The 1,149,501-nt window shown below is 35.5% G+C and overlaps 40 protein-coding genes and 9 long non-coding RNA genes across 78 annotated transcripts; 23 read left to right on the top strand and 26 right to left on the bottom strand.

The window, feature by feature from the left end:
* Positions 1–1,096: 1,096 nt before the first annotated feature.
* On the top strand, positions 1,097–4,915 carry LOC120329494 (lactadherin-like). The gene is made up of 5 exons (XM_039396141.2): positions 1,097–1,323; positions 2,154–2,292; positions 2,946–3,077; positions 4,407–4,576; positions 4,755–4,915. Exons 1-5 carry the CDS (start codon positions 1,150–1,152, stop codon positions 4,890–4,892), a joined length of 753 nt encoding a protein of 250 aa, XP_039252075.2. The 5' UTR covers positions 1,097–1,149; the 3' UTR covers positions 4,893–4,915.
* A 7,667-nt stretch (positions 4,916–12,582) lies between these two features.
* LOC144411689 (uncharacterized) lies at positions 12,583–13,292 on the bottom strand. Its single transcript, XR_013479515.1, has 2 exons — positions 13,012–13,292; positions 12,583–12,725 (listed from the first exon to the last, which is right to left on the bottom strand). It is a non-coding gene; the product is annotated as an uncharacterized LOC144411689 (long non-coding RNA).
* Positions 13,293–13,345: 53 nt separating this feature from the next.
* Positions 13,346–14,551, bottom strand: LOC120330317 (uncharacterized). The gene is made up of 3 exons (XR_013479563.1): positions 14,428–14,551; positions 13,871–14,035; positions 13,346–13,416 (listed from the first exon to the last, which is right to left on the bottom strand). It is a non-coding gene; the product is annotated as an uncharacterized LOC120330317 (long non-coding RNA).
* An 8,416-nt stretch (positions 14,552–22,967) lies between these two features.
* Positions 22,968–47,849, bottom strand: LOC144430442 (uncharacterized). The gene is made up of 5 exons (XM_078118379.1): positions 47,709–47,849; positions 24,298–24,383; positions 23,911–24,090; positions 23,327–23,537; positions 22,968–23,009 (listed from the first exon to the last, which is right to left on the bottom strand). The coding sequence occupies exons 1-5, from the start codon at positions 47,847–47,849 to the stop codon at positions 22,968–22,970; spliced, it is 660 nt and encodes a 219-aa protein (XP_077974505.1).
* Positions 47,850–49,141: 1,292 nt separating this feature from the next.
* Positions 49,142–53,242, bottom strand: LOC120330038 (alpha-scruin-like). Its single transcript, XM_078118639.1, has 7 exons — positions 53,021–53,242; positions 52,430–52,515; positions 51,829–52,030; positions 51,486–51,662; positions 51,087–51,272; positions 50,793–50,994; positions 49,142–50,661 (listed from the first exon to the last, which is right to left on the bottom strand). Exons 1-7 carry the CDS (start codon positions 53,058–53,060, stop codon positions 50,490–50,492), a joined length of 1,065 nt encoding a protein of 354 aa, XP_077974765.1. The 5' UTR covers positions 53,061–53,242; the 3' UTR covers positions 49,142–50,489.
* Positions 53,243–63,701: 10,459 nt separating this feature from the next.
* On the bottom strand, positions 63,702–66,228 carry LOC144430650 (uncharacterized). Its single transcript, XM_078118665.1, has one exon. It carries the CDS (start codon positions 66,147–66,149, stop codon positions 64,554–64,556), a length of 1,596 nt encoding a protein of 531 aa, XP_077974791.1. The 5' UTR covers positions 66,150–66,228; the 3' UTR covers positions 63,702–64,553.
* Positions 66,229–68,149: 1,921 nt separating this feature from the next.
* On the bottom strand, positions 68,150–85,119 carry LOC120330292 (uncharacterized). 3 transcript variants are annotated; one of them, XM_078118876.1, is made up of 17 exons: positions 84,257–85,101; positions 83,363–83,513; positions 82,690–82,773; positions 82,059–82,133; positions 81,025–81,154; positions 80,352–80,434; positions 80,104–80,281; positions 79,239–79,433; positions 77,106–77,138; positions 76,181–76,301; positions 74,699–74,768; positions 73,990–74,077; positions 72,970–73,032; positions 71,362–71,496; positions 70,657–70,770; positions 69,886–69,986; positions 68,150–68,392 (listed from the first exon to the last, which is right to left on the bottom strand). In XM_078118876.1, the coding sequence occupies exons 1-17, from the start codon at positions 84,440–84,442 to the stop codon at positions 68,247–68,249; spliced, it is 1,953 nt and encodes a 650-aa protein (XP_077975002.1). In that variant the 5' UTR covers positions 84,443–85,101; the 3' UTR covers positions 68,150–68,246. The 3 variants fall into 3 exon arrangements, with proteins under 3 accessions (XP_077975002.1, XP_077975001.1, XP_077975003.1); XM_078118875.1 differs by having other exon boundaries at positions 77,106–77,240; positions 84,257–85,091; XM_078118877.1 differs by lacking the exons at positions 68,150–68,392; positions 69,886–69,986; positions 70,657–70,770 and having other exon boundaries at positions 71,367–71,496; positions 72,928–73,032; positions 77,106–77,240; positions 84,257–85,119.
* A 6,289-nt stretch (positions 85,120–91,408) lies between these two features.
* On the top strand, positions 91,409–109,894 carry LOC120329560 (carnitine O-acetyltransferase-like). 4 transcript variants are annotated; one of them, XR_005567754.2, is made up of 14 exons: positions 98,275–98,516; positions 99,225–99,364; positions 99,765–99,909; positions 100,357–100,529; positions 101,041–101,206; positions 102,157–102,328; positions 103,041–103,229; positions 103,972–104,062; positions 104,917–105,039; positions 105,263–105,359; positions 106,704–106,865; positions 107,640–107,840; positions 108,502–108,911; positions 109,096–109,894. XR_005567754.2 is itself a non-coding variant. In XM_039396214.2 (13 exons), the coding sequence occupies exons 1-13, from the start codon at positions 91,583–91,585 to the stop codon at positions 108,721–108,723; spliced, it is 1,911 nt and encodes a 636-aa protein (XP_039252148.2). In that variant the 5' UTR covers positions 91,409–91,582; the 3' UTR covers positions 108,724–109,894. The 4 variants fall into 4 exon arrangements, 3 of the variants coding, with proteins under 3 accessions (XP_039252148.2, XP_039252149.2, XP_039252147.2); XM_039396214.2 differs by lacking the exon at positions 98,275–98,516 and adding an exon at positions 91,409–91,612 and having other exon boundaries at positions 108,502–109,894; XM_039396215.2 differs by lacking the exon at positions 98,275–98,516 and adding an exon at positions 96,174–96,285 and having other exon boundaries at positions 108,502–109,894.
* Positions 109,895–110,583: 689 nt separating this feature from the next.
* On the bottom strand, positions 110,584–117,497 carry LOC120330046 (beta-1,4-galactosyltransferase 4-like). Of its 2 annotated transcripts, XM_039396859.2 has the most exons (6): positions 117,108–117,497; positions 115,813–116,027; positions 115,079–115,252; positions 113,967–114,107; positions 113,178–113,328; positions 110,584–112,287 (listed from the first exon to the last, which is right to left on the bottom strand). In XM_039396859.2, exons 1-6 carry the CDS (start codon positions 117,455–117,457, stop codon positions 112,098–112,100), a joined length of 1,221 nt encoding a protein of 406 aa, XP_039252793.2. In that variant the 5' UTR covers positions 117,458–117,497; the 3' UTR covers positions 110,584–112,097. The 2 variants fall into 2 exon arrangements, with proteins under 2 accessions (XP_039252793.2, XP_039252795.2); XM_039396861.2 differs by lacking the exon at positions 113,967–114,107 and having other exon boundaries at positions 117,108–117,496.
* Positions 117,498–127,532: 10,035 nt separating this feature from the next.
* Positions 127,533–128,408, bottom strand: LOC144430552 (uncharacterized). 2 transcript variants are annotated; one of them, XR_013479604.1, is made up of 3 exons: positions 128,304–128,408; positions 127,718–127,789; positions 127,533–127,629 (listed from the first exon to the last, which is right to left on the bottom strand). It is a non-coding gene; the product is annotated as an uncharacterized LOC144430552 (long non-coding RNA). The 2 variants fall into 2 exon arrangements; XR_013479606.1 differs by having other exon boundaries at positions 128,203–128,402.
* A 20,220-nt stretch (positions 128,409–148,628) lies between these two features.
* Positions 148,629–160,958, bottom strand: LOC120330214 (beta-1,4-galactosyltransferase 4-like). The gene is made up of 6 exons (XM_039397078.2): positions 160,355–160,958; positions 159,658–159,881; positions 157,365–157,550; positions 154,207–154,347; positions 151,872–152,022; positions 148,629–150,349 (listed from the first exon to the last, which is right to left on the bottom strand). Exons 1-6 carry the CDS (start codon positions 160,846–160,848, stop codon positions 150,163–150,165), a joined length of 1,383 nt encoding a protein of 460 aa, XP_039253012.2. The 5' UTR covers positions 160,849–160,958; the 3' UTR covers positions 148,629–150,162.
* Positions 160,959–182,396: 21,438 nt separating this feature from the next.
* On the bottom strand, positions 182,397–184,652 carry LOC120330037 (uncharacterized). Its single transcript, XM_078118854.1, has 3 exons — positions 184,487–184,652; positions 183,346–183,380; positions 182,397–182,749 (listed from the first exon to the last, which is right to left on the bottom strand). The coding sequence occupies exons 1-3, from the start codon at positions 184,540–184,542 to the stop codon at positions 182,499–182,501; spliced, it is 342 nt and encodes a 113-aa protein (XP_077974980.1). The 5' UTR covers positions 184,543–184,652; the 3' UTR covers positions 182,397–182,498.
* Positions 184,653–188,089: 3,437 nt separating this feature from the next.
* Positions 188,090–191,871, bottom strand: LOC144430818 (uncharacterized). Its single transcript, XM_078118949.1, has 5 exons — positions 191,712–191,871; positions 191,029–191,091; positions 190,660–190,854; positions 189,920–190,085; positions 188,090–188,993 (listed from the first exon to the last, which is right to left on the bottom strand). The coding sequence occupies exons 2-5, from the start codon at positions 191,072–191,074 to the stop codon at positions 188,822–188,824; spliced, it is 579 nt and encodes a 192-aa protein (XP_077975075.1). The 5' UTR covers positions 191,075–191,091; positions 191,712–191,871; the 3' UTR covers positions 188,090–188,821.
* A 1,930-nt stretch (positions 191,872–193,801) lies between these two features.
* On the bottom strand, positions 193,802–196,674 carry LOC120329837 (uncharacterized). The gene is made up of 5 exons (XM_078118763.1): positions 196,381–196,674; positions 195,803–195,865; positions 195,429–195,623; positions 195,037–195,202; positions 193,802–194,761 (listed from the first exon to the last, which is right to left on the bottom strand). The coding sequence occupies exons 1-5, from the start codon at positions 196,646–196,648 to the stop codon at positions 194,518–194,520; spliced, it is 936 nt and encodes a 311-aa protein (XP_077974889.1). The 5' UTR covers positions 196,649–196,674; the 3' UTR covers positions 193,802–194,517.
* A 2,605-nt stretch (positions 196,675–199,279) lies between these two features.
* LOC144430736 (uncharacterized) lies at positions 199,280–201,598 on the top strand. Its single transcript, XM_078118788.1, has 5 exons — positions 199,280–199,552; positions 200,105–200,167; positions 200,300–200,410; positions 200,699–200,864; positions 201,355–201,598. The coding sequence occupies exons 1-5, from the start codon at positions 199,285–199,287 to the stop codon at positions 201,596–201,598; spliced, it is 852 nt and encodes a 283-aa protein (XP_077974914.1). The 5' UTR covers positions 199,280–199,284.
* Positions 201,599–203,932: 2,334 nt separating this feature from the next.
* On the bottom strand, positions 203,933–206,338 carry LOC120329902 (uncharacterized). The gene is made up of 5 exons (XM_078118378.1): positions 205,940–206,338; positions 205,557–205,619; positions 205,189–205,383; positions 204,794–204,959; positions 203,933–204,176 (listed from the first exon to the last, which is right to left on the bottom strand). The coding sequence occupies exons 1-5, from the start codon at positions 206,205–206,207 to the stop codon at positions 203,933–203,935; spliced, it is 936 nt and encodes a 311-aa protein (XP_077974504.1). The 5' UTR covers positions 206,208–206,338.
* Positions 206,339–208,966: 2,628 nt separating this feature from the next.
* LOC144430441 (uncharacterized) lies at positions 208,967–209,965 on the top strand. The gene has a single exon (XM_078118377.1). The coding sequence runs from the start codon at positions 208,967–208,969 to the stop codon at positions 209,963–209,965; it is 999 nt and encodes a 332-aa protein (XP_077974503.1).
* A 2,196-nt stretch (positions 209,966–212,161) lies between these two features.
* On the top strand, positions 212,162–215,287 carry LOC144430371 (collectin-10-like). The gene is made up of 5 exons (XM_078118288.1): positions 212,162–212,246; positions 213,034–213,096; positions 213,425–213,673; positions 214,018–214,174; positions 214,715–215,287. The coding sequence occupies exons 1-5, from the start codon at positions 212,177–212,179 to the stop codon at positions 214,956–214,958; spliced, it is 783 nt and encodes a 260-aa protein (XP_077974414.1). The 5' UTR covers positions 212,162–212,176; the 3' UTR covers positions 214,959–215,287.
* Positions 215,288–238,935: 23,648 nt separating this feature from the next.
* LOC120330035 (uncharacterized) lies at positions 238,936–241,692 on the bottom strand. Its single transcript, XM_078118855.1, has 5 exons — positions 241,386–241,692; positions 241,042–241,103; positions 240,414–240,605; positions 240,015–240,180; positions 238,936–239,625 (listed from the first exon to the last, which is right to left on the bottom strand). The coding sequence occupies exons 1-4, from the start codon at positions 241,654–241,656 to the stop codon at positions 240,160–240,162; spliced, it is 546 nt and encodes a 181-aa protein (XP_077974981.1). The 5' UTR covers positions 241,657–241,692; the 3' UTR covers positions 238,936–239,625; positions 240,015–240,159.
* LOC120329903 (hepatic lectin-like) lies at positions 239,382–240,064 on the bottom strand. Its single transcript, XM_078118376.1, has 2 exons — positions 240,015–240,064; positions 239,382–239,625 (listed from the first exon to the last, which is right to left on the bottom strand). Exons 1-2 carry the CDS (start codon positions 240,062–240,064, stop codon positions 239,382–239,384), a joined length of 294 nt encoding a protein of 97 aa, XP_077974502.1.
* A 9,106-nt stretch (positions 241,693–250,798) lies between the features above and the next one.
* On the bottom strand, positions 250,799–261,294 carry LOC120329848 (collectin-11-like). The gene is made up of 5 exons (XM_078118375.1): positions 261,117–261,294; positions 260,734–260,796; positions 260,366–260,560; positions 259,971–260,136; positions 250,799–251,260 (listed from the first exon to the last, which is right to left on the bottom strand). Exons 1-5 carry the CDS (start codon positions 261,292–261,294, stop codon positions 251,017–251,019), a joined length of 846 nt encoding a protein of 281 aa, XP_077974501.1. The 3' UTR covers positions 250,799–251,016.
* Positions 261,295–264,937: 3,643 nt separating this feature from the next.
* On the top strand, positions 264,938–267,982 carry LOC120330296 (uncharacterized). The gene is made up of 5 exons (XM_039397182.2): positions 264,938–265,131; positions 265,928–265,990; positions 266,319–266,567; positions 266,912–267,068; positions 267,602–267,982. The coding sequence occupies exons 1-5, from the start codon at positions 264,948–264,950 to the stop codon at positions 267,873–267,875; spliced, it is 927 nt and encodes a 308-aa protein (XP_039253116.2). The 5' UTR covers positions 264,938–264,947; the 3' UTR covers positions 267,876–267,982.
* A 27,132-nt stretch (positions 267,983–295,114) lies between these two features.
* Positions 295,115–302,114, bottom strand: LOC120330297 (placenta-specific gene 8 protein-like). Its single transcript, XM_039397183.2, has 4 exons — positions 301,995–302,114; positions 299,541–299,673; positions 297,146–297,303; positions 295,115–295,347 (listed from the first exon to the last, which is right to left on the bottom strand). Exons 1-4 carry the CDS (start codon positions 302,031–302,033, stop codon positions 295,234–295,236), a joined length of 444 nt encoding a protein of 147 aa, XP_039253117.2. The 5' UTR covers positions 302,034–302,114; the 3' UTR covers positions 295,115–295,233.
* A 4,936-nt stretch (positions 302,115–307,050) lies between these two features.
* LOC120329594 (cornifelin homolog A-like) lies at positions 307,051–313,673 on the bottom strand. The gene is made up of 4 exons (XM_039396254.2): positions 313,563–313,673; positions 309,648–309,777; positions 308,575–308,732; positions 307,051–307,936 (listed from the first exon to the last, which is right to left on the bottom strand). The coding sequence occupies exons 1-4, from the start codon at positions 313,602–313,604 to the stop codon at positions 307,823–307,825; spliced, it is 444 nt and encodes a 147-aa protein (XP_039252188.2). The 5' UTR covers positions 313,605–313,673; the 3' UTR covers positions 307,051–307,822.
* Positions 313,674–317,530: 3,857 nt separating this feature from the next.
* Positions 317,531–329,405, bottom strand: LOC120329579 (placenta-specific gene 8 protein-like). Of its 2 annotated transcripts, none has more exons than XM_039396234.2 (4): positions 329,249–329,405; positions 321,050–321,179; positions 320,330–320,487; positions 317,531–319,739 (listed from the first exon to the last, which is right to left on the bottom strand). In XM_039396234.2, the coding sequence occupies exons 1-4, from the start codon at positions 329,273–329,275 to the stop codon at positions 319,626–319,628; spliced, it is 429 nt and encodes a 142-aa protein (XP_039252168.1). In that variant the 5' UTR covers positions 329,276–329,405; the 3' UTR covers positions 317,531–319,625. The 2 variants fall into 2 exon arrangements, with proteins under 2 accessions (XP_039252168.1, XP_039252169.1); XM_039396235.2 differs by lacking the exon at positions 329,249–329,405 and adding an exon at positions 322,846–322,955.
* A 7,751-nt stretch (positions 329,406–337,156) lies between these two features.
* On the top strand, positions 337,157–342,218 carry LOC120329578 (uncharacterized). Its single transcript, XM_039396232.2, has 7 exons — positions 337,157–337,262; positions 337,753–337,774; positions 338,497–338,583; positions 338,948–339,046; positions 339,761–339,871; positions 340,547–340,732; positions 340,826–342,218. Exons 1-7 carry the CDS (start codon positions 337,224–337,226, stop codon positions 340,921–340,923), a joined length of 642 nt encoding a protein of 213 aa, XP_039252166.2. The 5' UTR covers positions 337,157–337,223; the 3' UTR covers positions 340,924–342,218.
* An 8,281-nt stretch (positions 342,219–350,499) lies between these two features.
* On the top strand, positions 350,500–358,402 carry LOC120329577 (uncharacterized). Its single transcript, XM_039396231.2, has 9 exons — positions 350,500–350,645; positions 350,787–350,965; positions 352,293–352,448; positions 352,862–353,038; positions 353,334–353,512; positions 353,936–354,021; positions 354,278–354,412; positions 356,237–356,384; positions 356,655–358,402. The coding sequence occupies exons 1-9, from the start codon at positions 350,524–350,526 to the stop codon at positions 357,657–357,659; spliced, it is 2,187 nt and encodes a 728-aa protein (XP_039252165.2). The 5' UTR covers positions 350,500–350,523; the 3' UTR covers positions 357,660–358,402.
* A 3,603-nt stretch (positions 358,403–362,005) lies between these two features.
* On the top strand, positions 362,006–643,693 carry LOC120330499 (titin-like). The gene is made up of 452 exons (XM_078118750.1): positions 362,006–362,200; positions 367,201–367,260; positions 367,532–367,646; positions 368,010–368,100; positions 368,282–368,395; positions 368,815–369,009; positions 369,769–369,956; positions 370,271–370,405; positions 370,567–370,932; positions 371,123–371,298; positions 371,516–371,634; positions 371,925–372,069; positions 372,318–372,466; positions 372,985–373,107; positions 373,209–373,319; positions 373,553–373,678; positions 373,865–373,975; positions 374,134–374,228; positions 374,337–374,499; positions 375,067–375,177; positions 375,449–375,579; positions 375,923–376,055; positions 376,397–376,614; positions 376,972–377,116; positions 378,796–378,918; positions 379,577–379,783; positions 379,880–380,083; positions 380,550–380,699; positions 381,972–382,091; positions 382,165–382,350; positions 382,680–382,837; positions 383,376–383,544; positions 384,384–384,506; positions 386,178–386,369; positions 387,066–387,249; positions 387,671–387,840; positions 388,465–388,623; positions 389,353–389,568; positions 389,937–390,155; positions 390,310–390,459; positions 390,714–390,842; positions 391,292–391,471; positions 391,844–391,911; positions 392,511–392,705; positions 393,140–394,038; positions 394,418–394,594; positions 394,870–395,102; positions 401,647–401,762; positions 402,336–402,580; positions 403,043–403,213; positions 404,312–405,465; positions 406,056–406,205; positions 406,841–406,947; positions 413,453–413,583; positions 414,286–414,486; positions 414,953–415,077; positions 415,680–415,842; positions 416,428–416,519; positions 416,983–417,141; positions 417,678–417,779; positions 418,327–419,088; positions 420,789–421,115; positions 422,086–422,215; positions 422,783–422,937; positions 423,514–423,623; positions 424,061–424,230; positions 424,697–424,927; positions 425,472–425,585; positions 425,938–426,049; positions 426,774–426,947; positions 428,085–428,197; positions 436,923–437,087; positions 437,556–437,724; positions 437,838–438,075; positions 438,656–438,805; positions 439,469–439,580; positions 439,982–440,136; positions 440,474–440,664; positions 441,156–441,412; positions 442,316–442,485; positions 444,689–444,874; positions 445,441–445,558; positions 446,908–447,219; positions 447,931–448,061; positions 448,539–448,674; positions 449,180–449,321; positions 449,932–450,056; positions 450,731–451,122; positions 451,628–451,763; positions 452,454–452,723; positions 453,309–453,575; positions 454,164–454,306; positions 455,067–455,318; positions 456,335–456,470; positions 456,927–457,211; positions 458,035–458,179; positions 463,426–463,550; positions 464,867–465,007; positions 465,122–465,265; positions 465,687–465,812; positions 466,396–466,584; positions 468,541–468,689; positions 469,357–469,489; positions 490,144–490,185; positions 491,385–491,631; positions 491,957–492,119; positions 492,963–494,058; positions 503,715–503,782; positions 504,275–504,414; positions 505,315–505,391; positions 506,807–506,925; positions 507,841–508,009; positions 508,643–508,795; positions 509,316–509,490; positions 509,988–510,086; positions 510,390–510,552; positions 512,267–512,463; positions 512,767–512,930; positions 513,353–515,635; positions 516,388–516,666; positions 517,031–517,297; positions 517,674–517,961; positions 518,601–518,731; positions 519,065–519,200; positions 519,489–519,634; positions 520,093–520,309; positions 520,699–520,889; positions 521,167–521,260; positions 521,463–521,544; positions 521,876–522,064; positions 522,141–522,331; positions 522,558–522,799; positions 523,077–523,200; positions 523,275–523,442; positions 523,586–523,683; positions 523,831–523,999; positions 524,127–524,274; positions 524,424–524,619; positions 524,976–525,165; positions 525,532–525,801; positions 526,202–526,315; positions 526,521–526,673; positions 526,792–526,933; positions 527,139–527,263; positions 527,565–527,764; positions 528,108–528,262; positions 528,569–528,753; positions 528,934–529,197; positions 529,404–529,623; positions 529,827–529,983; positions 530,109–530,283; positions 530,476–530,834; positions 531,017–531,148; positions 531,337–531,600; positions 531,708–531,932; positions 532,430–532,654; positions 532,989–533,154; positions 533,390–533,574; positions 533,662–533,776; positions 534,105–534,246; positions 534,530–534,696; positions 534,835–535,146; positions 535,319–535,612; positions 535,872–536,023; positions 536,179–536,428; positions 536,684–536,881; positions 537,157–537,356; positions 537,568–537,682; positions 537,930–538,132; positions 538,446–538,750; positions 539,044–539,158; positions 539,615–539,820; positions 540,109–540,346; positions 540,567–540,702; positions 540,814–541,001; positions 541,199–541,313; positions 541,410–541,597; positions 541,834–541,948; positions 542,157–542,296; positions 542,678–542,807; positions 542,892–543,012; positions 543,298–543,476; positions 543,547–543,677; positions 543,834–544,002; positions 544,138–544,310; positions 544,508–544,631; positions 544,792–544,934; positions 545,095–545,251; positions 545,479–545,663; positions 545,905–546,319; positions 546,473–546,646; positions 546,834–546,964; positions 547,057–547,206; positions 547,305–547,428; positions 547,542–547,701; positions 547,785–547,924; positions 548,063–548,233; positions 548,318–548,434; positions 548,572–548,755; positions 548,881–548,993; positions 549,280–549,482; positions 549,589–549,834; positions 549,994–550,174; positions 550,323–550,429; positions 550,680–550,857; positions 550,933–551,084; positions 551,218–551,534; positions 551,611–551,762; positions 551,877–552,015; positions 552,200–552,336; positions 552,543–552,771; positions 552,930–553,300; positions 553,397–553,525; positions 553,702–553,872; positions 553,949–554,074; positions 554,185–554,531; positions 554,646–554,754; positions 554,950–555,252; positions 555,628–555,779; positions 555,866–555,995; positions 556,112–556,237; positions 556,425–556,595; positions 556,909–557,066; positions 557,171–557,391; positions 557,487–557,713; positions 557,854–558,059; positions 558,308–558,504; positions 558,703–558,813; positions 558,924–559,102; positions 559,340–559,477; positions 559,610–559,762; positions 559,980–560,222; positions 560,541–560,683; positions 560,824–560,980; positions 561,231–561,336; positions 561,429–561,625; positions 561,697–561,922; positions 562,054–562,299; positions 562,460–562,581; positions 562,719–562,898; positions 563,004–563,137; positions 563,235–563,416; positions 563,641–563,842; positions 563,927–564,131; positions 564,267–564,409; positions 564,493–564,649; positions 564,931–565,111; positions 565,186–565,353; positions 565,464–565,692; positions 565,830–565,988; positions 566,101–566,257; positions 566,447–566,630; positions 566,874–566,989; positions 567,176–567,300; positions 567,417–567,585; positions 567,742–568,017; positions 568,129–568,280; positions 568,393–568,540; positions 568,715–568,875; positions 568,992–569,133; positions 569,443–569,599; positions 569,729–569,865; positions 570,105–570,306; positions 570,569–570,784; positions 570,892–571,067; positions 571,188–571,347; positions 571,541–571,683; positions 571,778–572,077; positions 572,160–572,375; positions 572,454–572,745; positions 572,855–573,104; positions 573,516–573,620; positions 573,785–574,007; positions 574,175–574,336; positions 574,504–574,710; positions 574,802–574,975; positions 575,073–575,195; positions 575,492–575,670; positions 575,789–575,906; positions 576,157–576,264; positions 576,353–576,532; positions 576,615–576,769; positions 576,856–577,000; positions 577,081–577,231; positions 577,374–577,525; positions 577,686–577,911; positions 578,104–578,761; positions 578,867–579,039; positions 579,181–579,392; positions 579,573–579,757; positions 579,828–580,230; positions 580,319–580,416; positions 580,483–580,693; positions 580,771–580,891; positions 581,066–581,235; positions 581,360–581,721; positions 581,883–582,145; positions 582,314–582,495; positions 582,579–582,822; positions 582,916–583,039; positions 583,119–583,273; positions 583,347–583,611; positions 583,894–584,104; positions 584,218–584,607; positions 584,709–584,941; positions 585,113–585,418; positions 585,626–586,019; positions 586,100–586,375; positions 586,527–586,818; positions 587,055–587,355; positions 587,539–587,712; positions 587,863–588,293; positions 588,519–588,806; positions 588,889–589,192; positions 589,304–589,417; positions 589,514–589,631; positions 589,862–590,381; positions 590,557–590,699; positions 591,008–591,219; positions 591,376–591,678; positions 591,850–592,158; positions 592,352–592,568; positions 592,649–593,252; positions 593,417–593,559; positions 593,639–593,930; positions 594,093–594,292; positions 594,481–594,728; positions 594,896–595,031; positions 595,256–595,635; positions 595,817–596,002; positions 596,097–596,307; positions 596,429–596,607; positions 596,697–596,977; positions 597,123–597,343; positions 597,812–598,252; positions 598,384–598,753; positions 598,864–599,026; positions 599,150–599,299; positions 599,442–599,842; positions 600,058–600,335; positions 600,469–600,642; positions 600,847–601,055; positions 601,265–601,405; positions 601,508–601,681; positions 601,807–602,256; positions 602,348–602,553; positions 602,670–602,886; positions 603,031–603,171; positions 603,312–603,445; positions 603,534–603,885; positions 604,032–604,201; positions 604,300–604,543; positions 604,643–604,833; positions 605,019–605,205; positions 605,335–605,589; positions 605,692–605,826; positions 605,926–606,107; positions 606,363–606,558; positions 606,647–606,804; positions 606,978–607,154; positions 607,366–607,517; positions 607,916–608,026; positions 608,194–608,481; positions 608,612–608,759; positions 608,834–608,985; positions 609,150–609,330; positions 609,402–609,523; positions 609,638–609,934; positions 610,010–610,159; positions 610,271–610,435; positions 610,566–610,750; positions 610,841–610,943; positions 611,021–611,183; positions 611,276–611,547; positions 611,630–611,776; positions 612,124–612,421; positions 612,636–612,840; positions 612,917–613,133; positions 613,216–613,392; positions 613,471–613,622; positions 613,708–613,998; positions 614,109–614,358; positions 614,510–614,707; positions 614,852–614,989; positions 615,076–615,233; positions 615,343–615,646; positions 615,727–615,930; positions 616,033–616,422; positions 616,621–616,761; positions 616,847–616,993; positions 617,188–617,375; positions 617,459–617,570; positions 617,649–617,843; positions 618,072–618,276; positions 618,356–618,555; positions 618,641–618,750; positions 618,857–619,037; positions 619,245–619,544; positions 619,626–619,776; positions 619,880–620,194; positions 620,394–620,517; positions 620,632–620,755; positions 620,837–621,034; positions 621,237–621,399; positions 621,477–621,633; positions 621,711–621,813; positions 621,934–622,098; positions 622,217–622,370; positions 622,460–622,596; positions 622,788–622,962; positions 623,290–623,414; positions 623,556–623,814; positions 624,044–624,215; positions 624,335–624,535; positions 624,610–625,060; positions 625,171–625,307; positions 625,522–625,686; positions 625,818–626,185; positions 626,383–626,541; positions 626,696–626,862; positions 626,972–627,456; positions 627,621–627,764; positions 627,956–628,152; positions 628,303–628,498; positions 628,800–628,993; positions 629,220–629,444; positions 629,738–629,930; positions 630,061–630,270; positions 630,467–630,709; positions 631,020–631,130; positions 631,211–631,346; positions 631,652–632,061; positions 632,566–632,777; positions 632,914–633,102; positions 633,292–633,458; positions 633,729–633,941; positions 634,091–634,223; positions 634,506–635,040; positions 635,289–635,633; positions 635,847–635,974; positions 636,168–636,335; positions 636,466–636,972; positions 637,103–637,243; positions 637,464–637,603; positions 637,849–638,050; positions 638,232–638,431; positions 638,815–639,034; positions 639,341–639,499; positions 639,951–640,148; positions 640,743–640,855; positions 641,162–641,300; positions 641,400–643,693. The coding sequence occupies exons 1-452, from the start codon at positions 362,074–362,076 to the stop codon at positions 641,560–641,562; spliced, it is 91,419 nt and encodes a 30,472-aa protein (XP_077974876.1). The 5' UTR covers positions 362,006–362,073; the 3' UTR covers positions 641,563–643,693.
* Positions 500,393–502,926, top strand: LOC120330501 (titin-like). Its single transcript, XM_039397469.2, has one exon. The coding sequence runs from the start codon at positions 500,751–500,753 to the stop codon at positions 502,341–502,343; it is 1,593 nt and encodes a 530-aa protein (XP_039253403.2). The 5' UTR covers positions 500,393–500,750; the 3' UTR covers positions 502,344–502,926.
* Positions 515,695–878,139, bottom strand: LOC120329268 (mitogen-activated protein kinase kinase kinase kinase 3-like). 11 transcript variants are annotated; one of them, XR_013479677.1, is made up of 27 exons: positions 877,821–878,138; positions 874,255–874,312; positions 871,012–871,102; positions 870,010–870,074; positions 865,959–866,014; positions 863,255–863,302; positions 862,255–862,422; positions 861,208–861,347; positions 860,585–860,669; positions 860,228–860,429; positions 859,831–859,871; positions 859,304–859,359; positions 858,177–858,215; positions 856,381–856,407; positions 855,944–856,004; positions 854,999–855,478; positions 854,205–854,249; positions 853,149–853,214; positions 852,387–852,546; positions 851,339–851,453; positions 850,654–850,816; positions 849,315–849,435; positions 848,568–848,738; positions 847,630–847,722; positions 846,985–847,111; positions 845,052–846,181; positions 842,492–844,820 (listed from the first exon to the last, which is right to left on the bottom strand). XR_013479677.1 is itself a non-coding variant. In XM_039395844.2 (26 exons), exons 1-26 carry the CDS (start codon positions 877,920–877,922, stop codon positions 846,082–846,084), a joined length of 2,427 nt encoding a protein of 808 aa, XP_039251778.1. In that variant the 5' UTR covers positions 877,923–878,138; the 3' UTR covers positions 842,492–846,081. The 11 variants fall into 11 exon arrangements, 9 of the variants coding, with proteins under 9 accessions (XP_077974877.1, XP_039251778.1, XP_039251773.2 ...); XR_013479676.1 differs by having other exon boundaries at positions 842,492–844,787; XM_039395844.2 differs by lacking the exon at positions 854,999–855,478 and adding an exon at positions 855,668–855,694 and having other exon boundaries at positions 842,492–846,181.
* LOC120330109 (cyclin-dependent kinase-like 1) lies at positions 648,726–665,329 on the top strand. 2 transcript variants are annotated; one of them, XM_078118594.1, is made up of 9 exons: positions 648,726–648,993; positions 650,280–650,401; positions 651,222–651,294; positions 651,562–651,652; positions 653,850–654,050; positions 654,471–654,553; positions 655,370–655,426; positions 655,965–656,138; positions 661,862–665,329. In XM_078118594.1, the coding sequence occupies exons 1-9, from the start codon at positions 648,781–648,783 to the stop codon at positions 662,018–662,020; spliced, it is 1,173 nt and encodes a 390-aa protein (XP_077974720.1). In that variant the 5' UTR covers positions 648,726–648,780; the 3' UTR covers positions 662,021–665,329. The 2 variants fall into 2 exon arrangements, with proteins under 2 accessions (XP_077974720.1, XP_039252873.1); XM_039396939.2 differs by having other exon boundaries at positions 655,965–656,165.
* On the top strand, positions 672,667–680,118 carry LOC120330193 (uncharacterized). 2 transcript variants are annotated; one of them, XR_013479631.1, is made up of 3 exons: positions 672,667–672,778; positions 676,727–676,939; positions 677,346–680,118. It is a non-coding gene; the product is annotated as an uncharacterized LOC120330193 (long non-coding RNA). The 2 variants fall into 2 exon arrangements; XR_013479630.1 differs by lacking the exon at positions 672,667–672,778 and adding an exon at positions 675,772–675,950.
* On the bottom strand, positions 681,950–689,135 carry LOC120329272 (sodium-dependent dopamine transporter-like). Of its 5 annotated transcripts, none has more exons than XR_013479675.1 (3): positions 688,859–689,135; positions 685,770–685,910; positions 681,950–685,325 (listed from the first exon to the last, which is right to left on the bottom strand). XR_013479675.1 is itself a non-coding variant. In XM_078118740.1 (3 exons), the coding sequence occupies exons 1-3, from the start codon at positions 688,720–688,722 to the stop codon at positions 685,262–685,264; spliced, it is 216 nt and encodes a 71-aa protein (XP_077974866.1). In that variant the 5' UTR covers positions 688,723–688,737; the 3' UTR covers positions 681,950–685,261. The 5 variants fall into 5 exon arrangements, 2 of the variants coding, with proteins under 2 accessions (XP_077974866.1, XP_077974865.1); XR_005567725.2 differs by having other exon boundaries at positions 688,933–689,135; XR_005567726.2 differs by lacking the exon at positions 688,859–689,135 and adding an exon at positions 688,775–688,856.
* On the top strand, positions 726,139–727,592 carry LOC120329274 (uncharacterized). The gene is made up of 2 exons (XR_005567728.2): positions 726,139–726,355; positions 726,428–727,592. It is a non-coding gene; the product is annotated as an uncharacterized LOC120329274 (long non-coding RNA).
* On the bottom strand, positions 830,744–838,435 carry LOC120330309 (prostaglandin reductase 1-like). 3 transcript variants are annotated; one of them, XM_039397197.2, is made up of 9 exons: positions 837,969–838,435; positions 836,369–836,414; positions 836,038–836,097; positions 835,055–835,231; positions 834,463–834,580; positions 833,609–833,761; positions 832,968–833,070; positions 832,439–832,560; positions 830,744–832,015 (listed from the first exon to the last, which is right to left on the bottom strand). In XM_039397197.2, exons 1-9 carry the CDS (start codon positions 838,072–838,074, stop codon positions 831,905–831,907), a joined length of 996 nt encoding a protein of 331 aa, XP_039253131.2. In that variant the 5' UTR covers positions 838,075–838,435; the 3' UTR covers positions 830,744–831,904. The 3 variants fall into 3 exon arrangements, with proteins under 3 accessions (XP_039253131.2, XP_039253132.2, XP_077974902.1); XM_039397198.2 differs by lacking the exon at positions 837,969–838,435 and adding an exon at positions 837,744–837,780; XM_078118776.1 differs by lacking the exons at positions 836,369–836,414; positions 837,969–838,435 and adding an exon at positions 837,744–837,837.
* Positions 878,140–924,709: 46,570 nt separating the features above from the next.
* On the top strand, positions 924,710–1,070,080 carry LOC120329543 (protein THEM6-like). Its single transcript, XM_078118756.1, has 4 exons — positions 924,710–924,717; positions 1,067,075–1,067,339; positions 1,068,049–1,068,260; positions 1,068,812–1,070,080. Exons 2-4 carry the CDS (start codon positions 1,067,075–1,067,077, stop codon positions 1,069,070–1,069,072), a joined length of 738 nt encoding a protein of 245 aa, XP_077974882.1. The 5' UTR covers positions 924,710–924,717; the 3' UTR covers positions 1,069,073–1,070,080.
* LOC144430722 (uncharacterized) lies at positions 926,875–928,784 on the top strand. Its single transcript, XR_013479686.1, has 2 exons — positions 926,875–927,268; positions 927,645–928,784. It is a non-coding gene; the product is annotated as an uncharacterized LOC144430722 (long non-coding RNA).
* LOC120329260 (uncharacterized) lies at positions 948,827–979,697 on the top strand. The gene is made up of 10 exons (XM_039395821.2): positions 948,827–949,063; positions 949,833–949,933; positions 952,421–952,664; positions 955,148–955,191; positions 956,346–956,711; positions 959,039–959,140; positions 972,658–973,757; positions 974,040–974,101; positions 974,862–975,056; positions 976,416–979,697. Exons 1-10 carry the CDS (start codon positions 949,038–949,040, stop codon positions 976,648–976,650), a joined length of 2,475 nt encoding a protein of 824 aa, XP_039251755.2. The 5' UTR covers positions 948,827–949,037; the 3' UTR covers positions 976,651–979,697.
* LOC144430821 (uncharacterized) lies at positions 984,114–984,802 on the top strand. Its single transcript, XR_013479743.1, has 2 exons — positions 984,114–984,301; positions 984,559–984,802. It is a non-coding gene; the product is annotated as an uncharacterized LOC144430821 (long non-coding RNA).
* On the top strand, positions 989,690–1,002,926 carry LOC120330194 (serum response factor-like). 2 transcript variants are annotated; one of them, XM_039397055.2, is made up of 10 exons: positions 989,690–990,105; positions 993,735–993,852; positions 994,678–994,820; positions 995,664–995,798; positions 996,860–996,962; positions 997,203–997,263; positions 998,668–998,735; positions 999,655–999,726; positions 1,000,247–1,000,311; positions 1,001,033–1,002,926. In XM_039397055.2, the coding sequence occupies exons 1-10, from the start codon at positions 989,806–989,808 to the stop codon at positions 1,001,084–1,001,086; spliced, it is 1,119 nt and encodes a 372-aa protein (XP_039252989.2). In that variant the 5' UTR covers positions 989,690–989,805; the 3' UTR covers positions 1,001,087–1,002,926. The 2 variants fall into 2 exon arrangements, with proteins under 2 accessions (XP_039252989.2, XP_039252988.2); XM_039397054.2 differs by having other exon boundaries at positions 989,695–990,105; positions 995,664–995,807.
* On the bottom strand, positions 1,004,999–1,008,556 carry LOC120329791 (uncharacterized). Its single transcript, XM_039396573.2, has 6 exons — positions 1,008,426–1,008,556; positions 1,007,951–1,008,064; positions 1,007,262–1,007,397; positions 1,006,579–1,006,712; positions 1,006,115–1,006,213; positions 1,004,999–1,005,731 (listed from the first exon to the last, which is right to left on the bottom strand). Exons 1-6 carry the CDS (start codon positions 1,008,472–1,008,474, stop codon positions 1,005,421–1,005,423), a joined length of 843 nt encoding a protein of 280 aa, XP_039252507.2. The 5' UTR covers positions 1,008,475–1,008,556; the 3' UTR covers positions 1,004,999–1,005,420.
* LOC120330157 (RNA polymerase II elongation factor ELL-like) lies at positions 1,024,507–1,061,284 on the top strand. Of its 2 annotated transcripts, XM_039397007.2 has the most exons (14): positions 1,024,507–1,024,721; positions 1,034,291–1,034,338; positions 1,037,246–1,037,355; positions 1,037,647–1,037,772; positions 1,045,078–1,045,115; positions 1,045,748–1,045,868; positions 1,046,444–1,046,632; positions 1,047,523–1,047,637; positions 1,050,131–1,050,255; positions 1,052,198–1,052,595; positions 1,053,139–1,053,178; positions 1,053,546–1,053,639; positions 1,055,126–1,055,248; positions 1,056,080–1,061,284. In XM_039397007.2, exons 1-14 carry the CDS (start codon positions 1,024,596–1,024,598, stop codon positions 1,056,242–1,056,244), a joined length of 1,818 nt encoding a protein of 605 aa, XP_039252941.2. In that variant the 5' UTR covers positions 1,024,507–1,024,595; the 3' UTR covers positions 1,056,245–1,061,284. The 2 variants fall into 2 exon arrangements, 1 of the variants encoding a protein (XP_039252941.2); XR_005567813.2 differs by lacking the exon at positions 1,053,139–1,053,178 and having other exon boundaries at positions 1,056,080–1,056,217.
* LOC120329542 (ufm1-specific protease 2-like) lies at positions 1,063,587–1,067,075 on the top strand. The gene has a single exon (XM_039396191.2). The coding sequence runs from the start codon at positions 1,063,853–1,063,855 to the stop codon at positions 1,065,596–1,065,598; it is 1,746 nt and encodes a 581-aa protein (XP_039252125.2). The 5' UTR covers positions 1,063,587–1,063,852; the 3' UTR covers positions 1,065,599–1,067,075.
* A 15,176-nt stretch (positions 1,070,081–1,085,256) lies between the features above and the next one.
* On the top strand, positions 1,085,257–1,117,119 carry LOC120329438 (uncharacterized). The gene is made up of 28 exons (XM_039396064.2): positions 1,085,257–1,085,333; positions 1,086,078–1,086,149; positions 1,088,057–1,088,210; positions 1,089,159–1,089,399; positions 1,091,259–1,091,435; positions 1,093,039–1,093,229; positions 1,093,955–1,094,082; positions 1,094,730–1,094,866; positions 1,095,652–1,095,867; positions 1,096,385–1,096,513; positions 1,097,364–1,097,565; positions 1,097,914–1,097,972; positions 1,098,565–1,098,855; positions 1,099,589–1,099,778; positions 1,100,200–1,100,320; positions 1,100,865–1,101,077; positions 1,101,843–1,101,977; positions 1,103,113–1,103,296; positions 1,104,627–1,104,808; positions 1,105,371–1,105,497; positions 1,107,718–1,107,917; positions 1,108,409–1,108,572; positions 1,108,920–1,109,016; positions 1,109,408–1,109,582; positions 1,110,321–1,110,494; positions 1,113,674–1,113,855; positions 1,115,106–1,115,363; positions 1,115,598–1,117,119. The coding sequence occupies exons 1-28, from the start codon at positions 1,085,315–1,085,317 to the stop codon at positions 1,115,818–1,115,820; spliced, it is 4,641 nt and encodes a 1,546-aa protein (XP_039251998.2). The 5' UTR covers positions 1,085,257–1,085,314; the 3' UTR covers positions 1,115,821–1,117,119.
* A 2,798-nt stretch (positions 1,117,120–1,119,917) lies between these two features.
* On the top strand, positions 1,119,918–1,125,264 carry LOC120329635 (uncharacterized). Of its 2 annotated transcripts, none has more exons than XR_013479639.1 (7): positions 1,119,918–1,120,954; positions 1,121,317–1,121,455; positions 1,121,763–1,121,806; positions 1,121,974–1,122,078; positions 1,122,390–1,122,497; positions 1,122,973–1,123,041; positions 1,124,958–1,125,264. It is a non-coding gene; the product is annotated as an uncharacterized LOC120329635 (long non-coding RNA). The 2 variants fall into 2 exon arrangements; XR_013479638.1 differs by having other exon boundaries at positions 1,121,296–1,121,455.
* A 2,529-nt stretch (positions 1,125,265–1,127,793) lies between these two features.
* Positions 1,127,794–1,129,678, bottom strand: LOC120329882 (uncharacterized). The gene is made up of 5 exons (XR_013479672.1): positions 1,129,585–1,129,678; positions 1,129,434–1,129,503; positions 1,129,273–1,129,342; positions 1,129,014–1,129,071; positions 1,127,794–1,128,582 (listed from the first exon to the last, which is right to left on the bottom strand). It is a non-coding gene; the product is annotated as an uncharacterized LOC120329882 (long non-coding RNA).
* Positions 1,129,679–1,136,356: 6,678 nt separating this feature from the next.
* On the bottom strand, positions 1,136,357–1,141,004 carry LOC120329423 (lysosome membrane protein 2-like). Its single transcript, XM_039396038.2, has 2 exons — positions 1,139,843–1,141,004; positions 1,136,357–1,139,193 (listed from the first exon to the last, which is right to left on the bottom strand). The coding sequence occupies exons 1-2, from the start codon at positions 1,141,001–1,141,003 to the stop codon at positions 1,138,906–1,138,908; spliced, it is 1,449 nt and encodes a 482-aa protein (XP_039251972.2). The 5' UTR covers position 1,141,004; the 3' UTR covers positions 1,136,357–1,138,905.
* A 46-nt stretch (positions 1,141,005–1,141,050) lies between these two features.
* LOC120329424 (cyclin-Q-like) lies at positions 1,141,051–1,145,218 on the bottom strand. Its single transcript, XM_039396039.2, has 2 exons — positions 1,144,717–1,145,218; positions 1,141,051–1,143,469 (listed from the first exon to the last, which is right to left on the bottom strand). Exon 2 carries the CDS (start codon positions 1,143,444–1,143,446, stop codon positions 1,142,721–1,142,723), a length of 726 nt encoding a protein of 241 aa, XP_039251973.1. The 5' UTR covers positions 1,143,447–1,143,469; positions 1,144,717–1,145,218; the 3' UTR covers positions 1,141,051–1,142,720.
* A 621-nt stretch (positions 1,145,219–1,145,839) lies between these two features.
* Positions 1,145,840–1,149,012, top strand: LOC120331564 (uncharacterized). The gene is made up of 3 exons (XM_078118724.1): positions 1,145,840–1,146,343; positions 1,147,308–1,147,492; positions 1,147,882–1,149,012. The coding sequence occupies exons 1-3, from the start codon at positions 1,145,979–1,145,981 to the stop codon at positions 1,148,244–1,148,246; spliced, it is 915 nt and encodes a 304-aa protein (XP_077974850.1). The 5' UTR covers positions 1,145,840–1,145,978; the 3' UTR covers positions 1,148,247–1,149,012.
* The last annotated feature ends 489 nt before the right edge of the window (positions 1,149,013–1,149,501 follow it).

The following is a 1,149,501-nucleotide window of genomic DNA, read 5'->3' as shown; positions in this document are numbered from 1 at the left end:
CAGTGATTAGAGATTGTTGTTGTCGCTAGAGACCTGGTATTTATACCTAAATTTTCTGAGAATGTTATGATATGTGATATTTCATCCAAAATTTTGCTGTATTATTTTTTATGCATGGTGAAACGGTACTCTTAGAGGTAAAGGTACTTCTTTTGCATTGGTCTTCGTATCCATATATTTAAGAATCGCTCTCTTGTCTCACTTACCTTGTAAATAATAAATATTTATACATTAAAAATATTGTACTAAAAATTGCGAATCTTCCGAATAATCAAAACTCCCCGTACAATAATTCAGATATTCTGTTTAAAATGAGTGAATGTCAACAATCATGATTTTTCTGTTGGAAAATAAATAGAAGTATTTATTTTAGAGTAGATTTTAAACAATGTGTGATAGAGATGTATGAACAATTACAACAGTTGGTTTGAAACTATTTTGTTCCCGAATAAACAAAGTATTGTGCTCAAATTTCAAAATATTATTTTAACTTAGCAATTATTGTGATTGAGACTGTATTACAGATGAGATATTTTAGTAACAAAGCTATAGAAAAATATTGATTCAGACAATAATCACAAAAACAAGTTGAATTCAATCGCGAGACGTAAATATGTTTTGTTATTGTCAGTTGTCGCCGTACGCTGTTTTGCTAAGACAGATTAATAATCTTAACGACGTATTTGGAGTTACAGAAAATGACAAAAGCCCCTTTTTTTGCAGACTGTAAAATGGGTATGATAAACAACCGCTAACACGCAATAGTTTCTGGTATAAAAATACAGACTAAGGTTAGCAAAAAGGCTTTACTCCTCAGGCATTTACAACGGGTGGATATAATTGGAAACCAAGTTTGGACCTTAGTGATTCCCTATTCCACATCCACAACTGTATTACCGCTCACTCGTTGTGAGTGTGACGCAAATAATCTGGCTTTGAGCTAATTGTTTGATTCAGTGATTAACCGCTTTGTAAATAAAGCTGGGCGCCTCCGAAAGGCATAACAGGTAGAGCAATCACTGAAGCACATTGAATAAAGCACATTTGATTTTTGGACTGAACTGCCTCTAAACACCCAAATATCTGTACATTTTATATATTTTTTTTATCTTATTTCTACAGCAGTAATCCTTGTTTGTACCATTGAATATGAATACTCTGAAACATATTCCGTGTATTTTTTTCGTGGTGTCCTATTTCTCAATTTATGCAACTGGACAGCAACAGTCTTCAGAAAAGTGTGCATCTGCCATTGCTGCTATTAGAAGCATCGTTAATACGGTAGATGGGCATATTGCAGAAAGAGATTGTGGAGAATGCCAGGTTATATCATTTAGGAGTACTTTGATATTGTGTATTGAACTGAAAAATCGTTTCCCTTTTTTATATTTCGTATTCGTAATGTTTATTGAACATGAAGTCGACCTATAGATCGTTTTGCTATTTTGTTGTTGATCATCCTGTTAGCATTATTTTCCTTCTTTTTCTTGTTGCGAAAAAAAATTGCTTTTCTCTTTAACGATTGGACCAATTGCTTTGGCATTTCAATGATTAAAGATTGTTGTTGTCGCTAGAGGGCTAGTACTTTTATTTATTTCTAACTTTTTCATGAATCCTATGCTATCTGATTTTTCATCCAAAATTTCGCTGTATCATTTTTCTTCATGGGGACACGTTACCGGTTCTGTTAAAGGTAATGTAGACTGGTAAACTACTGTTTCACTTTGCTCTTCGTATCCATATATTTGAGCATCGTTTTCCCACTTAGCCTGCAAAGAAATATAATTTATATATATAATGTTTGTATAATTATTGTACGAGAAATTGCGAATCTTTCGATTGATTAAAATTATGTGGTGTTAATTTGGAGTATCTAAAAGTAAACGGTACAATATGAAAGAAGAAAAAAATCTTTCAAATTACTTTTTAACATTTTTTAAAATATTTTGAGTATATTTGATCGAGCGGTAAATTTTGAAAAAAAAAATAGGCTTTCTGTCAAGTTCGAAACTCAAGACTTTGTTCCTTTTCCTTTTTCCAATGATAGAAAGATTTATAAATATTCTATTGTAAAGCTATGAAATACCCCATTTGTTGAGACTAGACGATGCGCAAATACCGTAACTGTGAAAATATATTTATTTTAATACCAGGGTTCTCCGGGAAAGCGCGGACCAAAAGGTTTTTCAGGTCCTGTCGGACCAAGAGGATTCAAAGGGGACTCGGGCTCGTGCGTTTGTGACTTAAGTGCTGTTGAGCAAATTGAGAAAAAACTGCGACGAATGAATGAAGGTAGGATACGCTTATGTACATCCCAGTTTGTTTTAATTAAACATGGAGTTTTTATACAATTCGTAGCAGAAAACTACGTTTGCACAAAATATTTTTAATTGCATCTATGTTAGCAGAACAACATAGTAGATTTCGAATAATCGAATAATTTTGACACAGACATGTTTGTAAGCGCATTAAATACTTCAATTCTCATCAAAACTGGCTGTAAAACAATTTTATTTCCTGAAATTTGAAAAGATAAAATTACTCATTATTTTTGTGTAAAGAAATTCAATGAAATGAACCTAAAACATAATATTACTAAAAAAACATTCCGAAGATTGCATGGCGGGTGGCGTAATCGTTAGGAAGACGCTTGTCATAGCACCTCTTGTGGGGATGATAGGATTAGTGGACTTTTCGCCGCCTTAGGGTGGTTCACGTAACCACTGGTCTGGTACAGCTTCCTCCGCCATCAAGTACATGCATCTGAAACAAAAAACGTGGCGAACGTGGACTGGTTATCACACGAGAAGCTGTGTTACGCCATATGTTTAACCCGTCTTATCGGCTACCCTCTCTCCCGGGATAAAAATGATGTCTTATCCTTATTGAATTAGTCTAAGCCATGAAATTAAGCAGGTATGTTATGATGCATTTCTTTTGTTTAGAATATTGCTACGCTGGAGTTTACAGCGGATACATTCCCATGTCCCGCATCAAAGCATCATCCATTCACTATAGTTGTCCATTTCAATATCTCCGACTACTCAACCCTTCAGGAGCATGGTGTGCAGCAACAAGTATGTGCTTGTGTCTAAATTTTAATTAAATCATAACTCAATGCTATGAATATAGACGAAGATGAATTGACGGAAGCAGCAAAAATGTTTAATATATTTTATTTTACAATAATTCAAGTAGCCATAGCTGGATATTTTTGCAGAATCGTGCAAAGCTTTCAAATATTTCCTCTGCTTACACATTTAGTGAATATTCCTAGTTGAGATTGCAAACCGATCAGCATGCTCTCGACAAATGCAAGCGTGTTGAAACATTCAATTTTGATCCGCCATTGAAAAGGAAATTTACTTTGCTATGGTCCAACCCAATACCTACAGTCCTATATTATATTGTTCTACTATAATACAAAAATTATTTGTACTGAGTAAAACCGTTTAGTACTATTAGACCTCGCGACAAAGTGTTCCAATCGGCTGTCACCAAATTACCTCCGCCCTTTGTCCAACAAAGAGTTAATATTTTGCATGGATTATAATTTATATAGCGAAAAAACGGCAATAAACAATATAGAATCCAAAATACCGCTCCGTTTCATTGTCGGTGATTGTAATATCAAGTGATACTGCTATATAAACAATTATCTCGATAAGTCTATTTAGTTTCATGGAGTCTGTAAACGCAAATAAAATAAAAATCTTGGACTACATGGCCAGGCTTAAACCACTTCAAATTAAACTGTCAGTGAAACTCCCGAAGTATACTTTACTCATGCATGTCACATCTCTCACGTCAAGTCATTCAATGTGTGTTTACAAAAACTTTTTATGGTTGGAAGGTTCATTTTTTGGTACTCCCGAAGTATATGAACCCAGATGTCGGACGTTTTTTTTTAGGTTCTATTACGAGTTCGGGGACCAGGCAATTGACTCCCGTAGTATTTGTATCTGAAATTATGGCCTAACCCTAACCTGGTACAAATACTACGTTCCGGTGTCCGCCATCTTGGTTCACATACTTCGGGAGTACCCTGTTTTTGTTATGCTCATATTATATTACGCCGTTGTGGTAGATATAATTAATCGGTGAAATAATATAATATAAATGAATGGTGAAAATAAAATTGTTCACTAGGATTTGTCGGAAAGACACGTTTTGGTACAGACCAGAAGGATATATGTTTTTGTGAAAGTATTCCAAAATAGAGGTGGAATGTATCGTCTCTTCCTTTTCTAATATTTACTAATAATCTAAAATCATTAGTTACTGCTGGTTTGGTCACTCAACACAAAAAAATCCAAATTTCTGCTGTTTTACATTTTCTCACATTAAAGATGATGTGACATTTTGAACGGAAATATTAAACTTAACTATTTTTCAAATATATTAAGATAATGGGAACCAATGGCTGCAAGTTGATCTACAAGAACCAACAACTGTAGCAGGTCTGTTGACTCAAGGAAGAACGAATTGTTGTAATCAGTGGGTAAGATCGTTCAAAGTGTCGTACGGCAACAGTGAGAGTTCATTGGCAATGTACCAAGAAAATGGGGCCACAAAGGTGAATATCATTATCAAATCTAGATCGTGACGTGTAAAAACGACGATATTTATTATACAATATGCTCGATTAGGCGCTCACAGTTGTAAACAATTAAAACAACTTGTATTAAAAAAAACTAGCAATATAATAAAACACAATGAAATACTTAAATTTCCTATATGTAATCGATTTTAAGATTTTCACTGGAAATCACGACAAGACGACTATTAAAGAGAATCGCTTCAGCCAGCCGATTACAGCGAGGTACATCCGGCTTCATCCTGTCACTTGGCACGAACACCTCAGCATGAGAATTGAAATTCTAGATTGCTGAGATTGAGACAGAATACAGAATACAGTCTTCCTTAATGTGATATTATTACTTGTTCAAATATAAATTTGAATTATGTACGTGTCTGCTCTTATTTCTAGCACGTTGTTTTGAAATATCAAATCACCGTGCTATGGCCATGTGTGAAACATGGTTGCGGTACTCTTTCCCGTCACTGAGTGATTCGTGTTGTCACAGGCAATTTCCTCTACACTGCCGGTTGGCATATATATAGTATGGTTAATGCCTAGTCCAACTCTAAAAGGTATTATTGGTCTTTTACACTTAATGTTCTATAGCAGCGTCATATATTTCACGAAAAAGGGACTCCAGTTTCGCTGAGAATGCCAGTGCTATAAATAGCATCGATTTCTAAATCGCCAGTCAGGCATTTAAAATCGTTGACGTGACTCGTGACGGGAAATGAACTACAATTACCTCCATTATAATGGCTTAGTATTGGTTTATCATGTATTTTCATTCATACAATCCATCCCTGGCCTAGTGATGTTTTGAAAAATATGATTTCGACTGCACCATACTTGGTGTAGATATAGAGAATTTTCAAACGTGAAAAAAACGTAAAATTATTTGTAATTTTGACGCGTAACGGCGTTGCATTGAGAGAGGCCTGTGCAGTAATGATTAGAGGTGTGACGTCATCAAAATTGTCAGTTGAAGCGTTGAACTTGATAATTCTGTAAATACAATCGTGAATTTTAGAGTACCCATTCTTGCTATAATAGTGGTTTTGGTGTTGCTCTGTTGGAAAATAACACAAGAAAACCTTGAAATAAAAATTAATTAATTAGGAATAATTATCAATCCTCTACTAGACACTAAATCTCGCAAGTTCAAGGTTGTTCAATAGAAATTTTGGAATTTTTGTTATAAAAAAAATGTCATTAGAAGGAGTGTGTTCTAAACATATATTGCTGAATAGAACTCTATCACACGCTATTAAAAAGCCATGAGTGAAGCTTTAGGTCTTAATGGCTGACAAAAAAATTATTTTAAAAATAACCTATGTAAAATGGCGTATCTATCTACATCTAATATGTAAATAGTGTACCTACATTAGTAAGAATATTACTTTGTTCATTGTTGAGTTGAATTGTATTCCGTATGGATTTTGTTGTTGTCGATGTCTTCCAACGTGTACTCTAAACATAAAACTTAGAAAGGTCAGTTATATGTGAAAAATATTTATTTTATGAAGGTGTATATAAAAATAAATTTAAAACCTGGCCAGGATTTTCTAAAAAGGAATATTTAAATGATTCTTACAGAAAGACAACATTTAAGAGTATCTACGTTAGTAAGAATTCTACTTTGTTCATTGTTGAGTTGAATTTTATTCTGTCTGGATTCTGTTGTTTTCGATGTCTTCCAATGTGTGCTCTAAACAAAAAACTTGAAAAGGGCAGTTATATGTAAAAAATAATCATTTTATTCAGGTATATATAAAAAAAAAATTAAAACCTGGCCAGGATTTATTAAAAGGGAATACTTTAGTATTATTTACAGAAATTATTTACAAAAAAAATGTGAAGCCTGAAACGAATATATTACAGACCAAATAGGGAGACAAATCATAGTTTATTGTGTTTTTCAATGAGATGGATGAGCTTGGTGTTCTTCATCGAGTTTTTTATTATATCTAAAATTATCCCGTTTATTGATGGAAAGGCGATTTAGTTGTTTTGATAGCAATAGTGTCACAGCTGAAAACCCTTTTTTCACCCTATCAGAGGTCGGAAATGAAAGAATCCAGGGTTCTACTTCCTCAAAAACCGCCGTGTACTCTTGCCTTATAGCATTTGACTCCCTAAATTCATCCCGTTTCACATTAAAATAATGAAAACAAAATTACTTTTTCAAAACTTATAATAATGATTTAGGTACATTCGGTACACATGTACATTTGGTGGATTTAGGTAAATATGTGCCATACATCGAAGTGAATATTTTCGCATGATTTGTGAAATTTTGATATATAACGGTTTTTGGTAAAATTCATCCCCATCCTACCACGTCCTCCAGTCCGATCACCAGTCCATAGAATTAATCAGCCATTTGTTTTGGATTCGTGGACTCGGATGGCTCAGGTGTCGGCAAATTTTACGTCGCTCGCGGGACAAAATTTAGGATGGCTATTCTTTTGCGGATCGCATATATTTTTTGAAAGTTAAAAACGGAACATCGTGCAAAAACTGCGACAATTCGTGAACTCAACTCAGTCATCTTATAAAAAAATTATTACAAAGACATTTAATGTGACACTGTCTTGTTGCTGCATCACGCTTGATATCTTTACGACGCCAAGATTGAAAGATTTTTTAAATGGGCATAACTAATCCTATAGTACTTTGCTTGTTCTTTGTAATATTCATTTTCAAAAATAATTGTTCGCACAAATATGTAAATATGTACCAAACATCGAAGTGAATATTTTCGCATGGTTTGTGAAATTTTGATAAAGATTTTCTTTGAAGATACATTCTTACAAAAATTAAGCAGTGATGAATTTCACGAATAGAATATGAATTCTTGTTGCATTGCAATATATTCGAATATTTACTGCGCTATTGAACCCCTGCACTCAGCATCAACTTTTCTGCGTGTTTCCATTTGTCTAATTATAATTAAATTGTAGGCTCGTAAAACGAGTAGCTGTTCAATATAATTTTTAGGATATAATAAAATTTAGTCTAAACGTGTCTCACGATAAATTCTGTTACGTAAAAAAAACTGTAATTTACTCCTCGAGCGTAGATAATAAATAAAATTAATTCATCGTTAAAACCGCCGTTTGGATGTTTCCCCTGGCATAGACTTCCTTGTTTACTAGCAAGATGCAAAAATAAACGTAACAAACCCCCTTTCGCATCCACTCAGACACATTTCTCACTCAGACAGACTTTCAGGTGTGGTCGTGAACATTACCTCATTTTCGCGATTTTAAATTCTATTCGTTAGTTTTTAGTTGTCATTCGGAAATTTAAATAAAATAAGTCAATGATCACCTTGTCCTCCCAGGAGTTTCAGTTTAAATACAGTAATCAAAAATTAGTGTAGAAATAGCTTTGAAACGAATACTTCATTTCATAAGCAACAACTCGCGAAAACACTCTTAAAATAAACACCGAAAATTTTAGAATGGTAAAGTATAGGAAGAATTTTCCGGGATCAAAGGTCGGGAAAAATTCCATTCACTGAAGCGTCCTTACTGCGAAGACGAGTCCGGCAATCCTTTTGCATGTGACATCGCCCATGTTATTCAAACATACAAAAGCACGCAGAGTAGGCCTACAGTAATCAAGTGCACGATGCGCCGACCAAAAACAGGTTTCGCGAAATCGCCCCCTATCGCCCTCTTCGACTTTTTCGCCCACCTCTGTATCGTTTTCGCCCACCGGGAGGCGATATCGCCCACTTTGGGAATCACTGCTCTAAACCATAAACTTAAAAAAGGCAGATATATGTAAAAATAAATATGTTATTCAGGTATATATAAAAAGAAATTTTAATCCTGGCCAGGATTTATTAAAAAGGAATATTTTAGTAATATTTACAGAAATTAAGAGAACATTTAATTGTCGTCAATATACGTAAATTTAATAAATCAAGCTTCTGGAAATCACAATAATTGAAAGAAATACTCTAACAGACCAAAATGGTTTTTTATAATTTCTTTGTGCAAGTAAAATGGAGGGATTACGGGATTGAAAAATGATAAAAAAAAAGCTAAACGTGATAAAGATAAAAATGCTACAAAACTTGAAAGAAAAATAGTATTTTGGCAAGGCCAATGCCGAAATCTCAACGTAATTTAGGTAGAGCGAACTAAAGTAGGCGAACGAAATTAGTTACATTCATATTGGTACACATACTTCTGGAGCGCCGAAAAATCTTCATCAAATATCGTTCCCTGGTAAAACAATGAAAACTGAATTAAACTAGTTGCTGTATTACAACATTTCCAAAACGGGGGGAATTCCTCCCCAGAGAGAAATTTTGATGTTATTTTGGAGCAAATATCACTTTGCATTTGATGTATATTCAAAAATAATGTTCAAATATTTAGTTTTATTATAATACGTATTTATGGATATCTTTTAAGTTACTCACAATGTGCAAAAGCCAGAGTGCACCAGCCAGAGTTGTTCATAGCGCTGGCTAGGGATCCATTAAAAAATTAAAAAAAAGGAAACAGAATTTTTAAGTTTAGTTGGGAGGAATAAAAAGATCCAAAAAAGGCAAGGAGGAAGAAGGCAAAAAGGAATCTGTCGAAAAAAGGTAAGAACCACTGCCATATTAATTTCAGTGAATTTGTCGTTGCGAACTTATACAAATTATATACACTGTTACTGTTTACTTTCTAATCGTATGGTGCTCTGAAATTCATACCACGCATTCAAATCGAGCGTTAATCTTAGAATCTCATCACTTTTTACTATAATATGAATCGAAGCATCACACATAAGGTTGCTAAAGTACTATTCGCAAGCAAATTAATCGACACAAAATTTTACAATGACTTTAAGAGATTGTGAATTTTTAACAATATTTAGAGAATATTAAAAATTTTGATACATGATACCCAGTTAAACAAAGAATTAGGGACCAAAATAGAAAAAAAAATATAGTACAGTATGGTAAAAAATTTAAATTTGGAACCTCTCTAATTTTCAAAACTTTCAAAAAATAAAGAACATATGCCGTACAAAACTGTATTTATGTGATAACATTTAGCTATCTTCTTTCTTTTCGATCATACCCAACGGGTATAAATATATAGTTAAATATAATGAAGTCATTTAATGCATTAATTCAGCTTATATTTCCGCATAGTACGAATCTTCTGTGATACTGATCGCAGGCGGAGCTTTCTTGCGATAAACTGTATTTGGCCTCCAACGGTATGCGTCTGTTCATTCCGATTGGGAACATGTGGAAGCAATGGAAGGTGTGCAGGTACAGCGGCCTTTCGTCTGAGCCTGAAAAATATTTTACAATACTTGCATTCCAATTTTCAAAAACAATTTTAAATATATGGAAGTTTATTCAAAAATCTTTTAAAATAAAATAATTTTTCGCATGGCAAAGTTAACTGATAGTATATAAAGAGTGGCCCAAAAGTAGGTATACAGTTATTAAACTATTTTATTGTTTAATAATTTTAATACCTGTATACATACCTACTTTTGGGCCACCCTGTATATTGCCAACATGAAAATTTGATGTATAAATTGTCAAATTCAACGTTGCTCACACATCTCATTCTTAACTTCAATTGCGTTGTAACTGATTCATTGTTAGAGAACCATAAACATCAATAACCGCACCAATTCACAATTAAACATGTAACTAACACGTTAGTCTAATTTTCGTTAAGGTAGATTTTGTATAGAAATAGACTGCTTTCTTTGTTCGATCAAGGCAGAATTGACAAACTGAATTATCGGACACGAAGTGAATATAAGAATGTTTTCGTTACATTGTTGTGTTGTTGAGGTGCCATGTGGAATCTTTTGTACAAAGCCCCCACCACTAATGCAAAAATGTGAGATTGGAGAAAAACACCACCGCCATGTTCGGATTGGGGTTGGTAATGCTTTGAAAATTTCCAGCACAATTTCAATCTGAATCCCTAACCTTAATCCAAACCCTAACCGTATAATTAATAATTTTCGTATTTTGAGCCTTGATATATTGTATTGATATATTGCACAAAATATCCCGCATGCGTTCCGACAAAATTGCGTTCTTCAGAAACTAATGGAACATTCGATTTTCAGTACTTAAAGCGGTCAAAGCAGTTACAAATATTCCCTAGAAACGTCGGATTACTTCATACCAGTCCCCATCTTTTAGACAGAGTCGCGATCGCGATCTGATTTTGATTTAAAGATTTTATCGAATAATGGATTTTAATGTAACTAGCATAAGCTATCAGTATTGTGGTTAGTTATTGGACTTCGCGTACATCAGAGTCTCCCAGAAATTTAATAATTTGTTTTTTATGCTTTATCTATATTTATTTTATGTATTATTTATTTAACTTTACTTACATGGTGCGCGACTTCTGGGAAACCCTGTATATTTGAGCAATGGTCTATTGTTCCTGACAATCAAGATATTAATACACGTCACACCAACAAAAATATTGTCAAATAATAATTACTATTTATTACGAACCTGTGTGCCAGTTTTGCTATTAGAATTATTGAAATTGTCAAAAGCAATCCGAGAATAATGCTGAGAATAAGCTGGATGGAATTTGCAAAATTTTCGCAATGATTCTCATTATTTTGATTCGCAAGATTTGTAGAAGACGAAATTGAATACATAGCGTCTAATTTTGCACGAGTTGTCTCTTGATATTTTTTACTAGCGTACCTATGTTTGTAAGTAGACATGTTTGTTAGCATTATAAAGTATGTCATCTGTTAAACTCACACTTGATCCAATTTTACCTTTTTAAACGCGTTTTTGCGATTAACTAGTTTAGGAGACGAAGGGGTGGATCTTAAATAGTTTGTTTTGAAGGCGGAGATCCACATACCTGCAAATATCTCACGGTGTGACCGTATTTGAAAATACTTTTATTGGTTAAATATTCGAAAAACTCGGGATTGTGCAAATCTAATCCATACTACGAAATACAAATAATAAGAACTGAGAACATTTTAAGCTGCATTCCACACATTAAAAATATATAATTATGACGTCATAATATATTTTCGGAATACGAAGCAAATGTATTATGTAAAAATTTCTGTTTTAAATAGAAATAAACCTGAGATCGGTCAGATTTATCCATGATCACATCACATTCCAAAAACTCATACTCATACTGCTGGGCCACAGTCACATTTCCAGGTGGGCCACAAACCTATTAAAATTGCTAGAGATCAATATGTGTCACTATAGTCCATTTTCGCGTAAGAAATTACAGGTTCTTAAGATCATTATATTGTCAGACGTCACGTCCACAGAGTTATCATCGGCCAAAGATTACTTGCGTCACGTCTGGAACAAAATTGAAACTGTCTGGGCATGGCATTAGTGCATGCTGTAAACTTTTGACAAATACATTTAGATAGTAGGGTGATAAAAATAAATTATAAATCTGGAATATTTTTTCAGGTAATATCGTACGACATTGCCACAAAATAATCGTTTTCTCGATATTCGAAATTTTATAACCACATTGTTTAGTTCCATACAGCTGAATGTCTCGTTGTTTAGTGTGATAAAGGTTTAAGGAATGTACATTTAGCGCGTATATTTGTGTGTATAATTACTAGAATGTGGATCTAGTATAAGCATACAAGTCACTGTGACAAGAATTCTAAAACGGTTTATTACATCAAAACAAGTTTGACATTTCTAACATGATCAAGTCTAAGAAATGAACAAGGCACGAATTGTTCTTAACCACTATACTTTTATCTCGGCAATCAACTATTATAAATAATCGGTTTCCGAAATAAAGCGTTTTATTGTATACTATGTGATACTGGTTCATTACGTGCAAAACATACCTAAAGTTTATATTAATAACGACTGAAAATAGCCCAAGCTAAATTGATCGAATATTGAGTTGGTGGGCAGTGGAAAGATTAGGAAATTGTTTCTTTCTATCTATATTGCCTTTGTAATGATTTTTGAGATACTCATTCTTTTATACATTCATTTATTACACATGCAAGAAATTGTACATATTTTCAACAATGAACAATTTAACATATCAGCAACATTCTCCCTTTTTATTCATTTCTAATAAGTCGATCTGGTCACTTTTTTTCTGCAATCGCATTTGCATGGTTTCTGCAAATATAATGCACAGATGAAGAATATCAAAAATTTTACGACGTTTTTTATTCCAACTTAAAAAAATCGCTATTGGCTTTTAATCTATAATGTACTTGTTGACCAAAATTTTAAAATTACTTCAGAAAAACTTATACAATAAAAATAATCAAAAACATCTGTCGTAAATGTTAAGAATACACATTTTTGCAGAAAACTGACTCAGCATACTTTAACTGAAATAATTCAAACTTACAACATAAGTAAAATATAAGAATAATTCACAGTTGGAATATTTCTTTACCTTAATTGTTACATCTCCCTTGTACAGTCTTCCATTTTCTTTATAGATTGTCAACGTTTCACCAACGCACCAAATAGTCTGACATTCGCATTCAATTCTTCTATTTGAGGTGCCACGCGGATTAGATCCAGTATTGGGGTAAAGTTCTGGCATCATATTATTTGGATCGTAATATTTGCCCAGCTGGCCACACAAATTTTGAAAAGGCCTTCAAGAATAAAAATTTATCACTCAATTTATACAAATTATGTTTGTAGAAACAACTTCTGGTGCATACCTAACAGTACTAGATTTTATTACTACTTGGCATAGCGATTACTTCAAAATAAATTCTGGTAAAGTTCTGGCATCATATTATTTGGATCGTAATATTTGCCCAGCTGGCCACACGAATTTTGAAAAGGCCTTCAAGAATAAAAATTTATCAGTCAATTTATACAAATTATGTTTGTAAAAACAACTTCTGGTGCATACCTAACAGTACCAGATTTTCTTACTACTTGGCATAGCGATTACTTCAAAATAAATTCATAAAGAGTTTTCTGTCTTGTTAGCGCTATTCCTATGAAAAGTGCTGTTATGTAGATGATTCAAATTCAAATATCTTAATATTGCTTAGGAATTGAAAATTGGCACTTGTACGCCCAGATTTAATCGTCGTTTGAAATCTACAAATCGATGTACACAAAAATCAATAATACCATAATCTATTCGTGGTCGTGTAATGTTTGCATTAGATAGAGTACGACTCGTGTCTATTTTACATATCATATATATATATATATAGTAAGATATAAATATGTTATCTTGCATATTCTTAATAAGGACATGAAAGCACATTGTACGTAGTAAAACTCACTTGCATTCTTTCGTGACAATATTGATCGGCCTGTACAGTTCAACCATTTTGTTACATTTAGTCGATCCATAACGAACAATGTAAGAGCATTTTTTGTCTTTGCAATACGTTTTCTTACCTGTTCCCTTTTTTATTTGACATACTTCATCTGGTCCTGATGAATAACTGTAGAAATACTTTATATAATGGTGAAATAGTAATTTTTAGACACAGATTATAAGTGCTACCGAGAAATATTCATTAATTTTACGGAATTCAGAGTCATCATATTTATCAGAAACTAAAGGATTGAATGTACATCAAGACCAAGTTATTATAAACTTGTGAAACCTGTTACCATCTCCTAACTCCTCCGTATAACAAATACAAAATTTTAGATCAAATGTCAAAACAAATCTGTTTTATTGAACAAACCGAAATCTTAGATATAATGTTTTCATTGTCGGCTATTTGCCAGAATGCTTGTTACAAAATAGACATACCTTTCATTTTTCATTTTCAACATTAAGCTCAATCTGTCAAAAATTCGACTAAAAATTAAATAATTAGCTATTTACCTGAACGGCGCGCATTCAGAATATTTGCCGTAAACAAAGTTTTTATCTTCGGGGAAATCAAATTTTAATGCCTCAGTGTGGGAAACCTGTAATGAAAAATATAGCTGTACATTTTTATTCTTCTATTCTATTTGAGATATATTTTTGTTAAATAATAAATACATGCCTGTTCATCAAATTTATTAAAGAATTCTGAAGAAACAAATTCTCGCATGTTATTCCAATTATGGGATTGAACTCCTGCCATTAGAAAGATTCCAACAAATATCTTTATCATCCTCTTGTCTTGTTGAAAACGGATGTTCAGATAAAAATAAGAATTAACTTTGGAAAAAGACAATAATTAGTTAGCTCATTTTTCAATGTGCATAACAGTGTAATAATAACATCCGTCAATGTTTATTTAATTAATTTTTACCCAAGAGCATTTCTATAAACGAATTGTATAGAAGTAGTTTCTGGTACAGGACAAAAATGGATTTTCATTGAAACGCCCTCTTGTTTTATTTTTGACTAAAAAGAGGCCTATCCTGCCATCTAATATTAAATAACGTGCCCACAAGGTAAGAAGCGAACTAAGACAACATCGCAATGAAATATTCTCTCTATATTCGACTTTTTACATAGCTCGTTGACCACCATGAACTGTAAACGAGAGAACTTATTCTATCATAAAGCTCACTTCAGTGTATTTTAAAAACAAACTGCGCAACAACCAACATAACTTTATGTGGCTTGAAATAATGCTTATGTGGTGTACATTCACGAATAAGATTCGGAATCATTCATTGAATGAAAATGTCGTTCAAATTATCCAATATTTCATCTATTTTTATCAGTAATAAGATGACAGTTACAAGAAAAAAATAAAATGAAATACCTAACCTCAACAACGCGATTCCTAAGATATGAGTAATTTTTTTTAAAGTATACATCGCATCTAAAATCACTCGTATAAGTTTCCTATAATGACAATTTGTGAAATTGTCAGGAAATATCTTCAACGTAATTGAAGTTTTTTATTCAAACTATGGTTAAAGGTTGTTTGGGTTTTGTGAGAGCGTTTCAATTGCGAACCTTGGCATTTTTACACTCCCTACACACTTAAGAATTACATGAATCTAGTTTAACTTTTATTCTTAATATAACTTCAATCAGTTCCGGCTGCTAAGTTCTTAAGAAGGGACACTAAAAACTGAATTCAAAAATTCCTATTTTAAGCAATAAACTCAAATGTTTCATCAGTGGTGTATTTAACAAAATATTGAAAAAAACAGTTGAAAGAACTTAAAATAGATAAATTCTATTCCATTTGATCATGACGTGAGTTACAATCAAAAACGGGTTACAATATGACACAAATATTTGAAAAAATATGGATATTTTGAATTAAGCACTAGTTATATAGATTTTACCTGATTTCTTTCCATAATAAAATCAGAAGATCATTATGATCGTTTTTCTATATTTATTGGGGATACTTGAAAAGTAAAATGAATTTAATAGCCTTGTGGTTCCTTTCTTTTTTTGAATACGAAAAAAATGAAACAAATTTGACCATTCGCTGAAGAAAAATTTTTCGTTTTTCATTAACTACAATTACACAAAGAGTAACAAAGATTGAGCAAAACAATTCACAGACCCATTTCGCGACTAATACCCACGTGAATAAAATAGTCATCACATTGAGCTATGTGTTGTGTGTCCAAGCAAACTTGTACAACTTTGTGCAGAACTTATGTAATAACCTGGTATTTTTCTTTCTGGATTTAACAATTAAATCTATATGTTTTCTGCGCTTTCTGTCTGTTTTGCATATTTTCCTCTGGGCAGAATTGAGTACAACATATGTCAAAAAGAAAATGTTTGTACGTTGATAGCAACAGCTAATGAGACGTTACCTGCACTTTTCAATTCGCGTTGATTAAGTATTTATTAATTCAACAAAAAGTATTCATGATGAAGAGAATTGATATGTTGAATATGAATTCTTTTTACTTTTCATCGATAATGACAACAATTGGTCAATTCAATCCAGACAATCTAGCATTGGGCAATAAATTTTTGAATAGAATTGAACTCTGACGATCGCTAGAAACAACTTTGATGTATATAATGAACCATAAATAAAATTTACTATTTCCATGTGAACAGTTTTGTAAATAAAAATTCAGCTTTCACCCAACAACATTAATGACAATTTTCACCAAGAAAGAATATATATGACCGAGATAAATAAAAGGTCTTCATCTATTACTGTAACGTTTCTTAGTGTTGTTTATAAAAATATGTTTGGTGTGTACGTGTTTTTATGTATTGAAGACGTCATCAGATCCGCCATTCTTACAATCTCATCAACAGAATTTTAATAAACTTATATGTATAGTTGAAAGGTTTTTCATTTTAATAAACACTCCGAGCGACAGAAATGTGTTTCCTATTCGTTAATGAATATAATACTTTTAAATTAATACCGAGATAAATATAGAACCCTCATCAGTTTTTTCGGTAACGTTTTTTAGTCCTGTTTATGAAATGTGTTTAGACTTTAAGTTTAGCTATGTGTATGGAAGACGTCAAAATGATTCACCATTACCACAATCGCATAAACATATTTTCAATAAACGTCTGTACCCTCAAACTTTATTAAACCGCATTCTATAATGTAATTTGTTTAAAACATTTTATTCTTCGTCTCCAAATAAGTTCATATTTGCGTGTGCAATCTATTTGCACTTTACTTCAAATCTCAAAAAAGAAATTTTCCAGATTTGTTTACTTCCAAAATAATTTGCTAATTACAAATTTACCTCAAAAAAATATTAATCTATTGACCGTCCAATTTTTTCTATGTCTCCAATTTAGGTATTGCCACCAAACTCAAATCGTGTATATCAAACCTAGTCATGAGACAAAGTAGACATTGTGTCAATGTACAAATCATAAACATCACGATAGAGATAGGGCTGGGCATTTTGAATCGAATATTCTAATCGAATTGAATAGTAAATTATCGGTTCATGAGAAAATTCTGAATCAACGCCATCTTGTTTTTTGTTCGCCAAACTTCAGCAGTGAACTCTTAACATTTTTATTATATTTATAGAAAATGCAATTCTGACGTATGGCCTTTTTTCTTCTGAGTGGTTTGTTGAAGAAACATGTTTTTTTCATTTTCATTGATATTATCTGAGTCAAGGATTTGACGCAATATAACGAAGAAAGAAACAATTTCTTAATCTTTCTACTGCCCACCAACTCAATATTCGATCAATTTAACTTGGGCTATTTTCAGTCGTTATTAATATAAACTTTAAGTATGTTTTGCAAGTAATGAACCAGTGTTACATAGTATACGATAAAACGCTTCATTTAGGAAACCGATTATTTATAAGTGCTGATAGTTGATTGCAGAGATAAAAGTTTAGTGGTTAGGAACAATTCGTTCCTTGTTCATTTCTTAGACTTGATCATGTTAGAAATGTCTAACTTGTTATGATGTAATAATCCGTTTAAGAATTCTTGTCACAGTGATTGTATAATGATACTAAATTAACATTAAACAAACGCGTTAAATGTACATTCCTCAAACCTTTATCGCACTAAAACACGTCACATTCAGCTGTATAAAACTAAACAAAGTGGTAATAGAATTTCGAATATCGAGAAAACGATTATTTTGTGGCAATGTCGTACGATATTATATGGAGATTATTTCTGGAAGGTTACGGTTAATATTATTATAATTTTTTTTATCACCCTCCTATCTAAATGTATTTGCAAAATAATTACGGCATTTTTTTTAAATAACCTAACGAATGCCATACCCAGACAATTTCATTTTTGTTCCAGACGTGACGCAAGTAATCTTGGCTGATGATAACTCTGTGGACGTGACGTCTGACAAAATAATGAGGTCGTATTTTTAAATGGTATCCTAGAAAATATTGAGTATTTGATCGCTGTGCCAGAGATTTCATAACAATTGTTTGGTTTCTGGAAAGAACAGATTGTGATATTTTTAAATGTTGTAGAAATTGTACAAATTCATGCTCATTGTATTCTCTTTTAAAACCCTGATATTGAGTGGTCGTATAGCACTTGGTGCATCAATTATTAACTTTACGTGGCAAGATTTCGTTACTCTAAATCTATTATACAATCAATCAAGTCTGGATCGTAAGGATTCGTTAGCTACAGCTCGATTTTTTTGCTTGGCAACACCTCTATTCTGCGAAGTAAGGTGGAGGACGCGCAACCCCATGTTACAATACGTTGACTACAATATGACCAGTGGAGAGAAAAAATACGTAATTACACATTGACCCGCATGTTGGTTAAAATTCAAACTTTCCCAACTTTATGAATATTTGATTTAAACAATCTATAAACTATATAAAAAAAACTATACGCTGAAGCTAAATAAACCATCTTTACTTACATACTCCAAAAAGTTAAAATGTAACAAATCGTCAACAATAAAAAGAGGAATGAACTGATAATTGCTTTATAAAAGATGCTCAATTGTAATTTCAAGTCGCGAAATTCTGTGGTCCATTAACTTTTTCATGTAAACCACAAGAAAACTTGTAATTCCTTCCGTGAAAACAGACATTTTAATACGTGTAATGAAAATAACCACTTAGCAGCGAAAAATACAGCATCAACATTCATTGCTACTACAATTAATTTTACTATAGTCACATAGTCTGGTATTGTCATCTTCAACCCCACCACCAACTAAAACATTAATTGATGATTTATTTTTACAAAAAGTAATTTCTGTCAATAGACCTTATTCATTAAAAACCCATCCTACGCGCAAAAAGAAAAGTGATGTAAACAAAACAATTTTAACATTAGCTCTTATGGGGAATGTGATCACCAGAGCAGAAATGAATAAGGTCTATTGTCGAACATAAATAGGAAGGAAAGTAAACTACTCATGTATCCAGCACCATTTCCGGTATTTACCCATTATTACTTGAAACTTCGGGAGCTATTCTTGACCTTCTTTCTCATTGGAGCCATAAGGCTGCATTCTCTTGATTTCTTATTGTATTTTTCCACGAGTGATAAAGAAATATTATGTGTTTCATTAAGTGAAGTATTTTCTTGTTTAATATTCACCTTTGTATCTTCAAATTCGCTTCTCGACCAATACCACCGATGTTGTATATGTAGCCTGCAACATCAGAATACTTGCTGTTCAGTTAGTCAAGATCTTTTATTATAGATCGCTACAAGACACATATTTTCAATTGAATACCGACCAACTGAAAAGATGCAAGTCGACTAAGGCATAGCTGCAAGCATAATGAAAAGCAGAAATATCAATGATATATAAAATAATTATTCATAAATGATTGCTATTTAAACTGTTGTAGTTTTAAATTCCTATTTTATTCAATACAATGCATTGTTGTTAGGTTTCTGCTACATGTCATTGTTTAATTGTTTAGTATTACCATGCATTTGTTAGTTGTATAATATTGATGTTTTCAGTAAGGAAAAATTATGCAATGTCTTTAAATACACATATTGTATCATACCACATATATCTTATTCATGAATATATATATACACATATATATATGAAATTAGTATAAATACAATGAATGTTATCAATACATCTTTGGAATTGCAAATAACGAATTCTTGAATATTACACTGTTTGTAGGATGCCTGCCGTGTTCGTGCGCCATAGCCATGCACTTATATATGATGACGTATATAGGTTGATATTGACACCCTTATCCAGCCGGGTGTTTACCTAGCTATGCACATATACAGTGTCATGAGTAGGTTGATATTGACGCTATCACTCATGCGGGTGTACCCTGGTACGCTATATCACACTTGTGTAATTGTAGAAATTTTCTCGCGAGTAAGATCGTTAGCATGAGATTGCGATAGTAAAACTGCATGTTTGTGCAAATACATTTCTCATGTCTATTGTGTATGAGTTGAAGCAACGATATCAAATTAATTTTTTATACATAGGCCTTAAATCAGACCATTTAATAAGTCATAAATATATAAAAATTCTATTCAAAATGCTATCAATTGTATTCAGACAATCTAGTTGAGCATGGGATTTTTGAATAGAATCGAGCTCTGATGACCGCTTGAAACAATTTTGATGTATGTAATGAACACTAAACAAAATCAACTATTTCCATGTGAACAGTTTTGTGAATAAAAATCTAGGTTTTGATCAATAATATTAATGACCGAGACAAATTAGGAGATCTCATTTATTACTGCTTAGTGCTGTCTATGAAATTGTGTTTAGAAAATATACTTTTAAAAAAATACTTTTAAATTAATACCGAGATAAATAAAGAACCTCGTCAATTACGATGAAGTTTCTTAGTTCTGTCTATGAAAATGTGTTTAGCGTATACTTGTTTTGTGTATGGAAGACGTTAAACTGATCGCGTTGACCCATAACCTCATAAACAGATCTTTAATAAACGTATGTACCTTCAAATTATATTATACCGCATATAACATTAACTTGACAGCAACACTGTTCTCCTCAACACACAAAATCAGTAAATCTACAAGATTTACAAACAACCGGAGAAAAATAACTTGTGATATGAATAATTTATCCCGGTTTATGTGTGTATTGAAGAAGTTAAACTGATTCACCATTTCCACAATGATATAAACAGATCTTTAAATTGAATAATAAAAAACGCCACCGATGCAACACAGCAACAGGACAAAAATTGATGAAATTTACATATCTATTCACCATGACTACTCTGTCCCGGAGATAAAGAAAGGAACTTAATTCGTCGAAATTTCTTTTCTTAGAAACCCAACTGAATAACCTTTCAATATGTGAAACTACTTTTTGACGCCATGGACATTTCCCCACCATTTGCAAAAAATTCTTATTTTCAATTTGTGTTTATATTATGTGGTTTATAGTAAAAGGCCTACTTCAAATGTAAACGTTTATTCTTATCTGATTTTCCAATACATCACCAGCCTCCGTTTATTGCGGTCATATTGGTATAACAAAATCATATGAACCCGTTTTCCAGATATTTGTATTTGAAAAAAAATTTAATTTCAGGGCAATATTTTCAAGTCCATCATGAAATATACATTGCATATAAATTTTGCATGAGGAGTGTTGAAATAAATATAAAGGGATATTAGGCCATTTTCAGGCCAACCGCTCTAACCATTAGAATTGGGTCTCTCAAACTTGTCTTGGTTTTCTGGGGCAAACTGTACTACCTCAGATTTTATCTAGTGACAACGACGGCTACAATATTTAAAATGAATCGCTTGTAAATTTGCCGCAAATATTAATTTTATGTTGTTCGCGGGCCACATTAGGCCCAAGACATTTGATTATTATTTAAACCGATGTTTTGATTTAAATATTTAGGTTTGTCGTTTGAAGTCTCTAGTCATCTGAGGTTTCGTCTCCCACACTGTTTCTTGTATAAGTTTTCAGATTCTTCACATCGCGGGAAGGTTCTTTCCTAAATGAAGCGCTCCCGGACACCGATAACATGCCGTTCAGGTTGTATTCATTTAGCACCGACACAACTTGCAGACTCGAGGCTTTGTTTTCCTCAAGCAAGTACTTTTTCTCCCATATCGAGTGGAAATTTTGTTCGAATTGATCGGCTTTCCTTTTGAACTCATGTTAACAAACGCGGCTTACACATCACTGCAGATTGATCGGTTACAAAATTTCGGCAATTGTGAAGTAGACTACAGAAGGGTAATATCGCGACATTAATTGATATTTACTAAATTTTCTGACATATAGACACCAATTTTAGCGTTACTGTTCACGCTGATTACAAAAAGAAAATGCGGCAGGGAGTATAATGCTAGGCTGATATTTAGTTTTCTATTCAGGCTATTGATATGTTGTTAACGAGTATTGCCGAAGGAAGAGAGCAATTTGTGGAAGTTTAAAGTCTTTCAAGGGTACCGAAATCGAAAAACTAACTTTCAAACCATTCTAGGCTGACAAGGCACAGAGCAAGGCACTTTTGTTCACTGACTGTCTCATCTAGCCCTATCACAAATTTTCCGGCTATTTTCATGACAAAACATTGTTACCTATTTCAGCAAATGTGACGCGGGCCACAAAAATGAGGGCGACATGTGGCACGCAGGCCTAGGTTTAAACCACCCGTATTACACCATTAGCTAAATTCGTAGACTTATTAAATTAACATCTGCAAGTCGGGTGAGCCCAAAACACAACTGCCTACTTGTGTGACTGGTAACAGCCATTGTTGAACCACTATTCAGATTACCCATTTTCTTACGAAAGATGCTATTACAAAATAAAAACACATTGATTTTTGCTAAGATTTTTATTAACCAAGATAATAGATGCTTCAATTTCAAGAGTAAAATTTTCACTAGACATGCAAAAATAGTTATGATGAATTTTTATTGTTTAACATGTAGTTTACAAAAACTTTCATTAATAATTTTACTGAACGAAAATGTAATAACTTTCTTTATTCATTCTGTGTTTATTATTTTCCTGTTCACCCTTCAAATTTCTTTCGACAATCACATTTGCACGGAGTCTGTGAATAAAATATAGAAATATAATATCAATGATTGTCATAAAGACATTTTATTCAACGTATTTTTGCTTTACCAATGTAAGATATTACCACCGATGTCTTCTCATTTATTTTTTGAAACAAGTTTATTTTATGTATTATTATAACGCTCCTTATAAACATCCTCTGTGGCATAGCCATTTATTTTCTATTTCTAACATAAAGTCGAAATGTATTACATTTTTTCATAACAAACTATACCAATCTAGATGAATTTGTTTGCATCTTATTAGTTCTTAAAACTTGATATCACTTAGATTTATATCAGAAAGACTAACCTTTACTGTAACATTTCCTTTGTACAGTTTCCCATTTTCTTCATAGATTGTAAATATGTCATGTATGCTCCAAACTGTCTGGCATTCACAGTTGCTCATAGTAGCTGGGTACATTTTTTTCATTTTATCTGGTTGATTTGATCTAACTGGATATAAATCTGTACGCGGCAATTCCATAGCCTGCATTGCGGGGCAACTCTGCTTCGATAGCCTTTAAATAAATTTTTAATTCGTCAAAGAAACGCAGCATACTTACTAAATTAATTAATTTTATTTTCATAATAAGGGTATATAATTGCTGTTACTCCAAGAGAGAAACGTTGGACTAATTTCATAAGTCGATCAAACATAAGGTTTTATTACTATTTTTATGGTCGTATTGACTTCAGAATTCCTATTTTTGTTTGGAGAGATATCTGCTAGCAGTCTTGTAAGTACCTGTTTTATGTCCGAGATAAGTGGTTGGTGTTTTGCTTTGCAAACCGCATTATCCTTTGAGAGTATACAAAGTGAAATTTGATGTTCTAGTAACAGAACAAATTACAAGATTTTAATATGAAAATTCTATTATATTCTTAACTTACTTGCATTCAACGCCGGAATGATAAAAGGGTTTGAATAGTTTTACCATTCTCTTGCATTTTGTTGAACCGTAGTGAGATGGCTGAGTGCACTTTTGTTCTTGGCAATCGGAGCGGCTGGGATATTTCTCATTAAGGTTACTTCCGCTCACGTCACACGAGTCCTTTGGCCCAGAGAAATATCTTAAAAAAAGAATTGATTGCAGAATGCTAGCTATGACTGGGTTATCAGTTAGCGACATTTTACAGGATAAATTATGATAGTATGCAACATTTCTATCGCACTTTTTTAGCTTTTAGTTTAAGTAACTATAGATGCAATACGCCTGCGAATAAAAACAAATGCAATATTTCCACAAACATTTAAGCAAAGTTAATACTTCCAAATACCTGAACCGATCACACGTCGGATACATGTCGAGAGAAAAATCTTTTTCTTTCGGGAAATCAAACATTCTTGCCTCTTGCAATGTTACCTGTTATAGATTTTGTACAATAAGCAAAAATATTAAGAAAATGAATTAGGAGAATAAATATAAAATCCAATATTGTTTTATATATTTATAACTACAAACCTGAGCATCAAATTTTGCAAAGAAATCCTTCACATTGAGTTCAGTGTGGCCAAATGTGCCCAGTACTTCAACAAAAAGTGAGAAACAGAGTATGAATCTCATGTTTCCTATCAGTGATAGTTAATGTTGCTTAAAAGATACTTATTTGCGAGTACTTTCACTTTTTTCTGCCTAATTTTATTTTTGAAGACTAATTTTGCTAGGATGTCCAGGCATTATTCATTAGTTTCTGATTAGACTTTAATAATATTTACTTATTAAGATGATTTCATCAGCTTTGTACTACAAGCTCTTGTTTGAAAATATCTTAATGTCTGAAAAAATATCTGAACCTCTTTAATATTGTACTACAATGCAAGGACTTTTCAATGTATTGAATAAATTGCTACTATATTCATTTTTTATAGCTTTAGTTTTATTTAATGACTTCTCTCATTTTTTCCAAACTATAAATTTTGACACCTGCAAATTTTCCACAAAACTTTACCACTGACAAGAGATGACTTAAGTGAATACTTTTTTTAAAATGTTGGTGCTAAATTCAATTGGATGAAAATAACTTGACGCTCTTTGTGTAAAATATAATTTTTTCTCCTCGTTACGCGGTCTGATTCTACTGCTTCGAGCTATTCTAAAAATGGCATAAATTTACGTCATGCGCAAAGAAATCGTGATTGAAATCTCGCATAATGGGCCTGTCAGCTATGACTAAATTATCTTGGTATTAATTTATAAATCTTTTATCCAATCACAAACAGTGAAATAATTCATCCAGAATATTCTGTAAAATTTTCAACCACATAAGTTTATTATTTGTCCGTTTATGAGAATGTAAAATGGTAGATCAGATGACGTCTTAAATACACTGAAACAAGTACACACTGAACATATTTTCATGAACAAGACTAAGAAACGTTACCGTAATAGATAAGTTTTTTTTTTCTCGGAAATATATATTCTTTCCTGGCAAAAAGTATCATTATATTATTGGCCGAAAGCTCGATGTTCATTCACCAAACTGTTGAAATGAATGTATTTATATGTACTACTAGTAGTTTAGCCTACTAGACGGCAATTTTATACATTGGTCAACAAATATGAAATTTATTTATGAAGGTTGGATTCGACATAGTTTGATGTACAGATGAGATTTCGAGTTAAAACAATTTGTGATGCAAATGAATATTAAAGATATTTCAGCCATTTCCATCAAACTAAATTGCTAAATTTATACGCAAATCATTGCCCTAAGAACGATCTGAGGTTATTCCAGTTCAAAACGGGAATGTGGTTATAATAGAAACGGCACGGGAACATCAACGATAAATAGTACTCAAAAAAATGCGCTATTTTATACAGCTTCGTCTAGAGATTGGGCTTATGTAAACAGTCATACCACAAGGAGTTAAAATATGCTTGATTAAAAAGGGTTTACAAGGCCTGGCTATGCATATACATTTCATACCCGTGTGTTCGGACTATTATCAAAATGGCGACCAGTATCATGCTATGAGCACTATGGCAAGTATTATATATCTCATTACAACATAGAAAAAAAGTGTAACATTTTCAGCCTAAGACGGTCTAGTAAGCCTAACCATTTATTTTTTTAATAGTCATTACCGGATTATAAATCTTGTCATCGGCGTATCAAACAATTTTACTAATCCCCAGTCATTTTTACAAATAAATACCGATTTACAAATCTATCATTTGATATATATTTCTCCTGTGTATTTCGATGCAAAAAATATGACGCTTTTACTGACAATTGTCATTAAATTTGCAATTATAGTTGTACTGTCGTATTCCATTGCTACGCGATTAAGCTTTTTTTGCCGACTTCTAATTCTCTCTTTTCGATCAGTTCAATCTTCCGTGTGTATTTTTTAGCCGATAAATGCCACTCTTCTGAAGTAGCCACAGAAAGTTTTTTTTTATAGGCCATTGTGGGATGTTGATGGAATGCCTGTTGACGACGCTGGTCAGCTTCAGATAAAATTGAATTGCTATCATTTCTTATATCAAAGAGCATTTTTAGTCTTAATCAATGCCGAACAACATTTATTTTTTATTTTTTGGTTATTCCTATTTGGTAAAATGTTACTCACGCATTTTCTGAATGCTTTTCATTACCATTTCTGATTGTATTTACCCGTCAGCCCATTTTAATGCATAAAAAAATAAACTTGACTATGACTATGTAGACACTCCTGAATTTGAATATTTTATAAATCCATAAACTTCATCCAATATTAGGAAAGGCTTGTGGTTATAGCAAGAATAAAAAAACGAAATTGAAATAGATTAAATGGCTTGTTGTACAACATCTAACTTTTTGTCTAGATGTCAATTCTCTAAAAAATCACGTGACCAGCTTACATATACTCCTATAATATCCTGCACGTACAATGGGACAACACACGGAAACATGCTTCATAAATTTCTCTCGGCCTTGAGCTTTGTTTTCAAATGAAAATAACTAATGCCCATTTTTAAGTCATATTCATTGGAATATTGTGTGTCTAACATGAAATATCACAATGTTGCATTTACAAAGTGTATGATATATCACTAGTACGAGCATGATATATCATGCTGCAATAGTTGAATACCAATAAATGGATTGGATCAGACAAAATTTTATGGTAGTTATTTGGTCCTGATGTTTATGTTGAAAATGACAGAACTGTTTCTATTTAGTATTGTGTTTAGGAGATGCTTGTCACGGAGGATTATATAATGATATTAGACCACGTCGTGATAATGATAAAATGCAATCTAGTTGGGCATGGGATTTTTAAATAGAATCGAGCTTCGATGACCGCTTGAAACAATTTTGATGTGAGTAATGTACACTAAACAAAATCAACCATTTCCATGTGAACAGTTTTGCAAATAAAAATCTAGATTTTGATCAATAATATTAATGACCGAGACATAATAGGAGATCTCATTTATTACTGCTTAGTGCTGTTTATGAAATTGTGCTTAGAAAATATACTTTTAAGTCAATACCGAGATAAATTAAAAACCTCGTCAATTACGATAAAGTTCCTTAGTTCTGTTTATAAAAATGTGTTTAGCGTTTAATTGTTTTGTGTATGAAAGACGTTAAACTGATCGCATTAACCCACAATCTCATAAACAGATCTTTAATAAACGTATGTACCTTCAAACTATATTATAATGCATATGACCTTAACTGACAGCAACACAGTTCTCATTAACACTGAAAATCAGGTAATCTGCAAGATTTACTAACTACAAGAGAAAACGAGCTCGTGATATGAATAATTTAGTTCTGTTTATGTTTTTGTGTATTGAAGAAGTTAAACTGATTCACCATTCCCCCAATGGCACAAACAGATCTTTAAAATGAATAATAAAAAACGCCACCGATGCAACACAGCAACAGGACAAAAATTGATGAAATTTACATATCTATTCACCATGACTACTCTGTCCCGGAGTTTAGGAAAGAAACTTAAATCTTATAAATTATTTTCTTGAAAACCCAACTGAATAACCTTTGAATATGTGAAACTACTTTTTGACGCCATGGACATTTCCCCACCACTTGCAAAAAATTCTTATTTTCAATTTGTGTTTATAGCATGTGGTTTATAGTAAAAGGCCAACTTTAAATGTAAACGTTTATTCGTATTTGAAGCCTTCTATTGTATATATTGTTGTTTAATTACATGTAAAACATACTTTAACGATTTTTTTACTGTTAAAATTTTCATGCTTTCTTTGTGAATTTAATTTTGGCAATGTGATGTGTATTGATAAACAAAAATTTTAAAACAATAGTTGTAATAGTTCATATTTCAATTTGTTATAAAAGTTTGGAGGATATAAAATCAATGCATTCAATCTTTCACAAAAATTCTTAGTTATCAAAGTTACCACTTCATAATTTATCGCCATTATCAAAATTGAACTCTGTATGTTTGTCGCACATTGCACGATTTTCTCGATAAAATACGAAATAATCTCGTCATAGCTGACAGGCCCAACAACATTTCAGTCATAGTTTTTTTGCGCATCGACGTACATGGATATCATTTTTTAGAATAGCTCGGAGCACTAGAATGAGACAGCATGAGCAGGAGAAAAAATATTATTATTTGTTCCACGACGAGCATCAAATTTTTTCCATCAAATTGTATTTAGCACTGACATTTAAAAAAAAATTATTCACTTATGTCATCTCTTGTGAGTGATAAAGTTTTGTGAAAACTCGCAGCTGATAAAATTTATAGTTTGGGAAATATGAGAAAAGCTATTAAATAAATCTAAAGCTATAAAAATGAATATAGTAGCAATATATTCAATACATTGAAAAGTCCTTGTATTGTAGTACAATATCAAAGAAGTAATGATGGTTTAAATATTTTGTTCAGAAATTCAGATATTTTGAAATAAGAGCTTGTATTAAAAATCTGTTGAAATCAACCCATTAGGTGTAATATCATAGAAGTCTGATCAGGAACTATTGAATAATGCTTGAACATGCTAGCGAAATTATTCGTCAGAAATAAAACAAAAATCGGGTGCTTCAGAAGTATGTTCACCAAGATGGCGCACAACCTGAACATAATATGTGAACCAGGTTAGGGTTATCAGGATGTGCGCCAACTTGGTGCACATACTTTTCTGCTAAGCCAAAAATTGTGTAGTTAAAAGTGGAGGTACTGACAAATATATATCTTATAAGCAGCTTTAACTAAGAAGCATGAAGTTCATACTTTGTTTTTCTCTTTTTGTTTTTGTACTGGGCACACCTCATCACAATGAACTCAATGTGGAGGATTTCTTTGCAAAATTCGATGCTCAGGTTTGTAGTTATTTAATATTTTTTTCTTATAATCTATTTTCCTAATATTTTTGTGTCTTGTACAATATTTTAACAGGTAACATTGCAAGAGGCAAGGAAGTTCGATTTCCCGAAAGAGAAAGGTTTTGCTCTCGGCATATATCCGATATGTGATCGGTTCAGGTACTTATTATATTATAAATATTAACTTTGCCCAAATGTTTGCGGAAATATTGCATTTGTTGATATTTGCAGGCGTATTTCATCTATACTTACTTGAATAAAAGCTAAAAATATGCGGTAGAACTTTTGCACACTACCATAATTTATCCAATAAAAAGGCGATGTAAAACTGATAACTCAGATAGCTTGCATTCTGTAATCAATTCTTTAAAGATATTTTTCTGGGCCGGAGGACTCGTGTGACATTAGCGGAAGTAACCTCAATGAGAAATATCCGCGCTTCTCCGGTTGCCAAGAACAATATTGTACACAGCCATCTCACTACGGTTCTACAAAATGCAAGAGAATCGTCAAATTATTCAAACCATTTTATCATTCCGGCGTTGAATGCAAGTAAGTAACGAAGATAATGGGATTTTCATAATAAATTCTTGTAATTTAATCTGTTACTAGAACTACAAATTTCACTATGTCATCTCAAAGAGTAATGAGGCCTGCAAACCAGGGTTTTTCGGCAGGTATATCTTGAAACAAAAGTATGGATTCAATACAATTGAAGTCAATACAAGTCAATACAACCATAAGAATAATAATTCAACCCTATGTGTTTTCGGCTTATGACAATAGTCCAATGTTTTTCTCATGCTTGAAGTAACAACAATTATATAGCAATAATTATATGAAAAAAAAAGAAAATAATCTAGTAAATTTGCTGCGTTTCTTTGATGAATGAAATAATTGTTTAAAGGCTATCGAAGCAGAGTTGCCCCGCAATGCAGGCTATGGAATTGCCACGTACAGATTTATATCCATTTCTATCGTATCAGCCAGATAAAATGAAAATGTACCCAACTTTTATGAGCAATTGTAAATGTCAGACAATTTGGAGCATACATGACATATTTACAATTTATGAAGAAAATGGGAAACTGTACAAAGGAAATGTTACAGTAAAGGTTTGTATCTTTAAATATAAATTGATATCAAGTTTTAAGAACTAATAAGATGCAAACAAATTCATATAGATTGGTATAGTTTGTTAGGACGTAAATGTAATAAATTTCGACACTATGTTATGAAGAGAAAATAAACTGCTATGCCAAAGAGGATATTTATACGAGCATTATAATAATACATAAAATAAACTTGATCCTAAAAATAAATGAGAAGACATCGGTGATAATATCTTACATTCGGTAAACGAAAATACTTCGAATACAATGTCTTGATGATAATCATCAAATTTTTGTTTCTATGTTTTATTCACAGACTCCATGTAAATGTGATTGTCGAAAGAAGGTTGAAGGGTGGATTGGGAAAAAATAGGCACAGAATAAATAAAGAAAGTTATTACATTTTCTTTCAGTAATATTATTAATGAAAGTTTGTGTAAACTACATATTGAACAATAAAAATCCATCATACCTATTTCTGCATGTTTAGTAAAAATTTGACTGTGGAAATTAAAGCTTCTATCATTTTGGTTAATAAAAACTTAGCAAAGAATTCAATGTGTTCTTATCTTGTAATAGCATCTTTCATAAGAAAATAGGTAATCTGATTAGTGGTTCAACAATGGCCGTTACCAGTTACACAATTAGGCAGTCGTGTTTTGTGCTCACCTGACTTACGCAAATGTTAAATTGATAGGTCTACGAATTTAGCTAATGGTGTAGATCAGAGTGGTCCAAACTCAGGCCTGCGGGCCACATGTGGCCCGATGCTTCATAATCTGTGGCCCGCGTCACATTCGGAGAGTAATCAAAAAATCGCATTTCGTGTTGTTTCGTCATAAAATTATTCAGAAAAATCTTTTGACACATTGTTATCACTAATGTCACTGAATTAAATAATGGCTAGCTGGGGAAACTAGCAAAGTTGAAAGATGTGTTTGGCAGTCTACATTGTTATCTGGCTTTCTAACTTCTTCTCATAGAAAACTAAAAATCGAGTGCGGATTCTATTAGCCTAGAATGGCTATGCCTGATAACTATGTGTTTGCACAATAAAGGTGTTTGTTTTGTATTGCACTGTTTACCTATTATTGGCACTATTGGGGCCCGCGAACAATGCAAAAATAATTTTGTGGCCCGCGGAGCCGACAACCTTGGACCACCCTGGTGTAGATATTGCAAAATAAATTTTCCAAGTCATAACAGCATATTTACTTGAGGTATTGACTCACAAACTATGCATGATAATACTTTGCCTGCATATATATCCCATTATTGGACTAAAAATTTAGACAAATATCATCATCATCCTCTTCCAGATGAATAGTCTGCGATCCTGAACTTTTGTGTTAATTATGTGTTTGACGCAATCGCCGACCCGATTTAAATCATCCCTTTGAGTTTAAATATCTTGATTTCTACGAAAGCAATTGCAATGACCGAGGTGTCATTTATTTTTAACTACATTTACTCCAAATAACGTATTTTATATTCAATTATATTTAAATCGATCCTTCGCTCTGGCTCAATAACGACACCGCGTGTCATTTCACTAATTTATTAATAACTCGCTATGCGACATAACTTGTCCAATATCAACATGCTTCTGTTCCGAGATATGATAAATGCACATGCAAAATTTGGAGCAGATTCAATCTCGCTTTCGAAAGATATCGCGTAACATACGAAAGTGCCTAACAGACAAACAAACAAACAGATACCTATCAACATACTTACCGATCGAGATCGACAAGTAATGAACCGTGATTCTGAGCAATTATATAGGGCCGATCGGAAACATCGAAGCAGTTCTTTCACATGGGAGTCATTCAGAACGGATCAATGCTTTGTTTTCACGTGTTTTAGGATAGAAAACACAGAGTCGCAGACGTATGTTGACGCAAACATTGATAACATCTCGTTTGATATTAGGGTATTTTCTATTGGCGTGTTTTTCCATAACTCAATAGCACTTCCCTCAAAGCGCAATTAAGTTGGTCGTCTTCATAAAAATAGCGTAGATCAGTGATTCCCAAAGTGGGCGATATCGCCACTCGCCAGAGGTCGGCAACCTATGGTCCGCGGAGTAAAATAATCCAGCTCGCGACGCTTCACTGAGTTATTGAGACACAACAGCGTTTTGACGATAATTCAATTTTGTAATCTACGCTCCAGAAATAGATTATGTTATTTACGTAAAGAATTTATCGTGCGACACGTTTAGACTAAGTTCTAATATAATTTAAAAATTTAGTGAACAGTTAACGAGCCTACAATTTAATTATAATCAGACACATGGCAACACACAGAAAAGTTGATGCTGAGTGCAGGGGTTCAATAGCGCAGAAATGATTCAAATGAGGCTCTCTGAGATGCAATGCATTGAGGAAATAAAATTCATGTTATATTCGAGAGATGCATCACTGCTTGACTTTTATAAAAATGTATCTTCTAAAAGAAAATCGCTATCAAAATTTGACAAACCATGCAAAAAAAATCACCTTGATGTTTGGAAGTAAAAATGCGTGCGAACAGATACATCCCGTTTACTAATGATACAAACACTATGAACTAAGATTTGTCTTCTTGTTTACTTGGTTTGTAATATATTCGTTTCTGACTTTTTTGTAGTGCTGGTGGGCGATAAAGTTGTATTAAATACTGTAGGGAAGCAATTGTACAAACAAGTTTGAACTGCCGTAGATCATCTTCAAAACCACTGCCGTAGATAATCTTCAACTCAGTTGCAGCTTTATCTGATACAGAAGAAAATCTCAAACAACCAGTCTCAGAATTAAATAAATCGCCGACGACGTAATCTGTGAGGTTTTATCTGCACTTTAATTACTTCATTCAAATGCGCGTTTGTCGCCCGATTTCGTTTTCGATATGATTACGACAGCCACTATAGTTAGGATTACCATACGTCCCGGTTTTGCCGGAACTGTGCCGGTGGTAGACCTAAATGCCCGGTTTTGCAGTATGGCAGTCATAAATAATTTTTCTATTCAATACTATTACAAAATTGTATTATTTTTAACGGAGTCAGCAGATTCACCACTGATTTGCTTCTCACTTCACTAGTTCTGATAATTGTGTCGTAGTTATGGTATGAAGGATGAACTCTGCGTTAATTCAACCACCAACTGTACTGTCGTTAAATCATCAAAATGTCGAAAACAAACTGCAAGTTTCCTAATGAATTAAACGATTTCCATTATTTGAAGCAAAGACCAATAGAGGATATTTTAATAGGATTTACAGCTAAATTTGATGCCTTTAGTCTTCCCACAATGGTATAGAAACGTTTAAGCTATTACTAAGCCTCTGGAATCGAACCAAAGTTGGCTTGTCCAATCCACACTGTCCCGTTTTTTTTTGCTTCGGATATATGATAAGCCTAATTATAGCGTAATGAACGGGTCTCTCAACAAAGAATCTGATTATGACGTAATAAAGTAAAATTGCATAGTAAAGTGAATAAAGGCGCTCATGATTCTTTGTCGTAAAAGAAGAATGTACGATAAATCACAATATGTTTAATCCAAACATGATAAATCGTAGTTTGTAAGGTATTTTTTCTTTAAAATAACCAAGGCGAAAAGAGCCGCACGAAACCGGAGCAAGAGCCGCATTCGGCTCGCGAGCCTCGGGGTTGGCCACCCCCGACCTATACCATAATGAGTTTGACCATAAACGAGTTTGACATTTTAAACATAAACACCAGGACGAAGAAACGAATCATTTCTTTATTTTCCCACTGTCCACGAATTCAATATTTGATTATTTTACCTATAAGGCGAACAGTGTTACATAGTATACGATAAAACGCGTCATTTTCGGAACCGAATATTTATACATTGATAACTATAATTAATGTAATGGCCCAACAATCCTGCGGGTGTTTTTTCAACTAGCCTAAACAGTATTACAAAAATGATGCCTATATGCCAAAAATTTAGTAATTACCCTCACATTTGGTAATCAATCAATCTTCAGTTATTTATAAGTTATTTTGTAAACTTGAGTTTTACAAGGAAGCTGACGAATTCAAACAGATTTTTAACTGGATATAGGAAGGAAAATACCACAATGCTTGCTTGATATATCGGCAAGTTATGTCGGTGACAGAAGAATAAAATTTAAAACGATATTTTAGAATCTCGTGAACAATGAGCATTTTCCAAGGTTGAGAGATTTTAATCTGATAATCTTATCTATGTTTGAAAGCACTTACATTTGCACTCCCACTTTACAACTTTCCGTTCTGAAAAGTTTGAAATCTTGAACTAAATGAATAAATATAGAAAATCTTTTTAGTGCGTTTTTTTGTGGTTTTTGCATGTTTTAGCTTGATAAATGACAAATATTGATCAATGTGTATGCACAATAAAAGTGTTTGTTTTGTATTTCACTGTCTACCTATTACTCGTACTATTGTGGCCCAAGAACAATGCAAAAATAACACCTCTAATCTGCGAAGTACGGTGGAGGACGCGCAATCCCATGCTACAATACGTTATGAATATATGACTAAAAGAGAGAAAAATAACCTAATCGCACACTGCCCCGCATTTTGGTTAAAAGTCAAACTTTTCGACTTTATGAATATTTAGTTTGAACAATTTATAAACTATAAAACAATAAAACAATATGCTAAATAAACCATTTTTACTTACATATTCCCAAAAGTTAAAATGTAACTAATCCTCAACAATAAAAAAACGAAAAAACTAATAATTGTTTTATAAAATATGCTCAATTGTAATTTCAAAATTTGAAACAGTCATAACCACCCTATCTTAGGCTAAATATATTGCCTAGACCAGGGATGGCGAACCTTTTTCAATGAATGGGTCACAAAATTATGGGAACCACAGAACAGAAGAGTGTGGGTGAAAGATATTCAGTCAATGTTAGTACCTATAAAAAAAAAACTTGCTGCTGCATCCTACCTTTCAAATATTATAAGCTTCGGTTGTTGTTGTGTAGTTTTGGGATTTATTTATGTAGCACTTCCATCAGGGAATACTAGACACTTTATGGCACTCATGATTTTATAAAATTCGTGTACGAAAACACGCATATGAATTATCCAAAAACGTTTAGGATGATGCGGCAAATTATTTTACGGTTTCAAAGAGTTTGGAGGGAATTCCACTCTGATAGAGATATATTTTTCGATCGGCTTTTACATTAATGCACTTCCACAGTGTCCCATTGTTTTGTCAGATTTATAGGTCTTCATTTTAAATCTAAAACGTTGTGTTTTAGATTACAACGGCATTGCAGGCAAGAAACTAATAAAATGCAAAGTAGCATCTATTTCTCGTATACCCCACAAAGTAGTCTGCAGTGCCTTATGGTTCTTGGCACGTGCAAATGGGAACGCTGTAACAAGTTGCAAGAAATAGACAGATCAATTGTATTGTTTTGTCATAAACGATGTCACAGCCAATAGCTGCATAACAGTATACAGGGGTGCAGAGTCTAAAGATGTACCGATGTATCGGTATCGGAAACATCGGCCAATTTTTCGGTATTGGTAGTGTATCGGTCTCGGCTGAATAAAGACCGATATTTCCGATATGTTTACCTTTTTGATATGATTCAGAATGTTCTAAAAGATAAGTTGGAATACTGATGTTTAAATTATTTTTTGCTTAGGGGAATGGTGAACTATGAGCCACACACGTCCCAACCCCCGCGAGTAGAAACGGGAATGGGATTCTGACCTGTTCTTAGTCATTTATCAGCCAAACGCTCAACTAATTTGCTGCCAAATTTTTATATTGACGTTTTTAATAGGAATTATGAATAAATATATCAATCGAATATTAGTGGATTTTCTAATCTGTAAGTATGTCGTTATATTGAAATAAAATCTTGCGCACGTAACTTAATGTATCAATTTGGCTAAATAGGCTAAACATTCATTTATTTCACCACCCTGTTAGCGAAACGTATAAGCAGGGACGACCATACCCATCGACTATTTCGAATACATTCTAAAAATATTTTCGATACTGAAATTCCGAATACATCGTAAAATCCCCCACATAAATACTATTCACTTTTCTAAAATTCAGGGATATAGAAATTAGGCTTTGATAATGATTATATTGTAAAGCAGTCATAGGGCATCTTCGACGTGACATAGATATTTCTAGCCAGCGCTGATTGAAATCCTTTCATGTCGACTGTAATTTATTGTCGCAACGCACGATTACGATAAAACATAAAACAAAATATATGTGAAATGTTTTTAAGTAAAACGTGGACGGCAGCGCTACGATGTGTGGGCGATATTCGATATTCTTATAATACGATATTCGAAGGTCGCGTTATTAATATTAAATTCGAATTGGACATCCCTGCTTATGAGTTTTCTAATTGCACACCGAGATTACTAGCTCCATTACACAATGCATCTAAATTAATTACCGCATCTGAATCCCAAACATCAATTTCTTATGATGTATTTTATCCCTTTTTCAATCTGAAATAATGTGTAGTATGAATAATGCTGAACGACTAGTGTTTTTTACCCGACTGCCTTGCACACTTGAGGTAATATTTACATAGTATCGGAATATTGGTATCGGAATATCGGCAATATCGGCCGTTTTGCAATATCGGCGTATCGGTATCGGCATTTTTAGTTGGTATCGGATCGGTATCGGTATTGAAGACAAAAGTGGTATCGGTACATCTCTAATTCGTTCCAGGGCATTTTCTCTTAGGATCCTTTGCTCCCGTGGTATTCGTACCAGGGCATTTTCCCTTAGGATACTTTGCTCCCGTGGTGTTCGTACCAGGGCATTTTCCCTTAGGATACTTTGCTCCCGTGGTATTCGTACCAGGGCATTTTCCTTTAGGATCCTTTGCTCCCGTGGTATTCGTACCGGGGCATTTTGGTACGAATACGGCGCTCCAGAAGTATTCGTACCAATGTGGGGATTGAGTTGCTTGCAATTTATTTCTATCATCCAGCTTATTAACACGGAAGAATGAGTAAAATGGAAAAAGTTCACTTATATAGTGTTTGGGCTTCATCAGGGAGCCTCTGGGATCATTTTCAGATTCCTTCGATTTCCAAAATGTTAACGTCAGGAGATTTGTCATTTCCTCATTTCCCTTTCACAGATGATTATAATCTTTGTATGATTACTCGTTTGAATCTTCATAAATAGAGGGGTTATTATAGATTATTACATCGAATTATTATATAAACCTTAGTGCCCCCTGTAAGAGAATAATTGGAGTTAGCGGGTCAGCCGGAATAAGACTCACTTAACTGACTCATCAAAAGGATTTCGGTAGGTAAATATCAGAACAGCTCTATAAATGTCAGATGGTCGGTCGAATTATTCTAGTTCTGTTTGACAATATTGTGTTCTATGTATTTTTGTGTACTATGTATGTACTATGTATTACGTTCCCCCAAATATTCAAATTGATTCAAATTAAGAAAGAAAAAATTCATGTTGAAATAAAATGAAATAGTCAGTAACTCAGGATACTCACGGATACAAAATAAAACTCACGTGTATGCGATAAAAAATGGCGTCGTTTGATTTGATAATTCAAACGCTCGAATACATCGAATGTAGTTGCTGCGTCTTCTTCTGCTTCAGCATGAAGCTGTGAAACAAAATATATTCTTCGTTCTCACCACGCAGTGTCAAACAAATAGAAAATAGTTATGATTTGAAGGAAAATAAAATAGAATAGTCATGTACTATTAGTTTATAAAATTTGAAGGTATTGTGTTTGGGCTGAAAGAAATACATATCACCATATGCACAAATCAGGTAAGCGATGCTCAAATATATGGACACGAAAGCAAAAACGATGTAGTTTATCGTACTGTCCCTATCGTGCGTTGCCCGTATCCAATAACCTCCGACTTCCGCCTAGCACGAGTTCGCAAATTAAAACAGAAAACAGCCGTCACGTTTGACGGATTAAAAACTGTGTTACCACGAATAAAAAACGAAATAACGAAATTTTGATGGGATACTAGATCCCACAGGATTCATAGAAAATGTAAGAATAAATAGGGGTAATGAATAGCTTTCTAGCAAAAAATACAAATCTTCAACCACCGAAAATTTCAAAATCATTTGGTACAGTGGTTTGGAGAAAAGCAATTTTTCCCCAACAACAAGCCAAAAATATTAACAACAAAAACAACAATATTATAAAAAACGATTCATATGTCCACCTCTTGTCCAACAACATGTTTTCCACAGCAGGTTCAGTATAAGCCATTTGCAATTAAACATACAAATTTTTAAAAAAATTAGTTTTGATTTTGACGCGTTTTCGCCAAAATAATATAGCTTATTGATATTTCCTCGTGTATATATATATATACACAAAACATTTTTACTATAGCATACGTCAAAATTTTGTTGTGTGTTTAGTTGGGTGCAAAAAATATCAGGTTGCGTATAAAATATTTTAGTTATATCGCACTGCTTGTCTTGCTGTTCGGTATATGGGCGCTTTCTTTGAGGAAATTCCACTTAAAAACAGCATATGCACATTCTTTATTGACAAAGCGAATAGTTTTCTGGTTTAGTCTATAATACGAGAATAAAATTATCTACCTTTATTGTCAGTCGCCTAATTTCTTCTGTTACTTCAAAACATTCTGAAAAGGCTGATGGAATCATGTTAAGCGAGGCCTTTATTTTTAAACTGACTGATATACTCACTGAATAGTTTGTAGATGGTAAAAAATTTCAAAGGTCGAATTCGTATTTATTTAGCAACGGATTTTATCACCTTATGTACACATTTCCTCCTGAATACAGTAATCCAGCTTATTAGGCTACTCATTGAAAATTGATCATTCATCAAACAATTTCAGAGAAATGAGTGTAATGAGGATATTGGTGATATCGGTGTTAAAGCTTGTCTATTCAAGTATTTATATTTAATCGTTTAAATCGGGGTTATCCAACCTTTATGGCCGAAGGGCCACATGTAGTTTACGAATAATTGAGCGGGCTACTTGACATGGTAGTTATGTTCTGATTTTCACTACACCGACTACAGATTAATGAATAAAAACAAACAAAACCTTCACGCCAAAATTATGAGAACAATGAAAATACAAAGATACAGTAAAGTCAGAACTTTTTATTGCATATAGATATTCCAATGTAAACGAGGAACGAGGAATAATTTCTATATTAGAGGTTTAAAAGTGGCTCAGATTTGTGAAATACATCGGACTCCGAGTAATATGAAGGCAATCCCCGATTAGCTGATGGTTTTGACAACATACATTATCTTCGTTCTGTGGAATTTTTTGACCTAAACAGCAATGAATGGGTATTGGTGAATGCAGAAATGATGTCACCAAGGATAAAATTTCGGGCGTGTGTGTTTGATGACATAATATATGCCATGGGAGGGAATAACCGAGGGTAAGTTTGGTAACGATGTAAAATATATTATAAAATATTTAATTGAAAACAATTTTTTTTAAATATGATAATCTCTCAAGAATCTTAGGAAAAAAATATGTTATACATACAGTATTAATTTTACATTACAGTAACAGCATTGTTGAGCAAGCTAATATACAAGACATCAGTGGAGAAGCAGATGTAGAGGACGAAAATGCGGAGGTGTGGAAACTTACAGACTGGATTCGAGAAATGAGTAAATGGAATTACATGGCTACGTTGTTATTGAATGTACCAACTGAAGAGATGCAAGTCGACTAAGCTATGACTATTGCATAGCTGCAATCCTATTGTAAAGAAATATTAATGATATATAAAATGATCTATCATGAATGATTTTTATTGAAATTGTTGTCCTCTTAATCAACTGTTATGCAATACAAATTATTGTACTATTGTAGTATTGCCACACATTTGTTAGTTGTAATATATTGATGTCTTTAGTAAAGAAAAAATACGCAATGTCCTTATATACATATATTGTATTATACCACATATATCTTATCTACGAATATATACATATATATATACAGAATAAAAAATTAGTATAAATACAATGAATGTTATCAATACATTTTAGGAATTGATTTTTTTCCAAATTGCAAACAACGAAATCTTGAATATTACACTGTTTGTATCATGCCTACCGTGTTCGTGCGCCATAGCTATAAACTTATATATATATATGGTGACGTATATAGGTTGATATTGACGCCCTTATCCATCCGGGTGTTCACCTCGCTATGCACATAGACGGTGTCATGAATAGGTTGATATTGACGCTATTGCCCGTGCGGGTGTATCCCGGTACGCTATATTCCACTTGTGTAATTGTAGAAATTTTCTCGCGAGTAAGATCGCTAACATGAGATTGCGATAATAAAACTGCATGTGTGTGCAAATACATTTCCCGTGTTAATTGTGTATGTGTCAAAGCAAAAATATCAATTTATTTTTTTACAGGCACCCTATTTAATTAGACCATTTAATGAGTCATAAAAAATATGACAATTCTATTTAAAATGTAATCAATTGTATTAGGACAAATTAAACTTGTAGTGTCAACAAACACCTTGTGACAGCAAACAGCACGAGGCAAGTCAGTATTTCGAGTAGAATCGATGTTCTCACACTAGTCTTTCATGCGTTTATTCGCCTCAACAAATTTTAATTTTTTTTTTTACAAATAATGATAAGGTTATGGCACGGGGCAAACATGACTGTGCAACGCCCTACTATGATATAATATAAACTGAGGACGGTCAGAGATTGTTTCAGCAAAGATTTGAATAAATAAATAAATAAACAAAACGATACATTAATTATATCATCAAATATTGGGTGACATATAAAGCTCGAAGAAAATTTGATAAAAATAACAGTAGCCTAGCGATCTCTTCCATCTTCCGATATTGAAATCTATTGCTTCATTGTTTGCCAGGAAAGCAATTGTTCCGCAACAATATTGATCCCAACGCGAACAACAGCAACATTTCAGCAAAACTAGAGGTCCACGCGTAAACAGTTCTAATGCATCACATTAACATTGATAACTGGTAGAGGAAGTGATCAACCCCGCGCGCAAGGTTAGCAATACAACATCCGTATTTTATCATATACTCATCCAGAAATTTTTGAATTCTATATACGAATCTATATACAATGGTGAATAAATTGTTCCCGAACCTTTAAAAGTACAAAGACGAGGACACAAGCTAACGGGAAAACAAAACTAAAATAATAATCCAGAAGAAGAATTTTAATTATTTTAAAATATTCTGAATAACCACCATTTTCACCAACTCGAGTCTTACTTCAAATATTTAAAAATAATAATATCATACAGTTAGCATTTTTATTTCACATATATTGTTTCAGAATAATCTTAATTCTTACTAATGATCCAGACCGCTATTTCTCTAAAGCTGTCTGGTGCTATGGAAAAACACCCCAGTAAAAATTAGTTACATTTTCCAAGTGCAGGGTGTCCAAAAAGTTTCGCCCGATTTCATAGCATTAACAAGAGAGCTATTCTCAAATATATGGGCACAGAGCGCGCAAATAAAAGTAATACCCTTCAAGCAAAAATTACAATCTTTTACCACTGAAAATTTCAAACAAATTGGTCCAATAATAAAAGTGAAAGGCAATTTTTTTGATAACGTTAGGAAGAAAAATACCAACAATAACAAGAACAACAACATAATATAAAAACGATCCATAGGTTCATACCGTGTCCGATTATGATTTTGCGACATAGAAACAAGACGAAAAGCGAAGTTTCTTGTGGTGTATTCTCGACGCCGCTCCAAGGTAAACCCAAGTTTCTCTGACTGACGACCTTGCATTGATGCAACAGTATGAAACTTGTAATATTATCACTGGTTGTCATTGACTCTTTCTATGGAATATTACACTAGCGCTATGATGCCATCCGTTTAATGCCGTGATACAAGACACAAGACAAGTTCTGATTTTTTTCTCGCCAATTCAGTAATGTCTGAGATACAAAGTAGAGAAAGATTTTGATATTATAACTTATAATACAAACCAAACTTATGCAAAGTAATTAAAACGATCCACATACACATGTGAAAACTTAGTATAGAATTGAATTGTAATCCTACTCTCAGATAATTGAAGGGTTAATACTATAAGTAGTGGCGTAGCTATACGTAAAATGGCGTAAATGGCAAAGTTTTAAAATGCGACCCTTCGATTGCTGACTCACTATTTTTACCCATTGTTGTTAAATCGAGATACTTGTACGTTACTATTTGGGTAAAAATACGAGTTTCAATTATCTCCAATTTGAGATTTTCTATTGAAATATTTCTTTTGTTAGACGAGACCCAAATCCTACGTTGTGACTTAATTGGTTTGCACACCTTGTATGTCTCATAAACCAAACAAATAGGAACATGTGATAAAAAGTCAATAAGTTTCCTGATATTGATTCAAACTTTTTTTTTATTAATGAGTCTGAATATAAATCTCCCTAATGCAAAGATTGAATCACGCAGGCCGTCCTGTGCATAGCTAGGATGCAAATGCTTTGCACCACATTGCGCCACAGTTATTGCTTGAAAAGTATTATACAGTTGTCAATACCAGGTTTACCTCACAAAAAGGTTGCGCACATGAAATCAATATATATCTACTGGAAATAACACTTTTGAAAATCTCGAAGTCCATTATTTTTATCATATATCAAATAGCCTAATTTTTTATTGAATGCGAATTATACTAATATAAACAAGAGAGCAATGCGAGGATATTCTGACACAGATTACTCGGTTTGCGCACGGTACACACTCGGTCAGCACCGAGATTGATGCAACACACTGTTTGCGGCTTCAACCAATTTTATTTAGCTGTGAAGATTCGCATACAAATGATCCGTTAGTTGCAAATAAAACTTTTTTCCAAATACGACATAAACCCCACAGCGACGGCGATAAATTGGGAAATGATCTGTATGAAAACTTGGTGTTCAATAAAAGTTATAATATAGCATTGTTGTTTGGAATTTGTGCCATCACTAATTTACGTGATGGCACGTTAAAGGAGATATCGCAAACGACACAATTCTGCAGTAGAATAACGTCCGCTTATCGACCTTTAATATTGTACTTCATGTATCTATTCCTTACAGTATTGATTGCTTTTCTTTCACTAGATTATATATAGCAATACGAAGTGGCATCACCAAAACGAAGAATGGCACGATTGGACCAAGAATCAATACAGTAGCGTACGCTTTACTCAATTAAAATATTTTAACAAGTTTTAAGATCAGGATGTGCAACATTTTTGTCGGTGAGCCACGAAGAAACTTAGGATTCGATGTAAATCGTATAATTCAAGTGTTGTGAATGGAAAAAAATTGGAACGAAGCGGTGAATGAAGTTGATAATTCATCTGAAGATTGTGCAAATTCCGCTCCGAATCCTAAAAGTAATGATTCTTTCAACTGTGTTGAAGACCAACCCACTACTCCCGAGGATTCACAGGCGGTATGTTACTATCATAGGCGTTACTGTTACTGCCACTATTCTCCACGGAAATTTCATAGAAAATTTAGATATTTGGGCTAAAAGTTTTATCAAAGAACTTTTGTATGTGGAATACTACATCTTAACTGATTGGTCGTATTTACATGAACGGTTTCATGTTTGTGAATATTTATAGCAAGGGTGTGCGGCCCGCCGGTCGAATGTGGCCCACAAGGAAAGCTTGTGCGGCCCGCGGAGAAGTGTCAATTTTGAAGGGTTTGCGGCGCGCGAGTTTTTAGTTCAGCTTGATCTGATACGTAGAGTAATTTCAACCCCTTTGCGTTGAAAAGCCAATACCTGAGTCATGTTTATTATCCATGCCAAAGAAGTTCAATGCCCTGACAGCTAGCTTGTACAAAGCAAACAACGCTTGTCATGAGTGCAACCACTAGAAAGCCTATGTTGCGACCCGTGGTTTCACTCAGTTATTTTGTATTTGGCTCTCCTGTATTGAAGGTTGCACACCCCTAATTTAGTATGCAGTTGTTATTTCTGGTAAGCTCCATCAATTTTTTAAATTTTAAAACTGTTTGTACTATGGTGTGAATTGACAGCACTAGATAGAATTCTGCGAAGATCGCGATTACAAAACCCATTCACGGGTCGGCAACCTTCAGCATTGGAAGAGACATTTGGCATTCTTTTCGTCAAACTCAACTCTACTCGGAGCCGCAACATCTACTCTAATGTCACTGACTCGGAATAGTTGAAAAACCACTTATGATGCAATATTCTAGGCCCTACTAGGAAGAAGCGCATTGTGTTATATGCACATGGATAGTATAGTATTACTATGTCCTAAAAAACTAAACTATTCAAAAATATATTTAACGATTTATCAAAGCTGACTATGTAACGACAATCAAGGTTGGCTAACAATATATTTTTTTCAAGTTTCTTCAGTCTATCGTAAGATATTCATTTTTAGAGACGGAAAATGTGCTACGACACATTGAATTGTATGCTCTGGTCTCTTGCTCATTTAACAAGCAAATACAGTTGATTTTTTTATGAATGAAGCCATACGATAATCTGCCAGTGGTTACACAAGCCACCGTATTAAGGAATCTCACTATACTTTAACTTCCAACATGTCATATACGTAATGTCAAGACCGTCCTACTACTCTCGTTGTTAACAACTTTCATTTCCCTGGCGTATTGCCCAGTTAGCAATGTGTGAAAAAGATTCAACAAAACGCTTATAATATGTCAAAAATCCTAAAAATGATATCGATTCAGTAACATTATTTGGTACAGGCCAATTTTAACAAAGCAGCAATAATTTTCTTGGTATCTGATGAAATACCATCACTACTAACAACATGACCAAGAAATTCTACCTTACGACACAAAAACTTCGATTTACAGAAATTGAGCTTTAATTTCGCGGCACGAATCTGCTCGAAAACACGGCAACTTCTATCCTTCAATTCAGTCAAATTTGAAGCATACACACAGTTGTACAAACATACAACCAGGTCATCTAAGTAGCAAACACAAATTTTATTTTCCAATTCTTTCAACATGAGTCTCATTAGTTAACAAAATCAGCAGGGGCAGAAGTCAAACCGAATTAAAGTACATTAAATAGGTACTGCAGAGTAGATGTAACAAAACTTGTCTTGTATTTATCTTTCTCTGCTATGGGAATTTGATAATATCCAGATGTAAAATCTAGACAACAAAAATACTTAGCAACACCAAGGGCATCTAAAACATCATCAATTCTAGGTAGGGGTGTATTGTGCTTTACTGTAATGTCGTTCAAAAATCTATACTCACAACAAATTCTCAAAGACCCATTTCTCTTTCTTACCGTCACAATAGGGCATAAAAATGAACTTCCACATTCTTGGATTATACCAATATCGAGCAATTCTCGTATTGTCTTTTTATTTCCCCTAAAGGCATGCGGCTCACGCCTTGGAGGTAAACAAATAGGCTCCATGATTGTTAGAATTTCATGCTTGCATGAATTGATTCCATCCAGATCCCATGGGCTACAAGACATGATATCTAAATTCTGTTAAAAAAAAGTATATCATTCCTCCTTCTCCTCAGGAGTTAATATCACATCAACAAATAGTACTTTCGAACGAAAATCTAAAAACTTTTCTTTCAAACTACTAATCTCAGGTGGATTATTTTTCGTGTTTTAGGTCACGTTAATATTACAACAAGGGTGACCTGTATTGTTATCAAAATGAATCCAGTCATTGGGTGAAGCATTAAAAACCTCACCCAAACCTACTATAAGTGTAAATTCACCAAGTAATTGATTTATATTTACTTTCAATTAGAACGGTCTGGGTTCATAATAGAAACCGGTACTTGGGTATCAATAGAATAAGACACAAAATTTGAAACAAGAGCCGACTCCTTTTGCTGCAAAGGAAGTCTATATTTAAAGTAACCAAAAATAGGGGTCGGTACAAAACCACTTGACTTATCAGAAGATACAGATTGAAAATCAGTCTCTTTACTTATCGATTTTAATCGGTAAGTATGTTGCTAGGTATTTGTCTGTCTGTCTGTCTGTCTGTCTGTCTGTCTGTCTGTCTGTCTGTCTGTCTGTCTGTCTGTCTGTCTGTCTGTCTGTCTGTCTGTCTGTCTGTCTGTCTGTCTGTCTGTCTGTCTGTCTGTCTGTCTGTCTGTCTGTCTGTCTGTCTGTCTGTCTGTCTGTCTGTCTGTATGTATGTATGTATGTATGTATGTCTGTTAGATGCACGCGATATCTCACTAAAGCAAGATTGAATCTACTCCAGATTTTGCATGTGCATTCATCATATTTCGGATCAGAAGCCTATTGATTTTGGGCAAATTATGTCGTATAATTAGCGAGTTATTATTTAATGGAGTAAGAGCGCTGTTTTGGGGGGTCCCCTAACTTTCGATCGATAAGTTTTCGGTCTCTGACCAATATTCTCGGTTATAATATTGATGCTTATATCTGTGTCATTGTAATCATCACCCATCAGACTTCCCATTAGGAATTGGTCGAATCGGCTTATCAATTGACGACACTTTGTAAGTGCGTTCTGGATTTGGGGTAGGTTCACATATAAAATAAACGCAGCTCTGCCTAATCTTAATAATACAGTCATTGTAATCAATAATGCAGGAATATTTATCAAGAAAAACCGTTTCTTAACAATATCTTATCGACATTACCCCAAATGTCTTCTGCTACAAAAACATGTGATAGTCGTTTGGGCTTCCAATACGAATATGTATTTTAGTTCTACCTGAAATATTAATAGGTTCACCTCAATAATATTCAAATATCTGATTAACGAATTCTATGTCATTACTTTTGCTAGCTTTATCAGCAGAGAGAATGAAATGAAATGGGCACCAGCACAACTGTCTATAATAGTGTTTGCATGCAAACTATCTCCGATCAAAATGTCGGTATAAGCAGGTGTACAAATTTTTCCTCATTCGGTAGAAACATTGGAAAGGGTGTTAGAGACTTTTTTAGCATATTCTTCATATGCTTTAGTTGTCAAGGGTTTTTAAGTTTCCTTTACAGGCCGTTCATTTGATTCGATAACTATATTCGAATCTATTACTGGCGTTGGGGACTGGCGTCGTTCACCAACCCATCCGTGTTTAACACAGAGTTAACATCGGATTTGGACTGTCTATCTTCTACCAGTTCAATATTACGATATTTACGTAAAACTTTCTGCAGAGCAAAACATATCTCGTCAGTATGGTTGGACTTACCACATTAACTACAACCACCAAAATAACGGGGTTCTTGTACGCCAAAGAAAGTACCTCGGCCACGTCCTCGGCTACATGAGCAACGACCACCATGTAGATCATTTTGTTTTCTGCGATAGTTTTGGCGGCTGGAATCGCCATTACGACTACCTCTACATCTTGACTTTGAGTCTATGTTATTAGTTTGGGAGTTTTGTTGTCTCTTTAGATCCACATAACCAGGTGTATCTTCATCGGTCTCAGCTGCTCGATCCGTTAAACATTTAACATACAATATGGGCCGAACCATTTTTAGAAACTTTTGAGCCCTATAGGGTTTCTAATTCCATTTATTATTGCTGACATAATAAACGCTCTGTAGCTGGTGATTATCAATAGGCCAAGTAAGCCAGAGGTTGAGATCTCGGACAAAAGCATTGTAACTCTTGCCTACATGCTGTAAGCAATCTCTAAATTTCTGGTCGGGGTTACTTTCCCGAGCCACACTACAAAACTGTATCAAGTATTGCAAAATAACATTAGAATTAAATCTATATTGTACCGGAATCATAGTTTTTAAATGGCCTTTGCATCAATAAAAATATATAAACAAATTGCATTCGCAGGGGTCATCCCTAGCTCTGACATAGGACATACTTGAATTGAACAAGAATGCAAAATTGTTCGGGTCATCCCCATCAGGAAAAACTTCGATACTACGGTTAAGCACTTGATGCTGAATGAGTCATATCGCCTAATTCATGCGGAATATCAGAACTAGGTCCTTCACGGTCTGCCGGTACAAACTGTAAAAATGATTGTTAAAATGGGCTGTTGGGGAACGGGCTGTTGGAACCCTTGGTAAAATGGATTTTGCGAAGAAACCATAGGAGGGTTACTAGGGAAATAGGAAGAATTATTCAGACAATACATTTAATACGAAATATTTCCATAAAACACATTTGGTGGTTGACTACTAAGATAAACAACATCAGCCAAGGACGTCGAATTAACGGGTTTAGAAAGGGTCGTAACGATTGTGATATTGTTTCTTCTAACACTTGGTGTTGTTACGCCTGTAGCAAAACCAGAAAAAGTAACAAAAGTATTAGACATACTTGATGCAATAATTTCTTCTTCTGAAGTCGCACCAGAAGTTGACGGAATACCTTTATCTTTTAATTGACTCAATATTTAACGCGGAATTCTTATTTAGATGTGTCGATGCGGAGTGGCAGTTCTTGAAGTACTCGAAATATAATCAGAGCGAAGCAGTCCTTAGCTTTGACGCTACCGGTACCGGTACCTACGGTGCTGTTAGCCATTCCCCAATAACAAATCTTAACAAAGCAAGAATTTCGTTATACACCACCGACGTTCAATGATAACGTGATCAAAAGAACAACAAGAAGAGTACCACCAAAAAAAACAATTCATTATTTGTCAAAATAAACAAATCCTACAGTGCTATCAGGAATATTTGAAATAAATGAAAGTAATAGCCTTCTATGGAAACATTTTAGCTTTAACCACTGAAAATTTCAGAGCAATTGGACCAGTAATCAAAGAGAAAACGGACTTGTCCATAAGTGTCAAAGAACTGCAACAACAACATAATCTTAAAACGATCCTTATGTCCACTAACGTGTCCAACAATTGCCAATTTGAATAAATTTTATTGTATGATAAATGGTAACTACAACATCCAACATACATAACATCCAATTAGATAAAGGCTGAGTATAATTATTTTTTTATAATTCGAAAAAAAATATCATTTGATTACAAAGACTTTATACTAGGGTGAAACTTTTTGGACACCCTGTATACGGTGACTATACTATATATATGCAAACACTAGTTTGTGAATAGTTCTTCTGTCCCAAGTTGCGCGTTTTAGATAACTCTGAATGAATATACCTGGCTGTATGTTAGGTGGCCTGTTGTTGGTTACACAGAGAGTAACTAGAATAACAACGACTGCGGTAGCGCTCTAACCACAACTGTACCCTAAATATCATAAAGGAAATAAAAACGGTCAACAACCCGGGTTGGTAAGACCGCCAATATTAATCCATTCACGCCCCTGTATACATGGGACCTCCAGAAGTATGCGCATTAAGATGGCGCACAACCTGAACATAGTATGTGTGTACCGGTTAGGATTCAGGTTGTGCGACATCTTGGTGCGCATACTTCTGGAACACCGCATAAATGCATAGCTAAGTATTATTGAACGAGAACACATGACCACACAAACAACGTAATATTCTAGATTCTGGAATTTGAAATTTACGAATAAAGATCAATTCCAAAAACATAATGATAACAGTACTTGCATTTAAATTACATTTTTTATTCTGTGTATATATTCATAATTAAGGCACTATGCACTACGTATACTACATACAGGGTGTCCCAATACACGAAATCCATTTATTACTAGAACAAAAGACGTTGAAAAGGTTATCATTTTCTGTGGCTCATATAATAACAATTGAGTACTGAAAGTTTGGGGCCTTTAGCTAGATTTTAAAGTTTATTTAAACGCATTTTTTGCAATTTTGTGGGTTTCATTTATTTTAAGACACTCCGTATATAAAGCTATTACATAATTGTTTCTTTCTAAAAACACCAATATGATACAACTATCAAACAATCACATTTATCAGTAACAGCAGTGCAGTCAATTCTATTGAATAAAATAGTAAATTAAAACATCACAATTCAATGAATTCTTGACAAATTATCAATTTATACACCATTAATATTTCTTGATTATTAATATGCTCACAGCTGTGCTTAGTCGACTTGCATCTCTTCAGTTGGCACATTTATTAGCAACGTAGCCATGTAATTCCATTTACTCATTTCTCCAATCCAATCTGTAACCTTCCACACCTTCGCACCTTGGTCCTCTACATCTGCTTCTCCACGGATGTCTTGTATATCAGCTTGCTCAACGTTGCTGTTACTGTAATGTATAATTATTGCTGCATTTAGATGATTTTTTTTAAGGTTTGTCTGAGAATTACCTTGTTTTCAAAAAAGTGTACCCAAGTAAAATATTTTATATAAACGATTCCACGTTGATAACAAACTTACTTGTCTTTATTGCCTCCCACGGCATATATTTTGTCATCAAAGACACAAACCCGAAATTTTATTCTTGGTGACGTCATTCTTTTTCTTGCCAGTACCCATTCCTCGCCGTTTAGGTCAAAAAACTCCAAAGAAGCAAGATAAAGCCAACTGTTATAATCATCAGGTAATCGGGGATTGTCTTCATCCTCAACCCCGCCACCACCTTAAAACATTAGTTAGAGCCATGATTTGGCGTAAATTCATGTTTGTCGAATGGCAAAGAGAAATAAAAAGAAAGATAAATTATTCACGTACCCAGCACGTATATTTTTCCATTATAACTGGCAACTGCAGGGGCAATTCTCGACTTTTTCATTCGAGGCATAGGGCTCCATTCATCCGATTCCTTATCGTATTTTTCCACGAGAGATAGAGCAATTTCGTATGTTTTGTTTTTTTTGTTTTTTTTTCGCCCAATACCACCGATGCTGTATATGTGCCCTGTAACATCATTACATATACTTTTTGTTCATTTATTCAAGATCTATTATTATGGATCGTAAGAAGAAATGTATTTACGATTGCTTATATGCCAAATATTTGCTCTTCCGAATTACCAATTTATTTCATATGTATAGCTGTAAACAGTTATTTTGATGACATTTTACCACCTGAATAAAGATCAATAAACTGTATTCAAATGGATATACTCACCATTGGCTTCCACCATTGCGTTGAGTCTTTTTTCGCAATGCATATTTTTAATTTTTTCCCATTGTCCCACAGCTGGATTATATTTTTCACATAATTTTGTCACTTTAGAAAGTTCTTCATCCGTCTTCCTGTAAACTTCAGCTCGTTCAAATCCTCCGCCGCATACATAAATGAAACCTGTTAAGAAATATGTGCTTTAATGTCACTGTAAAGTGAAAGGTTAGTGAGATGGACGATAAACTATTTTAAGTGGTTTCAATAGCAAAATTATAGTTTGCCAACAAGTTGGCAAGAGTTTTAAAGGCTGGAATACGTAATTTCAATTTTAAGTTTCATGACGTACCATCCAAAGTTACTGCCGGTGGTTCAGCTCCATGAAACTCTTTTGGTCCTTTCAAATATTCCCAAGTGGGATTTTCATCAAATGGTTTTATTCTGTAAAGTTCTCTTTGCCATTGTATCACATAGACTGCAGACTCAACGACAACAGCACTGTAAGTGTCTATCGATCCGAATAATATTGCTTGGTTACCATCCCGTAGTTTCTGAAAAATAAATTTTGCATCTATTAGATAAGAAAAATTCAAAAAAGTCTTCCGCGCCATTGTATCACATCGACAGCGGAATCAATGGTCACAGCACTAAACGTATGTGTGTCGATCTGTATACTGCTTCTGGATGTAATTCCTGGAAAAGAAATATGACATCTATAATTGAAGATGACTCGAGAGAAATGATGATATAAGTTTCCTGATGTCTTATACTTTTGTGGGCATTAAATATATCTCTTGTTTCAATTGGTCCACAGTGTTCTAGGTGAGTTTTTAAGTATTGAGTATAGAGAGTAAGAGAGCTGACAAGGAGATTATTTGAGGAATAATATAGAAATGATGATAAAAAACCCATAAAAAATTTGTAATTTATCATTTTCGGGTCCAGCATACCTTCAGTTCAACTATCTCCCCTTCATGCATTGGTCTTATCGCCTTCATTTTGTCATTTTCGTTGTAGTTATCAAACACGATAAGCACTGAACGAATATTTAACAAGTTCAAATTTAGAGAATTAATGATAAGAAAGCCCGTCTCATTTTAATTTATTAATTTATATTATATTGTTATTTTATTTTGTATTTACTAAAAAATGAATTTTTTTTTATTTTTGAAATAAAAATGTTCATTCAACTTAAATATCAATTTTAGAAATGCACGAGTTCAATAGAAAATACATTTTGAGTCGATACTATTTTAAGATTCCATTTTTGCCAATTCTCAAAGTAGTTTAGTATTAGGGGATCTTGGATATTGTGTATTGAACTGCAGGTCCTCTTTTCTTGTTTACTTTCTACTTCGGATCCTTATGTGGTACTCGCCACAAGGATACTTGAACGAGATAGGATTAAAGTGATAAGTAAGGAGAAAGTAACAAGGAGAAAGGACCTGCAGTTCAATACACAATATCCAAGTAAGAGATCGTGTTATTTTTACTTATTAGTTCAGTAATATTAAACTAGGCAGAAGCATGATATAGGCTACCTTTTTCGTCAGGCTCGAAAGCAACATTTGCGGTCGCCATATCTGGTCAATAAATTATTCCAAGTGCTGTGCTGTATTTGTTGTCTTAATTTATCAGTTAGTCAGGATTTTATAACAATGGTATTATTATACTGTATATCTGAAACAGAAATGTCCATCTAATGAGTTGCGAAATTCCATAAATCAATCGCTGAAACGCATTCGATCCCTCCTAATTGTAAGATTTCGATAACATCTACGATATGCAGATTTCCATTGAAATTCATAAGTTCAGTTAGGTGTTTTAATGTATATTTATGACATTTTGTCCGTATGTTGTCCAGTTTGTATTTACTTGCTAAAATGTTTACATCAATGCAGTTTTGGCACAATTTACGTAGAAGATATTTAGTACATAGCCTACATTTTTAGCCTTTTCCAGAAGCCACAAGTCACAAAGTTTAAAAATCCTTTCTATATTGCTCATGTCAAGCTTAAAGTCCTCACCGTACATAAATCCGATGCATTGCTGAACTTCCAAGACTTCGAATCCCTTGACTACACAAAGATTTTTTTGTCTCAAGCATATTTGTCACAAACATATTTGTCACAAACATTCTACGAAAATATTCTGAGCAAGAACTCGAGGCTAGTCGATTAAAATTGAATGTTCTGCTTTCCACTTGTAGATTAAAATCACACAATTAATTCCTCATTTTGTCGTAGCTCATTCGTGGCTTGTAAAGTGTAGGAAGCATTGCTTGTCATGCTTGACGGTTTTGGAAAGTTTATAATTGCAAGTTTTGCACGTAGATTACTAATTGAACAAGACCTATATATTTGTCTTATCTGAATATATATTGAAACTAATCGTATTTTGACAGTAGCCTACGCATACTATTGATCATTTGATAAATCTGCAATAATTCTACTTCCTTGTATAACCTTGTCATACAAATCAATAATATGACAAATTCCCAAAATTCATCTCGCTCGTTTGTAATATTTTAATAATATCGCCCGTATGAGTTTGTAATAAATCAGATATATAGTGAAAGTATATTTACTAAAGGTAGTCACACTTTGAGAGCCTATTCTTAATCTTTATCTAATTCTGCAACGTTGCTCACAAAAGCATAGAGGATGGATATGAATTTAGTCTTAACCCCAAATACTAACTGCACCACGGTATTTTACACTTGGCGTGACGACTTTCTCCATGGTTCAAATAATAACAAATGATTTTGCATCGAGTCATCGGGTTTAATAAGTAACATGATAGGAATAATAAAATTGTATTTACGATGTTTGGCTTGTTTTGGGGACCGATCTTCAAGATACAACAATCAGCCACAAAGCGGAGTTTGTCCACACAATAATATATAGATTCGATATTTCTGCACCATTGATTTTACACATGTATGTATGCTCAATAGTCAATAGTCGCAATCACGGGCGTGACCAGAGCGAGTTTCTGACAATGAGCAAAATCATCAGCGTCATTTGGAATCTATTTTTGTTACGAATATTCACCCTGATTATCACCACCAATATCAAGTTCTGTTTTTACCGAAACTCTGACACCATCTTTGACGAGAGTAAACGGTCTGATGATTTTTAGCTTACGATCTGATCTTTCGCTGCTGTTGATTCTCATTGTCTTGTGATAATCATTCAATTCTATAAGAACAGTAGGTTAATATTGGGTTAAATGAACTGATTTCTTATCCAAAATCCAATACTAATAATTAACTGCATGTAATATTGCCATGTTTATTTCCATGTCCGAAATCTAAAAAAAATGAGTCGACTTGGCTGTTTATGCCGGTGAATAATATGGCATCACTGAATTCTCCCTCCTCTCGCTCTCTTGTTTTTTTTTAGTGAGCGCTAGCATTGAGCCTCGAAATTTGTTATTGGTAACTGCTATTTTTCATTTTCTTTTTCTTTATTCATTTCATATTTGGTCACATAATTAGATTAAATTGTGTGTAACTGACGTAATAAAATGATCCTCTGGTGTCCATTTCTGCAATAAAGTCGAAGCAACAAAGGTTGGATGGTCTATTTGGGATCGGGCTTTTCAGGTGTTTCTGGTGTTATCGCACAATATCACTCCATATTACTAGTTAGGTAATAGCACCAGTTATCAACTACATATTACATCACAGGACTAACACGGCAATAAAAATGAGATATTGCAAAAGAATTTTCCAAAACACAACCTCGTTCCCATAATTAAAATGTGGCAACATTTACTACAGTAGCAATACATGACAAATATAGAGTTCAATGATTTCAACAGTGTGTATTACCCATGGACCCGTACGACTTCACAGAGGGAATATATTTCTTGCCCCTGATGCACACCTGTATTGCTCTGATATATATACATTTTTCTGCCTGAACAGCATTCCAGTAGAAATTAGAAATTATTTTAACTGCACGTATTTAGATACTGTAAAAATAGTGATTTAAATTATAAAATATTTTAAATTTTCTCCGCGCTATATTGAATAATACTGGATGAAAATTGCTATGTATGCGGCAGGAAAAATCCACTGGTTTATTTCACTGAGTGTGTATTTAAAGTTTAATATTTCATTAAATTGCGTCAGATTAACCAACTATAGGTGTCGCTAAATGAGTATTTCGCGGCAATATATCAACTGCAACGAGTCATGTTTCCCGTTTTTTTTTCAGTTTGTTTTTTGCTATATGTTGATCTTATCATGATGTACATAAATGTCCTATACTGAAAACTGAATCGAGACGCAGCACACTTTAATGACTAATTGCATAGATTCATCGTCTCCCAGTTCCCACCAGAACCCATCTAATAATAACGTATTTGATATTTACAACCGTATGTTTTGTTCACAAACATATCGCTCTCTCAATAGTTTTACGTTGTTACCGTGATTATGTTACTTGTATTATATTGTCGATTATTGCAAGTAAATATCATGTATTATGTTTTGATATACATATATTGTATAATATCACACATATCTTGTACACGAATATAATATTATTTATTTACATAATAAAAAAATAATATAAAAGCAAATGACTGTTATCAATATATCTCTGGATTTGAACTTTCATTCTTAGTCCATATTCTTGAATATCATTCTGTTGTGCTGTTCGTACTCAATAATACCTATCTATGCAGTGGCTTGGATGGGTTGACGCTCCTACTAACCCGGGTGTATCCCGGTATGCACTGGTGCAATTGTAGCGAGAGACACTAGGGATTTCAATACTAACTACTTATTGTTGATAGCGCATTTGATTTGCCTTTCCATGCGACGCCTTCGTACGAGTGAGTTTTTATTCTTTCTGATGAGCCGTCAGTTTCAACCGTATATTTGTATTAAAAATTCAAGTGTATTTTTTACTTATCTTCTTCTATTTGGTGCCAAGAACGTTTAGTACACTTCTTGAGTTTTTGTAGAAAATTTTGACTCTGAATTTTGAAAGTCTGAAATTCTCCGGATAAATCAGATTTCGACTCCGAGGAGTTTCAAATACTCAGGAACTCAGACTTCACAGCCAGGTTCTTTCACCAGTTTCTAAAAATTGGGATCACAGTAGTGATGTCGTGTTCGGTTTCTAAAATAAATATTACAATCGTCTGCACAGTGTTATCAATTGTATTCAGACAATGGACCTGTAATCCAATTGTCATGTGTCAGAAACGGCGCAAAGCAAATCAATAAAAATGCTGTAATATCCCCGCACGACTCTTTTTCTTTTAGGTGTGTTTATTCATCTCGATAAATACCAATCTTCACAAATGAGCAAATGAGCGACTCAGACGGTAAATGTTACACTTTTCTTATTATTTTGCTCGGAGTTGGTTCACTTCTGCTTTGTCTAGGTCTTCGCCAAACTGAATTTTAATACACTAAGTTGAGCTACATTCACATAAGCAATTTCGCCCCATATTCATATCTCCTTAGATCGTATAACTTCGGATGCTTCCTAACCTCGGCCGGAAGTTTTTTTAGCTACTTCTTGGAGTCACATAGATGGACAAATCACTGCAATACCGCACACTTCTGAGACTGTCCCCAAATTGACATATATAAAATAAAAAATATATTTTCCTGCGATTGCATACAATTACTCCATCACCTGCGGCAGCCAAGGAGATGCGTTTCACAATTCTTGGCCATTTAAAAGCAATACGATTTAATGCTCAATTCTCCGTGGGGTGAATTAATTACATTGGAAAATGAATGTTTTCTGCTCGTATAAAACGGTCTGCTAGATATAGAACTATACCCCCGATTCAGAATATTGAAATGGTAAAAGATTCTTTTACTTTTGTGGGTAACCTCAAAACCCTAAATATCGAACACTAAGAAATAAATGTTTACAGAGTAGACGAAAAGAAATGCTTCATAAAACATAAGTATCCGATGCCGATGTCATAGAAGTACTATGTATATTTATTTAATACAAATGAAAGAAAGCATCGTCACAAACCTATTGAATTCTTAGCGAATCCTGTTTTGAAATACAGCATGGCCGCGATACACGTAAACAGCAAGCCACGCTACACTCGCTATTGTCTCCACGGAATAATACTAGTACAGAAGGTAACTATAGCACTGAGGTCCGAGTTGTAGCCCATAAAGGGGCCGATCTAAGTTGTATGTGCTGCAAGAAGAGAGTCTAGAGAGGGAGGTCGCCTCGGACAGCACGATATAGGGGTGAGTTTGTTGCTTAGTTTGAGGATTTGAATAACTAGAGAGCGGTGGATGAAGTAGTACGGGTATGCGGTCTGTCACAGTATCCCACCAGTGATCGCAGTGTTCACGACTTCGCTGGACCCCAACAACGCTGACGCGAAGACGGAATCGTCATAAGAAGCGCTATTTTAAAGTTTAATAACGTCATCGCACACAGAAAACGAAACTTTCTGGGCCCACAGAAATTTATGAAATAAATAAAGACAATAGCCTTTTAGCGAAAAATATAATCTTTAACCACAGGTAATTTCAAAGCAATTGGTCGATTAGTTAACGATTAGGTAATTTTTTTCAACAAGCAGAAAAAGAAAAAAGAAGAATGCAAATAATAACATGATCAAAGATATAATAACAAAACGGTTCATACTCCGTGCCAATAATAACACCAATATTTCACTCTTATCTGACCTTTAATTTATTTATTGGCATGTATAACAATATCTATAATTTGTTGATCCCTCAGATAATTTTTAAAGTTAGGTGTACGGGGCAGCATATTAAAAACTCGCCCTGAGCAGCAGAAAAGTTTGACTCGCCTCTGGCAGCACAACCACACGAAATGTGGTATTTACGAACCGATTTGATAGTGAACATGTCGAATGATTTCACCTGCCTTCCTCTATCTGACGTAGGCCTAAATATACAGATAGGCATGGGCAGTATTTCAGAATTGCAAAACTGTAGATGAACTACAAAATATATATCGACAAAACTCTTTTGAGAGTTCTGACTATTAGACAGGTGGGACATTCGTTCGATTCCACATGAGTTATATACAGGGAGTTAAAAAAGTTACGCAAAATTAAGGTAAAATTTTTATTTATGAAAACTTTTGAAGGTAACTGTTAAAAAGCGTCAGTCGTGAAATGTTTAAATGACATTTAACCGTGATTCAATACTGTTAAAAGGTGTCAGTCTTTAAATGTTTTAAGTAGCGTTTCATCTTAACTTCTGTTAATTTTGCGTTACTTTTATACCTCCCTGTATGTAACAGAGAATTAATTGATCCCCGGTTTTTATGCCCATAGATTATTGCTACTCCATCGTTTATTTTCATCACCCTTTTTTGTGTGATTTTTGTTTTCAAAAACTAAATATAAAATATTTTTTTCCGATATTAGAAATTGTCAAAGTAATTAAACTTTATCATTTGAACTGATTCGGGAAACCCAACAATGGCAAGTCGCGCAGTGGATACTTTGAATTTCAAGAATAATTTGAGGCCAAACGATGGATTGTGCGATTTTATTTTACAAACGAAAAGCAGAACAATTCGTGTTCACCGATCGGTCTTAAGTTCTTGCTCAGAATATTTTCGTCGAATGTTCGTGACAGATATGCTTGAGACGAAGAAAAATATTTCCGAAGTCAGTGGATTTAAGTTCGAAGATGTTCGACAATGCATCGGATTTATGTACGGAAAAGATTTTAAATTTGACATGGGCAATATTAAAACAATTTTTGAACTTTGCGACTTTTGGCTCATGAAAAAAGGAAAAAAGGAATGTACTAAGTATTTTCTAAGTAACTTGAGCCAAAACTGCATCGACATAAATAATTTTGCAAGAAAACACAATCTGGACAATGTACGCAAGGCTTGTTATAAACATACAGTAAAGAACCTGACTCAACTGACAGAATGCAATGAAAATCTACTGGTTGTGGATGTTATAGAAATAATGGAATTAGGATCGATCGAAGAAGTTTCAGCGAGTGATTTATGGAATTTTGCAACTCATTGGATGGAAAAACAGTATACGTCATCTCAGCAATCCATTTACAAGATTATTAAAAACTTCCCAATCAATATGTTCGACGTCGCTGGATTTCAGCAACATGTTTGGAATTATAAGCATATAGAATCATGCCATGGATGTAAATCTTTCGTGAGCAACAAGTTTATAGACAGCTTGGAAGCTGATTTTTCTAAACATATAAATTTAGAAAATTGTTTATTTCTCAAAAAAATATCCAAAACTTTTAAACGCCGGCTTTTGGAAAGTTGGGTTGATGAATATATAATTCGCCAACACGAAGGAGTTTTCATATCTCCTGGTTTTGGAGAAGTCGAAAAAGATGATCTACTGAAATATGCTGAAAATATTGACGAAGAATGCTCAAAATCTCAGTTCTCGTGTTTGGTATCCTGGCTGAAGAATCACCCAGAATGCCATATGGAAGTCTTCCCGCGATTGTTTAAAATTTTCTGCTTTTCAGAGCGTTTGTTTATTCGTAGTTTGAGTGAATTTTTGAAAAGGGGTAATAACGTCTTTGAGTTCGGTTTTAATAATTGTTTCAGTGAAAAGGACTGCCTTTTGAGTACCGATAACTGTATTTATATGAAGCAAGTTTCTCAAAAATGTCAGCACAAAAACGCGGAAGCAAAGATAGATGGGTATGTGATCCAAAACTTCCAAAAAGTTTCAAAGCAGAAAGATTTTTGTAGCATTGATAAATCTAGCATGGAAAAATATCTGATATCACTAAATTATTACAGTGACGAATCATTCACTCAATTCCACTTTTCAAATGTTTACGGGAGCGTGGATTATTCAGTCGTGTGGGAAGCTATCAAAAGTTGGGTGGAATTTGACTTGGATGAGAGAAAAAAATACTTTGTCGCACTTTTTTCTGGATTAAAATTTGATAAGTTTTCAACATTTTTTCTACGTGAAACAGTATGCAAATATCATCTTGTCAGCGAATCAATTGTCTGCACCAATAAACTGATCAGAGTTTTGTTTAAAAGATTCGAAAAACAAGAAGAAGAAATCGCCAAAATTAAAGGGAGACTCAATTTACTGGAGGATAAAAAGGGGAAATAATTCCGATTGAGGAGGCGTGTGTAAATTCCTGGTTAGGCCCATGTGTTGAAAAATATTTGATAGTCTATGAATATTTACTCAACTCTGCGCTTGAACGGACGAACTGACAAATATTGAGGCCGATTATTCTGGGAATTTTTCATTATATTGTATAAATAAGGAAGTGAATATACAATAGATACTGTATAACTGTTAGAGACAAGTTGGCAACAATATATCTATAGAATAATGTAGAAAGTCGTGATTCTTTTTGCTTGTGGGACAATTCCAGGCAAGCGCAGAAAGAGGATTTGATTGATATCACATTTATAACAAAGCACTTCAAATCGTCCATATCATACACTATGACTAAACAGTTATATTGTAATATATTGGGCGGCTTAACTTTATGTACGGTAGTTTAATTTGCTAACGATCTAGACAAAACAAAAAAACGAATTACAAACAAAATTACGAAAAATTACAAAGATTACTAAAAGAATCGAAATGGTTCATTCGCTCTTTAATATTTAGGTCATCTTTGACTGTAATTTTTCTTGAAACAAATCCCAAGTTTATAATCGCCTGTTAGATTAGGCAGGCACACACGTATGTAAAATAATAAAGAGGTTTCCGATGGTTTTATCCAAACGTACCACGTCCTGTGAAATAATATATATTATACCAGAGCTAAGATGGAATCTTTTAGAATACGGACTACGAAACTACTAAACTCCTTGTATGTCTTTGACTTTACACGTAGTTGTGTTTTCCGCATTTTATAACAATGATAATAATTCATGGACTGTCATGACACCATCGGTATTTCGTTCTACAAAACGGTTTCGACTTTATGTTAGTTTTCGATATTTTGCAGGGTGCTCCCGAAGTATTCGTACCAAGATGGCGCACAACCTGAACCTAGTATGTGTACCAGGTTAGGGTTGTTCAGGTTGTGCGTCATCATGGTACGTAAAAAATGAACCCCCTTTGCGGGCGTGAAATTTAAGATCTAATTTCAAAACATGGCTCCTCGAATTGAATCATGTAAGTAACATGAACGAAATATTTGTACTTTTGTGCACAATATTATCAGCGCGTGAAGGCAACTAATTGTCATATTGCAACAAACAGCACGAAGCAAGGCAATGAAACGCTGTTTGCGGAAATATTCATGTACATTCGACTTTGTGGTAAGCTAGACTAGCGGCTTTGAGCGGATGGACCTTCAGGTCGGACGGCGGTCCTCGTTGCAAGGTAAATTGTGTGACATCTTGCAATGGGTAGAAAGTATTATCGTTGAAAGTAGATAGGTCAAATATGACTTACTGCGTCCTATTATTGCAGTTCAGTTCCTGGGAAATTTTCAACCTTCAAGTTGAACCACAACTTGATGGCGCACAACCTGAGATGGCGCATAGATGGTGCACTACTTGAACTCTAACCTGTTACACATACTATGTTCGGGTTATGCGCCATCTTGGTACTATGGGACCACTAAATCGAAACATGGGCACGAGACGGCTTTTTTGGGCACGTTAGGGGACATAAGAAATCGTTTTGGTATTTTTGTTGTTGTTCTTGTTCTCTGACATACCGTATTTCCCAGCGAATAAGTCTACCCGGTAAATAGGTAGAGGCCCGTTTTTAAGCCTGAAAAAATGGGTTTTTGCATATATATAATCTGCAAATAAGACGAGTAGTAAAATCGCATCAACATCGGAATCTCAAATTACCATGCAGAGACATTTCAGCGGTCGCCGAGTTTGCGCATTGGTTAAAATAGCCCATAATGACTTTTATTTTAGCGTAATATTCAATCCATAACAACTACAAAAATTCAAACTGTCTTTCAATTTCAATCTAATTGTGTTCAACCTAACTCGTGATTGCGTTGGTGGAAGAACATTACCCATTCAAAACAACACGGCAATGAGGAAAACGTGGGGATGCTATCGCAGAAGATATTTGGTATTTTACGGTAAGAATTGAATAATAAGACGATACCCAAAAATTATCACACGCCCCTAATAAGACGACCCCCCCAAAATCAGGCCAAAAATTTGGGTCTAGAAAAGCGACTTATTCGCCGGGAAATACGGTATTTATTAAAAAAAAAATTCTCAATAACTAATGGACCAAATGCTTTGAAATTTTCAGTGGTTAAAGATGGATTTTTTCCAGAAGGCTATTACTTTTATTTATTTCTAAATTTCTTATGAATCCTATGAGATAGATCTTCATTTAAAATTTTACTGTATTAACTTATACGCATGGGAACACTGTTTTGGAACTTATTTCAAGCGGATCCGCTAAGCGTGACGGCTGATTCTGAAAATCTCTGCTACTAGAAACTCGGAAGTTTTTTGAGGGTACCGGTAACGTTAAAGATAAGGACTGCTTTGCTCTGGTCTACGACTCTACCTGTCCATATATTTCACATTTCTCTCTTGTCATTTAAACTTGTACGTATTGTGAAAAAATATCATATCAGAGTCAAGATAGAACTTTGGGAATAATGATGACTTTAGCTTGGAGACGATTTCCGGTCTCCTCACCGCCACAGAGTGTTTGACAGTTACGGCTTCCTGCACCATCAAGTCTATGCTTTTGAAAACAAAATAACTAACTAACCCCATACTCGACATGGAATGGTAACCGGAAGAGAGGCCGTGGTTCGCCATGTGGTTACGCCTTGGGATAAATATGTATGATTTCCTCTCCCTTGGGATAAATATGTAAATCTTATTCTATTCTTCTTCTATTGAAAGGTTATTCACACAGTGTCGATGTGTTACAGATCTAAGCATACTCAGTTACTACTCGTAACCGTCGAGATCGAAAGATAATAAGTATAGAAAGTGAGTGTTTGTATTCATTAAAACATCAAACAAAGGTAAAAGTTTGTTAAGTAGGTAAAAGTTTGTTAAGTAAGTAAAATTTTCAGGCATTCATTTAACAGGACTAATCCCAATGTCAAAACCTCACTGATTTAAACCCTTGCAATTGCTGTTGTATACGATGACTATTTCATAAGACGACTCAACTAAAGTCATTTTCTTTTCAGCAGACAAAGCCACATCATCCAAAATATTTATTATTTTAAGACATTAATGATGCAAGCAATAATTGCTATGAGATTCAGAAATCAGATTCCAAAATGAATAAAATATTTACATCTGTCAAGCATAACTTGAATTGACCATGAAAAAGTGAATAAAACGACTGATATTTAATGTGAAGGCTTGGAATTTAGAATAATATTGAAATATTTTTTGGAACTGTGAATAAAAAAGTCATAAATATTAGGACTAATTCTGTGAGGCACTTAAACGCAATGTTAGTTATACTGAAGCCTTATATTATTATTGTATCACGAGCAAAAGTAATTGCTGACAAAATGATACGTCCGAAAATGCAACAAAAACTAATTTTTGCCTGTCCGAAGTTATCAGCAAAAAAGGAAGAATATGATTTATGCAGAAGCACAATAAATACAATAAAAGATACCAACAAATTTTCAATTAGGGGCATTTGTTCCATCTTTCTCCATTTTTAATCTTATTACATGCTAAGTAAAAATAAATTCAATTTAATTTACCAAGTTGTACTGCATTACAAATCCTGTTATATCTCAGGTGATACATTACACATTATTAATGTTAAACTCTTGATCCAGCTATATTGAAACTTCAGAAGCACAAATAAATGTGAGGTGATAAATATTGCAAGATATTTTTAGCAAAATATCTTTATTTATTTTATTAATGTATTAAATTTTTTGGAATCAAAAAATATTTCCCGTCCACTGAAAAACCCTACAGACAGAACCTGTGTTTCATTTTTGTTCATTATATAAAATAATAGTTGGAGATTCCATCAGAGCAAACGGGATGAAAATTTACAATTTGTACTCACAACCGCAGAGTTGAGTAAATAGATATAGATGAGCAATTATTATTCAACACATTACACAAATCGAGTTTACTTTCACTTTTTCTTTTCCAGTGAAGTAAGTCGCTTTTTAATCAAATCGATTTCCTCTTGTTGTTTTTCAAATCTTTTGAACAAAACTTCGATCAGTTTATTAGTGCAAATAATTGATTCATTGACCAGGTGGTATTTACAAACGAATTCACGTAGAAAAACTGTTGAGAATTTATTCAATTTTAGGGCAGAAAAAAGTGTGACAAAGTGTTTTTTTCGTTCATCCAAGTCAAATTCAACCCAGCGTTTGACAGCTTCCCATACGACTTCGGAACTTCTGTAATTTTTTTGTGTTTTCAAATATTTTTCCATACTGGGTTCATCGATGTCGCAAAAATCATCCGACTTTGAAACTTCTCGGAAGTTTTCGATCACGTACTCATCTATCTTTGCTTCTGCGTTTCTACATTGACATTTTTGAGAAATATTCTTCATATAAATGCAGTTATCGGTATTCAAAAGCCAATAGTCTACAAAAAAGCTATAAAATCTACTAAAAAAGCTTTGGTCTTTATTTCCCTTTTCAAATTTTTTTAAACTGTAAAGAAATAGTTTATCAGAATCCTGAGGATTCTCAAACAGTTGCGGGAAGACTTCCATATGGCATTCCGGGTGATTCTTCAACCAGGATACCAAACACGAGAAGTGGGATTTCGAGCATTCTTCGTCAATATTTTCAGCCAATTTCAGTAAATCATCTTTTGCTACTTCAATAAAAGCAGGAGATTTGAAAACACCTTCGTGCTGGCGAATTATATATTCATCAATCCAAATTTCTAAACTTCGGCGTTGGAAACTTTTGGATATTTTTTTGAGAAACAAACAATTTTCTAAATTTACATGTCTAGAAAAAACAGTTCCTAAGCTGTCCATAAACGTATTGCTCACGAAAGATCTGCATTCATGGCATGTTTCTACATGCTTATATTTCCAAATGTGTTCTTGGAATCCAGCGACATCGAAAATATTGACTGGGAAGTATTTAATAATGTGGCAAGTCGATTCCAGTGATGACGTTGTCTGCTTGTCCATCCAATGAGTTGCAAAATTCCATAAATCAATCGCTGAAACGCATTCGATCCCTCCTAATTTCATTATTTCGATAACATCTACAATTGGTAGATTTTCATTGTATTTCATCAGTTCAGTCATGTTCTTTATTGTATGTTTATGACATTCTCTCCGTACGTCGTTCAGATTGTATTTACTTGCTAAAATATTTACATCAATGCAGTCCTGGCTCAAATTACGTAGAAGATACTTAGTACATTCATTTTTAGCCTTTTCCAGAAGCCACAGGTCACAGAGTTTAAAAATCCCCTCTATATTGCTCATGTCAAATTTAAAGTCTTCACCGTACATAAATCCTACGCATTGCTGAACATCTTCAAACTCAAATCCCTTGACCACACAAATATTTTTCTTCGTCTCAATCATATCTGTCGCAAACATTCTACGAAAATAATCCGAGCAAGAACTCAAGACCAATCGATGAACACGAACCGTTCTGCTTCCCACTTGCAAAGCAAAATCGCACAATTCATCGTTTTGCCTTATCCTATTCATGGCTTGTAAAGTGTTGGAAGCATTGCTTGCCATCTTTGACGGGAAGTTTATAATTTGGAGTTTTGCACGTAGATTAGATTGAATATCAATTGAACAAGCGTAGATATTTGTATTATCTGAATATATAAATATATATTGAATACTCATTCAAAAGTATTTTCAAAATATACTATTGAGCATTTGATAGATCTAAATAAATATAATGCCCTCTGTTCGCTAACAATGGTGGATATTTTTGTTAATGGTGGCAAAAATTCCCAGTCTTCGAAAAACAAAATGTCTGCAATTACCCTAACAAATAATTAGATTTCTCCTAACTGAGGTAATAAAAATAATTACATTTTCTCTTATAAAAGCTACGTCCAACCTTAAGCGGTATGACGAGGCCTACAACTCGCCCTTTTTTTAAAGTAGACCATGCCAGATTTTTAGTAGGGCCAATTTCGAAAAGACAATGCCTTTTTGAAGGAGGCATAGATAGTTCCAAATAGGAGCATAGCATAGCATACCTTGATACCGTGAACCATGTTATCCAATCCTATTTATTTTTAGGGGTTTTACTTTTTATTTTATATTAGGTGGAGCATTTATAAACAAAATATCCCTCTTCTGGAAAGAAGGCAGCCTATTAAATTGGGGAATAGCCCTTTGAGAACTGCTAATGGACTGTTTAGGTGTAGTTCAATAAGCATAGCCTTTTGTGGGGAGGAATACCCAACAGCAGCTTTTTACTGTGGACATAAAGTACCTATGTAGAAATAAAAGAAATGTTCATATACATAACTGGCTAAATTACCATTGCTGAAAGTTTGAATAAAAACGGTTCGATATTAAATCCAAAGTCGGGCATGTATCATTTACTTTAAAATTTTGCTACTGATGTAAGGTATGCAACTGACTGCTCATTGGCCTATCTGTGCTGTACTACACAATAAAGTTATAAGGCGTAACTGCCTGGTTCCATTACATTTGAACCCACGTACATTTGAACCCATGACAATTGCACCTGTATGCTATTGCACCTATGGAATTTTTTTTGTTTCACGGATAGTTAAACCCATACTAACCCTAACCCATGGGTTTTAGCACCCGCATATAGATTGAACCCGTGGATATACGCATGGGTTCAAATGTACGGTCACTTAACTGCCTACATACATACTACTTGCGGATGCAATTCAAATATCACTTTGTCGTGTTGCCTATAACGTTTCCCACCTACAGCAGTTTCTCATACTACGGCAGTGGAAGTATATTTACTGGCGTACGTAACACCAGCTCTCGGTGATAAGGCGACGCGTACGTGCAAATACATTCCCTGTGGTTTGCTGGTTTTCGACGCGAGTCGCAGCGCTCCAAGCCACTGGGTTTAACTAATATGTAACTTCATTTGGAGATTAAAACTGTGTACACAACGCCAAAGAAAGTCAAACCTGTACTGACAACCAATCTTGTGTCAATAAACGTCACAAACGAAGTCAATAAAGCGTAGTATGTCGGAATATTGATGTACATTTAATATTTCTTCAGGACTGTATATACGGTATGCTTATTTGCTGTATATATAACATACTGTATATATAACAATGAGTCTTACTTCTCGGATTGTACAAGTATGTGCTTTTAAGAAATCAGGGATAGGTAGCACCTGCATTAAAGTCGTTTTAGGTGCGTATTCAGGGATCATGTTGTGTACCAAACGTTTTAAAAATATTTCAAATTTTGCCCCAGGTTACAGATAAAATGATTTGCTTTGTCCCAACTACGGATTTGATTTTAAACTTAGTCTTGGTTTACTTATGCAATTGTATCAATCATCTGGTTTTAACCTATTGTGGTGGTTTGATATATCTCTCTGAAAATTTTACAACCTTGTAGTGCAAGAGTGGCAGCAGACTTCAAAGACAAATCATGTAATTTCATGTCTCCTAGTTCACACCAGAACCCATGTAATAATAACTCATTCAGTATTCACAAGCCTGTGTTTCATTACAAGTCTGTACACCCGCTCTCTAAATAATTGAATAAACTCATTCGATTGAATTGTTTGTTCATCTTAAACACAAGAGTAAAGAAATGTAAAATTTGAAAGAATCATTTAGTATGTGTCAGAAAAATTATTGTTATGTTTCAGGTCCTGATGTAGAACAGAACATATGCATCCAATTCTCTTCTTTGCAATATACCATCACCATAAGTATTTGTAACAATATTGTCATCGTAACATTGCCATGTTCTCGAAACATTGTCCCGCAAGACATCGCTTATATAGTGACCTGTAATGAATAAAATATTTAATTCCATTTCCGACATGCAATAATCAATCAATGGACGCTATGAAATAGATGACCAGAATGTATGTGTCACTCTAAGTAATAGGCAAGCGTTTCATTCAAGAATCTGTTAAGAGTCAGGTCAGCAACATATATTTTTGAATTTTAGGAGCAAATGGAGAAAAAAGTATGGAATGTACGAAATAGATTACTGAAATGTCACTATAACAAGCCGGGCACCCAGTATGGATCTCCGCCTATGCTTGAGGCGCACGTCATCTCATGGTTACTAACAGGTATAAGGACTATCAGTACATTTTGAGCCCTGTGCGCCTCGTCGGTATTCTTGCGCAACGATATGATGCGGATAATAATTAAAACAGGTGTTCTCAACCCTTTATGACTCGTGGCCCCCTTTCAGAGGCTTTTAGCACTCATGGCCCCCACTTTAATATTCCAGAGGTATTAATAGGGTTATTTTCATTGATAGATTCCAAATCCCATTATGTTAAAACAATTTGCACAAAAGAGAGCGAAATCACCCTGCGAAATAACCTTGTTGAGCAGCAAACTAGGAAAAACTGCGAGATTTCTTTTAAAGTGAAAAGTAAATTCAGATTTCAGCCCATCCTTGTGGCCCCCTCCAACTCCTCTGTGGCCCCCTTAGGAGGCCGAGGGCCCCCGGTTGAGAACCGCTGAATTAAAGCATGTTTACTTGAATTCCTAGATTCCGCCGTTCATGAATTATCGACACGAAAGACGGTTTGTTCGAGAGCGTATTTTCGTCCGTGGATTGTAGCGTTCTCGGAATTTTAATATTCCAATTAGTTTAACTAGAAAATAATGAAAAATTATAAGAAAACTGGGCAAATTTTAGGCATCGGTGCGTATTTTTGTGGCTACCATGGAAACGAAACATCAATTAGGTGAGTGAACACGTACCACATCTTCTTGGCAAAACCTTCCATCTTATATACATTCTGTACGTTTTAAACCTTATCTAAGGTTTTTTTCGCTCTCCTGATTTCATAATCAGTTTTTATTTATTTATTTTTAGCATTCATTTTATTGTTTTGCTGATTATGGAGTCGAAATAAACTTATACTATACTTAATCCTGAATTTGGGTGAAACGCACAATATTAGGATAATAGGATAGCCCACAGCTGGACAAACAGAACGACCGATAATAAGGGTCTCCTAGTGCGGAGATCCAATAATGAATAGTGCATTAGAAAACCCAAATAGACAATTAATTAAAGAGAACTCGACGTAATGCAATCGTAAAATCAGAAAAACACATTTTTAGCCTTCGATTTATTGAATTTATACACTGTGGTACCAATTTTTTTGAACTTGAAAATCATGTTTTTCTGTAATCCAGACATCAGATTACATGCTTATTCTGCATAATCTTACCTAAGGACAATATGTAAAGGAGAGGCGGAGGTCCGTCCCCCAAATGGCGACTATTAGTTATATTTATTTCTTTCTTACCTGATGTTGGAGTTTCTCCCAAATGATTCACAATGGAAGTTAATTCATATAATGCTGTAACACTCTCAGGAAGCAGCAAGTTATTGTTGGCGTCAGTTGGACTGTTAAATATAATAAATAACATGTACAACCATAGGAACGTACAATATTTCTGAATCAGGAATTATTTAAAACTTTTACCCTACTAGAACAAACTCCATTTTGCCATTTCTAAATGACTGAGACACTTATTTTTTGGAATCTGTGGTCATTTGATGAAGCAGCTAATCTTCAGGCAATTTAAGCTTTGTTTTTGCAATAATATGAGTAGAATGTTTTTTTTTTACTTTTATCATTCCTTAATTAAAGGATCAACTCCATCTTGCCATTTCTAAATGATTGAAATATTTTTTAATTGGAATTTGGTAGTTGATGACGTCCATATCAATGATAAATCAAGCACAACCGGTGAATAGCAAAACGATTTAATTTGCCAACGTTTCAAATTTCTATTCAGAAAAACTTCCATCAGCGCATGATAGGGAAAGCAACTGGTGGCAATAATGTGCTATTGACGCAACCTCCAGCTAATCTTCAGGCAATTTTAGGCTCTGTTTTTGCATTAACATTAGAAATTAGAATAACATGTAAAAGCATTTTCAAGTTAAGAATAAGATATTGTAAGTTGTACGCGCATATACACAGTACATGTATATCCACATATATACAAAACACAATGGAAAAATTGACAAAGTGTATTGTGGACCTATATACTACTAAAAAATGACCTACTTCAACTGATATTTTGTTAGAGAGAGATTTCTGCTAATTCCAATATTCTGATGAATCTTTCTCACTCTACCGGTCCTATCAACATTGTAACGCATCAAGTAAACAGTCAGGATTCTTAAAAAAATGAATTTAAATCAGAAAAACTAAATACAGTACACTCAATTAAATTTTTGGATTGGAGTTTTGGTGCTCCTGAAGTATGCGCACCAAGATGTCGCATAACCCGAACCCTAACCTGTTACACAACCTGAGTTCAGGTTGTGCGCCATCTTGGTGCGCATACTCTAGAGGAGGTCCTGAGTTTTTTTAGAATAGACTTTGTACTGCTTCAACACCAATGGGAAAAATTGAAACTTTATTCTTTCAAAGCTTGTATTTGACTGAGTGCTTTCAACTAAGCATCTTATTTTAAGCTTGACCTATTTGCTTAGTGACAGTTAGAAAAGATTTAATGATTTTTTTTTCAGATTTTTTCATAAATATTCATCTTGGTATGGAAGAAATGACACAAGATGGCTTAGCAAATTGAAAAAACTATTTTAAAGTAACAGCTATAAATCAAATCATTAATTACCCCGAGATTCATTTAAAAAGAAGTTGAACATAAAAAAGTTAATATAAATCAAAATAATCTTCAGAAATTGAACAAAAAATGACTGAGTTCAAGTAAAATATAAACCAAACAAGAACAGGCTCCACCAGTACCTAGGTAATTCCACAATATGAATAGTCTTGATTGATCTCCCATTGCTACAACTTCTGCAAGAATTTTCAATTTCCTCTTCCTTTCTTATGGACCGTAACAATAGCTGTTGTATGCTTTGAACTTCTGATGCTAGACTATTAACAAATATAAAAATTTAATAATAGAACATAAAAATTCTTATAGTTATTAAATTAGGATATACAGGCCATATCCTCAGGATGGAGTTTTTTTTAATTTATCAGAACGAGTAGAAAGCATATCATATTTATTACACAAATTATATATATGACTTGCACTCTGAACAAGAGCTGTACAAGCAGCCATGGCTGGTTAAGGAACTACTATAGATCGAAAATAATCTTTCAGGTTCGAGGTATGGCCTACATCAGGGGTGTGCAACCTGCGGCCCACATGGAAAAAATTGTGCGCCCGCAGAAGAGTGACAATTTTGAATGATGTGCGGTCCGCTAAATAAGTTTTTAATTCGGTTCAATCTGTATGTGCTAGTAATTCCAGTCCCTTTGCATTGCAAAGCCAATTTCTTATCTATGACATCATGTCACAAAGGCCAGCATACAACTTGTGGCATGTGAGATTACTCAGAATTTATCAACAAAATCATTCTCTCCATCCCAGGTTATATAATAAATTGAGTAGGATTCATCATAATAGTATCTCCATTTCATTCAAAAATTCTTTTAAAGCCAGTTTAAAATTGAAAAAACTTTTCCATGTACATATTTTCGCCATGGTCAAGATCATAACCTAACCTAAACCATTTATTGGTTTCTGAAGAAAGGTTCAGAATAAAAACGAAGAAAAATATGTTCACAGCACAGTACATTATTCCTATTTTAAGAGTAACATTGGACCGTACTTGAGAGAAGTCTACAACAGCTTTTGACTTCTGTATGCGCAGAGAAAGTAGCTTACTATGTGGACCACCCAGTTGGTGAGAAAATCATTCGTAAATGTAATTCTATGACGTAGTTGAAAATGAAAACCATAATTAGATTACAGAGAGAGAAAAGTAAAATATGGCGGACATTGAGAATAAAAATAATACAGTGGAAACCAAAGTATTTTTGCTTCAACATTAAATAAATAACTGAATGATTATAGTAGAGGATCACCATATTCATTTGAAAACTGCTGGTTTTTACAGTTCATTTTCATTCATTACCCTTTTACATTAGGCAATCTTTCTGTGAGAAAGTCGCTCTCATTTTGTGATATTTTGTAAAGCAATTCCCAATTAAGTCACTAAAAACACTGATAATACTCCCGACTCAATATAGGTTCATAAATTCAGAGATTGGACATTTGAATTGATTTACTCTAATTTTGAATCAGATACACTGTTTGCGGGTTAGTATTCATTTTCAATAAGGTATCCAACACAATTTTGGGTGTGCAAAAGAATCAATTATTCTGTTAGTGTGTGTGTATGTGTGAGACATCTACCATAATTATGCTCAAGAATAAGTTTGTGAGTGCGCCAATGATACCCATGCCAAAAACTTGAACACAAAAATATGAAACAAAAACCAACGAAAACCATTTACCATATAACGCAGTTTTCACCAAATATACTCCAATCTTAATACCTGGAGATGATATCAACAGGGATATCATACCAATCTTCAATAATAGCAAATGTAAAACTACACCTGAATACAGAGAATAGAGAATCAATACAGAATTAAATTATTATTCCAAATTCAAGTACTTCTAGTCAATGCAAATGTTTAGGTATGTAGTGTACACTTTGCTTTGAAATAAGGCTATGTGCTAGGCTTACTATGTTGTTAGAATACTAGAATTTTAGAACAGCGATTCCCATATTTTTTAGGCCGCGTCCCCTTTCGCCTCCTTTTTAGAATATGCCAAGTCTCTCGCCCCACTTCAATAATAACTAGCTAACAATAAGATACATATAATATAACAGATAATACAGTAAAGGTATGTTTTATTCAAAAACATGTTGAAAATGAATGTAAATATCCAAAATAGGCATGCCGGATCAAATCTGACAAATATTTTTTTAATTTTTATTCGCTTCACGCCCTCTCAAAAGTTACGCCCTCTACGCCCTCTTTGTGAGGAGTGCCCTAAAAACCACTGATTTAGAATCACTCATGATATGCTTAATGAGATAGTGGACAAAGAGTTGTTAACCAGAATCTATGCAGCCAATATAGGTCCGACGTATGATTACATAAATTATCATATTTGGGAAACATCAATACTTAATGCACAGAATGTCAAATACCCAGGCGTTTTTGGGAATAAAGACAAGCTGAGACAAATTTTTTATATAGCGCTGAAAATTTTATGATATCGTAGCGTAGGGTATATGAGAAATCAGGACATAATAATATATACATCAGAATGTATGTAGAGGAAGTGCCTAAAACACAGACATGTTAAAGAAATATGTGCCACAAATCCAGACGACCCTTTATTTATATCCAATTTTAATTGAAGCCACCACGAAACCAAACACTATTCATATTAAATCCAAGAATGTGTAATTTCTGGTTTTGTATGGACAGAATGCCCTGAGGGCAGATGATATCATGTCCCAAACACTTCAGTCTCGGTTTCAAAAGATCATAATAAAATACCTTGTGCACTTGTAGGAATGTTGGACTTTGAAGCCAAAATTTGCTGTGATTGGGCATTCCTGATGTAACACAGAGCCCAAGTTTTGCCCTGTAAGATAAATGTTTAACTCGTGATAACTTATCGGAGTTTATTATAAACTGTGATAAACATAGTATTTTTTTTTTTCTGGAAACAAATGCAATGATAAATTGCAACTAGTCTACCAGTAAAAAATTCTGATATGCACAGTGTACAAAATCATATTTAAATATACAGGGTGTCCATAAAGTCTCTTTAAAATTTCAGTTTTGTTATGATGTCAGTTCTCAATATATCTTAACCAGGTTTGCTGTCTTTTGTAATTGTTTAAGTATTTTTATTCATTTAATACATCTGTGAGGGCCAAAACAATTCACTTTGCAATTTTAAGACTTCATGGGACACCCTATATTTAAAAATGTCCACTGTAAGTCCCATAACAAAGTTTAGTATCTATTTTTGACAATGAACAAAAAAAATTAAAAAAAACTAGGGTGAATTGAGAAGTTTGGGCAGTTTAATTAATAATCAATATGTGGCCACACTATTACAGATTTTAGAAAAATTATTAAAAATCATATAATTCAATTTATAGATTTTGTTCTCGAAGTAACACTAGTGCGATGACAAATGGTCAAAGTATACATAATTGAAATCATAAGAAATGTATAAATATGGTAATTCACAAACCTTTTAATAATGCATCATTGATTTCCTGTTTGAGTAATGTAAGAGCAACTCGAACAAATTCATGTGCATCCTGTAAGTTTGAGAAATACAAACCGATACATAATAAAACGAAATCATCTCGGTAATATAGTTTTGCAAAAATTATAGATAATACCCAAATAAATTTGTTTCACTGTGACAAACGACCTCCGTTCCATTTTTCTAGTATCTCCAGTCCACTACATTGGTTCAAACCAGGGGCCGGCAACCTACAGCCCGCGGCGCTTCGCTGAATTATAGTACCAAAACAGCTGTTTTGACTTTGTATTCTTTACGTAACAGAATTTATTGTTAGACATGTGTAGACTAAATTAATATAACCTAACAAGTATATAATTCACACTCACAGTTACTTGTTTAATGAGCCTATAATTTAATTATACATAGACAAATGGCAAGAAACAAAAAAAAATTGAAAAAAAGTTGCTGAGTGCAAATGATTTAATGGCGCAGAAAATATTCAAATGGTCAATCTTCGCGCGCTGCTTAAAATTTAACTTCTGGCCTGTGTGAAAAAATGTGATTCATCGGCCATTTGTTCAGTTTTTAACTTTTCAAAAATATGTGCGCCCCGCCAACAATTTTGGCCTGTGAGTGACGAAAGGTTGCCGACCCCTAGTTTAACCCAACAGCTAAAAATGTTTGGATGTGTCGTAAAAGAGAAAAACGGCTTGAAACTACTACTAAGCAATAAGATGCTGAGGACCATTTGCATCATCAGTAACAAATTGTCGGCGCAACATAACAAACAAGCGCCAATACAAGGTGTCACTGTAAAAGCAAACAGCCACAAGTGCTTATATCCAAACCTAGCTTTATTTTAATGAGACTCCATATTATTAGCAACTCATTCTTTGGGTACCCTTTACTCAATAAAAGACCCACATCAAGAAGTAATATTGAATAATTTAACCAGATTCTATTTTCCATGAAATACTTTTTAGTTTGACACATACAAGTCCCTACAAGTATCCCTTAGAATCAGAGCAGATTTCTGTAACCTGGCTTAGACCATAATTTTAACTATAGTGTACATATATGGTAACCAATTTAATCAGGAATTCACAAGTTGCTATAAACTACCGGTATGCTGGACTGAACTTGAAGATGAGAGAAGCAGTAACTGACCAGCAGTTAGTGAACCACCATACATTGGAGAGGAGTTTTGCAGTATAATTATCCCCTACAGTAGTGGTTTACAACCACATGGGCCACAGAGAGGCCACGAGTGCTATAAAAGCCCCCAAAAACGGGCCACAAGCTGTAAAAAGTTCGGAACCACTGCCATACAGGGTTCAAGCATAAGAAGGCACCCAGGGTCTACTGAGATGTGATGGTAAGGGTGTTATTAATTCTCATCTCAATGCACCCTCCACCAAGCCATTTAAAGTGAAGACTAAACAAGCTTCACATTGCAACTTTTACAAACTATTTAACACTTACATGTTGTTCAATGCCATTAAATTGAGGAGCAAATTTGGAAACAGCATTTTTAATGTTTCCGAGCAATTGTCTCTTTTCAATAACAGATGAATATCTTTTACTTTGCAATTCTACAAGACACCTACAAACAAGAAAAAAAGTTTAAAAAATGAAAACTATATATCTAATAAATACCCAAATATTCATAAGTCCAGAATAACAAGGATTATTGATTATATAATGAAAATGCACCAATTACTTGAGACCTTACATTTAAGGCTTGCTTAATTCAAGCGGACAATACGACCCATTTTTGGCATTTAAGGGAATCAATCGAACTACCATAATTCTACCTAAACATATTAGATATCATATAGAAGAAAGTTCTCAACTTCTTTAAAAATATATGCAAACTACTCGCTGGATAACAAAACTACTAACTCAATAATTCATAAAATGGTGAAATTTAGTTAACCACACCAGATCGAAACAAGGCACGTACAAAAACATCCATACCAAAAGTCAAGGTAATTGGATAAGAAAACATGTTAAAATTGTTAGATATGCCATGATTCCAAATGAAAGCGCCAAATTAAAAGACATTTATCATGATATAAGGAAAATTATGATTTGAAAAACGCATAAATATTATAAACTAATGTTTCAAATCCGATAGATGAACATTTCTGATGTATACCAAACTCTTCATATTAAACCACATTTGAATGTAGTTGAACACGCCTGAGGCAAAATGAACCAATATTATAAACTGTGGTGGAAACTGGAACAATAAAGATATTATTTTCTCAGTTTGATAGGTCTTTCCTTTTCATTAGAATTTACTCGAAGTAAGATCATGAGCTCTCACATGAAAAAATAAAAACTCAATTTTTTTGCAGGTGACATGATCTACTTTAGAAAATACACAAACAATTCAAAAATGTACCTGAAGAAACAGTCTGATGGTAACAAATGTAGCCTGGAAAAATAGAAATTGAGCAAATCATTTCGAAAATATTCAAGTCCAAATAAAGATTGCAGAACTGAATTCATGTAACAAGTATTGCCAATATTTGGAAACCTGAAATTTGAACATGAGAAAAAGTCATTATTAGTTCATTCGCATCAGAGAAACCCTCTTTACTCTACGAACCAAAAATGCTTGAAAAGCTACAATAAGGTGTGGGGTTTATTCTTATCTTATCTAGTCTGCTGGTACTCCCATAGTATATGTATCAGGTTAGGGTTAGGCCATAATATGATATCGATTTTTCCTTATTTTAGTTCTATTACGAGTTCGGGGACTGTCTATGTTAGCCAGGTGAATTTACCGTGCCCGTAGGCACAGCTTGATGTAAAGTCGGCAAACAAAACTATTTACGTCCATATTGGTACACATACTTCTGGAGCGCCTACAGTTTCATAGGCAAAAATTAATACAATCGCTGTTATCAACTATGGTTGAAACTTATATATAACTTATGATACAAACAATGTACCTGGCAGATATAAACTGTTACATAGTGACTTTTGAAGGGGGCCTATTCATGCCTGAAGGTGTACTTTTCTGTGTACTATCATGTGTACGACAGTCTGATATAGTGTTATACAAGTGAAAGGAATTGTTAGTGTTGTTAGTGTTTGTGTGTGCGGCCAATATGGAAGTAACTAGTTTTGTTCATCTATTTTATATCAAGTTGTGTGAAGGGATTGAAACCTATGGGCAGGGGGTATATTCACTTGGCTAACACAGAGAGTCCCCCAACCCGTAATAGAACTAAAATAAGGAAAAACGAAATGAAATTATGGCCTAACCCTAACCTGGTACACACTAGAGATGTACCGATATCACTTTTGTCGCCGATACCGATACCGATCCGATACCAGCTAAAAACGCCGATACCGATACCGATACGCCGATACTACAAAAAGGCCGATATTACCGATATTCCGATACCGATACTATGTAATTATTACTTAATTAGGTGTGCTGTGTAGGGCAGACGGGTTAAAACAATGGTCTTTGAGCGTTGTTCATGGTACACATTATTTCAGATCGAAAAAAAAGATATATCACATAATATGAAATTGATCTTTGGTGTTTGCTTCAACTGATTAAGATACATTGTACAGTAAGGCTAGTAATCTCGGTGTTCAATTGAAACTCATAAGCCGGGATGTCCAATTTGAACTTGATATGAATATCGCGACCTTCGAATATCGTTATTCGAGTTTAAAAGAATATCGAATATCCCCACACATTCTAGCGCCGCCGTCCTACGTTCAAATTAAAATCATTTTACAAATATTTTTTTCGTGGCTAATCGTAATCGTCGACGCAATAAGTCAAAGCCAAATTGAATATCAAACAGCACCGACAAAAAGAAGGCCTACCTATAACCGTCGAGGATGTTTTTTTACTTTACTATTTTATAATATAAAATATTTTACAATTGCTATCATAAATTTTGAATTTCGAAATTTAGTTTATCGATGTCGACGGACTAAATGACACTCGTACTTGACGACAAACAGTCAGCATTTATAGCCGTGCCAAAAGTCCTTGTGCCGTTAGTAAGGACCCAAATTCCACTGTATGATTTAAAACTGGGCGCCTAGTTGCTTTTTGTTATGTGCTGTGTTGATATATTTCTTCATAATTACTATGTAATATTAAAAATGTCAATATAAAAAATTGACAGCGAAAATAGCCAAATTAGTTGAACTAGTTTGGCTGATAAATAGCTAAAAACACGTGAATCCTATTCTTTCGCGGGGGTGGGGACATGTATGTCTCATAGCGCACGATCTCTCCAGACAAAAAATAAATTGAAAAGTAGTATTCCAACTTATCTTTTAAAACATTCTGGACCATATCAAAAAGATAAATATATCGGAAATATCGGCCTTAATTCAACCGATACCGATACATGGCCGATACCGAAAAAATGGCCGATATTGCCGATACCGATACCCGATACCGATACATCGGTACATCTCTAGTACACACACTACGGGAATACCGTGTGTGCATACACACCACCTCACATAAACATTGTAACCAATACTGAATACACACCCTCCATTGAAAGCTTCATTCTGAGATGCTATTGAAGAGGTTTTAGTATTGTTTGATGTTATTTTCAGACCACTGTATTGGTTAACACTTGATGCCAATTCCACATCGGTATCATCAACCTTGTCAATGCTGGACTTTGTTACTGACCCAATTGGTTTCGTTGAACTTACAATTGTGGACGCTGCTTTGTTGATCCTGAAGGTAAAGTGTAAATTTCAGAAAAGTATGGTAGCGATGTAGAAAATGGAATAGCAGGACAAAGAAAGCTAGGCAGTAATGTAAAAGATTTCAATTAAAGAAAGATCATAATCACACACTAAGTATGAAAAAGGGTACTCCCGTAGTATGTGAACCAAGATGGTGGACACCGGATCATAGTATGTGTACCAGGTTAGGCCATATCTTCAGGTACAAATACTACGGGAGTCACTTGACTAGTCCCCGAACTCGTAATAGAACTAAAATAGGGGAAATTGGAATTGAATTATGACCTAACCCTAACCTGGTACACATACTACGTTCCGGTGTCCGCCATCATGGTTTAAATACTATGGGAGTACCTGGAAAAGTACTCATCTCTGAGCAGTTAGTGGTGCCCACTAATTTGGCCAAAGAGATACTAAAAGTTTCATGAAAAATTTACCAAGCCAACCGAGTATAATAATAAGACTGTTGAATGTTTACATTAGCAAAATGAAAACATTTTAGTAGTGGTGGTATCCCTTCTCTAGACGGATTGAACTCTGTTATCAACAATTGTAGTTGTAAAAAACATACTGTAGTTCTATCGACTAATTTGAGATACAGATAGAGAACAGACTCATCCTCTATTGACTAGTATACCAAAAGAAGAAAATAAACTGACTTTTGTAAGTTTGGAGTTTCTTGAATTGTTTCCAAACCACTAGTGTGAACCATGTTAGATTTCTTCTTCCAGCTCGAATGGAATGACAAAGTTGATGTTAAATCTGTTTTTTGTGTTGTAGATGTTTTCCTTTGCTTCTTTGTTTCTTTTTGAAGCTTTGATTCGTCTGAGGCATTCACTGAAGTAAACAGACCTTATTATAAAACAAATTTGGCATAAGCCTCTAAGTATCAAGAGACTCTACTCACATTCAGCGACTGCTTTTGGTGTTGACTGAAACAGCCTTTTGTTTGATGGCTTGTCATTGTCACTTGGTACTTTATACAGTTTGCTGAAAAAAGTCATAAAATTCAGAATAAAAAGCTATGAAATAGATTATATTTTCTCATTATACCCAGAATTTTTGCAATGAAGACATACCCAAACATTAAATATCAGTATACAAATATACATATTTAGACAATTAAGAATTTAATCGGATAACTACTTCCTACAAACTTTTCTCTAGCAATAGACAAATATCAGCTTGGCCAGACCACTTAGTGTACAATTCAAATACATATTTACAAAGTATACAATTTAGGACAAAAATTTTAAGCTATGAGCATGTTACAAATGAAAGCATATTATTATTTCTTTGTGGTTACAGTCTAAATGCTTTTGAACAGCAGACAAAATGCTCACAATCACTCGACTGTATCTACCGTAATTGCATATCTCTTTTAAACAGAAACTGCATTCCAAGAATACCAGACTGTCGACATAACCATATAATCAAATTAACCTAAGCAGGAATACGATTGCCTGATGTTAAACAATGTTAATAAAGAAAAGACATGTACGTTAATATATATTTTCCTTTATAAAGGTTTTGAGAAAAGGCCAAAACATAAAGTTTTAAACGAAGCCATATTTTCTCACCTGTTTTTATCGGCAGGCTTACGATGAATACGACTTTTGAATACAAATTCTTCTACATGAATATCAGAAGATTCCTGTATAGGAGATATTCTAGAAATTCTCTTTTTTGATGAAATGTAGGGGACAAAGCCTGGAAGACAAAATAAATATACATTGGCATATTAGCATCCTTATATAAATTTGTGAAAACTGAAAACTGCTAAGACTTGAAAGAGGCATAAATGAATAAATTCATATTTCAAATACATTCTGAAATTCTGGTCCTATAGCAATCTTAAATACAAATATCAGAAATACAAAAATCTTACTCTCAATCCAACTCTTTTCAATTTCATTTATTTTTCACCCAATTTATGGCCTACTATTCACAGAATTCATTTTCAAATGAATAGTCGAATGGTTCCTAAATTCTAGACTAAATCTTCATGTCACTTAGAATGTTATGTTGAACTATTATTATGTGATTCAGTTTATCTCTCTTGCTTACAAATTTTGATGATTCTTGCTGCAAATATAATCAAGAAACAAAATGCTAACAGGTATATTGATTTGAATGTGATTATAATGTTCTTAGGTTAATTTATTTCATTTTATTGTACAAATTTTGACAATTTTAGCTCAGAACAATAATCGACAGATAAAAACTAATAAAGTGAGTGAAAATGAACCTTTTTAAATTTTCCTATTCATAAGCATCTTTTTTTGGTCCGAGCAATATTTTCGCTGAGCACAATTCTAAAGTGGAAATTAAAAAACCAACTTGAATTCCAAGTATTATTATACTATCAGTAGAGGTGCGCGAGACTAACTCCCAATCCTTTCTTAATGCCTTTGTGCTCGTGGATTCATATGCGTATAATGCAAGGATGCTGTAGCAGGAATGGAAATACCATAATATGAAATTCAAGAGTCCTGCTGGCTGCTGCACACTATCACAAATATATTTCAGTAACGTTACATCTGACCAAAATCAGACTTCCTCAGACAAGCAGTTTACAACAATGCCTGTATCATTATACTACTCTATATATTACCCAGATCTTCATATTTCGGCAGTTTGCAAAAGATTCCTCTTTGATCAAATGGTGTCGAGGTTTTCAATGCTGGAGCTTAATTAATCAAGAGTTCATTATTTGGAAAATTGAATAGACAAAATCTAAATGAAAAGCCTTCTATCGTTTAACACTCATGTCACAAATGACTACATTTTTACAGCACCCCATTTTTAGAATTTGTGAAGTCTCGCACCCCACATCAAAAACTAGCTGACAATAAGCTACAAATAACAGATAGTAAGGCGAAAGTATGTTTTAGAACACGTTGAAAATATGTGGATGGAACCTTAATACCCAAAATATAGAAATTTAAATATCTAAAATAAGACAGGCTCGATCAAATCAACAAATATCTTTTTATTTTCATAATTAGCTTTAGCCTTTGCGCTCCCTCAAAATATAGTCCACTGGGCTATATGTAACCGGAGTATATATTATTGATCACCGTGGGCATATCAATGCAACAAATCAGAAAAGTATCAAGATATCAAATGCACATAATTGAATATATAAAAGTGTTTAAATTATGAATCTACATTTTTTGAATGTTGTCACCAAAATATTGTGATTTAGATCTACTCTTAAGTTTATGATAATGGATTCATTTTACCTGCATTACGCGATCTCAGAGATGCATGATCATTTGATAACGTTGAATCATGTACAGATTGAGACAATTTTTGTTTCAGTATTACTGCATTTAAAACAAAGAAAACAATTAACAACAAGAAATGATGCAACTAATACAGAGAAGGAAGTATTTGATAAGATTTCATCGGTTGTTGCATGAGGAGCTGATAACTGCGAGGATATCAATTCTCTTTACTTTTTTAAAAACATATTTGGCTAGGAAACGAAAGTTCGCTTTCTCAGACGCAAAGGATTCAAATTAAAATTCAATCATAGCTACTTTTTACTTTCCTAATAAGAGTGATAAATTTGCCAAGTCCTATGGCGTTAATCAATAAATCAATCAATATGGCAAAACTGAATAATCCATGTCACTACTTTTTTCATTGAGATTTAAAATATATATTTAAACTAAAGTCTATGGGCATTAACATCATAAATCAGAACACAAAACAAAAACAGGCCTAAAGTATAGATCATGTCTCTATTATAAATATTACAAATCTGCTTAGGCTGAATATGAATACATTCGGGCTATATAAATATAAATAATATATGAATACTCGAGACAAATAATGCAAAGAAAAAGATTTAAACAAAACACTTGGTTTGTGAAAGAAGGAGATTACAGTGAAGATCCTTAAATGAAATACCTTTTCCACTACTCTGCAGGATATATTCAACTTGTAAAGTTTTTTTACGCTTCAAAGTTTTTATTTCGAAAGTGAAACTGAAACGCGATGAAATCAAAATGACTCGAGGTCTTGAGTGTGGAGAAACTTGATATTTTTTCAAAGAGTTGAGCTGCAAGTAATTACATATAATTGAAAATGAAATCACTTTTTAAAGTTCTAATGTATTTTGTTATAACAAATAGCATCAACTGCAGGACTATGCTTCATTAAGAGTTAAGACCATTAAGTTAAACTCACAATGTGATCATTTTCAGTTTCAGTACAGCCATACTACTGTACTACTTAATAGGATAGAATTTACATATTTATCCCGGAGAGAGGAAAGTATAACCGACTAGAGGATACGTAAACCACCCTATGGCAGCGAGGAGTCCAGCAATCCTCTCACGCATAACCATTCCCACATGGAATTCGAACCTGCCATTCAGCCATTGTACAATGCTTCTGTCAATAGGCCTACCGGTATATGTTCAGATGCAATCTCATTGGTTACTGAACACAGGAATACAGCACAAAGTACCCCAAAAAGCACGAAACAAACGGAATGTCAGAATGTTGCAATAAAGCAATACACATGTGGAAACAGTCGAAAAAGCCAAAAATCACCCAAAACATCTGATATTATACTGTGGCAATATCGGTAGGCCTACCTGAATACATTGATATACTTTTTAATAATATTGTAATCGAAAAAATTAAATTAAATGCCGGCTCACACAGTCATATCCGGGATGGATTGAGTCGGGCAGTCGGGAGGATTCCGGTAATTCCCCCAACTGCCCGATACTGCAATATAGGAATTATATATAGTTTATACCGACAAACTGCAGAGGCTAAAGAATATCAACTCACGTCAATGGCAAGTCTTTTTCCGTCGTGATATTTCACAATCAGATCAAAACGAATCGGGCCGCTCTTGGTTTCCGCTTCGCATCTGAAATGAACGTTAGCGTCACTCCAGGGAACTGGCTGCGACACGTGTTTCCGAACAACACGACACTGTACGTTGTAAACCGTTAGAAGAGAAATAGGATGCATTTTCCCTAAACCAGTAATCAAATCAACTGGTTTAATGCATGCAAAAAGACGTAATAAAATCCCAGCTAGTCGCGCCCAGTCCAATATTCTACAGACACGAGAAAAAATTACCAAAATCCGAGTAAAATGGCAAAAAAGGGTACCGGTAGTCACGTGATGGTCAATTACTCAAGCGTATATTTGTAAATATTTATCATTTGTGGGAAAATCAGTCATAATCACAATACGTATATATCTCTATCATTTTGTTATGAATCGGATAAAATTACAGTTCAGGAAACAAACGCAAGTGACGGAAACTCAAGATAGTCAACAAAACTTCAAAAGGGGTTCAGAACATGAGACACACCATACGGTACATTACGCCTTAAGAGTAAAATTAATAAAGATCATTATCCCTCATTGAGGCCATACCATATGGAAGAATTTTCACTTTGTGTTAAAGAAAACACCAGCATGCCGTTTGATTACCATATGGCCTTCTGCTTATAAAATTATGGCCTAATCCTAACCTGGTACACATAATACGGCAGTACCGAGTTATTTTATTATGACTTATACGTGGAGCTATACCGGGGCCAAAGCTATCTAAGAGCAAGGTATAAATAAATCAGTTAGCACAATAGACAGAAAGTATTAAAATTGAATAGTGTTCCTCCTCTGACAATCGGAAATTTGGTTTGCAGATTCACTCCTCTAAACGAGATAAACCAGGATAAACGCCCTCCATTGAGGCATGAACACCCCTGATTCGAATCAAAGTGACTATAACTAAATGGGTTTATAGACACTTTGATTCGAATTAACGCAGGTTTGATGTACTAATTACGGGGCAATAAGCCTTGTCGTGGGCTATCAAGCGTGACGTTGTTAATTAAGATTTTAGTCCTCTTGATCCTCGCAATGAGCATATATACAATGAGTGGAAACTTCCAAATATTTGCTCATTAATCCATTGTACCCTGCATTTTTTACGTCGTCCAGCTAAATGGTTCGTTGCATATGGAGGAAGCATATCGCTCGCTGCAAAAATCCTTTGCTTCGGCTCGCCGGGTGCGAAATTGGCCGTATTAAGGCTTTTAATTTTTCGATTCGTGTTCGGTTTTGGGTTTCGAAGTATGGTACGTTGAATGCATACTAACTATGAGAATATGCTTATTGGGAATGCATATCTATTAGGCAGAAAACGTAGCTATAGCACAGTATATGAAGTCAAGTGCAGTTATTTCTAATTATAGCATGGGATTTAGGTATATATTTATCCAGGGGAAAGCAATGGCGATAAGAAGGCCTCAATGTATGGCGAACCACGGCTTCTCACAATCATAGTTTATAAGGTGCTCCATACGAATACCCAAGGCTCTCCTATTTTAAATTACTCTGTCAGTCTGGGGTATCTTGACATTTTAAAACGAAGACAAAAATTCGAAGAATAGCAGGGAATCGGCTTTCCTCTCCACCTGGGTAAATATGTTAACCCCATCCTATATCAATGGATACAATGCCCCACGTCCCCCTTTACATGGGTCGCATTCCGTTTGAGAAACTTTTTTATGCGAAACTTCTTCCACAAAAAAGCAGCACCGTCGTTTTACGGTCGCGCATTATGATTTCGTCAAAACGTTATTATTCTGTGTATTATCACTGCAGCGCAATTAACACCGCCAGACTTTTTTATCTTTACGACATGTTATCTTTTTTAGTTGGCGCTATTAATATTAAATAATAATGCGTGAATGTTATTCAGTAACGCGCATGTAACAGTCGTTTAGGATGTTCAAAATAAAAGAAGGGTTATAAGCTAATTTAAGGACATTCTCTTTTATTTTAATACAAATACAGGGCGCATTAAAAGCAAAATAGAATTTATTAACATAAATTTACAACGAGTTACGTAAAATTTACCGACGGCTATCGCCAACATGCAGAAACGATGAATGTGAGTATTTTTGGTTTTGTTTCATTTTTGCGCCATCATATTTTTCAATTTCTAATTTTGCGTAAATCGCGTCAACATTGTTTTTGTAAATTTAGAAACGTTGAATCAGATAAGCAAGGCATGTGAATAAGGTATTCTATGTAAATTTCCCGAGATATTGTGGAGAAATAATATTTTGACCACGTAGAAATGCCATTATTGCTGATTTATTCACGTGTTAGTATCAGTGTTTGAAACCAAAGCTGAGTTACGTGAATACTCAACAATTTGCGGAGTTTTCTAATTATTATTTAATACGGAAGTAACACGGAAACGATATAAAATTAAAACATAAAAATGTCAACAATCAGCTTCACAAATATCGCATCCCGGGGTCAGTAAGGATAATATTGTTCGCTCAAAATTGGGACCGTAACTGTGATACAAATCCTACACGGAAGATAAAAATCAGAAGTAAATTAATTTTTGTTGCGAATGCATTCCTTAATAGTTGTCTTTAACATCTTCGCCGATATTCGTTAAAATATTCGAATAATTTTATATAAAAAAATACGATTTTGCTCAGCACTAATCACGACGCATGTGAATAATCATTGAATGACAATAAAAAATCAGCTTTATTATCATTAAATTCCAAGTAAAAGTTCCACATTTCATGCATTCGATCGGCACTACACGCGAGCGTGGTTTTGTATATAATCACCAAAACCGTCAGAGGCGTCACGTAGTTGTGGAATTTCGCTGTGAACGACGCATTGTTTTTAATTTATTACCCGCCTTACGCTGTCATGAATTGAACTTTTGGTGCACTGTTTTAAAACCACCGTAATCCCTCTCCCCCCGTTGGAAAAATCCTGGCTGCGCCCCTTGTCCAAGTTCTATATCTCACTATTAATTATAAATATATATTTGCATCCAAATCAACAGTATCTATATATATGACTATATGAAGGATCGTTAAAGTTAAATAATATATATGCAAAAATCATAATTGATAACAAAATGTACTCTAATCTAAATAATATAACAAAAAAATTTTTTTTTGTGTAAATTCACAAGACATGAAAACGGCAAATTTTGAATTTCAATGGCAAGATATCCCAGAGTAATTTAAAGTTAAAATCAGTAATAAGTAAACGAATAGCTTACAAAGTCCTGGCAGTCTGGGGGTTCATATGGAGCACAGAGCTATTTGGAGAGGCCGTGGTTCGCCATATGTATTCAGGCTTTCCTCTCTCCCTGGATAAATATGTAAGTCCCATGTTATATCAATGAATAAATACAGCAATAACCGCACCCCACGTGGCGACTGATTCATATTCTGTTCTGTAGCTACGTTTTCTGCCTAATAGATATGCATTCCCAATATGCATATGCTCCTAGTTAGTATGCTTTCAACGTACCATACTTCGAAACTCAAAACCGAACACGAATCGAAAAATTAAAAGCCTTAATACGGTTAATTTCGCACTCAGCTCAGCCCGGTGAAATAAGTGATTTTTGCAGCGAACGATATGCGTTCTCCATATGCAACGAACCATTCAGCTGGACGACGTAAAAATGCAGGTGACAATGGATTAATGAGCAAATATATAGAAGTTTCCACTCACTGTATATATGCTCATTGATCCTCGCTAGCACCGGTGGCTCGGGGTAAGCGTAGAGAAACATCAGGCCAGGTATGAGGGTAAATTCGAACCCAGCAGGGTTAGTAGGGGAGGACGAGCAGACACGACAGGTGATCGAGAGAGGAAAATTTGCCGAAGGGCAACAAGGGTGGCCATCGACAAGGCCAAGGGAAAGACGGCAATCGGGTGAGAAAGGAATTGGAAGTTTGAAACGAGCAAAAACACCAGTCCGAAAAAATGAAGTGAAAGTGAAAATACAAAAGTGATATAAACAAAAGCGACAGCAAGAAGGAAGCAAAACTGGGAATGGAAAGGTATAAAATGAAAAGAAGAAGAAGTACCAACCAAATCAATCCCTCAATCGAAAGAGATACTGGAATTGAAAAGCGACGAGGCCCCCATGGATGTGACTCAAATGAATTAAATAATAAATGAGGATGAGGACAATCAGCCATCAACTAATCCCCAAGCAGTTTCAAGTTATATGAAGAGGCAGGGAGAAGAAAAGAAATGAATAATATTGATACAATAAAAAAGATAAGAAAACAGGAAGTTACCATGAGTCAAGAGGAAATAAATCAGAAGTAGTAGCGACCAATCTGCGCAACTGTAGCAGCAAGCCAGGCATTAACTATAGATCAGCGAGGCCCAAGGGAAGAAATGAAAATACATTAAAACAAGAGAGCTCTGCCCAAATATATGGACACGTCTGTTCGCAGTACAGTACGGTTTACCGTACCGTCAGATCATAGTCTACAAATATACTCACACCAAGCGAAGCAGTACAGTAGGACTTTCAACTTTCGCTAAGGCGGTACGGTAACGTCCCCGCAGAAAAGAAAACCAACATTATTGCAATACTGTACGGTACAGTACCGGTACCGTAGTAAGACAGCGTAAGGAAGAAATCGTAGCAAATAGTAACGTAAGGACTTCGTTACGAACCATCGACGTTCGATGGCACGTGATTAAAAAGAAGAGTGTCGGCTATACGTCCGCAGAACGTTCGGTAACGTCATAGCGAACAAAAACAAATCTCACAGAGCTAACAGAAATATTTGAAATAAATAAAAGTAATAGACTTCTGGAGAAAAATTTCATCTTTAACCAGTAAAAATTTCGAAGCAATCGGTCCAGTAATGAAAGAAAAAAGCGGTTTTTTAGATTTTCCACTAGATGTCCAAAAAATGTTAAAGAACAACAACAAGACCAACATAATATTGAAACGATCGTTATGTACACTACGTGTCCAACAAGCAAATTGTGAAGTGAAATCATCAGCAAGACAAGGACAATTAAGATTGGATGGAGAAAAAGAATCAGCAACGCAAGCAGTCGAAGGAAATAAATAAAGATTAGCGGGGTGCAAGTGAAAATAGAAATATGCGAGGGAATAGAAAAATTATCGAGTCTGAATAAAGCAGCAATGTTTTCAAAAAAAATCATGCAAAATAATTGTAACTTGGCCCTGAATTAGTCCAATGGATACTGGAACTTTCTGCTATTCAATCCTTCATTGTTATAATTTTCTATATATATATAGGGCATCAAAAGTTGGAGTGCTTAGGGCAGTGGTCGGCAAACTAATGTTTTGCAGCCCTCGAACAAACCGACGTTAAATGCATAAAACAAAGTTGATAACAAATTTATTATTTCCTCAATTAGAATTTTTCTGGTAACAAGTGCTGCTGTACGGTGCTTGGTTATAAGTTGAGTTTATTACTTTCAAAACTTAAAAATGTCTGGAAAACAAAGCGAAGTTGCGAAAAGGTCAAACATTCCAAAGTGCTTGTACGGAAAACTATTTTTAATTTTACGCATTTCAAAACCAGCCAAGTCAGCACCGCAGTTAATACAGGATTTAATGTTAAATTAAGCAACCCTGTGCAACTAACTTATCCCATTATGGCGTCATATGGACGCCATTTTCGATCATTCGCCTTGAGTAGTGTAACGCAAACAAGCCTAATTTTAGTAGTTATAAAAGTCTATTGGGGCAGATTTAAATCGGTAGTTTTATTCCGAGGGCACAGGAATCCGATAGGATGTCTCAATCAGTATATATGGGCTTTGCCGGCCAGCGGTTACGTGAACCACCCTACGGCGGGGAGTAGTGCAGCAATCCTCTCGTACATAACCATAAAATGTGAGTTTTTCTCTAATTTTTTCAGTTTTCCTATAACATAATTAGATTGCGATTGCAAACACTGTAATAATTTTCATGACTGTACGTATTACAGTACTGATATTGTTCATTTCAATATAATTTTATTTGCTAATTGATTGTATAGTATATAGATACAATGTGATATTTTTCCAATCTTCTGTTTTCTCATAACATACAATTAGATTAAAATTTCAAACAGTGTGAAATGTTACTTTTATGAATGCATTATTTATCTTTTAATATTGTTTATTTCAGTATTATTTTATTTTATGAAAATCTAATAAAAAAAAAAAATAAAAAAAAATAAAAAATAAAAATAACCATCTCTGCATGGGATGCGAACCCACGCAGAGTAATCAGAGGTGCGATGGCGAGCGTATTCCTAACGCTTAGCACGATGGGCCACATCGCCGAATATTGGCAAGCTAGGATAGTTGCAACCGTGAATAGTTGTTACAAGTTTTTACCAAAGAGAATAAAATCAGTATCATCAGCATACATCATCGACTCGGAGTAGTCCAGATAACTGGGCATGTCATCCATGTAGACTGGAAAGAATAATGAGCCAGGTTAAAAACCTTGAAGAACTCCGCGCTTCATGACACAAATATTAGCACAACTTGTTTTCTCTCTTGCAATATGACAACTTTTCTCTCTTGCAATATGACAACTTTCCTGATGATCATGTCCCAATAAACATTCGGTGATTCAAAAATTAATATCAGATTACTAACACGCTGAGAGATAAAATTTGGAATGCACCTCGCCTTGAGTATTCGCGTTTTATCGTTTGCTTATGATAGTCAATGTTTATTATGAGATATGAGATCAATTATGAGATAGGAGATCGATCTATATCTCACCAACTAAGAATTGAAATAGTAAGACAGGTTTTGAAAAGCGCATAAAAATGTATATTAAATCAAATAAATCAAAGTAAAAATAATCATTCGTGGTTTTCAACAACAGATATGATATATTGCAAAACAAAATATTTTAAAGTTTTCTCAAGTACCAGTAATAATGTCATCATCTAATTCTAAAATATGGATGTTCTCTGATAGAACTGTTGTAGACGATATTGTACCGTATACATTGTCGTTTGTTTGATTATTTTACAGCAAAATAGCATCTTGTGGTAGAGGTCTACGGTCTTGTAACACTACAGAGGGCTACACACACACTACCTAAACTTGGCTTATGACAGCAACCCGCAAAAAGTTATTGTGATACACCGGGGTCAAAGGTTAGTGCCGCACCAGCATTTGATATTTTTGGTCGTTTGTTAGCTCAAATTCGTTCTCCTTGCAGTATTTTGTTTTCACCTCAAGATTGCGAATCTGGACTCTCCTGGTGATTTTAGTAGTCTATCTTTGAATGAATGCATTAGTGGAAAACTTATAAAGATGTTGTCAAGATGTGGACGCCCTGCCTTGGTGAGAAACTTTATTTTATCTAGGCAATAGTCCTATATCTGTATATTTTTGAAGTTCTTCGCCAGTATTTTGTTTTATTTCTGCCCGATTTTCAAGTCTCTTTATTTCATCCTTTGGTAACACAGTACTGCAGTAAGGCTGTAATATAGTAAATATGAATAAAGCTTAATACTGAAAGAATGGGAAATACATTGGCTTTCATCATGGCCATTCATTGGGAAGGATTTTAGGACAGTAGGATTTACTGATTTACATCGGGTCGAAGTCGGGCAGTATTGACTGATTGCAGGATTGAGATTGTACCGTCATAATAATGTAATACTCGCCAAAGTATACCTACGATCGCCCAAAATGGCATCTGCGCCAGCGATATTGAACTCACTAATTGCTGAATTGTGGTGATCTCTCTCATATCATATCACACTTTTTTCACTAGGCCTACCCTTCAGATTGTCAGATAAGTATAACGGTGAGCAATCGTGAATTTTACGGATTCCATGAATTTTTATTCATTTAACTTGCATCACATTGACGTTTTGACTGAAATGTTGTTAATAATTAACAATCTGAAATACAAGTTTCTGATTGTACCTAAATGAAACCAAATTACTAACCTAAAAGCAGTAAATATTGCACCAAAAGAACGTTTTTTTCAATGAAAGGTGTAGTATTTAATATTTGAGCATTTATTTTTTTCTGTTTTTATTATTTCTAAATGTGTGACTGAGTAAAGTCAAATTTCCGCTAGGTGCTTTTTACCTTGTGGAGCCAAATCTTTGGAAAATCAAACGTTCTTTTTGCTAGTGAATTCTGAGATGTGGGTTTTCATTCTATTCAGAGATGCCAAAAATGACGTACAGACGTACAAATGGTACAATCATATATTTTTGCTTAGTCAAGAATGGCTTGTATTGTCAGTATGACACAGTTTTCTGATTTAAAGAATAGCCCCACATCTAAAAACATCGTTCATAAAAGTGATTGCAAACCCCTCTTTTACGAGACAGCCTGGGGCTCTATGTCAGGATAATTGCGACAAACATGACGACATAACCCGGGCTCAATCATAAGGCAGTAAGGTGATCCATGGCCTCTCATCTGCTCGATATGGCATATTGGATGTTCTGATACAAAAATAAATGAATAGCTAACCAGTCATTTGTTTTACATAGATTTATGCACTTGGGATAGCAGAAGACCAGGAGTCCCAATTATTTGCAATTACCGGTACTCATTTTCATCAGTCCATGCCATGGTCAATATAATTTTTCTGATTGTGAAACACTAACTTTTACCATCCTGGTTGATATTTACCATGCTGGCAATGCTACTAAATGCTGCACCATATGTTTTACTGTCAATTCACCCAAGCTTTAATATTCAGTGCAATGTTGATTAAAGCTTCTTGCATTCTTTAGCTCAGGGTGGTCCAAGGTTGTCGGCCTCGCGGGTCACGCTATTATTTTTGTATTATTTGCGGGCCACAATAATGCCAAGAATAGGTAAACAGTGCAATACAAAACAAACACCGTTGTGTCATAAGGCGAAAATGTCGTCACCAAAACAACTTGCAGACATATTAAGCAAGCACTGTGTGATTTTCTCCACCCTTATCCAGTCAAAAATCTATTTGAATTGGTCAGCTTTCTTTTCAAACTCATGTTTACAAAATAACTTACAAACTAGAATTCGGTTGGAAACCGAAGACTTATCGATCGAAGATTAGGGGATCCCCAAAACAGTGGTCTTACTTCATAGTGACACCGTGTGTCCCATCACTAATTAATTAATAACTCGCTAAATATACGACATAATCCATCCAAAATCAATAGGCTTCTGATCCCAGCTAAGATGAATGCACATGCAAAATTTGGAGCAGATTGAACCTCGCTTTCGTGAGATATCGCGTGCATCTAACACACAGACATCCAGACAAATACCTATCAACATACTTACCGATCAAGATTGATAAGTAATAACTGCAGATTGATTGATTACCAAATGTGAGGTACAGAAGGTTTAATTCAGTAACATTAGTGATGTAACAATATGTCAAAAAAAATTTCTGGTCATTTTTATGACGAAACAACACCAAATGTCATTTTTTGTTTCCCCGACTATTGCGACGCGGGCCACAGATAATGAAATGACGGGTCACTTGTGGCCCGTGAGCCTGAGTTTGGAACACCCTGCTTAAGCTGTCTAATTGATACCAATGATTGTGTAGTGATATGTGATTGTTTTATTTTATAGCTTATTTTGATATGAACTAAAAATATGGATATTTCTATCTAATGAAACAATAACATATCCTCACATAATTGTAGGTATTGGAAAGATAGAAAACAGAGTTAGCTCTTATGAAAAGAGATCACTGGAATTTGGAAAATTTCCAAACTAGCTGTATTCTAAACTCTAAATACCTGTATCTGCTTTTTTCTCACAATCTAAATCTCTTGTCAATTTTTGTATATTGTATAGATATGGTTATATTGTGTGCATAACATTGACATGAAATATTTGTGAATGAATTTAGTTTACCTGGACAAGATTTGTTGGTTTAACTTATATGAGTAGGAAATCTTGCCAGAATCAGTTATTAATGTCAGATTATTTTTCATTGTCATGTGCACTCTAAATGTAAGAGCACGACAGGTCTTAAAATAATATTGCTCGATTCAAAGAAATTTGAAGATTTTTGTCACGGTTTCAGACATTCAGTCACATACCTGCACTATTACAATGGACATTTGTGTTATCAAATGTATTCATTTTATCAAAAAGAACCATGACTATGTGCATTTAGATGATGAAACTTTATGGTTGAAAGTAGAACAATCATTTTTGGTTCAGTTTTGTTTAATTTTTAATAATTTTCCAATAAATGAAGTTTATAGCCCCAGCTATGCTATTTATGTTGCTTGCAAGTGTTGTGTATTCAATTACAAAAAAAAATCGAACTAAGAAATACATCTAATGCGACGGATTTTTATGAACAAAATTTGATCAAAATATCAATATAAATTTTGTTAGGTTCAAATATTGAAATGGGTTGATGTAGACAATATTGGATCATTCATGAAAGGAAGTAGCTCAGAATAGAAGGAAATGATAGGTACTTTATTCATATTAACCATCTTTCCATATGCAGTGAACTTCCAAAACATTTTATGGTCAATAAAATTGGGAGTCTTTTTCCAATGTGATATTTCAGGATAAGGGATGTGGTTAGGTCGGGATTTAAAATATCTATTTAGTAATTCAAGAGTCTTGTGGCGCACCAACACGAATGTATTTTATTAACCCTCTGACTGAAGTCAGACTTTCTCAGACAAGCAGTTCACAACAATAATAATGTAGTTAGATTTTTATAATTTTCCAGAGCCTATAGTTACTAATGAATTTCAATGGTCATAACATTAAGCATTGACTTCTGGTGTATAACAGATTTTATTTATGTTATTTAAATTTTTGTTAAGTCAGCATATTTTAAGAAAGGCTCATCACTTGCGAAAATGTGATGTTTGTGAATATCAGCTTGCAAGATGCCCGATTGATCTTTATTGGCTTTTAGTCAATTCCACAAAATTAAGTGTTGTTCTTAGACTCAACCCAATCACATTGTGGTTTGAAATACCAAAGCTTGCTTATCAGTTGTAATTAAGATTTATTACATGAGAATATTTCTTTTGATAATGATTCCAACTCCTTTATTGAATTGTTTTCAAGTTTGTGTGCAATAATAATGATTGATGATTTCTGATTGCTTCAAGATAAATTTTTGGTAAGAATTTGATAACAAGCAATAAGCATACTAATTATTAAGGACTATATTATCACAAATTCTATATTGCCGTAATGTAGTCTTTATTTGTAAAAGACGACGCACTATCAACGGTTGTTGAAATTTATATTTCATTTTAAAAATATATACAATATGTTCATAAAGTCTTCAAATTTTTCAAAGAGGGATTATCAATTCCATTATAGTTTGTTCTTTGTTGACCATTGCGGTTGCATTAGATGAAGAAAAAACTTAATAAATAAACGCTGTTAAAAAACGAACCTGGTTAGGATATATTGGGAACTCACTTTCTATCAAAATTGTTTATAACAGGATTATATGAACACACCGTACATTAGTGTTATGATAACATGTGGTAAAGAGTTGGGTGAATTAAACCCAAAATGTATCCTCATCGATTATAAATGATGCAATCCACACCTTGAAATGGCTGCAGGGTGGTACAATGAGTCATTCACCTTTTCATGGGGTCAGCAGGGTAACTGGGTTATTTATTAGTTAATGTTTTACAAGAAATCACTTTATATTGCTTCATAATTTGGTACGGGTGGCACGCAATTTTTTATAATAAATTTTAACGGCAAATTTTTTACGGCCTAATAAAATTCAAGCATGTAAGGTTTGATTCATGATTATGCATTGCTTGGCCGGTATAAACTAAATAAATTTCTATTTCTAATCCGGTTGTTTGATACATGTAAGCCGTCTGCAACAAAGTAAATAATTGTCCTTGTACAGTGCATGTTAGGTATATATGCTTAGGTCACACTACATTGATACGATTTAAAGAGATTTTAGAAATTTATTATTAAGGCTTTTGTGCGTTCTTCTATGCACTTTGGACTTTTCGAGAACAACTGTTTTTTCTGTAAGTATAGATCATATTTCTCTTTCATATCTAATATCACCTTCTTATCTATCACTTGTTCTCTTTGTTTTTTATGGTCGACTTGCTATTCTTAGTTTAAAAGGTTCAGTTCTCAGAGAATTATTTCACATTTTAGGCATTGAGCTCAGGCTATAAATATCTCCCAAAAACAATCTTTTATTCTGAGTACGGGAGAAAAGTTCACATAAACTTAGGAAAAGTGGTAAACAACTTGAAATAAAATTGTGTGAGAGCTTAATGCTCAGGTTTATATGGCGGTTGCTGATAAAGAATGGGGTGTACTGTTAGTTAATATGAAATAGTCTAATTTAATTATTTTAGCTAAAATTTTAGTTTTTGAAAAATGTGAAGACTTATTTAAAATCCTTACTTCAATAATCTAGTTTACTATTAAGAAATTGCTTAAATTTGATATGCAACAAAAACAAGTAGCTTCGTTATTCAATGCAAAAACAAAGTTTTCTCATATATTTTATTGATTCATTTTTGTTCAATGCTGACATCAATTATTAGTTTAATTCATCAGTCAATGAAGAAATAGTATGATGTCATATGAGTGTTCAAATGATATATAGTATGGTAATGCAGTATCAATCTCTATGCGCTGATTTTAATTGACTGGTTATAAGTCAGAATTTTTATAGGCTATTTGAAGATGTTGCATATGGCTCACTTATGCCCATGGTAGTAAATCTGAATCATGCTTGTATGTAATAACCATGTCATGAATAAGAGTATTTTTAGCATGGTGGTCTTCATATTGGAAGGACTTATTTTAGATAACACCTCACGAGGTATCAGCCTTATGATGATACCTTTACATTTAGTCAATTCGACAGGCTTGATACAATTTTTTTTTATCCCAGCAATGTGACAAGTAGTGTCTATCGACCTTTGGAATAGCATGGTGTGATTTTAGATTTAGATAGACATTACACTAGCCTGATTGATTATGAGTGTTATTATAGTTCATTAATACGCTTGTAGTAAATTTAACAGACAATTGCAGCGTAGAGAAATTATAATGTATAAAGAAGTGGTATTTGTATTTTGAGTTAGTCATAATTCTAATGCCTATTGATGGTTATGTTTTGTTCATCTTATTTTAGCATTGTATTTTAAATTAGTTCTATTATTATATCTTGCAGATATTTCTCTTTGGGGCAGCGTTTACTGACACTTATTTTCTCTGTTCATAACCATGTCTAAGTGGGATCACATGCCATTAATGAAACAGTTTATTTCATGTCTATATAATTGTATGATATAGCCTTAATATATCGTATTCATTACTATCAATTATGCAATAAAGCCCGTCCTTGAGATTTGTTTGTAGTAACATCTAATTGTTTTGGAATTATATAGTATTGATCTGAGAGCCCGAGGTAAAGATATTATATCTACCGTATATTGATTACAAAATTATCACAGCACATTAACAGGCATTAGACAGTTGCTTGCTCACTGTTTTAGCATGTGAGACATAGAACTGGTATTTTGAAGAGACAATTGAATAGACATATGAATATTGAATTTGAGACTGTTGATTGTTGAAATAAGATTTCTATGTCAGTTCTGATTCATGTACCAAAAAGTAAGTGTTAATGAGTTAACACAGTTACAGAGAATTAATGTTTATTGAGGTTTGATTGATTGGCAACATTTTTTGTTTGTAATTTCTGATCTGTAAATACGTAGTAGTCATGATTTTTCTGCCTTGAATAATTTAGCCTATTCAAATACTTGATAAAAAAGTTCAGAAATGAAAGATAATAATGGGGCATTCGATTTTATTCATATATATGAATTGTGCAGTAGAGTCATTGAAATATGCAATTTGATTATTCATATTCTGAACTAGAATTCAACAAAACGTATAGTCATACCTAATAATTTGACGTTTTGTATATCAACTGTGATGTCATGTATCGTATGTCTTATCACATTTTTCTATTTTAAAACTATGGTAATATAGTACATATGGATATGTTGCTGCCTAAGCATTATACCATCTACTATCATGGAAAGTCCAACCAGTGAAGTCTTCATTACATAACAATAGTAAAAATTCCAAAATGGGTTGCCGAGTCAGCTCATGCTTAAAAAGGGGCGACTCAGCAAACAATGATTCAGAATTAACAAAACCTGATAATGTTGGCCAAGTTGACACAAATCGAACTATTCCTGTCAGATCTAGAGTGAAGTCACAGGTATATTGTTCAAATGGAAGTTTTTCTATGTATCGTATGCGATTTGTATATCTGTTTGTTGTAAATCATATCTAACTTTATTAATTGATACAGAATTCTTGTCAAGCTAAACATCATTACAGATTTTTGGTAGAAATCAAATTTCTATTTTTTTATTTAGATACTGTACATCCAGCATTGTTTTGTTTAGTATTTTCAAATTTAAATAGTGAATATGGCTTTGGTAATCATTTTGCGCTAAAGGAAAGCCAAATAGGAGACTACCATTGACCTAATCCACTACTGCTACTGTGTAGCAACTAGCAACCAATCTAGTCTAATACCACATTGGAAACAGCTAGCAATTCTTTTTTTTTGTAAGCTCTTAGTGATGGTGAAGTTTCTAGTAATCCTTTACACATAATCATCTTAAATCAAGAATACTCGTTTTTCATCAGGGACTCAAAACTTTAATTTTATAGATAGCAAAGTATTGTAGGCAAGGTACAGTAATGAATGATATGATGATTTATGTTGATTTTATGGTTCCTTTTGTAGGCCTACTAACTGTTGAAATAGGGAACAGTGAATTCAAGTGATATCTTTTTTATTATAATTCCATACATGTTTATACTTTATTATATTACACAACAGAATATTAGGATTTCTATTTCAGGTATATCCTTGTATCTCTTGTTACATCCTCAATATTTACGATTAATTTTCTAGATTCGTCAAGTTGTCAACGGATCACTTGGACCTTGGAAAAGTATGCCGAATCATCTTCCTCCCGCACCGAATAGATTTCTCAGACATCAAGAAACTCTTCCCAATTTACCTGTTCCTCCTCTACAACAGACTTTACAGAAGTAAGGTTTATTTATTAGAATTAAGCTTGCTGGTAAGAATAGTTTTGACCTAGAAAATGCACTTGTAATGTGTTGTGTTCAGTAATTAATAAGATTCATTACTCAATTTCAAAATATCACTTTTAAGGCGTTTTCACGTCTTTGCTCTGAAAAAGACATTGATACATAAGAATTATTATTTTTGTGAAGATTAAAATCTAGTTCCTCATTAGCTACGCAACCTAAAATAATTTGAATGGTTAATAGCAATATTGGCAATTGAAAATGGGTAGCAAAAAACAAAGTTATTTGGGTTGGCTAATTTAATATTTGGTCACTACTACATTTCCTAGCTGTTTATATTAATGAATCATGCCAGAATCACATTCTAACTTTTTAATAAGGTAAAACTATTTTTCAGGTACTTGCAAGCTATACAACCTCTTGTTGATGAAAATCAATTCAAAGCCACGGAATCAATTGTACAAGAATTTGGAAGGAAAGGGGGATCGGGTGAAAAATTACAAGAGAAGTTGGAACACAGAGCGAAAAAATTTGAAAATTGGGTAGGTTATAAGTTTAATACTTTCACGCAAGCCTTTTCTAATTAAGGTCTTGAAACACTAATTGACGGTGATGACTAATAGCAACCACTGATTCACATATTAATCGTTTTTTATGATGTAGTAACAGAGATGACCAAAATATTAACCTGTAAGTGAGTTTCAAACCAAAACCGTGAATGTTGGTATTTTGTAAAATATTTTCATTGAAACTATTACAAAGAAAAAAATGATTTTGAGCTGGTTCCTAATCAAATCAAGTATTTGAAATCAAGTATTTGAATGAAAAGTTAATAAGAAAAGATTTATTTTCCTCATTTTTTTAAAACAGTATTGTCCACTAGGGTAGGGGACCTAAATTTTCATATTTTAAGAGATGAATTTGGTTTTATTAATCAATGTTAGGGTTCACGTTTTCTCAACTTCTTAACTGCATTTTCTTTTTCCCAGCTTTCTGATTGGTGGTTGGATGCGGCATATCTTGACTTCCGAACTCCAGTCGTCGTCAATGTCAGTCCTTCTGTGACCTTTCCACGAGATGAGTTCAGAGGTCACAAAGGTCAGGTTGAACACGCAGCTAAACTTATCTCTGGTGTGTTGGACTATAAGATAGACATTGATAAGTAAGTGGCCTATTCAGGATGAATATTATATAGTTAAATTTCATCGGATCTATTTTATATCTACTCCTTTTTAGTTCTTTGACTAATTCTATTTGATCTTTTTCGAACCTAGTATGAAATTTTGTTCTAAATTATTCGTATGGCCAGATAAGACGTTTGATAAAGTTATTCCTATGCTTTCTCATAGAAATGTATAGTATGTATTTATTTATTATTTATTTTATTTATTTATTTTTTTTTATTTTATTTTTTTTATTTATTTATTTAGCTACCTTTATGTAAAAGCACCAACAAATTTAAATGCGAAACAAGATGTTTGGTTACTACTTATTCCACCATCAAGTTCCTATATCTGAAGTAAGTGACTGGTAAACTATTACTGTACCTGACATGGACTAAGAACTGGACAATAGGTCAGGGTTCGGCATATGAGGAGGGCATCCTATCGCCTTTCCTCTCCCCCATGATTAATATTAAAATGCTATTTTATAGGAATTTTAACTTTTTTCAGTGAAACACTTGCTGTTGAAAAACTTGGAAACCATCCATTGTGTATGGATCAATATTATAAAATCTTATCATCATGCCGAATACCTGGAATTAAAAGTGATTTAGTTGAAAACTATGCAAGATCTTGGCTTCCTCCTCAACATATTGTTGTCGCAAAGAATAATCATGTGAGTATGTTCATTCAACTAACTTCCATATTGCTTTGAGGGTACTCCTGAAGTATGCGCACCAAGATGTCGCACAACCTGGAACACAACCTGAGTTCAGGTTGTGCACCATCTTGGTACGCATACTTCAGGAGGTCCTATTTGAGTTTTTTAAGATTATTGAAGTTATCCATGTCATGTAGTCGTGGCTTGGGTTTACATATCGAATCACATGCAGGGTGGTTATGTAATGAAAATGTTAGATCTGGTTGTTAGTTCATGTTGGGCTATTACAGTATCCCCAGTGTCCAAGTCTATGCAAGTGGTTAAACTGAAAAGATAGATCCATTCTGATTTAAACTAGTAACCAATTGTCTGAATTGAGAGGACGTTTTGCAATGTTATTAAACTTTATTCTCTGACTTTCCGATCTCTAGAGATAGAGATCAAATATTGCCAATCATCAGTTTAAAACATTGCTTCCTAAATGGTGGGGCGCGTCCCACAAGAGGGCGTAGAGAATTTTTTGAGGGGCCGTGAAGCTAATTAGAAATAAAAATATTTGTTAGTTTCGATCTTGCCAACCTCATTTTGGATGTTTACATTTTTTCATTGTTTCAGAGATTGCAGAGAGCTGTTGTGACAAACTTTGCTTGTTTTTAAAACTTTTCATTTATTTCACGTTCCATCCATGTATTTTCAACGCGTTTTTGTATGAAACATACTCTCGCCTTACTATCTGTGATTTGTAGCATATTGTTCGCTAGATATTTTTGATGTGGTGTGCGGGATTCTCTAAAGGGTGTGCGGCTTGAAAAGTTAAAAACCACTGGTTTAAAAGTTTGAGAAACTTGGTTTTCATCCAATTCTTATCTTACTCGAAATTTTGATGCAGCTCAGCGGTTTCTAGTTATCATTTCTCTTTCATATCTAGTCCTTCAACCTTCATATAAATTTAAAACTTTTTTCAGTTTTTTAAGCTGTCAGTGTACAATAGTGATGGCTCCCCTCTTACTATTGATCAATTAGAAGAACAATTGAATACAATAGTAGCTGCAGCTCTAAAGAAAGATATTGGTGTTGGAATACTGACTTCTGATGGAAGAAATAACTGGGCAAAAGCATCAAAAATATTACTTAAAGGTTAGTGATTGATATATTGTATATTATGGTAAATAAAAAATTGAGAGGCTTATGGAAACATGTTAAACTGATATGACACTAAACTTGGAAAAGTTTATACCCTGAATTTTCCAAGCATATATTCACAGGTGTATATTTCTGTGTTTGTCATACTAATGTAAAGTTTTATCCGTATTCAAAATCAAATATCTTTTTATGATTATGGCATTACATTTTATAGGTATTAGCTTTAAATTCATGTATTGAATTCATAACTATACCCCCAGCAAGACTGTAAAGTCTGATATTATTTACAACTCCAAACAAGTCATTTGAAAACAACCTTAACTCCCGACTTTACGTTGATGAAATGTTTACATTGGTCCCCTTCTTCAGGTCGATGAATACCTTGACTCAGACTTCAGCTCGTATTAGCTCAGATTTTAACAATGACGACTCAGACTTATGCAAACATTCTAGTAATTGACTTTTAAGAATGCTTCAAGTTTCTGGCAGAAATTCTGACTTCGATTATCAACATCAAAATTTTTAAATTTACGTGATTCTGAAAAATCCAAAATTATATCTCCAAATTTGGGTAATTTAGAATATGAGGAACTCCAACCCAAATTCACAGCCCCGATAGCAAGTATCTAAGTGTTGCAATTTTTCCAATATTGTTAGATAAAGTTGTTTGTTTTGTCAAAACTGCCATGCTGTATATTAATTTAAGATTCAACAAACAAGCATTCGATACGAACCATCCAACGTTCAATATTCATGGTATGTTTGGACGAAGCAGTTCCAGCAGTTACAGAAGAGAAATGGACGACTGACATGGCACTCCGAGCACTGCATGGTGGTGGAAGCGAAATTAATTCAGCAAACAGATGGTTCGATAAAACACTGCAGTTTGTTATTTGTAAGTTCAATTGTACATATTTTCCTAAGGTTATAATAGGATGTCCACGAAGTCTTGAAATTTTTTAAAATTGGGAAATTAACGGGTATTTATCGATACCATAAATTGTCTTGGCCTTCACAGATGAAGAACATACTTAAACAATTACTGAATAAAAAACAAACCTGGTTAATTAGGATATATTGAGAACTAAATTCATAACAAAATTGAAGTGGTAAAGAGACTTTATGGACACCCTGTATTTAATGGACTCGAAACTGCAATCTTGTAGGCAAAAAATGAATAATCGGACAAAAAAGGTATATATTATAGGTTGTATGCTAACGTCTTATTTCCTATTTTCGTTATATTTTGAAAACAACTTTTAATTATGAAAAATTTGAACATTATTATCACCCTTTTAAACATTTTAATATATCAATGTAGATTAAAATCAGGGCTGTAGAGGTAGGGCAAAATTTACTTCTGAGTGGATTCTGAGCCATTATTACTTCAATTACATTTTCGACTTCGGGTTGAAGGAAATATTGATGTAATCCTTTTTTTATCATCTTCCGAAAATGCTAAGACAATTAAATTTTTTTTGAGTTTTCCTGACAAATTTACTTGACCCTTAAAAAGACTTCCACTCCTAATTTTGACCATTTTCGACTCCACAACTTTGATTAAATTCTATAATTATGAAATGTTGCGAATAAATTGTTTTACCTAGTTTTGCTCAGTACTTTCTTCTGCATTACAGGCCCTGATGGAGGTGTGGGACTGACATATGAACATTCACCTGCAGAGGGGCCGCCCATTATGGCCCTTCTTGACCATGTTCATAAGTATTGGTAAGGAATTTATTCAATGTTTCATTCATTTAAGCTAGTGGTTCCCAAACCGTGGCCGTGGGTCAATTATGATTTAATATGGCCCGCCGAACTTGAAAGGAAATAGTTTAAACTTATTTTTTTGCATTATAGATACTGTCAATTGTTACACTATTATCAAAGTTTATGCGTATGCATAACAATTCAATTACACTTACCGTTATCAGCCCTTTGCAGGCGCTTCACTTTCCCTGCCCGTGAATCTCCAACCGCTTCTTATTTTGGCCCTCGGTCAATCAATATTGGAAACCACTGATTTAATCCTACTATACTAATTTCTGATGTCAATCAATGTTTGTGATGTCTGTATTCAAATTAATTCATTGTTTCTAACTCTGCGAAATTTGCAGAATGTTCTCGTTATATAATTTATAAATAATTATTTTAGTTTTGTGTAAAAAATAATTACTCTGGCTATTTATTCTCTAACACTTAGCATAAAAATTTTGTTCATCCAAATCAGAAAATTTTTTTTTCATAAACAGTAAACTCCCAATTCCTCATTAGCACTCTTATCATTTTCACTTCTTTCCCAACAGTGATTGACGAAACAAATAATTGTTGGCCATGAACCAAGCGCTTAGATCAGTGGGTGACTCGTGCCTAAATAATTTGCTATCCCAGGCTAAAAATATTGCTTTCAAGCTGCGTTTTTTCACCTCGTAAAATATTTAGTTTTGGCCATCCCCGCTTGTCAGATATTGTTTGATATCAGCCTTACATGACCTGGTAATATAGAGTCTCCTCCTGAGGGAAGGTGCGAAAACTATGCTTTTGCTTTGTTCAATATTTGATTTATTTTTATATCTCCACAGTAAGGATCCACCTGAACAACCCAAGATGCCTTTACTTGCTCTTGCTCGTCCAATGAAACTTGAATTCAATGTTTCTTCCGATGTCAAGAGATCTATCGATACAGCAAGTGAAAATATTGATGCGTAAGTGACAATCTCATGGACAACTTAATAGCCTCTGTATAAAAATTACAGTAATTCTCATTTCTAATTAGTTTGGCTTTAAAACTCTAAAACCAACCCTGGAAATTACTACTGGACATGGACGAGGTGGGCTCAATAATCTTAGTTACCAATTTCTCAACCACTAAGCTAATGCACTCTTAGAATTGCTGCCATTTTAAACTTTTTCTTTTTTATTCTGAAGTGTTGTTCGTGATGTACAGATGAATTGTATCAAGTTTGCAGATTTTGGGAAGAATTTCCCCAAGTCTTGCAAGATAAGTCCGGATGCATTTATTCAGGTAGTTTTCACTTAATCTATACTTTTGCTTTCTTTTTAAAGTTGATTTTTAGTCTTTAACCTGGTTATTGATTGTCACCTTTGATCCATATTGCTTATGCTAATGAATCACGGTAGTTTGCATATCTCAGTCAAAACTAAGTTGAGTCACTTTTATTCTCAATCAATTTTTCAAAAATTTATTGTGTTAACTATGACGACTCCAATATTATCTATATCAGTGTACCGGTATCGGTCCCTTACGAGTGCTCCCATCTTCTGGCCCGCGATTATCCTTCCACTCTTAATTTTTACCCCCAGTCAATCAACTTTGGGAACCACTGTTCTATACAGTCTTTTTCACATCTTCACTATAAACAAAGCTCTGGACCAGTGGCCAATAATGCATTTTGAACAAACTGACAACTTTCCTGTTCAACGTACTATTGTTAGGTAATACCTTGGTACATTTAAACCGGCGCTCCAGAAGTATGTGTACCAACAATATGGAGGTAACTAATTTTGTTCGCCTATTTTACATCAAGTTGTGTAAAGGGATGGAAGCCTGTGGGCCAAGTATATTCACTTGGCTAACACAAACAGTCCCCGAACCTGTTATGGAACTAAAAAAAGGAAAATTGGAATAAAATTATGGCCTATCCCTGACCTGGTATGCATACGGAAGTACGGTACCTTTTAACCACCAGGAAATGATTTCATGAGCTGTAATGCGCTGGAAATTTAAAACTGCCAGTATAAATTGAATGCTTAAAGCAAGTTTGCAGTATCTGACTGAATCTTGATCATGTCGTGGCTGTTGTATCTAAATGAACACATGCAGTGCAAATGAACGAAAGCTAGCCAAAAAACAATTATGTGTATAATATTATTATTGATCATTTTTAACTCATTCAATAAATATTAATCATTCCATATACACTGTTTACTATTTTATATTGGGCTATTGGAAAAGAAGGTTTAAAGCAGTGGTCTCAAACTCAATTTACCTGGGGGCCACCGAGACGGAGCCTTAGTGAGTACGGGCCGCATCAGGTTTTTCACAATAAAAGCATTAAACTTAAAAAGTTAAATCTTTTTCTCTGTTTTTCTATACGCAATACAGGTCAAAAACATAAATGTAAGTAATTGTGCGATGAACCTTTCCCCATGCATCTACTTTCTGCTTATTCCGTAACATTGGCTGCCTCCCAATCTAAAATAAAGGTTGTTGCGAGCACAACACTGTCGCTGAAAAAGCTATTTTATGCTTTGTCATTGACTACATCATTAATGTCAAATATTAGTGACACTATTTGGTCTTCACAACAATTTGAGTACATGATTTCCAATTACTATTTACCTTAAGGTTGCTCTTCAACTTGCATACATGAAGATGTATCACCAGACTTGCGCAACTTATGAAAGTGCTTCATTGCGTAGATTCCGACTTGGAAGAACAGACACGATAAGATCTTGCACTAATGCTTCGAAAGCATTTTCAGAAGCCATGTTAAATGACAATATGAATGTGAGTGCAGATTCATTTCATTTACTAAGTAACAAAGTAAATAAAAGACTCAAAGATTTATAATGAAACAGAAAATAGCATTTTGATCTAAATTAAATACCCTTTGACTCTGTGCAACAAGCACATTGGAATTTATTCATCCAAAGGAATATTTTTTGTGCTCCAGAAGTGTGTGTACCAATATGTAGTTAACAAATTTTGTTCGCCTACTTTATATCAACTTGTATAAAGGGACTGAAGCCTATGGGCAGGGTGTATATTCTCTTGACTAAGACAGACAGTTCCCGTATTCTTAATATAACTAAAATATTTCCAGTTCAACCGGAAGGCTTGATGAAAAATTTGAATAAAATTATGGCCTAACCCTAACCTGGTACATATACTACGGGAGTACCGCATTTTTTTTATTTTCTTATTTCAATTGTGAAAGAAACAGACTATTGTATTATTTATATGATGGCTATATTCCTGTGCTCCTGACAAGGCTTGATGCAAGCAGATGCTTACACCTATAAAAATGATGGAGGTCGTGAAATTTTGTATGAACAACTTGCTTCCGCATGTATATGGGAATGAAAAGAAAGTAGCACAAAAGTTAGGCTTTTCCAATGAGCAGCGACTTATTTGACTCTAGGGAACAAAGAAAACTTTCGGTTTTGAATTTGACACTGGAGTCCAGTTAACAAAAAATCATATTTGATTGGCAGAATATAATATCATGCCTATAAATGTGTAATATTCTGCTATTAATTACCAATTCTCTCTTATTAACAGTCCACCAAGAAATCAGAACTTCTTCGTGAAGCTATTGCTTCCCACAGGAAATATACTTCAGATGCAATTGCTGGGGAAGCCATTGACAGACATTTGCTTGGGTTGAAACTCACTGCAATTGAAGCAAAGGAAAATGTTCCTGAGATATTTATGGATCCTACTTATGAAACTGCTATGCATTATAAACTTTCTACTAGTCAGGTAAAGAACACTTTTTGTCATAGTTATGTTGGAGGGAGAGGAGTCTCCATCTTTGCAAATATTCTGATATCAAGGGTTCAATCAAAGATAGATTGTTGTGGAACAAGTTTTCAAAGTATCTGGTTCTTCAGAACAACACAGAGGTGTTCGTATTGACTAGGTATTGTAGAATTCTGTTTGGCTCACTGGTTTAGATTATAAATAATCTGACTGAATTATTGGAAAAAAAATTTCAATTCTTAAGAAGCTCCCTTTTTGAGTAGTATTAGAATCTCGTTAGAGTAAAAACTTTTAACCTCTGATAAGTTGAATGCTTTGAAACGAATAATCATCTCTACAAAAGAAGTTATTAATTAGCCATATAATAGATGCCAGCTGTTCTGACACCTTCATCTAGATCTTGGGGTTCCCTGGCTGTTCTAGAAGGAATGGCACCAAATATACGGGGTGGGATAAATGTGGGTTAACAGGTAATAAATGAATTTATACTACTCTTGGCCCACCCTATACTATAAATAGACACATGATACCATAAAATGCGTTGATATTGAAATAAATATAAACACAGTCGAACTACTTTGATTGAGGCAGGTACCACTTTTATTTCCAATTATAATTTGACATAAAACAAACATTTCAATTTGAAATTGTTCATTTCCAGGTACCTTGTAAAGCTGATCTATGCATGGGATTTGGTCCTGTGGTGCCAAATGGATATGGAGTCTGTTATAATCCAAAGGAAGAATATTTTCTATTTTCAATATCAGCATACAACAGTAGCCCTGAGACTGATGCATATAAATTCGGTGACCAATTATCTGAAGCATTAAACGATATGAAGAAGGTTCTACAAGAAGCTGATGCCCTGTCATCTAAATTGTAATCTTTTTTGTGGATTTGGTAAAAATATTCTTCACAACTGTTGTGGTCATCACTATCCCTTCAAAACATAATTTTAAAATAAAAGACAACATACATCCATTGTGACAAATTTACATATCTCTTTACAAATGACCTATTGGCCCTCAACTTCATTCGAGGGTATTATTACTCATTGATCTCGATCGGTAGGTATGTTGATAGGTATTTGTCTGTATTTGCGAGGTTGAATCTGCTCCAAATTTTGCATGTGCATTAATATCTCGGACCAGAAGTCTATTGATTTTAGATGAATTATGTCGTATAATTAGCGAGTCATTAATTAATTAGTGATGGGGACATGCGGTTCCGCTAGCGAAGGAATCGAAACATTGAGATCGATAAGACGGCGGTCTCTGATCGCCATCTAGTATTATTAAGTTACTGGGATTGATACTATCCAACATTTGGTCAACTTGATTCAAATAGACTAATCGACCCTAGAGTTCGCCCAGAGTTGGTTTCCAGGTTCATTGTACAATTAATTTAGAATTGCTTAGGCCTACTTTCCTCGGACTCGTATTTGTCAAAATTTATGTTTCACCTTCATTGTGATTTAATATAGTGGGTTGGTCATTGGAAATGCTGAATAATACTTATTGTTTATTAGAAGTTTCAATTTATAATTGTCTAACAAGTAAGAGCAAGTATATTTTTCAATCTTGGTGTTTTTGTTCTCTTTTTTTTAATTGTATTAATTGCATCAGCCTGGGTGAAAATTTGTTTTGATTGATGTTACTTGGGTTTCTTAACTATGGTTCACCACAATTCATGTTTCTACCAAAGTACATTGGAGGTACACTCCTATAATCACTTATATGCAACAAAAGTATTTATATCTCTCTTCAAATGAGATTCGCTAAATTTGAAGTACAGTCAAATGTGTATATATGCTGTTGGATATCGCATTTCCCTGTAAGAAACAAGAGGTTTATTATGTCATTATTTATTGTAAGTTGTCTCCTCTATAGGCAGGAATTAAGATATTTTTCAAGTACAAAATGAAGTACATTTATCATATCATTGCAGATTCCTCGTCAAATTATTTTTGTGCAATTAATTATGTATTTAATTATTTTTCAGTGTTCTGTTCAATTTTTGTTCTCTCACATGAAATAAATGAATCTTTTACAAAACCACTGCTCTTTCTAGCATTTCTCGGACAGAGATGGGGCCACAGAGCGATACTGTCTTGAGAGCCACTTGGCCTCCATTAGGTATCAGCCATTTGTCCACATTAATTTAAAATAAATTGTACTCTATTTAGATAGTTTTTCAATAATAAAATGTGGGAGTGAACTCTGTATAACAGGCACTAGCTAAAGTGACGTTCAAGAAAAAACCATATTTTATCAAATCTCCAACAAAGTGATAAAGTAGAATTTAGACTAGAGGACGCATTGGAGTTTTGTGCAGGAAATCCCCATGGACCACCAAAGGCGTTTGTCCCTGCTCCAGGCCAGGCAACTGACTTCTATCATGTTCCTTAATGTATCCTGAAGAAATCTGGCCAAATGGCCCAACCATATGGTTAGTTACACAATTTCATAGATATGTGTCCGGCAATAGGTGTCATGGCAAAACCTATTTGCATGATGATTATGCGATAAGTATTGGGATAAAGTTGACGCAAATACTAGCCGGAAATTAAATTTGTCTCGGGAAGTATGAACTGCCACAGATTAGAACATTCCTGTATCATTTACAAACACTTTTCATCACCTACAGTCCTACTACAACACCAGTGTATCTGGAAAAAAAACGATTATCTTGTCAGAAACTGCCTTCGACTTGACCCATCCACAGAGGACATTAATACAAACAGTTCACAATCAAGTATACGTTGATATAATTTGACATCAAAAATGGTACCCTGAAAAAATGTTGACAAATAATGCAGGAAAAACAAGCAACAAAGAAGACTGGTAAAAACAATTTTCTACTTTCAGTGTTGACACGTAATAGTGGTCGACAAACCGTGGGCTACCGAGCATTTTCTAATAGGCTTCCAATAAATTTCAATTATGGCAGTTTTACACAAAAAAGTTCAATAATCCAACATTACATATAAATTTTTTCTTAGATGGTTTTTGTTCATATATCAAACGATCATACATTACGTTCCTTTGAACCATAATACCGGCATTGCAACTATTCTGGCATGTTCATTCTCTTGTATCTGGTTATTGTATTGTATCATTTAAATTGCACAAGCTAACGACGTGCATCGCTACGTTCGCTTGTTCAATCTCTGTACTGCCCACTTGTACCGTTAAGTTCACACTAGTTTCAATTACAAATTAAATAAGTTGATTATGATGTTAAATTCGAAATTTCCAACGTTTTGAGCCTCACTTAAAAATCTTTCCAGACCACTGCTCTAAAACAATGCACAGTGATTTGAAAGAGCTTTTACTTGAGGTGCGACATAATACTAATTTTGAGAGTTGAAAACCAGCATCAACATGTGTTTTAACTTAAGAGTGAGTGCAAGCATTATAGTACTGCATGTTGAGTATATAGGTAAGAAATAATTAACAACTACACTTGTGTCATGGACATTCAAACACCTTATGTACATAAAAAAAAAAAGGAGTAATTATTGCCAAATGCTGTTTAAGAATATATGAGTATAGTTATAGTATAGTTATAAAATAACAAAAAAGAAATATGATTGAATAATTGAATTGTATGAAGAACATTGTTAAAAACAGCAAGTAAACTTTCATTTGACTAGAAAAATAACAATAGTACCTGGATACGAACACATATTTACTTGGAAGAAGAGCCTAGGCTGTTTATCAAGCAGCGAGAAGATAAAAGATTGGGGATTTTAGTGAGGTACGCTCTATAGAGATTATGTGAAAACTACAAGCCCTCCAAAAGGCCAGGGTATTTCCTATGCGAGAGTATTACTTGAAGCAAAAATTCAAAGTTGTTTTGATGGTGACATAATCTTTCATCTATTTATTTTAAATATTTAATTTTCCTCAAATGGATAAATGTGGCTATACTAGTGTATCAAGGATCATGAAGTGAAAGATGGCAAGAGGTTGGAGCTATTATCAACAATTGTGAAATGGAACCACTTGGACATTCATTCACTCCTGAGGTAATTTGAATATATAAGTTATAATATATGTTGAACATTAGTCAACCTGCCATCCCGAGAAGTTTGAAACCAGTTCCCTGTCCCTCTAGCACAGGGGTCCACGAATACATGTCGCGTCTGGTTTACTGTTGGATGCTCCTTTTATTTGTATGGTTGTTAGATTGCAGAGATGTTATTGGAACATTGTCCGTTTTTCGTATCGGATTCGTATCGTCCATCACTTGAAATCACCAACTCGTTTCCTTTATTAAATTCTTAGACATCCATAGTAGAGATTGAAAACAGGAAAAATGTCTGACGCTCCGCTTATCATAAGAAAACTTCAAGCTCAATTGTCTCAACCTGGCAGATGGTCGTCCAATATCAACAGTTATATTGGTGTAGATTGAAGTCTTGTTGTTTGAAAGTACAGAATACCTGATAGGTAAGATAATAATTCGGTTAAACAAGCAAAAATGAGAACTGCCGAGGTTCTTGACAGTGGTTTGACCAACAGCAGATTATGTAGATCTAATATTGCTTTGAGAGACCATTAAATGAAGCTTATATTTGAGATAATTTGTGTTAGGAAATGCTTTTTTGATAAATTGAATAAATTATTCAATATTTATTTTATCGTTATACACTTCAACACACAGCCTCATTGGTGTGAAATATATCAGATGTTGCAAAAACACAGCGTCTTATTCATTATTATTCAAACAAACTTGGCACAGGTGATAAACTTATTACAATTTTTGGCACAGCCATTATTTTATAAATAGATTACTATAAATAAACTTATTCTTATAAACTGATTACTATATTATAATTTAATTTTTCTTTTTTAAAAACTTTGCTCAAAGCTAATTCACATTGACTACTGTCTCTATGAGCAAGTTATAAGTGAAATTATACAGAACTATGATTATACTGGTGAATTACGCAGTGGCTATGAGGTGACAGAACTCGAGATTTGGGGGGAAAAAATATTATAGTAAAGCAGTGGTTCTCAAACTTTTTATTAGGTTGTGCCACCTTTTTATAATTTGTCAACAAGATTCCCTAACTCAAAAATACCTAGTTAACACTAAGCTACAAATAACAGATAGTAGGACGAGCACAAGCACAATAGCTTCCTGCAATCTTTGAACAATGAAGAAACCAAAATAAAGCGGGAAAGATCATATCTAACAAATATTTTTGGCTATAAACAGTACATGCAACCCCTCGTCAACTAAGACATCTTGGCCATACATACTGTAATTCTTACCATTCACACAATTTAATAGGGTAATATTTATGTTCAATGCAGAAATGTAGTCTACCTTAAGCTGTTCAATCCTTCATTATTCTGCCTATCCAATGCATGTTTTATCAGTAACCGACGGAGTATATTTTTTTCATTTCTTCTCTCTCTGTCATGTTGCATCATTTGAAATGAACAAGCTCTGCTGGAGTCATCATAGACTCTGTAACCTGCAAATATAAATTATAGCTTAATTATATCAGAATATCGAGATTTGAGAATAAACATAAAATTAGATACTAGAAAAACTAGCTCCTGCCACGAACGTACCGCGACGTCTCTTGCCGTGGTTTTATGGCGCTATTACCAGTATATTTACAAAGTCATATACAATATTTTAGTTTATCATGCGGAATTATATCTACTTAAACCTAAACCTAACCCCAAATACATCAAAACTGTATTCATAAGAAAAGTGTTCCAACTTACCAAATATTTATCACTATCAGGGGCAGCTCTGCTATTTCAGCCGACATGCCGTGGTTACGGCAGCAAAGTTGGTGGTATTCGATTTGCTGCCGTAACGACGGCAGCTTGCTATTGGTTTGTGGCAGCTAAAAAGTCGGTCGACGTGGGTTTGGTCATAGCGACCATGATTTGGAAATCTCACCATGGTTTTGCGGCAGCTCTAGTCGCCACAAAATACTTGAAACTGCACTTGTAACGGTAATTGTGCTATTTTTGTAAATTCACGTCATGACTAGCTAATCAATAATAACTCTCGATACTCTATACAACGTCACATTTCCTGGCAAACAAGGCATTGATTCGAAACAAAAAAACAACTTCTATCTTAATCTAAGAGAACCCTTTTTCCAAGTTCTCAAGAATAAATCATCATCTTCAGAACCCCAACCCCAATATAAATTTGAAAATCCATTCACAGATGTAAATTGTTTTTCGGTGAACATTGAGATGCCTCCAAATACTTTCACTGACATGTTTTTATCTGAAATCATACAATATTATATATCAACATGAGCTCAGATTAGAACACAAAAGAATATACATGTTTCCCATTCTGAAAATCCACAAGTTCACAATAAAGTAAATTGTAAAGCTAGGATAGGATTTACATATTTATCCTGGGGGAGAGGGGATGGCTCAATCATATGGCGAACCATGGCCCCTCGTACTGTTACCAGTCCATCATGTCGAGTTGAGTATGGAATTTGTTAGCCATTGATTTGTTTTCAGATACATGGACTTGGTGGAGAAAGCCGAACAAACCAGCGGATACGGAACCATCCTACAGCAACGAGGAGTCCAGTAATCCTCTCGACCACAATTATCCCCAGATGGGATTCATAACCACGCAGGATAATCAGAGGTGCGGTGACGAGTGCATTCCTCACGCTTAGCACGACTAGATTATAACATTTTTTGGGGCTTCCAAAGTATGCGAACCAAGATGGCGTACATCGGAATGTAATATGTGTACTAGGTTAGGGTTAGGCCATAATTTTAGGTATAAATACTACGGGAGGCTCTTGGCTAGTCTTCGAACTGATAATAGGACTAAAATATGGAAAATTGGAAAAAAATTATCGCCTAACCCTAACCTGTTACCCATGTTACGTTCCGATGTCCGCCATCTTGGTTCGCATACTTCGGGAGCACCCATTTTTCTATACCACACTTATTCACACTTTTAGACCTGAACAAGGCCATCTATAATCCATGACACTCTGGGTGAGGTGATGGTCAAAGAAATTGAATTGAATTTTAATCAACTAGAGTTAAAAATCGGTGAGTAAACCTGTGATTTCAGATTACGTTGATGGATTAATTATCTATTAGGTTTTTTGGAGACTGACTGCCGGTTTCTCACCACAAAATCTAATGAGTCAGTCTCCAAACAAAGCTCCCATCAACTTTCACAATTTTCATCCCTATTTAATAATGAAAATAATTACTTACGCGCATTTGATACACAGAATTCAAGATTGTAAGAATGGATCTCGTAATCACGTTTGTCAAGATAAGTTGATAAATGTCTCGGTCCATCTTCATCATTTGGACACCAGTATAAACATTTATCATTCTCAAGTAAGAGGTCAACATCATGAAATACAAAACAATCATATTTTCTCTCTGAAAAAGTTTGATTACAATTGCTCAGTTAGAATCTTGTCTTGTTTCTAAACTAAGTTATAATCTAGCTGCCGTTAATTATTCAACCTTTCCATTTCGATATAAGGACTTTTGTTGGCCCGATATTTATCGATAGAAAAAAATGATCCCAAGTAGGGATTAAAGCACTTTTCTTTATTATGATTATCAGTAAATCTCTAAAATTAAAATCTCATACACCAGTCTCATATACAGCTAGCTAAATTATTAAAACATTTCAAATTCACTCAGATGTCTGGATAGCAAAGAAATAGGATCATTAATATTGATACAAGGGAGATGGATATAAGATGATTAAATTTACAGCCCACCACATGGTCACGTCAGATATGGTAATGTCTGCCAGGTAATCATTGCATGGATAGTGAAGTAAGCCATGATTTAGATGTGCAATGGCTTACAAATGAATGTATTGGTTTGAAAGGAAGTTAACTTGCTACCATGGAAAGGGGAATTTTTTTTATCAACATGAGAATAGTAAAGGAAAAGAAAAACAAATTCAAACAAGAATTTTGACAAACCATTAACTGCTTCTGAAAATCCAATATTCATCAGCTTAGCTCTATTAAATAGTTGGTTACCCGCCTGGGTGATTGTATATATTGTATAATCCAATTGTTGCCTTTGCAATATTGGATGCATATGAGCTAGAAGACTTCTGAGCTGTAGAACTCTTCCACGCAGAGGTATAATAATTGCCACTTTGTGTCGAGCTTTGCAGTTGTTCGCCATATTTCTAAATGCATAATAGACATTACAATTATAACAGTCAACTAGGCAAATATAATATTGATCCTTAGACCAGTGGTTCCCAACCGCCGGTCCGTGGACCAGTGCCGGTCCGCAAAGCTCTTTTGGCGGTCCGCGAGAAATTTTGTTGTTTTGATTTTTTTATGACGTCTCAATCGATTTACCGTAGACAAAGTTGCGTTGGCTCATTACGCAATTCTCATCCGCCGTCATATCGCGACGTCTTTCGCGACATCTTGACGCCGTCTTACACGACATCTTGCAGCAAAATTCTCAGAAGAGTTAATTGTGTTTGTACATGATTTGGCATGTACCTGGTTTTAATGTGAGATATTTCAGCGTGCCTTCCTTACGCATAATGGGTGCCCAGCACTGCATTTCATTACGCAAATATATGGTATTATTTTATGTTTCACCCATTTTTAATTTTTGGTCGGCACATTATTTGATAGTTTTCCTCCGTGTAAAATGTTTTTAAGTGTGCTTTTTTGTCTAGAAGCATATTGAGTACCCGACATTGCATTATATTACGCAAATATATGTTATTCTTTTCTGTTCCAGCCATTTTAATTTTTTTGCCGGTCCGTGAGTACATCTAATTTTACCGGTCCGCCAGGGTAGAAAGGTTGGGAACCGCTGCCTTAGACAACTGAGAATTTGCTAGTGGTACAAGCAGTTTACAACACAACCTAAGACTTGAAGTTGAAAAACAATTACAGTAGACTTCAACTATAAAAACTAAAAAAAATTTGATAAAAGTTTGGCATATATGAATAACTCTTTGATAAACAGTTGGAATGCCTAGTCAACTTAACATTTTAAGTTTCTGCAGAAACTTTTGACTTCAATTGTCACCATTGAAATTCTGGCTGAGGGGGAAATCAAAATTGTGACTCCCAACTCCTGTGATTATGGAAATACTATTTCAACTCCAATGAAAACATGCAAAAATCAGAGCCCACATCCCAGAGTGTGCATAATATTGTGGGGAAATGATCCTAAATCTTTCACAAGAAACAAAAGCAAAAATTTCAGACAAGCAGAATCAGTTATAAAAATGATTTACCTCTTCATTTGGTATTTTGTCTCCAATTCTACCAATGATGGAGGCAATTCTCGGACGTAATCAGGCATTTCAAGATTCCCTTGTAGATCTGGAGGGTAATCCGGACAAGTTTTTATTAATATTGATTGATTTGAGACAACATGACTACAGTTCATGCATTTGACTGATTGTTCATTGTTTTTCAATGCTAATCGTGAATTCTTCATGTCGTGATAAATCGATGTTTCTATTGAGAGGTCCATTGTTTCCTGATAATAATTCCATGTAAAATGTATAGAAAATATTACAAAAATAATTGATGCTGATACAGTCACTTCAATTAGCACCAATCGATATCGAAATAGTTTCATTATTTACAAATTTAAAGCTAAAATACAAATATAACGTATGCCAAGTAAGTAAATGAAGATACTGCAGTACTGTGTATTCAAACAGTCAAAGCTATGAACTTGAGCTCGGCTACAGACAGACAATCCTATCTCAGTATCCACAGATCTACTAGTGCAGTCAGCCAGTTTCTATAGCAGTGTTCTTGAACTTTTTTTATCGTGGTATACCTTCCCCAAATTTTCAAGAACTTTGTATACCTTATAAAATACTAATGTTTATTTATAGCTTGAATAAACAATAAATTTTAAGACCATATTGTACTGCAATATCATCATGCAATCTAATAAGCTAGTGTAATAAGTTATAGATTTGACTGACAGGCTTAGCGTTAATGGGAAAATTGTTCAACGTAGATCAAAGTGATCAAACAAAGTGCATAGCAGCCGAAATCACACATGTGACCAAATTATTTATATAGACTAATTTGTTACGGCAGTACGGTATGTAACAATGTGCTCACTTCAGTTCTTAGCGGTAATGACATTTTATATTTCATGTGCGACCCGTTTGCATTCCTGCATTCCATGTGGGGTATGGGATTAGTTAGTTATTTGTTTTCGGAAGCATAGACTGATGGGCTTGATGGTGGAGAAAGTCGTAACCGACCGACAGTTACGTGAACCACCCTATATGGCGTACCGGTACCGGTATGGCGGCGAGGTGTCCAGCAATCCTCTTGCACATAACCATCCCTGTATGCGGTAATCAGAGGTATCTCAGGTATAGAGGTGCAGTAGTATCAAAATGACTATAAGTCACTTTGGGTAGTAGTATGATATTATTCAAATATCCATCTGTTTCTATCTTTACTAAGGTACCTTCGCCCTGCAGTCCACTTTCAGACTTTTACAGATTACAATATTCAGAAACCCTTTCTGCCTATCAGCCTATGATTGCATTTTACAGTTTTAGGATACACGGTTGCCTAATAATGTACTGCACGGATAGCATACCGTACAAAGTTACAAAAGAGGACTTGCACGGGTCACGTGACTTTGTTCACTCGACGGCAAAAAACAAAAACGTCCAGCTGGCTCCTGTCAGTTGCAAGTCGGATTATACGTCATGCTTCGGTCGAGTCGAAGTCGTTTCTGTTTTTCTTGTATCTATTCGTCTTTCTCGAACACCTCTCTCTTATCTTGTACCGCACATTCGACTACGTTTGCGTTATTTTATCGAAAGAAGATGATCGATAAAAGTGGGAAAGGATTATAACTCGCAATGACAGTAAAAAACGTATCGACCCTCACCAAGAATAAGGGCTACTTAAAATTTGTAATCCGTCTTCATTTCGAATATATATTTATAGTTGGTAATTAAAGGTCGTCTGAAACACTGTTATTCGCGAACATGACTATGTGTGCGTTTATGAGGCGCATGCATATGCGTGAGAATGTTATGGGTAAAAATGTCCATGAATGCAGATGTGCATGGTTGCAAATGTCCATTAATGGAAATGAACACGGCAGCAAATGTACGTGTGTGCGCATGCATATACGTGAGAATGTTATGGGTAAAAATGTCCGTGAATGCAGATGTGCATGGTTGCAAATGTCCATTATTGGAAATGAACATGGCAGCAAATGTACGTGTGTGCAAATGTACATGGATGCAAATGTCTGTGTGTGCAACGTGCAAATGTACGTGGGTGCAAATGTCTGTATGTGCAAATGTCCAGGGTGCAAATGTCCGTGGGTGCAAATGTACCTGTGTGCAAAAAACGTCCCTGTGTACAAATGTTCGTGGATGGAAATGTACATGGGTTCAAATGTCCGCGGTTTCAATCTATATTCGGGTGCAAAAATCGGCGGGTGCAAATCTATGGGGACAATTGTTCATGGGTTCAAATGTTCGTGGGTGCAAAAGTATGCAGGTGCAATTATCCTGAGTGCAAATTACGGGTTCAAAGATAATGGAACCCGCCATGGCACATTTAATTACAAAACAAACACAATAACCAAAATTCAGTAAAGCTGCCAAAACTTCAAATGAGGTATGGGACATAAATGGGTACTCCCTTAGTATGTGTGTGTACCAGGTTAGAATTGGCCATTATTTCATTCCGATTTTTCTTATTTTAAATCTATTACAAGTTCAGCGACTGTTTGTGTTAGCAAAGTGAATATAGGTACATACCCCTGCCTATATGTTTCAGTCCCCTTGCACAACTTATGTAAAGCCTGAAACGCCGTCATTCTCAGAAAAAATGAGTCTAATTAAAAGTTACGTAAATTCTGTTTCGTTTCAATTATTATGTTAACGTCAAATTAAAAAATAATGTCCGAACAACGTCTATCGGTTCGATAATCGTATCATTAACTAAATTTGGTAACATAGCTGTATTTGGCTATATACCGTTAGTAAATTTTCGCCATGTGTGTTTGTTTCAATTTAAAAGTATTTGATATACTATGGCGTTATTTATTGTAGGGAACAAAATTAGTATAACAATAGATAAATGTGTATTATGAGGTATTATATGAGTATTAATTATAATAACCTATTCTTACAAATAAATGTATGTACATTTTTTGACCCAGAAATTAACAATATCAGATTTATAAATAAAACATAACAGGTACTTGGCCTTTCGGCTTATGTACATGCATTATTACAACGCTACCAAATTTGATCACGGATTACCGCAAGAGACGACGATCGATATGTGTTCAGTTGGATCAGTGCTTGTCTTGTCAATACAATCGGACAACTCCACACTAACGTCAAATATCCCCCAAACATTGTTCTTATATCAGCATTGAATAAACAATCAGAAGTCTCGAGCAGCGTTTCCTAAAATTTTTCGGCCACGGTACACTTGCGCTTTTTATCTCGTCTCGCGGAACACAAAAAAATTAAAGGTTACAATTGATAAAGAAAAACAGTGTAATGTAGCAGTTCCGAATGGGTTCGCCGTGGCGAGTCGACAAAAGCGGAAATTAACAGATTTGTGTTAAACATACATAAAATATGATTAACTATTTTATATCAAGCATTTATTATAAATAGTTCTTATATTATTATAAATGTTTCCTAATTTATTGTGTGTATATGAATCAATAAATTCATTTTACCTTTCTATGTCGTTTACTTTCCATTACTCGGTGTTTGCCTCTAATGTTATTTCTAATGGAAATAGAAGTACTTGCTGCAATTTCGCGAGCAGCAGACCTGCAGTTTATGCATCTGCTGAGTTTAGCAAACATGAGTAATTTTTTAGCATTTCAAAGTAAAACCAGGCAGAGATGGGGGACGAAGTGTTGACCGTTTGTCTTTATTCTTCAGCCCTACTTGTTTGCCTCTAGCAAAACTAAAACGACTACTGTAAATTTGAAAATGAACTTAACAGTAAAAAAGCTAGACGGGCGGTTGACGAAAATGCCGTTATCCTGTCTTAGTCCGCTTCAGGACGACGGTGACAAGATATTGAACGGTCAGTTGGGCGACAACTTCACGATTCTCAGGGCACCCAATTTAAACGCATTTTTGACTTCTTCGGCACGGAACACTCGAAAGACGCTCGCGGAACACAGTTTGGGAAACGCTGGTCTACTCTAGAGTAATGGAACCTCAGCAAGATGTTTATTAAACTCAAGAAATTTGAAATGTCGGCCCTCTCTAACATGCCTACAGATAACAGCATTGATTGCAAAAACAGCTAGATATTAGAAATTATATAAAATATTATTTATCAAACGTTACCACATAAGCAAAGAGAAGAATTCGATAAATGATAACAAACCTACACCCTTTCCGCCTTATAGAAATCGTTGTTTAGATCAGGGGTTCTCAAACTTTTGGTGTTGCGGAGCCCTTGGAAGGTTGAATATTATTCGCGGAGCCTCAAAATAAATTTTAAAATTGTTACCTCAGATTAATATACCCGAGCAAATTAAAAGTACTTTATTTATATTAAATGCTGAACCTTTTTAATAGGGTTAACACAAGGCATAAATCTAAATTTTATACTAAAGCTGTAAATTTGACACTTGACGGACATATTAATAAATTAGGGATCGAATCATTTCTTTTTTGACATTTTTGGAAGACTTAATTAAAATGCCGTTAGTAACGTGCGCTATTTCATTTTGTTACAATCGCCGATTTTTTCCGTCAGCATGGCGTGTTTTAAACATCTTTACGCCGCTGTTTATTCTCCCTAAATCAAAAATTTCACTCGGCATATACATGTATTGTTACACAATCACGACGTTAAATGCTTTTTTGTTCTCGTGGGGAATTATGAGTTCAATGTGAAAAACATGTTACCATATTATAGTCATCGGCAACAAAATGCTAAAAATAATAATCAATAAAGAGATAAATCCACAACTCAAATTTCCTGATTGAAAAACGGCATTCTAAAATATTAAAACTGAAACTTAAAATGGAAGATCACACTTTGGTTTCAGCAGACTCACCTCAGATTGAAAACGCTTCTTTAGACATTGTAAATCACAAAATTTGGTGTTATGTGAGGTTTTCATCGTAGTAACTGCGAAATCGAAACACAGTCAATTGTGCGCGCGATTTACCTTTATTTTTCATCAATCAACCAATCAAATCGTTTTTGTTAGCCATCTCGGCAAAGCATAACAAAATTGAAAACAAGTAAGATCACAAAAATATTTGTACCGGATGGCAGGATAACCGCGCATTCTGAAACTACCGACGGAGCTGAATGCAATAAAATAATTTGCAATTGTTCGTATTTTGCCCAGACATTGTGATTTTTCAAACGGCGATATCTTGCTTAAAAATAATCTCAAGTGCGAAAGAACAAATCAAGTTTGACAAATCCCAAGATCGCAAAAATACGACCCCAATTTATTTATAGTTGGCAGTTTATCACATATTTTATGTTATTTTAGAATAGTATTCTTACACTTTAGTAATCCTAATAGTAATCTCGAATCAAACGTGAGTAACGATGAGCACAACTACATTATAACGACGAGACACGTCAAATGCTCCATCGGTCATGGATTGAATATTTTACGCAACAGAAATCTCGTTATCCGTTTTTTTAATCGCGAAGAATGTTGCGCGGAAATTTCCGATTCCAATTTTGAACCACCTCCCTCTTAGGCTGCGCTACTGCTCATAAATAATGTCATTTTTTAATTCCGCCCCTTTACCATATTTCGAGGCTATATTGTTGTCAGATTTTATCAAAGCTGTTATTGCTTCTTTGAACAGTTACAAAATTTTGAGTCAGTATTTTGAAGAGTAATCGTATAGCTCGCGGAGCCCCTGGGTTTCTCTCGCGGAGCCCTGGGACTCCGTACGGAGCACTTTGAGAACCTCTGGTTTAGATAGTCTCCATGTCTGTCGGAACTCGCGCTTATTCACTTAAATCTATTATCATGTTATTAAGTTTTTAGATTAGATTTTCACGCCTTGGCAATTTGTTCCCTCCTCTCTGCCTTATATATATATATGCCAGTGTATTTCCATGTCATGCTATACCATGTTTTTCTGAACAGAAATTCGATACGTCGACAAGTTATATACCCTTTTGCTAATATCAGTTTGCTTTATTTATGCTCGTGATGAATATACTTGGTGGCAATCATGCGCTATATTAGATATATAAAGTCACATACCATGTACCCAGAGTCCGCGTTATAATATATATAAGATTGGTAATTTTGAGGTTGTAAAATTAGTAGAATAAATAGAATAAGAAAACCGGAAAGAAGTGACTGGAAGCATCTAGCGCCTATCAACAGCCTAAACTTAAAAAAATAAAAAATAAATTAAATGTTATCATATACTCGACATCAAGCAACGGCGAGTGCCTCTCTACTTTATCATTTATTTTCTCATTTTAATCACTACATCAAAACCAATTGCATCTTATTGAAATGCGTGTCGACGATCCATAATTTGCAAGAGAAAGATGAAAATGTTTTAGTGCTATAAACTTAACACAACAATATTTATGCCTTTCATGTTATGGCAAAGGCCAACGTTGCAAAATGCTAAAATTTTATTTAATATTTAGATATTCTGCATTATGGAGCATTCTATAGAAATAATAGGAACCATCAAAGGCGTATTTTCCTGCTTCATCTGTAATGAAAATTATTCATCGGGGCCAAGATTGGAAAAGCACATGTTTTCGCACATTCACGATGGGAATTCTTGTAGAAATGGAGATTTAAATTATTGTCCAACTATCAACATTGTGGAAACAAGTCAGCACACCAAATGAGCATTGTGGAAAAGTTATTACAAATAAAACTTCTTTACACAGAGCTGGCGAATGGAAAATTGATGTCCATGCAAAATGTACAAAAAGTTGGTTGATTGATCAAAATGACCCAGTACATAAATGCGAGCAACTTTACATAAATTCTGTACCAGACTGGCAGCAAACCAAGTCTCTCGTTCATTTCGACTATGGTAATAAACCATATATTTGCAAACAATGTGGGAAGAAATTGAGAACCAAGCAAAATATGACTATACACATGAGAATTCACACCGGAGAGAAACCTTATGTTTTTAAATATTGCGGTGAGGGTTTTTTCGCAATCATCTCATTTACATAAACATGAGCGAACTCACACCGGAGAGAAACCTTATGTTTGTGAACATTGTGGTGAGGGATTTTTGCAATCATCTCATTTACATACACATGAGCGAACTCATACCGGAGAGAAACCTTATGTTTGTGAACGTTGCGGTAAGAGTTTCCCGCAATCATCTTCTCTACGGGTGCATAAACGAGTTCATACCGGGTAGAAACCTTATGTTTGCAAACAATGTGGCAAGGGTTTCACGAATTCATCCGGTTTACGTGCGCATGAACGTGTTCATTCTAGAGAGAAACCTTATATTTGTGAAGATTGCGGAAAAGCCTTTTCGAACACATCTCATTTACACAGGCATGAGCGAACTCATACCGTTAGGAAACCTTAGTGTGGCGTGGGTTGTTTGTAAATATCTAATTTACGTAGACGTGATCAAACTCATACCAAGGTGAAACCTTATGTTTGTAAACATTGGAGTGAGGGTTTTATGGGACTATTTCATTTACATAACATGATCAAAGGTGTACCGGGGAGAATACTTATGTTTGTCAACCGTGTGGAAAGAGTTTTCCGCAATTATCCAGATACATTAGTTAGGATTTGCAAGAAAAAATAATTTACAAAAGCATTTTTTAATTCGCACTGGAAAATAGCAACATTAACGATGTTGGTAAGACCAATGACATTAAACAACATGATAGGCAACTCTGACGTCACTCCATAAGACTACATGCGAAAGATTGTATTTCATGATACGCTCCAATGCACATATTTCTCGTCGCCTTTCGCGACGGTTTTCCGCTTGCTTTTGCTACTCGGCGTCTTCTTTACGTGTAGTACCTGCCTTTTTGCGCCTGTAACGAAAGAAAATAATCTCTATATCTGAGAAGTTTTGCTCATTTGGAAAGCTGGAATGGCAGACAAGCTGTAAAGAGTAATTTTGAACATCATAGACGTTTTTTTTATCAGAGAATATTACAAACGCGATAGCGTAAAGATTTGTGTGAAACATTTTGCAGATAATGACAAAGTTCAAAGTTAGTAATTTTAATGTTTGCGCTTAAACATTGAAATTTCATTTAAAGAGGGTGTCATACAAAACAGCAAAACTGTTTTTACTTCTCTGAAAGGTGCTGTGATACAATTCCATAACACAAAGTTTGCACCTATCGAACTTGTTTTAGTAGGTGAATTTATTAGACATATTACATATTCAGTTAATCGTAGGTAACATTACTGGTACATAATGCCTCGTAGATAGGTTTGTGTCTAAATTTAGGAATTTAGCTCATAGCCCGCTAATTAATATTATCTTCTATGCAGGAGATTGCAGGGCTGATTCAACTTGCAGCCTTACCAATCACCTGACGATGCTCATTTAGTTTGTCTCGAGCAAGTCTTCTTGAAAGACTTGTGTGAATGGAGACTACCTATATATTTTGCCTTCCTCCGATTTTAGAAGACAAATTCAATCTGGGGAATTTTGCATATAATTCTCATTGATTGTTGGCTGTTTATAATTCCTATTAAATGTGAATTCTGATTATATCAAAGAGTTAAAGATTTTTTACGTAATTTACGGGCACTTTTTTCTTGTCAATACTCCAAGCTGAGGTAATAAGCAAGACAATACATTCATGTCATCTGAAAGCAAAATATACACACTAATTAAAAGTTTGACACATTGAGATAATACATCATGACAGAAAATACAAAGATACAGTATGTATGACCATCACATGGTAATTAAAATTAAAAAAAAATTAATAGAGGCTGTGGAGTATGAAAAGTTCAAGACAAAGAAAAGAACAAAAGTTCATAGCTCATGAACTCTCAATTCTGCCTCCATTGCTTTGTGAAGGCCAATATATTCCGAGTGGCTGAATTGGTTTACCTTTATGATAGCAACGGTTTTGTATTTAATATAGCGAGATTTTTTTTCAATTTAATTGAAGTGATATTATTTCCCAAAGGAATGCTTGAATCGTCTAGAATAGATCAGTGGTGTCAAACTCATGGGTTTCGAGAGCCGCATTGCATGTTGGAAATAGTAAAAAGGGCCGCAAACAGTTTTTGATAATGTATACTCGAGAGATATTTTTCAGATAGTTTTAGTTTGTGACATATATTGTGATGCAACTAATCAGTTGGATTAAGTTTTATTATTTTCTTTAATTTCAAATGCAATTACATATTAATATTTGCATTCCACTATTATTGCAAGTTACTGTATTTATTACAAAAAATCATAAAATTCCATGTACAACCATCAAAATCAGTTTTGAACAAGCCTTGGTTAAGGAAAGAATAAAATATACACTAAAAATGACTTAATCTAAATATATGAACCTAAAATTAACAAAAATACTACAGTATAAACTCAATGTTTTTTTAATTACATTTGTCCTGACGTTTGGCATCTTCTTTGTGTCACCAGCATACTAAGGCCAGGCTGAAATGATTTTATAGTACCAACTCTAACTAACGAGGTCACATGATCATGGGTTAATCTTGATCTTTGCGAATGTTTAATTAATTCCAGTAATGCAAAAAAGTTACTTTTATCATTTCATGTATAGATCAGTAAAAATAAAAATGACAGATTTTTTCGACAAGACATTTCACGCTACATTGCATGGCATAGGATTGCTTGAATTATTATTGATATTGATTTTTAGTAACTAAGTCGTTGTATATTTATATTAATATACAAACACATGGAAATTTTCTGTTCGGAGTTGGTCTTCGAATTTGTCATATTGACTGCTGAGCTTATTGTGTTTTTTCATTGTACTGATGGAAATATGACAAATTTAACAATGTGCTTCAGAATTTTGTGAAATGCAGAAATATTGCAACTCCCATTTTCTTCGAAAATGCCACCTTCTTCGTGTACTTTAATTTAATCACTCAAGTGTTTTATTCAGTATTCTTTTGCTAGCTTGATGTGTATTCTTAATTGAGTCAAAATGTGAACAAAAAAAATTAACTTTCTAAAACTACTTTCAGTAAATTGTTTTCTGTGTGAATATTCAATTTCACTTTAAAAGGTTTGAAAAATCTTTTACATTTAAATAAAAAAAAATTCCAAAATACTATTACAATTATTGTTAAGCGTTCGAGGGCCGCACTGGAAGTTCTCTGGGGCCGCGAGTTTGACATCCCTGGTCTAGATTAAAGTTGTCTAAAATATATAACATTATTTTATCATGAATCATGATTATACCCTTTCCTGAATTTCTTCTATAGTACTACCAAAATTTGATGAATCAAATATAACACAGGTGTAGTCAGTGAACCGTAATCCTCATTTTTCAAGCTGTTTTAAGTATGTCTGGCATGTTTTGTGCCTTTTTACAAAGAAGACCGCTTATGCAATCTTACGCTTTGGAATTTTTAGTTATTTCCCTCAAGCCCTGCAGGATGTAGGGGCCATACACAACTTTACCGGAGGGTCAAATGTCTTTGCATTCCTCCATAGGTTGTTTTTCTATTGCAAACATTCATGGAGTATTCTAATCATATTTCTTGGAATCAAACTGTCACTGATATGTCGCCAGACTTCTGATATCTCCCCTTCAGCTACAGTTGTCCTGTGAATAAATAATAGGAAATTGAGGTTAGACGAATAGTTGAAAGTTTTGTTTTATGTCGGCCTAATTTCTTGATTGGTATACTCACTATTATTGCTATTGCCTCTTGTGCTGCAGGAGTCTCACAATGCTTAGACAGGTCTGTCCACAACTTTCACATCTGTAGGAGAGGAGATGTATTAATTTTCGTTAAGAATAAATAAAGCAGTCTATATGATTCAGAATGGAAAAGCTAATAAACCCAATATCTTATGTTTTTTTGTAAAAAATGTTTTACTGAATTTGGTATATAAACCAACTAATAAAGGGGTTTAGTCAGAAAATTATAAGCATTCGTGGCTCCAAATACTTGAGAGATCAGACTATACAATATAGACCGGTATGAGTGAAATTTTAGGTGAACTTGTTAACCCGTTGATTCAATACGCAAATAAAAGTGAATGAGCAATAGTATGTTACAGCAATAAGTATATATCCTCACTGATTAAAAAAATCTAAATGGAGGTGCATGAACTATTTGAAACCATAAGGGGTAAGTAAATATGCAATTTCGGCAGATGGCCAACTACGTACCGTACTGAATTATAAACTTCGTAGTATTTGACAAAAGCTGGCTTTCCCGCATGTACTTAACAGTGCGATGCCCGGGTGTGATATACAACAATAGTATTTACCTTACTTTTTTCCGATTTCTTTTTACCTTCAATTTTCCACATATCATTAAAAACCACAACAATTGTCGAAGCAGGCTCGAACACCATTCGTGCTATGCCTTGAAAGTGTGACGACCCTTGTTTTGCCTGTTAAATGACGTCATGTGATATCGTTTCCATATTTGGTAGTCTAGCAGTTTAGACGCTGCGACACGGTCGATCGGTTCTCGGGGGCAGCGTGTTCGGTTGGTGTATGCTGTGTGTGACAGAGTGCAGTCGTCTGAGTGTTTCGGTTAGATTGGTGGGTTTTGAATGTCTGTGTGAATGCCTCTGGTCTTCAGGGATGTTTGTCTGTGTTGTGTGACTGTCGGATGTTTTGTGCTGGACAGTGGGCTGACGTAGGGACCATGTTATTGTTTTTACCAGTACAGTGCCATTACAGTTCATTTACCGTACCGGTAGTGTTGTATTTTCAGTTTTATCGTGGAATTAGCTTTCATCAGTATTGTTCAAATGTTGTGCACCTATAGAATTGTTCATAGTCTTTTTAAATGCCTGTCATAAGTTACTTTCGGCCTGTTTTGCAAATTGCAGTAGCTAGTTCATTGTACCAGATTCGAGGAGTCATGTGGTTTTTTATTCAGAGTTGTCTTGGATTTCAGGGTTGGTCAGTGTTTTTGTTGTGTATGTGGTCTTTCTTGCATTTTACTGCCTGGTATCTGTTATTTTTATTTTATGCTTTTCGTTCCTTTGGGGAGTGTTTGGTTGTTTTGGATCGTTTACTGTTCGAGTTGTTAATAAATGACATAAAATAGCATAAAGACTTGGACTATTGAGAGAAAACTTGACGTCAGATCATATTAGAAGATATTCTGAACCTGGATAATTATTTCATACATTGCCGGTACGCTACAATTTTTGGCGAGAGCACGCCAGGATATTTTCTATGAACTATGATTTTTTTTCTCTTACTTGGACTAATGGATGATATGTCAAGGCTCTGGTCAATAACCTGCCTGTTTTGTTTTTGATTGATACCGGTGCGGGTGTCTGGCTCATTGACACCGCTGTTTACTCGACGTTGCAGGAAGATTCGAACATTTCGGGGCTGCATCCTGTTCCAGTGCCACTCCGTACTGCCGGTTGCGAGTCATTGGTGTCTCATGGTGTACTTGATGTCAACCTGACGATTGAAAGCTGGTCTGTGGAGCATACAGTTGTGGTCGCCGATCCAGGGTCACGTGCGGGTGTCTCGCTCATAGACACCGCTGTTTACTTGACGTTGCGGGAAATTCGGTTCGGGTGTCTCGCTCATAGACACCGCTGTTTACTCGACGTTGCAGGAAATTCGGACATTTCAGAACTGTATTCTTTTCCAGTACCATTGCGTACTGCCAGTGGCGAGTCGTTAGTGTCTCATGGTGCACTTGATGTCAACCTGACGATTGAAAGCTGGCCTGTGGAGCATACCGTTGCCGTCGCCGATCTAGGGTCACGGATGGATTATCTTGGCAAATTCGTCGAATCGTTTTGTTCTTGAGGGACAGGATGTTAAGGTACAGCACCAAACAGCTTCTCCCTGCTGTCATGGGACTATAGTTGAAGATGTGGTTATACCGGCCGCTCGGGACTGGTTGTTCTAGTTCAGCTACAACAGCCTTGGCCGTCCGGAGATCTAACATAGTAGCCGTTGTTGAGCCAATGGAGATATGCAGCATCAATTTGGTCGCTTCGATGACGTTTGTGGACTCAATCCAGAATGACAAACTTTACGGATGTGTAAGCGTGAGCATGGACACTCTGTGTATTTTGGGGACATTCGTGGACATATTTTGTTTTGACTACTGCTTTTTTGTGGTTCGGATCTTTTTCTAGAGATGAAAACATCCTTTCATAATGTTTCATCTAGAAGAGGGGGGTAATGTGACGACCCTTGTTTTGCCTGTTAAATGACGTCATGTGATATCGTTTCCATATTTGGTAGTCTAGCAGTTTAGACGCTGCGACACGGTCGATCGGTTCTCGGGGGCAGCGTGTTCGGTTGGTGTATGCTGTGTGTGACAGAGTGCAGTCGTCTGAGTGTTTCGGTTAGATTGGTGGGTTTTGAATGTCTGTGTGAATGCCTCTGGTCTTCAGGGATGTTTGTCTGTGTTGTGTGACTGTCGGATGTTTTGTGCTGGACAGTGGGCTGACGTAGGGACCATGTTATTGTTTTTACCAGTACAGTGCCATTACAGTTCATTTACCGTAGTGTTGTATTTTCAGTTTTATCGTGGAATTAGCTTTCATCAGTATTGTTCAAATGTTGTGCACCTATAGAATTGTTCATAGTCTTTTTAAATGCCTGTCATAAGTTACTTTCGGCCTGTTTTGCAAATTGCAGTAGCTAGTTCATTGTACCAGATTCGAGGAGTCATGTGGTTTTTTATTCAGAGTTGTCTTGGATTTCAGGGTTGGTCAGTGTTTTTGTTGTGTATGTGGTCTTTCTTGCATTTTACTGCCTGGTATCTGTTATTTTTATTTTATGCTTTTCGTTCCTTTGGGGAGTGTTTGGTTGTTTTGGATCGTTTACTGTTCGAGTTGTTAATAAATGACATAAAATAGCATAAAGACTTGGACTATTGAGAGAAAACTTGACGTCAGATCATATTAGAAGATATTCTGAACCTGGATAATTATTTCATACATTGCCGGTACGCTACAAAAGCAACACACATCCGCTCGTTTTCGTCTCGTCAAGTATGTGCATTGGAGCGTGCTATCGAATACGATCTTCGGCCAAAAATGCCGGAGTTGCGCATCATGTTGTTTAATGTCATTGGTAAGACTTAGGCCGAGCAACCCATTAATCACCCAAACTCACACGTAAGAACTGCATGTATTTGGTAAATATGGAAATTTTCACCTAAAATAGTTGAAGAGACTCTCAATAATGTTCAAAAAAACGCATTTTAAACATTATTCTCTAACTCACGCTCACGGGAAACCTCATCTTTATAAGTAAAGTTGAGAAATCTTCATTCGTGTACAAAAATTTTCAATGCATAAATAATGGACCTGTTGTTGAATGGACATGAAATGCAAATAGTTTCTATAATCAAATTTTGCTTTAGTGCTCTGTGTAACTATAATTTGACAATTAGTTTGTCAATTTGTACATCATATCACCACTCGGAATTGTTTTCGTGGATCCAAATACCTGAACCTGCCTATTATTTGCATGATTTGTTGTTGGATTTTAAGTTGGTATAATAAAGATGTATTCCTATATTTGACTTTATATTGAGAAAATAATAAATAACAGTTATCGATTATCATGGCGCAATATTTCATTATCTTCCCAGATCAGAAAGATTTTGTTTAAGCGCACCATTGTAACAGCATTGTTGCCAGTAGCTGAAAACCGCTTCATTGAAGCTACTATTGTATTTCTTTTATTTTCAGATTGAATTGAAGCATTATAACATAAATGTTATCATTTTTAGGCTTCGGGAATACCAGTGAACGCACCAAGATGGCGCACAACCTGAACACCGTATTTTTTATTGACCAGACCTGGCATGGCAGGCACACTTTAGTTAGTAGGATATTATTTATCAGGTTTTTAGAATGTTAACCAGGTTCTGAAAATATATATGAAGCCATGAGCTTTTGCTTGAGAAGCTCGTATTTATAAATAATTCGTAACCATCCATAGCGCCTTTAAGCTAACGAAGCCAAAAAGTTCATCAGTAGCAATTGAAACTCCCATTTCATCGATTCAGTCTGGAAGATTTGATGGTATTACTAGAGTTATGGTCCCACTTATGGGAGGTGGAGAATGAAGTTTATCAACTTTTTTAATGCCATGTCATGGAATCCATTGATCACAGTCATAGAAAAGTCGACCATGACAGCGGGCATCGACATTTGCCAAGGAGAAACTAGTCTAGTTCTAGTAACATTGAAAGTAGAAGATTTTCAAGCTAACATTTGTGTCTACATTAAATAGTTTGGTAAAAGAAATAAATAAGACGCCATTCCTGGACGGAACGTACGCTTTTATCATCTAATTGGCATAGTTTCGTGGTATAAAGTCGGTCGTATTGGTCAGTCAAGGGAAGTTTGGGGAAGGGGTTCGAGAAGAGTAGAGATGCGAAAAAATAGGCAATGGATTGGAGTTGGGAGATAAGGCGGTGATACCGAGGAAGTAGTCGGTTTGAGAGAGCGGGGTTTGTAGGTCGAGGATATGGAGGCTGAGGCAGTGGGTTGAAGGAGAGGGTAGTTTGTCGAGTATAGTATACTGAGGGCTCGAGGATGAGGGGAAAGAGAGTTAGTCGAGGATAAGTAGAATAAAGCGATGGGTCGAGGATACGGCGGCAGAGAGTCGGATGCCTTTCAGGTTGCCTTTAAGGCAATGCACCTTGATGCACACCAGCATCCATACTCCGGCTGCCGACGCTAAGCACCAGATTGAACTATATACCTTGAACTATAATTATTTAACTAGCTTTAGAAAATTACAAAAAAAATGTCAAAAACCCGATTCGCCTCCTTTTATAGTTTCCACGAGTAAATGTAATTGTGACGCCACATTAAATAATCAGCTGATTAATTGCCAATTCGTAGAGCCCTAGCAGCATATTCTTGATATTTTATTTTTTGTAACTCGTACATTGTACTATTTTAATTGCATTTTTCCACAATTGCAACGGTTTTGGACTTTATGCTTTACAAAATCGTATAAACTGCTTCTTATTCAAAAACTACAGGGCATTTAAAATCAAATGAGCAATATCTCTACACTGCGATTTTAAACGGTATTCGTATTTTGATACTCAATAGGAATTGTTTTATTTTTCTTTCACTCTCTAAATTCTCTAATTTTAATCTTCTTATTATGATTGCACGCTTATGATAATATTCCGATTGTAGTTCACAAGCTACTCTAAAGTCTAGAACAGGGTGGTTCAAGGTTGTCGGCTCCGGGAGCCACGAAATTATTTTTGCGTTGTTCGCTGGACACAATATTGCCAAGAATAGATAAAGGTGCAATACAAAACAAACATTTTTATTGTGCAATCACAATGATCAATATTTGTCATTTATCGAGCTAAAACATGCAAAAATCATCACAAAACTTACTATACCCTTCGAAGGTATTTCTACAATTACAGTTAGTGTAAGATTTCAAAAACTTCGTAGCGGAAAACATGCTTCCACAAATGTAAGTGCTTTCGAACATCGATAAGATTTTCAATGCACAATCTTAACTTTGAAAAATGCTCATTGCTCACAAGATTCTAAAATGCCGGTTTAAATTATATTCTTTTGTTACCGACACCACTTGCCGACATATCAGGCAAGCATTGTGGTACTTTCTCTCCCATATCCAGGTAAATGTAATACTGTTTATGCTGGTTGCGAAAAAAAGCGCATGAGTTATATTATTATATCAGGCATAGCCAACCTAGGCTTATAGAATCCGCATTCGATTTTTAGTTTTCTATGAGTTCTATATTGTTATTCCCAAACAAAAAGATAGAAAGCCAGTTTATAATTTAGACTAGCCAAGCACATCATTCAACGTCGCTGGTAGCCAGTAGTACCACTAGTCAATTCATTGACATTAGTCGTGTAACTACATATCAAACAATTTTTCAAGTTAATTTATGACGCAGAGACACTAAATGCGACTTTTTTTTATTATACTCCGAAACCCCACGGGCCTGGGTTTGGACCACACTGGATGTTATTTATAACTGCCGCCCCTAAAACTCCCATGTCATCAATTCAATTTCGGGGAATTGACGGAAGACGTATGCTCCCACTTATGGGATGTGGAGAAGGGAGTTTGTCAACTTTTACACGACTTCGTTAAACACCATGGTATGAAATCCATTGTTGCCTCGGTCATAGAAAATCGGTAGTGTCGACGTTCGACAAGGAAATACCAACCTAGTAACATAGCAAAGTATAACATTTTTAAGCTAACATTTATGGCTACATCAAATAGCTTGGCAAACGATATGAATAGGACGACATTCCTCGACGTACGCTTCATTCATCTAATTGGCATAGTTGCGTCGTATAAAGTTGCTCGTATTGGTCGGTCATAGGAAGTTTGTGGGTGAGCTAACAGTAATGAATAGGACTGTGGTTCAAGAAGAGCAGAGATGGCAACAGTAAATCAGCGGGTTAGGGTAGGGAGACAGAGAGGGATGAAGCAGTGGTACTAGAGCAGGCGAGGAAGTAAGGCAGTGGGTTGAGGGTAGGTAGCTTGAGGGGGGTAAAGCAGTGCGTCGAGGGTGGGCAGACCGAGGGGGGTACGGAGGTGAGTCGAGGATGATCGGGAAGGGTAGGCAGGTCGAGAGGGCTGCGACTTAGTAAAGTTAATACATAGAATAAACAGATGCCGAGAAGGCTCCCGGCGTCACCCGTCGTGAAAAAGAGTTTTCAGTGTGCCTAAATACCTAAGCATCTTTGTTTACTCTCATCTTCTTTCAAAGTTTGAATTAAAATGCGCGTCTGTAAGTCGATATTCCAACTTTTACCAGTCTGTTGGAATCACTGGAAATAAATCCATGAATGAAATCTCTTCGCGGCACACCAATATGATCATTCCGCGGCACACTGATGTGCCTCGGCACGGTGGTTTTATTCCGCGAAACGAAATGATTGGTATCGTCCTCACTCTCCTACTGTAGTTCATGTAACCAAGTGACGAAGACCATCAATCCATTAACCGTTCATTTCCACACGGGGTAACCAGAAATAGCCAAATGTGGGGGGGTTCTGAAATTCCTAATTCCCAAGTCAGACCGTAACAACTAGCGGGTCCGACAAGAGGCCGAAAAAAGTGTGGTTTCGGACTACGAAAAATCGCTGTGTATGTTACGGAATGGGGGTGGATTCCTACCTCTATCCCCCCAAACAACGCCCCTGTTCCAAAATTTTATCTTACAAGTCGAGTTATTTTATAATTATGGTATAATATTTATAATTATAACATAAAAATTGCTGGAGATCTCGCCGTCATCATTCATTTGCGTATTATATTTATATTCGTGTTTGTAGATGTGAAATATATGTCTAATTTCTGTATATACTTTAATTATTTCAAATGTTGTTTAAAAGTTTGTGAGTGTAAATAGAATACGCACGCCATAACAAATTCAAAACTCGTAGGTTCATCGAAGTGCAGAGGCTGGTAAAGCGCTGTGCTCTAGATATAATCTTCGTGTAAAAAACATCATTTGCGCGGCGGTGCCTTGTAAGATTATCCTTTAATGGGTTTTAAAAGATGGGCAGCAGCCCTGTATACTTACACCATAGTTATATTGTAGGTCTTCCTTCAATCTTCATTCTGTAAAACACAATAAAAACAAATTAGAATTTAATATAGAATCTAAGATGCAGAGAGTCGGATGCCTTTAAGGCAATGCACCTTGATGCACACCAGCATCCATATTCCGGCTACCGACTATATAACTTGAACTATAATTATCTAACTAACTTTAGAAAATTACAAAACAAAATCTCAAAAACCCGAATCCGCCTCGTTTTATACTTTCCACGGGGAAATGTAATTGTGACGTCACATTGAATAATCAGCCAGTTTTTTGTTTTCAGAAGCATGGACTTGGATGGTGGGCAGGGTTGCCATATTGGCTTTTTCAACGCCAAATTTGCCATTTTTGGCTTTTTTTCAAACGCGTTTGTCGTCAGAATTTCCGTTTGGCTTTTTGGCGTTTTTTTTGGGGGCTTTTTTCAAGTCTATTCTAGTGTCTATTATTAAAATCATATGAAATACAATATTTAGTGTTCAACAACTGAACAATAGTCTATTACCTGTACTTAGCTACTTAACATCAGGCTTTCCTGGAGCATCGATTCCCTTGTTTGTTACTTTAACTCTTAACCATACCCAATAAGAAATAATTGCAGTTTCTGCAGCTGCTCAGACAGATGTTCAAGCGGGGTTGTAAACATTGCCTGGTTTTTATAGTTTTGCGTGTTATTTGTCAGTTTTTGGCTCTGTTTCCAAAAAGTAATTGTATAACTCAATTTTCATTATGCCTGATATGGTTTATGTGAGCTCTAGTTTAATTCTGCAATTGCAGTAGTCAAAATTTAGTCTCACGAACGATGTGATTAACTAGGCTAAAATTACTGAATTAGATATCCGTGGTCCACTTGTGAGCGGCACGGCGTTAGATAATTTTTTAATAAAATTGATGATTTATAAATTTAAAAAGGTAAATTTTTTCTATAGTAAGAAACAATATAGGAAGAATTTTTTAAGGTATATTGCAAGTTTAAGTAGAAACATGTAGGTATATTACATGCTGAAGCAGCACCCTGTCTTGTATATTGAATGGTAAAATAATTCTGTCCACTTGATATTTATTTCACCTTCTACAGTTCTATAGGAACTTTACTTTCTATTTGTGTGCCTCACTGAATGACATGATGGCTTTACGTCTTCATCATCATCAGTACGTTGCCAAGGGCTTAAAATCTGACTTATCATGGGGCTTTTGTACTTAGTAAAATTGTTGGCTTTTTTGTGTCTTGATTTGGCTTTTTTTGATCGCTGGGATCTGGCAACCCTGGTAGTGGGGAATGATCGTAACCGATCAGCGGTCATGTGAACCACCCTCGGAGGGAGTAGAGCTGCAATCCTCTCTGGGATTGAAACCTGTGAAACTCCCAAGGTAATCAGAGATGCGGTGGCGAGCGTATTTCTAGATGGCGAATTCAATTGAATTCTGGTTATTTTTTGCATGACCACTGATGTTAAACTTTAGTTATATATTCAACTTTTCACAATTAGTAATAGATTACCTGCTAATTAGGGAAACAATACCTTATAGCAGTTGTTTATTAATTCCTTACTGTCTTACACAAGTCAAGTCTGCAACTGCAAGTAGGCCTACTAATAACAGTAGTTTGTCATCTGCTTTCCATTGAAATGAAGGAGCTTATGAATATTTAAAGAAATTGATAACGGCACACTATCACCACATTATCACTCACCATCAACGAAGTGCTGTCAGCAAACAGTGAAACACTTATAAAATGGCTTCTGGACTTGACACCAAGCAGTTCTGCCAATGCAATAGGCAATAGATGATATCCACATTGCGCGACGTTCCGGATCTTTTGAAATCAGTGGAATATAACTGAAGATCCATTTCGTTGTCTATACTATACGTACAGCCAACGGAACAAAACGAAATAACCATTTTCAACAGCCAAACAAAACGGAAACGTATAATCCTTACTTGCAACTGACAGGAGCCAAATGGACGTTTTTGTTTTATTGCCGTTCAGTAACAAAGCCACGTGACCCGTGCAAGTCCTCTATATTACATTGTTATATCAGGCATAGCCAACCTAGGCTCATAGAATCCGCATTCGATTTTTAGTTTTCTATGATTCCTATATTGTTATTCCCAAACAAAAAGATAGAAAGCCAGTTTATAATTTAGACTAGCCAAGCACATCATTCAACGTCGCTAGTAGCCAGTAGTAACACTAATCAATTCATTGACATTAGTCATGTAACTACATGTCAAACAATTTTTCTAGTTAATTTATGACGCAGAGACACTAAATGCGCCTTTTGTTATTATACTCCGAAATCCCACGGGCCTGGGTTTGGACCACACTGGATGCTATCTATAACTGCCGCCCTTGCAACTCCCGTGTCATCAATTCAATTTGTGAGATTTGACGGAAGAGTTATGCTCCCACTTATGGGATGTGCGGAAGGGAGTTTGTCAACTTTCACACGAATTTGTTCAACGCCATGGTATGAAACTCATTGGTGCTTCGGTCATAAAAAATCGGTCTTGACAGGCGGTGTCGACGTTCGACAGGGAAGAATCACTCTACTGTACTAACATAGAGTAGTATAACCTTTTTAAGCTAACATTTATGGCTACATTAAATATCTTGGCAAATAATATAAATAAGACGACATTCCTCGACGTACGCTTCACTCATCTAATTGGCAAAGTTGCGTCGTATAAAGTTGATCGTATTGGTCGGTCATAGGAAGTCTGCGGGAGAGCAGTGAGCTAACAATACTGAATATGGCTGTGGTTCGAGAAGAGGAAAGGTGAGAATAGTAAAGCAGCGGGTTGGAGTAGGGAGACTGGAGGGAGCGGAGGTACTAGAGTAGACGAGGAAGTAAGGTGGTCTGTATGTAAGGTGGTCTGTATTGAATCGGAGAGGGAAACAGGGCGGTGTGCCAAGGATAGGTAGGCTGGGGGGTTAAGACAGTGGGTCGAGGGTACGTAGGCTGAGGGGATTAAGGCAGTGAGTCGAGGAGGAGGGGGATAAAGCAGTGGGTACTAGAGAAACCACGGAAGTAAGGTGGCCTGCAGTGAAGCGTAGAGGGGAACGGGCATCGCCGGTTCAACCATTAAACAATATAAGCACGTGCTTAAGCATCCAGCAAAGAGGGGCTCCACAGGAATTTATAGCAGAATTTTATATAGTGAATTCACCAGACGACTCGAAGTTCAAAATGTTCGGTTTTTTCGTCTTCAATTATAATATTAACCTTCTTTATTGAAAATAAACACTGAAACTTGTTTATTGGACACGAAATGGGTCTATGAGTCGCTTTCTTAACTTGTTGTTACCTTTTCTTCCTAGTATTCTCCTTGTTGCTGTATTTTTGTTTTAAAAAAATTCTTTTCTCTTCAACTATTGGACCAATGAATTTGCACTATGTGACGGCCGTCACGCTGATACATTGCGTGCGGCCCGCAGAAATTTTTTTGCGTATATTTGTACCTGATTGCAGAACGTTCTTGAGTTTTTTTTAGCTATTTCAACTGGGGTTGAGATCCCTAGATTTAAACCCCTTTTTTAAGGTTTTGTGCTATTATTTTAGTAAAAACACTCCTCTGTTTTCGAGGGTGGGCCATGTGACAGTAGTGACGAGACGCAAAGCCGACTTAACGCCGCGCAATCCAGTATTTTTTAGCACTCTTGTACCACGTGTCTCTGTCCCACTTCTCCGGAAGACATGGGACACGACATTTTGGAGACACCGGCGTCTGAGGACAAGTGAGACACTATATTTTGATTTTATTGCCAACCAGTAACAAAGTCACGTGACCCGTGCAAGTCCTCTATATTACATTGTTATATCAGGCATAGCCAACCTAGGCTTATAGAATCCGCATTCGATTTTTAGTTTTCTATGATTCCTATATTGTTATTCCCAAACAAAAAGATGGAAAGCCAGTTTATAATTTAGACTAGCCAAGCACATCATTCAACGTCGCTAGTAGCCAGTAGTAACACTAGTCAATAATGTAACTACATGTCAAACAATTTTGCTAGTTAATTTATGACGCAGAGACACTAAATGCGACTTTTTTTTTATTATACTCCGAAACCCCACGGCCTGGGTTTGGACCACACTGGATGCTATCTATAACTGTCGCCCCTGAAACTCCCGTTTCATCAATTCAATTTCGGGGATTTGACGGAAGACGTATGGTCCCACTTATGGGATGTGCGGAAGGGAGTTTGTCAACTTTCACACGAATTTATTCAACGCCATGGTATGAAACCCATTGGTGCTTCGGTTATAGAAAAATCAATCTTGACAGCCGGTGTCGACGTTCGACAGGGAAAATTCAATCTACTGTACTAACATAGAGTAGTATAACCTTTTTAAGCTAACATTTATGGCTACATTAAATATCTTGGTAAATGATATAAATAAGACGACATTCCTCGACGTACGCTTCACTCATCTAATTGGCAAAGTTGCGTCGTATAAAGTTGATCGTATTGGTCGGTCGTAGGAAGTCTGTGGGAGAGCAATGGGCTAACAATACTGAATAGGGCTGTGGTTCGAGAGGAGGAAAAGCGAGAATAGTATAGCAGCGGGTTGGAGTAGGAAGACTGAAGGGAGTGGAGCGGTGGTACTAGAGCAGCCGAGGAAGTAAGGTAGTCTGTAGTGATCGGAGAGGGAAACATGGCAGTGTGTCGAGGATAGGTAGGCTGGGGGGTTGAGACAGTGGGTCGAGGATGAGGGGGAAGGGTAGTGAGTCGAGGGTAGGTAGGCTAAGGGGGGATAGAGCAGTGGTTCGAGGATGAGGTGGCAGGGTAGTGAGTGAGGGTAGGTGAATTGAGGGGGTAAAGCAGTGGGTCGAGGATGAGGGGGAAGGGTAGTAAGTCGAGTGTAGGTAGGCTGAGGGGGATAAAGCAGTGGGTACCAGAAAAACCGAGGAAGTAAGGTAGTCTGTAGTGAAGCGGTGAGGGGAACGGTCAGCGCCGGTTTAACTATTAAACAATATAAGCACGTGCTTAAGCACCAAGCAAAGAGGGGCACCACAGAATTTTATATAGTGAGTACACCAGACGACTCGAAGTTCAAAATGTTTGTTTTTTCGTCTTCAATTATAATATTAACCTTCTTTATTGAAAATAAACACTGAAACTTGTTTATTGGACACGAAATGGGTCTATGAGTCGTTTTCTTAACTTGTTGTTATCTTTTCTTCCTAGTATTCTCCTTGTTGCTGCATTTTTGTTTCAAAAAAATTCTTTTCTCTCCAACTATTGGATCAATGAATTTGCACTATGTGACGGCCGTCACGCTGATACATTGCGTGCGGCCCGCCGAAAAAATTTAGCGTATATTTGTACCTGATTGCAGAACGTTCTTGAGTTTTTTTTTAGCTATTTCAACTGGGGTTGAGATCCCTATATTTAAACCCTTTTTTAAGGTTTTGTGCCTTTATTTTAGTAAAAACACTCCTCTGTTTTCGAGGGTGGGCCATGTGACAGTAGTGACGAGACGCAAAGCCGACTTAACGCCGCGCAATCCAGTATTTTTTTAGCACTCTTGTACCACGTGTCTCTGTCCCACTTCTCCGGAAGACATGGGACACGACATTTTGGAGACACCGGCGTCTGAGGACAAGTTATACACTACATTTTGGAGACACCGGCGTCTGGGGACACCTGAGACAAGTGGGACACGACATTTTGGAGACATCGGGTGGAAACGTATTTCCTTGCCCACCACTCAGTGTCTGGTTTGCTTTCAGTAAAATCTGTCACGAAAGAATATAATTTGAAGCAACATTAAACGCGAGAAGCGGAAAATACGACGGTGATTCTAGGGGATTAAAATGACTGAAAGCTTTATATATCTTCTTTAAAAGAACGCAACTCATGCAATATAATATTAGTCTGATTAGAACGGTAAACTCTCGTTGTTTATTAAATTCAAAGTATGTAATCTCGCGATATCTCGATCACTTTTGGGTTTTCTCCGACTTCCGACCCGCGAGATCTCCTCAAAAGTTTTTGCGGTCCTTCAACCTAGCAACCTTGAACTACCCTGAGGAGGCTGAAGTAGACAACCAGGTAGCGGTAAAATTTCAAACTACAGTTGTGACTTGTATTCTTTGGTATTTCGATTTATATTGAGACTGGACGCATGAATCTCCCTTGTCGCACTCCCTCAGTGTGGTTCCCAAGGGGGCACCAAAGTCTTCAGTGCTTGAGCACCAATGGGGCATAATCCGCCCCTGGGAACGAGGCATGGTGTCGAAGATAGGTAGGCTAAGGAAGTGGGCCGAGGATGAGGTGGCAGGGTAGTGAGCCGAAGGTAGGTAGGCTGAGGGGGATAATTCAGTGAGTCGACGGTGAGAGGGGCAGGGTATTGATTGAGGATAGGCGTCTTGCGCGCGCGCACAAACACTCCCCACACACATCTACTACCGCCTCATGCTAAAGTTTGATAACGATTGCAACTTTCATTGAACAAGCCTTGGAAACTAACCATCAAGCGACATAGTAAAGTTAATCCAGAGAATGTAAATAAACAGATGCCGAGAAGGTTCACGGCGTCAGCCGGCGTGAAAAAGAGTTGGACAATGCTTGGCTTTCAGTGTGACGAAATACCTAAGCAGCCTTGATTACTCTCATCTTCTTTCCAAGTTTTAATTAAAATGCACGTCTGTAAGTCGATATGCTAACTTTCAACTGTCTGTTGGAATCACTTGAAATAAATCCAAAAATTAAAATCGCGGCACATCAATATAATCATCATTCCGCGGTACACTGATGTGCCTCGGCACGGTGGTTGGGAACCCCTCACCTAAGCCAAGTTTTATTCCGCGAAACGAAAAGATTGGTAACGTCCTCACTCACCTACTGCAGTTCATGTAACCAAGTGATGAGGACCACACGATTCAATCGCATCCGCAGACGAGACCATACATCAATCTATTAACCGTTAATTCCGCACGGGGTAACCAGGAATAGCCAAATGCGGGGGTTCTGAAATTTCTAATTCCCAAGCCATACTGTGACAGCTAGCGGGTCCGCCAAGAGGCCAGAAAAGATGTGTTTTCAAGCTACGAAAAATCGCTGTTTATGATATGGAATTTTTTAAAATTTCATAAGGGGGTGTATTCCGACTCTCTATGTTCCCCGCCCCCCTCCGGCAATGACCCTGTTCCATAATATTATCTTACAAGGCGCCTTATTTTACCATTTTTTTTTGTCAACAACTCAAGTATCTATTTTGACGAGATCATCATACACACAAATTTTACCGCTCTAGAAAAGTCTTTGTGATATCACAATGGCCAGAAGCAAAATTGTAATTGAGATATCTTAATTTTGTTCGCTACTGGAAATATTCGGTAAAAAGCCATATCAATATACTGATAATAATCGTGGGGTTGAAATCATAATTCCTGAAAATGATGTCGGTTGCATCTAGCCAGGTCTTGGACAAAAACACGCATGTCATCGCACCTCTGATTACCCATCGCAAATTGCTGGATTCGCCGTCATCATTCAATCGCTTTTCAAATTATATTTCAATTTGTGTTTGCATTCGTATGTCTCATTTCGATTATCCATCGCGAATAGGGGGATACTTCAGCTTATATGTGTGAGAGGATTGCTGGAGACCTCGCCGTCATCATTCATTTTCGTATTATATTTATATTCGTGTTTGTAGATGTGAAATATATGTCTAACTTCTGTATATATCCTAATTATTTCAAGTTTTGTTTAAAAGTTTGTGAGCTTAAATAGAATACGCACGTCATAACAAATTTGAAACTTGTATGTTCATCGAAGTGCAGAGGCTGAAATTGAAATTCTTATTATGCTCGCTACTGGAAATATTATGTTGAAAGCCAATTTATTAATAATAATAGATGGGGTGAAACTAAAATTCCTTAAAATAATGCATCTAGCCAGGTCTTAGACAAGGACACGCATGCCATATTCCCCATCGCGAATAGGATGATACTTGGGCCTATGCGTGAGAGGATTAATGGATTCCTCGCCGTCATGATTAAATTTCTTATTATATATTTATTCGTGTTTGCAGATGTGAAATAAATACCATGTCTCATTTCTGTTTATATGCTAATTTGTGAATTAAAAAAATTGTGAGATTGAATAGAACACGATTGTCGAGGCAAATTTGAAACGCATTTGTTCATCGAAGCACAGAGGTTGCTAAGGCGCTGATATGCTAGTTACAAACGTCGTATAAAAGCCCCGTTAGCGTGGCGGTGCCTCGCAAGATTCTTTTTGAATGAGTTTTTAAAAAATGGGCCGCAGCCCTGTATACTTACACCATAGTTATATTGTTGGTCTTCCTTTAATCTTCATTCTGTAAAACATAGGGAAAAAAAATTAGAATTTAATATAGAATCTAAGATGCAGAGAGTCGGATGCCTTTCAGGTTGCCTTAGAGGCAATGCACCTTGATGCACACCAGCATCCATACTCCGGCTGCTGACGCTAAGCACCAGATTGAAAAAAAAACTATAATTAGCTAAATTAAACTAACTTTAGAAAAATTACAAAAAATATCTCGAAAACCCGAATTCGCCTCCTTTTATACTTTCCACGCGTAAATGTAATTGTGACGTCACACTGAATAATTAGCTGATTAATTGCCAATTCGTAGAGACCAGAAGCATGTTCGTGATATTTATTCTAAATTTTGTTGATTCTGCGAAACTCGTACATTGTACTATTTAACAACATTTCTTCCACAATTACAACGGTTTTGAACTTTTTAAAAAGCTTTTCAAAATCGTATAAACTGCTTTTTATTCATAAATAACAGGGTATTTAAGATCAAATGGGCAATATCCCTACACTGCGATTTTAAACGGTATTTGTGTTGTAATACCGAATGAAAAATGTTTTCATTTTCTTTCACTCCCTAAACTCGACAATTTCTCTCCTCTAATTATCATTACACGATTATGATAATATTTTGATTCCACAAGCTAGATAGTATTTGTAGTTCACAAGCTAGTCTTGGTGTATGTTTCTATAGATCACAATAGCACATGGAATACATATAAACTGGCAACTATAATTTAGTTATTCACGTTGACAATGAAATTTTCCGACGAGAGGCCGGAAAAGGTGGGTTTTTAAGAGTCTCGACTCCCAACGATCCGAAAAGAGTTTGGATATACAAAAAATCGCTGTGTATTATACGGAAAATTGTATTTTTTTAATATTAAAATGGGGGTGGGTTCCGACCCCTAATCTCTCCCCCCTTCCTCCGGCAACGCACCTGTTCCCAAATTTAATCTTACAAGGCGCCATATTTTACGATTCTTTGTCAACAACTCAAGCTTCTATTTTGCCACGATCATCACCTACAAACAAAAACTAACAGTTCTAGAAAAGTCTTTGTGACATCACAATAGACATAAGCAGAATTGTAATTCAGAAAGTTCTAATTCTCGCTACTGGAAATATTCTGTTAAAAGCCATTCCAATTTATTAATAATAATAGATGGAGTGAATCTAAAATTCCTCAAAATAATGCATCTAGCCAGGTCTTAGACATGAACACGAATGCCATATTTCCCATCACGAATAGAATGATACTTGGGCCTATGCGTGAGAGGATTAATGGAATCCTCGCCGTCATGATTCAATTTCCCATTATATATTTATTCGTGTTTGCAAATGTGAAATAAAATACATGTCTCATTTCTGTTTATATGTTAATTTGTGAATTTGAAAATTTGTGAGCGTGAATAGAACACGCTTGTCGCGGCAAATTTGAAACGCAATTGTTCTTCGAAGCTAGTTTTTTTTTTTTTTTAAAATAAAAAACAGCTTGTTTTAAAACAAGGGCTTGTTAAAAAACAATCTTTTTTTGTTTGTTTTTTGTATTTTTTTATTGAAATTTCATATTTATATTTATCTAGATATAGGGTGGGATAAAACAGATGGACTAGTACAAACTTTTTGGCCCATAGAATTTCCAACGTACGTAAATACTCACCTCCCGGTACCAGGGTACTGTGAATTATATTATAATTGGATTAAAAAGAAGCTGGGCATATCCTAGCTAGAAATAGGTGGTTACTCTACAGAGTTAGAGTTGCACCAGTGCGGCACCGAGTTAACATCACAGTGGTTCTGACCTGGTATGAATCAAGGGTACCACAGCAGGCGTGTTCGTAAAGCAAGGTATTCCTGTATGGCCATAAATACTGGAACTATACCTGTATTCAGTACCGGTACTTAGACTCTTGGGGTAACCAAATTTAGCATCAAAAATACTAAAATAACAATGTAAACACAAATAGACTCACGTATGATTCACCAATCATGCAATCCACTATTCTTACAATGTTTTTGTCGCAATACTTGCAAACAGCCCTCCTGCAGTGAGTTTTACCTTCCGTTGTGTTAGGTGGAATTTCCCGTTAAAGAGACCATATCCAACTTCTCTTTCTACCATACATTTAACAAACACTTCGTTACGGTATCGGTAGCGTTCCAATAATCGGCGCACAACCGTTGGTGAAAGACGCAGCGACGACGTTCGACACCAGAATGCTTACTGAAAACCGAAAACTTCGCCGCCTTTGTGAATCTGGCGGGTCGCAATTCCAACACGTGGTGGCGTAGTTGGACATGAGCGTTGTGCTACAGCCTGAGAGAAAGCATGTTCGGGCAAGTCACCGACCTGTCCGTGACGTCCTGCGTCCTTTCCAATAGTTTATTGACTATAAGAATTGATAAGGGGAGTTTTGCCTAAATTTTTCTTGTTTTAACCTATTTAATACAAAAAACAAGTACAACCACCATTTTGAACAAACCAGGCAAAAAAAACATGATTTTAAACAACTGTTTTAAAACAAATCTTTTTGGACAAATCCTTAATCGAAGCACAGAAGTTGGTAAGGCACTGATATGCTGATTAAAAACGTCGAATAAAAGCCCCGTTAGCGTGGCGGTGCCTCGCAAGATTCTTCTTGAATGAGTTTTTAAAAAATGGGCCGCAGCCCTGTATACTTACACCATAGTTATATTGAAGGTCTTCCTTTAATCTTCATTCTGTAAAACACAATAAAAACAAGTTAGAATTTGATATAGAATCTAAGATGCAGAGAGTCGGATGCCTTTCAAGCTGCCTTAAAGGCAATGCACCTTGATGCACACCAGCATCCATACTCCGGCTGCCGACGCTAAGCACCAGCTTAAAAAGATAAAAAAAAAAACTAACTATATTCAACTATCTAAATAACTTTTAGAAAAATTACAAAAAGTAATTCGAAAACCCGAATTCGCCTTCTTTTATACTTTTCACGAGTAAATGTTATTGTGACGTCACATTGAATGATCAACTAATTAATTGCCAATTCTTAGAGCTCCAGCATCATATTCGTGATATTTATTCTGATTATTTTTGATTATTCGTAACTCGGACATTGTACTATTTTAACTGCATATTTTTCACAATTGCAACGGTTTTAAGCTTTATGCTTTACAAAATCGTATAAAATGCTTTTTATTCATAAACTACAGGGCATTTAAGATCAAATGAGCAATATCTCTACACTGCGATTTTAAACGGTATTCATTGTAACATCGTGTTTATCCCTAAATAAGACAAGGTCCTATTTCCATTTTTTTTTCGAAAAGTAACACTAGGGCTTATTTTGAGAGATGTCTTTTATTTTCATTTATCAAAAACAAAATTACAAGTTAGGGAGTTACGAAATGTTCAAATACACAAAATATGAAAAACAATATTCATTTACTTAAAAATAACACGTTTTCATTTCCGGCAAGGTCTATTTTTGGGGAAACGTGGTACTCAAGAAAAAATGTTTTCGTTTCTTTCATTTCCTAAACTCTCCAATTTTACTCCGATAGTTATGATTGCACTTTATGATAATATTTTAATTGTAGTTCTAGTGTAAGTTTCTCTAGATCACAATTTTTAATGTGAGGGGGGTTTGAAATTTAAGGGTTAGTAATTTCTCCATTAGCGATAAAACTTTGTGAAATGTGTTGTGTATTTGACAGACCATCTGTACTGATAAATAATAAATATGCCACTTTCTGAATATTCAAATACATATATATACACCTAAATTAGAGTGGTATTACTTCTCAAAATTAGTGTGGGTGTTCACCTCCTATAGGGGTGTAGGGAAATTACTGCAGTCGCCACATCTAAGAACTTTTTCACAACGTTTGATATGCCTTCAACTACAAAAAATATTTTGGAAAGCGGTCACTTCCATAGAGAATGAGCTACTATCGTTTGAAACGATTGGGATCATTCCGGAACGTCATTTCCTGCTTAATTTATTACACCCTGAATGTATTTGACTCGCGAATGCATACTTCACTTGCGCAAATCACTGGACACAACGTTGCGTGAAGTCTTGCTTTCTTATTTCGGTTGATACTCTTATGAGTGCTATTGTACTAAAACTTTCTAACGAAATAAAACGATCCAGTTAGGTAGCAGTAATTGCAGTCGTCGCCCAGGAGCTCATATTTAAACTAATGTGTTTAGAATGCCTATATTATTGGTGGCGTAAACTAATATTCTACACTTACTTTCACCAAACTCGAGCGCCTGTCCCAGACCTTACTTATTTGAAATTCTGCTTAGCAGTAATAGTTAGGGCGCATAGTGTTAGTCGTTTGGAATACGCTTGCCACTACACCGTTGATTACCCTACGTAGGTTCGAATACCGTGGAGATAATTATGTGCGGAAGAATTGCTGGACTCGCCACTGCAGGACGGTTCACGTAACCGCTGGTCGTTTACGGCTTCCTCCACCATCAAGTCCATGCATCTCAAACAAATAACCAACTAATCCCGCACCCGAAATGGACTGGTAACCGGACTAGAAGCCGTAGTTCGCCATATAATTAAATCGTCTCATCGGCTTTCCACTCTCATGGATAAATATGTCAACCCCGCTCATCCATTATCACCTCAATTATTATCACCTTCCAGTTCTTATCGCTGCTAATCCCCAATGTGAAAACTGGCAATCAATGAGTGACGATTAGGCCTTCAAGTATTTATTTTAAAAATAATATTGAAAATTGAAGAATTTGGCAAAATAGGCATGAAGAACGAAAAGAAAATTGAAAAAATATATATGAAACGGAGAAAGAAGTTAGGCAAGTAACAAGTTTCAGTAACTCTCGCCGAATTTTTGAATAGAATATTAACCGGAAATGTTACAGAATTCACATTTTGGAAATTAGATCCGGCTTGAACCGCGGGGGCTTACATTTCTCTCATATTTGGTGTTTTATTCTTTAATTTGGTTGAAAAATTTGAAACAAGGAAAAATTCCAACCAATTCATTCGAAGGTTTTGTTATCGAAATAATGTCATATTGCGAGCCTTACTTCTGAGTGATTGCGCGTCACCTTACTTTATAAAAATTCCATTTAAAATATACAGAATGTTTAACATATTTTTATGTTTAAAGGCGAAATATGGCAGAGAGCGAGGAAGCCGTAGACTAGGTCAGGGCTACTCAACTATTTTTACCGAAGATCCACATTCAAAACTTCAAAAGTATTTGGGTCCGGTCTTTCCTGAAATTATATATCGGCATTTCTAAACACGTACTTCCTCGGCCGACTAATGATTATTAGCTAATCAAGATTGTTTATTATGGCGTTTTAGTTATTTTCATATATATTTAAATCTATAAAAATGATTTTATAAAAAAAAATTCAAAAAGTGGCTAATGATCCAAAATAAAGAATTAGACGCGGTCCGAATCGAATACCCAAAAGGTCCGGCCGGATTCGGACCGCGGTCCGCCAGTTGAGTAGCCCTGGACTAGGTCATGAGTTCTCAAAGTGCTCTATACGGAGCCCCAGGGATCCGTGAAAAAAACCCAAGGGCTCCGCGAACTATACGTTTACTTATCAAAATACTGACTTGGCTAATTTTGCAACTATTAAAATCAGCAATGACGGCATTAAAGAAATTTGACAACGGTAGCGTCGAAATATTGCAGCGAGACGGTAATTAAACTATAACATTATCTATAAGTTTAAATAGATAATGGAAGATTTCAATTACCGCCTTGTTGCCACATTTCAATAATACCTTTTTGATATGTTTGTTCTAGTGTCAAATTTGCGGGTCTCCGTAAATAATAGTTAACCTGTTTACAGGCTCCATATCCCTAAAAGCCCATATCCCAGGACTAGGGTGCCACAAACAATAGCATCTAATGCAATAATATTAATTAGGTAATGTGTGGTAGTTTTCAATAGGGTGTAGCGTAGCTAGTTGTAGTACAGGTAATGACTGACTCCAAAGTTTGGGCCGTTAGGCGAAGCGTTTAATAAAGGTAATATTATGGGCAGTATTATTCCTGGCATAAAAATTCGTGCTTTTGCAGCTCCAATAATTTTGGTATTTTTGACATGTTTGTATGTGATGAACAGGCAGAAAAACTAGAAGACTCTTGGCCGCACTAGCGAAAACAATTTACAAACAAATACAACTGGTATTTAGCCTTTGCGTGTACACATAGGGGCAGTATGGTTTAAAATACGTTGAAAACAATATTATTTAGGTTTCTTTAACAAATTATGATACATCCAAACAAGGGATTCGAAACAAGATAAGTCGTCTATATCTGCCATTCCGTGGTCAATTTTTCTTGTGAGATCCCTCAGCTTAGAAGAAGGTCCTCCGATATCGACCGTAATATTTGTGTATATTGAATGTTTTTCATGGGATAGGACTTTATACCTGAAATAAAAACATTAATAAATTTTAATAAAAGTTAAATTAATAAAAGGAGGTTACTCCTGAAGTATGTGAACCAAGATGGCGGACACCGGAACGTAGTCTGTGTACCTGGTTGGGGTTAGACCATAATTTCAGGTAGAACTACTACATGAGTCACTTGGCTAATCCCCAAACTCATAATAGAACTGAAACAAGGCAAATTGGAATAAAATTTTAGCTGAACCCTAACCTGATAAACATACTACGTTTCGGTGTTTGCCATTTTGATTCACATACTTCGGAAGTACCATGGGTAGTTAAAGACTTACTGTTACCATTTGGGAATATGGTAGATAGTGAAAGTACGATAAAATAGAAATGGCTTTAGAACAATTGGAAACATCTCTGCCAGTGCATTCGTACAAACAAACAGTACAATAGGTAGACAGTACATATATTGAGTCAACAAAAATTCCAACAACGTATGGTCCTAAAAATATTTCACAGTCACGCTCTGTGGCCTGCCAGAAGACGGTACCTGATTCTGTGTAACGATAATCTGGCTAAATGGGAATAAATTTAATCGCACATTGGTCCGTCGAAAACCCCGGATGTTTGGTTAGGTATATATATGTCCTACGAGCGGTGATATGAATAAGATAAAAAATAAACAAGTTAATAGTGGGGATGAATATATGGTCCTAATCGATATTTCAATGGTCTCCGCCATTGAGCTCTCGTTGTGCTGTCATAAAGACGGCGTGTTTAATTTTGTGACAGCAGCTAAGCAATATGTGTACTAGCAATCAAATTCAAGGCTATATGTAAAGATTTTTTTTTATATTAAATGTAGCTTTTATATTGAATGTAGCTTGCCTGAATGAAAAATGACGATTATTGTCATTACACAATGGGCCATGCCAATCGATGTCGCAAACTAACACATCAGATTTATATCGAATATGTCATTTAGACTCGGTGGAAGGCGCATCATGCTAAGCGTTAGGGATCGCCTCCCATTACCTTGTGTGGGTTTTCCAATTTCGAATCACGTGATGGGTAATTATGTGCGAGAGAATTGCTGGTCGTGATTGATTCTTTCGCCATCAAGTTCATGCACCTGGTACAAACAAAGATTAACTATATTTTCCCTCATCAGACATGGATTGGTAACCTGATGTGAGGACGTGGTTTGCCATTATCGACTTTCCTATCCTGCAGTGGGGGAATTAAAACCATATCCTATCAAATTAGGATAAGATTTACATATTTATCCCGGGGAGAGGAAAACCGACAAGACGACTTAATCATATGGTAAACCAGGGCCTCTCGTCCGGTTACCAGTCCATGTCGGTTATGGGATTAGTCAGCCAGTTATTTGTTTTCGGGAGCATGGACTTGATGGTGGAAGAAACCGTAACCGACCAACGGTTACGTGGACCACCCTACAGCGGCGATGAGTACAGCAATCCTCTCACACATAACTATTCTTTCGCGGGATTCGAACCGTCGAGCCAATTGATGGGTTATATTCTTCACTAACCTTAGATTGCTCAGTCCATCCTCATTCTGTCTCGATAAAGCATGTTTTAATAGCAGATATCTGATCGCATTCTTCCGATTCTTTCTTTCTCTTCTGTGATAAATCATATGGAATGAACATGCGCCGCTCGAATCATGATTGACTTTGTAACCTGGTGAAAAATTTAATACACTTCGTGCTGATTATACAGAGAAGCATGAACTGAAATTTCATATTGATCTTTATAGCGGTAACAATAGACTGCAGATCGGGTTTCTGCGGAATCGACTACTTATTCGTCTTCTAAGCCTACGTTTTCCAGCCGGGGCGGAATAGTTCCCAGAGAGAAATGTTATTGTTGTCGTGGCGGTATTTTGCTCAGTATTTGCTGTATTATTACTTATTTTTCATTATTAATATAATATGTGTTTGTTCATGCATACATTATAAACTATTTCAACTGGACAAAAGCGGGAGTGCGACATGCTCATAACACTAGCTAAGATCCATAAAATATTGGGTAAATCAAGTTCTTTTTATGCATATTGAGAGAGGCATAAAAGGATCGAAAAAAAAAAGTGAAGATAACTACTCTGACACGAGAATGAGTGGGCGATGCAAGAGTCGAAATTAGGAGTTTCAGATCTGCCCTGCGCTTATGGAAAACTAATCTCCGTATTGCGTTAAGTATTTTCCCTGTAAATTTTTTCAAGGTACATCGTGATGAGAAGGGACAAGTGAATACAATGATGATTTATTATTACTATAAATTATTATTAATATAAAATTAATGCTAATAGTCATCGACAAAAAAACGATTATCATGTGAATGTATACTTGTTCATATAATCAGCCGTTACAACATAAAAACCCGCCCTCGTAAATGCACAACTTTGCTAACTTGCTTCCAAGCAAGATTTAACAAAGGTCATCACTAGAACGTTGTTTTTTTCCATAATACATCGGTATTACTAGTCTATGTCCATCAACATACTAGAACTTGATGTTATCTGATGTTCATTGAAGCGAAAAAATCTGACCCCCTTCCGAGTTCACACATGTATCTTCAGAAATGGGAACGCGAAATTCGTAACATCATGGCGCTTTAAAAATTTTACATATTTTGAAGTGCTGTAGGTGAGATAATTGGGATTTCAGCCAATTTACCTTTAGCTTAGCATTACCACTTATTTGTTTGAACAGGAGGTCAGAGAAATCGTCTATCATATAGCCGTAACGGAGAACAAACATACATACTCTCGCCGAGAATAAACAATTGGCAAATGTAAACTAACGACCGAAGCGTAAAGTTACGAGTACGTTTGTATCGCTATGTTTAACAGGATTGTGAAGTTGGACTGGGGAGTCCTCGTTTGCCGAGTTTTTACCGGAGCCGAGCTCGTATTTTAAACTTTCCAGAGTTGGACTTTTAAACTTTCAAAGGCAATGGAATAAGTCGAATTTTTCCACATAAACTATAAAGGTCTTAACAGTCTATCAAGAACGGCTTGCATACGTCAGAGCTTTTGCCATCGAAATTTCAATTTTCGGATTTGGAATTGGAGTCAAAGCCCGGATTCTTTAAATTATAATTTTTTCTCGACTCCACAACCTTCGATATTTGAGCGGATATTTTAACACAAATAGACAAATAAAAGTTACAGGAAAATGACTATAACAATGATAGTTCCCAATAACGCAGCTTTTCGGCGCTCCCGAAGTATGTGTACCAAGATGGCGCACAACCTGAACCCTAGCCGGGTACACATACTATGTGCAGGTTGTGCGCCATCTTGATGCACATACTTCTGGGTAGGCAATGCCGAAACAGAAATACTCTCCATAGATACATAAGATCAGTGTTCTTCTACCGGATATACGGTATACCCAAGTGTATACCGGACCATAAGTTGGGTATACAACTGATAAAGAGTACGAGAAGGGTGTACACTGTACAGCCCAAGTCAAGGACTCTAAACTCTAATATAATAAATTATAAAATATTCAAGCGGAGACAACAATGCAAACGCGGTTCACATGAAATACAAAATATCATTTACGCAAAGAATCGACGTGAGCACAATGTTACATCACAAATTATATAGATAATGCGGTCACGTGTCTGGGTTGGTGATTTCGGCGGCCATGCACTTCGTTTGATTTACGTTGAACATTATTCACGTTGGCGCTGAGGCCGTCAGTCAAATTTATAACTTGGGACACTAGCCTATTAGATTGCATTAAAAAGGAATAACATGATAAAAAAAAAAGATTGCATTAGATACATAACTAACAGTGGCTGCAGGGCCTCGTTTTGAGAAAGGGCGTATAAATATGTCATTAAAAAATAACTCACCTTTCTTCCAAGTTCTCATGAACAGATCGTCATCCTCGGCTCCCCATCCCCAATATAAGTTTGAAAATCCATTCACCGATACAAATTGTTCTTCCGTGAACATCGAAACCCCACCAAACACTTCAACTTCCATATTTTTGTCTACAAATACAAAAAAAAAAATTTGAAACGGCTAATGACGAAAAAGAAGAAGTTGAATGGCAACATAATACTAAATAGGTCAGAATCCATTGGTGAACTACAGGGGGGTCGCTAGAAAAACAGGAAATTTGTCAAACAGCTATTTATTTTTTCGAAAAATAATTTTTACCAAGTTTTTGTGAAGGCATTTGTTATACAGTATTACACTTCTAGACGCTCAAAATGTCGTCCATGCACTCGAGAGCAGTGTCTTAACCTAGAAGTCCAATCTCGTGTAGCGTTTATAACGGCTAATGGAGGTAAATACACAATACGTGAATGTGTGATAAATATCAGCTAGTCATTTAAGAAGAAATTAACTGTTTAAAATTGTGTACTTTGACAAACATCTGACGCCAGTTAAATGAAACAGTGTCGCGTCTAGTTGTTTAAATTTCTTCATGGGGCGGATTGCGAAACGCATGTATATAACCAAGTGCGTAACCCAGAAAATGGATTCTCGACAAAAACGATTAAAAACGTTTATTACTATAGAAGCTTTTTTTTCAATATTTTGAACGAAAAATTATGGAATTTGATATTGAGAATTTTTTTCATTGCAAAGCCGTTTATAAACTTGAGCCGAACTTCTTCAACCTACAGATTAAGTATTTCAAACATTATGCAAATTGCAGGGACAAAATTAGCATCTTCAATTACTCAGCCTTGTCACGAATGTCAACAACCTAAAATTTTCTAGAGTACGTCCTCTTAAGCCGTCCATAATCTTTTGAAAACTTTAAACTCTGTCCGCTTAAATAGGAATAGAAAAGCTCTTTGAAACGAAAATAGAAAGACATTAATTATTTATACTGTCTCTGACACTATAAATGACGCTTTACTATCAAGGTATAAAGGGTTCATTGTTAATTTTCGAATTAACATGACCTTTGAGTATACGGTATAAACATTTCACTATAGAAGTATGTACGCCTTTTTCTGAAAGCCCATTATACTAACAGGATGCAAAAGCCCAACGAACAGCGTATATGGATGGTTGATGTATTTTCTTTGCACTCTCTTCAACACTATTGTTTTGGTCATGAGCGATATTCGATTTTAGCTTCCATCCATCCAGCAATCGTATTTAACTACATCATTATATCCAGGTTAGCCCTCAGGGACTCGGAGTCATGGTTAATTACATAAAAGGCAACAATTACACAAAAGCATTTAAAGTCCAATACAACTAAATTTTAGAAGTAAAAAAATAAATAGCTTAATACGCCATAGCTTTGTACCAATTATGTGGTAGATGAAATTACGTAACTGGCAGGCTTGTCCATGGGATGGGACAGCACACATTTGTATTCCTCATGGGACACGACTTTTTCTTCTTATCGTTATAAAAAATCGCTTTTCTTCTAAACTATTACTTTTATTTATTACTAATTTTTTTTGGAATGCTATGAGATCTGATATTTGATTCATAACTTCGCTTTATTATTTTTCACTCATGGAAACACGATTTCAAAATCTAAATCATGTAGCATAAATAGATCACCTTTACAGAACCTGGAAAAGCTAAGAAAGTCCGCACATCGTTAGCGGTATCTTGATACAGGCAACTAGTAAATTACCGTGGCTGTTCAGGTTCGTTCATACCTTATGATTTTGGGGGAATTGATGGCAAAACATTCAACACGTTATGGACTCCGTGTCCATATATTTGAGCATAGCTCTCTTGTTAATTATATAATAGTTCTAAATGTTTAAAGCTAACAAAGTCAATAAATTCTGTCGTTTTGCATGTCTCCTTGCACATGTAGTCCCATTTAGTAGACGCTAAACCTAAATATAGCATTTTTTATTGAAAATTATATTGAATTCAAATCCCATGGGATGGGATGAGACAGAAAAATATTGTTTTTGTGGTTAGCACTCTCCCCAATTTCGACTTGCGGGCGCGTATATTTCATTGTGTCCATATCATAATAAAACACTAAAAGCTTGAGTCATGGCTGTACATTAATATAAAGAGATAGTTCCAGTTCATTGAGGACACGAAACATTTTTGGACACGAATTGTTTTGTTATTATGTTTTTTGTTTGGTTCTTATGTTGTTTTTGGAATCCTCTTTCTCATTTTCATTCTTGTTTATTACTTTCAATCGTAAGTATTTGAAATTACGTTTTGATAATATAAGGTGTCCATGGAGTCTTTTTTAATTACAATTTTGATAAATTTTTTAGAATTACAAAGGCAATTTATCGATACCATATATTGTTTTGGCCTTCACATATGTATCAAATGAACTAAAATACTTGAACAATTACTGATTGAAAAACAACAAACCTGGTTAAGATATATTGAGAACTGACTTCATAACAAAATTGAAATTGTAAAGTGACTCTATGGACATCCGTACGTTGGTTGGAGTGTAATACTGAGTGTAGATGTCAACTATTTATTATTATATGAGTTCTCTCCGACCTCAACTTATTCGTGATTTAGGTGTCCGACTTGCTCGACAATGAATCACTCATATCCGTGTTTGCAATTCAAAAGAGATGTACTGATGTATCGGTATCGGGTATCGGCAATATCGGCCAATTTTTCAGTATCGGTAGTGTATCTAAGTTTAGACCGATATTTCCGATATATTTAGCTTCTCAATATGATTCAGAATGTTTTAAAAAATAGGTTAGAATACTAATCTTGAAATTATTTTTATTTGGATAGATCATGGCATATGAGCCATTGCACGTTCCCACACCCGCTGACCTATTTTAAGCCATTTATCAGTCAAACTAGGTCAATCAATTTGAGTATTTTCGCTGCCAATTTTTTATAATAAAATTTTTAATATTACATGGTAATTATGAAGAATTATATCGGAATATCGGCATTATCGGTCGTTTTAGAATATCGGCGTACCGGTATCGGCGACAAAAGTGGTACCGGTACATCTCTAACAAACCAAGGCTTCATTGCATATTCAAAAAATGAAAAACGGTAAACCATTTTATACACTTACATGCCATTGGAGAACATAGTCCCAAGTCGTATGTGTGAACGTTGTATCCAAATTTATCTATATAAGTCGAGATATGTCGTGGATTATCGAACTTTTCATCTCGACTTTGCGGACACCAGTATAAACATTTGTCGTTCTCAAGTAGAAGATCGACGTCATGGAATACAAAGCAATCGTATTTTCGCTCTGAAAATAAAGAATTAATATAAAGTAAATTATTTACAGATAAATCGATTTTTACATCAAGCAAAGTGATGTAATAGGTTCTTATTTCACTCACAGGGCAATGTACATTAGGCCGCTTTAACTAAAAAATGGAATGAGTTAGAATTAATAGCACGACCCATAATTTTAGCTCTATTGTACGTGAAACCTTCGATTTCGTGAAATCTTTGACAATAGATAAATGTGCTTGACCAAGAGCTTATGAATCTTTTGTATCTTTTGCAGCAAAAATATTTAAGTCGTTTTGGTTCACCAACTACTCGGATTTACCTTTTAGGCGCCTTTCTGATTTTGGCACAAAAAATGAAAAAAATTGTGAAGTTGGACGAGGGGCAACGATAGTTGTTACCGCCAAGGCATGTTTCGCTGTAAATTGTAAGCTGGCCGTATTTAGGGTTAAAAATGAACGCCCGTTTCAAACGAATACGTATCTATCCTTTAGAATTAGTGACATGCTAATTTTTTTAGAGTTTGTGCTTGTTTTTCCGTGTCCGTGGATGATAATGAGCGAGAGCTCACAATTCAATTTGGCGCAGCTTCGTTTGAACAAAATATTCATCGCTGTATGTCCAATATTACCAAATTGAAAAAGCAGGTCTGAAAGTATTGCCAAAGCAAATACGTCCTTTATTACGACTAAACCCAAAGAATATTTATTGCGTCACCGCAAAAATGTCTTGAAAATTACCGGTTCGCTGAATATGGGAAACCAGTTGGTACTTTTATAGTGTTTTAACTATCAAATAGTTAAGGGAAGCGTGTAAAATGGAGAAATACCTCAGAACAAACATATTTGAAACTTCAATTTGCACTGTTTACTTTTCTGGCATCATTTACTATAGTTTTGTCTTTATGTCATAAATCGTTCGCGGTTTTATCTATAATTTACTCGTTAAAGTTTATTCCTAAGCCATTTCGACATTCGTTGCTCAAAGTTTCAGTATAAACTGTTCTAGTGCCATAACCCTGAAGCTGTTTTCTGTACGTAAAAGTTTTCGTAAAATCAGATGTTGTTTATCAAGACATTGTCCTACTCATAAATCATTTCATTAACATCACTTGTAGAAAAACTGCCATCTGAAAAAAAATTTCAATGTGGGTCCACGAAAGTTATATTATTTTTTTATTCAAAGTGAAAAAAGCCCGAAATCTGTTTTTCAACATGCATGCATCAGCATGCATGAAACTTACCTCAATGTAAACCTCAGCCATTTAAATCATTGGAATTTATTCAAAAGTGTCTATTGAGTGTTGCTAAATTCGTTGCTTCCTTTTGGAATACAAAATCGATATTTACTGTTTAGTATTCAAGTGGTGGGGTTTGGTCTTTTACACCAAGGACTTGCTTCAAATAGTTATACTTCTCAAAGTGCCCCAATACAGCGGTAAGATTCAGGTGGTTCGCGCGAACTCATCCTTGGAATGACGTGGGTAATCAGCGAATCCGTTTTTGTTATATCTTGATATAGAAGTTGGCCCAGAGGTTCCCAGAGGAAAATTTTTTGTGTTATGGAGCCCGTGATGAGGTTGGCTATTATCTACGGATCCCCACAATGAATATATAAAATAAAATTATCTATTCGAACTTATAAATAATGTCATAATTGAACTACCGCTTTTTGCCACATTCCGACGCTACTGATGACAAATTTTATTAATGCCGTTAATGTTTCTTTGAACAGTTACAAAATTGGTCAAGTCAGAAATAATAGGTTTGAATAGGTCAGGTTTAAACACAGAATAGCTAATAGTAAATAACTAAAATCTCGCCAAGTCCAGGTTTTTTTTTTCACGGCCGCCAGAGCTGACGAGTGACGACTAATGTTATATTTGGCATACCGATTGCTATATAATTAGATTTATGTAAATGTCAGTCGTTACGTAGTGACATACACAAATTTTCTAAAATAAGTTGTTGGTGAGTTATACAAAAGAGATCCTGTCCCACCACTCCTTCCGCACCCAAACAAACACAAAAAATAGCGATCAGCACTCAAGGTCCTAAATGTTAAAATCATATTTTTTAGAAACACAAATGTAATAATGAGTGATATGATTCAGATCTCACCTTTAATAGCTTCTGAAAATCCCACATTCATCAATTTTGCTCGATTGAAAAGTTGATTTCCCGCTTGTGTTATTGTGTAAACCGTATAATCTAATTGTTGTCGCTTCCAAACAGGAAGCATATGTGACAATAGACCCCGAAGTTGTATTTCTCTACCTCTTAGAGGTATTATAATTGCCACTCTATATCGAGCTTTACAATCAAAAGGCTTGTTTGTGGCGTCCCTGACAAATACAAAAAAAAACAGATAGAGTCAAAACAACAATTTTGATTCTAGTATAAATTGTGGGATAATTCAAGAAATATAAATGCTTGTATGGTGGAAATGAAACAGACATTTTTCCATGTCACATTATGCGAGTAGTACCTCGATGTTTATTCAAATTAGTGGCTCGCTGTATTACGATACATTCCTGCTTTTGCCTATGCCTCTGGCTTTTGTACATTTTGAATAATTTATTTGTGCATAAATGTATCACAAATAAATAAATAGGTGAAGAACAATATTATTATTAATATTACTATGAGCAAATGATGAATTTCCCCCTATAAAATATAAACAGGGCAACAAACAAATATAAACCTCTCTCAAAAAACAACAAAATGCCTACCCATAGGCATAGACGAATCACCCCGTGTGAGAGATACATATTTAAATTTTTCCTGATTAAACAAAGTGAATAATAACGAATAATACTTATGATTAGGATATTTCTTTGCCATTTCCCTCAATGTCGGAGGATCTTTTCTCCAATAATCTGGCATCCCAAGTTCTCCTTGAAGATAAGGTGGATATTCCGGGCAATATTCCAACGGAAGTTCATCAGGTTCTATATAACCAGGTCCTATAGCTTTGGTAGGATTCGTGTTTTTTTCCTCCAATTTACTCCTTAATAAAGTCCGCGATTTTTTCAATAAAACGTTGCTATGAACAAATTTATCGGACAAATTACGTCCATTTTTAAGAGTTTCTTGCAAAGATAATTCGTCCATTTCAATAATGGACCAAAAAAAATTGTCAACGTCTTGAACTAGAGTCCCCAACCTTGGATACCATGAAATGGACTTTTTCCAATTTATTCCACGGGTTTTGGTCCACGCTATGTAGGTGGAAAAAGATGCGAATATGACCAGAAGTACCATAATGCACTGTATTAGCAGCAGTCTGAAGCTCAAGCGAAAGTACTTCATGTTGGCCTTATATTGTAGTTTATTTGAAGTAGACGATCAAGCCAAAATCTACATAGTTTATAAACTAGCAGTTTTACATAAGTTCACGGGCTACAAAAAATAGAGTTCATAAAATATTTATTATGCAAAAACATAACCCTAGACAAGACTAGTTCGAAATCAAGGCATATCAATAATTAACGACATAAACAAGGTCATTGTGAATGGCCGTCAAATAAATACGTCGATCCATTACAATTAAACAAAACCGGAATTTCCACCGCAGGTCATAAAAGTTCACTATCTAAGTGTACACTGATACGATGTATTCTAATCCCGAATCGGGGAGTAATGGATCACGCATGACCAATAAGCACTTGCCGCTACCGTTAGATCAGAATAACTGGTCTAATGACATCAATTGGGTTTGTGTGGGGCTGAATATTCGTTTTTGGGAAGGTGGATTCGTATGTCTATAATGCACGGATTCTGTAGCAAAAGTGAGGAATGCACACTCACACGAACGCATTTTTTTTATGTTTTGTCTTGCCAAAATCAGAATTCATTGATGGTTCTGGACATTAGTTGACGGTGTATATAAGAATACTCCATACCAAATTCGGTAATTCACGCGATCAGGATTTTACTAATTCTACGTCGAAATAGAAAATTTGCGCGAAACTGAATCCCAAAACCTTCATTTAATTCGAACCCAGATATTATCTACTTTAATGCATCATAATCATATATAATAGACCTACACCGATACATACAGAACCATTTGTTCTAGTTTTTACCAATTCACAGCACTACCATTTTCACTGATAGTTCCGGCGTATAGGTGAAGTATATTATATTTAGGCAAACCCCCTGTTTCCTACATAAAATATAAAACAACATCTACACTATCCATTGGGCTATTTACCCTCGTTATCTACTCATTCACGACTCTTTGCCCTGATCCGCCACCTCATCTTATAGTTGAGACTCAGACTGTATTGTGACGTTTTATATTGCTGATAATCAATACTCGCCAGGTGTTGCCAGCTTTGAAGCTGGATGCATTAGGCAGGCATTTCACATACTGTTTTGACTGTCTTAGAATTCCCATTGGGATTTCAAGCATTAATTATGTTTGATGCGATTGAATTTACTATCAATTACAGTGCACTTTGAATTAGCAAATCAATGCGGCGAATTGAATGACGAACTCTTGCAGTATGTTTAATCATACATAAGTTGTTCTCTTCGGGGCCTCGCTAATATTCCGGTCACAAAACGAAACTCTGATAAACATCTTCGAAATGCCCAAGCATACCATCAAATTCAAGTGCTGTAAAAAAATCAAAATTCAGGTGTATATGAGAGCCAAGTGTACTGTAAATGGATATCGTATTATGAACTATATATCTGGATAACCTGATACGGTAACGGTACTCTGGACTATGATTTGGTTTCTAAAACAAACACTATTGGGGCAGGTTTACATATGTTCGCACTATTGCGTTAACGCACCTTCAAACCTTGTTTGTTCAACCTAATCGTGCGTTGCATAAGCGTCAACGCAATGCGTCGTTGGGAGAAAATTCTGTTTGCGTTGACCGTATTTTTCTAAATTCTGCTATGATGCTTTCGTCGTGGTCGGGAATGGTGTTGGGTTGGCAGTATTCCAAGGATATGTACAAAGTTGCCAGTTTGCCCGTAAAGCACATTTGCAGTAAGTGGCGCCCCTATTGAGAACCCTAAACACAGAAACCCGAATCTAGAAACCTCACAAGTGATTGTGGTTTTTGGTGAACGAGAAAGAGCTGAATTTTAGACTTCTGATTTTTGGAGGAAGCTATTATTCATCCATGTTATGAAACTAAACACAACTAGACAACATATATCGACTTTGTTGACTGTTTGTTTGCGGTATGTTGTATGTATATACAGTATAAATAAATGTATATATAAGCGAGATTGCTTTTGTGAGTACGTCATTCGCTTGTTTATGAAAACAATTCTATTAAATATAGGGTACTCCTGGAGTATGCGCACCAAGATGTCGCATAACCTGTACTCTAACCTGGTACATAACCTGAGTTCAGGTTGTGCGCCATCTTGGTGCGCATACTTCAAGAGGTCCGATTATAGAGTATTATTTTCTTGCGGGGACGAAAACGCTCGTTTCAAAGTAAAAAAAGTTCCCGTAGTATTCACTGTTGTAAAAAGAAACCTGGCAATTGAGTCTATTTATGTCGCAACCGTTATATTCCACGTGTAATGCCAAGAATTGCATCATTGCAAGAACAATAACAAGGTCGCTGATGTCAAAAAAATATTATCTTTAAATATTCTGCATACATCGCTCGAGTACACAACTTGTGAGATGATTTTGCGATCGTCAAACACAGCGATGCATAATTAAGTGAAACAATGTTATCTGTAGATTAACAAGTGGAATTTTCATTCTATTTTCTTTCAAGATTGATTTTGTTCAACGTTTCTGACTGAAGATCGATAAAACACATAGTTAGTATAGAAATTCAGCTAATATTTAATAAGTAATGACGTTGCACGGAGTGACTGTTCACTTGCTGTTTATCTTTGGGATATAAAGCAAAGTTTATGAGCGAAACTGCTTTCGTATTTGGCTGATGTATAAAAGACAAGTAAATAGGCTACGATATCGTGCGCGAACGAAAGCAGTCCATTTAGGAAATTTAAATATTTATAATAAATAAATGCGCAGATTAAGGGCACAAAGCACGTGGTGGAATAAAACCCCTTGTTGCCAGCTCTTTCAGAAATGACAGAACCGCCAAGAATTTTTGAAAATTAGCAACTGCATTTTACCCGAGACCGCATTTTCAAATTGCGTTGGTGCCTCGGACTAAAATAATTGACCTATTCAATTCCTGTGGATTGCCTTATTTTCACCGACACCAGTTATCGTATATATTCGTTTCTATCTAATACAAATATTATCTGCCCCGTGATCCTGGAATTGTAACTTGTTTTGCTGTCGACAGTCAGCACTACATGGCATTTTCTTGACATATTTCTGATTTTGATGGCCCCATATCCTATTGTCATCTAACAACTACATAACTGAGATACGACATAAAGCAGACAATCTACTTCTGGCTATCGTAACGTGCCTATATATTTCATTTATTTACCTAACCTTAAAAAAAGTAATAAATTAATGACGGGATTTTATCGCGACAATGCAATGCATGAAAGCCCAAAGTATAAAAATTAACAGCTCTCTGACGTATATTCTTCTACCCACAATCTGCAAGCCAATACTTATTGTTCGGTTGGTTGGGTTTATTGTCCTCCATATCTACAATACTATAATACTTCAGATTACTCAATCGTGTAGGTAAACAGAACAACTACGAATTAATAAAATCTTGTCGCCGCTGTCTGAGCTCGTAGATCTGGCAGCTACATCGAGCACTAAGATTAGGCTAACAAATGGGTTAGCGAGATTTTCTTAACGCTTGAGATTCTATTCAAAATCACCCATGCAAGGCGGGAATCGCGCGGGTTTTGCTATTCTCGAAAACACATGATATTAATTTCAAAACGAGCATATTTAGTCGCCCAGTTCGGAATGCATGCAGCTTATTAAAATTCAACTGGCGTAAGTACCTACACCGTTATTCAATCGTGCATCTATCATATATATCAGGCGACCGTATTTTGATCGCTTCAGATATTGTTTCTCTATGGATGTATATTTGGCCATTTATACATTAATTAATCATATGAAACCCATATCTTGAATTGAACAAATATAATTCAACGCATTCAAATCCCGATCGGAAAAATACGAATTTCTGTATCCTGGGTCTCATATTCAAATTCGACGTAAATAAGTTAAATTGTCTATATGTGCACTTGACCAATATTGAGGTGTTTAAAATATGGTTTTCACCCAAGTAATCACAACTAATTATATTGACGTGAATATACCAGCTCGACGTGAAGGCGTCATACTCTATCAATGTTATTCATAAAAATTTAGACCGCCATCGACCTGTCACTGTCATTAGATTAGAGCTTTCTAAATGAAAAATAAAAGAAAATTATAAAATTAGAACAAAAATTTGTTGACCCATCTCTATACAGTATATTACTGAAAATAATTTTTTGGTACCTGTTGGTCTTGTCAATTGTGACATCGGTAGCTAGGTAATATGCACGACAAGCTCTAAAATGGCCTTCTAAAGCTGATTTTTAAATGAACTGCCCTTCATTGCGTAAACGCAATCTCGATAATTGAACACATTCGTGAAGGCGAACGGCCCGCTTTCATTCAGTCTAAGTAACCTCAATTACGGTGAAAGCATTTTTGCGGTTTTACGCAGAGTTGAAATAATTGATTCGCCGTTCCCAGCATGACTTGTGGCTTATCACTGAGAATCGACTGAATACACAGCGATATGTTTGAATGAGGGGTTTGTTTCAAATGCCAGGTTAACGTTTGGTTGAATACAATGGCCATGTTTTTATGTGTATTGTTAACGTTATAAAAGCGGCTGCGGTTTCTCCGATAGTAGTATATAATATATATATTTGAAAAAACCACGCCCTGTCCGCGTAAACCATAAACATTACTGACAATGAAATACAATTTGCAATGCGCGTTCACTGTTCTAAATTTTTCATCTGAAATGTAAACCTATTCAATTTTTGTTCGTATGATGTCAGTAAAGAGTCATCGACTTTGTTTTCTCCACGTTACAACCAAGTGATGAAAGTTCAGCTTTTCTGCGCCTCCATTGTTCAAGTAAAGAAACGTTATAGTACATTAGTTTATGAAAGAACTAGAACTGATTTTGAATAAGACCATCAAAATAGTCACAGTGTTGGATGCATCACAAATACACGGCTAGGGATAGACCACGTGCGCTTACTCCGAAGTGAAACGCGACAAACCTCTGAGCAAAGTCGCGACAAACACTGATAGCTACCGAAACCAAAATTATGATGGTGCATTATGCGCCAATAAATACCGGTTGGCCAAAGATTTGAAGAAGTCCAAATCAATCTGAGGTTAATCTGTAAGTGATTGGTTTCGCATAACTAAAGCTTTTGGGTGGAAAACTCTTGACACACAAATTTCTTCGACTAGGTGTTACGTTGACACTAAGTGGAATGGTGAGGCCTTTGAAATAATAATTAAAAAATAAAAATAAAATTGGTTTCGAATTTCATTAATTAACTAAACAGTTGACCATATATGAAATTTCAATTCTGAATGTTATCGAGTGCACGTGGTCTTCTAGGTTATGGCCATGAGCAAGGAGGCATTTCACTTGCATAATATTGGTTAAAATTGAATCAACACAGATTCGATTACATCCATGAAATCAGAGGCGATTTATATCCTGTACACTCACATATTTTTTTTATTGGCATTGGCGTTTTATAATAAAATAGATTATTTATTTTTTAAAGCGAAGGGTATAGATCAAAATATATTTCAATAGATAATGAGACAAAACTTCTCTTAAAGCTTGGCCAAATATGAATAGTAAAATATCATCTTCTGTAGATATTTTTCATTCGTAAATTGCTCAAAGCAATGTTTCACGATTCCTCCATTTCGGTAAGAACGCCTTATCCTGTTCAAGGCAAACTACAATACGTGCCGACCCCCGGGACAAATAAAATCTCGATTCTTTTCGGAGAACAATTACTTTCAAATTTTATAAAAAGTTGATGAATATTTTTAATAGCATATCCACTGCTCTAGCAACAGTGTTTGTTTATCTCAGCAAACAATCCTTTGTTTTATAATCGGTTACATATTATTGATAATATCAGGTTGAAACTGGTCTAGAGGTTGGGAACGATTCGCGCCAAAATAGGTACTGGGGCAATGATTGAAGTGCAATCGCGAACCCATTGATTGCACAGAATATCTTAATATTTAACCATTGCCAAAAATAATCCAAGGGCAAAGGACAAATTTTTAGGTTCAACTTTAAACAGAAAGTCTAATCACAGTGAGCCCTAAAACAAGCTTATTTTATTATACCATATTTTACCATTGTCAATAATAATTGAACCCTAAAGTGCAATTTTGTCGGTCTCAGGCTGAATACCAAGTCATTAAATATTGTCCTTGGTTACAAATAAATCTTTATTTCTGCCTTCTGAGCGACAAGCGCATATGCCACAAAAACTTGAATCTTAATGTTTATTATATTAGTCCCACTATATACCATCTTTAATGACAAAAAATCAATCAGAATTTGTACTTTTATTATATTTATAATAAATTGTAAGATTTCTAATAATTTTACAACTTAAATGAATGTAGAAATTGCAAATATATAATAAATTAAAATTCAACAACGCAAAATGCTGCAGAAAAAAAAAATTTAATCATGAATTGTGTGTGCCCACTTTCAAAAATATTGAATATTTCTACGTATATTATATTTATCATATCCGAAAAATATGGACATCAAACTACGGTCACACACACATTTATAATACACGTTGTGTATTATCAATATGGCGATGCCGCACGCCAAATTTGGGAAGATGAAGACAGGATTTGTCCACTTCGTGCAGTGAGCGTTCATCGTCCATACAGATGCCCCTCTTTAAACATCGCCTTTTCTGTCTACCACCTTACATCCTGGAGGGAAAAAAAATAATATATGATGATAAGTATTACGTGGGAAAGCGTTAAAATTAGCATCTCAATAAATATAATTTTAACCCAGGTTGGGTGCACTTGTTAAACTATACTTCCATAGGCGCACTGGGCAAACGTAGGGTTCATTCTACATATATTCAAGTGCGTGATCGTAATTTTTACCCGCTAACTTGATTCTAAAACCGGTACGTTCATTCATGACATAGCAAGAGTGAATAAATTTTGAACATATATCTCATATATAACTTGTGTTTTTTATAAATTGACCAACAAATGCGCTGCGAAATATTTGGAAATAATGCCTACGTTTAACTGGAGACATTTACAGTCACAGCTTTGATCATTAAAGATACGTTTCTAGACTGGTAAAAACCTTATTATTTGACAAAGATGTTCGCATGTTCCTCTCTGTGCTTTATATCGATTTTTGATGAATGAGCATGACATTGAATATCAAGGCTTCAAACGTATTTCAAGCGATCAGAAAATTTCTATGTCTGCCTTACAGAGTTACTAAGTCATGCGCAAAAGTAAATACATGTTTCATGACTCGGAAAGCAAATAATAAAACATTAAATGATTAGGCCTGAGCAAACTTTGACATTTTATACAAAATTACAATCTTATCATTACGACATTATTTGAGTATTTTGGAAGTTTCGTATCTTTGTCAGTTATTGCGACGATTCTCATTGGTCTGTTAGAAAAATTGCCGTACGGAATGGCGTCACATCTTCGTCCCATATCACTAATATGAAATTAATTGGGTGATCTCTTAGCAAAAGTTTTGTTTTCCCACCTAAGAACTGGACTTTAGGGTAAATAAATTCGTTGAAATTCATTCAAAGTTAATAAAAAGATTTGATCAAAATATCTGCTTCTGAGTATCATTATGACTTCAATGCAGTCCAGCTGCATATGTCGCAACAAGAAAATTCGCTAATATAATGCATATTACCTATTCATTCGCTTATCTTCTTCGAGTATCATATGTTGGACGGCGGTTCAATTCACATGATGTAACGTTACATGTTGAAGTTCATTCCCAGTCACGTGATGTTCAGGTTGAATAACCGCGATTCGCCGAACAGTGTTCACTTTTGCAACGAGGTTTTATTTTTATATGAAACAACTGAAATACAGAAAGAAATTATTTGCATTGTAAACACGTGGTATTGGAGTATAAATTTGCTGTATTTGCCTTTCTAAAAACTGTACAGTCCATGTGAGTTGGCGGGATACAAAATTTCATCTCAGTGTTAAGACTGCATCGTTTTTAGATTTCATTTCATTTTTGCGACTCTAAAATCACCAAGGCTGCTTGTTTGGCAAAACGCTCGAGGATGGAAGTGAATATATAGTGTGACACGGGCACTAGTTTATCAATACTTATTATCAATAATCCCACCCCAAAACGTAGGAACGGATAAACAGAGTTAGTTATAAAATTATATTAGACACTTCATTCCCAACTAATGATTATAAATCTTGGACTCTTGTTATCAATAGATGTTACTAAACAATTTTAGGGTATAATTACCAATTACCAATTAATACCGATTACCAAACAATAGAACACGGTGAAAACGCGCACTGAACTTGTACAATTCAGGATGACTGTCAAGTATTCCTATGGACGTAACAGCACATCCTGATATTGCTCCAGTTCAGTGGCAGTCGTCAAATGGATCGATGTGGGTGTTATGAGGCTATAAATGAGCTTGTTATTTCTTCTCTTTAACCAACGTTTTTCAGCTACCACGCCCTTTCGATAATGACGACGCTCACATGTTAAGATATTACGTGACTTGGTTTATTTAACTCTTTCCCTTTAGATGTCATCGACCGCTGATACACTTTTAACCTATATTTATTCAAGAGTGGGCCTTCGATAACGGTCGTTTTTAGCTGCAATCAATCTAAGGCCGATATTTATATCCTAGTCATTGTCTTAGTAAACCGGCGAACCTATATTAATTAAAACGCGATGCCTCCCGCGCGCAGGTAAACACTAAACTAATGAGAATTTGGTTAATGTTCGACGAAATTTTGCGCGGGTTGTCAAGTAGGCAAACGACGATTTTGATTTTATAAAAAGAATACCAGGATAGTTGCGTAAATAAAGATACATTCTGGTAAACTAACTGAAGAGCAGTGTTTGGCATTCTTGATAATTTATTGGGTTTAGGACGGTTGCCGCGCACTAACAAATGTTTGCGAATGATAACGCGACCCCTTTATGTAGACCGCTTGCTCATTTTGGCCCATGTTGCAGGTGGATGTAAATTCAATGAAATACCACTAAACAAGACGGGTCATAAGATATTACATGTATGTTCAATCTTTGCATGGATCTACAGTATAAAGATTCACAGATTGGCAACATGGGTACCACGCCTTGACATGCTTTACGTCGAAATCTCATGATTATGATGACTGCGGCCATGTTTCAACACGTCAGGTTTCAAAATTAACGGATTACGTTTTGAATCCTAAACCTAACTTGCAGGCAATTTTATTCGTGAATGAAAACGACGGAGAAAGTGAAACTAAAAAATACGCTAATTCTAATCTTTCATACGTAATCAAAATAGCTATGCATCCATCCCATCCTAATTAAAATCCTAACACTATTTATATTCAGCAATAGTTATCAAAATGCATACATCATAATCTATAGCTGACATGAGCAATCTGCGGGCCAAATTCGGCCCGTTGGGTAATTTAATCAGGCCCACCTGATGCTGCCACAACCAAATTATAACCAAATTTTGATGTTTTAGCTAAAAAATAGCTCAAAAAGTTTGTTGAGATTGCGATTGAATTTATTTTTGGCACGAGTCTTAATGTTTCCCATGTTTGCTTTTGTAACACTTCATAATAATAAAATATACATATATAAAATATTCATACTTACATGACCCGCCAGCCTAGGTGGGCAAGATTTTTGGCCACTGGTCCGAAAACCTTGCCAACCTCTGATCTAAGCAAACTGTATAAAGTTACCTCTAACCAACATTTCGTGAATATATTTCAATCTGAAGGGATATATACATTGTCAAAATTCTTAGATGAAACCCTTATTGGTATTTTATTCGAGCTTGTAACGTAGGAATGCGAGTCAACAGAATTTTTTTTTTTAATTCAGGCAAACAAAATTTTATGGTTGGATCTCGTTATCCTGAATGTACCTCGTACGCACCAAACAGTCGAAAATATAAAGGTGTCTAATTTTACTTATAGTTGATTGTTCTGGAAAGCGAACAAAGTATATAATGTAAAATCATATATACTATTTATTTTATCAAAGCACATCTTGATCAGACTGATATACTCAATGTGCAAGGTGGTGTTATCCAATGGTTTATCAATAAAAAAAAAATAGTGTATTCCGTTTGTTTTCCGTGGGTTTTTAAAATCACTCCACACAAAACCTGGCGCTCCAAAAATATGAAGGTAACTAATTTTATTCGCCTGTTTTACATCAATTGTGTGAAGGTACTGAAACCTTTGGGCGGCGGGTATATTCACTTGGCTAACACAGAACTCGCAATAAAACTTAAATAAGGAAAATCGAAATAAAATTATGGTCTAACCTGGTACACACACTACGGGAGGACCAAAAACTTTTGGAAAAATCTACGCGCGACTAAATTAAATGACTGAATTGCTTTCGCGTGCGTGAAACCAACGTTTAGTACTACGATCACGTACAATAATAATCACATTAACTTTTTGGACTTTATCTTTGACGACGCGAAGTGAGAAATCAATTTTCCAAACCGTATTTGTTACACCAAGTCCAGATTGCCAGGCTAAATTGCAAACCTTCGCGCAAAGCACAACATACAAGTTCCAACTCTGATTTATTCTAAAATACCGATCATTTTTATAGCAAAATATCATCCCATCTTTATTTACTCTATTATTTCAGCGTTTTTAATAAAACACGAGCGGTCGACGTCCTTGCGTTTCATTACTATACCATGTAATCATACATTTCTCCATGACCGATCCCTTTGTCCGAATACTTTCAATAAATATGGAAAATTGCAAGTAATTTAGTCCATTGACTTCGAAATTCATTTGAACTAGCATAGTTAGTGAAAGCTAACTAGTTTTAGCTTAAAATAATTTAATCAGTTTCACAGACTAATGGTTTCGTTTAGGAAAAATGTGAATAAATTTACTCAATAAAATCAATAGAATTTCAAGAGAATTTTCAAAAACTAAATCTCACAATTTTGGCAAATAATATAAAGTAAACTCTGGGGAAAATAAATTTGCTCTAAACATATTTATGAGAAACGTCCACAATCGTCATTGTTTTCAGCTCACAAGGCCCATTCTACAATTTGGGTCAATAGTCGTTAAACCATCGCAAAGTTATTCAAATTTCTCCCAACCCACACTTCCACAGAATGAAAATGGATATCGTTTATATGATTATTGAATCCATCATTTTTTTTAAGTAAAGGCGATGGAATATTTTTTGAGGCCATTTAGTTAGATTTGTTCAGTTCAATAGAGTAAAATTTGTCATTATGTTAATTCTATTCTTGCATATTGATAAACAATTATTGAATATAAATTGGAAAAATACGGAACCGCTGTATAAACTTTATACTCCTGTACAGATACTGATTATAATGCCTGCCTTGTTTGATTCACTTGAAATTGTATAAAATTTCGGGATAATTTCAGATTTTTTTTTTCAATTTCACAAACTTTTATTTTCAGGCATACGAGTATCTGATAAAAATAAGAATACACACGTTATAAAAGTGCAGAGAAATGGATTACAGTAGGAAATTGGAGGAAAACAAAAAACTGATATATTCTGTACTCCAGAAGAATGTGCACCAATATGACGGACACCGGAACGTAGTATGTGTACCAGGTTAGGGTTGGGCCATAATTTCAGGTACAAATACTACGGGGGTCACTTGGCGAGTCCCAGAACTCGTAAGGAAAAATTCAAAATTGGAATAAAATTATGGCCCATCCCTTTCTTTCAATTCATAAGATTATATTTAGATGAATAAAGTCCAAACATTCAGACCCCAATGAATATCCAAGATATGTGTTGATGTCTAAACGAATGTCCGCTTTTTAAGATAGTCTGCTTATAAATTGTAAATTGTTTGATTCGTCACTTAGAGAAAATTCAAACGTTTTTCACTGTTGTAGGTCAGTAATTTCCCGTGAAGCGTTCACATTTTCTGATTAAAATTTCCCATTTTAAAACAATGCAAATTATGCTTGACGTTAATTTTTTGCAAGATTTCAATATCACTGTATTCAGTGTTTAAAAATGCGAGGAAAAGAAAGCCTATAATGAAATATTCAAACTCCCATCGCGTGCATACAACTAACGTTTATTACCAGGTTCAATTATTTTCACATTATCCATTTTGAATTACATTATTTCGGGCACGTGGTGTAGTACAAATTTTCAAATCTCAAGTGCTGCCTTGGGTTTAGATGAAACAAAGTAATTAATCAATACACGACCGTTGAGATAATACTTCCAAATTCAAACTTTTGAAAAATGCAAACACGTCACAGGTAGTTTTCCACTGGACGAAAAGTTTTGAAACTTTCCTCTTGTTTATTGATAGCAAATATGGCGTCCTGATAAGGGGGCCCAGACGCCGCCACAAACTCTAAACTTTCCTACCACACCACTATTAAAACCACCGGGTAACGATAAAACATGGCCCGCACTAAGGTAATCATTTATCCTGGGCATAAATATTGCCCGATACATGGGATATACGTTTTTCTATCGCTACCAAGCATAAACTTTCACAGAGATTTTGGATATATTGTCGCAATTTATCGCTAGTTAATGATCACCATGGGTAAGTATTCCTGTCGTTAAGTCGACGTTTTCTTAGCAAACAAAGCAGGAGTGCCGCCATAAATATTACCATAGTCTATGTATATAATTCCAATTTATTAAAATAGGAATAAATGTGCTACATTGGAGGAATTGATACTGGCCTAACTCGCGCCAGTAATTATGAAAGTACGTTGACCTGTGATAATTCTAGATTTGTGGGGTTATACTCACAATAAAAATGTTTTTCGATTAGGAAAATAGACAACATAAGAACTTTAGGTACAAAAGTACAAAATCTCGCAAATTATAGACAAGTGTAGCTTGTTTTTGGTACATGTCCCTAAACCCTTTAACTGAACTGAAATACCTGGACTAATGTAAAACACGAAAATGCTCTATATCGGGGTTTGTGAGAGAATATTCACAATAAAAATGTTTTTCGGTTGGGAAAATAGACAAAATTAAAACTTTCTGTAGTCCAATGTTGGGTACAAATCCCTGAAATTGGGGTCGGAAACCCCTAGAATACAATTCTAGGTTTATGTATTAAAGAATGCATGTCCTGTAGCAAAAATTAGTTGGAATAACAATTGAATGAACTATCATTCTTCTTTCTTTTTATATGATGTTTTAGCAAAAAAATGATTGAGAATGATATTACTGCAAATTTATATTTTATTTCCAGTACATATAGATTTTTATCGATTGAAATTGACGAAAAAAATATTATGTTCTTGTAATATGAAAACCTGTAATCTACTAACAAATCAGTATTTGCTACATGAGGTAAAAGAGTTTGTAAAACGCTCACTATCGAGTGTAGACCGTAAATTCATAATTCCGACAAAAAGTCCACAGCAAGAGACATGCCGACACTTGACCAAGTACACAGCGTCAAATTTTCCCAAAAATGCATGCGTGAGTTGTCATATATGCGATGATTATTTATAATTGACTAAATGTCGTACAATTTACTAAACGACTTGCTTCTAAAATAAAAGCAATGCCTGAAACCTTACGAGTGTTAAGACGGTACTCTCGTAGTATGTGTACCAGGTTAGGATTAGGCCATAATTTTGTTCCGATTTTCCTTATTTTAGTTCTATTACGAGTTCGGGCACTGTCTGTGTTAGCAAAGTGAATGTACCCCCTGTCCATAGGTTTCAGTCCCTTTACGCAACTTGATGTAAAGTAGATAAACAAAATTAGTTACCCCCATAATGGCAAAAAGACTGCTAGACTCGCAGGAAGCAGATTGACAGTAGCGAGTTGAGCAACAGGTGAAAGAATTTCGGGACCTTCTGAAGTATGCGCACCAAGATGGCGCACAACCTGAACTCAGGATGTGTACCAGGTTAGGGTTCAGATTATACGACATCTTGGTGCACATACTTCAGGAGTACCCAATTTCGACTCTCCCTGCTTCTCTAGACCGGAGGTTCCCAAATTTTCGGTGTTATGGAGCCCGTGAAAAGGTTGACTCCTATTTACGGAGCTCCACAATGAATTTATTAAAATAAAAACAAAAGAACACAATATTACTTACCCATTATTGCTCCTGAGTAAATTAAAATTACTTGATTTAATGACTTGATGTATTTGCTTTTTTGTTTTTAATACTAGCTTGAAACAAATCTACATTTCACAGATAAATTAAATTAACGCTGTAAGGAGTGTAAAAATGTAGCAACCAAGCGGGAATTAAAATATGGCATCATATGTCCTATTTGAAATACCGCGTTGTTTCTGCCGCATGTCGACGCTAGAGTTGTCAAATTTAATATATGACGGTATTGTTTGCTCTGGTATGTTACAAAATTAGCTAAGTCTGCGAGTCAATACAGTATTTTAATAAGTAAACGAATAGCTCGCTAAACCTCTGTTTTTTTTTCACGGAGCCTTGGGACTCTGTATGGAGCACTTCGTGAAACAATGATCCAGACCAGACAACAAAACATTTTTTCCTCAGTTTTTTATTGTTGTCTTCACTAAGAGCCTTGTTCAACAAGTTAAAATTAGTAATTCATGGTTTAGTCTCCGATGCTACCAAGTAGTTCCAGATTTGGGTTCTACAGGGCTCGCACTGCAATACTATGTCGGCTCATCGTGTTTTTGTTTGTTTGTTATGATCTCGAGTACAATTGAGACCATCGTGTTTATCAGCGCAGAGAGTTTTAATTGTACAAAGTGACTGCAGCAGTTCTATAATATAGCTCATTGAAATAAAGCTACTGCTTGGAATTGAAAATGCCATCTTTGCAGTTAGGGCAGCGGTTCCCAAAGGCGGCGCGGAGATCAAACGACACATTAACAATCACAAAATAGAGCTTTATCTCGAGGCAGCAATTTTTTTCGTGTAAGGGCGTCGTGAGTTTTTTTCTCTGATAATTCATAAAATGGCTGTCTGACACATTTTCTGTTTTTCTAGCCAACATCCTCTAGCAGCTTCTCACATATCATTCAATATCAATGGTCTCTTGTATATTGCGCTTCCGGGCGATAGACGTGAATCAGCGTCGCATGATGAAAGTACTCAGTGCAGTTTTACACAACTGAATTCGAACTACACTTCGCAAATTTATTTCTATATCTCTACACATCGACATATCTAAGCTAAAGTTAAAGGAGTATAAGATTATAGCGCATCAAACAATTAATAAGCATTCACTTGAGGAAATTAGATTATGACTCAGGTATATGATGACACGTCATTGTTTGTTTTCTGATGTTGAAATGAACGCTATAGAATCTTTAAGAAATTGAACAGCTCTTGTAATCTTCAGCTAGTACTGTTAACAGGCAGTCTTGTGGGTGCAAATTACTTTGCCAGAATGTTCGTGCCAGAATATAAATGCATATGAAAAATCACATTTATGTAGAATATAACATTTAGATTATGCGACATTTAGACTAAACAAAACATATATTTAGCAGTATTGTTATATGAAATGTAATTGACTGTATTTCTCTCCTAAGTATCATTGTTGCATATTAATCACACCTTCATTATTGTGACCCCTGAAGGTCCTATCGTTGCCTTCCAGTCTGGTACTCCCGAAGTATGTGAGCCAAGATAGTGGACACGTGAAGTGGATAGTGAACGTAGTATGTGTACCAGGTTAGGCCATAATTCTATTCCAATTTTCCCTATTTTAGTCGTCGTACGGGGACTAGCCAAGTGACCCGCGTAGTATTTGTACCTGAAATTATGGCCCAACCCTAACCAGGTATATATATTACGTTCCGGTGTCCGCCATCTTGGTTCACATACTTCGGGAATACCCCCAGTCCAATTGTTTTCTTGGTTTGACAAAATGAAATAAACCTCTCTCTCTCTCTCGTGTGAAACCGATGAGGCACCTGGAAGATTATTGAGCATTGAATCGTGACTGCGGGTGAAGGTGTCGAGATGGCATTCCAGGTATATGGCGTCATAAAGATTCTTTCTAATGACAATATAAATTCAAATTTAAAAAGTTTCCAAGTTCCTAGATAAAAATATTTTACTGTTATCTCTGTTTTAATAGATTGTTGATGACGCGGTCGCGACTGACTTCAATCAGTGAGTCTCTCACTTCATTTAGGGCCTCGAAACATTGCTTTGAGCAAGCTTTGGCATGCTGGCTGAATTTTGAAAAATAGTCACGTGACATCCAAAACATCCTCTTGAGCCACTGCTATTTACGGCAAAAAATGGAGATGTAAAGACGCCGCTGTGTTTTTAAATGAGCTGTATCTGAATAGGTTACAATTCATAAGAAAATCAATTAACGCTGATCTGAGTGATGCTCGAGCGCCACCTACCAGATATCAAGAGCCCTGTGCCAAAATTAATGGCTATTTGCAGACGACTTTTTGTGTGAAAATGACAACTATTTATTCGCAATTTTGCCGAGATTGGTGACAAAATCATATCTTGACACATCCTATAATAACTGGCACTCAACATTGGTAACCTGGCAATTTCTCGCATCTTCGAAAAAGAATTGGCAAAAATTTCTCCTTTAGAAGGAATTTCCACCCAGTTGGGAAACGTTGATCTAAATCTAACATGGGCATAGGACGGCCCGCGGGTCGAATCAGTCCGCCTGATGCTACCACTATCAAACCAAATTGATGTTTTGGCTCAAGGAATTTGTTGAGATTGCGATTAAATTTAGTTTTGGCACGAGGCTTATTGTTTCCCACTTTTGCTTTTGTGACATTGTAAATGAAATTTTGTTCATAAAATATGACTTTTTACGTCACGCTTACATGGCCCGCCAGTTTATGTGTGCAAAACTTTTGACCCCTCTCCACCCTTGATTTAAATTCTAAACAATATCTTAAAGATTTCTTATATATACCAGTTCAAATGTATCAACTAAAATGTGGAGGACATAGAATTTTAGGCCTCAGGAGTTTTCTTTGCGGGAAGGTCGAAAATTTTGCACACCTTAAAGCGGAGTATAATGCAATTCCGATACAATTAGCAAGTATACAGTTATGACCATTTCGCTTTTCTATTTGCGTAATCTAATTGTTGTTGCAATGCATAAGAATCGAACAAAATAACCTTTTATATAAAATGAAATTACTATCATAGCGTGTTTGCTATTTGACAACACTAGTGAAAGATTTACAAAAGTGGAATGTGTATTCATTCACTGCTTACCCTAGATAAGGGGTGTGCAACATGCGGCCCGCGGGCCACAATATTAGTGTGGCCCTTGTCCACACTCAGATTTTCCTCCATCTAGCATCACATGTGTAAAAATACGTAAGGATTTTTGCTCTTCTCGCTGCGTTGAATCTTTCGCACTTTTGTTCGGTGTCTTTTTTACTGGAAGGCAAGCAATAGTCGCATTCTCTTCTCTTGCCGTTTCAATTTTGATTATCGCTGATATTTAATTCGTTATACACAGGGAAAAACAATTTTTTGTGTGGCTCAGCCAGATGTCTGCGGTTGGTTATATGGCCCACCGACAATAAACATTGCATCCCCCTATACCCTAGAATTTTCGGCTCGCGTGCCAAAATCGGCTAAATTTAACGACAAAATTCTTCCGCGTGCCAACCAAAATTAAAAACAATTCTTTGCTACTTTCAAAGCAAAAATGCACAATAACAAACCTTTTAAACATGTACAAACTTCACTATTCAGAAAAAATATCAGTCCGACAAAGACCGATTACTTTTCCTATTCAATATCAGTGAAACTTCTGCAGATGCATTACCGCTGATAGAGATTTTACATTGGGTTTGTATTTTGTAACTTTCGAAGAAATACACGAACTTCTGGTTTCATCTTTCGGGTTGCTCCTGTTACGATAGGGTTGCCATACGCCAGGGATGGCCATCCTTTTTCAATGAATGGGTCAAAAATTATATTTTTATCGCGGAACAGAAGAGAGTGGGTGACAGATATTTAATCAATGTTTGTATCTATAAAAAAAAACTTCTGAAACAAATCATGATACAAAAGTTCTGTTTGTGTTGGTGTAGTTTATGGCTTTACTTATACAGCACTTGTATCAGGGACTTTTTATGGCACTCGATTTTATGAAATTAGTGTACGAAAACACACATATGAATAACGTTTAGGATGATGCGGCAAATTATTTTACGGTTCCAAAGAGTTTGGAGGGATGCCACTTTGATAGTGTTATATTTATCCATCAGCTTTAACCATATTAAAAGCACTTTTACACTTCCCCATTGGTATTCCAAATATCTAGGTTTTTATTTCAAGTCTCTCTATTTCAGTGTTCGCAACGGCATTGTAGGTGAGAAACTGATAAAATGCAATGTAGCATCTAGTTTTGGTATAACCCCTAAAACAGTCTGCAGATGCTCTTCTGAAAGAGACAACCCGTTGCGAGAAATGAACATCAATTGCATTGTTATGTCGTAAACGATGTCAGAGCTAATAGCTGAATAAGGGCACACAGCGGTGCAGTTATTCGTCCAATATTAGGATTTTGAAAATTACCTCACCGGAAATTAACAATTTGAATATAAGCCATCCCAGCCCTGACTGCCCAACTGACGGCACATTATAATAGTTTAGTAATTGTTAGATTGATTTAGGGCCGGTTTTATCACTGATATGTTAGCATTTTATTTTATTTTATTCGCGCTTTGGCGGGTCACGAATAAAACGCGATGGGTCAGTTTGTGACCCGCGGGTCAGTGGTTCGCCATCCCTGCTATACGCCATATTTTTCCCTAACATGTCCGGGATTTTAGTGGTCAAATTTGCGTCAGGGAGAAATGTTAAAAAGTGTTTGAATGTCGGGGATTTCTGAATACAATAAATCCCTGCGGCAAATCCTCGAGTTTTCAGATATTGCGCATCCACGAAATCCTATTTTTCAGGTATATCGCATATGTCACATTTTAGCATTTTTGTGCAACACGGATTGCTTCGCATTCAGACACTTGTCAGTACGGTATACCGTAAGCGTTTTGGTTGCAAAATTGGCCAATGTGGCTCATAACAATTTTGTCAGGGATTTTGTCTCTCCAGATAAGTCTATGTTACGAGACTTGATAACTGAGAACAGAGATTCACAAGCATATGTAGATGAAAACATGGAGAGTAATGCAGTTGCATAGTTTTTAAGACACGAAGAATTTTCGGGAATGGCATCCGAATCAGGCAATAGTTCGTTTTCTGCATTCCTCTCTTGCATTCCCTTTACTAATCGCTTATATTGCTCCCGAAATCAATTTATAACAGTGAGTTAGCAAGTGACATTAACCAACATGAGCTGTACAACTTCATAAATCAAGCAGAAATGAAGTAAAAGGGTGACACAGACGAACTATATTACGTAGGAATGTACCTAAATGAATGCTGCGCCCTTTTCGACAAAAATTTCTCGAGAGCTTACTCATTTGTTACGTCATAATATATTTTTGTAGCCATATGTCATGAAAGTACGAAAAGAGTTTGAATAACGGTTTGTTAAACAAACGATAATGAATGAACGAACATCTGGTTTCATCACATAATTCAGAGTCTTGAAACTTTTTATCTGAAGGAGAATGATCACGTTCCGAGGTCTCGCTCGCGTGCCGAATAAATGAGCTCGCGTGCCAAGTTTGGCACGCGTGCCAAGTGTTGCCCACCCCTGCCCTAGAACAAACTTTTGTTCATCGATACTCTTTTCCTCTAAATTTTCTGAAGACTTTGATTATTTTAGTTTAATATGAAAAGCTGCATGATTAGTACTAATCAAAGCGCACAGGGTTATTCATGAAGTAATCCAAGCTTAAACGAACACTACAATATATCGACTTGATAATTTTAATGTGATGAATGCGCCTGCATTGCGAAGTATTAACAACAGTTGTGGAAAATATTCCGAAGCAGAATTAAATTGATAGAAAGAATATCCTGATACTTAATGTACCTTTTGAAATATAACTCTGGGGATACATGTACCCCAGTTTTGGAACCCTAGCTCTAGAAGGGTCTTAATTATGATCTCAAGTTGAACAATGAATCGATTTATATTCCAAACAAGTCAAGTTTATTTTTTTTCAATCAGTGAAGAAACAATCATACAATATTCAAAAAACGAGAAATGACACAGTTTTACTGGAGAAAGAAAGCCGCGGGGAACCAAAGCTGGTTATATATACAGCAGCGACACCCAAACGATTAATTTCAGCGAAACAGCAACCTCAAGTTTTCAGAAACAAACTTTATTGGACACGTAGTGGACATAACGATCGTTTCAATATTATGTTGTTGTTGTTCTTGTTCTTGTTCTTGTTCTTGTTCTTGTTCTTGTTGTTCTTGTTCTTGTTCTTTGACACGTTTTTAAAAAGTCGCTTTTCTCTTCGAATACTGGACCAATTGCTTTGAAATTTTCAGTGGTTAAAGATTAATTTTTTCGCTAGAAGGCTATTACTTTTGTTTATTCTTAAATTTTATATGAATCCTATGAGATATGATATTTCATACAAAATTTCGCGGTATTTATTTTTACTCATGGGAACACTGTTTTACACTTATTTCAAGCGGTTTCGCGATCGATTGTCTTGCTCAGTACTACAGCTACTGTAGGTCGGTACTGGTAAGTTGCCATACAGGTACCGTAACGCAGTGAAATTGACTTATTCCTTCCGCGGTATTACTAATGCTGCAATGCAAGTTTTATAGCCTATCGTATGCGGAACGGAATATCAGACCTACAGGTTCGGTACCGGTACTGGTAGCTCAGTACGTAAGTACGATACTGGTACTGGTGCCGGTACCGGTGTCTTACCACAATGAAATTACCGTAACTTATTCTTTCACGGTCCTACCAGTGCAGTAATGCAAGCGTTGTAGCACTTGTAGCCTACTATAATTGTTTATTTTGATGAGAGTCTACTGGAAACAACATAAAATTTGAAAGGGAAGAATTGTTCTGTGATCAATTATCTGTCCTAAAGTGTAAACAACATAAAATTTGCAAGGGAACAACTGTTCTGTGATCAATTACCGTATATGGCCTACAGTGTACAGGTAAGATGCTGGCTGACTGCTAACCGGTACTGGTAGCTCAGTACGTAAGTACGATACTGGTACTGGTGCCGGTACCGGTGTCTTACCACAATGAAATTACCGTAACTTATTCTTTCACTGTCCTACCAGTGCAGTAATGCAAGCGTTGTAGCACTTGTAGCCTACTATATTTGTTTATTTTGATGAGAGTCTACTGGAAACAACATAAAATTTGAAAGGGAAGAATTGTTCTGTGATCAATTATCTGTCCTAAAGTGTAAACAACATAAAATTTGCGAGGGAACAACTGTTCTGTGATCAATTACCGTATATGGCCTACAGTGTACAGGTAAGATGCTGCCTGACTGCTAACTCAGTACCGCTTGACACGTTTTTAAAAGTCGCTTTTCTCTTCGAATACTGGACCAATTGCTTTGAAATTTTTAGTGGTTAAAGATAAAAATTTTCTCCAGAAGGCTATTACTTTTTTTTTCGCTATGACGTCATCAAAATTATGTGACTCTACGTGTCCATATATTTGAGCATAGCTCTCTTGTTTCCAATGACTATCTCAAATGCTCTCTCAAATGTGAGTATAAAACGAACAACACAAAACATTTGTGAATATGTAATTTTTGACAGTTTTGATAATACGCAACGCTATGTTTTTATGTTTCAACTCATATTGCCGCAGCATAATGCAGTGCAAATTCAGTTGCTTCATTTTTCGTTGCTTTCCAATATCTTCCTAATGCAGTATTCGAGTTGGAAACGGCCTTGTCTAGCATTCCAATTGGAGTATGTTCATATGCTTTATTCATAGCTTTCACGACCCATTTGCTACCTTCATATATTTTTCTAAATCCTCCTCCCACTGCATTTGAAATATCATTAAAGAGTCCTCTTTTGCGGCGGATAGTCTTGCTATATTCTGAAAGAGTAAAAATTTTGAATAAAGTTTAAATGAGCAAATTTATAATTTTAAAATGAAAACAACAACTCAATTTTTACTGTTGATTAAAGGGTGTTTCCGAAGTATGTGCACCAGGGTGGCGCCCAACCTGAACATAGTATTGTACCAGATTATCAGGTTGATGAAGCACATATTTCTGGAGCGCCAATTAAAGCCCTAATTTCTATTTTACCACATTTACGAAATTACTGTTTTGTTGAAGTTTACATTGTTGAAACATATTTACGTAACGGTAAGCCTTCATTCATATTTATAAATGTTTAAAAGGCACCAATTTTTCTTCCAACCAACAATATTACATTTTAAAACTTTTAAAATTATGAAAATATAGTGCAATGCTCGGCTATGAAACAACTCTGGACTTGCGATCTGGAGCTGGCTCTTTCTGAATTCACTAGTCGAAGTTGAAATTATATACTGCCATCGGTAAAATATTTCTAATTGATTTTGTATGTCTTCTCATAGCTATAGTTAGGCTCTGCTCCCTAGTTTATAGCAAATGATATAATGTGGCAATCCGCCGAATATTATACTAATTGATTGTAATACTTTACCTTCTGCAGGTTTTTGTCTTTCTCCAATCGTAGCACTGTCAAAAATAGAAAAACAAAATAACAGAAATTAAACTAAACAGTGTCACAATGAGAGAGAGTAGGTGTACCAAGTCATGATGAAATGTTTTTGAATACACTAATGGAGTTTAATATGCTATGGAAGACTGTTTAACTATGCATATATTTATACTGTATAATAGAGATGGACACCCGCATAATAGTGACTTGCTATATGTCTTATTTTCAGATAAATACTCTATAAACTATTTTAATTATGTGTCTTCCACGTAAATGTTATTTTTTATGCAGTATTCAGGATAAATACTAACATATATACGTATTTTTAAGGCATTAGCACTCTAGACAAGTAAGTACTTGACGAGTCTGAAACGCATAGCGCTACTATTTCGTCGAAAAAGATGATTTTGTTTAGTTTGAAATTGCCCACCCAATTACGAGTGAAGTGGTGGACATGGGTTTGAATTAAAAATTCTAAAGCGTGAAAAACCAGCATGGTTAGACCTAACTTAAACTAGTGGTTGAATCGTTAAATCTAAGCGTATTGTCATGGCAGGTTAAAATTCAATGATAACTATATAACTGCAGAGTGAAATAAAGTCGCAAAGCTATGCCAGAAATTCCAGCTTTTTCAAAACAAAGCAACAACCTTAGATAACAGTGGTCGCTCATACAAGACCTTGTACGTTATACAAGATTCTGAGAAGATTCCAAAACATTTAAAAATAGTAACTCTTCTCTGTCTAGAACAGATGTGTGCAACAGGTGTCCCGCGGGCCATGACACGACCCGCCAAGCTATTTAGTATGGCCCTTATCGACACTCAATATTTCCCCCATCAAGCATAAATTCCTAATCCGACAGTTTTCGTTTGAAAAGGCGCTCACATGGATGATTTTTTTTTTTTGCTTTTGTCGCTGCGTTAAATCTTTAGTCTGAGCGATAGGCGCATTCATGCCTTTCCCACTATTTGTTTTGTAGGATCCGGCTAGATGTCTGACGTTGATTATATGGCCCGCCGTTGAAATGTTGCTCACCCCTGGTGTAGAAGATGTTGGTTGCTCAGACTGAAAAGAGTTCAAACCCTCATATAAAAAAGTAAAAAATAAATTTAATTACTTACGTAGATGACAGATAAATCAATGCCAAAAAAACCGAACACCAAAGTAGCAATTTCATTTTCGTGCACCGAGCGCGCTTCTTCTGCTTTCCAACACGAATAAGAATAAAGCGATCTGCCTCTCTACCTCATACATCCAACTGTTAAGCATTTTTCAATTTAGATGCTCCAGAATTGTTTTACCTTTTATAAAAATGCTTTCCTTGTATGGATAATGCTCGGATTGTAAACAAATCCATTCAAGCTATTTATCAGGCAGATCATTGAAAAGTAGATCTTGAAGTATCGGATTAGGAACACAGATTACAGAACAAAACTCAACTCGTATATTTCATGATATATATGGACACAAACAAGTCTTTCGAAGTCAAAACTTACGGTAGGTCAACAACACTTAAACCCAATAAACGAGTTAATTTAGTACGTACAAAAGTCGTATCATGTGGTAAACTTTATTATGGTGATTGATGGAAAATTCGTTTTTTTTAAACTTTTTCTGTCAAGACTCGAAATTGAACCGCTACTTTGGCGATTATAATTTGATGGTTCTTAAAACCGACTTATATCATTCTTTTCATATCATACAAATTGCTATTATAAATTAATGCGATAACCCTCACCCCCGTCCTTTTTGCAAAAACTGTAAGATTACCCCTCCCTCCCCCATGTTTTAAAAATAACAAATTAATAATCAATCAGTTAGGGTTCGGGTTTTCAGAGCACTCTGCATTCCTAACCCTCATCTTAACCCTAACTGGCTAAATACTATTTTTGTTTATTTTGACTGGTGGCCGAAGGTTTTTACGAAAGATCATTTCATTACTTTCTTGCTCATAGTCATAACAGCCGCCGATAACATAATGATAGCTTAACAGTTAAAAGCAGTGGTGAGATTCAATTTTTTTGTCAGCCGGTTTCTTCACAAAAGTCACTGTGGTCAGGCGGTTCTCTTACAAACAGAACATTAACAGTAACCAGTAATGCTAGTCGGCTTGCTGATCTCATGAAATTCCGTGAGACGGTTCTATAGAACCGGTGCGAACCGTCTGAATCTCACCACTTGATGAAAGCCTCCCAGACACTTATGTTGCTCAGATAGATTTTCAACCTCGGTTTAAATATTGACTCGTTCTCACAGTTTCGACTAGTATTGGGTCATTATTCAGTCGAGTTTCTAACATTTGGGCGTAATTAAAATAGATTGTTGGTTATTTTGTCTCTAGAAGTGTTGCAGTTTATAATCAAAAACGATCTTAAAGCTGGGATATACTATAGGTTAAAATAAACTGCCGGTACTTTTCAATACCAAGTTGCTAAATATTTTGAAATTAATTGATTATTTACGTGTGCTTTAGTTTGTGAGCGCCAAGTAGCGGAAACGCTAACAATATAACAATAATAATTTTGTAATGGTACAGTATGAGAAGAATTTTTCTGAGTTTAAAGGTTGGAAAATGTGGCTGGTAATTCGTTAGTTACCTTACCCACTGCATGATGTACACTAGTATCTGACAGGCAATATGATTAGACTGAATATGATAGCATACCCGTCTCGTTTCAAGTAATTTGTTTTTCGAATTCTGGACACCCAGTAGCGATCGTTTATATCTTGTGCTGCTCTGTTTTGGGATATTTTGTAGGTGGATCCGTTCAAGGGGCTTGTTGCTGCTTGAGACACATTGCTTATCTCGTTTGACACTAAAACTGTTAAATTTCCAGTAGTTGACTATGAGAATGTATTTTCCATTTTTGTTGTTGGATTTTACTATGTTGATAATTTATGTAGCCTAAGCTTGCTTGGTTACCTGGTGTATTTCAAATTGACCTGATTTTGAAAATATATCACTACATGATAATTACGCATGACCGTTAATTTACTACAAAGAGTAAACCTGTTTCCTTTCTTGATCCATCTTAATTGCCATACGGTCGGAGTGGCATTTTAAAGAACAGCCGGGAACAGAACAACTAAATTGTTCTGAATTTTAAAAATAAATGTTTGCTCAGCTACGTGTACGGATTGCAGCAATTATATCTGCTTGTTTTTGTAGTGTTGTTGTTTTTTGATTTGAAAAAAAAACAAATGCTGAAAATAAGATAATATTATTATTGGTGTGACATTTGGGTTTCATCTAATTCTAGGCCACATGTTCTCAACCAATGGGCCATGGCCCACTCCTGCTGGGCCACAAAATTATTTTGAGGTGGGCCACAGACGTATCATCAAATGCTAGTTTCATTCATGACTCTGCTTGATTTCGATTGTAGTAGCAATGAATGATGACGCTGTTTTCTGTTACTAAGTGGGAATATTTTTTTTTCTGATTATTAAAGTAAAGTGGCCATTTTGCGTGAAGATTTTGTTTTCTTCTCTTGTAGTTTTCCCTTAACATAAAAATGTTAATGGGCCATATTACGCAACGAAAATGGGCCTTGTTTTTTCCTGACCCCTATTATAGCATCATTTCTATTGGTATTCTCAAACATTTTGCGACCTATTTACTACATAGGAACAAATAAGATACTACTTTGGTATGTGATCTCGGTTGATTTTAGTTCGGGTTAGGAACTGAGTTATATGAGACTAAACGTTCACGAATGTGGCACGCCAAAAAAGTGGAGTGGCGGACGGACGTAGCTAACTAAAGACGAGTAACTGACTGGTGGACAAAAAAATCTTATCTCTCTTAGCTACACAATAATTAGTCCGGTGTAAATATGTTGTGGTTGTTGTGGTTGTTAATTGCATCCGAACTAAAATTTAATTCTTATTGTTTCGCGATCGCTGAAAAAGGCGATAAATGGGAAATGTGACATTGAGATGATTTGAATTTGTGGTGTATGATTGTGCTAGTGCTTTTGGAAATGGAAACAGTCAGCAAAATTAGAATTACCAAAATCCCGGAATTGAAATAGCTATTTCGATGCCACTTTGGTATGCGGTCTCGGGGAATTGAAGTTGAAAAAATACTAGCACTTTGCATCAAAGATGCTGCTTGATTTTAGCATGACTTTGGGAACATGTTAATCTTAGTCGCATTGGAAAATGGCTTACTTAGCCAATTGATTGATTATGCGGATTAAAATGTGGAAAATATTGAACTTGAAGTGAATAATCCATCCCTACGTCAGATAATAATATTTATTTTTGATCATTAACCAATGATAATAATTTTTTACTGTGGTGAATAAAAGACTATGCAATCGCAATCCAACGATTACTGTATAGTCGACAGGCCCGAGTCGTTATTAGCAACAATTTATAATCGCTGCAGCCTCGATTTCTAACAAGATCTAATTGTCATAGCCGATGGTCGCCATAGAAACTAGGTTTTCCGTCACTTTCGATAATCTATATGCACGCAAGCACAAAATAAGCAACAAGTCACATAGCCCACAAGTTGTCGCTGCCATAAAGTCGAAAACCAGGACAAAATAAGCAATAATCTATTATTTCTATCACTAGTTATACAGGTGCTAGCCGACCGAGGCAGTTGATAACAATTTTCAGAAAAAAGGAAAGTTTGTGTATTTGATTTCATGTAGTAAACATACAACTTACGTCGTTCGCAAAAAGATAAACATCGATACAACTTTCTGAATATTATCCCCTTTAACTAGGAGGAAAACTAGGGGTTTTCAATTACCGTATTTCTCACAAAGGTAGAATGCTTGGTAAATACATTCGATATCTATTACTTTGTACTGCACAAGTCCAAACATGCAAGCACATCGTTCATCTTGGCGATTTGGTTCTCCTTCACTCCATGGTGTATTACAGGGGTGGCCAACCTTTCACATACCATGCGCCACGTTTTAAACATAATGTTTCAGATGCGCCGTAAATCTCTTGTATTCCCACGCCTAATGTCCGCTTCTTGTTGAAATTATATAAATTTATAATACACACACATATATACACACGTATATGTAGTTTTTACAATTTACAACTTCACATGAATAGAAATTGAGCAAGGAAGTATAATAAATAAAATTGATCAATTTTGTTTAAGTACCGCCTTTATGAGACTTTTGCTGCTGTTTTACTTTCGCCAGTTTTTTTTATTCTTGGAGTTAATGTTGTTACTGAGACTAATTTTTGCTAAAAGTATAGGATGAATGTCATAAAGTCCGTCCAAAAGCTAACGTCGATAATCGCCTGTTGTTTCTAATTCCAACAAGCCGTAAGTGGGCGAAGTGGAGTAAGGAGAATAGATTTTAGGTACAATCAAAAGTCACCATGTATATTGCAAAAAAAAACGGCTTGGTGTGGAGAAGCCAAGTGCAATTAACAATTTTGGCATGAAAAGAGTTAAAGATGCAATGCGCCACCTCTAATCATGCAATGCCCCACGTTTGGCGCATGCGCCATAGGTTGGCCACCCCTGGTGTATTAGAAGAAGTTGACGAAACTCCGTCCGACCATTTCCAGTTGTTTTGTTCCTCAAGGTCGTCAAGTCCGATCCAGATAAAAGTTCCTGCACTTCTGATAAAGTTGTCAAGAAGATCGCTGAAAATAATATTTATCATATTTCAAACATAGTCAATATAATTTAGTCCAATAATAAAACCGGAAAATTTTAAAATCGGAGTAATGGAATTTGGCCTATTATTTTTTAAGGCATTGAATAAAATGCGAAATAAAAATAAAAGTAAGAGAAATAAGCCAGTGGTGTGCAACATTTTTATCGGTGGATCATATGACCAACTTCAGGCATTTAGCTGAAGCACACAAAAATTAGCGGGAAAAGTAAATGAAGAGGATGTGGCTATCGCTTAGCGTTACAGTAATAAAAGCACCGCGCAAAACGGTGGAAGATTTTACGTGGCGACAAGAGCAAGAAATATTACGTGTTTTTATCCACGTGGGTGCCTTTTCAAATATAAACTGTAGGATCGAGGTTATATACTTGCTGGCAAAAAATATGGACTCTCCCGAAGTATGTGAAACAAAATGGCCGACACCTGAACGTAGTATGAGTACCAGGTTAGGGTTAGACCATAATTTTATTCCAATTTTTCCTATTTAGTTCCATTACGAGTTCAAGTGACTCCCGTAGTATCTGTACCTGAAATTATGCCTGCCTAAATCTAGCCTGGTACACATGCTTCGCTCCGGTGTCCGCTCGTTCTACGTGACAAAATAAGCCAGAAACAACATAACTTTTATACCCTATACGAAGAAACACATGAGGGTAGCGACATTGAAGCATCTCAGCTTTCCCGTGGGATACATGCGATTGTCAAAGTTTTTTTTTAATAGTATTGATGTTTATATATTCGTTGAGCCAAATGACTAAATGTCAATACAATACTACTATCTTTGTAATATACAATATTGGGAATATTTGTACAAAGCCCCCCCCCCCCCCCCCCATTAATGCAAAAATTTGTGAGTTTTTTGGCCTTGTACAAAAAATCCCAATGTTATATTACCTGTGAATAGCTGCACTCCGTATATCATTTTCTGCTAATCGGCCACCCATGCGTTCGCAGTGTTTCCCGGCAGTTTGATAGTCTGACGGTACTTTGACTACTATGTACGAAAATAGAAAATCGGGAACGCGATACCAATCTTCCGCTACGAGTTGTAAGTCGTGAGCTGAAAATAAATGAGTACAAATATAAAAGTGCTTGATAATTGCTTATGCTTTGAAAATTACATAAGAGCTATGCTCGAACATAGAGACAGGAAGCGCATAAATGAAAGTAATAGTTTTTTCGTCAAAATTACAATCTTTAACTACCGAAAATGTTAAAGCAATGGGTCCAGTAATTACAGGGATAAGCGATTTTTTCATAAAGATAAGAAAAAAAATTACCAAGAAAATAACAACATATCAACGATCCATAGGTCTGACTCTACAGTATTGACTTTTAGATCTAAACAGCAATTAAAAATCAATAATTCTTGCCCGCTTACAACATGTGAGGCACAATATGGCGGACACCTGAACATAGTATGTGTACAAGTTTAGGATTAGTTTTTTTTTTCAATTTTCCTTATTTTAGTTCTATTACGAGTTCGGGGTTCAGCCAAGTGACTCTCGCAGTATTTGTACCTGAAATTAAGGCCTAACCATAACCTGGTACACATACTACGTTCCGGTGTCCGCCATCTTAGTTCAAATACTACGGGAGTACCTTAAAGAATGATATGGATTTGTGCTAGTCACCTTTTTGTTTGAGGAATTGAACTTGATGTGCCAACTCATTATATTGTGAGCATTTACACGATGTTCCGCTTTCTCCTTTAGCTCCCTGAAGTCCTGTGGCGCCATTTTGTCCTGGTCGTCCGATATCACCTTTTGTACCTTCGGGGCCTTTCTTGCCTGGCCGACATGTTGTTTGACATTGAGAATCATTTGGAACTGGAGAATAAATATTTTAGTTTACAAAATTCTTACACGTGAGTGTTGCATTTAGCAGAGTTGTATTTGTATTTCTAATGTGTCGCTTATATTGACTTTCTGATATCATGCAATTATGATTTTAACTATTTAATACAAGTCAGCAATTGTTTATTAAAAAATCAATAATTTTACCATTCAGTGTTGTTTCTCGAGCTTTTTCCACAATTAAAGATGCCATGTCCCAGGTTTCTAAAACTGTAAAGAGAATCCCTTAAATCATGAAGCTGAAAATCCAAATAGTAATAATTGAATATCGCAATAAATATAAAAGGAATACTTTGTACTCAAAACTCGCGATAAAACTTGTGATACAATCTGGCATTCAGATCTAACTTCTTTTTGATTTTCTTGGTTTAGAATAGGGATGTGTTACATTTTTATCGGCGGGCCATAATAACCAACTTCAGACATATCGCCGAGCCACACAAAAAATTAAGCGAGAAAGGCAAGAAATGATAATGCGACTATCGCTCAGCCCTAAAGTAATTGGTAATAAATACACCGGGCAAAACGGCGAAATATTTAACGCAGCGACAAAAGCAAGAACATTATGTGTTTATATCCATGTAAGCATCGTTTTCAACATAAACTGTCGGATTAGGATATTATTCTTGATGGATAAATATTTGAGTGTTGACTAGAGCCACACTAAATGGTTCGGCGAGCCGCCTGTTGCACATCCCTGGTTCAGAACTAACAACATTGGCTTAGAATGAGACGAAAATCTATGCTGATATTATATATTTTAAATCAAAGTTAAATTATTGCAAAGATCGGAATAGAATCAAGAAACAGATATATTTTTCTAAACTCACACGACGTTAGCGAGCACTTCTTTAATTTTTCTCTCTCAATTTCTTCCAGTTTCTGTTCCAAAGCTTTGATTCTGAAATCGTATTGATCGATTTTTGTTGAAGTTACATTTTCAATTGCACTAGATAGGCTTCCGTCGTTAACAGAATTTCTCGAGTCAGGCTCGAAGCTACATTTTTACCGAAAAAGTCGCTGATAAGCGTGACGTGGTATTTAGCCCCTCACAACGGTATTTATTCTCTTTATGTATCTTGTTCCATTAGGGCGACGATGCTTGATTTCAACTAGGAGTCCAGTAAGAGAAAACGAGTTATTACTTCATCAACGGCGACAAGATGCTGAAGAAATATCATCGTAACTTATCAAACGCGTCGCAGAGAAGAAAGAATGCATTTACTCCGTTTCAATCAAACCTTACATATAAGTTAGTAAGAATTCATATCTAATTCTATCTGCGACTGTCGTTAAATGGGAACGACTTACTGTCAACGATAAAAAGGTAATAAATCCCTTATTATCGTGTTGGGATTTTGCGTGGGCGTATCGGTTCTCGCATTTTCCCCGACGTCGCACTCTTGGAGGTCATATTGAGAAAGTAGGCCAAACATTACTTTTCCCGTGTACTATTTATGTACACTACCTTGTAATTGCTGGCACTCAGAAAGATACAGTTACGGCAAAATACATGTACATACATGTTAGATACATGTACGACGTAAACAGGATGCGGAAAGTCACCTACAGAATAGACCGATTGATTTCTTCCGAAATATAATTCGGTACTCTTGAAGTGTGCGCACCAAGATGCGACACATCCTGCACCCTAACCTGGTATAACCTGGTACACAACCTGAGTGGTTTCTTTATCACTATCGGAGTTAACCAAATATCTTCTGATTGTAACAACTCTTTTTGCGACTTTAATTTAAGTTAAAATGTCCGTGCCTGCAAGTTTTATATTGCAAATTGAGCAAACACTACAACTTGAGCATTGGGCAAATAGGAACTTCAATCACTGCATCGAGATTATCCGACGCCCAAGTCTGTCATCTACTCTCGATTTTATCAAAGTCCGAGATTGTTTCCGGATGCGTAATGCGAGTTTGTTTGTGCACGACTTAAGCGAGGTTTTTATGAGTGGAAAAGACTGCAATACCTTGATTTGATTTTGTTCACCCGAGGCTTGCCTGGGTATGATTTAACCATACCTGATTGAAGTATAATATGCTGTGCTACGTATTCATACATAGCCTGGCGAAATATTGGTTGAAAATTTGCTGACATGCTGAGGTACTGAACTTATAAGATTGCACTAGTGAATCAAATTAGAAGAAACATACTTCTTTGAGATGATTATTTGAAACTTTCGTTTAAATTAAATAAATACAAAGCAAATGATTTATTCGTATTCATTTTCCATAATAACCCAGCATATACACGTATATACAATGCAAAATCCTTTAAACCAAATAACATATTAATACAGAATAAATATTAGAGACAGAGTCTTGTGAGTAGGATTGTAAGTTTCAGAATTTCGAATCGAAGCGATTCGAATCAATATCAATTCGAATCGATTCGGAGCAATTTAGAAAAAAGGGCTTGATTCTATTTAAATTTTTTTTATATAACAAAGGCAAATGCACGACAAAGCGGCGCTGCTTTGAAATCGACCAAAAGCGTTCGTTTTCCTTACGTTTACAGCTTTCCAAAGCCGTGACACTCCCAGTGTCGTTATATTTTATTTTGGTAGCATCTTTCGAGGGACCAATGGTTTTGCCCAATTTTGATCGACTACTCGAAATGTTATGAAGTTTCGCAAATATTTTAATATATAAACGTTTCTTCAAATTATCTACCATAATATGATTATAATAAAAAATCACTGTTTTCTTTCTTATAAACATGTCTGCGATGCTTCCCACGTTACCCTTGCTTATTTAAAAATCATGGCGCATACGGTAGGCCTACTAACTAGCGTTTATCATTGGATGAATTTTGAAGGTCAATTTTGGAAGAAACATTCACTATACACCCTGTATTTTTGCAAACATATATGTATGTAAGTAAATATGTACCTTAGTAATTAGTATACCTTTATGTAACAAAAAAATTATTTTAGCCGTAATATATTTGGTAGTTGATACATGCACGCATTGTGTTTTCTAGTAACTTTCTTCATTCTTCAAGCTCATTATTGTTATTTTATCAAAATTTATAGGATAATTATACCAAATTTGAAGATAGTTAACGATGATACAATGATATACTAAATAGAATCAGATGCGGAAATATTCGAATCGGAACTTTGTGATTCGAAATTCAACTCGAAAAAAAAATATATTCGAAACTCACAACCCTACTTGTGAGTTTATAAAGTCCTTTATCAACAATAACAATATTTTACTGCAAGAAAACACAAACCAAGGATAACTTTACAGCCGACAGGCTAAAGTTTTTTATTCCACTTGCTATAGCCGCCATAACATAAGTATGCCGCCATTTTAGATAAGCTATAGCCGTCATGGCAATCAATTTATAACAAGATATACAAATACTATAGATGTTCCAGGCTAATAATAATAATTTTCTGAAAGAAATTCAGGCTCAAAAAAGCGGCCCGAACAAAGCAACTTGCATTTTATTTCATGTATTAACCATAAAATTTACTTAAAAATTATCCGATAAAAATTGACGAAGGTGCGAAATTCAAACGGCGCCATTCTCAGAAAACTCAAGATCAAGATCGATTCAATTTTTTGAATAATAATTAAATTAATTATAAGTAAAACAGAAGGGATCTTTTAATTATTTCTCACAAAGGTAGAATGTTTGATAATTACAACGGATATCTGCTAATCTGTACTGTAGGGTACTCCACATACAACCACATGTTTCAGTTGGACCATTTGGTTCTCCTTCACCCCATGGTGTATTAGAAGAAGTTGATGAAACTCCGTCCGACCATTTCCAGTTGTCCTGTTTCTCGAGGTCGTCAAGTCCTATCCAGATCGAAGTTCCTGTTCTTCTGATGAACGTGTCGAGAAGATCGCTAAAAATAATATTATTTTAAACACATTAAAGATGAATTGGGACCTACAATGTTATGATTTAAAATTTACAAATAATTAGTTTAGTGTATTTTTTTTACGATTTTAAATTTCTAACATTCTTTATTTTATTGAAAACGACAAATGAAAATAAAACATTTAATTGCTAGCACCCATTGCTTATTTTTTTCATTTTTTTAGAATAGTATCCATTTCTAAATGTGTTGAGCCGAAAGATTAAATGAAAATGCTATAATCATTGTAATATGCAAATTACCTGCGAATAGTTGGATTACGAATACCATTCGCTGCTAATCGGCCACCCATGAGTTCGCAATTTTTTCTGGCTGTTTGATAGCTTGACGATACTCTGAACAATTTGTACCAATATGGGTAACTGGGAACACGATACCAACCATCTGCTAAGGGTTGTAATTCTCGAGCTAAAATTAAAAAAAAATATAGAATTATATAAAAGCTTTATAATTGCCTTAAATTTGTATTCATTAAAAAAGTCAAAGCCCCATATCGACGTTTAGATCAAGAGAGCTATATGCAAATCCCCATTTTTTGCCATATGTAACACTTGCGACACAATCAATTAACGTTAGATTTTAAAATAAAATAATGTAATAAAGTATAAGAAGGGTATCAATTTGAGATATTAACCTTTTTCTCCGAGGATTTGAACTTTGCGTGCCAACTCATCATATCGTGAGCAATTACATGGTGTTCCGCTTTCTCCTTTAGCTCCCTGACGTCCCGTGGCGCCATTTTGTCCTGGTGATCCGATATCACCTTTTGCACCTTCAGTGCCTTTCTTGCCTGGCCGACATGTTGTTTGACATTGAGAATCGTTTGGAGCTAAAGAATAATTATTATAGTTTACGAAATTCCCACACGTGAGGGTCGCAATCAGCAGAGTTGTATTTGTATTTCTAAATTATCACATACATTGACTTTCTTGTGTTCATGAAATTATCCTTATCAATTAAATATTTATTACAAGTCTGTAATTATTTAAAAACAATCAAATATTTTACCATTTATTGCCGTTTCTCGAGCTTTTTCCATGATTAGAGATGCCATGTCCCAGGTGTCTAAAACTGAAAATATATACTCTCTCAAAACTCTCTCTGAAAATCTTATACTAGAAGTCTTATATTAAAAATTGGGATAATGAAATCAGCATTAAATATAAAACCAATTTTTAGACTCATGAAGAGCGTAGCCAGGGGGTGGTTTTGGGGGCCTTCCCTCCCCCCATTTTTGAAATGTAAAAAAATTAAAAATGATCTTTTTGTATCATACATATCAATTTTTCGTAGCTTGAAACGCTTTTTACCGGACCCCCTAGCTGTTTCGATCTAACTTGGCAAATATAATCTTCAGACTACATCCCACCCACCCCCTTGATTGATAAAATCTGGAAATTAAATATAAAATCCTTTCTTTAATTTACTTATCGGGATTACAACAAAGACCATCGATTTCTTAATAAAACCTAAATCTATGCTGATACTATATAATTTTATCTGCAATTTGATAAACATAGAAAGGTGAAGCAAACTAGAAGAAATAGTAAGAGAGCCTACAAACAGATATATTTTCTTAAACTCACATGACGTTGGCGAGCACTTCTTTACTTTCTCTCTCTCAATTTCTTCCAGTTTCTGTTCGAGCGCTTTGATTCTGATATCGTATTGATCGATTTTTGTTGAAGTTACGTTTTCAATTTCACTAGATAGACTTATGTTGTTATCAGAATTTCCCGAGCCAGGTTCGATCTCTGGACTCATTGTCATAATGCTAATATTACTTCGATGTTCTTGAGCGCAACATTCAACTACGCATAGGAACGTAAGAATGAAGGATGCTAACAAACCCATTTTGTAGTGAGAACCAGCACAAGAGTATCGATTTACGATAATGAAGGTATGACTTAGGTACCAACGCTTATTATATAGTGCTTCATTTTTTTGGCAACGAGTGCCTTTTTTGTCAATTGCCGGGCTGATCACATTTCTCGTTTTTTTTAAATTTTGATAGAGAATGACCCAGAATCGTGGAGTGTTTAATATTTGTATATTTTTGCAACATTAGTTAATTGTGAAATCATACATTTGTAACTATATTCTCTTGCGTCATTTCCAGTAGCCATTATTTGAGCCTGTTTTTGCATTTATAAAATTTTACAGGATGCCGCATTTTCACATTTTCCGCTATAATGAGTCGATACTTATTTTATATTCCTGTTTGATACAGAAAATATTTGGACTGATAAAAATATTTTTATACCACGTCGTTAAACATTCGATTTTATATCCTCTAATTAGGGTGTCACTGATGAGTGATCAGGTTCAAGAGTCTGTGACATGCTTAACACAACTTTAAGCGTCGCATTAAAAAAATCCCAGCTTTTTCGTCTCTTTATTTTCTCCATAAAGATTGAAAATCGGTGAGAGTACTTTTTTAACGTTATTACACCCACACAAAAAACATATGTGATAGCCATGAGCCATTACACAAACAATATATTTCTTTAATATTTTTCTTCATATTTAAGGGTGTCAAATGTATATAAAAACAATCAATGCATAATCAAGAAGTAACCCTAACCATAGTTAAGATATTTTAGTAATGTTCGGGTGGAATTCCACGTGGAATAGGCAGATACTTACTTAACATTCCTGTTTGATACGAGAAATAATTGAGGTGAAGGACAAATAATTATTTTTGAACCCGCCAACCTTACGTTTGAATTGAGTCAAATAATTCAACCGGGGTTATAAATCTGGGAATCCCCAGCGTTGCATTTGTCACATATTCTCATATAAGGTTGAAGAGGTGACACAAAGTATAAAGCTCCAATATTATAATGAAAAGAATCGACACGAAGATCATTTTACTAAACCACATGGTCAACCACAGGTCAATCGATTGTATTTGATGTTGAAACCTGTGTCAAGATAATTTTGTACTGTTAACATTAATTTCAAAAACTTTGGCATATTCAAATCTTTTACAATCAGTACATTATTAACCCTCCCACCTCCAGATCCACTGTATTAATCACTGTTTCATTAAATTCATGTTCACACAAAACTATAGAATGATGAGTTGAACGATTGTCTAAAACGATTATGCATAACCTTTTAAAAATAATGTTGATGGTACAAAATACTTTTGCCGCTCGTTTCACCATCGAATACAAACGACTGACCTATGGTTGACTATATGGTTTAAAACACTGATATTCATGTCGATTCTTTTTTTCATTATGATATTGAGATTTGATACTTTGCGTTACCTCCTCGACCTTATATGCGAATATGTGACAAATGCAACGTTGAGGATGTCACCGATTCCTAACCCCGATTGAATTATTTGATTCAATTCAAACGTAAGGATAGCGGGGTCAATAAGTATTTGTCATTTACTTCAATTATTTCACGTATCAAACATGGATGTCAATTAAGTATCTGCTTATTCTAAGCAGAATTCCACAAAAAGTTGACCCAAATGTTTTTTAAAAACTCTCTCAATCATGGTTACTTCTTGATTACGCATTGATTGTTTATATTTACATTTGAATAACACGCTTCAAATATAAATGAAAACAATTAAAAATATTTTGTTTACGTAATGTGCTCTGGGATCATACGATTACATATGCCATGGGTGGGTGTGAAATGGTGTAATGCCGTTGAAATAAATAAAAAAGTGCTCTAACGATTCCCGATCATTCTGCGGAAATAGGAACCAAGAAAGCTGGATTTATTTTAATTCGACGCTTAATGTTGTTTGAAACAGGACACCGACTCTTGACCCGAATTAACCTATCAAATTAGAGAAAATCAAATCAAATATATAGGTGGCGCGGTATAAGAAATATTCTTTTACAGTCCAAATATTGTTTGTATCGAACACGGATACAAAATGAGTATGGGCTTATTATAAGGGGGGAAACTTGAATGGGTATGTGGCAGCGAGTAAAATTTTATAAATGCAAAGACAGGATTGAATAATGGCTGTTGAAAATGAAGCAAAAGAATATGTATGATTTCACAATTAACTAACGTTGCAAAATTATTACAACATTGGACACTCTCACTAATATGGGCCATTCTCTGTTAAAATAAAGAAACAGGAAATGGGATTTTCATTGAGTACGACGCTTACTCTAGCCTTTCACTCAAAACAAAGCCATGTACAAACAACTACTGACTTCTAATGATATTTGAGTAGCTACTATTTATTTAGAATGACCTGACCCTTTTGGTTTCAGCAGTGTTTACTCAATTTATTACCCCCTGAGTGGGGCAGGGCGCATGGGATTTGTGTAATCTGCGATGCCATTTGTATCTTAGGACTTTCACCGCGAGGTTATTGCGCTGCCCGGCAATTGACAAAAAAAGCAATGGTTGCCAAGAAAAAAAATGAAGCACTATATATAAATCGTTGGTACCTAAGTCATATCTCCATTATGGTAAATCGATACTCCTGTGCCGGTCCTCACTACAAAATGGGTTCGTTAGCATCCTTTATTCTTACGTTCCTATGCGTAGTTGAATGTTGCGCTCAAGAACATCAAAGCAATATTAGCTTTGTCACAACGAGTCCAGTGATCGCACCTGGCTCGGGAAATTCTGATAACAACGTGAGCCTATCTAGTGAAATTGAAAATGTAACTTCAAGAAAAATTGATCAACACGATATCAGAATCAAATCCCTGGAACGGAAACTAAAAGAAATTGAGAAAGACAAAGTAAAGAGCTGCTCGCCAACGTCATGTAAGTTTGAGAAAATATATCTGGTCGTAGATTCTTTTATTATTTCTATTCTTTTGTTTTACTTTTCTATATTTATCAAATTACAGACGAAATTATTCAATATCAGGATAGATTTAATGCTTATTAAAAAGTCGATTGTGTTTGTTTTAATCCCAATCATTGAATTGAAAAAAAGGATTTTTGATTTAATCACAAGATTGCACCAATGCGTAATCGGGAAACCTGAGTCTAAAGTATCGGTTTTATATTTAATGCGATATTTTGTTTTTACAATTGTTGGCGTTCGAGAAGTATGTGTACCAATATGGAGATATCTAATTTTGTTCGCCTACTTTACATCAAGTTGTGTAAAGGAACGGAGGCCTATGGGCAGGGGGTATATCCACTTGGGTAACACAGACAGTCCCCGAACTCGTATTAGAACTGAAATATGGAAAATCGGAATAAAATTATGGCCTAACTCTAACCTGGTACACATACTATGGGATTCCCCCATTTTATTATAGGACAGATCTTCAGATTATTGAGTTTTGAGAGAGTATATATTTTCAGTTTTAGACACCTGGGACATGGTATCTTCAATCATAGAAAAAGTTCGAGAAACAGCAATAAATGGTAAAATATTGGATTATTTTTAAATAATTAGAAATACAAATACAACTTTGCTAAATGCAACCCTCACGTGTAAAAATTTTGTAAACTAAAATAATTATTCTTTAGTTCCAAATGATTCTCAATCTCAAACAGCATGTCGACCAGGCAAGAAAGGCCCAGAAGGTTCAAAAGGTGATATCGGATCACCAGGACAAATTGGCACCACGGGACGTCAAGGAGCTAAAGGAGAAAGCGGAACACAATGTATTTGCTTACGATATGATGAGTTGGCACACAAAGTTCAAATCATCAAAGATAGTTACTACCTCAAATTCCTACTCTTATTATATTTTATAACATTATTTTATTTAAAAACCTTACGTTAATTGATTGTGTCGCAAGTGTTGAATATGGCTAAGACTGAGGATTTGCAAACCGCTCTCTTGATCTAAACTTCAATATGAAGCTTTGGCTTTTTAGAGAAATCCATATATTAAGCAATTATAAAGCTTTCTTTAATATGGTTTTATATTTGTTCTTATTTATTTTTAGCTCGAGAATTACAACTTTTAGCAGATGGTTGGTATCGTGTTCCCAGTTACCCATTCTGGTATAAACTATTCAAAGTACGGTCAGACTATCAAACAGCCAGAAAAAACTGCGAACTCATGGGTGGTCGATTAGCAGCAAAGGGTATACGCAATCCAGCTATTCGCAGGTAATTATACAATTATAATAGTATTGTCATTTGACTCATATAAGTATTAAAACAATAATACTGCTGCAAAACACTTTGATGATCGCACATATCCCGTGCGAAAGCCGGTAACGTTTTCCTTGTATAGGGTGTAGAAGTTGTAACGCAAGTGAATTTCCGGCGAGACATCTGGCCTGATTGGGGACAACAAAATTTGAAATAAAGAGTAGTATGCTTCTACCAACTGCTCCAAAAATTCAAATCGATTAATCTAAAAGTTGCGCTAAAGCGATTTTTACAACAACAACTGTTAGATGGAAATTAAATGCATTATATTTTATTTCAACTTTCTATCTAAGTCAATTTGATAATGAAAACAAAACTATGAATAGTTAAAGCTTTCAAGTGAGTGTTGGAAATCCAATTGATTAGAAAGATTTACGTTCAACTTTTGTATTTTTCTGAATTATTTGACATTGTTGATCCAAATTAAACATAATATCATTTTAAGCGATCTTCTCGACACCTTTATTGGAAAAACAGGAACTGCGATCTGGATAGGACTTGACGACCTTGAGAAACAAGACAACTGGAAATGGTCGGATGGAGTTTCATCAACTTCTTCTAATACACCATGGGGCCGAGGAGAACCAAATGGTCGAAATGAAAGAGGTGTGTGTATGTGGAATCAACTGCAATATCAGATAGCAGATGTGAGTTGTAATTACAAACAATTCTATCTTTGTGAGAAGTAATTGAGAAATTCTCTTTTTCCCTTTGATTATATGGTTGGTAATGCTATGAACAAAAAAAAGAAACAATATCTATAGTAACTCGCCTAAAATATAGCTACGGAAAATAGTCTAAAACTATAGCTACGACTATTCGATAATTGAGTAAATTGAATTTTTATTCACAAAACATTGCTTTCAAGTTTTTTGTGGAACCGTATATTCATTGTAAACTCGATCTTTATTAACAACCTTTATTATTATAAAATCATGTATTCTGAGTATCGAACATATTGAATTAATTTTAATTGTTGAGTTTAAGTATTGCATTTTCTGTTTGGACTAATTGAATTTTCCAATGAATGATAATAAACGGAATCATTATATACTTGTGAACATCAAAAACGGGAACTGTGAGCTTTGCGCAATTTTAGAGTAATGATAAAAATAAGAAAGTTATTGTCATTATCCGAGGCACTAATGTAGATGAGGCGAAGTTGAGCGGTTTGTATATTTTTTCCACTATTTTTTGAATGCGACTAAGTTCATCATGTCTTCATAGCTAACCCTCGACATGTCATCTTTGGTGTTGAAAGTTTGTATATCTGAAAAACTTAAACCAGCGATCCCAACATTTTACATAGCATTTTACATTTCACCTCCAAAAAGAACGCGAAGAAATAAAATAAGATAAGTAAATAAAGGGCTCCGCTTCGACAAGTAGTAGGCCACCATAGGGCACAGGGGCGGTTAAAACGGTATCCCGTGTTATAAATATCATTTATGTAATAAATCGACCTTTCACCTCCAGTTTCACTTTCTATTCAGCCATCATTTGATTATATTCACACTAAACGGGGGGGGGGGGGGGGGGGGGGGGGGTGGATGCCGTGGTGTCAATATTGAATATCCGCTTGAGCCAAAGCGCAGATGGAGCGAAGAACGTTGATCAAAGCTGCTCGATGTGCCCTTGTTCATAAAAGGATTAGAAATGAATGACATGCAGACGCAAGCATATCCAGGGGTGTGTGATGTCATAATTGGAACAGTATCGAATTACCCGTGGCATTAGTGAGGTCACATAGTTAAGGTTGACTTGCAATTTTTGGATCTCCGCTCTAGGAGACCCTTATTACCAGTCGTTCTGTCTGTCTGTTTAGATGTAGCGTGGCTAACACTGACAGTCGCGAACTCGTAATAGAACAAAAGTGAGGAAAATCGAAATAAAATTATGACCTAACCCAGGGGTCGGAAACCCATGGTTCGCGAGCCATATATGGCTCTTTTGGTGACGGCATATGGCTCCCAGAAAAATCTGACATTCTAAGACTTAGCTTACTATTGTTACAAGATTTCAAACTCTTTTATAGCAAATTTGGCAGAAAATTCCCAATACGTTTGAGAACGCACGCCGAGCGCATGTCTATGTTATTTAAGAGAATTTTCAGACAGGCATTGTGACAAGACTAGGGGATTCTGGAACATATTTTGTGACATTCAAAAGAGTTTTTAAAATACTACGGAGATGCCTAAACGAACAAATAGAGGTTGAGTATCGTAGATTTCAACTTTTTCTGCATATGAGCAGACGTACAATGCCCGCAGCGACAACATGCAGCATCAGAAGTCACATTAAATGTATATTGACATTGTATGTGTTGACTTTCGAGTACAAATTTCAGGCCTGATTAAGTGGAGAAATGCTGTATGGCTCACGCGGAAATGCAATTGAAAATATGTATGTATGTTTATGGACCTCTTGACCAAAAAGGTTCCCGACCCCTGGGCCCTAACCCTAAGCTGGTATAATACGGGAGTATCCATTGTCCTGGACGTGTCTCGTGTTTCACATTCATTACATTCTGCTTAACATTACTGATAAATATAACATTGAATTGTTTAAAATAAACAGGCCTACAATGAAAATCATTTTCAAATAATAAAGAAAATATATAATTCTTAGATTCACTGTTGCCCGGATAAAGTAATATAGCTATATTTGTTCTTTACAAGCATTATTGGGGTAAAACAATTAATTCAAAAAGATGTCGAACCTTTTATTTTTAAGGTTTAAATGGGTTTTTCAAATTTAGACAAATTCATTTAAGTAACCGTATTTAAAATATTTATCTTTTCTAATGGGAATATTTGAAACAAGAATAACGGAGGTTTCAAAATAGGAAAAATTTTAGGGAAGAATCTTTGAACCGGTTAAATTCTGGAACGTACATTTCAAAGAAAAAACAATCAGGCCCGTATGGATATTTGGGGTTCGGACTTTAGCCTGAGTTGTGGGTAGGCTACAGACTATAGTTTTCTGATTATTGTTGCAATTCTTTAGAAGTAAGAAAGAAGTGATTACTTTTCACAAAGGAATAATCTATTTGTGGAACAATGGGCGTCTATTAACTTATATTGGAGAGGCTCGCGCATGCAAGCGCATCTTTCATCCCGACGATTTGGTTGACCTCTGCTCCATGGTGTATTAGAAGAAGTTGATGAAACTCCGTCCGACCATTTCCAGTTGTCCTGTTTCTTAAGATCGTCAAGTCCTATCCAGAACGATGTTTCTGTTTTTCTATTAAAATTGCCGACAAGATCGCTGAAAATGGTATTTATTATATTTTAAACATGGTGAACATAAATTAGTCCAACAATATCAAATAATTTAAGAAAGGAAATAATGAAGTTCGATGTATTATTTAATAAGTCATTGAATTCCCAACATTCCTTTTCTTATTCAAAATGCGAAACGAAAGTAAAAGACTTGAGCTGTTCAATATTTATTTTTAAACAATAACTTGAAGAAGGTCAAACTCCAAAATTCAGTTTTATATGTTGTATTTTAAAAACCCATCTAATCGCTTTCCCGCAACTTCTAGATCAATCGATTTGAATTTTTCCTCAATAGAAGGTTGAATCAGTCGGAAGACGCATACTGCCTTTTTCCAATTCTTTCGTCCCCAATCGTGCCAAAATTTCACTAGAAATGCACCTCGTTCTCGTTACAAAATAAGTCTGAAACTACATAACTCACTCACACCCTATACAAAGAAAACATATGAGAGGGTTCCACAATGACGCATCATATAGCTTTTCCCCAATAAACTTGAGGTCGTGAAAGTGTTTTTGGATTACGGGTGAAGTTTAAATATTGTTGAGTCAAATTTCTATATGGCAATACTAATATTATCATTGTAATATACAATGTTGAATTACCTGCGAATAGTTGGGTTGCGTATACCCGTTGCTGCTAATCGGCCTCCCATGCGTTCGCAGTTTTTCCTGGCAGTTTGATAGTCTGACGGTACTTTGACCAATTTGTACCAATATGGGTAATTGGGGACGCGATACCAACCATCTGCTAAGGGTTGTAATTCTCGAGCTAAAATTAAAATAAGAACAAATATAAAACCATATAAAAAAAGCTTTATAATTGCATGGATTTATCTACAAAGCCAAAACTCCATATTGACGTTTAGATCCAGAGAGCGATTTGTAAATTCTCATTTTAAGCCATATATGCAACACTTGCGACACAATTAATTGACATTAAGTTTTATAATAAAATAATGCAATAATTTATAATAAGGGTATGAATTTGCAATAGTAACCTTTCTGTTCGAGGATTTGAACTTTGTGTGCCAACTCATCATATCGTGAGCAATTACATGGTGTTCCACCTTCTCCTTTAGCTCCCTGACGACCCGTGGCGCCATTTTGTCCTGGTGATCCGATATCACCTTTTGAACCTTCTGGGCCTTTCTTGCCTGGTCGACATGTTGTTTGACATTGAGAATCATTTGGAACTAAAGAATAATAGTTTACAAAATTCCTACACGTTAACGTTGCATTTAGCAGAGTTATATTTGTATTTCTAATTTATCACTTACATCGATTTTTTTGTATTCATGAAATTATCATTTCCTATTATTTATTTATTACAAGTCTGTAAATATTTAAAAATATTCCAATATTTTACCTTTTAATGCTGTTTCGCGAGCTTTTTCCATGATTAAAGATGCCATGTCCCAGGTGTCTAAAACTGAAAATATATACTTTTATAAAACTCAATAATCTGAAAATCGGTCTTATATTAAAAATTGTAATAACAAAATTAGCATTTCTGGCTACGCCCCTGGAATCAGGGTTCCCGATTAGGCATTGGTGAAATCTTGCAATTAAATCAGAAATTCTTTTTTGAATTTTTCGATTGAGTTTAGAACACAATCGACTTGTCAGTAAAACTTAAATCTATGCTGATATTATATAATTTTGTCTGCAATTTGATAAAAATAGAAAAGTAAAACAAAATAATAGAAATAGTAGGAGAATCTACGAATAGATGTATTTTCCTAAACTCACATGACGTTGGCGAGCACTTCTTATTTTTTTCTCTCTCAAGTTCTTCCAGTTTCTGTTCCAAAGCTTTGATTCTGATGTCGTATTGATCGACTTTTGCTGAAGTTACATTTTCAATTGCACAAGATATGCTTACGTTGTTATCAGAATTTCCCGAGCCAGGTTCAATCTCTGGACTCATTGTGACAAAGCTTATATTGCTTCGATGTTCTTGAGCGCAACATTCAATTACGAACAGCAACGTAAGAATGAAGGATGCTAACAAACTCATTTTGTAGTGAAACCAGCACAAGAGTATCGATTTTCACGAATGAAGGTATAACTAAGGTACCTACGCTTTTTATATAGTTCTCCATTTTTTTTGGCAACGAGTGCCTTTTTTGTCAATTGCCGGGCGGCGCAATAACCTCGCGGTTAAAGTCTTAAGATGCAAATGGCATCGCAGATTACACAAATCCCATGCGCCCTGCCTCACTCAGGGGGTAATAAATTGGGTAGGCAGTGCTGAAACCAACAGGTTCAGGTCATTCCAACTAAATAGTAGCTACTCAAATATCATTAGAAGTCAATGGTTGCTTATACATGGCCTTGTTTTGAGTGAAACGCTCGAGTTAGCGTCGTACTTGAAAAAAATCACATTTCTTGTTTCTTTGTCTTCCCCATAATGATCGAGAATCGTGATAGTACATATTTGTTTCAACGTTATTACACTCAAGACATATATGTAATGGTATGAATCCAGTAACCATTACAAAAACAACCTATTTTTAATTGGTTGCATTTATATTTTCAAGCGTGTTATTTAAATGTATATATAAACAATCAATGCGTAATCAAGAAGTAACCATGATTGAGAGAGTTTTTAAAAAAACATTTGGGTCAACTTTTTGTGGAATTCTGCTTAGAATAAGTAGATACTTAATTGATATTCCTGTTTGATACGAGGAATAATTGAGGTAAATGACAAATAATTTTTTAATATATAATTTAATAATTTTTTTGAACCCCGCCAACCTTACGTTTGAATTGAATCATATAATTCAATCGGGGTTAGGAATCGGTGACATCCTCAACCTTGCATTTGTCACATATTCTCATAGAAGGTTGCGGAGGTGGCACAAAGTATCAAATCTCAATATCATAATAGAAAAAATAATCGACATGAATATCAGTGTTTAAACCACATAGTCAATTATAGGTCAATCGATTGTATTTGATGGTGAAACAGGTTTCGAGAGTATTATGTACTTTCAACATTAATTGTTAAAGCTCATGCATAATCGCAAAAGACAATCCTGTATCTCATCATCCTGTTTTGTGTGAACATAAATATAATGAAACGGTAAATAATAAAGTGGATCTGGAGGTGGGAGGGTTAATAAGGTACTGATTGTAAAAGATTGAATAAACAATTGTTTGTCATTTACTTCAATTATTTCTCGTATCAAACAGGAATGTCCAGTAAGTATCTATTTATTCTATGCGGAATTCCACAAAAAGTGGAATCAAATTTTATTGAAATTTCTTTTTCAATTATAGTTTGGTTTATTTATTGATTACGCATTGATTGTTTTTGTATGCATTTGACACCCATGAAAATATAAATGAAACCAATTAAAAAACTAGAGCTGCGTGCAGCATTAACATGCTTCCCGCGTAAAAAAAACTGAAGACGCGTTTTGCTCACTGGAGCGTGAAAGCGTGGTCAGTCATGCATAAAATTTGCAATTCATGATGGAGGACTTATTATCTGCATGTGATGTAAATTTCAAGTCTCTTCCTATATTGCTCACTGGAGCGTATCGCCGAGGTCACTCATGCGTATCCTTGACATATCGTATCCGGAACATGTCCATTAATCATTGTTATGAATTTCAACCCAATAGCATGTATCAATTTTGAGAAATCGCAAAAAAACTGAAGACGCGTTTTGCTCACTGGAGCGTGAAAGCGTGGTCAGTCATGCATAAAATTCGCAATTTATGATGGGGGACTTATTATCTGCATGTGATGTAAATTTCAAGTCTCTAAGTAGTGTCGTTCTCGAGAAGAAGATGAAAATGTAAAATCCTATATTGCTCACTGGAGCGTATCGCCGAGGTCACTCATGCGTATCCTTGACATATCGTATCCGAAACATATCCAATAATCATTGTTATGAATTTCAACCCAATAGCATGTATCAATTTTGAGAAATCGCAAAAAAACTGAAGACGCGTTTTGTTCACTGGAGCGTGAAAGCGTGGTCAGTCATGCATAAAATTTGCAATTTATGATGGGAGACTTATTATCTGCATGTGATGTAAATTTCAAGTCTCTGAGTAGTGTCGTTCTCGAGAATAAGATGAAAATGTAAAATCCTATATTGCTCAATGGAGCGTATCGCCGAGGTCACTCATGCGTATCCTTAGCATGTATCAATTTTGAGAAATCGCAAAAAAACTGAAGACGCGTTTTGCTCACTGGAGCGTGAAAGCGTGGTCACTCATGCGTATCCTTGGCATATCGTATCCGGAACATGTCCATTAATCATTGTTATGAATTTCAACCCAATAGCATGTATCAATTTTGAGAAATCACAAAAAAACTGAAGACGCGTTTTGCTCACTGGAGCGTGGAAGCGTGGTCAGTCACGCATAAAATTTGCATTTTATTGCTAGCTGAGAACTTCTGCACATCTGAGGTGAATTTCAAGTTTGTAGGACCAATTTGAAAAAAAAATAATAAAAATAAATAATAATAAATAAATAATAATAATAATAAATAAATCAGCTCGAGGAAAGCAATGGATACAAATACCTTGGAATATTGGAATCAAATTCGATAAACGAAAATCAAATGAAGAAACTGATCATCCATGAATATACTAAACGATTAAAACAAATTCTAAAATCAAAATTAAATGGCGGCAACATTATCAAAGCTATTAACATACGTGCAGTTTCGGTAATTAGATACAGCGCTGTTTTTATTGGTTGGTCAAAAAACAATCTTGAAAAGCTCGACCGTAAGTCAAGAAAACTTTTAACAATGTACGGAATGCTTCATCCCAGAGGTGATGTTGACAGATTGTATTTGCCAAGGCAAATGGGGGGCCGTGGATTAATGAGTGTTGAGGACTGTGTTCAAGCAGAGAAGAAAAGTATGACAGAGTATGCAAAGAATAGTGAAGATATTTTGATGAAAGCCGTGTATCGCGAGGGTATTTTGTGTGGCGACGAAGACTCAAATGCATTTAAAGAAAGGAAAATAGATGAAAGAATGGAAAGGTGGAAAGAAAAACCGTTGCATGGGAAATACCTTCGTGAAACTAAAAATATAATGGTCGAGGACTCATGGAACTGGCTAAAGAAAGGATACCTCAAGAAGGAAACGGAAGGTTTGATAACAGCTGCTCAAGAACAGGCTTTGAGAACAAATGTTATCAAAGCAAAAATCGAAAAGCGGGGAGTGTCTGCAAAATGTAGAATGTGTGATGCAAGAGATGAGACAGTTTTTCATATATTGTGTGAATGCTCAAAATTGGCGCAAAGAGAATACAAATATCGACACGATAATCTAGCAAGAATTGTTCATTGGGAACTCTGCAAACTATACGGCCTTAACAGAGAAAACAACTGGTACGACCACACCCCAGAAAAATCACAAAACAATGATAACGTTACGGTTCTATGGGATTTTAACATACAAACAGACCACGTCATTACCCACAGAAGGCCTGATATTGTAGTAATAAATTCATCCGAAAATACATGCTTGATAATCGACATAGCAGTTCCGGCCGATCATCGTATTTTATTAAAGGAAAAAGAAAAAATAGAAAAATATCAAGATTTACGGAGAGAAATGGGAAAAATATGGAATGTAAAAACGAGAATTATACCTGTTGTCGTTGGTGCCTTGGGTGCAATATCAAACAAGCTAGAAGGGTATTTAAAAGATATGAATTTGCCTAATAGATTGGAATCTTTGCAAAAGGCGGCTCTTTTGGGAAGTGCAAGAATACTGAGAAGGGTTCTTGAAATCTAAGGACGCGGGACGTGTCTCGATTTCAAGAAAATATACACCAGTCAAAGAACTGTGAATAAATTTAACAAACATAATAAATAAATAATAATAATAATAAAACGTAGGAATACAATAGGTTCCCTGCTGACAAGCAGCGGGAAGCCTAAATATTGTTTGTGTAATGGCGTCTGGGCTCAACGTCGAAACAAAAAAGTGCTCTCACGATTCTCGATCACACCGGAGAAAATAAAGAATCAAGTAATGTGGAATTTACAACGCTTATCCGCGCCTTTCACTTAAAACAAGGGCCTGTATAAGCAGCATCTGATATTTAACGATGTGGAAGAAACTACTATTCATTTTGATGACCTGAACTATTTTGGTACGACACTGCCTACTGCCTACCCAATTTATTACATCCTGAGTAAGGTAGAGCGCATGGGATATAAACCCGATATGTATAATCTGCGATACAAACACGGTTAAGTCTAGACTCTAGGGCAGGGATGGACAACCCATGGCTCGAGAGCCGCATGCGGTTCTTGTTCCGGTTTCATGAGGCTCTTTTCGCCATGATTATTTTGAAGAAAAAAATAATTACAACTACAATTCATCATGTTTCGATTAAACATATTATGATTCATAGTGCATACTTTTTTTACGTTGAAGATACATGAGCGCCTTTATTCACTTTACCATGCAATCGTCCACTATTTCGTCACCATCAAACTCTTTGTTGTGAGACGCGTACTTTGTACTACAACGGCTGTAGTAATTGTATCGAAAACGAAGTTCGGTGGTAAACGCGCAGTTTACCATTTAACAAAAGTAATTGAAGAAATACGCTTTAATTCAGGGGTCTCCAACACCCGGCCCGCGTCATGGTAGGGATTTTTCCACAAAAACCAATGTCACTATTAGTAAGTTTTATCGTGTCATTTATCATTAAGAGTCCGGTCCGACAAACTGTATGAAATGAAGAAAAAATTTTCCCCTGTTATCCATGTTCATGTTTTATTCCATTGGTATAATTCAATTACAAATGCAATAATTTCATTTCGCATGTTCATTGTGACGAAATAAACGAATTTCGTTTAGTCCGTTGCGCCGAAGAAAGGTTTGCGAAGCTAATTGCACATTATCGTCGCATACCTGCGATGTTTGGCAGTTCTTATATTTGCGAGCAATTTTTTTTCCAACTATGAAAGTCACCAAGTCAGTCCTCCGCACACGACTAACGGACGAGCATTTTGTTGTTGTCTTGAGAATAGCAAACCAACCAAATATCCAGCCCAAGTAAATGAATATGTTTCATGTCTCATTTGCTGTAAGATTCAAGTGTAATTTTAACACATCACATTCAGATACCCTCTTTTGTACCTAATTTATTGGCTTGCAGCCCGCGTGGTGACTAAATTTCAAAAAGTGGCCCGCGACATGTTTTGAAGTGGAGACCCCTGCTTTTTTGAAAATAACCATTGAGTTATGGAAAAGCATGCCAATAAAAAAATATTCCAATGTCAAACGAGCTGCGCTTAGGATATTGCCAATGTTTGTGTCAACATACGTCTGCGAATCCATGTTTTCTATCCTAAAACGCCTGAAATCAAAGCATTGATTTGTTCTGACTGACACCCATGTGAAAGAACTGCTTCGATTGGCTATAACGACATGTACAAGCCAAATTTTACGAAAATTGTTCAATCTAAGGAATGTCAGAAGTCCCACTAAGTAACATGCATAACATTGAATGGTTTGTAAATTTCGGTCATAATCATGTCGGTTAGTGACATTTGCAATAAACTAGCATTCTAGAAGATCTGAATAAATGTATATTTGATGTTTATGTGTGTTCTTGTTTATAATGTGACTCTGCGCGGTAATAAAATACGAAATGCGGCTCTTGGTCTTTGACTGGTTGGACACACCTGCACTAGAGCTTTAACCGCTAGGCCATCTCGTCGCCCAAAAATTGACAAAGAAGGCACACGTTGCTATAAAAAAATGAAGCACCATATAAAAAGCGTTTGTATACCTCAATTACATCGTCATTGTCTCAGTCGACACTCTTGTGCTGGTTCTCACTACAAAATGAGTTTGTTAACATTCATCGTTTTTATGTTCCTGTGCGTAGTTGAATGTTGCGCTCAAGAACATCAAAGAAATATTGCCATTGTCACAACTAGTCCAGAAAATTTACCTTCAGCAAATATCGATCAATACGATATCAGAATGGAAGCGCTTGAACAGAAACTAGAAGAAATTGAGAGAGAAAAAGTTAAAACGTGCTCGCCAACGTCATGTGAGTTAAGTCTAGTGTATAGTCGGTGTTTTTCTCAAATTTCCTATTTTCGCATTAATGGTGGGGGTTTTGTACAAAAGAAGGCTTCGCAAGCCTTCAGATACAGAAATGATAAACGAAGGTTTCCATTGTTTTTATCATTGAGTCGAATTTTTGCTAAAACGAATGCCCTTTTGATCCATTGTTAGAGGTGTCGTTGATCCGACAGAACTAGATGTAGCCTATCGTTGCCAGTATTATGAATAACCCTCTCGCTCCCGTTTTCTTTGCACAGTTCCTAAAGGGATATGACTGAATAGCATGAATTTTTCGCGGGACGCACGAAATTTCTTGGCGGGCAAAATTTCATGGTTGTCACCTTTGTCTTAGACACTAGCGACAGACACAGACTCTTCGGCGGTGTTATATCCAGATATTCAATATTTTTGCTGTTGACATACCCTGACAGCAGCAAGTGTGATTCAGCAAAAATAAGTGGGTGATTGACAAATTTGCGCAATGGATGCAAGTGTCTCCATTGCCTATAATTAGGAGGTAATTAGGAACATATTTTAGAGAAAACATAACTTTTGCGCAAACCTTCCTAGATTCATGAACTTTTGGGCACAATCATACTTAAACAGAAGTTTAAGTAATAATTTAATCAAATGATTTACTCGATCACACTCAAGAAATTGAAAAAATTAGGGGTTTTGTGATTATGCGAGTCACCCTGCATTTATTGCAATATTTTGTTAGTATATATAATCGTTTATCGCGTTTCAACGCACTAAATTTTCTGTTTCAGGTGTGAAATTATGTGATATGACATCCTTAGTTATGGAAAAGAGCGGAGAAACAGTAACAAAAGGTAAATTTATTTTGAACTGATGACTGACTTGCAATAGACAGTGGATGTTTCCCCGGCCATTAGTCCCAGATAAATTATTCCTATACGTTACCATTGCAATCATTTCTAATGCATACTTCGAGAGTGTTCTCTGACTTGTCGCTAGATCTAGTTTAATATTTTGGTTTGATATATTAAATATACACACACAAAAACGTTTTGACTTTTGATCTCATTATCAGATAAAAATTACACCAACAAAATCTTCAATGAAAATTTTTCAAAATATAAATTTCATCGGTATATGCATTTTCAAAACTTGTTTTAAACTTACATAATTATTGTTCAGCCTCAAATGATTCTCAATGTCAAACAACATGTCGACCAGGCAAGAAAGGCCCGGAAGGTGCAAAAGGTGATATCGGACCACCAGGACAAATTGGCGCCACGGGACGTCAGGGAGCTAAAGGAGAAAGAGGAACACCAGGACAAAGTGGTGCTCCAGGACGCCAGGGAGCTAAAGGAGAAAGCGGAACACCATGTGATTGCTCACGATATGATGAGTTAGCACGCAAAGTTCAAATCCTCGAACAAACAGGTTACTACTATCTTTAATTCAAACCCGTATTATAGGTTAAAAAAATTCTTTATTCAGGAAAAAACTTTTCATTGTTAGCTGTGTATGTCTCGCATGTGATAACCTATATATATGTTCCTGCCAATAACATAGCATTAGTTTAAAAATATAACTTCAGTTTAGGATCTTTAGAATTTTGGTTTTGTTCCGATGGTAAATGATCAATATGCAATAAACCGTTTAAAACCTTAATCGAACAAATATTTTTTCATATGGCAGAGGGAGTCAAGACAATGAGATTGAAATATTTGATACTAAACACCTGCCAAACAATTTAATATCGATTTAAATTTGTTCTTTTGCAGATAAACTAGTAGCAGATGGTTGGTATCGTGTTCCCAGTTACCCATATTGGTACAAATTAGTCAAAGTATCGTCATACTATCGAACAGCTAAGAAAAACTGCGAACGCATGGGAGGCCGATTAGCAGCAAATGGTATACGAAGCCGAACTATTCGCAGGTAATCCAACATTGTATATTACAAATATAATAGTTTGTCATTTGGCTCGATAATAATCAAACATCAAAACTGTTACAAAATACTCTGTGACGATCGCATATATTCCGTGGGAAAGCAAGTATGTTTTTTCTTGTATGGGGTTTGAAAGTTATGTAGTTTGTTTTGTAACTCAGAACAAACTGAATTCCCGATGAAACTTTGGTCCGATTAGAAACAAAACATTTAGAATAGACAGTATACATCTACCTATCTTTGAGTGATGTAAATATCTAATTGGTTTATCTGGAAGTCGCTAGGAGCGTATTTTCACAACAACAACAACTGTCAGATGGGAGGTATAAAATAGTCAATTTAATGATGAAAAGACACAATCAATGGCTCAAATCTTTTACCTTCAATCTATATTTTAAATTGAAAAAGAGTGTTCAAAATCTAATTTATTAAAGAGAATTACGTCGAACTTCGCTATTTCCTTTTTAAAATTTTAAAATTATTTGATATTGTTGGTCCGAGTTAAACGTAATATAATATTATTTTCAGTGATCTTCTCGGCAAGTTCATAAGAAGTTCGGGAAATTCGATTTGGATAGGACTTGACGATCTTGAAAAACAATACAACTGGAAATGGTCGGACGGAGTTTCATCAACTTCGTATAATACACCATGGGGCAGGGGAGAACCAAATGATCGAAATGAACGATGTGCTTGTATGTACCAGCCTCTGCAATATCAGATAGCAGATTTGAGGTGTAATTACAAACTATACTACCTGTGTGAGAAGTAATTGAAAAATTCCCTTTTGGCTTTCAATTAATGGAAATAATCTCAACAAAAGAAGAAGCAATATTTATAGTCACTCTGCTAAAATATGGCACTGTTAAAAAATTGAGTAAATTGCATTTTCATTCACAAATTTATGCTTTCGACTTTTCCGTGGATCTATATATTCATTGTAAATTCGATCTTTATCAAAAACCTTTTATTATTATAAAATCGTGTATTCAGAGTATCGATCATATTAAATTGATTTTGATTGTTGAGATAAAGTGGTGCGTTTTGTTTGCTAGTAACATTTTTCAATGATTGATAATAAACGGAATCATTATATACTTATCAACATTTCAAAATTTAATAAATTAAAATTAGGTAACATAGTGAGCTTTGCGAACTTTTGGAGTTATCGAACGAAATAGAGAACTCAATATTATTATTATGAGAGTGATAAGGCAATTGTAAGGGTGTTATATTTCTTGCTCACAATTAAATCCACATAATCGATCAATTGCTTGGGTGAACTTTTTATCTTCTTATGCGACCAAGTTCATCATGTTTCAAAAATTAACGTCAGAAGCAAGGAACATTATTGGTGTAGAAAACTACTATTTTTTGATAAATTTTATACTGGGATCCGGAGAATTGTAAGCCCTTGGCCCTTTTACTAAACCTCTAATGAACTGTGTCTCATCTATACAGAGAATAAAATAGGACTTGGGAAATAACGGCGCCGCTACATTCAATCAAATAAATTAACACTCTAGGACACACAGGCGATTACTACGCACTCTTTCATCTCGCAGCATCACTTTATGTTGTAACCACACGAAGTTCTGGTGTCCTACAGTACGTATTATAAATATCATTAATGTAACGTATCGATCTCTCACCTCCAATTTTACTTTAATGTTGAATATGCCGAAGCGTTTGAACCCTTTCTCGACTGCAGGGATATTCTCTTGGGTTAAATGATTCCCCAAATGCGTGGAACAGGCAGATTTCAGAATGTTTTGATTCATAACGCTAGATGGCAGCATTGGTTAAGTCACGTAACTAAAATTTCTCGCATTGTCGTCGCCATTTTGTCTGGAGTTCCCGGTCGCTCATGTTGGCTGTGTTTCTTTAGTACAAAATATTCTTTTCACCACTGTAGTGTCTGTTCATTTCGTGCACTGTAACACGTCACTTTGTATTATGTAACTCCGTGTTGATTGGTCAAGTGAATACAGTCTTATCTTGTGTGCTGCGAGCGTGTGTACTTCGAGTATAGAGTTCTGGGTTAAATCCGTAAGTTAAATCTGTTTTAATCAATCTGTTTGGGGATCAAACAGTACAATTTGGCGATAAGGATGGGATTCGAACCCACGCGTGCGACGAGGATAATAAAGGACAGCGTGTAGAACACGTATATATGAATATTTTCAAGAAATGGCATATACAAACCATGAAAATAGAGAATATACTTTACCAATATTTGACTGCAATGGCGACCCTACAAATGTCGGTTCAAGATGGCGGAGTTGGAAGAGATCTTTCGAGTATTTCATTGCGAGTAAAGCGATAACAAATCCAGCGCAAAAACGTGCTGCACTTTTGTTCCACGAAACTTTAACAAATACTGGTGACAACTATAATGAAGCTGTGGAAAAACTGAACGAATATTTCATACCTCAGACGAATGTTGTGTTTGAAAGGCATGTTTTCAGACAGATGTCACAGGATGAAGGTGAAACAATCGATCAATATGTAACCAGATTACGGCAAAAAGCTGAAACTTGTGAATTCGAAGGGGAAATAGAAAACTTGATTCGAGACCAGGTTATTGAAAAATGTTTCAGCCAAGAGTTACGACGAATTCTGCTTGGAAAAGGTGGAAAACTAACTCTAAAACAATTACAAGAGAAATCAAGGTCATGGGAAGCTGCAGAGTCGCAAGCAAAAGTAATTCATCATGATGAGACCATTCATTTTCTACGAGGAGGAAAGAAAAGTAAGACTGTACAAAATACATTTTCTACCAATAGAAAAGAAAAACTGACATGTTTTAGATGTGGTAATGTGGGACATCTTGCCAGAGATTTAATATGTCCAGCACGAGCAAAAGAATGCAGAAAGTGCAAGAAAATTGGCCATTTTGCTAGATGTTGCAAATCGAAACTTCAATCAGGCCGCAAGAATTTAAATAAAATTGAGGATAATTTTACTTTTCATGTGTATAATTTTTCGAAATTTGATTCTGATAAAATAGTAGTTACTATTGGGGGTGTAGATTTACCAATGATAATTGATTCTGGTGCCAGTTGTAATATTATTGATCGTAAATCCTGGGAATATTTGAAACAAAACCATGTAAAATGCTCTAACCAGAGACGAATTACTAAAAATCTTTTTGCTTATGGTAGTGATTATCCATTAGATGTAGCTGGTGTGTTTCAAGCTCATGTTTCGGTTGAGAATGGAGCCGTTGATTTTATTGAATTCAAACAAGCATCTATAAATTTGGGTCTTGGTCCTGATGTTAATTCTGTTAGTCAGAAGTCTAAAATTTTGCGGAAATATTCTAAATGTTTTGAAGGTTTTGGTAAACTTAAAGGGTTTCAATTGCAATTACCTATCGATGAAAGTGTTAAACCTATTGCCCAACCGTTCCGTAGAATTCCCTACAATTTGAGAGACCAAGTGAGTGCCAAGCTCGATGAGCTAGAAAATTTGGATATTATTGAAAAAATAGATGGTCCGACTCCCTGGGTTTCTCCGGCAGTGATATCTCCGAAACGGAATGGCAAAGATATTCGTTTATGTATTGATATGCGATTAGCTAACCGTGCTATCATACGAGAGAGGCATCCGATACCTACTGTGGATGAAATATTACAAGACTTTGGGGAAAGTAAACTGTTTTCGAAATTGGACATTAAATGGGCTTACCATCAAATTGAATTGCATCCTAACTCGAGAGGTATAACTACGTTTGCCACTCATAAAGGGTTATACAGATATAAACGTCTTTTATTCGGTATCAGTTCTGCTCCGGAACAGTACCAGAGAATATTGCAACACTCATTACAAGGACTTGATGGAGTCCAAAATATTCTCGATGATATAGTTGTTCATGGGGTAAATGAAACCGATCATGATAAAAAATTGGAAAAGCTTCTAATGCGTATCCAAAATTTGAATCTCACATTGAATAAAGAAAAATGTCATTTCCGAATGCCCAGAATTGAATTTATGGGACACGTTGTAACAAGCAAAGGAATTTGTCCTGATAAAGCGAAAGTCGAAGCTATCAAAAACGCAAGAGAACCTGAAAATGCTAGCGAAATACGAAGTTTTCTTGGTTTAGCTCAATTTTGTGCACGATATATTTCCGACCTCGCAACGTTGTCGGAACCATTGAGAAAGCTGACACGAAAAGGAGAAAAGTTCAGATGGGGTCGAGCACAAAAACTCTCGTTCGAAACATTAAAGCAAAGACTGTCAAATGCAAGCATTTTGGGATATTATGATAAAAATGCTAAAACACAAGTTATAACTGACGCCAGTCCAGTAGGACTTGGAAGTGTGTTGGTGCAAGAGCAAAAAGGCGAAAAACGAGTCATTTGCTTTGCAAGCCGAAGTTTAACTGATGTGGAAAGAAGGTATTCCCAGACTGAGAAAGAAGCATTGGCAATAGTTTGGGCATGCGAAAGATTTCATGTGTATCTTTATGGTATCGAGTTTGAACTGTTGACTGACCATAAACCGCTTGAATTCATCTATTCTACCAAATCAAAACCAAGTGCGAGAATCGAGAGATGGGTTCTACGGATGATGCCTTAAATGTATAAGGTTAAGCATATACCAGGTCATAAAAATATTGCTGATACATTGTCTCGACTAGTCCAAAGTAATGGTGAACGAAACGAGAAATTGTCAGATGAAACTGAAGAATATGTTAAATTCATTGCCATTCATGCAACACCAAGAGCATTGACAACCAGAGATATTGAAAGAGCATCATTCCAAGATAATGAATTGACTTCAGTAAGAGAATGTTTGCAAAACGAAAACTGGCCGAAAGGAAAATTGACAAACTACTTGAGAGTACAACAAGAGTTGAGTGTTATTGGAAAATTACTCTTGAGAGGAACTAGAATTGTAATTCCTACAACACTGCGAAATAGAGTTTTAGCGATTTGTCACGAAGGACATCCTGGAATAGTCGCTATGAAACAAAATCTAAGAACAAAAGTTTGGTGGCCAGGAATAGACAATGATGCTGAGAAATATTGTAAATCATGTTATGGATGTCAAATGACCGGTCAATCTGAACGTCCCGAACCGATGTTGAGAACTGAATTACCAAATGGTCCATGGGTAGATGTTGCTGCAGATATACTAGGTCCTTTACCATCTGGAGAAAGTATATTTGTTGTTGTTGATTATTACAGCCGTTATTATGAAATATCAATTTTGAAATCTACAACATCTGAGAAAATAATCGAAAGTCTACAAGATATGTTTTCTAGACATGGTTATCCTTATAGCATAACTACTGATAATGCTCCTAATTTAACAAGCAATGAACTAACTGAATACCTGAAGGAAAATGGAATCCAGCACAGGAAGACAACACCATATTATCCTGCTGCAAATGGGGAAATAGAAAGGCAAAACAGATCACTATTGAAGAGATTGAAAATTGCAAAAGCTGAAGGCAAGAACTGGAAGAAAAGTTTAAATACCTATCTATTGATGTATAGAAGCTCAGTACATGCAACAACTGGTGCATCTCCAGCAGAGTTGATGTTCAAACGCAAACTTCGAACCAAACTTCCTGCAATTCAACAATATTCATTAGATGATCAAGGTATCAGAGATCATGACTCTGAGATGAAAGGAAAGGGGAAGATATATGCTGATCAAAGGCGAAGAGCTTGTGAAAATGATATTGAAGAAGGAGATCAAGTGTTAGTAAAGCAAGAGACTGAAAACAAATTGTCTCCAAATTTTAAGCCTGAACCTTTTACAGTTAAAAATAAAACAGGCAATAGTTTAATTGTAGAATCACCTGAAGGGGTGAAATACAAGAAAAACGTAACTCATGTTAAAAAGTTTCATGAACGTACACCTATTGTTTATCACTTTCGATGCCAAGATCAGTTTTTTCAATTTTACCGTTCCGTGCCAAGGTGAAAACGAGAGAGTTCTCTCCTCTTCATTCTCTCTCGTATTTAGTTTTTGATTCATCGGGAAAGGGGCGAACCCAGCGGTGTCATCAGTTATCGTTCATTCCGACACTTCATTCGTAGGTGAAAGAACTCACCTACACACGCGTATCTTGTCGGAATTGCTCTCTCATGCTATTATAACATAAGTTGATGATAACTTGTCTTGATCTCTCATTGCGATAAAGATTCAATTCGAACATTTTATTCAGCAATCAGAATCATTTTATTATACGAAAATATCAAATTTGAACAATAAAGGAATATAAAGGAAGAGTTTCATTCAGAAGATATATGCCAAACAAACCGGTTAAATGGGGCATCATTGCTAGATCGATTGCTGATTCAACAACTGGATACATTTTCAATGTAAAAATAGATTATGGTAATCCAAACTTGGAACAACTTCCACCCGGCGTCACAAAAACTTCGAATTTAGTTTTGCAACTAATGGAAAGTCATCTGGATAGAGGATATCACGTATTTGTTGATAGGTATGTTGATTATTCGGTATTGATAAGACAAATTAGATAATTTACGTCTCGGCACCATACTGCGTTCTATTTTAGATAACGAATCATTGTCGGATATATCAATCAATTGCATAAACTGTTTTATCACAACCAATTTTTAATAATATTCATTTTTAATTTAGACTCTATAACTCTGTCGCATTAGCCGAGGAATTGCAGCGAAGGAAAACATCGATAACGGGAACAGTCATGGCAAACCGGAAGGGACTTCCAGCAGAAATAAAAACAAAACTAAAGAAAGGGGAAATCATCTCACTACGAAAAGGACAATTACTCGCACTACTATGGCAAGATAAGAGGCCGATTTCAATACTTTCGACGTATTGTAATGGTGACGAGGTCATAGAGATACATATGTGTTACAGTTGTATGAATATGCAATGTGACTACTTTGTTTATTTTGCAATATGTTATCCTTGTGAGTGACAATAATTGGCCATTATTAATGTTATTGCAATATATAGCGAATGAAGGATATATTTGTATGCTAGTAAACGATTTTGTTTTCTTTGTTCGAATTTGATATATTCGTATAATAAAATGATTCTGATTGCTGAATAAAATGTTCGAATTGAATCTTTATCGCAATGAGAGATCAAGACAAGTTATCTCCAACTTATGTTATAATAGCATGAGAGAGCAATTCCGACAAGATACGCATGTGTAGGTGAGTTCTTTCACCTACGACTGATGTGTCGGATAATACCGAAACATGCGTAATACATTTCAGGTGCGTTTGTATCTTAGTATTGCTCCTGAGTTTTCGTCGGGCGCTTCCAGATTTGGTGGGTTCAGTCAGTAAACGATGAAATTCGAAGTCTTTACTTGCCTCGGCAAACATTTCATTCAATCTGGTATTTATAGCGAGCAAATACTTATTTGTGTGGATATTTGAACTAATATTGGCGTGCAAATGAAGTATTTCCAAATGCAATTTCAATATTCATTATACGCATCCGGTGTCTCTAAGTTGACATAATAAAAAGGTTTGAAGCTTCATCAAAATTCGTCAGTTGATCTGTCAAGAACACGATTTTCCGAAATTGTCATCTCACGCAATTTGCTACGCAAGTCGTCTCGACTGCACGTAGTCCCGTCTTCGTGGCGCCAGACACGTGATCGCTATTGCGTAGCTACGTAATCAGTACGCCATGGCTGCTTATTGAACTTGTTCATCCGACACAAAGTCGTAGGATTGCATATTTTGCTATAATTATGGTTATACAATAGCTACGGAAGGAATTCAATATGAGCTGAAAGCATACGAGGGGCTCTGTGTTATTGGTAATATATTTCCCACTAAATTACTATATCTCGGATCATATCTCACTGACAAGTAGAAAAATATATGTTCCGAATAATATCAATTTCTCACTTTATTATTTCAAAATGTAACATTTCACCTCTCAGGACGATAAAATTTGCTTTCGTTGCAGATGTCCGTCAATCCGTTACCCAAAAATGATAAAAAATTAAAAAAACGTTCAAAAATACCAACATTTTGAATCATTTCATCGTCCTGCCAATAAGACGACGATCATGCATATAAAAATATTCGAATTATTTCCCGGTTTAGTAATGTTTTTCTACATCTTCGTAACATGATTGATAATATTATCATCTCTCCTCACACCTTTCAATCATTTCACCGTAAAAAGTTGAAACCGTGTGTTGGCGTCAGTCGGTCTCGTACAAATTTTTGATGATAATTTGCGGCTAATATGTACCTCGGCCATGCTAAATAAGTTGATAATTTACTTCATGGCAGACCCTCCTTCCATCTCGGTATTTCTTGAATGACGCGATTGGCTGACGACGTCATTCTTTCCCCCCAACTTGACAACAAGAGAGAGAGAGAGAAGAAAAAAAGACGGCTAATACCTGAACTCGACCTTCGTCTATCTATTGAACTTTTTCCTTTTCGAATGACGTATATATACGTCATTTTGCATTGATGGCACGGAACGGTTGGCGCCAAATGACGTATATATACGTCCTTGGCATCGAAAGTGATGACGATAATTTTGATCTGTCAGATGCTGCTCAGTCTGAAAAGGTTCCAAATACGAATTTGCCAAATGACTCTGATAAGAGTTTGACTGAACAACTACCTAGCAGACCAAAAAGAACTTCTAAATTACCTTCTAGATTTGATGATTATGTAATGAACTGATTTAGTCGGTAAACTGTTTCAATGTTTTGAAATTTGTAAAGGTGTCGTTTTATTTGATTGGGTTTTCTGATTATTTTGGGAAAAAAAGGGATTGTAGTGTCTGTTCATTTCGTGCACTGTAACACGTCACTTTGTATTATGTAACTCCGTGTTGATTGGTCGAGTGAATACAGTCTTATCTTGTGTGCTGCGAGCGTGTGTACTTCGAGTATAGAGTTCTGGGTTAAATCCGTAAGTTAAATCTGTTTTAATCAATCTGGTTGGGGATCAAACAGTACAACCACCAAATACAACCGATTGTTCTGTGGTTGATTGTGGGGTTTAAAACATTGATCTTCATTTCGATTCTTTTCGTTATGATATTTAGTCACCCCGTCAACCTTATATAAGAATATTTCACTATACTATCGTCGTGGGTTTAAACATTTCTACGATTGTTAACCCATGCCGGTTTAATTACAAAGATGACGCGTATTCGCGACTGTGCGACATGTGTCTTGAGTATAATATTGAAAACTTTATACAATTCACAAGTTTCCAAAGCTAGGTGAACCATAATTGAACATCGTTATTTCCAAGCTATCAGACGTGGTACTCGATAATACGATTAATAGTATCTATTCAAGAAAGTCTCCAATTAGGGGATATATACATTAGACGCACAATTCGGAATATACTGGCTCCATTTCGAATATACTGACCATTTCGTGTTTATAAAAACACTGGTGCAGGGTTTCTCAAACTGTGTGGCGCGAAACATTAGTGTGCCGCCAAGGTCCTGAAAGTGTGCCGCGAATTTTCACGAAATTCCTGAGATGTTTTCCCAATATTCAACACTGCAACATGAACTTCATTACATTGCAATCATCAACGGGTGTAGTTTGGTACCACATATATATAGGATGACCAAAAAACAGAATCCAGTCCATTTGGAACATATTGTATGGATTCCGTTTTCTTTGGTCACCATGTATAAAGATTTATTATTCTGTCCACCGCCAGAGGATGTAATATGCCCCAATTTTTCCATTATATAAGGCGTTATACGTTTTCGACCCCAATTCAACAATTAATGCAAGTTCGCCCAAAGCAAAGTCACTTGACTTTAACTAGACAATCTTCTTCAAACTTTCAGTAGTTAAGAAACTGATGAGCCTTTTTAAGAATATTTACAGTTGTTAAATTTTCCACAAATTTTGCCATGCAAATTTTCTGTCAATATATCAGGGAAACATATGCAATACAATATATCAGGGGTGGCCAACCTGCTTCCAACCGCGATTGACTAAAATCTTCAAAATAGCTCGCGATCGACTGATCGTTCATAAGGTCACAATAAAAATGAATGAATACTGAATACGCAGATAACCGCACCGCACACGCATACAAAAATTCCACCACTGCCAATAAGCTCGGCTCAATGAAATTGCCACAAAAATTTGCATTTTTTATATTCCATTCAATTTGTTAATTTGATTTTGTGATTGTACCCCGAGTAAATTTTTTATCATTCAATTTAGATTTATTCAAATCATACAATAGAGTTCTAGGGCTTGTCTAATTTTTAGTCGCAAGTGTTTTCAATTCCTCAGAAAACCTTGAAAAGTATTCATGTATTATCTAAACAGCGAATAATGAATAATCTCAAATTTTGGCAAATTCACTCAACATCAGACACGATCGAATACTCGAGACGTGGCGATCGGTCGATCCCGAACAATGCGTTGGCCACCCTTGCAATATATATATATATATATAGTACAACAAAATATTTTTTCCATTTGCATTTTCATGATTTTGCAAATATTAATTTCATGCGCTGACAGAAATAAAAGGCTAAAAACGATAAAGAATTTTTATACAATTGACCCACGAAATCTTTTTTTAATTTTATTTACTGTCGAAACGCATAATATTTACGTATAAAGGATTTATTAAAACTGATTTGTAATAACTGTGCCGCGATATTTTAACTTTGTTGTTAGTGTCCCGCAAGTTAAAAAAGTTTGGGAACCCCTGCACTAGTGTAATCATACACTTCAATACACACTGTAATCAACTTAAAAACCATCTTTTCCTTATACCGTCGTTTTCGACAATCGTGATACAATGAGAATAGGATTATGGTACCGTATTACAGCACGGACCATAAGACGAACTGTAATACGAGGCGCACTGTCAATTAATGGCTTTGATTGATCTTTTTTCATACATAAGGCTTATCGGTCTATAAGGCGCAAAGGTCTTTAATAATAGCAAAACCGATACTGGTTTTGAGTGTAAGCAATAAAGCATGAGGTTACTTGGCCCACACATTAGGCGCCTTAAAAGCCGCACTATCGTTCATCTCACGTGAGCTACCTCCACGCTTTTTTGTAAGTTAGTAAATAGGTTGCCAAATACTCGTAAGACAATTCCATGGTAATAAAGGTCGGGAAAGAGCAAAGCCTCAGATGAAACCCAAATGTTACTCCAAAAATATTATTAGTATGGAAATAAATGCTGTAATCCGCACAACATCTTTCAAACATTAGTTTAAACCATTTAATATGTCACTGCTTGGCGTCAATGATATGATTGTATATATGCAATGATGATGCACGAATGTTAAACATGATTCTAATTAACGAAATTCGGTATTGAGATGTTTACACTCGAATTATTTGAGAAACATTTTATTAGCTAGTTCAGTTCTGTTGCCCAATCTGTCTGGCTTTGAAAGTCGAAACTATTCACACGACTATACTTGACTATCATTGTCCTGGTGTAGAAGTTTCGTTCTTCACATTTATCACTGCATAAGATTACTGATAAATATAAATAACATTCCATTTAAAAAAAACAGGTATACAATGAAAGCCTTCTTTAAATAATAAAGAGTATATATAATTCTTAGATTCACTGTTGCTCGGATATAGTAATATGTCTATTATTTAATATGTGTCCTTTACAAGCATTATTGGGGTAAAATAGATAAATTAATTCAAAAAAGTGTTTCACCTTTCATTTTTAGGGTTAAAATCATACAGTTTTTCAAATTTTTATATATATATATATGTATATTTATCCTTTCAAACAGGAATGGTCGGAACAAGGATAACGGAGGAATATAATTAGAAAAATTTTATGAAGAAACATTTGAACCGGTTAAATTCTGGAACATGATTTTAAAAGAAATTGAAAAATAATTAGGCCTATATGATTTTTGAGGGCTTGGCCTTTAGCCTGAGTTGCGGATAGACTACAGAATAAAATTTTCTGATTATTGTTGCAATCATTTAAAAATGAAGAAAAAAAAGAGATTACTTTTCGCAAAGGTAGAATCGACTTAGAAAACCAAGGGTATCTATCAACTTATATTGAAAAGGCATGTACATACAAGCACATCGTTCATTTGGACCATTTGGTTCTCCTTCATACCATGGTGTATTAGAAGAAGTTGATGAAACTCCGTCCGACCATTTCCAGTTGTCTTGTTCCTCAAGGTCATCGAGTCCTATCCAGATCGAAGTTCCTGTTCTTCTAATCAACGTGTCGAGAAGATCGCTGAAAATGATATTAATTATATTTTAAACAGAGGAGTTTGATTTGGTCCAACAATGTTAAATAATTTGAAAATTACAAATAATAAAGTTCTACGTATTATTTTCTCTAAGACATTGAATTCCCAACATTCCTTTTTTCGTGCTATCGATTGGGTTTCTACAAGATCAACTACTTTTCCGTTTTCAATGCTTTTGCGTCGGTGGATTCATATACATTTATTATTCAAAATGCGAAACGAAAGACTTGAGCAGTTCAATGTTTATTTTTGAATAATAACTTGAAGAATATTAAAATCCAATATTCAGTTTTATATGTTGTATTTTCACAACCATCTAATCGATTTCACGCAACTTCTAGATCAATCAATTTGAATTTTTCATCAATAGAAGGTTGAATCAGTCGGAATACGCATATAGCCTTTTTCCAATTCATTGAGCAATACTGTCAACGAGGTGCGGTAAAATTTTAGATTTTGTTATCTTTTCACGGGGAGAAGAAAGCCGATCAAACTTGATACTCCTCTTTTATTGTGTAAAAATATGACGACTATAACGGTAACCCGGTCATAACTGACGCCATAATACAGATTTCAACGTCATATTGCATGAAAATGACGTATAATGCGAAAAGTAGTATATGCTGACAAGGGACAAATTCATAATTTTGCGCGAGTTTATCACGTGACTAGACATGAACTTCCGCCTTTGGGTTCATCTTCCGCGGTTCATCTTCCGCCTTTTTCCAATTTGTGATAAAAACAGTTAGGTTCATAGGTTAGGGTATGCTCTTGAATAATGAATCTTTTTCAAATAAAAACCTATTTCAAAAACCCAACTGTTTTTATCAAAAATGATTGTTTTACAGCAAAATGCTCTTGCGACGATTTTCTATTCAGCAAGATTTTCCACGGCAAAATGCGGCGAATTTTCCTAGGATCGAATATAATGTACAATGTTTAATTACCTGCGAATAGTTGGGTTGCGAATACCCTTTGCTGCTAATCGGCCACCCATGAGTTCGCAGTTTTTTCTGGCTGTTCGATAGTCTGACGGTACTTTGACCAATTTGTACCAATATGGGTAATTGGGGACACGATACCAACCATCTGCTACTGATTGTAATTCTCGAGCTAAAATTGAAATAAAAACAAATATAGACCTATTAAAATGAGCTTTATAATTTTCTGAAATATGCATTTATTTATATAAAAAGTCAATGCTCCATATCGAAGTTTAAATCCATAAGATATTCGCATATCTACATTTTTAGCCATATATGCAACACTTGCGACACAATCAATTAACGTTAGGTTTTCAAATAAAAGAAAAAAATGTGAAAAGGTATAATAAGGGTATGAATTTGCAATAGTAACCTTTTTCTTCTTCGAGGATTTGAACTTTGTGTGCCAACTCATCATATCGTGAGCAATTACATGGCGTTCCGCTTTCTCCTTTAGCTCCATGACGTCCCGTGGCGCCATTTTGTTCTGGTGATCCGATATCACCTTTTGCACCTTCTGGGCCTTTCTTGCCTGGTCGACATGCAGTTTGACATTGAGAATCATTTGGAACTAAAGAATAATTATTTTAGTTTACAAAATTCCTAATTCTCACACGTCAGGGTCGGATTTAGCAGAGTTGTATTTGTATTTTTAATATGCTGTTTACATGGACTTTTTGGTGTTTGTGAAATTATTTAGGTATTTATTACAAAACGGTAATTATTTAAAAATTCAATTTCACCATTTGATACCGTTTCTCGAGCCTTTTCCATGATTAAAGATGCCATGTCCCAGGTGTCTGAAACTAAAAATATATACTCTTTCAAAACTCAATATTCTGAAAATCACTCTTATGTTAAAAATTTGGTACTCTCGTAGTATGTGTACCAGGTTAGAATTGGGCCATAATTTTTTTCCGATTTTCCCTACTTTAGTTATCTTAAGAATTCGGGGACTGTCTGTGTAAGCCAAGTGAATATGCCCCCTTGCCCGAAGGCTTCCGTTCCTTTACACAACTTGATGTAAACTAGGCGAACAAAATTAGTTACATCCATATTGGTACACATACTTCTGAATCACCAAAATTTGTAATAACAAAATATCGCATTAAATACAAAACCAATATTTTAGACTCAGGTTTCCCGATTAAGCAATTGTGCAATGTATAAATTAAATCAAAAATCCCTGCTCGAATTTACTGATTGGGATTAGAACACAATTGACTTATGAATAAGTCTTGAATCTATTCTGCAATTTGATGAACATCGAAAGGGGGGAAACAAAAATAATAGAAATAGTAAATGAATCTACGAACAGATATATTTTCTTAAACTCACATGACGTTGGCGAGCAATTTTTTACTTTCTCTCTCTCAATTTCTTCCAGTTTCTGTTCCAAAGCTTTGATTCTGATATCGTGTTGATCGATTTGTGTTGCAGTTACATTTTCAATTTCACTAGATATGCTTACATTGTTATCAGAATTTCCCGAACCAGGTTCGATCTCTGGACTCATTGTGACAAAGCTAATATTGCTTCGATGTTCTTGAGCGCAACATTCAACTACGCATAGAAACGTAAGAATGAAGAATGCTAACAAACTCATTTTGTAGTGAGAACCAGCACAAGAGTATTGATTTACAATAATGAAGGTATAACTAAGGTACCTACGCTTTTTATATAGTTCTCCATTTTTTTTTGGCAACGAGTGCCTTTTTTGTAAGTGTGACGTTTTCTGTCAATTCCGGGCGGCGCAATAACCTCGCGGTTAAAGTCTTAAGATCAAATGGCGTCGCAGATTACACAAATCCCATGCGCCCTGCCCCACTCAGGGGGTAATAAATTGGGTAGGCAGTGCCGAAACCAAAAGGTTCAGGTCATTCCAAATAAATAGTAGCTACTCAAATATCATTAAATGTCAGTGGTCGCTTTTACATGGCCTTGTATTGAGTGAAAGGCGCAAGTAAGCGTCGTACTTGAGGAAAGTTCACATTTTTTTTATTTTTTTTTATTTTAACAGAGAATGATCCAGAATCGTGAGAGTGTTTAATATTTGTATATTTTTGCAACGTTAGTTAATTGTGAAATCATACATTTGTAACTATCTTCTCTTGCGTCATTTTCAGTAGCCGTTATTTGAGCCTGTTTTTGCATTTATAAAATTTCACACGATGCCACATATCTGTTCCAGTTTCACATTTTCCCCTATAATAAGTCGATACTTATTTTATATTCCTGTTTGATACAGAAAATATTTGGACTAATTAAAAAATATTTTCATACCACGTCGTTATACATTCGATTTCATTCCTCTAATTAGGGTGATTTCCTCTGATTGTTTTATGAGGTTCAAGAGTCTGTGACATGCTTAAAACAACTTTGAGCGTCGCATTAAAAAATTCCAGCTTCCTCGTCTTTTAATTTTCTCCAGATAGATTAAAAATCGGTGGGAGTACTTTTTTAACGTTATCACACCCACACAAAACATATGTGATAGCCAAGAGCCCATTACACAAACAAAATATTTTTTTAATATTTTTCTCTATATTTAAGGGTGTCAAATGTATATAAAAACAATTAATGCATAATCAAGAAGTAACCCTAACCGTAGTTGATATATTTTAGTAAGGTTCGAGTGGAATTCCACGTGGAATAAGCAGATACTTACTTCACATTCCTGTTTGATGCGAGAAATAATTGAGGTGAAAGACAAATAATTATTTTTGAACCCGTCAACCTTACGTTTGAATTGAGTCAAATAATTCAATCGGGGTGTTAAATCGGGGACATCCTCAACATTGCATTTGTCACATATTCTCATAGAAGGTTGACGAGGTGACACAAAGTATAAAGCTCCGATATTATAATGAAAAGAATCGACACGAAGATCATTGTACTAAACTAATTGGTCAACCACAGGTCAATCGATTGTATTTGATGTTGAAACCTGTGTCAAGATTATTTTGTACTGTTAACATTAATTTCAAAAGCTTTGGCATATTCAATCTTCTACAATCAGTACATTATTAACGCTCCCACCTGCAGATTCACTGTATTATTCACTGTTTCATTACATTCATGTTCACACAAGACTATAGGATGATGAGATGAACGATTGTCTAAAACGACCCATAACCCTTTACAAATAATGTTGATGGTACAAAATACTTTTGCCACTCGTTTCACCATCGAATACAAACGACTGACCTATGGTTGACTATATGGTTTAAAACACTGATATTCATGTCGATTCTTTTTTTCATTATGATATTGAGATTTGATACTTTGCGTTACCTCCTCGACCTTATATGAGAATATGTGACAAATGCAACGTTGTGGATGTCACCGATTCCTAACCCCGATTGAATTATATGATTCAATTCAAACGTAAGGTTGGCGGGGTTCAAAAAAAAAATATTAGTCATTTACCTCAATTATTCCTCGTATCAAACATGGATTTCAATTAAGTATCTGCTTATTCTAAGCAGAATTTCACAAAAAGTTGACCCAAATGTTTTTAAAAACTCTCTCAATCATGGTTACTTCTTGATTACGCATTGATTGTTTATATATACATTTAAATAACACGCTTGAAAATATAAATGAAAACAATTAAAAATGTATTGTTTACGTAATGGGCTATGGGCTCATCGATTACATATGGGTGAGTGTGTCATGGGGTAATACGGTTGAAATAAATAAAAAAGTACTCTAACAATTCCCGATCATTTTGCGGAAATAGAAACCAAGAAAGCTGGATTATTTTAGTGCGACGCTTAATGTTGAAACAGGACACCGACTCTTGACCCGAATTAACCTATCCATGTATAAGCAACCACTAACTTCTAATGATATTTGAGAAGCTATTATTTATTTGGAATGACCTGAACCTTTTGGTTTCAGCACTGCCTACTCAATTTATTACTCTCTGAGTGGGGCAAGGCGCATGGGATTTGTGTAATCTGCGATGCCATTTGCATCTTAAGACTTTAACCGCGAGGTTATTGCGCTGCCCGGCAATTGACAAAAAAAGCAATGGTTGCCAAAAAAAATGAAGCACTATATATACAGCGTTGGTACCTAAGTTATACCTTCAATATTGTAAATCGATACTCTTGGGCTGGTTCTCACTACAAAATGAGTTTGTTAGCATCCTTCATTCTTACGTTTCTATGCGTAATTGAATGTTGCGCTCAAGAACATCGAAGCAATATTAGCTTTGCCACAATGAGTCCAGAGATCAAACCTGGCTCGGGAAATTCTGATAACAACGTGAGCCTATCTAGTAAAATTGAAAATGTAACTTCAACAAAAATCGATCAATACGACATCAGAATCCAAATGCTGGAACAGAAACTGAGAGAAATTGAGAGAGAGAAAGTAAAGAGCTGCTCGCCAACGTCATGTGAGTTTGAGAAAATATATCTGTTCGTATATTCTTTTACTATTTCTATTACTTTGTTTTACTTTTCTATTTTTATTAAATATATAGACGAAATTATATAATATCAGCATAGATTAAAGTCTTGTTGATAAGTCGATGGTTCTAATTTCAATCAGTAATTTAGTGAATGAGTAAATAAAGAAAGATTTTTGATTAAATTTCGAGATTGTACCAATGCTTAATCGGGAAACATGAGTCTAAAATATTGGTTTTATATTTAATGTTAATTTCGTTTTTACATTTTTTATTGTCAGATTTTTCATATTGTTGAGTTTTAAGAGAGTATATATTTTCAGTTTTAGACACCTGGGACATGGCATCTTTAATCATGAAAAAAGCTCGCGAAACAGCAATAAATGGTAAAATATTTGATTATTTTCAAAAAATTACAGATTTGAAATAAATAATTAATTGGAAATGATAATTTCACGAATACAAGAAGATCAATGCAAGTGATAAATTAGAAATACATTTACAACTCTGCTAAATGCAACATTAACGTGTAAGAATCTTTATAAACTATTATTTTTTAGCTCCAAATGATTCTCAATGTCAAACAACATGTCGTCCAGGCAAGAAAGGCCCTGAGGGTGCAAAAGGTGATATCGGATCACCAGGACAAAATGGCGCCACGGGACGTCAGGGAGCTAAAGGAGAAAGTGGAACATCGTGTAATTGTTCACGATATGATGAGTTGGCACACAAAGTTCAAATACTCAAAGAAGAAAAAGGTAACTATCTCAAATTCATAACCTTTATTATACTTTATTGCATTGTTTTATTTGAAAACCTAAAGTTAATTGATTGTGTCGCATGTGTTGAAAATGGCCAAAAACTGAGGATTTGCAAATCGCTCTTTTGATGTTAACGTCAGCATTGACTTTTTTATATAAATCCCTATTTTAAGCAATTATAAAGGTTTTTTATATGGTTCTATATTTGTTTTTGTTTTATTTTTAGCTCGAGAATTACAACCCGTAGCAGATGGTTGGTATCGTGTTCACAGTTACACATATTGGTACAAATTTGTCGAAGTACCGTCAGACTATAAAACAGCCAGAAAAAACTGCGAAATCATGGGAGGCCGATTAGCAGCAAACGGTATACGCAACCCAATTATTCGCAGGTAGTTTAACATTGTATATTACAATGATAATAGTATTGTCATTTAGTCATTTGGTTCAACGAATATTTAAACATCAATGCTATCCCCCCAAAATAAGCAATCAATGCTAGCAATTAAGCAAGTGAAGCAAATAAATGTTTTTCTTCCATTTTTCGCATTTAGGGAAATAAGAAGTACTCCCGAAGTATGTGTACCAGTTTACGGTTAGGCCATCATTTTATTCCAATTTTCCCTTTTTGAATTCTATTACGAGTTCGGGGACTAGCCAAGTGACTCCCGTAGTATTTGTACCTGAAATTATGACCTAACCCTAACTTGGTACACGTACTACGTTCCGGTGTCCGCCATCTTGGTTCACATACTTCGGGAGCACCAAACAAAGAATCTTGGAAATCCAACGCCTTAAACAATAATGATTCGAACTTCTTTATTTGTAATTGTCAAATTATTTAACATTGTTGTCTAAATTAAACTTCACTGTGTTTAAAATAGTATCATTTTCAGCGATCTTCCCGACAAGTTTATCAGAAGAACAGAAACTTCAATTTGGATAGGACTCGACGACCTTGGGAAACAAGACAACTGGAAATGGTCGGACGGAGTTTCATCAACTTCCTCTAATACACCATGGAATGAAGGAGAACCAAATCGCCAAGATGAACGATGTGCTTGCATGTACAAGCCTTTCCAATATAAGTTGATTGATACCTTTTGTTACATAAAAAGATTCTCCCTTTGTGAAAAGTAATTACTTCTTTCTTTCAAAGAATTGCAACAATAATCAGAAACTTTTTCAAGCCCTCAATATCCATACGGGCCTAATTATTTTTTAATTTTTTTTAAATGCATGTTCCAGAATTTAACCTGTTCAAAATTTTATTCATAAAAATTTTCCTAGTTTTAAGCATTAGTTATTCTTGTTCCAAATACTCCCGTTTGAACAGTCAAATATTTAAATACGGTTAAATAAATGAATTGTCTAAATTGGAAAACCTGATCATTTTAACTTAAAATATAGATTACAAAGGTGGGCAAATTACGGCCCACCAAAGTGTTTCATCCGGCCCACTCATGTCTTCTGAAATTACGACTATAGTTTTCATTAAATGAACTGTAATCTATCCATAGTTTTTGGTCTCTTTTCATTTTAAGTTTTGAGTCTCTGCCCCATTAACCAAGTCTATTATATGTAACTGGCCCACTCAGAAAAGTAATTGCCCGCCCACATAGAAGGTGAAACATATTTGTCCGTAAACACAAATATTAAATAATAGCCATATTACTTTATCCTAGCAACAACGAAACAAAGAATTATATATATTCTTTATTATTTAAGATATTTATGTTTATCAGTAATGTCGAGCAGAAAGTAATACACGTGGAACACTTATAACAAGACATTGATAATCTCGTAAGGGTAATGTCGACTTACAAAGCCAGAAAGATTGGGCAACAGAACTGAATTTGATAATAAAAATATTTCTTGAGCTTTTGGAGTGTTACTCGTCTAGCATTCTAGCATTTCTAACATTCGCGCATCATCATTGCATATTTATATCATTAACTTCAAGCAGTTACATGTTGGGTTGTTTAAATTAATCTTTGTAAGGTCCTGTGTACAGAATACAGCAATTGTTTCCATGATAATATTATTTTTAGAGTAACATTTAGGTTTCATTTTGAGTTAGACTTTGCTCTTTCCCGACCTTCATTATCATGGAATTGTCTTACAAGTACTTGGCAACCTATTTACTAACTAACAAAATGGGCGTAGAGGTAGCTCACGTGAAATGAACCACTATTGAACACAAATTTATCCCCATTAAAAAAGCAAAATAACTAGGCGGTGCAAATATGTATAATTGAGTGACGAATTGCTAGCGTTGAGGTTATCTGAAAATCGCGTATATCTTGCACAGTAATCCCATGGGCATTCTCATCTGAATTTAGACGTTTTTGCTTATTATTCTCATACCACGAATGCCGAGGGTGGCATGAGGGAGATGTGGTAATGAGGTTGATTTGAAGTTGCGATATAATTATTCTAGTATTTTTAGAAGTGGAAGCAGGCAATAAAATCAAAATTATCAATATCCAGAAATTCAAACAGTTATTTAAAATTCATTGAGTTTCTTCGCGCTTTCGTAATGGTTCATATCTGTAAACATTTCAATCATGTTGAGAGTTTACATATTTCCATATTTCTACCAGGTTTATTGTGACATGAGAACAGACAGATTGTTGAATTTTGGTTGTCATTTTATGAAGAGTCCGATGAAAGAATGATGCAATGATCGACGGAGCCAGTGCGCACCGGATTAATTGTTCGAATTGCGAGACTAATATATATATAATGAAATAAACTCCATTAGAGACTTATTATTATTATTAGAGACGTATTATTAAAATATGAAGTTCCAATAACGAGGTTTAATTATGATAAACCTATCCTTGGAACCTGTGAATTGTATAAAATTTTCAATATTATTATACTCAATACACATATCTCAAAGCGGCGAATGTGCGTCATCTTTTTAACAAACCTAAGTTAACAATCTGGAGAAGGGTGTGCAACCTTTATTACAGAAAGGTCAAATACAAGTAACTGGGTGAAGCCGCAGGCCGCACCTAGAAACTCTACCTACGAAAAATCCAACTTACCAAAATTATTCTCGTCAAAATATTGATAGAAAATAGAAAACTCAAAAAATGCGTGTAGTGATATCTGTTAATTCTAGGTTAATTTAAATTGGCACTTCCCCACGGTCCGCACAATTTTTCTTTGCGGGCCGCATTTGGCCCGCGGGCCGCAGTTTGCACAACCCTGATCTAGAGTATAGATATTATACATTCAATTAAACGCACGACGATGGTAATAATGGAAAGAATTCAGATATCATTGTGCTGAAACGAACGGTCAACCACAGGTTAGAATTCAGTGGTTCTCAAACTTTTTTAGTCCCAGAGCCGTTTTTCAAACCTCAAAGGTATGAAGAGCCGCACACAAACAACGCAAGGTAAAATAGCAACAAACCATTAAGCGCGTACTTAAAATACCAAGTCATCGTAACAACAACACACGTAACAACTAGGCTGGACAAAATATTCGAATAATAAAATATTCGAATTGCATTTTACTATTCGAATATCCGATACCACGTGACCTACGCCGCTCTGCTTGGACACCGAATCCTCGCGTGTCCAAGTAAATCGTGAACAGTGCGAAATTTCCCAAGGGCGCTGGCTATCAGAAAAAATAGACAAATTTGGAAAGTCGTTGTCTTTGGGTTATGCCGTTATGGTGTTATATGCTTATATTTGCACTTAACGTATCGTTTCAATTCCATTGTTTGCAAAAAAACGTACCGACCGTTCCGTAAATTTAGAAACGTCAAACCAGATTAGGTATTTAAAATAAATTTCCCAGATTTTAAACTCCGCATGCTTGGTGACATGTCATTAGTCATTTCTTGCATTACCGAACTTAAAGTTGATTAAATTGTTGATTAAGTTGTTAAAATGACTTTTCGGCGTTTCATTGTCAAAAGGGCGATTTTAGGTCGTAAGAAAACTCTAGTTATAAGAATAGCATGAATTTAAAAATAACAGAAAGTTTTCCAAAATCTGATATGAGTTACTTGTATGAAAAACAATCATTAAGTTGTAACCAGATAAGAAATGTCATGTCCTACTCCCTTTAAAGCACCTTGTAATAGCTCTTTAGTGATCCCTTCCATCCTTGGCCAGGTAATGTTTCGAATATGTAAACAGTTCACTCGACCATGCATGGCCGTTGAGCCAAGAGTAGAACGTAAAATCAATCGTGAATTTCGTTGTAACAATGCACACTGACTCGTTCACGAATTGTTGCGTCTATTATATTCGAAAATGATTACAATTGTTAAATTTTGAAACATTTGGGCAGTAATAATTAAGCTTAAGGCATGACATAATCAAAATCATTGAGTAAAGTGCTGAATTTGCAAATTCAGTAAAGAAAATTGAGCATTTCTCAGAAGTATTTTAGCTATAATAACCATCGGGGTGTTGTTTTGTTGAGCCAAAAAAAATTTAAAACTTGAACGAATTAGCTATAATTAGCGTTTGAGCCTCTATTAGACACAAAGGCCTAGAAAAGTCTTTGCTAATTTATTCCATCGCTATTTTAAATCAACATTCAGGATTCACGCAATCGTAAATTTGCTAGGTTCATCTATCTAATAGTAAAATACCACGAACACTATAGAGTAGCATGAGAAACTCAATTATCATTTTAATAAATATCTGCATCTCGATTACCGTTCATTTTAAACAGACACGGTTAATTTACAAGCGGTGATAAGGAACATTAAAACCAAGGCAGAGGATAAAGCTCAGAATAAAACTAATTTGGTTTTGAAATCAGACCTTAATGTATTCAAAAGCTGTCGCTGATGTGAACACAAGGGTATACTAGAAATATGAAACTTCGATATCCGGCGACCCCTTATTCTTGCAAAAAACGAGAAAGGACGAGAATGTAGTATACCAACTTTAGGATATCGCAACCGAAATGGTCTCGGTGACAAAGAGAATCAGCGATTATGATGAATTTAACCATTAACCAGTAAAAACGCTTTATTGTCGACTTTTTAATGTTTCTATTAATTTCCAAATGGAGTATCGAACTCCGACGTCTGTATCCCTGTTATGTATAAAAAATATTCATTATTCGACTCTTCGGTATTCGCTAAAAATATTCAAATTATTCGATTCGAAAAAAGATTCGGTTTTGCCCACCCTAGACTAACAGCCATTTATTAATTTGGCTTTGATTTCTAATAAGTTTGGCAAAGCTGATCGTAATCGTGGAGGATGCAAGGTGCAGTAGCTGCTTGAGATGATCGCCAGATATTTCGGGACTATTTTCGATTACTGGAAGAAAATTAAAATGCTCTAGCAATTACAATAATCTCTGAGGTATTTGATTTATATATAATATTCGGAAATGCAACAAAAACTGAAAATCCACGAGAGCAAGCCAACGTGGCCGCGAAAACGCTTGCTGTTGCGTCCTATTGCATCTTGTATATTAGTCAAGGCTACGCAAATAAACACGGGGGAATCCATTCGACTAACTAATAGACTTCCGCAATTTAATTTAAAGCCAGTGATTAGTTTCCAATGAAAAATTTTCTTTGAAAGTAATTAATTTTTAAAGCATTAGAGCCGCATGAAAGGTTGTTGAGAGCCGCATGCGCATAACTGGGTTAGATGATTGTATTGGGTGGTGAACCTGTATAAAGTATCGAGAATATTTTGTACTATCAACATTAATTGTAAAAGCTTCAAGATATTCATTCTTTGACAAACAATTCCACATTACTGTACCCTATGGTTCGGTGATAATATGAATAAAATGAAATATTGAATAATAAAGTGGAACTGGGGGTTAGAGGTCGATACGTTACATGGATGATAATCATAAAACGTACTGTAGGACACCAGAATCTCATGTGGTTACAATAAAAGGTGACGTCGGTGTTGAAAGAGTGCGTCGTAGTAATCTTTGTGTCTCATGGTGTTAATTTATTTGATGAAATGTAACGGCGACCTTATTTCTTTAAGTCCTATTTTGTTCCCTGTGTGGATGAGCCCCGGTTCATTAAAGGTTTAGTACAAGAGTCAAGGCGAAATATCACTTATCTTACTTAGTTCGGATCCAAGCTTAAAATTAAAGAAGAAGGTATTTTTTTCGACACCAATAATGGTCCCTGCTTCTGGCCGCGACTTTGGAAACATGATCAACATAAAAAAATGATTCATTCAACCAATTGATCAGTCGAATTAAATTGTGGGAAAGAAATTTAACATTCGACCTATCAATCTCGGAGAATAATATTGAGTTATCTATTTTGTTTAACTCCAAAAATACTCAAAGCTCACTAAGTTTCGGTTTTAAATATTGACAAAATCCTGTAATGATTCCATTTATTGCCATTAATTGGAAAATTCTCTTATTTCAAAAAACGCACGGCGCTCCCGAAGTATGTGCACAAAGATGGCACAAAACCTGAACCCTATTCTGGTACACATACTAAGTTCAGGTTGTGCGCCATCTTAGTGCACATACTTCTGGAGCTCCAAACGCACTACTTGAACTCAACAATTAAAATCAATTTATTATGATCGATACTCAGAATACATGATTTTATATTGAAAAGGTTGTTGATAATAATCAAGTTTACAATGAATTTATAGATCAAAGAAAAAGTTGAAAGCAAAATTTTGTGAATAAAAATTTAATTTACTCAAATATCGAATAGTCGTAGCTATATTTTAGCAAAGTGACTATAAATATTGTTTCTTGTTTTGTTGATATTATTTCCATTAATTAAAAGTAAGAAAAAGGGAATATTTCAATTACTTCTCACAAAGGTAGAAGTGTTTGTAATCACAACCAAAATCTGCTAACTGATATTGCCGATGCTGGTACATGCAAGCGCATCTTTCAGTTGGATTATTTGGTTCGGTACTGCCCCATGGTGTATTAGAAGAAGTTGATGAAACCCCGTCCGACCATTTCCAGTTATCTTGTTCCTCAAGATCGTCAAGTCCTATCCAAATCGGAGTTCCTGTTCTTCTGATGAACTTGTCGAGAAGATCGCTGAAAATAATAATATTTTGTCTTCAATTTGAACCAACAATGTCATATATTTTAAAAAATACAAATTAGATTTGGAACACTCACATAAAAAATTGAGGTATTCAATCGTTAATTTGACTTAAGGGAAATTTAAAATCAAATATAGTGTATTTAACAGTTTTTGTTGTAAAAAATCGCTTTTGCGCAACTTTTAGATTAATCGATTTGAAATTTTTATCACTTTAAGTTGGAGGCAGTATCACTTTAAGTTGGAGGCAGTATAGAACTACATAACTTTCAAACCCCTTACGAGGAAATCATACCAGCTTTCCCATGGAATATATGCGATCGTCAAAGTGTTTTCGCTGTTTAAATAATTGTAATCATTGTAATACACAATGTTTAATTACCTGCGAATAGTTGGGTTGCGAATACCCTTTGCTGCTAATCGGCCACCCATGAGTTCGCAGTTTTTTCTGGCTGTTTGATAGTCCGACGATACATTGGCCAATTTGTACCAATATGGGTAACTGTGAACACGATACCAACCATCCGCTAGCAGTTGTAATTCTCGAGCTAAAACTAAAATAAGAACAAATATAGAACTATTTAAAAAAAACTTTATAATTACTTAAAAGAGGAATTCATCTAAAAAGCCAAAGCTTTATTTCGAAGTTTAGATCCATAGAGATAACCGCAAATCCTCATTTTTTTCATATGCAACACTTGAGACACAATCAATTAACGTAAGGTTTTTGAATGAAACAATGTAACAAAGTATAATAAGGGTATGAGTTTGAGATAGTAACCTTTTTCGAGGATTTGAACTTTGTGTGCCAACTCATCATATCGTGAACAATTACATGGTGTTCCACTTTCTCCTTTAGCTCCCTGACGTCCCGTGGCACCATTTTGTCCTGGTGATCCGATATCACCTTTTGCACCTTCAGGGCCTTTCTTGCCTGGTCGACATGTTGTTTGACATTGAGAATCGTTTGGAACTAAAAACGATAAATATTTTAATTTGGAAAAAAGCTTAAAAATGCATATATAGATGAAATTAATATGCTGAATTTTTTTTATAATTTTTTTTTATGTCTCTTTAATGTCACGTTAATTAAAAGATTTGGAGAATGAAATAAAAAAAAAGACCAAACAACTCGATTTGTTGTACTTATGGGATTCTTATGCCGATTATGTCACGAAAAGGCGAATGAATTAAATTAACATTCAATGCTTTTGCACAGCAGATTATTAAATATTTTGAATCTAAACGTAAGAAAGTTTTAGCGCCTATTTTGCAAAACACTTTCAAAATTTGCATCAGAAAGTTTAAATGATAAATTATAGAAAACTTTATATGTGGCCAATGATAAGAAAAACACCCACTCTCTACTGCAAGTCATACAAGTAATTATTTAAAAAAAAAAGTTTCACCGTCTGTTGCTTCTTCTCGAGTTTTTTTGTAATTAACGATGCCATATCACAGATGTTGACAACTGAAAAAAAATGAAAATTGATTTTCATAAAACCCGATAAGCAAAAAAAACTGCCCCAAAATTAAAAATTGCAATAACGAAATATCGCGATCAATATCATACCAATATTTTTAGCTCAATGCAGTTTGACAATTAACTAAAAAAGCTTTATTTGATGGGTTCGTAACCTCATTTGCATAGTAATAAGACGTGAATCTATACTGCGATTCTATATTTTAATCTTCAATTTTGGGAAATAAGAAACATCTACAAAAACAAAGGATATTTTTTTCTTGAACTCACATGGCATTGGCGAGCAGCTCTTTACTTTTTCTCTCTCAATTTCTTTCTGCTCCAGCGATTTGATTCTTTTGGTCAAGCTATCGTACTGATCAATTTTCGTTGAAGTTACATTTTCAATTTCACTAGATAGGCTTACGTTGTTATCAGAATTTCCCGAGCCAGGTTCGATCTCTCGACCCATTGTCATAATGCTAATATTACTTCGATGTTCTTGAGCGCAATATCCAACTACGCATAAGAACGTAAGAATGAAGGATGCTAACAAACTCATATTGTAGTGAGAACCAGCACAAGAGTATCGATTTACGATAATGGAGGTATAACTAAGGTACCAACGCTTTTTATATGGTTCTCCATTTTTTTTTGGCAACCATTGCCTTTTTTGTCAATTGCTGGGCGGCGCAATAACCTCGCGGTTAAAGTCTTAAGATGCAAATGGCATCGCAGATTACACAAATCCCATGCGCCCTGCCCCTTTCAGGGGGTAATAAATTGAGTAGGCAGTGGCGAGCCCAAAAGGTTCAGGTCATTCCAAATAAATAGTAGCTACTCAAATATCATTAGATGTCAGTGGTTGCTTATGCATGGCCTTGTTTGAGTGAAAGGCGCGAGTAAGCGTTGTATTTAATGAAAATCACATTTCTCGTTTTTATTTTATTTAATAGAGAATGACCCAGAATCATGAGAGTGTTTAAGTTCGTATATTTTTGCAACGTTAGTTAATTGTGAAATCATACATTTGTAACTATATTCTCTTTTCAGTAGCCAATATTTGTGCCTGTTTTTGCATTCATAAAATTTTACTCGATGCCGCATACCTATTCCAGTTTCACATTTTCCCCTATAATAAGTCGATACTTATTTTATATTCCTGTTTGATACAGAAAATATTTGGACAAATAAAAAATATTTTCATACCACGTCGTTATACATTCGATTTTATTTCCTCTAATTAGAGTGATTTCCTCTGATTGTTTTATGAGGTTCAAGAGTCTGTGACATGCTGAAAACAACTTTGAGCGTCGCATTATGAAAAATTTCAGCTTCCTCCTTTTTTATAATTTTCCCCAGATAGATTGAAAATCGGTGGAAGTACTTTTTTTAACGTTATTACACCTACACACAAGATATGTGATAGGCAAGAGCCCATTACTCAAATAATATATTTTTTTAATATTTTTCTTTATATTTAAGGGGGTCTATATAAAAACAATCAATGCGTAATCAAGAAGTAACCCTTTGAGTTGTTGAGAAATTTTAGTAATGTTCGGGTGGAATTCCACTTGGAATAAGTATAAACTTACTTAACATTTCTGTTTGATACGAGAAATAAACGAGGTAAAGGACAAAAATTTAAGTTTGAACCCGCCAAACTTACCTTTGAATTGAGTCAAATAATTCAACCGGGGTTATAAATTGGGGACATCCTAAATGTTGCATTTGTCACATATTCTAATATAAAGTTGACCAGGTGACACAAAGTATCAAGCTCCAATATTTTAATGAAAAGAATCGACACGAAGATCATTTTACTAAACCACATGGTCAACCACAGGTCAATCGATTGTATTTAATGTTGAAATCTGTGTCAAGATTATTTTGTACTGTTACCATTAATTTCAAAAGCTTTGGCATATTCAAACTTTTACAATCAGTACATTATTAAACCCCCCACCTCCAGATCCACTGTATTATTCACTGTTTCATTACATTCATGTCCACACAAAACTATAGGATGATGAGATGAACGATTGTCTAAAACGACTATGCATAACCTTTTACAATTAATGTTAATAGTACAAAATACTTTTGGCACTCGTTTCACCATCGAATACAATCGACTGACCTATGGTTGACTATGTGGTTTAAAACACTGATATTCATGTCGATTCTTTTTTTCAATATGATATTGAGATTTGATACTTTGCGTTACCTCCTCGACCTTATATGCGAATATGTGACAAATGCAACGTTGAGGATGTCACCGATACCTAACCCCGATTGAATTATTTGATTCAATTCAAACATAAGGATAGCGGGGTCAATAACTATTTGTCATTTACTTCAATTATTTTCTCGTATCAAACATGGATGTCAATTGAGTATCTGCTTATTCTAAGCAGAATTCCACAAAAAGTTGACCCAAAAGTTTTTAAAAATTCTCTCAATCATGGTTACTTTTTGACTACGCATTGAATGTTTAAATATACATTTGAATTACACGCTTGAAAATATAAATGAAAACAATTAAAAATATATTGTTTACGTAATGGGCTATGGGCTCATACGATTACATATGGGTGATTGCGCCATGGGGTAATACGGTTGAAATAAATAAAAAAAAGTACTCTAACGATTCCCGATCATTTTGCGGAAATAGGAACCAAGAAAGCTGGATTTATTTTAATGCGACGCTTAATGTTGTTTGAAACAGGACACCGACTCTTGACCCGAATTACCCTATCAAATTAGAGAAAATCAAATCAAATGTATAGGTGGCGCGGTATAAGAACTATTATTTTACAGTCAAAATATTTTTTGTATCGAACACGGATACAAAATGAGTATGGGCTTATTATAAGGGGGGAAATTTGAATGGGTATGTGGCAGCGAGTAAAATTTTATAAATGCAAAGACAGGATCAAATAATGGCTGTTGAAAATAAAGAAAAACAATATGTATGATTTCACAATTAACTAACGTTGCAAAAATATTACAAAATTAAACACTCTCACCAATCTGGGCCATTCTCTGTTAAAATAAAGAAACAAGAAATGTGATTTTCTTTAAGTACGACGCTTACTTGCGCCTTTCACTCAAAACAAGGCCATGTAAAAGCAACCACTGACTTCTAATGATTTTTGAGTAGCTACTATTTATTTGGAATGACCTGAAATTTTTGGTTTCAGCAGTGCTTACTCAATTAATTACCCCCTGAGTGGGGCAGGGCGCATGGGATTTGTGTAATCTGCGATGCCATTTGCATCTTAAGACTTTAACCGCGAGGTTATTGCGCTGCCCGGCAATTGACAAAAAAAGCAATTGTTGCCAAAAAAATTGAAGCACTATATATAAAGCGTTGGTACCTAAGTCATACCTTCATTATCCTAAATCGATACTCTTGTGCTGGTTCTCACTACAAAATGAGTTTGTTAGCATTCTTCACTCTTACGTTCCTATGCGTAATTGAATGTTGCGCTGAAGAACATCGAAGCAATATTAGCTTTGTCACAACGAGTCCAGAGATCGAACCTGGCTCGGGAAATTCTGATAACAACGTGAGCCTATCTAGTAAAATTGAAAATGTAACTTCAACAAAAATCGATCAATACGACATCAGAATCCAAATGCTGGAACAGAAACTGGGAGAAATTGAGAGAGAGAAAAATAAGAAGTGTTCGCCAACGTCATGTGAGTTCAGTACAATATATCTGTTCGCAAAATTTCTATTTGCTAAGTTAGATTGCAACTTGGCCGGAAAACGTGTGTTTTCATGAGTCTTAGGGTCCAAAAATCGTTACAAGCTACGAATATTTTCTATGTATAATATAGAAAGCTGCTTTTTTTTTTTACATTCCAAATGGGGGTGGGTGTATGGGAGGGAGGGGTACGACCCTCAAAATCAACCCCTGGCTAAGCCCCTGCCTGGGGTCTAAAAACAGTTTTTTTTTTTATATAAAATGATAATTCCGGTATTACAATTTTCAATAGGACCGATTTCAGATCATTGAGTTTTAAGAGAGTATATATTTTCAGTTTTAGACACCTGGGACATGGCATCTCTAATCATGGAAAAAGCGCGCGAAACAGCAAGAAATGGTAAAATAGTGTATTATTTTTAAATAATTACAGACTTGTAATAAATAATTTATTGGAAATGATAATTTCATGAATACAAGAAAGTCAATGTAAGCAATAATTTAGAAATACAAATACAACTCTACTAAATGCAACTCTCACGTGTAAGGTTTTTGTAAACTCAAATATTTATTCTTTAGTTCCAAACGATTCTCAATGTCAAACAACATGTCGACCAGGCAAGAAAGGCCCAGAAGGTGCAAAAGGCGATGTCGGGCGGCCAGGACAAAATGGCACCACGGGACGTCAGGGAGCTAAAGGAGAAAGCGGAACACCATGTAATTGCTCACGATATGATGACTTGACACGCACAGTTCAAATCCTCGAACAAAAAGGTTACTATTGCAAATTTATTTATTTCACTTCATTACATTGTTTTATTTGAAAACCTCACTTTACCTCAGTGGTTCTCAACCTTTTTTAGTTCGCAGACCGGTGAAATTTCCAAACAAATTTTGCGGACCGGCGGACCTTCAAAATTAACCAAAAACACAAAAATTCATCAAAAGAATGCAATTACGACTGTCAAATTACGGAACGTGCGAACTGCGAAGTTCTCAATCATATACCGTACTACAGCGCTTCTCAAACCTTTTTTTATGTCGCACCCCACTCTCACGGAAAGTTTTACTTCGCGGACCACCTTTATTAACATTTTTGTTTCAAGGGCTAAAATAAGTCGAGGCAGGGTTGCCCAAAACAAATCGAATATTTTAATATATACTTTTTCGGCAAATTTTTGAATAATTGCAAATGATAGCAATTTTTTGCTGTCAGCTGGGTGTTTCGTTCTCGATTGAAATCTTCAAGCGATTTTCTGCGCCTTTTCACGTATATTAATGACGATGAAATAGAACTTTGATTGTTTGTTATCTTCTGTACGAGCGTGCGCCGCATATTGTTGCGACAATTTTGCACGGTTGCGCTATGGGCATTGCCTTGCAAAGCTTTCCTATTTACGCATTTATTTCCATTACGTCGAAATCACGTGAAGCTGTAATTGTAATGATGCCATAAAATAATTTATACATTTTCCCGCTTTTTGGCAAACTTGACAACAGACGAATCCGATAGCCACGCTCGAGCGCCTAAATTGATAAAATTGATTGGGATTCTCACGAGAATACCATTGCTGTCCTACTGAAAAGTCGAATTAATTTCAATTCTAACACAAAATATAGAAAAATACGAATAATTTAGCAACGAGTTCGCGGATCACTGGTTGTGAAGCGCTGCCGTACTATGTGCTATTAGACTCTTCCGTTATGACGTTAGCCCGTTATGAAATCATAGACTTAGGCCTTTCAGGGTTCAAAATGGGCGGAGGACTTCTTACCAAGTTTAGTTGTTAGACCAATGTCGGTACTACGATCCAAAAAGAATAAAAAAATCACAAAACTAATAGACATGCCATCAATACTTTGTATTTTGCAATTTACTCATAATATATTGATATTGGAATATATTTGGCGGACCGGCAGCAAGGTTGTTGCGGACCGCCACCGGTCCGCGGACCGGCGGTTGAGAACCACTGCTTTACCTGATTGTATCGGATTCGTTAGATATGGTCAAAAACTGAGAATTTGCAAATCGCATTCTTGATCTGAACGTCCATATGGAGCTTTGGCTATTTTCAGATTAATTCTGCTTTTATCAATTAAAAAGCTTTTTTATATGGTTTCTATATTTGTTTTTATTTTAATTTTAGCTCGAGCCTTACAACCAGTAGCAGATGGTTGGTATCGTGTTCACAGTTACCCATATTGGTACAAATTATTCAAAGTATCGACAGACTATCAAACAGCCAGAAAAAATTGTGAATTGTTGGGTGGCCGATTAGCAGCGAAGGGTATACGGAACCCAGTTATTCATAGGTAATTTTCGTTTAGAGCAGTGTCTCAGTTCTGAAAGGGCCATGGGAGACGTATTTACTAGATTCATCATTTTTTATAAAGATTAATTATATTTGCAATGGTTTCCAAAACCATTTATGCAAAACCGTTTGTTTCGTGGCATTTGGTTTTCCTTGAGTGCGCTGATGTTATATTGTCATAACACTAGCTTATTCAAGTACTTTTAATTGAATTCTTGTGCCACTATAAGTACATGAACATTCGATAACCTGGGTTGTGTAAAGTGCTCAGAGGTCTTAACTAACAACTCCTTAAAAAAAACAAAGTGTGGTGTCATCTAGAGACGAACAGACATCAGTCTCCATTAGTGCTTTGCTTACCAGTATGTTCAGGACCCTGTTTTGAGCCGATTTTCTTTTCCAACTAAAATAAACGCAGACAAGAAGATTTGTTAACGAGAAAAAACATTAAGTATAAAAATAATTGAATTAATTTTCCTGCATCGTGGAGAGGGTGTTACGTGTATGACAGAACGTGTTTCTTGTTCTGTTTCTTAAAACATCGCAAAATAGAAGCGCGAATGATATTTATAAATGGTGTAATAAAAAATTTAAAATAAAAGAAATATTTAATTTCGATGTCCGCCCCCAATATTTTTATTTTTCGGAAATGATACATACACGGTCGAAACGGTTGGAGAACACTAATTAAGGTTTTAAATGTGTTTTGATCAACAAATATTTTAACACATCAGAAACACTTTGATGATCATACATTTCCATTGGAAGACGATAGTCATTCTATATCGAAGTATATAAGAATATCGAATCCCGTATGCCTCGGAAGACTTTTAAAAAATAATCGCCTCGTAATATTATTCCCTATCTTGAAGTATTTAAAAACTGAAAATAATTGGTTGCGACAAATATTGAAACTGTTTTCACAACAAATAACACCGGAAGTCTAATTATCTTGAAGCCGGAATGTGTAATCTTGGCCTGAACTAATTTCTGGGCTCTGGAATTGTAAAATTTTCGTTTAATCAAAAATTGTGATCGTAATATTTAGAGCTATAAAGTGGTATCGAATACATAATGACCAACTTTACCTTTCATTAAAAAATACTGTGTTTTATTTTATTAAAAGCCCAGTAGCCCAATTTAAATAGAAAACGCAATGAGCTTAATGTTTAGTATTTTACATTTTTCCAACTTTTTATAATTCAATTAATAATGGCTTAAATGAAACTTCATCACGTTCAAAACATAATTATATTTTAAGCGATCTTCTCGACAAGTTCATCAGAAGAACAGGAACTTCGATTTGGATAGGACTTGACGATCTTGAGAAACAAGACAACTGGAAATGGTCGGACGGAGTTTCATCAACTACTTCTAATACACCATGGAGTGAAGGAGAACCAGATCGCCAAAATGAACGTTGTGCTTGCATGTTCGAGCCTCTGCAATATATGTTGATAGATACCCGTTGTTTTTTAAATCGATTCTACCTTTGTGAGAAGTAATCTCTTTTCTTTCTTCAACTTTAAAAGGTTGCAACAATAATCAGAAATTCTAGTCTGCAGCTTATCTACAACTCAGACTAAAGTCCAAGCTCTCAATATTCACAGGGGCCCAACTCTTATTTTTTTCTTTCAAGTTTTCTTTTTTCTTTTAAATTCATGTTCCAGAATTTACCGGTTCAAAAATTTATTCCCATTTTTCCCATATTTAATCATTAGGTACTCTTGTTCTAAATATTTCTTTTTAAACGGTCAAATATTAAAATATACTGTTAGTTAAATGAATTTGTCTAAATTTGAAATACGGTACCATTTTAACCTTAAAAATGAAGACACCTTTTTGCATTAATTGATCTGTTGTACCTGAATAATGCCTGTAGGGAACAAATATTAAATACTAGTCGTATTACTTTATCCAAGCAGCAGTGAATTCAAGAATGATGATATAGTATTTATTATTCAAAGATAATATTCATTGTAGACCTGTTTATTTTAAACAGTGGAATGATATGTAAGTAATGTTAAGCAAATTGCTTTCAAATTCAATTCATTATCTAAGACGCTTACGTGGGGTAAAACCTTTTGAATTCATAAGAAAAACGAGTTTTTGCACAAAACGTTACACTTGGTTTGCAACACACGTCTCGCGTAGCATTATAAACCCCAAATTTATTTTCTAAACGGCATCCCAAGAAGTCGTCTAATGAGGAGACCATTTAAATGACGTTTGGGATCATATAATCATCAGTTGTCTAACTACGTATTAGTAAGACTTCGCCGCGTATAAAGCGGTTTATCTGCTTCGCTATGCATTATTAAGAATATAATCATTACATCTATAATCTATATTCTACAACAAAAAGGATTGCTTGCATTTTGTTAAAAAAACACTAGGAGACGATAGCCAATGTAAAGTATCAAGCATAATTTAAAAAAATTAACAATACATTATATCATCTTATCTTATCTACGCCTTCTGTATGAATATAAGACCAATCAAAGCAATTTATTGGCAGTGCGCCTCATTCTACGTCTTATGGTATGGTACCAGTATCCTATTCCCATTGCATCACGACCGTCGCAAAGGGAAAGGTGGTTTTTGAATTGTGGTGCATGATTACGCTAGTGGTTTTATAAAAATGATCGATGGGGGCCGTGCGTACCAAATCCTAATTCAGTGGGCACGTATATTTCGAATTGCGCGTCTAATGTATATAAACTCCATTAGAGACTCTTCTGAAAAGGTACTGTCAAAATATCGAGCCCTATGTTCGATAGCTTGAAAATAACAAGGTTCAATTGTGATAACCCTATCCTCAGAGATCTGTAAATTGTATAAAACTACACACGACTATGGTATAGTGAAGTAATCTCATAGAAGGTTGGCGAGGTGACACAATGAATTAAACATCAATATCGTAATGAAAATAATCTACATGAAGATCAGAGTACTAAACCACAAGGTCAATCGATAGTATTTGGTGGTGATACTGCTGTGTCGAGAGTATTTTGTACTATTAACACGAATTGTGAAAGCTTCGGCTTATTCATTCTTTGACAATCAGTACCTCATCACCCCATGGTTTAGTGTGAATATAATCAAATGGTGAATAATAAAGTGGAATTGGAGGTGAGAGGTTAATTTCTTACATGGTGATATTTATAACACGGGATACTGTTTAAATCGCCCCTACTATGGTGGCCTATCATTTGTTAACGCATAGCCCTTTATTTCTTTATTAACATTTTTTTTTTCAATTTCATCTCGTTTTTGAGGGTGAGATTTGGTACATTAAAAGTTTAGCGCAATGGCCTTTAGGTTAGATCTCTGTTTGAAGTTTTTCAAAAAATAGAAACTTTCAACATCAAAGATAACATGCCGAGGTTTAGCTATGAGTTTGAGGATATGATGAACTTAGTCGCATTCAAAAAATAGTGGAAAAAATATTCAACTCGCTCAACTTCACCTCATCTCCATTAGTGCCTCAGATAGTGATATTAACTTTTTCTATTTTTGACTATTACTCCAAAACTGTGCAAATCTCCGTTTTTAATATTCACAAGTGTATAATGATTCCGTTTATTATCATTCATCGAAAAATTCTATAAGTCCAGAAAAACGCACTAATTAAGCTCAACAATTAATATCATTTGATATGATCAAACTTAGAATACATAATTTTATATTTAAAAAGATTTTTGATAAAGAACGAGTTTACAATGAATATATAGATTCACAAAAAAGTCGAAAGCAGAGTTTAGTGAATAAAAATACTAGTTACTCAATTTTTGAACAATGACAAGTCGTGGTAATATTTTAGCAGAGTTACTATAAATATTGTTTCTTCTTTTGTTAAAATTAATCCCATTGATCGAAAGCAACAAGGGAAATTTTCAATTACTTCTCACAGAGGTAGAAATATTTGTAAATACAAAGCACATCTGCTATTTGATATTCCAGATAATTGTGCATACAAGCACATCTTTGATCTGGACCATCTGGTTCGTCTTTGCCCCATGGTGTATTAGAAGAAGTTGATGAAACTCTATCCGACCATTTCCAGTTGTCTCGTTTCCCCAGATCGTCAAGTCCTATCCAGATCGGAGTTTCTGTTCTTCTGATGAACTTGTCGAGAAGATCGCTGGGAAATAATATTATTTTATGTTAAATTTGAACCAACAATATTATATAATTTGCAAATTTTGAAAAATACAAAAGTTTAACGTAATTCTTTTTAATCAAATGGATTTCCAGCACTTACTTGAAAGCTCAAGCTATTCATAGTTTTGTTTTCACCATCAAGTTTACATAAGGGAAAGTTAAAATCAAGGTATATAAGTTATTTTACTCCCGTCGACGATACGATGTGAACAAACCATCTTTCCGACGGCATAGTTATATGCGGTCGTCAGAAAGTTTTTGCAACAGTTTTGCTGTTGTCTAAATGACAATACTATTATATTTGTAATATACAATGTTTAATTACCTGCGAATAGTTGGGTTCCGAATACCATTTGCTGCTAATCGACCACCCATCAGTTCACAGTATTTTCTGGCTGTTTGATAGTCCGACGATACATTGACCAATTTGTACCAATATGGGTAACTGTGAACACGATACCAACCATCTTCTACGGGTTGTAATTCACGAGCTAAAATTAAAATAAAAACAAATATAGAATTAAATAAAAAAGCTTCATAATTGCTTAAAACAGAATTTATCTAGGAAAAGCCAAAGCTCCATATCGACGTTTAGATCCGGAGAGTGATTTGCAAGTTCTCATTTTTGGTCAAATATGCAACACTTGCGGTTTGCGACACAATCAAATAACGTGAAGTCCTTAAATAAAACATTGTGATGATTTATAATAATGCTATGAATTTAAGATGGTAACCTTTTTCTTCTTCGAGGATTTGAAATTTGCGTGCCAACTCATCATAACGTGAGCAATTACATGGTGTTCCACTTTCTCCTTTAGCTCCCTGACTTCCCGTGGCACCATTTTGTCCTGTCGGTCCAATATCACCTTTTGCACCTTCCGGGCCTTTCTTGCCTGGTCGACATGTTGTTTGACATTGAGAATCATTTGGAACTAAAGAACAAATATTTTAGTTTACAAAAACCTTACACGTGAGGGTTGCATTCAGCAGAGTTGTATTTTTATTTCAAATGTATCACATAAATTGACTTTCTTGTATTCATGAAATTATCATCTTCAATTTTATATTTAATATAGTTCTGTAATTATTTAGAAAACAATCAAATATTTTACCATTTAATGCTGTTTCTCGAGCTTTTTCCATGATAAAAGATGCCATGTCCCAGGTGTCTAAAACTGAAAATATATTTTCTTAAAATTCAATAATCTGAAAATCATATAAAAAACTGTAATAACGAAATATCGCATTAAATATAAAACCAGTATTTTAGATTCAGGTTTCCCGAATAAGCAATTGTGCAATGTGGAAATTAAATAATTATTTTTTTTTAAATTACTGATTGAAATTAGAACCATAGACTTACGAATAAGACCCAATTCTATGCTAATATTATATAATTTCGTCTGTGAATTCGATAAAGATAGAAAAATAAAACAAAATAATAGAAATAGTGAGAGAGTCTACAAACAGATATATTTTCCTAAACTCACATGACGTCGGAGAGCACTTCTTTACTTTCTCTCTCTCAATTTCTTTCAGTTTCTGTTCCAAAGCTTTGATTCTGATATCGTGTTTATCGATTATTCGATTAGTGAATTATTTGATTCAATTCAAACGTAAGGATAGCGGGGTCAATAACTATTTGTCATTTACTTCAATTATTTCACGTATCAAACATGGATGTCAATTAAGTATCTGCTTATTCTAAGCAGAATTCCACAAAAAGTTGACTCAAATGTTTTTTAAAAACTCTCTCAATCATGGTTACTTCTTGATTACGCATTGATTGTTTATATTTACATTTGAATAACACGCTTAAAAATATAAATGAAAACAATTAAAAATATATTGTTTACGTAATGTGCTCTGGGCTCATACGATTACATATGCCATGGGTGGGTGTGTCATGGTGTAATGCCGTTGAAATAAATAAAAAAGTACTCTAACGATTCCCGATCATTTTGCGGAAATAAGAAACAAGAAATTTGGATTTATTTTAATGCGACGCTTAATGTTGTTTGAAACAGGACACCGACTCTTGATCCGAATTAACCTATCAATTTAGAGAAAATCAAATCAAATGCAAAGGTGGCGCGGTATAACTATTCTTTTACAGTCCAAATATTTTTTGTATCGAACACGGATACAAAATGAGTATGGGCTTATTATAAGGGGGGAAACTTGAATGGGTATGTGGCAACGAGTAAAATTTTATAAATGCAAAGACAGGATTGAATAATGGCTGCTGAAAATGAAGCAAAAGAATATGTATGATTTCACAATTAACTAACGTTGCAAAATTATTACATCATTGGACACTCTCACTAATCTGGGCCATTCTCTGTTAAAATAAAGAAACAAGAAATGTGATTTTCTTCAAGTACGACGCTTACTCGAGCCTTTCACCAAAAACAAAGCCATGTACAAACAAACAACCACTGACTTCTAATGATATTTGAGTAGCTACTATTTATTTAGAATGACCTGACCCTTTTGGTTTCAGCACTGCTTACTCAATTTATTATCCCCTGAGTGGGGCAGGGCGCATGGGATTTGTGTAATCTGCGATGCCATTTGCATCTTAAGACTTTAACCGCGAGATTATTGCGCTGCCCGGCAATTGACAAAAAAAGCAATGGTTGCCAAGAAAAAAATGAAGCACTATATATAAAGCGTTGGTACCTAAGTCATATCTCCATTATCGTAAATCGATACTCCTGTGCTGGTTTTCACTACAAAATGGGTTTGTTAGCATTCTTCATTCTTACGTTCCTATGCGTAGTGGAATGTTGCGTTCAAGAACATCGAAGCAATATTAGCTTTGTCACAACGATCGATCGCACCTGGCTCGGGAAATTCTGATAACAACGTGAGCCTAGCTAGTGAAATTAAAAATGTAACTTCAGGAAAAACTGATCAACACGATATCAGAATCAAAGCCCTGGAACAGAAACTAAAAGAAATTGAGAAAGACAAAGTAAAGAGCTGCTCGCCAACGTCATGTAAGTTTGAGAAAATATATCTGGTCGTAGATTCTTTTAATATTTCTATTATTTTGTTTTACCTTTCTATATTTATCAAATTACAGACGAAATTATATATTATCAGCATAGATTTAATGCTTATTGAAAAGTCGATTGTGTTTGTTTTAATCCCAATCATTGAATTGAAAAAAAGAATTTTTGATTTAATCACAAGATTGCACCAATTCGTAATCGGGAAACCTGAGTCTAAAGTATAGGTTTTATATTTAATGCGATATTTTGTTTTTACAATTGTTGGCGTTCGAGAAGTATGTGTACCAATATGGAGATATCTAATTTTGTTCGCCTACTTTACATCAAGTTGTGTAAAGGAACGGAGGCCTATGGGCAGGGGGTATATCCACTTGGGTAACACAGACAGTCCCCGAACTCGTATTAGAACTAAAATATGGAAAATTGGAATAAAATTATGGCCTAACTCATACTATGGGATTCCCCCATTTTATTATAAGAGAGATTTTCAGATTATTGAATTTTGAGAGAGTATATATTTTCAGTTTCAGACACCTGGGACATGGTATCTTCAATCATAGAAAAAGTTCGCGAAACAGCAATAAATGGTAAAATATTGGATTCTTTTTAAATAATTAGAAATACAAATACAACTCTGCTAAATGCAGCCCTCACTTGTAAAAAATTTGTAAACTAAAATAATTATTCTTTAGTTCCAAATGTTTCTCAATTTCAAACAGCATGTCGGCCAGGCAAGAAAGGCCCAGAAGGTTCAAAAGGTGATATTGGATCACCAGGACAAATTGAAACCACGGGACGTCAAGGAGCTAAAGGAGAAAGCGGAACACCATGGAACTGCTCACGATATGATGACTTGGCACACAAAGTTCAAATCATCAAAAATAGTTGCTACCTCAAATTCCTACTCTTCTTATATTTTATAACAATATTTTATTTAAAAACCTCACGTTAATTGATTGTGTCGCAAGTGTTGAATATGGCTAAGACTGAGGATTTGCAAACCGCTCTCTTGATCTAAACTTCAATATGAAGCTTTGGCTTTTTAGAGAAATCCATATATTAGGCAATTATAAAGCTTTTTTTATATGGTTTTATATTTGTTCTTATTTATTTTTAGCTCGAGAATTACAACTCTTAGCAGATGGTTGGTATCGTGTTCCCAGTTACCCATTCTGGTACAAACTATTCAAAGTACGGTCAGACTATCAAACAGCCAGAAAAAACTGCGAACTCATGGGTGGTCGATTAGCAGCAGAGGGTATACGCAACCCAGCTATTCGCAGGTAATTATACAATTATAATAGTATTGTCATTTGACTCATATAAATATTAAAACAAAAATACTGCTGCAAAACACTTTGATGATCGCACATATCCCGTGCGAAAGCCGGTAACGTTTCCCTTGTATAGGGTGTAGAAAATGTAACGCAAGTGAATTTCCGGCGAGACATCTGGCCTGATTGGGGACAACAAAATTTGAAATAAAGAGTAGTATGCTTCTACCAACTGCTCCAAAAATTCAAATCGATTAATCTAAAAGTTGCGCTAAAGCGATTTTTACAACAACAACTGTTAGATGGAAATTAAATGCATTATATTTTATTTTAACTTTCTATCTAAGTCAATTTAATAATGAAAACAAAACTATGAATAGTTGAAGCTTTCAAGTGAGTGTTGGAAATCCAATTGATTAGAAAGATTTACGTTCAACTTTTGTATTTTTCAAAATTATTTGACATTGTTGATCCAAATTAAACATATTATCATTTAAAGCGATCTTCTCGACACCTTTATTGGAAAAACAGGAACTGCGATCTGGATAGGACTTGACGACCTTGAGAAACAAGACAACTGGAAATGGTCGGACGGAGTTTCATCAACTTTTTCTAATACACCATGGGGCCGAGGAGAACCAAATGGTCGAAATGAAAGATGTGTGTGTATGTGGAATCAACTGCAATATCAGATAGCAGATGTGAGTTGTAATTACAAACAATTCTATCTTTGTGAGAAGTAATTCAAAAATTCCCTTTTTCCCTTTGACTATATGGTAATGATATAAACAAAAAAAAGAAACAATATCTATAGTAACTCGCCTAAAATATAGCTACGGGAAATTGTATTTTTAATTGTTGAGTTTAAGTATTGCATTTTTTGTTTGGACTAATTGAATTTTCCAATGAATGATAATAAACGGAATCATTATATACTTGTGAACATCAAAAACGGAAACTGTGAGCTTTGTGCAATTTTAGAGTAATGATAAAAATAGGGAGTTAATGTCATTATCCGAGGCATTAATGTAGATGAGGCGAAGTTGAGCAATTTGTATATTTTTTCCACTATTTTTTGAATGCGACTAAGTTCATCATGTCTTCATAGCTAAACCTCGGCATGTCATCTTTGGTGTTGAAAGTTTGTATATCTGAAAAGCTTAAACCAGCGATCCCAACATTTTACATAGCATAGCTACATAGTTACAGTGTAATCTAACCTCAAGGCCATTGCGCTAAACATTTAATGTAAAAAATTTCACCTTCAAAAAGAACGCGATGAAATTGAAAAATAAAATAAGATAAAGAAATAAAGGGCTCCGCTTCGACAAGTAGTAGGCCTAAGGCCACCATAGGGCGCAGGGGCGGTTAAAACGGTATCCCGTGTTATAAATATCATTTATGTAATAAATCGACCTCTCACCTCCAGTTCCACTTTATTATTCATCCATCATTTGATTATAATCACACTAAACCATTCAATAATAAGGAACTGTTTGTCAAAGAATGAATATGCTAAAGCCTTTAAATTAATGTTAATAGTACAAAATACTCACTCGTTTCACCATAAAATACAATCGATTGACTTGTGGTTAATTATGTGGTTTTGTACAGTGATATTTATGTCGATTTTTCTCATTAGGATATTGATACTTTATGTAATCTCGCCAACCATAGTCGGGTATTCAAGCATTTTACAGGTTGGTACTTTAGATTTAATTGCAAGCGTGGCGCACATTCAGATATGGATCTTGGGTATAATATTAAAAATGTTATGAAATTCACAGATTTCGAAGGATAGGTTTATCGTAATTGAACCTCGTTATTGGAACTCTATATTTAGACAACTCGACTGGCATCTGCTTTTCTACATAGGCTCTAACGGAGTTTGTAATACTATGTAGATATACATACATCAGTGGTTCACAAACTTCTTGGCATTGGGACGCCCTTCAAAAAATATGTTCAAGTTGCGACTCCCCCTGAAAACGCTTTAATGCCTTTCATTTTCACATTTTTTACAATGAGTTTTATTTAAATTTTTTTGTGGGGTTTGCCGTGGTGTCAATATTGAATATCCGCTTGAGCTAAAGCGCAGACGGAGCGAAGAACGTTGATCAAAGATGCTCGATATGTCCTTGTTCATAAAAGGATTAGAAATGAATGTCATTCATGACGCAAGCATATCCAGGTGTGTGTGATGTCATAATTGGAACAGTATCGAATGACCCGTGGCATTAGTGAGGTCACATAGTTAAGGTTGACTTGCAATTTTTGGATCTCCGCTCTAGGAGACCCTTATTATCAGTCGTTCTGTCTGTCTGTTTAGATGTAGCGTGGCTAACACTGACAGTCGCGAACTCGTAATAGAACAAAAGTGAAGAAAATCGAAATAAAATATGGCCTAACCCAGGGGTCGGAAACCCATGGTTCGCGAGCCATATATGGCTCTTTTGGTGACGGCATATGGCTCCCGGAAAAATCTAACATTCTAAGTCTTAGCTTACTATTGTTACAAGATTTCAAACTCTTTTATAGCAAATTTGGCAGAAAAATCCCAATACGTTTGAGAACGCACGCCCAGCGCATGTCTATGTTATTTAAGAGAATTTTCAGACAGGCATTGTGACAAAATTGGAGGATTCTGGAACATATTTTGTGACATCACAAAGAGTTTTTAAAACACTACGGAGATGCCTAAACGAAAAAATGGAGATGAGTATCGTAGATTTCAACTTTTTCTGCATATGAGCAGACGTTCAATGCCCGCAGCGACAACATGCAGCATCAGAAGTCACATTAAATGAATATTGACATTGTATGTGTTGACTTTTGAGTACAAATTTCAGGCCTGATTAAGTGGAGAAAATGCTATATGGCTCACACGAAAATGCAATTGAAAATATGTACCTTTTATGGATCTCTTGACCAAAAAGGTTCCCGACCCCTGGGCCCTAACCCTACGCTGGTATAATACGGGAGTATCCATTGTCCTGGACAGGTTTGGTGTCTCGTGTTTCACATTCATTACATTCTGCTTAACATTACTGATAAATATAACACTGAATTGTTTAAAATAAACAGGCCTACAATGAAAATCATTTTCAAATAATAAAGAAAATATATAATTCTTAGATTCACTGTTGCCCGGATGAAGTACTGAAGCTATTATTTAATATTTGTTCTTTAAAGGCATTATTGGGGTAAAACAATTAATTCAAAAACATGTCAAACCTTTTATTTTTAAGGTTTAAATGGGTTTTTCAAATTTAGACAAATTCATTTAAATAACCGTATTTAAAATATTTATCTTTTCAAATGGGAATATTTGAAACAAGAATAACGGAGGTTTCAAAATAGGAAAAATTTTAGGGAAGAATCTTTGAACCGGTTAAATTCTGGAACGTACATTTCAAAGAAAAAACAATCAGGCCCGTATGGATATTTGGGGTTCGGACTTTAGCCTGAGTTGTGGATAGGCTACAGACTATAGTTTTCTGATTATTGTTGCAATTCTTTAGAAGTAAGAAAGAAGTGATTACTTTTCACAAAGGTATAATCTATTTGTGGAACAATGGGCATCTATCAACTTATATTGGAGAGGCTCGCGCATGCAAGCGCATCTTTCATCCCGACGATTTGGTTCACCTCTGCTCCATGGTGTATTAGAAGAAGTTGATGAAACTCCGTCCGACCATTTCCAGTTGTCCTGTTTCTTAAGGTCGTCAAGTCCTATCCAGATCGAAGTTTCTGTTTTTCTATTAAACTTGCCGACAAGATCGCTGAAAATGATATTTATTATATTTTAAACATGGTGAACATAAATTAGTCCAACAATATCAAATAATTTAAGAAAGGAAATAATGATGTTTGATGTATTATTTAATAAGGCATTGAATTCCCAACATTCCTTTTCTTATTCAAAATGCGAAACGAAAGTAAAAGACTTGAGCTGTTCAATATTGATTTTTAAACAATAACTTGAAGAAGGTCAAACTCCAAAATTCAGTTTTATATGTTGTATTTTAAAAACCCATCTAATCGCTTTCCCGCAACTTCTAGATCAATCGATTTGAATTTTTCCTCAATAGAAGGTTGAATCAGTCAGAAGAGGCATATAGCCTTTTTCCAATTCTTTCGTCCCCAATCGTGCCAAAAGTTCACTCGAAATGCACCTCGTTTTCGTTACAAAATAAATCTGAAACTGCATAACTCACTCACACCCTATACAAAGAAAACTTATGAGAGGGTTCCACAATGACGCATCATATAGCTTTTCCACAATAAACTTGAGATCGTGAAAGTGTTTTTGGATTACGGGTGAAGTTTAAATATTGTTGAGTCAAATTTCTATATGGCAATACTAATATTATCATTGTAATATACAATGTTGAATTACCTGCGAATAGTTGGGTTGCGTATACCCGTTGCTGCTAATCGGCCTCCCATGCGTTCGCAGTTTTTCCTGGCAGTTCGATAGTCTGACGGTACTTTGACCAATTTGTACCAATATGGGTAACTGGGAACACGATACCAACCATCTGCTAAAGGTTGTAATTCTCGAGCTAAAATTAAAATAAGAACAAATATAAAACCATATAAAAAAAGCTTTATAATTGCATGGATTTATCTACAAAGCCAAAACTCCATATTGACGTTTAGATCCAGAGAGCGATTTGTAAATTCACATTTTAAGCCATATATGCAACACTTGCGACACAATTAATTGACATTAAGTTTTATAATAAAATAATGCAATAATTTATAATAAGGGTATGAATTTGCAATAGTAACCTTTCTGTTCGAGGATTTGAACTTTGTGTGCCAACTCATCATATCGTGAGCAATTACATGGTGTTCCACCTTCTCCTTTAGCTCCCTGACGTCCCGTGGCGCCATTTTGTCCTGGTGATCCGATATCACCTTTTGAACCTTCTGGGCCTTTCTTGCCTGGTCGACATGTTGTTTGACATTGAGAATCATTTGGAACTAAAGAATAATAGTTTACAAAATTCCTACACGTTAACGTTGCATTTAGCAGAGTTATATTTGTATTTCTAATTTATCACTTACATCGACTTTTTTGTAATCATGAAATTATCATTTCCTATTATTTATTTATTACAAGTCTGTAAATATTTAAAAATATTCCAATATTTTACCTTTTAATGCTGTTTCGCGAGCTTTTTCCATGATTAAAGATGCCATGTCCCAGGTGTCTAAAACTGAAAATATATACTTTTATAAAACTCAATAATCTGAAAATCGGTCTTATATTAAAAATTGTAATAACAAAATTAGCATTTCTGGCTACGCCCCTGGAATCAGGGTTCCCGATTAGGCATTGGTGAAATCTTGCAATTAAATCAGAAATCCTTTTTTGAATTTTTCGATTGAGTTTAGAACACAATCGACTTGTCAGTAAGACTTAAATCTATGCTGATATTATATAATTTTGTCTGCAATTTGATAAAAATAGAAAAGTAAAACAAAATAATAGAAATAGTAGGAGAATCTACGAATAGATGTATTTTCCTAAACTCACATGTCGTTGGCGAGCACTTCTTATTTTTTTCTCTCTCAAGTTTTTCCAGTTTCTGTTCCAAAGCTTTGATTCTGATGTCGTATTGATCGACTTTTGCTGAAGTTACATTTGCAATTGCACTAGATATGCTTACGTTGTTATCAGAATTTCCCGAGCCAGGTTCAATCTCTGGACTCATTGTCACAAAGCCTATATTGCTTCGATGTTCTTGAGCGCAACATTCAATTACGAACAGCAACGTAAGAATGAAGGATGCCAACAAACTCATTTTGTAGTGAAACCAGCACAAGAGTATCGATTTACACTAATGAAGGTATAACTAAGGTACCTACGCTTTTTATATAGTTCTCCATTTTTTTTGGCAACGAGTGCCTTTTTTGTCAATTGCCGGGCGGCGCAATAACCTCGCGGTTAAAGTCTTAAGATGCAAATGGCATCGCAGATTACACAAATCCCATGCGCCCTGCCTCACTCAGGGGGTAATAAATTGGGTAGGCAGTGCTGAAACCAAAAGGTTCAGGTCATTCCAACTAAATAGTAGCTACTCAAATATCATTAGAAGTCAATGGTTGCTTATACATGGCCTTGTTTTGAGTGAAACGCTCGAGTAAGCGTCGTACTTGAAAAAAATCACATTTCTTGTTTTTTTGTCTTCCCCATAATGATCGAGAATCGTGATAGTACATATTTGTTTCAACGTTATTACACTCACGACATATATGTAATGGTATGAATCCAGTAACCATTACAAAAACAACCTATTTTTAATTGGTTGCATCTATATTTTCAAGCGTGTTATTTAAATGTATATATAAACAATCAATGCGTAATCAAGAAGTAACCATGATTGAGAGAGTTTTTAAAAAAACATTTGGGTCAACTTTTTGTGGAATTCTGCTTAGAATAAGTAGATACTTAATTGACATTCATGTTTGATACTAGGAATAATTGAGGTAAATGACAAATAAATTTTTTTGAACCCCGCCAACCTTACGTTTGAATTGAATCATATAATTCAATCGGGGTTAAGAATCGGTGAATCGGTGACATCCTCAACGTTGCATTTGTCACCTATTCTCATATAAGGTTGAGGAGGTGGCACAAAGTATCAAATCTCAATATCATAATGGAAAAAATAATCGACATGAATATCAGTGTTTTAAACACATAGTCAATTATAGGTCAATCGATTGTATTTGATGGTGGAACATGTTTCGAGAGTATTATGTACTTTTAACATTAGTTGTTAAAGCATAATCGCATAAGACAATCCTTTATCTCATCATCCTGTTTTGCGTGAAAATGAATATAATGAAACAGTAAATATTAAAGTGGATCTGGAAGTCGGAAGGTTAATAAGGTACTGATTGTAAAAGATTGCATATGCCAAAGCGTTTAGAATTCATGTTTACAGTACAAAATACTCTTGGCACAGGTTTCACCATCAAATACAATCGATTGACCTATGGTTGACTACGTGGTTTAGAAAACACTGACCTTCTCGTCGATTCTTTTCATTATAATATTGGAGCTTGATACTTTGTGCCACCTCGTCAACCTTATATGCGAATATATGACAAATGCAACGTTGAGGATGTCGCCGATTCTTAACCCCGATTGAATTATATGATTTTTTTTCAAACGTGGCGGATGGCGGGGTCCAAAAACAATTGTTTGTCATTTACTTCAATTATTTCTCGTATCAAACAGGAATGTCCAGTAAGTATCTATTTATTCAATGCGGAATTCCACAAAAAGTGGAATCAAATTTTATTGAAATTTCTTTTTCAATTATAGTTTGGGTTATTTATTGATTACGCATTGATTGTTTTTGTATGCATTTGACACCCATGAAAATATAAATGAAACCAATTAAAAAAATATTGTTTGTGTAATGGCGTCTGGGCTCAACGTCGAAACAAAAAAGTGCTCTGACGATTCTCGATCACACCGGAGAAAATAAAGAAACAAGTAATGTGGAATTTACAACGCTTATTCGCGCCTTTCACTTAAACAAGGGCCTGTATAAGCAGCATCTGATATTTAACGATGTGGAAGAAACTACTATTCATTTTGATGACCTGAACTATTTTGGTACGACACTGCCTACTGCCTACCCAATTTATTACATCCTGAGTAAGGTAGAGCGCATGGGATATAAACCCGATATGTATAATCTGCGATACAAACACGGTTAAGTCTAGACTCTAGGGCAGGGATGGACAACCCATGGCTCGAGAGCCGCATGCGGCTCTTGTTCCGGTTTCATGCGGCTCTTTTCGCCATGGTTATTTTAAAGAAAAAAATAATTACAACTACAATTCATCATGTTTCGATTAAACATATTATGATTCATAGTGCATACTTCTTTTACGTTGAAGATACATGAGCGCCTTTATTCACTTTACCATGCAATCGTCCACTATTTCGTCACCATCAAACTCTTTGTTGTGAGACGCGTACTTTGCACTACAACGGCTGTAGTAATCGTATCGAAAACGAAGTTCGGTGGTAAACGCGCAGTTTACCATTTGACAAAAGTAATTGAAGAAATACGCTTTAATTCAGGGGTCTCCAACACCCGGCCCGCGTCATGGTAGGGATTTTTCCACAAAAACCAATGTCACTATTAGTAAGTTTTATCGTGTCATTTATCATTAAGAGTCCGGTCCGACAAACTGTATGAAATGAAGAAAAAATTTTCCCCTGTTATCCATGTTCATGTTTTATTCCATTGGTATAATTCAATTACAAATGCAATAATTTCATTTCGCATGTTCATTGTGACGAAATAAACGAATTTCGTTTAGTCCGTTGCGCCGAAGAATGGTTTGCGAAGCTAATTGCACATTATCGTCGCATACCTGCGATGTTTGGCAGTTCTTATATTTGCGAGCAATTTTTTTTTTCAACTATGAAAGTCACCAAGTCAGTCCTCCGCACACGACTAACGGACGAGCATTTTGTTGTTGTCTTGAGACTAGCAAACCAACCAAATATCCAGCCCAAGTAAATGAATATGTTTCATTTCTCATTTGCTGTAAGATTCAAGTGTAATTTTAACACATCACATTCAGATACCCTCTTTTGTACCTAATTTATTGGCTTGCAGCCCGCGTGGTGACTAAATTTCAAAAAGTGGCCCGCGACATGTTTTGAAGTGGAGACCCCTGCTTTTTTGAAAATAACCATTGAGTTATGGAAAAGCATGCCAATAAAAAAATATTCCAATGTCAAACGAGCTGCGCTTAGGATATTGCCAATGTTTGTGTCAACATACGTCTGCGAATCCATGTTTTCTATCCTAAAACGCCTGAAATCAAAGCATTGATTTGTTCTGACTGACACCCATGTGAAAGAACTGCTTCGATTGGCTATAACGACATGTACAAGCCAAATTTTACGAAAATTGTTCAATCTAAGGAATGTCAGAAGTCCCACTAAGTAACATGCATAACATTAAATGGTTTGTAAATTTCGGTCATAATCATGTCGGTTAGTGACATTTGCAATAAACAAGCATTCTAGAAGATCTGAATAAAGGTATATTTGATGTTTATGTGTGTTCTTGTTTATAATGTGACTCTGCGCGGTAATAAAATACGAAATGCGGCTCTTGGTCTTTGACTGGTTGGACACCCCTGCACTAGAGCTTTAACCGCTAGGCCATCTCGTCGCCCAAAAATTGACAAAGAAGGCACACGTTGCTATAAAAAAATGAAGCACCATATAAAAAGCGTTTGTATACCTCAATTACATCGTCATTGTCTCAGTCGACACTCTTGTGCTGGTTCTCACTACAAAATGAGTTTGTTAACATTCATCGTTTTTATGTTCCTGTGCGTAGTTGAATGTTGCGCTCAAGAACATCAAAGAAATATTGCCATTGTCACAACTAGTCCAGAAAATTTACCTTCAGCAAATATCGATCAATACGATATCAGAATGAAAGCGCTTGAACAGAAACTAGAAGAAATTGAGAGAGAAAAAGTTAAAAAGTGCTCGCCAACGTCATGTGAGTTTAGTCTAGTGTATAGTCGGTGTTTTTCTCAAATTTTCGCATTAATGGTGGGGGTTTTGTACAAAAGAAGGCTTCGCAAGCCTTCAGATACAGAAATGATAAACGAAGGTTTCCATTGTTTTTATCATTGAGTCGAATTTTTGCTAAAACGAATGCCCTTTTGATCCATTGTTAGAGGTGTCGTTGATCCGACAGAACTACATGTAGCCTATCGTTGCCAGTATTATGAATAACCCTCTCGCTCCCGTTTTCTTTGCACAGTTCCTAAAGGGATATGACTTTACGACAAACACACTGAATAGCATGAATTTTTCGCGGGACGCACGAAATTACTTGGCGGGCAAAATTTCATGGTTGTCACCTTTGTCTTAGACACTAGCGACAGACACAGACTCTTCGGCGGTGTTATATCCAGATATTCAATATTTTTGCTGTTGACATACCCTGACAGCAGCAAGTGTGATTCAGCAAAAATAAGTGGGTGATTGACAAATTTGCGCAATGGATGCAAGTGTCTCCATTGCCTATAATTAGGAGGTAATTAGGAACATATTCTAGAGAAAACATAACTTTTGCGCAAACCTTCCTAGATTCATGAACTTTTGGGCACAATCATACACAAACAGAAGTTTAAGTAATAATTTAATCAAATGATTTACTCGATCACACTCAAGAAATTGAAAAAATTAGGGGTTTTGTGATTATGCGAGTCACCCTGCATTTAATGCAATATTTTGTTAGTATATATAATCGTTTATCGCGTTTCAACGCACTAAATTTTCCGTTTCAGGTGTGAAATTATGTGATATGACATCCTTAGTTATGGAAAAGAGCGGAGAAACAGTAACAAAAGGTAAATTTATTTTGAACTGATGACTGACTTGCAATAGACAGTGGATGTTTCCCCGGCCATTAGTCCCAGATAAATTATTCCTATACGTTACCATTGCAATCATTTCTAATGCATACTTCGAGAGTGTTCTCTGACTTGTCGCTAGATCTAGTTTAATATTTTGGTTTGATATATTAAATATACACACACAAAAACGTTTTGACTTTTGATCTCATTATCAGATAAAAATTACACCAACAAAATCTTCAATGAAAATTTTTCAAAATATAAATTTCATCGGTATATGCATTTTCAAAACTTGTTTTAAACTTACATAATTATTGTTCAGCCGCAAACGATTCTCAATGTCAAACAACATGTCGACCAGGCAAGAAAGGCCCGGAAGGTGCAAAAGGTGATATCGGACCACCAGGACAAATTGGCGCCACGGGGCGTCAGGGAGCTAAAGGAGAAAGAGGAACACCAGGACAAAGTGGTGCTCCAGGACGCCAGGGAGCTAAAGGAGAAAGCGGAACACCATGTGATTGCTCACGATATGATGAGTTAGCACGCAAAGTTCAAATCCTCGAACAAACAGGTTACTACTATCTTTAATTCAAACCCGTATTATAGGTTAAAAAAATTCTTTATTCAGGAAAAAACTTTTCATTGTTAGCTGTGTATGTCTCGCATGTGATAACCTATATATATGTTCCTGCCAATAACATAGCATTAGTTTAAAAATATAACTTCAGTTTAGGATCTTTAGAATTTTGGTTTTGTTTCGATGGTAAATGATCAATATGTAATAAACCGTTTAAAACCTTGATCGAACAAATATTTTTTCATATGGCAGAGGGAGTCAAGGCAATGAGATTGAAATATTTGATACTAAACACCTGCCAAACAATTTGATATTAATTTAAATTTGTTCTTTTGCAGATAAACTAGTAGCAGATGGTTGGTATCGTGTTCCCAGTTACCCATATTGGTACAAATTAGTCAAAGTATCGTCATACTATCAAACAGCTAAGAAAAACTGCGAACGCATGGGAGGCCGATTAGCAGCAAATGGTATACGCAGTCGAACTATTCGCAGGTAATCCAACATTGTATATTACAAATATAATAGTTTGTCATTTGGCTCGATAATAATTAAACATCAAAACTGTTACAAAATACTCTGTGACGACCGCATATATTCCGTGGGAAAGCAAGTATGTTTTTTCTTGTATGGGGTTTAAAAGTTATGTAGTTTGTTTTGTAACTCAGAACAAACTGAATTTCCGATGAAACTTTGGTCCGATTAGAAACAAAACATTTAGAATAGACAGTATACATCTACCTATCTTTGAGTGATGTAAATATCTAATTGGTTTATCTGGAAGTCGCGTAGGAGCGTATTTTCACAACAACAACAACTGTCAGATGAAAGATATAAAATAGTCAATTTAATGATGAAAAGACACAATCAATGGCTCAAATCTTTTACCTTCAATCTATATTTTAAATTGAAAAAGAGTGTTCGAAATCTAATTTATTAAAGAGAATTACGTCGAACTTCGTTATTTCCTTTTTAAAATTATTTGATATTGTTGGTCCGAGTTAAACGTAATATAATATTATTTTCAGCGATCTTCTCGGCAAGTTCATAAGAAGTTCGGGAAATTCGATTTGGATAGGACTTGACGATCTTGAAAAACAATACAACTGGAAATGGTCGGACGGAGTTTTATCAACTTCTTATAATACACCATGGGGCAGGGGAGAACCAAATGATCGAAATGAACGATGTGCTTGTATGTACCAGCCTCTGCAATATCAGATAGCAGATTTGAGGTGTAATTACAAACTATACTACCTGTGTGAGAAGTATTTGAAAAATTCCCTTTTGGCTTTAAATTAATGGAAATAATCTCAACAAAAGAAGAAGCAATATTTATAGTCACTCTGCTAAAATATGGCACTGTTAAAAAATTGAGTAAATTGCATTTTCATTCACAAATTTATGCTTTCGACTTTTCCGTGGATCTATATACTCATTGTAAATTCGATCTTTATCAAAAACCTTTTTTATTATAAAATCGTGTATTCGGAGTATCGATCATATTAAATTGATTTTAATTGTTGAGATAAAGTAGTGCGTTTTGTTTGCTTGTAACATTTTTCAATGAATGATAATAAACGGAATCATTATATACTTATCAACATTTCAAAACTTAATAAATTAAAATTAGGTAACATAGTGAGCTTTGCGAACTTTTGGAGTTATCGAACGAAATAAAGAACTCAATATTATTATTATGAGAGTGATGGGGCAATTGTGAGGGTGTCAAATTTCTTGCTCACAATTTAGTTCACATAATTGATCAATTGGTTGGGTGACATTTTCATCTTTTTATGCGACCAAGTTAATCATGTTTCAAAAATTAACACCAGAAGCATTATTGGTGTAGAAAACTACTATTTATGATAAATTTTATACTGGGAACCGAAGAATTGTAGAGTAAGTAATTTTCGGAAGCATGGACTTGATGGTGGAGGAAGCCGTAACCGACCAGAGGTTACGTGAACCACCCTACGACGGCGAGGAGTCTAGCAATCCTCTCGCACATAACTACCCCGCATTGGATTCGAACCTGCGAACCCACGCAGGGTAATTAGAGATGCGGTGGCGAGCGTATTCATTACGCTTAGCACGATGAGCCACACCGCCGCGCGGGCGCGATATATTTTCCTAAACTCACATGACGTCGGCGAGCACTTCTTCACCTTATCTCCCTCAATTTCTTCCAGTTTCTGTTCGAGCGCTTTGATTCTGATATCGTATTGATCGGTTTTCGTTGCAGTTACATTTTCAAGTTCACTAGATAGGCTTACATCGTTATCAGAATTCCCAGAGCCAGGTTCGATCCCTGGACCCATTGTGACAAAGCTAATATTGCCTCGATGTTCTTGAGCGCAACTTTCAACAACACATAGAAACGTAAGAATGAAGAATGCTAACAAACTCATTTTGTAGTGAGAACCAGCACAAGAGTATCAATTCACGATAATGAAGGTATAACTAAGGTACCGCTTTTTATATAGTGATTTTTTTTGGCAACGATTCCCTTTTTTGTCAAATGTCGGGCGGCGGGATGGCCTAGTACAAGGGTCGGCAATCTACGGCCGCGACGCTTCACTGAATTATAGCAACAAAACGGCAGTTTTGACGATAAATTAATTTTATAACCCACGCTCGAGGAGTTGATTATATTCTTTACGTAACAAAACTTATTGTGAGACATGTGTAGAATAAATGATATTATAACCTAACAATTTAGTGAACAGCTACTCATATAACGAGCCTACAATTATTTATTTATAATTAGACAAATGGCAACACGCAGTAAATAATCGAATAGAACGCAATGGGGAAATAAAAGAGCCCAGTAATCATTACGCATACAATATATTTTTATTTGTTTTCATTTATATTTCCAAAGCTGTTATTCAAATGCATATATAAACAATCAATGCGTAATCAAGAAGTAACCATAATTGAGAGATTTTAATAAAAAATGGGCCAACTTTTTGTGAAATTCTGCGTATAGAATAAATACATTCTTGATTGACATTCATGTTTAAGACGAGAAATAATTGAAATAAATAGTAATTAATTTTTGGCTCACCCAACCTTACGTATGAATTGAATCATATAATTCAATCTGGGTTAAGAATCGGTTACATGGTCATCATTGGATTTGTCACATATTCTCATAGAAGGTTGAAGAGGTGACACAAAGTATCAAGCTCCAATATTATAATAAAAAGAATTGACATGAAGATCGCTGTACTAAATCTAAACCCCATAGTCAACCACAGGTCAGTCGATTGTATTCGATGGTAAAACCTGTAGCAAGATTATTTTGCACTTATTAATGTTGATAGTTATCAACATTAATTTCAAAATCTTTGGCATATTCAATCTTTTACAACCAGTACCTTATTAGCCATCCTACCTCCAGATCCACTTTATTATTCACTGTTTCATTGTATACATGTTAACACAAAACCATAGAATGATGAGATGAACGGTTGTCTAAAGCGATTATGCATAAACCTTTAACAATCAAAGTTAAAAGTACAAATTACTCTCGATACATGTTTCACCATCGAATACATTTCACTGACCTGTGGTTGATCATGTGGTTTCTTAGTACACTGATCTCCACGTCGATTCATTTTAGTAATATATTGAGATTTGTTACTTTGTGTCACCTCATCAACCGTTATACAAATATATAGCATAACCAGCGTTTGGTTTTAAGTATGTCACCGACTCTTAACCCTGATTAACCTGACAAATTAGTGAAAATGAAATCGAATGTATAACTGGCGTGGTAAAACAACGATATCAAAGAAAATATTAAATTATAAGGGGAAAAACTTGAAACTTGGATATGTGGTATCGAGTAAAATTTTATAAATGCAGAAACCGGCTTAAATAATGGCTGATGAATATGAAACAAGAGAAGATAGTTACAAATGTATGATTTCACAATTACCTAACCTTGCAAATATTTAAAAATTAAACACTCTCACAATTCTGGGTCTTTCTCTGTTTAAATAAAAATGTGGATGTAGAATGGCAGATGTAGACTTGTAGTTGGTAGCCCAAAAAATTCTTTAAATATACGGTATACGGTATAATACGTTATAATTGTAGTCTAACTCAGTGATTCCCAAAGTGGTCGATATCGCCCCCAGGTGGGCGAAACGACACAGAATGGGGGGGGGGAGGCGAAGGGGGCGGTAGGGGGGGCGATTTCGCGAAACCTGTTCGGTGCATCTTGCACTTGATTACTGTACTCTGCGTGCTTTCGTAGGTTTGAATCCAATGTACGATAATCACACACGGCAGAATTGTTGGATTTCCCCCCGCAGTAAGATAATTCGCGTAGCCCAGGAGTCGGCAACCTACGCCCGCGGGCCAGATCTGGCTCGGGGAGTGAAATAATCCGACCCGCGATGCTTCATTGAATTATAGCGGCAAAAAGACGGTTTTGACAATGAATGAATTTTATAATATACGCTCGGGAAGTAGATTATATTTTTTACGCAACAGAATTTATTGTAAGACACGTTTAGACTAAATTATACTAAAACCCAACAATATAGTGAACAGCCACTCGTTTAACGAGCCTACAATTTTGGTATAATTAGACAATGGCAACACGCATATAAGTTGATACTGAGTGCAGGGATTCAATAGCGCAGTAAATATTTAAATGGAGCTCCTCGGGATGCAATGTATTGAGGAAATATGTTTCATATTCTATTCGAGAGATGCATCAATGCTCGATTTTTATAAAGATGTATCTTCTTAAAGAAAATCTCTATCAAACTTTGACAAACAATACGATAAAATTCACTTCGATGTTTGGAAGTACATATGAATGCGAACAATCATTTTCGAAAATGAACATTACAAAGACCAATCACAGAATTAGGAATATTGATGCCCCTTTAGAAAGTGTTTCAATCTTGGCTTCATTCAGTGTGCCGCCGATGTCAAAAAGCTATCGAGCGTGATGCAGCAACAAGACAGTGTCACATCAATTGTCATTTGTAGTTTTTTTTTCTTTTAATAAGACGACTGAGCTGAGTTCACGAATTGTCAGTTTTTCAATTCCAAAAAATATATGCGGCCCGCCAAGACTTGCAACCCGTAATTTTGGCACGCGAGCGTCAAAATGTTGCCGCCACTGGCGTAGCCGATGGTGAGAAACGGCTTCCCCAACTATAAAGTTCATGAATCTGAAACAAATAAATGACTGATTAATTCTATGTGATTTGAAAGTGCGTCTGACAAAAATTTCATCAAATATTAAACGAGAATATCGGTCGGAGACCGAAGACTTATCGATGAAAGTTAGGGGATCCCCCATTTATTCACTCTGACTCTATAGTGACACCGCGTGTCCCATCACCAATTAATTAATAACTCGCTAATTATACGACATAATTCATCCTATGGTGAATGCACTTGCAAAATTTGTGGCAGATTGAACCTCGCTTTCGTGAGATATCGCGTGCATCTAACAGACAAACGGACAAATACCTATCAACATACTTACCGATCTTAAGATCGATAAGTAAAAACTCGCTATCTCATTGAAAACACTAAACAACTATAATTTATCTTCCTGCTTATTTAGTCTGTAATATATTCGTTTCTGACTTTACATTTTATGTAGAGCTGGCGGGCGATGAAGTTGTATAGATTCCTGTAGGGGGGCGATGGTGCAAAAAAGTTTGGGAACCACTGGTCTGACTAATTCATTTGTTCGCACTATACCGTATTATCTTTCTTCACTCAAATATCACATTAAAAGAACTGGATTAATATTTTGGAATGAATTTAACACATTGCAAGTCAGTGGCAATAATATTGGACAAAGGAACTTAGGAATACAGCAAGCTAAATAGTCTATAGGCCGGCCATCTCGGTCGGGACGTATTTGTCACATTGAAAGATCATGAGGTGAAAGGGCGTCACTTACAGGAGGGCGCATGGGATTTATACCCGGCATGTGTGATTTGCGATGCCAACACATCAACCCTAGGTTATCGCACAGCCCGACAATTGCCAGAAAACTAACTCGTCGTTAAAAAAATGAAGCACCATATAGAAGCGTTGGTGCCTAATTCATACCTTCATTATCGTAAATCGATACTCGTGTGCTGGTTCTCACTACAAAATGGGTTTGTTAGCATCCTTCATTCTTACGTTCCAATGTGTTGTTGAATGTTGCGCTCAAGAACATCGAAGCAATATTAGCTTTGTCACAATGAGTCCAGAGGTCGAACCTGGCTCGGGAAATTCTGATAACAACGTAAGCATATGAGGTTTCCAGCTTTTTTCTGATTTTTCTGAATATAAAATCCAAGTGTTAAAGCATGGGAACACGGGGTGATTTTAAACAATGTTTTCTCCGTTCAGAGCAGAATTGGAAGAACTGGTTTTATATCCACCCCAAGACGTTTTGTATACGGATGAAGTGGGAAAAGGAAGTAAAAATTCGTGGGTCATTACGTGAAGCCAATAACCCTAGAGCCCCACCCAATAAAAAAAAGGAACTTTATGCAAAATTGACCATCCAAATATATTATTAACAGTTCTATAGTAAAACTGCAGTACTCACAATCACAGTCATTTACGATATGGTGTTATAAAAGGAACGTTGTATTACTATGTAAGACAAAAATCAATGTTCAAATATATGGGCAAAAAGGCGAAAACGACGTATCATCGAGAATCTTTTACAGGCCGGTAATCTGACCATCAAATCGCAGAATTGCGACTTCAAAGTGAAAAACGGATGCCACAGAACCCATAATGATTTTTCAAGTCAATAAAGGTCTTTTAGACAACAACCTTTGACCATTGGACATGTTAAAGCAATTGACCCAGTAGAAAATTTTTCAAATCAAGGCCTATAGTTACCACATAAAACACTAAATATAGGTAATACATGTTACTCATTTTTTTAAGGTAGTGGCAGCAGTTAAATATCTTGGTTTCAACGCTATGATTTCTATCTCACGTTGTATCTCACTTCACCCACTGTAAAAATTTGTAACAATTTATTCAATTTTTATGCATTAAGTTATACAACGAACACATTTAGCTGATCACAGATATTTCCTGAAGAACTCGCACCAACTTGTAACCTGTTATAAACCGTTTTTGCCAAGATTGGGTGTGTATTGATTGGGTTAAGATTGGGTGTGTATTGTATACACATTAAACAATGTATTGAGATTCAATATGTTACCTATTCAAAGACAAAGATTACGTATATTAAACTCAACAGCCTGGGTCCACAGCCTGGGTGCAATTTTGACTTCCCCATCGATATACTGTACCTGCGTAAATAATGTGCTATGAACCTTTCTCCGAGCATCGACTTCCTTGTTTACTTCGTGACATTGGCAAATCAGCAAGATGCAAAAAGTGATGTAACAATGCTCCCTTTCGCATCCGCACAGACACTTTTCTCACTCAGACAGATTTTCAAGCGTGGTCGTAAACATTACCTCGTTTTCGCGTTTTTGAACTCTATTCGTTAGCTTTCAATTGTGTTTCGGAAACTTTTAAATATAAATCAGATAATTCAATGATCCCTTTGTCTTCCTAGGAGTTTTAAATTAATTGTAGTAATGAAAAACTAGTGTAGAATAGCTGTGATAGACTGGGCTAAAATTCTTCACCGGTACTTTTAAAAAACAGATTGTTGTATGCGATAAATCATAATGATGGTTTGAAACACATACCCCATTTTACGGGCGCCAACTCGCAAAAGCACTTTTAAAGTAGCCCCGAAAACTTTGCAAGGGTAAGGTATAGGAAGAATTTTTCCGGGGTCAAAAGTCGGGAAAAGAGATAAGTTTTGCGATTCCACTAGATGGCAGCACGACATGGCTGTTGCTTCGTAAGAATAGTGACCAGCAATAGACCTTATTCAATAAAAACCCAGCCTACGCGCAAAAAGAAAAGTGATGTAAACAAAACAATTTTAACATTATCTATTTTGGGGAATGTGATCACCAGAGCAGAAATTTGCATTTTTTGTGATTTTCTAGATATCTTTCACTGTAGACGTGGGCAGTTTTGAGAATAGAATATTTTTTACATCTTTTTTAGTATTTTTATCATGATAAACATTGTCAAGATTTTTGATAATCGTTCATTAAAATTTTAATGAGCGCGGTGTTTCCGATGACGTCATTCTCACTATACCGTGACATTCTGCCAACGCGCCGTGCTCTGTGGGATATGCGCTGCAAATGCGGCATGGGCTTGATGGTTTATGGAATTGTTGGTGGTGGAAGCTGTAACCGACAAGCGGCTACGTGAACCACTCTATCACGGCAAGGAGTCCAGCATTTTTAATTTTGAAAAAATATACCCAAGCGCAGGGGGAAAATATGCAGTAAACACTCAACCAAAGCTTATAATAACGGTAAATAAAATTCAGTTGCCGGAAGAATATCAAAATTGTCTTCCAGATTTGGGTATTAGATGAGTTTCTCGCGTCAAACAATCGTATATGAGTAAGTGAATGATTTCAATATTTAGTTTTATTAATTTTTTAATGTTACCAATGCTAAAATATTAATAAAACAGAAAATTGGTTCTTCAGGTCAATGAAACAAAATTCGAACTTAAATTTTAGATTCTGAAAAACACACAAAAGGCTGAGCCATTTACAGTGGCGATAAGAAAGCATAAATAGGTGATGTATGGACCAACTTATTTCGGTACTACCGAAGTATGTGAACCAAGATGGCGGACACCGGACGTAGTATGTGTACCAGGTTAACGTTAGGCCATGATTTTATTCCAATTTTTCTTTTTTTAGTTCTATTTTGAGTTCGGGGACACGACATGTGACTCTCGTAGTGTTTGTACCTGAAATTAAGGCCTGACCCTAACCTGGTACACATGCTACGTTTCGGTGTCTGTCATCTTGGTTCACATAGTACCCATATACATAGTGACAAAGTGTTTCGCTGAAAAGAGAGTTTGTTAAAAGGGCGTAGTATTATGTTCACATCGTAGCGGTATCTCAAAACCCGTACATTTCTATTCATGACTATTTGCAGACCCTTATTTCAACGCCAATCTCAGAGTGGATTTAGATAGTCGCAGCAATAACTAATACTGTTAATGTAGCTGTTATAACCGCATGTCTAACTCTTAGAATACATGGAAAAGGTGCAGGCCCAACCCAAGCCCTTTATTTCGTCGTGGACGCGGATTAATCATACTCCCCCAAACTTCGGCCAAACAAAATTAAGTTAAGCTGTGCCCAATGCACATCCAAAACCAACCATGGACTCGGGATAAATCGGAACTAGATTGCGGACTCTGACGTCAGGTCATATCGTTTTAAGGTTCCTGTTTGCTCAGGTTAAATCACAAATATTTCATTGTCGCTCCCAGTTTACATTTGATGCGATTTATGGTATGTCCGAATACGTCGCGTGATGCTGCAGATAAGGTTACTTCAAGTCATTGTAACTAAGGTAGTTTGGTGAGAGGTCATGAAGAAAATAATATTACAGCCGCTTAGTATGGTAAACTTAAATTTTAGAGGCACACAAATAAAATAGAAAAGAGTTTGCAATGGAAGATAAACTATTTTTTTCAGTTATTTCGTATATTGCTTGCTAAGAATTGATTAAAAATGGATGTTTATCAGCGCTCTTTGATAGGCTTTTGATATTTTGTATGTAATGATAGACAGCCGAAAAGACGAGTTGTCTGTGAAACTCATCACCGCTGATATACGTGGACGTGCGTCGCAAGATAGTTATCGATTTTTATGTACCGTTTTATATGAACAATAGTATCTTTCCAATTGTTTTTTATGATTTTGAAGTAATTCACTTTGTAAAGTTTTAGTGATTTAAATTGATTTATTTATACTGTATTTTTAATGTAAATTTGTCAAAAACGCGTTTTATAATTGAACTGGAGTCTTGAACTCATTGTTTCACCAGAATGAAAAGTTATACTGTAATTAATATAAGTTGCCTTAGCCATGGGCTGCCTTAGCCACTTGAAAAGTCATCGATAAACGCTCGACTCATCAAGCGTGGTTTTGTCCTCCGAAGATAGCTTCAAATATGTATCTTTCATGATCCATATTCAAGGTGTTCTACAGTTACTCTGAATAATTGATTTCCTGAAACGTCGCTCCCAAGCACCGATCGACACTGAAATATCTCTGATATGTAGGACTGCGAACTTCGAATCGAATATTCAAATAGTAAATTATTTGAACCGGTTCAGAGAAAATATTCGAATCACCGCCATCTTTTTTTTTTTCTTTCCGCCAATGGTCGAGGTGAAATACCCAATCCCGCATTCGAAAACAATCTCGGATAAAATCGAGAGTAGATAGCTGACTAGGTCGGATAATCTCGTCGAAGTGTTCCAAGTTTCTGTTTCTCAAGTTGTAGCAGTGTTTGCTCTATTAACAATGAAAAACTTGCAGTCACGGATATTTTAACTTAAATTAAAGTCACTAAAAAGTTGTTACATTTTGCAGATATTTGGTTAACTCCGGCAGTGATAAAGAAATTTGTAATATTCAACTTATTTCAGCAGTAACTTGTAGGCGACTTACTCCATCACAATTTCGTCGTGTAGGTATCTGATATTTTGTCGTAACTTCATTTTTCCGAGTGTCAGTATTGACTAGGTTGTGCACATAAATAGTACACGGGAAAGGTAATGTTTGGCCTACTTTCCCAATATGAGCTCCAGCACTACCACGTCGTTGAAAATGCAAGAACCGCTACGCCCACGCAAAATTCCAACACGATAATAAGAGATTTATTAACTTATTATCGTTTGCAAGAGGTCGTAAGCTTCCATTTCGATTATTGTGCTCCCACTAGCGACAGCAGCAGATAGAATTAGCTTTATATGCTTGCCAGTTTATATGTAAGGTGTGATCGAAACAGACCAAATGCGTTTATGCTTCATTTCAACGCATTGATAGAGTATGATATTTCTAAACTAGCAGTCGGTACATATTTTTATATGTGCTGTACGCATAGAAATAAACTTTATTCCAACTGACATGAAAGCTTCATCGTATTACACAACATATTTATTCTACAAAATCAATGGTGGAGCAAGCCAGAACAAAATTGCTCGACTCAATTTGACTAATTTTTTTGTCGGCTAGATAGGTAAATAATACGTGATGCCCATGAACTAATTACAGCAACATCAATAACCAGAACATCATTTTGTTCATACGTTCGTTTAATTTTTGAATAATTTCATCTCATTATTATAGACTTTGTCTGATTTATTAAGCTATAATCAACATTTGAGATGCCGGCAAATACCATCGCAGTGTCTATGACACCTCCATTGATCAAAGCAACGGGAATGGCAGCTACTATAATTGCAAGTGCCGTTGCTGTGGCTATTATAGTTATAGTTGTTTTTGGTTGCATTATCTGGTGGAGAAGGGAGTCGAAGAATGAAAAATGCTACTAACAGAAAAGTAGGTAGTTTAAAACTCATATTTGTAGTATTACTAGAAGTTTAACATTCGGCCCCCTCTGAAAACAGGAAAACGAACATATACTACGCCGACAAATAATTGTCATGTAATTGAGTTTCATTCTAGGTCTAAGATTTATTTCTACATTTAGAATTTAGATTGATATGAATCGCTTATAATTGTTCGTTCCATACCAGTACTTTCTGTATTCAAGTAACTCAGAAACTTGGGATCTATTCAAAATGGTCGAAAAGTAGAAAGGTCAATTTTGTACAAATCGCCGTTTCTAAATTGAAATAAAATAAAAAAATATATATAATTTGAAGGTCACTAGTGTACTTTATTGTAACTTGCTCTTGTTAAAGTGCTGTTTAAAATCGACATTTTAGTCAAACGCTATTTGGGAAGCCCGGAATATTATAATCATGCTTTGCTCTGAACAAATTTTGGCCCTGACAAAAGTTTTAACTAAAAATGTAGTTTTATTATATTGAACGTGACGCGAGATAATTTATCAAATTTTCTGAAATTTATTAAAAAATGGAATTAAGAAATTTGATACTTCAGTTTCGGAAGAAAGTTTTCTAGCAAATACTTGACTAGATCAGATTTTTCTGGAGTGTAATTCTGTGATGTCTCCTTGTCATTGGGGTTACAACATTAGAAAAATTCATTATAAATTTACTATGTTTTATTAATTTTATATTTACACCAAATAATTTTTTCTTCTTAGGATTTGAAAGACGACTGAACTGTACACTACAAATCACCCTGCTTAATATTGTTCCGTAATCAACACGTTCAGATGACTATCCACCCCAACACCCAAAGACCATTCTAGGCTAATACATGCTTCGTGCCATATAAATCCTGTATCTGCGCATACAATTCTATTTTTTTTAAATACTGAAGTATTTTGACATATGTTCCCATTGATTAAACTTATGATTTTATTATCCATTTTTCATTTCATTTAAATATTGAGATTTTCAGTAATAATATCTGATTTAGCTGAATTACCATGGAATGTTACTAATGTATAGAAAAATTCTATGAATCTAGATTCTAGAAAAACATATTGATGTAGAATGTAATGTATGGTAGTTATATTTGATATCAAATCACAAAAACACTAACACGTTATAATGACCAGCTTTTTAGGCTTATTTAAACAAAGTGTTAGTACCACAGCATCAGTATATATTTATTTAAGTATACATTACACGACATTTTAACTCAGCCCGAGTTTTCAGAAGGGATATGAGGTTCAAAATCACAATCTCTCATGCAACGCATTCTGAATTGCAGCGATTACAACGATTGTTAGAAGATCCGCATTTTCTAGCGTATAATGGTTTTTCGGTGGCGTGAAATATTCAATCCATGACAGCTACGAGCATTTAAAATGTATTTCTATGTTTAGTCAATTATATTCAGCGTAACTCAGGATCGCGATAACTCGTGACAAAATGAAAGTATTTCTTTCAAATTCCACAGCAGTTGGCAGACCTGATAATGCATGGTAAAGTGACCGATTATATTTTATTTTGATTCGTATTTTTTCGAGTTTGCGAATTCGAAAAGGAGGAGCCGTTCTTGCAACACTGACTCCACGCTATCGCTGCTGCCACTCAGTTTATTTTAGAGTTCAATTTATTGTGGTACAATATAAAATTTATTCAGTACACTTCACAAATATTATCATATCTAATCTGGAAAAAACGCCTGTAGCCCCGCCGGTAGTTTTATAACGAATAAATAGACCACGGCATAGTTTCCAAATGCCCACCCTACTCTAACATGTGTGCCGTGGTCACACGAAAAATTTTGCGATCTACAATTTCGAAAAAAACTTTTTAATCGGTCATGGGCCTTCTTGGACAAAAAATCCCACCCCCCTCCAACTTTTATAATGTCGCCTTTCAATGGAGGAAATTTGGGTTGCGGATTCACGGCCTTAATTATCTTTAGCAAGCCGTGATTAATAACTCGTTTTTCCACTGTTTCACTCCCCCCTCCCCCTCACACATACACATCATTGCACACCCTTGGTTGCGCCACTGGACGAGTGTGTTAGATCAAAACCATTACGAACACGCATCCGAAACCAACTACGATCTTCTAATAAATCGAGCGTAGACTGCGGACTCGGGCCTCAGGTCATTTCATTTTAAGGTGCCTGTTTGCACAGATTAAATCACAAAGATTTTACTGTCGCTTAAAGCTTACTTTTATATGATACGATTTATGGTATGTCCAAATACGTCGCGTGATGCTGTAAGGTTACCTATGGTCAATGAAACAAAAAGTAGCTGGGTGACAATCATAAACTGGCAAGCAAAATAAATATTGCAGTCACCTAATAATGAGTGATTTGAACTTAAATTTTAGATTCAGAAACCTACACAAAAGGCTCAGCCATTTACAGTGGCGATAAGGACCAATAAGTAGGTGGTGTATGGACCAACTTATTTCATGATGGCAAGGTGTCTCGCTGAGAAAAGAGTTTGTAAAAAGGGCGTAGTTTTATGTTCACATCGTAGCGGTATCTTAACACCTGTGCATTTCTATTCATGATTATTTGCACATCCTTCTTTCTGAGTGGAATTAGATAGTCGTAGCAATGCGCAGCCTCAAATCAGCACGAATCAATCAGACCCAGACAAGTTTCGACCGAACAAAATTAAGTTAAGCCGATATGTTAAGCCGTGCGCAGTGCGCAATGCGCATCCATAACCAACTATGGACTTCGGATAAATCGAGACTAGATCGACGAACTCTGACGTCAGGTCATATGGTTTTGAAGTTCCTGTTTGCTCAGGTCAAATCACAAAGGATTTAATTCTACTTACAGCTTACTTTTATATGATACGAATTATGGTATGTTCGAATATGTAGCATGGTGCTGTAAGGTTACTTTAAGTCATCGAAACAAAAGTAGTTTGGTGAGAGGTTGTGAAGAGTTAGATATTGTAGTCATTTAGTAGTTTGAACTTGAAATTGAGGATCACAAAATACGTTCAGCAATTTGTACTGACGATGAGAACGCATTAACAGGTCATGTACGAATCAACTCATTCCAGCATCGATCATTTGAATTGCAGTGGGCAAGATTTCTCGCTCAGAACATAGTAAAAGCTGAAATGACTTGGTATTATCTTCACAAAGTATCAGTATCTCAGAACTTGTACATTTCTGAAGGCCATTCATGACACAAATGTTTATTTTAGTATCCATAAGCTTCTCTGAATGAAAATATAAAGTACTAGCAATGACCAATACTGTAGATGTAGCTATATCGGCTACTTGTCTAACTGTTGGAATAAGTGCAAAAGGTGCTGGAGCTACTGTTATTGCATGTTGCGCTGGTGCAGGACTGCTTATTGGAGTAGGTGTTGTAGCATACGTTGTGATCAAGAAGGTCCAAAAAAACGATTAAAACTGTGGCAGGTATGCAACTTTAAATTTACAAAACCATAATTTAAGCTTAAGTAATATATTTATTTCATTTCGAGGAAGCATACTTGTCACTGACAGAGATAAATAAATTTATTGTTTTATTCATAATTTTAAGAATTAGTACAATTTTTGTTGTCATATATTTTTGCAGGTTCCATTATTTGCTATATTGTACATACAACTGCACTGTCATTCATAAGCATATCGACGAAATCAAGGATTCAGGATATAGAAGAACATATTTTGTGAACTTTTTTGAGCTTGTATATATATTTAATACTTTACCGCAAATGTTATTATGCATTGATTACCAAATAACAAAAAAAAACGGAAGATAATGTATAGTAAACCATTGTTTTCAGTTGTTTCATATATAACTTGATAAAAACTGTTAAGTAATAAATGTTTAGCAGTAATGCGCGAGCATTGGCAGGCTTTTAATATTGTATCCATATGGAATGGAAGCCGAGAAAACGAGTTAACTGTGTGACTTATCACGCGTTTAGAGCCTTGGGGTGCGTTTCATGATCATTATCAATTTTTAGGACCCATGTGAAATGGATGTCCATGTGAAAGGGAGTGTGAATAGCAGCAGTCTTTTTCCCATCGTTTTTTTATGATTTTGCTGTATTTCGTGTTTTTGTACCTTCAATTTATTATTAATTATACACAGAAATAGCTTTGAAAAAATTCTCATTAGATGAAACTAGAATCTTAAATCTTTGCGTTTACCAAAACCATAAGTTATATTAACATGGTTTGCCCAATGCTGAGCCATGAAACTGAACAAGCTACTTTTCATTTATCGATGGATCCGATTCTCTTGAGAATTCATCGACAAACTCATTCTGTACCGTAGCAAACGCGATATGGACATTTGAAGAGCGCTTCGAACATGTTTCAAACGAGATCGGTATTTAATATTTATATTGCGGTACGCGGCGTTATAATTGACTTTCTGAAACGTCGCTCTCGTTAATGGGGAAGCACCGACCGGTGCGTCGATCGATGAAATGAATTTGTTATGTATCGTCAATGAGGCGATGATTAGGTACGGAAATATAAGTTACAATACATACATTAACTAAATAAGTGCAGATACAGAGTGGCCCCAAGAAAAAAAATGATCTCCCCTCCATAACGTAATCTCAATAGTTTAATTTCATAAAAACATTCTCATAAAATTCCTAACATCCTGAACACTGAGATTACACAAACGCTGAGATGGCATACCAATGTAGACCTCATGGCCAAAAATCCATTTGAACTTGAATATTTTTCTCTTACTAGCAATAGATTGGCAATTATTGATTCTAGAAAATTTTGCCGCATTGGAAAGATCGCCGTATGAAAAATTGCCCCATTTAAATAAGATTTGTTATTAAAGAACATACCCTAACCCTATAAATCTAACTGTTTTAAAACAAATACTTCTTTTACAGCAAAATACTTTTGCGATTTTTCCTATGCGACGAAATTTCCTGCAGCGAGATTTCATACGGTGAATTTTCTGGACACGGGCATTATTTGAGGCTTGCATATTTTTTGATATTTTTGGCGATTCCACAATGCGACCTAAATTAGAAACAATCTTTTCTCGAACTTTGGTTGTGTTCTAAAATTCGTGACCAAGAACAATATTGACACAAATATTGATAATGAAAAATGCTAGAAAACAAAAATACATTTTTTTTGTATTTTTTCCATTTTAATTTTTTTTTTTTAATTTTATAAAGAAAACGTTTTTGAAGATGTTAAATGCGCAATCACAAATTTGTCTTTTTTTTGTGCTCGTTACTCTTTGCCGCAACACAGACTTTAACACCATAAAAAGGTATAAAATAGTCATATTTGATTTCACATACCTTATTGATACTTAATTGAAACGACACATTTTGCTCCCTATATAAAGCTTCACTAATACAATGTTATTAGCACTAAAGCATAAGGTAGCAAATTGCCACGCAATATACTTCGCCATTCTTTGTATAGCGAATAAGGCCTATTGGAGTTTAATCAAGCACGATTTGGTCAAAGTCCCTGTTTACCCAGGTTAACTAACAATATTTATTTTGTTTAATTTATTGCTCATCACACTCTACTTTTATATGATACGGTCTATATACGGTATGGATGTGTCGCGTGACGCTCTAAAGTTAGTTGAAGTCAAAAAAACAAAAGCTGTTTGGTATGAGAAGGTTCTAATCGCCAATAATTCCAAGATTAGGAATGAAAATATTAGTTACAAATACTAGAAATGGGCACTTGCATACCAAAAATAAAAATGTCACGGTGGAATTTTAATATTCATCGTCCATGAGCCTAGCGATAGGCACAAAAGTATTTGTTGCAAATAGTAAAAATGGAAATATACGAACTCAAATAGAAAATGTCACAAAATATAAATATACCATGACACAATGATATTTATCGTGAGTATAAGGCTTCGTTTGGTGATGTTTTTACAAAGTATTTTTACAAACTATCAATGGCGCATATGAATCGAAATGAATAATCCATTTCTATTTATTTATTTTTTTTATCAAAAGCAATCATTTGTAAAACATGACATTATCTACGTGGGTGAAAAATATAAACACAATTAACTATTAATATTAGAGTCAGGTAATTGCTACATAACGGTCTTTATCATATTATTTAGCCACAATAGGTGATCAAATAATCTTGATCGGTGGTTCGTGATTTTATATCGAATTCATAAGTTAAACAAAAGTGCTATGCTCAAATATATGGACACGGAGTAGTACCGACATATAGTCTTTCTCAGTAGCCTACCTTTCTCAGTAGTACGTATAGCCACAGTGTTCACGACTTTGCTCGACCTCAAGGTCGCTGTGCAAAGACGGAATCGCCACAAAGAGCGCTATTTTTTATTTATTTTGATGACGTCATCGCACACAAAAAACGAATCTTTCAGAGTCCACAGTTATTTTATAAATAAATGAAAGTAATAGCCTTCTAGCGAAAAATCTGTAACCACTGAATGTTTCAAAGCAATTGGTCCAGTAATTGAAGAGAAAAGCGATTTTTAAAACGTTATAAGAATAAAACGTCTAACAAGAACAAGAATAACAACAACAACATAACAAACGATAATATCGGTCGGAGACCGAAGACTTATCGATCGAAACTGCGATTTCGATTCATGACTCTATAGGGACATCGCGTTTCCCATCACTAATTAATTAATACCTCGCTAATTATACGACATAATTCATCCAAAATCAATAGGCTTCTGGTCCAAGATATGATAAATGCACATGCAAAATTTGGAGTAGATTCAACCTTGCCTTCGTGAGATAACGCGTTCATCTAACAGACAAACAAACGGACAGACAGACAGACAAATACTTAACAACATACTTACCGATCTTAAGATCGATAAGTAACAAAGCGATCCATATGCCCACTCCGTGTCTAATAATGATATCCAATATGAATTTTTTTGATCGAACTAGATTCAGCAAAAATTTTCAAAACATTAATAGCATTTCATGACAATGTATGAAAATTATAACTCTTTTAAATTCTTGATATTTTTATGAAAACAAAAATGGCAATGAAGTCATAAATTTATTCAACGGACTCTTTAATGTAGAAATACTCTATATTTTAGAAAAATAGAATTGTTCAAATGCAAAATTTATTAGGCATGAAGCATGTTTTAGCTTGGCGTGGTCTTTGTGTGTTGGCGAGAACATTCAGGCGATCGTGTTGGTTGCGAAAACTGGAAGAAGCAGGACGATTTGGTATGTACAATTCAGGCGTCTACATATTTCTGTAAAAGCAAAAAATATGAAAGAAAAAATAAATATCCTCATAGCAAGCACTTGGCCATTTCAAAGTCAAGGGAGATAGATATACGCACATGTAAACTTGGGATATAATAATTCCTGTTTTCATATTTTCAATTTGGAAACGCCGTTTATAATTTTATATTATATTTTAATATCTTTTTTAATAAATTCCAAAAATGAATACAATAAGTGATAGTAAAAACGAAGAATTTTAATCGATTCACGATGATTGAAATGTTAATAAAAATGAATTTGAGGCCTAGAAGCAGAATCAAACACATAACGATATTTGCCGACATTACACTAAGGGTTTACAAACCGAAGAATGGAAAAAAGCAACGGTCATAAGAGCGACCTTACTAAACTTCTAGTATTACTACAGAAATGAGTTTAGATTACCTACGTTTTGTTAGCATTGTTTATTTTTTCATTGAACGTTTTAAATAGTAACAACCAATCATCATTATACATAACCCAACACAGCATGAAATTACAGTTGCTTCCGTCCCTGATGCTTTTATCTCCCTGGACACGGAGTCGGTCCGAATAGCCAAACTGACTGTTTCTTTTGTGTTAAACATTATTTATAGCGAATTAAATAAGACAAAATCTAAATTAATGAGAACAAGACATTTAAAATTCTTCGCGCAAAACACATACAAAACTTATATATAAGAAATCTATTTGCACTAACTGCTAGTTTAAAAATTCCTTAGTAACTTATGAATGGGCCCAAATGAGGTAAAATGCTTCGTTTCAATAATATCTACAAATTGACAAACACTCAAAACTAATTGAATAGTTTCTGAAGGGTATCAAAAGCTCACATACTGTTAATAATAGGCAATTTCGTCACACCAGTTGGAATCAAATGCCCGTGAATACTTGCGAGCAATGAGTAATTAATTAATTCAATAAACATTGAAATGTCATTTATCAAAATGTTGTATGGGGTTGTAACAAAAATGGACGTATCAATGCTTATTACTTATCGATTTTAGTCGGTAAGTATGTTGATAGGTATTTGTCTGTCTGTTTGTTTGTCTGTTCTGTCTGTTAGATGCACGCAATATCTCACGAAAGCGAGATTGAATCTGCTCCATATTTTGCATGTGCATTCATCATATGTCGTACCAGAAGCCTATTGATTTTGGATGAACTATGTCGTATATTTAGCGAGTTATTAATTAATTAGTGATTGGACACAAGGTGTCACTATGGAGTGAGCGCGCTATTATTGGGGATTCCCTAACTTTCGATTGATAAGTCTTCAATCTCTGACCGATATTCTCGTATTTTACATTGTTGGGCCGTATGGAAGTAGGCTAACCTTTTGTTCAACGTTGTTTCATTTCATTTCGAATTATGGAAAATTTATGTCAAATCACAAATTTAGAAAATATAAGGCAACATTTTATATCAAATATACAAAATGTGTTACTTTTCTGTACTTTTCTGTACTTTTTTACTTTTTTTTTAATAAATTCTATTTTTAAAAATCCCAATGTCATTTAGTTGCAGCTTTGTATTGAATTAGACCACGAAACCATAAATATTCGGAGAAGATTTATTGAAAATGTTCGCATGTTCGATATATTGATATGTGACTTGTTAAATATATATAAATAGATTAATTTTAGTATTCTGATCACATTTGAAAATAAACTTAAAAATTTCGTCTTCAACTATTCAATCCAATATTAAAATACTGTATATACATTAGAGCTAGAGCCTGAAACGTGGGTGAAAAATATAAAAACAATTAACTATTAATATTAGAGTCAAGTAATTGCTATATAAAGGTCTTTATCATATTGTTTAGCTACAATAGGTGATCAAATAATCTTGATCGGTGGCTCGTGATTTTATATCAAATTCATAAGTTAAACAAAAGTGCTATGCTCAAATATATGGACACGGAGTAGTACCAGCATACAATCTTTCTCAGTAGCCTACCGTACGTAGCCACAGTGTTCACGACTTCGCTCGACCTCAAGGTCGCAGTGCAAAGACGGAATCGCCACAAGGTGCGCTATTTTTTATTTATTTTGATGACGTCATCGCACACAAAAACGAATCTTTCAGAGTCCACAGTTATTTTCTAAATAAAGGAAAGTAATAGCCTTCTAGCAAAAAATCTTTAACCACTGAATGTTTCAAAGCAATTGGTCCAGTAATTGGAGAGAAAAGCGATTTTTTAAAACGTTATAGGAAGAAAACGTCTAACAAGAATAACAACAACAACATAACAAACGATAATATTGGTCGGAGACCTAAGACTTATCGATCGAAACTGCGATTTCGATTCATGACTCCATAGTGACACCGCGTGTCCCATCACTAATTAAATAATAACTCGCCAATTATACGACAAAATTCATCCAAAATCAATAGGCTTCTGGTCCAAGATATGATGAATGCACATGTAAAATTTGGAGCAGATTCAACCTTGCCTTCGTGAGATATCGCGTTCATCTAACAGACAAACAAACGGACAGACAGACAGACAAATACCTAACAACATACTTACCGACCTTAAGATCGATAATTAACAAAGCGATCCATATCCCACTCCGTGTCCAATAATGATATCCAATATGAATTTTTTGATCGAACTAGATTCAACAAAAATTTTCAAAAACATTAATAGCATTTCATGACAATGTATGAAAATTATAACTCTTTTAAATTCTTGATATCTTTATGAAAGCAAAAATGGCAATGACGTCATAAATTTATTCAACGGACTCTTTAATGTAGAAATACTCTATAATTTAAAAAAATAGAATTGTTCAAAGGCAAAATTTATTAGGCATGAAGCATGTTTTAGCTTGGCATGGTCTTTGTGCGTTGGCGAGAACATTCAGGCGATCGTGTTGATTGCGAAAACCGGAAGAAGCAGGACAATTTGGTATGTACAATTCCGCCGTCTACATATTTCTGTAAAAGCAAAAAATAAGAAAGAAAAAATTAATATCCTCATAGCAGGCACTTGGCAATTTCAAAGTCTTTAACAGCATTTTTCACAAGGAAGATAGATAGATATACGCACATGTAAACTTTGGATATAATAATATTCATATTTTCAATTTGAAAACGCCTTTTATAATTTTATATTATATTTTATCATCTTTTTTAATAAATTCCAAAAACGAGAATATCGGTTGAAAACCGAAGACTTATCGATCGATAGTTAGGGGATCCCCCACAACAGAAACTGCAGTTTCGATTCATCGGCTCTTGTAATTTGCGCACTGCGCATCGCATACACACACACTCGGCGAGTCTCAAAATTCTTTCGCTTTACAAAAATCTAGACCACTTCATCAATATTCGATTGATAACTCGCTAATTACACGTCATAATTCGCCCAAAGTCAATAGGCTTCTGGTCCGAGATAAGATGAATGCACGTGGAAAATGGAGCAGATTCAATGTCGCTTTCGTGAGATATCGCGTGCATCTAACAGACATACAGACATACAGACATACAGACATACAGACATACAGACATACAGACATACAGACATACAGACATACAGACATACAGACATACAGACATACAGACATACAGACATACAGACATACAGACATACAGACATACAGACATACAGACATACAGACATACAGACATACAGACATACAGACATACAGACATACAGACATACAGGCATACAGACATACAGACATACAGACATACAGACATACAGACATACAGACATACAGACATACAGACATACATACATACAGACATACAGACATACAGACATACAGACACACAGACATACAGACACACAGACACACAGACACACAGGCACACAGACACACAGACACACAGACACACAGACACACAGACACACAGACATACAGACATTCAGACATACAGACATACAAATACCTATCAACATACCAAGAATTTTAATCGATCGAAATTTTAATCGATAAGTAATGAATACATGAAGTAATAGTAAAAAACGAATAATTGTAATCGATTCACGTTGCATGAAATGTTAAAATAAATGAATTTGAGGCCTAGAAGCAGAATCAAACACATAACGATATTTGCCGGCATTACACTAACGGTATACAAACCGAAGAATGGAAAAAAGCAACGGCTATAAGAGCGACCTTACTAAACTTCTAGTATTACTACAGAAATGAGTTTAGATTACCTACGTTTTGTTAGCATTGTTTATTTTTTCATCGAACGTTTTAAATAGTAACAACCAATCATCATTACACATAAACCAACACAGCATGAAATTACAGTTGCTTCCGTCCCTGATGCTTTTATCTCCCTGGACACGGAGTCGGTCCGAATAGCCAAACTGACTGTTTCCTTTGTGTTAAACATTATTTATAGCAAATAAAATAAGACAAAATCTAAAATAATAGGATCAAGACAATTTAAAATTCTTCGCGCAAAACACATACAAAACTTATATATAAGAAATCTATTTGCACTAACTGCTAGTTTAAAAATTCCTTAGTAACTTATCGAATGGGCCCAAATGAGGTAAATGCATTTGCTTCGTTTCAATAATATCTACAAACTGACAAACACTCAAAACTAATTGAATAGTTTCTAAAGGATATCAAAAGCTCGTATACTGTTAATAATAGGCAATTTCGTCACACCAGTTGGAATCAAATGCCCGTGAATATTTGCCAGCAATGAGTAGTTAATTAATTCAATAAACATTGAAATGTCATTTATTAAAAGGTTGTATGGGGTTATAACGAGAGTGGGCGTATCAATGCTTATATTTTACATTGCGGGGCCGTATGGAAGTAGGCTAACCTTTTGTTCAACGTTATTTCATTTCATTTCGAATTATGAAAATTTTATGTTAAGTCACAAACTTAGAAAATATAAGGCAACACTTTATATCAAATATACAAAATGTGTTACTTTTCTGTACTTTTTTACTTTTTTTTTATTAAATTCTAATTTTAAAAATCCCAATGTTATTTAGTTGCAGCTTTGTATTGAATTAGACCACGAAACCATATATATTCGGAGAAGATTTATTGAAAATGTTCGCATTCTATATTTTTTTTATTTGATATATTGATATGTGACTTGTTAAATATATATAAACAGATTAATTTTAATATTCTGATCACATTTGAAAATGAACTTGAAAATTTCGACTTCAACTATGCAATCCAATATTAAAATACTGTATATACATTAGAGCTAGAGCCTGAAACGTCAATCATTACGTTCGTGTCGGGTCGTGTCGGGCTTCTCTATCGCTGACTTTTTTTAAAAATAAATATATGTTTATAAAAAATATATACTAAAACTATGTGTGGAATTCAAAGAACTCCTAAATAAAATATGAAATTTCGGGCCCGGGCCTGCAAATCCAGATAATTAGTCGGGCTCGGGCTAATACCCACGGGCCCGGGTCGGGCCGGGCTGAAATTTTTGGGCCCGATATTACCTCTCGTATACATACAAAGTGTTCAAAAAGGTTCACCGGATTATAAAGTCTTTATAATCAAATATATTTTTTTAATATAGTTCTCATTTATCACACAATGAAATTTATTTAAACTTACAATTGGTATTACTAAATAATCAGGCGAAACTTCTTGGGGACACACTGTATATTTCGTCATTCTGTGCATACAGAGTGAGGCCTATTGGACTTTAATCAAGCACGATTTGGTCAAAGTCCCTGTTTACCTGGTTGAATAACAATAGGCTTTATTGCTCCTCGCACTTTATTTTTATATGATACGGTCTGTGTTTGGATAGGTCGCGTGTTGCTGTAAGGTTACTTGGAGTTAATAAAACAAAAGCAGTTCGGTGACAGGTATGAACAGGTTCTATTCGTCAATGAGCCAGGATTAGAAACGGAAATAATAGTTACAAATACTGAAAATGGGCATGTGCATACCAATAATGAAAATGTCACGGTGGAACTTTAATATGCATCGTCCATGAGCCTAGCGATAGGCACAAAAGTATTTGCAGCAAATTGTAAAAATATGAATATACAGTAACCCCCCAAAAAAACAGAACCCATAGTTTCCTAATTACCTCTACAAAAAAGAAAAAAGTTATTTAACACTTGAATCTTTGAACCTTAGTTTGTGTATGATTGTACTCTAACGTTCCAGAAATCTAGAACGCTTTGTACAAAAGTTATTTTCTTTCTAGAATATATTGACTAGAATATCATATGTTCCAAATGACATATACCGTGGCACTTTGATATGTATTGTGAGTATAAGGCTTCGTTTGGTGACAATTGATGTGACCCAATGAACATTTGTTAGAATTTATCCATAGCACATGACAATTTGAAATGAAAAGTCCATTTCTATTAGTTGTTTATTTTAATAAAAGCAATCGTTTTGTAAAACATGACATTCCGTAGGTGGGTGAAAAATATAAACACAATTTACTATTAATATTAAAGTCAGATAATTGCTATACAATGATATTTATTATAGTATATAGCTACAATATTGAAGAAAGTACGTGTAAATCGAAATTTCTTGGTCGGTAGTTTGTGATTTTTTATCGAATGTATAGGGTTAAGCAAGAGTTTATGCTCAAATATATGGACACGCAATAGTGCCGGTATACATACAGTCTTTCCCAGTACGCTACCGTACGTACCCACTGTGTTCACGACATCGCTCGACCTCAAGATCGCTGTGCAAAGAAGGAATCGCCACAAGAAGCGCTATTTTTTTTTGATGACATCAACGCACACAAACAAACGAATCTATTAGAGTCCACAGCAAATTTTGAATAAAATAAAAGTAATAGCCTTCTGGCGAAAAAAGTTATAAATTCTTGATATTTTTATGAAGAAAAATGGCAATCAAATCATAAATTTAATCAACGGACCCTTTAATGTAGAAATACTTTATATTTTAGAAAAATAGAATTGTATGTTCAAATGAAAAATTTATTTGGTATGAAGCATGTATTAGTCTAGCGAGAGGTCTTTGTGTGTTGGCGAGAACATTCAGGCGACCGTGTTGATTGCGAAAACCGGAAGACGCAGGACGATTTGGTATGTGCAATTCAGTCCTCTACATATTTTTGTCAAAAAATAATACAGTATATTAAAGACAAAATTCCTATCATCATAGCGATCACTTGGCAATTTTTGAGGTTTAAACAGCGTTTTTGATAGGGGCAAGATACGCAAATGTAAACTTGGGATTTGATATTATATATGTGATATATTAATATTTTTAATAAATTCTAAAAATGAATACATGGAGTACTGGTAAAAACGAACAAACATAATCGATTCGAAATGTGAAAATAAATGAATTTGAGGCAGAGAAGTAGTTAAAACACGTAACGCTAATAGACGGCATTTAACAAGCGGTTTACCTCGCAAGAATGGAAACGGGCAACTTTGCCCAAAGACCGACTTGACTAAACTTCTAGTAATAGTACAAAAAAAGTTTAAAACGGCTACCTGTTGCATTTAAGCAATATTTGTTTTTTCGATTTCACCACTAAACCGCATGCGGTGAGAGTTACGAGCACCATACACCAACCAGTACAGCGTAAAAATGTAGTTGCTCCCGATCCAGATGCTTTTGCCTCCATGGACACGGGGCCGGCCCGAAAAGCCAAACCGACAGTATCTTTCTCTTTAATTGTAGCTCCTGGTTCCGATGCTTTTACCTCCGTGCCCCGTAAGGCCAAATCGGCGGTATCCTTCATCTCATATATTGATTTTAGCGAATTTATTCATACAAAATCTATAAACATCAAATGGTAATATTAAACGTCTGACGAAGTGATGTTTTGATTTTTGCTATTGTTGTAATCAACTCGCGGGCAACACGCAATATCTGCTTATCTGGCAGCTGAGAAAATTAGCCAATTCCAGACAACGAATATTGATCTGCTTAGATTCATCATCTTATAAGTTATATCATGGAATGAATTTTTGACAATCCTAAATTGTACAATTTATATTTTTGACATCGACGATTTAACAGATATCAGATGTCGTCGATAAACACTCCACTGATCTTAACCTTGAGGTGGTTTGCTGAAAATCGTTTTACCCTGTTCTATGCTATGCTCGTATATATCACATATCTGCTGCATAAAAAAAATCCAAATGAACTAATTGCTAGTTTTTAAATATCATCACAACTTAACAAATCTGTCTTAATGAAGCCAAAAGAGCATTAGCTTCATCCAATCACACCTTAAATATAAACTGGAAAGTATATAATGCTATTTCTCTTTGTTACCATTAAAAGATACCATAAGCGCGCATACTGTCGCTAATGGAAACACCATATTTGGTGTATGAAATATTTGCGACTTCCTGCTAGCGACAATAGAAATTAAAATATTGTATTTTGTAGTACCATATAAAATTTTAAAAGAGTGTGCGTAGCAATGCTTACATTTCTGGTGACGTCGCACCCAAGGGGGCTAATATTAAAATTTACTTCGCATATTAACTTTCGAGAACCATTTCGTACACAAATCTATTTTATAGCGCGCAATATCTTTTGAGGAATTGAATAGGATAACTCCTATTGTCAGCAGACAACACCTTGAATTGTTTTACTGCCTTTAACATATTTGCTTTACAGTCATAAATCTCGTAAATACTAGAAACTTATATCAAATTTTCAAAATGTGTTATTGTGCCGTGTATGCTTTTAATAAATCAAAATTCCAGTGTGATTCAAGTTTTATTGCATCGTATTGAATTATATCATGAAACCATAAAAATTTGGAGAAGATAACTTGTAAACGTTCGCAGTCTATGATTTTTTATATTTGATATATTGATACATGACTTTTCATTTCAAAATAACTCTAAAAATTAAGGTACTCCCGAAGTATGTGAACCATGATGGCGGACACTCGAACCCTGTATGTGTAACAGGTAGGGTTAGGTCATAATTTTATGCTAGTTATTCGTATTTTAGTTCTCTTACGAGTTCGAGGACTAGCCAAGTGATTCCCGTAGTATTTGTACCTGAAAGTATTGCCCAATCCTAACCTGGTACACATACTACGTTCCGGTTCCCACTATCTTGGTTCACATTCTTCGGGAGCACCCAAAATTTAACTGACGGTTCGCGTTCACCAGGTATACTTCAAATATTCAATCGAATAATATAACAATGAATACGTATTTTGAAACATAATTCAGTAATGCAATATTTTTCTCCCTGATTTGACGATGATTGTATTATACCGGCATGAAGCAATATTGGTATGACATTTTGTATACGCACGAGGGCGCCAAATACAGGCATTTTTTCTACGAAATTGAACAAGCGGAATGATTTTTAAGATACTTATTCAGTATCTTACGGATTCCGTATAATTCAATGGCTCCTTGTTGTGAGCGTAGAATACAGACAACAAAATCGTATTTTTCAAATTCAGAGAATTTATTCGACAGCAGTGGCTTGTCACGTAAATTGAATGTCATTGCCTTTGGAGATTTTCAACAATAGAAGATTATATCGAAATCCTAATTCTAGACCATCTAACCCAAAATGTATTGTATAAAAGTGAAGAGGGGGATGGGGGTATTTAAATCTGTATTTAAATAAAGTTATGACTAAATTTAATGTTTAAACTTGCATTTTTTATTATTATGGCATTTATGGGATTATTAGATGAATTATTATACAATGCATCCAATAAAATGCCACAGTAAATTTTATCGTCGTGTAAAATACCACAAATATGATATTATATCGTGAAGTCTCATAAATATGTGCGAAAAACTTGAAATCTACCTATATTTATATGACAGCCAGAAATGTGTACATGACTACTTTTTCAAACATGTATTAACGTAATGTATTTTGCGCCACTTTGAATTAAAAGTTTATACAGTAAATATTACACTTATTATGTAAATATTTCCACTGTAAGATAACTAGCAACACGAGTTGGTTTCTGGATATCCGTATCGGTCCATTTCGCGAGAAAGTTGACACATTCCACATGGAAGGCAGAAAGTAGAGATGCAGCAATCATCACATATTGTACCCTGTAAAAAATTAGGAGTAAAGTTTCCAACTTCGTGTAATTGCTATATATAATACAAAATGTTATTCAAAGCAGCATTCGAATTCTTCTAAATAATAAATAAGCAATGCTCAAATATATGGACACTAAGTCTAGGACAATATAGGGTACTCCCGTAGTATGTGAACCAAGATGGCGGACACCGGAGCGGTTAGGATTAAGCCATAATTTTATTCCAATTTTCCCTATTGTTATTCTAATAAGAGTTCGGGAACTAGCCAAGGGACTCCCGGAGTATTTGTACCGGGAATTATGGCCTAATTATAACCTGCTACACATACTATGTTCCGGTGTCCGTCATCTTGGTTCACATACTACGGGAGTACCCGAAATAGTATCAAACGTCATCACACACAATAAACGAATCCCATAGAACCCACAGGAATTTTTGAAAGAAATGAAAGCCTTCTAGCGACAACAACAATCTTTAACCACTGAAATTTTTAGGCAATTGGTCCAGTAGTTAAAGAGAGAAGCAATATTTTCACAACAAAAAGAATACTAATAACAACAACACTATAACAAAGTTATCCGTACAGCATTCCGTGTCCAATAAATATTTTAATGTTGTTTAGAGCAAGCAAGCAAATCTTTCTGTTCTGCTATTTAATCATCGCATCATGCATATGAAAATATGGAAAGTATATGAACGGATTGGAAGATTATTTTGTAATATGTGACATTGTAACATGAGAAAATTAATTTAGAGTAAATACAAAGTAAATAATAAAAAATGTTATCATGCTTATATGGAATATAATTAATTCTTTTTATTCTGTATCAATATTAATAATGTAAAATAGAAAAATTTATTTGAATGTCATATGGTCGATTTTAACTACCTCTATCAAGATAATTGGCAGTTCTGCAATTTAATTCAGGGTTATGCTGTAAGACTAGAGACTGGCGACTGCCTCTTTTAAAGAATATCAAATTTAACTTCAGTATACTTGAAAAAATTCAAAATTTGCGCGATTCGTTCACTACAAAAGTATACAAAGAAACGTTTTATTGAAAAGACCCGATTGACTCTAATCTCAAATAATAGCGGCCGTTAAATATCCCATACATTTATTTTCAACAAAAATAGGGTTTTTAAACTTGAAAAAGAGAGTTCGTGTTTTAAACAATGCTAAATTTGGAATCCGAACATCACAATGGTGCGTGCTGCCATTGTAATGCATTTTGTGTGACCTGCCATTCATTACGACGAGAATTTCCACTAACAGTATTATCCTAATAGTACTTGCCATTAAGAAAGATCGATATTCCTCAAGGGAGTTACAAAGCGTTGATTTTAGGTTAGCTTTGGAATAACTTTGATTACATCATTAGCTTAGTGCGATTTCATGGACATTTATTATTTTCCAAGTAGAATCTATTAAAACCAGCATCAGCTTTCTATTTATTTGAAATTTTAACGCATATTATAAATAAATTTCTAGTTCATCATTTATATTTAAATTTTTTTTTTTTTTCACTTTTCGCGAATAAAATATATGAAATAATATAAATGTTTTTTTCATGTTTGCCTCAATATTGCCGAACGGAGAATCAGGTCTTTTTAAAACATATCCGCTACCTAACCTAGTGTGGAATGCAATTTAAATTGGTTAGTCTCGTCAAAAAAGGTTTTCTGATCATTTCATATACAATTAAGTGGTAGATTGTCCCAAACCTTGTCGAAAACAAGGTTAAAAAAAACTTCTGAACTTTTGTCAAGTTTGTGAACAGAGCAAAATATTTTTGAGCAGCCATACCTGAATTCCGTGTTTATTTCGGAATGCCGATCGCATAGCTAAGTGACCTCCTGGAACACATCCAGCAGGATATCCGCTGCAACCTACACAGCAGTTATCTCCCATACGTTTTGCAAGGCATGCATAGAAACAGTTTCCAAGCCATAGAGAACAGCAACCTGAGAATAAATAAATACTTGCTATTATATCTAAACAGACACATATGTAAGATGAACATGTGCTACATTTGGTATAACAGTATTTTCTTTGCAACCGAGCGATATTAGGATGGTCTCAACCCATAATTACAGTCCTTTTAAAAGAATAAGGTTATTACATATTTTGCGACTTCTGCAATACGTTAGTAATCACCAAAATGTATATATTTCAGCAACAAAATTCATTATTCTTTGATATCAGTGGCTGCATGTCCCGAGCCTTGTTCATTACAAAAGCGCGTAACATATCTTAAAAAGCATTTTCAGCAGTCTATTTCGATTGTTGTAAGTGTTTAATACTCACAGGAGTCAAAAATATTAGTAATAGGACGATGATTTTTTAATGTGGGATTGAGATAAACCAGATTTAAGTATCACATTTATTTGTTTAGATTTGGGTTGAGTAATAATTAAATAATGGAATTTCCTCCCTCTACAAACAAAATCTTAATCTGCAAATTTGAAAAGATAAGCCCGAGTGAATTGGACTATGGCTTACAACAGTGCTCCGCAAGCACTTTTTAACTTCACACTTATAAAACTTGCCAAATTCGACGGCACACCACAACCACAAACGAAAAAAAAATGTAATTTTGTTTTATGTTCATATTCCAATGAGAGATTTGTGGTTGTTTTGATGAGCACAATCGCTCTATATTAGAATCAATACGTGAAAGAGCAACTCGAAGTTCGCTGTCAATATCTTTTATGCAGGATCGTTTATGATCAGTAATAAAGAGGAAAAGCTTTGTTCGCACATATACACGCATTCGCACAAAACTGGAGCAATATTTCAATAGCTGCGTTAGAATGCGCTTATATTCTTCTTCTTTTAAAATCCAAAACACATCAAGTGGAATTTCGCTGAATTTCAGTCTTAGCGTTCTGTCATTTCCTACTTCGAAGAAATTTTCTCGAATACGCAGGAGTAATTCTTTCGTTGAAATTTCAGCACTAGTTGAGAAAGGATTTCGGATCCAGTCGTATCGTTGCGCACGTGCTATGTTTTAGTCTCGACAATGGACCTTTACCCGACCTTTGACCCCTAAAAATTATTTCTATACTTTACCATTGCAGAATTTTCGGGACTATTTTAGAAGTGCTTTCGCAAGTTGGCGCCTGTAAAATGGGGTATGTGTTTCAAATTACCATTATGATCCATCGCACACAATAATCTGTTTCTTAAAAGTACCGGTAAAGAATTTCCGCCAGCTGTATCTACACTAATTTTTTATTACTGCAATTAAATGAAAGTTCTTAGGAAGACAGAGTGATCTTTGAATTATCTGATTTATTTTTAAGTTTCCGAAACACAACTAAAAACTAACGAATAGAATTCAAAAATGCAAAATGAGGTAATATTTAAGACCACGCTTGAAAATCTGCTGTCTGAGTGAAAAAAGTGTCTGGACGTATGCGAAAAGGGAGCATTGTTACAACTCTCTTTGCATCTTGCTGATTGGCCAATGTCACGAAGTAAACAAGGAAGTCGATGCTCGGGGAAAGGTCCTTAGGCTTTACAATATATCTGCTCGACATATAGGTCTACTTCTTGTTACGTCACAAATGCACAGTGGGAGGAGTCCGGAATTTGTATTGGTGTCGCTCAAGCTAACGTGAAAGCAGGTCAACTATACGTTAGTAGACTAACGTAAAATTAACGAAGGATAAAAAAAAATTGTGAAAAAAGGGAAAAGTTGCAATTCCTGTTTGGCACACCTGGCATTGTATCGCGGCACACCGGTTACGGAGCACTGGCTTACAATAACATGATGAAATTGAACTAAAAAAGCGAAAGCATTAGATTTTGAAGTGGACCAGACAAGTAAAAGACCCCCGGAAGTATGTGCACCATGATGGCGCACAACCTGAACATAGTATGTGTACCAGGTTAGTGTTTAGGCTGTGCGCCATCTTGGTGCACATACTTCGGGAGTACCCAAATAAATATATTATTGCAAAACTATTGTGCGTTAAAAAAGATTCCAGAGCTCACATCATAAATTTGTTTTACCAGGTGTAAAGCTACACCAGACTTGCGTATTTCAAGAGAGTGATGCATTCCGACTGATGATCAAACAAATATCCACAGAAGAAAACTGTTACATTCATTGCACTATGTAGATTTCCCAGCAACAGCATAGTAAAAGAGTGGGTAGGTTTTTTCCCAATAGCTTCAATCTACTGTTGATACTTACAGCTCTTGATATCGTCAAAGCAGTAACAGATGCCAGAACTCCATTCAATTTCAGTTGGCTGAGTTACAACAACCGTTGTTGTGGTCTCCATCGTAGGTGCTGGTTGAACTGCGACTACTGGCACGGGAGTGTACTAAAAACAAGAGAGCAAAGCTCAAATATATGAACACGAAGGCCAAAGTTAAATCAAATCATTTGAAGTACAGATAATCTTTCATGTCACTCCACCGATCGCCAAATGAGACCAACACTCATATAAAACATATCATTTCGTAGTAATATATAGATTCGAGACAAAAAAAAATCATCGATCGAGACAAAACGGATACAAAATTATGCTCAACGAAGTACCCATCGTCGTGGAGCAACGACTTGTAATGTCTCCAATATATTCTTCATATATCACCCAATGGAAGAGAGCAACTCGCGGTAAATGAAACGTTTTATTTTTTAAAGCGGGCCAATGATGCCTCACACTGCATTTGGAGTAACAAAGTAGTCCAATAAATAATTCAATAACGTATCCGGTAACTTGGTGTAATTTCGTTTTTTTCGCGATTTAATGCAAAATTACTGCAAAGTTCTCAATTTTGGGACTTCGTTAGTTATCCACACCATCGAAATGACACGGTACCTTAAAATGCAATGTCTCTCATGATGGTGTTATTTGAAAGTTGCCGGTTCATATGGTCATGTACCAAAGAAACTATCATTATGTGAGTTGTAATTTTTCTGGAATTGATAATGCCACGACCAAAATATGAACGCAAAATATAAACTCCTGGTACGAACCATACATGAATAAACATTTAGCGTGTATTATGTATGAAACATTCTGAATCAACTGATACCAACAAAAAGTCATTTCTAAAATAATAATCATAATTTCCGCATAATCAAATTTGATATATAGGGTGTTCATAAAGACTTCGATTTTTTTTTTTTTAAATTGTAAGTGGAATATATCGTTACCGTATATTGTTTTGTCCCTCACGGATGTAATAAATGAAGTAAAAAAAACTAAACAATTACTGATTGAAAAACAACAAACCTATATATTGAGGACTGACTTCATAACAAAATATGAATATAAATATCTGTTGATTGTAATTGATTCGGAATATTTACTCAAAGCAATGTAGTCACGAGAACTCACTCAGAAATTGAATAGAATGATCCTGTGTGAAGCTACGCGCGACTACTAAACTACAATAATACGAATTATATTACGAATCAGAATGATATAATAAATGTTTATGCTAAAATGTTTTTTTTAATGAATTCTCTCTATATGTCTACAAAAGCCCTACAATCGGTCGACACATTAATCGGAATTCCGCATAGAAATATACCGAAAAGGGGGATGACCTAAATCAGGGGTGTGCAACAGGCGGCTTGCGGGTCACAACCCGGCACGGCAAGCCACTTATTTGTGGGTCTTTTCAACGCGCAGTTTATGTTGTTCACGTAACGTTTATTTTTATCTTTTGATATTTTGACATCCATTGAAATTTTGAACTGACTTTACAATTCTTTCGCGGTCTTTGCAGATTAAAATATCGATTTAGAACATCATCCTAGTTTTTCTAGTGTATACTTGTTGTTACAACTATATATTTTTCATTTTTTTGGCTGAATGAATAAATTTCTATTGTAACCGGATAAAATTATAGAAATGTGCAGAGTGGCTAATAGTACCAGTATACGCTTCAGTGGAACGCCTTGTAAAAATTATCGATTTCTCATTTTCCAGCTGGCGAAAAAGGAGTGATGTAATCTTTCATGTATATTTTATAAAGTCTGATATGGGATTCCAAAAATGCATTAATCTTATTCTTCTAAATTTTGGCTTCTCAAAAATAATTTATCAAAGTAGATTAAAGTTTCGAACAGAAGGAATAATTTTTAAATTTTGATTAGTCAAATCAAATAGGGATATCATTACCATTGTCTTTTCCACCACAATAACTTGTCCAATATTTTATAAACAATGAAGGTGTTGTGTTGCGGGCTAATTCATTCATAATTCATTATTATATTTTAGCTTTAACCCACACAGCAATTCTAACCAAACAAATATTCAACAACTTGTCTGATATGCGACTGTTTGAAGTTAGTTTGCAAAATATATTTGGGGCCAAAGATCAGAGCAGTTGAAGGGGGAACAATGATAGGCGCAAAATCTATCTGCCTATCTGTCTGTTTCAATGCAATGATTAATATAACCCGAAGCTAAAGTATTTACTGCAGCGTGCAGATAAGTTTTATTCTGCAAAAACTGTAACACAAATTGAACCAAGACAAAAAAATTCTATTGCTTATATGGGCTACTTTTTGTAAATAAAACTGGAACCGAACTTTCCCAAACAAACTGGTCAAATATCGATGATTTTGGCAAACCGAATGGTGTCATTTTGACCGATAAAAAATCCAAAACATTGACATATTACTTACACCAGTTTGCTGCATTGGTATTCCTTGTCCATCAGTCATCGTTTTGGTTAATTCTTTTTTTTTTCAACTCTTAGCTACAATAGACCAATCAAACTACAAATAGAGAATTCAACGAAAAAAAATGTTATAAAACTACTGATCAAGTATAATTTTTTGTCTTTATGCTATCCCAACTATTTGGCATTTCAGCATACTTGATCCCAAAGACATGGTTGGACGTTTAATTTTAAATGCAAAAACACTTATGTCAACATTTTCCATATAATTTTGATCCTAAAATTTTAAAATGATGCGAAGTCAGATAGTAAGGCAAGCAAAGCAATTTTTTTCATTGTCCAACTACATAAAACTTCAAAAACCAATAAAAACTTCTCATTTATTGATTTACTATGCGACCTAAGCTCAATCCATATCCAGTGTAAAAGAATTGAATTTCGAATTAAAACGTCGAAAATGTCAACTAACGAATATATCATTTCAATTCAAATTTCGACGATATCCTGTCCTGTATATTATTTTCTGATCTGTCTTATCTGATACCCTTTATCTTAGACAAAGATAAGATCAAATTTGGGCCCATGTTTCTCCGTGTCTAATACTTTGGTAACCTAATTTATCTTAATCGAACTTGAAGTTAACTGAATCAAAGAGACAGATAAGAAAATTATGAAATGATCGGAAGGTTAATATTTCCTATGTTAGAATTTTGCAGATAAATGCGTCAGAATAATTTCTTTATATATTCTTTATATACAAATGTCTAATCCGCGTCCTGCTAGTTCGAATATTATCGGAGTTATCACTCATCACCCTCAAACTGGAAACACAATACTCTTCAATCTGCAAATTAGTTCGAAGGCGATAAAATTTACATACAATACCATTATTGACGCACATTAGAATGTCGTTGATAAGGTGTCAACAACAGATGTGAAATAGAATTATTCGATTGTACAACTAACTGAAGCATGAAATATTTAATATTAGACTCCCATTATATATATGTTATAACCTCACAGATATTGTAATAAACTGGACAAGCAAAGCCGGGTTACAAAAATTTTAGTGCTAACAAATTTAAGCTTCTCGTTGCACATCGGTGAATATGTATAAGAAGCCCTGGGCGCTCCAGAAGTGTGTGTACCAATATGGAGGTAACTAATTTTGTTCGCCTAATTTACATCAAGTTGTATATAGGGACTGAATCCTATGTGCCGGGGGTATATTAACTTGGTTAATACAGACAGTGCGGAACTCGCAATAGAACTAAAATAAGGAATAATGGAATTAAATTATGGCCTAACCCTAATCTGGTACACATACCACGAGCCTTGTTCAGTGCAAAACGCGTATGAAAAGTCGTATAAAAATCTGCAAATATTAGATAACAAAGCTTATTCAACGTTGGTATACAGAATACAAACAGTACAACTACAAACAGCTTGTCATGGGCTTTATCGAAAATACTTCGTTATCCTGTATTCAACATTTTACAAATTCCAAATGACTGGTCTGTATAGCTGCATTCCACTTCTGCAAAATATCAATACTCTCTCACGCTGTAATAAAGGAGTGGTTTTAACGATCAACATTCCTACTGAAGTAAACCGGAATCTTATTTCTTTCCATTTATTTCTTCTTTTTTTTAAAAACTCTTTTATTATAAGGTATCAGGAAACATTTCGCCGTGATTAATTATGCATGATGTCGAGATAAGCTTTACTTGGCAATGGCTCACGATAACGGTCAAAATATTTCTAAATAACTTTGATCAGGTTTGGGCTATAGATGATGCGTTTGGAAATTATAGCAAATCTATGCATGGCATGACTATAAATGTCCAGTATAAATTTTAAATTCAGCATGTACGAAAAAAAGTACTTTCAAATTGAAGTAAATATGTTTAAAATTTGAATTAAAATATAATCAATTTTTGTAGTTTCCAGTAGACCAGTCTAAGCTGACGTGATTGTCCCGGCCGCCCGCGTATACGATTCCTGACGACCAATTTCTTCCACCCATTATATTCTCGCATCCCGACATTTTTGTTTTGTTTTGGGATAATTTTAACAGGTAGAAAACACATCTCGCTTGCTTCTCCAAAACTTTGATTGACATTCAACAACTTGAGAAGTCGGGATTTAAATAAGCGGTTCATGCGTCACAAACTTTTTGTGGTTCTGCGTATCGAGAAAACTATTTCATCTCTTTCTAACACGCGATTTAATCAAGCTTTTTTCATTCGATGTATCCCACGTAATAAGTAACACCATGACACAAAAATGACGATTATACCTTTGGTAATTCCTAACAGTGTCATCCTGGATGCTAGCGATGGACATTGGGCAGATATCAGAGATATCCTATATATATATATAGATATGGGTCGAGATATGACAATAAACAGGACACCACATTAGTCAATTAAACCGATATAACAGGGGCGTGCAACTGTTAATCGCAATGAGCCAAAACCTAAAATCATGATACCACTGAAGGCCAAACCCTAGAACAGCCCTTTTTAATGGCAACATGGTAATGGCACGAAGGCCAAAACGAATTAGTATAAGGTACGCAATCTGTCACAGTACCCCCGATACAGCCTGACCACCAGATCGCGAACGCCGAACCGCCACAAGTTGCGCATTTTTTTAAAATTTTGATGCCGTTATTGCACAGTAAAAAAACGAAAAAAAGGGCTCAGAGGCCACAGAAATTTTTGAAATATGTAAAAGTGATGGAGAAATATACGACCTTGAATCAACTAAAAACTTCAAACTAATTGGTCCAGTAGTTAATAAAAAAAGCGATTTTTTTGTAACAACAAGAACAAAAACAACAACAATATAATAATAACAAAACGTTCTGTATGTCCACTTTGTGTCCGATAATGGTATACTAAGTCTGTTAAATGCCACGTAAATAAGTTCCACGGGCCGTATGTTGCGCGCTTCTGCTTTAGAATCAAATCAACGAAATAAAATCTAACCAACGAGATAATTCAATGATTTGAATTGTATTAAAAATTGATCGCTTGATAAACTCTACTTTACTTCTAGTTGGCTTCAAAACAAACCAAAATTAAAGTGAACGTTCCAATATCACGCAAATAATTTGAAAATATTTTGGACAAATTAGGATAGTTATATTATTATTAAATCTATATTACACTTATGCTAAAAGAATTTTATGTCTATAAGATGCCACATAGATGTAGCGAGTGAAAAACCAGACTAATCTTGTGTCACTTCACCTGTCCTTTGTTGTTTGCACTTATGGGTCAATTCAAATTTAGAGACGAACCGCGGGGTGTCGCCCTTGATCCACGCAAACAACGGGACAAGGTTGCAAAGTAAGATGAGCGAAATTACAGCGAAAATTTGGATTGGAATTTGAACGAGAATGAAAATGAGATGAGTGAATCAAACCGAACTACATTTTTTACAAAAAGTGTCAGATGTAAAACCTCAACGGCTCAGAAGAAATAAAAATTGCAAAATGTACCATTCCATTTCCTGTTTTTTCAGAAGAGGCAAAACTTGTTTTGAAAATGTGACGGTGATTAACCAAGGACCTCAACTGTTGACTTAAGAAATACTTCAAAACTACAAGCTAGCTACAGTAGTTATGCATCGCAACAGATCGGTGGAGTGAGGATCGCCAGGAGACATTTGATTTTCGCGACAGATCGTGCTGAAATCAGATGAAAACTTCCATCAGCCTGAGTCGTAAGCTGAAGTCGCAATCAAACCTTTTTGACCCAGAGATGTGAGTCCATTGTGAATTATCACCGATTTCTTAGCCCTTGTGAATATCGGATTGATATACAAACGATTGTATATTTCAAATCGTTTTACAGGCTCAGCACCGTATCTGTAGCATAAAGAAGAGAGCTGTCTATTTTATATCGCGAAATTCAACAACTGTCACACAAAAATTGAATACATGTTTAATATTGTATTGTCATGTTCAAAATAAATACTGAAATGATATATCAAAAGAATTGAACTGATACGGAAACAAAATTATTCCCAAGTTCTCAAATTAGATAAATTGAATATTGTATACTGTCATGTTTTATCCTAAAACTATTTGAATATCAGAATTCTAAAAATAAGAATCAAAAATAAGTTACAGTATATGTCAAAAAAGAAGTCGAAAGTATTTATGTTCGATTGCCAATAATTGGTTATGCCTAAAATATGACATAATAAAATATATTGTACCACTCTTCCAGTTGGCAATTCTAGCACAAACAGTTTAATTCATGAACAGCAGAATTCGACCTGAAACTAGCATAGAACAGAACATTTTCAATTTATAATTAGCCCGTAATGGTACAAAAAAGAGACAGAGAAAATACAAGTCATTTTCATACAATACAAGGTATACATCCATTGGTATGGGGAAATTTTGAAGTTTAGAGAATATTGCTCATTCGAAGTTCAATTTTATCTCTTTTTTGATGAGGACTAAAAATGTAAAATCTATATCAAGGGTGTGCAACCTTTAATACAAGAGGCTCAGATAAAAATAACTAGGTGAAACCGCGGATCGCACCTTTATTCAACATAGGCTATCTAGTAGTTTCAGGCACAAAAATGTTGGTTATTGAACTTGTGACATGCGTTGTTTGCACAAGCCAGCTTTTAAGGCATTGTAAGGTCATGGATAATATATCGGATTAATGTATAAGCTTCACAATGCAAACGGATTTAAATTAATTAATTAATTAAATTTAAATCACTCACAAATTGAATTAAAAATCGTTTCGCCGGCGCCCATTATTCCAAATTTTCACTTCTCCACGGACCGCCCAATTTTTCCTTGAGGGCCGTATTTGGCCCGCGGGCTACAGGCTGCCCACTTCTGATCTAGGTAATTCGGGAATAGGTAGTAAGAGATGGTTTTTGTATTCAATACATACAACAACTTTGCCAATATTGCGCTATGGTTGCAGTTTCCTAACAATACGAATATTATTTTGAAACACGGAATGTGCCATGATTTGAATAGATATAAAGTTATGAAACATTCGTTTTCTTAACTAAACTAGTAAGAAAAACATTCCTAATAATTCAAAGAATTCAATGAGAAACATCAAATACAATATTTTAACGAAATTGCAGTTTAAATTTGAAGATAATGGGTTTATTAAAGTTGGTTATAATGCAATATTGCTCAATTTACCCAAGGCAAAATGAAACTAATATATACAATACAGATCACTTTCTGAACCTATGATCAAGAGACATAAGAATACGCTACAAATATTTGAAACGCATTTATATCGAGGTAATAGGCGCACTTATCTCAATTGTATTTAATAGTAATTTGTCGTCATTTTTCACAAATATTATTGGGCACGAAGCCTATGGATCATTCTGGTAAATTGTTGTTGGTATTGTTCCCGTGTGCGCATGTAACAAGCTAGTCGATTCCAAATTTTCAGTAATTCAGTACCAAAAAGTTATCTAATATTTTTTCAAGTTATTCCCGAGTTCTACCATGCTTTGACTGGAATTATTCTGACATTGTGAAGACCTTAGTGTTTATTGGATCTTCGTGTCTAAATTGAGCACCCATCGCTTGCTTTATGAACTTATTGCAGTAAACAACAAATGATGAAATGAATTACTGATCTGACAGACACTGGATTTATGCCTACATTTTTACACTCTCCACTCTCATTGTATGTAAAATCATAGTAATTCTTACGGATCTTTATACAATAATTAAGTAACTAGTGAGTATGTTAAAAATTTACGATCGTTATCTGAGTATTTACGCACAAATACTTTGATGAATAGATGTGGTGGTAAGAGTCCTCAACAACAGCAATCCCTCTCCTCGTATCCGATTGTATCCATGTGTCTTGACATTTGACACATTGCACAGGGAAGGCAATAGGTCACAACACAACAATCATCGCAGATTGAACCCTGAAAAGTGTTTACCTCGATTAATATTTGAATGTTATCAGGAAAACAAGCTGAATTTTCTGAAGTAGTAAGAACCACGTCGGTGTGTTCGGATCGTTACTCCCGAAGTATGTGAACCAAGATAGAGGACACCGGAACGTAGTAAGTGTACCCGGTTAGAGTTAGGCCATGATTATTTTCCAATTTTCTATATTTCAGTTCTATTACGAGTTCAGAGATTAGCCAAGTGTCTCCCGTGGTATTTGTACCTGAAATGATGGCCTAATCCTAACCTCGTACGCATACTTGGTTCCGGTGTCCGCCACCTTGATTCACACACTTCGGAAGTACCTTCGGTTAAATACCTTAAGAGACATATGTCCGTAAGTGTGAGGCTATCGTAACTGCATAAGTTAATTGAGCCGTATCTGTAGAATGTTCGTATTTTAGTTGGGGCCTAATTTAGCTGCATACTGTTAGTGTAGTAACTCACCTATTGCTGAAATTGAGTCTAAGATGACCTTATTACAAACTTTTTTATCACTGAAATGTTTGTAACTTTTATATTTTGTAATTTATGACTTGCCAAATCACAGAAATAAGACACTCAGTAAACCGCGGGTCAGTGGACCGTCATTTCTCAAATATATCAAAATTACCTGAATTCCATGCTTGTTTCTAAACGCAGATCTCATTGCAAGGTGTCCTCCAGGAACACATCCAGCTGGGTAACCGCTGCATCCTACACAACAATGCTCTCCCATACGAGTCGCAATACAAGCATAGTGGAAATTTCCCAGCCAAAAAGAGCAACAACCTGCAAATTTCGAAAATAGTATTAAACACATGGCCATTATTAGTTCGGCGCTCCAAAAGTATGTGTACCAAGATGACGCACAACCTGAAACCTAACCTGGTACACATACTATGTTCAGGTTGTACGCCATCTTGGTACAAATACATCCGGAGCACCATTAGTTCTGGGCAGGGAGGAATTTTGTCGCTCTTGTGAAGGAATTTTGCCCTGCTGGTTTGCTATAGTATTACTAATATTATTTAATTCCTCATTATTACAATAATACTTATTTATACAAAGATTATAAACTACTTAAACTGTATAAAAGCGGCGGTGCGACTTGGTCATCATAACACTAGCTCGGATCCATTAACCATTCCAGTTCTCATGCATAGAAAAGAGGAATAAAAAGTTACAAATAGGCGAAGAGAGGAATTTAAAATCGGGCTGGGAATTTCAAATATTAGATTTTTCCTGACGCGAGTGGTTAGAGAGCGTTACACGACACTATGTTGGCATGACATGTCACACATCTGGTTTAAATTCCCATGCCCACCACCTTACTCAGGGTGAATTGAGTTGGGTAGACAATGCCGAAACGCAATGATTCCGATCTTCCCACGATAGTAGGTTCTTACATACCGTTAGATATCAGCGACTGCTTTTACATTGCCTTGTTCGGAGCCAAAAGCATGGCTAAGCGTCGCGTAGTTTTCAAAATGAAAAAAATTATTCTGAATATCCTAAATATTCTGATTATCCAGTTTCCTAAACTGTACGCGTCAATGCACGAGCTTACCAAAAACGCGTGTCTGAATTAGGTACAGTACAGCCATATGATATTTTTTAAATCCGTGGTCACAAATTTTACTTTAGTTAATTTTTAATAAACATAAGTAACCCTCCTCGAATAAACGACGAAAGTAGTAAACTTACAGCTTTTCATGTCTTCAAAGCATCCGCACAGATTCGATGACCAACCTGAGGTTGGTTGAGTAATTACTACTGTAGTAGTTGACTGAAGAGCAATAGGTTGTTCTGATATGACATTCGGCATCGGGGTGTACTAGAGTATTAAAACAAGTTAAATTTTGCAACCACTCCAAAATATAGGTTAATTTTACCATCGTTATCGGGTTATCGTGTTTCACTGGGGTAGCAGTTGAACTAACTGTGGTTTATGGTGACGATACTTTAAAACAGGGGTGTGTAACCTGCGGTCCGCGGGCCAATTTCGGCCCACAAGGACAAATTGTGCGGCCTGCGGAGTAGTGCTAATTTTGAATGGTGTGCGGCCCGCGAAACGAGTTTTAAATTTAGTTTATGAGTTAAATATAGTTTATGAGTTAAATTTAGTTAATCCGGTACGTACGGGTGATTCCAATCCTTCTGCGTTGCAAAGAAAGTACATTCGTTCAATTTATTATCTAAACATATGACGTCACAATGCCGTAACAGCCAGATTGTGCGAAGCAAACAACGCATGTCATAAGATCAATAACCATAACTTTGTACATGCATCTACTAGTAAGACAGTTTAATGAAGGTGGAAGCCTGTGGTATCACCTAGTTACTTGTATATGGCCCTCCTGTATTAAATGTTGCAAACCCCTGCTTTAAGAGACTGTTTAACAATTTGTAAGCAGAGTACAACACAGCAAGGCTGATTGATGTAAAGTAAAAGGGTTAAACGAAGTAGTCTGCTGTGATATATTATTGTATGTTCGGCCTTATGTCACTACGAACGGTGCGGCATCGCACTTCCATGAGTCCCGCGTTGATTCGAGACGCAAATTACTAAATTTAACCATTATAAATCATAATTATGTATAGGTCAGCGCGTTTATTCTGTGAACACAAGACTATTTAGGTAAATTAAAATTATTTGCGATTTTGTACGTTACTGAAGGTGATAAAATGCAAACGCTCAATTTCCTGTGAAATTTGATTTAACCCAGATTGGGCCCCACGCAATCCGTTTCGTAAAAGACTCCCGCAATTTTACATCGGCCCTGATTGTTTACAACCTTGTATGTCTGGTTTAGAGGATTTTTTGCATTCGATACCGCATTAATCATGGTGTGAATAATCACAGTAATAAATTGCCCCATAGTTGCTTAATAATCACTGCAGAAAAACCAAAAGTTTGCCACGAAAAGTTTTGTTGACAGTGATTCTTCATTCAATGCAATGATGAGCAGAAAACGACCAAAACCAAATATTCATTCCTATTACCAACTTATGTATAAAGAGTATTTCGACGTGGCGTGCAAGCATTTTCGACTTGATGACTATTATTGAACAACGAGCATACGCATGATTTGACCTCATTTATTTCGCCAGTAACGTCACGTCGTTCGACACGGAAACAATAATGCGGAAAGAATGTGAAACTTGACACACAACGCGTGAACATTAACCGTATATAACTTTAACTCAAAATTGTTAATTTCCAGTTGATGACATGTTCAACATTTTAAAATTTTACCAGATTTATGATATTTATTTGTTATTAGATGAATTTTTTGTACAAAGCCACCAATCACTAATGCAAAAATGTGAGATTTGAGCAAACACCTTCTGCCAGGCTTTTGAATAACAAATTGAGTAATTATCCAGTTAGGGTTAGAGCTGGTGTTAGGAATGATTTGAAAATTTGAATATTTAGTGCAATCTGCATTGCTAACCCCAACTGGATAATAATTTGGGTATATCCATAATTCAAATTTTACTTTTTTTCAATATGTTAAAGTTGGGTGAGGCCAAAGATCTCAGTTAAAACCACGACCATAAAATAGATTCCCGTCATCGTCGAAAACCCAATAATATCACTCGACCGGACTCAACTTTTGTGACGAAGCTTTTATTCTTTATATTAGAATTATACGTATTTCAGTCAACAATATATCTGATAATTATAGGGTACGTGGGCCGCAGCGTGGGATAAAAAAATTTTCTATTTATAGGGGTTTTGCAGTGTAGAATTGGAGCTTTGACACTGTTGAAAGCCTTTGTACGAAACACTCACAAATTTTTTGATGTCGATTTGTTAAGCAACTGCTGAAGACAAACAATTTAAAAGGACCTCCTGAAGTATGGGCACAGGTTAGGGTTCAGGTTGTGCGACATCTTGGTGCGCATACTTCAGGAATACCATTTAGAGTACAGTATTTTGCTCGGTACATTCTATTACAGCTGCAGTAGTATTATAAAGTGCTATGGCTACGTCAAACCTTTGAGACTGGGTGTCTCCATTTTATTCTACATATGTACAAAGCGCTACAACCTTTTTTCCAGCATCTTTTCTTTGCACGCATTGAAAAGGTTTAATCTACTCTGATGGCGGTTTAAAGGCACTCCCGTAGTGTGTGTACCAGGTTAGGGTTAGGCCATAATTTTATTCCGATTTTCCTTATTTTAGTTCTATTACGAGTTCGGGGACTGTCTGTGTAATCCAAGTCTGTGTAATCCAATATACCCCTGCTCATAGGTTTCGGACCCTTTAATAGAGTCTATACATGGCCAACTTAGTGCGACTACTGCGGAAATGACCTATATAGAATGATAATAACGTTTAGTTTGTGACTATGACCCGGCGCGAAAGCTGTACAGCAAAGGCAGAACGCGGAAATAGCTGGCTGCTATGTCGATATGCTATATTTAAATTAATAATCTGCTGTGGCGTATAGTGGTAAAACATAATAATAGTGTATTGATATTTTGAATTTGAAAATGGAATTTCCACCACACTGCTTCTATTATTAAAAGCATTACTGTAAATATGAAACCAGCGCGACTTTAATATTATAATACCATTTCATATTCTTAAATATCATACCAATTCCAAAGCCCGAGATCAAAATCTCAGAGTAATGTAACTACGCATTTGTCAACAGAAATATAGCGATGTCAGCCGCAATTCCTCGATGTCAGCCGCAATTCCCTAATCATATTTCAGGTGTCGATTACTTTAGTTTACGCAAAACTAAAGTAACTAACAGGACGATTATTACAGATAAGTTATCAAATGTTATGAAAAAGGTGCTCCTTGGTTCGGCCGATGTCAAAGTTAAAAGTTCATCTTGTCTCAAGGACGCACTGATAACTGTTAGAAGAAGGGTTGGATACATGCTATACATCGATTGCTATCTGAATTTATTGGGCTGCCAAATAGACAATGGAGTTCGATTTCTAAGACAATTACACAAGACGTATACAGTCAATCACGTGTATTATCTTACGGAAAGAACTATAACAATTTCAAATATGTGGGAAGAAATTAGAATCGGTGGTATTTGTACCAATGTCTTCGCCGTGTCATAACAATAAGCCAGTTATTGTTAATAAATCCATTCACACGACGAAAATAACCTTGAATTCTCGATATCAGGAAAATAATTTTTAAAAGAATGCGGTGAACATTAATTAAAATGGAATTTGGAGTCTTTTTCTGTCAATAAATACAAAGAATCGTCACCAAAAACTCGTCCATGCCAATCACATCGGTAACTCGAAAACATCAAAACACGCAACCAGCAAAATGTATGTTTATTCGAAGCCTAATTCAATTTTTCCAGACTGGTGGTTCTTTTATGGTCCGAATTGAATTAGTATACTTAATCATGTGACAGACATTTATATGGAACCAAAGTACCTACAAATATGATTTCGGTTACCAAAAATTATTCATCGAAATCGAAAACCATTTCTTATAACGATGCAGAGAGATTTGGTGATGAACTATGCGCATTTTCTGCACTATTTGAATGAGGTAGCGACTTTACATTCTAAAATTAATTACGTTTTGCACAAAGCGCATTTGATACACTCAATGAAGGAAGTGATACATACCGTCATTTGCATAGCTGACTGAACATCTTTGGAGGAATTCATTGCTTTTGCGTTCTGGTGAATACAAGCAAACGTATTGGCTATTTTTAATTATACCTAGGTTCTAAAATAAGGAAAAATAGGTTTCAGCCTTGGTGAGGATTACAGGCTATTGCTTTTGGTAAGTATTACTTGGCAGTTTGTAAGCTGCCAATAAAATTGACAAAGAAATTGCTTTATTTATGATAATACAATACGGCGCAGTATAAATATGATACAAAATATACAGAGCAGAAATGCGAATAGGAATGTAAACACATACCCACAGCTATATATAATATATTTTTCGCAAATGAAAAATTCTATTCAGTCTAAAAGCCCAAATTTTGTGAATATAAAAAGTTTCGTATACTGAAGGATCTGAGCTGCTTCGAATATACAACTTTTTTGCTAAAAACAAAATTATCACGTCACTCACCATCCAATAGCTATTTTAGAAATACTGTATGCGTAAAAGCCTTCGTTGGGTGGGCGCCTGTAAACGACGAGGAGAACGTTAAATAAAAGTTTCAAAAGAAAGCTTTTTAACGTTTTTAATAAAATATACCCTATGGGTCGCGATAGCGATTGTTTCAAACGATAGCTCAGTTTCTGAGTGATGGATGTTTCTACGCGTCTCTACTGTTTACAATAGTGAATAGCATATTTTACCTCCACTTAATAAATGTCATGAGCACGCTGGAACTGTGCAAAGCCATGATGATTTGTCTACAACTCAGCTGTGTACTATTGACCTGCCAGCTATTTTGTTCGACTTTTGTTTACCTTAAGTTAGCATATGTTATGTTTACTAATGTCACACCTTTCCCTGTTAAACTTGCATTGTTCAAAACTTTTGCTAACCAAACCTAAACTACGATAAACATCCAGATGAATCAAATTTGAAAATTAGTGGCGAATGGACTGATAAATAACAATACCAAACATCATCATTAACACAGCAAACAACGCGCTATGGATTTATTTCATGATTATGAAAATGGAAGACCACTGCATAAAACGAGTATTGGACGCAACTGGGCACGATCGCCAAAACAAAGTCAGCGCGAAGCAAACTATTGGGAGGTTACGCGGGTATGACGGTTACGCTCCGATGCCACTGATCTGGCATCAGATTTCAACTTACAGACGAAGGTGACGCGACGCTTGTCCGACAATGCACCATGCGCACGTGTGTTTTGCATGTCCGGCGTAGGCGAAGATCTGTTTAACTGTGCGGAAGCGCGATTGTCATTTTGGACAACCGCGTCCCCAGAAAAGCAGGGGCCGTGAAGACTATAACTGGAATTTCAGAGTTGAAATTGCACGACAACCGACAATCGATATAAAAATTTAGATCTTTTGAACCAAGCCCCCGCCGCTAAAAAAAAGTAAGTGTGCGTTTTGAGAAAACATCCCAGCCACGTTTTAAAATAACAAATGAGTAATTATCCAGTTAGGGTTTGGAATGATTTAAAAATACCAAGTTCCAGCGCAATTTTCAATTCTAACCCTAACTGGGTACTTCTTATTATTTTTTTTTGAAGGCTGGCGGGGTGTTTTTTTGCCGGATTTTTGTACAAACAATCCGACCATTATTATACCATTCAATGATAAGATTCAAAATTTCGGAACGGGCTGTCTTATGTATCCATATCACTAACACTAGGTTCCCAGTTTCCTCATTCCAGAATGTCACTACGAAAGCTACATTTTGACATGACAAGATCACATAAATCTAATTCATAACTTTCGAAACGAAAAATGTAATTTTAGACGTCATCTGCGGTGTATATCATTCGTTTACTGCGGTCGAATAATATCTAAAACAAAAACGAGTTTTCTGATTAACACGACATTTCGAAAACAAGAGTTCGCGAGAACATACAGAATATCACCACTGATTCATTCTCTATACCAGTGGTTCTCAAAAGTCCACGCCCCCTTTTTAAAATTTGTCAAGTCTCGCGCCTCACTTCAAAAATAGCTAGCTAACAATAAGCTACAAATAACTGATAGCCAGGCGAAAGTACGTTTTATTAAAAAAAAATTGTTGAAAATACATGGATGGAACGTAAATATTGAAAAACAAGTGAACAAATATTTTTATTTTTTTTAATTAGCTCCATGCCCCCTCAAAAATTGTCTACCTTGCGGTTCGGAATGGTACTTGAATACGAAAAATAAGCAAATGTTTACCTCAACAAGTCCATTATTCAAGTCTGACCTACTAGAAATACGGTATTTCATAAAATACTTTGATGCCCTTAATGCTTAAGCCAGCCCTGTAACAAATATCACCTGTATGAAAAACACGGCGAATATTATTCGGCAAATTGAAATAGCACGATGTATCTCGAATTTATGAGTAGTATATGAAATTTGACACTATGATCGGCATCCGGTAACTGAAAATACCGAAATCAGGAGTTCCTCTGGGTTATAATGATCACCAATTCGAACAACCGACTCCTGCAATCAGATATTTAACCAAAACAATTACGCAATCAGATATTTAATCGATTCTGCCACAATTTATACCGAATATAATAAAATTATTTGGTTGGGGATTTCCGTGTCAAACGTTCAATGACAACCAGGCGGAGGGATGTGATTTGCCATATTAATATTTGCCACGAGATTATTTGGAAAACATAGTTTAGTGATGAAATATCCTATTCAAGGTCTCAATCGCAAGGTTCATCAAACTCAAAGCGTATGTTATAAACTCATTCTGAAATGGTTGTTGTTGTTGTTTAAATAACGAGATTATCTATTGTTTCAGACTCCTAAATCTGAAATCCAATATAAAATAATATGTTAATCATCACAAGTTACCATTCGACTAGAGTTGGACACTAGACATTCGAATCGACTTTTAATGGTCGATTCAGAGCAAAATGTCATAAGACGGTATAATAATGTGGCGAATCGAAACCTTTTGTCTAGTTACCAGTCAATTTCTGATATGGGAGCTGAACCGTTGAGAGCTTATACATCTTAATGAATTGAACCAGTTAATTGTATGACATCCGGTCTAAATTGTTTGGGCTAAATATCTGGTTGCAGAACTCACGGGTAAGAATGCGCGGCTCGAGTAATTGAGAAGTCTCTTCAGTCTTGTCGATGAAAAACAAACATATTCAAGTCATCCCAAGCTAGTTCATTAGAAATGTTCACACATTTAGTTGCCTTCACTAAACTATTAATATTTTCATCTGCTATTCATAAAAATTACTTGAATTTTCAAACCCATTTTTCCACCTCATTGCTATGAAAATTTAATTCCGTCTTATATTGTGTGGTTTTCCATTCAAACAATAGCTTCAACTTGCTGCAAGGACATCTATACTCGAATGCCACCGAGTCGTCAACGACACTTGATAGCTGGTAATTCAAGTCATCTACTTGACGAGGTATATAGCATGCGGTCTAACTCCGTAATCGAAACTTTGGTATCGGTGAAGCTGCTCTTGTACGTAGTTGTGATTATTATTACCTCATGACGTCAGAATCAGGTGTGACCTGGTGATTCGGACGCGTGAATTTTCTTTCTAAAGCGATGCCCTGCATAGGGGGTAGCATGAATTCGCCGAAGCTGAAAACTGGTAACGTAAATATTTCGTGGACAAGTCGAGTGGGTGTATGCAGCTGGGGCGAATATCTCTAGCAAGTTTTCCGAAAACTTGTATCGGGACAGCTCTGCCCCGGCTCAACTGTTTTACATATTTTTCTAATACTCAAACAAGCATCATATTCACGAATCTCGAGGCGCATAATGATTTGCGAGAGGATTGCTAGATATCTCGCAGTCGCACGGTGGTTCGCGTTGCATTAGTGGATTACGGCATCCAATACCATCGAGTATATGAATTAGAAAAAATTGATGAGCAACTATTCCCACACCCGACATTGACTGGAAACCGGTCGTGATGCAATGGTGGGCCATATATGATTAAGTTATGTTATTGTCTTTCTTCCTCACAAGGGTATATATGAAAATATCATCAAACTCATAGACGAAATATATCAAATAGTTTATACTTCACAACAATTTAATGATTTCAGTTCCCTCCGATTTATTATTATTTTTCTGTCGGTAATATAAACGAAATACGTTCACGAATCAAATTATTGAGATAAAAGTTTGACACGCTATTCTTTAATGTCCCCGACTGACGAACGCTTACAAGCCGGGGTTTCAATTACCTTAGGTACTTTCCAAACCATAAGTATGTAGCATATTGCTATTTAAATTCGGTTCATTGCTTGGACTAATATTGTGGCACATTTACAGGAAATTGTCGAAATTAAAATGATTCAAATATTTTAGGTACTTTCATTTTGACAGAATTGTAATTGAAACAAAATATTCAACAGTATCAACCTAGTTTGAATCAAGCTAAATTTGGTAAAAATCGACGAACCAAGCTCAAGCATACATAAACGTCATCATGATGATGTCATTAAAAAGCATAAAAACGATTTCAAAATTTGAAGAAAAGGACAAAGTCAAATAATAGAAATATGTAGAGCGTATAATTCAATAAACGAAAGTATACTGAAAGCTAGCAACTATGTCCACAATATTTCCCGTCTAAACGTAACCTAAGAACGTAGAAACGCCTTGTCCGAAGACTGCATGGTAATATTTCCGTGGATCCGTTCCAACCTTCTAACCTGAAATTAATAGGATCGTACAACCTACGTGCCAGTTATATTAGGTTCTTAATTTATCTTTCCAGGACACTTGGCAGAACCAGGCACTTCGAGTACCTCGGTATTGTGATAGTATTAAGAACGCACAAAAATAGGCTCTTCAGAAGTCAATATGGAGGTAACTAATTTTGTTCGCCTACTTTACATCAAGTTGTGTAAAGGTACTGAAGCCTATGGGCAGGGAACATAACCACTTAGCTAACACATACAGTCCCCGACTCGTAATAGAACTAAAATAGGAAAAATCGGAATAAAATTATTGCCTAACCCTATACTGGTACACATACTACGGGAGTACCCAAAAATAGATACCCACAATAATCATATCCAAAACAACGAAAACAAAAAATACTCAGAAAGAAAAATGTGCTTCGCAATGTTAATCGGACACGGAAGATGCCAGCAATTTACCTATTTCCGAGTCTGAGTGTCTGATAACTGAGGACGTGGTATGACATAGAATTAAGCAGGCTTTCTATTTGGAAAATACGATGCAAAATTATAAATGTAGATTCAATTAAAAAAAATATTAGACTCGATACACAAATAAAGTTGAAGCACTGATCTCCTAATTAAATATATTTACTTCATTTTTGGTGAATATGAGCTTAGTCTTCAGATGATAAGTATCTGTAAAATGCTACCATTCTTTTAGAAGACTTCATTTGTGGAATCGTAGGCCAACGAGGACGCACGTAGTATATAAAAGTGCAAATATATATATTTTTTTCAGTTTCAGTGTGTGTGTAGTATGAAAATAATTGGCGTCCTTCTAACAATTTAAGTCTTTTGCGCCCGACAATTTAAACCATACTTTCTATATGACTATATATAGCGAAGACTTCACAAAATAATCAATTTATGAAAGGAAAATGCTGAGTTTGCTGAAGATAGCTCTGTTTTAAAAACCAATGCATTAATCGCGGCATTTCATTTTAGGCATGTGTCTTTCATTTCTATATACACGGTATAATGTGGTTAACAATGGATATGATTAATCTCGGAGAACACAATTCGATACTCTCGTAATACGTGTACCAGGTTAGGGTTAGGCCATAGTTTGAATTCGGAGTTCGCAGACTGTTTTTGTGAGCCAAGTGAATATATCCTCTGTACATAGTAGTCAGTCCCTTTACCCAACGCGATGTAAAGTATTGGTACACACACTGATGGAGCGCCCAAGCCCAAAATTCGACGTAAAGACAAAAACATTACGTAAAGAAGTCGAATACAAAAAACATAAAATTTTATGCTGTCTTGAATACAGTAGGTATAAATGAATTTTTTTCATCGTTCTAAGCACAAGTCCTCTCTTGGAAAATAGAACTAACAGCAGGAGTCTTTTTGTGGGTATCCCAAAAAGTCCATCTGCCTCGAGATCTGGCACATTGCGAAAGGTAGGCAGCATGTCGTCGTGCAGCAGTCATCGCAAATTGAACCCTAAAAAATAAATTTATCATATGTTAACTATTTATTGTTATATTACATAAATCAAATTTTGTCTGATTTTTGGCGAGGCGAAAAATCTATCTGTTCTATCTGTAGTCCGAATGTCATATTAACAGCGGTTTACAAGCGGATATTCTAATTTCTTCATTCATTGGTGCCGAATTGATGGGTGATGCTCCTCTATATAGCTTAGCCCCGGGCCCGCGGGCCAAATCCGACCCGATTGAGACTGCGATTGAATGACACGAGACCTAATGTTTTATACTTTTTCTTTTGTAAAAGTGTCAATAATGTTCACAAAATAGAACTTTTACGTTGCACTTTCATGGCCCGTCAGTCTAGATGGGCAAAATTGTTGGTTCGTGTTACAAAAACCACGCCCACCTTTGGCTTAGTCTCACTGATTTTATTATAAATTAGATTTACCATGGAATTCAGGAGGTTTACACGGGTTGCCAGCAAACCCGTACTTGGAATCCCGTTATTATTTTTGAAGCTATCAAATGCGGTATGATTGCGGGCTGGATATGACCTGCGAGCCGTAGGTTGCCGACCCCTGCCATGAAGTTGTTAATGCTTACCGCTATTCCGTGCTTGTTTCTGAACGCAGCTCTCATCGCAAGATGTCCTCCGGGAACACAACCAGACGGATAACCACTGCATCCCACGCAGCAATTTTCTCCCATTCGAGAAGATATGCAGGCATAGTAACAATTACCAAACCAAAGGGCGCAACAACCTTAAAGTAAATAAAAGTTAAACTAAAGTTATCTGGGTTCATAATACCTAAAATAAGGAATCGAATTAAGACGAGATATAAGTGTGAATCGTCATATATTTGTGTACCCGACTTGGTCCTCCCGTAGTGTGTCTACCAACAGGTTAGAGTTAGGCCATAATTTGATAACGATTTTCCCTATTTTAGTTCTATTACAAGTTCGGGGACTGTCTGTGATATCCAAGAGAATATACCCCCTTCCCATAGGTTTCAGCCATTTTACACAATTCGATGTAAAGTAGGGGAACAAAATTAGTTACCTCCATATTGGTACACAGACTTCTGGAGCGTCAAATAATTAATCGAATAAATACGAGAAATAAGTGTGAATCATCATATATATATATGCGTATCCGACTTTCACCATTCAAATACCTGACATACGAAACTCTACTTTTCCGTTCAAACTACCTGTACCGATATTTACCACATCTATTACCACGTAACTCCCGTAAACATGCTTCAGGATATTTTTCTGCGGCAGTGTGAAAATTTTCACAGAAATAAGAGGTTGTTTACTTACAACTCTTGATGTCATCAAAGCAGGAGCATATGCCGGATGACCACATTGTCCCTTGCGGCTGAGCAATGACCACGGTTTGTTGAATAGCCATTGGCTGCTGCGTAACAACTGTCACAGGCCCCGGCGCAGACTGAAAATAAAATTAATTTTCAATAAATTTACATAATAATGAGGGTACTCCCGTAGTGTGTGTACCAGGTTAGGGTGAGGCCATAATTTTATTCCGATTTCCCTTATTTCAGTTTTATCACGAGTTCGAGCACTGTATGTGTTAGTCGAGTGAAAAAAAAAATGCCCATAGTAATCAGTCCCTTTACACAACTTGATGTAAAGTAAGCGAACAAAATTAGTTACCTTCATATTGGTACACACACTTCTGGAGCGCCATAATGAGGATATAAAAACAAGAGAGCAATGCTCAAATATATATGTATACTTAATTATGCACGATGGTCGCGCAGTGGTACCGAGACTGTTCGCTGGCAAGAGTAGCAGACAGATTAAAAAGTGTTTCCCCTTAATTAAAATGAAACAGTAAAATTTATGTAAATAATCGGGTCATATGGGAATCGGATCAAATTAAAAAAAAAACTCAATTAGTCATTAATTAGGTCAATTAGTTTCAAAGTGAGACTTTCTCAAAACAAATATCACCTCAAGTGGAAATTTGATATACACATACACTTCGTTTCTAAGAAAATGAAAACATTATGAACCTCGCATATTATTAATTACATATTAAAATTGAATCTAACGTTCTATTGATCAATTTGAAAACGAGAATATCGGTCAGAGACCGAAGACTTGTCGATCATAAGTTGGGGGATCCCCCAAAACAGAAACTATGACTCCATAGCGACACCGTGTGTCCCATCACTAAATAATGAAGTACTCGCTAATTATACGACATAATTCATCCAAAATCAATAGGCTTCTGATCCGAGATATGCTGAATGCACTTGCAAAATTTTGAGCGGATTCAACCTCGCTTTCGTGAGATATCGCGTGTATGTAACAGACAAACAGACAAATACCTATCAACATATTTACCGATCCAGATCGATAAGTAATGATTGTACACCTCTATTGAGGTGATTTTCTTGCAACTTATTATATATTGGCGTTGTTTCAGTCTCAGTATATATTATGATACCTCGATCAATTGCGTGGGCAACATATTGTTCCACATACGATAGAAATTGGCGTAAATTGAATATAATTGAAGTAAGTTGAGTATCAAAAAACGTTTATTTTGTTAAATTGGCTGACAATGATTTTCTACTATTTGTGAAATTTACGCGTTTTATATGCGTTTTATGCGAAAAATGAAGACAAAGTGGTACGGTTTATATTCGAATATCAAAAATTCATAAATGTATAAAAAGCTATAATGTTTTTTTATTCAAATATTTGAGATATGCAAACTACATGCAACTAATGATATCACACATTTGTGTGGTGTTCTTTTATTAACTCTTCATAGTTTTCATAAGTATAATATACATATTCACAGTGTCACAAGTGAAAACAAGAAGCCTTTTGCCAAAACTAAATTTAATCGCAATCTCACCAAATTCCTTCAGCTATTATTTAACTAAAACATCAAAATTTGATTTTAGTTTTATTGTGGCAACATCAAGCGGGCCAAATTGAATTACCCAACAGGCCGGATTCGGCCCGCGGGCCGTACTTTGTCATGTCAGCACCGAAATCTCTATATGAATCTATTCAGCTCATAAAACTGTAAACGGGCTAATTGCACGCCATAAGTATTTTTTGATAAATCCTATACCTACCATATGAGACATTATCGTTCGTTGTTCAAAATACCTCTGATGATAAACTATAGATATTAACTGGGACAAATCAAATTACTCAATATGCTGAATATAAGAAATAAATTTGAACTTAGTTTTGCCCTTCATAAAAATAAAAATAAAATTGTTTAATAAAAAATAACTTTTATCGCAAAAATTTTGTTTTAGTTTTCCAATAATAATATTCGGGGTCAGGCGAATGCAAAAGATTTAAAGTAGTGTTTGGGGTAAACAAACTCAGGCTAGTTCAATACATCAAAATCCTGTTTCTTTGTGTCTGTAATTCTTAGGTTTTCAAGATAAATAAACTTCATTTATCATTCCTTACACACAACCGCGTCTCATCAGTATAAAAACTATTTTCGCGCAGATTAGTACGTTACTTTGATACGATTTGTGATCGATCATGCACTGAAGCCTTCGTATGACTACCTCACCAATGTACAGTAGAAACAAGATATTTTTTTCGGACCTCCTGGACCTGAAGTATGCGCACCAAGATGGTGTACAACCTGAACTCAGGTTGTGTACCAGGTTAGGGTTCAGGTTATGCGACATCTTGGTGCGCATACTTCAGGAGCACCTTTTTTCATATACTCTGCGATTGACTGCGAATTTCTCTCCATAATCCTTACGTATTACTAAAATGGAACATGTTCTGAGCAACTTAATTAAAACATTTCAAGCCCTGAGATATATTATGTTGGGCATTGAACTAATATATAGGGCAGGGTCGGCCGACGTTATTGGCCGACGGGCCACATTTAGTTTACTAATAATTGCGCGGGCCACTTAACATGGTAATTATTTTCTAGTTTTGCTACACTGACTAAAAGTTAATGAAAAACAAACAAAACCCTCGCATCAAACTTTTGACCTTCACAGATGTATTAAATGAAGCAAAAATACTTAATAAAATTACTGATTGAAAAACAACAAACCTGGTTAAGATATATTGAAAACTGACTTTATAACAAAATTGAAATTGTAAAGGGACTTTATGAACACTCTATGTATATTATTATACTAATATCACATATCACACTAATTATCCATTTCTATCTTCGTCAATTACTAAAACCTCTTCTCAAACATCACCTGGTCTCTTATAGGCAATTATATTCTAATACAGACACGCTATCATGTTATTTTATTGAAATTGGAATATGTACCGGTAGCTTCCACTAACTAATTTCCTTCCCGCATTATGAGGAGGATTTGAATATAGAAGCTATCCATGTTATCATAGGTTAATTGAAAGGAAGCAATCTTCATTAGAGACTGGTCAAATTGAAAGCATTGTTGCGCGAATAAATCCGTGTATTCTTAGAATGGTTCATATATAACAGAAGTAAAACATGAAATACTTTTAATAAATTACGCTTTGGTTCACTATTTCAACTGTTGAAAACAACTATCTCAAAATCGCACATCTTGATTCCTAGCTTGCTTAATATGCTTCGAATTCCCCAATCGTTTCAAATACACGAATTCAAACTTTACTACTTTGCGGAATAATATTTCGGTACAGTCAATGACAGCCCAACAATTCTGTCGCAAGTGTTTCAAGTTTCAGCCAATGCTTTGTCAAACATGGCGCAAATATAAAAAAGTATGTTTTCAAAGATTATCAATGGTCCATATATGGCATTTAATTTTGATAAATGCGTTGTGACATCTTATACGAGTCAATACGGAAGTACTTTACTGGCGAGGAAACAGTGGGTTTTTTGTTTATATTTAATGTATGATCTTATAATAGAAGTTCCAAAAAGCAGGATAAAGTATAAATTCTCTTTCCGACTTGTGACATATTTTCCGTGAATCCGAAAATAAGAATCAAAAATTAATTATATTCGGGCACAATGTCACGGCAATCTGAGGACATAAATTGTGTGGCAAATTCGCGATTAATATTAATTAATATTTTCGTATTTACAAAATACAACGGCGATCTATGGACTTAGAATGCGTGGTAAACTACCCGATTATAATTCGTTTTTGATTCCTATTTTCGTATTTATAAAATAACAAGCCGGCAGGCGCCCAGGATCTCCGCTGATAGTGATGCCTGCACTCAAGCTATTGATTGCCATCCATAGAGACTTGAGGATCTTTAACGGTGGCGCGTATAAAAGGGGTATAAAAAGTCGATTTGGACAAGCGGAAATAAACGGTTTTAAGTAAGTGAAGGGGATGGCCAAAAAAGCCAGTTCATATTTAACGCTGCGCGTTTTGTAGACATACTCGCGTGACTGATACGAGGTGGCTAAAAAGTAAAACGAAAAATATAATGTTTGGTAGGCGCCCAGGATCTCCGCTAATAGTTGAGGTCCCCTCAAACAACCGGTTACCATCCTCAGGAACTTGTGGATCGATAAACGGCATCGTGATCAAGTGAACGCGTTACCGAAATTGCCAGCTCATTTAAACTCTGCGCGTTTCGTAGACATTCTTGCGTGAGTTATAAACTGCAGCTGAAAATTAATATAATGTTTACTAAAATCACTAAGGCTTGCCCAGTATATGGAGTATCGGGACGAAAGTCAACTTGTTCGAAATTTTATTTGTCTCTGCGGAAGGTAGCGTTCTTGGAATTTTAATTTTCGACTCGGTTGACAAGAAAACAGCGATAAATTGTAAAAAATTTGAAATTTTCTTAACGACCGGCGAGATTTTTCATTGTTGCCATTGAAACGAAACTTCAATCCGGACCTTCTATATAACGCACATCACTAGGGTCTTAGGATAACCCAGGTGTAAAATTTCATCTAGTCCAGCCGGACGCTAGAGCTTGACACACAGACAGTTAGACAGAACGACCGATAATGAGGGTCTCCCATAGCGGAGAGCCGGTAGGCGACCAGGATCTCTGCTGATAATTGATGCCTGCATACAAGCTATTGATTGCCATTCATAGAGACTTGAGAATCTTTAACGGTGGCGCGATTAAGTAAGTGAAGCGGATGGCCAAAAAAACAGTTCATTTTAACCCTGCGCGTTTTGTTGACATACTTGGGTGACTGGTATACTGTCGCTAAAAATTGAAAAAAATAATGTTCACTAAAATCCCTAAGGCTTCTCCAGTTTATGGAGTATCGATACCAAGGACAACTTATTGGAAAGAGTATTTTCCCGTGCGGAAAGTAGCGTTCCTGGAATTTCAATTTTCAACTTGGTTGACGAATAAACGGCGATAAGTTGTGAAAAAATGGACTGAAACGTATGGACTTTCTATGAAACGCACAATACAAGGGTGACAGGATGACCCACGTGAAAAATTTCATCCCAATTGGTCCAGCCGTTTAGACGCTACGTCTAAACAGACCGACAAACAGACAGATACACAGACAAGCCGGTAGGTACACAGACAGACATACAGAATGACTGATAATAAGGTCTCCTACAGAGCGGAGATCCAACAGACAGACAGACAGAATGACCGATAATAAGGGTCTCCTAGAGAGGAGATCCAACAGAACGACCGATAATAAGGGTCTCCTAGAGCAGGGCTTCCAAACTAGGGGCCGCGGCCCTGAAAGGGGGCGCGAAACGAATTTTAGAGGCCGCAAAGAGAACACCAAATTTGCACGAAGTACTATATTTATTGTACTTTTTCAGTCTCTTGATTCGAAACACAATTATTAAAAATTGTGTAAAACAAAAATTTTACGATTCCGAGTTAATACATCTTCATACCGTGTTTCCCCGAAAATAAGACAGTGTCTTCGATTTTCTTTCGAGAATAACACTAGATCTTATTTGTGGGGGATGTAGAGAATAACGAGATTTTTTTGAATGAATACCGATTTCCATTTACCTGTTTAATAGAATGTTTTCATTTAAAATAACTGCTAGATATAGATTATTAAAGTAGAAAAGATTTCTCGCTATCGACTAGGACTCAGTGGTTCTCGAACTTCATTGTATTGTGACGCCCTCCAAAAATATGCTCAAGTTGAGACTTCCCGTGAAAATACGTATGAGATACCTTTCAATAAAAGACCTTTATTGCAATGAGTTTCATATAAACGAACAAACAAAACCTAACGACATTCAGTGAAATCACATTTAATGGACCATGGTAGAAAAGCCTGCTTTGTAAAAATAGGGGGCGATTGCTACGTAACGGAAGAAGTAAACCATACATGCTGCAATTTCGTAGGCTGTAGTTTATTCATTTGCTGAACCGAGTTTATCGAACATGAGTTATTTTTTAGCATTTTAGAAAAACTAGGCAGAGATAATAAAGAAAAGTTAACCTTGATTAGCTTCAAAAGGCATAAAGTACATATTAACGATGACTAATTGTGTTTTATTTTGAAGCAGCATATTTTTTGTGTAGGTGCGCCATGAGCTTTTCCCTGATAATTTGGAGCGCACAGACCGATGCCTTATGCTAAGTTTGATCAATAAGAGTGAACAATTTCGGATAAAGACCAGCCCATCGGTGGCCAGACATTGTAATTCATCATTTAGGCCTGCATAAACAAACATTGCGCCACGGCTGGACTTGTTATGAGGCAAAAAGCATTCGCACTCATTACATTGAATAATTGAGTAACCTTAATCTGAGTAAATATGTGCTTGTGTTTTTTATTGAGTAGGCCTACTAAAAACTGAGAATTAGCTGTGTCAATAAAACATCGAAAATGCATATTTTGAACTGTTTAGCATTATTAACTTAATCAAGGGCCGCGAAAAATTTTAATATATCAAAAGGGGCCGCGAGCTCAAAAGTTTGGGAAGCCCTGTCCTAGAGCGGAGATCCAATAAAAGTATTATTACTCAAACATATAACGGGGATCTGCGGACTTGAAATGTGTGGTAAAATTCCGAATATATATAATTTTCGATTCGTATTTTCGTACTCACGAAAAAATTGTCACAAGTCGTAAAAATAACTCATACTTTATCCCGCTTTTTGGCGAATAATTTGGATAATGGTTGGTATTTAAAAGTATGGATGTTTTACTAGGATGATTTTGTGTTGCGCAAATATTCAAATCTATCACCGATACCACTATTTAAAATGCCTTGTCGTATTAATTTGATTCTGTTAACATAACTCATCGCAATAATCTGCAAACATGAAATGCCTGGTAATATAGCCAGCTTGTAGATAGCAGTTATTCCATTGTTTATTGTAATTCTTTCATATACTTAGATAAGCTTATATTACTTGATTTTATTTTCGAAACTATTCGAAATTTCATATTCGAATGCTAAAAGCCCCCGAAAGGGTGCCACGAGCCATAAAAGGTTTGAAACTACTGCGCTGTAACAACCATGTACCTTTTGGCTGAGTTGTTTCAAGCAGTGGTGAGATTTAGGGGGTTCATTTATACGGGTTCGCGCCCAATTTTGAAATGTCGTTATAATGAGCGACATTTGGCGTTTCATTAGTTATGTATTAGATTTATGCAAAGTGTGTCGTGTTAATGTAGCTCACGTAAGGCGTACAGCTATTAGTTTGGCGTGGCTATCTGAAATGAAGAAAGCTATTAATAAAGCGTTCGAAACAAAAAAGGGACCTCCCAAGATGGTGCACAACCTGAACTCAGGTTGTTTACCGGGTTAGGGTTCAGATTGTGCGACATCTTGGTGCGCATACTGCAGGAGTACCCAAAAAAGAATCTGTATTTAGGATTTTTGAATTCCACCAATGGTTACGAGTATAACTATTAGAGATCATAAGACTAAATCGAATATAATCATGGGATGCGGATTGCTGTATGATATTACAGATATGTATATATATAGCGTGGTCGCCAGAAAAGCAGAAAATTTGTAGGTCAGATGAGATCACGAATAAAATGCTTGCTTACTCATTACTTATTGATTTTAATCGGTAAGTATGTTGATAGGTATTTGTCTGTCTGTCTGTTTGTCTGTCTGTTAGATGCACGCAATATCTCACGGAAGCGAGATTGAATCTGCTGCAGATTTTGCATGTGCATTCATCATATCTTGTACTGAAAGGCCATTGGTTTTGGACGAATTATTTCGTATAATTAGCGAGTTACCAATTAATTAGTGATGGGACACAAGGTGTCACTATGAAGTAAGAGCGCTGTTTTGGGAGATCCCCTAAGTTTCGGTCGATAAGTCTTCGGTCTCTGACCGATATTCTCGTTTCTCTTTCGGTACGTTTTTATTCCATATGAGGTTTTAGGTCAATACCATTTGGGTTGTTTTTGGTTTCTATATATGTTATATTTCTATATAGACTCCTATATAAAAGAACCTTTTAAAAAAACTTTGTAAAAGTTATTCTTTGGGAAAATATATAGCTGTTTGACGAATTTTCTGTTTTTCTGGCGACCACCATGTATATTTGCTGCTGCACCCTTTACTTGAAACGGCAATAAACTTTACTTACCGGCACTGCAACTGAATTCATCTGCATTTGTGATCGAGTGGCAATTACAATAGAACGATTGCAAAATGTTGACAGATAACAGCCAATATTCCGCGTATTACAACTCAGTAGACGTCTCGTACAATGTTTTATTGAAGGTAAACTCTCTTATGTAGAACTGTTTTACATCAAAAATTGGAAAAGAAATACAAGTTTAGCCCTGTGGTTGTCAGTTACTTGTGGAGGCAAGCTTGTCGTCCGAAAAATCGACCAAAATCAAATTTAGTCTGTGGCACTGGGGGCAATCCGAAGCAAATGATCCAACTCCAGTCGAAACCATATGAAAACATAATCTGAATTTCGATTGATTTGCATGAACACTTTTACCAATACTTTGTGTACAATATAAAGGTAACTAATTTCGTTCGCCCAATTTACATTACAATTCACACAAGTTGTATAAAGCGGCGGAAGCCTATGGGCAGGGGGTATCTCTATAGCTACTAACCCCCAAATGTACCCCATTTCATGTTAAAAATATGAAAACAAAGTTAATTTTTCCCAAAATTCGAACAAAGACTTTCGTAGGAATCAAATTACACCAGGTTTAAGAACATAACAGGTTCCATCCAGTCATTATCAAATTAAAATCTATATTCTCAAGACCTTTGGCCCTGATTGAAATAATTATATCTAGGTTCCCATCCGTACGATGTACATAATTACCTTTATTGAGATAATGGGAGTTTCTGTTTATAACGTGAATCACGAGCTCACGTTTACAGTATTTAATTAGATTTATGATCGACGTATAAATACGACTCCAATATCTTTCGACGGAGAAGACGATGTAAATTGTAAACCATTCAAAGCTAGTGTGGATAAATGTTTTAAGATTAGTATTCTGTGTGTTGTGGAAATTTACGAATAAAAACATATAGAGATTTTTAACGCATCTTCATTCACGTGGGCGTTGAAGCTGAAGGGTGAACGGGTGACTTGCAAGTCAGAGACAATCTACGAAATAGCAATATACGGTAACATCACATTCATTTAACAATCATTTATGCTATAAATAAATCACGTCGGGGTCACCATTTATAGCATAAATGATTGTTAAATGAATGTGATGTTACCGTATATTGCTATTTCGTAGATTGTCTCTGACTTGCAAGTCACCCGTTCACCCTTCAGCTTCAACGCCCACGTGAATGAAGATGCGTTAAAAATCTCTATATGTTTTTATTCGTAAATTTCCACAACACACAGAATACTAATCTTAAAACATTTATCCACACTAGCTTTGAATGGTTTACAATTTACATCGTCTTCTCCGTCGAAAGATATCGGAGTCGTATTTATACGTCGATCATAAATCTAATTAAATACTGTAAACGTGAGCTCGTGATTCACGTTATAAACAGAAACTCCCATTATCTCAATAAAGGTAATTATGTACATCGTACGGATGGGAACTTAGATATAATTATTTCAATCAGGGCCAAAGGTCTTGAGAATATAGATTTTAATTTGATAATGACTGGATGGAACCTTTCATGTTCTTAAACCTGGTGTAACTTGATTCCTACGAAAGTCTTTGTTCGAATTTTGGGAAAAATTAACTTTGTTTTCATATTTTTAACATGAAATGGGGTACATTTGGGGGTTAGTAGCTATATCTCCACTCGTCTAACACAGACAGTCTCCGTAATAGAACTTCGTAGAACTCTTAATAGAACTAAAAGAAGGAAAATCGGAATAAAATATGGCCTAAACGCTAAACCTAACCTGGTACACATATGGGAGTATCTTTACTTCTACGGTTCATCAGTGAATTAGCTATGAAGGTCACCATATTATATGAAATGAATGTGTTAATTGCGAGAGACAAAACGCTTGTCGTCCATGCCATTGAACAAAAACCCTTATGCTCTCATGATCTACCGACTTCGAGAATGAATATCCTATTTCTAACAATCTAATAAATATAAAGTAAATATTCAGATTGAAAATGACTGACTGAAATCAATATCTTGCTAAGGTTCGCCTTTCAACTATTTGGCTAAAAAAATTGGTACTTTACAGAAATATTGTTCAACTTCAACGGTACAATAGAATCTAACTATGTAACATTACAACGGCAAAGACTTGGTGTTATCAGTCATGTGTAAAACTCCCTCGTTAAAACTCTTATTCAAGTACCTCTTCCGTAATTGTAGCAAGCCATGCTGAGCACCCTGATAGATACGAAAAAATCAAACAATGGGCACACTCCACTTTGAAGAACGACGGGTTCTGTGTTATTGACTGTATTATGTTTTTATTGCGTTAGGTTCTACATAACTGTATATCATGATATATAAATTTCTTTGGTTTTGGTCAGTATGGACAGATTTGTATTGATACTTGAAAAAAAACATTAAACACAAACAGTTGTTTGAAACATTTAATATTACATGGAATTCTGGTATTAATGACGATTTTTCCCTTTTCAGCCTACTTCTCGAGAATGTCTTGAACTTAACTAAAGATCAACTACGAAAAGCGTATGGAACAGACAAAGGCATAATAATGGATTCCCTGTGAACATCCCTCTCTAAAATGTGAAACTTCACGGTGGTGCGAAACCACACCTTCACATCCCGAATTCATAATATAATTGCCTATGATTATCCACAAAAAGGCGTACATAATAGTACAGATGGTCAGTGGAATAAATAACACATTTTTCGCAAATGGCAAATTTCTGCCCCTGCTAAATTTGGAAACACCCTTTCCCCGATTCCGCATTCACCGCATCGTGTTGATAACGACATTACATCAAACCTCTAAACCAGCCGTTCTCAAACATTCTAAGCCGCGCCCCCTTTTAAGAATTTGTCTAGTCTCGCAACCCACTTCTAAAATAACTATGGCGAAAGTATGTTTTATTCAAAAAACACGTTGAAATACGTGGAATGTAAATATCCAAAATAAGCAAATGCCAATATCCAAATTAAGATCAAATCTAAGAGATATTTTTATTTTCAATTAGCCTCACGCCCCCTCAAAAATTATCTACGCCCCTCTTGTGGGGCGCACCCCACTGCTCTAAATTAACTGGGTGGCTATACATAGTGAAAAAAGTGAACAAATCATCTTGGAAAATCTTAATTCTTTCCTGGTTTTAGCAAGTTCTATTCAAGTCTGCAACCAAATCGCTCATCGCTTTTACATATGGATGAAAATCTAATTTTAATTTTTTGATGTTAGTATTATGTATTATGAATACTTTGACATAAATACACGTTGGAGGGCCGTAGAAGTTTTGTATGTCAATTTTGCATAGATCAGTTGGTTTTATTGAAGCGTGTATGATTGATAAACAATGAGTTAAAAGGAAAAGATGTTTTTGAGTCCGCTGAGAATATTCTTTAAAGCAAAGAGTATACAATGTTTATATTAAGCTTTTTATATTCTGAAGTAAGTAAAGAACCTTTACCATTTATCAATGTTACAATGAGGTATTTATATATCCTAACATCTGGGACGCACGATTATATCGGCATATCGTATAACTCGTGTACGTATGTACTGCTTGATAATGGAATAAACCTAATTTCGAATATTTTTTTGTTACATGGGTTATGTAACTGTTATTCGTGCTCAGAAACTTTTTATTCACTGCTAACACATTCAACAGAGCAAAACGTTGCTTGATAACTAATGGGCGTAGACCGTGAGAATATAATTAACGTTCAAATTAATGACAATAACACTATTGACGAAGATCTATTATATCCCAAAATACATAAATCGAGTATTTTATCCCTGACGTCATATGATGTATACGCGACAAAGAGTGGAAATTTTCTGGCCTGTCTTACAATATTACACACCGCCTTTATGTTTGAGCTGCCTTATTTTCGTCGATGAATTAAACTCATCAATATTTTCAATGTTAAAAAACATACCCCACGGGTAATAGTGGCTTTTGAATGATTGGCGCTATATTTATAGGAATTTAAATTTTGAAATAATTTAAGCACTCGTTCGATATTTATTCGAGATTATTTAGTTTTGTTTCACATGAGTAGCACTACCACAATTACTGTGGCGAGTTTAAAAGCAACCTAGTCTTGAGTTGCAAAGAAATGTTTAAAATTGCTTTTATCCAGCTTTTGATAACGGCTTCACATTAAATAAATAACTTTTTTGGTCGAGACAGCCACGAAAGGTACATATTTTTAATTGCATTTCCGTGCGAGCCAAATAGCATTTTTTCACCTAATCAGGCCTGAAATTTTTACTCAAAAATCAATGCATACAAGGTCAATATACATTTAATGTGACTTCTGATGCTACATGTTGTCGCTGCGAGCTCTGAACGGCTGCCCACATGTAGCACAAGTTGAAATCTACGATATTCATCACTCTTCTTTCATTTAGGCATCTCCGTAGTATTTTAAAAACTAGCTTTGCTGGTCCGATCTAAATATGACAAATACTGTAACTGGTACGTACAAACGTACTGCTTTGCGATTTTATCGCTTTGTGATGTCACAAAATATGTTCCAGAATCCCCTAGTTTTGTTACAAGACCAGTCTGGTAATTCTATTACATAACAAAGACATGCGCTGAGTGTATATTCTCAAACGTATTGGCAAATTTGGCAAAAAGATAGTTTGAAATCTCGTGACAATAGTTATCTTAGCCCAGGCCTGCACAACTCAAATTACCACGAGGGCCGCAAGCATAAATCTGAAGGCCCGGCGGGCTGCAAACTTTGCCACATACATATTTCACAACAATGAACTACAAATCAAAATAATATCGTGAAACAGTTAAATTTAATGAAGCACTTTCATTACTGGGGAGCTTAAAAACATGAAGAATCCTATTTTCTTGAGTAAAAACAAGGTACAGTATTTTTGCATATGAGATGGCAAATATGTATTTAGTGGTTCATCTACCTTAAAAACCCACCTTTCAATTTCCATATTTCCTTTTTTATTAGAATTAGGTATTGCGTGTTGCAGTATAAACTGACTACGGGAAAATATTTTACTCAAGTTCAGTTTTGTAAAATCGTTCCAAATATATGTATGACAATGTATTCAATCATATCTACCTTTATTGGATATTTCCATTGTAGGCTAGAGAAACAATCCGTTTAGTAGCAATAGATCTTCCTCTGTTATACTTTTTTGAATACTGAGATATCTAAATCAGGGTTTCCCAAACTGGGGGGCGAGGGGTCGAGCGACGAATTTTAGGGGTCGCAAGGGGCACACCAATTTCACACAAATGTCGATATTTATCGGAACTAGTGCAAAACATAAATCTCATGATTTCGAATATGATCGGAGTAGCGGCGCGCTTGCATAACAATGCCGGCTTTGATTGTTAGACCAGAGAAGTGGCGTGTTCCCAAATCACCCGCGGGCCGCACAGAAGGATCTAGCGGGCCGCATGCGGCTCGCGGGCAGTATGTTGTGCAGGCCTGTCTTAGCCTTATAATATTAGATTTTTCGGAGCCATATGCCGTCACCAAGAGAGCCATATAGGGCTCGCGAGCCATGGGTTCTCGACCACTGCTATATTCACATGGCCCATATAAACAGCCCCCGAACTTGCGAAGGAACTAAAATAAAAAAAATCTAAATAAAATTAGGGCCTAACCTTAACCGGGTACACACAATCCGGAAATACCGGAGTTTGTGCTATGTAGCCCGATATTTGTGAACACATTTATAGGACCCATGGTTTCCAGCAGTATGTATACTATAATGTAAGCAATGCTGGATGCTATGTATAGGCGAACTTGTCTGATAAAGTGCAATATTAATAGAGATCAGATTATTCCGACTATCAGGCCCTTCGCACCAGCTCGAGCTTTGTGAATACGGTATTTGCTCGTTTTGGAGCCCGGGCCCATATTTTTTTAACCAAACTCACTAACCGACCCTTATTCCAACCGGTCCTTATTCAAGCACGAGCGCTTGTTATTTTTAAAGTAAAATTATACACAAAAATTTGTGTATAAATAACTTTGTTAAGTCATGTGTGTGTCAAGTCCTCATTCATCCAACCATTCCCACTGTAAGCACACACAACACCGCTTACTTTCTGAAGGCCTTTATCCACTCGTTTACCCTTGAATACTATGAAAGGTGAGAGCTTGCTACCATTGGCCTTGACAGCTAGTACAACAGTCACTCTTAATTTCTCATAGCCAGTGGTCTTGATAGCGCTTCCTATTTCCTATTGTTCTCTACCACTGAAAAATCAGCTTTTACATCGGGCGGGTGTTCAAGCACCGGCCCTTATTTATTTTTATGTTCTGTTCACACGGGCGGCTATTCAAACGGGCCCTTAATCAAGGTCGGGCGGTAAAACGAGCTTATACGGTACCTTTATTGAAACCGGCATATTATCTGTATGTATACAATTATGTTGACAATGACTTAATTGATAAAATATACACGTAAGTCTAATGTCAAAGTATACCTGACGGTCTCCTTCACCATGCTTTTTGTTCGAGCTTGAAATTTGTCAACAGTGTTGAAGAAATTGACATGCATACGTATAAAACCATATGCACTACTCATATCTTATAATAAATAAGATAAATAAAAATAATTAATATAAATTTATAAAACACAATTGATTGGTACAGTTACAGCAATATTAATCGCTATCAATTATTGTACATATATCTTAAAATTTTCCATTTTTGATCATGTTTCTTTATTTTGCCATTTTTGTATGCAATGATGGCCAAGTGGGACACGTGATACACGTGGGACAAGGGGGACACGTGGTACAAGCGGGACACATGGTACAAGTGGGACACGTGGGACAAGTGGGACACGTGGCACAAGTGGTACACGTGGGACACGACATTTTCAAGACACCGTGAAAACGTATTACGTACCTTGCGTGCGTAAAGTGTTCGATGCCCCTGGTACGTTGCGTGTCAACACGAAGAAAAATGGTGGATTCAAAGTTAATTACTACGACAATAAGTGTAATAATTAAAAATAAACAAAGTAGCAAAGTGGGATCGACGTGAAAAAATGACGCTATAATTCGTCGTCATAACGTTAATATTTTACACAAAACAATTTTTGAATATTTTAAGCAATAAAAACACTACTTAGTCTTGATGCCAAGGACACAGACATACAAACAATCATTACTCAAGGCTAATTAACGCAAAGTTCATGGAAACAATCTATCCATTACTTGCCGTTTCCAACCAAAGATATAAATACTGTAACGAGCAAATAGAGACGAAATTATCTTTTGTTATTGTAACTCTAGAAACAACATTCTCTAGGACAGACAATGCTATAATAGATTCAAAATTGGTAACTAATGGCCTATTAAGCCGTGAATGTAATTTAATTGGAATCAGTATGGTGAATTATCATTTACGTATTTATATACCTATATAAGAACACATGCTTTTGCATATAAATTCGCGTATAGATCTCAATACTTACATTTAAATTTTAAAACTGCGCTAGAGAGTTCATTCTAGAAACATGCAATAGCTGTTGTGTTGGAATGTTTTTGATACACGGTGGCTTATGGATCGTTGAATTGTTATTGTTCTAGTTCTTGTAATTCGTGATTTTAAGAAAAAAAAAGCGCTATTATTGGCCACTTATCAATCAATTTCAAATTTAGAGTAGAATCGTTAGAATATACAGCGTCGAGGCGCCGTACAAGTCTTCAAAATAAATTCACCGACTCAATTTCTTTTATCAATTTTGCGAGTGTGAGCTTTAAAAATATGGCAAATTAGTTAGTTTTTGTTTAATTAAACGTATTTCAGAGACAAACCTCTCGAGATATGTAGTTACATTTTCCCACACTTTGGGAATTCCATAAAGATAATTTTGAAAAAGCAAGTTTTGGTATAAATTCTTGTTTTTATGAATAGGGAATTATTTAAAATTTGAAGAATTTACTTTTTTGACTGAGTAGAAAAAAAGATAAAAAACAAACATGCATCGACTGTTATTTTTTATTGGTATCGTTTTTACGGTAAGTGTTGGCTGATACAAGCTGGAGATTTATGGGAGTTATTTTTAACATTATAATACAATTTGTTGATTTAAAAAACTTTCCACACTTGCTTGGGTTTAACTATACTTAGTAGTTGTTAGTATATTATGTTTGTTTTTACTAACATCACTATAGTTATGTAATATTTTAAAGGATACTTCCGTAGTGTGTGTACCAGGTTAGGGTTAGGCCATAATTTCATTTCGATTTTCCTTATTTTAGTTCAATTGCGAGTTTCGAGAAGGTCTGTGTTAGCCAAGTGAAAACACTCCTGTCCATTTGTTTCAGTCCTTTCACTTGATGTAAAGTAGGCGAACAAAATCAGTTACCTCCATATTGGTGCACACACTTCTGGAGCGCTATTTGAAGCCGCCATCTGAGCCAAATTGTATGAATAAAATAGCCTAATGGTAATATTCCATTTTTATTATATTAACATATACATAACATCTATTTATTATTTTTTCAGGTTTGTCGACAAGCACATGGTGGTAAGTTTTAATTACTGTAATTTAGTTTGTAGGGCACACGAATTCAAATTTCGATATAGATATAATATTACACTCAGATCTATTGGGTGTCCATAAAGTCTCAAATATATCGATATCATATGGAACAGACAGAGTGACAGATCATATGTGAAAAATTGAAACTTCCCAAGAAATATTATGCCCTTAGCGGTTAGAATCAGGGTTCTTATTGGGCTTACTTTCACAAACTAAAACCGCACCAAAATTGCTCACACGCAGCCGTAAACGTGAAAGTGATCAGTAACCAATTGAATTGCGTTTTAAATTATCACAAGATTATAAATTTTAAATCAAATTTATTCCTGTTTATTTCAAGTATCAGTGAATTTTGAATCGTATTTGACGCCCATTTTTGCCCAATTTTACTTTAGACAATCCTGGTTTGAATGAAATGTAGTTATTTCATTTTTGGTCAAAAATATTTTGAACGTGGAACATTTGCGCTATTTTGAGTAAAATGTGAATGTCACTCTAGGAAATTTCTCCCAAATACGGATAAAATCCTAAAAAGGCGGAATTTACCACCAATAGGATATCATGAGAAAAAGATGTTTTGTCAACAATGAAATTCCTGTCTTTCCTATTGTTTGGTTGCACTTATGAACATTCAAGATGAATTAAAACGTTATCGCACAATTCACTTATAATTGAAAATAAAATTTGCTGATCTGTTTGTTTTTCAGACTGCAATACCGTTATCAAAGATCTAAACATTGTCAGTGAAAGAATCCTTGAGTACAACGGGTGCGGAGACTTGGCAGCGGCTGTAGGTAAGATCCTTGTCTTGTCTACTATCTGAGCCAGTAACTTTCAGCCTGTTTGTTGGAGTCGAAACCCAATGCAATATTCCGGATGCTCGAGAAACCCCTGTGAGAGAGTTCCAATTTTGTTTTTATTGTCTGAATTATTCTGAATTATTTTTTATTTATATATTATTTCCAAAAGCAGACAATTTCTATCTTTGTGTAATTATAATATAATACTTTGCAAAATCGTAATTTGTGAGTTAGAGCACTCACGAAATAATATTTCAGAAAATTAAAATATTGTATAATATTATTTTCAAACTTTTCATCAATTTATTATTTGTGCTTTATTTTATTACGTTTATTTAATGAATATCTTTGTGTTTAGCTGACCCATCGTTCCCTACTTTCCCTGACATGGATGGTTCTGATGCCTCTGCTAAAGCGATCGAATTTGTGAAGAGTGCTGCGGCATGTTCTGGATGCGGTAAATAGTCTTGAATATATATTAAAAATGTTGAAAATCGATATGTTTTGTTTTACTCATCGCGAATTACACACAAATAATAGTGATATCCCGAGTTACCATAAAAATTACGACGTGAGATTCACAGATTCCATGGTAGATTAGGGTTTCGGAGCCCATCCACCATCTTTCAATTTTTGCAGATTTTACAGATCAAATAGGAAACTTTTCGTCTTCCCAAATTTTATTTTCTAAGATAGCGTTTCGCACCCCCTTCTGGAGTCACGGACGCAAACATTCACTAGTTGCTAAATCTCCACTAAGTAAATTTTTTTTGGCTCTGGTTGTTGTTTTTTTAATATTAAACGTGGCACATAAAATTACTAATTAGGTATGTGGTAAAAGGAAAGCTAGATATTTTAATTGAAAAACAAGGGCCACATGTTTTTAGAGTCCTTGGAAGGGACCATTTATCATGACAGTTTAAAACCGCTTCTGGAGAATTATGTTATAAGATTTATTTGTGAGACTTATAACACCTCACAAACAATTAATAATGGCAATATTGTGGTAAATTCCCGTTATTACCCAAACTTGTAGCGGTGTAATTCAACAGTGTCAAAACCGTTCTCCGTGACAAACAATTCTACATTGCTCGAAGTCTTAGAAGAAGAAAATAAATCATCATAATTTTTTTTTTCAAATATATGACTCTAAATTTTACATTATGTTTAGGCAATGTTGATGAAAGCAAAGTTACACCCGAAGTGGTTGCCGACCTCGCCATTTCCATCCTAGACACTGGCATGAAGGAAGCATGGAAAAAAGTATCTAAAGCGGAAGGGTGTAAGTTTACCTAATTCCTCCCGTTCTTTACCTATTATTCAAAGTACTAACGTGATAACGTTGTTGAATTGGTGTGATGGTCTGGTGGTTTAAAGTTCCGGGTTCATTTCCCGGTACTCCCGTAGTATGTGTACTATGTTAGGGTCAGGGTTGTTCCCATGCCCACCAGATTCTTTCAGAATAAAGTAGGTGCTTACAAATTGATGATCGCTTGTGCAGAGTCTTGTTCGGAGTTAGAGAGCTCGGATTTGGTCACTGCTATAAATAAGATGCCACTATATTTTGAAATAACCGGAATCTTTCGGTTCAGCGTTTTCTATCCATGCCCACCATGACAGACTAGTCATTCCAAAACAAAGAATTTGATGCTTCCGCAGGACCTTTTTAGGAGTCAGAGAATGCTGTTTAAGCTGATGTCTCTTTATACGACGTTTCCGATGTTATCCACTTTATGCAAGGCTCTGTCCAAGCAGCCACTGTTAGGTGGATGGATCGGAATCTTTCCGGTTCATCATTGCCTATCAAGTTTATTGCACACCGGGCGAGGTGGCCGGCACAGGATTTGATTCCTATATTAGAGCCAACGCTTCAACAACTCCGCCCAAAGAAAATATGACTAATAAGGCTTTTTTCTCGTAATATCTACGTTCAACTTCATATATTTATTTATCTCAGTCGGCACCACTTACCTGCTGGCAAAGCCTGATAAGGTAAAGAAAGATTCGTATAAAACGGAAATTGCAGAACGATGTGACAACTTAGTTGCTAACGCGCAAGGGTTGCAAGATGAGTACGACAAACTTGGAAGCAAGGCAGCAGACTATGGAAAAAAGGACGCGAAAAACTTCATCAAAGCAGCAAGTATGCTAATTTTAGTTCTATATTTAGTAATTTTTTAATTTTTTCCTACGCATATATATGGTGTGTTGACTAATTATATTTCTTACACTACAGATGAATTTTTGAACGGCGATGGCGCACCAAAGAGCGGCGCGAAGAATAAAAAAGCACCGGGTTCGGGAACATCGCTCAATTGCAAAAACCCCAAATAACACCAAACAAGGCACTGAATCAATTACTGTTAGAAATATAGTAAATTAATATTTTTTTCCCATTAATTTTGTGGGGCATGGTGAGGCACTGTAGGAAAGTACTGTATAAGAAATAATCGTGATTTTAAATTGACGACCTAATTACAACACATACTTGTTTGGTTGAAATATTGCTAGCTTAATTACTGTAAAAAACATTGAATTTTACACTATATTTCTAACAGCACGACAACTCAATGGATATGACCAAAGCTTTATATTGTTTCAGAACCAATCTTTTGATTGTTTTAATTTTTTCTAATAATCACCAACTCTAAATAAAAACCTACATCTTTGAGTAATTTTGGGTTTTCGTGTAAAGGAATTAACGTCTACTATAACAACATTTGTTAATAACGATAAATATTTTGATATAACATATATATGTCTTAGCATATATCATTATTTGGCCGGTTCTGATGCAATATCTATTTTTTTTTGTTTCGCTTTCAATTCGGCCTGCTCTTAGTTTGCAATGCCTTAGCTATACTTCTGCTTACACTATAAGAAAACACTGCTCTTTATATTGACACTGCCTACTGTAACACAATCATTGAGGTCCACTAAAAATGTCTTTTGATGGAAACATCGAATTTACGACTTTTATAACTTACTTCAAACCTTTTAGTTTATCTCTATTTTAATGTCAAAGCATATCATCAAATTCAATTCCATTTCAAGTACAATACCTCGAGGCAGCTTCTTGCGCATGCATGAGTTTTTCTCGCAAATAACTCCCCGTTAATCAGAAAAACAGGCTTTACCGTCGTATATAAATTGTTCGTGTTTTCTTACAAGTGATTTCTGCTTCTTTATCTCCTAATCATAATCGACCAATTTACGATCAGCAATTTTTTAAGATATGCTCGATGGTTTTGATTAGCTGGATACGATTTTTAGATTAAACCTTTGCCGCTTTATCTGCTCCGCTATGCTTTATAAAAAGATATTGAGATTTGCTTTTATGAGAAAAAAGTCTCGCTTTTTAAATTGAAATACATATTATTATAAATCATAATGTTATAAACAATTTGGTCGATACATATAAGAATCAAATTTAGGTTTCTTCCTCTACAATAATGTATTTACGTTCTTTTCAAATTTATCTAACAAGTTGCAATTTCTGTTTTATATTGTGTTCTTCTTCCGAATCTTACCAATTTCAGATTGCAAGACTTTATTTTTCAGTCAAATCTCGACACCTTAGCGCTCTGCTTTTAGTTTTAGTTGCAATAAATCAAATTCCCTGCGCAGAATTTTATTTTTTAAATTGGGCAATGGGTATATCTCAGACAGTTTCATTTCCTTGATATGAGATTAAATTCAGTTCAGATCAGATTTCATAGATCCGTAGGTTGTTTTTAAATTAGTATTAGCGAAATGTCCATTAGTACATCTATGATAAACGCACCTTGTCAAACTTTTGCACGATTTTAGATAGTTGGGGTTGACCTATAAAACATATTAATACTTTGTACTAAAAACTAGAAATTTTGTTTTGGTGTAACAGATCGTTGCAAATTGTCACATATGCATAAAATATGGCTGTTTCGATAACATCACGAATTCTTTCGAATTATAAATCTGAAAGGTTTATTACGCACTGAAATGGGTACAGTAAATGGGTATAGTATGTGTACCAGGTTAGGGTTAGGCCGTATTTCAGTCCGATTTTCCCTCATTTTTAGTTCTATTACGAGTTCGGGGACTGTCTGTGTTAGCCATGTGAATATACGCTTCAGGGAAAGTAAGCAAACAAAATTAGTTACCTCCATATTGGTACGCATACTTCTGGAGTGTCCTATTTTGCACATTCTCTTTTTTGTTTATGTGACTGAGAACAGAAGACTTCATAATTCTGATGCTTCATGTAACCTCACTTGCGCCACCACACGTCTGAAATTATAAAAAGTTTATAGGGTGCGGGGTTGCGTGTGTCGGGACTCGGCTCCTTAAATTTCCGCTTTGCAGCCTTCAAGTGAGACAAGTAAAATCGTTCTTTGTATATTGTAACAATATCAGAAAATCAACTTAATTTCGAGATGAGGCAGAAGCTGTAACTTTAGGCGGTGCTGAAAATAGTGTGTAATGTTGAAACCAATCACCGGGAGGCTTTTAGTCGGATGTAGCCATAAGTGAAAGTACATAGCATATTTAAAGTTACCGCATTTTACCAAAATAAAAAATGATAGATATATAATATATAATTTACCGGTCATAGGCTTTCTAAAAAGAGCAAACGCTTGAGTAAAAGTTGAGAAAATTTACATTTCTGCAGTCTTGGATGATGACACAATTGTGATTCAAGAAAGAAACAAAATTGGCATCCATGCCCAAATCATATTCATAATTCTACTCGACAAAAAAAATTCATGCCCGAACTTTTTATGTAGAATTCACAATCTGACATGACTACTTCATATCTCGCGTCAATCGGTATTCACTAATGCGCAATTCTACGGAGATCACTCTCTTTCTATACGAGTTGTTCATACTTGGCTTTAAAAAATATTCTTTAAAAAAACAGTGGGATATTTTTGAATCCGTATCCGCAGTAAGTTAATGACAAAAAGTTATAATTAGCAGCTTGATTTCCAAGATTATTTGATTTAAAATATATACACGGCATGGGTGTATTTTGAATGTCAGCAGGCTTCAAGATTCGATTTACTCTGAGCTCTTACCCGTTCACTGTTAGTAAGCTATAAACCAATTTCCCCAATGAACCTCAGTTTTTTGAAACTCACTCCCCTTTTTCTGTAAAATGCTTAATAGTCTCAAAAGTTCTTTAGTGGTCGCCAGTAACTTATCCCAGAGATCAACCTCTTATATTCGGAGTGAGTGCGCACGACCTTTTTTCCTTATTAAAAAATTGGCTTTTGCACTTACAAGTGCTGATTTGGTATATTTTGCCATCAAGTATATTAGGTCAAAAGGCCATTAGCCACTTCACAACACAATTGTGAATTTATTCAATGCTACTTTATGTCTATGCTAAGACTTTTTGCTAACAGAGCTTGTAGTGTTCATGAAACGTTTTATGCGAAAATGTTGAAGTCGTATTTCCTGCTTTCACTGAAGAGTAAAATTACTGTTTATAAATGCAATTTGGTAACCATTCCGTGTACATTATGATTAAAGTTCATTTCATTATCTATTTGAAAATTCAATTTTATTGTGCATATTTACAACATATGGACATAGGTAACACGGATATTGTGTGCTCATTCACCTCTGGCAGAGTCAGGTTGGAGATATTACGTTGAGTACATTTTAAAAGAACTGGGACTAGGACACGCAGTTCTCTAAAGTATTTCTTATTTCATTCAAGAAATGCTAATAATCGGTTTTGTGCTAATCGACCGTAAATACCATTCACATCATTCCGATACCAGGAATTTTAGAAGAAAAAAAACTTTTCAAATGACATTTTCTCATCAGTATCATAAACAATAGCAAACAGTCTCATATTAAAAAACAGTTTCATAACACAATAGGGCACATGAAGATCACAATTTAGGAATTTACCGTTTGTAAATAAAGTCGAAACTTTGATATATACAATCTTTCTACTGAATTGAATTAAATTAAAATTCAACAAAAAAAAAAATTCTCAATGCAAAGTATATTACCACAGCGTGGTAACAGCGTTTCACAGCGTGCTGAAATTATGTAAAGCCACATTTAGTAAGTGGGAAAATAAGTAGGAAAAACAATTTAATTTGAATCTTTGTGTTCATTTTCAATCACACACCTTAAATCTACTCTAGTCTCAAAATTATAAATGTATACTGGAATGCATTTCAGTAAAGGACATTTATTTGCAACAAAATCATTTCTGATCCAACGACGTAATAAGAATCATTTTTGGGCGCCGCAGAGATATGTGTACCAAAATGGAGGTAACTAATGTTGTTCGCCATTTTACATCAAGTTGTGTAAAGGGACTGAAATCTATGGGCAGGGGGGTATTCACTTGACTAACACACAAAGTCCCCGAACTCGTAAAAGAACTGTAATAAGGAAAATCGGAATAAAATTATGGTCTAACCCTAACCTGATATATGTTCAGGTGTCCGCCATCTTGGTTCACATTTGGGAGATTTGGAAGTACCTTATTTTGTAGGTTGTATGTAATCTATTTTATGCCAAGACTGACAGATCACTGTGATTTTCAATCATTTGGTATGGAGTATATGGTATTTGGTATATCTTTATCGGTAGCGTAAAGCAGTCCATTGGAGCCCATATATTTACTAACTGGCTCATTCCATTATGTGGAACAGAGCAAGTATACTTTCATGTATATTTGATCATCAATTATTACAAGTTCCAACCTATTTCAATTTTATTTTTCATTTCTATATCTTCTTTAATTTAAGAAATGTGAATTACCGGTTTTCCAATTGACCGCAAATACTTTTTACATCAAGGGTCGGCAACCAATTGCCACCAACAAGGGGAAATTGTACGCCTGTGAAGAAGTGCGCCCGAGAAACGAGATTTTTAAATTAGTTTAATCTGGTACCTTTAAGTAATTCCAATGCCTTGGCGTTGCAAAGCCCGAGTCAAATTCATATTTATGCTTATTACGTTACAGTTAGCAGCTAACAGCTAGCCTGTGCGAGGCAAACGAATCATGTCCAAAGATCAAAATGTTTGTGCCTGTAGCTACTAGAAAACCTATGTTAAATAAAAGTGCTGGCGAGGGTTTTGCCCAATTATTTGTATCTGGCCCTCGTATATTAAAGGTTGCACATTCTTGATTTATACCATCCGATACCTTCTAACACCAATACAGGAACTTTATAACGCAATACTCTTTCAAATACATTTTCTCATCAGTACCATGAACAATAGCAAACAGTTTTATATTAGGGAACAGTTACAGAACACAATAGGGCACATAAGTGATCACACTTTGGGAACTAACCTTTTGTGAATAAAATCGAAACTTTGAAACAATCTTTCTACTGGATTGAATTAAACTAAAAGTCAACAAAAGATAAATTATCACTGCAAGTATCCAGGGTGTCTATAAAGTCCCTTTACAATTTTGTTATGAAGTCAGTTCTCAATATATCTTAACCAGGTTTGTTGTATTTTAATCAGTCATTGTCTATATATATCTATACATTATTTTATACATCTGTGATCACCAAAACAATATGTCGATAAATTCCATTTGCAATTAAATTTTTTTCAGGACTTTATGGACTTTTTACCATTTGGTGCACTGAGACTAAGTGCGTTTAAAAAGTTCCCCAGTGTGCTAAATTTGTTAAAGTTATATTTAGTAAATGGGAAGAAGAAATGATTTAATTTTAAACTTCGTATTCGTTTTCAGTCACTTTAAATCTGCCTGAGTCCCCTTTTCATTGATTATGAATATATTACCGGAATGCATTTCAGTATATGAAATTTATTTTCGGTATTCCCGAAGTATGTGAACGCAGATCGCGGATACCGGAACGTAGTATATGTACCAGGTTATGGTTAGACCATAATTTCCATAATTTCATTCCAATTTTCCTGATTTTAGTTTTAATACGAGTTCGGGGAATAGCCAAGTGACTCCCGTCGTATTGGTACCTAAAATTATGGCCTACCCCTAATCTAATACACATACAGCGTTCGGTGTCCGCCATCTTAGTTCACATACTTCGGAAGTACCTTATTTTCAACGAAATCATTTCTGATCCAACGAGGTAATAATTATTTTGTGAATTGTATGTAATCTATTTTATGCCAAGACAGACAAATCAATGTGATTTTCGACCATTTGGTAAGACATCTTTATCAGTCGGGTACAAGCCGTGCATTGGAGCCTATATATTTACTAACTGTCTCATTTCATTACGTAGAACAGAGCAAATATACTTTCATGTACGTTTGATAATGAATTACATGTTTTATATCAAATATATATTTTATAGCGGGCAATATATCATATGAATTCATTACATCATTCTACATCAGACTTTTGATCATAAATTACACTTCTAATCTCAACGGTTTCTATGAGTACCAATGTTTTATACATGAATGTTAAATCTATGTTTAATAGATTTAGTGTTAGCAATATATCATATAAAGGACAACATTATTTTACATCAGACTTTGCTCTCTTTTGTAAATATTTCAAATTTGTTAAGTGCTATACAGTGTTTCACTTCGATGCGGTAGCCTAGTTCTGCTTTCGTGCTTACCAACATGAGGTAACCATCGTGTACCAGACCTTATATGGATATACAGAACACGGTTGGTTACCTGAAATAAGGTATCTACAAATATTTATTTTTTCGTAGCTTCTTCACCATGAGTATTTGAACCAGCGAGAGAGATCGTCAGACAAATAACACATGAAGAGTTCCAATGCCCCAACAACAACTATGCAAACATAAAAGAAGAATTCTTCATATAAGACAATTACACTTTAATTTAAGATGTCGAAGCAGTGTCGAGGATCGACGCTCATAGGTAAAGTTAACCATAGGAACCGAAAGGGGTAATTACACAATATCTTCGAAAGTATTGTATGCTATATCGGGATTACCCAGTATTGCCACACTTATCACAAACAGGTATCTCCAATGTTCGAACGAGCTATAAATTCTATGTTTTGTTTGCTTTGTGTCAACCTTTATATTGAATAAACAATAGCGAATACCTGCTCTCGATTCGACAAACTTTGATAATATTACTATGGACCCGAGTACTGAGAATACGAAATTATTCTGGCTGGTATTTGATCAACTAGACTTACTAGAGAGTACGTTTTATAAATACGTGATTAGCGAGTTGCAAAAATGATATCCGGACTTTTTGGCTTAATAATCTGAGACTGTATTAGAACAATGCTGCGAAACTAAACCCAAATCGCAATATTACCATCAAACAAATGGGGTTGTTTATTAAAAGTTACAGCTTTCTAGTCAATCCGACCTCATTGTGAAAACACTATTGGAAAACTATCAACATTTCTGTTTCGGGGATTTATGACCATCATATAATAGATATATAAACATCAATATATATTAGTGTTGTAATATCCCCTGTGAGGTGTTCCACGCACAAAAATTATTGTTTATCTGCAGCGGGTGTTACAGGTTTAATTGTCCGGGTCTCTGATCGACCTCAGAACTCATTCGCATATGCTTAATTCCCCAAATGTAAAAAGAATATAAAATTTTTTTTTATACAATTTTCATTACGCTACCAAAAGTTATAACCAGCCTAACAAAATAACTCTCCCCACAATTGATAGGACAGGCATTTATCCTTGTCATCCATCAACTGAATATTTTCCTTAGTTACAATTCTGTAAATAATTGAATACTTTACCTTTAGATAAGTGAAGGCTCACTGGATATTGAAACCAATTCCTCGTATGGATTTGACTTATCTCGTGGTTAAACTGTATTTAAAATTTATTTCTGCTTCAGCGAATTCTACGAAAATTTTAAAATATCGGAAGGCTAATGACTCTAACCAAAATAGCATACTTTGAACAACTTTTCCGAGAAACTGAGGAAAACGTATACTTTCGATTTTTGAACTCTTGTCAATTTTTTATTGAATATTGCTTCCAATTACGATATGATACAAACGTCAAGAGATCCTATTTCTTTGTGATATTTCAAATAAAACTTTTATCGACATTTTAACTTTTGTCCCTTAGGTTCGAAACCTCGCAGACAACCCTTTCAGTAGGGTCATGTAGATACTCCTTGTGAAAAAATTTATGAAAGTAGACAACAATACACCGAAATGAAATTTTTAGATAATCCATTTTAACTTGTCCTTCCTTTTTCATACAATGTAAGGTAACATTATTCATACAGTATTAGGTACGTCCCACTCATTATATTTTATTCTTAGAAATACGTAACCGGGAAACGACTTGTATGTAAATCAGTTTCCTCGAATAAAAAGTTTATGCTCCGTTGAAAAATAAGAAAAAGATATATATGGCCATATTTAAAAGTTTTGCCGAAAATAGTACGATATCGATATTTTTGTTATCAGTGAAACGAGACGGAACGGAAATAAGTTTAAAACGAAATAGGTTTAGCTTTCAATGAATATTAGCTCAGATTTGGTTGTTTCTATGTTCAAAAACAAATTCAAATGCTCAACATACGGATTTTAAATATTATTATACTTAACATTTGGTGTTAGTTTGCCATATGAAATATTTAGATTGTTCCTTGTTTTCCGTATAAAACCAATCGTTTATAATTTTCTTCAAGATATTCGGTGGGTATTATTACTACCTTAAATAACCCTCAACAAATATGATATCATGTGTGGAAATAACAGATGTAGACCTAGAAACACCACTATCGAATACGAGAGACTTGGCCAATAGACAATTTAGTGAATTTATGGATTACGTGAATGTTAAATTAAGAACGTAATTCCCCTGTTTTGACATCCTTTTAGAACCTCGTTTCCTAAAATATATAGCTTTCGTACTGTGTGCTGCTCTCCGTCTACACTTTGTTTGAATAACGTCCCTCCCATGCTACGCACCTATATTACCAAGTCGGGACCACATATGATGGCAGTTGGGTATTCCCACAATCATAAAAGGATGTATAAACAAACGTAATAGATTGTGTGCGAGCCGTGCTCAACTGGGTATTATATTTATACAATACATGCGAGAGAGGGTAAGTCGAAACTCTTCTCTCGAATAGGGGGAATTCAAATACATACAAGGACATACTTAAAAGCGGGGTTCTTAAACTGAAACGCCGTTATAATCACTAAATTGTCAAGTAGAGATGGTCGATGTAAGCTCACTAGAGGTGTTTAATATTAGAAAATTATTATTTAGTCTGTTCTAAATTAGCTACATTAGTCAGTATATAGTGATAGACGGTAGTAACCGCGATGAGTCATAATGCAAATTATAGCACAAACGAATAAAAGTTCTGTGCAATATAAATTGCTATGATTATGCTATATCGCACAAAAGTTCGATTTATTGTAGTTTCATGAATTTATACCTAACACAACTTGTCGACCCTATACGCCCCAATTACTCTCAGTTAGTATACGATTTAACAGCGTAATGTGAACAAAAACCACCATAGCGTATTAGAGACAAGCTTGAAACGACGCTATATCTTGGAACAGAGGTGTGTAACAGGTGGCCCGAAATCCGACCCACCAAGTCATTTAGTACAGTCATTCTCACCCTCGAATTTTTCCCCATCAAGTATATAATTTTAACTTTCGTCAAGGCTGATGTTAACAAACTGCAAGATTTCAAGTGTCCCACTAAAATCATAAATAAATAAATTTGGCATTGTGAGAATTTTTTACGTGGAAATCTACGTGGAAAAACTAGTTTTTTGTGTGGTCCAGCTTGATGTCTGAAGTTGCTTATATGGCCCACCGACAACATATGTTGCACAGCCCTGTCTTAAAACAAGTAAACGTCAGCTGAGCCGTAGAAATATTTTGCAATAGATCGAAGTATGTCAAGCTATGAATACAATTGTGATTTTTCATGTTTTCAACAGGTGTATATGCTAATCAACATTTTACGTTATGTCTGCCTATATGGAATCAAAAGTCGTTTCATTATTTGTAATTTTGGGGTTCGTCACTTTATCGACAGCTTCTGTAACAAACAAAAAAGATTGCAAAATGGATAAGGACAAATGTACAGCGTAAGAATTTTTTGCATTTTTGAAAAGTTAAAAATTACGGTTAAATTTGAGCGTACTATATTTCGTTGACGTCTTTCAGTTACGAAACGTTTCACGTATATTACAACATATGAAATATTCTTTTAATCCTTTTTATTACAGAAAAGATCAACGATTAATTTATCCAAGATGCATGTTATATCGAGAGGATGATTCTCTCTGGTGCGATCAATCTAACTATACGAAAATTCCCGACCCAGATACGATTCTTCATTACACGACTTGCAGAAATGTGTCAGCTCTTTACATCAACGACAGTTGTTTGCAAACGTTGGTTAAAAGTAAGTAAATGATGGAAATTTTTATATTATTATCCGATATATAGGTATCGGTAATATGGGTCATTTTGTAAATCTCGGTAATTGTATTGGTGACGATCGTTCCATCTCTCTCCATTGTACTTCATTGAATTTGCTAGTGGGACTAATCATTTCTGCATGCACTATAGGTTTTAAGTGCGTTAATATTTAAATTATATTATTGAATTAACTATTCAAAATTAATACCGTATTTGACTGAAATACTTGTGGTTACAATGAGGAACAAAACCAACATAAGAGCACAGAATCGGCTCCGGGAACTTCCCTCTTCGTGTACTTGAGAGTTTAGTTTCGCTTACATGGTGACGCAAGGCAACTAGTCAGTTACACAAAGTCTTTACGACCCAACATTTTATTCGATGCTGTGCTGTTAAGACTAGAAACACCTTGAAAATTTATCACATTAATGATACTATGACGCCCTATGTTCATACATTTTATATTTGAATTGAATTATATTAACACCCAGATTTAAAAAATAAAATAAATTCAAAAATCTGTCTTTATATGGGTATATTTTTTTTTAATAAACAAATTTATCGGTTAAAAATAGTAAGAGGCTGAGGTTTTCTTTTGTTAAAAAAAAATTGTGTGGGGAAAATATTTCTACGTAAATTTGGATATAATATAAGATAATACATGAACGCAGAGTGCCCCCTGTTTAATGTAAGTCAAATTTTGGTTCTGTAAAATACGGAAACCCCATTGTTTGATATAGAACAAAAGTTTCATTTCCATCCGAAACATTACTTGCCGCAGCGAAACATCGTTTCCTGAATTGGGAAATACCCATTTGCATATCAATGTAAAGTTACTTTACGACTACAGTTTGCGGAACGCTTGGGAAAAGCTAATCTCTCTTTTTCGAGCGCATACACCATGACGTTTACCATAAGAGAACCTAACAAAAGTTTATTAATATCGGAAAATCATATTTGTCATATGTTGCCAACGTCGAGCTAAATTTATAAGCGTTTGGAAAATAATAGCGTTGTCTAAACAAACTAAATCAAGCATGCAACAAAAAAGAATATATTGAATATTGCTGATACGCCTCGCATCAATGCATAAAATATTCGTTAGCTAGTCGTGGTTGAATCTGGTTTTCATTAAATCAACCCACTTGACAAGCACAAGACTAAATCAACTCTGCGGAACTTATCGACAGCGTGCTGATACCCATTCCAGTCGCAATTCTTCACCATTTCCCACAGCGTAATAAATCGCATGTACTGTATATATTTATATATATATATTTTATGAATTGTATGTATTTTGTTTATTTCAGGTGATCTGCAAAAATATCATAACATTCGTGTCTTCAAATGTGGTAGAAACTATATTTCTGAGCTACAGGCAAATCTATTTTCTGGAAACCCAAATTTGAACACAATTGATTTCTGCAAAAACAACATCAAGTATATCAAAGATGGAGCTTTCGAAGGTAAAATAATCTGAAAGTTCATGTTCAGGACTTTAAAGCCCTATCAAACATTAAATCAAGAGAACAGCGCATAGAAATATGATTACTGGTATTTTTCTATGTAGTTTACCGTTACTTGAACATGTGGTTTATTGTTCGCTATCTCACCAAATTATATCAGCGCAAAATCCACGTGGATATGCGAATTTTGAAACCAGCAATTTTTTGCGTATCAACGGGTCCCGTGGGAGCCCTCCAGACGATACTATTCGCAGTAGGTAATGTGAAGGGCATTGTTGTAGCTCACCACAATAACGGCATGAACAACAGTTCACTAATACGATTTTAATGTCACTTTTTTGTTAATGAGTTCTGGATATTATTACAAAAACCAAACATGACCAAATTATAATAATTTTTATTTTTATTTGAAGGATTGTCTCAACTTAGAATTCTCAATCTTGCAAACAATCAACTGAATGAGATTTCTTCAACAATGTTCTTTGGACTCGATTCACTGGAAGAGCTGTCTCTTCACAATAACAAGATTGCTGTTCTACAAAAGGAATCTTTCCTGGGATTGAAAAATCTGAAAATATTGACTCTGACCGGTAACTCTTTTGTGTGTTTATTGGAGATTGTGGAGTTTTGAAACTATAACATATATTTCAGGAAATAGGCCATATAGCACATTTGTAAGATAGAATAGCGATGCGATATTAGTACGGAAAATGCTGCAAATTACGAGTTTTATTCCACTTCACACCATGTAGTATCACCAAATTTTGCTGCATTTTGAATTGAGCATGTGAAACTCTTTTATACACTTATATGTGGAATTTTGTGTTCCGAGTCATACAACAGCAAATGGTACGTACTATTTATGTCTGATTTCTTTTATTTCAGCAAATGGTATCATGCACATCGACGAGGACGCTTTTGATGGTCTTGAGAATTTGAAACAACTTCATCTCGACGAAAACAAATTGCAGGAAATAAAATTGGGAACATTTTCCAAATTGAAAAATCTTGAAGTTTTAACGATATCATACAACAAAATCAACCAATGGCCAAATTTTTCTGAGGTGAGGAACAATATTGACAGCAAGTTTGTTACCGTTCAAGTCAATTTCTAAATCATATTTCGCTCGCCGCTACAAAGAATTGCTGTACTCGTAGCTGCTACAAAGTCGTTTCGTGATCGCTATACTTGTGGTTGTGTTTTTTCTTGCCTTTAAAACAATAGGTGTGTCGTCTGAACCAACTGAATGACTAGTGCGCACGAAAATTAAATAGTAACATTTTGAGCCACTGCAAAACATCCTATTTGGGCTGGGTGATAATAAAAAACAAAAAGCTTTTCAGATTTCATTTTTTATTCTCTCTCTTCATTATTTAGATAATTATCATTTTATCATTTCTGAAAACTGATTGCTGTTTTTTGCTATTGTGGAAAAAAAAACTCATTTTTAAGTACGCAAAAATTTAGAATGAATATTTTGTTTTAGGTTCCAACTATCCATACGTTAAATCTTGCCCATAATCTTCTTCAAGAATTTAAATCAACACACATTGGAAATTTATCTCAATTACAGTAAGTATTTAGCAAGAATATGCGCTATCATTTAAGAATAGCATCAGTAATTTTTGCAACATTTGTGCTGTTAACAATGTTCATAAAATGTAACTGCAACGTCATATTTACATGGCCCGCCAGTCTAGGTGTGCAAACTTTTTGGCCCCTGATCCAAAAATCGTGCCCACCTCTGTTCTAGAATCTAGATGAAGACAAAAAAATAGAAATATCAAAACTCAATGGCCTATAAAATTAAGCAACGTCCTTTTTTCAGAAATCTCTCACTTGAGAATAATTCTCTCACATCGCTACCTGAAGATTTGTTTCGCCACAATTCACACTTGAGATATTTGAATTTAGAGAAAAATTATTTGGAAACTATTGACCGACTAACTTTCTCTCGTTTATGGTGAGTGGAAGTACAAATATAAGGCTTAATTTTTGAAAGATACTTTGCTTTTTCATTGGGAATTATAAAATTATAGTATATGTTATATTATATCCTAGAGCAGGGGTTCTCAAACTTTTGATGTTGCGGAGCCCTTAAAAGGTTGAATATTATTCGCGGAGCCCCAAAATAAATGTTAAAATTGTTACTTTCAGATTAATATTCCTGGGCAAGTTAAATGTACTTTATAATTATTTTAAATGCTGAACCTTTTTTAATAGGGTTAACACAATTCCCAAATAAATCTAAATTTCATACTAAAGCTGTAAATTTGGCACTTGACGAACATATTAATAAATTAGGGGTCGAATCTTTTCTCTTTTGACATTTTTGGAAGACATAAAAGGCCGTTAATAACGTTCGCGATTTCATTTCGTTACAATCGCCGATTTTTTTCGTCAGCATGTAAACATCTTTACGCCGGTGTTTATTCTCCCTAAATCAAATATTTCCCTCGGCATATACATGTATTGTTACACAATGACGACGTAAAATTGCTTTTTTGTTCTTATGGGGAATTATGAGTTCAATGTTAAAAACATGTTACCATATTATAGTCATCGGCGACAAAATGCTAAAAATAATAATCAATAAAGTTGTAAATCCACAACTCAAATTTCTTGATTGAAAAACCGCATTCTAAAATATTAAAACTTAAAATGGAAGATCACAGCAGACACAGCAGATTTCAGCAGACTCACTTCAGATTGAAAACGCTTTTATACACATTGTAAATCACACAAGTTGGTGTTATGTTAGCTTTTTATCGTAGTAACTGCGAAATCGAAACACAGTCAATTGTGCGCGCGATGTACCTGTTTTTCCTATTCTGAAACTACCGACGCAGCCGCACGCAATCAATTGTGCGCGCGATCCGCGATGTACCTTTTTTCATTCTGAAACTACCGACGGAGCTGAATGCAATGAAATAATTTTCAATTGTTCGTATTTTGCCCAGACATTGTGATTTTTTAAACGGCGATATCTTGCTTAAAAATAATCTCAAGTGCGAAAGAACAAATCAAGTTTGACAAATCCCAAGATCGCAAAAATACGACCCCAATTTATTTATAGTTGGCAGTTTATGACATATTTTATGTTATTTTAGAATAGTATTCTTTCATTTTAGTAATCATAATAGTAATCTCGAATCAATCGTGAGTAACGACATTATAACGACGAGTCACGTTAAATGCTCCATTGGTCATGGATTGAATATTTTACGTAACAGAAATCTCGTTATCCCTTTTTTTAATCGCGAAGAATGTCGCGCGGAAATTTCCGATTCCAATTTTAAACCACCTCCCTCTTAAGAATCCTGGCTGCGACACTGCTTATAAATAATGTCATTATTTGATTCCGCCTCTTTACCATATTTCGAGGCTATATTGTTGTCAGATTTTATCAAAGCTGTCATTGCTTCTTTGAACAGTTACAAAATTTTGAGTCAGTATTTTGAAGAGTAATCGAATAGCTCGCGGAGCCCCTGGGTTTCTCTCGCGGAGCCCTGGGGCTCCGTACGGAGCACTTTGAGAACCTATGTCCTAGAGATCTATCGTTCAAACCACGAGTATTATAAACCTCATATCAAATATTTTTCAAATGATTTTTCAATCATAATAACATTGGGAGTATTTTGTTTATTCAGCCGTAAATTAAAAAAAAGGATGATGTAACTTGTATTTCAAAGTTAAATGATTGAAAAAATATTTGCGTTTTGTATAGTATATTTCACAATATTACTTGAAATTTATCAATTCCAAACTTCTATTCATTAAATCACAGTCATTTGGAAACTCTCAAACTTGGACAAAATCGACTGAAAACCCCACATGCTGAATGGTTTCAACAAGTCGTGCAAAACGGAATAGTTTACGGGAATGATATCAGTGGGAACAAATGGAGATGCGGATGCAACATTCTCAAATTTTCTGTAAGTGCATTTCGTTTCATATATGCTTAGTAGGCAAGAGCATAGCGACCCCCAACAAATGGGACCTGTTGAGGTTACGCGAGGATAACTACTTCAGACAAGCATATTTTAAATATCAACTGCTTGTCTGATAAAATCTGACGTCGGTCAGACGAAACGTCATAGAAATGCATTTGTGTTATCGTGCAGTAAGACATTTAATATAATTTGATATTAAGATCGTATATCTTATGTACAACAATATACTAGAATGATGTTTCTATATTCTAGATGTTTCTTCAAACCTTGGCATCGCCTTGGAAGAATTCTCTTCAAATAAATTGCGACTCGCCAAAGGAATTGAAAAACAAGGTATTGGACGTCTCCAGAACCGAATACATTAAAAGAAACAAAAAATGTCACTTACCAAAACCAATTATCACTGATCCTTGTAACGTAACTGTTTCTACAACCCCATTTGTGCGTATTACAACTGTGTTTACGTATATTCCAACCACCACAGAAGACGGAGTCACAACTTCTGCAGAAATGACAGAAACAACTCGAACTTTATCAACCCCAGACACTCGAGACACCGTAGTTCATGTAAAATCGCAAACGGCACCACTTGATTCGGGAATTGTAATAACTGTTTTGCCATTTGTCCTGTCATTTTTAATTATTGTACTTCTAATTGTCATTGTAAGATATTTTCGCATGAAAAATCACAAAAGAGACGTTAAACTAAGTGTACAATACGAAAAGTCTTCCCTAAATCAAAGCAGCGTCGACGATAACCGCTCCGATAGCATGGGGCACGAATATGACTTATTAAATAGAGACGAACCTTTCAAAAGAAATGAAAAATTTTTCAATAATGATGTGAATTCAGTTACAAATACAAGTAACTCTGAGCTACCAATTAATGACACCAACGTGCTTTCTTTAAATGAAACCACCAGACAGTCCGGTAATGTATATATGCTGTCAAACACAAACAGCCGTGTTACAGAAGCATCCGTTGGCAGAACTTGTCAAACAGCAAATGGTGGTTTATCCATCCGCGATCAATCTGGTGGCCAAGCTCCTTCAGATCATACGTCGCAATCTCAATCTTCTGAAGACAATGTATACATGCCAATGAACCCCGTGACGATAAATGATACCGTTCCAAAAAGCGTGATGTTTACTCCACAACATTGCGGTAACGATTACTGCGAAGTAAATTCTCATTTATTGGCAGACTTTCCTGGAATTAGACAAGCAGGGGATGGCGAAAGCTTACAAGTAGTCTGAGTTAATCCTATTGACAATCGCGATAATTACAGCCAAACAAAGGTGTACCTTTTAGATACAACATCAGTCCGTTACTACAAAGCCAATGTTTGAGAGATAGCATGTACCTCATTAACTGAATGACTATTAATGCATTACTGTTCTTATCATTTCCTTTGCAAACTTTTTCTATTATTCGAATTTATTAATATAATATATTTTGAGCCCCAACGCAATCTAAATAATCTCTCGAAAAAGAAACGCTCTTGCATCACTATGATTCTAACCAGTTACAAAGTCCATTTTTTACAAGTATGTAAGTTTTGTTTTGTAATAAGGTGTTTCGAATTTGGATATGTCATGAACTTTTAACAAGTAAGCTAAACTACTGTACCCTGACAGAATTATTAAAATAAACTGCACGTCATTATTATATAGTATGAGTTGTAAGTTACACCCGCCGTGATTATTTTGTATTCCTAATGTCGCTAATCCACATTTTTTATCTGAATCCTATTAATGCCAAAGCGATGAAATAAATTTATAAGCGGAATTATAAATATTTTAGTCTTTATTTTTACCTATCTTGTTACTATTTATAACAAATAGTTCTTTTTATTTGACGCAACTTTGCTTTCATTGCTTTTCTTCATATTTACTTGCGAACAACTTTTTTGTATTTCGATAAGTTCACAGGCCATAGGTAGGCCACACTCTTTATGTTTTTATTGATTTATATTTCCCAATAAATATCTTTTGAATTATTAAGTGGTAACGGAGTGGCGAGGTAAAAAGTTCCGATATCGTCTATTATAAAATGAGTAGGGCAGATAGATAGATGTATTTATAACACGAACTCAAGCAAATTCCTTGGACAAATACACGAATTACCGAGAATTAAATGTCAGTTTATAGAATATGATACCACATTCCGCAAATGAGGGAATACTGCTCATCTGTACAAAACAACAAGTGATCTATGAACTACGCGTCGCAAGCCTTCATTTCTTCTGATTAAGATCACCTGACCGAAGCCAGATATACTACTTGCCGTAGACACAAGGTATACAATTTGAACAGTTCATTCAGTTGAATATTTTTACTGCGGAAGCCAATTACCGCAAAGCAGACAAACGAAGGTGTACCCTAAGTTGAGAAAAACTGAGCTGATAATATTTTTACACATTATTTTCCCCTATCATCTCACTATTTATGACAAATAATTCTTTTTCTTTGGCAAAACTTTACTTTTATTACTGTTCTATATATGCACTTGCAAACAACTTTTTTGTATTTCAATAAGTTCACGGGCCATAGGCCACATTCTTTATATTTTTATTGATTTATATTTCCCAATAAATTTATTCTGAATTCATGAGCGGTAACGAGGTGGCATGGTGAAAAGTTCCAATTTCGTCTATTATAAAATAAGAAGGGCAGATAGATAGATGTATTTATAACACGAACTCAAGCAAATCCCTTGAGCAAATACACGAATTACCGAGAATTAAATTTCAGTTTATAGAATATGATACCACACTCCGCAAATGGGGGAATACTGCTCATCTGTACAAAGCAACAAGTGATCTATGAACTACGCCTCGCTATGCTTCATTTCTTCAAATTCAAGATCAGCTGGCCGTAGCCAGATACACTACTTGCCGTCGGCACAAGATATACAATTTGAACAGTTCATTTAGTTAAATATTTCAATATTTCTTACTGTGGAAGCCCATTGCCTGGGAAATTGAGCCACTATCATTTGATTATTCGTTTTAACGTCTGTTATACATCCAACGAAAATATTCGGTTTTGGACACGTAGTTCCCATATGGATCGTTTTTCTAAATCATTGTCGATTTTAGCACTGTTTTAATCTTGTTGACGCAACTTTTTGTTGGGGGGAAACACTTCTCACAGCAACTAATAAACCACTTTGTTTCTAATTTTCAGTACCTAAAAATGCAAGAAGTCTCCAAAAGGAGACACTAAATGCTATGGACCCCGAATTTTTCCCCAAAATTTTTGACTAGGATGTGGCTTATTTTACCTATTTCAATTTCTGCAGGCATACTATAATGAGCACAAAAAGGTAAGTACACGATGAATGTCTAACTGAATAAATTTTAAGTCGTTATTTTACATTCATGAATCACAGCAATATTAATACAGTACCGCACATTTCTCCGATTCCAAGAGTGTTCCGAATCGCGATATTTAAAAATGTGAGCCACACACAATATGTGTCCGTGAAACGAGGGCTTTTAGGAGAACAGTGTTGACAATTAAGTAAATTCATCCAGACTTAGTCTGCTTGTAGTATTTATATGACCTCCATGCTATGTTTTCGAGCGTGGCTGTAACGTTTTGTTTATAATAGTGTTTATCACTTTAAGAGTCGCGTTTGCTATTGGATGAAAATAAAATCATCTTTGCAACTTAGAAAACACGTATAGAAAAAAATGTAAAAATGGCATTTCAGTGTGATAGAAGGTGCCATAAACCAATACTGGTTATCCAGAAACGATACCCATGATTAAGTCCAACAGTAATTAATTTAAACAGGAGTAAAAAAAATCGGACAAAAAATCATCAATGATATGGAATGAAGCAATAAAAACGTACTCATATGACAATGAGGAAAAAATCCTTATTATACTATTTCAAATAGGCAAATATATACATATCTATTTTTGTCATCTTCAACCAAAAATCAATATAATTTATAAAATGTTCTGACATTCCCAACATAAATTAATGAATGAAAAACGCTAAGTGCAACTGCTCATACCGCGTGATGGCAGCAGCGACTACAGTTGGACAACCTCTTCTCCGATTACAGGCTGAACAAAACCTGATTGGGCTTTCAAAAGATGTTTTTATTATTCGGGATTAATTCTAAGGCCGACAACCAGGAGAGGAGGAAAGTCTTTTATCTCGATAAAGCACACGAATATTATAATAAAGAAACATAGGTGGCCAAAAGTGCTTGAAAATCGGGACGTAATAGTGTTACAAGTGTCGAACCTATTGTATGGCGCAACTCGTCGTGTCCAAAACAGCACTTGTATTCCAGTTAAAAGGTTTTGTTGAAATTTCAAAAGCAGAGCATGCTCCATATATTTTTCATGCGTTAAATGGTAAATCTATCCTTGATCCATGGTTGGTATTGTCATTAAGTAGCTTTCTAAGGCAACAAGAGTTCAACTTTCGGATCAGTTGCTGAAAATTAAGTTAAACATGCTCGCCGACTCAGTTTAGTTTGTTAATATTTGTGTCATATAGCTATAAGCAAAAGAATAGTTGGAAAGGTATTAATAGAATAAGTTTTATCACGCGGATGCAGGGTATTGTCGAGAAAGTCGAGAAAGTAAAATTAAAAAGAAATAAATGATGAGGCATATCCAACGGCGCTCGAGAAGTGTGTGTACAAATATGGAGGTAACTAATTTTTTCGCCTACTTTACATCAAGTTGTGTAAAAAAACTGAAATCCATGGGCAGGGGTTATATTCACTTAACTAACACTGACAGTCCCTGAACTCGTAATAGAAGTAAAATAAGGAAAATCGGACTAAAATTATGCCCTAACCCTAACCAGGTACACACACTACGGGAGTACCTAACCAACAACCAGTACCTCACTGAATTTGTAGCTTCATATTTATTCCATTAAAATGGTCTTGGTGAATAGAAGCCATTGCTTAGTTTTATATACTGGATTTTAACAAACTTTTGAGTTTTTAACTGTGTCTTGAATACCTTGTTGTCAGGATTATAACTAGAATGCGTTTTACATCTTATTACTCTTTTATGTCAGATAGCAGAGATGGTTATGATTTTATGGCAGTGCGCGATTTTCAACGTCGGGTTGCCTGACTGTAGTTACTTGGTGTTGTCTATGCGCGCAAGTCGAGTCCGTGCTAACGACTTTTAAATTACAATCAGGATGAAATGTTTGTCTATTAACAGAGACGAAGGTGTAAACATCTTCACTCTTTATAACGTCGATTGAATGTATATGTCTTGTCCGCTTTATTATCATTCTGATTTTGACATTGAGAATATACGCCACATGGTTGAAATGTAAAGGTTATAAGAAAGATATATGATATATGAGATATATGTGTTGTAAATGACTTTGCCATACTGAAATATAATCGGTTGTGTTTTAAAGATTTTATTTATATTGAATGGATTTTTTGGTAATTTGAGGCTACATAGATCGCATACGATATTTAATGCTATTTATGAGCACAATCAAGTGAAAGTTTATTACTTATAGAAGCAATGAACTCAAAAATGCATTCGAGAATAGGTCGAGTTCTAGACGGAAATTTCAAATTGTATTTCTTTCCATATAGACGTCATAAAATGGTTCAAAACTTTGTGATCATAAACAATAAAGTAAGTTAAACAACCCTCGCGTTCCCACGATGTCAAAACGTGAAGGATTTGGTAACGATCTCTGGTACACTGTGCAACCTAAGAACAAATCTACAGTAAGCTGGGATCTACTTACAGAGACAAACAACAAAGCGAAACAAATGAAAAGTATACCAGGTGAGGCATTGAATGTATAGGGTGTCCATAAAATCTCTTTACAATTTCGTTCTGAAGTCAGTTCTCAATATACCTTAACCAGGTTTGTTGGTTTTTAATCAGTAATTGTTCAAGTATATTTAATTCATTTAATACATCGATGGGCGCAAAAATAATATATGATAACGATAAATTCTTTTGGCAATTTTAAATTTTTTTAGTATTTTATGGACATCCTATACTATCAAAAATAAGGTAAACCAACTTAAAAGCAACTTAATTAAAAGTAGATTTTACTTATTTTTCAACAGTGGTACTCACCACGGTTTTTGTTATTATGGTGAAAAAGACAACCATACCAAGCTTAAATTACGTATAACACTATTCCCAGAAATATATCTTTATTATCGCAGTATGAACAAGAAAGCTTGGGTTCACGTTACGCTTTGTTTACTTAATTGTTTACATTAGGAATGAGACTCATATTGGGTGTCTTTGCGGTCTGGGCTACTGTCAGTTGGACAATGAGTAGTCTTCACGTATTTGCGTAAAAAATATTAAGTGTCCTTTGTCCATATAAGTACTGACCGCAAAAGCTTTAAATTCTGTGCAAAGCTATTCTTTTGATATCGAGAGATAGACTGCATCAACGGTGCACAACCTGCGGCCGTCGTGAAAAAATAATGCGGCCGGCCACATACAAAATCCTATAAACAAAAAAAGTTCAAAATATAGGATTTGGCGGCTATGCTGGCCCATATTGAAGCAAAACAGAAGTACAATATTATACTTTCGGGGACAAGAAAATGGGGGCAACCGCCCCTCCCCCCTCCCCGACTTTCGATTTTTTTCAAAATTGTGCAGCCATTATGCAACTTGTTGCAATAAATCTGCTCAAGAATAGGTACACCGAATAGAAAAATTCGTTTAAAATGCGAATATTATACTTACAAGTAGTCCTACATACTTCATAATTGGGCAGACTGCACCTCGCATGGGTCAAATACGCGGTTATGACGTCATAAACGCCAATAAAAAATTTGTGCGCCTTCGCGCGCTCATCAACCCCTTGGAGGCCGTGTTGAATACAAATAAATGCAATGTGGCCGCCAATAGCAAAAAGGTTGTGCACCCCTGGACTACATGATTGTTTTATATTTCAACAATGATAAATTGATATGTATTCCACTATTTCGTAAATCTAAATTATCCGTCAATGTCAAAATGTCAGCATTGTACCTTCACAAACACCGAACATAGCAAACTACTTACCTTCGGCATTGCTTAACTCAATTATTAATTTAATCGGGCGTCGACGAATAGCGTACATTCTGAAGTCTTGCCGAAAGAACTATATATCTAATTATTGTCTAATTCAGTTTGGAAAACCAAAAATAGCAAAAAATAACTCTCCGTCGGCATTGCTAAACTCGATTAAATCAGAGGCAGATGCGCAGCCTCCCTGATGAGGTTTTACGTTGAAATACTTGATGATATTTTGATCATTGGTGCAATCGCATTAAATTTGTGTTGTGTTCTAATCACACGCCTAATAGGAACGCAATATAACACAGCGGCCTAACATTTAATAAAGTCGAAGCATTATATATCTAGTCTAGATAATTTTTCGTTCCCCGATGTCTCTAGCCTTACACAGTCCATGGTAAACAGAAAGAAGAGTGGGTCATTACAGAGGTTACGACTTTTTGCGTAATAATTTCAGGAAACACAAAAATGATGAGAATATTTTGTAATGTTCAGTAATGTTGTATTTCCATTTCACTGTTTAGATTCGAGAAACTGGTGAAATTTCATAAGATTTTTCTATAATTGTAAACTTATCACCTAATCTCAATTATTACTCATATTATAAAGCCATTACATGAATATTTAAAAATCTGAGCAACGATTTTGTATTGCACTATTCATAACTTGGCAAAGCAAAAGCAACGACGCTGACAGGTTGAATAGGTATAATCCCGTTTTAGATTGTTTGAGCGAATATTAACTTTTTATTCATCAGGATTAATTATTACAACACACGATGAAATACCAAATGATTACATAAAATGTACTGTCAGATTGTAATTTCATGACTATATTCGGTGCACATTCCGATTAAACCACATATCTAACCGACAGTCATAAAAACATGTATATTTTCATAATTTGTGTACTTCGTCCTCACAACAGGTGGCCCTCATTACCAGCAAATTACCCGCAGACGCGGGATTTGGCAACGTTTTCACTCGACAAGAGCCTACTTGTATTCACAAGTGAGCAACGGCACAATAATAGGTTGAAACTTTGTCTAATATCGATCCAAATATTTGAACTAGTTCATTTTGGCGGGCCAGTCGTTTATAAATTTAGGCCCTCATATTAGAAAGGTATGTAAAGTGTGACATTTAAATCGGCCAATAGCTTTGATAAAAATGGTATAACCGGTATTAAGAGCGACATTCCTTTATTTATGTTAACTAACACAATCACAAATATCTATTTATGTTTTCTTATTTTTCATTCCTTTCATCGTATTTGCGTATTGCGTACTACGGTGTCAACTTTAAGGTTTGATCATAACTGAAAGAGTTAAGGTGGCCGAAAACTTGTTTCATTTGATAGACGGAGGAAATTCATTGCTCGATAGACGAGAATATGATAATGATTCAAATCATTACTTTTCCCCGAGCCATACTGATTTATCTGCCCCCTCAGAGTTGAACATGATACAAACATTAAAGTATGCGATTGAAAATAGGGACACGTTGATTTCAAAATGAGCATTTTCGGCGATGGCTGTAAGTAAACATCCGCCAGTAAAAGGGAGGAAGATTTGCAACGCCCTCATCGATCTTTTGCCACGTATCTTGATGACATGATGAGTGTTTTTCTGTTAGGTTTCGTTTGCAAAAATCATATACTAACTACTACTACATACTTAAAACGACAACTCCGATCTTCGGCATGTTATATGAATCACAATCTCTTTCCAAACAAACCCCATTCAGATGATCCATATTCATAATTTTTGAAGCACTTTCTATTTCCTGAGCATTTATAAACTACTTTGGGACTAACTTTAGACACTTCGATTGTCATACAGCACCTATTACAAGTATAAAATCCACGCGCACTTTAAATGTCGTTGTGTGAATATGAAATAAATGAGGCCACCAAGTCCTAGTTTATACAACATTTTCATGTTTTGTGATGGCAGTTACAAATTTGTACATGGGAGACCTAACAAGTTTGGGAAACACTGGGTTAATCAACGTTAGATATTTTTGGCTTTTGTTAATATTTATTTCAGAATACCAGTCTTAATGATCCAACCGCATTTTCTGTCCTATTAGAAACATCATTACTAAAAAGTGTTAATAATTTAAATAGTTGTTGGTTGTTTTGCCCACATACTTAGTAATATTTCTAGATTTATAGTCGAACTAAATCGTCTCGATCGTTAAGCCGTAAACACAGGTATGAGACAGAGATAAAGTACTAAAACTGAAATTAACTCAAATAATAAAACGGTTTCATTTCATAGTTACCGGACCGAACGGAAAATTTACGAATATCCATTCCAAGAACCAGGAAGCGATTATTCGGAGTAGAAATGCGCGGCTAGTAATATGTAGATGTCTCTACATCCTTGTGTGTACACAATTTTGGTGGACACTCAGTCACTATCATTTAAAGCGTTAAACAGTTTTCATGAAAAGAACAAAGAAAGATACAATTTTAATTTGTTGCGTAGGCTTGTACACAGGAATCGAGTGTCCTTTCAATGGGTGGTGTACGTTGAGCCTTTTGTGTCGTAATAAACATACGCATTCGCGTATTTAATTTACGTCGGGTATGGGACATTGAAAAGCGGAGACTACGAGAAGTCTTTTTAATCCGTCCCGTCTTTGATCAAAAAGTAATTATATGAAATACGTGGATAGCTAGGGCGTGGGTTGCCACTGGGAAATGGAATGTATTGAAACACTCGTACTACTCGGGGATCGATTGGTATGACTACATGCTCCTATTATATGACAGTTGTTGAGCAGGAGGAATTTTGTTTATGTATTTATCAATCAATATTTCATATTTTGAGAGTCAGGATATTTACGTAAGTCATATGTGAAAGTTACAACACATGAAATAACGAAACATATATATAACGCTTAGTATAGAACAGCAATTGTAACCTGGACTACCGTGTTTCCTCGAAAATGAGACCTAATCGTTTTTTTAAATGAAAACGTGTTATTATAAGTAAATTGACATCAGTTTTCATATTTTGTATATTTGAAAATCTTGTAATTCTCTACTTTGTAATTTTACTTCTGATAAATGAAAAACAGACATCCGCCCAAAAAAGCTCCAGTGTTATTTGTTGAAAAAAAAAAATGAAATAAAACCGTCTTTTTTCGAAAACAAAAAACGCAGAAAGTTCACCACCATGGTAAAATGTCTTTATTCTAACATGTTGACATCTGATTCGTTGGCGTAGATGCCCAAGTGTTTGAATACCAGTAATATAGTTTTAGGTAATTTGCATACACTTTTTGTAGGAAGTAGAATCTTAAATGAGCATTTTCCTCTAAATTAGTGTAAGAAAATAACAAAAATTTGACAGAAATTGAGAAGGACTGACTACCACAAATATGCATGCGCCTTACATATGAAAATATAAACGACATGGTACTCCCGTGGTATGTGAACCAAGATGGCGGACACTGGAACGTAGTGTGTGTACCAGATTAGGGTTAGGCCATAATTCCAGGTACAAATACTACAGGAGTCACTTGGCTAGTCCCCGAACACTTAATAGAACTAAAATAAGAAAAGTTGGAATAAAATGATGGCCTAACCTAACCTGGTTCACATACTACGGGAGCGCCAATGACATTACAATTTATGTTTATCAGAAATCACGATATACGCCCGGATAAAAACATTAGACAACGCAATCAATTACGTTCTCTATTTTTCAGTGAAATCTAATTTGTTAAAATAAACATTTCGTTTAGATAAAATGCTGGCAAGAGATATTGAAAACATTCTGAGGAAGAAAATAGCCTACGTGTCTGGTGAGAACACTTGTTACCACTTTTTTAAACACCATTCAACCACTCAACAGTTGGTGGAGAATTTGTTGAAAATTACAATCTTTATTTGCTTTTCTTTCCTCTGTGACCCAACTAAATTGTTATCAATAGAACAGTCTCACAGGGAAACAAATATCTTTATTTTTACACCATGCAGGTATGCACAAATACTATATATTGCCATAATTGGCAGTGAATGTGTCTATGATTCAGTATCATTGAATTATCTCATGCATGATTATATATGTTTTAGGAGGCAAAGATCGCAGAAATTGTTACATATTGACTGTCCCTCCAATCAAAGAACCATGCACACACACAGATAAAGATTATGGAATTACGTTTAAATACTTGTCTGGAATTTTAAAGTATGTTCGTGCAATATTAGTAGTACAAAGTTATCTTTTTTTATTCTTTTTCGATTTCTTTATCATAATATCTGTATTGAAACATTCCGGAGTGGCGTGTAGGTAATGTAGATATAAGTTAGTTTGTTTTTTCGATTCCAAGTTTTGTTTTAGAATGGGTATAAATAATAATGACATGCATACACCAATGCAAGCGATATCATGAATTTCAATAGCCATCATCACTAATTTAAATCAATGCAACATACTCGTTCAATAGAAGAAGTTACTTGTAGTGCATTGCAGCGAATCAAATATGTCACTTCAATAAAATTCATCGTTATTATTAACGCAATGAACTATGAACATTATTTTATATTACAGTTTTCTTGAAAGTAAAAACGGATTTACGGTAATACTAGACGCTCGTACTTCGACCTGGTCGTCCATCAAACCAGTCATCAGAAAATTACAGGTAAAGACTTTGTATTAAAAACTGATATCTCATAGTGAACATATATATGAATACATATAATCCAGCTTTCGAATTTCTGAAGAGATTTCTAATTTCTTGGTGAAACTAAACATATCTGAAGATTTTACAGCTATCCGTATCTATCTACAATAAAGTTACCAATATGTTGTTTGACTTTCAGTTTTATCTTCCTGATGAAATATCGTTGATGTGCATTATAAAACCACAAGATTTCTGGGAGAAAAGGAAAGCAAGTCACAGCTTTAAGAAATACAGAGATCAGCTACGATTTCGGGTATATCCTATTGGTTTATTATTTATTAGTATTAAATAAATCATCTGCAAATTTTGAGTTTGCACAATGATGGATAGATCAAAAAATATTTTGATAAACTCAGTCCACACGTTATTTAGTTGACCCATATTCTTACAACGTAAAAAGGAGAAAGCTTCTTAAAAGAAGTAATTTGTAACCATCCTTATCGTATATGCGAAGCTAGCATTCCGTATTCCACAATAGTCGAAGTCTTGCTATCATTTATAATCGAGTTACAATATTCTGGGTGTAAGCAATCCACCAACAACAGGTTCTATAACTATTACTATACAAACTTGTTAGTAAACTGGTGGAGAGTTTTTCCAAAAGGGCGCTTTGGAAAACCTGTGTACGTCACCAGGTGCATGATGTTCTAAAAAGTTAAAATCGTTATTCAGGCCTTACTTATATCGGCTGACAAACTACCACAATATGTTGAAAAGACGCAGTTGACAGCGGAATTTGGTGGGTGGATGCGATATAATCATGATCATTGGCTTCAAAAAAGAATTTCATACGAGAAATTTAATAAAGAGGCCCATGATGTCATTGACCTCACTGACACATTGAAAAGTGCAATCAATCAAAATGAGGTAAGTGGTACAGTATTACTCAACGATTAACAAGTGGTCGATTGATATGTAAAAACTACAAATTAATAGCCGTAGCCTAATTCTGGCAATGACCGTAGAGTAGGTACAAATGCCACACTATTGTTTAGCCCGGGCATGAGCAAAGTACGGCCCGCGGGCCAAATCCGACCCACTAGGTAATTATATCTGGCCCGGCTGATGCTGCAATAACCAAACTGAAACCAAATTGTGATGTTTTAGTTAAAAAATAGCTCAAGGAATTCGTTGAGATTGCTGTTAAATTCAGTTTTGGCACGAGGTTTATTGTTTTCTACTGTTCTGGTGGGCAAAATTTTTGGCTGCTAATCCAAAACCCGTCAAATTTCAAAAGTTATTGATAAGCATTTGTGTCACTATAGTTAAATTTTAATTGCAGTAGCAATAAATGATGCTGATGTTGTTTGCTGCAGAGTGGTAATTTTCGTTATACTTATTAAAGTGAAAGTGTTTAAATTGCGGGAAGAAATATTTGTTGTTTTGTAGTTCGAGACCTGGTACGGGAAATTTAATGGGCCACGGAATATTAAACGGGCCACGACATAAAAAAGATCAAGAACCACTGCTCTAGCCCTACCCTCGATGGCGTACAAAAGCTTGTTTGCCTTCCAATTTATTTACAATTGAAATTGATTATATTTAAATGAAAACTGCTATCTTGGCCTTAATTAGAAATTTTCTACTACTTTGTTAATTAACCTTAATTAATCATCCCAAACGCAGTATTCCGGGAACGATTCAACAACTTCTGAATATTTGAGCGACAGTGGTCATGTATCAGCTGGTTCTCCAACTACCAGCACATCTACAACTGTTTCTCAGCAGCAAGCTTACCCGATTCGTCCAGGAAATGACGCATCAGTCCAGAATGGTACAAAACATGTATATGAAAGACTAAATGAGGTTCAAAGGTAGGCATGTCATTGTGTAGTAGTTATAATGTCCAAATGGTCATCTTCAAATTAGGGAAGCCTGTAAGCGAGGTAGGTATTAGTTGAAGTAAAAGATATAAAGTCTAATGTACACTTCAATCCAATATGTTCTTTTTTTTTTTTGGTCACATTTCTATAAGATTGAAGTTTCCCAAAATGATTCCTAAAATTTGTAGAAGCTAGCTGGAATCTCCAAAATATATGGAGATGAATTTCTTGTATATATATTACGATGTGTTATGTCGAATAAGGAAAATCAGCAACGTTTCAATATAATGTAGTCACATTGACAGGCCTTGCCAGAACCAACAGCCAACTGCTGGTAGTCGATCGAGAAGTACAACAAGGACGACAAGAACGACGACGAATTCATATCAATCTAAAGAGTCTCATCCGCCTTCGCCTCCACCACGCAAAGCTAGAAGCAGGTAATATCCGATGATTTTAAACAATTTTTTCAGTTAAATTGACTTTACTTGCAGTCTATTACGTTTTTAGCCATTTTGAAGAAATTATCATACTGGTTCGAGAATTTCATCCATGTATTGTAATAAGTTAAAAGTACAAGCATAATTCATTCTGTCCACAGGAGCCTTTCTCCGGCGAAATACAAGGCACTGCGATCCCAGGGCTCAAGACAGCGACCACGATATGAAACCCCGACTCAGAGAATCCAGCCTCCAACGCTTCCACGAAGTCCACCGCCATCTGACTATGTGTATGCAATACCAAGCTACAGAAAATCCCCCAGACAAGTGGCGACACTGTCGGATGCTCACGTTCCCAACAAAGATGCTAGAGTTGCACAAAGCCAGCAATCCAATTCCAAATCGATGAGGCGGGATGGAAGGCAATCCTCAGGCCCCAGAGTACTAAGACATCGCCACCGTTCACAAGATGACGTATTGTCATCTCCGAAAATAGATATTGAACCATTGGATTTTAGTGAACTGAGGTAAACTAACGAATTTTACAATCTCAAAAACACACCAAAAAGCTTTTGGGAATTACAAACATGGCAAATAGTGTGAATTTGATAAATGAGACATTCTTGTTTTACCAACGTTGCATATAATGTCCAAATAACGCAATCACGACTGAAATATTCTTATTTTACTCTAATTTCCTTTCAAAATGTTGATTAGGTTGAAGCCAGCAAAGTCCGAACCCAACCTTACACCCCGTGGAAACGATTCCTCGAGATCCAAAGCCAGATATAATCACGTGAGGGGGAAAAGCGATATAGTTGACGGATACGAGGTTGCGATATCCAAGATCAAAGAAGGGTTGATGGAATTACCGGATTCGACGAGAAAAAGAGGTGAGATGATCAGTTACTGTATTTTCTATCCTATCTTGTTATATTTCAGTTTGATTACGTATCAAAGAAATTAGTTAATGAAGTTGCGTGGTATTTATATTTTATATTCATACGCTTGACGGACTAAAAACAAAGCTTAAACAACAGCCAACATATTTCTGGCATACATAATCTATTTTTGTTTCTGATCACGACTGATAGAACTTTCTATTCATAGGTCAAAAACTTATGAAAGAATTGCGATCAAGCTCCGACGAATTCGGGTTCAAAGGTGATTCAGCAATGTCACAGACAGACGAAGAAAGAAAAATGATGAGACAAGTTGACAATTTGCAAGTGAGTTTTAAATCAATTTTGACGAATCGATACGACTTTAGTCCATATGTTAGGGCTTTATAACCTAATGTACGTGTTATAGGTCGCGGGTCGTAGACTCGTAGGGCCGTAGCGCAGGTCTACAGCACTTATTGAAATTCAACCGATAATGTCTCTGTGACTCATAGTGACGCTTTTTTATTAATAGAAAGAATATCAGAATATCTGCAACATCTAATTGTACATCATCAGATATTATGAGTTATTCTAGGGCAAATTCTCATAAAATCCAGTTTTTGTGGACATTTCAGAACAAAATCAACCACATAAGGCAAGAAGGCCCCAGTTCGTTTGCCAAAGTCAGACAACGCAATCGACGTGATGATGACTTAAAACGTGTCAGGAGGAAAACAGTTTCAGGAGTTCCCGAACACAAAGGAGCCAACTTGCCTTCAGGTGCCCTGTGGATTATATTGTTAGACTTCAATCATAAATTCATATCACATTATTCAATCTATTACATAAATAAATACTTGTGTCTATATCTGTGTGGGCGTATAACCGGTTGGGATATAACATTCAGTTTGGTTCCCCATCAGGATACCAATAAATGCTCTTGACCGAATTTTTAATTGGGAATCTATCAAAATAATTATAACACAACATGGAATAGAACCTCATTAAAACTATCTGTTTTTGTATAGAATTGAGTCGATCCACCATTGCTCTCAGTGCAAATAAATCCGCAACAAACAACCAACAAAGACTGAGAGGCAGAAGTGGATCTCATGGAAATTTGAAACAACTTGACAAACCGATGTCAGCAAATGAAATTGAAAATTCACTGAGAGATGTGAGTTGAAGTTTAAACAAAACTTTTATGAATTTATCATATCTAAATATATCAAACTCGCTAATTGAATGATCGTAACGATATAAGATACTGTACATACATGATTTGTCGAAATGCCCATGGATCAACAATATCAGGAATGTAATGATCTAGAATCTAGATAAAAGCTTTAGCCAATAACCGATAACTTGGTCTACTAAGACTATCAAATGTGGGTACAATGGCCCTACGGTTAGTGCCAAGACTTTATTGTAAAAGCAGGTTGAGTTTTTATGCTAAAGAATACGACTAAAGTATATTAAAAAGTTTGTAAGTCGTTTAAAACCCCAGTATATTCAATATGTAAATCATCTGTTTAAGGCAGATTTTAATGCTATTGCATGACTAGTCCAATAATCCCTGACGTTTCATGTAATTTTAGACAGTTACTTTGATATAACAACCTAGGCCTACAGTTCAAACCCAACCAGAAATTATACTATTTAATTTACACGCCGACAATATATATTAATTTGCAGATATATAACTGGATAGTTGGAGCAGGAGAAAACATTTTACAAAATCAATTAGATGTCGGAGATTCAACCGAAGCCGTCGAAAAATTACTTGGATCGCATTCACAACTAGAGAAAAGAGCAAATGTAAGTTGATTGTTTAATATTTTAAGGCTCAAAAATGAAAAAAAAAAAATATTTGGTGTATCTATGAAATAACCTGGAATAACCTATATTTCTTATTATAGAGTATCTTCACTACGATGTCAACCTTAAAACTGCAATTCGACAAACTTCGTCGAACAATGGAGAGACACCAATCGAATTACGAACAGGAACGTAAAGAATCGATTCGAATTGTGAGTGAATTTTGATAAAACAGATTTTTAATTTCACAAACTAATATGAGCTTGCCCGGGAAAGAGATAACTAACAAAATATGTATTTTAATTTTGTAATAATGCTACTCAATATTTCTATAACAATACGAAATAACAGTCTGAACAACTGAAAGCATAAAAAAAAACATGCCTATGCAGAGGATTTGTCATATTGTTAAAAGTAATGATATATTATCTGATTCATTTTTTAGATGATGAGTGAACTGAAGTACAACCTGGCAACTGTTGATGAAACATGCAAAATATTTAACGGAAAAATAATCAGAAGAAAAAATTTATTGGAGAGATCTTTAACGTTCTATAGAACACGAGATGAGGTACAATGTGTATACATTACTTTGTAGTACCTTTCTGAGTGATATGATAAACATGCGACAATGTACCAAAAGAGCTGATAATATTGAACTGACAAGACCCAACCACTACAGTTACCGCTACTCCGTAGTAAATGAATGTAAATTACACTAATCGGTCTTACTTTTGTTTAATTGAAATTTGAATAGGTCTCCAAATGCCTCTGCAATCTTGCAACAGTTTGCACTAACGAAGCTAGTTTACTGGACACCACAGATGGAATACATTCGCTACTAGATCAACTGCAACAACAAATGCAGGTATAAGATTTATATAAGTTCAATTGATTACATGGAATAATGCGATTGCATATAGTAACCTTGACTCATTTTCAATAAAGGAATATAATTGTTTATGGTAGTAGGTGATATTCAATAATTTTATACTTTGAAAATATTTTAATCGTTTTTTAATTCAGGAAACTAAACGACAACAGCAAAAACTTTTCATATCAGCCCGAATGTTTTCCGACCTAATGAAAAGGGAACAAGACAATCCATACATATCTAGAAGGTAAATAACATACGTGACATTCCTACATAGATTCCCGTATATTTCCTAGAATAAATCGTTCCTTTATATTGCCACATCTCTCATTTATTATCATAACAATTGATATAGGTCAGCAATCAATGTCGACTATTCGAGAGAAATCAGATATGTTCATTGGAGCGTGAACAAATTGAGAGAAAGTATTCAACAGAGCGAAGATACTTGTGAGTTTCATAAGAATCAATTCCAGCATGTTCTTGAATTAAAAGACTCACAACACGATGCTTCACAGGTATATAAATTTTTCAAATTGAATCCGAACAATTCACTAAAATTCTATTTAAGTTTGAAAAAAAGTGAGTGAGGGCTATTCAGAAACATATATATATTATAACACAACATAATATACGAATTTTTGCAGTATTTTAATTTTGAGTGTTCATTTTTTAACTTTATGTTCATCACAGGTTCTCATAATCGTGTACCTGTTTATGGTAATAAAAGAACTCTGTCTTTCCTAAATACAAATACTTTCACTAAACCATGCTGCCATTTTTCTTGGTGTTGTTCGGAAGATGTTGCGTTCGATATAAGTTCTCTCATGAATTCTGTTTAACTTTCAATTCTGACTCAAAACGTTATAAGTTAAGAGTCAATTGTCCCAGATTGCAAAATGACTGTGCGTGTCACATATATGAAACTACGGATCACAAACCTAATCACGATGTACTTTATATAGCGAAGCAGTTATACCAAACAGCTCTGAGGTGTAAAAACAACCTCAATTTATATATACAAAAGGACAATTATAATTTTGGTATAAATAGACATTTTTTCAATGCTTATTATTCTTATTTAGACAATTGAATGGATGTGTGAAATGTCCGAAAATATTCGGCACAAACATTTCGCACTCGGAGTAAACGCAAAAGAAACTGAGATTCTTCGCTTGCAACACGAAGAGATAAAGGTGAAAGAATAATGCGTTTAAATATTCACTTATTTTGAATCTCAGCCCCATATTTTAAAGCTTAAATTGGTTTAATCCCCAACTAATTGTTAGTGAGAGATTATGGCTGTATAATCATGGTAAAAGTTCTGAAAAAAACCTATGGATTGATTTCTTGTGTACTTTTAATGCGAGATTACGAGTGAGCAACTAAATCACAACTGAAAATTAGCTACAGTGGTTGCACTTCGTATATAAAAACGTTAACTGCTTATGAAAAATACTGTTTTAGAACACTGCAAAGCGAGCGTATGACAATGGGAAGAAAAAATTATCCTGTATATCAGTTCTTAGAAGAACATTGGATTTGTCACCTGGCGCACCTAAGAGTCCTTCGAATTCATTGAAACGAACGAATAGTTGGTGGGCTTGATATTTTTATACGCGACATATACAAGATCCGGCCATGTCATTAAAATAGTTCATATCAATCAAATCTGTTGAAGTGTGTTTGTTGTTGAACAAAATTGTCTGCCTATCTTACTTGTTCAAACATATTCTAAATAAATGTAGTAATTAAATGATGGAAGTATTTTCATATGAATTTCTGCCATTATTTTCTGGGCTCTTGTGACGTTCAACCCACTTTGCAAAATTGCGTCATTATGTGACGCTATTAATGTTGTTTCCATATATTTGAGCATTCCCTCATGTATTATAGATTAACCCAGAACACAGCTAACTACTTGTTTGTTTGCATATACAGTAGTCAACTTGTGGGGGCTAATGGTGCAGTTCTGCCTACTTTGGAAAAAGCGTGGAATCAATTTATGCAAGTTTGGGAAGAAAGGAATAGTCGACTTGCGGTGGCCCATTTGTTTCATAACAACAGTGAGAAAGTAAGCAGTACCTTTGTTATTAAGAAATGGTAGGATTTTTATATTAATCTTGGGAAGAGCCGCTAGCAGTCCATGTCGGGTATGGGATGAGTTAAGCAGTTATTTGTATCAGATGCAAGAACTTGATGGTTGAACCAATGGTTACATGAACCATCCTACGACGGCAAGAGTCCAGCAATCCTTTTGAACATAATTTCCCCTTTTCAATTAAATTTGATTTAAAAAAAATTTTGGTTAATTTCGCTGATGTTGCATCTGATTTTTATCTAGTTAATCGCAAGTGAATAAACTAAGAAACCTATAATTCTAACATTATCAGCAATCTGTTATGTTCTCTGCAGATTATCAAACGAGCATCACGACTTGGCTCTGATTTAGATCTAGCATTTCAATCTGCTAGAACAGATCCATCATCCAAGGCATCGAATGGTCAACTTGGGTCTCCGACCATGTCGCGGATAACGCCACTTCGTGAAGCACACATGTCACTCAACGACGAAATGAGTCACGTGATGAAAATGGGGAATTCAATATTGAAAGACGTTGGAGGCGGCAAGAGGTTAGTAAACCCAGAAATAATATCATAGTACTAAAGGTACTAGAATATTGTATAATGAACAGCTTCTTCATGCTGGTCGTCTTCTGCGGGTCCGTATCACAGTCTGACTTTTTCAGACAAACCAAAATATGACTGCAAAGATAGAGATCACAATAATTATTGGGTCAAGTTACTGCAATAAGATTAAAAAAATATAAAAATAAAATAATTTAATCGGTCTCATCATGACTGTCTAAGATTATTGATATGGGTATATAATATATATACATATATCCTATTTTATTCGTATTTCTTATAAAATCTGAGTACTGTCTATATAGTCATAATTTCAATTATTAACCTACTTTTGTTTTATAGAAGTGATCCAATTGCCTCTGCGATTCAATCAAAGATGAAACATCTTGATTTTCTCCGTTCGTCATTGCACAACAAATGGAGTAAAGTAGAAAGAAGAAGAAACGTTTTATCGCCCGGATCAACATTCATGGAAGGGATGAAAGAGGTATTTTTGCTCAATTCCCTTCTAATGAAGCTACAACAGAAATGCAACAATTAACTAAGCAGTAGCAACCTCTGCAATTCGACTTTGAAAGTTGAAACTCAGCTTGGTGGCGCAGTAAGTCAATCACAATTTCACGAAGTTTCGCGTGATTGACTTAAACGGCATCATGCAGTACTATTGTTGCTTTTTACGACTTTTAGCAACACCCGCGGTATTTAAAGCTATATAATTATTCGCGATGTTCATTATATAGTCTCTATCTAGTCACTAAAAGTATTTGAAAAATATTACTTATTAGCCATGTTTTTATGCAATAAAATGATGTAAAATATGATGTAAACAACGCATATTACCTGATTAAGTACATTTAAATGGTAGATGGATTGTAACTCTTCGCCATGGGATCATTTTTCACGTACCTTGAGTCGAGTATGACCACCGAATTCCCTCAAGAGTATAACAATGAATAACTTGCGGAAAACAAGTATCTTATTATTTTTGTTATTTTTAATACAAATAGCTTTCATTTGTTCTGACGGTAAACATGCCTATATGACGCTATTAGAACGCTATTTTGTGAATGCAAAATATGAATTTTTTTGACAAACATGTGAAGTCAGCCGAATCGTCTCATAATAACAACTATATGAAGGGGGTTTTCACAAATTTATTTTATCTATCGACTGTATTTGGAAACATTCGAAGCCTGATAAGGATACGTTTCCGCTGCGGATCAACAAATCTCAATCGTCACGCACATCAAAAATAAAGCATTGAAGTTCCCCGCAAAAAGCAAGTCATTTGAACAGCCACAGGAAACATACATACATTGTATTGAACACTTCAGTATGCTACCTACATGCGCTGAAACCGTTATTTACCGCTTTATATTTTCCTAATCTGTGACGCATTACGGCATACAACGCCAAATCACAACTGAGTGAATGATTTAAGTATTTTCTGAACAATAGAGAATTGTGCTCTGTTTACTAAATGTTATTCCATGGACTGTGTCGTTTGATCATGCTATAACTGACAAATAAAAATAAACACTGAATATCTAAACACCTTTCATGTTTTCAATTCTACATTTGAGCTGAAGTTTATGAGAATATGTTTATAATAAAACAAATTTCGAATAAAAGGTTAGAGTTTAAAGTATGCGGTCAATTAATGAGAAAAATTAGCTTCATAAAAAGAAGCTATGCATTACTACCATGTCTTAACTCAAGTTTGAAAATAGTCACTTTGCTAGAGCGGCTTCGAATAGTCAGGCAACTTGCAATACATAAACCATAGACGGATAACTATGCCCAAAAATAGGGTTTTAAAGTAAAAGTAACATTGCCCACAATAACTGGTGTTTTAAATCACGAATCAAATCCAAACCAGAAGCAAGACTGAGATTTGTAATTTGAAGCTTGGAGAAGCCCACACTCCAAATGAATAAATTAGCATCACTCATTTCAACGACATGTGAATATCTATTACAAAGTTATGACTTGAAATGAATCAAAAATGTTCTTGCTGAATTCACATTTAAATCTTAATTCATCGTAAGCTCGTCTCAAAATGCTTTTATATGTATCACTGGGCTTTCAATCATTTATAAGATATTTTTAATTCAGATATATGAAAGAAAACCTTATAAGTCTCTTATGAAATATATTTTTCACCAGGCAACCGATTGGATTAGAATCAAGCTAGTTGAGTGTGGACCGAATACATTTGACATCGGAAAAAATCTGAAAGAAGCAATTGAACTCCGCGAGAAACATGTCTTAACATTAAATGCAATGCAGGTTTGTAGAAAATAACACCCTCTTACATTTTAGGGAAACGTCTTCTTTTTCAATTTATATAGGTTTGCGTTGGCAAATAGAATATATTTTTTACTTTCCAAGGCATATATACTTAACTAGTGTATGATTCTTAATAAACAAGTGTCTAGATTTCGAATGAATTTGTTTTTAATTTTTATTTCCAATAAAAAATGAATAAATTTCGTTGTGCTGTGGTTATATAAAGGTATCTCTTAAATAAATGAAAAAAAACAAAACATCGGGCCTTCCTATATTTATATTACAATTGACTAACGAGGTTACGAGTCTCAATACTTGCCTAATTTCAATCACAGTTGATTAACTTCATAAGTACATTCGCGTTGCACACCGTTGAATTAGACTAATCCTCTACTCGTCGCATTTTTTGGGGATTTATTAATGTCGTACATCCTGTAAAAATTGTGCAGCCCAGCACGCAATTAACGCCGAATAATAGGAGATATTTTTCGATTTTTGTAGCCGACATTAACATAGCATTGCAAGTTAAAAGTAACCTCAACCACAAAATCCATGTGAATGTTTTAACATAGTGTTGATAGAAAATATTTTGCACCTCAAATATATTTTATCGTAACCAATAAACGGTAATTGATAAAGGTATATATATGAATTACAGACAAAAGAAAACCAGGTTTCAGCTTTACTAGAACAAGCCAAATCATATTGCGACGAGGATGCGTTTGATCGACCAATTTCGAGTCGAAATTTGTACGAAGCTATGGCACAGTCTCTGGCAGATCTATGGCAGGAATTGAAGTCACATTTAAATAGGAGGCAACATTTACTCGGGAAGTCCATTGGATTTTACGGAGCCGCTGAAGAGGTAAAGTTAAAATATCGAATATGTCCCATCATATCAGAATTATCTAGCTCTATGTTAATTGAAACGTCAAACATGAAGATTTCCTTTATTTTCCAGTTTGACAAGCAGCTGACATATTTAGAGCAATATCTTAAGTGGAAAGATTTACCAGGAGACAAATCATCTGCGCTGAGTTTGTTGGAAACGCATAAAGATATGAGAAAAAACATGCTTGAAGCATCAATGCAATGTTTAACACATGGACAAAACTTGCTGGAAATTTTGAAGAACTGGCGAAAATCTCAACCCGATGGGCAGAAGGTCTACTATTCAATTATACATGAACTATTATTAAACAAATGTACACAATTTCCAGCTCGTGTTAAAATGTATAATAAAAGTTTAAGAATCATTGCATAAACGAACCTCTTTGAAAACACTCACCAATATTTTTTGCCAGTACATCACTGTAAAATAAGTTTTTCCAAGTGAGATCAAAAACTTATTGATTTAAAAATGGTCTAATTTCTTGTATTGGAATACCAGTTCTAAAAAAGGTGCGTATTTTTAAACCTGTTTGCCTCCCTCTTCTCCAATAATTGTTTTAGTTTTCAGCAAATATTATTAGACAAGATAAAGACGTTTCTAATTGTTTCCTTCCGGGGGAGAGACATACTTATAGTTTGAACAATTTTAAAATGGCGTCGTTATAACCATAAATCTTGAAAACCTCTCAGAAAATGAGATTGTAGTTATTTTATTTTCACAAGTATTACTTTATTTCTAGGCCAGCTACGGAAGTGCTTGTACTGCGATCGAGTGCGCACTTGAATCGTTGATTGACAGGCGAAGACAAGTTGAACACGGTTATGAAAGAAGAAAGGAACAACTTGAAAAATCACTCAAAACCTGCCACTGGGAATCGGAAGTGAAAGAGGTCAGTAAACAAATAGATTAACCCAACGGTTTAAAGTTGAATTTAAATGATTTCTTATGATTGTAATTCATCGACATTTCTTACTTTAAAAACTATCTTATCTTGACGATTTGATATGATGTAAAAATGCAATTTACGTGATTATGCACTTAGAGAATACATTTTATATATACATTTTGGATTGGACGACCTCATAAATCACATGGTTGTTATATCATAATCCAGTGGTTCTTAAACTTTTTCGAGCGCGACCCAAATCTGAGTTTTATGAATACTCGCGACCCAATCCTAAAAAACGCAAAATGTGTTTTTAATGTTAGTACAGTCTGACTCAAATACAGACAACTATTTATTAGAAACAGTCCATTGACTCAGTGAGATTGATGAAACTGAAATTTCCTTTTTCATTATATCTTCAATACACAGCTCTATTTTACTTAACGCAATACGCAAGTTGTCACGGGTATCGAAAGCGATTGCGAGCTTAGTTTTGATAACCGTCAGTGCCAAATATCCTCGCTCGCACAAGTGCCTTGTCGCGAATTGTAGCAGAAAAGGCGTCCGCTGTCCGTCGCAAACACGACATCCTAGCTGGCCTTCGGTATCTCTCGCAATATACAACTTTTTACTCGTCACATGTGCACGCACTGCTTCGTTCGCGGTAAATGGTGCCTCGAGATGAAGTCACATTTTCTCTAGATATTGAATAATCTAATGTCGAGAAGCGAGCTTTTTCATTGCGTCGTCTATTACAATTTTCATTACCAAAAAGACACCCATTTTTGGTTATTTTAATCCACTAAGACGACATTCCATGCGGTCAACACAACGACAAGCGACGTGCATGGTTACCGATACCATAAAAATAATACACGTGACTGGCATATCAGAATTGTGATGTAACAATGTGCTCAAGACAGTTCTTTCCGTGAATGAAAATTTTTATTTCATTATTTTTAAATACCAGAGTTTAGAAGCTAAATTGAAACATTGGGAAAGCTGAAAATTCGTCCTTCTCCTCTTAGATTGCCCTTGCATTGACGACCTTGTCGCGACCCATTTTTAAACCTTCCGCGACCCATGTTTGGGTCGCGACCCATACTTTAAGAACCACTGTCATAATCACTATTCAATGATTTGGAAATTACGCGGTAGATAATTCAAATAATTTTTGACCCGATTTGCTATCTAACATGTGCATAATTCTACAATCTCTAAATTCATCAAACAATTGCTATAAGAACTACTTTCCTGCTTTATGATAAATTGAAGGTGATTGAATGGTTCGAAGAAGCAAAGAAGAGAGATTTTAACACAAACGATCTCGGAGAAAATCTTGAACGGGCTGAAGCAATGCAGTGTCACGTTGAAGAAATAAAAGTACAAGCTCAGGTAACTCTTTCGGTTTAGGTCGAATGCCATTGGTACGAAACATTGGTAATGAACACTATTTTCACGTTAACAGAATCGTCTTGAGAGAGTCAAAGGACTTCTTCTACGAGCCATCGAAAGCTTAGGAGCAATCGGTACAGAACCAGTGGCCCAGAAAGCTCACGAACTGGATAATGCTGGAGAAAGTTTTATGAGACTCATTGACGAAAGAAGAGACAATCTTGCACAATCTGAAAGTTTTTTCCGAGTTGCTTCCGAGGTACGACAAACGATAATTTGTGATTTCCGATCAATAGAACGAAATGTTTAAATGGGCATTATAGAATTCAGCTTTTCAATAATTGCATCATTCAAACGCAGCCAGTATTTCAAATTATAGCTCAAATTTTCATATTCTTTGTGTAGTTTAGCTTTTCCGGAAAGTTCTGAATATTTGTGGCTTAAATGGATGATTCTTGTTTATGAGTGTTCAATAAGATCATATAGCATGATTTTTCAATTAACTGCAAATAAGTTCAAAAGCTTGCAGCAGTGTTGAATGATATATATACATTCAAATATTATATAAAACGGTTTCCTATATTACAGGCAAAGAAATCACTGGATGAAATACAAAAGAATTTAGATAATATGGTATTTTCAACAGACCTGGATGAACTTGAAACCCAGTGCTCAAAATTTATGGAAGCTATTTCATTGTCATACAAACCTGCTGAAGATCTGGCAAGGGATATTTTGGAGAGAGCGTAAATATTTTATTACATTGTCGAACCTACTCTGTAAAATTTAGCATAGCACAAAAGTAGTGGATTTCACTGTATGTTAAAACTGGGAGATTCGATTATATATTGGAACTCTATCATTGAAATTAGATATAAAACAGGCAAACCAAAATTGAATTCAGCTAAATTATACACGAGAATACGTTGTATCATTGACAACTTCATTTATCAAATTCATGTCTTGTCATGAAATCAGAATAACAAAGTCAAATGGTCAAATGTTTATTGTAACACTATCATTCTTACTATATGAAGGCACTTAAAACAAGCAAGTGGCAAAATCTTAATCCGGCAACACACAAAGATACACTATCATACGATACATTATTATTGGCAACTTGATCAATCAACTCATATCTCAAAATTAGAACTTGAATGACAAAGTGTCAAACGTAAATTTGAACTCTACCATTCACTTTATAATAAAATAAAATTGAAAACAAGCTAAAGGCAAAAACTGGTTCAGCTACAATGTACATTATTGAGTCACACATATTGTTAGTTACGAAGAGGAGGAAGATCGAATTGACCCTGGAGCTGTCGGAGTCGAAAATTCAATAAGGCAATTAGATGAACAGAAATCAAATCTGGAGAAAACAGTCATTAAATATAGACAGGAAGCAATGAGAATTAATGAGATGGCTGCTCTGTTCTTCGCAAGTTGCCAAGAGGTAATATCACTTTTTAATTTCAATGATCCGAACATGGCATGATATCGATAACATTTCAGATTCTATCATACATAATGATAGAATAAGTACAGCATAGTGTAGTTTTTGGAAGCGGGGAATGATGTATTCTGGTCTAGGGAATGTACCTGACACCACGTCAAAGACTCTAAGATTCATTTTTAAGTAGGGCATCAATAGCTGATAATAAACTGATATACAGAGCCTTTCCAATCAGTCGCCATCTCGTGTCACTCATGTGAATAGACAAGCCCGGTCTATATTGGCTTTTGAAGCAATATTTGCCACACGATCGGCTTTGAGAAGAATATGGGACGGGGAACGGCTGTGATCTGGACTAGGTATTGTACTTGACATCACGTCAAAGACTTCAAGATTCATTTCCAAGAAATGTGTACAAGGCCTTTCCAAACGGTATTTTGGGATACCGGAATTTTTTCGGTTTGAAATATGGCTATATAATTTATTAAAGTTAGCTGATGCATGTGATAGAATAAGTGAAGGTCGCCCCCTGTAGGGGGGTAAAGGAAATCACTGCAGAGACTACTGACCCCAACTTCAGCAATCAATATCCAACATTAGATAAGCATGTACATGCTCACACCTAAAACGAACCAGCGGTTACGTTAAATTAACATTTCCGGTATTCTATTTGCACAAACTTATCCAGTATAGGATTTCATACAGGCGATCACGCGTGGAGTAATCAACAATAATGGCGAACCAGCTCCTATAACTTTATAAACTGAGTCAGCAGTAGAATGTTATGAACAACCTTTGCCTAATCAATTCTGATTGCACCTTTATTTGTTTTTATGTAGTTAACAGATTGGATGACACGACAAGCATGTGACATGCTCGGTACTAACACGACATTGGGTGATACGCAAGACGAAGCTACTCAATTTCTGGATTGGCACAAGAGTCTTGCTAATGATATAAAGGTAAGTGAGAAAGTTCCACATTTGGGTACATTTTATGTCAAACAGTGTTTACGTTCGTCATTAAGCTATCGGAATTCACGAGTTATTCTCGACGTACAATATATAAATAAATTTGTTCAAAAGGAGGTATTTCAAATTCATCTCACATGACCGTAAGTTTGCTTTAAAATGTAGCACGTAAAACCACCAGACATATATCCAAACGTTTGGATATTGTTGCAAAGTTCTCGAATCCCAAAAACTTGACATTTCATGTTCATCGTAGCAGTGTATTCGGTCAAAAGGTCGTTTTCCTATTTACCTTGCGCAAATATTCTGCATTCGCGCAGACATCAATCTATGTTACAAACTTCCGGTACCAGATACGCAATTTTACTTGTGATATAGTCAAGGACTAGTATAGTACAGTTAAATTATATTTCGAACGAACTTTTCTTATCTGAAAACGTTAAAAGAATGAGGTGATAAATGAAACGCGTGGGTCATACAAATCATATCACTGTCAAAATAGATCCCACTTTGAAGGTATATTATGTATGTAGTTTATTGTTGATGCTTTAACAAGGCCAATAAAATTGGTCAATTGAATATCAAATTAATTATTTCGTTCGCCGCTGATGGATTGCTTATTTACCGAGAAAATAACAAATATTAAAAGGCTAACCAATGTTATTACAATTTCACGAATTCCTTTCAAAGCGGAAGACGTATAAGACTTACAACTAAATTCTGTATGCCAACAGACAATTAGTGTGTTGAAATAACACACCTTTCCGCGCGATCAACTCCTAATTTGTACGTTCAACTAGTAATTGTCATATTTTGCGTTTTGAAGTCGTAATAACACAAGCGCATAACCTCAAGGGCTTTGTCAGCCTGAACCACTTTGATACTTGCGAGAGTAAGACAGCAGATAGAATTGAATTGACATATTTTTGTATATGCAAGAAAAGGTGCATCTTTAATAAAGAAGCTTGGTGCTGCGGTACCTAGTAAAATCGAATGACTTCACAAGCACAATCGAAGCAGAAAGTTTTATCGTCCATTATGAAGTATTTTAAACTCTCGTAATGCTGTATACAATGAGTGATTTCGATAGAACCGCAATAAGTTTAGTCAAGCTTGGACCGCGTGTCGAAAAACTGCGTTAACATTTACATGAGTAACCGATAACGACGACCTGAAATGCTCGTTAATAATACAAGAAAGATCTTGTGTTGCAAATCGGATTAATTATGATTTGCGAAATGATGGAAGACGGTACACGTGTATAAGTCTGCGAATGCTAAACTAAACATTAATCAATATGTCACGCCGAGACGTAACATGTTAAAATTGCTTAAATTTATCGGAAATACATAGAAACAAGGTCGCAAGGTAAGCAATGCATTTACAAGGTCTTTTATAAAACACAGAAGTTCGCGTATTGCCATTTGAACAGCAGATATTTCAATTCGTATTTTAGCGAAGATTAGTTCCAGTCCGCAATCCAATTCTTTTTTGTAAATTACCTGGGTCACCCCGCAAATATGATTGAGCTGGTATTAGCGATAACGTTGACGCAGAGAATGAAGTGTGTTTAGATTTTTGCGTTTTGCTCCAATACTCCCCCGTCATTCGTCACTCACTAAACTTTGTTGTTTTTCAATTCCTTCATTTTAACTTTTGCAGAAGAAAAACTGCGACCTAGAATCGTTAGTCGAAACAGCAAACGTGCTATTAGAAGCTGGAGTAGCGAGACCAACCTTAGTTAGAGATAGAGCAGAAGAACTCAAAGTCGATATGACAAGAATAAACAAAATAGTAAACTCAAGAGCAAATCTTGCGGAGAGTTTTGTGGATTGTCTATCGAATGCCGATCAGGTAAGCCATACAATATTTGCTATAAATTGCTTGACACATGAATTTTCTATTTGTTCACGTTTGTGATAAATTGTGGAAGTTATGTGACGTAATTCTATCAGAAATGGTGCGCATGAAATGTTAGACAAATTTGTGTATTGCGCATTATGCATACATGAACAAATATAAAGATATGTTGCAAAATATGAATTAAATGCATTGTTAAGTTTTGCCTTTACGCCGCATCGCTCGCCGGTAAAGCATGTGAACTATTCACCCATATAATCACCCCTTTATGAAATAATCTTGGGCCCTAAGCCCTGTAATAATGTGTAAGCAGCATAATGTGTAACAAGCATTTAGCGATCAACTTTTGGTATTTATATTTCTATGTGCAACAAAATACTTAATGCATCATGGCATCCGTCACTTACAAGGTATATAACTCACATAACGAGTGTAGAAATTGCAGGCTAATCGGATAAGCGCGCGTGTCGGCTGAGATTCGAGTGCAACATTCAAACATGGTCTGTTGATGCCCTTTTTACACTCAGAATTTGTTAATACCAGACAGTCAATTTCGGTGTGTCATGCATGATTAAGGGTTATGGATAGAAATATGGCGATCGTTTGCGATATGAAAACAAGTCATGAATAGCGAGCAATTCATTCAGACTGCACTAATATAATATTCAATATATGCTAAACCATTGGCAGACCTCGGAAACAATGTCACGGCTTCGGACAGTTCTTGCACCGAGTCAGCACGAAAAGTTGAATCAGATGTCTGACCAAGAACGAATCTCTTTACAAGAAGAACTACAGGCAGTCCAAGAAAAATGCCTCAATGCTATTGACACGTCGCAGAGTTTGATTGGAAAGCTGAAGGAAGGAATCGAAGGTGATGGTTAAATTCCCAACCATATTTTATCCATGCTCTCATTCCTATCGTGTCGCGAATATCGTACAAATTAATTTTGCACAATTTATGCTACAAACATTGCGTTTATAACTTCAACTGCAATGCTGAAGCTGAGTCAAAGAGTTTCATATACCGCTATAATTTGCAAGTATCAAGTATCGCCAAATATAAAAATAATCTCATAATAAGTGTAGATAGAACTCATGTCTAGACATGGGACTTGTGGTGCAAAGCTGTTTCAATAACATAGTACGTTGATTGTAAAATCCCCGAAATATTTAAAAAATAATAAGTGACTACTTCTAACATTTTCTGGGTGGCCTGCTGAGAAAAATCACGGGTATCTTCAATTTTCTAATCAGATAAAAGTTTTGACATCATTATTATTTTCTGTCACTAGATGATAACCTCGAAACTGAGGAATCGGTGAGCCGCGTACAAGATATTACAAAACAACTCAAACAGGAAAAGGACGACCTACTAGATCTGTGGCTGACTTGGCAATATAGAAATAATGTAGGGAAGGATGTGAATGTACAATGGAAAAATGTGGAAAATACTGCAGATAGGGTATGTATAATAACATCTACTGTTCTCGTTACTCTATTGAACTACCACTAAGATTACGAAACTTCAACGTCACTTCGACTAAGTGATGTTATTGAAACCCAGTTACTAACTATTTAATAAAAGCTTTATTACAATTACACAATTAACTCAGTTTCTAACGAGCAGCAGAGTTACCAACAACTTTCGTAGTCAACTCTGAATACTGATGTACATGTGATATATGCTCTCTTGTGTATGTCATCGACATAACTTATCACAACCGTACCACGATTAATTCCCTATTTGAAAGTATTTTATCGTGTTTTTTCACATATATTTTGGTAATATTACTAAGTTGAAGAACGATCAGAAATATCTTATTGTCATTTTTTCACTCACTTATATTCTATGCCACAAGGTGAGATTGGGGCGCTCTTGTGTCTCATTTGAAGTTTTGACAACTGAACCGGATTTCCGTCCAGCGTGTTTGTCTTGTGTATTGTAATTACCTCATACTATGGAAAGGTTATATCATCTCAATACTTTTCTAAATCGATTTGTGATTTGCTAATTTAATCTACGACAGCTGAGATTGAATATTGTTTGAGTACCCATAAACTTTCTAAACATTGAATTATTTTTCAGCTAATGAAAGCAATGGATAACCTAGAGCAGGCGGTGTTCATAAATGATGAAGTGAGGCTCGGGGATGATGTAGATTCAACACAAAAACTAATCGTGGATCTTGGGGATAGACTCAATTTACTGCAGTCTATTAATGGGGAAATAGAAAAAGTGGTCAAGGTAAACGTCGTTAAGTATAATGAGTTATAATGTGTAATAAGTCATTTGCAAAAAAGAGACATCATAAACTTTTGTTATTGAATCACCTGCATCACGTATTAGTAACCTTTCCATGTAAAGAGCGGGTTTAAAAGCTGAATGGTAGTACGAGTGTTGCATTTTTTTTATATAAAAGGATTGTTTACTTTTCGCCACAAGATAGCGTTCAAATGAATAAATTAAATGGCTAACATCCTGTAAAAAATTGATTGAAAATAGTTATTCAGTCCAACCACATTTATATATTCAAGAACTTTATTTCCAATTCGTTTCAATTCCGTTATGCTCATTTTAAATCTAAACGGTAGTACGAGTGTTGCGTTTTTCTTTTGAAAGGGTTGTTTATTTTTCGCCACAACATGGCGTTCAAATAATTAAATTAAATGGCTAACCTCCTGTAAAATTGATTGAAAATTATTATTCGATCCAACCACATTTATACATCTGTGAACTGTATTTTCAATTCGTATCAATTTTGTTATGTTTATTTAAAATCTAAACGGTAGTACGAGTGTTGCATTTTTTTCGTTAGGGGTTGTTCATTTTTCGCCACAAGATGGCGTTCAAATATTTAAATGACCAACATCCTGTGAAATATTGATCGAAAATTATTATTCGGTCCAACCACAATTATACATTTAAGAACTCAAGAATTCAATTATGACCAATACAATACATATTTTCTGCCAGCTTTCTGAAATATTGGGACTCCGTACACCACCCTCACGAACTCCTCTAGCAAGCGTTAATAATACTCCACGGAGCATTGACAGACAAGACTCTACAGAAGACAAAGACCTACTCATTAGAAGCCTCCTAACCCGTCACCAGAACCTACAGATGCGGTTGAAGAATTACAACATGGCTTTGGCGACCGCCAAACACGTCCATCGTGACACAGGACAGGTAGCTTAAATAATGTTTTGTTTTACGGTACACAATTTAAAATTGGGCACTCCAGAAGTATGTGTACCAAAATGGAAGTAACTAATTTTGTTCGCCTACTTCACATCAAGTTGTGTAAAGGGATTGAAACCTATGGGCATGGGGTATATTCACTTGGCTAACACAAAAGTCCCCGAACTTTTAATTGAACTAAAATAGGGAAAATTGGAATAAAATTATGGCTTAACCCTAACATGGTACACATACCACGGGAGTACCTGAAATTCCTATTTCTTCGACTATGTACAAAAAGAGCAAAGAAACGTTTTCTAATGAAAACCTTCGAAAGTTTTTCTATACAAATTCATGGTTGAATTTCATTTAATCAGCTTTGGAAATTACTCCACGACACTGAGAATGATATGCGGGAAAAGGAGCTTATTGCTGAATCCGAAGGGGCACTTGCACATCCGAAGAAAGAATCCTACGTGACGTTATTGCTCCGCAATCATGACCGACTCAAATTAAGTGTGGACGAACTCATGAAATCTATCACGTCCGGCACGTTTGGTGTTCATCAGATTATCAATCAACTGTCTTTGGGAAGGGTAAGAAACATTTTGTTAAATATGGGCGATAAAAGACGCATAATCATGGATTGCAATAAGAGTGCTACTGCCATTTATATGTAAATAAATTCGTAAGGTTTGGCTTTCACAAATGAGAATATTGGACGGCAAATGTCGAAATGCTATTTTGCAGTTACACAAGAGCGAAGACAGGCCTAGCATTGACAAGGCAACCATGGAAATTTCAGCAGCAAACACAAGCTGGCAAAAAGTTTGGCAACAACACAGAGAGACCCTATTGAATCAACTTAATACCGCATGGTATTCACAAGAACTCCGCAAGGTATGTATATACCTATATCTATATTCCATCGCTCCAATCTCAATTCACGCGCTGTCATTTACTTTAATTGCATCAAATATGACCAAATGTACTAATACGTACGATGCGAGCAAAAAAAATCCGAAAATTCCTGATCGGTTAATGGAAAATTTGAAGGTTTACTTTTTCACGAACCATGTTTGTGCGAAGGGAAAGACAACAATAGTAAATAAAATATGATCAAGGTATTTATTTGTTTTAAAATGATATTTTAGCAAAAACAAGTACTTGACGAAGTGAGCAGGGTAATTCAAACTCTGGAAAATGGCCTTCTATCTTGTTCAAGCAAGAGCATTGCTGCATCCTTGTATGAGGAATATGAAAAGATATCCTTAAAGATTCAGGTAAACTGCAACAATTTCGTTTTTTGGACCTCCAGAAGCAAATACATCAGGAATACAATTTGCTCAGTAATATATCCTAAAATTTATACTGCTAATAGCTTCATAGAAACAAAAAAAATTCTTAATTTGAATACAAATAAGAAAGCAAACAAAAAGGTTCGATTTTATCTTAAACATGAGTTTATAAGTTGTTACAAATGATACACTTTGTAGCTAGGGTGTCAGATTGAAAAAATGATTTAAACAAAATGAACTTTGAAATATATGTTCAAATATTATCCCGAAAAAACTGCTTTAGGCTTTCAAAATAATATGATGAGATCACCTGCTAGCTGTAAACTATTTGTTGCGATATATTGTTTACTTCACCTGAATATGGTGATTCAAACATAATTCAAATACAATGTCATGGTGAGGCCTGATAATGCTTAAAATTTACCATTATCCAGACTCCATATGAGGACTGTCTAAGTTTCGCTGCGAATGCTGAAGCAAATATGGGAAAAAGTAATCCCCGACATATGGACGTGGATGATATAAAGAAAACCTGGTCCCTCACAAAACAGAGGTTGGAGCGAATCAAACAGACAATACTGGCATACGAACAGTATTACGAGTTAGCTTTACAGGTACCCAATGCTCTTTTACTTCCTTTCAGCTATAAATTAAAGTCTGCTGTTTATAACTTGTACATTTCATTTAAATTGGTACATAGCCGCACGTTTTAATGACTTCTTTTACTCTAGAATATCAAAATAATTATTAGAATAGAGTGCTAACGGAGTGGATAGCACAGATTATAGAAGTATAACTATTTCGTTATTAACAAACTAGAGTGACATTCATCAGGTTTTTATGATATTGTCGATTGTCGAAGAATATTCCATCATGAGTTCGATTTGTCAAATATATGATTACGCAATGAGTATCTAAGTTGAAGAGTTTTTTTATTCAATTGCGATCTTTCAGGTGCTTATTGTAAAACTTCTAACTGTTTTCAGTGCGATGACTGGCAATATGAAATGGGCAGAATATTCAGTGCTTTGAAACAATACTCCAGTACAAATAGGTTTGTATTTGATTTCATATTTAGGAATGAGGTATCGCATACCAAATAGAAACCTTCTTACGGACGCGATAGCTTAGGTGGACCTAACTACGGGTTCGGGAGGGTCGGGTTCGAACCTTATGGAGTGCTCCCGAAGTATGTGAACCAAGATGGCGGATACCGGAACGTAGTATGTGTACCAGGTTAGGGTTAGGCCATAAGTTCAGGTACAAATACTACGGAAGTCACTTGGCTAGTCCCCGAACTCGTAATAGAACTAAAATAAGAAAAATTGGAATAAAATTATGGCCTAACCTTAACTTGGTACACATGATACGTTTCGGTATCCGTCATCTTGGTTCGGAAGTAACCCTTATGGCCACATCTCTCGTTGGTTATTAAATTGGATAGGCAATGTCGAAGAGAAATGATTAAGGTTTTTAAAAAAAAAAAAAATTAACTTCTTGCATATCAGAGTCTTCTTGTACAGAGATTTTTCGGGAGTGAATAGCGTCGTATTAAAACCTTTATGATAGAACCAATTTTCAGTAAATTTCTGCCCAGGCCTTTTCCAGATTCCATATGTTATTCAACTTCTAAACATTATACTTACCTAACAGCACACAATCAGCGACTCCGACATTGCAACGATTGGATAAAGATATTCTCAGTCGAATTTCTGACCAAGAAGATCGAATAAGCGAGATGAAACGGGTTTTCAACGATCAAATCGCTCATTCCTCTTCTCTCATTAACACCCAACGTAACAAAACAAAACGACATGATTTTATTAGAGAGTCTCTCAACTCATTAAGGTAAGTTCATGTTTTTTTACATATATTAACATTTCTTTATTGAATGCTTACAACATTTTTTCAAATCATCTAATCAAAACGTTGACAAGTATAATTGGAATAAAAGTTTTGATGTATTGTGAAACTAATGCGATTTTATGATGACTAGGGTGTTAAAGAATCAAATCTATGCTCATTATTAAAAGATCCCTAAATTACTAATAACTTTTCAATATTTACTAATGTCACAAAATATATATCTTATATCTAACTTTAATTTATATGGAATGGAATATGGATTCTATTTTGAGTTTTTAAGAACTGTAAATTATATTGAAATTAAGTAGCTGCCTAGGACTACGTTAAATTAGCTGTAGACATTTATGATGAAAACTATAGAATAATTATTATCAAGTTAAAATTATTTCAATGTTACGTATTATTTCTTATTTTAGAGAGGAAGCTTTGGCTTTGAAGTCAAAACTTGAACACCAAGATGAGATTCGCCTACAGCAAGAAATGTATCAACAAAAACAAAGATTGCAATGGGAACAACAGAAGCTCCAGTCTCAAAAATCTCTCGCTGAAAATGTTTCGAAGCGGGTACAAGATTCGATGAAAACCCAACAAAGTTCGCGAGCAACCACAGAACATGAGGTGGAGGCTTTGGAAGATAGAAATGAGAAATATTCAGATGAAGATGCCGATATTCCGCCGCCGCCACCGCCACCTGTCCCCAAACACGGCCCGACATCACCAGTGTTGCTGAAGCCGACCCCAATCAAGTTCACACCGAAGCCGTATGTAGCAAGTCCTTCAGCCGGAATTTTAAAAAAATCTCCAAGTCAGCACAAACTATTCGATGAAGGTACGGGTGGTTCCTCAACGTCCGGATATTCAACGCTCACAGACGGAACAAAATTACATGAGCAAACAAAACCGACCACACAACCACTAAGGAGCATATATTCACCCCCGTTGTATATTAATACCAACTTTCCACGAAAGGCACCAAATGTAATTTCTCCCACAAAAGCTGAACCACAAAGGCATGAAGGCCAATTAGCCCCAAGTGTTTTAACAAGCCCGCCAGTTCCGACCTGGTCAAATTTGAAATCTGCGAAAGCTAACGTGAGCAGTTATCAAACTACGAACACGAAATTAAGGCCCAAACAATCCCTTATCACTAAAAACGCAAGTTTTGAAAAGGCGGTACACAACCAGCTGCGGAAATACGCAGGAAAGCCCCAAGAGTCCTGGGAATCGCAAATTGACAAAGAGTTCGCGGCTAAAGAAGGAAAACTATTTGAGCGACCTCTGGCATACACAGACAGTGCGGAGTCAGAACGCAGCGGTTAGTAGAAATGAACTATTAAAAAATACATATATATTCATTATACAATACTGTGCTAATTGTCAGTATGTGCAAATACAATTGGCACAACTATATGAACGAGAACATAAGTTTTAAAATAGCTGATCTCAATGCTTACTCGCATTGTTAACTGTTTCGACGTTGGTGTTCTCGTTTTCTCCATCTATGTAAAAATATCAAAACTCTGATACCATAATATTCTCAGATGATGTTAATGTGTAGTTGTTAAATAATGTAGATGTTGCATTTCCTTACAAGTCGTGTCACTATTTCATACAAATACCGAAATACTTTGTATTCCATACTGTTGTGTAAAACAGCGTTTGGAAGTGAGCAGCTATTTCTATATTACTCACAGGTGCCACGTCACAGTTCACACCAGTTCCAGAAAGTTTCACTTCAGTAACAGCCGAGGATACTGTGTCGGAATCTAACGTCAGTACTTTGACTTCAATGTCTGATGAATACACATTAGGAGACGAAACTACTCCAAGCGATGTATCAACCGTGGAATCGGTACAATTGAGCGACCAGGGTTAGTAGAACTATTAGTTCCTAACTTATTAATTAGAATTCTATAACCTGGTAAACTCATCGGTCACATGTCTTTTGTTTGTCTTCACAAACACTAAACTTTGAAACTATGCTAGCTTTTTTTCCCTTTCGACCAAAGTATGTATGCGCAGTAAATTCTCTAGGTATCGTGAAAAACGAAACGATATCATAGCCTATTTTGCTACAATTCTCATTTCTAAGATAGGCCTCTTTACTTAAAAACAATAAAAATATAAAACATACCTTCCTGGGCAGATATTTTCCACCAAAAGCCAAAGTCCAGACACCATAACATATTGCCAACGAAGAAGCCTGCCACCCACGCAGGCGATGTTACAAACGGTTTTCTTCCACATGGCGCAAAATCCAATCACGAACCGCCGTCTCCGCCTCCACGTCGTCACGGAATCATTTCAAAACGATCGCCCTACCACGGAATCTTCAGTAACGGCATCCACCAATCACCAGCTCAGCGTATCAAAAACAAGGTACATTATCATCAGACGTGATGACGTCACAATGCTTGTACCTTGGTGTCAAATAAGCACGTGAGATCAGCATGGTAATCACGTGATAGGCCTCATCGGTGCATCTCAAGTAACAAGGCATATACTAAAACGCTGAATAGAGGCACTTAACAGCACGAACCATCAAACTAAAATGTTAATAACCACATGAACTAACTTTCACGTGCATGAATTTCTGCATAACACATTTTCAATTGGGTCCAATAAGTTAAAAAGCACATTAATTTTCCATGATGTAAGCATGGGAAATTAAAGATGAAACCAGTACATTCATTGATTATTCAATGTGGTAATTTTCCATCAGTTTCAACGACTGAACTGAGTAAAATGGAGACAAAATTAACGCTATAATAATTAATATCTATTTGCTTTTTATACATACCAGTTTATGTACACATTTTTCTGCACCTTATTTTTTCTAATAGGAAGACAGAAATTCATCCACAGCCTTCATTCAGGTGTAGTTATTAACAATTCGTAAAGCTCATAGATAGAAAATTATTGGCAGTATATTAGACATAGAAGTAAAATGTAATTAGATCTATTTATTCAAACTTAACTTCATTGGTGATTTGTAAAATTTCCTTTTTGGTTTTCATTTCTCAAATCAATTCTTCGAAAACCTCTCAGATATTTCTTAAGTTATATTTGTGGATGAAATTTTGTCTTCTTTTTCATTTGATGAATTTCTTTTTCTTCGAATTTATTCCCTAATGTTCACTTATTATTTCTTGTATTTTTTCTTCTTTTTTTCTTTATTAAACAATCTGGATATTTCGTTCTGACGACTTTTAATTTTTTATGACCATAATATATTAAATAAATCAATGAAGTTATTGCATGATACCTGTCTTTTCATAGTATTCTAATTTCTGCTTTAGTGTATATAGTACATTACATGAGTATAGGTACATATCGTTGCATGTAATATATACCGTATATATCCAAACTAATTTAAACAACAGGCAGAAAAACAATTAACAATTGGTGTAAAAACGTTTGGAATTACATTTTTTTCACCCAAACGGAAAACATAATTCGACGGCAACGGACTTTGCCATTCATTCGCATAACTCTCGTATATAAGGTATGCGGAAGTGGCTTTGACCTCATGACCCAAATAACCCGTGTAGTTCAAGACTGTTCAGTACGAAATCACTTATGCATAAATTGACGTTGTTGGCAAATCATACAAACTTAATTTCGAAATAGGCGACAAAAATCACATCGATATTTAGACAGAGAATATGCGCATGAACTCTCGGAGACAATATGGTTAATGAAGACAGCCGGGTGACTTTAATTGTAGACCTATGTAGTAAAATCGGAAACTGTAAAGTTACAGGATCACACCCTGGGGTCGTGTCTTTGGAGGCGACCCGCTTTGAAGTCAAATAATATGATAACCCTAACTTTAGTACCCAAACCAATGAAAGAAGTACCTTTTCAATCGAAGACAGAACGCGGTTTCTACCTATTTTAGCTATTACTCTTCGTTTCATACGGAAATTAGAATATTTCTACCCGAGATTATCTCCATAAAACGCATGCTGCAGATTCACAATTTTCAGTATTTGGGGGGTTTTGGCAGCACGTTACGATCCACTCGACTCGACTAATTTTCGGCTGTTCAAATATTGATCAAGGACTATTTTTTATTAGTAGCAACAAAATATAACGGTATTACTATCAAAAAGCGTCAGTCGATAAACGTTTTAAGTATCATTTCACCGTAACTTCAATAAAGTAACGGTGAAATGCTATTTAAAGGTTGAACGATTGGCGTTATTTTCAGTATTACTATAAAAAAAAGCGTCTGTCATCAAATGTTTTAAGTAACATTTTTCGTAACTTCAATACAGTTAAAAAGCGTCTATCGTCATTAAATCCGATATATATTTGTTTTTTCATACACAACAGTATTTAGAACTGTAGTAGTGCACCGTTGATGTTCAATATCGTTAATGGCTAAATACCGATAGCAATACGGTAGCTGTAGCCTACCCTACTCAGCCATTCTGAGCAGAACAGTGTTAATTAGAATTTATACTAACACACCGACTGTACTTAGTTCTCTTCTATCTTCTCACTTTAATGTTATGAACTTACCATTAACCATACTTGTATGGTGAACGCTACGGTAATAAAGGTTCCTATAATTCAAACAAAAATCAGTATATCCTGACCAGGGCCGGATTATGCTTTTTACACTTTTAAAAGACCTAAGCACTTGAGACCTTGGTGCCTTATGTATAAGAAGTAATAATAATGAAACTAGTGTTCTATCGTATCTGAAATTAAAAATACAGTTTCATGATTCATTGCTGATTGAACGCCAAATTATGATTACTGTGTATGATATTTTTTGAAAATGGTATTTTTGCCCACAAACATTCATAGAGGTTTAAGTTGATAATGAGGTAAAAATTTTTTTTAACGGGGATAATATTGAGTTTTAAGTGCTTAACCAACTCTAATTATTTCATTAGACACTGAGGCGCAATTGAAAACTCGAATTTCAAAATTTATGTGGTGCTTCTTTTTGCTTGGTGACCTGAGCACGTGCTTTTTTTGCCAAATTGTTAACCCAGCCGTGCCCACAGAACACAGACGAAAAAACATGATCCTAGAGACCCCAATCATTTTTACGTACAGAAAATCTGAAAACGACTGATCTATTAGTTTCGAAAGAAAAGCGAACAAAAGCAATAATCTTTCCAAAAAAATTAGCAAAGCGATCCATTTGTACATCTCGTGTCCAGCTATTGAGAAGCACACAGTTATACGGAACACATTAAATACTACTACAGGCAACTCTGTATTCCCATTGTGTCTTCGTTCTGTAGAACCTTAAAATTCCTCGGCTTAGGTTAGGTTAGTTTGGTGCTATGCGCACCGATTTTGCCCTCGCGGTCCAGCTCAGATTAGTTGTTACCGAAGTCCAGATCAGAGACGCGCAAAGTAGACTGTTTATTTCGTCATAATTTCCGCATCAGTTCACGCGAAACGTTTGTCGTTCGTCGTTCGCTGTGTAGTCTGTTTGTCGTCTCAGCTCGGAAAGGGAAGGAGTGGGCGATTTGAGGACAGGTTGGTCGCGATAACCTCAAGTTGTTCGGTGATGAAGTAACGTTTTATTTTGGCGAGTTGCTGTTATTAAGAATTATAGTTGATAAGTAAGTCATAGATAAATAAAACAGCTTAATGCACAGTAGAATCGTCGATTTGTGTTCAAATTGGAGCGTAATAAAGAGGAAGAACAGTTGCAGCATTTGGTAAAATGATTCAGTTAAAAAAATTGTTTAATCAAAAGTTGGAGTCGTGGGTGGCTCGGTCATATTTGTTCATGGAAATTGCAGCACCCCGAATTTGTACGCAGAGCATCTCTCAAAAACTACAGGCTAGTCGGAAATACTTTCATTAATATAAATGTACCCGTTTGAAAATCTTTCGAAAATTGCAGAAAAGATGCAACGGACATGCGGATTTTAGATGCATGAAAATCTAAATATTACGATTCGCATAGTATGATTACTCCGTTTCTAATTTATTAGTCGAGGTTGAATTTCCAAACACAAGTACACCTTTTGGATCTTTCGTACAAAACCCCCGCAAAAAAAACACCCTCATCAACGCTCTAAATAAGAAAATTAATAATTATCCAGTTATGGTTAGAGATGCGCTGCAAATTCAAATTTTTAATTCTTTCCTAACCCCAACTGAGTGAGTGCTAAAAGTCACTAGCATATGGCCACACTAATCTAAATTCTCCATACTCTGGTTTCCCGCAATGCATTTTGCAAACTTCTCATGTTTTGTGGTAGTATTGTGGGCACTAACTGCTGTTTTCCACATGGCCTCCAGGTTGATATTGCCGTAACAATAGAAGCAGTGAGCATATAGATCTTACCCTTTTGACTTCGTTTGACATCATCAAATTTCTTTTCATATTCGAAACGAAACTCGTGCTTATGCTGACTCATTGTCTAAATCAGGGTGGTCCAAACCCAGGCCCGCGGGCCACTTATGGCCCGCCGCTCCATTATCCGTGACCCGCATCGAATTCGCGGGAGAGTAAACAAAAAATCCCATTTGGCGTAGTTTCCCCATAAAAATAACCAGAAAATGCTAAAACGGCATTTTCTCCCTGTGACACTTTCTCCGTTATGAAGAGTTTGAAATCTTACACTAAATGTAGATATAGCAAGATTTTTGCAGGTTTTAGTGAGTTTTTTAGTGGATTTTGCATGTTTGGGCTTGATAAATGACAAATAATGATCAAGTGTTTGGACAATGAAAATGTTTGTTTTGTATTGCACTGTCTACCTATTATTGGCACTATTGTGGCCCGCGAACAAAACAAAAATAATATTGTGGCCCGCGAGTCCGACAACCTTGGACCACCCTGGTCTAAATTATGGTTATCCTTAAAATCAGGATCCCTAAAAACTAACAGCAACTATTGTAAATGTGTCACAGTTTGCCTGGAAATACCGCAAACCCTTTTTTTAACAGAACAGTTCGCGAGGAGAGTGAACGAGTCCGAGATATGAGGTTACGGTGGAATTGATACCAATAATAACACAGCAAAGCGCGAGTACGCGTATAATTATAAACATCTTCCCTTGTTTCCACGGAAGCTTTATACGCAAAACACGAACGAGTCACCCGTGTTTTTCAGACAAAATAAGCACAAATCTTAGAAATAAGCACGATATGTTAACCCTGTAATATAGCGGATGCAAGTCATTTAAATAAAATTGAGAGTTCGATTATATATATATTCCTCGGATATTTTATAGAAAGTCCCCGCCGCTAAGGCGAAAAATGTGAGATTCGACAAAACACCCCTTCCATGTTTTAAGTACTACAAATTGCGCTCGCCACGTTTTAGGTAGTCAGAATAATATTTATTAAATATTTAGTTAAGCTTAGGAATGATTTGGAAATGTGAATTTCTAACCCTAACCTTAACTGAATAATTAATTAACTAGTTAATTTTGAAAAGTGGCAGGGGTGTTTTTTGGGCGAAAACCTATTTCAAAATTGTGTTCAATATACCATGGACTAATAAAGTAAGTTTTAAAAGTCGAAAACGGTCGGACTTCATTCAATTCTTCATTTGCAAGTATTTTCGAACGATTCCACAAGAACATTCATTTGTATTCTTATTTATACTCGTAATAAATGGGGTCGCAAACGGCCATTTGTGTTTTCATCCATATAATATATATTAAAATGAATAGGGCATTCAATTATTATTCAAGACAGTTCATTAGTTCTCGTTGCTCTTATCAGGCGCCTGTGGTTTTAAATCCCTCGGGTAGCCATTCCGGCATCGCACGCGTGCATATTGCTACTGTTTTATAATATTTTGAATGCGATACGAAACGCTTCAAAGCCGCTTGTTACTCAACGTTACCAAGAATGACAATTTGCTTGGCCTGGCGAGCATCTAGTAGTAACCTGCTCTATACGTTCGAAATCCCACTCGATCTGTTTTTCTATATTATGTTTCAATGAATGGTATCGTTGCTTCTATGAGTTGTTTATATTAACCAACAGCCCGGTGGAATGTGTTTATTCTCCAATATGACGTTATCGCCCTCACGGAGTAAGCTTTATAGTACTGTTGCGTAACGCAAATGCTGTTAAATATGCATTTTCCCGCCAATGGCTATCCATTGAAATTAGTTGAGTTGTGACCATCTAATGGAGAAAAGAAATGTTCACATGATAGAAATCTGCTCTATGCGCTGTGATTTTTATGGCGTTGTTTTTCCATAATATAGAACTCGATTTTTGTTCTAATATCTATGGTTGACCCCATTTGATAAATGCAAATAATATTTGGTGTATTGATGAGGTATATATATACATAGGCTTACCAAGACATACACATAGCCCGGCGAATTTAATAATTTTTGTCGATGACCCAAATAATACGTCTTTCGTCGAATACTCGAGTGGTGTGACTTTTTCTGCAAAAGTTCTAGACCTGGAGACACTTTGAACTTAATTAAATAGTGTCTGTATTCTTTCCTGACTCTAAACCATGTACCGCGTAGAATGAGGTCTATCAATGTGACCATTGCAAATTGAGTCGAAAATGTAAATTTTACCATTACATGATAATATTCAAATAAAATAGGCATTTCGATTTCCATAACAATTTTAATCTCTTTACCACAAGAAAAAATAAACGCATAATATCCGCTCATCCTCCTCTTTTGCGTATACATTAGAAAACCTAGACATGTTAGTCGAATCTATCTCTTCCCCACGTCAGATTCATTTGGCGCTATGAAATATAAATAATATTTTGTCGTGTATAAACAACGTTATTCCTTTTTGCGAAGATGTGTTTTTAAATTACAAGATGGTGAAAATCTACATGGTATACAATTCCATTTGAAGTTGCGACTAAGTTAGGCCTTTGAGAACAATATTATTAGCGGTATGTCGTTAGCAATGCATGGATATTTATTATACTTTCTGCTATTCCCAGGAGATCAACTTTTACGAAAAGGAACACACTAACAATACACCAGTGTCCACAGAAATAAAGTTCAAGAAGGTGTTACCACCAGAACCAAAAGTTGAGACCAAACCAAGGTTGCTAAGGTATTGTGTTTTGAACTGCAGCTCCCTTTTCCTTGTTTACTACTTAGGATTCGCATTTTGGTACAACCGTAGTGTGTGTACCAGGTTAGAGTTAGGCCATAATTTTATTCCCATTTTCCTTATTTTAGTTCGATTACGAGTTCGTGGACTGTCCGAGATAGTATTGAAGGGATAAATAAGAATAACTTGATATTATTTTCACAAATTGCTAAGGATTTTTAAAACCAACCACTTTAAGAAGATCAGAAAGGAAAAGCTATTCGATATAATTAATCAACTCAATAATACAAAACAACCCAATTTGTGTGCTGTATACATTTATATGACTATTTACGTATGTGATATTAGAAAACATAACAGTGAAAAAAATAATAACTCATTGATCGATACTAATTTTTAGGTGCTCCCGAAGTATTCGTACCAAGATGGCGCATAACCTGAACGTATTATGTGTACCAGGTTAGGGTTGTTCAGGTTGTGCGTCATCTTGGTACGAATACTTCCGAGGCGCTGATTTTTACTTACGTGATAATATTTTCAACATATGTCAAGTAAGACATTCTATTTTCACAGGGAGCATAACATTGAAAGCAGAAATAACTCATATTTCGACACTAATAAGCCAGAAACAAAACCCACCGACAAAGTTCATGCTCATGATCAGTCGATCATCTCACGGAGCCCAAAGGACATACAGACGGCATCGGATCTGAAATCCGCCTTACTACAAAGAGCCCAGATTAAACGTGAAAGCAGCGAGATGAATCAACCAAAGAACGCCGATGAAAGAAAGGGAGAGGGACAGGATAAACCTCTCGGTAAATATTTCTTTAACAACCACTCCGAAAACAAAAACTGAATAAAATTGCTCATAAAACTGCCTTGGATGCGATAGTATTGGAAAATATTTGCCGTTAAATTGTGGAAGGGTTGAATACCACTCGTTATTAAATTTTCAACTAGATTACTGTGTGTGTTATGGTTTATATCACCAATATATGAGAGTATTTCATACAGAGTTTAAATTATTTGAGCGGTTTTTTATGATAGTTGTATTATATTTCTTATATTTTTGAAGCCAAGTACTTGTGACTCTTATGCCTAGTGGATTATAGATAGCTTTTAACCCCTCCTCAGGTTGCAATGATTAAATATGCCATGAAGACATCGTGTTTGTAGAATGAGAGTAGCCTCGTATGCTGTTTAAATTATTGCTTTCTTGGGTATTTATTTGACATCTAAATGGCATTGCAGAACGTTAACATTCTTACTCATTACAGAAATTCCAATTCCTGTTCAACAACGACCAAACAGTGTAATCGGGGACGAATATTACAATGACATGAGAGTGAAACAAGTAGAAACAATAATATTCGACAAAGTAAAACGAGTTCGAACAAGTAAAAAGAAGGAACTTCCATTGCGGCTGAATGTGGACATCAGACCACCCGGTAAATTTTTAGTTTAAACTTGTGAGGCTAATCATGCGTTATAAAGCCAAACTTCACCAGCCAATTGGGTGATATAAAAAGTCACACCGCCTGTGTTTTATTTTTCAAAAACTTCATATGCCCTTCCCCCTTTTTTGTATAATTTATTCCAGATTTCCCCACTATTATGATGAAATTTTTCAATAGAAACAGCGAGTTTCTACTCTCGACCACCCAGAGTATCTACCGCCTACCGCGGCGTAACAGTACTTTGAAACACTTCCTTTGAAAGATATACATTCTAAATCAGTGGTTTTGAAACGGTGAGCGAACCCCACAAGGGGGCGTAGAAAATTGTTTGAGGGAGCGTTAAACTTATTAAAAATCTTTGTTAGATTTGATCTTGCCCGCATTATTTTGGATAATTGCATTTCATTATTGTTCAGAGATAGCAATTCCATTCTCGTATTTCCAACGGGTTTTCTGAATAAAACATCCTTTCGCCTTACTATTTGTTATTTGTAAATTGTAACCCATTGTTAGCTAGATATTTCTAGTGAGACTTGACAAACTCTAAAAAGCGGGCGCGGCTCAAAAAGTTCGAGAACCACTGTTCTAAATACTCGTTTAGTTTTATGCGACGTTAGAACTTTCTTTAGTTTTATGAACTTGCCACGGGTCCCCGCAAATATATTTACACTATATTAGCCACGATGCCAGCATGGCCAAAAATTGAATAATTTTCTATTCGTAATACATTGTGAAAAAATATCGAACAGATATGGGATATAAAATGTTTTAGGTATGTTCAACAGGCGGTTTAAATACACAATACCATTAATCAATGTATGCTCACGGTAAAGTTGAAATAAACATTAGTTTGATTGGTTTACTGTTTTGCAATTTCAATTAATAAAATTGTTGCCATATTATTTCCAACGCCAATACCTATTATATATATCAATTATGAGTTATTTTGAATACATTTCCATATTTTATTTTGTTTTGTACATTGCCTCTTTGTTTATTAAAATATGAAAATTAGTTTTAAACAAATATTACTCAAGAAGAGTTGTGTAGCCACGTTCTTCAGCAACAATCTATCACATTTTTCTTCAGTTGAGGCATTTCAATCCCAAACCAAATTGACGGTTCAAAAGAAACCGAAATCGCCACCGATCGACGGAGTTGTTTATCGCAATGAACATCGCCCAACAGAAATCTTCAGCTCAAGAAGGCCTTTGCAGAGACGAGCTTCTGATTCAATCATGGTAACGAGGCCCACGCAGAGAAGCGTCAATACTCAAACATTATCACGAAACTTTCGAAGCTCTCTGAGAATACGATCGCTCACTCCACAACCGGGAGATGTCGCTAGAAGTTTCGACTTTCATGCTCCATCACCGCGGCCTACTTTTGCTTCAATTAAAGTAGCAAAAAGAAGCGAGAGACAAGTGAAATCAGTATCGCCGATCCCAATGCAAACTGTTGTTATAAAACGGGGACAGCAATGTGTATCACCCACGCCATATTCAACGTCATTAACAGTTCCAACAAGTCCACAATATGTGGCAATTAATCGCCAGATGAAAAGTCCTACTCGTACAGCCGCTACGAAAACTTCTGGTGTTTTACTATTGCCCACAAAATCAAATTCAACCAATAGATCATTATCTCCTTCATCGTCGGAAAATAACTCAATCAATTACGCCAGCAGAGGAGTAGCTACAGCACCAGAAAGACTAAGAAAATCCCAGTCGCCTTCACCGATGTATATTGCTACAAGAAGCATTCGCTCTCCGTCACCTGCTTCATTGAGGAGCACACCCACTAATGAAAATATCAACTTTTTTCCGAGTGACCGATATCCCCCAACAAAATGGGAGAAAAGACCCGTTTTCCACTATTCTGCACCTGATCATCTCAGAGTACCCTCAGCAGAAATAAGATCGCCTTCCCCTGCCTCTTCAATAACCTCAGGCGGAACTTCAGAACTTATGGGTTACGCAGGATTTAGGAGTCCACCCGACTCCGGCACCGAATCGTGGTCATCTTTGCCATGCCCTTCCCTTCACTCTATCACTTCTCCTTCCCAATGTGATACTGACTGCCTGATAGTTGCCGATCCTACTACGGGTCAGATACCGGATGAGTTGAGCGATGCAGCTACCGATGAATTAGTAAGAGCTGATCCATATGCCAGAGGGTTTCAAGCAGCGTCTGAATATTCAAGAGATGGAAAAAGACAAATGATGTTTCCACCTGACGTCAGAGTAAGTTGTATTGTTGTTGTCGCTAAATGTGTAAAGTGAAGAAAGCTTGACTTTCTCCGTCCCACTTCATAACAAAAAATTCAATCAATAGAATCTTCTTGCGTTTGATTATTATGATTATTATTTACTGCGGTGTCTATAATCGGCCATTTTCATTGCGCCTGAATATGAGGTAATACCATGAACAGAAAATGGTGAAAAATAGTGAAGTAAGTTTCTAATCCACGGTCAGTGAGGGGTAGAGTGAGTAAATATTCTATCTCGCCCAGGCTGTAATGAGTTAGTTGGGCAAAAATTCCGGTACCTTAAATAAATAGCATCTCCGTACATATCGATAGATATCGGCAAATGCTTGTACAAGACCGTGTTCGGAGCGAGCGGCGTGCATATACGTCGTATAAGAATAAAAAATAAAAATAATATTACATACACTAGAAATGAATTTCACATAGACTGCAATATTTTCCAAGATCAACCTATTTCACATAAATTTCAACCCAATTTAAATCGTTTCTTCACCTTACAATACAAATGGATACTGAATTCTCGGCCTACTTTTTTATAAATAACTTTGACATTTAAATACACAGCGCAACATTAGAGTCGTCCACACCGCAGAAACGTCTGTCACACAACCGATGCATGAAGCCTTTTTCTTTCAGTCCAGTTCTACTGATACCGATGAGACGATCGACCAAGACTACTTTAACACGTCAAAGGAGACAGTAGTTTTAACGAAGGTTATTGTATGACGATTTTATCAGATAGTTTGAATAGTTGTTCTTGTTACTTGGAAAAAAAAATTAGAGATATTGATAAAATAACTGAAATATATGAAAGAACGTCAAGTACCACTTCAATCTTAATTTTGTTTTTATTTTCAGTCATAAAAATAGTTTATCGATAAATATCAACTCTGACCAAATTTTTATAAAACTGTTTTTTGAAACATTGATCGCTCGAAAATTTTAAAGTTCAACACTCTTTATGCGACAACAATTAAAATACGAAATAGCGTTATTGCAAAAAACGTATATTTGGTAAATCTTATATTCCAAAATGGGCGCTCCAGAAGTGTGTGTATCAATATGGAGGTAACTAATTTTGTTCGCCTACTTTACATCACAATGTATAAAGGGACTGAAACCTATGTGCAGGGGGTATATTTACCTGGCTAACACAGACAGTCCCCGAACTCGCAATAGAACTTAAATAAGGAAAATCGGAATAAAATCATGGCCTAACCCTAACCTGATACATATAATACGAGAGAACCCAAAAATGTATCATTTTACTTCTATTTAAAGGTGTAGATATAATTTTACTCTGATTTGTTAACGCTTTCATCTTGTTTTATATTTTTCTGCTTTATCAGCCGGTTGGACCCAGTACAAGTTACAAGCAGTCATTACATCAAACAACCAAGACAACTACAGTGGATAAGCATAATATAGTGGTTACAAATGAAACTATACATACCGGGTAAACAGACTGTTTTTCTTAAAACTATTTTTATATTTTTAACAGTACTCCCGAAGTATGTGAACCAAGATGGCGGACACCGGAACATAGCATGTGTAGTGTGTATAACCAGGTTAGAGTTAGACCATAATTTCAGGTACAAATACTACAGGAGTCACTTGGCTAGTCCCCGAACTCATTATAAAACTAAAATAAGGAAAATTAGAATAAAATACGGCCTAACCCTAACCTGGTACACATACTACGTTCCGGTGTCCTTCATCGTGGTTCACATACTTCGGGAGTACCTTTTTTGCGTCGATATAAATTGTATTCGACAGAACAGTGGGCCGTCTAGTTTCAATAATAGAATAATATCATTCGTCTTTACTAATCATATATGATACTAACTATTATTCATATCTAAGTCGTAATACTAAACCCCGTTTAACTTGGTGTCCATAAAGTCTCTTTACACTTTCAATAAATTTCAATCAATGAAGTCATTTCTCGATATATCCTAACCCGGTTTGGTGTTTTTAATCAGTATTTGTTCAAGTATTTTTACTTCATTTATACCTGTGAGGGCCAAAACAATATATGGTATCGATAAATTCCCTTTACAATTTATAATATTTTAAGACTTCATGGACACCCTATACATCAATATATAATATAGTTTACTTCTATTTTAACGGCCTCCATGGTGCTTCTAGTAGGATTATTGTATGTATTGTCATGTATATTCATTGTATATAATTATTAATTTAGCTGTGGCCTAACCCTATCATCTTGACGATAGCTGTGACGTTCCACGAGATTCTAATATTTTATTTTTTGATCATGTGTAATTCAGCTAACCATTTGAAAACTGCTGAGCGATCTTCTTAATCACTACCTAAAAGAACGTTAAATAGCCTATACCAGAGGTGAGAAAGGTTTTTGGATCAGGGGCCAAACACTTTGCCCACCTAGACTGGCTGGCCATTCAAATGTGACGTAAAAAGTTACATGTTATGAACAATATTTATAGTGTTACAAAAGAAAAAGTGGAAAACAAGCCTCGTGCAAAAACTAAATTTAATCGCAATCTCAACAAATTCCTTGGGCTATTTTTTTTTAGCTAAAATATAAAAATTTGGTTTTAGTTTGGTTGTGGCCGCTCCAGGCGGACCAGATTGAATTACCCAACGGGTCGGGTCGGATTTGGCCCGCGGCAGTATTTTGCCCATGTTAGGGCTCTATACCCTTTTAGAAGTCGTCGTTGCACTTACTTATCAGAATTTTATTTTACATTTATCGCGTTCATTTTTTTACTTTGGGTGTGCTTTGCGGTGCTGTGTATACTTTCTAATTTCTCATAACACCACTCAGTTTACATGAAATCTAATTCTCTTCACAAAATAATCAAATTTGTTTTTCAACCTTTTTGGAACATAAAGTGAACACTGGAATCCAGTGTCTTTCAAAAACTTTCAACTCCATCTCTTCATTTCCCAATAACATTTGATCAATAACACAAAATAAATGTTTATTCGTTGAATTTATCGTTTTATACGGGACAAATGAGATTCAGGCGGAACAAAGGCGGACTGTCATATGCCCTTTATATATTCCTGTCGTAAAGCTAAGTGCACGATAATATCAAGTGGGCGATTCGTGGCGGAAAACCCGGCGCTCATGAAGTGTGTGTACCAATATGAAGGAAACTAATTATGTTTGCCTGTTTTACATCAAGTTAAGGGACTGAAACCTATATGCAGGGGGTATATTCACTTGGATAACACAAACAGTCCCCGAACTCGCAATAGAACTAAAATGAGGAAAATCGAAATAAAAGTATGGCCTAACCCTAACCTGGTACACACACTACAGAAGTACCTTAAATCCTCCATGTTATTGTTCAAAACAAACCATTGTAAACAAATGCAAGTAAAATCGAGAATTTGCGGCGCGATTTCACTTACCTATATCATGTGAGTATCCCAGTTCAGACATTCTTTGCTTACCCAATGTCCACTCACGCTCAAGTACAGTTATTTTACACAGTTGTTTCTCACCTTTCTGCTTTTATCCACCTTTGTGCTTTTTGTGGTAAGGTGTCACAAAATAAAGTTGAATATTAAACGTGCAAAAACAGTGAAAAATTGTCAAAAACCACCAGTCAAAAAGAAAATCAACTTTAGTCATCAAATTGTATACAATGCAACCTATTTATACGAACACAAACCATAAATTTCATAGAATACACATACAATAGCATACATTATGGTCGGTAATTTATGCCAAGGTCAAAGGGTAAAAATTTGTGAACCGACAATAATAACCAAAGTAAAAGTGTAGTTTTCTTGATAACCACCCATACCCATGTATTTTCTGTGGTTATATCTGTGTCATCCTTCCACATTAACTAAACAGATGACAGTTTCTAGTTATCATTTAACAATTTAGTCGTATTAAAACTGTATATCCGTAGTTACATCGTCGCCCATACCAATGTAATCTTTACTGCGGACCGCGTTTAATCTGGTTGGGGGTCGTTTTATTCGTCGTTGTTGGGAATTTTTTAGTGGATTGTTGTTTTCGCTATATGGCTTATTTATTTCAAAAATTTCTGTGGGCTTTGTGGTATTCGTTTTTCACTGTAGAGTTTTGTTTAATGGCCTCATCAAAATAAAAAATTGCTCACCATGTCGCGGTTTCGCAATCGCATTTTGCCATCTAGTGTTCAGCATAGTCGGCAATTTGTGAATAAGGAAGACTATCGGTATTCTAAAAGATTGATACCACTTCGTTATTGTTTTTGTGCCCATACATTTCAGCATATCTCTCTTCCTAAATTTATCCATAATGAATCATTCCACCTATAATTTGAATGATAGCCTCCATATATTTAATTTACATGTACATAGGTAAAAAGTACTAAAGTAGAAAAAAGGCAATATCTGTAATTTCAATTATCATCTTTACCCAGTCCATGCCTCGCGCGCTCTGTTCTGCATAGAGCCTCACAATAGTTCAGGCAGGTCCTACATATATTCTTGGGAATCAAAACTAAATATTGAAACCGTCGTTGTATGCTCATCTTCAAATATAGATTAGTTTAGTCAAGTCGGATCGACCCGGACCTTTATTCAAATTTAAGCAAAAAAATGGAATAAAAGTATTTGTGTTTAGTATGTATCTGGACGAAATTAATTAAATTAGATTTGGGTAAGCGAATCATAATTACGTACCCATTGACGTACCCTAATGATTGTGTTAATTGCGTGACCATTGGACTAAAAATAATAACAAAAATATACCACAAACATGTGGCATTTATACGTATTCGAGAAGCCTTGGGAACTTTGTTACCTAAGCCAGTGCCAATGTCTAAAATTGCCCTGAATACCCACAAATTCATATCTATATATTAGAAAAAGTGGTGACACAAAATCATGTCAGCCGCATTGCGGCGATAGAGAGCAGCCAAATTGTACATTTTCAATTTTAAATATTCAGTATAATAACTATTTCCCGAATCAGTAAAAATGAGGGGGACTCAAAATGTCTCTTCGTAACTAAATTTGTAACCTTTTTTTTGATACAATATATATAGCAAATATAATAATTGCGACAAACAGCTGTCATCTAAATTTAATTGGATGCATCGTTCAATTGTGCAGTATTTAGGCATCGAAGACATTCAAATAGAATCGAATATTTACCCATTTGAAATTAGATCCAAAATACAAAAAAAATTGTGTTTAGCAATTAGGAAACTAAATAAATTGTTGTGAGAAAGTTTGAACTCGATGAATAAGGTTACTTGGGCGATATTTGCGCGGTACATAATGCCAATTTTATTTGTAGATAATTTAGACTACAATTTGGACTTCTGGTAGGTACATTATTGACTATTTTTCATAGTGTCGCTAATATTTTTCCGTCTTTTTCTCAGTCAAAAATGAATTATATCAAATACCGGTATATAGCTTAAGTTTGAACCCGGTAAAGATATTTTTCGACTAGAATTTCTACTTGCAATTTGAACATTGTTGGCTATTATTTAAAAGTTATTTCGTCGCTAATATTTTTTTCTTCATTTCCTCGGCCATAATTGGTTATATCAAATATATAGCTTAAGTATAAATCCCGTAAATGTTTTTCAATATAATTTTGACTTATAATTAAAACTTTGATGTCTATTCTCCCTTGGTTCTTTTTTGCTTGAATTATTTTTCATTTTCTCCGCAAAAATTGGCTATATCAAATATATGACGTAACTTTGAACCCCGTAAAAATGTTTTTTGACTGTGTAGTGACAATATAGATCGCGCTTATCGTCAATAGCGAGTTCGCTTGAAATTTTGATTGATTCGCCATTTACCCTTATCATCACTTCCAGTCACCTTCAAATATGTAATATCCTTTATATAGAACAAAATTTGACAACTTTTATCAGGCTAGACTGAAACATTTGCTGATGTATTCAGAGCCAATAATATTTCAATTTCCAAGCATGTTCTATGGTACTTATGTAGCAAAGCTATTCATATTACTAATATGGCCAATGTGTGCTAAAATTCAAATTATTATCGTGTCTGAAGAGCCGTTAAGTGCGAAAATGCTTATCACTTTGGTCATAAACAGTTGTGTTCGCTGTCGCGGCCTATCTCACGTTTCACTATATGTCTAACCAAGCGAGGGTCGGACGCTTGTTCGCTCCTCAAAGGCGCGATGTATGCGCAACCCTTGCATAACGTGAGATTTATCATTTTTTCCTCTAACATCGTCGTGATGACGAATGTAAAAGACAGATGCAGGCATACTTCGCGGTCATAAGCATTCGAACTTTTTTCCCAAGGGAGATTAAGAGAGGTCTGCGTAAGCTATCTAATCATTTCTATTACTTTAGTTTTCCAAGCCGGTTGTAGCGAGACAAGCTCGCTGACTTTTTTATTTTAATTTACAAAGTATTGAAAGACTAACCGACTGTTAGAGGAATACTTTACAGATATATAAATTTTTGACTGCGCTGATTCTATAAGGTAAGGCTATATTATTGACAAAAATTACTTTCAAATTTCTTAATATATGAGTATTTCCTCCCGCAGTTGTAGTGATTGTCCGCAATATGGTTACCATTATTTTATAAAACGAATAGTGGTTTAATTTGCAGTAGAAATACTAAATAAATAACTGACTCCATAATCATAAGGCGTTGAAAGTAGCTAAAGTATATTTGATAAACGTGAAACTTACTGTTTTGCATATAATTAACGAGAATGTTTTGCTCTCACACGCGATGATGCTATAAATATTTGTATTGTTTTTTTTGTATAAGTCTAAAGGACCAGTCAAATTTTGGCATGTCGAACAACCGTAAGACGCTTATCTTAGTTGAGATGAAGATAAAACGAATTATTCTTGATCCCAAGCTGAGATGTGATCTAAAGTCACGTATAATATTATATTGAATACACTTCTTGAACTTTATCAAACTTTTTTATTTTTATTTGAATCGATATTGGATCGTTGTAATTTAGCGTTCAAACGACAGGGCATAACATCCGAATGATAGTGGAAAGATTAACTTACGTAATATATTGTATCGACGTAAAAATCGTTATTAATTTCTAATAATCCGTTTTGAATAATTTGTTGTTCACCTTTTGGGATTTATATTAATGCACTGTAAGATAAGTAAGGTTTCGATACAATGCAGAACCCTAATATGTGATTAATACTTCACGTTTACTTTTTGAAGACTGAAGTAGTAATAATTTCAATAAGTTTGCTAATAGTGTGTCTTGTGTATGTGTTTGTGTAGTATGAGAATATAGGACTTTTGAAATTGAGTCTTCTGCGCCAGACAATTTAAAACCATCTTTCTCTTTGTATTTTATGTTTCCTTATATTCTGAAGTGTATGAAATGCCGAATGTAATAAGTAATTTACCTATTTTTTGAATCATCTATTTTGAACATATATCGTAGTTAATTAATGTCACCCTCTTAGCTGTTACTATCAACGTCCCAATTAGAGCGAAGTTTAGTTTAGTTTTGTTCCGTCAGTGACTGTTGTAGCGCTCCATGCTGTAACCTATGATTTAGGATGGGGTTTGTTTTTTTGAGAAGTCATTATAAATCTAATATAACTGCGGTACTCCATTAATCTATTCAACATAAATTCAAACTTCAAGATTTTATCACTACGCTAAATTCTCGATCGATCCATCTTTTAACTGCTTAATATCAATGAATCTTATAATTCAATACGAATTTGAGAAAGATTCAAACAAATTTTATGCGGTTTTCATTTATATTTTTGTTCCGTCCTCCATTTATATAAAATTTTATTTGATATACCATAGAAAAAAAAATACAAGCTGTTGAGAAGGCTATTATACCCAATATGTAATCCTAACTAAATTCGAAATTTTTAGAATTACTAGGATAGTGTAAAACTCGTCCGATTCTTCCGAAACCCTGTCAACCAAGAGTACCCATTTTGCAAAATATCAATTTATGTTGTTTCACAGACCAAAAGAATCACACAGTTCATCAGAGATAATGGCAGGGATTGAGTTTCATCCACCACGCTTTACTCTCCCTTTGAAAAGCAATCAATGTGACGAAGGAGGAACTCTTAGGTTTGAAGCTGTAGTGACAGGTACGCTCTAACAAACGTTCACAGCATACAAACTAAATCTTATTTCATGTACACCTAAAATTTCAAGAAATTCATTGAAATTATATATACCTCGAAAATGTAATTCGATTTTTTTCTATTTGAAGTATGTTTATATAGTTGCCTTGCGTTCTAATATTTTGATTAAAAAAATTTGGTGGCAAACTGCTGTTCTGTTGAGCTGAATATTTTGTCATTTTTCAATTCCATGCGCATGTATTTTTTGCAACCTACTGCACCTAAAAACTTATTAAAATATGTTTTATATATAAAACGAAAATATACATTTGAGTTTTTTTATTTGAAGTATGTTTTTATATCTCCCTAGTCTTCTAATATCTTTTTTATTGAAGTTTTGTGGTAAATTTGCTGTTGTGTTAAACTGGATATTTTGTCATTTTTCAATTCCATGTGCCTGTATCTTGTGCAATCTACTGCACTTAGAAACCTATCAAAAATATGTTTATATATGAAACGGATTTATACCATTCCCGTAGTGTGTAGATACTAACCGCTTTTTGTAGAACCGTTGGCAATACGGATTCTATGGGATTGAATATTTATTCACTTAATCACGTAGCACCATTTACATCATTGGGCTTTTCATTTAATCAAAATTTCCATTATTCATTTAAAATTGTAAGCTGCTATTCAGGTTTTATGAATCTGTATCCTATATTTTAGGATTTCCTATACCCGCTGTCACTTGGCTTCATAATGGAAATGACGTCACAAACTCGATAAACTACGAGATATCAGCCGACGCCAGCGGAAGATGTGTGCTAAATATTCCGGAAGTATTTGATGAGGATGCTGGCATATTCACATGCCATGCTATCAACGGAGCTGGAGAAGCGGATACATCGGCTGAATTTGTTGTAAAAAGTATGCTTAATTAGTACCATTATTCAGTCAAGTTTGTATAGATAAATTAAAGTATAAAGTATATATAAAGGTTGAAGGTGCTTTGTTTAAACTGTCCGTCTTTTTTTTCGTCTGGTGTAATAATTTGTATAATATTGAAATGTTTCCGTGTTTCACAATTCCCAAATAACTTGTATTGGGGGTGCAGAATGAAATCAAAAATAGCTCACATATAATAGGATGGATCACAATCAAGAAGCCTACGTTTTACAATCCTTACCAACTGTAAAAAAATATTTCAATTCTCAACACCATACTTAGTTTTACTCGGGTTTTCGCAGCCTTTATTGAGTAGTTAACTGAGTGAAACTTAACGTAGGACCGTACAACCGTCATAGTGTACTTACTAGTCCAATCATACAGCTTAGGAACTGTACAATAACCACACAATATTTTTTCAAAATAATTTACACTAATGTATTTACAGCTAAGACAGTGGCTCCGTTGTTCAAACAACATCTAGCTAGTATATCAGCTAGACAAGGACAGTCTGTTCGGTTTGAAGTGAAAACAACAGGATTACCCGCACCTCGTGTCAAATGGTATCGCGAGGTAAGATTTTACCCTATCAAATTATGTCTGACCTTGCATTTAAATAGTTAATTGCGGAATCATTAACTTAATTATCTGAAATGAGCTCGCTAGGCTAGAGTATTCATCAAATTAATTTAGCATTTCTATATTGGCAAAAACTATCGATGTTATTAAAGTTTCATCAAACTTGGTCCGATTAATATTGTTCACTTGAGTTCCAATACTAACAAATTGGATTTAATTTTATTCCTGCAACAGCTTTACACTAGCTTTACACTAGCACAACAGCATAGATAAAGCAAAGATTGTTAGTCTCGCGTAACCCAAATCGATAGTTAAAGAATTGGAGCCGGCAATTGCACGAAAATCTTCAGTGCGACGCACATTTTATTGGCATACTGGTTTTAGGTATATAATGAGTCTTGGTCATTTGTACCAGGTTCTTCTGATGTGTATAAAATTGAAGAAATGAACTGGGAGAATTCGTATGAAATAATGTTTATAGTAAAATTGTGACAATTATTCGGTCCCACAAGAAGTTCCAGAAGTTCTTTTCGCGAACCATATTAACCCATAATTAATTACTGTGTTTATATCATATTAACCTTTCAATTTCCCAGGGAGCTGAGATCCGACATTCAGACGACTTTCGTATCGTGAGTGCTGGTGACACACACAGTCTTACTATAACAGAAGCTTATGAAGAGGACACCGGAAGATTTACGGTTACTGCTGCCAATAATGCTGGAAAGGCTACTTCGACCGCTATGCTGACAATTTCAGGTTTGTTGTGGGGAACGTTTGTTTATCACTAGTTCGGAATACATCCCCTTCACACAACCAAAGGCAGTGTGCATTTTCACCGGTAGCCATTGACGAGAATATTTTAACCAAGTTTAAAGACATTAATACGGTGTGAACATATATACAGGGTGTCCATAAAGTCCCTTTACAATTTCAATTTTGTTGTGAAGTCAGTTCTAAATATATATTGACCGGGATTTTTTTTTACTCAGTAATTGTTTAAGTATTTTTACTTCATTTAATACATCTGTGAGGGACAAAACAATATATGTTATCGATAAATTCTTTTTGCAATTTTTAAAAAATTTCAGAATTTATGGACACCCTTAATATTTATTTAAAACATTTCTCGATTATGTTTTCTTCTAAAAGTTGTTGATGTTGAAAGATATTTTACAACATATTGGTAACTTTTAAAGAATCAAACCTACTCATCTAACATTTAATCGCAGCAAATTAATCCACTCAAGTCGTTTTATTGATATGACTGACATATCATAGGATTTGTGTAAAAGTATGAATATGTTAGTCAATCTATAACATTCTAGAACGTAATATTTCTAGGTGAGGGATCTGTCGCAAGCAGTGTCGAAGCTTCGCCAACAGTAACACAAGTTATTGAACAAAAGAAACTCGCTTATCAGGCCGAGCGTGGAGTAAGTGGTCCTTTATTGATTTGCGATTCTGCCTGAGCTTGTCCATCAGCATGGACTAATAAACTCTCGCAAGTTTTCATTTAGTTTGGTATTTCCCTTTATCTCAAAAATTCAAAAATGTTTGTCATTTTTTTCAAAGCTCACTATATAAGCACTGTTTATAACATAGGAATAAACTGTGAACATACTTCACTGATAAAATACTTTAAATTACGTATACATGTTCTAGTTCATATATATCGATTTCCAAATGTGGTTTATGCATTTCTAGTATTTGTAAACCAGATCCAAAGAAGTCATATGACGTGATACTTGTTGTTTCTTGGGTATACTTCATCTGGCGTATTTTGAACCATCCTAAGACCACTCACAATTATTTTGCATTACTATTTATAGACTATAAATTATAATCTCATCAAATCATTTTCTGAATGTAATATAATTATAAAACTCAAATATTCAGCGCTCTGAAACGACCAGAGACGGCCCATCGGACAGTGACTTCGTGCAAACGCCGGCTGCTGCGTCAAGCTCAATGCGAACGCCGCCAAATGTTTCACCCAAACCTACACGGAAACAAAGCCCATCTCCTATACGGAAAGTCAGAATGAGTCCACCAAGGGTAAGTTTATACGCGGAATTATACTAATTCTAAAATTAACTTATGCTAATTTGACTCAACTCCAAATCGGCAAAAAGAAAAAAAAACAATAATTCAAATGTGCGATGTCGATAAAATTGCATTGTCGAATGTTTTATTTCGTTGCAGGATGTTAAAAATCAGGCAATTAAGTATCTTTTTCATATATATATATATAGTCTAGCTAGCATATATATAAAATTATAAAAATATTGAAAATGTATAGAGTCTGACCTGTTGATAAACCTTTCATTGATCGGCACGGGGTCGCGGCTCTGTGTTGCCAACCAATGATATATGTGTTTCCGATTTCAGTGGAAATACCAACAATTAACTAGCAATAGAATGATTTTGGTCCGCGAATAATTTATGTACTGTCACATTTCCCAAGATAATTCAATCAACGGTTTGAAATGAAACTATTGAAAACTAAATCTTAAGAAGTGTTTATTGTTCACTATAGACAACTGATAATCTTGTTTTAATTATTGTAAAATATATATTCTAAATATATATAGATGCATCCTGCCTTGGGTTCTCAGCAATCACCTTTACCGCGTCGTCAAATAAGAAGCGTGAAAGCACCGACTCCTTCACCCCCTCGTGGGGCTGGCGTACGGGTACGATATTGACGTTGTTTAATATTTTAGGGTATATTATAGAACTGGAATGGGTGCACTAGGGCCCGCAGCCTAAATCCGGTCCTTGGGTAATTCAATCTGGCCCGCATGATGCGACCACAACCAAATTTTGATATTTTTCATAAAATGCAATATTTTAGGTAACACTTAAATGGCCCGCATGATCCACATTTTCAGCCCCTGGTCCAAAAAACCTTAAGGTATAGATAACTAGATCTGTGAGACTCAATATTCTAGAGATTGTTCGCGACCTGGCACACGGAAGAATCCAATCAAGGGCTACAAAACCTATGTTTACCTTTGTTTCTGCTGTTATATTGGATATTACTTTTCACTTTTGCATATGAATTCGTGTTTTCGTATATTAATATTAATATTCTAAATAATAGTAGGGATTCATAAATGTTTTTGAGGCGGTGGCGTGCCTTTGTTTGCAAATACAAAAATATGAAAAAATTAAATCTTTGGTTATTATTAGACTTATTGATATTATGTTGATTTTTACCTCTGAATTATAATTTCACAGCTTGCTGCAACCGGTACTGACGGAAAACTGCAAGAACAACAGGTAATAAATTCTTCAGTACATTCTGCTTCTAAACGCGCTGCAGTAGCGCAAAACAGCAGTGTAGCAGTAATTCAGCAGAAGGCTAGCCAGGCTCATTCTCAGTTCAAAGCAGCACAGAGTTATGAAAAAATGGAAGTATCTCAGTCTTGTGCTAGTGTATCGCATGCCGAACAACGCGAAATTCAGCACATGGAAGTAGATCGGAGTGAACATATGACGTCACAACAAACATCGATGATGTCACATCAGGCTTCAATGACGTCACATATTACATCTCACTCATCGTCATCAATTCAATCATGCGGATATACTGAACGAGCTGCACAGTTGACGTCACACCAATCAGTGATGACTTCTCAGGATTGTGTTGATTCTTCGCAGCTACAAGACCACTCATTCAATGCCACGCAACAACAAATGTCATCCAAAATGGCGTCTCATGCGTCATCACACATTTCGGAATCGTCATCAAACGCTTCTGCGTCATCAAACATGGCCATTGCATCATCATCGTCTCAGTCATCTACGACAAAACCACCTTCCTATTCCTCCACTGCCAATGCTCCTGTCCCCGCTGCTCGCCCACCTAAAGTAGCCCCCCCACCTACCCTTCCATCCTTGCCACCAAGCATTGATTACTGCAACAATCCGAACCGAACTATACCTGGTGTAAGACGTGTTAGACCGTCGTCAGCTTCAAGGAAGCGCCCATTGCCAACGGTAAGTTCATTTTCTCACTCACCATTCATACAAAACACAAAGTACTAAGCACATCTAGGCGCAGCATCTTTATCATACACTTACACCGCAATTTACGTATAGATGGAATATCGTTCACATATCTGAGTGTATTATTGGACACAAAACGGCAATATCGATAGTTTTTGCAAATCGTTATCGTTGTTGTTTTGGGGTAATTTTCTTTGGAACTCACGAGGTCCGATATTTTAATCAAATTTCTGCTGTTTTAGTTTAATTCGTCGTAACACAGTTTAAATTCCTTCAAGCATGATTTTCACGGTTGTTCTACGTTTTGATTTTGCGACACCGGCGCTCAGTCAGATCCCCGCGTGAGCCGCTTATGCTACCGTTACTGTGGCAAATACTGTGGTATTTATTGAACTTTAGTGCCCATATATTTGAGCTCTATTTTTCCTTTAAAAGGGAAGGAGGGTAATGCTAATAAACAATAATGACCAACTTCTAATGTACATGGTGTCCATAAAGTCCTTTTACAGTTTCAATTTTGTTCTGAAGTCAGTTCTCAATATATCCTAACCAGTTTTTTTTTTTTTAAATCAGTAAAGTATTTTGCCCAGTCATTCCCGTGACTTATATCATTAAAACGTAATATTTCCTTTTCTCCGAGTAAAGTTATTTCTTGTTTGTTTTATTTCGGGTCTACTGTAACCGCGCGATTCCCAGCTGTCGATACGCAGACGATAAGATATGAACTCTCCGTGAAATGTTAATTATGGGAGTGACGTAAACTTGGCGCCCTGGCTCGTAACATTCCTAATTCGCGATAACAAAATACATTAGTCTGTTAGTTCACTCCGGTATTTTTCTATATAGGATTAAATATCTGTTTATAATTATTGGACACATTATTGGAGAGTCTTGTGGATCGTTTTGTCCTTATGTTGTTGTTCTTGTTAGTATTTCGTTTCTCCTTGTTTGTATAAAAAAATCGCTTTTCTCTTTAATTGCTGGACCAATTTCTTTGAAATTTTGTCGCTAGAAAGCTATTGATTATTGTACCTAATATTATTTATTCAAAAATATCTGTGGGCGCTATGAGATTCGTTTTTTGTGTGCGACGACGTCATCAAAATTGAAAAGTGCGCACCTTGTGGCGGTTCCCTCCGTCAGGCAAAGTCGTGAAGACTGCGGTGCCGGTAGTCTACTGTGAAAGATTTCATACTCGTACTACTTTGTTTTGACCGTTCCCATAAATTTGGCCATTGCTCTTTTAATATTTCAATATACGAAAATTTAATTTAGCGCGTCATTGGCATATTAAATATTATCATCGGGATATAGAGTTCAAAATTTGCTGTCTGTATCATATTCATGAGATTTCCCTTGAGTTTATCCAGCACTACCCTGGGATTGCCTCTCCACTATTTTGACCCATTCACTTTGATTCTCTTTATGTTAAATTAGAATAAATTTTTTCATGTAAAATCCTCATCTTTTTCTGGTTGTCTTATTGTTAGGTATTAGGTAATTTTACTTATCTTAACCAAACCCAGGAAAAAAAGAATAGAAGAAACATCCGAAAATTGGTTACAGGCCAATAATGAAATAGCACATTCATTCTTTCATTTACCATTCATTGCATGCCACATCAATCACTAAACGCGACATTTAGTATTGCATGCCAATTTATCACTTTTTCTTGCTCCAAATTTGCATAGAAAAACCTTCCTGCACCATCAAGCACTACTTCTGAAACGGAGAAAACATCACTCATTGCATCTGCATCAGCCACATCTATGGCATCTGTGAAATCACTATCCGCTACTTCTATCACCGAAGAAAAGACTGAGATCGTTACAGCTATTTCAGAACAATCTGAATTCGTTACAGCGATTTCAGAAAAGTCTGAATCCGTTGCAGCTATTTCAGAACAATCTGAATCCGTTGCAGCGAGAGCAGAAAAACTTGAAAAAAAGATTTCAGCTGAGTTTAAAAATAAGCTTGAAATTGAGAAAAGCTCGAAAGAACTAAAGACAACTAGTGAGGTATTATTGAAGGGTTGCCAGAATTTAGACAGCTTGATGCATGGATTTATTGTGATGCCCATTGTACATACGAGAGTGCTATATTACAGAGATGTGTCATTTTGATAAAGTTAATTTATAATGTGCAATTTGAGTTGAAAAACAGGACAAAATATGGATGCTTTATCAGTTTTCTCCTTTTTTGTAATAAGGGATAAATAGTAAACACAAAAATGCATGTGAAAGTGTTATTACTCGATTAAATGATATCAAAATGACTTATTTAAATTGGCTGTTTAAAATGTCAATTTGTGTGTCACTTTTATTTTTTGTGGCGCAAATATTTTTGTGCTTGGAATTAATAATTTTTTTCCTGAGTTGTGGTTTGTAAACAAATAACTTACTCATACAATCAGTGGCTTGAAGAAGACGCCGCAACAAAAATACAAGCGTCATTCAAAGGCTACAAGACGCGCAAAGATCTCGACAAACAACGCGAAAGTGCAACTAAAATACAAGCCGCATATAGAGGCTTTAGGACAAGACACAAAATGGAGGATGGCCCTAAAGCTAAACGACTGACTTCGCCTCAGATGTTACGTCGACGGCCATCACCTGTCACCGTGATTAGACCCACTAAGGTTATTTGCGTGACATCATTTCACCAGTGAAGTCATACCATCATTAAAATTTGGCTGTTTCAAAAGAATAAAGCAGCAACGATATAAATAAGCACAAAAATTATTGCTTTCGTCATACTTTGCACGTTCGTTTTTTTGCATGTAACATATATTATTTATTCAGTTATATTTATCTGAAATATGCTTTTAAATATGAAACTGATATTTGTTTGAGCATGTTGAACAATTAGTACCGTATAATAATATTTATAAATTATTCATAATTGCTCCTTTTCATCCTATTTTATTGCATGCAACCTTCAAATTCCCCACTCAACAATATCACCATTTAAATTATAAATTTTTCACAGGAAACTGCCGTTTTTCCACCATTCTTCAAACTTCCTGCCAAGAACGTTGAAGTAGTGGAAGGAGAAATGTCGCAATTTGAATGTCACGTGATTGGAAACCCTACACCTACCATTAAATGGTATCGCGAAGGTATGTATAGACTATGGAACTGTTGTTGTCAACACTTCTTCTTTCGTGGCCCATTTTCTTTGCATATAAATTCCGTGGCCCTCTAACTTTTTTATGGAAGCGAAAAAATACAAGAAAAAAATATACACGTTCGTTCCCTTTGATAATTAGAATGAAAATTAAACCCCAATAGCAAAAACACTATTCTCATCCTGACTTATAATAAGATTTAATAATAGATTTATCTTTACACCAGAGGCCAGTAGATAGCAGTTGCTACGAGACATAACAGATTCAGTTAACACTGTTTGTTAAAATGCGCATTTATTAAAGCAGAACTTCCGTTTGAATTTTTCTAATAGTGACTGCTAGTTAACTTTTTGTCATGCTCAACTCCCAACTTTTTTCTTTATTAAGGATAAATATATAAAATACCCGGCGCTTCAGAAGAGTGTGTACCAATACTAACTTTGTTCGCCTACTTTACATCAGTTGTGTAAAGAGACTGAAACCTATGGGCAGGGGGCATATTCACTAACATTGCATGTAAACAAAATATTGACAATCGTCCCAATTTTTTTGTCATAGGTGCTCTGATTCAAAGTTCACCGGATTTTCTTATAACGTTTGACGGACAAATGAGCACACTGCTTATTCGTGAAACCTACGTTGATGATGCTGGAATGTTCACTTGCACTGCTCAAAATAAAGCTGGAAGCAGCTCATGCAGTGCCCTCCTGACTGTAAGTAGTAATGAAAAAATAGGCCTTTTCGACTCGTAAGGAGTGACAGCAATGTAAACCCATTAAAAGCAGGAGTTCCTCTAATAAAATTTCTTTTCTAATAAAATATCGTCTTTCTAAGAACGTAGAAGAAGAATTTCGCGTTTCCTCAACCAATTTTTGTGAATTTACTTTTATATCCCAGTCCCAAACATTTTTCATCAAAATGGCCATATTGGAAAAAAAATACAAGTTTTGAATTGATTAATTGTTTTATTGAACATGCCTCAATCCAATAATTCCAAAACTCTGCTTTTATGAACTCTGGAAAGATATAGGAGGAAATTATTAAATGTTGTCCAATTGTATGTGAACGCGGGTATATTTCAATGATTCCTAAATATATTAACAATATCTGACGCCTGGTATATCTTTTGGCATACTGTATATTTGTTAGATTTAGAACAACCCGATTCAAATACAATATATTTTCAAGTATTCCCTGATTTTTCGTATTTATTTTGCTTCAAAGTTTTTGAATCTCATTAAGTAAAGTCCTGTTGAAAACATTTTTCTTAAAATTTATACTTTGTATAGGTCAATGTCCCTGAAACAGAGGACGAAGCAGGACCTTCCTATAAACCTGAAGTTGCTCGATCTATATCGGAAACTGAATTATCCATGACTGACTATGAAGGATTCGAAAGGTAAATACAATGCCTAATAATTAAAAAAAAATCTCGAAGCAAGGTGATGTGAACCAAGGTGGCGGGCACCGAAACGTAGTATGTGTACCGAGTTAGAATTAGGCCATAATTTTATTCCAATTTTCCTTATTTTAGTTCTATTATGAGTTCAGGGACTAGCCCACTGACTCCCGTAGTATTTGTATCCGAAATTATGGCCTAACCTGGTACACATACTACGTTCCGGTGTGGGCCATCTTGGTTCACATACTTCGGGAGTACCGAATGTTTTTATCTGGTACACTGATAATAAACTGATCACAGCCAATCGAAAATACAATGCTGAACCTGTAATAGAATTGCATTACTCTATCGAGTTATAACTGTATATGTATGAAAATAAATTTGTAAATATTCAAGTTTATATAACAATAATTTTCATTTATTTTTCATCACAGCACTGAATTAGACTTCGTTTCCGGCGTATCAGACGTAGAACTTACAGACACGGAATTTGTGAAACCTTCTGCATCAGCTGTTGCTCATCACCACCATCTTGATGCGACTGATGGACAACTGGCAAAGAAATTATCCCCTGTAGCTGAGGAATCTTCTGTAACACCTTCAGGTATATTTTGAATGTTTTTCAAGGCATCGACTTCCTGGTTTGTTTCCGTAACAATGGCTAATCAGCAAGAAGTCAACAACAACGTAACTTTAGCTGTCACTCAGACTCTTTTCGGTCAAACAAATTTTTAATTATTGATTGGTCCTTCAGTCGATACATTGCATCTACAAACGCTAATTCGTGATATACTTTCAAAATAAAAATGAAAACCAAATCGTGATTTTAAGTATGATAAGATTTTAGGATCAAGGAAACATCCATGAATTTCAATGTGCAATATATTGTTTTGAACTTTATTGTGTATCAAATCTATGATTAAACAATAAATTTTAACGTTCATCCATGAAATGTCTGAATCATAGGTTCGTTCGAGCCCTGTCTGACTTTCTAACAATCGGAGTTTTTTTTTGCAAATTTCTTTTTTTTTCATCTTATTTTATCTTATTTTTATATTCACGTTTTACAGGAAAGCAATCCTCCAGACAATCCTCAATTGCACCCGGCACTCAAACTATCAGTGGTGCCGCTCCCTTGCTCGTGAGTTCCCCTCCTAGCCAAGTGAGACTCGAAGAAGGTGGATCACTCAGACTGTCTTTCGTTATTTCTGGCTCTCCACCTCCCAATGTAACTTGGGCAAAGAATGGAAAAGCCATTGAACACGGATTCAGATTTAAACTAGAAGAAGATATTTTAAAACGTATGTGATAATCATTTTTTACACACTATAGCGTAATATACAGACTTTCATTTAACAGAATCATATAAGTGTAGGATCAGGAAAAATTGCATGTCTGAATGAAAAACAGAGCTGATGGGTTATAATGCAATTTCAAACATCCTGCAGAATATACCACATATTTAAAATGTTATTTTACCATTAGAAATTGGAATTTTCTGTCTGTCTATTATGGGGAAAATAAAACGTCTAACGGAAATAAGCTACACTTTGCTCTTTGAAAATAGTGTGTTCATATGTTAACATGCTCAATAAAAATGAGATAAACCACCGTCTCCCCACAAAATGAGAGAAAGATGAAAATAAGCATCTTTTCAATAAACAAATAAAAATATTCGAATCAGTTTTCTATATTTTAAAATAAAATGTTATATAACTTGAATATTTTCAAATTTCTCATAGATATAAAAAATGATATATAATAATTAGTTAAAAAAGTCATTTTTATATCTCGGTGAAATATGAATACTAAAAATGATATATTCCCAATATATTCTTCTTGTAGATACATTTACCATGTATGTTGGAATGCTATTTCCCGAAGATGCCGGTGAATACACTATCACGGCTACAAACAGATTTGGATTTATACGCGGGACTGTACAACTACTATCGGAAGGTAACACTGAATTTATCAATTTCTTGATATTGTTGGGCACGAAAAAGATCCAGAGATCGCTTCAAAAAAAAATTGTGTTTGAGTGTTTGGGGAATTAACGTTTAGTTTGCTTCTCAGATACTGGAACAATCACCTTTCAAATTTCTGTTCTAGAAGTGTGGGTTCTCTAAAATTCTATCCTATTTTTTCATTTTTTTTTTCAAATTTCCCCATTCACCACAAAGTGGGTTGGACGCACGCTCAACGAAAGGTACACGGCAATGATCCCATCTGCGTTTCCATTTTAAAGCATTGCCCCTTATTGTTCTCTACAATCTTTTACTACAACTGAATTTTTATTTTCAATTTTTAGATGAATACAAAATGCATCAAGAAAACACTCACGCAATTCAGCAGCAGACTTCTGTTCCTGGCAGAACATACACTGCACAGCATACGTTAGCTCCGTCTCAACCAGTTGCAAGGTAAATTATACTGAATATTTGAAAAATATCTACATGCAAATTGTTTGAATCTTCGAATATCAAAATAATGAACGAGTTGAAGGGCTTATATAAAATTGTTTTGAGATCAGATTTATGGAATCTTATGTCATTCTGGATACAAGAGAACTGAGTTTTTGTTGTACAACACAGCGAATTTATTTTTATTATGGATTGTCGGTCAGATATCGCGATAGGATAGGATTTACATATACAATCAGGGGAGAGGAAAACCGATGAGACTGCTTAATCATGTGGCGAATCCCTCGCTTGACCGTAATGTTAGTGTTAATGACAGCGTCAATACATTTTCACCTATAACATTAACGCTGTTCTCAGGGGGTGTGAAAAAGTTTAAATATAGCACTAAGAAAAATCATGTCGCTGAGATTACCGTTACTTTCGTCTGTTGAAGCTTGTAGTTTCATGACATTATGTATGTGACGAATTCGTTATATATTCGGTAAACAATTATTTATGTTACTATTTTGACTGCCTTTGCGACTTTTGAATTTGATATTCTACTGTAACATAGAATAGGCTGGGATTTTCTAATGAATTAATAATTCAACTTTTTTTTACTGTTATTCTCAAAAACATTACTTTTTCGATAGGGGTCGTGGATAAGCTCGTCATCTGATTTTTTAATGAATTAATAATTCAACTTTTTTTACTGTTATTCTCAAAAACTTTACTTTTTCGATAGGGGTCGTGGAGAAGCTCGTCATCTGACACCTACAAGTAAGAAGGCAGTTTCTCCTGGCAGTGCTCGGATGTCGAGCCTTAGTCCTGGAAGATATGACGTCAGTGACAGAAGATCGGTTTCGCCTTCTAAGAGACTTGACGAAGTTGATGAATTGGATATTGAAAAATATTTCAAGTGAGCAGTTGTTACAACTGAAATTAATTTTATATACAGAAGGCTCCTTTAGAAACTCGTTTACAAAATACTGCCTTTATTGAGTGCCAATTGTAATCAGGTTTTATAGAAAAACGAGTTTTTATTCATAACTTAATTCATCTGGTTGCTATAATATAGGATAGGGTAGGCATAAAGTCCTAAATTTTCAAAATTGCAAAGTGAATTTATCGATACCATATATTGTTTTTGTCCTCCCAAATGTATTAAATTAAGTAAAAATAATCAAACAATTACTGATTAAAAAACAACAAACCTTGTTGAGATATATTAAGAACTGACTTCATAACAAAATTAAAATTTTAAAAGCCTATACTACCTCCAAAATAACCACCTCCTTCCTTACTCCTCATACTATTTTAATTATCAAATACCCAATGTCCTTCATGATTTCAAATCATCCATTTCCTATTCAAATTATCCAACAATGTTATTCGGCCAGGCACGATAATCTTAAATTCTTTACCACATTTCAAGAGCTCATGAGTAGGTGTTAAGTTATCCCAGGTTGGGTTGTGAGCATTCTTTGAGTGACCTTAGATGGATAATATACGCCACTTAGAGTAGGGGAAGAATATGGATGCTTTGAGGTGTAACACAGTCTTTTTACACTTCGTATATTACCTATTGTAAATCTACATAAAAGAATTTTTTTAGTTTTTCGTGTTACAAATAAATAGTGAATATAGAGTGTTGTTTTGTGGAATTGCTAACAATCTTTCAGATTTCGGTTTAGATTGCAGGCTGTATATTTATTATGTTGTTATGTTCTCGCGATGTCAAAAATATATTTTTGAAATTAGATTTTTTGGTTTTAGTTGTAAGTTGTTGCTAAGTATTGTTATTAGAATCTTGATAATCACTTGAAAAGTAGTGTTGTTCGTAACTTAATGAATAATATTCTGGTTACGATGCTATTCCTATTGTCAACTGAACAAGTATACGATTTAAATTTGAGTTTTACCGTGTTGTTTTTTTATTAAAATAAAATTAATGCTAACCCATGCCCAGGTGTGAAAAATCTTGTTGTTAGAATGCGGCAAAATTTTGAAAGGCTCTGAAAATCAAATTAACTTTTATTTGAATACATTTGTTTAGGCCTAGATTTCTTCGTAAAACGGAATCTACTGAATGTAATGAAGGAACAGCTACTAGATTGGATTGCAAAGTCACAGGACGACCTTTACCTGATGTCATGTGGTATCATAACGGTAAGTTATTTAAGTTTCCATTATTATATGCATTAATATATAAAGTAAAATAATGAAAAAGCTAACAGTCTGATAAATAATGCAATTGTGGTTGCATACATTGAGCGTTTGTGGAATTTGCTCAGCCTACTTTTTAGTGTAATTAACTTATAATGGAAAGAGATGGGAAGATAAAACAAAGTGTGATCATTGAGACTTTTATTTTTTCGCCGATTGTCGTTAGCCTGTACTCACAGTCTTTGCCTTACTCATAAATAAGGTTTTGGCTAATTACCTCAAAACTGTACCAAGGTACTGTGAGTGCTACACGTCTTGTTTTTAACAATCTATTACCGATTTATTGCTATCTAGCCATGTTGACAAAATAAAAACCCATGTGTATACTGTATATCAGACAGATTACTTTTCAATTGCGAAAATATTGACGTATTTATTAAATTCGAAAGTATAGGGTATAAAAGCATATAAGAATCTTTATTCCTTGTATGTTTATATTTTGTTTGCGTGCTCGTCACCGGATTATATCTAGGTGTGAGCAAGGTTCGCCTTTTGTCTTGTTTTGTTTACTAAATTCCAGATGTTTCTCTGGGTGTCTGGATTGTATTTCGATGTCATTTATAAGTAGAATATAGGAGTAAAAACTTTTGTTGGAGTGATATCTTGGACCTAATGAATCTAAATCCAAGTTCAAATTAAAGTAGCTTTATTATAACTCCTTTCATATCATTTTATTATTATTTTGTATCACAATTGAAGGTAGTAAACTCGGCAGTAATCACTATGGAGTTTCACTTAAGTTTTTCCAAATCCATTAGGGGGGTCGAAAACAATATTAGGGGACTATACGCCTATAAGCCTACTTACTGTAGTTATATAATTCATTACGTATTTTTTCTTAACTGCGCCAAATTTCGGCAACGATTGCACTAATTATAAATGCGGGCTGCATTCGTCGACCCTTTGTAGTTAGGAGTGCTTACACTTATATTTACAAAGAGAAACAAATTCTTCTATAACACGAATTGGATGTCAAATCAATCAATGTTCAACACTTTCAGTACTAATTCTATTTCAGCATCAAACATTGTCTATAAATTTGTAAACATATAGGCATGGGCCAATCTAAGCCAACGATAATTTTCAATCATACTATTATGCATTGTTGTGGTAGTGTGTAGACAATACTACAACACTTCTTAAGTACCGGGATCGCGTTTCATATAAATCAAACAGTTGGGAAAGGGCACCTTTATTAACCGTTCCGGGCATGAGCCCGTATGAATGCGGCGCACGTTTAATGATTGACCTTTGTCTTTATCATGACCCAGTTGTTTATGAGGTTGCCCCAGCTATTACAGATGGAGACATCATGCTAACAATCTAACCCAAATTGTAATACAACAGGGGTGGGCAAGGTTTTTGGGAATAAGGGCCAAAAATGTTGCCCACCTAGACTGGCGGACCATGTGAGTGCAACGTAACAAAGCTACATTTTATGAAGAATATTTACATTTGATACGCTGTTAATCTTATACAGAATATGCAAATATAATCTCATTAAAAATGTTTATTCTCGTAAATTTCGCGAAATAACTCTCCTACGTTAGTGGCAAATTTACAAACGTCTATCTTTGTAAACAAATCGTCCTCATGCAATACATTGGAGACAGATACATATATATTTAATCATAATTTATTGCGTTCAAACATTCGACAATTTGACAACATATGGAACGTACGTACAAGGCATTCTCAAATACCAGGAAAACACTTAAAACTTTGTTAAGCCATTGTGATTTAATAGTCCTTTGTTACCTACGTAACAAAGGCTGAGCGAATGAATGGTACTGCTGAAAAATAATAGATGTAGCGTGTGTTCTATTATAAGCCTTTGGATGTAGTTTATTGTAGAAGTTTTAGATTAGGTGCCTTGTATTTAACTGGCGGAGTGCCATTGTGAATTTCTTTAACCTCTAGTAATTGGATGTCCCTTCCTATGCTTAATTCAACGAAGCACGTGTTTACAGCAAAGTCGTATTGGTCGCAAATTTCCTTAAAAATGATTGCCTAGAATTTTGTGATAGTTTAATATATCCCAATACCCATCATATCATAAATTAGACGTAAATAAATACCCGTTTCACAGTTAAGCCTCCAGCAAATGGCATGTATATACAATATGATAGCGTAGTCATTAAAGTAAAGTTACGAATTTGGGTCCCGTTTTATTATTATTTACATTCAATTACTAAAAATATATAACTTTACCTATGTCTCTTCACCACAACAATGAGTAGCGTATTTACCTTACTTAGGTATCGGATTTCCAATACGGTTGTATGCGGCATAAATGCCTTGTTTGAGTAATATGGGGTCACGCGTAGGGTCAGAAATTTAGGTCGGATATCATATTGAGGTTTATATTAGATATTTATTGTATTGTTGTATGTTCTAGTACAGCAGGGTATCATAAGTGTGATTTTGTCATTGATTAATTGAAGTCACAAAGTTAGGCATGTGCCATTTATAAAATGAGCCTGTTATACCTTTGTAGTCTATGGAATATATATGGCAAACTATAACGGATAGTGTACAAGAAATAAAAGACGTTAAGTGGGCGGCGGAACACGTGTTTATTGAATGGCCGAACTCTGTATTTGTGCGACTTAATTATCTAATTACCTATAGGTTTTGGGGTGTACTTTACTATTCAACCCGTACAATATAGGATTACGCTTCGTATTATATCAGTAAAATTTGCCAAACACAACTTGGCGATTTTTCTATGGAGAACGAAGGCCTAGGCGTTATTCTGTGCATGGATAGACAACAGCCCTTGTTTTATATAGTAAACCATGCGCCTGACATTAATATCTCGGTAGCTCCGCTCATGATATCGAAGCGACAAAGGATTTTGGTAACAGAACGCGCCCTGCAAAAAGGTAGGATTTTTTTAGTATATTTTTGAATATTCCTGAAAAATAACAACGGTAGGGAAGATATTTGTTGCAAACCCCCTTTTTCGCAAAATTGGTGGTAGCTTTTTATTTCCAATATATTTTTTTGTCAAAAGTATGTATTTAACTACCTATATAAGACATACAGTTCAATGGGTGTTTGCCGTGTTCTTTATTCAATATTGGCCGATTTAAATACATATATCATTTTGATTTTGTTCTTCAATTGTACGAAATGCTAGTATTTAATGGTTAAAACATCAATGTAAAAGTGTTGTTTGGACAATGTAAGCCTTTAAGCTTTTGTAAATAGTATTAGCAATGCTGACGTATATATGCAATATTGAGTAGCATTTGCCAGTACGCAAGTATGATATAATTACCATGCTCAAATAATCGAGCGCAAATGTATTAGCTATGACTGCCCGATACAGGCGTCATATGATATTGAAATATATGTTTATTTTCTATTTTAATGTACCTGATAACATACTTTGGCCTTGAATAGAGTTTATGATAATTGCCGCGCTTTCTGCGGATGTTAACCAAATTTTAATGATTTCAAATTCTTTCTGATGTAATAGTATTTTACGAAAAAATATGTAGACTTTTCAAATCTAATATTGTTTATATATTTTGCGCGAATTTCTGGATAATTTAAATGTAAAGTATCTCGTTCGTGTCTGTATAATGTGACCTACACCTTGGTTGTATATATGTTTTATGGTCATGTTCATGGGTATTTACTAATTATACGTTTATACTGAGGTATCAGTATACAATATACATAGACCAAAATAGTAGCCCTGTGACGCAATAGGGTCATTATAGGGTCACGCGCTATTATCTTTCACCCAATCGATTTGAGTTATAAGTTCAAGAAATCTAAATATTTGATACATTAACCATCAATTATTACTTCTTACCAAATCGACTTTGTGTATGAGTTCAAGAAATCTAAATATTTGAACATGTACGTTTATTCGATACATCCATCATCAACGACAATATGTAAACATCTAGCCAATGCTTTCAGTCAATTTATCATTCTTACGATCAACTTTGATATTGTTTGTTTTGGATTACAGTTTACAAGTGACCGAAGCGACATATTCCTGTTAATTTGCTGAACTGATTGAATTAGGATTCATATGTTGATACAATATGCTATGCTTTGTATATTTAAAAGAAGTGCCTGATGAATTTTAATTAATTGCCAACACATTGCGAAATATTGTTTTTTCATAAAATACTTGAGACTGTTGTCCAATTGTTGAAATAAATTAGGAGCAATATCAGCGTATTACTCAATATTTGAAAAACATAAACCTAAGTCATGTATACAGGGGTTAGTTGAAAAAGGTACGGGTATGCCGTCCCAATCGCGGTAGGAAATGTCATACTCTGTAAGGGCATATATTGGGCATGCAGACAGCGGGTTTGAGTTTGACATAGAAATCCTTTACAATATTTTGAACAACCCAATAGTAGGATTGAGAGACACAAAAGAAACCCTTCACTTTGTCATAAACTCCCAATAGTCTCACATTCTTTTATTGCTGCATTTTACTCATTATTTTATATCCCATATTCCCCCGGTATATTACATCAAATCATACTTACGATGCGCAAGACTTGTTACATCGAAGAGGAATAAACGCGATAAATCGTTCCTTTGTATTTTAAACTATTTGTCATCATTGAAGTCAGTCAGTGTTTACCCACAATACGCCGATTTGTTGTATTTTCTATCCACATCAGAATTACTCTAGAATCGTTAAAATCGATTTTGCACGGCCTACCGATATTCAGAAACTGTTCTCCGTGCCTAACATAATACTATCCTTCATGAAAATCCTATCTTGCGCTTTTGTGGGCAGGATATAAGACTGGATTTATTGCTACTGTGGCATGTTCTGACCTGCTTGCTTATTTATGGCATACCTGCTGTGTTGTTCAATATATAAATAGCGTTTCTCAAGTAATTTGACCAAATAGTGGTTTAGAGTAGAATATTTCTGTCTCCGATATAATTGTATTGTGTAAGGGTAAACCAGACATTTAGCTTCCAGTAAAAATTCATTTAAAAATCACAGAAAATGTCAGATATATTACCCGGTATTTCGCACAAAGCAATTTATAGTCTGTCTGTTATTTGTTCCATCAGTCGTTAAGGCTACTGAAACAATATTTTGTAATAAAAATATAAATAAAGTAATAAAAACGCCGCATGGCATATTCTGTATGAGTTTAACTTAAATTTCCAGTGAATTTTACTCATTCCGTGACACAGTGTAGTTCAGCCAGTCGTGCCTAAATGAATTTACAAATTCCATATCGAAATTTGAAATAGGCGATAAAATTAACAGTCGCCCTTTTCTGTTATTGTGTTTATACATTGTTTTCGATGAAAGAAAAAGCGGCTATTCTTCAAAAAGTGCGGTAAATTTAAGGAAACCAAAGTCAAAAGTTTATTTACCGACTAAATAGAAAAAATATTTATACGCATGCGGTGTGTATGAAAGGCATGTACGCTTGGTCAACTTTTGTTCGCAATTACCAGAGTATTCAATATATATTACTCATGTTTTTTTATAGTAAAGATTTTTAACAAACGAACAGTAAACAACATAAGTTTACAATACTCATGTTTACACGCCAAACATAATGTTCTCCAGTAAAGCGTGTGTTGGTCGAGATAACCCACAGATTTCATTTATAGTGTTAGGTGGTAGCTTCGCGGAGGGTAAATAAGATTTGCTATAAGGAAGATGCAATTGAACTTGTCTCATTACGTAAATCGTGGTTCATGTATTCTATTTTATTGTAGGATTAAGAGTACCGCTTAGGCTAATTTGCTTTTTAAGTTTGTGTTATCTCATGATTCAAATTTATACTAAATCGAGACAGTGAAAGTTATACAGCAGAGATTTCGAATCTTTTACTGTTCGTGGCCTTTGTGGATTCTGCAGGCTTTTACACCCATGGTCCCATGTTATTATCCTAGTAGTAATGTAAAGTGTTATTATTATTGGAGGATTCTAGATCCCATTATGTTCAAACAATTCATGATCAACAAAGTGAAAACAATCTGTGAAATAACCTTGTCAAGCTATGAAACTAGAAAAAACAGGGAGTTTTCCTGTAAAGTGAAAAGTAAAATCAGATTTGCGCCTAGCATTGTGGCTCTCTACAACTGCACTGTTGTCCCCTTGGGGAGCCATGGGCCACCAGTTGGGAACCATGGTTATACAAGTTGATTTGTGGAATTTGTAGTACTATATATTGTATTGCTTTCGAAAATTGGCCCTCACCCTTCCAATACGCAATTGCCCACTCACCTGGATTGTACTAGAATAAATGTTGCCGTGTCGTTATTTGTAATAAATTAAATTGTTTGACTTACAGTAACGTCAAATATAAAAAACGCTGGTCTGTGTCTTAACTGAACTATTATAAACTAATGTGGATTTGTGCAAGTCTGAGGACATGATAGGGGTGCAGGGATATTTAATTTCCAATTTATTGGTTTTATTTGGGAATCGTTAATTAGGATTTAGTAGATTGTCGATCTGAGTGTAATTGTACCATTCCTGTCCTATAAAATCAAATACATTACGGAAATGCTGAAGCATTTGTTCGAAATGACAAATATTTGTGGAAGGCGATAAGGCAATGCTAAGTGGTTTTTGAGTGGTACGCCATGTCCTATTTTAGATGACGGATTATATATTCGATCGCGAAACATTCTTTCTGATTCTAATCCTTAAATACCGTTGCCACATATCTATAGTTCGTTTTGGCTTATTTCAAGCTTGGTTTTGTTATGAATTAGTGTTCTTTACCTCAAATTTGGTGAATGCAATAAGAGCTCGTACTCCAGCGATCATAAAATGGGGAACTCAATCATAAACCATCATAGAATGTCTGGATAAGATGCTTGAACTAAAGCCGTGCTATACAACTCACGTCCTATTTTAGATAGATCATTATATTAGTACTGTGATTATATTTTCACAAACAATTCCAATATTCCGAGTCCCGAGCATATGGCTACATCAATATAACTATAACCGCGCAATAAAACTTTGATCTTAGTTTAGCAAGTTTATTCATTGAGAATTGAATTTGTAAAACCAAGCAAACACTGGTTAAAGACTGGGCAGACATTTTTTTTATGAGCACAACTGAATTAAACGAAAAAATGGCAATTTGTGATTCGTTCCATTCTTTGGTATTATTAACTAATGTTTTTGTGTTAGAGTTAAGTTTGTCTTAAGTATTACTATTAGTTAGTTAGTTCAGAATTGCCATCACTGTGATTCCTTTAGCAATTTATTAACGATGGGCTAGAAGTCTACATGGGTACTCACATCACTCACAATGGATATGTTTCGAATTATTCACAAATTCGATGGACAAAATGAATGAAAAGGATTGTTTAGTCAAAAATGTCATTATTCACACAACAAAATTAGTGAAACGGCCAGTTGAAGTAACTGTATGTACTTCTGGCTACGACACTGAACGTAATAGGCGGTTCAGGTCAAAATTCAAGCAATCCTTGGGATATCATCCCTATGTAAACACACACAATTATTTTCGGACTAAAAATGGTGGCAAACTTAGTACACACTTTAGTGAAATTCCGCCATCTTTGAACCAAACCAATCGCAAAGGCATTGATACTTTGTCTAAATGGAGAACGTTTGAAAAACATCTCAAAGCGCGCCGTGTTGACAAAATAACGGCTCAAGAAGACAAAAGAACGCTACTTGAGGGAGTTTGCTATCATATACGAGATATGAATGGGCTACAAACAGGACGCTACGCTCCATCAAAAACAAATAGTATAGACAAGAATAGCCAATGCTTGCAATGTACATACCAACCCCGCTATGAAACAGAACCAGTTAATGAAAACATTACCGATCAAATTAAAGAACAAATCAACAGTTCGGTACAAAAAGATGGCCGAACTCAAAACGATAAAACTTCAGCTGACGATGATCAACCACAAATAGACTCATCATGGCTCAAATGTGAACTCCATGCTTATGTCTGTGTGTTTTCCGAAGGTAGAAAATGAACCTAAAAATCGTTATGAAGTATATCGCGAGTTATTGCTCTATATACTCAGGGATGATACCTTGCATTGATGTAATTACTGAGCCATTAAAATTAAAGCTTTCTGTCAACCTATTTGACAATGACAGCATTGCTTAAGTATTTTATGATGTACAGACTCACATATTGCACCACTATGACATTTGATGTGGATTCGAATCAGTCCATTTATTCCCGGCGGAATATTGTCACTATCTTAAACTTTTTAATATGCGCAAGCACGTGTTAGTAAATTAGATAATATGTTAGAATAGATAGATATTGCGAAATGAATACCCCTGATACACGTAAACATTTATAAGACTTATGCAAAAAACATTGTTGAAATGGCATTTGAAATGTATTTTGACAATACATTCTAAAAAAACATGTTTGCTGTACGATGCGGCATACCGTTAACAAGATTTTTGTAAGAAATATTGGCACGTATAGTCATTCATATTAGTAAACTATATTATATGGTATAAATTATAAGGGTATAATATTCTTTACTAAGTTTAATAAATAGCACATAACCACTGCAATAGAAATACGCACTACTCCGAAAGGTTCTCGGACTTATGCTTCAGTTCTTTCAAGAGACATTGTAACTTTCAAACAGTAGATAAAGGGTGTATTGTAAACTTTAATGTTTGTTTCAGGTGCCCTGATGCACGAAGATTACAGCCATCGTGTTGTAGTGAAAGAAGATGGAGTCAGATCTCTGATTATATCTCCTGCTACACCACGAGATGGAGGGGAATACACTGTCGTTGCTCATAACAAAGCTGGAAAAGCTGTTAGCAGTGTCACCTTGACCGTTATACGTAAGTTAATACACTAGTGAAGTAGTAATTGGTTCACGAGAATTTGCTCGAAAGCAATTGCACGGTTACCCACTTATTGGCCAAAATCAAGGGCGATAATACTATATATACAAAATTGTGGTGGTGCATTACGCGCCAGTATGTACCACCCCTGACGAGGACTCGAAACAATCCAATAGTATATGGTTGAAAAACACAAGTCATCTAACAGGCACAAGTCGTTTGTTACCACATTCTATGATTTTGGGAATAAAACTCAATTTTTATCTACCTATACTGGTAACTCGACAAAAATTACTGGCTCGCTACAGGCCAAATGCAAGACAAGTATCATCTACCGTGTGATATTATCCTTGCAAACAGCGCATTTGATAATTTTTCCAGTGTGATTCAAATTCCGACGTTTCCATCCACTATTGGAATTCTAGGCACCTATATTGTGTATAAATACTATTTTGAATCATACAGCTAAGGAAGGCACAGAGCGACCACGTATACTAGAGAAGCCGCAGAGCGTAAACGTGAACGAAGGTGACATGGTCAGATTAGAAGTATTTGCTGTTGGTCGACCAACTCCTGAGATTGTATGGCTGAAGGATAATGTATTACTGATACCGGACAAGCACCCTGAACTGAGGTATGCTATGTATAGATTATTTAAAGTTATACAGGTTTCGGTAGTTCTAAATTATTTTTTATTCTTGGCCTTTTTCACTCGATTTTCACTTTTATATTTACTTATATTTTTAGAATTGAAGGGGTCGATGGACATGGACTCCTGACCATCCCCGTTGCTAATCGTGCTCTTCATGATGCGTGGTACACTGCTACAGCTGTAAACAAAGTAGGTCGTGACCTGACGAGATGTAAGGTCAAAGTTCAAACACGTGATGTGGAACCGGAACCTGAAAGAAAACTTTACATCCCTAAATCGGCTAGAAGACTTCAACCTCCAGAACCGTCTCCAGACAGGATTGAAACAAGAAAGGTATAATGCAACTTTTTTGTCTTACATTTGTAACACGACATTTTAATTAACAGCCTATCGGACACAAATGGGTGGAGAGAAACTTACATAGATTTGCGACTGTATTACATGTACAAGAACTAGTTAGCCTAAGACAGTGGTCCCCAACCTTTTTTCAAGCGACCCAAATTTGTTAATAAATAAATTCGATAAAATTTCGCGATCCAGGGATAAGCTCAAATACTAGACGGTATGTAATGCTTATGCTTCATGGTCACAAAATTAACTGACTAATGTGAAACAACAATTTTTATGTCAAATGTATTTTCCGAAAAATGGCTTTACATAAGCAAAACAGCAGCCGCCGAGTTTTTACTCTGTGATACTTCACACATACACAATTACAGCAAAACTTCAATACAAATATTGAATAAACTAGAAAATAAAAGCAGCAACTTTTAGGTTCAAGAAAATTTTCAGACGACCCAATTTTGAATCGCGACCCGCCGTAGGTTGGGAAACTGTGACCTAACACACAGTTGCGCGATCTGCGTCTTTCCTAAAATTTCTTTATATTCACCTCTCCCTTTGTGCATCTCAGATCGACGGATTTGACGAACATGATTTATATGATGAGAAAAGAATGCAGAAACCGAGATTTAAGAAGAAGTTGGTTTCAGTCAAACAAAAATTACTCGGATCGGCTCATTTTGAATGCCATGTTGTACCTATTGGTGATCCTACCATGAAGGTAAGTAATGAAAAAAGCTCTTGACTAAACAACTTTAATATATTTCTCAGGAAAATTTACTTGGGTAATGTCAAGCACAGTTAGAGACAAGAAAAAATGGTCTCTAAGCTTAGTTACATGCGGCCAAAATAGTACCAACAGCTACGGGAGCTATAAGCAGTACGGGAGCTATAAGATGACATACTAATGCGTTTAATACAGTTGTATATATAATTCATGTGATTAGTTTAAACGTCAGTTTTCAAATGTTTCCACCTGTTGGTGGTCCAACCATGAAAGCAATGAAGCAACGGGAGCTTTTGACTGAAAACTTCGGTCCCCAGGTTAGGGTTAGGGCATAATTTTATTTCGATTTCCCTCATTTTAGTTCAATTACGAGTTCGGGGACTGTCTGTGTAACCAAGTGAATATATCCCCTGCTCATAGGTTTCAGTTCATTTATACAACTTGATGTAAAGTAGGCGAACAAAATTTGTTACCGCCATATTGTTACACACAATTTTGCAGCGCCAAAACTTGTTATGTTATGCAACAATACTGATGAGTCTTTTTGGGTTTGTATCTGTTTTAAGCGTAATAATTTGTTTGGTGCCGTTAGTCTTTTATGTCCTAGTTTTGAATTTTTTAACTGATATCTAACTTTCGATATTTTTCATTCTTTAGGTTGAATGGCTTCTTGATGGCAAACCAATTGAGTTTGCAAACCGGATTATGACTACTCACGAATTTGGATATTGTTCATTGAATATCAGCGCTGTATATCCGAGAGATTCTGGTAATAATTTTCAATAATTTGGGAAATTGAATCGGAATATGTACAGAGTGTATGTACTTACACTGAAATGTAATAGCCACAATTAACGGTGGTGCATTAAGCGCCAGTGGATTCTGAGGCGAGACATAAAGCTTGTGATGATAATGGTATTTAAATATGATTTCCATTTCAAATATTTCTTAGACACGCAGTCACCTCTACGTAAGGAACTATCATATTTAAAAAAAAGGCTGAAATATTTCCTATTTGACAGATTGTTCGATTTTGGCACATTTCTGAGTTGAATGATGTACTTGAGGTTTTAGCTCGGGGTATCTGACTGATTATCATGTTGCCAACATTTTCAAGTCTTGGGATTTCACATGGTTTCAACTAAATTATAACAACTGCTTTATTTATAGGCGTGATTAGCTGCCGTGCCACCAATGCTCATGGACAAATTCAAACATCTTGCACCTTAATTGTGAAAGATACCAAAGGACTTGTCGAAAAAACTCAGCTTCCGGAGACTAAACATCTTGAGAACATAGAAAGAAGAGAAAGAGAATTTAAAGGGGTGAGCTTCACGATTTCATAAATACATCAAAATTACGTTTAAAGCGGGAAAATGGAGACAATCATAGTGTGTCATAAAGAGTTTTATTGACCGATTTGCCCATTCAGAGAATTATACGGTAGAAGAATGGAAGTGGTAGTATAATATTATATGAACCGTAAATGGTCACCCTCATTGAATAAAGTTAATTCAGGGCGCCCATAAGGTTTGGTCAAATTTTTAAATTGTAACAAGACTTCATGGACACCCTAGACTTCAAAATACTGTATCACCGCACTTTTAAAACCTGCGTTTCTAACTTTGTCAGAGTAATTTGTACTCATTATTATTTTTTTAGGTCGGCGATCTCTACGCTAGAAAAGATCCCGACGATGATCAGCCTCCCCATGCTCCCCATATTGTATTGAACATCGATCCTGCCCGAGTAAAAGAGGGAGAACCTGCCAGATTCAGATGCCGTATTACTGGATTTCCTCTCCCCAAAGTCGAATGGTTCTTGAACAAACAATCCATCAGGAAGAGTAAACGGTAAGTAAATAGTTATCTGCGTTTTTGTTCTCTGTTGGTTTTGAATCAAATTGAACAACAATTATGTAAAAAGGCGGCTGTAAATGCACTCATGAACTTAACATATTATAACATGTTCGTGCTACCTTATGACATGTATGAGGCAGGGAAACACAGGAACTTATAATCTTAGATCGTCATTATCCAACCAAGTACCGTTTGCACATAGAGTTGGAGGCTCGGGAACTTATTTCGATAAAATTTGTAAAAATACAATGAATATCTCTACTAGAATTTATTACGTATGGCGTTCCGCAGGGGTGTACCTTTGGACCTTTTTTTTTTATTTCTAATCTATATTAATGGCTGCAAGTACCAACCAGAATGACTTCGATTCTATTTAAGAATAAATCCTTAAGAATATTTCATGCTGTAATATAAAATTAGCAGTTGTTCTACTTTTTCACCTAAATTCGTTCATTTTTATTTCAATATTATTAATTAAAATTCAGTTTCCGACTCTGGTACGACGGAATCCACTACTTTGAAATTGCTGCAGTGCGTGGATACGACACAGGAGAAATTCGTATGGTTGCGACCAACTCACAAGGTTCGGTTGAAAGCAGCGCTGCATTGGAAGTCTACCAGGCCGACGATCTTAGGTCTGTTCTTCATCGAGCTGACAAGGTTGTATCTACTACTGATGGTGACACTGACTTGACAGTAAAGAGATATAGAACATCGAGAGCAATTGAAGATCAATTGAGGGGTCTGTATCTCTAACTAACTCTAAAATTTTAATTTTACTTAAATTACATTCTGAACCTCGGGTGTCGCTGCTCGATAACCTTTGGTACCCCGCGACTTCCCTTCCCCAGTAAAACTTTATTTATCATTTTCTCGTAGTTTGTGTCCGATTGTTGTTGATTTTACTGGTTGGAAAAAATAAAATTGACTTGACTATCTCGACAAACAAAATAGAGTAAAAATGAATACGTCTTTTTGATGTAATGTGGGTATTGTTCACTGCCACCCATGTATATCATCTATATGTATACTCTGAGCATGTTTTTTCCTGCAACTCCTATATCAGTGATGTAGGGTGTTCATAAAGTCCATTTACAATTTCAATTTTGTTATGAAGTCAGTTCTCAATATATCTTAACAAGGTTTGTTGTGTTTTAATCAGTAATTGTTTAGATGTTTTTACTTAATTTAATACATCTGTGAGGGCCAAAACGATATATGGTAACGATAAATTCCTTTCGCAACTGATATACAAAAAAGTTTAAAGTTTTTCTTGAAATAAATACGTTAAAATAAATTTTTATTATACAAAATGGTGCTCCTATAGTACGCGTACCAAGATGGCGGACACCGGAACGTAGTATGTGTACCAGGTTAGGGTTAGGCCATAATTTTATTCCAATTTTCCTTATTTTAGTTCTATTACGAGTTCAGGGACTAGCCAAGTGACTCCCGTAGTATTTGTACCTAAAATTACAGCCTAACCCTAACCTGGTACACATACTACGTTCCGGTGTCCGCCATCTTGGCTCACATACTTTAGAATACCTACAGAACTGTTTATAGTAATGTAGCATGGTCGTATTGCATACATACCAATAACCGATATCACAACTTATAACGTCTTTATACCTTCTGCCTACAGAGCAAAATGCACGGAAAATGGTCACTCAACTTAAACAAGTTGAAAAGCCAAGTCTAACCGGACAAAAGAAGCCAATGAAGAAAGCTACGGAACCGGAACTCCAGTCGAAGTTCAAACAACTCACCGAAGAAGAACACGTCATACAAGCTTACAATGTGGAAAAGAAACTGGTTTGTGATTAAATCATTGCTATTTATTGATTTGAATTAAACACCTGATCACTACTGAGATTAACAAATACCATTTTGTAAGTTAGAAGATGCTGTGTGTTAGGTTTGGTATACGAGGTGAATATTGAACGTTCCTGACTACTTGTGATGCTTCATCCAAGTCGGTTTCAAACTTTCTTTTGAGTCCTAATTGTTCTTTTGTATAACGATGGCTGCTAGCAAGCTTATTTATAGTGTAACATGCACAATAGGTAAGCAAACAATATAGTTAGGTTTTCCAAAATGGTGTTTATATTCCGCGAAGTTTACAGTTAGACAGGCTTTACCATACTTCTTTGTATCTTAAGTACATAATTATTTTCCGCTACTCTCGTTTCTTTTTCCTCTATTTTTTTTCTTTCGCATGAGAATCTTTCTGAATGTCTGTATGACAGCATGCTTCCCCTTTTCTTTGTCTGCTCTTTCTTAGAAGCTGTGAAACCTTTTTGCATATACAGCCGAGTCAGTTTCGAGATCGTGAATACGTTGAACATATACGTTCAACAAGAAGCAGTTTGACTCATTGGGACGAAGAAACAGAAGAAAAAGCGTCAATTCCTTGGTTGGAACGCCCCAAAGAAACCATCCCTGGATTCCAAACCGACAAGGTTACCAATTAATCACACCCAAGCACGCAATAAAAAGCGGACTGGATCACTCACACATACACACTGTGCATTATCGCATAAACCTTGCTCTGCCTTTCACTTTAACGCTGCTTGGCTGAACTCATTATACTTCTACAGAAAACTGTTTTCTAAACTGAGAAAATTGACTTTACTACGAACGTACTATTGCTATAATCTGCTTCTGAAATATCTTACTTTTTGCCAATTCACGGCACAGACTTGCCACTTTGGCTATCTTGAGAAAGTGGCACGAAAGAACACTTTGTCGATATAGTTGAATTTTTTTGAAACGCAGTATTATCATGTTGCTATTTTTTTTTTATATATATCTGCATGCTTTTTAAAAGATTGATAATAACAGAAATTATATATTTTCGAAAAAATTGCAATAAGATTTGAGCTTTCGATAACTATTCAGGCAAGATTTTTAATAAACAATACCTCCCAAATTATTTTTTGTTATTTAGAATTAAATGTTGCATGAATGAGTTTATATGTGGTCAAATTTTATCACACAATTTAAAAATTTTCATTTCGTTGTTTATAGCCGTTTCACTTAACTTACTTGACGTTATCCTCAATTATTTTACAAATTATATGGAGTTAACGTATCTAAAACAAATAACCGAATACCTATTCTCACAATCTATCATACGGCAACTGAACAAGAGACCGGTGTTTGGCATATGCTTAATTCATTAATATTACAGGCTTTACTCTCCTCCAGGATAAATATAACAATCTATCTTTTTTCTCAAACTTTTTCTGATTGTAAAACTGTTTTCGACAGACAATTTTTTGCGAGCTGAAACTAGTTTTTCTCAGCGGGTAGTTATTATCCTGTTCTCCGATCTTTCGTCTTTTTGATTTTCGATCCCATATTTTAGTGACTTGTTTCTTTCTGCATATTTGCACGAACATTATTCTTTTCAACTTTTCTGCTTGAAATTTCATTTTTCGGTGTGTTTTGAATGCATTCTGTATTTTACTCTATTTTTGGCAATTTATGCCTAATAAAATTCCGTATAGTATTTGACGATGTATTTCTAGAGCTCACTCTATTGTCTGTTTGTTAGTTTATTAGGAACATGGTGAAACAAATCAATTTTGATTCAGTAAAACATAAGAGTAGTGGGGTTTTGGAATGGGCGTTTTTCTTCATAAAAGTTTGCTTCTAAATATATTTTAAAGATTAGATTAGAGATGTTTAGAGTGAAAAATATATGTTTTCTCAAATTTTACTCTTTTGAGTTAAACCGTCGGTTTTAACAGTTAGATAGTTGAACAATAATCCAATCGATTCGAATTTGATTCGTTCAATATTCGGGCGGCAAAAAAAATCTCAAAAATATTTCGAATTTACGCGTTTCGAATTTGGAGGGCAAGGTTATTGCGAAATTGTTTACGGTGTTCGCGGGAAGAAACAACATTCTTTGATCGATGAAAAGAATCCCGAATAAAGAACCAAATTCGAATCGTGGCAAGTTCGGAAAATCAAGGCGAAATACTTTGTGAAACTTTTGTCCTGCCTTTAGGTCGAATTAGCTGACGATTCGGAAGCTCCCGTCATACTTGAACGGGTGCAAAATGTCACAGTTCCAAAAGGCAAAGACGCAAGATTAAAGGTTAGATTCTACGGGAAGCCACGACCGGAAGTGACTTGGTTCTTTAACGGGAAACCATTGGAACATTCGGATCGCATTTCTTGGACTCTAATCGAGGTTTGATTTTTGTTATGTTTTTCTATTCTTATTGATTACTATGAAGGAAACTTGAACCAGTCCCGGTGCTAATTTTTAATGACCATTTTGGCGCCTTTTCTTCAATCAAGGCCCTTTAAAAGAAGCTACTGATACCCGGTCCAAACAAACTTAAATTTTCCAATAACTTTGGCGAAAATGAAGATATTTTTTGTTTGTGTATGATTGTAGACATAAGTTACAGTGATAGGGGACGCTTTGCGAAAAGGTTATGTTCTCCCAAGAATATGTTCTAAATGACATGGATCCAGTTTTTTCATTATCCTTTACGTCAAGACGTGTTTCTGGAAGTACCAAAATCTTTTGAGTTTGGGTTAGGGGAAATACAAGTCTTTACTTTATGTTATTCTAATTCAAATGCCTCTTCTACGCTGTAACTCTTTGTAGTCTCATTATCTCTTGGCGCTTGATTGGTCGCCTGTAACTTTTCTTAGAGCTCAGTCTCAAGCATGCCATGAGAAAATGTCCTCGGAAAAATTAAATGAAATACTTCTGGCTAATTTACTTTTTTTGTTTACTTCGTCCAGGAAAATGTATCGGAACTCGTCATCAGAAACACAAGAAAATCGGACGCTGGTGGAATCTCTGCAATTGTAAGCAACGCTGCAGGAGAAGCTGGAAGTCAAGGATTTTTACTTGTGCAAGGTAACTGGGAATATGTAGAATACCTCATAGATGGTTTCGCGATTGTACTGACATGAATTGCATCAAATCGTAGGTCAATCGGTTTTTAACACGCAATCTCATATTATAATTCTCTCTAGTGTCAATAGCTTCTAGAATTTTAGTGGTCGCCTGTAGTTTTGCTCAGGAATCATTTTCTTTAATTTCTGAGCAAATTATCATGACCTTGCTTTGAGCAAATTTTGTTAAAAACGTACAAAATACCTTAAGACAATAAAGGCAAAATGTAAGTTTATAGTATTTTAAACACCATTGAAATCAGTTCACCATACCCCACATAGTTAGACTTTCAACAGTTCAGTTCCGAAAACTTTGTGAAATTTTACGGTTGTTCGGAAAAATTATTATAGATGTGGAGCAAATTTGTTAGCCTGAGAGAGATCGTTTTAAATAAATCGTGGCGAAATAGATCCCTTGGGACCCAGTCCGCTCTGAGTTAACAACGATAATAACGAAACATTTGACAAACCGTTTTGTAATAAAAAATGAATTTGTCATTTTATTGCCCTTCAACTGAGTACAAAATCACGATTCGAAAAACTTCATTTATAACTGTTAAGGTTTTATCTTTAGTTTACATCTAAAATTAGCGTGAGCCTATAAAACAGGGAGAAATGCGGCTGCAAAGTTTGCAGTGGCCTGATCCTGATGCTGATTTTGAGAAAACACATACAGTTCAGCTCGGCCTGAAATTGTAATTCAGGAATTTATCGTCCTCGAATCACCTATGACATTACATTACTGATATCGCCTGCTTCATATCTTGCAGAAACTGTGGTTAAGTTTATTTTGGTTCGCTCAAGTCCTATGAGATCGCGCCTTATAATAGACTTTATCTGTAGGAATGGTATGTCTGGTTTTAGTTTCGCTCATGTGTATGTATATATGCTGTCAGTGATGCTGCTATAACTACTTGGTATTTGTCGCTTTTCTTTAAAATCTTTTCACCGATGGCCAACGAGTGTTTATTTTCTTTTGGTAGATCGCTTGGTTAGTTTCTGAATATGGCTCATAATATTCACATTTGATACATAGTTTCTTTTCCCTAAAGTTTCTCAAAGCTTAGAGATGTTATTTGCGATCTTATTATAGTGCGGCAGCAGCGTTCATGCGTAATGTATGTGAAAGATTTTTTTTATTGTTGAGTAGTTTCTGTATTAGACTTCTATAAAACGCTTTTGCGTTTTTATTATTAGTACGAGCTGTTCATAAAGTACTATTACAATTCAAAAATTTCAAAATTCTAACAAACATAACTAAATTTGATTAGCTTTTCTTAATAGTAAATATCATTAATCCTCGTTTCTCAGAACCCAATGTACTTCGCTTCACTTCGCCATTGCAAGACGTATCAGCAAAGGAAAACGATCGTTCATGTATGTTCGAGTGTACTCTGTCTGAATCATACGTTAAAGTTGAATGGCGAACGACCGCTGGACGCCGCGGTGCGACAGAAGGATACGAAACCGTACTCAAGGGAGGAGACAAATATCGCATGAATACTGAAGGAAGCCATCATTATTTGAGGATTTCTGATATTCAAATGCAAGATGCTGGAACTTATTATTGTGTAGTCGTTGGCCAAGACGATAAACAGTCAGCAGCTGATTTAGTCGTTGAAGGTATATTTCACTTTGTTCCTACCAATAATAATTTAAGAATATTTCATCTCAATGAAAGTAAATCTTTATGAAGGCGACTTTTAAGAGATTGTGGGCATGGATTTTGAACCCTTCATCTTCAACTTATGACCCAACCCAAATTTCAAAATCTAGAGCGTTTCTACTCCAATTAAGCCCTTTGTATAAGCAACCATTGAGACATGTTGACCATCGTGTCTTAGAAATATTATAATTTTGCGGTTCGTCACACAGATTATACAATAAATCCCACCTTCAACAGGTAGTTTACATGGATTTACCCCCATTATCTTGATCATATTACACCAACATATTTTCGAAGTTTTTTCGCTCCGATTTGGGGGCTTTGTTCAAGTTTGTGACGAGGCGAAGTGAGCTTCTGAGTTCTAGAAATACCAGAATCGACATATAAAGCTACTCGACTTATTACACCCTTGACACGTTAAAACATGTCATTTGAATATATTTAACATGCGGCGCTATCAAATTTTAATTAATACATTAACTAACCCCACTAATCATTTGCCATCGCGGGCGTATTTTTGAAATTTTTGATCTTTCATTTAATTTGCGATTAGAACCTTCTGAGGCGAAAATTTAACACTTAGGATTTATTACATTCTTATTTACATAACGTTAATTCGCTTTTAACTACCTTGTATTGTGAATCAAAAATAAATTGCTTTCTAACAGCTGTTCCACGCACAATCACAACTAAACTCAAAGATCAGACGTCACGTGAAGGACTTCAAGCTCATTATGAAGCAACAGTATCACATGAGAATGTGGCTGGAACTTGGATGAAAGATGGAGTTTCTTTACAAGTATGAATTATACCGCGAACGTGTTTTAGTCGAGGCCAATAATGCGATTTTAAAGTCCGTATATTATATTTGTTACTGAAAGAGAGCTTCGCCATACACAAGGTTCTGGATAACTAGTTACTGACACGTGAAGAGGATTTTTGAAAATGACATAATCTCACATATTTTGCTCACGTAGTTTGCATGGGTAGTAAGTCGGTATATTTAAACTGCGACGCAGTTTATTATTCAAAATAATTTGTCCGTTCCTACATTATAACATTCTAACCAAGTTGGTAGCAAATCGAACTATATAAAAAAAAAAATTGAATGAACACTGGTATCGTAATCTACAAATGCCTAAACCATTACCGTATTTCAAATGTATTTTTCCCTTACAAATGCCGAGTCTCCAATAAATGAATATCCCATCATTTATTTAGTTATATTTGCTAACAATGTGTTTTAAAATAAATAAAAAATTCATTGTAATTACAGTCAAGTGAAAAATATGAAATTGGTGAAGTCGGTCGTCGACGTCGTCTCACTGTGAATGATTTAGTCTTAGAAGACGAAGGTGTTTATGAATATGTATATAATGGCGATACTTCGTCTGCAAATTTAACTGTCACTGGTACGTATTTGGAACGTTTTTCTTGATTGATTTAGATGCGATATAACTGTGGTGTTCTATGTAATTTAACAATATGTTAGTGGTTTATTCGAGCGATTGGACATTATATACCGTATGTATTCAAATGTACATTAATTAAATAGAACGGATAGATGGCCCTAGTCGCTATATGAAATCCATTCCTTAGGAAAGGCTATTACAGGATGTCATATATAAGCAGAAGGTTTGTTTCTTGGTTACACAACATCACTGCTACTAAGACTATCAAGTATATCTTGTCATATTGAAAATGAGTTCTAGCCTAAATTAAAAATTTTGTAATGAGTCCAAAGCGAAATTTGATTTAGGAACGCTATAGTGCTAAATATTGACCCTACATTTTGGATAGCGAGGAAATAAATTAGGAACATATAACTACAAGTTGTGATGTGACAAATTTAATTCTACTATTACCCATTTGCTCATTTGTTAGCGGTATTCTGAAATCTTTTCCTAATATTTCCAGCCTTTCCATGCAATATTACACAAACTTTATCGGACCAGACGGCCTTTGCCGGCAACACTGTGAAATTTGAAGCAAAAGTTTCGTTGTTTGGAGCAAAGATTTATTGGTTTAAAAATGGAGTTCCTATTACTCCATCGGAAAGGTAAGCAATAAGAACAATTGGAGTATTAAGTTCTCCCTACTATGGAATTTTACTGCTGCTGCTTGCTAACAATAGCAACTTGATTTATCAGCTTTATTGTACACGTGCATTAAATATTTTCATTTTATGTTATGGAAATTGAACACACTGGGCCGAAAGAAAATTTCATTTTCGGACTAAGCTATTTCCCGAGTTTATTCGTCGAGCATAAATATCTATCGAGATTCATTTTAAGTTCATATCCAAAAATTCGGGAATTTGAAATTCGTGTACCCGATGGCGTAGTGGTTGAGGCGCTGGATTTAGTTATGTTTGCAACGCATGTTGAAAAATCTCTTGTTTAAATAACATGTTCGCCACCTTACCTACGGCGTAATGAATCGGGTGGGCAATGCAGAACCTGGGAAATTCCAGTCTTTCAAAACAAATATCTCGTTCTATATACAGAGTCGTGTTCGGAATCAAAGGCGTGAATTCATACGCCGTCTAAAAACATTACTAATTTCCAGTGAGACTTCCTTACGCATTTCTTCTATTGATCTAAATATTAGCAACGGTAACTTATTACTACATCATTTTTTATTTAAAATTTATCTATTTGTTTTTGCAGAATTAGCTTATCGTCTGAACACAAATCTCACATATTGACAATCACGGCATGCACATCGGAAGATGCTGGTCAATATTCTTTCAAAGCTGGAACAAATGAATCCACTGCACAACTTGTTATTCAAGGTTTGTAAATAAATAAAACTTCAACTTTGTTAGGTATATTTCATTTTAAAAGATTAGAATGCGAAAATGTCCTAAAACAGCGGATCCCAAACTTTTTGTTCGTGCCGCCCCAAATTATCAGAAAAATACCACACGGTGCACTTACACGATTTACGTTTGAAATACCAAAAATCTCTCATGTTTACTAAACTCGGTTCAGCAGCTAAATAAACCGCAGCTCACGAATTACAGCAGGTAGTCGATGGTGTCTACCTGTATTGTTCTGCAACAATAGAGGCAGACACTAACTGTCGAAAATATTTAATTTTGCATTAATCTGTGAAACACTGTTGCCGTGCAGTGTCCCCCAACTCTCATGATTTGTGGTCCTCATTCAAAAGACTATCAACACTTGCGGCTCCCTTTTTTGTATAAAAAATCCCTAGTTTTGATTTTACGCTCTTTGGTTATTTTATGCACCACGTTTAAAATACAAAGCCAACAATGAAACGAAAGAAGATTGAATCAAAAGATTGAACTTTCCATTCTATTAGACAATTTATCCCGAAGAACTGAGAATCCAACCAGAATATATTGGCATAAACGACCGCAGTGTTCTACGGAGTACTATGAATATTTTGATCACACAATCTGTTTACAAAACCTCTGTATCCAACAATATGTTTTTATTTCAGAAATCGTCGTTACTGGCTTTCTCCAAAATCAATCAGTCGTTGAATCACAATCTGTACAACTCAAATGCTCTATCGATGTCCCCGGATATTTCGATGGCATTTGGCTTCATAATGAAAAATTGATTACAAATTCCGAATACCACGTTATCGAAACAAAAGGCTCTTCCCAAATGTTAACCTTGACAAACGTCACAAACGATGACGCCGGCACTTATGCTTACGTAACCGGAAGTGGAACAGGAACTGAAGCCAAGTTAGAGGTCATCCCTATCAAGGTAGTACGACCTCTGCACGATATAACGGACGCGGAAACTAAAACTGTGAAACTCGAATTGGAACTGTCACACCCAGGCGTGGAAGGTACTTGGTGGAAAGATGGAATCCAATTACAGGTATACACAAAACTGCAATTTTTTTTTTGTCGACGAAGTGTTGCGTCGCTGTGCTTGATTCACATTTATCATTATGAAGTGTGCTCTTCTAATATTTCGAAACTTGTCTCTTCAAAAAAAAAAAAATTCAGCCATTAATCAAGGTGTGTAGCTGTGTACTGTCAACGTAACTAAACAAAAAAATATAACGCTACTTTATAGCTGTTTTCTTATGATAATGACCTGAACTGCTTCAATTGGTATTCACTAACGCGCAGTTTACGCTAAAATTCTTTATAGTTCCATTGGCTCTTGGCACTTTGGTTGCACATAGCTTCGCTTCAAGATTAGTCTCCCATTTTTAAGTGAATTTTTACTGCGCTTTTTTCGATATTCATTTCATATATATAATAAAATAGTTTCGATTTATCTAGAAATTTGCACTATCGAATATTCGTAAAACTCGTCAACGAATTATTTTCAACCTCTAGATTTTATTAAAAAATATTATAATTATTTATATCAGGGAACTGACAAACATATTTTTGGATCAGACGGTAAAGTTCGATTCTTAGAAATCAGGAAACTTGCTGTGGACGATCAAGGAAATTATGAATTCCGTGCTGGAAAACAAATGTCATCTGCTCACATAACTGTGCAAGGTATAGTGTTTATAATTCAATTGTAAATTTGGTATTTTATTTGAAATTTCATTAGATTAAAGTTAGACGAATAGATAGATATAAATTTTACCTGAAATTTACTTAAGTAAAATTTTACATAAAATTTATATCTGTTCAGATATTTCAGTTTTTTTTCCAAACTTAAAAAAAAAGTTTGAAATTCCGAACGATCAACTATTGGGATATAGAAACCTATTACTATGGGAACGACATTTTCATGTTGCCACGCCACATTTTACTAAATAAAATTATATAATGAAAGTATGAATTTGGTTACAATTTTGACATAGGTAATGAATCAAATTGTGTTATTGGACACGTAGTGGACATAACGATCGTTTCAATATTATGTTGTTGTTGTTCTTGTACTTTGACACGTTTTTAAAAAGTCGCTTTTCTCTTCGAATACTGGACCAATTGCTTTGAAATTTTCAGTGGTTAAAGATAAAAATTTTCTCCAGAAGGCTATTACTTTTTTTTTTGCTATGACGTCATCAAAATTATGTGACTCTACGTGTCCATATATTTGAGCATAGCTCTCTTGTTTGACTTAATAATCGAGTTTTGCTAACATTTTGCTTTATCTAGTGGATAATGTAATCCAATAAACCTTAAATCATCTTTCGAATCATTTTTCATTACAATCATCAACTTTATCAAATTTCATAGGTGCTTCCATCACCAAACCATTACATGACACCAAAGCCTTAGAAACTGGAGACGCCACCATGGAATGCGAAGTCGCAGGAACTGGTGTACGTGGAGTTTGGAAGCGAAACGGAGTTCCTATCAACTTCGATGCTCCCGGATGCAAGGACAAGTACATAGTAGATGGAAGAAGACATATATTACAAATGACTGGCATTGACCAAGATCATGCTGGAACTTATACTTTTGAATTTGGAAGCAAAAAGACAAGTGCTCATCTTGAAATCGAAGGTACTATTTTAATTTGTTTGAAAAACTTATACAAAGTATTGAATACTCCCCTTTTTGCTCAGAAAACGTTCTACTTTATTCTACAATGTTAAGTTTTACAAAAGCGTAGACCAAGCGCCAATTGACTACCTAGTTTAATACTTTTGTTTTTTTCTTATATTATCTTTGACTTCTGCCGTTATTCCACAAAAAACAGGCATTACAAATTGTTGTTCATATTTATATTGGTTATACCTGTAACGAATTTTGTGTTTTCATGTCGTTTCATTTCAGTATCGAAAGATTTGTCAATGTTTAATTCAATGTTCATTTGTCAATTTGTTCTTTTGTCAATTTTTATTTTTTCAAACTTTCCCTGAGTCTTACTGGGCCTCCCAATATATCTCCAAAAATGTTGCTTCAATATTTTACTTAAATAGAAACACTTTTTTATTCTGTATATTGTGACCGCCTCCGTATTGCTTAACCGCTCATTTTTTTAGCAACCTTGCTTCTTCTTGGTTTTACGGAACCAATACTAATCCGCGATTTCTTGTCAATATTTCTTCGCTCTCTAGTTCTAAATGAGCAATTTTAATTTCTCAGGAATCAAGTTGATGAAAGCACTGCGTAACATACACGTTGCCGATGCCTCTGACGCAGTCTTTGCCGTCGAAGTATCTCAAGATAATGTTCGTCAAGTTAAATGGGAGAGAAATGGCGTAGAAATACGACCAGATGATCCCAAATATGTCATGAAATCGGACGGGAATAAATTTACTTTGACTGTCAAAAAAGTCAGTCATTCGGATGTGGCAGCCTACAGCTTCGTTGCTGGATCTGCGAAATCTTCTGGAAGAATTTATGTTGAAAGTAAGTGAAACTGTTATTCCGTGGTCATATCGATTTCAAAATTTTGAAATATAAATGAAATTTTAAGTAATTCAAGAGTTTTGCTGCACACCAACACAAATATATTTCTCAAACGTTTCGTTTGGCCAAAGTCAGACTTCTTCAGACATGCATAGTCCAACTTATATGCATAGGTCAACTTAAGGCTTGCTACAGCATCCTTGCAATATATGCGGACGAATCCACCGGCGCAAAAACATAGAAGAAGGATAAGCAAATAGTCCTGCAGAAACCAAATTATTAGCGCATATAAAATTCAACATCATTTTAAATTTTGAGATCGAGGAAACATATTATGGTGACCGAATAGTAGGATTACTTTGTGTAATCACAATGATACAGTATATTCTCAAACTTTAGGGGTTTTAACTCTTCCCACGTTCATTTCGTGGACTTTCGTGTGGAGTTTCTTTAATGAAATTCATTTTAAATATTTAGGTGAAAGACATTTGTATTTACTAAGGTGTATGTTGTTCCGGTTACAACATACAAACTAATTAAAAAAATATCACCATATCTGCCATTCATTAAAAATGCCATTTTATTCAGAAATTGAATTTGTTCGTGAACTTCAAGATCAACACATCATGGAGAAACGAACAGCAGAATTCATTGTTGAAATTGATAATGACAATGTTACCGGATACTGGGAGAAAGATGGAGTTAAATTAGAAGCTTCTGATAAGTACTTGGTAAGTCAGAATGAGTGACAGAGCAAAGTGAATTGTGTTTTTTTTTCAACTATTTATGCACGTTTCGTTGTGCACAACGCTCTGTATAAGCCCCCATTGGTATGTAAAAAGCTGATATAATTTACAAGGGCAGGAATCTTTGCGGTTTGATATTATCTGCTCAAATTATTGCATTTTGGATAAATTTGGTATTGGTGAGAATGGGTTATTTTATCGGGATGATCGGGATTTATTTCAATTTGCTAATATATAATAAGCCATAGCCAGCACAAGGAAATGCAAAAAATCGCGGCCTCAATACAAAAATGACTCACAACCTGTAACCTGTTTTTTTTTTGTTGTTGTTTGGTAACCTATTTAATTGGTTCACCAAAAATCGGCGTTAAAAGATTATTTCATTTTTGTATAAAGTAAGCCTATTGTACGTGTATTCGTATGGATAGTATAACAATATAGCACGAGCAATAGTAGTATACACATGCATAGTAAACATACTGTACAATGTATAGGGTGTCCATGAAGTCCTAAAAAAATTCAAATGTTGCAAAGGAAATTTATCGATACCCTATATTGTTTTGTCCTTCACATATGTATTAAATGAAGTAAAAAATATTTAAACAATTACTGATTGAAAAACAACAAACCTGGTTAAGATATATTGAGAACTGACTTCATAACAAAATTGAAATTTTATTGCAAACTGTGGTATATTAACGAATCTATTATTGCAGAATCACAATCCGAAACTCTGTATTTTTAGATCCAAAGTGAACGCAAAGTTCATCAGCTGACGATCACAAACACTACAGAAACCGATACCGGAGTTTATACATTCCGTGTAGGACGTTCTTCAACCTCCGGGAAACTTCACGTTGAAACTGTCAAAATCACAAGCAGAATGAAGCCAAAATCGATCAAAGAAACGCAATCCGCTACATTTGAATGCACTGTATCTCATCCTGATATAACATCGAACATGTACTGCTGGATGAAAAATGGAAAAGAAATTCAGGTTTGATTTTTATACGAGTTTCGTATCATCAAATACGTGCAAGGCTCTGTACAACTCTGTACCGCTAATATTTTCTGAAAGGACTTGGGATCTTTTCGATTCGGTATTGCCTACCCATTTTTAACATCCCGAGTTAGGTGTAAAAAAATTCAAGCTAGATTTTTCATACACCGTTTTACACACTTCGAATAAGCTTCTGTACAGACAGGCATGGGGGCTAATACCCGAATCTTTTCATTCCGGGATTGCTTACCCACGTTATTATACTCTGTGTGAGGGGGTGGGTTCGGACTTTTGACCCGATATTTCAAGTTGCGGTTCCAACATTGTCTATCGCTTAAACAATTATTCTATTGCGCTAAAAGATACGATATTTATATAGTTTCTCTCCGAAAATACTCTGGACAAGCAATTATTTTACGTAATGTAAAGTTTTCTTTCCTTTTTATTATGTTATAGCCTTCGGATACAGTTCAAATGAGTCTTTAAATCTGATTTTAACGTTTTTCATCGTAAAATATACATGTTTTGACAAATTGACGTCTCCAAAACCGCAATACCGGCTTATCTTATACAAAGCACATTCTACTATGTTTATATATAAATAAAAAAAATTAGCACAAGGCTAAATTTCCATTTAATATTTCTTTCTATATAAAAAATAATTGGTACGTGCATTCCCATACTTTATTCAATATCTCAGTAACGTGGAACATAAACCAGTAATAATAATAATCGTTTGACATATGAAGCAATAAAATCTACATACCACAAACCATAAACATGGACCGGAGTCGAATTACTTAAAGATATTTCTATATATAAATTTCATATTTCTGCCCCAAGGGCTAAAATTATTAAATTAACCGTCTTTAAGCATCACCAATATACCACGATTATGTCTTCATTGTCCAAGCATGGAAGCATCTTAATTATATTTTTAAATGTGTTTTGCAGAGTAACCACACTTGGTGGATAGTAAAATTTATTGCAATTTTTTGTATTGTAATTCACAGACTTCGGAACGCATAAACAAAACGGTTGAAGGCTACACACACCGCCTTACTATTCATGATTGTTCAATCGATGATTCCGGCGAGTATACTTTTGAAGCTGGAAAAGATAAATGCTCTGCTAAATTAGACGTGCAAGGTAATATTGTATTATTTTTATTTCTAAATTTTTTTGTAAATGTTTGTGCATTTCTTTCAGTTGTAGACGTACTGTATTATATTATATGTATAAACGAGTGATTCGAAAAAAAACGCGAGTCATTTGGAACAAATTCTAGAAAGAACATAACTTTTGGGCATAATCATGAACAAAAGATTGAAATTTTCAAGTTTTAATGAAATATTCTTCATTTTCGTATTAAGAAATTTATGTTTTTTAGGGGATCGATGTTAAGGTTATAGAAGTACATGTTAAAATGGAATTGCTTTCCAACTCAACGATGTACTCATTATTATAGCTTATATCTTATAATCCGGTATGATTCATTCAAAATTCGGCGTTTGACAATTCATATAGATATTTTAGGTATAAACACTCATCCAATAGTGGCTGAATATATGAAAATTTTGATTTCTTTATATAATTGTATTTTAGTTGTCAAAGTTATCCGTGGACTCGCCCCTAAACGCAAAGTTATGGCGCACGAAACTGTAGTCTTCGAGGCTCAAATCGACGCTCCTAATGTGAAGGCATTCTGGATGAAGGACGGTCGACGTATTGACGTCAGTTCACGCATGACTGACTCGAGTTCAAAGTTCGAGGCAAAATCTAAGGAAACGATTCATACTCTCAAGGTTAAAGATGTAAACGCCGACGATGAAGGCGTGTACACTTTGTATGCTGGACGGGAACTTACTTCTTCAACATTATATGTGGAAGGTATGAGGTTTCAATATGTTTCATTTTTTTCTTGCTCTATACTTTGGTCTGAACTCTCCGTTCTTGTTACCCAAATTATTTCTGGTCTTCACACCATATTAATCTCTGATTCATCGCTGTGGAGTAGGTGAAAATTCACAAATTGACTTCAATTCCCGGCTCCGGTAAAAAATGATTTCGACTCCGGGTTGTAAAAAAGTCGACTCCATCTCCAGCTCCGAAATTTGAACTTGAGTAGGAAGTCTTGACCTATTTTATTATCGGACCTACTGAATTATGCGCACCAAGATGGCGCACAACCTGAACTCAGGTTGTGTACCAGGTTAGGGTTCAGGTTATGCGACATCTTGGTGCGCATACTTCAGAAGTACCTTATTATCATTGAAAACCTGCAATCCTACTCTGACTGCAGGGAATTTCAAGGTTCGAATCCGACTACAGGCCTAAAAGTTTGAAAATACGGCTCCCACATCCTTACTATTATTCCCACTTTTCAACAAATTCGCTTTTTGGAACTATCGTGATCCTAGCTGTTTTCATTGTACTGACGACTGGACTGTTTTAAACGCCGTTTCAACCGTTTCAAATTGACATTCAAATTGCTAAGATAAACTTATTCATAACCCTAAGAGTGTCCGTTCTAACTTGCAATTCTGTCGTACTCTCTTACTTTTAGTTAAGGATTTGGGACTCGCATTAAGCATATATCACTCATATAGTTTTTGTGCATTGCGCACCCTTGGCAATGACGTTTAGTTCAATACATCGCTTCTGGTTTTTATGTCATATTCCAATCTCATTTCCTGCGTATTTTATTTCATAGTTCTTCAAGTTGACATCACCAAGTGTGTGAAAACAATCAGCGTCGTTGAGAAGCACCAAGCAACATTGGAATTCAAAGTCAGCAAACCTAACGTCAAGGCACAATGGTTTAGACAAGGAATCGAGATCGATGTCAACCAGCCAAGGTGGGCTTTAATGCTAGATCTGCCGGATCACAGTCTATTTATCTTTTCCGCAGATTCTATTTCCCGTTACGACTTAAGACTGAGCGTCACTTGTAGTAGCACTAAAAATCTGGATACTTAATTTATTACATCATGGGTTAGCCAGGAGGGGGGGCATAGTTTTTGAATCAGGGGCCAAACTGTCGGAAAAAGTTACACTTGACGCGCGCAACGAAATAAAGAAAGATGTGTGATACACGACGTCGAATCGAGTGAGCCAGAAAACATAAAGTTATTGTCCCATATCCTAAAAGTCTGTGGCAACCTAAAATACAACTTACCTAGACTACCTTGATTAAACAAGTCTTATGCAGGGCCAAATTAGACCGGATTTATATCGCGGGCCGTGATTTATCCATGCCAGGTCTAAACTGCTATCAAGTACCTTTGCATTGACATTTACAAAATGCATTTGGTTTTATAAAGATAAAAGTCAAGCTTTTCCTTCCAATCACGTGCCATGATTATCAAGGAGCAATACGCTTCATACCGGGTTATTTCATTCCGTCTAGTAACCATAGCGCATCATAATATTTGCCGTTTCATTACGACGATGACGCTGTTAACGGAGATGACTGTTAAATTAAGAATGGACAGCTGACATAAAAGTAAAAGTTACGATGTCCGTAGATTTGTGACGTCATATAAGTTCGCGTAATTTATAATAAACGTAACAGATAAAACGGAAACGTAGCTATATAAAAATGTAGGCTACAAATCGTATTGGTTTAGTTCTAGAATTATAATTACAGATATCCTAAAATATGAATTCCTTGAGATTTTTTAATTTTTTTTTAATGTTTCTAGGATTCCAAGTATATATAAGTTGCTCAAGTAAAGGTAAATTGGATTATAAATTGATCTAGGATGATATTGTAATTTAGAAAACACGTTATAACTGATACGTTATTGCATAGTTTAAGTGGGAAACACCGTGAAATAAACTTTTATCGACTATATCTGGTTTATGTTCGACGATTTATCGTAGAGATCCCGCAAATGTTTGACCCAAACACCGTCGTCTTTTTTGTATAGCATGCTTTTGGTATATTTTTTCACCATAATACGTCATTAACTTATCCGTGGAAATTTAGTAAAAATTGCTTTTTATTCAATAATTGTGTTTTGAACACCGATTTATTTTATATATATTGACGCTTTTCCGTTTGCATAAAGCACATCTAGCCTCACTATTTATTTGACCCCATTTTCACAAGTCAAATATAATAAGAACTTTGTTTAAATACAAATCTAAGTAACCACATTAGTAAGACGTGGGAAGTAGCATAATATTGACTTATCGGTTCCCGTGTGTGATACCCTTCAATCACGCACTTTCATCGCGCGGCAAATTTTTAAAAACTTTAGTAAAAGTTAGACTGCATTTTGATGTAACTGTAGATGTAAAAACTCTATTACTAAGACGTACATATATAAAATACTTTCGATAAAACGAAATACTGTGCACTTCATGGATTACTCGATATTTTTGCATAGCAAAATGACTTGAAACGTTAAGATTAAACTTTGGCCTATGTTCGTTCTTACTTTACCGTATTTATCGTACTGTCGTTGTACTTTAGTATTCTTGCCTTAGTAAGAATCCCAGTGGAGACGTCGAACATGACAGGTTAAACTTTCCAACTCTTTTGTTTGATTTGTATGTAAACATATCACCGAATAATAATAGCACGATAGGCAGTTATTGCTATAGTCATTCTAAGGCAGGAATATAGCTAACAGCGTCTTGAAAAGTGGGTACATTTCTTCAGGAAGTTTTAGAATTTCGTTAGGTAGATTTTTAACAGTCCTTAATAGCGTTTTTTTTAATCATGATTTGAATTTATTACTTCAGCGAAATAGGAGTAACAGTTTCAGTTTCAGTAGAGTGATTTTGTTAATGAATCCTACTTTTTTATCATCTATGTTTTAGTATTTGTGACAATGTAAACGATGACATTGGAACGAACTAAATTAGGATTTTATTTTTTAATATATCCTCCCAATAGGCTAGTCATTTCAAATAATAATGAAATTTCATATGCTAAAGCTACAATTATTTTCGTATTCTCGAAGCTGAGAAACTTGGTTTAATGATCTTCAAATACAATAGATTGACGATTTTTACTGTCAGTATTGAGGTTAATTTGCGACTCGCTCACTCGTGGCGTTGAGAATAGAGATGACACTCCGGGGAGCTTTATCAAGTTTGATCAGTTTATAATAGGTTACTTCCATTCATGGTGTTTATTATTTAGTTACCCGGTTCAGTAGAATTCAAAATTTAGCAGAAAGAAATTGGAGAGAAATAGCTTGTCATTTTCATATACAAATGAGATAAATGTCCTTTATCTGTGCATATTGCATTTCAGCATCAAAAATGAGCAAATCGTGTCTTCTAATCGCTTAGTTAGGCAAGAATTGATTATTAGTTTAAACAAATGCTGTTGCCTGTTGTATATATCAGTGGTTCCCAAACTTTTTGTACCATCGCCCCCCTAAAGTAGTTTATACAACTTCATCGCCCCCCAGCACTACAAAAAAATGTAAAGCCAGGAAAGCCAAATAAGAAGACAACTCATAGTTTATAGTGTTTTTTAATGAGATGGATGAGCTTGGTGTTCGTCAGCGAGTTTATTATTATATCTAAAATTACCCCGTTTACTGATGGAAATGCGATTTCGTTGTTTTGGTCGCAATAGTAGCACGGCAGAAAATCCCTTTTCACCATATAAGAGATCGAAAATGAAACAATCCAGGGTTTTACCTTCTCAAAAACCGCCGTGTACTCTTGCCCTATAGCATTTAACTCTTTAAATACACATCATTTCATCATTAAAATAATGAAAACAAAGTTACTCTTTCTAAACTTATATTAATTATTTTCGTACATCTCGTTCGTCCCTACAGCCTGATGACCTGCACCAAAATACATGATATATAACGGCCTTTGGTAAAATTCATCCCCGATTCCTCATCCTACCACGTCATCCAGTCCGATCACCAGTCCATAGAATTAATCAGCCAATTGTTTGGGATTCGTGCACTCGGATGTGGAAGAAGTCGTGACCAACTAACGGCTACGGCCCAGGGGTCGGCACACTTTATGTCGCTCGCGGGACAAAATTTAGGGTTGCTGGTCTTTTACGGGTCGCATATATTTTTTTGAAAAGTTTAAAAAAACGGAACAGCGTGCAAAAACTGCGACAATTCATGATCTCAACTCAGTCGTCCTATTGAAAAATTATTACAATGACATTTATTGTGACACTGTCTTGTTGCTGTATTACGCTTGATAGACTTACGACGACAAGATTGGAACATTTTCTAAATGGGCATCACTAATCCTAGTTCTTTGTAATGTTCATTTTCGAAAATAATTGTTCGCACAAATCTGTACTTTCAAACATCGAAGTGAATATTTTCGCATGGTTTGTGAAATTTTGATGAAGATTTTTTTAAAGAAGATACATTCTTACAAAAATTAAGCGGTGAACGAATCTCTTGAATAGAATATGAATTTAATTTCCTCAGTGCATTGCAATATATTCGAATATTTACTGTGCTATTGAACCCCTGCACTCAACATCAACTTTTCTGCGTGTTTCCATTTGTCTAATTATAATTAAATTGTAGGCTCGTTAAATGAGTAGCTGTTCAGTAGAATTTTCAGGATATAATGAATTGTAATAAAAAATGTAATTTACTGCTCGAGCGTAGATTATAAATAAAATTAATTCTTCGTTAAAACCGCCGCTTGGGTGTTTCCTCGGGCATAGACTTCCTTGTTTACTTCGTGACATTGGCCAATCAGCAAGATGCAAAAATAACGTAACAATGCCCCCTTTCGCATCCGCTCAGACACATTTATCACTCAGACAGATTTTCAGGCGCGGTCGTGAACATCACCTCATTTTCGCGTTTTTGAATTATATTCGTTAGTTTTAGTTGTTTTTTCGGAAATTCAAATATAAATCGAATAAGTCAATGATCACTTTGTCTTCCTAGAAGTTTCAGTTTAATTACAGTAATCAAAAATTAGTATAGAAATAGCTGTGATAAAATTCTTTACCGGTACTTTTGATAAAAAATTGTTGAATGGTATGAATTAGAATGATAGTTTGAAACAAATACCCTATTTTACAGGCAACAAGTCGCGAAACCACTCTTAGAATAAGCACTGAAAATTTTAAAATGGTAAAGTATAAGAAGCATTTTCCGGGGACAAAGGTCCGGGAAAGGTCCATTCAGTGAAGCATCCCGGGTCAGGTTATTTTTCTCCGGCCGTATTGTGCCGACCACTGGGATACGCAAACTGCCGTACCTTACTGCGAAGACGAGTCCAGCAATCCTTTCGCTTGTGATAATCGCCCACGTGATTCAAACCTATGAAAGCACGCAGAGTACAGTAACCAAATGCACGATGCGCCGAACAAAAACGGGTTTCGCGAAATCGCCCCCCTGTCGCCCCCTTCGACTTTTTCGCCCCCCTCTGTATCGTTTTCGCCCACCAGGGGGCGATATCGCCCACTTTGGGAATCACTGGTATATATGACATTAAAATATCATTTATTTATATCATAAAATATCAAATATTATCGAAATACCCGAGTTAGCAATAGGTAACTCTGCATAAAATATAAAAAAATCTTAGAAACAAAAGAGTTGTATTTCTGGGTTTAATTCAACCTGAAGTCCTGAATTCTTCAGGCTATTCAAATACAACGTCATATTTTCTTTTCTAAATGGAAAGGTCATTTCCGGGTCCGGTTTACAATGTGACTGTTAAAGGATAGCTTATTTACTCAGCATGGTATTTTTGATTACTTTATAAAGTGTATTGTACAGCATTGTTGGTCGGCTTTGATTTACGAAAGGCCATTGTTCTAATATTGACAATACGTGACTAAATGTGTTCGTAAAAACAATAGCAGCAAGGGTTCAGGCGTCATATGAATAAAAGTTCAACATTGGATTATTGTGAACTTTTATAAAAATTCAATTTAATATTATAATTTTTACGTTTTAAAATTATTCAATAATCCCACGCAAACGACAATTTTGACTTTTTGCAATACCGGACACGTCTATACCCATATCATGTTTGCCTACTTACCCCACTACCTATTAATTGCAAATCACACTAAGGACAGAAGTAATCGAACTAGATATGCTCAGAATTTTAAAATTTGTTTTTGTTTTTCTAGATATCGTTATGAAATAGACGATAGAACGCACAGACTTTACGTAAAAGAAGTTTCATTTTCTGATGAAGGTGAATATACCTTTCAAGCAGGAACCCAGAGAGCAACTACGTTTTTATACGTTCAGCGTAAGTAGATTTATTACGAACGATGTTTTTCATTGGTAGTGGTAAATGGGTACTCCTGTAGTATGTGTACCAGGTTAGGGTTAGGCCAAAATTTTATTCCGATTTTCCTTATTATAGTTCTATCACGAGTTCGGGGAATGTCTGTTTTAGCCAATTGAATGCATCCCTTGCCCAACATTGTAATTAGTCTCTTTACACAACTTGATGTAAAGTAGGCGAACAAAATTAGTTACCTCATTATTGGTACACATACATCTGGAGCGGCGGTAAATATAAAGTGTAATAAATCGACACAAGCCGATTCTGGAACGATTTTGGGGCAGTTTATTTTCTTTCGCACAATTTTTTTGCACATTTGCTAACATGCTGGAGATAGAGATATTCTAAGAAACCGCTAAAGAGTAGTAGTAACATTCTATGATGTTTTGTTTGACCAGTTCAGTCTTAGCAAATGTAAATATGAAAAACGTCATAGTAGTTCTGGCTTTTGTGGAACAATTATGCAATCTAGGTGACGCAGAGGAATAAAATATCCTTTCGCAAAACAACCCTTTACGGGTCACGTCTGTCGAAATTAAATAAATATCTAACTTTTGAAAGGATAGAGATAACACAATTCTTTGGTGACCGTATTTATATGAATAACGTATTTGCTTCTAGAGAGCTGGTGGCAAATTCTCTTACCAACATTTTATTTGCCAATTGATCTATTTACGTCATACAATATTTACTACTAATAGAAAAGTTTTAAAAAGTCAGCTCTACGTGGCTTTTTGGTCGGGTTTTAACAATTTGGCAATATTTCTAAATTGAGGGCTTATCCATGATTTTATTTTAGAGACGAAATTGATTATTAAAGCTCAGTGACGTCATACTTCTTGGGATTGCCTTTTCATTAAGAGAATTACTTTTAAATCATTTCCAATTATTTACCAAGAAATTTATACTAGAAAAGAACAATATTAAATTTATAATGTTTTAGTTTAGTGTACAAGGTATGTTAAAATAGAACGCATCTAGTAACGATATCACAACAACCATCTGTGTACAGTATTGTGACATCTATAAAGTCCTAAAGAAAATTTATCAATACCATATATTGTTTTGGCCCTCACCAATGTATTAAATGAAGTAAAAATGCTTCAACAATTACTGATTAGAAAACAACAAATCTGGTTAAAATATGGTGAAATCTGACTTCACAATAAAATTGAAATTGTAAAGGGACTTTATGGACACCCTGTATTTAAAATCCAGACAACATTTTTTTATTTTATTTTATTTACCTGTTGTACAATTTGTAATCTTTCCTTCAGCACCTGAACCACCTCGTTTCGTTCAAGAACTTCGCAACTGTATCGTCATCGCTGGTGAAGCTGCTAAATTTACTGTTCGTGTGACAGGAAGACCTGAGCCCAACATTACTTGGTATAAGGAAGGAATTACTATCAATCCAAGTAAGTTTTTTATATCTTAGGATATTCTCTCTGGAATTTTCATGGCTGTTATTTAATATTTGATTACTAGACATATCATGAATAATTTGCTAAGTTGTATAATTGCAATTTTAGGCTTCAAATACAAGATCCTTCACGACGAAGACCAACATACCCTGGTGGTGATCGGAGTCGAAGAATCTGATGCCGGAGAATACGTATGTGAAGCTAGGAATGAACTTGGAAGCATGAGAACTAAAGCTTCATTGGAAGTTGACAGTAAGATCAGTTGAATGATTTATGCTATCAAATTGTTGCTCTCTTTTTGATCACGAGTAGGAATTTGCTTTTTAACTCGCCATCTTTTGTCTTTATTTAAGTCTTATCTCCTAACTATCTGGTTTTATCATCGATCGGTTCCTTTCGCTGTTTGTTGAATTATTTAGATGAGAATAAAAATATTGCTTTGTAACCCCATGCTTCCACTTTACCTTGGTTATATAAAGATCCCAAAAAATCCCGGTCATTCAAAAAGAACAGTGTCCCCTGCATATATCAGTCGCTAGCCATCTTTGTGGAAATACATGAAAATTTATCCACTAACTTATCCGAAATTTCAGAAGAATTAGAAGGAAACCCAATGTAAAATCAAGAAGCAAAAACTAGATCAAAATAATTTTATGATGAATTTTGTTCACAGATAAAGATAAAACTCCTGCAATTCGTCAACCTGACATCATGGCTCCCAAGATTGTTGAACCAATCCAGAATTTCATCACAAGAGAAGGGCAGAGTGCGAGATTTCAATGCAAAGTTGCTGGAACTGGTAAGTGAGGATGCACAACAAGTATATACCAGTTCGATCTGGTTATCTTGATAATTAAAGAGTATAATAGACCAGTTACTGTTATAATCTAACTTGGGATGGATAACTTGTGATCAATTTTGTGTCTCAAATTTTAAGACACGTTATTCAGAAAAAACAACGTCTTTTTTATATCATGTTATGTAACTAGACAGTTGTTCTCAAAAAGGAAAGGTGGGCGCGCCCCATAAATGGGCGTAGACAAGGGGGCGTTTTTAGGGGACGTGAATTGAATTAAAAATAAAAATATTTGTTAGATTTGATCTTGCCCGCCTTATTCTGGATATTTACTTTTTTATATTGTTTAGGAATTGCAGATTTGTTGTGCTTATATCTTTATTATATGTTTCATCCACGTATTTTCAACGTGTTTACATTTTTTCGCCTTAGTATCTGGTATTTATAGCTTATTGTTAGCTAGTTATTTTTGAGGTGAGGCGCGAGAGTTGACAAATTCTAAAAAGGGTGCGCGACTTAAAAAGTTTGAAAACCACTGAACTAGAATCATATGAATAAAATTTAACCTCATTCATTGTTTTTTCAGATCCTAAAGTGACCTGGTACGTCAACGATAAACGCATCCAACCTTCTCGATACTTCAAAATTTCACAATTTCACGGAGTCTGTCAATTGGAAATCACAGAAGCTTACCCAGAGGACGAAGGCGTGTACCGTGTTACCGTCAGCAATGCAAAAGGGGAAGTCTCATGCTCTGCAAAACTTCAGCTCGACAGTGAGTTAATTAACTCTAATGTCGACGGCTGCGTCGCCATTAGCCACGAAGCCACATCGGCTGAAATCACGCAATCACACGATAAAACTGAACTTGTGGTGCCGCAAATATCCCAAAGTACGTCCGACGTTACAGATGGTAGTACTCGTGTAGAAAACGTTACCGAAATTACCGATACGACAATTATTAGTGTAGATCGTACCGAAGTGTCTCAAACCGTAATAACAGAGTCTGAAACTACAGAGAATATAGAAGTTGTACAAGTTTCAGAATCTGAGATTATGGAACAAGATATTTCAAAACAAATTTTCGAATCCGAGACATCGATTGAAATGTCAAAATCAGTCGATATTTCGGAAAATTTACAATCAGAATGTACGGTGTCTAAATCTGAGGAGGGTTTCGTATCGGTAATGGTGGTAGAGAGGGAAGAATCGCAGTCCGAAAGGGTCGAAACACAATTGGAAATGGAAGGTTCCGAATTAACATCGGAAACCGAAAATAATACCCAAGTGGCCGAAAGCGACGCAGCCGTCATTGTGTGCAGTAGGTATAGGTCTAAATTTCTCTGTGACGTTGAGCGTACTTTGGGATTACAAGTAGTTGATTTTGAAATGTAAGAAATGATTACTTGCAGAAATCTGCAACAAAAGTTGCATCGTATTACCGCAGAAAACTCGTGTGGGACCAAAATACACTCGAGATCGAGATATACGATATCTTAACGAAATATGATACAACAAAATACCCGCATGTTTTTATGTTGTATTACACCTCGTATTATGCACTCCATTTGATTTCTAATTCACTCATTTCGGATAAAGTTTTGCATGAAAAATTCGACTCAATCAAATTCTATGGCACTTTCGCCAAAATGAGAGCAATTATTACACTTCAATATGTCTTTGCATGTCACAATACATTAATCATACTGTAAGATTTATATAATAGCTATATAATATATTTTTCTATAAATTTATGCATGAAATACCACCACAAATATTCTTCACTTCTTTATTTTTTATCTTTTTTTTCTTATATCTTGCATGATAATATACTCATCTTACTCAACTCCGCGCTTCTTTCACTCTCTCATATATAAAAACTGCACTGGTCGGGACAGTAGGGATTGTATTTCGCCGGATACAAATGGTAATATTCAAACGTAAAATGGTATTAAATCGATTTTCCTGGCTACCATGCGTTTGGTATCGTGATCCAATACATGATGTTCGGGTTAATCATGTCCTGCTTTTGTGAGCTAGACATTAAATACTAAACATGCAATCAAACTTTCAATTACTGAAAAGTTTATTTCAAATTACGGCTCGAGAAATACTCGGTAAATCGTCCGTTTTCGAAGCGAAATCTTAGGCGCAATTTCAGCCGTCTTAGCAGCAGTTAACTTCATCTTTCTGTCTGTTCTGCTTTCAACTTCAAAATCAATTGAGATATCATCTTTTCATCTGTTCTTTACTTCATCATCATCTGCTGTTCATTATCCATACTGATTTCTGTCACGTCATACAGGTACTTTTTCTTTTCTGTTGCTCACATTATTCTTGGCTACATTGGTATCTCATCAGTTATTTTTATACATAATCATTCATTATCATATTTTTTGTTAAATAAAGTAATACAACTGACATATAGAGACATTTATAGTACGCTATGTGATATTATTTCATTCCATGTTTTTCTGTTAATTTATCAAACTTCTGTTTGTATGGTTATTCGTGGCTGAATTTGTTATCAAAATCAATAATTTTATAACATCTATATTGGGCCAGTCGTTAGACGGTTTGACTTTTGAAACTAAAGAGACCAATCTGGCATTTTAATTTCATACCGTATGTTTGTCATTACCTCAACGGACAATACCAAATTAATAACCAAATGTTGAATTGTAATTTGTACTTTTTGGCTACGAAATTCACATTTATCTCCATTTTTTAGTTGCTCCGCCTCGAGTAATTGAGCCGTTGCAACCAGCACATGTGATTGAAGGAAGCCCCGTCAAGTTTGAATGTGTGATACACGGGGATCATCTTGATGTGAAGTGGTATTTAGAAGGACGTGACGTCACACGGGATTCGAGATACGAGGTGAGCAAAATTAATTGGAAGAGTAAACTGATTCATAGATGAAGGTATTGAATAATGCAAATGCAATAGTTTTGTGGGTTATTGACTGAATTTAAATACTTGGCCTCTTCTAAATTTTTACTGACCAATTTATATGTCGTAAATCGATGTAAGGTGGATCAGGTGGACAATAAGTTAACATTGAAGTAATATTCAGAATTAGTTAATCAAGTTTAAGCCATGTTACCAAATTTCATTTTTCCAGATTTTTCAGTTTTTGCTAAGTATGTTTTGTAATACTATGTTAAATGCATTAAATAATTGCGATATTCAGCACGATATAGGGTCTGAAAAAAAGGCATTATAGCTGCGATTGGGCATCGGCCATATTAATGTTTACCAAATGGACCAAATCAAAATCGAATTTCTATCTGCCCAATTATTATAGAAAACAGGTTCAAATTTGAACCAGATAAAGCCTTGATCAAGCAGAATATTTCTGCCTTGAAAAAGAGGTTTGTAGTGATCGTTATGAAGAAAAAAAATTAAAAAATCTTTTCATAGCATACAATGCAGATGTACCACTCGTTCCTCTGTCAAGAGAAAATTCGAATTTTCTCGCTAAATTCCAGTGTGACTCAACAACCGTTTTTAAATTCCTTGTTTTTAATCGAGTTCAATTTAACAGTGGAAACTGGAAGAAAATGGCCATTGCTGGCTTGTTATAAAAGCGTGCGGAACTGAAGACGCCGGTGAAGTTAGATGCCATTCGTCTAATGCTTCGGGCGAAGCTGTCTGCTCTACTGATCTTATTGTCTCTGGTGAGTAATGGCATTTCAATTATGCTTGTTTTATATCAAGCTTTAAGGACGCTCCAGAGTTCGATACAAAATAGGGTGCTCCAGAAGTGTGTGTACCAATATAGAGTTAACTGATTTTGTTTGTCTACTTTACATCAAGTTGTGTAAAGGGACCGAAACCTATGGTCTTAGGGTATATTCACTTGGCTAACACAGACAGTCTCCGAACTCGTATAGAATTAGAATACAGGAAGTCGGCCAAACCCTAACCTGGTACACACAATACGGGAGTACCGCTTCAAGTATCGATCGTATCATCAATACTTGAATGGGGTGTTTTACTGCATTTTTCATTTAAAATTTGCTTAAAAGAATGTTGTATGCAGCCTTGTCAAGATCAACTTGTCACTAAATTAATATTTGCTCCGGGAATGTCGCATGTAAACTTATTCAGGTGTTTGCAAAATATTTTTTCATGCCAACATCATACTAAATATAGATACCATAATTACTAAAGGTAGGGGAACAATTATATTGACAGTAGGTAGCACAGTATGCGGAGTCGCATGTCCGGATTACTGTGATATAATCAGTCCGACTGTTCGTTTGTGGTTACTTTTCAGGTAAATTCAAAATATTCAAATAGGTATTAACGCAATTTTGTTTTAAATTAAAAAACGTTTTAAAAGCTACAACGGCTCCCTGAACTTTGTACATGCAGACGATATATATATATATATATATTAGGGTTAAATACACACGTAATACGGGGGGTGATCGACTATCGTATTCGGAAGACGACTGGAAAATATAATACTGGAATTGTAATTATATTCCTGATGTTCAGCGATATTATGCCTGTCATTTAGAAAGTTAGACCACGGGATTCATGAGCAATTAGGCTTTAACATGGTATTATGCCTATCTATGTAACAGTTTGTGATTGGTATTATTCAAGTCGGCAAGTATAAACTGCGCTTTAGCAGACTTGCATGTTTTCCCCATCAATAGTGTATTAGAAAGTGATGGCATCTAAGTTAAACTTTTGTCCATGCGCCAGATTGTTTAACTCGATTTTGCAAATCACAACTTCGAATGTTGAACACATTTATGGCCTTACTAATTGCACGTCGGGGGATCTTAGTGAGCAAAATACCAGAAAAACTACAAAAGCCACTAATATCAACACTAACCAATGCCGTCTTCATTCCAAGACGCCCAGTGTGACGTGTAACCCCAATTTATAAAATAAGCACAACCACTGGCAATAGTGGAGAGCGTATACAGTAGGGTAGGGAATATTTCTGCTTTACTTATCAGCAGTTTATTTAGCTATTCTTATTGAATATTGAAAAGGGAATGCATTCAAGATCAGTATTGTAACCTATTTTTAAAACATTCTAGATCATATTGAGAAGCTAAATATATCGGAAATATCGGTCTAAGTTTAGCCGATACCGATACACTACCGATATCGAAAACTTGGCCGATATTGCCGATACCGATACATCGGTACATCTCTAGTTTGAACTATTTCTTATCTATTGTAGCTTTATTTACTCAACGTTACGGCGTTCCATCGTTAGAGTATTATTGCGACATCTGATTAACGGTATACTATTGTCAGTCTAGCGTAGTATTATAGTTATAGTTATACCAGTAATATGATAAATCTTTATTTGTACAATCTAAAAATGAACTAACATGGTGTCAATGTGCATGAAATTTTTCGCCATCGCTTCATTTCCACTCTTTCCGTGCATGTTTACGAACTCAACTGCTGGGGTTGCTTTATTTCGACTTCAAGTGTTTATGCTGAGCATGTAATTCAACGAAACAATGGATTTTATTCAAAATGCTTTGCTGGTGAGTGCCTTTCTTGCATGATTACTTTATTTTCGGATCAGTCTTTTTCCCTTGTTCATTTTTATCTTTTGATATTTAACAAAAAATGATGGAGTGGATCTTGTGGATTCATAAAATATGGATGAGATTAAAAAATAGCAATGTTAAATATTTTCATCGGCCATATTTAAAACGTTAATACAATTTTATCTTTGATGTTCCGTTTTATTCCAATAAATTACAATGATTACATAACATATTAATGAGGTTCTAATGGGCCATACTTTGAAAACATGTTTTGGGCTGATACTAATCTTTGGTATTGAACTTATTTCGGTGCTTGGAATATCTTGCATGTTTAATTTCATATGAGTTTGTTTCAATTTGTTTTCAAATTAATATTTTTTGAGTGTACATTTGTCCATTCATTTCAGTAAAAGAGGAACTTGACGAGAAACGTAAAACTTATTTGAATCAAATTGAAATGCAATTGGATAAAAATCCTGGTGTTTACGAAATAACCGTTCCTGTGCCCGAGAAAAACGTAAGTACACTATTCATCTATATCCAGCATTAATTGTCCAATAAAAATCAAGGATGTCACAAATCTATGATTATGCAAATGTCATGACGCAAAGCTATACAGGGTGTCCATGAAGTTCCTTTACAATTTCATTTTTGTTATGAAGTAAGTTCTCAATATATCTTAACCAGATTTGTTGTATTTTAATCAGTAAATGTTTGGGTATTTTTAGTTCATTTGATACATCTGTGAGAACCAAAACAAAATATGGTATCGATAAATTCCCTTTGTAATTTTAAAGTTTTTTAAAGACTTTATAGACACCCTATATATTTTCTCGCATACCTGGGAAAGAAAAAAAAAAGAGATTAATATTCGAATCGTTTATTAAAGTGGATGCTAATTGCTAGTACAGGGCCTTGTTCGAAGAGAAAGGCGCGAATAAGCGTAATATAAAAAGCCACGATACTTCTTGAATAGTCAGAATCGCGTGTGGGTTGGCTGAAGTTTTCAGGACCCGATGGTTACCGAAAGATCACTCATGTCATATGTTGATGTAATTCAATATTTACAGAAATCACCAGATTTCAAATTTAGAAATATTAGTTAAGAGTATTTTTCTTGTTCTATTTCTTGTTGTTTATGCCAAAAGGTACTCCCGTAGTATGTGAATCAAGATGGCGGACACGGGAACGTAGTATGTGTACCTGGTTGGGGTTAGGCCATAATTGTAGGTACAAATACTACGAGAGTCACTTGGCTCGTCCCCGAACTTGTATTAGAACTAAAATAAGGAAAATTGGAATAAAATTATGGCCTAACCTAATCTGGTACAATACTACGTCCCGGTGTCCGCCATCTTGGTTCGCATACTAACGGGAGTACCTGCCAAAAAGTCGTTCTGTATTTTGTTAAAACTCGTAGAACGTCGATGGTCAGACAGTTTCTTATTTCCAAAATAGTAGATGACTAAAATTCTTAAACAATAAAATTCTGTTTTCGATTTTTTGGCGTAAGACCCTAAACAAATTTGTTAAATATTTATGCTTACTGTTGACGCTCATACTTCCAGATTATGACAGAATTCTCTCCAATGATAGCTGAATCATGCAAGAACACCACTGTTCGCGAAGGGCGGGAGGCGCACTTTCAAGTTCGCCTTGCTTCTATGCCAGAACCTCAAATCACGTGGTATAAAGACGGAACGCCTATTGGTCCAGACCATAGCTCCCCTAAATATAAATTTTATTATCGAACAAGGGAACATTCCCACACCAGGGGAATTGTTATATCAGATGTGCGACACAGTGATGTTGGACATTACGAAATTCGTGCATGGAATCGGCTTGGTCGTGCTTCTTGCTCGGCGAGTCTCAATGTGCAAGGTAACTGGATGGCTCATTGGGTTATACAACATTAGCAAGTTTTATATTTGGATTGGAAAAAATTTGATGGAGAAACATTGTGTAACTATTTAATTTGTGATTGATGTAATACCCAAATGTAACTGAAGTTTCTTTAACCATACACAAAATATAATATAACATTCTATATTTGGTTATACATTCTGTTCTGATGCGGTAGTAATTGCATTTTGAAGTATGTCTTTGATGGGAATTATGATATGTTTTTGAACTATTTCAATAAAACCAACATTGTGCAATGGTACTTGTATTATTGATCTCAAATTTTTCGGATTTTCTACCGTTACTTTTGGGAAACAAACTTTGTAATTAGTTCATAAATACTTTCTTTTCTTTTTCTAACTGTTTCTTGTTTTTTCTTCTCATTTTCCATATTCATTTCATTTCCTTCCCGGTTTCATCTTTTCAATCCTTGTCGCACATACTATAATCACGCATCGCGGCCACATCAGGCTTAGATGCTTCGCCTCACGCAGATTCTCACGAAGTACAACACAAAGCGCTGGAAGCTCAGCACGACAAAGCAGAATCAGTCGAACAGAGACGTCATATTAGTCACGTGACAACCAGATTGATCAAGGCAAAACCGCCTCAAACCGGTCCGACCCAGAAGGTTCCAGTATCTCCGCAGATAGAGAAAACTAAACAAGAGGAAGATATGAGACCACCTTCTCCAGGAAAACGTGGTATTAGCATGCGATTTATTATGCCAAAACGTCCGCCTCTGCCGCCTCTGAAAAGCAGTTTATCGGACACTACATTAGCTCAGTCACGAATGAGCAAACGTGTGTCGTTCTCTGAGAGGGATGATTACTTGCTGATTTCACCTGGACCACAGTCTGATACGGAATCGTTCCAAGATTCAATTGGAAGTGATAGCAGCGATCATGAGGATATATCCCCTTCGCCTACTTTTGTCGAAGCCATTTCTACACAGCCAACTAAGAAATTTTTTGACTTGTATCAGAAAACACAAGAGGAAGTAAAAGAAGTTTACACTAGCGGAATTTCTACGTTCAAAATGGACGTAAAAGGCGTTCAGAAATACCCTGAAATGGTTGTAAAAGTTGGAACTAAAGGAAAGGCACCACAAGAGCCTTCTGATGAACCAACCGAATATATATCGACTTACGAACGCGAACCTGCTGGTGAGCCCCAGGCAGAAGAAATCGACTTAGGCGTTTTAGAAGAAGACACTAGGCGCAGCGAAGCATTTTTACAAGTTCGGGGCGAAATGCCATCTTTCCCAGAACAGAAAATTACTTTGAAAGCTGGACAAAAGGTGCAAACAAGGACTAAGACAAGCTCTGTGACTCAGACGTTCGAACGCAAAACAAAAACCACCAGCGCAGTGCAAGCAACTGAAAAGAAAAAACCGGTGAAACATGAAATTGAAACGCAAACGACTCGTTATACCTCAACGGGGCAAGTGCAAACTGACAAACTAACTCAAAAATCCGTAACCCAAACTCAGACTGAAATGACAGACCATGGTACGGGCACTCAAACCGGTCCTATGAGAGTGCCGACAGCAATCAGTGGTCCGACCCAAACCGTTTCCACTAGAAGCGAAATTGAAATTCAAACGGACGCACAAAGATCCGATAAATCGGCCATGATGACTCAAACACAACGTAAGATTACTCCATCTTACAGCACGCAGACAGATATCGCCTTGAAGTCTGATTTCAAAGGGCAAACTGACCAGAAAAAGCAAGTCATATCGACACAGACCATGACTAGACAAAAGCAAGTAAGAGTCGGAGTATCACAAACTTCGGATGTGAAAAGAGTATCCGGAACACAGACTCTAGATCTACAGGCTGGACAAGTTAGAAAAATTGAAACTACAACCGAAGAACCGGATTCTCTGCCAGAGACTCCTCTTGCTACTCCAACACGCAAAGTAGCAAACATTTATGGAGCAGAAATATCTGGAGTTCAATTGTTAGCAGACGCATCTACAGGACCGTATGCACCAAGAACAATTTCTGGCGTCACTCAAACCCATAAAGAAAGAGTATCCGGACTTGGAACACAAACTGATATTCGACGCCCACAAACATTGATCGGAACTCAAACAACGCCAGTTGGTTCAGTGGGCGAAACGCAAACTTCTCCACCTGGTTCTGTGGTTGGTCAAGAAATTCAAACACAAACAAGAATCACTCAAATATCGACCGAAACTATGACTCCTGGACCTCCTAAGACGAAATTTACAGAAACTCAAACTGTCATGATCGCTTCAGGAGCTGGTACACAAACATCACCAGAAGAAGAAATTCCAACACAGGTTGGTGGCACTCAAACACAAACCTTCGACGCCGTAACAGGCACTCAAACAAGCACCGCTGGTATGAAATATGTCAGCACTCAAACTAAGCATAAAGAGGTCTCGACTTCTGCTCAAGCTGATATCAGAACCCGTCGAATGGAAAAAAAATCCATGACTACAAAACGTCAAGTGCTTACTGTTGAAACACAGAGCGGACGTCCAGCGCTTAAATCTTTTAAAACCCAAACCCAACCTGATGTGGCAACTACAATAGCTCAAACAGTTGAAGACACTGAATCTATTGGAATTCAAACGATTGATATGGCAGAGGCAAGGGCTAAAGATGTTAGCACTCCCCTCGAAGAAGTTCAAATGTTAAAGGGAATGGAATACGCTCTAGCAAAACAGAGAAAGTCTGTTATGTTTGAACCAGATGTGATTGCTCAATCATTGAGAAAAGATCGCCAATCAGAGATTAAATCTGGCGCTGAACTTACAGAGGAAGCCTCTACACCAACAGAAAAAGCTGGGTCGTTTCAATTTGAACATCGACAAGCACAACGCAGACGATCACTCATGTACGGCTCAGATATACAAGACCATACCTTGTTGTTTGACGAAAAGAATGGCTTGCATCGGCCAGCTAAAGTTGAGCAAGAAGAAGAAGCCAAATTAGAACAAGCTATGGCACTTCTTCCCACACCAGCACAGCTAGCAAAGCAGCGACAATCTATCATGACTATTCCTGATATTCGCGGTCTTCCACTACGTAAAGATCATCATGATCAAATATTACAACCACAGATGGTTGATGAACCTGAGACACCAACTGAAAAAGCTGGAGCTTTTGGCTTTGACTATGGGCAAGCAAAACATAGGAGATCAATAATGTATGGCTCTGATATTCAACTACATGAACGTCTATTTGACGAAACTTCAGGCATACATCGCCCTGCTTCGGTTACGCAGGAAGAGAGTGCAAAGTTGGAAGAAGCTGCTTCTTTAGCTCCAACCCCAGCACAACTAGCAAAACAAAGGCAATCAATAATGACAATTCCAGATATTCGCGAAATTCATCTTCGCAGAGACAGACAAGAAGAGATTTTACAACCTCATTTGTTTGACGAACCGATTACACCAGTTGAAAAAGCGGGGTCATTTTCCTTTGAGCACCGACAAGCGCAACATAGACGATCTGTGATGTATGGGCCTGACTTGAGAGAGCCAGAGTTATTGTTTGATGAATCGACTGGAATTCATCGTCCTGCTAAAGTAACACAAGAAGAAATTACTGTAGAAGAAGCAAGTCATCTTTTGCCTACGCCTGCTCAACTGGCTAAGCAAAGGCAATCAATAATGACTATACCCGATATCCGCACTTTGCCTATTCACAAGGATAGACAGGGCGAACTTCTGCAGCCACATCTGTTTGATGAATCAATTACTCCGACTGAAAAAGCTGGTTCGTTTGAATTCGAGCATAGACAGGCACAACATAGGCGTTCAGTAATGTACGGACCTGACCTAACTCAGCCAGAACTGTATTTTGATGAACTATCAGGTACGCATCGTTCAGCAAAAGTTACACAAGCTGAAAAGACAGAACTAGAAGAAGCTGAGTTATTGCAGCCTACAGAAGCTCAATTAGCGAAGCAGCGTCAGTCGATAATGACAATACCTGATATAAGAAGCTTATCTCTTCTGCAGGAACAAGTACAGGTCCCTTCTACAATCCCTGAGGAACCAAGAACTCCTATCGAAAAACTAGCAACCGAGAGTCAAACTGTTCAGTCTTCTTCGGTAACAGCGACCCAGACACAAGAACAAAGAAAACCAACTACGGAAGCTGATGTACAAACATACCAACAGAGTCAGCAAATTACAACCCAAACTATAACGCTGGAAAAACCTGTACAAAAAGTTACAGAAACACAGACGAAACAAGTTACTACGTTTGTCGGCACACAGACTGTCACAGAGCAAAAGGATCTGTCAACACAGCCTACGCAAACTGACAAAATGCGAGTGGATACACGCGTACAAACTGTGACATCACAAAAAGAATCATCCACGCAGCCAACTCAAACCAAACAGGTCAGTGTGATTGCAGAAACACAAACTGTGACAGAGCATAAAGAGGTTTCGACTCATCCAACTCAAACTCAACGAGTAAGTACAACCATCGATACCCAAACAGATACAAAACAAAAGGAAATATCAACACAGCGTACTCAGACCTCCAGAACGGCAGTAGAAATGCCTACTCAAACCGTCCCAGAGGAAAAGGATGTGTCAACACAACCCACCCAAACTGCTACAATGCAAGCAGAAACACGGACTCAAACTGAAGTTCGACCAACTAAAGCTGTGTCCATGCAGGTTGAAATTAAATCAAAAACAGATGTCAAACCTACACAAACTATAGTTGAGGAAAGGCAGGTATCTACACAAATCACTCAAACAAGAACTAAACAGTCTGAGATGCCAACTCAAACAGATATTAAATCAACTGAAACAGCCTCGATGCAAGTGGAAATAAAAGCTCCCGCTGATGAGAAGCCTACTCAAACTGTCGTTGTCCAAATTGAAAGCAAAACTCAAACGGATGATGCTTCGAAAAGACTTGTATCAACTCAAACAAAAGAAAAAGTAGCGAAATCAGTCACGACACAGAAAGTAGCCGAAACGAAAGAAAAAGCAACTGAACCTATAGTTTTTACTCCAAAGAAAGAGATTGAAAAACAGTTGCCTGAAGTTGCTCCTACCAAGAAAGATAAACCAATTACAAAACAACCAGAACCCAAACCTGAGAAACCAGATGACGAGGTCGATAGTAAAACGTCTGAAAGCAAAACTGAGAAGCAGGTCACCACTATAACAACTGAAACCACTACAGTTACAAAACGAGTTTGGAATCCGAAAACGAAATCATTTGAGACGCAGGTGATAACGACCGAAGAAGTAACAGAAACTACACCAAAAACAACTAAGAAAGTCGTTGAAGCGCCTAAGGAAGAGAAAAAACCTGCTCCGGTAACAGTACCAACAATACTCGTTGAAGATTCCGAAAAGGTTCCAAGAGACGCAGAAAAAGCAAAAGAGACGATTATTGATAATATGTCTGTTGACGTGAAAATTAAGGGAGCGAAACCTCAAACTAAGCCTGACAAACGCAAAGAAATAACAGAAGAAGTTTCAGCTACAGAAAGACAAAAAGTTGAATTTGAAGATGTTGATACCAGATTCAAAGTCGATGAAGAAAAACCGAAGCCAGATGTGACCGAGAAGAAAATCGTTGAAATAACTGAAACCACTACCGTTGTAAAAACTATACGAAAGTGGAATCCAGTGAAACGATGCTTCGAGGAAATTCCTATTGAGCCTGAACCCAAACCAGAAGTAGCAAAACCGGCCTTGAAAATTAAAAAGGTTACAAAACCAGAAAAGCCCGAGCCTGAAAAAGTTCGGGACGAACCAATTCCTACTGAGAAAGCGCCACTTCCAAGTGAGGAAACGAAACCAGAACCTGAAAAATCTACCGAGAAACCTACGATAGTCGTTTCCGAAGAGCCTGAAGTTTTGGTAGAAGACAAAGAGAAAGTTCCTCGAGATGCAAAGAAAGCTAAGAAAGAAATTATCGACGATATGTCTGTTGGTGTTCAACCAAAAGAGCCGAGAGGAAAACCTGAACCAGATACCAGAAAAACTATCAAAGAAGAAGTCGTGGTCACTGAGAGGCAAAAGACTGAATTCGATGACGTTGATATTAAATTCAAAGTCGAAGAAGAAAAACCTAAGTCAGATGTGACCAAGAAACAAACCGTTGAAATAACTGAAACCACTACTGTTGTAAAAACTATACGAAAGTGGAATCCAGTGAAACGATGCTTCGAGGAAATTCCTATTGAGCCTGAACAGAAACCAGCAGAAGCAAAACCGGCCTTGAAAATTAAAAAGGTTACAAAACCAGAAAAGCCCAAGCCTGAAAAAGTTCGTGACGAACCAATTCCTGCTGAGAAAGCGCCACTTCCAAGTGAGGAAACAAAACCAGAACCTGAAAAATCTACCGTGAAACCTACGATAGTCGTTTCCGAAGAGCCTGAAGTTTTGGTAGAAGACAAAGAAAAGGTTCCTCGAGATGCAAAAAAAGCTAAGAAAGAAATTATCGACGATATGTCTATTGAGGTTCAGCCAAAAGAGCCGAAAGGAAAACCTAAACCAGATACCGGAAAAACTATCAAAGAAGAAGTCGTGGTCACTGAGAGGCAAAAGGTTGAATTCGATGACGTTGATATTCAATTCAAAGTCGAAGAAGAAAAACCTATGCCAGATGTGACTGCGAAAAAAATCGTTGAAATAACTGAAACCACTACTGTCGTAAAAACTATACGAAAGTGGAATCCAGTGAAACGTTGCTTCGAGGAAATTCCTATTGAGCCTGAACCAAAACCAGAAGAAGCAAAACCGACCTTGAAAATTGAAAAGGTTACAAAACCAGAGAGGCCTGAGCCCGAAAAGGTTCCTGATGAACTAAGTGTTGCTGAGAAAGTGCCAATCTCAAGTGAGGAAACGAAACCAGGACCTGAAAAACCTACGATAGTCGTTTCCGAAGAGCCTGAAGTTTTGGTAGAAGACAAAGAAAAGGTTCCTCGAGATGCAAAAAAAGCTAAGAAGGAAATTATCGACGATATGTCTATTGAGGTTCAGCCAAAAGAGCCGAAAGGAAAACCTAAACCAGATACCAGAAAAACTATCAAAGAAGAAGTCGTGGTCACTGAGAGGCAAAAGGTTGAATTCGATGACGTTGATATTCAATTCAAGGTCGAAGAAGAAAAACCGAAGCCAGATGTGAATGCGAAAAAATTCGTTGAGGTAACTGAAACGACAACTGTCGTAAAAACTATACGAAAGTGGAATCCAGTGAAACGATGCTTCGAAGAAATTCTTATCGAACCTGAAGCAAAACCAGAAGAAGCAAAACCGGCTTTAAAAATTAAAAAGGTTACAAAACCAGAAAAGCCTGAGACTGACAAAGTTTGGGATGAACCAAGTATTGATGAGAAAGCGACAATCCCAAGTGAGGAAACGAAACCTAAGAAGCTGGAACCTGAAAAACCTATGATAGTCGTTTCCGAAGAGTCTGAAGTTTTGGTAGAAGACAAAGAAAAGGTTCCTCGAGATGCAAAAAAAGCTAAGAAAGAAATTATTGACGATATGTCTATAGAGGTTCAGCCAAAAGAGCCGAAAGAAAAACCTAAACCGGATACTAGAAAAACTATCAAAGAAGAAGTCGTGGTCACTGAGAGGCAAAAAGTTGAATTCGATGACGTTGATATTAAATTCAAAGTCGAAGAAGAAAAACCTAAGTCAGATGTGACCAAGAAACAAACCGTTGAAATAACTGAAACCACTACTGTTGTAAAAACTATACGAAAGTGGAATCCAGTGAAACGATGCTTCGAGGAAATTCCTATTGAGCCTGAACCAAAACCAGAAGTAGCAAAACCGGTCTTGAAAATTAAGAAGGTTACAAAACCAGAAAAGCCCGAGCCTGAAAAAGTTCGGGACGAACCATTTCCTGCTGAAAAAGCGCCACTTCCAAGTGAGGAAACGAAACCAGAACCTGAAAAATCTACCGAGAAACCTACGATAGTCGTTTCCGAAGAGCCTGAAATTTTGGTAGAAGACAAAGAAAAAGTTCCTCGAGATGCCAAGAAAGCTAAGAAAGAAATTATTGACGATATGTCTATTGAGGTTCAAACAAAACAACCGAAAGGAAAACCTAAACGAGATACCAGAAAAACTATCAAAGAAGAAGTCGTGGTCACTGAGAGGCATAAAGTTGAATTCGATGACGTTGATATTAAATTTAAAGTCGAAGAAGAAAAACCTATGCCAGATGTGACCAAGAAACAAACCGTTGAAATAACTGAAACCACTACTGTTGTAAAAACCATACGAAAGTGGAATCCAGTGAAACGATGCTTCGAGGAAATTCCTATCGAACCTGAATCTAAACCAGAAGAGGTAAAACCGGCTTTGAAAATTATAAAGACACCTAAAAAAGAAGAAATAACTGAGGAAACAATCGTGCAAGACGATCAAAAAGAGTTAATCGAAGAAATACAACCGGCATCAACAAAGCCGACAGAGAAGGTAGAACCTGTTATCGAGCAACCGATCGTTCTTGTTGAAGAGAGGGAAAAAATTCCGAGAGAGCCAGAGAAGGCTAAAAAGTCAATTATTGCCGACTTGTCTGTCGATGTAGAAAAACAGATACCTACAGATAAACCTAAAATAAGCAAGAAACGGGTCATAAAAGAGGAAGTTGTTGCCACAGAACGACAAAAAGTTGATTTCGATGACGTTGATATGCAATTTGAAAAGCCTTTACTTGCCAAGGAACAATCAGCACCCGAGTCCAAACCTGAAATTCCTCAAAAGCCTGTTGAAGCAAACATTATTGTGGATAAAGAGCCTACCGAAAAGCAGGCTGTGGAAGTTCAACCGCAAGTAACAGTACAAACGACTATCACTGAGACGACGACAATTGTTAAAACAAAACGTAAATGGAACCCTGCTAAACGTTGCTTTGACGAAATTCCTGTTGAACCCGAAATAAAAACTGAAGAAAAGAAAACGATTTCGAAAGTTAAAAAGACGAGTCCTGAGCAAGCCATAGAAAAGCCCACAGTGCCTGAAGAAAAACCTCAACTTGATAAGCGTAAAGAAAAGTCAAAAGTGGAACCAAAGGTAGAAAAGGAACCAGTTGTGCTTGTAGAGGACCAGGAAAAAGTCCCGAAAGATGCTAAAAAGGCCAAGAAGGCAATAATCGACGACTTATCTCACGAAGTTGATACGATAAAACCTTCTAAAAAGCCATCCAAGCCGGACAAAAAATTAGAAGTTGAAGTAATCGTACCAATTGAAAGAGAAAAAGTTGAGCAAGAAGACATCGAAGTTCTACTGAAGAAATCTACCACACAAGATGAAAATGTTTCGAAACCTGATACTAAAAAACCAAAAGTACCAGACATACAAATTATACAAGTTATCAAACCAGCAGTGGATGGCGAGGAAGAAAAGCCGAGACCGAAAACTAAACATGATGTAGTTATTGAACTCGATGTCAAGGAAACGGTTGAAGTAAAAACGATTCGTAAATGGAATCCTGCCAAACAATGCTTCGAAAATATTCCAGTCGAACCCAAACAGGAAAGTAAACCGAAAGTTAAGCTTCCCGAAAAGAAAAAACCGGCACCTAAAGACGATGCACCACAACCTATGCCGCTGGAAACTCCTGATGCCAAGCCGGAACTCGAGGGCGAGGTGACTTTTGAAATTTTTGAAGAGCATGTTGATTTAGTTAGCGAAGAGGCAAAATTCACGATTAAACATGCTAAAAAGATTCAGGTTTCGGTTCCTGTTGTTGAAATACCTGAACCTATGTTGCCTGAACCTCTACAAACACCTGACGCTAAACCCGAACTAGAAGGAGAAGTAAAATTCGAAATCATCGAAGAAATAGTGGATCGCGTTAGTGACGAAACTAAGGTCACTATCCCTAAAATTGAAAAAGTAAAACCGGAAGAGCCTGCGCCGCAACAGAAAGTCTCAATTACCGAAGAAACAATAACGGTTGAAGAAACAAAAACTGTAAAAACTAAGCGCAAATGGAATCCAGTTACGAGACAATTTGATGAAATTGTAATTGAAGAAAAGACAGAATCAAAGATTCTCGATCAGGCGAAGTCAAAACCAAAAGTGGAAACTGAGCAAGAAATTAAAAAAGAAGAAGTTGAAATCCAAAAACATGTTCAACCAGAGACTCCAAAATCTGAGTTGGAAGAGAAGCCTGTCCTCACAGAGGAGAAGGTTATTACAAAAGAGCCAGAAAAGAAAGGCGAGATAACTGAACGAGTTACCGTGACTGAGGAAACGAAAGTCGTTAAAACCAAGCGTAAATGGAATCCGGTTAAACAAACGTTTGAAGAAGTTGTCATTGAAACGGAGGAGAAAAAAGAACAAAAACCAAAAGCCCCTGTCGTCAAAATTGACATAACAGAACCAGAAGAAGCGGCCAAAAAAGGGGTTAAGGTTAAGCAACCGGAAAAACCAGTTGATGAACCGGTTACCGTGGAAGAATCAGTGATGAAAGAACCAAAACCACTAGAAGAAAAGCCGAAACCGGAAAAACTTGACGTTTCTCCGATTGCCGATGAAGTAGATTCTAAACCGACCGAAAAATTTTCCAAAAAAGTGACAACAAAGGTTACTGTCAGAGAAGAAACAGAGGTTGTAGAGGAAATTAAAACTGTGAAAACTCCTGATGCCAAGCCGGAGCTCGAAGGCGAGGTTACGTTTGAAATTTTTGACGAGCATGTTGATTTAGTTAGCGAAGAAGCAAAATTCACGATTAAACATGCTAAAAAGATTCAGGTTTCGGTTCCTGTTGTTGAAATAACTGAACCTATGTCGCCTGAACCTCTACAAACACCTGACGCTGAACCCGAACTAGAAGGAGAAGTAAAATTCGAAATCATCGAAGAGTTAGTTGATCGTGTTAGTGATGAAACTAAGGTTACTATCCCTAAAATTGAAAAAGTAAAACCGGAAGAGCCTGCGCCACAACAGAAAGTCTCAATCACCGAAGAAAAAGTAACGGTTGAAGAAACAAAAACTGTAAAAACTAAGCGCAAATGGAATCCAGTCACGAGACAATTTGATGAAATTGTAATTGAAGAAAAGACTGAATCAAAGATTCTCGACCAGGCAAAGCCTAAACCAAAAGTCGAAGCTGAGCAAGAAATTGGAAAAAAAGAAGTTGAAATCCCAAAACATGTTCAACCAGAGACTCCAAGGTCTAAGTTGGAAGAGAAGCCTGTCCTCACAGAAGAGAAGGTTGTTACAAAAGAGCCAGAAAAGAAAGACGAGATACCTGAACGAGTTACCGTGACTGAGGAAACAAAAGTCGTTAAAACCAAGCGTAAATGGAATCCTGTAAAACGAATGTTCGAAGAAATTGTCATTGAGACGGAGAAGAAAAAAGAACAAAAACCAAAAGCCCCTGTCGTCAAAATTGACACAACAGAACAAAAAGAAACGGTCGAAAAAGTGGTAAAGGTTGAGCAACCGGAAAAACCAGTTGATGAACCGGTTACCGCGGTTGAATCAATGGTGAAAAAGCCAAAACCACTAGAAGAAAAACCGAAATCTGAAAAAGTTTCTCCAATTGCCCATGAAGTAGATTCTAAACCGACTAAGAAAATTCCCGAAAAGGTGTCAACAAAGGTTACTGTCAAAGAAGAGACAGAGGTTGTAGAAGAAATTAAAACTGTGAAAACTAAACGTAGATGGAATCCGGCTCTGAGAGCTTTTGAAGAAATTGTTATTGAAACTGAACAAACAAAACTTGACAAACAAACCAAGCCTACTACGGAAAAAGTAATAACTAAAGATGAGGCGGTTGGGAAGAAAGTTCCTGAAGAGCCGGAAACTACAGTAGATGAGAAAATTTCAGATCAACCTGAAAAACCGGTTGAAAAGAAGCCAGAATCTGATGACAAACCAAAAGAACCGATTCCAATTACTGAACCCGCGGAAGAGTCGGTCGATCAGCCAATGAAGGTATCTCCGAAAATTACTTCGACAAGAGATGAAGTTGTAGTCGATGAAACGAAAGTTATTAAAACAAAACAAACATGGAACCCTGCAAAAAGATGCTTTGAAGAAGTTGTGATCGAATCGGCAGAAACAAAAACGGTTGAACAACCAAAACCGATAGCTAAAAAGCCAGAGATAGCAAAACCAAAAGACGAGGTGACTGGGGTTGAAAAGAAACCGGCTGAGACCGAGAAGGCACCGACTCCGGAGATTTCCGAGAAAACGGAGCCTGCGGAAATTGAGACACCTAAGGAAGCAGCGCCCGTAGAAAAAAAAACAAAAGTGACTAAAATAGAAAAATCTATTGAAGAGAAGAAGGTTAAAACTACTGAAAGAAAGAAGCCAGAAAAGTCTCCTGAAACGCAGGAAGAGCCCAAAAAACCGACTTCTGAAAGAAAGCTCGAAGTGGCGGTTGATGTCGAGGGAACCGAGGCTTCTGGTAAAGTCGAAAAAAAGGTTATTGTGGAAGAGACTGTTATCACAAAAAAGAAGACCAAAAAGTGGAATCCTGTTAAAAGGGCTTTTGAAGAAATTGTAGTTGAAACAGAAGAAGTTCGCACTTCAGAAGTCAAACCTGATAAACCCAAAGACGAAAAACTTAAAATTGAAGAGGTCGTTGAAAAAGTACCTGAAAAGTTGGAAGAAGAACCCGTTTTAGAAGAGAAACCAATAGAAACTCACAAGAAGACAAAAGTTGATGCCAAAGTTCAGAAAACCGTGGAGGAAACGAAAACGACCGTCAAAGTCGATACCAAAAAGGTGAAGCGAGTATGGAATCCAACGACACGCAGCTTTGATGAAATTGTCATCGAAGAAAAGAAAGAAGAATTATTGAAACCGGAAACTAAACGAAAAATAACTGTTTCAAAGAAGACTGAAGAGGTCAAACAGGTCACAGAAGTCAAACCGGAAGTGGTTATTGAAGAAGTTCCCACAGAACCACAACTTCAAGCTGAACTTCCAGAAGATTTTGATGAAACTATTTTAAGTCCAATTCCTGAAGTTGACACTCCGGTATCAACCCCGGAAGTGCAACAGCAACCGGAAGAAAAACCAAAACCAGGCACGAAACAAGACTGGGAATGGGAAACTGACAACAAAGAAGCTGTGACAAAAATCATGGTCGAAGGTTAGTATTTTTCATGATTTGTGCATAGGAGCAATTTCAAGATATGTCTGTTTCAAGATCTATTTTCATGATCCAGTTTTTGGCTATCCAATTATACAGGGTACTCCTTTTACAATTTCAATTTTGTTATGAAGTCAGTTCTCAATATATCTTATCCAGCTTTGTTGTTTTTTAGTCAGTAGTTGTGCAAGTATTTTTGCTTCATTTAATAATCTGTGAGAGCCAAGACAATATATGGTATCGATAAATCCCCTTTGCAACTTTAAATCGTAATCAAGAAAACTAGTTTAATTTCATCCTAATAATATGAAAACACGAAATTATATTTTTGGATCAAGATTCAATATTGGCCTATACTTGCAATATAAATCTTTGAATAAATACCGCATTTTATCTTACTATATCTTCCTGTCATTTTAAAATATCGTATAAAATATTCCTATCAATTTCAGATGTTAAAGAAAAAGAAGAACCTGTTCCCAAATTCGAAAAGCTATTGGAATCCGTTTTCGCAAAGAAAGGGCATCCTGCTAAATTTATATGTACAATATCAGCACCGATCCGGTCTTCTGTTGCCTGGTTCCATAACGATGTTGAAATTAGGACTTCGAGGTAAAAACTTAATTGATTAAGGAATTGTTTGTAACATGATACACTTAAAAGTGCATTTTCCAGTCAAGTATTTCAAACCATGTTCGCTTTTTCCTGCTATTTTGGGGAGTTTACTTGTACATTCCTAATTACTGTATAGAATGATTTATACTGCACACTTTACTATTTCATCGTTATCTAGTTGATATGGTAACCATCATTTTACAAGAGTTAGAACCGAAATATTTAGTAGTTACAATATCAGCACGGGACAAATGGTTGTAAGAAAGATTCTGATATTAAATATTACGAAAGTAAAAGTATGAAATTTAAGATAAGGATTGAAATACAACAACCATTTAGCTATTTTCTAATTTGACTAAAAAAGCTATTTTCGTAATTTTCTGAGAAATTGTTCAGAACTTTATAAATCCGTTTTACTTTTAGAAAACTTCGGATAACCCAGCAAGGAAACATTCATCAACTGCATATACTGAAAGTCACTACTGAAGATGAAGGAGTGTATTCATGCAAAGTTATTTCGCCTGAGGGATCAGTGGCTTCATCGAGCGCAAATTTGCAAATTGGAGGTAGGTCCGCCGGTATTCTCGTAGTATATGTACCAGGTTAGGGTTAGGCCATAATTTCATTTCAATTTTACTTAAGCCTTCCGGTTGAACTGAGAATATCGGCCCGGCTACTAATATCTTAACAGTACTAAACAAAATAATCATGCCTCATAAATTTAGCACATTCTGAATACTTTGAATCCTATATTTGTATTCAATGTCAAATACCTCCAATTGAAAAGATACCTCATTATGCGTGTATATATCTTGATCACATAGTTATGCATGCATGTCCAACCACAAAATGTCCGAGTTTAGCATTCGCCATGGTTGGTACCTTCTAAGTAAGCCGGCTGCCAAATCCAAGATCGACCTTGCCCATAACCTGTAAATTAAATCAATCTTATGATATATTTTAGGAGGCGAAGTTGCGCCGAAAGAGAAACCACGACGAGTTGTGGCACCAGAGTTTATTGTACCTTTGACCCCAGCACAAGCAGATGAAGGAGATTCAGTTACCCTGCGATGTGTAATTTCAAGCAGACCTACAGCTCAACTTTCGTGGTCTTTAAACGGCAAACCAATCCAATTCCCTAGAGATAATCTGTCGACAAATGTAGAGACCGATGAAAACATTATGACAGCCATTCTAACTATTTCAAAATCGACCCTGAAAGATAGTGGGTTGTACGAATGCAGCGCAAGCAACGAAGCTGGGACTGCATCGTCCAGTGCAAGTGTAGATATAACAAAGTCAAAAGAAATGTTCAAACGAGGTTTGAAGTTTGCCGTGCCAATCATCATCATCATCCCAATTGCCATAAGTAGGCTAATTTTAGGAGGGGGGTGTGAGCGTACAGGACAACGACTCAGATTATTGTATTCAAATAAAAGCTAGGATTACAATTTATTTGGAATATTTGCACTTTTTGATCACTAAATTAAGCTAGGCTACTTTAAGTAGTGGAGACTGAGATGTTAGTTGAGAATATTAACTTTTATAAAGCTTAGGTTTGCCATTCGATTAAAATCTTTGCACATTTGTTGATTAAGTCGACTTCTAATTGCATTATAATAAGTATAGATAATTGTCGGACTGACTGGGTATTAATACAACTGTCAAGGTTTATATAACGTTGCAGAACTACCGTAAAGTTATATTAACGATATCTATTTGTGACAATTTCGATTATGACGGCATTATTCATCTGACATGCTGAATAGGAATGTTCATGTTCATATCAGACATATCAGGTTAAAGTGCGCTAATGATTTGATTTCTGCGCGACTAACTACTTATCTATCTTCTATTCTATTGTGCTCGTGGACCCGTATGCATATAATGCAAGGATGCTGTAGCAAGAGTAAAGAAAACTATTCTAAGTGATTCAAGAGTCTTTTTGCACACTAAGACAAATAATATCTGTGTTAGTGTGCGACAAGACTCTTGAATCACTCAGGTTAAGGTGTTGTGGTTGAAATATATAGGTTTTCACCGCGAACCAGATTCATATTGAATGATTATGCGATCAGACCTACTAGATATTTCTAGTGGATTATTTACTATATTATAACTGTCGATTCGTTTGAAAACAGCAGTAGCATTGCGTTCGGATGCGGCCAAGTTTATTGGAACGGCTGAAATACCAGGAAATATGTTCAATCTATTTCCAGTCTGTTTATGACTGTAAAGGTATTTTTTATGCGTACAGTAAGTAGATCAGTATGCTATCAGAGTATAGTCTCAGGGGTGGACAAGGTTTCTGGACAAGGGGCCAAAAATTTTGCCCACCTAGACTGGCGGGCTATGTAAGTGTGACGTAAAAAATTACATTTCATATACAATATTCACAGCGGGCCAGATTGAATTACCCAACGGGCCGGATTTGGCCCGCTGGCTGTAGTTTGTCCATGTCAGGTATAGATGAACTAAACGCAATCGGCCAATACATAAAGAGCGTGTGACGTATCGCGCGTCGTTCAAAATGATCAGGCGGATCTAATTCTAACTTGACTAGACCGGAATACAACGTATATTCATGGTATGCAAACAATCTAGTCTTCAATGCAAGCATGTTGTATAACGCACTGGTAACCACGACCGCCAAGTAACTCGGTCTTCGCAATAATTTGCCCGGGAACCGTGTTTCATATAATGCTAGAATAAGGCTTAAATCAAGTAAGAATCAGCGGCTTTCGTTCTTTGTAAATCAGTGTACCAATTTAAACCCTCAGTGCAAAGTCATATTTTGTATCCGGATCAGATCATAGAGTTGAATATATCGGTATAGGACTAGATATAAACAAATGCTGTGCCGTAAGGTAAACCCACATCTAGCAACTGTGGGATTTCACCGAGATGTGATCGGGTAAGTTATTGCAAATGACTCCGATTGTCGATGGAATCTGTATCGTCCTGTACCGCATTAGGTGGATCGCAGAGCGTTTTCAAATGCATTCTCGAGTGCCGGAACGATTGTTTTTGACATAATTATTCTTTAGTATGTTAAGCAGTATCTGAAAACGAAGTAAAACATTTGTTAAATCTTAAAGTACGCTATCGACGTCACAGATTTTACTCATGTGCATGTTATCATTTTTCATAGCTTGATACTCGAATATTTTTCAAACTGACATTATACTCATATCCTTTCAGGGCTTTTTGAAACTACACAAGAGCAAGATGTCGCAGTGCAAGGTATTGAATTTTTTATCCAAATCATTTTATCTCGATCTGAAAATACATATCTTGTTATAGGCTCTACGTCGTCATCAAATTATCGTTCTTTATATTCTAATAGTAGTTTCGAAATCAATACCTAATACAGTACAATACATGCCCAGTCGTGCCAATTTTACCACTCAAACGGTCAACTTTGTTCGCATTAGTGCGGCCGACCAATACAATTCATTTTATTTTGGCTCTCGAAATCAACGTGGCAAGCGAAAAGCAAACTAAAAAACTATAAGCATGGTATCACGAGATTATTTTAGTATTTATTACAATCCAATTATATTTCTTCTTATATTTCATATTTTGTGAATTCGTGTGCATGTTTGTGCATTTTTTTTTTATTTGAATTGCTTCAAATTTTATCAATACATGCATCAGTGCATTCTTGTCGTTATGTGTGTGTATCTTCTTATCTTTCGTTCAAGCTACATTTACACCTTCTTTACCTCACAATATTGTCTCTATTTCTTATTTCTATCTGACATTTGTATTACCTCATTCATGTTTTTTCAATTTAGTTTATCAGTTTTTGTCAATTATACATTCATTTACAAATAGCTGGTATTTATAAAACTGTTGACCTAGAGCTGCTTTACATTCCATATCACAACAATGAATATACATCAGTTACACATATTTCATACATTTTCGACTATATTGTTTTTAGCACACTATCATATTTCTATAATTTTCTCTTTTTAAAAGTCATTACTCATTCCATATTCACTCGAAATGAAAAAGATTGATTCAAGTCAGGTATACAGCAAATATATATACACAGTTTTTTTCAAGTTATTTCTGAACATCTACTCTTTCTCTTTGATTTCCCTGCTTCTGGTAAGTCCTTACTGGTAGGGAATCTATTCTTAAAGGTACAAATAGGCTAAATATTGGAAGGTTAAAGAGGTAGCATTTTAGAATCAACTTTTAGTAAAGTATTTGTGCTGTGTATGTTTACAATAATGAATGATTTTCTATGTGTAATTAATTGAATGATAAGTCTAGTTATGAACAGTATTGCTCGTAGCAAGTTTGTTAAAGTAAAACTTGTTTTGCTGTTGATGTTGTAAATTCGCGTGTTGTGATATTGAATTGGATTTTCTACTCGCTTGCTAAACACCATCAAACCAACTCTAATTTCTTTGTACAAAACGGCAATACAGGACACATATCGGAGTCTCATCAAAGTAATCTACAGATTAAGAATTCGGAGGAATCTCTCAGTGTCTCGTCTTACGAAGAAGACGAAAACCAAACGGACGAGAACGGCGAAACATTGCTTGTGACGAGCTCCATGACCGGCAAAGAATTCACAATCCGAAGATCTGAAATTACGAAACTCGCCAAAGAAAACTATTTTTCTCATTCGAAGTTCGATCCATCGTTGCCAGATACCCCTATATTATTGAGGTGATAACTTTGAACTCGTTTTTTAAATAAAATATTAATTACTTACACTCAAAAAATCGTTCCAAACCTATTGTAATTAACCTATTATTGTAACCTAATTATTTCGAATCGTCACTCAAATTTATCAAGGGCGCGCCCAAGTTCATGGTATATCAATAGCGATAAAAAGACGCACAACCTCACATTCCGCAACGCAAATGCCTTCTACGCGATCTCCTGAAGTTAGCGCTTAGTGCAGCATATTCTAGTATGCATTGCATATTGTGAGTGTTATTTTAACAAATTCGCTCTCCTGACTTCAAATATTTATCCTTTTTATTTGCAGAAAAAAGAAACCAGACATAGAGGAAGATTTAATCCGACCTGCGTTCACGCAAAAGCTTAAACCCGTTACCATAGAAACGGATGACACAGCTGAATTGATGTGCCGATTCATTGCGGCTCCAAGGCCAGAAATTATGTGGTTTTGTAATGGGGAAGCTATAAAGGTTGGATTACTATTATATTCAATTATTTCTCAATTTTATATTTTTATGTTTTGCACACATTCAAACAAGTCTTTGAACAAGACACTCTACAAGTTGATAGAAATATAGCGTGTTTTAGAATAAAGTCTTAAAATTCTTTAATTGCACAATTGAAAAGAGAATTTATCGATACCATATATTGCTTTGGTCCTCAATGATGGATTAAATGGAGTAAAAATAACTAAACAATTACTGATTAAAAAACAATAAACCTGGTTAAGATATATTGAGAACTGACTTAATAACAAAATTGAAACGGTAAATGGGCTTTATGGACACCCTGTATGTTAATTGAGTGATCGAATCTTTGTTGATATGTTATAGCTTACCCTATACAATCGATAAAAAGAGGGAAACGGGGTTACGCATGAACATAATTAATTTGTGAAGCCAATACACTCTGGCACCCTGGCTCATTGCTCAAAATCACGATTCGAAAACTATATTTATCATCTCAAGGTATATTAGAATTACGATATATATTATGTAAATAAGAGCTAGGTAAGGCTTTCCGTAACATCTGAATTTCGCGTTTTTTTAGTTTTCGCAAACGAGAAGACTTCGCGAAATATCAGTATATAGATTATAGAATATAAGTGAATATCCCCCCTGCACATAGATTTCAGTCCCTTTACACAACTTGATGTAAAATAGGCGAACAAAATTAGTTACCTCCCTATTGGTACACATACTTCTGGAGCACAAAAAAATATATATATATATATGTTATAAAGTGTGGCCTCAGAGTGCTGACTTATTTAGTTGTATGTCTCATTCCTGTAATTAATTTCGTTTTTTCTCCAGATTTGCGGCAGAATAAAAGTCACAATCGAACGCGACATGTTCTCCTATTTCGCTCTACTTGAAATTCAAGAATGCCAATCTCGAGATGCCGGCCTTTATCAAATCATCGTCCGTAACAAAGAAGGAGAATGCCAATCTACAGCTAACGTCGACGTGACAATTTCTGGAAATGGACCCAGAGTACCAAAACTCAACTTAGAAACATTGGGAGATCCCCCTAAGAAAACTCGATTGAATTCAAATGGTTCTCCCAGAATGCCATTTTCTGCTAAACACTACCTCGAAAAAGCTAGATGCAGAGAAGGCAGATCACAAAGCTTGCGTGAAGACTTTCGACGAACTCGGTCATTCGAGACGCCTTTAACAGGCAGCAGACGATCGACCTTATCAGCTGAAAACGCTAGTTTTCGTGCATCCTCTATGAGCAACTTATTACGAAACGGTACTTTCCCTTTGCGTGGTAGACGCGCAGACAGTATTTGTAGTAGCGGGGATGGCCAAACTATCCACAACATGGCGCCAAAGAGCGAAGTCAGCTCTGTTTCCATGACTCCCTCGTCATCAACCCTACGTCAATCAAATCACGTTGAGTCACAATTGAATACCTATTTAACCGGTCATAGCCGGTTTAGCGACGAAACACGATCGTACTCTTTAGAATTACCGGATTTTGATGCTTCGAGCGACATTGTGACTCATTCCACCGCCAGCACAAGTGGTGTATTCATGATGGACGAATCTATAGGTAGCCGCCGGTCATCTCTATCCGGTAAAAAAGAAGCTCCGGTTATTGTAGACTCGTTACCAAATATCATGAACGTTGTATCCGGTAATCAACTCTCACTCATGTGTAAGGTAACCGGTCGACCCAAGCCAAAACCGGTGTGGCTTAAAGACGCAATCATGATTCCTGAGAACTCAAAAACATATTTATTTGACGAAACTGATCTATCAGGATCCGGTAATACCGGATACGTTTTCTCGTTAATGGTGAAACAAGCCACTTCAAATGAATCCGGGGTTTACACGTTCTCAGCCCTCAACGTTGCCGGTGACGTATCATCTACCGTGAAAGTCAATGTCAGCGCTAATAAAGGTAAGAAAAATTCAACTTTTTGATGTCGATGTTTCTTACCATGCATGCTTTGTGTCTCTGCTTTTCCTTTTATTTTTTCCTTGACTTCAACTTCTCTTTATGCCATACTCGATCCGTGAATATATGAATCACACATCGCGAATCGCATTTTACCAACGTTGCGATGGGAAGGATGCATGATAAATTGTTTAGTTGAATTCGTGCTGTTGAGGTTGGGTGTTTATTGTTCTGGGTAAAAAATTGCTGCTAATGGGCCAGTCGATTTCATATTTTTGGCAAAGTCCCGGCCAGTAGACCTGAATGGATACTCCTGAAGTATGTGCATCAAGATGTCGCATAACCTGAACCCTAACCTGGTACACAAACTGAGTTCAGGGTGTGCGCCATCTTAGTGCGCATACTTTAGGAGCTCCCCTGAATGTCCTGGTTATGCAGTATGACAGTCATAAATATGTTTTTATTCGATATTATTACAAAATTGCTATATTTTTTAACGGAGGCAGTTGATTTCCCACTGACTTGCAACTCTCTTCACTAGTTCAGATGGAGGGACAAATTGCTATGTCATAGTTATGATATGAAGTATGAACTATACGTTGATTTATCATCCAGCCTTGCAGTACCAGTGCAGACGCGAAACATTCGTGTTCAAACATTGGAGCGTTGCTCTTTTGTAATTTTCAGTCAGCTAGTCTTCATATTTTGCATGTTTTATTGCGTTCTGGAATGCAGGAGTAAAATTTTATATTTGAATGAGGCGATACATTTATATGGTAAATCACTGCATGTTGGAGTTTGTTCGTGTTATGAAAAACGCACGAAGCATGGATTCGAATTATCGAGTGAAAGCTGTAGTGTTTGCACGGAATGAGGATGTTCACAAATTAAGGTAATTTTTACATCTTTTTTAAAAGTTAATACCGACCAATCAAATTTGATAATACACATAATAAATATCCTTTAGTAAACTGAATGTATTCCGGTATTGTACTCATAGAGGTACTAATTTTTTGTCAACTATTTTGGTCAATTCCAACAAAAAATAAATTATCCGTTTTTTTTTCACGTAAGCGACTTTTAAACGTGCCTAAATAATAGTGAATTTACTCATATTCTCGGAAGACCTCGAAGCTAAGATATAATATAATAAATATGAAAGCCATTGTTTTGAGATTTTGCTCAATCCTAAAATTGTTGTTTTTTTGAATCATCCATTTGCACGAAGCATGTTTGATGCATAAAGCAAGCTATACGTCGGCAGCTGACATTTGAAACTAAATAGCCAACTATATTTTACAGGAATGTACAAGAAAGAATATGCGACAGTGCACACCGACAAACAAAAACTCTCAAATGATGGCGTGAAGACATTAGCGGCAAATTCGCTATCGCAGACGACATCAGCTGACTTATCGTTTACACCCTATTATGATGTAACAGCACTCAATGAGAAATGCATAACTTCGCACTCTCCGGCGATATATAAGGGAGACTCTGACATCGGAAAAACGTCATTCAGCTTCAGCACAGCGAGCAGTGAACATCATCACAGAAGGAAATTAGAAAGACAAGTTACAGAACCAACTTTTAAAACATCGGTGTTTATAACTTTAACTAGCAATGATAGATCACTTCAAGTGCCAGCATCTCGGGTGGTACGTTCACTCAGCTTTGATTCACAATGTCGAGAATCACATAAACAGAAGGTTAGCGATTTTGGAAGGGACATTGGTAAAGGCCAGAGAAGTTCGAGTCACTTTGATCTAAGTAATGATATACATAGACGATTTTCTGCGCCTGTAAAATATGGCTGCGTGAAAAAAGTACCTTCGTTTTGCAATGTTTTGGAGAAAGCCTTTCCAAATCCAGACTGTAAGTTTCAACAAGCTAGTTTTGACACAGACGACGTTAAATTTGACTGTGCAGTTACTAGTGACATCAACAACACAGTTTTGGATCGTAATTCAAACGAGGTTGTTTTCGAGGATACTGATGCCTTCGATTATGAAAGACGTGGTTCTTATCCTTCATTTTCCTACCCTCTACCAGACCCCGGATATGAGGACTTGCAAACGGATTCGACATCAATATCAGGCAGTTTGTGGTCTTCATCAAACGGCACTGGGTCAGAGTTTAATGAAGCAGTAATTCGAGAATTGATTTCCAGTACCGGTATTGACGAACAACGCGTTAGTCCGAAGGAGATCTTCAGTCAATATATTTTAAAACAAGGAAATAGTGATGAAACCTCGCAAAGCGTAGAGGCGGATAGTCCCAATTATGATGATGGGACATTGAGGCGTCAATGTTCCTACTCGGCGTTCAAAGACGAATTACAGAGAAATGCTCAAAACAGCAGTACTCCGTCGTCTTCGCCGGAAGATGGCGCTGCTCATCAGAGTAATCGACGATTTTCTAACTTTTTTGAACTTGTATCAAACCTTGATCCGAACAGCTCGCCTGAATCATTTCAAAGTGCTGAAAGTGAACCGAAACAACCAGAAAAAACTGAGCAATGTAATAATGTTATCGCTGAGGCAATAGAATTATGTTCGGATGTAAACGCTACTATTGGAAACTTGAAGGAAATACTAGGAATCACAGAAAGCAATGAAGAAATTTGCGAGTTAACAAGACAATTTTTAAGCCAAGAAACCGACGCATCAAAATTCTATCGACAAGCATTCGGGGAAGATTTAGTGAATGAAACTTCACCAAAGCAACATCATATCGTAATTACCCCACCACAAGAAGATAGGTCAGAAAACGATGTTAATTCAGCAAACAATACAGACGTCATAGATGCACAAGGGTGAGTAAATTTGCACATTTGACCTATGGGTTAAGTTTATTGATAACATAGGAAGTATTAGTAAATAATACTTTTATTCAAATGGCATTTTATTCTTAATATATATCGTTGAATTACCACCAATGTTATGTTACCATATCGAGTCCCACTTCATCAACGGTTCACACTTGTGACATTTGACCCGAAGAATAATTTTAGTAGGTTTCTTAATCAATTGGTTAGTGATTAAACTTAGATCATGACTTGAACATAATTTAAGTAAATTACTGAAGGCATTACGACGATGCGCGACCTGAGTAGTAGGATTCCAGTATTCCCAAATTCTGCAGACAAAATATAATACGCTATTCCGTCTTCTCAAATTTAAGAAATCCTTACGTCACTTTTCTACATATCTGGGCTTACTACTTTATAGCTGTTTTCCTGAGCGTATTGACACGAACCGTTCTGAGTCTCGCGTCCATTGGTACTAGCTAATGCAGTGGTTTCCAAATGGGGGCCAAGGTGGTACAGAACAATTGGAGGGGGCTACCATACTGGGCGCAATTCTGATTTTACTTGTCCTTTTACAAGGGATCTCCCCGTTCTTCCCAATTTCATAGGTTGATGAGGTTGTTTGACAGTGTGTTTTCCCTTTGTTGAGCATGAACTGTTTGAACATAATAAGATTTAAAATCTAACAATCAAAATAACACTATAAATACCACTGGAATGATGAACAGGGGTCTATGAGTACGGTAGGGGGTCACGAACCATAAAAGTTTAGAAACCATTGCAATGCGTAGTTCCACGCTATATTCCTTTATAATACCAGTAGGTCTTGGAGCTCAATCTCTTTTTTTGAGTGAGTGCGGATAACTTTGCTCTGAGCAAATTTTATTGAATATTAAATGCCGATATATTTCTTTATTTTCATTTTTTTGTTTTTAAATTTTTATTGTTAGTATAATATTAAATTCGAATATTATTTTTCAGGTTTACTGATGAGACCACAGATGAACCGCATGCATTTTCAGCGTACAAGTACAGCATCCCTGGAGATCAAGAAGATATTCTTGAGCCTGCATATGAAATAGCAATACATCGTGATTCAGAATGTGGAATAATTTCCGAATCCACCGTAATAAAGTTGACTCAAAAAGAAAGTAGTACAGTAAACCAACATACCGAAAACACTTTGCAGAGTATATCTAATGCTGTATCAGTTGCTTTACATACCTCTGAAGCACCTAGAACAAGTGAAGGTCTACAAAGTGAAAATGTATCTGAAAATCTCAAAGAAGTCGAAGAACCGCATCCTTTGTCTCCTGATGCATATTCTGAACCGTGGTCTCCAGAATGTCCAGACGAACTTGACACTCAAGAAAGGATTGATTCACCGCTCATTACAGAATACAGTATAAGTTCTGATGAAGGCGAAGCTGAAATTTCCTCACCCCGAATACTTAAAAGCGATGAGATTACTCAAATCAAAAATGTATTTTCATTCGCTCAAACAAATGAAACCACTGGCGATGCAGAAGAAATTAAATCACCAACTAATGAAAAAATACTGAATGCTGAAATATCGAGAGTTTTGGGATTTGATTCAACGACCAGCGATAGTGAATTCACAGATGTTGAAAGCGTCACAAACACATCTGATAAAGAATTTGAGTCATTTATTGCTTGTCCAAATGCTCGACTTCACGACGCCAAAAAGCGTCGAGGATCAGGTGACGCGTCAGACATTATGTCGAGAATCACACCTCCGCGAGATGTCGGTATGGAGCATAAGGAGAAACCAATGGCCAATATGTCGCAACCAAAATCCGACAAGGAGTATTTAAAAGTTACAAATCATATCGAAGTACCCGCATTATCACCTATTATGGAGGAAAACTCAGATAACGAAGCTTATTCGGAACATGATACTGAAATTAGAGAATCAGTTTTAATCGACACTGACACCTCAAAATCTCCAGACAAGCCAGTACTAAGCTTTGACGATATTGAATATCGATGTCCAACACCTAAAGACCTGTCTCCCATTATAGAGGTTGATGAATTTGAATATACTGATAATGAGTATCATTCTGCGAACGAAAGAGACGATTTCAACAAAGTTAAAATGTTACTTAGCTCTGAAAACGATATTGTCGATTCAGCCGACTCGCTCGCTTCTTTTGAAGCTAATGAAAGACTACTACAATCACAGGAAAGTACTACTAAGACGCTAAACATCGTCGAGCCAAGAATTCTGAATCTTTCAGCGGAAAAACTAAGAGGCAAGCTGACGCCTAAAAATTCTTTTGACGAGGATATAACCCACAGATCGTTTCTTGGGCGGCCTCTAGTGTTTAAAAATGGAACTCTGAGCCGCGGTTCGAGTGTGGAATCAGAATATCATTCATCGTCGGAGTCTAATCCGAAACCGACCGTTGGTCAAAAATCCTCTTGCTCAAGCGAGAGTAACTATTCCACTCCGAGAGGATCGGACAGTAGTTCTGGTAACGAGCACGTTAAAGGTGAAGAGATCGGAATTGAACCACTTGCGTGCAACATATCACAAAGTAGTGCGAAAAAAGAATCAGCAAACGTCGGCTCGTGTTTAAAAAAACTCCACCGTGACTGGTCACGTGACTCCGGTACCACCGTGGAAGATATCGGTAGCGATGACTCGGACGATACCGTAGATGCAGTAGCAGCCACGATATTAGACTCAGATTATTGTAATGACATTTGTATTTTTGAGCGCGATGCTTCTGAAGTCCTCGAAGAAGAATCTGTTGCCTCCAATGCTGATTCATACACAAGCGCTTGGAGTGCAGATGACGTTTTCGTACATGAAGACGATGTAATGTCCATTGCAACAGAAACAGATGTGTGTTTGGAATATATGTCGTGCCATTCCGGAGATTTGGAGTCGGAAACCGGATTTAAAACTCCGACTGGTCGAGATTCGATAACTTCAAATTTTGCGACCCCAGTCGGAAGGAGGTCATATGCCGGTGATTCGGATAATGATTCTGATCGCACGATGACTCCGGATATTGAGAGCGCAAATTTGAAAAATAATTCATCGGGACATTCCGCTAAATCTAGTGGTAGAGGATTTCAGACTCCGCCCACTTTCAATGTCGTAATTCCACCAAAGTTTATTGGGCATAGACTCGATCGTTTGTCGTTTAAAGAAGGAAAAATAGGAAAAATCAAATGTTCTGTGGTCTCTTATCCATCTGCTAAAATCGCTTGGTACAAAGATGGCCGATTGCTAGAAATATACGATCGCATATCTCACAGCGTAGTAACGAGCGAAGAAAATGGTTTGGCACAAGCATGGCGACCTCCTTGCCTTCCATCACAGCTGGACGCAGCGTTACTGGAGAATGACTTGGATGTCCATTACGTATTGACCATCGATAAAATACGTAAAAGCGATGCAGGGGTGTATATTTGCAAAGCGTGGAGTACAGTCGGCGTGGCAACAAAAGTAACGCGCATTGAAGTAGACGACCATACCCCGAACTCAGGATGAATTAATTAGTCCTACAGTCATAGTACGGAGATCTACATGGCGTGGTTTATATTGTCGGAATCTAAAAAGACCGTTTGACATTGCGCCCGGGAATGGGCTGAGAACGTTATCGAATTGAAAACACTGTAGACTGATTATGCATTATTTTTCTATATATATTAGGCTATTTGATTTTTATCGTTTTATTTAGACGAAACTATATTATATTTTGCATGAAATTTTTGTAACTCTCAATATTATGCATTTTTGTGTGTTTCAATTCTAGGAAAAACTGAAGATTCGACAAGTCTGACTGTGATATCAGCTGGCCTGTCTCTTCTGCAGTCTCTCAATGGCGGATCCGAATTGCCGGTTACCCCCAAAATGGACGTACTTTTATCTCACCCAACAATGACCACAAAGGGTGGTGTACATTCACCGCCAGCTCGGCGTCGTCAGCTCACCAGGAAGCCGACATTTGAAATTCCACTGAAAGACTCCTCAGTCGGAATTGGACAGCGTGCCGAGTTTTCTGCTTCGGTAAAAGGAAATCCACTACCGTTGGTTACATGGTTTGCTGATGATGTGCCCATCAGAAGCGGGTCTGTTTATCGCTACATCAAGGATGGCGATAAACATATACTAATGATACCAAATGTGAAGTTAAACAGCGGGTATGTAATTACATGCAAAGCAGTCAATCAACATGGTGAAACGACAAGTACCGCAAAGCTTACTGTTATCGAAATAACCGACGTAACCGTAAAAACGAATGAACTAACAATTGAAACTAAAAGTGAAGTAGAATTTGACGAAAGAATGGAAATTGAAGATGTTGTCGATTCCCAATTGAGCAAATCAGAATTAGAAATCACAAATGCGTCGGAAACAACTTACACTCAGTTTCAGTCAACAATTGAGTTGAATCGAAGTGAAATTTCAGCTACGCTTGTTGAAGACACCACTGTAACTATATTAGAAGGATCTATGCTATCAGAAACGACATTTCCTAGCATTGAAGGCAAAATACCGACCCAATATTTTGGCTCACTCGAAACGTCCATCGAAAACAGATTTACCCGCGATTCTTTACTCGTTTCACCGACCAGAAGAAGCCCAAGATTAGTTCGATTCAGTGAAGAAAGCTTGTTACAAGAATATCCAACCATATACAGCGATTCTAGCGAACTGTGTAGTGAAACATCATCAATTGCAAGTCTGAGAAATATATCGGTTCTAAAAGATTCGGAATGGATGGACGAGGTTCGAAAACTAATACGCGAAGAAATCGACAAACGTGAAAAGCTCATGGAGCAAAGAGTTGTGGAAAAAGTATCCGACGAAACACAAACGAGCATAAAAGTTGAATTTGAATCAAACTCGCCAGCATTTATAAATCCTATCCGGGATTGCTTTATAACAGCAGGCGAAACGGCACATTTTGTTTATATTTTGAATGCAACTCCACCCGCTAAAGTTACTTGGCAAAGAAATGGCGTAAATATCACTCAAAGTGGCGACAACATTGGAATTATCGAAGACAATGATGCCGGTTGTTTACTTATCAGCGGCGCAAACCTCACACATAGTGGAGTGTTCACTTGCATCGCAGAAAATGAATATGGGAGCACTAAATGTTCGGCAAAATTGATGGTATCACCAAATGCACAAAAATTCACAAAAAGTACGTCTACCTTTGAGGAAAGTGGGATTTTCAATCAAACTGACCGGCAATTTCGAAGCCAAGAATCGCAAACATTTTTAGCAACTGCTAACCAATCCTCAGAATGTGCGACTGAGCCGACGCGGGAAATAAACGACAACGAGACAGGAGAAGGTGGGAAATTTCTCGGTCGTTGCATAAGCCGACACGTCACCCAACACGTGCAAAAATTGCTTTCGGACTGGCGCGAAATTGGCACCGTTTTTGCTTGGCACTCGCCTGTTAGCACATCTGTTTGTAAACAAACTGTTTAATATGTACTGTAGCTAGCACAGTTAAGGATCGTTAAGCTGTAGTGCAGTTATAGGAGTATGGAGTATTATATATTTTAAATATTGTTGTCTTATGTATTGACTATGCGCCGTAATCGCCAAACCTAAATCGTATCTTCGGCGTGAATGACTGTTTTGTTGGTAACTTTCGTCAAAATGAAAGTTATATCGCATTCAGCATTATATAGCTCATATTTGGATTATTTTATCAATTGTAATTTCTCTTGCAAACAAAATTCGGAATCGCGAAGAACTTTTGTCCAGATAAGCAAACCTAACACAAATTCGAATATTTGGTCATTCAGTGTTTGACACACATCACTGTATTTTGAGTAGCAAAATTAGTTACCTTGATATACCTGGCCACCCTAGGTTTAGGTCCTTAATAGCCACTGTGTCACATAATATGCAATATCATTAAACGCAGCACTTGTTTTTTCACGAAATATAAAAACTAGTACTAAGTCTTAATTTATCACGTTATGCATGCTTATATAAAGTATAGAATATATATATGGTTATTTTAGTTATACAATCTAATTTCTATTCAGCAATTTTCGAAACAAGACTGTCGGTCGGTCAAGCTTAAATTTCCGACTCGCAAAGATTTTGAATGGTACTAAAGTTTAAGTAACTAAAAGATTTTTGATTAATTGAAATAAGTCTCGCCTACGAGATTCGGATACGAGCTTAAATGGATTGAGTTGCTGATTCGCGGTTGGTGTGAATCAATTTTCGAAGTTATTTCTCGCATCTACTTTTCCTTTCATTTCACTTTTCGGCGCTCCAGAAGTATGTGTACCAATATGGAGGTGACTAATTTTGTTCGCCCACTTTACATCAAGTTGTGTAAAGGGACTGAAACCTATAGGCAAGGGGTATATTCACTTGGCTAACGCAGACAGTCCCGAACTCGTAATAGAACTACAATAAGGAAAAATCGGAATAAAATTATGTCCTAACCTGGTACACATACTACGGGAATGCACTTTTCATCTGTCTATGCTTCGTTTTACACTAATTTCTCTTTTCACGTTTTCTGCTTCTACTAACGCTTATATATGCTTGTTATTCATTTTCGTATTCACATTGATAATATTACACTCAACTGCATTTTCTTTCCCATGGCTCATTTCTCACTATCTCGCCATTACCATATGCACATGACTAAGTGTGCCTTGCCTGCCCATCCATCATTTGCCATTTCCCACTGAATGCCCATCCCCATCCATTGCTTCGTGTCTAGGCATGAACACGCTCCACTGTAAATGTTTACTCTGCTTGCAAATCTAATCATTTTCTTTTTGTTTTCTACCTCTGCATATTTTTACAATAAAAAATTAAACAAATTAGAAGAAAAGTTTGAAGCACCAAGTTTTACGAAGAAATTGGAACCTACGAAAACAAAACTAGGAAAGAAAGTAAGTCGATTTATTCTGTTTACACAACACCATAATATGTGACACAAATTGCGTAATATACTTCATATCATTGCACTTGAATTGAATTCCAAAGCTTGCTTATAAATAGTTAATTTCATTAGGGATACCCAGCGATCCCGGGGTATAATGCGTATACCTTTATTTATGTAAGAGTTATCAAACGTCGCGAATCTCTAAATTTGAACATGTACAATGCGACACAGTTTGGCTAAAGCGGGTCTCTCTATCAGCCCCGGAATAAAATGTTCAAGCATGCCCCATTTTACTTCTCATAACAAGAAAATCGTTTGCTCGTTATGTATAATTAACAATTTCTAATAACGGCTGGATTATTCAGACTAGTCACGATTACGCAACGAGCTCGATGGTGAAAAAATTGTTACAACTTATACTGCAGTCAATTATTTAGTCAAAAATAAAACGCTTTTCTAAACTAATCAAAAGTATAACAATTATTGTGTTCAATTTCAGGTACGATTAGAGTGCGAGTTAACCGGATCATCACCGATCCAGGTTACCTGGTCAAAGGACGGTGTTAAACTGTCCAAGTCAAAACTCGTCTCCACCGACGAGTCTTCTCCATTCGTCGAATTTCCGGATATATCGCTCAGGTGAGTTGTTTTCATAAGACGCCCCGAACAAGGCCATGTACAGGTGGCAGCTAATATCTAGTGATGTGCAAGGCACTAACTACTATTGATTAAAAGAGCGGAATCTTCCTGGCGTGGCATTGTCAACCTAATTTATCACACCCTGGGTGAAGTTATGGGCATTAGATTTGAACCAGAAATGTGTCACCAACATGCAAACAGTCTAATCAATGCTTTGATCGCGGCGAGTCCGTCGCGGCGCAGGTTTTTTTCTTCAAGTAGCTGAAAGATAGCTATAATCCCTGAAATGTGCTTTAATGGTTATACTAATCTCTCGGTTTGAATGAGTGTATAATTTATCGGTTCACATCATTTGACAAACCTATTTTACCAATCGTTATCAATTCTCCTCATATTACGTCAATTGCATCGAAGAGGACTGCGTTAATATATTTACAATTGTGCGTTTGCAAACACAGTTAAGTCGAGGCCATCGCGCCGAAGGTTTGGGCGACTTTTTTTTTTCTTCAAACAACTGAAATATATTGCATACCAATTTCTCAGTTCAAATGAGTGTATAGTTAGTTAATCAGTTAACACCATTTGACAAGCAATTAACTCCATTTGACAAGCCTTTTTATCAATCGTTGTCAATTTGCCCCATTATACGTTAATCACATCGAAGAGGCTGTACGCGTTGGTATGGGTGAATTTTTCGTTTTCGCTTTCGCCAGCGAGCGCTTTCACGTCAGCGAGGCTGGTAGATCAGTATTGTCGGCCATCTTTATACTTGGTATTTGCGATTTTCGAGTAGTAACTTCATTTTTATCATCGTGTCGTATGCATCATCGCCCGCCACCTAGATAATTGGTTGCCTAATCTTCGTTTTTAATAATTTAATTTGCCATTTTCCATTTGCAGCGATTCTGGAACATACTCGATCATGGCCAAGAACAAATACGGTGTTGCGACATGCTCTGCATCATTGATTGTAGAAGGTCCGTAAACAGTGATCGGTTTTGCTTTGAGTTATATTGCATGGTTCAGTTATAAGGTTCAACAAAGCACGACTGCATTACCTCACTGGTACATTTGTTACAACGGACTTTACTCTGGTGGCTGTATATTCATAGTATTCGATATTTTTGTACACAAAACTTAAGTTTGATCACAATGTTACGCTGGAAGAACTGAACTTGCTTTCTTACCAATAACTGCCCCAGTATTATAGTCTTAGTTTTATGAAAGAAAGATCGTTATGTTGATTAAACTGCACTTTTATTTTTATTTTGCATGCTTGTTTTGTTGCTTGTTCAGATATTTTTATTAAATGTTTCCACTTTATCAGCATGATCGTTTCTCACCATATTCGACAAATTTCAGTTTATTGGAATGTAGCAAATATTTTCGAAAGCTACGATAATACTTGATTTGGTTGTGACTGGCATCCACTGTAACAGATTCACATATATTTTTTCAACACTATTTTTCTATTTTATTCTTTATATTAAAAGCCATTAATATATTATTTGTAAAGTTCTTGCCATATCTGTTTTTATATATATACATTATTCAGACGTAGCCTGTCATGATAATTATATAGAAAAATATATTTTAAATTACAATTTTACGAATTTAGTAAAAAGGAAGACATATATGACGTAATTTGTCACGTGACTCGGATTGTTAAATACATTGGTTTACCCACTGGACTTTCTGCCTTAAAAAATAATACTGAAGGCAAGTTAAATGTATGATTAAATGAGAAATAATGTAAAAATTTACTTATCTTCGTTTTACACTGAGCTTATGTTATTACATTAGACTTTTCTTTTGTAACGGTGACGGGAATGTATAGGTTACTGGTGTTCTCATGCTTGCACTTTATTTGCATGATTTTGTTTTACATTTGTTGAATGTTGCACGTTTTATTTTCTTGCAATAAACTCTGTATATTATTAAGTTACTTTGCTATTTATCCGCGTTTCATGAAAGATCGCTAAAATGAATTTTCGTCTGCAGTTGGATTATACCTGAATTATTTTGAAGTAAAATGGACCTTTTCAGGTTTACCACGACACCAAACTAGGACATCAAAGTCTTTCTCATAAATATTCGACTGTTTAAAAAAAATTGAATTAGTTTTCGTTTTCTAAAATTTGATTGGTTACTGGAAAACTTGCTTCTGCCAAATTCTGCGCACAACATTGATTTGATGCTGCATTGATAAACGTGTTTTTATTGCGGCATCAGTTGCAAATTTTCTGGCAGAATTGTCAAGTTTTTAATCGTGCGCAATCGTAATCTTGCTCAAGATGACGCATTAAAAATGTAATTCAATTATCGAATCAGGCATTTAAATGAACCTGTTACGATACTGGTTTCGAATATATGTTACGGTTTTGTTCGTTAGGTATTGCACCCGAGTTTGTTGTAAAACCAGACGCAGGAACTGCCAAGTATGGAGAATCCTTCACGTTCCGAGCTAAAATCACCGGGATACCAGAGCCGGACGTGCGCTGGGAGAAAGAGGTAATCATTTAAATCCAGGTTTATCAACTTAATCGTCGGGCACAAAAGCAAGGAACTCGTTGTTTTCTCGACATGTTTATTCTGTTTTTGCAAAATACTGAAGTCATATATGCCCCGTAACAATGCGTGGATGGCGTGAAATGTCGATATGTCTATGCCCTAAAAGACAAAATTTATCAAGGTTTACTTAAAGTTTCAAATTGCTTTTCCAATTTTATTAGGAAGGCACATACACCGTTCCAAATTCTAGGCGTCTTTGGTCTACATTTTGAAAATTCCGTAAATGCTTACTAGAAGGACATACTAATTATGAAAGTTTTCTTCATAAACGTGGGTTGAGGGCCAACAAGGCTGTGCTGTGAGTCAGATGTCGCATTACTTTTGAATGTATTCGATCTATAGTGATAAAAAGATTTTTGAATGACGAGGAAATTTATCCCCCGTTACAGTACTATGGTCGTTCATGCTCGCCCACAATTCAAAGCTTCAATTTAGCTGTGACGTAAATTCCACCGACTAATTTCAAATATATTGATGTTGTATGCTTTTATCGTGTGCATTACATAGTTGTACACAGTTGAGGTTATTTTACGATTAATGGGACAAATAATTTAATTTTACACTATTCAATGTAAATAACGGAGCACAAATCTAAAATATACAGCTGTTTGATTACATCTTCCACTCTAGTATATGTTTATTTACGGCCCTTTTTTATGTCAAGCTTACTTTGATTCAGCAAATTCGACCAAATAGCTTCAATTTCACCGGTGACTTGTACTGACGTGACCGTCACCTTTAGCTTATTGCAGGAATATGCTATTACGCTTTGACCAAGCACTGAAGCCGCTGTGCCCATTTTAACTAGCTTTTAAAACCAGTTCATTTGGAAAACGCACAAATTTTCTTGTTCAGAACAAGATGCTAAAGCCATCTGATCGAATATCCTTGGCACACGATATTGGAACTGACGAATATACCTTGACAATCTCGAAGTTAACAGCTGGTGACGCTGGCGTGTATGACTGCATCGCTGATAATCCAGCTGGAGAAACGAGATGTCGAATATCACTGCTCGTTGAAGGTAAGCTTGAAACTGACGCGCAATGTTTCACTATTAAATAGTGCCAGTTCGTTATAAGCTATTATGGCGAATTTGACAGGAATAGGCGGGTAAACCGACTAGATGTTTTTCAATAGACTGTGTCATTTGATCACGCTATGCGGAGGCTTCACACACAATATTCATTTTGGGGGAGCTGACTCTGATGACCGTGTCGTCGTTTCGCTCCCCCCCAGTCTATACCGAAAAACTTTACGTATGTTGTTGTATATCTTTTTATTGTTGCAATGCTTCTTTTTTTCTGGTAGACGAAAAATAAATCTCCTTCTCTCTCTTGAATTGCAACGTATCTACCGAGAAACGCAAACCGTGTTTACAGTGTATTACGCGATTAAAAATGCGCAAGTTAAGAGTCGATAATGTGTGATTACAAATTGGCGGCGAAATTTTCACTTAATATGGCATATCCAAATTCGACGAATCGGACCTGTTGATCGCCGTTTCTCATTAACAAATTTAGGACTATTGATTTGCTATTAAACTTTGAATACTTATCTTATTATTAATAATAGACGATACGTTTCCAAATCTTTTCATTAAGTTACATATTAATCTAACTTTTCTTATGAAACAAATATTCCGTTTTTCTTGTAGAAATTCCATTAGCGGAATCTCTCCGAGTACAAGTGAAGGAGACTGAAACAAAGAAAACTGAAGAAACTAAAATTATTAAAAAGAAGAAACCTACAGAAGACAAGAAATCGCCTGTTTTCGTCACATCCCCTGAGAGTGTTTCTAAGCCACAAGGTGAGATGTCTACTTAATCCATGCATTACTCCGTGTGCGAATTCATAAATCGTAATTAAGGCTTAACTAAACTTGTTAAATATATTTCTAGTTTTGTCCTATCGTTAGTAGTTTTATTAATTTATTACCCAAACATTAAAAGTGAGCATCAATACCATGGTGGCCAATTAGACTCCGCTCGCCCTTGCGGTGTAAGTCAATGGTTAAAATTGTATTGTAAAAATAAATAATTGTTAATATAAATTGTCCGTGTTAGCCTGTCGGCGATATTCCGCGTTTCGCGCTGAGTGGATATAGTGGGACGAATTGTTCGAATAACTGTTATTTGTTATAAACTCTGTGAATTCCCTACAAAATGACCTGCACTAACACTTTCTCCTTGTCTAATTCCGCTGGGAATCATATAGCGGTGCAAAATTAAAAATTCGTTACCTTCTTGCAAATCGTGTGCGTTAACTAAATATCTTTTACATCATAAGTTTTGATGATTAATTAATCTTTTTTTTTTTTACATTTTCAGGTGAATCTGTGGTCCTGACCGCTAAAGTGTCGGGAGACCCGGAACCCAGTGTGCAGTGGAACAAGGGGAAGTGGAGAAAACTGAACAGCTACGGAAGATTTAAAATATCCAAGGACGCAGATCTCCATAAATTGGAGATTAGTGAACTTGATAAACCGGACAAGGGATCTTATAGGTGCGAAAGATGTCTATATATACCTCTACCTAAATTTAAGTGATTTTTTGTTCAGATCAGAATTTCAACAGATTTATCAGAAATTCCACTGTTATTTAATAAACTAGCAGTTTTGTAACGGGTAGTTTGAAATGAACTAACGCAATATTGCTACTTATTCAAAGAATGAATAAAATATGATTGCGTTATTCGTTTAAGGTTTAAATTGCCTTTCACTGTAACGTCAATGCTGTTAGAAACCGTCAGACGAAGTTAAAAATTTAAATTGCTCTTCCACGGTAACTTTGATGCTGTCATAAAGCGACAGAGTATTCAAATTGCATTTCACCGTATTTTTAATACTGTTAAGAAGCCTCTGTGTTTAAATGTTTAAATTGCATTTCACAGCGACGTTAATACTATTAAAAAGCGGGTGGATTCAATGTAACTAATTCAAAAAAGTATTTGTGAATAGGAAACTTACTAACAGATGATTATGTTTTTATTTTATTTTATAGATGCGTTGCTACTAACGTACATGGACAAGCAGATGCTCAATTCACAATCGATGTTACTGAAAAAGTCGTCGAGAAAGTTGACAAATCTGCATTGAAAAAGTAAGTAAAAGGATGTGCGACAAATTTCAGTCCCGAGTATCACTATCAATTTACTGTACTACTAATAGAACTGCAACCTTGTAATATCCTAACGGGGATCAGTTATCCTCGCCGCACACAGACTATAAAATGCATGATGCGGAACAGTGGATCGTCGTTGTTCCCACTAATTTAGATGGACGATATTGACAAATTACTATAAAATGAGTGGTTCAAAATGTTAATTTCTCGAAAGTTGGATTAAGTCTCGTTTCAATTCTAAAGTTCAACTATGATTTCAACGTTTTTATGTTTTTATTTCAGACTTCCCCCTAAAGAAGAAATTGCAAAAGAGGGAGAAATGAAAAGGATTATGGAACTTATGCAAGAAGTTGATCCTAAAGAATATGAGAAATATGCTCGTCATTTTGGTATCACTGACTACAGACAACTTTTGTCCAGATTTATGGAGTGGCGTGAATCACCTGTGAGTATCTGATTATCGTAAGATAATTATAATCAAGTAGTTAGGCCAGTTGTTGTTATTAATCCCATAAGTCCTTTTGGAGTGGTCTAGTCCATAGGTTCTCAAAGTGCTCCGTACGGAGCCCCAGGGCTCCGCGAGAGAAACCCAGGGGCTCCACGAGCTATTCGGTTGCTTTTCAAAATACTGGCTTGGCTAATTTTGTAACTGTTCAAAGAAGCAATAACAGCTTTGATAAAACTGGACAACAATATAGCCTCGAAATATGGCAAAAAGGCGGAATTAAAAAATGACAATATTTATAAGTAGGAGCACAGCCAGGATTCTTAAGAGGAAGGGGATCAAAATTGGAATTGGAAATTCCTACGCAACATTCTTCATTTAAATTACATTTAAAGTGTCTTGTCGTAATAATTCTAATTGTGCTCATCGTCACTCACGTTTGATTCGAGATTACTATTAGGATTACTAAAATGAAAGAATACAATTCTAAAATAACATAAAATACCCAAGGTCTGGGCAAAATATGAACGATTGTAATTTATTTTATTGCATGCGGCTAAAAGGTACAACGCGTGAACAATTGACTGTGTTTCGATTTCGCAGTTAGTATGATGAATAACCAAAGTAAACCTAACATTAAACTAAATTTTGTGATTCACAATGTCTATAAAGTCTGCTGAAACAACACTTATAGTGTTATCTCCCATTTAAGTTTTAGTTTTAATATTTTAGAATGCCGCTTTCCAATCAAGAAATTCGAGTTGCGGATATACCTCTTTATTAAATATTATTTTTAGTATTTCGTCGCCGATGACTATAATATGATAACATGTTTTTTTTACATTGAACTCATAATTCCCAACGAGAACAAAAAAGCAATTATCGTTGTCATTGTGGAACAATACACGTATACGTCAATGGAAATTTTTGATTTAGGAAGAATAAACATCGGCGTAAAGATGTTTAAGGTTTAAAACACGCCATACTGACGAAAACAATCGGCGATTGTAACAAAATGCAATCGCGCGCGTTTTTAGCGGCCTTTTAAGTCTTCCAAAAATGTCAAAAGGGAAAAGATTCGACCCCTAATTTATTAATATGTTTGTCAAGTGTCAAATTTATAGCTTTAGTATATATAATTTATCTTTGAAATTTAGATTCATTTATGACTTGTATTAACCCTATTAAAAAGGTGATGCATTCAAATTAAGTAAAGTACTTTTAACTTACTCAGGAATATTAATTGGAAAGTAACAATTTTAACATATATTTTGGGGCTCCGTGAATAATGGTCAACCTTTTGAGAACCTCTGGTCTAGTCGATGTGTCACACTGAATCAAGCTATTTTGGTCTAATAAGATTTTTTCATATTTTCTCTGCGGGAAAGAAAAGTTGATCTATCTAATAATATGTCGAACCAGAATTTTATCTAGTTGTCAATACAAGTTTGCCGCAGGAATAGCTATCCATAAATTACAACTACTTTACACGCTTTTCACTTCTAACAAGGCTCTACTGCCTATTTTTGAAAGACCCGATCTGAATCTTACTGGTGTGGCATTGCATACCCAATTCATTACACAAACACAAGTCGGTGGATGTGGGATTCGAATTCGTGGTTTTGAATCTGTGATGCCAACTTTTTCAGCCCAACGTCTTAGCCACTTGGATATTGCCCTCACAAAATATTAAACATATTTTTAAATTCAACAGGAAAAGGCTGAAACTGAATCCGTCGCATCTGAAGCTGCAGAAGTAAATGATTTATTCCAATTCATGCAGAGGAGTATGTCTATTTCTGAAAGTGTCAAAGTATTGAAAGATATTGAAGACATTTCAGGAGGATACGGAAAATCTGCTACATTTGAAGCTGAATTACAGATTTTCGTACCTGAAATTGAAGTCAATTGGTAAGAAGGATTTTACAGAAAATAAACATAAAATAATAACTTATTTTGTTTCCTCATCTTACAATTTGGCTAAAAAAAGCTAAAAATCGCGTGTATCGATCAGGTTATTTACCGTAGATATTAAAATGTTGTGTCGGTTCAGTCAGGCATACCAAAATCAGATTTTATGTATAATAAAATGCTGCGTCAGCCCAAACAAAATTATTTGATCTCGCAAGTTAATGACTGCTGTGTAAATAAATGACTTTTAACTTTGAACTTATTTTAAAATGGTTTCTTATATTGTCATTATATTTTTTACAGGTACAAGGGAAATCAACGCCTATCTCCAAGCGACAAGTACGAAATGACACAGGACGGGAACAAGTATACTTTGACTGTAATAAATTTGGATGATTCAGACATGGGTGCCTATCGCTTAGTTGCTGGGCCGCACTCATCTACTGCTGATTTGACTGTCAGAGCTGGTAAGTCCATATCAATTAATCTTTCACCCAAATATTCAAAGACTGGTCTATTGGTCTTGTTAAAAACACAATTTTATCTTGTGTTATATTAATTTTTTAGTGATACCGAAAGATTATTATTATTGTGGGTTACGCGGGACTGACCACCTTCCCTTGCTCAATGCCTTTGTACAAGTGGATCCATATGCATCTAATGCAAGGGTGCCCTAGCAAAAAAAAAATGCCTATCCTATTTAATTCTAGAATCCTGCTGCACCCTAACATAAATGTATTTCTTTAACGTACGTTTACAGAAATACATTTTGTTAGTGTGCAACAAGACTCTTAAATCAAATAGAACCGAGAAGATTTGTTTTAAAATTTTTGGCAAGTCATAAGACTGAGGGGTTGTTTTTCCTTGTTTAATGACGCACCTATTATAGATAAACTTCCCAAAAAGAAAGAAGTCATTGTCAGCCAAGATATTACTGAACTACTAGTTGACGACGTCCCAGACAGTGGGGTTGCAGTCAAGAAAAAAATTCTCAAAAAGACAATTAAAAAGGTCATTGAAAAGAAAGATAAAAAACCTGCGACAAAAACTGAAACTGTTGTAGTTGAAACTGAAGAAGTTGTTGATGGCAAAGTGAAAAAAGTGCAAGAGAAGAAAATAGATGTAACGGAAGAGTTGCGAAAAGTTGAAGAGAAACCTCAAAAGAAAACAAAAACTGTTACCACCACTGAAGTTGTCGAAGAAATAACCACAACAAAGCCAACGACAGAAATAGAAGCATCATTGCCTTCAAAGCCAGAAAAGAAAGAAGTCTCTGTTAAAACTAAGAAAGCAGTGGACGAAAAACCAACCAAAACAGTGGAAACTACTGTTACAACCGAAATTATCGAAGAGGTCGCTCCAGCAAGGCCCAAACCAAAAGAAATTTCAGCAAGAGTTCAGCAAAAACAGGTCACGGATAAGAAAGAAACTATTGTGACTGTTGACGAAAAACCACAAACGAAAACAAAAACCGTTACCACCACAGAAATAGTGGAAGAAATAAGCACACCAACGCCAGAAAAAAAGAAGATCGATAAAAAGCCGACTGAAAAGGTTGAAACTGTGACTGTTAAGACTAAGAAAAAGGTGGACGAAAAACCAACTGAAAAAGTGGAAACTGCTGTCATCACTGAAATTGTCGAAGACGTTGTTCCAGCAAAACAAAAACCGAAAGAAGTTTCTACCAAAGTTGAACAGAAACAGGTTACTGATAAGAAAGGAACCATTGTAACGGTTTCCAAAAAAGAACCTGAGAAAAAGCTGGACGAGCTGCCAAAAACTATAGACAAGAAAGATGAGATTGTTACTACTAAAACTGACAAAGCTCCGAAAGAAAAACCTACAGAAAAAGTTGAAAAGATCACGAAAACTGAAAAAGTACAAGAAGTTGAATCGAAGAAACCAGAGCTTAAAATAAAGACAAAAGTCGATGAAACTGTTGTTGAAACTAAGCAAATTGAAACGAAAGTTATTAAAGATGAAAAGGTAGAACCTGAAGTAGTTACTGAAACACAAACAGAAGTTAAAGAAGAGACTAAAGAAAAAGAGCCAAAATTAAAATCGATCATGAAAAAACGGAAAACAACTGAAGAAAAACGATCAAAGAAGTATCTTGTAAAAAGATTATCTTTTGAAGACGAAGTTTTAGAAAAAAGAGCTCAAGAAGCTGAAAAAGAAGATAAAGAAGTTGTTGGTAGCAAAGAAGCTGAACCAGAACCAGAATTGCCTTCACCCGGAACTGTACAAATCCAAAAATTGAAAGAGCGCCACGAAGCGCAAAAGAAGTTTATTGAGGGCCAAAAACAAAAAGAAAGAGTGAGAAAACAAAAATCGTTTGAGGAGGAAGTTGGCGTCGGGGAGGCTGAAGCTGTCCCAGAAGCCGATGCTCCCCGTGACGTCACTGAAAAAGAACCAATGGCAGCTGCAAAAGCCAAGGTTACGAAAGAGAAGGAGGAAGTGAAAACGGAAGTCTCCGTTGTGAAAAAGGACAAGAAAGTTGAAAAGAAAGAAATCGTTGAGAAAACTAAGCCGGGTGAAGTAAAACGAGAAAAGATAGAAAAAGTTGAAGAAAAGATTGAAACGAAAACCAAACCGACAAAACCTAATGAACGAGATGTTACTGAAGAAAAGTTACCAATCCGTGAAGTTGTGGACGAACTTCCAACTAAAACTGAAACAGTTGAGCAAAAGCCGGCAATGAAAACTAGAATCGGATTCCAACGTCAAATGGCAATAGACAAATCTGAAATGACAGTGACTGTTGATACTCAAGAACGCAAAGATTCAATGGATGACATATCAAGCATTTCAGAAAAAAGGAAAATTACGAAGCGGGAGAGTTCGGAGGAAATTAAAATCGACAAAGCACCAAAGACTGTTACTAAGGCAAAGAAAGTGGAAGCGACTAAGATCGCAGTAGAAGAACTCCCAGCTCCAACTATGCGTAAACCCTCAGCCGATGACGAAGTGTTTGTAGAGCCACTGCAACTATCTGTACGAAAACCATCTCGAAGAAGGTCTTCTGTAGTTCATGCTCACACTATTTCCGAAGCCGCAGAGACGAGGCCCTTGATTGAAAAACAGGAATACCAATCCGTGACTATACTCAAGGATGTCACGTCACCTACTCTAGAAGTTTCTTTTGTCAAGAAACGAAGTATTTTAAATTTCAGTGAGTGGCGAGTGAACAAATCACCAATCACATCATCCATGAATCATGCAGCATATAAATGCGAGACAAGAGGCTTATTTTCTTTTTACATCCTCTTTCGTTAGATATTATTGTTTACCGGTCTCTTACAGATATAAGGTTCTATGCCCATCATAATACTTTTTTGATTTGCTTCTTTATGCTTGTCTTATTCTAGGGGAGGTTATCCAAAAGATATATAGTCATATTATCTTAATTACGGTTTCTCAGTTTGATTACCACTCTGGGCCCAGTTTGATGATTCCACAGTTAATCATACCAGATTTAAAGATTGACCAGTTTTTCACTCGGTACTCCTGTAGAACATGTACCAGGGCAAATTCGGATTAGGGTTAGGTCATAATTTTATTTCGATTTTCCTTAAGCATTCCGGTGGAACTGAGAATATTTCAGTTCTATTACGAGTTGGGGGACGGTCTGTTTTAGCCAAGTGAATATACCCCCTGCCCATAGGTTTCAGTCCCTTTATGCAACTTGATATAATATAAAGTAAGCGGACAAAGTAGGTTACCTCCATATGGGTACATATGCTCCTGGAGCCCCATTTACTCTAGATCCTTTTCTGATGATCTCTTCAATTTACCCATTGGAACGTTTTTTTTTTATCTTTTTCTCACGCCTGTTATATCATTTTCTCATTAACACATTTACATGAATTCATCTTTCCATTTCCTACCTAGCTTGGTCGTAAATATATAATATTCTTATTTCAGTGGATTTTATCGACAAAATTAAGGAACAGCGAGTACGTATTGGTGAGAATGCTGAATTCAATTGTACTGTTACCGAGCCCAAGGCTAAGGTAACTTGGTTCCGCAATGGAGTCAAAATCACTCCTTCATCGAAATATGAAATCATTGCAAGTGGAGCTCGTCATATTCTCAAGATAAAGAACATTAAACCAGAAGATGAAGCAGAAATCACTGCTCGAGCAGAACTGGAAGATTATGACACTTGTGAAACAGGAGCTGCGTTGGTGCATTTGCCTGAAGGTATGAACGACTTTCTATTATTGTAGTAAAACTCAAGAATTTTATCAAACCATAACTATCTCGAGGTAATTAAAATATGTTTATAAAATATCCTTTTTTACATTGGGCATGTCTTTGCCATGGTTGATGAAAGTTCCATATTGCTGTCTTTCATCAACCGTATATATAGTAAAAGCTTGTCAAACTAATTTGTGTAATATAGAGTTAGATATATGTAATACCCTGATTTTAAACAAGCAATTGAAGTATATTTTCCTAATATATTTATTTCATCTTTTTCTTTTATCACCATTCATTACCCCATTTCCATATTTTAAATATAAAAACGCCATTGCATACCAATCAAAATCACAAATAAAAATAGCTTTCCAAACTAAACTGGAAGATCAAACAGTTGCTGAAGGTGCAACAATCGCTGTTGTTTGTGAGTTGGACAATCCTTCAGAATCTGTAGTCTGGTTTAAAGGAGATAAACGTATCTATGCTGGGTCTAAATACATCATCGTTGATGATGGAAAAACGCAAACTTTAACTATAAATGAACCCGTGAAATTTGATGAAGGAGTTTACAGTTGTGCTTTGAAAAGCAATCCTTCTGTGAAATCAACTGCCCAGATTAAAGTTGATACAAGTATGATAAACCTATGCTTATTATGAAGTTTAAATTCTAAATTGTCATTCTATTTTTTTTCTTAGTCAAATTTGAAAAATGGGTGCAATAAATATTATATTAAATTTTATAAATTTTAGTGTGGTTATGATATTCAAAACATAGGTCTCAATCGTGATTTTTTCAATTTCCAAGGATTATATTTATTATGTACAAAATATGTACATTTTGACAAAAACTAGTTTCACATTCAGTACCAATAATTCAGTAATTTAATCTCCAATACACATTTAAAAAAAATAGCAGTGAAGATTATAATAGTAGGTCATAAAACTGATCATGATAGTATAATCACCATTCCCTATCAATATCATCAATTCATACTTCACCAAAACAGCCGTCGTCTTCAAAAAACCTCTTCCGGAAACTCTGACCATAGAAGAAGGGCAGAGAGTAACCCTCGAATGCACAACATCTCTTGACCGAGCCAGAGTGCAATGGTATCGTAATGGTTCTCGTTTAAAACCTGGACCTCGGTATCGTACATCTGTGTTAGGTTCGATGAGAAGATTAATAATAACTGACGCTTCCCGTGAAGTCGATGAAGGCGCCGTGTTCACTTGTAGAATAATGGACAATGATGAAGTAACTGAATCACAGACGAAGATATTATTCCCATCTAAATGTAGGTGGAATGCTTTGCAGGATCACTCATCACTTTCACAACAGCATTAAATCTATTTTGCATTACCGAATACCTAATTATCATCAAAACTATGCCACATACACAAGGTTGATAAATCATACACATTACTGACCTGATATATTTTCTACATATAAATACGCTCAGCTCACCTAATCATGCATTGCAAAGCTTCATTATGGAGTAGGAAGGCCTGTTATGTCATTACCTCGAAGGCAATGAGTTCATATGTAATGAAATTCTTCCACCTAAAAAGTGGATCCGGACCATTTTATGCCTTTTCTGCATAGTCATATTCTACAATTTTTGAGTATTGAATAACCACAGTTTACAGCCAGCCAAAGTTACGAAAAGGCTAATGAAAATATTTCATCGACTGACAGTTTTATCTGTTATTCCTGTTGTTTCTAGCGTTGTTTAAATTTGGAACTTTAGGTATTACCTTTTGACATTTTAAAGCTTATTCCGCTGTCGCAGTAGAGCGAAAATTTCAGTTCATTGTTTCACTCTGCTACTATATCGAGCTGCCTTATATATTAGTTTATTGGGCTTCTTTGCATTTATCAAAACATTTACAGTACATGGAAAAAAACAAAAATAAACAATTTTTTTTTTAATTAGTTGATGAATTTACCAAACCACTTACTGAGCAAAAAGTGGTTGAGGGAAAGAATGCAACATTTGAATGCACAGTTTCTCGCGAGGATTCAAAAGTAAACTGGTATGCTGGAGATGAATTGATCACCTCACAGGTATATAAACATTGTTGATGTTACCTTGAATTGTAATAAACATTGTTCTTCCTCATATCTGTTGAATATTGATAATTATGGTTGTTTCAAATAGTTATCGAATGCACAATGACTATATCTCATTTACCATGGAATTGATATGGTATTATTCTATGCAAGTGTGCTATAAGCAAGGACCTAACTCTTCAACTCAATACTTAACAATACTGAAGAGTTGCAAGTGACTTAAGCTAGATATTATTGCTCTTTATTTCGTTTTTATTTAGCCCTTTAGTCCTTTACAATAATTTATGGCATTCAAACTTGTATGTAATTTCACTTATCATTGTTCAGAACAAGAAATATAAAATCCTGGTCATGAAGAAACTCCGTCGTCTTATTGTTCTTGATTCTAAGGATGTTGACATGAAAACCTTCACTTGTGCTTTTGACGATAATACTAAGTGCTCTGCGCAACTATCTGTTGTCCGTAAGTATTACTTTTTTACAATTACAATTTTTCTTTTTTATATTAAAGTGTTAGTTACAACGCTTTCATTAATTCAGATATTGCGATGCAGCAACGCTTCAGCAAATCCAATCATATGAACGTATCAAACGGAACTTTTTATCAACTCCTTCACTAATTTGTTCTTAGAGATTTGTCTCAAAGATTAATATTTTTTCCCTAAAAATTTATTTCTAGCACTGATATTAATATACAGTAGAAACGTTTTTGAGTGCAGAAAAAAAAATAAACCAACTTTGTTTCGTTCAGCTGCTGAAGAAGAGGAAGAAATTACTCGACTAAAGAAAAAGATTCGACATATTTCAGTGGAAGATGAAGATGCATTGGAAAAAGTAGATCTCAAGCCAATTCCTGGTCTTCACTTCACCAAGGAATTGAAAGATCAAGTTTGTGAGGTAGGACCTATTTATTGTAGCTTTTTGTGATACACTGCAATAATTGCTTATACATGTATTACTGAATCTAGTTTTCGTACTGTACATAGTACAATCAAATTCCAATAATTACTATAAGTCTCTATCATTTAGTTGTAGTGATATATTACTTATTTTTCAAAGAAGTTAATACATCTGAAACGAAAAACTGGTTACCATATACTACGTGGACTGATAACAGGACAAGAGGCCGTTGTTAGAAGTGTGATTTCTCTCCCCCTTGATAAATATAAAAATCTTATCCTAATTCACATAATGTTCTGCCACAATGCTCATGTGTTGATAATCCCCACCTTCTGGTTATAAGCAATTTAACCGTTTTGTATGTTTTTTTGCTTACGTCTGGATTCCCTATTTCTAAATTGTCATCTTATCCTGACGATATTACTCATTTAAAATTGGGTATTCTTATCTTTTAGGCTGGAGATGAAGCGATTCTTGAATGTGAGCTATCCCATCCCGATGTCCCAGTAACTTGGTTCAGAAGAGGCGATAAAATTTATCCAACTGCTAAATATCAACCCTCAGTTGATGGAACCAAACACGTTCTTGAAATCAGAGGAGCTGAAAAAGAGGATCAGACTGAATTTAGCTGTCAAGCTAGGCCTAACCCTGATGTAATTACCAGATGCAAAGGTAAGTTTAATATGTATTCTTATTCAACGAAACAGTCATAAGTTTTACATACTTTATAAGACAAAACAAATGTCGAAGTAATAGTTTTTCAAACATATTAAAACTTTATCACTGCAATTAACGTCCTCAATATATCCACCTCTTATACCTCACAAATCTAAATGATGAAAAGTACTCAATTTTATGTGTGGATAATCTACAGGAAATAAAAAAAACTTCAAAAAAGTCAAGAATGTACTTTTTCGCAAAAAAAATTTTTTTTTGGATAGTATGACAACCTAATATATATTAATAAAAAACGGTGTTAGAAAGTCAAACAATATAATGGTTACCAAGTTGAAGTCTATCTGAGAATATTAACCTTCAAATAATTTTTTGTATTATTCCAGTAACTCCTCTTGCAATCACTTCCAAACTCAAACCTGTAAAGGCTGTAGAAAAACAACCAGCTACGTTTGAAGTTGAAGTTTCATCTGACAAAGCTGTTCCCAAATGGTTTAAGAACGAAGTTCAAATAGAGGTTGATGACGGACGCTATATTATAAAAAGTGAAAAGCGAAAGCATTCATTGTCTATCAAGGTATTTTTGATTTGTTCGATCTTTATTCTGTTTTTTTTGTAGATTGGTATTTTAGGAAAGTATCTTTTCAAAATATAACACATCAAAAATTATATGAAGACATATTGTCAAATTTTTTTTATGTACATGTAACAAAGCCTGCAATATTTCGTTCAATGGGAGTAATTACTCCGATGTAGTTCTTGTATATTATTTATCTGGTATTTGTTGGTTATCGTTAATAATTATCGTTATTAATCTGTTTTTAAAATGCAAATCTGCATCTTTTCATTTTCAGGCATGCACTATGACTGATGCTGCAACCTACAGCGTTTATTTTACTGAATCTGCACAGGACCAGACAACACTGAGCGTATCTCCTGCTCCAAAGGGTAAATTTCATGTCAAATATCATAAAATAAACTATTTTGTTTACCAGGTTTTTGTAAATTGTAAGTAAATGAATCTCCATGTCACCAAAGATCCTAAGAATTAACATTAATTCACGTATAATTCATTTCATGTTTCATTATTTATGTTCGTTCCATGTTCCATTGTCATTCATCATTACATTCATCCAACATCACAAAGCAGCAAAAGAATGGGAACAAACTCAAGAATCTATTCATGTCAAGGAGAGCAGCATTGTGTCGTCTGCTGAAACCACTTCAGAAAGGTTAGTATACTTTATTCAAACTAGGATAATGAAAATGAATCTTACTTGGCCACAGTAGATAAGTTGGCAATTTTGGCTCATGTTGAACTATTTAGCAGTAAAATACAATTGACACAAAATTAGTCAATTATGTGTTCTGCTTGCTACAACTGGCAACAATGAAACTCTATTTTGGTAAATCACGGACTACCATTTTAACATATTATTCCATTTTTGTCAACATTGCAAACTATACACTAACTAACTTTTCTCTAGTCTTAACATTCTGAGAATAGACTTAATCATATGAAATATTTTTTGATAAAAAAGATTGTTTTTGTTTTCTAAACAGTGTACAAATTGTACGCCAAACTCAAATTGTGCAAGAAGTACAGGAAGCAGTGGACACTGTCGTTGTTTGTGAAGAGGCTGAATCTTTGACTTTCACTAAAAAATTGGAAGATAAAACCATTTCTGAATATGAAAGTGTTACATTTGAATGTGAATTAAACAAGGACGATGCTGCAGTTACATGGATTAAGTGAGTTAAATGTCTGACAATTGGCCTATCTTTATCGCGGCAGAAACTAATTGCGGTGAATTTTCTTAAATCACAGGGACCGTAACACTGTCATCTCTGAAAATGACACAAGGTTACAATCGGAGAAATCTGAGGAGGCAAAATACAAAGTGGGTAGTGAAGGCAATACGCATCGTCTGGTCATCAACACAGCTAGTTATGATGATGAAGCAAGTTATACTTGCGATGCTGGCGAGGATAAAACTACAGCTAACCTGACTGTAACAGGTAAATACTACCATAAATATGATATTAGGTAACTAATTTTCAATTTTCAAATATTGTACTTACTGTATAAATTGTAATATTTTTTTATTATTTTTATTTAAAAATAATGGAATTACAAATGTCTAAACTATTAATAAATGCTAGTAGTATTTTAGCATCCATCTGTATACACTTGTATACAAAAGGCTCTAATTATATGTTTACGCTTTGTTTATTTATCTCACAGCTCGTGATATTCAGTTTGAAAAACCACTTGATGATTGCAAGGTTTTGGAAAGAAATGATGCTTCTTTTCACTGTATTCTTACTCATGAAAATGTTAAAGTATCTTGGTTCAAGAACGGTGTGAAGCTCATTCATTCCAAAGCTGTAGAAATGAAATCGGAGGGACGTGAACACCATTTAACTTTAAAAAATGTTGACATTGAGGATACAGGAGATATTTCCATTCAAGCCGAAAATATAAAGGTCTGTTTTTATCATATTTACCGTACCTCATACTTCCACTTGGAATATAGATTTATTTTGCAGAAATACATAAATTTTTAAATTTTGTCAGATTAGTCAATAAACTTGTAATTATCCTTTAATGGATTTTTAAAACAAATCAACTGATGCTGCTTTTCATCGTTAAAATATACACAGTTTATACAACGCATTAAAACAATGTGATTTGATTGCTTTCCTGCACTTCATTGTAAAATACATTTAAAGGGATTAAACATATTCAATGCTTTTTCTCCAGGGATCAGCTACCTTAACAGTGGAAGGTACACCAATAAATTTCATCAGCAAACTGAGTGATATAACTGCAAGTGAAGGAGATTCTGTAACTCTAGAATGTGAATTGAGCTTACCAAATGTTCAAGGTATGATTTGATCCCTATAGGATAAGCTTATGCTCGGGTCGATTGTAAACTCCCAACTGAATATTCTCGTTCAGGTTCATGGTTTAGAAATGGTGTCAAGCTGACAAGAGCTGATTCAGTGAAGATCCGTACTGAGGGAAGCAAGCATGTACTCGTATTAAGCAATGTCTCACCTCATGAAGCTGGGGAGTTTTCATTCACAGCTGCCGGACTACACACCACTGCCAATGTGATTATTTCAGGTACGAATGGCACATTTGCTTTTGAAGGTATTTTCTGATCTCACATTTGCTGTTTTCAGATGAATGAGCGTTTGCCCCAGTGACGCACAAGATTCATATCGATGAATGCCCGCTTATCAAAAACTCATTCATTTGTTTTACAGAAGCACCCGTTGTATTTACCAAGAAATTGGAAAATATCAAGATTACTGAAATGGAAACTGTTGAACTTGCTTGCGAAGTCAGCAAATCAACTGGAAAGGTAATTAATAATTTTAGAGACAAATCTGGCTAATAACTGTTAGATGTACCTGTATCTATGATCTAACTTAGTTTGTCTTTTTGTCCACTATTCAGCAAAAAGTGTACTTTTCTGTTTTCGGTATTAAATATCCAATATTCATTCAAGGTCTCCTGGTTTAAAGCTGGACAAGAAATTTCATCTTGTGATCACACCGAAATTATATCTGAAGGCAAATGGAGAAAACTTGTTATTTCTAAAATAACGTATGAAGACGAAGATGACTATTCTTGTAAATGTGAGGCTGATGAAACAAGTTGTTCTGTCACTGTTGCTGGTAAGTGATTCAGCATTTTATATATCGCTGGATTTTATGATTTTTGCTCTTGGGTTAAATAAAAAAATCTGCATATTTGTGAGAAACTCTAATTGCTTTTCAACACTCGAGATCTTATCTTTTACAGGACGAGACATCAAAATTCGTCAAGATCTGCGAGATTTGGAAGTACTTGAGGGCGAACAAGCTAATTTTGAATGTGAAATATCACATAATGATGTTCATGTCAGATGGTACATTGGTGAAAACATTGTCAAACCTGACGACAATATAAGGTATGTGAATACATGTTAGCTTATACTGACATTGACAATCATGTGTTTAGAAATCTCTATGAAGCATAATATAGAGGTTACTATGAATTAATTAGTTGTCCTAGTTGCTACTGGCATCATTAATTAATGCATGCATATTATGTTTACAGTATTGAATCCATTGGGCGAAAACATCGCATGCACATCAAAAAGTCTTTGCCTGAGTACACAGGAACTGTTAAAATTGTTGCTTCAAATGCAAGCTCTGTCGCAAGATTGAATGTCTTGGAACCACCTGTGGAATTCATTGTTCCTCTGAAGGATTTAAAAGCTGAAGAAAAATCGGAAGTCATATTTGAGTGCCAGGTGAGAGGATGGCTGCTGTTTACCATAAGCCACATATATTTACTTATACACATGTATTAGCACAGTGTTGCAATGCTTGAAAGCTTGAAGATTTAGACAGTATCTTATGTTTGTTTTACTTATATTATATGCCACAGGGTGAGATTGCCCATGTAGAACTTTTTATGTCTTATTTGAAGTTTGTTATTAACATTAAAGCCCCAAAAGCAACACTTTTGTTAGAAGGTGTTTTCTCTTATCTAATTTTTCTGATTGAGAAAATATTCTCTTGCTATTGGTTTATTAGTACATAATCACTAAAAAATTTTGTCTATTTGTCTCTTCTTGCAAACCACTATGAATTTTATTCTGCACAGGTTTCACGTGCAAGTGCTATCGTTCGATGGTACAAAGCCAGGCTCGAGATTCACCAGTCTGACAAGTACACAATCATATCTGAAGGATGTCGTAGAGCGTTAATCATTAAATCCTGTACATTTGAAGATGAAAAAAAATATACTTGTGATGCTGATGATGTTAGAACCACAGGAAAATTAACTGTTGAAGGTATCCAAGCTATTTCCTTCTTATTAAATGATTTGGGCACTGTGATGAGCATTAGGAACACATCTGCCATCACACCTCAGATTACCCTGCGATGACTTGCAGGTTCAAATTTCATGATGGATAATTATGTGTCAAATTATTGCTCTGTAGTCCATACATCTGAAACCAATAACTGGTCAACTGGTCTGATATACCTGACTTGGATTGATATGGACAAGAGTTCATGTTCACAATATGATTAAAGTCTTTATATAGGCTTTCCTCTCCCCCAGGATAATATTGAAATTTCTGTCCTCGTGCTACTCCAAGATTTTTAGTACTAATGTTTTGAGCAATAATTAACCTTATCTATTTTGTGTTTCTCAGCTCGTCCTATCAAGTTCATCAAAGAAGTACCTGAAAAACGTGTCATTGAAAGAGATGAAGTTCGATTTGATATAGCATTATCTCATTCTGACGTTGAAGTAGGATGGTTTAAAAATGGAGCAAAAATGGCTGCTTCAAATAATATTGAACTTGGTGTTGATGATAAAAAACATTGGATGATATTTCACTCAATCGCTTTGGAAGATGATGGCGCAGAAATATCTGCCCATGCTGAGGAAGAACGATCAACTGCCAATTTATATGTTGAAGGTATGTTAGATCCTGTTTACTTTTGCTTTGTTGAAGAGAACATTTGAAGTAAGATAATACATTAATTGAAGTTTAATACATGTTGACCCAACTTTTTTTTTTTTTTTTTACTGGGTTTAACTGTAATATCATATGTATACCAGTTAGTCCCCAGTCTTCAATGTGATGTACTGGCTTAAAATAATAACTCAATGATGGTTTAAATCAAATCGATTCCGCTTTAATATATATGCAATATATGCACTAAATAAAACTCAATGATGGTTTAAATCGATTCTGCCTTTTATAGTGCATAATGCATATAGACTGCCCGGTGGTGTGTATGTAAAGAAGGTGACCAAAAAGTATCTATATGTTAATGTAATGTAACCAAACAATATTTGATTTTAACATTTTCCAGAATATGCAGTAAAGATTGTCAAACCACTGGATGATGTCACCGTTATTGAAAAGAATACTGCGACGTTTATATTGGAAACAAATTATGATGATATTCCTCATTCATGGTTTAAAGGTTTGTTGTGTAATTTTTTGAAATCTATCAATCTTGCCGACCTAGTTTTAATCAAAAGTAATAACTGAATGCATAATGCACATTAAATCTATATATATATATATAATTGTTGATGGAGTGAAGCAATCCAAAATTATAAAATGATTGAAAGTATATCCTGGATTCGTGAAGGTAATTTATGTCTATTTGGTGTTTTGTTTTCCAGATGATAAGAAACTAAAAGCTGGCAAGGACATTGAAATAATTATGGAAGGAAAAAAACAAATTCTTAAGTTGCATAACTGCAAACTGGGAGAATCATGTGCTGTGAAATTTATATCAAAGAAAGCAGAATCAGTCGCTAAGCTTATTGTTATTGGTAAGCATATTTCTATCATCATCTTGGGGGCTAGATTATTTGTCAAATTCTCCACCAGCGCTTTTGTAACTATGATCATCATATACATAAAATAAAACCGATTGTTTTCTATTGTTAGAAACGCCAGTCAGTTTTGTCAAACCACTCAAAGATGTTACATGCATTGAAATGGATAAAGTTATCATGGAATGTACAATCAGCAGACCTAATGGCATTGTTAAATGGTTACGGAACAAACAGGAAATTGTTCCCAGTGAAAAGTGAGTAGTTAACACATACATAGCTGAAAATATGTAGTTTATTTGGTCTTATGTATTTGACCTAATCCGTGCATTAGGCTGATTATTGGTCATTATATTTAAATATCTTGTCTATATTGGGAATGAAGCAAAATATATATCAATATAAACATTGCTGTTGGCTTATATATTTCTTATGCTAATCTGTTAAACTACTTCAACCCAGATACACAGTTGAAAGTGATGGCGTGAAGCGAAGATTGTTAATTTCAAGTACTGAAATGGATGATGACACTGAATGGACTTGTGATGCTTCAGATTCAAAATCAACTATGGAGCTGACTGTCAAAGGTAACTATATTACTCATTCTTATAAAAATACATGTTTAATCTATCATATTTCTTTTAAAAAGTTTAGATCTAATCTAGGCTTGGCATCTTGACAACTTGTGTTTTCTCCATTGCTTACTTAAATGTTCGCTTAAAATTATAATCTGAATATGAGGTGAATTTTTTCTGTAATTAAAACCATTCAAGCTTGATCTCATACCAACTTTCTTGTATTACCTCCACTGGTTTCTTCAAGTGTTCATTTTAACTTAGAGGTGGACTTTTTTCTGTTATCAAATTAATGATTAATATTATTTTTTAGAACTGAATGTAAAATTCACCAAAAATTTGAAGAAGCAGAAAGTCATTGAGGGTGAAAATGCCAAGTTTTACTGTGAAATCAATACAACGAAAGCTGTTGAGGTAGATTGGTTTCAGAAAGACCAAATCATTAAAACTTCTGAAAAATTCATTCCTACACGTGATGGACTGAAGCTATATTTGACAATATCGAATGTTGATGTAAGTGTATTACAGTCTTGTTTTACCTGGTTCATCTACAATCAGGCTCATTATATTTCTCATGTTTTAAACCTTTTTGCTTGCTCTCCAGAATTACGGTAGTATTATTTTTGCATCAAATATGTTAACTAAGACATCAGGAACCTTGTTAACTTTTGAAGCTGAATTTAACTTGTAAAATGCTGAACTTTCTTCATGTTCTCAAGTTTAAGTTATGTAATCTAACGGTGTGAATTTGTTACATAATGAATGACCACAGTGTTGGACTTCACACTTCACAACAATTTACTCATTAGCAGTTATGGTTATCTAATTAACGATATTTTATCTCTTATAAATCTAGGTAAGAGATGAAGGTCTCATTACATGTACAGTACGTCAAGCTTCTACTAAAGCCAAATTAACAGTAAAAGAAGGCCTGGCAAAGATAACAGAAATGAAAGATGTTGAGGCAGAGGAATTCCAACCAACTGCAAATTTTGATTGTAAACTAAGCAGGTTTGTCTTGTTTTTATTTTATTTCAATTATGACATGAGCCTTTATCACTCTACAGGGAGGGGTGTACTAAAATGGCACCTTTGAATATAAAAAAAAAATAAAAAAAATTGAAGTCTTTTTAGAAAAGATTTGAGACGAGCATAAATAGTTTAAATAATCGTTTGGAAATTGAATTTTGTAATGGTAGTATATTGAATTTCAGATTGTATTAATTAATGTATTATTAACAGTAACTAACTGGCTATTTCATCACGTTTCTAGAGCTTTACTTACTTGTATATAATCATATCCAAATCCTATTCTAGAATCTCTGGTGAAGTTCAGTGGTATAAGGATCAGACTGAGATTCAACATGGTGACAACAAATATGAAATGGTTGCTTCAGGAAAAACCAGAACACTCATTGTGAAAAATATTTGCAAATCTGATATGGCAAAATATACTTGTAAATCTGGATCAGAGAAAATCACTGCTAACATGAACGTAAAAGGTATGGAGCACTTGTTTTCAGTCTATCTCGATTGGAGCTAAATCAGCAGCTCGACCATATTTTGTGATAAGAGTCTTAGAAATCTTGTACTTGTAGTAATACTATGATTTGTTTTTTGGAGTTTATGTCCAAGTAAATTTTGAAAATAACTATGTTGGTAATCAGGTAACTGTATTTTAGATGGAATCTCCTTTACTTCACCACTGACTGAGACAACAGCATTTGATAAAGACAAGGTTACTTTATCGTGTGAAGTTTCCGATGAAAATGTAAAAGTTTTCTGGTACAAAAATGGAGAACCTGTTGCACTTGGCGAAAATGCAGTTGCCTCTTCAAACGGAAAAGTTAGGACTCTTACTCTTCCGTGGGTGACTATGCAGGATGCTGGAGAATATACTGTTGTGGCAAAATATGTCAAATCATCAGCAAAACTTGTAATCAAAGGTAAGGCATTAATATAGGTTACCTATCAGTATTGATTATTTCTGTCACTTACAGCTTCGTCTATGATTTCACAAATGTTTTCATTTTTGAATATTGTATTTAGAATCACTAGAATACACTCATGAGCAAATAGATTGTTCAGCATTGCTTGTGAACAATGAAAAAATAGATTGCATAATTGTCAAATTAATATTTTTCAATTTTAGCCGCTCCATCCTGCTTCATCAAAGATCTTGAAAATGTTTCTATACCACATATGGGAACCGCAACTTTCACATGTGAAGTGTCACCAAGAGATGCTGTTGTGACTTGGTACATGGGTGAAGATGAAAAAATGTCTGAAATTATTGCAAATGAACGATATTTAATAAGTGAAGACTACAAAACAAGAACTCTCATTATCAATGATTGTGTTGTAGAAGATAGGTAAGTCATTTTGTACAATGCTTCAGTATTTAACTACTACTACTCAATTTATGTGTGAGCATAATTAGAATAAAAGGTTACATATATTGCTCTTGATTCATTTGGTGTGCTGCAGTTAGCCTCTTGTCAATAAAAATAAAGCATATGTATTATTTGTCACAATAATTATTTATATATATATATATATTCATTTTATTATTCAGAAACACTGTTTCATGCTGCTTTGATGACCTGTCAACAAGTGCCAAATTGCATGTTGATGATCCTCCTGCATTTTATGTCAGAGAACTTGAAAATATTGTTGCAACAGAACGAGACAACATTATTTTTGAATGTGAATTATCAAGACCAAACGTTGAGGTTATTATTACCTTTATTAAATACATATATACCAATAATATTTTCAATCTCAATGCCATTTTATCATGCAACATCGCAACTCATCTATGAATTCAATAGATTAATTTTTATCTTTTTTTACTTAGATTGAATGGCTTTGTGGCGATGAAGTTCTGACTGAATCCGAACGCGTCATTTTTGTATCAGAAGGATGTGTTCGTAGATTATTGATTGATAATATTTCAATGAAAGAAACTGGAAAGTACACAAATAGAGTTTTCGGTGAAACTACATGCACATCGGCTTCTCTGACTGTAAACGGTAAGTTTTATAAATTTCCGACTTAATTTATACTATTATAGGAAGTAGTTTTTTGGAATAATCATTTTATGGAATAATAGGTAAAATAGTATCTGAAGCTTACTCAATTGATATAGTGAATAAAAGTAGATCTTGCATTTTTTTCCCATTTTTTATATTTCTAAACATCAATTTCTATATTTTTTTTTACAGAATTGCCTCCTGGATTCATCACCAAACCAAAAAATATTTGGTGCTGCAATGAAGATGAAGCAGTTTTTACATGTGAAGTAACAAAACCCATTTACAATGTCGAATGGGCATGGAATGGAAACATTCTAAAGTCTAATAATCGCTTCAATATCACATCTGATGGGGCTGAACATGTGTTAAAGATTAACAAAGCACTAATTTCTGATTCTGGCAAGATTACAGTCACATGTGAAGATGTTGTGGCAACTGCTGAATTGGAAGTTGTCCCTATTGGTATTGAGACACCTCCAAATGATGTTAGAGTTAGTGAGAAAGAGACGGCGGTTTTTGTCTGTCATTCCAACAAAGCAAACACTATGGTAAGTTAGGCTATTTGCTGATGAATACTCACCAATAACCTATTAAATTATAATTTTAGCATGATGAGAATTGACCATTGCAAAGAAATAATTCATATTGGCCATTTTAACATTGTTTGTAGATTTGTATTTATGGTAATGTAATCATCGGTTATGCAAAAGTGCTCTTCCATCTTTTTCAGCTCACATGGAGAAAAGATGGCGTTGAACTCAAGTCAGGAAATGGAATAGCAATGAAAGCCGAAGGCAAAAAGTATACACTCGAGATAGGAGATTGCTCATTAAGAGATGACAGATCTCTAATTACTGCCCAGGTGACTATTTCTTTCTAGAATCTTTTTGTCAAAGCCTTTATTATCGAAATTTTGTCCCGTATAAATGTATGCTTGTTTTTATTCAATATAAATTGGATTCCCATTTGTTTTTATATTTGGTATTTTTTTTATACTCCTATTTTAATGCGTCTCGGTAATTGCATAATTTGCATATCTTTTAATTTCAGATTAATGAAAGCATTTATCAAGCAAAACTAATTGTGTTGGAAGAGCCAGCAAACATTGTCTCTGGTTTCGAAGACCAAGAAGTTGAAGAAATGACTCGTGCAGTCTTTACTGTTGAACTATCAAATCTTAGTGGGAAAGTACAATGGCTTGCAAATGGAAAAGCTATTATATTAGGAAGTAATGAAACTGAGAAGATTCATGAGATTTCCTCTGGAACGAGACGAAGTTTGGTTATTAATAGTTGCCAAATGGGCACAGATGAGGTAAACGTCATTTTATAAAGTCACTAGTATGCCTTCATAGTTTTGTTAAGTTGTAACAATGAGTAATTATTTCTCATTGTTTTCTAACTCCAAATTCGTCTTCATAGAAAACGTATACCTGTCGATGCAATGGTCGTGAGATCTCTGCAAAATTGAAAGTTGTAGAAGCTCCTTTACGATTTATCAAGGGCTTGTATGATACAAGTTTCAAACCTGGATCGCATGTACAACTCGTATGTGAATTGAATAAACCCAATCTCAACATTGTATGGAGATTAGATGGCGATGAAGTGAAGGAAAATAGAAAAAGGTCCATTAAAATTTTGGAAGAGGTTAGAGCTTTTGATTGTGTAATTTTATTTCCATTTGCAAAACTGCTCTTTATTGTTGCCGTATTTGGTAAGATATGCTCTGACCGCTTATTATTTTTTGTCAGTTCCTCCACATATCCTACATTTGTCTGCAATTAATTACTGTTTAGCTCTTGTCATACCTCATTAGAACTAAATAGCATAGAACCATAGATGCTGTGATTTTCCATATCTTTTAGCAGTTCTGTTTTAAATGTATTTCAGTTAATTACTGTTTAGCTCTTGTCATACCTCATTGGAACTGAATAGATTAGATGCTGTGATTTTCCGTATCTTTTTCACTTGAATACACTTGACTATCTGGTTTTATATATAATATATACATATTTATTCATGGATTTACTATTTTGCTTCTTAGCATATTTATATAGACATCAATCAATCGAATAAATCAGTTATACACACAAGTTTTACAGTTAATACATTGATATCAGTTTTAAAACCTACATTATGTTCAGGGAAAGAAACATGTTCTTGAAATTGAGGATTTTGATGAATCAGATCGAGGAAAATACTCCGCGAAATGTTCTACAGCTCTCTGTGAAACGGAGGGAATCATTGATGTTGCAATTCGACCTACACTTTACATTCCTGATAAAGATATCACCTGCAGTTGTGAAGCAAATGCAGAAGTCATTGTAAACTATAAAGCCATTCCAAAGCCAAAAGTTTCTCTTTGCAAAGTAAGTTAAATAACTTATTTGTACGTTCAAGATTATTGATTGATAAAAATAAATATTTAATGATTACTTTTCAAAGTAGGGTTTAAAACGACAGAATTAAAAAAATGGGGTTCAAAAAAGTGGTATATGTTCACTAACATAAGAACAAAATAATATTTTACACAGGACAAATATACAACCACAGAGAAATAATATAATAAAATAAATGAAAGAAAGTTAGGATACAATACCTAGTATGGCAAATAGTTGTACTTGTGCAATGAGGTGTATTTATTCAATTCTTACTGCTTGAAAAATGTCTGATAAACAAATTTTAACTCTTTTTTATGTGCAGGAATCTGGTGATCAATTGGTTGAGATTGAGAGGAACTGGGAAATGACTTCTGAAAATATAAACATGATGTTCCGTAAAACTAAAAGATCTGATAGCGGTCAATATCTTGTTACTATCAGTAATAAACATGGAAAAAATAGTGCACCATTTGAAATCACTGTTATAGGTAAGTGTTCTTTATTACCAAAACTAGCACAAAATTGATGTACAAGATATGCTAATCATGCATCACAAAATTTTAGTTCGGTTCATTCTTGGGAGAATTATTAAAAATTTCTTTTACTGTAAATAATGGCTATGTTATATTTGGTTTTTCATAGAAATATGATTGGCCTGATATATCATATCCTGTTTATGCAACTTTGTAACTTAAATATCAAATCAACGAGCATATTATTCAGACAAGCCAGATTCTCCTCGGAATTTGTTGGTGACAAGCATCACATCAACTTCCGTCACACTACAGTGGGAGGAACCAGAAGAAGATGGCGGATCTCCTATTACCAATTTCTTAGTTGAAAAACGAGATATCAAAAGAAAAATGTGGCAAACTGTTTCTGATAAATTGGAAGAAACAACTTTCACAGTGAGTAGATCCTTTAATCTTTTTGTTAACTATTGTGTCACTTAATTAAGCTGATTTTCTTTATATTATTATTTTCTTTTTTCACAGATTGACAAGTTAACCGAAGGAAGTAAATATTGCTTCCGTGTTTCATGTGAAAATAAAGTGGGATTGTCAGAACCTAGTGAAATCTCTGATCCTATATTGGTCAAGTCAAAATTCGGTAAGTAAAAAATCTAATATTTCCCATACTGCTTACTGGTCTCTACTCCCTACGAGCATCCAAGATTACACTTTCCATTGACTGAAGTACTTTATCTTTATTTACGTATGCTACTCAATTTGTTAAGTCATGAACTGGGCCATTTACTACAATAATATATGCTGTGAATTCTGACTGATAAGCCTATCATAATTAAAGTTCTCATATAACAAATAGCCAGAGCAAAAAATAGAATAACATTTGTGATAATAGAGTATATTATTTCAGCATTCTGTTCTGTAGATACATAAATTCAATTGTTTAAGATACTTATGATTTTTACATTCAGAACCCCCTCAACCACCTCAGAAGCTGAGCGTTTCCGAAATATATGCTGATCACGTAAATGTGACCTGGCTGCCTCCTTCATTTGATGGTGGATCACCTGTTTCAAGATACGTACTTGAGTGCAGAAACAAACTAAGTTTAACGTAAGTGTTAATACCAGGTGCATTCGATTCGATTTGCCAGTGTGATAATTGTACCGAACAGTTTTCTGTTTATTGCAATATTTTTGATTATTAACTATTGAATCATGGTCTGGCAATTTCTTTGTAAAGCAACAATGAACAATAGATATCCAATACCAACCATCCATTGACAAATGATTAAATCCTGATTCTAAGATGAATTCATTGCAAGTGCGCTTGTCGTTTGGTATCGTCAGTTTCACATTTAATATTGGAATTTCTACATTGTTTTGTATTACTTTAGGTGGACATGCTGTGCAGTTACAGAAGGCACTGAATTGAAGACTGTTGTCACACCCCCAGAAATTGCGGAAGATCAGTCGTATTATTTCAGAGTAATTGCTGAAAATAAATTTGGAGCAAGTGAACCTAGTGCGGCTACAGAACTGATCAAAGTTGAGGATCCAATAGGTTAGTTCACTCGTGCAATAACTATATGCAACTAGTCTCATTATTCATTATATTAAAATAGGAAAATGCACTCAAAAGGGTGACTTTCCACTTCTTAGCAACTTTGATTTGCCAAAATCCGATCTTTTTTTCATTTAGAACCTCCTTCAAAACCACTTCAAGTTACTTATGACAATCAGACCAAGACCAGTATTGATATTTCATGGGCTTGTCCTGCTAATGATGGGGGCTCTCCTATCACTGGCTATGTGATTGAATGCTGTGATAAAGCTAATGGCAGAATGTTATGGAGGGAAGCTGTAAAAGTTGATGGAAGAGATTGTAAAACTTGCACAGTTCCTGATCTCATTGAAAATGAGCAATGTGCATTCCGTGTCAAAGCTATCAACAAAGCTGGATTAGGAGAAGCAAGTGATGCGACTCCATTTATAGTCATTGAAGAGAAAAGAAGTATGTGTTTTTTTCTTACATTTTATACACAGAAGATGCATTATTATTATGCTTTCAATAAAGAAACTGTTGTATTGAACTGGATTTTTAAAACAATTCTGTGAATATTTGATAGTTCCATGAATAGTATACTTATAAATCTCTTTGAGTAAATTTAAAATTCATTTTTCAGAACCACCTCAGTATGAGATAAGTGATGACCAACGTCACATTATTGTTGTTGAACCTGATGCAATTGAAATGAAATCTACAATATTTGGAATTCCTGTGCCATCTGCTACGTGGATTCGTTGCAACGATGAAAAAGTTCTTTCTGCTGATGACAGAACAACCATTGAAACTGGCAACACCTATGCTACGCTCAAAATCAATTCCAGCAGTAGATCTGAAGATACAGGGCTGTATAAACTAGTCCTGCAGAATTCTGAAGGACAAGTTGAATGCGAATTCAATGTATCAGTATTTGGTGAGTCAGTTATCAGTTTCGAAATGTTTACAGATTTGAATACTTACACATAAAAAATTAGCTAGCCGAGCTTAACATGCTTTGTGTTTTTCAGGTCCGAAACATTTCAGTGAAATTCATTCTTTTTTCTAGTTTTAATTCATTTATCACACATGCATCCTCATTGAACCTCCATTGTTTACTTTCTATTCTTGTTAACTTCTATTGCTGTTAAATCAAAATAGGCAGCATCCAATAACATTTCTAAATCAACTCCTAGCGAAACCAGGTGAAGTCGCCAACTTCAAAGCAGATGAAATCACATCATCATCATGCTATTTATCATGGGATGTTCCAACTGAAGATGGCGGATCGGAAATAATTTCTTATTGTGTGGAAAGAAGAGAAGATGGACGCAAAGCATGGGTCAAGGTACGCATAGGATCATTTATTTTTACAGGCTTTTATTTATTATATTCTACACTGTGACACATGAAGAACAGCAAATTAAATCAACATTTAAAACACTTCTGTGAATGTACAAAATTATTGCTGTTTATTATTTATTCACATTTGTTATTAACCAGGTTGCAGATGCTGATGTCAATGAACTCAGCATAGCTGATCTTCGCAAAGGAAAGAAATATTTCTTCAGAGTATGTGCTGAAACCAAGTATGGCAAGGGCTCATATGTGGAGCTTTCTGGACCAGTGTTGGCAGAAGACCCACTTGAACCACCTGGCCCACCAACTAACTTGGCACATTCTAATGTGAAGGTGGATTCAGTAACATTGACCTGGACTGCTCCTAAACATGATGGAGGTTCTAAAATTACAAGTAAGTTTTAACACCTTTTCTGGAAATTTTGAGTTGCTACGCTGGAAAATTGATATAATAAAGCTTATTGTTTTATAGGTTCATTTAACACCATATGCATATAGGTTCTTCGTTTTGTCATGCCTATCAGTTATAATGTGTTGGTTTTGCATTACATAAGTTGTAAATTTTCAAATTTCACTTCAAATTGTGATACAACAGTGTGCTGTGTCCATTAGCTTTCAGACTTCCACTCAATAATATTTTTTATTCTAGGCTACATCATAGAAAAGAAAAAGGAAGTGGATTCTGAATTTGTGACTGATCATCAAACTAAAGATGCTGAGACTCGTTGTATTGTCAAAGGCTTGGATACTGACACCTACTGGTTATTCAGAGTAAAAGCTGTAAACACAACTGGACCTGGAGAACCCAGTGATTCAACAGAATCTATCCTAGTACAAGAGGATAAAGGTCAGCTTCCATGCCTCATTATGTTCTGAAATTATGCAAAAAAATGTAAATCTTGGTATTTTAGTCTAGATAATAATAAAATCAAACTACTGGTATCATAATGACCCCATATATATTTGGTAATGTTTTAATGCTAAATCATATCCCACAATAATGTTTAAAAATTCAAGGTTTTAGCAAAATAATAACAAAAGCAGAAGGCAGGTATCTAAACGGCTTTATTTATATAAATGATATTGTTTTGATGTTATGTTATGATTTATCCTCTGATGCAGCTGCTCCTACTGTTGAATTGGATGAAACATCTAAGAAGGGTTACAAAGTTCAAGCTGGCACTACAATCGACATTGAAGCAAATATTGCTGGAAAACCGGCACCAACAACTAGATGGACTTGCAACAATGCTGTAATTGCACCTAGCGATCATGTGCACATTGACCAGACTAGTAGTGGAAGCATCTTTAGACTCTTGATGGTAAGTAAACTTTTTATATTGTTTATGTTGATTTCATAGAATTTCTAAATTGTGCATTTTTACCAAAGTAATCTTTAATTAAATATGACAAAATTTGGGAAAGAGACTTCAACATCAACAAAAATGTGAGATAAAAATTCATCCTAAAAATCATGTCATTGAAAAATCATTATCATACGTTTCATTTAATTTATTCTTTCAAATTTTGCAGACAAAACGAACAGACTGTGGAGACTATGCCATCTTTGCTCAAAACCAGCATGGAAAAGCGTCCGCACAATGTTCAGTCACAGTACTTGATAAACCTGGACCTCCTAACAGCATTGGTAAGTCAAATATACTTTGTTATTACAAATGCTGTTATTGTTTAATGATCAATTGTATTGTGTATTGTAGTCCTGTAGTCTTGTATTGTGGCCATGATTTCAAATTATTTTTTCTGGTAAACGTCTAGCTAATAGCAAACCAAAAATGAGACCGATCATATTTCAATATCCATTTACACATTTGAACATTCAAATTTGTGGCATTTCCATAAACTAATATTTACATAATGTATTTTTGCTGTTTCAGATGTAGACGATGTTACCAAAAGCACATGTACTTTGGTATGGACTCCACCATCTGATGACGGTGGTTCTCCGATTACTAAGTATGTGGTTGAGAGACGTGAAGCTGGACGTAAAATCTGGACTAAGATCAGTGATGAAGTAAAAGCAGATATCACCAAATATGATGTTACAAAACTCATTGAGAATCGAGAATATGAATTTAAGGTAATTATATTATTACTCAATTTTCTTATAAGAAATAAATTCTAATTATTCGATTATTGAGGATTAGGATTAAGTAATAACTTAATCACCATTTAAACAGCAGTCTTCTGTAGGAGGTATGTTGGGCTGCCATGTAGACAGTCTGTTTGGTTTTTAGCTCAATCTGACGGGATACACTGTTAATCAAGTGTATTGCACTAACGTACTACAGTTTATATACTTTGAATTTGGGATCACAGTTTCATAAGGTCAAATGGTAAACTTCATATATAGGTATTTATCAATTTCTTTATAACACTTCTTATATTTTTAGGTATCTGCTGTAAATGAGTTTGGAATGGGTGATGCTGTCATTTCATCAGTAGTCAAAGCCAAATACCCATTTGAACCACCGAATGCACCAGATTGTCCAGAGATTCGCGACGTTACCAAGAATTCTATGACTGTGGAATGGAAGGAACCTTCCTCAGATGGAGGAAGTGTAATCACTGGATATTATGTTGAAATGCGTACTGGAGTTTCTGGAGGTTGGGTAAAACTGACTAAAGAACCTCTCAATGCACAAACACTGTCATACAAAGTTACCGGACTGGCTAAAGGAAAAGAATACTCTTTCCGGTAAGTGAATTATTGTCAATTGGTTAGAATGACAAAATGGTTGTAGTTGAACAGTCATTTTTCTTATTCAAACCATTGCTTTGTCCCAGTTTTCATATTTCGAGAGCTATTGACAGTGCCTGAATAATTGACAGCACTTTGTATATGTAAGCGATTTGAATACACTGTTAAACCATTTTATTTGTGCTACGGTCTGATTGTGCATGCATATGGTAGCAGCATCTCACTACAATGAGATAATTACTGAAGTGATCAACTATTATGAAGATGATATTGATATTTTTCTCTAATAGTGTTATTGCTGAGAATACTGCTGGTGTAAGTAAACCAAGTGAAGCAAGTCTACCAATCAAAGCATTAGATCCCGTCAAACCACCAAGCAGACCCGGAAAACCAAACATTATGGACGTAAGTATTTGGTATTCATATATGCCCCGTTGTCAAAATAGATATTTTGTTTACATCTTTATTCTGCTATTCGTTCATCTACTTATTGGAATTCATTGAAAATGATGTATACCTAGTAACCGTTTTGCTGAACTAATGAATCTGTCAATTTTCAATATGTCCCACTCACACTAGAAGGCTATATTACTCCTATTGTTTTTTTAGAGTCAATAGGACCTGATATTGCCACACCCAAATTTCACTGGCTTTTACTTCACTAGCACACTTTTATATGGCATTTGATGCTGGCATTGTGGTGGTCATATAAGTAATTCGATATTGGTGTCCGCTGTCCATATATTAGATCACAGTTTTTTTGGGAGGGAGGAGGGGGATTTTTTTTTGTTCAGACTTTGCGGGTCAAAAATAGTTATTTTTTCTCATTTCAAACATTTAAATATATATTATATACAACAGGTAACAAAGAACACTTGCCGCCTTCGTTGGCGAGCACCAGAAACTGATGGTGGAAGCCCAGTTACCAACTACGTTATTTTGGTCAAGAAACGAGAAGTTGGATGTGAAGAATGGGAAGGAGACTTCGTTCCTTGGGAAACCACAGTGAAAGATTGTGAACACACAGTGCTTGACTTAATACCACTAAAGCTAGAATATTGCTTCAGGTTTGTTACCTTTTCGTTTTCAAGTTGTGTTTATGACCATTGACCACAATGTAAGTAAAGTGATAGTATTTGGCATCACCATTTTAAATAAGTGCACTTCACTTGATGGATCTAGTTATTTAAATACTTGTTTAAAATTGTAAGTATCAATACTCACAGAAGGTTAGCGTTCAGCATTATTTTAGTAATCTAATTACTAACATGCATCTCTTTGGCATTATTTGTCAAAAGTGATTAGTTACATATTGTAGTTGTTAATTAATCATTATGATCCAATATTTGCTACAGAGTTTTTGCTGAAAACAGAGCTGGAAAGTCAGAAATGAGCGAAGAATCAGATCTCGTCATTTGCAAACCTAAATTAAAGAGTCCAGACCCACCAACTGATTTTAAATCTGTCGGAACGACCAAAACGACCATCAAACTTCGATGGGAAAAACCATTGAATGATGGAGGTGCTGAAATTACTAACTATATTCTCCAGAGAAGAGAATTGAGACGACAAGCATGGACAGATGTTTCCAAGGTATGCTGTGGTACAGAATAGCTTAGTAAAGAAAAAAAAATTGAATTTCGAATATTTCTTATATTAACTTGTGTAATTACTTTAAAACCCACTTTTGTCATGTTGGGTAAATTAAAAATGTGGCTATATTGAGACAAGTATATGTATGACAATATGGGTTTCTTTCTGTTGGAAGGTGTACAAGTACAATATAAGCATCTAACTTAATATTTATTTGCAGGATATAAAAACTGAAGAATTCACTGTCGAAAACTTGAAGGAAGAAGTACAATATGAATTCCAAGTTTGTGCTGTTAACTCTGTCGGCCAAAGTGGTTGGGCTCAAAGTTCACCTATTGCTGCAGTGTGCATGTTCAGTAAGTTATACTTTGTCACAACACCACTTATATATAACTCCGTTATTACATTATGTACCATTGTAAATAGTTTGCATGGCTCAGCATTCAAATATTTGTTTCAATATTTAGAAGTACCAGATCAACCCCGCAATGTCAGACCAAGTGAAATATCAAGGAAACATGTCTCACTTACATGGAGAGAACCTGTGTTCGACGGTGGAGCTAAGATTACATGCTACATCATTGAGAAGCTGGAACTTCCAAAGAAAAAGTGGATAAATGTTGGCAAAACTGATAATGCTGATTGCAATTTTAAGGTAAAGAAAAAGTTTTTTTTTCTAATAATTCAAGATTATATGACGACAGCTGGTTACGTTTTGGCATAGTTTGTTTTGCCTAAGTAGACAGGATCTCAACATCTATGAAACTATTTCTTACATTGTATATTTACATAACCTATACATATTGTCAATAAATAAGTGAATATTAAATTATTTGAATATTGAACTTACAGACTACTGATGTGAAAGAAAACACTCAAGTACAATTCCGTGTCAGTGCAGAGAATGAAGCTGGCGTTGGTGAACCGAGCGAACCTACTGATAACATTACAGTCAGAGATCCTATTGGTAACATTTATATTTACCAGTATATGCAATATTTTACCGTTCTATTGCCACAAACCTTAATTTGCCTATATTTGTAATTTGTATTTACACTATCAGAAACGCCAAGTGCCCCACAAGATGTCGACTTGGTATCTACAACTATTACATCTGTGAAGCTATCATGGAAACTTCCATCTTCGGACGGAGGAGATAAGATAGAAGGATATTACATCGAACGATGTCTGGCTGGAAGTGATGACTGGACTCGATGCAACGTTTCTCCCTTCACTGATTGTACTGGCGAGGTGGGCATTTATGACAAAAATGATGGTATATGGCTATACGTAAAACTAGTCACTCTAGGTAAACTATGCTTGCATATTGTCAAAAACATAAGTACTAACTTTCATCTAGAATATTTGGTTAACATGAAAATTTTCTCATACATATATGCAGATTATTTTCACGTTCATGGGTCGTCAATTATCATCTTTCACTTCGTTTTTCATGTTGAATACAAGATTTTATTTATTTTATGAAGGTCACTGGTTTGAGAGAAGGTCGTACCTATCAGTTCAGAGTTCGTGCATCAAACTCAGCTGGTATTGGAGACGCAAGTGCTGAAACTATACCCATTACTGCTCAAAGACCAGATGGTAATTATTTCATGTTTTTATAACAAAATTTCAGCTAGATTTTCTCTCATTCATTATATAGTTGGTAAACAAAGAGTTTTGATATTTTTCTAACATTACCACCAAGGATTTGAAGTGTCAAAGGATTCATGGGATTTTTATTTTACTGTCGATGGTGATAAATCTCTCTACAAGATCTCTCAAGTTTATTTTAACATATCAATTTTAGCTGCCCCGACTTGTCAGCTCGATAGTGAAGAATTGGTGATTGCTGGAAACAAAATGAGACTTAGAGTTCCGTTCGATGGATTCCCAACTCCTACTGTATCATGGACGTTCAATGATATGGATCTGAAAGACAGTATCAAGGTAAGTATTTGATTACTTCAAATGACAAAACTAAATAATTCTTAATACTTGACTAAGTATACTAGATAATCTCCTTCCACAAAGGCTGGTTACACTCGTTACTCAGTAAAACAATAACTGAACTTATTACTCACTGAAACATATTATATAATTTTCTTATATTCATAATTTAATGCAGTTGAAAAATTATATCAGTTCTTGCTACATAAATTTAGATGGTCACAAGTCATTTTTAATTTTATTGAAATTCCGGGCAAGCGGCTCCTTCAACGCCAAAGTTTATGTGTAGCCAGTATCTTTTTCCTTGTCGGTTTTTCAACAACAATCGATCCTCTTTATTGCTAAGATTATTTATTAATTGTTTCCCATTTATTTACATAGGAATCTGTCGATGATAGCGTTGCAACTCTATTCATCCCAGCTTGCTCAAGAAACGATGGTGGCAAATATGAAATCACTCTGATCAACAGAGTTGATACCTTTTCAGCTTCCTGTCAAGTCAAAGTTATTGGTAAGTTTGCCCTCATCCTCCTCCTTATTCGTAAACTGGTTCCAAATTACAAAAATTTAATTTTTTACAATTCTTCATTTCTAGATGTTCCTGACACTTGCTCAGATTTTGAAGCAACAGAAATCCGTAAAGATTCTTGTATACTGGTTTGGCAGGAACCTCAGGACGATGGAGGATGTCCAGTGACACATTACAGCATTGAAAAGTAAGTTATTCATTTCAAGTACTACTTACATTACACAATGTTACATAATCATATTAATGGTTTCAAACTTTGATATCTATCGTATTTGCCTCATTAACTTGTAACACATGCAATTTGCTTTCAAGACCAATGCAACTTTGTATAGTAGTTTATAATATTTGCGTTAATATGCATTACACTGATGCTGAATGAGTAAAAAATATTACATGCAAACAACAAAGTAAAATTTTCTCCCCAATAACATTTAAATTCTTCTATAATCTAATTTTTTATTCATCATTTCAGGCGTGAAGCAGGTCGTAGAACATGGATGCCTGTATCCAAGGATATCAAAGGCACAACGTTCAGAGTATCAGATCTTGTGAAAAATCAAAAGTACAACTTCAGAGTGTGTGCTGTTAATGAAGTCGGTGCTGGAAAGCAAGTAGAACTTCCTACTGACATTCTAGCAAAAGATCCTATGGGTATGTATGAAGCACTATTTAGACTGTTAGTTGATCAATCAGCTCATCTAATTATGCATCTTATGTTCAGTACCTCCATCCGCTCCGCTAGAATTTTCTCATTCAAACCCAACATACAAATCTCTTACTCTGACATGGAAGAAACCAGAATCCGATGGCGGAAGTCCTATTATTGGATATTGTGTTGAATTTGCAGATAAGGTTTGTTGTTTATAATCACTAGAATGGACACTTCAGATCATTTTATTCTGATTTAATATAAAATGGTGTCCTATACACTACAAATCACTGGGTAACCTGAAGGAAACCACTAATTAAGTCTTTCTTACCTGTTATATATTTATATCCTTCTTATAGGGTTCAGACAATTGGACTGTTTTTGCTAAAAGTCAACAAGCCCTTACATGCGTTGTAAAGAACCTTGCTGCAAATGTTGAATACAACTACAGAGTATCAGCTCACAATGAGGCTGGTCAAGGTCCATTTGCTCAAACAGATGAACCAGTACTTGCAAGAGATCCGCTTGGTAAGTGTACTTGCACATGCCTTCTTGTGAAATGTTTTGTTGCTATCTCCATGAACTTGATCAGTTAGACATGTATCTTTCTTGATAAGCATTATGATTTAAAATGAATTCTATTTTTTTCAAATTCAACTTTAGCTGCTCCTACGATTGAGTTTGATTCTCACATACAACAAGGATTTGAAGTCAGAGCTGGAAAGAAGATTGTTCTGACTGCTCTCTTCACTGGCGTTCCCAAACCAACAATCAAATGGTTACACCATGATGAAAAAGAAGTTAATATTACAGAAAGCAAGGAACATACAATAAGGGTTTGTACAATATATATTTTTTCATACAATACACAGACCAATTTTATATCTGTCCAGTATCCAAAAAGTAATTAGAGCATTATATTTCATAAGCTATACTGCATTGAATACCCTGTATAATTTGTCAATATTCTAATAAAATATCAATAGTGGCATAGTTAGATTTATTACTATAATTTGTTAAACTTATTATTCAGACTTCATCTGACAACACAGAACTATCTGTTGCAAAATCATCTCGAGCAAACAAAGGCAAATATGTTGTGATAGCTGAAAATGATCAAGGAAGTGCAACTGCTACAGTTGATGTGGTTGTTCTTGGTGAGCAGTTTACTTCCAAAATTCTGGATATTATAAAAATATTTGTATCTTGTCAGGTTTCTATCTTAAACATCGTAACTTAACTAGTTTATATGTAAATTTGATATGAAAATAAAAGGTTTAGTACTGTTCTCTTATTATAAATTTTGTTCTTACCTAGATTTCCCATCAATGTGCACACCACCTTGGTCGTTTGAAGATTCAACAAAAGATGCAGTGACTCTGAGATGGAAAGCACCTAAAGATGATGGTGGTTCAGAAATCATTAATTATACTTTACAAATGAGAGAAAGCAATAAACAGGTGAGTATTTAACAATTGATTACAACATCCAAGATGTGGAATTACAGAATTTTCATTTATTTGTTCATTGTTATTGCATTGCCTGCATGTAACATAATTGCTTACATCAGAATCATTGATCAGATATCCAACGTATAAAAAATAAATATTGCATTTTCAGGCATGGAATAACGTCTCAACTACACTGTCAAACACAAAATGGAGAGTGACCAAACTTGTGGAACACAAGGAATATGTTTTCAGAACTGCTGCAGAGAATAAATTGGGACTTGGACCATGGTTTGAAAGTGCTCCATATGTTGCGAAGATGCCATTCGGTGAGTACTTGACATGTAGTTTGTAAACTCACAGCCAGCAATGGGATTCAGGTGTTCATGAACATGAACAAAAAAGCGCCTGCCCTTTGAATACTATGAATGCTTGTAGTCATACGAATGATTAATTGTTAATTAATATAATTATAGATCATTATATATTTTCAGCCTATAAATTAGGTGAAATAAAGTATAAGTGGAATGAAAATATTCTTGAATTCACTTCACAGATCCCCCTGATGCTCCAGAAGCACCAGAGCTCACCGATGTGACAAAAGCATCTATGACGGTGAACTGGGAAGAACCAAACAATGGTGGTGACACTATCATTGGATATTGGCTCGAGAAGAAAGACACAAAATCTACTAAGTGGTCTCGTGTAAATAGAGAAAGAATTCGTGGATTGTCATACGAGGTACAAAATTCAATTTGTATGACTGCACACAATTTTCCAGGAGGAAATTGTTCTATTTGTCAAGTTTTGAAAAAAAAAAAGATTTATTTTAGTTATTATGATTGCTTACCATTGATACATTGGTAAAGTATTCTGAAGTAAAAATTTGTACTTTATCTATTTCAAATTCGATCTGTATATATTGTCTCATCTGCTCTGAATCATCTTAGGAATATTGTCTAAAATTTTATTATGTTTTTAGGTTACTTCTGATATAGTAGAGGGTGTTGCATATCAGTTTCGTGTATGTGCTGAAAATGCTTGTGGTAAGGGCAAATTCAGTCCCCCAAGCGAGCCACAAGTTTGCGAGGATCCTGTTTCTAAGCCATCACCACCACAGCATGTGCGTGTTGAGGACACAACAGATGAATCTATACTTCTTGCTTGGGACGTTCCACAATCTGATGGTGGTGATTCAAAACTATCTTACATTGTTGAACAAAGACTTGAGGATGGCTCATGGAGTAGATGCAATGATAAGACATTATACGATCTATCATTCAACGTTGAGCACTTATCTAAAGGAAGAATGTATTCATTGCGTATCAAAGCTTGCAACAGAGCTGGTGAAAGCATTCCAGTTGAGTTACCTGAAACACCAGCTCGTGAGAAGACAAGTGAGTACAACAGAAGCTCATTTATTCAATGCTGATGATTAAGTCTCCTTGAATAGAAAATTTAATAAGTCAAAAGCTCAAGTAAATTTCAATAATAAAGTATGTTTGACAGCAATTTAGTTTTTCTCTCTAAACCTAATTTTTATATTTTAGTTGCGCCAACTGTTGACATCGATGAGCCAGCGGTCAATGGAATCACAGTAGCCGCAGGAAAAACATTTGATATACCTGCCATAGTCACTGGACGTCCATATCCTGAAATATCATGGAGCAAGGACATGGGGCTAGAACTTTCTGATAGAGCGTTTATAAAGAAGACCAAAGATGGTAGGTTCACTTTAATTCAACTGTACACTCTGTGAATACCGATAAATGTTCTATGAACTGAATAGGTAATGTTATTTCACCTATTCAGGTATTATTGTAGCATTGATCAAATTCAAATCTTGCACATTCATGCATTGTGGTGCTGAAATGTATATTTACCATGTTGAATTTGTATTTTGTTCTTCAGGTTCTTTGGTATCAGTAAAAAAATGCAAACGATCAGACTGGGGAGAATACAAAGTAACGGCAAAGAATTCATCGGGATCTAAATTTGCAACTTGCACTGTCATTGTACATGATGTTCCAGGGGAAGTTGTGGTGAGTATATTTAACTTTTGGACAAATAAATATATCACCTACAACTTATTAGGCAGGATTAATTCAACTCAAACTTTTTTTTGAAACCTCAGGAACTAAAGACTGGAGCTGTTAACAAATCATCAATTGCTTTAAAATGGAGATCACCATTAGATGATGGTGGACGTCCCGTTAAAAAATATCATGTTGAGAAGCGCGATATGTCAATGAAAGCATGGCGTAGTGTTGGATCCACAGATAAGGTAAATTTGAACATGTTTGTAAAAGATAGATTGACCATTGTAACATTTGCAAATTTTGCAAATATATTTGAACCTGTTTTATTTATTAACTATTACAGTTCAATCTTGATGTGACCGAGGTATTAGAAGGAGCAACTTACGCATTCAGAGTTTGTGCTGAAAATGTGATGGGAAAAGGACCATGGACTGAATGTCCATCCGTTCTATGCCAAGATCCCATTGGTAATTTTCATTTTATAATTAGAAATATGTTTGGCTTAAATTTGCTTGGAATTTATTGACATTTTGGATCGATTATAACAAGAATTATCATTGAGTATCTTTTTCATTTATAGATGTCCCTGGAAGACCTGAAAGTCTTCGAATTGTGGACAAGAAGGACACTTCTATTGAACTCAGATGGGCTCCACCACGAACTGATGGTGGAAGAAAAATCACTGGATATCTCGTTGAATACCAGTCCGAAGACACTGAAGAATGGATTCAATGCAACACGTAGGAATCTATTTTACTAATTGTCGTTTTACTGTGTTGATTGATGTTGCATTTTGTGTATAAACTTATTTCACTATTTGTAGAACTCCAATGGAATCCATGAAATACATTGTGGAAGGGTTGACCACTGGAACAAAATACCTGATACAAGTTAAAGCAGTTAATAGTGTAGGACAAAGCCAGCCTGCTGTTACCCCGTTGACTGAAGCTAAAGAGCCAGATGGTAAATTTAATTTGTTATTGAAGAGGGCTTTTAATATCTCTATTATGCAATAATATATTCAATATCTCCTAAATGGGGATACATATGGTCTTTCTTAAAACTACTATTAATATATATTCAAATTGATTTTGTTTACAGCTGCTCCTGAGATCTCACTTCAAGTTGGAATCAAGGGGATGCTGCAAGTACGTGCTGGGGAGAACATGCTTTTGCCAGCAACTGTCTATGGAGTCCCAGCTCCTGGAGTAAAATGGACTAAAGATGACGTTTCTCTTGAAGAAAGTGAAAGAATACAATTTACACGTAAAGGTAGGCTCTTAGTCAACAAATTGAATACAAAAATTATATAAATCAGACGAGTTCCATGATTCATTTTTATTTCCCTTTTAATAGATAAAGAAGCTTCTCTTCTCATTCCCAATTGTAATCGTGATGACAGAGGCATGTTTTATGTTACTGCTTCTAATTTACTTGGAAGTAAAACTGCAAAGATTGATGTTGATGTATTGGGTAAGCATCTTTGTTAAAATGTGCAATGCAAAAAAGATTTGTATTATTGTTATATTGAAGTTGTACAAGGAACTTTATTGATTTCTCAACTCAGTTGTTTGAAAACTTCAACAGACATGCACTTCTTTCTTATACAGATACTCCCTCCGCTCCATTGAATGTGCGAACTGACAAAGTCACTGCAGATAACCTTATTGTACTCTGGGATACACCCATAGACAATGGTGGTGCCGATATTCTCAACTACATTGTAGAAAGATGTGAAGGAACTAGTAATAACTGGGTTCCACTCACAAATTCTGTTCTGGACACAAAGTATAGGTAGGTTTTTGTGGTCTTGCATCTGAAGTTGATTACGATAAGTCTATAAAATGAATTTCCTTGAATAAACTTTATTGTATTATCTGTTATTTGCTTCATTCACATAAATTGTTCGAATTTTCCAGAGTTTCAAAGCTAAATACTGGATCTGGATACAAATTCCGCATTGCAGCAGAGAATAAATTTGGAGTTGGTCAATATGGTGACTCTGAAACTGTTATCGCAAAGAATCCATATGGTAAGTCCACAACTTGTTCTACATGCTTAGGGTGTATATGTTCTTTGTCAAAACCATGATTGAATGTTGGAGAAAGTAGGTTCAAATCTGAATTCATTTCAATGCATTTCAGTGCATTTTTCAATGCATTGCTTCTAGTTTTCTCTAGGTAGAGTGATTTCAATTACCTCTAGTTAATAATTGAACTAGAGCTGCAATGAGTTATGGTTGAAAAGCTATGCATTTTCATACTATCTTAATGTTATATGAGAAACAAATTTTGTAAATACTCAACTTTTTATTTTAGATCTTCCAGGACCACCATTTAGACCAGAAGTGTCTGAAATTACAAAATCGTCAATGGTTGTGACATGGAAAGCACCAACAAGTGATGGTGGTGCAGTAATTGAGAATTATTGGCTTGAAATGAAGGATAATGAAACTGGAAAGTGGAAAAAGGTTACAAGATCTCCAATTTCAAAACCATTGACTGGGGACTGCACATACAAGGTAATTTTGCAGTTTATCAAGTATATTCTGTATTTGTGTTGTATGCCGTTCAAAAGTCTGCCCTATGTTTAATCACCCATTGAGTATGTCTCTCGTATTCTTTTAGGTAACACAGCTTAAATCTGGACTAGAATACAAGTTCCGTGCAAGTGCTGTTAATAAGGCAGGTGTTGGACCACACAGTGAAGACTCTGAACCTGTGGTTGCAGAGGATCCTGTCTTTCCACCAAGTCAACCAAGCATTCCAGATATTACTGACATTACTGCAACAACAGTTTCATTGAAGTGGACGAAACCCAAACATGATGGTGGTTCTCCTATATTGGGATACATTGTTGAAGCTCTTGATGAGGTATGTATATTTAGTTGAATACCAAATTAACAAAGCAAAATTATCCTTTTTCATTCATCCATGTATATGATTTGATATCTCTTCTGCTTTCAAGTGTTTTCTTTTATCTGTTGTGTTCATGAATGCAATACTTTCTAAACAATATTTGATTCTTTTCAGGTTTCTTTAGAGTGGAAGAAAGTAGAGTTCGAAGATCAAGAACTTATCGTAAAAACTGAAGTCACTGTTCCAAATCTGCGAACTGGATTTAAATATCAATTCAGAGTATCCGCAGTTAATAAAGCTGGAAAAAGTCCACCTTCTTCTGCTTCTAGAGATGTTGATGTGAAAGATCAAATTGGTATGAACTAAGCCCAGAAATATTCATCAAATATTTATTGTTTTTGAGGTATTTAAAAAAGAGTATACACTTATTCAAATTAAAACTTTTAAAATTAGCATTTAGAGTAATGTAGTGATATGTCTACAAATATATTTTGTGTATACAGAGGCTCCAGTAATTACTCTTGAAGTTGGAACCCAGAACGTTTTGGAAGTAAAGGCTGGAACAACTTGTAGAATCACAGCATTTGTAAAAGCCAGACCAGCTCCTGAGGTGAATTTAAATAAATTTTTCACATAATCATATAATTTTATTTTGTTATAAGTTTTGTCTGACGAAGTTAGATCTAATGAAAGCTTGATAATATACTTGCGATGTCGTCGAAAGAAATTATGCTATTCCTAATTTTATTTTGTTAAATATTCCTGCCAATATTAATTATATATATTAAAAAAATTACAATCGAGTAACTATAGTCAATCTAAAAAAAAATTAACAGTTAAATACTAACTCATTATTGCAGATGAAATGGGAAAAAGATGAGAAGCAACCAATTACAGAAACCTGTCTTGTTGAAAACACAGAAACACAGTCGACTTTATCCATTCCTAAATGCGGTAGAGACCACAGTGGAAAATACACAATCATATGTAAAAATCCCGGTGGAACTAAATCTGCTTTTTGCAAAGTCATTGTCAAAGGTACTAATGTTTTGTATTCCTACTTACAACTTTTATGAACTGAACAGTGATTCTAACTGTAAAAATAATTTTCAGATACTCCTGGACCACCAGAAGAACTTACAGTATCACATGTGACTAAAAGATCAGCAAGACTGAATTGGAAGCCACCCACCAACGATGGTGGCTCGAAAATTCAGAAATATATTATTGAAAAACGCAGTGCAGATGGACGCGCATGGATCAAGGTCAGTAAAATATATCACTTTTTATAATTGTTTTTGAAATCGAGTTTTAAGTGTGTTCCAGAACAATAAACTTAATTACGCTATGATATCTAATTGAAATACATGATCCATCTAAACTTTTTTGTTATACCAGGTCGATGCTTCCATGTCTGGAACTCAATGTACACTCAGTGAGCTTATTGAAGGACAACGATTCTTTTTCCGAGTTAGTGCTTTGAATGCAATCGGTGAAGGACCACCTGTAGAGACGAAAGAATCAACTCTTATCAGAGATCCAGTTTCACCACCGGATCCGCCAGCCCACCTCAGAGTTACTGGAGCAAGTGCCACAAGTGTGTCATTGCAATGGAATGTTCCTCAATCTTTTGGAAACTTGCCATTGAAAACATACATCATCGAGAGACTCACACAAGAGGAGGTAGATGGCAAAATGGTGGACAAGTGGATAAGGTTCGTATACCTACGCAAAATTTTTGTGAGCTTTTAACTTGACGTACTTTTCTTTAAAATGTACAATTTGTTGCAGATGTAACAAAGAAGATGTTATGCAAACAACACACATCGTTACTGGACTTGCCGATAAAGACACTCCAACATTCAGAGTCATTGCAGCAAATGAAGCTGGAACTAGCAGGCCTTCTAATACGGTCGGACCAATCCAATGCAAAGATGAAATAGGTAAGGAATCTGGATCATTGGTTATATTTTTCACTGTAATTTGGGATTTAGCTGTAATTAATGACTCGTACATTCATAATGATTCTTATTCTATATTTGTTTAAACTTCTTTAGTGTTTCCAACTGTTGATGCCGTGGAATTCAAAGAACTTGAAGTTGGTTCAACTATTGATTTGTTTGCCAAATACAAAGGTAAACCTACGCCTGAAATCACATGGATCTTGAATGAACAGAAACTTGAACCTACAGACAGGTAAGAATGATCTCATGATTAGAAATCTTTTAAAGAATTTGAACTCCAGTTATTTGTACATTGGCGTTATGAGAATTCAATAAAATGATTTTATCAAAACAAAGCAAAATCCATAAAAATCGGGTGACACTCATTTTAATACGGACTTAGTTAAATAAGTACCATACTTACAATATTTCTACAGACTGTCGGTCCACACATCTGATGCAACATCCAATCTGATAATCACAAATGCTACTCGAGAGGACTGTGGTGTCTACCAAGTTATTGCAAAGAATGAAGCCGGACAGGCATCAAAGAACATCAAAGTCAATATTCTTGGTAAGAGATTTCAAACATCTCTTAAAACTAATTCTTATTAAATGTTCAGAAATTATACATACTTTTGATATGTATTTTGATACAGTAAAACAAACAGTAATTTAGCCTAATTGCAATAAAACAAGAAATCTTTTTGTGTATGTCAGGCCTTAGTCAGGAATAAATATATTGATTTGATATGAATTCACTTTGAACCTCTGTTACAGGTAAACCAGGTGTTCCAGAGGAGCCTTTTGAATTCACTTCTGTTTCTTCCACTGGCCTAACTCTGTCCTGGAATACTCCTAAAGATGACGGTGGTAGCAGGATCAGTCACTACACAGTTGAAAGATGTGAAGTTGGACGTGATTATTGGCACACTCTGGGAGACTTCAAAGATCTACGTCATGCAGATACCGGACTTAAGAAAGGAAAGAAATACACATACAGAATCAGGTTTGTATTTGTTTTGTGGGATTAAAAATTTTTAGTAAAAATTTCACATGACACATTTCAATATTGTGTTATGCAATAAACATCTTGAGGGGATAGCAATATTCAACTTTTATATAAATCAAAGTGCTTGTTTTTAGTTTATTGTACATATTTTCTAGAGCTGTGAATAGCCTTGGAAAGTCTAATTGGGTTGAAACGGACATCGTTGAAGCTAAAGACCCATATGATCTTCCTGGAATTCCTGAAAATGTTGAAGTATCTGGAGTTAGCAAAGACGCCATGACTCTTTCATGGGAAGAACCAGAGAATGATGGTGGTGCTATGATTTCTGGATATGCTTTGGAAAAGAAATCCAGAATTAATCGAAAATGGAGCAAAGTCACAGATGAACAGGTTACAGGAACCCAATACCGAATCCGTGGGTTGACTGAGGGACAAGAATACACTTTCAGAGTTGCCGCAGTCAATGCTGCAGGTCAGGGTGAATTTAGTGAGCCAACTGAGCCAACGATCGCAAGGGTGCCAATTGGTAAGTATATATCCAATAACTAGTTTTTAAGTGTAAATTTGTGTAAATTTACAATAATATTGAACCTTCAATGATTGTCTAATTTTTTATGTTCAGCACCACCTGGCATCCCAGTGCCTGTTGTAAATGATATGAGCAAAACTACAGTGTCTCTGAGTTGGACCCCTCCTGTTACTGATGGTGGATCTAAGATTAAGGGTTATATCGTGGAAACCCAAGAAGAAGGTATTGTATATTACTTAATATATTTATTATTTGTATAGTATATTGACTGTTTATGGAAACTGAAACGTTGGATTTTTTATATAGTTTTTTAAACATTCGTTTGCCTTAGATGATTTGGTCATCACTAAATAAGTTGTTGATAATGTGGCTGTCATGAATATAATTTTCATCTTTAGGTCAAGAAGAATGGACAAAAGTATCTCCATATGAAGTCCGCACAACTGAATTTATAGTTGACAATTTGAAAGAAGGTGGAAAGTATAAATTTAGAGTTACAGCGGTTAATGCTGCTGGACCAGGACAACCAGGAGAAGTACCCGGTGTTATAACTGTAAAAGAAAAGACTGGTAAATTTTGAGTCGATAAAACAATTTCTGGACAAATAGTGTTCTTTGTGATTAACTAAAACTTCTTTACATTTAGAATCTCCTGAAATTGACTTTGATGCTTCTGTTAAAGACCAGATTATAGTTCGCGCTGGAGGCGTCATTCGTATATACGCTTACATCAAAGGAAGACCAGAACCTGACATTGAATGGGAAAAAGATGGTAATATACCTACTCCATCACATTATAATGCATTTGTTAACCAATCATAAATGCATAATTACATAACTAAGTTGAAATTTGGCAATATTCTTATATTATTTACACTCCAGGTGAACTTGTACCTGCTGAAGCAAGCATTGAGCAATCTGCAATCAGTAATACATTAGTAATCAAAGATTGCAACAGAGGACATTCAGGCAATTACACGATCATTGCGAAGAATCCAGCTGGGGAAAAGAGATTTGATGTTAATGTCCTTGTGCAGGATGTTCCTGGACCTTGTACCGACTTCCAATGTACCAATGCAACCAGAGATACAGTCTCTCTTTCTTGGTCGCCCCCTGAAGATGAAGGTGGTTGTGCGATTACTAACTATGTACTTGAAAAAAGAGAATCTTCAAGAAAATCATGGACAAGAGTATCAATGACACTGACAAGGACATCGGCTGTTGTACAGGTTGCTATACATTCTAATATTGCATTGACAATTAGAATAAGCTGATAGTAATGATTGTCTAAAATCACTAATTCTCTACTTGTCTAAAATCACTAATTCTCTACTGTTTCATAGGACTTGATTGAAGGCGAATCTTACTTCTTTCGTGTATCAGCTGAAAATATGTTGGGAGTTGGACCAGGTGTAGAAAATAAAGAGGCACTTGTTGTAAAAGCTCCAGTCAGTAAGTATCGCAAAGATCTGATTATCTAGCATTAAATCCCTGAAAATATGAATAAATTAGTAACTCTATAGTAGGTGGTGCTAATATGTCAGTACATTTATAATTTTGCTCCTCTAAACTGAACTTTGTGTTTTTTACGCTTTGTAATGCTTGCGCAGAACCATGTCGTTTAAAAATATCGAAATTTTGCTTTAGCTGTTCCAAGTCGTCCAGATGATCTCAAAATCACTGATGCCAGAAAAGATACAGTCAGTTTGAAATGGAAGGCTCCTAAATCTGATGGTGGATTACCAGTCACTGAATACATCATTGAGAAACGACAAGTTGGAAAAGAAGAATATGTTCCAGCTACAGAGGAAGTTGTTTCTGAAACTTTCCATGTTGTAAAAGGATTCAAAGAAGGAGATCACTTTGAATTCAGAGTTCTCGCTAAAAATGAGATCGGCGTTGGTCCTCCATCGTTCCCAACTAAACCAGTTATCTGCAGAGACATTAACGGTAAGTACTAGTCAATGCAAGTCTCTCTCTGACGCCAAAGAAGTCATTAGGGTCATATTATAGAGAAATCAAAACTCTTGTAGAAGCCGTCCCAGAAACTTTTGGATATAACCATACCAAACTGTTCAGGGGAAACAAAACTTTAATTTTTTTTTCATTGTTTGTAATCGAAGAATTTATGAGTTCTATTTTTGTGGGTAACCCTGTATAATATAAATTTTGCCATCTACGAATAAACATTTAAATCTGAATGGTTTACAACCTATTAATCAGAGTAAAAAGTTGGGACATTTGGATTTTTATGTACATTCGCTCAATTCAATTGCTGACACATTTTTATTGTTTTATGTAGCTCAAGCTGTTTTTTTTCTTTAGAACCACCAACTCTGGATCTTCAAGGTCGGGATAAGATTGTGGTTAAAGTTGGTGATGAATATCGTGTAAATGTCAAATTTACTGGCAAACCTCAACCTACCATTACATGGGATAGAGATGGAACTGATGTTGCTACTGATGACAGGGTTAAGGTATATATACTTATTTAAATGTGCAGGCTTATGATATTTAACCCATTGGGTGTAAAAACTATCCATAATTACCATTTAATATTCAGATTAAAACCACTGAAACATCCAGCACACTTGAAGTATCCAAAGGAGATAGAACTGACACTGGATTGTATAAAATTACTGCAAGTAATACTGGCGGACAACGCGATACCAAAGTGTACATTGCAGTTGTTGGTAAGTATATTTTCTAATTGTGTAATACTACACAATATCAGATCAAATGCATCCTTCACTACAACTGAATTACAATCTCTTTTGTTTGTCAAATTAATTTTTTATTCTTTAATCAGATAAACCACAACCTCCTGAAGACCTCGAAGTGAAAGAAGTAACAAAAGAATATGTTATTCTGACCTGGAATGCTCCTAGCGATAATGGTGGAACTGAAATTCTGAACTACGTCATTGAAAGGAGAGGTAAACGACTAATTTTAAAACTATAGTTGATAGTTATTGAATCAAGCTAAAGCAGGCCATACCAGTCTATTTATTGTAGAATAAAGTGATTCTATATTTGTTTGTATTTTAGTACACCTTCATAATCTAGGAAAGCTGTGATTTTATATGAGCTGGTAATTAACGTGGTATTACTTCTATCTAACAGAAATCTCCAGAAATGTGTGGTACACTGTAAATGCCAGCACTCTTAAAACAGAAATGAAAGTTGGCAAACTTGCTGAAGGAAATGAATATATATTCAGAGTTATGGCTGAAAACGCTCAAGGACGCTCTGAGCCTGTTGAAACGCAGGGGGTTGTTGCAAAGGATCGATACCGTTAGTAGATGTTTACCATCCTAGTATTGTCAAGTTGAATGTAACTGGGGATCACCCTGAATTTAGCTGTATCTAAATCAACCAACAAATAAGAATGTTAATTCATTCACTGTATAATGTATATTTGAATGAAATGTATAATATATTGCTAAATATGCAGCTAAATTAAAGTTGTGTGTAAATAGTACTGTAGCTCTATTTTAATAGTTGATAAACTGAACTAGTGGAAATTTTCATCATTTTCTGAAGAAATTGCTTAAGTGTAGACTTCATATTGCATAATATTAACCTTGCTTCTTCGTTGAATTTTTAGGAGTGCCAGATGCCCCAGACTCCCTTGTTGTGAAAGAGATTTATAAAAACAATGCTCAATTAGAATGGAATGAACCATACGATGGTGGAAAAGAAATTTTCAATTACATTGTTGAACGACGTGAAACCAAGAGCACAAGATGGATGCGAGTTACCAAGGTTTGGATTGATATTTATTAGTATTACTGAGTTTTATAGTAAATGTGACTGCTGCCATTCTGCACAATTGAACATGAAGAATTGAATAAACTGTTTGTTTTCAGGATCTTATCAATGAAACTGCCTACAATGTTACTGGTTTATACAAAGGCAATGAATATGAATTCAGAGTTGCTGCTGAGAACAGTATGGGAATTGGTGCATATTCTCTTCCAACTAAACCTCTAACAGCTGAAGATCCTATCACACCACCTGATCCACCAATACTTCCTGCTATTACAACTATTACTAAAAACTCTGTCGCTGTGACTTGGTCAAAACCAAGGTTTGTACTTTCATACTTTCATGTATTTTCATGAGCATAAATATAAACAAAACCGATAAGAGAAGTTGTGTATCATATTTACACACTTTTTTTAGAAACGATGGAGGTTCTCCTGTAATAGGGTACATCGTTGAGACCCAGAGAGCAGGAACAGAAGCTTGGAAGATGTGGTGTACACAGGAAACATTAAAAGATACTTCATTTACTATTCCTGACCTGATAGAAAACAATGAGTACAGAGTCCGTGTTTCTGCTGTAAACAAAGCTGGTCAAAGTGAACCTGCTTATGTGAAAGGATCTGTTGTTGTACAAGAGAAGCTTGGTGAGACTTGTCAGTTTGTATGATCTAACAAGGGATGTCTTTGCTTATCTTAAATATGAAATACTAGATCAGTGGAAATTTAGTATTTTTCCATATGTGAATCAATGCCTCTTTTTTGAACAAAGCTTCCAACTGTTTAGAAATGCCAGAAATTGATCTTGATGCAAGCATTTCTCGTGATCAAACAGTCAAAGCAGGAACAACTGTAAATATCAAAGCAACTGTACGTGGAAATCCGTTCCCCACATTAACCTGGTCTCTCAATGATCAAGATTTGGACAAGGACCGTTGTGTGATTAAGGAAGATCAAAACACTGGTCTTGTTACCCTACAAATTGAAAAATCGGTAAGCGTATATTTTATCATTGAAGCAAATATCAATAATTGTGAATTCTCTTCCAGTCGTATCATAAAAATTACCGACTGTCTGGCAATATTCTAATGAAGTACCAGTTTTGTATGACATTCCTGTTTCTTTTTTTCCCTCACTCGTGTAACAAATAGTAGGTACATGAATCTGCTAGTAAAGAAAAACCCCTTGGATTCCTGGTATATACATACTTGAATCAATATGATCACATTGTATTTTTACAGGCAAGAACAGACAGTGGACGCTACACCTTAGTTGCTCAGAATCCAGCTGGACGTAAATCTTTATCAGTGATGATCAGTGTTTTGGATTCTCCAGCTCCACCATCACATATCAGGATCTCTGAAATTAGAAGCGATTCTTGTTACCTGAAATGGAAATCACCAAAAGACAATGGTGGTGCTGTTGTTACCAACTATAAGTGAGATTAATAATATTTTAACATGTTGAATTTGATATTTACATTCAATAAGTTGAGAGAGGTAAAGTTACTCCAGAGTAACAAAACTCGTCGTTCTTGAATTTGACGTAGTTGTTACCAAAATTTGCTACTTAGCCCATCATTTTTTTGGAATTCCTTAGTCCTTTGGAAGTCCTTAACCTAGTATCAATTTTTTAGAGTGGAAAAATCAAGCAAAGAAACTAAAGCGTGGAAACCAGTGTCTCTGTCGACACAAAAGACTAGTCTGTTGATTAACTATCTGACTGAAGGTCGAACGTACAAATTCAGGTATGTGCATTAAAAATTGGTTCTATTTTTCTTTCATTCAAATATTTTCACCAATCTACTTTTAAGGATAATCATGACATTGATTATAATGGTGCAACTCATATTTTTAGAATTGCTGCTGAGAATCAGTTTGGCTGCAGTGATTGGGCAATGTCGGAAGAAATTCTTGCCAGAAATCCAATCAAGGCTCCTGGTCCACCAAAAGATCTCGAAATTGTTGATGTGGACAAGAATTCATTAACAGTGGCTTGGTCTAAACCTGACAGAGATGGAGGATGCCCAGTAGCCGGTAAACATTTAGTCTTTAGAGAATTCCATTTTAAAAATTGTCCCGTTGCTAACAACATAAAGTTACAATATCAACTTGTGTTTTGGTTTTTGAATGAGATTGTTGTTAAATTCAAACATTGCTTTTCCACGGTGAATTGAAATTGCCTGATGAACTGCAGAATCTACTGAATAACATCATGGGTATAACACTAATAAATTATCCTTGCATCATTTTGAAATTCATCTTCATTTTCAGAATACATCGTGGACTATTGCATTATGGGTATTGAGTCTGAAATAGATATGCTGAGGAAATCAGGTGTTCAAGTTCCTGTTATTGATGAAAACTGGATTCATTTTGACAACATTAGCGAAACGAAATGTGTTATTCCAGGTACTTTAGATTTTCTTTATAATTGTTCATAAAGTTTTTTCATTGAATCGTATCATTGTAATGTTGCATTTTTCATTGCACTAAAAATAGATGTGTGAGATTTTTCCAAAAAATGTTCATTTTCTGATTTAGATTTGAAAGAAGGAACTCTCTACAAAGTTCGTGTTCGTGCAGTAAACGAAGCTGGAGAAAGCAGACCCGATCATACTTCTGTTCTTGCACCAAAGCAAAAACTTGTTCTCCCAACTGTAGAATTGGATTTGAAAGCACAAGACGGACTTTCAGGTAAGATAACTTCGCGAAAGTCTTGTTTTTACTGGGCATTAATTTCGCAAAATACTCATGTTTAAGAATGTTACAGATATTGATGTTGAAACTAAGATAATTTTCGTCATTGGTATAACTATCTATAAATATATGTGATCTTGTTGTATACTGCATATAGTAGAACTGATGCTATTTTTTCTGAAAACATTATAATTTGTGATTACTAATATTTTAGTACGTGCTGGTACTACTGTTCGCATATCTGCTAAATTTTCTGGAGTGCCGAAGCCTGAAGTCAAGTGGAGTAAAGTTGATGGTACAATACTTGAAGCAAGTGATACACTCAGCATTGATACTGACGATAGTTCCACTGTCTTAACAATGAAAAATGTTCAAAGATCAGATTCAGGAGATTTCACAATTTCTGTACAGAATGAAGCTGGTATCAAAGCTGCATCTGCTCATGTCAATGTGCTAGGTAAAATGTTTTCCGATAGAGCGAAACAATAAAATATAAGGATATATAAACGAGAATTTTTACAGTTTAAATATATAACATTCAAATAAGTTCTTTGTGAAATATTCAAGGGTAATAATAGTATGTATAATGATATACCTAAGTATTGAAAATAATATGGAAAATTATGATAAATTAATATTTTACCAACCAATTCGTAATCGAGATTATAGATATTAGATTAAAGTTCATTTCTTACTTTTGCGATATTGAGCTCGCCTCTAACGTGTATAGTGTCAGGACGAATTACTGATTTTATTTATAAACATTGAAACGTAGACCGTCCATCACCACCTATTGGACCTCTCAATATTGTTGAAATGACTCCTGAATATGCGGTCATATCATGGCGTGAACCGAAGGATGATGGTGGATCTCCAATAACAAGCTATGTTGTTGAGAAGAAAGATACATCTAAACAGGTAATGTTAGCATCATTCACTCTTCCGAAAAACTTGAAAAATGACATTCAATTGGTAAATTTTGTGAGTATGTGCTTTGATATGACAAGTCGTAAGGTATTCTTTCATTCAAGTAATAATAACATTTCATTTGATTTCAGACATGGGGTATTGTGAGCTCGAAAGGCACAAGGACAAAGTGCAAAGTACCAAGACTTATTTCAGGGAAAGAATATTTATTCAGAGTAAAAGCTGAGAATAAATATGGTGTCAGCGATGAACTAGAATCAGCTCCTGAAGTTGCAAAACATTCATTCGGTAAGTAGCAACTACTTCTGTTTTTGTAATTGTAAGTTTCTGTTTCTAAGAATATTACTATTTTACCTAGGAACATATAGCTGTAAAGGTACCAGATTACTTGAATATGCATGCATCTGTGGCAATAGAACGCCTATGAACACAGAGGAAATTGACCCGTGCCTGTTGTATATATATATGAGTGTTGAGTATGACACATAGCACATAAAATATCAATGTTTGACTAACAAATTTCAATGACAATTTTCAGATGTTCCAGCTGCACCTGCTGCACCAACAATAACTGAAGTATCTGAAACAGCATGTTCTGTCCATTGGCAGTCTCCTGAATCGGATGGAGGAAACCCAGTGACTGGGTGAGATAAATTTATACTAATGATATTATGATACTAATTCTGGGGTTTGAGGAGAATCGAAATATGTAGTTCTAAATTTTTTTCTCTTATAGATTTTATGTTGAACGCCTGGACAAGCAAACTGAAAAATGGTCAAAGATTTCTCATGAACCTTTGTCAGGATACAGTGTCCGGGTTAAAGGACTGATAGAAAAACGTCTTTACGCATTCCGTGTGTATGCTGAGAATGAAGCTGGAATTAGTCAACCTTCCCTTGAATCTGAGATCATTAAGGCTTCACGTCCAATGAGTAAGTACCAGAATTTGCCCTGACATCTTCTATCTTTTCGTTTGAATAAACTTTTAATGAACTTATTACAGCCATCCCTGGACCACCTATCAATCCCACTGTTGTCGATTTTGACAAATCATCTGCTGTTCTGAAATGGCAGAAACCATTGAAGGATGGTGGAAGCTCAATCCTTGGATATTTCGTTGAATGCCAAATTCAAGAAGGCGACAAGCCAGTGTGGCAGGCAATCAATAAGAAAGTTGTTGCTGCATGCCAATACACAGCAAAGAAACTTGTGGAAGGCAAAGAATACAGGTACAATTGCATAGTTTGATATAGTTCTTCAATAACTTTGTGAACAATTTTTAAAAAAGTTACTTGTAAATGAAACATAAGATTAAAATCTCATTACTTTTATTATAACTTAATGTTCACAAATATTTTAGATTCAGAGTCAGTGCACTGAATGAAGTTGGTGAAGGAGAATCAAAAGAAGTTGATGGAACATTTGTGATCAAAGACCAAATTGAAGAACCTGTTATTGAACTTGATGCTGCAATGTCTGGTCGTATCAAATTCCGTGCTGGACAAACTATCAAGTTATTTGCTCGTGTCAGTGGAAAACCAGAGCCAACAGTTGAATGGATGTTTGGTGATAAGACCATTGATGACAAAAGAACTCAAATCGAAAAGTAAGATCTGATGTTTTATAAAAAATTAAACAACAAAATATTATTCATTTTATGCCCTTTTATGTTTTTATAATTTGATTTAAAAATTTGAAATGGAAGAAAGGAAATGTACGGCTTTATACTATATCTTGTGTTTTAATCATGAGACTCTTGTTCTCAGGACTGATACTGGATATACTCTTACAATGAAAAATGCACAACGTTCTGATACCGGATCTTATATAATAAAGGCATCAAATGAAGCCGGTGAGAAGCAAGCCATGCTTGACATCAATGTTGTTGGTGAGTTAAAACTATTTTTATTGAATAAATATTTTTAGGGTTATATTTTCCATTATATTAAAACATTTGATGTTGTATTCTTTTTATGGAAGTAGATGTTTTTCTATTTAACGCAATCTTTTTCTTTGAACCTTCAGATAAACCTGGTCAATGCAAAAATCTTACTGTCAGTTATGTGACTAAAAATTCATGCATTGTCAAGTGGGATTATCCGGATGATGATGGTGGTGCAGATATCACCGGTTTCACTCTAGAATTGAAGGAACCTTCATCTGCTGGATTAATGTCTTTGGGATGGACAATCATATCTTCAGAAGGTTTGTATAATGTTGATTTAAAAAAATTCCAGTTTATCATGTATTTGTATATATGGGAAATTCTGAACAATTTTGGTGTATTTTTCAAGTATTCTTCATTTTTAGGCACAAAGAAGATGATAAAGGTTTCCCTGCTAGAAAATCACCAATATATGTTCAGAGTGTCTGCTGAAAACAAGTGTGGGGTGGGAGAGCCCCTGGAATATGAGAAAGCTATCATTGCTACTGATCCAATTCAAGTAAGTTGTTTCATTCTAGTTGAAATTGATAGAAAAATTGACGTAATTACATAGTAGGAAAAGTAAGCAATAAATAATGTGTTTGCCTTCTTTACAGGTACCACAACCCCCACGCAATGCGAAAATTGTTTCAACTACTCAAAATGCTGTCTCTTTGACTTGGAACAAACCAGAATGGGATGGTGGAAGTCCAGTTATTTCTTATCAAATTGATGCAACAAAACGTGGAACTGAAGAACCTTTAGAATTTGATACCAAATCGGATGAATGTTCTTTCACGTAACATTTGAACATTTCTAATCATTTTATAGAAAAATAGCTGATATAATCCATTCAGAAAAACATCTATACAATATCTGCTCAAAATCGTTACTAGAAAAAAAAAATGTTCTGTATCGTTAAAATTCAATCAATAATATTGACTTTGGGGAGAATTCAGTTTATTAGCTTGAGTATTTGAATTTTGCTTGAAATTTAGAAAAGTAATGTAATTTGTATTACAGTGTTTCTGACTTTGAGGAAAATGCTCAATACCGATTCGAAGTAATGGCAATTAACAAGCAAGGTATGAGTGAACCATGTGTCATTCAAGACTATGTAACAGTTCGTGAAGATACGGAAGCTCCGAAGGTTGAGATCACAACTTCGCAAGTCAAAGGAACTATCATTGTCAGAGCTTCGACTGATATCATTATTGCGGCAAAGGTAAATTGGAAACATCTTTTATTCAGTTTCCTTAATTTTTTGACTGCTCCCATACTCATAATATTGGCTAATATTTTTATCAAGGTTACTGGACGTCCAACTCCAGAGTCTAAATGGACTCTCGATGGAAATGACTTATTCAAGGTAGCCAGATCAAGTATAAAGTCTGGCGAAGACTTTTCTAAAATTACGATCAAAAATGCAACAAGAAAAGATGCTGGAACCTATGTTCTTACTGCAGAAAACAAATGTGGAAAAGCTAAGACATCAGTTAAAGTAAACGTTATTGGTGAGCTAATAATCTTCATTGTAACTGTACTCTAGGAAACAGCAAATGCAAACAGAACAGGGTAAAGCATAATTTAATGTTATCAATAGTAAAAGTACTATTTTCCATCTAGAATTGTTCTGTCTATTTTCACAGACAAGCCAGGACCTTGCACTGGACCTCTCAACATCATTTCAGTTCAGAAGGATAAATGCACAGTATCATGGGCAGCACCTGAAGATAATGGCGGGTGCGAAATCACCAACTACTTGCTTGAGAAATGCGAGACCAGTAAAATGGTAATACCAATTCTCTATAATACGGTATATTTTATTAATTGCTAGATTTGTACATGCTACAATTAATTACCCTTTTCTTTTAGATTTGGTCGGTTGTTTCATCGTCTGTTACAGCTTGTGCATTTCAAGTACCAAGGCTTGTTGAAGGAAATGAATATATATTCAGAGTGAAAGCTGAGAACAAAATGGGTGTTGGACCAGCTATTGAATCTGTCCCTGTTGTAGCAAAGAGTCCATATGGTATGTTTGAAAATATTTATTCAACATAAATAGACTATTGCTGCTGGCACTGCTGTATTACAATTACTGATTGCATACTTGAATATTCATTTGGTGAATATTCATTAACCTATCTAACAACTTCGAATATATATTATTTGATGAATTTTAGACATGCTGACAAGAAGACACGCTTGGGAATAGTTCTAATAATAACAAAATTTTGCATTCCATAAATTGTATTTGTCACTGAAGTATGCAGTCGAGTTCACAACATATTTTTAATTACCAATTCTATTTAGACAAACCTGGTGCACCAAATAAACCAGAAATTACCAAAGTTGGGAAAGATAATGCCATGGTTACATGGTCTGCACCTGACAATGATGGTGGTCGTGAAATATCTGGTTATTATGTGGAAAAACGTGAGAAGAGAGGTGTACGTTGGTCACCTTGCAATACCAAGGCAACTATGGACAGGAGGTATAGATTTTTCTTTTTTTCTTCAAGGATTATTATATTTTCCGGCTGTTTTACATGAACATATACTTTACTAGACTGAATGTTACTGGACTTCTCGAAGGATATGAATATCAGTTCAGAGTCAAAGCTGAAAACGAGATTGGAATTGGAGAACCGAGCGAACCATCCAAACCAGTTATTGCTAAGGAGCTTGTTGAAGTACCTGGGCCTCCTTCCAATCCTAAAGTTGTCGATACAACCAGGTTTGTTATTTTAACTTGGTCGAAAAAAATATGGTTGTGCAATGATTTTTCAGTTTAAATGAATTCTAATCATACATCCACTCCTTTATTTATCCTTACCAACTTTTCAGATCATCTGTTACTGTAAAATGGGGAGCTCCTGCTTTTGATGGTGGGTCAAAGATCATGGGTTACATTCTTGAATCCAGTGTCGAAGGCGAAGATGATTGGTCTAAGAGCAATGTTGGTGTAGGTCCCATGCAATCAACTGAATTTACTGTTCCTGGATTAAGGGCTGAAAAATCATACGTATTCAGAGTAGCTGCTATCAATGCTGTGGGCACTGGAGCCTATGCTTTTGTAAGTCAAGTATATATGTGACTAGGAAGTGTGATTAGTAAGAAACTAAGCAAATCTTTACATGAATTCTTATTGGTAATTTTCTACTTTTGAATATTGTCATGTTCCACTAATTTTAAATCTCAACTTTGTACCAGGTTCCTGGATCTGTTCAACCCAAAGAAATCTTGGAAGAACCTGATATTGATCTTGATGCAGAAATGAGAAAGAATATTGAACTTAAAGCAGGACTCACTCTCAGATTATTTGCTACAATTTCTGGTCGACCAGCACCGGAGATTACATGGACAAAACAGGTTGGTGTTTAATGTGAAAATTCAAGCTTCTTGCTCGCATGTAGTATATGGTTTGTATTCAAACCTTAACACTTTCACCTATGCCTGGATTTGAAGAATTCTTTTTTTGTAGGGCTTGCCTTTGACAAGGAGAGCTGAAGTCGACACCAAAGATTACATGACGACTGTCATTGTACCAGACACTAGCAGAGAAGATTCCGGAAAATATACTTTGACTTTGAGCAATGCCAAAGGAACTAAATCTATCAATATCAACGTGAAAATTCTAGGTAAGTCAAGATCCATTTAACTGTCCTCTTTTAATAATGATGTTGAATAGATTGGTAAAATACGCTATTTATGTTATGAGGCATTATAATGTCAAATATCATGTTAAAAAAAAAGATTTATTGGTGTGGTTGGATGATAGGAAAGTTTTATACTTTACACATTTATAAATTTGTGATTTTTTATTTTAGATTCTCCTGGACCAGTCTCAAACATAATCATCAAAGACATAACTTCAACTTCAGCGCAAGTATCATGGACTCCACCTGACAATGATGGTGGTTCTGAAGTTTACAATTACATTGTTGAGAAACGTGAAGCGGACAAAAAGACCTGGTCGACTGCCACAACTACTTGTTCAAAAACTGCCTTCAGGTACTATATTATAATATATTTGGTAGCTGGGGAATATATATTTATAGTATCAGGGTGGGTTAGCAGACTATCCAGTAGTGTAAAAATGTCTATCACCAATGTTCAACGTCATTTGAAGACCGTATAATAAAATTTATAAATTGAGAGTAACGAAAACTTGGGATTCCTTGTGATTGGCATTTGTATTTCAATATCTATTTTTACTATGTGACTAGCTAAATTATAATATGAATTCATTTTTAGAGTTCCTAAGCTTATTGAAGGTAAAGACTACTACTTCAGAGTATTGGCTGAAAACAACTATGGTATTGGAGTTCCTGCTGAAACTACAAAACCAGTCAGAGCAAGGGATCCAATAAGTAAGATTTACTTCTTCATGTATACTATAGTATATCTATACTTCAGTAAGTACAAATCCTATATTTCAACAGAAAATTTTATTTGTTTTCATTCCTTTCGAGTATATTTTAATATGATGTCATTGGTTTCAAAATTGCCTTTAAAATAAATCTGATATTCAAATAACTCTTCGTATTATTTTACAGCTGAACCCGGACCCGTTAACAGACTTCGTGTCACTGATATTGGAAAATCCTCAGTTTCTCTGACTTGGGTGAAACCAGATCAAACCGGAGGTGGACGAATTACAGGATATCTTGTTGAATACTTGGTAAGCATATAAATAGTTGATGTCACGATAAGTACACTACTTTTACAAAGCCTTTCAGAGAAAGGTAAATATTTACTCTTGATACATGAATAAACCTTGATGTAATGTGCTTCCAGGGCGAAGGAAAGACTCAGTGGTCGCTTTTCCGCACTGTTGTGGAAACGGAAGTAACAGTTGTTCAACTTGTGACTGGAAACAAATATCAATTCCGTGTCAAAGCTAGAAATGAGGAACTTGAAGGTCCTGCACGTGAAACTGAAATTTTGGAGGTGAAAGAACCTGCAGGTATGACAATATTGTTTCAGTCAGGAATAATTAATTTGCCAAAAACGTCAAAATTTAACTATAGTTGGTAAGTCCCATCTCATTTCAATCAGAATTATTACAGTATGTCTTGTTATGTCTCAATAACCAGGATGTCGTGTTCCTTTTTCTTTATAGAATCTCCAATTGTGACTCTTCCGAAAGAAATCAAAATCCGGGCAGAAGAAAAACTTCTTATTGAAGGCACTGTTTCTGGCAAGCCACATCCAGTGACTTACTGGCTAAGAAATGGTAAAGAACTGATTGAAAGTGAAAAGCTTTTGCTTCGCAAATCTGGAGCTTCTGTATCTTTGACTTTGCCAAATGCTCATCGATCAGATTCAGGAGAATACACTCTACGGGCTGAAAACATTCATGGCAAAGTGGACACCGTTGTTAAAGTAGAAGTTCTAGGTAAGTTGGATTTTTCAAGTAATTTTTCATTTTGTACATTGAAATGTAATTATGGGGCTGTCAAAATCTAATTTAAGAAACTATTTCATCGTATTTTGTTTCCATTTTTAGATCGGCCAAGTGCACCAAATGGGCCAGTCGAATTCAAAGATATTAATATAGATTCTGTAACACTAGTTTGGCAAGCACCGGAAGATGATGGTGGCTGTCCAATTAGCAACTATATTGTGGAAATGTCGGAGGCTGAATTCCCTGGTTTCCAGGTATGCTTGAGGGCCTTTTTCTGCAATGGAGTGACTTGCAACCTGAAGAACAACTGCATTTATATTGGCAAGCGTTATATATACCAAATATTCTACCATTTTGTTCAAACAGGTCGTCAGCAGTACTGTGTCGCGTACAACTCTTCGTGTGCCAAGACTTACAAAGGACTGTGAATATATATTCAGAATTAAGGCTGAAAATAAGTGTGGTTTAAGCGAAGCCTTGACATCTGAACTTGTCAAAGCATCCTACCCCTTCGGTAAGTTTAGAATATGTCTCAATTGATAGCTCAATTCACAACTTGTTCAATCTGTCACATGAGTATGATAATGTCGTACTACTGTAGAAAATAAATTTTGACTCTTCAGCTGGTTAAAACAGGTATATGATACATAGCATGTAGTCATCTAACCCATTTTCTGCCATTCAACAGAGCCTCCAGGCCCACCACAAGACTTGATTGTTAGCAAAATTGGAAAGGAAGCAGCAACACTCACTTGGGAACCACCAGAAAGTGATGGTGGAAACCAAATTGATGGATACAACTTGGAACGAAAGGAATCAAATAGCTTATTGTGGACACAAGTCACCAAGGTACCATTATAAAAACTATTGATTGACCTTGCCTATTCAGTCCATACCTGTTTTAAATCTTCAATTCGTTTTTTTTTATTTATGCGATGTTGAAAAATTGAAATTTTTGTTTTTAGAATCCTGTTAAAAGACGTGAATACATAGATACTGGCTTAGTTGAAGGATTAGAATACACATTCAGAGTACAAGCTAGTAATACTGCTGGATTTGGACCTTTCTGTGATGCCACTGAACCAAAGGTTGCCAGAGATCCTTGTGGTAAGTTTATTGGTTTGTAGTGTGTAATACGGTGGGATTATGTATCACACAGTCAAGAAAAGAAAAGAAAATGAGTCGACTAATCAGAGGTAAAAATTTTAGTTTAGCTCGAAGGAAATTGTCAACTGGAATATCCGTAAACAGTTTTCTTTAGGGGTTGCATGCGTGTGGTGGAAGGTAGCAAAGCAGAGACAAGCCTTCTGGTAACAGGATTTATCAATTTATGAAGAAGATTCATTTAAGGCTTTGGCAGTTGAGCAAATAGCCATACACATTATTCATACATCAACATTTCAATTTTTATTCCAGATGCTCCTGGCAAACCTGTGATCGTAGATGTGACTAACACATCAGTGCAACTCAAATGGGCTGCACCAATAAACAGTGGGGGATCGAGAATTATTGGATATGTTGTTGAAAAACAAAGATTACCAGATACAAAGTGGAGCTTGGCTGTAGCTACAAGGTACATATTATTCATTTGGAAGTCGCTTTTAAACTTAGGTTTCATTCAATTATTTTCCTTTATCCCTCTTTCCCTCATTCATGTTCAATTTCTATAACATAACATTTTTATCTTTTTATTCCATTTTAGAACTCCTGATGCTTTTGTAACTTTGACTGATCTTGAAGAAGGTGAACGATACTGTTTCAGAGTTTGTGCTAAAACAACAATCGTTACTTCACCATTCTCAGAAGAAACTGAAGCGATTTTAATCAGACAAGCTATCGGTAAACCCATTAGTTTAATTAGCCAAAGTCCATTCAAGTTAAATAAAATACTGAATATACGGTTATCACAGTAAATGTAGCATTAGTTTGCTAATAATCTACTAAAATGGGAAATATTAAATACTATCTTTAATTTTGAGTATGTCCAGTCTATAGAATAATGTTTACTATTTACAATTATGCGATTCATTATGATTGTTGTGTAAAATGAAGGAATTTTAATGTTATTTTATTTACAGCATCTCCTAGAATCGATCTGGATGCCATATGCAGGAATGGTGTTGAAGTTAGAGCTGGCCAAGATATTCTAATTGAAGCAACAATATTTGGCAAACCTAAGCCAACAGTGAAATGGACAAAAGATGACATTGAACTTAAGTCTTCTGCTGATGGAGCTATGAAAGTAGAAACATCATTAAACAGAACTAGCATTATTATTAAGTAAGTTTAATATTGAAAGTTGGATATAGTTTATAGTTATCAAGTCAATTTTATTTTTTCCAACCAGTAAAAAAAATATCACAAGTACAAATTACAAGAAAATGATAATTTACAGTTTTACTGGGGAAGGGAAGTTGCGGGAAACCAAAGCTGGTTATCGAGCAGCGACGCCAGAGGTTCTAATATCTACCGTAATTCAAAAAGTTTGAATTCTAGAGTTTTGAATATTCAGTATTTATCTTTTATTCTATCTATTCAATAGATCATCCAAAAGATCAGATTCTGGCAACTACATTCTGACTTTGGAAAATCCCAGTGGTACCATCACAGCTACAGTTAAATGCAAGGTCTTGGATGTTCCAGGAGCGCCGGAAAAACCAGCCAAGTTCTCAAATGTATTGGCCGATAAGTTGAAGCTTTCTTGGAATACACCACTCAGTGATGGTGGTGCTCCAGTGACCAATTACATTGTTGAAAAGTGAGTTTTTTTTTGCACACATTGGTTGATTCGATTCAAAATAGGCAGGTTCAAAATGCTTTGTGTGTTTATTCAGACTTTATTATTATGTTGATTTTATATTTCAGGCGTGAAACATCTCGGCCAACCTGGGCAATTGTAAATGGCAATGTTATTGGAACTGATCTAGCTATAACCAAACTTGTGCAAGACCATGAATATGAATTCAGAATATGTGCTGAAAATAAATACGGAATTGGATCACCTCTTCTAACTGATCCTGTGATTGCAAAGAACCCCTTCAGTAAGTTTTTCATTTTTGAGGCACAATGAATATTTTTCAATTTTAATATACAATATACACTGTATATCTTGGAACTAATATAGTTTTTTGTCAGCCAATTTTTAACCGATTTCTTTTCAGCTGTGCCAAGTGCTTGTGAAGCTCCTATTGTAACCAATGCAACTAAAGATCATATGACTGTTGCTTGGAAACTTCCTGAGAGTGATGGTGGAAAACCTATCACAGGTTATTACCTGGAAAAGAGAGAAACTAAAGCTGTGCAGTGGAACAAAGTGAACAGGTAATGTAAACCGGATAATTACTATTTTTGTTTTCATTTCAACGAATGACGTTGCTCTGTCAAATATGAATGAAAACAATATGATAGCTAGGATTCGTAGGGAGAATCTCATAAACAATATAAAGCAAATAGGTGAGTAGTCATTCTCGATATTATTGCTTAGTTATAATATTTCAAACCTATTTCATTACAGACGTCCTGTATCAGATCGCACACTAAAAGTAACTGGTTTGATGGAAGGTGCAGAATATGAATACAGAGTTATTGCAGAAAATGTGGCAGGAATGGGACAACCAAGCCAGGCTTCTAAACCAGCCAGTGCAGTTGACCCAACATGTAAGAATGTTTTGAAATTGTTTTACATTTCCATGAGATAATCTTTCAATAGTTAGAAATAGTTAGAAATAATCTATCTATTTTGTCTGTTCAGATCCTCCAGCACCACCAGGCTTTCCCAAAGTTATCGATACAACTAGAAACTCTGTTGAAATTGCATGGACAAAACCAGCTTATGATGGTGGCAATGCAGTTACTGGATATATTGTAGAAATGGCAAATCCAGAAAGCCCAGATGATTTCAGAAAGGTAGCTTCACCATCTATTACCAAGTACACAATGACTGGACTTCAAGAAGGCAGAGAATATCATTTTAGAGTGAAAGCGTACAATTCCATCGGAGAGTCTGAGCCAAGTGATGTACCAGACGCTGTTGTTCCCAAGGATATTCTGGGTAGGTACCAGCAGTGGATAATAACTTATTTTATGGCTGTACAATATTAAACTATAAATTAATTTGTTTATCTTTGTTACAGAGTTACCATCATTCGAATTGGACGCAACGTTGACTAAAACAGTCTGGGTACGTGCTGGCAACACTATCAGACTATATTGCACTATCAAAGGTCGGCCTGCACCCAGAGCAAGCTGGTCTAAAGAAGGCGAAGAACTTCAGCTTGCCAGAACTGATATCAAGACTTCAGATTGGGATACCTTACTACTTATTCCAGATTGCAACAGGGATGATTCAGGTTTGTAAAATTTAAATGAAAATTTTTCCCCAGTACTTCAATAATACTTTTTTAACTTGATATTTTCTATTTTTTCAGGCAAATACATTCTTTCTCTTGAAAACTCCAGTGGCACAAAAACAGCTACTGTTACAGTAAGAGTCCAAGATTCTCCTGGACCCCCTGGACCTATTAAGGTCAAAGAAATTACATTGGAGTCTTGCGCAATTACTTGGGAGGCTCCAGTGAATGATGGTGGAGCTCCAGTGACTAACTATATTGTGGAAAAGAAAGAATCGACAAGAAAAGCTTGGTCTACTGTTGCAACTCAATGCACAAGAACATCATGCAATATTCAAAAATTGGAAGCTGGAAAAAGCTATCTCTTCAGGTATTCGGATATTATGGAATACTTATTTTAGTTGTTGACACAATATCTATAATTGTCTTGATAGACTACCAGTCATATTATTATTGACTAACTAAACTCATTGCTTCAGGGTTATGGCTGAAAATGAATTTGGAATTGGCATACCATGTGAGACTCCAGATCCGATCAAGATAACACAAGAACCAGGACCAGTACAAAAACTGGAGGTGGTCGACACTACTAAGACAACCGCAAAATTATCATGGGACAAACCATCTCATGATGGTGGAAGCAGAGTGTCTAGATATTTGATTGAAATGACTCCGAAGGACACGGAGGACTGGAAGGAAGTCTCTACAGTTAAAACATTGTCACATAAGGTATGCATAAGTGTTTTTTGTGTATTAAATTCAAGTCTATCAATAGAATATGCCACACGTATTCACATTTTCTTTATTTTGAGAAATCTATATATAAATCATGCATAAACTTCTTTTTGTCCAATATTTGAAGGCACTTAATTATCACACAACATAATATTACCCTTAGAGTTGATCAGTAGCATATGCTTCGTGACTATACATTATTAACCACTTATTAAATAAGAATCATAAGGCTTTTTTGTACTAAATGTTATCAAGTCTATCAGTAGCATCTGTAACAATGCTTTACTTTATTAACTGCTAGTAATTAACTTTTTAACAACTTTTCTATACTATATATTTTAACTTCTTTGTTTTTGTCAAATTTTCAAATGCATATAATTAACATACTTGATTTTGTTTCTTCAGGTCACCGGACTGATCGAAAACCAGGAATATATCATTCGTGTTTCCGCAATAAACGAGGCTGGCACTGGTCAACCAAGAGAAAGATACTTTACAGCAAAAGACCAGGTTTGTGTTAAATTCAGTTTCCATGTTCTAAATTCAAAAAAATGAATTTAATTATTCAAAATAACATTTTTTTTAATACTAGTTATTTAAAATTACTTAGAAATTGTGTGCATGAGGATTCATATTAAATATAACAGATTAATGATATCCTCTATTTGTTGCAGATTGAAGAGCCTGTTTTCGATCTTAGCAAGTTGCCAAATAAGACATTCTCGATCCGTGAAGGAACTCCAGCAAGAATAAAACTTCCTGTGACAGGAATTCCACAACCAGAATGTTCTTGGTCACAAGATGGCCAACCTGTCAAAGAAGACACCAGAGTTGGTTTTGAAACCACTGCAACCTCTTCTACTATGGTTCTAAAGGAAGCAAGAAGAGAGGATGCAGGTATGCTATTATATAATATATTATAACATGATTGTTTTACGTTATTCAATTATATGTTTTGAAAATGTCCAAGTCAATATTGCCTTTTGAAAGTTGACAGTGATTGTTGTAGCATTTTGCATTTAACCAAATTATATTAATATTTAATTTCAAAATTTATATTTCAGGTGCATATACTGTGACAGCATCGAATGCAGCTGGAAAGAGAACTTGCGATCTCAAAGTACTTGTTGTAGGCAAGCCAGGAGCACCAGATGGTAGACTTGACATTACTGAGCTTACTGCTGAATATGCTGTACTAAGCTGGAAGCCACCAAAAGATGATGGAGGTTAGATTTTTCATTCTTGTTTATTACAAGTGTTATTATTTTTAAGCAATTCTGAGTGCAGCAATATGACGCCAGTTACATGATATCAAACTACTGAATATTCTATTATTAACATAGGATATCTAAGCACTTAAAAAAACTATCAATCTGCTGTAAATTTTTTTTAGGCTCTGAAATTACCAACTATGTTGTCGAAAAACGAGATATGATGACTGGTAACTGGACTTTGGTGACATCGTCTATTGCACGAACAACATGCAGGGTATCTGGACTTCTTGGAGGAAATGAATACACCTTCAGAGTTATGGCCGAAAACCGACATGGCATCAGCTCACCCGTTCTTTCAGACACGGTTATTGCAAAATATCCATTCGGTATGAATACTAGTCTAACTTAACTAAATTATATTACACTTTTATTCATTACTTCGAATAAACTAAAATCATTATTTTTGAATTATCATAGATGTTCCGCAGCCACCAACTGCTCCAGAGGTATCTAATATTAAACGAGATTCTATGGAAATTAGCTGGGAACCACCTGCTAAAGATGGAGGCTCTCCTATTACTGGATATATTCTAGAGATGAAAGAAAGAAACTCTATAATGTGGAAAAACGTCTGCAAGACTCATAACATTGGTGTGTTTAATTACTTTAGAATGTTTACTTTTATGCTCACGCAATATTGTATTTTGAGGAACTTGTTTAAGATTCAATGATGCATTATATGTCACAGAATATCGGGTACATGGCCTCACAGAAGGGTTGGAATATCAATTCCGTGTGATGGCTCTCAATCAATCTGGACAATCTGAACCTTCACCATCCAGCACTGCACACTTTGCTTTGGATCCCATTGGTAAGCATGAATAATTGTTACATATACCTCGTGATGCTGATAGAAAAGACTGTAAACAATTTTGATCAATAACAAAAACACTTACTACATATAGTATCATTCCATCTTTATCCATTCTATCTGGATTAATAAATTTTTATGGATTGCTTCCATGCTATCCATTATCCCATAGCTTAGTACACCACCCAAATGCTGAAAACAAAGGCTTCATGTTTGATACATTGAACGAACATACATATATTGAACTCAAACCAGTGATTTGAGTAACCAAACTTGAATGGCAATTCTTATTTTAGATCCACCGTATAATCTGTCAGTGTATGGATCAACCAATGACTCTATTAGCCTGCGATGGGAAGTACCTAAATCGAATGGTGGACATAAAATCGTTGGTTATGATGTTGAAAAACAAAATCTTCCCGTGAAGCAATGGCTCAAATGTAATATCAGCAACATTTCAACTACTGATTTCACAGTAAGATATTTTCATATGCTTTGGCTCATCATGGTACTGTATATACATCATTATATATTTTCAATAAATATTTCAAAGATGCCTTTGATGTATTTAATGTTACAATTTTGTATTGCAGGTTCCTAATCTGACTGCTGGGGACAATTATAATTTCCGTGTGATTGCAAAGAATGCTGCCGGAAATGCTTCGGAACCATCATATCCCACAGGAGCGATTGTATGCAAAGAAAAATTTGGTAACTATTTTAATTTATAACCAAAAGTATTAAATTGTTTCCAAGGGTACTAGATATGTTAGAATATTCTTTGGATAATTGAGCAAGAATCTATATTTGAAATGTCTGACAATCGCAAAATGTCGACAACAACGATGACTGCACTACATAAATTAAACCCACATGTTTCTTAAACATATATCAATTTCGATACTCATAAATAAATAAATTCATTGAAAACTTATTCTGATTATATTTTGAAAATTTTCAGAAACTCCTTCAATTACACTGGATGCAAGTTTGATAGAAGGATTGACTGTAAGAGCTGGTCAAATCATTCAACTCAGAGCTGCAATTGAAGGAAAACCAGTCCCTAAAGGTTGGCTGAGTGGAAATAATTTGTGCCATCCAATTGTTTTAACCAGAGTAGTGCGATGTCTTCATAACATTTTTAAATGTACTTTCAGCAACTTGGACACTCAATGGTGATGACATCCGTGAACGTGAAGGATTAAAACTTGAGAAAACTGTTACTCATGCAACTCTGATTGTGAAGGACGCAAAGTTGGTTCACAGTGGGGAATATGCACTTACAGCTTCTAATAAATATGGAACTAAAACTGTGACATGCAAAGTCAATGTTCTTGGTAAGACTAAAGCTCCAGGGATATGCTGATGTGTTGAGCCAACAGTCTTGTGTTGTTTTATTCAGCATATTTACTTTTACAGACAAGCCGGGCCCGATTGAAGGACCAATCAAAATCAGTGGCATTTCTGCAGAGAAATGCAAGTTGGCATGGGGAGAACCGAAGCAAAATGGTGGAAGCACAGTCACTAACTATATTGTAGAAAAGCGTGAAACTAGCAGATTGTTATGGACAGCGGTAAGTTGTAGTTGTACTAATCAATTTAGCACTCAATGGTTATTCTAATTTCATAGAAACGGCTTGAACTTGGTTTTAAATTGCAGGTTGGGGAATCTGGAATGCATTGCAACATCGATTGCACGAAGTTGATTTCTGGAAATCAATACATATTTAGAGTTTCAGCTCAAAACAAATATGGAGTTGGACCACCTACTGAATCTGCACCTATTATTGCGAAAAATCAATTTGGTAAGAATCTATCAATATTTCTGATTATTCGTTGTAAAAGTAAAAGTAGTCATCAAGTTATACATTAAATATTGTTTTAGATGTTCCTGGTAAACCTGGAAAACCAGAGGTTACAAAGACAACTAGCAATTCTATGACTCTTACCTGGGAAAGACCTGCTTCAGATGGAGGCGATGAAATCATTGGCTACCATTTAGAAAGAAGAGCAAAGACTGGTTTGAAATGGATCAGGTAGTTTAAAGCTCTTCTCTGTATTAAATGATTATTCATCATGACTGTGCGAAATGTGAAATTTGAAGCTTTGAAGCAAGTTAGTTTCTCTTCAAGAACATAGTCTTCAAAAGTCTTTAACTTTGGTTCCATTTTTATTCAGATGCAGCAGAGAGTCAGTACGTGAGAACAGACTCAGGGTGTCTGGTCTAACTGAAAACAATGAATATGAATTTAGAGTTTCAGCTGAAAACAAAGCTGGCATTGGACCTGTTAGTGATACATCAGAGTTGGCAACTGCTCGAGATCCAATATGTAAGTGTGGTGGTAAAATGTATACAATCCGGATTCTTAGTTATTGTATTCAATGTCAGTCTGTCGTGTAAACAAACCTATATTAACTATATTTACAATACAGTATATTGATAATTGTGCTTATGCAACATTTTTTGTAATATTTTTATCACCGTTCCAGATGTTCCTGGCACTCCAAATGCTCCGAACATGAAGGATTCAACAAAGACATCAATTACTCTATTGTGGCCAAAACCAACATACGATGGAGGTTCCAGAATCACAGAATACGAAGTTGAAATGGCTCTTGCAGGATCATTTGACTTTGTACCAGTTAGAAGTACTGTCAGGAAAATTGCAATGGAAGAATGCATCATACCGGACCTCAATGCGGATATAAAATACAGGTAAATAGGGGTGCTATGGTCAAGCCTGTTTTACCAGATTTGAGTTTAATATGCTTAGTCGAACAGATAAGCTAGGGATAGTTTACATTCATAAAGTAACTACAATGTAGTGTTTCAAACTTGATATGATTTTTCCATGTAATATAATACTTTTAATGTAATGTTCTCAAACATATTCAATTCTTACTGCAGGTTTAGAATCATTGCTATCAATGCAGCTGGAAAATCAGAGCCAGGTGCTGCCAGTAATGACATGAGTCCAGTTGATGTAATTGAAGCTCCAAACTATGAATTGGAAGCCGATATGCGTCAAACAATAACAGTCAGAGCCGGTGGTTCAATCCGCTTGTTCGTTACAATTCGTGGACGGCCAACACCAGAAATGACATGGACGAAAGAGGGTGGAATACCAACAGACCGCAGCTCTATTGAAAGTACTTCATCCTACAGTCTTTTGATTATAACCAATGCTAAGTGTAGCGATGCTGGAAAATATGAGCTTTTACTGGCTAATCCAGCTGGTACCAAAGTTGTTGGCATCAATGTCAAAGTTTTAGATGCTCCAGGACCAGTTCAAAACTTGGGTGTCAAGGATGTTACCAAGAATATGGTGTATTTGCAATGGGATGCTCCTAAACTTGACGGTGGTGCAGCAGTTACACAATACATAGTCGAGAAAAAACTCTCTACACGTAAGGCATGGTCGACAGTTTCTGCTGATGTTCAGAGAGAATCCTTCAAAGTCACTGGATTAGAAGAAGGTCAAGAATATTTGTTCAGAGTTATGGCAGAAAACAAATTCGGAATTGGTGAACCGGCTGAAACAAAAGGTGTCATCCGAACTTCAGAGGTAAATTATTTTTCAATGTGTAAAAATTAGCTTCAGATAATATATATTTGCTTAGGAGTTCAAATTTAAAACACTTCCTAATCTTATCTTTTGTTTATTCTTCAGCCGCCATCACCACCAAGAAGCATGTCTATAGCTAACATTACTAAGAACTCTGTTACTCTAAACTGGACTAAACCTGACTCTGATGGAGGCAGTCCCGTCAATTCTTACATTGTCGAAATGCAAAGAACTGATTCAAATACATGGGTTGAAAAAGCTACAACAAACAAACAGAAGTGAGTGTTGATCAATTCAATAAAAATTCAGTTGACATTCTATACTAAACTATACCTAACTTATGTTTTATATAATTCAAAGTGATTTAATAAATAAGAACATATTTACTTCTAGCTCTAAATGTTGATATTTTGTTTTAGTGCCACTGTTTCTGATCTCATCGAAGGGTATTCCTACAACTTCAGAGTTCGTGCTAGAAATGTTGTTGGAGTTGGTGAGCCAATTCAAACCATTCATCCTGTTATTGCTAAAGACGACGTTGCCAAGCCAGATGTCGACCTCAGTGCATTGTACATGGGATCAATCAATGCTAAGGCTGGATCAAATATTTCATTGAAGTTGCCTTTATTAGGTAATTATATTAAATTTATGGTGCTGTACGATTCAAATTAAAGGAGTCATAAACAGTATTATTCCTGAACAACTAAAATCGATATTTTGAAATCTAGTTTTGAGGATAAATATGTTTTAATCTGGCTAACAATATAATGATGATTTTATTTTCATATGACATTCATTATATTACAATTAGGTAAGCCAACACCTACAGTACAATGGTGTCGAAATGGTGAAAATTTAAAAGAAAGCCAACGAGTGAACTCTGAAACAGCTGGCAATGAAACCATACTCAATATAAGGAACTGTGAACGAGATGATGCAGGCACTTACAAAATTGTAGTTACAAATGCTACTGGAAGCAAAGTCATTCCTGTCAAGGTGAGTGCTTCAGCATTCCTTGATTTCATATGATGATTTGGCTAGAGTTAAGTCTTACTTTATTTTGTAGATTGTGGTTTTCGATCGACCAAGTGCACCTAAAGGTCCAATTGAGACTAGTAACATCACTGCTGATTCAGTTACATTGAACTGGCTTGCACCAGAACACGACGGAGCAGCACCTGTCAACAATTACATAGTTCAAAAGCGAGAAAAGGAGAGTGATAAATGGGTAGAGGTTGCTGGTGCCGTCGCCAGAACAACAATCAAAGTTTCACATCTAAAACGTGACCAGGAATATATCTTCAGAGTTAATGCTGAGAATAGATTCGGAAGGTCTGAACCTCTGGACTCTGCTCCAGTGCTAATTGAACACCCGTTCAAAGTTCCTGATGCTCCTGGTGAACCACAAATCATCAAATGCACAAGTGATTCTATACAACTAGAATGGGAACCACCAGTAAAGGATGGAGGTAATGGATTGATTAATAATAGATTGATAGTGTATGATTAACATAGCTGTTTTGAGAAGGTAATATATGAACTTAATCGGTTTCACAGGTGAAAAAATCTTTGCCTACCATGTTGAAAAGAAAGACCGAAATTCTATCTTGTGGACTCCTGCTATACGAGGACCTGTGAAGGGCAACACAGCAAGGGTAGGTTAATTAATTTCTTCTATATTTTTTAAAATGACTTGTATTATTGACACTCTATTTTTGCAGGTCACTGGACTCACTGAAAACCTTGAATATACCTTCCGTGTCTGTGCTGAAAACATGGCTGGAATTGGACAATTCAGTAAGGTTTCTGAAGCTGTGATTTGCAGAGATAAAATCGATGCCCCATCTCGTCCAGAAGTTACAGAAATTGGTAGAAACACTGTTACTCTTCAATGGAAGAAACCTGCATATGATGGCGGTGCCAGAATTACAGGTAATGTGCAGCACATGGTCTCAATTAATCACTTCAGAAAAATTATACATTGTTTACAACTTATGTATTGTTTTCAGGATACGTCATTGAACGAAGAGAACTACCTGATGGCCGTTGGTTGAAGTGCAACTTCAGCAATGTGTCGGATACCTCATTTACTATAACTGGATTGACTGAACAAAATGAATACATATTCAGGTAATGTGTGGAGCAATAAACAAATGTTTTTCATGTTCATGTTCATTTACACAAATCTTATAAAGCATTTTGAAACGAATTGAATATCAATGTTACATGATTTATAAATCCCTAAAATGAATTTTCATATTCAAAGTGTTTGATAATGATAATATTTTCAACTATTTTTTTCAGAGTTTTGGCTAAAAATGTAGCCGGCTCCTCATCAGACTACTCTGAAGAATCATTCGCAGTAGTCTGCCGTGACGAAATTGCTCCACCAAGAATTGAGTTTGACGCTAAACTGAGAGACACACTAGTTGTGAAAGCTGGGGATACAGTCAAGCTTGAAGCACATATATCCGGTAAGTTTCATATTCATGTTTTTTTGTGTTTATGTGTAAGCAGAGGCTTCTATCTAAAGAGCATTGATCTAAAAAATGGGGAACAGATATAGTACTAAATAATTTTGAGTCATTAATGTTTTAGGTAAACCACAACCTGAAATCAAGTGGGAGAAAGATAGCAAACCTGTTGAAGAAACACCAGCTTTGAGTATTGTGAATACTGACAAGCTAAGCATGGTTCAAATCAAGGATGCAAAACGCACCGATTCTGGACAATACACTATCAACCTCAAAAATATCACTGGCTCTAGAAGCTTGAGTGTTAGCGTAAAGGTCCTTGATAGTCCAGGTCCACCTGACTCTGTCACTGTGTCTGATATATCTGCTGGACGTGCTAAACTTTCTTGGACTGCTCCATCTGATAATGGTGGTGCTATGGTCACTCATTATGTTGTGGAAAAACGGGAAACAAGCAGACTCACTTGGACACTTGTTGATAGCAATGTAAGCAAATCTGAAGGAAATATTCTGGTTCTTTTGGTGAAAAATATTTTATTGTATTCAATTAATCATCTTTACACATGAACTGGTAAAGATGGTCGGCCTTATATTGGTATCCTAATTTTATGTTTTATAGTTTAACATTGTACTGTTTCTCTTCTCAGGTCGAAGGAAATAGTCTCAAAGCATCAAATTTGATTGAGCATAATGAATATGTTATCCGTGTAATGGCTGTGAACAAATATGGCCAGGGAGAACCAAGGGAATCGGAACCATTCACTGCTGAGAATCAATTCTCTGCTCCAGGAAAACCAGGACAGCCTGATGCCTCTAACATAACAAAAGATTCTTGCATTGTAACTTGGGAAAGACCAAAGAGTGATGGAGGATCTGAAATAACCAACTACGTGCTTCAGAAACGTGATAGGTATAGCATATACATGCATATTAAGTGAGAATCTATACCATCTTTGGGGGTTACTATTAGAATCAATACTTTTACTTATTGTTTTGCAAATAACTTTAAAACTTTGTAAAGCAAATTATATCACTGTCATTGGTAGTTATTATTTTATTTAATATTTTTCTCAAACAGGAAAGGTACTAGATGGATTCGTGCAACTCGAAAGAACATCACTGAGACAAGATTCAGAGTCACAGGATTGAATGAAGGAACAGAAGTTGAATTCAGAGTCTTGGCTGAAAATGCCGCCGGACAAGGAGAACCTTCGGAACCATCTACTTATATTACAATTGTAGACCCAATATATGCACCAGGTTTGTACTTGGTTATTTAATTGATAGATCTGCTAACATTCTACATTTACTCATTTGATTAATGGTTAAACATTTTTTTTTAGGTCCTCCTGCTGGAACAGCTGCAACTGATACCACACGAACAAGTGTCACACTTGGCTGGAAAAAGCCAACCTATGATGGTGGTGAAGATATCACGGGATATCATGTAGAATATGTCAAACTGAAACCAGGTCAAGAACGGCTAACTGATGATGATGTCTGGACTAAATGTGTCATGCCAGTAGGGTTTAAAGATCATGAATTCACCATTGGTGGATTGTCAGAGAATGCTGAATATATGTTCAGGTTGTTAAAATGTGTTTTTATTTACCAAAATTTCATTCAAAGCTGCATTTATAATATACTAAAATTCTAATATATTGCGGATTGTTGCTTCAGGGTATCTGCCACCAATAGAGCTGGCATCGGCGAATCTGCAATGGTGCCTGGAAAAGTAGCAGTGAAAGATGTTCTACTACCGCCAGACATGGACATTGATGCAAGTCTCAGACAGGCACTCAAGGTAGCTGCTCAAATCAAATTTTTATCATTATTCTCAATTAATGAACTTCTTCAGCATCTTGTTTTTACTTTTGTTTCAGGTTAAAGCTGGAAACTCCATCAGACTTTTTGCCACATACCGTGGAAGTCCTGCACCCACTGTCACTTGGAGGAAGGATGAAACAAATCTTCCGATGCAAGCTCATGTCGATACCACAGACAGCACTACATTGATGCTGATTGAAAATGCTACAAGGTACAAAATTGCTTATACAGCAACTATATTTCATTTCTATTTATCTTACATTAAAATATTGAATTTATTGCAGAAACCATGCTGGAAAGTACTCTCTTACTCTTGAGAACAGCGCTGGTTCGAAGACTGCTACAGTGTCTGTAGTTGTTCTCGACAGTCCTTCTGCTCCACAAAATGTAAAAGCGAAAGATGTTACAAAAGAATCTGTGACATTGACATGGGAACCTCCTGAGAATGATGGCGGAAGCATCATTGTGGGATATGTTGTTGAAAAAAAAGAAACTACTAAGAAAGCATGGTCGACTGTCACAATCAATTGTGTTAGAAATTCATTCAAGGTAACTGTTTTTTCATTTTCTGCATGTGCAAATATACACATATAAAGCACATATACGTTTATTTTTATGTCCAACTTCCATGCTGTTTATCCATAAAAATCCACGGATATATCATACTTTGCTTTACTTCGTTTGCTATCCTTTTTCTGGATATAAAGAGTATACACATATAAAGTACATATAAGCACACATTAAGACTATACAAATTTTGAGTTGGTTAATGTGTTAATATTCCTGTATCTACTGTTTTCGTAATATATCTATATATTGCCTTTACATCAGGTACCTAATCTTGAAGAAGGATTGAGTTATTACTTCAGAGTAATGGCTGAAAATGAATATGGCATTGGCGCACCATGTGAAACATCAGGCGCTATCAAGGCTTCTGAAGTACCAAGTGGACCAGGCAGATTGGAAGTCACACAAACAACTGCTCGAAGTGTTACTCTTGCTTGGACTAAGCCAGATTCTGATGGCGGAAGCAAAATCACAGGTGCGATTTGTGGTCTGAATTCTTGATAGTTTTTTCAAACTAAATATTAGACTTTGCGAACAAGCATTCTGGGGAATTTTCACACATCTTTAATTTAAATGAAAATCTTTCAGGATATCTTATTGAATACAAAGAAAAGGGCACAGATGAGTGGAAATTAGCACCACAAGTTAAGCAGTTGACTGGAACTGTTGGCCGACTGACTGAAGGTCATTCTTACTATTTCCGTGTGAAAGCTATCAATGAAAACGGAGTTGGAGAATCAAGAGAATTGTTCCAGGCAGTAACTGCTAAAGATGAAGTTGAACCCGCTGAAATTGAGACCAATGGACTGCCTGCTCTCTGCTTCTATGCTAAGAAAGGCACAGATCTGAAGGCAAAAGTCGTTTTGCGAGGAAAACCTGTACCTGAAGTAGTATGGATGAGAAATGGCCAAGAAGTAAAGCAAACCAGCAGAGTTAACATTGAAAATGATGACAATTACTCAACCTTGACTTTGAAGGGTAAGTGGCACAAACTAAAACTAAAATTTGAATTGATAGGTTATGTATATATGTTATTTATTTCTGGAGCTAATATTCTTATTCTATTTTGTTTACAACAGATTGCAATGTTGAAGATGCAGGTGACTATGAAGTGATTGCCACAAACACATTGGCGAAAGCGACTGTACCGGTTCAAATAGTTGTCTACGATAAACCTGGAGCTCCTACTGGCCCTGTTCAGTTTGACTCTGTCTCAGCGGAGTCTGTACAACTATCATGGGAAGCGCCCACTGAAACTGGTGGATGTGCTATTTCTAGTTATATAGTGGAAAAGAGAGAAGCGACGAGCACGGTATGACTTTGCTGCCTGTATAGCTATTGGTTTTATAATATTTAACAGAATTCACCAACTCAATCATTGGTGAATAAACCGAGACATTTTACCCAATTTCACATATATGTCATATCATACACAAAACGCCTTACAGCGCTCTATTAACTTCAAAATTTATCGTTTTGTCAGGTCTGGACTACAGTATCAGCTGCTTGTGCTCGCACAACAATCAAAGCTCCCAAACTAGTCAAAGGAACTGAATACGTTTTCAAAATCAGGGCTGAAAATCGCTTTGGTGTTGGACCAGCTCTTGTTTCTGATATAGTTGTTGCAAAACATGCTTACTCAGAACCAGGACCTCCGGGACTTCCTCAAATTGTTCGAGCGACAAAAGATTCTGTGACCGTGAAATGGACTGAGCCTACAACAGATGGTGGATCTCCAATAACTGGATATCAAATGGAACACAAGGACAAAAACTCAATATTGTGGAGGGTAAGAGGATTCATTTTTTAGAAACGTTTTCGAGTAGAACTTATAAATATTACCTAAATTGAAGGGAGTTCTATCCAAACACACAACACATCCTTTGATGTGGTTATATTCATTGACCGTTGAAAAACTGTGTATGCATTGTGAAATGCAAAGTTTTTTTCAAAGAATATTTGTAGAACTTACACAACATGATTTTATACATTCCAGGCAACCAACAAGATTGTGATCGCTGGCACTGAATATAAAGCAAGTGGTCTTGAGCACGGACTGGAATATGAATTCAGAGTCTATGCTGAAAATGCTGCTGGTATTGGAGAGCCTAGCAAAATATCTGAATCTGTTGTGTGTCGCGACCCTGTGGATGCCCCATCGCAACCAGAAGTTCTTCAAGTTGGACGAAAATATGTTACAATTGAATGGAAAAAGCCAGAATATGATGGAGGAAGTACACTGGTTGGATACAATATTGAAAAATGTGAATTACCATCAGACAAATGGTTTAAATGCAACTACAGTAATGTGGTTGACACATACTTCAAAATTGATGGTCTGACTGAAAACTCAAAATACCAGTTTCGAGTTATAGCTAAGAATGCAATCGGTAAGTTTTTGTCTACTTTAAAAAAATAAAAATAAAAAATTAGCAAGGATAATAAAATATTCATTATCGTTATTTCTCAGGTACCATTTCTCAACCTTCTGAACCGACAAGTCCAGTTATTTGCAGAGATGAGTTGGAACCACCATCTATTGATTATGATTCTAAATTGCGTGATACTCTAGTAGTAAAAGCTGGAGATGCAATTAAATTTGATGCCCGTATTTATGGAAAACCGCCACCTGCAGTTCGCTGGACTAAGAATAACAGAGATCTTGATGTGTCACCCCGAGTGAAGATTGGTCATACTCCAACACATACTTCGGTTGATATAACAGGCAGTACAAGAAAAGATACTGGTACGTGAATGGTTAACTTTAGCATGTCAACAAATTTCAAAACAAATTATTCGGTGTGTTCTCATTTTTTGAAACTATCATGTAAACAAATGTGCATATCAAACTATCCATTTCAGTGTGTATTTTGATCTAATAATTTGTTGTATTTCAGGTCAATACACATTGTATGTTACCAATGATGCTGGTGAGAGATCGTTGACTGTTCAAGTAAAAGTCTTGGATATTCCTGGACCAGTTCGAAATCTTTCTGCCGAAGATATCACTGCCAACAAATGCACTTTGACCTGGGATTCACCAGCAGAAGATGGTGGAAGTGAAATCACTAATTATGTTGTAGAAAAAAGAGAAACTAGCCGTGTATCTTGGACACAAGTGTCATCTAATGTTCCTACTCGATATATTAAGATTGGAAATCTGATAAAAGATCATGAATACATTTTCAGGTAGAATACTTTTTTACGTTTGAAACTATCCTTTCATAGGCTCATCATGATCAGACTTTTTTAAATCTCAAGAACAATAATATATACTGTACTCATCACAAGAACTACCGTAATTGTACTTCCTAATTCTCAATTCAACTGAATGCCTATTTTATGTATGTTTTTTTTTTCGATACCTGCAATATTTTTTTCTGGATTTGTTTCTATAGTCACCAAAAATTAATATTTTATAACAGAATTCGTGCTGAAAACAAGTTTGGTGTTGGTGATGCAATTGAATCTCAACCAATTGTTACCAAGAATCCATTCACAGTACCTGGTGCACCTGGAAAACCAATCCCCACCAACGTTACCAGAACTGGTTTGATTCTTACTTGGGATCGACCAGAAAATGATGGTGGCTCTGAAGTAATAAATTATGTTCTTGAAAAGCGCGAAAAACTTGGTGCGAAGTGGACAAAAGTAACCCTTCGTCAAATTCCTGAGGCAAGGTTTAAAATAACAGGTCTACAAGAAGGACAGCAATACGAGTTCCAGGTATGTGATATAGAATGTTCATCTAATATCATCATTGCCATAGCAAAATGTTATGTACCTACCCAATACCGAGCAATACTGAAAATGCTGTTTAACAATGAATTCAGAAATAATCACAATTTGGATTTCTTTCACTAGTATGTCGATCTGAAGTTCATTGTTCTTATTTTTATCTCTTATTAGGTTTCTGCTGAAAATTCTGAAGGAGTAGGCAAACCTGGTCCTTGCTCAGACTCCATCACTATCCAAGACCCAGTCTATCCGCCAGGGCATCCAAGAACACCAAAAGTTGTTGATACTACTCAGACATCAATCACTGTAGAATGGGGAGCTCCAACTTATGATGGTGGAAGCAAAGTAAGAATTTTATTTCATGCTATACATGTGAAATACTTGATTGGTAGCACGAGGCCCCATTCGGGGCCAGAAGAGTGCAATCTTTTTGACATGCATGTATTCATGATTGTTTACTTTCATTATCAATTCAACAATTATTTCCTTTTTTAGATCACAGGATATGCTGTGGAAATACTCCATGAATCGTCTAAAGATGAGGATTGGATTGTTTGCACCCCAAGTCAAGGTGTACCAGATACAAAGTATGCAATAACTGGCTTATATGCAGGCAAAGACTATAGAATCAGAGTCCGAGCTATCAACTCTGCTGGAATGGGTGAACCAAGCGAACTCCAACAAGCATATCAACCCAAGGAAATCCAGATTCCTCCAGAAATTGAACTCGAACCACAGATGGGGCAATACATCACTGTTCGTGCTGGTGCTTCTATTCGTATGTTCTGTGTCATTCGTGGACGACCAACACCAACAGCGAAATGGTCCAAAGAAAAGGGTGAAATTAACCCAATGGCAATGATTGATACAGATGATTTCTCAACACTTTTGCTCATCAATGAATGCACAAGAGATGACGCTGGAAGGTAAATTAGGGATCCCTATCAGACGGCGTCGATTCCAAGCCAAATAAAGCCAGATAAATTTTGTTTATTATCCAATTCTAAAAATTCTCTATTATCAAGTACTATATTATACAAAAAATTGTTATAACCTGTAAATGCAGAAAATGCATCATTCTATGCTGATTAATGCCCCTTTGACCTAGGGATTTTATTGAACATTAATGATTCTACACCATTCCCTTTCAGATACATTCTAACACTTGAGAATTCATTTGGAACCAAGGCAGTTTCTATCACGGTAAAGGTGCTTGATACTCCAGGTCCAGTAGGAAGCTTAAAGGTCAAAGAATTGACACTTGAACATGTCACATTAACATGGGATGCCCCGGAAAATGATGGAGGTTCTGTTGTCAGCAACTATCTTATTGAAAAAAGAGTTTCAACTCGCAGAGCTTGGCAATCCGCCGGCTCAACGATCTCGAGAACCTCATTCAAAGTAACTGGACTTGAGGAAGGAGAATCCTATTTCTTTAGGTAAGGGTATACAACATTAAATAAACGTATGTTTTCATATTTTTACTGCAATCCTATAACTTAACATCATCATATTTTATAGAGTAATCGCTGAAAACGAGCATGGATTGGGAGTACCTTGTGAAACAAAACATGCACTAAAGATTTCTGAGGCCCCAAGTACACCAGAGAAAATTGAAGTGAAGAATATCTTGGACACCAGTGCAACTGTGGAATGGACCAGACCCGAGCATGATGGTGGAACACAAATCACTGGCTATATTGTTGAGTACATGCTCAAAGGTAGCCAAGATGCATGGACTGTCGCTGCCACAACTAAGAATTTGCAACAAGTTATTGATAAGCTGACCACAGGGAAAGATTACGTTTTCCGTGTTCCTGCTCAGGTTGGTTGAGTAATTGCTCCTTGCTTACCTTTAATCGATTTACATTATTTTAGACCTACTTTAATTTTATGTATCACTATCTTCAACTTCTTAACCTTATGCATATTTCAGAATGAGACCGGTGTATCTGATGCTCGTGAATCTGGTGCAGTTACTATCAAGGAGGTTGTTATCTCGCCAACCATTGACATGAGCCAGTTCTTTAATAATACTCTATCTCAGAAGGCAAGTGTCTGTCTGCATTTAATCAATTTGCAGCTGTCAGTTCTATTTATATTGGCAGCCGATCACTTAAGGTTAATTGTTTTATTTATGCTACAGGTTGGCACTAACGTTGATGTTTTCATACCGTTCTCTGGCAAGCCGCAACCTACAGCAATGTTTCATAGGAAGGGTGAACCGCTCAGAGAAACCAGCAGAATCAACTCTGTTATTTCAGGTGCGTTGAAAGAATTTTGAGACTTGTCATAATTTAAAGTAGTGTATAGTTTGGACATTGCTGATTAAAGTAATACCGTAGTTCGTTCAGGGTTATTATTATATAAGTAATAATTGATCAACTTTGAAATGCCTAATGAATTGTCCCTTCTAGTTTGTAAAGGCTTGCGTACTTCAGTATAAAAGGGCATTAATGTTTTATTTAATATTTTTTCCTCACATGAATTTCAGACTCTGTAGCCAAGCTTCATATCACTAATCTCACTCGTGACGATGGTGGCTCTTATGAATTACATGCAAGAAATTCTGCCGGATCACAGATGGCTACCTTGAAGCTAGTGGTAATGGATAAACCATCAGCACCATTAGGTCCAGTGAAATTCAATGAAATCACTGCAGAATCTATCACTATTTCCTGGTCACCTCCTGAAGAAGATGGTGGAACCCCCATCACACATTACACAGTCGATAAACTTGATGCTAATTTGGGTTGGTTGGAAGTATCCAGCTTTGTGGTCCGAACATCACAGAAAGTAACTCGACTCACAACTGGACAAGATTACATATTCAGAATTCGTGCTGTGAATAAATTTGGAATTTCTGATCCACTCGAGTCTGAACCTGTGACAGCATGTCATCCTTTCACAGTACCAGGGGCACCTGGAACACCACAAGCAACAACAGTATCTAAGGACTACATAGTTTTAAAATGGGAAGCACCAGAGTCTGATGGAGGATCGCCTATAGTTGGGTAAGGCACTGTGTACTTCACATATATGTTATATCTATATAGTGATGTATACAATAAAGGACTAAATTCCATTATTCACTAAGGATATTTATTATATCATGATTATGCATTTTTGACCTGTTTTTTTATACCTATACCTTTTTATACGTTTTTAAATATTCGTTTTTCATTTTAGTTATCACATTGAATGCAAAGATCGTAATTCAATCCTGTGGGTGAAAGCAAACAGCTATCCAGTTCGTGACGCTTCTTTCAAATACAATAATGTGTCCCAAGGGCTTTCATACGAATTCAGAGTGTACGCAGAAAATTTGGCAGGTAACCAAGCCGTCTGATTAGTGGTTATATTATTATTATCTTAGGGTTATACGAGTTGAAGAAATTGCTCAGCGGTTACAGTATACTATAAAGGGTTCTCTGGTAATCAAACTTATGATATTAAAGTGGCAATCATACCTTCTTAGAATTTAAGCTCTTGTACCTCAGTACTATTTTGCATAATATTAGCCTGATGACTATATGATAAAGTTGATCCATGTTACGGACAGCAAATACAATAATGTAGATATTTTAATTTTTGTGATTGCTATTTATAGATCAATGTTTATTCATCAAAAATATTGTAGGTACTGGAAAGTACAGCAGGATTTCCGAAGCCATAGTTGCAAGAGATGCGATTGAACCACCAAGAAATGTTGAGACTGTTAGAGTAAATCGTACGAGTGTTGAAATACAATGGCTGAAACCAGAATATGATGGAGGAAGTAGAATTACTGGATATATCATTGAAAAGAAAGCTTTGCCTGATGAAAGATGGATGAAATGTAATTTCAATAAGGTAAAGGACATTCACTAGCTTATGAAGTTGCTTATTTTTGTGTATAAGAATATGGTATTATAAGAAACATTGTAAGATGTGCCAATTTTCTTAATCATATTTATTATAGTTTAGTACTTATTGATATTAACTATCATTACTTATGCTATCATTCAGGTTATTGATACACACTTTGAAATTGATGGTCTAATTGAAGGAAATGTATATGAATTCCGCGTTATAGCTGTAAATGCAGCTGGTAGTACCAGTGAACCCTCTTTATCTACTGGACCAGTAACTGCCAGGGATGAGGTTGAACCAGCTAAAGTAGATGTGGATGCAATTTATCGGGATGTTGTAAATGTGAGAGCTGGTGAACCATTCACACTTGAAGCTCACATCAGTGGAAAACCAACCCCTGTTGTTACATGGCTTAGGAATAACAAAGAATTGGCACCAAGATCAGATCTTACTATAAATGTAAGTTTGATGATTCTTTTTTTTGACTGTGTAGTAGACTAATAATTCTACATGGGAAATTAGTAATTAGCATGGCTATGCATAAAAAGAAAAGTGGGAATTATCATGGGTCTTTGTGATAGCAAAATTTTGTGCTATTACACTAATTTCTTTGATACTAACTCTGTTCAGGTTGCTGATAAAACAACGAGCATAACCAAGAAAAACAGCAGCAGAGAGGACAGTGGAACTTATACAATCAGAGTGAAAAATGCTGCCGGTGAACGAGCAGTTGCCATCAATGTGCGCATTCAGGACACTCCAGGACCATGCCAACAGCTTCTTGTTTCTGGTGTCACATCAGAAAAGTGCATGCTCGCTTGGCAACCTCCAAGACTTGATGGTGGATCCAGAATTACTGGATATTCAATTGAAAAACGAGAAACTTCAAGGTTGACATGGACCAAGGTTGCTGATTTCTTAGAAACAAATCACCATAAGGTAAGAGTTTTTAGTGCACTATAAGCTACCAAATATAATCCATCTAGCATACCGCTGCAAAAAGAAGCTGAAATTTAATTATGAATTCCTTAAATGGTTTCCTAACACCTGGTCCTTGATGTATTTTTGGTTATTTCAGTTCAAGTTTTTTTTAACTTTGATATTTTCCTCATATCACATCTTGCTATTTCAGGTAACTGGACTTCTACGTGGCAATGAATACATCTTCAGAGTAAGGGCTGAAAATAAACATGGCTTGGGAGAGCAAGCAGAATCAGAACCTGTAAGAGCTGTTGATCCATATGATGTACCTAGTGCTCCAGGCGTGCCTGAGATTGGCACTGTCATGGGAACCAGCTGTACCCTTACATGGGAAAGACCATCGTCTGATGGGGGTGCCGATATTTCAGGTATATTTCAATACAACTTTTATTTAGTATGTTGAGCAATAAGAAGTGTTATGTACAATATCTTTTTCCTTATTTTCCAGGATACATTGTTGAGAGGCGTGAAAAGAATTCCTCTCGCTGGCTGAGAGTAAACAAAAACTTGGTATCTGACAATCGTCTAAGAGTGTCCAACCTTAAAGAAAGTTCTGAACAAGAGTTCAGAGTTTATGCTGAAAACAGAGCTGGAGTTGGAGCAGTCAGTGAATCTTCTGGATTTGTATTGCTTAAAGATCCGGTATATCCTCCAGAAGCGCCTGGATTACCAAGAATTATTGACACCACAAGAGCTTCTGTGACACTTCACTGGACTAGGCCTATGTATGATGGAGGCGCTGACATTGTTGGATACTCTGTTGAATATGCTGAAGATTCTAGACCAGCAGGCATTGAGCAAGATGATGCTGAGCTGCAATGGAGCCAAGCAGTTGGCAAGGCTGACTTGCGCACAACCACGTACACTGTTGGTGGTTTAGCTAATGAGAAAAAATACAGATTTAGGGTTAAAGCACACAATGTTTTTGGACCATCTGAACCCTCTATTTGTCCGTCTGTAATTTCACCAGTTGACCGACAGGAAGCTCCTGGACTACATCCAGATGCAGAACTTCCTAGGTCATTGACAGTTCGAGCTGGTGGTTCTATAAGGTGAGAATTATATCATCAACACTTCTCATTTTGAAACAAATATTGAATTTTAAATGACGTCGCTTTGTAATATGCTGTGACATGTCAGACTTGGCAAAATGACAAATTTTTTTTGTCTCTCACATAATATTCAATCTTATGTATGTAAACAATTTTCATTGTAGGTTCTCTGTGCCAATATCTGGCAGACCATCACCAAGTGTATCTTGGAGCAGAACCAACAATGGTTTGCGAGAACGGGCAATAATTGATTCCACTGGAACTATGACCACTCTGATAATTGAAAATGCTAATCGTGATGATACAGGTATGAATCACAGCGTTGTGTATGTAATTTAGAAGTTTAATTTCATCAAACTTTAAAAATTATTTATGACATGTTTCAGGTCGATACTCACTCGCATTGAGCAACGACAGTGGAACAAACACTGTTTCAGTAAATGTCAAAGTGCTTGACAGTCCTGGACCACCCACTGATCTAGTTGCGACTAATGTCACTAAGAACTCTGTAACAGTGTCATGGAAACCACCAGAAATAGATGGTGGAAGCAATGTTACAAATTATATATTGGAACGACGAGAAGCAACTAAGAAGGCTTGGTCAACAGTTGAAACATCATGTCAGAGAACAACCTACAAATTTACCAAACTAATGGAAGGTTGCAGCTATGTGTTCCGGTAAGTCACTTTACTAGATTAACTTATATACTGGTAAATAAACAAGTAAATCAGAGTGAGTGCTTGTCACGTGATGTGTATAATGTATGTGCGGAGCTAGAAAATAACTGCATACTGTATTCTCTTGGGAAAATCTCTGATTTGTATTTCTTATTCCAACAGAGTACTTGCTGAAAATGAGTACGGCATCGGCGTTCCAGCTACAATGCGAGATCCTATTAAAGCTTCAGAAGAGCCGGGTAGCCCTGGATCACTGAAATGTGTTGATATTACAAAGGAGAGCGTTAAATTACAATGGACTAAACCAGAATATGATGGAGGAAGTGAAATTCTTGATTACATGTTGGAATATCAAATTAGAGGTTTGTCAACTTGTTTATTTGTATCAAAATATTATGATTGCATATTCAACATAGACTTATATTACACTCTTGCTGTGGCATTCTTGCATTATTTGCATATGATTCTACCAGCATTAGGGCGAAAAAGATGTTTAAGTAATTTGGTCGCCGAATCTATCTGATTAAATGATACTCTGTTTGTGTTACAGGTTCTGACAAATGGACACAACACCCACCATTGAAGTCCTCCGTTTTCAGCACCGTAGTAACTGGTCTGACTGAAAACCAACAATATACTTTCCGTATCTCAGCTAGAAATGAATCTGGTATTAGTCAATATACTGACTTGTCTGGATATGTTCTTGTGAAAGATCAAACTTCTCCTCCTGACGTGGATTTGTCAGGAATGAGTCAAAAAATTGTTGAGGGAAGAGCTGGAAATAATATTGTTGTTGATGTAAGTTTTCTGAATTTCTTCTTTGAAGCCCTCTCGAAATTCTGAATCATGGGTACAAATATAAGCACTATAAATAAATTGTTCTAAGCAGTTTCTTGCTTATATCTAATTTCTCGTAAAGGTGTGAGTACATATCAATAAAACATCTAAATAAAATGTCTCTTCAGATTCCTGTAAAAGGCAAACCCTTTCCAAGCATCAGTTGGACAAAAGACAATGAAGTAGTAAATATAACAAGTCGAATCAATTATGAAACCATTGACAATTCTGCCCAGCTGACGATAAAAAATGCAACTCTTGAAGGTGAAAAAATTTAAATTGATAAGAATTGTTCGGACATGTTTCAAATATAATATAGTAGGGAATATAGAGCATATGATTCTTCAAAGATAGCACACACTAACTCCATATGATTAAAATCTTCAATAGGCCAATATTAGATCTCAAGTGACCTTTACCTTTACATCGGTAACTGCATAATTTTCCTTAATATATTTTTAAATTATATTTCCACTCAAATGTTGCAGATGGAGGAAACTACCAGCTTCTTCTTGAAAATTCGGTTGGAAGCAAAAAAGTACCAGTAATCGTCAAAATACTTGACCATCCAGCAGCACCGGTTGGACCAGTAGAATTCAGTAAAGTCACTGCCGATTCTATGACAATTTCATGGCGTCCTCCACTTGCTGATGGAGGCAGTGCAGTCAACAACTACATTGTAGACATGCGCGAAACATCGGGAAGTGCCGATTGGAAATTACTTTCTGGCTCAACTGCTAGAACCACTTTGAAGGTATCAAGGTTGATAACTGGAACTGAATATCAATTCAGAATCAGAGCAGAAAACAGATTTGGAATTGGGAAACCTTTGGAATCTGAACCAATTCTGGCTGAATACCCATTCAAAGTAAGTACACTGTGGAACATAATAAAATAAATCAAAAGTGTTAGTCTTTTTTGCTTGCTTTTTTTATTGCACACCATATCTGAAAATATGAACCAATTGTCAAACCCCACCCAGGAACTACGGGGTAATAATCGTGATCTTTCAGATATAGTTGTTCTAAACAATGTGTAAATCTTTTTAGGAACCGGGAGCTCCAGGCACACCAGAGATAGTAGCATCTTCACGTGAAACTATCACAATAAAATGGCAAGAGCCTGTGAGTGATGGCGGATCCAAGATCATGGGATATCATGTCGAAAGAAAAGATCGCAATGCCATTTTATGGATGAGAGCAAGCAAGACATTACTAAGCGGCACGGAATACAAAGTAAATTGAATCGTTTTAGAATTAAACATACAAGCCAAAAAAAATATTTTGCTATTCATGTACAAAATTAAAACTTTCATAAAAAACTTTCCAGGTGACAAACTTGGATGAAGGATTGGAATATGAATTCCGCGTTGCTGCAGAAAACATGGCTGGAATTGGTAAATACAGCAAACCATCAGAACCTTGCGTTGCACGAGATGCTGTAGATGCACCAAGAAATTTGGAGGTTGTGGGTGTTACAAGAAAGTCTGTTCATTTACAATGGCAAAAACCGGAATATGATGGAGGATCTAGAATTACTGGTGAGTGTAGATATTGATGATATATGTGGATGTTATATTTTATTGCAGAAAATAGTAGCTGGTGTAATACCCTTTGATTCTACATAGTTCATTATTGCTTACTAAGTTTATCTTTCTTCAGGATACATCATTGAAAGACTTGAGCTTCCTGGAACACGGTGGTTGAAATGTAACTTCAGTAATGTTTCTGTGACCAACTTCAATGTTGAAGGTCTCGTGGAAGACACAACATGTGAATTCAGGGTGTTTGCTAAAAATGCAGCGGGAGCTGTCAGCTTGCCAGCAAAGACTCTCCAACCGGTAAATTTACTTCAAAAAAATTATGTTACTGTACTTTGCTTGTTGAGAAGCTTTTGGATTGGTTTTATTTGATAATTTTATGTTCAAAGGTGGTTGTAAAAGATGACTTGCAACCTCCAACAATTGACATGGATTCTAAGTACTCAGGCGTGATCACAATCAAAGCAGGGGAAACATTGAAATTAGATGCCGGAATCAGGGGAAAACCGACGCCTACAATGACATGGAAGAAGGATCAAGATGAATTGAAACCTACTACACGAGTTCTTATCAAAAATACCGAAGTATCATCGTGCGTTGAAGTTCATGATACAACTCGTGATGACAGTGGAACATATTCTCTGATGGTGCAAAACTTTGGTGGCAGCAGGTATGAGGGTTCAGGCTTTTTAGTTCTAGACTTATTTAATTTAAGGTAACAAAGTTTTCACAATATGTGCCTTATGTGCTGTAGCTGTGAAATTCGACAATGCAAATCTTAATCTATTGTTGCATCATGGCTATTTTTGTTTTAGGTCATTATCTATTCAAGTCAAAGTGCTTGATAAGCCTGGCGCACCTGAAGGACCGGTCCTGATTTCTGGTATGTCTGCAGACAAATGCATGATTTCATGGCATCCACCTAAGAATGATGGCGGGGCTCCAGTTACTAATTACATTGTCGATAAAAGAGAAACCAGCCATCTTGCATGGGTTCTGGTCAATTCAAATATCGAAGGAACTACATGCAGAATTGGTAAGTTAGAATAGTATGTCAACGATCACAGGGAAGGTCAGGATTTACATATTCATCCCTGAGGAGAGGGTGGCTGGTAAGACGGCTTAATCATATGGAGAACCATGGCCTCTCGTCCGGTTACCATTCCATGTCGGGTGTGGGATTAGTTAGCCAGCTATTTGTTTTCGGAAGCATGGACTTGATGGTGGACGAAGCCAACGTTTACGTGTCCTGAGGCATAATGAATTGAAAATACTTTCCTTCATTTGGTATCTTTTGTTGTAAAAAACCATCATAGCTCTGCAGGTCATATACTCTCTTGTGTTTATATATTATAATACTGGATAAGTTTATTAAGTCTAATATGAGGATGTTTCATCAGCTAAATTATAGGGTACTGAATTTGATACTAGTTAATAACAGTAAGATCTATCAAAGCTAATTGTTTTATTTTAAACTACGGTATATTTTTAAATCCCATCCCAGGTAAACTTCTGGCTGGCAATGAATACATATTCAGAGTGAGAGCAGAGAATAAGTACGGTGTAGGTGATGCGGTGGAATCAGCAGAATCTGTTGCAAAGAATCCATTCATCATTCCATCTAGCCCTGGAGCACCAGAGATCACTTCAGTAACTAGAAGTTCTGTGACATTATCCTGGACTCGTCCAGTGAATGATGGTGGCTCGGAAATAACTCAATACATTGTTGAAAAGAAACAGCGCAATGGATCGAGATGGATCAGAGCCAACAGACAGAGGGTTATGGACTTGCGATACAAAGTTACAGACTTAATAGAAAATCAAGAATATGAATTCAGAGTGTCTGCAGAAAACGCGGCTGGCGTCGGGCCAGTATCTGAAACATCACCATTTGTTTTGATTCAGGACCCCAAATATCCACCAGAGGCTCCTTCACATTTCCAAGGTAAATAAGAGAATTTTTCAGATTTCAAAATTCAGATTAAGTACAGTATGTGCTACTAAAGAGTTGTTTTATTTGGTATTATTTTAGCTTCTTTGATTAATTTCACAACATTAACGAATTTTTTTATTCAGTTGACGATACTACAAAGTCATCAGTTTCTCTTAGTTGGGCACCACCAACATTCGATGGTGGAAGTAAAATACTTGGATATGTAGTTGAGATGTGTAAAATCAAGAAACGATCAGGCTCCGTCTCTTCTACCACCAGTCGGGAGCAATCTAGAGATGATTACAGCAGCATCTTATCTGCATCTACTGTGCAAGATGACGATATGCCACAATCACCAATATCATCAACTGGTGATGAGTGGTTGAAAGTATCAGGGACGGAGTTGGTTCTGGATACATTCTTTGTTGTTACTGGTCTGAAAGACAAATACCGGTATTTGTTTAGAGTGGCTGCTGCCAATGCAGCTGGGGTTGGAATTCATGCTATGTTGAGGTGAGAATATCTATATTCAGCAGAATGCTGCAATGAATTCTATCATATTACCTCAGATTAGTAATACTTTTAAAACAATATATATTATAATATTCCATTTTGCTATGTAGATCGCCAGTTGCTTGTGTTGAAAGATATGAAGCACCAGAATTAATCTTGGATGAAACTGTTCGTCGACATGTTACCGTCAAAGCTGGTGGAACAATCAATCTATTCATTGCTTATAGAGGAAGGCCAGTGCCTAGTATTACATGGGCAAAGGCAGATACCAAGGTTTGTTGACAGCATATTTAAGCTATTATGAGAGGATATCCCATATGATATGTAGTTTATTATCACATTTGTGTTTTCTGTTGCTTGAGATCAATTGAACAATTGTGGCATCTTATTTACTAGGACGAAGTATTGAGAAAACGTGCAGATATCGACACCACCGATCATCATACTACACTTGTAATCAATGATGCTAACAGATATGATGCAGGAAGTTATATGCTTTCTATTGAAAACAATCAAGGATCAAAAGACTTTGTCTTTGCTGTAAAGGTGAGTTCAACATCTGTGTTGCAAAGAAATATCGTAAAACTAATCTATTCAATATCTATTTTCAAAAGCACTGTTTACATATTATTCCTCTTTCCCAAATGTTTATAAGAATTACAAAATTTATTATGTATTCTCTTTTCAGGTATTGGACACATCCGGCCCAGTATCAGACTTGCGTGTGGCCGATGTCACCAGCAATTCTGTTACATTGAAATGGCACGCACCTGAAAACGATGGAGGAGCAGTTGTTACTAATTTTGTCATTCAAAAGAAGGAAACTGCACGCAAAGCTTGGACAACAGTCACAACTGATTGTTCACGCAACTCGTACAAGATTACTGGCCTCAATGAGGGAGATGTGTACATGTTTAGAGTTCTCGCTGAAAATTCCCTCGGACTTGGGGAGCCGGCAGAAACTTCTCCTGTCAAGATATCAATGAAGCCGTCAGCACCAGGAAAACTCAGTTTTGTTGATTCCACAAATTCATCTGTGATATTGGCTTGGACTAAACCAGAACATAATGGAGGAAGTGATATTACTGGGTATGGTTTTTTTTTAATTTCTATTCCATTCATAAAGTTTGGGTATCACTTCTTGGACCGGTATTCATATTAAGCAGGTAGTGTCTGTTTTTGTTAGGTTGAATGGATTTTTTTTATTCTTTAGTGATCATGGCTTTCGGTATTATTGTGGTTTTAAAAAAAAATAAATATAGTCATGTAATCTTTAGATTATCAAACAAATTTAATATTCCTAGATATGTGGTTGAGATGACTCCAACAGGATCGGAAAAATGGCAACAATGTGCTTCTGTAAATGCATTAACTGCAACAATCAAGAATCTGGAGCAAGGCAAACAATATAATTTCTGTGTCAGAGCTAAAAATGAGAAGGGTCTTAGCGATTCAACCTCCATGGCACCAGTAACTGTGAAAGAGCTAACTGAATCTGCTGATGTTGATCTGAGAGATTTGCCAGTTGGTGGTATTCACAAGAGGGCTGGAACCAACATTACGATATCTGTGCCAATTAAAGGTTTGTGATGTACTTCTTTACTTTAAAAGATTGCTTGAATTTTCAAAGATAATATTTTTCTTGTTATTCAATTAAAGTGTCATTTATATTAATAAAACATTGTATTAAGAAGTTTATTAATGGCTAATTGCAGGAAAACCAAAACCTGAAATCAAGTGGAAGAAAGATGGTGATGAACTGAAACAGACTTCAAGAGTTTCAACATCAACATCGGCGCTGGACACAACTATAACTATTAAAGATTGTCAACTAACTGATTCTGGAAATTACGAAATTATTGCAAAGAATAGTGCTGGCGAAAAAACTGGTGAGAAATATTCAAATTTGCTAAATAGGATTGCTTTGAGTTACAAGCATATTAAATTAATAGAGAAGAAAGTGCACAATATTGAGAGAACTTGATATATTTTAGGTTTTGAAACTTTTACCAAGATTTCTGATTCCATTTTTTTTACGCAATCATAAATATGTCACTCTTCAGCTAAGATTTTCCTTATCCTTTATTTCCCAGGAAAATTCAAGATAACGGTTCTTGACAGACCAGGACCAATCTCTGATCTGGCAGTTGATAGTGTAACTGAAAGCACAGTATCATTGACATGGACTCCACCTACTGAAGACAGTGGTTGCCAGATTAGCAATTATGTTGTACAAATGCGAGAATCTGATTCGGATATGTGGTTTGATTGTGCTGCTACAGCTGTCAGACCAAAAATAAAGGTATGACACCTTCTTTTCTATAGACACCTGCTTTTGTATAGCTGTATAGCTATTGTTTTTCACATCGTTCAAAATGTGATAGAAGTTCAATAAATTTTACTGATTGAAAAAGAAAGACTTTATAAACTGTTTATATAGAGGGGCACCAATAAAAATATTAATAAATTCTCATCTGTGACTACCTTTATTGAACTTTTATTTCTATTCAGATCACCAAACTATTACTTGGAAAAGAATACCAATTCCGTGTTGCAGCTGAAAATAGATTTGGATGTGGCAACTTTGTCGTTTCTGATAAAGTACTAGTTGAGTTCCCATTCAAGGTTCCAGGACCTCCCAGCACACCCGAGGTTTGTACAATTTATATCAAAACCTTGAAACCTTAAAATGTATGTTCAATTTATTGCAAAAAATGGAAGGAAGTCTTACAATATTATTTTCCTGTATACTAGGTGTCTGCTGTCACCAGTGATCACATCATCATTCGCTGGAATGAGCCTGTTCATAATGGTGGAAGTCCAGTTACTGCTTATCATGTTGAAATGAAAGACCGAAACAGCATATTGTGGCGCAAGGCAAACAGAATTGATATTCATGACACATCATTCAAAGCTACTGCACTTCAGGTGATTTACGTCGATACTTCCTTATATCATACTATGCCAACCAACCTAATTTGTTTAAGGAATTTTATTTGATATCACCCATCTGTCATTGTATATTACTTTTAATCATCAAAATCGTTTTTCAGTCTGGACTTGAATACGAATTCAGAGTTTATGCGGAAAATGCCGCCGGTTGTGGAAACCCAAGTCACTCAAGTGGACCAATCATGGCGATTGATCAAGTCTCTCAGCCACGTATGGTAGAAGTCACTGGAGTAACAAGAACAACTGCAGATGTGGTCTGGATAAAGCCAGAAAATGATGGTGGAGCACGAATTACTGGATATACTATTGAACGCCAAGAGCAGCCAGATGGACGGTGGTTAAAATGTAACTTCAGCAATGTTTCGGACTGCAAATTCACAGTCACCAGTTTGATGGAAAACACAACATATAAATTCCGAATCATAGCTAAAAATGCAGCTGGCTCTGTATCTCAGCCAAGTATTCCATCTGAAGACATAACTTGCCAAGATGTGTTTACACCACCAAGATTAGACCTTGATCCAAGCTTAAGAGAAACAATTGTTGCTAAAGTAAGTGAATATAACTCATAACAAATATAGTAATAAATATAAACAGTTCCATACCCCCAAGTTCTGTAATGTTTGTTAATTTTTTTTTAAGGCCGGAGAAAACATCAAAATTGCTGCATCCATATTTGGAAAACCACCACCTACAGTTACCTGGAGCAAGGAAAGGGTTGAACTTGAACATTCACCAAAGACTGAAATTAATGTAACAGATTCATCTACAACTCTGGCCATAAACAATGCCAACAGAGACGATTCTGGCGAGTACTTACTGCAACTGAAGAACTCCGCTGGCACAAGGTACGTATTGTTTAAATGCCTTGACTGTGGATCACTGAAGAAAAGGCAACTTTGTTTTCAAGTGATAAAGCTGTATATATCACTGCTATAATTCGAATCTCACTTCTTCTTTATAGATCAATTGCAATCAACATTAAAGTTCTGGACCGTCCAGGACAATGTGTTGGGCCATTGGAAATCGGTGAGGTGACTTCAGACAAATGTCGCCTAACTTGGAAAGCCCCATTGAACACCGGAGGTGCGCCTGTCATGCATTACGTTGTTGAAAAACGAGAAACTTCACGATTAACTTGGAGCAGAGTTGATTCAGCAGTTGAAGCATTGACTTTAAAGGTTTGGAAATATCTCTACCTTATTTTGTCGAAATTATGACTTGATGCTTTATATAATACTGTTATTACTGTATAATAGGAATATATACTTTCATATTTTACATATTTTTCATATACTACATATGTTCACTTGTTTCATTATCAGGTTGCTCATCTTCTGAAAGGCAATGAATACATATTCAGAGTAATGGCAGAGAACAAATATGGAGTAGGAGTTCCACTTGAATCAGCTCCCATGTTGGCAAAAGATCCTTTCACCCTTCCTGGAGCACCGGGAAAACCAGAGGTAAGTTAGGCTTGGTTGAAGTTAAGCTTTTGCAACTCAAACATCTGATTGGAGTAAGCATTTTCTCATTTCCGACCGCGCTCACAAAAAACATGCAAAACATTTTTGTATTTTTCATCCCAATGTCACGTCTTTTACAGATTTCAAGTGTGAGCAAGAACTCTGTTGTTCTCTCATGGACTCGCCCAGAATTTGATGGAGGAAATGAAATTACTGGATATCATATTGAAAGAAAGGAAAGAAATTCAGTTCGATGGACTAGAGCAGTCAGAAGGTAAATTATTGATTTGATTATTGTGTTTATTTACTTCAATAAACCATATTTTACACTTTATGTTTTTTTTTAATTCTTATTTCTACAGAGCTGTCACCAGTCTACACCACAAAGTGTCAGGCCTGACAGAAGGCTATGAATATGAATTCAGAGTTGCGGCAGAAAATGCAGCAGGAACTGGTGTCTTTTCCAATCCTAGCGCTCCTGTAATGTGCCAGGAGCCTGTCTATCCACCTGGACCAACTGGAATTCCCAAACTTGTAGACTCAACAAGAAGATCAGTTACTTTGTCTTGGACTCCACCATCTTTTGATGGTGGTGCGGCTGTTGCTGGTTACCATGTTGAGGTGTGCCCTGCAGAAGCTGACACAGAAACCTGGTCAAAATGTACACCTTCCACTGGTGTTAAGTCAACTGAATACACCATTCCAGATTTGCAGGTGAGAAGAAATTACATAGATTCCATAAAGGATTCAGTAAAAACTAATTTTCAATATGCATTACCTATACTTATACAAATTTGCAATAAATGATGTTCTTGCATTATTTCTTATACAAGAGACTCATACTTCAATGTTCATTACAGGAGGGTAAGCAATACAAATTCAGAGTGCTTGCATTCAACACTGCTGGCCTAGGTGATCCATCTGTACTTCCAGTTGCTGTTCAGGCGGCAGAAAGATTTGAACCTCCTGAAATATCTCCTGATGGTGATCTCAGAAAGAACTTAGTTGTGAGAGCTGGAAATTCTATCAGGTACAATATAGTTTCAACATTATTCCTTCCAACATTATTGAATAATTCTATTAACAGTAATCGATCTTTTTGTTTTATTCAAAACCTCATTACTTCAGGATTTTTGTACCTGTCGAAGGAAGACCTGCCCCGACCATTCGTTGGACAAAAGAAGGGGTTACAAACCTTGGCGATCGTGCCCAAATTGATTCAACAGATTACGGAACTACTTTGCTTATATCTGAAGCAAACAGAGATGATTCTGGAAAATACATTTTACATCTTGACAACAGTTCTGGAGCTACCTCAGCAAGCTGCAATGTTAAAGTGCTAGATTCTCCAGGACCCTGCCAAAACTTAAATGTAAGCCTTTGTCAATTGCTTATCCACAAATCATTGCTAATTTCACAATTTTTTTCAATCGAACAATTATTTTCAATTGCGAAAAAAACATTATTTTAGGTCAATGATGTGTGCAAAGATTCTGCAGTCTTTTCATGGCAACCACCATTAAATGATGGAGGATGTCATATCACAAACTACATTGTTGAAAAGAAAGAGTCTGGTAGAAAAGCATGGTCAACTGTGAATACTGGATGCCAGAGAACCCATCTGAAAATATCTTTGAGCGAAGGAATGACTTATTTCTTCCGGTAAGCGATTCATGACAAGTTATTGAACTTGTGCTGCAAAAGTAATCCAATAAATTCTCTTAATGCTGTTCCAAGGATGCTTCCATGTATTATATATACTTTACAAATACCAAATTTAGAATCTGTATGATTGACGGTAGAAGATTTTTTTACAGAGCTCAATTTATACCAATCTAATGTTGTAGGGTCATGGCTGAGAATGAACAAGGTATTGGTGTCCCAGCTGAGACTGAGCAACCTACTAAAGCTACTGAAGTACCATCGTCACCAGAGAACTTTGAACCTATTGATGTCACTAAATCATCAGTAACTTGGCAATGGGGCAAACCAGAACATGATGGGGGAAGCAAAATACTTGGATATGTTGTTGAGGTAAGTGGTCTAGTGGAAACAGTTTTTCTATTTAATATCGCACAACCAATTATATTGTCATGCTGCTATTGCGAAATCTATTTTGATTTTGTGTGTAACTTAGTAATAAAAGTTTTCTTTTGTTTACAGTCACTTGAGAAAGACCAGAACAAGTGGGTCAAACGTGCAACGGTCAAGGAAACGCAAGCCCGCATTCAAAACCTAAAAGAAGGACGCGAATATGCTTTCAGAGTCTCTGCTTTCAATGATGCCGGACTTTCAGATCCCAGAGAAGCCAGTTCATTGGTGATGATCAAGGATACTTTACTAACTCCAACCTTGGACTTGCAGCAATTGCCACATGGTGTTATCCATGTTAAAGCTGATACTACACTTAATCTTGAGGTAAACATTTTGTTTTATTCTCCTATTACCCTATCCTTAAACAAATACTTGCCTGTCGTGCTATCACAATGTTTCTGTATTAAAATAGATGTATATTTACAGATACCATACACTGGAAAACCAGCTCCAAAAATCAAGTGGGCAAGAAACGGTGAACGAATTAAAGAAGGCAAACGCATCAGTTTTGAAAGCCTTAGACCATCTATCGCATTATTACAAGTGAAAAATGTCACACAAGTATGTATGCTACAAGCTCTGTTGAGTTATAATTAGCTTTCTTTGTGACAAACGTTACATATTCAGGTATATGAAAGTTAAATATAAATTTGTTTTTAGGATGATGCTGGCGAGTATGAAATTGTTGCCGAGAACCAGGCAGGAACAAAATCTGCTAAGATCAAAGTTGTTGTTTTGGATAAACCAGGTCCTGTTGAAGAACTTACAGTAACTGAAGTTACAGATGCGTCAGCAACACTGAGCTGGAAATCCCCAGTGTCTGATGGAGGGTCAGCAATAAGGTAAATAAAGCAATAATTCTTCATCTTGTGTTTTGACCCCTAGCTCATATATTGTAATATAAGTGAGTTACGGTATCTATTTGTACATGGATTTTCTGTTTTTTCATCCATATAAATATTTTTTGTTTTTTCCCTTTCTGTTTTTCATTTGCTTTTTTCTGATATTAAAATTTCATTGGTTAATTTTTGTTGCCACTGCTTGGGTAAACTGCCTTATGAGAATTCTTTTATTCTGACATTCTGCACTTTTTTTAGTTCATACATTGTTGATCTTCGAACATCTGAAGAGCCAACATGGAGAGAAGTCTCATCCTCTGTTGTTCGCAATACATTCAAATGCACCAAACTAGTCCTTGATAAAGAATATACATTTAGAGTAAGAGCAATCAACAGATTTGGACTAGGGCCTGTGACCCTGACTGAACCTGTTGTCATCCAACTTGGATATTCGGTAAATATTTCTTTTTACTTCTTTTCTAGCTCATTTTATATTTAAGGATTACCGGTAGTAAACTTTCACTACCATTCTTCATACCCAGGTTCCTGAAGCTCCATTGGCTGTCAAAATCACTGCTGCATCCAAAGAATCTATGTCAGTAAAATGGGAAGCACCTGAAAAGGATGGTGGCAACCCAATCACTGGATACCACATTGAAGGAAAAGACCGAAATAGCATAACATGGAAGAAAATGAACAGGTGGGCTATCGTGAATTTTTACTACGCTTTTGACTGTATTGTGATTTTATTGTATTTTATCTGCAATTTACATCTACAATCTATGTAACTTTAGTATGCAGTCCATATTAAAAGTCTTACATACCATTCATTCTTGAGTGTAGAGCAGTTTCATGAAATGTTCTTTCTTCTAGGTCTTTGATCAGAAGCATGCAATTCAGAGCTACTGGTCTCCAAGAAGGACTTGAATATGAATTCAGGGTATATGCTGAAAATGCTGCTGGAATCGGTAAACCAAGCAAACCTTCTGCTACTGCAATTGCCAGAGATCCTGTAGACAAACCAGGAGATGTTGAAGTTGTAGACATCAGGTAAATCACCATAGGGAACTCTGTAATATAGATTTAGACAAGATTATTAAAATATCAATTACATTAGTTTTGAAAATAACCATAAATATATTGCAATAAACCACTAATCCAAGCATAGGTTTATGGTGCATTAGTACCGTTTCACCCTCGTATTCTTTCTTGTAAGACAAAACTATTGAGTTGTAATACTTGATGTTTTTTTCTGTTGTAGCCGTTCATCCTGCTCACTTCGCTGGAAGAAGCCAGAATATGATGGTGGGCAAAAAATAGTTGGATATGTAGTGGAAAGGAGAGATTGCCCTAATGGAAGATGGACAAAAGGAAGCTTCAGTATCATACCAGACAATGAATATACAGTAACTGGTATGTTGGTGTACTATATAATATTGCTCAAATGTTAGACCTGGCGTTCCATTTTTTGTTGAATTCTTTCTCCATCATTTTGGAACTCTTCATTCCTCCTCACTATGCATCAAAAGTGCTTCATTTATTTAATCTTCAATGTATCCTAAGAGAGTGCTATGCACACATCGCACTCTTGCATTTGTAAAGTTTCGAGTAGTTTATAATGTGTGCATAAATGAGTATTATAGTAACCTTGAAGAACCAAATAATATTAGTATTATTACAGCAAATACAAAGCAGTATTCCTTCCCAAAAACGATAGAACTCCTTTCTGATTGGGAAACGTAGAGTTCAACCAATCATTTCACCAATTTCTTTAAAAGTTAAATATGTTTATAATCAAATCACTCTTTCAGGATTAACTGGTGGAATGGAATATGAGTTCCGCATCATTGCTAAGAATGCTGGAGGAGTGTTTAGTGAACCATCTCACAGTACTGGACCAGTGAAATGCGAGGATGATTATAGTAAGTGCTGTGTTATGCTATATGGGCGACCAGATTTCAACCTCTAGCTAGATATTTCAAATACTATAGACCCGTGAAACATGAGGATGATAAATGCTGTGTCCACTTACTTTATTCTTGGAAGCTTTAAAGACTATGGCTAACAAATATTACTTATCACATTATAGAACCACCACGAATTGACCTGGATCCTCATCTCATTGAAGAAGTCAAAATATCAGCTGGTTCTACACTTCGTTTGCACGTTGGAGTACAAGGCAAACCGACACCTGCAGTGGTTTGGTCTAAAGATGGCTCTGAAATTCGATCAGACATTAGACGTGTATTAGACAGTGCTGTGGACCATAGCAGTCTTGTTATAAAAGACTGCAGTAGGTCAGACACTGGAACATACGAAGTTACAGCAAAGAATGCTTGTGGAGAGAAAACTGTACAAATTAAAGTGCTTGTACTGGGTAGGTTTGCTTAATTGGGTTCTTATGTACCATTGAACATATATGTATGTAACTATATGATTTTTTGACATTTTTGTCTTTTTCGCAATAAACACTCAGATGCTAAAGTTTTCATTAAATTCTATTGCAGACAAACCTGGACCACCAACTGGACCAGTTAAATTCTCAAGATTGACTGAATCTAGAGTTACCCTTGGCTGGGAAGCACCCGTACAAACTGGTGGCGCCAAGATCACTGGATATGTTGTTTCTAAGAGAGAAACCTCTAGATTAACATGGTATGTCTCGTTCTCAACCATAATCAATAATAATAATTTACTGCATTCATTTGAATATGTATTCTGTCTTGCAGGTCTGTTGTATCGGAAATGGTTGAACATTGTTCCCTCACTGTTCAACGTTTAATCAAAAACAATGAATATCAGTTCCAAATACAGGCTGTAAACAAATATGGAGTTGGAGAACCCTTGATATCTGAGCCAATTATTGCAAAGAACACATTTTGTAAGTCTGGTATAGTATTTGTTAACATTCCACAAAACTGTGTATATCCCATTTCATCAAATGCCCAAAGTTAACTGTTTTTGTTACAGTATTTACCGGTATTAGCTGAAAGTATACACAAATTTTTCTGACGAAATATAAAATTTTATTGTTTTGTTGTTTAGCTGAGCCAAGTGCACCTGGTATGCCAGAAGTGAGCAGCGTTTCATCAACTGGCTGCATTGTCATGTGGACAAGACCTGAAACAGATGGTGGTTCCGACATTGAAGGATATGTCTTGGAACGCAGAGAAAGAAGAAGCCCAAGATGGATTAAATGTAGCAAGAAACTCATCAGAGATTTGAGGTCAGTTATTTTATTTGTAATCCAAAACCATCTATGAATTCTCCTTTTTATAACATTTCTTAAAATTTCAGATTGAAGGTCACTGGTCTTACACCCAACAATGAATATGAATTCCAGGTTGCTGCTGTTAATGCAGCAGGAACTAGTCAATTCAGTGCTGCTTCTTTTTGTGTCATTATGAGAGACCCCATTGGTAAGTAGGTAGTAAGTACCAGTAAGTACACGTAGTACCATGTACATTCATATTAATGCACCACCCATTCTGAATCGTTAAATTGACTTCACTTCATTGTTTATCCTTCATTAGATGTTCCTGGACCTCCAAGTAACTTCCGTATCAAGGACAGCACAAAGTCTTGCATCACTCTGGCTTGGAACAAACCAGCTTATGACGGTGGATGCACGATCACTGGTTACATGGTTGAAATTAAAACTTTGGACAAGGTGGATGAACAAACTGAAGAAAGCGAAGGCTGGAATGTGATTGCTAGTGATATCATTAGCACTACATATGATGTTAAAAGATTATCTAACGATAAGTTTTACCTGTTCCGCGTTTCTGCTATCAATAAGGGTGGAGTTGGTGAACCAGCAACATTGATTGGTAAGTATTACATTTCAGAAAATGTTAACCCAAACGTAGTTTGATGCATTACTAATGCTGCCATTCAATTATTAGGTGCAGTAAAACCCGAAGACAGACTTGAACCTCCTGACTACGAGCTGGATTCATCTCTGCGTAAAACAATAATAGTCAAGGCAGGCAGTTCAGTAAGTGTCGATGTTCCTATCAAAGGAAGACCCACGCCGAATATCACTTGGACTAAAGGTGAGCAGAAGCTATATATGTGAAAATGTTGTGTAAAATAAAGATTTGTTGCAAAAATTCAATAGACAATAAAATACCAAAATGCTCATGGAAATATCTCTTCTTTTTAAGGTGATGTCAATGTAACGACAAACCCTCGAATTCAAGTTGAAAATACTGCAGCAAAAACAAGATTGATTATACAAGACTGTAACAGAGATGACAGTGGAAAATACTCCCTTGCTTTAGAAAATGCCAGCGGAGTTGCAAACACATTCATCAGCATTAAAGTTCTTGGTAAGAAATCAATAGGATTAAAATTTTTGATGGTCTTCAGTATTTATGATAGGAGCTGGAATACGAATGGAAATATATAAATAATATTAAATACATGATTAAACTTACTGATTAAACTTACTCCTTACAGACACTCCAGGACCTCCTGGGTCAATCAGATTGAAGCATGTTACTCAAGAAGATGCTTCAATTGCTTGGGATGCCCCAGCAGTTGATGGTGGATCAGAGGTGTTCAACTACCGGGTAGAAAAACGAGAGACCACCCATCGGGCATGGACTGTTGTACATGCTGAATGCAGCAAGACTGCTTGCAAGGTAAGTTACCATAATTTTTATATTTAACTAGATAAGACATAATTAATGGTAGTATAAAGACTAATAAACATGTTGAACTGCTTCTTATAGATTGATAACTTACAAAGAGGTGCAAGCTATTTCTTCCGTGTTATGGCACAAAACTCGCAAGGTCTTGGCGTTCCATCAGAATCAGAAATGGTTATTGCTACTGGTGAGCTATTTTTCATAATACATATTATTGAAACTTAAAAAGTTCATTTGAAATATCACTTTTCTCATGTCTTCCAGAAAATCCATCTCCTGTCAATGACCTAAAAGTCAGTGGTATCACCAACCACTCCATTTCCTTACATTGGGTAAGACCTGATCAAGATGGCGGCACTCCTATTCAGAGCTATCATGTGAAATATGCAGAAAAGGATTCCGATGATTGGCAAATACAGAAAACTAGGTATTTTAATCTGAATTTCATCCTTATATTTCACATAAATAATTAGCATACTTGAGTTTTGAAATTATTTTCTTATAATTTATTTTCATCAGACAACCCAACGCTTTGATTGATAACCTCTGCACTGGTAAATTGTACGAGTTCCAAGTTGCTGCCCACAATGAAGCTGGACTTGGACCATGGGAATCTATTGGCCCTGTAACAGTTCGAGAAGTAACAAATGCTCCAACTGCCGATATCAGCTCTCTACCTAAAGGGAATGTTATAAACGTTCGGCAAGGAACACAATTACACCTAGAGATTCCAGTACATGGAAAACCAAAACCAACTGTATCTTGGACGAAAGAACGAATTCCTTTGAAACGTAAGTGTCTTACTGATATGCTGATATTGTTGTTTAATTCTTTCAAAATAACCGAGTTTTTAATCTTTTATATTGTTTTTAGAAACAGAAAGAGTTATCTATGAAACAATTCATGATAACGCAACTCTGAAAATCAGAAAAGTTGAAAAATCAGATGCTGGTCAATATTATTTGATGTTGGATAATTCTTGTGGGAGAAAAGAAGTACCTTTGACTGTTAATGTATATGGTAAGTACAGAGTAACTTTTTATTTCAGTTTTTCTGCATCACATGGGCCTGATGGCGCGGAAGAAGAATGCATATTTGAAGCAAAGTGAGTTCAGTGCCAATTGTATATGCTTGATAAATGAAGTTATATCTCAAAAAGCTCCTACCATACATAATGCTGAATATACGGTAAATCAACAAAGAAGCTTAATCACACCCTACACTCAAGGTGCCTTCGAGGTTGCTCAACAGTTATGGCGTGACTAATGCGTAAATCGTACCCCGTTAAATGCACATGCTTGAAATACCGTTAATTTTATGTGCCATTGAATATTGGTTGATTAGTAATTTGTATATTTATATTTCAGGTCATCCAGGAAAGATTAGTTCTCTGGATGTTGTTGAAATCACTGCTGAAAGTGCTGTGCTTAAATGGTCTCCTCCAGAAGACAATGGCGGTGCTGATGTCACAAACTATATTGTTGAAAAACATGACACTGCTGGAACTGGGTGGATGTCTGTGAGTGCAAGCTGCAGTAGAACGGTCATCAAAGCCATCAAGCTTTCTCAAGGCAGAGGATATGTATTCAGAGTAGCTGCTGAAAACAAATATGGACTTGGAGAATTCACAAACTCAGATGAAATTGTTGCACAACATCCTTTCAGGTGAGAAATTACTAACGCATTGTGTTTTTCACTTATATTCTATGTCATATGCTGAGATTGTCGTTGTAGTACTTTTAGGTCTCATTATACATCTCATTTTGAAGTTTGGCAACTTGCCTGAAATTTCCGTTCTGTGTGTTTGTCTTGTTAATAGTACCGTAATTATTTTTTACATTGGGGTAGTTCAAAATAACTTCTTTTTCAATTACTGCAGAGTACCAAGTACACCACCCCAACCAGAAATCGAAGAAGTCAATGCTGACTCCATGGTCATCAATTGGGATGCTTGCGTTTCTGACGGAGGTTCAGAAATAACAGCATACCATATTGAAAAGAAAGAGCGAAATGCTATCTTGTGGACTAAGGTTTCTTCCATTACTGCAAAGAAACGGGAATACAGAGTCCCTGGTTTGACAGAGGTAAATGGTTTTGTTGTATACTTGAAAAAACATTTATTCTTTTTATAGTTTCAAACGTGATATTATATTTTTTCAGGGCCTGGAATACCAATTCAGAGTCATTGCAGAAAACAGAGCCGGATTGAGCGATCGAAGTGAACCAAGCAAATTCGAACGAGCCAGAAACATTGTCAGCCCACCTGGTTGTCCAGACTGGACAGATATAACAAGAGATTCCGTGTCACTGATATGGACTCCACCCAAAAATGACGGAGGAAGCAAGATTGTCGGATACAATGTAGAAAAGAAATCTGGTAAGTCCTAATTTTGAAAGGCAACATATCCAACTGAAGAAGTTCAATTGGCTTTCCAATTCATTAATTTTAATTCTTGCAGGTGAAGATGGTCGATGGTTAAAATGTAACTACACCAACATTCAAGTGTGCGAGTTCACAGTAACCGGTCTGAATACAGGAGATTCGTATCAATTTAGAATCACAGCTAAGAACGCTGCTGGTACCACAAGCAAGCCTTCATTGCCAAGTGTTGAAGTTGTCTGTAGAGATGATTTCAGTAAGTATCAGGCATATTTTTTGTTAGAGTATCACAATTTCAACAAGCTAATAATTTCATTTGTTAACAATTTTTTAGAACCACCCAATATTCAACTGGATTCTGAAATCGCTGATGGACTGACAACAAAAGCTGGTGTAACGCTAAAACTCAAAGCAATCATTACTGGAAAACCAGTTCCTAAAGTGACTTGGGCTCAAAATGGAAATGAAGTTGTACCTAATGCACAGGTATTGTATTATTGAATAATAGAGATAATAGCAAAGTTTTATTAGATCATAAATAAATATCAATACTTTATTATCTTGTTTGCAGATTGAAATTGAATATGCTAAAGGCATAGCCACTTTGATCATCAAAGAGTGCAATAGAACAAATACCGGACATTACACAATCACAGCAAAGAATGCCTGTGCAACAAAGACTATGGACTTTAAACTTCAAGTTCTTGACAAACCTGGCCCACCCGAAGGCCCTGTCAAGTTTACTTCTCTCACAAATGAAAAGGTTACACTCTGGTGGGGATTGTGTAAGGAAACTGGAGGAGCTACTGTTGAAAGTTATGTGATCGAGAAAAGAGAAACAAGTCGGCTGAATTGGGCATTGGTAAGTGTTACTTCCATTCAAGTGGATATAATAATGAGGACGATTAGGTTGCCTGCCACTATCATAACATAAATATTTGGATATCACTTTAATTATACTTTATTTTTCAGATATCTGCTAACTGCACTTCAAACAACATTACTGTTAATCGCCTCATCAAGAACCATGAATATCAGTTCAGAATTTCAGGTCAAAACAAATATGGTGTTGGAGAACCTTTGATTTCTGAGCCTGTAACGGCCAAAGTTTCATACACTGTTCCAGATGCCCCTGGACGCCCTGAATATTCAACATCAACTCCTGATTCTATCACTATTTCATATGCTCGACCAAAGAGCGATGGTGGTAATGAGATTACAGGTAAATAAAATATTTCGTTTGTTAATTCTAATTGTTTCTGTACAATATTTCATGCACCCTGTACAATATTTCATGCACGACGGAAATAAATATCTGAATGTGTTCGATAATATGTGCGGCCTTTAATCGTTGTATTGTTATTATTCTTCAGGATATCACATTGAAAGACGTGAACGAAAAGGCATGCGATGGGTGCGAGCAAACAAAAGTCCAGTTACTGAGCTTCGTTACAGAGTTACAGGACTTTCTGAAGGGCACGAATATGAATTCAAAGTCAGTGCTGAAAATGCAGCTGGACTTAGCAAACACAGTGAGCCATCAGCCTTGATCATGTGCAGAGAACCAATTGGTGAGAATTTTTTCAATATTTGGTGGCAATGGATACATATATTAAATTCAAAGCTAACTAGAAAGAAACTAGCTTTGGAATTCAACGATTTAAAAATCTATGCAATGCTGTGTCTGGTTGCCAATTGTCATTTGTATCTTTTAGGCACACCTGGTGCGCCTGGCATTGCCAGAGTCACTGACACCACGAGGACCACTGTTGCAATATCTTGGACGCCACCTAATTATGATGGAGGAAGCAAGGTGCTTGGATACAATGTCGAATCTCGAAAGGCAACTCAGGGTAAGCCATAAAATTTTATTACCTTTTTATACTTTTTGACAAACATCTTCAAATTTTCAAATTATTTAAATTAAAATTTGTAACAGGTGATGAAGTTGATGATGAATGGGTTAGAATGAACCCAGACACAATTAAAGGTTGTGAGTACATTGTACCCAACCTAACTCCGGGAACAGAGTATAATTTCAGAGTTAAGGCAGTCAATGCCGCAGGTGTAGGAGAGGCAACAGAAGTTTCTGGAAAGGTATAGTGTTATTCTGATAGCTAATGTTTCTTGATGCAATAATTTGTTGTCAGAGGCAATTTCAAACATATGTATTTGTTTATAAATTAAGACAATAACAAATTTTCAGATTATGGCTACTGACAAGCTTGAAGCTCCAGATTTCCAGATTGACGCAGACTTCCGCTCGCACTATGTAGTAAGAGCTGGAAACTCTCTGAGACTTTTCGTCATATATCATGGACGGCCAAGACCTACAGTGACGTGGACAAAACCAGATGTTGAGCTACAAGATCGTGCAGAAATAACTACCACTGATTATTCGACTCTTCTATTGATCAGCTCTACTACAAGAGATGACTCTGGCAAATATACATTGAGACTGGAAAGCAGTGCTGGAGAAAAAGTCATTCATTTGACTGTTAAAGTCCTAGGTAAGTTGATTTAATGGAAGCTATTTAGTCGTAGATAAAAATTGGATTGGCTGTCACTGATCGAACTATTTTAATCCCAGATGCACCAGGACCGGTTGGCCACATCACTTGCAAAGAAGTTAATCGTGACTCTGTTACACTTGCTTGGGATTCTCCTGAAGTTGATGGCGGTGCTCATGTCAAGAATTACATCATTGAAAAAAGAGAAGTGTCGCGTAAAAGCTGGCAAACAGTCGCTACTAAATGTACAAGAAATACTTACAAGATAACAAAACTACAAGAAGGTACACAGAATTAAACTTGGATTTAGATAGACTGAGATGTTTTCTCTACTTTGCTGTTAGTAACTGGCGAGTCAGCAATTATTACCTTTTTTCTTTTTTCAGGACAAACCTATCTCTTCAGAGTCATACCAGAAAATGAGTATGGTATTGGAGTACCTAGAGAGACTGAAAATCCAATAACTGTAACAGAAGTGCCAGCGATTCCTTCAAAACTGGACGTGGAACAAGTTACCAAACATTCAATTACTGTTTCTTGGGGAAGGCCAGAGTATGACGGTGGTAGCCGCATCAGTGCCTACATCCTTGAAATTTGTGAAAAAGGATCTGATAAGTTCTCCGAGTGTGCAAGAACTAAGGGAACTGTATTTAGACATGTTATTGGAAATCTTCGCGAAGGTATCGAATATGAAATTCGTGTGAGAGCCAAGAATGAAGCTGGATTAAGTGAACCTAGAGAAGCATTCTCATCGATTATAACAAAAGATGAACGAAGTGAGTTTGCTTTTTATATAAATCATCAATGCCTAATTAATATGGGAAATAATTTATTATACCACATACCTTTCGCTATCAGTGTATTATGACGTGACCTCAATTTAAAGTTGGTGTATATATTTTAATAATAATTCTGTTCTTCTAATTATTCTATCAATTCTGATTAAGCTTGTTAATATTCTTTTTTTATTTTAGTTGCACCTGAAGCTGATTTACGAGGCATTTATCACAAAACAATTTCAGTAAAATCTGGCTCTACAATTAAAGCTGATATTCCAATTATTGGCAAGCCAACTCCTGAAGTGACCTGGACTGTTGCTGGGATCAAATTAAAAGGTTTGTGTTTCAAAGTATATCCGAAACAAGGCTATATAGAAAATATAAGTTTGTTTGGCTAATATTGTCTTTTCATACTTTGCAGAAAGTGATAGAGTTGCAATGTCAACTACTATTGACAACACAACATTGACGATCAGGAATGCAAAGAAATCCGATGCTGGAGATTATGAACTCAAACTTTCTAATAGCTCGGGTGAACAAAAACACAAAATACAAGTAGTTGTTCTAGGTGAGTGAAGTTTTCTATGTATGTATAGTTTTGGGCAATTTGAGTTTCTACACCATTATGCCAATGCACATTGGAATTGAGTGTTCGCATAATTTTATTAGAGCATATTGTATTCAACCATGAATGATTGATGTACGGTAATAAAACACAAACTATCATAATTTGCACCTGCATTAAATTTTTTTTATATTTAGACAAACCTGGTTCTCCAATGGGACCTATCGAGTTTTCTGAAGTATCTGCAGATTCCATTACAATATCTTGGAAACCACCACAAGAAACTGGTGGAAGTGAAATCACCAACTATGTTGTTGACTACAGAGAGTTTGGACGTGCTACTTGGTCACAAGTATCTGCGTGCACAACAAGAACTACAATCAAGGTAATATTATAACATAACAAAAGTTTAAATGAGAAATATATCTCTAATGAATGATTTACATTATGTACAATATGTTTTTGCAGGTTGGAAAACTGGCACGTCATACTGACTACCAATTCCGTGTAATGGCTGAAAGCAGATTCGGACTTGGTGAACCTCTGGTGTCAGAGATCTGCCGTGCTGACTTCCAATGCAGTAAGAAACTACATTTTATTACTGTTGTATGTTGATCTATTTTGCACTTTTCTAATTTGTGATATTTGAAACTTTCAGCTGTTCCGAAACAACCAGGAACACCCAAGGTTACCAGTGTTACCAAAGATACTGCAACCATATCTTGGGATGAACCAGTCCATGATGGTGGAAGTCCAGTTACTGGTTATTATGTTGAGAAAAAAGAAAAGAACTCCATTTTGTGGCAGAAGGAAAATGAGAAACCAACTAAAAATATGACATATACAATCAAAGGTATGATCTATTTGATCTATTGATATAATGTGGATAGGTGGAAGATTTATAATGAAATTGGGAGAGAGAAAAAATGTTTCTTGAGAGAATGGTTGGTCATCATCTATACTATGTTAAATACTTTGTCTGCTGCAATTGTTAGACCATACAAGTTCTATCTAATGAGTGTCTAGGTTGGAAATGAGTGTCTAGGTCTAGTGGAAATATAAAGTAATATATATTTAACAGGTCTCTTGGAAGGATTAGAATATCAGTTCAGAGTACAGGCTGAAAATGCTGCTGGCTTGAGCAATTACAGCGATGTGAGCAAACCTGTCCAAGCCATTAGTTTGGTTGGCCCTCCGGAACAAGTAGAGGTTACAGATATGTCTAGAAACTCTATCACTCTATCCTGGCAACCTCCAATCGCAGATGGAGGAAGCAAAATTGCATCGTAAGTATTCACGATATCTGAATGATACAATTTCCTTTTTGATAGATACTTGTCCAATTCAGTTTCATATGTATTGTAGATACACTGTTGAAAGGCGACATGTTCCAGATGGTCGTTGGTTGAAATGCAATTTCACAAATGTCATTGACTGCAGCTTTGAAGTAAGCGGACTTACACCAAATGAGTCCTACGAATTTAGAGTGATTGCAAAGAACTCTGTAGGAACTATCGGACAACCTTCAGATATATTGGGACCAGTTGTTTGCAAACCATCATACAGTGAGAAATCTATTCATATAAATCCATTTATTACTTCCAACACGCACACCACACACCAATCAATAATTTTTTGTTCAATGTTCAGAACCACCTATCATAGAACTAGACAGCAAACTTGTCTCAGAAGTTGTGCAAATTCGTGCTGGAAGTAACTTCAAATTGGAAGCAGAGATTCGTGGAAAGCCGGAGCCAAATGTGAGTAGCATGTTGTAGAATAGTTACACCCAGATCCATTGTAAATGGTCTGCTTGTAAATTGAGTAAACTGCTTCTGTTTAAAAAAACGTTTTGGTTTCTCGTAGGTATTCTGGTACAAAGGAGAAACTGAACTGGAAAGCTCTGATCATGTAAATGTTATATCTCAACCTGGTATGACTGGACTCAATATCAGAGATTGCAACAGATCAGATACTGCAAAGTATAGCTTAATGTTAAGAAATGAATGTGGCGAAAAGAAAGTTACTATAAACGTCAAAGTGTTGGGTAAGTAGAATTGCATGCACTGATAATAATACATTTTATCAACAAGTATCAATGCTGTATTAGTTAATTCATATAGCAATAGTCAGTGAAATATTGTGGAAATGCATAAAATTTCTGATTGTAGGTATAATGGCGTTCAAATTCAAGTCCTGATATTCGACCAAAAATACCATCCTTAAATTTGACAATAATTTTCATATTTCACAGATACTCCTGGGCAGCCTAAAGGACCAATACAATTCAGCCGAGTTACAAGTGAAAAATGCAATATTGCATGGGAAAGACCAGAAGAAGATGGCGGTGCTGAAATAACACATTATGTTGTCGAAAAGAGAGAAACATCTCGATTGAGTTGGGTTTCTGCCTATGAATGCATTGAACATACTAGCTGCACTGTAACCAAGTTGATTGCCAACAATGAATATATTTTCCGTGTATCAGCAGTCAACAAATATGGAAAAGGACCAGCACTTGAATCATCGCCCCTAATAGCGAAGAATCAATTTGGTAAGATAATATAATGATTCACTCGTTAAAAGTCCTGAGCCTGACATTTCCTTTAACTGTGATATTGTTTGTTCATGCCAGGTGTTCCGTCTGCACCAGGCAAACCTAAAGTTGTTGCAACAACCAGGGATTCACTCACTGTTGCATGGGAAAGGCCCGCAACTGATGGGGGATCAGAAATTGTCAACTATGTCGTTGAAAAGCGCGAAAAGCAAGGCTTCAGATGGTTAAGGTAAGATTTTTGTGAAGTGTGACATTGAGAGTAACTGTTGTTTATAAACAGTATTTGTTTTAAAATAGCAGTGAAATTACTATTGAACTTTAATATCTTTTAGATGCAACAAGGACCAAAATGTCACTGACCTTCGTTATCGCGTTTCTAAACTCCGTTATCAGTCTGAATGGGAATTCCGTGTCTGTGCTGAAAATGCCGCAGGCGCAGGACCATTCAGTGAATCAAGCAACATTGCAAAGGTCCAAGATCCTACTTTTCCACCAGCTCCACCTGCTAACTGCAGAGTTGTAGATACAACAAGATCCAGTGTCTCTTTGGCATGGAATCTACCACTGTACGATGGTGGATGCGATATTGTTGGATACATAGTGGAAATGGCTGAATGTATTCCTGACCAAGATGAAGAATGGCAACAGTAAGTTTTGTCCTTGACATACTGAAAATATTTACTCCTGTAAATATCATATTTCTTTCATTAAATTTGAACAAATTCAAACATAATTATCGCCAAGTTTTCCGCATATTTTAATGATGAAGCAGAGCAATTAAAAGCATACATACCAGAAAAAATTATAAATCTCTCTGTAAATTTCTTAACAATGACTTATTTCTAGGGTACATAAATCGAGCTATATCAAAGCCAAGGAATTCACTGTTACTGGATTGAAGGAAGGACATGAATACATTTTCCGCGTCTTTTCTGTGAACACTATGGCACGAAGTGAAACTGCAGCTAAGGTGAGTATTTCAATGATTTGTAAAGTCAAGTTATATTTTTCATCTCAGTTATGGAAAAAATAAAATATGTGATATTTATTGTCGCCTTTCTCTGAACAAAAATTTCTGATTCAGATTTCTGAAGCAATCAGAGCCAAAGAAGTTCAGGAAGAACCTTCATTGACTATTGATGACAGTCTTAGAAGAACAGTGACTGTTCGAGCTGGAAAACCACTCAGACTTTACGTTCTGGTGTCTGGTTAGTCATATTTCATATATTTTCATTTAACCTTTAAGAGAAATAGTACAATCTCATATATTGACTGCTTTCAAATTTCAGGACGACCAGCACCCGCTGTATCATGGTCAAAGGTTCCCAATGGAGAGAATCTACTCACACATGCAATCATCGATACCCACGAGGCCGCATCCAAACTCGAAATTGAAAAGACTGATCGATATGATGCTGGAAAGTACACAATTTCAGTAGAAAATGAATCTGGCACAAAGGAAGCTACAATCAGTGTCAAAGTTAATGGTGAGAGAACAAAGATTGAATCCATATTGCTTATTGAATGTATTGAATATTCTTACTCTTCTGGGACTCTTCAACTATGTTACTGTTATACAAATCATTGTAGATTCAATGGTGACATTTCTGTAAAAAAAACTATTGTGAACCATTATGGTTCTGCGAAATGTTGTCAATGAACTTATATAAATATATACCGGTTTTACAGATTCTCCTGGTGCACCAGCTTCTGTTAGAGTTCGTGAAGTCACCAGGAATTCAGTCACTGTGGCATGGGAACCTCCAGAAGTTGATGGTGGAAGTGCAGTACGAAACTATCTTGTACAGAAACGTGAAGCCACAAGGCAGGCATGGAACACAGTGGTGACCAAGTCAGTTGATATATTGCACACCAATTGCGACTTTTTGAAAAAAAAAATTTATACTAATAAGAATGCTTTTATTACAGATGCTCTAAGATGAGTTATAAGGTTACAGGCTTGCAGGAAGGATCAATGTATTACTTCCGTGTTCTTGCTGAAAATGAATATGGTGTCGGCGAAGGCAGAGAAACAGAAGAAGCAATCAAAGTTTCTGAGCAACCTTCTGCCCCCGAATCTATTGAGGTTTGCTTTATTTTATAACAGTATAATTATTGCTAATATTATTTAATTACCTCTAACAATGTCAATTTTTATTTTAGGCAACTGAAATTACAAAATCAACAGTTTCATTGGCATGGAAGCCACCATTACAAGATGGCGGATCAAAAGTTCAAGGATACCAAGTTGAAATGATGGAAAAAGGTGTGACTTTGTTGTTTTATCATTAGTTTTTCAGTACCTTTGCACATTTATAACTGTTTTAGACTTGAGAATAGTGCTAAAACGAAATTATATGTTTATATACGGTCTCTGCATTCTCAGGTTCAGACAAATGGATCACTGTTCATACAACTAAAGATCTTCGACACACTATCAAGGGTTTGAAAGAAGGACAGGATTACTATTTCAGAGTCCGTGCAAAGAACGAAACTGGTTTTGGTGAACCAAAAGATTTGTTTTCATCTATTACAGTCAAAGAACAGCTTGGTAAGTATGACATCCATGATATAAAAATATCGTATTGCAGTACTCAGTTGCATGTTATCCCAAAATGAAAGCATATATCATGTTACATTTAAAGATTTTTCTAATTATTCTTATTCAGCTGAACCAAGCATCAAGCTTACCGAATCTACTCAGAAAACTGTGACAGTAAAAGCTGGTCAACCCATCAAACTAAACCTAGAAATATCTGGACTACCAGTGCCAGATGTCACATGGACCAAGGATAAAGATGAGATAAGAGAGGATCTGCACAGGTATGCAATTGGTTTTGTTGAAATCAGCATTCAAACTTCAGTTTATTTAAATTGCAATCTTAATTATGAAATATTTATGAAACTTATAGAACAACAATTCAAACCACACCCACAACTGCGTCTCTTGAAATAAGAGAATCCACAGTTGAGGACAGAGGAGAATATAGAATTACTCTCAGCAACTCATCTGGATCTTGCACACAGCTAATCCAAGTGATTATCCTTGGTAAGTTTTCTTATTGTTAAGTTAATGTGAATGAATCTGTTCATGTAAACTCACTGCAATCAAACTATATTTTAATTTTCCTCATTTCAGTATTGTTTGTCAGTCAGTTTTGGTCATTTGCTAAATACAATACTATCTATAGGATCTATCTATAGACTATGGATAATTACTAACCTCTGATTTTCTTTCAGATGTTCCATTGTCTCCTGACGGGCCTGTAATATCATCTGATGTGACTTCTAACTCAGTTACACTTCAGTGGAGACCGCCACAATATGATGGTGGTGCTGCAATCAGTAACTATGTTATTGAGAAACGTGAACTTCATAGACCAAACTGGATTATTGTCAGTGATACAGTAACAAGGTTAGTTGTTCAGTAATCATTTGATCAGTTTCTCACAAATATTTAAAATGGCATAACAGTTATTCTTCTGAGAGTTCAAAATACACATAATCTCAAGTATCTTTGGTGGTATCTGGGATGGGTATAGTTATGCAGTCAGTCAATCATTCAAAGATAAACGGACTTGGAAAATTTAGGGCTAAAACAATATATTTGTAGGATCACTTATACAACCTCATACACTTATCCACCTTAGCATTTTTCAGAATATTTGAGAAGAATTTAAACTAAAATAATATTCTACTTATCAAAACAATTCTATTTATCATTCAAATTTTCTTATTTTAGAACGACTATGAAGATTACAAAACTCATTGAAGATGCAGAATACACTTTCCGTATCTTTGCTCAAAACAGAATTGGAATCAGCAAGCCTTTAGTAACAGAACAAATTGTTGCCGAAAGCAAATACAGTAAGTGGTAGTTTATTGAATGATTTCTAAAGATGACAAGAAAAATGAGTGCTAATGCCTTATTATTGTACAGATATCCCTTTTATAAATATTAACAATGTTATTTTCCGGGGATTTCATATGTCCTTAACCACTTTACAGGCTTACCAGGTCCTCCAAGCACACCACAAGTGTCTTCAGTTATGAAAGATTCTGCAACTATTACTTGGAACGAACCAGTCAACACAGGAGGAACTGAAATTACTGGATATATTGTTGAAAAGAAGGAAAGTAAGGGACCACGCTGGATTAAAGCCACAAGAAATCCAATCACCCAATGTAGATTCATTTGCAGTGGATTGATTGAAGGAGTTGAATATGTCTTCTGTGTATATGCGATTAATGCCAGAGGGGAGGGAAAGTAAGTAGTACCGAAAAGTGATATATTTATGGCTTTTATTATCATTTTAAAACTCTTATTTGAAAAAAATGTTGCTGCCTCTTCTAGTAATCTATTAGCTACTACTAAATAATATTGATTTTATGGTATTGAATACCTGACATAATGGAAACCGTAAAACTCAGCTTGTGTTTTATGGCGACTGATTTGGTGGTGGCTTCCTAATTCTAAATAATGAACATCTTTTCAGACCCAGTGAGGAATCTGCACCTGCACTTTGCCAAGAACCAGTCGCTCCACCGAGTGCTCCTTTGAATCCTCATGTCATCGACATTACAAAAACCACACTTTCTGTCGCTTGGGACAAACCAGAATATGAGGGAGGATCAAAACTATTGGGATACTTTGTTGAAACTCGAAAGGTTTGTGACCGAATAGTAACAGTAGTAATAAAAGTAGTTACAGTTTACTCTTAGTATATTTTTAGCGTAAATTTATTTGATAGTCTGTTTTACACTATAATGATGTATCCATATGACAGGATGGATCATGGTGGGAGCGATGCAACACCAACCCAATTCGTATCAATGAATTCACCATGAAAGGACTGAATGAAGGAGGGGAATACTATCTTCGAGTACTTGCTTGCAATGCTGGAGGAGTGGGAGAACCTGCTGAAGTTGAGAGACATATTGTCATCAAAGACCAAACTGGACCGCCCGAATTCCTGCTGGATGAAGAGGTATAAAATCAATTCCATTTTTAGAACCTGTAACATTACTTCTTTCACATTTTAATTCAAATTTATTTCTTCAGCTCATAAAAGATGGTTTGACTGTAAAACAAGGTGGAATGATCAACTTGCTTGTAAAATTCAAAGGCAGACCTCCACCACAAGTAACTTGGAGTAAAACTGGTACAGACTTGAAAATGCGAGGAATGATCGCAATACACTCTGACTCAAGTGAGCTTGTAATCAAGGGTGTTGATCGACGTGACAGTGGAGATTATAAAATCAAACTTTCAAACAAATTTGGGGACTGCGATATTTCTATCCCTGTTAAAGTGATAGGTCGCTGCGATGCACCAGAAGGTCCAATGCAATTTGGTGACCTGGAAGCTACATCAGTCACTGTTGTATGGAAAGCTGTTCTCAATGATGGTGGAAGTCCAGTCACAAACTATGTGGTTGAACGCAGAGAAGTAGGAAAAACAGCTTGGTTTACTGTTGATGCTAAAGTAAAAACTACCAGCTGTGTTGTTAAAGGTATGTAAATATTCTATGAACTCATACAGGATATATAACAACATTTTTCTGCTCAATTTTCTATCATTGTTTTGTTATATCACTGACAGTACCCAATATCTCCTTTGCAGGCATCACAGAAGGTGTTGGATACTTCTTCAGAGTTTATGGTGAAAATGCATATGGATTGAGTCCACCACTCGAATCTCAAGAAGCTATTGTGCCCAAAAATCCACTATTCCCTCCACAGCCGCCACAGCTTGTTGAGGTAAGTGGAAGTCTTGATTCATGGTAAAAAACTATTGATTAACAATAAATGAGAACGTCTATGCCAATTTATATTATACCTTGGAATATCATAAGGTGACGTGTCTTAGTCCCCAGTGCAATATAAAATCAGTATATAGCTCTTCGAAGAATATTGGTTTCATTTCTGTTTGATGGATCAAGTTATGCGTAAAGAAAATAATATCTGTGTTTAGGTGAATGAAGTCACCAAGAGCCATATATGTCTCAGTTGGACAAGATGTAGAGATGATGGTGGATCTCATGTAACTGGATATTACATTGAAAGAAAGGAATCTTCTTCTGACAGATGGGTCAGAGTCAACAAAGTTCTCACAAAGAATTTGGCTTACACAGTACAGGTGTGGACATATTTTTATTGAAGTCATTTATTGAAATAATTATAAACTTAAATTATATCTTAGGTACATGCCAACTGTCAATTATGTTTTCGGTCATTTGACATTTATCAACAATCATTTTTGTGCTTCAGGGACTTGTTGCTGATGCTGAATATCAATTCCGAGTGATTAGTATAAACGACGTTGGAGAAGGGGAACCTTCGAAGCCTACTGAGAGCATCATCTGCAAAGATCCATTTGATGTTCCATCGCCACCACAGAATGTAGAGGTCCATCATGCTACCAAAGATTCTATAACTATTGTATGGCAAAAACCAGATTATGATGGCGGCAAAGATATCTTGGGATACGCTGTTGAATGCAGAGAATTTGGAATGACCATCTGGAAAAAGTGCCATGATGATATCATTAGAGATAGAATATATCAAGTTGGTGGTTTGAATGAAGGAACAGAGTATGAATTCAGGGTCCGTACAATCAATGAACATGGTACTTCAAGGTGATTAAAATTCAACTTGTTTTATTACAAATTAGCTCTGTTTGAACCGACCAATACATATTAAATCAATATGTCATTGTAACGATACTTCTTGCATACATAATTTAAATAAATAAATAGTCTTTATCAATAGTACTTTCCTATCAAATGTTACTGTCTGATATTATTACCTAATTGAGAAATTTCAAATTTTACAGACCGAAGATGCTCGAGCTTCCAACATCTACAAGAAAATCTACTGGAGAACCGCCAAAGATTGTTCAAGAACTAAAACCAGTTGTTGGTTCAGTGGGAGGAAAAGCTACTCTCACATGCAGTGTTTCTGGACGACCAATGCCTGATATAATCTGGACCAGGTGAATAGTTTTGAAAAATTTGAACTGATAAAAATGAACTTTCAAAACACAGAACTTGATAACCTATTATTAAAATTTATAATTTGAATTGAAAATATTTTTATGTGGAATAGCATTATCTTATAAAATCTTAAAATTTTTCAAAATATTCAAGATTTGGCAAGGAAATCAAGAGCGGAAGAAAGTACAAAATGAACTATGAGGGACAAGTGAATACTTTAACCATCAACAATCTCAAGTTTGATGATGAAGGGTCCTATTCACTCAATGCTCAAAACAATGTGGGTAGTGCTGATACTGAAGGAAGACTTCAAGTAGAAGGTGGATATTTTTCGTTTATTCAAATGACTGTATTTTAGGTTGTATTAAAATAATGAGTACTGTTTTTATTCATTAATTTACACCCTTATATGTTATATCATTTTATTAGGTGCACCAGTTTTGGATGAATGTCATACTCGATTTAAAGACCACATATATGGCAAGAGTGGTCAAATCCTGAGAGTCCACTTTCCATACCGTGGTAGTCCACAAGCTCAGGTACTCTGGACTAAAGATGGACGACGAATGGATAAGAGTGATAGACATGAAGTTGAAACTACAGACTCTTACTCTCACATGGTAATTCCTGTTGCGGACAGACAGAAAGACTCTGGCAAGTATTCTGTACAGCTTACAAACAAACATGGGCAAAACACATACCCAATACACGTTGATGTACTGGATGTGCCGTCAAAACCAAAAGATTTCGAAGTTGTTGGTGTGACATACAGCAGTATGGTACTTGCCTGGAAAGAACCCGAGGATGATGGTGGAGCACCAGTCTCTAACTACATTATAGAAAAGAGGGAAATCAAGGAAGAACCGGACAAATGGTCACTGGTCACTTCAAGGACTGCACAAACAACATACAAGGTATATATATATCAAAATCATAAAACCTTTTTTCGCTTCATGTTGCTGTTAGCTTAAATTCCCTCCTTCCAACGCAAAATATAATTAACTTGAAAGAAATAGAATAGGGACCTGATGTGCAAGGGAACTAGTCCGATATTATAACTCATTGTTCTATTTTTCAGGTTGAAGGCCTTATTGAAAAGTGTGCATACTATTTCCGCATTTCTGCTGAGAACTGTTATGGTATATCACAACCTCTGGAGACTGACACACCCATAGCAGCTATTCCAACACATGATGTTCCTAAAGCCCCAACTAGTCTTGCGGTAAGTAAAATCTATATGTCTGACTGTGTGTGGATTGACCAAAATAGTAAATAGTCGAAATAAAACAATTTTTGGATCACCTGTTTTTCAATTCTGTCTGCTCTTTGTGGTAATTCATTCGTGGTTTTAGAAAAGAAATACCCAAGTCTTCCTATTTCTAACAATCTTAATTGTTTTTTGTTGCTTCTCAGGTTTCTGGTGTTACAAAAGAAGGTTGCATGCTGTCATGGAAACAGCCTAAATCAGAAGATGGAAGCAGAATCACTAATTTCATCATTGAGAAACGTGATAATAAGAGCAACATCTGGAGACAGGCAACCAAAGAAACTGTCACACAATCTGTTTACTCTGTTACTGGATTGGTTGAAGGACTGAGATATGAGTTCAGGTTTGTGAAAAAAAAATGTTGCCAGCTAAACTATGGCATAACATACTTATACTTAAAACAGAAGTCGCAAATATTTTGAAATGCCTAATCATTGACTTATTCCAAATATTTAGAATAAAACCTGAAGCATAAGTATATTTTTATGTACAGAATTACAGCTGAAAATCCTGCTGGAAAATCAGAACCATCTGAGATATCAGAACCAATCGTAACTAAAGACAACGTGCAACTAGCTGGACCAGGATTTGTTCAAGACATTCGTGACATTGTCGCAAAACCAGGACAAAATATCACTTTTGCTTGCAAGATTAGTGGCCAACCTAAACCAATTGTCAAATGGTACCAGGTATGTTTAATAGTGAACCTTCTAATTTATCCGTTTGAACAATTGCTTCTTTCTACGCAAATCTGTTGCAGAAGATATTAGAAACTATTGCATTACCGGATAATGTCTGGATCGAGTATGTTTGTGCAATAACACTGCATAGAAAAGCATAAAAGGCGTTTCACAATCAAATCTGTCAGAAAATATTTGGAACTTTTATATTGTCAGTCAATTCCTACAGAATTGAGTATATTTGTGAAAATGTACTGTCACCATAGAATGAAAAGATATTGGACTTATTAACAATATTTCTTTCATCTAGGGTGGTCGTGAAGTTTCTGGAGACAAGAAATATCAAATTGTCGATGGCAAAGGAAACAATTTCACCTTCACTATATTCAAAGTCACTAACGATGATGAAGGACCGTACACAGTTCGTGCTACCAATCAAGGAGGATCTATTTCATGCACTGCTAACTTGACTGTGCAACAGCCAGCCAAAGTTAAATTGCCAAAGTACGTGGAATGTTCAATTCAATATATAAGCTATGTAGTGTTTGCTACTGTTTAGTTGTTTCTGTACATTTTTATAGTAATAGTGCTATCTATACATATTTTGCACTAATGGAATTTTAACCAATTACTATACGAATCAATAATAAATGGATATTGACATATGCAACAATGCTTTGTGTATTTTTTTCCAATTGTTCATTTTTTTTAATCTTGTAATATTCTTCAGCTACATGCGTAACGAAGCAACGGTATGCAAAGTGCATGAGGTTGTCAGTATTAAAGTTCCAATTGAAGGAAGACCAACTCCTGACATTACTTGGTCAAAATCTGGAAAACCTATTTTCCCTGACGCAACATGCAAGATATTGTCAACCTCCTCATCCACTACACTGATGATTACTGATGCTAAGAGAACCGATTCTGGATTCTACAACATTACTGTGAAAAACCGGTGTGTGTTTATTGGTCTTATCAATAAATATATTTCGAAAATATTTTTTTTGGACTTTTGTTGGAATTAGTCAATTGAGTAATAAAAAATCCACAGAAAATAAAAAAGACTGATCACAGACGAAACTTACGAATATCACTAATGTCTTGAAATAATGAATTATCGTTTGGTGCAATATGTCTATAGTGCGATCTCAAAGTAAGCAAATATTTTCTGAATAGATAATGATATCATGACAAGAACTTGATTGTATTATACGATTCCTACTAATTCTACATCTTTCAAATTATCAGATTTGGAACTGATCAAGACACTGTAGAACTCCTTGTTGGAGATGTACCATCGTGTCCACTAGATGTCAAAACCAGCAACGTATCAAGAGATTCTGTCGACCTTTCTTGGTCAGAACCAGCAGATGATGGCGGAAAATTCATTCTCAAATATATTGTTGAAAGATCAACTGTATCAAGTGAAAGCTGGATGAAGGTTAGATAATTTTCTTGACCACCTATATAGCGGGTTTCCAAATTTTGGTTGAATAAATTATTACATCCAGAATTACTTGTAAATGTATATGAATAAAATGTTGTTCTAACACCACGCATGTATTTATCAGGTCTCTTCCTCGAGCACAAGCCGATATACTGTTGGTAACCTATCAAGTGGAACAAGTTACATCTTCCGGGTGAGAGCAGAGAACGAATACGGTCAAAGTCTACCATCAGTTCCATCTGAACCAATAACTACAAAAGATGATCGAATGCAAGCCGCTAACTATGATGAAATGGTCAACACGTTGGAGAAATTTACACCATATGAACCACAGGTAAAAAAAAGTAATCTAAATATTATATATGGTAATGTGATGTTCACGCAGCGCTTTTCAATGGAGTGTATATTTTTGTGCATCATGAACAAATTATTTAACGTGTTGCATTAAATAAAATAAAATCGCAATTTGTCCTATTTTAAACCATTAAGCTGACTTTCAAAATAAATAGAATTTGTTTATTTTATTTCAGATGAATGTGGATTCGAATCTGCTTGACAAATATCAAATCATGGAAGAATTGGGTAGAGGAACATTTGGAGTTGTACACAGAGCTAAAGAAATTGCAACTGGCAAAATCTGGGCTGCAAAACTTATCAAAGTAGTCGACGAATCAGACAAAGTTCCTCTCAGAAGAGAAGTTGAAATTATGAGGAGGCTTCAACATCCCAAGATACTGCAATTACATGAAGTATTTGACAACAAACGTGAAATGGTACTTACTCAATACATTCAAAAACATTATTTTTAGAATTGTATTTCTTCTGTATGTGCCTGAGAGCTACCATTTGCTACAAAAAAACATTAGGTGGTCACTCAGATGAGGGCACTTACAGTCCATACAATAATTAAATGACAGAGTGGTCATATGAATTGTGTTATCTAAATCATTGTTGTTGTAGAGTCTACTTTTGGTCCGGAAAATTTCTTTGTAACATTGGGCCAATTTATTCCAAACGTTCAGTATTTTAAGATTGATGTAGCCACGAGAAGTTCGTGTATAACTTCTAAATTATTGTTCTCAGGCTATGATCATTCAATTTGTCTCTGGAGGTGATCTCTTTGAGCGAATCATCAACTTGAGATTTGACTTGACTGAGAACATCGCAGCATACTTTGTAAAACAGATTTGCGAGGTTTGTATTATATTTACTCAATAAAAATAGGAGACCACTTTGCGCGATAAGATTGTTGAAAACTTTTTTTTTTTTTACAGGCGATGACATACATGCACTCACAAAATATTGCTCATCTTGACATCAAACCAGAGAATGTCCTTTTTGTTACTCAAAAAAGTAAAAAATTGAAAATTATCGACTTTGGGGTCTCAAGAGAACTAAAACCTGGCGAAGGTAAGTTGAAATTCTTTAAACCCTGTTGCTTATTGACCTCCTACTAGACACAAATTTATGAACAGCAGAATAATGTCATGAACTTTTTGGTAGTTAGCTTACATAAAAAAATTATTAAGCGTTATCTTGATGAATAGAAAAAGAAGCATGCCATCCTAAGGAGTGGTGAAGTTTTAAGTTAGACCCGATAGTTGATGATCTAGAAAACTTTCAAAATGACTATACAAGAGGAATCAAGAAAAACAGTTTTAATGGGTTAAATAAGACATTGTGCTAATTTCTGTGTATATTTTATTCTTCCACAGGTCTCAGAATCGCATTTGGAACACCAGATTTCTGTGCCCCTGAAGTTGTTCTCAATGACACAGTCGGAAAACCAACTGATATGTGGTCTCTGGGATCACTGACATATGCATTGCTTACTGGTATAAGTCCATTCCGAGGTCAAAATGACCAGGAAACATTGAAGAATGTTGCGGAAGCTGACTGGAACTTCGATCATGAAGAATGGAAAGATATTTCTGATGATGCTCTGGACTTCATAGACAGGCTGCTCGTCCGTGACAAGCGTGAACGAATGACTGCCAGTGATGCTCTGGAACATCCATGGTTAAGACCTCTCCATCTAGGAATTGATGATTGGTTGATAACAAAACGATCACAGATTATTCCTACTCAACTGCACAGGAAACTTTACCAGTCTATTCGCCAGAAGGTATAATAGTAACTCCAACATAGATTATTTTTAAATTTCCGTAATTGACTTGTAAAAAGAATGTTCATTATACATTCATTGGTTTAAACCCCATGTTGCCCAACTCTGAGAAAAATTTCACCCCAGGGAGAAATTTTGTCGTTCTTGGTTAGGAATTTTTCTCTGTATTTGCTGTAGTATTAGTAATATTCTTTAGTTATTCATTATTTCTATAATACTTACTTATTCCCCACATTATAAACTACTCGATCAAACTGTACGAAAGCGGGAGTGCAACTTGCACGCAACACCAGCTAAGGGTGCATTAAAGCTTGAATAAATTAAAATAGTTTTCATGCAAGCGACGGGGAGATGAACAGTTCCAAAATAAGGGGAGGGGAAATTTAACGAAAAGGGTTGGGAATCACTGATTCAAGTAACAATAGAACCATAAAACGAATATTATTGTATCTTCTATCTAGTACTTATCTAAAATCAGCTTGACATACAAAATCTATTTTATAGGAAACTTCTACTGTGATCATATCACTTGGTCGATTCGCTGAAGGCGGAGCATTGAGGTCATCGAAAGGCAAATCAATTGCCAAAGTGAAGGTTGAACCTATTGTTCTCACTCCTAAACTTTGTCCAATGTATCATGTATTTGTGAAAGAAGGAGATGATGCCAAGGTTGTCTGCAGAATAAAAGAACCAACTCACCAAGAGTCTGTCGCATGGTGAGTCGATTGTTACATATTCGTCGGGAGATTACTATACATAATTTCATGCGACCTGAATAACATGAGACTAGTGGAAAGTACAATGAACACTGCCAATTCCAACGACAATTCATTCATAATCTATTTTATATAGGTACAAAGACGAACTCAAACTTGAGGAAGGCGAAAAATACGAGTTTGCTTACGATCAGCACACCGGTTCTTGCGCTCTTTATGTAAAGGGAGTTGTCAAATCTGATGACGGAACTTACAAATGCAAGGTCGAAAATGATTTCGGAGCTTCAACCCAGCAATGTGAACTGAGTGTTGAGTTAAGAAATGGGTAAGTTGCTTTCACCAAGCTTGCACACAGCTCAAGTCATTTTTTGAATTAAACAAAGGATTTTCAGTCTTGATTATTTTACTTTAAGCCTGTCTTCTCTGTATGTTAATAATGATAATTGACGTACAGTTTAAATATCATACCCATCTTTATACAAATTAACAAACAACCTCACACTTTACTATTCAGTGTTTGGACCAGGCCACGTCGAAATATCTATCTTGTTCGACGTAAGAGACTGAGTCGGCGTGCTGCAGCAACAGCAAACAGAGTTCAGCGTTTCCCTCCTGAGTTCACACTGCCGCTGTACAACCGATCTGTTTATATCGGAGAAAGTGCAACATACACTGCAACTGGTATGTAATTTCAGTAAATATGGTACAATTTAGGTTATCTAATTTACATTATGATATGGTTCATACATATCCTAGGGATAATGTGATGCTGTTATGCAAATTAATTAGGTAATGAAACTGGCTTTTCATGCATTTCCTGGAGAGTATAAGAGTAGTGAACCAGTTAGATTCATTCAAAACATAGATGTTCTCTATGACTGTGAGAGCATTTAGCATAACTATATTCTCAATCTTCTGCACTTATTAACGATGAGTAATCTATACACACAGTGACGGTCCATCCTGCACCAGAAATAACTTGGTATCACAAAGGACAGAAGATTATTTTTGGACTTGATGAAACGAAATACATTGAGACTAAAGAAAAAGGACTTTACGCTATTGAGATCTGTGATTGTAACGAAGAAGACAGTGGTGATGTTATGGTTGTCGCTAAGAACGATTATGGAGAAGACTCATGCAAAGCTGGTTTGTCAGTCAAACGTGAGTATCTTCGATATAATTTTCTAATTTGAAAACATTTTGCCGTACAGAAACTGTTCACAATCACTTGTTAAAATTCATAAATTGTTCACGAAAGTTTCAATTACAGGTATGCTTTATTTCTTATCTGGCATATATCGTTTTTTCAGCTAAACCTGCAAAAGAAGATCTCAGCGTTCGACCAATGTTCAGAAGACTTCTTGCCAACCAGGAAGTAGATGAAGGAGATTATGCCAGATTCGATATCAGGGTTGCTGGATTCCCCAAGCCGACCATTCAATGGTAGGGATTGTAAGAATTGGAAATTTGGGCTAAATCATGATTCGCAGTAATTTCAAGTTTTTATTCTGTATACCAATACTTAATTTAAAATACATGTAATAAATAAGGACTTGAATATTGAAATACATATAGCTTGAAGCAATACTATTTTCAATTGAATGTTATTCGGAAAATAAAATGAGATATTTAATAATTGCTTGCAAAAGTATTGGTGCATATGAGCAAAAGTAAAAGCTACTGCAAATAGTCCATTCTTAATTGTAATTATTTTATTGTTTGCAGGGAGAAAGATGCCAAGCCAATACAAACTGATCATCATCATGACATAGTTTGGGAAAATGAGCATTCTTGCTATTTACTTATCCGTGACACTTTCCAACAAGACAGTGGCATGTACAAAGTCACTGCAACAAATTCTGCCGGAGCTGCAAGTTGCCAAGCTACATTGAAGGTTAAGCCAATGACCTACAAAAAGCGACCAAAACCAAAAGTTGACGCTGATTTGTTTGCCAGACAAAAGGCATATCAACTTGCTGACAAGATCAGTGTCCTCAGTAGTGACAGCATGGATGTACATTTAACTGGTAAAGCAAAAGAAGCATTGATGACTGCATCTGCTCAGGCTACAATAATGGGAACAGAAGATTTCAGTGAACAAGAAGTAGAAAAGACAAGAACACAGAGAAAGAAAGAGGAGCTCGCACTTAGAATGCCCTACACTATTCCTGAACCAGTCAAACATGCGAAAGATTCTACCAAAGAGAACCTAAAATTGAAGAGCTATGTGCCATTCAGTGACTTCAAGTGGTACAAAAAGGTATGTGTATTAATGAATGGAAATAAGTATGAGTTTATTTTGACTCCTTAATCAGCATCACAAATAACATCATATTAAGAAATGTTTGAAACAAGTTTAGATTAAAAGGTGGTACCTTCAGAAAGTGGTACTTTTTCACTCATCTAAAAGTATGTATATTAAGAAATATAAAACGTCAGTTGACGTTTCTTAATGCGTCAGCATTCATTATTCTATCATTGACAGGTCTTGTGTTTGCTGCATTTCAGGTTCAGTCAGCCAATGAGCAATACTATCCGAAAGCAATTGAAACAGAACCTCATCATAGATACAGATTGAAACGTCAGTTCATACCAGACACTGCATACGTCATTCCTGACAGTAGGATTGGTTTGAAACGATCAAAACCTTTCACCTCAGTCGATGACATTATTGTGGACGACAGGGAATATAAATCGGAAGATGAATTCCTGGAAGTCACTGATGAAAGTGAATTTGACATCAGAAGAAAGAAACTTAGATCACTCACTCCACCTCCAAGACGATTCTCTCCTCAGCCATTCAAGCCACCAGCTTGGAAGCAGTATTATTTCCCAATGGCAGATGATAATGCGGTAAGAGAGATCCAATAATAATTATTCCACGTTAAATTTACCCTATTCCTTGTTCTTTTATTTTCTAAAGTAAATATAAATTTGTCGTATTGTGTCAAATACATAAAGTATAAATACAGTTCACAATCAAATGTTTACAAATAGAGTGCAAAATATGCAAGCATTAACATCCCTACTGCATCAAGTATCTAACTGATAAATTTCACTTTACAGTGCTTGCAGCCAATTGATCAATATCTCAGTCAGAAGAGCACTGCCGATTTCATGCATAAGACTGAAGTTCGAGAAGCAACAGGGGAAGATGATTATTTGAGTTATGCAGACTTCTTGAAAGAAAGAAGGTAAATAAATGATTTATAGAAATCACTCACTACAAAGTAATATTACCTTCAGCAACCTTTCGAATGTAATGAATGGACGTAAGCAGATTGTGCAGCTTTGCAAATTAAATATTGAATTGCCATGTGACCTTTAAAAACAGTTTTTTTGTGAAAAAATGGAATGATTTTTGATCTCTTATGCTTTTATTAACAGATTACGTGAAGCTCAAGAACCACTACCAGTTGTTGAAAAAGAAGACATTGTTACTTCTAAACTGGAAAAATACAAAATTCCACAAAAACATTTGGAATATGGACTTTCATATAGAGAACTTAGAGAAAAGCACGACTCTGCTCTTACTAAGAAAACCTTTGAACCCAAGTAAGTGTCTACGTCGTAGACAATGAAGTGCATTTACTTTCCATAATATTGATGAAATCTAAATTTTCTGATATTTTTTATAAAAGGTAATTAAAATGAGCTCATTTAACAACTCTGTATTACTTAACAGGGAAATCGCATCCAAACGAGCAGATTCGGAAGATGAATTGCTGCGTCCAATTGCATTGAGTACTTGGGGATATGAAGGAATTGACACGACTAAGACGACAAAGGAGGATATCACTTCTACAACTACTAAAAAGTCAACTGAGAGAAAGCGATACGACTCTGAATCTTCAATCTCTTCTTCTGATGATGAAACTGTCCCAACATCAATCAAAAAAAGGCGTGCCAGAAAATCGAGAAGAATTCGCGAAGAAAAGGCTGCTCTGGAGTTTGAGCTTGAGTACCAAAAAGAAATGGCAGCTTTGGCTAAAAAGAAAACAGCCCGTAGACGCTCACCAACTCCAGAAAAGAAAATACAGCGACGAAGATCTTGGGAGTATGAAGAGCTTACAAGACCCATCTCTGAGATTGTTGTGACACGTAGAAGAGCTCGCCCACCACCCCCATCATCCTCTGAAAGTAGCAGTGATGAAGAAGAGCGTTACAGACAACAAAGAAGATCTAGAAAGACGTAAGTACTGTACTATTTTAAGTTTAGGGTAGAGTAATAATGAATATTTTCTAACTCAATTGATAGCTAATGAATACATAATCTCACAGAATGTTACAAAGTGTAAACTTGTTACCCTATGATTTTTCAGTCGACGAACATATGAAGAATATGAAGAGGATCTTTCTTCAGGAATTGAATTCACAAGTTCAAGATATTCAGCAAGAGCAGATCTGACTTCTGCGCTTCCTCCATCAATGGGATATGAACCTAAATTTCAACTTAGACTCAGGTATGTTGAAAATGATTTTATCGTTAGCAAGTAATAAATGATAAACATGTTCCTCAGTATTTCTTCTATTTATTTCCCTTCAAATAGTCATATCAATATTAAGGCAAAATAATAAGATAATGGTTTATTTTGTAAGTTTTCCCAATGAATATTTAAAATCAGTGGCTAAATCGGCCCTATTCACAGAATATTTTTTATATTTGTATGTTTCTCTTCACAGATCCCATGTTGTACCTTCTGGTATGAATACTAAGTTCACTGCATCAGTTCGTGGCAAACCTGAGCCAAGAATAATCTGGTACAAAAATGGTGTTGAAATTACAGACGGTGGAGTGAAATACAAGACCAGCAATGTTGGAGGTGTGTATATCTAGCCTTTTAACGTAACACAGTTTAATAATTTAACACTGTCTGCTTCTGCACCTAATTGGTAATATTATTCTTTTACACAATTCACTTGTGTTTTGTGCAAATACTATGGTATCTGGTTGTGCAGATGAATTTTATATATGTTGAACAACCTTTAAAAATTCTGTCACAAATGCAAATTTTTTTATCCTCGCAGATGATGACAACATTTTTACATCATATCTCTAACTTTTCAGGTGTTATATCACTCGAGATTCGCAACTGCCATGAAGCGGACTCTGGAACATACAGATGTCTTGCAAGAAATCTCAATGGAGAAGCATCAGATCATGCAACACTTGAAGTAACTGGGTCTGAATTTGAATCCTCAGCTGCTAGACGTGGAGTAGAAAGCTTCCATATGACAATGGAAATGGGAGACGCTAGAGCTTCATTGAGGTAAATCTAAGAACCGAACTAAACTTGAATTTAATTATGTTTGTCTTTGAAGTCGCAGCTCATTACTTCAGTGATACAAGAGTCTTGCTGCACATTTACAAAAATATATTTTTGTAACTTTTCGCCTGAGCGAGGACAGACAAACATTATTTCATTTTTGTTGTTATTACTTTTACTCCAGATCACGCACTGAAGGAGCAAAGTCGGCCTTTTCTGATGTTTCATATTCATCAAGATATTCTGATTCATATGGACAACGAAGATCCGGCACACCATCAGTTGGTGCACCTTACTTTGTCCTGCGACCAAAGGATAGACATGTAGTTGAAGGCGATGATGTAAAGTTTATTGCTGAATGTGAAGGAAAGCCATTGCCAAAAGGTAATTGTTACCTTATCAGGTGTATTGGTGTTAATATCGAATTCTGTTCGAAATTCCATAGTTTTAAACATGTTAGTATGAGAGCTTCATATAGCCTTGTCACCGCAAAGTGGTTTCCGTATCCGGTTATAATTCGTTGTACGAGGCCATACATCTGAAACAATTAAATCAAAAATTAACTCTAGTCGCTTTGGACTGGTATTTAAGACAGATGACATTATTGGCTAAATGATTAAGTCGTCTTATCAGTTTTCTTCTCTACCTCAAATAAATAGAAAAATTGACTACAGCCTATTTACTTAATACGTTAGTAATACTTGTTTAAACTTTTTTTAATCATTTCTCCTTTATGATGATACCTAAACCGTCCAACTTTCCTTTAGTGACTTGGTATTTGGATGGAAGACCGCTTCACACAACGGATCACTACATTGTTGGATCGTCTCGTTCAAAGAGAACTCTCGAAATTCTTAACTGCCGAATAACAGATGGCGGAATATACCGATGTGTTGCAGAATCAAGTCGTGGAGAGGAATATTGTGATTTTACTTTAGATGTTGCTACTCGCTCAAGGTCTACTATACAGAGCTCTGTTTTTGAAAGGTGATTTGAATTTATAATGTTCCGTTTACTTCCCTTCATAATACTATACAATTTATTTCGGTTTTCCTAAAACACAATACTCAAAAAATCGAACGGCAAAATTCATGAATAAACTTGATATAGTGTAATGTTTGTTCATTAAAAATAATACACATAATAATATTTATGAAAAGAGCGGATGAGCAGCAGTGAGACTCGTTGAGCATTTCATGTGATACAAAAGTGAGGCACGCATACATCTGAATGTCGAAACTTTCTCAATTACACAAAGTATTCAATGTTTATAATGTTATATGTAAATTTCAGCAGGGACCCTGGTTCAATTCCATCCGGAAGAGGACCAACCATTATCAATCCACTTCACATTGAGTTGAGATTGGATGGAACTGTTAGATTTGAATGCAGTGCCACCAGATCGCTCGATGTGAAAGAAGTAATATGGAGACGAAGTGGAGTCACAATAAGGTATTGTAAATCGTAAAATACCATCACTGTTCGGTTAAAGGCAGAGAGTTTTGATTTTCCATTACAACAAAATATTAGGTATATACCCCAGTAGAACTGTAACTTTCATTTTTTTTTCCGTATTTTCTGTGCTCATCTATGTTTGGTTTTTAATTACTGGTTTGAAAATATAAACTTGACTTGACGATATACGGAGAATTAAAAAAGCAGACAAAATCTATCTGAAACGAATAACTGACAAACTAAGTTCATACCCGACATGGGCGGGTAACTAGACGAGAGGGATCTGTTCGCCATATTATTGAGCAGTCTTTTCGGCTTTCCTCTTCTCCCCTGGATAAAAAATTTATATCTTGTCCTAAAATTCGAAATGTGACGTGCCCATTTATCCCAAACAGTGAACAACACGCTGAAGTAATTTAAAACCTAAATTTCTTGATTCAAACTTCAGGGAGGACGGCCGTATAACTAAAGAATCTCTTGGTGCGTCCTACGCCCTTATCATTCAAGATTTGTGCGAAGACGATGTTGGCACATACGAATGTGAAATTGTCGGCTCACTGGGATCTTCAACAACCAGCTATTCTCTAACAAGAGATGCTTATAATAGCATGTCTAATAAGATTTCTAGATTATCTGGAAAGTCCAGGTAAGTCTTTATGGATTTTTTTTTATACAAGTAAGCTTTGCAACCTGTTTCAAAGTAGTAGTAGTAGTACTGCCAGTCGTACTGACATAATTGTTGCAGTTATCACCTATTCAGCGGTCTTTCGTTGAATTTCTGCATTCCATTATTTTGGTAACTCCTTCACTATACATAACAACTACTTCATTTGTTCAATATTTAATAGACTTAGCTAATATTATGCGCGTATCGCACTCTTGCATTTGTACAGTTTAAAAACTTTAAAGGGTTCAAGTAGTTTATAATGTGTGCGTAGGTAAGTATGAAGAATGGGACTGAAGAATGTTGGTAGTACTACAGAAAACACAAGGCAAAGTTTTTCTCAAGATCGACACAATTTCTCCATGAGGAAAAACTGTCGCAGGAATAAACCTGATTAAGACTGCCAATGCGAGAGCGGAAGCCCTTTCTGTCGGTGCTTTTTCTTGAAGTTGACTGACGTAAAATTTGCCAATCAAATGATTTCTCAACACCAGTACCCCGCAGTATTGCCTTACGGAAATAGTTCATCCCTTTTGAACACCTCGTACGTCAAGTGAAATTTCATTTATTTTACAGCTCGAAGCAACAGTATGAAAGCTTCTCGGCAACGAAGAAATTTTCATCTGTTACTTTCACCAAACGAGACTTATATTCAAAACATTCATCGGCTTATGACACTTACGGATCGGGTACGTTTCTTACCATATCTATTATATTGGTGCGCTCGGGTCAAATATGTTAATCTTAATGGATATCACGCCGACGTTTTCACTCTGCTCACTTATGCTATTCAGATAAATTGGTTCACCGGGGCATGTTTGCTCGATAACCAGTTTTGGTTTTCCGCGAACCCCTTTGATAGTGACATTCACCTCTAATCCGCCAGCATCTGAATGAAGTTAAAACACCGAATTTTTATCCATCAATTTTTTTCGTCTATAGTCTATAGATATCATTTATCAACCCATTTGACTGTATTGCACTATTCCATTCAGCGTCGGGTGGAACTCCTAAAATTCAAGGTATGCCAGCAGATGTCAAAATCACCGTTGGAAAAGTACTCACTCTGACTTCATCACTAAGTGGACAGGCACCATGTCGGGCTACTTGGCACCATGATGGAATGTTGATCAGGTTTGTAATTGGTCTATTTGTAGCGCCACAGTAACGGACATTTGTAGACGTACTTTTTGATAATATATACATGCTAATGATGTCTTTGTTTTTCTACAGAGATGGCGCCGATGGTGGAAGAATCCGCGTCGAAAGTTCCGAACGAGCAACAACATTGACAATTCTTGGTGCGAAACCGAGCGACGCCGGAAACTACAGACTAACTTGTTCTAATGCTGTTGGATCGGATACGTCGGATGTTTACGTCAGCGTATCTGGTTAAACGCTACAATAATGAAACTTTATTTTATCTTGGATCGGAACCTATTTATGATTCTTCTTCTACTTGGACAAAACCTACTTTCTGATCGTATCAGCGAATATTTGTTGATGTGACTGGAATTGACTTTTAATCCTATTTTGATAACTTCAAACAAGATATTACATTATATTTATATTTTATAAAACGAACGGACTGTACGCCGGTAGAAACTGGACTATTTTAAACGAAATATCGATTGATATTTTAACGTCGAAGCATCAAGCTATCGGATTGTGGACGCAATGCTAATATTGTATTTCTATACTTATTGACAAACGAAAAATAGTATGAGATCAATTCTCCTTACCTGACCGTGGAAAGATTTTATCGAAGTGACTCTTTTTTATCTATTACGGCAAATTTAATAAATGTCTGCCGAGTCTAAATATTTCGCGACCAAATGGATTAATGGTTTTGATCGACGATTTTTACATGCGGAAATGCGTTATAATTAGATTTTGGAAACGAACGGACATTTTATTATGATCTGAAATTTTAGTGACCTGATGTGTGATTTTATTATCTATTATATAATCAGAACATCGATCTTGAATGTCAACTTATTTTATTATGATCTGAAATTTTATCATATGTGCTACTTTTACCATGACTATTTCCTCTATACTTATACTGATTTTACAAATGGTACGACTATGGCAATGAAAACTAGCCCTAAACAGTCTCAAAACCTACAGTTTATGTCGACTATTTCAATCCATGTTAGCAATGTAATTATATAAGTACGACTATGGCAATGAAAACGGACTTTACACAATTTCAACAATAGAATTCATGTTGGATATTTCTATATTGTATGACTATTTCAATCCATGTTAGCCATGTAATCATAAAAGTACGACTATGGCAAAGAAAACTGGCTTTACACAATTCTAAAGATAGAATTTGTCGGATATTTCAATATTGTATGACTATTTTTATCAATGTTAGCAATGTAATTATATAAGTACGACTATGGCAATGAAAACGGACTTTACACAATTTCAACAGTAGAATTTATGTCGGATATTTCTATATTGTATGACTATTTCAATCAATGTTTGCCATGTAATTACAAAAGTACGACTGTGGCAATAAAAACTGGCTTTACAAAATTTTCAACAATAGATTTATGTTGGATATTTCTATATTGTATGACTATTTCTATCAATGTTTGCCATGTATTTATAAAAGTACGACTGTGACAATGAAAACTGACTTACACAAATTCAACAATAGAATTTATGTTGGATACTTCTATATTGCGTGACTATTTCAATCAATAGTAGCTATGAAAATGTACGTTAACCGTACTTATGACGTTGAAAAGTATTTTGATAATTATGTCAAAACTGTTTATTTACCCAGTGAGAAAACTGGGACTCATTTCTTGCCATATGACAATATGAAATACCTACATTTTATAGAAAATTCAGTGCCTATATATTACAGATTTTGTAAAATACAAATTTTATCAACTCATGCTCGCAAATCTTGTGAGTTATTTTAAATCATGTATAAATATTTTATCATGCATGGCTCTCCTCAACGGAGACGCCGATTGTGCCTTTTCAAATATGAAATATGCAACTTCATTTTTGCAATTATGACAATTACAATCTGCGGTACTTTCGGTGCCTTTGATTGTATCATTCATGAAGATGAGTCGCCCCACCACTCCGTGGCTGGAGGCTGTGAAAACTTATATTGCATAAAAGTGGATTTTCATCCCTTTTAGCATCTATTTTATACCAATACCAGTGTTCTTACCGCGATTTCGATCGCCCAAACCACTTGACGATTCGAAAGCATACTCGCACTTGATCTGCGAAGTTAGACTGGTTATTTCAATGTTGCTACCATCAGCTGTTGCTACCTCACCAATATTGCAACGCGCATTGAAATACTTTGCCTAACATCGAGCAGTGCGGTATATTTGCATGTTTGTTTTATATGTATTCATTGATATTTAACCCTGTGTGTGTGTTTTATTCTGTATTTCGCTGAATAGTTTTTATGTTAGATTCACTTTAGTTAAATGAATAGTTCATGAATTGCGTTTCCACATTATCCGTTAATAAAAAGTTCACTTTTATCTGTCTGGGTGGTTTGCGTTAATTCTATATATGCTAGGTATATTTGGTAATATTATACGCAAGTGATCGCTTTTAAGTCGAATTCTATCAACTAAATATCCAGATATGAAATCACAAGGCAAGTATTCAGAAATATGTCTCTATTTCTAACCGTTTAAGCAAGGAATGAGACCCAAAACTGGAACCGAAAAGCATGACGATTAAATAGTTGAAAATATCAGAAAATCGCGCCATGGTGTAGGGATTGCATTGCATTACTTTTTGGATTGGCTACGAAAATACAGGAAAACGCGAGAATGGAAAGACCCGTCAGATTTAAAATCGGAGCATTTTGGCCAACGAAAAACCGCTTTCGGGAGAATGAGTCTGGTTTTCCAGTAGTTTTTGCCAATTGTGGCAAGAACCACAAACCTTTATAAATTTGGTATGGCTGCGCGCATTACGTTTACGTGCTCAGTTTATCCGTCAGCTCAGTACCATACATGGTGTCCATAAAGTGCCTTTACAATTTCAATTTTGCTCTGAGGTCAGTTCTCAATATATCTTAACCAGGTTTGTTGCTTTTAATCAGTAATTGTTTAAGTGTTTCTACTTCGTTTAATACATCTATGAGGGCCAAAACAATATATATATGGTTTGGATAAATTCCGTTCGCAATTTTAAAAAATTTAAGACGTTATGGACACCCTATACATATTAGCTTCAAGGCGAGTGTGAGCTATAAATTGAATACAAATTCGATTCTTTAATAAATGAGCTAGAAACAGTTTGATTTGATGACAGTTTGACACTACTAAGTGATGAATTGCTCGGCCGTAAACGGAATACACAATCACGAAAATTCTATATATAGTAAAAATATATCTGTCTCGTTTTGACGGCGATTTTTCCTAATTATTGGTGGGAAATCGTGGCGATTTTCATGATTCACGGTGTTCTGTATGTGTGTGTACGTAATGTTGAAGTATAAACCCCGCCAACGGCTTTTTATCGGTCCCCGCGATATCTATCTGGTGCTTTCCATACTAATGCGACACGGCTTTCGTCGCGACGACTGTTATTGGAAAATGAGGCGGTGACATCGCGACCGATCGACGCATTAGCTATAGAAATAAAATCAATCGCAATTTCAATGCCACACGATGAATACCGATGTTGCATTTTATATTGCAAAATTAGATTTGCCTCCGCCAGTCGATAATAAGAGAGGTATCTACCGTCCGCGATGCATATCATAGGTATGTCCAGTTCCATTTCTTTTGAGCTTTTTTTTACAAAAAATATGTCATGTATTGATACATTTTCCTTTTTAGCACTCAGTTTTGACCAAAGTGACAATAAACTATTATAGTCACTTTGGTTTTGACGAAGCGCACGAGCACTCCGTACCGGCGTACTCAAACACCAATTTGCATCCACGGGGTCGTTAAAGTTGTAACATAACTTGACGGCTTATAAGTTGCCTATACTGATTATCTAGAAATACCCAGATTAAACAGTTTTGAGATCGTTGCGAGCATGTAATCATAGACTACTGCGTTCTAGAATTGGTGGTTTCATTCGAGAATTATTTAATTATCAATGCGACAGACGAATTCGAATATGGTATGTAAACCACGTTTTCTGAGAGTTATTTTTTACTTTAACTTTAATTGACATGGCGCAGTGCTAGTAGGCCGCGGCGACCGCTTCGGAGTTTGCAACTATATTAGTGGCATTAGTCGTGGAAAAAGGTTGTAAGATACGATTCACAAAAGTGACTCTTCTGTTTATCTAGGTTTCTAGTAAAATATATACAATACATGTGCGAAATTATAGTTCAGTTTTGATGACAATGTTAAGGCCTAGCCTGCCCGGGCTATCATGTGTCTGTGTTTATCCCTTCACTGTTTTTATATTCTCAATAATCCTGCGTGTACAACACTGATATGTATTCACCATATTGATCACAAGCTTGAGGCCCGATTAGAGAGTATCTCATAGTGTTCCCAATAATTCCCATACTTATATTTTATTTCAGAATATCAGATTGGCGTGTATCGCGATATGTTTAAAACTTAATTCAAAGAAATTTCCGTCATGTTTTTTTTATAATAAATAATTTGATCCAGTACAGGCCTATTTAACTTGAATCAGTTTTAGTCTTGACCCTCGACCAAGATGATCGTTTTTAACAGACAATCGTACACTTTGAATCGTATATATGCCTTTTCGCTACGTTGAGTTTATAGTGGCAGGTATTTCTATTCGCAAGTCGAGTCAACGATTTCTAGAAATGGATTCATAAAAGTATAGAGATAGATCGTGCAAAATACCAAATCCGACATAAGGAGCTAGAGATTAAAACACTCGCGAGGTTGCTTAGCAACGACAAATGCAATATTTTTTGAGTATTCATCCGCATGGTTATCGCAATTTTAAAATTAGATAATTGCCGTGCATGAATAACTTTATATACCAGTTATATCGTGTAAATGCGTTTATCTGCCTTTGCCAATTGAAACAATAAACGGTCAAGCAGCATAAAAGTACATGCAAATACGTAAGGTATACGGTATGTAGTTCCAAATGGCAGAGCTTTGTTTGTTACCTGATCCGTGGGACCTGGCCGCTCAACGATGGGAAAGGAGCTAAGCTCGTGAGGCCTTTGTTTGCTTAATGACGTATCTAATCAAACATTGCTTATACATATATGCTCGGAACGTATGAAGGAGTCCCAGAAATATATTGTTACAGTTTAACTTAGCCGCGAAAGTATTTGGTTTCATACTAATATAGTGTAAACAAGTCAGGTCGTTTGCCGGCGCCATTGCTTGTCAAGCCATAATTAGATAGGTCGCACATAAAGTGCGTTAGGCGAGTATAAAATCGAAGGAATTTACTACTAAACGTTAAAAATGGCTGTCGTGTTACGATGGAAATACCAGTGATATATTGAATACAAAACAGCGATGTTGTTATTTAATAAGGTACATACATACAAGGTATTTTAATTCTAATATAGTTGATATTTCGTAATAGGCCAGTTGGTTTGAATCCCGTTTGAAATAATCGATATGAAGGCTCGCACTTCGCAATCTTCCCGTATACAGGTATACACATACTCTTGGATTGAAATAGCTAGTCTACTAAACAGATTTGGGTTATCTGTTTGAGGTAGCATACTGAATAAAATTATTGATAGGTCATTTATTTGTAAATGTTGCTACAGAACATTCACTATGTCTATCATGTAGAAGTAACACATATTTCAAACTCATTGCGCTCACAGCGTGAAGTACTCCACAATGTAATTATGGCGTGTGAAGTACTTTTTGTACGTGAATACCGAGGCAAATAATTAAATAATAGTTGGATAAATGGAATTCATACCGAATCGGAACGTTAAATGGTGCTTGTAACTTCTATCAACACTTCCCCTCAGATAACTACGTAGCGCATAGGCATTATTATGTCAATCCTCGCCGGGAAACCAATAATTCGCAGCTTAGCGCTTAGCTATTTTCTATGTCAATCCTCACAGCGGAACCAATATAACGACTAAAAGCATATAAATCTCGCCGTATGGTAACAAAGATTTAATAAATGTCAAGACGGTGATTGAAAGCCCATTTTACTCCTGTGTGCTTGTCAGGAAATTTATTTTCTCGTCTCCCGTCTACTATGCCGCCAGTCGCAATAAGCCGATTTACAACATCTTAGTTTCTTGCCGTTTCAGGGCAAAATAACGCAATAATATGACGTCAGTACTGGCGACTACTATGTATAGAAACTAGTATTGTCGTAAGGCGCCAAATACTTGTTACATTATTCATGTACACTCCCTAAAATGAAATAAAGATGCGTCACTTTGTCTGATATTGAGTGGTAATAGAATTTTGGAGCAATTTTTGAACTGTTTATACTGTCCAACATCTACTGCAATTGTCTAGCACACCTTTGAATTTGAACCGGCTCAAGGTCATGATTAGTAATTTCGTATTTCTTCGTGGTGATGATCATAATATTTTCGAAATATGTGCAACAAAGATAATAGTGGTAAGCCCATTTTGAAAGGTTGTCAACGCATATAACGATCATCAAAATTTTATTACCGTATAAATAAACTCTAATATCGAATGAATATGTAACATAGAGACAATTGTTTAAATCGTGATAGGTTGAAAACTATAGGTCCAAACTGTCAATTACTCAGGCGCCAATAGCAATTTTTTTGTTAGGAGGGAAAGATATTGCGTTGTTAAATTAAGGGTTAAGCCAGTCCAAATTCCTGATTAATCCACCGGATAGCTTCAGATATAAAAAGGGCCCGTCTATCGGGGAAGATGTTCATTTGTATGTGGCAGTCGTTCATTCCCCAAAAAATGGATAATATTTTTGTAATCTAAAAGCACATTTGTTTGTGCTAAGCAAAACGGTGTCCGATATCGTTCGATTTCGACTAAGTGGTAACTGGGCAGGCCAATTAGATTCACATTGGGAAACGAGCATTAATCGTTGGTTATGGTGATGAAATTTTACTACTTGAGAGTAATCTACAACAGTAATTTAATGGCTTGACGCAAGCGCGGCGAATTGAGATACGTACATATATCGGTATATTGAACTACGTTGTGCATTACATTGTTCGCTCAATGTGATTCGATAGTACAACTGATATTGTCAATGTTTTGAGGAATATTTGACTGAATACCTCTGTCTTTAACTCCGTTTTAAGTATTCCGCTAATTCGAAATTACGTTTTTTTGCCAATTTAATGAAAACGTACATTCTACGGAGGTAAAAACTGGCTGTGCTGATGGATTGAATACCGAATCGCTTCGCTGTTGAGGGAATTATTGCAGTTAAGGCTAGCCAGCCGCCAAATTTAATATGTGTATTTCTTTGAGTAGAATGCCTTTTATTAAACAGTCTTGTCATTCAATTTATCGCATAAAATATTGTTTTAGTCGTTAAATTTCAAGAAATTTACCAAACATCGATAAAATTACTGGTACTGGTATTTGATATAGCCTTCCTATTTTATTGCAGAATTGTACTTTTGTAAAACATTTTTTCTCTTGCGGTGAAGAAAACTATAAGGCCTATGGGCATTTGGTGCGACAACGAACCTCCGGCTAGATCGAAAAGTATGGAAAAATACGAGAAACTGAGTAAAATTGGAGAAGGGTCTTATGGCGTAGTTTTCAAATGTAGGAATCGTGATACTGGACAAATCGTTGCAATAAAGAAATTCGTCGAATCCGAAGATGATCCTCTCATAAAGAAGATTGCTTTGCGAGAGATTAGGATGCTAAAGGTAATATAATTTTTTTTCAGTTCATACTTCTGAGTATATTATGTTTCGTATTCCAGAATTCTCCGGCAAATTTCCTGAATGGTTTTATAAATTTAATTAAACTCGACCCCGACGCAAAAGTAAGTATGTCCACTCTATAATCAACGATGAAGGCGATACGTGAATGATAAAAATAAAGGTGAAAGCATGATCAATGACTTCAGAAAAGAAAATGAAACCCATAGTTAAGTTTATGGGGTACTGACAGAAATTTTGTAAATAATTTGGATCTATGGGGTACATGCTTGCACAAAAAAAAAATAAAGAATTAAAAAATATTGATTTTCCACACATCCACAAGTACGAAAATCGAATTTACTGTATTGAAAATATTCTAATACTAATAACCAGAACAAAGTATTACTTTAAAAAAAAAAAAATATTTAATTCCATATTAGAAATATTATGATATGATCTCGTGATATTGTAACTATAATATGGCGAGTTGGTTTGAATTGCCATAAAGAACATCACGAAACTTAAGTTTTAAAACTTTTGGTTATTTCGTATATATGTGTTATACTTTCTTGATTCATATCAGAATGCTGATTACTCGCTGTGCTGGTCGAGTCGTAAACACAATCTGAGTCCGCAATGCCGGCCCACCTAGGTATATTCAAAGAATTGTCGAGAACGTTATGAAATTCTTAAAACACAACTTAAACACAATAACCCTGTAACAATACGTCGGAAACTATGGCCTGCCGTAAGCCTTTTGTTTGAAGACAATGATTTTATAGATATGAAGAGATGTTTGTTTATCAAGCATTGGTATTCCTAAGCTTGATAATATTAAGTTGTAGCAATAAGCTTCAGAGTATATATTTTTAAAATCCGATGGGTACGTGTAGCGAAGTCCGATTAGTTTAGGTTTCAAACGAAATTACTTCCATCAATAGACATTCCTTTTATGAATGCACATCGTCATTTATTTCGCAAGTATGACATCAATCCTGATTCCACTTGCATAAAAATTTCAAGTATCGGAAATTTCACCTTTAACCATATGGCAGCGACAGAATCAAAAATTGACAACTTCTTGATATAGAACTGGTTTTGTGTTGCAACGTGTGTTGGTCACATATTGCATTCAACACGCCTAATTATAACTCCCAATATTTAGAACTTTTGTCGTAATAATTGTAACTTTATAATCAGATTGGAAACGAGTGTAAATTGTAATGTTTAGTTATATACTGTCGAAAGAATTTGATAAAAATAAAAACAGTGGCATATTTTTATTACAGCAACTGAAACATAACAACCTCGTTAATTTGATTGAAGTATTTCGAAGAAAACGCAAACTTCATCTTGTCTTTGAATATTGCGACCATACCGTACTGAACGAACTCGACAGAAACACAAGAGGGTAAGAAATATATTTTATGTTAATATATATTGGGCGAATTCTTCTGGGTGGCCATAAACTCTCTTTGCAATTTCAATTTTGTTATGAAGCCAGTTCTCAATATATAGTTATTTTCAATCGGTAATTTTTTAAGTATTTTTACCTCATTTAATACATCTGTGAGAGCCAAAACAATATATGGTGTTGATAAATCCCGTTTGCAATTTTAAAAATTTTTAAGACTTTATGGGCACTCTATATTATGTTGATTTCGCCTTAGTATAGGATTGGCTGATATTGGTCTAACAACACGGGTTGACATTTCGTATACCCTTCCACCATGAAGTGCTCTATCACTTAAGAATTATGAAATCATTCAAAATACAATGCAATGTGCGACAAAGCAAAACGATATGACAAAAATGTGTATCGTCATTGAATGTAAATGTATTTTTATTTTGATAAGCATTGTTGTTTGTATATTAAATCCTACTTTGAAATTTGATATGTCTCATTTTAGAACGGAAATACTATTTTAATCTCAGATACATTATACCCGTGAGTTTCTATACTGGTCATAATGAATGGTTCCTCAGATTTAAAATTATTCATCATACGCATACCCTAATTGGTGTTCTCAAAATAACATTAACGTATTTTGGAAGGCGTAACGCGTACAAAAGCAAAAAAAGAATCCCAGTTTATCTAAGACTGTCCCAAGAGGGTAGCGTATCCAAAATTGATCACATATCCGCCCCCAAGAAGAATCTCAGTTTCTGCGAGTATAACTGCTAATTTCGATTATAGGACGAACCAAATTAAAAATTGTTTTAAATTTTAGGGTTCCAGAGCAACAAGTCAAAAAGATAATTTGGCAAGTTCTTCAAGCCGTCAATTTCTGTCACCAACATAACGTAAGCTTGCATTTTATAAACTTTATAGGGCATACATGATTATCGTAAATCGTTTGAAGTGAATGACTCAATTTAATTAATTATCAGTTGAGATAACGCAAGACCTACCTACCTCTCCCTTGCTCTATTTCTTTGTGGGAGTGGAGTCGTATGCGTGTAACGCAAGGATGCTGTGGCAAGAATAAAGATGACTATATTATTTTATTCAAGAGTCTTGTTGCACGCTATTAAATCAATTAATTTAATTAACTACATTTTATTATTCAGTGCATTCATCGAGATGTAAAACCAGAGAATATACTGATAACAAAACACGGAGTAATTAAGCTTTGTGACTTTGGATTTGCAAGAATTTTGAGTAAGTATAATTTTCATTCATCACTTTACGAGTTTTATATCATGGAATTAATGCTGCTATGTATACTAACGAATCGGAATATAAACAAGTCAAATTGTTTTAATATTTCTAAACAGAAAGATCAAAAAACGTCAGAACTATTAAAAAAATTTGCTTTTTTGCTGTATACAGCTATTAAACGTATGATTTGGTTTGCGTGTATATTATTCCTCCCTTTATAAAAAAAATTTTTGTGTGTATAGTTCTGTCCACAGCTTTAAAATGTATGGTTTGCCAGTATATTATTCCTCAATATTAAAAAAGTTATTTCTGGTATAAATTTTGTTCAAAAATTTTAAGACGTCAGCCATTGAATTTTTAATAAAATCGTGAAACATTGACGCATTTCGTGACCTTTCATAGCAACTATGGACAGATATTATAAAAATTGCCCTCACTAATTTTGTTATAAAAAGAATAATAAGTGAAATACCAAAATATTTCGATCTGGCTTTTCTCGGATTATCTCCCGATCTTGAATTATTTTCGAGAGCAATTTTCCATTTAAACCGCTCTTTAGTACAATATAGAGGCGCCATTTTAATTCTACAGAATTATAAATTCATTACATATAATTCCAACATTATCCCATAAATATATATTATTGAAAAAATTCAAAAATTCAACTGTATGTTTTAGTTTTAGTATTTCCGGCCCTCATAATTTGTATAGGGTATATCATGTGATTGAAATACATCAAAATATGCATAAATTTTTCATTTTACCATTTCGGAATCGGGGCGTTCGAAATATGTCATTACTGGTTACGATAGTTAAGGCAGCTTGCTATTAACGGATTTCAATATCGATTTCGCCCAAGTATATTGTTAGTTACGGGCTGTGTTATGGTTACTGTTCGCATCCCTGTCGATATAGCACTGTTCGGCTCAAATGAGGGCAGAGACTCTGCCTATTGTCGATCTTGGTAATTTTATATTTCAGTCTCTTTCTTGATTCACGTAATGAAATTCCGACTCTGTTTCACTGCTTTGATATATGCCGATTGAGCGATCATATGTCACATGCGAAGCGGCAAACGGGCGACAACCTTATGAAAATCACGCCTATAGCACGCCTATGGGTGAGCCTTTAATCTCACGCCAATTAATATTTTCTCGCGTTGCCCAGTTTCAAAACTAGTAATCTGGACATTTGCGAAGTTTTTGATATCACGAACGACAAGCCAATTCTCTTTTACTCCATTCTTTTAACGCTATATAAGTGTGATTATTTAAGAAGGCGTATAATGGCGTAACAATTTCGGTACCTCATATGCATGCTTGGGTTCTCTCTAGAATGGTGAATGTACCCAACCAATACTCTTATATTATCGCGTTTACACCCTTAACTACAGTACTGCATTGTATTCAAATCGCTATGTCTCAATATGTTACCGATATTATAGATATGGTCACACATACCCACCCATACGTAGTCTATCAATGCCAACAGTTTTCGTTCGTTTGCCAAGATTGATTGTATATTTATATCGAAAAAAAATGAAATTTTCAGATAATATATAGAGATATATGCACCACTGCAATTACAACCAAGATAACGATATTTGGCATAGAAGAACTTACTTATGAGTCTTAATCAACTCCACAAAAGCAAATCATACATAGACTTTTAAATTAAGATCCGGGTACTCGTTCCCTTCCATTGACGTGTATTTACTTTCTACCTGCTGAAATGTATTTAATCATGACAAAGGGTCGCTGAATTATAATATTTGAACTCATTATTCGATGAATTGTATCTTTAAACATCAATGAAAGTCGTGCCTACATCAAATATTATAAATACACAAAATTGTTAAGCTAAATTTTAAGTCGCGGTATTTGACTTAACATATCGGATCGAAAATTCCAGATAACATCTCATTTTGCTTTGTTTTGCATTCAATATTAAACTGACTTCATTTTCTCGCCATATTTTTCGTGATGTATCCTCTCAACCGAGTAGTCACTGATATTGTATTTTTTATTTTTAAACGTTTTTTTTTACCCAAAATACAAACATATTTGTTATAAGTAAATGGAGTGCTCACGTTTGTTACCATTAAAACATCGCGGCATTTGACCAAGTTGTACCCCATTTACATAGTGACCAAAGCATTTGTTTGACAATTTTTACATGGAATATCGTTCCTTTTCAGCTGGACCTGGTGACGATTATACCGACTATGTCGCAACAAGATGGTACAGAGCGCCCGAACTGCTAGTCGGAGATACACAATATGGACCTCCTGTAGACGTTTGGGCTGTCGGATGCGTTTTTGCTGAATTATTATGCGGAGCGGCATTGTGGCCTGGAAAATCAGATGTAGATCAGTTATACCTTATCCAAAGAACACTTGGTTAGTTGAGTTTTGTTTTTCATACCAAGACTATGAAAAAATTTTTAACGATTTAACAAGAGAGCACATGATGATGAAAAAGCAAGATATTCGATGAAACATGGGGAGTCTTTCAGGACTCGGATGGACTTGAAAACAAAACATAAACAAAAGCTTTTTAGCGATACTTCCATTTCAAATACTTGGAATTTGAAACTGATTGGTCTATTAGAGGCGGAAAAAAAACTATTTTTATTTCCAAAATGCAACAAGAATTTAGCAAAACAACCAAATTTTACACTTCGTGTCCAATAAAGTAAGTTGTATTATATGACAAGAACATATACAATCTATTCAAAGCATTATTGATAATTATTTTATATGTTCGAAATTTGTTCTATATATAATAATATTAATAAAATCAATTATTATAATTTTCAGGTGACCTAATACCTCGACACAAGCAAATTTTCAGTACCAATCAATTTTTCCACGGATTAACAATTCCAGAACCAGATACTAGAGTAAGATATACATTTATTCAAATACTGTGTTATTTTCCTAATGATATGCGACCGAACATTTTAATTGTGCTTGTTCATTTTTCTACTAATCTCAAGTATTTACCTACCTACAGAAGTTATCAACTATCAAAACTACACAGATTCCATGAAAAGTGCTCTTATAAAAATTGTGGGATTGATATTATTGTAGAAATTAAAATCCCGTGTCAACAAAAACTAGAGATAAAGTATTGTCTAGCTCTCAGTAATATAAAGGAATTGGCTTGAGAGCATCATATTTTAATCATTCCATTCACAAAAACCTCTTTTATCATTTTCATAATGTCAAATTTTGGATTGTAATATTTACCTACTCTTTGCGAAATTAATCTTCCCAAAACAAATTTATGACATTAGTTGATTCACACAATGAACTGGATAGTTAGAAAACACTCCAGTTGACATGTTGATTGTCCATTATTCATGTATTTAAAGGAATCCAACTGGGCAAAGAGTCACACAAATGACGATCGTTCCATCTCGCAGCATGTGGTCATAAGTGTTTGCGTTTATAGTCATCTGGTTTTTGTTTACATACTATTTAGAAAAATGTATATTTGGATGGACCGAAATGGCGCCATATAATACATACAAGTAGGCCAGAAATACCTGCAGCTTGAACAATTTTAATCTAAGCAAATACATGTTTAAATAATAAAACTATCCTTGATATAAGCAGATGTATAGTAAACTATATCCAATAATAAATTAATTTTGATTACAAATCGAGCCCAATGGCTGTAATGTAACACATTTTATTTGTTATATATTATACAGGTACCTCTTGAATACAGATTTTCAAACATCAACGCACAAGCACTCAGTTTCATGAAGGTAAGCTATAAGTAGAAGCAAGAAAGTGTTCTTTGTAGCAAATATTACGTCAGGAGCACATTGAGTCCGATTGGCGCATTGATCATATTAACTCAAACAAAGTTGGACCATTGGCTCGCTTTTTCAGTTTGCGTGTTCTTACAACCGAAAACAAAAAACGGAATTGGCAAAATCTTTTTGCAATTTTGCAGATTTCATTTGATTCTCGATTTAACCAGCACTTGTGCAATTGAACACAAAGTAAAAAAACTCATTTTTGCTTTATTTACACAACATTTATAAAATTCTCTTTATTTATCAATTATTAGCTTGCGATTATAGTTCAGCTCAGAATTATACATATAAGTTATATATATTCAACACATATACGCTCCGTTAAAATAGTTTGTTATTATTATTCGATTTAGACATTACCTGTTTAATCAACAGTATTCACGCCAAGGAGTTTGATCACTGCCAGAAGTTAACCTAAAATTTCTAATTGTGACATTTCACCTTTGCAACTATTCTCTATAAAAGCAATTGAATTTTATCACAGGCTTGTTTGCAAATGGACCCGAGCGCGCGACTGACTTGCGAAGAACTTCTTGAACACACATACTTCGATAGTTTCAGAGAAGAACTAGAATCATTGAAGGAACAGCAGCAACAACAGATGCATCACCATGTGCACAGACAACACCATAGAAGAAAAGGACGCAGAAACCAAGGGGTACAACAACATAGAGAGTTTTTTCCCGTGAGTTTGCAGTGGCTTGTTTTACACTAACACGTTTTCTTGTATTACTACTGCTTTTGCTGTACACAATGTTCCAGAATTCTGAAAGCTCAATATTCTACTTTTTAAACTAGGATATTTTCCATAAGACTCATGCATTTATACTTTGCTACGAAAATAGGTGAACCTTAAATTCAAGGTGAATATTGACAGCAATGTTGCCATTGCGATTTAGTTCTTGTTCGTGATACACCGTAATGTAATTTGATTGAATCTAATATGCGCATTACCGCAATCTATTCGCTCCATTCGTAATAGATAAGGTGTGGGTAGTCGTAATTATGGTACGAAGTATATATGAGTATATGCTATCAAATATTGCGATTATTCTGTGCTTGTCCCGATAATTGATACATCAACACTCCCTTTATTGCGGTATTTGCGGTACAATTTTGACAAAGATTTCCTTGATGTCGCGTCAACGGACGAGGATTTCTATTTGCGGAACCTCCAAAACAACTATTGTGAAAATGAAATAATATTTAATCTCGTGATAGTGCTGACATGTATATCTACTATTATCTAACATGACAATAAGTGACGAAAATGGTTTTCTAATACCAACGACCAACACTACGAATTAATCGGTATCGGTACTCGAATATGTAAATCTCAAGTCAATAACTCGTTGCGGAATCACAGATAATTAATTTGCACATTAACACATGCTGAGTAAATGGACACCTATCAAAAATGTACATTTAGGCTTTGATTTGTCTAGGTTAATTTGTAATAACATTCGCAAAACTTAGATTAACAGCAAAGTAAATTAAGCTAGTATTATTTTTGTTTTAAAAAATTGGGCATCATTTCTGGAATTCAAAATTGATGCTATCGTTTGTAAAATGACTATTTGTAGATGCTCCGGTATTTGAGAGTATGAATATTGAATATTTGAAAACTATACGAATCGCAAAGCAATTGATAAAAAAATTCTGGTTTATACATCCTGAATGTTTTCGTGTAAACTGTTGACCTGACAGAATTTACCCCATGTATTCATATCAACTATAAACAACTCGTACATGTTCGGCACAGATACTAACCAACACCAACATTTACAACATCACTAGGTTTTTATAAATCATATAAAAGCCACGTAAAAGCGTTCTATTTGATACTTTGCGGTTTCGCTCACTGATGAAATTTATTATAGCATAGCAATACCATGGTAACATTCATAGGAAAACGTAATTTATATTCTTTCAACCAACATTGCTCAAGGTTGACAAAAGGTGCAATTAAATTACAATTAAATATTTATTCAGTTCCTTTTATACCGCAATTCCCGCACTAACGTTTATATGCGCGTAAATAATGTTTGACAAATGAGGTTAATTTTTAAAACCATCGTAAAAGCGAGACAGTAGGAGAGGACGAGTCATAAATATTCGATATTATCACCATATTGCTATTTTTTCAAAGGATGAGGAAGAAGTATTTCTCAAATATGTTTGCCTTTCGCTACTGGTGAAAGATTATGACTGAGAGTAAGATAAAAATAAATAAATTTGGACCCGAATATATTTATTTTTAAAATATCTCTATGTTGCGCAAGAACGAACTATTGTTACGACTTTGTGATTTATCCGTCATTTCCCTCTGTTCTGTGTAATACGTTGTTACTTCATGATATCAATTATATTGCTGAAAACGTCAGCACAACAGCGATCATACAAATTTAAAAATGGAGCTATGTGCAAAGGTGCTGATTACGATATTGTAGTACCGGTAGGTTTGATTTATCTTCGACGCAAAACCCTGCAGTCCTCAACAAATAGTCGAATGTATGGAGGAGATTTCGCTCAAAATTGGATAAAATATTAAAGTTATCATCAGAAATCACACCCTATATTTTGGTAGATTCTTTAAGCTTTAAAATTTTCGCGATACTATCAGACATCCGGTTCAATGTTTATCGAACCTGTCCCAAAACGGTAAATCAAAAGATAGCAAATCATACAAAGAATCTTAATAAAGAAGTTTATACGTTTCGTCAAATATAACGGCGACGCTGGTTTTGAAATCTTTATAATAACAATGCAGTTACTTTCAATCTCTTCGAATTTTCATTAGTAATAATTGAAATAGAACTTGAATTGAATTTTTACTATTTTATACAATTCCGGCCAATATGCGGAGATGATATTGGTTATAATATGATGAATTTTTCTTCATTTGTACCGGGTAACTACTTTATACCTGAGAATTTAACTAATCTTAGTGAGCATCGATTTCGACACTCACAAATTCCAATTTGTCATTTCTATTATGATGATGCCAGAATGTGTTATAAATAGAAAAGCAATAGAGCTTAGGTTTTCTTCGCCTACAATAGCTACGACATTTTTATTGGTTGTCGTTTTTCAAGTGTTCTTACTGAAGAACGCTTTCACAAAGTGAAGTGTTAAAGCCAAACTCGCGCGCGGTTAGTAAGAACGGCTGCCAAGGTGCTTCACTTTCACACACACTTGACTTGGCTCCTCAATCCCACAGTTACGTACATAGGAGGCTTCAGTGGCATATGCTCTAAGTCTAGAATACAGCACAGTAAATTTAAAAAAATTATTGGCACTTCATATATGGCAAATAATACTCTTCGCCAAGTCGCCAACATCTATTGTCATATATACAGAAATTCGCCGCTGATCTTCAACGCATATAGGGCAGAACATGGATTGCTCTGATTCCATCGAAACTAATTTCATGCGGTTACTGTTATCTTATAGTGAGTAACCTATATATGCACAATCTTTAGAAAAGACAATAAAAAAAAACAGTTAATTGAATCCAGTTTAAAAAATGGTTGACATGCCTGTGAATACCATAAAGAGCGTATTGTTCATTAGTCGAATCTAACTACAAACCTTTATATATATACCCTACGATATCAATTCGTTTGAATTTTGTAAATTATTCTTTCAGTGGAACTGGAAATGAACTACAAACAAATTTTATTGAAAATTGTATTGTTTATTCGATTTCATTTCAATCAATGAAAATTTTTTAAAACACAAATAAATAAACGAATAATTGATATTCTGATGTAATTTATAAAGTCATTGGAGGTTATTGAATAAACCTCAGCCGTTAATGTTTGTTGAAAATCAAACAAAAACATCGGAAACCAACAAATTCTCCTCGATCTGATTTATTTATTTTCTTGGTTTATTAATTTGGGTTTGACGCAAAACATTGTCGTGTTTACGAATGAGTTCAAATGTTCCTGTAGTAGATTTACATATTTTTTGCCTCGTCTACTCAGAGTAAAGTAATTCATAAAAACTAGAAGGGGAACACTAACGTGCGTTAAAAAGGTAACAAGAATTTGAATCACCGAAAATATTGTAAAATGAACAGGGCCTGGTCATCGAACGTTGTACTCGATTTTTGAAGTGTACATTGGAGTGCCAATATGGCCGGAGAGGAGAGATGAAACGGTAAAGTCATTGGATGCTGTAGTTGTTGCCGAGTTTTGAAGTTGTTTTTGTTTACTTTGCGTGATGACAACGATTGCAGTTGATGTGCTTTAGCACCTGTGCTCCTCTTATTTAATACTGGTATGGGAATATATGATTAAAGCGGATCTGTGATGGCTTAAATATGTGAAGTATCTCGGATCAACGAACCATAAGTCTTTGATAACACTCTTTGAACCATTTAGTCATTACTGATCCATACTACAATAAAAATAATGTGTTTTTTACACGCTGGTTTATTTTGGGCTAAAATGGGTAGACTACTCCGGCAAAAAGCCGGGACATCTTCATAGATCAGTTGTCTAGATTTCTTCTAAATACAGGGTAACGGTGGAACGATCAGTGTTTCAATGGTTTGAAAATAATTCTAGAATATGGCAATAAGTCTTACCGGTTTTATAAATTTGTATGCTTTCTTTTTGGAGTATTGAATTTTTTGATGTCATTTGTTGTGCTTTGCTAGTTTATTCATTCAAAATTTGTGCCTGGCAAATTTTGATTTTTTTGTGTAATTTTTCATTTGTGTGTTTGAGTGAACCAGAAATATGTTTTTGTTTTCCTCAATTATGTTCGAAAGTTCTTTTATGATCGTGAACCCTCGATGTTGTGAGTTTGGTATGAGGTTCGCAAATTTTTTTTTTTTAGTTCGCAAAAACACAGACGTTTCAACGTCTTTGAAAATAAAACACGAAACTTCTGAATACAGCTAGATAAAAATTTACAGCTGAAATGAATCGAAATCTAATTTATATCTATTTTTGGCCTACCCTATTTGGTAAATTATGTTTTTCTAGACGAATTGTTGATTATAAATTGTGTGATATCTCACTTACGTGTTGTTCCAATAAACAGTAGCACTCACCCAAGTCTCATTGCATAAGTTACAAAAGCTTTATTTTGCGTTTTTATTGTACTTGGCTTGCAGCATAACGTTAGGGATATTACAAAAACGTCAGATGTATAATTGAACCCTATTCACTCCAGGCTAATTCTGTTTTCCTAAAAGTAAACTCGCATGGTGTCTAAAAAAATACCGTACATTTATTGTGTCTGTTATTTGCCATCGTTTAAATCAAGCTGACCTCGACTTCACCGTCCATTGTCATCGTAAATTCGATTCTTTTATTTGACGACGTTCTTTTCATCCTACACAGATGTGCTTCTTAGTTTAAAAAGTCATTATTTTGCCGTTTGTCAACGGCGTATTCCTATGAATTACCAATCAGTGCGCGCGACAAATACAATATTTGAATGGCGTTCAATAAATACACCATATTTCTTATCCATAATTGAATGTTATACAACCTAATGTCTATGGATACGCCCGCTTGTTTTGATGTATCCAAGTCGAACCATTGACAAATGACGTTTCAGTGAGGTAATGGGCGGTTGGAAGCTGTCAAGTTTAATTCGCCCAAACTTATCCTATGCGAGAAATCGTAATGAATTGGTATTGGATTTATTATGTATTTAAGAGGAGCGATCAACGCATAAATATGTGGTCTCGAAGTTATGACCCCCGGTAAAACAGCCGGTTTTCAAAACACTCTTTCGCAATCGATGGGAGAAACATATATGCGAGGTTGACTCACAAAAAGGCTAAAAATTAAGTTAAAACAAATGTCTCAATAAGCCCTTAAAATTGGGGGAAATACAAGAATTAACATTTTCAGAGATACTTCCGAATTTAACTACTGTAATGTGTATTTCAATTGTATAGGAAAAGTGAAGACGTAAACATATGTTGTCCTAATAACAACTAAACCACATCAAAAGGGTTCTTTTGTTCACTTTGTGCCATTTGATTCTCTTTATTTTCTCAATAGAGATAAAAACACTTTGTGGCAATTGATTCTCCTGAATTTCTCAATTTAAAACCTTTATGCCCTACCAGCTTACCGGTATGATATGGATGGCTTATTTTTTATTATGCATTGCATTTGTGATTCTTCACGTTGCATATGGAAAAATACCATAAATGTTTCAATCTTCGATTGAATGAGTGGCTATATATGAGAGAAAAGACAACAGATATTGAATTTCCCCATCGTGTGTGAGAGCTATATACTACCTACATCTAAAAATATGTATATGCTACTTCATGATTACGATTACTCTCTCATAAATCTAATTAATCTTCTGAGTCAATAACGTTTTTATATTTTAATTTATTTTCAGAATCTACTTCCTCTCTTGACTGGAAGCAACACCCTGTCCAACTCATCTTCGCCAGCACCCGATCTCAAGCCTCATCTAAACTACGGGAAAGATGGAGGAGGCGCCACCTTATCTCGCCATAAAATAAAATGGGATCACTCACGGTTTCCTAATATTTAACATGAAAGACAAAAAGGGTTTTGACTGAAACTCAGAGGCTGTTTGCCCTGCGACGAGAAAGAACACGTCAAGAAACACTAGAGAGTGTTTCGGGCGTAACAGCACCAACCAAATATTTGTAAAGATACATTATTTCTCTATAACCCGTAATCATGCGCATATCTTTGTTTTATTTTATCTGTTTATTTTGTTATCGAACTTCACAGGGTCCTGCATTATCAACCAAAAATGATCATCCTCTTAATGTTGGTCGCATTTCGATGGTATTTTTATACGACCTCGAACAAGGTCCTGTACAAATATCAGCCACTGGTATGTGATGATATTTACAGAGCTACTATTATTAAAAAAGGCAATTTTCAAGTATTATGCATTCTTTCATCTGTAGGAAATGCCCTCATTTGTGGTCTACATGTAGACTGCAAAATTAAATATGTTGGGAATATTTCATATACAAATTTGGTTGCGAATGAATCTTTGGCAAAGCCTGCCGCGTCTCATTCTAAATTCTGAACCAAATCGGGTCGAGTATTCGTCACTTTTTACGATAAGCATCAGCGTAGCGGATTACAAAGGATTTTTTAATAAGGCACGATAAGTCGTAAAATTGAAGCATTTGCACTGAGAGTGTTTGAAGCTGTTATAACAATAAGAATTTTACTTCGACCAACGCGGCAAGGTTGTTTTTGAGCTTAAAATTTTCATCTTCTCGTGGTAATGCTACGTCGACGTTAAAATGACGTTTCCATGACTGAGTTAGCAAACAACGAGCAAGTGGTAGGCTCAAAATGTCGTCAAAAACGGTAGTGTTGCCGCAGAAACGTGGAAATTACGAGAGCGTAGTATAAAAATCTGTTTTGAAAATGCCTGTGTTTGCTCCAATCGCGAATGCGGTACTTAGTGCTTATGGTCGGATTTGCTACAGTGCGTCATTTGCGGGTTGCTTTATTAGACGGGTGCCCTGGCTTGGAAATAATGTAAATAGGACACATTCTAGTTATGAGGGAAAAGCTTCATATTTGATAGAGTCGTTTCGATAAAATAGGCATGACAAATATGTCCATTAGCGCTTGTTATTTTAGGCAAACATTGAATAATAGTTTCGATCCATGGACTATGAAAACATATGCTACATTATTTGAGACGCGCCTAACCAGTTCGCTCTATAAAGAACTTTTCTTTTGATAAATCAATACAAAGCGTTAATATGGTTAATGTATCCATGGTTATGGTCGATGTTTTGATGACCGACCACTATAACATATACAATATAACTACTCGAAAATCGGTCGCGTTAACCCATTGCGGGCTTATCGACCCAACTTTATTTATATAGCAGCCTGTGGATTTACGGGGACAAATAAGGGTTAAGCAATGAAATATGTTGCTTTTAAATGTTACGTCATGTGGTTACAAAAATCGCCATGGGAACGTCATAATTATGAACGGGCATATTCATGAGGAGATGACTTATTTATCGCCTAAATGACATTAAAAAATGTTCGAAAAAAATGTACTTATTATTGGCAATAGACTCGACGAAATACTATATATCATTTCGCTACCCCAAGTGCTTATTTAACCCATGCTGATACTATAGTACTCTGGAATTTTCATCCCACAGAGAAAATAATTGTGTAATTTCTTTGGTACTGTTTATATGTACTAGGTCATAAGTATGGACAATCAGACAAGGAACGTTAGAAGAGGTTTCTTTATTATTTTGTTATATTTATTTGTTTTTTAGTAAATCACCTTTTAATGTTATTTTCATTTAGTTCTCAAATGACCAAAGATTTGATAAATCTTTTTCTTCACGTTTACAATGATTTTCTGAATCACTGGATTCAAAAAATCTTTCCTTTTTCAACTTTGGTGATTGTATGGTTAGCGGGAAAACTGAACCAATGACAACGGTGTATTTTGCCATATGCAAAATCACTCTGAACTTCAGGTATATTTTTTTACACCAAAGATCTTTTAGCTAGTATGCGGGTGACGCTTAATTGGTGAAAGGTGCATGAAATAGAACGGACGAAACGATAACTCGCTTCCGACCATTCTGTATAAAATCATAAACAATTTAAACGATCGAAAGAAAATTTTATATTTATAAGTTTCATCAACAAAATGACTAATATCTCCTCAAGTTGAGTAAAATATGACATATTAAAAGCAGTTTAATATTCCGAAAATAGCTAGTAAATTAAAAGGTATAACAAGAAAACGACTTGAAGCTTGTATCTCAGAAGCACTGTGTAAAAACACCGCTACCTCCTTACAAATTGAACAGAGTGCTTTTCGCGGTGTTATATCGATTCAGCTTTGTTATATAAAAACCCTAACGATGAAACATGGTCTACATTAGGGGTGTGCAACAGGTGGCCCGCGAGACACAACCTAGCCTGCCAAACTATTTAGTGCGGCCCTTGTCAACACTCAGATTTCCCCCGCCAAGCATGAATTCCTAATACAACAGTTTATGTTCAAATAGGCGTTCACATGGGTAAGAATACATGTTTTCTGCTCTTGTCGCTGCGTTAAATATTTCGCCGTTTTTCCCGATGCCCCTATTACTGTAAGGCTAAGCGATAGCCGCGTTTCGCATTTTGTGTGGCCTAGCTAGATGTCTTCATTTGGTTATATGGCCCACCGACTAAAAATGTTGCACACCCCTGGTCTGCATAATCTATATGTTGGGTCACAAGTATTTAGGCAACTCTGGCAGTACGCAAATATGGAGATCAAAATCAACAACTTCGTAATTCGTATCAACGTAATATTCTTATTTACATATTTTAATTTTGTCCTTTATACACAATAATACTTCGTGGGGATCACATGTCTTTACTATAATTTTTCAACGGAAAATTTGCATTTTATACTGCATATCAATCTTACACTAATTTGGTATGAATGCCAAATTTTTGATTGAACTTTATTGTTGATGTATCATAGGTAGAATTATGTTCATATGTAGTTTGTCTCTTTTATTTTTAATGATGTTTATAATGATTTTTTTCACGAGCCTCGTTGTGGCATTATTCTACATTTCAAACATTTTTATGGCTTGTTATAATTTTTGATGTTACTGCCATAATTTTTTGTCTGTATTACAACAAATTATTAATCAACGGTAAACTATGTCCTTATAATCTATCCCTATTTATCTGTATGTTTTACCTACAAGCAGATAAAATGTTTTGACGGTATTTTTTGTAGTTTTTTTTTCTTCTAATTTCTTGTACGATCGTATTTTAATATTTCTTGCTTTAACTATTCTTGGAGGAATACAACGACAATCTAAAATTTGTTTTAGGTATCATGCTCAAAGGTTGAACAAAATCACCAATGATATACTATACTCTAATTTTTGTACACTTTTTGTTGATGGTAGCGCAAATTGACCCATGGTTTTCATTTGCAAGTTAACAAATGCTGTGTGAATTAGGATAGGATTTGTTTATATTTATCCCAAAAGCGAGTAAAACGGCTTAATCATACAGCGAATGACGGCCCATTCGTTAACAAGTCAAGTCGGATCAGATAATCAGTCCTGAAGCACAGACTTGGAACGCATACTGGATTAAAAAATACTACTAATGATGCGTTACATAAACCATCCAGCGATAGCGGAGTAGGTCTAAAAATTCGTCCCATCGAGATGTCTAAACATATAGAAAAAAGCAAAAACTTACAATATCACTAAATAGGTCTCAAGTTCCATCTGCGGAATCTTTATTTTAATACAGGTTTGCTAATAAAGCAAGTTTATAATCCTTCAACTTAAATAAAAAGTTTCTGATAGAAAAGAGCCGCAAAAAACACTGACTTAATCCAAAATATCCCAATTTGTTATGCTCGGCCTAGATATGATATCGTCCATGATTACAATTTTCTGTTTATAAATCATTATTGGAAAGTATTATCAAGTTTCCAAACTTAAATTGATGCCTTATGAGGACCGTGGCTTCAAAGAATTGACTACGTGCTAATCAAAATCCTTGATACACAGCAATTGCACCTGCCACATATGGCCTTGTGCTCAATAGCAGTGATTCCCAAAGTGGCGGCTTCCCTGATTTATAGCGAAACAACGGCGGTTTTGATGATGAATTAATTTTATAATCTACGACCGAGTAGTGGATTATATATATGTTTTTACGCAACAGAATTTATCGTGAGACACGTTTAGATTAAATTATATTATAGCCCAACAATTTAGTAAACAGCTACTGATGCTGAGTGCAGGGTTTCAATAGCGCAGAAAATATTCAAACAGAGGTCCTTGAGATGAATTGCAATGGGAAAATAAAATTCATATTCTATTCGAGAGATGCATCACTGCTGGATTTTTATAAAAATGTATCTTCTTAAAATAAATCTCCATCAAAATTTAACAAACCATGCGGAAAAATTCACTTCGATGTTCGGAGGTGCGAACGATTATTTTCGAAAACGAAAATTAAAAAGAACAAGCAGATGGTTAGTGATGCCCATTTGGAAAATGTTCCAATTTTGGCTTCATTCAGCGATCTAGCGTGATGCAGCAACAAAACAGTGTCACATTAAATGCCCTTTGTAATTTGAGTTGTCGCAGTCTTCGCTCGCTGTTCCGTTTTAATTTTCAAAAAATATGCGGTTGCCAAAATCTGCAACCCTTAGTATTGCCGCGCGAGCGACAAAAGGTTGCCGACCTCTGACATAGCCGATGGTCGGTTACGTCTTCCCGCACTATCAAGTCCGTGAGTCTGAAACAAATAAATGGCTAATTAATTCTATGAACTGGTAACCGGACTGGAGGCCGTGGTACATGATGATGAATCAAAGATGAATTTTACCGAAGCTCGTTATGATGTATTTTGAAGCAGGTCATCAGGCGATACCCGGCGATTTTTGTGGAGACAGAACCCTGGATTTTTTTTATTTCCGACCTCTTATATGGTGGAAATGGCTATCAAAACAACGAAATCGCATTTCCATCAGTAAACGGGATGATCTGAGATTGTGCCTGGCGAAAATATCACCAAATATTAAAAAATCTTGCTGAAGACCACCAAGATCGTCAATCTCATTAAAAACGCTATAAATTGTGATTTGTCTTTTTGTTTACTTGGTCTGTAACATATTCTTTTCCGGATATTACATTTTTGTAGTGCCGGGGGGTTATGGTACGAAATAATTTGGGAACCGCTGCTCTATAGCGTTAAGCGCAACTTCCATAACAACTTGCTAAGATTTCCCATCAACAAAATGTTCTTTCTGTCTTGGCTATCGGAATAAGCTCAGTTTTTATTTCATAGTCAAATCGAACAATTTTTAAATATCAACCTTATACAATAAGCAGGATAAGATAAGATACTAATAAATGTTATAATCTCTATAAATTGGGAAAATGTTGAGAAGCCCTCTAAGCTTGATATGATTCGTAGATTCGGATTTATGCAAAAGACGATTCTAAGAATTTATGATCTGATTCGCTTTGAATATTCGGATCAGTCAGTCAGCTCACATTAATTATTAGTTCAACGAAAACAACAACACAATAATCTGAAGCAACAGTTGTCTTCAATCTTGCCAACTCTTCGATCAAGGTTGCTGTATTTTTGGTTTGCTTGTTCCAGCATCCGCTTTGTAGTTGCAAATTCTTTTTGTAAAGTTTTGAGTTTTGCCTTTTCCGTGCAGTTCTTTACTTCTATCTCAACAACTCTTTGACTCAAGTGTCTGGTTCTTTGGTTTGCTCGTTCCAGCATCCGGCTTGTAGTTGAAGATTCTTTCCCTAGATTCTCCATTAAACCATTGAGTTTTGCCTTTTCCGTGCAGTTCTCTTCTTCTATCTCACCAACTTTTAAATCGAGGCTTTTTACTTTTCTACTTATACTATTTAGCTCTGCATTGGTAGATGCCGTCCATGCCGATAGTTCCTGCAAACTATTTTTGAAATCTTCCAATGATTCGTTCACATTATCAGCAACGTTTTGAGTATCTCCCGTTGTTTTATCTACACAGTCATCAGCTATCTGTTTAGTTTCACGCCGTGATTTATCAACTAAGCTTCTCATCTCACGCATAAGAAGACTATGACGTGCGAGTTCGGAATCGAGTCTATCAATTTTTTTCAATTCTGTTGCGACGTTTTCCAATTTGGCAGAATTATATTCAAATTTAGAAACTAACATACTGATTAGCTTGCCCATGCACACTGCTGAGATTTTTGTTCTCACATCTTTCATAATTTCATTGCGCAAAAAATTGTCAGAAAATTTACTCAAAATAAGTGAGTCGAAGAGGGCTGGAAATAACTTTTCTCTGTTTTCTGTGTCAGCTGCAATCCAATGATTTATTGCATTCCATACGGTTATTTCTTCATTGCTATAGATTATATCTGAAGACAAATATGTTTTCATATCTGCTAATGAAATTGTTGTGAACTCTGTCGTTGGGGATATTCTACTAAAGTTTTCCATCACATATTTGCCAACGGCCTCTAACATTTCTGCACAACTAAAATTTGTCGCCAAGGTCTTTATGAATCGCCAATCGCCAGAAGAAATGTTCCATTTTCGAGATTCATTGGTGCGTCTTTCAGTTCCGGGACGACACAATTCTGGGAAAGCACTGTGTCTGTCGTTGTGAACACGCAGCCATTTTATTAGTTCTGGAAGTTTCTCTTTCCTAATATCAACATCAACTTTCTTCATGTAAGCGATGAATTCTTCCTTTGGTACATCTTTAAAATCGGCCAACATAGCAATTTGAGAAAAATTTTCAATAATTAAATTAGTGACCCGTAATTCAAATTCTCGTTGTTTGCTCTTTTTTGTCAGAATTCTGAGAAAAAGTAAATTTGCGACATAATTGTTCCAATCCGCAAGAATCCGTCCTTTTTTTATATAAAAGCGACGATCTAATGAAAGCATGTCTGATCTACTGTCGAATGGAATCTTCAACGACGTCAAGGATGATTCACGGCTACGCCATTTGGATAAATACTTTTTCGCAAAAACGTGTTTGCATTCACCACATGATACAACATGCCTATCCGTCCAAACAATATTCCTGAACTCCGAAGTTGCAAATTTTGTTACTTCACAGATCCTAAGCATTTTGCAAACCTCGGGATATTTGCTTTTGGTTTTTCTGACCCATTGCGACAAAAACATCCATATCTCAAAAACAGATGATTCATAAACATGCGCCAGTTTCGAAATATCGGTGACGTCATCGCTACAGAGATGTCGTATTTCTTCGAGACAGGAAACACGAAGGAGATTCTGCGCTATAAAATTGTTGCAAACACATTCATTTCCTGTTTCTTTGCCATTGTATAATTTAAATAAATTATTTATAAAAATGCAAGTAGACAGTTCTATGTGTTCTTTACAAAATTTGATACAACGATCTGTAACCTTTTCCAGTCGCCACATGTGAGATACTTGCAATACTTCAGCTACATTGTCCATATCTAACATTAGTTCATCGCCATACATAAAATCGATGCATTGTTTCACTCCTTCTTCTGTGACGTCATTCATCTCGCAAAATCCTTGTTCAGATTCCAACAGATCGTTGTCAAACATTGCTGCAAAATAAGGTATACGACCTAGCACAAAGCGATGAACAGGAAATATCTCATCCGCGACTTTGATAGAAAAGTCGCAATATTTGTCTCTATCAACAGTGTCTGGAAGAATGATACTCGACATCACGCCGTTAATAAATCCGGTCGGATGACAATTTTGCCGATTTGTCAATATTCCGTCTGTAACGATGCTAATAATGCCTATATAAAATATATATATAGATAGAGAGAGAGAGACTCTGTAAAATAACAACACTTGGAGCATAAACCTACGTCATCGATGACCCATAGACGTACCTACTATTCGATAAACAATAATTTTTCGACGCCTGTATCAACGTTTCAGTCACTATAGGCATATTGTAATCAGCGCTGGGCATTTTCAAAAGCCTGGTGACTGATTTTTCGAGTCGAATCTCGAATTATTGCAAGTTATGTAATTGAATGTGATCTTTTTATTCTCCTGGATCCCCCAGACACATAAATTACTAAAAACGGATGGAATCCATCACTAGTTTTAGACAGTTTGCTGAGAGTTCACATACAATAAAAAATGTTTCATCAAAAACTCACTATAAGGAGAAAAGAGTAATATGTCAGAATTGCACTGTAAAAATATTATTCAATAAAAAAAAAGAGGAAGTCACCTCTCCATTTGGGGGATAAATAGAAACAAGATGGCGTCGATTCGAAATTTTCGATTTCCGATTCGAATGACTTGCTATCCGATCCTATATGCCCAGCCCCAATTGTATAAATATGCAGTTTCTAATGATTTCCTCATTGGTCCGCTGAGGGGCGTCGATTGTAAATTTTCTCTGTGAATTTATGCAATTTATCTTTTTCATCATCTGAAACTTCCTGACTATTCCTTTTTTTTTCGAATTCTGCTGGTTAAATAAGTTTGGTTGGAACGCACACCGTGTAATAGCACGTCGTGTTAATGTGGGGCGGTGTAGGCTGGGCTTACCATAGGTCCCGGTTTATCCGGGACAGTGCCGATTTTAGCATGTTTTTCATTAGTCCCGGCGATAGACTTAAATGTCCCGGTTCTTCACTATCCTAGCCATAAATAATTTTTTTAATTGATAGTTGATAGATACTGTTGCAAAAATTTTTTTTTTTCACGGAGGCAGCCGATTTCCCCTTGATTTGCGTTTCACTTCACTAGTTTAGATAGATAGATAGAACCATGCGTTAATTTAACACCCAACTGTATTGTCGTTGAATCATCAAAATGCCGGAAACAAAGTGCAAGTTTTCTGATGGGTTGCAATAAAGAATATTTTACGCGTATAGTTATGATTTTGGGATCAGAGATATCCAACCTGCATGACATAAACACGCTGCAAAAATGTGAGATCTACCAAATTAGAATTAAAACAAATTCTCAAAATAACTATTAAAAACCATATTGAAGCAAAAGCATTAGATTACAAATTACAGCCTTAGTAAGACACATCATGATTCCTTTTTTTCACACTATCCAAATAGATGCTTCTGGGTGTAAATGTATAAGATACATCGTTTTACCAACACGACTCTATACATGGTAATTATACAAATGTTTTCTACACTGAGCAATCCAACTACCAGGCCTGCCATAGAGCAAGTCGACTAGCAGTTCCTACAAAATAAATAAACAATGACACAAAAAGTCACTATCGGCATCCATACTTCTACATCTTACATCTTCAGAAAATTCCTCGCTAGTTGTTAGTCAAAATTTAGAGTTAAAGTGCTGCTTCGGAAGAGCAATTTTTTAAACCACTCCTTATTAAGTTTATTGCTTATACACCACATCCAGACCTTCTCAGACGCGTTTTTACGACCAAATGGTTCGTTATGTGATTAATGATAGATCAATCATCAAATGGTTTGTTTTGGAGGTAGAGATACCTGCAAACATCGTAAAATATGACAAATAGGAATTCGTCATGCTACTTATAAAATTATGTAAGCCTAAATCATTTTATCGGTTCTGAGTAAAACGTAAAAAAAACTTCCTGAATATAATGTTATGCCATGGTTCAATTTTAGCCGTATTTAAATTTGTACGTATGACGCATTTACCTATAACTTGAGGGCACAGGCAATTTTGCAACTTGATTATATTCATCAGTCCTAAAAAGCTCATACGAAAAGCGTATGTAATTTACAGTATTTACATTCCACTCTGTTTGATACCATACAAGTTATCGGTTTTTCTATGTTCAAAATTTTTATATTTTTTATTTATATCATATTTTATCAATATGACGCACTCTTGCCAAAAAAGATTTTCCATGAATATTTAATACAAAGAATAAATACCAATGTATTTTTAAGTAAAGGCCATACAATATGAACCGGACTCAAAAAGTAGCATAATACAAGTGTCCAGCTCCCTATGCTATAGTTGGGTTCTGATTAACCAACCAGTAAGCAAAATAAGCACGGGCTTAGGGTACAGAGGAAAAGGGGGCTCCACAAAATTTTCCATAGTTGAATTTTGAATGGCGCTTTGTTTAATGAAATAATTCGAGTTGGTCTGACGACTCGGACTTCAATATTGGGTCAGTTAAAATAAGTATTTGCCTATTTTTCGTCAGGAGTATCATATTAAACATCTCTAAATGAGTAGGAAAACCAGAGTGACGATTACTATTCAATACTGTTAAAAAGCGTCAGTCGTTACGTGTTAAATGTTAAAATAGAATTCCACAGTAACTTCTATCCTTTTTCAATATTCGAGTTCCGCGACCCCTATTAAGTAGGCATTGTTATACAAGCGCCTCGCTTCTCTGATACTACCGGTATGCATTCACTCGGAATAGCGAGATGTACGTTTTGTACTACTTCTAATAATTGCGTTTTGAGTCAAAAATCGGATCAAATTGAATAGATATAGTCATAGTCAATCAATTTTTTCATCCAGTAAATAATATAATACGATATTGACAAAAAATAAAATCAAACACACATTTTTACTGGGGAAGACATCTCTAGGCAAACCCACCAGATAACAAACGTATGGGGATTCTCCGATTGGATAGGCAAGCAAAGTTCAGAGTTGCTGAAGTGTGTAAACTGATGGAAGTATTAGTTGATATGGTAACTTTGCATTTCAGTTTGATCCAGTGGTGCAGTACTGGCCGGGCATTGAAAGAAATGTGATGAATTAAAGAAGAAAACAGGTATAGTACTTTGTGTGAAATTTTGTACTCTTTAATAAGCCCAAAATTTTTCCCGCTCAAAGTTTGTGAAAAACTGGCCTATTTCACCCAAATGGCAGTCCAGATTCAGTATTTACAGCTAGGTTGCTGCTACCCTGATAAGTTCGCAGCAGTAAACACTCTTGAATACCTAAAAAGATTAGCAACGATTCCTCGAATATCATTTATATACACACGCTGCATTTCTACACCAAATAACTCAGGATGTAAGATGAGATATTTTAAGTTATATACAATCAATGTTCCCTCTAATTTTTTGTAGTATGTGTGCGCAGAAATTTTGGTGTGTGCGCACTTTTTTGGAAATGACTAATATTTGTGCAAAAACCAATGAAGAAATTTTGGCGTTCTAACCGGGTAATAAGTGGGCCAACAACAAACTTTCTCAACCTGCCAACCGAGCACATTGTTACATTACATCAAAATACGTCTGTGCGCAGTAAATCTATGCGTGTGCGCAGCCTCTGAAAGCTGTGTGCGCGCACACACGCGCACACCTTAGAGGGAACACTGTATACAATTTTGATTTGGCCCATGTAATAATTATCCTAAGCTAAGCCGAAATGACATACACTACGCATTACGCAAAAAGGAAAAATAATGTTACTTTGTTAAAGTAGAATTTTTCCGCGAATGCTTGTATGCTGTAAGATTTGAAAGTCATTTACACTGATATAAAAAGTTAATTTCCGGAAGTTATTTACATAACCATCATTTTTTATAAAAAAATATCCAACCAAGTGCAATTTACGGGTATTAATAGCTATAATTAAAAACCTGGCGAATAACCAGGGTGACCTGACCAGGAATAACTGGCTGCCCTGGGGGGGGGGGGGGGGGGGGGGGGTTCATTCGTGTTTCCAAAATTAGTTGTAAATTAGGTAACTCACTTGTCATTATGTCTTCCGAGAAAATTCGGTTTAGTTGCAATATTTTGGAATTAGTCGCTAATTATAGTTATAGTACCCGTAAACTGCACTTGGTTGAATATTTTTATAAAAAAAATGATGGTTATTTAAATAGGTTTGTAAGCACCAACTCTACACAAAACACAATTAAAATAAGCTGTAATAAATTTGCCATACCAAACTACCGGGAGAATGTTTCTGGGGTCAATCAATCAATTTTATTTGGTTACTCTGATAGAAACGAAACAAAGGTTAGGAAATATTTAGTATGCTACTTCAAGTTAAGTTTATTTTTTCCAACAGTAAAAGGTGAATTCTACACGAAATATATATATACGAAAAGATAATCACACATTTCAACTGGGGAAGGGAAGCCGCGAGGAAAGAAAACTGGTTATCAGCAGCGACACCCAATGACCCAACGATCTAATTCAGGGGTTCCCAACCTTTTTTATCTCAATTTCCCACTTTCAATAAGGCCGAGTTTTTGAGTGGAAGTGATGACTCCTCTGCGACCCATGGGCCGGGGCCACGGCCCATCGAATTGCGCCTCGTCCCATCAGGCTATGGACCTTTCCCCGACCTTTGACCCCCGGGAAATTCTCCCTATACTCTACCATTGCAAAATTTTCAGGGCTATTTTAAGAATGCTTTTGCGAGTTGGCGCCTGTAAAATGAGTTATGTGTTTCAAACCATCATTATGATTCATCGCATACAACAATCTGTTTTTTAAAAGTACCGGTAAAGAATTTCAGGCTAGTCTATCACAGTTATTTTTACACTAATTTTTATTACTGCAATTAAATTAAAGCTACTAGGAAGACAGTGTGATCATTGAATTATCTGATTTATATTTAAGTTTTCTAAACACAACTGGAAACTAACGAATAGAGTTCAAAATCGCGAAAACGAGGTAATGTTTACAACCACGTTTGAAAATCTGTCTGAGTGAGAAAAGTGTCTGAGCGAATGCGAAAAGGGGGCATTGTTACGTCACTTTTTGCATCTTGCTGATTGGCCAATGTCACGATGTAAACAAGAAAGTCGATGCTCGGGGAAAGGTCCATTGGCCGCGGCCCATCGAGTTGTGTAAAGGGACTATTCACTTGGCTAACACAGGCAGTCCCCGAACTCATAATAGAACTATAATGTAAAAAATCTAAAAAATGTCTGTGAGGCTGTTATCGGCCGACCAAAGATCAAAATGAGTTACGTAGCACAATCAGAATATCATGGCCAACGACGTGATATTTTACTAAAGTTTCCATTAATTGAATAGGAATCTTTTTCCGCTTCATGGCATATATTGTGATTTTCATTGTGTAATATTTAATAATTGTGTTGTTGTGCGTACATTTTAAGAGGAGAATTCTATTTCCACTTGCAATCTACAAATTTCCCACTAGTGAGAAATTTCCATGAAATTACTCACCGATTGGGAATGGGAACCACTGATCTTGTTCAGTTACCGTACGGTACTGCTATTGTCGAGAGTGTAGCTTTTACGGTACCGGTGGCGGTACTATATACTGATATAGTAAATTAATTAACTATCGTAATAGCTTTAGGGATAGATTAGGGTTGTCATATCTGGAAAGACAAAATCCCGGCAACATTTTACAAGTAACATTGACCAATTTTGCAGACAAAACACTTGGGGTCTCGTGTAGTTTCATACCGGAACCTAACATTTAGTTTTGTACCTAACGTACCGTACTTCTAGTGGGTTTAGCATAACAATTTTTTGTTATGTCAATCCTAACCCCCACCTGACTACGCCATTCAAAAATTACGTCATTACGACACCGCAATCACGTCATAGAGCTTGCCAAATATACGAGCGTTCGCCCGAAATGGTACGATAAACGTCATCGATCTCTCTCATATCGGGATCAGCGCGACACGAAAACGAGAGAAATAGCTGTTCAATTTCGGGTGCTCGTCTGCGCGTCTTGGATGACAATTCGTATAGTTTGAAGGGCTCTATTACGTCACTGTGACGTCGTAGTGACCTAATTTTTGGATGGGGTAGTCAGGCGAGGGTTAGGATTGACATGTGAAAAAATTGTTATGCTACACCCACTAGAAGTACGTTAGGTACGAAACCACATGAGACCTGTGGTACGGTATTGCACCAATTTTCTAATAAGCCGTGTTCCTTTGGCTGACGGACAACTGACCAGGGTCCAGAGACAACAGGACAACTCGACTACAGAGAGGCCTGGTGAGTTGTCCGTCTTTTCGCATTTTCTACGGTGGTGTTTTAGGTCCATAGAAATATGATTTTGATATTTTTATGGCTCAAATGTTGAGAAAAATACATGAATAATGTCTAGAAAACATTTTTATTTGTATAAGTGGCTTATTTTGCTCATGTTTCATGAATACAAATACAGGGTCTGGTATAGTTTAGTACCACATGTACTTCTAGTTGACCTGGCTCAACAATTTTTGTATATATCAATCCTAACCCCCACCTGACTACGTCACCGAAAAATTACGTCATTACGACGTCACAGTGGCGTAATAAGGCCCACCGACGTATGCGGATGGTCGTCCAAAACGCGCAGACGATCACCTGAAATCGAGCAAGCAATTTCTCTCGTTTTCTCGTCACAACGATCACTATAGGAGAGAGATCGCCGGCTTCAGCAAGTTCGTTATCGGAGGCGCAGATGTCATTTCGGGCGATTGTAATTATACTTTGGCAATCCCTATGACGTGATTGTGACGTCGTAGTGACGTAATTTTTGGATGGCATAGTCAGGTGGGGGTTAGGAATAGCATATGCAAAATTCGTTATGCTACGCCCACCGGAAGTACTTGTGGTACTAAACTATACTAGACCCCAAATACAGTCTACCGACGAAATTGGAGTAACGTTAGCGAAGTTAGACTGTTGACTTATAGAACTGAGTGTGTTTAAATTTTTGAACTTTATTGGTTTCCAATGTATTGAATGAGCACCTTTAAATATATTAAAACCTTTATACTTCACAGTAATACTTAGGTATTCATGAATGTGAGCTTAGTAGTCTATGGTCAAACTCGCCTACTGAGCAGTCTCTCGACAGACGGTCAACTCACCAGTCGAGCAATCGCTCTGTGACGTCACGTCATCGATGCTTGAGGAGAAGACAACTCGACTACAGAGCAACGAGGGGCAGACAACTCACCAGTTTAACAATCGCTCTGCGAAGTGGATCTCTTGCTGTATGTAAGCATAATCACAAATTTTGCCCACCGAGACTGGTGGGCCATATAAGTGTGACGTAAAAAGTTACATTTTATGAACAATATTAACAGTGTTACAAAGCAAAGGTGGAAAACAATAAGCCACGTGCCAAAATTAAATGTAATCGGAATCTTAACAAATCCATTGAGATATTTTTACCTAAAATATCGAAGTTAAGTCTTAGTTTGGTTGTGGTACCATCAAGCGGGCCAGATTGAGTCACCCAACAGGCTGGATTTGGCACAAGGGCCGTACTTAGCCCATGTCTGCTCTAGCCTCTGAAATGTCTCATTAGGGTCCACTCTACTGAAAAGTTTGAAAACCGCTGATTTTTTTTTGTTACCAAATCTTTTATTAATAACATTCATTTTTACAATATTTCAGACGTGCACCAAAATTTGCAAGCCTATAGAGCAGTATATGCTGAAGAATATATAACATCTGAGAGAATCGAGCAAACGTGGAACAACACTTTAAATGGTTACTGCGACTCGACTCTCTTGAGCAAGTCGTGTGTAAAAATGAAGTTGACAAAGGCCTTCTGCAAGTCCAAGGATTGAAAGATGGATGTAATAATCTTGCGATTTACAACCCTACAATTCGAACCTTTTGGTTTCTATCTTTTCCAACTTTGAGGGAATTTAGAAGATCTGGAAGTTGGAGAGCCATTGAAACGCCAAGCATTTGTGTATGGGCATTGCTCTGCTCTCCTCAAAATAGTCACTGACAAAACTGGTTTATTTCTGCTGTGATACTAGGTCGTCATTCGAAAGCATGCTTCGTATCATGAAATGATTTAATTTTGGTTCTCACTCGGAGTCTTTTTCTGGTTACTATGAGACTGTATTTCCCGGAGATGATTTCTACGTACTTGCTACAAGGTTGGTAACCATGGACACTACGAATGGCAACTGTAACTCTGATTAGTGGAAATTCATCAAGCCAGAAACTGTCCCCTAGTGGCTGAGAACCATCACAGCGAACCGTCTCGCTAGAGGTAAGATCGGGCCCAAAAATTCCAGCCCAACCGAGCCTGTGGGTATTAAACCCGACCCGGGCCCGACTAATTAACTGGATTTGCAGACCAGAGCCCGAATCAAACCCGAAATTTCATATCTTATTAAGGAGTTCTTTGAATTGTCATTGCAAGAGTTTAGTACAGTATGTGTCATGTTGATGAGGCAACTACTATTTTTATGCAGACCACGGTCTCTCGTGGCCAAAACGCCTCATTTATAAAAAAGCCTGACTCGAACATAATGATTGACATTTTAGGCCCGAGCCTGACCCGAAATTCGACTTTAGATCTTAACTCTAAGTCTCGCTTACAGTGGAACATACAATAACCAAACCAATGTATGATTGTGGACTATAATGAGTTTACAACTCCTAGAAAGACTGCTCGGTGAAACAGTCTACGATGATGTCTCTTCTTTTTGTTCAAACTTACTGGGCAAGTTACAACATTCCTTTTTTTTCCGAAATTATTCGACGGTTCTGGTCAATCAGTGATGGTAGCTAAATATGGCAACTGGTTCACACACGACAAAAATCCTTGAGCGAAAGTATTCGCTCGCAACAACAAAAAAGTTGTCGACATGGATAGCCTGATTAAATTAATGAGATACAATGATTTCAAAAATGATCCGATATCGAGATGTAATTATACTCCGCCCTACAGCGCTAAAAATTAAATCGCAGCACATTGTGAGTTAAATCCAGCAGATGCTTTGTTTTTGTTTGGATTACTAAAACAACAAGACCATGCTGCTATGGACGTAAAAGCAACTTTGTATTCCTTATAAAATGTTATTGTCATGATGGCGGAATCTGCCCCAATCCGCGATCAACAACCAGTTTTTGAGTTTTAAAAACTATCGTATGCAAATTTGTCCCATCTTGGAATGCCTGCTAGGTTTGATTTCAGCCCTGTACTGTTTGTATGGCATAAATGATAAGTTTAATTTAGCCCTGTGTTGTTTTTATGGGATGAAACGTCAACTCCATGCTGAGGTATTAAACTTTCATTCCAATTTATCGTTTTAATTATAATCTTCAAATTGTACTCACACAAATGTATTTCATCTGGGAATGCCCGATAAGTTTGATTCAGCCCTGTACTTTTTGTATGGGATAAATAATAAGTTTATTTTTGTGTATGTGATAAATAAAGTCAAGTCTATGCTAAAGCCTAAAGTTTTAATCTATTTTTACCATTTTTAATCATAATTATTAAATTTTTACTCAGATTCATACTGGTATATTAATGTTGAATTATTGTTTAATATTGAACTGTGCCTTTGCTGTGAGTGAGTTTCTGATACTTCTCTGATATGTAGCGAAGCCAAAGGCCAAATTGTATTGATTTTTTGTTGTCATATGTAATCTATAAAGTCCCTTCACAATTCCAATATGGTTATGAAGTCAGTTCTCGATTTATCTTAACCAGGTTTGTTGTTTTTTAATCAGTAATTGTTCAAATATTTTTACCTAATTAAATATATCTCAACACAATATTATAAAAAAATTGAAAATTTATTGAAAATACATGGGCCGTAAATATCCAAAATAAATAAATTCAAATATCCAAAAAGGCGGGCAAGATAGAATCTAACGAATATTTTTATTTCAACTTTCATTCCATTTTATCGTTTTATTTACACCCCGCTGTTCAAGAACCACTGATATAGAAATACCTTTTTCTCACTTGAAACTCGAAAATCCCAAGTTTGTACTGTCTGGGAAAAACGTAAAAGAATCCAAAGTTATTGCATTCAAATTCTTTGCGTATCCTAGACCTAGAGCTTTCAAAATCGGGATTTTCTTGAATTTTAGGTCAAATTTCTCGCAGTCTAAAGCTGGGGGACCATTTTTGTAATATGGAGTCAACAGTCTGTTGTAAATTGGCCCCTTTTAAAACCTCTTCTCCCCCTAAGCTCTAACTCTTTATCATCTAAACCACGATTTTTTTGCAGCCCACAGTTGGAAGTCTATTTTTTATCTCCGGAGTCAGAGTTGATTGTAAATTGGCCCCATTTACAGCCTAATTTTCAGACAGTATACTATTTTCCACTTTGAAATTTTATAACAGTATATCATTATGCTTTTTTATTGTGTGAATATTTATTGCAATAAATTGATCATATGCAAAATATTACTGCTTTGTGTGCTTTATTCCATTGAGTTCTCAAACTTTTGGTGTTACAAAGCCCCGCAATAAATTTAAAAAATAAAAACACATCATATGCCGATTAATGTCCCTGAGTAAACTAGAAAATTACTTTATTTAATGTATTTACTGCTTCGTATTTGAGCCTTTGGGTATCTCTCACAAAGCCTTTGTTCTCCTTATGGAACATTTTGAGAACCCATAATTAATGGCATTGTCTTATAATTCCCCGTAATTAAGAGTTTTCACTCTGATATACAAACGAAAATATCGATCGAAAGTTAGGGGATCCCACAAAACAGCGCTATTACTCCATAGTGACACCATTAATTAATAACTCGCTAATTATACGACATAATTCATCCAAAATCAATGGGCTTCTGTCCGAGATATGATGAACGCACATGTCAAATTTGGAGCAGATTCAACCTCGCTTTCGTGAGATATTGCGTGCATCTCACAGACAAATACTTATCAACATACTTACCGATCAAGATCGATAAGTAGAAATGGTCTTTGTGATTCATGATAGCAGTGTTTGCTAGGTTTTCACTCTTGAGCAAAGCTAATACATACATAAAAGAGCCTCTATTTACAGATTTACCGCTATTTAGTCATCCTGGATGAGGTTGTATCAATGGAAATCGAACTTATCTTCAGCGTCACAGTGACGTCTAATGCAAAAGCAAGTTGGGGTAACTTAATGAGCCTAATAGTCAGTAATCGAAGTGTAATGATCTCAGGAGAAATGTAGCTCAAGTAACTTAGCTGAGGGTTTCATCAAACGTACTTCTTTCCTTGCCCTTATAGTAAGTAGCAAGGGCGTTTTTTTTAACCCTGATACAATAAAGGAATATTTTGATTGGATAAAATTTGACCAATCAGAAAATTCCAAAGTCACGTGACCTGCGCACAACCAAAACGGACATGCACCTGCCATGCGCAAAAATTCACTGTTTTTGACGGTCGCCAGATTTCAGAATTTCATTTTCTAAATGGTCGGACACTTTAACAGGAAGTTGAACTTCCTTACCGGAAGTTCCTAATTGCCATGCGCACGGAAATACTAAACGCCCATTGGCTGATTTAAAATTTCTCAACCTGCGCAGTAGATTACCGGTCATCTACTTGCCATGCGCGAGATTTTTCGAAAAATACCGGTTGCCAGATTTCAGAATTTCGTTTTTAAATGGTCCGATTCTGGATCAGACCGTTCAAAAACAAAATTCTGAAATCTGGCAACCGTCATTTTTCGAAAATCTCGCGCATGGCAAGTAGATGGCCGGTAATCTACTGCGCAGGTATAGAAATTTTGAATCAGCCAATGGGAGTTTAATATTTTCGTGCGCATGTCAATTAGGAACTTCCGGTAAGGAAGTTCAACTTCCTGTTAAGGTGTTCGTCTGCGCATGGCTGGAAAATGACAGATGGAGTTCTGTGTCGATCACGTGACCTGAAATACGCGTTATGATTGGCTGTTGTTAGATATTGATAAAAATATAAAATATCCTAACTCGACTACGTGTCTCTAAGTTACTCCTTCCTGTTCTGGTCTAAAGGCGGGCGGACTTGGTAGTATAAACCTCAAGCCTACTAATTGTAAAATAATTTATAATCATTGATTTAAATGATTTTCCAACATAACAAGTCGTCTCAACCCTTTCCTCTCCCATAGAATGATCCTATTTCGCTCCCGGGCCTTACATTGGGGTATATGGAGGTTTTAAACGTGATAATATCAGTGTAAAACGTTAGGAGTAGTAATCCTGTGGAACTGGCGTTAGAGTGACGTCATATTATTACGAAAAACACTTAAAAATCGCTTTTTTTCAATTTATTTACAGATTCTTTTACAAACAAGCAGTTCAAAGTACATTTTTCAAATCTAATAAAATACAAGGCACACAAAATAGATAAAATTCTAATATTTCGCCGAATTTTCTCCACAAATAAATAATATATTTTTGCACTTTAGGGAACTTGTAAAGTTGTGGTATTGTGTATTTTCAAGTATTAAAATTGAAAACAGGGTAACGTTGCTTCAAATTGAAATGAGTTCAATTGATAGGCCATAATTGGACGGGAACTTAATTCGTGCTCGCCCTCTAAACAAGAGGAAAACAGAAACTGGGCATATAGAATCAGGGACCAAAAATTTGTTAACGCGAGGGTTCTGAAATTTATTTTTGTCAAGTTATACCGAAACGAAGAGCAGTTTCGACCGAAGGCCGGAGAACATGGGTCTTCACCACTCTTGAGGTTTTAAAAATCGTTTCAAGCTACGAAAAATTATGCATGATACAGAAAGATCCTTTTATTTTTTTTACATTTAAAAAAGGGAGGAAGGGGGGTCGAAAAGCAGATAGCACAGCATAAAATAACACAGGTTTGGGCATGGGTCGCTTGCTAGGCTCGAACAAGGCTGTGAACTATATCGAAAATAAAAAATCAGAATTTGGAGGTAATGAAGTTTTCGGTTGAGCTAAACTTTTGCTTCAAATAAAGCCAGCCACTAATCTTATTGCTAAACAGGTTTTCTGAGCATGCTTTGGACAAGTAGATACATAAGCAAAATAAAACCCAAATTTGGGCGTGGATTCCCTATCTTGGTTTGAACTAGGCTCTAAAGAAGTCTCTGAATGAGCAGATCTGATGGGTCTCACCTATGCTCTTAAGAGGACATTGGGCAAGTCGTCACACCAGCATAGGGCTTACTCAAAGGACCACATAGGAAATTTTGCTACCTTACAGGGTGAGGTGACAGGCCGTATTAGAAGATTGCAAATATTTAGTAAAATTGTGACGCAAAAAGGTAAATTCAATATATATATAAGCATATATAGAATATGGGGGCTCCCGAAGTATGCGAACCAAGATGGCGGACATCGGAATGTAATATGTGTACTAGGTTAGGGTTAGGCCATAATTTTAGGTATAAATACTACGGGAGGCTCTTGGCTAGTCTTCGAACTGATATTAGGACGAAAATAAGGAAAATTGGAAAAAAAAATATCGCCTAACCCTAACCTGTTACCCATGTTACGTTCCGATGTCCGCCATCTTGGTTCGCATACTTCGGGAGCACCAGAATATGATTATAAATAAAATTGTGTATATGGGTGATTCATTAGGGCGGAACTTATCATCAGAAGCAATTTAATGCAGCATAGCTGCTAATAGCGTTAAGCAAGACAGTCAGTATTTACTCAACAACCAAGATATTCAAAGAACCGATAGTTCTAAGGGTAATTTAAATGTAAGGTTTTGTGTATTGGGCTCTAATCGGTTCGATTAATAAAGGCTTTTCCAGCGGCTGACTTCAGATCAGCGGTTCTCAAACGACAAGGATATTTACATTCTATCCTTGTATTTTGAACGCGTTTTTTTTTCGAATAAAACATACTTTCGCCTTACAATCTGTTATCTGTAGCTTATTGTTAGCTAGTTATTTTTGCTGTGGGGCAAGAGACTTGACAAATTCTAAAAACGGGGCTTGGAAAATTTGAAACCACTTCTTTAGATTGAGGTTTAGGGATTGTGATAAAAAACAGACTATACATTTCAATGTGAAACAGAAAAGAGAGCTTCAATAGAAATTGATAATAAAACAAGTAACCTTGGTTGGAATAAGAAATTCTGTATATTGGAGGACGCTGTTTATAGGGTTTTACAAAAAACTTTATATTGATACTTGTTTGGGTGAGAATTTTCATTAAAAGGGTGAATTTAAAACTTGATAATAAAAGACTCATAAATTTTGATCTCGACTGAAATAGTAGGACTTAGATTGTTTTAATGAACTCTCATAGAGTGGATTTTGAATTATAGACTTAAATTTGTATTTTTTGTTATTAAAATCAAAAGCTTCCACTCAGGGAGTCCAAAGTAAAAAGTACCCGATAATCATAGATCAGCTCTACATAATTTTGCAATCTGATATCCCTAAAAAAATCGAAATCTTTTAGTCGAAGTCGCGCCTACATTCACTTGAAGCAAAGGTACAATTTTCTGATTACAATAAATTCTAGATTTTCAAGCTTTGAATGATTCGAAACAGATTCAAATATTAACGACTTCTGGAGCAGTAAAATCTAGCATGAAAATATTATGCCAATCACAGAAAAAATCATTCTAATTAAGACAAACAATACATGAAATAAGAAAAAGCGATAGAAAGCAGGCACAGAAGAATGAATACCAAATTCAAACAGGGCAAAACAACATGTATACGAAATAAATTATACAATAAAAGATGAAAAAATAAATTTCAATGTACGGAAACAATATATAAATCCGAAGTGTTGAATCTGTTGAAAGCGGTGTGATTTCGACAGCGTTTTATCATAGATTGTAAACGCACAAACTGCCGCTCAATTAAAAATCAATTTTGTGAAATACTTTGGTTTTTAAATAACAGATTTGCTTATCATACTAGAGCTTTCATAGAAAACAATATTGAAGCAAGTACAGTGATACCTCGGTAGTCAAACGAGTTGATTATTGAACAAGTCAGTAGTCGACCAAAAATACTGCCGTACTCAAACAAAAAATTCGGTTCTTGAATACCAGAGTGTGTCGACAAATTAGACGAGGTTTTGTCAATGTTTTGGGTATTTTAGAATATTCAAATCGGAATTTTCGACCCGAATTCTTAGGGAAGATTTAAAAGAGCTGAACAGAATAAAAATTATGAAATCGGAGTTACGGAATTTGCGACTCCGTCAAATTTAAATTCTACAGACAAATTTTGATTTTCGATATTTATTATCCACTAGGTGGGATATTCTTGTGAACTGTCATCTACATTCGAAAATATGTTATGTGTCCCAAGACGCCAATACCAAAATTTAAATTCAACGGAGTCGCAGATTTCATAACTCCGATTTCATCATTATCATTCTGATCAGCTCTTTAATTTCTCCCGTAAGAAATAGCACCGATCCATTTCGGTTCGAAAATCCCGAAACGCAAATAATGGAATACAGAACATCAAGTTTAGTATCAATAATACGATAAAAAAAACGCCGCCCATGGCATATAGGTTAACTCGTCTTTCGAGACATTGTCTTTGTTCACGAAGCTCACAATCAGAATAACGAGTAACTCCCATAATAATTGGGCAGGTATATTTTCATATTATTTCCCAATAGAATCCAGGTTTTGAATGAATCATTTTCTCTATGTCATTTTCGAAGCTGAAAAAAATTAAGCGGACTGGTTATTTGTCAAAACAATATTTTTTAGATGAAAGGTTTATACTTGTTTTGAGAATTGCTCTGTGCTCTGAACAAGGCTCTGCACAAGCTGCCACTGCTTCATAAGGATTTTCTTTGGTTTGATGGTCTGGATTTTTTGCCTATCCAATTCATTACACCTAAATGATGTGGTGGATATATTTCAATCTGTAATGGCAATTTAGTTAAGTCCTACGCAACTAGGCGTCCTTGCATCATGATAAAAACAATTGAGTATCAGACATACTCTCTAGAAAGTTTGTGTTATAATTGTGCAGCCTGCAGTTTCACCCAGTTATTTGTATCTGCCCCTCCTGTAAGAATAACGGTTGCGCACTCCTGGCGTAAAGTCTTGCTCTAAACAAAGTTTAATACAAAAATGAAAACAAAGTATAGAGCACTCACTTTTCTAGTTTGAAGACCCAGGCAACTGCAATTGTTTCAAAGAGTGCGACAGAAACAAGTCCAAATCTAGTTGAGTATCGGTCGAATATGTCGAGTATCTCCCAGATATCATCGTGAAGATTGAAGCGATTGCAAACATGCCTGAAAATGAGGATAAGTAATTATAATTTATCTTTTTAATTTGCGAGTTGTTTTCAAAACGTTCCATAAGAAATTGATATCTAACAAACTACTATTTTTCGAAATACCAGAATTTTTTGGTTTTTAAATTGCCATTTCATACCCTAGGTCAGGGTGGTCCAAACCCAGGTCTGCATGTGGCCCGCAGCTTCATCATCTGTGGCCCGCGTCGCATTTGCTGGATGAAAATTAAATATCGCATTTCGTGTTGTTTCATCACAAGAACATTGATTTTAAGTTACTTCTTTAAGTTCTTCTTGCTGTAATTATTTAACTATTTTGAGATCAAAATAAAACATTTTGCAAACAAAGTGTGAGTAGAATCGGGGTTTACGGGTCGGGTTTGTCCAGGATTCAGTTTGAAATCGGCGAGCGAACAACTTGGTTATATCACCATAATAAGCATTATATTGTAAAACAGATACCTACACGGTGTCTGAGATGTCATAGTCAAGTAAAACTTTTTTTTTACCGTGATGCAAATCGCATTCAAAATTACGAGAAATATAAAGGTATAGACCAGGGTGGTCCAAAACCAGGCACGCGGGCCACATGTGACCCGCCGCTTCATTATCTGTGGCCCGCGTCATATTCGGAGAGTAATCCAAAAATCGGCAAAGTTGAATGATATGCTTGGCTAGTCTAAAATGTTAGCTGGCTTTCCATCTTTTTGTCGGGAATATATTCTCACAATATAGTCATCGTAAAAAACTAAAAATCGAATGCGGAATCTATTAGCCTAGAACTAGATCAACTATGGAAAATACCACAATGCTTGCTTGATATGTCGGCAAGTTGTGCCGGTGACAAAAGAATATAATCTAAAGTTAAGAAATTTTGCTTAGGGAATCTTATCAAGCACTCACATTTGCGTAAGCACTTGAATCCCACAGTAAATACAGATATAGAAAGAATTTTGCAGATTTTTTTTGTCAATATGTTTGCACAATCAAAGTTACTTATTCTTGGTACTATTGTGGCCCGCGAACAATGCAAAAATAATTTTGTGGCTCCCGAAGCTGACAACCCTGGACCACCCTCCGGCCCAGGGTATTTTGGTATTGGGTATGGGATGTGAATCCAAGATTTCAATATCTGTAACAGTCGTTTTTTATTACCCGGACGATACCGACTGTACACTAGATATTTATCAACAGTTCAATAACGCGGTATTTCAAACCCCAAGTTTGTATCCTCAACTCGAAGTATACAGCTGATGGGGTTATGTTAATACAAATGTAAAAACAAATCAGCACAAAATACTTGCAGTGAAGAAATAATCGTAACTAATTCAGCTTTTAGAAAGCCTACTCAAATTTATGAACACAACTATTAATCCGGCAGATAAGGGGCCTTTTTGGGCCCAACCTTGTTTTCAGACAAAGTTTTTTTATTTGTGATTATTCATCTTGGGGTCATTGCCCATCATTTCTACATGGGTGTGGAGTTTGCAGCCTTGAGCAATTCTTTTTACGGCTTGATATTTGTATCAGTGTTTTTCGTCAAATCTGTGCACCGTAATGGGCACAACCTGAACCTGGTACACATACTATGTTCAGGTTGTGCGCCATCTTGGTGCACATAATACGAAAGCACAAAATTTACTAGGAAATAAAATCAGTAACTTTTAGGTATTTGTTGAAAAAAATCGTACCGAAAATATTTTCAGGCGAACCAGCTTTGGGTCGCGACCCATAGATAGGGAAACACTGTTGAAACATACGCGTAAAATAAAGAGTACTATTTCAAAATACCCGCTATTGTTGCAATTAACAAGCCTGCTAATGCAGTCGGCAGTGGTTCAAGTGGATTGCGCACAATTTGTGCGCAAATATACACCCGGTGGAGAACAGTCAATTATTTGTTAGCAAAGATTGTTATGCAGCGGGATGATCACGACGATGCAGTCAAAGATAATGCTATCACAAGAACAGGAATGAGAAAATTGCTACATTTCATAGTAAATCCCTGGGTAAGACTGTAATTCATGTTTATGTTCGATTCCAATGCTTTTCAAACGACCAAGGACTCAACACTTTTGCTTCTTCTCTTCTACAAAAATACATATTTATTATATATTCGCATTTCAATCTATTTGTTCGTGCTCCCAGATAACCGATCCGTGGCCTCGAAGAAGGCCGTGGTCCCCTGTTAAGAAACCCCGTCATCAACTAGAAGAGGCGACCGTGCTTCTCATGTCTGTTGTCATGCTGTCCCTCGAATTCAGCTACGACAAAAAATTCACGACAACGGGTTCTAGATTTTATGATTTCATAATATTAGTTTCAAAACTCCAGAATTCTTACTTCTTTAATAATTAGATATCATAACCTTGAGTGTAACTGCTCGATAACCAGTTTGGTTCCCCGCGACTTCCATTCCTTAGTGAAACTGTGCAAATTATTTTTGTCGAAATTTATGATTGCGATATTTTTCTGTTACTGGTTGGAAAAATAAATTTGACTTGACTTGGAATGTAAAGTGCAAAAGAAAGTGGCTAGATGCTGTCGATGGATCTTGGCTTATATTAGTAGAATAAACTAACATTTCTTGTACTAAAACTGAATTTCTGACATTGTATAATTGTTTATATTAACAAAAACGTGCTCACAAAGTATTCGTACTAAGATGGCGCACTACCTGAATATTGTACGTGTACCAGGTCGGGGTTCAGGATGTGCGTCATCTTGGTACGAATACTGACGCAGCGCCTTAAAATCCACTTAGAAAAAATTGCTCTACATTTTGTACTCCACACCCACCTAGGAATCATTCTTTATGTCATTGACATTATATCTAAACAATATATACTATATTAAACATACCGTAGTTAATTAGCAAGCCAAACCAAATTACTTTTAAATAACTTGCAGCCTTCAAGTCAGAAAGAATTACATATTAAAACATACCGAAGTTGTCTGCTATTTCAGACTTGAAATATCACAAGTTTAAAATCACATCAAATCAATTAAATAAACTATACCTGTGAAAACAACCACAAAGGCAATCTAATGCTCATAAAAGTATCCTTAAACTAGGCCTATGTGGAACAGCCCTAAGATAATCTTTCTAATGTTAAAACAGGAAGTCAAAGTCGCCATACCAATTTCAACCCATTTAAAACACAACGAGCGCCATTATCCACAGAAGTAAAGTGTTATCTGAAAGCAAAGAACCCCGAGACTAAGCGAGATGTGTCTGGACAAGTAATTGCTCACGAAGACTCTCTCAATTGTTTCGTAATAAAGTGTGTAGAAGCACACTGTCAATTAAGGGAATTACGGCGTCAACAATAACAAATAAATTTTTTTTTTTTTTTTTTTTAAAGGTCCACGTTGTGGATTCATAACAGTTTTGTAAAAATAAATAAATGATGAAAAAATAATAATCATAGAACATAGTTACATATAATAAACAAATATATTCGTAAACATCACCCAGTATTATCCAGCAATTCATATTATTCCATTGTTGATTCCAGATAAAGTTTCCCATGTTTATCAGTAAATATACATTAATTTATATGTTTTTAATTTATAGCAGAAAAATAAAAATTTATACAATTAGTCATAGATTCTTACAAATTATGTCTAGTTCTTTTATAAAACTAGGATTATGTCTCAGTTGTTCTATATTTCTCCTTGCTAAAAGGGATTTTCTAATTCTTGTTATGACACTATTTTCACTAGGATTAACATTTTCTAAAATAGCTGCATTACGTTCTAACCATATTTTATATCTTGCAGTACACAGAAGAAGTATGACTGCATTGCGTTCAACTAATGATAAATGTGAAAAACACTGATTATTTAGTTCTAGTAAAATACATGTTTTATAAATATTTTTTAACTCGCAATTGTTTATTTTTAATACAACTGAAAAAACATAATCATATACATTTTGTGTAAATGCACAGTTCCAAAATAAATGAGATATAAACTCGGGTTCTTGAGAACAAAGTCAACAATAACAAATAAATTACTACACAAGTTAAACGGACACAATGTTTAAAGCAATACAAAAATCAAGTGAATGCGATTCTCGATGTAACAATTTAATACAACTGAAAAGATTCTCGATGTAACAATTTAATACAACTGAAAAAACATAATCATATACATTTTGTGTAAATGCACAGTTCCAAAATAAATGAGATATAAACTCGGGTTCTTGAGAACAAAGTCAACAATAACAAATAAATTACTACACAAGTTAAACGGACACAATGTTTAAAGCAATACAAAAATCAAGTGAATGCGATTCTCGATGTAACAATAGCCTGCGATGCATCATAATTAATTCTAATGCTTTAATTAAAAAGCATTTGATAGACGGACGGTGCTTCTCGCACGTTTGAACGACGAGGAATAACTTTTTTATTGGATATCTCAATATGTGCTCAGATTTGTGAAAGACATCGAGCTTCGAATATTACTGCGCGGGTCACTCGGAAACCTTCGATGGGCCACGGGTTAGACGACCCTGCTCTAACTTCTGCCGCTGGAATTCCAGACTATGCTATTTGGATTTTATGTTGTTCGCTAGTGAATTATCTTCACATTCACATCACAAAAAGGTTTTATGTGATTAATTATCCAGCAACTTGCTTGCTCCTCGTCGCTCGTCCTCTAACACTGCTTGTTGACGAGTAGCAGTTCTATTATCTTCTGAATATGAAAATGGGCCTAATTCGTCTGAACATTGAGCTCTGGTTCTCTGATCACTCTCTTAGAAATTAAAATTTACTTTCATTTCATAGTTAAATCAAACGATTTTTTAAATGTAAATAGAATGGACTTTCAGCTTTTCGACATGCACACAAGGGATGATTTTATTTAATTATAGTCATAATGGCTGTTAAATTCAAACGCAAGCAACTGAACGAATCAATATTTGCTTTCACAATGTAATTCATCAGTCCAGCAATTCAGGCAAATTTTGCAGTAATTTGTAGATTTTGTATAAATAAAATATTTTGAGAAAATTTGCAGCTGCTTAGGATCAACGTTGTCATGAATAATCCCACGCGCACAAATGTGTTCCCTGGGGCTCTAACTCACATCAGATTTCCTTGAGCAATGTTCAATAAATTTAATATGAAAATGTTCAATAAACTTTCCATGCTACAAGTTCAACTACAAGTAATATATTTATAATATTTATAATAATAATAAGAGAATATAGAATTGGATACGAAAATTCGGAAATTTGTATTTACGTGTAGAAGGTAATTGAATTGGAGAATGCTGCTTAACTGCTAGGACAGTTGTGAATCGAGTGATGGGTCATGGGTACGGATAGTGAATCGAGGGATGGGTCATTCGTCTGGATCGGTACCGGTATGTTATGGCTGTTATGGGGCAGGCGCAGAGAGTGTTTCAGTAATCTATATTCTACTATCCGTATCTCCCATTCGTTTCACCGATACGGTCAGGCGTAACGCGGCTATAACACCTTTGGTCAGGAGGTACCGTTTGTTTTTAATTTTTTTATGTTTTTCACGACTATTTTTTTTATTTTACTTTAATCTTTATTTTATTTTATTTTTTTGAATTATTTTTTCAATTTTACGCGTGACAACGATGGGTCACCATAGGGCTGTGACCTCCTGACTCGATTTGACGCGGGAATAATTTAATCGAAGAAAACCAAAGAAGTTGCAAGACTTTTAAATATCAATTGAAAATTTCGACAATTTTGATTCCTACTTCATGGAAGCTGCAAATTCAATCCCGATTATTATTCAGACATGAGAAGCTATAAAACAAAAGAGCGTTGTTCAAATATATGGACACGTAGCCCAAAACGAAGTCGGATATGCAATTTGTCACATAGACTACCGGTAGCGCTACCTTAACGACTTTGCCAGATTTATTAATAGCTGCGTTCTGTTTTCAATTTGTATACCATCCTTATTTTTCTTTCAAGATTTGCATTTTAAATTTGTTCTTGTTTTCAATATTCGTTCATATTGTTAATCTAAGTCGTTTTTTTTTCTTCTTGTTTTCATCAATAGGATAAAGACAATAAAAATTTCATTCTCAAAATAATAAATTCCACAATTGACGACGGCTCTTAGATGTTGCTATACTTTTAACAGGTTCAATATCAGATGTTGTGTCAGGTCATTTCTGGGCCAATTATTTTTTATTGCTTTTAGACCAACAAATTGTCTTAGAAGTCAGGACAGCACCTTATTTTCTCTTTCTTCAATTAAATATAAATACTGAGCTTTCAAAATCGTTTGGGCAAGTCGAATTGAATCAGGACTTGACCCAAGAAAAATCCTCACTTCACTGCTAATTCCTTATGTTTCATATGAAAGTGTTTTGCAGAGTTGGCGCTCTATACACGATCTACTACTCTACTACATGTTCAAAATCATCAATTCTATAAAAAATATTTAACCATGAGCAACTTAGGCTACAGCACCTGATAATTAATTTTAGCGTGGTATATCCCAGAGTATTGGGGATTGTTTTTATTCTTGTTGAACTAATGCTCCAAGGCAATGTTTACATCACGCTTCAATTGGTGTCCGGGAGAAAGACTTTTCTGAGCAGTTGCACAAATTGCAATTAATATATTATTGTTGACTTATTGCTGATTGGTCTTTGTAACGAGAATAAACAAGAAAATCGATGCTCGAGGAAACATCACATGCGACCAAAGTATTTTGTTAAATCAAGATAGCGGACACCGGAACGTAGTATGTGTCGCTTGGCTAGTTTCGGAACTCATAATAGAACTAAAAGAATGAATAATTGGAATAAAATTATGACCTAACCATGAGCTGGTACACATACTACGTTCCAGTGTCCGCCATCTTGGTTCACATCATATAGGAGCGCCGTTTTGTCTTGTTGGTGTAATGAAAGAACCTGAAATAGAAAAATAAAACTTCGGTAAAATAATTTACACGAATGCTGGCCTTAATTACGCTCAACTTTATGCATTAGCTAATACAATACGAATAGGAACTTGAAGGCAGAACGGACGCATTTGCTCGTCGGAAAGAACATATATTTTCGCAGAGTTTTAATATGAATTGAATCAAGCGGACCTCGGAAAAGTAGCCATCGTCCCATAATGTGACGTAACATTGCTTCTGGTGGTATCCAAGCAATGCGCAGAACCGCACCCGAGCTCCATCGTGTGGTTGTTCAATATTCAATATTTTTCCAACTCAAAATGAATCAATACGCAGTGATTATGTTAATTAATAATAGAAAATTCACTTCATGCCCAGACTTATATTGCTTTAGGAAATAAAAGTTTCATATTGGAATTTTCTATAGATGTTGCTTTCAGTTGGAAATTGATGTTCTTTAAATTAACGCATTACACATTAGCTAAAACATGCTGACTTACAACAGCTGCCAATAGATTTATTTCTCTCTGGTTGGCCTATATTTTTGAAAACAAGTTTTCAGACCCAGAAATGAAGTCAATTTATGTGTCATCCTCAAGTCGGAGTCGATTGTGAATTTTTCCGACTTGGCAGCAGTTTTGCGTTTTTGAGCAAATTTCATCCGATCTCCTCCTACTTATAGCTAATACATTTATTTTTTTTTAAAAAACGGGCTTCGCAAATAGCGTAGTGTAGGTCACTCACCGTCTAAATCCGGATCTAACTTAGATGAATGCGACATTTCTGAGACAGCCTTTGATTAGAACATAATTCTTAGTTTCTCATCGTTATCCGATTACAGCTTGTTTGCAAGGCTTCCATCTCTATTAAAACCGCGTGTATACATTTTTATTTCTCATAATTTTAAATGGGATTTGCAAAAAGGTAAGAAAAATAACTTTAATTTGACATCGTGTAGGTATTTGTTCTGCAATATAATGCTTATTATGGTGTTATAACCAAGTTTTTCCTTCGTCGATTTCAAACTGAACCCTGGGCGAAGCCGACCCGTAAACCCCGATCCTACTCACAACTTTATTTGCAAAATGTTTTATTTGATCTCAAAATAGTTTAATATTTACCGCAAGAAGAACTTAAAAAATACAATGTTCCCGATTAATGTCCACCAATAAAAAAAACAGGGTTGATATTATGATTTACACTGCTTCTTCACGTATGTTATCATTTGGAGGAACTTGTTCAGCTGCCACGCTATCTGTTTTACATAACACAATACAAGGAAAAAATTTTGCTTTCCAATCGGCAAAACAGAATAAAACACAACACATATTGATCAATATATTCACAGACATAACAAAGATTCGAAAACGAAGTGCAATTCCAATTGTTGCCATATCTGTAATAGCCGCAACAATGGCTGCTGCGATAGATCACTTCATTAATCTTACAAGATGATCAGGAGGTCTTTGATTCTGATGCAAATACTTCAGGCTACGTTGGTGCTTAATTAAAGGAATCAGAAAAAGAATCAGCAATCCAATCTGTATTCCAAGTTGATTCCCTAAGAACAATATCAGAAGGTAGTCTAAATGTGTCAAGTATAATATCCCAAATATTCCGACGACAATAGCAGATATTATTATAAACAATCCCTGAAAATAACCAAATATTTTTAAACATTTGCACGACAGTTCCTTCAAAGTTCTCTCCGTGCTAAACATCGTTTGACGAAACCACAATACCATGTAGATAGATGTTGTAAAGCAAAGGTATAAAACCAACATGCTATGATACAGGTTGAAATCGATGAGAGCGAGTGTATAATAACTTCTCTCACATACAACATCTTTGCAAATTATTTTCGTGTCGTTAAATATGCATACGTCGTTGCAGTGCAGCCATTCTAACATAAAGATATTACGACCGATACCACACATGCTCGCTGCTATACCAAACAATCCTGCAAGAATAAGAGTGACATTTATAATGACAGGTAGGTTCGACGCCTTTAAAACGCCTCTCAAGCTTCGGATCTTTCTTTTGTATAAGCCTTTCCTTATGAATATAAAAATTTGGTGAACAGTTATGTAGACCATCAAAAGTAGCCATATTGGATTTGTGCAAATTCCGGAAATAGTATCTGTCATGATGTCAATGTGTTCAGGAGTTCTAGACCTTAGTGATATATCTATAAAAAAAAAGAAATATTTTTACTCATTATACAGGGGCGACCTTAGTTATTGTGATGTAAAATGAATTACACTGATAAGAGATAAAAACAATGACTAAAAATTAAGATTCAATAATGTAAATTAATTCATCTTTCCATTTTATCCAAATACAAAATTATGATTAAGGTAACTCCGAGCGCGTGGCGCTGAGTATATATATCATTAAAATTATACAAAGTTATAATTTATACTGCGAGGCCCACTGAGGTCACAAAGGCTGTGGCCTAAGGCCTGACTGTAAATATGAAATTTCACAAACAGGACACAAGCATTACAAAATATTGCGTGTTCAGTAAACAACAGCTATAATCGAATAACAAATGGCCAATTTGGAAGAGCAATTGGATTAGGCGATCTCTAACATGAATACATGTTGAGTAAATCCATATGTATGTCATTACAAAGTCACGCATGCTTACTAACTCTAAATACTTTTACTAAGTCATGAGTTGATGTATTTAATTAACGATGTACAATACCTGCAGCAGCTTATCATTATGGGGTGATACCACAAAGTTGAGTCTACCGCCTTGAGCTCTAGACGGGGGGCGTAGACAATTCATTGAGGGCTCGTGAAGCTAATTTAAAATATTAATATTTGATCTTGCCCGTCTTATTTATTTATTTGTAGCTTATTGTTACCTAGTTATTTTTGAGGGAGGGGGGCGAGTCTTGGCATTCTAAAAAGGGGGCGCGGCTAAAAAAGTTCGCAAACCACTGCTAGGCCATCGCGCCGCTCATCGGTGTTTTTCAAATAAGAATTCTCACAGTGACAGTGAACGGATGGGGGGCCTCACTAGAACGAGGTCTGACGACGAATTTTTGTTTCTGAAGTCAAGTTCATGACCCACTCTATTTATTATACACCGGTTAATGTGGTTGCTTTGGGTAGTTCTATCAATTATGAAATAAAAGAAAAATACATAGCTACAACAAACGACCCCTAAGATGTATCGCTTTATACACTGTCTTGTACGCAGACACTTTGAATTTAATTAACAATATTCAATTAAACATTTAAATGTTTCCAAAAACCACTGATTCTCTGATAAAGTGATGTATTGCGCATATATATAGGCCAACCAACCCGAGTACTCTCTCATTTTCCCCACTAATAAAGCCAACGTGCTAGCTTACAAATACTTTTATACAGTGCACACTATTTTTTAGTGAATTAAAATCTTGAGCCACTATCGTTTATCGCGTAAAAATAGTAAAAAAAAGAAGCATCCATATAAAGTATGACGTATTTGTAATTCCTCGGAATATTTGCCGTAAAGGAAATTGCAGTGTGAATACTGCAGCTGATATTGTGGTTAATCGGGATGTCAGTGTTTCCGGCCACCCTATTCATCCCTGGTATCGCATTAGCTATTTTTGTTACACGCGCGATCACTGAATTTATGTAAATTAACTTGAATCAAAAACAACAATATTATGCAAAACAACCACCGCAATGGTAAAATATAAGATTTTGTGGAACGAAGGCCCTTTTAGAACATTATGTATTGGTCCAAACTGGTTTAAACCGCCCTGTTCTAGAAACACCTGACGTATTTGCGGACATCGCTATGCGTCAGTTCTTCAAAATATATTATTCAATTACAGGCAGCGTTGAATGAGGAAAACCACCGCCATGTCAACATTATTAATAGCTGCGTTCTGCTTTGATCAAGATAAAAATATTTTTATCGTATTATTGTATACTGTGCTTATTTCAAATTTTGTTTTTATTTTCAAGATTTGCATTTTAAATTTTTTCTTGTTTCTAATATTTGTCCATATTATTAATATACGTCGTTTTTTTTATATTTTATTTATGTTATCCAATGTTGTGTCAATTTATTGCCATCGGCCCATTATGTATTATGGCTTTTCGACGAACAATTTGCCTTAAAAACGCACCTTCATTCCTCTTTATTTTAATATGCGTCTAGGTCTCTAGGAGAAAGAATTCTATGACTGGCTACACAAATTGCGATTGATATGTCATTTATTACTGATTGGTCTTCGTAACGAAAATAAACAAAAAAAAATCGATGCTCGCGGAAAGATCCATTGCGACTGAAGTAGTTTTGGCTTGCTGGTGTGATGAATGGGCCTGAAGTAGACGAATAAAACTTAGGTGAATGAATTTGCACGAATGTTGGTCTTAATTCCGCGTAGCTTTGTGTATTGGCTAGTTACTAGTACAACAGTTGTGTTGAGACCAAATCACAATTGTGCCATTGTGGGCGACTATAGTCTAAAATAGTAGAACACTGTACTGTCAAACAAAATAGATCCACTAACTCGTCGGAAAACACATATAGTGGCGCATAGTTTCAAAATGAATTGAATCAAGCGGACCTCTGAGAAATAGCTCTTATCTCGCAATGTGACATAATATTGCTGTTATTAGTATCCAAGCCACGCGTAAGAACGCACCCCCCAATCTCCACCGTGTGGTTATTCGATATAAAATATTTTCAACGTGAAAGGAAATAAATACGGTGTGATTATGTTAATAATAGAAAATTCAGTTCATGCCAAGACTTATATTGCTTTGGGAATAAAAAGTTTCATATTAAAATTTTCTATAGATGTTGCTTTCAGTTGGAAATTGATGTTCTTTAAAGTAATGCATTACACTTATTCAGAACATGTTGACTTGCAACAGCTGCCAGTAGAATTTATTTCTCTCTGGCTGGCCTATATTTTTGAAAACAAACTTTCAGTCCTTTCCATCGTCTTCCGATAATAAAGATGGAATTATGGTACCAATCGCCAAATTGAATGACCTGTCATATAGGATTCTATTTTTATCCACGGGAAGAGGAAAGTGGATAAGCCGGCTTGATCACACGACGTGCCGCGGCCTCTCGTCTGGTTACCAGTTTATGTCGGGTATGAGATTAGTTACTCAGCTATTGGACGTGTTAGTGGACATAACGATCGTTTCAATATTAGGTTGTTGTTGTTCATTGACACTTTTTGGGCACCTAGTGGAAAACCTAAAAAGTCGCCTTTCTCTTTGATTACTGGACCAATTGCTCTGAAATTTCAGTGGTTAAAGATAAAATCTTTCTTTAGAAGGCTATTACTCTCATTTATTTCAAATATTTCTGATAGGACTGTGGGATTCGTTTTTTTATACTTGGATATATTGGATTTGTTTTTATGCTGGCACTCTTCTTGTTGTTCTTTTGATCACGTGCTCGTCGAACGTCGGTGGTGTGTAACGAAAATCCTGCTTTGCTAAGCGTAGGTACCATTGAACTGGAAATACATGAAACGATCTTCTCTCTCGTTTTGCGTTGTCTCGCCGCGGGATCATTTGATCACCGCCATCTTGGCATTTATGCTTCCAAAGTTTCTTCGTGTTGCATAGGGTTTTGGCCAGTTTTCGTCTATTTTAGTACCCAGTGCGCCGCATATGAATGTATATGCGACACTGTGTGGGTATTCAAATACAATTATATTCGAGTTGGGAATTTAGAGCCCGATGTTGATCTCGTTCGTGAAAAAGTTTGGTTGTTCAGGCGATTACACAATAGATATAAGTGGAAACAATTGTTTTCGCCTGATATCATAAAAATGCAATAACCTTCACGGGGAAACTTTCACTCAAGTCGTCGGTAGAGGCCGAAGCGCAGTTTAGTTGGTACTCCCATAGTCTGTGTACCAGATTGGGGTTAGGCCATAACCTTATTCCGATTTTCCTTATTTTAGTTCTAGTACGATATCGGGTACTGTGTGTGTTAGCCAAGGAATATATCCTTCGGTCCCTTTACACACCTTGATGTGAAGTAGGCGGACAATATTAGTTAACTCCAAATTAATACACACACTTCTAGAGCGCACTTTAGTTCTATTTATATTTATTTATAGCTCGGGTACGACAGAACCAGGCCACGCAATGATATTGAGATCGCCACACAAAATACTTGAGGCGGTAAAACATGGCCAAATTCAGGTGAACGGAGAAGCGATTCCGATAAGCCATCTTGGCTAATGTTCTGTTGTTCTGTGGTCGTTTTTGTTCGCTTTAGAGTCATCATAGAGACTGATCATTGGCTATATTATTAACCACAAGTCCACAACTTGAGCAAATTTATAAAACTGCCAAATTAGGACCGTATGTTGGTCTGGGATATATTAGCGTTTGATATATGATGAGAAACGCAAATAATTGATTTCTGTCAAATCCCATAAGAAATGCATTACGCGACTAAGAAAAGATGAAAGCATATCGTCAAAACGAGAGAGCGTTTAAATGATCCCGCGGAAACGAGAGAGAAGCGCACTCTATTTATTTATCTCTGTGAGCGCATATCGCCGGAGAGAGGCGAAGGCGAAGACTTTTTCGAAGCGTATATTTAGGTGACCGTACATTTGAACCCACGTAGATTTGAACCCATGTGTATATCCGCGGGTTCAATCTATATGCGGGTGATAAAACCCATAGGTTAAGGTTAGTGTGGGTTCAAATATCCTCAAAACAAAAAAAAATTGGGTGCAATAAGGTGCAATAGTATACAGGTGCAATTGTCGTGGGTTCAAATGAACGGGAACCTAAATTTACGACTAATACCTTTGTAAAATAACTCGTACAATATGAAAATCTTCACTGTCTGTAATCTATATAAAACGGCGAATACCCTAACTAAGCGATTCCCAAACTTTTCTTGATGTGCGGCGCCTAATTATCAGGGAATGCTTCTTTTGAATAAAGCTCAATTTTGTTAATGTGAACTTTACGCATTTTAAAGTTTGTAAAGATGCAGGCCTAGTGAATAAAGGCAAAGGTCAACTCTTCCTTCTCATCTCTACCTGGTTTTTCTTTGAAATGCTGAGCAAATACTCATACAAATGTTCGCTGAACACGGCGCCCCCATTCGGGATCCGATTTTATAGGTTTGATTTGATTCGAAGGAGTATAATTACTTCTCTCACATATATCATCTTCAGATATTATTTCCGTGTCGCTAAGTATGCATACGTCCCTGCAGTGCAGCAATTCTATCGTGAAGATATTCAGTCCGATGGCACACATTATTCAAATTCATACACTCTAATTTGAATTCATACTAGTATACGAAATTTTTGGGACTCCCTCTCTTGTTTCACATCATTATTTCATAGCTCCATAACCAGCTTGTTCGTAAGGCCTCCATCCCTATTAATAGTGCGTGTATACGTTTTTATTTTCTGACTTTGACATCACAGACAGCGTATAAGTATGTGTTCTACAATATAATGCTTATTATGGTGTTATAACCAAGTTGTTCGCCCGTCGATTTTAAACTGCACCCTAAGGTAGACAAAGGCGACCCATAAACCCCGAACCTATACACAATTTGGTTGCAAAATGTTTTATTTGATCACAAAATAGTTCAATATTTACAGCTGGAAGAACTTAAAAAAAGGTAACTTCAAGTAAAATTGTTAGAAAATGTTCCCGATTAATGTCCATCAATATAAACAAAACAAAAACAGGGGTGATATTATGATTTACACTGTTTCTTCGTCTATGTTACCATTCGGAGGAACTTGTTCAGCTGTCTCGCTATCCTGTTTACATAACACAATACAAGGAAAAAATTTTGTTTTCCAATCGGCAAAACAGAATAAAACACAACACATATTGATGAAGGTATTTAAAGACAAAAAATGGAAATCAAAACCGAATGCAATTCCTATTGTTGCTATGTCTGTAATAGCAGCAACAATGGCTGCTGCGATAGATCGTTTCATTAATCTTACAAGATGATCAGGAGGTCTTTGATTCTGATGCAAATACTTTACGCTACGTTGGTGCTTAATTAAGGGAATCAGAAAAAGAGTCAGCAATCCAATCTGTATTTCAAGTTGAATACCTAAGAACAATATCAGAATGTAGTAAACACGTATCAAATGTAATATCCAAATTAGTCCGAATACAATAGAAGATATTATAATGAGCAATCCTTGAAAATAACCAAATATTTTTAAACATTTGCACGACAGTTTCCTTAAAGTTTTCTCCGTGCTAAACATTGTTTGACGAAACCACAATACCATAGAGATAGATGTTGTAAAGCAAATGTATAAAACGAACATGCTATCATATAGGTTGGAAGAGATTTGACCGAGTGTGGTATACCTTCTCTCACATATAGCATCTTTGCAACTTATTTCCGTATTGTTAAATGTACATACGTTAACGCAATAAAGCCATTCTAACAGCACGATACCATGTCCGATACGACACATGATCGCTGCTATGCCAAACAATCCTGCAAGAATGAGAGTGACATTCATAATGACTGGTAGGTTCGACGCTTTCAAAACGTCTCTCAAGCTTCGGATCTTTCTTTTGTATAAGCCTTTCCTTTTGAATATAAAAATTTGGTGAATAGTGATGTAGACCATCAATGGAGCAATTATCGAATCGATGCAAAAAAAAGAAATACTACTTTCAATAGTAGTTGTCATGTTGTCAACGTGTTCAGGACCTTAGTGATTAAATCTATAAAAATATATATATCATTATACAAGGGCGGCCTTAGGTGTTGCGGAACCATATCAGAAATGAATTGCGCAGTGGCTACTCTGACTAGAGAAACAAAATGACTGAAAATTAAGATTCAATAATGTAAACTAATTCGTCTTTACATTTTATCCAAATACAAAATTATATTTCAAGTAACCCCGAGAGCGTGAGAAAGTCATAGAGTATATATATATCATCAAAATATAGGGCAGGGCTACTCAACTGGCGGATCGCGGTCCGAATCCGGACCTTTTGAGTATTTGATTCGGACCGCACCTAATTCTTTATTTTGGATCATTAGCCCCACTTTTAAAGTTTCACTTTATAAAATGACTTTTATGATCGGCCAAGGAAATGCGCGTTTAAGGATGCCAAAATATAATATCTGGAAACACCGCAACTAAATAATTTTGTTTTAAGTTTTATGTGCGCATATTCGGTAAAAATAGTTGAGTAGCCCTGACATAGGGGTTTGGGACAAGGCCGGCCCTGGGTGTACATATAAAAATGTGAAGCTTCTGATCCACTTAATTTATTGAACCCAGAACCATGCCAATCACCATACCTAGCTCTCTGCTTTTGTACAAGTGAATTCGTATGCGTATAATGTAAGAATGCTGTAGCAGGAGTAAAGTTGACTATTCTACCTGATTCTAGAGTCTTCCTGAACACTAACACAAATGTATTTCTGTAACGTTTTGTCTGACCGAGGCTGCATGACGTATTTGTTATTCCTATTTTTCATAAAGGAAATTACTGTGTGGACACTGCAGTTTGTGGTTGATCAGGAGTCCAGTGTTCCTGGCAACGCTATATTTACACCTCCTACCGCATTAACTATTTTCGTTGCACGTTCTTGATTATTAAATTGAAAAACATGCAAAATAACTTGAATCGAAAACAACAATAGTGGGCAAGGCAATTACAGTGATGTCAAGATTTAGGATTTTGTGAAACAAACGGCATTGTGTATTATTTACTATTGGCCCAGTCGTCCAGTGCTGAAAATAACTGTGGTATTTGCGGATATCACTACAGTTCTTCAAAAACTATTATTTAACTGCAGACAGCTTTGGATAAGAAAAATTACTCTTCGCCGTTCTCTGCGTTCTGCTTTCATTAAGATATTAATAATTTTTTCGTAAGTATGAGAATGGTGTGAGAAACTGCCGAGTTAGAAGAGCAATTAAAATGGGAATCACGAAAGGGTTAGTAGTTCCATATTAGTCGGTCCATGTTATCGTTCAACAAGCTTTCCAGACTTGAAACGCTAACGCCGCAATTGTCTGAAAAACAAAAAACAATGAATAGGAAGAATTTGACACTGTTAGTTTTTGTAACATTCCCGATTTATTTCACACCGGTTAATTTATTTTTGAAATTCTATTCAAAGCACTATGCCCTCACCTAAAAGTTACCTATGAAATAATTCCAAACGACCACTGACTTCCTAAGCCTAAGGAAATGACGCTAGTCAATAGGCTAATAAACTATTCTGTGACCAAAGTACATATATCAACGTTCTGGCTCGCAAACAGTTATGATATAGATCACGAAAAGCTCGCTCGTTAGAATTTTAGCATTCAGTTAGCAAATTCTATTGCGACAGTCACGTTAAGCGTGACGCACTTACGTGAGAATACTCATATTCAGAAACTTAATATACGTATTCCCCAAAAATATATGGGTATCTGCATAATGAATAAACAGTATAACAGATACATTATACATGTTCAAGACATTACCGACCTAAGACACAGATGTGCGACATACACCCCCAACGAAGTTTAGAACTGCTGCGTTATTGTAGCGCAACAGACATGGAATAGCGAACATATAAGCTACAGTTAAAACTCTAGTACAATACACAAGACAAAGAGGTAAGGCACGACGACGATATGTACAAAAGGCAATTTATGGCACGTCCACGCCCCAGGTTCCAGTGTGAAGCGATGAAAAAGGGTATAAATATACAATTGTTAATAGAATGTTACCCGAAAAAAATATATAGAAATAAAATACGCAAACGATTACAAAAAAGAAAAACAGCTGCATCTGTAATTTGAACGATGCTAAGAAATTTCATCTCCGCACAAATCCGGGATCTTTCTTATTCTACCAGAGCGACGAAGTTGTGGTCTCACTTGCCCCCACTTTCTCGAAACCTTTCAGTAAATGGTGTCAATCTGAAGTAAAGCAACATGATATATTTGAAAGATACACAACGTCTATTTTAAAGTTTTATTTTTTAAATTTTGAAGCAGCGTCATTTTACAATCCAAGCATGATGTAATATGCTTGTTGTTCCAAACAAAATTTTTTAATTTTTGAGTTGTCAAGTTTGAGACGGGGAATCTTTTACATACATTGCAAACGTAGAATATTCTTTGAATCGTTTGCGTAATCGCCCATATGGAACAAAATATCCATACCCATTTTGCATTTACTACCTTAGCAAGACTAAGAATTTCGATTACGTCATTTTTATCTTCGTTACAACCTTTGGCAATTTCTAATAATTTCTGCAAACTAGAATGGTTATCCTTATCCTTGTCTTGTGAAGACTTTTGCGTGTTTTCTTATAAAAATGCCAAAAGAAACTTCCAACATTTTTGCAAGAAAGTCAGTACAAATTTCAGTTGCTTTTTGAATCTGCCAAATATGAGATATTTCTAGAGCGATGACCTAGAAATGTCTCGTTCCAATTGTTATTTCATAATCAGATTTTCACCTCTCTTCAGAGTTTTTGTCATGTTAGTTGGGGAAATCAAAAACGATTCCTTTAAATTGGTACCTTAGGACCACACAAAAATAGGTAAAGTACTTGTATTTCTACTCCTATTCATTTTGAAGGGAGAAATAAAATAAAAAAACTTGTGTAATTAAAAATATAAGAAGATCTATGGAAAACAACCACATATACCCTCTATGCGCTTAGATTTAATCTTTAAGGCTCGACATTGCCCACCTAACGTTACAACAAAGGTTTTGTTGTATTGCCGCGTTTTACTTGTGCTGTATACATGATAGAAATAACTAAAATATCCAAGTAAAGCCCTAGTACAATACACAAGACAAAGGTATGGTACAGCGCTCATAGATGTGTGTAAGCTTATAGATCGGCACATCGTGCTAAACGTTAGGAATACATTTGACACCGCACCTCTGTATACCTTGTGTTGGTTCGCAGGTTCGAATCTTGTGGGAGATAATTATTCGTGAAGTCATGTATCCCTGGACGGGACAACTTCCTCCATCATCAAGTCTGGAAAACGAATCGTTGGCCAACTGAACCCTTACCCGACATGGACTGGTAACGGTCGAGAGGCCGAGGCTTGCCATATAATTGGCCGTGTGATTGGTTTTTCTCTCATTGAGGATAAATATTGTAATCATATCGTAACTTAGTTCGACAATCGATACGTTATATCAAGACTACTCAACTATTTTTACCAAAGATCCGAATACAGAATCTGAAAATTATCGAGGTCCGGTCTTTTCAGAAAATATATTTTGCAATGCGCCTAAATATTATATTTTAGTGTCTTTCCTAGCCGTTGGAAGTAATATTAAAATTATTTATTAAAAGAAAACCTCCATTTATTAAAATTTGTCGGACCAAATATTCCTAAATAAAGAATCCGATGCGGTACGAATCGAATACCCCGAGTCCGATTTTGCATTTAAACGGGTTTTTACGACCAAATAGTTTGGTGAGATGAAGGAATGGATCTTTAAATAGTTTGTTTTGACAGCGAGATCCGCATCAAATATCGTATAATATGACAAATAGTGAAAGTGTATTTGAAACTACTATTAGTTGGTATATATATATTCAATAGAACTCAAAATTGTGTGAATCAAATCGATACTACGATGTTCAAATACTGAAGGACTGAAGACTACTTAAAATTCATTTCACGCAATTAAAAAAAATGACGTCATAATATATTCGATTACCGCATCATAGGACTGTCTATTTCACGAGGTTGTTCCTTTACAGCAGGGGTCCGCTCGCGGGCCAAAATAAGGGTTGCAAGTCATTGGCGAGCCGCACATATTTTTAGAAATTTGAAAACCGAACGGTATGGACCCGCGGGTCGTAGGTTGCCGACCCCTGCTTTACAGTGGCATGTAGTATACATGTTTGTCCAATTTGTGAAAATCACGATGAATGATAACAGTAAATATTGATGTAATTACAGAAATCATGTTGCAAGTTGCCGTCCATAGTCCAGGAACAAGACATTTTCTGATGACATTATTGCTAAAATATCATTTATAATGCACGCTATTTTTTATGTTTGCACTGAAGTTGTAAAAAATGTTTTATTTTCCCATCTAATGTGCTATATCTGTTTTTATTCATTCTTTGATATACACTTTACTATAGGGGCATAATGCGTTTCAAGAATTTTCAGGGGCGCAATAGGACCCATTGTCCCAACGTGTGGGTGGATCGACACCTTCTGGGTCCACATGTAAGCTCGATAAAACATTTCGACAAAAAGTTGTGAAAGAAAGCAATTTCACTTTCGAATTCGTGTTGGGTATTTTAATATGAATTGTTTATTTTACAGTGTATTACATCACTTAATAAATATTATATCACTTCTGTTTTGAAGGTAGAGCCCTCGCATGGTAATCGGAATATCGTCAATAAGTCGACATCAATAAATATTATTATAAAATGCTAACAAGGCAGTAATATCGGATAATGCAGAAGACGCTGCAAAAACAAGTCTTCGTCGCGAGGAAATCGCAAGTATAATCAAACGAGAGAATACGCTCGTCGTTAGTTAATAAATTAGAAACCCGTAATTTTTATTCAGCACTAAGGTGGTTTTAAAAAACTATCGTTTCCATAAATATCCGTATACCAGTGTCGGTAATAATAAAATAAAATTGATCGCATAAAAATGGGACGGTTAATTTGCGAAGGTGATAAAGGAAAACCAAAGCTAACACAAAAGATAAAAATCAAGAATAAAATTAATTTGAATTCACTCCTTGATATTTGTCTTTAACATCTGCCGACGGCGTGTAGTACTGCCAAGAATATGAAAACCCAACTTCAATGTCCCATTCGGAAAAGAAGTGGATTCAATTGGTTGTTATGATAGGTTTAAATGCGTGGAAAAATATCGCAGTTACGGGGTCATTACGTAATTGATTCTGCCGTAATTACGGAATTGATTTTTGTCAATTACGTCAAGCCTAGTTAGAAGGGCTTCGCAAATAGCTAACGTAGTCTAGGGGGTCTTTCATCGTATTAATCCGGCCCTGGCCTAACGTATTCATTTGAATTTAAATTCATACTTGTATACGAAATTTGGGACTCCCTTTGATTGGAAGATAAAGCTTAGTTTCACATCGTTATCTGATTAACTCGATAATCAGCTTGTTCGTAAGGTTTTCATCCCAATTAATACTGCGTGTATAGCTATTTATTTCTTATAATTTCGTATGCGATTTACAAAAAGGTTGGAAAAAAACTTTACCTCGACTACGACATCTTAGACAGCGTGTTCTGTTCTGCGACAGGTATCTGCTCTACAATATAATGCTAATTGTGGTGGTATAACCAAGTTGTTCGCTCGTTAATTTCAAACTGAACCCTGGACGAAGCCGACCCGTAAACCCCGATCTCACTCACAACTATGTTTGCAAAATGTTTTATTTGATCTCAAAATTGTGCAATAATTACAGCACGTAAAACTTAATAAAAGTAATTCCAAGTAAAATTAATAGAATATGTTCCCGAATGTCCACCAATAAAAACAATTTACACTGTTTCCTCACGTATGTTATCATCTGGAGGAACTGGTTCAGCTGCCTCGCTATCCCTTTTACACAAAACAATAAAAGGAAAAAATTTTGTTCTCCAATCGGCAAAACAGAATAAAACACAACACATATTGATCAAAATATTTATAGACAAAAAATTGAAACCAAAACTGGATGCAATTCCGAGTGTTGCTATATCTGTAATGGAGGCAACGATGGCTGCTACGATAGATCGTTTCATGAGTCTTACAAGGCGATCAGAAGGTCTTTGATTCTGATGCAAATACTTCAAGCTACGTTGGTGCTTAATTAAAGGAATTAGAAAAAGAGTCAGCAATCCAATCTGTATTTCAAGTTGGATCCCCAATAAAAATATCAGAATGTGGTATACACGTATAGAGTTAAATAATATCCAAATTATTCCGAAGACAATAGCATATATTACTATGAAAAATCCTTGAAAATAACTAAATTTTTTCAAAAAGTCGGGTGACAGTTTCTTCAAAGTTTTCTCCGTGATGAACATCGTTTGACGAAACCACAATACCATGTAGATAGATGTTGTGAAGCAAATGTATAAAACGGATATACTGTAATGTAGGTTTAAACAGATTCGAGAGAGTTTATGATTACATCTCTCACATGTATCATATTTAGATATTATTTCCGTGTGGTTAAGTATGCATACGTCGTTGCATTGCAGCAATTTTATCGTGAAGATATTTTGTACGATGGCACACATGATCGCTACTATGCCAAACAATCCTGCAAGAATGAGAGTGACATTCATGATGACTGGTAAGTTCGACGCCTTCAAAACGTCTCTCACGCTTCGGATCTTTCTTTTGTATAACCCTTTCCTTATGAACATAACAATTTGGGGAATAGTGATGTAGACCATCAAAACAACCAATATCGAATTCATGCAAATAAAAGAAACAATATATTTAACAGTAATTATCATGATGTCAAGACCTTAGAGATAAAATCCATAAAAAAAGAAGAAATATTATTACCTATTATACAGGCCTTGCTATTGCAGCGTCCTATTCAAAATGAATTACGTGGGTCCTACTTTGAATGGAGATGAAAATAATTACTGAACAAAAATGTCGATAACTAAATAAAAACTCATGAAATAATGACTGAAAATTAGCATTTCAATGTAAATTAATTTGTCTTTACATTTTATCAAAATACAAAATCAAAGAGTGAGTTGGGGGCATGTAATTCTAACCAGGGATGTTTGAGATGCCACAAAGTTAATTCTACCGACTTGACCTCTAGCCCATCGCACCGCTCATTGATGATTTTCAAAATAAAAATTCTCACTCACAATGTCAGTAAACGGATTGGGAGGATTCCCTAGTAAGCGGACTGACGACGGCTTTTCGTTTCCGGATTCAAGTTCATGGCCCAGGTTTGCCATATGATTAGGACATCTTATAGGCTTCCCTCTCGCCCGGGATGAATACGTAAATCCTATCCTATGATATATCGTTTTATACACTCTCATGCTCAAACACTTCGAATTTATTTAACAATATTCAATTAAACATTGCAATGTTTCCAAAAACCACTGATTCCCTGATATAGTGGTGTATTGAATATAGATAGATAGGCTAACCAACCCTATGATACTCTCTCCTATTCGCCACAAATGAAGATATCGTGATAGCTTGCAATAATTTTATACAGTGCACGCTTATTTTTTTTTGTGAGTTAAAAATCTTGAGCCACTATCGTTTATTGCATAGAATCAATAGAAAAATTTTGACAACATCCACAGGAAACGTGACGTATTTGTAATTCCTCGGAATATTTAATTGCGGTGTGAATACTGCAGATGATATTGTGAGTGATCGGGATGTCAGTGATACTGGCAACGGTATTCACAATACCGCATGAACTATCATATGTCACACGCGCTATTTCTAAAATCAATGGAAAAAAATATTTTTGAAGTCACTTGAATCGGAAACAACAATATCACACAAAGCAACCATCGTAATGTCAAAATATGAGATTTTGTGAAACGAAGGCCCTTTCAGAACATTGTATATTGGCTCAAACTGGTTTGAACCGCCCTGTTCTTGAAATAACTGACGTATTTGCGGACATCACTATGCGTCATTTCTTCAAAATATATTATTCAATTGCAGGCAGCGTTGAATGAGAAAAACCACTCTTCGTCATGCCAACATTATTAATAGCTGCGTTCTGCTTTGATCAAGATAAAAATAATTTCATCGTAATTTTGTATACCGTAATTATTTTAAATTTTGTTTTTGTCGTCAAGATTTGCATTTCAAATTTGTTTTTGTTTTCAATATTTGTCTATATTATTAATCTACGTCGTTTTTTCTTGTTTTCATCAATGGGATAAACACGATAAAAATTTTAATTTTAAAAAATAAAGTGCACAATTGACGACGACTCTTGGATATTGCCATGTTGTCGACATTTGCAATATCCAATGTTGTCTCAGTTCATTTCTTGGCACATTATATATTATTGCTTTTTGACGAACAAATTGCCTTAGGACCTTCATTCCTCTTTTCTTTATATAAATGTAATTACTGAACTTTGCAATTCGTTTTTGTAGGTAGAATTGAATAGGGCTTGAATTGCAAGCTTTTCAAGTGGTACCCGAGCAGATTTGAATAATTGCAAAAATTAACTGCTGAGTTGGCTAAAATATGGCGAAAACACTTTCTCTTTATATACGCTTTTCTTTCATTCGCCTAATTAACAGCCTTTGTGGCGCTGCCAGTCCTTGTCTTTTGAGATCGCCCTCGCCCGCTACTGCCCACCTAAAACGGCACGAGAGGAGCATGTTATCGATCGTTTTGGTGTACGTCACAAGGCGTCTGCATTGAGAAATCGGCAACGAAAGGAGCGTTCGGCTTGAGTGGTCGACGCATGCCGAGATACCATGATAACGCCTTGATACGTCATGGGCCCGAGGTTTGCGATAATTCAGTGATGGTCAAATTATCTCGCGATTTTGGACGCAATTAATACGTTGTTACTGCATATAAATAATACGTTGAAACATTGCACGGAGCTTTCAAAATGGATGTAGTGCCACAATATAGAATACTCCCAAAGCGCATTTCCTGCGTCTCACCATACTTAAAATAGGCACAAACATACAAATTGCAATAAATTATAAATAGGCCAAATTTCAGGGTGAAGGAGACGCGATAAACCAGTACTAGTTATCGAGCATCGGCACCTATAAAATAAGTCTAACACTATATTATACAGAAAAAGTCGAAGAAAGTTTAAGTAAATTGAAAAAATAATACATAAATTATCTCGAGGCGATCAGCTATAACCAGCAGTCGCTCGCTTCAATAAAAGAAAAGACGATTCCGAACACCACTAACTCGGTAACCATGTAAAACACTAAAGTGGTACGCAGTCAGTTAAAGGCTGAAAAGCACTGGTGTACTGGTCGAATCTCGTTTTTATCTCGCCCTATTATAGTTATTAGTTAGCAGTTTGAGTGATGGAATGCATTCATTCAAATAAACATTAAATGTCGCAGGAACTATCAGCACCGGATACATGCTCTAAATGGAAGTTCCACCGACGCTTGACCTCAGAAAAATCATCACTTCACTTCACTGCTAATTTTTATGTGTAATTTGAGAGTGTATCGCAGAGTTCCTTAAAGCTCCAAGACAATGTTTACTATCACGCTTGAATCGGTGTCTGGGTGAAATAATTAACTGGGCATCTTCACAAATTGCAAGTAAATGTCATGGTGGACTTATTGCTGATTGGTCTTTGTAACGGAAATAAACAAGAAATTGATACTAGGTGAAATCCATTGCGACTAAAGTAGTTTTGTCTTGCTGGTGTGAAGAAGGAGCCTGAAGTAGAAGAATAAAACTCCAGTGAATGAATTTGCACGACTTTTGATCTTAATTCCGCTGAGGTCTGTGCATTAGCTAATACGAATATGCACTCGAAGGCGAAATTGACGGACTTGCTCGTCGAAAAACACATATTTTGGCGCATAGTTTCAACATAGATTGGATTGGGAAAATAGCAGGTATCCCTCAATGTGATGTAACATTGCTGCTAGCAGTATCCACATAACGCGCGAAAAATGCACCTGAGCTCCTTCGTGTGGTTGTTCGATATTGAATATTTTCAACATGAAATGAAATAAATACGGAGTGATTGTGTTAATAATATCAAAAATTCACCTCATGCCCAGACTTATATTGCTTTAATGATAAAAAGTTTCATTTAAAAAAAAATTCCGATGTTCCTTTCAGTTGGAAATTGATTTTCTATAGAGTAATGCATTACACTTATTTGAAACATTTCATTTTAAATTCATGAGTACCAAATCCGCCATTTTGTTTTCATTACAGGTCCCTTCCTTTAATCGTAATTTTGTCATACTTCATGTCCCTTCCTTTGAGTGTGGTCGCCATTTTGTTTTGATATTTCGATGCTATTTCACTTTAACACTGAGAAGAATTTTAGGGCGGCGCATAGACCCCTTTGAACTCTTTTTCTCGTATTTTATTTCTTTCGTGACCCGACTTCGCTTCTCTGGTTTGACTAAGCTGTTATTTACGATATCGTATCAATTTCTTTTATTAATTCTTATTTTTAGATTTCAACTTAACGATTGTGAATTGTAACCATGAATTTTAATGTTATTTAACATTATAGATTGATTAATAGTTATCGCGACAGTTACAAGTCTTCGCTTTCTGTGTATAGCCTTCTTTTGTTTTGGCCAATTTGGAAGACGTGTGTTTCCGGCCCGAGTGTTGAAATATAGTGTGTTTTTGATGTTCTTATGATTTTGCTTTTGATTCAACCGTATAACTAACTGTATTGAGGGTTCTAGTGTATATTTCAATTTATCTGTATTCGATTGTACATCTTTACAATATACGAACATTTGGCATTTACGACTTCTACGATCATCGACTTCTGATGAGTTACAATCTACTAAACGTGTGCCAACCCAATAACACGTTAGTGAACACGCAGATAGGACTCTCAGTCGCCTATATTACAAGCGGATCCATATGCGTATAATACAAGAATGCTGTAGTAGGGGTGAAGGTGACTATTCTATCTGATTCAAAAGTCTTGCTGCACACTAACACAAATGCATTTCTGTAACGCAAGTCCAGCTTTTGTGAGTATTTTATGTTTGACTTTTCCCCCCAGTATGATTCATTCATATGATTATGTTTGTACAACGGTGGCTCCCGAAGTATGCGAACCAAGATGGCGGACATGGGAATGTAATATGTGTACTAGGTTAGGGTTAAACCATAATTTTAGGTATAAATACTACGGGAAGCTCTTGGCTAGTCTTCGAACTGATAATACGACTAAAATAAGGAAAATTGGAAAACAAGTATCGCCTAACCCTAACCTGTTACCCATGTTACGTTCCGATGTCCGCCATCTTGGTTCGCATACTTCGGTAGCACCGTACAATGTGTACTTTCGACATGTGAAAAAATAAACCACTGTCTGACCGAAACCGCCTGACGTTATCCATTATATTGCAAAAGAATGAAAGTAATAGAATATGGAATTGAATGGAGGCAAGGAGGAAGTAGGATTGATTCTCGACACAATATTCCCACATACAATACCAGAGTGCGCCATTATATACGCATTCAAAATATTTTAGGAATATGAGTAAGAGCTGTGAAACCGGAATAAATGTTTCATCTTAAAAAACAATTGAACACCATCCGGATTCACGAATTCCCGACTCGATTTGACGCGGGGATAATTTGATCGAAGAAAACTTAAGCAGTTGCAAGACTTTTTAATATCAATTTAAGAATTAAATATCGACTACCAATTTTTAGACTCTTAGAAGCTCACAATTTCGATTCCGACTCAATGAAAGCTGAAAAATTAACCCAGAATATTATTCAGACATGAGAAGCTTGAACACAAGAGGGCGTTGTTCTAATATATGGACACGTAAGCCAAAACGAAGTCGGGTATGTAATTTGTCACATACCCTCAACGATTTTACAAAATGAAATACATTGGCTCAGTCCGGTTACACATCGTCGACAAAACAGGTTTAGAAATTTGACTCTGACATGCCACATGCTTGAGACATCAGTTTCAAAACCTTGAGACTGTGGAAAGATGAATTCGGACACTCTGCATTTTATTTGAGTTCTCGAGGAAAAATTATCCCGTCGTACCAAAGTCATTGAGAAAATTTAAAAAAGCCGAGTAGATATAATTTTTTACAAATCGTGGATATGCAATTATGTTGAATAAAGGAAAGACCGAATAAGGACAAGTGTTAGTTATAGAACAACACGTACTGTTGTTCAGCTAAGCTTCCTCAACTGCGTGAATATCTTTATATTTCTCGCAATTTTGAATGCGATTTGCAACAAATTAGAAAAGTAAATTCGCTTTGCCTGTGACATCAGAGACAGAGACACACATAGACATGTATTCTAGAATATAATAGTTTAGTATAATGTAACGGCCTAATTGTTCGCTCGCCAATTTCAAACTGAACCCTGAACAAAGCCGACCCATAAACCCCAATCCTACTCACAACTTTTTTTGCAAAATATTTTATTTGATTTCAAAACGGTTCAATAATTACAGCAAGAAGATCTGAAAAAAGCAACTACAAGTAAAATAAATAGAAAATGTTCTCGATTAAAATAATCCCGATTGTCTCCCAATAAAAACAAAACAATAACAGGGATTATATTATGATTCAAACTGTTTCTTCACGTATGTTACCATCTGAAGGAACTTGTTTAGCTACCTCGCTATTCTTTTTACATAACACTATACAAGGAAAAAATTTTGTTCTCCAATCGGCAAAACAGAATAAATGTAAACGGATTAAAATTCCGAGTGTTGCTATATCTGTAATAGAAGCAACAATGGCTGCTCCGATAGATCGTTTCATGTGTCTCACAAGATGATCAGGAGGTCTTTGATTCTGATGCAAATACTTCAAGCTACGTTGGTGCTTAATTAAAGGAATCAGAAAAAAAGTCAGCAATCTAATCTGTATTTCAAGTTGAATCCCCAAGAACAATTTTAGAATGTAGTCGGAATATAGCAAGTTAAATAATATCCAAATTATTCCGACGACAATAGCAGATATTATTATAAACAATCCCTGAAATTAAGAAACTTTTTTAAACATTTGGGCGACAGATTCTTTGAAGTTTTTTCCGTGATGAACATCGTTTGACGAAACCACAATTTCATGTAGATTGATGTTGTAAAGTAAATGTATAAAGCGAACACGCTATTATTCAGGTTTAAAGAGATAAGAGCGAGTGTAGAATAACTTTTCTGACATACAGCATTTTTGCAAATTATTTCCGTGTCGTTAAGTGTACATACGCCGTTACACTGCATAATTTCTACTTCAACGATTTCATATACGATAACACACATGATTGCTGCTATACCAATCAATCCTGCAAGAATGAGAGTGACATTCATAATGAATGGTAGGTTCGACGCCTTTAAAAAGTCTCTCAAGCTTTGGATCTTTTTTTTGTATAAGCCTATACTTATGAATATAAAAATTTGGAGAATAGTGATGTAAGCCATCAAAACAACAAATATCAAATCGATATGGTATCCATAAATAGTAACTGTCATGATGTCAATGTGTTCAGGAGTGACTTTAGTTATTGCGATGTCCAATTCGAAATGAATTTCGCGATGCCTACTCTGATTCATTACCCATATTACGAACCTGGCCTTACCTATTGTGGCGCCCTATCGGCAAAACTGAATTGCCGTATAGGCAAAACTGAATGTTCCTTAATCATTTTTTCTCACTCTGATTTGCGGCTTGTTTCATTTCTCTCGTTTTAACCAATCGGCAAACCTAACGTTCACAAATCTTTTTTCCCAACCATTTTCAAAATGCTCTAAGATAGGTAACGGCACGATAATTCAAAGCCGGGTAACAGCACTCCGAGATTGGCAGACACAGACCTGTCGACGTCATAAACACTTGAAACATATTATTAAATCACAGTGAAATATGCTAGACTGGCTTCTCGAAAATACCAAATGCGGTCGACGCAAGTGACCGAAGTGAGTGACTGAATTCGAATTCCGTATTATTCATGGACCTTGGTATTTTCATACAATCCACATCCTAAGAGAGCCCGTATTGTACGTGTGTGCGTAGAGTTGTTGTTAAACTTTTGTTGGAATAGTGAAAATAGTGTGAAACCCAAACTTTTTAATGCTTAGTCAATACAGATGGAGCAAAATAGTGCGTAACAATGCCCTGTCTGCGATACTTCGTCAAAATTGTCGAGTAAAATATTGAACATGCGGAAGATCGATAAGTCGGCGGTCTCCGATCGCTATCTAGTTTCTATTTATTGGAAGGGTTGGTGAAATTGACAGCGATGACTTAATGCACAGGCTACTCAACTATTTTTAATAATAATAATTATACTTATAGGCCCAGGTCATGTGACTCCGCGACGCGTAAGACTACAACCAGATACCCTACATACTAAACTTTAAATTTACTGAGGTCCGATCTCTTCAGAAAATGTATTACACAGTGCGCTTGCATATATATTCCAGTACAGATGCCATTTTGGGCGATCGTATGTATACTTTGGCAAGCTCTATGACAGGGGTGGGCAAAATTTTCTATTATAAGAGCCGCATGCAGCAAGTCAAAAATATGTGAGATCAGCATAATTTTCGAAATTAATAATATTAGAAATGAAGTGAATTTTGTAGTGGACTGAAAAGAACTTTACACAAACGTATAATACCAATTTTGCAAAGCAAATATTCTTCAACCGCTTAAGAAAGGTTTACAGGTTTTGGTAACCATGAAGTTTCGTACCTAAAGTACTTCTAGTGCTGTACCGAAATGAAGTGGATTAGCATGACGATGTTTGTATGTGTCAATCCTAAACCCCCTTAGTGTGCTGGTGTGCCCTACTGTTTTGTAAGCTACATCAAGATGACAAACCCTACATACTGACATAATCTTGGTCTGACGTCACAATTACGTCATAGAGCAACGGTGGGCAAACCATGCGCTCGCCGGAGTTTTTATGCGGCTCTTCTCGCATGCAATAATTATATATTATCCAAATTTAACTAAGAGAAACTGTAGCGTAACAGTTTTTTCAATTCATTAACAGCTTGAGGTTTTATTTGTTCTCCTGATTTTATATTCAGTTTTTATCTAAGTTATTTTTTTTATCAATTATTTTATAGTCGATTAGGGAGTAGAAACAAACTTATACCGGTAAAAACTGCAAAACCTAACCCTTACCGTACAGACGTATCGTACCGGACCCGAGCAACAGAGTTAGGAGATACAAAAAATAAGGGCGAACTTCAACTTTATAACTGGTTATTGTGAATAGTGCAGTACTGTGACACTGTATCTCCAACAAATCGGTGCCAACACCTCAGATATCGCATTGTCAGGACACCGGTACCCAACAATAAAAACACAAAGCAGCGACTGAAGACAGACCAGTCACTGAGACACGGAGTTGCGATCACGTTACTATAACAACGACAAGTTCAGGCGAAGTTTTATTCGTTTCGTTATTTTCTCATTTTAGAGATTCAGTACGTTTCATACTAAAATATATTCATGATGTTGTTTGGGGAATTGACTGCCAAAAAATTGGTTCATAACATGAATATCTATACTTCGAATATAATATTTACTTTCTTACTTGACTCCTTGCACCCCCTCAATTGTTGATCAATACTGACACCATGCGCTCACCAAGTTCATTCATCCTTAGGTGTCAGTATACAGTAAATACTTTATGTTTGAAAATGCTTCGACGAATGACGATGACTGCTGATTAATTCAATCCTAATATTCTTGCTCAAAATCTTAGTCATTCTATGTGTGTGAATATTTGTGTACAGAGCAATTATTGTTGATTGACCCGATTTTTAGCTGTAATTTGGGGAACATCTAGACCAGACATGGCAAACCAAATCCGGTAATTCAATAGGGTATTTCAATCTGGCCAGCCTGATGGTGTCACAACCAAACTAAAACCAAATATTGCTGTTTTATTTAAAATAGCTCAAGGAATATGATGGGATTGCGATACAATTTAGCTTTGGCACGAGGCTCATGGTTTTCCACTTTTGCTTTTGTAACACTGTAAATACTGTTCATAAAATGTAACTTTTACATTTTACTTCAGACTAAAATGGCCCGCCAGTCGAGATGGGCAAAATTTTTGGCCGCCGGTCCTGATCTAAACTGTTGGCCAATGTCCCCCCTAAGTCTAAGAAAATATCACACTGCGCAATTGTTTGTTTTGGTGAGCATGGATATTTTAAGGCTGAGCAGAGTCCTATATGATTTACAAACTTTGTGAAATATCACAACAACGACAATATGTTATCAGAATGCGAACAAAGTACATACACATTTAACTCAAAAAGCTTTTCCTTGTTATCTTGATTTTTTTTTAATGATTATACACTTTTTCCATGTTATTGTTGGCCCGCGGGCACCTGTTCGCGCTGGTATTGTAAGCTTGGGTTAGTTACGTAAACCACCCTACGTCAGCAAGGAGTTCAGCAATCGTCTCTCATATACGTAACCCCGCATGCGATTGTAAACTGGGAAACCACGCGAGTGGGAAAAGGTGGGGTGGCGAGCGTATTTCTAACGCTTAGTGCAATGCGCCACATCGCCGAGTTTTGCGTATATATTGTTTTTTATTAAAAATAGTTGAGTAGGCTGGAACTAGGCCATCATTCCCACTCACACCAACCCTTCCAATAAACTGAAACAAAGAGGCGAAGCAACATGCTATATTTGAAAGATACACAACGCGTATTTTGAAGTTTTTTTTTAAATTTTTGAAGCATCGTCATTTTACAGTTCAAGCATGATGTAATATGCTCGTTGTTCCAACAAAATTTTTTGAATTGTTGAGTTGTCAATTTCGAGACGGAGAATCTTTTAAATACATTGTAAACGTAGAATATTTTTTGAACTTATTTTGCATCTACTACGTTAGCAAGACTAAGAATTTCGATGACGTCATTTTTATCTACGTCACAGCCTTTTGCAATTTCTAATAATTTCTGTAAAATAGAATGGTTATCCTTTTTTTCTTGTTGTGTGGAGACTTTTATGTTTTTCCTTATAAGCATACCAGAAGAAACTCCAAAGTTAGCACATATTTCAGTTGCATTTTAAAGCGGCCAAATGTGAGATATTTCCAACATTCCCAATGCATTATCCATATCAAGTTTTAGTTCAGCATAATGCATGAAATTAATGCACTGCTCTACGCTGTCTTCTGAAACATCGGTCATTTCACAGAACCTTCCTTAGAGTCCGACATCTCCGAATCAAATATCTCTCCGAAATATCCGGAATGAGGTCGTAAAATCGAGCGGAAATCCACATACCGGCAAATATTGTAAAATAAGACAAATAGTTTGACCGTATTTTAAACTACTTTTATTTGTTATATATTCGATAAAACTCAGGATTGTGTGAACCAAATCGATACTACGATTTTCAAATAATAAGGACTGAAGTTCGCCATGGCGTTATGTTACAGCCTTGAATTCTTATACTGTTTTTAAATTCAACGTTCTATTCAGTCTATTAGGACGATTAGCATATGTATCAGCCTGCTGCAACTAAAATTACGTATTTCACCAATTTTAACAGTATTGATGACGTCATAATATATTTTCGGACCACCACAAAAATATTATGACGTCTTAATAAAATCGTCATTGTTAAAGAAGAGCTTCGTAAAATAGCGAACGTAGTCTAGGAGGGTCTGTCATCGCCTAAATCCGGCCCTGGCCTGAAATATTCATTCTAATTTAAATTCATGTTGGTATACGACATTTCTACACCCTTTAATTGGAACATAATGCTTAATTTCTCATTGTTATCTAATTAGCTTGTTCGTAAGGTTTCCATTCCTATTAAAACCGCGTGTATACCTTTTTATTTCTCGTAAATTTGAATGCAATTTGCAAAAAGTTTGACTATGACATCACAGACATCGTATAATTATCTGTTCTACAATATAATGTTTATTATGGTATTATAACCAAGTTGTTCGATCGTCAATTTCAAACTGAAACCTGGACGAAGCCGACCCATAAACCCTGATCCTACTCATAACTTTATTTGCAAAATGTTTTATTTGATCTTAAAATAGTTCAATAATTACAGCAAGTAGAGCTTAAAAAAGTGACTTTAAATAAATAATAGAAAATGTTCCAGATAAATGTTCATCAATGAAAACAAAACAAAAACAGGGATTATATTATGATTTAAACTGTTTCTTCATGTATGTTATCATTTGGAGGAACTGGTTCAGCTGCCTCGCTATCCCTTTTACATAACACAATACAAGGAAAAAATTTTGTTTTCCAATCGGTGAAACAGAATAAAACACAACACATATTGATCAAAATATTTACACACAAAAAATGGAAATCCAAACGGATCAAAATACCGAGTGTTGCTATATCTGTAATAGCAGCAACAATAGCCGCTACGATAGATCGCTTCATCAATCTTACAAGACGATCAGAAGGTCTTTGATTCTGATGCAAATACTTCAAGCTACGTTGGTGCTTAATTAAAGGAATCAGAAAAAGAGTCAGCAACCCAATCTGTATTTCAAGTTGAATCCCCAAGAACAATTTCAGAATGTAGTCGAAATATAGCAAGTTTAATAAAATCCAAATTATTCCGACGACAATAGCAGATATTATTATAAACAGTCCCTGAAAATAACCAAATTTTTTTAAACATTTGGGCGATAATTTCTTCAAAGTTTTCTCCGTGCTGAACATCGTTTGACGAAACCACAATACCATGTAGATAGAAGTTGTGAAGCAAATGTATAAAGCGAATACGCTATTATTCAGATTTAAAGAGATTAGAGGGAGTTTATGATTACATCTCTCACATATCTCATCTTCAGATATTATTTCCGTGTTGTTAAATGTACATACGTAGTTACAGTGCATCTTTTCTATCTCAACGATATCATATCCGATAACACACATTATCGCTGCTATGCCAAACAATCCTGCAAGAATGAGAGTGACATTCATAATGACTGGTAGATTCGACGCCTTCAAAATGTCTCTCAAGCTTTGGATCTTTCTTTTGTATAAGCCTTTCTTTATGAATATAAAAATTTGGTGAATAGTTATGTTGACCATCAAAACAACAAATATCAAATCGATGTGGTATCCATAAATAGAAACTGTCATGATGTCAGTGTGTTCAGGAGTTTTAGACCTTAGTGATAAAATCTATAAAAATAATATTACTCATTATACAGGGGTGACCTTAGTTATTGCGATGTCCTATCCGAAATGAATTGCGCGGTGCCTACTCTGATTCATTACCCATAATACGATTGCGGCGTTACCTTTTGTGGCGCCCGTGATAAGAGATGAAAATAATGATTAAAAGTAAGATTTGATAATGTAAATTACCTTGAACTCCGAGCGCGTGGCGAAGTTAATCAGTATGTATATCATCCAAATGGAACAACGTTATAATTTATGTCGGGCAAATTCATTGATCTATTCCCGAAATCAGCGCGGAGCTCGTGGTAGTGTGAGGCCCACTGAGGTCGCATACGTTGCGGTGGGCCAAGGCCGGCCCTGGGTGTAGACATAAAATAGTGATTTTCGTTCTCAAAGTCAAGCTTATGACCCATTTGATTTATCATACCCAGAACCATGCTCATCCCTCTTACCCAACTTAAACGAACTTGTTGAATTTGCAGTGAGGCACAGACTCTCACGTTTTTTTTTCAATACTATGTTTCTGCGATTCAATGATAAACCGACGTTTTTGAACTGGGCTGTCAATCCTTACTCCAAACGAACTAACCGAGATAAATAAAATTGCGCGCTTGTATATATTGGATAACTTTACCAACGAAGTAACACTGTAAGATATCGTTGGATATCAGTGGAGCCTGTACCTGGTCTTGTTGGGCGAGAAAGGAGCGAGTAAGCGTCGCCCTAACAAATGCTATCGTCCCTCGCTTATTACATAAAATTGAAGTAAAAAGCAAAATTTTAACAATAGTCACCGAAAGCAACTTCTAGTTTCCTGGCTTTCTGCCTTTGTACAAGTGGATCCGTATGCGTATAATGCAAGGATGCTGTAGCAGGAGTAAAGGTGACTATTCGATAGTCTAATAAACTATTCTGCGACCAACGTACATATATCAACGTTCTGGCTCGCAAACAGTTATGATATAGATCACGAAACTTCGGGCTTCAGAATTCAGTTCCGGGAAAACCGATCAAAGTCTATTGCGACTGTCACGCGTGACGCACTTGCAATACGTGAGAATACTCATATTCAGAAACTTACTATATGCATGCCTCAAAAATGTAACGGTATCTGCATAATAATCAAACAGTATAACAGAGACAGGATACATGTTCAAGAACGTACCGACCTAGGTCACACATGTGCGACATACACCTCTAACAAATATAGATGAAGTTTAGGACTGCTGCGTTATAGTCATGCAACAGACATGAAATAGCGAAAATATAAGCTACATATAAAACTCTAGTACAATACACAAGACAAAGAGGTACGGCACGACGACGATATGTACAATAGTCAGTTTATGGCACATCCGCGTCCCAGGTTCCGGTGCGAAGGGATGAACATAAGGTATAAATCACCAGTTAAAATTAGAATGTTTCCCAATAACCATATGGAAATAAAATACGCAAACGATTACAAATAGAAAACAGCTGCATCTGTAATTTGAACAGAACTACGAAATTCTATCTCCGTACCAATCCGGGATCTTTCGTTTTCTACTAGAGCGATGGCGTTGGGGGCTCACTTGCCCCCACTTTCTCAAAAGTTTTAAGCAAATAGAATCAACCACACAGAAGTACCAACCGGCGGAGTTAATTATGTGGGAGAGGATTGCTGGACTCCTCGGCGCCGTAGGTTATTCACGTAGTCGCTTGTTGATTACGGCTTCCTCCACCGTCAAGACCATGCCTCAGAAAACATATAACTAGCTAACTTATCCCATACTCGACCTGGAGTGGTAACCGGACGAGAGGTCGTGGTTTGCCATATGATTAATTCATCTTTTGGCTTTCCTCTCCCCCGTGATAAATATGTAAATCCTAAATCCTCTGTTAAAATAATGAAACAGGAAACATTTGAAAGATACACAACGCCTAATTTAAAGTTCTTCTAAAAGTTTTGAAGTCATTTTACAACTCAAGCATGATACAATATGCTCGTTGTTTCAAACAAAATTATTGAGTTGTCAAGTTGACGACGGGAAAACTTTTAAATACATTGCAAACGTGGAATATTTTTTGATCTTTTCGCTTACTCGCCCATATGGAACAAAATATCCATCAATATTTGGCATCTACTACGTTAGCAAGACTAAGGATTTCGATGACGTCATTTTCTAATAATACGACAAATAGTGAGAATGTATTTAAAACTACTTATATTTGTTATATATTCAATAGAACTTAGGATTGTGTGAATCAAATCGATACTACGGTTTTAAAATAATAATGACTGAAGTTCGCCATGACGTTAAGTCACAGCTTCGAGTTCTTATATTGTTTTTAATTTCAACTTCCCATCCAATCTCCTATGCATTTCACTCAATTTTGAATATTTATGACGTCATATTATATTTTAGCACACATTATGACGTCATAATAGAACTGGTTATTGTCAAAGAAGGTCTTAACCAATAGCGTAGTCTGGAAGGATTCTCATCGTCTAAATGCAGCCTAGAGTATTTACTCGAATTTAAATTCATACGAGTATACGAAATTTTTGGGGCACCCTTTGATCGGAAGATAATGCTTATTAGTTTCTCATCGTTATCTGATTAGCTAGATAACCAGGTTGTTCGTAAGGTTTCCATCCATATTAAAATCGCGTGTATATCTTTTTATTTTTCGTTATTTTGAATGTGATTTGCATAAAGAAAAGAAAAATAACTTTACTTTAAATATGACATCTCAGACATCGTATAAGTATCTGTCTTACAATATGATGCTTATTATGGTGTTATAACCAAGTTGTTCGCTCGTCGATTTCAAACTGAACCCTGGACGAAGCCGACCCGTAAACCCCAATCCTACTCACAACTTTGTTTGCAAAATGTTTTATTTGATCTCAAAATAGTTCAATAATTACATCGAGATGATCTTAAAAAAGCAACTCCAAGTAAAATGAATAGAAAATGTTTACGATTAATGTTCAACAAAAAAAACAAAAAACGGTGATGATATTATGATTTACACTGTTTCTTCACGTATGTTATCATTTGGGGGAACTGGTTCAGCTTCCTCGCTATCCCTTTTACATAACACAATACAAGGGGAAAAAAATTTCCAATCGGCAAAACAGAATGAAACACAACACATATTTATCATAATATTCACATACAAAATATGCATTTCTAAACCGAAAGCAATTCCTAGTGTTTCTATATCTGTAATAGCAACAACAATGGCCGCTGCGATAGATCATTAATCTTACAAGATGATTAGGAGGTCTTTGATTCTGATGCGAATACTTCACGCTACGTTGGTTCCTAATTAAAGAAATCAGAAAAAGAGTCAGAAATCCAATCTGTATTTCAAGTTGAATCCCTAAGAACAACTTCAGAATGTAGTCCAAATATAGCAAGTTTAATAATACCCAAATTATTCCGACGACAATAGCAGATATTATTATAAAAAGTCCCTGAAAATAACCAACTTTTTTTAAACATTCGGGCGACAGTTTCTTCAAAGTTTTCTCAATGATGAACATCGTTTGACGAAACCACAATACCATGTAGAATGTAGATAGATGTTGTAAAGCAAATGTATAACACGAACACGCTATTATTGAGGTTTAAAGAGATTGTATGAGTACATACATCTCTCACATATATCATATTTAGATATTCTTTCGTTATTGTTAAATATGTATACATTATTGCAGTGAATTTCTAACTCAACGATCAATAGCACACATGATCGTTGCTATACCAAACAATCCTGAAAGAATGAGCGTGACATTCATAATGACTGGTAGATTCGACGCCTTCAAAACGTCACTCAAGCTTCGTATCTCTCTTTTGTATAAGCCTTTTCTTGTGAACATATAAATTTGGTGAATAGTGATGTAAACCATCAAAACAACAAATATCGAATCGATGTAAAACCTATAAATAGAAGCTGTCATGATGTCAACGTGTTCAGTAGTTCAAGATCTTAGTGATTATATATCTATAAAAATAGAAATATTATTACTCATTATAAAGGTCTATCGTTGGTATTGAAGCGCCCATTTCGAAATGAATTGCGCGATGCCTACTTCGATTAGAGATGAAAATAAGGATGAAAATTAAGATTTAATAATGTAAATTAATTCGTCTTTACATTTTATCCAAATAAAAATTAATATTGAGGAAACTCCGAGCGTGGCGAAGTTATTCAGTATATTTTTTATCTAAAATATACAAGGTTATAATTTGAGTCGGATAAATTCATTGATCTATTCCTAAAATTAGCGCGGAGAACATGGTAGTGCAGGGCCCACTGAAGTAGCATATGTTGCGGTAGGCCAAGGCCGGCCCTGAATGTAAATATAAAATTGTGATTTTCGGACTCGAAGTCAAGCTCCTGACCTACTTTATTTATCACACCCAGAACCACGCTTATCCCCAACTTAAACGAACTTGTTTTTAAAAAGGGATTCTGCAATGAGTCACAGACTCTCACGTCTTTTTCAATACTATTTTGTCATGTTTCTGCAGCCACCGAAAACAACTTCCAGTTGGGGTTACGCGGGACTTCCTAACTTTTCTAGCTTCATGCCTTTGTACAAGTGGATCCGTAGGCGTTCAATGTAAAAATGCTGTAGCAGAAGTACACAGATGTATTTCTGTAACGTTTGTCTGACCGAGGCTGCATGACGTATTTGTTATTCCTCGGAATATTTTCCAGAAAGAAAATTTCTGTGTTAACACTGCAGCTGATTTTGTGGTTGATCAGAAGTCCAGTGTTCCTGGCAATGCAAGTTAGAAGAAGTTGACACTGTTAGTTTTTGTAACTTTCCCAATTTTTTTAACATCGGGTAATTTATTTTTGAAATTCTTTTCGAAGCAGTATGCCTCCACCTGAAAGTGAAAAAGTTATTTATGAAATAATTCCAAACGACTTCCCAAGCCTAAGGAAATGACGCTAGTCGATTAGCTAATAAACTATTCTGTGACTAACGTACATATATCAACGCTCTGGCTCGCAAACAGTTTTGATATAGAACATGGAAACCTCGGGCTTTCGAATTTTAGCATTCACTTCCGGGAAAATCAAAATTGCTCACTACAATAAACAGAACTAACTATCAAATTATTTCGCGACAGTCACGTTTATCGTGACGAACTTGCAATACGTGAGAATACTCATATTCAGAAACTTACTGTGTGTATTGGGATAATGTTGTTATTTTAGTAAGATTTCACTGTTTTTTTATTATTAATAATATCAAATTTAGTAAAACCAGTTTGATGAGACTTTTCAGAATTATGCACCTCCTCAACTTGTTTTCCACTGGACATAATTGATTTAAATAGCCCCAAGCCATATCAGTTTTAATATAATTTATTTATGTTTCATACTTGATTAGTACGTTTTCATCTATTGGTTATTAGTATATAAATTACTCAATATTATTGATTTTTTTATCCTTTTGGATTCGGTTGGATCATTCTATTGTACTGTAATCGTATGCCGATAATAAAAACATTGCCTCGTTTAAGTGTATCTGACAGACTGGAATCGGTGCACGCGCTATAGTTGATATTCGTCGGCGTCTGGCGACAGAGGAAACATCCTCCAACAAACAAATTAGCCTGAAATATACTTTCTTGGCTATATTAGTGACTGTCCGGCAAGTCAGGTAAAATCACGATTATTCCTAATTTAGTCGTAGGGGCCTTTAGCTAACATTAATCGTTCATTTTTCTCACAGCTGCTGCCTCTGCCAATTGACGAAAACGATAAAAAGGATGCAACTCCAATGAATCAATGCGCATGTGACCGAACGACAATTATACTGACGGACAAGGAACGGACAAACGATGATTATTGAACGAAACTAAGGACTGACAAAATGAACTATTTACCGAATACTATATATTGTATTCCAAGGTGAAAACGAAACAAACTGACAATTAATAGTATTAACGAAAGGTGACAAACGGATGACAATGAACTGTGCTGTAATTTAAAGATCGCGCGTTATTGCTGATTGCAATAAAACAGAAACGAGAAATTACCGCAAAATAGTCAGAAATGGACGTTATCAATTTATCATGTTGTTTTATTTTACATTATTTACTGATTTTGTTTTCCTGGGACAATCTTCTTCTATTATTAAAGCTAAAACCTTTTCTTTTTTCTATGGCCTTTGAACAATTCGGCTTCCAATTATTATGAAATTATTGAAAATAAGACTTTTAATGTTTATTGGGTTGTTCAACGAAAATAAGTGTAAAATTTTAAATAATTTCTACGCAATTCATAATAATTGAAATTGACGGATATTACAAACCTCAATTGAATAGATTTCAGACCACTAATACAATTTTAAAAAGATGATTCGGACGAATCACACTTTGTGCTCGCAACTATATTCGTTAAATACGAATATATTCAATCAAATACAAGGAAAAGCGCTCTATTTTTTCAAAGCCCACAGATGGCAAACTTTTTTTTCAACGCGCTTTTAACCCGACAAGGGCACATGCGAACGAAGCCTAAATGTACTCTCGTGAGCATAAAAGTTATTGAGTGTTATGAAGTATATTAGATTAAAAATTTGTTTTGGCTGTCAACAGCAAATTTCAAAATAAGATTACGCCTGTTCTAAACTAAATTGAAGGGTTTGTTACAAGCCAAACCTTTGAGTCAAACTGAACTTGGGTGCTCGCTTCTGAAAAAATTGCTTAAACCTCAAGTCATGATAACCAAAAATATTTTGTGTCCGTAAGCAGAACAACCTAAAAGCGCTATGATAAAAAGTACATTCAAGCGTACGACATCTGTGACGATATGACTTTGATGAGATGTGCAGGAATCTAATGTGTAACATTCATTTCCAGGTCCAATAAAACTTACATCTGTGCAAAGCTACACACGATATTGTGAGTTGTTTAAACGTGTGAGTTTGTATATCTGCAATGAGCTATGGTTATTTTTGGACATGTTGCCAAAGGCGTATGCACTTACAAATCATACGATTCATTCTTTGCAACATTCGAAACATCTCTTGAGCGTACATTTGTTCAACAACATTGAGTGCATGTCATTCAAGTTGACATTATGACATCACATTCAATTTTGATTAGTTGTGATGCTGGCAAAGCCATTCTTTTTTAAAGGCTTAAACTATATTTCCCAGGTTTCTCAAAATTTTAAAGAAAATTAGCAAGATCGGTCGACAGAGAGTATTGTTTTGGGTCATTAGTCTGAATACGGAAAAAAGTCTACCTACAATATATATTGCAAAATGACTCATGGGGAAAATGAGTTGATTCAGTGGTTTATACAGTGATTCCCAAAGTGGGCGATATCGCCCCCCGGTGGGCGAAAACAATACAGAGGGGGGCGAAAAATTCGAAGGGGGCGATAGGGGAGCGATTTCGCGAAATCTGTATTTTGCTTGGCGCATCGTGCACTTGATTACTGTACTCTGCGTGCTTTCGTAGGTTTGAATCACGTGGGCAATGTCACACGCAAAAGGATTGCTGAACTCGTCTTCGCAGTAAGGTACGGTAGTTTGCGTATCCCAGTGATCGTGAAATCTGTTATAATCTGACCCGGGACGCTCCACTAAATGGACCTTTCCCCGACCTTTGACCCCGGAAAAATTTTCTCATTTACCATTCTGAAATTTTCGGTGCCTATTTTAAGAGTGGTTTCGCTAGTTGTTGCCTATAAAATGAAGTATTTGTTTCAATCTATCATTCTAATTCATACCATTCAACGATCTGTTTTTTAAAAGTACCGGTAAAGAATTTTAGCCTAGTCTATCACAGCTATTTCTACACTAATTTTTGGTACTGTAATTAAACTGAAAATCCATGGAGGACAAGGGGATCATTGACTTATTTTCATTTAAATTTCCGAAAAACAGCTAAAAACTAACGAATATAATTCTAAGTCGCGAAAATGAGGTAATGTCCAGTGTTCACGACCACACCTGAAAGTCTGTCTGAGTGAGAGAATGTGTCTGAGTGGATGCGAATTGGGGGCATTGTTACGTTTATTTTTGCATCTTGCTGATTGGCCAATGTCATGAAGTAAACAAAGGCGTCTATGCCAGGGGAAACATCCAAACGGCGGTACTTCTGAAGTATGCGTCCCAAGATGTCGCATAACCTGAACCCTAACCTGGTACACAACCTGAGTTCAGGTTGGATTAAGTTTTGGAATTTACTGGGTGATAAATTGGCTTTGTACTTTCCTGAAGATAATAACAGACGCCTGGAAGGACACTCGTGGATAATGAAGCCATTTATTAGTGAACCAACAGAAGACGAAGAATTGTTGGAACTCCGGGGGGATTTAAATCAAAAAATTTATTCCGCGAAATGAATAACTCGGGAGTGTCGGGTTTCTCTTTTTGAATTTCCCCAGTACAAAAAATCTGGCAGAAAAGGCCGTTGCTCTCCTGGTACAGATGCCTACGACTCATTTGTGTGAAGAAGGAGTTTCCAGTCTTGTTGAAATCAAGTCGAAAAAGCGAAACTCAATACTTGATATTGATTCACTAATGCGGGGAGCAATTGAAAAGGAACTAACGAATTGCCGAAACTATACAAGAACAAAGAAGCCACTGAAATTAAATTAACATTGTCTTTACATTTTTTACACATTTGGGTGTTGTTAAATTAATTGCATCTGTGAGTAAAAACTAAAAGAAGCATTTATAATGACTTGCCCCGCCACCTAGATTTTAGTTTTTTTACAATATGTGACTAACATTTAATGTTCATTTTAGCTTGAAATAAACATTGGTATTTGTAAGGTATACGAAGTTCTCGAAAAACTGTAAAAGGTATACCACGGTAAAAAAGGTTGAAGAACACTGCTCTAGAGGTATGTAATATAATTTAATAAAAGAAATCTTCCATGAATAAAATCTTCCTATCTCTGCTACAACTTGAACAGATTTTATTTGAAACACCTAATTTCCCTCAATTTTAGATCACGTTTAACGTAAAGGGGAGTAAGTTTAGACCATGATAATCATATGACTGGCCACAGCTTATTGCCTAGCTTCCGGGTAAGGTTGACCATTGCAGTGACGAAAACCAGTTTTTGACATTTCAAATACACATGAAGATAAACATCACCATAAAATTATCCATACAAAATATTTGAAGCATCGATCTTTCCGGTGGTTATGATTTGTCCGTGATATTTTTTTGGTTAATGTGACCTTTTATTCAACAGGTACAATCCAACAATAGTTAAAACACTAGTTAACTCCCAGGAGAGGCCGTGTATCGCGATTTATTTTAGGCAATTCTCCACCCCTTCCTCTCTGAGGTCATCGATTTCACAAAAACCTTTTTTTAGATTCCAGGAAATCGTTCTCACACATTGCCTGGAAATATGCAGAATGATAGTCTAAACAGTGGTTCCCAAACTTTTTAGAATTGGGACCCACTATTTATTACTACAGCTTATGGCGACCTATCTCGTTTTCTACAATGTTATTTTTGATAAATGAACACAAATGACCCCTTCCAAACAAAAACATAGTGTTCTTCTTCAAAAGAAAATAAATTTAAATCCTGTTTAAATTTCGGGGAAACACGGTAAGAAGTGGTTACAGTGTACAAAACTGCTATGCGTAAAAAAGCCACATGGTCATTCTTTGTGTAGCAAATTTTTGTTCCTTAAGATCGTAAAATAGAAACTTTCACAGATTATAATTTAAATTCAATTTATTCTTTTGTTTTTTTGAAGATTTACGTATTCGAGTCGCCACCGATCCTAATAACCAGTATGATTAATCAAAACTTTTACATTTTTTCAGGACCCACTAAGATTCCTTTTGCGACCCACCAGTGGATCGCGACCCATAGTTTGGGATCCGCTGGTCTAAAACAAGAGCGACTGGAAATGAATAAGCAAAATATCAGACTTAATAAGAGAGTGATGATCAAATATTTCAACATGAATGTCTGACATACGCACACCGAATTTGATGAAACGATCCGATAAAATGTGTTACGGAAGGGAGGGTTCTCATACGTTAAGAACGGAAAATTTGAATTCGATCAGTCCATTAGTTGAAGAATTTCAAACACAGCAATATCAACATGAATTTACCAAAGCAGTCCCAAGTGTTCGGTATCCACGATGATGGATTTAATGACATGTGTCAGTACATATGGGTCCCAAGCACGTTTACTACATTTACTCGCCTAATAATACATATATATTAATAACAACTAAACTTAATCTTATAGTCCAATATACATCTAATGTACACTGTTATCGCTTTGCGGTTATTTATTGGAGAAAGCGAAAACACGACTAATCATACAGCGAAGTGCGTTCTATCCTGTTACGGAACTGTACCATTCCATGTCATTCCCTGTACATCTCGAATCAATTGTTTTGGATATGGACTTGAATGAGCGAAACGGCAACAATTGCCAATGATATGTTCTAATAAAATTTCAGGTACCTGTGCACTGTTGTAACTGCTACAAAATATAGTAAGTCGCTAACTGATGTAACAATTGAGCAATGCATGATTAAATATTAAAGTTGAACAAACAATCTGAATACTTAACAAACACTCCGAAGATTTAACTGCTACCTCTTACGACATCAGCCTATTTGTTCTAGTCTGCAATATAATGACTGTGCTTTTTAGGGTCGATATCAAAACCCTCACCTGAGTCAACCCTTGATTAAGACTGATCTCGGATTAAATTTAAAACTTAATCAGAGACCTAGCGTTAACAAATACTCAGTGTCGCTTTGCTTCTGTTTGAAATCTTTCAAATAAAATCTAGATTACTGCTGTGGAAATGTAAAACCGTAGTTTGACAAAAAGCTATGAAACACCAAAAAGCAGTCCAAGTGTTGGCAACTGAAAATGAACTATATATTCAGTAGAAAATGCCGTGATTATTTCTCTCAAAATATATTTTCTTGGTCATGTGAGATCTTAGGTTCACTTTTGTTTCACCAAATTCTTTCCGTGGTGCAATAACAGTACATTTTGAAAGCTTATAAGTACGGAAAGATTAGTTTCATGGCGCCGATGTTGAGAAAATCACATTCATATATTCTAGAAGGCATTTTATGTGTAGAGGTGACATATTTTGCTCATGTTATACAGATACAGTCTACAGACGAAATTGGGATCTGTCTGCTGTAATGCTAGCGAAGTTAGACTGCTGACGTTATAGGACTGTGTGCGTGTAAAGTTTTGAATTTTAATGATATTGAATTTTGAATGCGTATTTTTAGACATAAAATCTTTATGAATGACAATGACAGTAACCTAGCCTACGGTCGTATGAGTTTTTAAAAAAAGATTTTTTGCGAAAACAATCAACTAATTCCATACTCGACGTGGACTGGTAACCGGACGAAAAGCCGTGGTTCGCATATTTTTAAGCGGTCTTATCGGCTTCCTTCTTCCTAGGATACAGGTACCGATAAATTGTAAATCCTATCCTAAATCATGTAAAACCTGTACACTCTAGTCTAAACCAGTGCTGGTCAACCTTTTTTGGAATGGTACACCCTTTCAACCCCTTCTTAAAATCTGGTACACCCCGCCCCATCCTACATTTTTAATTCGAAAAAAACTCAATGTTCAGAAGTTATATATATATATCTTATTGTCGACGTCAAATCCTACATAGAAACGCCGCGTTTTATTTGTTACTAATGTGCGATAGAAATAAAGGAAATATACAAGTGAAAATTTAGCCCAATACACAAGACAAAGGTACGGTAAAGATGCTAGAATCTCGTGGGGGTAATTATGTGCGAGAGGATTGCTCTGCTCACCGTCGGAGGGTGGTTCGCGTAACCACTGGTCGGTTGCAGCTTCATCGACCACCAATTTCATGCATTCGAAACAAAAACTGGTTAACTTATCCCATACATGACATATACCGGACGAGTGGCCGTGGTTCGCCGTATGATTAAACCGTCCTATCGACTTTCCTATCTACATGATAAATATAAAAATCCTATTCTATCAGAGATCGCCAATACGTTATATAAATACACGCAATTACTAGACTATATCTCTATCTTAAAATACAAGAATTTTCATACGAATTTTTTTTGTATAACATGCTTCTGTACGTGGATTCCATTAATAGCGTTTCGTATTCGAAATCGCTACTGAATCCTGTATGGGGTGCACAACAATCACTAACAAACTATTCCTAGGTCCGATTTTACCTTTCCAAACGCATTTTTACGTCCGAATACCTTGATTGGATAAAGCATTGGTCGGCAACCATCGGGCCCCGGCCCTTACATATTCATGAAAATACAGGATATATATGTTATATTAACAAGAATAGAATTTCCCTTATCTGATTCTCTATGTTTTTTATTATTTTATAGCTAAATGGCTTCAAGAGTAGGAAATGTTTCTTTTTTGTGAGAGATGTGCCTCGAATATTTAATAGCTCAATAGTGTGGCGTGACATAAAAAAAGGTTGGGAACCACTAAGCTATTAAATAGGGTCTTTCATCGACCAAATCCGTTGCTGGCCTAAAGTATTTAATCGAAATTGAATTCATACTTATATACGAAATTTTTGGGACACCCTTCGACTGGAACATTATGTATAGTTTCTCATCGTTATCTGATTAACTCTATAATCAGCTTGTTCGTAGGGCTTTCATCCTTATTAATAGTGTGTCTATATATTTTAATTTCTCGTAATTTTGAATGCGATCAGCAAAAAGGTAAAAAAATAGTTGAATTTGACTATGACATCTCAGACACCGTGCAGGGCCCAGGGGTGTCAAACTCGTGGGTTTTCGAGGGCCGCATTGCTTTTTGGGAATTTTGCAAAGGGCCGCAAACAGTTTTTGATATATTTTGATAATGTATACCTGAAGCATATTTTTAGATAGATGTAGTGTGTGACATATATTGTGATGCAATTAAACAGCGGAATGAAGTTTTAGTATTTTCTTAAATTTCAAATGCAATTTACATATTCATTTTTGCCTTTCAGTATTATTGCAATTCAATGCATTTATTACAAAAAATCATAAATTTTTATGTAAAACTATCCAAAACATTTTTGAACAAAGTTTTGATAAGGAAAGAATAATACATACACTAAAAATGACCTAACCGAAATATATAGACCTAAAATACTACTGAGTAAAATCAATGTTTTTTTTATTACATATGTCCTGACGTTTGGTATTTCTTTTGTGCTACCAGCTTACTAATATCGGGCTGAAATGCTTTTACAGTACCAACTCTAATTGACGAGGTCACATGATCATCAGTTAATCAGTTAATCAGTTGCTGAGAATGTTTGATTAATTTCAGTAATGCAAAATTATTATGTTTATCATTTTATGTATAGATCAGTAAACAAACAAATGACTGACTTTTTGGACCAGACATTACTCGCGACATTTCCTGCCATTACGTGGCATAGGACCGCTTGAGTTATGATTGATATTGATTTTTAGTAACTAGATAGTCTTATAATTATGATAATATACAAACTCATAAAAAAATTTTGTTCAAAGTTGATCTTTGAAATAGTCATATTGACTGCTGGGATTATTCTAATAATGTCTCATTATATTGCATTCTTTTGTACTGATGGAAATGTGACAAATTAAACAACGTGCTTTAGAATTTTGAGAAATGTAGAAATATTCCAACTCCAATTTTTCTTCAACAATGCCTCCTTCTTCATGTTCTTTGCGTTCTATTTAATCCTGGAATTTTGTTTCTTAAGTATTTATTTGCTAGCTTGGGGTGTATCCATAATTGGGTCAAATTGCAAACAAAACAACTTTAATTTTCCAAAACTATTTTCAGTAAATTGTCGTTGTCTATGTGAATGACCGATTTCTCTTCCCACAAAATTTTACAAATATTTTTAAGCTTTCAAGGGCCGCATTGGAAGTGCTCTTGAGCCGCATGCGGCCCGCGGGCTGCAAGTTCGACACCCCTGGTGTAGGCAGTGGTGGGATGCAGCCGGTTTGCACCGGATCTATAGAACTGTCTCACGGAATTATATGAGATAGGCAAACCGATTATCATTACTGGTTACTGACTATGACTTTTGACAACAGAACCGGCGGGAAAATATGACTTTTGTGATGGAACCGGCTAACAACAAATTTAAATCCCATCACTGCGTGTAGTTGGTATCTGTTCCACAATACAATGCTTATTGTGGTGTTATAACCAAGTTGTTCGCTCGTCGATTTCAAACTGAACTTAGAACGAAGCCGACCCGTAAACCCCAATCCTACTCACAACTTTGTTTGCAAAATGTTTTATTTGATTTCAAAACTGTTCAATAATTACAGCAAGTAGAAATTTATAAAAAGTAACTCCAAAGTAGATATAATAGACAATGTTCACGATTTAATGTCCACCAATAAAAACAAAATAATAACAGGGATTATATTATGATTCACACTGTTTCTTCGCGTATGTTACCATTTGGAGGAACTGGTTCGGCTGCCTCGCTATCCCTTTTGAATAATACAATGCAAGGAAAAAATTTTGCTTTCCAATCGGCAAAACAGAATAAAACACAACACATATTAATAAAAATATTCTCAGACATAAGATAGGTTCGAAAACGAAATGCAATTGCTATTGTTGCCATATCTGTTATAACCGCAACAATGGCTGCTGCGATAGATCGCTTCATTAATCTTACAAGATGATCAGGAGGTCTTTGATTCTGATGCAAATACTTCAAGCTACGTTGGTGCTTAATTAATGGAATCAGAAAAAGAGTCAGCAATCCAATTTGTATTTCAAGTTGGGTTCCAGCTAACATTATCAGATTGTAGTCGGGATGTATCAAGTCAAAAATTGGAATTATTCCGGCGACTATACCAGATATTATTATAAACAATCCCTGGAAATAACTACTTTTTTTCAAACATTCGGACGACAGTTTCTTCAAAGTTCTCTCCGTGCTGAACATCGTTTGACGAAACCACAATACCATGTAGATAGATGTTGTAAAGCAAATGTATAAAACCAACATGCTATCAGAAAGGTTTAATTGGATTTGAAGGAGTGTATGATTACATCTCTGATATACATCACCTTCACAAATTATTTCCGTGTCATTAAATATGCATACGTTGTTGCAGTGCAGCAGCCATTCTCTCGTGAAAATACTCTGTACGATAGAACACATGATCGCTGCTATGCCAAACAATCCTGCAAGAATGAGAGTGACATTCATAATGACTGGTAGGTTCGACGCCTTCAAAACGTCTCTCAAGCTTCGGATCTTTCTTTTGTATAAGCCTTTCCTTACGAATATAAAAATTTGGTGAATAGTGATGTAAAACATCAAAACAAACATTATCGAAGTGATGCAAATTTCAGGAATAGCAACTGTCATAATGGACATGTGTTCAAGATTTTGGTGATTATATCTATAAAAATATAGAAATATTAATATTACTCATTATACAGGTCTAGCGTTGCTATCAAAGCGTCCATTTCGAAATGAATTGCGCGGTGTCAACTCTGATAAGAGATGAAAAATAATGTTTAAAATTAAGATTTAATGATGTGAATTAATTCGTATTTTCATTTTAACCAAATACAAAGTTATGATTGAGGTAACTCCGAGCGCGTGGCGAAGTCATTCAGTGAATATATAACATTAAAAAATATAAAAGTTTATCATTTATATTTCGAGGGCTACTGAGGTCGCATAGATTGCGGTGGTCTAAGCCCTGACTGTAAATACAAAATTGTGGTGGCAATTCAATTAAAAAAAAAAATGACAAATGCCATAGAAAGAGTGACGTATTTAAAATTCTTCATAATATTTGTCGTAAAGGGAATTACTGTGTTAACCGTAAACAAAATTACCGTATACGAAACCTGAAAATTACCCCAAAGTTCTGTCTTTTTAGAAAATAGATTTTGCAGTGCGCCTAAATATTATATTTTGGTCCGTTTTTTAATCGTTGAAAGTATTGATAAAATAATATATTAAAAGGAAACCTCCATCTATTCAAATTTGACGGGCAAAATATTCCAAAATAAGGAATCAGATGCGGTATCAATCCAATACTCGGAGTGTTCGGGTTCGGTCCGCCAGTTGAGTAGCCTTGCTCTACATAACCATACTAATATACTATATCTCTGTCTTAAAAGTGTTCCATTCTAAAAGGTCTCTTTTTTCATGCTTTAGACTCGGATTCTATAATAATATTTCTTATTTGAAATCGCTACTGAAATCTATTTGCAGACAAAGCAATCAATAACAAAATACCCTAAATCCGATTTACCTTCCCAAACGCGTTTTTACGACCAAATAGACGGTGGCTTAGCCTTAGACAAAGAAGGGATGTTATGACGAGGAGATCCACATACATGCAAATATCGTAAAATATGACAAATAGTGAAAATGTATTCTGGGAGGGTCTCCCATCGCCTAAATCTGACCCTGGCCTAAAGTATTCACTCGAAATTTAAATTCATATATATATTAGTAAACGAGATTTTTGAGACTCCCTCGATTGGAACATAATGCTTAGTTTCTCATGTAGTTTCGCGGTATACCTTTATATTTCTCGTAATTAGGCTTCCCGCTGCTTGTCAGCAGGGAACCTATTGTATTCCTGTGTTTTATTATTATTATTTATTATTATTATTATTATTATTATTATTATTAGGCTTCCCGCTGCTTGTCAGCAGGGAACCTATTGTATTCCTGTGTTTTATTATTATTATTTATTATTATTATTTATTATTATTATTATTTTTTTTTCAAATTGGTCCTACAAACTTGAAATTCACCTCAAATGTGCAGAAGTTCTCAGCTAGCAATAAAATGCAAATTTTATGCATGACTGACCACGCTTTCACGCTCCAGTGAGCAAAACGCGTATTCAGTTTTTTTGCGATTTCTCAAAATTGATACATGGTATTGGGTTGAAATTCATAACAATGATTAATGGACATGTTCCGGATACGATATGTCAAGGATACGCATGAGTGACCTCGGCGATACGCTCCAGTGAGCAATATAGGATTTTACATTTTCATCTTCTTCTCGAGAACGACACTACTTAGAGACTTGAAATTTACATCACATGCAGACAATAAGTCACCCATCATAATTTGCAAATTTTATGCATGACCGACCACGCTTTCACGCTCCAGTGAGCAAAACGCGTGTTCAGTTTTTTTGCGATTTCTCAAAATTGATACATGCTATTGGGTTGAAATTCATAACAATGATTAATGGACATGTTCCGGATACGATATGTCAAGGATACGCATGAGTGACCTCGGCGATACGCTCCAGTGAGCAATATAGGATTTTACATTTTCGTCTTCTCCTCGAGAACGACACTAATTAGAGACTTGAAATTTACATCACATGCAGATAATAAGTCCCCCATCATAAATTGCAAATTTTATGCATGACTGACCACGCTTTCACGCTCCAGTGAGCAAAACGCGTCTTCAGTTTTTTTTACGCGGGAAGCCTGTTAAAGCTGCACGCAGCTCTAGTTAGGCTTCCCGCTGCTTGTCAGCAGGGAACCTATTGTATTCCTGTGTTTTATTATTATTATTTATTATTATTTATTATTATTATTTATTATTAGGCTTCCCGCTGCTTGTCAGCAGGGAACCTATTGTATTCCTGTGTTTTATTATTATTATTTATTATTATTTATTATTATTATTTATTATTATTATTATTTTTTTTTCAAATTGGTCCTACAAACTTGAAATTCACCTCAAATGTGCAGAAGTTCTCAGCTAGCAATAAAATGCAAATTTTATGCATGACTGACCACGCTTTCACGCTCCAGTGAGCAAAACGCGTATTCAGTTTTTTTGCGATTTCTCAAAATTGATACATGGTATTGGGTTGAAATTCATAACAATGATTAATGGACATGTTCCGGATACGATATGTCAAGGATACGCATGAGTGACCTCGGCGATACGCTCCAGTGAGCAATATAGGATTTTACATTTTCATCTTCTTCTCGAGAACGACACTACTTAGAGACTTGAAATTTACATCACATGCAGACAATAAGTCCCCCATCATAAATTGCAAATTTTATGCATGACTGACCACGCTTTCACGCTCCAGTGAGCAAAACGCGTCTTCAGTTTTTTTACGATTTCTCAAAATTTATACATGCTATTGGGTTGAAATTCATAACAATGATTAATGGACATGTTCCGGATACGATATGTCAAGGATACGCATGAGTGACCTCGGCGATACGCTCCAGTGAGCAATATAGGATTTTACACTTTCATCTTCTTCTCGAGAACGACACTACTTAGAGACTTGAAATTTACATCACATGCAGATAATAAGTCCCCCATCATAATTTGCAAATTTTATGCATGACTGACCACGCTTTCACGCTCCAGTGAGCAAAACGCGTCTTCAGTTTGTTTTTACGCGGGAAGCCTGTTAAAGCTGCACGCAGCTCTAGTTATTATTATTTTTTTTTCAAATTGGTCCTACAAACTTGAAATTCACCTCAAATGTGCAGAAGTTCTCAGCTAGATATAAAATGCAAATTTTATGCATGACTGACCACGCTTTCACGCTCCAGTGAGCAAACTGCGTATTCAGTTTTTTTGCGATTTCTCAAAATTGATACATGGTATTGGGTTGAAATTCATAACAATGATTAATGGACATGTTCCGGATACGATATGTCAAGGATACGCATGAGTGACCTCGGCGATACGCTCCAGTGAGCAATATAGGATTTTACATTTTCATCTTCTTCTCGAGAACGACACTACTTAGAGACTTGAAATTTACATCACATGCAGACAATAAGTCCCCCATCAAAATTTGCAAATTTTATGCATGACTGACCACGCTTTCATGCTCCAGTGAGCAAAACGCGTTTTCAGTTTTTTCGCGATTTCTCAAAATTGATACATGCTATTGGGTTGAAATTCATAACAATGATTAATGGACATGTTCCGGATACGATATGTCAAGGATGCGCATGAGTGACCTCGGCGATACGCTCCAGTAAGCAATATAGGATTTTACATTTTCATCTTCTTCTCGAGAACGACACTACTTAGAGACTTGAAATTTACATCACATGCAGATAATAAGTCCCCCATCATAAATTGCGAATTTTATGCATGACTGACCACGCTTTCACGCTCCAGTGAGCAAAACGCGTCTTCAGTTTTTTTTTACGCGGGAAGCCTGTTAAAGCTGCACGCAGCTCTAGTTATTATTATTATTATTATTTTTTTTTCAAATTGGTCCTACAAACTTGAAATTCACCTCAAATGTGCAGAAGTTCTCAGCTAGCAATAAAATGCAAATTTTATGCATGACTGACCATGCTTTCACGCTCCAGTGAGCAAAACGCGTTTTCAGTTTTTTTGCGATTTCTCAAAATTGATACATGCTATTGGGTTGAAATTCATAACAATGATTAATGGACATGTTCCGGATACGATATGTCAAGGATACGCATGAGTGACCTCGGCGATACGCTCCAGTGATCAATATAGGATTTTACATTTTTATCTTCTTCTCGAGAACGACACTACTTAGAGACTTGAAATTTACATCACATGCAGATAATAAGTCCCCCATCATAAATTGCAAATTTTATGCATGAGTGATCACGCTTTCACGCTCCAGTGAACAAAACGCGTTTTAGGTTTTTTCGCGATTTCTCAAAATTAATACATGCTATTGGGTTGAAATTCATAACAATGATTAATGGACATGTTCCGGATACGATATGTCAAGGACACGCATGAGTGACCTCGGCGATACGCTCCAGTAAGCAATATCGGATTTTACATTTTCATCTTCTTCTTGAGAACGACACTACTTAGAGACTTGAAATTTACATCACATGCAGATAATAAGTCTCCCATCATAAACTGCGAATTTTATGCATGACTGACCACGCTTTCACGCTCCAGTGAGCAAAACGCGTCTTCAGTTTTTTTTACGCGGGAAGCCTGTTAAAGCTGCACGCAGCTCTAGTTTTGAATGCGATTTGCAAAAAGTTAAAAAAAAAATAACCTGAATTTGACCATGACATTTTAGACAATGTGTAAGTTCCGGTAGGTTCTACAATACAATGCTTATTATGGTGTTTTATGTAATCAAGTTGTTCGCTCGTCGATTTCAAACTGAACCCAGGATAAAGCCGACCCGTAAACACCGATCCTACTCACAACTTTGTTTGCATAATGTTTTATTTGATCTCAAATTATTTCAATAATTACAGCAAGTAGAAATTAAAAAAAAGTAATTCTAAGTAAAACTAATAGAAAATGTTCTCGATTAACGTCCACCAATAAAAACAAAAAGAGGGATGATATCATGATTACACTGTTTTTTCACCTGTGTTACCATCTGAAGAAACTGGTTTAACTGCCTCGCTATCCTTTTTACACAACACAATACAGGGAAAAACTTTTGTTCTCTAATCGACAAAACAGAATAAAACACAACACAGATTGACCAAAATATTTAAAGAAAAAAATGTAATCTAAAACCAAGTGCAATTCCGAGTGTTGCTATATTTGTAATAGCAGCAACAATGGCTGCTCCGCTACATCGCTTCATTAGGCTTCCCGCTGCTTGTCAGCAGGGAACCTATTGTATTCCTGTGTTTTATTATTATTATTTATTTATTTAGGCTTCCCGCTGCTTGTCAGCAGGGAACCTATTGTATTCCTGTGTTTTATTATTATTATTTATTTATTATTATTTATTTTTATTATTTTTTTTTCAAATTGGTCCTACAGACTTGAAATTCACCTCAAATGTGCAGAAGTTCTCAGCTAGCAATAAAATGCAAATTTTATGCATGAGTGACCACGCTTTCACGCTCCAGTGAGCAAAACGCGTTTTCAGTTTTTTTGCGATTTCTCAAAATTGATACATGGTATTGGGTTGAAATTCATAACAATGATTAACGGACATGTTCCGGATTATTATATTTCAAGGATACGCATGAGTGACTCCGGCGATACGCTCCAGTGAGCAATATAGGATTTTACATTTTCATCTTCTTCTCGAGAACGACACCACTCAGAGACTTGAAATTTACATCACATGCAGATAATGAGTCCCCCATAACAAATTGCAAATTTTATGCATGACCGACCACGCTTTCACGCTCCAGTGAGTAAAACGCGTTTTCAGTTTTTTCGCGATTTCTCAAAATTGATACATGCTATTGGGTTGAAATTCATAACAATGATTAATGAACATGTTCCGGATACGATATGTCAAGGATACGCATGAGTGACCTCGGCGATACGCTCCAGTGAGCAAAATAGGATTTTACATTTTCATCTTCTTCTCGAGAACGACACTACTTAGAGACTTGAAATTTAAATCACATGCAGATAATAAGTCCCCCATCATAATTTGCAAATTTTATGCATGACTGACCACGCTTTCATGCTCCAATGGGCAAAACGCGTCTTCAGTTTTTTTTACGCGGGAAGCCTGTTAAAGCTGCACGCAGCTCTAGTTATTATTATTATTATTATTATTATTATTATTATTTATTTTTATTATTTTTTTTTCAAATTGGTCCTACAAACTTGAAATTCACCTCAAATGTGCAGAAGTTCTCAGTTAGCAATAAAATGCAAATTTTATGCATGACTGATCACGCTTTCACGCTCCAGTGAGCAAAACGCGAATTCATTTTTTTTGCGATTTCTCAAAATTGATACATGGTATTGGGTTGCAATTCATAACAATGATTAATGGACATGTTCCGGATACGATATGTCAAGAATACGCATGAGTGACCTCGGCGATACGCTCCAGTGAGCAATATAGGATTTTACATTTTCATCTTCTTCTCGAGAACGACACTACTTAGAGACTTGAAATTTACATCACAAGCAGATAATAAGTCCCCCATCATAAATTGCAAATTTTATGCATGACTGACCATGCTTTCACGCTCCATTGAGCAAAACGCGTTATCAGTTTTTCCGCGATTTCTCAAAATTGATACATGCTATTTGGTTGAAATTCATAACAATGATTAATGGACATGTTCCGGATACGATATGTCAAGGATACGCATGAGTGACCTCGGCGATGCGTTCCAGTGAGCAATATAGGATTTTACATTTTCATCTTCTTCTCGAGAACGACACTACTTAGAGACTTGAAATCTACATCACATGCAGATAATAAGTCCCCAATCATGAATTGCAAATTTTATGCATGACTGACCACGCTTTCACGCTCCAGTGAGAAAAACGCGTCTTCAGTTTTTTTTACGCGGGAAGCCTGTTAAAGCTGCACGCAGCTCTAGTTATTATTTTTTTTTTCAAATTGGTCCTACAAACTTGAAATTCACCTCAAATGTGCAGAAGTTCTCAGCTAGCAATAAAATGCAAATTTCATGCATGACTGACCACGCTTTCACGCTCCAGTGAGCAAAACGCGTCTTCAGTTTTTTCGCGATTTCTCAAAATTGATACATGGTATTGGGTTGAAATTCATAACAATGATTAATGGACATGTTCCGGAAACAATATGTCAAGGATACGCATGAATGACCTCGGCGATACGCTCCAGTGAGCAATATAGGATTTTACATTTTCATCTTCTTCTCGAGAACGACACTACTTAGAGACTTGAAATATACATCACATTCAGACAATAAGTCCCCCATCATAAATTGCAAATTTTATGCATGACTGACCACGCTTTCACGCTCCAGTGAGCAAAACGCGTCTTCAGTTTTTTTTTGTTACGCGGGAAGCCTGTTAAAGCTGCACGCAGCTCTAGTTATTATTATTATTATTATTATTTATTTTTATTATTTTTTTTTTCAAATTGGTCCTACAAACTTGAAATTCACCTCAAATGTGCAGAAGTTTTCAGCTAGCAATAAAATGCAAATTTTATGCATGACTGACCACGCTTTCACGCTCCAGTGAGCAAAACGCGTTTTCAGTTTTTTTGCGATTTCTTAAAATTGATACATGTTACTGGGTTGCAATTCATAACAATGATTAATGGACATGTTCCGGATACCACATATCAAGGATACGCATGAGTGACCTCGGCGATACGCTCCAGTGAGCAATATAGGATTTTACATTTTCATCTTCTTCTCGAGAACGACACTACTTAGAGACTTGAAATTTACATCACATGCAGATAATGAGTCCCCCATCATAAATTGCAAATTTTATGCATGACTGAGCAAGCTTTCACGCTCCAGTGAACAAAACGCGTTTTAAGTTTTTTTGCGATTTCTCAAAATTGATACATGCTATTGGGTTGAAATTCATAACAATGATTAATGGACATGTTCCGGATACGACATACCAAGGATACGCATTAGTGACTTCGGCGATACGCTCCAGTGAGCAATATAGGATTGTACATTTTTCTCTTCTTCTCGAGAACGACACTACTTAGAGACTTTTAATTCACATCACATGCAGATAATAAGTCCCCCATCATAAATTGCAAATTTTATGCAGGACTGACCACGCTTTCACGCTCCAGTGAGCAAAACGCGTCTTCAGTTTTTTTGCGATTTCTCAAAATTGATACATGCTATTGGGTTGAAATTCATAACAATGATTAATGGAAATGTTCCGGATACCACATATCAAGGATACGCATGTGTGACCTCGGCGATACGCTCCAGTGAGCAATATAGTATTTTACATTTTCATCTTCTTCTCGGCAACGACACTACTTAGAGAATTGAAATTTACATCACATGCAGATAAAAAGTCCCCCATCATAAATTGCAAATTTTATGCATGACTGACCACGCTTTCACGCTCCAGTGAGCAAAACGCGTCTTCAGTTTTTTTGCGATTTCTCAAAATTGATACATGCTATTGGGTTGAAATTCATAACAATGATTAATGGAAATGTTCCGGATACCACATATCAAGGATACGCATGTGTGACATCGGTGATACGCTCCAGTGAGCAATATAATATTTTACATTTTCATCTTCTTCTCGACAACGACACTACTTAGAGACTTGAAATTCACATCACATGCAGATAATAAGTCCCCCATCATAAATTCCAAATTTTATGCATGACTGACCAAGCTTTCACGCTCCAGTGAGCGAAACGCGTTTTCAGTTTTTTTGCGATTTCTCAAAATTGATACATGCTATTGGGTCGAAATTCATAACAATGATTAATGGACATGTTCCGGAAACGACATATCAAGGATACGCATGAGTGACCTCGGCGATACGCTCCAGTGAGCAATATAGGATTTTACATTTTCATCTTCTTCTCGAGAACGACACTACTAAGAGACTTGAAATTTACATCACATGCAGATAATAAGTCTCCCATCGTAAACTGCAAATATCATGCATGACTGACCACGCTTTCACGCTCCAGTGAGCAAAACGCGTCTTCAGTTTTTTTTCGCGGGAAGCCTGTTGAAGCTGCACGCAGCTCTAGTTAATCTTACTAATCTAAGGTGATCAGGAGGTCTTTGATTCTGATGCAAATACTTCAAGCTACGTTTATTCTACTTCAAGCTATCATTATGTAGAACAGAATGTAGTACTTATATGCTAAGTCATCAAATATCAAGTCCTCAAATATCCAAATTATTCCGAAGAACATAGCTCATATTATTATAAACAATCCCTGAAAATAACTAAATTTTTTCTAACATTCGGATGACAGTTTCTTTGAAGTTTTCTCCGTGCTAAACATTGTTTGACGAAACCACAATACCATGTACATTGTAGATAGATGTTGTGAAGCAAATGTATAAAACATATATGCTATCATATAGGTTAAAAATGATTCGAATGATTGTATGATAACATCTTTTACAAATATCATCTTCACAAATTATTTCCGTGTTGTTAAATATGCAGTGCGGTCACAACCGACAGACATTCACTGCGATATCACTTTGTTATATATTCAATTTAACATTCAGGATTGTGTGAATCAAGTCGATACCACGATTTTCAAATATTAAGGACTGAAGTTCGTCATGACGTTATGTTACGGCCGTGAGTTCTTATTATGTTTCCTAATTCAACTTACTATCCAGTCTACTATGGTGATTAGCGTATGTATCTGCCTGCAACTAAAATTACGTATTTCATGACATTCTTAAAATAAGTATTTATGACGTCATAAACCTTTCTCTTTAGTTTAGAATGTTACGAACGGCCTATTATGACGTCATAATATAAAATCGTTATACCTTTATTTTTAAAAAAGGGCTTTGCAAATAGCGTAGTCTAGGCCTAGGGCAGGGGTGGGCACACCGCGGCTCGCGACATTTTTTGTGCGGCTCTTCTCGCTAACATAAATTATTATCAAAATTTTACCTAAAAGAAAAACTTTAATGTAAACTTTTTTAATTTATTAAAAGTTGTAAAGCAGTTTTCGTCAATGATTAAGACAAATTAATTTTTAGTATGAAAATCGCTATAGCGTTGAATTTTGAGTTTAAGTCAGTCAAGTCAGCAAATCCTTCGTCACAATGGTCAGTGTTTATTGATGCGTCGGCGGTATTACAGCTTGATTGCGGTTAGTTAGTCTAAGTTACTGTGCGATATGTCATCAATTAAGAAACGAAAGTACGAAGATAAAAACAGAGTTGTCAAGTCAGAATGGGAAGAAGAATACGCATTTACCAGTCAGAGGAATAAACCTTTGTGTTTAATCTGCCATAAGCTACTAAGTCAGAATAAAGTCAGCAATGTTAAACGGAACCATGAAACGAATCATGAAAACTTCTTACGAGACTACCCTCGTCAATCAGCTATAAAGAAACACAAATTAAATGAGCTCAAATTGTGGGTATATTTGAGCATAGCTGCCATGTTTATCTATTTATTGTTATTAGACTCTTGTTTGAATTTATTTTCTGTTCATGGTATTTTAATGATAAAAAATTTACAAATTCTGCGGCTCTTTTAAAGTTCTAATTTGCAGCATGCGGCTCTTACACTGAAAAAATTGTGCCCACCCCTGGCCTAGGGTCTTTCATCGACCAAATCTGTACTTGGCCTAAAGTATTCACTCGAATTTAAATTCATACTAATGTACCAAATTTTTGAGACACGCTTTGATTGGAACATAATGCTTAGTTTCTCGTCGTTATCTGATAAGCTCGATAACCAGCTTGTTCGTAAGGCTTTCATCCCTATTAAAACTGCGTGTATGCCTTTTTAATATTCGTAATTTCGAATGCAATTTGCAAAAAGGTAAGAAAAATAGCTTTACTTCGACTATGACATTTCAGACATTGTGTAGGTATTTGTTCTACAATATAATGATTATTATGGTGTTATAACCAAGTTGTTCGCTTGTCGATTTCAAACGAAACCGACCCGTAAACCCCGATCCTACTCACAACTTTTTTTGCAAAATGTTTTATTTGATCTCAAAATAGTTCAATAATTACAGCAAGAAGAACTGAAAAACTTGAAACTTGAAAAAGTAACTTCAAGTAAAATTAATGGAAAATGTTCCCGATTAATGTCCCCCAAGAAAACAAAACACAAACAGGGGGGATATTATGATTTACACTGTTTCTTCACGTATGTCATCATTTGGAGGAATTGGTTCAGCTGCCTCGCTATCCCTTTTACATAAAACAATACAAGGAAAGAATTTTGTTTTCCAATCGGCAAAACAGAATAAAATACAACACATATTGATAAAAATATTCTCAGGCAAAAAATACATTTTATAACAAATTGCAATTCCTAGTGTTACCATGTCTGTTATGATCGCAACAATGGCTGCTGCGATCGATCGCTTTATTAATCTTACAAGATGATCAGGAGGTCTTTCATTCTGATGCAAATACTTCACGCTACGTTGGTGCTTAATTAAAGGAATCAGAAAAAGAGTCAGCAATCCAATTTGTATTTCAAGTTGAATCCCCACTGACAATATCAGAATGTAGTCTAAATATAGCGCATGTAATATCGAAATTATTCCGACGACAATAGCAGAAATTATTATGAACAATCCCTGAAAATAACTAAATTTTTTTAAACATTCGGGCGACAGTTCCTTCAAAGTTCTCTCCGTGCTGAACATTGTTTGACGAAACCACAATACCATGTAGATAGATGTTGTAAAGCAAATGTATAAAACGAACACGCTATCATATAGGTTGGATTTGATTTGTTTGAATGTACGATTAGATCTCTCATATGTTATTTCCGTGTTGTTAAATATGCAGTGCAGGTATTCTAACATAACAATTCCATGTACGATACCACACATGATCGCTGCTATACCAAACAATCCTGCAAGAATGACGGTGACATTCATAATGACTGGTAGGTTCGACGCTTTTAAAACGTCTCTCAAGTTTCGGATCTTTCTTTTGTATAAGCCCTTTCCTTATGAATATATAAATTTGGTTTATAGTGACGTAGACCATCAAAACGAACAATATCGAAAAGATGCAAATAAAAGAAACAACACGTTCAATAGTAAATACCATGATGTCAATGTGTTCAGGAGCTCCAGCTAGACCTTAATGATAAAATCTATAAAAATAGAAATACGTAATGTTACTCCTTATACGATTGTGGCTTTAGCTATTGTGGCGCCCTAAGCGAAAGGAATTGCGTGGGGCCTACTATGATTAGAGATGAAATTATGACTGAAAATTAAGATTTATTATTGTAAATTAATTCGTCGTACATTTTATTAAATAAAATATTATGATTGAGGTAACTCCGAGCACGTGGCGAAGTCACTGAGTATATATATCATTAAAATTAAACAAAGTTATAATTTATACTGCGAGGCCCACTGAGGTCACAAAGGCTGTGTATGGCCTAAGGTAGGGTGGTCCAAGGTTGGCGGCTCCGCGGGCCACAAATTTTTTTTTGCATTGTTCGCGGGCCACAATAGTGCCAAGAATAGGGAAATAGTGCAATACAAAACAAATACTTTTATTGTGCAAACATAGTTATCAGGCATAGCCATTCTAGGCTAATAGAATCCAATTCAATTTTTAGTTTTCTCTGATTCCTATTTTGTAAGCATATATTCCCAACCAAAAAGTTAGATAGCCAGATAACAATTCAGACTGCCAAGCACATCATTCAACTTCTCTATTTGCCTCAGCTAGCCATAACACTAGTCAATTTAGTGACATTAGTGATGACAATATGTCAAAAGATTTTTCTGATTAATTTTATGACGAAACAACACGAAATGCGATTTTTTGATTACTCTCCGAATGTGATGCGGGCCACAGATAATGAAGCGGCGGGCCACATGCGGCCCGCGGGCCTGGGTTTGGACCACGCTGGCCTAAGGCCTGACTGTAACTATAAAAATTAACAAACAGGACACAGGCATTACAAAATATTGCGTGTTCAGTAAATAACAGCTGGAATCGTATAACAAACAGCCAGCATTTGAATTAGCCGATCTCTAACATGAATATATGTTGAGTAAATCCATATGTATGTCATTACAAAGTCACGCATGCTTACTAACTCTAAATACTTTTACTAATCTAATGATCTCGGGTGTCCCTGGGTCATTTTGACACCCCTCTATAATTTTTTTAATATTTCACCAACCAAAAATACAAAAGACATCATTAATGTGTCCTTAAAAAAGCTTATTTTCGTCGCTTTCTACTAAAACGCGCCCAAATTACGTAGCGTAAATGTGTACGGCCGTACGACGGTAAGAAGAGACAAATTTCAAAAAATTTCGAGAAAAAGTTTCACTTTTAACGCTGTGGTCGACACGTGATTGATATGCGAGAGAAAGAGTTCTCTTTTGGAAGAGCTTTACGTCACCTTCAAAATAAAACAAGACTGGAATTTGTAAGTGAAGTGATATTCGTTTTATCGAAGAGCATTTGATCGCGTGCTGTCTGGTATCTTTGTTTGTTTATTATGAGCCGGAGAACGTTGCTCGCGCGTTCAAAATACTTCGTTTTCAGCAAACAACAGATATTTGTTTATTTTTAAGCTTTGAAATACTCATACAAATAAAGTTGACCTTGTTGCAAAATAAAAATTGTACATAAAAAAATATGATGACGTCACCGTAATTAAGAACACTCGGATCAAGCATGGATAATTTAAACTCAACACATTTTGAGTTTCTAAATTGGTTTTGTTCACATGCAGACCACTATGAAATACTATTGACCCCCCAAAATAGCCTACATTTAATATAGCCATAATCCCAAATTATGACACAGATTAGCCATTTATGAGCGGGCCGATTCTCTAGGGCATGAGTTGATGTATTTAATTAACGATATACAATACCTATAGCAGCTTATCATTATGGGGTGATACCCCAAAGTTAAGTCAACCGCCTTGATCTCTAGGCCAGTGGTTCACAAACGTTGGGGCGCGCCCCACAAGAAGGGGGGGGCGTATACAATTTATTGAGGGGTCGTGAAGCTAATTAAAATTTATAATGTTTGTTAGATTTGATTTTGCCCATATTATTTGGGATATTTACATTTGTTTTGGATATTCACGTTCCATCCACATATATTCAACGTGCTTTTTGAATAAAACATACTTCCACTTTCCTATCTTCTGTTATTTGTAGCTTACTGTTAGCTAGTTATTTTTGAGGTGGGGCGCGAGACTTGACAAACTCAAAAACCGGGATGCGGCTTAAAAAGTTTGAGAACCACTGCTAGGCCATCGCGCCGCCTATTGGTGATTTTCAAAGAAAAATTCTCACAATGACAGAAACGGATGGGAGGCCTCACTAGAACGAGGACTGACGACGGATTTTCGTTCCCGAAGTCAGGTATATGACCCACTCGATTTTTGCTTTGGGTAGTTCTATCATTTATGAAATGGAAGAAAAATACATAGCTACATTAAATGACCCCCATGAGAGGATTGCTGGACTCTTCGCCACCTTAAGGTGGTTCACGTAACCGCTGGTCGGTTACGGCTTCGTCCACCATCAAATTTATGCTTCCGAAAACAAATAACTGGTTAACTAATTCCATACCCGACATGGACTGGCAACCGGACGAGAGGCCGTGGCTTGCCATATGATTAGGACGACTTATCGGCTTCACTCTCCCCCGGGATAAATATGTAAATCATAACCCATGATACAGACTACTCAACTGGCGGACCGCGGTCCGAATCCGGGCCTTTCGAGTATTTGATTCGGACCGCACCTAATTCCTTACTTTGGATCATTAGCCCCACTTTTAAAGTTTTATTTTATAAAATGATTTTTATTGTTTTGAATATATATATATATGAAAAGGACTATAGCATCATAATAAACAATCGCTAATTAAACATTTGAACGTTCCAAAAACTACTGATTCCCTGATAAAGTGATGTACTGCGTATATGGGTTGGCTAACCAACTCAAGTACTCTCTTATATAACCCACAAATAAAGACAACGTGCTAGCTTACTTATTATTTCATACATGCTAAATTTTCTGGAAATTAAAAATCTTGAGCCACTATCGTTTATCGCGTAAAAATAGAAATAAAAAGAAAAATTTGACAACAGCCATAAAGGGTATGACGTATTTGTAATTCCTCGGAATATTTGCCGTTAAGGAAATTGCAGTGTGAATACTGCAGCTGAAATTGTGGTTAATCGGGATGAAAATGTTACTGTCAACGGTATTCACAAACCCGCATGAACTACTTTGTCACGCGCTCTTATTTGAATCAGTGAGACACAATATATTCAAATTTACTTGAATCGTAAACAACATTATTACGCAAAACCACCACCACAATGTCAAGATATAAGATTTTGTGGAACGACGACCTTTTTAGGACATTGTGTATTGGCCCGAACTGGTTTAAACCGCCTTGTTCTAGAAATAACTGACGTATTTGCGGATATCACTATGAATCAGTTCTTCAAAATATATTATTCAATTGCAAGCCGCGTTGAATGAGAAAAATCACTCTTTGCCATACCAACGTTATTGATAGCATTCTGTTTCATTGATATATTAATAATTTTATCGTATTTTTGTATACCGTCCTTATTTTGAAATTTTGTTTTTATTTTCAAGATTTGCATTTCAAATTTATTCTTGTTTTGAATACTTTCATATTATAATTCTTCGTCGTTTTTTTTTTCTCTTCTTTTCATCAATGGGATAAACACGACACAAAAATTCAATTTCAGAAATATAAACTTCACAATTGACGACGACTCTTGGATATTGCTATATTTCTAACATTTTGAATATCCAATGTTGTGTCAGTTCATTTTTGGTCCCACTTATGTATTATTGCTTTTCGACAGAACAAATTGCTCTAAGGACTGCTCCTTCATTTCTCTTTACTTTATTTAAATATAAATACTGAACTTTCAAAATCGTTTTTGTAAGAAGAATTGAATCAGGACCTGAGTTGCAAGATTTTCAAGTGGTACGCGAGCAGCTCTGAATTTTTGCAACAATTAACTTTTGAGTTGGCTAAAATATGCCGGCAACACTTTCTCTTTTTATTCTCTATCTTTCATTCGCTTAACAGCGTTTATAGCGCTACCAGTTTTTATTTTTAGAGTTCGCCCTTGTCCGCTGCTGTCCACTTAAACAATACATGATGGGGGCGTTTTCCTTGTTACGTCACAATGCGTCTGCATTGAGAAATCGAGGTAAGGAGCGTCCGACGGGAGAGGTCATCGCATGCCCAGATACCCTAATAGCGTTGATACATCATACGAACGAGGTTTGCGGTAATACAGTGATGGTCGAGCTTTCTAGCTCTGAAGGTAGTTAACGCAAACTATCTTGCGTTTTTGCACGTAATCAATACGTTGTTACTGCATATAATCAATACCAAAACCCAATTTGGTTCCCAAGCAACGGCACCCATGAGAAAGTCTAACGAGAAAATAATAATGGAAAGTTGAAAAATATATTATATTAGGAAAAAAACGGATCTCCTGAAGTATGCGCACAACCTGAACTCAGGTTGTGTACCAGGTTAGGGTTCAGATTATGCGACATCTTGGTTCGCATACTTCAGGAGTACCGAAAAAAGCAATGTATACGCCAAGGCGAAGTGATATGCCCCCAGCCCTCGCGCGTTTCAACAACAATATAAAAACGACTCCGTACATCAACAATTACCAACCAACGACAGTTGTGTTGAGGCAAAGTCACAATGGTAATCTTGTGAGTAGAGTTACCATATTTTTGTGACCTCAAAGCAGGACGCCTCCAAAGACCATAGACGTGATTTTATCAACTTTAAATTTAACGATTTTACATTCGGGGCCTACATTTAAAACCACCACGACTGTCTTCATTGACCATATTGTCATCGAGATTCCATGTGCTGTCTGCCTAAATACCGGTTTCAGTTCAAAAGCAGGAACCAGTCGGGACGCCGAGACAAGACGTTGAAAAGTGGGACTGTCCCGCCTAAAACAGGACGTATGATAAGCCTACTTGCGAGGCGACTATGGTCTAAACTTCAATATAAAACATTGTACTTTCAAACAAAATTGATGCACATGCTCGTCGTAAAACACACATAGTTGCGCATAATTTTAATATGAATTGGATCAAGCGGACCTCGGAGAAGATGCTCTTATCCCTCAATGTGACGTAACATTGCTGTTGGTAGTATCCAAGCAACGTGCAAAACCGCACTCTAGCTTCACCATGTGGTTATTCGATATGAAATATTTTCATCGTGAAATGAAATAAATACGGAGTGATTATGTTAATAATAGAAAATTCAGTCCATGCCCAGACTTATATTGCTTTAGGAATAAAAAGTTTCATATTAAAGTTTTCTATAGATGTTGCTTTCAGTTGGAAATTGATGTTCTGTAAAATAATGCTTTACACTTAATTGACTTGCAAAAGCTGCAATTTATTTCTCGCTCGTTGGCCTTTTTTTCAGTCTTTTTTATAGTCTCCGAATTATGGTACCAATCGCTAAATTGAATGGCTTGTCATATATGATGGGATTCCCATAGTTTTCTCCAAGGGGAGAGGAAAGACGATAAGACGGCTTAATTGAATGGCGTGCCGCGGCCTCTCGACTGGTTACCAGTTTATGTCGGGTATGGGATTAGTTAGTCAGTTATTTTTTACCGATGCATAGACTTGATGATGGAGGAAGTTGTAAACTGACCAGCAGTTACCTGAACGAGCTGCCCTACGGAGACAAGATTCCAACAATCCTCTCGCACATTTTTATAGTTATCTAGTTATTTAACCGCTGGTCGGTTACGTGAACCACCTTAAGGTGGCGAAGAGTCCAGCAATCCTGTCATGGGGGTCATTTAATGTAGCTATGTATTTTTCTTCCATTTCATAAATGATAGAACTACCCAAAGCAAAAATCGAGTGGGTCATATACCTGACTTCGGGAACGAAAATCCGTCGTCAGTCCTCGTTCTAGTGAGGCCTCCCATCCGTTTCTGTCATTGTGAGAATTTTTCTTTGAAAATCACCAATAGGCGGCGCGATGGCCTAGCAGTGGTTCTCAAACTTTTTAAGCCGCATCCCGGTTTTTGAGTTTGTCAAGTCTCGCGCCCCACCTCAAAAATAACTAGCTAACTATAAAAATGTGCGAGAGGATTGTTGGAATCTTGTCTCCGTAGGGCAGCTCGTTCAGGTAACTGCTGGTCAGTTTACAACTTCCTCCATCATCAAGTCTACGCCGAAGATTTTGTTATTTAAACGAATTCGAAACTGGAGTCCGAGCAGAATTCTTTTTAACTAGGAGATGAAGTTTATTTGTCATCTTCAAGTCAGACTCGATTATTAATTTTCCAGACTTAGCAGCACTTTCACGTTTTAGGGCAAATTTTACCCAATCTCCTCCTACTCATATAGCCATATAGCGAGTATATATATATTCGCAAATAGCGTAGTCTAGGGTCTCACCATCTATATCCGTCACTGGCTGCAACGGAATGCAACATTTCTGAAACATCCTTTGATTGGAAGATATTGCTTAGTTTCACAACGTTATCTGATAACCTCGATAATCAGGTATTTCGTAAGGCTTCCATCCCTATAAAAACTGCTTGTATACATTTTTATTTTTCGTAATTTTAAATGCGATTTGCAAAAAGGTAAGAAAAATAACTTTAATTTGACATCGTGTAGGTATTTGTTCTACAATATAATGCTTATTATGATGTTATAACCAAGTTTTTCCTTCGTCGATTTCAAACTGAACCCTGGACGAAACCGACCCGTAAACCCCGATCCTACTCACAACTTTATTTTCAAAATGTTTTAGTTGATCTCAAAATAGTTTAATATTTACAGCAAGAAGAACTTAAAAAATACAATGTTCCCGATTAATGTCCACCAATAAAAAAACAGGGTTTATATTATGATTTACACTGCTACTTCACGTATGTTATCATTTGGAGGAACTTGTTCAGCTGCCACGCTATCTCTGTTACATAACACAATACAAGGAAAAAATTTTGCTTCCCAATCGGCAAAACAGAATAAAACACAACACATATTGATCAATATATTCACAGACATAACAAAGATTCGAAAACGAAGTGCAATTCCAATTGTTGCCATATCTGTAATAGCTGCTGCGATAGATCGCTTCATTAATCTTACAAGATGATCAGGAGGTCTTTGATTCTGATGCAAATACTTCAGGCTACGTTGGTGATTAATTAAAGGAATCAGAAAAAGAATCAGCAATCCAATCTGTATTCCAAGTTGAATCCCTAAGAACAATATCAGAAGGTAGTCTAAATATTTCAAGTCTAATATCTAAATTATTCCGACGACAATAACAGATATATATTATTATAAAAAGTCCCTGAAAATAACCAAATTTTTTTAAACCTTTGCACGATAGTTTCTTCAAAGTTTCCTCCGTGCTGAACATTGTTTGACGAAATCACAATACCATGTAGATAGATGTTGTAAAGCAAATGTAGAAAACGAACGAGCTCGTACCTACGTGTGTCGTATGTAGGATGGAGTGTATGATATAACCTTCTCTCATATTTGCAAATTATTTCGGTATCGTTAAATATGTTTTCATCGTTACTATTAGCCATTCTAGCAGTACGATACCATGTCCGATACGTCACATGATCGCTGCTATGCCAAACAATCCTGCAAGAATGAGAGTGACATTCATAATGACTGGTAGGTTCGACGCCGCCTTTAAAACGTCTCTCAAGAATCGGATGTTTCTTTTGTATAAGCCTTTCCTTATTAATATATAAATTTGGTTGATAGTGATGTAGACCAGGGCTACTCAACTGGCGGACCGCGGTCCGAATCCGGACCTTTCGAGTATTTGATTTGGACCGCACCTAATTCTTTCTTTTGGATCATTAGCCCCACTTTTGAAGTTCCATATTATAAAATATCTTTTATTGTTTTGAATAGATATGAAAAGAATTATAAAATCATAATAAACAATCTTGATTGGCTAATAATCATTAGCTGGTCGAGGAAGTGCACGTTTACGGATGCCGAAATATAATTTCTGGAAATACCGGACGCAAATAATTTTGAAGTTTTGTATGCGGATCTTCGGCAAAAATAGTTGAGTAGCCCTGATGTAACCATCAAAACAACTAATATCGAATTGATGCAAATAAAAGATATTGTCCATTTAAGAGCTGTCATGACGCCAATGTGTGCATCAGTTTTAGATCTTAGTGTTAATCTATAAAAATATCTTTAGGTATTTTACTGTAAAAGATTTAGCGCTAGTTGCTTGCTAATTGCTCGGTGCCTTCTCTGACCATAAATAGAAATAATGATAACCCTAGTACTCTCTTCTTTCCCTGCAAATATAGCCGACGTGCTAATAGCTTGCAAATAATTATTTCTGAATTAAAAATCTTAAACCACTATCGTTTATTGCATAAAATAGAAAAAAAAGAAAGAATTTTGACGACAGGCATAGAAAGCGTGACGTATTTGTAATTCCTCGGAATATTTGCCACAAAAAAAATTATATTGTGATTACTGCAGCTGATATTGTGGTTAATCGGGATGTTTTTGTCCCCTATGACTCTTATTTCAATATCTATTTTTGTTACACGCGCGATGACTGAATTTTTGAATCTATGTAAATTAACTTGAATCGTAAACAACAATATTAAGCAAAGCAACCACCGTAATGTCAAAATATTAAATTTTGTGGAACGAAGGCCGTTTTAGGACATTGTGTATTGGCCCAAACTGGTTCAAACCGCCCTGTTCTAGAAATACCTAACGTATTTGCGGAAATCACTATGCGTCAGTTTTTCAAAATTTATCATTCAATTGCAGGCAGCGTTGAAGAATCACTCTTCGCCATGCCAAAATTATTCATAGCTGCGTTCTGCTTTCATTAACGTATGCTAGAATGAATTTTTCCGCGAACTCTGACTCCCGGAGAATTCTTCCTATACGTCATCATTGCTGCTTATTCTGTAATTGATTGGATTTTTTGTACAAAGCCCCCGCCAAAAAAAAAACGGTAGGCAATGTCGAACCTACATTTGAATGTAAGCAAACTCATAGAAACGTCAAACAATTGTATTTCCGCGGTGTGCGTAATGTCTGGCTACGCCGTATTTTAGTGCATCATTGCATAAAGAAGTGGTTCCCTAACTTTATACCGCCACGGACCCTCTGCGAATTTCAGGGGCCTCCACGAACCTCCAAGTTTTCAAGACAGGATCTGAGCCAAAATTATACAATAAAACGCATACCAGGGTTTCATGGAAGCATAATGTAATAATGCAATGAAAAAATAAAATGAACAGACAATCACTCGGATAGCACGGACATCTCAAAATCACGAATTTCATCATGCATCGATCATCTATCATTGATAGATCAAACACGGTGAGACGGATTGTCTTACACATTACGGCTCGTGAATCATGTCAATAATTAAATAAAAATCAAGTCTTCTTATTTGAAATTAATTCTCTATGCAGATTATATTGGCCTAAACTGATTTTAAACATTTCTAGTTTTGATTTCCGAGAGCGTCTCGTGAACGCCCTGGGATGCACTGACGCACCCCCTAGGGATTCATGCACCCGAGTTAGGATACCCCTGACATAAAGCCTTGTTCATACATAAGTATTATCCGCAATAGAACGGTGGTATCGAGTGATGACCTATCTGGATAATGTCACATCTCTCCAAAGTACCATTAGACAGATATATTTACTTTGCGGTTAAAAGGCGCCATTAAAACACATCCTAATACAATTTACAAACTTCATGAATTTCAGTAAGCAACCAGCATGCAGACAGGCAAAAGGGAGTAGCAAACTGTTGCGGTGTTTTAGTCGCAAGCAATGTAAAAATAAAATATAGTAATAACTGAAACAATGAAAATACATCAGAGAAAATATTTTTGTTTATTCCATTTTGGCTTCATAAAATGTCGTATAGGATCACATACTAGGAGTTTCTGTTGTAATATACTTCAAACTGTCGATGCAACGAAACAGAGAAACACATTAAAACACGAAATATCAGATATCAAGCACGACGAGTATCATTATCAGCAACTTTATAGTTATATATATGAGGCATCTGTTTCAGGCCAAATGCTGCCGGCGTCGCGTTGTGAATTGTACTTTACGGGAATTATTCTCCAATTTAAAGACTCGCTCTAATCTGCATCTGATCCCGACATGTACGCGGTATAACTAGTTCGCGGGGTTCCAGAAAAGCCAGGTTTAACTTTAGTCCCGACTAACTTCTCATCCGCGGTAGAAATACTTGTTACGTTACTACGGGTTTTCCTACGATATCGAGAAGGATGAGGACGAAACTCCGAGGAGAAATCACTTATAGTATCGTTATGTTCTGTCTCTTTATCGCTAGATGATGCTTCCACCCATTTATAGTTATATTTTTGCTTTAAATTCCTAAAATTACGAGAATGCTTTTTTATTTCGGCATTTTGTTCATTCAATGCTTCTTTTAAATGTTTCAATTCCTGAGATTGATTCTGTATTTCGATTTCTTTCGCGTCTACTTTGTCAAACAATAATCCCACTAGTTTAGTTGTACACTGGACATGTTCTTTAGTTCTTTTATCTTTACAGATGACATTCCGCATAAAGTCGTTCGAAAATTTGTCCAAAATAAGCGAATCAAAAAGATTTGGAAATAGATTTTCTCGAGTACTTGAGTTTGCGTCAATCCATTGATTCAAAGCATCCCAAACTATCTTATCACCAAAGCGATAAATTTCCTCTGAAGACAAATAATTTTTTATATCTTTTTCATTGAGTTCACAAAACTCTTTTTCAATTGAAATTTCGTTGAAATGTTTTCGGGCGAATTTGTCCACTTCTGTTTCGATCTCTGCACAATCATATTTCTGTGCCATGGATTTGATAAAAAAACAATGCTTCAAAGATATGTTCCATTTTCTAGATACGTTGGTAACAGAACCATGCGTCAAGGATATGTCCCATTCATCAATTGCTACATTGGTGTTGGTGAATATGAGTGGAAACACATCGTTTCTTTCCGCTTCCCAACGAATCCATTCAACTATCGAAACGAATTGATCTCTTTTTAAATCCTTGTCTATTTTGGTCATGTAATGTATGAAATCGTCCTGGGGGATTTCCATGAAATTTTCTTGCAGGATGATTTCACGAAAATGAGTGGCGATAAAATTATCAACACGCTCCATGACTTTATCAACAGAATATTTTTTTGCCAACTCTTTTACAAAAAGGCAGGTGTTCATTTTAAATTGGTATTCCTCTTTATCAACAGCGTTAAATAAAAATGTATAAGCAAGTTGCTGCTTGCAGTTGTCACAAGACATAACGTGTTCGTTGTGCCAAATAAAATCTTCGAATTGGGAGATTGTGAAGTGAGAAGCGGGAAAATTGTGCAACACAACGCAAATACTGATCGATTCTTCTTCCGTTTGCTTTCTCGCCCAAGTGCAACAAAATCTCCATAATTTCTCTGCGTCAGCTCCATCAACCTGGCCAATTATCTTAATGACGTCATCTTCGTTTAGGTCACCAATATCTTTGCAGAATAAAATTCCAGATAGGTTTTGTGAAATCAATTTGAAGCAATCTTTTTCTATTTCGTTCAAATCATATAAACTTGCGATTCTCTTAATTCCAATGCATAACGAAGGTGTCAAATTTTTTTTAAGAAATTCACTGCATATTTCAGTTGCTTTATCCAGTTGCCACATGTGAGAAACTTGTAACACGTTTGACACGTTGTCCATGTCAATATTCAGTTCATCTCCGTACATAAAATCAATGCAAGACTTCACCCCTTCTTCTGTGACGCCATTGATTTTACAGAACCCTTGTTTAGATTCAAGGAAATCGTTCTCAAACATCGCTCGGAAATATTCAGAATGAAAGTCTAACACCCAGCGATGAACTGGAATAGTAGTTTGCCCGACTATAATTTTGAAATCACAGAATTTGTCCCTTCTTACCGACTTTTCCATGTTGTTTATTGCGGATCAAAAGCCGTTCGAAAAATAATATGACAAAGTTTTACGCTTAGTGCTGGAAATGTAAAGTAAATATTAAACAATGACGGAGCAAGTCGATAACGGCAATATGTGACTTGTTAACATCAACGGTCAATGATTCGTGAAACTTTAAACATATTGCCATCACAACCAATGATATGTAGCTGAAGAATTTGAAAAGTAATAGTTGAAATAAACAAAATTTATATATAATATGCAATCAGGAGTTACACGCGTGTTGAATTTCAAAGACCTTGAATTACGTCACATTTTAAACAAATTTTTGTAAAATCCTAAGTAAACAGCGGAATAGCATATCTGTACTGACCAATAAATTTGATACGGTTTAATCTTTGACTTCAACCCCATAAAACTATGATCTGTATCAAAAATACTGACATCTTATAAATTCAAATTACGTCTCTTACTCAAGACTGCTTGTAGTCAACGTTAGTTGCCGAATTCTCATACTTGTCAGTGTTACTGACGGTTAATAAAGGATGCTATTGTACCGTGTAGAATGTAAATGATCGAACAGCATAACATCCAGAAACTAATACACTACGTGTGATTGGCGCACAGTCTTAGTTTCGTGGCCCTTCCTATTTTACACAAATTAGAACAATTTTACCTGTCAAAATTGCTAATTTGATCGTTTAACACCGAAGCAAATAAAATTTTACATCATAATAAATCATTTCTAATAATTAAGTAAATCTGAATCGTGATTAATCACTTCTGAGGAGTGAGTGAGGACAGACTTTATCAGCCTAGTATCCATATCCACATTCAAATTTTCGTTCATTTTACTAAATTTTGCCGCATTCATGACTAATGTCATTATTTCCTGATTGCCCGATTCAAAAAATCACATCATATTTTTTAGAAATAAACAAACTGAAATAATAAATATCTAAACTTACTAGCTTAAATAAGATCTAAACGGTTATTAATTCAGACGTATTTTCAAAACCCAATATTAATTCACCCCTGTTTCCTACAAACCTGTCTACGCGACCTGTTTCAGAAAAAAGAGTAATTTTTCAACAGTACGTTGTTTACTCCTTCTTTAGTTTCAAGTGCAAACCACGAAGATCGATGGAATTCCTGAATACAATGTTCATTCAAGCAACAACCCAAAATAAACCTTCGCACGCGAACTCCTTATTGAGGGAACTTCCTTGTGCGATAAACAAAAGCTTACCTAATATCTATTTTTATCCAATTTAGACCCCGTTTAACGCGGGGGAAAATGAGTTGAATCAATGGTTTATCACATGGGCGGTCACAGCTTCTTGACATGACGCAAATTAGTTTTTGACGTTTCAAATACGCACGAACTAAAATATCACAAATAATAAAATTATCCATAACGCAATGAGCTTCATTCAAATACAATTTATGTGAACAAAATATATGAAGCATCGTCTTCAGGTGAATAGGATACGTCCGTGATATGTTTTTGGTTAATATATATGAGCGGTTTGTCCAACTCAACAGCAATTATTAATATAATTGAGCAGTTTCAACTGTTTTCTTTATATATATACTGAAATATTAAAATCTTATTCAAAGTACATCAGAATCTTGAGATAATATCGTTAATAATAATAATAGATTTCTTGAGATGAATATAAGTATGTTTTATGCAGCGCCGAATTAACCATTAAACCACAGTAATTTTAGAGCAGAATTATATATAGTTTATCGGTGTTTATTAAAATATTATGAGTTCACCAGACGACTCCAACTTCAAAATGATCGCTTATTTTCCGTCTTCAAGTATCATATTACCTCCTCTGTTTTCAAGCGTGGTCCATGTGACAGCGGTGAAGAAACGCAGAGCCGACTTAACGCCAAGCAATCCATTTTGTTTAGCTAGGTCCTGAAATACCAACTTAGACGGACTTGGTTGCTATTTGACGATGGCCCTAAGCTTGCTCACGCTGCAAGTTTTTATATTACTCAAATATAACAATTCGTAATAAAATGAGTGTCATAAGAAAGGTGACACGAGGAAAACACGGCGGAAACGTATTTCCTTGCCCATCACACAGTGTCTGATTTGATTTCAAGTAATATCTGTCACGAAATAATATAATTTGAAGCGACATTATACGCGAGATGCGGAAAATACAACGGTAATTCTCGGGGAATAATTTTAAAATAACTGAAGGCTTTATATATCTTTTTAAAGCGCCATCCATGCAACATAATAATAGTCTGATTAGAACGGTAAACTCTCGTTGTTTATTAAATTGAAAGTAAGTAAACTCGCGATATTTCGATCACTTTTGGGTTTTCTCCAACTTTCGTCCCGCGAGACCCCCTCAAAAGTTTTTGCGGTCCTCTAACCTAGCAACCTTGAACCGCCCTGAGGTAAACGACTAGGTACCGGTAAAATTTTTAAACTACAGTTGTGATTTGTATCTCTTGGTATTTCGATTCACGTTGAGACTGGAGGCATGAATCTTTATTGTCACACTCCCTCAGGATTAGAACTCAACCGATATATCGGCCCGATTGATTGTGATTGGCGCACAGTCTTAGTTTCGTGGCCCTTCCTATTTTACACAAATTAGAACAATTTTACCTGTCAAAATTGCTAATTTGATCGTTTAACACCGAAGCAAATAAAATTTTACATCATAATAAATCATTTCTAATAATTAAGTAAATCTGAAATCGTGATTAATCACTTCTGAGAATAGACTTTATCAGCCTAGTATCCATATCCACATTCAAATTTTCGTTCATTTTACTAAATTTTGCCGCATTCATGACTAATGTCATTATTTCCTGACTGCCCGATTCAAAAAATCACATCATATTTTTTAAAAATAAACAAACTGAAATAATAAATATCTAAACTTACTAGCTTAAATAAGATCTAAACGGTTATTAATTCAGACGTTTTTTCAAAACCCAATATTACTTCACCCCTGTTTCCTACAAACCTGTCTACGCGACCTGTTTCAGAAAAAAGAGTAATTTTTCAACAGTACGTTGTTTACTCCTTCTTTAGTTTCAAGTGCAAACCACGAAGATCGATGGAATTCCTGAATACAATGTTCATTCAAGCAACAACCCAAAATAAACCTTCGCACGCGAACTCCTTATTGAGGGAACTTCCTTGTGCGATAAACAAAAGCTTACCTAATATCTATTTTTATCCAATTCAGACCCCGTTTAACGCGAGGGAAAATGAGTTGAATCAATGGTTTATCACATGGGCGGTCACAGCTTCTTGACATGACGCAAATTAGTTTTTGACGTTTCAAATACGCACGAACTAAAATATGACAAATAATAAAATTATCCATAACGCAATAAGCTTCATTCAAATATAATTTATGTGAACAAAATATAATGAGCATCGTCTTCAGGTGAATAGGATACGTCCGTGATATGTTTTTGGTTAATATATATGAGCGGTTTGTCCAACTCAACAGCAATTATTAATATAATTGAGCAGTTTCAACTGTTTTCTTTATATATATACTGAAATATTAAAATCTTATTCAAAGTACATCAGAGTCTTGAGATAATATCGATAATAATAGTAATACATTTCTTGAGATGAATATAAGTATATTTTATGCAGCGCCGAATTAACCATTAAACAATATAAGCACGTGCTTAGGGCACCAAGCAAAGAGGGGCACCACAGTAATTTTAGAACAGAATTATATATAGTTTATCGGTGTTTATTAAAATATTATGAGTTCACCAGACGACTCCAACTTCAAAATGATCGCTTATTTTCCGTCTTCAAGTATCATATTACCTCCTCTGTTTTCAAGCGTGGTCCATGTGACAGCGGTGAAGAAACGCAGAGCCGACTTAACGCCAAGCAATCCATTTTGTTTAGCTAGGTCCTGAAATACCAACTTAGACGGACTTGGTTGTTATTTGACGATGGCCCTAAGCTTGCTTACGCTGCAAGATTTTATATTACTCAAATATAACAATTCGTAATAAAATGAGTGTCATAATGAAAGGTGACATGAGGAAAACACGGCGGAAACGTATTTCCTTGCCCATCACACAGTGTCTGATTTGATTTCAAGTAATATCTGTCACGAAATAATATAATTTGAAGCGACATTATACGCGAGATGCGGAAAATACAACGGTAATTCTCGGGGAATAATTTTAAAATAATGAGGGCTTTATATATCTTTTTAAAACGCCATCCATGCAACATAATAATAGTCTGATTAGAACGGTAAACTCTCGTTGTTTATTAAATTGAAAGTGAGTAAACTCGCGATATTTCGATCACTTTTGGGTTTTCTCCAACTTTCGTCCCGCGAGACCCCCTCAAAAGTTTTTGCGGTCCTCTAACCTAGCAACCTTGAACCGCCCTGAGGTAGACTACTAGGTACCGGTAAAATTTTTAAACTACAGTTGTGATTTGTATCTCTTGGTATTTCGATTCACGTTGAGACTGGAGGCATGAATCTTTACCCGGACTAGAGTCAGAAGGTTCACGGGCATTGTTACTTTTCCTGAAAACTTATTAATGTGAGGCCTGGTTTTCAATATTGATAACTACAAAAACAAAAAATCGAAGTAGGCTGGATGTAAGATGACGGATGTCAATGTCGACCATATCTTCAATATGGGAACAATTAATGGCTAACAAACAAATATAAATATCGCAATAAATGGCATTACCGTCGTTTTTAGGATGTTGTCAACAAAAAATTTCCTAATGCGCGTATAATAATTTGCATATGCATAGTTCGTTTGTATGTATAAAGGTGGTGCGCCAAAATTTTGGTCGGGTTTTACCGGTCCGTCACTTGAAAAAGGTTGCCGACCACTGGGATAGACGACAATTGTTGTTTAGCGCAACCAATTCTTGTACAGTTGCTTTATTGAATTAAATTTATTAACTGAAGATTCTTTTTAACTGTGAATTTACTTGGAAAAAACTATCATTTCAAACAACAATATCATAGCTGAATATTGCCGGTGTGTCATAGACAGCAAGACAGGCTTTGGGGAGCGTATAAATGCAATGGGATCATAGACAATTTGCGGGGCTATTGAACTATCTGGCTTTGGCTTCCGCGTTTATTTCAAAAAATAAAATCCTAATTTCAATTATCAGTAATGTGTTATTCATCTGTAATTGGTCCATGCGCCGCCACCTCTCGCTAACATCGGGTTTTCTGGTTCCATAACGTTTTATTACAGCCTTGAGTTTCTTAAACTGTTTTGAAAATAACCTTATTTTCAAACCTGCTTCGGTAACTGGCACAGATATCCTGCCTGTAACTAAAAATTCCTATTTCGTGCAAATAAAAAATTGTTAATGATGTCATAATATATTTTGCACAAGCCTGAAAGAATTATTATGGCGTTTTTCGGAAAGGGGCCTCACAAGTGGCATAACCTAGCTCTTGTGTCCAGGGTATCATATCTACTTTGAATCCGGGATAGACACAAATGAAAAGGAACACTGAGACATGTTTATATAAGTTCTAAGCGCCCAATAACCGTTTTCTATTACTATACCCCACCTAATATATATAAATAAGATAAAATACTTGGCCTATAGCGACTCATATTGTATCTTCCATGCGCTGTGATTTTGATTCTCCACTATCCGACGCAGGTGCCAGTCTGAGTCTGTCGTGCGATTGAATTTTAGGGTGACAAAAGACATAGCAACCGAGCGTTCGTTTAGTATTCATGTGCATTCGTGTTCTAGAACGTGAATTTTACCCTTTGTTTCTTACAGGAGAAATGGTTTATTAATATCATTTGCCTTGTTTGCTTGAAGCTGACAAAACAAATAGTTACTCGAATGTTGGTTCCGAATAATTTCTGTTCCGCTATCATAAAACTGCACCCTACTTTGCAACAATCAGACTCGGCGAAGCAAAACGTTCTCTTTTATTAAATTTTCCGATACCGTGATAATTAAGTTTGATAACGTTCCCAAAACAGCAACGATAATATCGGTAACACACCCCTCTCACACCACTGAAATCTTGTTCAAAACCAAACATCAGGTTCCATATTTATTTATTTTGATCACTACGTAACGATTCCGATATGGGAGGTATTGTTGGCGTTTGTTATCGTTGTCACCATTACGAGCGACCGTTGATATAATTTGACAATCCCTATTACGTAATTCTGTTTTCGCAGTGACGTAAAATCTGAAATAACGTAGTGAGGCTGAATGACATATGCAAAATTGTTACGTCAAGGCCACCAGACTTTGCTTCATGCCGAACGAGTCCACGGACGCCATTTTTTGGTAACTTCGGAAACGCGGAACAATGGAGTCTTAGGTAAATTATTGCAGTGTTATTGTACCAAATCGAATAAGTCTGCTGTTATAGAGGATTGAATGAAACTGGATGGTAAATTAGATTGTGGACGTCTAGCAAAGAGCTATTTAAATATAGAACAAAGTGTTAAATGAAAAAAAATATTTTGCGTTAAATTCAGCCACAAAGAAAAACATTCCATTATTTTGGAAATTTTCTGGCGATATACAGATTTGACACAGTACAATGCCGTCGCAACCACAGTGCAATGTCATTTGGTGTTCCAGCACAGCTTGGAGCAGAGCAGTTGGGCATGATAGAGCTTGACAAACAATGAATTTCAACTCTAAAAAAGGAACAGCCCTTGAAGCGAGGTTGGCTGGTAATTTCGTCGTATACAGACAATATCCCATCTGTGGCATCATGCGAAATGCAATTGTCAAATGATTCAATATGACGATTAGGAAGACCAAATTTAATTCTATGCGACTCGGCACCTGTATAGTTCTTTTCGGAGACAATATAATAAACTATAAATATGATTTGGCAGACATTATGGGCTATCAACGTGTTCGACTAGATTTTCCTTGAAAACGCGACTTTCAAAATCTTCATACGAAACCTTAAATATTAGTGAAAATAAGTGGAATGTTTCAATAGTTGTGATAAAGGAACCCCATAAGACGATGTGATAAAGGAACGACAACAGTGCCCCCAAGGTGGAGTCCGTTGCCTCGTTCATATTATATATAGCGAATTAACAGCGCATTGCTGGCATGTACTGTACATATTGAATTGGTCATTACTGCAATACCTCAGGTGTTTCAAAAGTATAACAGCCCGGAAGTTCAATACATTCGAGTATTTTTTTTGATTATTTCTGGCCCACGCCTCGTTTTTACTAGGTTTGTGTTTTTTGTAATTTATTTTTTTGTGTGTGTGCTGGTGGGCGGGCACATGATATCTCTCATGCTTTAAACTTTTTTAAAGGTTTTGCTCGCCTTCCAGAATTCTCCATTTTAAATTTGTGTATATTATGGAAAATTCGAATAAACTATTTATCTATCTATCCAAATGGACTTATACTGTACAGCTAGATGTAAAATGATGGATAATTTTCGAAAAATCATTGCGTTCGCATTGTACGGAAGACGTTTGTTACCGGCTAAAATCCCGTTACCATATTTCTACCCAATATTGATGGAAAAAAGAAATACAAATTCCAAGCTGTACACAACACTCTAAAGCCACAGTTGAAGCAAAAAAATGAAATTAAATCGAATAAAATATTAAGTTGAACAAACACTCCCAAAAATTATAGAAACTTGCCACTGACACCAGACTATCAATCTCTTTTTGGTGGTGTGTAAAATAACAATGAAATTCAACAAAGTATTTACAAGTACTGCAATCGAAATACGTAAGGTGTAGTACATATTATGAGAGACTATTCGTTAAATCGACAAGCACTATAGTCCTAAAAAAATAAAGAAAAAAATCCTTGTTTAGATTAATTTTAAGTCATTTTAGTTGCTAAAAAGGTATTTAAAAATAGTTTGTATGTATTTTTTTAAGATTTCTCACATAGAATACAAGAAACATAGCTCTGGAATGTTAAAAACACTAAAAATATCCTCAGACTGTGTCATAATGAAATTTCAAGCTGTTCTATACCACAAAAAGTCGATTATGGGGGATACCCCAAATATAAACATAAAAATTAAAAAGAAAACATGTGATTCTCATTCAGTTTCCTGGCGTAACCAATCCGAAAATAATAATTCGAAGCCCGGAGCCAACAATGTGTGACACAGTTCTAGTTTTATTGTTCATTCTCAGTATTGAATGACATCACTTTCCACGAAATTATTTGTCAGGATATACGGGGTATCATTTTGTTAGCTGAACTTCTTTTAGAGCGATATAATTTATTAGAACCGACGCTCTTTTGCCCGGAACTGACGCTGCATTTCTCCGAACTCACGCTCCATTTCTTTGAACCGACGCTCCATTTCTCGAAACCGACGCTCCATTTCATCGTGTGGTCTTGACATTTTGTTATGAAATCCCGATGTTTTCATGCTGCGCGTTGTTGTTATGTGCGTTGCGGTCACGCGCATTGGGGACATGCTCACATGCCTTTCATTTTCCTGTTCTATTATTTGGTCCTCATACATTAATGTATTTTGTAATATTCCCATACCTCTGTATTGTTTCTGCATTTCAGTGTTTTTATTGCTCAATGCTCTTTGTAGACCCTTTACTTCCTGGGATTGATTCTGTTTTTTATTGTTTTGATCACTCAATATTATTTGTAATCTCTCCACTTCATGGGATTGATTCTGCAATTTAGTTTCGTTCTCGTTTACTTTGTCAAACAGTAAACCCATTAGTTTGCTTGTACACTAGACATTTTGTTTAATTCTTTTATCGTTACATACGATATTCCGGAGAAAATCATTGGAGATTTTGCCCAAACTTAGAGAATCAAAAAGATCTGGGAAACAATTTTCCCTGCTTGTTAGGTCTGAGTTGATCCATCGATTCAAAGCATCCCAAATTATCTCGTCATCAAAGCGATGAATTTCCCCCGAAGACAAATATTTCTTGATATCTTGCTCTTCTAGTGTACAAAATCCTGTCTCAGTTGAAACTTTTTGAAAATTGTTTACGATGAATTCGTCGACTTCTGTTTCGATTGCAACACAATCATATTTCTGGGCCATGAATTTGCTGAAAAAACAATGCTCCAAGGATATATTCCATTTTTTAATCGACCTAATGGTATCAGTGAAGATGAGCGGAAACACATCTATTCTTTCTTTATCCCAACGAATCCATTCGACTATCGGAATGAATTGATCTCTTTTTATATCGTTGTCGATTTTAGTCATGTAATGTAAAAAATCATCCTGGGGAGTTTTCATGAAATTCTTTTGCAGGGTGATTTCACGAAAATGCGCGATGATAAAATTATCGACACGTTCTATGACTTCATCAACGGAATATTTTTTTGCCAACTCTTTCACAAAAAGACAGGAGTTAATTTCAAATTGGTATTCTTCTTCATCAACTACGTTGAATAAAAATGTATAAGCAAGTTGCTGCTCGCAATCGTTACAAGATATAACGTGTTCGTTGTGCCAAATCAAATCTTCAAATTGGGAAGTGGTAAAGTGAGAAGCGGAAAACTGCGAAACACAAGACAAATACTCACAGATTCTTCCTCCTTATTCCTTTCTGCCCAATTAGAACAAAATGTCCATAATTCCTCCGAACCTCCGTGACCTTTCTTGACCTGGCCAATTATTTTGATGACGTCATCTACGTTGAGGTCACTAATATCTTTGTAGTATATAAGTCCAGATAGATTTTGTGAAATCATTTTGTAGCAATCTTCTTCTAATCCTTTGAAATCAAATAAATTTGCGATTTTTTTAATTTGAACGCATGAAAAAAGTGTCAAATTTTCTTTAAGAAAGTTAATGCATATTTCAGTTGCTTTATCCAGTTGCCACATGTGAGAAACTTGTAACACGTTCGATACGTTCTTCATATTAATATTTAGTTCTTCACCGTACATGAAATTAAGACAATTCTCCACCTCTTCCTATGTGAGGTCATCGATTTCACAAAAACCTTTTTTAGATTCCAGGAAATCGTTCTCGAACATTGCCCGGATATATGCAGAATGGTAGTCTAAAACAAAGCGATGAACTGGAATAGAACGTTTTCCAACTACAATTTTGAAATCACAAAACCTGTCTCTTTTAAACGTCTTTTCCATGTTAATCTCTTTCAAAATGTTAATATCGTAGTAGCAGATTTAGTGCTGGAAATGAATAAGCAAAATATCAGACTTAAGTTGATCAAATATTTCAACATGAATGTCTGGCATACACACACCGAATATGATAAAACGATCCGATAAAATGTGTTACGGAATGGAGGGTTCTCATACGTCATATAAAAGTGTCTACAAGAATGCAAATTAAAATGGTCAGAGTATCGGGTGACTTCTGTCTACTCCTGCCATCTTTGAAAACGAAAAATTCGAATTCGATCAGTCATTAGTTGAAGAATTTCAAACACAGCAATATCAACAGCAATTTAGCAAAGCAATCCCAAGTGTTCGGTATCCACATTTACTACATTTACTCGCCTAATAATATATATATATATATTAATAACAACTAAACTTAATCTTATAGTCAAATATACATCTAATGTACACTGTTATCGCTTTGCGGTTATTTATTCGAGAATGCGCAAACACGACGAATCATAGAGCGAAGTGCGTTCTATCCGTTTACAGAACTGTACCATTCCATGTCATTCCCCGTACATCTCGAATCAATTGTTTTCGATATGGACTTGGATGAGCGAACCGGCAACAATTGCCAATAATATATTCTAATAAAATTTCAAGTACCTGTGCACTGTTGTAACTGCTACAAAATATAGAAAGTCGCTTACTGATGTAACATTGAGCAATCGCACGGTTAAATATTAAAGTTGAACAAACAATCTGAATACTTAACAAACACTTCGAAGGTTTAACTGCTACTTCTAACGACATCAGCCTATTTGTTCTAGTATGCCATATAACAGTGGTTCTTAAACTTGGGGGCGCGAGAGGTCACAAGATGGAATCGAAAATTTCCAGGCAACGTCTCCTGAAACGGTCTTCGGTTCGTTAAAAATGCCTGCTATTTTCACGGTATAATACCCCTTTTTTGTCCCGCAATATTCCATCTACGACAACTACAGGAATTCGAAATGTCTCTCTATTTTACTTCATTTGTGTTCAAGGTAGCTCGCGGTTGCGGTGACTCAGGACAAAATAAACTTATTACAGATCTAAAATACCACATCAATCCCTGGACATAAGGATGTGAGATCAACTGCCCGACAATATTTAGTTATGATATATATTGCGCTCATGCAAATTCGTTATTGTCGTTAGAAAGATCTGGTATAAAATCTCAGAAAGTATATATATTCGATTTAGTACAATGAAATTACATATAAAGTATATTCGTAAACCAGAAAGACATATTCCTCGCTCCAAAACACCCGCGGTACGGCTCCTGGGTCAGTTGTTGAGATCACACCACTCGTTAAAATAGCCGACTTTTTCAACGGCCCATGATCGATATAAATATTTGAAATGGTTGCTTTATTCACACTACAGGTGTGCCGCGGGAACAAGGAATATGCGAGATTTGCGATGTCTAAGAAAGTGTTTTTGAACTGTCGCGTTCCATTCCATAACAAAACCCGTTGGTGTTTTCCGTTTTAGTTTTAGTATTTTATATTACCGCTTTTTCCATCAAGAATTTTTTGGTTGCGGATTAACTTCTTTATTCTATCTTTAGCATCTCGTCGCTGATGATTATATAATAAAAACTCGTTTTCCCCACAGGTGTCATGGTTTCATGCGAGAACGCAAAAAGTAATTATCATGTCTTCGCGGCACAAAATATTTGTTGAGAGAAATTTCCGATTTAGGGAGATGAACACCGAAATAAAGATTTTTACGGCTTAAATAACACGTCACGCGGGCGAAAACAATCGGAGATTTAAACAAAATGTCATCGCAAACGTCATTAGGGAGCATTTTGCAGCGCTCAAAGGCCGGGAAAAGTCCACATGCATAATTATTATTAACAATTGAACGGCTTTTTTATGCAAATCTACGAAAATTCATTTGCACTTCTCTATTGTGTAAACTGTATTTTTGACTTAATTTTACGTAAAACTTAAGTTGACTTCACCAGGTATTGCAAACTGAGCAGGAAAAAGAGAATGTATGATGAACAATATTTGTGTATGGCTTTATACATACAACAGTGAAAGACGAAATTGTATCCCGATGCGTTTTATGCCTGAGCAATGACGCTATGAGACCAACACTCTTACAGCGCCATCTTATTATAAAGCAACCTGCCCATTACAAAAGCATTTTTCCAAAGCAAAATAAAGGGGGCGCGAAGTTCATAAAATTTTTCAAAGGGGGGCGCGACTCAAAAAGTTTAAGAACCACTGCCATATAATGACTGTGCTTTTTAGGGTGGATATCAAAACCCTCACTTGAGTCAACCCTTGATTAAGACTTTAATCGAAAATTTAAAACTTAATCGGAGACCTAGCTTTAACAAATACTCAGTGTCGCTTTGCTTCTGTTTGAAATCTTTCAAATAAAATCTAGATTACTGCTGTGGAAATGTAAAATCGTAGTTTGACAAAAAGCTATGAAACACCAAAAAGCAGTCCAAGTGTTGGCAACTGGAAATTATCTATATATTTAGTAGAAAATGCCGTGATTATTTCTTTCAAAATATATTTTCTTGGTCATGTGAGATCTTAGTTTCACTTTTGTTTCACCAAATTCTTTCCGTAGTGCAATAACAGTGGATGGTAGATTCTGAAATCTTATAAGTACGGAAAGATCAGTTTCATGGCTCCAATGTTGAAAAAATAACATTCATTCAAGGCATTTTATGTGTAGAGGTGACATATTTTGCTCATGTTATACAGTCTACAGACGAAATTGGAATCTGTCTGTTGTAATGTTAGCGAATATAGACTGCTGACGGTATAGGACTGTGTGCGTGTAAAGTTTTGAATTTTAATGATATTGAATTTTTAATGCGTATTTTTAAACATAAAATCTTTATGAATGACAATGACAGTAACCTAGCCTACGGTCGTATGAGTTTTTAAAAAAATATTTTTTGCGAAAACAATCAACTAATTCCATACTCGACGTGGACTGGTAACCGGACGAAAAGCCGTGGTTCGCATATTTTTAAGCGGTCTTATCGGCTTCCTTCTTCCTAGGATACAGGTACCGATAATATGTAAATCCTATCCTAAATCATGTAAAACCTGTACACTCTAGTCTAAACCAGTGCTCGTCAACCTTTTTGGAATGGTACACCCTTTCAACCCCTTCTTAAAATCTGGTACACCCCGCCTACATTTTTAATTCGAAAAAAACTTAATGTTCAGAAGTTATATATATATATGTTTATGTCGACGTCAAATCCTACATAGAAACGCCGCGTTTTATTTGTTACTAATGTGCGATGGAAATAAAGGAAATATACAAGTGAAAATTTAGCCCAATACACAAGACAGATGTAAGGTAAAATGCTAGAATCTCGTGGGGGTAATTATGTGCGAGGGGATTGCTCTGCTCACCGTCGGAGGGTGGTTCGCGTAACCACTGGTCGGTTGCAGCTTCATCGACCACCAATTTCATGCATTCGAAACAAAAACTGGTTAACTTATCCCATACATGACATATACCGGACGAGAGGAGTGGTTCGCCATATGATTAAACCGTCCTATCGACTATCCTATCTACATGATAAATATAGAAATCCTATTCTATCAGAGATCGCCAATACGTTATATAAATACACGCAATTCCTACACTATATCTCTATCTTAAAATTCAGGAATTTACATGCGAAAATTTTTTGTATAACATGCTTCTGTACGTGGATTCCCTTAAAAGCGTTTCGTATTCAAAATCGCTACTGAATCCTGTATGTGGTGCACAACAATCACTAACAAAATATCCTTAGGTCCGATTTTACCTTTTCAAACGCATATTTACGTCCAAATACCGTGATAGGATAAATCATTGACTGGCAACCACCGGGCCACGGCCCTTACATATTCAATAAAAATACAGGATATATATGTTATATTAACAAGAATAGAATTTCCCTCATCTGTTTCTCTATGTTTTTTATTATTTTATAGCTAAATGGCTTCAAGAGTAAGAAATGTTCCTTTTTTGTGAGAGGTGTGCCTCGAATATTTAATAGCTCAATAGTGTGGCGTGACATAAAAAAAAGGTTGGGAACCACTGAGCTATTAAATGGGCTCTTTCATCGACCAAATCCGTTGCTGGCCTAAAGTATTTAATCAAAATTGAATTCATACTTATATACGAAATTTTTGGGACACCCTTCGACTGGAACATAATGTATAGTTTCTCATCGGTATCTGATTAACTCCATAATCAGCTTGTTCGTAAGGCTTTCATCCTTATTAATATTGTGCCTATATTTTTTAATTTCTCGTAATTTTGAATGCAATTAGCAAAAAGGTAAAAAAAAATTGAATTTGACTATGACATCTCAGACACCGTGTAGGGCCCAGGGGTGTCAAACTCGTGGGTTTTCGAGGGCCGCATTGCATTTTGGGAATTTTGCAAATGGCCGCAAACAGTTTTTGATATATTTTGACAATGTATACTTGAAGCATATTTTTAGATAGGTGTTGTTTGATATACACCGTGTAGGGCCCAGGGGTGTCAAACTCGTGGGTTTTCGAGGGCCGCATTGCATTTTGGGAATTTTGCAAATGGCCGCAAACAGTTTTTGATATATTTTGACAATGTATACTTGAAGCATATTTTTAGATAGGTGTTGTTTGTAACATATATTTTGATGCAATTAAACAGCCGAATGAAGTTTTAGTATTTTCTTAAATTTCAAATGCCATTTACATATTCATTTTTGCCTTTCAGTATTATTGCAATTCAATGCATTTATTACAAAAAATCATAAATTTTTATGTACAACTATCCAAAACATTTTTGAACAAGGTTTTGATAAGGAAAGTATAATACATACACTAAAAATGACCTAACCAAAATATATATCCCTAAAATACTACTGAGTAAAATCAAGGTTTTTTTATTACATATGTCCCGACGTTGGGCATTTCTTTTGTGCCACCAGCTTACTAATATCGGGCTGAAATGATTTTACAGTACCAACTATAATTAACGAGATCACATGATCATCAGTTAATCTGGATTGTTGAGAATGTTTGATTAATTTCAGTAATTCAAAAATATTATGTTTATCATTTTAAGTATAGATCAGTGAACAAACAAATGATTGACTTTTTGAACCAGACATTTCGCGACATTCCCTGCCATTACGTGGCATAGGACCGCTTGAGTTATGATTGATATTGATTTTTAGTAACTAGATAGTCTTTTAATTATGATAATATACAAACTTGCTGGGCTTATTCTAATAATGTCTCCTTATATTGCATTCTTTCATTGTACTGATGGAAATGTGACAAATTAAACAACGTGCTTTAGAATTTTGAGAAATGTAGAAATATTCCAACTCCCATTTTTCTTCAAAAATGCTTCCTTCTTCATGTTCTTTGCGTTCTATTTAATCCTGGAATTTTGTTTCTTAAGTAATTATTTGCTAGCTTGGGGTGTATCCATAATTGTGTCAAATAGCAAACAAAACAATTTTAATTTTCCAAAACTACTTTCAGTAAATTGTCGTTGTCTATGTGAATGACCGATTTCCCTTTACAAGGTTGAAAAATGTATTACTTTTGGATAAAAAATAACTCAAAATAAAACAAAATTTTACAAATAATCCTAAGCGTTCGAGGGTCGCATTGGAAGTGCTCTTGAGCCGCATGCGGCCCGCGGGCTGCAAGTTTGACACCCCTGGTGTAGGCAGTGGTGGGATTCAGCCGGTTCGCACCGGTTCTATAGAACTGTCTCACGGAATTATATGAGATCAGCAAACCGATTAGCATTACTGGTTACTGGCTATGACTTTTTGACAACAGATCCGGCGGGGAAATATGACTTTTGTGATGGAACCGGCTAACAAAAAATTTAAATCCTACCACTGCTTGTAGGTATCTGTTCCACAATACAATGCTTATTGTGGTGTTAAAACCAAGTTGTTCGCTCGTCGATTTTAAACTGAACTTAGGACGAAGTCGACCCGTAAACCCCCAATCCTACTCACAAATTTGTTTGCAATATGTTTTATTTGATTTCAAAATAGTTCAATAATTACAGCAAGTAGAAATTTATAAAAAGTAACTTCAAGTAGAAATAGTAGACCAATAAACCACCAATAAAAACAAAATAATAACAGGGATTATAATATGATTCACACTGTTTCTTCGCGTATGTTACCATTTTGAGGAACTGGTTCGGCTGCCTCGCTATCCCTTTTGAATAATACAGTGCAAGGAAAAAATTTTGTTCTCCAATCGGCAAAACAGAATAAAACACAACACATATTGATAAAAATATTCTCAGACATAACATAGATTTGAAAACGAAGTGCAATTGCTATTGTTGCCATATCTGTTATAACCGCAACAATGGCTGCTGCGATAGATCGCTTCATTAATCTTACAAGATGATCAGGTGGTCTTTGATTCTGATGCAAATACTTCAAGCTACGTTGGTGCCTAATTAATGGAATCAGGAAAAGAGTCAGCAATCCAATTTGTATTTCAAGTTGGGTTCCAGCTAACATTATCAGATTGTAGTCAGGATGTATCAAGTCAAAAATTGGAATTATTCCGGCGACTATACCAGATATTATTATAAACAATCCCTGGAAATAACTACTTTTTTTCAAACATTCGGACGACAGTTTCTTCAAAGTTCTCTCCGTGCTGAACATCGTTTGACGAAACCACAATACCATGTAGATAGATGTTGTAAAGCAAATGTATAAAACCAACATGCTATCAGAAAGGTTTAATTGGATTTGAAGGAGTGTATGATTACATCTCTGATATACATCACCTTCACAAATTATTTCCGTGTCATTAAATATGCATACGTTGTTGCAGTGCAGCAGCCATTCTCTCGTGAAGATATTATTTACGATAGAACACATGATCGCTGCTATGCCAAACAATCCTGCAAGAATGAGAGTGACATTCATAATGACTGGTAGGTTCGACGCCTTCAAAACGTCTCTCAAGCTTCGGATCTTTCTTTTGTATAAGCCTTTCCTTACGAATATAAAAATTTGGTGAATAGTGATGTAAAACATCAAAACAAACATTATCGAAGTGATGCAAATTTCAGGAATAGCAACTGTCATAATGGACATGTGTTCAAGATCTTGGTGATTATATCTATAAAAATATAGAAATATTAATATTACTCATTATACAGGTCTAGCGTTGCTATCAAAGCGTCCATTTCGAAATGAATTGCGCGGTGTCAACTCTGATAAGAGATGAAAAATAATGTTTAAAATTAAGATTTAATGATGTGAATTAATTCGTATTTTCATTTTAACCAAATACAAAGTTATGATTGAGGTAACTCCGAGCGCGTGGCGAAGTCATTCAGTGAATATATAACATTAAAAAATATAAAAGTTTATCATTTATATTTCGAGGGCTACTGAGGTCGCATAGATTGCGGTGGTCTAAGCCCTGACTGTAAATACAAAATTGTGGTGGCAATTCAACTAAAAAAAAAATTGACAAATGCCATAGAAAGAGTGACGTATTCAAAATTCTTCATAATATTTGTCGTAAAGGGAATTACTGTGTTAACCGTAAACAAAATTACCGTATACTAAACATGAAAATTACCCCAAAGTTCTGTCTTTTTAGAAAATAGATTTTGCAGTGCGCCTAAATATTATATTTTGGTCCGTTATTTTATCGTTGGAAGTATTGATAAAATAATATATTAAAAGGAAACCTCCATATATTCAAATTTGACGGGCTAAATATTCCAAAATAAGGAATCAGATGTGGTATCAATCCAATACTCGGAGTGTTCGGGTTCGGTCCGCCAGTTGAGTAGCCTTGCTCTACATAACCATACTCAATTACTATATCTCTGTCTTAAAAGTGTTCCATTCTAAAATGTCTCTTTTTTCATGCTTTAGACTCGGATTCTTTAATAATATTTCCTATTTGAAATCGCTACTGAAACCTATATGCAGACAAAGCAACCAATAACAAATACCCTAAATCCGATTTACCTTCCCAAACGCGTTTTTACGACCAAATAGACGGTGGCTTAACCTTAGACAAAGAAGGGATGTTATGACGGGGAGATCCACATACATGCAAATATCGTAAAATATGACAAATCGTGAAAATGTATTCAAAACTACTTTTATTTGTTTTATATTCAATAAAACCCAGGATTGTGTGAATTAAATCGATACTTTCATTTCCAAATAATAAGGACTGAGAACGCAATTACAAAAAAAAATATATATATAGCATTTCTTATTTGAAATCGCTACTGAATCCCATATGCAAACAAAGTAATCAATAACAAAATACCCTAAGTCCGATTTACCTTTCCGAATATATATATATATATATATATATATATATATATATATATGACGTCATAGGATATTTTCGGATTAACGCAAAAATAATATGACTTCATAAAAGAAACGTTATTTGTTAAAGAAGGGCTCCGCGGATAGCGTAGAGTAGACCAAGGATGCCCAACCCGCGGCCCGCCGGACTTGGCTGATATTTAAGTTTGGTACAAACCTTTGCGGCCCGTAGGCTATCTAATTTCGTCATGTGAAAGTGGCCCGCGAGACGAAGAAGGTTGGGTAGGCCTGGCGTAGACTCTAGGAGGGTCTCCCATCGCCTAAATCTGACCCTGACCTAAAGTATTTACTCGAAATTTAAATTCATATATTAGTAACGAGATTTTTGAGACTCCCTTGATTAGAACATAATGCTTAGTTTCTCGTGTAGTTTCGCGTGTATACCTTTATATTTCTCGTAATTTTGAATGCGATTTGCAAAAAGTTAAAAAAAAACTGAATTTAATCATGACATTCAGACACCGTGTAGGTTCTGGTAGGTTCTACAATACAATGCTTATTATGGTGTTATACGTAATCAAGTTGTTCGCTCGTCGATTTCAAACTGAACCCTGGATAAAGCCGACCCGTAAACACCGATCCTACTCACAACTTTGTTTGCAAAATGTTTTATTTGATCTCAAATTATTTCAATAATTACAGCAAATAGAAATTTAAAAAAAGTAATTCTAAGTAAAATTAATAGAAAATGTTCTCGATTAACGTCCACCAATAAAAACAAAACAAAAGGAGGGATGATATCATTATTACACTGTTTTTTTTTCACCTATGTTACCATCTGAAGAAACTGGTTTAACTGCCTCGCTATCCTTTTTACACAACACAATACAAGGAAAAACTTTTGTTCTCTAATCGACAAAACAGAATAAAACACAACACAGATTGACCAAAATATTTAAAGAAAAAAATGTAATCTAAAACCAAGTGCAATTCCGAGTGTTGCTATATCTGTAATAGCAGCAACAATGGCTGCTCCGCTACATCTCTTCATTAATCTTACTAATCTAAGGTGATCAGGAGGTCTTTGATTCTGATGCAAATACTTCAAGCTACGTTTGTACTTAATTAAAGGAATCAGAAAAAGAGTCAACAATCCAATCTGTTTCCAATTTCAAGTTGGATCCCTGATTTCATTATGTAGAACAGAATGTAGTACTTATATGCTAAGTCATCATATATCAAGTCCTCAAATATCCAAATTACTCCGAAGACCATAGCTCATATTATTATAAACAATCCCTGAAAATAACTAAATTTTTTCTAACATTCTGATGACAGTTTCTTTGAAGTTTTCTCCGTGCTGAACATTGTTTGACGAAACCACAATACCATGTAGATTGTAGATAGATGTTGTGAAGCAAATGTATAAATCATATATGCTATCATATAGGTTTAAAATGATTCGAATGATTGTATGATAACCTCTTTTACAAATATCATCTTCACAAATTATTTCCGTGTTGTTAAATATGCAGTGCAGTCACAACCGACAGACATTCACCGCGATATCACACATCATCGCTACTATACCAAACAATCCTGCAAGAATGAGAGTGGCATTCATAATGACTGGTAGGTTCGACGCCTTTAAAACGTCTCTCGAGCTTCGGATCTTTCTTTTGTATAAGCCTTTCTTAGTGGATACAAAGGGATATAGAGTATCAAAACAACCAATATGGAATTGATGCGAATTCCAGAAATATCAACTGTCATGATGTCAATGTGTTCAGCACTACTACACTCTAGTGCAGGGGTCACCCACCTTTTCGAAGCCGAAAGCTACTTTCTGGGTACCGATTAAGCCGAGGGCCACCAGTTTAATGCACACTTTTAAAAAAGTCAATTTGCTCGATTAACCTTCAATTATTGATAATTACTGATATTTAGTAAAAACACTGATAAACTTTAGGATTCTTCAGGAAATCAAACGATTATCACAACGTAGCAAATAAATTACTAGCAATGACACTTCCATTTTCAAAATGAGTGTTTTTAGAATTTATTTTAAAGTGATCACTACTATATTATCCTCGGAGACCACAGGTCCACAATGTACCTATTTTTTTACAAACACTCTGCATAACCCTAAGATGAAATGAACTTAACAGTTGTAGTGCCGAATGTTACATTTAAAAACACATTTAACTAATTATGAATATCTTGTTTTCAACAAGGAGAAAACCAAAATCGAACAAATCTGGTCTAATGCTCTCCACCAGGTGTTGTACTCCGGCGTGTAACTTGACACTGTAACTCTGAGCGTGTCTTGCAGATTTTCATGAGTAAAGCGTATTCCGTGCTTAGTTCCTTGTGGAGTTCATATCAAAAAATAGTGATTCACAAAGATGGCTTGAACCAAACGCTGATCTCGTAACATAGGATTGCTGTTTGATTTAGAATGCGAGCTTTTTTCTGCTAGTATTGCGCTGACCAATGGATTGTGACAAGATGTGAAATGTCTCTTCGCTTTGTCGTCGTTATATTCGCCCTGCAAATGAGACATACGCAAGCTGTTTTCACGGTGGTAAAAGGAAATCCACCTCCCATTCATCGTGCTAATGGTAGATTTTCTTTCGTATTTTAGCCATTTTTCTTTGAAATCAATAATTGTATTATTGGCATTGCTGCTCCACAAATCAACGGACACAAAAAAACGCGGGTTCGTGGAAGGTGACATCTGTGTGATGTCATAATTGGGAGAATATTAAATGACCCGTCCCATTGCTGAGGTCAAATAAAAGTTAGGATGATCGTTACCATAATAATTAACATAGTGTTGTTCCCAGTTCCCAAAAAAGACATAAGTGTGATTTATAAAAGAATAACAAGACAAAAATTAATTGATGCAGCTTACCCATAAGCGCCGTTATTAAGCTTATTTTGGAACAGACCTGCGGGCGATTAATGTGGTCTGCATGGGCGACTTGGTGCCCGCGGGCAACGGGTTGGTGACCCCTGCTCTAGTGATATATATATATAACAAACAAAAAATTTATTCATTATATAGGTCTGGCTTCAGATGAATGAATATAATAATACCTAAATATAGACTGATGAAAATAATTGCTGAAAATGAGATTTTTAACGTAAATTGATTCGTCCTTACATTTTATCTAATTGAGGCCTCTATATGCCATTGAGGAGTTCATCGGGGATTTTCAAATAAAATTTCTCACGGAACGACGACTGACATCGGATTTTCGTTCCGAAGTCAAGTTCATGACCCACTCGATTTATCATACACAGAGTAATGTGGTTGCTTTGAGTAGTTCTATAATTTATGGAATAAAAATAAAATACATAGCTACAATAAAATGACCCCCATGAGAAGATTGCTGGACTCTTCCCGGCCGTAGGGTATTTCACGTAATCGGTGGTCGGTTACGCCTTCCTTCATCGTCAAATCTATGCTTTCGAAAACAGATAACTGGTTAACTAATCCCATATCCGACATGGACTGGTAACAGGACGAGAGGCCGTGGTTCGTCATATGATTAAATCGTCTTATCGACATTCGTTCCCCCCGGGATAAATATGTAAATTCCATCCCATCCTATGATATATTGTTTACACTCTCCCAAGCAAACATTTTGAATTTAAGTAATAATATTCAATTAAACATTTGACTGTTTCCAAAACCCACTGACTCTTTGATAAAATGATGTATTGCACATATAGATAGGCTAACCAACTCTAGTATTTTTATTTTTTTTTTGCGGATCAGAATTTTTTCAGAAGCTCGGATCAGTGTCTTGAAGACACGTCATATCCGAGTCATATTGGTATAACGCTTCATAAGCATGCCACTGCGTGAGCAGCAGTCATATACTTATGGAGGCCTCAGTATTTGGTGCGCCACTGCAAGGCACAAACTTCCATCCCGTGGTTCGACATATGCTGTATGTCACAGCATTGCTCCATTCCGGGGCTCCCGTCTATGTCAAGTAGAGCACAACACAACTTCCGCCACCCCCGACTTCCGTACATACTGCGTAAACTTGCACACAGCATGACATCCACCGTGAAGCTTCCGATTCATCACATCCGCTAAGTGGGAGATGGTATTTCTTGGTCTTTGAAAGGGCTAAAAAATTGCCATTCGTGGTCTGCAATTATGCTACTGTTCGTGGTGGTTCGAGATTTTTTATTCTACAAGTTAGTTAGGTTATTTTTTGGGGATAGATTACGTGGTAGAGTATCCATTAAGAATCTCCATCCAATTTGTCTTCACTCCTAGGTTCGATGTTCTCAAACTTCTTCTCCATTATTTTGTGTCACTTTGCGCGTCGAGTGTAGTTTGAACGCGCTTACCTCAGATAGCTGACAGCTGGAGTCGTTTCGGGCGTCAAAACCCCGCTCCAGTTGGTCTAGTTTTTGGGAGAGGCCCTTCCCGTCGCGATTCTTACGGGCCTTTCCGTCAGCTCAAAAAGTTTAGTAAAAAGTTTTTTTTGTGTACCCGAGATAGAATAGCAAAATGAGTCTTGATACATTTGAATTAACCACCCTTTTTGGATTATGGATTACTCAGCCGCTGGTGCTCAGACATCAAGTCAAACCACAACCAGACCGCGGACAGTATTTCTGAAAACAAGTCACGAATTCGATTTCAGCGGATTAATGGATGTCCTGCACAACAACCCAACAACTACAAAGTACTGCGACCAGATAAGGGCATGTTACGAAAGCAGAAAGGGACATGGATATTATCCTTTGCTGCCACCGACAACAACAACACCAGTTGTCGCGACGATTTTCTTCGGGATACCGGTGGCCAGATAAGATCACGTGAAATCGTAATCGTGTGTACAATGGGTATACATCTTTTCTCATGGAGGATTTTAAGAAAGAGAGTATGCCTGATTATATCAAAATTGATGAAATAACGTGCGAGACGTTCCTTCCCAGGGAACTGTATATACCAACGTGTGGTCGATGCCTACAAACGGGACACATTTTCAAAGAATGTGAAAACGAAGCCGTTTGCAGGTATTGCAAAAAACCTGGCCACGTACAAATAAATTGTACATTACGGAAGAAGGAGTACCCTGCTCTTTACAACTCCAAAAATGGATGGTCATTGCCGAAACAGAGAGGAGAAGCAATGATACAACAACCCTCAGACGCATATCCTGCATGGAACCCACCACCAGCTAACAGGCAACAATCAGTCCCTAACTCTGAAATAGCGGGAGAGACGAGCCCTCCGACGTACGCGTCAGAGAGAGGCAAGACATCCGTACCCGAAAAAGTAAAAGAACACAATAAAAAAGTTAATCAAGCGGAAAAAACAAATCACTTAGTAGATCAATTAGAGAACAAGAAAGACAAAACAAAAGCCGACATATTTGAGATCTCCTCATCTCAACACTCCTCTGATTCGTCAAAACAATCAAATAATTGGTCCGAATGTTCGGAAATCGAAAACGTCAGCCCAATAAGAACCTTGCCACCACCACAGACGAAGAACCAACAGACATCACGATTAAAAACAACATCGACGATCGGAAACACCCCCTTCCATCCACCACCAAAGGGAAGGGCATATGTCAAGGTGATGGTGCACAATTTTGAGACGCAGGACACAACACCGCCCTCGCTCTTCGCTGCATCCCCTCAGGAAATACTTTCGGCCCCTGCAAACATGGAAACCAACAGACATCTGCCTAACCTGGAACTGGAACTGAACGAGTCAAACGTGGACGAAACGGATAATAGCAATAAACGGTGCAGGGAAGATACAACTTCGTCAGAGTCCTCTCTGTCGAATAGTAATTGAAATAATTAACTGACTGGGAAGAAGAAGAAAAAAAGGGGGAGTAAACTTTAGTTCTGGAACTATAAAACTGAACGTAAATAACGAAAACTCATATTTTGTGACGTTTTCTCTGTTTTATATCATTTGTTTTTTCTGCCTACCATAAGCAGTAGGATAGTCAACCCCTAATACTACTCAAAGATGGCCGACGACAACATAATCTCAGTAAACGTGAATGGTCTTAAACGCCATCTAGCGAAAGTCAAATCCTTCATAGAACATAAAAAACCAAATCTTCTGTGTATACAAGAGGTGCATCGCCTAGACAAAGCCGCTGTAGAGATTTGGGCAAATCAGCTGGGATACAAGGCATTTCTCAATACAATAGATAGCGACGAAAAGCACCACGCCCACTTCTGGCAAGGTACCATGATCATGGTTAAACTGGCAAACATCCTAACGCCGTTCAGCTATACCACGCACATCATTCATCGCACCGACAATATAGAATATAGAGATTCGAGTAAATCGGCAAATAATAAAAATATTCAATATATACGCCCCGGCACAAAGCGGGCCCCGAAAAACCGAATTCTACAAAAACCTGGTACACATTTTAGCAAATTACTGTGATACAGGAAACTTAATAATAGTTGGGGACTTTAATATCATTCTGGAACCGATTGACGCATAAAATAACAAAACTTTTGAATTACGACCACCCGAGAAAATTTTCCGCCGCTATATACAAATTAACAACATTATGGATACTTTTAGGGCCAAATACCCCAATAAACAGATTTTCACATACAAATTCGGAACTCAAGGACGAAGAATTGATCAGATCTACTCTTCTTTCGACTTATACAGTACAATCCCAACCATCACCCACACAGTAAATACAATTTCGAACCACTTGCTATGCCCTCAAATCAAGCTCAAACAAACAAAGAAAATCCGCTGGGGTAAAGGTACCTGGCAAAATAACACCACACTCTATGGCGATCAGACTTACATTGAAATAATAGAACATTCATATAATTCGGCCCTTCTCGAACTAGAAAATAGTGATCTTATACTGGATTGGTGGGATAGTACAAAACAAAAAATCAAAAAAGTCACAGTTGTCTATTCGAAAAATTTAGTAAAAAATAAAAAGTTCTCCCAACTCCGTCATGAACTAAATAAACTCATAAACGAGGGCATGGAAGAAAAAACACTTAAGATCCAAAATTTGAGGGCAGAATTGAACTTCGTGCTGGACGAGCGGAAGGAGCTCGACGTTATAATGGCAAAAATGAAAAATCGCAAAGACGGCGAGAAACCCAACCGAACATTTTACGAACGAATTAGAAAGAGCGCAAAGCAGACAACAATTGAGAGGGTCAAATATAGCAACGACTGTATGGTCCAAAGTGAGAAGAAAGTTCTGTCAACCATCGGAGAATTCTATGGAAGCCTGTGGGGATCTGCGTGTGAAACTGTCAAAGAACATCAAGACCACTCACTATCTCTCTCTCATGCGTTCAATCACAATACCAGAGCTAGAGAAAGACGCCCTAGAACAACGCGCAACGGCTGAAGAAATATATACCGCTATAAAATTTATGAAAAACAGTAAGTTGCCCGGCATGGATGTTCTAAGTAGAGAGTTCTACGTAACCTTTTGACACACAATAAAACTGCAATTTACGCAATTGGTAAACAATATTATGACATTTGGTCAAAATTTCCAAAATCTTCAAAACTAGCCAAAGTCAAACTTCTATATAAAAAAGGTAATGAAACGAAACTGAAAAATTGGCGTCTCATATCCACACTAAATATGGACTATAAAATTATATCGAAAATACTTGTCAAACGATGGGAACCCGCTCTAGCTCATAAAATTGGTCCTACTCAAAAATGCGCAGTACCACAAAGAAACATGTCGGACATACATTATTATACGGACGCAATAATCAGATAATGTGAAATAAAAAATATACCCGCAACGATGATACTTATTGACAATTTAAAGGCATTTGACAATGTTAATCACAACTTTCTTTTTAGCATACTGGACAAAATAGGGATCTGGATGCGGCTTTCGAACGTTAATAAAAACATGTACATCAATACCAAAAGCTGTATTGATGTAAACGGGAAGTTAACTCAGGACATTAAGATTAGACGCGGAATAAAACAGGGCTGCCCACTAAGCATGCTCCTATATGCACTAAGCGTTGAACCTATAGCTAGGTCACTTCAGCTGAATCAGAACATACGTGGAATAAAACTGGCAAAACAGGAGCACAAACTCGATCAATATGCAGATGATATAACCCTCACAGTTTCGAACCAATCTTCCATCACTGAAATTTTCTACGAATTTCACAATTTCGAATTAGCTTCCGGACAAAAAACTAACAGAGAAAAAACCCAAATTCTGTGTATTACCAAATCATCATATAATTCGATTTATCAATCTCCCTACAGCCGATATATTATGGAAGACGTGAAGGTACTTGGAATGAATTTTGGACAAAAACCCCTATATAAAACATGGGAGGACATACAAATAAAACTAACCAGAATTTTGAGCTACATAAAATTCCGTAAACTAACGTGGTTTGGCAAGCAAATTATAATAAACTTCCTAATTATGTCAATACTCATGTTTCACGCCAAGGTGAAACCTATTTCCCCAAAAACTTTGAAAGAAATAAACAGCGAGATATTCAAATTTCTATGGCATCCTAACAAAATAGAAGCCATCAGCAGGGAAAATCTACAACTACCACATGACGGAGGTGGTATAAACATGTTGAACATCAAAGAAAAAATGGCAGCATGCCGGGTAGAGAAACTGAAAACTTTGGTAAAAGGCGAAAATCTGGATCAATTCTGGCACATTAGAAGCTCTGTATTCTCTGGGCTCAAGAGTTAAAGAGATAAATAAGGACCTTTACAACAATTCTATGCCCCACGCTCCCGCTTTACCAGTATACTGGAAGGACGTCATGAAAATCTATAAGCTATTGGACTTCTCGACAGAAGAAAGGCAGGCTGCAAGACATAAAAATATATATGCAAAACTGAAGAGCAAATACTATACTCAACCCCAAGATAACATCATCTGGGAGGATGTACTTCTGCTGGAAAACACCTCCAGGTTTGTGACAAATACGGAACGGATAGTCTCATACCGCATAGCTAGAGACGGCTATATTTTCGGTGATCGAACGCGCGGCATGAGCCTTGGATTTGGTCCAACTGGCAACCTTAAAATTCTGAATTTCAAATTCTGCAGAGCCCCCTACGACAACACGAAACATCTACTTTTACATTGTAATCCTATAGCCAAATATATTATGGACACTAATAAATTTCTCAACGACATTCTGAGCACCCCGATTTTAATTTCCAAAGACTAGATCCTATACAACAGTTACAAAGGACCAAATGAAACAGCGGGGATAAAATGCTACGCCATCCTAAAAAAGACCATCATAAATAGAAAAATAACTCTCGATATAGGAAACATTTTCGCATCCCCCACCGACCAAAATTTATCACAGACCATCAAAACTCTTGTATTCTCTTCTATTCCACACAAAGAAAGCCAACGTGCTAGCTTACAAATAGTTTTATACAGTGCACGCTAATTTTTTTGTAATTTAAAAGTCTGGAGCCACTATCGTTTGTTTATTGCGTAAAAACCTAAAAATTGAAATAAAAAGAAAAATGTGACAACAGTCATAGAAGGTATGACGTATTTGTAATTCCTCGTAATATTTGCCGTAAAGGAAATTACAGTGTGAATACTGCAGCTGATATTATGGTTTTATCGGGATGTCAGTGTTTCCGGCCACCCTATTCATGGCTCATATCGCATCAACTATTTTTGTTACACACGCAATCACTGAATTTATGTAAATTAACTTGAATCGTAAACAACAATATTAAGCAAAATAACCACCGCAGTGTCGAAATATAAGATTTTGTGGAACGAAGGCCATTTCAGAACATTGTGTATCGGCTCAAACTGGTTTAAACCGCCTTGTTCCAGAAATAACTGACGTATTTGCGTACATCACTATGCGTCAGTTCTTCAAGATATATTATTCAATTGCAGGCAGCGTTGAATGAGAAAAATCACTCCTCGCCATGCCAACAATATTAATAGCTGCGTTCTGCTTTGATCAAGATTCCAAATATTTTTATCGTATTCTTGTATACCGTCCTTATTTCAAATTTTGTTTTTATTTTCAAGATTTGCATCTTAAATTTTTTTTTGTTTTTTATATTTTTCCATATTATTATTCTACGTGTTTTTTTCTTATTTTCATCAATGGGATAAACACGATGAAAAACTAAAAAAATACAGAATTGACGACGACTCTTAGATATTGCTATGTTTTCAATATTTTTAACATCCGATGTTGTGTCGGTTGATTTCTGAGACCATTGTGTATTATTGCTTTTCGACGAACAAATTGCCCCGGGACTTTATTAAATATAAATATTGAACCTGAAGTCGCTTGTGCAAGTAGAGTTGAATCAGGACTTGAATTACAATAAACGTTTGAGATTGTGTACTTGAAGCAACTCCTTATTATGACCGTTTCTCTTTTTGTTCGGTGAAAGCTTTGATCATTATAATTAGTTTTAAGTGATGGAATACACCCATTCAAACAAACATTAAATGTCCTATGACCTAGCAGCACTGGATACATGCATTAAAATAATGGATACTTCCCCGACCTTTGACCCCAAAAAAAACCCTCACGATACTTCACTGCTAATTTCTTATGCTCAGTTTGAGAGTGTCTTGCAGAATTGGCGCTTTATTTGGTCTTCATGTTCAACCATGAGTACTGATAACTAATTTTAGCGTAGCTTATCCCAGAGTATTCGGAAATCATTTTTTTATTTTCGCTAAACTAATGCTCCAAAGCAATGTTTACAATCACGCAGGGGTTCCCAAACTAGGGGTCGCGACCCCAAATTGGGTCGGAGTGATAAGTAGGTAGGGTCGCAAACAGGTCATGGGGTCGGTGGGGTCGCTGAGGTATGGTAGAGAATGTATGTACAAAACATCTAAGATTTGACAAACCATGTTAAATTTAGCAGTTTGTACCATGGCTTACTGTAAAACAGGCCCATAGACATGACCAAACTCAAACGTCCAGTGAAAGATGCTCTAAAGTTTCATGAAAAATATATTTATTGACCCGTGGTCGCACTGGACACTTGAAAGTTGTATTTGGAGTCGCCCTGAAAGAAGCTTGGGAACCCCTGACTGGCGGCTGCAAAAATTGCATTTGATTGGTATTATAACTCATCGATCTTCTCTAGATTGGTATGTTGATAGGTATTTGTCTGTTAGATGCACGCGATATCTCACGAAGGCGAGGGTGAATCTGCTTCAAATTTTGCATGTGCATTTATCATAGCTCAGACCAGAAGCCTATTGATTTTGGATGAATCATTAGCGAGTTATTAATTAATTAGTGATGGGACACGCGATGTCACTATAGTGTCATGAATCGGAACCACAGTTTCGATCGATAAGTCTTCTGTCTCCGACCGATATTCTCGTTGACTTATTGCTGATTGGTCTTTGCAACGGAAATAAACAAGAAAATCGCGGGGTCAACCATGAGTACTGATAACTAATTCTAGCGTAGCTTATCCCAGAGTTTTTGGGAATCATTTTTTTTATTTTCGCTAAACTAATGCTCCAAAGCAAGGCCACTGTTGAAATTGAAAAGTTGTATTTATTCGTCAAAATTAGCGGCCGACTCCACTTCTCTCCAGTGGCCGTTTCTATTTTTGAGTTAACATTTTTCGTCTGTCAAGCTCCTTATGCCCGACTGCTCAGCTCCGATCATTATACAGCGTCAAATCGGCGTATTACTATAAAATCTTCGAAAAAATGACCAAAAATAGTTCTACGTCGTGTTTGTGGTCAAATTTTTAACGCATTAGATAGTTTTTTATTCTTATTTTCGTCATATATTTAGCTAGCACATACCTTAAAGTTCAAAAACCACTATTTGGCTTCATTCTAGTCCTTATGATAGCTGACTTACTCGATTCGGTACAACAACACGACGAAAATTTCCCATACGGCTCCATTGTTTCGCGTTTCCCAAATATGGCACAAGATGGCGTCCATGAACTTGTTTAACATTAGGCAAGTTGGTTGCCGGACGTTGTCCAGGTTCTCTCTCGACTGGTTACAGGTTTAAATCGGGTATGGGATTAGTTAGCAAGTTACGTACCCAGGTGATCAGCTACCTTCCCTGCGTGTATACCTTTTTATTTCTCGCAAATTTTGAATGGGATTTGTAAAAAGATTAGAAAAAGAACTTTACTTTGACATCTTAAAAGTATGTTCTATAATATATGACTTAGTACAAATGTCATAACCAAGTCGTTCGCTAGTCGGATTTCAAACTGAACCCTGGACAAAACTGACTCGTAAACCGCGATCCCACTCACAATTTATTTGCAAAATGCTCCTTTGACCGCAAAATAGTTCAATAATTACAGCAAGAAGAAAAAAAAGGAACTTCAAGTAAAATTAATAGAAAATGTTTCCGATTATTGTCCACCATAGAAAACAAAACAAAAACAAGTATTGTATTAGAATTTACACTGTTTCTTCACGTATTTTACCATTTGAAGGAATTGGTTCAGCTGCCTCGCCATCTCTTTTACATAACACACTACAAGGAAACATTTTTGTTTTCCAATCGGCAAAACAGAATAAAACACAACACATATTGATGAAAGTATTTCCAGACAAAAAATGGATTTCAAAACCGAGTGCAAATCCTATTGTTGCTGTATCTGTAATAGCAGCAACAAAGGCCGCTCCGGTAGATCGCTTTATAAGTTTTATAAGATGATCCGGTGGGTTTTGATTCTGATGCAAATACTTCGATCTACGTTGGTTCTTAATTAAAGGGATCAGAAAAAGCGTCAGCAATCCAATCTGTATTTCAAGTTGGATCCCCAATAACATTATCAGAACGTAGTAGTTATATGTCAAGTTATCATATATCGGGTCTTCCAATATCCAAATTATTCCGACGACAATAGCAAAAATTATTATGAACAATCCCTGAAAAGAACTAAATTTTCTCAAACATTCGGACGACAGTTTCTTCAAAGTTTTCTCCGTGCTGAACATCGTTTGACGAAACCACAATACCATGTAGATAGAAGTTGTAAAGCAAATGTATATAGAGAATATGCTGTCATGTAGGTTTCGATGGATTCGAACGAGTGTATGATTGCATATCTCACATATATCATATTTAGATATTATTTCTGAGTCGTTAAATATGCATGCGTTGTTGCAGTGCTGCCGTTCTAACCGAACGATATTTAATGCGATACCACACATAATCGTTGCTATGCCAAACAATCCTGCGAGAATGAGAGTGACATTCATGATGACTGGTAGGTTCGGTGGCTTCAAAACGTCTCTCAAATTTGGAATCTTCCTTTTGTACAAGCCTTTTCTTATAAATATATAAATTTGGTTGATAGTGATGTAGACCATCAAAACGACTAATATCGAATTGATACAAATTCCAGCAATAGTAACCGTCACGTCCATTTGTTCAGGAGTTCTAGACCTTAGTGCTATATAAATTAAAAAAAGAAACATCATTACATTACCCCTCAATACGGTTGGGACCTTAGCTACACAAAATGAATTGCGCGGTCTGATTAAAGATGAAAATAATAACTTAAAAATTTAAGATTAAATATGTAAATTAATTATTGAGTATAAATGAGCGAGAATTACTACTTTTCCTAGCATTTGTTCAAGCGGATTCATATGCGTTCAATACAAGAATGCTGTAGCAGGAGTGCAGGTGACTATTCTACCCGTTATAATGTAAAATAATGGAAGAAATAAAATATGACGGCAACGAGGAAGTAGGATTGATTCTCGACACAACATTCCCATATAGAATACCACTATACCAGAGTGCGCCATTATACACAATTTTAGTTCTATGAGTATGAGCTGTGAAACCGGGATAAATGTTTCATCTTAAAAACGAGTTGAACGCCATCGGGATTGATCTCGTAGTTTTATTGTCATTGAGGAAGCCGAGTATCGTAGACCTTGTAGATATTTTACAGCGTCAAATTAGCGTGTCACTATAAAATCTTCGAAAAAATAACCAAAAATGGTTTATGGTCAAATTTAACGCATTTTATAGTTTTTTTATTCCTAATTCCGTTATAGTTCAAACCATTCAAACCAACCACCATTCACCTCATTCTAGCCCTTATAACTGCTGACTTATTCGATTCGGTACAACAACACGACGAAAATTTCCCACAAGACTTCATTGTTTTGCGTTTCCCAATTGTGGCACAAGGTGGCGTCCATGAACTTGTTTAACATTAGGTAAGTTAGTTGTAGGCCGTTGGTCCAAACCACCTTGGCGCTGGCATGGGGCCCGCAAACACATTCCATTCGGCCGCAGAACAATTTTACTCATAGCGCATACTAAACCATTAACAGGCTTGGGAGCCCGAGATTTAAACCCTTTTACTAATACCGATGTCAGGATTGATTTTTGTTGAGTCAATGTTGCATATATAAACGTCGGGACGGTGCCGATATGAGAATGACGTCCTGTGATCGGTAATAGGAGAATGAATTGTCGTCTGGACAGCACCCAGCCAAGAGATGATTGCGCTTTTCATCTCAACGTTGCACCTTGAGCTCGCATCAAGAAACTCCTTAATTGGAGAAGTATTTCGTGCTTTTATTATAGTAAAATCACTCCTCTATTTACAAGCGTGCGCCATACGATAGCAGTGAGGAACCGAGGAGCTAACTTAGCGCCGCGCAATTCAGTTTTTTTGCTAGGTCCCGAAATCAAAATTAAGACTGACTTGGTTGTTGTTTGACGATAGCACTAGGCCTGCTCACGCTGCAAGTATCGAGTAAGATATTTGAGAGGCTCAATTAATGTTTCAACGTAACGGTTGCTTTGCTATATACGTGGCATGAAATACGTCCAAAATTCCCAATGTAATATTTATCGGCCGTCAACCTTCGACTACCCTGTTCTACAATATGATGGCTTATTATAATGCGATGACCTAACCTAATCGTTCGCATGTCAATTTCGAACTCAAGCCTGGACAAAGCCGACCCAACCAGTTAACACCGATCCTACTCACAACTTTGTTTGCAAAGTGCTTTATTTCATCTCCATATAGTTGGATAATTACAATAACTAAATAGAGGCAAATTTAAGTACGACTTACTAAGCCTAAGTAAATGACGCTTGTCGATGGGCTGATAAACTATTCTGTGGCGAACGTACATATAACAACGTTCTGTCTCGCAAACAGTTTTGATATAGATCATGAAAACCTCGCGCTTTAGAATTTTAGCATTGACTTCCGGGAAAATCACAATTGCGCACTACAAAGAACAGAACGATCAAAATATTTCGCGACAGTCACGTTTATCGTGATGCACTTGCAATACGAGGGAATACTCATATTCAGAAACTTACTGTATATATGTTTATTTGCATCAAAACGGTAACGGTATCTGCATAAAAATTAAACAGTATAACAGAGACAGCATATATGTTCTAGAGTTCGACGTTACCAACTGTCCGACATACACCCCTAACTAATATAGCAGTAGTATAGGACTTCTAAGTTAAATGAGGGCAACAGACATGAAATAGCGAAAATATAATCTACACAAAAACTCTAGAACAATACACAAGAGCACAAAATAAACCACTTCCAAAACAAATATCTAAAATTTTGTAATTTTTCTGGGGTCAAGGGTCGGGGAAACATTATTCCATTTCTTGAATGAACGGGTAAAGGAAAACGAAAGATTCGAAATAGTGAAAATAGAACTCTTCGTTGTTGCATAGATAAAATATTGTAGCTATATATCGATATTTTCTTATAATTTTAAAAAATTAAAGCCCGTATTACGGAGAATACTGTTCAATTAAAATGAATCAACATATTTGTTTTTTAAAGTTGAATGGGTAGAAATTTTTTAAATTCAGACAAATTCGTTTATTCTATCGTATCTACTTTTTAAGTCTTTTAAACGGTAAATATTTGAGACAAGAATTATTAGCCAGAAAAAAAAATTTGAACAGATATCAGTTTGATAATATTTTAAACCGAGTTTATTTTGCAGCAAGCAGTTGACAATTAAAACAACTCAATGTTCAAAATTGAATGCAGTGGCCCCTAAGGCTTGAGGCTCCTATAGGCTTCAGCATACCTAGCCTAATGATAAATCTGGCCCTGATGCCTTGTGCCAATTGAAAAAGAAAACTGTGTTTCTGAAAGTATTTACAAATGCTGTGATTTAAACAGATAACCGTATCAAACTTTAAAAATGAAACTTTATTAAGTCAGGGTAAAGATATGCATTTCAGGATGAAATACCCAATACTGCTATGCTTATATTTGATTAGAAATGTGATTTTTGGTTCCATTACATTTGAACCCACGTACATTTGAACCCATGACAATTGCACCTGTATGCTATTACACCTATGGAATTTTTTTTGTGTCACGGATGGTTAAACCCATACTAACCCTAACCCATGGGTTTTAGCACCCGCATATAGATTGAACCCGTGGATATACGCATGGGTTCAAATGTACATGGGTTCAAATGTACGGTCACCGTGATTTTTGAAACCTCAACACAGCGGTAGCAATATAGAATAAACAGAAAGAATTATGATATTTGTAGCCAGTGTAAAAATAATTATGGAGGAAAGCAAAACATAGTAAATAACACTCAACGAATTAAAGTTGAACAATATATATATATATATTTGTTTACTCTGGTTGTTTGACTGATATTCAAAGCGCCCGACATAATAGGAGGCACGGTATTAGCGCTTCCTCCTGTTTGAAACAGCGTGAATTAACATCATACATTCATGAAATGGGGATGAATATGTAATGGCCTCAATAGCTATTCGAATGGTCTCTTCCGTGGAGCCCGTACAAGGACTGTGGGTTTAGCGTTTTTTCATGGAGTCGGAGTTCAACATTTTGAATTCGGTCGCAGTTGGAATTCCAGGCGTTCAATCGTAATAATAAGGGAAACAAGATAAACTTATATATACCGTTCAGGGAGGGCGGTGTATAATTAATATCCACAATTAAGTAGGGTAAATGAAATATTGCCACTCATCTATTATGTATATAATAGATATACATCTTTATATAAAGATTGTAATATCATAAAAAAAATCTATATATGGCTTATTCAATCCGGTATTCGTTTTTGATCACTAGCAGTACTGACTTCACTGACATTTGAAGGCCAACAATATCAGCCGAAATGGCTGCCAACAAGCGTTGCAAATGTTTTGACGATAAAGTATTTTCACAAAGCTCAAAAGCTGGAGTCCAGAGCTTGAGCTGGTTTGAAATCAGTAGCTCAGGCTCCGGTGCTTCACTTTTCACCCGGGACGGCTCCATAACCATTAGGTTTTTTTCCCGGTATTACCACCGAATAATAACAAATGCAGTTTAGGGGAAGGCGGACTTACAACTATTATGAGGAATCACTAGGAGAGTTCTTCAACTCGCATCGATATTCAATATTTCCATCAAACTCCGCATTCGAGGAGAAGGAATTTGTATCAAAAGTATCGCATAATAATAGATCATTATCGCTAGATGAATCTGCCACCCATTTATTGCCCAGTATTTTCTTCAAATTGTTAAAATGACAGGAGTGCTTTTTTATTTCGACATTTTGCTCGCTCAATTCTGTTTTTAAACGTCCGATTTCAGTTTTGTTCGTGTCTATTCGAACAATAATTCCATTAGTTTGGTTGTGCACTGAACATGTTGTTTAGTTCTTTTATCTTTACAGATGATATGCCGGAGAAAATAATTTGAAAAGTTGTTCAAAAAAAGCGAGTCAAAAAGATCTGGAAATAGATTTTCTCTAGTACTTGGTTCAACGTTCATCCATCGATTCGAGCTATTCCAAATATTCTTATCACCCAATCTATAAATTTCCACCGAAGCAAAATACTTCTTTATATCTTGCTCATTGAGTGCATAAAACTTTTTTGCAGTCAAGACTTTTTCAAAAATTTTTACGATGAATTCGTCCACTTCTTTTCCGATTTCTGCACAATCATATTTCTGTGCCATGGATTTGATGAAAAAAAAAATGCTTCAAGGATATGTTCCATTTTTTAGACGACTCATTGGTGTTAGCGAAGATGAGCGGAAACACATCTATTCTTTCTTTTCCCATCGAATCCATTCGACTATTGGGATGAATTGATCTCTTTTTATCGTTGTCGATCTTAGTCATGTATTGTAAAAAATGATGATAAAATTATCGACACGTTCTATGACTTTATCTAAGGAATATTTTTTTGCCAATTCTTTCACAAAAAGACAGGTGTTCATTTCAAATTGGTATGCTTCTTTATCAACTACGTCGAATAAAAATGCACAAGCAAGTTGCTGCTCGCAGTTGTCACAAGATAAAACGTGCTCGTTGTACCAAATCAAATCTTCAAATTGGAAAGTTGTGAAGTGAGAAGCGGGAAAACTGCGAAACACAAGACAAATACTCACAGATTCTTCCTCCTTATTCCTTTCTGTCCAATTAGAACAAAATGTCGATAATGTCTTCGTTCCTCCGTGACCTTTATTGACCCGGCCAATTATTTTGATGACGTCATCTACGTTGAGATCACTAATATCTTTGTGGAATATAAATCCAGACAGATTTTATGAAATAATTTTGTAGCAATTTTTTTCTAATTCTTTGAAATCATATAAATTTGCGATTTTTTTAATTTGAACACATGAAAAAAGTGTTAAATTTTCTTTAAGGAAGTTAATGCATATTTCAGTTGCTTTATCCAGTTGCCACATGTGAGAAACCTGTAACACTCTCGACACGTTTTCCATATTAATATTTAGTTCTTCGCCGTACATGAAATTAAGACAAATCTCCACTCCTTCCTCTGTAAGATCATCGATTTCACAAAAACCTTTTTTAGATTCCAGGAAATCGTTCTCAAACATCGCCCGGAAATATGCAAAATGGTAGTCCAAAACAAAGCGATAGACAGGAATAGATCGTTTACCAACTATAATTTTGAAATCACAAAACCTGTCCCTTTTAAACGTCTTTTCCATGTTAATTGCTGCGAATCAAAATCTTTTTCAATGCCATTGTATTATTGAAAATTTGAATTCGATCGGTCCAATAGTTGAAGGGAAAGGCGATTTTTTTAATACACAGCAATAACACGAATAACAATAGGAATTTAGCAAAACAGTCGGTATACACCATAATAAGAGCTAATGATGTGTGTCGGTGTATATGGGTCCCAGACAGTAAATGCATTTGCTACTATTACTCGCCTAATATTTATATATATTTATCTAATAAATGAACTTAAATACCTACTACTGGATCTTCTGCACAAAATCTAAAAAACCGTCAACAAACCCACCCCGTTCCAAATAAGAAAATTTGGAATTATCAAATTGAAGTTTGGGTTAGAAATGCAGATAGCGCTGAAAATTCAAATGATTTCTAAACCTAACTAAAACTAACCTGTTATAAATCTGAAACGTGGCCAATCTAATCAAATAGTTGACAGTACGCCTGGCGCACCATATGGCTCGTATTTTACAGAAACAGGCGAGGTCGATTGATATCAGTTCCGTGTGTATTTGAACTGACAAAACAAATACAATAATAATACGTTAGCGCCTAGTTTTAGCAGCGCTGTTGTTGTATTAACTCAACAGATTAGATTTAAATAAAAATCTAACCATGTATTATTGAAATTTGTGGTTGGTAGATCTGGGTCCATTTCTCCCCGGCCCCAAAAATCAATGCGCGATAGAAGTGTCACCACTCGTTGCCTGATGGTTCACGTAGTTGATATTTTCTCGTCCTTTAACACCACAAGTGTTCTTTCCATACTTTATAATTTGAGTTAAATTCTGAGTAGTTTATTTAAAAGTATTATGCGAGTTGTTACATGCAAACTGAGCTACTTTTGTCAAATCACCGTTTCGCCCCAAAGTGTTTCAGCAGATGCCATTAGGAAGTATTGATATCAAATTTGGAAGGCTCAGTCAGATCAACACGTATTGGAATACTGTTACTACACTAAACCATTTCCAAGGATAAACACAACTGAAATCAGTTGAAACACTATTTTAAATTTCCATTTTTTATGCACTATTGGCTTTCGCTGATAAACAATGAAGTAGGCTACATGCAGATAACAGGCTGGGTATTGCCCATCGGTTTCCCCCTCAGCTAAGCGCAAAAAATCATTAACCCATTATGAAAGTTTAGGGGGATAATACAGACAATAATATTTTATGAATAATAAATCGGCAAACGACAAATTCGTTACTGGTAACGTGAGAAAAGATAGTGAACGACCAACAATCGGTAAGACTAAAACCCGGCTTTCACAGCCCAATATACATACATATACGAGAGACCAACAAGATTTCTAATAATATAGCAAACCGCGTTCTACCCGCTCACTGTACTGTACGATTCCAGGTAATTCTCGTATATCTCGAATAAATTGATTTGGGTATGGATCTGTGTGAGCGAATTGGCAACAATTGCCAACAATATATTCTTAAAAAAATTTAAGGTACCTGCGCTCTGTTGCAACTGCTACAAAATATAGAAAGTCGCTAACTGATGTAAATCTGTTACCTGCCATTGGTTTTCAATTTGCTGCCGCGGTAACGGCAGCTCGACATTGGTTTGTGGCAGCTAAAAAGTCAGTTGCCATGAGTTTGGCCGTAGCGGCCATGGTATGGAAATACCGCCTTGGTTTGCGGCAGCTGCAGATGCCACAGAATACTTAAAACTGCACTTGCTTTTTAGAGTGGATATCAAAAAGCTCACTTAAGTCAAACCTGGACTAAGACTGATTTGAGCTGAGCTATGATTTGATTTAAAACTTAATCGGAGATCAAAACCCGAGTGTTAACAAATACTCAGTCCCGCTATGCTTGTGTTAGAAGTCTTTAAATAACAAGAGAGCGATGCTCAAATATATGGACACGGAAGCAGTTACGAAACCTTACCTTCAGATCACAGTTATTTCATCTTTAACCACCAAAAATTTCGAAGCAATGGACCTTTCCCCGACATTCGTATTCTCAACCAATCACGAGCGAGCAGATGTAAACAAACATTCTTCGCTGAAAAGTCGCTCAGACAACTTTAGACACGTTCCGCACAGGTTGCTGGCAGATCTTTGTCCCTTTTTTTCGCTTTCTGTTTTCTTCACAGGGCTGCGAGAATTAGAAATCTGTAATAGTGTATGTTACTTGTTGCAAATCACGTTCACGAAATCTATATATTTATACTAAAAGGCTGTACCGTACAGGTCAACCAACTGCTATTCCGAACCAAAAATAGTAGACAGTCATGCTGATGCAATCAAGGGTACCGGTAGCCTATTGTATGTCAGTACGGAAGAATTCGCCTTCGATACGATGTTGCATTATTATTAAACAGAATCTATTAGTGAATCTTTTTGGTAGACTAACTTAGTAACTATGTGTGAACGCTGCGCATACCGCCTACCGGTATGGTATTAGCCGGGGCTCGTACGTTACCGGTATGCTTCGCTATTGAAGTTATAAATGAAACAGCCACCTTTCTTTCCATCTCCCATTACAAGAAGAGCTTTCGTGCAGTTGCGGGCATACCCGTTAACCGCCGTCGCATGGCGAGTGGTCCATTACGAGTTAGCCTCCAACCTTTGCCGGTCTGACAACCTGTACGGTACCTCAACCGTTGAAAAGGAGTAGGATTTGTGCCTTTTCCGAAGACACATATTGACCTCCAAAAAGCAATAAGGTGGATAAAGGAATGCAACAGGCCTCACAGGCAATTCAATCTAGGAAAAATCACCGGAAATACCTATGTCTTGTAAATACCGAGGTAGGCCAACATAAATATTGTTTTCGATACCTATGATATATTCGAAATGTTAATTCTCATATGAAATAAATTTTCATACAAGCAATGCGTTCCATCACGCATTTTCATGGAGGCGATGGACCAACTGATGAATACCCTGACCCTATATCACATTCTTGTCGCCCAACAAAAAAGCACCATCAAATTGTGAGGTAAGGATTACTTATGTCATAATTTAACTTTGAATTCTAATTTAACAGGATCTGTCACCAGATACTTCATTTGATACGGAGACATGCGAAGTGAGAAAGGATTATCAGGGATCCAACCAGAACTGCCCCCAGACTCTTGAGTTGAAACTACCTCAAGGGCTTTTGATGAAAAAGACAGCGCTTTGTCAGACAGCAGAAAAATGTGAGCAAGCATCATCATCATTTTATTATGGTTCTCTGGCATAAATCCACACAAAAAGTCAACATACAAACAAAATGCAGAGTCGAGCATAACTTAAAATAGATTTCAAAAAGTATGCGGCTACCTACTAAAAAAAGAAATAATAATAATAAAAAGGCACGAGAAAATTAACAAGATTTAGGGTGGAGATCAAAAACCTCACTTAACTTAAACTTGGATTAAGACTAATCTCGGGTCAGTTAAACTCGGTTTAACTTCGATAGTTAACCGGAGATCAAAAACATAGTTTAGCGGTTACTTAACTAATCCTGGTTTAAGTCCGACGCCACGAAGCATTTCATTAAAACGTCGTGGCATGTTGCTCTTTGACCCCGTATTCCCATGGCGATGACAACGCGAACCCAATTTTGTTGTAATTTGCTGTCTTTGCAAAGTCAGTTTTTGATGTATTTCGTTGATTTTGCTGAAGCAAAACAAGCTGGTAGAACTACGAAGAGCTGACGCGCATTACACGAAATATCAAAATAATAACACTTTATCATAAATAGAATTCTTCCCACTACTGGTACAGTCTACAACTACAACAGGGTCGGCTAACCTTTTTGGTCTAAGGGCCACATGTAATTCATTAATAATTGCGCGGGCCAATTGACATGGTAGTTATGATCTAGTTTTGCTACACTACTACAGGTTAATAATAAAAAAATACCCTCACATCAATTTTTCACAATTATTAGAACAATAAAACTGTTGTTTTCCAACCATTGACGGGTCGCCATCAGTGGTTATTCCCGAAAGTTTAGCCAAAGACAAGACGCTTAATCATTTTTATCACAGCTGTCGAAAAATCAATGCTTCTAGTCAAACCCCATTGCGGTCTCTACGGTAATTTTATATCATCATTAACTACCCGCAAAAAGATAGCAAGTCACCAACTGAGCAGTAAACTTAATGTCAGCGCTTTCTCAAGCGCCAAGGAATACAATAAAAAATATCCCGCTTTTGCGAATAAAATTCTCGCAATAGAATTCCCAAGCTCTTCAACAAGACGAGTTATGGTCTGTCTTGACAGGCTATTTTTGCAAACACCTAGAAATGCTTCTACATATGGCCTGAGGGCCACGAGTTGGACGACACTGGTCTACAACACCAATTGAATCTAATATTTTTCTCCCTAAACCTCAGCGTAACAACAAACAGACTTCAATTATAGAACCCACATCCTACTTAGAGTGAAAACAGACGAAATGAACACACGTCAGCTGAAAACCTATCCCTGGCAAGTTCTGGGCCACAGGCTTCTACATATTTAACATTATATTATTTTGAAAATTTGTATTGCAAAAATAACTAATATTCATTTGTTCAAATGACTGCTAAAATGTACTGACATTCAAGAAATGGAAAAAGTATAGAATCAATTCGGAAGAGGTGCTAAATTTTATCCTGGCTCTACAGCTTCGAGACAGATGCACACAGACACAGGTGCAATCATAGTTGTTGCTTTCGTTGCTATTTAAAAGTTTTATTTATTTCTTCTGCGAAAGACTCGCCAAGTGACGAAAAATTGACATAACTACGTTTGCTTCAAATGTTTTAGCATGCAAGAATTATTTGTTTGTTAAGCTTAAGTTAACCGGGTTCCACATATTTGTTGGACACAAAGTCGTAAAATAAAGCACTGCTGCAACCTTAACTTGACAACACTTTTACTATAATTCTATCTATAACAGTTGTTTGTCTTCATGACCTGAACAGTATAAATGAAAATACAGGGTTAAAGATAGTATATTGATGAAGTGCGCTAGATATTAAAGAAGCAAATTCGACCTAGGCAATGACTAAAACCAAATAATTTGTATTCGAATTTGTACAGATTTTTTTGTATTCTGAAATGATATTTTTGAATTGCATAAAATCCAATGTATATTTAATTATATGAATTTGGAAAAGTAAAACAGTAGAGTATTTTTAGTTTTCAGATATTAAATGAAGGCTCTTTTGTCTTCGATTGTGATTGCATGTCGAACAACTTTGCTCTACTCTAAAATCATGTGACACTAGTTTTGCCTGCATGTAACAAGAAATGACTAATGGGAATGATTTTGAAAAGTTTGTCACATCTCGGTTAATTGAACATATCTGGGACAATACTAATAAGAAATTTACCTTGATAAAAGTATCCTCACATTATACGACTAATACAGATTATACACACAAACTAAAAATAATTTTCATTTAACAGCTGATACTAAAGAGGCTGATACTCCTATTTTTACTGAAAATTGCGAACATGAATTTAGGACAGTTTACATACAAATAATATGACATTTAAATAGTGACAAACTCACAAATTTGCTCTTCCAATAGAGCTGATGAAATTGATCATCACCATGGCACTCAGACAGTTTACTTGATTTGAAACAGCTGTAGAAATAAATGAAAAATCAGAAAACAATGTTACATTAAAGAAATGTTATGATAGCATGAACCATTGCATTCATGATAAGTTATTGGCAATATATAGTTATCAATATACTCATTCCTGCAATCTAGCATTTGGTAAAATTCATGGTCACGGTACTACAATATTCTAGTTTCATTTTATATAACAAGAGTAAGAATCATTAATACCATAAATATCGTACATCTGTGCAAACAGCATACCAATAACATGCAATATGATTCTACATTGGTGTACATCAAAATATCCAGTCAACCTTCTGCTATCTACTTCGGGAACTTGCAGACTTGTTAATTAGCCGATGACAAGATACATACACCGGGGCACAGTGCAGTAGTGATACATGGATATCGTAAATCTCAGTTCTGCTCATGCACAAAATATAATTAAAAGGAATCTTTTGGGCACTGGTAGATCTAAATATCTGAAAATATATCATTTTTGTTAAAACATTTTGAAGTTTATATTACTGTATTAGGACTAGGAGTATCTGTCCGACGGTACCACTGCGCAACTGCTTATCAACGAAACTATACTAAAATACTGGGCCCTATGTCTGTTTATGACAAGAACCCATATAGCAATAGGCTACTGGTATAAATGTAGTCTACAATCTAAGCTAAAATAAATCTTCACAAAAACTGCTAAGAAAATTAAAAAACGCAAATACAGAAATGTATCAATACGCTGGGTATGTATTTACCTTACTAGATTTATTATAGTATAGCCCAATTCCACGTTGTAAATAATTTTGTTCGGGCGTAGTACGGTAGGTACTAGGTACAGCACAGGTACCACCGCAAATGCTACATATCGCAGCCTCATGGTACAGGTATACAATTATTTATTCGTCGTGACGCTTGTACAGAGCTCCCTGCTACTCCTTTTGTCGCCCCAGAATACAATATAGATTGTACGGTAAGCGATAACATCCAACACGACAAGCGCCGCAATCCAAATGCACTCGACAAACCGAGTTAAACCATCTCCAGACCAGGTTTAAAAAATCGCCGATTTTAAGTCGAGATTTACGTCACAGAAAGTTAAACCACCTTTTTGATCCGGACTTAAACCGCCGATCCAAAGTTAAACTCCGATTCGAGGTTAAACTACATTTTTGATCTCCACCCTTAGAATCGGGCAACACTTTTAACGTAATTCAAAATGAGAAAACACATACTTCTTCCAGCATTTGTGTCATATTTGCTAACTGTAAAAATGATGAATAAAGAAGAAATATTAATATTGAAGACTTGGGACTTCATGCAGAATATTTTACAATCCATTGGTGATAAAATGAGGTTACTTTATGGATGATGCTTCGAATGCATGCCATGTCCGGTGTGACCCTGGTGATTGCAATATCATTTTTTGTGCGGACTGCAAAGTCACACCGAGCTGCTCCTGATACCAGAAGTTGGCCCTACACTTGGTAGTAACTGTGGTGTGTGATAAATATCCTTATTTTGTTAGGTTGTTTTGCATTTATCATTGTCATATAAATTACAACTTGTTCATAATCACCTGATAACTTTAGAATCGAACCAAGTGGTGGGTGTTTGCCCATCTGACTATATAACAATGAGGTAGTGCTCAGTGAGCGCAATTCTTCCATATTATCAGGAGATGGAACCAGGCAGCTTTAATAAAATAACTCAGCAGTAGAATCACTGTGATACATTTATGTCTGTGAATAGAATTGTAAAATGAATTTAATTCTATTATTTCGACGTTTCATTGCTTTCATGGTTCTTGTTTGTTCTGCCTAAAAGCATATATCTGGTGTGTATTTTTATCCTATACAACACAATATCTGGAAAACTGTATAATTTGTAGTAATTTTTTTGGATTTACTTGGCTTGTTCCTTCATCATATATTTTTTATAATCTGTTATATTCCATTTCTACACTGAGTGAATAAACTATATTGTAAAACCTATCAGATACCCGACTGTTTTTGGTTGAATCAGTATGATTGGAACTCTGGCTCGATCTAACTTTGTGGGCTTAGCACCAACTACAGACGACAAAACTGTTGGGTCTATTTTGTTTCCTCCATATAGGTTGTTACCAATGCTGGGGAAGGCTTGTACATGCTTGGCTCAGCGGAAAATCTTTTATTCCCCTCAATGTTGGATAGTCGTGGTTAGTCCAGTAGTTAACAAGCACCAGTAGTTCTGATGAATATGTAACAATTTTTAAAACATGTTTATCACTGTAACATCATTGGTCTTGTAATTTTCTGTGGTATGTAATAGATCATAATACCTCAATAAACCTGTTGAATCTAATCTTTCAATAGTATATTTGTGCCCATCTTGCTGAGCTAATAAATCTGTGTTTCTATGACACAACATAAACTTAAGTGCCCTCACCGTGCCTAGCATGTACAAATTGCATCATAGACTTGGTGACCATCCAGCGACACCACTATTTGAAGATGATGTGGTGGCAGAGACTCCTGAACTTATCTATAGCATTTGGCTTTGAAATCTAGCGTTGAACCAAGATTGACGACTGAACCATCATGAATATATCTGAAAAAAATCTTCATCTGTTCATAATTACAAATTGCTGTAGTTTGTGCAATGTTTCCAAGAATGTATTTAAAAGACTTTTTAAACTGCCCCCGCTTTTCATTTGTTTCTATACTAAACCCACCAATTCAGTCCTAACTTGGTCGTTATCTATTGGTCTATGAACCATGGATAGGATAGGATAGGATTTACATATTTATCCCGGGGGAGAGGAAAGCCGATAAGACGGCTTATCCATATGGCGAACCACGGCCTCTCGTCCGGTTACCATTCCAAGTCGGGTATGGGATTAGATTTAATGTATTGTTTGTTTTCGGAAGCATGGACTTGGTGGTGGAGGAAGTCGTAACCGACCAGCGGTTACGTGAACCACCCAACGACGGCGAGGAGTCCAGCAATCCTCTCGCACATAACCATCCCTGCATGGGATTCGAACCTGCGAACCCACGCAGAGTAGTTAGAGGTGCGGTGGCGAGCGTATTCCTAACGCTTAGCCCGTTGAGCCACACCGCCGCGCCGGGATACCGTGCCGGTCGTCACGCAGGTCTTCCAGTCCTCTGACATTCTTCAACCATATATGTTTAAATATCAACTTTCAATGAAAAGTTTTGTATCCTTCTCCAGCTGGTGGAAAGAAAAGTTCTTGGAGAATCGAGTCATAGAAAAAGACTCTCTGAGTGATTCCATTTTTGTTGTATGTTAAATAAGCTTTTGGAACTAAGTTAGGTACGGTAACGGCAATGTGAAGGCGGAATAACGTTAATAATAGATCACTTGACAATATGGTATAAATTTAGAACTACGAAAATACCGCCATCCCCAGTGAAATGCCATTCGAAGGCCTTTAAAACGAGCAACGTACCAGTCTATCGCCCCATAAGTCTGAATATTTGAAAGGTTTGTCTGAGCGACCAAAATCAAATCAATAAAGGTCAAAGGTCGGGGAAACGTTCATTGGTCTAGTAATCAAAAAGAAAGGCGTTTTTTAGTTTTTCCACTAGGTGTCAAAAAGTGTCAAAGAACAACATCACAACAAAACGATAGGATTTCCATATTTTTATTCACGAGAGAGAGGAAAGTCGATAAAGCGGGTTAATCAGATGGCATGCCACGGCCAAAGCGTATATATAATACGAGTGAAGAACGCTCAGACAATGGTCGCCATCTTGTGCCCATTGTTCTCGGCCATCTAACACGGCGCCTTACGAGAAGTTCGCACACAATTATTGAAACATACGTATTATTTTCACTAATATTTTAGGTAGAAATATTTTGAAGGTCGCGTTTTGAAGTAAAATCTAAGCCGAACACGGTGGTATCCATTCATGTTTGCCAAATTGCCTTTATTGGACACGTAGTGGACATAACGATCGTTTCAATATTATTTTGTTGTTGTTGTTTTCCTTCGTCAACATCATAATTAAAAAATCTCTTTTCTCTTTGAATACTGGACCAATTGCTTCAAAATGTTCAGTGGTTAAAGATAAAAATTTTCTCCGGAAAGCTATGACGTCATCAAAATTATTGGCACCTGGTGGCGCTACGTGTCCATATATTTGAGCATAGCTTTCTTGTAGTTCATTAAATTGTCTGTGAAGACAAGTATACCGGTTCCGAGTTGCTTCCGAAGTAAGTTGGCTGTTCCAATTGTCATAATTGGCAATTTGACAATGGCGTTCGATATGATGTCACAGATGAAAAGTTGTATTTTTTCGTCAAAATTAGCGGCCGACTCCACTTCGCTCCAATGGCCGTTTCTATTTTCGGGTTAACATTTTTCGTTAATGCCCGACTGCTCAGCTCCGAGCTGTGCTAGAACATCAAACGACATTGTAGAATTGTTAACGCGGCATTATACAGCGTCAAATCGGCGTCTTACTATAAAATCCTTGAAAAAATGACCAAAAATGGTACTACGTTGTGTTTGTGGTCAAATTTAACGCATTAGATAGTTTTTTATTCTTAATTTCGTTATATATTTAGCTAGCATATAGCTTAAAGTTCAAAAATAACCTTTGGCTTCATTCTGGTCCTTATAATAGCTGACTTATTTGATTCGGTACAACAACACGACGAAACTTTCCCATAAGGCTTCATTGTTTCGCGTTTCCCAAATATGGCACAAGATGGCGTCTATGAAATTGTTTAACATTAGGCAAGTTGGTTTCCGGCCGGCCACGGTCTCTCTCGACTGGTTACAAGTTTAAATCGGGTATGGGATTAGTTAGCAAGTCACGTACCCAGGTGAACAGCTACCTTCCCTGCGTGTATACCATTTTATTTCTCGCAAATTTTGAATGGGATTTGTGAAAAGATTAGAAAAATAACTTTACTTTGTTATCTTTAAAGTATGTTCTATAATATTTGACTTAGTACAAATGTTATAACCAAGTCGTTCACTAGTCGGATTTCAAACTGAACCCTGGACAAAGCTGACTCGTAAACCGCGATCCCACCCACAACTTCATTTGCAAAATGTTTATTTCACCGCAAAATACTTCAATAATTAAAGCAAAAAAATAAATAAAGAAATTCAAGTAAAATTAATAGAAAATGTTCCCGATTAATGTTCACCAATGAAAACAAAACAAAAACAAGTATCATATTATGATTTACACTGTTTCTCCACGTATGTTACCATTTGAAGGAATTGGTTCAGCTGCCTCTATATCCCTTTTACATAACACAATACAAGGAAAAAATTTTGTTTTCCAATCGACAAAACAGAATAAAACACAACACATATTGATCAAAATATTTCCAGACAAAAAATTTAAATCAACAGTAATGAAAATTCCGAGTGTTGCTATATCTGTAATAGCAGCAACAATGGCGGCTGCGATAGATCGCTTCATGAGTCTCACAAGATGATCAGGAGGTATTTGATTCTGATGCAAATACTTCAAGCTACGTTGGTGCTTAATTAGTGGGATCAGAAAAAGCGTCAGCAATCCAATCTGTATTTCAAGTTGGATCCCCAATGACAATTTCGGAATGGGATCGAAATATAGCAAGTTTAATAATATCTGAATTATTCCGACGACAATAGCAGATATTATTATGAGAAATCCCTGAAAATAACTAAATTTTTTCAAAAAGTCGGGCGACAGTTTCTTTAAAGTTTTCTCCGTGATGAACATTGTTTGACGAAACCACAATACCATGTATATAGATGTTGTAAAGCAAATGTATAAAACGAACACGCTCGTACTTAGATTTGAAAAGATTCGAATGAGTGCATAATATACCCTTCTTTCATATATAGCATCTTTAGATATTATGTGTGTGCTGTTATGTATGCATACTTCGCTGCAGTGCGGCCTTTCTATCTCGACGATATTCCGTCCGATAGAACACATTATCGCTGCTATACCAAACAATCCTGCAAGAATGAGAGTGGTATTCATAATGACTGGTAGGTTCGACGCCTTCAAGACGTCTCTCAAGATTCGGATCTTTCTTTTGTATAAGCCTTTCCTTATGAATATAACAATTTGGTGAACAGTGATGTAGACCATCAAAACAGCAAATATCAAATCCATGTAAAGTAAAGACATAGCAATTGTCATGATGTCAATGTGTACAGGAGTTCTAACCTTAGTGATATATATCTATAAAAATAGAAATATTATTACTCATTATGCTGGGGTGACCTTAGTTATTGCGACGCCCCATTCGAAATGAATTGCGCGGTGCCTACTCTGATAAGAGATGAAAATAATGACTGAAAATTGAGATTTAATAATGTAAATTTATTCGGCTTCACCTTTTTTCCAAATATAAAATTATGATTGCGGTGCTTGGAGAAGTCATTCAGTATATATATATATCATCAAAATATAGAAGTTTATAATTCATATCAGGTAAATTCATCGATCTATTCATAAAATTAGCGCGGAGCTCATGGTAGTGCGAGGCCCACTGAAGTAGCATATGTTGCGGTGGGCCAAGGCCGGCCCTGATTGTAAATATAAAATTGTGATTTTCGGTCTCGAATACAAGCTTCTGACCCAATTGATTTATCACACCCAGAACCATGCTTATTCCCCATTGCAACGAACTTGTTTTTAAAAAGTGATTTTGCAGTGAGGCACAGACTCTCACGTTTTTTCAATACTATTTTGCTATATTTCTGCAATTCACTGATTTACTTTCAATCCTTACTCCAAACGAACTAATCGAGATAGATAAAATTGCGCGCTTGTATATATTGGATAACTTAACGAAGTAATTCTGTGAGATATCGTTGGATATCAGTGGAGCCTGTACCTGGCCTTGTTGGGCGAGAAAGGCCGAGTGAGCGTCGTCCTGAAAACATGCTATCCTCCCTTGCTTATTACATAAAGTAGAATTTAAACAACTGTCACCTAAAGCAACTTCCAGTTGGGGATACGCGCGACTACCTACCAAGTGGATCCATATGCGTATAATGTAAGAATGCTGTAACAGGAGTAAAGGTGAACTATTCTGTCTGGTTCAAGAGTCTTCCTGAACACTAACACAAATGTATTTCTGTAACGTTTTGTCTGACCGAGGCTGCATGACATATTTGTTATTCCTCGGGATATTTTCTATAAAGGAAATTACTGTGTGTACACTGCAGCAAATTTTGTGGTTGATCAAGAGTAAGGTGTTCCTGGCAACGCTGTATTTACGCCTCCTACCGCATTAACTATTTTTGTTGCAAGCGCTTGATTACTCAACTCAATTGAAAAAACATACAAATTAAATTTAATCGAAAACAACAATAGTAAGCAAAGTAATTATCGCAATGTCAAGATTTTGTGGAACGAAGCCCATTGTGTATTACTTACTATTGGCCCAGTCATCCGGATATTTTCATCACTACGTGCGTCAGCTCTTTAAAAACTATTATTTAACTGCATGCAGCTTTGGATAAGAAAAACACTCTTTGCCACTCGCTGCGTTCTGCTTTCATTAAGATATTGATATTTTTGTCTTATTTTTCAATACCAAACGCCGCAAAATTTGGCGAACAATTTGCTTTGGCGGTACAAATGAATTGGCAGAATTTGACACTGTTAGTTTTTGTAACATTTCTAATTTATTTCACACAGGGTATTTTATTTTTTCAATTCTATTCAAAGCAGTATGCCGTCACCTAAAAGTTACCTGTGAGGTAATACCAAACAAACACTGACTTCCTAAGCCTAAGGAAATGACGCTAGTCGCCGGGCTAATAAACTATTCTGTTACTAACGTACATATATCAACGTTCTGGCGCGTACACAATTATGATATAGATCACGAAAACCTCGGGCTTTAGAATTCAGTTCCGGGAAAACCATTCAAAGTCTATTGAGACATTCACACGTTAAGCGTGACTCAGTTGCAATACTTGAGAATACTCATATCCAGAAATTTACGTTATGTATTCCTCAAAAATGTAAAGATATCTGCATAATAATTAAACAGTATAACAGAGACAGGATACATGTTCAAGACCGTACCGGCCTAAGACACACATGTGCGACATACACCTCTAACAAATATAGATTAAGTTTAGGACTGCTGCGTTATAGTCATGCAACAGACATGAAATAACGAAAATATAAGCTACATATAAAACTCTAGTACAATACACTAGACCAGGGGTCACCAAACTACGCCCGCGGGCCGGATCCGACCCGCGGCGTCATTTTATCCGGCCCGCAATAACACGCAAAAATGGCTAAATTTCTAAAATATCGGGAGATTTTCCCGAGCATCGTCTTCCTTGTTTATTTCGTAACATGGCCAATCAGCAAGATGCAAAAAAGTGACGTAATAATAGGCCTTTCCGCATCCGCTCAGACACTTTTGTCACTCTGACAGATTTCTAGTCGTGGTTTTAAACCATACTTCGTTTTTGCGACTTTGAATGCTATTCATTAGTTTTTAATTGATTTTCGAAAATTTAAATATAAATCAAATAAGTCAATCCTCATTTGCCTCCTTAGGAGTTATAATTTTAATAGTAGTAATGAAAAATTAGTCTAAAAATAGCTGTGATAAAATAGGCTAAAATTCTCTACAAGTACGCAACGTTTTCTGCGAAAAATGCACTCGTGGCGCGTGATTTCGACGAAACTGTTTACGTTTTTTGTGCTAAAATAAACGTCGAATGTGCATTTTGCGCTAACAGTACTGTAATCCCTTGCGTACTGCTCCAATTTCACAAGTCACACTAACTTTTGTACTGCTTAAATGCAGAGAGATATTCATGTAGGTATGTTACAAAAAAATTAAAGTTCATCCGATTTAAATAAAAACTGCACCAGGGGATAGATCTGAGTGAAAATATAAAACAATACCAAGTTTATAAAAAACGGTCAAGAAATAACGAATATATCGGAATTTTAGTACCGCCCGACAGGCCAATTTTTTCTATAAGGATTGTATTACTTTTCTGATAAGAACTGTGATATATATGAAAAAAACTCATATCAATCACTAATCTTTCGATGTGCGTCACATCTATGGAATATTGGGACTATTTCAGGATTAAAAGCGTAATTTTTAAAGAGTTGATGTTGGGAAATTTATGCGCTAATAAAAAAAATTAAATACCAGATAATAGTTGTTTATTTTACCTAAATTATTTCAGAATTTCATGGAATTCCAAGCTACAGCAGGCACAGTCCGCAGTCGTTTTTATGAGCGGTATTCCAACTCGGCGTAACGGAAGTAAGCAGACATGATGCGTACATTTTTTGACGCGGAAAAGCGGATTTTGTAACATTCCTAATTCATGACAGCAACATTTTGATATCAGCTAAACTCAGGATAGTTGTCTAGAATAGATATAGAAATATTTTATATTTGTATTCCTAGGAGGTTCTCGATCTATATTCTGCTTTAAAGATAGAATTTAATATTCAAGTCTTCAGAAATGTAGAATATATATAGTTGAATAAATTGAATGGTTTACCAACTTTTGTGAATTTATTTTATTGCATTGACAAAAATATTCATCCGGCCCGTTTCAACACAGTTTGAGTCATACCAGTCAAAACCGTTGCATCTGTAATTTGAACAGAACTAAGAAATTTTATCTGCGTTCCAATCCGGGATCTTTTGTATTCTACCAGAGCGACGAAGTTGTGGGCTCACTTGCCCCCACTTTCTCGAAACCTTTCAATAAATAGTATCAACCAGAAGAACCAACAGACTCGGCGGTGTGGCGCATCATACTAAGCGTTAGCAATACGCTCGTCACCGTGCGGGGTTAATTGTGTGGAAGAGGGTTGCTGGACTCCTCGACGCGGTAGGGTGGTTCACGTAGCCGCTTGTCGGTTACGGCTTTCTCCACCATCGAGACCATGCATAAGAAAACAAATAACTGCTTAACTAATCAGATATCCAACACGGACTAGTAAACGGACGAGAGGCCGTGGTTCGCCATATGATTAAGTCTTTCGACTTTCCTCTCCCCGGAATAAATATGTAAATCCTGAATCCACTCTTAAAGTAAAGAAACATGAAACATTTGAAAGATACACAACGCCTTTTTAAAGTTTTTTTCAAAAGTTTTGAAGAAGCGTCATTTTACAATTCAAGCATGATGCAATATGCTCGTTGGTCCAAACAAAATTTTTGAATTGTTGATTTGTCAAGTTCGAGACGGGGAATCTTTTAAATACATTGCAAACGTAGAATATTGTTTTGAACTTTTTGCTTACTCGCCCATATGGAACAAAATATCCATAAATATTTCGCATCCACTACGTTAGCAAGACTTAGAATTTCGATGACGTCATTTTATCTACGTCACAACCTTTAGCAATTCCTAATAATTTCTGTAATATAGTGTGTTTATCCTTTTTTCTCGTCTTGTGAAGCCTTTTGCGTTTCTCCTTATAAGAACACCAGAACTTCTTTCAAATTTTTTGTAAGAAAGTCAGCACATATTTCAGTTGCTTTTTGAAGCTGCCAAATATGAGATATTTCCAACACTCCCAATACATTATCTATATCAAGTTTTAGTTCAGCATAATTCATGAAATTAATGCACTGTTTTACGCTATCCTCTGAAACACCGGTCATTTCACAAAACCCTTTTTTAGACTCCGACATCTCGGAGTCAAATTTATTTCTGAAATATCTGGAATGAATTCGTAAAACCGAGCAATAAACTAGATATGTTCTCTTTCCAATTGTTACTTCATAATTACATTTACACCTCTTTTGTCATTTCAGTTAAAAAAATCAATGCTTCAAAATGTTTCCTTAAAGCCAGCTTCAATTGCTTAAGATTGAAATAGGTGAAATGGGTGTGTTTTGACTTTTATCCATTTAGAATGAAAAATCAAAATTCCATCCAATTAGCAAATAATCAAGAAAGCTGACAAGTGATCACTCAGAAGTGATGAATATGTAACAACATCTGCATAATAAATGAACATTATAACAGACACGGGTTACATATAGAAGACCTTGTTCGCCGAAGACAGGCGTGCAACATGTACACATTTTCAGTATATCAACAGCTTAGACACGCCGCGTTTTATTCGTTACTAATATACGATATAATAACGAAAATATACAAGTGAAAACTTAGCCCAATACACAAGACAAAGGTACGGTAAAATGCTCGAATCTCGTGGGGATAATTATGCGCGAAAGGATTGCTCGCCGTCGGAGGGTGGTGCACGTAACCCCTGGTCTGTTGCGGCTTCATCCGCCATCAATTCCATGCATCTGGAACAAAATCTGGCTAACTAATCCCATACCCGACTTGGACTGTTCGATAGACCGGAAGATAATTAAGCCGTCCTATCAACCTACCTCTCATCCGACATAAATATGGAAATCCTGTCTTCTCAGAGATCGCCAATACGTTATATAGTTATACACAAAATTTCTAGACCACATCTTAAAATTCAGGGATTCCCATGCTAAAAACTCCGTGTTTAATAACATGCTTCTGTGCGTGGATTTCCTTAAAAGCGTTTGATATCTGAAATTGCCACTGAATTTTATGTACAGACACAGCAATCACTAACAAAATACCCCGAGTCCGATTTTACCTTTCCAAACGCGTTACGACCAAATAGTTTGATGAGACGAAGGGATGGATCTTTGAATAGTTTGTTTTTAAAGCGGAGATCCACATACCTACAAATATGTCAAATAGTGTGACCGTATTTAAAACTACTTTTATTTGTTATATATTCAATAAAACTCAGGATTGTGTGAATCAAATCGATACCAACGTCATAAACCTTTCTCTTTAGTTTAGAATATTACGCACGGCCTATTATGACGTCATAATATAAAATCGTTATACCTTTATTTTTTAAAAAGGGCTTTGCAAATAGCGTAGTCTAGGCCTAGAGCAGGGGTGGGCACACCGCGGCTCGCGAGATTTTGTGTGCGGTTCTTCTCGCTAACATAAATTATTATCAAAATTTTAACTAAAAGAAAAACTTTAATGTAAACTTTTTTAATTTATTAAAAGTCGTAAAGAAGTTTTCGTCAATGATTAAGACAAATTAATTTTTAGTATGAAAATCGCTATAGCGTTGAATTTTGAATTTAAGTCAGTCAAGTCAGCAAATCCTTCGTCACAATGGTCAGTGTTTATTGATGCGTCGGCGGTATTACAGCTTGATTGCGGTTAGTTAGTCTAAGTTACTGTGCGATATGTCATCAATTAAGAAACGAAAGTACGGAGATAAAAACAGAGTTGTCAAGTCAGAATGGGAAGAAGAATACGCATTTACCTGTCAGGAGAATAAACCTTTGTGTTTAATCTGCCATAAGCTACTAAGTCAGAATAAGTCAGCAATGTTAAACGGATCCATGAAACGAATCATGAAAACTTCTTACGAGACTACCCTCGTCAATCAGCTATAAGGAAACACAAATTAAATGAGCTTAAATTGTGGGTATATTTGAGCATAGCTGCCTTGTTTATCTATTTATTGTTATTATGCTTATTATGGTGTTATAACCAAGTTGTTCGCTCGTCGATTTGAAACTGAACCCTGAACGAAGCCGACCCGTAAACCCCGATCCTACTCACAACTTTACTTGCAAAATGTTTTATTTGATCTCAAAATAGTTCAATATTTACAGCAAGTAGAACTTAATAAAAGTAACTTTAAGTAAAATTGATATAAAATGTTCCCGATTAATGTTCACCAATAAAAATAAAATAATAACAAAGATTATATTATGATTTACACTGTTTCCTCACGTATGTTATCATTTGGAGGAACTGGTTCAGCTGCCTCGCTACCTCTTTTACAAAAAACAATACAAGGAAAAAATTTTGTTTTCCAATCGGCAAAACAGAATAAAACACAACACATATTGATGAAAGTATTTACAGACAAAAAATTGAAATCAAAACCGGATGCAATTCCGAGTGTTGCTATGTCTGTAATAGAAGCAATAATGGCTGCTGCGATAGATCGCTTCATGAGTCTTACAAGGTGATCAGGTGGTCTTTGATTCTGATGCAAATACTTCAAGCTACGTTGGTGCTTAATTAAAGGAATCAGAAAAAGCGTCAGCAATCCAATCTGTATTTCAAGTTGGATCCCCGATAACATTACCAGAATGTAATCTAAATTTATCAAGTCTAATATCCCAATTATTCCGACGACAATAGCAGATATTATTATAAACAATCCTTGAAAATAACCAAAATTTTTTAAATATTCGGGCGACAGTTTGTTCAATGTTTTCTCCGTGCTGAACATTGTTTGACGAAACCACAATACCATGTAGATAGATGTTGTGAAGCAAATGTATAAAACGAGTATGCTCTCATATAGACTTGAAGAGATTCGACTGAGTGTAGAAAAACATCTCTCATATATATCAAATTTGCAAATTTTTTCCGTGTCGTTAAATATGCACAAGTCTACGCAGTGCAGAAATTCTAACCAAACGATATTCTGTACGATACCACACATGATCGCTGCAATACCAAACAATCCTGCAAGAATGAGAGTGACATTCATTATGACTTGTAGGTTCGACGCCTTCAAAACGTCTCTCAAGCTTCGGATCTTTCTTTTGAATAAGCCTTTCTTTATGAATATATAAATTTGGTTTATAGTGATGTAGGCCATCAAAACAATCAATATCGAATTGATGCAAATAAAAGAAATTGTCCATTTAAAAGCTGTCATGACGCCAAAGTGTGCAGCACTTTTAGATCTTAGTGATTAATCTATAAAAAGAAATATCTTTAGTGGTTATACTGTAAAAGGCCTGGCGCTAGTTGTTGCGGTGCCATATCTTAAATGAATTGCTCGTTGCCCTCTCTGACCAGAAACAGAAATATTTATTGTAAATTAAGATTTTATATTGAATTCCGACCCGCAAAACCACCTCCCTTGGGGCAGGCCATCGCACCGCACGTTGATGATTTTCGAATGACAGCTACAAAAATAATCCCTCCAATATATCGTTCCATACTATCTCACGCAAACACTTTGAATTTAATTAACAATATTAAATTAAACATTGGAATGTTTCCAAAAACCACCGATTCCCTGATGTGCATACATTCAAATAAATATTTAATGCCTCAGGAACTAGCAGAACTAGATGTATGTACAATTCAAGCGTGATTGTAAACATTGCCTTGGAGCATTAGTCTGGTGTAAATACGCTCAAATTAGTTATCAGTAGCTGTAAGTTGCTCATGGCTCAAGTAAAGTGAGTTTTTCTAGGGTCAAGGGTCGGGTAAACATCCATTTTGTACATCCATCAAGCTGCTAGTTCCTGAGGCATTGAAAATTTATCTGAATAAATGTATTCCATCACTCAAACTAATGATCAATTTAATCAAGGCTTTCGTCGACCAAAAAGAAAAACGAGAATATCGGTCGGAGACCGAAGACTTATCGATCGAAACTGCGGTTTCGATTCATGACTCTATAGTGACACCGCGTGTCCTATCACCAATTAATTAATAACTCGCTAATTATACGACATAATATTGATCCAAAATCAATAGGCTTCTGGTCCGAGATATGATGAATGCACATGCAATTGGAGCAGATTCAACCACGTCTTCGTGAGATATCTCGTGCATCTAACAGACAGACAAATACCTATAAACATACTTACCGGTCTAAAGATCGATAAGTAATAAGAACGGTCATAATAACGAATTGCTTCAAGTACACATTCTCAGACGTTTCATTGCAGAGGTGGGGAACCTTTAAAAAGTCTATGACGTCATAATTTTATTTAGAGTTTTATGAAATGCGAAATTTTACTTCCATGCAGATACATACTCTAAGCATCCTAGTACAGAGGTGGGCAACCTTTTTCCTTTTCTTCATATTTGGCCGGTTCAAAAAGCAACTGAAATATGTGCTGAAATTTGAAAGTTTCTTCTGGTATTCTTATAAGGAAAAAAAACAAAAGTCTTCACAAGACAAAAAAAAATAGAACAACCATACTATATCACACCTGACTGTTTCATCCAAAAATTACGTCACACTGGCGTAATAGAGCCCTTCAAACTATACAAACTGTCATCCAAGACGCGCAGACGATCACCCGAAAGTGATCAAGCTATTTCACTTAACGGAACGATCCCGATATGAGAGAGGTCGCTGCCGTTAGTGAGTTCTTCATCATTAGCGCAGATGCCATTTTGGGCGATCGTAGGTACTTTGGCAAGCTCTAGGACGTAATTGTGACGTCGTATTGATGTCATTTTTGGATGGCGTAGTCAGGTAGGGGCTAGGATTGACACGTGAAAACATTGTTAGGCTACGCCCACTAGAAGTTCCGTATGTACGGTACTTTATCAGACCCACAAATGAACCTTACTTAACAGCTTAAGGTTTTACTTGTTCTGCTGATTTAATATTCCGTTTTTAATTAAGTTGTTGCTTTTTATCAATCGTTTTATCGTCGAGTATGGAATCGAAACAAACTTATACCGGTAAAAACCGCAAAATCTAACCGGTACGGCACAGTCGTATTGTACAGGACCCGAGCAACAGAGATGGGAGATACAAATAATAAGGGCTAACTTCAACTTTATAACTGGTTATCGTGAATAGTGCAGTACTGTGACCGGTATGTTAGTCGTTGACTGTGACACTGTATCTCCAACAAATCGGTGCCAACACCTCAGATATCGAACTGACATTACCTAACAATAAAAGCACAAGCAGCGACTGAAGACAGTCACTGCGACACGGAGTTGCGATCACGTGACTATAACAACGAAAAGTTCAGGCAAAGTTTTGTTCGTTTCGTTATTTTCTCATTTTAGAGATTCAGTTCGCTTCATACAAATTTATGATGTTGTTTTTTTGGAAATTAACCGCCAAAAATGGGTTCATAACATGAATCTCCATACTTCAAATACGATATTCAGTTTCTTACTTGACTCCTTGCACCACCTTAATTGTTGATCAATACTGACACCATGCGTTCACCAAGTTCAAGTTAATTCATCGTTAGGTGTCAGCATACAGTGAATTGTTCATGTTTGGAAAAGCTTCGACGAGGGCGAAAGACTAATGACGATGACTACTGATTAATACAATCCTAATATTCTTGCTCAAAATAATGTGAAAAAAACATGTGTATGAATATTTGTGTACAGAGCAATTATTCTTGATTGACCCGATTTTTAGCTGTAATTTGGGGAACATCTGGACCGTAGGCTATTGGCAAAACCCTTGCATGTCGCGCAGTCGTATCTGAAAACCACTGCTTAAACCACTATGCCAGCATTTTTTAACCATAGAGAAACTCTTCTTCGAGGAAGATTTTTGTTATTTTAATAGAAGAAATTTCACTTTGTATATGCGTGTGTAGTATAACTAACATTCTTTACCTGTTTAGTGTCATTGCAGTAGCCTACATAATTATTCATATACACATTATAAAATACATTATACAATTCAAACAGTACAAAAGCCCGACTGCGAGCTGCGCGTATCACTAACTAATGATTGACGGCTGCGCAACAAATGAAAAATAATTTTTAGGCATAGTGACGTAACAAAATATACATGACCCTTGTTCAAAGTCCAGGATGTGTTCTTTATATTGGGATGGGATTTACATATTTTACCTGAGAAAAAGAAAGCCGACGGGACGGCCTAATCATATGACGAATCACAGCCTCTCGTCCGGTTACCATTCCGCGTTAGGTATTGTATTAGTTAGCCAGTTATTTGTGTTCAAATGCATGGACTTGATATTGGAGAAAGCCGCAACCGACCAGTGGTTACGTGAACCACCTTACGTCGGCGAGGAGTCCAGAAATCTTCTTGCCTATACTTAACCCCGTATGCCATTCTAACCTGCAAAATCACGCAGGGTGGGCAAAGTTAACGAAGTCTGTAAATTTTGTTGTTATGTATGTCTCTTCGTACATGTAGTCCTTTTTAGTAGACGCTAAACCTAAATTTAACAATTTATATTGAATTGTATTCCAATGAGAATCCCATTGGATGGGATGGGACAAGCATAATAGAAAAATATATCCCACGGACAAGCCTGCCTCACATTATTGTAAAAGATGCGCGGCCACACGGGTAATACGTGACGCGAATACGCTTTGGTTTTTCTCGCCCTTCCCCTGGGTGTAGCCTTATTATTATCACATGTATTCTCACTTTTGCACAACTTATTTAATTTTTGTTACAATTTAATGTTTCTCCCATTGCCAAAATTATTAAACGGTGTAATTGTCGGCACTGGCAAAAGAAATGAAAGAGGCAAACAACCCGTATTTCATTACAACAATTAATTATTATCGCTAAAAACACTAAATAGGTTTAAATTTGTTATAAACAATTTTCACCGATGAACGAATCTTTTCACGTTATGAATTTCGTGCAAGGCCCGAGCATAATTTGATGGTAAAGATGTAGCATTTACTATGTCGAAACGCTTATTTGACTTTTCAGACCGCAGAAACTATTCGAAAAATAACCGTTTCTGTGTTCGAGATTTGAAATAATCGCAATTTCACCACGCTTTCGTGAAGTAGTACAATTTACTAAATTTAATTAAGGTTTTATTATTAAGTTTCATTACATCAGTGTTTGCGCTACCTCGCTTTTCGCCTGATTGCTGTCATGATTACAGATCGCAAGGATGAGCGAAATAAAATATTTTTATCGAATCGAACAATTCGAATCTTTTTTACGAATTGTCGAATATCAGATATTTTTAATACACATACAATGGGCATCCAGAATGCTAGGCATTCTGATGTTGGTGAGCTATTTCTGCCCGTCCTCTCTTTTTTTACAAGGACTAACTCTTACGCAACGTTTGGTTTTATATTTCTGGGAGAAATATGCGTTCATATGGGCAACATATGTTAAAGACGGCTATTGAAGAGTGAATTCGGTATTTTATTCTGATTTTCATCTTTTACGCCGGTTTTGATCTTTCTCCTCACCGATTGTAAATTAACTATCCCAATTTTAAACTAACAATATTATCATTTCTGACGTCGGAATGCGGATATTTATAAAGACGATAGTTGACCTTCTTATGATTTTACTTTCCTTATTGTGTCTGTTTTATTTTCGTATTAAATGGTGAATAAAAACCCTGCAAAGTCATTGCGTGAATCCTGAATGTTATTTTGAGTTTAAATAATAATTCAATAAATCGGCAATACTGGCAATTCTACTAGTCAAATAATAATTCCTTGGTCAAATTTGGGGAATATTTCGCACAATAATTTGTTACCTTGGTTGACATTTTCAATTTTACAAAACGGTGTTGGCGCGCATTATGCAAAACTTAGAATTAAAACAATACCCAAATATCTGAATACCCAAATACCTGAAAAACGACTCCTCAAATTTGTCGTTTCTGTTTGTTAGCAAGAGCCGCGGGGTAATCCTTGTGGAATTCAAGGGATTGGAAATTGGAATTACTTCAAATTAATTCAAAAATGAAATCTTTTCGCGGCACACCAGAATCTTTTCGGGTGTGCCGCGGCACCCTGGTTGAAAACCACTGTGCTAGAAGATCGTTGCCGTCGGAGGGTGGTTCACATAACCCCTAGTCGGTTGCGGCTTTCTCCACCATCAAGTCCATGCATCTGAAACAAAAAACGGCTAAATAATCCCATACCCGTCTTGGACTTTTCGAGAGACCGGATGTTGATTAAGCCGTCCTATCGACCTTCCTCTCATCCAACATAAATATGGAAATCCTATTTTATCAGAGTTCGCCAATACGTTATATAGCTATCCGCAATTACTGGACTACATCTCAAAATTCAGGAATTTCCATGCTAAAAAGCTTGTTTAACATGCTTCTGAACGTAGATTCCCTTAAAAGCGTTTCGTATTACGTGAAATTGTCTCTCATCGTCTAAATCCGACCCTGGCCTAAAGTATTTACTCGAATTTAAATTCATACAGATATACGAAATTTTTGGGACTCCCTTTGATTGGAACATAATGCTTAGGATCTCATCGTTATCTGATGAACTTGATAACCAGCATGTTCGTAAGATTTTCATCCGTATTAAAACTGCGTCTAAACATTTTTATTTCTCGTAATTTTGAAAGCAATTTGCAAAAAAATAAGAAAAATAACTTGAATTTGACCATAACATCTCAGACATCGCGTAGGTTCTACAATATGATGCTTATTATGGTGATATAACCAAGTTGTTAGCTCGTCGATTTCAAACTGAACCATCCACAAAGCCGACCTGTAAACCGCAATCCTACTCAGAACTTTGTTTGCAAAATGTTTCATTTGATCTCAAAATAGTTTAATAATTACAGCAAATAGAACTCAAAAAAAGTGCTTCAAGTAAAATTAATAGAAATGTTCCCGATTAATGTTCACCAATAAAAACAAAATAATAACAGAGATTATATTATGATTTACACTGTTTCTTCACGTATGTTATCATTTGGAGGAACTTGTTCAGCTGCCTCGCTATCCCTTTTACATAAAACAATACAAGGAAAAAATTTTGTTCTCCAATCGGCAAAACAGAATAAAACACAACACATATTGATGAAGGTATTTATAGACGAAAAATACATTTCAAAACCGATTAAAAGTCCTATTGTCGCCGTATCTGTAATAGAAGCAAAAATGGCTGCTGCGATGGATCGCTTCATGAGTCTTACAAGGTGATCAGGAGGTCTTTGATTCTGATGCAAATACTTCAAGCTACGTTGGTGCCTAATTAAAGGAATCAGAAAAAGCGTCAGCAACCCAATCTGTATTTCAAGTTGGATCCCCAATAACAATATCATAATGTAGTAGTTAAAGGTCGAGTAATCAAATATCAAGACTTCTACTATCGGAATTATTCCGACGACAATAGCAGAAATTATTATAAACAATCCCTGAAAATAACACAAATTTTTCAAATGTTTGCACGACAGTTTCTTCAAAGTTTTCTCCGTGCTGAACATCGTTTGACGAAACCACAATACCATGTAGATAGATGTTGTAAAGCAAATGTAGAAAACGAATGAGCTCGTATCGAGGTGTGAAGCGATTCGACCGAATGTATGACATCTCTCACATATATCACAGTGTATCCATTCTAACAAAATGATATAACGTGCGACACTACACATGATCGCTGCTATGCCAAACAATCCGGCTATAATGAGAGTGACATTCATAATGACTGGTAGGTTTGACGCCTTCAAAACGTCTCTCAAGCTTCGGATCTTTCTTCCGTATAAGCCTTTCCTTACGAATATAAAAATTTGGTGAATAGTGATATATACCATCAATGAAGCCATTATCAAATTGATGCAAAGAAAAGAAATAGTACTTTCAATAGTAATTGCCATGAGGTCAATGTGTTCAGAAGTTATAGACCTTAGTTATAAAATCTATAAAAATAGAAAGATCATTACTCCTTATACGGTTGTGGTTTTAACTTGAAGCGCATGGCTAGATCACTGAGTATATATTTAATTAAAATTATACAGAGTTATAATTTATATTGCGAGGCCCACTGAGGTCACAAAGGCTGTGTCCTGAGGCCACAAGCATTACAAAATATTGCGTGTTCGGTCAACAACAGCCAGAATGGTATAACACATTTTAGAAGAGCAATTGAATAAGCCGATTTCTAACCTGAATATATGTTGAATAAATCCATATGTATTTACAAAGTCACGCATGCTTACTAACTCTAAATACTTTTACTAATTCATGAGTTGATGTATTTAATTAACGATGCTGTACAATACCCACAGCAGCTTATTATTATGGGGCGATCATCATTAGTTAAATAGGTAGGTTTGAGCTTCCTGCTAGTCGAGTTTGATCCATACATAATAAATTGAAATTGATTACATTTGACTGAACAATTTTTTAACATTGAACAAGTTTGCTCCGATTGACTGTTTCTCTAAGTATGCTGGATTTACTTAAGGAGCAAAATCGCTGTAGCGAAATATTCAATTTTTAAACGACGTCTATCCACGATTTTCGCTCAGAACAAGGCCCCATATAAGCATCCACTGATTCCTAGCGATAAGTAGATATGTAACGAGATACAATTTTAGGTAAAAATCTAATTCTTTCAGGTTTGGCAATAGCGACCCGATTTATTACACCCTGGGCGTGGTGGACACAGACTTTTAACCAGGGATGTCTGCGATGCCACAATGTGAAGTCGTTCGTCATATGATTAAGCAAGCCGTCTTATCGGCCTCCCCGGATGAATATGTAAATTCCAGTCTATGATATATATATCGTTTTATACACTCTCACACGCAAATACTTTGAATTCAATTAACAATATTCAATTAAACATTGCAATGTTTCCAATAACCACTGATTCACTGATATACTGATGTATTGCGCATATAGTTAGGTTAACCATCGTGGGTAGACTTGAGCCACTATCGTTTATTGTATAAAATATAAATGAAAAGCAAAATTTTGGCTGCTACGAGGCGACGTAATTGCGTAACGTCGCTGCGTAACGAAGCAATTAAAGAACGTCGTTGTTTACGTCAAGTTGGCGCAGCGGACATGTGACGAATTGGAGAACATTGAATTAAAATTGCTTATTGTAGTAGGTTAAATCTGTTACAAATCAAAGTTTTTGTTATTGACTTTATCAAAAGCTTTTCAAAAAGTTTTCACACTTTTCAATTTTGCCGATTTTGTAGGATATTCGCGACATGTTATCTTCATTTAAGAATTATAATTAGTCTCCGAGATTGTTTTCAAACAATATAACACTTGTCTAAATATAATATAAGTTCGCGATATATGAGGTTTCAAAGTTGCATAGATATAGATCATACGGGATGCCGAAGCCGCTAAACCGACTTTCAGAGACAGAAGACGTTCTCGGGGAAGCCGGAATACCGGCCATTAGTGTTCAAAAAGTTTTAGGCAAAGCAGCTACCGCAATGTCAAAATATCAGATTTTGTGGAACGAAGGCCCTTTTAGGAGATTGCGTATTGGTCCAAACTGGTTTAAACCACCCCGTTCTAGAAATACCTGACGTATTCGCGGACATCGCTATTGGTGGTGTGTGGGTTCGCTAAAAACAGAATCCGTCCGAAAATATTTCTCTCATTCTTTGGAAAAATGATCAAAAAAAAAATTCTGCTATTCCTCAGTGAAATATAAGTTTACAACATTCTGGATATTCTATTTGTACACACAATATTAAGTTTAAACTCTGTGTAACAAAGAAAATCAGGTGGAGCTTTTTCTCATACATTATATGCAATTCTTTTGTTGTAGTAATTTCTTCAAAGTCAAAAGGATTGAGAATATCATTTTCTACACTATCATGAGAATCATGAGGTTGCAATAATTACAATCTCCATTCTTACGGTAAAACCTCTACTATACACAGTATGACACCAAATATTGTTCTCTCATACACATTATTACTATCAATAGACAACGAGTTACACTTAGCATGACCAATAACACTTGCTGCAAAATTAACACAATTTGAAAAATGTCTCTCACATAAATGATATTTCCTTTCATCCAATTGTCTACATGTTCTGGGTGAATAGACAATGGGATAACAGGATTTCCCCATAATATTTATTTCACTAATTGTTTTTTAACAAATACACTTTTTCTTGAAAAATTCAAACTTTTAAAATGATTCACGACGGTTGTATAACATTTATGTGTTTTACTATTTTTAAAATTATGAATAGAAAGATGAAGCGATTCTAAATTTGATGTTACCAGTCGTTTATCATATTTATTTATAAATACTCTTGCTCTGGATGCCCATGGGGCTCTACTACCTTCCAGTAACCAAAATATCCATTTAATTCGAGTTTCCATATCAATAAAACCTAGGCCCCCATACTGTTTACTACAACAACATATTTTTTCTACTTACTAACTTATGTTTTCCACCCCAAATTGGTTTAGTTGAATTTTTTCAAATATTCTTCGGGACACATTCGAATACAGATAGGTACCAAACATACTTTTGATAACATAAAAGTCTTGGCTGTAATAATTTTGCCAGTCATGCTCATATATTTTTGTTTCCAAATATTGATTGTATTACAAATTTATTTACTTCAACTCAACTTTCTTTTATACCATTCTCAGTATTTTCCATCCACGCACCAAGAGTTTTATCATATGATACGGTAATCCCACATATTTCCAATATATGGTTTTACTTCAAAGGACCGCAATATTCGTGATTTTTTTTTATTGATCATTGTTCATGTGGCATTTAAACTGTCTTTAATATTTCATACAGTGAATCGTTGCATTATCTGCAAAACCTTTAACTTTTAAAGGGCAACCTTGACGTGAAACTCTTTCAAAGCCAAATTTTTCTATCCGTTTGTAAGAATAACAACGTTAGTTTTGTCATACAGTGTTTTTATCATATAGATAAAGTTTTTTCAAAAATTCAATCGTTCCATAAATCGTTCCACAGTTTTCACAAAAATAGTCTATCTATACTGTACTGTCATAAGCTTTTTGACAGTCAAAGGATAAGATTGCTAAATCTTTCCTATTGGAATTTGCATAAAATATATCGTCTTTTAATTAAACTGATTAAGTTTTCATGTGTAGGGAATTGGTTGGCTCTGTGAGTATATAATCGATTCCCGTGTTATTGAACACACGTTATCGAATGTAACCCCAATCTGGACTCCTTTAGAGGTCAATGTGTATTGTATTGAATGCCAAAGGTTCGTATATTGAAAGTTTTACAATCTAATCCAAATACAGATATATTGAAAATACATAATGCAGTCAACAACAGAATAATATTAAAAGCACAATATAATTCAGCCCTCTCGGCGTAACCGGAAAAAACGTCATCAAATTGGTCGCTTACAAAGAAGGCTATATAGAACTTTATCTAAGTGGCGAATCATAAAGTGACCTATTCCGGAGAATGCAACATACTATTAATATGGAGGGTTAAATAATATTATAATCCGTAGTTACAATCCACATTCGCTACACACACACCCCGTCCGACATTGAAAAAAATATCTTGCTAATTTTTAAATTTTGTAATCCGGCGGCCGAACGATGAACTTCTTAAAAAACGAGAAGAACTCAAATTAATAAAAGACATTGGTCAAGCGGGCGCACTTTTCAACTCAACCATATGCGCTATTTTACGTAGATACGCCACTGCTTGTTTGCCTCCATTTTACTATCAAACCTCGCTAAGTTATAAGCCTACTGTCAAATTACGGAACGTGCGACCTATGAAGGTTCTCTATCAGGTACCTTACTAAGTGCTATCAAACTCCTCCGTTATGAGATCATATACTTAATTAACACATCCAGCCGTTCAGGGCTTTCACCAAGTTTGATTGTTACACGAATACCGATTGTACGAATGTTTTAGAGAAAATCTAAGTCGGTTTACGAGAGAAATAACATACCAGAAAAAATTTATTTCGAGTGGTCTCTGTGTCGCTTCGAAATGCTTTTTATTGTGAAAATGAAGTTGTAAAGAAGTAAAACAAAATGGCGACGACACTTAAAGGAAGGGACACTAAGAAAAGCAAAATGGCTCTGATGTTTAAAGGAAGGGACTTAGAATCAAACAAAAATGGCTGTTCAGGTTGTGCGTCATCTTGGTACGAATACTTCCGGAGGGCCGAATAATGAGTGATCTGACAGATTTATACCAAGATGGCGCACAACCTGAACATAGTATGTGTACCAGGTTAGGGTTAGGCCATAATTTTAGGTATAAATTCTACGGGAGTCACTTGCCTATAGTCACCGAACTCGTCATAGAACTAAAATAAGGAAAACTGAAATAAAATTATGGCCAAAACCTAACCAATCTTCCGGTGCCCGCCATCTTGATGCACATACATACTTCTGGAGCGCCATAAAAAATAAAAAGTACATTCAAGCGTACGACATCTGTGACGATATGACTTTGATGAGATGTGCTGAAATCTAATGTGTAACATTCATTTACAGGTCCAATAAAACTTACATCTGTGCGAAGCTACACGCGGTATTGTGAGTTGTTTAAATGTGTGAGTTTGTATATCTGCCATGAGTTATAGTTATTTTTGCCTAGTTAGTAGACTGGATGATAGGAAGGTTCCATGTTATATATACAACTCTTTCAGAGGACTTTCGTCGAACCCCTGGAACAGCTCCATCGAACTCCAGGGGTTCGATCGAACCCAGGTTGGGAAACACCGGCTTAGCGTAATGCGCCACAACGCCGAGCCTGGCCCCATCACCCTTGACTGTGTAAAGGTTTTTTTTGTTAAAAGATTTCATTCGCACCCAATCATATATTTTAAAAGAACTCTAATATCATATTAAAATGCGAATAACGCTGTCTTGTTTCGCAAATTATAAAGTTGTAGAACTATAACACGCGTCGAGTGTGAATTTTTTTTGGCTTTTTATCCAGTTTTTCGAGAATCGCTCTCCTGTAACCTCTCCATCCACATGTAAGATGTACTGGAATATATTCAAGCACACTGTGTAATATATATTCTGAAGAGATCGGACCCCAGTAAATTCGAAGTTTAGTATGTAGGGTATCTGGTTGTAGTCTTACGACTCCGTTGCGTCCCGAGACTGCGCTTCCTTTTGTGTCCGCTTCAAAGTCTCTATTGAAAGCGTTTTGTATCTGAAATTGCCACTGATTTTATGTGCATATACAGAAATCACTAACAAAATACCCCCAAGTCCGATTTTACTTTTTCAAACCAACTTCAAAATGTTTGCTTATTTTTTGTCTTTAAGTATCCTATTAACCTTTTTTTTTTTAAATAAACACTGATACTTAATTATTTGACACGAAATGGGTCTATGAGTCGTTTTCTTAAATTGTTGTTGTTTTTTCTTCCTAGTAGTCTCCTTGTTGCTGCATTTTTGTTTTTAAAAAAGTTCTTTTCCTTTCAACAATTGGACCAATGAACTATTTGCACTATGTGCAAATAGTTTCACGATCGCTTTCAACGATCTAGTGGTCAGCGAAGTCGGGAGTTTTTTTGGTGAGGTAGACCAGGCCCAAGGTGGTCCAAACCCGTGCGCCCACAGAACAATTTTAGCTAAAACAATTTTCAGTAGAACGTTTTTGAGTTTTTTTTTTAGCTATTTCAACTGGGGTTGGGAATCCAAGATTCAAACCTTTTTTTTCTAACATTTTGTGCCTTTATTTTAGTAAGAACACTCCTCTGTTTTCAAGCGTCGGCCATGTGACAGTAGTGACGAAACGCAGAGCCGACTTAACGCCGCGCAATCCAGTTTTGTTTAGCTAGGTTCCGAAATACCAACTTAGACGGACTTGGTTGTTATTTGACGATGGCACTAAGCTTGCTCACGCTGCAAGTTTTTTAATTACTCAAATATAACAATTCGTAATAAAATGAGTGTCATAAGAAAGGTGACACGAGGAAAACACGGCGGAAACGTATTTCCTTGCCCATCACACAGTGTCTGGTTTGATTTCAAGTAATATCTGTCACGAAAGAATATAATTTGAAGCGACATTAAACGCGAGATGCGGTAAATACAACGGTAATTCTCGGAGATTAATTTTAAAATAACTGAGGGCTTCATATATCTTTTTTTAAAGAACGCCATCCATGCAACATAATAATAGTCTGATTAAAGCGGTAAACTCTGTTGTTTAATAAATTGAAAGTACGTAAACTCGCGATATTTCGATCACTTTTGGGTTTTCTCCGACTCGCGGCCAGCGAGACCTCCTCAAAAGTTTTTGCGGTCTTCCAACCTAGCAACCTTGAACCGCCAAACTACAGTCGTGACTTGTATCTCTTGGCATTTCGATTCACGTTGAGACTGGAGGCATGAATCTTTATTGTCACACTCCCTTGAGATTAGAACCCAACCGATATATCGGCCCGATATTGCGTGTTCGCCGATATATGTATCGGCTATATATAACAGTTAAAAAACCTAAAAATGTTCTTAAAAGTTGTTTTATTTACTGTTGGTTGTGATTATTTTTAATGGATAATACACTTATGGGCTATTCCAAGTGATACTACAAGACAATTCCAGAAATTTTGCATGTTGTTAAATTCAATATATTTTCACATTTTCAGCTACATGTTTTGTTTCATTGTCCAATCAGTTGCTTTATTAAATATGTAAAAAATTGCACAAAAGTTACACCCAACCTTGCTTAGTAGATAAAAAAAAATATAGTAAAATATAGCGTGACACTACAGGACGGCAAATCCACCATGCACTAACAGTACGTTATGTTGTGCTGTATATTTTTGCGATGGTACAGTAGGAGCCCATAATATTTTCTGGTGCAGTAGCTGAACTACCCCACTATGTGTTGCTCAAGTTACTTAATGTAACACTGTAAATCCATGCCAATAATGTGCATATTGTATGTGACACTACAGGACATTTTTCCACTTCGGAATAGCGGCATCTATCATCTCTTAAAATTCTGGTAATAAATCGTTAAATGAGTGAAGAAATGTTCTACAGCACTGCAAACATTCAAACTTTATTAACTTAAATCCAGTGCGTCAATTCCACATGAAATAACTGTACCACACAATCAAACACTTTGTGTCAGGAATCATCACAAAATATGTCAATTATACCAAAATTTCTACATTTCAGGCCATTTTTTATAAACCATTAAAAACCTGGGTGAAATTTTAAATTGTTCGATGAAATGAATGAAGTCCAATAAAATTCCAATGTCTTTTGATATCAAAAATGAAAAAAAATTACTTTCACTACACTTTTTAAAAAATTGATAGAATTCAACTTTTGCTTGGAATGGCCCTTATGTGGTTTATTCTTTTTATAATTAAATTACAATTAAGATAGCACCAAAGGGGCATAATCCGCCCCTGGTTTAATGATGAAGGCTTAATAAATCTCTCAGACTCTGCCGCGTCATCTCGCGGAATAGAGCAGGGGTCGGCAACCTTTTGTCGCTCGCGGGGCCAAATTTAGGGTTGCAGATCATTGGCGGGCCGCACGTTTTAGAAAGTCAAAAACCGAACGGATGGCCGATGAACCACATTATTTCACACGGATCAGATTTCAAAATATTCCATTTGAATATTTTCTGCGCCATTGAACCCTTTGTACTTAGCATTAACTTTTCTGAGTTCGTCTAATTATAATTAAATAATAAACGAGTAATCGTGAACTATATACTTGATTGGTTATAATATAATTTAGTCTACACTTACCTCACGATAAATTTTGTTACGTGAAGAATATAATCGTTAAAACAGCTGTTTTGTTACTATAATTCAATGAAGTGTCGCGGGCCGGATTACGTTACTCCGCGGGCCGTAGGTTGCGGATTAAACGAATTTTATCTGTAATCGAACAAATGCAAATCCTATCCTAAATCATGAATGTTCAAAGTATTTATAATTTCTGCAGCTCCAATAGGTCAGCTATATTGAACATTTATAAAAATTATCAACATTAACATTTTGCACCGCTTATCCTGGAAGTCTTTGATTAAAAAATATAATCGAGCGAATATGATCAAATGAAAATTCAAAATCACAATTTTTCACTAGAAGCTACAAAATAACAAAAAGAAAATTAAGTTTTGGCGATCGGATTGAATTGGATAAAGCCGAAAGAAAATGCCATGGTATTTCCTTGGTTAAGTAAACTTCATAGTTTCACTATTGTTTTCCCCAAGTTCTTTCCGCAAAGCATTCCAATGAATGTGGATGGCAGATTCTTGAATCCTTCACTGATTGATTCATACTGTTTGAGTTTACCCTGAAGAAAACCAATAACTTTAGAAAAAACATGGACATTTTCAAATTATAAGCAAAGAGTAGAACTAAACAGCTTTACTTGATGATAAAACACAACACGGTGGTGAATAGCTAGCTAAAAATAAGCTACAAATAACAGATAGTAAGGTGAAAGTATGTTTTATACAATAAACATGTTGGAAATAAGTGGATGGAACGTAAATATTCCAAATAAAGTAATGCAGTAAATGTTCAAAAGGACGCAGGCAAGATCAAATCTAATAAATATTTTTAATTAGCTTCACGCCCCCTCAAATAATTGTCTACGCTAGCCCCCCCCCCCCCCCCCCCCACACCTTGTAGGGGCATGCCCCACAGTTTGAGAACCATTGCTCTATGGTAACGGGCAACAGTGTGATTGCTGGCTATAGCTATCGGAACTTACTTCTTCAGCCCACTTTTTTAGTTTTTGATAAATTTCTTCATTATATGGAGGAATATCAGCAAATATGTTGAATCCCTGCATTAGCAAAGACTTCATGAACATTGTTTGTTGTATAACGTGAGCTGGAAAATGAGAAAAATTCAATAAATGATGATCAGATATACATGATATATTTACAGAGGAATTTTAAAAAATACTCCAAAATTTGGTGCTCCTGAAGTATGTGCACCAAGATGTCGCATAACCTGAACCCTAACCTGGTACACATACTATGTTCAGGTTGTGAGCCATCTTGGTGCACATACTTCAGGAGGTCCCAAAATTTAAATATCCACACAATTTACTATTGAGATATTAAGGCAGGTTATGTAAGATACAACTACCAAAAGACGCATAGTAAGAACCAGAAATTTGTATACTTACATACAGTATAACTTGGCAATTAGTTTAAAATTATGCGATTATAACATTTAAGTCATGTTGCATTCAAGTGTACATAACTTTCTATTTGATTGTATCCTCCAATTACCTCTTGGTTCTTTTTCATTGTATGAAGATAACATTCCACATACTGCTATTCTTCCTTTTCTATTCATTTGTTTCAAGACTGCACTTGCAAAGTCACCACCAACCTAGACAAGAGAGCAAAACATCAATATTAAGGATAGGAATTCTATATTGTATTCCAGGAGAAAAAATGAATCATAAATCCATATTACTAATTATATTGTTTTTAAATAGAACACTAATTCACGCTTTTGTTACGAACAAGGCCTCGTTATCTAATGATATTTTTAGTTGCCTTTATTTTTGAAACAACAGGAATCTTTCCAGTACAGCAGAGCTTAACAATTTATAGCACTCTGAGTGAGCGAGATGGTGATCATGGGATTTGAACGAGATATACGAAACTTGCGAGTAAACAGAGTCGTCATTAATACTCTAACTGCGAGGCCACCGTGCTCAACAAAAATGAAACTTAAAAATAAATTACCTATCCTAGTAATTTGTTCGGTGGTCATTTAACGTGAGGTATTAAACCTGCGAGCCAACAGACTTATGCCTAACACTTTGACTGAGAGGCTGCTTAACAAAAACAAAACTCAAAAACTAATAAACCGTTCCAGAAATTGCACAATTTGTTTTGCGATACAATATAAATGAACATACATTGTCAAAATACAAATCAACTCCTTCCGGTGCAACTCTTTTCAATCCTTCTTTGACAGATTCTGTCTTGTAATTGAAAGCATCATCAAATCCAATCGACTTGACATACTTGATCTTTTCATCAGAACCACATGACCCAACTACACGACAACCCTAGAATCGAATGGAATATATGAGAATTACATGGAAAACAAAGTAGAACAAAATTATAATTGAAGCAGTTAAATTATATCATGATTGTATGGAAAGCAAGAGAGTGGTCAATAAGTTAATTATAGGATGAGAAAGTCTTACAGGGGATCAATGAGAAATGTATGAACCTAAATCATGAATAATGCCGCATACTTCCCAACCCAAGTTACAAGTAATGCTCTGCAAACACTGCAACTCTTTAACATATAAACTATCTCTCACAAGGACCTGTACAAACGGCTATGGATATCTAAGGAACTACCATATCTAAGGATGCGCTGGTTCAACATTACCTTCCCAATTTTAAATATCAACTATTATTACAAAGGCAGTATTGTGTGCCTTACTAGGCATCAGGAATACACTTGCCATTGCACCTCAGATTACCCAGCAAGGGTTTTAATTCTGAGAGGAACGGTTAGGTGCAAGATGATTACTGGACTCCTTCATGTAACCGTTGGTAGGTTAAGGCTTCCTCCACCATCAAGTCCATGCATCTGAAATGAATGACTGGCTAACTGATACCCCACATGAACTGGTACCTAGATGAGAGGATGTGGTACACCATTGCATAAGTTGTCTTAAAGCCCTTCCTTTCCCGGGATAAATATGAAAATCTCATACTATATTTGAAAAAAATTTGGCCAAATGAAACCTCTTACCAATATCTTCCCAATCTGGCCTGCAATATTTCCAACAGCCCCTGCAGACGCACTAACAAAGAGAGTTTCACCTTTCTTTGGTTTGAGAACGTATTCTACACCATAGCAGGCTGTTAGCCTGAAAGTGAAATAATATTACGTCAAATGAGCAAGTAAACATACGGACATTCCTAAGTTTTAGGTTTCATTTGCGTCTAGTTAAACTCAATTAAGTATTCAAGTAATAAATTCTCAAATTGAACATTTTATTTTTACTCAATAATGTTATATAGATTAGGTTTCTGTGGTATTAGCTGTCTTTTACTACGTCTTCCCAAAACTGGCCATTTTTTATAAAAACAATCAAACACAGGTTTCAGCCAGTCGCTGACAAACTAAGAATTCATCGAATAGTATGCTTCTTGATATGTGATAAACTATGTAGGCTACAATGTAAACTATCATTTTATCCAAAAATTTACATTCAATTGTTTAAAATCAATCTGAAAATTATTTTTCAATTTACACTAAATTCATTTTTGAGATCCGTGTACAGATAATTATGGTCTATCTTCACAACTGCAGAATTCTATTTAAAAAAAATCTATCTCACCCAGTCATGGCAAATATTCCAACCCCAGCTGATTGGGGCACATTTTTTGGCAAATCATTTCTTTCGTACCAAACTCCTTCAGGTCCAACTCCGTTAGACTTTCCACCCGTTCTCCAACCTGCCCCAGTTACTAATATTGAGCCGACTGGATACTTTGAGTTATTACTTTTTGTGACCCTGTTGAAGTTTTAAGTTTAAAAAAGTTCATTCACATTATAGAGAGATTTTAACAGTTTCACTTTTTTAAATTAATTCAGATTTAAGCTAAAATTATATCTTTACTTCAACGATACTCTGTTAAAGCAGGGACGTGAAAAAGTTCGAACTCCAAACAATTTTGATACTGAATAATCTTCTTTATATCTTACATCTTAGGTATAAAAGCTTGAACCAGGGATTTGTGGAGCCAACATGGCCACAACAATTTGTGTACCTCTGTGCTTTGGTGAGCACAACATAAGACAATGGACTTTAGGATATCTTTTATCTCAAAGGAATAATAATGCCAGAAATATAACTTACTGATAAAACACACAAACATAAAATTTTACTAGATAGCTTAGGATAGGATAGGATTTACATATTTATCCCGGGGAGAGGAAAGCTGATAAGACGGCTTATCCATATGGCGAACCCCGCCCTCTCGTCGGGTTACCATTCCAAGTCGGGTATGGGATTAGATTTAATGTATTGTTTGTTTTCGGAAGCATGGACTTGGTGGTGGAGGAAGCCGTAACCGACCAGCGGTTACGTGGACCACCCAACGACGACGAGGAGTCCAGCAATCCTCTCGCACATAACCATCCCTTCATGGGATTCGAACCTGCGAACCCACGCAGAGTAATCAGAGGTGCGGTGGCGAGCGTATTCCTAACGCTTAGCCCGTTGAGCCACACCACCGCACCGAGCTTTTGTTGACTAATTTGTAAAATACCTATACCGTACGGAAATAAATACGAGGTTTTGCTTGAAAGAAACAATACCTTGAAAGCTGGTAACCCGGGATGACAGTTTCTCCTTCTTTGTAGGAAGGTGCAAGTATCCTAAACAAAAAATTCCATAATTTTATTAGAGTAAAACATGTAAAAAATCAAAGCAAAATAAATATCTTGAAAAAATTAGTCACGTGATATTAAACTGAGAAATTAGGAGGTGCAAATATCTTGTAGCACCGAAAGTCAGAAAGTTATGATCAGTCTTACTGCAAACTTATGGCTGTATGGACAACTGGTCTCCAAATAAACAGGACAAATTGTGTGTAATAATAATCAAGTGTGAAGTATTTCACTTTCAAAATGTTGCTTATTAAATTACCTAATGTATGGATCGCAACTGATGTACAAAGCTTCAAAAAAGAATTCTGAAAAATAAAAACAAAGAATGCATAAGTCAACTAAACAAAATTCAAAACACTCCCACAGGTCTTTTTACTTATCAATCTTGATCGGTACCGTAAGTATGTAAATAGGTATTTGTATGTTACGTGATATCACACGAATCGTTGGTTGAATCTGCTCCAAATTTTGCATGTTCATTCATCATATCTCGGACCAGAAGCCTATTCGTTTTGGATGAATTATGTCATGAATAATTAGCGAGTTATTAATTAATTAGTGATGGGACATGAGGTATCGCTATTGAGTCAGAGCGAAGGAATTGAAACCGCAAGATCGATAAGTCAGCGATCTCCCATCCCTATCTACTGATCTAGTTTCAGGGTTTAATAGACAAAGGACATAAACTGCGGCAGTTTGCATAATCTCAATGCTTGAATGGATCCACTGTTTAAAAGGTTGATCTTTGTTTTGCTATATGCCAGTGCAGCAGTATGCTACAGGGGTGGTGACTCCTCTTCGGCCCATGGGCTGGGGCCACGATCCATCTAATTGGGCCCCATCAGAAAAAATTCAATTATCTTATCAAAACTTGCAATTTTTACAAAATTATCAATATTCGAACCAAAAAAAAAATCGCAGGATGCCACCAAATTTTTTATAAGCCTTTTAATGAAAATAAAGCAAAATACCAAGCTACAGAAAAGGAGACTCCTGTAGTATGTGTACCAGGTTAGGGTTAGGACAAAATTTTGTTCAGATTTTTCACATTATAGTTCTAATATGAGTTCGGGGGACTGTCTGTGTTAGCCAAGTGAATAGTCCCTTTTGCACAACTTGATGGGCCGCAGCCCATAGCCTGATGAGCCGAGGCCCAATTCGATGGGCCATGGCCCCGGCCCATGAGCCGTAGAGGAGTCATCACTTCCACTCGCAGTATGTTTGGACGGTGCTTCAGTGCTAATTCTGATCTTTTGGGCATTACTGTTATTCCATAAAGCTGTAACAAAGACTGCAATATACATGCTATCATTGTTTAAACACCATACTAGCTATATTCAGATATTACAGTATTAGGCAATAGGCATATAGTTTTAATATAATCAACTTTCATATTCAGATAATACAATGTCAGAATGTTAAGGCTTATTTATAACACGACAGCGAAACGAAATCATTTAAAGCTACTACCGGTACTTATTTGATTTATTTCATTTTTTGCTTATCATAGGTGTATGCCGCACTTTCATGTGTTTTAGGCCAGAATGGTCTTGTGTATACATCCAGTCTTCAATGTTGATAATTACTAACTCTTTTATATTGCTTTTACGAGACGAATAAACATACATACATACTGCTGCACTGAGCTACGTACATCCTCGATAGCAACAAAAAACATTATTCAAAACGGCGTTGACGCGAAGTAAGAACTTGCAAGGCCGCCGAATGCGGCATAACCCGCGGCAATCAGGCAATTATACATACATTGACAATTGAGTATCACGACGCACGTGCGTCCGACTAGACTAGACGAATCGCAATAATGGAACGCATGAATAGTATATCCAGACAAATCTCACCGTCATCTTCGAGATCGTCTCCAAGATCTTCTTCAACTAGCTCGAAATCGGATTCCTTTGGGAATCCATCAAATTGCTTCCTCAAAATTATCTTTGAAATCTTCATTTTGTAGGTACAGAAATAAGTGCAAAATATAATGTAAATAACTCGTATCGTTCAACGAGTCCCGGACGTCTTTCGTATAAGCTGCTTATGGTATCTCGCGAGTCGCGTTAAAGTTTATTTATATATATACGTATCACTTTAGTGATGACTAAGCAAATAATACTAGAATCAATCAATCAAGTCGAGAATATTCGATGCCGATCAAAATTTCGGCAAACGAAGCATGACGACTCAATTTTACAAAAACATATTTTAATAAAAAGATAACATTTCAATTATGAGTATTTGTGATAATACATTAAACAATCCCCGATATTTGTTAACTTCCTAATTTGAAATCCCTGCATGTCGTTCAGAGATTTGGTATCTACCAGCGCGCACGTTAAACAAACATTTTGTTGTGGCAAATCTTGCCCAACCGCCGCACTGGCGAGAAATCAATCGATTGTCGCCGAGCTGTTTTTGCAATGCTGCTTATTCGTGTAATTACTAATTAATTATACGGGACCAAGTTGTCGGACATTATCCAAAATTTTTGTAGTGTTTATTTTTAATGTTCCACTTACACGCGCGGAGGGTATGGCTAAGAAACATTTGAATTTTATTTGAAATTTTGGCAACTTTACTAAATTTCCGTCTTTTGTCTTATCAACTGGCACTCTGCCGGTTATCAGACAAAGAATAAAAATATTTCGCAACTAATTGCCGCAGCAACCTCGACTTCATCAGTTCTACTTCTTGTTGCTATAAAAAAAAAGCACCGTATATTACTATTGCTGCTCAAAATCGTATGGATGCTCGTGATATATGTGATAAGAGCAACGTCGCGAACTATTTTGGGCCTACAAAATGGCGCTCCAGTATGTGTACCAATATGGAGGTAACTAATTTTGTTTCCCTATTTGACCTCAATTTGTGTATAGGGACTGAAACTGAAACCTATGGGCATGAACTCTAACCTGGTACACATACTACGGGAGGGACGACAAAATAGCAGTTCTGGCCAAACAAGTGCTTACATTCGAACCAGTTCATTAAATTTAATGCTTGATTTCCAGAAAGTCATGTACACAGACAATAAAATGTAGGTACATATATTGTATCACAGGTCTGTCTTTAGCTTCACATTAGTGAAGAATAGAATGCTGTGCTGCTATAACATGAAAATACAATGGGATATATATTTGGTTTAGTCAGGCGCAAATCGTGATAATTCCCTTGTTCCGTTTTATTTATCGATTATTTAACAATCTGACTGTTAACAATTTCAATATTTGAACTCCTATCCCGAGTTGATAAGTACGCGATTTAGAGAGCTGAATACGTGTTTACATAAAATAAGAACTGGCAATGCTCTATCATAAATGACAGTCGCAGTTAAAAGTATTTTTCAGTTGAGAAATATCGGTAAACAAGTCCAGACATAAATCAGTATGATTGTATACGATACGCTATAATTTTCACACTAAGAGCGGACTGAATCATTGCGAGCGCTCAAGTTGAATCCATTTATTCATCTTAATGTAATCATCGTATAACATGATTATTGGATTTCAAAAATTATCTTAAAAATAATTGTACTAATCGTATTATTATCCACTAAAAAAAGCTGTATTTCGCTTACAAGTTTCCATAAATTGTGTAAAAACCTATTCTATTATGGTTATTCATTAGAAGCTTCTGGGACCAAAGAGCTGATCGGTAATGACATTTTTAAAGTAGGCTACTTTATTCGAAATTTATAAGCACACTCATAAAATATGCTTTATCTCATTTCCCGCAACTTGACTAAAAAAAACTATGAACACTTTGGTTGCCGAGTTTTTGTTTTGCGTCAACGAACGAAAGTGCACCAAGCAAAGAGGGGCACCACAGAAATTTTTATAACAGAATTTTATATAGTTTATCGGTGTTTATTAAAATATTACGAGTTAGACTTCAAAATTTCCGCTTATTTTTCGTCTTCAAGTATCATATTAACATTCTTTATCAAAAGTAAACACTGAAACTTATTTCTTGGACACGAAATGGGCCTATGAGTGGTTTTCTTGAATTGTTGTTGTTTTTTCTTCCTAGTATTCTCCTTGTTGCTGCATTTTTGTTTTAAATGAATATCTGTTTCTTAAACTATTAGACCAATGGGGACTATTTGCACGATGTGGCGGTTCCGCGATCGCATTCCAACGATCTAGTGCTCAGCGAAGTCGGGAGTTTCTTGATAAGGTAGACCAGGGTGTGCCAAACCCTGTCATGCGAATACATTGCATGCGGCCCACAGAACAATTTTAGCGTATATTTGTATCTAATAGCAGAACTTTTTCATGTATTCCAACTGGGGTTGGGATCCCGAGATTCAAATTCTTTTCCTGATCACAATGTCGGAATGATGTTTGTTGAAGTCACGTAATTTCAATGCTGTATCTATAAACGTCAAGACGATGCCAATATGGGAATGAGTTGTGATCGGTACAAGGAGAATGGATTGTCTTGTGCAGACAGGACCAAACCGATGAAATGGGTCGCGCTTCTCATCTCAACTCGCACCTTAAGCTCGCGTCGGGTAGCTCCTTATTTGAAGAGAGGGTTTGTTCCTTTATTTTAGTAAAAACACTCCTCTATTTTCAAGCGTGGGCCATGTGACAGTCAGTAGTGATGAAACGCAGAGCCGACTTAACGCCGCGCAATCCAGGTTATCTTTAGCTAGGTCCCGAAATACCAACTTGACGGACTTGGTTGTTATTTGACGATAGCACTACGCCTGCTCACGCTGCAAGTTTTTAAATTACTCAAATATAATGATTCGTAATAAAATGAGTGGCAAAAGAAAGGTGACATAAAGAAAACAAGGAGAAAACGTATTTTCTTGCCCATCACACAGTGTCTAGTTTGATTTCAAGTGATATCTGTCACGAACGAATATAATTTGAAGTGACATTACAAACCCAAACGCGAAATGCGGAAATACAACAGTAATTCTCGGTAACTAATTTTAAAAAAACTGAAGGCTCACCCATGCAACATAAAAATAGGCTGATTCGAGCTGTAAACTCGAATTGTAAGTAAACTCACGATATTTCGATCACTTTTGTATTTTCTCCGACTGCTGCCCGCGAGACCTCCTCAAAAGTTTTTGCGGTCCTTCTCGTTACATTGGACCACCCTGAGGTAGGCTACTAGGTACCCGTGAAATTTCAAACTGCAGTTGTGACTCGTATGCTTTGGTATTTCGATTCACGTTAAGACTGGACGCATAAATCTTCGTCAAATTCCCCAGGATTTTAGCTCAATCGATATATCGGCTAAATATATCGTTAAAAAAACTGAAAATGTCCGTAAAAGTTGTTTTACCTACTGTTGGTTGTGATTATTATTGATGGATAATACACTGGTTTATTGTTTTTCTAATTTAAAATACACATAAGGGAGCACCAAAGTCTTCAGTGTCTAGGGCAACGGTGCACAACCTGCGGCCGTCGCGAAAAAAATGCGGCTGTCCACATGCAAAATCCTATGAAAAAAAAGTTCAAAATATAGGATTTGGCGGCTATGCTGGCGTATATTGAAGCAAAACAGAAGCACTGCAAAAAAGTCAGACGACACGATGCGTCACAATCTAGATGGTGTATTTGCTGCCAGTTACCTCACTTTGCAAGTTTATCTGCCCACATGCAAGACCAAAGGAGTCATTAAATTACTACAATTCTTTGCAAACTTTTATAGAATAAATTCATAAAAATAATGGACATTTTATTATACTTTTGGGGACAAGAAAATGGGGGCGACCGCCCCTCCCCGACTTTGGATTTTTTTCAAAATTGTGCAACCATTATGCAACTTGCTGAATATATCTGCTCTAGAATAGGTCCACCGAAAAAAAAATCTTTTTAAAATGCGAATATTATACTTCCAAGTAGTCCTACATACTTCATAATTGGGCAGAGTGCACCTCGCACGGGTCGAATACGCGGTTATGACGTCATAAAGCCAAAAAATTTCGCGTGGCTTGGGCGCGCTATTAACCTCCTGGCGGCCATATTGTATAAAAATAAATGCAATGTGGCAGCCAATAGCAAAAAAGCTGTGCACCCCTGGTCTAGGGCACCAAAGGGGCATGATCCGCCCCCGAGTAGGGGGTAAATTCACGTGGCTAACACAAACAGTCAGAATAAATTATGGCCCAACCCTAATACGTATTTGCCCTGGTACATATACTACGGTTTATTGACATGTGTGGAAAGCCGGTCATTTCATAGTCAATTTTTTTTAATCGAAACTTTGTCAACCAAAGTGGTGAGACCTAGAGGTTATGCATCCAGGTGTCAATTTTCTTCGCACGATAGAGTTGCTTGAAACATATAGTAAACGTATTAGTAAAACATTCCCTGTGAAGCCTAACCACGAACTCAAATACGAACGATTTCTATTGTTCATTTATTAATTAAACGTAATTAAACAAAATACAACGCAATTACGCAATAATTAGTTGGTATTGCGCAACAATAATATTGCTTTCAATGACAATTTCGGCATGTTTTTCTTTTATTAAACATTCGTGAAGGGATATCATCAGTAACTGCTTCATTTGTTTTGAAATTCGACCATGGACCCTAATAAGCTAACAAATGGGAAAAAATGGGGCGTTTTTCATCAAATCCTTTGGGAATTTTATAAGTAAAAACATGAATATCTCAAACAGTAAACTAGTCTGGTAAACCATTATAACATCATAACTATCCAACCATAGAGCCGAATGCATAAAAATTTCAGTCCATCTAGACGTATTGCTGGAAAATAGGTCCAGCTGTGATATGAACTGAAAAATAGAATACACAAACAAAAATTCCCGCATATAAATTCAATAATAATTAGCAATGATAAGAAGAATAGCAGTAACTCTATATACAAACAGAATAAAAAGAAATCCACTAAAAACTTTGTTCCCAACAACTTGAGCAAAGTACATCACAGAGGAATATAGTTTTCCTATAACGCAGCAAGAAACACATGAAAATAGGTGAAACATATTAAAAAACCTAGACTATATAAACGCACAAAGTACAGATGTAATCAGACGAAGATACTTTGTATTTTAAAAACGGTTTCAGATAAAATAAATATGTATTCATGTGGACACAAGATGGCACACATGAAGAAAATTTTTGCTCAATAATTTCCAACTTTCTCATTTACAGAATCTTTTGAGAAACCAAACAATTTTACGCTTTCGGCACATGGTCAGGGCTGTGGTATCGAAATCTCGAGTCGGATTTGAGCAAGTTTTAATTGAAATTGAAGTGAGATATGGAGTCATATTTTCAACCCCAAAATCTGAAACTTTGAATTCTCTGAGGAATGGAATTTCTAGTTGTTATGGTGATATGCGAGTCAAAATTTCGAACAAAAAGAGAGCACATGATTGGAACGACGTATATTTACGTTATATACACCGAAGATTTACGAGGATATATACAACACAACCAGTGTTAGCAAAACGTTGCCCGTATAGAAACTGAAGCTGAGAATCGATTAAGAGTGAAAATTTTTGTCAATGGGAGTCTAGTTTTTTGTTTTGAATGACCCTTGCGTTTGGGTGCGACCACAGCCCTACGCATGACTCAATTTCGAAGGAAAATTTTAGCCGCCTAACAAGAAAGCATATACATTAGGAAATCATTAAATATCCAAATATTTTGCTACAACAGTCCGCATATAGCAATACAAATGTTATAATTTCTGGTTATATTGAATTTTAATTAAACAAATAAAAACCGACTGATTTAAGCATGGAAGGAGACAAATAAACAAGGAGAATTCGAGAAAAACTTGAATGACAAAAGAGATTTTTTGTGGAACTAAAAAACGCATGTTTATGAAATTTTGAAAACTTCGCTTTGAAAATTGAAAGCATACTATTTCTGTAATTTAATTCGAACATTTTGCCAGCAGTTTCCCATAGTGCAGGGGGTGGGCAACTATTTTTTCGAGTGGGACAGTTTCAGATAATAGAATTGGTTACTGGGCTGGAGGTTCAAAAGTCAATATGAAAAACTAGGAATAGAAACTAGTTTATTTACAACAGCTAGGCAAACGTTTATTTAATAATAAGAAGCACAATGTAACAATCGGGGTCATTATGACGTCATTTTTAACGATATTTTCAACAGAATTTCATACCCAAAAAGTCATAGTGTAATTTCAACGGACACAAATGACTGCATAATGGCCGGATAGAACGGATCTGGCCCCACAAGAAACAACAAAAAATATTTAGACAATACGGCTGGACTATGTTGTTTATTTCTTACCAGTTACGCATTCAATACTACCGATTTCCGAAGATACATAGTTTTAACACTCCCTATTTAAAAAAGAAAAATTGAAAATCTGCATCCAAATCTATGATGCCAAACCTTCAACATATTCAAAATAATTTTTAAATATAGAAGAAATTTTTACAACATCAGTCAATAGATTTAAAGTTTTAGGAAAAAATGGAAAATTTAATTTTTTTTAACCGTTTTCAAAACCTACGTAAAAATATTTAACTTCACTCTCATTGCACTTTTCTAGAAATGAAATGAGACTGATCAATCCAAAAGAGCGAAAACAGGACATATATCTGGGATGGGGGCTCAAATTTAAGGCGTTCCAGAAGTGTATGTACCAATATGGAGATAACTAATTTTGTTTAAGTTGTATAAAGGGACTGAAACCTATGGACAGGGGTTGTATAAAGGGACTGAAACCTATGGACAGGGGTTGTATAAAGGGACTGAAACCTATGGACAGGGGTTGTATAAAGAGACTGAAACCTATGGACAGGGGTTGTATAAAGGGACTGAAACCTATGGACAGGGGTTGTATAAAGGGACTGAAACCTATGGACAGGGGTTGTATAAAGGGACTGAAACCTATGGACAGGGGTTGTATAAAGGGACTGAAACCTATGGACAGGGGTTGTATAAAGGGACTGAAACCTATGGGCAGGGGGTATATTCACTTGGCTAACACAGACAGTCCCCGAACTCATAATAGAACTAAAATAAGGGAAATCGGAATGAAATTATGGCCTAACCCTAACCTGGTACACACACTACAGGATTACCAAATTTGTCTTTCAACCTTCTGTAAAGCTAAACAATATAAAAACATGGAACCTCCTATAATAATTGTCAGAAAAAGCTTCGGTCAACCAAATTAAATTTTACGGCATCAAGTTCGAATTTGCCCTCTTAGTTTGTATTATGTGATAAGCCAATAATTCTGTTTTTACGCTAAAATAAACTTCATTCACAAAATTTAAAAGAATATTATTTTTAACAACGGCGATAAGTGAAGTGATATTGCAAATGTGCAGATGATATAAATATCAATTTGGGATCAAAATTGTACAATTAATTTAAAAACAACAACAAATCGCATAAGCGCAATCACATGGACAAAATCAAAAAAGTAGTCAGAACAAGATCAGCGTCACCGGCTTTCATAAATACGTTTCGGGAAAGACGTTAAATATATATATACCACAAAAATATCAGATTAACAGAAAAAAGCTTAAAAATTAATCACAAAATGGGTTGTGCATTTGACTGCAGAAATAGACTTAGAGCATGAAAGTTCGCTTGAATTGTCTGAATAAGATGTTTTTACATACAATTTTAGTCTAATTTGTATTTGAGTTTCAAATGTCACAACTAGTCTAGCTCAAATTGAATTCAAATTAAATTTTGAAATTTACCCTAAAAAAAGTTATTTGGTATGTTAACTCTCGTTTCGAATAAATTTACAGAGTCTAGTTGTAGTGAAATAGGGGAAAAATGGGAATAAATTTACTGCAGCGATGTTGTGAAAACCCTCTATATTGTTTGGTAAAAAGACACGACATGCCCTGACTACAACTTTTGAATGAGATATAACATGGTACCGCGGCATTGACCAAAAGCTGGCGAGCGGCATCCACGTGTTTCCTGAACCTAGGCTCAAATACTGAATCCTAGGTTTCACACCTCAGTTAGCCCCACTTCCTGTACTTTCGTGTCCGGCCAAAATATATAAATTTGACAAATCTTTAGGATTGTCTGTAGGCTTGCTTTCCAACACGATTACTCTGAAATAAAAAACAAAAACATAAAACCAATTACAAATTATTCTGCAAAATGAAATATTCCTCACAAACTAGAGCAGAAAAAAATTTGGGGTAAACATATCGAAGACGCACCTTTGCTTTGAGTTGCTGAAAGCAAAGTCCCGAAGAGAGCTTACTAGGAAGTTAAAGGGAGGGACATTCTGATTCCCACTATAGATGTTGACACCAGAGAAATTACAAACAGTTTACAGAAATGGCCATTGAAAGCACTTAAAATAAAAACTAGAATATCGGTCGGAGACCGAAGACTTATCGATCGAAACTGCAGTTTCGATTCATGACTCTATAGTGACACCGCGTGTCCCATCACTAATTAATTGATGATGCACATGCAATTTGGAGCAGATTCAACCTCGCCTTCGTGAGATATCGCGTTCTTCTGACAGACAAACAAACAAACAGACAGACTAATACCTATCAACATACTTACTGATCTTAAGATCGATAAGTAACAACTCTAAACCATCCACACAATCAATTTAATTCAACAAATTAAAGATGAACCAGAAAATCTGGCAAGTATACCTGTTTATTTAGATCCTTAAATTTGTAATAGAACAGGAGTGCTAAAACCCCCATTAGACTTAGATTTTAGAATTTAAAGCATCCTTGTATACAACCTGTGGTTACTTTCATTGGACACAAGGACTCAAATGGAGTGAACCCCAATAATCATTTTAATGTTCAAAAGGCTTATCCATTATTCTAAAGGCATTTTCCAAAAAACCAAACAAAAGATAAAGTAAAAAGAGTTCAATTCTAACCTGTAGCAACTCAGCAGCCTGAATATTCTACTTCTATCACAAATCTCCTGTGTGACATCATTATTACGAAAACTTCTTCCTTGCATACCATGCTCATGGAAAGCTAGCACACTGTCTTGCAGACAAACTATATATAGATAAAAAGTAAAGATTTAGGCAGTTCAATACACTGCTCAAAAGAACAGCAACTTTGGTGCAGGCAAGGCTTTCATATATGGTCTGTTGAAAATGATAAAAGACTGTATGCTTTTTGGCTTTCGGTCACAATTTTGATTGTAACATTAAAGATTTGAAATTTGTACTCCCAGAAGAATTCTGACGGCGTCAATATCAATAAATCACACAAATAATAATAAACATAAACCAATATATGTTCATGTTGATCACATTTGAAACAACATATGTTTAAAAAGTCATCGTTTTCTTAGTGTTGTTTCTTACCAGTTGAGATATCGCACACTTTGAACTTGTCTGACAGCTCAAAATTACCTCTAGATTCAAACATTTGCTATATTGAATATAAAGGATTTTGAATGTATTCAAATATTAGATTGGTTTTGGACATCCCTGCCTTCAATATATAACTATTCAGCTCATAATTTACTCCTGGAGATTTTTGCAAAAGAGATGGCAATAGATACTTACCAATATTCTTTGTTGCAAAATCAAACTTCAATTCTGAAGCAAGCTTCTTACTTGATTTCAGTCGACCAGCCATACTAATGATTTTAACATCCTCTGAAGAAAAAAAAAAAATGATTCAGTTTGAATTAAAATGTAATTTTCAGATATGGCGTACCAAGCTAAGCATTATGCCATTGCACCTCTGATTACCCTGCATGTGTTTGCAGGTTTGAATTCTATTGGTTGTAAGGATGTGTGGGAGGATTTCCACCTTACTTCCTCTACCATCAAGTCTATGCCTTGATACGAATACTTGCCTATCTATACCTATGCAAGACATGGAATGGTAACAGAACAAGAGGAAGTGGTATATGTCATAATAGGGATTCCATATTCACTTTTCATTGGTTTGAAGCCCCTATTTACAACATCCAAAATCTTGGGCGCTCCAGAAGTATGTGTACCAATATAGAGGTAACTAATTTTGTTTGCCAACTTTACATCAAGTTGTGTAAAGGGACGTAAGCCTATCTATGGGCAGGGGTTATATTCACTTGATTAACACAGACAGTCCCCGAACAACAGCAAAAAAAATAAAGGAGGCAGGTAAACGCCAATGCTTTTGGGTACTCCAGTAGTGTGTGTACCAGGTTAGAATTAGGCCATAATTTTAATCCAATTTTTTAAATTTCAGTTCTATTACGAGTTCTTGCACCGTCTGTTTTAGCCAAGTGAATATACTATAGGTTTCAGTCTCTTTACACAACTTGATGTAGAATAGGCGAACAAAATCAGTTATCTCGATTTTGGTACATATACATTCAATTTAAAATAATGAGTGTAAATTTTTCTCAACACTGAGCCAAGAATCAATTGTGAATTTTCACAGCAGACTCCAAGGGATTGGTTCTTGACCTGATTTGAGTGAGAACTTTCTGAAACAAAAATTGTTTACTTACTTTCCAAACAAATAAGGACTGTATCCTTCTCCAATTGTGTCACATTTACGACACCGAGATTAATTGAACCGGCAGGAGGTTGATCAGAGAACCACGATGATTGTGAGTTTAAATTGACAGTGTTTAAATGAAACAAGGACGATGGTGTGATCATGGAAGATATGTCGTTTGCTGCAGGAGAAATTAATACAATTAGTGCAAGTCGATGTTGGGGTTGTCTCTACTCAATATTTATCAAAATCTTAAATTACACACAGTATACATATTCATGAAACGCGAGCCTACATGCATTTCATACAAATTTATTTAAAAATGCCCTATAACAGTGGTTCCCAACTATTCATAACTCTTTCCCGAGGGCCTTTAGCACTCATGGCCCCCCTGTATATCATTCCAGTGGTATTTATAGTGTTACTTTGATTGATAAATTCCAAGTCCCAATATGTTCAGACAATTCATGCTTGACCAAGTGAAAATACCCTGTGAAATAACCTTATCAAGCGATGAAACTAGGAAGAATGAGGAGTTTTCTCGTAAAGTGCAATCAGTTTTGCGCCCAGCATACAAAATAAAAACTTTGACATATAATTGTAACTATAGCCAAAATTATCACTGTGGTATAACGCAGCCTACTGGTAAGACAGGCATAGTCATGTTGCATAGGATTGAAATCTCACAGATTTAGTTTCAAAGACAAAACTAGACTTTACAACTGAACTGAAACAGAGATCTGGAATTATTAGTCACCTGCACTTGAGTTGGCTGGATTTGTCAAACTAACACCAAAACATACGAGAGGATATTCAGCATCTGGGGTCACAAGAAGTTCAAATACACGTAACGGATGAGGAAGTGGGAATTCAAATTGCTGAGAAAAAAAGAAAGACTTTATTTATTTAGCGCAAATCAATGATATAGAAGAGTGGTCCAAGATTGGCAGCTCCGCGGGCCACAAAATTACTTTTGCATTGTTCGCGGGCCACAATAGTGCCAAGAACTTCGCTTGTTTAACTTCGCTAGTTGCCTCAGCAAGCCATAACACTAGTCAATTCAGTGACAATAGTGATGCGACAATATGTCAAAAGTTTTTTGGTTAATTTTATGACGAAACAATACAAAATGCGATTTTTTAAAATTCCTCTCTGAATGCGACGCGGGCCACAGATAATGAAGCGGCGGGCCTGGGTTTGGACCACCCTGATATAGTGCTTTCTCAGTTTGATAACTTTTTTATAAAAGCAATAAAGTTGATGGTGACTTATAGTATGGTTACCACATATCGAATCCTCAAATAGGTCTCTATATTAAACCCCCAATAGAGATAATATCATAGTAATTTTCACTTGAATTCATATATTATCACAATGCTCACAAGCCAGGAATATTCAAAGGGGGGGAAGGGGATTCTAAAATTTCTAATTGCTAAGATAGACTGTAACAGCTAGTTGGTTACCGGAGGCCGGAAATCGTGGGTTTTCTGGAGTTTTGAGTCCAAAAAGCGTTTCAAGCTACAAAAAATTGCTATTTCTGATACAGAAAAATGCTTTTTATTTCAAAAAAGGGGTTTCGACCGGCAAAATCATCACCTGGCTCACAAACTCAAAGCCGAATTAGAGCGTATCTCATCGAGCTCTCCATTATAATATATTATATTTCTACAAAATATATGCTCATGTGGTAATTTTACATTCGAATTATTTACATTCCTAATTTGGGCTTCGAAAACTTGCCCAACACAACTGTCCTTTGTGCGGTGATTTTTTGAACAATGGGGAGTTTAAAATGAATTACCAAAACAATCAAGTTTCTCAAAAATAAACAGATGCATTGTACACAAGAATCATATTTCCAGAGCGAAGTTTATCAAATTGGTTAGAAAATCATAAAATCATTCGAAATGCTTTTTTTTATAAATTTAATGTCATTAAAAAATGAAAATTTCAGATTTCTTAAGCATAAAACATCATGCTGATAAATAGTATGAACTTAAGGTTAGATTATGGACAGGAAGTATTGCAAAAAAACATCACAAAACAGCATTTTCTGCGCATAAAGTAATAAAAAATTCAATGTAAAATAATAATACCTTAATAAGAAGGAACTTTTGCATCGGTTCATACCATTGTAGCAACACAATACTAGCTTGCAAAGCAGCACACAAGTATTTATGACCATTATATTGATTACGAACAACAGAACATCGTTGACAACCCTTTGTGTCGGGAACTTTGACAGAAACTGTGAACCTCCTTCAAAATAAAATTAATTTAATATTAAGATTATTAAGTATTTTTACTTCATTCAATACATATGTGAGGGCCAAAACAATATATGGTATCGATAAATTCTCTTCGCAATTCTAAAAATTTCTAATCGCAATTCTAAAAATTTCTAAGACTTTATGGACACCCTATATTTAAAAATTAATTTGAATAATCCAAATGTTCCAGAAATGATTTCTTATAACTTCAATAAAAAGTTTTTAAATAAAATTGGTGTTAATGGCTATTACTAGACTACTGGTACTGATTTGATCAGAAAAGGGCGCTCCAGAAGTTGTATAAAGAGACTGAAACCTATAGACAGGGGGTTCACGTGGCTAACACAAACCTAACCGGGTACACATACTATGGGAGTACCGAATAAAGTACAAAAAACGTCGTATAATTGGAATATCTGAATCACAGCCAAGATCAGAATAATGATTCAACATTAGATTAAAATTTTGCAATCAGATGTATAAAAAAATCGAGAAGGTTATTGAAATTCACCTTGGAATTATTCTCTCCGGTAACATATGAGTGTTTAAATGAAGTCGCTGATTCCTTTGGGCATGATCGTGAAGTCCTACTAAGTTGTGAGAGTATAACTGTGATGTACGATTGCCTGTGAAAAAAAGAAAGTTCAGTGAGAAAATTGAAAGTCGAATAAAGGATAGGATTTTCATATAAGATAAGATTATATATAATTTTCATATACGACGGCCTAATCATTTGGCGAACTGCGGACTCTCATCCGGTTACCTGTCCATGGAGGGTGTGGGATTAGTGTACCATGATGATTTAGATGGTATTCAAATATTTATCCTGGAGGAAAGAAAAGTCACTAATACGGCTTGATCATAAGGCGAACCACAGCCTCGTCTAGTTACCAGTCTATGTTGGATATGGGATTAGTTAGCTAGGATGATTAAGATAGGGTTTACATATTTCCTGAGGGAGAGTTGATAAAACAGCCCAATCATATAGCGAACTGTCCGGTTACCGGTCCATATCGGGTATTGGAGTATATAGCCAGTTATTTGTTTCAGATGAATGAACTTGATGGAAGCGAGGATCCCAGTAATTCCCCCACAGGATTCAAACTTGCGAACTTGCACGGTAATCAGGTTTGCGGTAGCGAGCGTATTCTTAAGGCTTAGCCTGATGTGCCATACTGCTTCACCTATACAGTCGATTTAATATATTTATACGAATACTGGTCTGAAGCAATAAAACAGGCATCTTTTAAATTATTTTTTAGGTCCTATTAAATTTCAAGTGATATTTATCGAGTTACAAAAATGAGCTGGCTATTGTTACCTGTCCAACCATATTATATATTATTTTCTATATTTATCCCAAAAGTATGTGTACCAATATGGGGGTAACTAATTTTGTTCGCCTACTTTACATCAAGTTGTGTAAAGGGACTGAAACCTATGGGCAGGGGGTATGTTCACTTGGCTAATACGGACAGTCTCCGACCTGGTACACGTACTACAGGAGTAACATCCCAAGAGAGGGAAGTTGGCAAACATGAAATTCTCAGAAAACATACCTGATATAGACATTAGCACATCATTGATAACGTACAGCCAAGTGCATCTTCTAGGAAACAACTGTTCCATTGTGTTTTCATGTAACTCATGTAGATTTAAAGTATATATTCCTTCATCCGCTCCGAATAATATATATTGGTCGTGAGTGTCTGGGTGAACCTGAGAGCAAAAACAAAATATTGAATTAAAAATTTCGGGGGAATCATAGATGAAGAACTACTATCTTTGTTTAATTTGAATTCTATATTTAATATATTGAGAAATTAAATGGTAAAAATAACGGCGTTCCAGAAGTGTATGTACCAATATCAAGGTAACTAATTTTGTTCGCCTACTTTACATCAAGTAGTGTAAAGGGACTGGAACCTATGGGCAGGGCACATCAAGTAGTTTAAAGGGACTGAAACCTATGGGCAGGGGGTATATTCACTTGGATAAAACAGACAGTCCCCGAACTTGTAATAAAACTTAAATGAGGAAAATCGAAATATATTTATAGCTTAAACTTAACCTGGTACACATAGGCTACTACAAGAGTACCAAATAATGCCCAAAGTTTGATTATATAAGAAAATTCTAACCCTAAGAAACGCAAAGCATTGAACTACTAAATGCCCTGATTATGCACAATTCTCAGTGAAGATTCTATAGTTGATGATTGATAAGGGTAATGATTAACGAAAAATTTGGTCAAAAACAAATAAGTTCAAGCTTTAAAGTTTTTTTTCATTAATGAAAGTAGCAGATTAAAACCAACGTACCCAGCTTGACGCACAGTTTATCTTCAAAGGGCAACCGTTGAATACTTTCGTGAAGCAAGCTCCCATCTGAAAATAAGACTATGTTTTAAAATCATCAATAAAAGGTTTATCATTGAGTGATTGGGCATCAGACGATAATGTACTATTAACAAAAATGTAATGTGATTACAATCGCAATCATTTAAAAGAACAAGTCTTCACAGTAAACCTTGATTTGGAAGTACAGAATTTGTATAGATGCTCTAATAATCAAATCATAGACTAGATTATTTATCAGAAACCCGTAGACTTATTTATAAGAAAAAGTTACACTAGAACATAGGGAAAATCCGTTATATCATTGTATAAATGCCATATAATTGGATATGGTTGTCACACATGAGAAAAGTATATATTTCCTGAGGAAGTGACCTATTCAAATAACCACTACAGTCATTTAAACAGTTTTGAGAGATCAGAGATTGATTATATCCTGATTGAAATTGAATCTAATGAATTAAAGTATGATTTGAGACAAAATACCTAATTTAATCTAAGCACGTGTCATTACAGTGCTTTATGTTCAGTTATAAACAAATGAAAAAATAAGAAATTGATAAAACATGAAAGATATCAATATCAGATGACACCTATGATTTTTTTTTGGATACGCCAACCCTGTGCCAGACAATAATTCATTTTTACATAAAATGACTATTTTTACAAAGTCATAATGGAAGTGGACACAGTTACAATGACATAATAAATAGCATGGCTAACAAAAACATAGAAATTTTGTGCACAAGTTACCGGCTTATTGAGTCATTTTCTTTGTTAAATGATTGCAATGGGTACTTTTCAATTACTGTGATATATTTTAGCAATATGTCAAAAATTTTGGTGTATAACTTTTTATCTCTAATAACTGAAATTTTGACTGTCCTAAATTTTTCCAGATTTGTCCACAAATCAATCAAATTTAGAAAATAGAAATGTGTTGAATGCGATATCTGGCAACTACAACAACGAAATGATATCAAATAGGAAATATTAGGAATTTAACGCTTGCTAACTCACATGCACTTGAGGAGTGGGTGGCAGTCCATTGATCACAGGAGCCGCCTGGAAGTAAAACGAGAAATCAATTACCAAACTATTTCAGATAATATTCTGAAAAGCGGATAAAAATGGAAAGAACTGTAACAGTTTGCACTGATAGTTTTTAATCGTAATAAAGAATAAATCATGTAAAGTATGTTTTTAAAATGTGGCAACAATTTTTTGGGTCAAAATTTCATTTCAAATTTCAGTTAAAAGAAAAAAATGTTTGCAAAAATCAAAAGAAAACTAATATCACATATCTCGTATTTAACATGCTCGATTTATAACTTGAACAAAAATGTCACCAATTGTTTTCCAGGTTTTATATGAAATGTCAGCACCACTTTAATCTTATTAAGCCTGGCTACTAACTAGCTAACCCAAGTACTAGGAAAAATTTTAAGGTTAGAGTTAGCAATTGCGATCCTAATACTTTATGTTATTAATCGAAAGCATAGAAGATTTACGCTTAAAATTTGATCAAATTCAAAATTTTCCGTTTATCTGCCATTTACAAAATTAGACTTTGATGATGAAAATGGGTGAATTTTGTCAAAAGATGTAAATTTAAATTCTGAAATGCAAAGTTAGAAAAATATTTTACTGAAGATTAGGTAATTTAAACTGAACTGGAATTCTTGTTTTCAGCTCAAACATGAGATAAATTCAAACAAAAAGTACAACCAGTATTGGATTAACATAGCTTTTAGCCAGGTGTCATTACAACAAGTACAAATTGATTGAAAAACAAAATTAAAATTCAGTCTTACAGTATCCTTTGCTGCCACAAGAGTGTGACTTGACGATGATGAGTCTACGTTGGAATGAGTTTGTTGTGTGGGGGGCGGGGGCCTTCTAGGGGGGGTTCCAGGGGGTGTATTGTCGTCATCCTGTACCTCATGATGATGTGAAGGCCTGTGGATGACTGTCGGAGTTGAAAGCTGGGGGGGAACTTGTGGGGCTGGCCCTGATAAACTGGATTCATGAGCGTTCGATCTGTGAGTGGGACGGGCGGGTAGTCTCCCAGAAGCAGGGTCGGCAAGAACTAATGAAGACATTGCCTGTAACGTTGGAGAGTTTTTGCGCCTCGGTGGTACGACCGGCGGCTGATCACCGTCAGTGCCATTATAATAGTCATTATTGCTGCTATTGACTGCCATAGACTGCATATATGTGGGTGGGGGAACAGGGGGTTTCGCTAATCTTTGAGGTTCTTTCGCTGGACGGGCATCTCCACCATATTGCCGCGGCTGTAATCAGACATTCCAAATGAAAATAAAATCACAGGCAAACTTTGAAAATAAAAGTAAACAAAAATTCATTTCTGCAAACAAAGAAAATGTCACTCCAATAAGAAAAAACTTGCTATGTTTTAGCATGTATTTCTTGTCGAATCAAAAACAATAAAAAACATAAATTTTGCAGAAACCAAAAATTACCAGCGAATTATCCATTTGTGGTTGCGGCTAAGGTTGAACAAAAATAAGCATTAAATTTAAGTAATTAATCAGGGTATTCAATATTATATCCATTATTATTGAACACGACGAATAAAATACTGATATAAATCATTAATAAAAGCAAAACTAGTTATATACATAAATAGAAGTTATATAGAAGACTAGGGACAGTTGAGTCTTTAGAGGGGCCTAGCCGAACTCCAGTTATACCACTCAACAATACGTTACGTACTGAACTATGAACCAGAATGTTACCTTTGGAGGAAGTGGAGGTCCTTCGCTAGGTGCACCAGCAGCTCGCATTGTACCTGCGTCACTGTAAAATAAAAAGTACTTGTAATTTTACTAGTTTTATTTACAAGTGTGTAATATGTGTTTTCCGACGATATAAGGCAGGGGTCGGCAACCTACGGCACGCGGGCAGGATTCGGAGAACTATAATCCGGCCCGTGACGCTTCACTAAATTATAGTAACAAAACATCCATTTTGACGAATATATTCTTCAGACTAAATTATATTATAACCTAACAATTATATTATAATTAGGCCAATTTTATGAGATGCAATGAGGAAATAAATCTATATTCTATTCGAGAGATGTACCACTGCTTGATTTTTATTATAAAAAGTACCATCCGGTTGGATTTTCAACTTTCTAAAAATATGTATGTCAAATGTAAAAATATCTTACTCTTGTTCAAAGCTTGTCTTGTGCCCCCTAGAAATAACAAAATGAGAGTTAAAAACCCCGATTTCAATACATCTTATGGGGAAACTAAACCGTGTTCAGATCAAGAATTATAATGTTATTTGATGGAAATGTCATGACCATACTGAGAAGAGTCAGGTTCAAGCAGAATCAATCTGTTTACTTTGTAAACTTGTTAATTTTCACACATTAACGTTAGTTTCACCAAATTTTGTCACCAGTAATAATTGTAACAGATATTTTCAACACAAATATCCGATTATAAGTTGTTAAATAACATATTCCAAGTTAATTTGAAATTCCAATTTTCATGCGAAGAACTGTTTAATATTCTGTAATTTTTCCAACATTAATTAAACTACAAAATTATGATATTACTAAATGTTCGTCAAATCCCTGAATCTGCACTGATACTCATTTATGGATAAAGACTCATTAGTCAACTTTTTTAAATCATGAATGTATTATATATTTCTGTTCATTCTCACCATATTATATATTTTATTACCGTAAGTTTAACCAAAACAGAAAACTTCTTAAATATAGTCAAATCATTTGGGACCTTTTTGGGAATAGTATTTAACAGTATTGACATTTAAAACAAAAATATTTACAAATGGAACCTTTTTTATGTAAGTTGGAGTAGTGCCAAGTGATCATGGGTGCATAAGGAATTGGATAATTGCCGGCTTTTGTGTTTATTTTTAATCAATTTGTAACTATAAACTCCAAAGCAAATAGAATTTTGAAAATAAAAACTTTAACATATCAACATCTTTTTAATACTCTTTCTTAATAAGAAATTTGACTCATGCAAGCCTGGAATGCGAACTATGACCCCAAGGAATTAAAATCATGACTCGACTCCATAAGCTACGGTTAATAGTTAATTTCATAACATTCATATGATTGAACAAGAGGTTTCCAAGAAACAAAAACCATAGACATTCAAAAAAGGTCCTGTTAAAAAGGCCAGAATTTTCATCCTCACAACATAAGTAGTTAATTTATTCATGTTATGCGAATACATGCAATTTGATTGCAATTATCAATGAAACAAAAAATATGGAAACAGACATGCTCACAGAAACTGAATTGAACAAAAATATGAGAAACAACATTTTAAAAAGCAGAGCTGGTAATATAAACATTTGGTTTAATTTATTTGGAACCTTCGTCTTATTCTAATTAATGGTCATTATGTAGCAAAATTTTGAGAACCATATGATGAAGACAAAACATAGAGATGAGTCCGTATCATTATCAAAATTAGATGGCTATGTGAACCAAGATGGAGGACACCGGAACATAGTATGTGTACCAGGTTAGGGTTAGGCCATAATTTCAGGCACAAATACTATGGGAGTCACTTGGCTAGTCCCTGAACTTGTAATAGAACTAAAATGAGGAGAATTGGATTCAAATTATGGCCTAACCCTAACCTGGTACACATGCTTCGTTCCGGTGTTTACCATCTTGGTTCACATACTTCGGGAGTACCAAAATTTGTATGCCTTGATGTAAGTAATAATTTTCAATAACCAATGAATTAGATGGACACTTGAAATGATTACAATATTTATATACCTCATTTATTGAGAATGACACATGACTCAAGGGGCTTCGATATATAATTTTCAAATATTGAATTTTCAATTTCACGCATTTCAAAATCGTTTGCAATTATAACAACCACCAAATGAAGTCCACCCGTTCACAAGTCTAGATATAGTATTGAGATTTGGCAAGAATGCAACTTAGGTAAAACTTTTATTTACCGTAAAGTCAATTCTTCCTCTACAGAGCTGAGTAAACTTCTGCCGTGAGAGAAATGAAAAAAATAAAAATCGAAATCAAATCAAAAAGAAAAAATTGTTTGTTGCAGAAAGAAAATGAACTAAATATGTTGAAAACATCACACATAAAACAGTCAAAACAAACTCAAGTCGACAGGGCTGTAATGAGAACAAAAATGCCATAGTCTAATAGCACAATAATTAACTTTCATTGTGATTGGTGTAACATAAGGTATTTAATTAACTCCAAAAGTTATTGTTTACGTTCTCAAGAAAATTTATAGAACTCCAGATAGAAGGTAAACTAGAGTATATTAAAATAAGGAAACCAAGCCAAGCTAATGATTAAATCTGCAGATGATGTTATTAACACTGCTTTCCTCATTTTACAGTCTGTGTCATGGGAAATAGTAAATGAAACAAAAATGATCTCTATCAATAGACTTAAAATGTCCATAAACGGTGATTTCATAAAAGATTATGGAAAATAAATAGTTAGAATGCATAAATTTACACAACACATATTCAAAATAAATACATTGTATCAAATAATGCATTTTTAGCCAAATCGTGATAATTCCAGAGTAAATAAAAGTATTACAAAGAAATCTTGTCTTAATTTACAATGACGAAGAAAGGACTTCCTAACCAAAATATCAAACTTTTCATATTTTTACTGAAGGACAAAACAGACTGTCAAATAGCATTAGTAACAAAATTATTATTCAAATTAATATTCATTTATTACAATGGAATAATAAAATAAATTCTTTTAAAGTTAATTAAAAAGAATTAATTAAATTAATTAATTAAAATAATCATAAATAGTACTTTATTTTTAATCATAACTGACCATTGAAAGATCCACCCTGTGATAATGAGTTACCCAAAAGAGTTAGATACACCATAATTTTTTGACATTTTCAATTTACCCCCTATTTAATAATAGTAAGATATTAACAACTACGAACAAAGAACCATCCAATAAAAATCGCAAATTATAACATGAAACAAGACTTGGTGAACAATCAATCATCATACAATGACAAACCAAAAAAGCGTGAAAAAAAATAACTTTACGCATGCTTATGATAAGAATATAAACTCACTTGCTCAATCCTTCATCAGGCATCCAGGCCTCACCGTCTTTATATAATGGAGCTTCCTGTATTCACAATATTAGAGATAAATTTTGAGACTATGGATCTAATAAATCAAGCTTTTATGTATCTAATGTAAAGTAACTGGAGTCATCATTAAAACGCAAGGCTAAATTGTGTGAACATTATTACGTATATAGCTCAAATCCCGTTTTTTTCACCTAAATGAGTGTGCAAAAATTTAGGTAGACAATCCCAATCGTGAAGATTTTTTTTTTTAATGTAGATATTCGTATATAGGTAAAAAGATATCAAATAAATATTTGTTCTGTACAATGATTAGAACAAAGTTACTGTATGTGAGATAGTTTTTAGCTAAAGTAGAGAATGCAATGCACCCAGATAAAAGCAGCATCAGATTTGAAAAAACTTTTTGAACCATATTTATGTTAAATAAATAGTAATGCCATAAGAATATAAAAAAGGTTTGGACAAGTTATAAAAACCAATTCGCAAAATAAAATTTTGATACTCACATCGTTGTCTGTTTTTCCAGGTAAAAATATTGCTTCCTCAACTGTAAAAGAGAGAAAAATTAAATTAGGAATTAGCTTCTGAACAAATAAAAACAATGCAACAAACAAATACAACAGCGCAATAACGTATTGAGCACAACCATACAAAATAATAAAAAGAATCCAATAACCCAAAGACCAAGTAGAAAAGTTGACAAATGTATGAAACAAAACGCTACATTGGAGTCCCTTCCAACTGTGAAACAAGAACTCAAAAAAGTGAGTAGTTGTACAGTTATAGGATTATTAATATTAAGGATATTTTGTATTATTGTAACAGTAAATTGTTAAAGAGATCTAAATCATGTCCAAATAAAACAAACTTAATCGTTCAGTATATTATCAATCAGAAACTCACACATAGCCTCGGACTTTGTTTTAATCTGTCTGTCTTCTCCAGCAGGTCTTGAAGGTCGATGAATGACCTTGGGTCCTGCTGTCATCAGAGGATCATCATCCACATCATCGTCAGGCACATCTTGCGCTGTCGGATTTCGTACTTTGTCTAATAATTCCATTCCAAGCTTGGGACCAAGACTGTTTTGTGCAACGAAAGTATGCTGAATGAAATACCGGTAAGAAAAGTTTAAGATTAACTGCTCACTTATATTAAATTTTTCCAATTTTCAGGAAAAGCTATCTGTGCTCCAATATTATTCATCATACACTCAACTCAACAAAATGTATATACAAGTACAAAATAAAATGTTTATACCTGCAATAACTTCTCCGCTGTTGGTCTTCTCTTTGGATTCTTCTGAAGAGCTTGTTTCAGAAATCCATGAAAGTCAGCACTCCATCTGCAGAGGCAGCAAATAACAAATTTAACATAACTACTGAAGTGTCAAAGTCATGAAGAACAGTGTGACAGCAATTTATTGTTGATTTATCACTTCATACCTTGTCAGAACAACATAATTTACACACCATCATTTCAAATTATCAAATTATCACTTATTTCTGTCATCAGTAACAGAAGTGAAAAGAACGAAAGACAAATAAATTACATCTAACCATTACTTTATTGAATGCCTTAACAGGATTTAAGTTTCATATTTTTCATGTGAATATTTGAGTACATTCAAAAATTATCGAATTCAGGAAATATTTAAAAGATTTTTATTCGAAAAATTTCTCAATTTGAGCACTTGATATCTGATAGTCAAACAAAACAAAAAAACTTAGTCCTACTTAAAAAACTTTTCAATCAAATTGATGATCCCCTTAACATTCTGCATTATGAAATTTTATTTCAATGAATTTACAATGCAACATTTTCAGTTGAACATGACCTGTTATGAATTAATCAAAATAGCTTTTGAAATAGAATCGACTTACTTATTTCTTTCTTTCAGTTTAGGAGGTTGGAAACTTGATTTTGACATTAAAAAGAGTGCCCGCATGGGATGAAGGTCGAACATAGGCGGTTGCAATTCTGCGAACTCAATGGCAGTAATTCCCACAGCCCATACGTCACACTGAATATAAATATTTCATTAGTAAAAGCCTAAAGATTGCAAAACGATGATGCAATGAGGGTCATTGGCGATTTTAAAGATATGAGACAAATAAAACATTCATAAAACACTGTACTTTCCAGTTGTCAAACTCGATTGGCTGTGAGCTTTCACCCCTTTATTGTCAGCGTACCTACCATACGAAAAATGTTTTCCCTTTTTTTTCCCCATGGATTTTATTTATGTACAATTCACGGCACTCCTGAAATATGACTACCAATATGGAGGTAACTAATTTTGTTCACCTACTTTACATCAAGTTGATTAAAGGGACTGAAACCTATAGGCAGGGGGTAGATTCACTTGGCTGACACAGACAGTCCCCGAACTCGTAATAGAACTAACAATAAAAATAAGGAAAATCTGAATAAAATTATGGCCTAACCCTAACCTGATAGACATACCACGAGAGTACCCAATTCACTACCTTGTTTATATTTTCCTGATTAACAATCACTACCTCATAATTCTATGCTATGATTCTTTTTAGTCTCAGTAACTCTTGGCACATTAGTGACTTCACTTAATTCTAAAGTATGATTCTTTACAGTCTCAGTGGCTCTTGGTATCTAAATGATCGCTCAAATGATACCTAACTTCGCTCAGAGATTAATCTCACTCATTTTTTACCTTTGATCAAATTTCCGTAAAAATTGTAATTGTCCTATTAATTATGAGGCGAGTCTATCTACCAATGTAGAAAGGGAACTTCAGCTTTTGTAGTCTTAACATGACCGCCTACAAAACTAGACATTTTCATTATTTTCATGAGACTATGCCTCATAGACTTGGCTAGGACTTGTGATTTAGTAAATTTACAAAGCTTTATTTGTGGCGAAGGTCTGAAAACACCTAAAAAAATATACACCTGTTGGTTATATCCTCCTTTTCTCTCCACGGCTGCAACTTCTGGAGCCATCCAATACGGTGTTCCGATAAATGATTTTCTCTTTGCAATGGTCTGTGTGATTTGAGCCGATACACCAAAATCAGCAAGTTTTACATTCCCATCATCTGTCAGAAGGATGTTGGCACCCTGGGAATAATAAAGATATTGAAAACAAAATAAAATTGGCAATAATAAGCATAATATGTGCCATCAAGAAATTTTCTTGACAACCAAATATTTTTAAACATCTCATAACATAACATATTCTTTTCCCACTTGGGTTCAAACTTGTCTCCCAAAGATACGGGACTAATACAAAATCTTGTTTGAAACAAAAAAAAGGAAATAATTTTATAATTTGAATAAATTTCTTGGATATTTTAGAAAAAATTTTGAGAGCCATAAAAGCAAGGAAAATCATTATATAGAAACTAGAAAGTAAAAAAAGGGCAGAAGACAAAAGTCAAGTATTTGAAAATTTAAAAAATATTAGATTTGTTCATCATCATTTACAATTGACCGCAAGTCTCCAATATTCTTTTTCTTAGTTTATTTTAAAAAAAAGTTGACCAGAAACAAGACTAACAAGGATGAGAAATTTCACAAACATTTATTGCTCAGTCATACTGTTCAGAATAAAAGTAGTCAAAAAAAACCTATCCTAGAGATGCTAACACATTTTCAATGGAACGTAACATGGAAATATAAATGTTGTTTGTTAGAGTAGCAATAAATTTAAGGCATAAGTAAGTAAACTGGCAATAAAACTTGAAAGTGCTGGAAAAATGCTTTGCATCATCTCAATAGATATATAATAACATGGAGAACGAACTAAAACGATCAATTTGGGGGAGCATAAGAAAGAAGCAATATGAGTTTTGTTTTTACCAAAATCTGAATTAGGGTAGAGAAATGTAGATCGAAAAAATGATTGAATGGAATTCTTTCTGGGAGCAGTAAAATCAGAATAGTTTCATACCTTTATATCTCTGTGCATCTTTCCTTTACTATGAAGATATCTCAAGCCCTGTTAAAAATTAAATATTATTTGGACAAGTAATAAAAAAGAACTTCACATACTGTTTAATAAACTCCATGCAACCAGACCTTTCTGACAAATAATGTATTACTGTACGTAAATTTGACCATAATGGTTTTTGAATTGTCTGAAAATGGTCATAATGGATAGTTTAGAAATAGCAGCTAAACAGTTTTTCAGTCAAAATAATTAGATTTTGAATATCTGTCCCACTACACCACAAGACAACAGGATAAAAACTTGAAAGTAAATTTGGAACCTAGAGGCTCTGCAAGCTATTCATTTACTTATTGAAATAATGACTTGGCTAATTTTGTAACTGTCCAAAGAAGAAATAACAGCATTAAAAAAATTTGAGCAGCAAACACGTCCGAGTAAATCAATAAAGTAATTTTATTTTACTCTGGAACATTAATCGGCAAGTAAGAACAAGTTTTTTTGTTCATATGGTAGTAAATTTATTGTGGGGCTTCGTGAATAAGAATCAACCTCTTCATGTTCTCCATAACATCAAAAGTTTTAAACCCTTGATCTAGGTGACAATTATTAATGATAAAGCAATACAGAAGGGACTTTAAATATCAGACCTTGCTGATATAAACTAAGGAAATATTGAAGTAGGCAACCGACCACACAGGATGCATAGAATGAGGTCATCATATTTAATGCATTACTGTAATGCAAATGCAGATATTCTGCCTTAGTAATGTATAACAGATATCTAAACCATAAAACAAGCCCTGATACAATAGTAAAGGTAATAAATGACTGTTTTATAAAAAAAAAATTACAGTAACAAGCAACAAGTTAGGTTTGACCAGGGATGTCAAAAACACATGGCATATTTCAACCAATTTAAAATTAGCTACAGAATATTCAATTCAAATCTTGTTTTCAGTAAAAAATTTATCTAGTTTTATAGGTTTATTCAAAAATAAGCATTTTGAACAATTGAAGTCTCCATTTGCACCGAAATATCTTCATTTAACCCAAAATTGTTCTCTTAAATTTACTGCATTCCAAAAGTCAAACTTATTGAATATAAACATTCTCTTATAATTTCTATGTTAAATGTGGCCAAATTAAGAAAACAATAATTTAGAATAGTGGTTCCCAAAGTTGATTGACTGAGGTTTTTTTTTTGGGGGGGGGGGGGGGAGGGGGGTGTCAAATTAGAACGAAAGAATATTTGCAGACTAGGAGAGGGGAGTGCCCACAAAGGGTAAAGTAAATACTAGCGATGGGACGAGTCCAGCGTTACAGAGATTAGACGAATCCGAGTAATAGGTCAAGGACTCTAATCGAATCCTTCGAGTCTGTGACGTCACAATGTAAAAGTAGAAAAACACGTCTTTAATCATACTACAGCATCGCACGCTCACAAAAATACGTCATAGCTCATATTTTTTGCCTAATGGTTCCGCAAATAGCTGTTGAATCAATTTAAAAATATATTTTTCCTCTTTTTCTGGCGACCATAATACAAACGTAAACGTGGGTCAATGTGCGCCTTAGCTGTGAACTGGATTTCCAGCCCACCACCTTACGTTAATTCTGGACGGCTATTTAGAAATTATGTCAATATGAAAAATAAAAAGTTTTTGACTACAATGCTTTCCCATAATTCCAGATATTTCTAGCCTTAAATTTACTATGTCGCGTGCGCAAATCGTAGAGAGATGCCACTAGTCGTCAATACAATGCTTGCATTTTAGTAGTTGATGTAAACGTTTTAAAACGCTCCATGCTTTCCATTCCACACACGAGTGAAATTGTTACATATCTAATATTGAATTTCAGCTAGTTAAGGTATGCGGTGAGATTTATAGGGGTAAAAGTACAAACATAGGCGTAACTTAATAAAAACAGAATTGATTATAGACTCTGTGAAAACGACGTGGACTCGAAATCGAATCAGAGTCCAAAAAATGTCTGGATTTGACTCGAATCTGAATCCCGGCCCACCCCCAGTTAATACCCGAAGTGTTTACATATATCACTTGGGTTCGACAGGCCATATTAAATCATTACGCAAGCTGTAATTGACCCACAAGCCACAGTTCAGGAACTGTTTTGAAATTTAAATAGTAGATTGTTCAGTTGGGATCATCCATGGCCATAACAAACACCAACCAAAAAGAGAACTCCAAAGTTTCAGGGTGTAGTCCCTTTACAATTTTAATTTCGTAAATGAAGTCAGTTCTCAATATATCTTAATTAGATCTGATATTTTGTAATCGGTATTGTTCAAGTATTTTTACTTCATTTAATAATACATCTGTGTGGCCTGTGGGCCAAAACAATTTATGATATCGATAAATTCCCTTTGCAATTCCAACAAATTTCAAGACTTTATGAACACCCTATATTAGTTGTAATATAGGTAGGTATACATATTCAGCAACTGTGGCACTCTTACTTCAATGAGGTGCCTTAAGGCAAAGCCAATAAAACCAAAATAAAAGTTTGAGAAATTTGAAGTTCAAAACAAAAGCAACAGATCATCTGATAAATACAATAACATATAGGCATGTTAACCTCAAACAGGTGCAACTTATATGAATTTTAAGGATAATTACGATATCAAGTTTATTAGTCTTCACTCTTCATAAAGCAAAGTGTTCAATAAAAATGAAAATTGCACCTGTAATGTTTCTCTTGAGACGTAGGCAATCTGTTTTTCCTCCAGGGAACCGGTGACTGTAATAATAAAGAATATTATGCTGATTACTCAGTATTTATTAGTCATAAATTCCTCATATGGACCTGATTAACACTGAGGTATCCAAAGTGCAGCGTGAATGCAATATACAACATCAGGAGGCATATTATGCGAACCTCCGAACAAGGTGCCGTACATAGGTCCCACTTTTTTGAAGGATCGAAATTTTTCAAATTTGCCATTACCTACTCAATTCATAGCCTATTAATGGGTGAAATGGTGAATTCGAGCTCCAAGTCTTGAACTAATGACATCAACTAGGGGCGAACGCTGACTATTCGGTCTTTGGATCCATATGGAACCATATTCGGATGTCGCAGCTCGATAACCAACATTGTTTTTTCTCGCGTCACTCTTCACCATGAAATGCCATTTTCATGTTTTTTACCTACGGTAGTTTTCGTTTGCATCAAGTGTATTTTCATTTTGGCGAAAAATAAACTACTGACTTACTATTGTCTACTGTTCATGATATTATGGGAAAATCAAAAATTTATAAATCATTGTATTCTGTAATAGGACTGTTGATGTAATATAAGTTTACACCCAAGCAGGTACTTATTATTGATGCAATATGACAGTAAAATATATATAAAAAAGATTTAATCTAGGGATAGAAAAAAGCAGAAAGACATATCGTAAGCAGTACAATAAAAAGAACTGAAGATACTTAGAAAAGCACCCAGAAGTGTTGTTGGCTATTTGAAAATATCAAATAATATTCTGCAGGCATGCAGTGACACAACTTTCATAAATGACTCCGTGGTCATTGTTTTACCTAATGCACTTTTGGTTTTATTTTATGTATTCAAGTTTTAATTTTATTTGTCACAGATTTTTATTTTTTTGTCACAGAAATAAGCATTTTTAAACAAGACCATGCCGGATATCAAATTTGGTTTGCTATGCTATAGTTGTCTATTTAGTTTTACTATAAAATGGATTTGAAACAAGACAATGCTCGATATCAAATATGATTTGTGTTGATAAAACAAATTATCGTAAAATGGATTTATACTTGTAGTGAGAAAAACAAATCATGCAAATTACATTATAAAACCGAAAGAAATTGGAAGGTAACAGTGACAATACAGATAATATCGAGGCCTAATCAATTCCTTTTGATCTATCTACAAATTCCAATGTCTGAAATAGTTTGATCATCGGATAACAAGCTTTGGGAAGTATAGATATTGATTACTCAAACGAGTAATGATTTAACGCGACCATAGACTTCCAGGAATGGAGTCGTGGGAAATATATTATTGATAATATTCATTTAAATAATTAACATCAGTATTCACTAAGTTTGAAAAAATTTGAAGCATGCAATAAATTTTTTATCGTAAAATTTAGGCAGTAGAACTATTGTTTCAGATTAAAGTCATTTAGAATATATATCATGACAATTTCATAAATATAGTCATTCTGCTACTTTCTGCTTGATAAAGAACAAAATATGCATATCTTTAAAATCTGTGTATGCTGCAAGCTATTGAAAGCTTTTAATTCTGCTGGAAATTCCATGGACGACTGGCATCGGAATTTCCAGTATTTAAAATTTTTTTTTAACCAAATTGAAATTATCAGTAGAGTATAATACAAGAAACAATTTATGAAATTTTCAATGCTATTTCTTATGCCACAAGGTTAGATGTAACATAAAAAAAAATTAAATCAAATAGATTTTACAAGTTTAGGGAAAATACTTGAAAACGATTTGGTAACAGTTCAAATGGGTCTGCATGGCAGTATTGCAGTAAGAACATAGTTTATTCGAAATTTGAGGATTGAATTTTTTTAATATTCTGTACAATATGAATATAAAAAAGTTAGAATGGTGTTTTTTCAAAAAATAACTTAATGTAATCATTTTTACTAATGCCCAATTTGAATCATATTAAGAGTCAAGGCCATCCTACAAGCTACAACCTTTGAATCTTCTCAAAACATAGACTTCCAATTCTATGCATAAGATATTAATAAAGACATTAACCTTTATCATGTGCATATTTACTTGAAAATAATGAGTATTATTTATAGAATTGGCGAGATGTGAAGCCTAGAAAAATACTATCGAAAATTAAAAGTCATTAATAAGTTTTTTGGTTGAACTAAGTGTTTACATTTTATTCAAAATTGAAAGCGTATTAATATAAAATTCAGTTGGGGAAGGCATATGTCGATCAACCTACAGCAGAAATGAAGTAAACGTCAAGTTGGCTTTTCAGCAAATAATGTTTTCTCAATATTCAATATTCATTAATTCTAAAGTATGCGTCAATATATATACCAATATCATCTTATTATTAAATTGGCAACCTGTATTTCAGAAGCAATCAGAACTTATTGATAACCATTAACCAAGATACCACAAATATCTGATTCAAATTTTCATTGAAGTGACAAATGAACATTCATTTTCTATCATTTTTTATAGCATTCAATTATCTTATTATAAATGAAAGAAAAAGAAAATAAATTTACCGTAGTTGATTGATAAGGCTCCATTTATATGATACTAAAAGCACACAAGAAAGGTGCAAATGATAGGCTATAGTTTTACCAACATCCCAAATGTATATACTTTATCAATATATTATATTGAGCCATGTGTATGATCGGTTGTGTATCTGCTTTACTGAACATGAAAGTTTATTAACAGATCTATTCTTTAACGAATTACAAAAATTCTTGTATCAGAGTATAAACTAAAAAATAATCACCCAAAAAATTTTGAGGTCAATTTGATGCAATTTGTAAAAAATTGATAATTCCTGACAAGCTCTAAACATGATGAATATGAGTAGCATGTTCTCTTCACATGAATTCATGATATTATTATATGCTTCTGCTAGCTTTATTAATTATAGGATCAGTTCTATGTTTTTGAACCTAAGTTACGGGATTCTGGAAGAACACATGAATTACCTTTAACAAAATTGTTCACCTACTATGGTACACAATGCATTAACATAAAACGTTTTTACCAGTGGTATTGAATGTTTTCAGGTGCAAACAAATACAATATTTTATTACACTGGTCTAAACTATATACCTTATCATTCATTCTGTGCTTAATATTGTCATCTCAACCCACAAGCTGTAAAAACTATATCTATATTTGCGTTCTTGTGTCACATGTAAAATGACAGCCAGTCGTAATTCCTTTGTTTTTTAACTATATAGCTCTGTGTTTACTTGTAATGGAGGTTGATGACAAAAAGGGCGGTTGCTTACAGATAAATTTGTTCAAATAAATGTATTTTTGTGTCAATTAGAGCAAACATCTAAACGAAATCTAAATGCAAGTTTAATAATATTGTTGAAATTTTCATACTTATACCAGCCAATCTATCCTAATTGTAGTGAATTATATGAATACCATTCTGTAGATATCTAAGGCAATGGTGTTTTGAAATTATTCTGATAGAACTATATAATTCTTGGAATTTTTTTCTCACTTGTAACCATGAATGTACAATGAAATGAATATTCGAATCGTCTATGATTGGGCATATTTGATGAGGGAAATTCCTAAATTTAGAAATAATTTCAATTGAAAATAGACCATTTTAATCAATCAATTGCCATCTGACAAATAAAAAAATAAACTCCATTCAACTCTCGAAGATTTAAAATTGGAAATAAAATCAAGGCAATACGTGCCTGATCAATCTGCAATAAAAAAATCAACTCCTGTAAACTTACAGAAAATTCATTCGAATTCCTTTGCTGAGTACTTACCAAAATCAGAATACACATTCAATATTCCCTTTATTATATTTAATATTATTTTCGACAGTATTTGGAGTAGCAAATTCGAATTACGGTATTTGGTTATGACTTATGATAAATGTAACAACAACAAAAAGTCAGAAACTTATTATTTTTAATATACAGACTTTTCTCAAATACCATAATATTATAACATGAATACCAGGGCATTATGAATTACAAAAATAATATTTACCATGATAAATGTCTTGCATTGAACCACCTCCACAATATTCCATTGCAATCCATAATTTATCTCGCCTGAAAGAAGTAAATAAGGTTTTGCTAAAATTCTAAAATATTCTTTTATAACCTTGAGATATTTTTTCAGCAAATTATGCATGATTTACACCAGAGTTCTCAACCTAGGCCGTTGGATATGGGACTAAAGAGTTCTCTAGGCCCATAAGCAAAGGCTGAACCCAAAAGCCTACTACAGAGTGTTGAGAGTGTTGGAAGGGGGATATGGATCATTAGATTTCGAAACCACTGGTTTGTGCTGATTAAAAGACAGGATCAAACACTGTATGTAATGCTTCACAGAATTTGAGGTACTCCCGTAGTGTGTATTCCAGATTAGAGTTAGGCCATAGTTCTATTCCGATTTTCCTTATTTTAGTTCTATTTTGAGTTTGGGAACTGTCTGTGTTAGTCAAGAGAATATACCCCACGCCCATATACCCCATTAGGTTTATAGAAATTAGGAAGGAAATGCTTAACAGATAATCCACAACAAAATCATTTTTCATTAGAATTAATTATGGTAATTAACTAAGCATGTTGAATACAATTTCCAACATTATTACAACTATAGAGACAACGATATTCATAGAATGGTTGTATTCAGATATAGGGTGAAATAACTAATTCATAACAAATACATAACATAAGCATGCGGCTAGTTCGCTCGTATTACAGCCATAGGTAGTTACGTGTATGCTACTTGTCAAATAACAGTAACACTGAAATTTTAAGCATAAAATCATTTCTCACTTTTCACATACGTTCAAGTAAAATTGAGACAAATATTAAAAAATAGTGAAATGTTCAATTAAACGCTAGCTTTATCTATAGCAACATTCGCATTCTGAAATTAAAATTTGGACACTAATGTGCATTAGAAATCAGATATACCAAAGCAAAGGATTTCAAGCAATCCAGTCTTCACAATGAAACATTATTAAATAGAATTGATTACCTTAGATAGCTTCCAAAATAGGCAACAATATTCGGATGTTTACAATCTTTCATCATGATAATTTCTTGCTGAATGATAGCAAAGTCATCACCTAGAGAAAACGATAGATATATGATTATTGTGGATAATTAGACATTAATGGATTGAATACCATAAAAAGAAATAAAAATTATGCCAATGAAATAGCGATATTATGCAAATTTTAAACATAATGTGATAACGCAATAATTCCATAAAGATAAATCCAGAGGTAGCCTATTGAATTTGAACAAAATGTTTGACATTTGAAGTTTGAACTCAATATTGGGAACGGAAATTGTGAACTTTACAATCTGAGAATTGTGAGCATTTTATTTAGAATCTCAGCCAGTAACTTCTTGGAGAATTCTTCTTTTCTCATAGTATATTGTGTAGCTTTGTCAATCAAAAAAGTTTTACAGAAACTGTTTCATATTTTTGAACGCATATATCTATCTTATGTTTATATATCATTCTGTTAAAATTTATTAGTGTGATATGACCAACATTTTCCGATGTTCCAGAAATGTGTGAACCTATGGAGGAAACTAATTTTGTCCACCTACTTCACATCAAGTTGTGTAAAGGGACTGAGACCTATGGGCAGGGCAGGGGGTATATTCACTTGACTAACACAGACAGTCCCCGGACTCGTAATAGAACAAAAATAGGGAAAGTAGAACTAAAATAGGGAAAATCGGAACAAAATTAGGGCCTAACCCTAACCTTTCATTTTTATGCATATTAACGGAATTGGAATTCTTGGAAAGCCTTTCATAATAGTATATGACATTGCCTACTTGCTTTCAAACATACTAGTAAATAGATATTACTTTAGTTTCTGTTCCATATAAAGTTAATTTGGCTTGTCAGATCACCTTCCAATTGTATAGGAGAATGAGTCTAGTGTGACATCATAAACGTAGGCAAATGAGTCATCTGTCATAAAGTGTGGTAATCCAATATAAACAAAGCGCACTAACATTTACCATCCTGTATTTTCAACTCAATAAAACATGTTAAGACCCTAGTATGATAAAACAGGTTTTACAGCCTGTAATATGATCTGATAAAATCTCTGAAAGGGATTTTAATAACGATTTGGATGTCTGCCAGCATTTTACATTGATAATATGTCAGAAGAAAGTCTCAATATCAGCGATGTTACCATGAATAAGATAGTAAATCACTGTATTGAGCTGTTTGATCCAAAATACAGGGGTTTTACACAGGAAATTCAAATTTTTTTTAAAATTAAGACCTGAAATTTGTATGTATTATAGGCAGGCACCAATTTGGATTGGTTGTACTTATTGATTTTGACAATGTGAAAAATAGAACACCATAAAATATATTTATCCCAACTAAAGTACATATGTATGTTAGTTGTATGTACATAAACATAGAAGCAGAGGTGTATACTGTCAACTGTGCATTACTACCGGTATATTTTATTTTTATGAATATAAAAGAATCTGTTTAATTTAACAATAACCAATTTAAAATGTATGCTGTTTCGTGTATGTATGTTTATTTCCCTCAAAAATGTAACAGTATCTGCATAATAGTTAAACGGTATAAAGGAGACGGGATACATGTTCAAGACTTTACCGGCCTCAGACACAGATGTGCGACATATTCAAAATCAAATATTCATATTCAAAAATAATATTTCAAAATTGTAAATCCTTCGATTATAGCTATTCCCGATTGTAAGCCAGTTTGAATAACAAACTTCCAATGTTTTGCTACAAGCTAACTTCAGTATCATTGAAGGTAGAGTTACGAGAGTCCCACCACAATTTCAAGCTTCACTGGCTATAGGAATACACGCAAGGCTATAAATACCAACATTTCAAAGATATCGTCTAGTTTGCTTGCTTGAAATGGATAGCGAGTAATAATGTATGAGCTACAACTATCGCTAACACGAATGTCGTGACGTAATGTGATACCTTTAATCATTCTCTTGGAATGCTTTGCTGTTGATTTTGTAGCAGTTAAATTAACATGTTATGGGCCATTCCCAGCAAAAGTTGAATTTGATAATTTTTCAAAAAGGGCAGTAAAAGTAATTGTTTTGTATTTTTTATATCAAAAGGCACTTGAATTTTATTGAACTGCATTCATTTCATGGGAAAAGTTAAAATTTCACCCTCGTTTTTGATGGTTTACACAAAATGGCCTGAAATGTAGAAATTTTGATATAATTTGACATTTTTTTGTGATGAACTGAACAAAAAGTGTTTGATTGTTTGGTACAGTTATTTTATTTCAAAAAGATGAACTGGACTCAAGGTAATGAAGATTAGTGTTTGCAATGCTGTAGGACATGTCTGTACCTATGTAACAATTAGAATTTTGAGAGGTGATAGAGACCGCTGTTCCGAAGAGGAAAAATGTCCAGTAGTGTCACGTCCTGTAGAGTCACGTACAATGTGCACATTATCGTCATGGATTTACAGTGTTACATTGGGTAACTTGAGTGGCACATAGAGGGGTCCTTCAGTTACTTCACCAAAAAATATTGAGGGCTCCCGCTGTACCAGCACGAAATTTTACAACACAACACCTTGAAATGTTAATGCATGGTGGATTTGCTGTCCCGTAGAGTCACGCTATATTTTAAACCAAATTTTATATCCACTAAGTACGTCTTTTGTGTAACTTTCATGCAGTTTTGTTCAAACCCCATAAAGCAACTGATTGGACAACAATACAGAACGTGTAGCTGAAAATGTAAAAATATATTGCATCTAACAACATGCAAAATTTCTGGAATTGTCCTGTAGAGTCACTTGGAAAAGCCCTTATTCATTCACAACCGATGATGGTAAATCTCATATACATAAAATGCCTTCCAGATATATAAAATTAGATCATTTGTTTTGATGACTGGAATTGCCCTCACACTGGCATGACATGACACCACTACTGTTTCTGTCATTGAATTACTCATTTTGCTTGCATCTTCATGAACTTCCGTAAGTCATTATAAATAAAAAATTTCAAATATACTCTCATATCTATACAAAATAAATATTAGTCTACCTTTACTTCATTTTAGTATCCGTATATTACTTCACAAGTGTCAGCATCTCAGCAAAAATATGGAATTTAGTATGAGTCTGTGGGTAGGCCATGTTAAAGCAAGAACAAACAGGCCTTATAGGTTTCGTGTAACAGGCCAAGCTAAATGAAAACTAGAACATAAAAAATTATTACCTGGTTCAAGTTTGATGACTTTGATGGCTGCAAGTTCACTCGTAGCATTGTGGCGAGCCTGTTAAAATCGGTTCAATAATGGTTATATCATTCAAGAAATAAACATTGCTACTTATCCAATGGAAAATATAAAGTTTTAATCTTATGTAGTTTTGTTATCCAGAATCTTTTACAAATACAGATTTCTCATCATTATGCCAAGCTTGCAAGAACGTATGGCAAAATGAAAGAAACTATCATTCAAATACCACAGGGTGTTGATAATACATGAAAAGTTGCAAAAATTTTTCCTATACATCGACAACCGAAAAACAGATTGACAGAACATAGTATTTTGTGAAAATCGATATTATGAAAATATGACATGGTGAAAATGGACAGGTGAAAAAAGGTTCCATTACATTTGAACCCACGTACATTTGAACCCACGACAATTGCATCAGCATACTATTGCATCTATAGAAATTTTTTTTTACAGATATTTGAACCCATACTAACCCTAACCCGTGGATTTTAGCACCCTCATATAGATTGAACCCGCGGATATACGGGTGCAAATGTATGTGGGTTCAAATGTACGGTCACCGTGAAATACATGAAGTCAGAAACTGAACTTATTGACTTCCCCATCATTCCATAGACACAGAAACAATCACATTGATAATATGGTCTTATTGAGAGAGTTTTATAGTCCTAATTAGGGGTGGGCAAAATCGAATATTTTTTTCGAATCGAATAGTTAGAATATTCTGTTAATTGTGGGCGGGATTGGCCTTATTATCCATTACTTTAAATTGCCGTTGAATATTTTCTTTACAACATTATACAAGGTTGAAACGGGACAATTTTCCCCGGGTTGTGATGATATACATAAAATAATCAATCTAATGTATATTCAATCAATTTTGTCTTGAAAGTCTTGAAAATAAGGATCAAAGCTTTATATATTCGGGCAGTTTATCACACTTTATGTCCGCAGATAGTCGTGGTATTTTAAAATTGTGAAGATTTTATTTTGTCGACTCAACCGCTGGTTAAATTGAAGACAATAATAAAGCAAGACATTTTAAATATGCCCTTATCGATATTTCGCCCATTCATATTACCGGTATATGGTCCCACCACTCAAGGGTGCTGTATCTACGCCTAAATTTTTATTTTATCATTATGTATATATGCATTGGTGTATTGTGTTGTCCCTATTTATATATATTGTCTTGTCTTACAAACTCCCTTGTATAAACAGTTCTGTGTACTCCTCCCTTACCACTTTCGCCACACCAACCCATTGCCCCACCTTACACAATTGTCTGTATAAGGGACCATATCATATGCATTTAATCTAACATTTTTTGTTCTGTACTTGTCAAAAGGGGTGCATGTCGCACATTTATGTTTTAGGCCAGTACGGTCTTGTGCATGCGTCCAGTCTCCAATATTAATATTGTCAATTTTTCACGTGGTACCGGGTATTCGAATAGTAAAATACTTTGTTATTCGATTCGATATTCGTTATTCGAATATTTTGCCCAGCCCTAGTCCTAATATCAGTGATGTTACTCATAAATGAAATCGCTAATAACTTTATTACGCTATTGCAGAGTTCATAATATGAATGAAATCGAAATCTCATAAATGAAATCGCTAATACCTTTATGCTATTACAGAGTTTTAAATAGGGAATTCAAATAAAAATTTGGAGACTTCCAAAATAGTTGCTATGAAATTTGTATATATCAAAGGTAGAAATATAATACAGAAACTGACTCATTAGCTTGCTTGTTATATGGCTTTGTTTATTGGCTGGTGGGCAGGCACATGAGATACTTCATGTTTTAAACTTTTTTGTAGGTTTTGCTTGCCCTCCAGAATTCTCCATTTTAAATTTAGGTTTGTTATGGAGTTTTCGAAATAAACTATCTATCTATCTATCTATCTATTGAGCTGAACAATATATTTCACTTTCGATTGTATCTGCATTCTTGTTCAGAATGTGTTGTGGCGTGACGCAAATACGACCTCAGGCAGGAAAGATCACCATCATTAGATTACAAGAAACATTGTGAAACATAGCAGCATTCATCAGCACTCATGTTCTATTCTCATTCTGATGCAATCTAGCCATATTAAAGCCATCCTGACCATTGATTTCTAGGTAACTAACACTCAAGCAACCAATTTTAATAATATTAGACATTTTTACTTTTTGTTCAAAGTATGGGTGATTTCATGTCTGAAACAAAATAAATAAAAGGCTCTCTCAAAAGAAACAATATGTCAAATTCTGCTTCATTGAAAATACAATGAAGCTGCTGAAAAAATTCAAAAGCTGTAATTTTACATTGAAAATCTCTTGAATACAAGATGTTTTGAAATTCACTGCAAGGGACGTTGGGGTAAATAATTTCTATTTGCGATGGATGAAAATCAGGAAAATATTTTTCAAGCAAACACCGTAAGTCAAATCTCACACACGAAATTTACCTAATCAAAAGTAAGCAGAGCTGTGAAATCATATTTTCAAACTCCCTGGAAACGGGATTCAAAGTCGAAAATTCAAATTTAGGACTGTTTATGGTGATGAATCGAGTGAAAATTTCGACGGACAATCACAAAGTCCTAATAAGTTGACTGAATGTTATCAACAGTCAATTAAAGAAGATTTTGAGATTTGGTTTGCTCAAATTCACAACTGGAGTCAAATTATCCTTAAATGATGAGTTGGAATCATAATTTTTATCAACCCTAAGTCAGGTGTGAATTTTATAGGACTCTATATCAGGAGTGTGAAAACTGCACCACACAAAGTAAATTGTGTGGCATGCAACGATGTGCAATTTTAAATGGTATATTGCTCACGAAACAAGTTTTTACTAAACTAACAGGCGAGTAATTCCAATTCATTTGCAGTGCAAGGGTATACCAGAGCTTGTGCATTTCACAAAATCAATAACCAAAAGTTTGGTTCTAAACGACTGGAAAGCATATGTTATATAAAGGTGCGGCTTGTGGTTTCACTCAGGTATTTCAGTACAGCACACTATCCAAATTCCAAGAATTTCCCTCCATTTGGCTCAATAAAACAAACACTCTATGTGTCTCGCAAACGAGGGGCCTCTGGGACCACGTCAGATGCTTCATATCGCGGCATGCTTGTCTCAATAATAATCTAAATTAATCGCGGCCGTCACATGACCAAAATTGCTGTTTTTTGCCAAAAACTCTCGAATGCTTCGATAAAAATTTTTTTCTTTTGGTAAATCGGATTATTTTTTCCCAAGGAATTCAATGATGACGTTACTAGATTGCGCTTTTTTGTAGTATTTTATGCAACTTCATTATACTTTATTATTACCGATATTGAGGGACAACAATGTACAGACGTCTCCCAAAGGAGGGGTGTCTGATCATCTGTAAAATGGGTTTTTCTGAAATGGACAATGTCACCCGATTTGTATAATGTGCCGTACTGTATTTGTATCTGGCTGTCCTGTATTAAAAGTTTCACGCCCCTACTCTAAATCCCTGTTTAACAGTTACATTATTAGTTGTAAAAAAAACAATACCTTGTATACATCCCCATATGTTCCACTTCCAACTCTTTGAATTAAATCAAAATCATCCTGAGGATTTTTCCTCGATATGTCAGCTGCTGGCAACGGGTTCATTTTTTAGTAAATCCCAGACAACGTTATATCCTTAGGGTTCAGAGTCCCAAGGTCACCCAAGATGGTGACCTTTGCTTTTAATCCAATCCAGGTGAAAAAGAAATCTTACTGACTATCAGTTTGTATTTCCTATTATCCGAAGTTTATATATAATCTAAAGCTTGCCATAGAAGTAATTTGCTTAAATATAGACAGCTAACACTGAAATAATTTCATAAAAGCAGTGAATTGAATTAAAAATGAGGATACACAGTTACCCAGTATTTAATAAAATAAGATTTAATTTTTATGTCGGGAAAAAGGGGAGCTGATAACATAACTTAATCATATGGCGAACCATGTTCCCTTGTCCATATGGGATTAGTTAACAAGTTATCGGTTTTCAGAAGCATGGACTTTATTGCCGTAACCACCCTACAACTGTACAACAGCAAGGGAGTCCAGCAATCCTCTCGTACATAACTATAGCTGCTGAGATTTGTATCTGTGAACCCGAAAGGGTAAACAGGGGTGCGGTGGGGAGAATATTCCGAATGATTTGCTCGATGCATCACATCGCCGGGCAAATCAAAACATTATGCTCTGTAAATACAGTGATATCTATCAATGCCTAAAAAAACTTAGTAAAAGTAGCAGTTGGAGGAAGCTACACAGCCTACTATAGTCAGATAGTTGAGGAACAAATCAAAAGACTTCATCATACTCCTGTACTTTTTAGGGCACTGATTATATGAGAAATTACAACTTTTCAACAGATCATAGTACAGTAGTATCTATAGTAGGCTATACCTATCCAATTTATCACATCCTTTATCACATTGAGTGAACCACGAAACACCAGCTCATTAAACTTACTGCTTGTACTGGTACTTCTGTACTTTTGGTAATTAGTATAAACAATGTACAACACCTTCTTCGGAGCAAAAGCCATAATAATAGTCATATAAAAAAGTATACTTGAAGTCCTATGTGCAAATTATAAGAAAGATTTCCATATTTTGCTATTTACTGATTTATGAGGCAAAAGTCAATAACACAGCTTAATCATATTTCAGAAAACCATGGTCTCTTAGAAAACAAATTGCTGAATTGGCACGTACCGGTAATCGACAAACAAAGATTTTGTTGGTACGGTACCGTAAAAGCAGGTAACTTCGGATGGTTTGTAACTTCGGATGAAATTTTTAATCGTTTTTATCTCGACTAAATTGCGTCATATTGTGCTTATGACAGTTTCTATAGTGAGGACTTATATATCTAAATCTGTTATCATATTCAATCGCGCAGTTTAATTTATTTTATGATTAAAAAAATCATGTTTTAGCATAAAATTGACACTCCGTTTTCGAGCGGCTCAAATCGTGACTTCTACTGATGCTAACTTCGTCAAAATAGCGTCATTCGATAGAGGGCGTTATCAATGTATATAGAAAATTAGACTGATCGCGAGATGTCATATGAGACCCAATAAAAAATTAAAATTTGAATAATTTTTTTTATCACAATAATAGCTTCTGACGCACACGTTGAACTTGACGTCACCCTAACGTCGCTCACTTCGAGGACGACGTCATGTTGCGTCGCCGTTACAGGTTTGACGCCAGACATTCGGGCGCCAATGAGTTGGCGTAGATTTGAAAATAACAACGATATTTTGTTCGATTGATCAATATCGGCAAAATATACGCATCAACAATTTTCTGTGGATCGTAAATTCATGACGTCAAATGCTGAAAATGTAATTCAATTAAATTTATTAAAAATGGCAATTAATGAAAAGCATATCCATTTGATTTGACGATTTCAAATTTCTCCATTTGGTACGGCAACATGGTACAAAATAGAAAAATTGTGAGCAGCCGAGAAATATTGCGTAAATATAAAAATATATACCGGTACCGTATCGGTACGGTATTTGTTACCAACATCTGAATAAAAGATTCCCCTCTCCCAAACAGCCATAGCCTTTCAGGGATCCGAATAACTTTGTCTCGCATTATGACTACAGTACCGTACCAATACAACAATACATACATTTGAGAGGTACCATTTGCTGATTTCTGGATTTATGATACCGGTACCGGTACGGTACACCGTACAGCCGTAATATATTCAAACTCACTCTAGCATACGGTACCGGTACCGTCAGACCGTAGGCCTACCGTACTTTTTAAAATTATATTGACTGCACAATCTTAGGGTCTTGCTTAGTAAACGCCGTAGGTAACTGTTTTAGTAACTCCAAACAAAAATGTGACAGTGTAAAATGAATGCCGTACCGGTATCTGATTAAATAACACCAAACTCTGAAACTGTAAGTACTGCTTTACGAGTACCAATACCGTACTTCTAGTGGGCGTAGCATAACAATTTTTGATAAGTCAATCCTAACCCCCATATGACTACGGTACGCCATCCAAAAATTAAATCACTACGACATCACAATCACGGCATAGAGCTTGCCAAATATACTTACGATCTCCCGAAATGGCATTGGCGCCGACGATAAAGAACTGAGTGACGTTATGGACCTTTCCCCGACCTTTGACCCTTGGAAAATTCTCCCTATACTTTACCATTGCAAAATTGTCAGGGCTATTTTAAGAGTGCTTTTGCGAGTTGGCGCGTGTAAAATGGGGTATGTGTTTCAAACCATTATTATGATTCATCGCATACAACAACCTGTTTTTTAAAAGGACCGGTAAAGAATTTTAGGCTAGTCTATCACAGCTATTTCTACACTAACTTTTATTACTGCAATTAAATTAAAACTCCTAGAAAGACAGAGTGATCATTGAATTATCTGATTTTTATTCGAGTTCCCAAAAACACAACTGAAAACTAACCAATAGAGTTCAAAAACGCGAAAACGAGGTAATGTTTACAATCAGGCTTGAAAATCTGTCTGAGTGAGAAAAGTGCCTGAGCGGATGCAAAAGGGGGGCATTGTTACGTCACTTTTTGCATCTTGCTGATTGGCCAATGTCACGAAGTAAACAAGGAAGTCGATGCTCGGGGAAAGATCCATTGAGTTCTCTCCTATCGGAATCGTTGCGACGAGAAAAATATCTGTTTGGATTCGAGTGCTCGTTTGCGCGTCTTAGATGGCAGTTCGTATAGTTTGAAGGGCTCTATTACGTCACTGTGGCGTCGTAATGACGTAATTTTTAGATGGTGTAGTCAGGTGGGGGTTAAGATTGATACGTTAAAAAATTGTCATGCTACGCCCACTAGAAGTATGCTAGGTAAGAAACTACATGAGACCCCTGTGCTGTAAGTTACGGTACGTTAGGTACTAAGCTACACGAGACCCCAGCACAGGCGTGGTGTACCGTAGCAAATTTTACATTGCGTTAGTCAGTTAGTGCCTTTAAATACTTATTACAATCTGGACTATAATTTGGCAATAATAGGCTCTAGTTTGGGGAATGAAGTGGTCTAGCCCAGGGCTTCCCAAACTAGGGGCCGCGGCCCTGGAAGGGGCCGCGAAACGAATTTTAGGGGCCGCAAAGAGAGCACCAGTTTTACACAAAGTACTATATCTATTGTACTTTTCCAGACTCTTGATTCGAAATACAATTATTAAAAATGATGTGAAACAAAAATTTCACGATTTCTAATGAACACATCATCATACTGTGTGAATAAGACAGTGTCTTCAATTTTATTTCGAAAATAACACTAGGGCTTATTTTGGGGGGATGTAGAGAATAACGAGATTTTTTATTATACAAAATATGAATACCGATTTCCATTATTTATTAATAGCACGTCTTCATTTAAAATAACTGCTACATATAGATTTTTAATTAACCATTTAAAAAGTATAGTGTAAAATTCCTGAGTAGAAATTTCTTGCTATCGACTAGGACTCAGTGGTTCTCGAACTTCATTGTATTGTGACGCCCTCCAAAAATATGCTCAAGTTACGACTACCCGTGAAAAATACGTATTGATACCTTTCAATAAAAGACTTTTTTTGAAATGAGTTTCATATAATAGAACAAACAAAACATAACGACAGTCAGTGAAATCATATTTAATGGACCTTGGTAGAAAAGTCTGCTTTATATAAAAACGAAATCGCAAAGGGGATAGGAGTCCGCTTTTTGAACCAAGAAAAAAAATCTTTATCTACAGAAAACCGAATTTTCAGAATTAAACTTTTTTATTGTAACACCATCACAGGTAAGATCGATATAATCTTCCCTTTTTTCTGTAAAAGTGGAAGATATATATGGGTTGTTCGAAAGTGGGCCAGAAGCTTCACAATTTGATATGTACACCCAGGGCCGGCATTGGCCTAAACTTCTATATTTTGATGATATATATTGTTACGCTAATAACCAAACTGTGTAAGTCATTATTAGAAGTTTTGAGAAAAACGTGAAAAACTTCCTAATGATATTGTTAGGTCATTGAGAGTCAATAATTTTCCATGGTTCAAATTTTTAGTCTTAGCCGGATTTAAATTAATTTTTATGACGCAGTTATATGACGTCATAATGGCGCACTGTGACTTACGCAGAAATGTGCGTATGACTTGGGACATACGCAATTTTGTAATTTGACTATATATCCACCAGTCATGAAAACCAACCATTCGAAATACGTATGCAATTCTCAGTATCTGCGATGTCTAATCCCCAAAATATTTTATCTGTTTCAATAACATTATTTTTTATGTTTAAAATAATATACTTCATCAATATAACACGCTCTGCACACCCATCGAAAAAACTACTTTCCACATATAGTAAATATAACAGCAATGTACTCTTAAATAAAAGCTAACCAATGTCAATTGGACTCAGATAGTGAATATCACAAAGGCGCACGTTTCTATGCTGTAGTGTAGTGTACATAAGCAGCATTACATAAATAACTATTTCATAAAAAAAACTCAAAACCGCCAAAAATGTCTTACGCAATTCGGGTATCAGCCTGACGATATACTGAGTGACCGTCACGCTCCAAGTTACCTTAATCATAATTTTGTATTTGGATAAAATGTAAAGACGATTTAATTTACATTGTTAAATCCTAATTTTCAGTCATGATTTTCATCTCTCATCAGAGTAGGCACCGCGCGATTCATTTCGGATAGGGCGTCGAAATAACTAAGGTCACCCCAGTATAATGAGTAATAATATTATTTTTTTATAGATTCAATCGCTAAGGTCCTGAACTACGGAACACATTAACCTGATGGAAGTTGCACTTAAAGTGGCGATTCCTTTTCTCTGCATTAATTCGATATTAGCTCCATTGATGGTCTACATCACTATTCACCAAATTGTTATATTCATACGGAAAGGCTTATACAAAAGAAAGATCCGAAGCTTGAGAGACGTTTTAAAGGCGTCGAATCTACCAGTCATTATGAATGTCACTCTCATTCTTGCAGGATTGTTTGGTATAGCAGAGATCATGTGTTCTATCGTACACGATATCGTTCTGCTAGAAATAAAACGCTATGATGACGTATGCATATTTAACGACGCGGGAATATTGTGTGATAAATGTGACAGAAGGTATTTTACACTCATTCCAATCCGACTAAACCTCAAGAAGAGCGAGTTCTTTTTATACATTTGCTTTACAACTTCTATCTACATGGTATTGTGGTTTCGTCAAACGATGTTCAGCACGGAGGAAACTTTGAAGAGACTGTCGTCTGAAAGCTTGAAAAAAATTGGATATTTTCAGGGATTTTTTATAATAATATCTGCTATTGTCGTCGGAATAATTTGGATATTATCTTTGATACGTATAAAGTACATTCTGATATTGTTCTTAGCGATACAACTTGAAATACAGATTGGATTGCTGACTCTTTTTCTGATTCCTTTAATTAAGCACCAACGTAGCCTGAAGTATTTGCATCAGAATCAAAGACCTCCTGATCATCTTATAAGACTCATGAGGCGATCTATCGTAGCAGCCATTGTTGCTGCTATTACAGATGTAGCAACACTCGGAATTGCATTCGTTTTTCATTTCCATTATTTGTCTGTAAATACCTTCATCAATATGTGTTGTGTTTTATTTTGTTTTGCCGATTGGAAAACAAAATTTTTTCCTTGTATTGTGTTATGTAAAACAGATAGCGAGGCAGCTGAACCAGTTCCTCCAAATGATAACATAGGTGAACAAACAGTGTAAATCATAATATCATCTCAGTTCTTATTCGCTTACTTTAATGTCCGATTTATGTTTTCATTACTTTTACTTAAATTTGCCTCTCTTTAGTTATTGATTGTAATTATCCAACTGTATGGAAATGAAATAAAGCATTTTTCAAAAAAGTTGTGAGTAGGATCGGTGTTCACGGGTCGGCTTTGTCCAGGCTTCAGTTTGAAATCACGAGCGAACGATTAGATCATTAGATTATACTGAGCCATCATATTGTAGAACACTCACATCATGCCTGTGATGTCATATTCATAGGGGATGAATGGTTCTTGATGTTACAAATCAAGTGAGTCAGAAACTTGACTTCGAGAATGAAAATCACGATCATTATCACAATTATATATTTACATTCAGGGCCGGTCTTGGTCCACCACAACATTATATGCTACTCCAGTGAGACTTGCACTATCATGAGCTCCGCGCTACTTTTAAGGATAGATCAATTTTGTATTTGAATAAAATATTAAGACGAATTAAATTACAATATTAAATCTTAATTTTCAGTCGCCATCATTATTATCTCTAATCAAAATAGGCATCACGCCATTTAAAATTACATATTGACTATGAAACTAAAATAAAATACAGAGTGTCAACAAGATTCATCTCTCAACAGCCTCAAGGTTTTTATCCCTTCGCGACTAAAGTTTGAAAACTGATGGCTCAAGCATGTGGCATGTCAGAGTCAAATTTCATTTCAGCCTGTTTTGTCGACGATGTGTAACCGATCACAAGACTGAGCCAATGTATTCCGGTCTACGATTGGCGATCAAATAAGCATAAATAAACCGAGCAACAACAGCGGTTGAAACATATTATTCATTTGTGCGCGATGTGTGAAAATGAAAGAGAGTGGTAAACGGTTGGATGAAACGGAAAAGTAAATAAGGACTGTAGGCTCGGAGTCGATAGTTTGAGTTTATTGGAAACAAAGTGGACCTATGGATCGTTTGTCATTTTGTATTCTTGTTCTCACCTCATGAAAAAAATCGCCTTTTTTATTAACCACTGGGCCAATTGAAATTTTTAGTGGTTAAAGATTGTATATTTTGCAAGCAGGCTATTAGTTTTTTTGTTTCAAATGTGGACTCCGATAGTCGAATGGATTCGTTGGAAGAAAGAAAGAAGTGATGTGTTTCCACTCATCTTTGCTAACACCATTAAATCATATAAAAATGGAAAATATCCTCGAAGCATTGTTTTTTTTTAGCAAATCCATGGCACAGAAATATGGTTGCGTAGACATCGAAACTGAAGTGGACGAATTCATCGTAAAAAATTAAAAAAAAGTTTCAACTGAAGAAGAGTTTTGTGCCCTCAGTGAAAAAGATATACAAAAGTATTTATCTTCAAAGAAAATTTATCGCTTTGGTGATAAGATAGTTTGGAATGCTCTGAATCGATGGATCAACGCAGACCCGAGTACTCGAACAAATCTATTTCCAGATCTTTTTGACTCCCTTTTTTTGAAAAAAATTCTCAAACGGTTTTCTGCGGAATGTCATCTGTAAAGATGAAAGTACTAAACAACATATCCAGTGTACAACCAAACTGATGGAATTATTGTTTGGCAAAGTAGACACGAACGAAACTAAAATACAGTATCAATCCCATGAAATGGAACGTTTAAACGAAGCAATGAGTATGCAATCCAAAAGACTTAAAATGTTGGAAAAAAAAATTGGGCGATAAAAATATGAAACAATCGCCCAAAAAAGTTACTCAGTAATGATAGTGATTGTGAACCTTATGCCCCGATTCACTAATCCCACTATTAATCAAAGTTATTTCGAAAATTTAAATAGGATTCAATTTAGTATTCAACAGCATTCACGTCTGTATACTCATGGCCTATTACGTTTTATTGCGTGTCTGTTACCATTACCAATAGTCCGGCAGAATCGGGCCTTAACATTGTTTTGGGACATAAAATTTTCATTGTTTAGATATAATGTAGATGACATATATAATGATACCCAGGTGGGTGTGAAGTATATATATAATGTTGAGCAATTTTTTTAAAGTGTATTTAAAGTATTCGTACCAAGATGACGCACATCCTGAACCCTGACCTGGTAAACATACAATGTTTAGGTTGTGCGTCATCTTGGTACGAATACTTCAGGAGCGCCTTTTTGTTAAAAACAATTATTTCATGACTACATGGTTTAGTTTTGCATACATAGTAACATCGAATCTCCTTACAATGTCAGAAATTCAATTTTAGTAGAATAAATGGTAGTTTATTTCACTAATACAAGCCAAGATCCATCGACAGCAACTAGCCATTTTGTATTGCGCTCTTCAAACTACATTTGCGTTGCCGCGCGCATTTCGTTTTCCTAGTTTAAGCTTAGGGACTTGGAAATATTTTATTAGTTGAATTGGATTGGAATATTTGACCTCGTCTTTCACTCCGAACGAGGCCATGTAAAACCATCCACTGGTATCTAACGATGTGTAACGTGTTTTCTTTTGGAAGAACCGGAACCGTTCAGTGCTGCATTGACTTTGGCAAAATTAATATATCCTTGTGGAGATAGAAGGTATGCGTATGCGAAACCGAGATGTGCACCTGTTATGCCAACATAGTTTAGTCAAACATTTTGAATGCTAGTACATCACACACATTTTCCTGCGTGCTTCGGTTGTACGTAGTAACGCGCACATTTTTGCGCACATGCATCAAATTCCACTTGGTTATTGAGCTATAGGTTTCTGACGAGCTTTTGTGTAGGATTTCATTCTATAGAATTGTATGCTGTTCTAAAGAATACTAGTTTCAGCTTTTTCTTTCATTCAAACCGCGTGTTGAAAGTAAGTTTTGTAATTTTGCGCGTTGGTTTCCAACATCCCTAAATCGGTGATGCCAGTAAATCTTTAATACGAAAAGATCAGTAACATCTGCAATAAAAACAGCAGTACCCACTCAAATGACAGCTGGGAGATGGATACTCCTAGTATCTGCTCCATCGCGTGCCTCTTACAGTCTTACCAGTTTACATGAGTGCCAATTGGTATCTAAGCTCAGCCAGAGACAAAAAGTTTCGGACTGCAGTTGGCGTGACGAAATGTTTTAAATATATATTCTAAGATAAGATTATTTGATTGCATACTACTGAAAGTTCCGCCTTATATGTCTTTTCCCATTGCACTATTCCTTTACTGATATTCGATAATATGACGCTCATCTGAAATAGTTCTTAAAGTGTGTAGATAGGTATAATCTTTTCCACTCTGTTCAGATGGGAATGCGCGAATATATATAAGAATTGCTAATATTGGTTTGCAATGCGATTAAATCCCATCTTGGCATCTGTTATTAAACTTCCGAAACAAACACATGAAATCATCAACAGATGCATTTCACCAAGTAGATATTGCTGAATTGATCTTTATTTTACCATTTTTTATGTAATTCTTTTTGGTAAACCTGTTATCTATCGTAAATACAGCACATTTGACAATGTTGTAATGTGACATTTTTGGCCTCACATTTTTGATATTTGTAGTTGGGGCTTTGGGAGCTTTTGGGGCTCTATCAAACAAAGTTACATACATAATATTGGTTGTAAATTGCAAAACATGATCATGTTGTTGGAATAACCCGTATATCATTCATTGTTGAGAATCCTAATGAAATCATATAATTTAAAAATCCGTTATCGTGAATTTTTCGTTGTAGCGGAGATCCAGGGACAGCATGACAACAGGCAAGAGAAGCACGGTCGCCTAGTCCATGACAGGGTTTCTTAAAAGGGGACCCCGTCCTCCTTGGAGGCCGCTGATCGGTTATCTGGGAGCACGAACAAACAGATGGAAATGCGAATATATAATAACAATGTATTTTTATAAAAGAGAAGAAGCAAAAGTGTTGAGAGTCTTTGGTAGTTTGAAAAGCATTGGCATGGAACATAAGAATGAACTACATTCTTTCCCAGGGATATACTATAAAATGTAGCAATTTTCTCATTCTTGTTCTGTGATATCATTATCTTTCACTGCGTCGATGTGATGCACAGGTTTGACGGAAAACACTAATACAAATATCTCAACAAATACCTAAAAGGTTATTGATTTTATTTCCTAGTAAATTTGGTGCTTGCGTAGTTTGTGAACCAAGATTGCGCTCAACCTGAACATAGTATGTGTACCAGGCTATGGTTCAGGTTGTGCGTCATTATGGTGCACAGATTTGACGAAAAACACTAATACAAATATCAAGCCGTAAAAAAATTGCTCAAGGCTGCAAACTCCACACCCATGTAAAAATGATTGGCAATAACCCCAAGATGAATAATCACAAATAAAAAAAACTTTATGTCTGAAATGAAACTTGAGCCAAAAAGGCCCCTTATCTGCCGGACTGCAATGACAGCACAATAGACAAACAATAGGTGACTGCATATCGTGGTGTATTCAAGGAATCGAAATTGGCCACAGTTGAAAATCTTTTATGATTAATATTAAGTCATTTCGGTTGCTGGCACGTTGTTTGACATGTGTTTGTGTTAATTTCTTCGGGAATTCCAACTCAGAATACACCTTCGGGCACTGGAGCATCAGAAACGTGAAGAAATAGCACCGGAATATGTTATAATGAAAGTTTTATGCTGTTTTTTTTCTACTATTCCACTATAAAAACTGATTTGGGAGAATCACCCCACTTTCACAAACGTTATTTTTTTTTCAATCTCTGTTTTCTCTCAATAAGTAGTTTATATTCATCAAAATTTGGCGGATACTGTATTTTATTTTGTGGACGGATGGTACAGATGAGGCTATGGTGACGAGATTGGGTGAAGTTTGCCTTAAAACACAAAAGTGCTGCGGAGTAGTCTGAAAATTTTACAATCCACTCCGACTCGGGGGTGACAAATAAATGGGGTACTCCAGTAGTGTGTGTACCAGGTTAGGGTTAGGCCATAATTTTATTCCAATTTTTCTTATTTTAGTTCTATTACGAGTTCGGGGACATTTTGTGTCAGCCAAGTGAATATACCCCTGCCTATAGGATTCCGTTTCTTTACACAACTCGAAGAAAACTTATTTACCTCCATATTGGTACACAAACTTATGGAGTGCCCAAATAAATTGACTTGACCCATGGATGAAAATAAGAAAAACAATAAGAACAAATTCAAAATGCAAATCTTAAAAAATAAATTTAAACTAAAGACAAAAATACGATAAAATTAATTTTATCTTGATCAAAGAAGAACGCAGCTATTAATAATGTTGACATGGCGAAGAGTGATTTTTCTCCCTCAACGCTGCCTGCAATTGAATAATATATTTTGGAAAACTGACGCCCACAAATATGTCAGTTATTTCTAGAACAGGGCGGTTTAAACCAGTTTGAGCCGATACACATGTACTGAAATGGCCTTCGTTCCACAAAATCTTATATTTTAACATTGAGGTAGTTGCTTTATATAATATTGTTGTTTACGATTCAAGTTCATTTAAATAATTTATTTTTTCATTGAATTGAGTGATCGCGCGTGTAACAAAAATAGTTAATGCGATACCAGGGATGAATAGGGTGGCCGGAAACACTGACGTCCCGATCAACCACAATATCATCTGCAGTATTCACACTGTAATTTCCTTTATGTAAAATATTCCGAGGAATTACAAATACGTCATAGCCTACTTTCTATAGCTGTTGTCAAATTTTATTCTTATTCCTATTTTCCACGCAATTGACGATAGTGGCTCAAGATTTTTAATTCACAAAAAAATTAGTGTGCACTGTATAAAAGTATTTATAAGCTAGCACGTTGGCTTTATTTGTGTGGAATAGGAGAGAATACTAAAGGTTGGTTAGCCTATCTATATGCAATACATCAGGGAATCAGTGGTTTTTAGAAACATTCTAATGTTTAATTAAATAAAGTTAAATTAAATTCAAAGTGTTTGCGTATGAGAGTGTATAAAGCGGTATATCTATCATACGATGGGATTTACATATTCTTCCAGGGGAAAGGGAAGCCGATAAGACGGCTCAATCATATGTCATACTCATACCACGGCCTCTCGTACGGTTACCAGTCCGTGTCCGGTATGGGATTAGTTAGGCGTTATTTGCTTAGGAAGGCATGGATTTGATGAAGAAGGAAGCCGTAACCGACAAGCAATTCCGTGAACCACCCTACGTCGGGGAATAGTCTAGCAATTCTCTCATACGGGTCATTTGTTGTAGCTACATATGATATTTGTCTTCTATCTCATGAATGATAGAACTACCCAAAGCAACCACATTACCCTGTGTATAATGATAAATCGAGTGGGCCATGAACTTGACTCCAGAAACGAAAATCCGTCGTCAGTCCTATCCGTTTACTGCCATCGTGAAAATTTTTATTTGAAAATAACCAATGGACGGCGGAATGGGTTAGAGGTCAAGTCGGTAGAATTAACTTTGTGGAATCTCAGACGTCCCTGGTTAAAATTATATACCCCCACCTCAATCTTGATTTTGATAAAATGGAAAGATGAATTAATTTACATTAAAATGATAATTTTCAGTCATTATTTTCATCAGTTTTTATTTAGTTAATATCATTTTTGTTCAGTCATTATTTTCATCTCTAATCAGAATAGGCCCCACATAATTTATTTCAAATATGGAGCAGCAATAGCTAAGGCCACAGCAGCATAAAGTGATATGATTTCTATTTTTATAGATATATATTACTAAGGTCCTGAACACGTTGACGTCATGACAGCTCTTAAATGGACAATTTCTTTTATTTGCATCTATTCGATAATACTTGTGTTGATGGTCTACATCACTATTCGCCAAATTGTTATATTCATAAGGAAAGGCTTATACAAAAGAAAGATCCGAAGCTTGAGAGACGTTTTAAAGGCGTCGAACCTACCACTCATTATGAATGTCACCCTCATTCTTGCAGGATTGTTTGGTATAGCAGCGATCATGTGTGGTATCGGACATTCTATCATTCTGTTAGGATGGCTGCACTGCAACAACGCATGCATATTAAACGACACGGAAATTATATCTAAGCATGATATATGTGATAGATGTTATCATACCCGCGATCGAATCCTTCTAAACCTATTTGATAGCATGTTCGTTTTATACATTTGCTTTACAACTTCTATCTACATGGTATTGTGGTTTCGTCAAACGATGTTCAGCACGGAAAAAAGTTTGAAGAAACTGTCGTCCGAATGTTTAAAAATATTTGGTTCTTTTCAAGGATTGTTCATTATAATATCTGCTATTGTCGTCGAAATAATTTGGATATTACATTTGATACGTGTATACTACATTCTAATATTGTTCCTAGCGATACAACTTGAAATACAGATTGGATTGCTGACTCTTTTTCTGATTCCATTAATTAGGCACCAACGTAGCTTGAAGTATTTGCATCAGAATCAAAGACCTCCTGGTCATCTTGTAAGACTCATGAAGCGATCTATAGCAGCAGCCATTGTTGCTGCTATTACAGATATAGCAACACTCGGAATTGCACTAGGTTTTTATTTCTATTTTTTGTCTGTAAATACCTTCATCAATATGTGTTGTGTTTTATTTTGTTTTGCCGATTGGAAAACAAAATTTTTTCCTTGTATTGTTTTATGTAAAAGGGATAGCGAGGCAGCTGAACCAGTTCCTCCAAATGATAACATACGTGAAGAAACGATGTAAATCATAATATAATCCCCGTTTTTGTTTGAGGCACATTAATCGAGAACATTTTTTATTAATTTTACTTCGAGTTTTTTAAGTTCTACTTGCTGTAATTATTGAACTATTCTGAGATTAAATAAAACGTTTTGCAAATAAAATTGTGAGTAGGATCGGGGTTTACGGGTCAGCTTCGTCCAGGGTTCAGTTTGAAATCGACGAGCGAACAACTTGGTTATATCACCACAATAAGCATCATATTGGAGAACAGATACCTATACACGGTGTCTGAGATGTTATGGTCAAATTCAAGTTATTTTTCTTATCTTTTTGTAAATCGCTTTCATAATTACGAGAAATAAAAATGTATAGACGCAGTTTTAATATGAATGAAAATCTTACAAACATGCTGGTTATCGAGTTCATCAGATAACGATGAGAATCTAAGCATTATGTTCCAATCAAAGGGTGTCCCAAAAATTTTGTATGCTAGTATGAATTTGAATTCGAGTGAACACTTTAGGCCAGGGCCGGATTTAGACAATGAGAGACAATTGCACGTACGAAACGCTTTTAAGGGAATCTACGTTCAGAAGCATGTTAAACAAGCTTTTTAGCATGGAAATTCCTGAATTTTGAGATGTAGTCCAGTAATTGCGGATAGCTATATAACGTATTGGCGAACTCTGATAAAATAGGATTTTCATATTTATGTTGGATGAGAGGAAGGTCGATAGGACGGCTTAATCAACATCCGGTCTCTTGAACAGTCCAAGTCGGGTATGGGAATATTTAGCCGGTTTTTGTTTCAGATGCATGGACTTGATGGTGGAGGAAGCCGCAACCGACTAGGGGTTACGTGAACCACCCTCCGACGGCAACGATCTTCTAGCACAGTGGTTCCGGTGTGCTGCGAAAAAAATTCATTTTTGAATTATTTCAAGTAATTCGAATTTCCAATCCTTTGAATTCCACAAGAATTACCCCATGGCTCTTGCTAACAATAATAACATTGCGGTGGTTGCTTTGCTTAAATGTTGTTGTTTCCGATTGAAGTGAATTTAAATATATAATATGTACGTTTTTCCATTGAATTTAGTGATCGCTCGTGTGACAAACAGAGATCATGCGGTATTGTGAATACCGTTGCCAGTAACACTGACATCCCGATCAACCACAATATTAGCTGCAGTATTCACACTATAATTTCCTTTAATTTATTTATAATACGTCACGCTTTCTGTGGCTGTTGTCGACGATTTTCATTTTATTTCTGTTTTATGCACTAAACGATAGTGGCTCAAGATTTTTAATTCACAAAAAAAAATGTGTGCACTGCTTAAAATTATCGCAATCTAGCACATTGGCTTTATTCGTGGGAAACAGGAGATAGTACTCGGGTTGGTTAGCCTATCTATATGCAATACATCACTTTATCAGGGAATGAGTGTTGTTAGGAAGTGTACTGTGAGTACTATATTGAAGTATTTGAACCGTGTCTTATAAAGTAACGATGTGCTTATTTCTAATAAAATTGCTTATTTTTCAGTTACGTGCTTTTTTGTCTTAGAAGCATGGATGACTTGTTTATGTTTTGCGTACAAAGCTTTCGTAGAAACGAGGGAAAATGTATTTTTATTATAGGCAACGCGTTTAATTTAACAATTATGTGTTTATGTTATTTAATAATCAATTTGTCACCCACATTTTGGGTTAGATAGCTGCGAATCTTATTGAATATGCGCAGACTCCCTTTGGGTTGTTGTTTCCTGTGCAAGATGTTGAATGCTGGATGTTTATTGTGTGTACCTACCTACTTTTCTGTAGCTTCCTATATTTTAGAGGTTGCGTGTGGCCGTTATTGAATGGTTTTCCATGGCCTTGCGCGACTTCGGGGCCTTGTTCGAAGCGACTTCTAATAATAAAAAAGTTGGAGTGCGGAAGAGACTTGTGTATGATTCCTTTTCTCATTTTCAATCTGCCTTTCTGCCGTTGTTAAGTACCCCCCAAATAAACTATAGAAACCCGTGCTTATTTTTGGCTCTAGGTCGATGGCAACCCTGGGTATAACACTGGCATCCCGATCAACCACAATATCAGCTGCAGTATTCACACTGAAATTTCCTTTTCATCAAATATTCCGAGAAATTATAAATACGTCACGCTTTCTGTGGCATTTGTCAAAATTTCGCTTTTTATTTCTATTTTTACGCCATAAAGCATAAACAATAGGGGCTCATGATTTTTGTTTCACAAAAATATTAGCGTGCACTGTATAAAATTATTTGAAAGCTAGCACGTTGTCTTTATTTTTAAGGAATTTGGTGAATAGGAGAGAGTACCTGCGTTGAGTAGTCTATCTACTCGTATATGCGCAATACATCACTTTATATACGAATCGGTGGTTTTTGGAAAAATTCAAATGTTCAATAGAATATTGTTAATTAAATTCGAAGTGTTTGCGTGCGAGAGTGTATGAACGAAATATCATAGGATAGTATTTACTTATTTATCCCGGGGAGAGGGAAGCCGATAAGACGGCTTGATCATATGGCGAACTAGGCCTCTCGTCCCGTTACCAGTTCATGTCGGGTATGGGGTTAGTTAACCAGTTGTTTGCTTTGGAAGCATGAACTTGGTGGTGGAGGAAGCCGTAACCGACCAGCGGTTACGTGAACCACCCTACGGCGGCGAAGTGTCCAGCAATCCTCTCATAGGGGTCATTTGTCGTAACAATGTATTTTTCTTCTATTTTATAAATGATAGAAATACCCAAAGCAACCACGTTACCGTGTGTATAAAAAATCGAGTTGGTCATGAACTTGACTCCGGAAACGAAAATCCGTCGTCAGTCCTCGCCTCCCATCTGTTTACTGTCATCGTAATAATTTTTATTTTAAAAAACACCAATGAGCGGCGCAATGGCCTAGAGGTCGGTAGAATTAACTTTGTGGCATCTCAGACATTCCTGGGTAAAATTACATGCCCCCACCTCACCCACCTCAATCTTGATTTTGTATTTAGATAAAATGTAAAGACGATTTATTTTAATTGAAATGCTAATTTTTAACCATTATTTTCATCAGTTTTTATTATGTCATTATTAGTTTTACTCAGTTATTATTTCTATCTCCATTCAGAGTAGGACCCACGTAATTCATTTCAAATAGGGCGCTGCAATAGCTAAAGCAGGACATGTATAATAAGTAATAATATTTATATAGATATATATCACTAAGATCTAGAACTCCTGAACCAACTGACATCATGAAAATTACTATTGAACGTGTTGTTTCTTTTACGTGCATCACTTCGATATTGGTTGTATTGATGGTCTACATCACTATCAATCAAATTTATATATTCATAAGAAAAGGCTTATACAAAAGAAGAATCCGAAGCTTGAGAGACGTTTTGAAGTCGTCAAACCTACCAGTCATTATGAATGTCACTCTCATTCTTGCAGGATTGTTTGGTATAGCAGAGATCATGTGTTCTATCGGAAATGGTATCGTTGTGTTTGAATTGCTGCACTGTGAAGACGTATGCATATTTAATGACACGGAAATAATTTTATCATGTGATGTTATCATACGCTCGGTCGAATCCATTTAAACCTATATGATAGCTCGTTTGTTTTATACATTTGCTTTACAACATCTATCTACATGGTATTGTGGTTTCGTCAAACGCTGTTCATCACAGAGAAAACCTTGAAGAAACTGTCGTCCGAATGTTTAAAAAAATTTAGTTATTTTCAGGGATTGTTTATAATAATATCTGCTATTGTCGCCGGAATAATTTGGATATTAGACTTGAAATATGTAGAATACATTGTGATAATGTTATTGGGGATTCAACTTGAAATACAAATTGGATTGCTGACTCTCTTTCTGATTCCTTTATTTAAGCACCAACGTAGCTTGAAGTATTTGCATCAGAATCAAAGACCTCCTGATCATCTTATAAGACTCATGAAGCGATCTATCGTAGCGGCCATTGTTGCTGCTATTACAGATGTAGCAACACTTGGAATTGTATTCGGTTTTAAATTATATGTTTTGTCTATAAATACCTTCATCAATATGTGTTGTGTTTTATTCTGTTTTGCCGATTGGAGAACAAAATTTTTTCCCTGTATTGTATTATGTAAAAGGGATAGCGAGGCAGCTGAACCAGTTCCTCCAAATGATAATATACGTGAAGAAACAGTGTGAATCATAGTAACATCCTTGTTTTGTTTTGTTTTTATTGGTGGATATTAATCGGGAACATTTCTATTAATTTTACTTGAAGCACTTTTTTTGAGTTCTACTTGCTGTAATTATTAAACTATTTTGAGAGCAAATAAAACATTTTGCAAACAAAGTTGTGAGTAGGGTAGGGGTTTATGGGTCGGCTTCGTGCCGAGTTCAGTTTGAAATCGACGAGCGATCAACTTGGTTATATCACCACAATAAGCATCATATTGTAAAACAGATACCTAAACGGTGTCTGAGAAAGCTTTTTAGCATGGAAATTCCTGAATTTTGAGATGTAGTCCAGTAATTGCCGATAGGTATATAACGTATTGGCGATCTCTGATAAAATAGGATTTCCATATTTATGTTGGATGAGAGGAAGGTCGATAGGACGGCTTAATCAACATCCGGTCTCTTGAACAGTCCAAGTCGGGTATGGGATTATTTAGCCGGTTTTTGTTTCAGATGCATGGACTTGATGGTGGAGGAAGCCGCAACCGACTAGGGGTTACGTGAACCACCCTCCGACGGCAACGATCTTCTAGCACAGTGGTTCTGGTGTGCCGCGAAAAAAATTCATTTTTGAATTATTTCAAGTAATTCCAATTTCCAATCCTTTGAATTCCACAAGAATTACCCCATGGCTCTTGCTAACAATAATAACATTGCGGTGGTTGCTTTGCTTAATGTTGTTGTTTCCTATTGAAGTGAATTTAAATATATAATATGTACGTTTTTCCATTGAATTTAGTGATCGCTCGTGTGACAAACAGAGATCATGCGGTATTGTGAATACCGTTGCCAGTAACACCGACATCCCGATCAACCACCATATTAGCTGCAGTATTCACACTATAATTTCCTTTAATTTATTTATCATACGTCACGCTTTATGTGGCTGTTGTCGACGATTTTCATTTTATTTCTATTTTATGCACTAAAGGATAGTGGCTCAAGATTTTTAGTTCACATCAAAAATGAGTGCACTGCTTAAAATTATCGCAAGCTAGCAGATTGGCTTTATTCGTGGGAAACAGGAGATAGTACTCGGGTTGGTTAGCCTATCTATATGCAATACATCACTTTATCAGGGAATGAGTGTTGTTAGGAAGTGTACTGTGAGTACTATATTAAAGTATTTTAACGGGGTATTTGTATTTGAATAAAATGGAAAGACGAATTAATATACAATATTAAATCTTAATTTTCGGTCATTATTTTCATCTCTTATCAGAGTAGGCAACGCGCAATTAATTTCGGATAGGGAGTCGTAATAACTAAGGTCACCCACCCCTGTATAAGGAGTAATGTTATTTCTTTTTTCATAGATTTAATCACTAAGGTCTTGAACTCTTGAACACATTGACATCATGAGAATTAATATTAAACGTATTGTTCGTTTTATTTGCACCAATTCGATATTGGTTGTTTTGTTGGTATACATCACTATTCGCCAAATTTTTATATTCATAAAGAAAGGGTAATACAAAAAAAAAATTCGAAGCTTGAGAGACGTTTTGAAGGCGTCGAACCTACCAGTCATTATGAATGTCACTCTCATTCTTGCAGGATTGTTTGGTATAGCAGAGATCATGTGTTCTATCGGAAATGGTATCGTTGTGTTTGAATTGCTGCACTGTGACGACGTTTGCATATTTAACAACACGGAAATAATTTGCAAAGATGATATATGTGAAGGAAGTTATCATACAATACTTCGAATCAAATCAAACCTTTATGACAGCTCTTTCGTTTTATACATATGCTTTGCAACATCTATCTACATGGTATTATGGTTTCGTCAAACGATGTTCAGCACGGAGAAAACTTTGAAGAAACTGTCGTGCGAGTTTTTAAAAAAATTTGGTCACTTTCAGGGATTGTTTATAATAATATCTTTTATTGTCGTCGGAATAATTGGGATATTACACTTGATATATGTAGACTACATTGTGATAATGTTATTGGGGATTCAACTTGAAATTCAGATCGGATTGCTGACTCTTTTTCTGATTCCCTTAATTAAGCACCAATGTAGCTTAGTATTAGTATTAGCTAAGTATTTGCATCAGAATCAAAAACCTCCTGATTACCTTGTAAGACTCATGAAGCGATCTGTCGTAGCAGCCATTGTTGCTGCTATTACAGATATATCAACACTCGGAATTGCAATCGATTTTCGATTCTATTATTTGCCTGGAAATACTTTCATCAATATGTGTTGTGTTTTATTCTGTTTTGCCGATTGGAAAACAAAATTTTTTCCTTGTATTGTGTTATGTAAAAGGGATAGCGAGGCAGCTAAACCAGTTCCTCCAACTGATAACACACGTGACGAAACAGTGTAAAGCATAATAAAATCTCTGTTATTATTTTGTTTTTAATGGTGAACATTATTCTGGAACATTTTCTATTAATTTTACTTGAAGTCATTTTTTCAAGCTCTACTTGCTGTAATAATTGAACTATTTTGAGATCAAATAAAACATTTTGCAAACAAAGTTGTGAGTAGGATCAGGTTTTACGGGTCGGATTCGTCCAGGGCTCAGTTTGAAATGAACGAGCGAACAACTTGGTTATAACACCATAATAAGAATTCTATTGTAGAAGAGATACTGTTACGATGTATGAGATGCCATAGACGAAGTAAAATTATTTTTCTAACCTTTTTGCAAATCGCATTCAAAATTACGAAATATCAACATGTATACACGCAGTTTTAATAATAGGGATTGAAGCCTTACCATCAAGCTGATTATTGAGCTAATCAGATAACGATGAGAAACTAAGCATTATGTTCCAATCAAAGGGTGTCCCAAAAATTTCGTATACTAGTATGAATTTGAATTCGAGTGAATACTTTAGGCCGAGGCCGGATTTAGACGATGATAGACCCTCCTAGACTACGTACGCTATTTGCAAAGCCCTTCTCTAACAATGGCGTTTATCTATTATGACGTCATAGAATTTTTGCGTTAAACAGGAAATATATTATGACGTCATAAATATTTCAAAATTGGATGTAATGCGTAATTTTAGTTGAAGTAGACATACACACAATGATTATACTAGTAGATTGGATAGTAAGTTGAATTTGAAAACATTATAAGAACTCAAGGCTGTAACATAAAGTAATGACGAACTTCAGTCATTATTTGAAATTCGTAGTATCGATTTGATTCACACAATCTTGAATTTTATTCAATAAATAACAAAATCAAGTCGTTTTAAATAGTGGAAAAAATATTTATGGATATTTTGTTTTCTAGTAAGCAAAGCGTTCAAAATATATTCTACGTTTGCAGTGTATTTAAAAGATTCGCCGTCTCCAACTTGACATCTCAACAATTCGAAAATTTTGTTTGGAACAACGAGCATATTGCATCATTCTTGAATTGTGAAATGACGCTGCTTCAAAATTTTTGAGGAACTTTAAAATATATAGCATGTTGCCTCGGTTACTCGTTTTTATTTAATGGACGGGTTGATGGAAGTGGGGGCGATGGTCTAGTTCCAGCCTACTCAACTATTTTTACTTTCAATATTTATACAAAACTCGGCGGTGTGGCGCATTGCACTAAGCGTTAGAAATACGCTCGCCACCACGGCTTTGCTCACCCTGCGTGGTTTCGCAGGTTAGAATCGCATGCCGGGTTCAGTATATGAAAGAGGATTGCTGGACTCCTCGCCGACGTAGGGTGGTTTACGTAACCGCTGGTCGGTTGCGGCTTTCTCCACCATCAAGTCCATGCATTTGAACCTAAATAACTGGCTGACAATACCCAACGCGGAATGGTAACCGGACAAGAGCCGGACGTCATAGTCAAGTTTCTTTTTTCCATCCATCACCATGCCTAGAAAATAATTTTTTATTTGTTGCACAGCCGTCAGTCATTAGTTAGGAATCTCCTTCGAAGAAGATTTTCTCTCTGGTTAGAAGATGCTGGCATAGTGATTAAACAGTGATTTTCAGGCACGACTGCGCGACATGCAAGGGTTCTGCCAATAGCCTACAGTCCAGATGTTCCCAAAATTACAGCTAAAAATCGGGTCAATCAAGAATAATTGCTCTGTACACAAATATACAAACACATAGAATGACTAAGATTTTAAGCCAGAACGTTAAGATTGTATTAATCAATCATCGTCATTAGTCTTTTGTCCTCGTCGAAGTATTCCCAAACATGAACAATTTACTGTATGCTGACACCTAACGATGAATGAACTTGAACTGCATGAACGCATGATGTCAGTATTGATCAACAATTAAAGTCGTACAAGGAGTCAATTAAAAAATACATATCGTATTCGAAGTGTAGAGATTCATGTTACAAACGAGGTATTTGGCAATTGGATCTTAAAAGCAAATTTATAAATATTTTTTAGTATGAAGCGTACTGAATCCCCAAATTGAGAAATTGGGTGGTTCACGTAACCGCTGGTCGGTTACAGCTTCTTCCACCATCAAGTCCATGCTTCCGAAAACAAATAACTGGTTAACTAATCCCATCCCCGTTCTGGACTAGTACCGGACGAGAGGCCGTGGTTCGCCATATGATTAAGCCGTGTTATCGGCTTTCCTTTCCCCCGGAATAAATATGTAAATTCATCCTATTTGTCGTTGTTATAGTCACTTGATTGCAACTCCGTATCGCAGTGACTGGTCCGTCTTCAGTCGCTGCTTTGTGCTCTTATTGTTGGGTACTGGTGTCTTGCCAGTTTGATATCTGAGGTGTTGGCACCGATTTGTTGGAGATACAGTTTCACAGTACTGCACTATTCACGATAACCAGTAATAAAGTTGAAGTTCACCCACATTTTTTGTATCTCCTAACTCTGTTGCTCGGGTCCGGTACGACATGTCAGTACGTACCGTACGGTACCGGTTAGGTTTTGCAGTTTTCGCCGGTATAAGTTTGTTTCGACTCCATAATCGACAATAAAACGATTGATAAAAAGAAGTAATTAAAATAAAAACTGAATGTAAAATCAGGAGAACAAATAAAACCTCAAGCTGTTAAGAAAGGTTTACAGGTTTATGGGTTCCATGAAGTTTCGTACCTAAAGTACTTTAGTGCTGTACCGTACCGGTAGTGGCGTAGCATGACGATGTTTGTACATGTCAATCCCAACCCTCGCAATGTGCTGGTGTGCCATACTGTTTTGTGAGCTACATTAACAAGACAAGCCCTACATACTGACATAATCTGGGTCCCATGTTCATGTAGTTTCGAACCTAACGTACTTCTAGTGGGTATAGCCTAACAATTTTTTCACATGTCAATCCTAACCCTCACCTGAATATGCCATCCAAAAATTACATCAATACGACGTCACAATTACGTCATAGAGCTAGTCAAAGTATACATACGACCTTCATGTTAAAATGTTCCAGCAATCGCTAAAAAATAACCAGAGTCCGATTTTACCGCCCAAACGCGTTTTTACGACCAAATAGTTTGATGAGACGAAGAGATGAATCTTTGAAAAGTTCGTTTTTAAGATGGAGATCCACATACCTGCAAATATCGTAAAATATGACAAATAGTGTGACCTATTTAAAACTATATTTATTTTTTATATATTCAATAAATCTGAGGATTGTGTGAATCAAATCGATACTACGACTTTCAAATAATAAGGACTGAAGTTTGTCTTGACGGTATGTTACAGCCGTGAGAAACTTACTATCCAATCTACTATGGTGATTAGCGTAGTGTCTGCATGCAACTAAAATTACGTCCTTTACATGAAATTCTAAAAAAAATGACGTCATAATCTTTTTAGATTATTACGGTCATATTATGATTTTAAATTGTAAACCTTTATTGTTAAAAAAGAGCCTCGCAAATAGCGTAGTCTAGGGCAGGGGTGGGCAACCCTGGCACGCGAGCCCATTTATTCGGCACATGGGCTAGGCCTCGAAATCGAGATCATTCTCCTTCAGATAAAAAGTTTCGAGAACAATTACCGGATGAAACTAAGTATTCGTTTATTCATTATTGTTTGTTAACAATCCGTTATTTATTTAAACTCTTTTTGTCCTTTCATGACATATGTCTACAAAGATATATATTATGACGAGTGCAACATTATTACGTAATATAGGTTGTCTTTGCCACCCTTTTCTTCATTTTTGCTTGATTTATTGAGTTGTACAGCTTATGTTGGTTAGAGTTACTTGCTAATTAATAATATAAATTGATTTCGGAAGAATTATAAGCGATTAGGGAAGGGAGTACGAGAAACTTTGCAACTGCATTACTCTCCGTGTTTACATCTACATATGCTTGTGAATCTCTGTTCCTCGTGTATTTCTTTGAAAGTTGCAAAATATAAACCCAGTGTCAATTCTCTATCAGCCGAAATACAGCAGCAGAAGTCTCACTGATATAGAAGAAGAAAAGTAATAAAATTTATTTGTCAGACTGAAATTTCATGGAATAATGAATCTATCCGTACATGTCTGAACGGCTCATTATTGTGTATCTCTGCTTGCATTGATTTTAATTTTGTTCGGCACGCGGAACAATTGTGTCGTTAAATTTAGCCGATTTTTGCACGCGAGCCGAAAAAGGTTGACCACCTATGTACTAGAGTGATTAGCGTATGTATCTGCATGCAACTAAAATTACGCATTTCATAAAATCCTAAAAAAAATATGACGTCATTAACTTTTTGAAGGTTGCCCACCTCTGCAATGAAACGTCTGAGAATGTGCACTTGAAGCAATTTGTTATTATGACCCTTCTAATTTTTATATTTGGTCGATGAAAGCCTTGATTAAATGATCATTAGTTTGAGTGATGGAAAACATTTATTCAAATAAATATTTAATGCCTCAGGAACTAGCAGCACTGGGTGGATGTACGAAATGGATGTTTACCCGACCCTTGACCCCAGAAAAAAACTCACTTCACTTGAGCCATGAGCAACTTACAGCACCTGATAACTAATTTTAGCGTAGTCAATCCTAGAGTTTTCGGGAATTATTTTCTTTATTTTCACTAAACTAATGCTCCAAGGCAATGTTTACAATCACGCTTGAATTGTACATCCATCCAGTTCTGCTAGTTCCTGAGGCATTAAATATTTATTTGAATGAATGTATTCCAATTTAAAATGCAAATCTTGGAAATAAAAACAGAATTTGAAATAAGGACCGTATACAAAAATACGATAAATTTATTTTTATTTTGGTGAAAGGAGAACGGAGCTATTAATAATGTTGGCATGACGCAGGGTGAATTTCCTCATTCGACGCTGTCTGTAATTGAATGATATTTTTTAAAGAACTGTCGCACATACGTCAGGTATTTCTAGAACAAAGCGGTTTGGGCCAATACACAATGTCCTGAAAGGGCTTTCACAAAATCTTATATTTTGACATTGAGGTAGTTGCTATACTTAATATTGTTGTTTACGATTCGAATTAATTAACTTAAATAGATTCAGAAATTCAGTCATCGCGCGTGTAACAAAAATAGATAATTGGATAAGAGTTATGGAAACACTGACATCCCGATACAGTATTCTGCATTCACACTGTATAGTAATTAAAACTACGTTACGCTTTCTGTGGCTGTTATCAACGGTTTTCTTTTTATTTCTATTTTATTCAATAAATGATAGTGGCTCAAGATTTTTAATTCACAAAAAAATAACCGTGGACTGTATAAAAGTATTGAAAGCTAGCACGTTGGCTTTATTTGCGGGTAAAAGAAGAGAATACTAGGGTTGGTTAGCCTTATCTGTATGTAATTCATCAGGGAATCAGGGGGTTTTGGAAACATTCCAATGTCTAATTAAATAATGTTAATCAAATCCGAAGTGTTTGCGTGAGAGAATGGATCGATATATTATATGGGTCATTTGTTGTAGCTATGTCATTCAAAAATCATCAACATGAGGTGCGATGGCCTGCCCCAGGGGAGGTGGTTTTGCGGGTCGGAATTTATTATAAAATTTTAATTTACAATCCTTATTTCTATTTTTGGACAGAAAAGGCAACGAGCAATTCATTTAGGATAGGATAATTAAATTCAAAGTGTTTGCGTGAGAGAGTATGGAAAGGTATATTATAGGGGTCATTTGTTGTAGGTATGTATTTATCTCATATTTCACAATTGAGAGAACTACCCAAAGCAACCACATTACCCTGTGTATAATAAATCGAGTGGGTCAAGAACTTGACTTTGGGACCGTAAATTCTTCACCAGTCGTCGACGTCGTGCTAGTTAGTCCTCTCATCCGTTTACTAACTTTCTGAGAAATATTTCATTCGAAAATCATCAACAGGCGCTGCGATGGCCTACCCCAGGGGAGGTGGTTTGCGGGTCGGAATTCATTATAAAATCTTAATTTTCAATCATTATTTCTATTTCTGATCAGAGAAGGCACCGATTAATTCATTTAAGATGGGCGCGCAATAACTAGGGCCAGCCCTTTTACAGTAGAATGACTAAAAATATTTCTATTTTTACAGATTAATCCCTAAGTTCTAGAATTGTCGTCATGACAGATCTTGAAGAGACAATTTCTTTCTTTTTGCATCAATTCGACATTGGCTGTTTTGATGGTATACATCAGGGCTTCCCAAACTTTTGAGCTCGCGGCCCCTTTTAATATATTAAAAGTTTTCGCGGCCCTTGTTCGCGCTAATAATGCTGAACAGCTCGAAATATGCATTTTCGATGTTTTATTGACACAGATAATTCTCAACTTTTAGTAGGCCTACTCAATTACAAAAACAAGCACATATTTATTCAGATTAACGTTACTCAATTATTCAGTGTAATGGGTGAGAATACTTTTTGCTGCATAGCAAGTCCAGCCTTGGCTCAATGTTTGTTTATGCAGGCCTAAATGATGAATTACAATGTCTGGCCACCGACGGCATGGTCCTTTTCCGGAATTGTTCACTCTTATTGATCAAACTTAGCATAAGACAGCGGTTTATGTGGCGCCAAATTATCATGGAAAAAACTCATGACGCACCAAAACGAAAAATATGCTGCCTGATAATCAGACACAATTTTGTCATCGTTAATATGTACTTATCTTATCTCTGCCTGGTTTTTAAAGCCGGCATTGTTATGCAAGCACACTCAAACCGGGTCTTACGATCCGAATATGCATTGAATGCAAGCGCGGTGATTCTACTGTGTTTCCCCGAAAATAAAACCAAGCCTGAATTTTAGAAGTTATTTTGATATAAGCTCTCCCCTTTAAAAAAGACTTAGTCGATAGCGCTAGGACGTCGCAAAATTTCGTGATTCATAAACCTTTCAAACACCCATATCTTCTACTTTTACAGAAAAAAAGGAAGATTATATCGATCTTACCTGAGATGGTGTTACAATAAAAAAGTTTAATTCTAAAAATTCGATTTTCTGTAGTTAAAGATTACTTTTCTTGGTTCAAAAAGCGTTGCGGATTTCTATCACCTTTGCGATTTCGTTTTTATATAAAGCAGACTTTTCTACCAAGGCCCATTAAATATTTCACTGACTGTCGTTATGTTTGTTCCTTTATAGGAAACTCATTGCAAAAAAAGTATTTTATTGAAAGGTATCAATACGTATTTTCACGGGTAGTCGTAACTTGAGCATTTTTTCGGAGGGCGTCACAATACAATGAAGTTCGAGAACCACTGAGTCCTAGTCGATAGCAAGAAATTTCTACTAAGGAATTTTACACTATACACTATACTTTTTAAATGGTTAATAATCTATATGTAGCAGTTATTTTGAATGAAGACGTGCTATTTATAAATAATGGAAATCGGTGTTCATATTTGGCATAATAAAAATTCTCGTTATTCTCTACATCCCCCCAAAATAAGCCCTAGTGATATTTTCAAAATAAAATTGGAGACGTTGTCTTGTTTACACAGTATGATGATGTGTATATTAGGAATCGTGAAATTTAATAATTGTATTTCAAATCAAGAGTCTGGAAAAGTACAATAGATATAGTACTTTGTGTAAAACTGGTGCTCTCTTTGTGGCCCCTAAAATTTGTTTCGCGGCCCCTAGTTTGGGAAGCCCTGGTCTACATTATATTCATGAGGAAAGGCTTATACAAAAGAAAGATCCGAAGCTTGAGAGACGTTTTGAAGTTCTCGAACCTACCAGTCATTATGAATGTCACTCTCATTCTTGCAGGACTGTTTGGTATAGCAACGATCATGTGTGTTATCGGAGGATATAGAATCGTTGCAATAGAAAGGATGCACTGCAACGACGTATGCATATTTAAAGACAAAGAAATAATTTGCAAAGATGCTATATGTGAGAGAAGGTATAGGAAATAACTCGGTCCAATCTCGTTCAACCTATATGATTGCATGTTCGTTTCATACATTTACTTCACAACATCTATCTACATGGTATTTTGGTTTCGTCAAACGATGTTCAGCACGGAAAATACTTTAAAGAAACTGTCGCCTAAAAGTTTAAAGAAATTTGGATATTTTAAAGGATTGTTTATAATAATATCTGCTATTGTCGTCGGAATCATTTGGATATTATACTTGTTGAATGTGGACTATATTTTAATATTGTTCTTAGGGATTCAACTTGAAAAACAGTTTGGGTTGCAGACTCTTTTTCTGATTCTATCAATTAAGCACCAACGCAGCTCGAAGTATTTGCATCAGAATCAGAGACATCCTGATCATCTTGTAAGACTCATAAAGCGATCTATCGCAGCAGCCATTGTTGCTTCCATTACAGATATAGCAACACTCGGAATCGCAGTCGGTTATAAAATGCATCTTTTGTCTGTGAATATTTTGATCAATATGTGTTGTGTTCTATTCTGTTTTGCCGATTGGAAAACAATTTTTTTTCCTTATATTGTGTTATGTATAAAAGAGATAGCGAGGCTGCTGAACAACTTCCTCCAACTGATAACATACGTGAAGACGCAGTGTAAATCATAATATTATACCTGTTTTTTTTTATCAGTGGACATTAATTCGGAACATTTTCTATTAATTTTACTTAGAGTAACTTTTTTTTTCAAATTTCCACTTGCTGCAACTATTGAACGACCGGTATTTTGAAATCAAATGAAACCTTTTGCAAACAAAGTTGTGAGTAGGATCGAGTTTACGGTTCGGCTTCGTCCAGGGTTCAGTTTGAAATCGACGAGCGAACAACTTGGTTATAACACCATAATAAGCATTATATTAAAGAACAGATACCTACACCCGCTACACGGTGTCCAAGATGTCATAGTCCAATTCATGTTACTTTTCCTACTTTTTGCAAATCGCTTTCAAAATTACGAGAAACAAAAATGTATAGACGCAGTTTTAATACGGATGAAAATCTTACGAACATGCTGATTATCGAGTTCATCAGATAACGATGAGAAACTAAGCACTATGTTCCCATCAAAGGGTGTCCCAAAAATTTCGTATATCTGCATTAATTTGAATTCAAGAGAATACTTTGGTCCAGAGCCGGATTTAGACAATGAGAGACCCTCCTAGACTACGTATTATCTACCGTATTTGCAAAGTCCATCTTTAACGAGAACGATTTTTATTATGACGTCATAATATATTTGCGGTGACCCGAAAAATATATTATGACGTCTTAATATATTTTTGAAATTACGTGAAATGCGTAATTTTTGTTACAGTAGGCATACACACAATGATCACCCTAGTAGATTTGATAGTAAATTGAATTTAAAAACAGTATAAAAACACAATACTGTAACATAACGTCATGGCGAACTTCAATCCTTAATATTTGAAAATCGTAGTATCGATTCGATTCACACAATCCTGAGTTTCACCAAATATATAACAAATAAAAGTTATTTTAAATACATTCTCACTGTTTGTCATATTTTACGATATTTGCAGGTATGTGATTCTCGCCCTTCAAAACAAACTATGTGGTCGTAAATAGGCGTTTGAAAAAGTAAAATCGGACTTGGGGGTATTTTGTTAGTGATTTCTGTATATGCACATAAAATCAGTGGCAATTTCAGATACAAAACGCTTTCAATAGAGACTTTGAAGCGGTCACAAAAGGAAGCGCAGTCTCGGGACGCAACGAAGTCGTAGGACTACAACCGGATACCTTACATACTAAACTTCAAATATACTGAGGTCCGATCTCTTCAGAATATATATTACACAGTGTGCTTGAATATATTCCAGTACATCTTACATGTGGATAGAGAGGTTACAGGAGAGCGATTCTCGAAAAACTGGATAAAAAGCAAAAAAATTTCACACTCGACGCGTGTTATAGTTCTACAACTTGTTAATAATTTGCGAAACAAGACAGCGTTATTCGCATTTTACTATGATATTAGAGTTCTTTTAAAATATATGGTTGGCTGCGAATGATACAATAACCTGTGAGATAGTAAAAAAATTTTTTTAACAAAAAAACACCTTTACACAGTCAAGGGTAATGGGGCCATTGCTGCAGGCTCGGCGTTGTGGCGCATTACGCTAAGCCGGTGTTTCCCAACCTGGGTTCGATCGAACCCCTGGAGTTTGATGGAGCTGTTCCAGGGGTTCGACGAAGGTCCTCTGAAAGAGTTGTATATATAACATGGAACCTTCCTATCGCCCAGTCTACTAACTAGGCAAAAATAACTATAGCTCATCGCAGATATACAAACTCACACGTTTAAACAACTCACAATACAGCGTGTAGCTTCGCGCAGATGTAAGTTTTATTGGACCTGTAAATGAATGTTACACATTAGATTCCTGCACATCTCATCAAAGTCATATCGTCACAGATGTCGTACGCTTGAATGTACTTTTTATTTTTTATGGCGCTCCTGAAGTATGTGCATCAAGATGGCGGACACCGGAAGACCGTATGTGTACCAGGTTAATTTTATTCCAATTTTCTTTATTTTAGTTCTATTACGAGTTCGGTGACTAGGCAAGTGACTCCCGTAGTATTTATACCTAAAACTATGGCCTAACCCTAACCTGGTACACATACGACGTTCCGGTGTCCGCCATCTTGGTGCACATATTTCTGGAGTATCCTTTTTATTATAGCGCTTTTAGGTTATTCTGCTTATGGACACAAAATATTTTTGGTTATTATGACCTGAGACTTTAAGCAATTTTTCAGAAGCTAGCACCCAAGTTCTGTTTGACTTGAAACAAACCCTTCAATTTATTCCTAAACCTTTTAAGGCAAACTCGGTTCCGATGGCCGTTGCAAATTGTATATAGTGTGTATCTCGCAATGTATCGACTCGTTTTATTAATCATCTTGTATTTCATTTTTTTCTTTTATTATTGTCCAATTGTGGAACAATAAAAAAACCATACTATAAAAATAGAAAAAATTATAAAATCATACAGAAAAATTGCATAGTGTCAGTACTTTCTTTTGTGTGTAATTACTTAATCAATTGTTATTAATCAATGTATCGTTTTTAGATATCAGGAGTTTCCATCACTTCATACAGAATTTGATTCAGGTTCAATCTCAATGGTTCAATAATCCGTCAAATCACTCATTATTCGGCGCTCCGTAAGTATTCGTACCAAGATAACGCACAATCTGAACAACCCCAACCTGGTATACATACTAAGTTCAGGTTGTGCGCCATCTTGGTACAAATCTGTCAGATCACCCATTATTCAGCGCTCCGGAAGTATTCGTACCAAGATGACGCACAATCTGAACAATCCCAACCTGGTATACATACTAAGTTCAGGTTGTGCGCCATCTTGGTACAAATCTGTCAGATCACCCATTATTCGGCGCTCCGGAAGTATTCGTACCAAGATGACGCACAACCTGAACAACCCTGACCTGGTACACATACTATGTTCAGGTTTTGCGCCATCTTGGTAAAAATCCGTCAGATCACTCATTATTCGGCGCTCCGGAAGTATCCGCACCAAGAGGACGCACAACCTGGACAACCCCAACAATGTATACATACTATGTTCAGGTTGTGCGCTATCTTGGAACGAATCGGTCAAATCACTCATTATTCAATTTACAGGAATTGTTCTTACTTATTATTTTGCTTCGAAAAAATCTCTAATACCACGTTGGTCAATTTTCCAGTTTAACCACCAAACCATTGTGAATTTAAATTCATAAGTACCAAATCCGCCATTTTGTTTGATTCTAAGTCCCTTCCTTTAAACATCACGGCCATTTTGCCATTCTTTGTGTCCCTTCCTTTAAGTGTCGTCGCCATTTTGTTTTACTATTTCCTTACAATTTCATTTTCACAATGAAAAGCATTATAAAGCGACACAGAGACAACTCGAAATATATTTTTTCTGGTATGTTATTTCTCTTGTAAACCGACTCAGATTCTCTCGTTTAAACATTCGAAGTACCGGTATTCGTCTAATAACCAAACTTGGTGAAAGCCCTGAACGGCTGGATGTCTTATTTAAGTATATGATCTCATAACGGAGGAGTTTGATAGCAAATAGTAAGGTACCTGATGGAGAACCTTCAAAGGTCGCGCGGTTGTGTAGCGAATGTGGATTGTAACTATGGATTATAATATTATCTAACCCTCCATATTAATAGTATGTTGCATTCTCCGGAATAGGTCACTTTATGATTCGCCACAGAGACAAAGCTCTATATAGCCTTCTTTGTAAGCGACCAATTTGATGACGTATGTTTCCGGTTAAGCCGAGAGAGCTGAATTATATTGTGCTTTTAATATTATGCTGTTGTTGACTGCATTAAGAGAATAAGGGTCAAGTGTATTTTCAATATATCTGTATTTGGATTAGATTGTGAAACTTTCAATATACGAACCTTTGGCATTCTATACAATACACATTGACCTCTAAAGAAGTCCAGATTGGGGTTACATTCGATAACGTGTGTTCAATAACACGGAAATCGATTATATACTCACAGAGCCAACCAATTCCCTACACATGAAAACTTGATCAGTTTAATTAAAAGATAATATATTTTATGCAAATTCCTATAGGAAAAATTTAGCAATCTTATCCATTGACTGTCAAAAAGCTTATGACAGTATAGATAGACTATTTTTGTGAAAAATTATGGAACGATTGAATTTTGGAAAAAACTTTATCTATATGATAAAAACTCTGTATGACAAAACTAACGTTGTTATTCTTACAAACGTATGGAAAAATTTGGCATTGAAAGAGGTTCACGTCAAGGTTGCCCTTTAAAAGTTAAAGGTTCTGCAGATATTGTGACGATTCACTGTATGAAATATTAAAGACAGTTTAAATGCCACATGAACAATGATCAATAAAAAAAAATCACGAATATTGCGGTCCTTTAAAGCAAAACCATATATTGGAAATATGTGGGATTACCGTATCATATGATAAAACTCTTGGTGCGTGGATGGAAAATACTGAGAATGGTATAAAAGAAAGTTGAGTTGAAGTGCAAAAAAATTTGTAATACATTCAATATTTGGAAACAAAAATATATGAGCATGACTGGCAAAATTATTACAGCCAAGACTTTTATGTTATCAAAAGTATGTTTGGTACCTAATTGTATTGAAATGTGTCCCGAAGGATATTTTAAATAATTTAACTAAACCAATTTGGGGTGGAAAACATGAGTTAGTAAGTAGAAAAAATATGTTGTTGTAGTAAACAGTATGGGGGACTAGGTTTTATTGATATGGAAACTCGAATTAAATGGATATTTTGGTTACTAGAAGGTAGTAGAGCCCCATGGGCATCCAGAGCAAGAGTATTCATAAATAATTATGATAAACGAATGGTAACATCAAATTTTGAATTGCTTCATCTTTCAATTCATATTTTTAAAAATAGTAAAATACCTAAATTTTATACAACCGTCATGAATCATTTGTATTTGTTAAAAAACGATTAGTGAAAGAAATATTATGGGAAAATCCTGTTATCCCATTGTCTATTCACCCAGAACATGTAGACAATTGGATGAAAGGAAATATCATTAATGTTAGAGACATTTTTCAAATTGTGTTAATATTGCAGCAAGTGTTATTGATCATGCTAAGTGTAACTCGTTGTCTATTGATAGTAAAAATGTGTATGAGAGAACAATATTTGGTGTCATACTGTGTATAGTAGAGGTTTCACCGTAAGGATGGAAATTGTTATTATTGCAACCTCATGATTCTCATGATAGTGTAAAAAATGATATTCTCAATCCTCTTGACTTTGAAGAAATTCCTACAACAAAAGAATTGCATATAATGTATGAAAAAAAATACTTAATCTGATTTTCTTTGTTACACAGAGTTTAAACTTGATATTGTGTGTACAAATAGAATATGCAGAATGTTGTAAACTTATAATTTACTGAGGAAAAGCAGAATTTTTTTTTGGATCATTTTTCCAAAGAATGAGAGAAATATTTTCGGACGGATTCTGTTGCTAGCGAACCCACACACCAATAGCGATGTCTGCGAATACGTCAGGTATTTCTAGAACGGGGTGGTTTAAACCAGTTTGGACCAATACGCAATCTCCTAAAAGGGCCTTCGTTTCACAAAATCTGATATTTTGACATTGCGGTAGCTGCTTTGCCTAAAACTTTTTGAACACTAATGGTCGGTATTCCGGCTTTCCCGAGAACGTCTTCTGTCTCTGAAAGTCGGTTTAGCGGCTTCGGCATCCCGTATGATCTATGCAACTTTGAAACCTCATATCTCGCGAACTTATATTATATTTAGACAAGTGTTATATTGTTTGAAAACAATCTCGGAGACTAATTATAATTCCTAAATGAAGATAACATGTCGCGATTATCCTACAAAATCGGCAAAATTGAAAAGCGTGAAAACTTTTTGAAAAGCTTTTGATAAAGTCAATAACAAAAACTTTGATTTGTAATATATTTAACCTACTACAATAAGCAATTTTAATTCAATGTTCTCCAATTCGTCACATGTCCGCTGCGCCAACTTGACGTAAACAACGACGTTCTTTAATTGCTTCGTTACGCAGCGACGTTACGCAATTACGTCGCCTCGTAGCAGCCAAAATTTTTCTTTTCATTTATATTTATACAATAAACGATAGTGGCTCAAGTCTACCCACGATGGTTAACCTATCCATATGCGCAATACATCACTATATCAGGGAATCAGTGGTTTTTGGAAACATTGCAATGTTCAATTGAATATTTTAATTGAATTCAAAGTATTTGCGTGTGGCATCGCAGACATCCCTGGTTAAAAGTCTGTGTCCACCACGCCCAGGGTGTAATAAATCGGGTCGCTATTGCCAAACCTGAAAGAATTAGATTTTTACCTAAAATTGTATCTCGTTACATATCTACTTATCGCTAGGAATCAGTGGATGCTTATATGGGGCCTTGTTCTGAGCGAAAAGCGTGGATAGACGTCGTTTAGTAGAAAATTGAATATTTCGCTACCGCGATTTTGCTCCTTAAGTAAATCCAGCATAATTAGAGAAACGGTCAATCGGAGCAAAGTTGTTGAATGTTAAAAAATTGTTTAGGCAAATGTAATCAATTTCAATTTATTATGTATGGATCAAACTCGACTAGCAGGAAGCTCAAACCTACCTATTTAACTAATGATGATCGCCCCATAATAATAAGCTGTTGTGGGTATTGTACAGCATCGTTAATTAAATACATCAACTCATGACTTAGTAAAAGTATTTAGAGTTAGTAAGCATGCGTGACTTTGTAAATACATATGGATTTATTCAACATATATTCACGTTAGAAATCGGCTTATTCAATTGCTCTTCTAAAATGTGTTATACCATTCTAGCTGTTGTTGACCGAACACGCAATATTTTGTAATGCTTGTGGCCTCAGGACACAGCCTTTGTGACCTCAGTGGGCCTCGCAATATAAATTATAACTCTGAATAATTTTAATTAAATATATACTCAGTGATCTAGCCATGCGCTTCAAGTTAAAACCCCAACCGTATAAGGAGTAATGATATTTCTATTTTTATAGATTTTATAACTAAGGTCTATAACTTCTGAACACATTAATCCCATGGCAATTACTATTGAAAGATCTATTTCTTTTCTTTGCATCGATTTGATATTGGTTGTTTTGATGGTCTACATCACTATTCACCAAATTTTTATATTCATAAGGAAGGGCTTATACAACAGAAAGATCCGAAGCTTGAGAGACGTTTTAAAGGCGTCGAACCTACCAGTCATTATGAATGTCACTCTCATTCTTGCAGGACTGTTTGGCATAGCAGCGATCATGTGTGGTGTCGCACGTAATATCATTTCCTTAGAATGGATACACTGTGATATATGTGAGAGATGTCATACATTCGGTCGAATCGCTTCACACCTAGATACGAGCTCGTTCGTTTTCTACATTTGCTTTACAACATCTATCTACATGGTATTGTGGTTTCGTCAAACAATGTTCAGCACGGAGAGAACTCTGAAGAAACTGTCGCCCGAACGTTTGAAAAAATTTAGTTATTTTCAGGGATTGTTTATAATAATTTCTGCTATTGTCGTCGGAATAATTCCGGTAGTAGAAATCGTGATATTTGATAACTCGACCTATAACTACTACATTATGATAATGTTATTGGGGATCCATCTTGAAATACATATTGGATTGCTGACGCTTTTTCTGATCCCTTTAATTAAGCACCAACGTAGCCTGAAGTATTTGCATCAGAATCAAAGACCTCCTGATCATCTTGTGAGACTCATAAAGCGATCTACCGGAGCCGCCATTGTTGCTGCTATTACGGATATAGCAACAACAGGATTTGCATTGTCTGGATTCTATTTTTTGTCTGTAAATACCTTCAATAATATGTGTTGTGTCTTATTTTGTTTTGCCGATTGGAGAACAAAATTTTTTCCTTGTATTGTGTTGTGTAAAAGGGATAACGAGGCAGCTGAACAAGTTCCTCCAATTGATAACAGGCATGAGGAAACAGTGTAAATCATAATATAATCTCTTTTAATATTTTGTTTTTATTGGTGGACAATGGACATTAATCGGTAACATTTTCTATTAACTTTACTTGAAGTTACTTTTATTAAGTTCTACTTGCTGTAAATATTGAATTATTTTGAGATCAAATAAAACGTTTTGCAAACAAAGTTGTAAGTAGGATCGGGGTTTACGGGTCGGCTTCGTCCAGGGTTCAGTTTGAAATCGACGAGCGAACAACTTGGTTATAATACCATAATAAGCACTATATTGTAGGACAGATACCTACACGGTGTCTAAGATGTCATAGTCAAAGTAAAGTTATTTTTCTTACCTTTTTGCAAATCACATTCAAAACAAGAGAGCAACGCTCAAATATATGGACACGTTAATCAGAGCGAAGCAGTCCTTACCTTTAACGCTACCGGTACCTACGACTTAGCAAAGCAAGCATTTCGTTACACACCACCGACGTTCGATCAAAAGAACAAGTAGAATGCCAGCATAAAAACAAATCCATCACGTGTCAAAAAAACGAATCCCGCAGTGCTATCAGAATTATTTGAAAAAAATAATTGTAATAGCCTTCTCAAGTAAATTTTTATCTTTAACCACTGTATATTTCAGAGCAATTGGTCCAGTTTTCAAAGAGAAAAGTGACTAGGTTTTCCACTAGGTGTCCAAACACGTGTCAAAGAACAAGAACAACAAGAGAGCTACGCCCAAATATATGGACACCTCTGTTCGCAGTAAAGTACGGTTTACCGTACCGTCAGATCACAGTCTACAAATATATTCTCACCAAGCGAAGCAGTTCAGTCGGACACAAAATGGCGTCCGCGAAGCAGTACAGTCGACACAAAATGGCGTCCGATGTCCGCAGAACGTGCATAGACATCATAGCAAACAAAAACAAATCTCACCGAGCTAGCAGAAATATTTGAAATAAATAAAAGTAATAGCCTTCTGGGGAAAATTCTATCTCCAACTACTGAAATTTCAAAGCAATTGGTCCAGTAATCAAAGAGACTTTTTAGATTTTCCACTAGGTATCCAAAAAGTGTTAAAGAACAACAACAACATAATATTGTAACGATCGATAGGTCCACTGACCTGTCCAATTACGAGAATAGAAAATGTATAGAAGCAGTTTTAAGCTGATTATCGAGCTAATCGAATAACGATGAGAAACTAAACCTCATGTTAATTTCGTATATCTGCATGAATTTGAATTCGAGTGAATACTTTAGGCCAGGGCCGGATTTAGACGATGAGAGATCCTCCTAGACTACGTTAGCTATTTGCAAAGTCCTTCTTTAACAATAACGATTTATCTATTATGACGCGTCATAGTATTTTGCGGTAACCCGAAAATATATTATGACGTCATCAATATTTTTAAAAATACATGAAATGCGTAATTTTTGTTACAGTAGGCATACACACAATGATCACCCTAGTATATTTGATAGTAAGTTGAATTTAAAAACATTATAAAAACTCAAGGCTGTAACATAAGGTCATGGCGAACTTCAGTCCTTATTATTTGAAAATCGTGGTATCGATTTGATTCACACAATCCTTAGATTTATTGAATATATAACAAATAAAAGTAGTTTTGAATACGGTCGCACTATTTGTCATATTTTACGATATTTGCAGGTATGTGGATCTCCGTTTTCAAAACAAACTATTTGAAGATTCATTCCTTCGTCTAATCAAAGTATTTGGTCGTAAAAACGCGTTTGGAAAGGTAAAATCGGACCTTGGGATATTTTATAGGGTGTACTAAGGTATTGTGTATTGAACTGCAGGTATTTTCTCCTTGTTTACTTTCTATTCCGGATCCGTATGTGGCTGTTGCCAGAGGGATGCGTGACTGAAATAGTATTATAAAGATAAACAGGGAATAACATAAACTCTTTCCACGAAATAGTTAGTATATTTATGAGCTTACGTTAGATCATAGTCTACCTTCTTCAGATAAAACAAGATATGGCTGCAAGTGATAAAGATCAGTAATCAATTTGGAATTTTATTTTGGTATTCTTATAAGGAGAAACATAAAAGTCTTAACAAGACGAGAAAAAAAGTAAAACCATTCTATTTTACAGAAATTTTGCAGAAATTGCTAAATGCTGTGACGTTGATAAAAATGACTGCATCGAAATTCTTAGTCTTGCTGGTAGATGCAAAATATTTATGAATATTTTGTTCAATATGGGCGAGTAAGCAAATAGTTCAAAAAATATTTTACGTTTGCAATGCATTTAAAAGATTCCCCGTCTCGAAGTTGTCAACTCATAAATTCACAAATTTTGTTTGGAACAACGAGCATATTGCATCATGCTTGAATTGTTAAATGTCGCTGCTTTAAAAATATTCGAAAGAACTTCAAAATAGAATTGTGTAACTTTCAAAGATAGCACGTTGCTTTATTTCTGGTCGATACTATTTAGTGAAAAGGTTGGTGAAAGTGGGAACGATGGCTTAGTGCACAGGCTACTCAATTATTTTACTAAAAATCAATATACTTATAGTGACACCTACGCCTATATTTCAAGCAGTCAACTTTATCTGTCAGAAAAGTAACTGGCTAACATATATTATTAAAGGCAATAATATTGGCGCGAAATATAGTTTCTACTTCGCGCATATAAAAATACGATTGCTTTTTTGGATGGGTGGCTTAAATATTGGGTAAAACCAGTGGTGGGATTCAGCTGGTTCGCACCGGTTCTATAGAATTTGTAGATTTTGTGAGATCAGCGAACCGGTTAGCATTACTGGTTACTGTTAATGTCTGAAAAATATAACTTTTGTGAAGGAACCGGTTGACACAAAATTTGAAGCCTACCACTGGGTAAAACTATCAATTTTCATGTGTGTAAGACTGAGCAAGAGTTAGTAATGATCGTGTGCATTCATCGGGATTGACACTTTCCATAGAAACAAACGAACAACGAGAATATCGGTCAGAGACCGAAGACTTATCGATCGAAAGTTAGGGGATCCCCCAAAACAGAAACTGCGGTTTCGATTCGAAAAATTCTGTAAACCCGAACTGGATTGTTTTGATTAGTTTTCAGCCAATATCAGAAATGTAGGAAACAATAGCCAACTCCCCATGTCGTCGTAATACTACTCGCGGAAATACTTTTATGAACAATTCGGCAAATCCGAACTGGATTGTTTCGATTAGTTTCCAGCCAATAGCCTATTTCTGTATTTACCAATCCTATAGTTTGTGTCAAATACAACGGCGCTAACCCAGGTTGCGACGGCTATTCAAACACAGCCTAGCGATATTTTGGTGAGGAATTCTGCAACCCCGAACCTGATTTAGGGATATGGACATTGCTTAAACTTTAAGGAGTAATTATAAGCGGCGTGTATCCTTCGCTCTGACTCAATAGTGTGGAAAATTTCTCGAAGGAAACTTGCGCATCGCGACGACGTCAAAGTTACAAGAGAGATATGGACAAGGCTCAAAGATTAATCACGAGATACGATCTAGCGGTGTGTATCCTTCGCTCTGACTCACTAGCGTGAAAACTTGCGCCTCTGATACGCACACACACATTCAGCGCGTCTCGAAAATCTCTCGATTTGTGAAAATCCAGATCTCTTCATCACTAATTAATTAATAACTCGCTAATTATACGACATACATCATACATTATACATCCAAAATCAATAGGCTTCTGGTCCGAGATATGATGAATGCACATGCAAAATTTGAAGCAGATTCAACCACGCCTTCGTGAGATATCGCGTGCATCTAACAGACAGACAGACATACAGACATACATACAGACAAATACCTATCAATATACTTACCGATCTTAAGATCGATAAGTAATTAGAACCCCGCGTCTTCACAGGATTGGTCGTTCAATTTTGTACGTTATAATGTACAGCTTGTACGCTTCGATGAAACTCATTAAGCTGCACAATGTGCTAGCCATGATATCGTTTACGTTCTATAATTTTTTGAGCAACTGTTGCAACAGCTCGGTAAATCAAGAAAAATTTTCCCGAAAAATTCGGGCATTTCATCAGATTCTTGAATGATTAAAGTGAAACGCATGCTTTGAACGTTCGGCATGGTGTGGACAGGTATCACAATACAATTTCCAATGATACCTGCTTCAAACGTATGCTTTAGGTTAATGACGTTTCACACTTGCGAGGGAAAGCGATATGTGTTTTTCATAAGGAACGGAGAGCTTCTACGTTGCAACGTCGCGTAATGAAGTTATTAGGGAACGTCGTTGTTTAGCTCAAGTTGATATTGGACAAATTGGAGAACATTGTATGAAATAGCTTATACAATTTTATTGTGCACGATAAATTCAATCTAATGGTACCATTTTAAAGCTATCTTTAACTTCTGCAAATGTGTCGATGTATATCATATTAGGTTACAACAAGAATAAATTGAGTTTTTCGTTATTCAATCCAAAAGCTTTTCTAAAAAAATTCACGCTTTTCAACTTTGTCGATTTTTGTACGATAATCGCAACAGCAAGAGAAACAAACTGAACTTACACGAATAAAATGCAAGACAGTAACAAATCTCCAAATAAATTGACGAAAAAAACTTGATCAGCAGAATGACGAAGCTAAAACAAACCGGGACTGTCGCGTTCCCGCGATTCGACGGACACAAAATTGCGTCCGATATGCATCATTGCACTCGGTGTCTCCACTTGGTTTATTGTCAAGCGACCAATTTGATGACGTATGGGATATTGACGTGCGAATTTTGAAAAATTTTTGGGGTTCATCAAAGAGAACGCGGCAAGGTGTTCAGTGCGCAGACGATCGCCTATTTGATTCGCCAGAATGTCACAGCATTCCTTTGCAGACAAAATCAAACGCTGCGTTGTTTGCCCGCGGCGTAAAGAAACACTCCATGTGTCGTCGTATTTTATTGTTTCCCGGATACGAGATACAGCATCGCAGAAGTCTGAAATACACGACTGCACAGACGCTCCATCCATTAGCCTTGACTGCAATGCGCCGTATAATACATCCACGTGATAGAATATTGTGGAGAAAAAAGCGAGAAAAAATGAAAACTCACCATCTTCTAGCAGACGCTTTAGACCTGCCGCCTCCCTCACAGAGCGTTCGTCCCAAACCGGAGAGCTCTGAATGCCATTGAAACACTCAATGAGCTCAGACCTAATTCCGGACACGCCCTGCACCACGCGTGATTGGAAGTTCCAACGTGTTGGTGCACAAGCTGGGAGACGGCGGCTACATATCTGGCGAAGGAGGTCAGAGCGCTTCGGCGAAACGGAAAAAAATAAAGAAAACCCCGAAACATTTGCAAAAAATATACGGACGAGAGGGGTATCAAGACACATATTTTTAATAACGAGGTTAAATTGGTGTGCATAACAATGTAAAAAATGCGCATGAGGAAAATCTTCTTTTATATAAACTTGAACACCATGTTTCGACCCACTCATGACTGCCGCGCCGTCATAAGTTTGAGCTATCAATTTTGACTTCGCGTTGTAAGGCTGTAACACTTCTTTCAGTACAGCCGATATCCCGCAAGCCGTGTGATCAACGATTGGTACAAAGCTGTGAAATCTCTCGGTAGGTTTACCATCTTTCACAAACCAAAAAATCACAGCCAGTTGGGAAACGCACGTGATGTCAGTTGTCTCGTCTGACGGAATCGAAAGGAACTTGCAATTCTCAATTTCCAGAGCCAAATGTTGTAAATAAATTTTATACATTGAGTCGAGCAAATCATTTTGGATATCCTTAGATGTCCCTTTCGAAACAGTTGCGGCATCAAGATGATCTCTCAATACTGTATCTAGGGATGCGGTGTATTCCACCATATCCAAAAATACCCCTCTATTAGAAGAGCCAGCCCGTTCATCGTGCCCACGGAGGGACAGCTCGTGACAACCAATGAACTTCAAAACATCTATCAATCGACCGAGAACATGGCGGTTTTTCTCGACGTTTTGGTTGTGCCGACGAATAGAAACCGCGCGTCCTTCATCCAACTGTGCTGCAATATTAACATTTCCGAATGTTCGGTATTTTACTGCATTGTCCAGGTGCTCCATAGAACAGGGGTTCTCAAACTTTTAGTGTTGCGGAGCCCCTGAAAAGGTTGACTATTATTCGCGGAGCCCCAAGAAAAAAGTTAAAATTGTAGCTTTCCGATAAATATTCCTGAGTAAGTTAAAAGTACTTAACTTAATTTAAATGCTAAACCTTTTTTAATGGGGTTAATGCAAGTCATAAATAAATCAAAATTTCAAAGATAAATTATATATACTATTACTAAAGCTGTAAATTTGACACTTGACAAACATATTAATAAACTAGGGGTCGAATCTTTTCCCTTTTGACATTTTCGGAAGACTTAAACGGCTGATAATAACTTGCGCGATTGCATTTTGTTACAATCACCGATAATTTTCGTCAGCATGGCATGTTTTTAAACATCTTTACGCCGGTGTTTATTCTCCCTGAATCAAAAATTTTCTTCGGCATATACATGTATTGTTCCACAATGACGACGATAAATGCTTTTTTGTTCTCGTGGGGAATTATGAGTCCAATGTGAAAAACATGTTACCATATAGTCATCGGCGACGAAATGCTAAAAATAATAATTAATAATAAAGAGGTAAATCCGCAACTCAAATTTCTTGATTGAAAATCGGCATTCTAAAATATTAAAACTTAAAATAAAAGATCACACTATAAGTTTGGTTTTAGCAGACTCACGTCAGATTAAAAACGCTTTTATAGGCATTGTAAATCACAAAATTTGGCGTAATGTTAGGTTTTCTTTGGTTATTCATCGTATAGTAACTGCGAAATCGAAACACAGTCAATTGTGTGCGCGATTTACCTTTTTTTTATTCTGAAACTACCGACGGAGCCGCATTGCATTAAAATAAATTTCAATCGTATTTTGCCCAGATTTTGTGATTTTTTAAACGGCGATATCTTGCTTAATAATAAGAACAAAAAAAAACAAATCAAGTTTGACAAATTCCAAGATCGCAAAAATACGACTCCAATTTATTTAAAGTTGGCAGTTTATCACGTGTTTTATGTTATTTTAGAATAGTATTCTTTCATTTTAGTAATCCTAATAGTAATCTCGAATGAAAATTGAGTAACTATGAGTACAATTGAATTATTACGACAAGACACTTTAACTGCTCGCATCGGCCATACATTGAATATTTTACGCAACAGAAATCTCCTTATCCGCTTTTTATAATCACAAAGAATGTTGCGCGGAAATTTCCGATTCAAATCCCCACCTCTTGAGAATCCTGGCTGCGCTCCAGCTCATAAATAATGTCATTTTTCAATTCCACCTCTTTGCCATATTTCGAGGCTATATTGTTGTCAAATTTTATCAAAGCTGTTATTGTTTCTTTGAACAGTTACAAAACTAGTCATTATTTTGAAAAGTAATCGGATAGCTCGCGGAGCCCCTGGGTTTCTCTCGCGGAGCCCTGGGGCTCCGTACGGAGCACTTTGAGAACCTATGCCATAGAAGATTGATGATCCCTGGCGCGCTCGGAAAGATGTTTAAGATCTCTAAAACCAAATTTACACCAACGTGAGTCACGGGCGGTAGCAAAAAGTAAGCTATAAAAACAAAAAAGTGCATTTTTGTCGCTGTAACACAGCCATTCGTGTTTTTTATACCAAGTTTCTGCGCAGAATGTACGCCGACGCTTTCCTCCGTCATGGGATTGTTCCAGTGAACAATTTTTTGGTTGATAAGGCCCAGGACGTTGTACCTCTAATTTTTGTTCCAGCGGCAGCTGCGAAAACGGAGTGCGAAGTAGTGCATCAACCTTATTCATTATGAGGTCTAAGGCTAAGAAATGCGAAGCCGGAAAGAAGTAAGGAGCTCAAAAGGAATGTGGAAAATCGAAAGCAAATGGACTAAAGGTCTCTAACTGATTCAAATAGCGAAACAAGCGACAAAAACGAAGGCGAGGAAACTATCAACTCTTCAAGCAACCAACGAACGAGAAGGAATGCGTGAATATGTCAACACGTTGTTGTAAGAAACGTCGGCATTGTGTCGTCATAATTTCGGGGCTAGCCCCGATGATTTAGTAAAAGAAACAGAAAACAAACGAGACGCGGCGAGTGGAAGATAAAAGAGAGAATACGATATACAATGAGCAACCGGGGCAAAATCGGCGTCGCCCCGTCGACGTTCGGCGAAGGCTTTGCGAGCGAAAAATGAACCATGTCGGGAGAATATGGCTAGTGTAGACAGTCTGTGCAACCGATATTGAGGTATTTTTCGAATATTTTTTATTATACCGAAAAAACAACCGGGGCATTGCCCCGGTTGGCCCTATTGACGCGCCGCCACTGATTATTATAGTGTTTTAATGCCGTAAATCTATGTAATTCTTGTTGTAAAACGATATTAGTAGTACAGGTTTATTATTTCTCCAGTTTGGCATAGCTCTGTTCACTAGTTAGCTTGTATTTAACACTTCCGTAACTAGTCTATTTTCGCAGTTTATTTCCTGTGTGATTTCCATATTTCTATGCGTATTTCCATGTATATTACCTGTTTGTCGATAAGATAGGATTTGTGTTGTATCTTTAGTGTCATACTAGTTATTCTTATGTATATCTAGGTATGTTTTACCTGGTTTTTAGTATCCCATTATAAGTAAATAGTTCATGACTGTGACGTCATAGACCAATTCCGTATCTTTTTGTTTCGTATGTATCCTACGGCAGTGGTCGGCAACCACCGGGCCGCGGCCCATCGCCGGTCCTCGGAAAGATTACTGCCGGTCCGCAGAGAGGTGACACAAAAGCAGACAAGGCCGTAATAAAATCTCTACAATCTATCCACAAGCGCAACAACTAAAAAAACAGCACCCAACATTAAACCAGACAAACACAACACTAAGAGTAGCCAAACTGCGGGCCAAATGCGGCCCGCGAGCTGATTTGTTGCGGCTCTCGGACGACCCGACAAAACAAAAATTGATCCCAAATTTATTATTCCTCTACACGGATTAATGTGGTGACAAGTGCGGCTGTACGGCGCTTCCTATGTAACAAGTGGCGTCAGTTGTATGTCGTTTGAGGTAATTTCGATTTTTAAAATTTAAAAATGTCCGGGAAACGGAGCAACAAGAATAGGGTTGTCGAAAATTCGACTTATCCGCTGGACTAAATCCGCCGACCACTGCACAACACTATTGAGCAGCATGTCTGACTTCATAAACAATTGTCATGTCTGTATGTTGCAATAATGCTGGGTCAATTGTTTTCTCTACGGACGTATAAGAATGTCTCTCATCAGTCAAAATGGCTCCCCAACAAAATGGCAACAACAGGCTTTGTTAACCCGAAATCCTAATGTGAGGCCTGGATTTCAATATCGATAACTACAAAAACGATATAATATTGAAGTAGGTTAGATGTAAGAAACACGTTACGTGTGTCAATGTCTCGAATATGGGAGCAGTTAATGGCCATCAAACAAATACAGATGTCGCATTAAATAGCATCACCGTCGTTTTTAGTAAAGTTCCTAATGCATATAATTTATTGCATAGGCTTAATTCGTTTGTATAAAAGTGGCCCGCCAAAATTTTGGTCAGGCTTCACCGGTCCGTCACTTGAAAAAGGTTGCCGATCACTGTCCTACGGTATTTGTACTGTGTTTTTCATGTTTTTATTTGTTTATTGTATTTCTTATTGGAGTGTTTGGTTGTATTAAGGTGTTTAATTATTCTAGTTAGTTAACTTAGTTACTCTGCTGTATTTGGAACCGCAAGAAGATTATTTTGTGATCGACATCTATAGCAATTACAACGTCCAAGAAGCTGGCAGAAAGAACCTGAGTGGTGATATCAATTTTGGTGCGCCACAGTAGCTTGAAGTATTTGCATCAGAATCAAAGACCTCCTGATCATCTTGTAGAATTAATGAAGCGATCTATCGGGGCAGCCATTGTTGCTGCTATTACAGATATGGCTACACTCGTAATTGCACTCGGTTTTGATTTCCATTATTTGTCTGTAAATACCTTCATCAATATGTGTTGTGTTTTATTCTGTTTTGCCGATTGGAAAACCAAATTTTTTCCTTGTATTGTGTTATGTGAAAAGAAAAGCGAGGCAGCTGAACCAGTTCCTCCAAATGATAACATACGTGAAGAAACGGTGTAAATCATAATATAATCCCCATTTTTGTTTGGGGCACATTAATCGTGAACATTTTTTATTAATTTTACTTCGAGTTACTTTTTTAAGTTCTACTTGCTGCATTAACGCTGACAGATATTTCATATTGGGTTTATATTTTCTAACTTTCAAATATATACACGGACTACCGGTACTGGTTTCATCTTACAGGATACTTCCATTACGAAAATTGTTAAGTTCATAACTGAGAACAGAGATCCACAAGCATATGTAGATGAAAATATATTATAGGACACGGAAAAATTTTCGGGAATGGCATCCTAATCACGCAAGCAATAGTTCGTTTTGTGCACTTCTCCATTGTCACCTACCCTAATCGCTTACCTATATTTCATTCGAAATCATTTTATAACAATAAGTTAGCAAGTGACTATAACCAACGAGGGCTGTACAACTTTTAAATCAAGCAGAAATGACGAAAAAGGGTGGCACAGACGATCAATATTATGTAATTGTAAGAGTGTAGCCAAATGAATGCTGAGCTTTTCTCGACAAAATTTCGCGAGAGCTCACTCATTTGTTACGTCATAATTTATTCTTTGTAGCCACATGTCATGAAAGAAAAAAAGAGTTTAAATAAATACCGGATTGTTAACATTCGATAATGAACAAACGAACACCTATTTTTATCAGATAATTCCTAGTCTTAAAACCTTTTATCTAAAGGAGAATGATCTCGTTTCCGAGGCCTCGCTCGCGTGCCGAATAAATGGGCTCGTGTGCCAAGTTTGGCACGCGTGCCAGGGGTTGCCCACCCCTGTAATAGAGTGATTAGCGAGTGCATTTCATGGAATTCAAAAAAAAATATGACGTCATAAACTTTTTAAAGGATGCCCACCTCTGGAATGAAACGTCTGAGAATGTGGACTTGAAGCAATTCGTTATTATGACCGTTCTTATTTTTCTTCTTGGTCGATGAAAGCCTTAATCACAGTGATCATCAGTTTGAGTGATGGTATACATTCATTCAAATGAATATTTAATGCCTCAGGAACTAGCTGCTCTTGATGGATGTACGAAATAGATGTTTACCCGACCCTTGGCCCCAGAAAATAACTCACTTTACTTGAGCCATGAGCAACTTACAGCTACTGATAACTAATTTGAGCGTAGTCAATCCCAGAGTTTTTGGGAAATATATTTTTTTTTATTTACACTAAACCAATGCTTCAAGGCGATGTTTATAATCACGCTTGAATTGTACATCCATCCAGTTCTGCTAGTTCCTAAGGCATTAAATATTTATTTGAATGAATGTATTCCAATTTAAAATGCAAATCTTAAAAATGAAAACAGAATTTGAAATGAGAACGGTATACGAAAATACGATAAAATTAGTTTTATCTTGATCAAAGCAGAACGCAGCTATTAATAATATTGGCATGACGAAGAGTGATTTTTCTCATTCGACGCTGCCTGCAATTGAATAATAAATTTTAAAGAACTGAAGCAAAAACGTCAATTATTTCTAGAACTTTTAGGAAGGTTTAGTAAACTAGTCTGAGCCAATAAAAATGTTCTGAAGGGCCTTCGTTCCACTTATATTTTGACATTGAGGTAGTTGCTTTGCTTGATATTGTTGTTTACGATTCGAGTTAATTTAAATCGATTTAGAAATTCAGTCATCGCGCGTTTAACAAAAATAAATAATTGGATAAGAGGCGTGGAAAACACTGACATCCCGATACAGTATTCTGTATTCACACTGTAATTTTCTTTGCGGCAAATATTCCGAGTAATTAAAACTACGTTACGCTTTCTGTGGCTGTTATCAACGGTTTTCTTTTTATTTCTATTTGATGCAATAAACGATAGTGGCTCAAGATTTATAATTCACAAAAAAATAACCGTGCACTATATAAAAGTATTGCAAGCTAGCACGTTGGCTTTATTTGCGGCTAATAGGAGAGAGTACTAGGGTTGGTTAGCCTATCTATATGCAATTCATCAGGGAATCAGTGGTTTTTGGAAACATTCTAATGTTTAATTAAATAATGTTAATTAAATTCAACGTGTTTGCGTGAGAGAGTATGGAAAGGTATATTATAGGGGTCATTTGTTGTAGGTATGTATTTATCTTATATATCACAATTGAGAGAACTACCCAAAGCAACCACATTACCCTGTGTATAATAAATCGAGTGGGTCAAGAACTTGACTTTGGGACCGTAAATCCTTCATCAGTCGTGCTAGTGAGGCCTCTCATCCGTTTTCTATCATTTTGAGAAATATTTCATTCGAAAATCATAAACATGAGGTGCGATGGCCTACCCCAGGGGAGGTGGTTTGCGGGTCGGATTCCATTATAAAATCTTAATTTACAATCATTATTTCTATTTCTGGTCAGAGAAGGCAATGAGTAATTCATTTAAGATGGACGCGCTATAACTAGGGCGAGACCTTTTACAGTAGAATGACTAAAAATATTTCTATTTTCATAGATTAATCACTAAGGTTTAGAACTGCTGCAAACATTGTCGTCATGACAGATCAAGGAGAGACAATTTCATTTTTTTGCATCAATTCGACATTGGCTGTTTTGATGCTATACATCACTATTCACCAAATTGTAATATTCATAGGGAAAGGCTTATACAAAAGAAAGATAAGAAGCTTGAGAGACGTTTTGCAGGCGTCGAACCTACCAGTCATTATGAATGTCACTCTCATTCTTGCAGGATTGTTTGGTATAGCAGCGATAATGTGTTCTATCGGATATGCTATCGCGTGGTTAGAATGGCTGTACTGCGTTAAGGTATGCACATTTAACAATACGGAAATAATTTGCAAAGATGATATATGTGAGAGAAGGTATACCACACTCGGTCAAATCTCTTCCAACCTATATGATAGCATGTTCGTTTTCTACATTTGCTTTACAACATCTATCTACATGGTATTGTGGTTTCGTCAAACGACGTTCATCATGGAGAAAAGTTTAAAAAAACTGTCGTGCAAATGTTTAAAAATTTTTGGTTATTTTCAAGGATTGCTCATTATAATATCTGCTATTGTCATCGGAATAATTTGGATGTTACATTTTGTACGTGCATACTACATTCTGATATTGTTCTTAGGGCTTCAACTTGAAATACAGATTGGATTGCTGACTCTTTTTCTGATTCCATTAATTAAGCACCAACGTAGCTTGAAGTATTTGCATCAGAATCAAGGACCTCCTGATCATCTTGTAAGATTAATGAAGCGATCTATCGGAGCAGCCATTGTTGCTGCTATTACAGATATAGCAACACTCGGAATTGCACTAGGTTTTGATTTCCATTATTTGTCTGTAAATACCTTCATCAATATGTGTTGTGTTTTATTCTGTTTTGCCGATTGGAAAACCAAATTTTTTCCTTGTATTGTTTTATGTAAAAGGGATAGCGAGGCAGCTGAACCAGTTCCTCCAAATGATAACATACGTGAAGAAACGATGTAAATCATCATATAATCCCCGTTTTTGTTTGAGGCACATTAATCGAGAACATTTCTTATTAATTTTACTTCGAGTTTTTTAAGTTCTACTTGCTGTAATTATTGAACTAGTTTGAGATCAAATAAAACATTCTGCAAGCAAAGTTGTAAGTGGGATCGGGGTTTACGGGTCGGCTTCGTCCAGGGTTCAGTTTGAAATCGACAAGTGAACAACTTGGTTATAACACCACAATACGCATTATATTGTAGAAGAGATACTTATACGATGTCTGAGATGTCATAGTCAGTGTAAATTTATTTTTCTCACCTTTTTGCAAGTCGCATTCAAAATTACGAAAAATAAAAAGATATACACGCTCGATTTCAATAGGGATGAAAGCCTTACGAACAAGCTTATTATCGAGCTAATCAGATAACGATGAGAAACTAAGCATTATCTTCCAATCAAAGGGTGTCCTAAAAATTCCGTATATCTGCATGAATTTATATTCGAAATACTCCAGGCCAGGGCCGGATTCAGACGATGAGAGACCCTCATAGACTACGTTAGGTATTTGCGAAGCCCTTCTTCAACAATAATGATTTCTATTATGACGTCATAATATGTATGTTACAGAAGTTTATTATGACATCATAATATGTATGTTACAGAAGTTTATTATGACGTCATACATATTCAAATTGTGTGAAATGCATAGCCCTATCTATATGCAATACATCATTACCTCAGGGAGTCGGTGGTTTTTGGAAACATTCCAATGTTTAATTTGATATTGTTAATTAAATTCGCAGTGTTTGCGTGAGAGAGTATGGATCGATATATTATAGGGATTGTTTGTTGTAGCTATGTCATTCAAAAATCATCAACATGAGGTGCGATGGCCTGCCCCAGGGGAGGTGGTTTTGCGGGTCGGAATTCATTATAAAATCTTAATTTACAATCATTATTTCTATTTCTATTCAGAGAAGGCAACAAGCATTCTATTTGGGATAGGGCGCCGCAAGAACTAGCGCCAGACCTTTTACAGTATAATGACTAAAGATATTTCTATTTTTATAGATTAATAACTAAGGTCTAAAACTGCTGCACACATTGGCGTCATGAGAGCTTTTCACTGGACAATTTTTTTTATTTATATCTTTTAAATATCGATTGTTTTGATGTTCTACATCACTATTTACCAAATTTTTATATTCATAAGGAAAGGCTTATACAAAAGAAAGATCCGAAGCTTGAGAGACGTTTTAAAGGCGTCGAACCTACCAGACATTATGAATGTCACTCTCATTCATGCAGGATTGTTTGGTATTGCAGCGACCATGTGTGGTATGGTACATAATATCGTTGGGTTAGAATTTCTGCACTGCAAAGACTTATGCATATTTAACGACACGGAAAAAATTTGCAAATTTGATCTATATGAGAGATGTTCTTCTACACTCAGTCGAATCTCTTCAAGCCTATATGATAGCATATTCGTTTCCTACATTTGCTTTACAACATCTATCTACATGGTATTGTGGTTTCGTCAAACGATGTTCAGCACGGAGAGAACTTTGAAGAAACTGTCGTGCAAACATTTGAAAAATTTGTGTTATTTTCAGGGATTGTTTATATTAATATCTGCTATTGTTGTTGTGTTGGAATAATTGGGATATTACACTTGATACATTTAGACTACATTCTGATAATGTTATTGGGGACTCAACTTGAAATACAAATTGGATTGCTGACTCTTTTTCTGATTTTTTAATTAAGCACCAACGTAGCTTGAAGTATTTGCATCAGAATCAAAGACCTCCTGATCATCTTGTGAGACTCATGAAGCGATCTGTCGTAGCTTGTTGCTGCTATTACAGATATAGCAACACTAGGAATTGAACTCGGTTTTGGAATACATTCTTTGTCTGTAAATACTTTGATCAATATGTGTTGTGTCTTATTCTGTTTTGCCGATTGGAAAACAAAAATCTTTCCTTGTATTATTTTATGTAAAAGGGATAGCGAAGCAGCTGAACCAGTTCCGCCAAATGATAACATGCGTGAGGAAACAGTGTAAATCATAATATAATCTCTGTTATTATTTTGTTTTTATTGGTGGACAATGGACATTATTCGGGAACATTTTTTTATTAATTTTACTTGAAGTTACTTTTATTAAGTTCTACTTGCTGTAAATATTGAACTATTTTGAGATCAAATAAAACGTTTTGCAAATAAAATTGTGAGTAGGATCGGGGTTTACGGGTCGGCTTCATCCAGGGTTCAGTGTGAAATCGACGAGCGAACAACTTGGTTATAACACCATAAGAGGCATTATATTGTAGAACAGAGACCTACCTACAGAGTGTCTGAGATGTCATAGTCTAAGTAAAGTTATTTTTCTTACCTTTTTGCAAATCGCATTCAAAACAAAAGAGCAACGCTCAAATATATGGGCACGTTAATCAGAGCGAAGCAGTCCTTACCTTTGACGCTACCGGTACCTACGACTTAGCAAAGCTAGCATTTTGTTACACACCACCGACGTTCGATGAGCACGTGATCAAAAGAACAAGTAGAATGCCAGCATATATCAGTATCAGTAGTTTATTTTTACACATGCTGAAAATACACATTGTACAAATAGGATAAAGTAAAAAAAGAAAAAAAAATGCATATTAGTGTGAAGGAAGACGCGATAAACTAGTAATGATTATCGAGCAGCGTCACCTACAAGGAAGTCTAACATCAAATTTTATGAAGGAATAAAAAGACGAACATTGAATACTACGAGAATACGGGAATAGAATACATTCAGGCGACCCGAATATCCGAGTCTCGTTCCTAACGAAGGAAGCAAGCGACTCCAGTCACAACAGACGGGGTAACCATGTCAACCGCGTTTTATTAGCTATCAAAGTGATAAACGGACTAAGAAACCTCGCTTGTCAGCTGCAGTAAGGGCCATTTTTTTGGGGGGGGGGGGGCAGTACCTCATTCGGAAGACATTAATAATGAACAATATTATTGGAATCGGGTTCCGAAAGAGGTTTTTCAATCTATACGGTAGGCCTACTCATGGAATTCTACAGTGGCATGATGATTGGGTGCTGGAGGCAAATTCATACATGAAGCAGTAGTACAGTAACAGAAATCAACTAAACAAAGGTAAACAAAATTCTGGTGAATACTAGATTATCGTTGAACCAAATATAAGTTAGATCTAGCAGAAATCCACAAACAGACTGCACAAATATTATAAAAATAGGCTAGTGAAGGCAATTACAATACAATAAGAGATCAGAAATATAACTTGAAATTTTAGATCATGTACCACATGGCTATTGTTGTATAATTTCAACAAAAGTGAGAGCACTTATGTTTGACTGCAGGTAACAAATGCAAAAAAAAGATATTGGTTAATTTAAAACATGAACCCTCGAGTGTGACTGCACTTCGACAGATAAGTAACCTTATAAAATGCAAAATAAGATATTGGTTAATTTAAAACATGAACCCTCGAGTGTGACTGCACTTCCACAGATATCTGTGGATTACAGAAAGGATAGAAACAAACCCATGTGCAAAATAAAAAGTATGACACGAATATAATAAATATAAGACATGACTATTCGTTTCTCTGCATAATATTAAACAGTCCTTAAAGAATTCAAAAAAAGTAAGCATGGAGATTCATTTCACCGTGGAATATATGAAGTAATAACAAGAATCTAATAAAAATAAGCATGATTGTTTCTTCCACAGTGCAGAAAATTGATTATTAAAAGTATCAAGTTAATCAATTTGGGAGGGAGGCTGTGGATCAGATCAAGCAATCCTGGCAATGTCAAGGAGGAAAGCTGACAGCACATCAACTCTAGGTGCTGGCAGGTGACAGGTAAGAAGAGAGCATGAGTTTTTTAAATTTTAATTTAAAGATGTCATAAGTGTAGTCATGTAGACTGAGGGGAATACTGTTCCAAATTAGTATACCTTGGTATTTTAGGGAGTTTTGTGTTATGCCTAGGGACAAACGTGGTACAAAAAGATTAGACCTAGTCGAGGAGCGGGTATTGTGCATTACTAAGACTTAGAAAATAATTGGCAAAAGCTGCGGGTAAATTATTGTTGTGGTATTGGTGCATAATCTTGGAGACCTCTAATTTGTAGATGTCAGACAATTTTAGCACCCTGGTTAAAAAACAAATCCACTACGTGTCAAGAAAAACGAATCCCACAGTGCTATCAGGAATATTTGAAATAAATGGAACTGAAAGCCTTTCCAAGAAATTTTTTATCTTCAACCACTGAAAATTTAAGAGTAATTGGTCCAGTTTTCAAAGAGAAAGGCGACTTTTTAGGTTTTCCACTAGGTGTCCAAAAACGTGTCAAAGAACAACAACAACATAATATTGAAACGATCCATAGGTCCATTGACGTGTCTAATTACGAGAATTAAAAATGTGTAGACGCAGTTTTAATAGGGATGAAACCTTACGAACAAGATGATTATCGAGCTAATCAGATAACGATGAGAAACTGAGCATTATGTTCCGATCAAAGGGAGTCCCAAAAATTCCGTATATCTGCATGAATTTGAATTCGAGTGAATACTCCAGGCCAGGGCCGGATTTAGACGATGAGAGACCTTCACAGACTACGTTAGCTATTTGCGAAGTCCTTCTTTAACAATAACGATTTATCTATTATGACGCGTCATAGTATTTTGCGGTAACCCGAAAATATATTAAAACGTCATAAATATTTTAAAATTACGTGAAATGCGTAATTTTTGTTATAGTAGACATACACACAATGATCATCCTAGTATACTTGATAGTAAGTTGAATTTAAAAACATTATAAAAACTCAAGGCTGTAACATAAGGTCATGGCGAACTTCAGTCCTTATTATTTGAAAATTGTGGTATCGATTTGATTCACACAATCCTTAGATTTATTGAATAATGACAAATAAAAGTAGTTTTGAATACGGTCACATTATTTGTCATATTTGACGATATTTGCAGGTATGTGGATCTCCGTTTTCAAAAAAACTATTTAAAGATCCATTCCTTCGTCTAATCAAAGTATTTGGTCGTAAAAACGTGTTTGGAAAGGTAAAATCGGACCTTGGGATATTTTATGGGGTGTACTAAGGCAGGGCTTCTCAAACTTTTGGTGTTGCGGAGCCCTTGAAAAGGTTAGCTATAATTCACGGAGCCCCAAAAGAAATGTTAAAATTGTTACTTTCCGATTAATATTCCTGAGTAAGTTAAAAGCACTTTACATAATTTAAATGGTTAATACAAGTAATAAATAAATCTAAGTTTCAATGTTAAATTATATATATTAAAGCTGTAAATTTGACAAATATATTACACTTGACAAATATATTAATAAATTAGGGGTCGAATCTTTTCTTTTTTGACACTTTCGGAAGACTTAAAAAGCCGCTAATAACGTGCGCGATTGCATTTTGTTACAATTGTCAATTGCTTTCGTCAGCATGGCGTGTTCTTTTACATCTTTACGCCGGTGTTTATTCTTCCTAAAACAAAAATTTCCTTGGGCATATACATGTATTGTTCCACAATGACGACGATAATTGCTTTTTTGTTCTCGTGGAGAATTATGAGTTCAATGTGAAAAACATGTTACCATATTATAATCATCGGCGACGAGATGCTAAAAATAATAATTAATAAAAAGGTAATTCCGCAGCTCAAATTTCCTGATTGAAAAACGGCATTCTAAAATATTAAAACCTAAAATTGAAGATCACACTATAATTTTGGTTTCAGCAGACTCACGTCAGATTAAAAACGCTTTTATAGGCATAGTAAATCGCAAAATTTGGTGTTATGTTAGGTTTTCTTTGGTTATTCATCGTAGTACCTGTAACTGCGAAATCGAAACACAGTCAATTGTGCGCGCGCTGTGCCTTTCTTCACTCTGAAACTACTGGTGGAGCCACATGCAATAAAATAAATTTTAATCAATCGTATTTTGCCCAGACCCTATGATTTTTTTAAACGGCGATATCTTGCTTAAAAATAATCTCGAGTGCAAAAGAACAAATCAAGTTTGATAAATCCCAAGATCGCAAAAATACGACCTTATTTATAGTTGGCATTTTATCACGGATTTTGTGTTATTTTAGAATAGTATTCTTTTATTTTAGTAATCGGTAATTTCTGATTATACCCCCCCCCCCTCCTCCTCTTAAAAATCCTGGCTGCGTTGCAGCTTATAAATAATGTCATATTTCAATTCCTCCTCTTTGCCATATTTCGAGGCTATTTTGTTGACAAATTCTATCAAAGCTGTTGTTGCTTCTTATTAGAGCAGTTACAAAATTAGCCAAATCAGTATTTTGAAAAGTAATAGAATAGCTCGCGGAGCCCCTGGGTTTCTCTCGCAGAGCCCTGGGGCTCCGTACGGAGCACTTTAAGAACCTATGTACTAAGGTATTGAACTGGAGGTCCTTTCTCCTTGTTTACTTCCTATTCCGGATCCGTATGTGGCTGTTGCCATAAGGATGCGTGGCTGAGATAGTATTATAAAGATAAATATGAATAACATAATCTCTTTCCACGAAATATCAAGTATATTCATGAGCTTTCGATAGATCTTCTTCAGATAAAACAAGATATGGCTGCAAGTGATAAAGATCAGTAATCAATTTGGAATTTTCTTTTAGTATTCGTATAAGGAGAAACATAAAAGTCTTAACAAAACGAGAAAAAAAGGATGAACATTCTATTTTACAGAAATTTTGCAGAAATTGCTAAATGCTGTGAAGTTGATAAAAATGACGTCATTGAAATCGTTAGTCTTCCTCACGTAGTAGATGCAAAATATTTATGGATATTTTGTTCCATATTGGCGAGTAAGCAAAAATTTCAGAAAATATTTTACGTTTGCAATGTATTTAAAAGATTCCCCGTCTCGAAGTTGTCAACTCATAAATTTTGTTTTGAACAACGAGCATATTGCATCATGCTTGAATTGTAAAATGACGCTACTTTAAAAAATATTCGAAAGAACTTCAAAATAGAATTGTGTAACTTTCAAAGATAGCACGTTGCTTTATTTCTGGTCGATACTATTTAGTGAAAGGGTTGGTGAAAGTGGGAACGATGGCTTAGTGCACAGGCTACTCAATTATTTTACTAAAAATCAATATACTTATAGTGACACCTACGCCTATATTTCAAGCAGTCAACTTTATCTGTCAGAAAAGTAACTGGCTAACATATATTATGAAAGGCATTATTGGCGCGAAATACAGTTTCTACTTCGCGCAAAAATGCGATTGCTTTTGGTGGCATAGATATTGGGTAAAACTATCAATTTTCATGTGTGTGAGACCAAAAAAGAGTTGGTAATGATTGTGGGCATTCATCAGCATTGACACTTTCCATAGAAACAAACAAACAATTCGAACCCCGCGTCTTTATAAGATTGGTCCTTCAATTTTGTACGTTATAATGTACAACTTGTACGCTTCGATAAAATTCATTTGACCGCACAATGTGCTAGCCATGAGATCGTTTACGTTCTATAATTTTTTAAGCAACTGTTGCAACAGCTCGGTAAATCAAGAAAAATTCGGGCATTTCATCAGATTCTTGAATGATTAATGTGAAACGCATGCTTTGAACGTTCGGCATGGTGTGGACAGGTATCACAATACAATTTCCAATGATACCTGCTTTAAACGTATGCTTTAGGTTAATGACGTTTCACACTTGCGAGGGAAAGCGATATTATATGTGTTTTTCATAAGGAACGCAGAGCTTCTACGTTGCAACGTCGCGTAATGAAGTTATTGGGGAATGTCGTTGTTTAGCTCAAGTTGACATTGGACAAATTGAAGAACATTGTATGAAATAGCTTATACAATTTTATTGTGCACGATAAATTCAATCTAATGGTACCATTTTAAAGCTATCTTTAACTTCTGCAAATGTGTCGATATATATCATATTAGGTTACAACAAGAATAAATTGAGTTTTTTGTTATTTAATCCAAAAGCTTTTCAAAAAAAATTCACGCTTTTCAATTTTGCCGATTTTTGTACGATAATCGCGACAGCAAGAGAAACATACTGAACTTACACGAATAAAATGCAAGACAGTAACAAATCTCCAAATAAATTGACGAAAAAACTTGATCAGCAGAATGACGAAGCTAAAACAAACCGGGACTGCCGCGATTCGACGGACACAAAATGGCGTCCGATATGCATCATTGCACTCGGTGTCTCCACTTGGTTTATTGTCAAGCGACCAATTTGATGACATGTGTTTCCGGTTGCGCCGAGAGAGCTGAAATATATTGTGCTTTTAATATTATTCTGTTGTTGACTGCATTAAGATTTAACTGTATTTTCAATATATCTGTATTTGAATTGGATTGTAAAATTTTCAATATACGAACCTTTGGCACCCAATACATTGTGTGCTCTATTGGCCTCTGAAAGGGTCCAGATTGGAGTTACATTCGACAACGTGTGTTTAATAAAACGGAATCGATTATATACTCACAGGGTCAACCAATTCCCTGTACATGAAAACATAATTAAATTTAGCAATCTTATCATCTGGCAAAAAACTTATGACAGTATAGATAGACTATTTTAATGCAAAATTATGGAACGATTGAATTTTGGAAAAAATGATAAAAACACTGTATGACAAAGACTAACGCTGTTAATCTAACAAACGGATACTTGGCAGAAAAATATGGCATTGAAAGAGGTTTACGTCATGAAATATTGAAGGCAGTTAAATGCCACAGGAAAAATGATCAATAAAAAAATCACGAATTTAATTTTGCGGACCTTTAAAGCAAAACCAAATATTGGAAATTGGTGGGATTACCGTATCTAAGGATAAAATAAAAAATATTGCTGCGTGAATCGGAAATACTGTGAATAAATGCTATAAAAGAAAGTTGGGTTAAAGTGCACAAAAAGTTTGTAACACATTCAATATTTAGAAACAAAGAAATATGAGCATGACTGGCAAAATTATTATAGCCAAGACTTTTATGTTATTGAAAGTATTGTACCTATCTGCATTTAAATGTGTTTCAACGGATATTTTGAAAAATATACCTAAACTAATTTGGGGTGGAAAACGTGAGTTAGTAAGTAGATAAATAAGTTGCTGTAGTAAACAGTATGGGACAGACTAGGTTGTATTGGTATGAAAACTCAAATTAAATGGATATTTTGGTTACTAGAAGGTAGTAGAGCCCCATGGGCATCCAGAGCAAGAGAATTCATAAATATTTATGATAAACGACTGGTAACATCAAATCTAGAATTGCTTCATCTTTCTATTAATAATTTTAAAAATATTGAAATGCCGAAATTTTATACAATCATCGTGAATCATTTTAAAAGTTTGAATTTTTCAAGAAAAATTGTATTTGTTAAAGAGCAATTAGTGAATGAAATATTATGATGGAATTCTCTTATCCCATTGTCTATTCACCCAGAACATGTAGGCGATTGGATAAAAGGAAATATCATTTATGTTAGGGACATTTTTCAAAAAATTGTGTTAATATTGCAGCAAGTGTTATTGGTCATGCTAAGTGGAACTCGTTGTCTATTGATAGTAAAAATGTGTATGAGAGAACAATATTTGGTGTCATACTGTGTATAGTAGAGGTTTTACCGTAAGAATGGAAATTGTTATTATTGCAACCAGCGTCTCATGATAGTGTAGAAAATGATATTCTTAATGCTTTTGACTTTGAAGAAATTCCTGCAACAAAAGGATTGCATATAATGTATGAGAAAAAATACTCCACCGTATTTTCATTGTTACACAGAGTTTAAACTTAAGATTGTGTGTACAAATAGAATATGCAGAATGTTGTAAACTTATAATTCACTGGGGAATTGGCTGAGGTTGTAAATCTTTACTCGAAAACGTACAGGATTTTTTTCCGGATCATTTTTCCAAAGCATGCGGATTCGGACAGATTCTGAAATGAGAGAAATATTGGGGCTCCCCGAGTATGCGAACCAAGATGGCGGACATCGGAATGTAATATGTGTACTAGGTTAGGGTTAGGCCATAATTTTAAGTATAAATACTGCGGGAGGCTCTTGACTAGTCTTCGAACTGATAATAGGACTAAAATAAGGAAAATTGGAAAAAAATTATCGCCTAACCCTAACCTGTTACCCATGTTACGTTCCGATGTCCGCCATCTTGGTTCGCATACTTCGGGAGCACCGAAATATTTTCGGACGAATTGTGTTTTTAGCAAACCCGCAGATCACTAATAGCGATGTACGCAAATACGTCAGGTATTTTTAGAACGGGACGGTTTAAACGGCCTTCGTTCCACAAAATCTGATATTTTGACATTGTGTTAGTTGCTTTGCCTAAAACTCTTTGAACCCCCGAGAACGTCTTCTGCTCATGAAAGTCGGTTAACCGGCTTCGGCCTCCCGTATGAGTTATGCAACTTTGAAACCTCATATCTCGCGAACCTTATATTATATTTTGACAAGTGTTATATTGTTTGAAAACAATCTCGGAGACTAATTATAATTCCTAAATGAAGATAACATGTCGCGAATATCCTACAAAAATAGGCAAAATTGAAAAGCGTGAAAACTTTTTGAAAAGCTTGTAAATTCAATAACAAAAATTTTGATTTGTTCTTGTTTTAACCTAATACAATATCGACACAGAGGTTGATAGCTTTCGAATGGTACCATTAAGTTGAGTTTATGATGCACCAGTGAATTTGTACAAGCAATTTTAATCAATGTTCTCCAATTCGTCACATGTCCACTGCGCCAACTTGACGTAAACAACGACGTTCTTCATTTACTTCGTTACGCAGCGACGTTACGCAATTATGTCGCGCCGTAGCAGTATAGCATATGTAATTGGTAAATTCTGTTTGATTTTATTCTCAGATTTCCACGATACACAGAATATAAATCTTATAACATTTATCCAGACTAGCTTAGAATGGTTTACATCGTCTTCTCTCTTTTTTTTATCGAAAGATATCGGAGTCGTATTTATACGTTGATCATAAATCCAATTAAATGCTGTAAACGTGAGCTCGTGATTCACGTTATAAACAGAAACTTGGGTAATTATGTACATCGTACGGATGGGAACTTAGATATAATTATTTCAATCAGTGCCAAAGGTCTTGAGAATATAGATTTTAATTTGATAATGACTGGGTGGAACTTGTTATGTTCTTAAACCTGGTGTAATTTGATTCCTACGAAAGTCTTTGTTCGAATTTTGGGGAAAATTAACTTTGTTTTCATATTTTTAACATGAAATGGGGTACATTTGGGGGTTAGTTGCTATAGCAGCACTGCGTTCCTAATGAAAAACACATATCGATTTCCATGGCAATTGTGTAAATGTGTAACGTCATTAACCTAAGGTCATACGTTTAAAGCGGGTATTATTTGAACTGGTATTATGATGCCCGTTCACACTATGCCGAACGTTTAAATCCTGTGTTTCACATTATTTATTCCATTAGCTTATAAAGCTCGAATTTTCTCGGGAAGACTTTGCTCGATTCAACGAGCCTTTCCAACTGTTGCCCCAAAGTTATATAATATAAACGGTCTATTAGCTAGCACATTGTGCGGCCTTATGAATTTCATGAAAGCGTACAAATTTTACGGGATGACTTACAAAATTCAAAGACCAGTCGTCGCGACTGGTGTTACAGCTCTTATCAACTTATCGGCAGGATATTTCGATTCTTTAGCGTTGGAAAGTAAAATATTTAGCAGGTGATTTAGCGTCGCCATCATGTCTTCCACGTTCTCGTTGATGAAACTTGCTTGTAATTTTAATGATATCCAACAATGATAAAATATCCCCTTGATGTTTCCGGCGGAATCCCGTTAAGACACGGGCTACAAACTTTTTGGTTCGGTCATTTAGTTACCGGTTATATCATCGCCTTTATTTGAGAATTATCATCTATGTTCAATCGGATTCAAGCCCTCAACCGGCACAATCTGTCACAATCGGAAATCCTGCTGTGAACGACAAAATTCGCGATTGCGTAATCTAACTCACGTAAAGAGTTACGCTGAACAACGTCGCCTGAACGTCAATGCCTAATTGGACTTTGCGTCGTTACGCAAACTTGGCTTCTAATCGTTCATCTATTTTGTTCATAAACCGTTGAAATCGGAAACTCATATTCTGCAATAAAACAATGTCTACGTAAGCTAGAAAAGACATTCGCACATACACCGAAAGGCAATTTTGTATGATTTTGAAAATCATACGACATATAGCAAATTTGGTTGGTCCAACTTACTGAAATACCAAAAAAAAGTAGTAAAATGGACTAAAAATAAGCATACACATCTCATCGAAATTTCTCGTATAAAATGATGTCAGTTACGAATAAAAGACTAAATAAGCTTTCAAATGAGATATTTCAGTCCAATCGATATAAAATGGTTTAGGTTAGAAGTTACATTGATTTCAAATAACGGATATTAGGAATATTCAAACCGTCGAATTCATACGACACCGTGAAAGTTTAGGGTGGGAGAATAGCGTCGTTCTAGGAACTCAGAGTTCATGTAGTTAATATTTTTGTTTCCGATTGAAGTGAATTTAAATATATATATATTTTTTCATTGATTCAAGTAATAGCGCATGTGAAAAAAAATAGTTTATGCAATATGTAAATACCGTTGCCAGTAACGCTGACATCCCGATCAATCACAATGTCAGCTGCAGTATTCACACAGTAATTTCCTTTGTGGAAAATATTCCGAGGAATTATAAATACGGTACGCTTTCTGGGGCATTCTCACGTCGATCGCGATCGACCGGTCGATCGTCACGTCTCGAGCAGTCGATCACGTCAGATGTTGTGTGAAATTTATGGAAATACCCCCAAAAATGGCCTCGAAACAGTTGTGTGTTTCACAACCTGCAGGATACACTACTGTACATGCGCAAAATACGATATACACATACAGTATTTGAGTCTGCGCCAGCCCGATAAAGCATATTATTACGTAAGAAATGCAAGTTTTTCCGCTGCCAAGGTTTAAAAATGAAATGTCGAATTTTGCGTGTCTAGACTGACAAACGATCCTACAATAACTTCAGCAGTATGCGAAAGTTATAGTCTAACTCCAAGAGTAGTGTGATAAATTTTATTCGAAATGGTAGCAGTGGCATCAAAATCCCCAATTCTAATTCTAAGCAAGGATCGCGTTTTGAAGGAATTGTAAATTAGATACTGAAGTCAGCAGTCATGTAACATTCATGGTTTGAGAATATTTATTTTTCGCTGTTTGGATAATTCCTGGCAAGGTTTCTTAAAGAATTTTCAACACTTACGACTGAAAATTAGGCACGCCCTTTATATGAATTGTATTATTTAAACGATTCTAAAAATAAATGAAGAAACATCTACTCCGGGTACAATTAAATAATCAAATCAACCTAAATAGAACATAAAAAATGCAAATTTTGTGTCGATTTTATTGATAATGTGACCACAAAGCCTTCTTATTGGCAGCGGTGGAATTTTTTGTATGGGTGTGTGCATTTATCTGCACATTCAGTGCCCATTCGATCGCGATCTATTTTAAAGATTTTAGTCGATCGCGTCGAAAGCAGTTTTGCCACCCCTGCAATAAACGATAGTGGCTCAAGATTTTTAATTCACAAAAAAATAAGCGCGCACTGTATAAAAGTATTGCAAGCTAGCACGTAGCACAAAAAAATAAGCGTGCACTGTATAAAATTATTGCAAGCTAGCACGTTGGCTTTATTTGTGGGAAATAAGTGAGAGTACTAGGGTTGGTTAGCCTATCTATATGCGCAATACATCACTTTATCGGGGAATCAGTGGTTTTTCGAAACGTTCAAATAAATATTGGTGATTAAATTGAAAGTGTTTATACGGGAGTCTATATAACGATATATCATAGGGGTCGTTTGTTCCAGCTTAGAATTTTTCTTCCATTTCATAAATGATAGAATTATTCAAAGCAATCACATTACCCCGTGTAGAAGTCCCGACCTTATCCAGGGTGTGATGAATTGGGTCGTTGATGCCAAACCTGAAAGGTTTCGGTATTTGGACAAAATTGTAGATCGTTACATATCTACTTATCGCTAGGTATATATCAGTGGCTGGTTGTATAGGGCCTTGTTATGAGCGTGGATAAAAGTTGTATAAATCAAACTAATTAATTTGCTACTGAATTCTGCTCCTTAAAGAATTGAAATCTACTTATTTAATCAACGGTTCTAATTACATACACCGAAAACTGCACGCGCTCTAAGTTACCTTAATCATAATTTTGTATTTGGATAAAATGTAAAGACGAATTAATAGACATTATCAAATCTTAATTTTCAGTCATTATTTTAATCTCTAATAAGAGTAGGCACCGCGCAATACATTTTGGATAGGGCGCCACAATAACTAAGGCCACAGCCGTATAAGGAGGAATAATATTTTTATTTTTATAGATTTTATCACTATACGGTCCTGAACACATTGACATCATGAAAATACTTACTATTGAACGAATTGTTTTTTCTATTTGCTTAAGTTCAATATCGTTTATTCTGATTGTCTACATCACTATTCACCAAATTGTAATATTCATAAAGAAAGGCTTATACAAAAGAAAGATCCGAAGCGTGAGAGACGTTTTGAAGGCGTCGAACCTACCAGTCATTATGAATGCCACTCTCATTCTTGCAGGATTGTTTGGTATAGCATTGACCATGTGTTCTATCGTACAGACTATCTTCACGAAAGAATGGCTGCACTGCAACGACGTATGCATATACAACAACGCGGAAATAATTTGCGAAGAAGATATATGTGAGAGAAGTTATTATACACTCATTCGAATCCTATTAAACCTTTATGATAGCGGTTTGGTTTTATACATTTGCTTTACAACATCTATCTACATGGTATTGTGGTTTCGTCAAACAATGTTCATCACGGAGGAAACTTTGAAGAATCTGTCGCCCGAATGTTTGAAAAAATTTGGTTATTTTCAGGGATTGTTTATAATAATTTCTGCTATTGTTGTCGGAATAATGCAGATATTACACTCGATATATGTAGACTACATTGCGATAATGTTATTGGGGATTCAGCTTGAAATACAGATTGGATTGCTGACTCTTTTTCTGATGCCTTTAATTAAGCACCAACGTAGCTTGAAGTATTTGCATCAGAATCAAAGACCTCCTGATCATCTTGTGAGACTCATGAAGCGATCTGTCGTAGCAGCCATTGTTGCTGCTATAACAGATACAGCAACACTAGGAGTTCAACTCGGTTTTGGAACACATTTTTTGTCTGTAAATGCTTTGATCAATATGTGTTGTGTTTTATTCTGTTTTGCCGATTGGAAAACAAAAATCTTTCCTTGTGTTGTGTTATGTAAAAGGGATAGCGAGGCAGCTGAACCAGTTCCTCCAAATGATAACATACGTGAGGAAACAGTGTAAATCATGATATAATCTCTGTTTTGTTTTTATTGGTGGACAATGGACATTAATCGGGAGCATTTCCTATTGATTTTACTTGAAGTTACTTTTATTAAGTTCTACTTGCTGTAAATATTGAACTATTTTGAGATCAAATAAAGCATTTTGCAAACAAAGTTGTGAGTAGGATCGGGGTTTACGGGTCGGCTTTATCCAGGGTTCAGTTTGAAATCGACGAGCAAACAACTTGGTTATAACACCATAATAAGCATCATATTGTAGAACAGTTACTTATACGCTGTCATAGTCAAAGTAAAGTTATTTAAATAACCTTTTTGCAAATCGCATTCAAAATTACAAAATATTAAAATGTATAAACGCAGTTTTACCAGTGATGGAAACCTTACGAACAAGCTGGTTATATCGAGCTAATCAGATAACGATGTGAAACTAAGCATTATCTGTCATAGGGTGTCCCAAAAATTTTGTATATCTGTATGAATTTAAATTCGAGTGAATACCAGTCAGGGCGGATTTAGACGATGGGAGACCCTTCTAAATTATGGCGTCATAAAATACGTCTCGAACTTGACAACTCAAAAATTCAACGAGCATATTGCATCATGCTTGAATTGTAAAATGACGCCGCTTCAAAAATTTTAAAAAAAACTTTAAAATAGGCGTAGTTTGGGTGTATCTTTCAAATATATATAGCATGTTGATTCGAATCTTTGTTTCTATTCATTGGAAGGTTTGCGTAACCACTGGTCGGTTGCGGCTTTCTCCACCATAAAGTCCATGCATTTGAACACAAATAACTGGCTAACTAATACAATACCGAACGCGGAATGGTAACCGGACGAGTGGCTGTGGTTCGCCATATGATTAGGATCTGACCGCCGTGGGGTGCGGACGTGCTGTACGATGAGATACCCTTTGAGCTGGAACTTTGATGCCAAATCTACGTGGTATCGGCAATATTTTTTAGAATGAAATGGACACACTTATTCAATGTACATGATAGAAAAAAGAATAGAATTCATATCGGAGCTTCGTCTAAAGGCCATTATCTATTTACAGACTTATCTGGAAATGTGATATCCTTAAAAGAAGCTTACGATTATCGTAAAGAAATAAAAGTTATCGAAGATCAGACAAAATTCACAACTGGATTTTCAAGCGTTCGACAAAAAGAGATGTTAGTTTAGGATATCAGCCGACATGTCTGCATACTGAAATTTTGATGAAAACTTTCTGAAATTCCTTAAAGTTTAAAACAAGAAGCAACGCCCGAAGCTAGTTTTCGTGTTTTTACATTTGTTTGTTTACTTTTTAGTTTTGTTTGTTTACTAAGAATATGAAAAACAGCAGCTAACACTAATCACTTAGATGTGATTATTAGGATTTGCATTTCGGCACATGCACCGGCACATACCGTAAATGTCATTCTACTTATTCCGCAATTTTCACCACTTTTAGCAACCAAAAAATTATATACAAATGTAAAAGTAAGTAGCGCGTGAATATATATAACTTTCTCGTGTTCATGTATGCTGTTTATGAAGTTATTCATTTTTTTTAGTTAGATCGTCATGGTGTGTTTTTTCACTTGTGTGAGTGTAGGTGAATGTGCACAAACGCTGGCTACAGCGTGTGCTGTAAACCTTTCTCTGGGTTTTGCCCAATTTCTCGATCTTTCCGTCGTCATTGTCTGTGTTATTTTTTTGTGTGCGTTCTGTGTTGTAGACGAAAGATCGAAATAAATTCTATGATTAGGCCGTCTCGTCGGCTTTCTTCTCCCGGGATAAATATGTAAATCCCATCTCAAAAAAAGGAACACATCCTGGACTCTGAACAAGGCTAAAGGATATTTTGTTACGTCACTATGCCTAAAAATTATTTTCCTTTGTTACACAGCCGTCAATCAGTAGTTAGTGATACGCGCATCTCGCAGTCGGGCTTTTATACTGTTTAGATTGTATACTGTATTTTGTAATCATTCATTTATTTCGGTATTCTGACATAAAAACAAAACAACACAAAAACTGGACAAACAAACAAAATTCAGAGATACCTGGAAGGCGAGCATAACTTAAAATAAAGTTAAAAAACGTAAAAGTACGCACCCGCCCACCAACAAAAAAATAAAAAATATTAATGCAAGAATACAAAAAACACGATTAAGAATCGGGCAATGCTTTAAGGGATCTGTGGACAACTTACACAAAATATAACAAAATTTAGGTAGATAAATTAAATGTAATAAACTTCTGACGACCTCTTCCGTCCATTCCGTGTGTATATGAATAATTATGTAGGCTACTGTAATAACACTAAACAGGTAAAGAATGTTAGTTATACTACACACGCATATACAAAGTGAAATTTCCTATATCAAAAAAAAAAAACCTCCCTCGAGGAAGATTTTTTCTCAGGTTAGAGAATGCTGGCATAGTGGTTTTAAAACAGTGGTTCTCAAACACGACTGCGTGGCACGCAAAGGCTGCGCCAATAGCCTCAGTCCAGATGTTCCCCAAATTACAGCTACAAATCGGGTCAATCTAGAATAATTGCTCTGTGCACGAATATTCACACACATAGAATGACTAAGATTTTGAGCAGGAATATCAGAATTGTATTAATCGTTATTACTATTAGTCTTTTGTCCTCGTCGAAGCATTTCCAAACATGAACACTTTACTATATACTGACACTTAACGATGAATGAACTAGAATTTGGTGAACGCATGGTGTCAGTATTGATCAACAATTGAGGTGGTGGAAGGAGTCAAGTAAAAAATAAATATTGTATTCGAAGTGTAGAGATTCATGTTATGAACCAGTTATTTGGCAGTTGAATCTTAAAAACAAGTTTATGAATATTTTTTAGTATGAAGCGTACTGGATCTCCAAATTGAGAAAATAACAAAACGAACAAAACTTTGCCTGAACTTGTCGTTGTTATAGTCACGTGATCGCAACTCCGTGTCGAAGTGTCTGGTCTGTCTTCAGTCTGTTAGTCGCTGCTTTGTGTTTTTGTTGTTGTGTCCCTGCGAGTTCGATATCCAGATATTTGAGGTGTTGTCATCGGTCTGTTGGAAAAACGGTGTCACAGTACTGCAGTGCCGGTACTGCACTATGTACGACACCCAGTTATAAAGTTGAAGTTCGGCCTTATTTTTTTGTATTTCCTGTAACTGTAACTGTGTTGCTCGGGTCCGGTACCGCTCGTCAGTGTGTCAGTACGGACATCGCCATCAACTTCGTCGATTAAATTAATGTCGAAAAAATGAACGAACCGCGGCGATATTTCTCACGCGTTATCGTCCACTTATCCCTCGTAGCTCTGCGAAATTACACTAAAATGTGGCCACAAACCAATATGTTACGGTCGAAAACCCGACCGAAGAAAAAACGGACCATTTTTTCATATCGCCAACAACTATTGTCTCTTTAAAAAAGCTTGAACATCCATACAAATATAAGAGATGAAAATATGAAACTTGGCAGGTGGGTAGAGTTGTGTTTCTTTTAACCATCTTTGAAATTTCGCGTTCCTACATTTAAAGGAGGGGGAATAGGGTGGTGCGCATTTCCAATACGTCGATAATATCTTTGTCGACGAATTTGCGACCACCGTGTTTTTGTCTGTTTGATTGCTGTGATGCAGTGCTTTGTTTATAATTTGACAAGTTTTGTTTGATATAACCGTGTTCTTAAAATATATGACGGTCGGAAATGCAATTAGAAGCCCAATTTTTTCACGCATGGCTGCTCTAGTCTCGACGCAGCAGATATGATGTTTAAGGCTTGAAATCCCTGGTCGATCGGTCGCAAATATGTCTTCCGAGTGTTGTACTTTGGTGGTTCGTATAGCTTTAACCCCTGGTCGTAGAAAGTTAGTTCGATGTTCAGCGTGTAGAATAAATGCCAATGCACCTATGGTGAAAAAATTAACGGATTAGAAATATTGTTTTTTGTTTTATAGCAGTTTGAATGAAATCGACCGCAGACTGGCTACATCACCCTAACCCCCACAGTGTGCCCTACTGTTTCGTAAGCTATATTAACATGACAAGGTCTACTACATACATCTAATACATAACTTCCGAAACGCCAAATGCAACGCTAGTCGTCAGATACAGTGCATTCCATCTATTTCTGTATTTGCTGTGGTCTAATGCTAAAACAAGCATGGATTCGCTCAATATCTTATTAACACTGTAACATTCAAAAACGTGAACCTATGCGAAAGTTATTAATTTTTTGGGTTTAGTGGAGTTTCGTACATTAACCTACTTCTAGTGGCAGAGTGGACGGAGCCCACAATTTTTGCATATGTTAATCCTAACCCCCACCTGACTGCGTCATCCAAATATTATGTCACAGTCCCTATCACAGTGATGTGATAGGCCCCAAACTACTGTCATCCAAGACGCACCGACGATTACTCGAAAGTGAGCAAGCTAATAAAGTAATACTCTCGCTGAGAGAGATCAGGAGATTGCTGGCGTCAGTCGGTTCTTCATCATCGGCGCAGATGCCATTTTGAGTGATCATAGGTATACATTGGCAAGCTCTATGACGTGGGTCTTAGGATCGACATGTGAAAAAATTGTTATGCTATGCCCACTAGAAGTATGTTAGGTATGAAACTACACGAGACCCCATTTTTTTTCATTTTGTGTAGATTAGTATCTCTTTTTATATTAGCTTTCAATACTAGAAACAAAGTTATGTGAAGTTTCGATCAATCTATAAGATGATGGGAAAGAAATTTAATTTGTGAATCAAATAGAAAAGCCGCTAATATTTTGGATTTACACATTGGATTATTGACTACTTTACTTCAGAAGGATATAAGATTACAGCTTTTGATCTGAGATTGATAAGTGAAGAAAATGGTTGTACAACATCTGGAAAGCAGGTAAAAATAAATTTAACTATCAGTAGAGGTTGCGTAAGACTTAACTCTCAATCCTTCCTCAATGGTTTTGCACTGGTTGATCTGTATGCGTTTTATGCAAGGATGCTGTAGCAGGAATAAAAATACTATACTATGCAATCCAAGAATACTGCTGAACACTAACACAAATTTATTTCTGTAACATTCCGTCTGACCAAAATCAGACTTCCTCAGACAAGCAGTTTACAACAATCACAAGAAAAAATTTGTTAGTATGCAGCAGGACTCTTGAATTGCATAGAAAAATAAATTTGGTTGTCATCTCGCTTTAAATGACATTGGCCGTTTTTTAATTCTCTTTCAATGTTGCTTGATTATTATTGTCGGTTTTAATGAATTGTAAAATATATTTAAAAAATAAAAAGTCACTGTTGTGAATTATTCTTGGACGTGGAATTAATAAAATATGATTTTGTTGAAGATTTTTCGTTACTAATAGTGTCAATTGCTATAACTGGTAAAAACCTGTTAAAATCAAAACTAGAATTCGGTTGAAAACCGAAGACTTATCGATCGAAGGTTAGGGGATCCCCCAAAACAGTGGTCTTACTCCATAGTGACACTGTGTGTCGTATATTATTCTACAGAAGACAAGGGGCCACAAGTGAAGGGATGTCACATATAATAAGAGTTTGAGAGCTACCGTCCAAAGCACTTATCTCATGAATAATATAGGTTTCTTTTATTTTTTAATAGTTACTAATAATAATATCTGTTTCTATTTTTTCAGACTTGCATTGACATCCCTCAATACAAATGAACAGCTTCATGAGTTTCAGATTGTTCATGCTTTGATTACACAATGCAGAAAACAAGCATCTGCTGAAGTTGGTAAGTTGTCAGTCAGTTTATCTTTTATAAGTTGTTAACCCAGGTTGAAGATTTGGGATTTTAAAGTCTCCACCACCTCAACCCCAGGAATGCAATAAATTGGGGTACCCAGTGCTGAAAGCAAAAGATTTCGGTTCATTTAAAAATAGTCAATTGGGGCTTGTTGGGATTGTTGTTATGAGTGGGAAAAATAAAATTTTGATTACTTAAAGTAGCAAAAACGTTAGACAGTAAACAGTATTAGCAACAATGCAATGCTCAAATATACGGACACAAAGACCAAAGCGAAGCAGTACGATACCGGTACCGTCGAAAAACTTCCGACTTTTGCGTAGCCTCAAGGTCAAAGAACTGCTATAAATAATTTCTATCAATTTTCAAGAGATCATCACACAAAGTTTCGAAGTGAAAAAGGAATTAGAGCTCACAGAAAGTTTTAAAATTACTATTTTATTGAGTGATGGGATGGGAGTTCACTCATGGCTTGTTTTAAATCAAAACGAAATCTACAGAAAAATGATTTTTTTGAAAGTTTGACCAAATTTGGTTCACCATATTCAGCGGGACACTTGGATCACTCAAAATAATATAATTATTTTATAATTATTATATAATTGAATTTCGTTTGAATTTAATTTTTGTAACTTTTTTTCAGAAAATATTACGTATTTATTATAATTCAAATATCCTCTATAGGTTTGTTATTTTTCTTATTTCATTGAATTTTGATTAATTAAAGCAAATACGGTTCTTCTTTCCTGTTACTAGAATCTAATATTGTAAAATAACATAGCCATTGGATGCATGAATAAATATTTGACAGGAAAATCAATAATTGTTATGGAACTTGTTTGTTTTGCCTGTTTAACTTTATCAAATATCCTTTTTTGTCTCTGCGAATTACATTACCGTAATTTGGTCCAGGTTTTCAATATTTTTATGCTTCATCAATTTGAAATTGATTTTATTTTGGTCTTGACTGTTTCTAATTGGTATCATTATTTCGGTTGAACATATTAATAGAGACCAATTTGTTTTGTTTAAAATATTTGACATGGACATGTAACTTTTTATTTTTGGCAATTTACCGTACAATTAGTGAAATCAGAATTTCTCATAGAGGAGAAATCCATAATTTCCAGTTATTTAGATATAAATTCCACCATTTTTAGTTATTTTTGTCGCTTTTGTTTTCTCAAAATTTTGTCCAGTTATCTGTATTGAACATCAATTTTAAATGCTCAAATTCAAAACTTCAATAGTTTTAATAGTTTTTTATTCACAATTATTGGATATAAAACATATTTCATCTCTGAAGGCACTTATAAAGTAGTGGCAGCGTTATGTTTAAAACATCAATTGTTAGTTGTTACAGAGTTTTTTTTATTGGCTATTTTGATATAAAACATAATTTTCATCTCAAGATGCCAACTAATTAGCAAATAGAACACTCCTATAGACTTTTACACTTTCCTTAGTTATATGTTATTTGTTTCCACGCCCATATCCTATTTGTCAGAAAGAAATGGGTTATGGACATAGGTTGATAAATAAAACATAATTCCAGTTTATGATAAATTTTAAATTTTCTCTCGTACTATTGGTTTGTAAATATTGTTATCATCAAAAAGTTGCTAGGAATTTTATACTCTATTTGTAGGTGTGTCTTGACGTCATTTTATGGCCGCAGGTTCATTAAACGCCTTATTAAGTACTTCTAGTTGGCGTGGCACAAACATTTTTGGATATGGTATTCCTAACCCCAACCTGAATATGCCATCCAAAAATTATGTCACAATCACATCATAGAGCTTGCCAAAGAAAAGCTACGATCGCCCGAAATGGCATCTCAGCCAACGATATTGAACTCTAACGCCAGCAACCTCTCTAATATCGGGATCGTTGTGATGAGAAAAAATGAGAAATAGCTTGCTTGATTTTGGGTGATCGTCTGCGCATTTTAGACGACAGTCCGTATACTTCGACGGGCCTTATTTCGTCACTGTGACGTTGTAGTCAAGTAATTTTTGGATGACGTTATCAGGTGGAGGTTAGAAATGACATATGCGAAAATGGTTATGCCACGCCATTTTTACGGCGTTCAGTGAACTAGTCTTATTTTCTGTTGGCTAATATCTTTACACAGCGGTGTCTAAAAAATTGCTTAGAATTATATCAAAGGAATATGCGTTTAAGAAAGTATTTTCTTATTATATTCGACTCTATTTTGCAATCATTCTATTATTCTATTCTATTTTGGTGTCAGTGTGCAGCTATAGTTATTCTTAAGGTGAGGCACAAGACAAATTAAAAAAAAGGGGGACGAGGCTTAATAATGTAATGCTTTTGATATGCAGTAGTAACTGGTGAGGCATACCAATATATATAAGAAGTTGAAAACAAGCATTTTCTTTAGTCTTTTGAATCCTAATTTATATATTGTTGTGGATTGATTGTGGGGTAAATTTTTTATCTTCATATTTTTAGAAAATCTTCACAATAATAACAACAACCATAATGGTTTTGAACACCAGCAAACGAATGACGCGAGTTTAGGAAAACGAAAGATGAATTCATCAAAAGAAGAACGTTCGTCCTTCGTTCGAACGATAAGTAGAACTTTCAATGCTCTTGCACAAGCAACGAATCCATCACTTTGTGCGAAACAGAATTTAACGTCTCATCCTGTCAACATAGCATCTACGGTTAAGAATATCATTTCACAGTTCAGGTGAGGTTTTCTGTGACTTATATTTATTTATGTAAAGTGTTAACATTTTTTCAAATTACATGATATCTTGTGAAGTTACTGATGCTTGTAAATGTTTCACCTAGCATTGACTTCCTTGTTTATTTCTGTAACACTAGCCAATCAGCAATAACATAACAGTGATGCAACAATTGAAATTTCAGAGGTCACTCAGATACTTTTTTGTTTTTTTCAAGCAAGATTGTAAACTTCAACTCATTTTTCGTGTCTTGAATGCCATTTGACGGTTTTTAGTAATGTTTCATAAAAATGTATATAAATCTACTAAATCAGCGGTAATTTGTCTTAGGGAGAATTTTTTGTTAGTTACAAAAAACTGAAAAAGCTAATATATATTCTTTCCAATATTGTTCTAAAAATCTTAATGCTCTTCAGTTTTTTATACTCAAATAGTTAAAAAAAAAACTTTATTATCAAAAATGTTATTTCGAATTTTTTTCATGTTCTCTTTTGTATGCTCTGGATATACCGGTAATTAATTTCGAGTACCTAATTGACCATTTTATAAAGCAACCTTGAATCTGATAGAAGCTATAAACAAGACCTAATTTCAATTCAAATTCAGTAAAGCTGAACCGTAATTTAGCACAACCAGGAACTGATCAATGCGTCATTGTCTTTGTTATGTTCTTGTTGCCAGAGGCTTCGGTTACCAAAGGCATGTTAATGGAGAAATAATCATTTGTATAATTTTGCATGAACTTGAAAAAATATTTTGTAATTTCATAGGAGATCACTGTTTTGGCTGATTTTTCGGTACTCCTGTATTGTGTGTACCAGGTTAGATTAGGCCATAATTTTATTTCGATTTTCCTTCTTTTAGTTCTATTATGAGTTCTGGAACTGTCTGTGTTATCCAAGTGAATATACCCCCTACCCATAGGTTTCAGTCCTTTCACACAACTTGATGTAAAGTAGGCGAATAAAATTAGTTACCTCCATATTGGTACACCAACTTCTGGAGCGCCGTTTAAGGCGTTTATACAGTTTTATTAGTTGTATATATATTTTGGTCAGCTTTGAAAATGCCAAATCTGTCATTTAAGATAAAACAAAAATAGAAAATAAAAGAGAATCTGAAGCATTCATATCAGGTAATATAATGATTCTGTGATTTATCCAATCTGATTGTATGAGTTATTTAGAATAGTTTCATTTCAAATATCACAGTGTGATATATTGGCTCATTGGGTAACTTAATTTGGCCGACTGATGCTGCCACAACCAAACTAAAACCAAATTTAGATGTTTTAGTTGAAAATAGATAAGGGAATTTGTTGAGATTGCGATTAAATTTAGTTTAGGTGCTTATTGTTTTTCAATTACGCTTTTGCAACACTGTAAATATTGTTCATAAAATATAACTTTTTATGTCACGCTCACATGGCCCGCCAATCTAGGTGGATAAAATTGGCCCCCTCGTCCGAAAACTTCGCCCACCCCTGATTTAACGTATTATATCGACTTCTATGAGTTTTTTATTAAACATGACTTAATTTAAAACATATTTGATAATACATATTCATATTTAAACCTATTAGGGTATATAGAAAATATTCCTTCTGCTCAAACAAGGTGTGGGACACTCTCTCCCCCTCATGACATTACGTAGATGAAGGACAACGTTATTTACCAAAATTGTAAACATTGCTTTGTGCACCTGCAACCTTTTATATTTATGAGTCTGTCATTTGTAAAACACCTCTGATATATAACTTATGACTTTTATTGCTCTTAAGTGTCATTTCCTGTCTGTTGTAAGTTTTTGTTTCTGTCATGAAATGATTTATTTTGCGTCTGAAATCTGAAGTGAAGCTCAATGATTTGATTCTAGCTACTGACTTTGGTATTTCATCGACTGATTTCTAAAATATATCCTGGATATATTAAAACATAGTGAGTTTTCTCAAAAGTTAGTTTTGTATATGTTTCCAAATATTAAATATACCTACCTAAACTAAAATCTATAAAAATAATTATTGAACATAATTAGATTGGCCATTGTCAATCACAAAAGTTTCTTATTTGAACATTGAATTGTCAACTTATTTGAACCTTGAATGTATTTTATTTCTGTGACCTATAAAACAATCCATAAGATATAATGTTGTCATTTTGAATGGAATTCAAAGTAATGTTCCTGTATACCAAAACAGTTTGAAAAATCTACAGTATTTTTTGTAAATTTTACTATTTTTTACATTAACAACATAATTTTTATTTAAATTTCATACAGAGAATGTTTTTATGTATATGACGATTTTCAGAAAAATGAAGAAAATTGGAAAGTGCTAAGATATATAAGTCCAGTGGGTTTCAAACATGATCCTCATTCCCCCCTGGCCTCTTCCAAAATCTCTTCACACTTTCTGCTTTTCTATAAAAATACTAGTTTTTTTATCGCGTTTTTGCAAATGATGTAATGCCTAATTTATTTTTTTCAGTCGACAAGGATACCATGGATCAGTCTGCTTTGCCAGCACTTGTGGTAAGTTGTGATTCAGATATTTTATGCATTGCTTATTTGTGCTTTTTGCTTAGAACAAGACTTCTCATAAGCATTCGCCCTGGGTGACATGGGATAGATCTTGCACCAATGGAATATGCGAATTATATCAAAATGCTTTTAGATTTATTTGGTTGGGGATAGTATTACTGTGCATGTTACATTCATTATATCAGGGGTGAGCAACCTTTAATACAGGTCGGCCAGATACAATTATCTGAGCAAATCATTGGGACGCATCTCTATTTAACATGGGCTTTCTAGTAGTTTCAGTCACAAAAGTTTTTAAGCCAGCTGTTAGGGCATTGAAACGTCATGGGCATCAGATCTAGGCTTTGCAACGCTAAACGGATTGGAATTACTCATGCGTACCAGATTAAACTAAATTAAAAACACGTTCCTCGGGCCGCACAATTCTACCTTGTGGGCCGCTGGTTGCACACCCCTGCATTATATAGCCATATTTTGCCTTTTAATAATATTTTTGTTTATATCTATTTACTTTTCAGTCTCAATAAAGTAAATCCCTAGTGATTTGAAAGTATTGATTTTGCAAAGATGACCTCCAGTTATTTCGCTGGAGTATAATAATAAATTGCATACCGGCCCGGTCTATGATTGTGATTGCTCCTGTTTTTATACTCCTGTGAATTTTTTTGAAATACTCTGGTGAAAATTAATTCAAACAATGATGAGATACTAGCTTAAAGATCTTTGTAATATTTTGATTCGTCCTGAAAACCGCAATTTACTGTAGTCCTGGATTATTGTGTGTTACAATTACACTTCAACCTATATATACACAGGGTGTCCCCCAAAAAAACGGAACCAAATGGACTGGCTTCATTTATTTTGGGTCACCCTATGTTTTTATTCATGATTTTAGAGAAGAGATTTTTTTACTGAATATTGATTCTGTCTAGTTTACTGTCTTTCACAAACATTTTATACTGAATTCTTATTTTTTTATATATTTTTTTTATTGGATTTTTATAAAATAAAACAATATTGTAATAAACAATATTAACTGATAATAATATATGCACAAAAGTAATTTATCATAATGTACAATATTGCAAAAACAATATGAATCAATACCAATACAGGAATAAAAAGTATGAATTCTTATTTTCCAGCTGAAACTTCTTCGACAAAATCTGACACGCCACCGAGTGTTCGGAAGAGAACAACCACTCCTAGTAAACCTAGCGGAATATCAAATCAACCTGTTTCAAATCAATCAAAGCCCAACCCTTCCACATCAAATGGAACTATATTAGAATGCAGATCGATAAAAAACGACGCAAACTCAGAATCTCTGAGCTCGTCTCAGTCACCGAAAGATAATAACGTAGTCGCTACAAAACCAAAAGTACGATCTGTGAGAGCCAGGAACGCACATAAGCTCATAAGGCACGAGTCCGCACCGATACCTCAGCCTGGAGAATCAAAGTCATTACAGAAGTCGGGAATATCTGTTCGAAGAAGCAAAAGTGATGCAGGTGGGATATGCACAATGTTTGACCATGTATTCGTAATTCAATTGTTTGACATAAAGTGGTTACTAATGAAATACACTATAAAAATATAGTTTGAATATCTTACATGCCTTATACAGATATTTGTCGGTTGTATACTTGTATTTAGTCTTACTCAAGTATAATCAATAAATAAATACCAAGGTCATATTTTCTTAATAGTAGCAAATCAATCAATATATTTCATAGAACTGAAAGCTGTGAATATTCGTTATGTAATCAGTCATTGAAACTGTCAATTAACCTTTCAGCAGGGTGCTAAAACTTTCAAAGTATGTAACTTAAAACTTATGTGAACCTTGAAAGAAATTATATATATTTATTATATATATATTATATTTCTTTCACTGCTAGAGATAGGGAAATTTTTATTAGACTCTAGCTTGAGAAAAATTTGAATTTTTAAAAATATTACAAAATTTGAAAAAAATGTAAAAAAAATAAAAAAATTTTCAGCAGGCTGCTAAAGCTTTCAAAGCATGTAATTTAAAATTGTGTGAATTTATGTGAACCTTAATTAATTAAGGAATTTTTTGTCTTTGTAAGTGAAATCTTTAGACTGATGCTATCAGAGTTGTGTATCCTTATCCTGGGAAATTTGCAAATGGCTCTGGGCTAAAAACAATTTACTTTTCAAACCCGATGAAAGCAAGTCGGAAACCCCACTGGAAATGTGAAAATAAGCATTTTTCATAGCTTGAAGCACTTTTAGACCCTCAAGCTCGGCCGAACCCTCTAGCTGTTGCGATCTAACTTGGTAATTAGAAATTTCAGAATCCACCTCTTCGAAAATTCCTGGCTACACGTCCACCCAATTATCAATAATTTTCATTATGGCGTGTTGTGCTGATACGGCAACAAAATTTCACTTTCAACTTGGAAAATTGCAAAAAATTTTGCAGAATAGCAAAATTTAACATTTTCTTTTTTAATTTTCATTTCTAGTAACAATACTAGTTTTAGTTTTGAAGTCACAAAATCCATAAGCATAATATTGATTCAATGCATAACCTAATATGACCCTCAGCTCATGTCTATCCATTAATGGCTGTTTTAATTAATGTAATAGCGCATGTAAGCAGCTTTGAAAAATTAAATACTCTTGTTAAGGATAATTTTATAAATGTGAGATATTACAGTAACGATTAGGCCGGATAATGAGTGGTGTGCTGATACGTAAAGTTTTGCAATAGCCTATAATGGTAAAATTTACAGAAAACATGAGAGCAATATTCAAATATATGGGCGCTCCAGAAGTATGTGTGTCAGGTTAGGGTTAGACCATAATTTTATTCCAATATTCCTTATTTAAGCTCTTTTACGAGTTCGGGGACTAGCCAAGTGACTTCCGTAGTATTTGTACCTGGAATTATGGCCTAACCCTAACCTGGTACACATACTACGTTCCGGTGTCCGCCATCTTGGTTCACATACTTCGGGAGTATCCCTAACATGGAGGTAACTAATTTTGTTCACCTACTTCACATCAAGTTGTGTAAAAGGACTGAAACCTATGGGCAGGGGTTATATTCACTTGGCTAACACAGACAATTCCCGAACTCTTAATTCATAGAACTAAAATAAGGAAAATCGGAATAAAATTATGACCTAACCTTGTACACACCCTACGGGAGTTCAAATATATGGACTCTATAAATGACGAGATTCTGGAGTAAAAGGTGTGTACAATTTAAGGAGTCTTCTCCTTGAAATTCAACTAAAATATTTGGCATCATATTACAGGACTTCAATAAAATAAGTTATAATCTTCTAATACTTTCTACAATCTTCAAGTAGGCTATTGAAAATTTGAAACTGGAGAAACCACAAGAATTTATAACAACGATCCATAGGTTTACTCATAGATCATTGGAATTTTATTAAAATTAAGTTACCTAATATGGATATCCCTTGAAATAGCAATTCAGATATAGTTAGAAGATTTCAATGCAACAGCATAGTACCTTGAAGGAAAATTTGAGATGTAAGAGCATGTTTGCATAGTCAATCCTTAATTCATGTGTATCATGCTCTGTATGATTTCATCTGCTCTTGACAGTTATACTTGTTGGGGTCCATGTCGCACATCAGTGTCTTGGGCCCGTAAGGTCTTGAACATGTACCCGTTTCTGTTATATCGTTTGAGGCATAAACATACATACATATATATTTCAGTAATCGCGTGTAACTTTGCTCAATCTTGTTTACTTCAGTATTCTGAGTGATTGCATATGGCCTTGCTTTGGGTGAATACGCATAAAAATATAACTCAAATTATTCTAATTTCACAGTTTGTTACAAGTCATACATGAAACAGACAAGACGAAAGATTGATTCGAATGTGCAAACGAAAGTACTTCATTTTGAGAACTGCTGTAAAGGAAAAGGCCAAGGTAATTATATATGTTATTGATTTATTGACGTCTGTAATAGTGTTATTGCATCTAGCTTCATTGCTCTACAGTTCTATGACATGTATATCATGGGGATGTACTAATAGAATATTTATTTCAGGGTTTCTCAAACTGGGGTCTTGGCCCACAATTGCTTTTTTAATTTTTATTTAATCATGTGGGACTCAATCTTCAACCAGAATTTGCTATATATTATAATATGGGAACACTTTTTATGAAATATGGGAGCACCGTTTTCTTTCACACTTGTCAGCTTTTTCCAACAAGCTTTGGTGTCAACTAAGGCTTCGTTATATCCGTACTGATGTGTGTTTTTCATGTTCATATATTTGAGTATTGCTTTCTGTTTTCAAGTCAAAGAATTCTAAAATCTTTGTAGAGTAAAGGTCTTTTAAGTTTAAAGACAAGTAGTCTTATGAATTAATCATACCACACATTACTTCATTATGTATTTTGGTACTTTCTTAGTATGTGTAACAGGTTAGGGTTAAGGCATAATTTTGTTCCGATTTTCCTTATTTTAGATCTATTGCGAGTTCGGGGACTGTTTGTGTTAGCCAAGTGAATCTACCCCCCTGCCCATAGGCTCTCGTCCCTTTACACAACTTGATGTAAAGTAGGCGAACAAAATTAGTTTGGTACACATACTTCTCTCTGTATTTCTCTCCCATGTAACATTTATGATGTGTACGCTTCACATGACTTGGCAAATTACCTAATCTCCCAAACTCATTAATTTTAATGATCTGTCTGTAATTTGATTGACGAGAAATAATTGGTGATTTCGACTCACAAGTTCAATCTGTTATGTAGATTATTAGTCGAATTGCTATGCAAGGAGTTATTATAAAGCATTATTTTAAAATCATGAGAAATAATCAGATATTATATTTTTTGGGCGCTCCATAAGTATATTTACCAATATGGAGGTAACTAATTTTGTTCGCCTACTTTACATCAAGTTGTGTAAAGGGACTGAAACCTATAGGCAGGGGGTATATTCACTCAGCCAACACAGACAGTCCCCGAACTCGTAATAGAACTAAAATAAGGAAAATAGGAACAAAATTATGCCTTAACCCTAATCTGTTACACATACACTATGCGAGTACCTTTTATTAATATGCAAACATAATAAAAGACAAGTACAAACACTATTTCCACATCTATGAGTTTTAAATCGAAAACTGAGTTGAAGATTTTTCAAATTTTTGGTACATTTGGAATTAATAATAACTTTATTTTTGAAATTTCTGGAATTAATTTAAATATTGTAGCAAAACGAAGTTGTTTTCTGAAAATTTATTCTGTTCAAATAGGTTTCAATAAAAGTAGACTAATAAAAGTAAAACAATTAATACTTTTATATGTTAACTTGTATATAAAAGCATTGATTTTTTAAAATTTCTTTTTCGATTAGGAAAGCAAGGACTATTATATTTGAAAGATTTTCCTCTTTCATGTTTTGGTTATATTTTTTGGTCGGAGATTAATGTTTAGTGTTTTTTTCCCTCAAATATTGAACTGATTACCACTGTGTACCAGTGTTAACTCTAAGCAAATTATGAGTGCGAAAGTGCTTCGCAGTCGAAAAAAAAAGTGCGAAAGTGCTTTTGCCGATTTTAACAAGTTAGGTGCCCTAGCCTTTCATATAACCCATTTAAAACGGCATAGATACTCGAAAAAGCGCTCCTCCGGTTAATATTATGAATTAAAGAGAAGCCTTTTCCGAAAGCGAATTCATGGGCAACGAAATGACATCTGCTAACACCTGCCCCGACAAAACTTTCATGCAATGTACCACGGTGTCAGTTGCTTACTCGCGTAAACAGCAAAGACTTCACATTTGTTACTCATTTCATCTAACAGACACGAGACAGGCTGGAAACCATATTAGTTACAGGGTGAATCGTTTGTACAAATCCCGTGCAAAATAATCCCCCCCTCCCAAAATATAAATAGCAATCAACTAATTAGGGTTAGGTGATTTACCCCTAAACCTAATCTGATAATTATTAATTTGTGATTTTGAACCACTTTGAAAGTCGCCACCCACTGTTTTAAAAGATAGGTTAACCTACGTTCCCTCCGAAATATTACCGCAAGATACTCCCGTTTTAGGAGATAGGTTGACCTACTTTCCATTCAAACTTTTTTCTCCGAAATATTACACAAGATCACTTTGAAATTCGTGAGCTAGCGTGACCTAATTTCTCATTTACATTTATATTATACTATTTCAGAGCTTACCCAAAGACAAGTAATTTTTAAATGTCGACATGCCTTGGTTTGCGTGCGAGTTAGTTTAAATCGGACAGAAAACATCATATATTGGCAAAATGTTTAGTAATGTCATGTACTTTCAGCATTCATAAATAGCACTCATAGTAATGCTGCTGACCTAGTATCAAATATTCGCATCACAACGCCACTTGCGAGGTTTCCATATATTTCAATTACACTAATAGGAACGATGACACCAAAGAGTTTTCTTTTGCGAAGGTACACGAAATATAACGAGGGTGATTCTTGAGAAAAACATGAATATAAAAAATAAACGAATGATATGATAGTGGATCCCAAATAATTTTGAGAGTGTCTCGAAATACCAATCCATTTGATAAATAATTTTTATTCGACCACATGACCGCTGATATCCTGAAAATTATTGTTGAAAGAGAATTACGCATTCTCAGATATCGGACATCCAGTCGCGATATTCAATCGTTTATATGCACAAATCTCACATTAATAGTAATTACTACCCAAGTTTGTGAAGTTTAGAAACCAACAAACAGAAAATAACTTATCCTAAAACACAATTAAAATTCAGTCGGCAATAAATTCGTCGCCAAGACGATGCCATACAAATCAAAGAGATTTGGTCGCCAGAGTTACGTGCGTTGTTTTTTAAGCAGAATGTAAAAAAAATTATAATTAATAAACGGGAGTTACGACGCCCTTTACACATCGTGTGTATTAAACTTCCCTGGTAAGTACTATTATTATTGTACTTATACACCTGTTGGAGTATTTCGGACAATTTCGAATTTAAAATAAATGAAAACCCGACATATAATAAAGACGCAAAAGAAAAATGAACATTTATTGAAAAAGTTATTATTTAAGAAAGACAACATGATCGTACAATTCCGCCAAAACCTCGATGTGAGATGATAAATAAATACTTCCCTGTATTCGATCAATTAACTTTAGCGTATAGTTGTTCTGCCAACAAACAGCCGGGTGCAAAATATTTCCGTCCTGTGATATGCTCACAAATATTCTCGATATTAATATCATACCCTCGCGTATGTACTTTCGATTAGCTCTTTGGTCAAGTCATGTTTCGAATATGTGAAATTGTGAACATTTTATTCGACCATACATGGCCGGCGGGATGTTAAAATTGTAAACAAGAGAGAGGTAAAATCAATCGCGAGTTTCGTTATAACGGCTCATTTACGAATTGTTGCGCCTGTTATCGTCGAAAATGATTACATTTGTTGTATTTTGAGGCATTTAAGCAGTAATAATTAGGGCATGACATCATCAAAATCATCAAGTGAGATCTTGAAATTGCAAATTCCGTAAATAAAATTGTGAATTATTCGGTAACGAATTCAGCTTTAATGACCGTCGGGGTATTGTTTTGTTGAAAATTCTTATTAATGTGAGAGCGCCAAAAGCATACAGTCCATACCGATGCGACTGCAATTTATATGTTCGCAATTGGTGTGGCGCGTTTATTAATAGTGTAAAATAAATTAAACGAATATCAATTATAACCAAGCCTGTCAGCGTGTTTATTTTCTGTGGGGAGGAATCGTAAAATACCATCTTGAGACAAATTCACTTCTATTATAAAATCTCAATTTTCAGTTATTATCGTTATACAAATAACGTGTGGCAACTTTTTAATTTATCGTCGACCAAAAAACCGCCCACACTCGTCCAAACGTGTGTCGAGCTTGAACGACCGGAACAGATTCATCGACGACCTTAATTAGGGAAAATATGTATTTTATTGGGAATGCAAAATAAATGTAACAAAACGCATTTTTTTGTGATATAACTTTGTATTTTCGGAAACGGGTAATTTGATCTAAATTAATCGCAAAAAGGTTTTATTTTATTAAATGTAACAAAACACATTTTTCGAGATACAACTGTATTTTCGTATACCGGGTGTCATGAAGAGTAAAATATGATCTGAATTAACTGTAAATAATGTTTCATTCCAAATGTATCATAAACGCATTTTTTGCGATATAATTTTGTATTTTCGAAAACGGGGCGTCACGAAAATTATTAATCTAATGTTTTATCTATCGTCTAACTAACGTCTGGAACACATCATTTTCGGGGAGAACTCTAGCCCGCGAAACGTCATTTAATTTAAAATAGAGAATGTTTCACGCATTTCAAAACGGAAAATCACCAGTAAGTGGACAGGGATTCAACCCTCCGGATTCAGTATTCTATATCCCCCGTGTCAGAACTTTCTGAAGAATGGAACAAAGAACCCGTCAAACCGCCGCGGAAGAAGGGGAGTATTTTTTGCACTAATAATTAGGGCGTGACAATATCAAAATCGTCAAGAAACTGGTGAATTTGCAAATTCCATAAATTAAATTGTGAATTGCTCGGTAACATTTTAGCTATAATTATCGCCGGGGTATTGTTTTGTTGAAAACACGTTGAAACTTGAGGGAATTAGTTACAATTAGCGCCTGACCTCTATTAGGCACTCGAGCACTCGAAAAAAAAAGCACTCGAGCCCAAACTTTTTAGCATTAAGCCGCATACGTAAAATATCCTGTGAAAGAAGTGCTGTTCATTAACGTCATCTCGTCTTATGACCACGCAGAAATGCCTTTATTGCCGAATTATTCAATCACTATTTTAAATCAACATTCAGGATTGGCACAATTTCAGACTTGCGAAGTTTATCACCATAGAAATACATGAGAAAGTTAATTATCGTCTTAATAAATATCTGCATCACGGTATGGACAATAATATTACCATTCGCATAAAATTAGGACGGTAAATTTACAAATCTTGATAGGTAATATTAAAGCCAACGCAAATGTTAATTTGAGTCCTCAATGTCTTCAACAGCTGTTGTCGATGTGAACGAACGGGTAAACCCGAAATATAAAACTTCCATGTCCGCCGACCCACAAGAATTCATATTTGTAAAAAAGAGAGGGCGGGAATATAGATTACCCAAAACCTGGATATCGCCGCCAAAACGATCGGTGACAAGAACAATTAGCGATTACAACGGAATTAACCAGTAAAAAGTCTTTGTTGCCGATTTTTTAATGTTTCCACCACGTTTATTCGGTACTCCTTAAAAATATTCGATTCAAAAAAATATTGAATTTTGCCCACCCAACCTCGCATATCAATGAGAAATAGTTGTGTAAATATCGCAAAATTCCGGAAAATGCAACGTCCTTTCAACATTGTGATTACAATAAAATGGCACTTAATGGTATTTTGTGAATTTGGTGATTTTGCAAATCTGTGACATGCTGCTAAAAGTTTCGTCTGATTAGAAAATCGTGCAGTTTGGTCACAATTCATCCAAAGTGACTATAACAAGTAACACTTTTATAGTCATTTTGAATTCATCGATATCATCGATAGTCACATGACCACTCTCGTTCAAAGAAACGCACTGGGTATTATTCCAACATCTGGTTTCAATCACCGGGGAGCATGTTTTGCGGGAGAAGCGTTTTTTGCTGTGTACTTGTATAATAATCATATTATAAACAAGAATTTTGCCGTTAATGCAAAAGCTTTATTTCCTATGTCTGCATCTCATAGGTCAGAATTCCGGTAAATATCCTCATGATATGCAGAATTGAGTTACAAAAGTACTAGTATGTTACTTATTTGTCAACTTAATACTCGAAAATATTTGTTAACTTTGAATTTTTATTCCATTCCAAATCAGAAAAAAGTGCTATTTCTCTTAAAAATCGGAAAAAGTGCTATTTCGCAGTCCCTAAAAAAAGTTGCGAAAGTGCTTCGCAATTTTCGCAAAAAAGTGCGCTAATAGTGAACACTGCTGTGTACTATTTCTTAGATTACCAATTCAATAGTTAAGGTATCAGCCACTTCAGGAACTGAATATTTTGAAATCAATTGATTTATTACTGTACGAAAGATATTTTTTACCCAACTGACTGAATTTATCAAAACATTCCAAGTTCTAGGAAAATAATATCTTTGTAAAAAATTTTAGCAACCAAACCTAAAAATGAAAATAAGGTATTCTCTACCTAAAATCAAAAGTAAAGAAAGTAGAGCTTTAAAAACAAGACCAAAAGATGGTCCTAGCGCAGCAATTCCCAAAACTTTTCCTCGTGTGGCGCCAAATTATTCGGGAAAAAAGCTCTATGGTGCACTTAATACTGAAAATATTGCTTCCTTCAAATAAAACGGTATTATTGGACGTACCCTTGCGCTTTTTGAAGCACTATCAAGCGTTTTCAAAATCAGGCAGCACACTGGATGAAGCCAAGATTAGAACCAGAATCTTGTTTTAGTAATTCTCGTTGTGCTGATGACTTAGAAATCTAGATAACTTCTGCTGACATGTTTATTTAAGGTGTTTTGAGGCCAATACAGTTACACAGATTCACTAACATGAACAAGAATATATTCCATGGTCTCAAAATAGTTTGTTAAATGCCTACCATAGATGAATTGAGGTTGGGAAGATGAGTTTACAATCGGTCCATACTTGATCTGTATAAAATGTTCAATCTAAATACGAACGATGTTACGAATTTGTTCTCAAATATTTGCCAATGTTTCAACAGAGCCGCCTTGTATAAGATATCAAACAATCTTTAAGCATTGGTAATTTATTAATAGCTGCCAATTTTTTATGATTATTTGGACACAGGAGGACCTATGGATTGTTTTGTTAAGTTCTTGTTGTTGATATTGGGAAAAAATAGCTTTTTCTTATCGAATTGACCAATTAGCGGGCCATGGCTCACAGATGGGCCACAAAAACATTTCCAGGGGGGCTACAAATCAATTAAAAATAATTGCTAGACTTATTGATAAACTAGTCAAATTTGACTGTATTAGAAATAAACGATAATGCTGTTTTTTGTCACCAAATGGTAATCTCCACTGTAATTATTCAAGTGGATTTATCTATCTTTGCGAAATGAATTTTGTGTTTTTCTTGTGGTTTTTCCCTTGCATTAGAAAGAACGTTAATGGGCCATAAAATTTTTGTGTAACGAAAGTGAGCCATGGAAGAAAAAAGGTTGAGAACCAATAGATTCAAAATTTTCCATAATTAAATATAGCCAAAGCTGCTGAGAGGCGACTACTTTTTTTCAAATTTCTTTCCCTAACCCTCGTATCGTAGGATTTACTTGTGGTATATTGTAAAGTGATGGCAATTGAATATTTTAATTTAGTAATTATAATATTGTGTTTGTATGAATTACCGGCAGTTGCAGATTAATTCGTACATAACAGCTCCACGTGAGCAGTGGATAAACCCAGTAGTGGGATTCAGCCAGTTCGCACCGGTTCTATAGAACCGTCTCACAGAATTTATGAGATCAGCGAACCGGTTAGCATTACTGAAAAAAACATAACTTTTTGTAACAGAACCGGCTGCAAAATATGACATTTGTGTGATGGAACAGACTGACAAAAAATTTGAATCCCACCACTGGATAAACCTATTTATTATTGTCATACTCGGTAGTAACCATACAGTGCTCTGATGCTAGCTATACTATCCCACCTCAACCGTTTTTCAACTATTTCATTGGATCGGAACCTCAATAAATTATTCCAAATGCTCAAGAAGCCCCTGTGCAATAATTTTATGTCTGAATTTTATTAAATATGAATATTATAAAATACTCACAAATTGGTCGTTAATTTGTAATCATAGATATTTGAGTGTCTATTTCAACAATATACTTATAATAATATATTCTCTAATTTCATTGAAAACTTGAGGGGTACCGGTGGCGTCAAAGGTAAATACTGCTTCGCTCTGGTTAACGTGTCCATATATTTGAGCACAGCTCTCTGGTCCTAAAAATGAAGCCACTGTAATTGTGGTTCTTCACCTATAATCATAAATCGAATATTCCTATACTTAATAATACTCAAAGGTGTGGACTATAGTTAGTGTAGGCTCATGGCATATTGATATTCCTCATTCATGTTTGTTAAGAACTCCCATGTCAAGTGTATCCATTCGCACCTGTCTGGTTGTTTTGTCTATGTAAACTTGCTTTGTATAAAATATTACCATGGTATTATCTGGATGTCTGGAACTAATATTATAGACCTATTTATCGATGTATTATTAGACCTTTCTGGTCATGAATTTTATATTACTTTATCAGTGGGTTTTTTGGAATTCATATAACTTATTTTTGCTATTCATTATTTCTCGACATATTCTTATTAAAGTCAATATTATGATAAGTATCTCGGAATGGTTCAATAAATTATGTGTTTAATAACTATTAACTAAGTACCGAACAGTAAAGATATACTTGGACACAAAGTGTACATATAGGTTTTGCTGAATTGTTTTAGGAGTGATTATTGTCGTTGGGGAAAACTTGTCTTTCTTTGCGGCAACTGGACTAATCAACTTCAAATTTTTGGTATCATTAAAATGGGAGAAGTCGCTAGAGGGCATTTTGGGCTTATATCTTTTTATTCAAACTTTTCTCTGAGGCCCCAACTTTTCACCAAACATGTAACTGTTTTATTTTGATTCATTTTTCGGCGCTCTAGAAGTGAGTGTACCAATATGGGATGTAACTAATTTTTTTTGGACAGGAGGTATATTCACTTGGCTAACACAGACAGTCCCCGAACTCGTAGTAGAACCAAAATAAGGAGAATCAGAATAAAATTATGGTCTAACCCTAACCTGGTACACGTACTACAGGAGTACCCTTTTTTTCAACTTTTTACTGGGCCTACGTGGCCCCTATTTTTCACAAAAAATTGAATTGTTTTATTTTAATTCATTTTTTATAACATTTTTCTGAGATCTACATAGCCCCAATTTTTCATCGAAAATTTCGTTGTTTTTTTTTTAATATACAGGGACATTTTTTGATATTTAACCTTTATGTTTGTATATCTGAGCATGGCTCACTTGTTCTAACTCATGTTCAGTTTTTGTCTTGATAAAATCTCATCTCTTTATTAATGACATAACCCTATTATTTTTTTGAAACTTGGCATAGTAAATATAAAAGTAAAATTTGTTTCATCATCTGTGTCATGTTCTCCATCTTTTATGGCCTAATATAGTATCCAAATGCATCTGAAGACTTGGTTTCAATTTCAGTATTGATCTTGTTGAGCAAGCAAATTACTGTAAAAGGAGTCAATAATGTCCTAGATTTATTAGTCAAGATGTTGAATTGATTGAAATTTTTCCTATTTTAAATTCAAGCTTATTGAAGTTTTGTTGTTCATAATGCCAGAGTATTTTACTTAAATTTGGCCTTTCCTTTTGAATTTTGTTTTTTAATATGGTTTGAGGTGAATAATTGAAATTTTAGCCAATCCTAGTGATTTTTTCATTTTCTTTTAAAAAGGTAGCATAAAGCAGCGTCGAATGCACTAAACTTTAAATGGTAATCCATAGTTTATGTACCAGGTTAGGGTTAGGCAATAATTTTATTCCGATTCCTTATTTCGGTTTTGTTACGAGTTCGGGCACTGTTTGTGTTAGCCAAGTGAATATACCATAGGTTTCAGTCCCTTTACACAACTTGATGTAAAGTACTAGTAGGCGAACAAAATTAGTTACCTCCATATTAGTACACACTCTTCTGGAGCGCCTAAAATACAGCGAGTCTAATGTAGAATTAAAGTTAACACAGACAAATATTGGAGTAAATGTTGCTATACGTTTCGCCCACTCTCTACTATTATTAAGTACTTCTTCATATAAATGTCGATGAAGTATGGTATCTATCAGAGGTAACTCTTTAAGTGCCTGAAACAACAACAAACGCTCATTGAGACTATTATTGTCAATTTATCATCATCATGGAAAGCCGAGATCTATTGTTAATCCAGAAATAATCTGAAAATATACTGTCTGCTGTTTATATCTAAGTTGAATTAGGTTAGATTCAACATTTGAATTATTTCTCGACTTCGTAGGGCTATTTTAGACATAATTTAGACGGATTACTTCTCGTTTTGATGGTTTATTGGGGTGGTACTTTACGATGACCATATTGCCACCACAAATCCAAATAAGCTTATGTTTCATTTCTACGCTTTGGGTTAACAGTTGTGATATTCAAATACCAACATTATTTTAGACTTAAGTTTTAGACAAATTTTTGTTGTGAAATCTGCATCTAAGATACCTTCTCATTTCAATTTATCACTACCGAATTAAAGATTTGAGTCGCTAAATGGATATTTTTTTTTTAATTCTCCCAGTCATATAGGACCTAATATTACACCTAAAATTTTGTTGGTTTATTTTTTATTCATGGGTGCACTTGTTATGAAATATTTGATCACATTCTTTTGTCTGCGGTCCTCTGCCACACTTGTCTTCCTATCTTTTCGGCAAACACTGTGTTCAGCTAAGGCTTCACTGTAGTGATATAAATGTGATATAAGTGATAATATAAGGTACTCCCGTACTATGTGTACCATCCTACCAGGTAAGGCTTAGGCCATAATTTTGTTCCGATTTTCCTTATTTCAGTTTTATTACAAGTTCGTGGACTGTCTGTGTTAGCCAAGTGAATATACTCCTGCCCATAGGTTTCAGTCCCTTTACACAACTTGATGTAGTGTAGTCGAACAAAATTAGTTTCCTCCATATTGGTACACACACTTCTGTAACATTTGTAAATGACAATGTTAGATTCTTCATACAGACATATTTGTTTCCATTATAGCATCTAGTATGGCTAATTCACTTTATTTAGCTTAAGTGGTGTTTTGCTTGTATAAGTTATTGTATTACTTTCACACGTTCAGTTACATTATTGATAGACGCTATGTAAATACATTATCAATGTGCCAATTGATGTTTTAGGTGTTGTTACGTTTTTTCTTTACTTTGTTAGGCTGTAGTCTAGGTGTGTTGTTTGTTATTGATAGGTGCTTAAAAGGGAGAAAGGACAGATTAATAATTTTACAAAGGCAATACACTTTCATGTAATAAGTGTTGAATTGACTATTGTCACTCTTGAAATGTAAATATTATATTATTGCATCAGATATATTGTCTTATTTGGCAACCATATCACAGTATGCAAAATTCAGGGCAAGCCAATTTTAACAAATAATAAAAAGCAGCATTGCTATGTATTAACAATGATTTGTAATGAAGAAGCATATACTTCTGTCTTTCTATTTATTATATTCTATACAGATCTATCTTGCTGCAAAATTTTTTGGTACTCCTGTGGTATGTGTACCAGGTTAGGGTTAGGCCATAATTTTCTTCTGATTTTCCTTTTTTTAGTTCTTTTACGAGTAGGGCCCGAATGATACTGACTTTTTAAACCGATACTGATAGTTTTCTAAAACTAGGCCGATAAGCCGATACCGATGTTTCCGGTGTAATTTTGATACTTTGGCAGTCATGTGATTGGCCCGATAACTATCGGTGAAATTAGCCGATACCGATTGTTCGAAATTTGTGAAAAACATGTCTGATATATCAGTCGGGGCCCTAATTACGAGTACGGGGACTGTCTGTGTTAGCCAAGTAAATATACCCCCTGCCCATATGTTTCAGTCCCTTTATACAACTTGATGTAAAGTAGGCGAACAAAATTAGTTTCCTCCGTTTTGGTACACACACTTCTGGAGCGCCCATTTGTAAATCGCCCATTTGCAACTCGTAATATGTTAGATTCATCACACAGACATACTTGTTTTTATTATAGCATCTAGTATGGCTAATTTTTCACTCAATTTAGCATAAATGTTGCTTTGTGTGTGTACGTTATTGTATCACTTCCAGACATTCAGTTACATTATTGATGGACGCTATGTAAATACATTATCAATGTGCCAATTGATGTTTTAGGTGTTCTAACGTCTTTTCTTTACATTGTTAGGCTGTAGTCTAGGTTTGTTGTTTGTTATTGATAGGTGCTTAAAAGGGAAATAACATGGATATTGCTTCCAAATTAATATTTTTACAGAGGCTTTATGTAATAAGTGTCGAATTGACTATTGTCACTCTTGAAATGTAAATATTATACTATTGCACCAGATATATTTTCTTATTCGGCAACCATCTCACAATATGGGCCATTCCAAGCAAAAGTTGAATTCCATCAATTTTTTTAAAAGTGTAGTGAAAGTAATTTTTTTGTATTTTTTATATCAGATGACATTGGAATTTTATTGAACTGCATTCCTTTCGCCGAAAAAGTTATAATTTCACCCACGTTTTTGATGGTTTTTAAAAAATGGCCTAAAATGTAGAAATTTTGGTATACGGTAATTAACAAGTTTGTGATGATTCGTGACACAAAGTGTTTGATCGTGTGATACAGTTATTTCATATGAAATGGACTCACTGAATTTAAGTTAATAAAGTTGAAATGTTTGCAGTGCTGTAAGACATTTCTTCACCCATTTAACGATTTATTACCAGAATTTTGAGAGATGATAGAGGCCGCTGTTTCGAAGTGGAAAAATGTCCTGTGGTGTCACGTCCTGTAGTGTCACATACAATATGCACATTATTGGCATGGATTTACAGTGTTACATTAGGTGAATTGAGCAACACATAGAGGGGTAGTTCAGCTACTGCATCAGAAAATATTATGGGGCCCTGCTGTACAATCGCAAAAATTTACAGCATAACACAATGTACTGTTAATGCATGGTGGATTTACTATATTTTTTATATCCACTAAGTATGTCTTGGGTGAAACTTTTGTGCAATTTTTTTCATATTTAATAAAGCAATTGATTGGACAGTGAAACAAAACATGTAGCTGAAAATGTAAAAATATATTGCATCCAACAACTTGAAAAAATTCTGGAATTGTCCTGCAGTGTCACTTGGAATAGCCCATATGCATAAATCAGGGCAAGCCAACCCAATACATGTCATGTGTAAAACAATAGGAATGCAAAGAAAGTAATGAGCAGGGTTGCCGAAAATTAACAATAAATTTAAACAAAAAATTACATTTTTATCAATTAAGTTGGTGTTTCATAGCTGTCTTGGTCTTGGTCTTGGAAGGCAATAAGGGGACTTTATCATTATGCAAATGCATCCATGGTTATTATTTTAGAGGAACCTAAATTTTTTGGGAACAACGTTTCCTATCAAGTTTATGACATCACGGGTGAGGTGGTGGCATGGGAATTGGACCTGCAATACCAACAGCTAATGCTTTGCCAGCTTGTATGGAAAAATAATGATATAAACTTTATGATGATAGTATCATTTATTTTTTCAGCTTCTATGTGTTTGGAATGTCGGAAACATAACTTAGAGCAAGGAATCTTGACGCAGTCTCGTACTAGTTCTACATTACCAAGGATTGACTCTGTGAGGCCCAAACAAGAGAATTATATTGGGGCATTATCTTACCATAAACCTTCCATAATAACCCAAAATGCAGCTTCGTCGAAAGACTCTAAAAGCACAAGTCTTCCTCCTATCTCTGTATGCAAATCTCAAACAAAAACTCCCCCTCCCACTGCGGCTCGTAAAAAAGCAATCCCATGTCCTGGGGGGACATATTACCCAGTCGATAATGCCACCTCACCCACTGTAGCCCCTTCGGAAAGTTGTGCTCCTGAACTCGAGTCAAATATCATAAATAATAAAAGTGGACGTTTGGAAATATATCCTGACTTAACCGTTTCTGAGGTCCAGTGTTCCCAAACAAAAAGAAAACACTCATCCTCTGATGATGAACCTATGCAAAGTAAAAGAGAAAGCAGAGATGATGGATATGGGAACGCTGTTTCTTTACACTCTAGTTCCACAGAAATTCAAGTTGGTCTCGACCTCCCAGACAATAAAAATAACTCAATCTCTTACGATTCAAAAATGGACTCTGAATCAGAGGTTCAAAATTCTCAATTCAGCGATACTTCGTCAATGAATTTTCATGATATTGAGTTACAATCTCACGGTGCTTGTGGAATAAATTCTCCCCAAAACTCACTCGACGAAGGCAATTTATATTTATCATTGTGCAATACTGAGTCTCGAATCGAAACTGAAAATCCTTCATTTAAAGATGAACTTGATTTATCCAAGTCCACGAGTAAAGACGAAGATTTGTCTCTCGCTCTGAACTTTGACGACTCGTCTGATAATATGGACAGTTCATCAAGTTCGAGTGAGTCTTGTTTATCTCCGAGGCAAGAGTATCTCACAGCACAAAAATCTGAGAAAAGAATTCGACGAACGCCGAGCACTCGATACCAACGAATGAGACGGAAATTAAAGAAGTTAATCTCAAGATCAAAATCTTGTCCAGAAGTTGTTGTTGTTGCTCCGGTTGTTGCTCAGTCCAAAACCGAGCTGGAGCAACAATATTTAGAGGTAAAATTTTTCATTTTTTAAGATAAGATAGGCTTGGCGATCACCACCCAATGCTTATTTAGTTATCCATGGAGTATTTCAAAAATAGTGCTTTACTAGTCATGAAATTGTTGGTAGTATTTTGTAATAAGCCGGGAATATGCAATCTATTTTTAGAGGGGAAATGCTAACACTTGTCATTATTCGATACACTTTAAATTGAAAAGCTTTCAAAAAGGATATAAAAGTCTTCGCAGAATTCTAAATTTAATACTCAAATCATTTTTTTTATTTATTTTACAGTCTATGAGATTTCCAACTCCAGTTTTCATGCTGCAGAAATCAGGATCTTTTCCAGCAATAAGGTTTGTATTTGGTACTACTCATGAAACCTTTTCCATGTGAGTTGGCATCTTGTAATAAATATTATTCAATGTTGCATATTCAAGAAATTCTCTCATGCCAAGTTTCGGTCAAATAGGTGGGACGTTGGGTAGTCTCGAAGTATGTTAACCAAGATGGTAGACACTGGAACAGAGCATGTGTACCAGGTTAGGGTCAGGCCATACTTTTATTCCAATTTTCCTTATTTTAGTTCTATTACGATTTCGCTGACTAGCCTGGTGACTCCTGTAGTATTTGTACCTGAAATTATGGCCTAACCCCAACCTGGTACACATACTACATGCGATGTCCGCAATCTTGGTCCACATACTTCGGTAGTACAGGTCGTTATTTCTTGTTACCTCTTGATTGTTTTTGTCTGACATTGGTTATTACTTGGCATGTAAAGCAGTAATATTTTATTGGACACAGGATCTGAATATAGATTATTCTGCTGAATTGTTGTGAAAAAATGCCTTCTTTCTAAAACTAGAGCAAATTTTCAGTATTTTATCACAGAGACTATTACATCGCAGTAGAATGAAATGCTTTAATATCACATTTTTGTATTTTTCTGACCGGTACAGCCAAGCTTAAATTTGGACAAAAGGTACTACCTAAAATTGTAACTAAAACATATATCGTTTTAAAAATCCAGCCCAAAAGACCTGGTTCATATTGTAAGAAGATAAAAAGACTATATTTTGGATTTTAAAACTTCAATTTATATCTACATTTCAGGCAGCAGATAGCTATGCACTTTCAAACCAATCAAGATTGGACGTCACGTCTTCCTGACCATGTTTTAATTCAAATATTTTCATTGATGGACACGAAGTCATTGTCGATGCTGAAATGTGTTTGCAAAGATTTTCAGTTTCTCATTGACAGTTATGATGTCAGAGGTACTGACTCAATGTGGGTAAAAGATGAGAGGTGGGTGTGCTATCGAACCATTGGTGCTCCAGAGGTATGCGCACCAAGATGTCTCACAATCTGAATCCTAACCGGTACACGCATACTATGTTCAGGTTGTGCGCCATCTTGGTGCGCATACCTCTGGAGGTCCGAACCTTCTATATTTTTATGATGTAATTTGTGTTAGCAAATTTTACACTGAGCAAATGTTTGTTCTAGTGAGCATGAATATTTTAGGGTTGAGTTAACATAGTCCTAAACTTTGTGAAATATTATGGCATTTTAGGCTCGGCTGTTCCAGAGAATTCGAGTTACAGTACTTGACGTAACAGACTAGTGCGTGACATCGAAAGAAACGGTGTCAACCTAATCACACTCGAACCATGGAATGGGGATTCCATAGCTAGGCATAAGAAAATATGACCAGCACGCTTCAAAAACATAATGTTGCAAGCGCAAGAGATTGCAGTGTGCAAATAGTTTGGAGGGACTGCGCAATGGCGCACTTGCGCGCGCTCCTTCGATGGAACCTTGGATGTGATATCGGGTGTCCATAAAGTCTAAAAAAAATGGAAAATTGCAAAGGGAAATTATCGATATCATATATTGTTTTGGTCATCACAGATGTATCAAATGAAGTGAAAATATCTTAATAATTACTGAATAAAAACAACAAACCTGAGATATATTGAGAACTGACTTCATAACAAAATTGAAATTGTAAGAGGACTTTATGGACACCCTGTATAATGATTTGGCAATATTCATACACAAGTTTAAGATACGAGTAAAAAAGCCGGATGCATGTCGGTTATGCAGAGATTGGTTTATTTATTGAATCATAATCAACTGGATTCAAATTCTTGTTTAATTTCTATTACTGGCAACTCATTTGTTTTTCACTGTTATAATTGCTGTTATATACACTGTTGTAATTGCAATATCAATAAAAGATTGTCTAAACTAGCATCATCAAAACCTTTCTCATCAAAGAAACATGGCTTCTTGTAGTTTACAGAAATTGTATTAGACTTTGTTTTTGTGAACTTTTTGACTTCGAATCCTCCTTATACCGCCCCCCCCCCCCCCCCCCCCCCAGAAAATGTTTCTGACTATTCTCTTGGATTAACCACTATTTAGCATACATGTATTGTAAAGCAGCATTTTTTAAACTGGATAACTTGCACTTGGATGAAATTTTTGCAAACAAGAGGGATCTTTGTGATACTGTGGTAGCTCATGTTACTTATATCTGTACTCTCTTCACATGTAGTTGAGGATGCTGCATTGACCCTTGTCTCGAGCAAAATTGCGTAAATTGAGATTCGTTGTAATATTTAATACAATTTGCATGATTCTTAAAATTTTTGTTCACAGATACATTGACGATCCATGTCGATTCTGTCGGAAGCGTTTTACATCAGGCGATGTCTCAATGTGCCGATATCACGCTAAATCATATCATTGTGATCTTCCATACGGCCGATCGTACTGGATGTGCTGCTTCCAAATCGAGAGAAAAGCCCCTGGATGTCGAACTGGAATACACGATAACCATTGGTGTTCTGTCCCTGGTTTTCCTAAGAAATGCCAAGGCAATCAAGCACAATAACTTACTTTTTCAAATTTCATCTCGCTGTTTTTTATTTATTAATATTTCGTTATCGAATCCAACGTCCTTATAACAGCCCAAAAATCAATTTACAGATGCGAATATTCAAATTTAAATTAATTCATATACTAAACCCTTTTTCTGACTAAAATTTTTGGAATCTAATTTATCGTTGGAAAAAAATTGATAACATTGGAGTTATAACATCAAATTGTCAGCTTACTTGGCTCGTTCTGAAAATCTATAACTGGTTATCTGCTATGAAATTTGGGTACTCATGTAGTATGTGAACCAAGATGGCTGACACCTGAACGAAGTATGTTTACCAGGTTAGGGTTAAGCCATAATTTCAGGTACAAATACTACGGTAGTCACTTGGCTAGTCCCCGAACTAGTAATAGAACTAAAATAAGGAAAATTGGAATAAAATTATGCCCTAACCGTAGCCTGGTACACATATTACGTTCCAATGTTCGCCATCTTGTTTCACATATTACGGGACCGCCAAAATTTGAAATTGTCAATCGGTGCCAAGTTAACCACTGATAGTCGTAATATTCATCAGGTAGTTTTAGGTAGAGGTCCTTGAACCCTGAAGCACAAGTCATTCGAATCTCAAGTCCAGTAAATACTAAAATTACCACTGACGTTCAATTGACTTCGACTTTGAGATATAAGGTGACCCTAGTCCAGTTTGTGTCGAGTCACTGACTTTATTGTCTTAAATACTTTGAACCTCTGGCCAACCAATGTGGTCAGATAATAAAAAGTTGCCAGACTAACCTCGTGTTGCCTGTCCTCGAATCTTGTCAGCAAACTTGGTACAAAGTTTGCGAAATGTCCAATACCAGTACAAAAAAAAATACAACGATAGAATACCAATGGATTGTATTGGGTGCTCAAATATGTTTAAAAATACTGTTGATATACAATGAAGGGTATATGAAATTTAGGAATATCTAGAATATTTTTGAAGCTGCTTTAAATAAATTTTACATCAAATTCAAAACCAAACAATATGGAAAATTTACCAAGTATGGTGTTTTTCTTTTTAACAATGCACAATCCAGGTAATATCGGATATTGCAGATTCAGAAATATTTACGTTTATGGTATTATAAATTATTCAAATTTGGACATTCTCAGTTCTTTGTATTCTCTCAATGATCATGAGTATTCTCTCCAAAATCAATTTCATATATTTTTATTCAGCATTTGATGTTGTGATGTCTTACATTAACAGTACTATATCAAAAATGCATCATTGAGTCATTATCGGGGCTCTCAGTTAAATTTTCAAAACAAGAATATGAGATCGTGAATGGATGGCTAAGTGCAGTTGTGTGCGACTTGCGGGTCAAATGCAGCCCACAAGGGAAAATTGTGCAACCCACCGAAAGGAAACAATTTTAGTTTAATCTGTTACATGCTTGTAATTCTGATCCTTTTGCTCTGCGAACCCTGTACCTGTGTCCAATTCATTATATATGCATATGATGTTACAATGCTTTTTTGCGGCTGCAACTACTAGAAAGACTATGTTAAATAAAGTTATGGTCTGTGGTTTCACCCAGTTATTTCTCTCTGGCCCTCCTGTTTTAAAGGTTGCCTACCCCTGGCTTAGTGGTTGACTTTGTTGGCATTGCATGCCCCACCACCTCACCCAGAATGTAATAAACTGAGCAGGCAGGGCCGAAATATTTTAGCCTTTCAATAAATAGTAAATCCTTTTAAATCAGGTGATACTTGTGCATGGCCATGCTCGAAGAGAATGCATTGAATAAGCATCTTAATGAATCCACTGGTTGAGGTTGTTAAGCTTTTTATGATTCTGCGATGCATTTTGACACAATTTAAGAATAATAAATGTCTATATAAAAAGAAATATTTATTGTAATTCCTATAGTTTCTGTTCCGTGAAATATTTTAATTATTCGTCTTGTTTATATAATTAATACTCATTGTAATAAGAATATCTGTGGACTTTATATTGGTATTTATAATTAGATTAATAACTTGAACTAACTAATACACATATCATGTCTAAGAATCGTGTAGTTTGGATGTGTAATATTTTAAATTCAGTGAAATTGCTGGTAAATTTGTGTTATTTACAATTTGATGAGTTTGTCGCAAGAATGTGTAGTCTGGGTAAATTTACAATTGAATAAAATATTGCTCGGACCAGGGGCATAGGTAAAAATTTTCAAAGGGTGGGGATTCTGACATTTCTAATTACCAAGTTAGACCGTATATCAGACAGAGAGTCCAGCCGGAAATTAGGGTGTCACATGGGTCTTGACGGTCTAAAAAATTGTTTCTTGCTATGTATGATACAAAAAAATTTCATTTTACATTTCAAAATTTCAACTCCCAATTCTGACAAAAACTTTGGATTATGCAAGCCTTCGTTAATAGAAAATTCAAATCTCTTAGTAAATGTTTTTTGGTCCTCCTGAAGTATGCGCACCAAGATGTCGCACAACCTGAACCCTAACCTGGTCACAACCTGAGTTCAGGTCGTGCGCCATCTTGGTGTGCAATCTTAGGAGGTTCTGTTTTTTTTAATTTCGGTCTAAATTTAGATATTATTTATCACCATTAAATTTGATGAACCATCGTTATGGCAAAATGAAAGGGTGAAAGAATGACATGTGTATGTAACTGGTAATAGTTATCCCAAATCAGAATTTTATTTTTAAAAGTTGATTAGTGTACTCATTAGAAATACAGTATAACATTTACTTCATGTATTTCTTCTGTTTCAAAACTAATTCAAATTGGAAGCTATGAATCTCTCATATGTTCAATTATACATTGAGAAGATGATGCTTGTTTAACTGCTTGGCACATTTATGGTTTTAGATTCGCCAGATTTTTCGTGTTTTTCATTTGTCCAAAAAATTAAGTGTGAAAGCTTAATCAGATGCTACAAAGTCTACGATATTTCTTGTCTTTATTTATTTTATTGTTCGCTATTTTTTCATTGTTGCACAGTAATATTAATTTCGTTGTTGCTCCTAAATAAATCCTGTCAAGAAATGAAACGAGAATATCGGTCAGAGACTGAAGACTTATCGATCGAAAGTTAGGGGATCCCCCAAAACAGCGCTCTTTTTCCATAGTGACACCTTGTGTCCCATCACTAATTAATTAATAGCGAGCTAATTATACGACATAATTCATCCAAAATCAATAGGCTTCTGGTACGACCTATGATGAATGCACATGCAAAATCTGGAGCATATTCAATCTCGCTTTCGTGAGATATCGCGTACATCTAACAGACAGATACCTATCAACATACTTACCGATTAAAATCGATAAGTAATAAGGATGCTGCTGGGGTGTTCATAGGGCACTTCTGTAGTGAGTGTACCACGTTAGGGTTAGGCAATAATTTTATTCCGATTTTCCTCATTTTAATTCTATTACGAGTTCGGGGACTGTTATGTTAGCCAAGTGAAAATACCCCCTGCCCATGGGTTTCAGTCCTTTCACACAACTTGATGTAAAGTAGGCGAACAAAATTAGTTACCTCCATATTGGTACACACACTTCTGAAGTGCCCATTATAGACTTTGGTCGTTTTCGGCATATAATCGCTAAACTCCGTTCGTGAAACTATCTCTGAATCCTATATTAGAAGGTTGATGAGCTACATAGATTTGGAAAGACAAGTGCATGGGTGGGAAATTTTTTTTTGCATGCGCAGCATTCAGAAAATCGTTTTTGCAAAGAACGTATTGAAAACGAGTACATACTTGTATTTTCATAAGACCGGTATCATATAATTACTTTTAGTTTAATATATAAAATATCCAAAATTAAAGATTGCAAAAGAGTTATATTAAATCACAAAGTAAAATAATCAACTGGTACGATTTCATTTGACAAAACAAAGTAACTAGTTGATAATGTTCAGGAAAAAAATTGCGACCTTCTCCGGTAGTAATGGACTGCATGCCGGCCGTAGTTTGCCCATCTCTGAACGAGTGGCATCCTGCTTCGTCACAATGCGTCTGCATTGAGAGGTCGTGACGAAAGGATCGTTCATCAGAAGTAGTCGACGCATGCCGAGATACCCTGATAGCGTCTTGATTCGCCATACGTCATACGCAGGAGTTTTGCGATAATTTAGTGATGGTCAGGCCTTTTAGGCAATTAATACCTTGTTACTGCATATAATTAATACGTTGAAACTTTGAACGCAGCGGATGTAAACGAATGTAGTGCCACGATATAGAATACTCCCATAACTCGTTTCCTTTGCAATTATTCCCCCAACCAAAAAAGGGCTGTGGCGGTAGTAAGCGCCAGAGTAAAGAGCACTAAAGTCGTACAGTCCGTGAAAGGTTGAGAAACACTGACATAGAGCGTGAGCTACGGGTTTCCCGAAAATAGGACCTACCCCTAGAATAAGACCTAGCCTGAATTTTAAAAATTATTTTAATATAAGCCTTTAAAATAAGAGCTAGTCAATAACACGAAATTTGTTTTGACCTAGTCGACAGCAAGAAATCTCTCTTACACGTTTTGAATGATTCATAATCAATGTTTTCCAGCTATTTTGAATAAAAACGTGTTATATTTTGTATATTTGAAAATCTCGTATTTCTCTTTTTGTAATTTTCTTTTTGATAGATGAAAAAACTGACATCCCCCCAAAAATAAGCCCTAGTACTATTTTCGGAAGATATTTGAAATAAGAAGACCCAGTCTTATTTTCAGGGAAACACGGTAATCTTCGTCATGAAAATTCAAGCTAGGGTTGCCAACTTTGTGTTAAATAAACCATTCCGGGACACCTTAATGTCTAAAATTGATGCAACAAAAGCTTGTGAAAAACGAAAGACATCTCCAAGGCAACAGTGTGCGTCGAAGAGTGATAATCGCGCAGCATTATTTTCACAAATTCAAGCCGTTTAAATAATCTTATCATAATCAAAAACACTCTTGAAATGTTGAATGTTCAAGGCAGTGGTTCTTGAACTTTTTGAGCCGCGCCCCCCTTTGAAAAATTTCACAAACTTCGCGCCCCCCCCCCCCCCCCCTCTCTTTTTGCTTTGAAAAAATGCTTTTGTGATGGGCAGGTTGCTAAACATTACAAAAGCGCGTTAAGAGTGTTGGTCTCATAGCGTCATTGCTCAGATTATTTAGGCATAAAACGCATCGGAGTACAACTTCGCCATTCACTGTCGTATGTATAAAGCCAAATAGTGGCCATCAGACATTCTCGTTTTTCCGCTCAGTTTGCAATACCTGGTAAAGTCAAACTATTTTTTAAGTAAAACTAAACACGAAACCTATTCATAAATGTATTTTCGTTCACATAAGACACGTGACATTTCAATCAATTGTTCACTTCATCACTATTGAGCAATGCAAAAATTATTTACTGCAACAACTATTTACTTTACTGTTTATTTACTAAGCAACAATTACAGACTTCTTAGCTTTCCTAACGTTTCCAAAATTCACTACCAATACATTTGGACAACCACCCGGTTAAAAAATACAGTTTACAAAATGGAGAATTGCGAATGAATTTATGTAAATTTAAATGCAGTTCATTTTTTAATAGTCATTATGCATGTGGATGTTTCCCCGGCCCTCGATTGCTGAAAATAAAGTCGCTAAGCCGTTTGCGATTGCATTTTGTTTAAATCTCAATTGTTTTCATTAGCTTGACGTTATTTAAGCCGTGAAAATTGCAGGGACAGCTCATATTCTATCCAATTAAAGAGTCCAGCTGCTCACTAACACAAATGTATTTCTGTAACGTTTCGTCCTACCAGAGTCAGACTTCCTCAGACAAGCAGTTTACAACAACTGCAGGAATACGAACCAAAACAAAATGTAATCGGGCACTTTGCCACACATTTTTATGTCCGCGGATTACCGTGGTATTTTGGGGCAGTGGTGCTCTTATTTTATTGACGCAATCGCAGATTTAATTTATCACAATTAAATAAATAAGTCAACCATTAAATATGGATATCAGTCATGGATTAAATATTTTATTCAACAGAAAAACCATCACATATCCATTGAAAAAGTTGGGTTTTTCAACGAGTGGCGTAATCTCAATGACTGACTCAGGAGCCGTACCGCGGGGATTTCGAGTCGTTGAATATGTATTTTCCATCTACTAATATACTTTATATTTATTTTCATTGTACCAAATTAAATAAACTACGATAATTAAATATACGACGATAACAAATTCGCATGAGCGCAATATATATCAAAACTAAATATAATCGGGCAGTGGATCACACATTATTATGTCCGTGGATTGGCGTGGTATTTTAGATTGGTAATGACTAATGAGTTTATTTTGTCGTAAGTCGCCGCAACCGCGAGTTACCTTGAACACAAATGAATTGAAATAGTGAGACATTTTGAATTCTTGTAGTTGTCATAGATTGAATATTACGAGACAGAAAAATTTATTATACCGCGAAAAAGCCGGTATTTTTAACGAACGCGGAGACCGTTTCAGGACCAGTTACATGGATATTTCCGATTTCATGTTGTGACCTCTCTTGTGATTTTTCATCTATTTTGCAATTGTTTAACTTATTTAATTGTTATGTCACCAGGAAGTCACAGTTGACGAAATAGTCTTATCCACAAGTTTAACTCACTTCTATTTGAATGACCCATACAGATATTCGCGTGAATTTCATCCATTTCCAGTTTTAAATGAAACCAGCACGTTTACATGGCGTTCTATCTTATCACGCTGTGATTGTCAATAAATTCCGGGACAACCCTAGACCAGCCCGGGACACGGGATTCCAGATGTTAATTCCGGGACGGTTGGTAGCTCTAATCTCAGCTCTGGAGCCGGGTAGATTGTCAGCACTCAGCAATAGCGGAATTGAAAAAAATGTAAGCAAGTGTTTACTCGGCCAAAAATATAGAAATGCACAGATATTGTGTTGTACAGAAACCTACGGTAATAAATGCGGAGATGATCAGGTCGGTTTCAGCAAAAATCAAATTTGACTATGGCAAAATGGTCTATCAGTTATGTCCCTCTCACAACTGCAACATTTTGACGAATATAGCTGTCAGGTTCGTCGCAAGTTACCCACTTGCTGCTGACGTCTAAAACAGTGGTTCTCAAACTTGTTAAGCCGCGGCTCATTTTTAAAATTTGCCAAGTGTCGCGCCCCACCTCAAAAATAACTAGCTAACAATAAGCTGCAAATAACAGACAGTAAAGCCGACAGTATCTGTTATGTGTTATTCAAAAAAACGTTGAAAATACGTGTGTGGAACCAATGACATTAAACAACATGATAGGCAACTCTGACGTCACTCCATAAGACTAAAGGCGAAAGATTGTATTTCATGATACGCTCCAATGCACATATTTCTCGTCGCCTTTTGGGTCCGTTTTCCGCTCGCTTTTGCTACTCGGCGTCTTTTTTACTAGTAGTACCTGCCTTTTTGCGCATGTAACGAAACAAAATAATCTCTATATCTAAGAAGTTTTGCTCACTTGGAAAGCTGGAATGGCGGGCAAGCTGTAAAGAGCAATTCTGGACATCATAGACGTTTTTTTTTATCAGAGAAGATTACAAACGCGATAGCGGAAAGATTTGTGTGGAACATTTTGCAGATAATGACAAAGTTCAAAGTTAGTAATTTTAATGTTTGCGCTTAATCATTAAAATTTCCTTTAAAGAGGGTGTCATACAAAACTGTGCTGTGATACAATTCCATAACACAAAGTTTGCACCTATCGAACTCGCTTTTGTAGGTGAATTTATTAGACATATTACATATTCATTTAATCGTAGGTAACATTGCTGGTACACAATGCATCGTAGATAGGTTTGTTTAAATTTAGGAATTTAGCTCATAGCCCACTAACTAATATTATCTTCTATGCAGGAGGTTGCAGGGCTGAATTCAACTTGCAGCCTTACCGATCACCTGACGATGCTCATTTAGTTTGGCTCGAGCAAGTCTTCTTGAAATTCTTGTGTGGATGGAAACTACCTATATTTTTTGCCTTCCTCCGATTTTAGACAAATTTATTCTGAGGGATTCCGCATATAATTCTCATTGATTGTTGGATGTTTATAATTCCTGTTGATTGTGAATTCTGATAATAACAAAGAGTTATTTTACCTAATTTACTGGCATCTTTTTCTTGTCAATACTCCAAGCTGAGGTAATAAACAAGACAATACATTTATGTCATCTGGAAGCAAAATATGCACACTAATTAATAGTTTGGCACATTGAGATAATACATCATGACAGAAAATACAAGTTAAAGATATGTATGACCATCACATGGTAATTAAAATTAAAAAAAAATTAATAGCGGCTGTGGAGTATGAAAAGTTCAAGACAAAGAAAAGTACAAATGTTCATAGCTCATGAACTCTCAATTTTGCCTCCATTGCTTTGTGAAGGCCAATATATTTCGAGTGGCTGAATTGGTTTACCTTTATGATAGCAACGATTTTGTATTTAATATAGCAAGATTATTTCAATTTAATTAAAGTGATATTATTTCCCAAAGCAATGCTTGAATCGTCTAGAATAGATCAGTGGTGTCAAACTCGTGGGTTTTCGAGAGCCGCATTGCATTTTGGAAATTGTAAAAAGAGCAGCAAACAGTTTATGATAATGTATACTTAAAAGATATTTTTAAGATAATTTTAGTTTGTGACATATATTGTGATGCAACTAAACAGTTGGATGAAGTTTTATTATTTTCTTCAATTTCAAATGCAATTACATATTAATATTTGCATTCCACTATTATTGCAACATTTGCAAGTTACTGTATTTATTATAAAAAATCATAAAATTCTATGTACAACCATCAAAATCATTTTTGAACAAGATTTGAATAAGGAAAGAATAATACTTAATCTTAATATATGAACCTAAAATTAACAAAAATACTACAACATAAACTCAATGTTTTAATAATTACATTTGTCCTGACGTTTGGCATATTTTTTGTGTCACCAGCATACTAAGGCCAGGCTGAAATGATTTTATAGTACCAACTCTAACTAACGAGGCCACATGATCATGGGTTAATCTGGATCTTTGCGAATGTTTAATTAATTCCAGTAATGCAAAAAAGTTACTTTTATCATTTCATGTATAGATCAGTAAAAAAACAAATCACAGATTTTTTCGACAAGACATTTTGCACCACATTGCGTGGCATAGGATTGCTTGAATTATTATTGATATTGATTTTTAGTAACTAAGTCGTTGTATAATTATATTAATATACAAGCACATGGAAATTTTCTGTTCGAAGTTGGTCTTCGAATTTGTCATATTGACTGCTGAGCTTATTGTGTTTTTTCATTGTATTGATGGAAATATGACGAATTAAGCAATGTGCTTCAGAATTTTGGGAAAAGCAGAAATGTTGCAACTCCCATTTTCTTCGAAAATGTCACCTTCTTCATGTACTTTGCGTTTAATTTAATCACTCAAGTGTTTTATTCAAGTATTCTTTTGCTAGCTTGATGTGTATTCTTAATTGGGTCAAAATGTGGACAAAAAAAATTAATATTCCAAAACTACTTTCAGTAAATTGTTTTTTGTGTGAATAATCAATTTCACTTTAAAAGGTTTGAAAAATCTATTACATTTAGATAAAAAAAAATCCAAAATACTATTACAATTATTGTTAAGCGTTCGAGGGACGCACTGGAAGTTCTCTGGGGCCGCGAGTTTGAGATCCCTGGTCTAGATTGAAGTTGTCCAAAAAATATATGATAGTATTTTATCATGAATGATTATTATACCCCTTCCGGAATTTCTTCTATAGTACTACCAAAAGTTGATGAACCGAATATAACACAGGTGCAGTGAGTTACCCGTAATTCTCATTTTCCAAAGCTGTTTTTAAGTATGTGTGGCGTGTTTTGTGTCTTTTTACGAATAATACCGCTTATGCAATCTTACGCTTTGGAATTTTTAGTTATTTTCCTCAAGTCCTGCAGGATGTGGGGGCCATACACAACTCTACCGGAGGGTCAAATGTCTTTGCATGCCTCCACAGGTTGTTTTTCTATTGCAAACATTTATGGAGTACTCTAATTATATTTATTGGAATCACATTGTCACTGATATGTCGCCAGACTTCTGATATCTCCCCTTCTGCTATAGTTGTCCTGTGAATAAATAATAGGAAATTGAGATTAGACGAATAGTTGAAAGTTTAGCTTTATGTCGGCTTAATTTTTTGATTGATATGCCTCTTGTGCTGCAGGAGTCTCACAATGCTTAGACAGGTTTGTCCACAACTTTCACATCTGAAGAAAGAGAGGAGATTTATTGTTTTTCGTTAAGAATAAATAAAGCAGTTTATATGATTTAGAATGGAAAAGCTAACAAATCCAATATCTCATGTTTTATGTAAAAAATATTTTACTGAATTTGGTATATAAACCAACTAATAAAAGGGTTTAGTCAGAAAATTACAAGCATTCGTGGCTCCAAATACTTGAGAGATCAGACTATACAATATAGACCGGTATGAGTGAAATGTTAGGTGAACTTGTTAACACTTTGATTCAATACGCAAATAAAAGTGAATGCGCAATAGTATGTTACAATAAGCAGCAATCAACAATGAGTATATATCCTCACTGATTAAAAAAATCTAACTGGAGGTGCATGAACTACTCGAAACCATAAGGGGTAAGTAAATATGTAATTTCGGCAAATGGGCAACTACGTACCGTACTGAATTAATAACTTCGTAGTATTTGACAAAGGCTGGCTTTCCCACATGTACTTAACAGTGCGATGCCCGGGTGTGATATACAACAATAGTATTTACCTTACCTTTTTCCGATTTCTTTTTACCTTAACTTTCCAAAATATCATTAAAATCGACAACAACTGTCAAAGCAGGCACGAACACCATTCGTGCTACGCCTTGAAAGCAGCACACATCCGCTCGTTTTCGTCTCGTCAAGTATGTGCATTGGAGCGTGGTATCGAATACGATCTTCGGACAAAAATGCCGGAGTTGCGCATCATGTTGTTTAATGTCATTGGTGGAACGTAAACGTAAGAAAGGTAAAGTGCTCCCGAAGTATGCGAACCAAGATGGCGGACATCGGAACGTAACATGGCTAACAGGTTAGGGTTAGGCGATAATTTTTTTCCAATTTTCCTTATTTTAGGCCTATTATCAGATCGAAGACTAGCCAAGAGCCTCCCGTAGTATTTATACCTAAAATTATGTCCTAACTCTAACCTAGTACACATATTACATTCCGATGTCCGCCATCTTGGTTCGCATACTTCGGGAGCCCCGAAATGTAAATATAAATATCCATAATAATGCTACAATCTTCCAAGAACGTTCCAAACAATCTGAACATTTAAGATGGAAATATAATAGTTTTAAACTTCGGTCGTTTTATGCATTGAGCTTCCAAATTTGCTCATATTCTCGCGTAAGTGGAATTTGGATATCTTTTTGTTCGAAAAGGTTAAACTGGTTCATCTGAAACGATGTGAAAATAAAAACTTACCCAATGCGACACGTTACCCAATCAGTGAATATTAATATTAGACATTAATACTAGATTGAAGTGTGTATACGGGTAGAGCTGAGCATTTTCAAATACCTGATGATTTTAGAATCAAATATTTTTTTCGAATCGAATCTCGAATACTTGGGAGTCGATGAGAGATATGTAACTGTATGCGACTTTTTTTATTGTAATTGGTCCTGCTAACACATGAATTACTGAAAACATATAATACATCACTCAGATAGATGGCTGTGCGTTCACACTCAATAAAGAACACGTTTTTTATTAACTCACTACAGAAAATAGTCACATGTCAGAATGGCGTTGATAAAAAAATATGACTCCAATGAATAAAAAATTGGGGAATTCACCTCGACCATTGGTCGAAAGAAAAAAAAACAATATGGCGGCGATTCGAAGTTTTACTCTAAACCGATTCGAATAATTTACTATTCGACTCGAAATGCCCAGCCCTACATATGGGCCGTTTTGCTAAATTGTTGTTGTTCGTCTTGTTGTTGGGGTAATTTGGGGGAGAAGTAATAATAGATTCACATGAAACATATTGGTTTTTAAATTAAATTACATTACATTTTTAAATTAAATTATTTTACATTATTAAATTTTTTTTGTTAATAAAAACATAACTTTTTATAAACACGATAACACATAAATACAATTGCACTTAAAATGAAAAAAATGAGTTCATGATATTTTCCACTTCTTTATGTGGTTCGACAATTTACATTGTTTAGTTAAGTTAGTTGAAACATATTAGTTCGTTTTCAGTGCCCAAATATTCAAGCATTTTTTTATTGGTATTAATATTATTTTTTACTCCAGCATAACAACGGACAGGCAAATCGCTGTTATATATAAAGAATTCGACGATTTTCTGTATTGGCCATTAGAGGCCTATCGAAGTGTCGTAGGGGTCAAAGTGAAAGCGTAAACACAAAAATTGCGTAAATTTTCTTCATATATGGACTTTCGGTATGTGTTACTATAAAAATACCGGCCAGTCTGTGATAAGCATCAATGCGGATACAGTACGTCTAGAAGATGTTTTTAAAGCAAAGGATGTATTATTTAAATATATCTTTATGACTTTCGATTACTATGACATCACGTATTGAAAATCTTCCAAAACTAAAATAACTTTAATGCTCAACAACTTTGTTTACTTCGCGTGCATTGACTCTGGTTTATTCAACGTCATTCACCATTTTTGGAAAGTATTTGCCTAATATGGTCAGCACATTCCATTTATGGGTGTGCGAGACAAATTTGGAAATATTCATCCGCAGAGAAGATATTTTAAAATTTTAAGCACAATTTTTTTTTCCATTTTGGAAATTGTTTTTAAACAATTTTTTACTGGTATGTATTTGCTCTGATTATTTAACTTTTAATATTAATAAAATATGCCCAGTTGTTGTGTAGAAATTTCAGTCGCGGAACACTACTATCTTTGGAGTGTAATGCGTCTTAACAGCTGTATTCCAAATACGGAACGTTATTATTTCTCACCATATAAGCAACAGCCGCGAAATTTGAGGGTGATTTCAAATTTTGCACTCGAGTAGAGCACGTTTTTTGGGGTAAAATGAATCAACCTACGGATTTATCAGTGGGGGAAAATGGGGGACAAGGTAGAAACTTAAAAAGGACTCATGAAGAGGCAGGACTCTCGCATACAGCGGAATTTAGGGCCAGTTTATTGGGGCAAGCATATTCTGACGACGATTTAGACTCGTGCGATGGATCTCTTGGTAGGCCGTCGACTCCAGGACCAAAACCTGGTAAAAAGACAAGGGGAAGGGTAAAAATTAACATGGAATTTATTGACAACAAACTCCGAAGATACACAACATTCAGTAAGAGGAAATCGGGGATAATGAAAAAGGTAAGGTTCTCCATTTTCTTACGTTTCTGCAAGCGATTTCAGGATTTATGACACTGCATTTCCTGATTTTAGAATTTCTGCATTTTTGCTGTTCCAATAGTTTTGTAAAAATATGTTTAGATTATATTTCAATGAGAAAAGTATGCAATATATTTGTAGTTCAGTAGGATTTAGGATAGGATAGGATTTACATATTTATCCCGGGGGAGAGGAAAGCCGATAAGACGGCTTATCCATATGGCGAACCACGGCCTCTCGTCCGGTTACCATTCCAAGTCGGGTATGGGATTAGTTTTACTGTATTGTTTGTTTTCGGAAGCATGGACTTGGTGGTGGAGGAAGCCGTAACCGACCAGCGGTTACGTGAACCACCCAACGACGGCGAGGAGTCCAGCAATCCTCTCGCACATAACCATCCCTGCATGGGATTCGAACCTGCGAGCCCACGCAGAGTAATTAGAGGTGCGATGGCGAGCGTATGCCTAACGCTTAGCTCGTTGAGCCACACCGCCGCGCCGTAATTAGTCTATCGCGTCAGCAATCTCTGTTATAGATTTTTATATGCTTTATTGAGTATTTTATGACCATAATCTGTTGTGCAGATCAGCAAATTATGTGGGCGAAATAGGATCAGATTTTTGTATTTATCTTGGGGGAACGAAAAGCTGGTAAGACGGCTTAATCATAAAGCGGAGCATGAAACACAGCAATGCCAGTATCTGAGTATCATTTAACGGTATAAAGTTGGAATAATGCAAAAATTATCTCCTATCTAAGTCTTTGATATTGGTGCAATTGTATTTTTTAAACTTGCTATTTAGTCTCTGACTCTATATGATCTTGAATCAGTTGAATAGTAGCCTATTTCTGAAGTTTTTTCAAGTAAATTTTGATTTTGAATACTTACAGACTTAACATAAACAGTTGTAAAAAAAAGGGTAAAAAATTTGATGAAATATAGATGTCTGCCACCCATGTCTGCTCATATTATGTACAAAAAAGAATATTTGCCCAATTAGGTTAAATTTTTATTTGATTAAGTTGACCACCCCTTTCGCAAACAATGATATTTATTTTCATCTGAACATTTAACACTTTCATAACAATATAAAAATTATTTCCCATTTTGTACCTAGCATGATATGTTCAAATAGGGTATTTCTTATAAGACATTATTATTCGTTAGGGGATGTCTGATCATATTGAACAGTCACAATGGCTTTTCTTGCAGAATCGAAGGTGGAATTGTCTTATATGAACGGGCTTGATCTTCATAGATTATCTCAGTGGTTCCTAACCTTTGCTACAGGCCCTTATTCGTGAATTTTCAGTCTCTCCATTTCTCCCTCAAATGCACTAAAACTCTTGATTCTGGTATTTGATTTCAATCTTTAGTTAGTGGTATGTGCAACTCACACTCTGGTTTTTGTACAGTTTGAATGGTTTATAATGTGTTGATAAATATAGACTACAAAATGATTAAATAATAATTAATATTAGTAAAACTACACCAAATACAAAGTAATATTTTATCAGAAATGCCTCCCCGGATGGAAAAGAGGAAACACTAAATTAGCCTTTTTTTAACAAAAATCTTCCCTTCTATTGACGGTCCTGATATCAACCATTTCTCCATGATTTCAATAATACAACACAACCCTTAGATATAGGTGGACATTAAATTGTCATTTCAATAATAATAGAGCAAAGCTTTCCCTTTGCATAGTAAATTTGCTCCTTTATTTATATTGCATTGTAATGTATTTTGCTGTGTATCGTCATTCTACAACCGATACATGTAAGAATCAATCAAATATGACATCATCATGTTTACGTAGAATTTTGTCTCATGGTCGGTCATGTTATGAAATGATCATGTCACAGTGGCCACTATTGAGATTTTAAACAGTCGACTTTCAAGTTATTGAAAGAACTTCATTCTTTTTATAATAACAAGACTAATGTAATTGATCTCTCACAAAACTTAATTAGCAATTGATTGTTCAAGTTACTGTGAGTTCAACTTCCAACTTCAAATTATTTTTTAAGTGTAGTATTTTGTAAGTGTACATAATGGAGATTATATGCTAAATTGCTGTCGTTGTGAGAAAGTCGCTTTTCCCAGCAAGTAATGGACCTGTTCATTTTACATTTTCAGTATTTAGAGATTTTCTTAAATTTCCTATTGTGGGTCAAAATATTCCGCTCAAAATTTGGCTGCTATGTTTCACTTCATGGTAACACTTTATTTGACCTTTGGTCTTTGCCTCGATATTTGAGCATTGCTTCGTTGTTTGATTTAAGCATAATTTGATCAAAGCTTCAATAAGTCAATATTAAAATTTGTATTTTGACCAAATTGTGATAAATATAATATTATATTCCCTTAAAAGGAAATTCCAAGCCAGATATTTTTATCTCACAAAGTTCATGCAAAACACATTATCACAGGATCTACAACTTCCTTTCATGCACTTTGTTGCTATGGAACATTACACATTGGTTGACTCGTCAAATCATTTACGTCACTGTTTCTTGTCAATGACGAATGACATGACTATTTTTTACTTTGGAATAGTTTGAAGCTAAATTAGGATATGATGTAATATGATGCATTGCCTCTCGATCTCGTTTGTAAATTTTAATTGTGTATGGCCTATAGTCAGGGCTGCCATCGATATGAACCCAAAAATAAGGACATCAGGTAAACATAATAATAGAATAACAAAGAACGAAATGTAATAAACAAAATGTAGTCATGCCAGAGGGACCCGTGTCTAATCATACTTTGCATAATACATATACAATAAACATGATATATATTACATAAAGTCGTATTTTGATTCAAGTTACACAAACTGATTTTGGCCGGTACGGTAGTGTTTTGTCATTGTGTCAATTAATTTGCTGTAATTATTACGAAATGAATGCGCGTAGCAATCAAGGTTGTAAAATATCATTTCTAGTAAAGCAATCATTCGAATTGACCAATCTAAGTGCCTGGTATTAGAACCTCTACCCATAATAATAACGTTTCTCAGAAATTAGGACGAAAATGACAAAGACCTTCAAAATAAAAACAAATCTTAGATATAGGGACGTTACGGCAGCTCTGTCTATGGTGAATACTCTATTTCAGCACGTTGAAATATATTTGATTCTGGAATATATTGTTCTAGAGCAATGCCTTTCAAGCTTATCAGGACCCTTTTGAGGGTTCATCTGAAGATTGTGGACTTGTTTTAATATAAATTTATGCATTTTTATGTGCGAATTTGTAAGTTTCGTTTATATGCTTTAGTTTGAAAGGACTAGGAATCTTTTCGGTTCAGCATTGCCTTCCCAATTTGTTACACACTGGGTTAGGTAGTGAGTATGAGATTTGGCGCTTCAGAAGTGTTGTGTATCAATACCAATATGGAGGTACCTAATTTTGGACGCCTACTTTACATCAATTTGTGTAAAAGGGCGGAATTTGATTAACACAGACAGTCCTCAAACTCATGATAAAACTTAAAGGAGGAAATTGAAATAAAATTATGGTCTAACCCTAACCTGGTACACACCCTACGGGAGTACCCATTCCATCAACCTGCGATGAGATCATTCAATATATTTGTCATTCACAGGCTCATGAACTTGCAACACTGACAGGAACTCAAGTCATGCTTCTTGTAGCGAGTGAAACTGGTCATGTCTATACTTTCGCGACAAGAAAACTTCAGCCAATACTTTCAAGTGAAGCAGGTAATAAAAAAAACATAAAAATATAAATTTCATATTTATCCTTGTGAGACGAAAACCAATAAGACGGTTATACAAATGGCGAACCATGGTATCATCTGGTTACCAGTCCATGTCGAAGAAGAAATAGGTAATCATTCGATCGTTTCAAATGCATGGACTTGATGATGGAGGAAGCCGTAATAAATTTAACAGTTACATAAACCAAACTGTGATGACGAATGAGCCCAACAAGCCTCACACACGAATATATCACTAACAAGATTGAACTTGGCGCGATTGCTAGATTGTTCCTAACGCTTAGCACAATGCGCCAATTGTGTAACAACAAATTGCTGCTTTGTGGTACTTAGGGTGATTTTTAAATCTATATTTGAATATTAAAATGACAATTATTTTTTCATCCATCATTTAGTTTTATGAGAATATAATACTTTTTCCATGAACATGAGTCAGGGCACGTATTATATATTCTGTAATGTACTGTGGTTCAAGAAAAGCCAGGAGTTCACCAGTTCGATAAATTTACTAAATTATTTACATCCAAGTTCGAAGTAGTGAGGATGGCTCAAAAGTTCAGCTGTGAATGTGACTATTTTGATCTTTATATATAAAAAAAAAAGTAACCCTTGTTGGCTTTATAATATACAGGGTGTCCATAAAGTCTTTAAAATTGCGGAGGGAACAACAAACATGGTTAAGATATATTGAGAACTGACATCATAACAAAATTGAAATTATAAAGGGACTTCATGGACATCCTGTCTTATATTTTTTAATTTATGGTTCTTAAAAGTGACTCCATGAATACAATTTCTCGATTTTTAGGCAAACAACTAATTCAGACTTGTTTGAACTCACCTGATCCTCCTGAATCCACAGTAAATCAAAATAATTTTGATGAGCAGAGAATGAGTGCACAAGGTTTTGAAGAACCTGACCTATCCTACGCTCCTCCTGAGGAAACTAAGGTGAAGTATAATATCATGTTAGAAAAGCTTTTTCATTTTTTCAGTAGGCAAATGAAAATCTCTGAAAAACTCAAATTTTGATAGCCAAAATTTCTATGTATCTCGACATGCTTACTTTGTATTTCAAAGAGTTATAATTCATAGTGAGGAAGGAATAAAGAGATTAAAAATCCATAAATGTTCTGAGTATCTGTCAGAAATCATTTAATAAAGTGTGAAATTTATGACTTCAAAGATATGAAAAATAAGTAAAACTTTTTAGTGTTTAGAATGATACTCTCGTTTACAGAGAACTGATAAACTTAGGGCGAATAGCACATCACAATATAATATAAATTAATATAAAATATAATATATAAAAAAAGCAAATTTTTTTGCAAATTCACTATGCAAAAAATTTAATTGTAATAATTTTTAAATACAACACTCAACTTAATATTTTAACATTAGTCATTTTGTCTTGAAACCCTCTAAAGCGGGGGTGGGCAATGCTTTTGTACCCGAGGCCAAAAATTTTGTCCAGCTTGTCTGACGGGCCGTCTAAATGGGATTTATGAACAGAATTTTATTTACAGTGTTGCAAATGCGAAAAACAATAAGCCAAAACTGAATTTTATCGCAATCTAAACAATTTCATTAAGCTATTTTTTAGCTAAAACATTAAAATTTGGTTTTAGTTTGGTTGTGGCAGCATCAGGCGGGCCAGATTGAATAACCCAACGGGCCGGATTTGGCCCACGGCAATAGTTTGCCCATTGTCGGCTCTAAAGTGACGATTACCGTATTTATTATTTGTGACAAATATATAAGAGCATTCATTTACCTATCACTTTTACTCAACAGGAAGGACTATTACAAAAAACCTACCATAATATGTTAACAACAATCACAGGCGCAGGATCATCAACATCTCACGACCATCAACAACAAACTATATCCACAGTAACTTCATCCCCGGCCACACATAGTCAGGAACGGGTAAATGAGGTTTGTACATATTTTATCATGGATGTTCCCTGAGTATCCATTTCTCATTTATTTCCCTAACAATTACTAATCAGCAATGAGTTAACAATGATGTAACAATTGTAATCTATGCCGACGCTCAGACAGATGGTTGTAAACATTGCCTCTTTTTGGTAATTTTGTGTGTTATTTGTCAGTTTTTAGTTGTGTTTCCAAAAATAGTTGTAAATCAAATAAATTAATTGTCATTATGTCTTCGGAGGACCTTCAGTGAAGTTGCAATAATCAAAAATTGATACCACAAACATTGCGATGAACTAGCATAAAATTAGCTATCAGTGCCTAGCATATGGTTTGTTTTGAATAAGAATGATAGTTTCGAACATGTGAGCAAGTTTGTGTGCGCCAACTCCAAAACACTCTCAAAATTAGCAATGAAAATTTTGAAGGAATAAAGTATAGGGGGAATATTTCAGGGGTCATAGTTCGGGGGAATCGTCTATTGGACACATGGATGGCCAAAACCGAATATTTTACAATTACGAATACATTCTGAAAAAATATTTTCGAATATGAAATATCCAATACATTCTAAATCGGGCCCAAATATGTGAAAGATTACATAAATCACTATACTATGTCTTTCATGTTGACCACATCTACACAAACATAGAGGTCATTTCTCTGGTTGTTTTTTACCAGTTGAGATATGTTACGTTTTGATCTACTTGTCTGATAGCTCGAAGTCCCCAATTTTAAAATAAAAATGTTCTAGATTATTCCTAAATTCCAGAAATTCACTATATCTGGTATATTGAATTTTGAATGTATTCGATTCGTTTTGGACATCCCTGATTGGAAGCGAGTACAGTACTGTATTATTGTTTTGCTAAATAGTTGCTTGTGTGGGAGAATTTTTCAATGTTTCATAGGCTTCGCTATTATTGGGAAAGATCTCTTCTCTCTGGCAAATTGTCGACCCAATTTATAACACCCTACATGTGATGGTAGGCATGGGCCTTTATTCATGTCATATTTTTGTTCCATGATAAAGTAATATTTCAAATTTCCAGGCAATGAACCTGATAGCAATGAACAATGCAAATCAAAATTCTGTATCAAGAGGCCAAGTTGCTACTTTACATTTACCTGGTGCTGCTTATACTATCATGTCAGGTATGGCTTTGAATTATTTTGCAAACTCTAAACTAAAATGTAGAAATTGGGTTTTAAAAATATGTACAATTTTAAATGTAAAATGACCTGGCTTTACTGAGAATGTACAATAAATTGTTGTCAAAGGTGTTGGATTAGATACTGCTTGTGATCTGTCATTATTAAATATCTTACAGGTTTTTCTCTTTAGATTTAATATGGAAATCCAATTTTTTTAAAGTCTATTCTTAATTTTTTCAGGTGCAACACAGCCAGAAACTAGAACAATACAATTATCATCGGGAGACTCGCATACATCAAGGTAAAGTCAATATCTACGACCTGGATTACTTTTTTATGAATATTTCCCTTAAAGCAAGGTTACATAGACTCACTCAAAAACTAAAACAAATAATCTCTCAGCGAATCCATGAACAATTACTAAAAAACAATATGCTACTGACATCATATAGAATTAGGTACTCCCGTAGTATATGCACCAGGTTAGGATTAGGCCATAATTTTATTCTGATTTTCCTTATTTTAGTTCTGTTACAAGTTCGGGGACTGTCTGCAATGGCCAAGTGAATATACCCACTGCCCATAGGTCCTAGTCCTTTTATACAAATTGATGTAAAGTACCGGTAGGTGAACGAATTTAGTCTTCTGGAGGGCCGAGAATTATACTGTCGGATTGTGTTTTAGTAAATATCAATAGACTGAGAATTATTAGCAGTTGGGTCACAAATGAAGCACACCTCTGATGCATGTCCAAGTATGGCTGAAGAATTAAATCTGAATATCTTTTCACAAAATAGCTAATTCTTTTCCTAATCCACTGACTGAATTGGGCCATGAATAATGTACACCATTGATGCATGGCCATGTATGCCTAGAGAATTAAATATGTGTTATTGTTTCTTTGTGTTGCACAGACCGTGAATTTAAAAAAATACATTCTTTTGTATATTATACTCGTAGTCTGGAATGTATAATATATGCCTATTGGAGCATATAAGAACATGATTAGAAATAGAATTATAACATTACTCTTTCACTTTTGTAAGGTTGGGCATAGAATGCGAATAAAATAGCATTCTACAAAAGCAAAGACAATTTTTGTGTCATCAGAGTTTATGTAGTTTAAACTTTTAGACTGTTTCACTTTCGTTTGTTTTGAGATAATTTAATCAAAACATAGAAAATATATTGCATTAATAAATGTGTTCACTCAGAACAAGGCCATACTTAGACATACAGTCACCTTTACATTACAAGCTGTACTGGTTTTTGAAGGAAATATTTTACCGGTTATTGGAATTCTTTGATGGAATGTCAAAAATTGAATTTATATTCATTCATTCATCAGAATTCATTATATTCATACTCACAAAGTAAACTTATTTGAGAACAACCAATTTTTTTCTTGAATCTGACTTCCAAAGATCCTATTTTAACGATTTACCTAAAGTCTTGATTCCTACATCTATCCAAACTCTGATCGAATTATAGAATCTCATTGCCTACAGGCCACCGCCCTTCAAAGTTTTTGCCTAAAGAACAGGACATGTTTATGTTTCAATGCATTTGCAATTTATTTCCTTCATTCATATTAATTAAAAGTAATTAAATGAAAACTGTTATTGCTCCCATACATGGTGCAAGCAATAATTTTTGTATTATACATAATACATCATATTTAATGGCTGAACTTTGTCTTATTCAGATCAACTGTCTCAAGTACTCCAGGTTTACTAACTCAACCAGCATTGTTAACACAACCTGCAAATATAGGTGAGTGATTTATGAGATAAGGATAAAATATCATTTTAGGCGCTCCCGTAGTATGTGCAACAAGGTTGCGGAATCTGAACATAGTATGTGTACCAGTTTAGGGTTAGGCTATAATTTTATTCCAATTTTCCTTATTTTAGTTCTATTGCGAGTTCGGGGACTAGCCAAGCGACTCCCGTTGTATTTGTACCTGAAATTATGACATAACCCTAACCTGATACACATACTACGTTCCGGTGTCCGCCATCTTGTTGCACATACTACAGGAGTACCCATTTTATTCTGGGAGTGGGGATAGCCAATAAATCATATGGCGAACCACGACCCCTCGTCCAGTTATCAGTTTATATTAGGTATAACCAGTTAATATTTTGTAAAAGCTAGTTTATTTCAGTTTGGCATCGCCTGCCCAATATTTTATACCTTGAGTTAACTTGCAATGCTACCCTGTCTGGTATAATATTCACATTCCACTGTTTCCATGGATAAATATTAAGGTGATTGAGATAACCTTTTCCAGAAGGCTTGTTCTGATTAAAACGCCACATCCTTGAATTGAAATGATTCCTGTCCTTATAACTGCTCAAATCTATCAAAACTGTATCCATGAGAAAAACGTTCCAACTTACCCAATATTTGTCACCATAAAGGACAGCCCTGTCTTTACGGCCCACCTGCCGTGGTTACGGCAGCAAAATTTTACCTGTCATTGGTTTTCAATTTGCTGCCGCGGTAACAGCAGCTCGTCATTGGTTTGTGGCAGCTTAACAAACATACCAGTGGCGTCTTAAATGAAGCCATGTTAAACACTAGGTTTCCATTCATTGCACTCACTTGACTTTTTTCTATCAAATACATTATTTATTCAGTTTATATTCTTAGTTTTTTTTATAATAACCCTTTTTTATATATTTCACAGTTCATGAAAGATTAAATGAAGGCCAAATAACATTATTGAGTCCATATAACACCATACAACGACAAGTTCCAAGTATGTATTCCTTTTTTACTAGTACTTTAATGTAGATCAGTGGTTCACGAAAGGTGGGGCGCAGACAATTTTTTGAGGGGGTATATTTTTAGATATTTACATTCTTTTGTTGTTTAAATTTCTTTATGATGTACCCGTATTTTCAACATGTTTTTTGAATAAAACATACATTTGCTTTACTGTCTGTTATTTGTAGCCTATTGTTAGCTAGTTTTTTTTTTGAGGTTGAGCGTGAAATTCTAAAAAGGGGGGCACAGCTTAAAAACTTGTTGTAGCCTTGTAGGGTGTTTAAAATTACACAACAATATTCGTTCTCCTGTCGACCTGTAGTATGTTGCCAATTCAAATCTTTTTACTCATTCCACTCTGGCCACACTGCAAGCGTCAGTCTTTGTATATTTGTTTTCTCATTTATTCACTTGTTCCGTATTTTGCTTTGGATTCATTCTAAATATTCTTTAGATTTTAGTTGGATAAATTTCTATATTTAAGATAATCTATTTCATTTCTTTTTTCACAGCAATGCAAATGCCATCAATGTCACAAGTTCTTTGGGCTCCAGCAGCTGCACTTCATACACAACAAGTAAGTTTTATTACTGTTACTGTTTTGGCTCGGCGGTGTGGCTCAACGGGCTAAGCGTTAGGAATACGCTCGCCACCGCACCTCTAATTAGTCTGCATGGGGTTCGCAGGTTCGAATCCCATGCGGGATGGTTATGTGCGAGAGGATTGCTGGACTCCTCGCCGCCGTAGGGTGGTTCACATAACCGCTGGTCGGTTACGGCTTCCTCCACCAACAAGTCCATGCTTCCGAAAAACAAAATAACTAACTCATCCCATACCGGGCATGGAATGGTAACCGGACGAGAGGCCGTGGTTCGCCATATGGATAAGCCGTCTTATCGGCTTTCCTCTCCCCCGGGATAAAAATGTAAATCCTATCCTATCCTAAAATATTATGATTTGCATAATCATGCGATATTTTTTTTTCTTGTAATTTTTATTTTCGTTTTAGTATCTTTTTGGGGAATTGATTTTTGGGGCCTCTCAACCTGGCTTAAAACTCAATTTATTTTCTCCCTACTGTAATTGTGATGCCTGCTCTAGATTGTTCTCTACTGGTAGAAACTCTCCCTAAGGATCGGTAGATCTTGATGTCTCGCCCTCCCCCTTCCGTATATATTTTCATGATTAATATTGTTTGCTTATACTCAACTCACTGTATTATGTACTTGTATCGGAAATAAATCTTTATCTATAGGTTTTTGTGCAGAAATGTTCAAAAAATTATTTCATGTGTTCAGATTGTAATGCGTGCGCCACCAGATGATGGGAAAAAAGATGACTCCAAAGGGTGATGATGCTGTCGTCAAAGTGATGATGTCACATTGATGAAAAGAAACATCTTGATCCCAAGATGTGGTAGAACATCGCCATGGCATGATTGGGTGATGAACATGGACATGAAATCTAATAATGTGATGGTTTTATGGATTTAGTTTAGTGGCTTTTTAATATAATCTCTAGTGAGGGAAATTGATTGAATAATTCGTCAAAACCATACTCCCTGAAAATAATAGCAATAGTACGAAACCAAAAATATTTGATTCAAGAGTATTTTTATGCACACTAATCTTAGGATAGGATAGGATTTACATATTTATCTTGGGGGAGAGGAAAGCCGATAAGACGGCTTATCCATATGGCGAACCACGGCCTCTCGTCCGGTTACCATTCCAAGTCGGGTATGGGATTAGTTTTACTGTATTGTTTGTTTCGGAAGCATGGACTTGGTGGTGGAGGAAGCCGTAACCGACCAGCGGTTACGTGAACCACCCAACGACAGCGAGGAGTCCAGCAATCCTCTTGCACATAACCATCCCTGCATGGGATTCGAACCTGCGAAACCCACGCAGAGTAATTAGAGGTGCGGTGGCGAGCGTATTCCTAACGCTTAGCCCGTTGAGCCACATCTTGACTTGCATCGTAGAGTCGTCTTTTTCTTGCCACAGCATTATTGCGTCATACGGATCCACTTCCACAAAGGCATAGAGCAAGGAAAGGTAGTTAGTCTTGTTTAACCCCAACTGATAGTTACGAAACCAAAATATGTCAAGTTTCAATTAGATATTAGAACCTTAAGTGTCACTGTTCGATAGCCAGCTTTGTTATTCTCACGGCTCCTCCTTTACCAGTACAACTGTTTTCCAATTTTTCTCGTAGTTTGTCAATCATTGATTTTTACTGGTTGGAGAAAAATATTTGTACTTAGAAATCATAGAATTGAATTGGATCAAAAAACGTTCTTTTGAGCTGTGGCAAATCAGTGAGCACCCCCAAACCTCTGTGTCTTAAACTTATCACTCCACGACTTCTTGAGTATGTTGAAGAAGCAAATTCTTAATCACATTACCATTTTTATCATTTGAAAATTTGCTCGTTTTATTTTCCATTCATTCAATATTGCACATTACCTCATATTCCATTTTCTAAAATATATCAAATGTAGTAGTTTGATATTTTTCTACAAATGCTGTAGCTGGAGTCTTTTCAAACCCGACAAAATCGAACGCAGAGTTGTATTCCAATCTTCTCTGAGTATCATTGAGAGTCTGTAATGCTGACTTAGAATTTCGACTCTAACATGGGGGAACTTAAAAATAAGACTTCGATTTTGGTACTCCTGTAGTGTGTGTACCAGGTTGGGCCATAATTTTATTCCTATTTACCTTATTTCAGTTCTATTATGAGTTCGGGGACTGTCTGTGTTAGCCAAGTGAATATACCCCCTGCCCATAAGTTTCAGTCCCTTTATATAACTTGATGTAAAATAGGTGAACAAAATTAGTTACCTCCATATTGGTACACATACTTCTGGACTTCGATGAAAGATTGCCAAACTAAAACTTACCAGCCATATTCAATACAGTACTTTGTCGCATGCTTTTAACTTCTTTTTTTCCATGTGAATATATAATTCTTATCCCTCGTTCATCATGCACTGATGGGAATCATTTTCAATGAAATTGGTTCTAGTTCATTTATGAATTTTTTTATTCGTTCATTTTCTACTTTTACGCATTCTGTATGACGTCATAGTGACGTCTTTATTATGTCACATTTCTGATGAATTTTATTCCTTTTTTTATTTATAACTTATTTCTCAATATAATACAATAATTAAACTAGTGGGTTGAATCTTTGTTTTTCTAGTATTCGTGACATAGGAATTGCACGTCGACTCAATCTTAGAAGCTTTAGCATTCACGCGGGGATAATTATGTGCGATGTGATTGCTGGACTCGCCGCCGCCGTAGGGTCGTTCACGTACGAAGCCAGTGGTCGGTTAGAGCTTCTTCCATCAAGTCCGTGCATCGGAAACAAATAACGTGCTAACTAATTTCATACCCGACATGGACTGGTAACCGGACGATGGGCCGTTGTTCGCCATATTATTAAGCCATCTTATCGATTTTCCTCTCCCCGGGATAAATATGTAAATCCCATCCTAACTCGCTTTATTTAATTGTCAGTTGAGAATGTATAGTTTACTCTGTGCTTGATGTTTTGACTTCTATTATCGCCATTAAAAGCATGAAATTTTGCTTCCGGAAAATTCAAGATTCGATTCCGTAAGACTGAGTGACGGACCGCAAGGTCAAGTGTACCATTATTCACAGCTCTGACAGAAACAGGCAAATGGCAGGACTCCCACCAAATCAATCGTCATTAATTGGTCATCACAATATAAAATCGAAGTATGCCAAATATAAAGCAAACAAGAAAAACTAACTTTAATTGTGTGACAGCAAGAGCAGCGACAGACCTCGAAAGGTGTTCAAGTAGCCCCAACTACAACGCTAATTCAGATTAATGAATATCTTTAATAAATATATGTTTTTTTTGGTGACCGTACATTTGAACCCATGCGTATATCCACGGGTTCAATCTATATGCGGGTGCTAAAACCCATGGGTTAGGGTTAGTATGGGTTTAACTATCCGTGAAACAAAAAAAATTCCATAGGTGCAATAGCATACAGGTGCAATTGTCATGGGTTCAAATGTACGTGGGTTCAAATGTAATGGAACCGTTTTTTTTCAGTCAAGCGGCTTTTTAATTTTAAATATATAAATTGAAATAGGTTGGATTAGTGTTTTTAAGCGTTACACTGGACGTCTTCTAAAGACCACCACTACAACTCAATCAAAAACACCTTCCTACATTGTCAATACACCGTGGAACAACAATCTAAATCAGGGGGAGGCAAGGTTTTCGAACATGGGGGCAAGAAATTTTGCCTACCTTGACTGACGGCCATGTAAGTATGACGTAAAAGTTACAATTTATGAACAATATTCACAGTGTTACGAAAGCAACAGTGGAAAACAATATCCCTTGTGCCATGTTAAATTTAACCATAATCTCAACAAATTCCTTGAGTTATTTTTAGCTAAAACATCAAAATTTGGTTTCGGTTTGGTTGTGGCAGCATCGGGCGGGCCATATTGAATTACCGAACGGGCCGGATTTGGCCCGCGGGTCGTACTTTGTCCATGTATAATCTAGATTCTAGAACGAATGATTTCACGTAAACCCGTGACCCTCTCATCTAGGTTGCCAACGGTCCTTGTCCTTTTTAGCATTTAGAAACGATGCTAACTGTCCTTCATTCTTTCCAAAGTTGTTTGTCCGGTAGTTATAGTACTGTGTTTGATATTGTTTCGTTTTCAAATCGCCTCCGTTTATGTATTTGCAAGCTTTTAATTATTCTTTTTAATTTCGCTTTGGTTCGGCTCAAATAACCAAAGAAATAACAATTTTATTAACATTGTTTGGGTCAATGTTTAATAAACCTTAAATGAAAAACACATGAAGATTGTTTTAATATATCTTTTTAGCTTCTATATAATTTTTGTTTCATTGTTTTATATTGTTCTTTCCTGCAAGTTACAAAATAGATGATTACGGTAATTCATGACCTTTATCGAAACTTTTTATAGTTGGCAACCCTACAGTCTCATCTAAAAATAATTCGTCCTTTTCGAACATACACATACTTATGATACGGCTTGAACTTTAACAGGCGTTATCTGTAATTTTTTCCCGGCATTGACAATCTTTCGCCAATTGAAAATATGCTACCCGAGTCTTCATTTAGTCCACCCTCTTCTATATGTTATATAGTTGGGTTAGAACCGCCTTGTGGGTTGTTAGGTCGGTCGGCGGCGTACTTTTTAGCTTTTCACATATAAAATATCGACCACTGGTTTATTCGAAAGTATTTTATTACAAAAATGAACCTGATCCCCAAATCGTTAATTTTCTTTAATAAAACGACGTTTATGAAATATAAAAAAGGAGAAATATCATTGAAGAAATGAGTGGGGAACAATATTTAACCGGGGATAGTGAAGGCGTTGACTTTCGTTTGAAAATACTCTTCACAGAGAATGACTTCAAAACTCTTAAAATTAGCAACTGACTCCGTGAATATGGTGTCAAACGGGCGTTGCTGGCAAGATTCATATTCTTATGTATGTCTCGAGGGTCGCTCTTTTTAAAACAATCATGTCAAAAACAGTCAAATTTTAAATATAACATTATAATTATGTTGTCAATGTAGCTAGTAAGCTATAAAGAAATAACCTTCAAAAAAATTACTGAATAAAATATTAAATAAGTTCAAAGGTCATTGAAATAACAGTGTGAAAAGTGGGGCAATTAAAGAAATTAAAATAAAAGACGGTCTGGTAGTGATGCTTCCACTCTCGTCACCGTCACCATTGTCTTGTTCTTGTCGAAGATGGCTGCTTCTCCCTAATTTAGCGCTCTCGTCTCTGCTGACAACATGCTTTTCGCCTTTGCTTGTCTGCTGCATGCTGATGAAGGTGCTAGTTTTTACAGCCGCACTTGTTTCTAGTGCTGTACTTGTAGTAGGATCTTCAGTTAACATTCGCTCTGTTTTTTCGAACTCGTAGTCTGGTGGAACGTTGCAATTATCTATATATAAGCATAACGTTAGAGGTATATTATAACAATATCTTATCTCCGGGGAAAGAGTGAAAACGATAAGACGGCCTCATAAAAATACGGCGAATCAATGCAGCATATTGTTCACTTATTAGTCTAGGCCGAAAAGAAAAAATAATCGTTCCAAACACTTTACTTGGATAGCGTAGGAACGCGAGAATATAACTTAATCTATATTGAAAACAAACGTTCGCGAATAGGTAGGTATCAACAATGATTAATGCAAAATGAAGACTCCCTGTTGGCAAAATACCAACTGGAAATCTGCAATATTGTTCAACAATTGAGAAAATTGTGTTTTGCGTTGCTGTATCAATCATCGCTGAAAAGAATAATATTTATATATATCTAACCTTCATCACAGACTTCAGTGCAGACTTTTCCCATGTTGTCGTCTTTACAATATTCTTGATTTTTCCAGCCACATCGTCTTTCTTCCACTGGAATCAAATCTGGGTAAAATGCAATGAGAGCATTAGAAACTCAAGTTAATTTCAATAATGTGCTTTAATTGAAATGGAAAACTAGGATTTATACCACTCTCATCTTTGATGATCAGGCAAAATCAAATTTTTGATCTATTTTTGTAAATTTCTGATTGTATTTTTTCCAATATTCTGAGATGCTTAGTCGTATAACTATAAAGCAATTTCTAAACGATTTCTCTACAGATGAGGCGATTGATAAAACTGTAAACCAACTAATAACGCATTGCTGCATGTATTGGATATTTATAGTCCATATTGGTTTACTTTGTGGAAACACGCCCCTTTGACACCCCTTTAAATCCACCAATAGCAAAATGTAAAAAACTTACGAGTGAAACATTTCGGGACAGCACAATACGAAAAATCAGAATCATACGTTGTATAACACCAAGGTCTGAAATCACCATCTGGGTTTCTGCAATGGTTATGACTTCCAAGTCCTGGAATTCCGTGGCTTGCAGCGCTGTAAGAAGAAAATCATAAATTTAGTTACATATTCGAGAAATCGAATCTATAAGTGTCGTCTTTTAGAATGACTACCGTGTTAAAAAATTTATACTAGTTTTCCTATTGGACATTGCGTAGTTACATATTCCAGGAATCGAATGAAAAACAAACTGAACGTGTTCTGTGTCTTTTTTTAGAATGATTCCCCTGTTGACAAATTAAATGTAAGTATTTTTTTGGACATGGAGTAGACTTCTAATTCTTTTCGCAGAATCGTTGTTGTTGCTCTTGGTCTCGTTGTTGTTGTTAAAAATATACCCAAAATTAAGTTTTCGGACTTTCGTGTTTTTCAAATTTCCTATTCTTTTTACGGGACCCTGAATATAGCTGTTTTAGTTTAACCCGAGAGAACACCTTTTAGGAAGATATAGACCCGCAACAGTCGCGCTTTTCCGCCAATCTTTTCAGCTACGGCCTTGCCATAATGATACCGTTGTGCGACTTTCGTGTCGGTATATTTGAACATCACTTTTTTGTGTTACGAAAATTAAAATATTCTACTTACTATGTGAAATTTTCGCTTGCATCCCAGGGAAGGCAATCCTGCCCATAGATTGTTGTACTCCACGTCCCTCTGTATGAAGTCCCATTGTCTTGTTCGTGATAGCAGTCTAATTCTCCTAAATCAGGATCTGCGGTTGCTGTTTATAAAGGATTGAAGTTTTTATACTCGGTACAGGGAAATGTTTGAATGTAAGGCATATAGAATTGGATATCGAAGTTAACAACCTTCGCAGATGCTTTATTTTTAAACATTGTTCCCCGTTGCAAATAGTCAATGTTCGCGGCTATCCTGTCCATTCTGGGCGAAGACATAAATATTTATACATTTTTCAATTTTGCTCCCATTTTATTGTGCCCGTTGGCTTGAATGGCTAGGAGAGGCGATTTGATTGATTGATAGAAGTATCGAAGGTAGCTGCTGGACTACTCATAGGTTTTATGTACAGTCAGCTGTTAACAGCGCATATGTGTACAAAATGCCCGCGAAATTCCAAGCAATCCCAAGGTGTCCCTCCTTATCTGGGTATCATGTTATGTACTATATCTTAACATTGAGAATGCTACTCACGCACCACGTGGGGCAATATGTAAAATATGTAAATCCTATCCTACTGGATAAAAAAATAAACTCGATTTAACTTTATAAAAATACAATTAACAAAAATCTTATTTTTTTTAAATGGAACTTACGTGTGTACGTTATTGTTGAGCAAACGCTGTATTCAGGTGGACATTCCCTCAGAGGACAATGCACATCCGTTTCGCTCCCGTAGATGTTACATTCATGGCAAGTAATGCATCGACCTGGATTTGTAAATAGATAAATAAATATGAAGTCAAATTGATTTGAGACTGCCTGGGAGACATAACACTTATTTTGGGAGGTATTTTCTTTACGAAATGATTAATAAGACTTGTGTAACCTTGAAACGGAAATGATGTGTAGGCCACGTTTGCGTGTATCCGACATTGTCCCGTAACTAATCAGTAATCGGTACGTCGTGGTTCGCTATATGAATAAGCCGTCTTGTCGGCTTTTCTCTGCCCGGGATAAATATATTAACAAATCTTTTTTTAGTGATTCATTCGTATCTAGGATATTCAGCTTTTCGAGTTTGTCAAGATTAATATTATATTTTGCCCTTTTGTAACAAAAATTACTCACCTGCACCAAATATCATGCACGCAACAGTGATTGAAAATAAAACATGCATGATGTCTTCCGTAGTTTGATCGGTGCAAAATGTAAATAAATATAATAAATTTAACAATTTTTCTGTAAAACGCAGAATGAAAAGTAAATATATAAAAATACATATCGCCAAAAATTGATAAAACATTGCTGTACTTTTCCTGCCTACCAATTGACTTTATTAAATAATAAACTTTGAATCTTTTGCTAGTTTATAGCTTTGTTTTAATTGGACGTACATTGAAAAAAAAATGAGTAGTTATATAAACCTTTATGATCTCAGACCCAATTATTCCTTTACGTTTTGTTCAATAACTAATCAGAATTGGGCGCTTCTCGGGTGTAGTGAGCGTATCTACCTTGAATAAGATTGTGAACTCTCTACCATTCAAGCTATAATTTCTCGCCTCAATATTACAAATTCCCCGCGTTCCTAGCAGAATTCTACCAGTAAATAAAACCAAGTCTTTGTATCAAATCTTCTTCACAATAAGCATCTTTTTCTCCGCGATTTTACGTAATGCGGTGAAATAGAATTGTAGATAAAAACCAAAAGAATATGGGAGTATTTTTCGCATGCTTGTAACTGACTAGACGAATTTTTGCATTCATCAGCCTAAAATCATTGTTATATTCCATTGTGTTACAACAATATACGGGATATCATCTATGATGAATGTAAGTGTGACCTACAATTTTAAGTCAATTTTACTTTTTTCTTAGCAGCAATGTCAAAGCTGGAAAGGTTGATTTCCTATCTAGATAAGGTAGCTCACCGCGAATGCCTTTCCTGTTAATACCAATGTCAAAAGATAGACCCACATCACACCTTAAAATGAAAAAATGGCGTTCCAGAAGTATGGTTTCTGATATGGAGGTAACTAATTTTGTTCGCCTAATTTACATCAAGTTGTGTAAAGGGACTGAAATCAGTGGACAGGGGGTATATTCGCTTGGCTAACACATAGGCAGTCCCCGAACTCGTAATAGAACTGAAATAAGAACATTGGGAATAGAATTATGGCCTAACCCTAACCTGGTACACATACTACTGGAGTACCCAAAAAGCTAATTAAAAACATCAAGTTTGCAGCCAAGGACGGTGGGAAAACTGCTTTTTCGTGTAACTTATTATAAATATTATTCGCATTTTTATATCGCAGTTCAACCTAACTTCAGTTTATGAACAATTATACATACAGAGAAATAGTCTGCTTAAGAAACTCATAAATTTTTTATTCAAGATGCGTTATCGACTGCTACTGTATGTGAACATAATATACTTAAAGCTATAGATATGGGTGGATGTACATCCTTTTTGCTGCGCAAAATAATTTATGCTTTTTTTATTATGTTAGAGAAAAATTTGATATAAAACCATATATTCCATTACCATTTCCGTATAGTCGTGTAGTGTTTTCTGAAAACGTAAAAACTAAAACAATCTATGCCAAAATCAACGTTATTTTCTCAGCTATTGAAATTCATTCAGTATTCATTCAACTTCACGCCCTTTATTTAAATTTAATCTAAAATCATCAAAAATTGCTTCGAACTTTCCAGCACCTGTAAAGCAAATAACCAATCTTCAGAAAAAACACTTTTTATATATACGACAAGTAACACGAAGATAGCTGTTTCGATTTATTCTTGTCACAAACTGCAACACGATAATTGTAATTTATATTCCCTGACATGAGATATTGGTTTTACGTCATCAAAATTATATTCTCGACTTCTTCCAGTTGACCAACGATATTTTGAACTGAAACTGGCAGGCCGTTCAAACTTGGACTATTTTATCTATTTTTTTACATTCATTTGACAAATAATGTTATTGCAAAAGTCGGTGTCAAAAGGTCACGTCGAAAAACGTCCCATATTTTATAAATTCTTTATGAATTGATTCTTTATTGAATATGATTCAATAAAATATGGATTTTTTTTTTGCCTCATTCTGGATTTTTTTGGGTACCTCAAATTCTTTATTTAGGATAGGGATGTATTCTAATGCATGGTGGATAGGCGCGGTAGAAAGACATACGTATTATGAGTATTGGTAAAGAAGATTAGGCGTACAACGCATTCCCCATATAAAGATTACCCATAAAAAGTTACTTGCATTATATATTCTTTCTATTTATTTTTGCGTCTCCCTTCACATTGAAATGTATTTTTTATCTTTCTTAATTATGTTTGTCCATTGTGTACTTTCGGCATGTGATGAAATAAACTACTGACATTATTTCCTGTTTTTTTTCTCTGTCACCGATGTTTTAAAATATACGCATTACTCTTTGTGGCTTTCAATTTTAAAATTTTAGTCTAGTCCAGTACAATAAACACTTTAAATAATTTAACCCTTCCCCAGGAAACGCTACATCGATATATGTTGTGAATTTACGTCACAGTGGCACATCGAGAATATTAAAATTCCAAACCGAAAATGTCGGACGAAGTTTGGAAATTTGATAAAAATGTCGAATAGAAATTGATCTTTTTTGTTCAGAAATCCCCCGCAATTTTGAACAATTTTTTTAATAAAACAACTCAATTGTCACGGGAAAATAGGACGATAAGTCTTCATTATCTGGAACTCATACTGGCGGTTCAAAAACTCGTTTTTTTATACCAAATTTCCGAAATTTGAAACTATTTTTAATCATTTCTTTACGAGATGGGGACAAATGCACTCAATATTTGAATCTATAAAAAAAATAGGTCGATTGATGTATAGCAGACCGACCAACTCTCGAACCAAAAATATGAGTCGAAAATTTCTACGCATCAATGTCCATTGCTCAGATTCGACCCTTCTTGTTCAAACTTGAAATGGTAATCGAACAATAGGCCTTGACCGGTCATGGAAAGTCTTTTTTTTTGGTTTTCCTCTCCATTGATATAAATTTCATAATCAATAATCAATTCAACTCATTTAACAATGATGAAACATTATCGAAAATTAATCAATATTTGATCAGTTATTCTGAGAAATATCATCTTATCTTTACACTTTCATTGTCTTTCTAATTTTTCGTGATAGGCACATCAGGTGACCACAGTGCACCATTGCTCAAATATGAATAAAAATCATTCGACGTGTTTGTACCAATATGAAGGTAACTAATTTTGTTCGCCTACTTTACATCAAGTTGTCTAAAAGGACTGAAACCTATCGGCAGAATTATATTTACTTGACTAACAAAGACAGTCCCCGAACTCGTAATAGAACTGAAATAAGGAAATCGGAATAAAATTATGGCCTAACCTGGTACATACACTACGAGAGTACCGATTCGACTACCAAATGGCAGTTTATACTAATCTAATCTTCTGACCAGATTTAGGAAGACCAGTTTATCCAGCTGATGGACGGAATTCGTAAGAATAGTAACCCACTGCAATACTAATTTTAAGCATGTTTACAAATTCCCCCAATTGTACACCTTCACGTATATTCGCCACCTCGCCCTTCCTCCACTCTAATACTAACTTGAGATCTGACCGTGACGGCATAATGGCAAATTAAATATATTTAAAAAATTTCTAGCGAGGGCGTTCTTCTCGTCCGTGCTTATACGACAATAAGGCAATAATTATATTAAAATTTAATTTATAAATAATACACGAAAATATTATTTGGAATTCAGATCAAATGAACGGCCAATAACCTATTTTGAAGTGAAATGTTAGTTCACACCGCTTATAAACGATTCACGCAACAAGCCCGAAATCTAATTTTAAAAGAATATGCGTCATGTTTTTAAACAAATTTAATGCTAAAAAGTCCAATAACGACGAAGTTCAGCCACTGAATATATCAATGCTTGGTTAAACTATGATCGAATAAAAACATATATAGTTATATAAAACCATGATTAAAAAATGTCTTTTATTTAGATTTTTTAATCGCAATAAAACACCCAAAATAAATATAAACTTCAATTTACGAAAATAAATAAATATACAAATCACGATTAAAATTCCTTCGCCTTCTCAGAAAGGTGTTTGTGACAGAATAATAGATACTAATTGTCAATAATTATTACGTAATGTTAAATTCACCCGCTAAAAATTGCGCGCGTTTTTTATGACGTAACAAATGATCCGGCTTAGATTGTGATACGATAATGAACAAAACGTGGCCGGTGTCCATGACTGAAATTATAAATTGATCGATTGCGTAGTAGCGTTTGGATTTTTTAGTATTGAACGGTATATTTTGACAAATTGCCAAAGAATAGACTGCACACTGCTCTGAGTTTGTTCTAATTTACAGTGCTCCATAATGTTGGTACTATCTTGTTGCTGCTCCACTACTAATTGTCTGATATGTATTCTTTTATTCTGTTTATTGACGCTAGTGCTAAGTGTCCTAATTTATCCCTGTTTCTCTTATGCTGTACATTACTTTTGCTGGTACCGCCGTAGTGTGTGCACCAGGTTAGGGTTGGGCCATAATTTTATTCCGATTTTCCCTGTTTTAGTTCTGTTACGAGTTCGAGACGGTCTGTGTTAGACAAGTGAATATATCTCATAGGTTCAGTCTCTTTACACAACTTGATGTAAAGTAGGCAAACAAAAGTAGTTACCTTCATATTGGTACACATACTTCTGGAGCGCCCTTTTCCTAGCCTGATTTGCCCCGAGATCATAATCCAACAGATCACGGGAGCAATGTCAGGATGGAACAACAATGTACTCCTTTTGGTAACCAACTTTTTGGAATACGTAGTCTGCCACTGTTGTAAGACATTCGCCAATTATGCAGTGCGATATCTTACCTAAGAATACATTCTCGACCTTCACGCCAGATTGTGTGTGATAAATTGAACCAGGCAATAACGTCACACGTCCTTCCTAACTGCTCGCTCACCGATTTATAAAACTTTGCCAGTCCATGCAATACTAAGGAATGCTTTAAATGTCCGGTCGCATAATACGAAACCATGTACAGACGTCACAATTGTCATGGCCACCGCCAAATTTATTGGAATTGAGTTCCGGCTCCGTATATCGAAACTCATTATCAAAGACTTTTGGTTTTGATTAATTCAGAAATCATGAAGTGGTTTGAATGCTTAAAAATTATGAAACGTATGTATGTTCTTGCTTACAAATGGATGCGCAATCCCATTGTCTTGGCTTCTGAAGCAACATTCTAAATACATTTGAATCGTAATTGAAAATTGTTGACCGGCCCATATATACGTGTGAACGGGCACGAAAAATAAGGCGAATGAAAAATTCCACAGAGTATTTGATCTTTCTACTTACTGGTGTTACATGGGTGTTCGGTGCAATAAAGACATATTCTTCAATGATAGACAGATACCATAGAATAGACTGTATTTTGTCTACAAAGCCCATGTGAGATTTGAAAAAGGGACACCCCGCCTCGTTTTGAAATATAAAATTAGTAATTATCCATTTAGGCTTAGTGATGATTTGCAAACTAGGAATCACAGCGCAATCTACATTCTTAACCCCAACTGTATAAGTACTGTATTTCTAGGTTTAGGCTGTTGATGGGCACTAGATGCTTCCAGTCTTTTTTTCCGGTTTTCTTATTGACCTTTTCTGCTGCCTTGGTTTGTTTCAAATTAGCGCACTTTTTGGTAGTTTCCTTGTAACTCCAGCAGCAACAGTCTGCCGCATGTCGCGGATTATAATTACTGCATAATTAGTTGGCGAGGTGTATTTTTGGGGCAGGTTTTGTACAAAAGATCCAAAAGAACACCCTTCGTGCTAAACTATTCCAATGGTCTTACATTGGAAAGCTTAGAATTCAAGATGTATATTGAAATGTGTTTCCGTTTAATTAATTTTTAGAATTTGAGCGAATGCTCGTGAATTTGATTATAGAAAATTTTAATGAATAAATAAACACGACATAACACAAAATTAAAATCAAGCAAAGCATGTCGCATATCGTTTAGCAAGTCACGTATGAGCACTTAATTGGTGATTTCCATTTTAAATGCATAGTCACGTCATAAACGTGTACGTTATTTCAGAATATTTCGCAGAAGTACGACTACTTTTGGTGTCTTCCTTAGCTATATTTCGCAACAAATATTTTTCTTTGGAAGCAGGCTAATTTACTTGCGAATGATTTTTTGATTAAGAATAATTATGTCACCATTATCAATCAATAATAAATTTATTACGATGGTTTAAAAGTTTTTTTTTATCTCTAATTTTGAACGGGAAAATTCACAAATGTGACATAATACTAAACGTTATTAAATAATAATCTTATCGTGGTGATAATGGATTAAAAAGTTTATGCTCACCCGAAGATCATCATTACTTGGTTTGTAATAAACAATACCAAAACGTGAAGGGCCTGTTCCCTCCTATTTTGGTGTCACGGTTCTCAATAGGTAGAAAATACGAAATATATTTGTTTCTAAATATTTAAGTCAAGGATGTGTAACCTTTAACACAAGAAGGCCATTTACAAGTAACTAGGTGAAACCGCGGGCCGTACGTTTATTCAACTGCCTTTCTAGTAGTTGCAGGCACAAAGATCTTGGTTATTGATCTTATGGCATCGCTTTGCACAATCTAGCGCTTCTGGCATTGTAACGTCATAGGCGGCTTAGATAATAAATTTAACTCATGTATTTGCTTACCAACGCAAAGGGATTGGAATTGCCCGCACGTACCGTATTAAACTAAATTAAAATTTTGTTTCGTGTGCCGCACACGATTCAAAATTAGCACCTAACCGCGGGCTGCACAATTTTTCTTGTGGGCCACTTTTGGCCCGCAGGCCGCAGGCCTCTGATTTAGGTGATAGATCACAATATGTTGAAGCAACAAAATGTTTCTTCCTGTTTAACTATAATCCCAACGTAGTAAAAGTAGATTCTTAAGAGTTTGCGAATCATTTACTAGAGGTATAGTTCAACTAGTACAGATATAAAACATAAAGAGTCTGGTCCCTTTGTATTTCAGTGTCTGGGAATGTGAAGGTAACTCAGTAAAGGGGCGAGCCAAATAGACTCATTTATAGTCAATGGATTAAGAGAGTTCGACACTTTTCATGGTGTCACCAAGGGGTGTTGTATGGGTCCTCTATTCTTCTTTGTATGTTTTTTGAGAGACTATAACGAATGATTAGTACGGTTATAAACAGCGAATCTTACGTACCGATACTTTGTTTGCAGTAATACGTGAATGCATACGCTATTATCTCACGCTATGTTTATATCCCTATTATATAAATACTTAATGAATTTTCTGAAATTTATTTTCGAACGTCAAAACGTAAATTTGGAAATCAAGGTGTCTACCTCGTGGGCTATTTGTTTCATTTATAGAATATATAAAATAATATTATTGTGATTCTATAAACGCCTAATGAGCGGGAATTTATATAAATCGAGAGTGGAAGTTTTGATGTGACAGCGTCAAACATGCAAATTTATTGGAAAATGACGTAAAATTTAAAATTGGCGTATAGATTGAGTACGCAGGATGACTTTTTAATTGTTTTCTATTGTTTGCAGACAAATTTTTAAGAAATGTATATTTATGTATAGATACCGTATCACAATGATACTTTGAGAACGGTATCATAACGTAAAATCTAGCATTCCGTCAATATTACATTGCTAACAACAATGTCGTGGTAAAGTATACCGGATGTTGATAAAAACAGGTGCATCCGTACGTAAACAGCACAGCATATCAGTGAAGACAATAAATATTAGCTGAACTCTAAGATCCAAACATCCAAGAACATATGCAAAATAATCGGACAATTGAAATAATGAAAAAAAATTTTCTTTCCGACAGCTGTTCATATTTGTCTTAAATGATGAACGAAATTAAAACATTTGTTTTAAAAAAAAATTAGGCTTTGACAAACGGTCAGTGATGACGATAAGTTTGTAATCGCAGGTTTATGACGTTAATTTTACGTCTACACAATGCGTAAGCACCGCACGTATATTGATTTATATATTATTTCATTCGAATTTGTACCTGAGATTGCACGTCAATTTTGTATTTTAAAAAGTCGTGCTATGATGTTTTGTAGTGTAATACTTATTAGAGTAATGTGTCAGAACATTTTGTGTCACACTTAATGTTGAAAACCACCAAATTCGGAATGTAAAGTTTTTTTCATGCATAAGAAGTAAGAACACATTTTTGTGACACATTGGAGGTACTCCCGTGGTATATGTACCAGGTTAGGGTTGCGCCTTAATTTTATTCCGATTTTCCTTATTTTAGTTCTATTTCGAGTTCGCGGACCCTCTGTTTTAGCTAAGTGAATATACCCCCTGCCCAAAGGTTTCAGTCCCTTTACACAACTTGATGTAAAGTAGGCGAACAAAATTAGTTACCTTCATATTGGTATACATACTTCTAAAACTCCACGTTAGAACACTATATTCCATTGTTCAAGCAATATCAGGTAGTATGAAATTTGAAACATACCTGAATTATTCCGTCTTTTACGGCCCATAAATTGCACTGGGTTACCAGGCGCACAGTGGCGGATCTGGGGTATGGCTGGCTCGTACCATGGGCGCCGATTGGATTGAGGCGCAAAATGAGTAAAATGTTTCAATAAAATAATTTTAAACTTGTGAATAGTTCATTTTCTAAGTTCCACGCCATCGGAATCTTTTCACGTAGTTAAATGCAACACAGGGTTTCCCAAACTCAACTCTCCCCCCCATTGGCGTATTTATCTAGGGTATGGCAGCCATGGCTTGTTCCGTGGCACTGTTTGGATTTTGGATTAGACGCTAAATACGTAAAAGGTCTTAACCGTAAAATGTTTCAATAAAATAATTTCAAATTGAAAGTAATTGAACTCGTATTTTTACTTAAATAATAACACACACAATTCAACAACAGTCGAGCAAGGGGGCGCATTTTAAAACTTTTACTCAAAGCTCTAGAAGTAGGCCAATGTGTACCAATATGGGGGTAACTAATTTTGTTCGCATACTTTACATCAAGTTGTATAAAAAAACGGATATCTATGGGGGGATATTCACTTGGCTAAAAAAATTATGGTCCCCCTTAACCTGGTACACATACTACGGGAGTACCGAAATTGCAGCTTGTTTCATGAACAGCGGACACGCAAGGCCCTAATGACAGGAACTCGTTAGCAATCGTTACCATTTTATCGGTCAAAGATTCTAACAATGAAATATCCCTCGACTACACGTGCTTCAACAAATGGACAACGTAAATTGGCACTTTAGTTGTAAAAGGTACTTTTATGAGATGTGAAATGAAGTTTTATGATGAAAACTGTCATGCCTGGAAATTTGTCATCATTTAATTATTCTATCAATTAACTGATTTCTGCAAAATGAAATTGACGTTTTTAAAAGGTCATCTGTCGTCTAGGATTTCAGGTATTTCCCGCGATTATTTTTTTATACCGAGAAAAAGCATTCAAAAATCGTTATAACCTTCAATCTGCTCATTCAGACAGATAAATTTGCAACATATTGACACCTGGGCTTTTTTCGATCAATCAAAAGTCATAATTTTCGTGAGTATTGACTATAAAAGAGTTTGTTTCTCAAATAAAATATATACCAATTGAAAAATTTTAGGCAAGTTCCCAATATCTTATTTTAGATAAGTGTAATGTACGATTATCACACATTCATACATACTCTATTATTTGTTCTCAAGCCGTGGAGCGCGACCTACAAGGAGATTTTAGGGTGCGTGAAGCTAAAAATGGAAAGTTCACGGACTTTGCACGCCTTATTTTGAGTATTTAAATTTCTTCATTGTTTAAAAATTGCTAAAAGCTAATGTGACAACTTTTCATTCATTACATTATTTACGTGCCAAACATATTTGCCTCACTATCCGTCATTTGTCGCTTATTGTTAGCTAGTGTTTTTTGAGGTGTGAGACTTGACAAATCCCTGAAAGGGGCGCAGTTTAAAAAATTTAAGAATCGCTGCTCTGTTATGATTGGAGCAGAACTGTATCTTCATAATGGTATTTGTAATGTTGAATCCTGAGTTGTGAATAACATAAGAATGAACGTTTTGGTTTTATTGGGGGAAATGTCCTATAAAATTTTATGACCTTCAATCTGCTCGTTCAGACAGATTAATTTGCAGCAAATTCACACCTAGTACTTTTGCTCAATCAATCAAAAGTTTTCACGAGCGTGATTTTAATTATAAATGAGAGGAATTGTTTATTTGTTCAAATATACCAATTGATTAATTAGCCCGTTTTTTTCATTAATTCATTTTAGACAACTGTAATCTATAATGCTTACTCTTTTATGTTTCGCAAGCTCACAAAGATATCGTCGAAGTTTACAATATTAGAGTGGCCTATTGATGGTATATCCGTAATTTTAAAAACCGATTTGTAAATAACTCCAGGTGAGGCGAGGTTGGCGAGACGACGCTGCTTTTTGTGTGTATTGTCATTGCGACTTCCGTAATCTTTTACACAGACATCGCGGTACGCAAAAGTTCATAGGTAAATGCATAGTGACATGCATTTCACACCTTTTTTATCAACCCGTTTTTTTCCATATCTAACTGGAACAATGTAGTCTGGCGTAGGGTCGTCCAACCCATGGCCCGCGGGCCCCATGTGGTCCGCCGAAGGTTTCCGAGTGGCCCGCACGGTATTATTCGAAGCCCAATGTATTTCACAAATCTGAGCCATTATTGAGACCTCTAATAAAAAATTGTCGTTCAAACGTGCGAGAAGCACCACTTAGCTATCGAAAGCTTGTTTTATGTCCATTTGTGGTCGTTATTGCTAGTGAGACATGTTTGAATTTATTTTTATCGCCTGCCATGTATTTTTCAATCTGTTTTCCTGTATTTTTTTCTGTGAAGCTAGAAGAGGCAGTTTTATGATCTCAATATTTGACAGCATTTACTTCTACGAGCAAGATTTTTACGGATGAACCATGTAAAATCCCCCGTGAGACACTAATTTTGAAAGCCACGTGAAAAATCCGCTCCGCATTCCTACATCGTCTATAAAGTATATTGTATCTACTATTGACAAACTTGTTGGATAAACGCAGTGCCATACTTTGCATTGAAATATCTATGTGTGGTTAAAACTCTTGACTTCACTGTATCTTCGTATTTCCATTGTTCCTATAATTAAGGTGCTTTGTTTGTTTTTTCATCGATCTGTAGTCGGTGTAGTGAAAACTATAACATAACTACCATGTCGAGTGGCCCGCGCAATCTTTCATAAACTAAATTTGGCCGTTCGTCCAAAAAGGTTGGCCAACCCTGGTCTAGCGCTTCCCTAACGTGAGGTAACGTGGATAAAATAGCTAACCTACAAAGGGGTAGGTTTCTAATCATCCGAATATCATCGTTCGAAAATCGAAACCATTCGAAACAGTGAGAACTGTAATGTGTGGCAACTATTAGGGTCATAGGTCGTCCTAGAGTTAACCACAGTTTCTATGTTCGACTGGCGTCGTTTGTGCTTCTGTATCCAATATAATCTGCGTGTAATGTCTTGAATAACATATTATACAAGTTGCAATACAGCACAATGAATCGTAAATTAGTCCGTCAGTGCCAATAGAAGAAGCCAGATATAATATAAGCACACAAAGTAGCAAAACATAAACGCACGAAATTCGCATACGAATTCAACTATGCGACGTGGCGTTTTAGTCCTCGTTGGCGTTTGCTCCATAGCGAAACCATGTGACCGAAGAAAGATACAGGAAGAAGAAGAAGTGAGAGGAAACGTTCACAGTAAAACAAAACAGCAATAGAATGAATAGAGAGCATCAACTGGCAAAAAACAAACAAAAATTTTCAATGGCCGTAAGCATTTGCCTGTGGCTATTCATAATTTCTTCTCTGACACTTTTAACATGACTGAGTGAGTGTAACTGACGTTATATATTGTAGACTTGCTTTAATTTACATGAGCGTGAATTAATAATTAAATTGTCAATGTTTGACAATTACTCACACAAAAATACAACGAATTTATCAGTTAATACAAAGACGATTGTTCACATATATCAACTTCCCATATATTCTAATCTTATACCACAAATAAAATTGTTAAAAACGATCTTGCCTCGTCGGAGTAATTGAGCAATCAATTTTTCAAAATATTGATTAAATGCTTTACTTCGGCTAAGCGAACATTAAACATAGAATTAAACTAATTGAATACAACTCTGGATACCTCGAAACCACATAAAAAATGAATTGCTTGTAATACCTGCCGTATTTCCCGGCGAATAAGTCGCTTTTCTAGACCCAAATGTTTGGCTTGGTTTTGGGGGGGTCGTCATACATTATTATGTCCGCGGATTGCCGTGTTATTTTAGATTGGTAATGTTCTTATATGGTGGACGCAATTGCGAGTTACGTTGAACACAATTAGATTGAAATTGAAAGACAGTTTGAATTCCCATAGTCGTTATGGATTGAATATTACGCCACAACAAACGTCAATAAAGGGTATTTTAACCAATGCGCAAACGCGGCGACCGCTCAGATCCGTGGCATGGTAATTTGAGATTCCGATGTTGATGAGATTTTACTGCCCGTCTTATTGGGAGGTTATATGCAAAGACCCATTTTTTCAGGCTTAAAAACGGGCTTCGCCTTATTTACCGAGGTAGACTTATTCGCCGGGAAATACGGTATTTCGATTAGGACAGTGGCTCTCATACTCTTCAAATATCGTTACCCCATAAATCAAATGCTGGAGCTCCAATTATCGAATTTTAAACTTGAACATAGCAATCCATAAAACAAAAACAATGTCCTGATTTAAATCTCAGTTGGAAAGGTCACAATGTTTCTGCGATATCAAACGATCAAAGTAGACTACATACAGCATCTCATATCATTGTCAATCATTAGCTTGTTTCGATATTTTGTTTTCAACAAGATAGCCAATCCGAATCCGCGATAATGAACCTTTCCCCGAGCTTCGACTACCTTGTTTACTTCGTGACATTGACCAATCAGCAAGATGCAAAAGAGTCGTAACAATGCTCCCTTTTCGCATCCGCTCAGACACTTTTCTCACTCAGACAGATTTTCAGACGTGGTCGTAAATATTATCTCGTTTCCGTGTTCATGAACTATATTCTTTAGTTTTCAGTTGTGTTTTGAAAATTTAAATATAAATCAGATAATTCAATGATCACTCTGTCTTCTTTGGAGTTTTAATTTAATTGCAGTAATGAAAAATTAGTGTAGAAATAGCTGTGATAGACTAGGCTAAAATTCTTTACCGGTAATTTTAACAAAACAGATTGTTGTATGCGATGAATCATAATTATGGTTTAAAACAAATACCCCATTTCGCAAGCGCCAACTCGCGAAACAACTTTTAAAAAAAGCCCCGAAAATTTTGCAATGGTAAAGTATAGGAAGAATTTTTCGAGGTAAAAGGTCGGGGAAAGGTCCATAGGCGAATAGCCTACAAACTTATACATGCCAGAAAATGAAAATATTTTGATTCATAAAATTGTGGTCAACAACTCAATTTTTAACTATTATACTATTGCTTACTGTGCATTCTAATCCGATTTTAAGATGTTAAAGTTGTGCTTGCATGGTGTTTAATACTTCAATCCGTACTGCGAAGCATTAATTGATATTATGTCGCTACCATGTATAAACTTTGGTTTTGTCTAACCGCATGACCACCTACGTTCTGATTTCATCTGAATTATCCTCTAAAAAATAATAAATTAGTCTACCCCAAGAGGTAATTACCTAGAGTTTTGGAATCACTGGAATAGGATTTTTATGTTAACTAAAGCAAAAATTGATTAGACAGCTCAATAATATGGCGAATCACGATCTCTCGTCCAATTACTACTCTACCGGTTTGTGTATGATAACAGTTACCCAGTTCATCGTTTCAGACGCATGGACCAGACAATGGGAGAGCAACGTCAAAGTCCTTCAACGGGTCCAGCACATGATTATTGTCCGCGTGATTCTAACCTTTGTACGGTATTCGCGTACGATGAAAAGCGTGTTCTTGACATAAAAAAAGAATTATGCATGCTTTTGATCTGTTCAAAATAGTGTGCTAACTGAATTTTTTATGTGGTATCACGAAACTGGCAAGTGCCAATTTCAATATAAAATTTGCCTCTCGGGCATCATCTACCGGTTATAAAATCTTGTGCAAAATATTTTAATCTGTGGCATCATCTCGCGGCTGAACCATTTCCATATGAAATTCGACCAACGCACGACCGCCACTAAATGACATCAGTAGAGTGTTCCTATTCGTGAAGTAAATAAAATGATTTGGTCAAAAGTTTGAATATATTGAGGCAAAACTTTATTTTTTTATGGTTTCACTAAGAGTATATATTCAATAAAATAATTATGTTTTTATCTCCAAGATGATAAAATGTCCTAAATCCAGATAAAAATATGTAAATAATGAAGGTGAACATGCAGCAACGAACGAGCGTTTCTCCTCTGGCGCACGCTTTTGTTTTGCCACAGGCGCCTAAACATCGCAGTCGGCTGCGAAGTTCGTGGCGTTGATTGACTTTTGACGCGATGTTTCTGTCTTTAATTAACACATTATGTCGGCGTATGATTCGTACAACAGACAGAAGAAAAGCGACATATTAGGACATTGTGCGTTATCAGTTGAATACGCCAGCAGGCCACAGCAAGGTTGCGTGTTTTAGGCGCGGCGGTGTGGCTCAACGGGCTAAGCGTTAGGAATACGCTCGCCACCGCACCTCTAATTACTCTGCGTGGGTTCGCAGGTTCGAATCCCATGCAGGGATGGTTATGTGCGAGAGGATTGCTGGACTCCTCGCCGTCGTTGGGTGGTTCACGTAACCGCTGGTCGGTTACGGCTTCCTCCACCACCAAGTCCATGCTTCCGAAAACAAACAATACAGTAAAAACTAATCCCATACCCGACTTGGAATGGTAACCGGACGAGAGGCCGTGGTTCGCCATATGGATAAGCCATCTTATCGGCTTTCCTCTCCCCCGGGATAAATATGTAAATCCTATCCTATCCTATCCTAGTTGCTTCGATTTTTCGTCATATTTCAGGGGATTTTTCCACGTTTCGATCAAGGTTTATTAAAGAAAGCATGTTGTAATCACGCGTTGTGGTGTTTTTCCGGTTTTACTATCACGTGGGACAATCCCCAAATATAGAAACAACTTTTTTTACCATTCTGCCAACAAGTGAACAACCAACATCAGCAAAATTTGAAAAGGGCCGCTGGGTCTTCATTTATATTGCTGTTGCGAAACACAGAAATACGGTATGTTTGGTATCGTCTGCCTGCCAGCTGCACGGTTTCATCGCTTGGCAAACTGAAACCTAAATGTGGAAATTGTGTTTGCACAGTTCAGTATAGTCTACATACAGACATACCTCGGGACAAACGAATTCATTTTACATTCTTATCTGACGAGTATTTTTGGACTATAGGGTATACTTTTGAAGTGGTTCAGCCTTGTTATTCTGCTATTACAGCATTAGGTCTGGTGTCTGAGTTTTGTTAAAGTATGACAGCAAGGGAATAAGTGTAATTTAATTTACATAACCCAATAGACAGATAGATACAAAATAGTGCTATATTATAAATTGGTCATGGCAATGCAGGTCAAAAAATGTAAGCTAATGTTTGATTTCTGAGCCAAGTGAAGTGATTGGAGTCATATTGTTAGAGAGAGTCATCTTTAGGGAATTTTTATAAAGATCTGGGGCATTTGTCGGGGTTTAGATGGTAGATTTTCTCCATCATTTATTACAGAAAATAGTGGCCACTGTTTGTTACTTATTTAGTAAACTTAACTTTCTGACTTTGCCTTTTTAAATTTAGGACTTTTGAATTTAAATTGCTTGTTTTGACTGAAGACACCTGTATATTTTTAACCTATAAATGGTTGGAATACTTTCAGTTATGCTAGCATTTTAACTTTTCCAGAAACACAATTTTTATTTAAAAATGATCAAATTTTGTTTCAATGATATTATCATATTTGACTCGAATTATGACATCACAATTGTTACTTTAATATTTTAGATGCTCTAAATCATATGTTCCATATAAATTGTCCATAGCAAGAGAAATATATTTATCTTGTGGAGATTTTTGTACTGTCGAGTGTCAAAATGCCGCTAAACTTGGACTCCGGGTCCTACGGACTCCGCCAAGCGACGTCATCAGACAAGACTGTACTTTTAATGAAATTAACGGACACTGCTCTGAGGATCATCGAGTCTTATCAGGACAATTCGGTATTTATGATTTATTTTGTTGCTTTTTGTTATAGAAAGTTATGGAGTTGCTACAGTACCAGTTATGAAAGTATAAAGTTCAAGGAGAATGCTAATATATTAAAAAAAAATTCAAACTTTTTATAGCTTTTTTTGAAAGTTTTACAATTTTGAAAATTTTTCTCATTTTTTAAATGTTGAGAAAAATCAACTTTTGATTTTTATATCGCAAAATTTACATTTAATAATTAAAAATAATATGAACAATCGTAGCAATAAAAGCAAATTCAAAGCAGAAAATGGGAATTGAAAATGTTTTGATTATAGCCTAGAAAAGGCATTGACTTTAACATGATTTTATTTTAAAAATTTTAATTTTTTGAAATCAACAACATGATTTTATTTTTTGTATAGTTACCGACAACTTTTCATTTACCAGTAAAAATATAATAAAAGAAATATTCAATGTAGTTTATGTGAACAAAATTTTTTTTGGTTTTGGCAAAGTTTATGACTCGAGCATTATATACATCTGCAAGTTTCGACATATTTACAGCATTTCTTTGTCAAGTTGTCTTTCTCGAACTAACTTTGATTACACATTCACCTAAGGGTACAATTTATTGCTCATAAACCGGCTATTATGTCAGACTTAATTGCCATGTCTGGTATAATTTATTTTATTACCTTTTGGTTTATAATTAAAACTTGATTGTGCTATTTGTGCGGATGCGAAATATTACAAATATTATAGACAAGTATGATAATTTTAAATTTTAGCTAAATTAATGACATTTTTTATTTGTCGAATTCCTGCTGCAGAGTTTCTATGTCAGCAATCATTTTATATTTTTATTCTGCAGTCACTGACACTTATGAAAGTACTACGTACTTCAGTTTATTTTTATATATTCTGGGATGAATATTAAACTATAATATATATTGAACTTGTTTCTATTAATTTACTGAATTTGGGAGTCTTTATTCCGCGAAAAATGAAATGAAATATAACATAATATTTTGAATATAATTTGAGAATATTAGAATTATATTTTCGCTAGTCTTTCTGTGAAACATAGTGATTATCTGTACAGTGAATATACATATTATTAAAACGAATGATCTGTTTAAATATGTGACTTGTACTAATGGAAAAAACATATGATGTATTGTTTTAAATATGATTTTAGAATTTTATTTGCACCATAAGCATGAAAAAATACTTTGAATATCAAATGTGATTTGTTTAAAATTTACTTCAAGATAATAGTTTTCCTAAATAATTACATCTAAGTTTTACGCCCCCTTTCTGTTTTATGGAAAAATAAAATTTCATGATACGACTAAGCATGCACAAACAACCTATACAACTGCTCTTCTTTTGTTAAATTGATTTTTTAAGATTCCATTTTCAATGAATGAAAGTGACATGAGGTTATGTGTGACTCATCTCACAGTAAAATTTCAGTTATACATATTTACATGATGACAATTTATATAAAATCCCCACGACTTGCTTGACTTCATGAAAGGGAATTTTTCATCATCACTCACAGTTCTGGTATTTTCCAGTTTTCAGACAACTAGTTGCTATTTGTATTTGTAGTTCATATGATTATAAATTAAATATTGACAGATATTTTAGGAAGTTATATTTTGAATATTGGAGTTTGTATGTATACTCACAGAAAGTCGAAAGTTCAAGCAGAATACATTACCATTCCTCAAACATTCAGATAAAATTTCAAATAAAGAATAAATTTAGAACTGAAATGTGTACAATGGAGAAATTTGCCCAAATCGTTTTGATCTGCTGGTGATTTAATTTCACAATACAGAAAAATGAAGCCTTATAATATTTCATATAATATTTATATTCTGCAGTTTTTTATGAAATAAATGAAGCGTTTTCATTACTGGTTGTCAGACATCATTCTCTAATTTTCTCTAATGGAAAATATTTGAAATAGGTGTAGAATTTAGTTAATGAAATATATCCAATTTTGAATGATATGAATATTCAAATTTGGTTATTAGTTCCCAGTATATCTCAACTAGGTTTGTTTCATTTTACTTATTTACCGGTAACCATTAGTTAGCGAAGCACCTCAAAGTTTTTATTTTACATTTAAAACAGGACTTTATGAACACCCAGTTTGTTTGTTTTTATTATACTTGGTAAAATCAAGTTATTTTTAGCAGAGTGTTTGATGATTAAAAGTTGACTTAGGGTTCAAATAATTTGAATAAGCCAGTGACTCATGTATTCAACAGATTTCTTTAAAGCTGTCTGTCTGTAATCAGATGAACATGGTATTGAATATTGATGAGATGATAATCTGGCCATCTTAAATAACAAATCCATATATCGCCCTTTTATAAAATTTAATATCATGCATTTTGCAACATTCGAGTTTGTAAAATTGAAAATGTTTGGGAAAAATTAAAATTTTTCCATGGTGTGACAGTTTTGGTGGTGGCTTATTGGTTGAAGTGTTATACTCAACCAAGACGACATCGCTGATTAAAATTTTGGATTCAATTCCACCACGTCAACCAGGTGTAATAAATTGGGTAAGCATTTCTGAAACTGAAAGATACCAGCCCTTCCAAATAAACTAGCTTCTAACATATCAGTACAGTGTACAGTGAGTGCCTTTTTTGAAGCAAAGGTGTATTGGTGTGCTCAGACTTGATGTTCTAATCAGGCTGCTGCGCATAAAATAGTAACTGTTGTGTTTGAAGAGATTTGAAAAATTTCAGAATTGGCATAGTTTGTTTAATTTCATATGCCATGTCTGTGACCATCACGATTTAACATTATTCAAAGAAATTCAATGAATACTAAAATTTCTGTTTGTGCATTTTCATAAATTGATTTACAGATGATTTCAGAACTTTTTTTGATTCAATGTGGTTTCAACTGTGGGGCTGATTACTTATCCTTCTTCTATTCTTTTGTGTCGGTGGAATGATGTAGCAATAGTGAAGAATATTAGTCTTGCTGTATACTGCACAAATACCTTACCGGTAATAGTAGTACAAGTGTGCAGCAATACTCTGAAATCTTTTAGATCAGGGGCGGGCAGGGTTTTTGAACCAGGGGCCAAAAATTTTGCCCGTCTAGACTGGCGGTCCATGTGATGTGAGTGTGACATAAAAAATGACATTTTATGAACAATATTTACAGCGTTACAAAGCAAAGATGGAAAACAATATGCTTCGTGTGAAAACTAAATTTAACCACAATCGCAAGAAATTCCTCAGCTATTTTTAGCTAAAATATCAAAATTTGTTTTCAGTTTTGTCGTGGCAACACCAGGCAGGCCAGATTGAGTTACCCTATGGGCCGGATTTGGCCCATGGGGGCCATACTTTGCCCATGTCTGTTTTAGATCCTCTTTTGAATACTTTATTTTGTTTCATTACTTTATTATTTTCATTACACCTAATCTATTATTTCTGATTAAAATATCTCCCAGTATAGATTGCATTCTAATTATATTTTTAGTCATACATTATGTGTGCAATTGTCGTGTGAGTAATCTGACTAATAAGCATGTGGAGCTATCTATAATGAAGCTACGTCTAATGTTCCAGTGACTCATGAATTTAATTAATTATTAAAATTTTAGTCATGCCATGTAATTTCAAGGTCTCGGTTTAACACTTCCTATCTGCCTTATCAATATTTGGCTGGAAAGGATTATCTGTGATTTTGATAGAGGATTGTAATTCATCTGTTGCGGTTCTATGGCCTGGTAGTTAAAGCGTTATACTTAACTATGATGACATCGCAGGTTAAAATATCACCACCACATCACCCAGGGTGGGGCGTATCCAGTAATTTTCAAGGGGGGGAAATTTTATGTTGCCATGTTAGGCCGTAACTACTAGTGGACCATGAGACGTGGATTTCAAGATTCTTGGGGGTTTGTCTATAAAGCGTTTCAAAATATGGAAAGTTGCTATGTATGATCTCAATATATATGATACATTTCAAACGGTGGTTTCTACCCCCTTGGCGTCGCTCCTGCCCAGGGGGTATTAGATTAGGTAACCAATGCCAAACCAGAAATATTCCAGTCCTTTCAAAAATTAAAGTATCGTAATACTAATACTATACATATCAGTGGCTTATTGTAAGGAGCCTTGTTCAGAGCGAAAAGATTATAAATAAGTTGTTTAAAAATCTTTAGTGATTTTATATTTGTGGATAAAAGCAGAATCGAAATCAATGCAATACATTTTCTTTTTGAGTATTTTATATGTTATTGTTTAGTTGATCAGTTCTTTGACGGTACATCTAAATTATTTCACATTCAATTATAAAAAAAAAATTTGTTTATTTGCATATTATGTTCAATCTAATTATCAATTTTTACTTTTATCTACTGCAACAAAAGTTATTTCTTTTAGATTTTTAGAAACGAAACTTAGTGCAACACAATTAGAAGTATTGTATACTTTCTTGATTTTTCAAGGACCGAGTTAAATTAAAAATAATAATAAATTGAACAAAAACGAAACGAACAAAACAAAATATTTATTTTCCAAAAATATCTTCTAAAATTATATTTATACTACTGAGTTATATTAAGTTTATTTAGGTTTATTTTCAGCTTAGAGACGGAATTATTCATTCCTATAAACCATTTTAATTCCCTGTAGTATATCTAGGGTTACTGCGGTTTAAACCCAACCCTTTTAGCTAAGATTTTGTTTTCTCAAAATATGCAAGTTTCACTTATAATTTCGTGAGAAAACCCAAAAAATTTTTGACCGATTTTGACTGAATTTTTAAAAAGTATAAAAGCAAAACAGTGGTATTTTGAGAAAAATTTTCTTTGTATAGAAAAAGCAACGAAACCTGGGTATTTTTTAGAAAGCAATGTTATAGCCTCTGGGACATTATATCCGTGAGTTTGAAAATATATCCTGAGGTCTGGAGTCGAATCTGAATTATTTATTTCAAATCTGACTCATTCCTGTACTATTGAGTTGAAATAAAATACCTGGTATATTACTTATATTGAAATATGCCAAATTGACTCTGAAAATGAATCAAAATAATACCTTTTTTATTTATAAAATATTGCGAAAATAAGGATTTAATGAGAGTATGAGACTTATTAAAACAGGTATTCTAGGTAAATTTAAGCCCACTGGTCCAAACTTTGGAAAAAAATAATTAAAAATAATTGTCATTCAAATATAGGTATTTACAAAGCCAATACTTAGCAATGTAGTATTCTATTTTCCACAAATTAATAGTTATTCAAATTTTTAAAATATCAGTGTCGCATATTGAATGAAGAGCTTAATATTCTTACTTGTTCTCATCTTAATGTGGTTTATTAAGCTAATTTACGTGAATTATTCCTATACATAATCATTGTTTCAGTTATATAATTGTCTATCTGTTTTGTATATTCATAACATTTCAGTTTTTTTATGTTCCTTACTTGAGTTTTGAGTTGCAAGAAATAATTTTGTTTATTTAACAAAGATAATCTCTCTTTAATTTTAACTTGTTCTAAGTTAAGAAGGTTGTTGCCATATGTTAGAGTCATCAGGATGTGTGAATCAATTCTCATGGCAGCTGTTTGTTGTTCTTAGGCCTTGTAAGCTGTATCTTCCACAATTTATTATATGTTAATAATAGTTGAGCATAATTTTGATACTTTAAATCAAGGCTACTCAACCTTCCGAGTATTTGATTCGGACCGGACCTAATTCTTTATTTTGGATCATTAGCCCCACTTTTGAAGTTCCATTTTATAAAATCACTTTTATTGTTTTGAATATATATGAAAAGAACTCTAACACCATAATAAACAATCTTGATTAGCTAATAATCATTATCCGGTCGAGGAAGTGAGCGCTTAAGGATGCCAAAATATAATTTCTGCAAACACCGAACCCAAATAATTTTGAAATTTTATATGCGGATCTTCGGTAGAAATAGTTGAGTAGCCCTGCTTCAGATTACAGGGCAACCAAAACAACAACAAAAAACATGAATTTCTTAATTACTTCTCAAAAAATGAGGAATATTCGGTACTCCCGTAGTGTGGTTAGGCCATATTTTATTCCGATTTTAGTTCTATCACGAGTTTGGGGACTGTCTGTGTTAGCCAAGTGAATATACCCCCTGTCCATAGGTTTAAGTCTCTTTATACAACTTAAAGTAAAGTAGGCGAACAAAATTAGTTACCTCCATATTGTTAAACATACTCCTGGAGCGCTAAAAATTTATTCAACATTTAATAAACTTCTGTTTGTTTAAATGACTTTGATATTGAATTTGGTTTTGAGCTAAATTCTCCCGCCCTAGAGCCTACAGCATCCTTGTACTATATAGGCTACATATGGATCCATGGCCACAAAAGCATAAAAGAAGGATAAATAGTTTGTCTTGCCGGAACCCATTTGATATCATTCTCGAATATGGAAATTTAAAATCCAAATTTACTAAAAAAAAATTATTATTCTTCAATTTCAAATTGGAATGGACATTATTGGAAATATAAAATCTATCAATTATTCTCATATTGCTTATTATTTGAAATATCCTTCTAAGTCGATATTATTGATTTTACTCTTCCTCGCCTTATCATATCATTTAATTTATATTTTTCACCTTTATGATCAAAGCATCAATTATCACATATCAATGATCACAGACAGACATGATTAAGAATCAATAGAAAAGAGATTTAACACATATCATTACAATCTGTCTACAATTGCATATTACCAAAAACTGATAATTCTCAATTCTTTCTATATAATCAGTAAGATTCAAATTGATACGTTTTTAGCAAATTTGTCAAATTGCCCGTTTTGCACTGCGACTAAATTCAAAATTTTTGATAATTTGTCACAGTTGTCAAAACATACATGAATTAAATTAAAAAAAAAAAATGATGAAATTCGCTTGTTTTGCTGTTTTGCTTTGCAATTCAAATTTCAAATGTAAAAATATTTTTTAAAAGTATTAACGAAATATAATCTTGTATCGTTTTGTCAAAGTTGTCAAAAAATACAGGAATTAATTTTTTTTTTTCATAAAAATGATGAAATTTGCTGATTTTGCACTAACCTTGTATCGCTTTGTTGCCCCATATTTATCAAGGATAAGCCTTCCTTATGATAATATTTGTATAGAGATAGCAAGACAGGATGTCTCCTATCAGTTATTGATGTTCTAGTATTTAAGGAGTCTGTGTTATACATGAGTCAGATCTATTGTGAGAATGAAAAACAATTTAAAACAATGAGGGTCTGTGAATATTTTTATAACCCCTTTGTGTAACACCATGTATTTCTTGTTTTTTTGTATAAGATGTTACAGTATGCACTGCAAAAAATATGAAAATTTGCTTGCATTTGAAGGTGTCAAGATAGAAATTTTTTGTTTTGGATATAGCTTGATTGTTTATATCACTAATACCTAGAATGGTAATAAAACTGATTGCCTTTTGTTTTTAATATAGTTTACTAATTGTATATGTCACTGAAATCTAGAAATTGGTATTCAAAAAAAAAAATCAAATCATTTTTTGCATTTTTTTAAAATCCTTGGATTTTGGATGTTGCTTAAAAGTAGAGGATTTTGCAGACTTTTTGATTAGAATTTTAAATGTATTCTGAGAGCCTGGTGTTGCAAGCGTAAGCGTAAGCTAAATCAACACTAAAATGATAAAACAGATTATATTAGAAATCAGTATTTTTAGTAAACCAAGATAACAGTAAATCAGTGGTTTCCAACCGTTTTCGTTAAAAACCTTTTCTTTAATCATTTTGGATTTCTTCATTCTTCCCTCACTGTACACAAAACTACCATACTTTTCCTTCTTGATTCCTTAATTAGGGGGAAACGTGGGAGTCAATCGAGGTTTCATTTCAGAATTATTATCAAATAACTTACGGTAAAATTTTGAAATGACCACAAGCACAACTATCTTAATGAATTGCATCGGCCTGTTATATTCTTTGGCCTACATTATGTTATTTTTATCAGTATATTTGATAAATTTGAAGGTCAGATAATTTTTTTTACCCGATTCTTTCAAATTACATAAGGAGAAAATAAATTTGCATTTAGCTTCGAACGTATCGTGTTATTTTTGAAGAATTAATCAGATCATCTCCGGTCACATTTTCTTTTATTAAATCCATAATGCTTTGTATGTATGCTCGTCCTACGCAATAACACATTTATGGTTGACCTACCTAATTCATCTGAAGACCTCTAAATATGACCTGAAAATTACCGTAGATCAACGTCAGACATGCTGTTCATGGTCTTACTTTCAACGAGCCATTATGGATCGACCTTGGGAATACTGATTTCCTAACACGGCACTATGAAACTGATAAATTTAGAACCTGGTTTTGTTTGATATTACAAATTGAAAATATCGATTCAGTTTCGACTCTTATATAATTGGTTTCCATATGTGTAATATATCCTGATTGAAATTTGCAGTTCCTCTGTTGTTATTTATATCTGACATTGGTCGTTTTGCATATAGCATTTTCATTACTCCCGTACTATGTGTACCAGGTTAGGGTTAGAGTATGATTTTGTTTCGATTTTCCTTCTTTTAGTTCTATTACGAGTTCGGGGACTGTCTGTATTAGCCAAGTGAATATTCCCCCTGCCCATCAGTTTCAGTCCCTTTACACAACTTGATGTAAAATAGGCGAACAAAATTAGTTACCTTCGTACTGGTACACATACTTCTGGAGCGCCGCATTTTCAATTAGAAACATTTCAATTTTTTTTGTAGTTTTGTGTTTGTCTCGTTTCATAACCAATTCTTTTTAAAAAAAAATTTAAAATATATGTAAAGTGTGCTGAATTTTTTTCACAGCCAATATTTATATGGAGAAATCTATAGGGCTACAAAAACTGTAAACTTTTTACATTCTTAGACTAGGTACATAACAGACTTAGATAAAGTTTTGAAATCTTTTTTTGAATCCATAATAATAGTGTCTCTTACAATAGCTTGTCAAATTTTTATAACACACTAAACACTGTATAAATATTTATCTGAAGATAGTTGTAGGGCTACAAAAATTGTTGTAAACATTGCGACTTAGCTGCATAAAACTTCAGCTAAATATTCTGAAAAATTGTATAGAATATTAGCCAAATTTTTAGTGCGATCAGAGTTATATGTGTATAAGCCGACTCCTTTTTTTGAGTTTTAAACTCTAATTTTATGCGAGGATATGCTGTATTTATATTTTTTGTTTTGTTCTTTGTTGAAAATGACTCTTTTTATAACATATTCAAGTTCAGTATTTCATATTGAAAAAATTATTTTCGAATCTATTGACATTGGTAGATTATTCGGTTTCACTCATCCTATGAACTCCTTTATCAATACTATTCGCAATTTTAGTTGGGGTTGGCATGGCCCGTATATACAAACTCTTGCTCATTAATCACAAATGTCCAGGCTCAATAACCTTGTTGAGTTTGAAACAGTAATCCTTTTCAATTATGTAAATTGGTTTTGATCAATTAAAATTATCCTGTTTATATTTTTAACCCTTTTGCTTCTTGTTTTCAGAATCATGTCCGAGCAAAGCCAATGATACAGTTCCAAGGGAATCAAGGGGTACGTAATGATATTTATTACAAAACATTTATTTGACGTAAAACAAATGAAATCGAAAATGTTTAAATTAATTTTAGAATGATTACAGTGAATACAATCCGGTTTTACGGTTTCACTCCTTATGCTCTCGAAGTATTCGTACCAAGATGGCGCACAAACTGAACATAGTATGTGTACCAGGTTAGGATTCAGGTTGTGCGTCATCTTGGTATGAATTATCCGGAGTACCAATTTAATTTTGGTGAGCAAAAAATTGAGAATACATAACGAAACCATTTAACATTTAATTACGCGAAGGATTTTGTAATCATCTAGTATCCAATTACATTTAAAAACAAATTTTTCGAATTTGGATCTTCTAAATCTATTTTTTCATTTGTAGGGAAATTTTGTTTAGGGTCCCGTATGAAAATATATTAAGCAAAAATTAAAGACCCTGAACCTTTTAACTTTGAACCAACGCATGTCATAAAATCAATAACCACAATATTTGTGCTTGCAACTACTAGAAAGCCCATGTTAAATAAAGTTGCGTCCCACAAAGTTTTACTCAGTTATTTGTATATGGCCCTTCTGTATTTTAAAGGTTTTCGTCTAACATCATGCTTGTGTAGAGCCTGTCTCCCAGCACACATATAAGTATTATTACCTAAATTGTTGTTTATAGTTACCACTCCTATTAATAATTCTTAAGAATCGTTTTCAGAAAAATCTGAGTAAACACTGAAACCTAATTGACCGGAACCACGAATGCCTCAATATTCCAAAATAGTCGTTTCTCTTTATCCTCAATGACGCAACTAAATGTTGACTTTAAATAATGACTCATTTTCAATGATGTAAATGCGGCATGTTAAAAGATGAATAGATACCAATTATTCCCTGTCTATATGGAGCAGTTAACGTCAGAACATTAGCAAATAAAAAATGCTCGATTTATTTTGTTTTTTGGAAATTTTCATTCAAAGAAAACATTGAAATTCAAGGTTTATTTAGACTGATAAAAATTGTCATAAAGTCTTGTTATTAACGATTTTCAAATTTTGTCAGGAGTCAATTCTCAATATATCTTAACAAGATTTATTGGACACGAAATGTACCCATGGATCATTTTGTTATTGTTGATCTCCATGTGTTGGTATTTCTTTTCTTGTGAATAAATCGCTTTTCTCATTAACTACTGGACCAATTGCTTTATAATTTTTTGTTTGTTTGCGATGACGTCACCAGAAATTTAAAATTGCGTCCTTTGCAATAGTTCTGCTTTCAAATTTGCTACTGTGACAGATTACAGAAACATATATTTGAGCATCGTTCTTTATTTTTTTATCAATATTATCCAAGTTATCCATTTACAGATCTGTATGGGTGTACAAACTATATAATATACGGTATACAATTTAATAAAATTTTATGACTTTTCGACACCCTATCCTTTATTAGCCCCTGTAATTTATAACTGTCACACTTGAGTTGGGAATTAATGTAAAACAATAAACATAAAAATACCAAAAAACAGGAAAACATTGAATCTAGCAATTGATTAGGGGTGGCGAAAGATTGCTGGAATGATTATCAAATGTTCATATTTGATGTCCTCTTGCCTGTATTATTATTGCACACTATTTAATTGGACTTTAAACCTTTTTAAATTAACACCTTCAAGTGACAACATGCTAATGACATATCAGACTTTTAACACACAGAGAATATACTTTTGTCACTTTAGTGTGACATGTTATAGATTTGCACTTCCACATCAAATCAATGAATATGAATATTCATACAATATCAAATTATTTTGACAACTGTTCATATTAGCTAAACTAGGAGCCTGTTGAATGCGAGTTCACGGCTTCTGTCTAATGTTTTGGCTTCATCCTAATTTTTAAATATATTTTTTTTAAATATTGGGTATCTGCAGATTGCAATATCTTAATTCAAATTTATTTTGATTAATATTTATCGATTTTAATCGGTAAGTATGTTGATAGGTATTTGTCTGTTTGTCTGTCTGTTAGATGCAAGCGATATCTCACGAAAGCGAGATTGGATCTGCTGCAGATTTCGAATGTGCATTCATCATATCTCGTACCAGAAGCCTATTGATTTTGGGCGAATTATGTCGTATAATTAGAGAGTTATATATTAATTAGTGATGGGACACAAGGTGTCACTATGGATTAAGAGCGCTGTTTTGGAGGATCCTCTAACTGTCGATCGATAAGTCTTCGGGGTCTCTGACCGATATTCTTGTTTATTCATTTGCAGTGCGTTTAACTGATTTGCAACTTAAAATCAATAGACATAGATAATTTAGATTTGTAATAATGTGAAATTAGCTAAACTTTAGGAATATGATTCTTTGAATAAATATAAAGTGATAGAGATAAAACACTCTAAATTGGTGATACCTGACTCATGTGTGCTCACTCAAAAGTCTCTGAGCGGAGTTATGGGGGCCACTCGATGGCAATAGCTACTACTATATAGAATTATAGTGGTGCCATTATATGGTAGAAAACTTGGATTATAGTCAATTGTAGTTAACCAAATTTTTTGTTGCACTAGGACACTACACTCATAGTATATGTACCAGGTTAGATTCAGGCCATAATTTTATTCTGATTTCCCTATTTTAGTTCTATTACGAGTTCGGGGACTGTCTGTGTTAGCCAAGTGAATATACCCTCTGCCCATAGGTTTCAGTCCCTTTACACAACTTGATGTAAAGTAGGCGAACAAAAGTAGTTACCGCCATATTGGTACACACACTTCTGGAGCACCCTTCACTCAACTCATCTGGCACTTTTTGCCTGTATACGCTACACAGTGTTGTGGCTTTTAGCCATTCAAAGTTTTGTACTCAATGTTGTCAAACTTACTGAAATTCTACTTTTTTAACAGTTCATCAATATACCTGTTCCTGGAGGAGAGAAAGAAATGCAAAAGTTCTCATTCCAAGTTTCAAATTTAGCTCAATCTGCCGGAGATTGTTTGCAACAAATAAGATCTGGGTAAGATTTCATAATTTTTTTTATTAATCTTGTTCCAAGGCGAGATGCCAGAATAAAAACTAGGCATTAGGAAAACCAGAAATGGGGGGTTGGGAAAAATTCACTCCCAATTCAAAAAAGACTAACGCTTCGAAAACAATATATGGTATCGATAAATTCCCTTTGCAACTTTAAAGAGAATTTAAGACTTTATGGCACCTTATATTATATCATAACAATGTTTGGGGTTTGACGGCACACCAACCTTTCGTCTTTCACCCACATTGAGTTAAACATTTTCTTGTGTTGCAGTGGTACTGGGAGAGTAGAATGTCTTGGAAACATTCAACAGAAAGTTACTGTAAATGCAACCGATGATTCCTACGATATGACGAGGCAAAGAATGACGCAAGCTAAGAAAGAAGAGCAAAAAGCTAGGTAAGTTCAATCAATTTGACACTAATTTGTTGGCGCATTGCGCTTTAACTATGTTGAAAGGCTGTGAAGTTAAAGAAAGTTCACAATTGACTCCAGACTTGGGATCAAGAAACTTTCCTTTAGGCAGCCGCGTCAAAAAATTTCAGTCCAACTCCAGCACCAAACTCAAAGAATATTAAATTTTGATATTAAAAACATTGGTTTACTCAAGCCTTTTTAATAGAATGTTAAGAACTCATAGTAAATTTAATGCTTTTTCAAGCTATAAATAATGAGCTAACTTTGCTGGTGTTGAAAATAGGGTATTTTCAGTTCAAATCCCATTTTTTCGCGTTTTGGCAATATTTAATACTTTAGTATTTCAGGAATTATTGTTTTTAGTTATTTGCTCTACTTAATTAAGGTTGAATTGAGTATTCCAGGAATTATTATCTTTCGCTATTTGCTTTACTTATGCTGTGAATATGTCAATGTTAGTAACAATATACCGCCGTTAAGTCCATGCATCTGAAACAAATAATTGAATGAGTATTCTTTTTATTCGATATACCAAGCTAGGCCATGGTTCACTATATGACATTAAGTTGTCTAATCATTCTTGCACACCCAGGATAAATATTAAAATCCAATGCCATTAATATGTAATTTTATCTTTTTTATGAGTAAACCCTTGTTTGCAGATTCAATTGTTTGAATATTAATCTGTTCAAAATCTCATTGTTATAATGTTATATCAGCCTAATAAAAGTATTTTATAACAGAATAACGGAAGTAATAAAAGTGACTAATTCACTTTCAAATTCATGTTAGGTTTTACTGAAACAATGGCCCAATTTTAACAATTTGTCTACTTATTCGGCGGGCTATTTTGACATAGCCAAGTTGGCATTATAGGGTTAAGATCTATACCCATCTTTTGATATGTGATACTTTTGATAGGCTTTGATTATGTCGATTTTTCTTAGAAATTCAGGTCGTTTCAAAAATATATTAGGTGAAACAAATTACTATGAAACTATCCCCATATCCAATATGGGTATTCCCGTAGTGTGTGTTAGGGTTAGTCCATAATTTTATTTCAATTTTACTTCTATTACGAGTTCGAGGATGATTTTTGTTAACCAAGTGAATATACTCCTTGTCCATAGGTTCAGTCCTTTTACACAACTTCATGTAAAGTAGGCAAACCAGATTAAGTAGGTATACATACTTCTAGAGCGCCCCAATATATAGTGGTAACCAGGCAATGGTTGTGGTTTGCCATATGGTTAAGTTATCTTTTTTTTTTTTTTTTTCACTAGAATAAATATGAACCATACGTGATCACAATAGTTACTGTGAAAGTTTATTATTAATTAAAACTCGCACTCACTTGATAATGATAAGTTGACATTGCTCGAAGCAAAAACAGAGTCAATCTCATGAAACGAAAAGAGATTTATTTTGGAGCAAAGTTATGTTCGACCATTGTGATACCAAGAGTGACTGAAACTACTTAGAATTATGGTTGTGCGGTACACGCCAGTAAATACTGGTTGATGCAAGACATGAAGCGTTTCAATCAATGCAATCAGGAAAACAGCCATCTATTCTGCATATATGAAGTTCTTGGAGAAACAAAATTATTTGCAATTTGCGAACAACATTAATAACATCACTTATTTGCAACTAAGATTAGGGCGCTCCAGAAGTATGTATACCAATATTAAGGTAACTAATTTTGTTCGCCTATTTTACATCAAAATGTGTAGAGGGACTGAAACCTACAGGGATTATATCCACTTGGCTAACACAGACAGAGAGGACAGTACCCGAACTTGTAATAGAACTAAAATATGGAAAATCAGACTAAAATTATGGCCTAACCTTAACCTGGTACACATACTACGGGATTACCAAGATTAGGGTCATAGGTCATATATTATTATGTGATCCATCATAATTCAGTGCTAATCCTGTATAATGTGTCATTTATTAATTATCAGTTATTGATTCCTTGTTACTTGCGCTCAAATTGTTTTCAATATGTCTGAGTAATCCACAATCAGCTGATTATTGTAATTCTTGTATTGGTATTATATCATGAATTTCTTGCTCCCTATATATTTAGTTTCTTAGAATTGATAATTCTTGTTACTTTAGCGATTCTGATTGTCAGCTTCTGGCAATATGTATGTCGTGTGGTTAACTTGATTAGAACAGAAAATAAAATTAATGTTGTCCTGTCTAATGGAGTCACTCCTACAAACAGTTACTTCCACAGTTACTTTGTTACTTCCCAGCAATGACTGTAATTTCTAGTACAGCCGTCTGTATTACAGTATTTAGGACAGTCAGATAATTTATCAGAAGAGCTGTATGCCCCAGATTATGTTTTGGGTCTGTCTTACGCATCCCTTTTTCAACATCAATAATTGTCAGCTCACCTGTAATTATATCTTATAGTTTTGGGACCAATAAACATACATTACATACTTGTGTGTTTGTTTGTCGTAATATACCAATCTATACTGTGAAATTCCATATTTAATGGGAATCTAGAAATGATAACTCACATAGGTTAAGGCAGGGTTTCCCAAACTGGGGTGCGGACCTCTGGAAGTCTGTCATGACTGACTGATGTCCTGACTGTATGATGTCAAAATACACGACTTGCCGTAGAATTGGATCTACGAGTTTGCTTGTCACGAATTGCTCTAAAATCGATGAATTGTGCAGTAAAAAGCAACCTCATCTATCACATTAATGTTGTTTGTGTTGTTATGTTTTAACTGAAACATTGTTTTCCTTCGTTAGTTCGAAACAAATTGATACGGCATAGGAAAATTGAGATTCACAAATAGGGAAACAAATAGTTTGGGAAACCCTGGGTCAAGGGATATAAATAATAAGTCAAATATATTACCGGCCATTCAAAGTATATCAAATTTTGGATAAAATTCATCTTATACACGAATTAACTTGAAAAATGGAGTTTTTGGATATTGGATAAGATTTTTATATTTGTCCAGAGGGAGAGAAAAACAATAGGATGACTTAAGCTTATAGTGAACCATTGTTCTAGTCCAGTTACCAGCAAATGCATGAATTTGTTAATGGGCATGCACGAAAATCCAATTTTTAACATAATCTCACTTTATACCATTAATGTGGTTTCACTGTCTGAACATTATCAGTTCATTAACTTAATAAGCTTGCAAGGTTCATTACCAAGCAAGGATTAGTTGTGCGTTGAGCAGATTGCGGCCGAGACAGCCTGTCTGTTCGTATCCCGTGACTTGTTGTGTTTAGTTCTTGTGCAAACAATTCAATTCTTTACACCTCCAATAAACGTGTGTTTCTCTCTTTTGTCTTTCAAGTATAATGAACTAGTTTATCTGAAAATTGTCTATCCATTTACATAATATAGAAATAATACTGGTGTCGTAGTAACGTATCAAAACAAAACTTTGATTTTTTTCTTAATTTCAAATCACTTTTCGTGAAATATGTGACTTGAAAGTTTTTGATAGCTAGCGACTCAAGTTCAAGTTGAGTAAATAACACAGCTTCAGTAAATAAAATTGGTTTGTAAAATAAATATTAGTTCAAGAACGAGATACTGTTTCTCAACTATCATGTCAAAATGTTTTTGAAAAAAGTTAGGAAGTATTTTTAATAAAACACCTGTGTGTGAAGTAATAACATACTTGTTGAAATTATTGTGCGTCTTGTTTGCCATTATTGTCAATAAGATTTGCGTCATGTTTGAGGGCAAAGGTGATTTGAGCCAGGCTGGGCAATAAATAATTACAATAAATGTTTTTGCTTTTGCAGAGTTTGTTTACATTGGTACTTAATTAAGTTTGATATTATCATTTCAAAAAATAATATTTTGTTTCGCCTTATTCAGCGACTTTATTAACAATGTCATGAACTTTTTGTCGCGACAAAGTGCGAATAAAGTGCTTATTTTGCGGTTTGCATTGTCAACAGAGATTCACTAATTTAGAAACACTTAACGTCATGTTGAACTTTGACAAATACACAGCTGATATTGAAGAGTACTTCTTACACACCGATATGCTTTAAATGATTATCAGCTGTTTGTTATTGGCATGTGAATATTATAAGCTGATCTATTAGAGCTATGAATAAATTTTTATTTAATTTTTTGGGGGATTTGTGATAAGCAATATATTGATTTAACTAGATTTTATCTGGTTAGGAAGTACTTAGAACAAGCAACTGTGACTATCTTCTTTCCATTTACCGAATGTTGTGAGATGTATATGAATTCGTTCATTTATGATAATGAGCAGCAAACATTGGGATAAATCAATGTATTCCATATAGGAATTTGAAAAGTAAAACTAAGAGACCTTCTGAGGCTTCTAGGGACTTTCTTCCATTTTTAAATACTGAAAATTTACAACCGTTTGGGTAATTTGTTACAGTGAAAAGCAATTTTTTCTGTTAACAACCACAATTTAGCTTTTAATAAAGCAGAGGTTCCCAAAGTTGCTTGACAAGGGGCCAAAATTAGAAGCAAAAGGATATTCACGGGATTATGGCAATTTGAAAACATAAATGCAGAATGTATTTGACTGTGATGCATAAGATTAAAAAATTCACATTATGGCTTGAAAATTACGAAATCCATCAATTTTATCATTATCGTAACACATTCTTGACAAAGTAAATCACTAAATTAGTTTATGGAAATTCAAAGATTTTTTGATATAGTATGTATGTATTCGTGGAAACTTATTTCATTCAAGCATTTTACGATATCGGAAAAAGTGACGGTACTTACAAATTTGTGATACTGGTAAATAGAAATTCTAAGAATGGAAATCATAGCCTATCTTATTATACTCATCTGTTTTTGAATAAACAAGGGTCAGGGGGCGGGTTGTAGGTGGGGAAAAGTGAGACTGCTGTCTCGATTTCTGCTTGACTTGATATACATTGTTCTCTTGTTATTTTACACAATCTGAATATAATTGGGTTGATTAAATTGGGATAATTAGGCCTTTTGAATCACTTTTTAGATCATATTTTAATTTAATTCATATTTTGCTCGCAGTAGAACGAAATTAGCTAACTGTATGTCACATTTTAAGGTTTTAAAAAAATAGTTTAATCATATTTTTCAGATCTGTAGAGCCAAACCTAAAAATGAACATGAGGCACTAGCTAAAATAAAATATAAAAAATTACAGTTTTATCAAATCCCTCTGGTCCATGATAGAAGACCAAATAACGTCCATTTCTGAATAATTTGGTTTTACAGCCGCAATATGCATTTTTGGATATATTTTCCATACAGTTTCTAATAATAATAAAAGCTCTCTGTGAATTTATTAAATTGTTATTTCACCCTGCTTTTTCACGCATTAATTTAGAATAATTAAAGAAGAACAAAAACTCTAAATCATTATATAAATCCCTTATAATATAGTCCTAGTCCTGACTCTTTCGAGTAAGACAGTTAGTATTGATAATTATTTCTCAGTAAAGAACCGGAATTATCTTGAAACTTGACACCTTGAAAAAATAATTGTCTGTGAATCGTAGACAAAAGATTTGCAGTTGTTTTTAAGTCGTCACACTTCGTGCATGGTTGGTTTGACAACTTTGCTTGAGGGTGTTTTTAACAAATGGACCAGGTTGACATTTATTAAGTTACGTAGAGTATTTTTAAAAATTGCAAAGGAAATTTATCGATATCATATATTGTTTTGGCCCTCACAGATGGGTACTCCCGTGGTGTGTGTACGGGGTCAGCGTTAGGCCATTACCTCATCATGATTTCTATTACCAGTTCATGGAGTGTCTGTGTTAGCCAAGTGAATATAAACCCCTGCCCATAGGCTTCCGTCCCTTTACACAACTTGTTGTACAATAGGTGAATTTCGTTAGTTAAAATTTGTTACCTTCATATTGGTATACACACTTCTGGAGTGCCCATAGGTGTATTAAATGAAGTAAAAACACTTAAACAATTACTGAATAAAAAACAACAATCCTGGTTAAGATATTTAGAGAACTGACTTCATAACAAAATTGAAATTGTAAAGGGACTTTATGGACTGTATTATTAACAATATATTGTATGTCCTTGGAAGTATATTTGTCTTTGCAAAGCCGAGAATTGTTACGTACGTTTATTATGTTGTCTGACTAAACAAGGTGTAATACAACATACAAGCACTCAGAGAAACACCATCATGGCTCAAGACAAGCCTAAAATTGATTGAATATTTGCATACATTTGATATTACCATTAGTTACCATGTCATAAATGCTTATTTAATAAGAAGAATTAACAATATTTTTTTTGATATAAGCTTGCAATGTTGGGCTTTTTGACCATTTCTGAATCAGTCTTTTTATGACAGGCACTCAGTTATGCATATTAGGATGTCCATGATAAATTGACTATTTGAATACTTTGGGAATTAGTGATATACCATGTAATAAATGCAGGAAGGAATTTTAGTGTTATATTTCCAATATACTTCACTAATTTCACATTAGTGTAATACTTATTCATGCGCAGATTATAAACTATTGAAAACTTGGAGCGAACGTAAAACGTCGGTTTTCAAATAAAGGTAAAATGGAGACTCTTAAAATAATCGAGTTTTAAGTTTTAAAAAAGGTTGGACACCACTGTACTAAGCATTAGCGGACACTAACTTTGATTGATTAACAAAGTTTAATTCGATACTTGTTTACTTGTCATAGCTTAGTTTATTTATAACTTATTAATTACATTTGTGAGGCCGTGGCTATGTATTATCCGTTCCGAACACACATCCCCTTGCGTCAATTAATCTATTTATAGTCAGACAAATTTCTTATAGCGATGCATTCTCTCATTTGGTAAATTAGTGCGGATGGATTTAGATGGTAATTCAATGACTATAACGTGACATAACATATAAATTTCCGAGAAAATTTTGCATTAACTATGCGACTGATGAGTCATAACCTTGATTAATGTATCCATGGAATACATGGTGCCAAAAATTTAATAAAAATAGTGGAATTTTCTTATTTTTTAACAAAAAGAATGCAAATACATCGGTTCAAAGGTTCATACCGTCGGTTTCGTTGTGTCAAAAATATTTCAACATCATTTTTCAGGTCAAAATTTAAGATGAAATAAAAATGTTTTTAGTTTCAGATGTCTGGAGGATTTTATTTTAAGCTAAATTTGAAAATTAAGATTTTTTAGAATTTGAATACTGGTAATTGAATTTGATATTTTTTCTGTTTCTACGATTTTGCATAAATTCATTTTTTTTTATTTTACAGCACGAAAGTGATAAAGCAACCAGGGGGTACTAAGATGGGTAAGCAATTCTTTCGTAATTAATTATTTACAAATCGTTACTTATAGAAGTGGAATTGAAATAAGTTTAATATTCAAATTGATTTTAATTTTTCTTCGACATTTAATTTAGGATAGTAGCTTACATTTTAGAAATTTGTAAATCTAACCACGAATTTATTAATCCAAGAATTTGTAAGTTTGTTAGTCTAAGCAATAAAGAAAGGCTTGTTGGTGATGATTGTTATTTGTCAAACAGCTATAAAGTGCTAAAAAATTAAATTTAGGAATATGTCAATTTTGGCATCGAATTTTTTGGGATAAATAATAAATTTGTCTAAATTAATACAAAGATGGTAAATTAAAAAAAAAAAAAACAGTAGAATATAAAATATTTCTGTACCTATTTAGGCGTTTTAATTTCAACATTTTGGCTTCTGTTGTCTTCAAATATTATACGTAGATTGAAAGTTTACGTACGTGTCGTCATTGCGGGCATAAAATTATTAGTTTAAATCTCTTTATTTATCGAATGCTTATCGTACGACACGACACGCAATCTATGTTGTTTCATATTTATTTTTAACGTTTACATATGGAGATATACCGGCTTATCGATGTATTTTTAAATATAATCCAACGTCATACCCCCAGGCAAAGTTTATAAGAAGACTGGCAAAGGACGTATCATGGAGAAATCTACTAAAAGACTAAGTCCTGATACTCGAGCTCCAACACCTCCTGTTTCAAGGCACACACCTACTATAATAGGAAGGTCTGTGATATATATTTTACTAAAGGACAATTGCATCAATAAATTTGGGTACTCCTGTAGTGTGTGTACCAGGTTGGGTTCCAATTTTCCTTTTTTTAGTTTTGTTATAAATTCGGGAACTGTCTGGGTTAGCCCCTTGCCCATAGTTTTCAGTCCCTAATACAACTTGATGTAAAGTAGGCGAACAAAATTAGTTACCTCCATATTGGTACACACTTTACTGGAGCGCCGCGTGAGGTGTATCCCACATAGCACCATATCCAACCCTATTACCAGCGCAAGTAAATCCTCTATTCATTTACAAACTAGAACTTCTATAGCACTGAATTATACAGTTTCCTGCCTTGAGTTCCAACATCGCAGGGAGTTCATAAAGTCTTTCAATTTTTTAAATTTTATAAATTGAATTTTAAATACTTCGTATACCTAAAAAAGTAATAACAATAAGCTGTAAGTAAAACAAACACTAACAACACAAACCTGTTTTAAGATATATTGAGAAATTCGTAACAAAATTTTAATAATTTTATTCTATTAACTTTTGAGAATAATATCAACAACAATCTATCTCTCAGGTCATCTTCACCCCTGACCCTTTCCAGCAGGGACAATGGGGCTTCCCCTTCTGGTGGAGCCCCAGGATCGGGGAGGAATAAAACAAAACCTACCATCACCTTATCATCCTCGTCAACTTCACAGAAGAATTCAACTCTTCAGCCGAACGCTGTTCCGTCTGCATCCTCTGTGGCGACAAGACCTTTATGGTTAGTTGAATTCCAAAATTTTTTGTCTTATCGTATTTCTCTGTGTATAATACACATTTTCAGGTTTGAATTTTGCTTCCGGTTTCTTTTTGAAGTGCAGCGTTTGAAAACACGCTCATAGGCGAGTGATATCATATCATGATTGGCAACCATATCGCGGCAAATAATTAAATAACATAATAAGTCAGAGATAGAGTAAACATATGGAAACCTGCTATGTATATTATGTATGGAAATTGAAAACTTTTGCGTATTATGGGAGGTATGGGAGTTGATTATATTTAATATTTTGAATTATTGATGGTATATGACCTAATTCATATTTTAAATTGAAAATATGGCGCTCTAAAAGTGTGTGTACCAATATGGAGGTAACTAATATTATTCGCCTACTTCACATCAAGTTGTGTAAAGGGACTGAAACCTATAGGCAGGGGGTAAATTCACTTTGCTAACACAGACAGTCCCCGAACTCGTAATAGAACTAAAATAAGGAAAATAGGAATAAAAGTATGGCCTAACCCTAACCTGGTTCGTACACTATTAGAGTACTGAAGATATTTCTTTAGAATGTATTTGGAATGGTAAATTATTCGGCTTCGGCCATCACTGTACTAAATTTCAAATGAAAATTTATCGGTATACATACTTTTCCCAATATGTAAGAAAATTCAATATATGATTTTACTACATAATAGTGGAAATGTATATATCAATGACTGCTTGTAGGAAGCCTTTTTCTGAGTGATAGTATGAAAATGCTTATTAAAAAATACCAGACATGAATTCTGACATGAAAATTCACATTTTTTATTCAAACATGATCGTCCATGTCCAGCTCTGCTCACAAAAGTATCGATTTTTTTGCTAATATGGTTTTCGATTTTCAGGGATCGTGTTGCTCACATTCTTGCGGTTCGTTCGTATAAATATCCAGAGATGGTTATCAGGTTATCAAGAGATAAGCCACCTGATAAGGCCAGATTGCAAGAGATTTTATCTAAGGTAATTTGCTACCATCGAGAAATTCTTTGCATGTCATAGTTTCGCTGATGATTAGATGAAACGTTGCTGCTGCATTTTTTCCTAGTGTTCACTTTTTTAAATTGAAATTTCATCTTGAATGTGGTTAGAGTGACATGGGCGAACTACAGCCCACGGGCAAATTCGGGCACGTTGGGTAATTCAATCTGACCCACCTCCTGATGCTGCCACAACCAAATTTTGATGTTTTAGCTAAAAAAAATACCTCAGTTTTGGCACGAGGCCTATTGTTTTCCACTTTTGCTTTTGTAACACTGAATATTGTTCATAAAATGTAACTTTTTATGTCACACTTACATATCCCGTCATTCTAGGTGGGCAAAATTTGGGGATTTGGAGGTAACTAATTTTTAAGTTGTGTAAAGGGAAGAAAGGGCAGGGGTATATCCACTTGGCTAACACAGACAGTCCCGAACTTGTAATAGAACTGAAATAAGAAAAATCGGAATAAAAATATATCCTAACCCTAACCTGGTACACATACTACGGAAGTCCCGTTGTATGTTTGTATCTTGCTACATTGTATCGACTCACTTTCGCAATCCGAACTCTTTTGAACTTGTTAGCCTGAGAAACCGCGACGTCACTACTGTTATTCAATATGTATTCTAACCCTAGTCGACCTAGTTTGTTTCCTGTGGAACTCGAAATAACGACAATATGAAGAATTATAAATTCGGTTGTTTCGAGCGCAACTGTCTTATGATTGCGTGTTTGTAGTTATGTACCTGATGTCCTTATTAGAATATTTTAATTTATAGAGTTTTTCAAGAATTATTTCAGTTCTGGATATTCTGAATTACCTTCTTTTGCACCAAAATCAAGATGTATATGTCAAATTTTTCAGGGAAAATCTAGTGGAAAATAAGACGATGATGCAGAGAATACGATAAATGTGAATATCTAAACACTTCAAACACATATATTACGGCTTTTGAAAAAAAATTAGTCCGAATTCTATCTGAACTCCATTTTTTGAGATCCCTGGTTTTGATGCATTACTATTTATTTTTACTTCATTCCAATTTCATAATTTTTGATTATCTCCAATTTCATGGTCTATTCAATGTTTGGCGCTCCAGAAGTATGTGTAACAATATGGAGGTAACTAATTCTGTTTGCCTACTTTACTTGAAGTTGTGTAAAGGGACTGAAACCTATGGGCAGGGGTTATATTCACTTGGTTAACACAGACAGTCCTCGAACTTGTAATTGAACTAATATAAGGGATACCGGAATAAAATTATGGCCTAACCCTACCCTGGTACACATACTACAGGAGTACCCAAAGTTTCTCTTGGGAGTTTTTTGACTATTGAATTCCTATTTCCTGTAATCTTACCAAATCAAAAATTATTACAAATTGACACATGCAGTAATGCTGGATGTCTCTTTAAATGCGGTTGAATCATTTTTAGTATTAATGTAAATTATTTTATAGTAAACTATCAATTTCAAATATAAAATCCCAAAAAAAATATGTTTTAAATTCTATTTTATTTCTGAATTGTTTTTCAATCAAATTTTTTCTTTTCTAAAGCTTTATTTATGAATGTCTGTAGTTCCCATCCCACAACCTTTAATTATTTGCTTTCATCAGCCAGTGTCAGGTTAATTTTTGACCAGATTTATCTGGTTTAAACTTGAATTTTCTTGAACAAAAATTGGTTACCGAATCTTTTCACGATCTGGAATAAAGTTTTATATCACAAATTACACCCCTATCTAACATATGATTATCTCGCTGAAATATATAATTTCATTGACGGAAGTTTTTCATTGATTAACTGATAAAAGATAATGATTTTATCTAAGAGAATAATACTGGGGTCGCCCACACTGATTCTTTGAAGTTTGGCCAGAATAATAGTTGTTAAATTTCAAAGTTTTTTCTTCTCCAGTTAGTGTGTATCAAATATCTTTCAACTCTCTTAATATCTCTTTACTGCATTATCAACAGCCAAGTGTGGCCCATCATGGTGGCTTCTATTACATATGGATTCACTTTGGAAATCTTCTTTTATGAACCAATAGTTAATTAGTTAGGTTAGAAAACTTGGAAATAAAATTTGTAAATATTTTGGAATTCGAATCACTTTTTTGGTTTATTCTTTTATATAGTAAAGTATAAATCCAAACAAAAAATTTATGCAAATTTTCTTGAATACAAAAAATCTTGCTTCCTGAAGTTCGTAAACAAGTACAGGAAGCATGGAACGGAAGTTGTGGCGTCTGTTGATTGATTCTACTGTTTGTTGTATTACGAGTTATAATTAGTATGAAAACGTGTGATTGCTCTTCAAGATAACTTTCTAGAAAAATTATTAATTAGTGAAAGGTATTTAAAAAATGTTTTTCTTATAAATAGAAATTATAACAGTAATCGTGTCAACAGTAATCAGTAATCAAAAATTTTAATTTTGTTCACTTTTTTATCATTTCTTATTACAACAGGTTGCCTCTACCAGGAATATACAAGGAAGTGGAATCGAATATTGCTTGCTACGAAGTAATTACAACAGTCTGGAAATTGATTCGTGGCCTGGATATACAGAAAATGAGAGAAAAATTGCCAAAAAGTAAGTTTATATTTCCTCTGTGCTTACACCAGGATATAGCGTGAAGCAGCGGTTCCTAACCAAAAGTCTGTGGCCCTTTTAAGGGGGCCACAAAGCAGTTGAAGGGGGACACAATGCTACGGCAAAATTGATTTTACTATTTCCTTTACAAGAAAACTTTTCTTTTTTCCCAGTCTATTTCTTGACAAGGTTATTTCACGGAGCGTTTCCACTTTGTTGAGCATGAACTGTTTGCACCTAATGGGATTCAGAATATCCCATCACGTAACACTATGAATACTACTATAATGACAAACAGGAGGCCATGAGTGCTGAAAGCCTCTGGAAGGGAGTCATAATAGGTTGGGAACCGCTGGCCTAGGGTTAAGTCTGCACATCCTCGAGAGTAAAGTCGGATACATTGGCTAATTCGAATGGTCTTATCAAGAGGGTTATAATGTTGTCAGTCAGTAATCAGTTTATTATGCGGTTAATTAGGGATTTTCATAAATTTAATATTAGAAACCAACTTGACAATAAATTAATAATAAATGAATGACTGAATGCTGATTGTGCAGAGCCTTATGCAGAGTGAACGCATGGTTACACATAACAATAAAAAAGCTGAATTCAAAATACCTAACTGTTCAGTTATCAGACATCCTGTTAGATATTGCAATTTTGCAGCTTTGCATTTCAACATACAACATGTCATAACACTTGTGTATGAGTGAAGTATGCTCACTAAAACCACAGTTTGATTAGCGCGAAGATTTAAATCCGGGTTTAGTCTGTTATGTAACAACAAGTGGAACGCTGACCCGGACCTTTCTATGCCATTTTTGTTCAAGTCTCGTTTAATTACCCCCACTTTATTAACAGTTTGATTTGCTCCCAAGGTTTGAATCCGGGTTTGGAGTTGTTATGTACATGGCATGGACACTTTAAGTACTCGGATTGTTATTTTTTTGATAGGCATCTCTTTATTGATTATATTATATAGGTGACCGTACATTTGAACCCACGTACATTTGAACCCATGTGTATATCCACGGGTTCAATCTATATACGGGTGCTAAAACCCATGGGTTAGGGTTAGTATGGGTTCAACTATCCGAAAAACAAAAAAAATTCCATAGGTGCAATAGCATACAGGTGCAATTGTCATGGGTTCAAATGTACGTGGGTTCAAATGTAATGGAACCTATTATATACAGTGTCAACATTTTTTAAAATTGCAAAAAGAATTTATCAGTACCATATATTGTTTTGGCCCTCACAGATGTATTAAATGAAGTAAAAATACTGAACATTACTGATCAAAAAAAAAAAAATCAGGTTAAGATATATTGAGAACTAACTTCGGTGCTCCCAAAGTATGCGAACCAAGATGGCGGACATCGGAACGTAACATGGGTAACAGGTTAGGGTTAGACGATAATTTTTTTTCCAATTTTCCTTATTTTAGTCCTATTATCAATTCGAAGACTAGCCAAGAGCCTCCCGTAGTATTTATACCTGAAATTATGGCCTAACCCTAACCTAGTACACTTATTACATTCCGATGTCCGCCATCTTGGTTCGCATACTTCGGGAGCCCCCTAACTTCATACCAATATTGGAATTGTAAAGGCACTTTGAGGACACCCTGTAAAGCATTAGACTCAACTATGTTGCATCATCGGTTACAGTTACCAGTTAAAATGGTTGATCTGACTCTCCCATGCTAAATTGGGAACACTGGAGAGATCTCGATCATTCCGAAAGTATTATCTTATTACATGTTGTTAGATATGACTGATTACTTATAAAAGGCCTTGTTCAGAGCCAAAGGTGTGAACAAGCTTCGTATAAATTTTTGAGGAATCTTGTTTTTGTAAATTTTCCAGTACTAGGTCACACCAAGTAATTTACTTTTCGAAAGCGATTAAGAATAAATTTTAAAAAACTTCTCTAAATTTAGAAAACAAGCCGAAATCATGGGAAATGGTGAAAACCGCAAACGATCGTACACAAACACATTATCCCCACCTGAATCAGCCAACGAAAGCCTTGTAGAAGAAGAATACTCCAATCCAACGTCGAAAAAGCAAAGAGTATCTCATCTTAAAGGACGAACGAGTGGTGCCTCTTCACCATTCGAGGGCGATAAACAAAAATCGAAAAGCCCTGTTTCACAAAAACCCGCGATTTCTTTCGGAACGACGAAACTTCCAACAGAGAGTCCGAAAAAGCAATCGCCTCAAAAAAGAGACTATCATAGCCTTCATAGAGAGGAAAGGCCGAATTTCAATAGCCATAATCATCGTGAACTTACAAATAAAACTTCCCCTCCTCTCCCGAAGTCTTTGAAACTCGAAGGTAATATTAAATTAAGATAGGATTTTCGTATTTATTTCGGATGAGAGGAAAGCTGATAAGACGGCTTAATCCTATGGCAATGTATAGCCTCTCGTCCGTATGTGATCAATTAGCCAGTTTCAGATGCGTAGACTTGATAGTGTAGGAAGTCATAACCGACCATCGGTCTGTGAACTACTCTATGGCGATGTGGAGTATAGCAATCCTCTCGTACATAATTATCCTTCACTGGAATCACTCAGTGCGATGGTAAATGGATTCCTAAAGCCTTGCACGATGTGCCAACCACAGATCCGAAATTTTGGATATAAATGGATATTTTCTTTTTATTCTTAATTATTTGGCTAGAATCGGTGGCTGCTGACTTCGCTGACCTTTTGGTCGTGTCACCCCGCCCCAGTCTTTACCAAAATAAGTGCAGCGTAATTTATTATTTCAGTATGCATCTGTTTTCTGGATAACAAAAGCTCTCTCTTGGTCTGATTACGTTTGTGAAATAATATCCAATGAAAACTTGTTCTCAAAAAACAAATTTTTCTTTAGAGCCACAACGAGAGACTGAAGAGGAAGATGACTTTTTAAAGTAATAACACTTTATTGCTTTGCTTTATCTTCATTCCTCAATTTAACCTTTTGATAAAAAAAATACTCTTCCCCTATAGATACAATTGTCATTGTCAATACCATGCAATCATTTATCTAAGACTTGGAGTTACCCTAGTGCTCTAAATGGACTGACGCAATAATTACCCTTTTATTCAAAATTGGAGTTAAAGAAATTCTCACATGGCAGAGGGTGTTGTTTAGATTGAAGCGGTAAAAAGCATTCCTATCAAAAAATCAAAAGTTTCGACTAAAATTTGTTTTCGAAGAATTTGTTTCAGGCTACAGTTTGTTGTTTGGCCGACGATCATTTTCTTTGTACTCATTTGAAAAAAACTGTTTTTCAGGAGATACACTCCAATATCAAATATTGAACAGAGGGATCGATATAAGAAAGATTTTTATGCGGAATATCAAGAATATCTTTGCCATCATTCTAATGTAAGTTATGAATTTTTATGCTGCAAAAATTTCAAAACTAACTTGATCAGATACTAAGGCAGCGAAAATTCATTGTTAATTTAACCTTTCATTTTTAGTAGGATAGGATAAGATTTTTTTTATTCATTCTGGGGGAAAGGAAGGCCAATAAGATGGCTTAATCATATGGGGAAACACGGCGTCTACTCTGGTTACCAGTCTACTAAGGGTATGGAAATAGACGAATAGTTACTCAAATATTAGTTTCAGATGCATGGATTTGATGGTTGAGAAAGCATGGGAGGAAGGGGCATGGAGCTGATAAAAAATAAAAATATGTGTTAGATTTGATCTTGCACACCTTATTTTAAATATTTACGTTCCATCCATGTATTTCTTGAATAATACATACTTTCGCTTTACTATCAGTTATTTGTAGCTTATTATTAGCTAGTTATTTTTGTTGTGGGGTGCGGAACTTGACGAATTCTAGAAAACGACTAGAATCTCGAAAGTTTGAGAACCAATGAGTTACATAAACCACTCTATTATGGCAATGAGTCCAACAATCATCGCCAGCAGAATTGTAACATGTGGACTCGTGCAGGTAGGCCTAGTGTCTAGACCAGGGGTCACCAACCTTTTCGAGGCCGAGTGCTACTTTCTGGGTACAGATTAAGCCGCGGGCTACCAATTCAATGTATACTTCTAAAAAGTCGCGGCTGTGTGGCCATCGTTAGTGTGCTAAGCGTTAGGTTCGCAGGTTAGAATCCCATGCGAGGATAGTTATGTGCGAGAGGATTGCTGGACCCCGTGCCGCTGTTGGGATGGCTTCCTTCGCCGTCAAGTCCATGCTTACGAAAACAAATAACTAACTAATCCCATACCCGACATGAAATGGTAACCGGACGAGAGGCCGTGGTTCGCCATATGGTTAAGCCGTCTTATCGGCTATCTTCTCCCCCGGGATAAATATGTAAATCCCATCCTATCCTCAGTTTATGTCAAAAATGTTGATTCACAAAGATAGGTTGAACGAAACAATGGTCTCGTAAATAGAATTGCTGTATGATTTGAATCGCGAGCTTTTTCTGCCCGTACTACGCTGTGGGTTCGGGGTAAGTGATATCAGTGTGATGTCATAATTGCAAGAGTGTTAATTGACCCGTCACATTACTGAGATCAAATAAAAATCAGGTTGATGGCTGCAATAATTAATATAGTGCCCTTCCCGATTTCCATATAAGTGTAGTTTACTCATAAGCGCCGTTGTTAAGCTTAGTTTGGAACAGACCTTCGGGCGACTCGTAAGGTCTTCACGGGCGACTTGGTGCCCGCGGGCAACGCGTTGGTGACCCCTGGTCTAGACTATGCAATTTGCAAGGCCCTTCTTTAACAATAATGATATATCGATTTCTATTATGATGTCTTATTGTCGTTCGAGGTTATTTGAAAATATATTATGGCTTCTTTTTTTTTTAATGAAGAAGAAATATTTATTTCCTAGGTTGCAGCTGTATCGGGTAGGTTTGCGGAACTTCAACGTAAATTAAGTGAACACGAGAGAGGTTCCGAACAATATAAAGCTATTTCGAAGCAAGTTATTCAAGAATATAAGAAAACGAAAAAGGTGACAAATTTGTTTTAATCATTTTGTATCTCAGTTCAGGTTTTAGTACTCCCGTAGTGTGTGTACCAGGTTGGGGTTAGGCCATAATTTTATTTTATTTTTTTTCTTCATTTTTCTGATTTTCCTTATTTTAGTTATATTGCGAGTTCGGGGACTGTCTGTGTTAGCCAAGTGAATATTATACCTCCTGCCCGTAGGTTTCAGTCCGTTTACACAACTTGATGTAAAGTAGGCGAATGTAAGCCCTTAAACAGCGCATGGTTCCTCGTCCAACTTATAAACAAATTGGTTTTGATGTTGGCAAGTTACAAGCATGAAAGGTCAAAATCGTGATAAAAATGTTAATACATGCACTGGTCTCTGACCAATGTACTGATATAAGAGCTACAAGTTACCACTGTTAGGCTAGAACATCTGGTTGTTATCCAAAATATACATATGAAATTTTTTTTGAATATTTGGATATTTGGTTGCGTCGGGTGATAGGTTGTGATGAAGAGAAGAAAGTGGTTGTCTTTACTTTGTTTATTTGGGTTTTCTATCCAATTCCAAGATTGCAGCGCATCATCAATTGAATTTCCGGTGCTCCCGAAGTATGGGCATCAAGATGGCGCACAACCTGAACATAGTATGTGCACCAGGTTAGGGTTATCAGGTTGTGCCCATCTTGGTGTACATACTACTGCCGTGCCGAATTTACTTCTTTTCAGCATTTTTTTCAAGTACAATGTACAATTCAAGTTTGGAATTGAATCAATTTCATGTAATACTGTTAGGGATACAAGAGAGTATATTTATGAATATTTGAGCAATCTTGTTTTACTATTTCAGAATAACGAGTATCATCGCGAACGGGAGAGAATGCAGTTTCTTCATCGTAAATTGCAACATATAAAAGACTTAGTCAGCACTTTTGATCGACATAAACTAGCGAGTCGCTCTGATAATGACCCAGGACTTTGTATGCAATCTAAAAGTGTCACTAAAGTTGCGTAACATTGCTGACCCTCGACCTCGTAATGACCTGACGGAACGGCGACATGGTCGAACGAACGACCTGGTACCTATGACAACGATATAGACACCATGGCAACACCCTAGCGATTCAATCAGTGCTTTGAAAAAGAATAAATAGGACAATAGGAGGTCATCAAATAAAATGCTCTCAATTTTGACCAAAGACACATAACACTTTTTTTTTTTCTTAGGACGGCAAATGTAGTTAACTCTAAGAATAATTAGCAAAACAGAAGTGGCAAAATAATTAGAATTTTTTTTTGTTTTAATAGAGGAATATTTAAAAGATCGACTAATGAAATTTTGACTCCCCAACTACAACTCTGAATTCCTGAAGTAATGACATTTTTATTATAAAAAACTTTTTCGATTTTTGGTAGAAAATTGGATTTTGATTATCACCATAAAAAGTCGATTCTCTACTCATGGAAATTTGAAAAAAAAAGGGCTTCGATTTTCAGCGTGCCAATATCTTGGCTCCACACAACTGGTTATGGTTTATTGAAGCATAGAGAAATGCAATTGTAGTTAACTGAAATGGCAAAATTATTCATATACTTCAGGAATACTATACATTTTCGCTTAGTGGTCTGTGGATTGTGATCTCTCATATTTCTAGTGTAGGAAGAGTGGCCATAAATTGGGGCAAAATTTCTATTGATAAGACTAAGAGTAATATTCTCATTCGGTGACATCCAAATTATGTCCTAATAACGCATTGTTTATTTATTTATTTATAATATAATAGAATAAATTAATTCAAATGTTCGGAAAATGCCGATTTTTAGTGATCACATCGCTACAGCAAATATTTAGACGGTACAATAATCAGCAAAAATGCCAAGTGCTAACTACAGAGAAGCATTTAAAAGAGAAAGCTTATAAATTTGCCAAATGCATATATAGTCTTGCACATATCTTGAATTTTATTTTTAAAAACTTTGTATTCAAGATTCATATAAATTTGCCATATTTAGGATTTTTGTTGAATGGGAAATAAGAAGCATCATCGATCAGATTCTTATTATAAACTGTAAATTTGATTAATGTAAATGTTAAACACAGACAAGCATAATTTTATTTTTCCAAAAATAACGATTCCCAACTTTAAATACATTTTGAATTTCATTTAATGGGCTTTATCCCAAATAAGGTGAAACTTATAAAAGCTGTTTAAAAAAGAAAAATTTTTGATTCTCGAATTCCTGTAACTTTTATTTAAAATACTTTGGCTAATATTGCTTCCAACTATGATTAGATATCTGCTTGAAGAACTATTTTTTTCATAATATTTTCTCGAATTTCAATGCCTACTTTTTTGTCTCAAAATCCACTCAATTGTCTTTGGAAAAAATTGATTTTTGACTGGTTTTCATGATTCATCTGCATTTCTCAATATTTCTGTTCCCTTTTTCTTAATATTTCTGTCATCTACAACTCTAAAACCTTCAAACGAATATTTTCTCAACGGCCCTTGTACGCAGAATCACCTATAAGGCTGTAACCGTTGTATTTTGCTTTGAGCAAACTCATTTTTAAAACTTCTTCCAATTATTATGTGCTCTGTAATATCAGTATTTTTGTCAAATATGGTGAGTATTGGAAACTGCTAAATAGTGTAAAATGTTCGCAGTTCCAAATGTAACCAAATGAAGCACAATCGTGTTTTTAAACATATCAGGGTTAGGCTGCGTAGCGTTAAGAATAAAATAAAGTCATTCAGCTCTGTTGACGAGACCCAGGGCAGTGGCTGAGAGTAATTCACAACCCTTCAAACTTTGTGTCTGAAAATTTTTTTTTGCTCCGAGCCCTGATTCCAAGTTTAGGGATATTTGATTCTGACTCTTGCTGTTCCGAGAAAATTAAATTTTAATGACAAAAACTTTGGCGTGTGGAAGCCTTTTTTTAATAGAATGATAAGAACGGTGATATTTTATCGAAAGCGAGAATTGTGATTATCTTCTATTTCAATGTTTTTTCAAATTTGGTCACAATAAGTCAATCTTCCTATCCTCCCATTGCTGATAACGAAATATTGAGATGGTATGAAGAAATTTTAAAAAAAATTTCCATCTATGGCTGGTTTATAAATTTTCATTGACATCAATATAGCTTTGTTGCATTCTGTGAATTTCAACATCCGAACTTGAATTTATTTCCTTTTGATGAATTCTAGATTAGAAATCTATTCAAAATCAACATCCCAACACAATTAACACTGTGAATTCTGTAAAGTTGAAATCGTGCCTGATATATAATCATTCAACTTCACTTGGAATTATTTTTAAATGCATTAACATTCTAGCTTTTTAAAAAAACAAAAATTTAGGATTTGACAGAAAACTTGGTACTTCCGTAGCATGTGTACCGTACTAGGTTAGGGTTAGGCCATTGTTTTATTCCGATATTCCTTATCTTAGTTCTATTACGTGTCCGGGGACTGTCTGTGTTAGCCAAGTAAATATACCCCCTGCCCATAGGTTTCAGTCCCTTTACACAACTTGCTGTAAAGTAGGCGAACAAAATCAGTCACCTCCATATTGATACATACACTTCTGGAGCGCCTAAAACCTTTTAAAATAATATAATTTTCATTCAAGATGGTCAACTAAAAAGTGTGAACATTTTACAAGTTTAAATTTTTTAATCATAACTACTTTTGTGCATAAAATATTGGCCGTGCTATAATTACAATTACCTTCTCAGAAGTACTATTAACTGGACCCGCAATTAGGAAATATTATTAAATTGGTCATATTAAAATCTCTTCAAAATCTTTGAGATTTGGAAGTCTCCCCTTGTGATCGATGTACTTCTTTGAATTAGGAAAGAAAAATAGGGGCTCCCGAAGTATGCGAACCAAGATGGCGGACATCGGAATGTAATATGTGTACTAGGTTAGGGTTAGGCCTTAATGTTAGGTATAAATACTACGAGAGGCTCTTGGCTAGTCTTCGAACTGATAATAAGACTAAAATACGGGAAATCGGAAAAAAATTATCGCCTAACCCTAACCTGTTACCCATGTTACGTTCCGATGTCCGCCATCTTGGTTCGCATACTTCGGGAGCACCGAAAAATATAGTTTAAATCAGTGGTTCCCCACCTTTTGTGGCTTGTGAGGCCTCTTCTGGAACCTTTCGGCACTTATGGCTCCACTGTTTATCATTCCAGTGGTATTTATAGTGTTATTTTGATTGGTAAAGCCAAACCCATTATATTCAAAGAATTCATGCTCAAAAAGTGAAAACACCCTGTGAATTCCTTATCTAGCAATGAAACTAGTAAGAACGGGTTGTTTACTTGTAAAGTGAAAAGTAGAATAAGTTTTGCGCTTAGCATAGCTTCAACTGCTCTGTAGTCCCCTTTCATGAGCTTCTGTTTGGGAATCGCTGGTTTAAGTATCCAATAAAAGTAACCTTCGATTTACGACTGCTCTTTTGCTTCTGTGTTAGTGTATCCATTAGCAAGGATACCTCAGAAATTATCAAATATGTTATACTATGTGACTCAAAAGCAAAATGCAAGACTATTGAACCAGTATACTGTAGTTAATATATCTGTAATGTTTATTCCTGTATTCAATTTCAAGATATGACTGAGATAAAAAGTCCTTGTGCCATTCAAAATATTTATAAAAATAAGTGTCTTAACTTCACACCAATAATCCAAGAGTAGTTGTTATCTGAGAGATTATCTGATGGTTCGCCATATTTTTAAGTTGTCTTATCGACTTTCCCCTCTCCCCTGAGATAATTATGTAAATCCAATCCAAGATTTAAAATTAATGAGATTCGCATTTCGAGATTCAATTAAACGGGTAGATGACCTATGACCTCCTCAAATAAGTGTTTTGTCTGTAGAGCAGAGCTCGAAATTGGTAAAAACAATGTGAGAAGTTACCTGGTGATTTCTTTAAGTTATGGTGTTGTTTGGTTTTTATTTTTATTTCTTTCCCTGCAAACAAAAAGTGTAAAAAAATTAATGGTGTTGCATTGTTTTATTCGCTTTCATTGGGGCCTTTGGTGTTTGTTTGCTTTAATCAAGAATTGAGCAGTTTGTGACAAGTTGTTCCTCATTTTATTCAAGGTGTATTAGTTGAAAGGGTCTTCTAATTGGTTGTGCAGAAATATTCTTTGGGTAAATGTACAGAAATCCCCATGCATCTATGAAAAACTGGTTAGCAATTTTTATACCAGACATGGACTTGTAACTTGAGAGGCCATGGTTCTTTTTATGATTAAGCCTTCTTATCGACTTTCCTCTCCCCCAGAATAAATATGAAACTTCTGACAATGTTTTGTTTATAGCAACGTCGGAATTGATAATCTGGTCCAAAACTGTTCAATTTTTGATTAAAGACAATATTTAATTAAAAAAATATTTATGCTTTGAGCAAACTATATATTTTATTTAAACGCACCATAAATTTATTGCTTGCATTGTCATGTATGATGAAGCCACCCAAAAAATTGGACCTGTTTGTACGAGCGGCCAGAAAACTGTTACATATAATTCAATCGAGTGTATTATTTTTTTCGGATGTAATGCAGATATATATTACCTTGCTTTTAGTTTTAACATTGTCAAATCTAAAAATTCTTGAAAACTCTTAAGCAGCAAACAATGAAAGAAGAGCCATTTAAATATTCCATTGCATGCCCGTTTGCCGCTTGCTCCCTTTTTTATGTAATGGAGCCGTACAAATTTGTCGTTATACTGAAATGGCCCATTAGATGAGGATTGATGTATACGGCTCATTAGTAACTGTTTCTGCTATCCTTTCTGAAAGTGATATTTAAAGTTGCAGCATTTTTTCAGTTTGCGAAGTGGCTTTTGTCTGATATGTGTATTCGGTTTCTGACTCTGCTCCGTGTTGCATTATTGCCGAGTTCCATCGGCTGAAATTTCTTAATTTTTATCAACCAATTTATATCGTAAATGATGTAATTGTGAGATTTTTTTGTGAGATGAAAATTTTCCTTTTTTTGAGTTTATTAATAAATTTATTTCAAAATATTTCTTCGTGATAAATACAATGTGATTCTTTTACTGGGAGGGCAGTTTATTCAGAATTTGCTCAGAGCAAGGAAAAGGTCGATTCCTATGGAGCAAGGCTTGCGGTGCGGCGCATCGCGGTAGGCGTTGGGAATACGCTCGCCATCGCACCTCTGATCAACCTGAGTGGGGGTTGGTTATGTGCGAGACAGTGGCGTAGCATCCACCTCCGCGGTCGCGGGAGGGGCCCGAGTGGTTAGATCTTAAAAATTTAAGCCGCAAAATCAAAAGCTGCATTGCAAAACCAGTAATGCACATCTTATAACGTTGAGGTTAGTTCTGTCAAATCGTTTTGTTACGTAACAATGCCAGGCAGTCGTCGATTTTCGGCGTCTTTTGGTTTGACAGCACCGGCAAAATTACGAAGGCTGTCAGAATGAGGTCGAAAGCAAAACCTCTCAGTGGCGCACAGAAAACGGGCAGAAGAGGAAGCACGTATGAAAAAAATCAAAGTAACCAAGATAAACGGCAAATTTTAGGTTACCATTGCCTTTTAATAGCAACATGTTATGCTTTTCAACGAAATAAAAAAAGCGTTGGTTTAGCTTATGTCCGAGAGCCTTTAAGGGTCATTTCCACGAAATAGTTTTGTGGGGGGATGGGGGGGGGGGGCACGAGAGTCTTGCTACGCCACTGGTGAGAGGATTGGTAGATTCTTTGCCACGTATGGTGGTTCACATAACTGCTGGTCAGTTACGGTTCTTCCGCCATCAAGTTCATACATCTGAAACAAATACAGGGAGTCCTCGGGTTACGACGGTCGCGACTTACGCTGTTTTGAGGTTACGAACGCGCACTCCATAACGCTGTTTCGAGGTTACAATCGCACTCCATAAAAAATATAAAAGATAATACTGTACTGTACAGTATTTGCTTTTATTCATGTGATATCGAATTGTTTTCTCTTTTTTTAATAGAGTACTTTTTTACATTATTTGTACATTATATTGTAGTACCATACTTTACAATACAGTTCGATATGTTAGAGTAATTTATATACTGTACAGTATATTGTTCCGACTTACACTGAAATTCGGATTACACCGAGTCTCGAGAACGAAACAACGTCGTAAGTCGAGGACTCCCTGTAACTGGCTAACTAATCCCATACCCGACACGGACTGGTAACCGAACGAGATCGTGGTTCGCAATGTGATTTAGCAACCTCATCTCCCCCGGGATAAATATTGTGAAGTTAAGATCGATTCTATGGAATGCCAGAAACCGCCTGAACATATATATTATAATTAAGCTGATGCCGCAAGCTCTAGTAAATGCTTGAAAGTAAGGAAGACCTAATCTTGGCGCGGCGTTGTGGCTCATCGTGCTAAGCGTTAGGAATTACTCTGCGTTGGTTCGCAGGTTCGAATCCCAGGCGATGATAGTTAGTTATGTGCGAGAGGATTGCCGGACGCTTCACCTCCGTAGGGGGGTTCACGTAACCGCTGGTCGGTTACGGCTTCCTCGATCATCAAGTCCATGCTTCCGAAAACAAATACCTAACTAATACCATACCCGACATGTAATGGTAACCGGGCGAAAGACCGTGGTTTGCCATATGGTTTAAGTCGTATTGTCGGCTTTCCTCCCCCCCCCGGGATAAATATGTAAATCCTACTAGCGGTTTCGTGACAATCAGATGTGTGATAGCAGGCGTATTCCTACACTTAGTCTTAGTACGATCCGCCGATGATACGTAGAGGACTCAATTATATTTCTCCCCCATGATTGCTACAAACATTGCTGTCTCGTTGACGCTGTTTTGTGTATTTGTAAGTTTTCAGTTGTGTTTCCATAATCTTAGTATAAATAAAAAGTTCAATGTATAATCGCTTCAGGCAATTCCTATCTACTCTTAACGATTTACGACATGATAATCACCATTATTGGGCTGAATAAAAACGTGTTATTCATAAGTAAATGAATATCGGTTTTTATATTTTGTATATTAAAAAAAAAATTCTCTACTTTGTAATTTTGTATTTGATAAATGAAAATATAATACATCCCCCGAAAATAGACTCTAGCGTTATTTTCCGGAAGAAAATTAATATAACCCCCCGTCTTATTTTCGGGAAAACACTGTAGTTGATCAATGACATTAAACAATGTCATTAAAGAATGTCATTACATTAACATACATTAACATTAAACAATGTCATTGAGTTGACTAAATATAAACCACCATACCTGACATGAGATATTTGAGTTTTATGCATTTATTCCGGATATGGACCTGTAACTGGACTAAAGGTCGTGGATCGTCATATATTTATATATAAGACATCTTATTGCCTGTCTTTTACCCGGGAATATGAAAACTATATTTGATGAAATGACCTTCAGCAGGAAAAAATACGAAAGTCTTACCCTAGTATTGGACCGTGTTTTGACTCCGCCACTCCACTTTGCCACAAGTGCCTGAAACACGCGTATGCTACTACATACTTTTGTATAGCAAGCGGTTTTGACGATTGTTTCGCGTTGAGTTTGTGTTTCGCGTTGAATTTATCTAGAAAAGGAGACAGTATGGCCGTGAGATTTGTCAAAGAAGTATTATCGAAGCTGTACGACGCTTGTGATAATAAATGTAATAAAGTGGTGTTGCTATTGGGTTACCAGGACGAAGTGAATACCGTGTTTACCGAATGCGTCAACGCAGATATTGGAGAAGATTTTGACACCTTTGAAGCGGTTGAATCGTTTTTTCCATTCGGGATTAGCGTAAGGGGGATATTCACTGGCGGAAATAATGATTCTGCGCTTGAGAAGAAGCTAAAAAGTCGAGGAAAAGGGTATTTTAAAGCGGAAATATGTTCACATGAGCATTTTGGGTTGAAATTCACAAAAATTGATATTGATGGAGCGGAAAAAAATTGCAAAATAGAAGAATTGTCAAAAATTGAGGCAATAAAGTTTCTGGCAGACAACACAATTGTTTTCCATGTTGAGGAAATTACTGCACTCTTTGTTGAAAGTTCAGATGTGAAATTACTGAAAAATAAAATTCTACAACAATTAGCCAATTTGGAAAAGAAGCTTTTATCTGATAAAATTGGATTTTATTTTAAAAGCCAGAAAAAACTACTTATCGCAGATGAGAATTCCAGTTTCAGCAATTATTTGGGTGTAAATGATAAAGAAAGGATAAAAAACAATCAAGCCACTCATTTTTATTCTTCTCGACAATTTTTTGATGACGATTTCCATCACAAAGTTGCAATGTTCGAGAATGTTACGAATGATAGTGAGGAATGCTTCGTGCCTACTTTAACAATTTCTAAAGATTTGTTTTCAAGAGTGCAAATTTCTTTATCGGCTTTTAGTTTTATTGATAAAACCTCGACTTTAATTGAATTAAAAAATTCTCTAACATCTGCTTTATGTCGACAAATTTCAAATATCAAATTTTGTGTTCGTTCATGTGGATCAGTCAACCAACTTACAGGATTTAGTATAAACCATATTTGTCTTCCTAATTCAACTCACCAAATAAATTTTTGTCGAGCTGTATATGAAGACTTTGAGATGAAGTTTTTACATAAGCTTTTTATGGAACCGTGTGATAGACCGTTATTCACAACTCAAAATACTGTTATAATTGATGCTCAAAGATCTGAAGTTCTTTTGAATACACATGAAGGATTAAAATCTCCTAATGTACAGGATGGAAAAATTTTTGCAGTTTCGGGACTTTATGGATATCACCATTACATGCAAGATCGAATCGATGACAATGGTTGGGGTTGTGCATATCGTTCATGTCAAACTATTGTGTCATGGTTTCGTTACCAAGGTTACACTCTTTCTCCTGTTCCATCACATAAAGAAATCCAACAAGCGCTGGTAGACGTAGGTGACAAACCGAAAAAATTTGTTGGTTCTAGATTATGGATCGGTTCGATTGAAATTAATAACGTTTTAAATCATTTACTCGACGTAACGTCGAAAATTATGTTTGTGAGTCGCGGTTCTGAATTGGCAATGAAAGGTCGCGAACTTGCCAATCATTTTGAAGAGCAAGGTACCCCAGTGATGATTGGTGGAGGCGTACTAGCGCACACAATTTTAGGAGTGTGTTTTTCTGAAATTACTGGGGAAACAAAGTTTCTAATTCTTGATCCTCATTATACTGGATCCGAAGATATTAAAACGATCCAATCGAAAGGTTGGTGTGGATGGAAAGGGCCAGATTTTTGGGATCAAACTGCTTATTATAATCTATGTTTGCCACAACGACCAACTGTAACTGATGGTTCTTTTCGTGTTTATTAACTCTGTAGGGATGGGATGGGTTCAGTGGTGGTCGGATTTGGCGAATCCGACTAAGAGGTCGTTTAAAATAAACTTCAAAAAATGGCACTGAGTCAACATCAAATCATAGTCTTGAAAATGTGACGGAGTCGATATCAAATCTCGGCCTAAAAATTTGTTTCTTCAGTAAGAGAAGATTTGGGTGTACAATAATAAGTTCCCAGCTGCAACACTTCCTGTTTAATAGGAGTTTCATATATGTCCCAGGAAGAGGAAAGATGATAAGACAACTTATTAATATGGCGAACCATGGAATCTGTTTAAAGTCCATGTAAAAGGTATAATTTACGTCACCAAAGCGTAAATATTGACTTTTTGTATACAAGAATCCTCTTTGTGAATGCTTGACTTTAACATTTTAAGAAGAATTAAAAAGGGAGACTGGGTGTGAATACCCAACTATGGAAAAAAAATTTCCTTTATTTTATTTATTCATTTTTTTTGGTGGTGTGCAATTTGAAGATATTAAATATACAGTGTCTTTAATAATCTGGTGTTGTAATTTTTTTTTGTTTTTCATTGCGTTTGTGAGGTTATTCTGAATCAAGATTTAATCCTTTTTTCTTGTGTTCCTGTTGTTTTTTGTGAGATAAATTGTGTTCAAATAGGTATTGTTTTTAAAAATGGGGAAAAATTCACCTGATTATGGAAGCTGCTAAAAGGCTATTAATGACTTCTATATATTTTCCAAATTTTTCTCTAGAACTATGGCGCTCCCCAAGTTTTGCTGGTTGTTATAATTTACGATTGCACCTTACAACCACAATTCTAACATCTGGCGGGAATTATTCTTACATTGTCCTTGCTATATTAGTAGATTCAAGCATTGCTTTCTTGTTCATTTATAATCTCACAGAAAAAAAAATTGTGGAGTCGAGCATGACTGATTTTTCTGCTAGTAAAAATAATTGAGACTTCACTTGTCAGATAAATCTGATCTTGAAGTGCTGTTTCTTGCTGCCTCATTTCATGGCTTAATGCAGTAGTTCCCAACGTTTTATGGCTCGTGACTCCATTCTCCAGACTTTTTAGCCACTCATGCCCCGCTGTTTATCATTTTAAATTAGTGTTATTTTTATTGGTAGATTCCATATCCTATCGTGACCAAACAATTCATGCACAAGAAAGTGAAAATACCTTGTGAATATATGCTCATCAGGTTATGAAATTAGAGAGAACAGGAATTTTTTGTAAATGAAAAGGAAATCAGTTTTTGCCCAGCATAGTGGCCCCCCTCCAAAAGCTCTGTGCCCCCTTCGGGGCGGGGGGGCACTGGGTTGAGTTCGCACCAGGCCCATTTTTTGAAATATTACTCTATTTTTGCTCAAGGGTTGCAATGATGAATTTATTGAAATGTATTTCATGTTTTTTTCAAAGTGAGAATATATAAATAGAAACATTGTTTTTTAAAAAATTGTATTTTTCTTTTTCTCTTAGATGCGTTATAATATATATGTAGGAAAAATATTTCTTTTATTATCAATATTCTCATGTCTATTCAATCTTACATTTTTAATAAGACGTTCAATTTCGATATTGGCTGAAAATGTGTGGATGACTCCAATTTTTGCTTTTGGGTTGTTGAGCGTTCCTTATGTCACCTATGCTGTAAGAGCCTATGTTGAAGTAATATGGAATGCATATGTACCCGATCTAATTGGAAGGAAAAGATTTGGTTTGATGAAAGAACATGTTTATTCAAGTAAGTCACGATTTTGGGTATCGTATTTTACTGACCATAAGGCTACTAAAATGCTTTTTTTTCATTGTGCTTCGATTTGCGATACAAAGCCTTTACATGGGTCCAATTTATTATCTTTGCCTATGACGTTACAATTTCCTAACAGCTAGTTTGTACGAAGCAACAATGCATGTCATAAGAATAATAACCAAAATTTTTGTGGCTGCAACTACTAGATAGCCTATGTTAAAAAAGTGCTGCCTGCGGTTTCACCCAGCATTTGTATCTGGGCCTCCTGTAGTAATGGTTCCAAATCTCTGCTCTAGCGTATGCAAACTTTATTAAATTGTCTGTTGCGAATTCTTAATCTTCAAAGAAATTTGAACCTGAATTCAATCACTCCTTCTTATTAATAGGAATACGCTCGCTGCCGCATCTACTGATTACCCTGCGTGGGTTTGCAGGTTCGAAACCCATGTGGGGATGATTATGTACGAGAGGATTGCTGGACTCCTCGCCGTCGTAGGGTGGTTCACAGCGTCACGTAACCGCTGGTCGGTTACGTCTTCCTTCACCATCAAACTGGCTAAATAATCCCATACCCAACCTGGACTGGTAACCGGACGAGAGGCTGTGGTTCGCTGTGTGATTAAGCTGTCTTATCGACTTTCCTCTCCCCCCGGGATAAATATGTAAATCTCATCCCAATCCATGATGTTGTTTTTACCAGGTATTGTCCTCCCAAGTGATTGTGATATATACAACCATATGAACAATTCACGCTACTCTCGCGAAGCTGACTTTGCTCGAACACGATGGTACTGCGATACTGGACTGTTACGTTTCATGCAAAAAACTGGAAAATATCTGATAATGACAGCATCTACTATCAGATACAGAAGATCTCTGGAAGTTTTTCAGAGTTTTACTATAGCTACAAAAGTAATTTATTTAGAGTATAATATAACAAAGGGAGCAAAAATCTTGTTAAACATAATGAAACATGCTGACCTTAATTCTACAGCCAGGGTTCCAGGCCCAAACCAAATGAGATACATTTAAAATTTGTTATATTGGATATAGCAAATTCTTGATTATCATAGGAATAATTTGAAAAGTTGTCATTTTATGCATTTGACATCTGATGGTCAATCAAAAATTATTAAATGTTTTCGATGTGAAAATGATTATTAACCGAAATAATGTTTGTGTCAAGAATTCACTGTCTTAAGAGTGGTTTACATAACCGTTGGTCATTTATTGATTCCTCCACCACCAAGTATCTGAAACAAATAACTTGTTAGTTATTCCAATACCTTACACGGACTTATAACTGAATGAGAGGTCCTGGTTCTTCATGTAATTGAGTCGTCTTTATCGGCATTCCCTCGCTCTGGATTATATATAAAAATTTAATCCTATCTCAGAAAACAACCCCTGTATCCTCGTTTATTTCTATTTAATGAAAGGATATTTCACATTCAATTTTTCAGATAATTTACTGGGATGAACGAAACATCTATTTACAACACAAATTTCTGACCGGCTCAAACTTTGTAAACTCAATAATTATAACTAGGATGAGAGTACTAGCACAAAATAAAAGTGCTGAAGAATTCCTGCAGGAATTTTTAGGAACGTCATCTACGCTCGAGAAATCTCCACTGTCTGCCGAATTGAAGCATTATTTGAATTATTTAGAAACGTGCAGTAATAATTTAAGACCATCAAGTTCATTTGTAATACCAAAGTAGACTCCTTTACTCCTGAGTGAAAGTAACATTATTCAGAGATAAATAAGTCTCTTTTACTTCTAGTCAAGTGCAGTTTGAGAACCAGTTATCTACAGTTTTGGTTTAATTTATTTCAAATATATATCCTATATCAATCTGATGGACACCAGAAGCATGATAAATTTCTAAGTTAACATAGATCATAATTTCACTGTTACATGAAAAATTTTCTAAGAGAAAACTGTACTTTCAACTACAGTATATAAATCCCCAAGTACATGTTTAAATGATGTTAATTTTGAATTTTGTCTAAATTAAGTTTGTTATAATATATCCTTTATATTAAATTACACTGTTGTAGAGCTTATGAGCAAAATCTACTCTACCAGGCATTTTTCTAATTTTATCAAACATTTATATTTTTTCTAAGTCAGTATTGTCAACTTAAAAATATACTGCATATTAATGATTTTATGATAATCTAACTTTTCAAACAAACTTTCTTAGGCGCAACAGAAGTGTTCGCCTACCTTTACATCGAGTTGTGTAAAGGGACTGAAACCTATGGGCAGGCGATATATTCACTTAGCTAACACAGACAGTCCCCGAACCCGTAATAGAACTAAAATATGAGGAAGATCGGAATAAAATTATGGCCTAACCCTAACCTGGTACACACAATATGGGAGTACCCTTTTTTGTCCTTACTTGAACAGTGTGTGAGTCCAAAATCGTACTGAACCGACTGCCAGTGGGACTTGACTCAGTAATTGACTTGACCTAGGACTAGACATAGACTCAATTGACAGTGACATCTTTAATTCTGAATATGGCTCTGTATGAGTTCCATGCTTTTAAAACAGATTTAGCGAAAATGCTACTTTAATATATACATACTTTTAAGAATATAGTTTTGTAATTGATAGTACTGCAGTTATATTGTATGCAATATATTTTTCATTGTTTCAAATGTTATTATTTTTCAACTTTATAAGTGAAGTACTACAATAAATGATTTTAATGACGAGAGACCATGTTCTTTTTTTTGATTACATATGGACACAGTGCATGTAGAATACAATACAAAAGTTTGCAAGGGGCTTAACCCGGTGGAAGATCAATTCGCATTTTTAGGATATTTCAGGAACTCTCAATCCTGTTTTTTTTTCGGTACATGACCAAACGTGGTCGTTGTCCACTTAGTACAGTGTTTCCCGAGTCCGCGGATCGTTTGAATGAGTCCGCAACGAGACAGAAATTCACTGCGGGCCGCAAACGTTTTTGTGAAACTTAACTATCAGCCAAGTTACGATTTACGTTGGAATTTACATAAAACATGAAAAGTAAGTTTATTCACATAACAATAATTACTGGTTACTGAGTAGGGCTGGGCATATATTCAATTATTAGAATAGCAAATTACTATTCAAAAATATAATAACAGGTCACATGCGCGTCGCTTTAATCAAACGATTAAATTCACAACTCACCAGCGGATTTTCGACGAAAACACGAGTCTGCGCTCGCTTCGATAGATACCTAAGTGGTGTTCGAACAACGAGGAATAAATTTTTTTTTCTGGTGGCAACCCAGGTTTTCTAAATTGAAGAGCAGCAATACAAAAGACTAAAAATAAAACAGAGAACACCATAAGTTTTGTTTTATGATGGTCCACGACCGATTAAAAACGTTTTTTTAGACATTGCAAATCGCAAAATTTCGTGTGCTACCGACTACCGTAGTGTACGTAACCTGGGCATTTTCCCTTAGGATTCTTTGCCTTACTGCCTCCACATTGGTAGGTACGCGGGGCGCCGTACAAACAGCTCAGATTTGTCGAATTCACAAAAATACGAATCAAAACAAAATATAATCGGGCACTTTACCACTCTTTTCTGTGTCCACGGATTGTCATGATATTTAGTATTGCTTTTATTTCGTCAACACAATCGCAGATTAAAATGATCACAATTAAATTAATAATAATAAAGCAAGGCGAAGAATATGTATTTTTGATTTATACTAATATACTTTAAATATATTTTTGATAAGTACTAAATCAAGTTGTACTTTCTGGAAATTTATAGCAGATAGTAGGATTTTTCCAACGGCGATAACAAATTCGCAAGATCGCAAAAGATATGTATCAAAACCAAATATAATTGGGCAATATATTCTCACATTATTATGTTTGCAGATTGCCGTGGCATTTTAAAGAAGTAATGCTTCCATCTTATCGTAAGTCCACGATACCGCGAGTTACCGTAAACACAATTAAATAAAATAGAATGACATTTTAAATTCTCGTCGTTGTCATGGACTAAATATTGTGAGACAGAAAAGGCCATAAGACACTAAAAAAGCCATCTCTTTTAACGAACGCGTAATTGCGGCGAATTTTCGACTTTAAAATTCGTTAAAACTCTGTTGTGTTTGGTTTTATTGCTTCTCCACACAGAGTACGGTTGCAATAAACGAACCTTGAGTCCACAAAGGTTTTCGCCGGTGAGAAAATAATCCGCGATCAAAAAAGGTTGGGAAACGCTGACTTGGTAGATCGCAGATTCTTTCTTCTGAAATCCTCTGAATCATAGGTATTTACGGGAGTGAACAATTTGCGAAGAAATATAATTTGCAAAGCGGTAAACAAGAGAAAAGTAGAGAAATTGAATGTACTTGTTGCTCCAGTGTAATCCTGCATGCATTCGCATCCTGTAGGGGGGTATTATGTACAAAATGTTAGGGTGATTCACATAGTGGCTGGTCACACAATCAATCCATGTACCTAAAATGATTTGACTGGCAAGCTAACCAAGCAAAGAACCTGACACGACTCTTTGGTTCACTGTATACTAACTATCTTATTTAACCCCAACAAATTGCTTAGATTGGGATTTTGTCCATACACAGAGTGATATCTTTGGAACTGTTATGTGTAATCCATCAAATATTTTCTGTTTTGTCCCAAAAGGAATTTTTCTTTTTTTAGGGGTCGGTCGACATAGTTGACTTTGTAGTCTTGCCCGTCCCCTCCCGATAATATTCTACAATTGTTATTTCCATTTATTGTAATTTTACATTTGATATTTTCGGAAAATAAATCATTATCTCTCTCTCTCTGTGTGTTGATAGGAGGGCAAAAACTACTACGTTTTACCATATTCAATTGTGATTTGTTTTTTCTGTTATGTGTTAATTTATTTTCAGTGTGTGTTACTTTAGCTCAATTTCGATGACAATATGGTAATTTTATATTTTTTAAAAGGCTGTGACTGACTCGATGACCTAACAGTCGCTTCGTTACAGCCTCGTCACAATGCCTTGAAATTAATTTTGAAATGTTGCATGTAAACTATTTGACATTGTTGACGAAATAAAATAATACTACTACTGGACTACAAGACGCAACGGTTTTCTGCGGAGTATCGATTTACCGTATCATCGTACAAAAAAACTCGTAAAATTGTAAACGTAAAATTGCGCCCATGGTGCAGTTTAATAATGCGCCACTTTGACCGTCGACTGTTGTTGAAATAAGATACTTGTACGCAGTGGTGGAATTCAGCCGGTTCGCACAGGTTCGTCTCACGGAATTTTAGGAAATCAGCGAACCGGTTAGCATTACTGGTTACTGTCAATGGGATTTTGAATCTTATCTGACACACCGATTTTTGAGATCAAGTAGCTCACGTTTTTTTTTTCAAATTGTGAGATGTGAAGTTCGCACGTTACAGTTATACATTGTGTTACTTTTTAATAATTGTAGTAATATTCCTTTTGTGATTGTTAGTCTGAAAATTGAATTGTTGCGTCATAAGTACAAGTCATGAGACGACTGCTGCTTTTTAGTGTGATTGTTAGCAGTGATGGGATTGAGCCGGTAGATACAGCAATATAGACAATCCTCAAAGTCATCAAAAATTTCGTTGCTAATTTTGACATAATAATGCTTACTTAACTATTATTTTGAAATGTTAACTAGGAAGTAATTAAAAATAATCAGTTTATTTGCTAAAAAAATACGACTTTTTGTAACAGAACCGGTTGAAAAATATGACTTTCGTGATGGAACCGGCTGACAAAAAAATTTGAATTCCATCACTGCTTGTACGTGAATATTCGAGTGAAAAACTATTTTCAATCAGTACTAATTTGAAATTATTTTATTAATTAAAACATTTTACGATTAAGTCTTTCCCCCATTTTGCGCCCTGTCCAAACGGCGCCCATGGCACTAGCCATCGGTGGCATACCTAGATACGCCACTGACTATGATTGTATAACGTAAATAGGACGGCGTCGATTTGAATAAACAAGAGAGCTATGCTCAAATATATGGGCACGAAAAAGTAATAGCCTTCTAGCGAAAAATACAATCTTCAACCACTGAAAATGTCTAAGCAACTAGTCAATTAGATTAGTAGAGCATGTGAAACGCGATTTCTTCATAGCGATAGAAGTAATGATGCCGAGAAGAACAACATAATAACGAAACGAACCATAGCTCCATTTCGTGTCCAAAAAGACTCGTATCTGCTTCTGCTATTTTCATTGTGGGATAAATGTTACATCTGAACATTGGCATAAAAATAACAATTCTCCCGTTTTTGGCGCCGGGTGACTTAGATATTGCTCGCATGGGTAAATGTAACGCAGATATTTACATTCAGGTTAAATCAGACAGATATTGGCAAAAATTAAAGCACGTGAAAGATTTAGAACCGCTGGACTACATCAAAGTATCTATTATGCGTAATAAAACATCGGATTTTATATCGCGATTTTGCTATTCACCATCAAAATATTCAATAAAGGCGCGTCTTCTAACTAGGAAAGCTTTCCCGTGGAGGAATTTTGCTTGTCAAGTCAAGTTCATTTTTTCAACCAGTAAAACGCAAAAAAATCATGCTAAAAGTTAGCAAATTACATTACTGGGGAAGAGAAGGCGCAGGAAACCAAAACTAGTTATCGAGCAGCAACACCCAAGGTTCTAACATCTAATTCAACAGATTGGGGAGAGAGTTTCAAAATTGCATTAGTTCTCTGCATAATATTCTTTAGTTCAATAGTCAAGGATCCATTTAAGATTGAATAAATATAGTATAATCAGATAGATTCAGACTAGGATTGAGGTATTTTATCTTTTTATCTGAGCTGATTTTTGCAGAGTTAGAATCTATCTTAGGATAGGATTTACATATCCATCCTGGTAACCGGACGAGAGGTCGTTGTTCGCCATATGATACAGGGTCATTTGTTTTCGGAAGCATGGACTTGAAGCATTTTAAATTCCAGATGAGTCAGTTCGGTTAGGAGATTACCTTTTCAAACCAATGAAAACCAAGGAGTCAATCGCTGAGAGAAATTGATTTGAAAGTTGATATGTCCCACCATGAATATGGTGTGTAAACTGTGGGACGGTTAAAAAAAAAAAAGTTTTTCTGAGGCCGTGAATTTCATTTTGAGTCCTGCATGTTGTTTCCCATGCGATGTAAAGAATTCAATGTTTCGGATTGTTTTGTTATTGGGTAAATGGAAAATATTCCCGCCATTCACGCTTGAAATGTAACAAAAAATACTTCCAGCTGCGCTCGAGGCACGTTCGGCTTGTATTCGTGCATATAAAAATCGAAATATCTCTCTTGCGGCTTTAATGTCGAAGGGTACGCAGCCCGGTACGGGTTGTCGAAACGTCGCGAGACTGCAATTTATGAGATGCGAGGGAGATTTACAACTAGAAATTAAAAACAACAAAATATTTATCCACAAAACTGTAAAATGTATGTTTACATTTTATTTGGACATTAGAAAGTTATGTTTATTGTATATAATGCTTATCAGCAGAGGTAGAATTCGAGAGGTTCGTGTTCTTGAAAAGTCAGAATGTCGAAAAATCAGCGTAACCAATCTTTGTTTTTAAGAGCAGCAGGGTTATGTGAAATGAGGGAATTTGTTGGTAGAGAGTTCGATACAAGCGGGAATACGTTATTAAAAAATGAATGCCAATATATATACCGTATGCATATGAGTAGGAATTGGTAAGAATCTTTCGTTCTTGTGTGGGCGTCAAACATATGTCACATTAAGGTTAGAATCGGGCAGAGATAGTATGGTCTGGATTGTTTAGTTAAGGCCGCATGTGCGTTGTTTTTGATCGTATCCACGTCTTTCCTGTGTTGAGGATGTGTAATTTTGCGTTGTCTACAGGTCCACGAGTGCAATGTATACATGTGTTATTTGGATGCTTGTTCCTCGTTTATGGTCTGATTTTACGTTATAGGATATTGGGTAAATTAGCTGCTTTTGGTTAATAGGTTACTTGTTTAAACTTAAAGTTATTGTAATCTTAAAATTAGAAGCAATCTCTTGTCATATAATACTTAACAATTAGACGCCCTTTAAGGTACGATGGCGATAGCGCTGCGCTCCATGCTCTAAGGCAGGGGTTCTCAAGCTTTTTTCTGCTAAGTACCTCCTGAGTCACGAAACAACCAACGCGAACCCCCGCTAATCAGACATCAAACAAAGTTGTCATATATTGACTAACAATTTGCTGCAACAACAATTTATTGAGCAACTGCTGGAATAAATTAAATCTTCGTGTTGGTGTTATTGCCCTTGTCATCCGCCCAACTAATGAATTAATTTTTAAAATCTCTCTCAAGTTTCAATAAGCATTTTACTTTCTGTAACGCTCGCAGCACACTGTCTTTTGAGATTTCGCAGTTTACATGCAAAGCCGTGTATTTCACATTGTTGCGCCACAATCACAACAACGCAAGTTCACAAAAAATCTACGCTAAGTTTCATTTTTTCACGCATTTTCCTCTGGTAGTATTAGGGCATATTAAAAATATTGCAACACACAAAAACTCGACTGCCATCCAAGTACCCCTAGAAATCTTCTTGTGAACCCCAGGGGGTTCGCGAACCCCAGGTTGAGAACCCCTGCTCTAAGGATACCAAAACTAGCATAAAAGCGACCATTCGTTAGGAGAGAAAAGGAGTCAACGATGGACAAGTAATTAACGAACTTGGGCTTGCAGTGAAACTTAGATTATGTCCGACTTATCAGTCTTGACTTGGAACTGTTCTTTGTATTATTTGTAAATATACAATTGCAATACATGTATTCGAAACCAGGAGTGTGTCTTCATCAGATCAGATCAGAACAACAGAAATAGCCAGAAATAATAGCAAAATACAAATTTTATCACCTAAAACGTTATAATTTTACGCTAGGTTTACGTCATAATTTTACGTTACGCTTACGCCATACCTTTACGTTACGTTATATCATGCTTGTCCTTCAGTGTGTTGAATATATATGCACCAACTTCCGTGCGTTTATAAAATTTATCTCGGAAAAGTTTTATCACTTTTTAGTAAAAATGCAAACAAAATTATGAAATTAGCGGTCCTCAAAATCGTTTGTGCTAGGTATAACTTTAAATTCTTCGAGTCGGATAGCTTTTATAAAAAGGGCTTATCGCTCTCGTTGTGATGGATCACTTGTGGCAAAGACTTTGGGTCGCCTTGCGGGATTTATATGGTTCTCGTTCTTTTCAATTGGTGGATATAAATAGACGCCTGGTTCAAGTGTATACTCATAGGACCGGGCGTGTTTCCCGGGTCTATTGTATCTCGATTCATACTGATTTGTCCTATTACGTACGGGCAAGGCAGGGTCTCACATGTAGGATTATTTTGGTGAATTTACTCTACTTTCAGTTTTTTAAAGACATTACTTAAGTTCACGTTCATTCTGTTGACAGCCTTTCGTTTGCGCGTCCAGGTGATTTGAAACATGATGCTTCGATTCAATTTGTGTTGATGCTATGATTGATTGCGTAATTGCGTTGAAATAGATATATACAACCTAGGTAAGATTTATAAGAAGTTTTGCAGGTTTTTAAAAGCAACACCGTTAATACCTAACGACAAGCAATTCGGTATTATTCTAGTGTCGTTTCATATTCACGTCGTAGATGAAAATATGGTCTCCATGAGTGGTATTGCTTTGGAATCTCGCAGCAATGCGTCATAATTACGCCCTTATCAAGGCATAGCCCCGCTGCCTGGTATTTCGGATCTTTGCATTCGACAATGACTTACTGAGAACTGAATGTTATTTTGAACATAATTCGTGATGGGCCATGTGTAGCTGTATCGTTCAAGGTTGCAATGATGGAAGATAGCGTGTCAGAGTTCTTGTATACAGCTAAGTATACTTTCGGTACTAGAATATGCAGACTGTGTTACAGCGTTTTCATAAAGTTATCAAGTCATTACCAAACATACAGATAGGCGTCAGATACGCATTTTGACGAAACGTTTTGTGTGAAGCTAGGTACACCGTGTCGTTATCCCAAAAATAAGTGGGAACGTGCCTTACTTTAGAGCCTGGTACTTTTTGTTCTTTGAAACAAAGGCACGTTTTATTGAATTTCAAAATCGTAAATATAGTTGGTTCTAGGAACCATATCATAATATTCCTGAACGGAAAACGTTACTAGGTCTAATGCACGATCGGTGAGTTGTCAGTTGTCGATATGATTTTGGTATTGAAGTACAGACATAAACGTAATTCAGCGTTGACTGACTCATTAAAACGCACTTTCCTTTCTCGCTTAGTTGTATATATTAGTAGTGTCGCCGTTAGACTGTTTTTGAAATTTCTACTGCGAATACAGAAGTTTTCACATGGACAAGCAATCACTAGCCCTACTTGTCATAGATCTCAAGTATTTAGTGGTATGAATTGGTACAAGTCTCTACAATATCTCGGCGTTTAACATACGATGTACGTGTACCAGGGTTAGGGTTGACCATAATTTTTTTCCGAGTTTCCTTATTTCAGTTCTATTACGAGTTCGGGGACTGTCTGTATTAGCCAAGTGAATATACCCCTTCCCATGGCCATAGGTTTCAGTCTCTTGACACAACTTGATGTAAAATAGACGAACAAAATTAGTTACCTCCATATTGGTACACATAGTTCTGGAGGTGACCGAACATTTGAACCCATGTACATTTGAGCCCATGCGTATATCCACGGGTTCAATCTATATGCGGGTGCTAAAACCCATGGGTTAGGGTTAGTATGGGTTTAACTATCCGCGAAACAAAAAAAATTCCATAGGTGCAATAGCATACAGGTGCAATTGTCATGGGTTCAAATGTAATGGAACCAGTTCTGGACGCCGAAATTTGAGCCTACACTGCAATTACTCGCTAAATTACTTGAAACCAAACGATCAAGGAGAATTATAGCAGCGTGGAGGTGGCCCAGACTCTGAAGGATTTAAATTACATGTCTTGTGTGTGTGTGTGTGTACTCGTGGCCAACCGGCAAACTTAGTAAAGCTGTAGAGTAGCCTACGCTGATCGCGCTGGAATATATATGTTTGTATCCTCGTATAAGGTAAAACAGTATGTTATAGGTTTATAATACTGAAAGTAGGTCTATGCGTTAAAATATAAATGATAGAGTAATTCGATTTTGAGAATATTGAAATATATGCGATTTGATTGATATTGATTTTATGGACTCTATTTTTAACATTTAAAAAAAAATCAGAGGTTTAAATAATATATGCATGTATGAGATAATATTTTCTCAAGAAATAGATTCTGTGACAATAGCGGTGTTCAGCACAGTCAACGGAAGGATGCTTGCCTCATTATTTTCATATTATGTTACCCTCGACTGATTAGACGAAGAATGTTTAGCTTAGGCATAAAATTGTACTAACTACACCAGCGTAACAGTCAGCCAAATAGGCTCTATTCTACAGAGCTAATAATCTAGAATAGGCGATTTAAAAAGGCTGCAGTTGGTTATGTTTAAAAGTAGGGGTTAAGTAAGGGGGGGGGGGGGGGGGGTGAGAAATACTTGGTGTTGTACGAATACAGTTATGTAACTTAAGTTAGATTCATGGTGAAATCGACAGATTTTCGGACATAGTAATACCACCAGCGCTGTTTAAAATTCAACGACGGCGTAATTTTGTTTAAAGATGGAAATAGTTTAATGTGACTACAGTCTGGCAAAACGCAACATGGTTTCTTGAAAGTTGTTGAAGTCTAACGAGTGTTAAACTGATTCAATTTAGTAAAATATGTAAAAACCGTCGACCACCAAATATTGAGCGCACAACAGCCGATGTGTTTATTTTAAATTTACTAAATTCATTTCGAATTAGATTGTATAAATCAGGAGTTGCCAACCTGCTTTCGACCGCGATCGACTAAAATCTTCAAAATAAATCGCGATCGACTGATCGGTAATAAGGTTCTACACAAAAACGAATGTGCAGATAACTGCACACACGCATACAAAAAAATCCACCGCTGCCAATAAGAAGGCTTTGTGGGCACATTGTTATTAAAATCGACACAAAACTTGTATTTATTATGTTCCATTTAAGTTGTTGATTTGATTATTTAATTGTACCCGGAGTAAATGTTTCATCATTTATTTAATCATCATTTAAATAATGCAATTCAGATAAAGGGCGTGCCTTATTTTCAGTCTTAAGTGCTGAAAATTTTTTCAAGAAATCCTGCCAGGCGAAAAATAAATATTCTCAAACCATGAATGTTACATGACTGCTCAAACTTTGATCATAGATGAAAAGAAATTACTGAAAAAGCGAGGTGACGGAGGCTGTCGTTTAGACAGTAAAGTAGCGATTGTAGCCTACATAGAAATAAATGATTTGCTATTTGTAAATAAATGAGTTCGATCTTATACATGTGAGCTTAGTTTGAATATTCATTCAATCAATAAAACAAACGTTTCTATCTCACTTGACCTTTAATTTATTTATTCTCATGTATAACGACATCTATAATCTGTTTATCCCCCGAAATATTTTTGAAGTTAGGAATAAGGGGCATCAATATCAGAAACTCGCCCCGGACAGCAGAGAAATTTGGCACGCTCCTGTACGGAAATTATTGTAGGATCGTTTGTCAGTCTAGACACGCAATATGCGACACTTCATTTTTAAACCTTGGCAGCGGAAAAACTTGCATTTGTTACGTAATAATATGCTGTATCGGGCTTGCCCGGACTCAAATACTGTATGTGTATATCGTATTTTGCGCATGTACAGTAGTGTATTCTTCCTGTTGTAAAACACCCAACTGGTTCGAGGCAAATTTTTGGAGTATTTCAATAAAATTCACTCAACATCAGACGCGATCAACTGCTCGAGACGTGTCGATCGACCGCGATCGACGTGTTGTCCACCCCTGGTATAGATGATCAGTTGAGAACGTTGTACGTACAAATTTTGTTTACCTTCTTTACCCACGCGCTAAATGACGTGGGTATCGGATTACGGTGGTAAAATTTGCAAACAAACGAATAATAATAATAACAACGACGAACCAGACAGTGACGCAAGTTATCTATTTATTCAAGGGTTGACGACTGATGTCATTGTGATTGTTGGAATTCATTTTATGAGTAGTAGTAGTTTATGAGTAGGCGTTTGCGCAGAAAAATAACTTGTAGCACTTTGAGTTGGGTAAGTACGGGCTGTCGCACCTATAGATATACTTTCTGATATGGTTAGTTACAAAGTAGGGTAATCCCGTAGTATGTGTACCGGGTTAAGGTTAGGGCATAATTTTATTCCGAATTTCCCGATATTAGTCTATTACGAGTTCTGGGACTGTCTTTGTTAGCCAAGTGAATATACCCACTGCCCATAGGTTTCCGTCCCTTTACACAACTTGATGTAAAGTAGGCGAACAAAATTAGCTACCTCAATATTGGTACACACACTTCTGGAGCGCCCAAAGTAGCACGAGCCTCAAAAGCCTTGTTTAATACTACGTTATATTTATAAGGGGATTGAGAGCCGTAGGTGTGAAAATGATTCAGAATATTGGTGGAGTAACGTTTTGTTGTCGTCACAGAGCCGACTGAATTTTCCGGCTGCAAGGCGATATTCTATATTTTAAGAATGTGATCGTCGCGTTCAAAATGCTTTGTTGGCTTTCGTGGTTGTTTTTACTGTTTTACAATGGATTTATTTCAATTGGGATTAAAGTTGACATGTTTTTATTAGTGGCTGGGGAGGTGGGGTGAGGCGGAAGTGCGAAACCCCAATATAACATTCGAGAGGCTCAATGAACCCATGTACAATACTTGTAACGCTGTAAGAAGAATTGTTTTGATTGTATAAATATAAAGAAAAGCAAGCCTAATACTGACGAAACAAAATTAGCTTTGAAGTGTAGAACGTTTAATATTTATGTCAAGGGTAATAGGTTCATTATATTTAAACAACAATTGGCGCTCCAGAAGTGTGTTTACCAGTATGTAGGTAACTAATTTTGTTCGCCTACTTTACATTAACTTGTATTAAGGGACTGAAATGTATGGGAAGAGGGTATATTCACTTGGCTAACACATAGACAGTCCCAAAACTCGAATAGAACTAAACTGAGGAAAATTGGAATAAAATTATGACGTAACCTAGTACACACACTGCGGGAGTATCCAACAATGTAGATATAATAATATCGGATTTGAAAGTAAACATGATAAACCCCTGGACTGTGCTGAATAAAAAGTCGAACCGGGACTGCAAAATGAATTTTTTTTTTGAAAAGGGCAATACAGCATCGAAATTACCAAATATCTATAGACAAACTTGCGGAAAGCCGTATCGTATGACTATAGTATGAATTGGTCTCTATAATGGACTGTTATTCAGATCGGTCAACGGAAGGATGTTTGCGTCATACCTTTTATATATACATAACAGTTTGCAGATGCCGGTCGCAGTGCAATATAAGATACAGATTCAGTTTTTGTTTACGATATAGGTTTCACCATTTTGCCAGTTTTTTAGATATCGTTAGATAGTAATGGCTACATACTTATAATTTGTAATAAATTGGGTTGGCAATGTCTAACTGGAAAGATTCCGCGCCTTACATGATTAGTATCTCCTGCATATTCTTGAATATCAATTGCTTCTTCTACAGCGCCTTATTCGAAGCGAAATACGCGCATGAGCGTCGTATAAGAATGTGCAAACTTTATTAAGGACAAATGTGTAATTGAGTATTTATCACTTAAGAATTCCACTGTGCTTGCTTTTACTTTCATATTATTGGTTCAGCAACCGGTTTATCTTTGCTTTATTTAACGAGGAAGAATTTGATTGTGAAGTAATAATTACTGCTCTTAAGTTGTTCGAGACGATAATTGTCATTGAAAACGGATGTGGTGGTCGGATGCGTGGTAAAGTATGTCTAGTTTATTGAAAGCTTGAACGTTATCATTAAAGGTGTGATTCGTTTCCTTAGATTGTGAGAAGTGATCTACTTGCCAAAAAACTGTTCTGTGTGATAGTAATTTTCGCGAATTTTCACGTTTGCGCGAGTATTTTTTGTGAGAGAATAGTTTCGCTAGAATGAAAATTTACGAGAAGATGGTTTCAAATTGAACGAATGAATGGTACGCGACTGAGTAGTTCTGGAAAACGCAGCCCGACCCTGGTAAACCCAATCCTCGAAAAATGCAAATTAATACTTTAAATACACCTCGCCCGTGAGTTTCACATTTCTAATATTACTTATTCGAAGTAACAATTCAATGTTTTCTGCCAAGACAGATTATAATAGTGTAATTTGAAGATGTCCCAAAAGCACAAACACCACTTATTATTTATTGCACAATCGATAGAAGCGACGAGCTATGATATACCAAGCTTTGTGAAGCCATTGGAGTGTTGCTTTTCCGATATAATATTCATGGCATATTCATGCAATTTACAATATACCTTGCTACCCAAGCCTCGACCACAACGAAATGGTATTATTCAGATAGCATTGTTAAGTTTCCGTGTTCCATATATAGTTGAAATTTACTTTGTAAAAGTTTTATTGCGACGCCGTCTCGGCCACCTCAAGCATCCTGTAAAGTTTACTATCCCAGACATTGAGCAAATCTAAATATTTTTGCCATTTATTTGCGAATTCCCAGCACAAATTATATGCTTGAATTTAAAATAGGAAATTTCAACATTTGCAGTTGCAAAGTTTCGTTTCAAGACTTGCCGGTATAGAAATCATTTGCTAGCTATTTTGTAATTGCTTGCGATTTTAGCTAACACTGCGGGTGTATATTCGATCTTTTCGTGTTTGTATTTCAACTATTTTGCATTACGCTACTAATATAACAATTGTCGTAGGTCACCTACGTTGATAGTTCTAGTTGTATGTTGACACCAGAGTATGTATGGCGCGGTTCCTGAACAGGCTTCACCTAAACCAGTGTTTCCCAAAGCTGATTGCCCGGGGCCAAAATTGAAAACGGGAGGATATTCGCGGGCCGGAATAGCGGAGCGTCCTCAAGGGGCCGTATCTGTACCGGTACGTGTGATTAATATACCGGTATAATTGAATTGTTACGAATATAAACATGCTTAACTGGGATAATGACATAAAAATTGGCGGTATCTATAGAATGCAAGGTAAAAACACAGAGTGTTATATTATCTCACTCGAGTTAGGCGGGTCATAATAAATCGTTGAACAATTATTCTAACTCACCAGACAGGGAAGGTACAGTATACCATTTGATGGATTGGGAGCTTCCAACTTAGGGTTCTGCTTCCAGTCCTTATCACGTTCTCGGCACTTGTGGTTCGATGTAAGAGCGTTGAAGAGTCCTTAATTAAAATAGGTAGAAGTTAGAGCTGTAATCCCGTAGTATATGTACCAGGTTAGAGTTAGGCCATAGTTTTATTCCGATTTTCCTTAAGCTTTCCGGTTGAACTGAGAATATTTTAGTTCTATTGCGAGTTCGGGAACTGTCTGTGTTAGCCAAGTGAATATACCCCCTGCCAAGTGAATATACCCCCTGCGATTTCATTCTGAATTTGAAAACACCAGAAGCAGATGTTGTTTCATACCGAGTGGTTTTGTATATTGATTCGTGAAAGTGCAATTTTGACAAAATCCCCGTTTTTGTGATTTTGTGATCACGAATATCGTGGTACGGAGTGTTTAGGTGGATTTAATTAATAGCGAAAGTGCAATTTCTGCCCACTCTTACGATTTGCGATGGTGAACCAGACACCGTAATAGAATAGGTACTGGCGATCGCGGAACAGGAATGTTTGAAATATTTATACCGATTCGAGGTCGAAATGTCAAACCCAAAATCAGATAGCGAAAAACGGACGGTTAAGCACCGTCATATTCTCTGGTATCGTTACGATGTCAGGCTACGACGAAGTCTTGAATCGACCAGAATTACGATAATAAAACTACAAACTATAATAAGATTCAAGAGAGAACCGACTTACCTCTTGTCGAATTTGTAAAACTGAGTGTTTTGGTTGATTTAATCGCAAAGTACAGTTTCGATCAAACCCCCACTCTTGCGATTACGAATATCGTGGTATTCGAGTGTTTCGATTTAATCCTGAACACCGTAATATAGGATAGGTACTGGCGATCGCGGAGTAGGGATGTTTAAAATATTATTACCGATTGGAGATCGAAATGTCAAACCATAGACCAATTTAGCAATTTTCCGTAGCTTGAAATGCTTTTTAGATCCAAAAGACTAATAAAAACGATCGGACCCGCTAGCAGTTTCGATACAACTTAGCAAATAAAAATTTTAGAACCCCCCCCCCCTTGACATTTTCTGGCTACGCCCCTGGGCTTCACCCACCTACGGGCTGTCCCGCATTGATCAGAATTAGTAAAACTTCGAACTAGAATTATATGATAAAGAACCTACTTATACCAATTGTCGAATTCAAAAATCGTTGGCAGAGATCTCTATCAATTTTTATTCTTTCTTTGGCACGGAGATTTAATATTTCGAAACAAGGGTGTGCGACCTTTAATATAGAAGAGACAGATACAAATAACTAGATGAAATTTTTGGTTATTGATCTTATGACATGCGTTGTTCTCTTCCTACGGACTAGCTGTTAGGGCATTGTAACGTCATAGGCATAGATCATAAAGTGGACTCAGGTATAAACTTTGCAATGAAAGGGATTGGAATTAATTACTCACACATACCGGATTGAATTGAATAAAAAAACTTTTTCGCGGTTCTCGCATTTGGCCCGCGGGCAGGGTGCTCATTCCTGTTTTAAAACGTTTGATAAATATTTAAATTTCAGTATGAGTCATTATAACAACTTATTTTTCGCAGGTACTAGGCACCTCTGTTGCTTTAATTTCGTTGTATAGATAATTTCTGACCCGAAAATGGCGAAGTCATGCAAAGGTCGGTATCAAAGTGTTTTTTTAGTTTTTGAAATAAACGATCAAATTTTATTTCATGGTAATGTAAATGCGACTAAAGTGCCGTCCTTGTGTTTACATTTTCTTCTCGTATATCGCAATTTTATGAACCTTGTGTCGTCGAGTCTAAAAGTTTACATTAACAAATAATGAATTTTTTGTTTAAAAAAATAATATTATACTCGTGATCTTATTTGATCAACTTTTACTGCTTCAAATTTTGCGTCAATTGGCAATTACTGGCGCTTATTTCATCTACCTAATTATGTGGTTTTCAATAGCTAACAGAATTTCGTTTGTCGCCCTTATCTTACCCGAGTCTGACTTTTGTGTTGGTGTTCAAGAATATCATTATTAGAAATTGAAATAAGCATACTAAGCTGGCGGTATGGCGCATCGTTCTAAGCGTTTGAAATGGCTCGCCACCGCACCTTTGATTAACTTCCGTGGGTTCGCAAGTTCGAATCCCGTGTGTTAATTATGTGCGAGAGGATTGCTGGACTCTGCTGAGTGGTTCACGTAACCGCTAGTCGGTTACGTCTTCCTTCGCCATCAAGTCCATGCTTCCGAAAACAAATAACTAACTAATCCCATATCCGACATGGGCTTGTAACCGGACGAGATGCCGTGGTTTGCCATATGATTAAGCCGTCTTAACGACTCTCCTCTCCCACGGGATAAATATGTGAACCCTATCCTACTTATAACTTTCTCGTTTTCTTGTCAGACATTGTCAAAGAAGGACCGACACCGGCTGGAGTATCTGGACCCCCGCCGTCCAAGCGATTCAGAGATACGGGTAAGAATATTAGTTATAAAAAAAAAGTTAACGTCGCATTTAGACGTAATTAGGCGACATTTTTGTATTAGTTTTAACTGTTTATTCGGTCTCTTACAATGGTATATGATCGTATCCCATTACGTGTCGTATTCCATTCATTTCTTTCATGTCGATTTTAATCGGTAAGTTTGTTGAGGTATTTGTCTTATGTCTGTCAGTTGAATCTGCTCCAGATTTTGCTTGTGCAATCATCATATGTCGGACCAGAAGCGTATTGATTTTGGATGAATTATGTCGTATAATTAGCGAGTTATAAATTGGGGTCACTATGGAGTAAGAGCGCTGTTTTGGAAGATCCCCTAACTTTCGATCGATAAGTCTTCGGTCTCTGACCGATATTCTTGTTTCAGGATTTTGTCACTCTATTGTCACACGCCTCAGATGGTGTGTAATGCGCGACCATAAATAATAATTATAGTTTATAGAGTTTTGGGAATTTCATTAGTCGCCAGTAACACCACTCATGACTAATGAATCATATTTTCTTCTGATTGATTACGCTTTTCTTTACATTGAGCAAATAACCATAAAAATACTTGAATATCTTCATTAGCTTCAAGGAGGAAGAATAAGCACTTTTTCTGAGAAGCTGTTATGGTTCTTCGTAAACCAGACGCTCCACTTATAACCACTATATTATATTAGGTTCTTACATCAAATACACTGAACTATATAAATAAGGTTTGAATTCAATAAAAATAATAATTCCACCATCTGGCAAAAATGCTAGAATCTCATGAAGAAGTTTTATGAATGAAATGGAATATAATCTTGTTTCAAATATTTGATAAAAATACAGCAATTCCAATGGCTTTGGGATGTTGAAGTTTAAAGATTTACTAAGAATTCAAAGTTGACATTATTATTTGGCATTCAGTCTACAGTAAAAGCGACGTAAATGACCATAAGGTTTTGCAGTTTTTATCGTGATAGATGATTATAGTTTTCTTTTTGCAGAGTACCATTCACTTTGGGGTAATTTGCTATTAATTCATTTTGTTTTGTATTGCCTAACTACTAAAGTAGATATTATATACTAACAATAAAAACGCTTCTGGTCAAAAAGTTTCCACTTCAAACTTTTTCCAACTTAACTCGAAAATGTTAAATTTTTTACTTGTAAAACTGAATCGTTGAGAGACGAGATCACCTGTAAAATTAATCTTGAATGTTTATGCTGACTACCCTGTTCATTCCAAATAATGTTAATGACCCCAGTCATGATGAAATAACAATATGTGTGGAGGTGATGGAGGTTCGTCTGACTAACAATTTTTCATTTCAAATAATTCAATCTATGTTTAAGTTATCTCATCGACTTTTCTTTTTATTCTAAAGAGTTTTTTTAAAACTTCATAATTTTGTAAAATTTGTTGTAGGTCACAGTTTTTAAATTGTTTTTCAATTACTGTCTATGTAAATGTCCATGGTTGCAAATTTACTTGACAGCAAATGTCTGTGGGTGCAATGTGTTTGTGCTTATGTCCATGGAGGGTGGAGATGTCCACGGGTACAGTTTAAAGTTGCAAACGTACATGTATGCAATCTAAATGTGGGTACGAAAATCTTTATTACAAAAGTATGCAGGTACAATTGTCCTGGATGCCGTTCACGTGAGCAAATGTACATGCCTGTATCTGAAACAAATAACTGATTAACTATTTACATTCTCAACTAGGACCGATAGTACATGAGAAGCAGTGGCCAGCCATATCATTAGACATTCATAAACTTTTTCTCCTGAGTTGAGTTAAACGAAAATCGAATTGGCTGTCTGTACAGTTTTTATCTGGAGTATGCTTTTTACAAGAATGACTGAAGATAGTTTTGATTTTATACTCAGTGCCAATTTTTTTCTATTCCAGCAATTGTTAATCCTTGTAGTGGTCGATATGAAGGTGGGGAGAGAGGACTGGCTGTACAATTGCTGGTTGATGTCGACAAAACCAGAAAATATTATGAAGAACTCAATATCATCAGTGGAACTGTGTCAACAAAAAATGCAAAAGATGCTCCTTGGTTAGTTGTCAAATCTTCAAATTCAAATATTTTTATGTAACTATATAGGCATAGTGGACCAATAGGTTCAGACCAATGGTTCTCAACCTTTTTTTCTGTCACAGCCCATTTTCGTTGCAAAAACATTCTGTAACTTTCCCATGCCAGGGTAATACCAGGTAATAAATGAAACTAGATTTATCAATAACTAATGCAATTTTCAACACGTTGTGGACCACCTGAATATGTTCCTATGGCCCAGCAGTGAGCCATGACAATGCGCTAGACTTCCAAGACAAAAGGGTGAATCTTAAAATTTGAGGAGAATAAATTAATGGAAAATATTACAAAGAAATGGGTGTTCTTTAAACTGGTATCTGATCATAGTTTGATGCAAAATTTACATAAGTATTTCAATGAAGAAAGATATATGTTTAAAATCCAAAATATACATTTTCCTGATTTTCACAAAACAAATTTCCAGAGTTTCACGATCCTACTGGGTTAAATCCCTTTAAGTTATAGTGTAATTATTCATTCTTCATTGTTATTATATTATTCAATATAAAGCGATCAAATACAAAATTCGGTCATGTGGCTTTCACCATCTATAGACTCTTCCTAATCGCTTTGACTGGAAGTCTCTCGTAAATCAGAAAAAGGCCTTCATTTGGTTTTTGTCCACCTAACAATTGCTCGAATTGGTTGTAGTGTTCCATAACCTACCATGGTTTTAAATATAAAGAGCGGCATATGCAGCAATTTATTATATATTTGTCAATCAAAATATGGGACTTGAAACCAATATCATTCCACTAGTTCATATGCGTAAACAAAAGTAATAATAACCTTGTGAAACTCAGAGGTAGTTCTGCCATTGTTAATTGGGCGGGGGTACTTGTTAGTACTATCAATCCTGATGAATTGATGAATAAATATCTTCATATTTTCAACTCTATATCATTCTAGGTCAGTTGATGCTTCTGCTGTGTACTTCACCATCATACCAAGAACTTTGAATGTTTCTGGCGGAACTTCAAATAATCGCGATGCCACTGCAAGTATAAAAGCAACTTTCAGTGATGGAACTAAGGCTGGTGGATCATTGGCAGTCAAATTGACAAAAGCCAAGAACTGGTCAGCAAAGATTGATTTGGAAATTGATGGACAATCGAAGTTATCTTTGAATGGAATTGAGAGACAGAGCCTTGTGAGTTTAAAATTTCTTGTGAATTTGGAAATGCGCTTTAATGTTGAAATTTCAAACAAATCTTTATTTGTAAATATTTCCAAAAAATAGATAGAGGTGAATGAAGGAGATTTATACATTTATCCAGGGGTAGAGGAAAGTCGATAAGATGGCTTAATCACGTCCTCTTCATCTGGTTGTTCATGTCGTGTATGGTTATCAGGAATAGATAGCATGGACTTATTCAAGCATAGATCGTATATGGACAATACTAGTTTCATATTTAATGAGAATCGGGATATTCTTATAGCCTCATGAATATGGCTTAAAACACTTGTAGGCGCTCCAGAACGGAGTGTGTGTACCATTATGGAGGTAACTAATGTTGTTCTCCTACTTTACATCAAGTTGTGTAATAGGACAGAAACCTATGAGCAGGGGGTATAGTCACTTGGCTAACCCAGACAGTCTCCGTACTCATATTAGAACTAAAATAAGGAAAATTGGAATAAAATTATGCCCTAACTGTAACCAGGTACACACACTACGGGATTACCCACTTGTAAATATTTTATAATAGCATGTTCCTTTGTTAAATTTATAGACTCACAATGGTTTCGGTCGCAGTGGAAATTTACAAAAATTTGTTTGGATAGCTATATTCACTTATTAAATTTGAATAACAAACACATTCTCTTCTTGGTGGAAATTCCCTGATAAGTTACTACTGTTTTAGTTCTTTAATAGCAACTGGTTTCCTGTTCTTTGTTGGTTTTGCCCTGAGGATTATATATGGATTATTATTAATATTCATGGATTTTACCAACTCCTTAAACATAATTAATTGTGGGTTTTAAATCTTGCTTTTATCCTTATTTCTTGCATTCATGACTCATCTTCATGCTGATAACACAGGCAAAATAAACTTACCCAATCAGATATAATTTTGGTCACTTCGTATAATTTTCTGTGAGTCATTGTGGCTCGCCACATTCTCATAGTTTGTTACTTATCGATCTTTAGATCGGTAATTACTTATCGATCTTTAGATCGGTAATTACTTATCGATCTTTAGATCGGTAATTACTTATCGATCTTTAGATCGGTAATCACTTATCGATCTTTAGATCGGTAATTACTTATGGATCTTTAGATCGGTAATTACCTATCGATCTTTAGATCGGTAAGTGTGTTGATAGGTATTTGTCCGTTTGTCTGTTAGATGCACGCGATATCTCACGAACGCGTGGTTGATTCTGCTCCAAATTTTGCATGTGCATTCATTATATCTCGGACCAGAAGCCTATTGATTTTGGATAAATTATGTCGTATAATTAGCGAGTTATTAATTAATGATTGATGGGACACGCGGTGTCACTATATGGTCATGAATCGAAACCGCAGTTTCGATCGATAAGTCTTCGGTCAAATCCCATGCTCACAACCTTGGAGTGGAATAATTTGGGTTTGCAATGAACCACGGAGGAGAGATATTTATTGCCACAAAAACAAAACGAGAATATCGGTTGGAAACCGAAGACCTATCGATCGATAGTTAGGGGATCCCCCAAAACAGAAACTGCAGTTTCGATTCATCTGCTCTTGTAACTTGCGCACTGCGCATCGCACACACACACTCGGCGGGTCTCAAAATTCTCAGTAATAACAGTGATTGATCATTGTTTTGTGCGGGTCGTTGTGCAGGACCGAAAGATACTGATCCCACCAGAAATAGGCTTTGTTAATAGCAAAAGGTGTAAATAGGCTTCCTATGAAAAAAATGTACGGTAGATTGATTTTTGAATAATGAGAATATATATTTGAATCTGCCTATTAGATTAACTTCGCTAGTTCAAAAACGTTCACCCTCTTTTTGACAGTTTTTCAAAGACATCAAAATCGACATTGACTATACAGATAAGATGGTTTGGCCAATTGTTGAACTCTTTAATCTTGGTGCTCCACCTGCTGGAATGTCTGACAGGAAAATTGATGCTTTCTCTGCGTTTGAAGATGCTGGGTTGAAGTTGCATTACAATGAAGCTGATAGCGAGAAGGTGGGCTTAGCATTTACCTATGATTTAAATATCGTAATCTGTGATGTTTATACCTAAACTGAGTCCACAAAACAAATACAATCATGTAAATAAGGAATTTCATTTTGTTTTCTGATAAAGATGTCAAAATTCCAAAAAAACTGCATATTACTATGTCCGTCATAATAAATATATACTGTATAAAATTTTAATATTGTATTTTTTGGGAGTTTTCGGCACATTTCGAAATGAAATTGAGGGCATAATTTCATATGTTGCTGTAATGCAAAGTATACTAGTTACTTACCCAGTGGTTGCTACTTATGCAAAGCCCTGCTTAGAGTACAATTGGTATAAATACTTCATTTTTTTAATATAAGGAGACTTTATGTATAACCTTTATAACAACACTATTGTTGCTAACGTAAAGTATATTCTTCATAAAAAGTATATTTTTAATGGAATTACTCCAAATATTGCGACTGTAAAGCTGTTCGTTTGGTTTTATTGTTGAAAATTAACATTTCTTGGTTCACAATAATAGAGACCATTGAGCATGATTGAAAAAACTTTGTTACTGATAAACAAGAAACTCATCTTTTCGTTTGTGTAGTTTTATTCGAAATTGACCCACTTTATTTCAAATTCAAGAATTCTTTTCTGAATAGGCCTACTACGTTTTTAGAGAACCATACTAAATCCTGTGGGATTAACCCTAATCTGTGGTTTAAGGGCTTATTCGGTTGTTGAATAAATGCTTGAATAAATTTAGGGCAGCAATCTGGAGACAGATCTTGTTTTGTCCGGGTAGTCAATTGAATAAATTTTTATAACTTTTTTAAATCAAACTAAAGGTCATCGAATTGTACTTTCTACATGGAAATCAAGCAATGTTATATATCTTCGAGCGATTCTGTTCAATTTGCGATTCAAAATTAAGATGATTTAATCATTTGTGCGAACATAGTTACAATAACAAACCGTCTGATCCTTTCAGAAACAGCAGCTTCTCACATATTGTTTAATCATAACTGCATAACATAACTGCATAACCTTGTTCACTTCATACAAAATTCAAGCAAAGGGCGCCATTCACAGCAATATAAGCGCCATATAAAATCTTATTACATTTAATCTAAATTTGATCAGCTGATAAGTAAATAAGAGATGTTCCTATCTATAACAAGTTGAAGGCCTAACCCAAGGGCTTCTTGTAGGGGCCATTGTCGAAGCAATTTAATAAGATCTTATTAACTATATCAGTGTATCAGTGGTTCTCGAACTTTTTGAGCCGCGTTCCCTTTTTAAAATTTGTGAAGTCTCGCCCCCTCCTCAAAAATAACTAGCTAACAATAAGCTATAAATAACAGATAGTGAAGCGAAAGTATGTTTTATTCAAAAATAACATTGAAAATATGTATACATAGTAAAGAAATGTAAATAATAAAGAATGTAAATTTTCAAAATGGAGATATGTAAATATCCAAAATAAGGCGGGCGAGATTAAATCAACAAATATTTCAATTTTTAATTTGCTCAAAAAATCGTCTACGCCCCGCAATGCGTGGGCGTGCCCCACAGTTTGAGAATCACTGAACTATATGGTACTCCTACATTTTCACAGGTTGAAGATCCAACTCCAAACAATCCTTGGTCGAAATCGGATTTGTTTGATGTGATGATGCATTACTTTGACGAGACTGAACAATCTGATGACAACATCTGGTGCATGATGGGAACTACTCCACCTGATAAGCGTTATATGGGATTCTCTTTTGATAAGGACGGTAGACATGGATTTGGACTTTTCACAGGGTATGTTCTACTTAACGGCAAAAGACTTGTGTGTTGTTTTGTCAGTAACTGGGCCAAAGATAGAATAGGATTTACATATTCATCCCGGAGGTGAGGGAAGCCGATAACACAGCTTAATCATATGGCTAACCAGTAACTCTCGTGCAGTTACTAGTTCACGATGAGTATGGGATTAGTTAGCCAGGTATTTGTTCTCAGATGCATGGACTTGATGGTGGATGAAGCTGTGACCGAACAGCGGTTAAGTGAACCACCTACGAATCCCGAGAAGTCCAGCAATCCTCTCGCACATAATTATCCCTGTATGGGATTCGAACCTGCGAACCACGCAAGGTAATCACACATTTTAAATAGTGTAAATGTTTAATTCAATGTAAATGTATAATTCATTCAACATTCACATGGCTTTCAACGGCGCTCCAGAAGTGTGTGTGCCAATATGGAGGGAACTAATTTTGTTCGCCTACTTTACATCAAGTTGTGTAAAGGGACTGAAACCTATGGGCAAGGGGTTTATTCATTTGGCTAACACAGACGGTCCCCGAACTCGTAATAGAACTAAAATAAGGAAAATCGGAAGAAAATTAAGGCACACTACGGGAGTACCCTTTCAACATATCACTAGAAAAGTCAATTACTGTCTTCTATGCTTTTATTGAGACTAGACAGTAGACGCAGACTACTGAAAATTGACACAAAATTAGTATATTTTAAATTATTTGCAGACACTCTAGCTTTTCTGATCTTGACTCTGACAACATTGTACTAAAAAACGAAGCTCAACGTCGTCTGTTGCATTATCTTGTGCATGAATGTGGACATTGCCTTGGACTGAAACATCCTTTTGAAATTGGTAAGATTGTATTTGTATAAATGTCTTGGCTGTGAAGCAATGAAATTTTGAACCTCCAGAAGTATGTGCACCAAGATGGCGCGCATCATGAACATAGTATGTGTACCAGGTTAGGGTTCAGGTTGTGCGCCATCTTGAGACCGATCTCTAAGCGAACCTATAGTTATAGTCACTGAAACAATACCATTTAGACACAAATTTTGTCTGGTTGGTACAATGAGAGTAAATTGGTGAGAGCTCACAGTCAATCGTACTTGATGACTGAAAATCGTTTTGGGGGCAATTTCCAAAAAACAACTAAGCACAGCTATGCAACATTTGTTGATGAGAAAGTGTGGGCAGTTGCTTATCCAATACCAACGCTGACAGATAACCGAATGCGAGAATGTGGTGAACCATATGTTAGCCGTATTATCGTCTTTACTTTCCCTGGGATAAATTTGGATATCCTATTCTCACTGAATCTAATAATTGCAGAAGGAGCCAATCTTCATTGATTTTCCTCATTTCAGGATAAAATTTAATTTTCTGAGAAAACTTGATGACTTAGTTCTTCTGAATTTTATGAATCTTTCAAACGTAACTCTTTGATCTTGTGTGTAATTCTAAAGCACCCTTTACCTCTAATCTTTTATATTCTATGTTAGGTGCACCAAATTCACTCTCTTGGATGAACTATGCTTGGAAATATGATGTTTCTCATCAACCTGGAAGCTTTTATTCTGACTTCAGATTTTCCTTCAGCGATCAAGAATTGAGATTATTGAGACATAGCCCTGGGAAAGTGAGAATTTTTTTTACTAACAATGTGTTTAACTTGTTGTTATATGGGTGTCGCTGCTCGATAACCAGTCTTGGTGTCTCGCGCCCTCATTCACCCTGAAGTACCATTTTGTGTACTGTGTATTTCAGTATGGCGGAAATATAGAGTAATGCTGTACTCGTCACTGTTATAGGTGTAGTTCACACAACTGTTGGTCGAATGCAGTTTCCTCCACTGAGTCCATGCATATGAAACGGTATTTCTGAAGTATGCGTACCAAGATGGCGGGCACCGGTACATAGTATGTATACCAGGTTAGGTTAGGGATAGGCCAAAATTATATTCCAATTTTCCTTATTTTAGTTCTATTACGAGTTCGGGGACTAGCCATAGTATGTATACCAGGTTAGGTTAGGGATAGGCCAAAATTATATTCCAATTTTCCTTATTTTAGTTCTATTACGAGTTCGGGGACTAGCCATAGTATGTATACCAGGTTAGGTTAGGGTTAGGCCAAAATTATATTCCAATTTTCTTTATTTTAGTTCTAATACGAATTCAGGGACTAGCCAAGTGCCTCTCGTAGTATTTGTAACTAAAATTATGGCCTAACCCTACCCTGGTACACATACTAGATTCCGGTGTCCGCCATCTTGGTACGCATACTCCAGTAACGCCTCTGAAACAAATAAATGACTATTAATTCCCATACCCCCCACAGACTAGTACTCGGATGAGGGGATGTGGTTCGTCATTCAACTAAGGTTTTATTTTGACGAGGTAAATGAAAATATAACTGTTTCCAGGAGTTTCGAACTGCCTGTTCTCAAACCATCCTCGCTGATGTCATGGGATCAGGATACAAAGTTAAATCTGAGGCTCCTGATGTCACTGTTGCTAATGACAATGATGACATCAATGAAGAAAGTGACGTTGTTGATGATCCAGGAGTGTTGGCCAGCAAACGACCTAAAAGAAAGATTGTTTTGGACTTGAGAATTAGATCAGAACCATTCGTAAAGGTTGGTATCTAGAGTGAAAAGAAATATTGTATTTTATCCAATTATGGAAATTTCACTAATTTTAATAGCTTATTGCTTATCAACTTCTTTTTACACACACAAGATTGTGCATTAGCGTCATTTGCTGGGATCCACCGCATTCCGATTGGAGGCCAGAATTCATTTTAATATTTTTTTTTCTATTTAAATTTACTTGCTTGAATGGCCTAATAATGATTTGTTGATCATGTTCATGGTTAATATTTCAATATGAAAAACGATGAGCAATTCCATGGAAATCTGGCTATTTTATATTTGTTATTATTAGTCTAATTTGTTAATTTGACATAATTAATTTGAGTGGTTGACATACCATACTTAAATCAATCATTTACGTTGCCAATTTATTATGCTTAGCTTAGATGTTAACATTGGCATTCTACAAGATGATTGAAGAAGAAATTGAGAAAAATCCTTGACAAATGATATAACATTGCCTGGGTCAAAAAATTTTTTAAGTCAAGATTCTACCTTTCAGGGTCAACTCCTCAGTTTTGAAGCACGGATAAAGAATGTTGGAAAACTTCCGGCATTGATTGAAGGAGATTTATCTCTAGAATCTGGCAACCTTCAGTTGTATCTCACTTCTCCTACTGGTGTTGTACAGGTGAGCATTACTGATTTTAACTGTTTGTTTATAATATTATTCTGGACGCTGATTTTATTCATTTCACTCTAAATTTGTGGTGGGCAAGTTTTTGGACCATGTGCCAACAATTTGGCCCACCTAGACTGACGGGCCATGTGACGTAAAGAGTTACATTTAATGAACGATATTAACAGTGTTACAGAAACAAAAACAGTATACATTGTGCTAAAACTAAATTTAATTGCAATATCAACAAATTCCCTGATCTATTTTCAGCTAGAACATCAAAATTTGGATTTAGTTTGTCTCTATTTTTATGCCGCGTACTTCAGTGCAGTTCGCTCTGAATAAGGCCCTGTAAAAGCACCCTGTGTTATTTAACTATACATACAGATCTACTATTTTTGGAAGAATTTGTGGTCGCGAGTCCCAAGCTAATCACAGGGTTCAAGTCTCATTTAGTGGATGAAGTGTTTGGTCATTTCATTTAGTTGATTTGGATCACTTCAGGTCATATATAAATGGTAACCAGAGTCCAACTCAAGTTAGGTCAATGACTCGAGCCTGTACAACAGGGACGTAGCAAGGTCGGAACCCTTGGGTCCCCTTTTGAAATGTAAAAACAAGCATTTTATTGTATCATACATTGCAATTTTTTTGTAGCTTGAAACAGTTTTGAGACCCGCAGGACTTTTTTGCTTCCTGTCATACCTGCTAGCTCTTACGATCTTGCATTAGAATTTTCAGACCTCTTTTCACAATTTGAAAATTCTGGCAACGCCACTGCCCAACACCATTTCTTACACCCTGTATGAAGAGATGGGCATAGGATTTGAGTGTTAAATATTGAATATTATTTTTCATTTAGGTTATTGACCCATTTGTTCGTCCCATTCAATCCGGTTACACAAAACCATTAGTGTTATACACACCAGAAGATGAGGAAGGTCATGATCGATATAATGAGTTGGTAATAGTTGGGGAAGGTCCGGATGGTTACCAGGCAACCACTCCCGGAAGATATGAACTCAGAGCTGTGTACAATGGAGGAAGGTACAAGGTTACTTCTGGTGAGTTTATAGTTTGATGTGCATCATTACAAACTTATTTATTTTGTTGTTGATCTTTTTAGCAAGTTCTGGACTTATAAATTTTAGATCATTAAAGTCTCTAAAAGGCTTTTGAATAATATTCTTTTTAAAATTCTGCTCTATAATTAGCCACAAATTTTTCTGTTTTTAGATTTCATGGGTTCACCTTTTTATGACATTTTGTTCAATACTTTCAATGCTTTGCTGGAATTTTGCTTATATTACTCTTGACCATATCATTCAATATATTTGAGCTCTTTTTCAAGCTTTGTTTGGGCATTGTGTGTTTGGTTTCATTGTTTCTTTATTTAATTCTTTTATTCTTAGCGACCTATCCACTGCACATTGTTGAAAATACGGATGAAGATGATGAAACAAGTAACCAGGTAGTTTTCAGTTGCAATAACTATTTGCTGGTACTGTTTATGTTGCTTATAATGTGAACATTCCGTAATAATTTTCCATACTGTCAACCAACGCCTATATAGTCTTGATTGAAATTGTCGCTAAAATAGGGAGTCTCCATGTATGGGAAACTGAAATTAAATTAGATTTCTCTTTCTGAAATCTATAGCTCTGATCACATAGGTATAGGCTGTGAGATTCCTTTAGGTCTTTCAGGAGAAGATCATTAATCAATCAATCAAATCGTTTTTTATTGAAGTTAAATCAGTAGTCATCAACTTGTAAATCGAACATAGTGTCCATCGCTGATCGTTGGTCAGTTACAATCATTCAATAACTGAATCCTATGCATGATAGGATATTGAAAGTGACTTAGGATGTATGTATTTATTCCGGGGGAAAAGGAAAGCCGGTAGAATTAGTTAGCCCGGACTTTGGTGATTGATAGATCATATCATTTTCTCCAGTCTATGCCAAAAGAGATTGTGTACGTTATCGACTTACTTTTTTCTGTTGTGCTCGACAAAGTAACGAATTTATCTGTTTATTCATCAATTGATCTATAATTTCCAGATCTTGTCAGCAGCTACTCTTCAAACTTCTAGCTGGGGTAGATTCAAGAAAGCGCATGAATATTGGAAGAAAGTCGTTTCCAAACCTGTCGAATACAAGAAGAAACGAGTGACGGAGCTTCTATGCGTAATGGAAGGTCTATGCAAAGAAAATGCTCGCACTCTGTCATCTGGTGGTAAGAAGACGAGAAGCGCTTCTAGGAAAACCACTCTTGCGTCTTCGAAGCCAGTGATTGGCTCAAAACAACTTCTTAAAGATACGGCTGATCTTGTGAAGCATTACCATGAGGAGGTAAACCATAATGAATTTTGTATGTCTAAATAGTAGTGCTATAAAATTTTATTTTCACCATGGGAGATAGGATTCATATGTTAGGTAGGCTATGTTGCATATCATGCCAGGCGTTAGGAATTCTTGCCATCACAGCTCCAATTATCATGCATGGGTTCGCAGGTTCGAATCTTGTGGAGAATGATTATGTGGGACAGGATTTCTGGACTTCTTGCCTTTGTAGTAGGCTATGTATGTACTTCGTAGTTCATGTAACCAACGAGTTCATACATTAAATAAATAACTGGTTAACTATCCCATACCTGACATGGGCGGAAGCCCGACGATAGGTAGTTAACTATTCCCATACCTGACATGGGCGGTAGTCCGACGAGAAGCCAAAATAACTAGGTAGTTAACTATACCCATACCTGACATGGCCGATAACCGGACAACAGACGAGAAGCCAAAATAACTGGTTAACTATTCCCATACCTAACATGGGCGGTAGCCGGACGAGATGCCAAATTAACTAGGTAGTTAACTATTCCCATACCTGGCGACATGAGCGCTAGCCGAATGAGAAGCCAAAATATCTGGTTAACTATTCCCATACCCGACATGGGTGATAACCGGACACCAGACGAGAAGCCATGGTTTGCCATGTGAATAAACCATCTTATCAGCTTCCTTTTCCCATGATATAAATAGAATAATCCTGCTAGTCGTACTACTATTGCAATTTCTGTTTCAGGGGAAAAAATCTGAAAATCTTGACTATGGCAAATTGGTGTTTGGACGATGCAAACTATTTCTACATGACAAGAGAATCCAGGATGCAGAGATGGAATTCAACCAAATGTTAACAGACCTTGTAACTCGCGGTGTGAAATATGACGTTGTGCGAAAGTTGGCGAAGGATTGGAGTAAAATGAAAAACCCAAGTAAGTATGATCTGCAATATTTTGTTTTAGCAGTTCTGCACTTCTTTAATATCAATAGGGATATTGCGACATTGTCATTGTTCGATATTGTATCTTTTATTAGAACGCTCATTTGAGTTTTTTTTTTTGAACAAGGCCATGTACAAAAAGCCACTGATATCTAACAGCAATATGAAGGATGGAACCATTTTTAGCAAGGCTTGTTTGGCATTGCCTATGCCATCATAATTAAGTCTAACACTTTAACTATTATGCTAGCGGTTCCCAGAGGGTGCGACATAGCACACTAGTGCGTGCCTGAAATAATAGATTGAATATTGTTTTTACTTTTATGGACTTATCTGTCAAGTAAAGGATTGTAAGCTTAAATTCTATTTCTTTCCTTCTTCTTGTAGCTCTCTAATCTTTGATTTGATTTCAGCCGACCCTGAGGATAAAAAAGCAGCAGGATATCTTCAGAAGAAAGTAGAGACTGTGTTGACTTGGGCTCCAACTACTGATGGAGATGGAGAATCTGATCTTAGTGGGATTGGTCTGGGAATGTAAGATTACTAAGTGAATGTTATAAGTGAAATAAATAGTCTGAATATTATGAATAACTTTGTGCCAGATCAGTTTGTTTAGAATACTGTGCTAGATTTGAACGTAGTATGTGTACCAGGTTAGGGTTAGGCCATAATTCCAAGTACAAATACTACGGGAGTCACTTGGCTAGTCTCGAACTCGTAATAGAATATTATAAATACCTTTGTGCCAGATCATTTTGTTTAGAATACTGTGCTAGATTTGAACGTAGTATGTGTACCAGGTTAGGGTTAGGCCATAATTTCAAGTACAAATACTACGGGAGTCACTTGGCTAGTCTCGAACTCGTAATAGAACTAAAATAAGGAGTTATGGTGGTGGCCTAACCTCAACCTGGTACACGTACTACGTTCTGGTGTTTGCCATCTTGGTTCACATACTCCGGGAGTAAATGCTTATTAATCATCACGCACTCCGTGAGACCTAGCATACACATTTAGCATCACATTTCTTATTGATTTGTTATTACCTGGCTAATTTTATTTCACCTTCTTGTTACAGGCCATTCAGCAATTTTGATGTCCCGCAACTTCGAATGGCATCTACAATTGTGGAAATGCTTTTCAACAAATACAGCGAGACTAAAAGTCTTCTTGCTACAATCACTTACGCTGACAAACTACAGAAAGGAAGGGAAGTGAATTATATGGTGTTAAGATGGGCTCTGGAGGCTTTCATTGTTCACTCTATGGATGCAAAGAGAGCTGGAATCAAGTGAGTATTTAACGCTGTTTACAACATAGCTTGGTTTAGTCTTTAATCTAGTAAAAATGCATCAAATAGAGAAACTTAGTGTGTTTGTTGCTGGTATGTTCTTCTCTTGAGAAGTGAGAACTGACATTACCAGTCCTTAATTAAAATATGTTTCACTACATATAAGAAAAGATTTAGGTGACCACTCGGATATCTATTTAAAAAACAGTTGATACAAGACTTGAAACAATCTCTATCACAATGCAACAAGAACAGTTAGGTTATGGCTTGACAAACATGAAGCCTAATTTGGCCTGAGTGTTAATAAACGAGATCACAAACGATTCATAGGGGAAGCTATATGTACAAAACAAAGTTTGATTACCCATGTTGCATTCATTTTTTGTATCATTTCTTATTATAAGACAGGCCAATGGATATAGCCCTATGTTTACGCTATTAAACATGTAGGCTGTTTAATGTGGCAACACTGTTTGATTATTCACATTGAAATAGCCTGGGTCGTCCTGAGAACAACTGGGTGCTTACCTGCTCAGAGGTGATAATCTCTTACATTATTGGGATGAAAAAGATAACCGCTTGTAAAATGTATTTTATCCAATTTATTATAAAGAAAGTATCTTTATGTTTTTCAAGTTTTTATGTCTTATTTTTATAATTATTAGGACTTGATTGTTGAATGTCAATGATTAAGATATTCAGAAGCGGGAACATTTCATTTTATGAGACTAAACGCATGATACTCAATCTCATCTTCAATTTCAGATATCCCGAACCTCGGGATAAAGACAAATCAGTACAGACAGATGCAGCAATGATTGTAACAAGACGAGATGGTCAACCAAACGAAGACTGGATGAATTACTGGAGATGTGATGCTGATTTCAATTACCATCACAGGTAGCTTCTATTTTCAGTTCATGCTACTTTTATTTATTTTGCAATTTCCATTTATTTATTTTTCCAATATCCTTAAAGTCTTGTTGCAATTGTTATATTTTACTGAGGCTTTGCTGGTTTATTTCGAGCTCTTTAATATGAATAAGTGAATGTTGGAAATCAAAAATTTTTTTATTGAAAACTCACAGAAAAATGCTTTTGAGCTGGTTTTCTAATCAAACTTTGAAGCCATATTCAAATTCAAACACTTTTTATGTGGCATAAAGGAACACTTATATATGTCACAGGGGAACACTTATATATGTGACATAGGGGAACACTTATATATGTGACATACGGGAACACTTATATATGTGACATAGGGGAACACTATTGTGTGACATAGGGGGACACTAATGTGTGACATAGGGGGACACTAATGTGTGACATAGGGAACACTTTTGTAGGACACAGAGGAACACTTTAATAGGACACGGGGGAACACTTTAATGGACAATAGGGGAACAGTATCCATACATTTAAGCGTTAGGAATACGCTCGCCACCGCACCTCTAATTACTCTGCGTGGGTTCGCAGGTTCGAATCCCATGCAGGGATGGTTATGTGCGAGAAGATTGCTGGACTCCTCGCCGTCGTTGGGTGGTTCACGTAACCGCTGGTCGGTTACGGCTTCCTCCACCACCAAGTCCATGCTTCCGAAAAACAAACAATATAACTAATCCCATACCCGACTTGGAATGGTAACCGGACGAGAGGCCGTGGTTCGCCATATGGATAAGCCGTCTTATCGGCTTTCCTCTCCCCCGGGATAAATATGTAAATCCTATCCTATCCATTTGAGCATTGCTCTCTTGTTATTATTTACGTTAGTATTGACATTGTGGCGCTCCAGAAGTGTGTGTGCCAATATGGAGGTAACTAATTTCGTTTGGCTCTTTTACATCAAGTTGCGTAAAGGGACGGAAGCCTATGGGCTGGGGGATATATCCACTTGACTAACACAGACAGTCTTCGACTCGTAATAAAACTAAAATAAGAAAAATCGGAATAAAATTATGGCCTAACACTAACCTGGTACACATACTACGTTAGTATTGACATTGTTAGTGAAAATAAAATCTTATTTTATTATCAGGCATTTCCACATCGTATACATCGTGAGCCAGTTTCTGCGGCGTGATGCACAAGGAAAGCTCGCTATCATGGGAAGCGCACCGAAACATCTGCTGAGACAAGGAGAATTGTTTGGATACATGCACACACAATTACTTGGCAGATATGATGCAGAAAGAGAATCTTGGGGATTGGAACCTGTAGTGGTGAGTTACAATTTTTTAGAGCTAAATTTTGTCTAGTGGAAGATTTCTTAGAATCTGTATATTTATTTTATGGTATAGTCGGGGCTGCCATAACGTCCTTATTTCTAAGATTTGTCCCTATGTGTCCTTATTTTTGTTATATTTTAGGGGTATAGGTTCTGATACCTTAAGTTGGTCAATTTGAATGATTGATTTGCTAGAAATGATATTAGAACCTCATGATGTAATAACAACAAATTAATTGCCACAATGACTAAACATCGGCCTACCGTCAAAGATCAGTTCGTGTAACTTGAATCAAAATATGTTTGTCAATCTAATTTTAATATAATCAAACAAGTGAAAGTGAACTCAGAAAGTGAGCTACAGTCATATGAAACAGATATTACCTAAGAATAAAGAACTTCTGGAGCAAATCGTTTTAGTGCAAATTATGATTAGACATGGGTTGCACTGGCATGATTACATTTTTTTCATTACATTTTGTTCTTTGTTGTCCTATTATTATGTTTCCCTGATGTCCTTATTTTGGGATCATAAAGATGGCAGCCCTGGGTATAGTGAAGACAGGGCATTGTTCTAAACATCGGCCCAATTTTAGTTTCTTGGAAGCGGGAGTTGAAACTGTGATATAAGGGTTTCAAATTTCAAATTATACTTTTCAATATCTGCATTCATAAAATTAATATTAGAACTGAAATTTAAGGGAAAAAATATGAGCCGAAAAGGATAGATTTTATATTTTGTATGAAGTATTAGAAAACTATGTATGTGAAAAATTAATCGGGGCTCCCGAATTATGCGAACCAAGATGGCGGACATCGAAATGTAATATGTTTACTAGGTTAGGGTTGGGCCATAATTTCAGCTATAAATAATACGGGAGGCTCTTGGCTAGTCTTCGAACTGATAATAGGACTAAAATAAGGAAAATTGGAAAAAAATTATCGCCTAACCCTAACCTGTTACCCATGTTACGTTCCGATGTCCGCCATCTTGGTTCGCATACTTCGGGAGCACCAATTAATCATTAGCTCCAGCCTCGGCTCCAGCAGAATGTCATGTCCTACTTTCATAACAGGTCGAGGGGGTATTTGTCAAAAAAGGTTGGAAATCACCGATTCCCTGATCTGATCTATCTGATAAATTTAATAATCGGAATAAAATTTTGGCCTAACCCTAACTGGGTACTACACATACTATAATAGTACCGGTGATTTTGCCTCAAGCTTCAAACAAAAAATGTCATTGCTAACTTTTGTAATAGGTCATGGGAGGTATGTATTCTAAAAGTTAGCTATAGATCTAATCTATCTTAATCCTTTTTCAGCCTTGGTCGTATGATGAGGTGGCTATGACCTTCAATGCAGGGCTGGAATTTCACAATGACAGACAATTCCGATGGTATGCTCCACGTCCAAATTCTCAATGGCCTGAGAATACAAGAAAAAAATTCAGATGGATGGAAGGAGCTTATAGACAAGCACTGAGTACTGGAGAAGTGGCGAGGGGGTATGTTATATTTAGATAAGCTGGGATTTACAGGGGGGGGGGGGAGTTGATAAGACGGCTTAATCAGATGGCGAACCACGGCGTCTCGTTCGGTTACCAGGTTACGTTGAGTATGGGGTTAGTTAGCCAGCTATTTGTTCCAAATGCATGGACTTTGAGTGTATTTGGCGTGGTGAGTTCTTTCATGCTATTTATGAGTGAGAATTATGCAAATTTTATCCTCTGTACCAAGCAATGGGGAACCATGTTCTCTCATCCAGTTACCAGCACTGACCCAGAGTTGTTAACCACTTATTGTTTTATAGGAATGGGCTCTAAGCTCGGTTTTCAGCTGGAAGTTTTCAAATGTAATTTTAATACTACTATCAGTAGAGGTTGTGCGAGACTAACTTTCAATCCCTAACTCTCAATGAGTTTGCGATAGTGGATTGGTATGTGTGTAGTTCAAGGAGGCTGTAGCAGGAATAAAAATACCATAATATGCGTATACATTAGTGTTAGTGTGCAGCAGGACTCTTGAATTGTATAGTAATTCTAATCCGTTCATAATTTTCTACTCCAGAGTTGAAATGACACCAAATTGGTCCGGTCACATCTTAGAACCATCGTCAGGGATTTATCAAGACCAATTCGGAAGTTTTCACAATTCTGGACATGGAGTGTTTGGATCTACAGGTCTTAATCCAAGAGTGAGTTGGATATTTGATTCAGAATAGGGTTTATTACTCATATAAGGTTTTCTATCGTCTAGAGCATAGGTTCTCAAAGTGCTCCGTACGGAGCCCCAGGGCTCCGCGAGTGAAACCCAGGGGCTCCGCGAGCTATTCGATTACTCTTCAAAATACTGACTCAAAATTTTGTAACTGTTCAAAGAAGCAATCACAACTTTGATAAAATCTGACAACAATATAGCCTCGAAATATGGTAAATACGGAATCAAAAAATGACATTATTTATAAGCAGGAGCGTAGCCAGGATTCTTAAGAGGAAGGTGGTTCAAAATTGAAATCAGAAATTTCCGCGCAACATTCTTCGCGATTAAAAAGACACATAACGAGATTTCTGTTGCGTAAAATATTCATTCCATGACCGATGCGAGCATTTAACGTGTCTCGTCTTTATAATGTAATTGTGCTCATCGTTACTCACGTTTGGTTTGAGATTACTATTAAGATTACTAAAATGAAAGAATACTATTCTAAAATAACATAAAATATATATGTGATAAACTGCCAACTATAAATAAATTGGAGTCGTATTTTTGCGATCTTGGGATTTGTCAAACTTGATTTGTTCTTTCGCACTTGGGATCATTTTTAAGCAAGATATCGCCGTTTAAAAAATCACAATGTCTGGGCAAAATACGAACAATTAAATTTATTTCATTGCATTCGGCTTCGTCGGTAGTTTCAGAATGAAATAAAGGTATATCGCGGATCGCGCGCACAATTGATTGCGTGCGGCTTCGCCGGTAGTTTCAGAATGGGATAAAAAGGTACAACGCGCGCACAATTGACTGTGTTTTGATTTCGCAGTTACTACGATGAAAACCTAACATAACACCAAATTTTGTGATTTACAATGTCTATAAAAGCGTTTTCAATCTGATGTGAGTCTGCTGAAACCAAACGTGTGATCTTGCATTTTAAGTTTCAGTTTTATTATTTCAGAATGCCGTTTTTCAATCAAGAAATTTGAGTTGCGGATTTACCTCTTTATTAATTATTATTTTTAGCATTTCGTCGCCGATGACTATAAAATGGTAACATATTTTTCACATTGAACTCTTAATTTCCCACGAGAACAAAAAAGCAATTAACGTCGTCATTGTGTAACAATACATGTATATGCCAAGGAAAAATTTTTGATTTAGGGTTAAATAAATTTAAGCCTATAATTAATAAATTTAAAAAGTTAAATAAACACCGGCGAAAAGATGTTTAATTAAATCACGCCATGATGACGAAAAAAATGGGCGATTGTAACAAAATGAACTCGCGCACGTTATTAGCGCCTTTTAAGTCTTCCAAAAATGTCAAAATAAAAGATTCGACCCCTAATATATTAATATGTTCGTCAAGTGTCAAATTTACAGCTTTAGTATGAAATTTAGATTTATTTATGACTTGTGTTAACCCTATTAAAAAAGGTTCAGCATTTAAAATAATTAAAGTACTTTTAACTTGCTCAGGAATATTAATCTGAAAGTAACAATTTTTACATTCATTTTGGGGCTCCGCGAATAATATTCAACCTTTCAAGGGCTCCGCAACACCAAAAGTTTGAGAACCCCTGGTCTAGAGTTTGCTGCCATATTAACAAAATGGCAACGATCCAGGGCGCTCCTGTAGCATTTGTACCAAGAGGGCGCACAACCTGCTAACCCTAACCTGGTATGCATACTATATTCAGGTTGTGCGCCATCTTGTTACAGATACTACGGGAGCACCCAATCCATATGTGCGTATAGTTCTAATCTATTTATTATTAACTGTCTTGTGATATATGCCCGCGAACCTGGCTTCTACCAGAACACACAGGCTAAAAAGTAATTTAATAATTTTAAAGAAAGTTCTTGAATAGCTTTTTTATGCTGACTACACTCAGTCAGCCGCGTGCTGTCACTAATGGTTACAGTGAAATGCCATTTTCATGTTTTTTTCATTTCATAGCTCTTGTTCGCATCTAGTGTATTTTCATTTTGGTGAAAAATAAACTACCGACGTGTTGGACTTTCACCTGCCTACCTAAGCAGGGGAATCTGAAGGGCTAGGGAAAGTGTCTTACTAACAATTAACACGACGTCTTGTCTGTATTCATACCTGCTTATGAATCTAATTTTCTCATCTTGAGATGCATATTCAAGGCTTGGTCATAAATTTCGTACAAATTCACTCCTCTTTATACAGGCAACAAGCTATATGAATGACACAGCGACCGCTGTACGCGATCCAATTTTCTACCGATGGCACAAGAAGATTGATAATCTTTGGCATGATAATAATGAATATTACAGATCAGAACTTGGTCATGATGGACCACCTGTAACTATAACGGCTGATGACATGATTATTACCATTGATGAGAAATTTCCTCAAGGATTTGATCAGTACGTTATCATATAAAATAAGATTTTGTGTTTGTTCTGGAGACAGATAAGGCCGGATTATTCACATCATGGCTCCCATTTCATAAAGTCTGGTTACTAGTCCAAGTTGAGGGTATTGACTAATTAACCAGGGTTCTACAGACACCCGCCTGGGTTCACAGAGTAAAATGTAATGAAGGCAATCTTTGAACCTCACAAGCCGTTTTAATAACTTTAAATCTGTATTTCAACATGTTTTCCGATCAGAGAATATGGAAAAAGGATTTTGTATTTATACTGAAGACAGATGGGGTAGGATTAATCACATCATGGCCATAAGTCTGGTTACCAGTCCAGATTAATGATATTCAACTAATTAACCAACGATCAACGATCAATATTTTTTCAAATCAATCAACCGATTGTAACTGGTATATTTATCACCCCAAAACATTTCACATTATGTATACCAACTCTCATTTCATACACATTAAAAATCTCTTCCAATTCAGAATGAAAGGAGGGAAATGGGTGGCCAATCCCTCACAGGAAAAGAGTTGCTTGAAAACCTTCCTTGGACCTCCGACTAAGAAATATGAATGGGATAACAAATTATCTCATGAGAAGTTTTATTATCACTTGAGATTGAGACGAAATAATGGACCAGGTAGCAGAGGTGAGTATTAAAGAGAGAGGGATAGAGATATTCATTACTTGGATGAAAAGGCCTTCACAATATTTTGAATAAACAGGTTCAAAAATGGGCGCTGCAAAAGTATGTGTACTAATATGAAGGTTGTTATAAACAAAACCAAGGTATCGTAATTGTGAATTCATTTTATAAGATTAAACCATCTATTTGGTGTCACCATTATATTCTATGCGTACCCGAGTTCACCTGTCATGGCACTGCTTGGACATTAATTTATATAGCTTAATGCGCATTCAAATTACCTTAGTATTGTTTTAAACTATACTAGTTCCTGCTGTAATTCATGTTTAATAATATACTTCACTATTCAGATGGAGATATCAACCTGACAATTCGGATCTTCATCTGCCCGAAGAAGAGGCAAACAGAAAGGAGAAGATGGATTGAAATGGACAAATTTGTGTGCAGGTGAAAATTAGTTTTTCAAAATAGAATTTTTTCTTACTTTAAAATTTTTGATATATAATGTATGCATGTTGCAATGAACAAATATAACATCAAGTCCATGCTTCCAAAAACAAATAACTAACTAGCCAAATGAATATACACCTTGCCCACAGGATATAGTCCCTTTACACAACTTGATGTAAAGAAGGCGAACAAAATTAGTTACCTCCATATTGGTACACACACTTCTTGAACGCCGATAGATCTTGGGAGTTTTTTTGATGCGGTAATGTTGTTCAATTTATGAATGTTATATGTGAAACATTTAGTGTCAAAATTGGTTATAATCTTTAGTTTTCTGGGTTAATCTATTATATGCTAACCCAGCAAACTGTATTCATCTCAACTTTAGTTTGAAAGCCGGCCAAGACAACATGGCATTCACCAGAGAAGATGTTCATTCATCAGTTATCAAGAGACTCCCTCAGAATATGAAAGATGATTTTGAACGTCCGTTTGTGAAAGATGCTGGTGGTTTTTGTGAATGTGGATGGCCTTATACTATGCTTCTACCCAGAGGAAAGAAGGTAAAATAAAATGTTTAAATATCATGAAAGTAAGTTGCCAAAGTAATTTCGAACAATTTATCCCAGAATACCAGAAGTTTATTCTCTTTAGAGAATATTTTCACTGGAACAATTACCGAACTAGTTTACGACTTCATACCTGGCCTGGACCGGTAACCAGAAGGGTACTCGCGTAGGGTGTGTACCAGGTTAGGGTTAGTCAGTCAGTAGTTTATTTTATCACATACCAAAAGTACACAATAGACAAAAATAACTACGAAGCACATATAAAACAATAATTTCAGTGTGAAGAGAGGCGCGATAAACCAGTGAAGGTTATCGAGCAGCGTCACTCTGGGGGAGTGAGTCTAAAAATTAAATCATAGTGAGAAAAAAGCCAAACAGGATACTAGCAAAAGTCGTGAATTATAAATAAAATAATAAAGTCGAAGATGGCCTTTTAACACATTTAAGTTAGGCGATAATTTTATTTCGATTTTCCCTATTTTAGTTCTATTACGAGTTCGGAGACTGTCTGTGTTAGCCAAGTGAATATACGCCCATAGGTTTCGTTCCCTTTACACAACTTGATGTAAAGTGGGCGAACAAAATTAGTTACCTCCATATTGGTACACACACTTCTGAAAAGCAGAACTTTGCTCAAAGCAAGGGCACATACATTGACTCAGAAATAAAGATTGATGTGGTTTGAAGTTATGAGTGATAAATCAAATTTTAATGCTTTATCAATTTATCTAGACCGGTGAAGACTATGTTCTGTGTGTGATTGCAACTGACAATGATATTGATAGCATTGGAGTTCGAACAACGTGCGGGAGTATGAGTTACTGTGGAGCAAGAGGAGAAGAATATCCTGACAAAAGAATCATGGGGTATCCTTTCAGTACTCCTATCACTTATAAAGGTGAAAAGGTGAGTTGTCTTTTAAGAATGTAGACAAGTAACCATTGATGTAAGCAAGGTTCTCTCTAAGGTGCACAACCGCTCCATTGCGCACTAACAGGGATGGCCATTTCCGAATACTAAACTATTCCGAATACATTCTAAAATAATGTTTTCGAATCTGGAATTCCGAATACATTCTAAAATCGAAAATAACACATTTTTGTTTTAGTTGATTAAAACCCAGTAAATTAGGAAATAAGCTTCAATAGAAATATCAGAATGAAGCCACAGACCAACAGTATATGTACACAAAGTAATTGATAGTTTATAGCTATTAATAAAAAATAATAGCAACTTGTGACACAGTCAGTTCATTAAAATTATTCACTTTGTACAAATGACCATATGAAAAGATAGCCAAGGAGTTGTCTGACGCTTTCTATCATTGGTACCATGATATTACGATAACAGTCGAGTCAATTGACAAAAATACTACTTGTATTCAGATAATTGTGAAAATTTTCTGAGAGTAATAAAATTTATTGGCAATACAGGCAACAACAATCGAAAATCCATTCTGCCTTTAAAAATTCTAATATTTAAGCCCAGAGTATTCTACTACCTACCAGTATATTTATTGTTATTATGTGTAACATATTGTTGTGTTTGGAGTTAGAAATAAATTAGTAGAGAATAGATGACCACCACTGCCAGCGCGCAGCCGGGATTTTCAAAATCGGAAATTCTCATTGCCGCCTGTAACACCCACCGCGATTCCGCGCTTGTTAAAAGAGCCGTCTTGTCAGCGTATAATGATCATTCTGTTACGTAAAATATTCAATCCATGACAACTACGAGATTCTAAAATATCTTTGTATATTAATTTAATGTGTCCAACATAACTCGCGGTTGCTTCTTCTTACGTCAAAAAAAAACATTACTATTCGGTCCACGGCAATCTGTGACCTAAAATTACGAGATAAACTGCTTGATGTATTTAATTTTAATATGTATTTTTGCAATCTTGCCAACTCGTTATTGCCGTTAGAAAAATCTCAAACAATTATATAAAATCCTGTTAAGTGTAGAGAATAATTCATTTCATACAATGAATATACATATAAAGTTTAGCAGTAAATTAAAAATACATATTCATCGCCGCGATTATGCCACCTGTTAAAAGAGTCGACTTTTACAACAAATAATATAACAACAAATATATATTTTTCTGTTGTGCAAAGTGATGAATTCGTGACCAACACGGGCATATTTAAAATGTCTTGCTCTTATTAATTTAATTGTCTTCAATTTAAACTGCGGTTGCGTCGACAAAATAAAATCCTCACCACTCTTATATACCAGTCCGCGGCCATAAAAATAAAAACGTGAGGTAAACTGTCCGATTAAATATTGTTTTTATCCGTATTTTGCGAATTCGGCAAATATTTAGATGTACTTGTTAACAGTGACTCCGCTCGATCGAAATGCTCAGAGTAAAATATCTCAGAGTAAAATTTATTTCATCACAATAAAATTGATTGAATATACCTCAGAATAATTATAATATAACATTCTCACAACAAGGGAAAAAGTCGCGTTTCAAACCTTGTATCGTGTTAACCCGAAAATATTTGACGGCAATTTAAAGTAATGGATAATCAGGCAAATCCCGCCCTCAGTGACGATACGTTCCTAAACGCTGACCAAACATAATGTGTGCCAGAGGCACACGAAATTTTGTGATTTTCACTGCCTAGAAAAGCGTTTTTTAAATTTTCGCGGGACTCAATAAAACTTATGTTGTTTACGGTTTTGTTTTCAGTATTTTAAATTGCCGCTTTTCAATCAAAAAGTTGCGTTGTCTTTAGAAACTCGCCGCCTATGAACGTATTTACCAGATTCACAATTCCGTGCAACAAAAATAAAATAAATGTTATCGTTATCGTGGAACAAATTTGTGGAAAATTTTCGTTTTAGAGAAAATAACACAATCGTAATAGCGTTTACGGGCCTAAATAACACGTTACGCTGATGAGTGATAAAAACAATCGCGCGCAAGTTTCTATCGAGAATGTTTTCATTCAACGGAAACGTCTTGAAAGCGGCGTCGAAAATGTGTGACGTCACACAAATATCCGATATTCTTATGAACGTGAATTCCGATATTCGAATAATGAGATATTCGAATACATTCGAATACTTTATTCGAATTGGCCATCCCTGCGCACTAACACCAAACCATTTGCGCACTGAAAACTCAACCTCAAGCGCTTGCAACATTACGTTTTCAAAGCGTCGCTTGTCATATTTTCTCGCGCCTAGCAAGACTACTCAATCCATGTTTCTTTCACATGATTGATTCTTTCACATGTATTTGGGTTGCCACTGTTCATTGTGATGTCACACACTTTCCTGCTACGTACAAGTATCTTGATTTCGTTGGAATCATTTGGAACGGCTATTTTTAACCGAGCCTCCAATGCCATAATATTTCACAAAGTTTAGGGCTCTGTTACCTCAGCCTTAAAATATTCTTACTCACTAAAACAAACATTTGCTCCATATAAAAAATTTTTAGAGCGAACACTGGATGTAAAGGTATTCTTTGATATTAAAAATAGTGTTATTTCTAAGATATCAGTAATGTGAAATCGGTGGATTTCTTTGAGAGGGAGCGCTCAAAAATTGTAAAGGTCATGTTATAATTAGTAATTTATTATAGATAAATATCCATTGTGATATCATATTGAATTCCCAGAAATGCGGAGACGACATTCTCAAGGGCATTGACCCAATGGCCTCCTCGGAACGTTCTTGGAAGAAAGGGAAGATCAGGATTTATATTAACCTTCGAGATTCTACAATAACCAATATGGCAGCAGTTTCCAATAAAGGGCCCTTGGCCCCCCAAATGGGGCCACAGAGGAGTTGGGGGGGCCACAATGCAAGTCGCAAAACTGATTTTACTTTTCACTTTAAAAAGACTCTCCGTTCTTCCTAGTTCATTGCTTGATAAGGTTATTTCACAGGGCGTTTTTGTTTTTTTTGTGCATGAATTGTTTGAACATAACGAGATTTAGAATGTACCTATCAAAATACCACTATAAATATCACTAGGATAATAAACAGGGGGACATGAGTGCTAAAAGCCACCTAATTAGATGCCCCAACCTACAGTAGTTGTTAAAATCAATTTTCTATTTCAGCTTCCAATTCCTGAAGTATTTGACAGTGTCAGCAATGCAGCCTACAAGAATTTCATGATTGAAAATAATGTTAGCGAACCCCCTCCTGTTTCTGCTGGTGACATATGGTGGCCACATCTTCAGCTCGGTATCAACGATGGAACACTGAGGAAAGAACCTCCAAAAGGAGTCTCTGAATTTGTGTAGGTTTGGAAGAGTAGGATTCTTTTTTGATTATCCCTGGAAAAAGGAAAGTCGATAGCAGGCTCCAGACATAGAATTTACATATTTATCCTGAGGGAGAGGCAAGCCGTACGACTTACCGGTAATCATATCGCGAACCACGGCCTCTCGTCTGGTTACCAGTCCATATTGGGTATTGGATTAGTTTGTCAGTTATTTGTTTTCGAAGCATGGACTTGATGGTGGAGGAGGCTGTAACCACCAGCGGTTACATGAACCATCCTACGGTGGCGAGGAGTCCAGCTATCCTCTCGCACATAACTATCCCTGCATGGGATTCGAACCTGCAAACTCACGCAGGGTAATCAGAGGTGCGGTGGCGAGTGTATTCCCAATGCTTGGCGCGATGCGCCACATCGACGAATTAAAGTTGAATTATTTTTGATTATCCCTGAAGAGGGAAAAGTTGACATCAAGCTTTAGACAAGACATGACAAAGCATGGCCTCTTTCTACCAGTCCAACTAAGGTAACCAGTTAGTTGGCCCAAATAAGGGACTTTGATGATGGCGTAAGTTGTGAAAGATCGGTGGTTAGGTGAACCATACTGCAGTTTCAAGTAGTGATTTGAATTCATTTAATCCATGCATCTGAAATGAATAACCGGTTAAATATCATCACACCTGACATGGACTGGTAATAAGACGAGATGCCATGATTTGCTGTGTGGTGAGATAAGAGAATTTCTTTTGAACTATGCCATGGTGCACAAAATGAAAATACACAACGAACACATGGGATAAAAATTCAAGGAAGTTGCCAAAATTCAAATAATGTTTAAGCTGTCTTATTACCTCCCTCTCTATAATCCAGTGATATTGGGCGCTCCAGAAGTATGTGTACTAATATAGAGGTAACTAATTTCGTTAGCCTACTTTACATCAAGTTGTAAAGGGACTGAAACCTTTGGGCAGGGAGATATTCACTTGGCTAACACAGACAGTCCCCGAACTCATAATAGAACTAAAATAAGGAAAATCAGAATAAAATTATTGCCTAACCCTAACCTTGTACACATACTACAGGAGTACAGATATTTCTACTATTTTATATCGAATTGTATACAGAGTTCCGATAAAGTCCCTTTACAATTTCAATTTAGTTATGAAGTCAGTTCCCAATATATCTCAACCAGGTTTGTTGTTTTTTATTTTTACTTCATTTAATACATCTGTGACTTTATGGACACCCTATATATTTTTTTTATACAGGCAAAGTGATTTGGTTGGAACCTTCAGAGTCATGATCGACAATGATGTATGCTGGCCAGCCAGTGGAAATCTATTGATCCGTTTCCATGGCCGCGGTGGTGGAGGTGGGGCGTACCTGATCCGAGATATTACTCTGGCACTTCGAGATGGCAATACTTTGAATGTGGTCCAAGGTCAGAGTGCAAAGGTCACGTATAAAGGTCAAGAAGCATTCTCAGTTCCACAAGAAGGACTCATTTCGGATCTGGTCAACCTCCAGTTAGTATCTTTCTTCAATAACTTTAATGTTGTCATTTTGATCTTTATTGGCTTTGATTTTATTTAAATATAAGTTTTTAGCTTAATTTTTTTTAAATGTATGTAAATTGCCCCAAGATAAATTATTAATATTTCGTGAGATTTCACATTTCATAGTAATTAATAACTTTCGATAAGAAAGTTGGAAACCACAAAAATGAAATTAATTTATAAAACTTTTTGTTTGTTTTTCAGATTCCAACCTGCTAGAGGCGACTACTTCATCACATTCACTCTAGAAAGTCCTGGTGTGTATCTTCCAGCCAGTCAGAATTCACAGACCTCCACCTATTTCATCGGAAACAAGTCTGGTACAGGATATGAAGAAATACCTGAAGATTGGTCTATGCTTGGAGAGAGAATCACTGGCAGATTTGCGCATATTCAGTGTGTATCTGCCATAATGACCAAGATATAGAGTGTTATAAAATCGGATAAATATTTCATAGTTTTTTTCAGTTTTCCATGACCTTTCTGCGACATTTGCCTGGAACATTAATCACTATATTATATAAAACTTGATGGCATTCTCTTACCAATTCAGGTTAGATAAGCGCACATAGCAGAAATATGTATTTTGTAATATTGTAGACCCTCCTCCTGAAAATCCAAACACCACCCTAATTTTTCAGGTGTGCCACCATACTTTCATTTCTCACGTAAATGAAAATTGTATTCGAATATTCAGAAAGTGGCCGGTGAAGATGATCGGTCGAATACGTAACACATTTTTATAAGTTACAAATAATTTTATCACTATTAACAAAATATCTAACACCCCCTACATTTGGAAACGCCCATACTGATATTGTGTGACGAATTACATCAATTTACTAATACTATTTGTGCTATATATATCTTTTATATGGATATACCTGGTAGAATAGTGCGATGTCCCTGAGCCAAGTCCTGACCTTGTTCATATTGTGACCCTTCATCTATTGAATTTAAATTTTTGACATGGATTTTGTTGTCTAGTTAGGAGAAATGAACGGACTCTAAAATTATTGCCTTTTTTGCTTGATTGTTTCCTCTTTTCACAATTAGGTGGTTAATGACCCAAGGTTCCATCTCAAAAACCTTAACTTAGCACTAAACTTCTCCATAATTAGATGGATAGAGATCCAGGGTTGTAAAGTCTGAGAATAGTAGACTCTAGCGCTGAATTAGTAAAAAAATCCTTTTTACAAAATTGTTTACAAGTTCAAAATTTGATTCCTCACATCAATTTCAATTTATTTTGAAATTTGAAACCATTGTCCTGAATTACAACTGTTTTTTCCTTTGTCTGAATGACTTGCTAAATCATACATCTTACGTTCGCTTCTCACTATTATCTTACGTTCGCTTCTCACTGTTCATCAAATTATGTGGTTGAAATTTGTATGTTGACCGCAAGATTGTACCTATCAGATTTACACATTATCATATCCAATTATTTAATTTTTCATATCCAAGAAATAACCCAGCAACTGAATAGTAATCTATTTGTGTACTATGCAGAATTTTGGATAATCACTTTGCTTATCATACAATCAAGTCCGTCCCTTCCAATGAAATCCAACAAATCAATTGTTACTGCATTTTTTCATAATTTTATAGAACACCTGATGTGTCTGCTGCTTTCATAAACTAAATGTCCGATTGCTATTTTGAGTGACAAATCCATGAATTTTTTTTGCCATTTCTGTAATGCCAATAAAAATCAATCAATCAATTATTTGTTTTTGTACAGAGTATTACAGTGGGTATATCATAGTAGTGTTTATGGTTTGGAAATAATTTGATTATGGCTAGAATGGAAGCAAAAATATATAATTGTGGAGACTTGATTGGAGACACAAAATGAGCTTTGTGCGCAACGTTTAGAACAGCTAGGACTAGTTTATTAATGGTTTGGAGACTTGGTAACGGATCAGAACGAATCTTGTCCATTTAGTGGGAATTGTTATTCAGTACTGTGATAAAATTATCTTTATTAATTCAATTGTTGCACAGTAGTCACATATGTAAACGTAACATAGTCCGAAATCTGTATGTTTTAGACCTTCTTATTCTTACCCATACTACACTATGAGGAGATTTTTATCTCTAATCAGTTTTATTTACTTTGTATCAATTATTTTATCGTCTATTATGCTGATTATGGAGTCGAAATAAACTTACGGTATGTTTCATGCAAAAGTTCGGAATATCAAAAGTAAATAATCTTGGGCTATGTCAGACTGACAAAATGCTTCATTTTAATCATTAATAACTCAATAAAAATAATATACACATTCATACTTGGCCATGATAAATATCAATTTTACAGAGCACTTTCACACATGGGACATATTATAAGCATTGTGCACCTGAAGCTAGCAAACCTTTCATACAAAACCTTATCTATTGAATGTGAAAGGCAAACATTCACAAGGTTGGTTACTGCAACAATAAATCCAATGCAATAATAAAGGTTAAGCCATAATTTTATACCGATTTCCCTTTTTAATTCTATTATGAGTTCGGGGTCTGTCTGTGTTAGCCAAGTGAATAACCCACATGTTTACACAACTTGATGTAAAGTAGACAAATTAGTTACCTTCATATTGGTACACACACTTCTGGAGCGCCCGCTGTACAACCAGGCTGCTGGAAATAAGCTACAGGGGTGGTAGCACAAAAGTCATATTGAGGGTGTCAAAATAGGGATGACGAAATGCGGTCGTTGCGTATCAAATTGGGGGTGACGGTATACGGTTGATGCGTGTCAGATTGGAGGTGACGAAATACGGTCGCTGCGAAAAAACCAAAGATTTGATTTCGGCATGTCAGAATAGTAGCAGCACGTTTTGAACCGGACATATATAATACCAAACATAGCGTATATTCCGGTAATTTTATGAAAAATATAAATGTATCATAGTCAAGGGTAGTTCAGTATTTAAACTTAATTTAGCACAATTATCTTTTTATTTTTTAATACAGCGATATTGGACGTCTAATACATTTAAAGCAAGTATAGGGGTAACGAAATGCGGTCGTTGTGTGTCAAAATGGGAGTGACGAAATAGGGTCGTCGAGTCAAGTTAGGGGTGGCGAAACACGGTCGGTGCATGTCAGATTTGGGGTGACGAAATACGGTCGTTGCGTGGTGTCAGGTTAGGGGTGACGAAATACGGTCGCTGCGAAGAAACTTTAAATATTTGATTTCGGCATGTCAGAATAGTAGCAGCACGTTTTAAACGTTTTGAGAGTAACTCATAGCATATCGTGGGGTATCTGTGGATGCTTGCATAGGGTCTTGTTCGATGCGACAAGTATTGAATAAGCATCCTATGAAGAAAAATCGTCTGATTTTGTTATTATCGCTGTATGTTTGGTCAGCGTGATTTTTCCTGCTGTCCTCATCATGACGTCGGTAGAATATCTTTCTGCTTATTATTATTTTTCTCAATAATGTAGCATATTAAATATTGTCTAGCTAGACTCTAGAATAAGATGTATTTAGATTGTTATATGGCTGTAGTGGTAAAAGGTTAATGCGACAAACAGCATGTTCCATCATTTTTTTGTTGTTTTGCTATTTTCTTACGTCACCTAGACATGTGATTCCTAATAACGAATGAAAAAGCATCTTCATTTTGCGGTCTCCTCCACCCTCTTTGTTTCTTTATTATAATCAAACTTTTTTCTTGCCACGTCAAAATTTGTTTGCGCTCAGGCGGTCTTTTCAAAGTTGACGCCGTCAGGTGAGCACTGATTTCATGTTTGCGAATTTTTTCGGTTTAATGGTTTATGTGCATACTTGTGTCGGTATTTTTTTCATAATCCAACGCGTATCTTCAGCCATTTTTCATAGTTGTACTAATGTAGTTAAACTAAGCTTTGGCCTACAATTATTGATTCAAATGTCTACAAAGTGGAATTGAGATCTGAAATTGGTGAGATAATCTAAATCGGCAATGATTATTAGAGATAATTTCATTCTTTCAGTTAGTTAGCCCATAGCGTAATACTAAATGATTCCTAGTGTGTAGATATTGAATCAAAGACGACGGCGTAAACAAATGGAGGCGAACGAGAACAATGAAATGTTCAAGTTAGAACAAGTAAGAAACCTAAAACCGTATTCATATTTACGCTTTGGATATATTCCATATATACGAATTGCCCTATTTCTGCTCTTAGCTTGTGTTAGCTTTTATTCAACCAATATAGTGCATCTTAGCCATGTTACATATTTCAGATCTTGTTTATGCAAACTGACTGAACGTAAACAAGATGCGAATGTTGACATCGGAAACTGCTTGAGCGGAACAAAAACTACGGTTAAACATATATTCAATGAATTATGGATTGCAGTTAGGCCATAATATAACACTAGTTTGAATTGAGAGTATACTTGTGTTGAATCAAAGACCCCTGGTAAGATATGGCTGTGCAATGATGCTTGGACCATTTCATAAATAAGATCTACATCATTGATGAATTAAAAACTCAACAGAGATGCGGTTGTGTTGGGATGGATATAGTACAGGTAATATTATTTGCTCAATATTTTTCAAATTATTTCAACGGTTTTTTTGTAGTTTATATCCAAATCTTTTTTGTCATGTCAAGAATTTACGTGGGCACAAGTAGCGTTCTCTTCTTCCATATCTTTTCGTTATATGAATGCAGTTAAACCTATGTTTAATCTACAATTGTTGATTCTGTAACGTAGAAAGTTGTGTTGCTGCTATGAATGGTCTTCTATCTGCATACTTATCCGATAGTCCCGTCGACTACTTACGACTTTAGTTATATATTAGACTTCTATAATCTGTATTCCGATATAAAGCATATATATATATATTAATCAGAAGGTATATGTGTTCTATTGGGAATCCTTGAATGGGATAGTTGCGGGGGTTGCCCCCTATATTTCCTACCTTTCCCACTTTTTTTCTCTTTTCTGTCTGTGCTATTTTGGGTTAAGTTGGGTTATTTGAAGGCTTTTGGAATTTTGCCGTTTCGTGGATAAATTTTCTATCTTTATTCATTACTTTTTCGGAAAGGTTTATTTTTAACCAATCAGAAACTAGTTTGTTTCGTTTTTGATAGGAGAAATTTTGGTTGAGCAATATTAATATTTCCGGTTTATAGCATCGGCGCAGTAATTAAGGTCAAATGTAGTGTAAATATATAGCAAAATAAATTGGAATAGCATAGATTTCGTGGGAATATCGATGATCTCATTGTTTTAAGAATATGAAATCATTATTTTATGCAGGTGGAAAAATACCTGTGTTCCCTTGAAGGTTAAAGTATACAATCAAAAATTAATTCTGCATATTCGATAATTTTTGAAAAGTAACAATTGAAAATTTGTTACAATTCAATTGTCTACCAAGTGGGACTGTCGAGGTGGAATGAAAACGAAAGATACATGGACTAATAGCTAAAGATAAACTAAATAATAATACAGTTAGGCCATAACATAGTATTAAAGCGATTATTGTTGCCAAATTCCTGACTCGAAGACTCACAGAAGTTTAGTTGAAGAGAGGCGATCAAGGATTAATAAGGTAACTGTTAATTTATTTATAAGTGCACAACCGTATGGCAATATAGTATACGATCTTGGTCAAACCAAGTGTTAAAGATTCCGTCAGTGTCATTGTATTGGCTTCTTATATTACTCTTAACATGAATCCGATTACATATGGAGGTTTTATACTACTGGGCTCTTGCGCTGAGAAACGTATATTTATTGCATTGTGCATTCAGATTTACATTTTGAATAGTCTTCCAATTTTGAATAGTCTTTCAATTATTCGTCGTTTCGGCTGTTTGACAAATTCATTTATTCTAACGGAAATTAATAAATGATTTGGCTTCATTTACAGCTTTTCTCGTTTCTTTGCAGGCAATTTATATGTTTTTACAGTTTATGTTTACTAATGCAGTTAGACTAATATTAGGCCTAAAATTATTGATCTGGGGTGGAATTGGATCACAAATTCTGGAATTGTTGGCATCGGGATCTGCTGGAGGAAATGCGGTTGAATGAACATTTATCCAGTTAGGTATGAAGTATTAAATTGATATTGATGACGGCGCATCTGCAGTCTGGGTTAAAGTCGTTTCATTCTTTGTAACTTTCGTATTTTGTAAAACCAATACCCTTGTAAGATTTCCGTCAACCATTGCGAGTGTTTTTGTTAATGAAGGCAATAAAATAAGTAAGATGAAAATCTGTCTTAAGCAATAAGTAATTCACCCTTTGTAAGAAGAAGAAGTATGCCAGGTCCTATTTTTTGTCTCGTGTAGCAATTAAAATTGCGTAGTTTTCCACTACTGGCCTACCCTTCCAATTTTCGTTTTCACGTGCAGATAAAAGTGGATAGGAGACGAATCTTCGGACATAGCTGGACATGGTAAGTACAAGTGAGTTTTTATCAACAGTCAACTGATAGAGACGGGGTAATTACTTGTTGTTGGTTTCAATACTATTGGACGCGAACTGTACATGTCGTTATGCTATTATGTTGTTTTTTGTTCATGTTCATTTCCTTGTTAGTATCTTCTTTTTGTTATATTTCAGAAATTTTAAATAGGTGATTAAATTTCTTCAAACGAAAAAGGAAACGTTTTCATTTGGGAAGCAAGAGGAGTGACTTTCCGATTCGTCTCAAATAAAAATAAATATGTAAGTAATTATATTTTTTTGCAATTCGAATCATGATTTATTTTTAAAATAAACTTCAAAATTCATTTTTTTTAATAATACTTACGAGCATAATCAGAATCCGATGTCTGTGTTACCGAAATCGTAGTGTGCAATCAGTCCTAAATGTATTTAATGAAAGCTGAAAACTGTTTATGAAATTAATGCAGTATTTCCGCTGCGTCTGAGACAAAAACAAGTATGGATTAAACAATTTAATTAAAGAAAATCTAAATTACCTTCAAAAATTTTCAACGTACAGTGTTTTCTACAGTGGTTTTATTTTGCTACAGAAATTGTCAATCAGTGCTTGAAAGTATCCAATGTTTGTGGAAAACATGTGGAGCAAGGTACGGCTTCTCCGGCGTGTGGCTTCTCCGGCGTGTCTCAACATAATCAAGGTAGGTTAACTTTTTAATCATAGACTCTGCATTTCTTTATTATTATTTCTATTCTGCATTTCTTCATTATTGATATTACTATAATGGATAATTATAACACACTTAAATTGTACAAAAGTGTGAGTGCGCATGATCCACCAAGTCAAAAAATAAAAGTTCCAAAAAAGGCGAAGAGAAGTTTTAACGATAAAGGTTGGAACACTGCTCTAAAATTACTCTTACTCGTTGCAAGTGGCCGTGTTTCATAAATTGAATTCAATTCACACTGAAATTAATTAATTAATTAATCATTTATTCCAAGCCTAAACATTCTATCTGTACCGGCATAGACATCTATGTGTTGAGAGTGAAATAAAAATGAATGCAAAATAACATTGGTGGAGGTCATTTCGCTTTTGCTGAAATCATAAAGGCGTTTTTAATTGGACTGGAATATTTCGGATTCCATAGTTTTAACTTGTATTTTATCATGCAGTTTATGTCCTGAAAACGAGAATAAGCGAATAAGGTGAAAGCGAATTTCACGAATCGAGAGTTTGTTGAAGTAAGTGTAGATATTTTTGTCTTTCCATATTTATCACAGTGGAGAGGAAATCCGTCAGACGGCTTGATTACGTGGACACCACGGCTTCTCGTCCGGTGATCAGTCCATATCGCCTATCGGGCTTAGTCTTGGATGCATGAGCTTAATGGCGGAGGTATTACGAAACAGTTGTACGTGAATCACCTCCAAGAGTCCAAGAGAGAAACCAGGAGTCCAACGATCCTCTTCCACATAATTTAACCCCACATAATTCAAACCTACATCGGAGTATTTAAAGATTCCCATGACTTATTCGTCATCGTGTTGAAACCCTGCCGGAGATGCGCGCGTGCTTCAGCTTGAGGTCCACAATCATCAAATACTTCCTCCCTTTGCCTATTTCTCCTTGTTATGCGTAAACAACTCTGGTTTCAGTTTTCTTCAGGTTTATCAGGCAGTTGCGCACAACTCGCTCTTCAGCTTTTAAGGTTAGGTACTTGTAGGCTTTAATACCACGTACAATAACGCTAAATAAATAAATTTTAAAGTATATACTATCCACCTATAGAAGTTTCCTTCTCTGAAACAATAAAATAAGGAAAAATATTTATAGTGCTAATCAGTTACCAGCACATTCTTAGTCAAATGCGTACTTCATTTTGAGTATTATCGTTTGTGAACAGTCTCGTGACAAAATTCAGTTACTTTATTTTCTATTTCAGTCCTATTTTTTCCCAATTTTATAAGCTTTCTACAAGAACTTCAAGGTGCAGAATGCACTAAATGTAGAAATCTGCAATTGTCCCTTCACTAGGACTGTTATGACTATGGAAGGGTGGTTGGGTTTTTAGTTAATAACTTCAGACGAATCGTTCAAGAGGTAAGTGGCGGCCCTAAAGCCGGCTGAAAAACCCTATATAGTAAGGGACAAAGGGACATTTATAACCTTGTATACAGTAAGGGACATTTATAACCTTGTATACAGTAAGGGACAAAGGGACATTTATAACCTTGTATATAGTAAGGGACAAAGGGACATGTCCCTTAGCAGTGTCCCTCTTATATAGTAGGTTTAATGTCCCTTTGTCCCTTCATGCTAGTATGCTTATGTGTTTTGATGTGTCATTATTATTTCCTGTGTTGCAATAACAGAGTCATATCCGGGCATATGGTTATGGCTGTATATAATACACTTTATATAATACGCTAGTTTGTAACCAACAAACACGGTCTACCTCTGTAGTGAGAGAAAGCTCGGAAATGCCCGCGGTGACAGATTTTATTACCAAATAAATACTTGATGATAGCGCGTATAAAACTCAAATATATATATACGATTGTCAGAATAAGTTGTTTGCCAGCGCTGCTTCCTCTCGCTACTCGTTTTGCTTTTTTTGGTGGGTTGAATCAAATTTTTTTTGACGTTAAAATTCCTTGATTGCTAATTTACCCGGTTCACCCCCCGGCGCTAATTTTATCCTATAGACTGAGAACCCCAGTTTTTATTTCATGACTAATCCACAAGATGGATTAGAGAAATTGAATTGCAAATCGATAGTTATTGTTACCCAAGCATATAATATTCTTCAAACGAAACTCTATAGCAGTGGTTCTCAAACATTTTAAGCCGCGCCCCTCTTTAGAATTTGTCGCTGACGTATTGAGTTTGTTGACATATTCGTAGGCGCCATTACGGGTGACCGTCGCTATACTTTGGCAAGCTGTATTTCGTTATTGTGACGTCGCAGTGACGTAATTTTTGGATGACGTCATCAGGTAGGGGTCAGGATTCATATATCCAAAAATTGTTATTTTAAATAAGCTCAACGCAATATAAAAAATTGTCTACGCCGCCCTTGTGCGCGATCGCCGCTGCTCTTTACGATCGGCAACTATTCCTATTGAAGACCGATATCTAACTTTATTTTTTCATGCAGATTCTGTCCGGATTCCGGAACAAGCGGATTGAGGCGACAACGGATCTCACAAATCATCTGTCTGTTCAAATTAGGTATTTTTATAATTGCGCATTGTTTCAGCTAGAATATTTGATAATATTGTTTTATAGTCTTTTATAGCTGTGAAGTCTGGATGTTGTTTCATTTAATTAGCAGTATTGTGTACTTGAAAAGTGTTAATTAATGCGCATTTGTCATTGTAGGGCGAAGTCTTAAAATCCAATAGTTCATTACCAGTTCACAAGTTATTCCGTTTAGAGAGTTTTGGTAATATAGGTGAGCTAATATTCCATATTCCTTTTAAACAATGCGTTCCCATTAATATCTTCATTTTATCCACCTCTCTCTTATTTTTCCCCGAAGACTAGATGTACATTTTTGTTTATTCTCTTGCTTGAAGAATAATAAAATTATTGAAGCAATATTCGTTCTCCATGCTTATTGGTTGTCGGCGACTGGGTTTTGTTAAAGGCTAATAGGAAATGGGAGTTGGAGCATAGGTGTAAGAAGTGTCTCAAAACGTCATTTTGACTGGTTTCTGCGGATTTTACACTAAGTCGTCACAAGGTTATGACGTCATACTGGCTAGCCGCGATTTTATGGGGCGCCGGTTACGGGCCGAAACGACGCGATTTTTTTTATCTTTGGCCGATCGTAGGCCATAGATAAATCGAGTACAATTACTGAAATTTTTACGCGCCCATGCTTGATCATACATGATCCGAATGAAAATTTCAAAATTTTCTATTTTCTAAGGTCTGACCCTTCGATTTCCTCCATATTCTCTTATTTTGGGGTTTTTGTAGTCCACAGCTCGAGTTTCTCCTTCGTTAATTTTTGATGTTACATTCGCGGGATTCAAACTTTAGTCACCGTGAACAAATTTATGGTCTACCCAGCGCCTTTACCAACTAGGCCAATTAAGAACTTACGAACAAAGCTTTAAGGTCTAATATTTATATATCATCTCAACGGACTTGTAAATTATAAACTCATTTATGATAATTGATAAATATTAAAACTCAGATCTCGCTCTCACGTCCCTCCTTGGCCTAGTTGGTAAAGGCGGTTGATATTCCTTTAGTTTGTTCATGGTGACCAAAGTTTGAATCCCGCGAACTTACTGTCCCGTATCAATTTCGTGTCGTCATTAATTGGATTACGCAGATATATAAAGTATGAAGGAAGCTCCGACTTATAAGAAGATAGAAATCCCTAAATAAACGAAAATGGAGAAAATCGAAGGGTCAGACCTTGGAAAATGGAGATTTTTGAAATTTATATTCGGATCATGCATGATCAGGCATGATTATGGATAAATTTCGGAAAATATACTCGATTTATCTACGGCCAATGGTCGGCCGCACATAAAATTAAATCGCGTCGTTTCGGCTCGGATCCACCGCCGGCCTGCCCCAAAATACCGCTGATCGCTAGGGTGACGTCACAACCTAGTGACGTCATACGCATGATGCACACCCCCTTTTGTACATTCTGATGATTGCTAGTTTATCCCGAACAACTATCCGAAACCTGACAAACCAATCCCAGCCTCAGAGCAAGCATGGAGATATTTTCTCGTCGGTTATATTTATTTATATCCATTAAATAACAAAAAGGAATAAAACTTCAACAAACACTGAAGATTCTAGACACAGAACGACGGAATTTGTGTGAAAGTACAGGAACCTTACTAACTTTCAAGATTCGAATAAATCTCGCGTTTATATCTATGATAGCAGTCTACGAGCATAATTGGTTATTAGATGGCAGCAAGAAATCTCAGTGTCCCTAACCAATCAATACCCATCATGACCCACGATCTGGAAAGGGGGGGCTAAGGAAGCGCTGACCTCTAAAACCCGGATACAGGACTTATTAAAATAAAATGGAAAATGCGATTGGTACAATTCTAAAACACTATATCCAGAAAAAACTGTCAATCTACGTCTGCTTCACGTGAGATTAATCGTCTTTTGCTTCCGCCCAGTTCGAACCTGAAATATATAAAACTAGTTTAACAGCGTTGGAAAAAATAATTCACAAACCGCCCTGATTTTAATTAAAATATAACTTCTGGACTATATTGCTACCCCCAATTCCATAATCTGCAATTAAAATCACGAGTAAAACACCCATATGCTTGGGATTGAATTTAAAAAGCATCACTTGCGATTCGATAACATCGAAAATTTACAGCATTCGAAATACCTCCGCAAATTGATTCTATAACCTTAAAGCAGTGGTCGGCAACCTTTTGTCGCTCGTGGGACAAAGGACACAGGGGTCGCAAGTCATTGGCAAGACGCACATATTTTCAGAAAGTTGAAAACCGAACGGATGATACTTTATAATAAAAATCAAGCAGTGATACATCTATCGAATAGAATATAGATTTATTTCCTAATTGCATTGCACCTCAAAAAACCTATTTTTATCCCATTTGCAGGCCGGATTATATTACTGTAGGTTGCCAACCCCTGCCTTAAAAGGTATGTAATGGTGCCGATAAAGGTGCCCCTTATACCCAATTTGAAAAACTATTTGGGGATAACAAATTATAACTAGGCGAATATACTAAAATTCTAAACTGCAGTTGAAGTTGGATATTAAAGATATCGATAAAGTAATTGGTTGAATAATTTTTTTTACTATATTTCACGCCTTTATAAGAAGAAATGGAACAATTACTTACTTTATCCAGATTTGTAATTTTGAGATCGCCTTGATTCGCTTTTCCAGTCAGAATTTGAATGATAAGTTAAATGCAGATTTTTTCACAAGAATAACAGCTACTTACATATTTGTAGCTATTTGACGAAGTACGCTGTCATGAGGGACGGACACACGGCTGTTTTCTTCCCAGTGAGTTATTGATGACACACGATTCTTATTTGTGAGTGACGACTTAGCGAACTGACTGAGTGATGGATTCTATGTTCTCGGTAATTTATATGCCTTGAGGACTCATTAAAATAAAAATTTGCATACAATCACGTTTAAATAGGAAATTTAAATATCTTCCTAGTAATCAAGATTCGATTATTAAGTTATCAGGTATTCCCGGCTTTATTATTTAATGCCTGCTTAGCAGGTGCTCCCGAAGTATGTGCACCAAGATGGCGCACAACCTGAACATTATATGTGTACCAGGTTAGGGTTATCAGTTGTGCGCCATCTTGGTGCACATACTTCGGGAGCGCCGTTTAGAACGACCCAACACGCAGTGGGATGGATCTGTGGCCATTTGACGTAGTGTGCTGTTATTAGGGATGGACAGGCGACTATTTTCTTCCCAGTGACTAGTTGAGTTATTGATAAAACATGATTCTCATTGTCGGTGACAACTCGGCGCGAACTGACTGAATGATGAAATTAGCAAGTATTTAAAAAAGCCCAGCTTTAGCAGTTAATGTCAGTTCGGCACGACCCAAAACGCAGTTGAATAGATAAATCGAAAAAAAAATTACAAACTACAGCTATCTCGAGACCAAGGTATGATTTTTGGAGAATATACGGGTGAAATATTTCGTTCCGACTCAGTCTCCATATTGTGCATTGCTCTCTTGTTTCTTCAAAATCTCATTTCGCATTCGTATGCCTGCTATATAAAAGCATTTGGTGTAAGAATATTGTGGTTTAAGACGGAAGGCAAGTTTTAGGTCAGTAGCGTAAAGATTATAGCAGTATAGCATTATTCTCCAACCTTTACAATTGTAATACGCAACAATATTGTGATGTAAAAAGTTAACAGAGATGTACACAACTACATTAGCATAACAGCAATATCAGAACTTATTAGGTATCATACGTGTGTTTATGTAGAACAAATTATGATCACAATTGTTCATATAAAAAGAGGAAAACTCGTGGAAAAGCGAAAATGAAAGTTTTATTGTAAAAAAGCGCTTTCAATATTCGAATGTTTACACTGTACAAACAACACGAACCAACAATTTAGGAAATTATGTTTTACGTATACGCCTTTTCCTTTTGAGTAAAGTATATTGTTCATAAAAAATGAAGCAGACCCACCTGTCCATTTACATCGGTCAATTGCCACCTTGTCACCAGCAGTAACAATATCTTCTACCTGTAATTGAATTGGGAATTATAAAATGTTGTGATAAAAACCTTAGATTTTGCAACATGTTTAGACCAACCACCTAACTTTCTATTTACATCGACAATATCTTCATAGCGTCAGAAAAACCTGTAATTAAAGTGGAAATTATAAAACCTTCGCTCTATAATCAAGTTGTGATAAAAACCTTAAATTTTGTAACATACCTACCTTTCCATTTACATCGACCGATCGCCACTAGTCCTCTAGCAGTAACAATATCTTCCTTCTTCGCAAAAACCTGTAATTAAGGTAAAAATTATAAAACCTTTGCTCTATAATGAAGTTGTGATAAAAGCTTTGGATTTTGTAACATTCTTAGAACTACTTACCTTTCCATTTACATCGACCAATCGCCACTCGACCACCAGCAGTAACAATATCTTCCTTCTTCGCAAAGCCCTGTAATTAGATTAAAATTAAAAGGCCTTTACCTTATAATCAAGTTATGATAAAACTGATAAACTACTTTAGATCAGTTACCTTTCTGCCTACATCAATCAGTCCGTCACTCCACCATCAATCATGCCAATATCATATTATATTGGTAGATTTTTCTTCTTTTTTTTTAAGCCTGAAATTTGAAAATTATAGTTATGGCTTACTTTTTAGCGATGATACTTTTTAGCGATGATACAAAGTTCTTGTGCAAAGTAGAAAAATTATAAACAGCACGTTGTCGCGGATTACAACTCACAAAAAAAATTATCATAAAACAAGACTTGATGCATAAAGAAAAACGTTGCAAAACACGTAAATAAATACACTCGAAAGGTATATAAGAAATGAAACAAGAACTCAATGCTGAAATCTATATTCGTCATATAACACTCAAATTCTGCATATGGCTGAAAAAAGGCGCTACCCAATTGTATCGGAATAGATTATTATTTATACAATTCAAGTTATAGCTTATATATGCATGAAGAATGGGAATAATTAGTTGACCTAGTTATATCTCGACCTTCCCTGCCTTAAACTGTGAATTTACCTAGCTCAGACCAGCGCAGAAACGACCTCACACTACCACGCCCTGAGCCGAAATGCGGCACGCGCGCCAAATATTTTTTTAAGGTCAAAAGAGAAAAAAATGAGCAGTATCAAAGAGAAACACAAGGGGAGGAAGCTGTCATTTTTAATAAAGAAACAAAGATACTGTAATCTCTATCTCACTCTAATCAGTGACCAATGATTGTTGTTTACTACTGAAAATAAAGAACGTAGATTTATTCGGGATGTGACTGAGAAGATTGTCTGATTAAACCACATTCCATGGAAACTTTATCAAGACAACTATTTATTTGTTGTTAGTCTATTTGTGTTTTGTTAAAAGCCCAGTCTCGACTAAACATGTTCGAGGAGTCATAATAGGGCATTAGTGACGTTTACGGAGCTTCATTCTTTTGGGTAATTATAATCGGAATTGATCTTACGCGACGTCTGTTGACATGGTCTACACTCTACAGAACTTCACTTCATGTTTGTAATTGAGTAGGTACACATAATACAAAAATGACACTTTAACGCAACAATATTTTTTGCTTTTCTCATAACTATTGAAACAATACAGGGTGTCCATTGCAATTTTGTTATGAAGTCAGTTCTTAATATATCTTAACCTGGTTTGTTGTTTGTTAATCAGTAATTGTTCAAGTATTTTATACATCTGCGAAGACAAAATCTCTAAATGGCATTGGTAAATTCCCTCTGCAATTTTAAACCTATATGTCCTTACACCCTATATGTCCTTTAACCCAACATCATTTAATATTTTGTTGATTCTTAGTCACTTTTTATTGAAATTATTCTTTCCGGACGCAAAAAATGACATACCCTTGGAATTTCTCTGGCAGTCTTTACCCCTCGTGTCACTATGCACACACGTCACAGACATGCGTTTCACCAAGTATCAGTATGATATCTCACCCATACCGCGCAGTTCACTGTTTGGTAATTATCAAACCACGAATCAAGTCGAGATCATCCAAGCTTCGATTCGAGTCTGAGTCCGACATCAAGTTATCACGTAGTTAAAGACATTCTCATAGAATTCGGTTCTTAAACTAAAATAATGAAAAAACAGTGTAAATTACATTCTAACATGAGTATTCTTCCTGATATTTTACATGATGCTTGTAGACCTTATTCATACGAAAACATTTAAGCTCAATTTTGATATGATTGCTTTTTTATACCTGCTTTGTTGGTCCGAACTTTAACACTCGAACAACTTGACTATTGCAGTGACGTTTCAATGCCCCTATATAACCGTTACTTTGAGTCATTCACCATTTACATATTTTAAAGAAACCAATGCCACACACTCACATGAAAACCTTCTCTTCCTATTTTAGTCATTAATCAAAAATGTCAAATTCGTTAATATCATAATTGATCAAGCAAATAATTTGTCTGAATTTATATCTAGGTATATTTAGTTAATGCTTAGAGCATCCCAAACGCTTGTCAACTAAATTATTATTCCATTGAAAGTTATTGATGGTCTCAGACAAACATACAATATCACATCCTAGATGTCTTATCACATTTAAAGCTCTTGTTATTCACGTTATAAATATTGAGTGGTACTGGTAACTGATCTCGATATCGACATGATAGTATTGATACCAGTTGTTATACAGTCTATACCGAGAATTTGTTGCTTATACAATTATATTTTGTCGTGTTATTGTTTTCTGTTTGACAAAACAAATAAACTCTGTACTTTGAATGTGAGAAATCTGTTACTATTTCGAGATGTTCAAGACTTGAAGAGCAAAACGTAATAATATATCAAACCAATGACATTAAACAACATGATAGGCAACTCTGACGTCACTCCATAAGGCTACAGGCGAAAGATTGTATTTCATGATACGCTCCAATGCACATATTTCTCGTCGCCTTTCGCGACCGTTTTCCGCTCGCTTTTGCTACTCGGCGTTTTCTTTACGTGTAGTACCTTCCTATTTGCGCCTGTAACGAAAAAAAATAATCCTTATATCTAAGAAGTTTTGCTCACTTGGAAAGCTGGAATTGCAGACAAGCTGCGAAGAGTAATTCTGGACATCATAAACGTTTTTTTTTATCAGAGAAGATTACAAACGCGATAGCGTAAAGATTTGTGTGGAACATTTTGCAGATAATGACAAAGTTCAGAGTTCGTAATTTTAATGTTTGCGCTTAAACATTGAAATTTCATTTAAAGAGGGTGTCATACAAAACAGCAAAACTGTTTGTACTTCTTTTTCGGTGCTGTGGTACAATTCCATAACACAAAGTTTGCACCTATCGAACTTGCTTTAGTAGGTGAATTTATTAGACATATTACATATTCAGTTAATCGTAGGTAACATTTCTGGTACATAATGCCCCGTAGATAGGTTTGTGTCTAAATTTAGCTCATAGCTCACTAATTAATATTATTTTCGATGCAGGAGGTTGCAGGGCTAAATCAACTTTCAGCCTTACCGATCAACTGACGATGCTCATTTAGTTTGGCTCGAGCAAGTCCTCTTGAAAGACTTGTGTGAATGGGAACTACCTATATGTTTTGCCTTCCTCCGATTTTAGAAGACAAATTTATTCGTCTAGTCTAGATCAGTGGTGTCAAACTCATGGGTTTTCGAGAGCTGCATTGCATTTTGAAAATTGTAAAAAGGGCCGCAAACAGTTTTTGATAATGTATAGTTGAAAGATTGTTTCAGTTTGTGACATATATTGTGATGCAACTAAACAGTTGGATTTTTATTATTTTCTTTAATTTCGAATGCAATTACATATTAATATTTGCATTCCACTATTATTGCAAGTTACTGTATTTTTTACAAAAAATCATAAAATTCCATGTACAACCATCAAAATTTTTAAACAAGCTTTGGATAAGGAAAGAATATTACATACACTTAATCTAAATATATGGACCTAAAATTGACAAAAATACTACAGTATAAACTCAATGTTTTTTTAATTACATTTGTCCTGACGTTTGGCATCTTTTATGTGTCACCAGCATACTAAGGTCAGGCTGAAATGATTTTATAGTACCAACTCTAACTCACGAGGTCACATGATCATGGGTTAATCTGGATCTTTGCGAATGTTTAAATAATTCCAGTAATGCAAAAAAAGTTACTTTTATCATTTCATGTATAGATCAGTAAAAAAACAAATGACAGATTTTTTCGACAAGACATTTCGCGCCACATTGCGTGGCATAGGATTGCTTGAATTAATATTGATATTGATTTTTAGTAACTAAGTCGTTGTATAATTATATTAATATACAAACACATGGAAATTTTCTGTTCGAAGTTGCTCTTCTAATTTGTCATATTGACTGCTGAGCTTATTGTGTTTTTTCATTGTACTGATGGAAATATGACAAATTAAACAGAATTTTTCTTTGCTTCAGAATTTCGTGAAATGCAGAAATATTGCAACTCCCATTTTCTTCGAAAATGCCACCTTCTTCATGTACTTGCGTTTAATTTATTCACTCAAGTGTTTTATACAAGTATTCTTTTGCTAGCTTGATGTATATTCTTTATTGGGTCAAAATGTGAACAAAAAAAAATAATTTTCCAAAACTACTTTCAGTAAATTGTTTTCTGTGTGAATAATCAATTTTACTTTAAAAGGTTTGTATTTTATCGTGAATCATGATTATACCCTTTCCTGAATTTCTTCTATAGTACTACCAAAAGTTGATGAACCAAATATAACACAGGTGTAGTGAGTGACCCGTAATCCTCATTTTCCAAAGCTGTTTAAGTATGTCTGGCGTGTTTTGTGCCATTTTACAAATAAGACCGTTTATGGAATCTTACGCTTTGGAATTTTTAGTTATTTTCCTCAAGCCCTGCAGGATATGGGGGCCATCCACAACTCTGCCGGAGGGTCAGATGTCTTTGCATGACTCCATAGGTTGTTCTTCTATTGCAAACATTTATGGAGTACTCTGATTATATTTCTTGGAATCACACTGTCAATGATATGTCGCCAGACTTCTGATATCTCCCCTCTGCTACAGTTGTCCTGTGAATAAATAATAGGAAATTGAGGTTAGACGAATAGTTGAAAGTTTTGCTTTATGTCGGCTTAATTTCTTGATTGATATACTTAGTATTTTTGCTATTGCTTCTTGTGCTGCAGGAGTCTCACAATGCTTAGACAGGTTCGTCCACAACTTTTACATCTGAAGAAAGAGAGGAGATTTATTAATTTTCGTTAAGAATAAATAAAGCAGTCTATATGATTTAGAATGGAAAAGCTAATGAATCCAATATCTCATGTTTTATGTAAAAAATGTTTTACTGAATTTGGTATATAAACCAACTAATAAAAGGGTTTAGTCAGAAAATTACAAGCATTCGTGGCTCCAAATACTTGAGAGATCAGACTATACAATATCGTCCGGTATGAGTGAATGTTAGGTGAACTTGTTAACCCTTTGATTCGATACGCAAATAAAAGTGAATGAGCAATAGTATGTTACAGCAATGAGTATATATCCTCACTGATTAAAAAAAAATCTAAATGGAGGTGCATGAACAATTTGAAACCATAAGGGGTGAGTAAATATGCAATTTCGGCAAATGGGCAACTACGTACCGTACTGAATTAATAACTTTGTAGTATTTGACAAAAGCTGGCTTTCCCACATGTACTTAACAGTGCGATGCCCGGGTGTGATATACAACAATAGTATTTACCTTACCTTTTTTCAATTTCTTTTCACCTCAACTTTCCAAAATATCATTAAAATCGACAACAACTGTCAAAGCAGGCACGAACACCATTTGTGCTATGCCTTGAAAGCAGCACACATCCGCTCGTTTTCGTCTCGTCAAGTATGTGCATTGGAGCGTGCTATCAGATACGATCTTCGGCCAAAAATGCCGGAGTTGCGCATCATGTTGTTTAATGTCATTGATCAAACATACCTTCACATTAAAAATGTTATTCAAATTAATAATCGAAAAAATGAAAAAAACTTTAAAGAATTATTTACAATGTTAAGTTAAATTTAATTAGCTGATTTTGATTTAATTTAAATTTGGCATACGACTCGATCCCTCTGCATAGAGAGATTTCGTTAATTTTAGTCTCTCTATGCAGAGTGATCCCAGTCGTACGTCAAATTTAAATTAAATCATAATCACTTTGCACGATGACATAAAACATGTTTTTTCATGTCATTTCTATGCATAAATAGGTCACATAAAATATTAGAAATAGGAAAAGAATTGTTTGACACTATTTGAGGACATGGAAATTTTTTTGAAACAAATTCAACTGTAAAATATTCTGTTATTCGTTTTTCATATATTGTTTTAAAGCTCCCGACGAACACAAACGTATTTCAGGCAACGTTGTACTACAAGATAATACATATGCAGATGTATTTCATACGTTGCCGAACTGTGCCTCCGTTTTTTACTTTTTGAATTTCATTGAATGTTACATCTAGGGCGCGAAGTTCCGAGAGAAGAATGTTCCTTTGAGAGTTGACTGTTTTTACAATACGGCGTGCTCTTTTCCGAAAATTTGGTCCGTGATCGTTTCCTCATTCATGCAATAAAACACCAGGTGTATGCACCATTTCAGGAATCATAACTTCCAATATATTTTCAAGGTTTGTCATCGCCGATTTCATAAATAATTTCTATTCAATTCTATATTTCCAGGCGTCACTATACCGGTATACCCTCGCATCTTTATTTAGGTTGATAGTAATTAACAGAGGCTCAATAGCTACAATAAACATATAAATACTCGGCGAATTTCATTTTCAAATTTTAGTGATCCTTGATTTCATCCAGCTCGCTGTCACTGATTGCGTACCGGCACCCTACTGTCAGATTAACGGTAATTTGACACGTTCTGTCATATTTTACCATCTACATTCTGACACGTCTCGACCGTATTTCGTCACCCCTAACCTGACACCACGCAACGACCGTATTTTGTCACCCCCAATCTTACACGCACCGACCGTAATTCGCTACCCCTAACTTGACTCGACGACCCTATTTCGTCACTCCCATTTCGACACACAACAACCGCATTTCGTCAGCCCTATTGTGACACCCCCAATATGACTTCTATGCTAACAACCCCTCAGTCACTTTAGCTAGTACCAATGTGCAACCTTAGCGCCTCTGGAATTGAGCATTGCTGTCTTGTTCAATTATATACGTTCAGCATGAAATTCTGATTTCTTTGATCACATAACAAATTCACAAAACAAAACCTTTCCATTTTTTTTTCATATTTTCAACAAAAACAATTTATCAATCAATAAAATACAGATGAGCCATTTTCATAGTAAAAGCATATAATGGAACATTTTAGTCTAAACTGTCATGGAAATTGCACAATGTCCAATGTGTTCAAACTAGGTCTGGGCATTTTCGAATACCTGGTAAATGCAGAATCGTATCGAATACCAATGGCAGAAAAAAACAAAACGGCATAGATTCGAAATTTTGCTCTTAACCGATTCAACTAATTTACTATTCAATTTGAATATTCGATTCGGAATGCCAAGCCCTAGTTCCAAACATATAAATTATTCTTGACATCTCTACATCGTGAACCAGATTCGAAATTTGGGATTAGTGAAAATTTTGTTTATCTGATAATTTTTTGTGGTCCGTGACCAAGAACTTATCCCCAGTGATCTGTGTAGATTGGCTAGGTCTGCAGAGATTTGGTAACACATTTGCTCAACATAGACATCTATTGCTCACACTGATATAATTCTGAGAAAATAGGTTGTCCATGAAATCTTAAAATATTTTGAAATTGCGAAGGGAATTTATCTATACCGTATATTGTTTTGGCCCAATTGAAATGAAGTAAAAATACTTAAACAAATACTGATTAAAAACAACAAACCTGGTTGAGATATATTGAGAACTGACTTCGTAACAAAATTGTAAATGGACTTGGACACCCTATATATTATTTAGTTCGCCAGTCCGCAGTGAAACAACGAACATAAAATATATTTTTCACTTTTTAAATATACAAGCTACAAACAGTATAATACGATGAAGTCATAAATTTTCTCAATAACTACATCATGAAAAACTGCAAAAGCAAAAAAAAAGAAATGAATCAGAAAAAACAATGGGGTTTATATCAGAAATGGTCCGACTTAAAAGTAGCTGAGTGATATACCAAAACTTATGCTCTTAACAAATGAAAAAGAAAACTTCTTTATTGCATATATAGGACAAAAAACCCAGAAAGAGGAATAATCAATGAAGCTAAATAACTAAAAAACAAATCAAAAACAAAAAAATCATACCAAACAGCTTTTCATTACTATTACAGAAAAACAGTGAGTTGCAAAGATTTATTGCAGGCTTGCCAATAACAAACATGGTACGAAAACATCGACACAACCAAGCATGAGCTAATAATGGAACACGTCTTCAAAACATGGCCTGTAGTGTTACCCAGTCTGGATTTCGTTGCAAGTGCATGCCTGAGGGCACCGACACATCATGTGAGTCAAATCCGTTTGATACGCCGGAAAAATCATGATTACTCGCAAGCAAAAATAACCTACAACACATTCTTCAGCGTGGTCAATGCCGTTAGAATTTTTATTTCTTATTAGAATTTTACTGAGATGCCAAATGCCGGACTGAAAATTTCTTTTTTCAGCACCAAAGCAGAAGGAAGCAGTCAAAAAATCAGTTAAATTTAACTAATAAACATATGTTATTTTTCAGAAAATTAGGTAGGTTAATGAATGAGCCGATGTAAAGCAGTTCATGAAAAGAAATGATACAATTTTTTGGATATATCCTCAATGAATTTGTTATATTCCAGTAGCAAGGAGAGCAGCAGAACAGAATGCCCCCCCCCCCCCCCCCGAAAAAAAAATTAAGGCTTCAAAACTTCGCTTTGACAAATTTTGTACTGGCAGGACAGCTTCTTTATGAAACAAAATTCTGCGTGGGGATTGATATTTAACATAACGCACAAAGAAGTATTAAATCCAATATGTCTTGGTTAACAAGAAATTGGCCATTACCTATATAGCAGCATTTTTAAACCGGGAATTCGTCCTCTGGTAATATCGTAATTGAGGAGAAAATACAGATACATTACGCTGCATTCCGTGTATATTTACTAATATTGTTTGGTCAGAATTATTGTGAATTGTAATACATATGCAATGACATGTTATAATTTTATAAACTATACAAACTGTGCCAAATCTAGAGTGTGATTACACATAACAATAGCGAGAATCCTTTAAATATCGAACAAACGATGTGTAGAGAGGGAGGAATATAGAGATATAAAATAGACAAAGAGAAGATCATATAGCAATAAAACAAGGTGGTCCAAACCCAGGCCCGCGGGCCACATGTGGCCCGCCGCTTCATTATCTGTGGCCCGCGTCACATTCGAAGAGTAATCAAAAATCTTGGCACTATTGTGGCCCGCGAACAATGCAAAAATAATTTTGTGGCCCGCGCAACCTGGGGCCACCCTGCAATAAAAGTTTGGGAACTGCTTTAAAGATTGATCAAATAACGGAAACAAAAAAGCACAAAAATAGGCTTGAAGAGAGGAATATATAGAAAAGATTCGGAACAACTGGGCCAGTTTCAAGAGTATAATACATGTACATGTTTAAAATTAGAGAAAAATTTTTTTTCGTTAATGACACACTATCCATATGCAAACAGCTAGTTATTAAAGTAAGGGTCAAAATGGAGAAAAAGCAGAAAATAATTATACAAATTAGAGTAAATAAAGAAACATTAACAAATTAAATTAATTCTCATCTTCATCATAATCAACATTAGTGAGAAGTGGGGTTCCTTTCTTTTTATTTTTGTGAATTGTTACGATTATTATAATCACAAAAATAAGAGCGCTGATGCCAAACAGAATATAAGGGGTGGATAACACGACTTGCTTCACCATAAGGACTTGTTTTAGATGATTTGCGGAATCCACATCAACTGTGACACTTTCGTTCAGCCACACAAACGGAAATGTTGTTGTTCTAACGTTCTTTAGATCATCCGAGTATTCTGAAGCTTCAAGTTGGATGTTGAGCTGTAGAGAAAAAAATGTCTTGAGAAATGGTGTAGTGCTTCTCAAACTAAGGCCTCTGCCCTCTTGTGGGCCCCATGGAGCGTTTTTCTGTGGGTCACGGGCCGTGACCGTCAATATGTACAAATCAATATTTTCAAAATTAACCTGGGGTCAGGAGATGGCAGCCAAATTTTTGTCAACTATAAGTCGAAAACAGTTGTTTTTCAAATGGCTCATGCGTTCAAAATTTTTTGGTACCTCCAAGGTGTGTGTAGCAGGTTAGGGTTAGGCCAAAATTTTATTACGAGTTCGGGGAGTGTCTGTGTTAGCCAAATGAATATAAACCCTGCTCATAAGTTTCAGTCCCTGAACACAACTTGATGTAAAGTAGGCGAAATATAGGGTATATCAATATAGGGTAGTGATTTGTGGAAATTTTGAAACCTGGGTAGTATCATAACTACTTTCAATCGTATCTGACTCAAATCATTTCAGAATGCCAGAACAGTAATCAAAACTGCTATTTGCTAAATGCAATTAATTAACCAGTATCATTGACGTCACTGGCAAAGTTCAGTGTTTACCCGTCAATACAGCGACAATGTCGCAATTATTAGCACTGCAGCACAACAAGCGTTAGTATACTTAATCATTGCATAATTCAGCATACCTGTAATCTTTTATTTGCTCTTAATACAGTGCCAGTAGTAGGTTCAATATCCAAGTAGGTTTCATGATAAGTCTTATTCGGTTTAAGTCCAATAACTCCGTTAACATATTTAGGATCACCCAAGTAAAAATGAGGAGAGGAAATAACGACTGGTGCATTATCCTTACATACGCTGATATTTAAGACTCCAGACCCCATGCAATTTCCAGCCGGAACGCAAAACGCTCCATTGTCAGGGTTAACAGTGGAATTTGCAAATGCCATTGCAGTTGTATGATAACGATATGTTGAGATACTTCGAACATCTGTGTTCATTTCATATTTAAACGGTAAAGAACGACAAATATCTGTTGAATAAGCATAGATCGTTTCTGTTATCTTCATGTCAGGATGAAAAAAGACACCATCGGTACCGTTTAACATGTTGCCATATTTATCGGACCAATAATCTAATTCGGATTTGAAATTCCACTTTTCCATTTTATTTACGAGAGATATGTCTTTCCTTCCACTGTTCACAAGATATACTCCATCGTCTGTGTTATTGAAACCGTAAAAAAGTCCAAACTTTGCCGGAAATGAAGGAATAAACATATGGGCGAAGCTTAACAGTGAATCATTGTAACCAAAGAGCAATTCATAGGCTGTGTGTTGCGGAAATACCTTGCTGTCTTTGAATATTTCTATTATTTTTTTAGAAATAAAAGCAGGTATATGCATGTTCTTCAGCATTCCAGCAATAGTGAGTAATGGCACGTTTAGATTCGTAATTGTGACATTATGGGGGTCGGCACATGACATATTTTTGACAAACACAAGGGTGTGATTGTACTGATAGGAGACAGTGTTATTCGTGTATAGAGCGACGTTATATCTCGGCTGGTACAATCGATATGTAAAAGGTCCAATTTGTGTCAAATTTGCTCTTTGTCCTGCAATTACGGCATCCGGATTCGTTACATTGAACATCCAATACTGCATGTAGATAGGTGGGGGCGGGGTCATCCAGTCATCAAATTCTGGTGAATTCAGCGAAATTGCTAATTGTTTGTTGATTTCCGAATCGATAATTTTTTCCGGGTATTTACCAACAAGAAGAACGACACCACCCAGTACCAATGCAATTCCGACTAAAACACTTGCTATCACGCACTTCGGCATTTTACCAAGTTTTTTCAAACAATTGAGTAAAACTAGGTAGAATTAGACTGAAAATAAACAAAATTATTCTCTTATTAAAGACACTGAACACATATATAAATGCAATTTAAAACATTATCTACAGGGAAAAAAATTTCCCCGATTCTTGAGTGGTAACAGTTGAAAATTCCTTTTCTTTGTTTATTAATGATTCTCATTGTGCTTGTAGTTCTCATTTATCAATTATCATACAATAAAATTTATTCTCACTTCAATTTATTTACTCTCACAATTGTTAATACTATAAAACCAGGCAAAATTTTCAATTGTTATTGCTGTGTGGCTGAGCATTGTACATACCAAGTACAACTATCCAACGAATGTATCCCCTTATATTTGCACAATGCCTTGTTCGGAGCAAAGCATGAATGACTAATATACTAACAATATATTGTGTCTAATAAAAATTCCCCACATGACAATATTATTATAAATCATGACTTTCCATAGCCACAACAACCTATAAATGCTTAAACTAACTCAGAATTTAATCACATTAATAATAAACTAACACAAATATTTGCAATGCTTGCAACATTGAGCTAAATTGCAATGAAAGCTTAACAACATAATAAACATCATATTTAAATGGATTCAGAGATGGCCCATGCCTGGGAGTTACAGTGAATAACCAGTTCAATCTTGGTAGGATAGTAAGACACTCAGCATAAGTCACTAAATAAATAAAGATAGCTCTTTGAATTACATAAATATCACAAGTATGGATTTAGTTGTGTCTAATAATACTACATAAGTTAAAAATAGTTCCAAAATCAGCAAATAATATTCCTATGACATATTGCTTTGGATGGAATTAATACAAAAACAAAAGTGCCAGTAAGCATAATATCAAATTGGCATTCAGAGATATAGGACTGCATGTAACAATAGATTTAATGAAATGAATGTGTCCAAAATTAATGTTTTTCGTACTTTAATTTAATTGAATTTCTGTTTGTTTTCAAAAAAAATAAGAATCCACAAAATCTGGAAATCCACTTATACAAATTTTTTGTCTATTCATTTAAAGTTTTCAGGTAATTTCAGTACTAAAATACCGAATTAATGTTGGGTCAGGTAAAAGCAAAATTTGGCCAATCAAAATCTAACCAAGCTTTCCCTGTAGCTGTATGGCTTGGATCTACCTCAAGCTATGAGTGCAGATGGAGTCTATTCTCCTATAGTGGTAGGTCTTCCATTGTCTATCCCTAATAAGACAGAATAGACATCACTTAATTCTGTACTTTAATTAGCAATTTATGGCATGGGTCAAAATTTAACATGGTGTCGCTTGGGTAGGCAACATCATAACAGTAGGACTCACACTATGCTATGCAGGGGTTCTCAAACTTTTGGTGTAGGAGCCTGTGAAAAGGTTGACTATTATTAACAGAGTCCACATAAAATTTATAAAAGTTATCTATTGGAAATTACCGTTTAATAGGTAATGTCATATTTGAAATACCGCGTTGTTGTCACATTTTGTTTGACACTGCTCTTGTCAAATTTCATTAATGACATTATTGCATCTTTGGACACTTACAAGATTAGCCAAGTCAGTATTTTAATAAGTAAACTAATAGCTCGCAGAGCCTCTAGGTTTCTCTCAGGGAGCCCTGAGGCTACGTATTAAGAGCTTTAAGAACCTATGCTATAGTACAAACAACATTTGCCAGCATCAACACTGTTTTTCCAAATTATACAAGTCTACTATTTCATCCATCACAGTCGATATTTCATGTTTCGAAACTGTTGAATGAAACACTTTCCACCATGGAGTTTTACATGAATGTTTCAACGGAACTTCAACTTTACATGTTAGTAGCGCTAAATAAATACAACTAATAGCAACGAGTTGTGGCCTATGCGATAAGCAGATAGTCCCATGATAACAGTCCTGAAGTATTGCCCAAGCAGTTTGTGCAACGGTATGTCTCTCCCATTCTCTTCTATTGAAAAATTGAGAGAGTGACATTAAATAATGTAAGATATATTTATGTGGGTGATCGCAAGTGACTTTAAATTCTAAAACTCGTAATATCAATAGCTCACAATTAGCAATTGTGTCTTTCAAATCATATAGTTCCCGTCCAATTTCTAACAAGGGTTTACTCGGGAATAGAGTTCGATGACAAACGTTGACAACATCACGAAGTCGGGTGTGTTGTTCTTCTATTTTTGTTGCAAGAAATATAGCAGTTGCAGCGATCGTGTAGGGATCATAATCTTCTATTTCGCATTCTTGGTAAAATCTGTGATATAAAACACAAGCACTTGCCAAAGTTACTGAATTCAGTTTCAACTTTGCTGACGACTCAATGATGAATCTCGAAACTTTAAAATGCAAAAGCGAGTCTTTGTCTTTCTTCCTTGAGTTTGTTGACTTTTCATCACTATTATCCATTTTTATTTAAACAGCATTAAATTCTGTAAATGCAAAGTAATATTAAGATATTGCAGAATTTGTGATATTTTGTATTTTGCGCAGCCCTTGCTGCCGCGCAAAAAACTTTCTTTGCCTGCCACGAAGGCAGTAAAGTAGTCTCTTGTTTTGAAATTTTGAAAGTTTTTGGTTTTGTTAGTTTGCGTTTCCTAAATTCTCAAAGCACAGAAGCATGTGTTTTGACTGTTTTGGTTTGTACGACTTTCTTTGAATCAATCAATCAATTTTATTTCGACCGCTCTGGTATAAAACAAAACAAAAACAATAACAAACGAATAAACACAAAACACAGAGGACGGGCATAACTTAAAAAGTTAAAAAAAAAAACAGTCAAATTACACAATAAAACAAAAATACACGATACAGAATCGGGCAATAACTTTAAATAAATAAATTTATGAATATCAGTGACAACAATGAGTTTATTTTAGAGAGGGGTCATACAGATGAAGAGCATCGATTTTATGTGTAACAAGAAAATGAAGTGATTGTAGGAATAACACTGCAAATGGTAAAGGAAAATGGTGATTAGAATAAACAGGTCGCTTGAATGAAGACTTTGTTCGAACATTAAATGACTGATAAAAATTGTTGGACCAACTAAAAAAAATAGTGCTGTGATGGTGTGGTGTTTATAATAAACTGTGTTAAAATCTTAGGCAAACTGGAAAGCTATTCAGTGCCTTTCAGTGGATCCTTGTTTAATGTTAAAGAGTCATTTGAACATAGAAAAATGAAGCGCCTGAGCTGGGAACACAGTTTGAATATAATGTGAGATGGAGCCAATATGATTTCGAACCAGCTCTCCAGCCCTGCTTGCACTGAAGTTGAAATTATCAAGAATTGAAAGAGTCCTATCTTAAGAATTTTCTGGTCTACCATATTTTAGAAAATGAAATCCACTATCCCAGGGCAGATTTTTGAAAATAGATTTGAAATTCAAATGACTGATCACTGGAAAACAAATGCATACAACAATAAGATAGTGAATATGATTCGATATATGTTTGAATTTCCTATTTTTAGACTGCAATGTCTAGTCATGTAACAAATATTATGATTTTGAGGATACATGGACCAACTTAGAATATTTGAAGTCAAAATTTGTTGCAAAAATGAATCATTGGAATCTGAACAGTTAACCAATGCTTAGTAATTCCAAATCACACAGAAGAGTGCAATTTGGTGGATCACCCCTGGATAACCTGATTCACCATAAGCTGAGTCAGACCTGCAAATCAGCTTTGCTCTTTTTGTCCAATGCTCATCTTTAGGATTCCTTCTTCCCATCCATGAATAACTTCTCCATGACCAATCCGGTCAGATAGTGGTTGTCTTCGGCCTCTTGATGAATCAAACTTTTGTCCACTAGCGAAAGTGCCTGTACCAGCCTATACCGGTACCGATAGTGAAAATTTACTTTTTGACCCTTCTTTTGATAAGATTTGCCTATAGCCTATGCAGCGCAAGAACTTCAATATCAGAATATTGATAAAACGTCTGCTCTACCAGTCTACCGCTTTGCTCTCATATGAAGCGATACGGTAGTCATTTGCAGGTATTTGAAATGCCTCATTCCAGCATTCTCATGCAGGAAAATCAAAAAGTGGTAATAAATATCCTTTAAACTATTGTATTCAGATATGTTGCTCACGCACAGACACACCGTACCGTACTGGTACCCAGCCTGCAACAGCGAACAGTTCAGTAAATATATCGTAATTCAGTACCGGTACCGTAGTATAGTACGGTACGGTACCGTACCGGTACCTAGTTTCAGAGTTTATACGCGACCATCCGTCTACCCACACTACCGGTACCCCAGGACACGGAATTACACGTACAGAGTTGATTTACATCGCAAATCAGCAATAACAGCATTCATGTTGAACTATCTTTTATTAAACACTCGTCAAAAAAATAAATCGTCCTATTCTATTGGAATAAAACTACGCAATTCTGCCTTTGAAACGAGCGCCTGACTGCCAGATGATAACGATGAAAACTAACGCCGCGGTAATCACGTGATGGATAATCGTAGTTGACTTGAAATAAAAAAAAGTCACGATTGTTCGCACGAGACTTGGGCCCGTATTCAGAAACAAGGTCCGAGTACGACTCCAAAAAAGCTTCATTCGAGTACGGCTTAAGTTCGGCTGATTTCGAGTTCTGATTTGGTATTCAAGAACGGTTTTCCAGGCCTACTCGAGTGGTACGAAATTTCAAGTTGGACTCAAAAATACGTTACGGGTCATTGAGTCTTCTGCATAAATTCGCGATCCTCATTGGCTGAGAAAATGATGCGCTCTGGTGGGAAGGGTCGCGAGGTACCGAGAAACGTGGACTCCAAGGGATCGCTGAATGGCGCAGCCGTTCGTTGTACAGATGTAGTACCGTATTGTATTACGGCGCTGGTTACGTTTACTGTTAATCGTAAAATATCATCTCACTAATAATTGCAGTATATAGTAGGTCCTACGGTACGGTACCAGTATGGCTCGATTAACGTACGAATTGGGTTCACTTGGCGATTTCAAAGTTATGCTTGCTTTCAGACCAGACTGGATTATTTTGACTGTTTATTTTTACAGGATTATTTTAATGTGTGTAGCAATGTCTGATTCTATTGAAAAACAGACTGTACCACGGATTGTATTCACAGATAATGAAAAAATTAATCTTGTCAATTTGGTTGAACCCCAAATCAGAATAATTGAAAGCAAGAAAAACGATATTAATGCAACTTGTAACAAAAGTAATGCATGGGCCGGAATAACAGATCATTTCAATGCTCTACCAGATGTGAAAAAGTACACTGCCAAGCAATTGAAGAAATGCTGGATGAATATGAAGTCACGGTTTGTGTTCCATATGTTTATGGTGCTAAGAAAAGTAACTCAACATAGCTGGTCTAAAATGCTGCATAGCACGATTGTAAAAACAGTTTTATATAGAGAGTAAATGATTGTTTGGAAATATATATATTCTTATTTCAATATTATCTCTTTATCATCCTTCTCTTTTAGTAAGTCAATTATTTTGAAACGCATGGGTTCTAGGCTGCTTATCATAACATAAGAAAGTGTACTGATTCATTGCTTGTAATTTGATATGCTGTCGCAAAGAGTACCTAATGATAGATAATTTGTACTTCTTAAGCTCTTGTATTTTTATGTTGTTGGAAGTGAGAAGATAAGTTTTAATAAACTCACGAAGCGTTCCTAACTTGAGATAAATAATAAGAGAAGGATCTGTTATCTTGAACCTTAAATATTTTGCCAAATAGGAAAACAACCAAAATTCCAAGAATGAATGCACAGATAATTTGCGTCTCTTTGGGCAAACGCCGTAACTGCTTAGATACTCCCAAACACAAATATGGTGTGAAAATGAATGCTGTAACTGCTTAAATAACGCCAAACAAAAATGTGGTATGAAAATACAACCCAAATTTCATATTTTTCTGAAAATAAAAGTCAGTCTTGCACGAACACAATACGCTAAACGCTTGGCACAAATGGAAGCCAAGGTGGACAACCTGGCGCATGAGGGGCAGATAAGTCGTCAACATTTTTAGACAATACGGATATAATTTATATCATTTACACTAATATTTCACATCACATTTTTGTTAGGCTTTATTTAAGCAATAACGGCGTTCATTTCACATCACAATTTCATTAGGCGTTATTTAAGCAGTTACGGCGTTTACCTCACTAGACCCGATAATATTATTCATGATATCCTTATGCAAACTTTTGTTTTTTCATTTCTAACTCACATTCTGAAAGCTAATCTAAATATCTTATATCTTTTCAAAAGGGCAAAGGTTGCTGTGCTTAAAGAGAAGAAGAGTCTACGATCTACAGGAGGGGGACCATCTAAGAATATAGCAGATGAATTATCCCACAGAATTTATGGTATGATTCCGGAGCAATTCGACCCACTGTACAATGACGTTGACAGTGACACAAACATGTTTTCTGTGGAAGATTTCACCATGCCTGGTATGTTGCAGGGCAGATTTATCACTCTACATCTGCACTGATTTTGACACTCTAATGCTTGATATTATGCAGAATTGAACTGGCCATGTTCTTTTATTACTTTGACTAGAAGAATTTTTAGCTTATTTCCTGAACCGTTGGTTTGATTTTAATCGTGTCTGGAAATTTCGCCACAGGAAATTTGGTCCCATAGAAAAAATAGCATTTTGCCGTAAAACAAGTATTTGTGATTAAAAAAACAGATTGATAGGGTTATGGTATATTCTTTTTTCATCCAGCGATTTTTCTTATAGGGCAAAATTTCCTCGGCGGATTTTCCCAGAATGGTTATTAACCATAGCTCATTTTTGTGTTGCTTTTTTCACATAAACTTTTCTGTGACATTTTAGAAATTGATGGAAACACGCTGCCAACAGTGATTCAGATTGAGTGTAGAGAATTTCCAGAAATAGAAAATATGTTAGACAACAGTACAAGCAAAGACAACAGCATAAGCAGCGCTGATGATTCAGAAAGCATTCAAACATTGATGTCTCTTCAGAGCCCAGCGGTAAATATACGTAGCCAAAAACAGAAACCAAAAACCTATTCGGGCAGAAAGCGTTCGAGTATTGATCTGGAAAGCTTTTTATTAGAGAGCCAGAAGATACAACATGATTTGAAAGTTAGAAAGCTAGAGCTGCAGATACGTTATTTAAAAGAGGAACATTCGGCAAAGATGGCAGCTTACCGTTCTGAAATCTCTGAAAAGTAGTGCTTTAATAGGACAGGAGCTAGGTGATTTTTGTGTTCCCTACGTAGCATCTAGAACAGGGGTTCCCAAACCGTGGCCTGGGGGAGAGTTACGGCCCGCATAATAGTTTAACAGTTAAAACTTTAATCGTAAATAGATACTAATATGTTTAACACTTATGTTTTTACCTTCTTGCGACACTGAAAAAAGACACTGGCAGTGTTCTCATTTCTTTAAAAATATCACTTATGCGATTTGTCTAGGCGTATCTAAAATTAAACTTACAGCCTATTTTTTAAATTTTTCTCAGGGCGCTTAAGTGCGCCCTTAACCCCGGCCGTGCTTTCGCTTCCTTTTTGCTATTTCTGGTCCGCAACTATCCTTATAATTGCGGCCCATGGTCAATTAACTTTGGGAACCCCTGATCTCATACATTATTCTGATTTTTGTCTTCTCAGTGTAGCATCTAAAATTCTAAAACATTATTGCATTGTAAAATTGGACATTTATTTGAATTCAATGTTGACTGTTTACATATGTTTGCGTTTAGAAATCACATGAATAAGCCTAAATTTTTGTTTTTTTTGGTATTTGGACCTTCAACCGTTCCATAATTTCAGTATTCAACGGGTAAAATGGCTCTGCACAATCTGCCTCCTTTTATCTAAGCCAGCGACATTGTTGCCTTGAGCTTGAGGTCCTACCATAATTGTTGAAATATTGTTATCCTGTATCTCTGCATAATAGTCGTCAGTGATGATTCTAAATAAATGATTTCGTTTTGAAATATGTTGTCTGAGTTATTTACTAATGTATTGCATTCACTTTTACCTTTGTTGCCTTGCAAAGTTGTACAGCACAGCAGTCGCAATAATGATTGTCATTGTGGTATCAATCTTGGTGCGTAGTCCAAAAGAAAGGCAAGGAAAGACCCTTTTCCAAACACCAAAAGTGCGTTCTATAGTGATCCTAGATTTTATCAGTGATTTATTGAATCTTTGCTCAGCAACACATCGTGGTGTCAGAAACGGCGTCATAACGTAAGGCTTACATCCGTAACCGTTGTCCGCCACCAGCATATTTGTATATGTGCTGTTTTCAAACTTTTCCCGCAAAGAGCTGTTGTCAAAAATTCTAGCATCGTGAACTGAACCTCTCCAGCGCGCGACAACATCCGTGAGTAGCATGTCCGCGTCACACACCGCTTGAACGTTAATGGAGAAATAACCCTTACGGTTTCTGAACAGTTCAGCGTGCTGACCTCCAGGAGACTGAA

This window comes from Styela clava, chromosome 12, assembly GCF_964204865.1.
Source record: "Styela clava chromosome 12, kaStyClav1.hap1.2, whole genome shotgun sequence".
Lineage (NCBI taxonomy): Eukaryota > Metazoa > Chordata > Ascidiacea > Stolidobranchia > Styelidae > Styela > Styela clava.
Note: the sequence above shows the minus strand (reverse complement) of the source record. Positions and strands in the feature narration are given on the sequence as shown.

Excerpts from the sequence above, each read along its gene's own strand:
- LOC120329848 (XM_078118375.1), bottom strand. The coding sequence starts at position 261,294 with ATGAGTCCAGAGATTGAACCTGGCTCGGGAAATTCTGATAACAACGTA. Across the intron at positions 260,137-260,365 it reads TCAAATCCTCGAACAGAAAG|CTCGAGAATTACAACCTTTA; the intron begins GTTACTATTGCA and ends TTTTAATTTTAG. Across the intron at positions 251,261-259,970 it reads CGCAACCCAACTATTCGCAG|CGATCTTCTCGACAAGTTCA; the intron begins GTAATTCAACAT and ends ATTATTTCCCAG.
- LOC120329268 (XM_039395839.2), bottom strand. The coding sequence starts at position 877,922 with ATGAACCCGTTGCCAGCAGCTGACATATCGAGGAAAAATCCTCAGGAT. Across the intron at positions 856,408-858,176 it reads GAGGAAGAATTGACTTTACG|GGGGCACAAGACAAGCTTTG; the intron begins GTAAATAAAAGT and ends TGTTATTTCTAG. Across the intron at positions 856,005-856,380 it reads AAGACAAGCTTTGAACAAGA|TGACGCAGGTACAATGCGAG; the intron begins GTAAGATATTTT and ends TTTATTTTACAG.
- LOC120329272 (XM_078118739.1), bottom strand. Across the intron at positions 685,505-685,769 it reads TGGGTCTTCAAACTAGAAAA|GTGTAATGAATTGGATAGGC; the intron begins GTGAGTGCTCTA and ends CACATCATTTAG.
- LOC120329543 (XM_078118756.1), top strand. The coding sequence starts at position 1,067,075 with ATGCGTTATAATATATATGTAGGAAAAATATTTCTTTTATTATCAATA. Across the intron at positions 1,067,340-1,068,048 it reads GAAAGAACATGTTTATTCAA|GTATTGTCCTCCCAAGTGAT; the intron begins GTAAGTCACGAT and ends TGTTTTTACCAG. Across the intron at positions 1,068,261-1,068,811 it reads GTTTTACTATAGCTACAAAA|ATAATTTACTGGGATGAACG; the intron begins GTAATTTATTTA and ends TCAATTTTTCAG.
- LOC120329837 (XM_078118763.1), bottom strand. The coding sequence starts at position 196,648 with ATGGGTTTGTTAGCATCCTTCATTCTTACGTTCCTATGCGTAGTTGAA. Across the intron at positions 195,866-196,380 it reads GAAGTGCTCGCCAACGTCAT|TTTTAGACACCTGGGACATG; the intron begins GTGAGTTTAAGA and ends ATATATTTTCAG. Across the intron at positions 195,203-195,428 it reads TCAAATCCTCGGAGAAAAAG|CTCGAGAATTACAACCCTTA; the intron begins GTTAATATCTCA and ends TTTTAATTTTAG.
- LOC120330157 (XM_039397007.2), top strand. The coding sequence starts at position 1,024,596 with ATGCCGCTAAACTTGGACTCCGGGTCCTACGGACTCCGCCAAGCGACG. Across the intron at positions 1,045,869-1,046,443 it reads ACACCTACTATAATAGGAAG|GTCATCTTCACCCCTGACCC; the intron begins GTCTGTGATATA and ends TCTATCTCTCAG. Across the intron at positions 1,053,179-1,053,545 it reads GAGGAAGATGACTTTTTAAA|GAGATACACTCCAATATCAA; the intron begins GTAATAACACTT and ends ACTGTTTTTCAG.
- LOC120329903 (XM_078118376.1), bottom strand. The coding sequence starts at position 240,064 with ATGGGTGGCCGATTAGCAGCAAAGGGTATTCGCAACCCAACTATTCGC. Across the intron at positions 239,626-240,014 it reads CGCAACCCAACTATTCGCAG|CGATCTTCTCGACAAGTTCA; the intron begins GTAATTAAACAT and ends TATTATTTTCAG.
- LOC120329579 (XM_039396234.2), bottom strand. The coding sequence starts at position 329,275 with ATGCAGATGAATTCAGTTGCAGTGCCG. Across the intron at positions 321,180-329,248 it reads TGAATTCAGTTGCAGTGCCG|TCTGCGCCGGGGCCTGTGAC; the intron begins GTAAGTAAAGTT and ends TTTTATTTTCAG. Across the intron at positions 320,488-321,049 it reads CTTTGATGACATCAAGAGTT|GTTGTTGCGCCCTTTGGTTT; the intron begins GTAAGTAAACAA and ends ATTTACTTTAAG.
- LOC120329791 (XM_039396573.2), bottom strand. The coding sequence starts at position 1,008,474 with ATGCATGTTTTATTTTCAATCACTGTTGCGTGCATGATATTTGGTGCA. Across the intron at positions 1,007,398-1,007,950 it reads CTCAACAATAACGTACACAC|CAACCGCAGATCCTGATTTA; the intron begins GTAAGTTCCATT and ends CTTTATAAACAG. Across the intron at positions 1,005,732-1,006,114 it reads CACTGAAGTCTGTGATGAAG|ATAATTGCAACGTTCCACCA; the intron begins GTTAGATATATA and ends GCTTATATATAG.
- LOC120330037 (XM_078118854.1), bottom strand. The coding sequence starts at position 184,542 with ATGAAATTGCTACTTTGGTGTTCGGTTTTTTTGGCATTGATTTATCTG. Across the intron at positions 183,381-184,486 it reads TTGATTTATCTGTCATCTAC|TGCTACGATTGGAGAAAGAC; the intron begins GTAAGTAATTAA and ends TATTTTTGACAG. Across the intron at positions 182,750-183,345 it reads AAGACAAAAACCTGCAGAAG|AATATAGCAAGACTATCCGC; the intron begins GTAAAGTATTAC and ends TTACTCTTTCAG.
- LOC120329494 (XM_039396141.2), top strand. The coding sequence starts at position 1,150 with ATGAATACTCTGAAACATATTCCGTGTATTTTTTTCGTGGTGTCCTAT. Across the intron at positions 2,293-2,945 it reads ACTGCGACGAATGAATGAAG|AATATTGCTACGCTGGAGTT; the intron begins GTAGGATACGCT and ends TCTTTTGTTTAG. Across the intron at positions 4,577-4,754 it reads AAGAAAATGGGGCCACAAAG|ATTTTCACTGGAAATCACGA; the intron begins GTGAATATCATT and ends ATCGATTTTAAG.
- LOC120329902 (XM_078118378.1), bottom strand. The coding sequence starts at position 206,207 with ATGAGTTTGTTAGCATCCTTCATTCTTACGTTGCTGTTCGTAATTGAA. Across the intron at positions 205,384-205,556 it reads TCGCGAAACAGCATTAAAAG|TTCCAAATGATTCTCAATGT; the intron begins GTAAAATATTGG and ends ATTATTCTTTAG. Across the intron at positions 204,177-204,793 it reads CGCAACCCAACTATTCGCAG|CGATCTTGTCGGCAATTTTA; the intron begins GTAATTCAACAT and ends TACCATTTTCAG.
- LOC120331564 (XM_078118724.1), top strand. The coding sequence starts at position 1,145,979 with ATGGCTCGATTAACGTACGAATTGGGTTCACTTGGCGATTTCAAAGTT. Across the intron at positions 1,146,344-1,147,307 it reads TGGATGAATATGAAGTCACG|GGCAAAGGTTGCTGTGCTTA; the intron begins GTTTGTGTTCCA and ends TCTTTTCAAAAG. Across the intron at positions 1,147,493-1,147,881 it reads GGAAGATTTCACCATGCCTG|AAATTGATGGAAACACGCTG; the intron begins GTATGTTGCAGG and ends GTGACATTTTAG.
- LOC120330038 (XM_078118639.1), bottom strand. The coding sequence starts at position 53,060 with ATGGCGACCGCAAATGTTGCTTTCGAGCCTGACGAAAAAG. Across the intron at positions 51,273-51,485 it reads CGCAATGGTGGAAGCCAATG|GGCACATATACAGCATCGGT; the intron begins GTGAGTATATCC and ends ATGATGTTACAG. Across the intron at positions 50,995-51,086 it reads TGGAAAAATATACGTGCTGG|GTGGTGGCGGGGTTGAGGAT; the intron begins GTACGTGAATAA and ends TAATGTTTTAAG.
- LOC120330501 (XM_039397469.2), top strand. The coding sequence starts at position 500,751 with ATGGACGTACTTTTATCTCACCCAACAATGACCACAAAGGGTGGTGTA.
- LOC120330035 (XM_078118855.1), bottom strand. The coding sequence starts at position 241,656 with ATGAGTTTGTTAGCATCCTTCATTCTTACGTTCTTATGCGTAGTTGGA. Across the intron at positions 240,606-241,041 it reads TCGAGAAGAAGCAACAGACG|TTCCAAACGATTCTCAATGT; the intron begins GTGAAACTTTTT and ends TATCGTTTTTAG. Across the intron at positions 240,181-240,413 it reads AGTTCAAATCCTCGAAAAAG|CTCGAGAATTACAACTGCTA; the intron begins GTTACTATCTCA and ends TTTTAGTTTTAG.
- LOC120330046 (XM_039396859.2), bottom strand. The coding sequence starts at position 117,457 with ATGAAACTATTTCGATATCGATTGGTGCTAATTGAAGTGACTGTATCA. Across the intron at positions 115,253-115,812 it reads ATTTTCAGAAGCAGTTAATG|AGAGAAAATATGATTGTTTT; the intron begins GTTTGTCAAAAT and ends AAACTTTTTCAG. Across the intron at positions 112,288-113,177 it reads GAAGGATTGAACAGCTTAAG|GTATTCTGTACTTTCAAACA; the intron begins GTAGACTACATT and ends CTTACCTATCAG.
- LOC120329594 (XM_039396254.2), bottom strand. The coding sequence starts at position 313,604 with ATGAATTCCTCCAAAGATGTTCAGTCAGCTATGCAAATGACG. Across the intron at positions 309,778-313,562 it reads AGTCAGCTATGCAAATGACG|TACACCCCGATGCCGAATGT; the intron begins GTATGTATCACT and ends TTAATACTCTAG. Across the intron at positions 308,733-309,647 it reads CTTTGAAGACATGAAAAGCT|GTTGTTGCTCTTTTTGGCTG; the intron begins GTAAGTTTACTA and ends CGAAATTTGCAG.
- LOC120330109 (XM_039396939.2), top strand. The coding sequence starts at position 648,781 with ATGGGCATTTGGTGCGACAACGAACCTCCGGCTAGATCGAAAAGTATG. Across the intron at positions 651,653-653,849 it reads TGGATTTGCAAGAATTTTGA|CTGGACCTGGTGACGATTAT; the intron begins GTAAGTATAATT and ends GTTCCTTTTCAG. Across the intron at positions 655,427-655,964 it reads AAGCACTCAGTTTCATGAAG|GCTTGTTTGCAAATGGACCC; the intron begins GTAAGCTATAAG and ends ATTTTATCACAG.
- LOC144430818 (XM_078118949.1), bottom strand. The coding sequence starts at position 191,074 with ATGGCATCTTTAATTGTGGAAAAAGCTCGAGAAACAACACTGAATG. Across the intron at positions 190,855-191,028 it reads TCGAGAAACAACACTGAATG|TTCCAAATGATTCTCAATGT; the intron begins GTAAAATTATTG and ends TTTATTCTCCAG. Across the intron at positions 188,994-189,919 it reads CGGAGTGCAGCTATTCACAG|CGATCTTCTTGACAACTTTA; the intron begins GTAATATAACAT and ends TATTATTTTCAG.
- LOC120330292 (XM_078118875.1), bottom strand. The coding sequence starts at position 84,442 with ATGCATCCTATTTCTCTTCTAACGGTTTACAACGTACAGTGTCGTGTT. Across the intron at positions 77,241-79,238 it reads AATGAAGCTTTCAATGGAGG|GTTTCCAAATATTGGCAATA; the intron begins GTGTGTATTCAG and ends TTCAAATTTCAG. Across the intron at positions 70,771-71,361 it reads CATATTGTGGAATTACCTAG|AATCCTGACTGTTTACTTGA; the intron begins GTACTGGTGGAG and ends CATTTTTTTAAG.
- LOC144430441 (XM_078118377.1), top strand. The coding sequence starts at position 208,967 with ATGTACGGAATGCTTCATCCCAGAGGTGATGTTGACAGATTGTATTTG.
- LOC120330296 (XM_039397182.2), top strand. The coding sequence starts at position 264,948 with ATGTTCCTGTGCGTAGTTGAATGTTGCGCTCAAGAACATCAAAGAAAT. Across the intron at positions 265,991-266,318 it reads CGGAGAAACAGTAACAAAAG|CCGCAAACGATTCTCAATGT; the intron begins GTAAATTTATTT and ends ATTATTGTTCAG. Across the intron at positions 266,568-266,911 it reads TCAAATCCTCGAACAAACAG|ATAAACTAGTAGCAGATGGT; the intron begins GTTACTACTATC and ends GTTCTTTTGCAG.
- LOC120330309 (XM_039397197.2), bottom strand. The coding sequence starts at position 838,074 with ATGAAGATTTCAAAGATAATTTTGAGGAAGCAATTTGATGGATTCCCA. Across the intron at positions 836,415-837,968 it reads AGACGATCTCGAAGATGACG|AATTCTTTTTTGAAGCTTTG; the intron begins GTGAGATTTGTC and ends TTTATTTTTCAG. Across the intron at positions 834,581-835,054 it reads GGAATATTTGCCATGACTGG|GCTAACAGCCTGCTATGGTG; the intron begins GTGAGATAGATT and ends TTTCACTTTCAG.
- LOC144430442 (XM_078118379.1), bottom strand. The coding sequence starts at position 47,849 with ATGGCGATTCCAGCCGCCAAAACTATCGCAGAAAACAAAATGATCTAC. Across the intron at positions 24,384-47,708 it reads TGGTGGTTGTAGTTAATGTG|GTAACATTGCAAGAGGCAAG; the intron begins GTAAGTCCAACC and ends AATCTATAACAG. Across the intron at positions 23,010-23,326 it reads AAGGAAATGTTACAGTAAAG|ACTCCGTGCAAATGTGATTG; the intron begins GTTAGTCTTTCT and ends TTTTATTCACAG.
- LOC120329260 (XM_039395821.2), top strand. The coding sequence starts at position 949,038 with ATGGTTGTACAACATCTGGAAAGCAG. Across the intron at positions 949,064-949,832 it reads GTACAACATCTGGAAAGCAG|ACTTGCATTGACATCCCTCA; the intron begins GTAAAAATAAAT and ends CTATTTTTTCAG. Across the intron at positions 973,758-974,039 it reads TGGAGCAACAATATTTAGAG|TCTATGAGATTTCCAACTCC; the intron begins GTAAAATTTTTC and ends TTTATTTTACAG.
- LOC120329424 (XM_039396039.2), bottom strand. The coding sequence starts at position 1,143,446 with ATGGATAATAGTGATGAAAAGTCAACAAACTCAAGGAAGAAAGACAAA.
- LOC144430736 (XM_078118788.1), top strand. The coding sequence starts at position 199,285 with ATGGGTTCGTTAGCATCCTTTATTCTTACGTTCCTATGCGTAGTTGAA. Across the intron at positions 199,553-200,104 it reads GAGCTGCTCGCCAACGTCAT|TTTTAGACACCTGGGACATG; the intron begins GTAAGTTTGAGA and ends ATATATTTTCAG. Across the intron at positions 200,168-200,299 it reads TCGAGAAACAGCAATAAATG|CATGTCGACCAGGCAAGAAA; the intron begins GTAAAATATTGG and ends AATCTCAAACAG.
- LOC144430650 (XM_078118665.1), bottom strand. The coding sequence starts at position 66,149 with ATGGCAAGCAATGCTTCCAACACTTTACAAGCCATGAATAGGATAAGG.
- LOC120329577 (XM_039396231.2), top strand. The coding sequence starts at position 350,524 with ATGTCTGCCTATATGGAATCAAAAGTCGTTTCATTATTTGTAATTTTG. Across the intron at positions 350,646-350,786 it reads GATAAGGACAAATGTACAGC|AAAAGATCAACGATTAATTT; the intron begins GTAAGAATTTTT and ends TTTTTATTACAG. Across the intron at positions 352,449-352,861 it reads CAAAGATGGAGCTTTCGAAG|GATTGTCTCAACTTAGAATT; the intron begins GTAAAATAATCT and ends TTTTATTTGAAG.
- LOC120330214 (XM_039397078.2), bottom strand. The coding sequence starts at position 160,848 with ATGAAGTACTTTCGCTTGAGCTTCAGACTGCTGCTAATACAGTGCATT. Across the intron at positions 159,882-160,354 it reads AAGAAATATCCTAATCATAA|GGACGCCACAAACAAGCCTT; the intron begins GTATTATTCGTT and ends TGTATTTGTCAG. Across the intron at positions 154,348-157,364 it reads ACTATGTTCTCCAATGGCAT|ACAAAAATATGGAAGTTGAA; the intron begins GTAAGTGTATAA and ends TTGTATTTGTAG.
- LOC120329423 (XM_039396038.2), bottom strand. The coding sequence starts at position 1,141,003 with ATGCCGAAGTGCGTGATAGCAAGTGTTTTAGTCGGAATTGCATTGGTA. Across the intron at positions 1,139,194-1,139,842 it reads GAGCAAATAAAAGATTACAG|CTCAACATCCAACTTGAAGC; the intron begins GTATGCTGAATT and ends TTTTCTCTACAG.
- LOC120330194 (XM_039397054.2), top strand. The coding sequence starts at position 989,806 with ATGAATCAACCTACGGATTTATCAGTGGGGGAAAATGGGGGACAAGGT. Across the intron at positions 994,821-995,663 it reads CTCCTCCTGAGGAAACTAAG|GAAGGACTATTACAAAAAAC; the intron begins GTGAAGTATAAT and ends TTTACTCAACAG. Across the intron at positions 1,000,312-1,001,032 it reads CTGCACTTCATACACAACAA|ATTGTAATGCGTGCGCCACC; the intron begins GTAAGTTTTATT and ends TCATGTGTTCAG.
- LOC120329578 (XM_039396232.2), top strand. The coding sequence starts at position 337,224 with ATGCATCGACTGTTATTTTTTATTGGTATCGTTTTTACG. Across the intron at positions 337,775-338,496 it reads TTGTCGACAAGCACATGGTG|ACTGCAATACCGTTATCAAA; the intron begins GTAAGTTTTAAT and ends TTTGTTTTTCAG. Across the intron at positions 339,047-339,760 it reads TGCGGCATGTTCTGGATGCG|GCAATGTTGATGAAAGCAAA; the intron begins GTAAATAGTCTT and ends CATTATGTTTAG.
- LOC120329438 (XM_039396064.2), top strand. Across the intron at positions 1,098,856-1,099,588 it reads TGAAGCATTACCATGAGGAG|GGGAAAAAATCTGAAAATCT; the intron begins GTAAACCATAAT and ends TTTCTGTTTCAG. Across the intron at positions 1,104,809-1,105,370 it reads ACTGGAGAAGTGGCGAGGGG|AGTTGAAATGACACCAAATT; the intron begins GTATGTTATATT and ends TTTCTACTCCAG.
- LOC120330297 (XM_039397183.2), bottom strand. The coding sequence starts at position 302,033 with ATGACTGATGGACAAGGAATACCAATGCAGCAAACTGGT. Across the intron at positions 299,674-301,994 it reads TACCAATGCAGCAAACTGGT|TACACTCCCGTGCCAGTAGT; the intron begins GTAAGTAATATG and ends TCTTGTTTTTAG. Across the intron at positions 295,348-297,145 it reads GAAATAAACACGGAATTCAG|GGTACAATATGTGATGATTG; the intron begins GTATGGCTGCTC and ends AATTTTTTACAG.
- LOC120330499 (XM_078118750.1), top strand. The coding sequence starts at position 362,074 with ATGTCAAAACGTGAAGGATTTGGTAACGATCTCTGGTACACTGTGCAA. Across the intron at positions 591,220-591,375 it reads TGAAATGTAATTTCAATAAG|GTTATTGATACACACTTTGA; the intron begins GTAAAGGACATT and ends GCTATCATTCAG. Across the intron at positions 601,682-601,806 it reads TCAAAGCTACTGCACTTCAG|TCTGGACTTGAATACGAATT; the intron begins GTGATTTACGTC and ends ATCGTTTTTCAG.
- LOC120329542 (XM_039396191.2), top strand. The coding sequence starts at position 1,063,853 with ATGGCCGTGAGATTTGTCAAAGAAGTATTATCGAAGCTGTACGACGCT.
- LOC120329560 (XM_039396213.2), top strand. The coding sequence starts at position 98,382 with ATGGGTTGCCGAGTCAGCTCATGCTTAAAAAGGGGCGACTCAGCAAAC. Across the intron at positions 105,360-106,703 it reads GTCCGGATGCATTTATTCAG|GTTGCTCTTCAACTTGCATA; the intron begins GTAGTTTTCACT and ends ATTTACCTTAAG. Across the intron at positions 107,841-108,501 it reads ATAAACTTTCTACTAGTCAG|GTACCTTGTAAAGCTGATCT; the intron begins GTAAAGAACACT and ends GTTCATTTCCAG.
- LOC144430371 (XM_078118288.1), top strand. The coding sequence starts at position 212,177 with ATGGAAGCGCTTGAACAGAAACTAGAAGAAATTGAGAGAGAAAAAGTT. Across the intron at positions 212,247-213,033 it reads AACGTGCTCGCCAACGTCAT|GTGTGAAATTATGTGATATG; the intron begins GTGAGTTAAGTC and ends TTTCTGTTTCAG. Across the intron at positions 214,175-214,714 it reads CGAAGCCGAACTATTCGCAG|TGATCTTCTCGGCAAGTTCA; the intron begins GTAATCCAACAT and ends TATTATTTTCAG.